Here is a 1153433-nt window from a genome sequence, read left to right as displayed (position 1 = left end):
CACACACCACCTAGGAAGCCAGTGACCTGGGCACCCAAGCACAAGAGGGCTTGGGAGGAATTAGCCCCCTCCTGATGGAGGATGGCTACAGGGAGCCTGGCACCTCTACCAGCAAGATTAAAAACAGCCAAAAAGTTATAGCCAAATCCCACCGATTTATGGGACAAAAACTACTGGTCTCTCAGTCTCTCCTTGAAAGGAGTGGCGCTCATGAACAGCTTTGATGGCACATTGGGGTAAAGGCTAATAATCTTTCATTCATTCATGGATCATTTACTGAAAAACCTAATATGTGCTAAATGCAGAGCTAAGTGCTGAGGAGACAAAGATGACTATGACAGGGACAAAAATATTAACATATGTGTATTCACAGCCCCCTCCTCCCCTTCACTCCCAGCTCTTTTTTGGAGGCTTCTGTTCACATACTCCACTTCTGGAGCTGTGCTGTGTTGATCAGGAGAATGGGTGAGAAAGAAGACTGAAAGAATTGAGGGGAGATGATATAATAAAGAATTGAGCCAGAGATGATCAGAGGAGAGGAGAGCAGAGATCCAAAGGAGCTGAGGAAGGGAGGGAGGGAGAGGGAAGGGTAAGAGGAGAGATGGAGAGAGAGAGAGAGAGAAGGAACTGAATGAGGCTGGAGTTGAGGTGGTGAGAAAACTGGGAGCAGGTGGGTCAATGAATGGGCCTGGAGAGACAGACCTGCAAAGGCCAGAATAGCACAGGGTGTGTGTGTGTGTGTGAGATTGTAATTTCTGCCCATGGTCTCTTGGAGATTTTATGAACTTCTTTGCAGTTGGAATCGTGTTTTACTCTTGGATGCCGCACAATGATAAAACTGGCTGCAAGGTGGCCCAGCTTTCAGGGGATTACAGTATAAGACATGGCCCCTCCTCTCTAGACGCTCAGAGTCCAATAGGGAAAACAGTCATTTAACATAAAATAACACAATAAAACATTGCTGAGCGCTGTGTCACACCTCTCTGTAGGGCACGGGGGTGGCAACTGAGGAAGAGGTCACCTAGTTGACCTCTAGCTCAAGAAAGATATGTGCTCTCTCATCAGTAAGGTCAATGGAGCTTAGGAGGGGATATTTTCGAGCTCCCAAATTGATTACCAAGAGCAACCTATGCCTCAGTCCTGGACAAGAAGAAGCAGAAATCCAAATTCCCTCCTCGGACTGATCAAAATTCTGTCACCTCTAAGGCTTACCTGGGTGTCAGGCAGCCAGCAGCCCACTTGGGCTAATTGAGGGCTTCCTTTCCTTTTCTGACTAAGAGCTCTGTGGATAGGGCGTGTCTTCCTTTCTACTCCAATATCACCTAAACAAAGGAAATCGTGTGTAAACCGGGGTGTTAGCATAAAAGAACACTGTACCAAATCACGTAAACATGGAAGGAGAAAATGGGTGAATGCTCAACGGAGCCTGAAATTATGTAAGTGAAACACAAATTCAGCCCCAGAGCAGCTGCAATATTATAGCTGTGGTTTGCATTGAGTTTGCTTCCCCCAGGCAAAGGGAGTTTCCAAGCAGGGCTGAAGCAATCACTTTGCTGCTTTGTGCCAGCCAAATGACTCACTCCCAAACCTGTTTAATATGAAACAGCAATAGGAGACTGGAGATAGCCTCAGGGAGATCAGCTGCTAACCAGCTCAGATTATAGCTGCAATCCCTCAAACACAGCCACTTAAGAGTGTCTCTCCGTGTGTCTTCAGGGACATACGACACTAAAAGAAAGGGACTGTCCTTGAAGTAGAAAGATCAGGGTACTCGTTCCCATTCCGTAGCAGTTCATCATGTGATTTAGGTCAGCCTCACCTGAAAAATGAGACTGATACCTCATCCATAAAATAAGGCAATACCTTCCCTGCCTACCCCCTGTGGTAGTTTTTGAGAATTGAATAAGAAATATTACGAGAATTAAGTGAGATGATGGAAATGGTAGAGACCTGTAAACCAGGTATTATCATTACACACAGGTGTCATAAATCTCTTCTTACACTTTCATTGGAACTAGAGGGAATTTCCTTAAATAGCAGGAATGAGGAAATAAACACAAGAACTTTGCTTCCTACTTTAATATCAGCAGCAGTGAAAGCACCAGTTTAGTGGGTTATTGTGGACTTTTGTCATCCAGGCAGTAAATTGGAGTCTTCTCAAAGAGATTAGAGCTCCTCTCCTCAGTGTTACCTGGGGCTATCAGTTAGACCATCTCTGATATTTTCCAGCCAGAATTTTAATGAGATGTCTGTTTGAGAAATTTATGAAACTATTTCTCCCATTTATAATTACTTGGGCAAGAAAATAAGCAAAAGGATCTTTCATTCTTTTTTTTCTTTCTTTCTTCCCTTCTTCTTCTTTGTTTTCTACCCCAGAGGAACCGAGCGAAGCAGGTAAGATGAGTGAGGCACTTGTCTCGGATGAAAATTTTTTTTTAATTTAATTTTATTTTTTATACAGCAGGTTCTTATTAGTTATCATATTAGTGTATACATAATACACTAATTACATATACATATAGTAATTTATACATATTAGTGTATATATGTCAATCCCAATCTCCCAATTCATCACACCACCACCACCACTTTCCCCCCTTGGTGTCCATACGTATGTTCTCTACATCTGTGTCTCTATACCTGCCCTGCAAACTGGCTCATCTGTACCATTTTTCTAGGTTCCGCATATATGCGTTAATATACGATATTTGTTTTTCTCTTTCTGACTTACTTCACTCTGTATGACAGTCTCTAGATCCATCCACGTCTCTACAAATGACCCAATTTCATTCCTTTTTATGGCTGAGTAATATTCCATTGTATATATGTACCACATCTTCTTTATCCATTCATCAGATGAAAATTTTAACTGAGAGCCAAAACCCTCACAAATCAACATAGGGACTTCCCTGGTGGTCCAGTGGTTAAGACTCCACACTTCTATCACAGGGGTTGCAGGTTTGATCCCTGGTCGGGGAACTAAGATCCTGCAAGCCGCAAGGCACGGCCAAAAAAAAACAAATCAAGATAAATATATTTTAATGAATATTTTCAAAAATAAAATTAATGCCAAAAAAGGATGAACAAAATATCACATTTTTAGATAAACGTCAGTGACAATGCCATACCAAGGCATATTGAAGCCTGAGGCAAAAGGAAAAATCAGTACTCCTGATCCTGTCTATTTAATGCTTGGTATTTTGTTCATCATTGACTTTTGCCTTAATTTTGATGTATCATGTGTAGCAATTTTTTTTTCATTCTTAGTGGCATATAAAATTATAGTTTGCCTTAGTATCGAGGGCACCTTAGATTTGTTAAAATGCTTTCCATGTGGTATGTGGAATAAGCATGACACCTGGCAATGAAATTCAACTTGGCTTTGTTTCCCTCTGTTTCCTTTACACATTTATCCAGTGGAAGTCACCTTCCCTGTTCCTGAACAAAAACTCTGTGAGTCCCATGGCTTTTCTGTTCCCTCTTAAATAATGAACAATCCCACAGTCATTTTAAGTCACAAACACAGTCTCAGTTTAACAATCAGAATACATAATCCCCTGAAATAATCAAAACTCGCAACTTCACTTAGTGGTAAACCTTCTCCCCTCCACCAGCCCTGGGGGCTGGCAGCCTGCAGTAGGAAAGGGAAATAGGGTCTTGTGCTCTCCGCTCTCCCTAGCTTTCTTCTTCACCCACTAAACACCTGCTGTTTTGTTCTCCTCCCATATGGTAGGGGGTTAGCAGCAAGGAGAGGAAAGGGATAGAACAGTTCTTACCTGGCTGGGTGGCTTCACACTCTCTGAGCCAGGAAGATGGTTAACGGTGACTCTTCGTCTTTGGGCGTCTTTCTTGGCTCATCAGAGCTTCCCTCTCCTTTCAGGTATCTGTAACATTTGTCCCATCTTGGTGGTGACTCCATGGATGTTTATTATGTAATGAACTCTGCCCTTCTGTATGCTTTATATATTCTAAAATTTCTTAATTTAAGAAAAAAGAACTGTGAGAGAGAATAAGGGGGAAGAAAACTAAGTCTACATAAAAAACAACCTTTACTGGATAGAAACTTGCCTTACCTCTCTCTCTCTCCCCCTCCTCTCTTGTTTTACTACCAGCCATATCTTCTCTCCTGGTCTTCATTTTTATCCCCTCTATAGACCTATAAAAATAAAAGTTTGTCTAGATGAAGATAAACTTCCTTGCCCTTGTCACATGCTAGTTTATTTCTTACTCCTTCTGAATAAGCAGAGCCATATCCCGCTGGTTTCTAATTTCTTCAAGAATAAATGGCCGTGGCCAGAATCCAGTCCACTCCCAGTCCCCTGGCAACTCATCAGGAGAGCTGGAACATGTCTGCCCTCGACCTCTAGGGTAGAAATCAACAAGAGTCCCAGAGCAAGAAAAGCACTGTAAAAACAGCAGTGTCACCAAAGGCAGAAAACACATCTCATTCTCACCATTGAGAGTCCCACTGTACTGCTGGTCTCCAGGCACTGGAACTGAAGACAAAAGAATGTTGCAGAGGCTAAACAGTTGTCCCCACTTTAATAAAATAATTGCCTTCATTGTTTAACTTCACAGTACTGGCAATATATTACTTATATCCTTGAGGGCTCATTTTCCATAGCAAATTCTTCAGTGTTCTGCTTTATTGGTGGTATTTAAATGTGTGGTTCTATTTTGCCTTCTAGGATCTATAGAGGCTGGAACTGGAAAACACATTCTCACACATTTCAAAGGGCCTGCCCAGATTCAGGATGTCTGAGTCAAAACACTCTTCCAACAGGACAAGTTTCAGGAGGATAAGGAGAGAACAACTTGCTGTGGGTAGGTCTTGTGGGTAAGTCAACAAAGCACATAGGGAAACCAACGCAGAGTCCAAGCCCTCTGTGACTAGGGCTGGTATTTATGATTGAGGAATTGCTTGCAGCAGCCAGCTAGGCTGGGGGGTGGGGGGCTTGGGGGGAGGCATCCATTCCAGGAGGCAAGTCTGTACTCACTGATATCCCTCGCTCCCTTCAATCTCCTTCTGAAACTCATCCCAGAGGGGTTAATAAAAATGAACAGAAAATGCTGGTAGATGAGACAAATAAAGTAAAATGTGAAAAGGGTGAAGAATCTCACAGAACAGAAATGGGATTCCATTAAGCCATGAACTCAGAGGAAGGAAAAAAAATTGCCTCTTTATTTTCACCAACCTCTAACTGAAAATCTAGCATTTCCTTCAATAATGAATGGAGGCAATATACCAGAGCAGTTCCACACCACCAATGACTTTGTCACCAATAGAATTCACAGATATCTTCAATTAGCTTTATGGCTGTTGCCAGTATCTTGAAATATCATTTTTGTTCATTGTTACTTTGGAATTGTGATGGCAAATAAATTTGTCACTAGATCTTAATATTTAACCTGTTAATAAAGAAGTGTATAGAAATATACTGCACATCTGTTTTAATATTTTGATAACTGTATTTCAATACTTGGTTTCCTTTGTGATCCTATTTATTTTATGAAATAGATTTTAGAACACTATTCTCAGAAGAGATCCATAGGCTTCATAAACTGCCAAAGGGGAAAAAGGTGCAGAATCCTTTCATAAGGCAGTTGCAGAGTAGTTGGAGGGTACAGTTCCTTCCCATCAACCCAAATTCAAAAACGTTTGAAAAAGACTTTGGTGAAAAAAAGGAGGAGGGGGTAAAGATATAACTTTAGCTATGCCTAGGGACTATGCAATTCACTAGTGTATGAAACAGGTTAAAGGCATGGGCTTAGAGAGTCTCTCGGTTAAAAACAAACAAACAAACAAACAGATGGTTCAGGAGGAATAACCTAGGTGACCCTAGATCCAGTGCCCTGTGTCCTGATAACCCTAATCTGGAATATATGGTAGACCCACATCTTCTCCAAGAAACTGATGTTAATTCAGTTGGGTGTCCTTACAACCCTGGGAACGAATGTAGAAATAAATAGAATAGAAGCTTTTACAGCCAAGTTTCACTTCTCCATTGATTTACAGAAAAATTAAGCAGATAGTCCAAAGAGTTCCCATATACGCTGCACCCAGTTTCCCTTATAATTAATGTCTTACGTTAGGATGGTTCATTTGTTACAATGAGGAAACCAATATTGACACATTATTATTAATTAATGGTCATAGTGTATTCAGATTGTCTTAGTTTTTGGTTGTCATGTTTCCTAGGCTGTTCTTAGCTGTGGCAGTTTCGCAGACTTTCCTTGTTTTCACAACCCTGGCAGCTTTGAGGAGTACAGGTCATATATTTTGTAAGATGCCCCCAAATTGGAATTTGTCTGATGTTTTTCTCCCGATAAGACTGTGGTAATGGTTATTAGGAGGAAGATAACAGAAGTAAAGTGTTATTTTTATCACCTCATATCAAAAGTGCATATTATCAGCATGATTTATGACTGTTGATGTTGTGTTTGATCACCTGGCTGAGCTAGTGTTTGTCAGATTTCTCCACTGTAAAGTTGCTTTCCTCCTATTTCCAGACTGTACTCTTTGAAAGGAAGTCACCATGCACAGATCACACCCAAAGAGTGAGAAGTTATGTTCCCCTCCTTGAGGTCAAAATATCTGCATCAATTATTTGGAATTCTTCTGTATGGGGGATTTGTCTATTCTCTCCTATTTATTTATTATTCAATCATTTACCTCAGTATGGAATCATGGGTATTTATTTTGTACTTTGAGCTTTAATCCAATACTACTTTATTTATTTTCTTGCTCAAATTGTTCCAACTTTGGCCACTGGGAACTCTTCCAGTTGGTTCCTGTGCACCTTTGACGTACCCCCATCAATGTGTTTTGTTTTGTTTTTTAATCACTTCCTTACTTTCTGATACTATAAGATTCTCCAGTATCATCTTATATATTTCCTGCCACAGCCCTAGAATCAACAATTTCTCTAAGGAGCCCTATTCCTTTTATTGGAGAATGATATTAGAAACCACATTCTGGACACTAGGTGTACTCCTTGTTACTGGAATGCCCAACTGATTTTTTACAAACATGTAAAAGGTAGTCAGTGTAGGAAGGATAACCATTTCAACAAATGGTGCTGTAGCAATTGGACATACATGGGGGTGGGGGGGGGGCAGGCAGGAATAACCTTAACCTAAAATTCACATTCTGTGTAAAAATTAACTAAAAATGAATCATAGATGTAATGTAAAACATAAAACCATAAAACTTTTGAAAGACAATACAAAATCTTCGGGATCTAGGACTAGGTGAATAGTTCTTAGACTTAAAACCAAAAGTATGATCCAAAAAAGAAAAATTGATAAATTAGACCTCAATAAAATTAGAAACTTTTGCTCTAAAAAAACCCAAAACTCTATTAAGAGAAAGAAAAAACAAGCCACTACAGACTGGGAGAAAATATTTGCAAACCTCATGTCCAACAAAGGACTACTAACTAGAATATACAAAAAAATCCCAAACTCAACAGTGAAAAAATAAGCAATCTAATTAGAAAATGGGCAAAAGACATGAACAGACGTTTCACCAAAAAGGATATACAGATGGTAAGTAAGGATATGAAAAGATGCTCAACGTCATCAGCCATTAGGGAAATGAAAATTTAAATCACAAAGACATATCACTACACAGAGAAATGAAAACATATACTCACACAAAAACCTATACAGGAATGTTCCTAGTAGCTTTTTGCTTAATAACCCCAAACTGAAAACAACTCAGATGTCATTCAACAGGTGAATAGTCAAATAAACTGGAGTATATCCATACCATGGTATACTACTCAGCAAGAAAAAGGAACAAAGTAATGACATACACAGCAATTTGGGTGACCCTCCAGGGAATTACACAGATGTCAGTGGTTGCCAGGAGCTGGAGCTGAGTGGCGGGGTGGGCAGTGGGAGAGGGATTGACTATAAAGGAGTGGCACAAGGGCATTTGGAGGGTTGATAGAAATATTCTATTCCTTGATCATTGTAGTGGTGGTTACACAACTGCAAACATTTGTCAAAACTCATAGGATTATACACTCAAAAGGGTAGATTTTATTGTATGTAACAATTCTAACTCAGGGGACTTCCCTGGTGGTCCAGTGGGTAAGACTCCGTGCTCCCAATGCAGGGCCCAGGTTCGATCCCTGGTCAGGGAACTAGATCCCACATGCATGCTGCAACTAAGAAATCCACAGGCTGCAACGAAAAGATCCCGCATGCTGCAACTAAGACCCAGTGTGGCCAAAATAAATAAATAAATATTAAAATAAATAAAAAATAAAAAAATAAAATTAATTTCGATGATGATTGCACAGCTCTGTGAGTATACAAAAAATACTGAATTTCACATTTTAAATAGGTGAATTATATGGTCTGTGAATTATGTCTCAATAAAATTGTCACAGGAAGGAAGAGAGGGATGGAGGGTGGGAAGGAGGGAGAAAACAAAAAGAAAAACAAAAAAGAAAATCAAACACAAACTTCAAACTTTTCAGATTTCCCCAAGTAATCACATTCCCCCTGCAAGGAAACAATGTCTCAAGAAACTTCTGCACATATATCTAATGACTTTATTCTGTTGTAGATGTCCTGCTTCTTCATATTGTGCTCTTCTAATTAAAATCTTGTGTGGTATATCTGACTGAGCCTAGGTCATACCCTCCCATAGCTGCAAAGAAAGTGGGGAAAGTGAGTTCTGGTTTCAACCTGGGAGTCAGAACTCCTAACGGTGGAGATTGCCCAAATAAAGGAAAGCTATTCACAGATGCTAAGAAACTATAAGAATATGATAGAATGTTCACTACGCTCAGCCGTATGTGGAAGGTGAGTTAAAGCAGGGCAAGGTGGGAGGCAGAGGGACCAGTTAGGTGGCTGGTTCAGGCCCACAAAGAGAGATGGAGATGATCTGAACCACTGATGGCTGAGGCAGCAGTAATAGAGGCAGAGAGGAGCAAACAGATTTGAGAAACAGTTTGAAAGAAAACTCAGCAGAATTTGGAGATTTGTTCCACAAGAGAGATGAGGAAGCAGGAGGAATTAAGAATTTCTGGCTTATGTTAAAAAAAAAAAAATTTCTGGCTTATGTAACTGAGTGGATAATGGGACCTTGATGGAGATGAGCAAGAAACATGGGGGGAAGAGCAGGTTTGGGAGTTAGGGGAAAGAGGAGGGAGTACACTAAATTCTAGATATGTTACTGGTTTCTGGTATAATTCCACTGTGGTCAGAGAACATACTTTGTATGACTTGAATACTTTTAAATGTATTGAGCTTTGTTTTACAGTACAAAATCTGGTCTATCTTGGTAAGTATTCCATGTGTATCTAGAAAGTATGTGAATTATTTTATTGGATGGAGTGTCCTACAAATGTCAATTAGGTGAAGCTGCTTGATAGTGTTATTCAAGTCTTCTATATCTTTGCCAATTTTCTGTCCACTTGTTCTACCAATTACTAGGAGAAGGGTTTGAAATCTGCAACTATGATTGTGAATTTGTCTTTTTCTATGTTTGCTTCATGTATTTCAAAGCTCTATTATATTAAGTATATAAACATTAGAATTGTTATGTCCTCTTGATGAATTGACCCCTTTGTTATTATGAAATGACCTTCTTTACTTATGGTAATATTCTTTGCTCTGAAATCTTTTCTTCTGATTAATTTTTCTTTTGTTTGCATAGTAAATCTTTTTCCATCCTTTTACTTTTAACCTATTTGTGTCTATGTATTTAAAGTGCATTCCTTGTAAGCAGCATACTGCTGTGTCTTCTTTTTAATCCAGTCTCTTCCTTTTAACTGGGGGTGTTCAATCCATTTACATTTAATGTGATTATTGATATGGTTTGGTTAAAGTCTATCATCTTGTTAATTGCTTTCTACCATTCCAATAGATTATTTGTTGCTTTCTCCTCTTTTTGTATGTTCTTTTGGATTAATTTAAAAATTCTGTGTTTACATCTTAACTCCTTTGTTGCTTTGTTAGCTCTTATTGTCTGGTTATTTTAGTAGTTGCTTTAGGGTTTATAGTATGAATCTTTAGCTTATCAAAATTTAAATTTGAGTGAAATCGTACCACTTCATGTATCCATACAGTATAAGAAACTTACAGCAGCATACTTTTATTTCCTCTCTTAGCCTTTTTGCTGTTTTTGTCATACGTTATAAACCTCAAAATTGGGTTGCCAGATATAGCAAATAAAAATGAATGACACCAAGTAAAATCTAAATTTCAGATAAATAACAAATAACTTCATTAAATAAGAATGTTCCATGCAATGTTTTGAAACACTAAAAAGGTAACAATTATTTGAAATTCAGAGTTAACTGGGCACCCCATATTTTATCTGGCAATCATACCCATAATACATTGTATTTTTTGTTTAAATAATAAAACATCTTTTAAAGAGATTTTAATAATAACTTTAAGATTTTATGTATTTATAATGCAGTTACTATTTTTTGCTCTTCCTTCCTTTCTGTAGATCCATAATTCCATTTGGTGCCATTTTTCCTTATGCATGGAGGACTTCCTTTAGCATTTATTGTAGTACAGGTCTATGATTAATTTTTTTAGACTTTGTACATCTGAAAAAGTCTTTATTTTGCCTTCATTTTTGAGATGAGAATATAATTCTAGATTGATAGTTCTTTTCAGTACTTTAAAGATGTTATTTCACTATCTTCTTGCTTGCATTGTTCCTAACAAGAGATCTGCTGTCATCCTTTCCTTGTTCCTCTATATATAACGTGCCTCTTTTCTCCTGCTACTTTTAAGATTTTTCTCCTTATTACTGATTTTGAGTAATTTGATTTTGCTGTGCCTTCATGTGGCTTTCTTTATGGTTTTTTGTGTTTGGATGTGTTGAAATTCTTAGATCTGTGAGTATATAGTTTTCATCAATTTTGAAAATTTTAGGCCATCATTTATCCAAATATTTTTTGTCGCCATCTCTCTCCTTTGGAGACTTCATTTACATATGTTAGGCCACTTAAAATTGTCCCACAATTCACTGATTCTCTTTATTTTTTCAAAAATTTTTTTTTCCTATGTATGCTTCATTTTGGAAATTTCTATTGATGTGACTTCAAGTTCACTAATCTTTTCTTTGGCAATATCTAATTTGCCACTAATCTATCCAGTGTATTTTTATTCAGACATTGTTGTCTTCATCTCTAGAAGTACAATTTGGGTCTTTTTATGAATCTCATGTCTCTGCTTAACTTTTTGAACATTCAAAACACAATTAGAGTAACAGTTTTAATGTCTTTATCTGCTAATACTAACATCTATGACAGTCCTGGGTTTGTTTTTGATTGATTGACTTTTCTCTTTATTATGGATTGTATTTTCCTAAATCTGATCAAGTCGCTAGTTCTATTATCTGTTTATGAGAAATACAGGGATAGAGGAACACGTTAAACAACACCTCAGGGGTGTAATCTGTAAAGTGCAGAATGTGGAAAAATCCACAGGACCAACTGTTGATTTCTTCAGTATATAAAGTGCACAGAAAGAAAAACGTTTAAGAGTTTTCACTAAATACAATGTGATGGGAATTCCCTGGAGGTGCAGTGGTTAGGACTCCTTTCTTTTACTTCCAAGGGCCCAGGTTTGATCCCTGGTTGGGGAACTAAGATCCCACAAGCTGCTTGGTGCAGCCAAAAAATAAAATTAATTTAAATTAAAATTTAAAAATAAATAAATAAAAATTAAAAAGAAGCATTATTTTTTAAAAATACGATATGAGGACCTTGTCTGAATCCTGACTTGAAGAAATAAACTATTTAAAACATTTATGAGAAAATTGGGGAAATCAGAATACTGACTAGATGTTAAGAAATCATTAATTTTTAAAGATAAATGATTTTGTTGGTTTTAAACATAGACCTTAGTTTTTAGAGATACATAGTAAAATATTTATGGGGGAAATAATACGCTGCTGTGACTTGCTTCAAAATAATCCAGGGAGGGAAAGAGAAGGTGAGGATACAGATGGAACAAATTGGCCATGGGATGGTAATTGTTAAAGCTGAGTAATGAGAGCATAGTAGTTCACATATTATTCTCTCTGCTTTTGCAATATTTGATCTTTTTCCATAATTAAAAAAAATCAGATGTTCTCTTCTCTGAAAAACTTGCCATACTGTCTCCCTACACCTAATAGAATTAACTGTGCTCAGGAATGTTCCCCTACCATCCAAATAAATTAAACTCTCATTTATTTTCAAATCGTTCTCCCTTATTCGGCCATAAACCCCTTGAGAGCAAAAATGATGTCTTACTCATTTTCTATTCTTTGTTTTTCCATCACCAAACCACAGAGCTGGGATGCTCAATAAACGATGGCGAATTGGCAGCTCTCCACCCTAATTTGCCAAGGTGTTTACGATAAAGATGCCGACTCTGTCGTACTGAATTAAATTTCAAGTTAGATGTTGTGTCCTTTATAAATTCAAGTCATACTGCATATAAATGTATGGCAAAGGAGCCCAAAAAGCTCTAATGTTAAAAACTCAGGTAATGAAACTGTCAAGGCAAACCAGGAATCCAGCAGAGATTGGCAGGGTCAGCAGTACTAAAATTGTTGTATAGTTCATTGTGTACTTCCCTTCCTTACAGGTATGCATTACACTGTGACTTTTGCAAAGTCCTTCCGTCCTGCCCTGCCTTTCTCACATGACTGCTCTAAGTATCAAGTAAGATACCCTAATGCACACGAAAGGGCTTTTTTTAAACTGGAAAGCAGTATAAGGTTTAAAGTATAATGACCTCTTTCTAAGGCATGAAGGCGTCTTACAGAGCACATCATTTTAGCTATTGGAAGATCTGACCCTGGATGAAATTGTTCAGTAGGCAAAGCATGTTTTGGGTGATTATACAGTTGACCCTTGAACAACAAGGGTTTGGACTTTGCAGGTCCATTTATATGCAGATATTTTTCAATAAATATGGTACTTGGATTTTCATGTTACAGATCTTTAAATGTGGGGAAAAGTTTTGTTTGATTAGAGATTGCAGTATGTGGAGTCAAAACAACTAGGGCTTTGAGTCCTGATTCTATCCACTTTTTCAGCTTCCTGCCCTTAGGTGAGTCATTTATCAATTCCTTTGTTTTTGAGGTAGAGATAGCAGTACAGAGGACTTTCCACTGCAAGGGAGGTGGGTGGATGGTAGACGCCCGTAACCTGCCCAACTTTGTTCAAGGGTCAACTGTATATATATATATATATATATATATATATATATATATATATATATATATATTATATATATATATTTATATATATATATATTTATATATTTTTATATATAATATTTTTCTTTCCTTGAACTATAATACACACACAGCACCTATTATATGCCTGGTGCTGTGCTAGGTGCTAGTGACACAGAGTGAAGACAGCTAGGTGTCCAGGACCTATCCTTGCAGGCCACCTAATCCCTGGCTATTTTTAAGCCTTCACATACCCACCTACCTCCCACCCCTAGGTGCTCCTTACTCATGCTGTTCAATCTCCTGATTGACTTATTTATTAAGTTGTTTACATGTTTATGTATTTATTGATTTATCTTTTTAATTAAGAATTTCACTTTTTCACATTTTTCATATGTGCTCTTAGCACATGATTGTGGGCAGGTGGCCTATGAGTTCCTGTGTCTGTTACAAGGAAGGCAATTTTGGGAGGACCTTCCCAAGCTGAGTCCCCCCAGCTAGTGATGAGATTTATGTTTTAAACCAGACCATTTCACATGGTGTTAAATCTCAAGAGTGGTTATAAGGGTGTTATGTCTCAGGATAATTCATAAGTTGTACATTGGTTTTATATGGCTTTCTATATTTGTGTTATATTTAACAATAACTGTTAAAAATAAATATCTCTTCTTTCAAAATTCACACAACTTGTTCACTATATTATAATGACATGTGGCGCAGGTGCTGGCCACAGGTAGGATCGGAGTTACAGGGAATGTCTGGTCAGCGGTGAGGGCTACCTGTCCACCGCCTCTGGCCTCAATGGAACCACCCAGTCGGCTACAGGAGGGCAAAACAACTAATGAAGATAACAACAACAACGATAACAGTAATAATAAACCAGAGAGTGAAACTCTCATCCGCCAAATCGTAGTATGCACTACGAATCGCGTCCCCGCAGGCCGGCCATACAGGGGACTGCACGGACAGCGGCCGTGGCGGCTCTTGCGGCGCCCCTGACTGCCCCCTTTCACTCTCTGGCCGGCAGAGTGGGCGGGGCCCGCTGGGAGGGGCGGAGCCTGGCGGGCGGGGAGGGGCGCCGAGCCCGCAGCAGAGGGTGGGGCTGAGGGATGGGAGGGGGTGGACGGGCGGCTGGGCGGGGCGCGCTTGGGCCTCAGCTCCTCACGCGCCGCTTTCCCAGCCCACATCCCGCGCCGCCGGGAGCCCTGGCGGCCAACGCTGTGCGCGAGCGGAGGCAGCAGCCAGAGGAGGAGTCGCGGACGCTGAGGTAAGCGTGGGGCAGCCCGCCGCGCGGCCCGGAGCCCTCGCGCCCCGCGTTCGGCCCGCGGGTTGTGGCGAGGGCGGGGGGCGGTGCGCGGAGGCCCGGGCGGGCGGGGCCGGGGCCTGAGGGCGGGGACCGGCCTGGCCCCAGGGGCCGGCGGGGTCGGCAGGGCAGCGCGGCGCTGGCCCTGCTGGCTGAGCCGCGGAAGTCGGGGTTGGAGGCGGTGCGGGCGCCGTCGCACGCCCGGCTCGGTCCCGGGCCTTGTCAGCCCGGGAGGTGTGGAAACGGCCTGCCCCGGGGACGCCCACGGAGGAGGGAAGGCGGGGGACGGCCTGGTCCCTCCCACTTTCGGGGGCTGGGGGGCCAGTTCGCCCGTACAACCCTCGGGAACTTGTTAATAGGAAAGCTTGGCAGAGAAACAAATGCCAACGTTTTGGAAGAACTGAGAGTCACGTCGTTAGGCGCTGAGCCTTTATTTTCCTTCCCCGCCCCCTGACCAACCTCGGCCCGACTTGGCCAAAGAAGGATGTGTCACCAGCTCGCGGCCTCGGGCGGGATCCCGGGCCCGGCTGGGAGCGGGAGTACCTGAAACAAAGGTAAACAGGGGTCGGGCTGACCCCGGCCTTGCCCCGCGCCCGCCGCTGGGCCGCCCCGGTGGGTCTCACTCCCGCGCCGACCCTGGCCGCCGCCTCGGAGGGGCTTTCTCCTGGGGGACCTCTCGATGGAAACCAGCTGGCCGGCCTTGGAGTTGATGTTGCATCTGAACTCTGCTATGCTCACATTATTCCCAATCCTCTGACTCTGGTAAAGCTTAAGGAAACTGTATCCAGTTTTAGTGGTCAGCAAATGTAAGGGAGGATAAATTGCTCTTTGTAAATTATAAGGTATTTTCTTATTAGGAAATGGTCTGGAAACACGAAATAAACATTTTTAACACGTAAGCAGAAAAAGAGTGATTAGTATGCCTTCCAAAATCTGAGGAAGTCTTCCTCCTCAAATCTTTTATGTACAAAACATCGCCCAAACCTTCCGTGCCAAGCATTTTTCTTTGTTCTTCGTTAGTCTCAGGCCTCAGTTTCTCATAGAGAGCACCCAGTCTGAGACCCTAAGAATAGCCATATACTAGAGCAGAGCGTGTGTTTCCAGCTCAGTAGGCAGCAGGCTTGTGTTACAGTAAAACACGGTTTTCTTTCTTGGTCATACTATTTTAAATTACCTCAATTTCATTTCTCCCAGGAGTATCCATGACTTTTAGTGAAAACCTTTTAAAAAATCTATAGACTAATTTATACATACAGTTTATTCACACTTATTGCATCCTGTCCTCTCTGGCAGAAGAACTTATAGCATGAGATACTTGTGGAAAAACTTGAATCTTTTCTAACTCTGGGAGCTCAGAAATTGAGGCCAGAGGAAAGAAGTTTTTTTTAAAAATGGAAAGCTTTGGAGAAGTCTTTACCAGGACCAACCTGGCTGTTGAGTTCAAAAAATAGCTTTATCTACAAATGATCTGAACTTTAAGCAGTTAAAGATTTATTTGTATTCATAAGTATTTGCATATTTTAAAATGCAGCTAACATTCTGGAGATTGAAAGGGCTATACGACTTTATCTTATTCTGACTTAATTTGGCCTTAATGTTTAGCTGAAACCACTGCCCTAAGAGAATGAAAGGTTTGTTTCAGCAAGAAGGGAATAAAGGAGATGAGTAATATTGGAGTATGGGCTACTTGAGGGGGGTACCTGTTCAAACCATAACTTTGCTTTTAAACTCTTCAGAGGCTTCGCATTACTTCTGGCAAACAGTCTCCACTGATATGGTCCATGCCACCCTTCAACACACAGCTTAAAGCTTTACTTCCTCTCTGAAGTTTTTCTTGACATGCTCCTCACCCCACCTCCCCCCCAAAAAAAACCCACTGCCTGGAATAGAATTGATCACCCTTTTGAGTATGACCGTCCTCTAAATTAGAGGTACCATTGACATTTTGGACCAGATAATTCTTCTCGTGGAGGCTATCCTGTGCACTATAGGATGTTTAGCAGCATTCCTGACCTCTAGTTAATAGTTACCAGTAGTCCGCCTGCATACACACACAGTTGTGACAGTCAAACAGTCACACAACCCACACCACCCACACCACCCACACTCAAAAATGCCTCTAGACATTGCCAGATGTCCCCTGGGAGGGCCAAAATCATCCCCAGTTGAGAACCACTGTTCTAAAGGGACTGCTGTCTTAACACTAATGACACTGCATTGTCCTCATTTGCTTCTGTGTCATTTTTTCTACTCTGCTGGGTTTGAAGGTAAGAGCAGTCATTCATTTAACAAGCATCTGAGAGAGAGCCTACCTTGCCAGCCAGACCTTAATTTAGGTCTGGGACGACAGTGGTAAAAGCCACGGATGTGGTCTCTGCACTCCTGGACCTTACAGTCTAAAGAGAGTGACAGACACATACATGTATATTTAATTATACAGTTCCTCGTTACAATTGTGATAGATTCTGGAAGCAGTACAGGGTGCTCTGAGTACATAAAAAAGGGGTACTGACCTAGTTTGGAAACTAGGGAAGGTTTCTTTGGGAAAGAGGTAGACTGAAGAATAAATGGAAGTTACAAGGTAAAGCTTAGGGCGACTATATTCCAGGCAGAAGGAGCAGGACCTTTTCTGGGAATTCAGAGGCCAGTGTGGCTGGAGGATGGAGAGTGATAGGGGCCGGATGATACAAAATGAAGCTGGGAAAGTAGGCGAAGGCACGGTGAGCAGCAGTTCTCAGTCCAGCCTGCTTATCAGAATCACTAGAGGAACTTAAAACAATACTAGTGCCTGGGCCGTGCTCCAGGCCCATTAGATCAGAATGTCTGCAGTGGGTCTTATTTCCTCCCCCAGCTGCCACTTTCCTCATACCTTCCAGCGGGATAACCACTGTTAGTAATTTTATGTATCATTCTAGACATTTTCTGTGGCATTCAAGCAAATGCATATTCTTTCTTCCTGTTGTTTACACAAATGGTAGCATACTGTACACACTGTTCTGTTCCTTGTTTTGTTCGCTTAACAATGTCCTGGAAATCTTTCCATTCTAATATATAGTTTTCTTGTTCTTTTGAACGACTGTATAGTATTCCATTGTATAGATACACCACAAATTATTTAATGGATCCTCTATTGAGGGACATTTAAACTGTGTTCCTCTATTGAGGGACATTTAAATTGTTTCAAATAATTTACTATAACAAATCATACTATGCATATGCCAGTTCACATTTGTGTGAATATATTTGTAGGATAAATTCCTAGAAGTGGAATTGTTGGGTCAAATATGTACACATACACGTTTGTAAATATTTGTGGTTGTAAAAGATTACTCTGGTCATACTGTAGAGAATGGCTTGGAAATGAGTGGATGTTGGAGAAAACTGATTCTAACTAAGATTACAGTGTGTTATAAAGTGAATTGTGTCCCCCTAAAATTGCTTTTTGAAGCCCTAATCCCTAATGTGACTATATTTGAAGATAGTCTTTAGGAGGTAATTAAAGTTAAATGAGGTCATAAGGGTTGGGGCCCTAATCCAATAAAATTGGTGGCCTTATAAGAAGAGGAGGAAGGGAAGGCCATGTGCACACAGTGAGAACATAGCCATTTACAAGCCAGGAAGAGAGTCCTTACCAGAAACCAACCTTGCTGGACCTTGATCTGGGACTTCTATCCTCCAGAACTGTAAGAATATTAATTTCTGTTGTTTAAGCCACCCAGTCTATGGTATTTTATTATGGCAACCTGAGCTGGCTAATACAGTCAGCCTTTGGTATCTGCTGGGGATTGGTTCCAGGACCCCCTGGATACCAAAATCCACGGATGCTCAAGTCCCTTATATAAGATGGCGTAGTACAGTCAGCCCTCCATGTCTGCAGGTTTACATCCATGGATACAGAGGGAAAACTACACTGTGGAAAGGTAGAGAAAAACTGATAGCTGGGACCAAGTTGGTAGCAGAGGAGATGGAGAGAAGTAAATGGATGCAGGGGATATATTTAGGAGGCATAATTGATAGGATTTGATGATTGACACGGTACAAACAGTGAGGGAGAAATACGTGTATAGGATAAAGCCCAGGGTTCTCACTTACCCAGCCAGGTGAATGGTGTTACCTGAGCTAGAGAACATTGGAAGGATAAATGGTTGAGGTGGTTTAAATTACAGTTCACTTTGGGACTGATGAGAAGTGGAGATGTCACATAAGCATTTGATAATTCAAATCCAGAGCCCAGAAGGGTGTGATGGACTGGGGATATAAATATTTAGGTGTAAATTGAAGGGTGTAGATGGAATTACCCTGCACAGAGGTTGTACACCCACAGCCCAGAGCTGAATCTGGTTTACAGATGTGTGTTGTTTTTCACATACAGTGGTTTTTGTTGTTGTTGTTTAATTTTGAGTTAGTTGCCAGTAATTTAAAATCTGAAGATTTCACATGAAAATCCAGATTTTGGAGCTTTTCTTTAAAAGTGAGAAGATGTGGCACTACTGAGCTGGCTTTCCCATGTGGGAGCAGTTGATTGGAGCTCTGTCACAGCTGATCCCAGCTGCTTTCTAGTCCACCAAAGAGCCTACCACTCCCTAAAACTGATTCCTGGCCTGCTTTGTTTATTTTCTTCTCTGACTGTGTAGGCAAAGGAGTGTGTGATGCCTGCTGTAGGGAGAGAGTATAGAATAGTGATTCTTATTTTGGCTACACATTGGAAACATTGAATGGTTAAAAAATACTGATGCTGAGGCCTACCTCAATTTCTCTTTCTGTTTGCTTGCTCTGAATTGCAGCCTGGGATTTTTAAAAGGTCCTCAGGTGATTCCACTGAGCAGTGGAAATTGAGAACCAACGATAGACATTAAGAAGAGATGAGGGCTCAGGCCCAGCATTTCAAAGTTGGGTCAAGGAGGGTAACCCCAGGAGAGGGATGAGAAGTGGCCAGAGGTACAGTGGAATGACACCTTGCTTGCCCTTAAGATATGCAAACTTAACCGAATATATTTGAAGGTGTTTCTAATTAGATGAAAGAAAGTGTTCTATTTTGCAGGTACACTTACTGTTGTTTTTTTTTTTATGCATGCATGCATACATATATGCTGTTCATAACTGTATAGAGTTATGCATACAAAAATCAGTTAGGCTTTACTTAATAGGCCATTTAAAGAATTTTTGAGAGTAATTTAAACTACATTCGATTTTTGTCTTAGAAGCTCACTTTCAAATTTAATTCCAGTTTAAGATGTGTCATGAAAGTCAAGGGAAGAGAGTATTTTAAAAAGAGGAGTCATCAAGTAAAGATGTAGACCTAAAATGATGTACTGAATTTAGCAAGATGGAGTCTTTGACCTTAGCAACAACCGTTTTAGATTGAAAAAGGCAGAAGCCAGATTGAAGTGGATAGAAAGTAAGGAAATGGAAATGGTGAATGTTGGAAAAATCTTTTGAGAAGTTTACCCAAAAGGGGAGTGATGAGGCAGGGGGAGGTGTCTTACATGTCTCTATGGTAGGTGCTTAGTCTGTGCTGGTTACCCAAACGCTTCTCCTGACTTTTCAGGGAGGTATCTCAGTCGTGCCTGATTACCCGTCTACCCCATTTCAGAGGGGTCTTGCTTATATTTGTTTTGGAGACTTTGTGCTTTTCACTGAGGAGATATTTTGCCAGGACCCTTGAGACTCAGATGTTGGTGATTAGGCCCTTAGTCTCTTTCTTATCTGGAAAGCCATAGAACTCCTAAGGACCAGCAGGGCTCCAGTGACCCTGACATCATCCTTTCGGTGAACTGATGAACAAAGACCAGATTGTTGGCATGTTGAAAATGGAATACTTGGCTATGTCAGGGAATATGTATCCCTGTCATTCCTAGGGATAGTTTTTGCAGCTGTGTTTTTTTCTAATTAACTTGATATTGCAGTTTGGTTTTCCAGTTGCGTGTATGTAACATTTCTCATACTTTGAAATCTTTATCATTGATGGTGATTAAAGGGTATGGATATAAGTTGGAGAAGTAGGCCCTCATTGAGCTCAGAGAGAAGGAGAAGAAGAGAACACCAAACAAACTTTGGTTTCCAAAAGGTTGTATGAATGCTGTTACCTTGAAGACTTTGGATTAGACTGACTCTCTGGAGTGGGTTGTAATGCAGATGTTCACTACCAATCTGTCATTTATCCATTTCTGCCTCACTGGCAACCTTAATCTGGCACAGGAGGGTTTAAAGGTCAGTTTTTACACTTCATGTTTCTAAAAGTTGTGATCTACCAGCAGAACAGAAACCACAGGGGTTGGAAAATGCCAAGGATTATTAGTGAAGAATGGTATTTATTAGTTGAAGGCATAAGCCCCATTGCTGTACTCTTTTTGCAAACAGGAGTATCATCTTGTAAGGGATTGTCCTTCATAGTTGTCATTGGTTCATCAGATAGGTGCATGATGGTTAACTTCTAAATGAAGGATGACTTTGTGGCATGAATAGCAGACTTCGGTTTAAGGTTTATACTGGGAGTTTATGGTAAGAAAATATTTTGTTTAGAAACTTGTATGTGCTTAGGCAATTGTAGGAATTCTTTTATCACAAATATAGTTAGGTACTATGCCTGATGGTGATAGATGGAGGGAAAAGTTCACTGCCAAGGTTGTCCAGAGCTCCTTTGGTTTGTAAAGGAGACAGTGGTTGCATGGTAATAGGATTTAGAGTCAGTTCGTGGGTGCATGACCTTGATCTGTCAAGTGTGAGCTGTGTGACTTATTGTTTTTATTGAGTTAAAATTCACATAACATAAAATTAACCATTTAAATCATTTTAAAGTGTACAATCAATGAATCTCAATACATTCACAGTGTTGTGCAACCATCACCATTATCTAATTCCAGAACATTTTTTATCACCCCAGAAGGAAGCCGTGTACCCATTAAGCAGTTACTCTCCATCCCTTTATCCCCCTATTTCCTGGAAACCACCAGTTTGCTTTCTTTCTCTATGGAGTTGTTTATTTTGGACATTTCATATAAATGGAATCACACAAAATGTGACTTCCTGTGTCTGGCTTCTTTCATTTAGCATGATGTTTACAAGGTTCATTCATGTTGTAGCATGTGTTCCTTTCTTTGAATAATATTCATTCCTGTCTTTGACTGAATAATAATTCCACTGAAAGGATATACCACCTTTTGTTTATCCGTTTATCAGTTGATGGACATTTCAGTTGTTTACACCTTCTGGCTACTGTAGATAGTGTTGCCAAGAGCTTTCGTGTGCAAGTTTTTACTTGAATACTTGTTTCAATTCTTTTGTATATATACCTAGGAGTGGAATTGCTGGATCATATGGTGATTCTATGTTTAACTTTTTGAGGAACCACCAAACTGTTTTCCACAGCGACTGCACCATTTTACATTTCCACTATCAGTGTTTGAAAGTTATAGTTTCTCCACGTCCTTGTCAACACTTGTTATTTTCTGGTTTTGTTTTGGTTTTGGTTATGGCCATCCTCGTGGATGTGAAGTGATATCGCACTGTGATTTTGATTTGCATTTCTCTAATGACTAATGATGTTGTGCATCTTTTAATGTGTTTGTTGGCCATTTGTATATCTTTGGAGAGATGTCTATTCAAGTTCTTTGCCTGTTTTTTAATTGGGCTGTTTGTCTTTTTTGTTGTTGAGTAGTTAAGAGTTCTTTATATATTCTGATTACTAGACCCTTGTCAGATACCACCAAGAGTGGTATGATCCTTCAGCAACCACCAAGAGTCTTCCATTCTAGTGCATAGTGAGTCATGACATAACTAGAGGGCTGGGATCCAGCCAGTCACAGAGTCCCAGGTACAAAAGGTATTTGGATACGTTGTACCCATCCAGAATTAAAGGTATATTTTCTTGTAGAGCATGCATTTGTCAAATTCTGTTGCTATTCCTCTCAAATTTATTTATTTTTTAAATAAATTTATTTATTTGTTATTATTATTTTTTGGCTGTGTTGGGTCTTCGTTGCTGCATGCGGGCTTCCTCTAGTTGCAGCGAGAGGGGGCTACTCTTCGTTGTGGTGCGCGGGCTTCTCATTGTGGTGGCTTCTCTTTTTGCAGAGCACGGGCTCTAGGTGCGCAGGCTTCAGTAGTTGTGGCACATGGGCTCAGTAGTTGTGGCTCTCAGGCTCCAGAGCGCTGGCTCAGTAGTTGTGGCGCACGGGCTTAGTGGCTCTGCGGCACGTGGGATCTTCCCAGACCATTGCTTGGATTCTTAACCACCACGCCATCAGGGAAGTCCCTCTTCTCAAATCTAGGGATAGCTGTTCTAGGTGTGTGAGTCACAGTTTTCAAAACTAAAGAGTTTTCAGGCTTTGAAGGAGAATAAAGGCAGTTCTTTTTATTGAACCAAGAATTCTCACATTTCAATGTATCAGCCTTTAAACTTCTAGAACTAAGACTATTTCCTGATTCAGTGGTTAGTGATCTTATTCACCTCAATCAACAAATATTTATTGAGTTACCACTATGTGCCTGCCACTTTGCTAGATACTAGAGATACAGTGCCTTATGATAGAAGCCCAAACTCTCTCTTGACCCTGCATCCTCCTCCAGATCTGTTCCTCTCTGTTGTCTAACTCACTCAGTCCAGTTCCTTTCCACCAGTCTCTCTTGAGTCCTCTCTCTTGAGTCAGGCCTTTACCCTCCACATTGCTAACTCCAGTGAGTAAGTTTTCAGTCTTTTTCTTACTTGACCTTTCGACAGCATTTTGCACAGTTGATTATTCCTTTCTTTGAAATGCTTTCTTCACTTAGCTTCCAGAGTACTACATTCTCTGCATTTCCTCCTACCTTACTGGTGATTCTTTCTCAGTCTTTTTGTTTTCATCATCTTCCTGACCTCTGAAAATTGGAGAGCTGTTTATTCCTCAAACCTCTGTTCTTCCTTATCAACACTATTTCCTTGTCATTTCACCCAGTCTCATGACCTTAAATATACACCAACTGCTACCACCAAGGACTACCAATTTTTTCTCCAAGTTAGACCTCTTCTCTGAATCTCATACTCTGATATCAAAGTGCCTACTTGACCTCTCCACTTGGATATCTAACAGACATCTCAAAACTGAACTCCTCCTCTTCCCCTCTAAAACCCACTCTTCCCACAGCCTGTCCCATCTCGGTAAATAGCAGCTCCATTCTTCCAGGAACCCAGGCCAAAAACCTTGGCAACATCTTTGACTCTCTTCTTTCTCTTTCACCCCACATTCAGTCTATCAGCAAACCCTCTTGGCTCTACATTCAGAATGTATCAGAATTGCTCACATCCCAATATCTCTACTGCTTCTACCTTGTCCAGACCACCATTGTATCTCACCTAGATTACTGTCATCGCCTCTTTTTCCCTGCTTCTGTCCTTGCTCTCCTAGCAGCTAGAGGGACCCTGTTAAAAGTAAGTTCTCTGATCAGAGGCTTTACACTTACCTACAAGGCCCTACATATCTAAACCCCCTTTTACTTCCCTGACCTCATCTCCTGCTACTCTCCCCTGTGCTTACTTTGTCCCAGTCACAAATGGTTCTTGTTCTTCCTTCAACAAAGCAGCTACATCCCTGCCTCAAGACCTTTGCTTTCCCCTAATATCTACAAAGCTCCTTCTCTCAGGTCTTTGTTAAAGTTCATTTTCCCCAGCACTCCCTTCCCTTTCAAACTCTTCTTCCCAGATCTCTCAATAATCTGGGTGTTCCTCCCATCCCCCCCAAGACTGAGCACTGAGGCTGTTTCTCTCCCGTGCCCCCGTATGTTTATTCATCTTTAAGCTTTATTTTGAACTGAGTCCCTCCAGTTTTGTTTTGTTTTAAGCAGTTTGAAAACTGCTTGTCTGTGAGGTTAGAAATAAAAAGCAGAGATTAGTGTCTGTGAATGGGTATGTCATTAAGGACTTAGAAATCATAGCAAAGGCACACTGAGCCCTTCCATTTCGTGATCCCAGGCATAGTCCCTGTTTCACAGCCTTGAGGGTGGAGCCCTGGAATGCTCCTGCTATGAGTACTGATGAACACAGCACTCCTGCCAACGCCAAGCCCCAAGCACTGTGGCTCAGGTGTCAGCATTTTGTCTTTTCTCAGCATGGTACATCTTAGCAATATTGGCATTCTCCTCACATTCTAGTTGGTACCTCTTTCCCATGGCAGGCCCTGCTCAGTGAGTGGAGGTTCACTCAGTGTTGGCAGCAGTATTGGAATCCATGTATTAAAGGCAGTTAAGGGTTCCACATAATGAAGAGAGTGTGTTGATTCTACTGTGAAATGCCTCATACTGAAAAGAAAAGGGCAACAGATCATGTCCAATGACGGTCTCTCTGGATAGCAGCAGGTTGAGAGGCTTCATCTGGGTCATTGTTTCTCAGCTTGTCTGTAAACCTGCAGGCCTTCATGAGGGCATTCTGGCGGGATCATGTTATTAAAGGCTGGAATGGTGTCTGTTTTGATTCATTATTTTAAAAGACAATGCATTATTTCTAATGAGTTTTTAACCAAACAAGTATTATATAAATATGTTCTCCTTGCCTCTACTCTTTTCCTAGATGAGCTAATTTCCTAGATGACAAATAAGTAGATAAATAAAAAATGTAATTTCAGAGAGTGGTAATAGTGCTATGAAGAAAATTAAGTAGGGCTATTCCCCTGATGATGAACACTTGAGTTGTTTCCAGTTTTTCCTCTTTTAAACATTACTGCAATGAACATCCTTGTACTTATGCAAGTGTGTGAATGTTTATATTGTTTAAACAACTGAAAGATGCAATTACTGGGTCATATAGTCATATAATCAAAATTTTAATAGATAATGCCAAATTGGTCCCCAAGGTATCTATACTAATATTATGTAACTATATAATATGTAATATAATTAAAAGCAGTAATGTGTTCATGTTTTTTAATAAATAAAATATTTTTATTACTTTACTACTTTTAGTTACACTAGGAATATAGAATACATTCTCTTTGTTAAAAAAAAAAATTTAACAGAGGACAAAAATCCTCATGCCTTCACCAACTTGAAAATTTTTGCCTCTCTCAAAAGTTTTTTAAACTCCTCTCTCCTTGTTTTAATTTTTATTTCCATGTGGTTGAGCATCTTTTCTAGTTTTTGACCATTTGTATTTCTTTTTTTCTTTTCTATTTGGATCGCATAGCAAAGACTGCTGGTTACCTCCTGTGATCCATTCTTCCTTCATCTTTAGTAATAGGAACCCCAGCTTTTAGCCAGGTCCATTGCTGCCCATCCAGAAGACTATATTCTTTGGCTTCCTTGGAGCTAAGTATAACTATGTAAGTTTTAGCTAAAATACATAAGCAGAAGGGTTTGATATGACTTTCTGAAGTCTCCTTCAAGAGAGGAGGCTCTCCCTCAACCCTTCACACATTCTATTTATTGGAACACAGATGTAATGACTTGAGCTCTAACAGCCATCCTAGACTATGAGGACCATGGTGGTAGCTCAGTGAGCCAGAAAGTCTGGGTCTCTGAGCATTTGGTCAAGCTGCTGCACCAGCCCTCAACTTCTTTTGCATAAGAGAAATTTAACTTCTGTTTTGTTTAAGCACTCTTATTTTTGTTTTTTCCTGTTATATGCAGCATAGCAAATACTTTTTATTTATTTATAGGAGTTCTTTGGCTTCTAGATACTCATTCTTTATTTATGAAAATGGTACATTTTCCTCCAATCTGTTGTAGTCCTCTCCCTTTGTTAGTAATGGTTTTTAATTTTGATGTCAGATTTACCTATCTTTGCTTTCATGGCTTTTGACTTTACTTTTTTTTTTTTTTTTACTAACTTTTTTTTAACTAACTTTTTAATGGATGTCTTTCCTGCCTTAAGATATAAACATAGTATCTTACATTTTCTTATACTTTTATATAAAATTTAAGTTTTTAATTCATCTGGAATTTATTTTTGTGACTAGTGTAAGGGAGGAATCTTGTTCAATTGGCTATCCATTTGAATAATAATTTTTCTAATAAGTGGCATGTCAGATTATCAGTTAATAGATTCTCATATATGTATAGGTTGGTTTTAGGACTCTATTTAGTTCCATTGATCTTTGCTTCTGTGCCATTAACACACTTTTAATTACTATAGCTTGATAATAAATTGTGATTTTTGGTAGGTAAGGTCTTCTTTCTCTGTTCTTTTTAAAAATATTAAGCATCTACAGCACAATATTTATAAAACATATGTAAGATGTAAAGCATAGCAGTACAATGAACACTTGTTACCCACTGCTCAGTTTAAGGAAAAAATATTGCTACTGCTTTGTCTTTGTCCCCCCCACTCCAAGGTTCTCTTGACTCTTCTTTCACATTTCCTCTTCCTTGTGAAATTTTAGAATTAGCTTATAAATTGATCATAGAATCAATTCATATAATTGAAGGCAATAATAGTTTCTGTATCAGTAATTGCTTTTTGGAAATTAATAAACCGATTATTTAAATGTTTTTCCCATTTAAAAAGCAACTTGGGTTGTTTCCATGTCTTAGCTATTATAAAGCTTCAGTGAACATGCGAGTGCAGATACCTTTTCAAGTTCGTGTTTTCATTTCTTTCAGATACATACCCAGAAGTGGAATTGCTGGATCATATGGTAGTTCTATTTTTAATCTTTTGAGGAACCTTCATATTGTTTTCCATAGGGGCTGCACCAATTTACTTTACCTTGCACAAGGGTTCCCCTTTCTCCACATCCTGGCCAATGCTTATTACTTGTTGTCTTCCTGATAATAGCCATTCTAACAGGTGTGAAGTGATAACTCATTGTGGTTTTGATTTATATTCCTCTGATGATGAGTGATGTTGAGCACCTTTTATTCCTAGGTATTTTATTCTTTTTAATGCAAGTGTAAATGCTACTGTTTTCTTAATTTCTCATTCTGATGGCTCATTATTAGCATATAGAAGTGCAGCTGATTTTTGTATATTGATTTTGTATCCTACAAGTTTACTGAATTTGTTTATTAGTCCTGACAGTTTTTTAGTAGAGTTTTTAGAGTTTTCTATATGTAATACCATGTCGTCTGTAAATATAATTTTATTTCTTCCTTTCTGATTTAGATTCCTTTATTTCTTTTTCTTCCTAATTACTCTGGCTAGGACTTCAAATACTATGTTGAATAAATGTGGTAAGAGTGGGTCTCCTTGTCTTGTTCCCAATATTAGAGGAAAAGCTTTCAGCTTTTCACTGTTGAATCTCATGCTAGCTGTGAGCTTGTCATATATGGCCTCTCTTATGTTGAGGTATATTTTCTCTATTCCCAGTTTGTTGAGAGTTTTTATCATGAATGGATTGTGATTTTTGGCAAATGCTTTTTCTGCATTTATTGAGATGATCATATGCTTTTTATCCTTCATTTTGTTAATGCAGTGTGTCATGTTGATTGATTTGTGGGTGTTGAGCCATCCTTGCATCCCTGGAATAGATTCCACTTGACCATGGTATATGATTCTTTTACTGTATTGTTGATTTCAATTTGCTGATATTTTGTTAAGGATTTTCATCTCATCTTTGTTCGTCAAGGATTTTGGCATGTAATTTTCTTTTCTTACAGTGTTGTTGTCTGGTTGAATTAAGGGTAATGCTGGCCTCATAAAATGAGTTTGACCCACGTACCTATGGTCCCCTAATTTATGACAAAAGAGGCGAGAATATACAATGGAGAAAAGACAGTCTCTTCAACAAGTGGTGCTGGGAAAACTGGACAGCTACATATAAAAGAATGAAATTAGAACACTCCCTAACACCATACACAAAAATAAACTCAAAATGGATTAAAGACCTAAATGTAAGGCCAGACACTATAAAACTCTTAGAGGAAAACATAGGCAGAACATTCTTTGACATAAATGACAGCAAGATCTTTTTTGATCCAACTCCTAGAGTAATGAAAATAAAAACAAAAATAAATGGGATCTAATTAAACTTAAAAGCTTTTGCACAGCAAAGGAAACCATAAACAAAACAAAAAGACAACCCTCAGAATGGGAGAAACTATTTGCAAATGATGCAGCTGACAAGGGATTAATCTCCAAAACATACAAACAGCTCATGCAGCTCAATATCAAAAAACGGAAATAACCCAATCAAAAAATGGGTGGTGGGGCTTCCCTGGTGGCGCAGTGGTTGAGAATCTGCCTGCCAATGCAGGGGACACGGGTTTGAGCCCTGGTCTGGGAAGATCCCACATGCTGCGGAGCAACTGGGCCCGTGAGCCACAATTACTGAGCCTGTGCGTCTGGAGCCTGTGCTCCGCAACAAGAGAGGCCACGATAATGAGAGGCCCGCGCACCGCGATGAAGAGTGGCCCCCACTTGCCGCAACTAGAGAAAGCCCTTTCACAGAAACGAAGACCCAACACAGCCATAAATAATAAATAAATAAATAAGTAAATAATTTTTTTAAAAATGGGTGGAAGATCTAAATAGACATTTCTCCAAAGACATACAGATGGCCTAAAAGCACGTGAAACAATGCTCAACATCACTAATTATTAGAGAAATGCACATCAAAACTACAATGAGGTATCACCTCACACCAGTCAGAATGGCCATCATCAAAAATATCTACAAACAGTAAATGCTGGAGAGGGTGTGGAGAAAAGAACCCTCCTACACTGTTGGTGGGAATGTAAATTGGTACAGCCACTATGGAGAACAGTATGGAAGTTGTTTAAAAAACTAAAAATAGAACTACCATATGACCCAGCAATCCCACTACTGGGCATATACCCGGAGAAAACCATAATTCGAAAAGATACATGCACCCCACCCCGGTGTTCATTGCAGCACTGTTTACAATAGCCAGGTCATGGAAGCAACCTAAATGCCCATCAGCAGAGGAATGGGTAAAGAAGATGTGGTACATTTGTAAAATGGAATATTACTCAGCCATAAAAAAGAACAAAATAATGCCATTTGCAGCAACATGGACGGACCTAGAATTGTCATAATGAGTGAAGCAAGTCAGACAGAGAAAGACAAATATATGATACCACTTATATGTGGAATCTTTAAAAAAAAAAGGGTACAAATGAACTTATTTACAAAACAGAAGTAGAGTCACAGATGTAGAGAACAAGTTATGGTTACCAGGGAGTGGGGGTGGGGAGGGATAAATTGGGAGATTGGGATTGACATATATACACTACCATATATAAAATAGATAAGTAATAACGACCTACTCTATACCACAGGGAACTCTACTCAATAATCTGTAATGGCCTATATGGGAAAAGAATCTTAAAAAGAGTGGATATATGTATATTTATAACTAATTCACTTTGCTGTACACCTGAAACTAACACAACATTGTAAATCAACTATACTCTAATAAAAATTTTTAAAAATAATAAAATAAAATGAGTTTGGAAGTATTCCCTCCTCTTCTACTGTTTGGAAGAGTTTAAGAAGGACCATTATACTGTTTTTAAGTGTTGTTCTTAGTTTTAAGTATAGTTTAATTTGTACTCATAATGGACTGTTGGTTAAAGATGGAACATGTGTGAAACACATGTCAAGATATCATAGATTAATGAGGAGCATGAAAAATGATAGTTCTGCAAAACTATTTCAAGATGCTCTTTATGAAATACTTAATTTGCATTCATCTGATCAAAATTTTTATGAAATATCAAGATGTTTCTAATACTTACAAAACTACATGATTAAAGGAAGCTGGGTGAAGGGTATAAGGGAATTCTCTGTATTCTCTTTGCAGTTCTTCTGGAAATCTATAATTAACTCAAAATAAAAAGGTTTTTTTTAATCATTTTAAATATAAAAACATTAGCCAGGCATGCCTTAGTTTAAAGTCATGTGTATTCATACATGCATATAATTGGCATTTGCTATTTCCTATTCTTAAAGCTACTCTAGAGAAAATAATTTCAGGTTGGTTAACCAACTACAAATAGCAAGGTAAAGATACTGTACTGAATATCATGAAACAAAGAAGGGGTCTAATCAAATTCAGATGATTTCATTTCTAAAATGAATTGTCAATTGAGAGGCTCCATGTGGTATGAAATAAGAGGTTTGCTCTAAAAATAATTCATTTTCAACTTACTATACAACTAGTGTTATAGATAGCTGGATGTTTATTTTATTATAATTGATCATACTCTGTTTAGGTACTTCAGATTCTAAAAAGGAAAGATTTAAATACTTGAAAATATGAAAAAGAAAAAATATACAGCGTTATTCTGTCCAACTGGCTTTTTGTTTATTGGTGATAAAGATCTACAGTGTATGTTTGCTGAGAACGTCTCTCAAAGAGCAACATGAAACCATTTCTTCTACCTTGATTAAACTGAACCACCAGGGCTTCCCTGGTGGTGCAGTGGTTAAGAATATGCCTGCCAATGCAGGGGACATGGGTTTGAGCCCTGGTCCGGGAAGATCCCACATGCCACGGAGCAACTAAGCCGGGCACCGCAACTACTGAGCCTGCGCTCTAGAGCCCACAGACCACGACTATTGAAGCCTGCACGCCTAGAGCCCGTGCTCCGCAACAAGAGAAGCCACCGCAATGAGAAGCCCGCGCACCGCAACAAAGAGTAGCCCCTGCTCGCCACAACTAGAGAAAGCCCGCACACAGCAACAAAGACCCAAGTCAGACAAAAATAAATAAATAAATGTATTTAAAAAACAAACAAAAAAAACTAAACCTCCAAATTACCAAAATAAGAGTTGATTTTTATAAGCTCAAAATGGAAGAATTCCAAATATCAGGTTTTTAACGTTTGTTTGTTTTGGATGCTATAATGTGGATTAAATTTCAGCCTACATTTCAATATACATTTGGTGACAAGTCCATTTTTTTAATTTAATTTTTATTTTATATTAGAGTACAGTTGATTTACAATGTTCTGTTAGTTTCAGCTTTACAGCAAAGTGATGCCGTTATACATATATCCATTCTTTTTTAGATTCTTTTCCCATACAGGTTATTAAAAAATATTGAGTAGAGTTCCCTGTGCTATACAGTAGGTCCTTGGTGACTATCTATTTTATATATAGTAGTGTGTGTATGTTAATCCCAAACTCCTAATTTATCCCTCCCTGCACCTTTCCCCTTTGGTAACCATAAGTTTGTTTTCGAAGTCTGTGAGTCTGTTTCTGTTTTGTAAATAAATTCATTTGTATGTTTTTTTTAAATTCCACATATAAGTGATATCATAGGATATTTGTCTTTCTCTGTCTGACTTACTTTACTTAGTATGATAATATCTAGGTACATCCATGTAGCTGCAAATGGCATTTCATTCTTTTTTTATGGCTGAGTAATATTCCATTGTATATATGTACCACATCTTCTTTATCCATTCCTCTGTTGATGGACATTTAGGTTGCATCCATGTCTTGACTATTATAAATAGTGCTGCAGTGAACATTGGGCTGCATGTACCTTTTCGAACTCTGGTTATCTCAGGATATTGGTTGTAAATCCATCTTTTAATTTTTGACAATTTTATTTGACAACATGTGATTTTCTTTACATGATAAAACAGTTCATCTACTATGAGTAGAAGTCAAAATTTGTCCTTAAATATTATCAGTATAATTAAAACTTTGCCACATGAGCTTTATAATAAAGCTTTAATAATATGCTGAACTAAGATGAAATATTTTTACTTAAAACTCCTTTACTTGTGTCATAAGAAATTTTTTAAAATAATTTTTTAAATTCCTAAGGAGGTTCACAGTATTATTTTTAAAAAACATTCATTGTTCAAGAAAGGTTGGGAAACACTGATCTGCATTGTAGACCTGATCACTGAAATTGTACTGATTGATGTCAGATTGGGCCTGTATCCAGAATGGCCAGCCTGGAAAAGACAGGTACCATCCTCAGAATGTAGGGACAGGATGTGTCATGGGATGAGGCCCTTTAACTGAAGAGCACAAAATTGCCACTCACTTTCAGAAGGGTAATGATTTCCCCCTTTCAATATATGTTGTCGCTTTGGTCTCAAAAGTAGGCAGATGGACACATGTATTGCTCAACTGCCCCATTATAATCAAAGATTAGAATGTCCAAAAGAGTCTATCTAGGCTGCTAAAAAAAAAAACACACACATTAAGTATCCATTACACATGGTGAAGTTTTTTTGGTTACAGATTAAATGAAGAAAGACCAGGAGAGGGAAGGCAGTAAAGTATTATGAAAGCAAGAGCTGAAAGAAAAATGGAGAGAGAATATCAATGAAGGTGTATGTTTTCATGTCATAGAAAATGATTGGTTGTAAGGAATAAATATCCACTTAAAGATATATTTGTAAAAAGGTTATTTGTAGAAAAAATACACAGGGAGCACATCAGTTCACTGCAATTTTAGAAACTGAACATACTCTTCTCTCTCTTTCTCTCTGTGTTATATGTGCTCTGTTTTCTTAACACCAGCTTCTCCTGCCATGTTGCTCATTGTGGGATGCCCCAAAACAGTGGTCTCAGCCATCAATTCTGTAGAACTTTAAGACCCAGAGCTCTCAGCTAATTGACAGTGTTCCACTGCTTCAATTCCAAGTTCCCGGGAGAGAAAACATGATTGGCCTACCTTGAGTCGGTGTCTCAACTAAACTTGACCAGGGATTGGAAAGCAGTTGTGACTCATATAGTTGTCCCACCTAACCTGTGAACAAGGCAGGTCCCTAAGAAGTAGGGACATCTCTTGTTCAGTACATAAGAGAGAAGACTTGTTTAAGAAGGAATGGATTGGTGCCCTGAGCTCTGAAAAAAAAGGAGGAGATTATAAAATATGTACGCCGCCCCCCCCCAAAAAAAAAGACAGAGTGTAATAGTCTCCTAAATGTAATCTCCCTAGGAAGATTAGGTCAGTTTACATAAATCGCAACAATGTCTTTTTGGATTCATCTCCTAGATTAACGGGAATAAAAACGAAACGAACAAACAAAAAAACAAATGGGACCTAATTAAACTTAAAAGCTTTTGCATAGCAAAGGAAACCATAAACAAAACAAAAAGGCAACCTACAGAATGGGAGGAAATATTTGCAAACTATGCAACTGACAAGGGATTAATCTCCAAAATATACAAACAGCTCATACAGCTCAATATAAAAAAAAAAAACCCAGTCAAAAAATGGACAGAAGGGCTTCCCTGGTGGCGCAGTGGTTGAGAATCTGCCTGCCCATGCAGGGGACACGGGTTCGAGCCCTGGTCTGGGAAGATCCCACATGCCGCGGAGCAACTGGGCCCATGAGCCACAATTACTGAGCCTGCGCATCTGGAGCCTGTGCTCCGCAACAAGAGAGGCCGCGATGGTGAGAGGCCTGCGCACCGCGATGAAGAGTGGTCCCCACTTGCCGCAACTAGAGAAAGCCCTCGCACAGAAACGAAGACTCAACACAGTCATAAATAAATAAATAAATAAATAAATAAAAGAACATGAATTTCTAAAAAAAAATGGACAGAAGATCTAAATAGCTGTTTCTCCAAAGAAGACATCCAGATGGCCAAAAGGCACATGAAAAGATGCTCAACATCGCTAATTATTACAGAAATGCAAATTAAAACTACGAGGTATCACCTCACACCAGTCAGAATGGCCATCATCAAAAAGTCTGCAAATAATAAATGCTGGAGAGGGTGTGGAGAGAAAGGAACCCTCCTGCACTGTTGGTGGGAATGTAAATTGGTGCAGCCACTATGGAGAACAGTATGGAGGTTGTTTAAAAAACTAAAAATAGAGCTACCATATGATCCGACAATCGCACTCCTGAGCATATATCCAGAGGAAACTATAATTCGAAAAGATACACGCGCCCGTGTTCATTGCAGCACTATTTACAACCAAGACATGGAAGCAACCTAAATGTCCTTCAACAGAGGAATGGGTAAAGAAGATGTGGTACATGTATACAATGGAATATTACTCAGCCATAAAAAAGAATGAAATAATGCCATTTGCAGCAACATGGATGGATCTAGAAATTATCCTAAGTGAAGTAAGCCAGACAGAGAAAGACAAATATCCTATGATAGCACTTATACGTGGAATCTAAGAAAAATGATACAAATGAATATATGTATAAAACTGAAAAAAAAAAACTGAATCACTTTGCTGTACACCTAAAACTAACACAATATTGTAAATCAACTATACTTAAATTTTAAAATTTTTTTAAAGGAAAGAAAATAAATAAAAACAAATGATACAAATGAACTTATATACAAAACAGAAATAGACCCACAGACTTAGAAAAACTTAACTGTTACCAAAGGGGAAAGGTGGGGGGAGGGATAAATTAGGAGTTTGGAATTAACATATACACACTACTATATATAAAATAGATAACCAAAAAGCACCTACTGTATAGCACAGAGAACTGTACTCAATATTTTGTAATAACCTATAAGGGAAAAGAATCTGAAAAAGAATATACACATATATATATGTATGTATAACTGAATCACTTGAAACAAATACAACATTGTAAATCAACTACACTTCAATTAAAAAAATCAGGTCAGTTTACAAAGTGAACCACCCACTGTCCATTCTATAACCTTAGGCAACTTTGTTGCCCCAATAGTCTTTACAGCTGATTCCCAACCAACAAGAATGAGGGCCCTAGAAGATGAGATAAAGTAAATGATTAAAACTTTAGGAATTTAACCAAAATTTTTCCTAAGACCTGTACTGTAATGTCTATCAAGGTATAGATAGATACCTTGGTCTGAAGTCTGTTTCCCAGCTACAGTCATGATAAAAGTCTGTTTAGGCAGATGACAAATCAGACTGGGGAGCTCCATTAAGTTCCATCCAGCTCACCTAGCTTGGTAACCACCAACATTCAAATGGCCTAGTCCTCCCACTCCAAAGTGGTGGGGTTGGGTTTGTCTTGAGCCATTCATGCGTAGCACAGGTGAGTAGTAGCAAGGGCATTCATAAGGAGGAGCACCACTAGGGGTAGATGTACTGAGTGACAGTACTACCAGCAGAAGCTCTTAATGGTCCCCATTTATCAGTGTGGATGTGTCACTTTTCTTAAAAGACTAAGACCTGGTTGACAAAATGTTCTCAGATGCTTTGGTAACCAAGTGCCTATACAGGAATACATTCTCTAGGGATTTGGACATGTGTCAGCTAAGTTTGGAGATTAGGGTAGTACAGAGCCCCCTTACTGGTGAACCAGAGATATATTGATGAGTAGACTTTTATAAAAGAACTTTCCTAGCCATAGTACACAAATAATCAATCCTCCTTTGGTAGGCAGTCTTTCTCAGTGTGTATTGGAAGGGGATCATGCAGTTCTAGTGGATCGTCTTCTGTATGTTGCCTCTCAGTGCTAGGGCATCTGTGATAGGGGCCAGGGATGCTGGTCTTAGGTACAAGGCATGTGCTAAACCTTCTCATTAAGTAAAATGAAAGTTAGACTAAGCAGTTATCAGAAATGTCCAAGAGGGCCTCTTCATCCTAGATGGTGTCAGTCAGTCCGTCCTGAAACTAGTTTTAAAAGGTGACTTTTTTCCTAGTCTAGTCTCATCTAACGAATCAGAAATGGTAGTATATTAGCAAATTGCTTCCTTCCCTTTTCCCTTTCCTTCCTCATTAAGTTCTTCCTTTATACCAGGCACTGTACTGGTGTTGGGATACAGTGACGAACAAGCAAACAAGATCCTTGCCTTTGTGGAGCCTACATTCTATTGCAGGGAAAATACAGTAAATGTGTAAACAATAAATAAAACAACTACAGGTACTGATAAGTGCTGATACAAACAGTAAACTGGGTAATGGGGTAGAAAGTAATGAAACGGGGCCTTGGTCAAGGGAGAAGAGTCTATTGGAGGAACCAAAACAAAGGCCAAGGAAGAGCAGTACAAGATGAGGTGAGGGAAGTGGTAGGCAGATTCTGGAGGTATATTAGGCCATGGTAGAGGAGTTTAGATTTTGTTCAAAATGGAGTAGGTAAGCACTGGAGCATTTTAAATAGGAGAGTGATTCACTCTGATTTGCTTTCCTCTAGTTGTGCTGTTTGGAAAATGACTGGAGTATGGAGAGGCTAGAGTGGAAGCAGAGAGACCAGTTAAAAGGCCATGATGATAGTGCAGGTGAGAGAGCTGGATAATATGGGCCAAGATTGTAGCAGGATTCTAATGAGAAGTGGTCAAAATTGAGAGAGATTTTTGGAGATAGCCCTTAGTGAGTTTATATCCTGGGTATGGCCTACAAATATGTCAGATGGCCATTCCACTTTGGGGGCCTTACAAACACCTACCAAGGTATCTGTAAAAAGATCTATTGCCCGCATAAGGTACTCTGGTTGTGTATATACCAGGCTATACTGGGTTGTCTGTCTGTATAGTAAGTAATTAATAACAAGTAAACCCTTGCTAGACCTCATCTGCAGGAACACAGAGGTCCCTTAGTCCCACATGCAGAATGTCAACTGAATGAAGAACTTTGGGAGTGTCTCAGGGTTCTCATCATATCCCTCAGGGTACTTGAGGCTGAATGACAGGTTGGTGAGGCAGGCTTGGTGGCTGCCCTGACCCTAGACTTGGACCTGTCAGCTCAGTCTGACATACCACATGTATGACCAGCAAATACAAAGCAAGTCATGAACAACCTCACTTGTTCTTTTATAGCAGATAACTCTCTGTTTATTCTCAGCTCTCCTGCTCTCAAATTTCTGACTCTGTGCTCAACCTCCATACCTGCTTCTAGCCTTTTGGTTTGGATGCCCATCATGTCACCCTTTGAACCTTGTTCTCAGTTCTGCTTTCCTGTCTGATCTCAGCATCCTTTTTCCCAGCTCCCTGCTCTTCCAAACACACCTATTATGATATTGAATGAAAAATTTTCTGCTGAAATTGTGGCCACAGAGCCCCACTAGAGGTGGTGACTCAGACTTGTGCCCCAAGGGTTGTTTTATTTAGTTAGGTACTATTGAGCCCACAGGACCACAGCCTTTTGCCTGAAATTGTCTTACAGACAGACAAGTGCTTCCTACGCTCTTCCATTGGGCAAGCTCAGAGATTCACTGGATTGGGGCAAAAGTGAACCAATGATCTGATTTGTGATACAACTTCAGCTAAGATATGTCAAGGTTGATTAAATAGAAGGGATCAGTTGGCTCAATAAGTAAGATACCAAAGCTGTATCCAGGGCAGAAACAAAGAAATGGGGAAGCAGTGCGTTCTGTTGAGGGACATGTGAAAACTGTGAAGGTTGTCAGCTCAAAATAGTTTGCATTTCCTTCTTGCCTGTAGATATTTCCATTGGGCTTTTGCCCTGTTCCCCTACACCAGTTGAATTTTGGGGTGCTTCACAGCATCTGACAGTTCATACATTAAGAAAATAACACTGAATTCCTATCTTATGCTGTGCACTGGCTCCACGTTGGGGATATAAGGATGAGTAAATTGCAGTGGCTTTCTGACTCACCTCTGCTCTGCTTCCCTGATCCATCCCACTGCCACCTGAATCCCATCATTTACCTTCCTAAGAAACTGTAGCAGTGCTATAAATGCTTAATAAATACCTCATGAATAAATGGAAATTATTTCTAAGTTCCTTTTGTTCAGAGACTCTTTGCACTAAATCTTTGTATTTATGTTTCCTCTAAATCAAATCTCATATTTTACACTTACATTAATTTTTTTCTTGCCCTGATGTTTGCAGCTCTTCCATGTTTAGAGTCTTCTGCATTTTTTACTTCCCTCCCGTTGATTTAATCTCATAGGTCACTTGCTCTAAAGTGAGTTTTTTTGTTTTTTTTTAAATTTATTTATTTATTTATTTTTGGCTGTGTTGGGTCTTCGTTTCTGTGTGAGGGCTTTCTCTAGTTGTGGCAAGCGGAGGCTACTCTTCATCGCGGTGCACGGGCCTCTCTTGTTGCGGAGCACAGGCTCCAGACGCACAGGCTCAGTAGTTGTGGCTCACGGGCCCAGTTGCTCCGCGGCATGTGGGATCTTCCCAGACCAGGGCTCGAACCCATGTCCCCTGCATTGGCAGGCAGATTCTCAGCCACTGCGCCACCAGGGAAGCCCCAGGTCACTTGTTCTAAAAAAAAAAAGTTAAGCTTTGTGCTTGGTTTTATGGCATGTCTTGTATATAGTTCTATTTCTGGATATGATGCCATTTGTGAATATGCTTTTAATTATTTCTCAGGTTTATTATTGAACAAGCTCATTGTCTTAATTATGCTTACAAAGTTTGGTAATATACTTATTGTCTGACGTTCAAATAAGTAGCATTAACATTATTCATTGGTTTTTAAGGGTCTAAATTTTACTCAACTTATCTGTTATGATTTTATTTTATATGGCTATTTTATGTGTCACAATTTAATCATTCACTAATAAATTTATTAAGTTTTCACGGTTTCTGAAACACAAAATTAGGGTTAAAAAAAAAACTTTTGTGTTCTTTCTGTCCAGGTTATTACAAAGAACTTTACTGTTCTATAGATTTATATCCATCTGTCCTTCCTTCCTTCTGTCCTTCCATACTTCCTTTCTTTTTCTTGTGCCTACTGAGATTTGAGACAATTCCTTCTCTAGATGTTGAGAAATATGGAATTATGGCAGGGACTCAGGTACTGACTATCCCAGCTCCTTTGGCTTTAATATGGACAGAGGGGCTTACATGTTAGAGAAAATTGTGCTCAAATCACTTTTTCCACTTTCTAAGTATGTAATATGAGCAAGTGTTTTTTTAACTTCCCTTAGCCTCAGTTTCCTCATCTTTGAAATGGAGATAACACTGTGCTCAATGCTGGCATAAAAATTAAATTAGATAATGCATTTAAGTGCTCAGCACAATACCTAGCATATCAGTACTTTTAAAATGATGGTGTAGTAATACTAATCTTCCCTCTGCAAGCCCAGTACAAGAAGGATCAGTCAGCATAGCAGCATGCCTCTGCCTCTCCCGCAGTCCTTCACACACACCTCTCCCCTGCATCTAAGGAATACAAGCCCAAGAGTCCTCAGAGAGGAAACATGTCTAGTTCTCCTTCTTGCGCTCTCATTATCTGCTGATGATGCTGGCATGAATTCCTGCAGAGGATGGTCTTATGCCGGATGTATGACCATTTTCTTGACTCTGCCAGTGGAGGCCTAGGGAGGGTATTCTTACTGTTACTCACCAATAAATTTTTGGTGAATGATAAGCCTTTAGATGTGTGGTTATTAAAATATACTTTTAAATGTTCTAAAGGTGTAGGGTAGGATCATGGGAGAAAGTGGCTGAGACAGGGAAGAAAACAAGATCAACATATTTAACACTGTGGAGAAAAGGTCAAGAACCTAAGAGGCCAGTGTATCAGATGGACTATCTATTTGAATGTCAAAATCAATAAGAATTACACTAGAAACAGTGTTGGAGTGACAGTGAACCAAAAGGTAAAATCAAGGAATGAAAGGGAGTGACTTTGGGGAGCCTTCAATCCTGCAATAAGGGTGGTGGGTGGTAAAATCTAATGTTATGTGACTCAGAGCAGGGGATTTGGGGAGAGGGCAGGTGGAGAATGGTGTGAAAGTAGCAATGAGGAACCAGAAGGGCACCTACCAGGCCTCATGTTTGAAGGGTGTAGAAGAGAAAGAGTTGTCATCTAAGAGGGCTACAGGGAAATCAGCATCCTCAGGGGAAAGTACAGTTTCAATTTAAATAAGAAGGTAAAGGAAGTTGAAGAAAGCTTCAGAGAAGAGATCCAGGATCTGGGGATTTTGCTGTTGTCTACCCATGAGTCCACAGGGCTCAGTGGAAGGGTTAGGATTTCTGGAGATGGTATAGAGGCTTGGAGTTCCTACTCCTCCTCCTCCTCCTCTTCATCATCATCATCATCATCATCATCATCATCATCACCATCACCATCATCACCATCATCATCATCATCTCTCCCTTGCATACATCCTCAGTTCCTTTGCCTCTCTCTCACTTCAGCAGCCTTGCCTGGCTAAACCACAGCACTGATTAAATCCAATTCTTTGCCTATTCCATGCCTGTAAAATCATGATGCTGAGCTTGCATTAAATTAATGATCATAACCTCAAGTGGGCCCATAATGCTGCCTGGCAATCATACTAGATTTCTCCAGTCATTTTCTGTTTCATTTCCTCCTAGATGATTATTGCATGTCTTCAGTCTCCTTACATGTTCACCATCTCCTCACTTTCACTTTTAAAGTGACTAAAAGTCACTTTCAACTGATGACCTTGCTTCCTAGTTACAGAAAAGAAATAGAAGAAAAAGAGCTTTCACAGGCTTTCACAACCATACCTACCTACTACTTGTAGTAGTATCCGTATACTCTGCTTTCTTTCCTGTTACTTTGAAAGAACTAACCTAATAAGTACTTTGTAATTCTTTCTCTTATATCAGTTTTACCCTCTCTGAATCATTGTCTTATACATGAAAATATGCTTGTATTTCCCCCATCTTAAAAATAATCCTCCTTGACTCCACTTTCCCCTCTCACTATTGTCTTGTTTCAGTTAAACTTCACAGCAAAACTTCTTGGAAGAGTTGTCTGTAGTCTGTTGCTGGTTTTTGTCTTCCCATTCTTTTTTTGTACCCAAGCCAGTCATATTTCTGCTCCCAAAATTCCATCAAAACATTTCTCTATAGTTATCTGACTTAACAGTCAGGAGCAGAGTTAACCACTGTCTCCTCCTTGTAATACCTTCTTCACTTTATTTTAAAATACTTGTCAAGAACTATGCAGATCTAAGATTTTACCCTATTTGTAAGCTAACAAGTTAGCTTGCCAGTTTCATGAATGGTGGTAGAAGACACAGGACTTCTGCATCAGAGACGAAAGACAGTTTATTACTTACAGCAATAGCAGTAGCCAGAGTAGGAGTCTTTTTGTACTGGTTCCCTTAGCCCTAGTTACTCTGAGGCAATGTGAAGGGGGCCAGACTACACCTGCCCACATGGTGAGTTGAGTTATTAGAAAGGAAACCTGATCTTAGAGAACCCAAATATTTTATAATGGTCAATAAGCATGCCTTCTCTTTGCTCCAGAGGGAGATAGTACCAAGTTTTCCAAGGCTGTTTGCTATACAGACATTCTTGAAAAAGACCATACGGGACTATCATATCATATAAAATATCATATCACTGACTATCAAGACAGGCAGTGCCTTGCTTGCAATGTGTACAGAAACATGAGAGACCCATGGAGAACTGTCTCACAATTCCTCCCTCTCTGACCACTTCTTTTCTCTCTCCTCTCCTTCACTTCCCCAGACTCTAGGTCTGGGCTGTCTAGTACTATAGCCACTAGCTCATGTAGCTATTTAAATTAAGTTTTCAGTTATTCAGTTGCATTAGCCATATTACAGGTGCTTAATAGCCACATGAATGGCACAGATATATAAATATTTCATCATCTCAGAAAGTTCTATTAGCGCTACTCTGCATGTTTGAGTGCTCCTAAGCTCAGCCTTTGGATGTTTCTTTCTGTATTCTATTCCTATATAGAAATAGAGATTTCTATGGAATCTTGTAGAATAAGATTTATTATAGAATAAATATTTATATATATTTCTCTCTCTTTTCTTTCTATATTCCCTCCCTTGGTGATCTCATCTAGTCTCAAGGCTTTAAATATGACTCTCAAATTTGTATAATCCTAAATCTCTCCCCAGAAGTCCAGATTTAATTCTTTAATAGCATTCTGCACACCTTTACCTGAATGTCTAGTAGGCACCTCAGAAGTAACGGCCAGAACTGAACTACTGACCTTCTTGCCACAGCTGCTCCCTCTCCCACCAACAAATCTGTTCTTCCTGCAGTCTTCCCAGTATGAATTAAGTCAGTTCTCTTCTTCCAGTTGTTCAAGCAAACAAACAACAGTTTTAAAAAAATCAACCCTTAGATTCATCCTTGACCTCCCTCTTTTCCACAAAACCGACACATCTGTCCCATTGGCTCTTGTTTCAAAATATATGCAGAATCTGACTTTTCACCCTTCCCCTGCTACCACCTGGTCCAAGCCAACATCATCTTTTACCTGGATTATTCCACGAAAATTTGGCCCCCTTTTTGGTCTCCCTGCTTCTACTCTTGTCCCCTGTAGTCTGTTCTCATAAGAGCAACTAGAATGGTCTTGTTTAAAAAGTTAAGTCAGATCATGAATTTCTCTGCTCAGAATTCTTTAGTAGCTTCCTATCTCACTCAATAAAAGTCAAAGTCTAGTCACACTGGCATTCTCACTCATGCTAAAATATTCAAGACATGCTCCCACCTCAGAGCCTTTATAGTTGGTGTTCTTTCCACCACTTCCCCCCCAATGCAGCTCCACACATGTGCTTTTTCCCTCATGATACTGACTTATTGAAGAGACCAGGCCAGTTGTCTTATAGTGAGCCATATAATGAATTTCTCTGTTTACTCATGGTGGTGTGTAGCTTATTTCTCTACTGCCTGTATTTCCTATAATTGGACATTAAATCTGAAAGTTTGATTAAAGCTAAATATTCTTGGCAAGAAAAGTCCATACATGATATTCAGTCTTCATATTACATTGAATTGGAAGGTACATATCTGATTATCCCACCATTAGTGATTCTAAGTTTAACCAAGGTGTTAAGGTGGTAACTTTCAGATCCCTCTATTATAAATTTGCATTTTTACCTTTGTGATTAACAATCTGAAGGGTGAATGTTATTTTTTTAATCGTGTGATTTTTAAGAATGTTTTTTAGCTATATAAGTTTGTTTTTTCAAATGAAATATTCTTTAGAGATCCATCCAATATATAAAACAGATAACAGCAGAACTATTCTAGTTGCAGTGGGAAATGGCTAGTATTGGCAGCTTCCAAGGGAACTGTGACAAGCGCAGTTTGTAATTCACAGAGCCCAGCCAAGTGCTGGAGGAAACGGAGGCCCAAAGAGGATCCATGAAGTCTTAAGGCAGCCTAGCATCTCATGAGAAAGGCTCAGTGCGCTTTGTGTTAGAGCACAGTGTGGGCAGCTGTCACTTCCTGGGAAAGCCGAGGTTATGGATGATCACTAGAATGGCACTTGGTTTTTCCCTGGCAGTCCACCCACTGTTTTTAGTTGTCTGAGTGCTGTCTTTGACATTCTATCTGTTCTGCAGATGTGAAGATTTGAAATTACTTCATTTTTAGTGTGTGTTGGGCTGCAGACTTTTTTTGTTTCCCTTTTGGAAATTCTTCATCCACAAAGAATTCCAGAATCAGACATTATTCATCTTATGTCTGGAACACTAAAATCTCATGAGCTTCCGTATGTCTTACCTCTTTCCACCTTTAGAATATTGAAAATGCTGCCACAACTGAAGTCAGTTTTATCATTTCCTTGCTGCTTGCTTCCTTTCTGCACCTTATTTATCGTACAGCCTTAATGTGCCTTTGTAAAGAACTGAACAAGTAAATTTGGTATATCCACAGAATGTATATAAGATGTATGGTGTAGATTTTTATTTTCATGAAAAGAGGTCTCCCTATACTAAGTGGAAAAAGCAAATAATAAACTATAATTGTCTCACTTTTGTTAAAAAAATTAATATTCACAAAAATCCCCATGTCTATTTCTGTGAATGTTTATGTGTGTGTTGAAAGTCAAAAAAGGCAAAAATGTTCATATTGATATTATCTCTGGGTGTAATCTTTATTTTCCTCTTTGTATTTCTCTTTTTTTTTTCCCAGCAATCGTGTCTTATTTCTACAGTCATTACTTTTATAAAGATTAAAACTGTTTTTTAAAAAAATAAGCAATAATAACTTTGATCTGTCAAATCCAAGCTACATTGAAGGCGATTCCAGGCTCCTCCTCTGCTTACTCCATCCATGCCATCTGTTGGGATTTTTCCCTGTTCTCTTACTGTCCCATTCAAGCAAGTTTTCCCCTGACCCAGGCTTGTATTTATTTTACTCCAGGTTCCTGGTCCTCTCCTAGAATTGCACACTTGGCTCTGGAGAGATTCTCTGTTCACTTGTACCCAAATAAACTTGTCAGAAAAGGAAAGGAGGATGCAAAAATTATGTTCTAAAAGGAACTGTCACTAGAATGTGATCAAGGCCCAGAAGTGCCCCAATATATACCTGTTGAATGAATTGATCTATTCTTTTTTGTCTCATTTATTTTATAAGTTCCTATAATCAGGAGCTTTGCTTGTTTTCTATAATGCCCTAAACATTTTGGGTACTTAATATACATTAATGAATAGTCCTTTTTTTTTTAAAGATCCATAATTTACCTAATAAAAGTGAATGTAGGATCTGTTGTCAACTTTGACCAGAATTTGTGCTTGCACAGGGGTACAGAAAAGAACAGGATTTAAAGATAACTTACATTCAGCTCGTACTCATAGATTTGTGATCGTGGATAGTCACATAAGCCTCTGAGCTTCCTTCATTTATAGCCTCACTGATTCTCTTCTGGACTCTCTTTGCAGAGGCCTTCTGCCTGGTCTGCCTGGCTTTGGTCTTGCTTCCCCAACTGTGTCCTCTGCAGTGCTACACAGTGATACACCCACAGTGTAAATCTGACCTGGTCCCCACCACCCCCGACTGACATCTCTCAGGGACTCTCTGATGCTACATTGCCTCCCACCCAACCCCCACCATTTAGCGGTAGCACCTAGAAGCCTGTCTTCAAACTTGCCACTGGAATAACACCAAACTCCCAGTAGCTCCTCACACCTCCCAGGCCTCCCGGGGCCACCTCCTGCCTTGCTCCATTTGTCCACCAGGCATCTTCCCTTTCTTTCTGCAGCCACTGCTTCTGCTTAACTCCAGACTGGGCTTGGCAGTCCTCCTCTCTGGGGTGCCTTCCTTGATATAAAAGATATTCTGTTTCTCTGCCCACTCACACTGCAAGCTGTTTGAGGCAAAATTATAGGATTTGTAGTTCCCTTGTCTTGAAGAGTACCTGGCAGCATTCAAATGTTTATTAAACTGTATTGTATATATGTTCTTCTAAACCATCCAAATGATTTTTTTTTTAATTTATTTATTTATTTTTGGCTGTGTTGGGTCTTCGTTTCTATGCGAGGGCTTTCTCTAGTTGCGGCAAGCGGGGGCCACTCTTCATCGCGGTGCGCGGGCCTCTCACTATCGCGGCCTCTCTTGTTGCGGAGCACAGGCTCCAGACGCGCAGGCTCAGTAGTTGCGGCTCACGGGCCGAGTTGCTCCGCGGCATGTGGGATCTTCCCAGACCAGGGCTCGAACCCGCGTCCCCTGCATTGACAGGCAGACTCTCAACCACTGCGCCACCAGGGAAGCCCCATCCAAATGATTTTTATTTACAGAATGTGATTTCATTTTTATATAATCTCCTCCAAAATAAGAACAAGGCTTAGAAAAGGAAAATATATGAATTAAAGTAACTTAAAATACTACCAGCAGTCAGAGATGACTATTTTTTGAAATATATTATAGAGGATTTTTTTAAATTATAAAATGGTCAAAGTTTAACCTCCTGATTTTCCTTTGGAGCCAGTACTCCAAGAAATTAGTAGCTTTGCAAATTACATGCATTAAAAATTAATAGCCAGTTCATTGTACTTCCCACATCAAAGAATACAAAATAGTTTTCTGGTAAATATATAGCTTTTTTGTAATTCAAAACAAGAAAGAATTTTTTGCTTTTCTCATGTTCCCTAGACCCCAGAGCCATCTTTTGTCCTATTTTTCCAGAAGAGAAGGCGAATCCCAGTGAGGGAAGTGACTTGACCATCTTAGTGAGCTGGTCAGTGCAGAAGCAGAAGCTGGGAGTAGGAGCCCCTGACTGCCCACCTGGTGCTTTTCCCCTCAGGCACATTTCCTCTTTCTCCACTGGAGTAAAGATAAAAGTAAGTTTTTAAGCACTTCCTAATTCCTGTATGCTCAAATTAGACCTGCTGCTGAGATGTTCTTATTTTACTTTTAGTCTCATTAAGACATTAGCCCTAAACCTAGAGCATTAATTGTTCTTTCATGTTCATATGTATAATTTCTTTGAGCACCAGAAAAATATTGCCTTCTAAGAGATTCCTTAATTTATTTTCTCAACTATTTTGAAGTGAACACAACAAATAAAATATTCCAGGTCTCCTTTTTTATCCTGCAAATACATATAGTATATGTTTTTGTATTCCTCTAAATTGTACTCTTGGGATCAGTTTCCTTACTGAGTCATCCACCACTGAGCGCCCGTGTTTTCCAGGCAAACTGTTATATTATTTCTAAATGACTCATTCCTTCTGAATCATCACACCTTATGTATTCTGTTAAATAAAAAGTTTTAGGCACTTTTCTACAATTTTTCTTCTTCCAGACTTCAAAATGTCCCATTTAAATGACATGGCTATTCAACCAGTTTTCCCTTGCATCTACGATTTATGTGGATCATTTTCTTCTTGAACCCTTTCATCATTTGAGATAAGCAGAGGAAGTTCTTTACCTCATACCCTCTGCTCCAGATGTTTCCTGAAATAGAACACATAAATAGCAACATGAAAATATGTGTAACATCATTCTCTGTTTTCCATCATTATATTTATGTTGCTTAAGGTTTTATTAACTTCCCAAATTTCTACATGAATTTAGGGAGAAACACCTGTAAAAGAAAAGTATAGCTTTAATGTTTGTTGGTACACAAAATCTTTGGAATTCGGCATGTTGGAAGAATGTAGCACTTTCCTCCCTTGACTTCCATGTCATATTTGGCTGGTTCTCTTCCTGTCCTTTGGAGATTCATTCTCTGTCTTCTTCCTTGAATCCTTCTCCTCACCCTATACATACCAGCCTTCCTCAGAGTTTTTTTTGGGGTTTTTTTTTTTGTCTCATTATTCTCATATTCTTTTTTTTTTTTTTTTTTAATTTTATTGGAGTATAGTCGATTTACAACGTTGTATTAGTTTCAGGTGTACAGCAAAGTGAATCAGTAATACACATACATATATCCACTCCTTTTTTTTTTTTTTTTTTTTTTTAGATTCTTCTCCCATATAGGCCATTACAGAGTATTGAGTAGAGTTCCCTGTGCTATATAGCAGGTTCTTATTAGTTATCTATTTTATATATAGTAGTGTGCATATGTCAGTCCCAATCTCCCAGTTTATCCCTCCCACCCCCCATCCCCTGGTAACTATAAATTTGCTTTCTACATCTGTGACTCTACTTCTGTTTTGTAAATAAGTTCACTTGTACCCTTTTTTTTTTTAGATTCTACATATAAGCGATATCATATAATATTTGTCTTTCTGTGTCTGACTTACTTCACTCAGTACGACAATCTCTAGGTCCATCCATGTTCTGCAAATGGCATTATTTTGTTCTTTTTTATGGCTGAGTAATATTCCATTGTATATATGTACCACATCTTCTTTATCTGTTCTTTTGTTGATGGACATTTATGTTGCTTCCATGTCCTGGCTATTGTAAATAGTGCTGCAGTGAACACTGGGGTGCATGTATCTTTTTGAATTATGGTTTTCTCAAGGTATATGCCCAGGAGTGGGATGCTGGGTCATATGGTAGTTTTACTTTTAGTTTTTTAAGGAACCTCCATACTGTTCTCCATAGTGGCTGTACCAATTTACATTCCCACCAACAGCATAGGAGGGTTCCCTTTTCTCCACACCCTCTCCAGCATTTATTGTTTGTAGATTTTTTTTTATTGGAGTGTAGCTGCTTTACAATATTGTGTTAGTTTACACTGTACAGCAAAGTGAATCAGCTATATGTATACATATATATCCCCTCTTTTTTGGATTTCCTTCTCATTTAGGTCACCACAGAGCACTGAGTAGAGTTCCCTGTGTGATACAGTAGGTTCTCATTAGTTACCTATTTTATACATAGTATCAGTAGTGTATATATGTCAATCCCAATCTCCCAATTCATCCCACCCTGCCTTTCCACCTTGGTATCCGTACATTTGTTCTCTGTGTCTGTCTCTATTTCTGCTTTGTAAATAAGATCATCTATACCAATTTTTTCAGATTCCACATATATACGTTAATATACAATATTCGTTTTTCTCTATCTGACTTACTTCACTCTGTGTGACAGACTCTAGGTCCATCCATGTGTCTACAAATGACCCAATTTCATTCCTTTTTATGACTGAGTAATATTCCATTGTATATATGTACCACATCTTCTTTACCCATTCCTCTGTTGATGGACATTTAGCTTTCTTCCGTGTCCTGGCTATTGTAAATAGTGCTGCAGTGAACATTGGGGTGCATGTATCTTTTTGAATTATGGTTTTCTCTGGGTATATGCCCAGTAGTGGGATTGCTGGGTCATATGGTAGTTCTATTTTTGGTTTTTTAAGGAATCTCCATACTATTCTCCATAGTGGCTGCATCAATTTACATTCCCACCAACAATGCATGAGGGCTCCCTTTTCTCCACACCCTCTCCAGCATTTATTGTTTGTAGATTTTTTTGATGATGGCCATTCTGACCAGTGTGAGGTGATACCTCACTGTAGTTTTGATTTGCATTTCTCTAATAATTAGTGATATTGTGCATCTTTTCATGTGCTTTTTTGGCCATCTGTATGTCTTCTTTGGAGAAGTGTCTTTAGATCTTCTGCCCATTTTTTGATTGGGTTATTTGTTTTTTTTGATATTGAACTGCATGAGCTGTTGTATATTTTGGAGATTAATCCCTTGTCAGTTGCTTCATTTGCAAATATTTTCTCCCATTCTGAGGGTTGTCTTTTTGTTTTGTTTCTGGTTTCCTTTGCTGTGCAAAAGCTTTTAAGTTTAATTAGATCCCATTTGTTTATTTTTATTTTTCCTCAGATTTTTGTCCTTGACACTTTTCTCACCTATGCAAGTTCAGTCTTGTCCACTCTTGTGGCTTTAAAACCTTTATCTGGTGCTTACTCCCAAGTCTTTATTTTCAACTCCTATCTCTACTGAATGGGAATTCAGTATATTCATCTGAATGGGAAATATGTCTCCTGGATGCCCCACCAAAATAACACATGCCTGCAGCTGAGTCTGTCTCCCCTACACCCTTGCCCCCCAAGCCTTAGCACACAATAATCAGCTGCAGCCTCATTTTTACATATCCCTAGAACCCATTTTTTAAAATTTGTTATCAAATATTACATATTCTCATATTTAAAGTGTCAATCCTTAAAAGACCTTTTGAAAATATCAGTCTCTCCTCCCAACTAGGCCTGCTCCTCAGAGACAACCACTGCCAATTTTTCTTAGCTATTTCTTCCATTATTTACCTTCATATTTATAAATGCATATATATTGCAACTTCATCATTAATTAATTTTAAACCTTATGTCTTGCTTTCCTGATATGAATTTCAGTTCTCTCACCCCTATTCCACCACATTAACAAAATAAAGGGTAAAAATTATGTGAGCATATCAACAGATGCAGAATAAATATTTAACAGAATTAAACCACCTTATGAATGGATTAAAGACCTAAATATAAGACCAGACACTATAAAACTCTTAGAAGAAAACATAGGCAGAACGCTCTTTGACTTAAATCACAGCAAGATCTTTTTTGACCCACCTCCTAGAGTAATGGAAAGAAAATCAAAAATATACAAATGGGACCTAATGAAACTTAAAAGCTCTTGCACAGCAAAGGAAACCATAAACAAGATGAAAAGACAACCTCAGAATGGGAGAAAATATTTACAAATGAAGCAACTGACAAAGGATTATTCTCCAAAATACACAAGCAGCTCATGCAGCTCAATACCGAAAAAACAAACAACCCAACCCAAAAATGGGCGGAAAACCTAAATAGACATTTCTCCAAAGAAGACATACAGATTGCCAACAAACACATGAAAGGATGCTCAACATCACTAATCATTAGAGAAATGCAAGTCAAAACCACAATGAGGTATCACCTCACACTGGTCAGAATGGCCATCATCAAAAAATCTACGAACAGTAAATGCTGGAGAGGCTGTGGAGAAAAGGGAACCCACTTGCACTGTTGGTGGGAATGTAAATTGATACAGCCACTATGGAGAACAGTATGGAGGTTCCTTAAAAAACCAAAAATAGAACTACCATATGACCCAGCAATCCCACTACTGGGCATATACCCAGAGAAAACCATAATTCAAAAAGATACATGCACCCCAATGTTCACTGCAGCACTATTTACAATAGCCAGGACATGGAAGGAAGCTAAATGTCCATCAACAGAGGAATGGGTAAAGAAGATGTGGTACATATATACAATGGAATATTACTCAGCCATAAAAAGGAATGAAATTGGGTCATGTGTAGAGACATGGATGGACCTAGAATCTGTCATACAGAGTGAAGTAAGTCAGAAAGAGAAAAACAAATACCATATGCTAACGCACATATATGGAATCTAAAAGAACGGTACTGATGAACCTAGTGGCAGGCAGGGCAGGAATAAAGACGCAGACATAGAGAATGATCTTGAGGACACGGGGCAAGGGGAAGCTGGGATGAAGTGAGGGAGTAGCATTGACATATACACTACCAAATGTAAAATGGATGGCTAGTGGGCAGCTGCTGCATAGCACAGGGAGATCAGCTCAGTGCTTTGTGACCTAGAGGGGTGGGATAGGGAGGATGGGAGGGAGGCTCAAGATGGAGGGGATATGGGGGTATATGTATACTTATAGTTGATTCACTTTGTTGTACAACAGAAACTAATACAACATTGTAAAGCAGTTATACTCCAGCAAAGATACATATTTTAAAAAAAAAAGCTTATGAGATTTTTTTTAAACTCTGAACAAACTAGAAATAGAAGAGAACTTTCTCAATCTGATAAAGGGTATCTACCAAAACACCTGCAACTATCATCATATTTAATGGTGAAAGACTTTTCCCTAAGATCAGGTACAAGGCAAGGATTTCTAAACTCACCACTTCTATTCAATATTGTTCTGAAGATCCTAGCCAGTGCAGTAGTCAGTAAGGCAGTAAATATTGGAAAGGAAAAAGTAATAACTCTCTAGTCTCAGACAGTATGATTGTCTATATAGAAAACCCCAAGGAATTTACCCCCCAAATACTATAAGTGAATTTAGCCAGATGGCAAGTGACAAGATCAATACACATAAGTCAACTGTATTTCTCTATACCAACAACAAACACAATGGAAAATGAAATTAAACTAACAGTGCCATTTGTATTAGCATCAAAAAATATGAAATACTTGGGAGTAAATTTAATAAAAGGCCTACAGACATTGCTTAGAGAAATAAAAGAGCATCTAAATAAATGGAGAGATACACTACGTTCATGGATTGTGATGACTGGAGACTTGATATTGTTAAGATCTCCATTGTTACCAAATGGAGATTTAGATTCAATGAAATTCCAATCAAAACCCCAGCAGGTTTTCTTTGTGAAAATTGGCACACTGGTTCCAGTATTGATATGGAAGTACAGAGGACCTAGAATAGCTAAAACAAAAAGAAAAAAATGGAGGATTTACATTATTATTTTAAGGCTTACTATAAAGCTATAATAATTATGACAGAATGGCATTGGTGTTTATAAAGACAAAAGATTAGAGAATCCAGAAATAAATCCATATATATGGTAATTTGCTTTTCAACAAAGGCTCCAACATAATTCATTGGGGACACGATAGTCTTTTGAACAAGTGGTGCTGGATGATGGTCAAACTCAGCTCGTACCATACATAAAAATTAATTCAAAATAGATTGTAGACCTAAACATAAAACTTGAGACCCACAATAAACCTTAAGAGAAAACATCTGTGTCCTTAAGATAGGCAGAGATCTTAAGACAGGATACAAATGTATTAACTATAAAAGAGAATTTGATTAATTGGATTAATAAAATTAGAATTAAAACCAAAAGCTACTGCTAAGAAAATGGAAAGGGAAGCCACAGACCAAGAGATAATATCTACATCTAAAATATGTAAATGAACTTTTAGAACTCAGTCAAAGACAACCCAAAAGATTTGAATAGAAACTTCACAAAAAATGATACATATGAATTGCTAATAATAAGCATATGAAAAATGCTCAATATCATTAGTTGTCAGGGAGATGCAAATTAAAACCACAGTGGGATACCACTTCACACCTGCTAAAATGGGTAAAATTAAGGAAACTGACAAGTATCCAAAAGGTTGTAGAGCCACTAGAGCTCTCAGGTGTTGCTGATGAGAGCGTAAAATGGTAGAACCACTTTGGAAAACTATTTTACAGGTTTTTATAAAATTAAAGTACACTTCTCATGACTCAGTATTTCCATTGTTAATTACCCAAAAGAAATGAACGCGTATTCACAAAAAGACTTTTTACTTGAAGGTTCACAGCAGTTTTAATTCATAATAGTCCAAACTAGAAACAACCCAGATGTCCATTAACTGAATAGATAAGACAAATTTGGGTGTATTTAATTATATATCAATAGAATATCTACTAAACAGTAAAAAGGTATATACAAATGATGCATGCAATAACATGGATGAATCTCAGAACCATTGTTTGAAGTGAGAGAAGCCAGACTAAAAAGTATACATCTCATGTGATCACATTCATGTGAAGATCTAGAACTGGCAAAATGAATCTATCGTGATAGGACTCAGTCAGCAGTTGTCAGGTATTGCAGCATAGGAGAATTGATTGGGAAAGGGCACAGGAATAGTTTTAGGGTGATGTAAATATTCTTTCTTTTTTAGGACAGTGGTTACTACACAATATGAACATTTTTACTGTATGTAAATTATACATTAGTAAAGCTGATTTAAAATAAAAGTGAGGCTCTGAAGAGCTGAGAGGAAGCTCTCTGTTTTAGAGTAGCATTTGTCACTTAGTGGGCTTCATGTAAGGTGATCATGTGGATAGATGGGATTTCCTCCAGAAAAGGATTCTTTAATCCATAGTGGGGGCTGGGAGCTGGAGGTAATAAGCCTGGTTTCTGGTGACCTGGACTTGGGCAGGGGAAAGGGGGCTGGTGGACTTACTCAGAAAGTAGACTTTTACTCAACTTTAAGTCCTTTACCACCCTCTCTGTGTGTGATGGCCCTGGGGTTGGTGCTTTTCTGGTTCAGTTTTTTTCACCAGCAAATAAGATTCCTGTCTTAGCAGGATGAAGGAGGGATGATTTTCTGAGTTTGTGGAGTAGTGGGGAGAACTCTTAACTATTCCTTTGCAGACTTTCAAACAGTCCCTCTGTGTTCAGTCCTTTACCCTAGCCCATTTTTTGTGGTACTTGGTACCTCCTAACCTGGGCCTTTGGGGGTTGTGCAGGGAGAATTGGTTTGTTTGCCATTAGTATCCCTTCCTCCTCTATTCTGCTAAGTCATTGACCATTCTGCTGCTGTTTTCTATCTTCATATACAGTGATTTGGGGTTACAGGTGTCACTTAGGTTCTTTGAAGATGGAGTTTACACTCCTATTTTTGTTCTTACTGTTTGGAGGAGGACCTTAGAACTGTAAAATCCATACTGTACATTTTCAACTTCAGCAATACCAAACTCCTGCTAAGTCTCCAAACACACAAGGTTTTTTCATATCTCTGTACCTTTGTAGAATTCCTTTTTGCTTATAAGGTCCAGTTTAATCTCTTCTTCACCTGCTAAGGCTTTTATCTTTCAAAATCCAGTTCTCCCTCCTAACTTTTCTTGTTGGCTGCCTCTGTACCTTTATTTCACAAGAAATCCACTTCATCAGGAAGTTTACTCTGGAGGAATACCAGGAGTCACTGGAAAGTACTTGTTAGAGTAATCATACACTGATTAAAGTGAAAGTGATAGGAAGTGTTGAATGAACTCTGAAATTGCATATGAACCACTTAGACAGAAATTGGGAAAACAGACCCTGGCCCATTGCAGGGATGAAAGAAGCAGGGAAGATGAAAGCCTTGGGGGAGGTGGGCGGGCAGTGTGCAGCAAGACCGGAGGAGAAATAAATGTAAACATTCAATATTTATTTATTTTATTTTATTTTTTTGGCTGCATCGGGTCTTAGTTGCAGCACGTGGGATCTTCGTTGAGGCGTGCAGGATCTTTCATTGCGGCACGGGCTTCTCTCTAGTCGCGGCGTGTGGGTTTTCTCTCTCTAGTTGTGGCGTGTGGGCTCCAGAGCACGTGGGCTCTGTAGTTTGCAGCACGCGGGCTCTCTAGTTGAGGCACGTGGGCTCAGTAGTTGTGGCGCGTGGGCTTAGTTGCCCCATGGCACGTGGGATCTTAGTTCCTGACCAGGGATCAAACCCGCATCTCCTGCATTGGAAGGCGATTCCTTACCACTGGACCACCAGGGAAGTCCCGTAAACATTCACAGTATCAACTCTAATTTCCCTTTCTGCTTTCTACCCCTGATATACATGTTTAGACCGATATTTCATCAAATTGAAGATTGTAAAACACTCATTGCATGTGCCATTAAGAAAGAAAAAATTAAAAGTATGATAAAATGCTTTCTTATCATTTAGAACTTTTTTACTTATTAGAAGAGTTCTTTTCACAGATATCTTTTAGACAGATATTTTTACTTATACATAACTCTTGTGCATACATAGTCTTTGGGACTATGCCATAGTCTTTGGGATTTTTTTTTGAAATCTCACTTGCCAAGGTTACCAGTGACCTTCACATTGGCAAAACCAGTGGGTAATTTTTGTTTTTCCTTGACCTCTCAGCAGCATCCAACACTAGTGACCTCCGTTTTGAAAGTTTCTCCTTCAGCATCCTTGAAATTGCTTCTTAGGATCCCTCTAAGAATTCTGTTCTTCTCTTTAACCCAGAAATGTCAGTGATCCTCAGCCCAGAGCCCTTCTCACTTTATGCACTCACCCTGAGTGACCTCTCAGGGCTGCCTCTCCAACCCAGATCTTGCTGCTGACCTGCAGGTTTTTATATTCACATTTCGTGCAGTCATCACCACTTGGATGTTCCACAGGTACCTCTTCAAACAACACATTCAGAATAAAACTCTTCATCTTTTCTATGGCCACCTCCCATAAAACAAAAACAAAAAGTCTGTGTTGGAAGTGACAACATTAGTCCCCAATACCCAAGCGAGAAACCCAAGGTTCCTCCCTCTTACTCTCTCCTCCTCCTTTTCTGTGAATTCTTTCTCACTATCTAATCAGTGCCCTTCTCTTTGTTAATTACTGCCACCTTCCTGGTTTAGGGTCTCACCACTTCTTGCATGGATTCTTAAAGCCTTCTAATTGATTTCCATGCCTCCACTCAGCTACTAGAGTGGTCTTCCTCAAACATAAACCTCATCATGTTACTTCCCAGCCTAAATGTCTTGTTTCTCTTCACATAGTTTTCCAAATAAAGTTCAGACTGCTTAGGTTAGCACACAAGACAGTCTGTGGTCCAGTTCCTACTGCTCTCTGGTTTCCTCCCCTCTTGCATGTCTGTACACTCCCTCCAGTGAAATCAGCTGGAACTATCATAGTTCTGAACTCACTGTGCCATGTTAGGCCTCTGAGCCTTCACATGTATGTCTCCCTCTGCCTAGAGTATTCTTCCTTTCCTTTTTGTCTAACTAATTCTCATTAATCCCTCAAAACTAGGTATATACATCCCTTATTTGGGGAAACCTTTCCTGACTCTTAGATCTGATTTAAATACTCTCTTTCAAAATGGACAAAGGGCATGAAGAAAGGCTTTGTGAATGAACAACACAAAATGCCTACTAGGTAAATAAAAAGATGTTCAGGCTCAGATTAAAACAATGTAGTTCATTTATTCACCTATCAAATTGGCAAAGATTTAAAGAGTGGTATCACTCAAGGAGAACGTGGGGAGATGGGTCCACTCCTACACTGACATTGGAAGTATAAATTTGCCATTTTTCTGGAGGGCAGAAAACGGATGTATATATCTATTTATCTAAGAAACATTAAAAAGTATATGCATACACATACACCCCTTTTGACTCAGCATTCTCCTCCTTGCAATATTTCCTAAGAAAATAACTTTTTTTGGTAAAACATATTTTCACAAGAAAAATTTCAGGATGTTCATTCATAAAAATATTAACAGTGGTTATTTCTAAATGGTAATATGAGTAATTAAAGTGTTTTTCTAACTTTTCTGAGAAGAACTTGTATTAATTGTGAGTGCAAAACAGGGGAAACAGAAGCCCCACCCTAGTGCTCCTGATACCCTGTTGTGCTTGCCTCCCTTGTTGCCCTCATTAAACAGTGAGTGTGCTGAGGGCTATCACCATGAATTATTCAGTATCATCCCACCAGCACCTGGCTCAGAGTAGAAAATGCTGGATGAGTGAGTTATACCAGTAACAGCTAACAGTTATTGAGCATTTCCTGTGTCTTGGGCATTGTTCTAAGCATTTGACATATTAACCTCATCCTCATGAGATGGGTACTATTATTATCTCTGTTTTGCAGGTGACAAAAGTTAACCAACTTCTGTAAGGCCACACAGCTGTAAGCGGCAGGGTTGGGATTCAAACCCATGCAGACTGGCTTTTACTAGTGACACAAGATAGCATCGTGGTTCTGAGTTAGATTGTATCTCTGATTGAGAATAGTTGGATTAGATTCCATGTCTAGGATTCCAGCCAGACAATTGGGCATCAGCTGAATCGTGGTCTAAATAAAAAGGCAGAATTTGACACCCACAGATCTGAACCAAATACCAGGGAAGTAATCTTCATTTCTTTGGCCTTTTAAAAAAAAAAAACTCAAATCATTTTAGACTGTAAACTTCTCATTGAAATTGGTATCACCCCTTGGGATTTAGCTTTGTTATATGTTCCCTGTCTCTGCTATTCATGTCCCTTCAAAACTTAAAGACCTAAATTTTTAATTAGTTCATTAACTCTTCTTCCCACCACTTCTCTTTCTCAGTAAGATTACTTATGAGAAGTTCATCAAATTTTATTTTTAAAACCTATCAATCTTCATTTTTGCCATATCTTCTCTTTTTTTCTTCATATTTTCTTCTAAAGTCTCAGAATTTCTGAAAGCTGCATTCCTATTATCTGGAACTATACTGAATAATATGATGGCCACTAGCCATATGTGGCTTTCTAAGTTAAAATTAATCAAAATTAATTTGAATAGGCAAAAGATTTAAACAGTGCTTCTCCAGGGAGATACGGGGCTGGTCAGTAAGCACAGGAAAAGATGTTCAACATCATTAGCCATGTAGATGTAGGTTAAAGCCCCAATGAGATAACACTACACACTATTAGAAAGGCTAAAATAGAAAATACTGACAATCACAAATGTTGAAGAGGATGTGGAATCAACCATATCTCTCATACATTACTGGTGGGAATGTAAAATGGTATAGCCACTCTGGTAAACAGTTTGGCAGTTTCTTACAAAAATACACTTAACGTTCAACCCAACAATCAGACTTGTAAATAACCTGTGGTTAATTACCATAGAGAAATGAAAAACATGTTCACACAAAAACCTGCACACTAATACTCACAGCAGCTTTATTTGTAATAACCAAAACTGCAAACAACATAAATATCCTTTAATAGGTAAATGGGCAGACAAGCTGTGGTATATCCATACAATAAACTCAGCAATAAAAAGGAATGAACTGTTGATAAATGCAGTAAAGTGAATGACTCTCAAAATCATTGTGTTCAGTGAGAGAAGCCAATCTCAAAAGCTTACACACTGTGTGATGCCACACATAAAACATTCTTGAAATGACAAAATCATAATGATGGAGAACAGATCAGTGGTCTGTTGACTGTATGACTACAAAAGGGTAGTATGAGGGGTTTTGAGGGACGATGGGGTAGTTATGTATCCTGATTGTGGTGGTACTTACTATAAAAGGAAGGGGAGAAGGAAAGAAAAGGAAGAAGTGATTCATGTAAAACTGATGCTATCCAAATAAGCTCTGTTAATAGTCAGTTTCCTGGTTTTGGTCACTGTGCTGTGGTGATATAGGATGTTACCATTCGAGGAAACTGGGGGAAGGGTACACAGGAACTCTCTATATTATTTTTGTAACTTCTATGTGAGTCTACAACAATTTCAAAATTAAGATTTTTAAAGTTACAATTAAGTGCTTCGGTTACACCAGCCACGTTTTAAGTACTCAGCAGTCCCATGTGGCTAATGGCAGCCATATCAGTGCAGATATGGAATGTTTCCATCAATGCAGAAAGTTTTATTAGACAGCACTGGTCTAAAAGCATACATCTGACTCTGGCCAGTGTTCTCTCCTCCTTGACTATTTCAGATTCTGATATCACATGAATACTTTCTTGTATTTTCTGTCATGTTACTTTATCAACTTGTTGTTTTGCTTATTTTCAAACCTAGAGAAATACTTCTCTTTAGTTCCTCAAATTTCATGTCAATTTAGGAATTTATTTGACATGGGTTTTAATAGGTATCTGGATATTTAAATTTTCTAACAGTTCTGCATTTTGCTTCTGGACCAGTTTTATCACCTGTATTAAGATATAGTCCTGGGACTTCCCTGGCAGTCCAGTGGTTAGGACTCCGTGCTTCCACTGCCGGGGGCATGGGTTTGGTCCCTGGTCAGGGAACTAAGATCCCGCATGCTGCACGGTGCGGCCAAAAAAAAAAAGATTAAAAAAAAAAAAGCTCTCATACAGTTATTCTAATATACTTTCTTGACAATATCCATTGTATTTTCCTTCTCTTTTATCCTTACCCAAAAGCTTTTTCAAAATCTTGGATTTCTGAAAAGGTGCATAGTTTTTTGTGTTTGGTGCTGTTTCTTCCCTGTCTTCTGGATGTACATCTTTTGAAAAGGTAATTCCTTCGATTGCCATGTTCTAGTCTTTTGTCCCATAACACTTATTCCTCTTTGGCACCTTTGTATTTTCACTTAAAAATTAATGGGTGCCCACTTTATTGTGGAACTTTACTATGGAACTTTATACTTGAGCTTCATCCACCCTGCAGGATACTTAGCTTTATAGTTTTATATGAGCCACCATCTGGGATTTGAAGGCAAGGCAATAGAGGATGAAACAACAGCTCAAGATCCATTCACATAGCAACAAAGTTGAGACACTGAAGGAAAGAAAAGAATGGGGTGACTCACCTGAAGAAAGCCACAAAGAAAGAAAAAGAAAGGAATATTGGAATTAAGATTTATATATTTGTGGAAGGAAAATCTGAATATTATAATGATGTCAGTGTTCCTTCAAAATAATTCATAAGTTTATTGCAATTATAATCAAATTCCTATAGGATTTTTCTTAAAACTTGACAATGCAGAAACTCATCTGGAAGACCATCAAAGAATATTTGAAGCGTAAAAAAGAATCATAATTAGAAATATGAGGGAAAAAAGCCAGGTAGTAAAACTTAATAAGACAACAGTAATTATGATAGTGTAAGCTTGGCATAAAAACAGAGTAATAATCATTGAATCTAAAGAGCCAGGAAATATACCCTAAACAGTATAAGAATTCAACAAAAAAAAGGGTTCTTCTTGAGTTAATTGTATAAATTGTATCTGATTTCACTGTCTCTAATACATAAATAAACAAAGGATATGAATAGAAAATTTACCAAAGAAGAAATATAACAAATAAGGAAAATAAACAGAATTTTCTAGGATTGAAGAAATAAAAATGAAAACAATGAAGTTCTGTTTCTCATTATTAAATGGGTAAAGGTTTTTATCATTAAAATGCTGATGCAATTGATGGTACAGTTAAACTCATGTTCTCCTTCTCTGCTGTCATCATCTCCTTCCTATCGTGGCCTTACTGCACTTTTCTTGGTGCAGTAGTATTGCACATTCTATCATTCAACAAATCATATCAGCTCTACCTTTGAAATATATACAGCGTTTAAATGTCTCCAGTGTTCCTCTCCTGGTTCAAGCCCCCAGCCTTCTTGCCTGATTTATTGCTATAGCCCCTGACTTGTTTCTTCTTATCTTGCTCCTCTGCAATCTCCTCTGAACACAGAAGCCAAAATTACCAATTTAAAATGTAAGTCTGCCAGCAATCCCACTACTGGACATATACCCTGAGAAAACCATAATTCAAAAAGAGTCATGTACCACGGTGTTCATTGCAGCACTATTTACAATAGCCAGGACATGGAAGCAACCTAAGTGTCCATCGACAGATGAATGGGTAAAGATGATGTGGCACATATATACAATGGAATATTACTCAGCCATAAAAAGAAATGAAATTGAGTTATTTATAGTGAGGTGGATGGACCTAGAGTCTGTCATATAGAGTGAAGTAAGTCAGAAAGAGAAAAACAAATACTGTATGCTAACACATATATATGGAATCTAAAAAAAAAAATGGTTCTGATGAACTTAGGGGCAGGACAGGAATAAAGATGCAGATGTAGAGAATGGACTTGACACAGGGATGGGGAAGGGTAAGCTGGGACGAAGTGAGAGAGTGGCATCAACATATATACACTACCGAATGTAAAATAATTAACTAGTGGGAAGCAGCTGCCTAGCACAGGGAGATCAGCTCGGGGCTTTGTGACCACCTAGAGGGGTGGGATAGGGAGGGTGGGAGGGAGATGCAAGAGGGAGGGGGTATGGGGATATACGTATACATATAGCTGATTCCCTTTGTTATACAGCAGAAACTAACACAACGTTGTAAAGCAATTATACTCCAATAAAGATGTTACATAACTAACTAACTAAAAAAAAAAAAAAAGTCAGTCTGATCATGTCATTTCTATGCTCAGTAGACATCAGTTGTATCCCACCTCACTCAGAGTAAAGCCAAATTCATCATAATAGTCTACAGACCCTGCATGGTTTAGTCTCCCACCTTTCCTTTCTGACCTCGTCTCCCACACTGCCCCCCTTACTTTCCGTACTCTGGTCATGTTAGCCTCCTTTTCATTCTTGTAGTAAGTCAAGCATACTCACACCTCAGAGCCTTTTTACTTATGGTTATTCTGCCTGAGATGTTTTAGCCCAAAATACCTCCTCAACCTGCTCCCTCTCTTCTTTCAGATCTCTGTTCAGATGTCAGTGAGGTCTTCCCTGACTGCCCTTTGTAACACAGCACCCTCTCATCCTTTCTAAGCCCTTGCTCCACTTCATTTTTCTCTATTGCACATATCACCATCTAAGTTATATGTTTACTTATGTGTTGTTTTTCTTTTTCCAGCTAGATTCAGTTCAATAGGGACAGGGACTTTATTCACTGCTGTATCCCTAGCACTTAGCAAGTGCCTGGCACATAGTAGGCACTCAGTATTTATTGATTAAGTAGGAACATTGATTGAACCTTTCTGTTCTGTTTTTTAAATTTTTTTCTTTTATTCTTTTTTTTCTTTTTTTAATTAATTTTTTTATTGGAGTATAGTTGATTTACAATGTTGTGTTAGTCTCTGCTGTACAGCACAGTGAGTAAGTTATACATATTTTATGATAGTTTGTGTCCCTCCAACTGGCAGATATAACAATTAGAAACATATACGCATCTAACAACAGAATATCAAAATACAGAAAGCAAAACAAGTTAAGGGAGCAATAGAAAACTCAACAATAATATTTGGAGACTTCAATAGCCCCACTTTCAATAATGGATAGAACTACTAGGCAGAAGTTGATTGAACCTTTTTGGACAGCAACTTACAGCATGGTTTAAAAGCCTTTTTTTTTTTAAAGTAAGAGAATGTTAAATTCTATCCATTGATGACAAGAGAGAGAGGTCTGCATGTAGCAGGGTCTGAGAGGATGAGATCAAGAGCAGTAATAAAGGTTGTTTTTCTCTCTCTCTCTTAGAGAGTAAGAAAAGAGATGATGGTAGGGTAATAATTTCCAAGTATAGAGGAAGTTGTACAATCAAGAACAAGCACTGTGTGTTGGCCGTCTTTAATAAACTCAAAATGGATCAAAGACCTGAACATAAGGCCGGACACTATAAAACTCTTAGAGGAAAACATAGGCAGAACACTCTTTGACATAAATCGCAGCAAGATCTTTTTTGACCCACCTCCTAGAGTAATAAAAATAAAAACAAAAATAAACAAATGGGACCTAATTAAACTTAAAAGCTTTTGCACAACAAAGGAAACCATAAACAAGACGAAAAACAACCCTCAGAATGGGAGAAAATATTTGGAAACGAAGCAGCTGACAAAGGATTAATCTCCAAAATATACAAACAGCTCATACAGCTCAATATCAAAAAAACACAACCCAATCACAAAATGGGCACAAGACCTAAATAGACATTTCACCAGAGAAGACATACAGATGGCCAACAAACAGATGAAATGCTCAACATCACTAATTATTAGAGAAATGCAAATCAAAACTACAATGAGGTGTCACCTCACACCAGTCAGAATGGCCATCATCAAAAAATCTACAAACAATAAATGCTGGAGAGGTTGTGGAGAAAAGGGAACCCACTTGCACGGTTGGTGGGAATGTAAATTGGTACAGCCACTATGGATAACAGTATGGAGAGTCCTTTAAAAACTAAAAATAGAGCTACCATATGATCCTGCAATCCCACTCCTGGGCATATATCGAGAGAAAACTATAATTCGAAAAGATACATGCACCCCAGTGTTTATTGCAGCACTGTTTACAATAGCCAAGACATGGAAGCAACCTAAATGTCCATCAGCAGAGGAATGGATAAAGAAGATGTGGTACATGTGTATAATGGAATATTACTCAGCCATAAAAAGGAACAAAATTGGGTCATTTGTAGAGACGTGGATGGACCTAGAGACTGTCATACAGAGTGAAGTAAGTTAGAGAAAAACAAATATCGTATATTAACGCATGTATGTGGAATCTAGAAAAATGGTATAGATGATTTTATTTGCAAAGCAGAAATAGAGACACATAGAGAACCAATGTACGGATACCAAGGGGGAAAGGAGGGGAGTGGGATGAATTGGGAGATTGGGATTGACATATATATACTATTGATACTATGTATAAAATAGATAACTAATGAGAACCTACTATATAGCTCAAGGAAGTCTACTCAGTGCTCTGTGGTGACCTAAACAGGAAGGAAATCCAGAAAAGAAGGGATATATATATACATTTAGCTGATTCACCTTGCTGTACAGTAGAAACTAACACAACATTGTAAAGCAACTATACTCCAATAAAAATTAAAAGGAAAAAAAAAGAAAACTAGGTTGATGGAAGCAAAATGTTGATGCAGGTCAGTAGCAGAAAATAAGGCTATAGGTGACGAATAGATGTTAAAAGTGTTGAAAAATGAGTCAGAGGAGCTAGGCCTGCCATGATGCATGATAGAGTTCAGTAATGTGAATTCTTGAACTATGAGAGGTGAGAAAGCTCTCTAAATCCAAGCTAGTCAGTGTCATGTAAGATAGCAAGGAGGGTAGGATAAGAAATACCAATTGAGAGGCAGTTGTAACAAGGCAGAGCTGAGGTATTACTACTCTAGGTTAGTAAGGAGTGTATGAAGCAAAGGCATGAATCAAAGATAAGCCGTCCGTGATGTGGCAAAGAATGAGGTGATTAACTGCATATGGGATGCAAAGGGAGAGGAAATAAAAGGTTCTCTCAGTATTAGAGATCATATTCCCTTTTAATTATTTTCTTTTTTCATTATAGGTTTTCCTGTCATTCACAGAAAAATGGATCATTTAAACCTTTGGAGGACTCAGTTATCACAATACTTCTATACTACCAACTGAGATTCATGACAGTAAATTTATGACCATAAATGTCTGCATCATAGAACTGCTGAAGAACTAAAAGAGAATATTCTTTAATCTTCTTAAAATTTATTCCTAAAAATAATCCTATAGTATCATGATATTACTAAATTAAACTAGAAGGCACAATTATTAAATTATTAGACTTGTTAATAAGAGCACACATGTGCAACGGCTACTGTATCCTGACAGTTACCAAACCTCAAATTTTGATGATTTCCCTTTGTGGGAAAGGTCATTATATTTACAAGAAACCACTGAACATTGTCATCAAATATATTTTCAGCTGAGTGTCATTTAGGAGAATTTACTTGAAACAAGTTCTAGAAAATTCCACGCCCCACCACTAAGTGGATTTGATATTATGGCAGCAACTTACAGACTTGTGGTTAGTACTGTGAACCACTACAGCAGTGTGGTGATAGACCGGCGTTTTGAGCAAGCTGTACATTATTGCACTGGAACCTGCCACACCTTCACACATGGAGTTGACTGCATTGTGGTCCATCATAGTGTTTGTGCAGACCTCTTACACATCCCTGTGTCTCAGTTCAGAGATGCAGATCTGGACTCTCTGTTTCTACCCCATGAAAATGGGTTTTCCTCAGCTGAAGGTGACTATCCCCATCAGGCCCTCACAGGCATACCCAGGGTCAGGAAAGGATCTACATTTCAGAACACCTGTAACTTAAAGGACATTGCAGGAGAAGCAATCAGTTTTGCCAGTGGGAAAATAAAAGAATTTTCCCTTGAAAAACTCAAAAACTCTAACCACGCAGCTTACAGAAAGGGAAGGAAAGTTAAGTCTGACTCATTTAACAGGAGGTCAGTTGATTTTGACTTGCTCTGTGGCCATTATAACCATGATGGGAACTCCCCATCCTTTGGTTTACTCCGGAGTTCCTCAGTTGAGGAAAAATCTTTATCCCATAGAAACTCACTTGATATGAACCTGACTTCATTGCTTCTTCACAACTTCTCTGAAGAAGACCTGGTTACTCAGATTTTGGAAAAACATAAAATAGATAATTTTTCTTCTGCAACAGACATAAAGATGTGCTTAGATATCTTGCTAAAATGCTCTGAGGATTTGAAAAAATGCACAGACATCATAAAACAATGTATAAAGAAAAAGTCAGGGAGTAGCATCAATGAAGGAAATGGTAATGATGCAATTTCTAGCTCTGAAACTGTCTATATGAATGTAATGACCAGGTTAGCATCCTATCTCAAAAAGCTACCATTTGAATTCATGCAGTCTGGGAATAATGAGGCTATAGATTTAACAGAACTGGTCAGTAATATGCCTAGTTTACAACTGACTCCCTTCTCCCCAGTATTTGGCACTGAACAGCCCCCTAAGTATGAGGATGTTGTCCAGCTCTCAGCCCCTGACTCTGGACACTTTCAAACTATAGAATTGCAAGATGACAAGCACAGTTCTAGGAAAACAGACACTGTAAAATCCATTCCAAAGAACTCTACAAATTCCTTGTGTAATTTAGAGATAAGTGATCCCAGACCTCTAAAAAATGTCCAGCTTCAATCACAGTCATTAACCATGAACGCTTTAGAAAATGTTTCTTCTGGTAATCTAATGGAAACCCTTTATATTGAGGAAGAGTCAGATGGAAAGAAAGCATTAGATAAAGGACAGAGGACAGAAAATGGACCCAGTCAGGAGTTGTTAAAGGTAAATGAAGATAGAGCAGAATTATCAGATCGTGGTACTCATCTTAAAAAATGCCCTGCCTCAATGCAAAATGAAATTGGTAAGATATTTGAGAAACCAGTTGTTAATCTACCTGAGGAAGATCTTAAATCAAAAGTTCCTAAAGTTGAAGAGGGAAACCACAGAGATTTTATGAATCCTAACAGTCAGGAAGAGATAGATAAATTGTTAATGGATTTGGAATCTTTCTCACAGAAAATGGAGACCGCTCTAAGAGAGCCACTTGCCAAAGGTAAAAGCTCTGTCTCTCTAAATAGTCATAGTCAGTTGACTGGTCAGCTCCCTGTAGATCTTGAGCCTAAATCTAAAGTCTCTTCACCCACGGAAAAAGTCTCACCTTCCTGCCTAACAAGGATTATTGAAACCAACGGACACAAAATAGAGGAAGAGGATCGAGCCCTCTTACTGCGAATTCTAGAAAGCATTGAAGATTTTGCTCAAGAACTGGTTGAATGCAAATCAGGCAGAGGGAGCCTATCACAAGAAAAAGAGATGATGCAAATTCTACAAGAAACCTTGACAACTTCCTCGCAGGCCAGTTTATCAGTCTGTAGAAGTCCTGTTGGTGATAAAGCCAATGACACTACCTCAGTGGTTTTGATTCAGCAGACCCCAGAGGTGATCAAGGTAAGACCCGACAATCTTCAGTTCTGAGATGTCTCCAAAGAAATGTTCTAATGTTTGCAAAATTTATAAACAAAAACTTTTTTTATTACTCATTTTATGTTCTACTAAAGCTCCTGCCCTGCAGTAGGCACGGTCTCACTAAGTTCAGTGGAGAAAGCCAAAAAGCAAAGTCTTTAGAGTCAATCAGACTAGTTTTAGTTGCCTTCCCCACATCCTTTATCATCTTCCTAGCTCTGTGACCAAAGGAAAGTTACTTAGCCTTAATATTCTCATCTATATAATGGAAATAATAACGATCAAGATAACATATGTGAAGCACAAGCAAGGTGCCTTACACAAAGTAGGCATTTAATATTAGTTCTCACCCTCAGTCAACCAGTAGGCCACTTACTACTGAATGCTGTGTAGAGTGCAAGCCAGAGTAGAACTTAAAATCTAGTTGGGGAAACAAAGCTAACGTACCAGAAACAGTATGTGAACATGTAAGCATGTCTCTGAAAGTTTTGTAAGTGCAGTAGGTCTTCAAAGAAGGTAAAGACTAGAGGATGTGAGATTTCCTTCATCATGCAAGTGGGAATAAATATCCATCTACAGTCATAGGGTAGAAGTGTTTTCAAAAGGCTTTGAATCTACCCTGCCACTGATAGCACTGTTTTTGAATAATCCCAGAAAGGGAGTTATCTGCCCATTTGTAGGTATGTGTGTGTGTCGTAGCACAACAGGATTATTTTTGTTCATTTTACATGTCCAACGCAGTTGTTAAGAGGCTCTGCTCCACCTCACTCAGGGACCCAGGCTGATGGATGCTCCATGTTCCTACAGCTGCCCCATTGCCCCATCTGGAATATGTGGCCTGTGAGTTCACTGAGGAAGGCGAAGAAAGGGATGGAGCTTTTAACTGCCTTGTCCCACACGTGACACACTTCCCATCTGCTCACAATCCAGTGATTCCAACCTGAAGTCTAAGAATCATAGGGGAGCACATAGAATATTTGGTGAGCACTGTCTCTACCATATGAATATACCATACATGCCAACATGTATGAATTCAGACATGAAGCCAAGTCAACAAAGCAAGTTGTAAAATAATGATATGAATTATTTAGAGATATTTACATTTGTCCAAAAAGTATGAATAAATACATGGATACACCAAATACAATATTCAGAACAATGATTAATTCCTAGAGGAAGGAAGAGAGATGGAACTGAGGAAGGGCGCCCAGGGCCTCAGTAAAATTAGTAATGTTCTATTTCATAATCTGGTGATGGATCGTAAGTATTTTGTCATATTATTTTATGCCATGTTGTATATCTTTAATGTAGTAAATTTGAAAAACAAATGGATATTAGAGATGGCATAAATATGGCCAAGTTAAAAAACAAGTTATTATTTTAGCTTTAATGTTTTCATTGGAACAGGAAAAAATGCATATTGTGATCAGATGAATAAATTTTACCTCGTATTTGTTTTGTGGCTGTTGTTCTCCTGTGCACATTTTTAGTTACCAGTGACACTAAAGTTTAAAACAATACCTACTTAAGGTTATTAAATAATTTAGGTCTAAAGATCCTCAAGTGTTCACTGAGCATTTCTGTGAAATCTCTTTGTGAGCCTCCTCATTCATTGATTCACAGATGGTAATATCTATAGTTAACGTGGGTCAGTGCTGGTGGGAGGAACTATGGAAATTAATTATAAAAATAAGAAAAAAATCCTTTCATGTACACAGGCAATACTGATGTGCTTAATATTTTATAAAGAAAAGAAAATGCCTATATAGCAACCTCAAAATGGTAATAACAGAAGATCTAACAGTTTTTGTGATCTGAGCCATGCCAAGATATTTAGATGTATTATCTCACTATTTCCCCATTAAAAAAAAAGTCTGCTTTCTCTGATGACATATTCCAATGTCTCACAACCACTCTAGCCAGAAACTCTTACTGTAATACAGTGTTTTGAATTTTATTTAATCCTCTTGCCCCATTATCTTCTGTGAAAAAAGGAGACAAAATTCTTCTAGGAGAGGTGGGCTACAGAAAGCAGAAAATGTGAACTTGAAGCCAAGAATAGGTCCCGTGCAGCACCTCTCCTGTGTCCCTGGCTGACAGCTCATAAGTGGGTCTCCAATCTACATACAGCTACCTAAAAATGACACACTGGCCTCTAATGAGCTCCCGAGTTTTTTGACAAGTATGGACTGAAGTCAAAATCATATTAAAAGACTCTCCCATAGGTCTTTTAAATAAGTTCCAATATCATAGAATAAAATTTGATGAGATTTCTTCTTTTTTTCCCCCCAGAGGTACATAATTTTTTTTAATTGAGGTACAATTGACATATTATATTAGTTTCAGGTGTACAACATAACGACTTGATATTTGTATGTGCTGTGAAATAATCACCACAGTAAGTCTCATTACCATCCATCACCATTACAATTTTTATTTCTTTGTTGAGATGTTGAGATTTCTTCTTAATGAAAGTTGAAAAAGTAATTCATGAAGAGCTAATTTAAAGAAACAGGTAATATAAAATGTTTAATTCAGGAAGGTACTTAATGCAAGAAAACAAAACCATTCTTCCTTGCCTCCTACCTTTTCATTTTTTTTATCTTTCTTTTCTTCTTATGAAATATTTTAAATCAGGAGATGGCAAACGTTTTCTATAAAGGGCCAAATAGTAAATATCTTAGGCTTTGCAGGTCACAAGTTCTCTGTCACATAGTCTTCTTTGTTGTTTGTTTGTTTGTTTAAACAACCTTTTAATAATGTAAAACCATTCTTAGCTCCAAGTCTTAAAAAATGGGCAGTGGGCCAGATTTGGCCCACAGACTGTAGTTTTTCAACCCCTATTTTAAACAAATAGAAAAGTATTGTGAATGATAGAAAAAGCATTCTTATTACTCACCACTTAGCTTTGTCAAATCTTAACGTTTTGCCATAGCTTTGTTTCAGATCTTTGTTTTACTTAATATTTTCATTAATATTATTATCATCATTTAAAAAAAGGTCATCTCAGATATAGTTGAAATCCCTAGGGCTCCCCTCCCCAGTATTCTCTCCCCTTTCCAGAAGTAACCACTTCCTGAAGTGTCAATATTTATCTCCTGCAAGTTTTTTTTTAAACTTTTTTTTTTTTTTAAAGGGAACAAACGCTATTTATTTATTTATTTTGGCTGTGTTGGGTCTTCGTTTCTGTGCGAGGGCTTTCTCTAGTTGCGGGGAGCGGGGGCCACTCTTCATCACGGTGCGCGGGCCTCTCACTGTCGCGGCCTCTCTTGTTGCGGAGCACAAGCTCCAGACACGCAGGCTCAGTAGCTGTGGCTCACGGGCCTAGTTGCTCCACGGCATGTGGGATCTTCCCAGACCAGGGCTCGAACCTGTGTCCCCTGCATTGGCAGGCAGATTCTCAACCACTGCGCCACCAGGGAAGCCCCTAAAACATTTTTTAAATTTTATTTATTTTTGGCTGCACTGGGTCTTCGTTGCTGCACGCGGGCTTTCTCTAGTTGCAGTGAACGAGGGCTACTCTTCATTGCAGTGCGCGGGCTTCTCATTGCGGTGGCTTCTCTTGTTGTGGAGCACGGGCTCAGTAGTTGTGGCTCGCGGGCTCTAGAGTGCAGGCTCAGTAGTCATGGCACACAGGATTAGTTGCTCCGTGGCATGTGGGATCTTCCTGGACCGGGCTCGAACCTGTGTCCCCTGCATTGGCAGGCAGATTCTTAACCACTGTGCCACCAGGGAAGTCCCATCCTGCAAGTTTTGTTGTTACAGTATTGTTGGTCATGTTTTTATTCTTGTATAAAAAAATGAACAGAAAGTAGCAGAAAATAAAATCAGAGAGGTAGGTTGGGGCCAGCTTACAAATGACCTTCCTTGTATGCTATGCTAAAGAGTTTGTTCTACAAAAAAGAAGCAGACTCACAGATATAGAGAACAAACTAGTGGTTGCCAGTGGGGAGAGGGAAGCGGGGAGGGGCAATATAGTGTTGGGGGAGTAAGAGGTATAAACTACTAGGTATAAAATAAGCTACAAGGATATATTGTGCAACACGGGGAATATAGCCAATATTTTATAATAACTATAAATGGAGCATAACCTTTAAAAATTGTGAATCACTATATCATACACCTGTAACTTACATAATATTGTACAGCAACTATACTTCAATTTTAAAAAAAAGAGTTTGTTCTAGGGGAGTGGGGAGCTAAAGAAGACTTTAAAGCAGAGGAGTCCCACAAGTACAGTTTTTTAAGAATAATAATTTTTTAAAGAATAATAAATTTTAAATTAAGCCTCTTATTTTTTCAACATTTTGGACAGTCAAAAATTTTCCAGTTGTTCAAAACATTTCAAGTAAACGACTTACATAAGGGGCATGTAGGAATTGCTTTTATATGACATTGATGATTATCCCTGAGAAGAAAGATTGACTTGACAATATTATATGTAATTAATATTTTAATACATATGTATTTCAAAATAATTTCTCACAAGGAACAGTATTTGTTGTCCAGAAATACAATTCAAACCTATATTGGGAGAGGGAGTCAAATAGAAAATACTAGGAGGATGTTGAGAGATTGATAAAGAGGATATTGGTCTAAATCAGGGGTCAGCAACCTGTGGCCCGTGGGCCAAATGGGACCTGCCACTTGTGTTTGTAAATAGTTTTATTGGAACACAGCTACAGTCCTTCACTTACATATGGTCTATGACTGCTCTTGTGCTCTGCCTACTAAGTTGAGTAGTTACAACAGAGACCTTAAAGCCTAATATATTTACAATCTGGCCATTTACAGAAAAGTTTGCTAATTCTTAGTCTAGATATTATTTCATAGTAGATCAGCAAAACAGACTTTTTTTTCATTTTAAATTATTTTAAACTATTATTGATTTTTTTCTAAAAACAGACTTTTGATAAGGTTCATTGTGATATTTTGTTAAAGACATTGGAAATCTTGGAAACATCATTAAATATCAATAGCAAAAACTACCAATGATGGATGGCAGTAAAACAGTGTACCAGTAGAAATAGAAAAGTAAGTAAGCCCAGAGTTTCAGAATCCTTCATCATGGGTTCTGATCCACACAGCTTTCTCCCCTTTCCTCTCCAGTCACTACCTATCTCTGACTTTTCCGCTTAAGATAGATTCCTTTTTTTTTTTTTAACATCTTTATTGGAGTATAATTGCTTTACAATGGTGTGTTAGTTTCTGCTGTATAACAAAGTGAATCAGCTATACATACACATATATCCACATATCCCCTCCCTCTTGCATCTCCCTCCCACCCTCCCTATCCCACCCCTCTAGGTGGTCACAGAGCATGGAGCTGATCTCCCTGTGCTATGTGGCAAAACAGATTCCTTTTCATCCCCTGTCTTATTGCCTGTTCTTTTTTCCTTTCTTTGCTCATGAACTCTCTCACTATGTCAAGTTATCTATATTATTGGTCAACAAATGAGTGTTTGCCTCTGTACATACTTTTTTCACAAAGACTCTAAGTGACAGGAAACAATCATGTAGGTCCTAGAATAGCTGAGATGTTTTTCAGATGGGTCAGAAATGAGTTAAACAAAAGAGAACAGTATGTTTTCACTTATATGTAGAATCTAAAAAATTAAAGCAAATGAATGAATATCGCAAAACAGAAACAGACTCACAGATATAGAGAACAAACTAGTGGTTACCAGTGGGTTGAGGGGTGGGAGATAGAGCAAGATAGGGGAAGGAGGTTAAGAGGAACAAACTACTAAGGAGAAAATAAAGAAGCTACAAGGATATATTGTACAGCATTGGGAATGTAGCCAGTATTTTATAATAACTAAATGGAGTATAATCTATAAAAATACCAAATCACTATGTTGTACACCTGAAACTAATATAATATTTAAATCAACTGTACTTCAATTTAAAAATAAAAACAGCTTGTAGAGGAGAGAAAGGAGGTGTGGCTGAGGTTTCAAAGGGTTTCATAATAACAAATGGGTGAATTACTGAGGACATGTTTTGACATGAGACATTAAAAAAATTTTTAAACACTGAGAAAAATTGTACTGCTTTGGAAGTTCACATAATAAATGATATTTTAATTCCATGTTTTATTACCTCCAGCAGATGGTATTACAGTCATTTCTGGTCTGTTTTTAGCCTTATGGGGCAATAACCTGTTGGCTGCTATTCACAGGTTAAAATAATAAACCCTAGCCTCCCCTGAAAATTATTTACTTTTACTTAATTTTAGTAAAAACAAAGCCAGGGGAAAATTTCCATTACTGCTTATCTCAATGGAAAGAGTGGAGGGCAGGGGGAAGAATTCTTCAATGAAAGAGGAAGATTTTTTTTAAAGCTATACTATAATATTTAAGTCTAGTGAAACCTTACAAATTTCACTATTTGAGGGGGAAACCTGTCTGAATTACTAGAAAGTACAAATTAAAATTTTAATGTTTAATTTTTTTAAAAAAAACTATTAATTTCAAGATTAAAGAGTAAAACTATTGTCAGAGTATTGCCAGGTGTGAACTTTAGCTGGATCTATCTTAATAATGTGGTAAAGATCATTCATAGTTGTTAAAAAATGATTAAAGAAGACAATTTAGGTGATCAAACACTTTATTTAACACTTCATGAAGTAGAATCTCCTTTTGGAGAACGGCAAACTGGAGTGGAAGGCAAGAAGCTTTTATAGGATAAAGAATAAAGAAAAAGGAAGAGGCAAATATCTGATTGGCTGGGGCCCCATAGTCAACCTTGTTTGGGGTGAGAAGGCCCAGAGTTGGCTTGGCATTTGGGGATTAGCTGACTGAATATACAACATTTTTGGTCAAGTGGACCATTTACAGGGACACATAAGTTATCCAAGTTTTGGTTTGGTGACATGGCAGGAGCAGCTCCATCTTGAGCCTAGAAGTTTATTTCAACATAGTTAACACATTATTGGTATGCAAAACGGAGGTTGCTAAAATGCTTTAAAATGCTTTTAAAAAGATAGTTTCTAAATAGCTTAAGCATGTACTATGTACAGCACACAGTTGGGGATAAAGATAAATCAGACATCATAAGCTTTGTGGCGCTCACAGTCTAGTAGGAGAGATGAGCTATTTATTGTGATGCAAAGTAGAAAGAATGGATTCCATGAGAGAGATAAGTGAAGTGCTGCAGAGTTCAGAGGATGGAGAGAGAGATCCCAGCTTGTGGAATTCAAGGAAGTTTCTCTGGAGGAAATAGCATTTGGATATGGATACCCTGCTCTTATCCAATTAATTTACTTAAGGTCCTAAATGTTGGTGTTATTACAGTGTTAATGATACTAAGAGTAGAGGTTTATTTCTCACATTGGCTTAGACCATTTCCATACTGTTCCAAGACATCAAAATGTACCTTAATCTTCTCCATCTATCTTACAAATATAAGCCTTTGGTCCTAGGGGAATCCAGTAAGGGAGGCTAGATGGATAGATCATAAATCCATTGTTTCTCTCAAACTCAGGCTCTCTGGTAGTCTAATCTTGATGATCAAGGGCAAATGAAATGGGCTTAACAGAACTCTCCTTCCAAGAGAGTATAAAGGGAAATATAAGCACAGCAGTATATTATTTCAAATTCCAAGTTAGTAGAATTCACACTAATAAAGTAAAGGGTTAAATGGGTGGGACCCATCTCCCATCATTTTTCTGCAGTTTTTAAGTCAGACTTTAAGCAGACATTCTATCTCACAACCTAATTCATACCTTATCTTCTCTTTACCACTTCAGGCTCCAAAATTGTAATCTCCAGCTCCCAAACATACCCCTGTTAAAAATGAAATATTAAAGTAAGCACATGCAGAGAGATTTATGAATTCCTCTCAAGTTTCTTTGCCTGGGCCACTATCCTCTATTGGCCTTTGTTTAGCAAATGGTAACATTAAATAAGTATTTATTGAATGAATAAACAAAAAAGCGAATGAATAATCAAATGAAGGGATTTTTGCTTGTCTGCTTTGCCCCCTTCTCAAATGGAAACTCTGCCCTCTTGCCTGAAGGCCATCTCTTTCCTGGCCCTTGGCTTCTCAAGGGTGCATGCAAAAGGACCTGACATAAGGTTCCCTTCTAGGACTTGAGGGTGGTGCCTCAGCAAGACTCAAGTATCTCACCCAGACCTCTGGCCTCTTAATTCCTCTAGCTTTTAACACCTAAAAACCTATGGTGTTCTGGAGAAAATCCCATCACCTTCCCTGGCAAGAGGGGAGAACCCCATTAAAAGTGTAGATCATTTTACCTTATCGCAGGATGGAAATTTCTTGATTATGGACTGTAGGCATTTTGAGGAGAGGGTGCTCCCTTATTCACCATTGCACCCTCAAGCCCTATTGTAGTACCTCCATATACAAGCTGTTTGTTTAAATCCTGAAAATTCCTTTTCCCCATTCTCAGAAGTCCCATCTTCATCCCCATGGATTTAGGTTGGAAAAGAACTTTTCTGGACACTTAATTTCAGTACAGTTGTTTGTTTTTGTTTGTTTGTTTTTGGATGCCCAAGAGGGTCAGAGAAATCTTTTAAGGTGGGAAGGATTTACACTTATTACTAGAACTCACTTTGTTTTTTCTGACCCTGATCAGGAATATATGTCTGAGATATCATTCCAGGGGCAATAATGGGCCTTCCTAGGTTAATGATCTAACATTACGGGTTTTTTCAAAGTTTAGATATTATATTGTATAATTTCATACATATATTTAAATGCAGAATAATTATGTAAATAAATAAAATTGTAGCAAAGCACACTTTTGGAACCTTATTAAAAGTTTCTTCTGGAGCATTTCTCTTTTTACTTTCTAGGTTTGTATCCATGCTTTCATTAAGATGAACCAGCCATGTCATTGAGGGAAAATGTTTCTTCTCCCCCAGCTTTATAGGTGCTGATGGTTTCTTGAGTTCAGTGCTGGGAATGTTTGACTAGAAATCAAAACACTCAAATAGGAAACCATTCTCCCTTCTACTTCATTAACCACCATGTAGATTAATAAAAGTAAAAAGGGATCTGGCCAGGGGCAAATATAAATTTGCAGAATGAGTTCAACCAGTGTTCGCCCTCCACCTTTAATGTCTTCTGAGATCAGGTCCTTTTGCATCTCCACCCGTTCTAATTAATCAACATCACTTATCTCAGATATGTCCCCACCTGTATTCAAAAGAATATGGTAGATATGTATGTACTAATGTAGAAAAATGGTCAAGATAAATAGATAAAAATATAAATTGCAAAACAGATGTACCAATGTGATCCCTTTTTGTTATTAATATGTCTGTGTGTACACAGAAAAATGGGGGGGTAAGTATGCTCCCAATTATGCATGTTCCTCAGAAGTAAAATGCGAGACCCAGATATCCAGATACTCCTGCTAAGTATAGCCCCCCCTACAGCCTCCAGAACAGGAGCAAAAAGGAGCTCCCAGAGCTCAGATTGTTCCTGGTAAGCAGTCCTCGGTTCCCCTCACCATTTCTGCCTTAAGACCATCAGGACTAATCTGATATGCCCTTCATCCCTGTTTACATTAGTCACCACAGAAGTCTAGGAATCCAGATCATCACTCTCCTCCTCACCCTACTCTTGTACATCCCCTTTTCTGAGTCCGGCCCTGAAATCCTATCACCAAGCCCTCTTGATCATCCACTGGCAAAATGTCCTAGGTCATCAAACTCTTTTCTAAACATTCCCTTTACCTTCTTGTTCTAACTGAAACCCAATTCTCCCTAAGAGTACTATAGCCATGTGAAATGATGGCACTTTTCTTTCCCACTCCACCCCCTGTCTCACTGGATCTAGAGGGAGCAGTAAATGTTCTTACATTTCATTGCAGCTTCCAGACTACTCTTTTTCCCACCTCTCTGAAACTACCCTCCCCCAACTTTGAGCTAATGTCATCAGACTTGCCACCCACTACCCCTCCTTGATTTTAGTCATCTACCACCCCCAGGTCCCTTCCCTTATTTCTTGAAGATTTTAACTCCTGGCTGTATGACACTTTCCAATACTACTTGCTAACATTCTTGTGAGTTTTCAGTAGATGAGGCATTCAGTACATGGGCTTCTCAGTTCTTTGATCTCTCCTCCAGTGAGCTTGTCCTCTGCCCTTCTTTAGCTACTCATTCTCTGGTCCTGTGTTTATGTCAGTGGCTTTAAAAGTATGGTTCCCAACTAACAGCATTAGCATCACCTGGGAACTGGATAGAAATGCATATTCTCAGGCCCCGGCCCAGGCCTACTAAATTAAAACTCAGGGTGAGGCCCAGCAACCTGTGCTTTAACAAGCCCTTTAGGTGATTCTGATACATGATCTTGTTTGAGAACCACTGTCATAGTTCATCATTAAAATCACTCTCTGAATATACTCTGTTTCCATGCCTTGCCTTCATTTTGTGGTACTCATCTGGGAAAACTCCAACTCATGTTAAATGTGTTCTCTGTCTACTCTGGGCTTTTATTTGTGCAGCTGACCTTGGCTGGAGAATACCACACAACCATACTGAGTGGTCTTGCGTTAAATTTATGACTGCCAACATACAGTGTACCTTTAGCACTCTGGCAGTCCTACTACATTTCCCTAACTCCCTCACTTTCCCGCTCTGCAAATGACTCTTTCGTAGTTTCTCCTCTGTCCTCTAACATCTCCTCTTCCATCCTTGCCCTCAGCGAATTACTTTGGTTCCTATTTTACTGAGAAAACTGAAGCAATACGAGGAGACCTGTAGCCACCCACCTAGCCATATCAGTACCTATATACTTTCCCTTCCCTTCTGTTGCTGTGCATCTACAGTCCGGGCACCTTTCTAAAGCCATCCTCTATACTTGTGCTCTAGATCCCCTCCTCTCGCATCAACCCAGGGACACTCCTCCAGTGATTGACCCTTTTCTCCCCTGCAGTCATCAGTTTTTTCCCTTTGATCATTCTGTCAGCAGATAAACATGCAACAATTCTGCCCTCTTTAAAACCAGGCATCCAAAAGGCACTTTGACATCCAAGAGACACAGCTCCATCAGCTGTTATATTTGCACCATAATGCTCATCCCTAGGGTCCTTGACCATCAATTCTAGCCTTCTCTTTTTTTTTTTTTTTTTACATCTTTATTGAAGTATAATTGCTTTACAATGGTGTGTTAGTTTCTGCTTTATAACAAAGTGAATCAGCTATACGTACATCCCCATATCTCCTCCCTCTTGCGTCTCCCTCCCACCCTCCCTATCCCACCCCTCTAGGTGATCACAAAGCACTGAGCTGTGCTATGTAGCTGCTTCCCACTAGCTGTGTCTGTGTCTTTATTCCTGTCCTGCCCCTAGGTTCTTCATAACCTTTTTTTTTTTTTAGATTCCATATATATGTGTCAGCATACAGTATTTGTTTTTCTCTTTCTGACTTACTTCACTGTGTATGACAGACTCTAGGTCCATCCACCTCACTACAAATAACTCAATTTCGTTTCTTTTTATGGCTGAGTAGTATTCCATTGTATATATGTGCCACATCATCTTTATCCATTCATCTGTCGATGGACACTTAGGTTGCTTTCATGTCCGGGCTATTGTAAATAGAGCTGCAGTGAACATTGTGATACATGACTCTTTTTCTTTTTTTTCTTTTTCTATGTTTTCCTGTAAGAGTTTTATACTGTCCAGTCTTACATTTAGGTCTCTAATCCATTTTGAGTTTCTTTTTGTGTATGGTGTTAGGGAGTGTTCTAATTTCATTCTCTTACATGTAGCTGTCCAGTTTTCCCAGCACCACTTATAGAAGAGACTGTCTTTTCTCCATTGTATATCCTTGCCTTCTTTGCCATAGATTAGTAGACCACAGGTGTGTGGGTTTATCTCTGGGCTTTCTGTCCTGTTCCATTGATCTATATTTCTGTTTTTGTGCCAGTACCATACTGTCTTGATTACTGTAGCTTTGTAGTATAGTCTGAAGTCAGGGAGTCTGATTCCTCCAGCTCCATTTTTTACCCTAGAGACTGCTTTGGCTATTCGGGGTCTTTTGTGTCTCCATACAAATTTTAAGACTTTTTTGTTCTAGTTCTGTAAAAAATGACATTGGTAATTTGATAGGGATTGCATTGAATCTGTAGATTGCTTTGGATAGTATAGTCATTTCACAATATTGATTCTTCCAATCCAAGAACATGGTATATCTCTCCATCTGTTTGTATCATCTTTAATTTCTTTCATCAGTGTCTTATAGTTTTCTGCATACAGGTCTTTTGTCTCCCTAGGTAGGTTTATTCCTAGGTATTTTATTCTTTTTGTTGCAGTGGTAAATGGGAGTCTATCCTTAATTTCTCTTTCAGATTTTTCGTGATTATTATATAGGAAAGCAAGAGATTTCTATGCATTAATTTTGTATCCTGCAACTTTACCAAATTCATTGATTAGCTCTAGTAGTTTTCTGGTAGCATCTTTAGGCTTCTCTATGTATCGTATCATGTCATCTGCAAACAGAGACAGTTTGACTTCTTCTTTTCCAGTTTGTATTCCTTTTATTTCTTTTTCTTCTCTGATTGCCGTGGCTAGGACTTGCAAAACTATGTTGAAGAATAGTGGTGAGAGTGGACATCCTTGTTGCTGATTTTAGAAGAAATGCTTTCAGTTTTTCACCATTGAGAATGATGTTTGCTGTGAGTTTTTCGTATATGGCCTTTATTATGTTGAAGTAGGTTCCCTCTATGCCCACTTTCTGGAGAGTTTTTATCATTAATGGGTGTTGAACTTTGTCAAAAGCTTTTTCTGCATCTATTGAGATGGTCTTATGGTTTTTCTTCTTCCGTTTGTTAATATGGTGTATCACATTGATTTTGCATATATTGAAGAATCCTTGCATCCTTGGGGTAAATCCCACTTGATCATGGTGTATGATCCTTTTAATGCATTGTTGGATTCTGTTTGCGAGTATTTTGTTGAGGATTTTTGCATCTATATTTATCAGTGATATTAGTCTGTAATTTTCTTTTTTTGTAGTATCTTTGTCTGGTTTTGGTATCAGGGTGATGGTGGCCTTGTAGAATGAGTTTGGGAGTGTTCCTTCCTCTGCAATTTTTTGGAAGAGTTTGAGAAGGATGGGTGTTAGCTCTTCTCTAAATGTTTGATAGAATTCACCTGTGAAGCCATCTGGTCCTGGACTTTTGTTTGTTGGAAGATTTTTAATCACAGTTTCAATTTCATTATTTGTGATTGGTCTGTTTATATTTTCTATTTCTTCCTGGTTCAGTCTTGGAAGGTTATACCTTTCTAAGAATTTGTCCATTTCTTCCAGGTTGTCCATTTTATTGGCATAGAGTTGCTTGTAGTAGTCTCTTAGGATGCTTTGTATTTCTGCGGTGTCTGTTGTAACTTCTCCATTTTCATTCCTGATTTTCTTGATTTGAGTCCTCGCCCTCTTGATGAGTCTGGCTAATGGCTTCTCAATTTTCTTTATCTTCTCAAAGAACCAGCTTTTAGTTTTATTGATCTTTGCTATTGTTTTCTTTGTTTCTATTTCATTTATTTTTGCTCTGATCTTTATAATTTCTTTCCTTCTGCTAACTTTGGGTTTTGTTTGTTCTTCTTTCTCTAGTTCCTTTAGGTGTGATGTTAGATTGTTTATTTGAGATTTTTCTTGTTTCTTGAGGTAGGCTTGTATTGCTATAAACTTCCCTCTTAGAACTGCTTTTGCTACATCACATAGGTTTTGGATCATCGTGTTTTCACTGTCATTTGTCTCTAGGTATTTTTTGATTTCCTCTTTGATTTCTTCAGTGATCTCTTGGTTATTTAGTAACGTATTGTTTAGCCTCCGTGTGTTCGTGTTTTTTATGTTTTTTTCCCTGTAATCGATTTGTAATCTCATAGCGTCATGGTCAGAAAAGATGCTTGATATGACTTCAATTTTCTTAAATTTACTGAGGCTTGATTTGTGACCCAAGATGTGATCTATCCTGGAGAATCTTCTGTGCACACTTGAGAAGAAAGTGTAATATGCTGTTTTGGGATCGAATGTCCTATAAATATCAATTAAATCTATCTGGTCTATTGTGTCATTTAAAGCTGTGTTTCCTTATTAATTTTCTGTTTGGATGATCTGTCTGTTGGTGTAAGTGAGGTGTTAAAGTCCCCCACTATTATTGTGTTACTGTCTATTTCCTCTTTTATAGCTGTTAGCAGTTGCCTTATGTATCGAGGTGCTCCTATGTTGGGTGCATATATATTTATAATTGTTATATCTTCTTCTTGGATTGATCCCTTGATCATTATATAGTGTCCTTCCTTGTCTTTTGTAACATTCTTTATTTTAAAGTCTACTTTATCTGATATGAGTATAAAAAGGAATGGAGCAATTAAATATCAAACAATTACACAACGAAAAACATTTTTTTAAGGAATGAAATACTAATACATATTACAATACATATTTCTTTTGATTTCCATTTGCATGGAATATCTTTTTCCATTCCCTCACTTTCAGTCTGTATGTGTCCCTAGGACTGAAGTGGGTCTATTGTAGACAGCATATATATGGGTCTTGTTTTTGTATCCATTCAGCGAGCCTCTGTCTTTTGGTCGGAGCATTTAATCCATTCCCGTTTAAGATAATTATTGATATGTAAGTTCCTATTACCATTTCTTAATTGTTATGAGTTTGTTTTTGTAGGTCCTTTTCTTCTCTTGTGTTTCCCGCTTAGAGAAATTCCTTTAGCATCTGTTGTAGAGCTGGTTTGGTGGTGCTAAATTCTCTTAGCTTTTGCTTGTCTAAAGCTTTTGATTTCTCCATGAAATCTGAATGAGATCCTTGCTGGGTACAGTATCTTGGTTGTAGCTTCTTCCCTTTCATCGCTTTAAATACATCGTGCCACTCCCTTCTGGCTTGTAGAGTTCCTGCTGAGAAATCAGCTGTTAACCTTATGGGAGTTACCTTGTATGTTATTTTTCCCTTGTTGCTTTTAATAATTTTTCTTTGTCTTTAATTTTTGTCAGTTTGATTACTGTGTGTCTTGGCATGTTTCTCCTTGGGTTTATCCTGCCTGGGGCTCTCTGCACTCCCTGGACTTGGGTGGCTATCTCCTTTCCCATGTTAGGGAAGTTTTCGACTATCATCTCTTCAAATATTTTCTCTGGTCCTTTCTCTCTTCTCCTTCTGGGACCCCTATAATGTGAATGTTGTTGCTTTTAATGCTGTCCCAGAGGCCTCTTTAGGCTGTCTTCATTTCTTTTCATTCTTTTTTCTTTATTCTGTTCCATGGCAGTGAATTCCACCATTCTGTCTTCCAGGTCACTTATCCATTCTTCTGCCTCAGTTATTCTGCTATTGATTCCTTCTAGTGTAGTTTTCATTTCAGTTATTGTATTCATCTCTGTTTGTTTGTTCTTTAATTCTTCTAGGTGTTTGTTCTTTAATTCTTCTAGGTCTTTGTTAAACATTTCTTGCATCTTCTCGATCTTTGCCTCCATTCTTTTTCCGAGGTCCTGTATCATCTTCACTATCATTATTCTGAATTCTTTTTCTGGAAGGTTGCCTATCTCCACTTTATTCAGTTGTTTTTCTGGGGTTTTATCTTGTTCCTTCATCTGGTACATAGCCCTCTGCCTTTCATCTTGTCTATCTTTCTGTGAATGTGGGTTTTGTTCCACAGGCTGCAGGATTGTAGTTCTTGCTTCTCACATGACTGTTTTTGAATTATAGTTTTCTCAGGGTATATGCCCAGTAGTGGGATTGCTGGGTTGTATGATAGTTGTATTGTTAGTTTTTTAAGGAACCTCCATACTGTTCTCCATAGTGGCTGTATCAATTTACATTCCCACCAACAGTGCAAGAGGGTTCCCTTTTCTCTGCACCCTCGCCAGCATTTATTGTTTGTAGATTTTTTGATGATGGCCATTCTGACTGGTGTGAGGTGATACCTCATTGTAGTTTTGATTTGCATTTCTGTAACGATAAGTGATGTTGAGCATTCTTTCATGTGTCTGTTGACAATCTGTATATCTTCTTTGGAGAAATGTCTATTTAGGTCTTCTGCCCATTTTTGGATGGGTTGTTTTTTTTTTTTTATATTGAGCTGCCTGAGCTACTTGTAAATTTTGGAGATTAATCCTTTGTCAGTTGCTTCATTTGCAAATATTTTCTCCCATTCTGAGGGTTGTCTTTTCATCTTGCTTATGGTTTGCTGTGCAAAAGCTTTTACGTTTCATTAGGTCCCATTTGTTTATTTTTTTTATTTCCATTTCTCTAGGAGGTGGGTTAGAAAGGATCTTGCTGTGATTTATATCATAGAGTGTTCTGCCTATGTTTTCCTCTAAGAGTTTTATAGTGTCTGGCCTTACATTTAGGTCTTTAATCCATTTTGAGTTTATTTTTGTGTATGGTGTTAGGGAGTGTTCTAATTTCATTCTTTTACATGTAGCTGTCCAGTTTTCCCAACACAACTTACTGAAGAGGCTGTCTTTTCTCCGTTGTATATTCTTGCCTCCTTTATCAAAATTAAGGTGACCATATGTGCGTGGGTTTATCTCTGAGCTTTCTATCCTGTTCCATTGATCTATATTTCTGTTTTTGTGCCAGTACCATACTGTCTTGATTACTGTAGCTTTGTAGTATAGTCTGAAGTCAGGGAGCCTGATTCCTCAAGCTCCATTTTTCTTTCTCAAGATTGCTTTGGCTATTCGGGGTCTTTTGTGTTTCCATACAAATTGTAAAATTTTTTGTTCTAGTTCTGTGGAAAATGCCATTGGTAGTTTGATAGGGATTACACTGAATCTGTAGATTGCTTTAGATAGTATAGTCATTTTCACAATATTGATTCTTCCAATCCAGGAACATGGTATATCTCTTCATCCGTCTGTGTCATCTTTGATTTCTATCATCAGTGTCTTATAGTTTTCTGAGTACAGGTTTTTTACCTCCTTAGGGAGGCTTATTTCTAGGTATTTTATTCTTTTCGTTGCAGTGGTAAATGGGAGTGTTTCCTTAATTTCTCTTTCAGATTTTTCATCATTAGTGTATAGGAATGCAAGAGATTTCTGTGCATTAATTTTGTATCCTGCTACTTTACGAAATTCATTGATTAGCTCTAGTAGTTTTCTGGTAGCATCTTTAGGATTCTCTATGTATATCATGTTATCTGCAAACAGTGATGGCTTACTCTTCTTTTCCGATTTGGATTCCTTTTATTTCTTTTTCTTCTCTGATTGCTGTGGCTAATGCTTCCAAAACTGTGTTGAATAATAGTGGTGAGAGTGGGCAACCTTGTCTTGTTCCTGATCTTAGTGGAAATGGTTTCCATTTTTCACCATTGAGAGCGATGTTGGCTGTGGGTTTGTCATATATTAGCCTTCTTTTTTGACATCTCTTAATTCAGCCCTCACCCAAAATTCCTGAGACATCACACACATGTAAACTGCCAACAAAGACATTGGGGCAATTGATTTTATAGTAGTGCCACCATGCATTCATTGATATTCAACATGGCAGTGTCGGTGGATTGGAAACCCTCTATTCCTTCTAACTTGAGTTGTCTAACATGTTTATAGGCCAAAATTGAATTCTTATGCTCTATAATGAGCAGTCTCTACTTGAAGTAATTACTGAAGGAAGAAGAAAGGCAGACTAAGAAGTACAGAACTCTATGAACCAGAAATTCCAGTGTTCCAAGAATTATAATATGTAATAATTTTAGGTTCTTAATTATCTCTGCCTGCCCCAGATCCTAGAAGAGCATCTACCCCTAAGTATTAGGAACACTGAGAGGTAAAAATATTAGATTTATGGATTCTTTTTCCTATGGGTCATGGAATGTGTTCCTGTCGTTTGGAGGAGTTGAAGCAAGACACAAAAATGCTTAATTAGATGTCCTCCTGTTTTGCTACAACCAGTGAAGTTAAGGCTAGAGGAGCAAAGAAACCAGGATCACCACCAACAACAACCACCAGCCTCCTTCCCCCACTCCAGTGTTGCATTACTAAAAGTAAAATAAAATTCGTAACACAAAGCAAGCTATTAATAAGAAAATGAGAAAACACCAAGTTGGAGCATAAAGGAGGATATAAAAATTTAGTATTAAGAGTAATTAGCTTATAATCAATTTCCTCTATTAAAGCTTACTTACAGTGATATTTTAAGCAAAGTCTATGATTCCAAGTTATTATTAGCTTTTTTAACTGCTCTGCCAGTTAGAGCCAAGATGAGAAAGGCTTTATTAAATTTAGATATAATAGTATAAAATTCACCCTTTTTAAAGTGCCTAATTCAGAATCACTATATTGTATACCCGTTACTTATATAATATTGTACATCAACTGTACCTCAGTTACAAAAACTGTATGCCCTATAATGTTCATTGTATCACTTTATGTTTCTATATCAATAAAGTACAATCACACACACAAAAAGTGCATAATTCAGTAGGTTTTAGTATATTCAACAAGATTTTGTAACCTTCAGCACCAATTCCAGGACGTTTTCATCATCCCACAAAAAAATCTGTATTCATTAGCAGTCACTCCCCATTCCCCCCTCCCTCCAGCCCCTGGTAATCACTAATCTTTCTGTCTCCATAGATTTGCCTGTTCTGGACATTTCATGTAAACAGAATCATACGATATGTGGTCTTTTGTGTCTGGCTTCTTTCACTTAGCATAATGCTTTAAAGATTTATCATGTAGCATGTATCAGTACTTCATTCCTTTTTATGGTTAAATAATATCCCACTGTATGAATATACCACATTTTGTTTATCCATTAATCAACTGATGGACATTTCAGTTGTTTCCACTTTTTGGCTACTGTGAATAACACTGCTGTGAACCTTCATGTACAAATTTTTGTGTAGACAGAAAAAGGCTTTTGATTTAGCTCTTTTTTTTTTTTTTCAAAACAGCCAGCTTCCTTTTTAAAATCAAAAGTACCCTCTTGATGTAGCAGAACTTCCTCTTTCATACGTAACTTTTTTTTCCCTGTAGCATCTTATGAGCAAAATCTTTTGATGTCACTTCAGAGTGACTCTCATGTCTTTCTGGACCTGATTCTTCTCACCTCAACACACGTCCTCACAGCTGAGCTGATTTCCCAGGCTTGCTATGCTACATGTTTCTGTCACTCGCTCAGATCTTTGCAGTTTTGCTGCCTTGTTTATCCCAACAGGTCTTCTTAACTCTGTGGTCTTGATCAGTGCTATTTTCTCAGTCTCCAAAGTCATTGTCACCTGAGGCTGGTATGACTTTACATGTTCGTTTATAAAATAAAGGCTAGTCTTATTTTAGGACAACACATTGCATATATCGATACAACATTAACTGTTTAGCAGTTTTATACAAGTCAAAATAAGTGATTCATGTCTTCAGCAAATGTTCAAAATTTTCTCTATCCTGTGTAATCAACCCATTTTTTCCTTAAAACATCCCATAGAGCTGATGCTTTCCAAAGAGAGAGAATTAATATCGTATATCACCACTGTCTTCATTTTCAGAGGGGGAAGGGCAGGAAGTTATGAGAGGATTTGGAAAGCTCTAGAAAATCCATTCTGAGTTCCAAACTAAACTTCAAAGACTGAATTCTACAAAAACAATATGTTGGGTGTCACACACAATTTTATCCTTCTATCTCCTTCCCAGTGTCACCTTCCTTTAGGGTACAGACTCTTTCTGGACTCACGCCTCAGTTCTGTAGGTCATTTCAGGACATGATAAGGGAATATCTTTTCTTGCTTGATATATTGGAGGCTATCCTTAAAACAGTTCTATAGTTTTTAGAGTCATTTCGGAGAGGCCAGTCTCTCTTGTATGTACCCCTGCCAGGGAACCTGTAAAACCCTGTAACCCAGGAATCCACCACTGAGCTGGTTCTCTTTGAGAAAGGTTATCCTCCTTGCTCAAGCACGTTTGCTCTGGGGGAACATATACGGAATGGTAACACAGGAAAGGAACCCCAGTCAAGGCAGCTGGATCTTAAGGTAGCAACTGATATATCCCAGTCATTCCCACAGCAAGAGAGCACCAGTCTTTTCCATCCTCTAGTCAAGTTGTCTTAACACAGTTGCCCTGAAGACCAAGTTGGGCCCATGGTCCAGACAGGACATCCTGTGTCTGCAGGCAGTGTATGTGCATGAATGATCTGCAGGCCAAAAAGAGATGCAGGTTGCTGTGCAGGAAACACCTACTATTGGCTAGCTGTCTTGTTAGGATGGACTTCATGTATGCTGCAGAGGGCAGGAGAGAGTATCGTATGGTTTATTCCAGAAGGACATTGGGAAGACCCTTACAATCGACTCTTTCCATTATAACTGACAAACTTTCCATTTTTGCAAATTGAATTTATAAACTATATGTTTATAGTTTTCTATTCTTCCTCATTCTGTTTAGTTCCTCCCTGGAAAACCTCTCACCTAGAAACAGCTTTTCCCTTCCAGCCCCCAGCCCCCAGCCCCAAGGGTTGTACCACTTTCTCTGTGACTAACGTAAGGAGAGAAGAGAGTAGATCATAGGCCGTGTTTGCGTCAACAGTGAAATTCCTTGTTCTTTTTCCAGTAAAGAAGAGGTCACTGTAAAAACCATGTTCTTTGCTGCTATGTTTCAGTTATCATATACTTCTTGAAACTAACTCACATTCTCAGACTCTTTCTTGAACCAAGCAGGTATACTTCCATATAGACACAAGTAAATATGTAAAAAGCAAATAAACAAACTTCATAATAGTCTTTCTCCATCAATAACTCATTGCCACAGACCAGTTCTTTCCTAACCCCCTTTAGGGGACCTGGCCTTTCTCCCTGTGAATTTTTTGGAAAGCCGTTGGATAAATAAAAACTTAGAGCTTATTTCACCATCAAAAGACATGGAAAAATGTTTTCTTCCTGCTTAAGAGGGGTAGCAGGACAGGCTCTTAACCACTGTTCTGACTTTGAAACTCCAGAGATGTATAAGAAGTAAGTGAAATGAAAGTATTTGTTGTCCTTTGCTCCAAACCAACATTGTGCTAGGTGCAATGAAGAAAAAAAGGATCACTTCTTATCTTCTTCATATCCTCAGCACCCAGCAAAGTAACTGCACATAGTAAGTGTCAGAAATATATTTGTTGAGTGATTGAATGACTTTACAAGTGACCTTACCCTGAAAAGTTTAGACACTATTGGAAAATATTGCCAGATTATAAAATATTGCAGTAGAAGCCCTTTTACCTGAACATGATTGGGATGGATAGTTACTCAGTAGGGAATTGTAAACTCTATCCATGTATTCTGTAAAATGTGTATCTTAAACATTTTATTTTAACTTGGAACATTATTCAGATCTTTTAATGTAGAGCCAAGCCTTTTCTTTGGAAATGAGTGTCATAATTGGAAATTGAAGTTTCATGACATCTTTTTTTAGTAAATCACACTCATTATATTTGTTAACTGATTTCCATGAACTTAGGTCAGTAGTGAAGCAATTTGAATGTAGTTACCTTCTAGATTTTAATGATTTTTCTCCTTTATCTCACCAATAACTAATTTTACAGCAGAAAAATTTTAGTAGTTTTTTGCCTTTACTGAGTCTTTATAAAATATTCAACTTAGGGTTTTTCTCCCCAGTTTTAGAAATATCAGCTCTTTTTTTTTCCACATTCATATTTCATTAGTTTATGTAATTGAATTGAATTATTACTGTAAAAAGTGCAACCAGTATAAACAGATGGGGACAAATACAACCAACTCTTAGTAAGCATAGAACTCAACTACTGAGATAAGAAACATGAGAGCATAACAGAAACTAAACTATTAGCCATGAACCAGTGTGTCCTGGGCATTGGTGGTTCTCTTATAGGTAAAATGGAGAGCATTGGTTCATCCAGAGAATAAGTTAAGTGGAAGTCATTCAAGAAAGATTCTACAATATTTTATTAAGAGAATTGCAATAAGGGGGCTTAAATAGATTAATCCTTCATGAAATAGGTAAAATTTGAGTTGCATTTCGAAGGATGGTTAAAGTGTGTATAATTTGAGGAGAAGGAGTATTCTCAGGAAGGGGATGAAAAGTCACACCCCTGAAGCCACGGGTTGTTGTAGGAAGGGGAGAAATACAACTAAGGTGTGGCTAAATTGAAAAAGCATTAAATCACAAGTCTAAAAACCCAGTTTCATTCATAACAAACTTTTTTAATGTTTTAATCTGGAGGTAAATAATGAAGGAGGAATTAGAGCATTATAGGCAAGAGTGTAGGGAAGGCCACCTAGCTCAAAGGGTTAACCTGAGTGAGAGAAAATTGGGGAGACAAAGGAAAGGCCCAGGTTGAAGCATTAGACCAGTGGTTTCAATGTAATCCTCTTTCAATCATAGTATATATTGAGAGCTTTCAGGTAAGATTTTGTATGAGTGGAGAATTCTACAGCTTAAAAAGAAATTTGAAAACTACAGGTTTAGGCATATAAGCCCAATATACAAGTTATAAAGTGTTACCAGAATGTCTTAAAATCAAGAAAAAAACTTAAGTTGTAGGAAACAATGGAAAACCAAATAATTTAATTCCCAGTAAATTAGACAAAGGTTCAGCAGAAGAGAATCATAAGCTGTTTTTGGTTTTGGGGTTTATTTGGTAATATTTGGTTTATATTTTCTAGAAGTAGAAAATCAGTATAGATTGAATAATATGGATGACTGAAAATAAATACTGAATTCTAAATATTAAACATAAGATAATACTTGAAGATTCGCTTGTAAATAACTATGAGGCAGCTATTCAATATATGATAAAATAATAGAATTTTTTTAAAATCTGAGATTTCTTGAAAGCTTAAGAAAAACGAGTCTCACAAATTCAAGATATATTATGTCATTGCTATTTGACCATCTTTTGTACCTTTATTATAACCAAATCTCATTCACTTCTGTGTACCTAAATCTGCTTTCTTTTGGCATTCAGTCGTTCCACTTTCTTAACCAATGCTTTGACAATAAATTTTCAAATGTATCCAGATTCAGAATCACTTCAAAAAAGTATGCTTGATCACTAGATAGTCTTCTGCAAACTAACCAAAAAAAAAAAAAAAAAAGATTTGATTTTAAAATCTGAGACTATCAAATCTCTTTGTATATTCCTGTTTGAGGATGATAGTGTTTTTCTCCATATTTTGACTGGTTATATCTGGAAGGTTTTAAACATTTGCTTCCCTTCAAATAAGAAATTTTTAAAAATTATTCTTAAAATGATAGTTTCAAATTTGAAGTGCAGCATGTTCTTTTTTTCATAAAATATTAAATAGCAAAATCAAAAATGCTCTACATGTTCTCTCCTAGCTTGAGGAGAAACTGTTTTATGTGGATTGACACCTCATGTACTCTGAGTTTAAGAAGTTAGCATTATCTGAGAAGTCACTATTTTTAGGTCCAGCTGTAATGTTTCTAACTTTGGTGCTCAGAGTAGTGGGTGCTTCCTTTCCCAGAAGGCTCTGTATTCTCCACATGGGCAGGTCAGTTTGACATAAAGCTACCTACAAGGAGCAGCAGGCCCATTGCAGCCCGTGTTTCTTACTTGAAAATTATGAGCAGGTCTTGGGAGCCACAGGCTGTATTTGGGAACCAGCTGCATGTCAGTACAAGCATGGATTGTGGTCCCTGGAGGCTGGGAGAGCACAATGCTTGAACTTAATTTCTTTGGGAGATAAGAAGAAAAAAATACCTTTCTACCTGACGAGATTGACAACTTATTAAGTCTGACTATCTTCAGAAGTGTGCTGGACAGTTTGCTAAGTAAACATCCACTTTTCAAAGATGATGATCAAGGAAACATCTCTACGAAGGGACCCGGATTTAAGGGGAGAGTTAGCTTTCCTGGCAAGGGGCTGTGATTTTGTTCTCCCGTCACGGTTTAAGAAGCGGCTGAAGTCATTTCAGCAGACACAGGTTTGAAACTTGGGTGTTTCTTTTAAAATATTTTTATTACTAATAAAACCACCCAGTGAACTAACTTACAAATAATTTTACAGCTCACTTGATATTAGATCAAGGAATTAATCTGTGTCCTCTATTCAGCTATTTCCAGAAAGCTATTTGTAGAGAGAGTCCAACAGGTTTAAAAATAGACCTTCTGGACCTGAAGTACAGTACTCACATTTTTCTCTTGTAGAGAGGGAATCCAGTTTTAGAGACAATTAAATACAACTTAACAAATATTTTACAATTTAGAATTTTTCATAGAAATATCTTTGAGAAGTTAGAATTTCCGTGTTAAAATCCTTGTTTGCACTTTGACTCAGTAGACTAAATTTGTATTAACATACATACATCTGTAATGAATCTTTTTTAAAAAAGAATATTGATCCTGATAGTCTTTTTTTTTTTTTGAAAGAACTGTTTTTACACTTATAGGCAGTTGTGTGTGTGTGTGATATACTGTGTGTAGGGAGCGAAGGATGGCAGTTACTCCTGGGTTGTGAAAGAATGTCTTCCCTCAGCTGTGAGGTTGAGTCATTTCTGCCTGCAGTGGCTGCTTGCAAAGATCGTGCTTATTTGCTTACAACTGTAGAGCCAGTGTCTCATCAAACAAGTTACCTAGCACTGAATACAGTACAGATCAAGGGCCATATCAATGATGGACATCCAGAATCCAGCAAGAAACCATAGTTTTGTAGTTATTCTGACCTAGAGTAATTTCAGATTATTTGAGTGAATGATACGAAATTGCGTTTTTAAAAATAGGTCAAAAATGGTCAAACTCACATCATTGTAAAGCAATTATACTCCAATAAAGATGTTTAAAAAAAAAAAAGGTCAAATATTGGAAATGCTACAGTAACATAAGGGTACTGTTCAGAATGAATATCTAAATGATACTGTATAGGGAAAGACTGTAATGGAGAATTGAGATACTTTACACAGCTAATTCTGTTTTAATGCTGTTCCTAGATTTGAATGAAATAGTTTTATTTAAAGTGGGCAGATGCTAAACTTGGTAAATCTGACAAACTTTATATTACTGTTTTATTCTATAATGTTGTAAAGCGTCAGTTTTATTAAACTACTTTAAGACTTAAATTATATGTCTCCTATTGAACCCAGTGGAAAGTAAATCAGTACACCTGAAAAGTTCAAAGTAAATGCATTCTTTTTATTTTCCTTTTAAGTATTAACAACAGTTTTATTAAATATGGACTTAAACAGTGAATTAATAAATACTTCCCTATTAGTGACCTGCTCTGTGTTAAGTACACTGAGGAAAGCAAAGTAAACTATTATATAACTGAATATTTTCCCATTCAAATTAAAACTTTGACAAATAGCCAGGGTTTGTTCTGAATGTCATTTATTTCTGTCAAAGCAAAAGTGTAGAGTTAACATTGAAGGGCTTGCTCTAAACCTTCTCCAGTATTGTGTGTTCACTAGAATATTGAATTTCATTCCCAGTGACACCAGTGGTCTCAATCCTATGGTTATAATTGCCCTGAAGTTATCCATAACTACCCTGGATGTCACACCATGGGAAACATTTTGGGGAAACAAAAAAGAATTTTGGTAACTGTATATTTGTAGTCTCACAAATCTCTTTCAGCATAGAATAATAGAAAGGAAATGACACTAATACAAGTGACCTAAGTAAAGCCCCTGAAGAATTATATGCTTTATTTTAGAAATTTAAGAACAGTTTCTACTGTTATTGACTCATAGGACTATGTAATAATAATTGCAGATTTAACACTAAGGCAGAGAGAATTGTTTACTTAGAAGAGATTATCAGTTTGTTAAATCAAAAGTAGTTTGTAAACTTTAAATTGCCTGACAAGTGTAAGTGACTATTTTATTTATTATTGAATCTGAAGGGCCATACCAAGTTATGTTTAATCTTTTGAGAACCCCATCCTTTGGCTCATTTTCTTAAATAAGACATATCTCTGCCCAGCACAGTTTTGAGCCTCTTCCCTATGTTACATCCTGTAATTTCCTTTAATCCTCACAACAACCTTCCAAGAAGAAGGGGTTATAATCTGTTTTATTACTGAAATTCTAAAAGGTTAAGTAACTTTCCTGAGGTCACAGCGCTAGTAAGCCATCACTGATTTTTGTTAAGTTTTTCATATTTCATTGGCATCACTTCCCTCTGCCATGTCTTCCTTGACTATTGCTTTATATAGGTGATATCCTGATACTGCAGCAAAGGCTTGGTGTGACCAACTGGACTTCGCATCCCCAATAGTATTAATGTATGAGCAGACTCCACTCTGTATTAATGTCAGATATTAACATGAGAAATGGGCCGTGTTTAATAAAGGTAGGAGGTTAAATCATATTTATCACATATTTATATGAATGAAGCTTGTCTTCCTATAATACTTATGCTTTTCAAAGGTAGCTAAAATTTTTACCCTGAATTTAAAAATCATGTTATAAGTCCATATGTCAAAAGGGAATATGATGCTCAGATCTACTTCATACTGATAAATCATTGTTCAAACTTTAGGAATGGCGTTAGGATATAATTTAAGAAAGAAGAACACTTGAGTAATATTTTGTGTTCACAGTGAATTTAAAATAAATTTAGCTAGTCAACAGTCATGTCCATCTTTCATACCTTATGTAGCATTTAATAATGCCATGCTCATGAGCCTTGATAGATAATTTGGTCAAAATTAAGAATAGAAATTAAACTCTGAAAATCTTTATGGAATCTTTTTTGCTTTTTCTGTTAGGAATCTCAGAACTAAATTTAGTCTTCTTTGCTAAAATAAACTTCTACCTGAATATTAGTGTACCTCCCCTCCCCTTTCCCTAAATCATGGTTACTCTTAGTCTCCCTGTTGCCCCCCAACCTTTTAATACTGTCCTTTCTATGTCTCTTTATGGTACACCACATCAAATCCTTTTTGGAAAAAGGAATGATATAAACTATTAATGAATTAATAAACTGTAAAGAGAGTTTGGCTGTGGTGAAATTAATGACCATGATCCTTGTCTATTAGACTATACTAAAAATGAGAGAAATGTGTATCTCAGAAAAAAATAGCATGCCCCTGGTGGCAAGTCAGTCAGCCTGGTAGAAGACATTCTAAAACTAAAATGCTTTAATTTTCTTAACAAAGACTTTCTTTGCATCAGGGACTAGCAGTGATTCTACCTAGATAAAGTCAAACTAGGGAAGAAGGTAGAAGGACAGCCCCCACAATACATTTTAGATCTACATATTTAAAAAGAACTCATTCTGTTTGCCTACTGAAGGACAGGTAGAAATGCATAGAAACACCAAGAACAGTCTTCAAGAAGAATTTACTAATCCAGGTCCAACAGACTGAGAATTTACCTTGAGGTCCTTAATATGTCAACTGACCTTGCTCTTAAATGTCTCGCTCATCACTGGTGGGAAAATGTACCGTAGGATTTTTTAAGCACAAATCTATGTAGACTCTAGTATTGACAGATAAGTAACGTACTGATTGATTCAGTGTAGATAAGCATTCCCTCAGAGCATGCTTACCCCTGTCTATAGTCAAGTGAGCTCTTTATCTGTACTGCTTCTAATTGTGGTTTCTTGTATTTATACCCAACTTCCTATTACTGGTGAGGACTTTCCAGCAATATATACTGTTTAGAATATTTGTGTCTCATAATCATATTTTCTTTCCAGATTCAAAGTAAACCAGAAAAGAAACCTGGAACACCACTTCCACCTCCAGCCACCTTTGCAAGTAGCCCCCAACCTCTCTCCCCTGTTCCTCATGTGAATAATGTTGTGAATGCAACATTATCCATAAACATTCCACGGTTCTACTTCCCTGAAGGACTCCCCGATGCCTGCAGTAATCATGAACAGACTCTAAGCAGAATTGAAACTGCTTTCATGGATATTGAAGATCAGAAAGCAGACATTTATGAAATGGGAAAAATTGCAAAGGTAATATAACTACTAAATGACATATAATCTCCCTTTCTCTAGCAATCCCAATCTCCCTCTCTTTATTGCCTCCTTGCTCTCTGTTTATAAGCATACATAGATCTTTTTTTCCATATTGAAAAAATGTATTTGATACTGATATATTAGCTGTGGTTCTACTTCAAGGAACTCTTAAGTTTGAAAAAAGCCTTAGTGGTCTCCTGGTCCATCCTCCCATTTAATATAGGAATTCCATCCATGGCATCACCAACACATAAATTCATTATCTGCTTGAATGCCTTCAGTGACAGGAAACTCACTACGTTGTCAAGCAGCCTGTTCCATCATTTTTTTTTTTTAATTTTATTTTATTTATTTATTTTTGGCTGTGTTGGATCTTCGTTGCTGCATGTGGGCTTTCTCTAGTTGTGACGAGCAGGGGCTACTCTTTGTTGCGGTGCTCGGGCTTCTAATTGCGGTGGCTTCTCTTGTTGTGGAGCATGGGCTCTAGGCACGTGGGCTTCAGTAGTTGTGGCATGCAGATTCAGTAGTTGTGGCTCACAGGCTCTAGAGTGCAGGCTCAATAGTTGTGGCTCATGGGCTTAGTTGCTCCGCGGCATGTGGGATCTTCCTGGACCAGGGCTCGAACCCGTGTCCCCTGCATTGGCAGGCGGATTCTTAACCACTGCGCCACCAGGGAAGCCCTGTTCCATCATTAAATAGCCTTCCTTGTTAGAAAAATTTCCCTTGTGTTGAATACAAATCTCTCTTTTTTGTTCTCATTCATTGATCATAACTCCTTGCCCTGAAGCCAGACAAGGAACAATTAGGCCAGCTCAACACTGTAATTCTTCTCAGAAATAAATGGATTTGCCACAAGGAAGCAAGTCTGTGATACTTTTCAATATATCCAACTGCTTCTAATTTAAGGTCTTAGTCCCTAATGCTAAGACTACTGTAACATCTTTAGTAACAGATTCTACACCTCCAGCCTCCTCCTAGAACAGTTAATACTGAGTATAATCATCAGTTTATATTTGATCATGTCATTCCCCAGCTCAGCAATATTCAGGGATTCCTACCATCTGTAGGAGTTCTTTGTTTTGTTTGGGTTCTGTTTTTATGATGCATGTATACTGAAGAGTCAGATCATATCTCAGGATTTAGCAGTGGTGTCAAGCTGTGCTTCAAGAGACAGAGGGGTTTTAGTAGGCTAAGGGCTGCATGTGGACAACTAGACACCAAGTGGGAGTTCCCAAGACCCCATGCACCCTTCCACTGGGAACGCTTCCTCTGCTTTCAGGAATAATATTTGAAAGTTTGAAAACTACCGCTTTTGAGGATAAAACCCAAACTACTGTTCCCTGCATGGGCCTGACCCACCTGCCCTCCCACAGGCTCGCCTCTGCATTTGGGCTCTCATAGTTCTCCCCTCCAAAATGGGCTTCCACTCTGCCACTCCCACATCACCCATCCTCTAAGACCTAGCTTCCATTGTGTCCTGAGAGACGTCCCTGAACCCCTGCCCTGTCATGTCCCATCCTCTCTCCTACCTCTAGCCTCAGAACATTTGTTACCGCTGTTAAATAATTTGTAAGTAGAGTGATTTTAAGGGGAGTGAAAAAGAATTCTTTTTTTATTCCTTTTTTCATCACCCCCTCAATCTTAGAACTTGCTTTTTGACCCCTTAGAATGTTTCTAGTGAAAAACAACCTCTTTCATTCCAGAAGTAAGAGCTCACCTGCTTCTCCTCTATTGTACATATGAGGAAACTGAAGTCCTACAAGTATGTACCTGAAGTCACAGAGTTTGTCCATGTCAGGAGACATGTCCTCTGACTCCTGCATCGTGCTGTTTCTACCCTATCTCCCCTGAACGTATGCTAACATACCATCAGCTGACTTCCAAGCTACATTCACCCAAATAAGTTATAAGTTCTTTCAGGACATTGGCATTTTCTTACCCCAAGCTTTGAGAGATGGCTATTTTATGAATCAAGTGGTAAATTATCTGAGTGGGCTAGAATGATGAATCTAAATCCAAAAGATAGAATTTAGCAAAGATGAATGAAGTCTAATTTGGAGATAACATGTTAATCGCATAAATGCCAAACAGGGTATGTCTAACATGGTAACAATTTGTGTGAGAGAGACATGAGGTTTCATGGACCACTTCGGGCAGGCAAACAGGAGAAACTGCACATTGCGGGACATGGTAGTTCCCCGGTGGTCTGCTGGGCTCCCCACATCTGGAGAGCCAATCAGAGTGACTAGTGCCTCGCTGCCAGAGACCTGCAGCCTGCTCTGTCTTGAAGGTCTGTGGGTCGACCTTCCTCCTCTAAGTATTCCCAGCGCCTGACTGAGGAGCCTTCCTGCTGTGCTGCCTCCACCCTCCTGCTCTGGCTCTCCCACCTGGCTGGTGGTAGCCCTGCCCTGCCTGTGGCTCAGTGGCCACCAGCACTCCACGGTGAATGCACAGTGAGAGGAGAGCAGAGAGCCTGAGGACTCCACGTGGTCACGAGAAGTGTAGGAAAGAGCGTAGTCAAGTCAGGGAAGGGGTTTACATGCTGGGGAGTCAGAGGGAGGACTTTCCTATTTACAGGCAGTGAGGATCAATCTATAGGTGGCATCAGGAAAAACTGGCAGTGTTGAAGCTGACAACATAGAGAAGTTTAAAAAGATAGAAAACTATTTTGTTTAGTAGCCATAGTAACAGGCATTTACATGACAATTTACTGTTTATACCAAATTATCATGTGGCACAATAGCCAGTATACACATACATGTCTGATTAACTTGTGTGAATTGTACTTGATTATAGCCCTAAATTCCATTCAGGGGTGCCAAGCATTTGTGTTCACTGCTCTTAGACCTTAATTATCAGCTCAGATAGCAAGGTGAACTGCTCATACTTTTAAAAAGTTAAAACTAACATTGCGTATAAAGATGAGGATGTGTGTATAATGACCTCAGAAGTACTGTATCAGCTCATTTTATTGGATTTTGCCTCTTTATTCTTAAAATCATTTATTTTTTAAAAATTCATTTAATCATGTGTTCCAGTTAGCTAGTGCCATGTAATCCAGCTTTTCCTTGGCTACGCCAGTCTGTTAGCACTCACTGAATCAGTCTTACTTTCCGCTATATTCTTTGCTCTGCAGACCGTCCTCATCCTTTGGCAGTGCCTGCATCACTCGCCCTCGTGTGCTTGTGTTCTCACGACAGGTTGGCTATAGGAATGGAGAAGACAACCCCTGGGGGACAACGAAGGAGGAGGTGGTCAGAGCAATAAATGAACGTTCTTATGGATTCTTATAGTTTATAAAGCTACTTGGGGGACCTTCCCTGGTGGTCCAGTGGTTGAGACTTTGCCTTCCAATGCAGGGGGTGTGGGTTCAATCCCTGGTCAGGGAGCTAAGATCACACATGCCTCACAGCCAAAAAACCAAAACATAAAACAGAAGCAATATGGTAACAAATTCAATAAAGACTTTAAAAATGGTCCACATCAAAAGAAAAAAAAAATCTCTCTTATAAAGCTACTTGGAAGGCCAGCTTGAGTTTACAGTCTACTCTCCGTGACGCTTAAGTGTAGCTGTAGAGACTGGGGTCTGTTTTTTAAGTGCAAAGAAAACTCTGTTTATGAAATCTGCATCTGTTGGTGAAGTTTAGTTCATTCATCTTCAACCTCAAACAGCGTGGAGAGATTAATGTCCATTTCTGATTAAATTCTCAGTGTGTAGTTTGTACTTTTTTCCACAGCTTTAAGTAGTGATGGAGAAGAAATGACTAGAGAATGAATCTAAGAGGGACAAAAGCAGCATAGGAACAGAAACTGAGGAACAGCAAGGGAAGTATTTGTCACCACTGAGTTTTAGCCTCTAACAGAAAGTCGAGGGAAAAGAATGAAAGTCTTCTGAACCGTACAAAGCCCTCCAGCTCCTCTCACTGGCTGACACAGTACCATCTTGACCCATCGTGCCTGTGGCCTGTAAACTAGCCTCTCTGTACCTTTTTTTCTTCATCTGCAGAACTGGATAAAAATACCTGCCCTCTTCTGTACGGGATCATGTCAGGGCCAAATGAAATAACAGGTGTGAGACATTTTAAAATGTTAAAGAACTTTACAAATATTGGGCGATCATCTCTTCCTATGTATCATTAGACAACCTTGCTTTCAGTTCTTTATGTTGTTGGGCCATTTTTAGATCAAATTATAGGTGTCAATCAAGTTTTCTTTGCTCCAGCAACGCTGACTCTTGCCTGCTCCTCTAAACCGAAGTTTTCTAAACCCATCTTCAGCGCGTCCTGTACCTCCTCACTTGTCATCCAGTCTTTTCCTTTGTAAAAAGCCTTGACATGAGCTTGTTCTCTCCTTTGTTATAAAAGTCTCTATTCTGTTGCTCTCAGATTGATATCATTTACCTTTTTTTCTTAGGTTCTTATTGATCTCCTGACTCCCTTTATCTTTTTTTTTTTTTGTCTGCAAGAAACCCACTTAATTTTTAAAAAAAATTTTTTTAACATCTTTATTGGAGTATAATTGCTTTACAATGGTGTGTTAGTTTCTGCTGTATAACAAAGTGAATCAGCTATATGTATACATATATCCCCATATCCCCTCCCTCTTGCATCTCCCTCCCACCCTCCCTATCCCACCCCTCTAGGTGGTCACAAAGCACCGAGCTGATCTCCCTGTGCTATGTGGCTGCTTCCCACTAGCTATCTATTTCACATTTGGTGGTGTATATATGTCAGTGCCACTCTCTCACTTCATCCCAGCTTACCCTTCCCCCCTTCCCGTGTCCTCAAGTCCATTCTCTATGTCTGCATCTTTATTCCTGTCCTGTCCCTAGGTTCTTCAGAACAACTTTTTTTTTAGACTCCATATATATGTGTTAACATACGGTATTTGTTTTTCTCTTTCTGACTTACTTCACTCTGTATGACAGACTCTAGGTCCATCCACCTCACTACAAATGACTCAATTTCGTTTCTTTTTATGGCTGAGTAATATTCCATTGTATATATGTGCCACATCTTCTTTATCCATTCATCTGTTGATGGACACTTAGGTTGCTTCCATGTCCTGGCTATTGTAAATAGAGCTGCAGTGAACATTGTGGTACATGACTGTTTTTGAATTATGGTTTTCTCAGGGTATATGCCCAGTAGTGGGATTGCTGGGTCGTATGGTAGTTCTATTTTTAGTTTTTTAAGGAACCTCCATACTATTCTCCCTAGTGGCTGTATCAATATACATTCCCACCAACAGTGCAAGAGGGTTCCCTTTTCTCCACACCCTCTCCAGCATTTACCGTTTGTAGATTTTTTTGATGATGGCCATTCTGACTAGTGTGAGGTGATACCTCATTGTAGCTTTGATTTGCATTTCTCTAATGATTAGTGATGTTGAGCATTCTTTCATGTGTCTGTTGGCAATCTGTATATCTTTGGAGAAATGTTTGTTTAGGTCTTCTGCCCATTTTTGAATTGGGTTGTTTGTTTTTTTGATACTGAGCTGCATGAGTTGCTTGTAAATTTTGGAGATTAATCCTTTGTCAGTTGCTTCATTTGCAAATACTTTCTCCCATTCTGAAAGTTGTCTTTTCGTCTTGTTCATGGTTTCCTTTGCTGTGCAAAAGCTTTTAAGTTTCATTACGTCCCATTTGTTTATTTTTGTTTTTATTTCCATTTCTGTAGGAGGTGGGTCAAAAAGGATCTTGCTGTGATTTATGTCATAGAGTGTTCTGCCTATGCTTTCCTCTAAGAGTTTGATAGTGTCTGGCCTTACATTTAGGTCTTTAATCCATTTTGAGTTTATTTTTGTGTATGGTGTTAGGGAGTGTTCTAATTTCATTCTTTTACATGTAGTTTTCCAGTTTTCCCAGCACCACTTATTGAAGAGGCTGTCTTTTCTCCATTGTATATTCTTGCCTCCTTTATCAAAAATAAGGTGACCATATGTGTGTGGGTTTATCTCTGGGCTTTCTATCCTGTTCTGTTGATCTATGTTTCTGTTTTTGTGCCAGTACCGTACTGTCTTGATTACTGTAGCTTTGTAGTATAGTCTGAAGTCAGGGAGTCTGATTCCTCAAGCTCCATTTTTCTTTCTCAAGATTGCTTTGGCTATTCGCTCACTCCCTTTATCTTAATCCTTTGTTCTTAAGCAGATGCAGGCCAGCCATACATTGTTTTTAAATGGTCAAAGTGTAATGTCTGCAGCCCTTGCCATCCACTGCCCTTCCAGTTTTTTCTTTTGGCATTTTCTCCAAGGGCCCGATACCCTCATGTTGCCCAACCCTTGGCTGCTCAGGGTGACCCACTACAAGAAAAACAGGTCAGCCCTTTCCCATCTACTTCAAAACATATCTATTCTGTACCTTATCTCTTAGGATTCTGCCTTTGGGTCATAAAAAATTTGTAAATGTTAAGCCCAGTGATTTACTACTCTTTATGAGCTGACATGTACACATTTTAACCGGAGTCTTCTGAATAAAAGACCGTAATCCAAGGAAATGAAAGTTTTTAATAGTGGAAGTAGCCCCACGGGAGATAGTAAGTGCACAGTCCCTGGAAGTGTTTCGCTGAGCTGGTGACCACTTCCCAAGGATGAACTAGAAGATTCCTGATCCCTTCCAATTCTGAAAAATCTGTAGTGACTCTAGTGGTGGGAGCTTCAAGCACCTTGGCAAGCCAGTTCCAGTCTCTCCTTGTATTTTCTCCCTTTTTGTGGCTCTGCACCCCCCACCTCCATAATACAGGCTATTCTTTCAACTTTCCCAGCAGCTACCAACAGCCTGTCATATTTAAGAGCATTTTCTTGGCAAACCACCATTCTGCATGAAAGGAAGGATTGGGATTGGGGAAAGTGGATTTGACAGTTACCACCCAAAGTATGTTAATTGTAAGCTTTGTACCTTGGCAGTCATAATTTATACAATAAACAAAATCCATTTGTTTGCTAAGCAACACCTTTCCCTCATTCTTGACCTCAGTGGAGGTATTTGACCTCTGGACTTAAGAAATCTTAAATTCCATCCTGCTTGCAGAACATGCTTTAGTGGCCCTGGCAGAAGCAATCTCTTATTTCTGCCCTGTACTTACCTCCCTTGGCCTGAATCTCACCATCCATATCCTCATCTCTGACATGAAACCAGCAGCCCTGGGCATTCTCTCAGCATAACTGATCTCAGATGAGGTACTATGCAGGCTTCTGTGGGGATCCCCCATGCACTGAGGCCTCACATCAGGAGCAGCTTCACTTCAACCTGATGTGGGTTCACATCCAGTCATCTGTCAGAGGGGAAGCTTCCCTTTGTAGAATAAGGCTCAACAGATCCTATATCTAATATGAATAATAAGAATATCTTTATCCAATGACAAGATGTGACTCTTTGAAGAGCTTCAGATTTGGGAATACATTTTATGTGTATATACAAAATTGGGATCATTTAGAGACTATTTCTCCGCTAATATTTAGATATTATTATTACTTGGAAGAATTTTCCCTCTAGAAAAAAAGCACGTTAATTTGGTACAGACTGTCTCTTGTAAGAGTATAAGAATAATTTTTCTTAATTGAAAGAGCTTTTTTATTGAGGAGAAAAATCATTATCTTTTAGGGTACTGTATTTTAGTTCTTTCTAAGGCTTTTATAATATGTAGTCGTTTGTGGTATCTTCTAAATAAATAATAGCATTTTAATTTTTGCCTTTCAGCTTTCACCTGAATTGTATCCATTTAAATAGACTTATAGCTGTTTTCTTGAACAGTCCAGGCTTTTCTGATTCTTTTTGCACCTGGGGCTTAATAACACAATAAGCAAAGGAGAGAGGGAGAGAGGTGATAGAGTGTATTGACACCAAGTGAGTGAGCAATAAAGGTGGCTGTATATTCCTGCCATAGGAAGGAAGCCATACACAACCATGACTTTCAGTCACTTCTTTTTTTTTTCCAAAGGTAGAAAATATATGATGTAAGAGTGGTAGGAAGGGAGGGAGACTGGTTGCTTTTTCAGGTTAGGGGAAAGAAACATCACTATAAATGCACTTGAAGAAAAGGCAAATGGATTTTCATTTTCTTCGTTAAACATGTCATCTTCTTATTTTGTTTCCCCTCTGTCTTGCTGAATCTACCCCAGCTGATGTATCTGCCTCTGCCCCAGTTTTGCTCCTCCAAGGGCCCTTCTGTCCACTGTGGCATGAAGGGTAAAAGCCACAAAGGCCCTTTCTTTGGCCACGTCATCTCTTCACTGCCCCTTGGCTTACACTGTATTTGTGCTTTATTTGCAGGTCTGTGGCTGTCCTCTTTATTGGAAAACCCCCATGTTCAGGGCTGCAGGGGGAGAGAGGACAGGATTTGTGTCAGCACAGTCATTCATTGCCATGTGGAGAAAGTAAGTATGAGAGCAGTTACTCTGGGGCTGGGCAAGGAATTGTCCAGTCCTCATGACATGCTTTATAAAAGTCACTTATTTTACTCATTTATTAATTTTCCCCTTATCCTTTGTTTCAACAAGTAAAATTCAATGATTCACAATTTTTTATGCCCACACACAAATTCTTTCCCTAAGCCTTTATCTTACATGTCTCTAATCGGTAAAACAGATCTTCAGAAATACTTCTTTAATAACTGTTTGGTAGTTTCTTAGTTTCACTTGTTAACAATTTGAGTCTTAGGATTTGACTTTTGCAGCAGTGACATAAATGCTCCTTTAAGGGGAGCAAACCACACATGTCACATGCTTCCATTCTCATGTGATCAAATTTAGAATTGTATGTAGTCGATTTCTTAAAAATAGCTGAATTCTAGTAGATTTTAGTTATTACTTTTTGAAAGCTCCAGTTAAGGAACAAAGGAATAGTACATCTATCAAGATACTCCTGGATTTTAACATCCTGACAAGTTTTCTTGAATTCAAATCCAACTTTCTTCTCTCTTTTATTTTTTTCTCCCTTCTTTCTTCTTTAGAAGTTATTTCTTGATATATTTATCAATTTAAGAGACTGTTATAGCATGCCCCTTCTACCTCTTTTAACTGATCAGCCTTCTTTAAATATGCTCTTCTCACCTTTTCTGGGCTAGATACCCTTCCTGATGAACTATCAGGAAATGCTGTTCACCTGATGTCACTATCATCATCATCATTATTTAAAATCAACATATAATAGCAGCAAAATTCAGCTTACAGATTCTTCTGATTCTTTCATGCCACCTCAAAGCCCTTAGTAATATAATGCTTGAGAACATAATAGGTGATTAATAACTGTATTCTTATTTTGAAAAATCTAGCAGCAAGTTGAGTTCACCAAGTTCTTCTTTCATTACAATAGAACTAAAGTGATCAGGGGATATAAGACTACCAGTTAATGGACTTCTTTTAAAGAACGACATCAAAGCTAAAAGTTATAAATGCTTCATGTTTTCTAGGTGAATTTTAGTCATTTTGTTACAGGGAATAGTTCTAAGTTGTTCAAATACCAAGGACTAGAATGGCCCTAGGACTAGAACCACTCCTTATATACCAGCAGGATGACCCTGCAAAGTCAGGGCCATGGTCACCATTCCACCTCTCCTATAGCAAATAGGAAACAGCTAGATAAATATCTTAAAAAAATTTTTGTGTGTGTGCAGTCATAAAAGTAGAAGAATTCCTTGGGGTCTAGAATTAGCAAAAAAGCACTAATTAGGAGTAAACCAGTAAAAGAATTGGCATTTGCCATTCTGGCTGTCTCTGGCACCCTAGAACCTGAGGGAAGAAAATAGAGCCAAGGGCCTGAACAATAGGGGGGTCAGCTTGGATTCCCTCTCCTTTCCCCACCGGTAAAGCCAGGACTCCAGCTGTGTGGTCTGCTTGTCTATTATTAATTATTATTGTTGTTATTAGAAATCAGTGTATAACAGTAGCAGAACTGAAGATCTTGAAATGTGTAGATGTTCTAGCTTTTATTGAGCTAGCTCCTCTCCCCCTGGTAGGTGCCAGGCCCTGAAAAATGCCTCAGGTGGAGTGTGAACAAGGGATAGAAAGAATAGGGATGTTACACAGCTGTTGTCCTGGGTATCTTCAGCCATTTAGTTCAGCATTGTTGGCAAAAGCCATCTAACAATCTGGGAAAGCAGCAAGAAGTGAGTTATGATTATTTCAGAGAAAGTGTTGAAGAAGCTGGGAGATTAAAAAGCAGGGGGGGCGGGGGAAGTAGTTCATTCTATAAAAAATTAGGGCCAGAGAGAAGAACTATAACTACTTACATTCTAAGTTATTTTGAATATGCTAGGACCGTATGTTTGTGAGCCTGAGGCTGACTATCAAAGAAAAACTAGTAATCAACTTGTTTATCGGCAGTTAACTGCATAATATTAAGGAAAGTAACAGCCAGTTTTTTTGTCTTAGACTTCATGTCACCGGGATAGGGTGGACATTTCTGTTGGTGGACAGAGCAGCAGCACCTGCAACAGCTGTATTCCTTTATTGAGATGAATCATTTTCATTTTATCTCTAAGGAAAAGAGATTATTTCTGCAAAGGCAAAAGGCAAAAAAAGACTTGAAGCACAAGTCTTCATTTTCAGTTACTACAGGAAACTGCTTATGAAGTTATACAGCATGAGCAACTGTCCCTGTCTTTTTTCATTAAAAAATTTAAAAAAAAAATTCTATGAACAGAAACCTGTGATGTCTCTGTATCAAAGCTTTATTTTCTGGCCAGATACTGTAACGACTGGAGCGCCCTCTAGTGGGAGCTCCTTTCTCAGCACTTAAAATGCCTTTTAAAAACCAGGGTGCTTTAAAGGAGACCCAAGTATGGCTATTTTGGGAGACAAAGCAACTAAGCGGGATGGTTTGAATTACCACACTGACCTTAAAGAAGACATGTGTTTATTTTTATAATTTTTTACAAACTGTACCCTTTGCATAAAGTGACTTGGGTCCAAGTATAGTATATAAAACTTCAAGTACAAAAAAATAACTGGTAGGGCTTCCCTGGTGGCGCAGTGGTTAAGAATTCACCTGCCAGTGCAGGGGACACGGGTTCGATCCCTGGTCCGAGAAAATCCCACATGCCACGGAGCAACTAAGCCCGGGCGCCACAACTACTGAAGCCCGTGCGCTCTAGGGCCCGCGTGACACTACTACGGAGGCCCACGTGCCTAGAGCCCATACTCTACAACAAGAAAAGCCACCGCAAGGAGAAGCCTGCACACCACAACGAAGAGTAGCCCCCGCTCACCGCAACTAGAGAAAGCCCGCGCGCAGCCAAAAAATAAATTTTTAAAAATTAAAAAAAAAACAACTGGCAGATAATGACACAGAATTAAAACATATTGGCATATACATACACATGCTGACTTGCTCCAATAATAGGCTCTATATAATCTTGGGGGGAAAGTCAAATACAAAAGTTAACAGCAAAACGGGAAATAGTTTGCCTCCTGTCCCAGTGTTTATGGGGTGGAAGCTTCTGAGCCCTCCTCTGAGTGGTTTGAGCATGAACACCTTAACAGGCTCTTGTTCCCCTGCCTCTGCTCCCCTTCCCTTCCCTGCTCTGCTGCCCATTTCATATCTGTACTTTGACATCTGTTTCTCTTACAGTCAAGACATTTTTAGGGGAAAGGCATTGCTCCACAGCTTTTCTTTTTGAGTTCCCAGTTTACTAGCTTTGTGACAGAGCTCCTCTTACACTGAGTCAGTAATATTGTCCCAGCTTTTTTATGCTTTACTTCCTCTTACCTTTTCATGTCAAAGTGTCATTTGTCCACTAACAAAACAATATTTCGTCCTAAGAGCTCTGGAAGATAGTTTAGAACAGCTATGTTTACCTTCTTTCTCCAGCTTTCACGACTTTTTTAAATCTCTTTTTCTCCTGCCTTATAGAGTTCACCAGCCACTAGCATTGGCTGAGAATCAGAATTCACCTTTTCTCTCTGATTCATGCTTCTGATAGCAAAAGGCCCTACCTGATTTGACTTTTCCCTCTTAGAGAATCTCTCATCTGTCACGTCTGTGCAGTTTGTACTTGGTGGTGCTATACCTCACTGCCTTTTTGTTGTGATCATCCCACCCATTTTCTTATCCTAAGAGGTGATTCCCATCAACACCTATTTCACTAATCTTTTTCTGAAATGTATATTTATTTAACTTTGGGGGTCCTGAGCATGCTGAAGAATGATAAGGAAAATAAATATAAAGATCGTTCTATGGCTTTAATAATCACAAATGAAGTCAGTTAAGGGTATATCTGTTAGATCACAAACATTTTTTGAGAATCTTCAATGTGAAAGTCACTATGTCTAGTGCTAAGGGAAAAAAAGAGCTATAACTTTGCCTGCCCTTTAGGTGCCAGAGAAATAAAAGAAAGTTCATGGTACAATGGTGTATGTAATACATACAAATTAAATAGTACAAAGATCAGTAAGGAATTTAGTTGTCAGAGAAGGCTTTTTGAAAGAGGTAGTTTATTATCTGGACCTTAAAGAATAGCCAGCGTTCAGATAGCAAAGTTGGGAGAGGTGGTATTCTAGGAGAGTAAAACAGCATGAGAAATGGCACCGAGGCAAGAATGCACACAGCACGCTCAGAGAAGAGTGGGTCAGGCCAGCTGCCCGGAGTGGACGTTTCATTTAGCAAAGTGGTGAGATAGGCAGACTCTAGCCTAATTAAAGAGGGCCTTAAATGCCCAACTTAGACATCTAGACTTACTCATATAAGTGGTAGAAAACTGTTGAACATTTTTGGAAAAGGGAATTATATAATCAGAGAATGTTTTAGAATGATGAATTGTCCATGATGTGAGGTTGGATGGACACTGAAGCCTGTTATGACCCTCTTCCCTTCTAAAAGTCTCAGCATGAAGTAATAAGACCCTGGAGTTGACGATAAAACAGAAATAGGAAGGAAGGAATGGTTGTCTAAAATTTTTTGAGGAAATATTCCTCAGGACTCTAGTATTCCCATCCCAAATTCCAAGCACCTAGTGGTCTAAGATAGAAACCTGGGAGTCATCATGGACTTCCCCCCTTTTACCCCTCCACACCTATCAACTACCGTTTCCTTTCACTTGAACCATATTTGCCCCTTTCTCTTTGTCTCCCACTGCCAGTAGCCATGCTCAGGCCCTTGGAAAGATTTCTGCTTGATATTTATGAAAAACACATCTGATCATGTGACAGTCCAAGTTAAAATTCTTCTGCGAGTAGGCGAAAGTCCAGGCTTCTTGACCTAACATAAAAGGGCCTCCAGGGTCCAATCCTACATGCTCATGTCCCCTTCCCTTACCACCCCAGTGCTTGCAGCTGCTCAAATAATCTGTGCAGTCTCACACCAGGTCTTTGTACATGCAACCCTCTTGATCTGCAACAGCCCACTTTCCTACTTCACAACTCTTCAGGGAATTTCACTGGTCCTCCTGTGTCTTTCCATGACACCCTGAGTTTATTACTTCTGTAATAAGATTATACAGGCATATAATCTTATTGGTGTAGCTCTTTCACTAGACTGTAAGCTCCTTACAGGGCACAAAACCATGTCTTATTTTCTTTGTATTTCAAGTATTCACAAGGCCAGACACAGTATCTGGCACACAATTAGCATTCAATAAATGATTAAGGAAGAAAAGCAAGAAAGGTTGGAAACTAATTGGATGTGGAGAATAAGGAAGAGAAATAAGTTTAAAATGACTTCAAATTTTCAAGCCCAGATAACTTGGAGTGGTACCACCATTAACAAAAATAGACATCTATGACTTAGAGAGGAAGATTTTAAATTTGGTTTTCGCTATTTTGACTTTGCTGTCAGAGTATAGCATCCAGATGGAAATGTTGAGCAATTAATTGGATGTGAGGAATTCTTAGAACTTGAATATTTAATAGGGCCTTCATTTTCTTCTTAAGTCTGGTCCTTCAAAGTCTAATTTCAAAAGCCCCCTATCAGGTTAGTCCTGAATATGTCTGCCAACCTGGACAAGCAGAAGTTCATGTCTTATATGGTATGTAGTGGTCCATCAGATGTGTTCCCTCCCAGTGGGCAGCTCTGGAGTTCTGGTTCCAGATGCTCTGAGCTAACCTGAAACAGACATTCTCCTTCAAGTGTATTTTTACATGCATTAGTTCAGTTGACTCTGTGGTCTCAGAAGCATTCTACAAAAATAATGTACCGTCTTGTTGTTGAGCTTTTATTAAGATGGCCCTTCGACAAAATCAAGAGCATGGAAAATTTTCCTTTTTTTTAATCACTGAAAAGAGAGCACTTGATTCTTGATCTAAACGGCCTTCAGATCAGACTGAAATTACCAACTATTGATGTTGTAGTCATTGTTCATAGTAGCCAGTCTTCCTAAGCAATTGTTTCTTTTCTAGGTTGCTGAGTAACCATCATGATGATGCCTCTAAGTTTATTTGTCTTCTTGCAAAGCCCAGCTGCAGCTATCTAGAACAGGATGATTTTATTCCTTTACTTCAGGTAATTTTCATTTCCTTTTAAAAATGGGTTTTATTTTTAGAGTTTCAGAGGCTTTTAAAATTTTTTCAACTGTGAGATATGTCAACTGAGATATACAAATTTAGAGGTCAGATTTCTAGACGAGTTGTTCCCAAGCTTGTTTCAGCAGCAAAATCCTTTTGTTTAGAGAAAATTAACACTGATAATAGTATAAACAGATAATAGTATGAAACAGATAAAACAGGGCTACTCCCACTGAAGCAGAAGAGAGAGGCCTTACTCAGCCTCTCCTCTTGCCCACCCACAGCAGTCATAGAAGCACCTTCTGAAACTAGGCGATTGGCCTAGCCGAGTAGACCTCTGTTAAGGTTAAAGAGAAAGAGATCTCCAACAGAAAGAGCCCACTTGGGGAATATTTATATCCAGGCCTTCTGATGAGAATCAATTGCATGCCAATACTGGATCTGTTTTTATTATAGCATTCTTCATAGCCTGATACATTGCTTGTTAATATTCTTAATTTCATATTTAAATATTACATTTTTCTAAGTAGTTCACAAATTACTTGAAGCTGAGACCTGCCTTTCATTTCTGTTGAATGCACATCATTTTTTTAGTTGTTCTAGTAAATCCTTGTTTACTGTTAGTTAGGATACCTAAAGAAGGGCAGAAAGATGCATTAACGTAGTGCAGGTTTTTTTAAGTTGTATTCGTGGCTACCATCATTTTTTTTTAATAGATTTTTGTTGAATTGCAACATACATACACAAAAAGACACACTAATCACAGTGCATCAATTAATTTTCACAATGTGAGCACATCTGTGTAACTAGCACCCAGATGAATAACCAAAAATTACCAGTACCCCCAAAGCTCTTCATGCTCCCTCCCAGTCACTGCTGCCCTAGGGGAACCACTATCCTGACTTCTAACACTGTATGACATAGATTTCTAGTTGTTGGAACAGTTTTACATGTTCAGAAAATGAAGTTTGGTTGTAATTTATTTTGTGTGCAGCGTTTTTGAGCTTGTCTTAATTTGCATGATAGCCTTGATTATCCTTAGACTCATCTGCTACATGTTTTTGTTCCCCTTTAAAAAGTGTTCATGGGAATGAGGACTGATAATAGTTTCTTACATTTAATCAAGATCGTCATACATAATATCCAATATTATGTGTTCCTATTTATGTTTTGTGAAAGTTCTCCAGCTACGCCTCACCCTCACCAGCTCAATCCATTCGCAGCCGTGCTCTGTCTCTTACAAACTGCATCTTTTTGGCCCCCTTCCCCTAATAGCTTCTGGTTGGGTCTGGCAGATGGATAGCACCGCCAGGAGGTGGGAGGGCAGAAAAGAAAGAAGTTAGCATTTCTTCCCAACTCTTTGCTTCAGCACAGTAACTGTATTTCTCTATAATACAGCTTCTGCTGGATGGCCGCTTCTCCACAGTTGTAGTGCCTACTGGGCTCCTGTAGCTCTGTTCCTCCCCTTGTCCCTTTGGCCCTAGGGATTGTAACAATATCTTTCTGTTGCTCATCCCTGGTGCCTTCCACTCCCTTGTTTGTTCCCTTAACCTCCCCACGACTCTACACATAATTGCTTCGTGAAAGGTTCATATGGGTGAATTCTTTTTCCTATGGGGACCTACCTTGACTGAGTTTTATCAGAAGCTTTAATAAAAGCTTTGACAGGAATATAAATTAAGCTGTACCAAGAGAATTATGAACAAACAACAAAATTATGAGTTAGTGGACATTTTTACTTCCTTCCCTTAAATGTAAGGAGAAGTTTTATTTTCATATAAGAAGTGGACATATGGAGTCTTCTGGTAAAAGATGACAGACTGATACATTCTCCTCCCATTCTTTTCCAAACCCCTCCAGTTAAAATATAGATATTTAAAAGGAATAAACCCATGAAAGTTAATAGAATGGCACAGAGGAACAGAGGAGGAAAAAAATCAGTATACAAGATACGTAATATTCCTTGAAGATAGAAAGCAGAAGCAGGCTAAGGAGACCACAGCCCGGAACGAGGGGCTGTGTATGGGCTGCAGTGGAGAAGTGAGCTACTCTTTTCCACTCTGCTCATTAGGATCCCAGAGAGGCTGTAAACTCGGAGTTGGCAGAGCTGATGAGAAGTATTAGAATTGGGGAATCATTGAAGGCTGGTGTACAGAGCAGTTGACCAGTTGACTCCTTACCTGGCTCCCAAATGTAAAGTGCAGCCTGACAAATTAACAAAACAAACAATAGAGCATGTTAAGACAAATTCCAGTAGAGGAACATCCTAGATAGTGTCTGGCCAGTATTCATCAAAACTGTCAAGATCGTCAGAAAGAAGGGAAGTCTGAAAAACTGTCTTAGCCGGAAGGAGCGTAAGGAGGCACAACAGCTAAATGTAATATGAGATCCTAGAACAGAAAAAAATACATTAGGTAACAACTAAGGAAATGTGAATTAAGTATGGCCTTGAATAATAGTAATAATAATGTATCAATATTGGCTTATTAATTATAGCAAATGCTAATGTAAGATGTTAATAATTAGGGACCTGGGTGCAGATATATGGGAACTTTATACTGTCTTCTCAATTTTTCTGTAAGGCTAAAACTGTTCTAAAAAGGCATTTTTAAAAAATAATTACTATATTCAGGGAGATTATATAAAACAAGAATAGATGCTGACACAAGAAAGAGCTGTTTGAATTTTAAAATGTAAGTGCCAAAATTTTAAATTTCAACATAAGGCCTGGAAACTAAAGTTAAGGATATCTCTGGCACACACAAACTCACAGATGGGGGAGAAAGAGAGAGACAGAAGAGAAGACATAAAGGACCAATTCAAGAATTTCAACATCTAACTAACTGGAATCTGAGGAAGAAAGAAGGGAAGAAACGGAGAGAAGGAAATCATCAAAGAAATAATATAGAGTCCTCAAGGAAATAATACAGGATGGAGAGAATTGGAAAGACTGGAGTGATAGGATGGGTCCAGAGAGCAGGAACCCAGTGGGATTCCTTGGGATTCCTGTTTCCTTTCTTGGGGAAATACAACATGCCTGTGTAACCATCATCTGATCAAAAACAGAATGTGACCCTCCCATCCCAGCCTCTCATGTTGCCTCCAGTCACTGCCCACAGAACCAGAATATACAGTATATAAATCTTCTGGTTGAAAGGAGCCTCTGAGTGCCAAACACAATGAATAAAAAAAAGACATACATAAACAAGTCCTCTTGAAATTTTAGAAAACCACTGGAATCCCCCAGAGAGAAAAACCAGGTCACCTTAATAAGAATAAGAATCGGGGTGGTATTAGATTCTCATTGGCAACTCTGGGGAAATGGATATGAATTCAGATTTCTACATCCTGCCAAGTTATCAATCGGATATGAGGTTAGAATAAAGACATTTAAAAACTCAGAAAGTTTATCTCCTGTTTTCTTAGAGAGTTACTGGAATATATTCTACAGCAAATTAAGTAAACCAAAAAGGAGAAATGCATGAGATCCAGGAAACAGTGGATTCAATCCAGAGAAGCAGTGAAATTAAGTCCCAGGTTGGCAACTGAAGAACAGCCAGTCCAGAATAGAGAAGGTGGAGGATTTCTCTGGAAAGGGAGGTAGAAGAGGATAGTTGTTACATGTGAGAACAGGGAAACTGGAGAGTATGGTGAAGATGCAGCATTGTGTATCAACAAGCTAAAGAAAAGCAATTAGAAACTCCTTGAAAAATGAAAAAACTGTAAGACAGTCATGTATAAACACAAAGCAAACTGAAATGTGACATGATTATAAACAACTGATGGAGGGTAAGAAAAGGAAGTTCATCTAACCTCAATGCCTGGAACATTCTCCTTTGAATGCCCCCAAGGGACATGATGTTGGACCAATAAGAAATGAAATGCATTCCTTATATGCTGCTTAACTTAGCATTCAACAATATTTATATAGTCAAAATGTCATAAAATATTTTAATGTATAACACCTAAAGTCACCCTATGGATTAACTGTAGAAAATTTTACTATGGTTGCAGAACAGTATTTAAACAGCCTGAACAATGTAAAAGTCAAAATATTGCCAACAAAATGTGAAGGAGAAAAAGAGGGAGAAGAGAAAATAAGGGTAAGCGTGCTATAATCATCATCCTTTGTAAAAGGAAATTAAGGCACTAAGATGAATGGGGTGAAAATTAAATGTATAAATAGATTATTTGCAGTTTACAAAGATAACCAATACAAGAACTAAAAATCATAACCTCAAATATTGGGTAAGGGGAGTAAAGTGGGACAGTTTAAATGAGCTAAATCCTCATCTTCCCTAGCAAAGAATAATAGATATTGTCTAAAGTTGATAGAACTATAAAGAAAAGTAATTGTAGGGACTTCACTGGTGGTGCAGTGGTTGAGAACCCACCTGCCAACGCAGGGGACATGGGCTTGAGCCCTGGTCTGGGAAGATCCCACATGCTGCGGAGTACCTAAGCCCATGTGCCACAACTACTGAGCCTGTGGTCTAGAGCCCACGAGCCACAACTACTGAGCCTGCATGCCACAACCACTGAAGCCCACACGCCTAGAGCCTGTGCTCTGCAACAAGAGAAGCTACCGCAATGAGACGCCCGCACACTGCAATGAAGAGTAACCCCTGCTCTCCGCAACTAGAGAAAGCCTGAGTGCAGCAGTGAAGACCCAACACAGCCAAAAATAAATAAATTTTTAAAAATAAATTAATTTTAAAAAGTGATGCCTATTTAAAAAAAGTAATTGTAACATAGTATTTAATTATACTTAAATAATAATTAAATTTTATGTTTAATTATAGAGGTAAGCAGCAAAAGAAATAAAGATATAAATGATTCAAAAGAAGTGGGGCTAAAGGTGCATGGATGGGGTAGGTTGGTAGAATGGTTCTTTCCATCATAAGTTCTTATATACTCCTTGATTTTATACCATGTGTATATGTAATTTCTCTTATTTTTATTGTGGAGAATTTTGAGCATATACAAATGCAGGCAGAGTGATCTACTTCAGTAGATCATGTACCCATCACCCACCCCCAATAATTATCAGAAACTAAAGAGATAGAGAATTTTAAAAACAGTAGCACTTTCAGTAAGTTGAAATCTTGATATGGGGAGAACATTAACAAAATAGACCACCAATTAACTAATTTCATCAAGAAAAAGGAGAAAGAACTAATGGACAAAATAAGAAATGACAAGGAGGAACAGAAGAAATTTTTTAAAAGTCATAAAAGACTGTTTTGCAGGCCTCAAATTTATTTGGAAATAAATTTGAAAACCTAGCTGAAATGGAAAATTTCCTAGGAAAATACATCTGACCAAAATTGACCCCATTTTATTTATTTATTTATTTGTTTTATTTATTTATTTTTGGCTGTGTTGGGTCCTTGTTGCTGCGCACGGGCCTTCTCCAGTTGCGGCGAGTGGGGGCCACTCCTCGCTGCAGCGTTAGGGCTCCTCATTGCGGTGGCCTCTCCTGTCGTGGACCACGGGCTCTAGGTGCACGGGCTTCAGTAGTTGTGGTGCATTGGCTTAGCAGTTGTGGCTCATGGGCTGTAGAGCACAGGCTCAGTAGTTGTGACGCACGGGCCCAGCTGCTCCGTGGCATGTGGGATCCTCCCGGACCAGGGCTTGAACCCATGTCCCCTGCATTGGCAGGCGGACTCTCAACCACTGCGCCACCAGGGAAGCCCGACCCCATTTTATTTAGAAAGCTTAACAAAGTAATTTCCTTAGAAGAAGTAGAGATCTTTATTAAGGAACTACCCCACAAAAAGCACCAGGCCCAGGTAGTTTCACAAGGGAATTCTACAAAGCCCTCAAAGACCAGATAGTCCTAATGCTTAATAAATTATTCCAGAGAATTGAAAAGGAAGGAAAACTCCATAGCTCCTTCTATGAAACAACTGATACATAAACCAAGTACAGACAGTACAAAAAAGAAAATTGCAAATGAAGATAATTCATGATTAATAATAAAAAGTAATAAATAAAATATTAAACAGATGCATACAACCTGGTGGGATTTATTCCAGGAATTCAAGATTGCTTCAATATTAGGATCTTTTTTAATATCACATGTTGTATCTAAGAAAAAAATTATGATTGTCTCAATAGATGCTGAAATAACTTTGGACAAAATTTAACACCCATTCATTAAAAAATGCTCAAGAAAGTAAGTATTTGAGATGCTTTCTTAACATGATTATAATATATATACCTAGTGCTAAAGCCAATATAGAAAAACATTAGAGGCATTTCCATTAAGATCAGAGACAGGGCAAGGATGTCACAATATCCATTACTGTTCAGCATTGTACTAGAGTAATTATATTGTACAAGAGAAAACAATTAGAGGCATAAGAATGGTTGAAGAAGTAAAGTATTCATAGATGACGTGACAGTAAACCTGGAAACCCAAGAGAATCAGTGATAAAACTCAAAACAATAAAATAATTCAGTAAAATAGTAGGAAATAAAATTAACATATACAATGAACAGAACTTCCATTTCTGACCAAAATGGAGTAACTGGGACTGGATTTGCCTTCTCACCCGAAACAACAAAAAACGTCAGGCAAGAAATACAAAATAATGGTTTTCAAGGTGCCAGACATCTGGCAACAAAAGATAGCAATTCCTGAGAAACAGTAAACAAACAAAGTGATCCTTATGATTGCCTTAAGAGAGTTTCCAAGCCACAGTATGTTGATGGGGACCCTAGGCAGAGTTCAGCAAACTCCCTGACTTTAGGAGACAGAGCTGAGAATCTAGAAGGACCAAAGTAGTTAGAATTCTTGGAACAGAGCACCAAAGAGGAAAGAAATGCACAGAGAGAAAACTCCAGAGAGCTTCAGAACTCCTCCATGAGTATTCAGCAGAGGTACTGATCAACAGATATATGTGAGGAAAGTAACCAAAGCTGAAGAAAGAACTACCCCAAATTAGAGGGAACAGTACCCATAAGTCACCCAGGGCCAACCAAGAATAATATCTGTCTCTACCAGCCAGACTGGAAAACTTCATAATACATGGCACTTTAGGTAGAGTAGTCATAGGAGTCTTGCCTCAGTAGTGGGGAATAATTAGCCCTAAATTAGATAGCACTCAGTCCTGTCTAACAGATCTGAAAAGCAAGATCTAGAAGGATGAAAGGGTTTTTCAAAGTAACTTAACAGCATCCCAGAACATAAAATATTTATTCTATTCAGAACTTGAGAATATAAGAATATAAAAATATCCAGCACTCAAAAAGGTAAAATTCAAAATGGCTGGCAACATCAGGCATGCAAAGAAACAAGAATACAATTGATGATTAGGAGAAAAATCAATCAATTGAAACTGACTCAGAACTGACACAGATGTTAAAATTAGCAGATAAGTATATTAAAACAGAAATCAAAAACTGAATACTTTTTTAAAGACCCAAGTTGAACTTCTAGAGATGAAAACTAAGGTGTCTGGGGTGAAAAATATACCAGATTAGATTAACAGCAGATTAAACATTGCAAATTAAATGACTAGTGAACTTGAAGACATAGAATAGAAACTATCCAAAATGAGACATGGAGACATAAAAAAAGAAAGAAAAATGAAAAGAGCATCAGTGAGCTGTGGGGCCTAACTTCAAGCAACTTAACATACTTATAAATGGAAGAGAGGATGTTGTTAAATAAAGAATTTGTCAGGTCTTAGTCTCAGGTTCCTAGGACAGAACTTCTAAAGCCTTGGAATTTCCCGAATGATGAGTGTCTTTGTTTTTCATGGTGGGCTCCTGGGACCATGCCTGAGTTTATATTAATGAGGTGACTCATTGTGGGCCCCTATATAGTTCCAGGATGAGGGCTTCCCATGCCAGAAAGGCCAACCATGTGATTAGAGGTTGAGACTTTCAGCTAGGTGATATCAGCCTGACCTCCAAAGAGGCAGGGAGCCTGGAGATTGAATTCAGTCGTGTGGCCAGTGATTCAATCAATTGTGTCTACATAATGAAACCCAGTTAAAAACTCTGGACACTGAAGCACAATTGAGCTCCCCCTGGTTAATGATACACAGTAATGTGCTAGGAGGGTGACATGTCTTGAGGACACAGAAGCTCCACATTTTAGACCTTCCCAGACCTTGCCCCGTGCATCTCTTATTTGGCTGGTCCTCATTTGTATCCTTTATAATAGAATAGTAATCATAATATATTACTGTCCCCAGTTCTGTGGGTCATTTGGGCAAGTTGTTGAACCTCAGGGGATAATGGAAACCCCCAAATTCATGGCCAGTTAGTCAGAAGTATGGGTAGCCTGGGAACCCCAGAGTTATGGCTGGTGTCTGAAGTGAGAGGAGTCTTGTGGGGGACTGTGCCCTTAACATGTGAAATCTGCACTAACTCTGCATAGTTAGTGCTGAAATTGCATTCCAGGGGGACAGAAAATTATTTGAAAAGATAATGGCCCAGAATTTTCTGTACTTGGTGAAAACTATAAACCCACGAAACTAAGATGCTCAATAAGCCCAAAGCACAAGAAAAACAAAACTATACTAGGGCACATCATAATAAAGTGGCTCAAAACCAGTAATAAAAAGAAACTTTGAAAAGTAGCCAGAGAAAATAGTCACATTTCATAGAGTGGAACAAAGATAAAGATGACAGCGGATTTCGTGTTGGAAAAGTCCAAGCCAGAAGACAGAGGAGCAACATCTTTAAAGTACTGAAAGAAAAGAACTATCAACCTTGAATACTATACACAGTGAAAATACCATTCAAAAATGAAGGTGAATTAAAGATTTTTTTGGACATAGAAAAGCTCAAAGAATTCATCAGCAGCAGAAATGCACTACAAGAGATGTGTTTTGTTTGTTTGTTTTTTATTTGTTTGTTTGTTTTAAAAGTTGTTTAGGCAAGGAAGAAAGTAATACCAGATGGAAATGCAAATCTACACAAAGGAATGAACTCCAGAAGTGGTAACTACATGTATGTGATTTTTTATTATTCACATCTCTTTAGAAGAAAAGTAACTCTTTAAATGAAACTATCAACAATGCATTATGGTGTTTCTAACATATGTTTAAGTACAATTTGACAACAATAGCATAAAGACTGGGAGAAGAGAAATGGAGGTATATTGTTATGGTTTGCATATAATCCATGAAGTTGTATAACATCTCTTGAAAGTAGATTGTAGTAAATTAAAGATGTATGCTGTAACCTCTGATGCACCTCTAAAATAAGAGTTATAGCTAATAAGCCAAAAAAGGAAATAAAATGAAAGAATCATAAAGAACACTCAGTTAACACAAAAGGAGGAAGAAAAGGAAGAAAAAAAAGGAACAAAAAATGGATGGGACAGATAGCAAGATGATAGATTTAAACCTAACCATATCAGTAGTCGCATTACATGTAAGTGGTGTGAATACCCCCAAAAGCAAAGATTAGACAAAAAACCAAGACCCAAATATAGTATGTTGCCTGAAAGAAATATAAAGACACAAATAGGTTAAAAGTAAAAGGGAAATATATATACCATGCTAATATTAATCAAAAGAAAGCTCTTACAGAAATGCAAATCAAAACTACAGTGAGGTATCACCTCACACCAGTCAGAATGGCTATTATCAAAAAGTCTACAAATAACAAATGCTGGAGAGGGTGTGGAGAAAAGGGAACCCTCCTACACTGTTGGTGGGAATGTAGATTGGTGCAGCCACTGTGGAACACAGTATAGAGGTTCCTTAAAAAACTAAAAATAGAGCTACCATATGATCCAGCAATCCCACTCCTGGGCACGTATCCAGACAAGACGAAAACCCTAACTTGAAAAGATAAATGCACCCCAGTGTTCGTAGCAGCACTATTTACAATAGCCAAGACATGGAAGCAACCTAAATGTCCATCAATAGATGAATGGCTAAAGAAGATGTATATAATGGAATATTTCTCAGCCATAAAAAGAACGAAATAATGCCATTTGCAGCAACATAGATGGACCTAGAGACTATCACACTAAATGAAGTAAATCAGACAAAGACAAATATCATATGCTATCACTTATATGTGGAGTCTAAAAAAATGATACAAATGAACTTACTTACAAAACAGAAACAGACTCATGGACATAGAAAACAAACTTATGGTTACCAAAGGGGGAAAGGAGGTGAGGGTGGGGGGGAGGATAAATTAGGACCTTGGGGTTAACAGATGTACACTACTCTATATAAAATAGATACACAACAAGGACCTACTATATAGCACAGGGAACTATATTCAGTATCTTCTAATAACCTATAATGGAAAACAATCTGAAAAAGTATATATGTATAAAATAAGTAGCAAGGATATACTGTATAGCACAGAGAATTATAGCCATTATCTTGTAATAACCTATAGTGTAGTATAATCTGCAAAAATACTGAATCACTATGCTGTACACTTGAAACTAACATAATATTGTAAATCAACTATACTTCAATAAAAAATTAAATGAAAAAATTAATTTATTCAAATTTGTAAAATAAATATCTATATTCCAAACGATAAATAAGTAAAATACAGGACCAATCCCATAAGGGACATAGTAGACAAACAGTGGGAAAATGTTAATTCTCACTAGATATCAAAGAAATGTAAATGAAAGCAGTCTGAAGATGACAATTTACACATTCTAAAAGAACCCCCCAAAAAAGTTGAATGTTTATATCCAGTGATGGTGAAGTTGCCCAGAAATTGACTCATACATTCTTACAGCCATATTGTTCCCACCCTTTAGCCAGAAATGTTACCACTAAGAACTTAAGAAAGAAACAATTTGGCAAAAGCAGAAAGGTCCCTCCTCATCCTCCTGACTTCTAAATGTTGGAACTCCCACAGCTGAGCCCTTTAACACCTTCTCTTTTCCATCCACATGCACTGTTTGGAGGATCTCACCTATATACCCAGACCTCTCTCCTCGTGGATCTCCAGGAAGAAAGCAGACCCCAGCAGAGATTTTCCTGGGGGTGGGGCTTGGGGGTTTTTTTAGGCACTTGAAGGGCTCTGAACTCAGTCAGAAGGGGCCGTGAAGACAGGAGGGGCCAGAGAGACCACTAAAGCAAGCTTCTTCATAATATTACTCCCTTACGTTGTTAATAACCAAATGTCCCAGGCTTTATCTGATGCGGAGTAAGGATGAGGTCCCCAGGAATTCCCTCATTGCAGTAGCCCTTAGCTCTCCTGCAGGCCACCAGATCTCAGCTGCCCTTGACCCCTGCCTCCAAGTCTGTGAGAATTATTTTTGTGAGGTAGCCCATTCATATTTTGACTTCCTCACTGAAGCCCATGTAGGAGAGCAAAATTTGCCAACCCAAAATGTCTCTTTGGCATGTAGATTATTTCAGGCTGAAAACAATCAAAGCCCAAAAGACTCAGGAAAAAACTTTGACCTTCTCCCTATTTGCCTAAAAGAATTTAGATAGAGGGCCTGTTCCTGGAACAGAGCTATCAGCAGAGATCTCTGCAAAGAATATGGGCTAAGTATGGTGGGGGAAACTGGGCAGGGCCTAGAAATCAGAGTCCACTCTGTGTCCTATTGTCTCTGTGTAGCCCAGCGAACATTTGTTTATCAAACATTTGCTTTTCCATCTTCATGTGAATTGCCTTCCTCCTCTTTGAAGTCCCAAACCACTACTCCCAACATCCACTTGTGTCTTTAGCTGAAGATGGTATTTAAGGTAAGGGCTTTGGCCATTTTGGCTAGTTACTCAGTTTTCCTGGGTCTCTCCCATGTATACACATTTAACTTTTGTTTAATTTTTCCCCTGTTTAAAAAAAAAAAAAAAGTCTTGCAAATAAATGGAAAGACATTCCATGTTCATGGATTGAAAGACTTACTATTTTTAAATACCCATACTAGCCAAACCAATCTATAGATTGATGCAATCTCTATCAAAATCCCAATGGTCCCATTCCCCCATTCCCTGGCAACTACCATTTCTGTTCTCTGCTTCTCTGAGTTTGACTATTTTAGATACCTCATATAAGTGGAATCATGGAGATGTTGTTCATTGGATATAAAGTTTCAGTTATCCAAGACAAATAAGTTCTAGAGATCTGCTATACAACATAGCACCTATCATTAACAATACTGTATTGTGCACTTAAAATTTTGTTAGAAGGTAGGTCTCATGTTAAGTATTCTTACCAAAAAACAAACAAAAGAAACAAAAAAAGAAACAGCACAGGGAAAGTGTTGGAGATGAAGTATATGTCTATTACCTTGATTACACTGATGGTTTCCTAGGTGTATGCATGTGTCCAAACTCATCAAATTGTGTATATTAAATAGGTGCAGTTTCTGTATATCAGTTACACCTCAATAAAGTTGTTTAAAAATACCAATGGTATTTTTTGCAGAAATAGAAAAAACAATTCTAAAATTCATATGGAATTTTTAGGACTTGGAATAACCAAAACAATCCTGAGAAAGGAGAACAAAGCTGGAAGTCTCACACTTTATGACTTCAAAACATATTACAAAGATACAGCAATCAAAACAGGATGGTACTGGCATAAACACAGATATACAGACCAATGGAACAGAATAGAGAACCCAGAAATAAAAACTTGCTTATATGGTCAAATGATCTTCAACATGGGTGCCAAGAATAATAATGGGGAAACAACAGTCCCCAACAAATGGAACTGGGAAAACTGGATATCCACATGCAAAGGAAAGAAGTTAGAACATATCTTACACCATATAGAAAAATTAACTCAAAATGGATTAAAGACCTAAACATAAGAACTGAAACTATAAAACTCCTAGAAGAAGACATAAGGGAAACTTCACGATATTAGATTTGACAATGATTTTATGGATATGACACCAAAAGCACAGGCAACAAAAGCAAAAATAGACAAATGGGATTATATCAAACTTTAAGCCTTCACAGCAAAGAAACAGCACAGTGAAAGGCAACCTACAGAATGGAAAAATATTTGCAAACATATCTGATGAGGTTACTATATCCAGACTATATAAAGAACTCCTGTGACTCAATAACAACAACAAACAACCTGAATTTAAAATGGGCAAAGGACTTGAGTAGATATTTCCTCTAAAGATAAAATGTCTAATGAGCATATGAAAAGATGTTCAACATCATTAAATAAGCAGGGGAATGCAAAGCAAAACCACAGTGAGATACCACCTCACACCCATTAGGATGGTTACTTTTTTTTTTTTTTTTAAGTGTTGGTAATGATGTGGAGAAATTGGAATACTGGTAGGAATGTAAAATGGTACAGCCACTATGGAAAGTAATATGGAAGTTCCATATGATCAGCAATACTACTCCTGGGTGTACATCCAAAAGAATTGAAAACAGAATCTCAAAGAGATATTTGTACACCCACGTTGATAGCAGCATTATTCACAATAGCCAAGAGGTGGAAGTAACATAAATGTCCATCAGTGGATGAATGGATAAAGAAAATGTGGTATATACATGGAATGGAATATTGTTCACCTTTTTTAAAAAGGGAAATTCTGTCACATGCAGCAACATAGATAAACATTGAGAACATTATGCTAAGGGAAATAAGCCAGTCACACAAAGATGTATACTGCATGACTCCACTTATATGAGGTATCTAAAGTCAAATTCATACAGATAGAAAGAAGACTGCTGGGTGCCAGTGGCTGAGGGAGGGTGAGGTAAGGATTCATTGTGTGATGAGTGTAGAGTTTTAGTCATCTGGGATTGAGTGGGTGGGGAGTGGGGGGAATCTGGAGATCTGTTGCCCAACAATGTGCAAGTGGTTGACAGTATTGTACTGTATGCTTGGAAATTGTTGGGAGGATGAACCTTATGTATTTTTAAAATTTTTTTTTTATTTTTGGCTGTGTTGGGTCTTCATTTCTGTGTGAGGGCTTTCTCTAGTTGCAGCAAGCGGGGGCCACTCTTCATCGCAGTGCGCGGGCCCCTCACTGTCGTGGCCTCTCTTGTTGCGGAGCACAGGCTCCAGATGCGCAAGCTCAGTAGTTGTGGCTCACGGGCCCAGTTGCCCCGCGGCATGTGGGATCATCCCAGACCAGGGCTCAAACCCGTGTCCCCTGCATTGGCAGGCAGATTCTCAACCACTGCGCCACCAGGGAAGCCCTCTTATGTATTTTTTTTGCCACAAAAAGAAAAGAAAAGGCAGGGTGGCTATATTAATGTCAGACAAAGTAGTTTTTAGAGAAAATAATGTTGCTAGGGAATGATAAAGGGATCAATTTATCAAGAGGATATAACAATTCTAAATGTTTATACACCTAATAACAGACCTTCAAAATGCATGAATCAATATCCGATAGAACTGCAAGGATAAATGCACAATTATAGTTGTAGATTTCCACGTACTGCTGTGAATAATGAATAGAACAAGTAGAGAAAAAATCAATAAGGATATAGAACACTTAAACAAGACTATCAACCAACCTGACCTAATTGACATTTGTATTACATTTCACCCAACAACAGCAGAATACACATTCCTTTATTTTTTTCTCTGAAATCTTGATATATTTTATTATATTTTTCCCCACATGTTATCTTTTCTACTTTATATTGTAAACCAGAAAGGGTATTAGGAATCTAAGTAAGAAGGTGTGGGTTCACACATACCTTTGTCATACAGAATACACATTCCTTTAACATGTACACAGAATATTTACCAAAATAGACCATATTCTGGGCCATAGAACAAATCTCAACAAATTTTAGATACTCAGCTCACAAAATATGTTCTCTGGCCATAATGGAATTAAATTAGAAATAATAACAGATCTGTGAAAAATTCCTGAATATTTTATAACTAAGTAACCTATGGGTCAGAGAAGAAGAAATCAAAAGGAAAATTAGGAAGTATTTTGAAATGAATGAAAATGAAAATACAACATATCAAAATTTATGGGATTCCGCTAAAGCTGTATTTATTTATTTTTTTACTTCCTATTGTATTTTTTTTTTGAATTTTTAAATTATTTTTATATAGCAGGTTCTTATTAGTTATCTATTTTATACATATTACTGTATATATGTCAATCCCAATCTCCCAATTCATCCCACTCACCCACCCCCACGCTTTCCCCCCTTGGTGTCCATATGTCTGTTCTCTACATCTGTGTCTCTATTTCTGCCTTGCAGACCGGTTCAACTGTACCATTTTTCTAGATTTCACAAAAATGCATTAATATACAATATTTGTTTTTCTCTTTCTGACTTACTTCACTCTGTATGACAGTCTCTAGGTCCATCCACATCTCTACAAATGACCCAGTTTCGTTCCTTTTTATGGCTGAGTAATATTCCACTGTGTATATGTACCACATCTTCTTTATCCTTTCGTCTGCCGATGGGCATTTGGGTTGCTTCCATGACCTGGCTATTGTATATAGTGCTGCAGTGAACACTGGGGTGCATGTACCTTTTTGAATTATGGTTTTCTCTGGGTATATGCCCAGTAGTGGGATTGCTGGGTCATATGGTAGCTCTATTTTTAGTTATTTTGTTTTTTTTAAAGAAACTCATTTATTTAATTAATTTATTTATTTATTTTTGGCTGTGTTGGGTCTTCATTTCTGTGCAAGGGCTTTCTCTAGTTGCGGCAAGTGGGGGCCACTCTTCATTGTGGTGCGAGGACCTCTCACTATTGCGGGCTCTCTTGTTGCGGAGCACAGGCTCCAGACGTGCAGGCTCAGTAGTTGTGGCTCACGGGCCTAGTTGCTCTGCGGCATGTGGGATCCTCCCAGACCAGGGCTCGAACCCATGTCCCCTGCATTGGCAGGCAGATTCTCAACCACTGCACCACCAGGGAAGCCCTATTTTTAGTTTTTTAAGGCACCTCTATACTGTGTTCCACAGTGGCTGTATCAATTTACATTCCACCAACAGTGCAAGAGGGTTCCCTTTTCTCCACACCCTCTCCAGCATTTGTTGTTTGTAGATTTTCTGATGATGCCCATTCTAACTGGTGTGAGGTGATAACCGCAGTGTAGTTTGGATTTGCATTTCTCTAATAATTAGTAATGTTGAGCAGCTTTTCATGTGCCTCTTGGCCATCTGTATGTTTTCTTTGGAGAAATGTCTATTTAGGTCTTCTGCCCATTTTTGAATTGGGTTGTTTGATTTTTAAATATTGAGCTGCATGAGCTACTTGTAAATTTTGGAGATTGATCCTTTGTCTGTTGATTCGTTTGCAAATATTTTCTCTCATTCTCAGGGTTGTCTTTTCATCTTGTTTACAGTTTCCTTTGCTGTGCAAAAAAGCTTTTAGGTTTCATTAGGTCCCATTTATTGATTTTTGTTTTTATTTCCATTACTCTACGAGGTGGGTCAAAAAGGATCTGACTGTGTTTTATGTCAGATTGTTCTTCCTATGTTTTCCTCTAAGCGTTTTATGGTGTCCAGTCTTACATTTAGGTCTTTAACCCATTTTGAGTTTCTTTTTGTGTATGGTGTTAGGGAGTGTTCTAATTTCATTCTTTTACATGTAGCTATCCAGTTTTCCCAGCACCACTTATTGAAGAGACTGTCTTTTCTCCAAGGCAAGGTATCCTTGCCTCCTTTGTCATACATTAGTTGACCATAGGTGCATGGGTTTATCTCTGGGCTTTCTATGCTGTTCCATTGATCTATATTTCTGTTTTTGTGCCAGTACCATATTGTCTTGATTACTGTAGCTTTGTAGTATAGTCTGAAGCCGGGGAGTCTGATTCCTCCAGCTCCGTTTTTTGCCCTCAAGATAGCTTTGGCTATTCGGGGTTTTTTGTGTCTCCATACAAATTTTAAGATTTTTTGTTCTAGTTCTGTAAAAAATGTCATTGGTAATTTGATAGGGAGTGCATTGAATCTGTAGATTGCTTTGGGTAGTATAATCATTTTCACAATATTGATTCTTCCAATCCAGGAACATGGTATATCTCTCCATCTGTCTTATCATCTTTGATTTCTTTCATCCGTGTCTTATAGTTTTCTGAGTACAGGTTTTTTACCTCCATAGGGAGGTTCATTCCTAGGTATTTTATTCTTTTTGTTGCAATAGTGAATGGGACTGTTTCCTTAATTTCTCTTTCTGATCTTTCATTGTTAGTGTATAGGAATGCAAGAGATTTCTGTGCATTCATTTTGTATCCTGAAACTTTACGAAATTCATTGATTAGCTCTAGTAGTTTTCTGGTGGCCTCTTTAGGATTATCTATGTATAGTTGCATATCATCAGCATGATAGTTTTACTATCATGTAAAACAGTGACAGTTTTACTTTTTCTTTCCCAATTTGTATTCCTTTTATTCCTTTTAATTCTCTGATTGCCGTGGCTAGGACTTCCAAAACTAGGTTAAATAATAGTGGTGAGAGTGGACATCCTTGTCTTGTTCCTGATCTTAGAGGAAATGCTTTCAGTTTTTCACCATTGAGAATGATGTTTGCTGTGAGTTTGTCATATATGGCCTTTATTATGTTGAGGTAGGTTCCCTCTTATGCCCACTTTCTGGAGAGTTTTTATCATAAATGGGTGTTGAATTTTGTCAAAAGCTTTTTCTGGATCTATTAAGATGATCATATGGTTTTTATTCTTCAATTTGTTCATGTGATGTATCACATTGACTGATTGGTGTATATTGAAGAATCCTTGCATCCCTGGGATAAATCCCACTTGATCATGGTGTATGATCCTTTTAATGTGTTGTTGGATTCTGTTTGCTAGTATTTTTTTGAGGATTTTTGCATCTATATTCATCAGTGATATTGGTCTGTAATTTTCTTTTTTTGTCGTATCTTTGTCTGGTTTTGGTATCAGGGTGATGGTGGCCTCGTAGGATGAGTTTGGCAGTGTTCCTTCCTCTGCAGTTGTTTGGAAGAGTTTGAGTAGGATGGGTGTTAGCTCTTCTCTAAATGTTTGGTAGAATTCACCTGTGAAGCCATCTGGTCCTGGACTTTTGTTTGTTGGAAGATTTTTAATCACAGTTTCAATTTCATTACTTGTGATTAGTCTGTTCATATTTTCTATTTCTTCCTGGTTCAGTCTGGGAAGGTTATACCTTTCTAAGAATTTGTCCATTTCTTCCAGGTTGTGCATTTTACTGGCATAGAGTTGCTTGTAGTAGTCTCTTAATAATGCTTTGTATTTCTGCAGTGTCCATTGTAACTTCTCCTATTTCATTTCTAATTTTATTGATTTGAGTCCTCTCCCTCTTTTTCTTGATGAGTCTGGCTAATGGTTTATCAATTTTGTTTATCTTCTCAAAGAACCAGCTTTTAGTTTTATTGATCTTTGCTTTTGTTTCTTTGTTTTTATTTCATTTATTTCTGCTCTGAACTTTATGATTTCTCTCCTGCTAATTTTGGGTTTTGTTTGTTCTTCTTTCTCTAGTTCCTTTAGGTGTGAGGTTAGTTTATTTGAGATTTTTATTGTTTCTTGAGGTAGGATTGTATTGCTATAAACTTCCCTCTTAGAACTGCTTTTGCTGCATCCCATAGGTTTTGGATCGCTGTGTTTTTGCTATCATTTGTCTCTAGGTTTTTTTTGATTTTCTCTTTGATTTCTTCAGTGATCTCTTGGTTATTTAGCAACGTATTGTTTAGCCTCCATGTGTTTGTGTTTTTTACGGTTTTTTTCCCTGTAATTGATTTCTAATCTAATGGCGTTGTCGTCGGAAAAGATGCTTGATATGATTTCAGTTCCCTTAAATTAATCGAGGCTTGATTTCTGACCCAAGATGTGATCTGTCCTAGAGAATGTTCCATGTGCACTTGAGAAGAAAGTGTAATCTGCTGTTTTCTGATGGAATGGTCTATAAATATCAATTAAATCTATCTGGTCTATTTTGTCATTTAAACTTGTGTTTCCTTATTAATTTTCTGTCTGGATGATCTGTCCATTGGTGTAAGTGAGGTGTTAAAGTTCCCCACTATTACTGTGTTACTGTCGATTTCCTCTTTTATAGCTGTTAGTATTTGCCTTATGTATTGAGGTGCTCCTATGTTGGGTGCATAAATATTTATAATTGTTATATCTTCTTCTTGGATTGATCCCTTGATCATTATGTAGTGTCCTTCCTTGTCTTTTGTAATATTCTTTATTTTAAAGTCTATTTTATCTGATATGAGTATTGCTACTCCAGCTTTCTTTTGATTTCCATTTGCATGGAATATCTTTTTCCATCCCTTCACTTTCTGTCTGTATGTGTCCCTAGGTCTGAAGTGGGTCTCTTGTAGACAGCATATATGTGGATCTTGTTTTTGTATCCATTCAGCGAGCCTGTGTCTTTTGGTTGGAGTATTTAATCCATTCACGTTTAAGGTAATTATCGATATGTATGTTCCTATGACCATTTTCTTAATTGTTATGGGTTTGTTTTTGTAGGTTCTTTTCTTCTCTTGTGTTTCCCATTTAGAGAAATTCCTTTAGTATTTGTTGTAGAGCTGGTTTGGTGGTGCTGAATTCTCTTAGCTTTTGCTTGTCTGTAAAGCTTTTGATTTCTCTGTCGAATCTGAATGAGATCCTTGCCAGCTAGAGTAATCTTGGTTGTAGGTTCTTCCCTTTCATCGCTTTAAATATATGGTGCCAGTCCCTTCTGGCTTGTAGAGTTTCTGCTGAGAAATCAGCTGTTAACCTTATGGGAGTTCCCTTGTATGTTATTTTTCCCTTGTTGCTTTTAATTTTTGTTTGTCTTTAATTTTTGTCTGTTTGATTACTGTGTGTCTCGGCGTGTTTCTCCTTGGGTTTATCCTGCCTGGGACTCTCCGCGCTCCCTGGACTTGGGTGGCTATTTCCTTTCCCGTGTTATGGAAGTTTTCAACTATAATCTCTTCAAATATTTTCTCTGGTCCTTTCTCTCTCTCTTCTCCTTCTGGGACCCCTATAATGCGAATGTTGTTGCGTTTAATGTTGTCCCAGGGGTCTCTTAGGCTGTCTTCATTTCTTTTCATTCTTTTTTCTTTATTCTGTTCCGCAGCAGTGAATTCCACCATTCTGTCTTCCAGTCACTTATCTGTTCTTCTGCCTCAGTTATTCTGCTATTGATTCCTTCTAGTGTAGTTTCCATTTCAGTTATTGTATTGTTCATCTCTGTTTGTTTGTTCTTTAATTCTTCTAGGTGTTTGTTAATCATTTCTTGCATCTTCTCAGTCTTTGCCTCCATTCTTTTTCTGAGGTCCTGGATCATCTTCACCATCATTATTCTGAATTCTTTTTCTGGAAGGTTGCGTATCTCCACTTCTTTTAGTTGTTTTTCTGGGGTTTTATCTGGTTCCTCTATCTGTTACATAGTCCTCTGCCTTTTCATTTTGTCTGTCTTTCTGTGAATGTGGTTTTCGTTCCACAGGCTGCAGTATTGTAGTTCTTCTTGCTTCTGCTGTCTGCCTTCTGGTGGATGAGGCTATCTAAGAGGCTTATGCAAGCTTCCTGTTGGGAGGGACTGTTGGTGGGTAGAGCTGGGTGTTGCTCTGCTGGGCAGAGCTCAGTAAAACTTTAATCTGCTTGTCTGCTGATGGGTAGGGCTGAGTTCCCTCCCTGTTGGTTGTTTGGCCTGAGGCAACCCAGCACTGGAGGCTACAGCCTCTTTGGTGGGGCTAATGGCGGACTCCGGGAGGGCTCATGCCAAGGAGTACTCCCCAGAACTTCTGCTGCCAGTGTCCTTGTCCCCGCGGTGAGCCACAGCCACCCCCCACCTCTGCAAGAGACCCTCCAACACTAGCAGGTGGGTCTGATTCAGTCTCCTATGGGGTCACTGCTCCTTCCCCCCTGGGTCCTCATGTGCACACTACTTTGTGTGTGCCCTCCAGGAGTGGAGTCTGTTTCCCCCAGTCCTGTCGAAGTCCTGGAATCAAATCCCTCTAGGCTGAAAAGTCTGATTCTCTGGGAATTCCTCCTCCCGTTGCCGGACCCCCAGGTTGGGAAGCCTGACGTGGGGCTCAGAACCTTAACTCCAGTGGGTGGACTTCTGTGGTATAACTGTTCTCCAGTTTGTGAGTCACCCACCCAGCAGTTATGAGATTTGATTTTATTGTGATTGTGCCCCTCCTACTCTCTCACTGCGGCTTCTCCTTTGTCTTTGGATGTGGGATATCATTTTTGGTGAGTTCCAGTGTCTTCCTCTGGATGATTGTTCAGCAGTTAGTTGTGATTCCAGCACTCTTGCAAGAGGGAGTGAGTGCACGTCCTTCTACTCCGCCATCTTGAGCCAATCACTTTAAAGCTGTATTTAATAAGTGAGTTTAGCAAGGTTACAGTTACATTATCAATGTACAAAACTCAATTTTCTTTCTATATACTAGCAACAAATAATTGGAAATTGAAATCTTTTAAATACCATTTATAATACTACCCAAAAATATCAAATACTTAGAGGCAGATCTGACACTAGATGTGCAAGACATGTGTACTGAAAACAGTAAAACATTGCTGAGAGAATTTAAGATTTATATAAATGGAGAGATTGTCTTCTTTATGGATGGGAAGACTTGATATTATTAAGATGTCAGTTTTACGTTAGATTTGACTCTTAGAACCATAGTAATGTTTTGCATACTCTCCCTGCAATAAATAATGAATTATAATCAACCAAGACCTGTAGGCAAGAAACCCAAAATAGAATATAAACAGTAACAAATGAACTGAAATGTATTACACACGGATAACACAACCACATTAAAGAGGATAAAGGCAGATAAGGAAAGAGCTAACCTAAGTAACCTTGGAAACAATATTTTAACTGGATACTCTTAAGACTAAAGACAAAAGGTACTGTACACAAATACTGTAGTCTAGTTAGTAAATTACTTTCTCAATGGGGTATGTGTTGGAAAGTCTGTTAAAGTTACAAAGGAAAGGGGGAAGTCAAGAATGAACCTTGCGGTATTGAATTGAAATCAGTTATCTGTATGATTACATAGTTTTTAATATTCACACATAGAAAGAGAAAGAAATATATGTGTATGCGTGGACTGATATACATACATATGTATATATCTAGTTCTGTCTGCCAAGAGGGTCCACTAGCAATGACACCCTAGTAGTAACAAGCAGCCCCCAGATTTGGTTTCTCAATACCATTCTGCAGTAAAAGGAATCAGGGCTGCTTGGAGAAAAGGTTGATTCTAGGGCTGGAGCTGGAAAATATAAGATGAGACTGGACCATCTTGTGATACCAAAAAATATAGAAGTGCTTACAAAAGGATGGGGCATGTCAAGAGGACACAGGAGCCAAAGCTAGCTCATAAATTGAACAAACAAGTATACTGGAGAGAAAGGACAGCTCTTCCTTATAGAAGAATTTCAGTTAATAAATGTAGAGGGAATGAGGGAAAAAACAAAGTAAACACCACTATATAAATTAGGTAGGGGGAGACCTTCAAGATGGCAGAAGAGTAAGACGTGGAGATCACTTTCCTCCCCACAAATACATCAGACATACATCTACATATGGAACAACTCCTACAGAACACCTACTGAATGCTGGCAGAAAACCTCAGACCTCCCAAAAGGCAAGAAACTCCCCACGTACCTGGGTAGGGCAAAAGAAAAAACAGAGACGAAAGAATAGGGACGGGACCTGCACCAGTGGGAGGGAGCTGTGAAGGTTGAAAAGTTTCCACACACTAGGAAGCCCCTTCACTCGTGGAAACGGGGGGTGGGTAGGGGGGAAGCTTCGGAGCCACAGAGGAGAGCGCAGCAACAGGGGTGCAGAGGGCAAAGCAGAGAGATTCCCGCACAGAAGATTGCTGCTGACCAGCACTCACCAGCCTGAGAGGCTTGTCTGCTCACCTGCTGGGACGGGTGGGGGCTGGGATCTGAGGCTCCGGCTTCAGAGGTCAGATCCCAGGGAGAGGACTGGGGTTGGTTGCATGAACACAGCCTGAGAGGGCTAGTGCGCCACAGCTAGCCAGGAGGAGGTCTGGGAAAAAGTCTGGAACTGCCTAAGAGGCAAGAGACCATTGTTTCGGGGTGCACGAGGAGAGGGGGTTCAGAGCACCACCCAGACGAGTGCCAGAGACAGGCGCAAGCTACAGCTATCAGCACGGACCCCGGAGACGGGCATGAGATGCTAGGGCTGCTGCTGCCGCCACCAAGAAGCCTGTGTGCAAGCACAGGTCACTGTCCACCCCTCCCCTCCTGGAAGCCTGTGCAGCCCGCCACTGCCAGGGTCCCGTGATGGAGAGACAACTTCCCCGGGAGAACACACGGTGCGCCTCAGGCTGTTGCAACATCATTCTGGCCTCTGTTGCCGCAGGTTCTCCCCGCATTCCGTTCCCCTTCCTCCCCCAAGCCTGAGTGAGCCAGAGCCCCCTAATCAGCTGCTACTTTTAACCCTGTCCTGTCTGGGCAGGAACAGGCGCCCTCAGGCGACCTACACGCAGAGGTGGGGCAGATCCAAAGCTGAACCCCAGGAGCTGTGCAAAGAAGAGAAAGGGAAATTTCTCCCAGCAGCCTCAGGAGCAGCGGATTAAATCTCCACAATCAACTTGATGTACCCTGCATCTGTGGAATACGTGAATAGACAATGAATCACCCCAAAATTGAGGTGGTGGACTTTGGGAGCAACGATATATATTTTTTTTCCTTTTTTTATTTTTTTGAGTGTATGTGTATGCTTCTGTGTGATTTTGTCTGTATAGCTTTGCTTTTACCATTTGTCCTAGGGTTCTGTCTGTCCGTTTTTTGTTTTGTTTTGTTTTGTTTTTTAGTATAGTTTTTAGTGCTTGTTATCATTGGTGGATTTGTTTTTTGGTTTGGTTGCTCTCTTCCTTCTGTTTTCCTTTTTTTAATTTATTTTTAATTTTTTTATTTTTAATAATTATTTTTTATTTTAATAACTTTATTTTATTGTATTTCTTTTTTTTCTCTTTCTTTCTTTTCTTCTTTTTTTCTCCCTTTTCTTCTGAGCTGTGTGTCTGACAGGGTCTTGGTGCTCTGGCCAGGTGTCAGGCCTGTGCCTCTGAGGTGGGAGAGCCAAGTTCAGGACATTGGTCCACCAGAGATCTCCCAGCTCCACATAATATCAAATGGCGAAAGCTCGCCCAGAGATCTCCATCTCAACACTAAGACCCAGCTCCACTCAACGACCAGCAAGCTACAGTGCTGGACACCCTATGCCAAACAACTAGCAAGACAGGAAAACAACCCCACCCATTAGCACAGAGGCTGCCTAAAATCATAATAAGGTTACAGATGTGCCAAAACACACCACTGGACATGGACCTGCCCACCAGAAAGACAAGATCCAGCCTCATCCAGCAGAACACGGGCACTAGTCCCCACCACCAGGAAGCCTACACAACCCACTGAACCAACCTTAGCCACTGGGGGCAGACACCAAAAACAACAGGAACTACGAACCCGCAGCCTGCGAAAAGGAGACCCCAAACACAGTAAACTAAGCAAAATGAGAAGGTAGAAAAACACACAGCAGATGAATGAGCAAGGTAAAAACCCACCAGACCAAATAAATGAAGAGGAAATAGGCAGTCTACCTGAAAAAGAATTCAGAGTAATGATAGTAAACATGATCCAAAATCTTGGAAATAGAATGGAGAAAATACAAGAAATGTTTAACAAGGACCTAGAAGAACTAAAGAGTAAAGAAACAATGATGAACAATACAATAAATGAAATTTAAAATTCTCTAGAATGAATCAATAGCAGAATAACTGAGGCAGAAGAACGGATATGTGACCTGGAAGATAAAATAGTGGAAATAACTACTGCAGAGCAGAATAAAGAAAAAATAATGAAAAGAATTGAGGACAGTCTCAGAGACCTCTGGGACAACATTAAACACACCAACATTCGAATTATAGGGGTCCCAGATAAAGAAGAAAAAGAGAAAGGGACTGAGAAAATATTAGGAGAGATTATAGTTGAAAACTTCCCTAATATGGGAAAGGAAATAGTTAATCAAGTCCAGGAAGCACAGAGAGTCCCATACAGGATAAATCCAAGGAGAAACACGCCAAGACACATATTAATCAAACTATCAAAAATTAAATACAAAGAAAAAATATTAAAAGCAGCAACGGAAAGACGACAAATAACATATAAGGGAATCCCAATAAGGTTAACAGCTGATCTTTCAGCAGAAACTCTGCAAGCCAGAAGGGAGTGGCAGGACATAGTTAAAGTGATGAAAGAGAAAAACCTACAAGCAAGATTACTCTACCCAACAAGGATCTCATTCAGATTCGATGGAGAAATTAAAACCTTTACAGACAAGCAAAAGTTAAGAGAATTCAGCAGTACCAAACAGCTTTACAACAAATGCTAAAGGAACTTCTCTAGGCAGGAAACACAAGAGAAGGAAAAGACCTACAATAACAAACCCAAAACAATTAAGAAAATGGTAATAGAATCATACATATTGATAGTTACCTTAAATGTAAATGGATTAAATGCTCCCACCAAAAGACGTAGACTGGCTGAATGGATACAAAAACCAGACCCGTATATATGCTGTCTACAAGAGACCCACTTCAGACCTAGGGACAAATACAGACTGAGAGTGAGGGGATAGAAAAAGATATTCCATGCAAATGGAAATCAAAAGAAAGCTGAAGTAGCAATACTCATATCAGATAAAATAGACTTTAAAATAAAGAATGTTACAAAAGACAAGGAAGGACACTACATAATGATCAAGGGATCAATCCAAGAAGAAGATATAACAATTATAAATATATATGCACCCAACATAGGAGCACCTTGATACATAAGGCAACTGCTAACAGCTATAAAAGAGAAAATCGACAGTAACACAGTAATAGTGGGAGACTTTAACACCTCACTTACACCAATGGACAGGTCATCCAAACAGAAAATTAATAAGGAAACACAAGCTTTAAATGACACAATAGACCAGATAGATTTAATTGATATTTATAGACCATTCCATCAGAAAACAGCAGATTACACTTTCTTCTCAAGTGCACACGGAACATTCTCCAGGATAGATCACATCTTGGGTCACAAATCAAGCCTCAGTAAATTTAATAAAATTGAAATCATATCAAGCATCTTTTCTGACCACAACACTATGAGATTAGAAATCAGTTACAGGGAAAACAAATGTAAAAAATCACAAACACATGAAGGCTAAACAATACGTTACTAAATAACCAAGAGATCACTGTAGAAATCAAAGAGGAAATTTAAAAAAACCTAGAGACAAATGACAACAAAAACATGATGATCCAAAACCTATGGGATGCAGCAAAAGCAGTTCTAAGAGGGAAGTTTATAGCAATACAATCCTACCTCAAGAAACAATAAAAATCTCAAATAAACTAACCTTACACCTAAAGGAACTAGAGAAAGAAGAACAGACAAAACCCAAAATTAGTAGAAGGAAAGAAAACATAAAATTCAGAGCACAAATAAATGAAATAGAAACAAAGAAAACAATAGCGAAGACCAATAAAAATAAAAGCTGGTTCTTTGAGAAGATAAACAAAATTGATAAACCATTAGCCAGACTCACCAAGAAAAAGAGGGAGAGGACTCAAATCAATAGAATTAGAAATGAAAAAGGAGAAGTAACAACTGACATTGCAGAAATACAAAAGATCATGAGAGATTACTACATGCAACTATATGCCAATAAAATGGACAAACTGGAAGAAATGGACAGATTCTTAGAAAAGCACAACCTTCTGAGACTGAACCAGGAAGAAATAGAAAATATAAACAGACCATCCACAAGCACTGAAATTGAGACTGTGATTAAAAATCTTCCAACAAACAAAAGCCCAGGACCAGATGGCTTCACAGGCGAATTCTATCAAACATTTAGAGAAGAGCTAACACCTATCCTTCTCAAACTCTTCGAAAATATTGCAGAGGGAGGAACACTCCCCAACTCATTCTACGAGGCCACCATCACCCTGATACCAAAACCAGACAAAGATGTCATAAAGAAAGAAAACTACAGACCAATATCACTGATGAACATAGATGCAAAAATCCTCAACAAAATACTAGCAAACAGAATCCAACAGCACATTAACAGGATTATACACCATGATCAAGTGGGGTTTATTCCAGGAATGCAAGAGTTCTTCAATATACGCAAATCAATCAACGTGATACATCATATTAACAAATTGAAGGAGAAAAACCATATGATCATCTCAAGAGATGCAGAGAAAGCTTTCGACAAAATTCAACACCCATTTCTGATAAAAGCCCTGCAGAAAGTAGGCATAGAGGGAACTTTCCTCAACATAATAAAGGCCATATATGACAAACCCACAGCCAACATTGTCCTCAATGGTGAAAAACTGAAACCATTTCCACTAAGATCAGGAACAAGACAAGGTTGCCCACTCTCACCACTATTACTCAACATAGTTTTGGAAGTGTTAGGAACAGCAGTCAGAGAAGAAAAATAAATAAAAGGAATCCAAATCGGAAAAGAAGTAAAGCTGTCACTGTTTGCAGATGACATGATGCTATACATAGAGAATCCTAAAGATGCTACCAGAAAACTACTAGAGCTAATCAATGAACTTGGTAAAGTAGCAGGATACAAAATTAATGCACAGAAATCTCTTGCATTCCTATATACTAATGATGAAAAATCTGAAAGTGAAATTAAGAAAACACTCCCGTTTACCATTGCAACAAAAAGAATAAAATATCTAGGAATAAACCTACCTAAGGAGACAAAAGACCTGTATGCAGAAAATTATAGGACACTGATGAAAGAAATTAAAGAAGATACAAATAGATGGAGAGATATACCATGTTCTTGGATTGGAAGAATCAACATTGTGAAAATGACTCTACTACCCAAAGCAATCTACAGATTCAATGCAATCCCTATCAAACTACCACTGGCATTTTTCACAGAACTAGAACAAAAAAGTTCACAATTTGTATGGAAACACAAAAGACCCCGAATAGCCAAAGCAATCTTGAGAATGAAAAATGGAGCTGGAGGAATCAGGCTCCCTGACTTCAGACTATATTACAAAGCTACAGTAATCAAGACACTTTGGTACTGGTACAAAAACAGAAATATAGATCAATGGAACAGGATAGAAAGCCCAGAGATAAACCCACGCACATATGGTCACCTTATCTTTGATAAAGGAGGCAAGCATACACAGTGGAGAAAAGACAGCCTCTTCATTAAGTGGTGCTGGGAAAATTGGACAGGTACATGTAAAAGTATGAAATTAGAACAGTCCCTGACACCATACACAAAAATAAACTCAAAATGGATTAAAGACCTAAGTGTAAGGCCAGACACTATCAAACTCTTAGAGGAAAACATAGGCAGAACACTCTATGACATAAATCACAGCAAGATCCTTTTTGACCCAGCCCCTAGAGAAATGGAAATAAAAACACAAACAAATGGGACCTAATGAAACTTAAAAGCTTTTGCACAGCAAAGGATACCATAAACAAGACCAAAAGACAACCGTCAGAATGGGAGAAAATATTTGCAAATGAAGCAACTGACAAAGGATTAACCTCCAAGATTTACAAGCAGCTCATGCAGCTCAATAACAAAAAAACAAACAACCCAATCCAAAAATGGGCAGAAGACCTAAATAGACATTTCTCCAAAGAAGATATACAGATTGCCAACAGACACATGAAAGAATGCTCAACATCATTAATTGTTAGAGAAATGCAAATCAAAACTACAATGAGGTATCATCTCACACTGGTCAGAATGGCCATCATCAAAAAATCTACAAACAGTAAATGCTGGAGAGGGTGTGGAGAAAAGGGAACACTCTTGCACTGTTGGTGGGAATGTAAATTGATACAACCACTATGGAGAACAGTATGGAGGTTCCTTAAAAAACTAAAAATAGAACTACCATACAACCCAGCAATCCCACTACTGGGCATATACCCTGAGAAAACCATAATTCAAAAAGAGTCATGTACCAAAATGTTCATTGCAGCTCTATTTACACTAGCCAGGACATGGAAGCAACCTAAGTGTCCATCATCAGATGAATGGATAAAGAAGATGTGGCACATATATACAATGGAATATTACTCAGCCATAAAAAGAAATGAAATGGAGGTATTTGTAATGAGGTGGATGGAGTTAGATTCTGTCATACAGAGTGAAGTAAGTCAGAAAGAGAAAAACAAATACAGTATGCTAACACATATATATGGAATCTAAGGGGGGAAGAAAAGGTCATGAAGAACCTAGTGGCAAGACGGGAATAAAGACACAGACCTACTAGAGAATGGACTTAAGGATATGGGGAGGGGGAGGGGTAAGTTGTGACAGGGTGAGAGAGTGTCATGGACATATATACACTACCAAATGTAAAATAGATAGCTAGTGGGAAGCAGCTGCATAGCACAGGGAGATCAGCTCGGTGCTTTGTGACCACCTAGAGGGGTGGGATAGGGAGGGTGGGAGGGAGGGAGATGCAAGAGGGAAGAGATATGGGAACATATGTATGTGTATAACTGATTCACTTTGTTATAAAGCAGAAACTAACACACCATTGTAAAGCAATTATACTTCAATAAAGATGTTTAAAAAAAAAAATTCCAACAAACAAAAGCCCAGGACCAATTGGCTTCACAGGCGATTTCTATCAGACATTTAGAGATGAACTAACACCTATCCTTCTCAAACTCTTCCAAAATATAACAGAGGTAGAACACTTCCCAACTCATTCTACGAGGCCACCATTGCCCTGATACCAAAACCAGACAAAGATGTCACAAAGAAAGAAAACTACAGGCCAATATCACTGATGAACACAGATGCAAAAATCCTCAACAAGATACTACCAAACCGAATCCAACAGCACATTAAAAGGATCATACACCATGACCAAGTGGGGTTTATCCCAGGAATGCAAGAATTCTTCAGTATGTGCACATCAATCAATGTGACACACCATATTAACAAATTGAAGAATAAAAACCATATGATCATCTCAATTGATGCAGAAAAAGCTTTCGACAAAATTCAACACCCATTTATGATAAAAACCCTCCAGAAAGTAGGCATAGAGGGAACTTATCTCAACATAATGAAGGCCATATATGACAAACCCACAGCCAGCATTGTCCTCAATGGTTAAAAACTGAAAGCATTTCCTCTAAGATCAGGAACAAGACAAGGTTGCCCACTCTCACCACTATTATTCAACATAGTGTTGGAAGTGTTAGCCACAGCAATCAGAGAAGAAAAAGAAATAAAAGGAATCCAAATCGGAAAAGAAGAAGTAAAGCTGTCACTGTTTGTAGATGACATGATACTGTACATAGAGAATGCTACCAGAAAACTACTAGAGCTAATCAATGAATTTGGTAAAGTAGCAGGATACAAAATTAATGCACAGAAGTCTCTTGCATTCCTATATGCTAATGATGAAAAATTTGAAAGAGAAATTAAGGAAACACTCCCATTTACCATTGCAACAAAAAGAATAAAATACCCAGGAATAAATCTACCTAAGGAGACAAAAGACCTGTATGCAGAAAACTATAAGACACTGATGAAAGAAATTAAAGATGATAGAAACAGATGGAGAGGTATACCATGTTCTTAGATTGGAAGAATCAACATTGTGAAAATGACTCTACTACCCAAAGCAATCTGCAGATTCAATGCAATCCCTATCAAACTACCACTGGCATTTTTCACAGAACTAGAACAAAAAATTTTACAATTTCTCTGGAAACACAAAAGACCCCGAATAGCCAAAGCAATCCTTAGAAAGAAAAATGGAGCTGGAGGTATCAGGCTCCCTGACTTCAGACTATACTACAAAGCTACAGTAATGAAGACAGTATGATACTGGCACAAAAACAGAAATACAGGTCAATGGAACAGGATAGAAAGCCCAGAGACAAACCCACGCACGTATGGTCACCTTATTTTTGATAAAGGAAGCAAGAATATACAATGGAGGAAAGACAGCTTCTTCAGTAAGTGGTGCTGGGAAAACTGGACAGCTACATGTAAAAGAATGAAATTAGAGCACTCCCTAACACCATACACAAAAAGAAACTCAAAATGGATTAAAGACCTAAATGTAAGGCTAGACACTATAAAACTCTTAGAGGAAAACATAGGCAGAACACTCTATGACATAAATCACAGCAAGATCCTTTTTGACCCACCTCCTAGAGAAATGGAAATAAAAACAAAAGTAAACAAATGGGACCTAGTGAAACTTAAAAGCTTTTGCACAGCAAAGGATACCATAAACAAGATGAAAAGACAACTCTCAGAATGGGAGAAAATATTTGCAAATGGAGCAACTGACAAAAGATTCATCTCCAAAATTTACAAGTAGCTCATGCAGCTTAATATCAAAAAAACAAACAACCCAATCCAGAAATGGGCAGAAGACCTAAATAGACATTTCTCCAAAGAAGATATACAGCTTGCCAACAGACACATGAAAGAATGCGCCACGTCACTAATCATTAGAGAAATGCAAATCAAAACTACAATGAGGTATCACCTCACACCACCAGTCAGAATGGCCATCATCAAAAAATCTACAAACAATAAATGCTGGAGAGGGTGTGGAGAAAAGGGAATCCTCTTGCACTGTTGGTGGAAATGTAAATTGATACAGCCACTATGGAGAACAGTATGGAGGTTCCTTAAAAAAATAAAAATTTAACTACCATACGACCCAGCAGTCCCACTACTGGGCATATACCCTGAGAAAACCATAATTCAAAAAGAGTCATGTACCACAATGTTCATTGCAGCACTATTTACAATAGCCAGGACATGGAAGCAACCTAAGTGTCCATCAACAGCTGAATGGATAAAGAAGATGTGGCACATATATACAATGGAATATTACTCAGCCATAAAAAGTAATGAAACTGAGTTATTTGTAGTGAGGTGGATGGACCTAGAGTCTGTCATACAGGCTGAAGTAAGTCAGAAAGAGAAAAACAAATACCGTATGCTAACACATATATATGGAATCTTAAAAAAAAAAATGGTTCTGAAGAACCTAGGGGCAGGACAGGAATAAAGATGCAGATGTATAGAATGGACTTGAGGACACTGGGAGGGGGAAGGGTAAGCTGGGATGAAGTGAGAGAGTGGCATGGACTTATATATACTACCAAATGTAAAATAGCTAGTGGGAAGCAGCTGCATAGCACAGGGAGATCAGCTCGGTGCTTTGTGACCACCTAGAGGGGTGGGATAGGGAGGGTGGGAGGAAGATGCAAGAGGGAAGAGATACGGGGATATATGTTTATGTATAGCTGATTCACTTTGTTATAAAGCAGAAACTAACACACCATTGTAAAGCAATTATACTCCAATAAAGATGTTAAATAAGTAAATAAATAAATAAGGTAAACACCACTATATAAATGCCACAATCAGTTTCCATCAATGGCTGCTGAAATCTGTGGGCACAAGTTTGCAGAGAAACAGGATATTGGCAGAGTCATAAAGTATCTCCCCCATGATATTTATCAGTTATTAAGGGGTAATAATAAATTTATGGTGGCAACCCAGCAGTTACCACTTTAACCAAGTGTGTTCAAAAATTAACACAAGTTGTAAGACATATCAGCATCACAGACTCCTTGTAAGACTGAAAAGGACACAACATCACTTCTGTGGTATACCCATTAAAAGTGTGTAACTTTAATGATGAGGAAATACCAGACAATGCCACATTGAGAGACATTCTACAGAATAACCAGAACTCATAAAGTGTCAGAATCATGAAATAAAAGGAAAGACTGAAGAACTGCCACAGATTGGGAGAGACCAATGAGACACAAGAACTAATGCAGTTAGGATCCTGGAACAGAAAAAACGTATTAGGGGAAAAGCTGGAAATTTTTGAATAAGGTCTGTAGGTTAGTATTACATCAATGTTCATTTCCTAGTTTTGATAATTGTACTATGGTTTGTAAGTTGTTACCATTATGGGAAGCTGGGAGAAAGATGTAGGAAATCTCTCTATAAAATTTTTGCAATTTTCTGTAAGTCTAAAATTATTTCCAAATAAAATTTAAAGAAATAGTTAGGTCCATTGGTTTTAGACTGTATTGGTAGGTATGAATAGCTAACTGCTCTGAAGAAACAAAGGAAAGCGATATAACTGATGTCTGTCCATTCATGACTAGCCAATTAATAGATTATATCTATGTTAGCATTGCTGTTGCCTCTGGTTATTAAATTAACAGTAATTATCTCCATTAGGTTCTCTAGGCTCATTCAAAGTGCTTTTAAAACCTAATTAGAAAATAAAAACAGTATTTCAAGAATTTAATATTCTAATAGTCTTCCATGAGAACAAAATATCAGATTTTAAAATAAATAAAATCCTAAATTGGAAAACAAATTTGTCAACATAGTTATTTTGATGAACATAAGCTGGTTCATACAACTTAACATAGATTTAAAGCTATTTGGCTACAAGGCTATTTTTTTTTCCAAAAATTTCCCGTGTCTGTAGTTTGAGAAAGAATCGTTCTAGTGGGCTTGTGTCTATCATCCTTTCTGTGTAAATTTCACTTAGCAATCCCTACCAAGATCTGTGGGATGAATTTCCCGGACATGCATGTTAGAATTATAGTATGTACCTGTAAGACATTTGATTCATAAATCACCAAATATTGCTAAATTAAAATTTTAACTTTTTGTTGCCATATACTGTGCATATCAAAAACACACATAAGTATGCTTGTGAAATATTTGAATTTAATAAAGTACTAATTACATTTTAAGTACATTGTTCAATATTCTGAAACAGCAAGTTTGCTCAACTGGCAAGTATTCTACAAGAGGGAAAAAAATTCTGTAGGTGTCTTGGGGGTATTTTTGGTATGTTTGTTAATTTAGTTTGGTTTTGTTCTTTTTCAGGATGTGGTAGATACGCATCCTGGCCTCACGTTCCTGAAAGATGCTCCAGAATTCCACTCCCGCTACATCACCACGGTAGGCCGAGTCCCTTTTTGTCTTAATTTAACTCTATAAGTCTCCTTTTTGTCATTATCTAGAATCCGGGCTTTCAGATCTTTACGCAAAATGGGCTATAATGATTATTTTAAATGGAAGGAAGTAAAATTGAATTAACTACTTCTATCTATTTGCCTTCTTATATGTGTCCAGAGCTTAAGAGGTCTCTTGTATATAAAATTTAAGTGATATGCTCATTCTGTCTGGTATTGTGAGGTATACCTTTTGCTGTATCATTAATATTGATACCGAGTTGATCTTTAGCATTTGCAAATAATACTGAAAAGAATTTTCAACAGCCTTTTCCAAAAAAAGATGTATCTATAGTACCTCAAAGTTAGAACTGAAATGATAATGAAAAATAGATTGTGTGTAATCAGAAAACAAATCGTGTAAGAATTTAAAATAACATGATCACAATCTCCTATTTTGTGGGGTGTTCTCATTCCATATTTCTCATGCACAGCCTCATTTGATCAGTCACAGGCAGGGCATGCAGTATGAGTGAGAGCACACAGGCCTACAACTCACACTGCAGCCACACCAGGCATTCTCTGCCCTAGCTTCCAGATTATCTTTGGGAGAACTCCACAGATGAACCAACCTCAGGGCACACCTCACATTCACAGCCATACCTGGGGGAGATGATCCCTGCCTCTGGCTCTGATCCCCTGGTAAATAGGGCAGTCTCCTCTGAGGAAGGCCTTCTCATTCTTCGGGCACTTTTTGTTGGCTATGGATTTGTTGGTTTCTGTTGAGTTACAGAATACTACTATTCTTTTCCTACTGTAGGAACTTCATTATTTGCTTTTACATTGGTTCTCTTCTGTCATAAAACTTTATAAGACTTTATTTGAACCATAAGATGTCACTGTCATCCAAGACTATCTCAGAAGTTATTTTTGCCTGTTAACCATAACACTCTACTATCACTGGAAGTTTTACATTATTTCAGAGTACAGTGAATTTTTCTATAAAAAAATATAAAATAAGCTTTCTAGTATGAAATTAATTTTGTTGCTAATGGCATAGAAGTAACCAAATTAGAGAAGTGTCATTCTCTACCCTGCTCATGGCAAAGATAACAGTATTGCCAAGAAACTTACAAAGGTCAGCCTCAGAATTAATGACAGATATCTCAAAAAAAGCAAAATTAATTTATCATATGACCCTATTGAATATATAATCTCAGTGGCATACAGTATAGGACAATTAACATATTTTGTTTGCATGGTAGAGTTATTCAGTTATTTCACTTTACAGTTGGAAGAAACTGCTCACACTGTGTATGACTCAAATATTAGCTTATGTGTGGCACATATACAATGAAGAAAAGTTAGGCAACTTTTATTTTCCATTTATCACTGAAAACCTATGCTACAGGAAAAGACTTTTTTATTTGTTTAGTTAACTATTTTGTCAGCTGTTTTAGAATGGAAAGGCAGAACACCAAATTTACATATAGCAAAAAAGGACATCACTACCTAAATAAGAGATTATACCCAGAGTCACTCCACGTTCTCCTTTATTTCCAGAGAAGAGTTGGCAAGTGAGAAATAAGCCTCTTGATATCGAATGAAAATGAGAATTGGAAATACCAGCAAATTGTAGCCCTTGAGTTTGCAGGTTTGCATACCATGCAAAGAAATTGCCAGTGAATAAGACTCTGCTTATCCTTACTGGCATATGATGACTTTTGAGGAAAGAGGTACTCATGTGAGGTTTTAAAATAAGTGATAAGATTGAAAATACTTTTTTGTGATATTGGTGCTGGCAGTAAAGATATTTCTGTGGCTTGCTCAGATGGTGTCTTAGTGGTGTATTCAGTGTCTTGATTGGCCTGAATCTATCACTCCAGGCTGAAATGTCAGGATTTTCATTGTTGAGGACAAGGTAGTGATATTTCCTAAAATGGCTAAACTGGTGGAAACTGCTCATCACTAATAGCTTAACTCTTTCCCCTTGAGAACGTTTCCTCTTGACAGAGAAAGAAATCATTTTTATTAGATAGTTTTGTTTAAGTCCAAGTTCTGCAGGAGACCATGAAGAAATACTTTTCAGAGCCATAGTAACTAGAGTGGATCAGGAACCCATTCACACACATACACACACACACACACACACACACACACACACACGCACACTGCCTAATAGAAGAGCCAGGCTTCCAGCATTGAGTTGTTCATCTGCATTAAAGTCATCCACAAAGAGCAATCTCTCTGTAATTTCTGTGTCTGCGTTTGATCTGCTTATCAAAAACTCTGACAGAACCACCAAACACATACTTCTATTCCTGGTGACCTCTAATTGTGAATTAGAGGTTTCCAATTCAATAGATATAAAGAAAAAGAACTGACTTATGATTCAAATTGTCAAGTTGACTAGAGATCCCTTGGTGAAAAATTATCAAATTTCATGTCTCTCACTGATAGTAAACAGTTATTCTTACTATTATTAATTTTTACATTTTGTTTGATATTTTTAAATTTTTGGTTAATTTCTTTTTAAAAACCTAAAACTGGTAGACCAAAAAAGTTAGGGGGAAAAAAACAACTGTAATTAATGTAGAACCAGCAGTTACATGCTCTCACCACTAGATGGTACCCCTACCTCGATAAGCTAAAATGCTGAATCAGTTGTGTGGAAACCAATAAATGTGCTGATGTAAGGGGCCACTGAATAAGGAGATTTAGGCTATGGAAAAATGGAATACAGGTACATTTTACTACAGTATGAAACAAGTAGGTTAGCAGAAGCTAAAAAATAGGAAATTACTTAACATTCAAAATGTTTATGAATTTTAAAAATTCTGTCAAAAGAACAAAAGATGAAGAAAAGAATAAAATAAAATTACAGATTAAAGTTTTATAATTTTAAGTGTTATATAGTACCTCCATAAGTAATATAAAATATTTGAGGGGTATATAAATACAAAATTTAGATAGACAGGAAACTTAGACTTCAAGATAAATTTACATTCAAAATCAAGAAATAAGGACAAAAGTCTAATAATGCGCAACAAAGAAAAGTTTGGTGTAATAATATGTATTAAAATTGACTTTAACTTGAGAGCGAAGACATGGAACTATGATAAAAGATATTCTTAATTTTTATTTTCATATATATAATTTCTGGCCTAAAATCCTCCATCTTTTTTATAGGAACTTTTGTGAAGCTAGTGCTAAAAATACAGTGTTGAGTAAAACACATTCTCTGCCCTGAAGCACCTCACTCAGAGTCTGAGTGACTGGGGCCAGTAGAGAAGTTGTAGACACCAGCTAGTCCCAGCTCCCACCTAACACGGGAATCCTGTGTGCTTCTGCCTAAATAATTGTGGTGAGAAGAAACCTCACTACTTCATACAACCCATTGCTTCATAAGGCTAATGTTAGGAAACTCTTGTTTACATTGAAGCATTTCTAACCAGTAAGGGCATTTCTATCCAGTAATTCTAGTAGTTCCAGTTCTAGTTCTACCCTCTGATGTAGTACAAAACAAATCAACTTCTTCTTCCACCTGATAACCATTCAGATCATGGTTACATCTATACTGTAGTCTTATTTTTTCCTCAAGAGTAAACACAACTACGTTAGTAGTATCTTTCACAATAATTTTGTATACAGTCCCCTATTTTATATTTCCTGTACATCTTATATGCAATCTATCTATAAATAATAGACAACAGTACTGATTTTATGTAAAATATTAATTAGAGAACTTTCCTAGGTTAGCATCCATCTGCTGTTCAGAACTCTGGATAGATTTATTCAATTAGCTATGAATCCAACCCATATGCCTCTATCACAAATATAACATGAAACTCTTTGTTACATAGCTTTCCAATCTCATTAATTTATCAAGCAATTTTCCAAAGAAGATATACAGATGGCCAACAGGTACATGAAAAGATGTTCAACATTACTAATCAGGGAAATTCAAATCAAAACTAAAGTGAGATATCACCTCACACTTGTTAGAATGGCTATCATCAAAAAGACAAGAAATAACAAGGATGTGGAAAAAAGGGAACCCATGTGCATTCTTGGTGGGAATGTAAATTGGTGCAGCCAATGGAGGTTCCTCAAAAAAATTAAAATAGAATTACTGTATGATCCAGCAATTCCGCTTCTGGGTATTTATCCAAAGGAAACGGAAACAGTAACTTGAAAAGATACATGCACCCCTGTGTTACTGTGTCATTATTTACAATAGCCAATAAATGGAAACAACCTAAGTGTTCATCCACAGATGAATGGATAAAGAAGATGTGGAATACAATGGAATATTGCTCAGCCATAAAAAAAGAGTGAAATCTTGCCATTTGCAACACCATGGATGGACCTTGAGGGCATTATGCTAAGTGAAATAAGTCAGAGAAAGACAAATACTGTAGGATATAAATCTTTAAAAAAAAAAAAAAAAAGAAGGCTCACAAACACAGAGAACAGATTGGGAGCTGCCAGAGGCAGGGCGTGAGGAGAGGGCAAAATGGGTGAAGGGAATCAAAAGGTATAAACTTCCAGTTGTAAAATAAATTAGTCATGGGGATGTAATTTACAGCATGGTGACTGTAGTTCATAATACTGTACTGAATATTTGAAAGTTACTAAGAAAGTAAATCTTAAAAGTTCTCATCACAAGAAAGAAAAATTCTGTAACTGTGGAAACGGATGTTCACTAGACTTATTGTGGCGATTATTTCACAATATATACAAATATCAAATCATTATGTTGTACACCAAAAACTAATATAATGTATGTTAATTATACCTCAGTTCTTAAAATTATCATGCAATTATTGACCACCTGATCAACATATCAGGCACTGGGATGCAAGTGAAAAGAGATCAGGTTCCTTAGAATTTGGAGGTGATGACAATCAGGTGTACCTGTGTTTAGAATATAACCACAGGATGACCGAAGGAGACTCAGGTGACATCAGGAGCACAGAGGACAGACATCTCTACCCAAGTCCCTGTGCTGGGGCTTCCTATGGAGTTGGTAACTGAGCTAGATTCTGAAGGATCAGGAGGAGTTAGCACTGGTAGCAGAGATGGGGTGAGGAATGCTGGGCAGCAGAAGTCTGGACCTTCATCCTGAGGCTAGTTTTTTCCTGTTATTTTTGGGAATCACTCTCTTTGATAAAGAATCCAGAAACAGAATAGTGGTTTGGTTCCTCATTAGGCCTACTCTTAGGATAGATGTCCAAATGTCTTCTCTTTTTTGTTCTTCTTGCACTAAAAATAGCCTAAAAAAGGGATCTAACCTCTTCTATGATAAAAACCACCAAGGATACAGGATTTCCATATCATTAGATAATCAAAACTAAAGCCAAAGTACCAAAAAAGCTGCTTAATTGCTCTTCTCACCCTTGCTTCCTTTCAAAGAAGAAAAGAAAAAAAAAGAAAAAAAACCTTAATAGGTCAAGTGCAAATTAAATGGGTGGGAATAACCCCAGGTAAAATTGTTAAGAATGCACTGTGGCCTCCTATCCCCAGGATTGCAGCCTGTCTTCCTTCTCCAGTCGTCCCCTACACAACAGCACATACATTTTCAATTTCAGACACCTTTGCTACCCATCCTCCTTCTCTCCCATCTTGTCCAGGGTCTTCTCCAGAGTTTCACCTTTGTTAAACTTAATAAAACACTAGTTAGTAACAAAACTGTTCGTGCCTAAATAAGGACTTGGGATATAAATTATCCCAGATGTATCTGAGTTTCCAGAGAGAGTTCAGAAGTCTTCAAAACTCCAATGGAAAAGGATAACCAGAATATGTCCTCTTGAATCATACCATGTTGGCAGCCATTCTTCTGACCCAGTAATTGTTAAGCCACCCCAGTGCAGATTTCCCACCTCATATGCCTTCCAGAAACATCTAGCCTAATAAGCACTACTTGAATCACTATATGAGAGGTAAAAATGAAAGTGACATGTAGGCACCTGGGAAATGCAGACTTGTGAGCAAAGAATTTTTTTATTCTTAGAATTATAAGGGCAGATGCAAACTGTATGGATGTAGACTTTTTTTAATATAGTATTAATTTTTACTAGAAATTACACTTGATATAATCAAAAGGCCAAAACTTAGCTTAGTTCAAAGAATGTTCATAAGATGGCCTTTGATAAAGTAATAGATATCTTTAATGTTTTTATTTGGTTTTGTTTTCCTTTTGGAACCAGGTTATTCAGAGAGTATTCTACACAGTCAACAGATCTTGGAGTGGAAAAATTACTGCAACAGAGATAAGAAAAAGCAACTTTTTGCAAGTATGCCTCTCATTGAAATTCATATATAAGGAGCAATTTAAATAATAATCTTACTTCATTTAACAAATATTTGAGTGCTTATTATGTGCAAAGCCCTGTCACTACTTTCAGTCATTAAGCAGTTATCAGATACCTGGAATGTGTTGGGGGAACAAAGATGAATAACAAGAGATTTTCGCATCAGGGCATGCACTGTGGAGCAAAAGAGAAAAGGGAACAGACAGCCACACCTGACTTGAAAAATTCCACAGAAGTGTATCATAAACATGCAGTGAAGGCTTCACAGTAGGACTGGCATGTGATCTTGACCTTAGAGATATCAGGAGTTTACCAAGATAAAGAAATCAAAAGAAAAGGGGATTCCAGGTAGAGGACGAAGCATAAGCAAAGGCCCAGAAGCATGAAAGTGTCCCGTTCAGGAACTGCAGAACAGTCTTAAGTGGCCACAGGCTCCAAGGAGAGTGACAAGTGATGAGGCCTGAGGGGTGAGACAGGGCCAGGTTGGGAAGAGCCTTGCAAAAGAAATGGAGGAATTTCAACTTGTTCCTTTTAGCAGTGACTCTATATCCATCTCCTGCTAGAGAAAAATACTAAAAATTCCTTTTAAGAAAGAATGCATTTCATTCAATTATTTTATTTATTTTACCAAATGAGAAAGTATTGACCACTAGTGGGAGCCTTTAACCGAGGCAATCTTCATGCCTGATTGTTCAAGCTCTTCTGTTAACCTAAAGAAAGTAGAATTGGTCACACTGGAAAGGAAATGAAATATTTTATTTTAAATAAATCATACTAAGTGAAGCTTAAGCAAATAATACAACCTTATTTACACTCTGTTTTTTCCCATCTTCATCTGGGACAGACAAAGTAATGAAGACTTGGCAAAATTAGCAATCCATAATAAATACGCAAACGCTTTTTATTCTAATAAATGAAAAGTCATCATCACGGTCATTATTAATATTTACTGAATACCTGGTGTCTGCCTGGGCTCTCAAGAGGTAATGTGGTATGGGTTGAGATGGCAAGAATTCCATTAAAAAGGCCTTACACCTTAAGAATGATAGGGGCTTCCCTGGTGGCACAGTGGTTAAGAATCTGCCTGCCAATGCAGGGTACACGGGTTTGAGCCCTGGTCCGGGAGTATCCCACATGCCACAGAGCAACTGAGCCCGTGCACCACAACTACTGAGCCTGCGCTCTAGAGCCCCGTGAGCCACAACTACTGAAGCCCGCACACCTAGAGTCTGTGTTCCGCAGCAAGAGAAGCCCACGCGCTGCAACAAAGAGTAGCCCCCACTACCCACAACTAGAGAAAGCCCACGTGCAGCAACAAAGACCCAATGCAGCCAAAAATAAATTAATTTTTTAAAAATGATAATAATCCCTCACATTCCTGAAGCACATTAGAGTTTGTATTTCTAGATCATTATTATAATCCATATTTTTTTACTGATGATAAAATTCATATGGTTGAATGAGTTGGATACGATCACACAGCAAAATAAGTGGCTGAACTGGAAATAGAACTCAAGTGTTCTGCGTCCCTCTATTTTCTCCCCTACCCCTCTCCTTAGTCTTCCTCTTAGTACATGAAGGTATGCTCATAAAATATTCAAATAACATAAACATATATAGAATAATAAGCAGAAGTCACTATCTCTTCACCCTGCCATTTCACTCCCTTTACCAGAGGGAACCCATATTATCTGTGGTTTTATTCCTCTGTATATGTGTGTGTGTATCTGTGTGTGTGTGTGTGTGTGTGTGTGTGTGTGTGTGTGTGTGTGTGTGTGTGTGGAGTACATATTGTATGTGTGGAGTATATAGTTTTATTCTGTGTGGCTGCTTTTTTGAATTTTTTTTAATATGTGAGACCATACTTATTATTCTGTTAACTTTTTAACTTAACAGTATGTCTTGATGTTTTTTCATTTCCATTCGTATAAATCTATCTCATTCTTTTAACTATTGTGTAATCTGTGGCATGGCTGTACTGTAATTACATACTTCTCTACTGAAGATGTTCAAGTCGCTTTCATTATCTCCCTATTACAATAATGCAGTGAACATCCTTATACTTTCCTCTTGTGTGTATATGAGTAAGAATTTCTCTAAAATAGAGTACTGGAGGGAAAATCCTGGATCAGGTGGCATGTGCATTTTTAATTTGATAGATCCTGCCAAGTTACCCTACTAAACGCCTGCACTAGTTCATACTTAAATTTACATACTCACCAACAGCAGAAGTTATTCATTTTTTTCATTTTATGACAGTCTAGTAGATGAAAATGAGAGCTCCCTGCTTCTCAAGATATTTGTTTTATTGTACATATTCTGCTTTATACACATTAAAGAGCATTTTATAAAAAAAACATTACAAGCAAGTTTGGAAAACAGAAGAAAAAGCATATTTTACCACCCTAACTAAACTAATATTCTTGTATGTGTTCGTCTAGTCTCATTCATATGCATATTTGGATTTTAGAATTTAATATAGTTCTTAATGTGTACAATCTTATATCCTGTATTTTGCACTTACCATGTCATGATTTTCCTTTGTTTCTATATAGACCTTATAATTTTTACTGGCTGCAAAATCTTTCATTGAGTGGCCTTTACCATAATTTGGAATTCAAGGTGAAAAACATTACAAGAAAGATGACTATTTCATAATACAAGTGTATTACTTTGATAAAAATTATTTTCTAAAATGTGAATACTGGAAATCCAAAATTCCATTTCATTTTCTTTTTAAGATTTAGCTAGTACATGTTTTAACCTTCCTCTTAAATTTTACTTCGGACTTCTCTCTGATGGACAGCATATACCTAAATCTGCTTTTTGGGTTTGGGTTTTATTCTCTGAAAGTCTTTTAATAGGGAGATTTAGCTCATTTACCTTTGTTGTGACTGTGACCAGATATTGGTCTTATTTCTGTCATCTCACTTTGTTTTTTCCATTTCCTAAGTTTCCTTATGGTTTATCTTTTTTCTGACTCTTTCTAAAAACATCTTCATTTATCTGCCCACTTATATGATAATTTGGCTTATTACAAGAATTCTGGGCTTACAAATCAGTGTGCCTGGTGTCTTCCCTAGGGGCACACAGTGAGTCAGGGGAGACCCAGGCTTATTTCCAGCTCAGGGCCCTGCAGCTCCACCCTCCATGCCTTTTATGCCAGGCTATCCCACACTATCACAACGGTATAAATAAGTCACCTTTATGGTAAACTTGATGCCGTTACAAAACCAAACCCTGCATGTGGATGCCCACTCTTCATAACAGAATAGATAGAAGATCAGTCTTCATAACTTTGAAAAGTTAAAAGCAATGTGAGTTTATGGCCATGTAATTAAAAGTCTGTTGTCTGATTGTTCTGTGCTCGCTAGTCTGGGGACCTCTGATAGGCTGCAGTACCCTTGGTGATAGCTCTTCCCCTTCCCTGCTTTTAAATCCTCTGTAGCATCTAAGTCTTTGCTAAGAATATTACAGAGCACGTAAATGCTTATAGGTTGATCAACTGATTAAAAGGTAGGATGAGGTTGCCTACTAAATTTCCTGGTTTGGTACCAAAACCAAAATTTTTAATTCAGTTTAGAATAAAAATTAACTAGAATCTATATAATGGCTAAAGCTGAGTCTTCGTATTTTTAAAATAAATTAATCCTTCTATTCATACCATTTCAGACTCTAGCGCTTTTGGAAGAAGAGGAAGATATAAACCAAATCACAGATTATTTCTCCTATGAACACTTCTATGTTATTTATTGTAAATTCTGGGAACTAGATAGTGATCATGACCTCTACATCAGCCAGGCCGATCTGTCTCGATACAATGACCAGGGTGAGTGTTTCTATGGATGTTGACTTTACTATTTTGAAGAAGGCAACAGTTAAATTGTGCTCACTCGTTATGGGGAGTTCCCGTTTCTTAAATTCTGTATCTAATCAAGTCGTCTTGAAAGGGCCAAGAATTTTTAAGTAGAAATGAGTGAAGATACTAATTTTTTATTTAGAAACCAGGTTTAGGAGAAGGGGTTTGGAGGTAAGTAAGAAATTAGAGTCTTAGTTTTGATGAATGGGTGAGTCTTTATAGTGATGCTTATTTTCTGATGATGAACTGAATAGGAACCACTTCTATGTAAAGTTTATTTGAAAGAGAATGTATATACGCCTTTATAAATTCTCATTTTACAGTATTTATAAACAACCAAGGATGAAAATGATGTTTCTAACTTGCCAGTGTATTCAAGGATTCATAAAACCTTTTCTGGAATTTAGTTCTAGAAAAGGTATTTTCTCTGCAGGTGAATTTTGTGTGCTTTCTTTTGTCAGAAAACAAAAAATTACATATTACATGATATTACCCTTCTTACTTCATTTTGATCAGTAGTAAACTTAGAACCTGTTTCCTGCTGATTTAATATTCTTAACCAAGCACCAAGATACACTGATTCATTCTTCTCTCATAAGATTGTCCCTGTTCTGTTCTTAAATGTCTTCTCAGACACTGTGGATTTTTTAAATAAGCCCTTAGCCTTTTAGATGTAGCAAAGTACAAATCTTAAATAAATACTTAGAATTTTGCTTCTGATATTTGGTATATCTGTGACTAGTAGTATACATCTTAAGAAAAGTTTCATTCTATATGTCAGTTTTCATAGAACTTTCCATTTTAAGAAACAGAGCTCTAGCTCACAAAACTCAGGTGCCAACCAGGCATCAAGAGGAAATACTAAATTGTACTTATTTGATAAACAAGCATTTTAGTATTGTATCCTTCCTTCTTCAAGTACAGATGTACCTCATTTTATTACACTTTGCTTTATTGCACTTTGCAGATAGAGCATTTTTTACAAATTGAATGTTTGGGGCAGCTCTGCATTGAGCAAGTCTATCGGTGCCATTTTTCCAGCAGTATTTGTTCACTTCATGTCTCTGTGTCACATTTTGGTAATTCTCACAATATTTCAAAACATTTTCATTATCGTTATATTTTTTATGGTGATCTGTGGTCAGTGATCTTTGATGTTACTATTGTAATAGTTTTGGGGGACCATGAACCACACCTGTATGACAGCAAGCTTAATAGATAACTGTTGTTTGTGTTCTAAGTACTCTACCGACCAAGTGTTTCCCCATCTCCCTCCCTCTCCTCGGGCCTCCATATTCCCTGAGACACAACAATATTGAAATTAGACAAATTAATAGCCTTACAATGGCCTCTAAGTGTCCAGGTGAAAGGGAGAGTGGCACATCTCTCACTTTAAATCAAAAGCTAGAAAGCTTAGAGGGGAAGGCACGTTGAAAGCCAGGACAGGCTGAAAGCTAGGCCTCTTGTGCCAACAGCTAGCCAAGTAGTGAATGAATGTGAAGGAAAAGTTCTTGAAGGAAATTAAAAGTGCTATTCCAGTGAACACATGAATAAGAAAGTGAAACTGGGAATTCCCTGGCTGTCTAATGGTTAGGACTTGGTGCTTTCACTGCCCAGGTTCAATCCCTGGTTGGGGAACTAAGATCCCACAAGCTGCATGATGTGGTTAAGAAAAAAAAAAAAAAAAGTGAAACCGCCTTGTTTGCTGATATGTAGAAAGTTTTAGTAGTCAGGATAGAAGACCACACCAGCTACAACATTCCCTTAAGCCAGAGCCTAATCCAGAGCAAGGCCCTAACTCTCTTCAATTCTGTGAAGGCTGAGAGAGGTAAGGGAGCTTCCGGAGAAAAGTTTGAAGCTAGCAGAGGTTGATTCATGAGGTTTAAGGAAAGAAGCTGTCTCTATAATACGAAAGTACAAGGTGAAGCAGCAAGTTATCCAGAAGATCTAGCTAAGATAATGAAGGTGGCTACACTAAACATCAGATGTTCAATGTAGATGAAACAGCTTTCTATTGGAAGAAAAAGCCATCTAGGACTTTCATAGCTAGAGAGGAGAAGTCAGTGCCTGGCTTCAAAGCGTCAAAGGACAGGCTGACTCTCTTGTTAGGGGCTAATGCAATTCAGGTGGTGACTTTAAGTTGAAGCCAGCACTCATTTACCATTCCAAAAATCCTAGAGCCCTTAAGAATTATGCTAAATCTCTTCTGCCTGTGCTTTACAAATGGAACAACAAACCCTGGATGACAGCACATCTGATTACAACATGGTTTTCTAAATATTTTAAGCCCACTGTTGAGACCTACTGCTCAGGAAAAAAAGACTCCTTTCAAAATATGACCCTGATTGACAATGCATCTGGTCACCCAAGAGCTCTGATGGAGATGTACAATGAGATTAATGTTGTTTACATGCCTGCTGACACAACATCCATTCTGCAGCCCATGGATCAAAGAGTAGTTTCAACTTTCAAGTCTTACTCAAGAAATACGTTTCATAAGACTATAGCTACCATAGGTAATGATTCCTTTGATGGATCTGGGCAAAGTCCATTGAAAACCTACTGTAAAGGATCACCATTCTAGATGCCATTAAGAACATTCATGATTCATGGGAAGAGGTCAAAATATCAACATGAACAGGAGTTTGGAAGAAGTTGATTCCAATCCTCATGGATGTCTTTGAGGGGTTCAAGACTTCAGTGGAGGAAGTAACTGCAGATGTGGTAGAAACAGCCAGAGAACTAGAATTAGAAGAGGAGCCTGAAGATGTGACTGACTTGCTGCAATCCCATGATAAAACTAACAGACGAGGAGTTGCTGCTCATGGATGAGCAAAGAGGGCAGTTTCTGGAGACGGAATCTACTCCTGGTAAAGATGCTGTGAAGATTGTTGAAATGACAACAAAAAATTTAGAATATTATATAAACTTAGTTGATAAAGCAGCAGCAAGGTTTGAGAGGATTGTCTCCAATTTTGAAAGAACTTCCGCTGTGGGTAAAATGCTATCAAACAGCACTGCATGTAACAGAGAAATCATTTGTGAAAGGAAGAGTCGATCTATGTGGCAGATTTCATTGTCGTCTTATTTTAAGAAATTGCCACAGTCACCCCAACCTTCAGCAGCCAGCACCCTGATCAGTCAGCAGCCATCGACATCGAGGCAAGACCCTCCGCCAGCAAAGAGATTACAGTTTGCTGAAGGCTCAGATGATGGTTAGCATTTTTTAGCAATAAAGTATTTTTAATTAAGTTATATGTATTGATTTTTTAAGACATAATGCTGTTGCACACTTAATAGACTATAGTATAGAATAAACATAACTCATATGCAGTGGGAAACCAAAAAATTCATGTGACTCACCTTATTGTGATATTCACTTTATTGAGGTGGCCTGGAACTGAACCCACAGTATCTCTGAGGTATGACTATAGTCATACCTTCCTATTACAAGAATAGCATAAAGATGGAGATATTTATAGGGGTATCAGGCCAACCTTATTAGCTATGCACCTTCTAATTACCAGTGGCCAGATCATCTGTATAACGTGATCTGGTCTCCAGAGGTCATACAAAACCCTGTGGGCTCTAAAGCGCCCTCTCTGGCTGGTATAACCATAGTTCTCATTAAGCCCTAAAATATTGTATATACACATAGACTAACTCATTAGAGGCATATTAAAGGAATGAAGTCCAGAAAAGCAGGCATCTAGGCCTGCATAATGCAGGAGCCACTGAAACTCTGTGTAATTGCCCACCCACTAATCTGTCCTTAATGGGACAACATGATCTTAAGTTTTAGGAGCTTAAACCTTCTAACTCTAAAGAAAGACTCTCAGAAAGACTTTAGCTTCAGAATTAAATACCATTGCCTTTCCTATATAGCCCTGTTTTGTTCTATTTCCTCTTATTTTCAAATTATTAACCCCATAAACCAGTGCTCAACAAACTCTAGGGGGCCCTTATTCAACCTTTGGTATGTGGCCAGGAATGGCAGCGCTGACACTCATATTCTCAACATTCTTCAACCAAATTAATTAACCTTTATGTTGACTGTACCTAACGCTGTGCAGAAGAGTTAGAGCTGGTAGCTGCTAACTCTAATGATCTCATCACTAGTTCTGAAGTTTTAGTGTGCATGCCATTGCCTGGGGCACTTGTTGAAAGAACAGATTCCTATCCTCACTACATCCATAGGTCTGAGATCCACTGTTATCTCCTTTTTTTTAACTAATGCTTTTGGTTACTTTGAACTCACAATGAGGTACACTGATATAGATTACCTAGGATCTATCATGAAAAGCAACATACTATCTTAAGATATAATCGTCCCTCTGAATAAAACTTACTGATGGAATTTATTTAAAAATTGTATGTTATATCATGTTATATCCTGGATTTTTATAGGATGAGAATATAAGAAAAGTATTTGTGGTATGTTTTGGTATCTTCTATAAAATTCTACCTGAAAAACAGTTCTCCATTGTTTTACTCAAATTCCCCAACAATCAGTTCCCCCCCTTGAATTTAATGCTAGGATAAAATCTGTCTTGTTTTAGGGGAGAAGTTGTCTTGTCTCATTAGATAACAAAATCAATACAAATTTTGTACATTTTTGTCTTAGTTGTCAGGATATTCAGAATCAATTCGACGCTCAACTATATTAATATATCCCAGCTGTCAGGCACATCCATTTGCCTGTTCTTTTTTAAATGATTGATTGATTAAGCCATCTCAAATTCCTACTTTCAGAAAGTATCAATTATACATAAGTAAAAATTTAACTACTCATATTCTCATCATGGAAGATTATTAAGTTTTAGCTTGTGGCTAATTGAAAATAAATTTGCCAAAAATATTGCCTTTTGGAGCATGTTTTAACTAGCTTTGTACTTTTTATTTACATTTAGCTTCATCAAACAGGATTATTGAAAGGATATTCTCTGGGGCAGTAACAAGGTAAGAAAAAGCATCTGAGTTTTAAAATGAACTGCAAGTAATACTTTAACAATGTCATTTTTTTTTTTTTATAACTTTATTTATTTATTTATTTTTGGCTGTGTTAGGTCTTCGTTTCTGTGCGAGGGCTTTCTCTAGTTGCGGCAAGTGGGGGCCACTCTTCATCGCGGTGCGCGGGCCTCTCACTATCGCGGCCTCTCTTGTTGCGGAGCACAGGCTCCAGACGCGCAGGCTCAGCAGTTGTGGCTCACAGGCCCAGTTGCTCCGTGGCATGTGGGATCTTCCCAGACCAGGGCTCGAACCCGTGTCCCCTGCATTGGCAGGCAGATTCTCAACCACTGCGCCACCAGGGAAGCCCAACAATGTCATTTTAGTAAGGCTTCCTGCATGATTTGTCAGTGCTGTAGGTCAGATAATACCCTACAAAACATGCAGTTGTGGCTTCATACAAGATGGCGGTAATTCTTTAATATATGGGCATTAGTCCTTTATCTAAATACAGGTAACAGTATTTAACCTGCTGATTATTTGTATTCAAATTAGAAACCAGATTTCTTTCTTCATATCTGCAAATGCTTTCTGATTTCATTCTCTAGGCATTTGAAAATAAGATAGGCAGTGGAAGGGGTTGCCCTTTGTGAGGTTTCCAGCATTCTATTTATTTTTAACTTAATTTCCAAAGAAATGTTACTTTATTTCTTAGTCTCTCATAGTACTAAATTTATCTGAGTAATTACTCAGGAAACTTTATAACCATGTGTTTTCTTCAGGGGAAAAACAGTACAGAAGGAGGGAAGAATGAGCTATGCAGATTTTGTTTGGTTTTTGATTTCTGAGGAAGACAAAAGGAACCCCACCAGGTATGACTTCTGAGTTTCCTTTGCCAAGATGTTAAACACATGAGCAAAGCTTGAAAAATTCATGATGTATACCTAGTGAATGCCAGCTCAACTAGGGGTGCCAAGATGGGTTTGATTTAGTCTCTGCCCTCAGACTGAATGCACAGCCACAATGTATCAAGAGAAGTGCTCTTACCCCTGGAAACAAAGGTGAAGTGACATGTGAGCTGGCCCTGAAGGATATTAAGCATTTATATGGAATATGGGGATAGATACTGTGGATTTTAGTTGTTTCATGATCTTCCTTGTTCAGTAGTAAATTGGAGAGGAAAGAAGAGCAAATTGTGGATGACTAGTATATGAGAACACGCCCTCATTCTCCCGGTTAGAATCATCTCTCCCTTTCCTTGGCATACCTTGATTTGTCGCTGTGAGTTTATCCATCTGTTTCTTACACCTCTGTAACACTGTGTTACACAAGCTAGGAATAAAAAGAAGAGAGGGACATAGATTTTTGTGTCCTTCTCTTCTTTTTATTCCTAGCTTATGTAACACAGTGTCCTGCACATAGCTTCTGCTCAGTACCAAGGGAGGGAGAGTCTGCAGTCCCTGATGCTGCTTGCTGGTATTACTGACTCAGCTGTCTGCATGTTAGTTCAGAAAGTTATCTAAATGTTGGATATATGGTTTGGAAATCATTGAAATGGAAATAAAGCTAATCTATTTCATGGGCAGCATGTTGTCCATTTCAAAGATAGTAATTTGTTGTTCATCGTAGACAACTTAGAAAACGTGGCTAAAGCAGAAGAAAATAAATTTTAATACTGATAATTCTAACACTCAGAAAAAGACACTTAAAAATTGGTATGTGTTGTACAGTCTTTTTCATATAAAGTTTTACATACTCTTTGGACATGTAGGTTAATTAATTCCATAGGATTAGATTTAATCCTTTGGAATGTTACCTCCTAATATCCTATAGTAGTTTTAGCTAAATAGTTGTAACATCCACTATATTTTTCCTTAAAATAAATTCCCCAGGAAAGGAATTGCTAGGTTAAAGGGTGTAGACATTTTTAAGAGCATTTATAAAAACTATTAAATTGATTTTCAGAAAAACTGTATCATTTTATACCTTTATCAACAAAGTATTGAGCATATTTCCTATAACCCTTATTCACACTAGGTATCTTCCTCTTAAAAATATTTTCGAATTTGATAAGAATTCAGTATTATCTTTTTTGCATTTCTTTGATTGCTAGTGAGGCTGAATTTTTTTTTTAAGACATACTGAATTTTTTTTTTTTTTTGGCTGCTTTGGGTCTTCGTTGCTGCATGCGGGCTTTCTCTAGTTGTGGTGAGCGGGGGCTACTCTTTGTTGCACTGTGCAGGCTTCTCATTGTGACGGCTTCTCTTGTTGCAGAGCATGGGCTCTAGGCACGTGGGCTTCAGTAGTTGCAGCACGCAGGCTCAGTAGTTGCAGCGCACAGGCCCTAGGGTGCGCGGGCTTCAGTAGTTGCAGCACGATGGCTCAGTAGTTGTGGCACGTGGGCCCTAGAGAACGCGGGCTTCAGTAGTTGCAGCACATGGGCTCAGTAGTTGCAGCACACAGGCTTAGTTGCTCTAAGCAACATGGGATCTTCCCACACTGGGGATTGAACCCATGTCCTCTGAATTAGCAGCAGGATTCTTAACCACTGTGCCACCAGGGAAGTCCCAAGGCTGAATTTTTTCATACATTTTTGGCCATTTTTATTTCATCTTAGGTGACTTGCCTTTTCATGTTTTTTGCTCATTTCTGCTGGATTAATTTTTTAAGTTTATCGTTTTATCACAAATATACATTAAGTATTAAAAATTTAAAAATACATACATTCAGAAACCTTAATATAAAATTCATTCATAATTCCTTGACCCATAGTTAACATTTTGGTATATGTCCTCCTACCTCATCCTCCTCCTCCCTCGTCATTCCCCTCCATCCCCTCCTTTCACTCCTCCTCCTCTCTCTTTCTCTCTGCACCAAGTGAGAAATCATTGTATCATTTAGTATACAGTTTTGTGATACACTTCTTCACGTAAGAGTATATTTCTATGCCAGTAAGTGTGCATGTTTATAATTTACCATTAATCCATTATTTTGAATGTTTAGATGGTTTTAATTACCTAAATTTCTGAAGGTTTGAAGGCTGTGCATTTTTCCATTTCTTGCCTTTTTGGTGTTCTGTTAACCCTCTCAATTTCAATCTTTTATCTTTCATATTTACTTAATTATGAAAAAGCTTTCCTCAAATACTTCCCATCTTTTCCTCCTATTATCCCATAGGAACAAATGATATAAATGATAATAAAGAAGCTTTATATAACAAACATGAATATATACTTGCTCGCCTTTCTTCTATCAGCTTCTTTAAAAAACATAAATTATATACTGTAATAATTAGGACAATGTATTATTGGGTTTGTAGTATATAGAGATGTGATATATATAACAATAGCATTAAAAAGAGGGATGAGGGAATAGTTATATAGGAGTGTTTCAGTATCTCACAGGAATTAAGTATAAATCTGAAGTAATTCTAAGAAGTTAAAATGTATATGGTAAGCCCTAGAGCAAACAGCAGGAAATTAACTCAAAAATACATAGTAAAAAAAAATCATTAAAAGAGTTAAAGTGTCCCACTTAGAAAATATTCACTTAAATGTAAAAGAAAGCAATAAAGGAAAAATAGAGGAAAAACTCCAAGACACATAAAAAGCAAAAAGTAAAATGGCAGACGTAAGTCCAACTATAACAATAATAACATTAAATGTGAATGGATTAATTGTTTCATCAAAACGCAGAGATTTTCAGACTGGATCAAAAAAAAAATGTTTTTTGGATACAATTCTGTGCTGTCTATATGAGACAGATTAGATTTAAAGATACAAGGAGGGGAAAGAAAGGAAAAGGAAGGATCAAGATATGCCATGCAAACAACAATCTAAGAAACCTGGAGTGGCTATATAAATATCAGAGGACATAGACTTCAAAACAAAAATTGTTACTAGAGACAAGGACATTCTATTTCATAAAAGGGTCAATCCAACAGAAAGACATTACAAACATATATGCACGTAACAACACAGAACCCTAAAAATACATGAAACAAAAACTGACAGAATTGCAAGGAGAAGTAAATAATTCAACAATATTTGGAGACTTCAGTACCCCACTTTCAGTGATGGACAGTCAGGAAGAAGATCAACAAGGAAATAAAAGTCATGAATAACACTATAAACAAAACTATAAATCAACTGGACCTAACACATATCTATAGAACTCCCCACCTAAGAACAGCCGAATATATCAATATATTCTTCTCAAGTGCACATGGAACATTCTCCAGGATAGAGTATGTGGTAGGCCATATAATAGCCTCAAAAAATATAATAAGTGAAATTACACAAATTATGTTCTCTGACCACAATGGAATAAAATTAACAGAAAGAAATTTGAGGATTCACAAATATGCAGAAATAACACACTGCTTAAATAACCAATGGATCAAAGAAGCATACCTAAAGGAAATTAGGAAATAATTTGAAATGAAGGAAAATGAAGGAACAACATACCAAAACTTTAAGATGAACAAAAAGGAAAACATAGTATACCAAGACTTATGGGATGAAGCTGTAAATCCATCTATTGAAAAAGAAGAAATGTCTTAAATCAATAACATAACCTTCCACTTTTAGACACTGGGAAACAAGAGCAAATGAAGTATAACAAACAAACAAAAAAAAGATTAAAATTGATAAATGAGAGAATAGGAAAACAGTAGAGAAAGTCAGTGGAGCCAAAAGTCAGTTGTTTTGAAAATATCAGTAATGTTGATAAGGCTTTAGCTATACTGATCAAAAAAAAAGAACATACAAATTATTAAGGTCAGAATTAAGAGGGAACATGACTACTGACCATAAAGGAATGAAAAGGATTATAGTATATATATATATTATATATAACAACTTTATGCTAACAAATTAGGTAACTTAGACAAAATGAACAAATTCCTAGAGAGAGCCAAACTGCTGAACTGGTTCAAGAAGAAATTAAAAATCTGAATAAGAAAAACAGTCCCGGGCTGAGGTGGCTTCACTAAAGGATGCTACCAAACACTTTTAAAAAAATAACAGTTTTTTACAAACTCTTTGAAAAAATAAAAGAGGAAGGAACACTTACAAATTCATTTTATAAGGCCAGTATTACCCAGATACCAAAACCAGACAAAACATTACAAGAAAACTGTAAACCACTATCCTTTATGAATATAGATACAAAAATACACAACAAAATTAGGAAACTTAATCTAGCAAAATATGAAAAAGATTATATACCATGACTAAGTGAGACTTATCCCAAAAATGCAAGGTTAGTTTACCATCTAAAAACCAAACAATGTCACACATCATATTAATAGAACAAAGGATAAAAACCACATGATCAGCCCAGTAGTCTCAGAAAAAGCAGTTGAAAAAGTTCAACATTGCTTCATGATTTTAAAAAAACAAAAAAAACACAGATTAAACATGGACAGGAATTTCCTTGACCAGATAAAGCATATCTATGAAGAACCTACAGCTAACAACTAGTTAATGGTGAAAGTTTGAATGCTATTTTCCTAAGATCAGGAAAAAGACAAGGATGTCTGCTCTATTCAACACTGGACCCTAGACAGGATTATCAGGCAAGAAAATGAAATAAAAAGCTTACAAATTGGAAAGGAAGAAGGAAAATTATTTTTTAATGTAACTTTTTAAATTTATTTATTTTTGGCTGTGTTGGGTCTTCATTGCTGTGCACAGGCTTTCTCTAGTTGTGGCAAGCGGGGGCTACTCTTTGTTGCAGTGTGCGGGCTTCTCGTTGCGGGACACGGGCTGTAGGCTTGTGAGCTTCAATAGTGGTGGCACACAGGCTCAGTAGTTGTGGCACACGGGCTTAGTTGTTCCGCAGCATGTAGAATCTTCCTGGACCAGGGTTTGAACCTGTGTCCCCTGTGTTGGCAGGCGGATTCTTAACCACTGCGCCACCAGGGAAGTCCCAAAAACTATAAAGTTAAATATGATATTATATACAGGAAATCCTAAGAAATCAACCAAGAAACTGTTAGAACATAATAAAGGTTAATTTCAATTTACAAAATCAGTTTACAAGATTGATATAATACATAATATGTTTACAAAAATCAATTGTTTCTGTGCATGAACAATGAAAAATCCAAAAATGAAATTAAGAAAATAATTCCATTTATAATAGCAGCAAAAAGAATAAAATACCTAGGAATAAATTTAACAAAAGAAGCATAAAACTTATACTGTGAGAACTATAAAATATTGTTGAAAGAAACTAAGGAAGATCTAAATGAAACAAAGATATCCCATGTTCATGGATCAGAAGGCTTAATATTGTTAGCATGGCAATACTTCCCAAACTGATCTGTAGATTCAAAGCAATTCCTAACAAAATCTCAGCTACTTTTTTTGTTGTTGTTTTTGCAATAATGGAAATGTATCTTGAATTAATATGAAAAAACAAAAGGATCAGGGTAACCAAAACAATCTTGAAAAAGAATAAGATTATAGGACTCATACTTTCTGATTTCAAAATATACAAAGCTGAGGTAAAGACCATATAAAATACTAGCATAAAGACAGACATACAGATAAATGGAATTTAATTAGGAGTCCAGAAGTAAATCCTCACATTTATGGTAACTGATTTTCAACAAGGATCTTAAGACACAATTCAATGGGGGAAAAAATGTCTTGTAACAAGTGGTGCTGGACACTGGATATCCACATGCAAAAGAATGAATTTGGACCCCTACCTCATGTTATACAAAAAAATTAGCTCAAATGGATCACAGACCTAAATGTAAGAGCTAAAACTATAAAAACTTTCAGAAGAAAGTATAGGAGTAAATTTTCACGACCTTGGTTAGATGCAGTTTCTTAAATGACACCAAAACCACAAACAACAAAAGAAAAAAAAATGAATTGGACTTCATCAAAATTTTAAAAATTTATGCTTCAAAAAACAACATCAAGAACATAAAGGATAACCCACAGCATGGGAGAAAATATTTTTAGATGATATATCTGATACATAACTTGTATCTAGAATATATAAATAACACAACTCAATAATAAAAAGACAGATTACTCAATTTTAAAATGAGCAAAGGATCTGAATAGACATTTCTCCAAAGAAGATATCTATACAGCCAATAAGCACATAACAAGATTCTTGATACCACTATCATCAAAGAAATGCAAATCAAAACCACAGTGAGATATCACTTTACACCCACTGGGATAGCTATGAATAAAAAGTCAGATAATAAACAAGTGTTGGCAAAGATGTGGAGAAATGGGAACCCTCATACACTGCTATTGGGAATGTAAAATGCAGCAGCCACTATGGAAAACACTGACAGTTCCTCAAATGGTTATAGTGATACCATATGACCCAGAAATTCCACTGCTAGGAATATACCCAAGAGAAATGAAAACATATCCACACAAAAACTTGTACACCCATATAAGTTTCATAGCATCACTATTTTCAGTAGCCAAAATACGGGAACACCCAAATGTCTATCAATTAATGAATGGAAAAACAAATGTGATGTACCCATATAATCTAATATTCAGCAATAAAAAAATATGAAGTACTACATACTACAACATAGTTGAATCTTGAAAACATTATGCAGATTAAAAGACATCAATCACAAAAGACTACATATTGTATGAATACATTTATGTGAGATGTCCAAAATAGGTAAATCTATAGATACAGAAGGTACGTTAGTAGTTGCCTAGGCCATGAGGGACCTGGAGAGGCAGGGGTGGGGCAGGGAATGACGTATAAGTGCTACTAGGTATGGAGTTTCTTTTTGGATGTGATAAAAGTTAATTGTGGTGATGGTTATACAACTCTATGGATATACTAAAAAGCATTTGACTATACATTTTAGATGGATGAATTGTATGATATGGGAAATATATCTCAATAAAGCTGTTTAAAAAGAAGAAGAGTTGAGATAATACAAAGTATATTCTCTGACCATAATGGAATTAATGTAAAACTCAATAAGAGAAGGACGACTGGAAATTAAAGAACACAATTCTAAATAATCCTTGGGTCCAAAAGAATGTATCAAGAGAAATTAGATATTCAAAAGATAAAGGAATACTATGAATGACATAAACACACGTAAATGTGGTGACTTAAATGAAATGGACCAATTCCATTAAAGTCACAAGTTAACAAAAGTTGTCCAAGGAGAAATACATAACCTGAATAGTCTTGTATCTATTAAAGAAAATTGAATTCATAGTTTAAAACTTTCTGAAAAAGATACCTCTCAGCCCAGATAATTTCACTACTGTATTCTTCCAAACATCTGAAGAAGAAATATCAAATTCTGTACTACTTCTTCCAGAAAATAGAAAAGGAGGGAATAATTTCCAGCTTATTTTATGAAACCAGCATTACCTTGATACCAAAACCAGACAGACACATACAAGAAAATAAAACTACAGACCAACATCCCTCATGAAGATAGACCCAAAAATCATTAACAGAATACTAGCAAGTGAAAGCTCAACTTCTCAACCTCTCAGGCCCCTCTTCCAAAATCAGCAGATGCCCCAAGGGAAAGATGGTCACAAATGATAGGCTCCTCCTTTCTGGATTTCCTTCTACATCTGGACACCATAGTTCTTCACTGCCCTGTTAATAGTCCAGTGCCTTCAAAAAGGATTTTTACTGCAGATTTTCTCAGTGGGAGGGTTAATCCAAAACACTTAGTTCATCATTACCAGAAGCAGAACCCTTCAGATCAACTTTTCATATCTCGAGATACATAAGTGTATCTTTACTTATAGAAATATTGCCAAAAGAGGTTTTTAAGTCAAAAGCTTTCTTTTGTGCCCCTTTTCTGCCTTGCATGTTGCCTTTCTCCTACCTAACAGCTAACATGTTGCTGAGGCTTTATTCTTTGCCAGGTAACAACTGTTTCATATATGATGGCTTGTTTAATCTTCATATCACTATGAGTTTAGGTGTCAGTGTTCCCATTTTACAGTTGAGGAAACAGACGCTCTGAGAGATTGCACACATACAAAGTGACCTAGCTTGGATCCAAGTCCAGGTCTGTATCACTCCAAATTCTGGACTGTTTATCACTATAATGTATGGCCTATTATGTGAGACAGCATGTTTGCATGTCTGTCTTCTTACCAACTAGGCTATGGAATCCCTAAAAGAGCGTTCTCTTGGTGTCCTGAAATTCCTTATTGCTTAAGAGGCTCAAAATTAGGCATTGGCCTAATTTGTCTCCTTGGCTTCTACTAGCACTTACTAGGCACCCAGAGTATTTGTTCTCAGTGCTTCACATTATCTTACAAAAGCAGAATGTGATCAGAAGACAGTTAAACCTCAGTTTTAAAGTAATGAAGAAAATATCTATACAGCAAAATCAAACACTTATTTAAAACGTAGTAGAAATCAGATTTGTGGCTTATGAATGACATGGGTAGAAAAAAATGTATTTCATGAAAGAAGTAATATACTCACTGAAGTGTGGTAAGTGCTGTGTAAAATACTACGTAAAAAATTGTGATCTTGAGTCTTTCCTATGCCTGGTCCTGTCTGGGTTAGATATGGAAAGCATCTTTGGATAGATTATTTTTTGTGGACAGGCTCTTGCAACCAACCCTCTTTTGGTATGTCCTTTAACCACCCCTCTGGTCTGGCTGTTTATCACGTTCTTCTTCTACCTTCGTCTTCTGACTAGGTGTCCTCTCCAGCAACTATCTCATTCACCTTTATGTCTGAGGACACTAGGCCAGTGCCTTTGAAGGTAGTAGGTGCTAAAATATGTATACTGAATATACAAAGGAATATACATTTAGTTAATCCCTAAGTAATAACAAAGTTCCCCGTAACTTGTTTCTGCAATAGCTTATTGGAGTTTATATCAGGGATAAGACATTTCTGGTCCAGAAGTTAATTTCATTCAGCCTGTGAACAAGGCCAAAAGGTAATCTTGTTTATGTCTATAATTGTACAAATACAGTCTTTAATGAATATAATTATGCTTTAAAACCAAAAATTGGTGGCAAATATAGCAAAAATTTAACACTGGTTCTCTCTGGGTAGTTACTCCTTTTGTGTGCTTTTCTGTTTTCCAGTTTTCTTGCAATGAATAGTCATTACTTCTAGACCTAAGAAAATATTATCTTTGTTAAAAAGAACAGAGGAAAGAAAAAAAATTAAATCTGCATTGGAAAAAACTTTAGAGAGTATCTATTACTTTCAATAAGAAAATTCCCTCTGAACATGTCCTATAAGTATTTAACCATCCAGTAGCCCCTGCTTCTAAACTTCCAGGGACAAATAGCTATCTACTGAGGTATATGATTTTATTTTTCCAGCTCTGAGCCTTAAAACATTTTCTCTTCTTTGTGTATTGATCCTTTTTATGCTCTCTAATACTCACAGAATTACATCAGATTCATCTACTACACGATATTCTTTCAAACATTATATTTAAAGGCAGCTCTTATGTGACTTTGGCAAATATTGAGGCAGTTTATTTGTCTCTTTCTTTGTGTTCTAGTTTTGTTTCTCTTTTATGAGCTATTACAAAGAACTGAAGTATATGGTTTAGCTTTATTTATTTTATAGACTCTTTTATCTTAGTTCTTAATTGAAAATGCAACTGACTTTAGTTTATATTTCTCGGTAAAATAAGTTGCTTTTCACTAAAGTCCTATTAGATAATTGCCAAAATCAAGAGGTACTTCCTTCCTATTGTCCTAATTTCTATTATCCTAAGATAAGTAAGAAGGAATTTCAAGACACCAAGAGGCCTTAAAGACCAGAGGACAGTCTACTGCTTCTTTTTGTACTATTCAAAACATTATTACTTACAGACTAATGATACAGTGGTAAAAGAGCCACATATTACCACATTTATTGTAGCCCTCTGCTCATGAAGTCTGTACCCTCAAGGTTTTTCTCACAATCAAGAAATCAGGTCTGTCTCCTCAAGGTTTTTCTCACAATCACAAATCATGAAATCATGTTTCAAAGTGGGGCAGTATTAAAACCCTGAGAGTAGATGTGATATGACAGCCAAACTCTATTACCTCATGTTCATTGGCTCCAGTGAATGTCTCCTCTGTTCTTTGATGGTAATGTTAAACATCAAGCTGGTACAATTTTAAAAATAGATTTCTGAAAAGAATTTTGCAAGTATTACAGTTTAATTTGTTGCAGTAATGTAAACTTTATCTTTTGGAATACATGTGCATTACAGATCTTAGTGTGACTTACTTGAAAACAATTAATAGTCATACCTTAGTTATTTTCACCTTTTTCTCCTCAAAAGAGATTTTTTTAAACCATTAAGTGTATAGAGTTTCTCAGTATAGCTTAAGGCCTACAAATGGTAATTTAACCAAGAGTCTCTTAGAACCTTCTCTTGAGAAGTTTTAAATTACCATGAATCAGTGGCTCTTTATAGAAAAATATTGTTCCCTGTTACCAACTAATGCTATTAGCTTCATATTCTATGATGAATTAGTGGCATGGCTATACTTGCTACTATAAGTGACATTGCTATATGATAAAGTGGCCATAGTAAAGTGTGGGTAAGCTTCTGAATGAAGATAGCAACTTACCCACATATAGTACTTTTAGTCCCTCTTGAAATTCCACTAAAATGACAGTACAGAGATTTTTTTAAGGAATAAATCCATAATAACAAAGGAAAAAAGGAGAAAAAAATAAGGATTTGGAAACCAGAAAGTAAATAAATTTAGCACACTACCTGAAACCTAAGCCACCATAGGAAAAGACAAAGAAGCAACTGGATATATCACAAAAACCTCCAAACAGTCAGGACTTTGGGGTACCAGGAACGTTGGAAGTAGGGGTGGGATAAAGATAGAACCAAAAATGAGGAGAGTTTATAGAAAGTTTCTTTAAGGAAACAGCTGATCTCCAGATCATCTCCTCTACCCAGGCAGGAGACTGCTGCTGGGAGACTGTGCTTTATTCCCTCAAGAGTATAAAATAGAGGGCCTCTGAACTGGGGAGCACTGGGCACAATTGAAGGTAGGGCTACCATATTGAAAACAGATGAAATGAGTGTATCCTTACTGAAAGCTAAGATGCCCAGTCTTCATTCCTTACTCAACTTTCAGAATCTAGGCAACCTGTCCTGAACCTCTAGGCAGGAGACAAAAAGATGCTTTTCTGGAGAATCTGGCCAGCCCAAGAATAAAGACCTGAAAATTTGACATTGGCTCAGCCCCAAGGAAAGAACCCAGGCAGATCATTTTACAGTAAAGCTCAGAGTCAACAAACCCATAAGCCAGAACTTCCAGTCAGCTTTTTAGCATCTACTCTTAAATATGAGCAGAGAACAAAGGATCAGTAAATACCTAAGTACAGCTTCTTACATAAAAGATAGAGACCAAACAGATAGAAGTGGGGGGAAAGTAACTTGGATGAAACAGAATTCAGGGAGAAGAAACCTTCAGCAAAAACAACAAATACACTGTTACTAGTAGCCTCAGAGATAAGAGAAAAAATGAAATTCATAGAACATGAACAGAATGGTACTTCTTATAAAAGAAACATTCATGGAACCAAAAAAGAACTCTGGAAAATCAAAATTATGATAGCAGGAAAAAAAAAAAATGTTCAGAAGATAAAGCTAGGTAGACCTCCCAAAAAGAACCCCAAAATTGAAATAATATAATATAGAGACAAGATATGAAAATTAGAAAGGCAATCCAAAAAGTCCAACATAACTAGAAATTGAAATATAAGATTTACATGGTAATTTTAAAATTCAGCCATAAGAGAGTGATGGCAGCAAGAGGGTGAGATATAAGTTTCCATTGCTCATCCCCTAACAGAAATACCAATTGAACAACTATCCATGAACAAAAATATCTTCACAAGAGCTAAGGATTCCAGGGCAGCACCAAAAGACCCAACCTTTGGGCCCACCTCAGCACCAGTTCAGCCCCCGTGTCCCCAGGCTCCAAACTCACCCCTGTATTCGAGTTCCAAGCTCACCCCAGCACCAGGCCAGCCCCTGCAACCCCAGACTCCAGGTAGGATATTGCCGACCCATCCTCCAGACTCACCCAGCACCAAGCCAGCCCCTGTGGCCTCAGACTCATCCCAGTGCCAAACCAACCCTGGAAACCCAGGTTCCAACAAACCCCAGTAGACCTCAACACTGGCCAACCCCCAGAGACCCAGGATCCAGACTCACCCTTGCAGATTCAGGTTTCAGGTACCACAGGCCCATCCCAGCACTAGGCCAGTCCCTACAGGATCAGGCTCAAGACCCACCTATTACCAGGTCAGCGCCCATGGACCCAGGCACAGGCCCCACTCACCTGCTGACCCAGGTACCTGAGCAGCCTACCCAAGTACTCCAGCAGTAAACCTGCTCACAGACCCCCACTAGACAGCCTGTCCAAAATCTCTGAATAAGGAGACTGGTGAAAGGATTTCCCTGCCAAAGCCAGTCTGTAAATACTGAAGTAAATGCCTACTTCTTCAGAGGCAGAAACACCAATGCAATGTGACAAGAATCACAAATAATCAGGGAAGCATGACACAATCAAAGGAACAAAATAAAACACCAATAACTTACCCTAAAGAAATTGAGATCTGTGAATTGCCTGACAAAGAATTCAAAATAATCATCTTAAAGGATCTCAGTGAGCTACAAAAGAACACAGACAACTAAGCAAAATCAGGGAAACAATACATGAAGAAAATGAGAAGTTCAACAAAGAGAAATCATAAAAATGAACCAAACAGAAATTCTAAAACAAAAGAACAAAATTACTGCACTGAAAAATTCTATAGAAAGCTTCAACAACAGAGCAATTAAACAAAAGAAAGAATCAGTGAGCATGAAAACAGGTCAATTGAAATTACCCAGTCAGAGAAAAAAGAATGAAAAGCCTCCAGGACTTACAGAAGACCATGAAAATAAACAATATATGCATTATGGGAGTCCCAGAGGGAACAAAGAAAGAGAAAAGGGCAGAAAACTTATTTAAAGAAATAATGACAGAAAACTTCCCTAATCTGGAGAGGGAAATGAACATCCAAATCCATGTAGCCCAAGGAACCTCAAATAGATAAAAATATTAAGAGATCTTCACTATAGCACATTACAATCAAATTCTCAAGTCAAAGACAATTTTGAAATCAGCAGGAGAAAACCAACTCATCACATACAAGGGAACTGTTATAAGATCAGCACTGTATTTCTTAGCATACACTTTGCAGACCAGGAAAGAGTGGCATGATATATTCAAACTGCTGAAAGAAAAAACTGTCAACCAAAAATGCTATGCTTGGCAAGGCTATAGTTCAGAAATAAAGGAGATAAAAACTTTCCCAGACAAAATGTGTGGGAGTTCATCATCACTAGACCTGCCTTACAAGAAATGCTAAAGAGAGTTCTTCAGCCTTTCCTTAAAGGATGCCAACTAACATAAAAACATAGGAAATATAAAACTCACTGTAAAAGTAAGAATATAGTCAAGTTCAGAATATTTTAATACTATAAGGATGATGCATAAATCACTTTTAACTCTGCTATAAAAGTTAAAAGGCAAAAGAATTTAACTACAGTAATTTTATAGTGAATACACAATCCATGAGTTATAAATAGTGACATCAACAACATAAAATGTGACAGGAGGAAAAGTTAAAACATAACAGATTTTGTATGCAGTCAAATTTAAGCAGTTGTCAACTTCAAATAGACTTTTACAACTATAAGATGTTTCATATAAGCCTCATGATAACCAAAAATAAGAAACCTGTAGTAGATACACAAAAGAGAAAGAGAAAGGAATCAAAGTACATCACTACAAAAAAATCATCCATTGAAAAAGGAAGACAGCAAGAAAGGAAGAAAGAGACAACAGAACTACAAAACAGTCAGAAACAAATTAACAAAATGGCAATAGTAAGTCCTTACCTATAAATAATTACTTTAAATGTAAATGGATCAAAATCACCAACCAAAAGACACAGAGTGGCTAAGTGACTACAAACAAGATTGTACAGTATGCTGCCTACAGGAGACTCGTTTTAGCTTTAAGGACACACATAGCCTAAAAGTGAAGGGATGGAAAATGATATTCCATGCAAATGGAAACAAAAAGAAAGCTGGGTTAGCTATCCTTATATCAGACAAAAGACTTTAAAATAAAGACTAATAAAAGAGAAAGAAGGACATTGCAGAATGATACAGAGATCAATCCAACAGAGGATATAACAGTTGTAAATATTTATGCACCCCAACATGTAAGAGCTCCTAAATATATAAAGCAAATATTATCAGACTTAAATGGAGAAATAAACAGTACTACAATAACAGGAGGTTTCTTTACTACCCCACTTTCATCAATGCATAGATCATACAGACAGAAAGTCAATAAAGGAAATACCAGCCTTAAACGACATGTAGACCAAGTGGAACTTACAGACCTATACAGGTCATTCAGATCATTCCATCCAATAGCAACAGGATACACATTATTTTCAAGTGCACATGGAACTTTCCCTAAGATCATATTTTAGGCTACAAAAAAGTCTTACTAAATTTTAAAAGATTGAGTTATATCAAGTATCTTTTCTGACCACAGTGGTGTGAAACTAGAAATCAATAACAGAAGGAAAATTCACAAATGTGTGGGAAGTAAAAAACACTCCTGAATAACCAGTTAGTCAAAGAAGAAATCAAAAGGGAAACCAGAAAGTATCTTGAGATAAACAAGAATGGAAACATGCCAAAACTTATACAATGAAGGAAAATCAGTTCTAAGAAGGAAGTTTACAGCAATAAAATGCCTACCTTAAGAAAAAAAGAAAGATCTCAAATAACCTAACTTTACACCTCAAAAAAGTTAAAAAGCAGACTAAACCTGAAGTTAGCAGAAGGAAGGAAGTGATAAAGATCAGAGCAGAAATAAATGAAATAGAGACTAGAAAAGATCAGTGAAACTAAGAGATGTTTTTTTGAAAAGATAAACGAAATTGACAAACATTTAGCTGGACTAAGAAAAAGAGAAGACTCAAATAAAATTATAATTGAAGAGGAAGCATTACAACTGATACAGAAACACAAAAGATCATGTAAGACTACTGTAAGTACTTATATGCCAACAAATTGGATAACCTAGAAGAATGGATAAACTCCTAGAAACATACAACCTACCAAGACTGAACAGGAAACCTGAATAGACCAATAATGAGTAAGGAGATAGAATCAGTAATCAGAAACCTCCCAAAAAAGAAAAGTCCAAGACCTAATGATTTCACAGTTGAATTCTACCAGTGAAAGAATGAATTCAAAGTATTCTCAAACTCTTCCCAAAAAGTGAAGAGGAGAGAATACTCCCAAATTCATTTTATGAGACCAGCATTACTCTTGTACCAAAGTCAGATAAGGACACTATAAGAGAAGAAAATTATAAGCCAAGATCTCTGATAAACATAGATACAGAAATCCTCAACAAAATACTGGCAAACTGAATTCAACAACACATTAAAATGATCATACACCGTGATTAAGTGGGGTTTATGCCTAGGATGCAAGGATGGTTTGACATGCCAATCTATAAATGTCATATACCACATTAAAAGAATAAAGGATAAAAGTTATACGATCAACCCAATAGATACAGAAAAGCATTTGACAAAATTGAACACCCTTTCATGATTTAAAAAAAAAAATTCTTATCAAGTTAGGTGTAGAAGGAATGTACCTCGACATAATAAATGCTATGTATGACAAGTCCACAGCTAATATAATACTCAATAGTAAAAAGGTGAAAGCTTTTCCTCTAAGATCAGAAACAAGACAAGGATACCCCACTCTTGCCACTTTTATTCAAGTGGAAGTCTTAGCCAGAATAACTAGGCAAGAAAAGTAAAGAAGAAGTAGCCAAACCAGAAAGGAAGAAGTAAATTTTTTTCTTTGCGAATGACATAATATTATATATAGAAAACCCTTAAAGACCACAAAAAACTGTTAGAAAAAATAAATGAATTTCAGAAAGTTGCAGGATACAAAATGAACCTACAAAAATTAGTTGCATTCCTATACACTAACAACAAAGTATCTGAAAAGGGAATTAAGAAAATCATCCCATGTACAAAAGCTTCAAATGAAATAAAGCACATAGGAATACATTTAACCAAGAAGATTAAAGATCTGTACACTGAAATATATAAAATCTTAATGAAAGAATATGAAGAGAACAGAAGAAAATGGAAAGATATCCCATCTTCATGAGATGGAAGAATATTGTTAAAATATCCATGCTCCTCAAAGTGATCTACAGAGTCAGTGTAATAACTATCAAAATTCCAATGACATTTTTACAAAAATAGAAGAACAATTCTAAAATTCATATGGTACTAGAAAAGAACATGAAGCAATGTTAACAAAAACAAAGCTGGAGGCATCACACTACCTGATTTCAAAATATACTACAAAGCTATAATAAAACAGCATAGTACTGGCATAAAAACAGACATATATACTAATGGAACAGAGTAGAGAACCCAGAAATAAATCCATACATTTATGGTCAATTGATCTTTTTTTTTTTGGCTGTGTGGGTCTTTGTTGTTGCGTGCAGTCGCTACTCTTTGTTGTGGTGCACAGGCTTCTAATTTGGTGGCTTCTTTTGTTGTGGAACACAGGCTCTAGGCGTGAGGGCTTCAGTAGTTGTGGCATGCAGGCTCAGTAGTTGTGGCACGCAGGCTCTAGAGCACAGGCTCAGTAGTTATGGCGCACGGGCTTAGTTGCTCCACAGCATGTGGGGTATTCCCGGACCAGGGCTTGAACCCATGTCCGCTGCATTGGCAGGCAGATTCTTAACCACTGCGCCACCAGTTAAGTCCCTGGTCAATTGATCTTTTTCAAAGGTGCCAAGAACACACATGAGGAAAGGACAGTCTCTTCAATAAAGGGTGTTGGAAAAAAATAATAAAAGGTGTTGGGAAAACTGGTTATCCATATGCAGAAGAATGAAATGTGACCATTATCTCACTCCATATGAAAAATCAACTCAAAATGGATTGAAGACTTAAATGTAAGACCTGAAACTATAAAACTACTAGAAGAAAACATAGGGAACAAGCTTCTTCACATTGATTTGTGGGGGTGGGGGAATATAACCCAAAAGCACATGCAACAAAAACAAAAATAGACAAATAGAATTGAATCAAACTAAAAAGCTCCTAGTAGGAAACAATCAACAGAGTGAAGAGAGAACCTATGGAATGGGAGAAAGTATTTGCAAACCATACATCTGATATTGAAAATATTATAAGGAACCCTAACAACACAATACCAAGAAAACAACTCATTTTAAAAATAGACAAAGAGGGGATTTCCCTGGTGGTCCAGTGGGTAAGATTCCATGCCCCCAATGCAGGGGGTCCAGGTTCAATCCCTGGTTGGGGAACTAGATCCCACATGCCTGCCACAACTAAGAAGCCTGCACATGCAACTAAGAAGTCCACATGCCACAACTAAGAAGTCTGCATGCTGCAACTAAAGATCCTGCATGCCACAACTAAGACCCGGCACAGCCAAAATAATAAAAATAAATAAATAAATAAATAATAAAAATAGACAGAGGACCTGAATAGACGTTTCTCAAAAGGAGACATACAAATGGCCAACAGATAAATGAAAAGATGCTGAATATCGCTAATCATCAGGGAAATACAAATCGGAACCACAACAAGATTTCACCTCAGACCTGTTAGAGTGGCTTTTATCAAGAAGACAAAAGGTAACAAATGAGGATGTAGAGAAAAGGGATCCCTGGTACACTGTTGATGGGAATGTAAATTGGTACGGCCATTATAGTAAAGAGTATGGAGGGTTCCTCAAAAAATTAAAAATAAAACTAACTTATGATCCAGCAAATCTACTTCTAGGTATATATCCAAAGGAAATGAAATCAGTGTCTTTTTTTTTTTTTCTTTCATTTACTGAATACTGTTTTATTTCTGAGCAAAAATGGAAATATGCTAGTGGCATGTGACATTTCCTGGGCTCTAAAGAAACTCTCCTTTCTCAAATGATGACTGATTTAGAAGCAAATGTAATGGTCTTTTTAACCACAGTAAATTATTAAGATAATTTTTGTTTCTAACTCCAAGCCCTTAAAAGTACAGGCTTCAAAGACTAGCCCCTTAACTTAAGCAAAATATTCTCTGACATAAATCATAGCAATATTTTCTTAGATAGTCTCCCAAGGCAAAAGAAAGGAAAGCAAAAATAATCAAATGGGACTTAATCAAACTTAAAAGCTTTTGCACAGCAAAAGAAACCATTAACAAAATGAAAAAACTTATGGAATGGGAGAAAATATTTGAAAAGATGGGACTAACAAAGGGTTAATTTCCAAAATATATTTTACAAACAGCTCATACAACTCAAAATGAAAACAACAAACAACCCAGTGAAAAAAAGGGTAGATCCAGAAATAAACCCACACATCTATGGTCAATCTATGACAAAGGAGGCAAAAATATACAATGGAGAAAAGACAGTCTCTTCAATAAGTGGTGCTGGGAAAACTAGACAGCTACATGTAAAAGAATGAAATGAGAACATTCTCTAACACCATAAACAAAAATAAACTCAAAATGGATTAAAGACCTAAATGTAAGACCATAGACCATAAAACTCAGAGGAAAACATGGGCAGAACTCTGTTTGACAGAAATAGCAGCAATATCTTTTTGGATCCATCTGCTAGAGTCATGGAAATAAAAACAACAATAAACAAATGGGACCTAATTAAACTCAGAAGCTTTTGCACAGCAAAGGAAACCATAAACAAAACAAAAAGACAACCTACAGAATGGGAGAAAATATTTGCAAATGATGCAACCAACAAGGGATTAATTTCCAAAATATACAAACAGCTCATACTGCTCAGTATTAAAAAAATAAATAAACCCAATCAAAAATGGGCAGAAGACCTAAATAGACATTTCTCCAAAGAAGACATACAGATGGCCAGCAAGCACATGAAAAGATACTCATCGTAATTATTAGAGAAATGCAAATCAAAATTCCAGTGAGGTATCACATCACTCTGGTCAGAATAGCTATCATCAAAAAGTCTGCAAACAGTAAATGCTGGAGAGGGTGTGGAGAAAAAGGAACCCTCCTCCACTGTTGGTGGGAATGTAAATTGGTACAGCCACTACAGAGAACAGTCTGGAGGTTCCTTAAAAAACTGAAAATAGAGCTACCGTGTGATATGATCCTGCAATCCCACTCCTGGGCATATATCCAGAAACAATGAAAACTCTAATTCAAAAAGATACATGCACCTCAATATTCATAGCAGCACTGTTTATACTAGCCAAGACATGAAAACAACCCAAGTGCCCATCAACAGACAATTAGTTTAAGGAGATGTGACATATATATATATATATATATATATATATATATGACTTAGCCGTAAAGAAAGAATGAAATATTGCCATTTGCAGCAACATGGATGGACCTAGAGATTATCATACTAAAAGTGAAGTAAGTCAGACAAAAAACCACAAATATTGTATATGTGGAACCTAAAAAATAATACAAATGAATCTATATACAAAAGAGAAACAGACTCACAGATATAGAAACAGACTCACAGGTTATTTGTAATAACCTGTAAAGGAAAATAATCTGAAAAAAATGTATATATCTGAATCACTTTAACACAATATTGTTAATCAACTATACTTCCATTTAAATAAATAGATAAATAAATAAAATAGTCGCTTTGCCCACCTCCCCCAAAGAAAAAAGACTGGCCTCTTCTCAAATTACTACAGTTGCAACTTGTGTCTTTTCTTTTTCCTTTTCTACCTCTTTTTACCCTTTTTTTCCCTTTTTTAGATATAATTGACATATAACGTTATACTAACATTATATTAGTTTCAGGTGTACTTCGTGATTTGCTGTTCATATGTATTGCAAAATGATCACCGCAATAAGTCTGCTTAACATCTGTCACCATATATGGTTATGCTTTTTTTTCTTGTGATGAGAACTTCTAAGATCTACTCTCTTAGCAACTTTCAAATATGCAGTACAGTATTATAAACTATAATTACCATGCCATACATTACATCCCAGGACTTATTTATTTTATAATTGGAAGTTTGTAGTATTTGACCCTCTTAACCCATTTCACCCACCCCCTACCCTCCTCTGGCAAATACCCATCCGTTCTCTGTATCCGTGATCTCTCAGTTTTGGGGTTTGGTGGTGGTGGTGGTAGTTTTTAAATTCCATGTGTAAGTGAGATCATACAGGATTTGCCTTTCTCTGCCTTACCTACATAATGCCCTCAGGGTCCATCCATGTTGTCACAAATGGCAAGGTTTCATTCTTTTTTATAGCTGAATAATACTCCATTGTGTATATATACCACATTTTCTTTACCTATTTATCCATTGATGGAGATTTAGGTTGTTTCCATATCTTGGCTATTATAATTAATGCACAGTGAACATGGGGGTGCATACATCTTTTTGAGATATTGCTTTTTCTTTTGATAAATACCCAGAAGTGGAACTGCTAGATCATATGGTAGTTCTATTTGCAATTTTTTAAGGAACTCCCTGCTGTGTTCCATAGTGCTGCACTAATTTACATTTCACAGCACACAAGGATTCCCTTTTCTTCACATCCTTGCCAACATTTGTTATTTCTTGTCTTTTTGATAACAGTCACTTTGACAGGTGTGAGGTATCTCACTGTGGTTTTGATTTTCATTTCCCTGATAATTAGTGATGTTCAGCATATTTTCATGTACCTGTTGGCCATTTGTATGTCTTCTTGGAAAAATGTCTATTAAGATCCTCTGCCATTTTTTCAGTTTGTTTTCTTGCTGTTGAGTTTTATGAGTTCTTTATATATTTTTAATATTAACCCCTTATCAGCTATATAATTTGCAAATATTTTCTCTTATTCAGTAGGTTGCCTTTTTATTTTGTTGATGGTTTCCTTTGCTGTGCAGGAACTTTTTAGTTTGATGTAGCTTACTTGTTTATTTTATTTTGTTGGTTTGCTTTTGGTGTCAGATCCAAAAAAATTCATTGCCAAGACCAGTGTCAAGGAGCTCACAGCCTAGAAGCTAGAAGTTTCACAGTTGCAGGTCTTACATTCAAGTCTTTAACCCATTTTGAGTTGGTTTTTGTGTATGATGTAAGACAGTGGTCCAGTTTCATTTTTTTGCATGAAGCTGTCCATTCTTCACAACACCCTTTATTGAAGAGACTGTCCTTTCCCCATTGTATATTCTTGGTTCCTTTGTTATAAATCAATTGACCATATATGTGTGGGTTTATTTCTGGGCCCTATTCTGTTCCACTGATCCATGTGTCTGTTTTTATGACAATCATACTGTTTTGATTATTTTAGTTTCATAGTATATTTTGAAATGAGGTAGTGTGATGCTCCAGTTTTGTTCTTCTTGCTCAAGTTTGCTTTGACTATGTGGGATCTTTTATAATTCCATACAAATTTTAGGATTATTTGTTTTATTTATGTGGAAAATGCCATTGGAATTTTGATAGGGATTTCATTTAATCTGTAGATTGCTTTAGGTAGTATGGACATTTTAACAACATTAATTATTCTAGTCCATGAGAATGAAATATCTCAATTTATATGTATCTTCAGTTTCATTCATCAGTGTCCTGTGGTTTTCAGTGCACAGATCTTTCACCTCTTTGTTTAAATTTATTCCCAAGTATTTTATTTCATTTTTGATGCAGTTGCAAATGAGGTTGTTAATTTCTCTTTCTGTTAGTTCATTGTTACTGTACAGAAATGCAACAGATTTTTGTATATTGATTTTGTATCTAGCATTTTTACTGAGTTTATTTATTAGTTTTCTTACAGTTCTTTGGTGGATTCTTTAGGGTTTTCTATATATAATATTATATCATCTGCACATAGTGACAGTTTTACTTCTTCATTTCAAATTTGGATGGCTTTTATTTCTTTCTCTTGCCTAATTGCTCTGGCTAGGACTTCCAGTGCTACATTGAATAAAAGTAGCAAGAGTGGGTATCCTTTTCTTGTTCTTGGTCTTAGAGGAAAAGCTTTCAGCTTTTCACCATTGAGTATGATGTTAGCTGTAGACTTGTTATATATGGCCCTTATTATGTTGAGGTATGTTCCCTCTATACCCACTTTGTTGAGAGTTTTTATAATAAATGGATGTTGGATTTTGTCAAATGATTTTTCCATATCTATTCAAATGATCATGTGTTTTTTACCCTTCATTTTGTTGATTTGGTGTATCATGTAGATTGATTTGCAGATGTTGAACCATTCTTGCATCCCTGGAATAAATCCCACCTGATCTTGGTTTGTGATCCCTTCACATTATTGTTGAATTTAGTTTGCTAATATTTTGTTGAGGACTTTTTCATCTATAGTCATCAGGAATATTGGCCTGTAATTTTCTTTTCTTGTGGCATCCTTGTCTGGTTTTGTTATTTGGGGGTAATGCTGACCTCAAAATTAGTTTGGATGTTTCTTCCTCTCCTGTTTTTTAGAAGAGTTTGAGAAGGATTAGTATTAATTCTCTTCAGATGCTTGATAGAATTCACCAGTAAACCTGTCTGGTCCTAAGCTTTTGTTTGTTGGGAGGTTTTTCATTACTGATTCAATCTCCTTACTAGTAATTAGACTGTTCAGATTTCCTTTTTTTCATAATTCAAGTCTTGGTAGGTTGTATGTTTCTAGAATTTATCCTTTTTTTTCTAGGTTGTCAAGTTTGTTGGTGTATAATTGTTCATAGTAGTCTCCTATAATCCTTCATGTTTCTGTAGTATCACTATTACTGTTTTTTCTTTCACTTCTGATTTTATTTGAGTTCTGTCTCCCTCTCTCTCTCTCTCCTGTTTGGGAGTATAGCTACAGGTTTGTCAGTTTTGTTCATCTTTTCAAAGAACCAGTTCTTAGTTTCATTGACTTTTTATTGTCTCTTTTTCATTTATTTCCACTCTGATCTTTGTTGTTTCCTTCCTTCTACTACTTTTGGGTTTCATTTGTTCTGCTTTCTCTCATTGCTGGTGGAGTAAATTTAGGTTGTTTATTTGAGGTTTTTCTTGGGTTTTGATATAGACATTTATTGCTATGAATTTTCCCCTTAGAACAGCTTTCACTGTATCCTTTAAGTTTTGGTATGTTGTATTTCCATTTTGATTTGTCTCAAGGTATTTTTTTACTTTCTTTTATTTCTTCTTTGACACATTAGTTGTTCAGTAGCATGTTGTTTAATCACTACATATTTGAGAATTTTCCAGTTTTCTTCTTGTAATCAATTTATAGTTTCATACAGTTGTGCTCAGAAGAGATGCTTGATATGATTTCAATTTTCTTAAGTATATTGACTTGTTTTATAGCCTAACGTATGATCTATCTTGGGGAAAGTTTCACATGCACTTGTGAAGAATGTGTATTTTGTTGCTTTTGTATAGAACGTTTCGTATGTATCTGTTAAGTTCATCTGATCTAACATGTCATTTAAGGCTGATGTTTCCTTATTGATGATTTTCTGTCTGGATGAAAGTGTGGTACTTAAGTATCTTACTATTATTGTATTGCTGCCTATTTGTACATTTAAGTCTGGTAATATTTGCTTTATATATTTATGTGCATAAATATTTACAAATGATATGTCCTCCTGTTGGACTGATCTCTATATCATTCTGTAATGCCCTTCTTTCTCTCTTATTACAGTCTTTATTATAAAGTCTTTTGTCTGACACAAGTATAACTAACCCAGCTTTCCTTTTGTTTCCATTTGCATGAAATCTTTTTCTATCCCTTGACTTTTAGTCTGGGCATGTCTTTACAGTCAGTGAGTTTTTTGTATGCAACATATAGATAGGTCTTGTTTTCTTATCCACTTAGCCACTCTGTGTCTTTTGATTGGAGAATGTAGTCCATTTACATTTAAATTGTTGATAGGTATGTACTTATGGCCATTTTGTTAACTGTTTCCTGATTGTTGCTGTAGTTCTCTGTTTCTTCTTCTGATGTTCTTTGTATGGTGTGATGACTTTCTTTCATGGTATGCTTAGATTCCTTTCTGTTTATCTTTGGTGTATCTTTTATGGGTTATTGCTTTGTGAGTACCATGAGGCTTACATATAACAAATTATACTTAGTCAATTTTAACTTGATAAGAACTTAAGCTTGAATGCATTCTAAAGCTCTACATTTTTGCTGTCTCCTGCCATGTTTTGCTTTTGATGTCACATTTTACATCTTTTATCTTGTATATATCTTAACTAATTATTATAGTTATAGTTAGTTTTACCACTTGCGTCTTTTAGCTTTCATACTAGCTTTATAAGTGATTAATTCACCATCTTTACTATATATTTGCCACTACCAGTGAGATTTATACTTTCATATGTTTTCTTGTTACTAATTAGCACCATTTTTTAAAATTTTTTATTTTTTTAAAATTTTTGGCTGTGTTGGGTCTTTGTTGCTGTGCGCGGGCTTTCTCTAGTTGTGGTGAGCGGGGGCTACTCTTCATTGTGGTGCATGGGCTTCTCCTTGCAGTGGCTTCTCTTGTTGCAGAGCACGGGCTCTAGGCACATGGGCTTCAGTAGTTGTGGCACGCAGGCTCAGTAGTTGTGGCTCGTTGGCTCTAGAGCGCAGGCTCATTAGTTGTGGTGCATGGGCTTAGTTGCTCCACGGCATGTGGGATCTTCCCGGACCAGGGATAGAACCCATGTTACCTGCATTGACGGGCAGATTCTTATCCACTGTGCCACCAGGGAAGTCCAGCACCGTTTTCTTTTTTTTCAGTTTAAAAAAAAGTAATTTTCTTTTATTTCTTGTAAGTTTAGTGGTGATAAACTCCCTTAGCTTTGCTTGTCTGGAAAACTCTTTATCTCTTCTATAATTCTTGATGAAAATGATGCCTGGTAGAGTACTCCTGGCTAGAAGTTTTTTCTTTTAGTACTTTGAATATACCATGCTGCTCCCTTCCAGTCTACAATTTTTCTACTGAAAAATCAACTCATAGCCTTATAGGGGTTTCCTTGTATGTAGCTACTTGTTTTCCTCTTACTGCTTTTAAGATTCTCTCCTTGTCTTTAACTTTTGACACTTTAACTATAATATGTGTTCCTGTGGATCTCTTTGGGCTACTTTCTTTTGGAACTCTCTGGGCTCCCTGGATCCAGATGTCTGTTTCTTTCCCCATGTTAGGGATATTTTCAGCCATTATTTCTTCAGTTAAGTTTTCTGCTCCTTTCTCTTCTCCTTTTCAGACCCCTGTAATGCGAATGTTGGTCTGTTTGCTGTCCCATAAGTCTTTTAAGTAGTCTTCACCTTCTTTCAATATTTTTGTTTTGTTTTTGCTCCTCTGATTGTGTGAGTTCCACTACCCTGTCTTTGAGTTCACTGATCTTTTCTTTGCTTCATCTAGTCTGCTGTTGAACCCCTCTAGTGTATTTCAGTTCAGTTATTGTATTCTTCAGTTCTGTGACTTCTATTTAGTACTTTCTTATATTTTCTGTCTTCATTGAAGTTCTCACTGTATTCATTCTTTCTTCTTCTGAGTTTGGTGAGCATTTTTATGACCCTTATTTTGAACTCTTTATCAAGCAAGTCAATTATCTCCACTTCATTAAGGATTTTTTCTGAGATTTTTTTTTTTCTTATTCTTTAGTTTGGAACATATTCCTCTCTTTCTTCATTTTGCTTGACTCTCTTGTGTTGGTTTCTAAGCATTAGATAAAACAAACACCTCTCCCAGTCTTGAAGTAGTGGCCTCACATAGGAGATGAACCTTATGGTTCAAGCCTGCCCTAGCTCGTGGTTGTCTCTCAAACCTCTGTACTTATCCAAGCATCCTATTTTAAGTTTGATGGTTCCCTGTAGTTGAGGGTATGCAAAGACCGGTCAGTGTCCCAAAAGGAAGGATCTCAGTCAGCACCTAGATTCAGGCTGATTACAAGCCAGACTCTCATCAGCAGCTCTTAAATTATGCAAATATATACAGTCCTGTGGAACCACAAATATAAGCCCCACTGGCCATCAGAACTAAGTAATTGGGAGGTATTCCTGGGCAGCAATCGAAAAAAATCAGGGGTGCCAGACGACTATATAAACTCCTTTCCGGGAGATACCAGCAGGCTGAAGCAAGGCAAAGTAAGAGTGCAGAGACGGCATCCATCAGCCTGTGTTCCCTGAAAGCACCTCCATAGGGCCCTAGATGTGAGCCAAACCTGAGGCCTGTGACTGAGGCCAGTGATCCAGCACACACAACTAGGCCTCTTTCACAGACAGACTGAGTGGGGTTATATTTCACTCTGCTGTGTGTGTAGTGCTCTGAGCATGGTAGCTTACTATGAACTGTCTCTCCAGTTGTTACAGTCTCATGGTACCTGGGAATGCAAGCCTCCCTGGCCACCAGAGCCAGGTGATCAGAAGGTGTCCCCTGGGTGGCAGCCACAAAAACCAGGGCTCCAGATGTAAAAACCAGGGCACCAGACATATATAAAAACTCCCCTCCGGGAGATACTGGCACTCTGGAGTGCAGCAGAGGGAGAGTATGAAGGGACTTTGAGGTCTCTGGAAGGGATTACCCTTAGATCTGTGTTTAATTAAGAATTCTACCTCTCTGACTGCAGCTTTGATGGTAAGCTAATAGGCTTCTTTAACAGAGACTGGGCTCCTGGGTGTGTTGCCTCTTGCTGTGCCCTGGGATTGGTAGCTCTTTAAGAATTCTTTCTCCATTGGTTACAGTCCTGTGGAACCTGTGAGTATAAGCCCTGGTGGCCAGCAGAGCCAGACAATCTAGAGATGTCCCTGGAGGCAGCCACAATAACCAAGGAGTCAGACAAGTTTATAAGCTCTTCCTGGGAGATACTGGCCAGCTAGAGTATGACAGAGGGGGAGCTCAAAGACTGCATGCATCAGCCTTCATTCCCTGAGAGCTCCTCCACAGGCCTCTGGACCTGTGCCAAACCAGCAGCCTGCCTCTCAGGCCCAAGTTCCTGGACAAGCAAATAGGCCTCTCACTGAAAGGCTAGGAGTGTGTTTCAGTCTGCTATGTGTGCTGTGCCCTGATATGGTGGCCTGCTAAGAACTGTCTCCAATTGCTATGGTCCCATGAAACCCAGAAACACAGGCCCTGCTGGCCTCCAGAGCCAGGCAATCAAGTGGCATTCCGTGGGTGGCAGCAACAAAAACTGGAGCACCAGACTTATGTAAAAGCTCCGCTCTGAGAGATACTGGTGCTCTGTAAGGCAGAGGGAGAGTGGGAAACTGGTGCCCTCTGGCTGGAGTGAGGCGCAGAGGGAGAGTGTAAAGAGGGTGCCTGCTAGTCTCTGTCCTGTGAGAGTAGCCCAGCAGGCCCCCAGATGGGTGTTAAATTAGACGCTTGCCCCTTAGGCCGAGGCTTTAAGATAAGGAAATTAGCCTCCTTAACAGAAAATCTGGGCACCTCTATAGCGGCTGCTTCCGTACTGGGCCCTGGGGCAGGTGAGTCCAAGCATGCAAGCCCTTTAAGAGCCTTTTCTCACTTCACTAGAGCATTGTAGATCTCATGGACTCAAGCCTCATTGGTTTTCAAAGCTAAGTGTTTCAGAGAGAGTCCAGATCAAGATGGCAGAGAAAGAAAATCTAAGCTTATCTCCTCCCACAGAGCCACTAAAACTACTTCATATGGAACAACTGTCTCTGAGAACAGCCTGAAGACTAGCAGGACAGATTTTCTACAACCATAGATATAAATAAAAGGCCACATCAAGACAGGTAGGAGAGGCAGAGATGCAGTCCAGCAGAACCCATACCCCTGGTGTGGCAATCCCACAAGCAGGAGGGATATCATAACCAAGGAGGTTTCCCCTGAGGAGCAAGGGGCCCCAGCCTCATGTCGGGCTTCACAGCCCACAGGCCTGCTCAAGGAAGATGAGCCCCCGCAATGTCTGGCTTTGAAAATCAGCTGGGCTTATGTCCAGGAGAGCCTAAAGGCTGGGGGAAAATTAAGGCTCCACTCTTTGTGTGTGTGTGTGTGTGTGTGTGTGTGTGTGTGTGTGTGTGTGTGTATGTGTATGGTGTTAGGGAGTGTTCTAATTTCATTCTTTTACATGTAGCTGTCCAGTAAGGCTCCACTCTTGAAGAGCTTGCACAAACTCACTCTGAGTCCCAGCACAGAGATAGCAGCTTGGAAAGCATCTGAATCATACAAGAGGGAGATTCACTGACTAATTTTAGGGCATGTGCCAGAGAGGCAGGTTTCTGGTGAAACTTTCTCCAGGGATAGAAGTGCTGGTGGGCTCCCTTTTTGTTTTTGCTCTCCTTCCACCAAGCTGGCCTGGGTCTGGCAGGCACCATTTCTGTCATTCTCCATCAACCTGCCTAACACCTGGCATCCATCCCCAGCATTCCTCTGAGAACTCACCCCACCCAACCCACCAACCTCAGCCATCCCCTCCAAAGCAACTCCCACCCTGCCCCACCTGCCAGGTGGCCCCAACCAGCACCAGTGCCCCTCAAAAGTGGCTCCTGCTAGAGGGGACCATCCTTGCACACTAATGTGCCCACAGCAATCGCAGCCAGGCCTCATGAATGGCCAGGCTGGGGACTAGCCCTGCCCACCAGGGTGTCAACAGCAGTTGTGGCCAAGCCACTCAGCTAGCCAGGCCAGGGACCAGCTCCATCTACCAGTGCACCCACAGCACTTGCAGACCAACCACAACAAGAGAACATACACAGCGCATACAGGGGATAACCAGGAGCACCTCGCTCTGGTGACCAGGGGTGATGTTGCCACTGAGCCCCACAGGACACCTACATAAGACCAGTCTTTCAAGACTGGGAGATGTAGCTGATACACATATTATGTAGAAACAAACACAGACAGTTAGGCAAAATGAGGATACAAATGAGAAAACAAGACAAAACCAAAAGAAAAAAATTAAACAAAATGGAGACAAGCAATTAACCAGATAAAGGGTTCAAATCATTAGTCTTAAAGTTGTTCACTGGACTCTGGAGAAGAACAGATGAACTCAGTGAGAACAGTAACAAGATAGAAAACACAGAAAAGAACCAGTCAGAACTGAAGAATACAATAACAGAAATGAAAAATACACCAGAGGGAATCAGCAGACTAGAGGATGCAGAAGAATAGATCAGCAATCTGAGACAGGGTAGTGGAAGTCACCAAATCAAAACAGCAAAAAAATAATAATAATAATTTGTAAAATGAGGATAGTTTGGGACTTCCCTGGTAGTCCAGTGGTTAAGACTCCACACTTCCACTGCAGGGGGCCCGGGTTTGATCCCTGGTCGGGGAAGTTCCCCATGCCACGTGGTGTGGCCAAAAGAATAATAATAATAAATTAAACTAAATTAAATTTTTAAAAAAAAAGGATAGTTTAAGGGACCTGTGAGACAACATCAAGTGTACTAACATTCACATTACAAGGGTCTCAGAAGGAGAAGAGAGCGTAAGTTTTCCTCAAAACCTATCTGAAGAAAAATGACTGAAAACTTTCCTAACCTGGCTAACAAAACAGACATCCAAGTCCAGAAAGCATAGAGAGTCCTATATAAGATGAACCCAAGACACCCATACCAAGATACATTATAATTAAAATCTCAAAAGTTAAAGACAAAGAGAGAATCTTTAAGGCAACAAGAGAAAAGCAACAAGGGACTCCCACATAAGACTATCCGCTGATTTGTCAGCAGAAACTTTACAGGCCAGAAGGGACTGACATGATATTTAAAGTACTAAAAGAAAAAAAGATTACAAACAAGAATACTCTACCTGGCAAGGTTATTATTCAGAATTGAAGTAGAGATAAAGGGTTTCCCAGACAAGTAAAAGCTAAAGGAGTTCATCACCACTAAATAAGCCTTATTAAGAAACGTTAAAGGGACTTCTTTAAGCAGAAAAATGAAGGCCGTAACTAGAAACAAGAAAATCATGTAAGAAAAAATCTCATTGGTAAAGGCAAACATATAGTAAAGGTCAATCACCTACAAAGCTAGTATGAAGGTTAAAAGACAAAAGTAGTAAAAGCACCTATATATAAAACAATTAGTTAGGCAATACACAAAAAGATGCAAAATGTGTCAGAAACATAAAATATCGGGGGCAGCGAATGTAGTGCTTTTAGAATGCACTCAAACTTAAATGACCATCAATTTAAATAGACTGCTGTATACATAGATTGTTGTATATGAACCTCATGGTAACCACAAACCAAAAACGTATAACAGATACACAAAAAATAAAGAGAAAGGAATACACACATAACATGAAAGAAAGTCATCAAATCAGAAAGAAAGAGAACAAGAAAAGAAGAAAGGAACAGAGAAGAACTACAAAAACAAAACAACGAAATGGCAGTAAGTACATACCTGTCAATAATTACATTAGGAGGTTCCCTGGTGGCACAGTGGTTAAGAATCTGCTGCCACAGGGGACACAGGTTCAAGCCCTGGTCCGGGAAGATCCCACATGCTGCGGAGCAGTTAAGCCCGTGCACCACAACTACTGAGACTGCGCTCTAGAGCCCGCGAGCCACAACTACTGAGCCCGTGAGCCACAACTACTGAGCTCACGTGCCACAACTGCTGAAGCCATGCTCCACAACAAGAGAAGCCACCGCAATGAGAAGCCTGCGCACCACAACAAAGAGTAGCCCCCGCTTGCCGCAACTAGAGAAAGCCCGCACGTGGCAATGAAGACCCAACACAGCCAAAGATTAATAATAATAATAAAATAAATATTTTTTAAAAATACATTAAATGTAAATGGACTAAATGCTCCAATCAAAAGACAAAGCGTGGCTGAATGGATTAAAACAACAAGACCCATTTATATGGTTCATACAAGACTCACTTCAGATCTAAAGACACACACACAGAATGAAAGTAAAGAGATAGGGACTTCCCTGGTGGCACAGTGGTTAAGAATCCACCTGCCAATGTAGGGGACACAGGTTCGAGCCCTGGTCTGGGAAGATCCCACATGCCACGGAGCAGCTAAGCCCATGAGCCACAACTACCGAGCCCGTATGCCACAACTACTGAAGCCCACGCACCTAGAGCCCGTGCTCTGCAACGAGAAGCCACTGCAGTGAAAAGCCCACACACCGTAATGAAGAGTAGCCCCCGCTCGATGCAACTAGAGAAAGCCCACGTGCAGCAATGAAGACCCAACACAGCCAAAAATAAATAAATTAAATAAATAAATAATTTTTTTTTTAAATGGAAGTGAAGGGATAGAAAAATATTTCATGCAAATGGAAATGAATACTAATGATATTAGTATTAGATGGAAATGGAAATCTAATACTAATGATATTAGAATTAGTATTAGAATACTAATATCAGGCAAAACAGACTTGAAAGCAAAGACTGTAACAAGAGACAAAGAAGGTCATTACATAATGATCCTTGGGGTCAATCAAACAAGAGGATATAACACTTCCAGATATCTCTGCACTCAACATAGGAGCATCTAAATACATAAAGCAAATATTAACATACATAAAGAGAGAAACTGATAGTAATACAATAATAATAGGAGGCTTTAATACCCCACTTACATCAATGGATAGATCATTCAGACAGAAAAATCAATACGGAAATATTGCCCTTAAGTGACACAGGTGCACTTAACAGAACATTCCATCCAAAAATAGCATAATACACGTTCTTTTCAAGTGCACATGTAATATACTTTGGGTAGATCATGTTAGGCCACAAAACAAGTCTCAATAAATTTAGAAAGATTGAAATCATATCAAGGACCTTTTCTGAAAGTAGAAATCAATTACAAGAAGAAAACTGGGAAAAACACAGACACATAGAAGCTAAAAAACATGCTTCTAAGCAACCAATGAGTCAATATAGAAATCAAAGAGGAAATTTAAAATACCTTAAGACAAATGAAAATGGAAACACAATGTTCCAAAAACTGGAGCACAGCAAAGCAGTTCTAAGAGGGAAGTTTATAGCACTACAGGCCTACCTTAGTAAACAAGGAAAACCTCAAATAAACAATTTAACCTTATACCTAAAGAAACAAGAAAAAGAACAAACAACACCCAAAGTTAGTAGGAGGAAATAAGAGATCAGAATGGAAATAAATGAAATAAAGACTGGGGAAAAGAGAAATATCAGTGAAAAAAACTAAATGAAAGACAAGTTGCAACTGACACAACAGAAATACAAAGGATCATAAAAGATTACTACAGTTATTCGCCAACAAATTGAACAGCCTAGAAGAAACAGATAAATTCCCAGAAACATGCAACCTTCCAAGAGTGAATCAGGAAGAAATAGAAAATCTGAACAGACAGATTACCAATAATGAAACTGAATTAGTAATTAAAAAAAAAAAATCCCAACAAACAAGCCCAGGACCAGACAACTTAACAGTAAATTCAAACAAACTTAAGGAAGAGTTAATACCTATCCTTCTCAAACTATTCCAAAAAATTGAAAAGGAAGGAACAATTCTAAGTTCATTATACTGATATCAAAACCAGATAAAGACACTACAAAAAAAAATTACCGGCCAATATGTCTGATGAACATAAAATGCAAAAATCCTCAACAAAATATTAGCAAATTGATTTCAATCATATAGTAAAAGAACCATACACCATTATCAAGTGTATTCCACAGATGCAAGGATGGTTCTGTATGCTCAAATCAATCAACATGATATACTACATTAACAAAGTGAAGGATAAAAATCACATGATCATGTGACTAGATGCAGAAAAAGCATTTGACAAAACTCAGTATCCATTTTTGATAAAAACTCTCAACAAAATGGATATAGAGGGAACATGTATCAACATAATAAAGGCCATATATGACAAACCAGCAGCTAAGAAAGTACTCAGTGGTGAAAAGCTGAATGCTTTTCCTCTAACATCAGGAACACGAAAAAGATGTCCACCATTGACACTTTTATTCAACATAGTATTGGAAGTGCTAGCCACAGCAATCACACAAAAAAAGAGATAAAAGGTATCCACATTGGAAAGGAAGTAGTAAAACTGTCACTATTTGCAGATGACATGATAATATATATAGAAAACCCTAAAGACTCCACCAAAACACTATTGGAACTGATAAATGAATTCAGTAAAACTTCAGGATACAAAATCAATATACAGAAATCTATTGCATTTCTATACACAAATAATGAATTATCAGAAAGAAATTAGTGTAACAATTATATTTACAATTGTAACCAAAAGAACAAAATACCCAGGAACAAATTTTGCCAAGAAGGTGAAAGACCTATACTCTGAAAACTATCAAACACTGATGAAAGAAATTGAAGACAATATAAATGAATGGAAAGATATAAGAATTAATACTGTTAAAATGTCCATACTATCCAAAGCAATCTACAGATTCAGTGCAATCCCTATCAGAGTATCAATGGCATTTTTCACAGAATCGGGACAAATAATCCTAAAATGTGTATTGGAACCACGAAAGACTGTGAAAACCAAAGCAATTTTAAGAAAGAACAAAGCTGGAGGTATCATACACCCTGATTTCAAACTATGCTACAAAGCTGCAGTCATCAAAACTGTATGGTCTTGGCACAAAAATAGACACATAGATCAATGGAAGAGAATGGAGAGCCCAGAAAGAAGCCCACTCTTACATGGTCAATTAATGTACAACAGTGGAGCCAAGAATATACAATGGGGAAAGGACAGTCTCTTCAATAAATGATGTTGGGAAACTTGACAGCTACATGCAAAAGAATGAAACTGGATCACTTTCTTATGCCATATACAAAATATAGACTCAAAATGGATTGAAGACTTAAATGTGAGACCTGGAACCATAAAACCCCTAGAAGAAAACATAGGCTGTATACTCTTTTACATTGGTCTTAGCAATATATATTTTTTTGGATCTGTCTCTTCAGGCAAGGGCAACAAACAAAAATAAACAAATGAGACACCAATCTAAAAAGGTTTTGTTCAGCAAAGGAAACTATCAACAAAACATAAAGGGAACTTACTGAATAGAAATACTTGTAGATGATATATCTGATAGGGGGTTAATATCTAAAATATATTTTAAGACTCACACAATATCAAAAAAACCAAACAGTCTGATTAAAAAATGAGCAGAGGGCATGAATAAACATTTTTCCAAGGAAGGCATACAGGTGGCCAACAGACACATTAAATGATCTTCAACATCACTAATCATCAGGGGAATGCAAATCTAAACCACAATGAGATCCTCACATCTTTCAGAATGGCTGTTTGTTATCAAAGAGACAACAAATAACAAGTGTTGGTGAGGATATGGAGAAAAGGGAACTCTTATGCACTGTTGGTGAGACTGTAAATTGGTGCAGCCACTACAGAAAACATTGTAGAAGTCAGTCAAAAAATTAAAAATAGAACTGCTATATGATCCAGCAATTTTACTTCCAGGTATTTACCCAAAGAAAACAAAAACACTAATTTGAAAAGATACATGCACTCCAACGTTCACTGAAGCATTATTCACAATAACCAACATATGGAAGTAACCTAAGTGTCCATCGATAGAAAAGTGGCTAAAGATGCTGTGATACACACACACACACACACACACACACACACACACACAATGGAATTTTACTCAGCCATAAAAAAGGAATGAAATCTTGCCATTTGAAACAACATGGATGGGCTTTAAGGGTGTTATGCTAAGTGAAATACGTCTGACAGAGAAAGACAAATACCATATGATTTCATTTATATGTGGAATTTAAAAACCAAACAAACAAAATAAGACAGAAACATACTCACCAATACGGAGAACACAGTGGTGGTCACCAGAGGGTAAGGGGGTGGTTGGGTGAAATAGATGAAGGGAAATTGAGAGGTACAAACTTCCAGATATAAAATAAATAAGGCATGTGGATGTACTGTATTGCATAGGGAATATAGTCAAATATGGTAATAACTTTGGTGACAGATGGTTACTAGATTTGCTGTGGTGATCAATTCATAATATGTATAAATGTCAAATCACTATGTTGTACACCTGAAACTAATATAATATTACATATCAACTATACTTCAATTTAAAAAAAAGGAGGGGAAAAAAGCTAGACTTGGGGGCAGTTGTCTCGGTTGTAGGTCTTAAAAGTTTGGGTGCACAATGTGGGGTTCAAACTCTTTGCTCCTCAGGGAGAAGCTCTGGATTTTGAGTTTCTACCTGATTGTGGGTCACTGTGCCGTGTTGGGGTTTACAGCAAGATTGTGTCTCAGCATCTCCTACCCGCTTAGGTGTGAGTTTTTTCTCATTTGCCCAATAGGTAGGAGTCACTCAGCTAGTTTTTAGGTTTTTTCAGAGGAAATTGGTCCATATGTAGCTATAGATTTGGCATGTCTTGGGAGGAGGTGAGTTCAGGATCTTTCTACTTGACCATCTTGAACCAGAACTCTGAAGTCAGTCTCTTGAAGAGATATCTGTACTCCCTTGTTCATTACAGCATTATCACAATAGCCAAAATATGGAATCAACCTAAATGTTCCTCAAAGAATAAATGGATAAAGAAAATGTGGTATATGTATACACACACAGTGGAATATTACTCAGCCTTTAAAAAGAAGGAAATCCTATCATTTGCAACATGGACGAACCTGGAGGACATTATGCTAAGTGGAATAAGCCAGGCACAGAAAGACAAATAGTGCATGATCTCACTTATATGGGAATCAAAAACAAGTCAAACTTATAGAAGCAGAGAGCAGAATGGTGGTTACCAGGGGCTGGGGGTGTGAGGGAAATGGGGTGATGCTGGTCAAAGGGTACAAAGTTGCAGTTATGTAGAATGAGTAAATCTAGAGATGTAATGTACAATATAATGACTATACATTTAATATAATATTGTGTTAAATACTGGAAATTTACTTAAAGAGGGTAGAGTTCAGGTCCTCTCATCCCTACCCCCCCCCCCAAAATATGGTAACATTGTGAGGAGATATGTTAAGTGGCTTTACTTTAGTAATCGTTTCACTGTGTATATCACATTATTTTGTTATATATTTTAAATACATACAATTTTTAGTTACAATGTTTTTACATTTTTTAATGAAATTAGCCACAGTAAAAAAGTAAAAAGAAACGTAAGATTTAAATTAATTATGTATCTTATTTAACCCAATATATCTAAAATGTTATTTCAACATGTAATCAGTATAAAAGTATTGATGTTTTACCATTTTTTTTCTTCCTAAGTCTTCAAGATCTGTTGTGTATTTGCACTTAAAGACATCTCAAATTGGACTAGCCACATATAGCTAGTGGTTACCATATTGGACCATGCAGATTTGAATTACAAGAATGCCAGAGAAAGAGAATGGATAAGGGGAAACAGAGGCAGGGAAGAAACAAAATAATTTGAGAAAATGTCCAAGAACTAAAGAATACTAGTTTCCAAATTGAGCAGGCTCTGAGCCCAGCAAAATAAGTGAATTAGATACAGACCAAGGCACCTCATCATATTATTTCAAAACACCAGGGACTCAGAAACCTCTATAGGCTTCAAAGGAAAAAAAAAAAAAAACAGGTCACAGTCAAAGGATCAAGTGGCTTTAGACTTCTCAACAACAATGGATAAATGGAAGACAATGGATCCGTGCCTTTAAAATTCTGAAGGAAAAGAACCACCAAGCTATAATTCTATAAATACCAGCTACATTGGGAGTAGATAAAAGGTATTTTCAATGATCCAAGATCTAAAAATGTAGCTTTTAGGAAGCTACTGAAGGATGTGTTACACCAAACAAGGAAGTAAATCAAGAATGAGGAAAATGTGAGATATAAGAAACAGGAGAAAGGTGAAGGGAATCCCTAGGGTGAAACTGTGAACCAGGCCTAGAGATCAACCAGTCTAGATGAGAGTACGTCAGAAGGAACCAAGAAAGACTTCAAGGAAATGCAATTGATAGAATACCTAATGGGACTGATTATGGATGTAGAAAACTGGTAGAGGTTTGGGGGTTGAATTAGTAACATGTACTGTACCCCAAAAACTAAGCAAATAAAAGAGAAAAGGAAAATGTAGCTATAAATTCTGAATGTTGAGTAATTTATCTATATATTAAGAGGCTGGGGAGGGCATGTGGGTAAGGTGGAATGAATGGCAAAAGAGCTGAAACCTCATCTTTCACAGTGCAAAATTAATCCACTCCTTAAAACAGAAATATGAGAAAGGAGCAATATAGGCATCTTAACTGAAATGTAAAGATAAAAACCAAAATAATCAGGTGTTGAAAATGGTTGGATTTGGGGAAGAGAAAATAAAGGTCTGCCATTTTTTCTAATAAAGTTTGTAAAACTATGTCTAAGTCTAAAGTATACACATATGTAACTTTTAAAAGAAACATGAACAATAATAAATCTGAGTGAATAAAGGACCTTTAACGGGCCATTGCTAATGAGTATCCTTATCTCCTAGCATTGAGTACTGGTTCCGCTGCATGGATGTGGATGGGGATGGTGTGCTCTCCATGTACGAGCTGGAATACTTCTACGAGGAGCAGTGTGAACGGATGGAAGCCATGGGCATTGAGCCCTTGCCATTCCATGATTTGCTGTGCCAGATGCTTGACCTGGTGAAGCCAGCCAACGATGGTAAGATTGAATAAAGAGCCATTTGCATTGTACACCTAGGTGTACAGTGCAGCCTCCGTTGCACTGTAATGGAGTGTGGGATATAATCCTGGATGGTCCTAAATTATTTAACTTCCCAGAGTCTTCCAAACAGGCTTTCCAAATACAGAAGTATTTAAGTTTCTCCTTTATTGTTAGCATAGAACCAACAATTGATGGCAAATTCTGTTTAAGAAATAGGCTTTTTCAACTTAAAATAGAACTACCATATGATCCAGCAATCCCACTCCTGGGCATATATCCAGAGAAAACCATAAGTTGAAAGGATACAGACACCCCAGTTTTCATTGCAGCACTATTTATAATAGCCAGGACATGGAAGCATCCTAAATGCCCATCAACAGAGGAATAAATAAAGAAGCTGTGGTACGTGTATAGAATGGAATATTACTCAGCCATAAAAAAGAATGAAGTAATGCCATTTGCAGCAACATGGATGAACCTAGAGATTATCATACTAAGTGAAGTAAGTCAGACAGAGAAAGACAAATATATGATATCACTTATATGTGGAATTGAATTTTTTTTAACAAAAAGATACAAATGAACTTATTTATAAAACAGAAGCAGACTTATAGATATCAAAAACAAACTTATGGTTACCAAAGGGGAAGGTGGGGAGGGATAAATCAGGAGCTTGGGATGAACACATGCACACTACTATATTTAAGCTAGATGACCAACGGGGACCTACTGTATAGCACGGGGAACTCTACCCAATATTCTGTGATAGCCTATATGAGAAAAGAATCTAAAAAAGAATGAATACGTGTGTATGTATAACTGAATCACTTTGCTTGCTGTACACCTGAAACTAACTAACACAACATTGTAAATCAACTATACTTCAATAAAAATATCAAAATTTAAAAAATTGTTTAAAGAAAAAAAAAAGAAATAGGCTTTTTCCATAGAAACAGAAAGCAGATTAGTGATTGCCAGGGGCTGAGGATTTGGGAGGGGAGATGGAGTTGGACTGCTTGATGGGTACAGTTTCCTTTGGGGGTGAAGAAAATGCTATGGAATGTGATAGTGGTGATGGTTGTGCAGCATTGTGAATGTACAAAAAGCCACTAAGTTGTATCCTTTAAAATGGTTAAAATGGTGAATTTTATGTGAACTTTACCTCAAAAAAAAAAAGAAATCGATTTTTATAATCAAATAAGCATATGCATATACTTTTAAACTTCAGTAAAAGTTTTTTTCACTTGCCAAAACAGCTCTTGAAATTTACCAGATTTGTTCTTACACAGGCAAAATAACTCTACGAGATCTGAAGAGATGCAGAATGGCTCACATCTTTTATGACACTTTCTTTAATCTGGAGAAATACTTAGACCATGAACAGAGAGATCCCTTTGCAGTCCAGAAGGTACCAGTATAGTTTTAACTTCTATTTGAGGGCTGCAGTATCAGGGGTTGTGTGCTACAGATAAAAATGGTCTCTGCCTGCAGGAATTCTGGTATTTAAAGAGGTAACATTTAAAACATTTCATCACATACTGAAATGAGAGAATAAAGGACCTAGAGCACATCTCTTCCCATAGTATTAGAAAGTATATTGGGCTTGATTTAACTGTACCATTCAATTTCGGGATGACAAGGTAATGAAAACTAGATGCTCTCCAAAATAAGACAACCTTCAGATAATGTAACACTTTTTCAAGTGGTAATGATCACTGTACATGACTATCAGTTTGAAGACATTCTACAGCTGAAGAGGGGTGAGCTGCCTTCCCCATACACAAAAACCTGTGGACTCTCAGAAAACCCATGTCTAGAAAAACACCAAACAAACAAAAAGCAGAATATCACCACTTCTCCTTCTAATCCCCTGTTTAAAGAGTAAAAATTATATTGATGGAAAAGAACTGTTTCAGTTGAGTCCTATAGGAGTACAAGTACAGGAAACTTTCTCAGTCTTTTCTTTGTCTTCCATATGTTGCATAACTGTACTTGTAAGAATACAAAGATCAGCTTCTAAAAACAAATACTCTGTACCGGAACTTGGGGCATATCAAGATGCATTATCACTAGCCTGAAGTCAGTATTATATTTCATTGAGTTTAAGATGCCCCATTATTTTATATACTTTTAAGCAAGAAAAATCATTGCCAATTGTAAGTCTGAGATGCATGCCAATTTCAGAGATGTTAAAAGGGTGGGGTGAAGTTCTTAAAATGGATTAAATACAGTAATTAAGACATTGTGTAGTCAATATTTAGGTACTTGCATTCTTCTAGGCATAACTAACCTTACACCCTAGGGCAATGCTAACTCAATTTCATCATGGAAAAACATCATTTTACCTAGAACATATAATCCAAGATGCTGCCTGTATTGTAGAAGGAAAAGAAAATATATGCCCTTTTTCCCCCTTCATTTCTTTTGTGTTATAAATTCTACTTTAAATTTTTTACCTTTAAATTTTCCTCTTTTTTCTGAGAGGTGGTAATTATCAACATTCTGAAAGTGCAGAAAGTGCTCAGTAAATTCCAAGCACTGTGTTGAAAAGGCACTGGTTATATAGAGATGACTCAGTATATAAAGAATGGGTATATAGAGATGAAAAAAGACAGAAGAGCAAAACGTGGCAACCAAGCATAGTATAGCGAAGGAAATGATTGGGGGGAGAAGCGCTGTTTCTAAAAGATAACACAGATAACACGGTATCTGAGCTGGCTTTGAAAGAAGCAATAAAAATTTGTCAGAGGAAGGGATGGTACATTTCAGGTGGGCATAAGCAAACCACAAGTCACTCCAGATAGCTGCTGTGCAAAGTGCCAGAGGAGAAGGGGCTAGAGAAGAGCCTCTGATAACAAGGCTGAAGAATCTAGACCTAAACAGTCCAGCTGCTGAACAGCCTTATAATTTTGTAATTCAAGGTGTAGAAAATCACTTTAGGAATGTTACTTTAGCACCATTGTTAACATGTTTAAATGAAACATTTTTCAGATAGTTTTTTTTCAGTGATGTAAAACATTTGTAATGACCTATCTCCAATTCTTTGTCTTTGATTTTGTTTCCTGTGGCTGTCCTCTTCCCAATCAGGATGTTGAGAATGACAGTCCTGAGCCCTCTGACTGGGACAGGTTTGCTGCTGAGGAATATGAGACCCTTGTAGCAGAGGAGTCTGCCCAAGCACAGTTCCAGGAAGGGTGAGTGAGTCTCCCTTGGTCTTGTAGAACTTTTTTTAACAGGGGTAACCACATTAGGACCACCTTAAAAAATCAAGCTAGTAATCCTTTCCTATTTCTACCATTTTTGAATATCATAAAAATGAGTGATTTTAACCAACTTTAGTTAAATGAATATTTCCCCAGCAGTCTTCTCTTTCCTTCTTCACTAATTTCCTGAAAAGTCTTCTCATGTGCCATTTCCTTTAATGGAGTTGTACCTTTCACTGAAAACTGAGATCATTGTGCAGTCATACTACTTTGCTAGGGATGTTAGTACACCCTGTAAATACAGGAGGAGGCAAGAAGAACTGAAGCTCTTTTAAGTAGTAAAGATCATCATGTTTAAAACAAATCTTTATCAGACATGGTTTTGTGCTTTCAACCCTGAACAGGAAGTAACTTCTACCAAGGATTTATAATAGGGTATAATTCCATAAAGGGACTGTTGTAAGAAATTAAATTATCCAAGACTTTTACTGCTTAGAACATTTCAGTAACTATAATTTGCTGGCTCTTGTCATCTAGCGATTCCTTTAGCAGTTCCTATGATTCTTCCTTAGTCATTGTTTCTCTAAGCCTCTCAATTAATCCTTATTATTAATGTAATGCATTTTGAATAGGCAGTATATTAATTTGATTTAATATTCAAATAAAAGAATAAATAGTAAGTTTCCTGCTACCCAATTGTCCCCGGAAGCAACCACTGTTATCATTTTCTGTGTACCCTTCCAAAGACACTCCGTCCCACTCCCTCCCACACGTTCTCACACTCTCTCATACACACACACGCATATATACACACACACATAACATATATACATACATATGTGTATATGTATAAAAGCAAATACACATATACATTCTTTTATTTCTTTCTTCCTCTTACACATATGGTAGCATACTCATTATTTAGTTCCCTGCTTTTTCCACACTTTTATAAAGTTTCTGTTATACAAGATGAATAAGTTCTGGAGATCCGCTGTACAACATAGTATCTATAGTTAAAATATGGTATTGTGCACTTTAAAATATGTTAAGAAGATAGATCTCATGTTAAGTGTTCCTACAAAAGAAAAAAAAGAGAACACAAGGAAATGTTTGGAGGTAATGGATATGTTTAGTGCCTTGGTTGTGGTGATGATATCACAGATATATGCATATATCCAAAATCATCAAGATGTATTCACTAAATGTGTACAGTTTTTTGTATCAAACTTCAATAAAGCTAAAAATGATAACAACAAAGATTGTGAGAGCAGCATGGTGAACCAGATACTTGTATTTTATGATCATTGAGGTATAAATGAGGCATCACAAATATGTGGGGGGCCCTGAGGTGTATGAAAAAATTAATAAAAGAATAACTGAAGGTTGGAGAAAAAACAAATCAGTAAATTGGAGATTATTCCATAAATATATTTAATGAATGTGCTAAGTTTTTTATAACTGCATAACATTCCACTATATAGTTATACCATTATTTTACATTCCTCCGTTCACGAACGTTATAGTGAAAATAGTGAAATATTAGAGATATAATGTTGCAGTGAATAATCTTATATGTGTCATTTTATACATATGCGGGATAAATTTCTAGTGTGTCGCAAACAGATAGCAAACTTGCAAAGACATAGGAGGATTTTAGAGAAACCAACAAGAAATGATGCAGACACCCAGAACTAGCTATGGTGGGAGCATTTCATCCCTAGGCCTAAAAGGACAAGGAGGTGAAACCATCATCAGAACCCAAAGAGAAAAGCTATATGGAGAAGGTCACCTGACAGAACTTGTGACCTTCAGTAATGCGATTTAGCCAACCTGTGGCAACCCAGCTGAGACAGCTGCTAGAATATCCCGTTTCATTCTCATATCCTTCAGTATCCTGCAGGCGCTTCCCTTTAGCTTCCAACCAGAAACCAGAAGACAAGAGAGCCCAGTGGTGTGGTCCATTTGGGTCAGCCTCCTGGGGCACAGAGCTAGGGGAAGAGTAGATCTAGAGGGATAAACAGAAAATACCCAGCTCAGTAGATAATGTCAAATAGTCCTCCATAGAGATTGTACCATTTTACCCCTACCATTAAGTCTTGAGTATCTTTTTTGAGAGTACTGAAGAAGCCATCACCAAACCACCTTCTTTAATCTAGAGATTTCCTTATTATGCTTAGCCACAAAACTGGGACCTCATTTTTATGTCAAAGACCCAGAGGAAGCCCTTAAAATCATTCATCATTCATTGATTATCTTAAGTCTGAGTGCATCAGAAAAGACAGGCAAGTTGATTCACAGGCATGATTTAGTTTTTTGGCAGGGAGCTTCATTAGTAGGAATTGGGGTAAGTGTACTGATCTTATGAAGCAATATCACTACTGTTAAGAAGATGTGTAGATGTTTATAATAGTGAAAACTGGAGACAATCTAAGTATTTAATAAGAAGATTAATAAAATTATCCTACATATACACAGTGCAAGCCCATGTAACCATTAAAAACCATTTTGTGGATGTATAATTCTTAACTAGCAAAGAAAAAATAGGGATGTGAAAGAAGGCTTTGAAAGATCAAGTAAAACTGAACAGAAAGGAACAAAATAAAGTTATCAGAAAGAAAATTAGGTATATATAAGGAAAACAAAAGGGATCTAACTTATATATACTAGACAGTGGAGCAAACAAAATAGAAAAAAATATTCAAAGATAACAGAAAAGCTTTTCTGAAATAAAAGAAGACCTGAATCTGAAAGGTCAGAAGTCACACCATATCCAGGAAATACTGATGATGACTGGCCCCATAGATGTGTGGTGAATTTAGCAGAATTCAAAGATAAATAAAAGTTTACTTTGGGGGCTTTTTCCATTTTTTAAAAATGCAAGTCACCAGACAAGAGGGGGAAAAAAAAATCAGCCTTGCCTCAGGTACCTCCACAGTAAAAATGAATACTAGAAGATCATAAAACAATATTTATACTAACCCAAGATGGCATTCAAACATGAAAACACAAATGGATATTTTCAAACATACAAGAACTGAAAGGAATAAAGCACCCATGAGCTCTTCTTTAAAGAGGACATAATCATAAAACCAAGAGATGAACCAAAATAGAGAGCCCAGAAATGGAGTGGCCATGGTGGAAAAGAAATAATAGTGAGTGTTCAATCCATTTAAATATAAAAGGATGGAGACAGAACATAATATTCCGGAAAAAATAATATAACTAAAAGTAGGATGTAGAGAGGAGGAAGAAATATATGTGTAAGTTTCATTAGCAGGGCCTCAACAGCTACCCTCTAAAGCTGATAAGTCAAGTTGAGGATTTAAGGCTATTAATTAAAATAAACATTTGAAAAACCAAAGCCAGACTCTAAATATTCTAATTCAATCAGAAAACATGTACACACAAAAAAGAAAAACACAGACCACGCAGCATAAAGATGACAGAACTAAAACAAATACTTTTAAGTCAGTGAATATAAATGGAACAAACTCACTTATTAAAAGAAAAGTATTCAATTATAGAATGACAACAAAAGTTGAATTAAAAAAGACTAAACACCCCAAAAATGCTGTCCTGATAACATCAGATTCTTGAAGCAGAAACTCCAAAAGGAAAAAAAAGGAGAAATTGAAACCTGTTATTTGCAGCCATAATAAAATATTCCCTGAAAATGGATACCTTTGTGGCTTATTGTCCAGAGACCATTTACAAAATACATATTAGGCCACAAACAAAACTTCAGTCGACTTCTAAAAAGTAACAATAATACAGACTAGCTTCTCATTTCAAGGAGGTAAACAAAGCATCCTGTAGTTTTCAGTCTCTCATACCATATAAAAATAAGAAATACAGAGCACCACTTGAAGTACTAGGAGAAACTTTCAGTGGACTAAAAGAAGGAAAGCAGATGGAATCGGATTGAAGAGGGAGCCAGAGCTTAGGTTCTATGCAGGAAGATGAGGAAGATAATTGCTACAGATAAAGGGAGCAGCACTTACAGATGATTCATACCTTAATTTGATTGAAACCAAGAGCAAGAGGGAGACCAGAAGAAGAAGCATCCAGGGAGGTTGAACCCTGTACATCCCATCCTACCCGTAAAGGAAAGACAAAAGCAGTGAGTATGGGATCTTGGGGCAGCATGGCCCATCCATCCCCCTATTCCCATTTAAAACACTAGCAACCCCACATTGCTGTCTCCTAAGCAGCCAGTGCAGAGGCAACAGTCTGTTCTCTACTACATAGTAAAGTGGACAAATATCAACCAATAAAATACTCAACAAATGGAAGAACTTTCAACCCTGGAAGGAGACTCACTACAACAATCAGAACAAGACATCAAAATGGGTATATTTACTTTTTTTTTTTTTTCCTGCACCGCACAGCATGTGGGATCTTAGGTCCTCAACCAGGGATCGAACCTGTGCCCCCTGCAGTGGAAGCACAGAGTCTTAGTCACTAGACCGCCAGGGAAGTCTGACTATTTTTAGAGAGATAAGAGAGAATATTACACTCTTCAAGCAAGACCGGCCAGTATCTTTCCAGTATCTGGAAATGAAAAGAAAAAAAATCTTAATGAAAAAACACAATCATTGGGCTAAATAATAGAATGGACACATCTGAAAAGTTGATTTGGAATATTGATTGTGATACAGGAGTAAGAAATCCTTGTAGAAGCCAGTAGAAATAATAGCCAAATAATTCCCAGAATTTTAGCTGTTTAAACAAATAAAAATATACACAGAAACAGGAATCAGCAAATTTTTTCTGGCCAGGTAGTAAATATTTTAGGCATTGCAGGTCCTCTGTCACAATTACTTAGCTCTGCCACGGTGGTGTGAAAGTAGCCATAATATGTAAGCAAGTGAATGCGGCTGTGTTCCAATAAAATTTTAATAATAGACATTGAGATATTAACTTCAGATCATTTTCACATCGCGAAATATTCTTCTTTTGATTTTGTTTTCAAATCTAAAAAGGTAAAACCATTCTTAGCTCATGGACTGTACCAAAACAGGTGGTGAGACAGATCTGGCCCACCGATTGTAGTTTCCCAATCCCTGTAGTAGAGTGAAATTTCAGAACATAAAAGATAAAGAAGAACTGAAAAGCTACCGGAGAGGGAAAAGAAAAGATTACCCACAAATTAAACACAAAAAGAAACAGATACACTAACTAATATGTATAAAATAGATAACTAACAAGAACCTGCTATATAGCACAGGGAACTCCACTTCACTTTACTATACAGTAGAAACTAACACAACATTGTAAAACAACTATACCCCAATTTTTAAAAAAAGAAGAAAGAAATAGAGCATTTCACTGAAATTCTGAAAAGAAAATAACTTTGAACCTTGAATTCTGTTCCTATTTAAATGTGAGGGCCAGATAAAGACATTTTTAGACATTCAAAGATGCAAAATGGTTGCCACCCACAGATGATCTCTGAAAGAAATTTTAAAGGGTATTCTTCAGCAAGAAGGTAAATATATCCTAGAGGAATAGTGGGATACAAGAAACAACAAAATTAGTAAAATTTATCCTTAGAATTAGGGAAGTATTGATTATAGATACTGTTAACAGAGAGAGTAAAAGAAGGTCAGGGTAATATGCCATGAATCTTTATTAGAGTGAAGAATATAGACACTGATAAATTTATATTTAACAATGACTAGAGTTAAAGTATGTCTGTTGGGCTTCCCTGGTGACGCAGTGGTTAAGAATCAGCCTGCCAATGCAGGGGACACGGGTTCGAGCCCTGGTCCAGGGAGATCCCACATGCCGCAGAGCAACTAAGTCCGTGCGCCATAACTACTGAGCCTGTGCTCTAGAGCCCGCGAGCCACAGCTACTGAAGCCCACATGCCTAGAGCCCGTACTCCGCAACAAGAGAAGCCACCGCAATGAGAAGCCTGTGCACTGCAACGAGTAGCCCCTGCTCTCTGCAGCTGGAGAAAAGCCCGCACGTAGCAACAAAGACCCAACGCAGCCAAAAATAAATACATAAAGCAAATAAATTAAAATTTATTTATATATGTCTGTTAAAAAGTTTAAGGACGGGGCTTCCCTGGTGACGCAGTGGTTAAGAATCTGCCTGCCAATGCAGGGGACATGGGTTCGAGCCCTGGTCCAGGAAAAGCCCACATGCCACAGAGCAATTAAGCCCATGCACCACAACTACTGAGCCTGCGCTCTAGAGCCCGTGCTCTGCAACAAGAGAAGCCACCGCAATGAGAAGCCCACGCACCGCAACGAAGAGTAGCCCCCGCTCACCACAACTAGAGAAAGACCGCGCGCAGCAACTACGACCCAACGCAGCCAAAAATTAAAAAAAAAAGTTTAAGGAAAATCACTAAAAGAATAAATATTAAATGGAAAACTTTCTAATCATTTTTAGAAAAAGACAGTAGACTATTAACTGGAAAAATAGTTGTATAAAGAAAACTCAGTCTACTAAAAGACAATGTGTTTATCAGTATTCTTTTGGTGAGAAGTGACTTTAACTCAAATTGGCATAAGGGGGGAAAAGCATTAGCAAAAAGGAAATTATTGGCTTATAGAACTGAAAAGTCTAGGGATAGTACTGACTTTAGAGACTTTGAGTTTATCTCTTTCATCTCTTAGGTAATGCTTTGCTTTCATTCTTTCACTCTTCAGCAAGTTTTTTATATGTGGTGGCAAGATGATACCTTCAAGTTCAAATAAAAGAGAAAATCCCTTTCCCACAAGATCCAACAAAAGCCCAGGACTTGTGTTGGCTCTGATTGGCTTGGTTTGGGTCTAGTCCCTGAACCAGCTCCTGAAGGAATTAGGCCTAGAACTTAGCTTGGACAGGAGTCAAGTTCATCCAAACCATGTGTATTCCCAAGGAAAATTTGGGAATTTTGAAAATATGGCCCTAAAAAAGGAAATGCTATACTGGTAAAGGAACAACAGATGTCCACTACAGTAAGAAAGGAGACAAAAAGACAAACACAGACAAAATAAATGGACAAAGTAAGTCCAGATATAGTATGAATCACAAAACTCAGAATGGATTAAAAATCCAACTGTACACTATTCTTTTAGATTCATACCTAACACAGAGGTAACAGTCAAATAAATAATAAACAAGAGGAAATCAGGTATAGCAATGTTAATGAGACAAAGATAATTGAAACTTTTAAAAGAAACTTACCAGTATTTCAGCAGCTGGCCATGAAAATAAGTTACGAACTTTATGCAATACATAAAACAAATCTGATAGAAATACAAGGAGAAATTGACAATCCCATAGTCATATAAAAACCAACAAATCAAACAGGCTAAAAAATTCATAAAGAATATAAAATTAGTAAACTTTCATAGAGGTACTCAAAAGTATACTTGGTACCCAACAAATACACATGGAACCATCACAATAAAGTACCTATTTATTAAGGCATGAAGGAAACTGCAAGATTTTTTTAAATTACTAGCATATAGGCCACATTTGTTACTTAAAATGTAACCTGAAATTAATAACAACAAAAATGCACATATCTGGAGAGTTAAAATTTTGAAAAATTAAATATATCTTAAAATAATTGTTAAGCTAAAGAGAAGATCAAAATACCAATTACAGTTTCTTTTAGAATCAGGCAATGAAAGTATTATATTTATTAAAATCTGTGGGATATGGACAGGGGAAAATTTGTAACCTGTAGACAGAAATAAATGAATTAGATGATGCATGAAAAAGGATGACAAAATAGACCCAAATAAAGTACATGAAAGGAAGAAGTTCAACAACTGTATTTCAAACAAAAATAAATCTATTAACTTATCCATACATACCCATATTCTGTGCCAAGCACTATTCTAAATATTTTAATTCATAAAACCTCTATTTTGTAGGTGCTGTTATCCCTAGTTTACAGATATTAAAACTGAACTACAAAAAAAAAAAAAAACTGAACTACAGAAGATTAATTTGTCAAATCTACCAACATATATAAAAGAATACATCATAAGTAAGGGGGTTTTATCCCAAGATTGCAACAGTGGTTCAACTTTACAAAATCTGTCATTAACAGATGAAAGGAGTAAAAAGGAAACAAAATATAAACTGATTCTTTGAAGGCATGTGATAAAATATATTTTCTGGTTTGGAAAAAAATCATAAAACTAAGCAAACTTAAGAGCACCTCCTTAATGGGTAAAGGGTATTAATCCCATGCCCCAGAAACAACCAGCTAAAAATATAATAGAAAAAAATCCTATTTGTGATATCAACAAAAAAAGTGACTCGAAAATATATGTGAAGAAAATATAAAATTTCACTAAAAGTTATAAAGATCATTCCCCATGTTAAAATTAATTTATTAATTTGATATAATCCCCCCAAATATGTTGTAGAACTTGATCAGCTAATTCTAAAACTCATACTGAACAATAAATACAAAAGAATTGCAGTGAGTTCTGAAAAGAAACAAAGGTATGGTGGGGCACAGGGGACGTGTACTATAAAGCCATAGTAATTAAACTCATTTTAGAATCCATGCCAAAACAGAAGATTTATGCAAAGCAATACAGTATATGATAAAGATAGTGTGTCAAGAAAAGTCTAGTCAGTAAAACGTTGGCTCTCTGTGGTGGAGTGAAAAAAGTACATATTAAGCTAATATCTGCATGCAAATAAAGAGTTTAAAAGCAAAAAAAGTGATGGGAGAAATTTATAGGGAAATTATTTATAGATTTGAGTATATTTTAAAAGTGACAAATTCGATATCACAATCAAAAGGCAAACACATAGGGTTGAATACTCTTTCATAAATTGGATTCTTCAAAATCAATAGTTAAGAACATGAATATTAACCAATTCTACAACATCAAAAGATAGAAATTTCACCCAGGAAATAACAAAATTCCCACTTCACCAACAGTTAAAACGTAGTAGCCAGATATAACAATTTTAAGTGTTATCTGTAAACAACAAAGCCCCAAAATACATGAAACAAAAATTGCCAGACAATTCAACAATTATAGCTGGAGATTTCAACACTCCTCTTACAGTAACTGATAGAACTAGAGACAATCACTAAGGATACAGAAGACTTGAACAACACAGTCAATGTATTTGATCTAATCAATATATACACTCCACAAAACTAGCAAAATACACATTTTTCTCAAATGCACATGGAACTTCTTCAGGAAAGACCATCTGTTAGGTGAATAAAACAAGATTCAGTAAATTCAAATCAAGTATGTTTTCTGACCATTATAGAATAAAATTACAAATCAATAACAGAAGGAAATCTGGGAACCCCAAAACATTTGGAAATTAAATAACACACTTCTAAAGACGCATGGGTCAAAGAAGACACTGCAGGGAAATTTAATATTATCTTGAAACGAATGAAAATAAAAGAACATATGAAAATGTATGAGGTGCAATTAAAGCAGTGCTCAGAGGAATATTTAAGGCCCAGAAAGGTCGAACATCAATAATATAAGCTTCCATCTTAAGAAGCTAGAAAAAGGAAGAGCCAAATAAACCCAAAATAAGTAGAAAGAAGGAAATAATAAAGATCAGAGTAGAAATCCATGAAATAGAAAATAGGAAAACAATATGAAAGAACTGATGAAACCAAAAGTTGGTTCTTTGGAAAGATTTTAAAAGAGATAAAGCTTTAGAAAAAACAAAAGAGAGAGAGAAAGGAATAAATTAAAATCAAGATGAAAGAGGTTGCATCACTATGGACACTATAGAACTTAATTATAAAGGAATATTATGAACAGCTTTATCCCAATAAATTTGACATCTTAGATGACATGGGACAAAATCCTCAAAAAACTCAAATTACCAAAACTGGCTCAAGAAGAAATGGAAAATCAGGACAGACTATATCAAGATACTAAATAAGTTATTAAGTTTTCCCCAAAAGAAAAGTCCAGGTCCAGATGGTTCCAATGGCAAGTTCTGTCAAATATTTAAGGGAAAAAATAATACCAATCTTTCATTAATACTTTCAGAAAATAACAGTAGGAGGGAACAGTTCTAAATTTATTTTAGAAAGCCAATATTACCCTTATACCAAAGCCAGACAAAGAGATCATGAGAAATGAAAACTACAAACCAATATCCCTCATGAACATCAATATAAAACTTTTCACAAAACATTTAAAATATCAAATCCAGCAACATATAAAAAAGATTATACACTCTAAGTGGGGTTTACCCCAGGAATGGAAGGCTGTCTTAACATCTGAAAATCTATTAATGTAATACACCATATTCATATAATAAAGGACAAAAACCACATAATCATTTCTATAGACACAAAAAAAGCATTTGACAAAATCCAACATCCATTCACAGTAACTCTTACCCCAGTAAGGATAAAAAGGAACTTCCTTAACCTGATAAAAGGCATCTATAATTAACATCATACGTATAGTGAAAAACTGAATGCCTTTCCACTAAGATCAAGAACAAGGCAAGGATGTTTCTGTCCCTCCCCATTTCTACTCAACACTGTAACTGAGGGTCCTATCCTGTGCAGTAAGACAAGAAAAAAAAACATTAAAAGTGTTCAGATTGGAAAGAAAAAAGTAAATCTATTCCTAGATTATATATCCTTTAAGTAGAAAATACAAAGAAATCTGTGTAAAAGCTACCAGAACTAATAAATGAGTTAGCAAGGTCTCAGAATACAAAAGCTCAGTATACAAAAATCAGTTGTATTTCCATGTACTAGCAATGAACAATCAAATAGTGAAATTCAAATAAAAAATTCTATTCACAACAGCATCAAAAAGAAAAAATACAATAAATATAACAAAAGAACTATAATACTTGCACGCTGAAAACTGCAAAACAGTGCTGAAAGAAATTAAAGAAGACCCAAATAAATAGAATTAGAAAGCTCAGTATTGTTAAAATGTCAGTTTTCCCCAAATTGATCTACGGATTTAACCCACTCCCTATCAAAATCCCTGCAGGCTTTTGTTATAGAAATTGGCGAACTGATCCTAAAATTTATATAGAAATGCAAAATACCTAGAATAGCCGAACACTTTTTTAAAAGAACAAAGTTGAAGGACTTAAGCTACCTGATTTCAAAACTTACTACAAAGCGAACAACCATCATGGCATTGTAGAATTGGTAAGTATACACAATCAATGAAACACTCTAGAAATAGACCCTCATATATACAGCCAATTAATTTTCAACCAAAGGAGAAAGGGTAGTCTTTTCAGAAATGACACTGAAATAGTTGGATGTCCATATGCAAAAACAAGAACCTCAATCCGTATCTCACACCATATACAAAGATAATTATCTTGAGTTCCCTGGTGGTCTAGTGGTTAGGATTTGGCACTTTCACTGCCTTGGCCTGGGTTCAATCCCTGGTCGGGGAACTGAGATCCCGCAAGCTGCATGGAGTGCCAAAATAATTATTATTATAATTATTAATTAATATTAATTAATTATTATCTCAATAAATGTAAGAGCTGAAACCCTAAAGCTTCTAGAATAAAACATAGGAGAAAAATCTTTGTGACCTTGGGTTAGGCAAGAGCAATAAAAATATTGATAAATTGGACTTCCTTCAAAATTAAAAACTATTGCTCTTCAAAGACACCATTAAGAAAATGAAAAAGACACACTGGGGGAAAATACTTCTAAAACATCGTGATAAAGGATTCTTTCCAGAATATATAAAGAACTTACAGCTCAATAATAAAAAGACAACCTAAATTTTTAAGTGAACAAAAATTAGAATAAATATTTAAATTAGAGGTACAAACAGCAGATAGATATATGAAAAGATGCTTTACATCATTAGACATTAGGAAAATGTCAATTGAAACCACAGTGATACACTACACAGCCACTAGAACATCTAAAATCACCAGTTGGCAATGATGTGAAGAAGCTGGAACCCTCATATATTGGACTGATGTGGATGTAAAATTATGTAGCCTCTTTAGAAATGTTTGGCAATTTCTTAAAAAGTTAAACATACATTTATCATATGAATCAGCAGTTCCACTCCTAGGAATCTACCCAAGAGAAATGTTTACCCAAGACTTGTACATGAATGTTTACAGCAGCATTATTCTTAGTAGCCCAAAACTGAAAATAATCCAAATATCCACTAAACTGGTGAATTGATAAAATATAGTATATCCATGTAATGGATGCTCTTCAGCAATAAAAAAAAAAAAAAGAACCACTGACAAACACAACATTGATGAATCTCAAGCCAAGTGAAAGAAGCTAGACAAAAAGAGTATATTCCAATCTTGTATGATTCCATTTATGTAAAATTCTAGAAAATGCATCCTAGGGACTTCCCTGGCAGTCCAGGGGTTAAGACTCCGTGCTCCCAATGCAGAGGACACGGGTTCAATCCCTGGTTGGGGAACTAAGATCCCACATGCCACACAGCACAGCCAAAAATTAAAAAAAAAAAAAAAAAAAAAAAGTCAGGCTTGCCAAAGGGGAAAGGGGGGTGGGGAGGATGGATTGGGGGTTTGGGATAAGCAGATACACACTACCGTATGTAGGGTAGATGACCAACAAGGATTTACTGTGTGGCATAGGGAACTCCATTCAGTATCTTCTGGTGACCTATAGTGGACAAGAATCTGAAAAAGAATATATATGTATAACTGAATCACTTTGCTGTACACCTGAAGTACACAGTACTGCAAATCAACTATATTTCAATAAAAAAGAAAATATCACAAGTTTTTAAAATTTTCTAAAAAATTCTAGAATGACAGAAACCAATTCGGTGGTTAGCTGGGGAGGGCAAAAGTGATTCTAAAGGGGCATGAGGAAACTTTCGTTGGGAGGGGTGGGGGCAGGGGGTGGGTATTTACATGATCTTGAGGTGTTGCTTTTACAGGTGTATACAAAAGTCAAAACTTATTAATTATACACTTTAAATATGAGCAATTTATTCTATGTCAAATATACCTCAATAAATAAAAGGAAAGAACTACTAATACATGCAACAACACAGATGAATCTAAAAAATGCCATTCTACATGAAAGAAGCCAGACACTAAAAGACTATATATTATATGATTCCATTTATATGAAATTTCTAGAAAAGGCAAAATTATAGAGCCAGAAAACAGATCAGTGGTTGCCTAGTTCCAGGATTGAGAGTACAAAGTGAATGCAAACAAGCACAGGGAGAGGAAAGGCAGATGGAGAGATGAAAGTATTCTACAATTGAATTGTGGTGATGATTGCACAATTACTAAAACACATTAAACACTTAAGATCAGTGAATTCTATGATATGTAAATTAAACTTAAATAAAACATTTGTAAAAAGCAAGCGCCCAAAAAAGTTTAGCTTATTAAATTGGCAGGAATTTTTTTAAGAGATGGTATGAATTCAGTACATGTTTGCATTCCTGCTGTATACTAAGCATTATTGGATATTGGTGAACACAGACAGGATCCCTGCCTTAGCAGGGAAAAACAGGCAGGTACAATTAAAATAAAGTGTCTTAACTGCTCTCTCATAGAAGCAGCACATTGTAGTAACAGATATTGCTGGTAGAAGCAAATTGGCCCAACCTCCAATTGGAATTAATTTGAAATTAATTTGACAATATGCTGCAAAAGCCTGAATTCATACCCTTTGACTCCCAATTCTAATTCTGGGTATCTATTGTAAATAATCAGAAATTTAGATAGAACTGTTCTATCCAAACAGTTGGCATTGGTCACAGGTAATTATAAAATTAAAAAATTCAAAGCAACACAAATGCACGATAATAGAATAGTTAAGTAAGGCATGGTATCTATGTGTCATATTTTGCAGACATTTAAATTATGTGTTGCACAAAAATGTAACATGGAGAAATCAGGGTTACAAAATTGTGATATAATCTCAATATTAAAAATGTGCATCTATATAAACATGCTAAATGATAAGGCTCCAAAATATTAACAGTGGTTAACTCTGGGCTGTGGGATTGCAAGTACTTTGGTTTTTATACTGTTCTATAATTTATAATGTTTGTATAATGAACATGTACTACTTTAATAAACAGGAAGAAGTTATTTTTCTCCTTTATCTGTTTACATAGGTGATATGTATTCACTGCAGAACAGTTAGAAATGTAGATAAAAATCTTCACCTAAAATCTACCACCCAGAGATAGCCTGACTTATCATTTAGGAGTATATCCTTCTAGACATTTCTTTGCAAATAGATAAGTAATTTGTTTTACAGAAATGGAATTTTATACTACATATTGTTTTGTAACCTGCTTTAGAGGAAGGAGAAAATAGAGATAGCAGGTCTAAACACTTAGAAGTTTATTAGTCTAAAAAGAAGAGAAAATAGATGGCAACTAAAGAGAATAGGTAACTGGCTCAAGCAAAAGTTTTTCTCGAGTTGTGGTAGTGCTCAAAGAAGGTGCCAGTGTGTGTGGAGGGCAGAGAGGGGAAGCAAAGGGATGCAGACAGAAATACTGGCGAGGGGTCATGAGAGGAGATGCGGAGACCAGCTGTAGTGAAATTTGACCAGTGCATATGAGAGGCTTCTGCTGGACACCCATCTTCTCATGTTGTGGGAGATAAGATAAGGCGTACACAGAGCACATGTGGGTGATGAGATCTCAAGGGGAGAGGAGAAGCCTTACAACAGCCATGGCCTGTAGGGTGAGCACTAGAATGTCAACAAAGGAAAAGAAAGGCCTCTTTATTACAGTTGTTAATAACTGACTGACATGGTTCAAAAGCAAGGCCAGACCCAGAATTCCAAGGCTACATCACCTAGGGCTTCATCTCAAGAGGAATTACAAATAAATCAGGGTGAGTTTGCCAAACAGAAATTACCAGAATCAAATATTAGAAAGGGAGGAAGCATGGTAGTGCCATGGAAAGAGCATAAGCTTAGGAGCCAGACAGATCTGGTTCTACCTCCCACTCACCAGCTGGGCAGGTTATCTGACTCCTGAGGCTCAGTTTCAGAAGATACCAGCAACCACCTTCCAAGGTGGTTGTGAGAATCAAAGATAATACATATAAACACCTGGCACATCGTAGATACCTGACAAATAATAGCTATTACTACTATTACTACTCCCTGAAGGAGACGAGATACAATATAACATCATGGTTAAAAGCACAGAATTTGGATTTAGACAAATTTAGTTAAGTTCAAAGCCTTGCTCTATCAATCACTAGAGCAAGCCTCAGCATCCCCTATACAATGAGGATACCACCTGCCACACCAAGCTGTTTCCGGATTAAATAAGACAATGTACATAATGTATTATGCCCTTAGGCGTAGTGCCTCTGTAATCAATAAACAATGGCTATTATTACTACCACTTCTGTGATCTTGGCCACATTACATAACCTCTCTGAACTATAATTTAGTCAGGTATTACATTAGCATTCCACTGCCTACCTTGTTCCCTTCATTCCCAGGGCACAGAACATGGCACACAGTTGGCAACAGTAAATATCTGTTGCATGAACAAAAGGACTGTACTGAGAATTAAAGATAATGTATATAATGTATCTAACAGTGTCTGGCATATAAATGCTGGGGAAAATGGACCTATTTGTGTTTCCACTGGAACATGGGCTCCTTCAGGGCAGAGCACCTTGTTTTATTCATCTTGTAATACCAGCACCTGGCAAACTGTTAGGGATGTAGGAGATCCTCAGCAAATGTTTACTGAGTGGCACAGAAGGCAGCAGTAATCTGGCAGCCACCCTCACTACAAGGATAACGCAGGAGCCCAGACAACTTGACCCTCCAAAATCAACTTGAAATTCTCTATCTACTTTACCATCTAACATCATAGGTCACCTCTGGGCCAAGTGCCTGTACCTCCTGATTCAAGGCTCGTACTTAGGTAATGCCTTCAATAAGCAACCTAGTAATTAAAAAATAATAAGTAATCTGGTAATGACTCCATATTTTAGTGAGGTGAAAGAGGGTAAAGGGTCTCCATAAGTATGCGTTTGCAAACATTGTGAATTATCCCATCTAGCATCAAAGTAATGAACGGTAGTAGGCGAAGCCAGAAAGACAGGGTACCAGTTATATATACCTAGTCAACTAAATGACTATGACTATGACTGTGTCACCTATATGAAGATAACAGGTTATGACACCAAACTTATTTATAGTTAACATTCTTATGGTTTCTGCAATGAAGTTTAAAACTCCACAAAAACTGTGAAAAGCAGGCTAAAGGGTCCTCTATGTTGCTATCTTAAACCACAGCCTGTAATAATTAGAAACAAGATTCCCTGCCAATCTGACAAATACTTGATTACTTCAGATTTTTAGTTAAGAGTCGTTTACATTATCTCAAAAATACTTTCTTACAGGATATCCTGGTGTTTCACCAACAGCTTTACATTTGATTAACTTAGATTAAACACAATTTTCTTTTTCATTCTGAGAGTCTTTATCTGATTAGTAGAGAAAGATAGGCTTACTGCAGAAAAATTGCAAAATATAAAGAGATTAAAATCATCCTCGGTTCAGTCATCCAGAGATAACCATTATTTATACTTTGGTATATTTCTTTTTGATGCTTAATGTTACTAGTGTATTCAAAAACATCACTTTTAATGTTTCAGAGTATTCTCTCAAGCAATAACACATCCATTTTCCCTATCATCGGACATTCAGACAATTTAGAAGAACTGTTTTCTACTGAATGTTTTTAAAGGTGGATTTCTCCTTTATATTAAATATAAACATGTACTGACTTACACCTTGTATGAGATCTACATTTACTTCATTCAGCACTGGAAAATAAGACACTGTAGGCAAAGAAGGCCAGTCAGAAACCCACTGGAGCAGTCTTCCAGGAATGTCAGCTGGTGGGAGTCAAGTCTGGGGTAAGGGGCTGTGTGGAGCCTGGCTGTCCTGAGTGAGGTGGCAGAATTTAGCAGAAGAGCAGGGATCGTGGCGGGTGGGGTACATGTGTGTACACATTGGGGCATGAGTTATAATCTTACAAGTCCAATAGTTCTGAGTCATTATTTTCATAGTGCTCAATAAACAGAGCCTTTATATGAGCCTGAAGTTAATGTGTTCATTTTTTTCTGCATTCAGCAAAACAAAGCCCAATTTTAATTTATTTGAATATTCACTGGTACCTACCTAATTTATGCCAGGCACTGTAGTTGGTAATAAAAAATGAATTAAACCCTGTCCCTCCCTTCAAGTTCATGATTAGCATATAATTTAATTTTAAATCTAAAATTTAAATCTAAATCTAAAATCGAAATTTTAGATTAAATTTTAAATCTAGGGACTTCCCTGGTGGCGCAGTGGTTAAGAATCCGCCTGCCAATGAAGGGGACACGGGTTCAAGCCCTGGTCCGGGAAGATCCCACATGCTGCGTAGCAACTAAGCCCATGTGCCACAACTACTGAGCCTGCGCTCTAGAGCCCGCGAGCCAGAACTACTGAAGCCCGAGTGCCCAGAGCCCATGCTCCGCAACAAGAGAAGCCACTGCAATGAGAAGCCCACGCATCGCAACGAAGAGTAGCCCCCGCTCGCCGCAACCAGAGAAAGCCCACGTGCAGCAACAAAGACCCAAAGCAGCCAAAGATAAATAAATAAATAAATTTATAAAGCAAAAAAAATTTTTAATCTAAGTTTAAATTTTAATCTAAAATTTTTATACTATCTACATCCAAAATAAATAAGGATTAGTAACTGATGACTCATGACCCTAGAACTGCAAGAGATCCTCAGCCATCAAAAATGAAGTAGTATCAGGACTTCCCTGGTGGTCCAGTGGTAAAGAATCCGCGTTCCAATGCAGGGGACGCGGGTTTGATCCCTGGTCGGGGAACTAAGATCCCACATGCTGCGGGGCAACTAATCCCATGCACCACAACTACTGAGCTCGCGCGCCTCAACGAGAGCCCGCGTGCTGCAAACTACAGAGCCCACGCGCCCTGGAGCCCACATGCCACAACTAGAGAGAGAAAACCCGGGTGCCACAACGAAGAGCCCACACCTCAATGAAAGATCCCACACGAAGACCCCACGTGCCGCAACTAAGACCTGACGCAGCCAAAAAAATAAAGAAAAAAAAATGAAGTAGGATCAACTTTCTGAGGCAGGAAAGGAGGTGGTACATATTAGGAAATTTTAACAAAAGTTGAAGCAAAAGATTTTCTATAATAGTTACTGAATGGGTCAATAAGGAAATTCTCTGAACCAAATATCCAACTTCTAAAGTATTGATATTTCAGGTAATCCATTTTATATAAATGGCTTAGGTTATCTGTTCTTAAAAGTATAAAGGTAAAATTCATCCACTCCTATTTCTAAAGTGTTATAGACTCCAAATTAGAGAACTATTTAACAGTTATTTTATACTTATAGCCAGCATATATTTTACATTTCCTCAGACAAGCCCTGAATCAAATATTCTATCCCTTTGCCCCTGTAGTCAGAATCCCAGAAGTGGAATCAAACCACAACTCCCAGACAACACCCTGAAACTGCATACAAATTCTTTGTCAGACCACATATGTGCCAGTCATTATTTCTGCTCATTCCAGCTATTATACTTCCATCCCAGGAATCTGCAGAACTAGCCTTAATACCTTTGCCCAGAAATTGCTCATCTGAAAGGGGAAACTTACTTAGGGAAACAGGTTTCTAAAGGCTATCATATTGCTAGCAAAAATATATTTGATATTTTGCAAATTGCAAAAGTATATGAACCATCATTTTCCCTTATGCTAACTATGAAGTTACTAGTAGTTACTACTATGTTACTAAGTTAAAGAATTTGTTCTCAATTTGATATCTAGGGTTTCTTACTGAACTGTTGTGAACTCTGTGAGTTCTGCTTTAATGCTCTGACCACACTACTCATTTAAAAATGGCCAATTAACAGAGAATACCTCATAAAATAATTTCATTTGAGCCCAGAGGAATCCCAGTGACCTACAAGTAAACCTGGAAGTGGTCATTTAGAAGGAATCAGTAAACATTCTCTCTCCCTCAGGAATTCCTGGAGAGCAGGATAAAGATAAGGCTCTTGCAGTTCTGATTTTAGTGACTTCAAGGTGACTTCTGCACCCTCACCATTTTACTGACTCCAGCCTTCCCCAACAACTCAACACATCGTTTTACAAAAGCATTAGGACATCATTTTTCATTCAACAGTACATTTTAAGCACCTAGCACCAGGCACTAGACTATATAGCCCAAGAAAATTAGTGAGTTATAAAATGGACACTTTACAGTTGAGTAGGGATGACAGACATTTATTTAATTATATAGTTATGAAAGAAATAAACAGGGTAAACCGATAATGGAGAGAGGCTTGCAACTTAGGATGCTGAGGGAAGAAGAATCTCCTGGGGAGGCGATGAGAACCTAATATTTGAGAAGGAAAGTTACGCAAAAAGCAGGGAGCAAAAATGTTCTAGGCAGAGGGAAAAATATAAGCAATGGCTCTGAGGCAGGAAACTGTGTTGAGGACATTTTAAAAGGCCAGTGTAGCTGGAATATAGTGAGCAACAGAGGGAAATGTGGCTGGAAAGATTAGCAGGGGGCAGATCATGCAGGGCCTAGGGGAGACATTGAAAAAAGTTAAACAAGGTAGTAATGTAACAACACTTGCGTTTTTTGAAGATTACTCTGCTAGATTGGTAGAGGGGCAAGAATAGAGGCAGGAACACAAATAAGGAAGCCATTACAGACATCTAAATAAGAGATGTGGAAGTTCAGGCACTGGGAATCAAGAACCTTTTAAATGACATCTCAGATTAAAAGATGAACACAAGTTAACCAAAGGGGGAAGGGCACTGCAGGCCACTGAAAAACATGTATTGTACCGTGGCATTAGGTCCCAAGACCTATTCTGACACTGTGAACAGTCTGGTATGGCAAAAGCAAAGGGTATGTGATAGGAGCGAAGGCAAGAAGACCAACTGTTAGAAAACTATTGCAATAATCCAAGCAAGAAAGTATAGCATCCTGAACTAAATCAGCGGCAGTGGAGAGGAAGCAGCAGGACTGCATCCATGTGGTATTGAAAGTGGTAGGAGAGAGTGGCTGGATTTGAAGAGGAAGAGGGGAGGGGAGAGGAGGGAAGAGGAGCTTGGAATAACAAGGTTTATGGCTTTGAGTAGGTAGATTATGGTGCTATTTGCTAAAATAGGGAGAACCAGGGGTATGGGAAGGACGAGTCCAGGTTTGTACGCGCTGCGATATGGGAAGAGCCACATAATAGACAGTTGGATACGTGGCAGTCTCCAACTTAGAAAGAGGCTGAGGCTAGACATGTACATTTAGAAACCACAGGTGAACAAGTGGTGGATAAAGCCATGAGAAAGACTGATTGCTCAGGGAAGTACAAAATGAGAAGAGCTTAGTCCAGAACCCTGGGATGCACTAACCCTAATGGGGCAAGAGTTAGAGCAGGGTTTCTCAACAACAGCACTGATATTTTAAGCTGGGTAATTCTGTTGTGAGGCACTTTCTGGCACATTGTAAGATGTTTAGCAACACCCCTGGACTCTACCCACTAGATGCCAATAGGACCTACCCAGTTGGGACAATCAAATATGGCTCCAGACACTGCCAAAAGTCCCCCAGAGTGGGGGGAAGCACCGCCAGCTGAGAACTACTGAGTTAGGGTAAAAGGACTCACCAGGACACTGACAAAAGGACACTGACAAGAGGTTCTGAATGAGCTCCCTCCAGCTTGCCTTGGAAGTACAAAAGAAATGCAGGTGACATTCTACTACATCCAACCCACAAAGCATTGGAATACTTTTAGGTACTAGATTGGATCAAATCCATTGCTGGAAATCCCATTTCTGTATGAGGCTACAGTGGGGAAAAATACTCTTTTGTAAAAGATTTTTTATTCACAAATTACACAAAAAATTGTGACCCTGCCCCCCAGTATAGGATGAGGTATCACCATCCTGCTTCAGTAAGCCCCAGCACTTCTCCATCACGAGAATAATATGTGATATTTTCCAAGAGTTTATGATGTGTAGGCCCTCTCGCCTAATCTCTGTTCAACCCTTATAAGGGGTAGGAACTGCTATTAGTCGAGGAGGCTGATGCAGGGGGGTTAAGTTACATGCCCAATGTCACATTAAGTGACCTGAGATTAGAACTCAACTTCCAAAGTCCATGCTCTAAGGCTAAACCACTTAGCCACTATTCCAGATGGCCTCCATTAGGCTACAAGCTTTGTGAGGAAGGGGCTGGTCGGTCTTTTTCACCATTGTATCCCTAGCATTTGGCTCATGCTTAGCAACAGGAGCTCAAATAGTTACTGTGAATGAGTCTCAGTTCAGACTTAACTCTAACTCATTCCCAGATCTGCATTGAGAGCTCACAGACAGCAAGTTAGGTTACCAAGAGGAAGAAAATGCCTTCCATTCTGACAGGAAATAAGCAGCCAGTGTCTGACACTGCATTTCTAGAATTAACTTTTGAGAGTTTTTCCCCCCAGGAATGGAGCCTCTACCATCAACCCTGCTTCAGTTCCATTAAAGCAAAGTTACTCTCCTTATTGCCTCCTTATTCAACATACGCCATAACTGGCATATAACTATTGAGGCCTCAAGGAGATGGAGGAGGAGTGGAAACAGAAATTAAGTATGGAATATTTTTGCAAAATTGACAGTTGTAAATAATTTCTGACAGGATCATAAATGGTACTCAGGGCAGCGTTTTCCAAACATCAGATAAGCTTTTTAATAAAAATGTAATATTCTCTACTCTCTATGAATAGGTGCCACCTACCAGGTATTCCTGCCTCAGCATATTTTTCATCACCAGGCAGTCTTGGTACCTTTTTGATAAAAGGACTATATATCCAGAAATTTCTGCACAGATGAAGCAGCCATCATTCCGAGATAAAATATTTTGTCATCCCTGCCTGGAATAGCCAGGAGGGGTGGCCTGGAGGATATGGAACTCAGGAAATACAAGTAACCTCTAAAGAGGGAATACGCTGTGGAGTTCTGCAAAGAATGGAAGGAAACCCATGAGTGGACTTTAATCTGCTCTATGTACACATAGATGTACATCTTCAACGTATTTCTTGGAAGCCATGGAAGCTATAAAGCTCTTTGAGAGAAAGTTCCCCACTCTGCATGGAAGCCACTTCAATGAAAGCATTCATGTAAAACTCATACTTTCCAGACCTCATACCCTCCCTAACCTAGCTTCATCCATAATGCTCTCATTCCCATCAAAGCCTCTAGGGAAAGCTTGATTCAGCCCGTTTTCAACGTAAGTAATAGGGAGAAGAATGTGTTTTCTGTTCCAGAGCACTGTCCCCTCCAGGGTGGCTCAGTTGTTCACAACTACCATTTAGCAACTCGGGGTATTTCCGCTAGCTGGTCTTGTCTCTAGTTTGCTATACTGACTTCTGCCCAAACATTAAAACTTTCTTTTAAAAAAATCAGTAACTCACTTTTGCTGTTCTTTCAGCTCCTTTGAAGATTATGAAACAGAGGAACCTGCCTCTCCCTCTGAAATTGGAAACAAAGGCAATAAAATAGTGACCTCAAGCCTTTCAGAGAAATGTGGAAAGCTTCAGTCAGTGGATGAAGAATAGCTGCCAATGTCTACATGAAAGGGAGATATGTATTTTAAATGTTTTTTTTCTTGTGAAGAGATGCTGTAGTTTGCATATTGCTTTTTAAAGGCTTTGATTTCTGCAAGTGCGTTATCTGCAGCACTAGGAATTTTTTAATGTTTTTGAGCAATAGCTCTGGATACACATACCCAGTTTGGGAGACTCCTCCAATTTGCCTCAAACCTCTTACAGAGCTTTTCCTCAGAAGCAAGTAAGATATACATCACCTTCCAACGTCTGTGAATCAGCACTCTTCACCCCTGAATGTACCAAGGATCTCTTGGGGACAGTGCCAAGCACAGTTCTCTGCACAAAAGCAGGAGTTGCCTCTGTTGTCCAGCATCCCTGAGGCCCATCAGGGCTCCTATGGAGCCCAGAAGAAACCTTCACTTGCAGAAAACTTGAGTCAAAAAATTCTGGAACTTGAAAAAGCAGTCAGGGCCTCCAGAACTGAATTAGCCCTGGTAATAAAAGCACTGCCAAAACATCTCAGAGACTTCTTTTCTTTTAATTGTATGTGTACTGGAGTTCAAAGATCTTGAACTTAGTTTAATCTAATTTCACAATGACCTGCCAAACTGCTAGTCACTTTACATCCTCAGGTATTGTAACCACTGGGCCTTCCAACCTTGCTGGCAAGCTCTAAATAATCCCTCCCCATCCTGACTGTGGATCTTATGTAAAATCTGAAGAAAAACTTGTTAACTGAAGTACAGAATATGACTCATACTTGGGGGGGGGGGGGGGAAGTTTCCTTTTAACTCATCTAACATTTGTAGAGAATTATTGAGTGATTAATCTAAAAATTAGTTGATGTCCCATCTATACTTCATATCAGAAGACCTACTTGAAGACTTAAATAATTATATATGAAAATTCTTACTAGACATATTCATCACTAAATATTAGACTAGGCCAACAGTAAAGGCCTCAATCTAAACATTATTCCTTAACTTCATGTTGAAAAGAAACTATTTCAAATATTGCATCCACTTCAGTATTTATCACAGAAATGGAAAACAGTGATGCCACCCATAAAGGAAAGCAACTTCATGTTTACTATAGTGGTAGATGTGGTCATCACAGAATACATCTTTCAGCAAGCCACAATGCAGCCAAGCCCCGCAATACTGTTGAAGATAAAATTGAAAATAAACTATTAAAAAGGATGGAAATTTCTGACACTATAAAAGAAACCCCCAAGAAACTTTTTAATATCCACTTCTGTCAAAGTCATCAAGTTTTCCCCTGGATTTTTTGTTTTAACCTCAAGTCCTAAATGTCAGAATAGCTTCCTTTCCACCCCACAATGTCACACATTGCTGGTGTGACAGCCAGACTTTGAAATAATCAAACCTTGGACTGTGGTAGGCAAAAAGTGGAGAAAAGGAGAATTTAGGAAATGCACCATCAACTAGTACAGTTATTAATAGAGTTAGCAATCCTTCCTGTCAGTATCCTCCCAGTTTCCTGTTATTTTACCTTCATGATCAGAACTGACCTTCCATTTAACTATTACAGAAAGTGATAAGTATTAAAACTTAGTTTCTAACAGTTCACAAAGAAGAAATAAAAGCTTAAAAGTGACTAAATTTTTAGGAAACACTACATACAATAATCTAAACACACTGGTAAATTACTAGGATTAAAAGTGTTTATGTGGTACATGAAATTTACCATCTATACCATCCAACCTTTACCAGGGAACAAAAGCAACTTTTTTTAATTTTCAGATAAAAATACTAAAAAGGTAAATTTTTTTAGAAGCCAGATATGGTTTAAAGATTTTATTAGCCATAATGATCTAAACTATTACTAAGACTCAGCAAAAATTCAGTTTTCCAATATACATTTGATTTTGGTTTTTTACTACATGGCTGTACTTGACCTTGTTTCTACTTACTGAAGTCCTCTTGCTTTCACTTTAGTCAATAATTGGTTTCAAAAGTCTACAGTTACTATAAAAGTACAGCTAACAATATCATTCCACTTAAGATAGTGCTTTTTAATTTAGGTTACCCAAAGTATCACATTTTCAGACATAAGAATGTGTTTCACTGTACTCCCTTCTTAGTATTGAATGTAAGAAATGTGAATTCTGAGGAACTAAGATAGTATGTATTTGACTTTCTGGTAAAGATCATGCAGAATATAATCATTACTGCCCAACTGGAAATTTCAAGTTATTACAATATCCAAGACTCTTGATAAAAGTTAAATTGAGGGTATGATCTTAATGCTAGTCAATGAAAAATGAGTTTCATAGCGTAACATTAATTGCCAAGGTAATCAAACTAATGAAATTCTGTATATTTTCCCTGCATCTTATCTGTGTCATTGTGTACTGTTCAAAGTGTTTATAAAACTCTAGACTGATCAAATGAGAGAAGTCATTTGCTCAACTTTTGGAAATGTTACGGTGTGTTTGGGTGGAGAAGCCTGCATGATTTAACTTTTGTTTTTGTTTTTCCCTTTTTGCAAAACTAAATAAAGTTGTCAAATATGAACTAAGATAATCACTGCACACTTTTGGTTTTAATCACACTTGCAATTCATTTTTATGTTTGAAAGAGTAGCATTATAAACAAACTTGAGTTTCAAAGAGAATAACTCTTTGAACCCCTGGGAAAACTTTATAAAGAAAGATCTGGAAGGATAACACCGCATAATGAAAAGTGATTTCCTCTGGGGAAAGGAATTTGGGTTTGGAAGTGAGAAGTTCACAGGGATCAAAGGAGACTTTAGCCTTATATATAGTATATTCTTTTAAAAGAATGTGTAATTGTTATTTGGATACCTAAAACTTAATTTTTTTAAAATGAGGGGGAAAAATTAAAATACCATCCACACATTAGGTTCCCATTCTATACTTTGAACTTAGTATTTTCTAAAGCATTTTATATTTGTTGCCTATGATATGGGAAAAGAAATTTTACTTTTCATCGGTTGTTAAACTTTTACTTTTCTTCAGCAAGGTCACCAACGAGTTATTTTAAGAAAACTAAGAACACAGTGAAGGAATTCTTTATCCTAAGAACTGTATTACACCTCTGCTTAGAGATGTAGACCTATGGAAACTAATCAAAAAGATTAGCTCTAAAACTGTCAGCTCTAAAACTTCTGTCACCTAAGGTGAAAGAAAGATCACTGGATCATTTATGGTAATTACAAGGACTCAAAAGAACAAGTGAAGATGAGTCATATTAAATGCTGTTATTGTTTTGGTGGTTTCAAATCCTGTTGAAGTAAATCCAGTTACTTCAGTAATAATTTCTCAATCATCCCTTGTTAGCCATTGGTCAGCATTCCTAAAATAACTCACGGTATAAAGAAAAACAACGTAAAAATCAAGGCACTGTAATTAATACTCTTCCCCAAATGCATATAATACAGGCCATTCAGAGCGTGCTATCCCAAACTCCTCAGTATTCTACAACATAGAATTAGAAAACTAACATTTATTGATAGATTTAAGGTGTAATACAGGTTTCCAAAAGTGTGGCAGTGAGAGTACCAGCATAAAAAAGAGAAACTTGTGCTAAAAACAACCTGAATTCATCATTGGCAATATTACATAACAATCAAGGCCCTCACATACTAATGATTTTCAATTTGTCTATATTGCCAACCTCCCATGCATCAAAAAACACAAAACTAAGATTATCAAACTTGGGAAGCAATAAAGTACTCAAGGAATTTTAAAATCATAATATTAGGAAAGTTTGGGAGATTTGCAAAATTTATCCTAATCATCCATGTGTACAATCTCATTTCTAGTCATTTTTGCAGTGATCATTAGTGAATAAAGAACAGATTTACAAGTTTATATAGCAGGGCATCTGCGTCCAACACAAAATTGTTACAAACTTTAGGCAAATACATGTTTCATAAGACACTGCTAACACTTAGAGGAATTAAATAAAATTCCGAAACTTGGAAAGCAAATAAAGACAAGACAACTAAGAAGCATTTTCCACCATTTACTCTTGTTATCAAAAATAGTTCAACTCTTCTCGCAAAACAAAAACAAAATAGTACATACTGGACACATACATCACATTTTTCTTCCTATGGCTTTAGCCCACCCCCACCCCACCAAAAGAGACAAAAAAAAAAAAAAAAAAAAAAAAAAAAAAAAAAGCCCAACAACAACAACAAAAACAACTCTACCTGACCACATTCACAGAAAATGACACCAGGATACACTACAAAACAGAAGGTGTCATCTGCTCTGTGTCCAAAGGTTTCTTCTCCATGTCTTGTACTAGGTGAGTAACCATCATTGAACATGCTGTGTGCCAAATCAAAACATAACTTCAACACATGTCAGATCTCAGGAGAGATGGTGAACGTAGTAGAAACTGAAAATTTTCCAGCAGTATTTTTCTTTAAATAAGCACTGTCAAAGCAGCAACTCTTCTTTTAAATCATAAGGTCATTTCTTTACAACCTAGTCAGTCCTTGTTTTATCTGGGCTGTGCTCTTTCAAGCAACTGACTAGATTTCCCTTCAACAGAATGTTGTGACTCACTTATCTCCCCCATAAAAATTACAGGGAAGAAGTGCATTAAAACTGAAACATAGTTTGTGCTTTACATGCAAAAGAGTATTCTAAAGAATATCCTCCTAGCTTCAAACCCACCTAAATGCACAGGCTTCATAAAAAGGCATTTTTATTAGGCCTCTATAAAGAAGTCTCCACAACGAATAGCACCCTAAAAAAAAAAAAAAAAGAAAATAAAGAAAAACAGCATATTCAAAATAAAGTCTGTGGCAAACAGAGGAAACGAAAATCACTTTGAAGTGGCCAATGGCAATAGGTATAATGCATAAATCTGAGTAACTTTTGGAGCATTATTCCAAAATTATTTTAAATAAATCCCAATTTCTAAATAAAACATTTAAATATTTTTTTAAAAAATTCTGTCACATACCATAGTCTAAATTCAATTACCTTCAGAATAGAACTGTTCTTCTCCACTTCATTTATCTGATTAGAACATTGCTCAAAGTGAAGGAAGGATTTGGTTTTTTTCCCTAGAAATGAGTCAGACTTAACTAAAAAAGGGGAACAACTCAGAAGAGTTTTGTGGCATAAACAGCTAAACATCTGCAGTCTGACAGAATTTCAGTTTGTTCACTTTTAAAAGACAGATTTCTTCAACATTCTAATGAGGGGCAAATTTTCTTTCATAATACTGCTGATTTAAGAACTGCTACATACACCAGTAGCCAATTTTCATGATCAGAAATGGTATTATGTCAGCACAAAGGTTGAGCTGGACACATCAGCTTTTCAACAGGAGAAACATCAATGGCATCTGAAGGTAGCACTGAGTCTCCTGAACAAACTAATGGCTACTTTTTCACAAAATATGAGCACAATCTTTATGGACTGACTAGATACCACTTCCTTACATTTAATCATAAACTTTGATTATGCACAAAGCATGACCATAAACAGTGAGGTTAATGTTATTTTCCTTGCCAAAGTTCATTTTGTATAAATCAGTTGCATCAGCATTTGTTCTCAAACTATGAGGTTCTGTAAGAACTAAGGACATATAGTTGTAGGGTTACTCCTCCATTAACTGCAAACTATTTCCCCGACACTAACACATATAACTTAGCAATGAAAACACTTGATACAAGTGATCTATATGCAGGAGCTCCGGCAAGTTAAACCAACAAAACCATAGCTGCCGTAAAACTGTAGCTATTTCCCTACCAGAGGTAGGTTTAAAGACCCACTGATTTAACAGTCGAATCTCATGTCTATAGCTTCATCCAAACTTTTATCATCATGTGTACTGGCAGCTAAAAACGTTGTTACTGGGGACCCTGTGACATTAATTACACTGGTGCTGGTACTAGCATTGCGCACAGCAATGCTAGTCACGTTAATGCCCAAAGTGAGCCTGGTCTGCTCCAAGGCCTTTTCTGGCACAGCAAATGCCTCCAGCTTCTTCTCCCCATTGGCCATATAGGAGTTTTGGCAGCCACGACATATACAATCTAAGCAGGCTTTGCGGTTAGAGTAGCAAGGGCAGCGTTGGCCGCGGCATGTAAGAACACTTGGATTTTGAGTAGCACGCCCACATTTACACCCTTTCTTTTCCTGGGGTTTTTTATACACAGTCTTGGTAGGACTTCCTGGCATAAAATGATGACTAGGAATCTTTTCCTTTACTGTTTTGTCTTTTTTAAGAATACCTGGCTTGGTTTTAGAGTGAGATTTCTTGGATCCATGTTCATGACTCTTTTTCATGCTTTTAGCAGATAAAAGTACAGTTTTGCTGATTTTGGGTGTTGTGCCTCCATTGGGAACAGTTGCTATAGGTTGAAGAGAAATTTTGCTCTCCCGTTTCACTGTCACAGGAGCAGATGCCCCCAATGTTGGGCCTCGGATAATGGTAGAAATTGGAAGTGGCTGAACTTTCTCACTGTCGCTTTCTGATCTGGATCGTTTTCTATTCAATTTTGCTACCTTCGGAGTTGCTGCTGTACATGATAACCCATGAAGTGCAGGACTGGTGGACATAAAAACATTATGGCTAAGAGACTGGGAAGAAAGCTGCAGAAAAGGTCCATTGGATACAGTGGCTTCCAAGTTGGGCTGCAAATTAGGGCAACAGACTTCTGTGTTCGAAACAGTTTCTAAGCTGCGGAGTACTTCCTCAACACTCAGTAACAGAGAGTCACCAGGTTTTATATCTTCACTGAAACTGCAAATATCAATGCCTGTGGAGCATAAGTCAGTGGCTACCGTGTCACAGACAGGTGGCAAACTGTCAGACAGATCCTCAGTTTTTATGTCAACACTGTTACATACATCAATTGTATTTGAATGTTCAGGTGAAGGAATATTTATACCAAATCTATCTATTGAAAGCCCATTATAAGTAGGCAAACCATTGATAACAGAACTGCCAATAGCAATGCTGAGGGTGCTTTCAGATACTGGAGATAAACTAGCTTGAGGATCAGTTGTGGGTTCTGAGGTCGAAGGTAAGGGGGAATGTGTCAAACACAAAGTAAAGGATGAATCTGAGGGTTTTTCCGTCTCCTCACAAAACAATGATCCATCATTAAGCAAAGCCAAAATATCAGAAGAACAGTCGACTGCTTCTATTATATCCCGTGCCAATGTAGTCTGTGTTATATATTCACATAGTTTTTTGTAGCAGTTCACTAGGATGCTTAACTGCTTGTTTTCCTCAAACTGCTCATAGTCTTTGCACCAGCTACATGAAGGTTTCATCATCATTTTCTTGCCTTTACAACTTTTGCAGACATAGTGTTGGCAGGTGGAGTTGGTGGGTGCAATAGGATCTTGTAGCAAATGTCCTAAGAGGGAAAAAGGAGGAAAGCAAAGATTTTAGTAAGGTAAATTTATAATTTCATATACTGAAGTTGAGATTATAAGTAATCTATTAAAGTTAAGATGGATTAAACTCACCAGACCAGATAACAAAACATGTATCTTACAGGAAACAGAAAAATACTCAATAGCTCACTTCACTTCCATGCCATATTCCCCATTCCTTTATCTCAAACAGAATCTTCCTCAGTCTGCATTTCTCCCCCAAATCAGTATGTTCTGGTCCACTTTCTTATTCTCTTCTCCAAAGGCTACAAAGAGGTGGTGATGATCAGTCACTAAAAGCACAAACTAGGCTTAAAACCCTTGGGACCTCAACCTAACGCAACTGTTGGTAATGCCACAACATACTGAGCACAGTCATACTGTTTATTTTGTGTTAGACATGGGAAAAAGATAAGAGCAAGAGAGAGTTAGTCCCTGCCCCCATTAAACATCGTTTGAGGGCATCAGTCATTCAGTACAAAGGCATCTTCACAGAAAAAAGTACAATTTCAAACCATTTCATTGTATATACCAATCACAAACTAAGAGAAGACCAAAATATAGTTATGATGGAAAAGAACTATATTCATTTATTTAAAAAGGAAATATTACTAAATTATTTTATAGAAAATCAAAATACAATGACAATGGGAAAAAAAATGTTTAAATGTAGTTTAAAAAAAAAAAAAAAACAGGTATAATACTGGGCTCAAATTCTTCTGACAGAATACACAATGACCGTGGTCATGAACCACAAGTACCCAAAGTATAGCAATATAGTATAAAAGTGAAAGTGATCCCCCAACTTGATGTAACTCCTAAACTATAAATGGTCTATATATATGAATCAAAAAGGGGAAAACAACTAGCTCCCCAAATAAGCAACTGCTCATTGGTTCCCAATTCAGGACAAATAGTAATTAACTCAAAGCACCACCTGTTTTCTCATATACATTACATAATTTAACCAGAAAGTACTTCTGGTTATAGCTAGTGAAATCAGCAAACCCCCTCCCTTAAAAGCAACTATAAACCTGAAAATTTTTGACAAAGAGAGTCATTTTCACAACCAAAGACATAAAACCATCTGAGAAGCATTTATGTTTGAAAAACTGCTGGATTTCAGGTAAGGACAGTGGGAATCTGTGGTGTTCTGCTCCGGGGCTACCCAGGTTCTCCCCTACCACCCAGCTCTATCAGTGTTACCCTGTGAGAACCGGAAGCTGCTGTGATGGAAGGGGACTCATTCCACTTAGTACAGAAGACAATGCATAAACATAGAGGCATTATCACTGGAAGTGACTTGTCAGAAGCTGGCCAGTTGGGGAGGACAAACGGCTCAGCTCTTATAGCCTGAGGTTACACAGTAGCTCAGGTTAGACAGAGAGGCCTCACACAAGATGGCAATTTTCCCCTAAGTTGATCTATAAATTCAATATAATCCCTTTGAGAATCCCAGGTGGCTTTTTCTTTTTTAAGAAATTAACAGAATGATTCGAAAATTCATATGGAATCACAGAGGACCTGGGACAGCCAAAACAATTTTGAAAAAGAACAAAAAAGTTGGAGGACTTACACTACTAACTTTACAATCTTCCATAACCACAGTAATCAAGACAGTATGGTAATGGCAAAAGGATAGGTACATAAATCAATGGAACAGAATAGAGTCCAGAAAGAAATTTACATTTATGGTCAACTGATCTATTTGACAAGATTGTCCAAATAATTCAATAGGGGAAAAGAGAGTATTTTCAACACTGTGAGACACTTTGATATCCCAATGCCAAAAAATAAACATATACAATATACACAAATATTAACTCTAAGTAGATCATACACACATAAATCTAAGAGCTAAAATTCAGAAGCAAAGCAAAATGCAGGAAAAAACCATGACTTTGGGTTGGGCAGTATTAGATGCGTCATCAAATGCACAAAAGGGGAAGAAAATTGTAAAATGGATATTCACAAAATAAAAAACTTGTGCTTCAAAAGTCACCATTAAGAAAATGAGAAGATAATCCATAGACGGAGAAAAAATATTTGCAAACTGTATATCTGATAAATGGCTTACAACATGATACATTAAAAACACTTTATGCAAATCAATAAAAAAACTCAATTTAAAAATTGAACAAAGGATTTGAACATTCCACCAAAGAAAATATATAATAAGCACATGAAAATATGCCAGTATAATTAGTTATTAAGAAAAGTGAAACTATGGCATACTGCTACACACCTACTAGTATGGATAAACTCAAAATGAGGGATAATACCAAGAGTTGGCAAAAATGTGGAGAAATCAGAACCCTTCTATATTACTGGTGAGAATGTAAAATGGAAAATCACACTGGGAAACAGTTTGGTAGTTTCTTTAAAAGTTAAACAGGGCTTCCCTGGTGGCGCAGTGGTTAAGAATCCGCCTACCAATGCAGGGGACACTGGTTCGAGCCCTGCTCCGGGAAGATCCTACATGCCGCAGAGCAACTAAGCCCGTCAGCCACAACTACTGAGCCCGGGTGCCACAACTACTGAAGCCTGCGTGCCTAGAGCCCATGCTCCACAACAAGAGAAGCCACCGCAATGAGAAGCCCGTGCATCACAACGAAGAGTAGCCCTCGCTCGCCACAACCAGAGAAAGCCCACGCACAGCAACAAAGACCCAATGCAGCCAAAAATAAATAAATAAAATAAATTTATTTTTTAAAAAAGTTAAACATACATTTACCATACAAACCAGCAACTCTACTCCTAGGAGCCTAGTCAAAGACAAATGAAAATATACATCCATATAAAGAGATGTTTGTGAATATGCATAGCAGCATTATTCATAATAGACAAAAACAAATGTAGTATATTCATACAAAAGAATACTGCTCAGCAATTAAAAGAACTATTGGTACATGACAAATCATGATGAAGTGCAGAAACACTGTGTTAAGTGAAAAGCCAGATGCAAAAGAGTACATTATTGTATTATCCCATTTATATAAAATGTCTAAAAATGACAGAAAAGCAGAAATAGTGATTGCCTAAGTCTGGGGGCAGGAGCAGGGGTTAATTGTAAATGGGCACAATGGAACTTTTGGGGGTGATTAAAATGTTCTAACATCATATCGTGGTGATGCTTGTACAACTCTAAAAAAAAATAAATAAAAACGCCTTAAGACAAGGCCCCAGTAGTTACAGAGTCCAACCTTCTTTCTACCCAATACAGGAATCCCTTAAACTACCCTTGACTTAATCTAAGGAAGGCTGTAGGGGATATTAATACATACAGAGAGATGTGTACACGCTTAAAAGGATAAACCGTAAGGTTAAAAAGAAATACATTATCTACTGGGAAGGAGAGACTGAACAAAGTGAAAAAGGACAGCACTACACTATTCTGGGTTTAATGTGTTTGATAGCTTTTAACTTTTAAACCATGTAAATATTTTACATAATTATATAACAAAACCAAAAAATTTAAAGGAAATTCCTAAAAGTCAAAAGTAAAATGTACCAAAACTGTAATTTCTTATCAAATTGATGGTATAACTATTCAGTTAACTACTTCAAATGACTTTAAAACAGAAAATTGACTCTAACCTTACATCCTTGTTTTGTTTTCAGAAATTACATTTTTTGGTGGTAGTGTTGATAGTTATTATAAAGTGTTAGTGTCTAATTGTAGGATAAAGTAAATGCTGATGTCCTTGAGAATCTAGATATTTTTTTTTAGTAGGAGGAAGGAAGTCATAAGATGTGAAAAGTAAAAAATCCTGTAGTCCTGAATTTCAATTGGATTTATCAGTATGAACTCATGTTTTCATCTTAAAAGTACGTATTTCCTAGCACTCACTATACACTGAAAAGGCGTGAAAACAGGGAGCAACCCCAGTGGCAATGAACTCAGATAACCATGTTGAAAAACAATTTCTTGTTCAAACGAATCAGAGCTTCTTGGACAAATGGCTGATTCTAGATCTGTGGCATAAGTTAGACGAGATGAGTTTTGATTACCTTCTTATGCCGGAAAGCAAGGAAACTATCAAAGATCCGGATAACATTAAAGGGACTAAGGAGCAAACCTAAGAGGTTTCCAGTGACCAAAGATGAGAAAATCTGAGCATGCATAAATGCAATGGAATATAAAGCATATCTAAAATGTTCAAATCTCTAGAGTTCATTTTAAAAAAGGGAAAAAAATCAGATGCTAGTGAACCAGCTCATTAGTTTGAAAACTGGTAAATAAAGAGCAAGAAGCAAGTATTTATTCTGATTTACCTTACCTATATATAAGCTAAACCACCAAATAACCAAATCACAGATGAGAAGTTTCTCTTTATGGGAATAATGTAACTAATAAATGAAGAATGACATAATTTGAATGTCATCATTTTATAAGCCCTAATGATTTGCAAACTCTACAAGCTAAGTGATAAGTAAGGATTACCTCTTCTGGCCTTCATTCCATCACTGATTTTCTTTTCACCATTCATGTCAATCAAAACCTCCTGGGGTACCAAACACCTTTAAAGGACTTACACCCTCCACATCTTTGTATTCTTCTATGAGATTTTAGGAGACTATGCCTAATACTAAGAACTGAAAATAGGCTAGAAAACACAAAAACTATCACTTATTGATTCATAATTCCACCACCACTGAGTTCCTAACTACTTCCACTATGTGGCCTCATATTACCTACTGGATTGCCCAACCATTCCTCAACACAAATATTTGAAATTTTAATCTATCATTAAAGATGCCTATAGGCAAACTTGTTTTATGCACTCAGCTAAGTATCCTAACCTTCAAAAGCTTCCCAGAGGGTTCTCTTTACACCTCACAACAAAGGCAGCTCCAGTGATACAGGAACAAAGAAAAAGTTCAGGGGCTTCTTAGAGCTGGGATAAGTGTTAGCCATATACTTACTACATGTCCCTAAGGAAACTCCTCCCTGTAAATTAAGAAATGTCAGATAACACTTTTAAAATTGTAAATATACATCTTATACTAGAAAGTAAAATGGACGGGCAATCTTAGTCAAGCAGAAGTGCATCACTTACTGGCAGACTGTACTATAAAAACTGGGTAGTATTTGGGGAAAAGTTTAACTTGCTTTAGCTTACATCATGTTCCCTATAGTTTCACACTCAAGTACAAAAAGACTTGCTCAAAACACATATTCAGAGCTTAAAAATTTATAGTTCATGACAAAAAGTTTTCTCATTGCCCTGCCTTGAATCCTTAATCTGCAATATATTACAGGAATTATCTTCCTTTACATAATATTAATACAAGTTGTCTTATAACTAAATGAATTTGATATTATGTGCCTTGTTTAAATAATACTAAATGGTGCTATACTGACCCTAAAAATACTAAAGACTAAATTTTATTTTTACTCTTCACTTTAATAGAAGTTACTAATTCCTTTTTTATTCTCTCTCTCCTTCACTTTTCTCATCCCCAAATCACCCAATTATAACTTGAGACTAAAATTTCTTTTTAGATGACCACAGCAGTCATTCTGGGAATTTCTGGGAATACATAACTATTGGCAAGGAATTTGCTAAGATATTTAATATCAGATTTTTTTAATGCTCTTAACTTGGTGAAACTTTTTATTATAGTAGTTTCACGAAGTCAGAAAGTAGTATAATTAATCTTCATAAACCTACGTATACCAGATTCAATAATTATCTAGATTATGCCACATTTGCTTCATCTACCCATCTTTTGTTCTTAAGTATTTCAAAGCAAATCCCAGCAAACCTCTAAATACATCAGTATATATCACTACAAAGTACATTTTCTTATGTAATCGCAATGCCATTATCACACCTAACAAAATCAATTATTTAAATAAATTTTAAACCAAATTTAGGTTTAACTTAAGGGAAAAAAATCTTAAAGCCCTAGAAAAGGGCTTTAATTCTGGCATCAAAAAAAAAAACATTTCAAAAGTTATATTCTTCTCAGTAAACATACTTTTTAGCCATAAAACGTTCCTTCTATTAAACAGATTTAACATAGATCAAATCACTACTTTACAGTATTAAAATACCAAAGGTAGCACTTGGACTGGTTGCCACGCACTTTATCCTTACCCCTGAGAAGAATCACTGACAGCATCAAGAATTTCAAAGCAGCCTAAGTTTGAGAGACCCACAGCACCAAGATAAATAAGCAAACTATAAGTAGGTCTCAAATCAGCTTGCCCCTTTCTCCATACAAGGGATAGGTACAACTCCTTAGTATAAGCAAACAAAAAGATATGATTAGTCTTGGCAAACTCTTCTAAATACATAACTGATTCCAACTTCGAACAAAGCCACTGGTAATTCATTCACTTCAGAATACCACTGGTAAAAGTGGACCATACTATAAATGTTATGCTGTGACATGCAGACTACCAAGTAAATTATGCCTTAACTGCTTCTGAAACAAGATCTTTTATTCTCCTTTTTACAGTGATGGTGTTTAACCCCACTAATATTCTGACCAGATGAATGGGGGAAATTAAGTTTAAGAGGTGCGGAGAGAGGACACAAGAAAAAATAAAACCAATAATGGCTAAAATGCTTAGCAAAACTTAGTGAATGACTAAAAAACGATCTTGTGAACACTGGACCTGGCAATAATAATGATCATAAAATAAAACCTACAAAAGCTACAATAGGTTAAAATCTGACAGGGACAAATTAGATGTGAACAACAACAGAGAGACTACAAAATCAATTCCTCATTCTAAAGCTTACATGGAAAAGAAATGATCCCAATGAAAATAATTTCAGTAAAATGAAAACTGGAAAAAGTGGAAAATGGTTTAAGGAATTAAACTATCTCAATGGCTTAATTTTGTCATTTGACCAAAAAAAGCATTATATAATTCTAACAGGCACAAAAAGAGCATTTATCAGAATCAAAACATTCTGTATTTACCACCACTCCTTGTCCAGAATTCCTTCTCCTGGTAATGCTAGAATTCTATTACAGCAACAAGGAATGCCTAATCAAAAACCTCAGATAATGCAAGTAATTTTATATAAGCCTTATTTGTTGTTGATGAGATGACACTTCAGGATGAGGGAAAATTAGCCAAGTCTCATATAAACAAATCCTGACACCACTATCAGAAAGCAAAAAATGCACACAGGCAGGTCACGGTTAATAATTAAAACCATCATACCATTTCTCCAAGAAGCATTCTTGGAAACTAGAGTATTAAACAGTCAAGGAATTCACAAAAAGAAATAAATCTTATGATACTTAGATATATGGTACATATGGAAAAGTATCTGGAAAGAGGGGAAAAAATCAGTATAGAACTCCACAGCTGTAAAATTTGTGGTATCCTACAAAAGAGAGAAAGCAGTTTTCTGCTTTTACTGATAATGTAAGCAACATGAAACAGAAGGGATATCGTAAAAGATACATTTCTACATACTAACTCAATAAAATATGCTTTCCATCACAGCTTAAATTTGCTTTCCAACAAATGGACCCACATCAAAACTGATTAGCAAAATTAAAGGTTACCAGATACTTATATTAAAGCTCTAAGGCAAAAGGAGGAAAAGAATAAAAATGAAAAATTTCAGTTGCTAAAATAGAATAATTATATTCAATGAAATTTTCTTAAAATCATGACTAAAGTAAAGGAACTTTAAAAAAAATAGTACTAACTGGTTATCTTAAAATACTCAAAAAAGTAGAATTCTCAAATAAGAAGTTTTCTAGGTTCACTTATGTTACTGATTCTAAAGCCGATTTCCTCAGCAATCACTACTGAATAAGATAACGTACTTTTCATCAGCCATTCCTTTCCAAAAGGCCTAAATAACTGTACTGACCACCTAAATACAGACAGTCACACAGACAGAAAGAAATACAGAAAAAGAAGAGGGAGGGGAAAAAAAAGCTTTATTAGCAGCAAAAAGAATTTTGTTGCCAGCCAAATCACATTGCTGTGAAACTCCTGAATCCAAGAGAGGACAGTAACTTAAGCAATGACAAAACATTTCACTGAATGATGACAAGTGGCACACTTGGTCTAGGAAAGGCACTCTCAAATGTTGCAGACATAAAAACTTCAAATATTTTGTTCAGAAACGCAGTCTTGGATTCTTCTGCTACGCAAATCTCTCCTGTACCATAAGGGCAAGACTTTTTTTTTATACACTCAATCTGACTCAATTTGTTTCAAATATACATCATATGTTTCCATTTTCTACAGTATGACCAAAAAAGAAAAAAAATCTTTGTCCAGATTTTAAATTTTCTCAAAGTCAATAAAGGGACTTCCCTGGTGGTCCAGTGGTTAAGACTCCACGCTTCCACTGCAGGGAGCATGGGTTCAATTCCTGGTCAGGGAACTAAGATGCCACATGGCAAGGCCAAAAAACAAACAAAAAATTCAATAAAAACGTGTGAGCCTGATCTCAAAGGGGGGCAGGCAGGGGGTGGCCTTTAATTTACAAAAGGTAATAAAAATGAGACTGCAGAAACACTAGTAATGAATGACTGGGGGGGAGAGGTCAATTAAATGCCAAGATCTTTGTTCAACATGTTTGAGAAGGTTCCTTTTTGTTCCATTCCAAAACATGTTCTTTCTAATAAGAATTTTTTTCTGTATGTTTGGCACTATACAAATTGATCATTTTCTTTCATTATATTATTACATGAGTCTTTCAACATTTTACCTGAATATTTCTCATAAACATGAAAAACTGGTAGATGTTAAATCCTTTAAAGCAGGGGTTCGCAGCCTGCTAGGAACCTGGCCACACAGCAAGAGGTGATCAGCGAGCGAGCGAAGCTTCATCTGCCACTCCCCATCGCTCCCCATCACTCCCCATCGCTCGCATTACCATCTGAACCATTCCCCCCTGCCCCCAACCGTGGAAAAACTGTCCTCCGTGAAGCTGGTCCCTGGTGCCAAAAGGGTTGGGGACCGCTGCTTTAAATTTTACAAATCTGTTACAAATCAAAGAAGTTTTAAAGTTCATCATTGTTGGAAGTCAGGTTTCCTAGGCAGTGAAATTCTTGGGAGAGAGGTCAGCGTGCTGAAAGTTTATCAGGTGAGGAAGGAAGGGGCAGAAGAACAAATTAGGCTGGGATGTATAACAACAAAGGCCTCAGATGACCCCACAGGGAGCTCTGAAGCTGGGACGGCTCTTCAAGGTTGTCCTATGGTGGGACACGGGAGCCAGGTCTTTAATGGACTAGTCTTTGAATGCAGGCTACTCCAAGGAAGGGGATGTGAGCTTGGGTGAGTGGCTCTCTTCAGCCAACAGCAATTCCCAGGGAAGTCTGACAACCCCAGCAACACTCCCAGTAACTAAGAAAATGAAGTCTTTCAGTCCTGAAATGGGGATTTGGGTAGTGTATACATAGCATCCACTACAATTAGTAATTTTAACTGTCCAAATCTGATGAATGTAAGTTAAAAAAAAAAAGTAATAATGATGATGTACCTTTAAAAATAACTAGCCCTCCATTCCCTAAAGCTATAGAGTGACTGAATATCTAAGTTCTTTCTAAGCTCTAAAATTTGATGATGCTAAGATTTTATGGCAAGATCTACAGTGTATCAGAAGTCTTGCATTTGAATACCATTAACTGTTTAGGTGATAGGTATTATCAATATATTAGAGTTCTATCTTGTATATTGAAATTTTCTATAAAAGTTTCAAAATAAAATCCAATGAAAGCTTGCATATTTCCACTTCTCCGTATATTTCCATAATTTCAAACTTACCGACTTAACATTTGGAATGACATATGTGGCCTTTCAGAATCTAGCCCACACCCACCCTCCCCCCAAAATTTTGTAACATTAAGCTTTCTCCACAAACTCCATACTCCATTCTCACCTGGCCATTCCAAAACAAGCAATGCTTGCTTACTCATTCCTCTGTGATTTGCTCTTCCTAGAATGTCCTTCTTCCTTCCTTGCATGGTAAACTATTTACTCTTTTTTTTTTTTTTTTTGCTGCATTGGATCTTCGTTGCTGCACATGAGCTTTAGTTGTGGTGCACGGGGGCTACTCTTCATTGCGGTGTGCAGGCTTCTCACTGCAGTGGCTTCTCTTGTTGCGGAGCACGGGCTCTAGGCTCGCGGGCTTCAGTAGTTGTGGCACGCAGGTTCAGTAGTTGTGGCTCCTGGGCTCTAGAGCACAGGCTCAGTAGTTGTGGTGCACGGGCTTAGTGGCTCTGCTGCATGTGGGATCTTCCCGGACCAGGGCTTGAACCCGTGTCCCCTGCATTGGCAGGCAGATTCTTAACCACTGTGCCACCAGGGAATTCACTAAACTATTTACTCTTTGAGAATTGACTGAAATACGACCTCGGAGAGGAAGCCTTCCTTAATTCCTAGCCCTCAGTTTGTTCAAAAAGCACTATGCACATTCTCCTATTATAGCACTTATCACATCATATTGTCACCATTCACTGGGTCTCACTCAAGACCAGAAACTTAATTATCTCTGTATCTTTAAACCAGTGTTGGCACATAAGCCAGCACCTAATAAATGTACAATGAATGAATCATAAAAAGCACACTAGAGTTGGGAGTGACCTTGGAAATAAACTTGTCCCATGGCCTCATTTTAACCAAGATGGCCTTTCGTAAGATTACATAGCTAGTTACTAGCAATGAGAAATAGAAGCTTAGTCTATTGATTCCCAATCTAGTATTCTTTCTACTTAACCAGCAGCATCCCTACTTCCGCTAAGTCCATGGCATCCACTGAGACAATTTTACCTTCTTTTCACTTACCAAAAAGAATGGTCACTGAAATTGGGCCATAACAGAAATCAACATATTAACCACAAGATGCAAAACCTTTTGGGGGAAGGAGACAGAAGAACAGGTACTGGCAGTAACAAATAGTGAGTGGGTCAGGAAGAGTGAAACGAAGGGGAGAATGGATGACCAGTAAGTTCTGTGAGGGTCAGGAAATCTTTACTACATAGAAATTGGAGCTACAAGAGCCTTGCCTGGATTCTCTACACACCAAGCTCAATTTTTAAAGTTAATCTTAAATGTTTTAAGTGAACATATATACTATAAAGCATTGTACTACCTCCTCTGTAAAGACAGCCCAATAAAAAAAACCTCAGCCCGCATATCAGTCTATGAATTTACAGCATGAGAAATCTTAGCTAAAGACTGTATGTATTTATATTTATATATGTATATATATACACACACACATATATATGTATATGTGTATATGTATATATATATATATTAAATGGGTGTTATATATATAATATTAAGTATAAAATTAGTAAAATAGGTACAGTTGGTTTTCGTAAGTGGTATCACTTTAGAAAGCATTATTAATAGTAGCAGCGTTAAATTGATGCTGATCAACCCCAATATATACATACACCTTATTCTTCCTGTGGTGTGAGAGTAACTATGCTGACTCTGAGTCATATCCATTCAGCTTAGATTCAATCAATCTCCAACAGCATTATCAAGGCACTTATAAAGACTGGGAGAATATACTTCTACTGATGTCAAAAGTCTGACATAGTGGAGGATTACTGGACTGAATGTCAATATTATAACATAGTATGAGTGTGTTTCAGGTTTGGTAATTGCAATCATTGTTGCTTTTGTTGTGGTCATCCATGTACAATGCTTGGTGTCAGTCTATTTACCTCTTGTAAAAATAAAATACAGTGTGTGTGTGTGGAAAAAAAAAAAAAAGTCTGACATAGGACCTGAACAATAATCCTTCCATAATCCAATCCACTGATATAAATATCCCCATTCTCCAACTTTTCCAAATGAAGAATTGTTTAGGCTATCTTCATTTAAGAAAATATTCCTCTTTCCTCAATCACTTCAGTGAGTAACTTCTGAGGCCCAGCTATATGCCAAGCACTGTGCACTTAACAAAGGATACTTGGACCTTTTTTACATCACTGAATTACAGCACCAAAATTACACCCCAAAATTAAAGATGTAAAGTATGTCTTGAAACAATAGTAAGAAATCTCCTAGATACATAAACACATGGGAATAATAATCTGGATTCAGCTAAGAACAAAAATGACAATACCATAAAAAGATCTTATGTATCACTTAGCAAATGGGCATAGATGAATTAACTGTTTTAGACAATTTAAACTGTCCTTTTTAAAGCTTGTTTTTAGTTTTACAAAACCTGTGCCCAATATACTTTTTTGCAGACATATGTTGAAGTCTAAACCTCTTAAAAATCTTTTCATTAGGCGAAATTCATGAGTATGAATGCTACTCATTGGGTTTGACATATATACACTAATATGTATAAAATATATAACTAATAAAAAACTGTTATATAAAAAATAAAATTCAAAAAAAAAAAGAATAAACTCAAATCAAAGAGAAATGAATTTGAAATTAGAGAACCCTTTTAAGAAGACAGCACCATTTTCCCCTTGGCAGAGCTTCCTAACCCAGGTCCGTTCTTTTTAAATTTTTGACTAAGCAGCACTCAGAATATGTTCCTTTAAACGTTCACACAATTTATTTTAGTAGTAAACCAAAAAGCAAATACATGCCTCAAAAAATCAACAGGTCCAAACAACAAACTAAAGTTTCAAGGAAATTATTAGTTCTCTAATTAAATATTCAAGCAGCTATGTCCTAAACCACCATTAGCCCCTGATCATCTGGATTCCACAAACCTGTAAACTTTTCTCTTTAAAATGTCTAGCACAAATAATTTCGCAGTATGACAGGAAAATGTGCATTTTAATTTAAAATAAGGGAATATTATGATAGATATGCATTGGTCACTAAAAATGGTGACAGAGAGAGGTATTTTGACCATGTGACCCAGTAATTATTTTAAAGTTCACTGCATCACTTCAAATAACTAAACACTACTATACTGAGAGACCAGTGATAGCTAAACATGTATACCAGGGGAGTGGGCGGTGGAAAAAAAGACAAAATCTGTGTTTCCAGTTTGGGAAAAGGATTACAACCAGTCTGCAGAAAAATGAAAAATGGAAATCGACTGTTAAATATCGCAATTTTAGAAGTATGAATGTTACTCAAGCCAAGCTGTTTACTGAACATATGAATGGTTAAATTTCAGAGTTTCTTTAACTTTTATGTCTTTGGTCAACCTAAAACTATGAAAAATACTTCCTGATACTCTTGGATGTATCAACAGTTTATACAAAGTAAGTAAGCTTCACCAGTCAAGTACTATTATAACTAAAAAACCAAACACTGACCATACATTATTAAATGGATGATATATAAACCACAACACATTCATAAACTCAAGTCATACCTCATTTCACATTCTACTAAGAATTAAAAGAGAATGCCAGACACCATTTATCTTAATAATTATGCAGGCGAGATTTTATAGTGTTTTGTGGTTACAGAGCACTTCTGTAATATTCTGTTATTTTCATATTTTAGCAAAGCCATGACGGTCTCTCATTAAATTATTACCAATACGATAAAACAGGCTAGTCAATTAGGCACAATTAAATCAATTCACAGCTGAACAACAAACGTTAATTGAATACATCAATATGAAGCTAGATCCAAAGTTCCCAAACTGGTGTTCCACTGTACCAGAATGCATTAACAGGTTTGCTTTAATACCCTCCTGGAAAGTCATCCCCAAATTTACATTAGTGTCTTAAAACTGAAAACTACCAATGTCAAGAAACTTGCTTAACACAGCATTACTTAAATTTATTGGCACATGTATTTTCGTTTAAGTACACCTATAAACCTCACATAAGGAGTATTCAAAGACAGCACTACTCTCATCCATGGATTAGTATTAGAATCACCTAGAGGGCCTGCTTCAGACTGACTCAATAACTGCAGATACTGCCCAGGAATGTATATTTTTAAAAAGCTTCCCAACAAATTCTGATCCACAACCGGGATTAAAGATACTTTAACCTTTTTTGCCTTGAGGAACTGGGACTTTTTTCTAATCAGTTAAGTAAGAAATGTGAATAAAAGATTTTAAGGAATTTTTAAAATAAACATATCAAAGATTATACTATAAAGTTCATTTTAATAAAACATACAAAGACAAATTTTGACTTCCCACTAACAAGGGCTACATCTTGCTTTATTTAAATAATGTAATAAAACACATTTTGGCAATATATCTGTTTTTAAATGACCTCTCTTGTTTATAAACTCATGAATGTTAAAAACATAGGCTAAAATTGAATATATTATGCAAGGACAAAGCTGTAAATGTGACTTGGTATTTGTAATTCTTGTATCTTTTACAAAAAAAAAATTTTAGTGTTCTGTTACTAAATGATAAACTAAGGGTGGCTTTAGACTAGTATTTGCAAACACTTCAAATAACACACAGCAAGTGCAGTTAATCTTTATTCTCTAAAAATAAAAGGCCATACTGTATATCACTATGTATTCTCCTGCTAACATTGCTTTTTGGATAATTACCTACACCTTGTTGATATGTAGGATATTAAGAGAACAAAGACAATTTACAGAGAGGGGTAATAATAATCATGAACCAGATATTTGGAATCATTAGTATTTTTATGTTCCTCATTACCTAGTATTTCAATAGCAACCTAATTTTCTTAATGTTTCTTGTCCCCAACCAATGATCCATGAATGGATATATGAAGAATTGAGAGAACTAAAACAATACGACTAAGAATTAATAAAATACGTGACTGAGTATAAAAACAATTTAAAACCGTCATGGCAGAAAGGATTTGGCAGAATTATTAACTGGTATGGCACATGATTTGGTCCAGTAGTCATCTGACATCTCAAATTGCCTCACTTTAGAGGGAAAAAAAATAGTTAAATTATCTTCTCTTTTTTAAATAATGGAAACCTTTTACTACATGAACACTATGGAACACCTTCTTGAACCCAATTCACTAACACTGATTTAGGGGAGTTGTTTTTTAAGTCTATAGTGGTGAGCTCCAGTGATCTGTTCATAACCCTATCCCGCTCAATGTTTTAAAATCAAAACCTCAGATAAAAACACTGAAGGCATCTTTCAATGCTCCCACAGCTTTCAGGAACAAATCTAAGTTCTTTGGTTGTTATAGCACTGTCCAGTAGAACTTTTTTATGCAATGATGGAAATCTTTTGTATCTAAAGTAAGGTAGCTATTACCCATATGTGGCTACTGAGCACTTAAGAGGTAGCTCAGTATAACTAAAGAACTGTTTTTAAAATTGTCACAACAGCTAAGTGGCTGCTATATAGGACAGTGTAGGTTTAGAATATAATCTGATTCTGCTTCCAGACAAAATGGAATAATTACATTTTGTTTCAGTTGGGAGACTTACTCTCCCAACTGAAACAAAAACTGGACAAAACAATGGTTTTCAGATATACTGGGCAACAGACACCACAGAACAGTGATCCGTGCATGGAGGAACAAATGAGCTAAGCCCTACAATTGCCCCAGCTTACTGTCTGGAGATAATCTTCAGGCCACAGCACAAGGAGGGAGAACCAAGACAAAGCCCAGTAGTCTCCCTGAGTTGAGAAGACAGAGTCGCGAAGACAAGGCAGCTGGACTTCTCAGGGCAGAGTACTAGAGATGACAGAGCCGCACAGAGAAAGAACGCCGTTATTTATAGATGGTCTCTTTCAAATCTTCAGCTGAGTACTGAATGATCAGCACATGTTTATGAGGAAATTACCCCAGGATGGAGAAAGAATCCCCAGAAAGGAACAAAAAGAACAATCCCTATAACTCAGAGGCAGCAGAACAAATCCTATTCCCACCACCTAGTGTGAGAAACCTCATAATTCACGAGGCATTAGATAGAGTAGTCAAAAGGTTCTTGCCTCAAGTAATGCAGAAAAATTAGCCCCTAAAGGCTGCTCTGGTTCCACCTAAAAAAAAAGCTTAAAAACAAGCCTTGAGGGATTCCCTGGTGGCGCAGTGGTTGAGAATCTGCCTGGCAATGCAGGAGACACGGGTTCGAGCCCTGGTCTGGGAAGATCCCACATGCCGTGGAGCAACTGGGCCCGTGAGCCACAACTACTGAGCCTGCGCGTCTGGAGCCTGTGCTCCGCAACAAGAGAGGCCGCGACAGTGAGAGGCCCGTGCACCGCGATGAAGAGTGCCCCCACCCCCCCGCTTGCCACAACTAGAGAAAGCCCTCGCACAGAAACGAAGACCCAACACAGCCATAAATAAATAAATAAAAAGCAAATCCCTTCCACTAACAGAAATCCAATTTCGGTGAAAACTTTATTAAAAAAAAAAAAAGCCTTGAAAGGATCAAGGATCAAACTATCTGCAAGTAACTTAACCAAATTCCAGGAACAAAGCTCAAGAATATTTATAGTACAAAAATACCCATCCACAAGGTAAAATTTTACCAACAAGGTACAATTCACAATATCTAGCATCCAATCAAAATTAACTAGGTATGCAAAAAAGTAGGAAAATATGACCCATGCAGAGAAGAAAAACCAAAGAGCAACAAAACTTCTACAGGATTACAGCAGAACAGTAAAAATTATGTGACTACTACATTATACATTTTAACTATATTCCATATGTTCGGAATTATTTTATGCACCTAAAAACACAACTTCAAAATACATGAAGCAAAAAGTGATAGAAATTCCGAAGAGAAACTGATAAATCCATAATTACAGTTAGAGATTTCAACATCTCTCAAAAATTGACAATAGAAAATCAGTAATGACACAGAAGATCTAAACACCACCATCAACCAAATTATGAAAATGTTTTAACTGACCATAAACACTGAACCAATATAACTATTCTGGCTGCAAACAAGATAAAGCAACGCTGATTCTTATCCAGGTAAGGTTTCACAAAATAATTCAAGATCCCAACAACATTAGAATTCTATGGTTAAAAATAGATAGAGCTGGGCTTCCCTGGTGGCGCAGTGGTTGAGAATCTGCCTGCCAATGCAGGGGACACGGCTTCGAGCCCTGGTCTGGGAAGATCCCACGTGCCGCGGAGCAGCTGGGCCCGTGAGCCACAATTACTGAGCCTGGGCGTCTGAAGCCTGTGCTCCGCAACAAGCGAGGCCACGACAGTGAGAGGCCTGCGCACCGCGATGAAGAGTGGCCCCCCCTTGCCACAACTAGAGAAAGCCCTTACACAGAAACGAAGACCCAACACAGCCATAAATAAATAGATAAATAAATAAAGCATGACACAAATTAAGCAATGTGAATACCATCAAGCTTTCATCATCATTAAAAAAAAACAAAAAATGGATAGGGCTATTTTGCAGAGTAAAATTTAGCTCCCTACCCCAGAGGTATTAAGGAAAAGGCTTGGGTGAACTTTCAAGACTATTACAGAATACAAAATATTCATTTGATGTGAAAAAATGACTATGATTTATGGTGCTTTCTGTCTAAAGCTTTATAAATTCTCATCATGAAGAATAACCTAGTAATACCTTCCTTGTAAAACCTATGTAAAAATTGAGCTGGCAAGCTCAATGACACTATAAAAGGATCCCTGAAACAGCTCACAGCTTCTGGTGGATAGAATATGCCAGTCATATCCTATGTCATATCTTGAATAAATTCACTCACAAGCTGGACAACCAACTGATTAACTGTAGAGGGGATTCAGAAATCCAACACAAAGATACCTGAATTGGAATGCTCCCTTCTAATCCTAGAATCCCATATTATATATGGCCAGAGTCCCAAATTTCAGAACAGCAGACAGAGATTTAAACTTCAAGGGAATGGCATTTAGCAGGATTGGGAGAAGGTCAAAAGCTATACCCCGGACCACCCACCTCCACTTTAGGTATGCCTTTTTTTTTTGGCCGCGGGGCATGCAGGATCTTAGTTCCCCAACCAGGGATTGAACCCACACTCCCTGCAATGGAAGTGCGGGAGTCTTAACCACTGGACCACCAGGGAAGTCCCTAGGTATGCCTTTAATTGTTGCAAAAAGAATTTTAAAACTACTTGACTTTGCCAGAAAACCTAAGTTATTTCCAAATTTGACGCCAGACAACATTTTAAGTGCGCATTTTCTGTGGATTATAACAATAAAAATGGACAAATGCTAATTGATAAGACAAACTAAATTCAAAACAAAAAATATGCTGGCTATAAAACTAGATTAAAAACAGGTTGAGATAGGCAGATATTCCAAATCTGCAAAGATTCAAGATTTCTGAACAGAAAGGCAATGAACTAGAATAATTCTGTTAAAATACTACGGAGTCAGAACAAGGAAAAAATGAGGAAAATGGCCATACACTAATTAAGGTGAAAAAAATTATCTGAATTAATTTCCTGACATGGGAACAACAAAAAGAAATCTTTAAAAGAGGAAAGCCAATAACAGAAACTAAACAGATAAGAAAAAAAGTCAAAGGTGATGGACAAAGAGAAAAATATAAATTAAAATAAAGATTCTGAAATACTACCTTGTAAATTAGAAGATAAAATTTAATCAGACCTCACAAAAACAGATTAAATCATACATTAAAATGTAGCCAGGTGGACTCTGAGGGAAGGTGTCAACTGAGAAGATAATACAATAAGGCATTAACCAATTAGTGATAGTATGCTATCAATGCAATGAAAACACAGAGTGCAAACACAGGGGGAGGACTAAATGTTCAAATTAATTTGAAAGCCCACAACCCCAAGACTCAAAAGATATGTTGTTTGTTTTACAGTATGTCTTATATTATAAGTATATCTTATATCTTATATAACAGTATATCTTATGATTTTAAAATCAAGGTTTCCAGGAAGGGGCACAAAATTAAAGTTTTTAGATTTTAGCCTTTCCTAAACATATTTCCAATAACATTTCCTCACTAAGCCCAACTCCCAGGCACCATCAAATTACTAAACACTGTCTCATCCTTCTCTTCATTCTCCTCAGGCCCACACTAGATCCCGTCTATTTCCTACCTTAACTGAATCCTCTCCCAAGCACCTGATAAGCCAGGTTTTATCGGATCTTCCATACAATTCAGTACTTTCTATCAAGTATATACCCTGTGAAAGCACTATACTAGACATGTTTATAAATTTAAGGATAGAAAATATTTAACCTATTCACAATGAAATATACCTAACCAAAAACAAATTGTAATACAGTATACCAAAAAATTAAGCTGTTATGATAACCATAAAGAGGACAAAATTTTCCCTTTGCGTTACCTTATGTTGTTTCCTTTTCACTACCACCACTATTCCGGCCTCTATAATATGGATACATCTGATATCCTTCCTAACTGGGTTTCACCACACTCCAATAATCAATCCTATATTCTATCCCGAAACTAACCTTTTTTAAAACAAAATCTATATAACATCACTCTCCTACTTAAAATATTTCTCAAACACAACAGGGATTTGCAAATTCCCCTACCCATATCAAGACGGGGGTGGGGGGGCATAAAATGCACATTACCAGGCCCTGCCCACAGAGATTCCAATTCAATCAGCCTGATATGATAATTGGGAATCTGAATTTTAACAATCCCTTTAGGTTTGATTTAGGTGGGCTATAGAGCACACTTCGAAAAAGAACAGGTCTACGAGGTAAATGTCAAATTCCTTAGCCTGGCATCAAGGTTCCCTGCAAAAAGGCCCCTGAGTTACCACTATAGGGCATGGATGGACTCTCCTACAAGAACTCTTCATTAGGGATAAACTTGATTTTCTGCAGACTAAACAAGCCAACGTTCTCTCCCTCAAGCCTTACTGAAAATGTTCACTTTTCACCATTCCTCCTGGCCTAGCTCAAGCACCATACTTCCTAGTTCTCACAAGACTGCAACAATTTCTGCTGCCTAATTTTACAGTACCATACTGTCTGCCCTAAATCATTATTTAAACTGGTATTATTAACTTTTCAGTTGGTTTTATCATATAACAAAGGCTGATGGGTCAAAGCTCTTTTCTTCTCTCTCAGTATCCAGAACAATGCATTTAGAGTCCTTTCCCTAAGGCAATTTCACTGTACATAAACATAACCAACTAGGAACTAATATTTTAGAACTAATTTTGGAATACTAAAAGGAGAAATTGTGAAAAAGAGATTTTTCTTAGGAAAAGAAACCAACAGTTAAATTAATATATCTGACATAAGAGTATCTGCCAGAACACAGTACTAAATATTGTTCTTCCTTAACCAGCCTACTAGATAAATGTTCCCTAAAGAATTCTTCCCAGATCAGAGAGAACAGGTAAACTTAAGTCCCAAGAAAAAACTGGTAAACCAAACTCTGCTTTAACCCCAGTGAGGGCTGCCCAAACTCTGACCCAAACAGTTATTCAAAAATGAGTTACATGGGGGGAAAATCTCACTTATTGTTAATTTCTGAAATTTTTACACATGTGACAAAGTTAACTTACGAGTAAGTTAATATTACATCAATATTGGTAATAACATAAGTCCCTCTAACACACAATAAATGCTGGTTTACTTATGTCTTCCCCATAACACTGAGCAACATATGGGTAGGGGCCATGTGTCTTAATTCATCTTTTTATTCCAGCACTGAGAACATCACTGGTGATTAATAAAGATTTTGTGAGGAAAAAAATATATATATTTTTCAAGATAAAAAAATGATAGTGATTCTCCAAAGATGATATACAAACAGCCAAGAAGCATATGCAAAGATCACCAACATCACTAATCATTAGAGAAATGAAAATCAAAACCACAATGAGATATCCTCTCACACCCATGAGGATGGCTACTATCCAAAAAACAAAAAGCAAACAAACATACACACACCAATAACAAAACACAAAACAGGAAACACAAGTGTTGGCAAAGATATGGAAAAACTAACTGGAAACCTTGTTCTGCTGGTAGGATAAAATGGTGCAACCACTATGGAAAACAGTATGGAGTTCCTCAAACAATAAAAATAGAAATACCACACAATCCTGCAATCCTACTTCTGGGTATATATTCAAAAGAACTGAAAGCAGGGTCTCAAAGAGTGTTTACACACCCATGTTCTTAACACTATTCACAACAGCCAAGAGGTGGAAGCAACTCAAATGTCCAACGTTGGATGAATGAATAAACTAAGTATAGTGTATACATACAATAAAATATTATTCAGCCTTAAATAGGAAAGAAATCCTGTCTCATGCTACAACACGGATGAACCTTTAAGACATTATGCTAAGTGAAATAAGCCAGTCAACAAAGACAAGTATTGCATGATTCTACTTATATGAGGCATCTACAGTAGTCAAATTCAGAGAGACAGAAAATGGAATGGTGGTTACAAGGGGTTGGGGGGAAGGAAGAAAATGGTGGTTGCTTGCTGGGTACAGAGTTTCAGATTTACAAGATCAAAAAGTTCTGGAAACCTGTTTCACAATAATGTAAATATACTCAACACTACTGAACTGTACACTTAAAAATGGTTAAGATGGTAAATTTTACATTATATGCTTACTACAATAAAATAATTATAGTGATTTTTTAAGTACAAGAAAAATAAAATCTTAAGTATCAAATGAACTCACACTTGAGAAAAATATAAATATAAAACAGTATAACGCTTAAGTACAATTAAACAAATGGCCTTTTAATTTAGCTTCTAAAAGGTATGTAGTTTAAAATAAATCACGCTAAATGTTCAAATTTCATTTTAGAAGATTCTTGCTATTTACAAATTGTTTGCTCAGTCAAAAACAAAGTATTTCTGCTAAAAGAATCAGAACTCCAGAACTGGAAAAGATTCTTGAGATCATCTACTGCACTGATTCCAAAGTGGGCCCACAAACAATGCCAAAATGAGAAAAATAAGGAAAATGAAAGTAGTCTTTCACAAAGCTAAATCTATTTAATTTTAAGGCATATACTTTATTCTGAGAGCACATCCTTCCTACTTTGAACCTTGCTCTTTTTAACGGCAGTTTCATCCATTCAACAACGCTTGTTCAGCCAGGAACTGTCAGGTGCAGGGCTACAACAGTGAACAAGACCAGCAAGACTCTCACCCTCAGGGAACCACGTACCTTGTAGTGGAATGTGAGAGTAGCAGTAGTAAGAAAAGATGACAGGATTTGCTTTTTTAAGTCCTTAACATTCAAAACAAAAACTTGGTCAGCCTAGGTCAGTGGGAAACACTATTCTCCAGCTCCTTCCTATTTTATAAATAAGAAACTGGATATCCAAAAGTTCCACAACTCTTCAGTAAAAGCCAAAACCACTTTGTTTCTAGAATTTAAAACATCAGGGAAATATTCATGTCCCTGAGATTTGACCATGATTAATTTACAGGACTCCAAATATCTCAGAGAATACTATTTTTCCACTTAACATGTCCTTCCAGTTCTAACAGTATTTGATTCTACATATCAAACTTGTTATGTCATTTGAGGATATAAAAGCTTAATAAAAAACTTAAAATACCTAGGGCAGAATTTATTGAGTTTCATGCCATCAAAAGAAAATTCATTCTACATACTTCGTGATAAATGATAAAGCAAGTCCAACGTTAAGAACAAGGGGAAAGAACTGACACAGAAATAGCACCCACAGTAATACTGTCTTGGTCACTGTTTCTGTGGCCTAGAAAGTACAATAACTCTCTGGAGCATTGCTATCCCATTCACCAGAAACTTCAGAAAGTTTAAACATACAAAGCAACTGAAAAACAAGCAGTGATAATCAGCTAATTAACATTTCAAAGAACAATGATAACAAAACCTGTAGTTCCAGTGAATAATCTAGGTTTGACAATATTTGATCGGACAGTTCAATCTCTTCTCTCACTTCCCCCTACCTTTCTCCACCTCTGCGCAAGGGTGCCACAAAGTCCACAGACTTGTTCTCATGGGTTCAAAAGGTTTTTCCCACTTAAAAATAAACTCACAGATAACACAAATTTGGAAAAACAAACTTAAAGAAGATATTATCCCCTTTTGTAGATACAAGACATTTAGACAAAAAGTTAAAGTAACTTGCCTAGACAGAAAGTAGAAAAGTTAAGATTTGTACCTAACTGCAAAGTTCATAGACCTTTTTTCCCTCCCTCACCTCCTCTCACTTTCTTTCTCTGAGTCTTTCATAAACACCTACATGCTATTCACTGAACAGAAGAGAATGAGGCAGAAGGAACACAGAAATGTACAAAAAAATAATATTTTCCCTAAGATAGAATAATTTGAAAGAGTTAAAAGCACCTGTGACAGAACAAAGAATTCACTGAGGAGGGAGGGAGTTGATGAGTTAGACCATACACAAAAAGAATATATTTTAGGCAGAAGGAACTACAAAGAGCAAAGGTGGGGAAAAGAGAAGGAAAACATAAGGCACGTATGTTCGAAAAGACAAAAATATCAAACCGGCTTAAGCTGAGAAATTATTAGAAATTAAGAGGGCAGTTAAATACAAAGCTGAAAGGGGAGGTTTGGGTCAGACACTGGAGGACCTGTTGAAACAAACTTCCTATTTACAGCGCCAAGATAGAATTAAAACTTAACTTTTACATATCTATTATCCTAATGAAATAAGACTGCACATGCCCTATTAACTGGAAGGAGTTTATGCTTTCCAGCTAGGAAAAAGAGTCCAGGACAGTACCTGACATAAAGATGAAAAATGTTGGATCTGAATTCAAATAACTGGGTATTTTCCCCCATCTCTTCATAACCACAGACTTATGTCCAAAGAGATGAAGGGAAAAAAACTGAACCTACATCCATACTGCTGAAATTTTATGCCAGCTACTCAATTATAAGGGAGAAGTAGAACCCACAAATCTTTTGCATAGGATGGTGGGGAAGAGAAGCTTGAACAAGAAAGAATAATTAAAAGCCCCAATGTCAGAAAAATTCCTTTGAGTTGTCAAGACTGATTTAAAAAAAAAAAAAAAAAAGCTACAGTTGGACTTTCTAATGTAGCTTTATCTTTAATACCAGTTTTTAAAATCCAGGTTAGGTTCTGGGAAAATGTTCAATTAGACCACAACTGTCCTGAAGCTACTGCTAAGAACTTAAAATTCCAAACATCTGCAAAACTACCATTTCCCTCTTTGAGAGCTAAGTCCCATCCACCATGTAAAAAGCAGACCTACCAGATCTTCAAGTGTTACCTGGATAATGACATCACTCTCTATTGCAGTTCTAGCAGGCCAGGATGGGCTGGTCTAGGCCCTCTACATCACCACAGTAGCAATTCCCCCACCAAAAGAAAGGTTTGTGTTGAAAGAAGTTATAATAGCCCCATCTCCTCATTCCACAAACTATCAAAAGCTATGAAGACGTTATAAAAAAAAGCACTCCGTTAAAAAAAAAAAGTGAGAGTGGGGTGGCGGAGTACGCTGAAACTAAGCAGATTCTTATACTATATTTGTAAAATATAAGAGGAAAAGAAACTTTGAATCTAGCCCAAAGCTCTCATTTTACATGTTAAGAAACTGAGGCCCAGGGCAATTAAGTGGTTTACCAGGGCAACTGCTTCTCTATAAAGGTGTTAAGTGTCGGTTACCAGTCAGAGTAGCACTTAATCGCTTGTAAGAGTTACTTAAATGTTTATGAGATTAAGAACCCGATGTGCAAAAAAAAACACCTCTTCTGTACCCCCTCAGGGCTTTGCCCCAGAGCTATACGGAAAATGCTGAATCTCAAATGAATATCATTTCTCCCTTCAGCCACTACAGTCGCAAAATCTCTTAAGTGAAAGCCTGAAATGCCTGAATTTCTCAAATTCTGACTACAAGTAAGTGGATCAACAAAACCTCAAAAGTTTTGGCGAAGTAACAATGTGAAGTGGAATATTACTGTTTTGGTTTTGCCAGTTACCCTTTCCTTTATGTTAACGTTTTCAGTCTAAGTTTTTTCAAAAATAAATTATTATTATACGCATACAGTTAATCACTGAGATAATAATCACAAATTATTATCACTTTTGAGACATGGATTTATTAGACAATTTAGCATTATCTTCATCTCTCAAAAATAACTTGAAAATATCCTGCCCAGCACAAAGTAATACTTCTTGAACAAAAACACCCAAAATAACCCTCTACCAGGCCACAGTATAGCAAAACCACAAAAAAACGTAATCCTGTAAAAAAAATCCCACCAGCTAAAAAGCACTGAGTACCATCAGTCTGCCCTGGCTCACTGTTTATCGTCAAACTGTCAAAGCATTAGAAGAACCCGGGGGAAAAAGTTCCGCACCGACTTCACCGGCTATACCACCACCACCCACACACAACACGTTTGGGGAAATGCAAACACGCCACATGTAGGTGTTTTAACCAGGTTTCACCACGTTTAACCAAGGTAGGTATTAAGTCAGCTCTGGTATCAAAAGCTTTAAAAAACAAAAAAAGAAAGAGGGGGACAGCAACATAGATGCATATTTCACCTCTTAAAAAAAAAAAAAACACCAGAAATGACCCAAGGCGAATTTAACAGTTTTGAACATTGAGGCCGCTGTACAGAGAGAGCGGTTTGGAAGGGTTCTGTCTTTCTGAAATGCCGGGAAAAAGTGCTCTGCCGAGTTTCAAAACTAAAGACCGCAAACTACCGCACAAATAATAAAAGTTTAATACAAACTACCCCGCCGTCAAACCATTTCCGCTACCATCGCCCAGAGTTTTTTTAAAACAAGCACTGAAAGGGGAACAATAAAAAGCGTCTCACCGCAAACGCAGCACGAGAGGGACTGTCGGAAGTAAGGCAAGAGCCTGTTAATCTCTGTAAACGCCTTGGGGTCTCCGGGGTCGTAGTTGAGCACTAGGCGGCTCGCGGAAATGTAGAGAGCAGTAGCATTCACGGGGTTCATTGCAGACACTTCGACACTGTTGGCTCTCGGCTGAAGAGAAATTCCGGATCCAACTTTGTAAGCAGCCAGGGAACAATGGCGAATTTGCAACAATTCGGAGGAAATCGGGGGAGAACCACTGGCCAAAGTTGTAACCAAAATCCGTACAAGTTTGTAGAGCTGTAGCAGTCCTCCCACACATGGGGCCTTGGCGCCCCTCCTCCGTCCCTGAGATTTGCAGACCAAGGGGAAAAAAAAAAGAGAGAGAGAGAGAGAAACCAGCGTTCGAGTTTGTCCCGAGCGGCCGCGGGGCGCAGAACGCGGCGGCTTCGGCGCTCAGTCTAGCCCCGCGGCTCGGCGGGCGGCCTGCGCTCGAGCTGCATCTCGGGACGCGAAGGCACCTCCTGTGGTCGAGCTGGGCGGTCGCGGGAGCAGGCCCCGGCCCGGTCCAGGGGCGGGCACGCTTCTCACGGGCTGCAGGGCCCTTACTCCATCACAGCGCCCGGCGCGGAGGCAGCGGCGACGGCAAGGACTGCGGTGCGGTCGTCGGATTCCTCGATCTAGTGCACCGAGCCGCGGCGGCGGCGAACGTGGCTGCTGCGGCTGGCGGAGGCCGCCGCCGCTCTCTCCATATCGGACACGCCTGGCTCTCCGCCCCGGCGATTACAGCCCGGCAGTTCCCTGAGGTGGCGAAGCGGACAGGAGAGGCCCCCGCCCGAGAGGGGAGGGCCGGGGAGGAAGTGCGCGGGCCGGCGGCGGCGGGAGAGGGCGGGGAGCAGGCCCGGCCGGGCCGCGGCGGCGGCCCTCGCTCCTCAGTCGCTTACTCCGAGGTCACCAGGCGCAAGCGCCGCCCCCTCACTGCCCGGCCATCTTCTCCGCGCGGCACACACGGACGCCTCCTCCGTCAAGCACCACGGTCGCCGCCGCCCACGGCGCCCACCCGGCCGCGGCAGAGGCTGAGGCGAGCGCTCACACCGCCAGGCCCCGCCGCCGCCCAGCGCACACAGCAAGGCCCCGCCGCAGGCCCCTCCCCCCGTGCCTCGCCGCCCTCACCCCGACTCCACGCGCCACTCTAGCTCGGTAGGGCCCGGGCTGCAGCGGCCTTAATGGATCCCGCGGGCTGTGCGGCGCCTCAGGCCCTGCCGGCGACGACGACCGTTACCCCAACGGGCAAAGCCACTGTCATCCCCGAGACTCCCCCGCCGCCGTCGTCGCTAGCGCTCGCACGCATGCGCAGACCACACTCTCACCCCTCCCCCCGCCCTTTGCTTTCCCTTCGCTTCCCTTTTCCCCTGCTTCTCCTCTAAGAGCCCCCTCCACGCCCTCCCAGAGCTACCGGCTCGCTCTGCGCATGCGCGTTCCACTACCCAGCTCCACCGCCTTTCGCCCTTACGCGTGCGCTTTGACCGCCCACCCAGAAAACCGGATAAACACATCAGCCCGCTCACGCCAGCCCCTCCCCGCTGCCAACCCACCCTGAGCTCACTGCGCATGCCTGGCTCTCCACTTACGGCTCTCTGTACAGAGCATGCTCCCGGCGAGCCGCCTGCTCTTTCCGCCCCTCCCCCATGCGCTCTCAAATTCCCTCTTAGGCGTGTGGGCTGTGGTGAAACATTCGTTAGTTGACCCATCTTTCCCCAGTGTGGGCTGTAGGCTTCTCGCACTACACTGCTTCCTCGGTGTCCGCCAACGCGCAGGCCCTGTTGGGTCGCGCCATGTGGCTCTCTCCGCTGACGCAACGCGGCCTCTCCTCGCCCTGGCTGACCGCGAAGTGAGGAGAAATCCCCACACCGCCCCAAGCCCCGCCCTCGCGGCCTTTCTCCTAGAACCGCGCTTCCCGGCCGCCGAAAGGGCGCTGCCCGCCCCCTCGCCGACACTCGCCCAGCCCAGAAGGGAGGCGGCGAGCGACGTGGCTGTGCGCCCAGCGAGCGTTCGAGCTTCAGGGTCTTGGTTGGGGCCGCGGCCCGCGTCGACGGCAGCCTGAGGCTTCTGAGGCCCGGGCAGGCCGTCTGAAGCGCCGGTGCCCGGACCCACCTGCCTCTCCTGCCCGTCCGAGCGGGCTCTTCCTGCGGCCTCTGGTCCTTGGAGTCCGACTGACGCGGGCAGCCCGGCCTTCCAGGGGCACCGGTCGGGACCGCACAGAGCTCTCCACGAGAACAGAGTACAATTTAAAAACAAAACGAACTTCTATTTTAGCTCCTTTAACAGACGTAGCCCCTCTGTGTGAACAGATCTCTTAAATAACCCATGGTCGTGCTTTAGAACCCAAATCCTTGAAAGTATTATCTTTTTTTTAAACAAGTTTTGGCCTTGTGTTTTTGCAGGAGACCAAGGACACAGATATAAATAAGCAAAGCCTAAATTAACGTCCGATTCCCCTCCCCTCCAAAAGGACAAAACCTTCTTTAAAAATAGAAACAGCGTAGGAATCATTATCTCTGGATACACCAGAGCTCTTCAGCATAATTTTTTGCCCATAGTAAATGCTCTACACATGTTTGCAAAGTAAGATTTATGACGTATGTAAATCTTTAGCGGCACAAATACCTGTTAGTTTTAGAGGCTTGCCACTTGGAGGAGAAATGAAGAGTTAAGATAAGGGAACCCATGTAACCTCTGATATATAATTTCTATTACCATTTGAGAACAGGTTTATTTTCTTTACAAGTCCTAGCATATTATCAGTATGTATGTATTAAGCAAAAACAATCTATTTTCCTAATTTTGTAAAACGAACAAAGCTGTGCAAAATATATTTGGTCATCTTTTATCTAGAAAATGACAGTCTATAAAATTCACTCTTTTTTAAAAGCCTCATCATTTTTTTTTTAAATAAGAGATCTTTTCTAAGCTCACTTTCAAATAAAACTGTTATAATATACAGTGCTATTTCTATTCCAGACTCTTAAGTTCTTCTAAAACACACAGGTTGTTCTTCCCCAGAGGACCAACACGGAGAGTAAAATAATCAGCACTGTTTCCATTCAGACAGTATAAATTAGCAGTCACCCTAGGCAAGTGATTACTTGCAGGGCCTTAACCTTGCTGATTTTCTCATAAACTAATTTTTTAAAATCTCTTGAGATGTGCACATCAAACTAAGATTAATTCTATTGATGGTTCGTGTGTGAAAGAGAGAGAGAGAGGAGACAGTTCTTTTATAGCTTCTGAAATTGGTTGCAACTGGCGATGATAAACTATGGCACTTAGAGGCAAAGCCTCTCCACACTGAAGTATACTCCCTGTCTAGTAACTATTTGCTCGCTTGAGGTTTGCCTAAAAAAACAAAAGAACGGTTTATACAGAAAAAGTGCTTGGATCAAATAGGAGAAATCAAACATAACTCAAATTCCTTAAACTATCAACCTAGGGTAATTTTTTTCATATTTTGTGTTTAATTATTATTCGGAAGTAAAAGTGTTAAGGTTGCCAGATCTAACAAAAATATGAAATGCCAATTTAAAAAATTTTTTTTAACTTTTTATTTTAGAACAGTTTTGAAATTACAGAATTATTGCACAGATAGTGCAGACAGTTCTAGTATATTCTACACCCAATTTCCCCTATTAGTAACATCTTACCTTAGTATGGTACATTTGTCACAATTAATGAACCAATAGTAATACATTATTATTAACTAAAATCCATATTTTATTCATATTTGTTCAGTTTTTCCCTAATGTCCTTTTCCTGATCCAGGATCCCATCCAGGATAGCACATCACATTGAGTCATGGCTTCCTTAGGCTCCTCTTGGCACTCAGTTAAATTTTCATTTCAGACAAACAACAAATACTTGTTTCCTTCTTATTATCATCTTTCCTACCCATTTTGAATTAAAGCTTCCCTTTCTGTCTTCCAAGATTTCCATGTGCTTACCTCTATCATTGCACTTATCATACTAAGTGGCAGTTGTTGGTTTAGCCCTGTCTTCTCCCTATTATACTATAACTGTTGAAGAGCAGTTTTCTGCTCTTCTCCCTCTTTGCCTTTTATCGTCATTGCCTAGCACAGGGTTTGACATATAACAGGTACTCGGTAATTGTTAAAATAATGACGGGGACTTCCCTGGCAGTCCAGTGGTTAAGACTCTGCGCTTCCAATGCAGGGGGCACGGGTTCGATCCCTGGTCAGGGAACTAAGATCCCACATGCCGCGGCGTGGCCAAAAGATAAAAAAAAACAGTAAAAATTTTAAAAAATAAAATAATGGTGAATTACTAGAAACGCGATAATGTAAGTAAACACCCCAGTACAGTGTTTGGTGAATAATAGGCATGGACACATGTTGGCTTCTCCTTGGGGAAAGACATAAAATGTCTTACAAATTTAAAGACGGTTCTTATATCAGCTAGATCAACGTCAATTCTAAGATCCTTAATAAAACAAGAAGTGTGGATTGATTTTAAACACTCAAAATAATCAGTCAACAAATATTTATTGATTGTACTCTAGCACTTTGGGGATAATAAAATAAATGCAGAAGTAGTTGTAGTTATACTTTCAAAGAACAAAGATCAGGCTGGCAGCAACTCAAAGGGATTTTCTGAGGGGTTAAGCCCTTTACAAAATTGTGAAATAGTTGTTTGCCTTCTTTTCTCTTCCTCTTTCACCCTCCTTCCTCTGCCCCCTCCTTCTTCTTTCTACACCAAAATCTACCTAGAAATAATGTTCCCTCTTCCCAGGTTGCATTCTCCCTCACTACCTAGGGTCTCCACTCCAGTGCCTTTGCCATTATAACCATCTGTTGTCTGTGTCCCTGCCAACCCAAATTTATATGTAGAAATCTTTTTTTTTTTTTTTTGTCTGCGCCCCTTGGCATATAGGATCTTAGTTCCCCGACCAGGGATCGAACCTGTGCCCCCCACAGTGGAAGTGCAGTCTTAACCACTGGACCACCAGGGAAGTCCCTATATGTATATAGAAATCTTAACCTCCAATATGATAGTATTACAAGGTGGGGCTTTGGGAGATAATTAGGTCATGTGGGTGGAACCCTTAAGAATGGGATTAGTGCCCTTATAAAAAGGCCCCCAGAGAGCTCTCATTCTCTCTGCCATCTGAGGATACAACAAGAAGTCAACCATCTTCAACCCAAAAGAGGGCCCTCACCAGGTGATCATGCTGGCACCTTGACTCACACTTTCAGAATTGCAGAAATAAATATTTATTGTCTAAGCTGCTCGGTTTCAGTTTATGGTATTGTGTTATAGCTGCCCAGGCTCACTAAGACATCATCCCTATCAAATTTTAACAAGTGCTTAATCTACTGTCATCTGGAAAGAAATCAATCCAATTAACCTCAATCTATGGAGAGTGATAATAGCTTAATCTAACTTACAACAAATCTTTGAAGACTGGCCAGAGCAAATACCACTTTATGGGGAACAGCAAACCAGATGAACTTAAATGAGGGCCTAATCCAAACCAATCCTGTTCTTTCCAACCACTCCCTTCTGACTGTTACCAAACTTCATTTTCCATCTTCTGCTCTTTAGCTGTGGTCATACCTATCTCCTCCTCAAAAGGTGCCCCTCAAAAGAACCATATCCCTTTGCCTATCAATTCCTGTTCATATTTTTTCAATGAATTCTTTTCTAAATCCATACATATATCCATTCATTTCATCCAAAACATTTATTTAGCAAGTCTAGCGCCTATTTATTTTATATCTCAAATATTAAAATTGCCTTCAGCTTTTTCATCCCTAACTCCAGCCTAGATAAAGCAGCTGCTTTGTTGGTCATCCACCTAGCAGAGTGCCAGACACATACTAAGGTACCTACTAAATGTTACTGTTCTTATTCCTTAAGACACTTTCAACACTATTCAAATGCCTATTAAATTTGTCCATTCATTTATGCAACCAACATTTATTGCCAGTTATATGCCAGGCATTCAGAATACAAAAATGAATAATTCAACAGTTTCCAGCCCTCAAAGCGTTCACAGTCTAGTTGCAGTGGCAGCTATGTAAACAGCTAATTTATAATTCAGAGTGGTAAGGATTTAGGGATGCACTTGATGCAAATCTAAAGTATCTTAGTAGATATTTCTGTTACACTATGGGTTAAACAAGCTTGTGTAGACTTTCCTGGGAAAATAACTGCAATTATTCACAGCATTGTTTCTAAGAGAAAATGTGTTCTGCATTCCAAACAGTCAATTTAAAATTGAATTTTTGGAACACAGCCTGTTTGTCCCTGGGGGCTGTCTATGTGGCCATTATCTAAGATCCCTATTTGTCTTAGGACAATTTGTATCTCTTTACAATTCCCACCTGTTCCATATGGCCTATGGTAGTACCTGAAGGTTGCTAGTCTCAGGGCCATCAACTTACTCTACAGGGTTCAGCACTACATGACTGAGACAGTTCTCTGGTCAAGCAAGTTGAGTCAAAAAGGTAGGACTAAAAGAGCCTCAGTCCTAAAGTTGACTGTTCAAAATTTTACTATTAGGGAAGGTAGTGAGAAAAGTTCATCAAGAGAGTGATGAGAGTTTAGAATCACTGCTATGTGAAATGAGAGCAGGAACTGCTTAGGGACAGAAAAAGGGATTACAAAAATGGTTTCCAAAAGGGTATACCTCTTGGATAAATAGGATCTGTAAAGATATCTTAGTAGACACTCCTGGACAATAAAGGCTTAAAAAATGGTCTTTGAACCACGAAAGACCCCAATGAGCCAAAGAACTCTTGAGGAAGAAGAACAAAGCAGGAGGCATCACACTTCCTGATTTCAAGCTGTACTATAAAGCTATAGTCATCAAAACAGTATGGTACTGGCATAAAAACAGACAAATAGATGAATGGAATAGAATTGAGAACCAAGAAATAAACCTAAGCATATATGGTCAACTAATATTTGACAAGGGAGCCAAGAACACTCAGTAGAGAAAAGACAAGTCTCTTCAACAAATGGTGCTGAGATAACTGGATATTCACATGTGAAAGAATGAAATTGAACCCATATCTTACAACACTTAACAAAAATTAACTCAAAATGGATTAAAGACTTAAATGTAAGACCAGAAATCATGAAGCTCTAGAAGAAAACATAGGAATAAAGCTCCTTGACATGAGTCTTAGCAATGATCTTTTGGATATGACATTTAAGTCACAAGCAACAAAATCAAAAATAAACAAGTGGGAGGACTTCCTTGGTGATCCAGTGGTTAAGAATCCACCTTCCAATGCAGGGGATGCAGGTTCGATCCCTGGTCAGGGAACTAAGATCCCACATGCCACGGGGCAACTAAGCCCATGGGCCACAGCTACAGAGACCATGCCCTCTGGAGCCCATGTGCTCTGGAGCCCACGTGCCACAACTAGAGAGAAGCCCGCACGCTGCAATGAAGAGCCTGTGTGCTGCAATGAAAGATCCCGCCTAACACAACTAAGACCTAACTAAGCCAAAAATAAATAAATAAATAAATATTAAAAAATAATAATAATAAAAATAAATAAACAAGTGGGACTATACCAAACTAAAAACCTCTGCACCAAACCATCATAAAGTGAAAAGACAATCTGTGGAATGGGAAAAAGTATTTGCAAACCATATATCTGATAAGGGGTTAATATCCAAAATATAAAAAGAACTCATATAACACAATAGAAAAAAATCCAATTTAAAAATGGTCAAAGGACCTGAATAGATATTTCTCCAAAGAAGATATACAGAAAGCCAAGAGGTACATGAAAATATGATCAACATCACTAGTCAGAGAAATGCAAATTGAAACCACAATGAGATATCACCTCACATCTGTTAGAATGGCCATCAGCAAAAAGATGAGAGATAACAAATGCTGGTGTGGTTGTGGGGAAAAAAAGGAAACCCTGATGCACTGTTGGTGGGATTCTAAATTTGTACAGCCACTGTGGAAAACAATATGGAGGATCCTCAAAAAATTAAAATTAGAACTACCATATGATCCAGCAATCCCACTTCTGGGAATATATCCAAAGGAAATGAAAACACTAGCTCAAAAAGATAACTGCACCCCCATGTTCCCTGCAGCTTTAATTACAATAGCCAAGACGTGGAAACAACCTAAGTGTCCATCCATGGATAAATGGATAAAGAAGTTGTGGCATATGTATACAATGCAATGTTATTCAACCATTAAAAAAAATAAACAAGGAAATCCTACCATTTGTGACAACATAGATAGACCCTGAAGGCATTATGCTAAGTGAAATAAGTCAGAGAGAGACAAATACTATATGATCTCATTTATATGTGGAATTCCTGAAAATAAAAACAAATGAACTCATAGAAAAAGAGATCAGATTTGTGGTACTAGAGGCAATGGGTGATGGAAGGAAGTATTGGAGAAAGGTGGTCAAAAGGTACAAACTTTCAGTTATAAGATAAATAAGTACTAGGGATGTAATGTACAACATGATGACTATAACTAATGCTGATATATGATAAACAGGAAAATTACTAAGAGAGTAAACCCTAAGATTTTCATGACAGGGAGAAAATATTTTCCTTTTTTCTTTTCTTTATTTTCTTCTTATTGTATCTATATGAGAAGATGAATGATAGCTGAACCTATTGTAATCATTTTGTAATGTATGTATATCAAACCATCATGCTGTATGCTTTAAACTTATACAGTCATATGGGTCAATTATTTCTCTATAAAATTGGAAAAGCATGGTATTTGCAACTCAGAGACAGACGACAAGCTAAGAATGAAGATTTCTAACCTGATATATATATGTATATATATATTTTTTTGCTGTATACCTGAAATTAACACAACATTGTAAATTAACTATATTTCAACTTTAAAAAATGGTTTAAAAAATACTTCTAACCTGAAGTTGAACAAACTAGACTTTGTGGGCCATGTTGTCCTTCTTGTTATTCCTGAGCTTTGGGAGGTAGCATGGAGTAGTGGAATTAGTGTGAACAAATCTTTATTCCAATACTTACTATGTAGATTTGGGGAAAATATTCAAGTTTTCTGAGCCTTAGTTTTCTCAACCGTAGAATGGGGATAAAAATACTTTCCTTGAAGGGTTACCATGGAGAGTCATATATTCATCAAATGTGTTTCTAACACAGGCACTATGGGTACACAGGTGAAAAAAACAGTCTCAAGGAGTTCCAGTCTACAAGCTAAGACAGAAATGAACATACAGTTATAACACAATGAGACAAGTATTTCAATATGGTGCTGTAAAAACATGAGAAGGGACACCTAACCAGACATCAAAGCTCAGGAAAATATAGAGGAAGTGATATATAAAATGTGACCTGAAGGACAAGTAGGGGAAACAGGGGAAGGGCAGGAAGAGTCTCTAGGCAGAAGGAAGAGAATGTAGTAAGGCCTAGAGGAAAAAGCTTGCATATTTGGGAAATTTCATGTAGTTGAGTAGGGCTAAAGCATATATATTATAAGAGGAAAAGTGATGAGATATGAAGGATTTTATGGACATTATAAGGGTCATCCTAAGAGTAATGGGACATCATAGAAAATAGATTTTGGGTGGAGGTGCAAGATTAGAAGCTGAGAGACCAATTAAGAAGTCACTGCAGTATTTCACCGAAAGATGATCTTGCCCAGGGGTCATCAATTACGGTCTGAAGGCCAAAGGCCTATTTTTGTATGGCCTACAAGTTAAGAATTTTTTTACTCTTTTAAATTTTTTAAAATAATAATAATATTTTATGACACATGAAATTTGTATGAAATTAAAATTTCAGTGTCCATAAATACAGTCTTGTTGGAACACAGCCACACTCAATCATTTATGAATTGTCTAGAGTTTCTTTTGCACTACTACAGGAGATTTAAGTAGTTGTGACCTGCAAAGCCTGAAATATTTACTAGCTGGCCTCTTTTTTTGGGGGGAGGGGGGCCTGCACTGGGTCTTAATTGCGGCATACAGGATCTTTTAGTTGCAGCGTGCGGACCTAGTTGCGGCACATGAACTCTTAGTTGCAGCATGCATGTGGGATCTAGTTTCCCGACCAGGGATTGAACCTGGGCCCCCTGCATTGGGAGCGTGGAGTCTTACCCACTGGGCCACCAGGGAAGTCCCTAGCTAGCCTCTTACTTTAAAAATTTACTGACCCTTGATCTTGGGCATTAAGCTAAGGTGGTGTCAGAGAGGGATGAGAGATATTAGGAGACTGAATCAATAGGAGTTGGTGAATGGTGGAATGTGAGAATGAGAAACAGTCACAGGTGATGTCCAAGTTCTCTTATTTTGCCAACCATAATAACAAACACTTACATGACCTTACCATGCGCCAGGCACTGATCTAAGTCGTTTACGTATATTAACTCATTAATCTGTTCAACAACCCTATGAAGTATTATTTTTATCATCCCCGTTTCACATATGAGGAAGCTAAGGCACAGAGGTCCAGTAATTTGTTCAAGGTCACACAGTTAATATGAGGTGAGAATTGAATCCAGGCTGTCTGGTTCCCCAGTCTCTACTCTTAAGATTATTCTATATGTTCAGAATAGGGAACTCAGCAGGAAAAATGGGTTTGGAGGGAAATGATGAATGCAGGTTTTAGACATATGCAGTTTAAAGTGGCTGTGGAACTTCCAAATTAAATGTCCTATAGGCAGTTGGATAAATGAGTCTGGTGCTCTGGGTGTAGGAGGGAAGGATCTGGGTTGTAGATAAAGACTTGGGAGTCAGATGGCAAGAGCAATCATGGGAGAGATAGAGATTACACAGGGGAAATAAGAAGAGAAAAGGGCTAAGAATGAAACCCTGAGGACCACCAATATTTAAACAAAGAGTAGAGAAGAGCATCCCACAAAAAAAGACTGAGAAGGAGTAGTTATAGAGATAAGCAGCAAACTGGAAAGATCTTTCATTTTTAGTCAGGTGGTGTATATAAATACTAGCATAACAACCAGCTTACAGTAGGCATCACAAATGGTAGCTCCTTTTACTATTGAAGTCTTATTTGAAAGTTCTAGCTCTTTCTTAGCCACAGTATGGGCTGTTCCAAACCTTTTCCACATTCTCATGTCTTTGAACTCCCATCCCTCCTTGCCTTCCAATTCTTAGCAGCAGACCTTACATCTACTTTAAGGAGAAAATCAAGATCTCCTTCTTCTCTACATCAAAATATTCCATAATTCCCCATCATTCATTCTTCCCTTCTCTTTCTGGCTTCCTCCAGGACTTTGCTCCATGGTTTTCCCAAGTTTTACTTCTTCAGCCCTCCGTCCCTCATTGCTATATTTCTCAGTTCTATCTAGCTATGCCATATGCTTCTTTCAGACCATCTTTCTGACCTCATCTTCTTTCTCTTCCTTTAATCTGTCAAACTTTTGGTAGAATTCAACCTTATTTCAATTTTTTCATTAACCATTAATTTTTTCATCTCTTGAAATCAGATTTATGCCCCCACCATTCTAATGAAGCTATATTCACAGAGGGCCCCTACTGTTTGACTTATTTATTGTCCAATCACTACTTTCAACAATGCTATATTAAATTGTCCTTTCTTGTCCTTGTATTACATCTTAAGTAGAGCCCATAACTTTCTGGTTAATAAAGTCCAGTCTAGTTTAAAACTTTGAATCAAGAGTAGGTTTGACTGAAATCACAGAAAACCTAAAATAACTATGGTTAAACAACATAGAAATTTATTTCTTTCATGTTTAAAAATAGTCCAGAGGTAGGCCACGCACAGTTGACATGGTAGTTCCATTGTCATCCGAGACTCAGGCTCTGTCTTTATACCTTACCATGCAAATACATCTACCTTCAAGATTATCTTATAGTCCAAGATGGCTACTGAAGCTTCAGCATTTCAGAAAACAGTAAGGAGGAAGGGAAAACAAAAGGACCCACTTCCCAGCTGAGTCAGAGCCTTTTAAGCAGTCTCCAATTTTAAGCAGCCTGTATAACATTTCTCTTATGTTTCTTTGGCCATAACTTAGTCACTTTGCCATGCCCAGTTGGAAGGGAGTCTGGAAATAGTCTTTTAGTAGGTGCATGAACTTGCCAAGTAAAATGGAAGTTCTACTATCAAGGAAGAAGGAGAGAATAGACTTTGGATGGCAACTAGCAGTTTCTGCCACAAACTATAATCTCAAAATGTTTTAAAATCTTATCTCTTCCTCTCCCTTCACTCCTCAAGATCTAGCTCCTCTTGGTGTGTAGGTACAAATAGGAGAGAAAGAGGGACAGGACAGTAGCACCCTTAAACCCAGATTAGCAAGGGCAACTCTGGGGAAACCTCTCCTCCTGTCAGGTAGAGGGATCCACAGAGCCAAGGAGATTTTCCCAAGAGTCTAAGAAATGACCAAGGGACAGCAGTTGGTAATAGAGATTGGATGTTTGGATAGAGGTGAGCATGTTAGGAACCTTGAAGAATGAGGAAGAGCCAAGGTAAAAAGAAAAGGGAGGTGGGCCAGGAGCCATATTTGGGAGACCAACTCTACCTGTGCTGCCACATTCTGGTGTGAAATGCCAAGGACTTCAAAAATTCTAGATTGTAACCTGGCCTTCCATGTTGTTTTGAAAATATATTTGTCAAAGTAGGAAGATGAAACATATTTTATTTAAAAGTTTTTTGTTAGTTTGATTTATAACTTGTAAATATTTAGACATATGGTATGTAAGCTGCCATGTGTACTCTTGTCCTGGGCCCTGCTAATGGTTGGGGTGGGTCTGGACAAGGGTCTGCCCAACTGGGAAGGATTGAAGTTCTTACCCTGATGGTTGCCACTACTTCTCTGGCTAACATTAACTGGCAACTGACGTTCTGAGTGGTAGGCATCTAAGTTGAAGGTCTCTCTTGGGTATGTGTTTGTATTTCTCTAGGACTACTTCTGGGTGTCCACTCACATGCGCCCAGATATTCATGGGAGAATATCTCTGGGTTGGCCACTTCCAGGACCTCTTTGGTTCACACTCCCAGCACTCTATCCCATAGTCTCCTACCGCCAGCACCCCCTGGCCTGGTGATAGCTTCCTGAAGTGGGGTACAACCAAAATGGTTCAATCGTGGCTACTTTCCTCAGGGCCCATCTAACAGGAATTACTCATTCTTGCTATGAAAAATGGTGGGAGTTCAGACTACTCCATAGCCTACCTCCAATGCCCATTTGACATCTCTCTTCTGTTCCTTTCCCTTTGCTTACATCGTCTCCTACTCAAGAATACATTCAACCAGGAAATCAGCTTCCCTTTCCCACATACCCTGACTCCAATCTCACCTGGTGGTGAGAATAGAGGAAAAGCATGTTTCCCTGGGAGGGGAACAAAAAGCCTCTTGCCATAAACACACAACCACAAGACTAGACTCTGATCTCCTATTTCTTCTCTCTTTTCCTATGAACTGGGAAGAGAGAGAAGGTTGGGGTGGTGTCTGGTAGTAGCAGGACTGGTTTTGTTGCCTCAGTCCTGAGGAAAATGGCTGCAACATTTGAGGTCCTGTGCTTCATTATCCTCAGCTATGGGACCTCAGTCCCACTTCTGGAACAAAGGAAAGGTACAATTCAACAATATCAATCTACTTTACTAAATCTTAACCCTTCTTTTCCTTGACCGCTCTGAAAAAAATTTTTTATCATTCATTACATCTTCCTTCTGAAAACATTCTTTCTCCATTGTTCCGCGATTTTGCACTGTCTGAGTGTTCCTATGTCTGTGTATTCTCTTCTTCACTAGTGGATTATTTCCTCCTATTTCAGTTTGACATTTAAGATACCCTTAAATTGAAATCAGCTATTTACATCTCTCACTTATCAGACCATAAGTTTTTTGAGGGCCTGAAGTATTAGTTCATTTATTTTTGAATGGACACATGCGTGGTTGAATGAATGAATTCAGGCCACAGTTGTTAGCTCTTCTTATTTCATATCCCCGCTCTGGCAACTCATCCTCTCTAATGGATTAAGCGACCCCTTCTTCTTGAATAACTGTTGTATCTGTATCTCTACTTTTACATCTCTTCGAGCTTCAGATTCACATCTCTAGCTTCTTGCTTTCTTCTTCACCTAGATGTGCTGTAGTCACCTTAAAGTGTATATATCCAAAACTGAATATGTCATTTCCCCAATATTCAGGTCTCGCGTTGCTCTTCTCTATTCTTTCATTATGCCATTGTTCTCTCTTTCTCTAAAGCTTATAACCTTGGGGTTACCACTTCCCCCAACAAGTTTCATCAACCCTTTTTCTTAAAAACAATAACAAACCAGCTTATTACGATTATTATGATTCTATTTTTATGGCGTACTTAGAATAGCCAAACTCATAAAAACCAAAAATATAATGGTGGTTGCCAGGGCCTGAGGCAGGGGATAATGGAGCATTATTATATTTAATGGGCATAGAGTTTCAGTTTTACAAGATGAAAAGAGTTATGAAGATGGATGGTGGTGATGGTTGCACAACAATGTGAATATACTTAATACCACTGAACTGTACACTTAAAAATGGTTAAGCTGGTAAATGTTACGTGTGTTTTACCACGATAAAAAAAATTAAAAGCAATGACAACAAACTCCCTTATTACAGATGTTATACATCTGCAAACAATTTATTATTTTTTAAAATTTTTAAAAATTTTATTTTATTTGTCTGTGTTGGGTCTTCATTGCTGTGTGCGGGGTTTCTCTAGTTGCAGTGAGTGAGGGCTACTCTTTGTTGCAGTGCGTGGGCTTCTCATTGTGGTGGCTTCTCTTGTTGTGGAACACAGGCTCTAGGCATGCCGGCTACAGTAGTTGCAGCACGCGGGCTCAGTTGTTGTGGCACACGGGCTCTAGGCACGCGGGCTTCAGTAGTTGCAGCATGTGGACTCAGTAGTTGTGGCTCACAGGCTCTAGAGTGCAGGCTCAGTAGTGGTGGCGCGTGGGCTTAGTTGCTCCGCGGTATGTGGAATCTTCCCCGACCAGGGATCAAACCCGTGTCCCCCGCATTGGCAGATGGATTCTTAACCACTGCACCACCAGGGAAGTCTTGCAAACAATTTATAAATGCAAACAAAATGACCACCTGTAAATCCACCTGTTAACAATTTGCATGTCTTTACAGCCTCTATATGTACACAAATACATATATATTTTCCACTAAAATGAGATCATGAATGCAATTCTATTTTGGAAACTGTTTTTGGAACCTATTTTTTTCACTTGACAATATGCCATAGGCTTTTTCCTGTTTTGTGAAATTTTCTTCTACAACAGTGTTTCTCAAATCATGGTCCCTGGCAGCATCAGCATCACCTAAGGACTTGTAGATGCAAATTCTCACACACTACCCCATGCTTACTGAATCAGTAACTCTGGGGGTGAGCCCAGCAGGCTGTATTTTGACAAGCCCTCCAGGTAATTCTAATGTACACAGAAGTGTGAGAGCCACTGTTCTACAATATGACTTTTTAACAGCTCATGATATTCCATTGAATAGTAATACTGCAATCTACTTAAGTATCCTGCCATTGTTGGACATTGAGGTTATTCATTTTTCACTATTTAAATAACACTCAGTGAATGTTGCTGCAAGTAAACTTTGAAGACATCCCTGGGCGGGAAATAAACTGCTATTTTATTTAGGCCATTGTATCTAGGGGTCCTTTTATACAGCATCTTAGCCTTTGCCCTAGTGTACCTTCTTTATCTCAAACTTACAGTTGACTTCTAGCCAGACCCTCTAATGTAAGCCTCCTAGACCTATAATTTATCTTACTCAGTATTGACTTATTAAGCTATTTAAGTCTCTAATTTGCACAAATCTCACCACCCTCCTCTGCTCAAGAACTACTACTGTTTATTCATTCATGCATTCATTATTTAAGGTACTGTGTTAAATATATTTCAGTCACTGTCCTAAGTGATATTAGAAAAATAACATGGACACAGTCCTTACCCTCATGTACCTTTATAGTATTGTTGGAGACTTTGACAAAATGGACATTAATCAAACATTAACACAAATAAATATAAAATGACAACTTTGATAATTACAAATAAAAGGAGAGGGTATAAGAGACATATAACAGAAGCATTTGATTTAAAGAAGTCAGGGAAGGCTTCTCTAAGGAAGTGTTAAACTGAAATTTAAGGATGAGTAGACCTTAAGTACTGAAAAGGGAAGAGATGAACCTTCTACCCAGTGAAGACAAAGACCCTGCAGAAGAGAAGCATGGTGATTTTGAGGAGTTGACAGAAGACCAGTTTGGCTGGAGCAGAGAGATGGGGGGATGGTACTAGATGAGTCATAGAGATTGGTAGGATCTAGGCCGTGCAGGGTCTTAGAGACAATGTTAAGAATGTTTGTCGGGACTTCCCTGGTGGTCCAGTGGTTAAGAATCTGCCTTCCAATGCAGGGGACATGGGTTCGATCCCTGGTAGGGGAACTAAGATCCCACATGCCATGGGGCAACTAACCCATGTGCCGCAACTACTGAGCCCACACACCACAACTAGAGAACCCATGTGCCGCAACTACAGAGCCCATGTGCTCTGAAGCCCACGTGCCACAGCTAGAGAGAAGCCCGCATGCCACAACTAGAGAGAAGCCCGCCCACTGCAACGAAAAATCCCGCGTGCCACAACTAAGACCCAATGCAGCCATAAATAAATAAATAAATAAATATTTTTAAAAAGAATGTTTGGCTTTATCATATGAACATTGAGAATCCATTGAAGAGTTTAGGTTTGAGAATGGCATAATCATGAAATAGTTGCTTAGATGGATTAACTAACTAACTAACTAGCTAATTCTACCCTTAGACTTTTGCTCTTCCCCATTTATATTCTCCTCTGGGCAAACCACCCAATTTAAAGTCATGAGTAACTGCACAAGGGAGACTGAGAATGAGTGGCCAACGATACAGGAGAAAAACTAGGAGTATGTGATGTCAAAGAAGCCAAGAGAATTTTTCATGAAGGAGGAAGTGAAAAAGAAGAGAGTGACCATTAGTATTCAAGGCTACTGAGAAGGTGGGTAAAATGTAGATTTAATATGTCCATCACTTCCCAATGCCAATAAGATAGAGTCTGAATTTCTTACCTTGGTATTCAAGGCCCACAACAATTTTATTTTTACATACACTTCCATCATTTTTCCCATGACATCGCTAAAATGAGCCTTTTAGATATGGTGCTCTTCAGATAAAGTGCCCCATTTATTTTATCTAGAACACTCTGCCTACCAATCACCATTGCATGTATCTTCTGCCCACTGCTACTTATCTAATTACTACCTATTTTCTAGGCCCTGACCCTATTTCACCTCCTCTATGAAGATTGCCGTGGAGGCCACTAGAATGCACCTCTCAGATCTCTGATTGCAGTGAGCATAATTGAATGAGGGCACCAGCTACTGCCCTCTGCAATTCATCACTGTTTGCACCAAGGTTTTGCTTCCCATGGACTGCTCCCAGACAATGACTGAGCATGGCACAGATACTAAGGCAGGCCCATTCCTGGGAGATGCCAGACTCCTCTGACAGATGACTCTGAGAAATACTAAAACAACTGTCCAAGCTGTCCTTAGAACTGCACTGGGGTGTAAGATGCTTACATCCAATCTTCCTTCCCTCATTCTTTCACTCAGAATCAGACTTGCATTGTAATCTGATGGCTCTCCCAGTCTCCCTTTTTTGCCTCCCCGTTTTCTCCAATAGTCATTTCCTCTAGCACATTTCTTGCATGATTAATCTTGTTTTGCATCATTTCTCAGGGACCTGGACTTACACAAGTGGTACCAGACGTGGTCCAAGAAAACAGGTGGTAAGATAGAAACTTGGACTGACTCATCTACTGCCATCCAAAGAGAATGACAACATGGTTTGTAGGTGGGGCATAGGTAGTTCCTGGCACAAGATGGTAGCTCAGTTGCTAAAGATTCCACCAGTGTTAACCTGGGAAAATGGCCCAGTGGAGGGGAATGCTGTGGCAGATGTGATGACACAGGCATTTGAAAAACATGGGAAGGAACAATGCCTACAAAGATAGTAAAATTGGGTAGTTACTACCAAGTTGTACTGATGCCTGCAGAGAAATCACGAGAGACTGAAGGCCATTAACAACAAGCAATTTTTGGTTAAGTGAGAGAGCCATAGGCCTTTGGGATAGCTTACAAAGAGACCTTTATCTCCATCAGGGGAAGGGAATACACAGCTGAGTGGCAGGATGAAGACCTAATTGTTAGAGTAGCAGAGCTTTAGAGACATTAAAATGCTCAGCTAAGGCAGGTCTGCAATAGCCTTCCAAGGACACTGAAGTAATGGATAGAGGTAGCAAGTACAGTATAGGGTTTGGGTGGATGGGGCGCCTGCCTTCAAGACACAGTGTATGTATTAATCAGAGACCTCTATATGGCGCTGTGTCCTCATTAGGAAGGATACATGGGTCTGGGAACCAAGCAGAAGTGACCCCACTTACTATGACACCCAATGCCCCACCGAGGAATTTTGTGCTTCCTGTACCCACAACTCTTGATTCTGCAGGTTAGGCATCCAAGTCCCCAAAGAGGGCACACTTGTGCCAGAGGCTATAACAAGGACCCCATTGAATTACAAGCTGCAGCTGCTGCCAGGGCGCTTTGAGTTCGGTGTGTCCAGGCACCAGCAAGAGAGAAGAATGACTATCCATCAGGAGTAGTTGACCTTGATCAGCATGGGGGCTGCTTTTACACAAAAGGGACAAGGAGGAACACATGTGGAAACCAGCGATCCACTTGGGTGCCTCCTGGTGCTGTCTGTTGTAGCCATGAATGGACACACAATGCAACCCGGCCTGGGAAACGTATGATTACCAATGGTTCAGACCCTTCCAGAATGAAAGTTTGGGTCACATCACCAGGTAAGTCAACAAGACCAGCCGAGGCGATTGCTGAGGATGAGGGGATTTGTGAATGGATGGTAAAGGAGGGAGAGGATGAATACCAGTTGTGGCTCTGAGATCAACTCTAGCGACACAGACTATAGCTTGTGCTACTAAATGCCATCTTGTGAGTTTCCTCTCAGGAAGAAGGGCCCACAGGACCAGAGAGGAACTGCTTCCCAAACCTGTGGGAAGAGGTAGATCCGTGTGAGGCTGAGGGTAGACTATGGTGGCTGTGAGAATGTACCTTTCAGATCTCCAACTGCAAGGAGTATAATTGACCAAGGGCCCCAGCTACTGCTCTCTGAATTCCATGGCTGGATTCACTCTGAGGCCACACATCTTGCAGGCTGCTCCCAGCCAATGACTGAGTGTGGCAGAGAAACTGAAGTTCCTGGGAGATGGGGGACTCATCTTGAGGGTGACTTTGCTTAAGGACTCCCTGATGGTCTTGCTCCACTTTCCTTAACCTACTCTGCAGTTTAAGATGCTTCCACCCAGCCCACCTCTGGTCCTTTCCTCTCTCCTTCACTCAGGGTCAGATTTACCTTATGCTTACAGTCTAGAGTCTCTCCCAGACTCCCCTGGCTCTCTCCCCATTTTCTCTCACAGGCATCACCTTAATACATTTCTTACATATTCAATCCTGTCTGGGTGTAAATTTCTTGGAGGACTTGGACTAAACCCCTGCCCTAAGCCCTCAGCAGTCCGTGATAACTTCCTATTTGAACTTTTATAGCACTTGCTCCCACCGCTCACCTGACACTTCCCAAATGCTACCTAGAAAACAGAATTTATCCTTCCATGCCCACATCTTCCCAATTAGTTTAGAAGTCTCTTGGAGATAGCTACCATTATGTCACACTTGTCAACCTCTGCACTTTACCAAGTGCCCTATACCGAGAAAGAACTCAGTGCAACGGTCATAGGAAAGAGGTTGTCAGGGGTGCTGGGTTGTTCAGACTGTCTTGCACCCCAGGATTGATGTTCCCCACTTACTTCAAGTTCCTGGTGTACTATATCTTTCTCCACTCTCCAAATCCCCTACTCAAAGAGTTCCCCATCTTTTCAGGGCGGTTTTATCTTTAGTTTCCTGTCCCCAAACCCCATACATTTTACCACATACATTGACTCAGTAGAGGATGTGGCATAGACAGCTACCTGGCAACCAAATTTTTGTGACCCCCTTTCTGTAGTGTGGAGTTGTTGCTAAAAAGAGGCTGGCCAGGTAGGGGCCACATTGCCAAGCTTGCTCCTGTATCCAGGGGTAGCTGGGATCTTTAAGAGGCAGGACTCCTCTTCCACTTGTCTCCTTCCCCATTCTCCAGTTGAATACGGGTAGGGATGGTGAGGTCACAAGATGGAAGAGGCCTGGGTCCCTGAATCACCATGTGGAGGAAAGCTGCCTACCATGTGGAGGAACACCTACACTGGAATGTTGGATGAGTGAACAATAAGCTTCTATTATGTTAGGTCACTGAAATTTGGGGGTTGTTTTTTACAGTTGCTAGCATTATTCTAAATAATACAGAAATCATTTGTCCTTTTCTTGGCCACTCACCATCTTAACTCCCTTTTACTTAGAGGGAGTGTCCTTTTATGGGACTCTTGAGGACAAACGGATTAGATCCTTCTCATGCTAGGGTGTGGGCATGTTACTTAGTCTCTGACAATCTGACACATTCCCACTCAAGACTCTGAATGTGGGAGTAATGCAAAGATACATGACAGTATAGAAACCGTTCACAGTAGTGGTATGGCCTTGAGAATCCGGGGCAGTGGCAGCAAGGCCTGGCAAAAATGTTTTTTAGGTCAAAGTCCTAACAAGACTGTTCTTGTGGCATGACCTTTGCTGTGTTTTCCTGCTTCTAGATTCACTTGCTTTTTCACTTTTCTTCATCCTTCTTGACAATTCCTTCCTTGCAATAATTAATTATCTTCTTCAAAGCTCCAGAATTTGTTTCATCTACACTATCTTTCCTATCTACACTGGCCTCTCCTCCCAAGCTAGAGTCAATGACCATTTATTAAGCACCCAGCACTGTGAAAGACACTCTAAATATGCTGTCCCACAATTTAATCCTTCCATTTCTTCTATAGGGTCAGTATTATTATTGCTGTTAATAAATGGGAAAATTGCAGCTCAAAGAGATTAACTGAGTTTTTCAGTGCTTGTGAGTGTTACTTGGAATTCAATTTTGATGGCATCAAAGCATGTTTTTCCATTGCACCAGAAACCCTTCACCAACTACTAATTACTGCAGTGCTTCTTTCTAGGGCCTCTCATAGCCTACGATCATCTGATTCTGGAAGTATGGAATAATATCAATATTTACTTAATCCTTTCCTATACATAGAAGCGGTTGTAAAGAAAATTTTCTTGTTGCAGCTGTTTTCTAAGGTTTCAAAGAGTATGTGTTCTTCTTTTCCTTTCTTGTCCTTCCCTTCCCTTTTCTTCCTTTTCCTTCCCTTCCCTTTCATCCTTCCTTATTTTCTCTTTCTCTCTTACCCTCCCTCCTTCCCTTTCTCCCTCCCTCCCTCCCTCCCTTCCTTCCTTCCCTCCTTCCTTCCTTCCTTCCTTCTTTCCTTCCTTCCTTCCTTCTTTCCTTCCTCCTTGACAAAACAACAAATCATGTGGGATAGCAGATAGTACATGGTGGCATCACTTCAGTCAGCTCCAGGGGAGCTGACTTTCCTTAGAATGCACTGCAATCTAAGATGCTTCTTCCCAACCTTCCTTCCTTGTTTCTCTCATTCACTTAGGGTCACTCACACTTGCATCAATCATAAGGTTGGGTGCACCATACCCTAATGGAAAGTGATTATCTTTATTACTTTTGATATTCCTCACTAAGTATGTCTCAAATATCAACAACACCCTTGGGAAACTCTATAGGTTTCCTGTGCTCCACGAAAAAGAAACTGCCTCTAATCATGGAGCTGAGGGTCAGATAGTTCCATTTTCCCAGAGAAACTGGAGTAGGGAGAGACAAAGTCTTTCAGTGATTGAATACCTCCCCTGTATTAGGGACCATTCGTCCTAGAAACATAGAAATAAAAATTATAGAATCCTTATCCTAAACAACCTTATAGTCCAGCGGAGAGTCATATATTAATAGTTATCTTTTCCAGTTTCTAGATGTTAACTTTAATTGCTTTAGAACAGCATAATTCATACCAAATGCTTTAAACCATCCATTATAATAGAAATAATTGTGAAATTAGCATAGATCATATAACCTGTTAGAATTATAGCAGGAATTATAAAAGAAAAAGAAGTGAGGAGAAGCCACTAATTAAAAGAAACATTTCTTAATCCAGTACCATGACTCTTGTCTTAGAATTTTCTGAACAGTTGGAAGAGGGCTAGAAAGGAGGAGGATGAGGGGAAATGAAAGAATATTTCTTGTATCATGGCTGCATTTTAAGTTAAATGCAACCCAGTATCCAGAAATGGGGAGAATCATTAAGACTCTTTTGTTTGAAATGGAAAAGGCCATCCTCAAGGGTAGTAGAATCAGTGTACTCAGAAGGCAATACTGGAACTGTTCTTGTGAGCTCAAGGGCTCTTTCTTCGAATCCACATCGTTTTTCTTATCTTCTGCCATTTCAGTTGGATGTCTGTACCCAGTATACCATAGTTCTGAACACATACATCCCAAACCCATTGCCAGGTATAAATACAGATAGAATTGGAGTGTAATGTGGGTGGGAAGGGCGAAGTTAGCAAAACCTGAACAAGTAATTTTAATGCAACTGATCAAGAAGGTACTGTCATAGAAGTAGGGACAAACCATGGGAACACAAAAGAAAAATGCAGTAACTTTGTGGGATGGAAATCATGTTGGATATTAGAAGGAAGGGAACTAAGGCCATCAGGAAAAGCAAGAAGGGGAAGGGAGAGTTCTTAAAGAAAGTTAAGGCTATCTAGTGGGCCAGGTGTAGGGGGTAGGAGAAAGCCCCAAGCAAAGGACTGAACTGGTAGAGGAGAGAAAAGGGAAAGCCATCAGCGGCCTAAGTGGCAGATTTTTGCTTCATAGGGCTGAACAAGGTGGGAGATTGAGAGGTGGAAGTAGAAAAGGGACAGGTTGCTGAGCGGAGCACTGAGGGAAAGCAGAAGCAAAGAGGTAGGAAGACAGAGAACTGGTTAGGGAATAAGAATCACTAAGAATCATAAGCCTCTTTTTGTTGAGAAAGACAAGGACCTTTAGGATAGAGGGGCCAGGGCAGCATGTTCAATGGCGGCAGGAATAACATAAATGATTCAAGCCAGAGCTAAGATTCCACACTGAAGTCTGCTAATGAGACACTTTCTGCAACCCAGGTAACCAGAGAAAGTGTAAGGCTCTCTTACACAGATATCATCAATAGAAGGTAGAAATTGATAAAAGCTATAAATTAGGAACAAAAAACAGATGGGAGTTTAGAGAAAGAAGAGGTTGCTTATAATGGGAAATTGTGGAAATGTTTTGCAGAAGAAATTGTGCTTGAAACTGGAGGCATTAGATTTGGACATGCATAGATAGCATTGAGGAGAACAGCAAGGCAAGAATCTGCAGTGACCTAGTGTAGTGTTGGGAATGATGTCCCCCCAAAAGGTATGTCCAAGCCCTAACCCCTGGCACCTCTGTGAATGTGACCTTATTTGGAAATAGATCTGTGCATATGTAATCTTGTTATTGATCTCGAGATGAAGTCATCCTGGATTTAGGGTGGGCCCTAAATCCAGTGACTGTTACCCTAACAAGAAAAGGAAGAGGGAGATCACAGACAAGGAGACACAGGGAAGAAGCCCATGTGAAGATGGAGATTGGAGTGATGCTACCACAACCTTAGGAACACCAGGGCATGGACCAGATTCAGTATGAAGAAAGGGTATGGGAAATGTAGGAGGAAAGGTGTGGTAGAGAGAACCTCCGGGTTCCAGGTCCTGGAAGTGGAACAACCAGGAACCACCAGAAGCTGGGAGAGACAAGAAAAGATTCTCCTCTAGAGCCTTTGAAGGCAGATTGTCCCTGCTGACACCATAATTTTGGTCTCTTGTCCTCCACAACTGTGAGAAAATAAATTTCTGTTGTTTTAAGGCACCAATTTTGTGGTAATAGGTTGCGGCAGCTCTAGGAAACTAATGTACCTGGTATGATTTTTCTGACTTCTTCCAGCAACTGTGGGCAGTCTGTGAGCAGAATCAGAGTGATCCAAAGGAAGCGGTGACCCAGGGTTGCGCCTTGGCATGGTGATCTTTTCTTAAATTTTAAAATAAATATTTATTTATTTTGCTGTGCCGTGTCTTAGTTGCGGCACGTGGGATCTTCATTGCAGCATGCAGGATCTTTAGTTGTGGCATGTGGGATATAGTCCCCTGATCAGGGATGGAACCCTGGTCCCCTGCATTGGTAGTGCAGAGTCTTAGCCACTGGACCACCAGGGAGGTCCTGGCATGGTGATCGTGATGGAAAGGAGTTGAGGGAGGCTAGAGTGCTAGAGTAGGTAGAGTTTAAATAGTTATATTGTGGGAATTAAAAGGTTCTATTGAGGGAATGGACCAGATTTAGTATGAAGAATGGGTATTGGGGGAAGGTAGGATGAAAGGGGTGGTAGAGAGAACCTCCGGGTTCCAGGTTCTGGAAGTGGAGCAATTCTTGGTGATTACAAGGCCCAGCTTGTGGGTGGCTGAAGTGGAACAGAGCTGAAGACCCTTCTTGTTGAGGAAGCTGAGGCATTCTCAGGCCAGGTAGCCAGAAGATATTGGTATAAAGGCTGAATGAACTCTCTGAGAATAGTGGTGAAAGGCAGGTGTGATGGTTAATTTGATGTGTGAAACTAATTATGTTTAGGCTAAGGGATGCCCAGATAGCTGGTAAACATTATTTCTGGGTGTGTCTGTGAGGTGTCTCTAGAAGAGGTTTGTATTTGATTGAGTATACTGGGTAAAAAAGGATCATCTTCACCAATGTGGGTGAGCATCGTCCAATCCATTGGCGGCCTGAGTAGGTCAAAAAGGCAGAGGAAGGCCAAATTCCCTGTCTCTGCTTGAGCTGAGACATCCATTTTCTCCTGCCCTAGGACATCTGCGTTCCTGATTCTAGGGCTTTTGGACCCAGGTGGAGACTTACATCATTCACTCTCCAGTCTCCTTTTCTAAGACTTTTGGACTCAAACTGAATTGCACAACAGGCTTTCATGGTTCTCCATCTTTCTTTCTTTTTTTTAAAATAAGACCATATAATCTTTAATATTCATTGATACATGTGTAAACATGCAATACACTATGAATATTATAGAGTGTTTTCTTTTTTAATTGAGATATAATTGACATATATATAACATTATATTAGTTTCAGGTATACAACATAATGATTCTATATTTGTATATATCGTGGAATGGTCACCACAACAAATCTAGTTAACATACATCACCATACATAGTTACAAATTTATTTTCTTGTGATGAGAACTTTTAAGATCTACTCTCTTAGCAACTTTCAAATATGAAATACAGTATTATTAACTATAGTCACCATACTGTACATTACATCCCCATGACTTATTTATTTTATTCCTGGAAATTTGTACCTTTTGATCCCCTTCACCAATTTTGCCCCCCCCTTCTGTCTCTGGCAACCACCAATCTGAGCTCTTTTTTTTTTTTTTTAAGATTCCACATATAAATGAGATCATACAGTATTTGTCTTTCTCTGACTGACTTATTTCACTTAGCATAAAACCCTTAAGGTCCACCCATTGCAAGATTTCGTTCTTCCTCATGCCTGAATAATATTCATATATATATAATATACATATATAATATAATATTTTATTTATCCATTTATCGATTGGTAGACACTTAGGCAGTTTCCATCTGCCTAAGCTAGTTTGGCTATTGTAAATAATGCTTCAGTGAACATGGTGGTACATATACCTTTTCAAATTAGTGTTTTCATTTTCTTTGGATAAATACCCAGAAGTGGAATTGCTAGATCACGTGGCAGTTCTGTTTTTAGTTTTCTGAGGAACCTCCATACTCTTTTCCATAGTGGCTGAATCAATTTACATTCCTACCAAGAGTGCACAAGTGTTCCCTTTTCTCCACATCCTCACTAACACTTGTTATTTCTTAACTTTTTGGTAATAGCCATTCTAACAGGTGTGAGGCTAAAACCTCATTGTGGTTTTGATTTGCATTTCCCTGATGATTAGTGATGTTGAGCATATTTCCATGTACCCATTAATCATTTGTATGTTTTCTTTGGAAAAATGTCTATTCAGATCCTCTGTCCATTTTTTAATCAGATTATTATTATTATTTTGCTGTTATGAGTTCTCGCTCTCTATTTTTTTAATATTCATGTTATTTTATTGTTTAAAAATTCCATCCATCCTTTAATATTTATTGCAAATGCTGACTCCTCTATGTTTTAAAAAAATTATTTATTTTATTTATTTATTTTTGGCTGCATTGGGTCTTTGTTGTTGTGCGCGGGCTTTCTCTAGTTGTGGCGAGCGGGGGCTGCTCTTTGTTGCGGTGCGTGGGCTTCTCATTGCAGTGGCTTCTCTTGTTGTGAAGCACAGGCTCTAGGTGCATGGGCTTCAGCAGTTATGACTCACGGGCTCTAGAGCACAGGCTCAGTAATTGTGGCTCAGGGGCTTAGTTGCTCTGCAGCATGTAGGATCTTCCTGGAACAGGGATCAAACCCGTGTCCCCTGCATTGGCAGGCGGATTCTTAACCACTGTGCCACCAGGGAAGTCCCTTTCTATATATTTTGGATGTTAACCCCTTATCAGATATATGTTTTGCAAATATTTTCTCTCATTTGGTTGGTTGCCTTTTCATTTTGTTGATTGTTTCTTTTTTTGTGCAGAAGCTTTTTAGTCTGATGTAGTCCCACCTGTTTATTTTTGCTTTAGTTGCGTTTGTATTTGGTGTCAAATCCAAAAAATCATTGCCAAGACCAATGTCAAGGAGCTTACTGCCTATGTTTTCTTTTAGAAGTATTGTGGTTTCAGTTCTTACAGTGAAGTCTTGAATCCATTCTGAGTTAATTTTTGTGTGTGGTGTAAGGTAGTGGTCTAGTTTCATTCTTTTGCATGTGGATATCTAGTTTTCCCAACGCTGTTTATTGAAGAGACTGTTCTTTCCCCATTGCATATTATTGGTTCCTTTGTTATAAATTAATTGATCACATATGTGGGGTTTATTTGTTGGCTCTTGATTCTGTTCCATTGATCTACACGTTTGTTTTTATGTCAATACTATACTGTTTTGATTACTATAGCTTTTTAATAAAGTTTGAAATCAGGAGCACAATGCCTCCAGTTTTGCTCTTCTTTCTCAAGATTGCTTTGTCTACTGGGGTCTTTTGTGGTTCCACGCAAATTTTAGGATTGTTTGTTCTATTTCTGTGAAAAATGTCATTGGAATTTTGATAGGGATTGTGTTGAATCTATAGATTGCTTTGGGTAGTATGAATATTTTAACAACATTAATTCTTTCAGTCTATGAGTGTGGACTATCTTTCCATTAATTTGTGTCTTCTTCAGTTTCTTTCATTAATATCTTATCATTTTCAATGTACAGGTCTTTTACCTCCTTGGTTAAATTTATTCCCAGGTATGTATGTATGTACGTATTTATTTATTTATTTATTGGCTGCAGCACGCAGCATGTGGGATCTTCCCTGACCTGGGATCGAACTTGTGCCCCCTGCAGTAGAAGCACAGAGTCTTAAACACTGGACCACCAGGGAAATCCTATTTCCAGGTATTTTATTCTTTTTGATGCAATTGTAAATGGGTTGTTATCTTAATTTTTCTTTCTGATAACTTGTTATTAGTTTAAAGAAATGCAACACATTTTTGCACATTGATTTTGTACCTTGCAACTTTACTGAGTTCATTTATTTACTGAGTTTTTCTGGTTGAGTCTTTAGTGTTTTCCATATATAATATTTTATTTGCAAATAGTGACAGCTTTACTTCCTTTCTAATTTGGATGCCTTTTTTTTTTTTTTTTCTTGCCTAATTGCTCTGGTCCATCTTGCAGACAGTAGATAGTGGGACTTCTCCTCCTCCATAACCACATGAGCCAATTCTTTTTTTTTTAATTAATTTTATTGAAGTATAGTAGATTTACAATGTCATGTTTAATTTCTGCTGTACACTAAAGTGACTCAGTTATGCATATATGTATTCTTTTTCATATTTTTTTCCATTATGGTTTATCACAGGATATTGAATATATTGATAGTTCCCTGTGCTATACAGCAGGACCTTGTTGTTTATCCATTCTATATATAATAGTTTGCATTTGCTAATCTCAAACTCCCAATCCTTCCCTCCGCCACCCATACCCTAGGCAACCACAAGTCTGTTCTCTATATTTGTGAGTCTGTTTTTGTTTCATAGATATGTTCATTTGCGTCATATTTTAGATTCCACATATAAGTGATATCATATGGTATTTGTCTTTCTCTTTGTGACTTACATCACTTAGTATGATAATCTCTAGGTCCATCCTTCTTGCTGCAAATGACATTATTTCATTCTTTTTAATGGCTGAGTAATAGTCCATTGTGTATATATACACCACATCTTCTTTATCCATTCATCTGTCACGAAACATTTAGGTTGTTTCCATGTCTTGGCTATTGTAAATAGTGCTGCTATGAACATAGGGGTGCATGTATCTTTTCAGATTATAGTTTTGTCTGGGTATATGCCCAGGAGTGGGATTGTTGGATCACATGGCAACTCTATTTTTAGTTTTTTGAGGAACCTCCAAACTGTTCTCCATAGTGGCTGCACTAACTCACATTCCCATCAACAGTGTAAGAGGGTTCCTTTTTCTCCACACCCTTTCCAGCATTTGTTATTTGTAGACTTTTAATGATGGCCATTCTGACTGGTGTGAGGTGGTACCTCATTGTTGTTTTGAGCCAATTCTTATAATAAACCTCTCTATCTATCTATCTATCTCTCTCTCTATCTATCTATCTATCATTTATCACCTAAAAGTTCTGTTTCTTTGGAGAACCCTAATCCTGACTAACACAGCAGGAAAGAGGGAAAAAGTGAGACTGACACAGACATCATGAGAGAAGGGAGAGGAGGGTGTGTTGTAGAGATCAGGGAATGCTGAAACGTGGTACCAACAGATGGCAAAAACTTCAAAGGGGGACTTCCCTGGTGGTCCAGTGGTTAAGAATCCACTTTCCAATGCAGGGGACGTGGATTCGATCCCTGGTCAGGGAACTAAGATCCCACATGCCACAGGGCAACTAAGCCCACGCACCACAACTACTGAGCCCACACACAACTAGAGAACCTGCGTGCCGCAACTACAGAGGCCACGTGCTCTGGAGCCCATGCGCCACAACTAGAGAGAAGTCCGCATGCCACAACTAGAGAGAAGTCTGCATGCCGCAACTAGACCCGATGCAGCCAAAAAAAAAAAAAAACTTCAAAGCAAGAGCAGCTCAGCAAGGGTGGAAGGGATGTCTGGAATTGCCTCTGGAAAAAAAGATAGGGCAGTTCTGTTCATTTCCCACAGAGCCCAAGGAGCCAGAAAAGACGAAGATTTTCCAAGATGGTGTGAAAAATGTGTGTGGTCTGGGGAAAACCAGGTTCCACATGTTGATAACAATTTTAACTGGAATTTAAGTCAGGTCTCTTGTAACCCAATCTTAGTAGCCAAAGAAACACAGTTCAGGGGAAAAAAATGTGAATTTAAAATACTTCTTTTTTTTCCTTCAGTTTTTAAAATAAAACACTAAGGGAGAAGTGCATACATAATGCACAAGAAACATTTAAAAAATCCTCTCCCCCCACATGGATGGTAGCTGTTCTCCAAAATTTCCTCTAACACTCTTTACTCCTACCACGCAAACCTCACTAAGGTGAGAAGACACCGGTAATGCACTACACCTAATTGACGGAGAGCTCTGGCCCTTATTCTGAAATTAACTGCTGAATTTGCACTGAGGCCACGCCTCTCACAGGCTGCTCCCATCCAATCAGGGGCAGAAATATTTTGGCTCCAGGACTTAACAGCCTTGCTGAACTTTCCTTAAAACTGCATAGTAGTCTAAAAAGCTCCTAGTCACCCTTCTTCCTTCTTTTTCTCCTTGACTGGGGTTCAGAGTTGGATTGCAACCTGACTGATAGTTCTCCCAGCCTCTCCCAGGTTTTGCTCCATTTTCTCTCACAGGTGGTCCCCTAACTGATTTCTTACATGTTTAATTCCCCTCTTGGCAGCTGCTTCTCTGAAGATTCAGACTAACACACTCTCCCAAATATGGCACCTCTTCCAAATTTACTCCTTCCTTCTATTTCACCCATTTTTGCTGACAGTGGTCATTGACAAGAATAGGATGGCCAGATCAGGGTGACTCCTGTCTTGAAGTGTAGAAATAACTCAGACATAGTAATTCAGTGAAGGGGCACTAGGGACAGGAAAATAGGCCAGAGCATGCAAGGATTCCAAAGGGCAATTGTTGGGTAAATAAATCCTCCTCCTCCTCCTCCCACCCACCCTAGGCTGGGTCTTGCATCTGAAGTAGGAGAAATAACATGATAGATCTTTAGAATTCTGTATTGAGCACCCATGGGTGGGGCACTAGTACAGCAAAAAAGAAGACTGGGAGGAGAAAGAAGGGGAGGGAAAGAGAACTACCTGGACGGAGCACTTAGGTTCAGTCTAACAGTTGTTTCTGGATCCCTTCTGTGCTGGGCTTTCTGCTAAATGCTGGTTACTCAAAGTTAAATAAGAAAAAAATCTTCCTTGCTTCCTGAGGGACCGGTAGTTTCCCTAACCCAGGTAGAGGGAGGATCAGTGTAGACTGCCTTGAGGAAATACCTGAGTAGAGCCTGGAAGGATGAATAGGCATAGAAGAAAACATGCTATTGTCTATTTGCTAGCTCAGTTCAATTCCACAAATACATTCTGAAGGCCTCCTGTGTGTTGCGCCTTGTTCCAGGTGCAAGGGCCACAGTGGTGAGCAAGCTGCCACAGTCCCTGCCCTCTGGCTTGGGAATTTAGCTGGGAAGAGTTCTAAACAATGTTAACACCGTGTGAGATGTGCCACAGGAGAGGGATCTGCAAAGCATCTTAGGACAAAGGAGTTCCAATGCCCCAACCCAAATCAAGTCCCAATGTCTGAATATGACAAAATTCTTCGCACTGTAACTACATCCCTGCTTTTCAGGCTCATGTACCACCATTCTCCAAAAGCTGGGGACTCAACCATGTGTGTGAATCTGAACAGGCCATTATTCCTGGCATGCAGCTACCTTCTCAGAGATAACTCTCCTTTACACACCCAGCCTTGCCTAAATTCTCCCCTGTGCTACCAGGCTGGTCCTTTGTCTTCCTGTCTAGATTGGAAAGGTCCTTAAAGCAGGGACCCAGATGCAGGGCCAAGAGCATCTACTACGGAGTCAGAGAGATGCAGGTGGGCTTTGTCCAGCCACATGCCTTCAAGCCTTAGACCCTCAGCTTCACTGCATATGTAGGTGAACAATTCCTACTCCAGGAAAGTAATAAATACTAGTGGTTAGTTCTTGGCACATAGCAGCTGCTCAAAAATGTTTGCTAAATTGAGTTCTATTAACGTTAAAGTCTCAGGCCAGAGTTTGGACTTTACAAAGGCCCTGGCTGTGAGCTGGAGCTCGGCGGGGTTAATGATCAACTTTGGCAGTTTTCTGTGGCTAAGAATGTGAAATATACACCTTGTTCTTTGCTTTGAAGAGCTGACTGTTGGCTGGGGAAACAGATGGACAAGCTCCCAACAGTTCAGTTCTAAATCCCTAGAGCAGTGGTTCTCAAACTCGAGCAAGCATCAAAATCACCTACAGGCCATCTGTTGAAACAGATTGCTGGCAACACCCCCAGAATTTCTGATTCAGTAGGTCTTGGATGGAGCCTGAGAATTTGAAAGTTTGCATTTCCAACTCGCTTTCAGGTGATGCTGAAGCCTGGTGCGCAGTAAGTGGTACATAATACATCTGTGTTTGAATCCTGGTTCCACTACATCTCTAGTCTTGGCTGATCAAATCACTCTACCTCTCTGTGCTTCATTTGCTACATCTGTGAAATCAGGATAGTAAGCTAATGCAGGTAAATGCTTAAAGCAACACTTGGTACAGTGTTCAACAAACGTTGGTTAACTTTATTTTCTAAAGAAAGTGGGAGGACAAAACTAGGGGTCTAGGTAGCCAGAGAAAAGCAAGGGCTAAGTCGCTCTTCTGTGCAGCCTGGCGGGCACAACATCGGTTGACCAGGCCCACACATCTCGGTGACGCCCTAGCGCAGCCTCGGGTCTCGAACTCTCCTGCCTTTCTGCTAAACGCGCTCCGCATTCCAGCCCACAGACTCCCTACGTCCCGCCGACGCTGCGCAGGCGCAGACTCCGCGGGGCGCACACAACGCACATGCGCACTCAAGTGCGCTGGTAAAGCAAAAATGGCGGCGGCGGCAATGCGCGTGGCGGCACCCGGAATCAGGCTCAGTGCTGTAGTGAGAAGTCTCCGGGCCGCGGTGCGCAGCGTGTGCACCCAGCCTGTCTCTGTTAATGAGCGCATCGAGAACAAGCGTCAAGCCGCACTACTGGGAGGAGGGCAGCGCCGCATCGACGCGCAGCATAAGCGAGTGAGTCCTAGGCCAGCCCGCTTCCGGCGGTCGCGGCCTATCACAGCGTGCGCGGCTCGCGGCGTACGGGGCCTCCCAGCCAATCCGCGCGATGCTGCGAGGGGCGGGGCGGAGCCGAGGATGTTCACTTTGTGAACCTGTTGCCTTTCACTGGGGCAGGTAAAATCAGGACAAGCACGGTTGTGCTTTGTCAGTGTCTGCTTTCCCTTTGGAATTTTAGACGGGTCTGGCTGGGCTCCAGCTGCTTACCAGTTAACAACTATGAACTTTTGGACAAGTTACTCCTTTGGAGTCAATTTATTCTAAATAGAAGATGGTAATAATTCTCCCCTTGTAACCTTACTGGAATAAGACAGTGAAGCAATGATAGGCACTTAATTAAAAAAAAAAACCTTGTTCTTCTCATGCCCCATGAAAGAGTGGTGGTAGGTTCTTGCTCCATTATGGAAGCAGGAAAATCAAGGCGTTTGGCAGGGGAAGTTACATGGGCAAACTCACATTCGTCTGGGGTGGCTGTGTGGTGTGCGCAGGGAACTTGTGGAAACTCTGCCCCCCGAATGCCAGCCGAACCTCCTTTAGGGTATCAGCGTTCTTGCTGGGTAGGAAAGACACCTTCGGAAGCAGGTGTTTTTTCCTGGGGGTGCTCAGGTTACTCTGAGAGTTTGGCTGGAGTGAGCAGCTGAGGCACTGCCACCCACTTCCCCGGGGTACTGCGAGGCCCAAATCGGTGACTTGGGACTTGAAACGAGGCTTGCTCAGTGCGTCCCGGACACGTGTGAGTCTGGCCTGATGTGCTGGATGGGTTAAATAACCAACCTGGAAGATGCAAAAGTGAAATTTTTAGAGGTGAAGGACACTGAGGCATACATTTACAGGCGTGGGGGTAGTGGGGTCTTTAGTGAGGACATTTGCACTGGCCCTTTATTAACTCTAATTTGAGTGTTAATTTAGATGTTGTAAATGCCCATTTGACAAGAGCCTGAAGGTGACAGTTCCTTTTTGCCATTTGGGAGTGAGATGTAAATTTGGTTGACAGTATTTGGTGCCCGGAGTGCTTTTCCTCCCTCCCCTGAGGTCCCTGGGGTGGCAGTGTCTGGGGTGAGGGAATTTTATTATTATTATTTTTTGGCCGCATTGAGCGGCATGCGAGATCTTAGTTGGCATGAGGAATCTTAGTTTCCCAACCAGGGATCGAACGGGTGCCCCCTGCAGTGGAAGCGGGGATTCTTAACCACTGGACCTCCAGGGAAGTTCTGTGAGGGAACTTTAGATTATCCTCTGGAAAGGCCTGTCAGTGCTCCCTGCACTCTTTCTGTTGGGGCCCGTGGCTCAATCCCTCCCTGGAACATCATCCCACCCATTTCCAGACGGATCTTACTGGATTTAGATGCAGCCTCCAGAAACTGTTTTTCTTTTGCCAAGGCTGACTTAGTCAGGAGGCTTACTTGGTTTAAATCTCCTACTCCATACCCTTTTACACAATATTTGGACTACTTCCATAGGATAGATTCCCAGAAATGGAATTACTGGGTCAAAAGATACGAATATTTTTAACACTGATATATGTTGCCAAATTGCTTTCTTGAAAACTTATTTTACACAGTAGTGTAGAGGATTACCTTTTTGTTTTAATACCACCTCACTGGCATTGGCTTCCTTCTTAAGGGGAAAATATAGCTAGTTAGAGGTGTTTTTTTTTTTTTTAACAGGGGTGGGGGATAGACAATGGGCCTGGTTATTGGTCTTGGTCTAAGGGCTTGGGAGCCCAAGCAATGGAGGCTCTTGACAGGTTGAGGTCTCCAACCTCACCCCCTCCAAGAACCACTTTTTAACTCCTCTCAAGTGAGCTTTTTAGCACTCTCTGTCCCACTCTTTTTCTACTAAGCCACTCTCTGCTGTGGGGTTGTCTGTGTATCACAGAGTCACTGTCAGGGGTAGGGTCCCTAAGCAGGGCCCCCAATGTAGGAGAAGACCCTGGAGGAGGCAGGAGAAGAACCAGGAAGTGTCCTTGGGGCTGGACCCTAGTGAGGTGAGCTTCTGTGGGGTTCCTTAGAAGAAGCTTGTGAACCTGGGGGTGTAGCCTCAGACCCTTCGTGAAGCCTGCTTTAGTTTTCTATCTCCTGCTTCTGCGTTCTCCTTTTTACTGCTCCTTGGGTCTCCAGTAAATGTTTGTAGAACTCGTTATCTTGTTCCAGGGTCAGGCTCTCCTTACCCCCACTTCTCCTCTCTGCCTTTTCCTCCTACTCCCTTAATTTGCTTCCACAGTTAGTGGCTCCTGGAACAGCCGGTCTGCCCTGATTTCCTTACTGGCTGAATTCTACTGATAACACCTTTCTCTTGGGCAGGTTTATGGAACAGAGGCTTTCACATGGGGTGAAGGCAAAAACTAGTCCTCCTGGCCCTCCGATGAGCACTCCTCGCTTACTGACTTTTGTCTACGATGACATCACTGAGCGATTTTTGTTGCATTTTAGGGAAAGCTAACGGCCAGAGAGCGGATCAGTCTCTTGCTGGACCCCGGCAGTTTTGTTGAGAGCGACATGTTTGTGGAACACAGATGTGCAGATTTTGGAATGGCTGCTGATAAGAATAAGGTATCTGTTCACAGTGGTGGTGCAAGCCTCCAGGTTTCACTTACCAGCTGTGGCCCTGCAGTTCGACACACTAGATTAATGAAGTCATTTCAGGATACATTGAAACATTTTCAAGTGTGGGGCCCTGGAATTGCAGAAGTGCCTCTTGAGAAGCACTGCTGGGGCCTCCAGGTTCCCCACTCAACTTTGTCTACAGATGAAGGAATGTGGGTGCACTACTCATACCTTGTGCAGGGTGACTCTGGCCCAGCTCCCAGGGCTCCGGTGTGGGTTCACAGTTCTCGCTGGTATAGAATGACAAACTTAGAAGGAGAGTTGAGAATTTTTTTTGATTGTGTTCTGGTCTGCCTAGGCACCAGGGACCCCTAAAGGCTAATCAGTCGCCTCTTTTGACATACTTTAAGTTTATGCCTTGGAGTTTTGAAGGTCAGAGTTACCAACACTTGTTCCTTTAGTTGGGTGTTCTCCATGGTGCACAGAATTCTTTGGACTCTCTTTTGGTTCATTTATTTTCAAGACTATGATCAAAGATTTGTAACCTTGGCACTAAACTTGCTGGCTCCATTTGAGCCATTATGGGCCACACAGTGACTGTCAGAATTCCGAGCAAAATGATAGGTTTGCCTTTTTAAGGTTTGGGGGTGGGATGTGTGGCTCTGCAGAAGTTGCCATGTTTTGTTATATATTCTCCTTCCTCCTGTGAGCGTTCGGTAGTGGCATCCCTAGGGGGTCCCCTGATTATTCTGCTTTTAGGAAGGAGGGTAAGGCCCAAGACTACAGTGTTCTGTTGATGAAGCAGTAGCCCAGTGCTTGCTGTTGCAGAGCTGAGGGGGGAAGCGGGGATTCCTTCATGTTCTTTATTCATATTGAATTTTAAGGAATTTGGGGTGTAGTTTTTTTTTAGGGGGAGTCTTTCCTTGGGGCATAACTGCAAAATTAATTAAGAGAAGTATTTGGTTTTTTTAACTTTTATTTTTCTATTTTTCTGGTAGTTTCCTGGAGACAGTGTGGTCACTGGACGGGGCCGAATCAATGGAAGATTGGTTTATGTCTTCAGTCAGGTATTTCATACTCTAATTGGCTGAGGTTTCCTCGAGGGCAGAGCCAGGAACAAAATATGTGAGAAGAAAACAGTCCTGGGGAATGAAAACTTACCTGTAGTTGGGGCAGGTGAGGGAATTACTTTGTTTCTTAGTGCGTATGTCCAGCGTATTACACTATTATAATGTAATAGGGTGTTTTTAGTTAGGTAGAAAGACTCCTTAGTCGGTTTGGGGGAGGATCACAGGGCAGTAGTCATCTAAGAAGTCCCAGGAACCAGGAGTTTATCCAAGTGAGTGAGATTCCTCTTGGCATGTTGGGTGCGTGCCGGGAGGGCAGCCGTGTCCTGGGCAGATTGTGTGGACCTGAGGGAGTGCAGCGGATGCAGCTTGGGCAGAGGGGATTTTGACTCTCAGAGCCACAGGCCCCTTGAGTTTTAGGCTTTCATGAAAGAGTTCAAACAATTATTGTTAGGCTGCATCAAGACATACAGTTTCTTCACACAGACACCATAGGATGTATGTAGTAGGCAGAATGTAGTAGGCAGAATAATGGCCTGCAAATATATCCAAATCCTAATCCCTGAAACCTGTGAATATGTAATTTTACCTGACAAAGGGGAATTAAGCTTGCAGATGGAATTAATGTTACTAATCAGTTGACCTTAGAATAGCTTGGGTTATCCAGGTGGGCCCAGTGTAATCACAAGGGCCCTTAAAAGTGGGAGAGAGGCAGAAGGGGAGGTCAGAGTAATGCTATGTGAGAAGGACTTGGTCTGCCGTTGCTGGCTTAGAAGAGGGAGGAAGGGGGTCATGAGGTGAGGAATGTAAATAGGTGGTCTCTGGAAGCTGGAAAAGATAAGACAGCAGATTCTCCTCTGGAGCCTCCAGGAAGGAGCATAGCCCTGCTAACCTTGATTTTAGCTCACTGAGACTCATGTAGAACTTCTAAATTACAGAACTGTAAGATAATGAATGTGTGTTGTTTCAAGCCACTGAATTTGTGGTAATTTGTTACAGCAGCAGTAGAAAACTAACACAAAGAACATATTGTATACTATTTTTTGTTTGATTTTTTTTTCTCCACTAAGAGTTGGAAATATGTATATAATTCTAAATATTTAGTTTCTTTTACAGATCTTAAAGGTATAGAGCTTATTTAGGAACCTAGAATGTTTTCCGGGTTTGAGAGTAAAATAATTATACTTGATCATTTTAAGAGTTATTTAGACAGTACTCATTTGCTAATAGAATTACTTTTAAAATATTTTAAAACTGTGTTCTAAATGGGTCTGCCGAATGCCTAACTAGAAGGGATCATCTCTCTTTTGTAATTTATGAGAGCTAGGCAAAGAATTGTATAGAAGGAACCATTAGTAAGATAGCTAGAACAAAGAAGGCTATTGTGCTTTCTGGGCACAATGTTCCCTTAACTATTAAGGAGATAACAAAAATTCATTGAATTGATGCTTTGGAGCACCTCTTACACCCGTGGGTTTGGGTGGGAGTGAGGGGGAGGTGGAGATGACTGAGACAGTTCTTGCCCTGGAGAAGCTAATCATTTTGTAGGTAGAATGGGGCAGAACAGGAGTGGCTACAGTTACCGATAGCCGGTGAGAGGTTCTGGGCAAGTGCCATGGGCTCAGGACAAGGGAAGATCACATCCAGATCCAGGAAAGCTTTAGGGAAAATGGGGCATGTGAAGTAGGCCCTGAAGGATACTGCGGGGGAGGAGTGATGGGTCAGCTTTTTTGTAGTGATCCCCCAAATGTTAACATCTGCAGGCATTTTTTTCTGCGGGGAGCTTCTGTTTTTCCAGAGAAGCAGTCGCAGTCTTTTGTGTGATAATTGGCTTTAGATGTGTTCTGGGGGAGGTGGGTGGGAGGAAGGAAGGGCCAGCAGTGGCTCATCATTCACTGTACAGATTAGGCATCTCACCTGTTTTCAGCCTTGCCTTTGCTGCCTTTTGTGCCTGGGGATTGTGACTCCAGAAGCCCTCTGGTTAAGTTTCTTTAGAGAGTAAACCTCCTTTCTCCTCTCCAGGTGAAGAAGAGGCCCCGTGGGGTCTAACTGCTCCCAACACAGACTTCCTGTCAGTCTGCTTTCCAGCGCACTTTCTGTGGTTCCTGGGCTGTCCCCTCCTGTGGTTACTCCCTCTGCAGGTGTAAAGGCTTCCATTTGCTCCAAGTCAGATATTCTTGTGCTTTCACTTCCCTCATTTGTTCACTCTCTTCTGCTGTTGTTTCCTCTTCCTTTTTTTGTCCTCATGGGCTGAATGTGTTTTTAATTCCCTACTATCTTTTTGATGGGAGTTTAGGAAGGAGGTCATTCCCGCAAGAAGCTTTTTATATCAGAAGGTAATGAAAATCCAGAAGCAAGAAGAAGCAGTGAGGACTCTGATTCACTTCTTTCACCTCCTTTGTCAAAACAGCAGATATTTCCTAGTAATAGAAATGTCTGTTTGACCTCCATAGAATCTGATTTTTTTTGGTTAATTCTGCCTGAAAAGTTTTCCTTCCCTCAGAGCTACAAGTCATTTTTGTATACAAAGACTAGGTCTTTTACTCTTCACATTACATGAACTCCTTTTAAGACATTTTATTCACTATTCATTCTATGGAATACTTTATGTCACACTTTTCCCCTAATCTTTTAAGCTTCTGAAAATCCTTTAAAAACTTTTATCTATGAATTTTCCATTTCCTCCTCCTATTGGGTCTTCATCTCTGGCTAGTCACTCCATATTATTTTTTGATTTGTTTTCTTTTTAGGATTTTACAGTTTTTGGAGGCAGCCTGTCTGGAGCACATGCCCAAAAGATCTGCAAAGTAAGTATTTATTTATTTTTTATAAATTTTCTTTTTAAAAAAAATTTTTTTTAAATTTTTGGCTGTGTTGGGTCTCAGTTGCTGCGTGTGAGCTTTCTCTAATTGCGGTGAGCAGGGACTACTCTTCGTTGTGGTTGCGCGGGCTTCTCAATGTGGTGGCTTCTGTTGTTGCAGAGTGTGGGCTCTAGGCGCATGGGCTTCAGTAGTTGTGGCACACGGGCTCAGTAGTTGTGGCTCACAGTCTCTAGAGCGCGGGCTCAGTAGCTGTGGCACACAGGCTTAGTTGCTCCGCGGCATGTGGGATCTTCCCGGACCAGGGCTCGAACTTGTGTCCCCTGCATTGGCAGGTGGATTCTTAACCACTGCACCACCAGGGAAGCCCCCAAAGTAAGTATTTAATATTGAAAACAAACTCAATACTTTCATCAGTCACATGGGGTGGGGCAGAGGTGTGCAGGATGTGGTGCTGACCTGAAGGTGCCTTCAGTCCAGGGCAGGAGGTCTTAACATTTTTTGTAGCATGGATCCCTTTGGCAGGCTGGTGAAGCCGGACCCGCATTTTTTATATTTTTTTAAAATTTAAAGTCTTTATTGAATTTGTTACAGTATTGCTTCTGTTTTATGTTTTGGTTTTTTGGCATGAGGCATGTGGGATGTCAGCTCCCCGACCAGGGATTGAACCTGCACCCCTTGCATTGGAAGGTGAAGTCTTAACCACTGGACTGCTGGGGAAGTCCCTGGACCCTCATTTTTACACGTGCATAAAGTAAAATGTAGGATTACAAGAGATTGAAAATTAAAAAATCACATTTGTAATATATATGCTTCCTTATTAATGAATTAAATAACGAGATTTAGCAGTGGATAAACTGCTATAATTTCAAAGTTGGCATGAGTTGAAAACGATATTTCAAGATATCTGCCAGAAAGTGGGACCCACCAGAAAGTGGGAATTTCCTGGTGGTCCAGAGGTTAACTAAGATCCCACATGCCGTGTGGTGTGGCCAAAAAAAAAAAAAAAAAAAGATATTTGCAGCAACTTTAATGTGGCATAAAAATCTGTAGCTTCTATTAACGACAAAGTCACAGGTATTTCTAATACTGCTGTGGTTAATAAAATGTAAAATTTTCCAAGTTCATGGACTCCTTGAAATCTACTCACAGGCTCCTTACAGCTCTGAGGACCCCAAGTAAAGAACCCATGGTCTAGGTGGAGAATCCAGGTACTAAAAAAGCAGTGCAAGGATTACGTGATGGTGTTTAAAAAATGCTGCTACAGATGAGATGCTCTGGTGGTGAATAAAAGTGTAGATCATATTTGGGGAGTTTTGGAATAAAGGTAGAGTTGACTTTTAGTAGCTGGGCAGGGCTTCCCTGTGTAAAGGAATACCTGGCTTCTCGGTGTGGTCCTGTCATGTGTTACTCCTGAGACCTTGGGCCAATCACTAAACTTTTAAACCTTCCTAATTTCCTCTTCTTATTGCCTCTGTTGTGATTGCTAAATGAGATAATGGAAGTGAAAGTGCTTTGTAAATTCTCAAGGACTGTTAGAAATGTTGCTCATTAGGCTGTCAACTACTGACCCATGAGGAAAATCTGTATTATTAGAAGTAAAAGGCCTGGGCCTGGCCTCCAGTTAATAGATGGGTCCACATTTACTTTCACAAAAATACTGCTTTGCCATTCTGTCTATCAGTTCAAAATATTATTTTGTTCAGGCCCAGGCTGAAAAAATATTACAGCCTGGGCCTGAGGCTCTAGAAATGGTTGCCATGAACAGTCTTCGCCCCTGCAAATGGGAAGTGCTTTGGCTCTTGGCTGCTTGGGGGGCTTTAATCAGCGGTTTAAATATCTGATTTTCTGTCTTCCACGAGGTACCCAATCATCATGTGGAATGGAGCCAGTGTTATGGACTCCTGTTTTGAAAAGTACACTCAGAACATTTTCCAGAAAACCACCATGGTGCTTTGTAAATGCTGTTTTTCATAACAGGATCAGTTGTTTTTCTGCTATCTCAGATCATGGACCAAGCCATGACAGTGGGGGCTCCGGTGATTGGACTGAATGACTCTGGAGGAGCACGGATCCAAGAGGGAGTAGAGTCTTTGGCTGGCTACGCAGACATCTTTCTGGTGAGAAACCGTTAATAGAGAATGGAAGAGTACAGAGAGTTCTCTAAGCTGCGTCCTGGTCAGAGCTTCCCCATCTTACCTCACTGTGTCCTGTAGCTCCTTCCTGTGTGATTGGGGTGGCATGAAGGGTGGATGGAAAGCAAGAGAGATGGGGGTTCCTGGTGGCCTAGTGTTTAGGACTCTGCTGTGGCCCCGGTTCAATCCCTGGTCGGGGGAACTGATAAGGTGGGGAGGGTTATCTTTCTTTTTCTTTCATAGAGGCCACTGATACTTGTAGGGGAAAACAAAATTAAAGATTATTCAGAAGGGAAAATCACTTAAATATTTTTTTTCAAAAGCAAGGAGGAGGGAATATAAAAGATTAAAATGAACTGACTTGCTAAAAATTAGGAATTTTATTATTATTTTAACTTTACTTTATATCAGAGTATAGTTGATGACCAATGTTATGTTAGTTTCAGATGCACAGCAAAGTGATTCAGTTATACATATACATGTATCTATAGAATTAACAGTTTTAAAAAAAGCAATGTTTTTTGTTTTTTGTTTTGTTTTGGTTAAGACATTACAAGATCATTATACAAAGTTCAAGCTGTAGTACAAAGAAGAAAGAAATCCCACCATCACCCGAGATCCCACCATTCAGAAGCATTTGGTGAACATCATTTCAGATATCTGCTTTCTTACAGACTAAAAGAGAAAGAAATGAAAAGAAACACAAGCATTAAATGCATTATTTGAAGTAGGAAGTGCATTGTGAGAGTATAGTAAGGGAGGTTGGGGTGAGGGAGAGATACTGCCAGATGTAAACTTGAGAGAAGGGACAGATCAGCATGTCCAGGGAGGGGAGGAAAGAAAGGACAGAGACAGGCAGACATTGTTTCTAATCAGGCCAGCTGTTCTTGCCATCACATCCCCTGGCCTGCAGGCTTATGAGGGTTTTATTCCCTGCCACTGCCCTTCGTGATCAGTCAGAAAAATGTGTGTTTACTTTGTGTACGATACTCTGGTAGTTGTGGGAGTACTTGTGTTCGTTGAGAAGCCACTTTGTAGATCTTAAACCTACTTTTTAATCTTTAAACTTGAGCTCTGGGGATAGCCCACTGGGGAGTAAAGGCACTCCCGTATGTCTTTTTTTTTTTTTTTTTTTTTAAACATCTTTATTGAAGTATAATTGCCTTACAATAGTGTGTTAACTTCTGCTTTATAACAAAGTGAATCAGTTATACATATACAATATGTTCCCATTTCTCTTCCCTCTTGCATCTCCCTCCCTCCCACCCCTCTAGGTGGTCACAAAGCACCGAGCTGATCTCCCTGTGCTATGCGGCTGCTTCCCACTAGCTATCTATTTTACATTTGGTAGTGTATATATGTCCATGACACTCTCTTACCCTGTCACATCTCACCCCACCCCCTCCCCATATCCTCAAGTCCATTCTCTAGTAGGTCTGTGTCTTTATTCCCGTCTTGCCACTAGGTTCTTCATGGCCTTTTTTTTTTTTTTTTTTTTTTTTCCTTAGATTCCGTATATATGTGTTAGCATACTGTATTTGTTTTTCTCTTTCTGACTTACTTCACTCTGTATGACAGACTCTAATTCCATCCACCTCATTACAAATACCTCCATTTCATTTCTTTTTATGGCTGAGTAATATTCCATTGTATATATGTGCCACATCTTCTTTATCCATTCTTCTGTCGATGGACATTTAGGTTGCTTCCAGGTCCTGGCTATTGTAAATAGAGCTGCAATGAACATTGTGGTACATGACACTTTTTGACCTATGGTTTTCTCAGGGTATATGCCCAGTAGTGGGATTGCTGGGTCGTATGGTAGTTCTATTTGTAGTTTTTTAAGGAACCTCCATACTGTTCTCCATAGTGGCTGTATCAATTTACATTCCCACCAACAGTGCAAGAGTGTTCCCTTTCCTCCACACCCTCTCCAGCATTTATTGTTTCTAGATTTTTTGATGATGGCCATTCTGACCGGTGTGAGATGATATCTCATTGTAGTTTTTTTTTTTTTTTAGAAATTTCATGTAATGTCTGAAACATTTATATTAACATATTTCCATACATATTTCCATACAAATACAAATATAAGATTTTTAGAAATTTCATGTAATGTCTGAAACATTTAAGAAACTTGTGCAACCATCCCCGCAGTCTACAATTTAGAATGTTTCCCTCCAAAAAGATCCTTCCTGCCTGTTTTCAGTCAATTCCTACCCAGCCCTAGGTAGCCACTGATCAGCTTTCTGCCTCTACAGTTTTTTCATCTCTCTTCACTTAACATAATGTTTTTGAGGTTCATTCATATTGTACTGTGTATCAGTGGTTTGTTTTTATTGCTGAATAATATTATATACATATACCATATTTTGTTTATCCATCCACTAGTTGATGGACATTTGGGTAGTTTTTACATTTTGAATATCATAAATAATGCTGCTATGGACATTTGTATATAACTCATTGTGTGGACATATGTTTTCATAGCCCTTGAGTAGATTCCTAAGAGTGAAATCGTTGGATCAAATTATTGAACCCAAGTTCTTGTGCCCAATGCACAGTGAAGCCAAACAAATGGAAATGTCGGAGACTGGAGCAGAGAAAAGTTTATTGTAGGGCCAAGCAAAGACCTGAACTCCTCCATGGGTTTCAGGGAAGAGTTTTTAAGGGGAAGGTGAGGGAGGGGAGTAGCAGGGTGTGTGTGTCTGATTGGTTGGTGGTGAGGTAGCAGGGTGGTGTTTCAGGAATCTCAGTCATCAGCCTTCCGGTTCCAACCAGTCTGGGGTCCGCATGCTTGTGCTCAGGGGACCTGAGTTCCTGTAGAAGAACTCAGAGATATGTATCAAATTGTTATGCACATCCTCTGAGGAAGAACCAGGCCCAGGCCCCATGCCACACTATTATTTCTTTCTGCGTTCCCTCAATCCCCTAATTAGTAACTATTTGAGTCTGTCCTTTGGAACTCAGGGAAGGTCTAGGAGGCTAAAACCTTTTTCCTACAAACAAGAAATGGGGGACACAGAAAGGCTTTTGTACTTGGGAGGGCCTCACAGGGTCCTGCTCAGTTTCATTGTAAGTTTATGTATAACTTTTTAAGAAACTGCCAAATTTTTTCCCAAAGTGACTGTACCCTTTTATATTACCACAAGCAGTGTAATTGAGGGTTTCAGGTTTTCCCCATCCTTGTTGACACGTAGTATTGTCAATCTTTTCCATTATAGCCATTTCAGTGGTAAGTAGTGGTATCTCTCTGTGGTTTTAATTTGCATTTCCCATCTGACTAATCCTGTTGAGTATCTTTTTATGTACATGGTAGTCATTTGTATATCTTCTTTGCTGAAATGTTTGTTCAGATCTTTTGCTCATTTTGTAATTGGATTTTGGGTAGGAGTTCTTTATACATTCAGGATACAAGTCCTCTATCAGATATATGATTTTCAAATATTTTTTACTAGTCTGTGGCTTTTTATTTCTTTTATTTTTTTAAAATTAATTAATTAATCATTTATGTTTGGCTGTGTTGGGTCTTCATTGCTGTGTGTGGGCTTTCTCTAGTTTCAGGGAGTGGGGGCTACTCTTCGTTGCGGTGCGCAGGCTTCTCATTGCGGTGGCTTCTCTTGTTGCGGAGCATGGGCTCTAGACACGCAGGCTTCAGTAATTGTGGCATGTGTGCTCAGTAGTTGTAGCTCGCGGGCTCTAGAGCACAGGCTTAGTAGTTGTGGCACATGGGCTTAGTTGCTACACGGTGTGTGAGATCTTCCTGGACCAGGGCTCGAACCTGTGTCCCTTGCATTGGCAGGCGGATTCTTAACCACTGCGCCACCAGGGAAGTCCCTGTGGCTTTTTATTTCTTAATGGTGGCGTTTTAAGTGCAAAAGTTTTAAATCTTAAAGTCCAGTTTATCAGTTTTTTTCTTTTGTAGGTCATGCTTTTATTCTCATATAAGAACTGTGCCCAATACGAAGTCATGAAGATTTTGTCTAGTGGTTTTGTTACCAACCAGGGTTCTTGGCCTCCTTAATCAATAGAAATTGGTCAGAGGCCAGACAAGAAATTCAGGCAAGGCTTTATTGGGGCCCCTGCTGCAGCAGGAGGGAGCGAGAACAAACAACAGGTTCCCTTGCTTTCTTGCTCACTGAGGGAGGTGCAGGCGAGCTTTTTCATTACATGGGGTGAGGGTAGGGGTGTGTCTGGGAGTCGGGCTGGAGGGGTGGCTTAGGTGGTCTGCCCACCCTTTAGGTGGTGTTGTGTGCAGGGGGCATGTGCAGTGCCCTGCTTTAGCTCCGGGCTCTTCAAAAGTGGCAGTTGCGTTTTTTGGTCTCTTTGTATCTTTTGTCCAGAATTTGCCCTGATTGCACCTGCATGCAGTTATTTTTAGTCCCACGTAGTTTCCTTGTATTTTGTTGCTCGAGGAGAGGTGTGTCCAGGTGCAAGCACTGCAGCACTGCAGCAAAGGGTCCCAGCTCCCAGCCTGTCTCAGTTTTTTTTTCATGGGGTTTTATAGGTTTTTGGCCTTATATTAGGTCTGTGATCCCTTTTGAGTTAATTTTTGAGTATGGTGTGAGGTCGGGTCCAAATTCATCCTTGTCCCACCACCATTAATTGACATGACTATTCTTTCCCTACTGAATGGTCCTGGCACTTTGGTGGAAAGAAAATCAATTGACCATAAATATAAGGGTTTCTTTCTGGACTCAGTTTTTTTCCATTGATGTATACGCTTATCCTTACATCAGAAACACACTTTCTCTTCTTATAGTCTTATAATGTGTATGTTGGTACATTTGATATCCCACAGGTCCCTTAGCCTCTGTTCTTTTTTCCTTTTTTTTTTTTTTTTTTTTTTTTTTTGCTGTTCCTCAGAGTTGTGGACTTAAAAACTGTTCACAAACTAAAAGTTGTGTCAACTTAAAAAAAAATGCACAATGTGAGAGTTGTGAGTTAAGTTTTATTTGGGGCAAAATGAGGACTGCAGCTCGGGAGACAGCATCCCAGATAGCTCTGAGAAACTGCTCCAAAGAGGTAGGAGGGAAGGTCTGTATATATGTGATTTTGGTGAAGGGGGAAAACATGTAATCAAGCACATATTTTTTGTAGAAGTTTTCTGCTAGTCTCATGAAAGTTACTGCTAGTCACAAGGAGCAGATGTCACCATGAAGGATTTTAGTGTTTTTCTAGATATGAGGAGATGCAAGAATTGGGCTCAGGGGCTTCCCTGGTGGCACAGTGGTTGAGAATCTGCCTGCTAATGCAGGGGACATGGGTTCGAGCCCTGGTCTGGGAAGATCCCACATGCCGAGGAGCAGCTGGGCCCGTGAGCCACAATTACTGAGCCTACACGTCTGGAGCCTGTGCTCCGCAACAAGAGAGGCCGCGATAGTGAGAGGCCCGCGCACCGCGATGAAGAGTGGCCCCCACTTGCCACAACTAGAGAAAGCCCTCGCACAGAAATGAAGACCCAACACAGCCATAAATAAATAAATAAATATTAAAAAAAAAAAAAAAAAAAGAATTGAGCTCATAAAATTGGCTCCTGAAAATATCTAACATTCTGAAGACCTGTTCTGCCAGTTTTTCCCAGAGCACGGAGTTCCTAATTTCAGCTCTCCACCCTGAACTCCTTTCGGGGCGGTGTTGAAAGTCAGCAGCTGCAAATGCACAAGATTTAATCCTTGTAGAGGTAGATGGCAAGTGCCAATTGTAGTTGACATTTATTTTTTAATATTTGTTTATTTATTTGGTTGCACCGGGTCTTAGTGGTGGCAGGTGGGCTCCTTAGTTGTAGCACGTGAACTCCTAGTTGTGGCATGCATGTGGGACCTAGTTCCCTGACCAGGGATCGAACCCGGGCCCCCTGCATTGGGAGCACAGAGTCTTATCCACTGTGCCACCAGGGAAGTCCCTAAACTTAGACATTCTAAAATGTACAGTTCAGTGGAATTGAATGCATTCATAATTTTATGCACCTACCATTGTCCACCTCCGTAACTTTTTTTTTAAGTGTCAATTCTTTTTTTTTTTATGTTTTTTAACATCTTTATTGGAGTATAATTGCTTCACAATGTTTTGCTAGTTTGCGCTGCACAACAAAGTGAATTAGCCATATGCATACATATATCCCCATATCCCCTCCCTCTTGCATTCCCTCCCACCCTCCCTATCCCACCCCTCTAGGTGGTCACAAAGCACCGAAGTGATCTCCCTGTACTATGCAGCTTCTTCCCACTAGCTAGCTATTTTACATTTGGTAGTGTGTATATGTCAATGCTATTCTCTCACTTCATCCCAGCTTACCCTTCCCCCTCCTCGTGTCCTCAAGTCCATTCTCTACATCTACATCTTTATTCCTGTCCTGCCCCTAGGTTCTTCAGAACCATTTTTTTTAGATTCCATATATATGTGTTAGCATACTGTATTTGTTTTTCTCTTTCTGACTTACTTCACTCTGTATGACAGACTCTAGGTCCATCCACCTCACTACAAATAACTCAGTTTCATTTCTTTTTATGGCTGAGTAATATTCCATTGTATATATGTGCCACATCTTCTTTATCCATTCATCTGTCGATGGACACTTAGGTTGCTTCCATGTTCTGGCTATTGTAAATAGTGCTGCAATGAACATTGTGGTACATGACTCTTTTTGAATAATGGTTTTCTCAGGGTATGTACCCAATAGTGGGATTGCTGGGTCATATGGTAGTTCTATTTTTATTTTTTAAGGAACCTCCATACTGTTCTCCATAGTGGCTGTATCAATTTACATTCCCACCAACAGTGCAGGAGGGTTCCCTTTTCTGCACACCCTCTCCAGCATTTATTGTTTGTAGATTTTTTGATGATGGCCATTCTGACTGGTGTGAGGTGATACCTCACTGTAGTTTTGATTTGCATTTCTCTAATGATTAGTGATGTTGAGCATCCTTTCATGTGTTTGTTGGCAATCTTCTTTGGAGAAATGTCTATTTCGGTCTTCTGTGCATTTTTGGATTGGGTTTTTTGTTTTTTTTGATATTGAGCTGCCTGAGCTGCTTCTATATTTTGGAGATTAGTCCTTTGTCAGTTGCTTCATTTACAAATATTTTCTCCCATTCTGAGGGTTTTCTTTTCGTCTTGTTTATGGTTTCCTTTGCTGGGCAAAAGCTTTTAAGTTTCATTAGGTCCCATTTGTTTATTTTTGTTTTTACTTCCATTTCTGTAGGAGGTGGGTCAAAAAGGATCTTGCTGTGATTTATGTCATAGAGTGTTCTGCCTGTGTTTTCCTCTAAGAGTTTTATAGTGTCTGGCCTTAAATTTAGGTTTTTAATCCATTTTGAGTTTATTTTTGTGTATGGTGTTAGGAAGTTTTCTAATTTCATTCTTTGACATGTAGCTGTCCAGTTTTCCCAGCACCACTTATTGAAGAGGCTGTCTTTTCTCCATTTTATACTCTTGCCTCCTTTATCAAAGATAAGGTGACCATATGTGCATGGGTTTATCTCTGGGCTTTCTATCCTGTTCCATTGATCTATATTTCTGTTTTTGTGCCAGTACCATACTGTCTTGATTACTGTAGCATTGTAGTATAGTCTGAAGTCAGGGAGCCTGATTATTCCAGCTCCGTTTTTCTTTCTCAAAATTGCTTTGGCTATTCGTGATCTTTTGTGTTTCCATATACATTGTGAAATTTTTTGTTCTAGTTCTGTGAAAAATGCCAGTGGTAGTTTGATAGGGATTGCATTGAATCTGTAGATTGCTTTGGGTAGTAGAGTCATTTTCACAATGTTGATTCTTCCAATCCAAAAACATGGTATATCTCTCCATCTGTTTGTATCATGTTTAATTTCTTTGATCAGTGTCTTATAGTTTTCTGCATACAGATTTTTTGTCTCCTTAGGTAGGTTTATTCCTGGGTATTTTATTCTTTTTGTTGCAGTGGTATATAGGATTGTTTCCTTAATTTCTCTTTCAGATTTTTCATCATTAGTGTATAGGAATGCAAGAGATTTCTGTGCATTAATTTTGTGTCTTGCTACTTTACCAAATTCATTGATCAGCTCTAGTAGTTTTCTGGTAGCCTCTTTAGGATTCTCTATGTATAGTATCATGTCATCTGCAAACAGTGACAGCTTTACTTCTTCTTTTCTGATTTGGATTCCTTTTATTTCTTTTTCTTCTGTGATTGCTGTGGCTAAAACTTCTAAAACTATGTTGAATAATAGTGGTGAGAGTGGGCACCCTTGTCTTGTTCCTGATCTTAGTGGAAATGGTTTCAGTTTTTCACCATTGAGGACGATGTTGGCTGTGGGTTTGTCTTAAATGGCCTTTATTATGTTGTGGTAGGTTCCCTCTATGCCTGCTTCTGGAGAATTTTTATCATAAGTGGGTGTTGAATTTTGTTGAAAGCTTTTTCTGAATTTATTGAGATTGTCATATGATTTTTATCCTTCAGTTTGTTAATCTGGTGTATCACATTGATTGATTTGCATATATTGAAGAATCCTTGCATTCCTGGAATAAACCCCACTTGATCATGGTGTATGACCTTTTTAATGTGCTGTTGGATTCTGTTTGCTAGTATTTTGTTGAGTATTTTTGCATTTATGTTCATCAGTGATATTGGCCTGTAGTTTTCTTTTCTTGTGACATCTTTGTCTGGTTTTGGTATCAGGGTGATGGTGGCCTCGTAGAATGAGTTTGGGAGTGTTCCTCCCTCTACTATATTTTGGAGGAGTTTGAGAAGTATAGGTGTTAGCTCTTCTCTAAATGTTTGACAGAATTCGCCTGTGAAGCCATCTGGTCCTGGGCTTTTGTTTGTTGGAAGATTTTTAATCACAGTTTCAATTTCAGTGCCTGTGATTGGTCTGTTTATATTTTCTATTTCTTCCTGGTTCAGTCTCAGAAGGTTGTGCATTTCTAAGACTTTGTCCATTTCTTCCAGATTGTCCATTTTATTGGCATATAGTTGCTTGTAGTAATCTCTTATGATCCTTTGTATTTCTGCAGTGTCATTTGTTACTTCACCTTTTTCATTTCTAATTCTGTTGACTTGAGTCTTCTCCCTTTTTTTCTTGATGAGTCTGGCTAATGGTTTATCAATTTTGTTTATCTTCTCAAAGAACCAGCTTTCAGTTTTATTGATCTTTACTACTGTTTCCTTCATTTCTTTTTCATTTATTTCTGCTCTGATTTTTATGATTTCTTTCCTTCTGCTAACTTTGGGGGCTTTTTGTTCTTCTTTCTCTAATTGCTTTAGGTGTAAGGTTAGGTTGTTTATTTGAGATTTTTCTTGTTTCTTGAGGTAGGATTGTATTGCTATAAACTTCCCTCTTAGAACTGCTTTTGCTGCATCCCATAGATTTTGGTTCATCGTGTTTTCATTGTCATTTGTTTCTAGGTATTTTTTGATTTCCTCTTTGATTTCTTCAGTGATCTCTTGGTTATTTAGTATTGTGTTGTTTAACCTCCGTGTGTTTGTATTTTTTACAGTTTTTTTCCTGTAATTGATATCTAGTCTCATAGTGTTGTGGTTGGAAAAGATACCTGATACAATTTCAGTTTTCTTAAATTTACCAAGGCTTGATTTGTGACCCAAGATAGGTTTATCCTGGAGAATGTTCCATGAGCACTTGAGAAGAAAGTGTATTCTGTTGTTTTTGGATGGAATGTCCTATAAATATCAATTAAGTCTATCTTGTTTAATGTATCATTTAAAGCTTGTGTTTCCTTATTTATTTTCATTTTGGATGATATGTCCATTGGTGAAAGTGTGGTGTTAAAGTCCCCTACTATGACTGTGTTACTGTCAATTTCCCCTTTTATGGCTGTTAGCATTTGCCCTATGTATTGAGGTGCTCCTATGTTGGGTGTATAAATATTTATAATTGTTATATCTTCTTTTGGATTGATCTGTTGATCATTATGTAGTGTCCTTCTTTGTCTCTTGTAATAGTCTTTATTTTAAAGTCTGTTTTGTCTGATATGAGAATTGCTGCTCCAGCTTTCTTTTGATTTCCATTTGCATGGAATGTGTTTTTCCATGCCCTCACTTTCAGTCTGTATGTGTCCCTAGGTCTGAAGTGGGTCTCTTGTAGGCAGCATATCTATGGGTCTTGTTTTTGTATCCATTCAGCCAGTCTATGTCTTTTGGTTGGAGCATTTAATCCATTTATATTTAAGGTAGTTATCGATATGTATGTTCCTATTACCATTTTCTTAATTGTTTTGGGTTTGTTATTGTAGGTCTTTTCCTTCTCTTGTGTTTCCTGCCTAGAGAAGTTCCTTTAGCATTTGTTGTAAAGCTGGTTTGGTGGTGCTGAATTCTCTTACCTTTTGCTCGTCTGTAAAGGTTTAAATTTCTCCGTCGAATCTGAATGAGATCCTTGCTGGGTAGAGTAATCTTGCTTGTAGGTTTTTCCCTTCCATCACTTTAAATATGTCCTGCCACTCCCTTCTTCGTTGTGGAGTTTCTGCTGAAAGATCAGCTGTTAACCTTATGGGTATTGCCTTGTATGTTACGTGTTGCTTTTCTATTGCTGCTTTTAATATTTTTTATTTGTATTCAGTTTTTGATAGTTTCATTAATATGTGTCTCGGTGTGTTTCTCTTTGGGTTTATCCTGTATGGGACTCTCTGCTTCCTGGACTCAATTGACTGTTTCCTTTCCCATGTTAGGGAAGTTTTCGACTATAATCTCTTCAAATATTTTCTCAGACCCTTTCTTTTTCTATTCTTCTTCTGGGACCGTTATAATTCGAATGTTGGTGTGTTTAATGTTGTCCCAGAGGTCTCTGAGACTGTCCTCAATTCTTTTCATTATTCTTTCTTCATTCTGCTCCTTGGCAGTTCTTTACACTATTGTATCATGCAGGTCACTTCTCCGTTCTTCTGCCTCAGTTATTTTGCTATTGATTCCTTCTAGAGTATTATTAATTTCAGTTATTGTGTTCATCACTGTTTCTTTGCTCTTTAGTTCTTCTGGATCCTTGTTAAATGTTTCTTGTATTTTCTTCATTCTTTTCCCGAGATTTTTGAACATCTTTACTCTCATTATTTTCAATTCTTTTTCAGGTAGGTTGTCTATTTTGTCTTCATTTATTTGGGTTTTTAGGTTTTTACCTTGCTCCTTCATCTGTAACGTATTTTTTTGTTGTTTCATTTTTGTTTTTTCTTTTTGGATAGGTGGGGCGGTATTCCTGTCTTACTGGTTGTTTGGCTTGAGGCGTCCAGCATTGGAGTTTGCAGGCAGTTGGATAGATCCGGGTCTTGGTGCTGAGATTAATACCTCCAGGAGACCTCACTCCGATTAATATTCCCTGGGGTTTGAGGTTCTCTGTTAGTCCAGCAGTTTGGACTCAGAGCTCCCACCACAGGAGCTCGGGCCCAGCCTCTGGCCTGGGAACCAAGATCCCACAAACTGTGTGGTGTGGCAAAAAAAAAAGAAAAAAAAAAAAGAAAAGGAGGAGTACAATATCAAGGAATAAAAAACAAAATAAAATTAGAAAGATAAAAAATATATTAGGAAAAATAAATATATAATTGAAACAACTGCAACAAGGTAAAATAAAACCACAACAGAAAAAAGAGAAAAAAAGTTGGGGGGCGGGGGTAATAAGCCAAAAGGAGAGAACAGTAACAAAGTATGAAGAATAAAATAAAATTAGAAAATAAAAAGTTTATTAGGAAAAATAAAAATATAAATGAATCAACAACAGTGAATCAACAAGGTAAAACAGAACCCCAATCTAAAAGAGGAAAAAAGAAAAAGAAAAAAAAAGCCTTGGCTCTGGGGGCGGAGTTTAGGAGGGGTGGAACATAGGCAGGGGTGGGGTTTAGGGTGGGGCGGGACCTAGGCCCGAGGGGGGGGGTGACGCCTGAGCATGGGGCGGGGCCTTTGCTTAGGACCCTGTCACTGGGGGTTCCTCCCATCCCCTTAGGTGTCTGTGGTCCCCCACCGGTGCCTAGTAGGTGCCCTAGTTGTGCAGAGACATGAATTCTGCATCCTCCTAGTCTGCCCTCTTGACTCCCCCCTCTGCTGAGTTCTTTCTTGCTTCAGTTTCTGACATATCCGTTGCCCCTGGGCCATTGGGTGGGCTGGTTCCTGACTGGCGTGCACGCTCTGTGCTGGTGGTAGCCTGGAATTCCGCACCTGGAGAAACTTTTCAGCCAGCGGGGCAGCCGCAGGGAGGTGGACAGGGGCCATCTCCATAACTTTTTGTTTTGCAAAAACTGAAACTCTATACCCATTAAGCAATCACCCCCCATTATCCCCTCTGCCAGCCCCTGGTAACCACCATTCTACTTTGTCTGTATTATTTTGACTAAATAACTTAAGTAAAATCGTACAGTGTTTGTCTTTTTGTGACTGGCTTATTATTTCACTTAGCACAATGTCCTCAAGTTTCATCTATGTTGTAACATGTGACAGGATTTCCTTCCTTTTTAAGGATGAATAATATTCCGTTGTATAGATATACCACATTTTGTTTGTCCATTTATCTGTTGATGGGCATTTGGATTGATTCCACATTTCACCTATTGTGAGTAATGCTGCTATGAATGTGGGTGTACAAGTTACCTCTTTGAGACCCTGTTTTCCATTCTTTTTGGTATATCCCCAGAAGTAGAATTTCTGGATCATTTGGTAATTCTATTTAAAATTTTTTGAGGAACCACCATGCTGTTTTTCACAGCGGCTGTACCATTTTACATTCTTACCAATAGTGCACAAGGGTTCCACTTTCTCCACATCCTCACCAACACCACTTGTTTTCTGTTTTTTTGATAGTAGTCATCCTAATGTGTGTGATGTGGTATCTCATTCTAGTTTTGATTTGCATTTTCCTAATGCAAGTGATTTTGAGCTGGAGGGGGAGGAGCTTGCAACAGTGGGGTGAGGTGCAACAACAATGGCTGCCTAACTTCCTAGCTTCACCTCTGATCAGAATCAACAACCGGCTGTCGGAGCATAGATTTCCGATATTTGGAGGACAGTGTCCTTTTTGTCTGCCTCTGTGTAAGCCACTCCAGGAACACGTGCACAACTGCATGCCTCATGGCTGGGGGTAGGGGGTGGGTAGGGGTAGCTGCTACTGTGCTACCAGTTGAAATTGATTGAAATTAACCGCGATTTGCCCTCCAAATCTTCCTGTGGATGATAAGCCTTCAGTAGGCTTAACAGAGTTCCAAAAAGTTACATCAGAGAGATTCTGCCAGTGTAATTTTTGTCCAGGTGGGGAGACAGATTCCTGGTGCTTCCCATTCTACCATCTTCTCAGAATCCTCTCTGTGGATGCCTTTTTGTGCTGTCCTGAGCTATGTCCTGTGAATTATAGAAATTGGTCTCAGACCCAGGGCAGGGCTAAAAGTGGACATACTTCTCTTAAGCTGATGGGGTTCAGGGAAGGATAGAAGCTGGGGGATGGGCAAAGAGTCATTGGGCTCTTATCTTGCCTGGGTCTTCCAGCCCCCTGGGAAATCTTGTTTTTCCTAGAAGGTGGCCTGAGGCTTGGCTCTTCACAACACCCTTGTCCCTATGGAACCTTTTTGCCTTCTGCCACCTCCCTATTGCCCATCTGCCCTATGTAGGGGTGGGCAGACATTGAAGACTGAGTAAAGTAGCACCTGCCTCTTAGCCTTGGCTTGTAACTGTTGGGCATCCTCTGTGGATAGTGTGAAGGGGCTGCAAGTAGAGGTCATGGATCCAGGGTAAGTGTTGGCCCTGTATATTCCACCTAAGGTTTTCTTTGATTCTTCCAGCCAGTTTTGTACACACAGGGGTCCTGGCCTGAGGTGTGTTTAGAGCTGGGGTGAGAGTGGTAGGATTCTCTCTGAGCTCATGTCCTGGTGGAGCTTTGGGGGAACTACTGCCCTGCCAAGGAGAGAAGAGGTTACTTGCCCCAGAAAGTAATATGCCAACCATCCCACCAGTTATGGGGAAAAGTTGCATATACAATTCTGGAAGAAACCGTACAGATTAGGCCTCTTGTCTCTAGGATAGAATTTCTGTGAATAAAAGCCAAATGTGCTTTTATTGTTGCCTCTGTCTTTCTGCAGATAATGCCTTGAACACCTCTGTAACCAGATGCCTTTGCCTTTCTCTTTTGGCAGAGGAATGTCACGGCATCCGGAGTCATCCCTCAGATTTCTCTGATCATGGGCCCTTGTGCCGGTGGGGCTGTCTACTCCCCGGCCCTAACAGACTTCACGTTCATGGTAAAGGTAAGAAAGAAGGACCTGGTTCTCCTGCCCTTTGAGAGTTGTGCAGTACCTCACCTGAAATAACAATAATTCCTGACCCAGATCTGGGTTGTTATCTGCACGATTATTGGATTTCAATGCAGTGCTGATAAGGTCTTGGTGGAGAGAAGGTTTTGGCATGAAGACTGTAGCTTGTGTGGGTTCAGTGGCAGAATGTGCTTGTCTCCTTCATTGGTGGGTGATTTTACTTGTTGATCTGAATTGCAAATGATTTTCAGGTAATCAAAGGTCCTATCCTCTACCCAGACAGATGATCGTTTACTGAATCCTATTCAGAAAGTTTCTCATGGAAAGCTTTTCTGTAAACTGCTTCACTAGGAGGTTGTTTCTTATGTCCCACCTTTATTTCTTTAGCTGTTTGCCATTTTATTACATTTTGTCTGTGATGGTAATGGTAAATCTGATCTCCAACTTCATTGTAAAGAGGTACATATCTTTATTACATGATTTATATGAAATGATATTTTAAAATGATTTTTAAAAGAAGCCTATTTGAAATCATACATGGGTAATTACCTTTAACCTGATACTTAAAAAAAAAATCAGTCTTTTCCTCTTAAATATTTTTAACCATAATGAGCAATAAATGTCAAGACAAATTAGGGGGCAAAAAGGAAAGAGAGTCATCCAGTATGAAAACAGTGTAAATAGAGGAAGCGTGAATAGTAAACACTTTTCTCTTTGGCAGTAGGAATTAAAGTTTAGCAAAGTGCTTACCCCTTGACTCAACTATTCTTTCTTGGTGACAGATTAAAAACAACCTAAATGTTCAATGTTCAGTTTAGGGTGGACTTTAAAAATTAAGATGACCACATCTCTTATTTCCTGAGCAAAGCAGGATTCCTTGAACTTTGCCCACTAAATCTATATATGCCATACCTATGTGGTGCTACCCCAGTTGTCTTCCTACCTGGCAGGAATGGAGGTGTGGGATCAATTCCTCTGACTAAGGCCATTCTTTCCTCCTCTCCCTACATACATGCTGGAAAATTCTAAACTGCTTTCTCTTATTTTTTTTAAAATTAATTTATTCTTTTTTTTTTTGGCTGTGTTGGGTCTTCATTGCTGTGCGTGGGCTTTCTCTAGTTGAGACGAGTGGGGGCTACTCTTCATTGCAGTGTGCTGGCTTCTCACTGTGGTGGCTTCTCGTTGCGGAGCACGGGCTCTAGGCGCGTGGGCTTCAGTAGTTGTGGCATGTGGGCTCAGTAGTTGTGGCTTGCAGACTCTAGAGCACAGTCTCAGTAGTTGTGGTGCATGGGCTTAGTTGCTCCGCGGCGTGTGGGATCTACCTGGACCAGGGCTCGAACCCGTGTTCCCTGCATTGGCAGGCGGATTCTTAACCACTGCACCACCAGGGAAGCCCTGCTTTGTCTTATTTTTAAAACATTTTTTCCCAGTTATATTGAGATATAATTGACATATAACATTGTTTAAGTTTAAGGTGTACATTTTAAAAATAATTAATTTATTAATTTATTTATTTTTGGCTGCGTTGGGTCTTCATTGCTGTGCACAGGCTTTCTCCAGTTGAGGTGAGTAGGGGCTACTCTTCGTTGCAGTGCACGGGCTTCTCATTGCAGTGGCTTCTCTTGTTGCGGAGCACAGGCTCTAGGCGCGCAGGCTTCAGTAGCTGTGGCTCGAAGGCTCTAGAGCGCAGGCTTAGTAGTTGTGGCACATGGTATTAGTTGCTCCGCTGCATGTGGGATCTTCCCGGACCAGGGCTCGAACCCGTGTCTCCTGCATTGGCAGGCAGATTCTTAACCACTGTGCCACCAGGGAAGCCCCCTTAAGGTGTACATGTTGATTTGATACTTACATATTGTAAAATGATTACCCCCATAGTGCTCTCATAATTACCATTTCTTTTTTTGTGGTGATTAACGTTTAAGATCTACTGTCTTAGCAGTTTTCAAGTATGTGATACAGTACTGTTAACTATAATCTCCATGTTGTACGTTAGATCCCGAGAACTTCTTTATCTTATAACTGAAAGTTTGTATCTTTTGACCAACATCTCCCCTCACTCCAACACCGCCCCTGCTCTTAGTAACCACTGTTCTTTTTCTGTGAGTTCAGCTGTTTTAGGTTCCACGTATAAGTGAGATCATACAGTATTTCTCTTCCTCTGTCTGACTTATTTTACTTAGCATACGCTAAGTGAAATGCCCTAAAGATCCATTCATGTCACGAATGGCAGGATTTCCTTCTTTCTTATGGCTGAATAATATTTCTCTGTTTTTGTCTGTGTGTATGTATGTGTCACTTTTTTTTATTGATATGGATATCCAGTGGATAATTCTGTGTGTATATGTGTATTTGTATGTATGTCACATTTTTTTTTAATCCATTCATCCATTGATGGACACTTAGGTTGTTTCCATATCTTGGCTACTGTGAATAATGCTGCAGTGAAATGGGAATGCAGTCATCTGTTTGAGGTCCTGATTTTATTTCCTTTGGATATATAGCCAGATGTGGGATTGCTGGATCATTTGGTAGTTCTATTTTTAGTTTTCTGAGGAACCTCCATACTGTTTTCTATAGTGGCTGTATCAATGTTTATTCCTACCAAGAGTGCACAAGTGTTCCCTTTTCTCCAGAACTTTACTAGCACTTGTTATTTCTTGTCTTTTTGATAATAGCCATTCTAAGAGGTGTGAGGCTAAAACCTCACTGTGGTTTTGATTTGCATTTCCCTGATGATGAGTGATGTTGAGCATCTTTTCATTAACCATTTGTATGTTTTCTGTGGAAAAATGTCTATTCAGATCCTCTACCCATTTTTTTTTTAAATTAATTAATTTATTTATTTTTGGCTGTGTTGGGTCTTCGTTTCTGTGCGAGGGCTTTCTCTAGTTGCCGCGAGCGGGGGCCACTCTTCATCGCGGTGCACAGGCTTCTCACTGTCACAGCCTCTCTTGTTGCGGAGCACAGGCTCCAGACGTGCAGGCTCAGTAATTGTGGCTCACAGGCCTAGTTGCTCCACGGCATGTGGGATCTTCCCAGACCAGGGCTCGAACCCGTGTCCCCTGCATTGGCAGGCAGATTCTCAACCACTGCGCCACCAGGGAAGCCCCTCTACCCATTTTTTAATCAAAAAAAAGTTTTTTTGCTGTTAAGTTTTACGAGTTCTCTATCTATTTTGGATATTAATCCCTTATCAGATATATGATTTGCAAATATTTTCTCCTATTCAGTAGGTTGCCTTTTCATTTTGTTGATTGTTGCTTTTGCTGTGTAAAAACTTTTTAGTTTGCAGTAGTCCCACTTACTAATTTTTGTTTCTATTGCGTTTGCTTTTGGTGTCATCCATAAAATTATTGCCAAGAGCAGTGTCAGGGAGTGTTTCTCCTATGTTTTTTTCTAGGAGTTTTATGGAGTTGGGTCTTTAAATCTTTAATCTATTTTGAGTTAATTTTTGTGAGTGGTGTAGGATATGTGTCCAGTTTCATCTTCTGCATGTGGTTATCCAGTTTTCCCACCATCATTTATTGAAGAGACTATCTTTTCCCCATTTAGTGTTCTTGGCTTCCTTGTCAAGTGTTCGTTGACTGTATACGTGAGAGTTTGTTTCTGGGCTCTTGATTCTGTTCCATTGGTCTGTGTTTCTTTTTATGTGACCCCATACTTCTGTAGAAAAATGACATTGGAATTTTGATAGGAGTTGCATTGAATCTATAGATGGCTTTGGGTAGTACAGACATTTTAGCAATATTTTTATAAACATGGGATTTTTTTCCCACTTACTTGTGTCATCTTTGGTGTTTTTCATCAAAATCCTATAATTTTCAGTGTTTAGATCTTTCACCTCCTTGGTTAAATTTATACATAGGTATTTTGTAATGTTTGATGCTATCGTGAATGGGCAGGTGTTATTTCTTTTTCAGATATTTTCTATATAGTGTATATTTTGTACATAGTGTATAGGAATACAACTGATGTCTGCATGTTGACTTTTTGTACACTGTATCTTTTAATCCTGTGTTTTCATCCTAAGCAATCCCATCCTCCACTTGCAGAACTTTAATTAATACCTGCATATTGGCACCACCTCCTCTTTCTTGTCCTCCGCAACTAATCATTAAGCCTTAACCATTCTACATCTTAACTATTCCATGTGCTTAATGAGAGTACGATAAAAATGCTAACAGATTCTTTCTTAAAGGTCTAGACAAGTTCATATTAACAAGAAAACTACAATGTAAGAGTAGACATTCCATGAAGGAAGTGCAGTGAAGGGCTAGCCCTGCCAGGTGAGAAAATATGTTATAAAGCTAAAATAACTAAAACTATTTGTTCAATTTGTAAATAAATAGACCAGGGAACAGAACAGAATTGAGAAACAGAACAGAATTGACAGATAGATCTAAATATATTTAGACATTTAATTTATGATGGAAAGGATATTGTTCTATTCAGGGTCACTGATAATGGCAGTTTCTTGTATCAAAGACACCAACGATTTCTATATCATTAAATCCAATTGACATTTCTCAGTCCTATCTTACTTGACCTTCCAGCAGCATTTGACCTATGTCATCACTTCTTCCTCTTTGAAACATCAGGGCACTATACTCCCTTGGTTTTCTCCTAACAATTCTCTCATTCCCTTGGTGATCTTATCCTACCTCAAGACTTTAAATATCCATCTATGTATATGCTGACAACTCTCAAACCTATTTCTTCAGGATGGAACGGTCTCCTGAACTCCAGGATTAAACATTCAGTTGCCTATCAAATTTCCATTTGGACTTTAGTGGGTTTCTCAAAATTGATAGGTTTTGATCTCTAATGAGCCCCTCCCAAAGTGCTCTCTTATAGCCTTCCCCATCTCAATAAATGGCAAGACCAGCCTTCCAGTGGCTCAGGTCAAAAACATTGACTCATTTTTCTGTTACATTCTGAGTTCAATCAGTCTAAAATCATATTTGCTCTATTTTAGGATATAATCTAAAATATAATAAAATTCCTATGTACTTTCTTATTACTTACACTGCTATTACTTTGATTCAAGCACCTCACCTGGATTATTGCATAATCCTTCTAACTGGTCTTCCTGCTTCTGTCTCTGCCTCCTCTCCCAGTTAATTAAAAAATTTTAAACAATTTAAAATTTCTAATGTTATACATACTCAGGGAAGTACATAAAATACATGAAGTTTAGCAATTATTATAAAGTACAGATCCATGTAAATGATACCCAGATCAAGAAATGGCCCTCCAGGAGCCTGCCCCCATTACCCTCGTAATCAGTATTGTCTCTTTCCATCCTGCCTAGAAGTATTTGTCTCAACTTTTATGGTAATTTTAAAATTTGCTTTGCTCTACAGTTTAAAATTTTAATTATGCCTCACTAAACAATGGGGTTAATGCTGCCTATTTTGACCTTTAATGTAAAGTGAAACATATAATATGCATTCTTTTGTGTGTGACTGTGACGCATGTTTATAAGATTTATCCATGTTCTTTGTAAATGTAGTTCATTTTAATAGCTGTGTAGTATATTATCTTAAGATCCTCATCCTTTCTACTGTTGATGGATATTTGTGTTTCAAGATTTTTGTCATTGCAAATGATTCTGATATAAGCATTCTTATACATGTATCTTGGCGCATACATATTTCAGTTTCTCAAGGTGGAGCAATGTTAGGTCATGGGATACACATGTCTTCAGCTTTTCTATGTAATGCCTGTTTGCTGAAGAAGTTGCAGCAATTTACACTTCTACTAGCAGTGTGTGAGAATTTCACTTGTTCTACATCTGTGCCAGCACTTTTATTGACATAATTTAATTATGCCAGTTTGCATGTGGTGTGATCTCTCATTTTTTTTTTCTGTTTTGTTTTTAATTTTAATTTTATTTATTTTTGGCTGCATTGGGTCTTTTTTGCTGCGCGCGGGCTTTCTCTAGTTGCGGTGAGCGGGGGCTACTCTTTGTTGCAGTGCACGGGCTTGTCACTGTGGTAGCTTCTCTTGTTGCGGAGCATGGGCTCTAAGCACGCAGGCTTCAGTAGTTGTAGCTTGTGGGCTCAGTAGTTGTGGTGCGCAGGCTCAGTCATTGTGATGCACTGGCTTAGTTGCTCCGCGGCATGTGGGATCTTCCCGGACCAGGGCTCGAACCCGTGTCTCCTGCATTGGCAGGCAGATTCTTAACCACTGCACCACCAGGGAAGCCCTCTCATTGTTTTAATCTGCATTTCCATGACTAATGAGGTTGAACACCTTTTCATATGTTTCTTTTTTCTTTTTTCTTTTTTTTTTTTTTGGTCGTGCTGCGCAGCTTGCGGGATCTTAGCTCCCTGACCAGGGATTGAACCTGGGCCTCAGCAGTGAAAGCGCTGAGTCCTAACCATTGGATCACCAGGGAATTCCCTCATGTTTCTTTCATGGCATGGCCGTTCATCTATTTTACCCATTTTTAAAAATTGAGGTTTCTGTTTTTTTCTTACTGATTTTTTAGCAGTTCTTTGTATATTTTGGATGTAAGTTCTTTATCAATTATATATATTGCACCTGTCTTCTCCCACTCTGTGACTTCAGTTTTTTCTTCTCAATGCTATCCTTTGAGCAGAATTTTTAAAATATCTTTTTATCTTGAAATTTCAAATTTACAGAATTCTTAACTGTTTGAGAGTGGGTTATATATATCATGTTCCTTTACCTTTTTAATGCTTCAGTATATAATTCTTTTTTTTAAAATTAATTAATTAATTAATTTGGCTGTGCCAGGTCTTAGTTGCGGCACACAGGATCTTCATTGCTGCTTGTGGGATCTTTGCTGTGGCATGCTGGATCTTTAGTTGTGGCATGCAAACTCTTAGTTGTGGCATGCGAACTCTTAGTTGCAGCATGTGGGATCTAGTTCCCTGACCAGGGATCGAACCTGGGCCCCCTGCATTGTGAGTGTGGAGTCTTAGCCACTGGGCCGCTAGGGAAGTCCCCAGTATATAATTAAGAACTAGGATGTTTTCTTACATAACCAGTTGTTAAATTCCAGAAGTTTAACACTGATACAGTACGTTTTAAAAAAAATTGTAGAATATACATAAGAAATGGTTAAGTGGTAAGATTTAAGTTACAGTTCTGTTTGTGCAACCATCATCACCAGTCATCTCCAGAACTTTTTCATCTACCCCAGCTGAAACTCTGTACTCATTAAACATTAGTTCTCCATTCCCTACCCCCAGGCCCTTTCTGTTGCGGAATTTGTGGACTCATACAATATTTGTCCATTTGTGACTGGCTTATTTCACTTAGCATAATGTCTTCAAGGTTCATCCATATGGTACCATGTTTCAGAACTGCCTTCCTTTTTTAGACTGATTAATATACCTTTGTATGTAATACTACATTTTGTTTATTCATTCATCTGCCAATGAACACTTGAGTTGTTTCCACCTTTTGGCTACTGTGAGTAATGCTGTAATAAACGTTGGTGTACATGTATCTGTTTGAATCCTTGTTTTCAGTTCTTTTGGGCATACACCTAGGAGTGGACTTACTGGGTATTATGGTAATTCTGTTTAATATTTTGAAGAAACATCAGACTATTTTCCACAGTGGCTGCACCATTTTACATTCCCACCAGCAATGCACAAAGGGTTCCAATTTCTCTACATCCTTGCCAGCGTTTGTTTTCTGTTTTGATAATAGCTATCCTAATGTGTGTGAAGTGGTATCTCACTGTGGTTTTCATTTATATTTTCCAAATGATTAGTGATGTTGAGCCTCTTTTCATATTATTTGCCATTGATATATCTTTTTTGGAGACATGTCTATGCAGGTCTTCTGTTCAGTTTTTGATTGGATCATTTTATTGTTGTTGTTGAGTCGTAGGAGTTCTTCATATATTCTGATATTAACCCCTTAACAGATCATGATTCGAAAATATTTTCTCCCATTCTGTGGGCTGCCTTTTCATTCTGTTAGTGTTCTTTGCACAGAAGATTTTAATTTTGATGAAGTCCAGTTTGTCTACTTTTGTAATCTCTGCTATTATTATCATACCCAAGAAATCTTGCCAAATCCAGTGTCACGAGACTTTCCCTGTATGTTTCCTTCTAAGTTTTGTAGTTTTAGCTCTTATGTTTAGTCCTTTGATCCATTTTGAGTTAATTTTTGTATATGATGTAACATAAGGTCCAACTTCATGTTTTTGCATGTGGATATCCAGTTTTCCTAGCACTATTTTTTTTCTTTTCCGTTATAGTTTATTACAGGATATTGAATATAGTTCCATGTGCTATACAGTAGGTCCTTGTTGTCCTATTTTATATATAGTAGTGTGTATCTGTCAATCCCAAACTCCTAATTTATTCCTCTCTCCACCCCTTCCTCTTTGATAACCTTAAGTTTGTTTTCTATGTCTGGGAGTCTGTTTCTGTTTTGTAAATAAGTTCATTTGTATCATATTTTAGATTCCATATATAAGTGATATCATATGATATTTGTCTTTCTCTTTCTGACTTGGTTCAGTTAGTATGATAATCTCTAGGTCCATCCATGTTGCTGCAAATGGCATTATTTCATTCTTTTTTATGGCTGAGTAGTATTCCATTGTATATATATACCACATCTTTATCCATTCATCTGTTGATGGACATTTAGGTTGGTTCCATGTCTTGGCTATTGTAAATAGTGCTATAAATATGAATACTGAGGTGCACCTGTCTTTTCTGAATTAGAGTTTTCTCTGGATATATGCCCAGGAGTGGGATCCAGCACCATTTGTTGAAAAGACTGTTCTTTCTCCATTGAATGGTCTAAGTATCATTGTTGAAAACCATTTGACCAGGCATGGAAGGGTTTATTTCTGGGCTCTCTATTCTGTTCCATTGGTCTATATGTCTGTCTTTATGCCAGTACCACACTGTTTTGATTTCTGTAGCTTTTTAGTAGGTTTTGAAGTCAGGAAGTGTGAGACCTCCAACCTTGTTCTGTTTCAGAATTGTTTTGGCTGTATACAGAGTCCCTTGAGATTCCACATCAACTTTAGGATGGAGTTTTCTATTTCTACAAAAATGTCATTGAGATTTTCATAGGGGTGATGTTGAATCTGTACATTGCTTTTGGTAGTTTTTACATCTTAACAGTATTGAGTCTTTCAATCCATAAATAGAAGATATCTTTTCCATTATGTCTTATTTAATTTCTTTCAGAAATGTTTTATGATTTTCACTGTACAAGTTTTTTTTGCTTTTTTGGCTAAGTTATACCTAAGTACTTTATCCTTTTAGAAACTATTGTAAATGAAATTGTTTTTGTAACTTCCTTTTCAGATTGGTCATTGTTAGTGTACAGAAATGCAACTGATTTTGGTGTGTTAATTTTGTATCCGGCAACTTAATTTGTTTATTCTAACTTTGTGCGTGTGTGGAATCTTTGGGGTTATCTACATATAAGATCCATGTCATCTGAAAACAGATAATTTTACTTCTTCCTTTCTGATTTGGGTGCCTTTTTCTTTTTCTTGACTAATTGCTCTGGCTAGGATTTCCAATACTGTGTTGAATGGAAGTGGAGAAAGCAGGCATCCTTGCCTTGTCCCTGATCTTAGAGGAAAAGCTTCCAGTCTTTAACCATTGAGTATAATGTTAGCTGTGGGTTTTTCATATGTGGCCTTAATCATGTTGAAGTAGTTTCTTTCTAGTTTTCTGAGTATGTTTATCATGAAAGAGTATTGAATTTTGTCATGCTTTTACTGCATTAAGATGATCATGTAATTTTTTCCCTTTGTTCTTTTAATGTGGTGTATTGATATTGGTGTGTTCAACCATCCTTGCATTTCAGGAAAGAATTCCTCTTGGTCTTGGTGTATAATTCCTTATAAAATGTTGAATTAGATCTGCTAGTATTTTGTTGAGCATTTTTGCGGCAATATTTATATGGGATATTGATGTGTACTTTTCTTGTAGTGTCTTTGTCTGGCTTTGGTATTAAGGTAATGCTGGGTCTCAGAATGAATTAGGAGGTATTTCCTTCTCTTTAATTTTTTGGAAAGAGCTTGAGAAGGATTGGTGTTTAATCTTTCTTAAAATGTTTGGTAGAGTTCACTGGTGAAGCCATTTGGTCTTGGGCTTTTCTTTGGGAGGTTTTTGATTACTGATTCAGTCTCCTTACTAGTTACAGGTCTATTCAGATATTCTATTTTTTCATGATTCAGTCTTGGTGGTAGGTTGTGTGTTTCTAGGAATTTGTCCATATCATCCAGGTTATCCAATTTGTTGTATAGAATTGTTCATAGTACTCCTATAATCTTTTTATTTCTGTGGAATTGGTAGTGATGTCCACACTTTCATTTCTGATCTTAGTAATTTGAGTCTATTTTTTCTTAGTCCATCTAGCTAAATATTTGTCAATTTTATTGATCTTTTTGAGGAACCAAGTTCTGGTTTTACTGATTTTTTTTTTCCTCCCTCTATTTTTCATTTATCTCGGCTCTAATCTTTATTTTCTTTCTTTTGCTAACTTTGGGTTTAGTTCTTTTTTTTTTTTTTTTTTAGTTCCTTAAGGTGTAAAGTTAGGTTGAGAACTTACTTTCTTTTTTTTTTTTTTTTGCTTGTTGATTTTTTTGGCTGCATTGGGTCTTCGTTGAGGTGTTGTCTGGTTTCTCCACTGTGTAGAACAGGCTTTCTCTAGTTGCGGTGAGCGCAGGCTACTCTTCGTTGCGGTGCGTGGGCTTCTCATTTTGATGGCTTCTCTTGTTGTAGAACATGGGCTTTAGGCACACGGGGTTCAGAAGCTGTGGCACATAGGCTCAGTAGTTGTGGCTCGCAGGCTCAGTAGTTGTGGTGCACGGGCTTAGTTGCTCGGCGGCATGTGGGATCTTCCCAGACCAGGGCTCGAACCCGTGTCCCCTGCATTGGCAGGCGGATTCTTAACCACTGAGCCACAAGGGAAGCCCTGAGAACTGATTTTCTTAGTGTGTTTAACAGCTTTAAATTCCCCTCTTAGCACTGTTTTTGCTGCATCTCGTAAGTTTTTGTACGTTTTCATTTCTCAGTATTTTCTAATTTCCCTTGATTTAATCTTTGGTCCATTGGCTGTTTTAAGAGTGTGATGTTTGGGACTTCCCTGGTGGCACAGTGGTTAAGAATCTGCCTGCCAGTGCAGGGGACACGTGTTCAAGCCCTGGTCCGGGAAGATCCCACATGCTGTGGAGCAACTAAGCCCGTGTGCCACAACTACTGAGCCTGGGCTCTAGAGCCTGCGAGCCACAACTACTGAGCCTGTGCACCACAGCAACTGAAGCCCACGTGCCTAGAGCCCGTGCTCTGCCATAAGAGAAGCCACCGCAATGAGGAGCCCATGCACCGCAATGAAGAGTAGCCCCCGCTCGCCGCAGGTAGAGAAAGCCCGTGCGCAGCAAGGAAGACCCAACGCAGCCAAAAATAAATAAATTTATTTTAAAAAAGTGTGATGTTCAATTTCCACATATTTGTAAGTTTCCAGTTTTTCTTGTTTCTAGTTTCATTCCATTGCGATCAAACAAGATAGTTTATATGATTTCAATCTTTTTAAATTTATTAAGACTTGTTTCACATATGCCTAACGTGTAGTCTATCCGATATAATACTGTTGTCTACTCTACCATCTAGATTCCAGTTTGGTCACTTGTCCCCAAAATGTCCTTAATGGCATTTTCTTTCTCCAGTACAGGATCCATTTCAGGATCACATATTGCCTTTAGTTGTCATGTTGCATTAATTTCCTTTACTCTGTGACAGTTCCTCAGACTCTTTGTCATGACATTTTGAAAGCTACAGAATGAATTATTTCATAGACTGTTGCTCAGTTTGGGTTTATCTGGTATTTCCTCACGATCAGATTCAGATTAGGTATCCCAGCCTGTCTACTACATTAGTGATGTTGTATCCTGCTCAAATGATCACATCTGGAGGCAAGTGATGGCCATCTGCCCTTCACTGGTGCATTAATTTGATCATTGTTGAGGTGTTGTCTGGTTTCTCCACTGTGTAGTTACCGTTTTTTCTTTGTAACTGATACTCACTGGGGAGATGCTTTGAGACCATACAAGTATGCTGTTCCACATTATACTTTTTTTCCTTAATTTAGTATCTTTTGATGATTCTTGTCCAAACCAGTCTTTACAAGATGGTTATTTTTCAGCTCCACCACTTGCTTCATATCAGTTGGTGATCTACTCTAAGGAAGAGCCCTGCTTTTCTTGGGCATTTGTTTATTTCATTGACTTAATATGGGTTCATGGATTTCCTATTTTACTCTGTGGTTTATATTCCATTACAGTACTATCATTATTTTGATGCTCAAATTGTCCTTCCTTTAGCCAGTGGGAGTCCCTGTAAGCTGGCTTCTGTGCTCTTTTGTTAGGAGAACCAATGTCATATGTATACTTTATGGGTAGTGTGTTTTAGTTCTTGAACTTTGTCCTACCCTGAAGTCACGAAGATACTTTCTGTTTTCTAAAAGTTTTATTATTTTGCCTTTTATGTTTGCATCTAAAGTTGGAGTTGATTTTTACACATAGTATGAAATAGAGGCTAGTTTGATTTTTTTAAAAAATTTTTTTCCAGTATAGATACCTAGTTGATCTAGAGCCTTTTATTGAAAAGAACAATCTTTCCTGCTCTGTGATGTCATTTATATTGTGAATCAAGCATCCATATATCGAGTGTTTCACTGAGCTTTCTTGGTCTGTTTGCTTATCTCTGTGCCAGTCAGTACCATATTTTCAATTACAATGGCTTTATGACAAATGCTGATACCTGGTACAGCAAGTTTTCCTTCTGTATTTTCTTTAAGTGGTATGGATATGGGATATTCTTGACCCTTTGCATTTCCACAATTTTTTTTTTTTTTTTACAACTTTGAGATATAACTCATGTACGGTGAATTGCATACACTTTAAGTTGTGCAATTAGAGCTTTGATGCATGTATACAACCATGAAGCCATGACCACAATTAAGATAATGAACATAACCATCACTTCCCAAGGTTTCCTCATGTATTGTTGTAATTCATTCTTTCCTACCTCCCAGCCTTGTCTTTAGGTAACTGTTCATCTGCTCTTTTTTCTAATTAAAAAAAATTTTTAAATTTTATTTATTTATTTTTGGCTGTGTTGGGTCTTCGTTGCTGCACACGGGCTTTCTCTTGCTGTGGCGAGCGGGGGCTTCTGTAGTTGTGGCGAGCAGGGGCTACTCTTTGTTGCAGTGTGCAGGCTTCTCATTGCAGTGGCTTCTCTTGCTGCGGAGCACGGGCTCTAGGCGCATGGGCTTCGGTAGTTGCAGAACATGGGCTCAGTAGTTGTGGTGCATGGGCTTTGTTGCTCCGCGGCATGTGGGATCTTCCTGGACCAGGGATCGAACCTGTGTCCCCTGCATTGGCAGGCGGATTCTTAACCACTGTGCCACCAGGGAAGCCCTCATCTGCTTTTTATCACACAGGATTAATTTGTATTTTCTAGAATGTTATATAAACAGAACCATACAAAATGACATTTTGTATATACAAAATATATACAAAAAGTATGTACTCTTCTTTTTTTTTTTTTGACAGGGCTGGTTTCTTTCACTTAGGATAATTATTTTGAGATTAACTTGTTGATGGAATTGGGCTGTTTCTAGTTTTTTTGTTTTTGGCTGTGTTAGGTCTTTGTTGCTGCGTGCACGCTTTCTCTAGTTGCAGCGAGCGGGGGCTACTCTTTGTTGTAGCGCGTGGTCTTCTCATTTTGGTGGCTTCTCTTGCTGCAGAGCACAGGCTCCAGGCACGTGGGCTTCAGTAGTTGCAGCATTCGGGCTCAGTAGTTGTGGCATGCAGGCTCTAGAGTATAGGCTCAGTAGTTGTGACTCACGGGCTTAGTTGCTCAGGCATGTGGGATCTTCCCAGACCAGGGATTGAACCCGTGTCCCCCGCATTGGCAAGCAGATTCTTAACCACTGCGCCACCACAGGGAAGTCTCTGTTTCTAGTTTTTGATTGTTACAAGTAATGCTCTTATGAACGTTTGTTTGAGTCTTTGTGTGGAGTGTGGAAGATAGACCTCTCTAGCTAGGCCATTCTAGCAAGATTCCAAACCAAGGAGCCATAAAATAAAGACTGATACAACACAGATAATAGTCTAAGGACTAATGTCCTTAGTATATAAAAACAACTATCTAGTAGGAGAATGGGCAAAGAACATGAACAATGAGATGACAGAGATGATTGTAGTAAGATACTTATTGCAGCATTGCTTGTTATAAGTAAAACACTGGCAACAGTCTAAAGGACCATCAGTAGGTGACAGTTAAGTAAGTTGTGATACATATCCTACTATACTGATACGGAATAATCTTCAAGAAGTTTGAGAACAGTGTGTGTAGGACAGTGTGCTAGAGAGAGAATAAGGGAAAAAATATATAAATGCTCATATGCATGGATGTCAGAGAAACTGACAGTGGTTGCCTTTGGGGATGGAAATTAGAGGACTGGAAATAAGGGCTTGCATGTAGACTTACTTTCTACTGTATCTCCTATTCTGATTAAATTTTTTACAATATGTCTTTATCATCTTTAAGTTAGAAACTAAAAATTAAAGCCTGTCACTCTCTCAAAACACCAAACATTGATTATCATTGTCTCCAGATGGCTTCATTTAAAGTGACTGATTAATTTTAGGCAAGCTGCACACTATCACAGTGCCTCAGTTTCCTGATCTGTAAATGGGGTGATAATAGTACCTAGGCTTTAATGACACAATCCCATGAAATGCTTAGAAAAATTCTTGGTGTGCAGCAAGCTCTGAATAAGGGTCACCTGTTAGGGTGTTCTACAGATGAATGATTGGTAGCCACACTGCAGGCTATTTTGCTGAGAGAGAACCAGGCAACGAAGGTTTTTTGATAGACAGTGAGGCAGGGAAAACATGGGTCTTTAGTTTGGATACGCATCTGTGAGCTGCGTCCTAACCTGGTTTTGCCACCACGTCACTATCTTCTCTGCGTTTGTCATCTTGGCTGTGTGAACTCTATGGCTCCATTGAGTTCTGGTGCTCTGAGATTGAACTTTCTGGAATTCTCTGGTTTCAGGACACCTCCTACTTGTTCATCACTGGCCCTGATGTTGTGAAGTCTGTCACCAATGAGGACGTTACCCAGGAGGAGCTCGGGGGCGCCAGGACCCACACCACCATGTCAGGTTAGAGGCCTCGAAGCTTACCTTACTGTTGTCAGACGCTGAGAAGAGGAATTGCTAGAAGTGACAGTCTGTTACAGATACCACTTCATTGACAGAATTTCTTTGAATAGACTGTAGTGTCATGTATTGTCTACAGATACAGTAATAAAGGTGGATTTATATCTCAAATTCGTTAAATTAAATTACAGGCTACTACTAATGCTTTCATAGTCTTTGAAATTTTTGAGCTAACTAGAATGATGGTTATAAGAAATATGATTCATAAAAGTATGTGTGCTGTGGAAAAAGTAGCACAGGGTAAAGGGGATTGGGATTGTTGCAGTTTTAATGAGGGTGGTAAGGACAGGCCTCACTGGGCAATAGATTTGAGCAGATTTGAAGGAGTGTATTGCGTGGATACCTAGGGGAGAAGCATCGCAGGCAGAGGCTCCTGAGGAAGGAGAGGGGCTGGTGTGCTCGGTGAGTGGCAAGAAGGGTGGTTGGATTAGACACATGACATGATCTGACTTTAAAAGCTCAGTTGGGCTGCCTGGTAGAGAAGAGACTCTGGGGGCAGCGGTAGAAGCAGGGAGTCTGGTGGGGTGAACCTGAGAGGGAGTTTTCTGCCCCACTTTCTCTATCATGTCTATGGCCCTGTTTGGCTCTTCTGTGATTTCAGAGTGTTCTTGAGGAATGATGGCTTGATTCCTTACCAGGGCCACGTGGTTCCCCTTCTTTCCTCCTTTGTTCTGCCATTGCTGAGTACCATGACATGTGCCAGCCATTTTCCTTTTATTTTTGATTGTCCAGCTTTCTTGAGTGTTAATGGACATATAACCAGGCATTATTCCAGTTGCTGGGCTGCAGTGATAAGACAGGCCTGGCCTCTACCCCGTTGGAGCTGATACTCTCGGGGAGATGTAAGGCAGTAAACAGGGAAATAGGTGCTGCAGGGAAAAGTGTGACGAGAATTCCCACCTGGTCCAGGGATGGAGAGTGAGGGGTGTGGGGAAAGTTGTGCTCTGGAGAGGGGCAGGAAAAGCCTCAGCAAGTAGGCGACACTAGGCCAAAGACCTGGATAATGAAAGGAGTGACCCTTGCAGAGAGAACAGTCTGCATGGACTGAGAGTCAGCCTGAAGGTGTGTGGTGTGGTACCATCCTCAGTGGAGGGGATGGCGACAGGGCTGTCGGCACAGTCTGCTGCAGACCCGCCCTAGAGGGGGCAGGTGGGCATGAAGCTGCGTCTCTGGGCTGACAGGCGCCCTGGCCCATTATATACTCCCTGTTTTCTCAGGCGTGGCCCACAGAGCTTTTGAAAACGACGTTGACGCCTTGTGTAATCTCCGGGAGTTCTTCAACTACTTGCCTCTCAGCAATCAGGACCCGGCCCCTGTCCGTGAGTGCCATGATCCCAGGTGAGTTGCAGGCCGGAGCTCTTTCTCTCGTTTTGCAGGTTGGCTTGTCCTTCTCTGGCCCCTGTGCCCTGGCGGGACCTCCAGGGTCTGTCCTGGTGGGCAGCTTGGAGTAGACTGTGCAGTGGAGTCAGGTGTAGGCATGGTGGTGGCATGTCTGGGTATAGGAGCCACGAAGGATTTTATTTACTTATTTAAAAAGAAATTAAAAAAAATTTTTCTGGCCACGCTGTGTGGCATGCAGGATCTTAGTTCCCCCACCAGGGATCAAATCCGTGCTCCCTGCAGTGGAAGCTCAGACAGAGTCTTAACCACTGGACTGCCAGGGAAATCCCAAGAGATTTTATTTTTTATTCACGTTTTTCCTCTCTGTAATATCTGACAAGTAGTTTGGGAGTAAAAAGTGGCCAAAAAAAATATTATTTCTGAGTCTTTGTCCAGAATTGAGAGAGATTTTTTTTTTTTTGGTCTTAACATGAAATAAATCACTGTGAAATGATTCAGACAGCATGCCCTTTAGGAAATGTGCTGTGCACACCTGCTTGTGGCCAGAAGCCGGGGCATTCCTGGGGAAGGGTGTGTTGCTGACCACCTAGTGAAGACCTTCTTTCCTTCGTGCTATTCCGGCCACTGCTTGATGTGGGGGGCGCCGCAGATTAAGCCAGAAGCCCAGCTGGGGAACTATAGCTCCAGACCGCTGGCTGCTGTCTTCTCCATTTTGTTTCCTCTCTGATTTTGAAGCACTCACTTGGCCTGCAATACTTCTGCAGAAGGACTTGAAATTGTGTCCCTCGGGAAGAAGCCGTTTTCAGACACTGCCCTGGGCTTCTACCTATGGGGCCGTGTCTGGGCCAGGGATGCTCTGAAGAGTCATGTCCCCAGGGCCCCTCCTTGTCTGCCTCGGCCTCACTCCTCAGGGAATAAAATCAGTGGCCCACTGTGTGTAGTCATGAGAGGGAGGGTGGTCACAAGACCCAGAAGCGATGGGCACAGCCTCCTTTTCCGAGCTGCTGTACTGTTTGGGGTTCTTTTTTTTTTTGAATTTATTTATGGCTGTGTTGGGTCTTCGTTTCTGTGCGAGGGCTTTCTCTAGTTGCGGCGAGCGGGGGCCACTCTTCATCGCGGTGCGCGGGCCTCTCACTATCGCGGCCTCTCTTGTTGCGGAGCACAGGCTCCAGACGCGCAGGCTCAGTAGTTGTGGCTCACGGGCCCAGTTGCCCCGCGGCATGTGGGATCTTCCCAGACCAGGGCTCGAACCCGTGTCCCCTGCATTGGCAGGCAGATTCTCAACCACTGCGCCACCAGGGAAGCCCTGTTTGGGGTTCCTGAAAGGTTTAGGACATCATTTGAAGGTGTTATGGTCCGAGGGCCCAGACATGTCTGAACAGCCTGCTTTGGCCCAGCCATACCTCCTCTTCATTCAGTCCCAGGGAAGCTGTATGCATATGTGTAAACAGCACATGAAAAGTAAGGGAGGACTTTGTTACTGGGTGGGGCTGTACCCAAGACGCTGGTGCCGAGCTCTTTGGGAAGCTGGGCTTGATGGTACAGTGGCTTGTTCACTACAGTGTCCTTTGGTGCTCCATACGATACCTAGAATGTAGGAGGTGTTCAGAGAGGATAAATGAAGGAATCTCCACATTCAGGGGAATAAGCTCATTTTTTTCCCCTCAGAATGAAAACAGAAAGATCTTCTGGGTTAATATCAAGCTCAGGTTCAGTTTAATATGGTGGCAACAAAGGAATGTATCTTTGGGGACTGCTTTGCAAGCCCAGCAGGGACAGAATCAGTCCAGCCCCCGTGCTGTGTCTCCCCCCTTTCCTCTCCCATTCCCCACCCACAGAAGGCAACGGGCTCTTCCATGTTGATTATATCTGCTTCTTTTTCTATCCAAAGTGACCGTCTGGTTCCTGAGCTTGATACAATTGTCCCTTTGGAATCTACCAAAGCCTACAACATGGTGGACATCATACACTCTGTAAGTGCCACATCTGTCTGTCTTGTCTGTGCTGGCTCAGCCACGTGCATGTCATTGTGCTTTGGCTCAGTGAGGAAGTGCTGGACCCACAGGCCTTACCATTGGGCAACACAGGCAGGGCACGGGGTGGCACAGAACAAGGGCACTGAGTAGTGTGTTATGGGAAGAGCTAGTGGCTGTGGCCACCCTACTGGCTTGGATGGGCTTGGGGGCGTGGCAGGTGGGTCCGCAGAGCTCAGGGCTCTTGAGCTGGCACTCTGAGGCCCATAGAGTAAGGGCTGTGTCTCCAGAGCCTGGAGTTGAGGCAGGATGACTCTTCATGTACCTCTGTTTGGAGCCTCATGCTCAGAGGGCATTTTTTTTTTTCCTCTGGAGGAAGGAGAGTACACAAGGTGTCCTGTGACAGGGTTGAGGGGTGTGTGTGTAGGTCGGATGAGGACGGGAGTCGTTTGTAACCTTTTTCTTGGTGTAGCAGGTTCCTGGGTCATTAAGTGAAGAGACAGTGTTGGGGTGAACTGGGGGCATCTGTCGATGGCCATTGTCTCCCTCACACTTTCCTACACGCACTGTGCTCTTAGCTCTTCTCGCTTAACTGAACCCAGACGGCTCTGTGGGCACGGCCTCTCCCGGGGCCCTGGCTCTCCCAGTGACCTGTTCCTCCTCCCTGTACTGTGGGGAGTCAGCGTGAGTCAGCAGCCGTGGCCGGGCTCTGCCCCTCCTCATTGCTGGGTTCTTAGCCTGCTGAGCACCATTTGAGCCCGATTCTACCAGCATGTCCTCCTCTGACCTTAGCCTTCAGTACTCTCTACACCCTCACAGTTGTCCTGTCCGTCTCTCACCACCTCTGCTCCTGGACTCTCCAGCCCTCAATCATCCCATTCCTCTGGAGCCCTCTGCCCCTCCTGGCCTCTGCCTTCCTGGCCCAGCTTGGACTCTGCCATTGTGCCAGATGTTAACAGCCAGGCCCTGTTCTCAGTGTTGCTGCTGTATGACACTGTGATGGACAGAAACCCTGCCTCGGCGACCTCACATTTGGGTGAGAGATTCAGAGAACAAAAGCATACATGGCATGGGTAGTTTTAGGTCCAAGAATAGTGTGAAGAAGGTAAAATGGGGTCTGTGTCATCCGTGCTCCAATTCTCCTTTTGCCCTGTGGAGTCCCATCCCTGGTTCAAGGCTGCAGCCAGCCATCCATCCATCCATCCATCCATCCATCCACACACCCATCCATCCATCCATCCATCCATCCATTCATCCATCCATCCATCCATCCATCCATCCATCCATCCATCCATCCATCCACACACCCATCCATCCACGCATCCATCCATCCATCCATCCATCCATCCATCCATCCATCCATCCATCCATCCAGTCACTTATTCATCCAGTCACTTATTCATCCACCCACCCATGTTGCCAGTGGGGCCTGAGCCTGCCAGAGGAAAGCCCCAGAGCCTTGCTCCAGCCTGAGCTGGGCCCTCAGTTCACCTCTCTGGTCTCTGGCTTGAATATGTGCTGTGAACCTCCCCTCAGCTCTTGTTTTTATCTTCTTCACTTTCCCTGATCAAAACTCTAACTTCCTTCTCTATTCCCCACTCTGATCAGATGACATCAGCATTTCCTTCGTGGAGAAAATTGAGAGCATCAGGTTCATCACTCTCCATAGGTGCCTGTTTCTCCCTCTCCACCATCCCTTCGTGTCTCCCCAGGCTCAAAGAATGAGGTGCCTTCACCTGGGCTCCTCACTCCATTGCTTCCTATCTGGCATCTTGCTTTCTTGACTGGTTTAACTTCTTCTCCCTCTCTTAACTCCTTCCTCTTGGCAATAAATGTGTTTGAACATGTATGGACTTCTTGTCTGCTAAACCAAACCCTTCTTAACCTGAATCTCTGTTTAACTGATGTCCACAGTCTTTTCTGCCTTTTTCCTTAAACTCCTCTTGTCTCTTCTTCCTTTATTCCTCTCTGGAATCTGGCTTCTGCTTTTCTCCCTCTGTTGTATGACAGCTCTCCTAATGGCCTCTCCAAATTGCTAAATCCAGGGAACTAAGGTCATTAAAGAGGTATAGTTACAGAGGTAACCATTATTAAAATAAATATAAATCCTCCTAAATAACAGAAACATTTATATAGAATAGATCAAATAAATGCATCACATAGAGAAACAGACAAGCCTCCCCAGTGTTCTCTTCCAGGCATTGTTTTCCCACCAAGCCCCTGAGGGAAACCACCATCTTGACCTTTAACAGCATAAATTAGTTTTTCTTGGTTTTGTATACTATATAAATGGAATCATTTAGTGTGTGGTCTTTTCCGTCTGGCTGCTTTCATTCAATGAGATGACTGAAATCCGTGCATATTGTTGCAATGCATGTTATTCTCATGGTTCTCCTTAGGCTTTTTTTTTTTTTTTGATGCTTTTTAAAAAAAATTTTAGAATTTTATTTATTTTTTTATACAGCAGGATCTTATTAGTTATCCATTTTATATGTATTAGTGTATATATGTCAATCCCAATCTCCCAATTCGTCCCACCACCAACACCCCCCACCACCACTTTCCCCCCTTGGTGTCCAAAAGTTTGTTCTCTACATCTGTGTCTCAATTTCTGCCCTGCAAACTGGTTCATCTGTACCATTTTTCTAGGTTCCACATATATGCATTAATATACGATGTTTGTTTTTCTCTTTCTGACTTACTTCACTCTGTATGACAGTCTCCAGATCTATCCACGTCTCTACAAATGACCCAATTTCGTTCCTTTTTATGGCTGAGTAATATTCCATTGTATATATGTACCACATCTTCTTTATACATTAGCCTGTCGATGGGCATTTAGGTTGCTTCCATGACCTGGCTATTGTAAATAGTGCTGCAGTGAACATTGCGGTGCATGTGTCTTTTTGAATTATGGTTTTCTCTGGGTACATGCCCAGTAGTGGGATTGCTGGGTTATATGGTAGTTTTTTAAGGAATCTCCATAGTGGCTGTATCAATTTACATTCCCACCAACAGTGCAAGAGGGGTCCCTTTTCTCCACACCCTCTCCAGCATTTGTTGTTTGTAGATTTTCTGATGATGCCCATTCTAACTGGTGTGAGGTGATACCTCATTGTAGTTTTGATTTGCATTTCTCTAATAATTAATGATGTTGAGCAGCTTTTGATGTGCTTCTTGGCCATCTGTATGTCTTCTTTGGAGAAATGTCTATTTAGGTCTTCTGCCCATTTTTTGATTGGGTTGTTTGTTTTTTAAATATTGAGCTGCATGAGCTGTTTATATATTTTGGAGATTTATCCTTTGTCCGTTGATTCATTTGCAAATATTTTCTCCTATTCTGAGGGTTGCCTTTTTGTCTTGTTTGTAGTTTGCTTTGCAAAGCTTTTAAGTTTCATTAGGTCCCATTTGTTTATTTTTGTTTTTATTTCCATTACTCTAGGAGGTGGATCAAAAAAGATCTTGCTGTGATTTATGTCAAAGAGTGTTCCTCCTATGTTTTCCTCTAAGAGTTTTATAGTGTCCAGTCTTACATTTAGGTCTCTAATCCATTTTGAGTTTATTTTTGTTTATGGTGTTAGGGAGTGTTCTAATTTCATTTTTTACATGTAGCTGTCCAGTTTTCCCAGCACCACTTATTGAAGAGACTGTCTGTTCTCCATTGTATATCCTTGCCTCCTTTGTCATAGATTAGTTGACCATAACTATGTGGGTTTATCTCTGGGCTTTCTATCCTGTTCCATTGATTTATATTTCTGTTTTTGTGCCAGTACCATATTGTCTTGATTACTGTAGCTTTGTAGTATAGTCTGAAGTCCTCCAGCTCCGTTTTTTTCCCTCAAGACTGCTTTGGCTATTCGGGGTCTTTTGTGTCTCCATACAAATTTTAAGACTTTTTATTCTAGTTCTGTAAAAAAATGCCATTGGCAATTTGATAGAGATTGCACTGAATCTGTAGATTGCTTTGGATAGTATAGTCATTTTCACAATATTGATTCTTCCAATCCAAGAACATGGTATATCTCTCCATCTGTTGGTATCATCTTTCGTTTCTCTCATGAGTGTCTTACAGTTTTCTGCATACAGGTTTTTTGTCTCCCTTGGTAGGTTTATTCCTAGGTATTTTATTCTTTTTGTTGCAGTGGTAAATGGGAATGTTACCTTAATTTCTCTTTCAGATTTTTCATCATTAGTGTATAGGAATGCAAGAGATTTCTGTGCATTCATTTTGTATCCTGCAACTTTACCAAATTCATTGATTAGCTCTAGTAGTTTTCTGGTAGCATCTTTAGGATTCTCTAGTATCATGTCATCTGCAAACAGTGACAGTTTTACTTCTTCTTTCCCAATTTGTATTCCTTTTATTTCTTTTAATTCTCTGATTGCTGTGGCTAGGACTTCGAAAACTATGTTGAATAATAGTGGTGAGAGTGGACAACCTTGTCTTGTTCCTGATCTTAGAGGAAATGCTTTCCGTTTTTCACCATTGAGAATGATGTTTGCTGTGGGTTTGTCATATATAGCCTTTATTATGTTGAGGTAGGTTCCCTGTGTGCCCACTTTCTGGAGAGTTTTTATCATAAATGGGTGTTGAATTCTGTCAAAAACTTTTTCTGCATCTATTGAGATGGTCTTATGGTTTTTCTTCTTCAATTTGTTAATATGGTGTATCACTTTGATTTTGCATATATTGAAGAATCCTTGCATCCCTGGGATAATCCCACTTGATCATGGTGTTTGATCCTTTTAATGTGTTGTTGGATTCTGTTTGCTAGTATTTTGTTGAGGATCTTTGTATCTATATTCATCAGTGATATTGGTCTGTAATTTTCTTTTTTTGTAGTATCTTTGTCTGGTTTTGGTATCAGTATCAGGGTGATGGTGGCCTCATAGAATGAGTTTGGGAGTGTTCCTTCCTCTGCAATTTTTTAGATGAGCTTGAGAAGGATGGGTGTTAGCTCTTCTCTAAATGTTTGATAGAATTCACCTATGAAGCCATCTGGTCCTGGACTTTTGTTTGTTGGAAGATTTTTAATCACAGTTTCAATTTCATTACTTGTGATTGGTCTGTTCCTATTTTCTATTTCTTCCTGGTTCAGTCTTGCAAGGTTATACCTTTCTAAGAATTTGTCCATTTCTTCCAGGTTGTCCATTTTATTGGCATAGAGTTGCTTGTAGTAATCTCTTAGGATGCTTTGTATTTCTCCAGTGTCTGTTGTAACTTCTCGTTTTTCATTTCTAATTTTCTTGATTTGAGTCCTCTCCCTCTTGATGAGTCTGGCTAATGGTTTATCAATTTTGTTTATCTTCTCAAAGAACCAGCTTTTAGTTTTATTGATCTTGCTATTGTTTCCTTTGTTTCTATTTCATTTATTTCTGCTCTGATCTTTATGAATTCTTTCTTTCTGCTAACTTTGGGTTTTGTTTGTTGTTCTTTAGGTGTAAGGTTCCGTTAGGTGTAAGGTTAGATTGTTTATTTGAGATTTTTCTTGTTTCTTCAGGTAGGCTTGTATTGTTATAAACTTCCCTCTTAGAACTGCTTTTGCTGCATCCCATAGGTTTTGGATCATCATGTTTTCGTTGTCATTTGTCTCTAGGTATTTTTTGATTTCCTCTTTGATTTCTTCAGTGATCTCTTGGTTATTTAGTAACGTATTGTTTAGCCTCCATGCGTTTGTGTTTTTTACGTTTTTTTCTCTGTAATTGATTTTTTAAAAAATTTATTTATTTTTGGCTGTGTTGGGACTTCGTTGCTGTGCGCGGGCTTTCTCTAGTTGCGCTGAGTGGGGGCTACTCTTCGTTGCGGTGCGCAGGCTTCTCATTGCAGTGGCTTCTCTTGTTGCGGAGCACGGGCTCTAGGTGCGCGGGCTTCAGTAGTTGTGGCACATTGGCTCAGTAGTTGTGGCTCGCGGGCTCTAGAGCGCAGGCTTGGTAGTTGTGGCGCACGGACTTAGTTGCTCTGCGGCATGTGGGATCCTCCCAGACCAGGGCTCAAACCCGTGTCTCCTGCGTTGGCAGGCGGATTCTTAACCACTGCGCCACCAGGGAAGCCCCTGTAATTGATTTCTAATCTCATAGAATTATGGTCAGAAGAGATGCTTGATATGATTTCAATTTTCTTAAATTTACTGAGGCTTGATTTGTGACCCAAGATGTGATGTATCCTGGAGAATGTTCCGTGTGCACTTGAGAAGAAAGTGTAATCTGCTGTTTTTGGATGGAATGTCCTATAACTATCAATTAAATCTATCTGGTCTTTTGTGTCATTTAAAGCTTGTGTTTCCTAATTAATTTTCTGTTTGGATGATCTGTCCATTGGTGTAAGTGAGGTGTTAAAGTTCTCCACTATTATTGTGTTACTGCTGATTTCCTCTTTTATAGCTGTTAGCAGTTGCTTTATGTATTGAGATGCTCGTATGGTGGGTGCGTATATATTTATAATTGTTATATCTTCTTCTTGGATTGATCCCTTGACCATTATGTAGTGTCCTTCTTTGTCTCTTGTAACATTCTTTATTTTAAAGTCTATTTTATCTGATAGGAGTATTGCTACTCCAGGTTCCTTTTGATTTCCATTTGCATGGAATATCTTTTTCCATTGCCTCACTTTCAGTCTGTATGTGTCCCTAGGTCTGAAGTGGGTCTCTTGTAGACAGCATATATATGGGTCTTGTTTTTGTATCCATTCATCAGGCCTGTGTCTTTTGGTTGGAGCATTTAATCCATTCACGTTTAAGGTAATTATCGATATGTATGTTCCTATTACCATTTTCTTAATTGTTATGAGTTTGTTTGTTTTTTAAAAAATTTATTTATTTATTTATTTATTTATTTTTGGCTGTGTTGGGTCTTCATTGCTGTGTGCGGGCTTTCTCTAGTTGTGAGCGGGGGCTACTCTGTTGCGGTGCACGGGCTTCTCATTGTCGTGGCTTCTCTTGTTGTGGAGCACGGGCTCTAGGCGCGTGGGCTTCAGTAGTTGTGGCATGTGGGCTCAGTAGTTGTGGCTTGCGGGCTGTAGAGCACAGACTCAGTAGTTTTGGCACGTGGGATCTTCCTGGGCCAGTGCTCGAACCCATGTCCCCTGCCCTGGCAGGCGTATTCTTAACCACTGCGCCACCAGGGAAGCCCTATGAGTTTGTTTCTGTAGGTCCCTTTCTTCTCTTGTGTTTCCCATTGAAAGAAGTTCCTTCAGCATTTGTTGTAGATCTGGTTTGATGGTGCTGAATTCTCTTAGCTTTTGCTTGTCTGTAAAGCTTTTGATTTCTCCATTGAATCTGAATGAGATCCTTGCCGGGTAGAGTAATCTTGGTTGTAGGTTCTTCCCTTTCATCACTTTAAATATATCATGCCACTCCTTTCTGGCTTGTAGAGTTTCTGCTGAGAAATCAGCTGTTAATGTTATGGGAGTCCCTTGTATGTTATTTGTCTTTTTTCCCTTGTTGCTTTCAATAATTTTTCTTTGTCTTTAATTTTTGTCAATTTGATTACTGTGTGTCTCGGCGTGATTTTCCTTGGGTTTATCCTGCCTGGGACTCTCTGTGCTTCATGGACTTGGGTGGCTATTTTCTTTCCCATGTTAGGGAAGTTTTTGACTATAATCTCTTCAAATATTTTCTTGGGTACTTTCTCTTTGTCTTCTCCTTCTGGGACCCCTATAATGTGAATGTTGTTGTGTTTATTCTCCCAGAGGTCTCTTAAGCTGTCTTCATTTCTTTTCCTTCTTTTTTCTTTATTCTGTTCCATGGCAGTGAATTCCACCATTCTGTCTTCCAGGTGTCTTATCCGTTCTTCTTCCTTAGTTATTCTTGTATTGATTCCTTCTACAGTATTTTTCATTTCAGTTATTGTGTTGTTCATCTCTGTTTGTTTGTTCTTTAATTCTTCTAGGTCTTTGTTAAACATTTCTTGCATCTTCTCGATCGTTGCTGCCATTCTTTTTCTGAGGTCTTGGACCTTCTTCACTATCATTATTCTGAATTCTTTTTCTGGAAGATTACCTATCTCCACTTCATTTAGTTGTTTTTCTGGGGTTTTATCTTGTTCCTTCATCTGGTACATAGCCCTCTGGCTTTTCATCTTGTGTGTCTTTCTGTAAATGTGGTTTTTGTTCCACAGGCTGCAGGATTGTAGTTCTTCTTGCTTCTGCTTTCTGCCCTCTGCTCTCCTTAGTCTTTTGTATGAACAGACCACAGTTTATCTACTGTTGGTGGGCATTTGGGTAATTTCTAGTTTGGGATTATTACAGATAGTTCTGATATGATCATTCTATTATGCGATTTTGGTAAATAAATGAATAAACAAGCTTCCACGTTTCTGTTGAATCTGTAGTGAGGAGTGGAAGTACCGCCTCATAGCCAGGCATACATGGAGCCTTAGTGGACCCTGCCCAAGGGTTCTTCAAAGGCTGAGTCAGTTTGCTCTCCCGCCAGCAGCATTTGAGAGTTCTGGTGCCTTAACATTGTCACCAACACTTGACCAATACCATACTGCCTTAATTATTCAGTTGATGGTACGCTTTCACATCTGGTACAGATAGTTCCTCTTGATTATTCTTTTCTTGGAATTTTCTTGCCTAGTCTTGTTTATTTTTCCATATGAAATTTAGAAGTCAGTTTGTCTTGTTTTAGGGTGAAAGTGGGGGGTGGAAGTAGGGTATCCTTTTTTTGTTTTTATTGGGATCCCATTAAATTTATGCACTAACTAGGGAAAATTGACATCCTTATGAATCTGAAACAATCTAAAAACACAGTTTGCATTTTTATTTGTTAAACTGTACTTTTTTCTCCTTGACTGTTTTAAAGATTTCCTTGCTTATTCCTAAGTATCTTTTTATTGTAGATGGGGTCTTTTCTATCTTCTGTTGTTTTTTAGGTACATATGAAAGCTTTAGATTCTGTTTATCAATTTTATATCCAATTACCTATTAAGTTCTCTTATTATTTGTTATAGTTTTTCACTGTTAATTCTTTTGGCTTTTTCAAGTATATTAGTATATTGCCTACATACAAATAGTTTTGTCTTTTCCTTTCCAGTTATGTTATATCATTTCTTTCTCTTGTTCAGTTGCATTGACTGTACCTCCATATATTATCAAATGCAGTGATAAGCAGCAGTTGTCATAGTGGGCATCTTTGTTTTGTTCCTAACTTTAGAGAGACTGTCATTAGTGTTTCCTAATTTTATATCTTTTTCTCATGTTAAGAAAGCTACCACTGCTTCCTATTTTTTTTTAACATCTTTACTGGAGTATAGTGGCTTTACAATGTTGTGTTGGTTTCTGCTGTATAACAAAGTGAATCAGCTCTATGTATACATATATCCCCATGTCCCCTCCCTCTTGCGTCTCCCTTCCACCCTCCCTATCCCACACTGGTTCCTATTTTAATTTTTGTTGTTACCTACTTGTTTTCTTTTTAAATCACGGGTGGGTATTGAATATTGCTAAATGCCCTTTCAGCATTTATAGAGATAATCACATGATTTTTCTTAGTTCTATTTGTAAATATATCTTAATACTTGTTATATTTTATAAATGTTTTATTTTGAATGTTTACATCAATATCATGGAACGTTAGCTGATTTTGGGGGTATTTTATTTATTTTAAACTTTTTATTTTATATTGGAGTATAGCCAATTAACAATGTTTTGATAGTTTCAGGTGCACAGCAAAGGGACTCAGCCATACATATGCATGTATCCATTCTCCCCCAAGGTCCCCTACCACCCAGGCTGCCACATAACATTGAGCAGAGCTCCCTGTGCTATACAGTAGGGCCTTGTTGGTTATCCATTTTAAGTATAGCAGTATTTACATGTCGATCCCAAACTCCCTGACTGTCCCTTCTTTGAGGAGGTGGTGTATTTTAAAATCAGGTTTTGGTGTCAGTGCTCTTGCATCATTTATTAGTTTGCTAGGGCTGCCATAACAAAATACCACAGACTGAATTGCTTAAACAAAAAATAATTTTCTCGCGGTTCTGGAGGCTAGAAGTCCAGGATTGAGGTGCCAGCAGAATTGGTTTCTGGTGAGCCTTCTCTTCTGGTTTGCAGATGGCTGCCTTCTCACTGTGTCCCGATGTGGCCTTTCTTCTCTGTGCGCAAGAAAGAGAGATCTCTGGTGTCTTTTCCTCTTAAAAGGACACCAGGCCTTTCAAATTAGGGCCCCAACCTTTCTGACCTCATTTACTTTATCTCCTTAAAGGCTCTGTCTCCAAACATAATCACGTTGGGGGTTAGGCTTCAATGTATGAATTTTGGGGGTGGGAGTACATCGTTCAGTTCATAAAGTGTCATAATGAGAATTTGCAAGTTTTCTATGCTTTGGAACAATTGAAGTAGCATTGGGATTATCTGCTCTTTAAAGATCTGGAGGGATTTTCCTGGTGGCGCAGTGGTTAGGAGTCTGCCTGCCAATGCAGGCGACATGGGTTCAGTCCCTGGTCCCGGAAGATCCCACATGCCGCGGAGCACCTAAGCCCATGTGCCACAACTACTGAGCCAGTTTTGGTAAACTATATATATTTTTTCTATGAATTACCTATTCCAGATTTTTAATTTTACCTGCATAGGATTATGCAGGGTTATATAGTCTCAGAAAATTAGCAAAATCTGTTTCAGTGGTTTTCTCTGACATTTCTTGTTTTATATTTTTTTGATAGTTACCTAGTAGTTGAAATATTTTATTGATGTGTTTCAGAGAATCAACTTTTTGTTTAATTTTTGTTTCTTTTTAAAGCTATGTATTTTCTACTTTTTTATTGATTAATTCCTTTTGTGCTTTCTTTCAGTTAATCATTTTTTTTTCCTTCTCGAACTTTTGAGCTAGAAGTTTAATAAATATATTCTGTTTCATTTTTAATACTGTATTTAAGTCCATTGTAGAAAACATAGTCAAATAGCCACATCTAACTGCAGGGGAGGTTAGGAAATATGATAGGCATTTGCCCATCGTTTCTTTTACAGTGGTAGAAACAGAAGCTGGATTTTTGATGGATACTTAGGAGTCTCTGCTACACTCTCTAAATCCTTTTTAAATAAAAGCAAATAATATGTACAAAGGAAAAAACTTAAGTATAGAAACATGTAAAATGAAATGCAAATATTTTCTCTCTCCTTCTTATCAGTCTTTCCCAGAGGTAAGCACTATTAAGTTTCTTGTGTATCTTTCCAGAAAAAAAATTATTTATATGTCAAATATATATCAATATATTTACTTTTAACTGAAAAAAGATTGTATTATAGACACTTTCACACCTTACTCTTTTTTCACTTTCTTTCCCTATCATGGCATACAGGTCTACCTTATTCATTATAATGACTGTATAGTACTCCATTGTATGGATGGAACATTATTTAAACATTACCGTACTGATGGACATTTAGATCTTTTACAGTTTTTGTTGTTATAGCAGTGCTGCAGTAAACATCTGTGTATTAGTATGTTTTTGTGACTATATCCATTGGATCAGAACTCAATAATGGAATTTTGTCAGTGAGCATGAATTCTTAAAATTGTTTAAAAAAAAAAAAAGAGGGGGAAGGTGGTATTTCTGGGTAGTCAAAGTCTCCTGAATCCAAAACTCTACACATACTTGAAAAACTATATGTACATCAATAAGAAGAAAAAATAAAACTACCATTTCCATTCCTTTATCATAATTGTAAGACAGGAAACTACAAACTTCATATAACAATAAGTAGAACAATAAATACCACTTTTTAAAAAAAATTTATTATTATTTATTTTTGGCTGTGCTGGGTCTTAGTTGTGGCATGCAGGATCTTTAGTTGCGTCATGCAGACTTCTTAGTTGTGGCATGCATGAGGGATCTAGTTCCCTGACCAGGGATCGAACCCAGGCCCCCTGCATTGGAAGCTCAGAGTCTTAACCACTGGACCACCATGGAAGTCCCTAAACACCACTTTCTAGTAGGACTGTTTCTTGAATTTTGGCAACAAGTCTCTGTGGAGAGCTGGAAGAAGTGTTGAGACGCTGCTCAGAAGAAAGAGAAGGGAATTTAGAAGAAATCACTCAGGGAGAGAAAGTTCACTCTTTTCACTGTAAGAGTGAAAATACTGGAAAAGAGTCCTGTTAGGTCAGAAGAGTTACTTAAGGGGAGGGACTTAAACATGCACAAGAATCAAGAAAGCATGGAAGGGCATTCCTTCTAGCGAAGAAAGATTAAAAAGGAAGAGAGAGGCACCTTTGGAAATTGTGAAGTGAAGGAAAAATGAAGAAAGAGGTAAATTTATGTGTCTGCAAGATAAAAACAAAAAACTGAAGGTCATACTACCCCTTTCCCTACCACCCTCTCTAATATCAAGACACCCATTAGCTAAGTGGCACTTTGTTATACTGACAGAAGAGGGCGCTCTTGAACTGGGAATCTTGTTCACCATCCCAAACTGTCAACCCTGTCCACAAAATGCAGATACAAGTAGTTTATCTATACAGAGCTACTAAGATAAGAAAACCAAAAATGAGAATAAAAAACTTCACTTGACAAAACTCCCTTCATTGTAAAAGTTAGTCATTCAGCAGATGATCACACTGCAGTTGAGTTCAGTAGCCTCAAATCATCACCTGAGTTATGAAAATCAAATTCAGAAACTAATGACAGAATGGACATAAAATAGGAAGAAGTAAAGTTAGAGGTAACTGAATTAAAATGGGGGGGGGACAAAATCATATATCAGAAATGAAGACAGAATTATAAAGTGCTCTAGGGAGAGTGTATTTGAATGAAATTTAATAAGGAATGTTGAAGAAAAGTGGGAAAACAACCAAAAGCATAAAGAAAAAGGTAAAAAAAATCAGAAAAAAGTGACTAAAATGGAAGATAGGCAAAGAAGACTGAACATACATATAACTGGAGTGTCTGGCGAAGGACAAACAGGAAGAGAATTAATGTTTAAAACTGTAATCCAAGAAGACATCCCAGAAAAAGACCCAGAGCTACATAATGAAATAGCTCACTGAGTGTATGGGAAAATTAACCAAGAATGATCAAACTCGAGTAAATATCCACATATAACTATTAGATTTTTTTTTTTTTGGCTGCACCAGGTCTTTGTTGCAGCATGTGGGACCTTTGTTGTGGCATGTGAGACCTTTAGTTGCGGCATGCAGACTTCTTAGTTGCGGCATGTGGACTCTTAGTTGTGGCTTGTGGGCTTCTTAATTGTGGCATGTGGACTCTTAATTGCAGCATGCATGCGGGATCTTGTTCTCTGACCAGGGATTGAACCCAGGCCCCCTGCATTGGGAGCATGGAGTCTTACCCACTGGACCACCAGGGAAGTCCCACTATTAGATTTTGAAAAGAAAAATCCTCAAGACTTTGAGGCAAAAAGATCAAATAACTTACAAGGATGGGAGAATTAGAGTAGCATCAGACTTTTCAAGAGCAACAACAAAGCAAGGCAACAATAGAGAAGCAATTCCCGGAGACTCCAGGAAAGACTAAGGATTTTATATCTGGCCAAGCTGATGTTCATGTATTAAGACTAAAGAAAACCAGCTAAAACTGAGGGAATTCTGTGTTCCCAGGCTCTTCTTGAGGAAGCTACTAGAGGATGAGTTTCATCCAACCAAGAGATTACTGGACAAATTTTAGGAAAAGGATCGATGGTGCTTATTTAATTATAAGACTAAAATAAGGTTGGGAATGAGGGTAGAGAACAATGTATAAATGCTATGTTTCAGTTGCAGAAAAAAATGCCACTGAAAGATGGAAGAGAAGGAAGAGTGAAAGAGTATAACAGAATAAGTATACTGATTGTTGTGACTCAACAGATATTAATAGTAGACAACCCCATTAATAAGACATTAAATGAGGAAACAGACTAAGGGCATTAAAAAGGTATAATTACAAAGGTAACCACTAGACCAAAAATATAAATCTTTGTAAACAGCAACATAAAGCATATTACTTGAACAGTAAATATAACATGGTATACAGAATAATTACAAGAATAAAAAACATCTGAAATAGCAATAAATATGAATGGCCTAACTTATTTATTAAACTTGTTTATCTCATTTATTTAAAGAAAAGGATGTTCAATTTCCCTCATAAAGCAAGACCAACTATATGTGGTGTACAAGAGACAAAGTGATTCTGAAAAGTTAAACGTAAGGGATGGGGAAAGGTATGTCAGGAGAACAGAAACAATGCAGTGTGTGTGAGCCTAATATTGGGTGATGTGAAATTCAAGTATTTACTGTAACAAGGAAAGACATTTTCAGATGCTAAAAGCCATAATTCACAGTGATGATGTAAAAGATCTTTGCCCTAAATGATACAACTACCATCTTTAAAAAGGAGAAACTATAGGATGTCCAAGGAGACATAGGTAGAAATGAATAATAATAGATTTAAATGCACCATAATTAGTACAAAGTATGTCAAATGGACAAAAATAAGTAAGATATAGAAGACCTCAATAACATCACAGATAGATATTAAAGATCTGTTTCAGACTTTACAGCCTGGTAATAGGCAATGAATCTTATTCTCAAGTGCACATGGAACAGTCACAAAAGTTGATCACATATTTGGTCAGAAAGAAAGCATCCTAGCAGTCCCTAAAGCAAAAATATTACAAAAACAATGATTAAGACTAGAAATTTATAGCTACAACAATAAAAGCACTGTCTCATTTAAAAATAAATCTTCTGTTAATTCCTGAATAAAAGGAGAAAATATAAGCCAAATGACAGAATTCTAAGAGAATAAAGATAATGAAAACACTACATATCAAAATCTGTGGAATACTATCTATGAGAGGAGGAAAATTTATAGCCTTAATTGCTTAGTAAAAAATGAAAGAAGGAAAAGAAACTAAATTCTGCACTCAAAAAGCTGGGGAAAAATATTCTAAAGAATAACAAGACAGGATTTAATAAGGATGAAAGCAGAAATTTTATGACTTGAGAAATAGAAAAATAGCTGTAACTAATGGAATAGAGTAACTACTAGCTAACTTAAAAAAAAAGGCACAAGTAAAAAGTGGAAAGGAGAAATGATAGAGATAGAAGAAATTTAAAAATCATAAGAGGTTAGATGAATTGGACATTTTATTTGGAAAATACATTTTACCCAAAATTGACCCCATTAGAGGTAGAAAGCCTAAGTGGACCAAATTACATAGTGGTTATTTCACAAAAATAGCACTAGGCCCAGATAGTTTCATGTGGGAATTCTATGAAACCTTCAAAGACCAAAGAATCACAGTGCTACATAAATTATTTCAGATCATAGACAGTACACACACACACACACACACACCCTTTACAAATTCTTTTTATGAAACAAGTATGACATTGATACCTGAACCTGATAAAGCTAGAACTGAAAAAGATTTCAGATTGGCATCACTTACCAATATTGATGCAACAATACCAAATAAATGTTAGCTAACAGACTCCAACACCATGTTAAAATTGTATATCATAAGCAAGTGGGATTTATTGTAGGAGTGCAAGGTTGGTTCTAGAAAATCTATAATGTACTGCATTAATAGATAGACAGGAGAAAGATTATATGGTTGTTTTCATACATGCTGAGAAAAGGCTTTAAGAAAGTTCAACACCCATTTCTAATAGGAACACTCAAGAAAGTAGGAATTGATGAATACTTAACACGATAGAGTTTAATATACACTTTTTCAAAACCAAGCATCTTACTTAATATGGAAATACTTACACTAAGATCTGGGACAAGGCAAGGATGCTCTCTATCTCCACTATTATTTAACATTGTACTGGAGGTATTAGCCAATACAATTAGATAAAGAAGAAGATCAATTAGAGGCAAAAAGCTTTGCAAAAGTTGACCTATGCTTGTGTATGACATAATATGCTAAAAATCCTAGGGAATGCGTGATAAAACTGAAACAATAAATAGGGAACAGGATATAAAATTAACCTAGGAATAGTCTTCATATACACAAACAGTAACCAATTATGTTGTGGTAATGTAAAAACTCCTTTTGCATAGCAATAGAGATAAAATATTTAGTAATAAACTTATGGGGCAAATTTTAAAACTTCTGAAAACCATGAAAATAGACTTGAACAGATGCAGAGACATCCCTTGTTCCTGGATATTGAGTTAATATAAGAACATCAAAAGAAAAGCTATGGCCATATCCTTTATTAAAGCATACTATAGTTAAAACAGTGTAGTCCTGGCACATAAATAGATCAGTGGAATAGAATAGAAAAGCTAGAAGTTGATTCAAGTACATATAGAATTCTGGTACATATGATAAAGGTATTATGTCAAATTCCAGGGGCAAAGATTAGTTTTTTAATAAATGGTGCTAGGGAATTGCCTGGCAGTCCAGTGGTTAGGACTCTGCTCTCTCACTGCCGAGGGCCCGGGTTCAATCCCTGGTTGGGGAACTAAGATCCCACAAGCCGTGCAGTGTGGCCCTGCAAAAAAAATAAATAAAAAATGGTGCTAGACAACTGGATAACTGGTTAGGAAAATATAAAATTTTATTTGTAGTTTATACTATATACAAAAATAAACTACAAATAGATCAGAGAACTAAATATAATAAGTGAAATATTTAAAGAAAGCATAGATGAATTTCTCTAACTTTAGGAGAAGGTAAAGGATTTTGAACTGTGATTTAAAATTCAGTTTCAGTTTAAAAATTGATAAATATGACTGTATAAACATTTAAAAATTCCACTCTGCATAGCAAAAAATACATGAAGTTAAAAGACAACCACGGGGACTTCCCTGGTGGCACTGTGGTTACGAATCCACCTGCCATTGCAAGGGACATGGGTTTGAGCCCTGGTCCGGGAAGATCCGACATGCCGCGGAGCAGCTAAGCCCGTGCGTCATGACTACAGAGCCTGCACTCTAGAGCCTGTGAGCCACAACTACTGAGCCTGCGTGCCACAACTGCTGAAGCCCGCGTGCCACAACTACTGAAGCCTGAGCACCTAGAGCCCGTGCTCTGCAACAAAGAGAAGCCACCACAGTGAGAAGCCCATGCACCGCAACAAAGAGTAGCCCCTGCTCGCTGCAACTAGAGAAAGCCCACACACAGCAACGAAGACCCAGCGCAGCCATAAATGAATGAATGAATGAATGAATGACAACCAGGAATTCCCTGGTGGTCCAGTGGTTAGGACTCCATACTTCTACTGCAGGGGGCACAGGTTAAATCCCTGGTTGGGGAACTAAGATCCCATATGCCCCGTGGTGTGGCCTCCCCCCAAAAACAACAACAACAACAACAAAAAAGACAACCAACAAACTGGGAGAAAATATTTGCAACATATATCACAAGTAAAGGGCCAATATCCCTAATATGTAAAGAGCTTTTTAAAAAATTGAAGGAATAAAGACTAAAACTGATAGAAAAGCAGGCAAAAATCATGAATAGATAGCTCACAAAAGAAGATATAAAATGGACCTTAAACATATTGGAAAGATGTTCAGCTTTACTCATAATGCTAGAAATGCAACTTAAAATTATACTGAGTTATTTCTCCTTTGTCAGATTGGCCAGTGATTCAAAACTTGAAAATACTTTCCATGGTAAGTCTATGGGGAAGCAGACACTGTCATGCGTTGCTGGTAAGAGTTATGGTAATATCTGAGAGTTTGCCCCGGCAGTCCCACTTCTAGGAATTTACCCTGAAGATACACTTCCCACTTTACACAATTATAGATGCACAAGGTTCCTAATGTTACCGTGTTATTTATAATTGCAAAGTATTCTAAACAACCTGAATGTAAGTGTCAAAATAATGTACACAACACATAGGAGATTGGTTGAATAAACTTTGGTACGTCCACACAATGGAGTACTATGCAGGAGTGAAAAAGAGTGAGGAAAAGCTCTATGAACTGATATGGAGTGATTTCCAGGATATATTGTTAAGTGAAGAAACTCAGAGTGCAAGAGAGAAACTCAGAGTGTGAGAGAGTATCTATAGTTTGTTACTTTCCATCTAAGGTGGAAGGGGAATTAAAAAGCTATAAATGTATCTACTCATTTTTGCAGTGCACACACAAAGGATAACTCAGAAAGTGATGACATTAATAACAGGATGAGGGAGTTCCCTGGTGGTCCAGTGGTTAGGACTCAGCACTTTCATTGCTGTGGGCCCGGGTTCAATCCCTGGTCAGGGAACTAAGATCCCGAAAGCTGTGCAGCACTGCAAAAAAAAAACCCAAAACAAAAACAGGGTGAGTAGAAGGGATGGGGAGTGACACTATTAACCTATATTAATGTTTACATACTAAAAATAAAATCAAGATGGGGTGGGGGTAAACCTTTGAAATAAAAACAAATGAACCTGACTGTGTTTCAAATGAATAACTTTTGAACACAGTATTTTGACTATATACCTTTAGTCTAATGACAGAAATAGTTATAAAGAAATACTGAATATTAGGTGTTTTTTTTTTTTTTTGCTGTCATATGGGTTAGCAATTCTGAAACCATTTCATTTACATTTGAGGATTGAATAATAAGTACGTTTTGAGGATAATGGGAGTTAGATGTCCACTGTAGGAGAAAGGAGTTATGGTATGGAAAGGGGGATACGAGAATGAACCTTGTAGTTGAATTGGAAGTTGGAATTGGAGTTATCAGTATGAACTCCTGGTTTTCATATTACTTATAGAAATAAGTGTGTGTGTGTGTGTGTGTGTGTGTGTGTGTATGTGTATGTGTATGTAGATCTCCTAGCTCTGTGCTCTGGGCTAACTTCTTAGAAGCAGCCATTTATTCTACCCCCCACCCTTGGGACCTGGTTCCCTTGGAGAAATGGCTGATTCTAGGGCTAGGGGCAGGAAAAAAATACAAGATGAACCTGAAAGTAAGGTAATTCCAGAATGTAAGGTAATGCTCAAAGAATGATGGAGAATCATCAAAAGGGCATAGGATCCACCTTGAATGAGCTCTCACTGTCAAATATGGGACAATTTGAACATAAAATAAATAATGTTGGTGGTAAAGATTATAATCCACATAATAAAACAAAAATCTATACCTTCATACTGTGAATTTCTCATAAGTAAATGGGAAAGGCAAAGACATTTTTGACAGTAGAATACCAAGTAATAAATGGAGAAGGAAAAATGGAGTTAGAAAAATTGGCAATTATCATGGCAGTAATTGGGTTAATAAGCAAGGATCATCCAAGAATGCTAACTAAACCTACTAGGTAAAAGCTTGATGAAGCATAGGATTTTTACATAATTTCAGAATATTTCCCCACAAAATACTTATTAATTACAAGTGGAAAAATAGTAACTTTACAGGGGAGAAACCTGACATATATCACCGCCATTAATGGACAAATTGACATCATGTGCCTTTTGATGTGATGCACTTGAGAGGGTCACTTCTGTGATATCCTGCCAAAAACGCTTTACCTGAAATTAAACATGAACAAACATGAAACCCAAATAACCAAGTAACTGATCTGTAGTCTTCAAAGATGTTATGAACATGAAAGACAAAGATTGAGGGGAAAAAATCAAGGCAGGCTAAAGAGACCACATGACCACTCAGAGTACCAGGTGATCTTGGGTCAGGTTCTAGAACCAGATTTTTGTTGCTATAAGGGATGTTATTGGAATAACTGGCGAAATTTGAATAAGGTTTTATAATAGATAATAATATATTAATGTTAATTTCCTGATTTTGATAATATCACTGAAGTTATATAAGAGAATGTCCTGTTCTTAGGAGATAGACACTTAGATAGGTACTTAGAGGTAAAGAGGTGTCGTGTCTGTGACTTATTCTCAAACAGTTTAGGAAAAAAGTCGTGTGTATGGACATATATATAGTTAGAGAATATATACACAGACACATACTTAAGAGACAGAGAGAAAAGCAGGGTAGGCAGGTTGGGAGAGGGAACTATGAAGCTTACATGGTAAAACGTTAATAAATGGGGAATCTGGGTGAAGGATATTTAAATTTTTTGTATTATTCTGGAAATTTTTATGGAAATTTGAAATGATTTCAAAGTAAGGTAAAAAAAAGTGTATTAAATATGCCAAGTTCAAATAGAACCTTTAAAAAAGACTGTACTGGTTTATCCTCTTCCAGTTGTGTACGAGGTTGTTTTCCCTTCCAGCAGGGAGGAGGTACTGCCTCTGCCTGTTGTCCTGCTTCCTGGTAGAACCTGTGGTAGGGGGCAGCTATCCGGCCTGTAATTCTGTAAATGTCTGTCATTCTATAATGGAGTTGGATCTTGTTTATCATTTTGAACTCAGGAGTAAATTTATCCCTGCAGGTTGTTGATGAGCGAGAATTTTTTGAGATCATGCCCAGTTATGCCAAGAACATCATTGTTGGTTTTGCAAGAATGAATGGGAGGACTGTTGGAATTGTTGGCAACCAACCTAAAGTGGCTTCAGGTAGGAGGGAGACACTCTCATAGACCTTGGGGGGTGGTTGGGAGCCAGGGCTGCCTGGGCCCAAGGTGCCCATCTTCTGCCTTTTCCTCAGACATGGCCTTCTGTGGCCAGAGAAAAACACTCAAATATCAATAGCTGAAGTTGTGAAAGCTCCTTTGTCTCTTAATTTCTCAAAATTAACATAAGCATCTGAAAATGCTTCTTTCATGCTTCTCTAATTTTTTAAGGATTTATAGATAACTTTCCTCCTCGACTTTTAAGGTCTTTACTTTTTCAGAGGCCTGCTTTCTGTCCCCCTAATTACATTATGACTGACCCACTAAACTATGAGCCCTCTGAAGCCAGGGGTGTTAGTGTCTTATTCACAGTTTTCTCTCTAGTGCCTTTGATGGTGCCAGGAGAACAGTTGGTCCATGACAAGTTATATACTCTTTTTTAAAATTTAATTAATTAATTAATTAATTTGGCTATGTTGGGTCTTCGTTGCTGCACACAGGCTTTCTCTAGTTGCAGCGAGCAGGGGCTGCTCTTTGTTGTGGTGCGTGGGCTTCTCATTTTGGTGGCTTCTCTTGTTGTGGAGCACGGGCTCTAGGCATGCAGGCTTCAGTAGTTGTGGCATGCGGGCTCAGTAGTTGTGGCGCACGGGCTTAGCTGCTCCGTGGCATGTGGGATCTTCCCGGACCAGGGCTTGAACCTGTGTCCCCTGCATTGGCAGGCGGATTCTTAACCACTGCGCCACCAGGGAAGTCCCCGATCCATGACAAGTTAACAGCATCTTGCTGTGTCTGTACCCTGCAGCTTTCTGGTGAGATGGTCAGACTTGAGTCACAGCCAGGGTGTGGGGACTCTTCCATGGTTGTGCTCTGGGTGGGGTTGGGGACTCTGGATACTGCTTCCCTCCTTACTATTTTCCTTCTTAGGTTTCCTTTGAATCCCTATGTGGACACATACACCCTCCCTTTTTGACCTAGCCTCATCTTTTATTTCTGCTGTGGCAGTTTCTCCTTGTCTTTAGAAAAAGGTTTGTAAAAATGTTTTTTATTGTGGTAAAATATATATAACATAAAATTTGCCAATTTAACCTTTTTTTTTTGTTACTAAACTATGGTTGATTTGCAATATAGTGTTAGTTTCAGGTGTACAGCAAAGTGATTCAGCCATATGTGTATATATATAAATTCTTCAGATTCTTTTCCATTATAGGTTATTACAAGATATTGAATATAGTTCCCTGTGCTATACAGTAAATCCTTATTGTTTATTTTATATATAGTGGTGTGTATCTGTTATTTCCATACTCCTAATTTATCCCTCACCCCCTCCCCTTTCCTCTTTGGTAACCATAAGTTTGTTTTTTATGTCTGTGAATCTGTTTTTGTTTTGTAAATAAGTTCATTTGTATTATTTTTTAGATTCCACATATAAGTGATAACATATAATATTAGTCTTTCTCCGTCTGACATACTTCACTCAGTATGATAATCTCTAGGTCCACCCATGTTGCTTCAGATGGCAATATTTCATTCTTTTTTATGGGTGAGTAATATTCCATTGTATGTGTATATATATATAATATATATATAATATATATATAATATATATAATATATATATTATATATATATATTATATATATATATATAATATATATATACCATATCTTCTTTATCCATTCATCTGTCGATGGACACTTAGGTTGCTTCCATATCTTGGCTATTGTAAATAGTGCTGTTATGAACATTGGTGTGCATGTATCTTTTCGAATTAGAGTTTTTGTCTTTTCTGTATATATACCCAGGAGTGGGGTTGCTGGATCATATGGTAGCTGTATTTTTAGTTTTCTTAGGAACCTCCATAGTGTTTTCCACAGTGGCTGCACCAACTTGCATTCCCACCAACAGTGCAAGAGGGTTCCCTTTTCTCCACACCCTCTTCAGCATTTATTATTTGTAGACTTTTTGATGATGGCCATTCTGACTGGTGTGAAATGATGCCTCATTGTAGTTTTGATTTGCATTTCTCTAATAATTAGTGATGTTGAGCATCTTTTCATGTGCCTGTTGGCCATCTGTATGTCTTCTTTGGAGAAATGTCTATTTAGGTCTTCTGCCCATTTTTTGATTGGGTTGTTTGTTGTTTTGATATTATTTTAACCATTTTTAAGGGTACAGTGCAGTGGCATCAATTACATTCACAATGTGTGAGCCCATTACCACTAACTTTCCCCCCAAAATTTCAAATCATCCCAAATAGACACTTCATTTCCATCCTACCTCCCACCCTTGGTAATCTTAATCTACTCTCTGTGAATTTACCTATTCTAGATATGCCATATAAGTGGAATCATACAATATTTGTTCCTTTGTGTCTGGCTTGTTTTACTTAGCATAATGTTTTCAAGGTTCATTCATATTGTAGCATGTATCAGAACTTCATTTTAACTTTTCATGTCTATATAATATTCCATTGCATGTGTATAACTGCATTTTGTTTAATCATTTATCTGTTGATGGACACTTGGGTTGTTTCCACCTTTTTGCTATTGTGAATAATGTCACAGTGAACATTGGTGTACAAGTATTTGTTTGAAACCCTGTTTTCAGTTCTTTTGGGTATATACCTAGTTGTGGAATTACTGAGTAATATGGTAATTTTAGGATTACTTTTTTGGGGAAATATCACACTGTTTTCCACAGCGGCTGCACTGTTTTACATTCTCATTAGCAATGGACAGGGTTCCAATTTCTTCATACTCGTCAACACTTGTTATTTTCTGGTATATTTTGATAATAGCCAGTCCTAATGGGTGTGATGTATTATCCCATTGTGGTTTTCATTTATATTTCCCTAATGATTAGGGATGTTGAGCATCTTTTCTTAGGCTTATTGGCTATTTGCATATCTTTGGAGAAATGTCTATTCAAGTCCTTTGCCCATTTTTAATTACTTAGAGTTTTTTTGTTGTTGTTGAGTTACAAGCATTCTTTGTATATTCTGGATATTAAACCCTTATCAGATAAATGATTTGCAAATATTTTCTTCCATTCTGTAGGTTGTCTTTACACTTTCTAGATAACGTCATTTGATATACAAAAGTTATAAAATTTGATGAAGTCTAATTCTCTTTCTCTCTCTCTTTGTTTTTGGTTGCTTGTGCTTTTGGAGTCATATTATAAGAACTTATTTGCAAATCCAATGTCATAGAGCTTTTCCCCTATGTCTTCTTTTAGAATTTTTATGCTTTTACCTTTCACATTTAGGTTTGATCAGTTTTGAGTTATTTTTACATATAGTGTAAGTTAGGGGTTCAGCTTCATTCTTCTTTTTTTTTAATAGATCTTTATTGGAGTATAATTGCTTCACGATATTGTGTTAGTTTCTGTTGTACACCAAAGTGAATCAGCCATATGCATACGTATGTCCCCATATGCCCTACCTCTTGAGCATCCCTCCCACCCTCCCTATCCCACCCCTCTAGGTCATCGCAAAGCACCGAGCTGATCTCCCTGTGCTATGCTGATGCTTCCCACTAGCTAATAATTTTACATTTGGTAGTGTATATATGTTGATGCTACTCTCACTTCACCCCAGCTTCCCCCTCCCACCCTGTGTCTTCAAGTCCATTCTCTATGTCTATATCTTTATTCCTGCCCTGCAATTAGGTTCATCAGTACCATTTTTTTTTAATATTCCATATATATGCATTAGCATTTGTAGTGAGCTTCATTCTTTTGCACGCAGAAATTCAGTTATCCCAGCACCATTTGTTGAGTAGACTATTCTTTCCCTATTGAATGGACTTGGCATTTTTGTTAGACGTCAGTGGGCTGTAGATGTATGAGTTTATTTCTGGGGTCTCAATACTATTCCTTTGGTCTGCAAGTCTATCCATGTTCTGGTATCACACTGTTTTGATTACGGTAGGTTTGTAGTAAGTTTTAATATTGGGAAGTGTGAGTCTTCTCATGTTCTTCCTTTTCAGATTATTTTGGCTTTTTGGGGCCCCTTGCAATTCCATATGAATTTGACTATTGGCCTTTCCATTTCTGCAAAAAGGTTGTTGGAATTTTGGTAGCAATTGCATTGAATCTGCTGATCACTTTATGAAGTATTGACATTTTAACAATGTAAAGTTTTCTAACTCATGAACACAGGATGTCTTTCCATTTATTATTTATTTATTTATTTATTTTAAATTTTTGGCTGTGTTGGGTCTTCATTGCTAGGCTCGGGCTTTCTCTAGTTGTGATGAGCAGGGGCTACTCTTGTTGTGGTGTGTGGTCTTCTTATTGCAGTGGCTTCTCTTGTTGCTGAGCACGGGCTGTAGGTGCACGGGCTTCAGTAGTTGCAGCACATGGGCTCAGTAGTTACGACATGCAGGTCCCAGAGTGTGCAGGCTTCAATAGTTGTGGTGCGTGGGCTCAGTAGTTGTGGCTTGCAGGCTTTAGAGCACAGACTCAGCAGTCGTGGTGCACAGGCTTAGTTGCTCCGTGGCATGTGGAATCTTCCCAGCCCAGGGATCAAACTCACGGCCCCTGCATTGTTAGGCGGATTCTTAACCACTGTGCCAAAAGGGAAGTCCCCTTTCCATTTATTTTGGTCTTCTTTTATTTCTTCAGCAGTGTTTTGTAGTTTTTACTGCACAGGTCTTTAACATCTTGGTTAAATTTACTCTTGTTTTATTCTTTTAGTTGCTATTGTAAATGGAATTCCTTTCTCAATTTCTTTTTTGATTGTTCATTATCGGTATATAGAAAGACAACTATGCAACTGCGTTTTGTTTGCTGATCTTGTAACCTGCAACTTTGCTGAATTTATTAGCTTTAGTAGCTTTCTTGTAGATTCTCTGGAATTTTCTACATATAAGATCATACTTAATGCATATAAAGATAGTTTTACTTCTTCTCCAATTTAGTTGCCTTTTATTATTATTTTTTCTTGTCTAATTGCTCTGGCTGGAACTTCCAGCACAGTGTTGAATAGCAATGGTGCCAGTGGGCATCCTTGTCTTGTTCCTGATCTTAGGGAGAGAACTTTGTGTTTCACTATAGAATATGATGTTAGCTGTGGGTTTTTCATATATGGTCTACATCGTGTTGGGGAAATTTCCTTCTATTTGTAGTTTTCTGAGTGTTTTATCACGAAAGGTGATAGATTTTGCCAAATGGCTTTTCTATGTTGGTTGAGTTGATCATGTAGCTTTTGTCCTTTGTTCTATTAATGTGGTGTATTATACTGATTGATTTTTTTGTATATTGAACCACTTTTGCATTCCTGGGATATATCCCATTTGGTCATAGTGTCTAATCTTTTTTTTTTTTTTAAATAAACTTTATTTTTTAGAGCTTCTTTTAGGTTCACAGTAAAATTGAGTGGAAACAACAGAGCATTCCCATATATACTCTGTTTTCACACATATACAGCCTACCCCACTATCAGTATTCTGAACCAGAGCAGTACGTCTGTCACTATTATGGAATGTACATTGACACATCATTACAAGTCCATGGTTTACTGTAGGGTTGACTCTTGGCGTTGGATATTCTGTAGGTTTGGATAAATGTGTAATGATATGTATCCACCATTTGCAGCATCATATAAAATAGTTTCACTTGCCCTAAAAATCCTCTGTGCTCCACCTGTTCATCACTCCCTTCCCCCTAACCCTGTTAGCCTGATAACCCCTGGCAACCGCTCATCCTTCTACTGTTTCCATAGTTCTCTTTTTCCAAAATGTCATATAGTTGGAATCATACAGTATGTAGCTTTTTCAGATCAGCCTCTTCCAGTTAGTTATATGGAGGAAGCTGGTCTGATAAGGCCACATACTCTATGATTCACGTTTCCTCTGTGTCTTTTCACGGCTTGATAGCTGATTTCTTTTTAGTGTTAATATTACATTGTCTGGATATATCACAGTTCATTTATCCATTCACCTACTGAAAGACGTCCTGGCTACTTTTAAGTTGTGGCAGTTATTAATAAAGCTGCTAAAAACATTCTTGTGCAGGTTTTTATGTGGATGTAAGTTTTCAACTCATTTGGGTAAATACCGAGGAGCATGATTGCTGGCTCAAATGGTAAGAGTATGTCTAGTTTGTAAGAAACTGCCAAACTGTCTTCCAGAGTGGCTGTACTAATTTGCATCCCCACCAGCAGTGAAGGAGAGTTCCTATTGCTCCACATCCTTGTCAGCTTTTGGTGTTCTCAGTGTTCTACATTTTGGCTATTCTGATAAGTGTGTATTTTAATTTGTATTTCCCTGATGACGTATGATGTGGAGCATCTTTTCATATGCTTATTTGCCCTGTCTGTGTTTTCTTTGGTGAGGTATCTGTTCAGGTCTTTGGCCATTTTTTAATTGGGTCATTTTCTTATTGTTGTGTTTGTTTGACCTAAACAAAGAGGTAAACTCAAAAAGATGAGTTTATTCAGGAATAGCAGAGGAACTGTAGTTCAGGACAAGCAAACTGTAGCAAGCTACAGGTGAGTCCATTGAGGGTTTGGGGCAGGTTGTATTTATGGACAGGAAATGTAAAGAGTTGGGGGGGAGTCCAGTTAGAGTCAGTTAAAATAAACGACAAATGGAGACCAGCCTTGAAAACTTCCTGAGCAGATAAAATCAGTCCAGTCACAGAAACAAAACTCAATTCAGCCCGCTTTTTGAGTCCATCCTGACCTGGGTCATCTCCCATTCATGAAACTTCCCAAGGTTGATATGAGATAACCCCTGATCAACCCCCTGTCATCTGAGAAAATTTTGGCACTATCAGTGTTCTGTAAATCAGGCCTTTAAAGGAAATCAGTTTCTTAGTCCTTAAGTTTTGTCTTCCTGAGGGCCCATGTGTGAGATTTTCCAATTACATCCTCCAGTTCTATTTTAGATTGAAATTCTTTCACAAGTTTTGAGAGTTCTTTGTATATGTTAGATAGCAGTCCTTTATCAGATTGTGTGTTTTGCAGATATTTTCTCCCAGTTGGTGGTTGTCTTCTCATTCTCTAGATAGTGTCTTTCACAGAGGAGTTTTTAATTTTAGTGAAGTCCAGCTTACCAATTATTTCTTTCATAGATCATGCCTTTGAAAGTAGTGTATCTAAAAAGTTACTGCCATATCCAAGGTCACCTAGGTATTCTCCCGTGTTATCTTCTATGAGTTTTATAGTTTTGTGTTTTACATTTAGGTCTGTGGATCCATTTTGAGTTAATTTTTGTTAAAGGTATAAGGTTTGTCTACATCAGTTTTTTTGGATGTGGATGTCCAGTAGTTCCAGCATCATTTGTTAAAAGACTGTTTTTCTTCCATTGTATTACTTTTGGTCCTTTGTCAAAGATCAGTTGATTATATTTATGTAGGTCTATTTCTGGGCTCTTTATTCTGTTCCATTGATTTATTTCACCAATACCATACTTCTTGATGATATTGAGTCTTTCTATCCATGAATATGGAATATCTCTCTACTTATTTAGCTTTTTCATTTTGTTCATCAGAGTTTTGTAATTTTCCTCATATAGATCTTGTTTTGTTAGATTTATGCCTATGTATTTTTTGGGGGGGGTGGGGGTGTGCTAATGTAAACAGTATTCTGTTGTTAGTTTCAAATTCATTGCTGGTATACAGGAAAGCGATTGACTTTAATAAATTCACTTTGTGTTCTGCAGCTTTGCTATAATTATTAGTTTCAGCAGTACTTTTGTTCTTTAGGATTTTCTACATAGATGGTCATGTCATCTGTAAACAAAGAAAGTTTGATTTCTTCCTTCCCAATCTGTATGCCTTTTATATATTTCCTTTCCTTGTTTCATTGTATTAGCTAGGACTTCCAGCATAGTTTTGAAAAGGAGTGGTGAGAGGGCACTTTTCTTGCATTATACCTGATCTTAGTGGGAAAGCTTCTAGTTTTTCACCATTACGTATGATGTTAGCTATATGTTTTTGTAGATGTTCTTTATGAAGCTGAGAAAGTTCCCCTGTATTTCTAGTTTGCTGAGAGTTTTTATCATGAGTAGGTGTTGGATTTTGTGAATGCTTTTCTGCATCTATTGATACGTTCATGTGATTTTTCTTCTTTAGCCTGTTGATGTAATGGAGTACCTGAATTGTTTTTCATATGTTGAATCAGCCTTGCATACCTGGGATAAATCCCACTTGGAAGTGGTGTATAATTATTTTTGTATGTTACTGGGTTTGATTTGTTAAATGTTTTGTTGAGGATTATTGCATCTATGTTTGTGAGAGACACTGGTCTATAGATTTCTTGTGATGTTTTTGCCTGGTTTGGGTATTAGGGTGATGATGGCCTCATAGAATGAGTTAGGAAGTATTCCCTCTGATTCTATATTCTAGAAGAGATTGTAGAGAATTGGTGTAATTTCATTTTTAAAGGTTTTGTAGAATTCACCAGTGAACCTTTGTGGGCTTCATTTTTCTTTGTTTGGTTTGGTTTTTTTTGGCCATGCCACGCAGCTTGCAGGATCTTAGTTTCCCAACCAGGGATTGAACCCAGGCCCTGTCAGTGACAGCGTGGAGTCCTAACCACTGGACCACCAGGGAATTCCCTGCATTTGTTTTTTAAATCATGTAAGAAATAAAAAGTGGTGTTACAAACCAAAAATACAATAATACTGGCTTTTTTATATTTCCCCATGTAGTTACCTGTACTGGAAATCTTTACTTCTTCATACAGTTCTGTGATACCATCTACTACCCTTTTATTTCAACATGATGGGCTCCCTTTACCATTTCTTGTAGGGCAGGCCTAGTGGTAACGAACTCCTCAGCTTTTGTTTATCTAGGAATGTCTTTATTTGTCCCTCATTTTTGAAGGACAGTTTGCCAAGTATAGAGTTGTTGGTTGTGTTTTATTCTTTCAGCATCTTGTTTTTTAATTTTTTAATTGAAGTATAGTTGCTGTATAATATTATATATTACAGGTGTACAATATAATGATTCAGAATTTTTAAAGGTTATACTCTATTTATAGTTATTATAAAATATTGGCTATATTCCCCATGTTATACATATATCTTTGTATCTTATTTTGTGCCTAGTAGTTTGTGTCCTTTACTCCCCTACCCCTATATTGCCCCTCCCCCCCTTATTGCTCCTCACCAGTAACCTGTAGTTTGTTCTCTATATCTGTGAGTCCACTTCTTTTTTGTTATATACACTAGTTTGTTGTATTTTTAAAATTCCATATATAAGTAATACCATACAGTATTTGTCTTTCTCTAACTTACAGTAAGTCCCCTACATACGAATCTTCAAGTTGTGAACTTTCAAAGATGCGAACGTGTGTTCGCCTGTCTAATCACGTAAGTTAGTTCACGTGCCTGGCGTACATTGTCACGTGCGTGCATCCTCTACAAGTGGTTGTGCTTTTGTGTACTTTACTGTACAGTACGGTATAGAGTACAGTAGTACAGTATCTTTATTTCAAGCCCAGGATGTCCGGAAGTAAGCGTAAAAGCAGCGGTGATGTAGTGGGTACTGCTAAGAAGTGCCAAGCGATAACAGTGGAAAGAAAAATGAAAATAATTGAGAGAGTGGAGCAAGGCAAAAAGATGGTAGACATCACTCATTCTTATAACATGAATTGTTCAACCATCAGCACAATTCTAAATAACAAGGACAAGATCATGGAACATGAAGTCTGCTGTGCTGATGATGTCAACAATACTATCGAAGAAGCGTGGAAAAGTGATGGAGGAGATGAGTAACTTCTCAGTGTGTGGATGCAGGATCAGCACCAGTGTCGAGTCCTGTTCAGCTTAATGCTGATTCAAGAGAAAGCTAAAAGCCGTTATGAAAACTTGAAGAAGAAACACGGCGAATAATCAGAGGGTGCATCTTTTAATGCCAGCCATGGCTGGTTTCATTGCTTCAAGACTAGAGCCAACCTTCACAATATGGTAGCTGCCCAGGAATTTCCTGAAATGCTTTGAGAAATTCTTGATGAAGGCGTGTATTCACCCAAGCAGGTTTTTAATGTGGATGAGACAGGACTGTACTGGAAGAGGAGGCCAGACCAAAGTTACATCAGTAAGTAGGAAAAGTTGATGCCAGCCTATAAAGCAGCAAAGGATAAGCTAACTCTGTTGTTTGCTGGCAATGCTTCCAGTGATATAAAGCTGAAGCCTCTCTTAGTTTATCATTCAGAGAACCCAAGAGCCCTTAAAAACATAGCCAAGGGCTCTCTTCCTATTGTATGGAAGAGTAACCCCAAAGCCTGGTTACACAGGCCATTTTCCAGGACTGGTTTTTCCACCACTTTATCCCAGATGTGGAGAAATATTGCTTGGAGAAGGATGTCCCATTCAACATTCTTTTGCTGCTCGACAATGCCCTGGGCCATCCCCCATTCATGGACAACTTTCATTCCAATGTCCTGTAGTGCATCTGCCACCGAATACTACGTCGCTCATCCAACCTATGGACCAGGGGTTATAGCGACTTTCAAGAAATATTATTTATGTCACACTTTTCATCAGGCAGTAAAAGCGAGTGATGAATCAGGAACAAACTTGCGACAATTTTGGAAGGACTGTAACATCTACAAGGCCATAAAAAACATTGACTTTGCGTGGCATGAGGTTACGGCATCACCGTGAATGGGGTTTGGAAGAACGTTTGCCTGCAGTTTGTTCACAATTTTCATGGATTTGAGAAGGTGGATGAGGAGTCCAAAGAGGTCTTCAGCAACTTAGTGATCCTCAGCGAGAAGCTGGAGCTAGATCTGCAAGAGGACGACTTCATTGAACTCCTTGCTGTGCAACGCGGGAGCTTACTAATGAAGACCTGATGGAATTGGAGGCCCAGAGAAAGGATGAAGAGAGACAAGAAGAAGAACAAGTAACTGAAGAACCTAAGAGATTCACGATGCAGGAAATAGCAAGGGAATATTCTTTATTTGAGAAGGCACTGTTAGTTTTTGAGGCACAGGACCCGAACGTAGAATGGTACACAAAGGTTGCAGCAGCCGTGAAGAATGCAATCCAGTGCTACTGTGTCATCTATCATGAGAAAAAAAGAGCTACTACCCAGACATCACTGGATCGTTGTTTCAAAAGGGTAGATAGAATTGAATCCAGCAAGGAACTAGAATCTGTGCCATCAACGTCAGACGTGAGTGAAATTGCAGCTTGCCCTCCATCTCCTATTGCTGACGATCCTTCAGCTCTACCATCTCCCACCTCCTCTCCCTCCTCCAGTCAGTAACTCTTCTTGCATGTTCACTCGATGCCAGCCCCGTATGCCAGCTGTTGTACTGTACTACTGTGCTTTTCAAGGTACTGTACCGTAAGATTAAAGATGTTTTCTTTAGTTTTTGTGTTTGTTTTTTATGTATTATTTGTGTGAAAAGTATTATAAACCTATTACCACAATTACTATATAGCTGATAGTGTTAGTTGGGTACCTAGGCTAACTTTTCTGGACTTACGAAGAAATTGGACTTATGACCGCGCTTGAACGGAACTTGTTTGTATGTAGGGGACTTACTGTATTTCAATTAGCATAATGCCTTCCAAGTCCATCCATATTGCTGCAAATGGCAAAATTTTGTTCTTTTTATGTCTGAGTAGTATTCCATTGTATATATACACCACATCTTCTGTATCCATTCATCTGTTGATGGACACTTAGGTTGCTTACATATCTTGGCAATTATAAATAATGCTGCTATGAACATTGGGGTGCATGTATTTTTTCAAATTAGTGTTTTTGGGTTTTTTGGATATATTCCTAGGAGTGGAATTACTGTGGCAGAAGAACTGAATAGACATTTTTCCAAAGAGGAAATGCATATAACCAATAGGCATATGAAAAGATGTTCAACCTTGCTAATCATCAGGGAAATGCAAATCAAAACCACAATGAGATATCACGTCACACCTGTCAGAATGGCTATCATCAAAAAGAACACAAATAACAAATGTTGACAAGGATGTGGAGAAAAGGGAACCCTGTACACTGCTGGTGGGAATGTAGATTGGTGCAGCCACTATGCAAAACGGTATGGAGGTTTCTCAAAAAACTAAAAATAGAACTACCATAAAAAATAGAACTTTCAGCACTTTAAATATGTGTCCCATTTGGTAAGCTTATTGAAGATTCTTTGTGTATGATGAGTCACTTCTCTCTTGCTACTTTCAAGATTCTGTCTTTGTCTTTTAATAATTTGACTATAGTGTGTCTCAGTATGGGTGTGTATGAGTTTATCCTACTTAGAGTTTCTTGAATTTGTAGCTTCATGTCTTGTGCCAAAATTGAGAAGTTTTTGGACATTATTTCTTCAAATAATCTCTCTGCCCCTTTCTCTCTCTCTCTTCCTTCTGGTACTGCCATGTGGTATATGTCAGTTCACTTGATGATATTCCATAGGTCCCTTAGTCTATGTTCACTTCATTTTTTCTTTTCTTTCTGCTCCTCAGACTGGATTATTTAAGTTTTCTTATCTTCAAGTTTTCTTACCCTTCTTGTCTACTCAGGTCTGTTGTTGAACCCCTGTAGTGAACTTTTCATTTCAGTTATTGTACTTTTCAGCCATAGAATTTCTGTTTGGTTTCTTTTTATAATTTCTCTTTATTGATATTCTCATTTTGTTCATACTTTTTTTTTTCATGATTTTTTTAGTTCTTCGTGTTTTCCTTTACCTCCTTGAGCATATTTAAGACAGTTGTTTTAAAATCTTTGTTTAGTAAGTTCATTGTCTGGGCTTCTGCGGGATGGATTCTTTTAATTTATTTTGCTCATTTGAATGGCTGTACTTTCCTGTTTCTTTGTATGCTTTGTTATTTTTTGTTGGAAACTGAACATTTGAATATTATAATGCGGTAACTCTGGAAATCATATTCTCCCCTTTTTCCAGAGTTTGTTGTTTTTTTGATTGTTGAATGCTGTAGTAGTCCATTTGTCTAGTGACTTTTCCCAACTATTTTTGCAGAGGCTATATTCCTTGTTGTTTTCCTTAGCTTGTGTCCAGCTATTGTTTTAACAGAGATTACCTTGAACACCAGGTGCCAAAACAGACAAATAAGAAAACATCTCTCCTAGTCTTTGCAAATTGGCTCTGTACTGAGGCTGTTCTTCAACATGTAGCCAGACTTAAACTGAGTTTAGGTATCAGCCCAAGGTTAAAGCTTAAGGTCTTCTCAAGTCTTTTGTAATGTTATGTTTTCATTTTAATTCATCTCAAGGTATTTTCTTTTTTAAAAATTTTTTATTGAAGTATAGTTGATTTACAATGTTGTATTAATTTCTGCTGTACAGCAAAGTGACTCAGTTATACACTTATATATTCTTTTTCATATTCTTTTCCATTCTGGTTTATCTAAGGATATTGAATATATTGTTAGTTCCCTGTGCTATACAGCAGGACCTTGTTGTTTATCCATTCTATATATAATAGTTTGCAAATCCCAAACTCCCAATCCTCCCCCACCCCCCCTTGGCAACCACAAGTGTGTTTTCTTGTCTATGAGTCTGTTTCTGTTTTGTAGACAAGTTCATTTGTGTCATATTTTAGATTCCACATATAAGTGATATCATATGGTATTTGTCTTTCTCTGCCTGACTTAATTCACTTAGTATGATCATCTCTAGGTCCATCCATGTTGCTGCAAATGGCATTATTTCATTCTTTTTAGTGACTGAATAATATTCCATTATATATATACCACATCATCTTTATCCATTCATCTGTCACTGGACATTTAGGTTGTTTCCATGTCTTGGCTATTGTAAATAGTGCTTCTGTGAACATAGGGGTGCATGCATCTTTTTGAATTATAATTTTGTCTGGGTGTATGCCCAGGAGTGGGATTGCTGGATCATATGGCAACCACCTGTGTAGGAGGATTCCCTTTTCTCCAAACCCTCTCCAGCATTTATTACTTGTAGACTTTTTAATGATGGCCATTCTGACTGGTGTGAGGTGGTACCTCATTATAGTTTTGATTTGCATTTCTCTAATAATTAGCAATGATGAGCATCTATTCATGTGTCTATAGGCCATCTGTATGTCTTCTTTGGAGAAATGTCTATTTAGGTCTTCTGCCCATTTTTTGATTGGGTTTTTGTGTTGTTGTTATTGAATTGTAGCTCTTTGTATATTTTGGAAATTAAGCCCTTGTTGGTTGCATCATTCGCAAATATTTTCTTCCAGTCTGTAGGTTGTCTTTTCATTTTGTTTATGGTTTCCTTTGCTGTGTGAAAGCTTATAAGCTTGATTAGGTCCCATTTGTTTATTTTTGGTTTTATTTCTGTTGCCCTGGGAGACTGACCTAAGAAAACATTGGTACAATTTACGTCAGAGAATGTTTTGCCTATGTTCTCTTCTAGGACATTTATGGTGTCTTGTCGTGTATTGAAGTCTTTAAGCCATTTTGAGTTTATTTTTGTGTATGGTGTGAGGGTGTGTTCTAACTTCATTGATTTATATGTGGCTGTACAACTTTCTTAACGCTACTTGCTGAAGAGACTGTCTTTTCCCATTGTATATTCTTGCCTTCTTTGTCGAAGATTAATTGTCCCTAGGTATGTGGGTTTATTTCTGGGCTCTCTATTCCATTCCACTGATCCGTTCAAGGTATTTTCTAATTTCCCTTCTCAGGTCTTTTCTGAGCATGCATCTGGCTCTAGGCATATCTGCGTCTTTCTGAAGTCCCTTGTATACACAGGTGCTCTTGAATGACCTAATTTCCCCCCCAAACCCCCTCTCTCCCTGTTTTTTTCCTCCCAGGCCTTAGGGAATCTCAACTGTAATCTTTCACCCCAGATGTCTATAGGTGGTTCTTTTGTCTTACAGTGAGCAATGCCTGCCACTTTTCTGGCCTGGGTGAGTTCTGAGTTAGGTGAAGTGATGAAAGGCTTACGTCCATCTTTCAGGTAGCCCCCAGACAAGTTAGAACAGACCTACATGGTGATTTGTGCCTCAGGTCTTCTTTGCTTCTTCTAGAACCAGGGAAGTGTGGGGCAAGTGTAATTCAAAACGCCACAGAGCTTCCCTACAGTTTCTAAGTTGCCTTTTTCCTGATTCAGCTTTTTACTTAGTTGTAAACTTTTTCCTTTTCCAGAGTTTTGACAAAGTTGGTTCTGACAGTTTCTGCCTGTGTTTTGATGTTTCTGTTTGCAGACAGGAGCTTGGAGCTGCCTATTCCACCATTTTGTTGTCTAGGAATAGTGTTTAAAGTTAGGAATTTACACATACTGAAAATGCATTTTGTTCCTACAGTAAGTTCTCGGCTGTTCACGTATCTCTTTAGTTCCTCCTCTTCGCTGTGTCTGTCCCTGGTGTGGACTTCACATGATTTTCTGTGTCTGCTCAAAGATACTTCTTGTCCCGTGACTATGTCTGCAGGTTCTGGCACCCTCCAGTACAGGTGCACTTTCACAAGCTCACTTTTTAAGAAACTGCTTGGCTCATTGTGGAAACTTTATCTACAAATACTTAGAATGTCTATCCTAGGGGCCTGCCCTAGCCCTGGCTGGAGTCTGAATACTTGGTTCCATTGTGGTTCCTCAGCTTCCCTCCTTCTTGACTCAGTAATTCTTTGTGATGTTTATGGGGTGTCAAAATAAGCAGCTTTAGAGGCTCACAGAGGAGGCCTCTTTTCTGGTTCTCATTTCTTTTTCTTTTTTCTTTTTTTTCTTTGTTTTCTTTTTTTCTTTTTTATTTATTTTTTTATTTTTTTATAAGTGTGATAGATTCTGACTCTTTTATTTATTTATTTATTTATTTAATTTTGGCTGTGTTGGGTCTTCATTTCTGTGCAAGGGCTTTCTCCAGTTGCGGCGAGCGGGGGCCACTCTTCATCGCGGTGCGCGGGCCTCTCACTATCGCGGCCTCTCTTGTTGCGGAGCACAGGCTCCAGACGCGCAGGCTCAGTAGTTGTGGCTCACGGGCATAGCCACTCCGTGGCATGTGGGATCTTCCCGGACCGGGGCATGAACCCGTGTCCCCTGCATTGGCAGGCGGATTCCTAACCACTGCGCCACCAGGGAAGCCCCCTTTTTCTTTTTTATTGAAGTATAGTTGATTTACAGTGTTGTGTTAATTTCTGCTCTACAGCAAAGTGACTTAGTTCTACATATATATATTCTTTTCCATTATGGTTTATCACTGGATACTGAATACAGTTCCTTGTGCTATACCCTAGGACCTTGTTGTTTATCCAACCTATATATACTAGTTTGCATCTGCTAATCCCAAACTCCCGATCCTTCCCTCCCCAAATCCTCCTCCCCCTTGACACTGGTTCTCATTTCTTCCTTGTAGGAATTAGCCAGGGCTCATTGGGCTCTCTGGGTGCCAGGTGCTCTGTCAGGCCTGGACTATGGCCTAAGATGATGAGGCCATCATCTTAGTGGACCTGGGGCCCACTCTTGGCAGCTCAGGGCCACAGGTTTTCCATTTCTGACTGTGTTCATTTCCCCAACGATTTTATCTTGTTTTGGTTGTCATTGCTTGTATTTTTCTTCATTTTGATTTTTATTCTGGCCTCTTTGTACTTCTTGTGGTTTCTTAATTTAGAATTGTCTTCATCCCAGGACTCATCACTCACATTCTTTATTTCAAGTCATTAACATAGATTTTTCTTTTATTGAATTACAATTTAGGCACAGTAAATTACATGTTCATTGGGATGGGTTTTGGCAGTTTATACAACCTTGTGTTCACCATTCAAAACAAGATATGGAACATTTCTATCATCTCAGAAAATGCATTAGGCAAGAGGGAAGTTTTGCCTATTGCTATTATTTTTTGAGTTGTCTTTTTATTGTTGATTTGTAGGGTTCTTTATATATTCTGGATATGAATCCTTTGTCAGATATGTGTATTTTAAATATTTTTTTCGTGGTCTGTGACTTATTTATTCATTTAATTAATGGTGTCTTTTGATTCACATTATTTAAAAAACTTGGTAAAGTCCCATTTATCAGTGTTTTTACTTCTGATTAGAACTTTTTGTGTCCTTTCCAGGAAATCTTTGCCTACTACAAGGTTTCAAAGATAGTCGACATCATCTTTTAGGAGCTTTGTAGTTGTGGATTATGTTAAGGTCTACAATCCATTTTGGGCTAATTTTTGTGTGTCGAGTATAGAGTGGAACAGGAGTCTACTTCCTTTTTTTTCCATACAGATATTTAATTGTTCCATCACCATTAGTTAACAAGACTTACTTTCCACACTGAATTGTTTTGGTGCCTGGTCTAAAATCAGTTGTGTGGGCCTGTTTCTTCACAATCTATCCTGTTTCATTGCTGTTTTTGCCTACCTCTATGCCTCTGCCATACTGTCTTGATTACTGTAGCTTTGTAGTTCTTGGTGGTTCTCACCAGGGACAATTTCAATATCCTGGGAACATGTGGCAGTGTTGGAAACACTTTTGGTTGTCACAGTGGGGATGAGGGGTGGAGGGGTGTGCTACTGGCATCTAGTGGGTGCAGGCCAGAGATGCTGCTCTACATCCTACGTGCAGAAGTCAAACACCCACAGCAAAGAATTATCCTGTCCAAATTGTTGATAATACCAAGACTGAGAAACCCTGCTTTTGTGAGTCTTCAAGTCAGTTAGTGTAAGTCTTCCTATACTGATATTTTAAAAAAGAAAATACCGTTTTGACCATTCTTTCTCCTTTGTATTAACCATGTGAATCTTAGAATCCACTTATCAAGTTCTACAAAAGAAATTCCTATGATTTTGATAGGAATTGCTTGAAAAATACAGATTTCTCCACTATACTTGCTATTAAACTTTAAATCTAAAATAATTAAAATAGTATAAGTAATTAAAATTAAATACAATTAGGAACTTAGTCTCTCACTTTTACAATTGGGAACTTGGTCTCTCACTTTTTTAGTCCTGTTTCAAGTATTCGGTAGCCACATGTGGCTAGTGGCTACTATGTCGACAAATAGCAAAGCCAGAGAACATTTTCATCATCATAGAAAGCTCTTTTGGGCAGCACTGGTATAGATCAGTTTGGGGATTTATTCTTCTAATCCATGAGTATATAAGTTTTTTTGTAGATATTCTTTATCAGACAATGGAAGTTCAATTGTACTCCTAGTTTACTGCTAGTTTTTAATTATGAATGTTGAATTTTCTCAGATGTTTATATCTATTGAAGTGACCATATGGTTGTTCTCCTTTAATAATTTCATTGCTTTTCACACATTAAATCAAGTCCGAATTCCTGGGTATAACTGCACTTGGTCATGATGCATCAGTGTTTTTATCTAATGCTGGATTTGATTTGGTAATATCTTAGGACTGTTTGTATCTATGTTCTTGAGGGATTTTGGTCTGCATTTTCTTGTAATGTCCTTTTCTTGTTTTGGTATCGGGGTAATGCTGGCTTTATAAAATACTTTGCAAAGTGTGGTAAGAGAGGGTTTACTAGTAACTGAGCTCTCATTCTGTGCCCTTTCACAGATCCCATCTCCTTTAATCCTTACAGCTGTGCTAGGAGAGGGTTTACTAGTAACAGCTCTCATTCTGTGCCCTTTCACAGATCCCGTCTCCTGGAATCCTTACAGCTGTGGTAGGAGAGGGGTAACACCCCTGCCTTTCAGGTGGTGAATCTCAGGCTCAGAAAGTGAAGTAATTAACCTGACACATGGCTATAGCTGGTGAAGCCAGAATCCGATTCCAGGGTACAGGGACTCTCTAAGACCAGCCCCTGAATGTCACCTCCCACGACTGGCTGCAGGGGCGAGGCAGGCTGTGCATCAGGTGGCAGCAAGCAGCCCTTCAGTTTACGAGGCCGAGACTGGCTGCCTGCCCTGCGCTTTGCTGCCAGACCCTCAGGGGCGGCGCCACTCCTTGGCCCTCTGGCAAGTGCCAGGTGGGTTCTCCTGTCTTCCCAGTTTTTCCTGGAGTGTGAGGATCCCCTTAGCTGTTTTCTGAGGAGGTAACTTTGGTGCCTCCTTAGTAACCAGCTCTGAATGGTTGCTGAGGGCACATTCCCATTGTGGGTGGGACTGGGAATTGCCCAGAAGCTCAGCCTGGATAATCTGTCTTTTTCTAGGATGCTTGGACATTAATTCATCCGTGAAAGGGGCTCGTTTTGTCCGATTCTGTGATGCGTTCAATATTCCACTCATCACGTTTGTGGATGTCCCTGGCTTTCTCCCTGGTGAGTCATTGACAGAGGTGGGGGCCAGGAGAGGCGGTTTTGCCCAGCAAGGCACCCACTTTATTTGGAGATCTTCTTGCAAAATTCCCTCAGGATTTGTGACGTCTCCATATTGTGGGTGTCTGGATGGTGCGGCTGTGTGAGGGGTGGCCCTCTGGGGAGGGGGAAGACCTCCCAGCTGAGAGCAGAGGCCGACCTCCTGAGGATTCTGTGGGTATCCAGTAACTCTTCCTCGTGACCCAGGCACCGCGCAGGAGTACGGGGGCATCATCCGGCACGGCGCCAAGCTTCTCTACGCGTTTGCCGAGGCAACTGTGCCCAAAGTGACAGTCATCACCAGGAAGGTGAGGAACTCACGCTGGAGGCTGTGAGCTCACTCACTCCCACAGCAGGGTCGTGGCTGGAAGTCTGGCCGAGAGGTTCAGCAGCGCTGGAGGGAGACTACGCCTCGCTCCCCTTAAAAGCCTCTGGAGGACAGAACAGCGTGGACAGCCCTGCAGACACGCCCTGCAGAGGTGTCCCTGGTCATCTGGGAACTGAAAGCAGCAGTGGGAAAAAGCAGCCGGGAAAGACCGTGACCATGAACTGTGAAAGGCCCGTGGGCTGTGCCCTTGTGCTCCGGCTCCCTGGCCTCACAGACACTGGGCCTTTAGCAGCCCAGGAGGGCTCTACTTGCTTTTTGTCCTCATTTTGCTTGGCTTCCTGGGGTCTTGCAGGGACATGACATGGGTGACTCAGGCACTAACATTCAACATTTGGGTCTGTTCTAGGCCTATGGTGGAGCTTACGATGTCATGAGCTCCAAGCACCTTTGTGGTGACACCAACTACGCCTGGCCCACAGCAGAGATTGCAGTCATGGGAGCAAAGGTGAGGCCCTCTGGCTTTCCCTTCTGCGTCTGGGAAATGTTGGAGAGGGGCCAGGGCTCCAGGGAGTTGGGGTCTAGACCCTGGCAAGCCTGCCTCCTGCCCTCTCACTTCAGGCATGTGCCGCCGCCATCTTCGTGCCCAGGTGGGAGGAGCCTAGAGTGGGTTTTGAGACGTCAGTAAAGGGGAAGGGGCTGAACTGGCCTTTGGAGGACTGGACATTCCCCCAGCCCCCAGCTGCTGACTTAGGGCAGGTACTTCCTGTTGCTGTGCCTGCTCCCCACTCCTTTCCTGCTTCAAAACAGCTGGTGCGGTTGATCCAGGTAACTCCCGTGCCCCCGCCTCTCCAAGCTGACTTTCAAGGGTTCTGACGTGAAGGCTCATCTTTCAGTCCTCATTTTTCTACATTTGCATTTCAGTCTTTCCACCTCTGGCCATTGAATTGTGTGCTCAGGGCTCAGAATCATGAAAAAGGAAAACAGCACTCTGCTTCCCTCAGTGAGGGAACTGTGGATTTAACAGTGGAAACTAGGCCAAATATCTTGGCCTCAGAGAAGGATAAATGCAGTTGGAGAGAGCAGGACAGAATCTGGGGAGGCAAACACCTGGCTTAGCCTGGGCTGCTCGTCCCTGGGGCCGCAGCTGAGCACCCATCACAGCCCCCGGAGTCACGGAGGTCACCTCCAGGCACCTGGAGCCGGCACTTGTCTCGGGTACACTTTGATTTACCAGGACACTGGCAACCACGTCCATGATGATGAGCTGAGGGAGGCCTGCCCAGGTCTCCAGGGGCCTCCAGGGGCGTTCACTAACTCCTCTCGTGACAGGGCGCTGTGGAGATCATCTTCAAAGGGCACGAGAATGTGGAGGCCGCTCAGGCAGAGTACATCGAGAAGTTTGCCAACCCTTTTCCTGCAGCCGTGAGAGGTAGGGCCTGTGGTGGGGAGGGCAGCTCCGTTCATTTGTTGGGTCACTTGCTTCTTATTTTACTCCAGAAGTCTGCCTTTGCCCTTCCAGTTTAATCTGGAGACCAGTGAGGGCTGGCTTGTCCCTGAGCAGTCATCACTTAAGGACGCTGCTTTGTCACCAGAATCAAAACAACATTGCTGAAATGGCTGAGTCTCTTAGTGTTGTTCCAGTCACCCTAGTGCTGTGAAAAATCTACCCAAAACAAAGTGACTTAAAACCACCACCGTTTTTGTTTTGTTTTGTTTTGTTTCGTTTTCCCTCATAGTTCTGAGGGTCAGCAGTTTGGTCTGGGCTGAGCTGGGTGGTTCTTCTGCTGGCTGGGCCTGGGATCAGTCATGCAGCTGTGTCATCTGGCGGTCTGACTGGGGCTAGTCCACGATGGCCTCACTCACATGGCTGGTGCTGGCTGTCAGGTAGACTCTCTCTCCATGTGGTTTCTTATTCTTAGGGAGGCTAGTCCACACTGCTTTACATGGTGTCCTGAGGGCAAGAGGGAGAGCGGGGAAGCTGCAAGGTGCCTTGAGGCCTAGGTTTGGAAGTTGCAGTGTTACTTTTGCCACATTCTGTTGGCCAAGGCAAGTTACAAGGCCAGGTGAAGAAATACAATCCACTTCCTGATGGGAGGAGTGGCATAGTAACATTGCAGAGGGGTTTATGTACAGGATAGGAGGAATTGTTGTAGTGATTTAAAAAAAATAAAAGTGCACTTTCTTAATTTGATTCCCTGTTGAATTCATCTTGGTAGGGAGGGGGTCACATTTTCCTTTTCTTGCCGAGTGTTCCTAGGCCAGAAGTTTGGGACCTGCCAGAGGAACAGGGGGCTCCTGGGATCAGGGGAAGGTTCACAGGACCCAGCTCCTCTTGTGTCAGGTTGGGCCCTGCTCACACTGTTGGCCGCAGAAGATAGTGCCCTGGCTGAGCACCATGTGGGTGTTGGGTGGGTGGCAGCATCTGGGGCTGCAGATGATCTGCTTCCTTTTCTGTGCTTCCCCAGGGTTTGTGGATGACATCATCCAGCCTTCCTCTACACGTGCCCGAATCTGCTGTGACCTGGATGTCTTGGCCAGCAAGAAGGTACAGCGCCCATGGAGGAAACATGCAAATATTCCACTGTAAATGTACCAAGGGTAATTACTGCCTGGCCATTTGCACCCATCCCTGCCTTTTGCAGTCATGAAACCTGGCAATCTAAATACCAGTAATAACTTGGCTAAGTTTATTAAATTCTAGAAAGATTTCATTTGTGCCTTCCTATAAAATTGTTTTATTAAAAATCCTAACTAATATTTTTTGAGCATAAATCTTATTTTTTTGTGGTAAAAATCTGAAAAATGAAGAAAACTAAAGAAAACACTATAGTATTATCACTTAGAGCTGACCCTTATTTAACACCTCTGTGTATTGTTTTCCTTTCTTTTCCCAAGAATTAATTTTTTTCTCTAAAGGTGAGATAATGAGCTTTTAGGGTGAAGTACTTGTCTGCTTAGGCTTTTAGTTTTCCTTACTTTTAAATAATATAACAGTTAAATGATATGTCCTATCAATTCCTTCAGGAATTGTTGAGGATTAAAGGAGATGTTTGTAATTGTGTGTGTGTGTGTGTGTCTACCAGAATAGATGCTAAGTAAGGCATATACCCTATATTAATTTCTTACCCTATATTAACTTCTTTCCAGAAACGTGTTCTCACATTTTAAAAAACTTATTTTGGAAAATTTCTAACCTGTGGAAATGTTGGAAGAGTTGTATACCCTTCACCTAGATTACCCAGTTAACATTTTCTATATTTGATTCATCTTTTATATAAATATATAATTACTATTTTTACTGACCTATTTGAGAGTAAGTTGCAGAATCATGACCCTTTGTCCCCCCAAATGTCAATGCTTATTTCATATGAAACAAGGCTCATTGTCTTACATAGTCTTTAATGACATTGACATTTTTGAAGCATGTTCGCCAATTATTTTGTAGAATGTCCCTCAATTTGGGTTTGTCTGATTGTTTACAGACATTTAGATCCAGGTAGGAGTAATACACAAGAGTGTTCTTTCCTTGTATTACATTAGGAAACACGTTAGGTTTTTCCATTATTGATGAAATTGAGTCTGATCAGCATTCTTTAAGCCTGTCAGCACACTTCCGTCCACTACTTTTTAGTATCCGTTATGATTCTTGCCTCAATCAGCTGTTCTATGTTGGTGGTAAAATACTGTATTTCTAACCCTATCATTATATCCACAAGGAAGGAAGAAAGAGCTTTCTCTTCTTTAAGTTTTTAGTATCAATTTAGATGCATAAATTATTTTTTCATTTTTAAACATTTTTTCTTGAAATAATATATTTTTCTTACTATGCTATCACCCTATCAGATTTTCAAACGCACATTATACTAGTTTATTGAGAATCATATATTAATATTCATAACTGAAATCTGGGCTTAGTACATAGTAGGTGTTTCATAAATGTTTTAGTGAATGAATATATTCAGTCATTCAATCAAGAAAAAATAGAGACTCATGGGTTCTTTAAAAATTTAATGTTACTCATTTTGATGCTCAGAATTTCCTGATACGGCCAGAGGGGTGATCTTTCAAGCTGGTTCCTCAGTCCTTTTGATATGTCACAATAATTTTTTGTGCACTTCCTTATTTTTTGACACAGGGTAATGTACCAGGTTCATCTTATACTTTCCTCGCCCAGCTCCGGATTTAGTGATTTCTCTAAGAGCCCTGGTTTCTTTTAGTAGATGAAATTTAGAAGCAAACATATGGCCTGAAACATATTTTTGTCTTCCTAACTAGGTGGTTAGTTCCTAGGGGGCAGAGATGTTTGGCCAGAGGCTCCTTGTACTTCTCTTTGGCACCAGCAGTAAGACTGTAAGCGATTGGAGCTGGGAAAGGAGTGGTGGCAGACTCCCGGTCTTTTAGAGGCCTCCTGGCTGAGGGAGAACCATACAGGTTGGTTAGCATGTGGTTCAATAGCTTAAAGTTGCCTGGCCAATCCGATTTCTGGGGTCTGCCAAGCTAGGATTTGGCCCATCTGAAAACCAAGCTGGTGGCGGAGACACAGAGCTGCAAGACCTTGGAAGCTCTGTCAAGTAGACCAGCCTCTGTGTGTTGCAGAGCAGCAGTCAGTTTTCTCATTAGCTGCTCTTAGGAATGCCATTCCCAACTGTGGTCTTGTCTTAAAGGGACAGAGAAAAATGCTGAATCTTGTAACCAGAGAGGACTTGGGTGTACTGAGTGGAGCGCTGGCAAATGCATGTTTAGACCGAGAGCAGATAATACAGCGAGTTGTGGTGGAGGTAGGAGGCTCTGTGAGTGTCCTGCTGTAACTGTCCCTGCCCTAAGTATGTAAACCGATTTGTCCTGAACCACACAGCTAATGAGGGTTTAAGCTGGGATTTGAACCCAGGCAGTACTGTCTGAATCCCAAAGGGTTGGAGTGAGAAAGGTGGTAGTCTGCTCCACTTGGGATTGTATCAACCTGAAGAGCTACTAAACTTGGAGAACTTTCCCGCCTCATGCATGACGGCATCCCTCTGAGCTGCTGGAATCACGGGAGCACGCACATCCACCAGCAGCCGTCCAGTGCTTCTGTCGTGTGAAGTCTTTCCAGCCTCTCTTCTCACCACGTCTTGGTCTCCCCAGCCCAATTCTCTGCTTCTGGATGCACTGATGCTTTTTGCTGGCACTTGAGATGTGGTTTGCCCAGAGTCAGAGAAGCCTGTGAAGGACACTCACCCAGTACACTGACTTAACACCCTTGATGGAGTTGTTGAATCAACCCAGACTCCACCTGTTTGACAGATGTGAACTTTAAGTCCTTCTGGTTTCAAAGGATTTCTGGAGAGCTGTGGCTTTATTATATATATATTTTAGTGAAACTACAGGTCCTCATGCTCTTGCTTCCCTGTCAGCATGGGATCTCCACCATTCCAAGCGGAAGCTGTGACTACTCAGTGGGCGGAGCCTCAGTCTGGGGCCTGTGTGGAATCCAGCCAGCACATTTGGGCAGATGTGGCAGCCTTAGTAGGTACGTACTGACCATGTCCCTACTGTCCTGGTGATGAGAAATGCCTCATTTATGTGTCCTTGGGAGCAGAAAGCTATCCTTCAAGACGTGATGCCCAGTGGAGACCCCTACAGAGCAAGGCACTTAGGAGGGCATGGATGGAACCTTACCTGAGTTTGGTCTGATATGTGTAGCCTGAGCAGGCACTAAGCCTTTGTTTCCCATGAAGACACTGCTCCTTGTTTGATAGATTCTTTTCTGAGAGCAGGGCCAATAGAGAGTCACAGTCAAGTCACATCTGGGAGGTTTGCAAGCTTGTCCGAAGGTAGAGTCACACATGGGCAAAGCCCTGGTCTCGTAAGCACGTAACCTTCAAGATGAGCTGCTACAGAGATCCGTCCTCATCACCTTCCCTCCTGGGCTGCCTGGAGAGCTCACCTGCCGATTTATCCCCTGCATTCCTGCCTCTTCTGCACAGCCATCTTAGGCCATCTAATGAACACAGCCCAGAGAACACGGTCAGGCCCGTAAAGTGTAGGATACAGTTTTGTTCAGAGTGACACCTGGCAGCAATGTCAAGAGAAACCCTCACTTCAGCAGCCATGCAGAACACAAGTGATCTTTACAGGGCACTGCTAGGGGGCAACTGTGCAGAAGTGCTGAGTCTGGATCTCAGGTGGGGGAAGCACCCAGGCTTCAGACCAGTTGATAATCCCTGAATGCCTCCTCCAAAACGCAGCCCACGAGAGGCTTCCTCTTGAATCACAGACCACTTGGCCTAGCTAGTCTCTCACTCTCTCCAAGGAAATACAAAGAATGAAAGAAAACTGATGAGCTAGTCCTAAGATAATGCTTGCTTAAAGAAGTAAAGCCTCATTGATACAGGAATTTTGCCATCATTTAACAAATGATCTGAAAGAGCAAACTCTCAGTTTTTGGTAAAAAAGGAAAGCTTCATCATTCTGTCGACAGGACAAGAAATCACCTCTTTAAAGCTTTACCTAGTAGGAACAATAGGATGACTACCACAAGCCTGATTTTGAATAGTTTATTAAAGGAAAGGTGAAGCATCAGTTTCAAATTGTACAAAAGGAAAAAAAAACCTCATATTGCAAATGTACAATTTACAGAATTACTAGCAAAACCAATCAAGGAGACACTGAAAATACAAAAATTTGATTGACTTCAAACTGAACTGGAAACCCATTGGAGTCGATATTATGCCTTTTCTGTTGCATGGTAGTCTACAATTCTAAGTCAGCATCTGTTTGTTTTCCACGTGAAACTGTCAAGCCAAGGATCAATCTGTGCAGGTGCCAGGGCACTTCCCAGCCTGCTCCCTGGCCAGAACCACAGGCGGGCAGGGCTGGCGTGGTGGACAGTCCAATCAATCATCCCCGCCCCTTCACTTCCAGTGAAACCCACATTTCTGGAGGAAAGCGAGACCCCAGCCCCAACTGGAGCCCAGGAATTGCTCAATCAGCAGATAAAACATTTTTGATGACCAAGAAGTTTTTTTCAGAACTGTACAAATGTTGAGAAAAGTTTGTTTTGTCTGTTTACTAAAAGGATGAATAAAGTAATCCATTCTGCTTTCCCACATAGTCACTGGGTGCACAGATTTTTTTTTTTTTTTTAATGCTTTTGTTTTTTGGTAAAAAGGGAAAGCCTCATCACTCTGTTGCAGCTACTTTAAAAACCAGCCCAGAAATAGCTGTGGATGGATTGGTTTGGAAGTTCTGAGGCTTACTTTAAAAATCAGAAAGGAAGAAAGTAAGTAAGTGGGCTTTTTAAAATAACAGTAGCAGCAAGTCATAAAAGTCTAAGCAGAATGTAACTCTAAACCATTAAAGGCTGTCCTGAAGATTCATAATTTCTTTCCCCCAAAGAATTATCCTTAATATGCACATTTAACACTGAAATGTTGCTGTATTTCAAGGTAAGCTTAAGTACTTCACCCTCTAAGCACAGACTTCTATGCAGCACACACTTCTATAATCGGTAAACTTAATTCACAAAATTAGTGCATAAGGGTATTAAGTGCATGGGAAGTAGACACGGTTATGTTACACTTAAAATTACGTTTGAATGGCGAAGGAGTTCTTCATGATTATCTTTTTAAGAAAATGGAAGTCCATGTAACTTGAATTTGGCAGGGCATGAAATAAGTGGTAAAAACGGCAAACTGATAACTTGAGAACCATTTTTGTTTTACTGAGAATACTTTATTTGCTGGTAGAAGTTGCTAAAAATGCACAGAACAAATACCAATAGAAAATGTACTGTATTTGAATCTCCCTAATCTATATAAAATGAATGGTGTACAGCATCTGTTGGAAAAATGGCTGCTTGGACATGTCTTATTTTATGCCCCCTTATAAATAAAAATAAACCTTTTTATTCAAGAGTATATAAAATCGGGGATTTCATATCTATGATGTCCACAGAGGGTGTATGGTTTTTGGCAGCGATGCACTGTCAGAGTTTCATCTTAGCTTGTCAGTATTCTGCTCCTCCATATTTCTGTATTCCACAAGGTCCAACCAAATCCAGTGAGCTCCAAAACACTCTTCGGCAATTAGGATGAGCTGCTTTACTCATAGGTTTAATAAAAATGGTTAGCTTTTAAAACATAAAAAGGCAAAATGTTAAAACGGTTTTTAAATTGTACAACAGGAAAATAAAGTTAAAAATATTTTTTTTTACTCAATGCTGAGTTTTCATAAAACAGGTGTATTACAGTGTTTATCTTGACAGCTGTTTTAAAAATTTAAAATTTCTTCCTCCCTCCAGAAAAACACACACATCTGTATTGGGATAAGTCCAATAATAGGACACAAATGATTTTTCAGGTCAGTCTTTCTGAGGTGACATTCACCAACATTCTCTTGGGTAATTTACATGCTCCTCTTCTGTCACTGCAAAAAGGGATTGACCTCAATCATTTGATTAAAAAACAAATCAGATCACATCAAAAGTGTTTTTTTCCCCATACAAGCTATCACAGTATATAGGCCTCTAGCTCTAAATAATAGAGTTCCAGATTTGTAAATTTTCTTCAGACTTCAGAACATAGGCATTCCAAATCCCTAGAAAAAGTGAAACACAATTATTAAATTCATGCATAAACAAGACCCAGAAACCATAATAAAGAACAGTAATAATTTAACATTTACTGAATCGTCTTCTATGATAGCTGCAGAATCAAAGAAATCTGGCCTCAGCTCAGCTCTCTCTCGCCGATTTCTTGATGGGGGCTGGAAAGAGAAGCCAGATACTTAATTTTTTCCTGAGAAACATTAAGACAATGAACTGTGATAATCAGCTAATATTTCTAATAGTATCATAAATATAAAGAACTGTTAAGGGTCAATTTGAAAGGAAAAGAATCTGGCTTTTACAGGAGCATACATTAAAGAAAAATGTAACAGTATTTGGCTTTTAATTATCACTTAGATTAAAAAAAGGCTTTCAAATTACAATGAATGTGTAAATGCATATAAATAATTTTTGGGCCTATAAACAAAGAACATACCTCTCAGTCATGGAATAATTATAAGATTGATCAATCACTAGGTGACAAAACTTCACTAAATTCCCCAAAGCAGGTAGATGGAGAGCTACTGATGGGGTGGGTTGAGGGAGGTTACAGATTGGATATGGTCTCATTTACATTTCTTACCAAACCTTTTCATTATGGAAAATTCAGAACATACAAAGCAGAATGCTATGGGGTAAATTATGTCCCCCCAAATTAATATGTTGAACTCCTAACCCCTAGACCACAGAATGTGACCGTATTTGGAGACAGGGCATTTAAAGAGGTAAGTAAAAGGAGATCATATGGGTGGGTTCTAATCCAATGTGACCCATGTTCTTATAAGAAGAGGAGACACGCACAGAGGAAAGATCATGTGAAGACAAAGGGAGAAGATGGCCATCTACAAGTCAAGGAGAGAGGCCTCAGAATGAAATCAATCCTGCTGACACCTTATCTCTGACGTCTAGCCTCCAGAACTGTGAGAAAATACATTTCTGTTGAAGCCACCCAGTCAATGGTATTTGTTATGGCAGTCTAGCAAATTAATACATAGAGAAAGCAGTATGATGAACTCCCATACACCCATCACCCAGCTTCAACAATTTTCAAACATTTGGCCAATCCTTTTCCATTGAATTCCTGTTTTCTTCTTCTCCACGTCATTTCACCTATGACTACTTCAGTATGTATCTCTTAACAGATGGAAACTTTTAAAAAACATAACCACTATGTATTACTATTTCTGACAAAGAAAATTTCTTAATATCACCTACACTTAGTCCATATTCAGATTTCCTTATTTTAAACATGTCTCTTCACATTGAACAAATAAGGTCCATATTCTGCATTTGGTTGCTATGTTGGAGTGCAGTGTACATAGACTCCAATTTAAAGTACAAGAGGCCAGATGAACATGCTATACTGAAAGACAGATCTAGTGTAAGCTGTTTTTCATGAAGGTAATAAGAAGGAGCCAGTTCCTGTTATTGCCAGAACTGAAAATCTGACTGCTTTGAAAACAGGCTTGAAAAACATAAGCTCATCCAAATGCCCACCAGTGCTACAAGCGCTACACGGGCCCTGCCCACTGTTGGTCAATGTTGCCTCCTCCTCCTCTTCCTCTCACAGGGTTCTGAAAACAAGAGCATCATCTTACACCAACACCTTCACATATTTTAACAGAAGAAAAATGTATTGAACTTCCTTACCAGGTCAATAACCATAGTATCTTCAAATTCTTCATTCATATCTTCTAACTGACTCCGGGATGACATCATTACATCTTCAAAGATGGGCTCAGCATCTTCCTCCATTAGACCCCGACTGATACAGAAGAAGCACAGTCAGAAAGCTGTTCAGACTGATAGAACCTGGAGTTCTGGCTCTTACACTGGGTCTTCTAAGCAATGAAAGCACACCTTCCAATTACAACCAATAGACTGCACAAATTATGATACTGAACTCTAAGGTAATTAAGAATCATTCATTTGGTTAACTCAAGATTTCATCTCAACTCATCAGAAGGAAGTATAATTTAAATGCAATAACAATATTACTAGCTAGCTTATGTGTCAGTTCCCACAGAACTCTAAGTGATTGGTGCCATTATTATCCCAAATTTACAAATGGGGAACCAGAGGCACAGAGGTTTTAGAGCTTATCCAAGGCCACACGGCTGGCAAGTGGCACCCAAGGATTTAAATGCTGAAAGCCTCAAGCACCCATGTCCTCCATTCCTATCCTACGCTGCATAGCATATCCTGAATCATGATTTTAACTCCTAAGACCAAACATCAGAGAAACCCAAGTCGTTACAAAAAATGACCATCACACAGTGATCATGTTCTTGTGACACTTGATGTAACACTTACACGGCATGTCTTACTCCAGTTCTCACTTTCATGTAGTTCATTCCTGTTCTGTCCTTCCGATTTAAGTCTTCTAATTTCGGCTGGCCTAACCAAGAGATCTGCATCTGAGGACTAAGAGAGGGTACTATTATTCATTTTGTGGCAGCAGATGAGGAATTTAGGCAATCAGGCCCATGCTAAAAAGGCCATAGTTGGTTGGCCTAATCCCCATGTAAGGGGAGTTAGCTGGATTTATTCCAGGGTCAAGGTTGAGATCATTATCAAAGGACCTGTCTTTGCAGAAATGGCAGTAAACTGGAGATCCCTAAGTCTCCAAGAGAAGCTGGCTGTGAAGGCTAGTTGTTAAGTGTGAAGGCAATCAGAATATGTCACCCCAAAATATGCTTCTTTGAGATTAAAATTGTTTTGAGCTGAAGGCAATTAAGAAGTAGTAAAACACAGAAAAAGTTCCCCCTTTTCTGCCTAAAGGCAGGAAGTAAGTTCTCCTTTTACTGGAGACAGACTCTTATCAGCCCAGAGATGGCACCAGAGGAACGTGCAAACAAACCCTGTTAAACTAATGCTTATCTTCCTAGTTAAGATGAGGACTACCTAGCCCTAGTTGGACTACCCCTAGTCCAAACTCGTTTGTCTTGTCATTTCTTCACAAATTTATTGTTTCTTTGTCTAAAAGGCTTAAAAGCTTCCTGCTCTGGTCACTTCTTTAGGTCTTCATTCTCTTGTGAAGGCTCCCACGTACATGTAAATATTTAATAAAATTTGTATGCTTTTCTCCTGTTAATCTGTCTTTGTCAGTTTAATCTTTAGACCCAGCCAGGGGCCCTAAGAAGGTTGAGGAAAACGTTTTCCTCTCCCACAGGTGCTTAAATTATCAGCTTCTTTCCCCAAATCCCTGCAAAACCAGAGCGCTTCTCACACTTCTGTATCCAGCTGCTGCCCTACTTACAAGGGTTCCTAGCTGCACACTCAGTCCCCGAAGGGACAGGAATGATGCTGGCTTCGTGGCTCAGAGCTCTCCAGAGTTGAACAAGGGAGGGTAGATCACATTTTTTCTCAGTCCTTCTGAGGAAGTTTGGAGTCAGGTACATGCTGAGCCAAATCTCCACCTGCACTCTATCCTTACTGGCACATGGACACTTGCATAAAATCAACATGACTCTTGGGAATTTTATAGGATGGAAACTTGAACGATTTTTGGTAGCTAAAATCTGCCGCATAAAGTTCTCTCGAAGCAGCTGTCTTTATATCATGTTAGGCTACCACCTTGATTCAACCTATAAATCTATAGCAGGAAAAAGACGACAGACCACAGCCAGGAGGGACTGACATGGTAAGGTCAGGGAAGCAAGGCTCAAATAAGGAGGATACCCCCCCTCCCCCAGTAGGAAAGGGAGTGGGAGTGCTGGTCATAAGGCAAACTACCCTCTAAGATGGCCCAGTTATGCAGTGGCTGACAAAGATGATCCTTTCAGCTTTGAAGAAGGCAGATCCTCAGAGCAAAGATTCCTTATGAAAACCCAGGATCTGAATTCTTCTAACACTGCCCCTTTCTATTTTCAACCTGCTAAATTTGTTGAGTTCTAATGAGAATTCTCTCTTATCCATCAGAGTAATTCACAGCATTACTCTAATATGAACAGAAACACAAGTGAGGAGCTTAAAGACTTTCAAAGTTGAATGGAAAATAAAGAAACGGTTAAGGTTTTCAAAGCAAAAGTCATGCTATCACCCTGCCTTTTCCATGATTTTCAGAGCCGTGGTACTAGAAAACAGTTTAATTGCTAGTGCGGTAAAAGGTTAAGAGCTTGATTCTCCTACAGAAAGGACCGCTATTCTCAGAATTTATCACTGCTTTAACAATTCTTAATCTATGAACAGTTCAAGTTTAAAATATAAACTTAACCAAGACAAAGTACTATTAATTAAATGGCTGATAAAAGTAATAGTCTATTTGGTGTTCAGACTAGGAACAACCTTAGCAGAGACTCTTCTAGGCTCTCTCGCCAAGGAAGAAAACCTGCATGTGTTCTTGGCAAATCTCTGAGAAGAAACAGACCTGCCCAGTGAATCTGCAAACTCCAACTGAAATCAGCGCTTAGTAAGACACCATGCATTTAACGGTCTCTGGACTTTGAGGAACTGAGATCCACAAGTGTTTGCAGACTTATTATACATCTTCTAATATAAGTTATTTAAACTCTATTTGTGGTTTTGTTTTCTCATTAACTGAGAAAACAATAGGCTTGGATGAAATAATTTTTCTTACTTTAACAGTTGCAGGTTTTATGCCAAGAAAACAATTTTTTTACTACTTACTTGTGTAAAAAGTCAGGTTCAGAACCATGCTCAGACTCAGGCTCCTGAATCTGCTCTCCCATGGGCCGGCTGTTCTCTCGCAGTACAGTGGAAGTGAGCTGTGGTGCTGGCAGGGGGCCAGGAGTCTGAATCATGGTGTCAGTCCTGTTCAGCCACGTATTATCCAGACTTTCATCTGTAAAATTCCAGTTAATGAGTGTCACAGAATGTCATGGGTGGAATGAACTCTGGTAGAAGTTATAGCATAGATTTAAAGAGCATGGCCCTGGAGTAGACTGCCTCGGTCTGAATCCCAGTTACACCACTCACTTGCGTGACTTTGTATAAGCCATGAAATTTCCAAAATTCAGTCTGCTCATATACAAAAGGGGATATCAGTAACTGACCTCATTGAGTTGTAAGGCTTAAATAAGGTAATGTATGTAAACATCAAATGTTAGCTATCCTACATTATCATCTCTTCCAAGTCCCTCCATCCCTATAGAAGGGGAAGAATGTGGCCAGCCAGAGAGACCCCTCTAACCTTCCTTTTGCTCAAGCAATAAAAGGCCTATTTACTGGGTCTTAGAGGGGCCCCAGGCAGCAGCACTTAAAATCTGGCTGGCCTTTACTGAGAAATCAGCAAATCCTGTTACACAATTAGGCACTGGTCACCAGAGAAGTAACTCTTTGGCCAGGTTATACTTGCGGGGCTGGATTGAGGGACTCACTGATTTCATGCCTCTAACTTCTACCTCTTTAGGGAAGTCTTCTCTGATCACCCCACTCAGCCCCCACTTACCATTCTTTTTTAGCTTCTAGAGGAAACAAAATCATTCTTGCTCACTTAGGGCTTAATTATACACTGTCCTGCATTGGCAGGTGATCTGTCGTGTGTATATGTGATCTCTGTAATTAGATTTGAGTTTCTTCAAGAGATCAGGAACTATTTTTTCCTTCTTCTAAAGATCATTTATAAAGATTTGAACAGATTAAATTACTATTTATAGCGTTATTTGCATATCTAAATCCTGATAAAATACTACATAATTATAAAGTTCTACCTACAAAATGCTAAATTACAGTTGACCTTTGAACAATACGGTTTCAACAGCATGGGTCCACTTAAACGCAGATTTTTAAAAATAAGTATGTACTCCAGTACTACACGATCCACAGTTGGCTGAATCCACGGATGCGGAACCAAGTACATGGACTGTAAAGTTAGATATGGATTTTCAACTCTGTAGGTGGTTGGTGCCCCTAATGCTCCCCCTCACCACACTGTTCTAGGTCAACTGCAAGTTCTTGATGTGGGAAGGCTTAAAAAATAGTATTACTGCTATGTGTTTCCTTCTGAAGAATTTTAATCACAAAATGTAGTATGAATCCCATTGTTTTTCCTCCCCCAATAAGTCTCAGAGACATGTGCATGTGAGGCTCCTCCTCTGCTATCAAGTATTCTCTCTCTCTCAGTGTATTCTCCGGTTTCTAAAATTTTGTCAGACGCATGTATGTTCCGGATAGGCTTTTCTGTTCCTGGAAATACCTACCTATTGTCTGGTTAAGGTCATTCCATTGATCTAAAGCTCACTACTGAATCTCTTCAGCAAAGATATGTTACATCTTCTTTTATTCATAACACTTTTCATTCAACATTTAATTCAAAACTTTTATTCTCTGCTGCACTTAAAATTTTATGATCATAGGAATGGTTTCATTTAGGTTCTTAACCTGGTTAACCATCTTTCAGCTTTCTACTACATGTCATCTTTTCCAGAAAAATTTTCCCTGATTCATTACGAGTTTGGTCACTCCCTGTATGTTTCCAGAGAACCTTTTTGGCCCATCAGAGAACTCACCATGCTGAACTGAAATTGCCTGCTTCTCTGTCTCCCTTTCTTCACTGGGAATTAATACCCAATCTCCAGCATCTAGTACAGTTCTTAGGAAGGTGCTTGGTAAAGACTTACTGAAAAAAAGAGTAACTTCAGGAAGAACTCACTCTTCTTGAAGAGATCCTCCTAACCCTCAAGATTCCTCAATGAAAACACTTCTTGCAAAGCTCTCTCATCTTCATTCCAAACAGATGAAACTCTGTTGCCTAAGGGTTCTGGACATGTAACTTACCTTAGTTACTTGGTAAATTTGAAACTGATATGGAGCAAGTTTTCTTTTTTGCAATTTAATGATTACCAAATTAGGTTATCTGGTCCATATATGCGTCTCCCTCCTGAGGACGATAATACTAACTGCTCCATTAATGTATAGATAAATGGTTATCTAAATTCTCTAAGCCTTTGGTTTCTTCTGTGTAAAACCTGGATAATACTGTTGAACTCAGAATTGATTTATAAAACATCTATACAGCATTTATTATGTGCCAGGGACTGACCTAAGTGCTTTACAAATATTAGTCAAATAAATGATTAAGTGATGTAATGCATGTAAAACACATTCTTGGTATAGCAAGGATTTGATGAATGCTGGCTAAGATGACTATTACATCTAAGAAAAGCTGTGAGCAGAAAAAAAATACAGATAGAGGAATAGATGTGGGGTGCCCTGATAAAAAGGCTGCTCTAGAAGACATTTCCGAAAGGAAATGACTGGTATCATTCTTTAGAGAACAGTTCAGGATGCTATACTATAAAGACAGGGTTTTGTATTTTCATTTTCTGAACCAAAAAGATTTTAAGCCCCAAAGCTGACACTTGAAAGGTAATCTTAAACTTTACCATCAAGTCTGTAAATATTTTCAAATCTTTTATTCTCTTCGAAATATACATTCAGCCTAATCTACTGACTGATGCAAGAAAAGGGGCATTACTATATGACGACAACATTCTGACAACAGCAGCTAACATTTATCAAATGCTGCCTGTGTGCCAAGCACTGTGCTAAGTAATCACTGTGTGTGTGCTAAGTTTTTTGGGGGAAGTATCTAATTTAATATTCACAATAGCTAACAGGATAGATACTCAGATCATCCTTCATCTGATCGGTGATTGAGGCTTAGAGAGGTTCAGTAACATGCTCCGAGATTACACAGCTGAAAAACGAGAAAGCCAGGTCTGAATCCTAGAACTCTGAATTTAGAGTTTGTGCTCTTCATCAGTAGTTAATACTGCCTCCCCAGTGATGAAAGAAACATTAGACTTAAATTCTAATTAATTTTGCTACAGATTTCAGCAAAGTCTTTGATGAGTCACTATTTTTTAGGCAGCAGAGGTAAACAGAAGTTTGTGAAAAGGGGCCACGGCATGATTCAGATCACTGTCCTCTCCTGCTTTGGAGAGATTTTATTAGGAGAAGCATGGAGATGGAGCAAGATTATTTGAGGAAATAAGCATTTTTACTTTGAGTTTTCTTAGTTTAAGACTAATGCTTTGTTTTAATAAAGCAATCTTTAGTCTTTTTGGATATAGGAATATCTATTATTGATCGCATTTTCATGACAGTTCAACTCCCTGTTCCCCATAGCCTATGAGGGTTAAAAAACCAGATCTGGCCATCACTAATTTAATATACAAAAATAAATTATCCAACCAAGTGGTGGAAATGGAAAGTTTTCTGGTATATTCAATGTGCTGCAGAGTTCCATCCTCAACTTAACCAAAATCTCTCCTATATTAGGATGCATTTTGATAGAATAACATTATGACTGTCTTATTTTAAATTTTAATGTATTAGAGATCTATGGTAAGAGGATCAGTTTTATAAACCTTCCTGTCTCCTCTTTTTCTCTGTGCCTATCTTCCTCTGTGTTCAGTGCTTTTTCAAGCTCCTTTTCCTTGACCCGCTTCTGTCCCACTTTGTTTGTTACAACCTTTGTGGCTGAACCTCTCAGTGTATATGAAACATACAAGGAAATAATGTGCTTAACAGTATTATCTTGCTTCAACGGATTATTTACCACTTTATTTATCTTGATACTATCAGGCACACTATTTGCCTCATAGTATAAAGGCACACTTACCTTCTACTCGTTTTTTGTGAAGTGGAGGTCGTCCTTTCTTATTCCTTACTGAGAAGGTTTTGCTGCTGCTACTTCCACTGTTCACGGACATTCTATCATCTTCACCTCCAGTGACTAACGAATTTCTATAGGAGATGAGTGGAAGCCATACATCCTCCCTCCTTTCCATCATCTGTTCCGTTAGGAATTTTTCTAGGTATGAGTGACTAGAAACACAAAAGCAGCAGTCATTTTTATGGAAGTAGTTCATGCATCACTTATTTCATTTTTTTTCATAACCTGAGGCTCTCTCTCTCTGAAGGTTCTGAAGAATCCTTAAGGACACACATTAAACTATTAACAGTGGTTACCTTTAGAAAGAGAGGGATTGAGAATTTAAGATTTTGCTTCACAAATTCCTGGAATACTTTTAAACAAGCAAATGTATTACTAAGGGTGTATGTGTATTTCTTCCTTTACTCCTTTCTTTGTTTTTAAATACCAATGTTTAAAAAAAAAATCAGAAGTCTGGCTCAAAAAGGTTATTGAATTTTCTTTTAAAGTGTTCAAGCCAGGGCAGGATTTCTAGAATGGTGACATGAGGAGCTTGGCATACCCTCTCCCCAGCAAAACAACCCTTTTGGTGTTGGTTGTTGATAGTGGGGGAGGCTATGCACGTGTAGAGGCAGGGGGTCTATGGGATGGCAACTCTCTGTACCTTCTTCTCATGTTTGCTATGAACTTAAAACTGCTCTAAAAAATTAAAGTTAAAATAAATAACATAAATAAATTAAATCACATGTTTTCCTGTTAGTATGGAAGACTGTACATGGCCCAAGACTGCCCTTCTCAGGAGCAATCAGAGAGGGACCTTCTAAGCTGCCGGTCCCCTGGCTGACCATGGGGCAAAGGAAACACCCTGAACTGTGATAGCGGCTTTCAAAAGCCACACCCACATCCAACAGTAAAAATCTAACTTGCTAAGGAGGTTTAAGCACAACCTTTGATTAATAAGGGGCAGACACAGGCTAAATGATAAAAAACAAGGGAAAAAAAGATCTGAGTAGGGACAGCAGAGGCTGCATAATGCAAGAGAACAGACCTCACAGAGTCTGTTACTCCAAATAAATGACCAAGCAACCAACAACATCAATCTCTAGGAGGATAAAGAATGAATATCAAGAGTAGCTAAATTATTATTTTACAATGTATTGCATACGCAATATATTATCTAAAATGGTCAGTTTGCAACAAAAAATTATGAGACAGACAAAGAAACAGAGAAATGTAATCCATATGTAGGAAAAAAACCCCAAGCAATAGAAACTTGGCCCACAACAACTGCAAAGCAATTATTATACTTATGTTCAAAGAACTACAGAAAACCATGTCTAAAGAATTAAAAGTATAATAACACTATCTCTCATTAAATAGAGAACATGAATAAGAAGATAGAAATATTAAAAAAAAGAATCAAATGGAAATTCTGCAGTACAACAATGGAAATTAAAAAGTCACTAAAGGTGCTCAACAGATCTGAGCTGGCAGAAGAGAAATCAGTAATCTTGAACATGTATCAATAGAGATTATGTAATCTGAAGAGCAGAGAGAAAAAAAAATGAAGAAAAATGAACAGTGCCTGAGAGAAATGTGGGATTCATTAAGTACACTGACATGTATAATGGGAGTACCAGGAGAAGAAAGGTGTAGAAATAAATTTGAAGAAATATGGCTAATCACTTCCAAATTTGATGAAAAACATGAATCTACACATTTTCAAAGCTCAACAAAGTCCAAGCAGGATAGATGCAAAGAGATCCACAACCAGGTGTATCACAGTGAAACTGCTGAATGCCAAAGACTAAAAAAATCTTGAAAAGTATCAATAGTAAGAGAAAAGTAACTCATTACACACAAGGGAACGCCCAATAAGTTTTAAAGCTGACTTCTCATCAGACACAGTAAAGGCCAGAAGGCAGCAGGATAACATAGTCAATGTGCTGAAAGTAAAACGCTATCAACCCAAAATCTTGTATCTAGAAAACTATATTTCAAAGCTAAAGATGAAATAAAAACACTCTCAGATGAACAAAAGCTTAGAGAATTTGTTGCTGGCTTACTTGCTTTACAAGAAATACTAAAGGAAGTTCTTCAGGCTAAAAACAAATCAGAGAGTAATCTGAATTTACAGGAAAAAACAGAGTGCTGAAGGGTAATTACCAGGTAGTCATAAAGTCATAAAGAAGGGTAATTACCAGGTAGTCATAATAATATATATATAATTGCATATTTGCATATATTTGCATATATAATTGCATAATTGCATAATTGCATATATACTTATCTTTTGTCCTTTTCACTGATTTAAAAAAGCAATTGTATAAAACTATGCACTGCTCTTTCACTGGGACAATAACATAGAAATGTGTATTTGACAATGTACACAAAAAAAGTGTGCGACAGCAAAGATGTATTAGAGTAAGGAAATGATAGCAGATGGTATTTCATATCCACACCTATGAAAATAACTAAAAAATATAATTAAAGATCTCTGAAGGAATTAAAATGTTACACTAGAAAATAGCCATTTAATATAAAAGAAGGCAATAAAAGAGGGAAAAAACAAAGGCACAGACATAAAAAATAGAAATTATTATGGCAGAGATTGTTTCAAAAGTAAAAACATGATCTAACTACAGGCGTGCCTCATTTTATTGTGCTTTGCTTTACTGTGCTTTGCAGATACTACATTTTATACAAATTGAAGGTTTGCAGTAACTCTGCATTGTCAGATGATGGTTAGCATTTTTAAGCAATAAAGTATTTTTTAATTAAGGTATGGACACTGTTTCTAAGACATCATGCCATTGCACACTTAACAGACTACAGTGGAGTGTAAATATAACTTTTCTATGCACTGAGACACCAAAAAATTCATGTGACTTGCTTTATCTATTACAATATTTGCTTTCTTGTGGTGGTCTGGAAGTGAACCTGCAATATCTCTGAGGTATGCCTGTATATGCTGTCTACAAGAAACACACTTTAGATTCAAAGGCAAAAAGGCAGAAAGTGAAAGGATGGAAAGAAATATATACCATGCAAATAGTAACAAAAATAGAGCTGGAGTGGTTACACTAGTATCAGACAAAATAGACTTTAAGAGAAAAATTACTAGGGACAGAGGAGGACGTTTTATAGTGATAAGTAAGAGTCAATCCACCAGGAAGACATAACAATTATAAACATATATACACCTAACAACAGAGCCCCAAAATACACATGAAGCAAAAACTGAGAACTGAAAGGAGAAATAACAATTCAGTAAAAATAGTTGGAGACTTTAATACCCCACTTACAGTAATGGATAGAAAAACTGAACAAAAGAAAATAGAAGACTTGAACAGCATCCTAAAAAAAACTATAAGCGAAATGGACCTTCAATCTTCTTGAAACAAGTCAAAAACAAAATAAAACTAAAATATAATTAATATAAAAGGAAAGAAGAAAGTGTTCCACAATAGTTAAGCCAGTGTTCACAGATCTTTGAATTAGAGAATAAGAAGTCATTTCCACTTGCAAATTCTAGGGTACTGAAAGGTAAGCAATCAAAGAAAAACTATATAAAAGTTTGAAAGAAAATTATAGTCCCTTAAAATAGGGGTCCCCAACCCCCGGGTCTGTTAGGAACCGGGCCGCACAGCAGGAGGTACGCGGCGGGTGAGCAAGTGAAGCTTCATCTGCCGCTCCCCATCTCTCACATTACCACCTGAACCATTCCCCACCCCCATCCCCCATCCGTAGAAAAACTGCCTTCTGCGAAACCGGTCCCTGGTGCCAAAAAGGTTGGGGACCGCTGCCCTAAAACAACCTATCAGAGCCTAAGTTACCAAGAGTAATTATATCTAGATGATTTTTTTCAAAAATTAAACATTTAAAATTATAATGGTGCCATGATAAAAGCCACTTGTCCTGCAACGTGCAACTTACACAGTCTTTTTGTCTTGTCGAAGAAGCTTAGATGAAAATTCACTTAGTACTTCTAGGAAAGCCAGATTAGGAGGCGGATATTCTTGTCCTTTCTGATTTTGGTATTTAAAGGCAAATTCTATGCCATCCCTGAAATAAAAGAAAATTTTGTCTTATTTTTCCAAACAGCTAGTATAATTCTTCAATGGGCTAGAATTTCAAAAATAGTTGGGAAGGCAGCAAAATCATCACTGAAGGTAGTAAAACCTGACAAATTCAAATGGTAAAATAATGTTAATTTGTATGACATAGTTGCATAATAATATTTAATTTTATTATTTACAGTGGAAAACAACTTATATTGTGAACATATATTTCACAACTTATATTGGGAAAAATAATAAGAAATAGCTAAACACCCACAAAGCTAAATTCCTGTGTAGCTTTTAGAGATAACAGAATACCCTGGAAAGATATTGAGATTGTTAGAAAATTTGGTTCTTAGAGTTGGTCATGGTACCAAGCAGGTGTCTGAGTTTTTGTAAGATACTTAAAATTTTTTGTCATTCAGTTTTCCATTATGAAATGAGGTTTCCATTATGAAATGAAGTTGCACAGTGCTTTTAAACCTATGTCTCCCACAACATTTTCTCACCAATAGACCAGATAAGAACATCTTGTTAAACTTTCCTTTCTATACTTTATAAGATGAAAAAATGTGTGAAGTAAGTAACTATTTTTCAAATTAAAAATACCCTCCTGGTTGAGAATCACTAGATTAGACAACCTCTAAAGTTCTCATAACTTGAAAATTCTAACATTTGTCACTTTAAAAATTGGTCATATAATAGTTGTTTCTGGTAAACTCCAGTAAACCAGACTGTATATAACAGAGTGTTTATTTAGCTCACTCACTTGTGAAGTGTGGCAACTGCTTCTCGTGTCTTGATCTGGTCCAATCCGAATGTAAGGGCAAAGCGACGTGCCAATTCTTTAATGCCACTTACATGGGCAGATGTCCTATCTAGGTTGGGACCTTGCTCTTGAACAAGTTCATTAAACAACTGGTAGAAAGAAAAAAAAAAAAAAAGAGGAAAAAACCTATAGTTAAATATTTATTTATTGTTAGAATAAGTAATATAATTTAAAAATATTTAAAAGCCATATGGTAAAATACATATTTCCCTCCTTGTACTAACAGTAGCCACACTGTTCCTGTTCTCCAAGTCATCTACTATTTCTTGAGCTCATTTTCATGCTAGTTGTGTGATTAAATGCAAACCGGAATTTCTTTTTTATCAAAAAGGAACACATTTTGGGTTGGGAAAAGGAAATATGTTTACAAAAATATACTATGTATTCATAAACATCTATGTATTCTTTTTGTTGTTTTCACAGGAATGGTAATATATGAAATACAGGGCTCAGAACTTTGTTTTTTCACTTATTACATCTTAGACAAGAACATTATGTAAAAGAAGACCATTAAAATATATGGGGTGATTTTTCCCACCCAATAACAAAATATACAAAAAAGTTCTTAAACTGAGTGAAGAGGTTTTATAATTACATAAACATTACATATATTGTATCAAAATAACAGAAACAAAACTCTGGAGTACTAAAGAATATAAAAGCAATCATCATTCTGTCATCAAAGTCAGACACTTAAGATTATCTGCCTTCCCTTCTATTATGAGAGACAGATAGCCCAAGCTTTCATCTAAAGCCACTCCCTGCTTATGTACTGAATCTCCCTGTCCTTTACCTACTTAGTGGTTTGGTCCTGAGCTACTGCTTTCTCCTGAATCCATTAACTATTCCCTCTCTGTTAGATGCATGCATCTTAAAAATCAAACAACCAACCCTAACTTCTTAATTCCATCTCTTCTGCCAGCTACCAACACGTTTTTCTCATTCTCTTTACACAAAGATCCTGAGTATTGTTTACATTTGTTTTCTTCACTTCCTCATCTCCCAATCTCTCAATACACTTTAATCACACCATTTCACTGAAATAGCTCTTATCTTCTATTAATTATGTTGTCTACCATTTTAGGTTTCTTTAGCAATAGACCAGCTTAAACTACTTACTCTGCCATGACTAGAAACAGCAGTTCTTCCAGAGATTTTCAAATTTATACATAGATAATTGTTTATAAATTCTTAAACTTTAAAATGTTTTCACAGATAATTGTATACAATAGCCTTTAACTTTAAAATTTACATTTAAAATAAATTACAAAGAATATATTTCACTGTACAAATATCAAAGTAAAAGTTCTCTTTTCTCTTTCCCATTATATATCATTCTTCTCTCCAAAGATAATCAATGTTAAAGTTTGAAAGTTTTCTAGACTAATTTAGACACATTAATATATTACATATATAAAGTTTTAACTTTTACACAAATGGTACTGTACTATATATTTTATCCTGAAACTTGCTATTTTTCACTTAATATTTTGTCTTAAAAATCGTTTAGCTACTTCAGAGTATCAGTTTATTTAACCATTCCGCTGTTGATGGACATTTAGACTATTTCCAATTTTGCAATATTACACAGACTGTTGCAGTACAACATCTTTCACATATACGTTTTTGTGCACACCTGCATGTATCTACGTAGATACCTAAGTAGCAAAAATGCTGGTTTAAAAGGAATGTATACCTTAAATTTTGAAATATACTGCAAAATTATATTCCAAGAAGGTAAGAGCAATTGCTTTCACAAGGGACCTTTTCCTGCCACATCTTTAACAATCATTGGTATTATCTATCATTTAAATTCATGCCAGTCTATTTGGCAGTGATAAATGTCTCCTTGTTTCAATCTGTATTATATTAATTATTAATTAAGTTATGCCTCTTTTCATGTGTTTACTGCTTTTTAAAGTTTCCTCTTCTGAAAAGTGGCTTTTCATTTGCTCACTTTTCTACGGGATTTATCTACCTTTGTTACTGATTTGTAGGATTTGCTATGTATGATTAAAAATATTTTCCCACAATCTGTCACTGTTCTTTTAATTTTGTTCAGAGTGCTGGTTGATGTAGAAATCTGTGTAAGTATATATATATAATCAATTTTTTACATTGTGGCTTCTTTCCTTGAGGAATTCCCTACTCCAGGACATAAAAGTATCCTTTTGTTTTCTTATAAACTTTTAATTTTTAATATTTATATGTAATCCACCTAGTAATTATTTTGGGTACATGTTATGTAGGGCTATCACCTATTGAATAGGCCCGATCCTTTCCCCACTGACCTTTATCATAGGCTAAATATATACATACATACCTACAGCCATCCCCAACTCTCCCATCTCTACGTTAATACTAGGCATTTACTAGAAATCTTAGTTAGGCAATACATGTGACATATTTTCTTCTTTGGATACTATTGTTGCCCCTTCCCTTATTAAATACTTTAAAAATGTATTTTTAAATTTTTTCTTTAAAAATGATTACTTTCAAAATATCCAATTTGGCATTTCATCTGGTCTAAGAATAGATCACCTTAGGATTTCATCTATTTGAAATGTGAACTATAGGACTGTCTTCCTAAAGAAAAGACACATAACACATCTTTGTACCAGAAAGTATCCATAGTAATGTATTAATGTAATGACCTAATGTAAATGAGGTAAGATACCTAGCACATAATAATAAGCACATAGAAGTGCTCAATAATATGAATTCTACTCTTCATCTCTTTCCCTTCAAATTTCTTACCTGCTGTAAACTGAGAATGAGGGTCTTGGCACACTGAATTTTATCAATCTGCCTGGTTTTACTCAGTGTTTCCTTAATAATATCACCATAGTCATTGTAATACTGTGAGAAAAAGAAAAAAACATAGTTTTAAAACCGTTGATATTTAATGAGATAAATAATAGGCTGATGAAAGAAATGGAAAGGTGAGTACAGAGGTGTTTAATTTTTCATCTTAAAAACCTAATGAGAGTTAAAAGATACTGTCTAAAGTTAAAGGAATACACATTTGATATTTAAAATTATGAAATAACTAATAATAATAAAACTAAAAAATTGGGAATTCCAAGAGGAGAAGAAGTGATACAGGTGAGCAAAATTCCTCATTCTTTACAACATGGATTCAACAGATTTAAAAGGTGACAAATCAAGAAATAGAACTCTGACAGAAACATCTTAAAGAGCTAAAATCAAAACAGTTAAAATTGCTTGCTTACTTCTGGGGAGTAGGCCTAAATAAAGGGAAGGGTAGATTACAGTAATAGATTTAAGTTTTCACTGAATACTTTTGTGCACTCATCATTCCCCATAACATGTCTATATTTTACCATTATAAAAAATAAAAACACTGACTTCTTCAACAGTGATTAAGAAAAATTCAACTAATTTCTTTATAATTCAATTTTTGGACACAGGATTTAAAGAGTTTTCCTTGTGAGTAAATAATTAGGAAAAACTTTGAGACCATTAAATCTGGATGTTACTTCCAACCTAGAGCATAAAACCTATAACCTATGTAAAGAAGTGAGTATATTAGCCTGACAACTGGATTTTTATAATCTTCAAGAAGATGGGTATACTTCCATGATGTGAGGTGCAAAAAAAAGGGGAAATGTCTCGAAAGAATCATCCTTTCAGTGCAATTAAAAATTATCTCAATGCAGATAAAAAGAGAAAGATATATGAGAACACTAAAGTGGTTCGACAAGTAGATCAACAATAAATTCAGATTTTTAACGATCACACAGAGAAATGAAGCAAAAAGCCAAATAGACAAGGATGTATAATAAAGAATAGCAAACAACTATTAGAATATTCACAAAAAGATTAAAGCGTAGAAAGAACAGAGGAGTGTAAAAATTGCTAAGGATGATAAAGCTTATTTCTTGAAACCAAGACAGTATTGCTAAGGGATGACAAGGAAAACCATATTAAGCTCATATTCATCTAACCAAACCCCATTTCGACATTACTTTTGGAAGCCTTCTCTGGTTGCTCACTTGTCTCTATTTGTACTTGCTTTGTAATTTATACATCTATCACTATAGTAATCATGATGAGGCTTTATGGTTTAGTGGAAAGATCTAAGCTTTGAAGCTAGGCAAACCTAAAATCGAATGCCAGTTTTTGCTACTTTGATCGTTGTGTGGGGACTTCCCTGGTTGTCCAGTGGTTAAAATTGGTCTTGCAATGCAAGGGACACCAGTTCGATCCCTGCTCAGGGAACTAAGATCCCACATGCTGCAGGACAACTAAGCCCGCACACTGCAACTACTGAGCCCATGCGCCACAACTAGAGAGCCCGCGTGCCGCAACTGCAGAGCCCACGTGCTCTGGAGCCCTCGTGCCGCAACCATTGAGCCAATGCACTCTGGAGCCCGCGTGCCACAACTAGAGAGAAGCCCATGCACTGCAATGAAGAACCCGTGTGCTGCAACGAAAGATCCTGCATGCTGCAACTAAGACCCGACGCAGTCTGTAAGTAAGTAAGTAAGTAAATAAATAAATAAATAATAAAAAAAAGTTGTGTGGATCTTCGAAAGTTATTTACCCTCTCTGAGCCTTAATTTCCTTATCTGTAAATATGATATTATTTCCTAACTCACAGAGTTACTGTAATCAACAAAGATAATGTAAAAGCTTTAGAACAGTGTCTCAAATATAAATGGCATAGAACACAGGCAGCTATTCATTATTAGCATGTTATATTATGTTTATATTTCAGTTTCTCTGTTAATCTGTAACCTCCTTAGTGCAGAAATCATGTCTTATTTAAATCCCTGGCTACAAACACAGTGCTCATCACATTGCAGTTGTTTAGCAAAATATGATGACTTAGTTACTATGTCATAACTAGAATTGGACATAAACATGTGACTCAATGGAATACACAATATTCTGAACATGGGCAAAATAAAATACTGTCTCTGACATAAGAACAAGGCCAAAATACGTAAACTGAGAAGTGTGCCTCTTAGGCTGTATCAAAGATTTTTGAGCACTGCTTTTTTTGTGGTTCAGAAACAAAATGCAGCTTCTGGAAAGGAGAGCAGCCAGGAAGGCGACAACCTATCAAAATCCTGTCATATAAAGAATGGTATAAAACCCTTCGACATCTCTTTACCTCCCTCAGGAAAAAAATCCCAAGTTCTCACACAGCATATAAGGTCTACCCTGTCAGTTTCTTTAAATCTTACCTCTGGCTCCATTCTCATAAGCAATCTATGTTGCTATATCAAATTACTTGCATTTCCCCCAAACAATTCATTTCCTTTGCTTTGTACACGAAGTCCAATCTGCCTAAAAGTCCTCCCACTACTTTTTTGCTTGACTGGCTGATTTATGCTTATCGTCTCAGACTTAGTTCAGAAGGCACTTCTAAGCAGTTTTCATTAACCCTCATATTTCTTAAGAGTGGGGTATCTGTTTTATATATTTCCAAGAACCCCTATACGTACTTCTATTATACTGTATAAATGCAACTGTCTAATTACTTGACTATTCCCAGCTTTAGACCACTTTGGAGCAGGAATTTTAAAATCTTTGTAACTTGAGTGCCTGGCAACACAGTAGTAGGCATACTTATAAATATATGTGAAGAGATTTCAAAGGCAAGAGAGTTAGCTTTCTTCCGTAAGAGTCCATGGCCTCATGAAAATAAAAAGGCATTCTTTCATATAAATGTAAGCAACTCCTACTTTATGGAATTGATATAATAGTATAGAGTGATAAAAAGCTCATATATAAAAGAGAGGAATTTTAAATATGTCAGAAAATCATCAATAATATTTAGGTAAAAGCTGTCAATTTTAGCTTATTCATCATTCTTTCATTTTTAATTGCAAACTTCTCTGCCACTTAAGTGGAAGGAGAAAAATAAGAATATGAAACTACTATCTTAATAAATAAATATCCTTTTACCCGTTTAAAAAAAGACTGTAAAACTATACCTTCATGTAGTGTTTAAAGATGTCTGCAGCTGCATGCATGTCAACAATATCGTAGATGATAAGTTTGCTGAAGGCAGCAAGTAGATTCCTTCTCTTATGTAAGGCCTCAATTTTATTAGCTTCATCTTCTTCATCACCCTCTAACCACAGAAAATAAATTACTTATGAACTTTGGCCCTTTATCCAAGGTAAAACAAAGTCGACAATCTGCATAATAAAAAACCAGCTTATAACTTTACAAATAGGTACAATTCAGTTTTACATAGGATAAAAACCGTTAGTTACACTCATTATTTTAGGATGCTATATTTAGTTAAACATTTATTAAACACTTAGTAGGCACTAAGGTTTCTGTCTTCTGGGAGACTGTCATAGCAAAGATTGAGTAACGTAAACAAACCATATAGATTTTTTTTCTGATACTTTTGTCATAATAATACTGTTGTTCTGTTTACCTTTAAAATGCTGTCTTCTCTTATCTGAATATTCCTTATGTGCTAATGTATTTCTACAGAGAAGAAATTTCTAGAAAATTTTAAGACACAGGGAAAAAGTTTTCTTTTAGAAAAATATATGGGGAGTAATGGAAATTATATGGAGGAGTTAGTTTTCAGTTCTTGTCCTAAACATCATTACACTGTAAGCTGAGAAAGTATATTTTGCAAACCATGTTAATGTACATATGAATTTTTTTAAACAAAACCTTACCAAATGCTTTCAAACAAGTAGTCTTTATTCCTCAATTTTTAGATTCTAAGGCCCTATTGGTTTATCTATTTCTAATCCCAAGAAAAATTTCTCCACAAGGCCACAGACAATAAAAGTTAACACATTTGTTTCAGGCTCTGTACTGACCCTCTCATGTTTTGGCATGCCCTTATTTAGGAACAGTGTTCTTCCCTCCCTTCTTTGCATGTATATATTCATAAAAAAACTTACTCTCAACTTTTCTCTTCCCTTTCTATTAACTGGTCCTGCTGTGAAGCATCAATGCTTTGAGAAGTTGGAAATCTTTTTGCTTAAGATAAGTAGAAGGTAAATTTTATCTCCTGAGATTAATATGAGCTCAAAATAAAGATCCTTTGTTCACAGCCCAGTATTTTCTAAAATGTTCTGTTAAATAAAGAACATTCTAATAGCACCAGGTAGATCTGTGGATCTGATATGCCACAGATCTTAGAGATTATCTATTTCACAAATAACCTATATAATATTTATTTATAATTATTTATATTCAGTCTAATTTTACTAAGTTTTCATTCTGCAGGCTCAGCACAATTTTGACTGGTGAGGTTTGATAATATTCTTTTAGCACTTAGTATCTTAGAGTCACATTTTGTTAATTTAAGTAATATATGATCACTACTCAGAAGCAGAAAGGAACTCAGATGCTTTCCTTTAGAAAAATTGTGAACCTGGAAGCAGTTCAATTAGAAAAAAAACATCTATCCTAAATATACATTTTACACATGTGGGAAATGACAAATGTACACAATTATTCATTATAGCATAGATTATAATAGAAGATTGGAAACTAGCCAAATGTCAATCAATATGAGATGAATAATATAAATTATGCTATATTTAAATAATAAAATACTATGTAGCTATTAGAATAAGGAAGCTCTGTATGTAGTGATGGGGAAAGATCTTTAAGGTACTAAGTTAAAGTTAAAGCAGGGACACCTAACCGTGTATATTTTTATTCTTGTTGGTTTCTGAACTACATGAATGTATTCACTTTTTTTTTAAAGAGAGAAATTGTAGTATTTTTTAGGATTGAATTTGAAATTTTTTCTCATATCTTTTGGGGTTGGTAAAACAAGATCAATATTGACAAAATGATAGCTACAAATACCCATGCTCTGGTTCTCCTCATCTTGGTCAATGAAAACATGATCCATCACAAAACTGAGGAGTTCAGACTGAAGTCCAGTATCTGGATTAAACACCAAAGGCTGAAGGCCCTCCCTGCCACCTGTCATTAATTGGTGGCTGAAAATCATCAATAGATCACAGAGTAACATGAAAGCCTGGAATGCAAAGGAAATTCATCAGTAAAATATTGTACAAATGTAGCTGTAACTACAAATCAATGTTAATGTAAATATACTAAATTAAATACAGCTCAATAACAGTACCATAATAGAAATTCTGAGTATTCAAATTGCAGCTTAATTTTAATTTCCAAACTGAATAAAATTATTCTGTCTCATTACATACTAGTCATACTTAAGACTCTCCACCCCCCTAAATATAACCTATTTCTTTTACTTGGCTGTATTAACTCAAAACAGTTGATTAAGAGATTTTTGACTTCAACTCATAAAATATGAGTTAAACTCAACTCTGGAAATACAAAATTGATATAATAAATTAATGACAGATGTTACAAATCAATCTTATACTGCATAATCAAATAATAAGCATAAATCTTAACACAAACTGTATAATTCAACAAATTACAATGTAGTACTCTAAATCTGTAAGCTCCTATTTTGGATTCTTCTTTAAAAAAATCTATTGTAAAATAAAATTTTTAACAGTAGGTTAAAATTGAATTCAAGATCATTCACATAAAAACCAGTGACTGAAAGCTTCCCAACAAATGTAATCACATAAAGAAACTTTCAATATATTTCCCCATAGAGAAAGTATTATAGTTATGTTGCCACATTTATCCTATTTAATGGATGGTACAAAATAAACTTGTATCATCAGTTTATTGAAACTGAAAGATTTTGTTATGGAATAACTGAGGGCTCTGATACCTCAAAACAATCCACTCACCCCCTACTAAAAATTGACTTCTATGGGAAAACATAATTTTGGAATGTATCTGGAGATGGCTGTATACTTGGTTGTTTACCTCCAGCAAGACTCATGGCAGTTCATGCTCTAAGTACACAGCCATGAAATACATTATTTGAGTCACTTGAAAAGAGGAGAACATGAAAGGAATCCAGGAGAATATATATTTTTAACTGAGGCCATACTTTTGCATGTCACCAAACAGTGAGGATGCAGAAACACTGAATTTTTGGCTTAAATGTCCTGAGCTAGGTACTTTTTAGACAGCACTGGTTGAGTTCAGAAGGTTTAGAGAATAAGGTTTAGGAAAGACCATTTCTGTTCCCATTTACGTTAGATGCTGATAACTCAATATAGAAGAGACCTGGATAACCTATTTGTAAGAAGAGATAGCAAAGGGTAAGTACTGCTGTACTCTTTTAGATGTAAACTCGTTTTCTAGCCCAACATCATAATAAAAAAAGATATGGAAAAGGTGTATCTGTTTTATATAAAAGTATTTCCTAATAGAACAGTATAATTAAATAGATTACAAAATCACTTTGTGAAAATGGTATTGCCTTGGGCTCCACTTTGACCCTCTTTGGTCTACGACCTTTCCCAAGGGGTGAGGAGTCTGTTGGACCAATGGGATATGCCCACCTGCACCCCTACTTTACATCACTGCCCAGGTACAGGAATTCAGGAATTCCCTGCCCTCACAGACCTGATTCTGCTACCAGGGGGTGCACAGGCATCTTTCCTAGACACACTGCATCCCCAGTGTGTACTCCTAGGCCCCAGGGTTATCAAGGAGCAGCTGTTTGAGGAAGTGATGTTGATAGTTTGGATATGGGGGCTGAATTGTTCATATGCATGTGTGAGGAGTTCTACCTGGTGTGGGAAAGAGCTGAAGGTGAGAAGAGAAGGTGGACCCTATGCCAGCTCCCCAACCCTCCAAGTTCTGGTATAGAACTCTTAGGAATCAAGAATTCTAAATTTGAACCTGGCCTTCCAGGCCATTATGACAGTATACTTGTCAAGGTACAAAGACGTGTAACGGGTTAGCTTACTTTATAACTTAAATATTCAGACGTCTATATTCTTGTCCCAGGTGCCACAAATGTTAGGGATAAACCTGCATGCTAAGAACTGTCATAAAAAATTACATCTTCTGGGGCTTCCCTGGTGGCGCAGTGGTTGGGAGTCTGCCTGCCAATGCAGGGGACGCGGGTTCGGGCCCTGGTCTGGGAGGATCCCACATGCCGCGGAGCGGCTGGGCCCATGGGCCACAATTGCTGAGCCTGCGCGTCTGGAGCCTGTGCTCCGCAACGGGAGAGGCCGCGATGGTGGGAGGCCCGCGCACCGCGATGAGGAGTGGCCCCCGCTTGCCACAACTGGAGAAGGCCCTCGCACAGAAACGGGGACCCAACACAGCCATAGATAAATAAATAAATAAATAAAGACTTTCTATTTCACTGTCTTTAAAAAAAAAAAAAAATTACATCTTCTTAAAAAAAATTTACATCTTCTTACTGTTCTTCAGTAACTCATTTGAGTTATTTTTATTGAGAGCTCTTAACTGACAATTTCTTACCTGTTCCTTCACTGGAGTATTAACATTAGATAGGCACTGTTGGCAAACAGCCAAAAAGGATTTCACTGTTTTCCTCAATACCAACAAATCCTCCTGTAAGACACATTCAAATTTACAAGCATGAATTACAATATCCTAGAAAACTGATCCAGAAGAAATAATAAATGGAAAATAGCCAAACTAGTTTATTGTTAAGGAAATTCATAAAACCAAATTTATTGTTGGGAACCAAATCATATAGTTATTTCCTAGTTATCTTAATGGAAGGGTCAGTGAAACTGATAATCCTGAATACTCAGTTCTATTTAGCTTTGGAATGCTCAGTATGATTTCCTCCAACATATTTTCCTTTATCAATATGGTTTACTCAGGCTGATATTAAAATTTTTAGCCATTCCTATAGCAAATACTAGCTGGTAGTAAAGTGAGAGAGTGCAGCAGCATACTGAAAAAAATCAATTAAGCAATAAACATGTACTCCCATATTCTCAGGACTCTGCAAAATGTCAAGGGGAAAAGATAACTTTAAGATAGTGTCCATGTTCTCAAAGAGTTAACATCTTAGCAGGGAGTTAGACCAATTAGAGAGTAATTAAGTGTTTAATTTTTTGGTGTTAACTCTAACTGTAGCAGAAAGAGCTGAGTTGGAGGCAGCTTCATAGAAAGATGGCCTTTAATCTAAGATTGGATGGGTGAATAGGATTTAATCAGATGGCCATATAATATTCAAAATGAAACACTTAAAAAGTATAAAAGGAAATTTAAATTTATCAAGTACCTATAATGTGCCAGGCACTGGTATGAGGGCTGTTACATAATTTCATATTTATATTGATTAGAAGAAGTAGTTATTATTAGCAAGTGTTTGAAACCAGGACAGTCTGATATCAGAGTTCACGTTCTTTTCACTGACTAATGAGCAAGACGCATGCAGATGACTCAGTATGATATCAATATTTAAAATAGTAATGAAGAGTAATTAAATGAGCATAGGCTGATGTAGAAATCACTTTTAAAAAGTACTCTGTGAAACTAAAATTCTTTAAACTACTCTATTTTGTACAGATGACCGTACTTATTCCTTTTTGGGATCTTCACATCCCAAATAATGATACTTTAAAAATTATACATATTTCCTCTTGCTAAAATGAGTGCAATATTCAGAAGAAGGAATAAGATCATCTTGTGCAGAGTAGTAAAAAGGACACTGCCTCCAGTACCTTTAATGTTCCTGCAGATGAACATCCAACAACCAAACCTCAACATTCCTTGACCTTTAATTTCAAAGACTCACAAAGCATTAGGGGAAACAGACAAGAGAACAGGCAACCGCAACAGAATGTAAGGAGTGCTATGTTGGAAAGCCTAACCCAGAGTCAAAAGTAGTCACAGAAGGGTTCCCAAAGAAGACTACATGTAAGCTGAGTTCTGAACAACTAAAAATTATCTACCTATAGGGAAAGGTGTTCCAGAGGGCACAGAATGTTCAAAAGCCCAGAGGTGCTTTTGAGAGACTGCTAATTTATTGCAGTTGAGGCACAAACAGGGAGGAGAGTGGTGAGAGAAAACTGAAGAGAAAAAGAGGACCCATTTTCCATTTAAATGGAAAGTACTTAAAATGCCATGTTAAATTATTTGGCTATTATCCTGTCGGCAATAAAGGAACTAATGAATAGGATTTTTATCATGAAGTTGTAATAATTTATGTTAAAGAATCATATTCTAAGCAGAAGGGAGAAAGATATAAAATAGGGAGGCTAGTTAATAGTAAATACAATCTTCTGTTGAGGGCTTATTATGTACCAAATACTGTGTTCTAAGGGGCATAAATTGAAGTCTCACAATCACTCTATGAAGTAAGTGGTTAATACTCCTATTTTACAGATGAGGAAACTGAAGTTCAGAGCACATATAGATTCTAAGTGATACAGTAAGGATCCAAACCTAGGGTTATCTGACTCTAAAGCCCATGCTTCTAATCATTATTCTACAGTTCATCACAAAGGCCATGGGAATAATCTAAAATGAGGGCCTGAAAATGAAATGTTGGCAGAAAAGATGTAAATAGAGTGAAAAGAAATTAAAGCAGCAGGATTGATAGAATTTAGGAACTAATCACAACAGGGGATGTTGATGTTACACCTAAATTTCTAGGTAGTTGCCTACTAAATGGCTTACGGTATAAGTCACCAAGATAGTTAACACAGGAACAAATGCTAAGGTAACAAGTTTGGCTTTAGAGATGATGATCTACGATCCCTGAAAGATATGCTACTAGAGATGTCTAGTAGGCAGTTGGATGAATTCAAAGTCCATGGTAAAGAATCTGAGCAAGAGTAGAGACTTGGGAGTCCTCTGTATTTAGCTGGCAGCAGAAGCAATGGAAGTAGATGAGACTGTTCAAGGAGAATATGTAAATAAAGAGGGCTGACAAAAGTATCCTGGGGAACACCAATATTTAACAGATGGATGAGAAAGAAGAGCATATGAAGAAATCTAAGAAATGGTCTGAGAAGTAAGAACAAAACCAGAACATGGCATCCCAGAGGTAAGGAAAGAAAACATTTAAAAATGAATAGAAGGACTTCCCTGGTGGTGCAGTGGTTAAGGATCCGCCTGCCAATGCAGGGGACACGGGTTTGATCCCTGGTCCGGGAAGATCCCACATGCCGTGGAGCAACTAAGCCCGTGAGCCACCACTACTGAAGCCCGCGTGCCTAGAGCCCATGCTCTGCAGCAAGAGAATCCACCGCAACGAGAAGCCCACGCGCTGCGACAAAGGGTAGTCCACACTCGCCACAACTAGAGAAAGCCTGCGTGCAGCAACGAAGACCCAATGCAGCCAAAAAAATAAAAAAGAAAAAAAGAAAAAGGAATGGAATAGTTTAACGATGACAAATGTTACCAAAAGACAAGATAAGGATTAGAAAGTATTGCAAGGATAAAGCAACTCAAGGTTGTGAGTAACCTTGGGTTGAACACTCTCAAAGTAATTAAAAGGGCTAAAGTCAAACCGCAAGGTGTAGAAAGGAGATAAGAAAGAAGGCAACTCTTTCAAAAAAGTTTGACTGTAAAAACTAAAAACAGAACTACCATATGACACAGCAACCCCACTACTGGGCATATACCCTGAGAAAACCATAATTCAAAAAGAGACATGTACCACAATGTTCACTGCAGCACTATTTACAATAGCCAGGACGTGGAACCAACCTAAATGTCCACTGACAGATAAATGGATAAAGAAGATGTAGCACATATATACAATGGAATATTACTCAGCCATAAAAAGAAACGAAACTGAGTTATTTGTAGTGAGGTGGATGGACCTAGAGTCTGTCATACAGAGTGAAGTAAGTCAGAAAGAGAAAAACGAATACTGTATGTGAATACATATATATGGAATCTAAAAAAAAATTTTAAAAATGGCACCGATGAACCTAGTTGCAGGGCAGGAATAAAGATGTAGACATAGAGAATGGACTTGAGGACACAGGGTGGGAGGGGGAAGCTGGGGCAAAGTTAGAGTAGCATTGACATATATACACTACTGAATGTAAAATAATTAGCTAGTGGGAAGCAGCAGCATAGCACAGGGAGATCAGCTCGGTGCTTTGTGATGACCTAGAGGGGTGGGATAGGGAGGGTGGGAGGGAGACGCAAGAGGGAGGAGATATGGGGATATATGTATGCATATGGCTGATTCACTTTGGTGTACAACAGAAACTAACACAGTATTGTGAAGCAATTATACTCCAATAAAGATCTATTAAAAACAACAACAAAAAACAAAAACAATAAAGAGTGAGAAAAATAGGATGGCTGCTAGAGGTCTTTTGGCGTCTTTGTTGACTTTTTCAATATAAAAGATTTAAGAATATTTGTTGAATAAATAACTGAAAGAAAAACAAAATGCAGGCCATGCTACTAACTAGCTATGTGACCTTAGAGAAATTATCTTATATCCCAGGATTACAGATTTAAAAAATCTATAAACAAGAGGGTTGAACCATGTATTCTCTGAGGTTCTATTGCATTCTGTGATTCTGCTGAATTAATTTAGGCACTCAAATGAGAACATACAGGTGCTAACTGGTAAACGTAGTATGCAAAGGATGAATGTTCAGTTCCTGCTAGTACCTAGAATAGTGCTTGGCACATGGGCAGATGTTTAGTAAATATTTGCTGAATGAAATCCAAGTACACATAATACAGATGATACCACAATCCTAGGGAGAAATATGTAACGTGTTCATTTTATCACACAATAAATATGATTAAAAAATGCTAGGAGGTATTAATGCTCCTTTATTCCCTTAAATTTCATGGTTAGTGTGCAGTTTGAAGCAGTCTAGGGAATCAGCTATCTTTGGAGTTGGAGGCAAAAGATTCCTTTAAAGGTCAATCATAAAGCAAATGTGTCTTATGTAAAATGATTACTTGCCAATTCATCTGAGGAGTTGTAAATTTAACATCACAACTAAGTAAGCAACCTACTGATTGTAGCATTTTAAGAAGAAAGTGGAAATGGGAAGTAATCAAGGAAATACTGAGAGAAGCTAAAGGCCTTCTTTAGCAATAAGTTTAGCATAGATTTGGATGCAACCTAAATATTGAATGCTCAAGAAAGTTAACTTAATTGTAATCAGTTAGAATTCATTGAGAGAAATATAAGTACCAATCAATAGGTTTAGGTAAATAGGCACAGTTACTGTATATTTAACAGAGTTAGCTAATCTCATATAGTAGATTCCTTTGAACAGCTGGGAACGGAATTTAGGTTTTTTTGGATTTCAGAACACAATTTTCCTACAAACTTCATTATGCTGGCATCTTACACTACATAAAGTTAACGTTTACTTGGCACTTAACTGTGTACGAGTTACTAATCTAAGCTTTTCACATATTAACTCAACTAATCCTCTCAACTGTGATGGGTATTGCTATTATCACTCCCATTCTACATATGAAGAAACAGGCACAGAAATGTTAAATGCAGGCCCAAAGACACAGTTAGTAAGTGGAGTAGTAAATTAACCAGAGCAGTCTGCTTCCAGAGTCTGTGCTCTTAACCATTTTGCTATAATGACTCTTTTTATAATGCGGGAAAATTAACATATTGAAGAAACAGGCAGCATTATGGAGGCAAGAAATTTGAAACTCCAGTTAGTCAAATATATTTATATATAAACAAAAATGCCAGTCAACCCAAAAGACACTGAAAAAGAACAACCCAAGAACAAGGTATGCTAATTATCTAGACTGCAATTTTAAGCAACTAGAATGTTCAGGGAGTGCCTCTAACGCTTTGAACACAATGGAATTCTACTTAAATAAATTCTACTTACTCTTTCTAGCCAGAGTACTTGAATTATAGGGATGAAACTGAAGGCAAAGAGTAGAAGAGTAATCTCCTCTCTCAGTCCATATAAGGGAATGTAGACTAAGTATATGGTGCTTCCTTTCAAATGTGTTTTCCTAGATGAAACCAACATTTTCTCTTATTTTCAGAAAGCAGCTTGGCGTTAAGAGCACTTTTTCCTAAAGTAGCTATGGAAAGGAATTCAAATGGGTCAGGTGAGAAGATTACACTGAAATTTAAATTATAATATCTTGGCTATATTCTTTTGTATGCCTTTTGCAAGTTGCTTCACTAGCCTGGCTAAAATTTTTTTTGCTTCCCTGTAGATCTAGTGAAACCAAGAATTAGAAGACTGAAACCTAATATGCTCTAATGTGAAAGGGCTAAAATAGTTTCAGTTTTTCAGTGATCTATTGACAAAAATAAGAGAAATATCTCTTAACGAGTTAAGATGATGTTTTAAAAGTACACCCCGACCAGCAAAATCTCAACAATGAAGACTCCCAAATAAGGCTGGCACAATTAAGATGGTGAATTTATCATATAAGCTATATTAGAAGTTTTCTCAAAGGTACAAAGGCTCAAAATACCCTAACATCTTGGGAAGAAAAAAAAAGATCTTAAATGTAGATTGCCCCTTAACAGCTAAGTACTCCATATGATTATAGTCAGTGAGGAAAGATAAGGGTGTAATTCTGAAACACACAGAACATGCAGATTTTAAATGGGTGATTTCTTTTCATTTTGTATCACAATTTTATGTGTCTAGAGAAAGACTAAATTTAGCTGTCCTTTTATCCACAACTATGAAATACCATTAAGATAATCATAGCCAGAAACTGAAGCCATGGAAAAACTAGCAGTAAATACATAAAACTATTTCAACATTATCTGACAAATACACATTTTTAGAATAGGCAGAAATAAAACAGGATAAAGGTGTGAAATAAGGACCTAGATCAGGCCAAAGATCTTAGAATATGAAAATAAAGCCTGTTAAGAATTTAGTGATCAGTTTTCATGATAAAAATGGGGCACAAAACTAAACTAGTTACAAACAAGACCAAGGGGTTACCTTACTAGGCCAGGGACTGGCAAACTTTTTGTGTAAAGGGTCAGATAGTAAATATTTTAGGCTTTGTGGGTCATAATGTCTCTGTTCGAACTACTTAACTCTGCCACTGGAGCAAGAAAGCAGCCCTAGTCAGTACATAAATGAATGAGCATTACTGCGTTCCATTAGAACTTTACTTACAAAAACAGGTGTCTGGCCAGATTTGGCCCATGGGCTATATAGTTTGTCCAGTCTGTACTGGGCTATAAAGCTCTTTGGAGGTATAAACTGTGTTATGCTTATCTGTACTTAGCATCATTACTAACATATAACGAGGCTCATTTAATTATTTTTCAGCTCAACTAAGTCATTCTATCATACTAAATATGATAGAAACACATGTAACTAAATTCATTCACTTGGGATACATCGGTGTCACCATTGTGGTAGGGTAAACCCTATGGAATATCTTTGAAATTGCTTTCTTATATGAGTAACTGCTACTAGCTTCTCTTTTGAGGCTAAGGAGTGAGTGTGCCACTCTTGTTAATACACAGTAAAATAACTACTGGATTTTTAAACCCCAAATGTAATACCTAGTTTTCAATGTTGTTGCTGTTCTTGGCGATCTGAATCCCCACCTGCTTGACTCCTGCCATTGCCTCAAAGGCTAATCCACTTATGATCCAGGAACCCTTAAGCTGCCTACTGTAGTTCCAAAACATCTTCTGATTTCTCTTTTCTGTGGTGTACAAAGATGAAGAAGCTAAAGAAGGAGTCAGAGGAACAGGGGAAAAGTAGTGACTGTTAGGACCAAAGCGAGAGATTTGAATTCCCAGATTTTCAAAATATAGATGGAGGACAAAATCTACCATGCTATATTCCAAACCTACAGTAGATACTGAGCATGTTTACATGCTCCCATAACCTTATATAATAGTTCATTTAGTATTAATTTTTGGTTTTGGCAGGGGAGAAGATTAGGAAAGCATAGACTAGGACTGCAGTTTAATGCCATCAAAACAATAATTATTGTTGACTGAAACATTTCTTTTAATTTAATCTTCCCAACAACCCTATCCAGCAGTGAATATCACGTATTAGGAAACTGAAGTTCAAATGTGAAGTAACTTGCATACCTTTGTCATAGGTGGTAAGAAATGGAGTCAAAATTCAAACTCGGATTTAACTCCAAAGACCATGCTCCAACAGAAAAAATGCTGGAAATATATCCTATTTATAAACTGGGAGCTTCTTATATATATAAATTAGGTGAGCAACAATAAGTCGTTTAAACAAATACCTAGTAATTACGGAATGACCACTGGAAAAAAAAATTTCAAAATAAAAAACCTACTGTGGAAAGGAAAAGGCATTACTTTATCAGGGAATATTAAATAGGTTAAAACACTTATTTCCTTTTACTCAAATAAATGGCCTGACAGGAAAGTAAACTTTTATCATTAATTTTGGTGGAGAAAGATCTCCAATCTCTGTACTGAAATGTGGGAAGTGTTAACGTTTCATTTAAATATTCTTAATGTTGCTTTAGGCCTCTAATAAACTCAGTTAAAACACATTTTTACATTATAATAATTGTTATTTAGAATAGATCTTCTCAGTCCTGGCTCATTACTTAGATTCTGAGCTATTAAATACCTTAGGAGTTAAGAGTATTTATAAAGTGGTACTTTAAAGACCACTGTCCCTGTGTAAGTAAAAACAGCATCCAACTGGACAGGCTAGGGAAGCTGAGGAAGCCTTATGCTGTCCTTCAAGGGGTGGGAAGGTATTCCTTACAGATAGAAAGCTCCAAAAGTAGAGGCCCAGGAATAGGGTTGCAAACACAGCATAGAATTCTTAATAGAATGTTGGAATCATGACTTGTAAGTTCTCTTCTAAGTTGAACATATTTACTTCTGACTTCCACAGGTTTTTAGAATGTTAAGAGTTGGATAAAACTTTGGACAAGTTCAGAGTTCAGTATAAACAGCCATCTACTTATGTATTCCAGATTTTAAAAAAAGAACATTCTGAGAGCTGAACAAGAAATGAATGTAAAAACAAGTCCTGGATGTTTCTCTCCTAACTTTCCTAGACCAGCCAATCAGGCACTTGAGATAGGATATATTAATAGAAACAAAGCTATCAAAGAATGACTCTGAAGTCATGGACCAATCAAAAAGAAAGGCTTAAAACTAACTAGATAGTTACTGAGGATACTCTTCTCAAGAAATAAAAGGTAGGGGGAAAAGATCTAGAAAAGAATGAAGTAAAATGGTTATAAACTACTAAAAATTCATTCCTAGAGGGATAGCTATTATTTCCAACTCTTGGCCCCATTCCCTTCCCCTTTAAAGCAGTTAACTCTGCAGATGGAGAGGTACTATCTATATTTTGTTACTACAGGAATTTGGGGGAAGGAACTGAGTGAGCTATCTCTTTTCTTATTAATTGTTATTCTAAAGGACTGGGAAGGGGAGAGGAAGAGGTCTAGAAAGCAGCCTGTAGATTTTTATACACAGCAAGGTTAAACATGTCTCTTCATGGGGCTTGGCCACCACTAGTCCCATCTTCACCCTAAACTTCTCTTTTCCCCAGTTTGTTTGGAGGTAAACAAGTTGAAATTTGCAGAGGAGAACCTTCAGGCAAGAGGGTAATGGAGGAACAAATTTCACAGTAAACATGCTATACTCCTCAATAATAATTTGACTTGTAGCTCTCTGGGGGATGTAGATTTTCTTTAATTTAAAGACTTAGGGATAAGGCCTGGGTCCAGAATGCAGCGATGTTTGCCCCAGGCCATTCCTACTGCTGTCTAGCATAGAAACATGCAGGGTGAGGCAGAGAGCACTACAAATTTAAGACTACAGAGAGTAGGACAGCTCCTCCCAGGAGGAAAAAAAATTGAGGATAAATTCTAGATCCCCAGGCCAAAAAAGGCAATAGGGGCATTAGTTTAGCCCTAACTCTTATTTACCTGGCTCTTTAAATGTCTTTGTATATGTCCAGAAGGAGCTGAAGGAAGAAGGATGTTTTCTGCTACAGAGAAGAGAAACTGAAGGCTGCTTCTACAGGACCAGCACTAGGGGGCACCGGAGCAAAGTATACTGAGCATGACCTGTGAGACTGCCAAAGAGCTTCAACTCTGGAAATTAGGGGAACAGAGGAAATACCCATTGGTGAAACCCAGTGCACTTCTATTTCAAATAAAGATCTAATCCTGTTCTTGATACAGTCGTCTCATATACTTCAATTTATAGAATACTGTTTACTGTTGAGTTAAATTATAATTTGAATTTAAACTTCAAATATAACTACCATTCATAATACCCCGAATGACAGTGTTCATGACAACAGGGAAGAAAAATAAATTTTAGAAAGTACTCTCTAAAGAGCAATTTGGCAATATGTATTAAGCCTTAAAAGTATGTAGTCTTTGATCAAGCAATTCCATTTCTAAGAATATAAGATGTAACAATGCAAAACACAGAACAAGCTTTTGCACCAGAATGTCCACCACAGAATTAATTTTATTAGTTAAAATGTTTAAACAACCTAAATATCCAAGAGAGGAGAGTGGTAAAATAAATTATGGTATAGCTATACTAGGCACTACCATACATACATTAAAAATATTATCTATAAACATTTAATAAATGAAGAAAATGTTATGTTAATTGAAGAAGAGACAAAATTATAAATACATCATGATCTCAGTAAGATTGAAAAATATGTAAGAAAAAGTACTAAAAGAAAATACACCAAAATATTAACAGTGGTTATCCACAGGTGGTAAGATTTGGAAATTTTATTTTATGTATATAGTCTTTACAATGATCACATACTCAAGTAAGAAAGCTCAAATTTAAGAAAACCATTCTACCTTGTATTTTACACCAAAAACAAATAAGCATAATTTATTAATTAAAAATGTAAGTGACCTCTTCAGAGATTTAAATGAATTTCTATAAATGTAACAATGAGTAGAGAAAAACAGAGCAGTCAGGTGGCCAGCTCCCTCACTAGATAAATGGCTCATTCTATATTAACGTAATTATTCCACAACAAAAAACCAAAATTAATTCATGTAATAAGACTTTCAAGTTGTCTCTACAAAATCAATATTACAAATGTTAAATATATAGACCCCAAGGGTCTGCTATACTACATTTAAATTTCAGGAAACAAATTAAAGGGAAAAAGAGAATAGAGAATTTCAGGTGCATCATTAGCAAAGTCTTCCATATACTTTAACTAAGCCACTGACATTACAAACTCAGCCATTTAAAATCACATAACTTCTCATTTAAATACCTTTAGGGATACAGAATGATGAAAGAAAACTGCCATGTGACAATTTTTCAATACTCAACTAACTGATAACTGATATTGCTAGTTTGTGTTCAGTGAGGAGTCACCCAGTGTGTCCTTAGAAAATCTGTTTTTAAGAAAACCACCACCAACAAAACTCTATAAACGTAGTTGTATTAAAAGCTTCATAATACAAGATTTTAAAGAGTATTAACAGAAAGACACTAGGATTGAGATTCAAAAGACTTGTGCTGTAAGTCTGTGATTTTAGACAAGTCTCAATTTTTGTTAAGTATTAGGTTCCTTATCTGTAAAATGGGATTATAACATCCACTTTATAGGATTATTAAGCAGATTTAATTAAATTAGAGCATTTATATTAAAGTGATTAACAAAATGTAAAATATCAACAAGGTAAAAATAACAATGTCCCCTTTTAGGCCTTACCTAAAACAAACAGGTTTCATCAAATTATTTCCAAATTCCTTTATAGCTCTAATATTACATTTACAAACAACAGAAGAATGCTGCTACACCAAATAAGATACAGAACATACTAAGCACTTTTCTAGTATTCATTCAGGTCCAACAACTCAGTGAGTTATATGTGATAAACCAAAACCTATGATTAGATGATGGAGAATCAAGAAGTTTTCGTAGTAGTAGTTTTTAAAAATTAATTTTTGTGATATTAATATTCACTTTAAATATCAACAACAAAAACAATCCCTCAAAAAGTATCAAAAGGTATAAAGGGAAAAGTAAATTTCTTTCCTTCGTATGCTTGCCCCCAAAGAACTTCTATTTCCCAGAGGTAACCACTGTTAAGATTCTTGTATATTTATCCAGACATCTTCAGTATAGCAGTTATTAACCTTAGCATAGATTGCAGAATTCTAGAGCTAGAAAGAATTGGCCCAATACAACTTTAAATTTCATAAAATATAACCTGAGACACAGATAAGTGATTTTTCACTTGTTATTAGTACCTGGAAAGCCCATTACAACTGATAAAACGCTTTGATATAAATTATCTATTTTAAAATTATTTAAGTGACTTGCCTAAAGGTTACTTACACAAGTTAATGATGTGGCTGAGACTATACTTAAGAAGTTGATATCTTATCAAGTGGGATGTTAATGATATAGATTACATGTGTACATAGCTGATATATGTGGCTCTTACATTTTCAGAGATATCCTATATCATATAGGGGATTAGAAAGTTTGGCAATTCCTGATCTTGTGATTATTATAAGTAAGAATCATTAAAATAATTATTTTAAAAGGAGGAATATTAGCAATGAAAGATTAATTTTTCAAGTTTGTATGTGTCCTGAAGATTCATGTTTTTCAAGATTATCTCTTTGAGAGAACCACTTTTAAACTATAGATGCAACCGATACACGATTACTAAATATACTTTGGTTTACAAAAATTATCAACAACTTCAAAGTGAGAAGAAACAACTTGAGAGACACCTAAGTAAGGAGAAGTTCACATGTGATATAAATGCACACAAAACTACAAATGGAAATCAACTGAACAATAAAGCACCTAAAAGATGCTATGGCATTCTTTCTGGAATGAAGAAAATCAGTGTTGCCTGCAAAATCTGCATTGCCACTGTGGCAATGACAACAACAAAATCTGTAGAATGATTAATGACAAAAAGGAAGTTATTTTTATTAGGAGAATGTATCAGATGAAAATTAAATAGAAAGGCAAGGAATCTCAAAATAATTCTGCTGTAACAGGATTAAAAAAATAGAAAATATTCAAAGAAGTAGGTCCAAGAATAGAGATTCTCACTCTAATTATGGAACATAGTTGTAAAGGGACAGAATTTAAATTAAATGGAGGAAATAACCACTAATTATGCTAAAGTTTTAGGCTAGTGTATATTCCAAATTTACTAAAATGTAGTTATCAACATTCAGTTAAAATACAAATAACTCAGATAACCAAAATGATGTCAGTGGAAAAAAACAATATAAAAGTCAACCAGGTGAAAAAATCAGAATAAAAGTAATTGTGTATAATATATAAACTCTTGCTTTCAAATTTTAACTTACATATATTCAATCTCCTTTAATCTTACCATATAAAAGAACATTTTAAAAAACATGAAAATGTAATATAGTTTTAAAGTGGTTTTTGTTTCCAATAAAAGGAGGTTAACTTTGATTTTTGCTTTTCAAGACTGAAACTGTTAATAAAATAGAAAAAAAACCCCAATTACTTCCAAAGGCAAAGAAATCCTCAAATTATTCATTGGAAAGGACAAAAAGAAAAGAAATTCTTTCTCCGAGAAAAGAACGCTCCATATCAAGCAGTTGGTTCTATATGGAAATGTATTATTTACGTTCTTTACTGGTTGAATAGCTTGTGCTTTGTTAAGCTGAGGATATGTAAACATCATAGTGTTTTTATTTGGTTCATTATCAAGTGTTTGCTCTTTACTCATATATTCAAGACTCTCTGATTTCATAAAACAATTGAAACATATTTGTTTTATATTTAAGTCAGATAATTCCAATGTATAAAATACTTTTTTAGTCTGATTCTCTTCATGGTTTCTAATTTTCTTTTTAGTAGAGTTTTTTTTTTTTTTTTTTTTAACCATGAGTTCATTTTTCTTAAAACTTTGTGGAAAACTCTTTGAGGCAAGTTCCTTCAGAAAGGATTTATATTTGATTGTCTTAGGTTGCTTGGGGATACCACCACTACAGAACATTTTAAATCAAAATCTTATTTTGTTTTTGTTTGTTTTATTTTTTCTACTGGACCACAGAAATTGTATGAATTTAGGGTGCAAACCTATGTGACAGTTAGCTCATGGTTATAAACTTTCATGGGTGACCTATTTTCCCCACTTTAATTAATGACAAATTTTAAGACAGGCTGTTTTCCTTATATTCCCCCATGAATGGAACTGGTATGAATTTATTTCTAATTTACCCTCATGCTGGGTGTAGCTCTTTAGGATCCCAAATTTATCAAGGAGACATGCTACCTACTAGACTTTCCTCCTCGCGAGGGTCTTGGGATTCGCCTAGATTAGAAAATATCTTCAAGGTTAAGTAGGCTTTAGTACTATGCTTGACTCTCTTGGATCCTAGTTTCACTTAACTTCTGGTTTGTATTTTCCTTTTTGTTTTGCATGGTCATGTGTAGATTAAAAATTAAAAAAAAATTTTTATCCAATGATGTAAACTTAAAAAATAAAAGAGTTGTTTAGTTTGGGCCCCAAGGTGCCATAATGCCAGAATTGAAAGCTACATACTTTTGTCTTTCAATATTATTCTCTTTTTTATAGCATGTCACCTATCAGAGCTCTTGTGGTTTCAACAACAGTTATCTCTTATTAAGAATTTAAACTTTGTATATACATATAACTCTGTGTCTACTGCTCAAAAAACTGTTTATCTTCCAAAGAGGTAAAATATATATATAGGATAAAGCAAGAATTGATAACAATAATTATTATATATTTTATTAAAATTATAATTTGTTACAATAACTGATAAAAATAAATTATTAAATAAATGAGTTAAGCAAAGTTATTTTGCTTTAGTAGTACCCCTTCTGCCTACAGAAACTCTTACTTACTTTGGAAGGAGAACCATCAGTAATTTTCACCAACTGCCAAAGAATCGAGTAATGGGAACACTGCAGTGCCTGTACGACTATCTGTATCAAATAAAAAATTCAAACAAATGAGACATAATTTACGTTTGTACAATATTAAGAGAACAATATTTATCATAGTTTTTATCTTACAATAAGGTTTCAAGTCCAAATATTTGTAGAATTAATGAGAATGTATAAAATAATAATTTAGTTAAAAAAAGACAAAACCAACATATCAATCTAGAGAATAAAGATAATGTATCTCGATAAATATGGACCCAAATGATACTACGCTTTAAACAAAACTGCACTGTCAGAATACTTTGCTCAGTCAGACTTTTAAGGGGAGATTGAAGAAATTGTTTTTATCCAAATTTTATACCTAAATGATTACTTATTTTGTTTTAAAGCATTTTTAATATAAAATACAACACATACAGAAATGTGCATAAAACATATACAAAACAATGATTGAAGTATATGAAGAAAATACTGTCACAGATTAGTCTTTGTAGAAAAATGTGGATATTCTTTGATATGACACCAATACTCCAATTTACATTTGTGAGAGAAAGCAAAAGACATCTTCCTCTTATTATGAAAATAGTTTGACCTCATGAGGCTGCCCTGGAAATTCCCCCAGACTCCCTAGACCACACTTTGAGAATCACTGCTCGGGGAACAGGATCGCTGGGTCATACAGTATGTGTATATTTAACTTTACAGTAGATAGTACCAAATTTTTGTCCACAGTGGCTGTATCTAATAGTCTTTAACAGTTCCTGTGGCTCCATGTTTTTACCAACATTTGATATCATCAGATGTTTTAAATCTGGTGATTTTATTATGTATGAGTATTATCTTAATGTGGTATTAATTTACATTTTTCTAATTACCAATGGAGATGAGCACCTTTTCAGTTTTCATTGGGCCTGAATTCCTGTTCTGTGAAATGTTTATCCATATTTTTCAGAGAGACAAATAGAAGAATTTAGGAAAATAAAAACTGGCTAAGAATCATAATAAAAAAGAAAATTTCATTTTGGATAGGTCTTTTACTACATTTTTGTTTGAATACATGGTACATCTTTATTGCAATAAAGCATGTCTGATAATATGATATTCCATTATGATAGTGTCTCTATTATTTTCTCCTCTTGATAAACTAAAAACCCTAAGAAAATGTAGAGAAAAAATCAAAAGAGAAATCAGTAAGTGGAATGCTTCAGGAAGTACAATTTTGGCTGGTTTTACTTTAAAAATTTCAGGTTTCAGATCACGTAAGTAAAAGATAACTCCAATGCACCTACTCAGCACTGAAAATAACTCATCAGAATTAGAGGGATGAGTGGTGCTGCTTTTTACACAAAACTAATGAGATGTCAGGGTTTTATTAAACATGATAATTAAATGATTGATTCATGTCAGAATGCCAGAAACAAGACTACTGAAACACTGTCAACTTATGAACATTAATGCTAAAGAAATCATCTTACTATACTTAGGGGATACTCAATATGGTACACCTCTGGTTCTGAGACACCTTTTGATAACCTTTACTTTATAATAAGAAGTACTAAAGTGGTTTGTGTGATTTAAAACTTTTTCTTGAATTTGAAACAATCTGCATTGTTAAATTACTAGAAGAGTGATATACAAATGAACATTAACCAATGGGAAATTAAGATATGGAAAAAAGTAATGTTGAAGAACTGCCTGATTTTGGTTATATCTATCCTAATCATTACAAATATCATTTCCTTTCCTTCTACATTTCTATGACCTATATACTAGGAATTATTCAAAGTGTGTTCCAAAGTTGTGCACAAGTTTCTTAGATGTGGTTATAAGAGAAGAGAGAGATTGGTCACTTCAATACCTATTTCCAATAGAGCATCTCCATTTTAATTTTCAATATATTGGTATTCATCATACATTTACGTTAAAAGGGCTCCACTGTATTATTTTAAAATAAAAAGCTCACTCTTATTGACTGGGAAACATTTTGCTTTCTCACAGGTATAATTATATAACAATACAGTTGATCACACTTCAAAAGGAAATTCAGAACTCTTCCTTCCAGGCTTTACATCAGTCATATTGATTTTATCCCCCATACTATCAATGTTATCCTAACTCGTCAAAAGTCGTTTATTTAGCAACTTCATCTTTCTGTAGTACAGGTAAAACAAGAAGGACAAGCAATAAAAAACTGAAAAAGCCAAAAGAGATTATTCTAACCTATTAGCACCACAGTCCTTCTGCCTTTTCTTGACTAACACTGCTCTGACCCTGGAAAGGATCTTCAAATAATTCCAATTATTCTGATGACTAAGAATTTCTTCCAACCCTACTCTTCCGACCTCATTTTTCCACAAGGTAATGATGTACCTGGAAGGACATAGTAATGTATATTGCACACTTCTGGGCAAAAATTAGTTAAGAAGCAGGACTGCCTTCTCCATCTTCTCCTTCCCTATCTGCCAGCAGGATACCAATAACCCAAGAGACCATGGGTCCCTGAATGACTTGGCAGTGCAGTGACATGCCGCTTCCTTTAATTGTGCCTTATGGTTATGTAAGTGAGAAATAAATTTCTATTGTGTTAAGCCTCTGAGATATTGAGATTAATCTATTATAGCAGCCAGCATTACCTTAACCAACATAAAAATTATTTTTTATTAGCCTTTTTTCTTAATAATTACTTTTATCTATTTAAAGGAGCTAGCTCTCTCTACCTTTGATTAGCAGATTGAATCAATGAGAATCATTCAACCTACAGCTAATGATATATCTTGAAAATGAAGATGAACTGTATTATTACATCTAAGTTAAGACCAAGAGATAAACTCTTAGAGTGTTTAAAGTTTAGAAAAACTGAATTTGCCTGAAAATAAAACCTGACAGGAAACTAATAAATGCATGTGTAGATATATGTTATCTACACATATAGGACATGTTTAAAATTCTGAAAATCCACATAATGACTGGGATAAATTTAGGCTCTTTTACTTTTCTGTTTGCAAGAGACTTTAAGGGGAAGGAGGCTCAAATTTTTTAGTGGACAAGTACATGACAAAAGAGTGAACTAAACTTAATATTAGTCTGCTTCTAATATCCAAAACTGATCTTTTTAACATATTTAGACTTGGTTAACATGAGTGACATTAATATTCCCTTTTAAAAAGAGCCTTTAGGCACAAATTAATAATCAACATGGTTTCACCAAAAAGGGCATAAGCCTGGTAAATAAGTACATGAAAAGATGTTCAACATCATTAGCATTAAGAAAATATATATTAAAAAGCACAGTGAAACACCACTACATATCTACTCGGATGGCTAGAGTAAAAAATATTGACAGTATCAAGTGCTGATGAGGATGCAGAACAACTGGAACTCTCATACATTGCTGGCAGAAATGCAGAATGGTACAGCCACTCTGGAAAATGGTTTGGCAGTTTCTAATAAAGTTAAACATATACTTATCATAAGACCCAGCAATTATACTCCTGGGCATTTACTTTAGAGAAATGAAAATTTATTTTCAAACGAAAGACTGTATACAAATATTCATAGCACTTTTTATTGTGATAGCCAAAAGTTGGAAACAACCCAAATATCTTTCAACAGTTGAATGAATAAAACAAACTGTGGTGTATCTACACAATGGAATATAACTGAGCAGTAAAAACAAACCAACTACAGACTCACACAACAACTTGGATTAATCTCAAAGGCATTATGCTCAGGGTTTACATACTGTACAATTCCATTTATTTGGAAATCTCAGAAAGACAAAACTATAGTGATGGAAAACAGATGGGTGTTTTTCAGGAGTTGTAAGTAGCTCAATCATATGACTATAAAGGGATAATATGAAGAAGTTTTGGGGATGATGAAACTGTTTTGTATCCTGATTGTGGTGGTGACTACGTACATCTATACATATGTTAAAATTCATAACTTTACATAGGAAGGAAGACAAGTCAGTTTGACTGTATGATAATTAAAAAAATAAGAATCAGTGTGGCAAAGGGCAGAGTTTGCAGTAATAGTTTTGAGTAAATGCGAAGAAAAGCACAAACACTGAAGCTAGTAACAAATAAGCCTTAATATAATCATAAGCAAAAACTGGACTAAAATTAAACTTAACTCCTGTATTATGTTCTGTCTAAAGAAATGTGTTGATTTCCAGCTCACAATGATAGGTTAAGTACCAGCATCTAATCTCTCCCCACAATTCCCACTGAAACAATACAATACAAAAGAAGTTTGGAAAATATAAAAATACAAAATAATAAGAGTTTGACATGGGGCAAACATCAGAAGGCATGGGATACTATAAACAGTAGTAGCAAATTAGCAGTAGAAAATTTGAAGAGACAATGAAAAGAATTTAAAAGCTTGGTTAAAGTGGGTATGTAACAGCTATGAGACTTTAGGCAAGTTATTTAATATCTCTATGTTTCAGTTTCATAATCAATAAAATGAGAATAACGATGTATATTTCATAGGGTTGTCATGAGGCTTCAAGAAATGTATGCACATAAAGACTTAAAATAGTACCTGGTACATAATAAGTACAAATCTTAAATTTTCTATTATTGATGGCTTGATAGGCCCAAAGTTACTGATATGATTACATTTCCTTCTTTATGGGTTTAATCACACTAATTTGTTATATAGCATATATTTACCAAAATAATTTATGAATTGTTTTTTATTGGCTTTCAATTTTTAGAATCTGGAAAGACATTCTTGGAACTATGCATTGAAGCAGAATTTTAATATTTAATTTTTCTTAGATGTTGCCTAAGAGAAGGTTTAAACTTTCAGATATACAGATATACCAACAGGAAATTGGCACAAAGGCCATAAAACAGGATAAGGAGAATTTAAATATTTTTTGCCTTCATTTTACAAAAAAATGTATGAAGAAATACTACAATAAATTCTGAAATGTGGGTTCTTTACAAACTAATGACTATTGTGTTAAGGAACTGCAGTAAGTTTTATATTTTCCATAGGTTAAGAATTCATTAGCATAGGGGTAGGCATAAACAGACCCTGGAACATATTCTTGTGCCAGAAAGTATGGAAGTGCTCAAAAAAATATTTAAAGCACATAGGAGCAGGCTGGAAAGAAATTCCCTCTGGCTAAATCTGCAACAATTTCAGCACCAAAATGAATAACAATAGTACTGTTTTAACCCGATGAACAGAATAGGAATAAAACAAAAATCCATGAGTCCATACTGATACTAAATTTTAAAAAATAAATTTAAAATTTAAAAAGGTAAACGAATGAATAAATACATAAATAACCAAAGGGAGAAGGGAAAGTTCTTCCTTATAGCAGAGGGCCAATAAATAAATATAAAATAAAAGACAGAGTTAGAAAAACACCACTTAAGTTAGCATTTTGTGACTATCATAATAATAAACGAGCCAGGCAAAATCACAAAAGAATGCTCAAATTATTATGTCAAAGTTTGATAAGAAACAGGATTATTTACATAGTCTTAAAGAATATTCCCACAGATTACTTATTCATCTAAAAAGAAAATGGTAACTCTACACCAGAGATACTTAGCAGACCTCACTTACTAAAGTGATCAAAATTAATTATCACCAATACTGAACAAACTGCCATCATGTGCTTCCTGATGTGATTCACTGAAAACAGAATATCATTTATGTAGCATTCCTGCCACGAATGCATAATCTCAATCTAAATGTGTAGATCAGACAAAAGTAAATAGAGAACATTCTATAAAATAACTGGTCTGTACTCTTCAAAATGTCAATGTCATGAAAGGCAAAGCCTGAAAAACCATTCAGATTAAAGGAGAACAAAAAAAAGACATTACAAAAATGCAATGTGGGACTTCCCTGGTGGCGCAGTGGTTAAGAATCCACCTGCCAATGCAGGGGACATGGGTTCGAGCCCTGGTTGGGAAGATCCCACATGCCATGGAGCAACTAAGCCAGTGTGCCACAACTACTGAGCCTGTGCTCTAGAGCCCATAAGCCACAACTACTGAGCCCAAGCGCCACAACTACTAGAGCCCATGCACCACAACTACTGAAGCCCACGCGCCTAGAGCCTGTGCTCCGCAACAAGAGAAGCTACCGCAGCGAGAAGCCTGTGCACCTCAACGAAGAGCAGGCCCCGCTCGCCGCCAACTTGAGAAAGCCCATGCGCAGCAACGAAGACCAAAAACAGCCAAAAATAAATAAATAAATTTATTAAAAATATTTTTCTTAAAAAAAAGAAATACAATGTGCTATTATGGCTTGGATCCTGGGCTGGAGAAAAACTGCTATAAAAATATTATTAATATTTATTGTACACATGCATATTAATATTATATGCGGAGGAAGAGCGAGAGGGAGAGCGAGCGAGAGAGAGGTGCGCAAGCATGTAAGAGTACAAATGGGAAAAATTATTGACAATTGATGAATTGAAGGAAATAAGAGAGCTGATTTTTCGATTATAACTTTTCTATAATTCAATTTTAAAAAACGTATTTTAAGAATAGCTAAATTTTTTAAACTTTGGTTTTACCTATTCTACTATAATAGTTAAAATAGCACTGACATGAGAAAAGGTAGATCACAGAAAGAGGAAGGAAAAAGAATTCAGTTAATCCTGAAGGGTGGGACTGTGAAACTTCTAGTTGAAATGGTTACCATGGAAAACAAACAGTCAAGCATATAAGGACAATACAGCTCCCCCAAAAGATCTAGAAAGTTTTAAGGTATCTTCAAAATGTTAAGCATAACTGAGGGTTAACAAACAGCAAACATTTTGACAGTTCTTTGATATCCTTGCTCTAAAAGAGTATTTTCTTGGATTCTAATTAAAAGGAACAGAGTTGGAATTTAAAAAAGTGAGCTTGCATGGTCCTATGAAGAAACGGCTGAATACAGGTTTTGGATTCTCAGTACTGGGTATCTAAAGAGATGTTTCTAAGAGGTGCTAAATGCTAAATAATTTCTGATTGCTAAAATAAATAAGTGTACAATCTAGTAGTGATGTACTCAAACTTCATACACATGTTTCAAGTAAAGAATATGTGTCTAAGAAGTTAACAAAGTTAAAGCAAATGTCACATAAATGCTCTCTTACTCAAAGAAATTTAAACAAAATTGGGTAGATAATGCATATGCAGTCAAAATAAAATAAATAAATAAATAAATAAAAAATAAAAAAATAAATAACAGAAAACCAACATAATCAGAGAAAAACATTGTGAGACTGTAACAAGTCAGGTCTAAGACAATAAATGATGGTATGGAGAATTAAAAATAAATTTAGATATAGTTATAATCTCCAGATAAAACAGAGAAGTGCTATTCTTATTCTCTTCTTGAGGAAAATGTGAAAACCAAAAAAAAAGATTATCTTAACTCTATCATTCCCTTTCAACTCTGAAGCACAGCTTAGAGTATCAGTGAATTGCATTTAGGCTACTGAAAAGTTTGAGATGAAAAGAGGATCAAAGCTGAAGAGTAAACAATAAATGAAGAAAAACAAGGGGTCAAATTTTCAGCATTTTCCCACAAGCTATAATAAAACACGTAACATCATCAGGGACATTTGTTATTAAGAGTGGCTATAAAGTAGAGCTCAAAGACATGAATTAAGGCAATTTAAGAGTTAATCATAGCAATAATAAAGCATTGTTTCTATGATGAACTTTTAACATGAAAGTATAATTTTGTTATATCTATTGATTACTTTAGTACAATGAAGTGTCATCTAAGCATCCCATATTACCAAAACAGGAATGGATGAGCTCACACCTAAACACCACCTTATAACCTAACTTATGGGGTTGGTGTTCTGGTCTACATGAATGTCTGCAATGTATAAAATAACCCTTAATTCTTAATAACAGATTGTTACTGTTAATTAGCAATAATTATAATTGTTAATTAGTAATTAACAAGTTAATTCTCATACAGAAGTATTAAATTCTTAATTCTCTGTATGATAATTAAGTTGACTATTCCAAGTCTCTTCCAGACTGGAGAAAGTTTGTTGAATTCCTGCCCTTTTCACTCCAACTTACGTATGAATGCAAAAAAGTCTAAAATCTGCTAAAGGCCTCCAAACTTATGTAAATATGATTCACCACAAAAACTAAGCCATATCTAAGGCTTACTATTATCATTACCTAGAACAGTGCCTGAAATACAGCCATGATCAGAAATTTTCATTATATTAAACTGATGAAGTTTTGAAATTGCTACTATAGTAAGTAATGGTATTTTCCCTAAAAGAGTAATAATGTTTATGTCAAAATTAAATATTAAACTTTTGCTACATTATAGCAAACTTTTTCTATTTTTTTCTGCTCAAATCTGAAGATATAATATATCTATCTGTAACACTGAATTACTATGGCAATAATTCTCAAAGGAAGTGGCTGCGTTTAAGAATTATCAACTATGTTCCATGAAAGGCTTTTGATAATACTACACGATATCAGAAAAACTTTCTAAAATGACACAGGAAGAATATCAATAAACTCCTACCTGTTCTGGCATAGCTCCATGTTCAATTCCAGTCTTCAATAATCTGTAGCAATTACCAAACAGATCCCATTTTGTGAGATCATGAGCGCTAAAATAAACAAAAATGCATTAACTTTATTCTAGAGTGGAGGAAGGTTTAAATTTGTTGAGCTCAGTTTCAATGGGGGAAGAATAAAGTAACTTCATTTTCTAGTAGAATTGTAAAAGTTCCATAAGGAAATGTTCAAGTCCCCAAACTTAGAAAAAGAGAAAGAGGGAGAGGGAGAGGGAGAAAAAAACAAAGAAAGAGAGAAAGAAAAAAAGAAGGAAGTGGAGAATGAGAGGGGGAGAAGAGAAGAGGGAGACGGGTAGAGAAAGACAGAGTGGAAGCTGATAGTAGGAATTCATTAAAAGAAATTAATAACAATAAAACTTCATATGTTAAAGTGAAGGTTACCATTTCTTTCTTTCTAGTATGTTTTAAAGCACATTTAAACAAATTCATTCAGAATTTCAAAGTATAAATACATGCGTATTTTTGAAAAAGAGATTTGTATTCACGAGATGGAGATAAATAAAGACAAAGTCAGGGTAAAGGAAATATGGCACAGTTCAAAAACTTTAGTGTAGCTATTTACATGTGCTGAGGACTTCTGAATGAGATAACACTGACAGTGTAAATTCTCATGAGCTCTGCTACTAAAAATAGTATGATTACTGACTGTCAACTTTTATTTTCAAACGTCAAAATATTTTCTTAAATAGGAGTTTTGACACCGGTTGTCAACTTTTATTTTCAGATGTCAAAATATTTTTTCAAATAAGAGTTTGTTTCTCCATGGAATTCCAAAAATGTACTTGTGTATACAGAAAAGGCTTAGATTTTAGACACTGCTTTTGAAATCTGAAGTATTCATTAAAGTAAGGGCTACACCTAAACATTCTTTTTCACAACAAAGTTCTTTATTTTCCTTTCTCTATGGAGAAGATAAGCATGTTTCATTACAAGGAATATGCAAATTACAATTTGAAAATGACACCTATTTCACTGATCTGAGCCTTTTTTCCTTATTCAAATCTAACAGTTCTTCTACATAGTATGAACACAATAATAAACAAACTAGACAAACAAGAACAATTCAGGAAAAAAAGCTTATAGAAACAATTTTGTGGCTTTCTCCAAAGCTGTGATTTTTATTTAGTATGATTTCTAAGAGCTATCAACTGAAAATTATACCTATAAAAACTCTAGCTGCAGAATAAGCCCATATAATTTGTTAATTATACTGATTATCTTAAACTTCTACAGTGTACAGTGTACATTCATTATACTGAATGATAAATCTTACTCCTTAAGTAATCAAATTATAATAAAAACTCATATTTATCTGGAGGAAATCTGAATAATAAAAAGAAAATATCACAACATCTCAGTATTTCTCTAAAATTTCCCATTGTTACATGGATGTTAAACATTACAATCAGTTTGTTTTATGTTGACTAATATAGGTTATTCATTAAATCCACTTTAAATAAAATGACATACTTGTGGAAAGAGGTTAACCGCTTTAATGTAGAAAGAACATTGTAAATATCATCATCATCAGCTTCTTCTCCCTATAAAAAAAAGAGCAGACAGTACCTTAATACCATAAATTTACTCATCCTCAAATTCACATGAAAGTCTATTAATACTTACTGCCTAAAGAAAAATTCTTTTTTATTATATAAATAGTATATATTCACTGTTGATAAATGAGAAAATACAAATAAGCAAAAAAACAAAAAGTAAAAAACACCCATAAGCCCAACACCCAGAAATAACCACTTTTGCATTTTAAACAATGTCATAAACGTGACTTTGTACAATTTTCTGATTAATACCTTTGGATAAATTCCTTGAAACTGCTGCGTGAAAGGATAGGTACTTTAAAGATTTTATTGGTTACTTCAAAGATTTTACTGATTGTCAGTTACATCTGTAACTTCAAAATCACAATGAAAATCAAAAAATGGTTGAAAAAAATTAAAAGTTAAAATTAAAAATGAAAAATAGGGGAAAACTGATTACATGGATTAAAAGTAAATCCTATCAGCCTGGCCGTCAGGACATACAAAGCTGTGGGAATTCCAGATTGCCTTACATAGATTGAAAGGAGAGGGCAAGAGGCAGGAATCACAGAAATAATTATAAAAATAACCAGTTGGAGATGCTTGCTGCTATCTTGGGCACACCACTGGTAAGCAGCTATCCTTTATAAGCACACAATTTTTATGTTCTATTCATTAGCACATCATAATAGTTCAGTGATATTAAAATGCAAATTAGGTCCCAGGAATAGAAAATGAAAAAATGACTTAAGAAAAGTCAGACCTTTCTTAAAAGAGAAAAAAAAAAGTCTGTCTTTTATGAAACAGGTTTTTAAAATAAAAATGAAGTGTAACTAAGGCTGATCTTCATAAAATGAACAACTGCAATAATGCTGCTAAGTTTTGAAAGCAGTAGAGAATTCTACTAGATTTTATTTTAAAATGGAAACAATTTAAAACTCAGCTACCTTGAAAAATTATTAGCCAAAATCATTATATGTACACATTAACTTTAAAACAGACCTCTTGCAACAGATCTTCCACAGAATGATTGAATCGATCTACAAACTCATCAATCAGTTGGCTTCGAGCTATGTCAACTCTGTTCTGGATGGTATATTCTTCACTGCATAAGATGCTATAGGTTTTACTGCAGGCTTCTAGAACATCTGATTCTACGTGCTTCTCCACAACAAATTTAATCTGTTTTAGTAAAGCATCTAGATGCTGAGGAGGAAAAAAAAGAAAAACTATGATATTTAGATTAATAACAAAAATTAAAAAAAGCATCTGTCAAATAACAAATAAGCCTATATATTACATGAAAATAAAATAATCCAGTTAATAAAACTGACTATAATAGCAGAATATCAATTTTATAGTGTCTTACCTTTTCCATTCTACCTGTGCTATAAATTTCTAGATCAAAATACTGTGGGATTTGTAGCAAGTTTGCTACCTTCTCTGCATCTGCAGAATACTAGAAGGAGAAGCAAAGAAAACGAAGTAACTACTTTAATAGTACAGTGTAATAAGCAAACTCAGTGGCATATTATCACAAAACTGTAAATGAAACTGTACCTTTGATAGCAACATAGGCAGTGTGATGATAAAATGCTCAGTCAATTTGTTTCTATCATCAATTTGAGTTTTCCTTTCTTTGGCAGTTAGCACCTAGAAATAAATTTAAATGGGCAAAGAATAAGAGTGTCATGTACTAATTTATAAATCTAGAATGTTACAAAGATGATGAAGCACTGGCAGATAATATAACAGAATTTTCAGAAAAGCTTAACAAACTACTAAAATAAATGCATCTAGTTTTATTCAAATTACTTTATTACTATTACTTTATTAAATAGCTACCTATTTTAGATGTTACTACTTGTTTAAATAAAAACAAAAACATTTCTAAAAAACCAGTTATGAATATAAAAATACTGGAACCAATGGAGAAATAATTTTTCTACAGTTTTAATCTCAAAATATTAAGTTATCTCCCCTAGGCTAAATAAACTATTCTAAAAGTACTTTAGCAAGCAATCCTTTTTTAATACCATCAGCAGCTAGTAAATTTTCACTTATTTTTAAAGCATATACTAACAATGTCTCTGGACTCATTTATATTTGATTGTTCTTGTAATTAAGCCATAAATCTGTTAGGCAATAATCAAGACAGAGGGGTACAGCCTCTGATCACTGAACAGATTAGAGCCCTTCACCTTAGCCTGTGTTCAACTAGCTAAACTATAGGTGGTTCCAAAAATAAAATATTAAAATGCAGGCTCAGTTAGGATAATTATTACCCCAAAGTATTCTGCAGTTTATTATCTTGAAGGAATTTACCATCATAATGTTGAATGGTCTTATGGGACAGAAACATTCCAATGTGAATTGCCACTTTATAAATGTAAACCCTAATGTTTGAGAATGTATGAAAGAAGTAATAGGGCCTCCTATCTGATTCTTCTTTCAGGTTGTTTTTCAACCTCTTAAACATATGAAATAACATTTTGGAATGATCTACCACCAAGTGTCATGTTTGGTTCTGCACAAAGCAATTAAAGGGGCTACATGTAAAGTGAAATATATATCTAGAAATGTATGCAGGATATTGAGAAGTCTTGAAATTCATTTGACAATGTAGGAAAGGTCTAAGGATGTTGACTTTAGGGTAACAGCTATTTTGATTAAACGGTCATCGTGTCAGGCACTCTATACACATGAACTCATTTAATCCTCACAATATCTCCGATGGGACAGCAAAAATGGCATAATACCTATGAAGGGGAATTTGCCAATACTCAACAAAATTGTATACACATTTTTCCTTTGCCCTAGCAGTCCCACTTTACCAATCTACCCCACCAACACACCTGGTACAAGTACAAAATGACACAATATTATTTGCTGCACATTATTTCCAGCAAAAGACTGACCCAAAAGACTCTCAATACTATATCCACATAATAGATCATATATAGCCATAAGAAAATGAAGATCTCCAAATCAAGTTATGGAGTAATACCCAGGATATACTGTTAAATTAAAATGTAAGGTACAGAACACCATATAAAGTATGCTATCCTTTGTAGGAGATAGGAGATTGAGAGGGAGGAGAATGGAGAATAAGAATACACATATCTGTATGTGTGCATGCATTTATCTATATTTGCAGAATGAAACACTGGAAGGATAGAAAAAAATCAAATAAAAATGGTTACTGGTAGCAAAGGGGTGTAGAGGGAGGCATATAAGAAAGACTTCTCTAAATATATATTATATTTTTACATGGTTTTGACTTTTTAACTATGTAAATTTTTTATATATTTCCAAAAAATAAAAATGGAAAACATAAAAGCAAAGAGGTAAAAACCCTGTTATGCTAAATTTAAGTCAGAAATATCAATATGAATGCATGATTTAAACATATGTGTATATATAGAGAAATACATATATTTCTTAGCTCTGTGTATGAATGGTGCCTAGCAGCAATGATAACCAATTGACAATGAGTATCCCTAGTAACAAGATTGTGATCTTTACATATTACTCTATATCAAAAGGAACAAGGGCTCGTGGGAGATTCCTGTGCTAGGGTAATGTAGTATCAGCCTACAGGGTGACTCCCAGTTGACCACTGTCTCCTGGTATTCATGCCCTTAATAGAATCTCTTCTGAAAATGAATAAGGCTGACGTGTAATCTAAGGAATATTGCGGGAATTATATTGTATGACTCTTGAGGTCATAAAACACACACAAGTGTCCACCTTACTCTCTTTTGGACCATTCATTCTGGGGGAGGCTGGCAGCCTTGAAACAGTCCTACTGAGAGGTCAACATGGTAAGGATCTAAGGCCTCTTACCAACAATCAACACTAACTTGCCAACCATGTGAATGAACCATGTGAATGTTATGGAAGAAGTAAATTTACTATCAAGACTTCAGAGGTTAAAGCCCTGGCTAACATCTTAATTGCAACCCTATGAGAGAATCTAAACCAAATGAACAGCTAAGCCACTCACAAATTTCTGACCCACAGAAACTATATGAGACCATGAATACTTATTGCTTTAAGCCTCTAAGTTTTGAAGTATGGTAGTCCCCCTCAATCCATGTGGGATACATTCCAAGACCCGCAGCAGATGTCTGAAACTGCGGATCATTCCGAACCCTCTATATACTATGTTTTTTGCTGATACAAACATGCCTATGATAAAGTTTAATTGATAAATTAGGCAAGTAAGAGATTAACAAAAATAACTAATAAAATAGGACAATTATAACAATATACTGTAATAACAGTTATGTGAATGTGGTCTCTCTCTCTCTAAATATCCTGTATAAATTTAACACCTTTTCCATCTTAAGTAAGAACTCATCAAGCACTGTGGCTATCACTTTTGCAGTTTGAGGTGTGACAGCAAAACTAATAGGAATTTCTTTTTCCTTCCTCACAATTTCAGATAGAAATCTATTCTTAACGAAGATCTTAGCAAACTCAGCATATGATTTTTTTCTTTCCTTGTTAAGTCTAGAACTTTCACCTATTCACTTAAAGGAAGAACTTACGGCTTCTCTTTGACATATCCAAATTGCCAACATCACTACTCTTGGGCATTCAGGCGATTATTAAGTAAAATAAGGGTTACTTGAACACAAACACTGCAATACTGTGACAGTCAATCTGATGACTTACAACAACCACTAAGTGACTAACTGGTGGGATACACTGGACAATGGTATGATTCAATGCCCCGGGCAGGATGGAGAGGGACAAAGCTGGATGGCATGAGATTTCATCATGCTTCTCATAACAGCATGCAACTTCAAACTTATCAATAGATTACTTTTGGAATTTTCCATTTAATATTTTTGGATCATAGCTGACTGGTAACAAAATGTGGGAAGAGAAAACATGGGTAAGGGGCAACTACTGTAATTTCTTATACGTAGGAATAGATAACTAACATAAGCAATAAAGGTAGAAAGTGAGCCTGGGACATTTTGCTCTGAAAGAAAGCACTCAAAAAATGATGACATGTCAAAACAATAAGAAATCAGCCTGAAGGGGCTGTCATTCAAAATTAGGACATTACATATTCTTAAAACTTTTATTTTGGAAAATTTCAAAAACACTCATTTTGTCATTATTGTATCATCAATTTCCCTAAAGTTTTTTTTTTCTTCTGTAGCATTTTTAAATTTTAAACGTCTTTATTGGAGTATAATTGCTTTACAATGGTGTGTTAGTTTCTGCTTTATAACAAAGTGAGTCAGCTATACATATACCTATATCCCCATATCTCCTCCCTCCCACCCTCCCTATTCCACCCCTCTAGGTGGTCACAAAGCACAGAGCTGATCTCCCTGTGCTATGCGGCTGCTTCCCACTAGCTATCTATTCTACACTTGGTAGTGTATATATGTCAAGGCCACCCTCTCACTTCCTCCCAGCTTACCCTTCCCCCTCGCCGTGTCCTCAAGTCCATTCTCTAGTAGGTCTGCGTCTTTATTCCTGTCTTACCCTTACGTTCTTCATGACCATTTTTTTTTTTTAGATTCCATGTATATGTGTTAGCATACGGTATTTGTTTTTCTCTTTCTGACTTACTTCACTCTGTATGACAGACTCTAGGTCCATCCACCTCACTACAAATAACTCAATTTCGTTTCTTTTTATGGCTGAGTAATATTCCATTGAATGTATGTGCCACATCTTCTTTATCCAATCATCTGTCGATGGACACTTAGGTTGCTTCCATGTCCTGGCTATTGTAAATAGAGCTGCAATGAATATTTTGGTACATGACTCTTTTTGAGTTATGGTTTTCTCAGGGTATATGCCCAGTAGTGGCATTGCTTGGTCATATGGTAGTTCTATTTTTATTTTTTTAAGGAACCTCCAGACTGTTCTCCATAGTGGCTGTATCAATTTACATTCCCAGCAACAGTGCAAGAGCATTCCCTTTTCTCCACACCGTCTCCAGCATTTATTGTTTGTAGATTTTCTGCTGATGGCAATTCTGACCAGTGTGAGGTGACACCTCATTGTAGTTTTGATTTGCACTTCTCTAATGGTTAGTGATGTTGAGCATCCTTTCATATGTTTGTTGGCAATCTGTATATCTTTTTTGGAGAGAAGTCTATTAGATCTTCTGCCCATTTTTGGATTGGGTTGTTTGTTTTTTTGATATTGAGCTGCATGAGCTGCTGGTATATTTTGGAGATTAATCCTTTGTCAGTTGCTTCATTTGCAAATATTTTCTCCCATTCTGAGGGTTGTCCTTTCGTCTTGTTTATGGTTTCCTTTGTTGTGCAATGGCTTTTAAGTTTCATTAGGTCCCATTTGTTTATTTTTGTTTTTATTTCCATTTCTCTAGGAGGTGGGTCAAAAACGATCTTCCTGTGATTTATGTCATAGAGTGTTCTGCCTATGTTTTCCTCTAAGAGTTTTATAGTGTCTGGCCTTACACTTAGGTCTTTAATCTATTTTGAGTTTATTTTTGTGTATGGTGTTAGGAAGTGTTCTAATTTCATTCTTTTACATGTAGCTGTCCAGTTTTCTCAGCACCACTTACTGAAGAGGCTGTCTTTTCTCCATTGTATATTCTTTCCTAGTTTACCAAAAATAAAGTGACCATATGTGCATGGGTTTATCTCTGGGCTTTCTATCCTGTTCCACTGATCTATATTTCTGTTTTTGTGCCAGTACCATACTGCCTTGATTTCTGTAACTTTGTAGTATAGTCTGAAGTCCGGGAGCCTGATGATTCCAGCTCCGTTTTTCTTTCTGAAGATTGCTTTGGTTATTCGGGGTCTTCTGTGTTTCCATACACATTGTGAAATTTTTGGTTCTAGTTCTGTGAAAAATGCCATTGGTAGTTTGATAGGAATTGCACTGAATCTGTAGATTGCTTTGGGTAGTATAGTCATTTTCACAATGTAGATTCTTCCAATCCAAGAACATGGTATATCTCTCCATCTGTTTGTATCATCTTAAATTTCTATCATCAGTGTCTTATAGTTTTCTGCATACAGGTCTTTTGTCTCCTTAGGTAGGTTTATTCCTAGGTATTTTATTCTTTTTGTTGCAGTGGTAAATGGGGAGTGTTTCCTTAAATTCTCTTTCAGATTTTTCATCATTGCTGTATAGGAATGCAAGGGATTTCTGTGCATTAGTTTTGTATCCTGCTACTTTACCAAATTCACTGATTAGCTCTAGTAGTTTTCTGGTAGCGTCTTTAGGATTCTCTATGTATAGTATCATGTCATCTGCAAACAGTGACAGCTTTACTTGTTATTTTCCGATTTGGATTCATTTTATTTCTTTTTCTTCTCTGATTGCTGTGGTTAAAACTTCCAAAACTATGTTGAATAATAGTGGTGAGAGTGGGCAACCTTGTCTTGTTCCTCATCTTAGTGGAAATGGTTTCAGTGTTTCACCATTGAGAACGATGTTGGCTGCGGGTTTGTCATATATGGCCTTTATTATGTTGAGGTAAGTTCTCTCTATGCCTACTTTCTGGGTTTTTTTTATCATAAATGGGTGTTGAATTTTGTCAAAAGCTTTTCCTGCATCTACTGAGATGATCACATGGTTTTTATCTTTCACTTTGTTAATATGGTGTATCACATTGATTTGCATATATTGAAGAATCCTTGCATTGCTGGGAAAAACCCCACTTGATCATGGTGTATGATCCTTTTAATGTGCTGTTGGATTCTGTTTGCTAGTATTTGTTGAGGATTTTTGCATCTTATGTTTATCAGTGATATTGGCTTGTAGTTTTCTTTCTTTGTGACATCTTTGTCTGGTTTTGGTATCTGGGTGATGGTGGCCTCGGAGAATGAGTTTGGGAGTGTTCCTCCCTCTGCTATATTTTGGAAGAGTTTGAGAAGGATAGGTGTTAGCTCTTCTCCAGATGTTTGATAGAATTTGCCTGTGAAGCCATCTGGTCCTGGGCTTTTGTTTGCTGGAAGATTTTTAATCACAGTTTCAATTTCAGTGCTTGTGACTGGTCTGTTTATATTTTCTATTTCTTCCTGGTTCAGTCTCAGAAGGTTGTGCTTTCCTAAGCCTTTGTCCATTTCTTCCAGGTTATCCATTTTATTGGCATATAGTTGCCTGTAGTAATCTCTCATGATCCTTTGTATTTCTGCAGTGTCAGTTGTTACTTCTCCTTTTTCATTTCTAATTCTATTGATTTCAGTCTTCTCCCTTTTATTCTTGATGAGTCTGGCTAATGCTTTATCAATTTTGTTTATCTTCTCAAAGAACCAGCTTTTAGTTTTATTGATCTTTGCTATTGCTTCCTTCATTTCTTTTTCATTCATTTCTGATCTGATCCTTATGATTTCTTTCCTTCTGCTAACTTTGGGTTTTTTTGTTCTTCTTCCTTTAAATGCTTTCGGTGTAAGGTTAGATTGTTTACTTGAGATTTTTCTTGTTTCTTGAGGTAGGCTTGTATAGCTATAAACTTCCCTCTTAGAACTGCTTTTGCTGCAACCCATAGGTTTTGGGTCGTCGTGTTTTCATTGTCATTTGTTTCTAGGTATTTTTTAATTTCCTTTTTGATTTCTTCAGTGATCTCTTCGTTATTAAGTAGTGTATTTTGTAGCCTCCATGTATTTGTATTTTTTACAGATTTTTTCCTGTAATTGATATCTAGGCTCATAGCATTGTGGTCGGAAAAGATACTTGATACGATTTCAACTTTCTTAAATTTACCAAGGCTTGATTTGTGACCCAAGATATAATCTATCCTGGAGAATGTTCCATGAGCACTTGAGCAGAAAGTGTATTCTGTTGTTTTTGGATGGAATGTCCTATAAATATCAATTAAGTCCATCTTGTTTTTTTAATTTTATTTATTTATTTATTTTTGGTTGTGTTGGGTCTTTGTTTCTGTGCGAGGGCTTTCTCTAGTTGCGACAAGCGGGGGCCACTCTTCATCGCGGTGCGCGGGCCTCTCACTATCGTGGCCTCTCTTGTTGCGGAGCACAGGCTCCAGACGCGCAGGCTCAGTAATTGTGGCTCACGGGCCTAGCTGCTCCGCGGCACGTGGGATCTTCCCGGAGCAGGGCTTGAACCCGTGTCCCCTGCATTAGCAGGCGGATTCTCAACCACTGCGCCACCAGGGAAGCCCCCGTCCATCTTGTTTAATGTATCACTTAAAGCTTGTGTTTCCTTACTTATTTTCATTTTGGATAATCTGTCCATTGGTGAAAGTGGGGTGTTAAAGTCCCCTGCTATGCTTGTGTTACTGTCGATTTCCCCTTTTATGGCTGTGAGCATTTGCCTTATGTATTGAGGTGCTCCTATGTTGGGTGCATAAATATTTACAATTGTTATATCTTCTTCATGGATTGATCCCTTGATCAATGTATGTAGTGTCCTTCTTTGTCTCTTGTAAGAGTCTTTATTTTAAGTCTATTTTGTCTGGTATGAGAATTGCTACTCCAGCTTTCTTCTGTTTTCCATTTGCATGGAATATCTTTTTCCATGCCCTCACTTTCAGTCTGTATGTGTCCCTAGGTCTGAAGAGGGTCTCTTGCAGACAGCATATATACGGGTCTTGTTTTTGTATCCATTCAGCCAGTCGATGTTTTTTGTTTGGAGCATTTAATCCATTTACATTTAAGGTAATTATTGATATGTATGTTCCTATTATCATTTTCTTAATTGTTTTGGGTTTGTTATTGTAGGTCTTTTCCTTCTCTTGTGTTTCCTGCCTAGAGGAGTTCCTTTAGCATTTGCTGTAAAGCTGGTTTGGTGGTGCTGAATTCTCTTAGCTTTTGCTTGTCTGTAAAGGTGTTAATTTCTCCGTGGAATCTGAGTAAGATCCTTGCTGGGTAGAGTAAATTTGGTTGTAGGTTCTTCCCTTTCATCACTTTAAATATGTCCTGCCACTCCCTTCTGGCTTGCAGAGTTTCTGCTGAAAGATCAGCTGTTAACCTTATGGGGATTCCCTTGTACGTTATTTGTTGTTTTTTCCCTTGCTGCTTTTAATATTTTGTCTTTGTATTTAATTTTTGACAGTTTGATTAATATGTGTTTTGGCATGTTTCTCCTTGGATTTATCCTGTATGGGACTCTCTGTGCTTCCTGGACTTGATTAACTATTTCCTTTCCAATATTAGGGAAGTTTTCAACTATAATCTCTTCAAATATTTTCTCAGTCCCTTTCTTTTTCTCTTCTTCTTCTGGGACCCCTATAATTCGAATGTTGGTACATTTAATGTTGCCCCACAGGTCTCTGAGATTGTCCTCAATTCTTTTCATTCTTTTTTCTTTATTCTGCTCTGCAGTAGTTATTTCCACCGTTTTATCTTCCAGGTCACTTATCCGTTCTTCTGCCTCAGTTATTCTGCTATTGAGCCCTTCTAGAGAATTTTTAATTTCATTTATTGTGTTGTTCATCACTGCTTGTTTGCTCTTTAGTTCTTCTAGGTCCTTGTTAAACGTTTCTTATATTTTTCCATTCTATTTCCAAGATTTTGGATCATCTTTACTATCATTTCTCTGAATTCTTTTTCAGGTAAACTGCCTATTTCCTCTTCATTTGTTTGGTCTGTGGGTTTTTACCTTGCTCCTTCATCTGCTGTGTGTTTCTCTGTCTTCTCATTTTGCTTAACTTACTGTGTTTGGGGTCTCCTTTTCGCAGGCTGCAGGTTCGTAGTTCCCGTTGTTTTGTGTCTGCCCCCAGTGGCTAAGGTTGGTTCAGTGGGTTGTGTAGGTTTCCTGGTGGAGAGGACTAGTGCCTGTGTTCTGGTGGATGAGGCTGGATCTTGTCTTTGTGGTGGGCAGGACCGATTCTGGTGGTGTGTTTTGGGGTGTCTGTGACCCTATTATGATTTTAGGCAGCCTCTCTGCTAATGGGTGCAGGTGTGTTTCTGTCCTGCTAGTTGTTTGGCATAGGGAGTCCAGCACTGTAGCTTGCTGGTCATTGAGTGGAGCTAGGTCTTAGCGTTGAGATGGACATCTCTGGGAGAGCTTTCGCTGTTCGATATTATGTGGAGCTGGGAGGTCTCTGGTGGACCAATGTCCTGTACTCGGCTCTCCAACCTTAGAGGCACAGGCCTGACACCTGGCTGGAGTACCAAGACCCTGTCAGTCACACGGAAAAAGAGAAAAAGGAAAAAAATATATATATTATTGCTCCCAAAGTCCACCGCCTGAATCTTGGGCTGATCTGTTGTCTATTCAGGTATTCCACAGTTGCAGGGTACATCAAGTTGACTGTGGAGATTTAATCCACTGCTCCTGAGGCTGCTGGGAGAGATTTCCCTTTCTCTTCTTTGTTTGAACAGCTCCTGGGGTTCAGCTTTGGATTTGGCCCTGCCTCTGTGTGTAGGTCTCCTGAGGGCATCTGTTCTTCGCTCAGACAGGGTTGGGTTAAAGTAGCAGCTGATAGGGGGCTCTGGCTCACTCAGGCCAGTTGGAGGGAGGGGTACGGAATGTGGGGCGAGCCTGAGGCATCAGAGGCCAGCATGATGTTGCAACAGCCTGAAGCGTGCCGTGTCTTCTCCCGGGGAAGTTGTCCCTGGATCACAGGACCCTGGCAGTGGCGGCCTGCACAGGCTCTCGGGAGGGGAGGTGTCGATAGTGACCTGCACTTGCACACAGGCTTCTTGCTGGCTGCAGCAGCAGCCTTAGCGTTTCATACCTGTCTCTGGTGTCCACGCTGACAGCCGCGGCTTGCGCCCGTCTCTGGAGCTGGTTTAGGAGGTGCTGTGAATCCCCTCTCCTGTGCACCCCGAAACAATGGTCTTCTGTAGCATTTTAAGGCAAGTTCTTTGTATATCATTTCACTCCTAATATTTAATTATGTCTCTAACAGATGAAGATGCAAGAATAATTAAGCTTTACATTGCCAACAAAATTAAACAATAATTCCTTATTATCATTTCATACCCAGTCTTTAGTTTTCTCAGTCTCTACTTTTTGGAGTCTTTCCTATATTCGTATTTAATGTAATGTTTAATATGGTTAAATTTATGTCAGCCATTGGGCTATTTGTTATCTATATATCTTACGTCTTTTTTTTCTCCCCTCTCTTCGTCCTTTACTGCCTTCTTTGCAGTTAAACATTTTTTAGTGTGCTATTACAATTTATCTGTTGGTTTCATTTTCCTTTTTTAGGTATGAGTAGTTACTCTAGGGATTACAATATACTTCTTCAACTTATTACAACTAACTTCAGATTAATAATGAATTAATTATAGCAAAATACAGCAATTTTACTCCAAGAGTTCTACTTCCTTTACCCTTCTTTGTGTTATTCTCATATATCTATATATATTATAATCTTAACACTACAGTGCTATAATTGTTGCTTTAAATAATCTCATGTCTCTTTAAAAATTAAAAAAACTATAATATACACAGCCTTTTATATCCACCCACATATTTACCATTTCTGGTACTCTCTATTTCCTCCTGTGGATTAGAGTTTCCATTCTTTACAGCTGGAAGGACTTCTTTTAGTATTTCTTCTAAGGCAGGTCTTCTAACATGTCTCTCAATCTCTGTTTATATGGGAATGTTTTTATTTCACTTTCATACTTGAAAGATAATTTTACTGGATTTAGAATTCTTGGTTGGCAATTTTGTTGTCTTTCGGTGATTGCCATTCTTCTGTCTTCTGGCCTTAACTACTTCTGATAAGTCAACTGCTAATCTATTGCTGTTGTCCTCCACATGAGTTATTTTTTTTCTTGCAGCTTTCAAGATTTTATGTCTTTAGCTTTTAACAGTGTGACTACCCTGTGTCTAGAGGTAGATATTTTGTGTTTATACTATTTGGGTTTTGTTAAATTTCTTGGATCTGTGGATTAACATTTCTCATCAAATTTGGGAAGTTTTTGGCAATTCTTAAAATGTTTTTCCTTCCTATTTCTTTCTCTCACTCCTTTCTTTGTAGCACTCCATTACACAAATTTGGTGACTTGATGTTGTTTCACACATTTCTTAGGCTCTGTTCATTTCTCTTCATCTTTTTTCCTGTTTTTTTCAGAATGAATAATTTCTATTAATCTTTCATGTCCACTGTTTCTTCTGTCATCTCACATTTGTTGAGCTTATCTAATAAATTTTAAATTTTTGTTACTGTACTTTTCAACTCATGAATTTCCATTTGAAAAATTGGAATTACTGAGATTCCTTATTTGTTGTTATCATCTTTTCCTGGAATTCTCTAAACATATTTTCCTATAATTCTTTGAACATATTTATAAAAAAGGGCTCTGAAGTATTTGCTAAACCCAACAATTGCGCCTACTGAGAAACCATTTCTACTGTCTACTTTTTTCCCCTGAGTATGGTCACACTTTACTGTGTTTTTGTTTTTTGCATGGTTTCAATTTTTCTGGAAAAGTGGACATTTTTGGATGATATCCTGTAATAACTATGTATTTAAAAATTATTTTTCTAAGTGTCATTTTAACAAATTAATCTTTAACTTAAACTGTGTAATTTGTCTCTCCCATGATGTGTGGCTTCTGTTGGGAATTTTTATTCTTATTTTTGTTTTTCAGCCTGTCTTCCTGGGAGTCTCCTCTGTGTTTCAATAGATCACTAGTCAGCCAATGATTTGGGTAGAGGTGGTGCTCAAATGCTCCAAATTTACAGGGCTCCTAGTCTCTGAGACCTGATCTGTTTGTGGGATAGAGAGCACATTCAAACTTCAGCCACTGTGTAAGTTTGCTTGACTTTTATTTTCCACTGGGTTCTCTCAGGTTTCCCAGTCAGCCAGGGATGTGTGAAGAGTTTATTAATCCTTTTATGGCTTTCTCATTTCTAGCATTTTTTTGTTAGATTCTTGGCTGGTTCACTATTCTTACCAACTTGCAGACACAATCTCTGAATATCACAGGTGCAGGTTTTCCTTATTTGTTTCTGCCATTTCTAGTTGACAAAGCTGTGGACTTTTCCCATTTGTCCCATATTGAGTCCGCTTCCTTTGACAGCAAAGTTGCTGGTTTTTACATACGGTGCCACTCTGGTAAAATTACAGATGTCACCAATCAAGTTTGTGGGTTCTGTGTATACTGTAACCCTAGGCAGGAAGGCTGTAGACTCCTACAGCTTTAACCTGAAGCTTCAGCAGTTTTTCAAGAATACAAGCACACCTCATTATTATGCTTTGCAGATATTGCTTTTTTGAAGAAAACAAATTGGAACTTTGTGACAACCTGTGTTGAGCAAGTCTATTGATACCATTTTCCCAACAGCATTTGCTCATTTTGTGTTTGTGTGTCTGTTTCTGTGCCACATTTTGGTAATTCTTGCAATATTTCAAACTTTTTCATCATTATTATTATACCTGTTATGGTGATCTGTGATCAATGATCTTTGATGTTACCATTTAATTGTTCTGGGGTGCCAGAAACTGCACCCATATAAAATGGGGAACTTACTTGATAAGTGTTGTGTCTCACTGCTCCACCAACTAGCTGTTCCCCCATCTTTTCCCCCTCCTCAGGCCTCCCTATTTCCTGAGACTCAACAGTATTGAAATCAGGCCAATTAACAACCTTACTAACCCCTAATAAGCCTCTAAGTGTTCAGGTGAAAAGAAGAGTCACACATCTCTTGCTTTAAATCAAAAGCTAGACATGATTAAGCTCAGTGGGGAAGGCATGTTGAAAGCTGAGACAGGCCAAAAGCTAGGCCTCCTGAGTCAAACAGTTAGCCAACTTGTGAATGCAAAGGAAAAGTTCATGAAAGAAATTAAAAGTGCTACTCCAGTGAATACATGAATGATAAGAAAGTAAAACAGCCTTATTGCGGATATGGAAGAAGCTTTAGTGATCTGGATAGAATATTGAACCAGCCACAACATTCCATTAAGCCAAAGCCTAATCCACAGCAAGGCCCTCACTCTCTTAAATTCTATGAAAGCTGAGAGAAGTGACGAAGCTGCAAAAAGAAAAGGCTGAATCTAGTTCATGAGATTTAAGAAAAGAAGCCATCTCTATAACATGAGTTCAAGGTGAGGCAGCAACTGCTGATGTAGAAGTTTCAGCAAGTTAACCAGAAGATCTAGCTAAGATAATTAATAAAGGTGGCTACACTAAAGATTTGCAGTATAGACAAAACAGCATTATATTAAAAGAAGATGCCACGTAGGATTTTCATAGCTATACAGTTGGTGACTTTAAGTTGAAGCCAATGCTCATTCGCTATTCTGAAAGTCCTAGGGCCCTTAGAAATATGCTCAATCTACTCTGCCTGTTCTCTATCAGTGGAACAACAAAGTCTGGGTGACAGCACATCTGTTTACAACATGGTTTAGTGAATATTTTAAGCCCACTGTTGAGACCTACTGCCCAAAGAAAAGATTCCTTTCAAAACATGACTGCTCACTGACAAGGCATCTGGTCACCCAAGAGCTCTGATGGAGATGCACCATGAGAATAATGTTTTCATGCCTCCTAACACAATATCCATTTTGCAGCCCATGGATCCAGGAATAATTCTGACTTTCAAGTTTCATTAGTAAAGAAAGAGATTTTGTAAGGCTATAGCTGCCATGGATAGTGATTCCTTTGATGGATCTGTGCAAAGTCCATTGAAAACTTTCTGGAAAGGATTCAGCGTCCTGGACGACACTAAGAATATTCATGATTCAAGGGGAAGAGGTCAAAATATCAACACTAACAGAAATTTGGAAGAAGTTGATTCCAATCCTCATGAGTGACTTTGAGGTGTTCAAGATTTCAGCGGAGGAAGGAACTGCAGATGTGGTGAAAACAGCAAGAGAACTAGAATTCAAAGCAGAGACTGAATATGTGATAAACCTCATGATAAAAACGTTAACAGATGAGGAGTTGCTTCTTATGGATGAGCAAAGACGGTGGTTTCTAGAGATGTAATCTACTCATGGTGAAAATGCTGTGATGATTGTTGAAATGACAACAAAGGATTTAGAATATTACATGAACTTAGTTGATAAAGCAGTGGCAGGGTTTGAGAGGTCTGACTCCAATTTTGAAAGAAGTTCTACTGTGGGTCAAATGCTATCAAACAGCATTGCATGCTACATAGAAATTGTTTGTGAAAGGAAAACTCCATCAATGAGGCAAACCTCATTTTTGTCTTATTTTAAGAAACTGCCACCAGCAAAAAGATTGCAACTCGCTAAAGGCTCAGATAACAGCATTTTTTTAGCAATACACTAGTTTTAAATTTAGGTATGTACATTGCTTTTCTAGGCATAAAGCATTGAGCAATTAATAGACTATTGTATAGTGTAAACACAACTTTTTATGCATCAAAAAAACAAAAAATTCATGTGACTAGCTTTACTGCGGTATTTGCTTTATTATAGTGGTCTGGAACTGAACCTACAATATCTCCAAGATATGCCCATAAATGTTTCTCAATTTGTTGTTTTATCTTTGATTAATTTCCAGAGCCCTGATATGGGTTTTGACAATTTTTCCAGTTTTACACTTTTTTTTTTTTTGGCAGAGAGGAATCGCCTACCTCTTCACACTACTGGAGCCAGTCTTTCCATCATGATTATCTCAGTTCATCTTGAATAGCAATAACACCTGCATTATTAGCCCCATACTATAGGTAAGGAAATTAACAAAGAAAATAATCAACTGTCCAAAGATTACATAGATGTTAAGTGGAAGAGCTTCCAAAACTAGGCAGTTTGCCTTCAGAGCCTTTCTGTACCTTTAACAAATATGAATGTGAAAATTCGTAAGATACTAGACTAGAAGCAGGCACAGGTGCTATAGAAGCATGGATGCAAAGAATCTATTTTGGAACCTGAGTAGACAGAATATAAGATGAACTACCCCAGCATATATCATTTACAAAAAATATTCAAATATTTAAGACAGTTAATTACATTAAAAGCTTTCTTTTTCTTTTTTTTTGTAGATTTCTAATATAACTTACTCTCTTGCCGGTACCCCTTCCCACTGGAGGATGTGCCTCAGCAGCTTGACGAATCGTACAAACCATTAGCTCTATAAGAGCACTCTCCTGACGGTCAGACATTGCTAAAGTGAAACAAAACACATTAGTATGAGTAGATAGTTTTACAATAGCCATGTATCAAAAATGAGCACAAAAAAAAAATTAAAAAAAAAAAAATGAGCACAATTATAAAAAACTGTAGTCTATTACTTAAAGACTAAAGTTCTATCCTTTGTCTTTTTTCTTGTTTTAAGAATAATATGTGCTTGTCGTAAGTCAAACAAGAAAGAGATATACAAAGTAAAAAAGACAATAAACTCTGGTTTCTTCTAATACTTGGTCTCTTGTAATATACTTCTGAATTAGGCAATGCCAAAATTTTCCTTCTATATCACTTCAAAGCTCATATATCTTTTTTTTTTTTAGCAAAAAAGAACATGCTATATCTTTTTAAAAAATTAACAATAGATTTTGAATATCTTTCAAGTCACATGACATGTACAAATAATTATGTTAAATAATTACAAGTTATTACATAATTTGTGTTCCACAATTTATTCATCCTTCCATTAACATGCAAATTTCCCCCAAATTTGTCACGTTTATAAACAATGCAGTAATACATATCATAAGTACACATATATTTATATAACTGATACTTTTATTTCTGAAGAATACATTTCAAGAGGGGGAGCAATGACTCAAAGGTTAAAATCTTGGTACTGACAAATCAAAAAGGTTACTTACTGCAATCCACACCTCCAACTGCAATGATGAGAATGTTTGGTTCCTCATATCCCTGCCAGCACTGGATGTTATAAAGTCCCTTTAATGTTTGCCAATCCAATGATTGAAAATGGTATGTTATTTTGCTCCTGCCTAACTACTAATTAGTGGAGTGTATTTTCTTGTTTATTAGTTTAAAATTTATTTGGAGATTTTTAATGTTTATTCTCTGCTAATTTTTCCATTGTTATTCACCTTTCTTGGATTCTTTATTTTTTATTTATTTTTGACTGCATTGGGTCTTTGTTGCTGTGTGTGGGCTTTCTCTAGTTGCGGCAAGTGGGGGCTACTCTTCGTTGCAGTGCACGGGCTTCTCACTGCAGTGGCTTCTCTTGTTGCGGAGCACGGGCTCTAGGCGCACGGGCTTCAATAGTTGTGGCATGCAGGCTCAGTAGTTGTGGCTCATGGGCTCTAGAGCGCAGGCTCAGTAGTTGTGGTGCATGGGCTCTAGAGCGCAGGCTCAGTAGTTGTGGCGCATGGGCTTAGTTGCTCTGCGGCATGTGGGATCTTCCCGGACCAGGGATTGAACCCGTGTCTCCTGCATTGGCACGTGGATTCTTAACCACTGCATCACCAGGGAAGTCCCTAACTTTGTCTTAAATGATGCAAATATTTTCTCCCAGTTTGTTCTTTTGTTTTTAGACTCCTCATGGTATCTTCTGCCAGAAATTATTAACTTTTACAAAGTCATATCTGTACTTATTTTTTTTATGGCTTTCAGATTTCTCTCTTTTCTTTTTTGAGATAACTGACATACAATACAATATAGGTTTAAGTTGTACAGCATAATGATTTAACTTATATATATCGTGACATGATTATCCCAGTAAGCTTAGTTAACATCTATCATCTCATACTGATAAAAAAAAAAAAAGGCTTCTGGGTTTCTTGTATTGCTTTCAAAGATCTCCTTTCTCCTAGAGATTATAGATATATATTTTCTTTTCTGTCTCCATCTGTTGCTTGCTTTTACATCTTTAATCTGTCTGAAATTTATTTCTGCCGATAGTATCAAGTATGGGTCTGTTTATTCCCACCAGATGAGCAGCCAATTATGCCTCTACCATTATTAAATAAAACCAGCTTTCCCTGGTTTATCTGAAATGTCATCTTTAAACATGTGTTACGTGCTTATATATACTTAGATCTATTTCTGGATTCTTTATTTAGTTTCACTAATCTATTTTTCTATTACAAGGACACACTATTTTGATTATAACAGCTTTATAATGTTATAATATACCTTAATGTGTAACTTAATTCAACTAATTGGAATATTTAGTTGAACAAATTTCCCTTATCTAGTCCTTTTCCTAAAAAATTTCTAATTTCTATAAAGCTAGTAGCAAACAATTAAGTATTTTCTATGTGTAAGGCATGGTTATAAGTGATTTATGTATATTTACTTGTTTTATCCTCAAAACAATTCCAAGAGATAGGAATTAATATCCTCACACTTTGCAGATTGGGAAAATGAGCCACAGAGACGTTAAATAACTTTTCAAAGCACTCAGTAGTAGAGCCAAGATATGAACCCCGGTAGTCTGACTCCAAGGTCTATATGCTCTTAAGCACTATACTATACCACCTTTTTAAAATAAGCTTGAAATTCTACATAAACTCTTATTTTTAAATTTTTATTAGAGTATAGTTGATTTGCAATATTGTGTTAGTTTCAGGTGTACAGCAAAGTGAATCTGTTATACATATACATATATGCACTCTTTTTTAGATTCTTTTCCCATATAGGCCATTACAGAGTACTGAGTAGAGTTCCCTGTGCTATACAGTAGGTCCTTATTAGTTATCTATTTTATATATAGTAGAGTGTATATGTCAATCCCAATCTTCCAATTTATCCCTCCCCCACCCACCCCCCTGGTAACCATAAGTTTGTTTTCTATGTCTGTGACTCTTTTTCTGTTTTGTAGATAAGTTCATTTGTACCCTTTTTTTAGATTCCACATATAAGCAATATCATATGATATTTGTCTTTCTCTGTCTGACTTACTTCACTCAGTCTACGTAATAAACTTTTTTTTTTTTAAATAAATTTATTTATTTATTTTCTTTTTGGCTGCGTTAGGTCTTCGTTGCTGCACGCGGGCTTTCTCTAGTTGCGGCAAGCGGGGGCTACTCTTCGTTGTGGTGCGTGGGCTTCTCGTTGCGGAGTGTGGGCTCTAGGCGCACAGGCTTCAGTCGCTGTGGCACGCAGGCTCAGTAGTTGTGGCTCAAGGGCTCTAGAGAGCAGGCTTAGTAGTTGTGGCGCACGGGCTTAGTTGCTCCGCGGCATGTGGGATCTTCCTGGACCAGGGCTCGAACCCGTGTCCCCTGCATTGGCAGGTGGATTCTTAACCACTGTGCCACCAGGGAAGTCCCAGTCTATATAAACTTTAAAATCATTTTGCTTAGTTCCTTCTCTCACCTCCCAGAACTCTCTCAAACCTACTGGAATTTGAACTGGTATTTTTAAGAAAATTATACATTACGCTGGGAAGAACTGACATTTTAATAATCTTTTCAGCCAGGAACATGATATAGCTCTTCATTTATGATATCTTATTTGACATTATTTAATGAAACATTATGATTTTCTTCACACTGATTCTGTACTTTTCTTGTTGAATTCATTCCTATGTATTTTTAAAGATACATTTTTGAGACTAATTTGAATAGTTTAATTTTATCTTTCTGTCTCCCTCCCTCCTTCCTCTCTGTTCTTTTCTCTGTATACTTATTTATGTTAAAGACCAATTAAAAAAAAAAAGACCAATAGATGTGGGGATTATAGAGACAGAACTAGGCATAAATTAAAAGAAAAAAAATATTAAGCTTTAGAAATTGAGAAGTTTGTATTGATTATTTGAAAATAAACTGGGACAACAGCAATGAAAAGGCAAACAAAGGCATAACATCTTATCCCTTATTCTGTACCAAAATCATCCTGAACAAGAATATGTATGTACATCTTAATTCAATCATTTTTGGTTTCACGTATTAATTGTGATAGGAAAAGCACATGAACTTTAGCTTGTCTTAGGAAAACCACAAGAAACAGTTTAAGCTTTTCATTTATACTCCCTGATCCAATAAAACAATCAAGTTTCTATTTTATGATTCTAGAATTTCATATTTTTTTCAGTTTGGCTAGGGATAGAGGAATGACAAGATTGTCTATGAACTAAATGCATTTTCTATTATTTATGAAAAAAAATCTAGTTCTATGGAAAGTGAGGAGAGAAAAACTTACATAGTGTAGAAACATTCCACTATTATACACTAAAATCCATACATTAGTGTTGAAGAAAAACTCAACCTTATACAGTGTCCAATGCCATCAATTTTATTAGTTTATAATTTGAAACCATCCATTCAGATATGGTAAACTCAAAACATTCGAAATTTAACTGAAATCTCTTTGGGGATAAAACAGCAAAACCAAATAATAAAACTGAAAACAAAGCAAGCTTTAAGCCACAGACAAGAGCCAAACAGCCACAATGATAGAAAGGAAAGGGTGGCTGTTCGCATTATGAATTACCAAATACCTACACAACTTTCTAAGTCTTCAGAAACCTCTTTACACATCATCTCCATTTTCTCATTATTGATTTCAGTCTTATCACCCTGAACTCTGGCTTTTCTCCTTAATATCACTGAAAAGAAACACTAAAAAGTCACCAACAACCTAAATCTTCACTTAAAGCTGATGGTCTTTGCATAGTCCTTTTTCTCCTCTGCAATACGTGATATTATTAACCATAGCTCTCTTGAACACCCTCTTTACTGGGCCTTCTATAGCGTACAATGAACTCTTACTATCCTTTTTATATAGCTTGCTCTCACTCTTTCTTGCTCTTCCTGCTTTTGTCCCCTTCCTATCCACAATCTTTAGAACTCACCATGGGCTTTTTCTTTCTATAATCTATTTTCATCTTTTACATTTTTATCATATCCCATAGAGACCACTCGAAACCATGTTGACAAAAAGCACTTTTTTTTTAATACGAATTTGATCACATCCCTCCCCTGTTTAAAATCCTTCAGTGGCTCCCTATTACACTTAGAATGAACTAAATAAATCCACTTATGGACTTAAATGTTCTACATCATCAGGGCTCTGCCTCTATCTCATCTAGTGCCACTGGCTCACTGTGCTCAAGCTACTGCAGCTCTGGGAATATAACAATATCATTCATGCTTCAGATACTCTGCAATTGCTATTTCCTCTATCTAGGCAGCTCTTTTTTGACACTTCCCATGGCTAGCCCCCATATCCTTTAGATTCTTGGCTCACGGGTGGCCTCTTTAGAGAGATCTTCCTTTTGGGATTCAATCTAAAGATGGACCCCTTCTTACTGTTATTATCCATCACAGATACTTATTAACTTTTGAAATTATTCTGACCACTTAGTTTTGGTCTGCCTTCCCCACTTGAATGTAAGTTCCATATGGGCAGTGAGCTGACCTTAAGATTGCACCCTCACTGCTTAGTATAACAGCACATAGAAGGTGGTCAATAAATATTTTAAAATTATAAGTGAATTAACGATTTCCTACTTGAAGAATTCCACTATACACATTACTTCACCCATCAACTGGATCACAGAATTCTAGCATTAGAAATGATCACAGGGCTCCCTGGTGGCGCAGTGGTTAAGAATCTGCCTGCCAATGCAGGGGACACGGGTTCGAACCCTGGTCCGGGAAGATTCCACATGCCGCACAGCAACCAAGCCCATGTGCCACAACTACTGAGCCTGCGCTCTAGGGCCCGCGAGCCACAACTACTGAGCCCACGTGCCACAACTACCGAAGCCCACATGCCTAGAGCCCGTGCTTTGCAACAAGAGAAGCCACCGTCATGAGAAGCCCGTGCACTGCAATGATGAGTAGCCCCTGCTCGCCGCAACTAGAGAAAGCCCGTGCGCGGCAACGAAGACCTAACACAGCCAAAGATAAATAAATAAAAATAAATATATTAAAAAAAAAGAAATCATTAGCTTTCATTGCAAGCTATCAAATGTTTCAAAAACTGTTTAAAAAAAAAAAAAAAAGAAATGATCACAGAAGTTTATCTAATCAAAGAGCCTTTTTTATAAATGAAGAAGCTAAGACCCAGAGAAGTTAAATGACTTAGTTACGGCCCTGTTTTTGCCTGATTACTTGTTAACCAGACCTTCACGTTACACTAAAAATTTATCCAGCAATTTGATTTTGCTGTAGAATACACATACACCCCCAAAATACCCTGTCCCTTAAAAACACTGCAAGGCAGTCTTACAGCAGCTGTGATTTATTTATTCTTCTTCTTCTTTTCCATCATGGTTTATTACAGGATATTGAATATAGTTCCCTGTGCTACACAATAGGACCTTGTTGTTTATCCATTCTTTATATAATAGTTTGCATCTACTAGTCCCAAACTCCCAATCCAACCCCCTCCCCCGGCCAGCAACCACAAGTCTATTCTCTATGTCTGTGAGTCCATTTCTGTTTCGTAGATAAGTTCATGTGTGTCATATTTTAGATTCCACATATAATATCATATGGTATTTGTTTTTCTCTTTCTGACTTACTTCGCTTAGTATAATAATCTTTAGGTCCATCCATGTAGCTGCGAATGGCATTAAGTCATTCTTTTTTATGGCTGAGTGGTACACTGCATATATGTACCACATCTTTTTTATCCATTCATCTGTTAATGGACATTTAGGTTGTTTCCATGTCTTGGCTACTGTAAATAGTGCTGCTGTGAACACAGGGGTGCATGTATCTTTTCGAGTGATAGTTTTGTTCTGATATATAGCAGTTGTGATTTAAATTGCTATTGGTAGTCTTTGACAATGTGTCTGTTTTCCCAAATTTTAGTCCTATATTTGCAACTGCTAACTAGACTTTCATCCACTGGAATATCTATCACACTTCACTTACGTAAAGTATAACTTAATTTCTAATTAGTCTTAAGGAAATAAGTAAATCACTAATGGCATTTTGTTATCATAAAATATAGCAAAATAGCAGCTCAGAATATTGATTTGGATACCATTCCATACCAGAGCTTATATGTGGCACAGCAAACATATGGACAAATGTATGAAAAAAAGTTGAATCATGATTTCAAAACAGTCCTGGACTTGTTACACATAAATTCTCCAGCCTTGCCTTCCCAGATTCAATCATACCCTAAAACTGTGGTTGACTTAAAATTTTTTCTCCATTTTACAACTTACTTTTCTAGCTAAAATCAAACCAACCAAACCAAGCCAAACCAAACGAAACCAAACCTAACCAATCTCTTGACTGAAAGTTAAACCCAATGTCAACTAAATTTAAACCACAAAGAAAACCTAATAATACATAGTTATTTTAAGAAGGCAGATCCATCTAGAACACCTTGATGACTGACGGACAGAGTAATTACTATTTTCTGACTGACATATCTTATTTAAATGAGAGTAAAAAGTTAACAATACCAAATCATAGCACCTTGGCTCTTCTTCCCTTAATTTATTAAGTCCCCTGCTTCCCTTCTCCTTGGAAATAACCGTATAGAGCATACGTGACAAAAAGAAAAATGGCCTGGAATCATAAATAAGAAGCTCTAACCTACTCTGACAATTTGCTGATTCTATGGCCACAAGCAAGGAAGGAAAATGGATGAAATGTACTATTAAATACTATGCCAAGCGTTTTGCTCAAGTGTTGACTGGGCTGTAGTGATTAGAAAGGAAATTGATTTTGCTAGAGAAAATATTAAGATTAGTTACAAATAGATTTATGAAGTCAGTGAACTTAGCAGGAACATGTATGAGCAAAATAAAGACAATGTAGAATGTATGTTCATGTTCCTCTGATTACTTCAAAAGTGAAAGGAATCCAGAGTACAGTTGAGAGTTTGACCTAGTGAGCAGAAGGTCCTGTCAACTTAATAAGAGACCCGTCTTCTTACCAAAGATATGGAGGGAAAAAAAGCACATGCAAATATAGTAAATAATAATCAGAGGTGGAGTCAAATATACTATAATAAATTCTACCTTGAAAGAAGGTCTGGGAAATTTTGGGGAAGGATTTGTGTTACAGATTAAGAATGAGGGGAAAAAAAAAAAAAGAATGAGGTTGTGAGGCAAATACCTTGAATTTAAAAGAAGCAATTTCAGGCAGTTTACTGGAGTGTATTTGGGTATGATGCATAGCTATTGTTTCTCTCACTGAATTTTGTCAAAGCCAGAGCAGATAATACCAATTAGCATCACTGCTTGGAAAGAACACTGGGGGATGGTCACTATACTGTTTAGGTAATCTACTGCAGGTGATGGCTCATTCTGCTCTTATATCCCAGAGGGTTGAACTACATAGAAAAGCAGGGGAAACAGAATAGGGAATCAATAGTATACTATTTCATTTAATTCTCACAACAACTATATAAGGTAAATAAGAAAAAGAATCCCTATATTATAAAGAAAAGGAAGCTAAGGAGCAGAAAAAATGAGGACATAAGTCACAAAGGACAGAGTTAGAAATCTGAATCTGTTTCTTTTGATTCTGAAGTCCATGTTTAGTTCATTACAAGCCTCACTTATATCAAGGTATCATCTACATTTTAGGACTTTGTATGGATTAAATGAAATAGTAGTTCTTTAAACTACTGTTGTGGGCTAGACTGAAAAACAAGCTATACAGAGGAAAAAGCATTGCTAGTTTTAAGGAGCTAATATTCATATAAGCTTTTAGAATATAAATGGTTTATTAAGTATACATATCCATTTTGCTGTTCATGTTATTACACAAAGTGTAATATAAGATGCATACTTCGGAAATTATCAATATAGCAGTTATTTCTCCCTATTTCTTGAATAGCTAGGTAAGTGACTTTATTTTTGATTTCTTTATTTTAATTTTTAAAAAGATATAACAAAAGAGGGGATGATTGTGGTCTAATTAAATCATTGTATGTGAAAGGTTAAGTACACATATATAGCAAAAAGATTCTGCATGTGCCTTTTTTTTTTTTTACATTAAGTATGTCAGTACTTTGTGTCTCAAATCAGCATAAAGAAAACTTTTTTGAATGCTACATGACATTTATAGGATTTAAAAAACTTGTGTGGCATGAATGGTAGTAGTCCTAATACAGAAATATGTTATACACTATTGAGACATCCTTGCTTGTTACAGGAAACAAACTGTTATTTTTGCAAAAAAAGACACACAGTACGCTTGCATATACTCATTTGTAAGAAGTGATCTATACAGGGTGGTATAATAATTAATGCAAACCCAAAATAATATGTAAATCAACTTATCGAAATACTATACCTTCCTCTCCTTGAACAGGTTCTTCTAATAACAATTCTGTCATACATTCCCAGTCTTTCAACAGTTCTTGAGAGCTCTCCCACAAACTGTCCACCAAGTAGGCAGCATGTTCGTGTAACTAAAAATAACAAATCAAATGTGACTGAAGAACATTTAATGAAGAAATCAGTAATAATATATTGAGTTATTAAGCCATTTTCTTCATAATTAAAACTGCTTGGTCACAATGTTTCCAAGAGCCACTTACAGAACTATATATATATATATATATATATATATATATATATATATACACATACATACATACATACACACATATTTGCATTCCACTGTTGATAATGGGGATGCAATATATAGACTTAATCATTTTAAAATAGTAGTAAGGTTAAGAATCTCCTAGTTCAATGACATCATATATAAATGAAGAAACTGAGAGTACAGCTAGTTAACAATTTTCCTGAAGTTATAAGCTGGATTTAGGGTACTTTTCATAACTCTTTGTCTCTCTCTACAATGATCTTTTTTTTTTTTTTTTTTTAAAGAAAATCAATTACTTCCTCTCAGAATTCCGTTTGATACTTCGGTACCAGCCTTACTTACTTTTTATCTCTGTTATTTGGTTAAGGTCAAAATGTAAGTTACTCCATCTCTCTGTTTTTCCACTCTCATTTCCACTTAACTCAATGAATTCCACATCTCACCTCACCTCCACTTTTTGCTGCTCATTACTCTTGACAATTTTCTTTGGAACCCGTGTTCCCACAGTAAACAACACTCTCAAGTTCCTCAACAAACATTTCACATGGAACGCTTTACCACCTGTCAGTCATTGAACTGTGAAGAATATTAATTACTTTAGTAAAGTTCTTCAGAAAAGGTAAGTAGAAGTGTTGGCCATGTTCTGGTTTCTGCTACTTACAATTAACTTCTTTACCCTTGCATAAAAGTTCTACCACCTCTGAGTCTCATGACAACCAGCTAAACCACTTTTCAAACTTTACATTGCAACCCGTTCACTGGCCGTTAAAATAATTTAATGTATTGAGACCAACGTTTCAAAGAAATGAAACACAGTAAAAATGAGTGTATAGCACATAGAACGTTAAGTACTATTTCATATTTCAGTTATATGTTCTTGTATTTGTGAGAGAAAATGGTTTTTGCATCATGAGGAGTGGCCTGAAAATGTGTGAAAGTCACCTTGGTAGACCTACTGATTATCTACTGATATCATGGCACATTTGGCACGTGAGTTGCTTTTCTTCCTCATTCCTAATTCTATCATTATTCTTAACTTCTATGAAAAATTTGATGATCTATTTAAAGCTCTGCCTCATTTGACCTCTTGCATTCTATACTTCATTTCCACTGCATTTCAAATCTCACATTCTGGCTTCTGAAATGCCTTAGGAAAACTACGTACACACGCATACACACACAACACCCCACAGTTTCCCAATGTTTTTTGTCGAAGCCAGAGTAGATACTATTGATTAGCATCTCTGCTTAAGGAAGAAGATGGACAAAGGTTTGCAGCCAGGTCTATTCAAACTTTCTAAATCACATATCCTAGGAAAATATCCCTAGACCATAAGTAACATCATTCCAACAGTGACAGGCACAAGTAGTGCACAATCTGGTGTCAAAAATGAAAATTAACAGCAGAAAACAGAAAAACCAACAGTTTCCAAAAAATAGGCTATTAAGCCTATGCTGAAATGGAGTTATTATTTAGTGGGTACAGAGTTTTCAATGTAGGAAAATATTGAAAAAGTTCTGGAGATCAATGGCAGTGACAGCTGCACATCCATGTGAATGTACTTAATGCCAATGAAGAGTACACTTAATAATAGTTAAAATGGTAAATTCTGTTATTTCACCAAAATTAAAAAAAAAACCCTATGCTGAATAAACTTGCTTTTATGCCTGACATACTTAAACATGTCTGTAGAACAGGTATAAAAAAGTTCACAATTATATTTTTTGGTGGATTATACCTTCTATACATATCCTCTCTGCCCCTCTTAATGCTTTTGGCCCTCAATTCTGGTTTATCTTATATGATATTGTCCTTTCAGCTTTCTGTAAGCCTTTGTTAACTACATCCAGCATTTATCCAGTTTGTTTACTTCCTGTGTTAAATTTTTGATTAAGGTGTGTTTGTAAACATTTTAATTCCTTTATTTCAACCCTAAATGACAATCTGCCTTTTTAATAAAGCATGTTAGTCTATTTACATTTATTGAGATTACAGATGTTGGCATCTGCTTCCCTGTGCTCTCCTGATGACATTTTCTTTTTTTTAAAGCTGTGCTTCCTGCAGAGTTTTATTTTCTAACTTATATTTTTTCCATCACCAAGATCACCAAAAATAATTTTCAGACACCTGCCTTAAGCTTCACAACCATATTATTTAGGCTTAGTTCTAATTTTTTTCAGATTTATTTGCTCACCAATACTTCTTATCTTCCTTATTTTCCTGTTATTGCATCCATTTTTCATTTTGCTAGAAAACACCCTCAAGTAATACCCTGCATATAGAGTACATAGGTAGTAAACATTTTAATTGCCTATCCTTTGATTAGTTCCTCCCCTCCATTCTCTCTGTTTTCTTTACAGAGTTTCTACTAGATAATATAATAAACTTTCTTAATCTGTACTCCCTGTCTCTTAATTTATCTCTCATACTTTTCATTTCTTGCCCCTTTTGCACTACTTCCTGCAAAACTCCCAATCTTTGGTTATGTCTATTCAGGTCATTTAATAATCCACCTCTCACCTACATTTTGGAATACATGTTTTTAATTTCTAAGAAGCCTCTTCCTCTTTCATAATTGCTTCTTCTTATATTTGGGGGCATTAATCAAAAATTTTCATCAGGGGCTTCCCTGGTGGTGCAATAGTTAAGAATCCGCCTGCCAATGCAGGGGACACAGGTTCAAGCCCTGGTCCAGGAAGATCCCACATGCCGCAGAGCAACTAAGCCCGTGCGCCACAACTACTGAGCCTGAGCTCTAGAGCAGCAAGCCACAACTACTTAGTCTGCATGACACAACTACTGAAGCCTGCACGCCTAGAGCCTGTGCTTCACAACGAGAAGCCCGTGCACCACAATGAAGAGTAGGCCCTGCTCGTTGCAGCTAGAGAAAGCCTGCACGCAGCAACGAAGACCCAACTCAGCCAAAAATAGTAAATAAATAAAAAATAGATACCTAAAATTAAAAAAAAAAAATTCATCAGTATGTTGAGCCTTGTGTTTCTTTTTCATGATACTGATTTTTTTCAAGTTTCAGTGTTTCTTGGTTGCCGGTACATATATATTAATGAGCCCAGACTCAAGAATACTGGTAGCTAGAATCCTTTTCTTGAATCTGGTTGCAAAGTCCTGGCTTCCTTGGTTGTGTAGGAAAGTGGAAAAAGGGTATCTATAATCAGGTAGGCTTTTCCTCTAATTGTAGGTATGCACTTTGCATTTTGAGTGCAGAAGTTCCCTCTCCCTACTGATGGCCATACATATCTGGGGTATTTATTCACTACTTTGCTTTTCAGACCAGTGCCCACATCCCAAATGCCTGGACCAGCATTTCTAAAGTGAGGAAAGCTCCTCTAAAGGGCAGACACTTAATTACTACTGACAGCTTACTCCTTTCACCAGCCTTTGTTGCTCTGATCTTTAATGTATTTCAGATTTCTACCAGAAAATCTCGAAAGGATTTCCCCTCTTTTCGTCTCCTGTGGGGGTATGGGTTACTTAACTCTACTGGAATTCACAGTCATTTACTTTACAGTTTCCACAAATTCTTCACTGTCCTGGTCAACTGGTGATATCTCATTCATTTTGACTTTTTTATCATGAGGTTTTTCAGTTGTATGAGTTGCTGGCACAATTCAAGGCTTTAAATAGTATAATTTCACTAGCACTGGCATTTTTAAGGATGACTTTTCTATGCCTTAAACCAAGGCATATTAAAATTTAACTCAAGAATGTTGTTATCATTCTAGAAATTTTTTGTGTGTATATTCTCAATATAGATGCAAACTTCTTTGAGCATTTCCTCTTTCTGACTGTAAGGCGGTGGCTTAGTAGAATGCATTCTGTTAACACCAATAACCACTTAGTTTCAAACTCAACGTGTATACCAGCAGGACATGATAATGTGTTGGCCCATTTTCTGATTAAGAGTTTCAAATTCACCAGTATTAGCGACAACAATCAGTATAACATGGTCTGTCAGGAATTGGCTTGATATAATATTTATGATACAGTCTTCCTGTCTTGGGGCATGTGTGATGGCCACATAACTTGCTACTCTCAAATCTCTATAAGAAAAGATCCATGTCCAAGAAAAAAAAATTTTAACGTGGCCAATAGGGTAAAAGGTTACAATCGCCTTTCAGACACTTCATACCAAGGACCTTCTATTCGTAGCAAAAGATGAAGCTATAAGAAGGAAGGCCTTGAAGCATTCTCGATGGCTATAAAAAAACCCCTGGGATTCAAAAGGATCTGGAGGGCTTCCCTGGTGACACAGTGGCTAAGAATCCACCTGCCAAGCTCTTTGGTGGGGCTAATGGTGGACCCTGGGAGGGCTCACGCCAAGGAGTACTTCCCAGAATTTCTGCTGTCAGTGTCCTTGTCCACGTGGTGAGCCACAGCTGCCCCCTGCCTCTGCAGGAGATGCTCCAACACTAGCCACCCAGTTTCCAGATATATTCAGGTCAATGGACTGACTCAGCCTGACCTCCTGCCACATCCCCCTGGTGGTCTGTGCTATTGGTCAGCACTTCGCTCTGAAGGAGGTGGGCTCACCATCAGTCTAGGTGTGTGTAGTGGAAATCGTGACAACCATCCTGCCACAGGTACGCGTGGCTGACAGGGTCTTGGTGCTCTGGCCAGGTGTCAGGCCTGAGCCTCTGAGGTGGGAGAGCCAAGTTCAGGACATTGGACCACCAGAGACCTCCCGGCCCCATGTAATATCAATCGGCAAGAGCTCTCCAAGAGACTTCCATCTCAATGTGAAGACCCAGCTCCACTCAACGACCAGCAAGCTCCAGTGCTAGACACCCCATGCCAAACAACTAGCAAGACAGGAACAAAACACCACCCATTAGCAGAGAGGCTGCCTAAAATCATAATAAGTTCAGACACCCCAAAACACACCAAGGGACGTGGTCTTGCCCACCAGAAAGACAAGATCCAGCCTCATCCACTAGAACACAGGCACTACTCCCCTCCACCAGGAAACCTACACAACTCACTGAACCAACCTTACCCACTGGGGGCAGACACCAAAAACAATGAGAACTACGAACATGCAGCCTGTGAAAAGGAGACCCCAAACACAGTAAGTTAAGTAAAATGAGAAGAAAGAGAAATATGCAGCAGATGAAGGAGCAAAGAAAAAACCCACCAGACCAAACAAATGAAGAGGAAATAGGCAGTCTACTTGAAAAAGAATTCAGAGTAATGATAGTAAAGATGATCCAAAATCTTAGAAATAGAATGGAGAAAATACAAGAAACGTTTAACATGGACCTAGAAGAACTAAAGAGCAAACAAACAATGATGAACAACACAATAAATGAAATTAAAAATTCTCTAGAAGGAATCAATAGCCAAATAACTGAGGCAGAAGAACGGATAAATGCCCTGGAAGATAAAATAGTGGAAATAACTACTGCAGAGCAGAATAAAGAAAAAAGAATGAAAAGAATTGAGGACAGTCTCAGAGACCTCTGGGACAACATTAAACGCACCAATATTCGAATTATAGGGGTCCCAGAAGAAGACAAAACGGGACTAGGAAAATATTTGAAGAGATTATACTGGAAAACTTCCCTAACATGGGAAAGGAAATAGTCAAGTCCAGGAAGCACAGAGAGTCCCATACAGGATAAATCCAAGGAGGAACACGCCAAGATGCATATTAATCAAACTGTCAAAAATTAAATACAAAGAAAAAATATTAAAAGCAGCAAGGGAAAAGCAACAAATAACATACAAGGGAATCCCCATAAGGTTAACAGCTGATCTTTCAGCAGAAACTCTGCAAGCCAGAAGGGAGTGGGAGGACATATTTAAAATGATGAAAGGGAAAAACCTACAACTGAGATTATTCTACCCAGCAAGAATCTCATTCAGATTCGACAGAGAAGTTAACACCTTTACAGACAAGCAAATGCTATGAGAATTCAGCACCACAAAATCAGCTTTACAACAAATGCTAAAGGAACTTCTCTAGGCAGGAAACACAAGAGAAGGAAAAGACCTACAATAACAAACCCAAAATAATTAAGAAAATGGTAATAGGAACACACATATCAATAATTACCTTAAATGTAAATGGATTAAATGCTCCCATCAAAAGACACAGACTGGCTAAATGGATATAAAAACAAGACCAGTATATATGCTGTCTACAAGAGACCCACTTCAGACCTAGCGACAGATACAAACTGAAAGTGAGGGCATGGAAAAAGATATTCCATACAAATGGAAAACAGAAAAAAGCTGGAGTAGCAATTCTCATATCAGACAAAACAGACTTAAAATAAAGACTATTACAAGAGACAAAGAAGGACAGTACATAATGATGAAGGGATCAATCCAAGAAGAAGATATAACAATTATAAATATTTATGCACTCAACATAGGAGCACCTCAATACATAAGGCAAATGCTAACAGCCATAAAAGGGGAAATCGACAGTAACACAATAATAGTAGGGGACTTTAACACCCCACTTTCACCAATGGACAGATCATCCAAAATGAAAATAAATAAGGAAAGCAGAAGCTTTAAATGACACATTAAACAAGATGGACTTAATTGTTATTTACAGGACATTCTGTCCAAAATCAACCCAATACACTTTCTTCTCAAGTGCTCATGGAACACTCTCCAGGATAGACCATATTTTGGGTCACAAATCAAGCCTTGGTAAATTTAAGAAAATTGAAATCGTATCAAGTATCTTTTCCAACCACTTTGCTATGAGACCAGATATCAATTACAGGAAAAAAACAGTAAAAAGTACAAACACAGGAAGGCTAAACAATATGCTACTAAATAACCAAGAGATCACTGAAGAAATCCAAGAGAAAATAAAAAAATACCTATAAACAAATGCAGCAAAAGAAGTTCTAAGAGGGAGGTTTATAGCAATACAATCTCACCTGAAGAAACAAGAAGAATCTCAAGTCAACAACCTAACTTCATACCTAAAACAATTAGAGAAAGAAGAACAAAAAAAACCCCAAAGCTCGCAGAAATAAATAAAGATCAGATCAGAAATAAATGAAAAAGAAATGAAGGAAATAATAGCAAAGATCAATAAAACTACAAGCTGGTTCTTTGAGAAGATAAACAAAATTGATAAACCATTAGCCAGACTCATGAAGATAAAATGGGAGAAGACTCAAATCAACAGAATTAGAAATGAAAAAGGAGAAGTAACAAATGTCACTGCAGAAGTACAAAGGATCATGAGAGATTACTACAAGCAACTATATGCCAATACAATGGACAATGTGGAAGAAATGGACAAATTCTTAGAAAAGTATAACCTTCTGAGACTGAACCAGGAAGAAATAGAAAATATAAACAGACCAATCACAAGCACTGAAATTGAAACTCCGATTAAAAATCTTCCAACAAACAAAAGCCCAGGACCAGATGGCTTCGCAGGCAAATTCTATCAAACATCTGGAGAAGAGCTAACACCTATCCTGCTCAAACTCTTCCAAAATATAGCAGAGGGAGGAACACTCCCAAACTCATTCTACGAAGCCACTGTCACCCTGATATCAAAACCAGACAAAGATGGCACAAAAAAAGAAAATTATAGGCCATTATCACTGAGAAACGTAAGATGCAAAAATCCTCAACAAAATACTAGCAAACAGAATCCAACAGCACATTAAAAGGATCATACACCATGATCAAGTGGGGTTTATCCCAGGAATGCAAGGATTCTTCAATATACACAAATCAATCTATGTGATACACCATATTAACAAAGTGAAGGATAAAAACCATATGATCATCTCAATAGATGCAGAAAAAGCTTTCGATAAAATTCAACACCCATTTATGATAAAAACCCTCCAGAAAGTAGGCAGAGAGGGAACTTATCTCTACATAATAAAGGCCATATATGACAAACCCACAGCCAACATCGCTCTCAATGGTGAAAAACTGAAACCATTTCCTCTAATATCAGGAACAAGAGAAGGCTGCCCACTCTCACCACTATTATTCAACATAGTTTTGGAAGTTTTAACCACAGCAATCAGAGAAGAAAAAGAAATTAAAGGAATCCAAATCAGAAAAGAAAAGTAAAACTGTCACTGTTTTCAGATGACATGATACTACACATAGAGAATCCTAAAGATGCTACCAGAAAACTACTAGAGCTAATGAATGAATTTGGTAAAGTAGCAGGATACAAAGTTAATGGACAGAAATCTCTTGCATTCCTATACACTAATGATTAAAAATCTGAAAGAGAAATTAAGGAAACACTTCCATTTACCACTGCAACAAAAAGAATAAAATACCTAGGAATAAACCTAGCTAAGGAGACAGAAGACTTGTTCGCAGAAAACTATAAGACACTGATGAAAGAAATTAAAGATGATACAAACAGATGGAGAGATACACCATGGTCTTGGATTGGAAGAATCAACATTGTGAAAATGACTATACTACCCAAAGCAATCTATAGATTCAATGCAATTCCTATCAAACTATCAATGGCATTTTTGACAGAACTGGATAAAAAATTTCACAATTTATATGGAAACACAAAAGACCCCAAATAGCCAAAGCAATCTTGAGAAAGAAAAATGGAGCTAGAGGAATCAGGCTCCCTGACTTCAGATTATACTACAAAGCTACAGTAATCAAGACAATATGGTATTGGCACAAAAACAGAAATATAGATCAATGGAACAGGAGAGAAAGCCCAGAGATAAACCCACACACATATGGTCATTTTCTCTTTGATACAGGAGGCAACAACATACAATGGAGAAAAGAGAGCATCTTCAATAAGTGGTGCTGAGGAAACTGGACAGCTACATGTAAAAGAATGAAATTAGAACACTTCCTAACACCATACACAAAAATAAACTCAAAATAGATTAAAGACCTAAGTGTAAGGCCAGACACTATAAAACTCTTAGAGGAAAACACAGGCAGAACACTCTATGACATAAATCACAGGAAGATCGTTTTTGACCCACCTCCTAGAGAAATGGAAATAAAAACAAAAATAAATGGGACCTAATGAAACTTAAAAGCCATTGCACAGCAAAGGAAACCATAAACAAGACGAAAAGACAACCCTCAGAATGGGAGAAAATATTTGCAAACGAAGCAACTGACAAAGGATTAATCTCCAAAATATACCAGCAGCTCATGCAGCTCAATATCAAAAAAACAAACAACCCAATCCAAAAATGGGCAGAAGATCTAATAGACTTCTCTCCAAAAAAGATATACAGAGTGCCAACAAACATATGAAAGGATGCTCAACATCACTAACCATTAGAGAAGTGCAAATCAAAACTACAATGAGGTATCACGTCACACTGGTCAGAATTGCTATCAGCAGAAAATCTACAAACAATAAATGCTGGAGACGGTGTGGAGAAAAGAGAATGCTCTTGCACTGTTGCTGGGAATGTAAATTGATACAGCCACTATGGAGAACAGTCTGGAGGTTCCTTAAAAAAATAAAAATAGAACTACCATATGACCGAGCAATGCCACTACTGGGCATATACCCTGAGAAAACCATAACTCAAAAAGAGTCATGTACCACAATGTTCACTGCAGCTCTATTTACAATAGCCAGGACATGGAAGCAAACCTAACTGTCCATCGACAGATGAATGGATAAAGAAGATGTGGCACATATATACAATCAAATATTACTCAGCCATAAAAAGAAATGAAATTGAGTTATTTGTAGTGAGGTGGATGGACCTAGAGTCTGTCATACAGAGTGAAGTAAGTCAGAAAGAGAAAAACAAATACAGTATGCTAACACATATATATATATGGAATCTAAAAAAAAAAAAAAAGGTTCTGAAGAACCTAGGGGCAGGACAGGAATAAAGACACAGACATAGAGTGGACTTGAGGACACGGGGAGGGGAAACGGTATGCTGGGACGAAGTGAGAGAGTGGCATGGACATATATACAATACCAAATGTAAAACAGATAGTTAGTGGGAAGCAACCACATAGCACAGGGAGATCAGCTCCATGTTTTGTGACCACCTAGAGGGGTGGGATAGGGAAGGTGGGAGGGAGATGCAAGAGGGAGGAGATATGGGGATATATGTATACGTATAGCTGATTCACTTTGTTATACAGCAGAAACTAACACAACATTGTAAAGCAATTATACCCCAATAAAGATGTTAAAAAAAAAAAAATCCGCCTTCCAATGCAGGCAACATGGGTTCCAGCCCTGGTCTGGGAAGATCCGACACACCACAGCACAACTAAGCCCGTGCGCCACAACTACTGAAGACCTTGTGCCTGGAGCCCGTGCTCTGCGATGAGAAGCCCCTGCTCAACGCAACTAGAGAAAGCCTGCGGCAGCAACAAAGACGCAATGCAGCCAAAAACAAACAAATAAATAAAATAAATTTATTTAAAAAAAAAAAGGATCTGGAACCCTAACAACGACACAAAAGTTTACTTTCTAAACACAGTTTTTTGTAACATAATTTTATAAAAACAGCATGAAAATCAGGCATCTGCAAGCATTCTTTGTACTCCTTGGGAATTAGATGAACAAAAAAGGTAGCTCATTAATGGAGAAAGAGTCATTGTACAGCAAATAGATAATCAGAATTATATTAAAATTTATGTATAAGTTATATAACATAAATTAAAATTATATTTATTGTCTAGGTGAACTTTACCTTGCTATATCTAAGTATAATTTATTTTATAGGTGTCCTCTAATCCTGTATATAACAAACTAATCTTATTCTCCTGGTGACTTTAATTACAATTTTCTGGGTGTGTTCCCATTTATCTTTAATTGGCTTCAAGGTTACTCATAAATATTTTACCTCATGTTTTTTCTGCCCTGCTCACTTCTCTGTCGAATAGTTAAATACACTAAAGGAGTGCACTGTATAATGGAATCTTACACTTATTCCTTTTATGAAAAATCATTTACAGTGCAAATAACCATTCCAAATTATTAAGCCTAAAATTTCTAAATACTCTTATATTGGCTTTTATTCTCTGCAGAAGCAGAGCCAGCTACTGGTGAAGCTTGAAGAACATATTAAAAAAGAACTCCAAAAAGTTATCACTCTGGGGAGATTTCCTGGTTATATCAATAATATGTCTGTTAACTTTCTGTCTTAAATTACTGTCATAATGCACCTCATCATTCCATATGCCTAGAAGGACAGTTACCATACTTCTAGATTGTCCAGAAATGTTCTGGGTTATGATTAGTGCTTTGGAATAATTATTAATAGCAGCCTTGTCACTCTGAAAAGCATCACAGTTTGTACAGTATTATGGTCACACTACATATAAGGAAATCTGGACTCATCATATGCAAGTACCATATATCCTACTATATGGCGTGTATCTCAAATACACAAGGTATTTTTTCACTTGAAACCAATGACTGCTAAAAAGGAAAGAAAAACTAGTTTAGGCAGATCTCTTAATCTCCATCATTTCACCTATAATTCCCATATAAAAGAGGACTACTACTCCATGGACTACAAACCTCTCTCAATTCAACATTTTAGAATTCTATTACTAAAATGTTACTATTTAACATCCGAGTAAAACAAAGGAATAGGAATGATTTTCAATTCAGTTAATTCTAGTTAACTGATCAGTAATCATCTATAAGTTGGACTTATTCTACTTTATGATTTCTAAGGTCTCTTTCAATTCAACTTTTTATGTGTCTAATATATCACTGAAACACACATTACAGTAAAACAAGAGGAATTCAGAATAAGACAATCAGAAGCCCACCATATTATAAGAATATGGCTTTAATAAGCATTCAGCTCCAGGTGTACACAAGAAACCCTTAAGTATGATTTGCAGTTGTTTTTGCAGCTGACAAGAATGCCACAGAGGAGAACTGGGAAATATATTGTAATGTTCTTGTAATACTTTAGTAAACAGCAGCAAACACACGAAACAGCAGTACCATTTGAAATATAGAGCAGTAATAACACATCACAAATTACTGCTTTATACAGAAGATGAAACTGTGTAAAACTAAGTACTTATGGATTTTAATATATCAAAAAGTAAAGTCCTTGGGCTTTCAGAGATCCAAAACATTTTCTTTCAATTAATAATCAAGTTAAAGTAGCCTGATCATCATATTCCCTGAACTTTTCAGCAGTTTAAATAGTATATGCGTGTCTCATCCCTATCAAATGTTGAAATTACTGTTGCTGTTAAAGTCAAATTTTTAAATATGACTTGACTGTTGCAAAATACTTTTAATCCCATTTCTTTAAAACCTAAAGGACTAAGGATTTAATTTGAATAGTCTACCAGAAGTGTGATATTTATTAAGTACTTAGTGTTTTACCTTAAACATTCACAAACATCTGTATTTTACTCCATAATCTATCCACACTTGCTTTGTTAAGAAAATAATGCTTTAAACCCTTACTATGCAAAGTGTGGTCCCTGGATTTCTGGTCCAGAAGCATAAACATCACCTAGGAGCTTGTTAGAAAGGTAGCATCTCAGACCCCAACCCAGAGCTACTGAATCAGAACTGGCATTTTAACAAGACCCCAGGTAATTTGTATACACATTTAAAACACTGTTCTTAAATTCGTAAACACGTCCTTTACTCAAATGCAACTCTCCAACTGGTTTTGTTTCTGACTTTATTCTTTCTCTATCTGTTCCCAACTCACTTAAAAGATACCGGGAATTCCTTCACCACTTCTCTGGCTCTGCTTTGCCCTAATGCCACTCTTTCCACTGAGTAAGTTCTTACATCTCTCTCTGATTTTAATTTTCTTATAGACTGCCTGTTTGTCTCTCTATTCCTCATTCCTACAGGGTTTCTCCAGCACTTTCAAACTTGAGCATACAGTCTCAAGTTTTTCTTCTTCCTGGACATTCCAATACAAACCAAAAATACTCTTCCCCCAAGTAAAGTTCAGGGTCCTAAATTTCCAGATTTTCGCCACCTTTTTTGCAACTCTGTTCCCACTCACTTATAAGCCAACAAGTTTGTTCATTCAGGGGGTCTTTAGGTTTAGTTTGCCATTCCCCCAATGTCATACCAACAGTAGGAAACACAGTTCTAATATCAAAGAACATTTAAGTGGGCAAACCAAAGTTCACTTGTGCAAACAGATTTAGATAGATAATATGTTATGGATGTTAACTGTTTAATTGATAAACTGACATGGAAATGTCACATGGAATTACTGCTATGGACTTGTACAACTACTAATTTACATCTAAATTCATATTTTTCTTTCTCCTTAAATAACATAATTTTCAAACAAGATAGAACTAATGGTTTTAATAGCTTGACAATATTCATGAACTGTTTAAATAATATAATTTTTTTTTTTTTGGCCATGCCACATGGCTTGCAGGATCTTAGTCCCTGACCAGGGATTGAACCTGGGCCTTCGGCAGTGAAACCACGGAGCCCTAACCACAGAACTGTCAGGGAATTCCCTAAATAATATAATTGAAAAGGCATGGGCAAAAATTCAAGAAAAAAAAAAAGCAACAACAAAAAGTATGCAGTATTACAATGCAATACTATAAAACTTTAAAAATTGCTAGCCTATATTCAGTGTTAATCCACACCTGCATACATATTCCCACAAAAGGCAGAGTACTGATTCCATAATCATAAAATCAAATCCATGGAGGCAGGGAATTCCCTGGTGGTCCAGTGGTTAGGATGCAGGCTTTCACTGCCATGGACCCTGGTTCAATCCCCAGTCGGGGAACTAAGATCCCACAGGCCACGTGGCACAGCCAAAAAAAACCAAAAAAAAAAAAAAAGCCAAAGAAAATATCCATTGAGGCAGTTTTGTAAGAAACAGGCTTGTCTTCATTTGATTAAAAAATATCGTTAATTACAATGAATTAAACAACAACTTTATTTAAAATGTAATCTAATGTTAAAACAAAAACAAAATAAAGAATTATGTTAAAAATTTACCTCACTTTCAAGAAAGAAAAGAACCAGCATCCTAATAAGGTTCCCATTTGGACTGTTCCTCCCCCTCCTCTTTGCTAATGCTTCTTCTGCTTGGGGGTCATGTCTGCTAAATAGCCTGGAAGTAAGTAACAAAACAAGAACTTTACAAATTTACATGGATATGAATTTTAGTCTTTTCCTTCAACGTATAAATTATTTCAGTGTTAAAAAAAAGGAAACAGTATCAGAGATCAGGTTATTGATTTGTTTCAACACAAGTATGTAACTGATGTTTTTATAGGTCAAAAAAGTGGTTAGATCTAAACAATTTCATACAGTTCAACTACACATAAAGTGTAAAAGAAAGCTTTTTTTTACTGATGACTAATCAATGTTCAAATCTTTATGAAAAACAAACTTTTTATTCTCTATGATAGATACTAAAGTATGTAATTTTAAATAGAGTTCTATTTTCTTAAATATCCATTTTACAGTCATGTAATTATAGAATTTAACCAAAGGCTCCAGCAATAATGGTAAAAATTCAGACTTTTAATCATGATTTACTTCTTCCACTATTTTTCTGTTTACTAACCTATTACCTAGAAACAGTATTCACCAACCCAACAGTATTGAGTAAAATGAAAGAAACATTAAATTTATAAAAATACTACTTAGTGGCAAAACTTCTAAAATATGGCAAAGAAATGACTTGAAAATTTTAATTTGCTAAGAAGACTTATTCTAACAAAACTTACGGACTACTCAAGGTGCCTTACTCCCAGGTATTGCTCCAGGTAAAAGGGATATAATACTGAACAAAGACAAAATCCCTATTCTCACTGAGCTCTCACTCTAGTGGCTGGAGACAAACAGTAGATCAATATGTACCACCTCAGGTGTTACAAGGAAATACAACGGTCTAGGAATAGGGGTATAGAGTGCTAGTTTAGACATGGAAGTCATAGTAGGCCTCTCAGATGAGAGGCTAAATAATTGAATAAAATAAGAAAAACTTCATGTGACATAAAATATAAACCAATTTCAAGCAGAAAATGAGTATTGAGAAACAGTATTTTTGGAGGGAAGGGGAAAGTATATGGCAGGGGCTATAGAAGACTAGAGTATTATCTTGAAGCTATATCTGCACAGCCATCAGACTGGTTTAAGAGAAAGTTTATTTGGGTAGCTTTCAGAGGTGGGGGGCAAATGGAAAATAAGAGGGTCCTTTACACTAAAATGTACAAATTTAAATAATTGCATTCACTGTATATAAGGCACTGAGTAATTAGCTTAATTTTTCTAATATTAAAATGTAGAATTTTCAATGACATTAAAATATTCATTTCAGATACATTTTACCATTTTTTGGATGCTTGGTATAGCTTAATATACTAGACTAAAAAACAGACTAAGTCTACGTGCATGCACACATTTTTTTTTTTTTAAACTTTATCATGGAATTCTGGGGCTAGTCTACAGTTTACTTGTTAAGATTTTAACAGGTCACAATATTAAATGGTGGGAAAATGCTGAAAGAGATCATTAAGAATCAAAAGTTCTCAAACTGAATATCTTCAGGGCAGGGGCATAAAACAAGCTTATGAAGTGAAGCTTTCATTTGCATAGGAATTGACTTCCTTTTCACAAAGAAATAAAAAATAATGGCAGCTTGCATTTGTCGATTTTTATGTAAAATATTATAATTTAAAAATCTTTAGCAAGTGTTTCAAACTTACAAAAACACAATACAAATAAAATTAAATATATCCAAAGGCTCTTTCTGATTACAGTGCTGCCAGTTTATGGCCTCTATTCTGTAGCTGACCAGCCTTTTTAGTCTATCTTTTCTTTGAAACTATAGAAGCAATAATTCTTTCTAAAAAAACACAAAGCTTTTTGAAAAGTTAAATAGAGAACAGAGTAGAATTTATTACTAGAATATAATAAAAAAGGAAGGCAAGTGAAGACTACAGTATACCCTTGATATTTGTGATAGACAACACCTCAAGATAAATATGGAAATAGCATTATTCTTTACTAGCCAATGATGTCAGAGTCACTGGCAAAGTCAATATCTTATTTTAAAAGTCGTGCCTAAAAATTCTGACTTTCTTCCTCACTTTCATTACCAGCATGCCCTACTAGCCAGCTTCCTTCTTAAAGATTTTTCACATAGAAACAACTTTTTCTCACTTTGAGAGGTACCAGTGAGTAAAGAACAGTTTGTGGCTGCAGCACTGAGTTGCTGATGCTGGACGGAGGGCCAGGCCTGCTCATTACCAAAGTTAATCATCCATATACAACAGGTGCCCAGTGCATGATTTACATCTGTGCTTAGCATAATTACAAATCACAACATGCAATGGACTTCTGGGTTCACCTGTCAAAGTCACTAAGTTAAATCTATGAACAAAAACAAAAACAAAGCAAAACATCCCCTTGCCCAAGAATATGTTTACATTTTAAGAATTAATCTACTAATAAATTATATAACATATACAGTAGACCATGATCAAAAATATATTTCATAAGAATGTTTAATTACATTCATAAACTCTCACTAGCTCTATGCTTTATGCTCTATGTCAAAAAAATAGCTCTATGCTCTATGTCAAAAAATAGATGAGATTTTGCTTTTAAACTGTAACTGCATATATAATTTTTAGCATCATTATGGATTACTGATTAAAATAATCTTCATCCTGACAGAATGGAAAAAAATGAAAATTTGGGAGGTGTTTTGAGGATAATTTTAGATTACCAATGTTGAGAAGATAAGATGAGAACTTAGAATTTTAAAAGGGAAAAAAATTTGGTGAAATAAAATATCAGTTACTTAGGGGAGTCTTTATAAACTTCAAGCACTTCTCCTTTCTCCCCTCACATGCCTAAGCTGACTAGCTGAGAACCATCCTTTTTAGATTTCAGGTCAAAGGAATATATCACAAGGGACATCATTCTCAGGGATGTGATTCATGATGTGCATGTAGGCTGTGAGAATATTATAGCCCCCAGAACTTGGGGCAATGGCCACTTCTAGCACTGTTTTCAGTCACTATTACTTTCTTTCATTAACTGTAAAACAACGACAAAACAACATATGAAAGTGGAACCTAGTTTCAAAGAGAATTAACTCACTTTTTGTGAAGGAATTCTCCAGCTGCCACAGCAACAGGGCGATGTGCTGAGTATACCAAGTGGTAAACATTTTCACAGTCTTCATTGGAAAGAGCTTCTTCACTTCCACTGAAAAATTCAGAAAGTAACACTGAGCCAAAAATATTTACTGTCAGTTCTACCTTGATTAAAATTTTGTAAGGTTCTTTATAAAAGCTCAAGCATGCTGACTTTATTTTCCTCTCTTTTTAGTCTGACTTTGAAAATAATATTTCTCTTTAACTATAAAAGACACTTAATTGTTATATAAAATTCAGAAAATACAGATAACAAAAGAAAATAAAATGTCCACATTTCTTCCCATACACACCTATGGACAATGAGTATTAATACCTTGGGATATATATTAGCCCAGTTTAGCTCAATTTCTTTAAATGTGCATAAGTTTTTTGTTAATAGGCACTGGTCATATATTTGCCCCTGTTTCACAGAGTTAAATTATTATTGTACTATGTAACTCTTTCCAGAATTGTCTATTTCAAATTATAGTTTATCACAATATTTACAATACTATTTAGTCTTCTTTCTATATAAAATGGATTCACTAGTCATAACCACTCCTCTACTAACACAAATTTCCCACCTTTCTATTCATGTATTCTTAAAGTTTGAACCTTTTCTTGGTTTGCTGGAATGTATCTTTAAGTATTTTTTTTCCCAAAGAGGGAACATCTATTTCCTGATTATTAACATGATTAAAAATGTCTGACAGGAAAAAAAAAAAATGTCTGACAGGATTATAGATTAATGACTAGATGACTATAGAATTCTTGGGCTGTACAGGTTCTTGACAAGATGTAGGGGTATAAACTCATTCTCTAGAATTCAATCCTGGAGATGCCTAGAGGCTAGGAGGAGATTGAGGGATCTGACAAATATAAATTAGAATGAACTTTGCAGCAGAATAAGGTAGCTGCATCACAGTATAAGAGAGAAACTTTAGTTCTGAATGAAAAAGAGCTGAATATCAAGGATGGGAGACAGATAGAAGCATTTTTTAAAGTACACTTTTTTCCCCCTCTCAAGAAGGCCAAAGTTTTAACCTCTTCACTTAATTACATGTATATCATCAACTCAATTAGCTAATACCCTCAGGATAAAGTTAAACTCATAGGAAAAAAATTTAACAAGATATCTCAGTAATCTAAGCTTATAAGTGAAAGGAAAGTAATCTATACCAAAAGAAGAAGAATTAACAGATGCAGAGAAAAAGAATTTAAAGATGGTATAACAGGATGTTAAAGGTGACTTAACTTGTTGTTTTGGGGAAGTTTTGGTAGAGAGCCCACAAGCCAAGAAAAATAAGGCCAGATCATTTCACGCAATGCTATAAGAGACTGGAGAGTTAGTTTTGTGAACCTTAGCTCATTTCTCACCAAAATAATATATAAGTAGACATTAGGAGACTGAGCAATATAATGAGTAGAAATCCATACTTCTTCCATGTTTCCTTTAGGCCAGATATGGAATACTTAAAGGGAGCCAGCCTGGACAGTTTTAAAAGACATTTTGCCCAACAAGAACACCTATAGGGCAAGCAACTCAAACAGAGGAAACCTGAAAGTCAGGCGCTGAGTCACACAGTAAATAGCCAGAGGAGGCACTGTCCACTCTGGGGAACTTCCCATTGTCACAAATACCTAGAGTGGGGATGAGACAAGAGGGAAAGGGACAGGACACAAAATGCTAGATAATGAAGAAGGGGAGCAGCTGTTGGGATGCTAAGATAGGCTAGAACCAGCTCAAACCAAGGTGGCTTTGAGAATAGTCGGGTCATTGACCTTTAGCTCATTATACCTTCATTGAAATACTAAAAATCACTCCCTCTTATACCGTGACAGTTCCGAGGAGGACCATAAAAGGTCAAAAAGTAGGCAGTGGCCCAATTCTTGGGAAATCCCTACTCTTCCCCAAAATAGCAAGAATATTCCTCCCACTCAGCCTATGAAATTACTTAACCCATAAAAACCTATGACCCCATGCCCCTGGGCAGATCTCACTTTCCCAGAAGACCCTGTGCCCTGGAGCCGCTCCTGCCTTCTGAGACAGATGTCATTCTGCCTATGGAATGTGTATCACTCTAAATAAACTTGCTTTCCCTTTACTATGGTTCGCTCCGGAACTCTTTGCTGTGGGAAGCCAAGGACCCTCACTTGGAGGTCCATCCTAAGGACTTCTGCAGGTTCCAGGATGACATCTCCCTCTCCTGCAACAGGGAGAGCTCTCTGAGGAATCCATAAAAGGACCAATGTACCAAATGAATTAGGTCATCTGACACAGCTGGAGGGCCATAACTATACTTTTATATAAGACATGTTTTGCCCTTATTTCCTCCAATGAAAACATAGAAAAAAACCTTAAAAATAGACTTTTGAAACTAGCCAAACCATTTTCTAAATTCATGATGAAAGTATGATTTTTTTTAGCCAAACAAGGTCTTAGATGGTTTGGAAATACTCTTTAAGGAAGTAAACTAGCCAGAAAAGACAATACTGGAGGAGTCTATGAGAGAATTACTCTTCCTTGGAAGTAAGGGAAGAAGTAATATCAAAGCAAAGTTTACTCTTATCTAAATGAGCAATTACTGAAACTAAATAAAAAAAGGAAGCAAAAAACCCCAAAAAAGGGTAAAAAAGTAATCCTTAACAATAGATTTTAAACTCTAGACAATTCCAATGAAAAAGACAAGTGGTTGGAATGTGGGTATTTTTTGTTCAAGGGAAAGACATTGATAAGCTTGTGAAATTTACAAGTAAACTATAACTAGGGGGCATAATAATTTAAAATAGAATTGAAAAGGAAAAAATTCTTCATAAATGACAAGGAAGAATGAGATGTAAGGATAAAGTGAATATTATCAGAAGATGTACAAATCATGAATAGAGAGGTACTGATCTATATATACTCTGAAGTATACCAAGCAACAACCTAAAAGGAAAGATAAGTGAACAATAGTAGTTGAAGACTTTAACACATCCTTCTGAAAAAGTAGACAAAAATAAGCAAAGGTATAGATAATTTGAATGACACTAAATAAATTCAAAGTAATGAATATAAATAACTATATATACAACATAGATATGTATTGTTTTTAAACATACTTAGAAAATTCAGAAAATTGACCAAGGTACTCAGAACACATTCTCAAATAATACAATAAAATAGAAAGAACAGCTTTAAACAATCTGATCTAGGGAGAACAAAAATTACTACTGAATAATTTTGAATAAACTGAAAATCATAAAGGTAATCAAAATACTTATCATTGATTGTCTATGAAAATATTCTATGTCCAAATTTTTAGGAGACTAGTAAAGTAGTACTTAAAGGTATATTTGTTACTTTAAATATGATTGCTCAAAAACAAGAAAGAAATAGCTAAAAGAAGCTAGTTCTTTGAAAAGAACACTAGGATGGACAAACCTCTGCCATGACTGATCAAGAAGAGGATACAAATAAAATGAACGATGTAAACGAGAAATAACAAAAGAAATAATAAAGTTTTATGAATAAAAATATCATAAGCTATAAAATAATAAAGTTGAAAACTGTGATAAAACTGATATACTATAAAAATCATTTGAAAAGCCAAAATTAATACAAGAGGAAGTAAAGGTTAACTTAGATAGATAACCACTGAAGAAGTAGAAATGGTCATCAAAGACCTTTCTCTCAAAAGAAACTTAAAACTGACATGGCTTTAACAAAAGAATTCTCGCAAAATTTCAAGGAGGAATTAATCTGTCATAGCAAATTTATTTCAAAACAGAAAAAGGATGAGAAACTACTGAAGATATTTTACAAACAGTATATATCTTGATTTCAAAGTTGGGTAAGGAACAGAAAAAATGTCAAATTTACACACAACACAGATGTGAAAATCCTAAATAGGATATTAAATATAACATTGCATTTAAGCAAAATACAATGAAAACAAATATGTCATGTTCAAACAGGATTTATTCTAGAAATGCATGGGTGTTTTACCATTAGACAAATCTACCAATTTTATTCAGGCTCAACAATGTATCAAAGGAAAATCCCAGAAAACTGAGAACACAAAAGAACTTTTATCATACCAAAAACCTATCTCAGAAATAACTTTAGATGCCTTCCTAGAACAAGAACAAAAAAATCCACTATCAGTGATACTTTCATAGTGTTCAAAGTCCTGGCTAATGGAACTAGACAAGAGAATGAAACAAAAGTTTTAAGGTTAGAAAAGGGGAAGACAGAACTGAAATTGTTTGCAGATCATATAATAATCTATGTAGTAAATTCAATACAATCAAACCGTCAACATGGATAAAAGTTCTAATAGGCTGCACATAAAAGACCAACATAAAAATTAAAGGTTTCCTTGCCTTAGCAATAACTAAGTAGAAAATATTTTTAACAGTAAATACTAATCAAATAACAATAAAACCATACAGTATTTAAGAATTAACCTAGTAAATAATGTACAATACCTCTACGAAAAAATTTAAACCTTATATAAAAGACCTAATGAGATCTGAATAAAGCAATACATCATGTTTATGTATAAACAATACATAATTGTAAAAAATTCCATTCTCTCCTAAATTTTTCATAAAATTAAATGCAGTTCTTTGTTTTGGCCATGCTGTGCAGCCTATGGGATCTTAGTTGCCCCAACCAGGGATCGAACCCATGCCCACTGCAGTGGAAGCGTGGAGTCTTAACCATTGGACCGCCGGGGAAGTCCCTCAATGGAGTTCTAATATTTAAACTCCCAACCAAAGTTTCTGAGGAATTAGACAAAAGTACTTTAAAAATTCATAAAGAAGAAAAAAAAAAATCCACAGGTAGCTAAGTGGATTTTAAAAAGAAAGGCAAAGAAGAAGGAACAAACCACTAAGAGGCCATATTTATAACATACAACATGTACTAGAGTATAAGGCCACAATAACAAAGAATAGGGTAGTAGAGCAGAAAGAGGTAAAAAGAGATCAAAACAACAACAGACCCTGGCATACATGATGTTTGGTGTATGACAGATATAGCATCACAAAGCGGGGAGGGGAGGATTTGTAATGACTTTGCCGGGACTTGCATTCTCTCACCTAGATTCTTCCTAGTTTTTAGTCAAAGCTCTACAGATGAAACTAACTATTCCTATTTTTAAATCTCTATCATATTAATGACACAATTTAAATGCCTTATTTCCTTTCTCCTACTTCTATACCATTCCAAAGAAGCCTATTTGAAAAACCTATCCCTTTGAAGCCTTCTCTCTCTTTAAACAGAAGTATGTTACTTCACTGATACTGCATAGAAGAACTTTTATGTAAAGGAAACAGACAATATTCAAAATAAAAAACAAAGAGAAAACAAAACATTTTGTTTCAAACCTAACCTTAAAATGTGAAAGTAAAACCTAAAGTGATAAGAATATATATTAGGGTTATATATGTGAAGTACATCAATAATGCTGGGAAAAAACATTAATATATTAGCAGATTAAATTAAAATTTTATACTTACTGAAGTATCAGAGTAACCAATCGAATAGCTTCCACAGCAACATCATATTCCTTATCAAGTGTCATTGATACAATGCGATCCTGCAGAAAAGTTATAAATCAAACCAACCATGAACAGAAAGTAAGTGGAGACAGATCTGAGGTAATGTCTTTGGGGGAATTCATGGAAGACTAATGATAGATTAGTCTAATGATGATTAGATTAAATGGAAAGCTTTACTATTGAAACCATATTATCAGAGTCCTACGCACACACAGGAGGTGTTATAAATGTTTATAATATAAAATCTTTTTCATCAACTGGCATTCTCTAACAGAGACAAACCTTACCTTGCAAAATTAATATAACTATAAAAAAGCTGTCTATGAAAAAAATCTTATTTTAAGCAGGTGAGCCTTCTATTGAAGGTAATAAATAAGAACTCATGTTGGTAATATCTTTTGTAAAGCAGAGATTCATCTATTTAATACAGGTTCATTTAAACAATATGCTGTAAAGAATATGACCTAAACACTTGTTATGGTAATGTCATTTGCTAAACTAGCTAAAACGAGCATTTTTAAAATGAAAAAGAAAATAAGCTAAGCATTCTTACCTTGAATCGGTTAGTGAATAGCTCCAATTTGGGGAATAATTCCCTATTGGTATACAGACTTTGTAGAGCTTTCAAACACTTCAGCCTGACTTCTCCTTGCTTCAGAAATACAAACAAAAACACAACAGAAGCAGTCAATTCCATGCCACAAAAGTTGAAAAGATTTTCAAGTCTATATGAAGACTAAAGTCATTTTCAGCTTAATCATTCAATTTACTTCATATTGTAATTCAACATAAGGTGGAACCAAGCAATTCTATTTGCACTTACATTTAATTAAAAATGCATTAAAAATCCCATCGTTACTTGAGAGTAAGCTACACCTTTTTCAAATGTGTATCAACTCTGGTTCAACATGAAATACTTCCCACATTATACTGTGGCACTTCGAGAGAATTTTTGACCTACGATTTTAATTAAAGAAGGGTATGTTAATTTGTCCGTCCTGTAGAAAAATCTAATTTCATATTAAAGGGTCATCATTTATTCATTTCACAAATATTTACTGGATACCTTTTACTTTCCAGAAAGAGCAGTTAAGAAAACATGATAAAGGGAAGAATGTTTAAAAACAGAGGCAAAATGATAGAGTGATGTGTCCTGGGGCTGCTATTTACTAGGGAAATATAATAAAATCATTAACTTGGAGTAGAAGATGTTGGTGATCAAAGTGCATTCCGGGTCATCTAGAAATTTAGCCAACTCTCAAACGATGAAAAAGAGAACGAAGTTTCTGTGTTCAAAAAGCAACATGTTGGGGACTTCCCTGGTGGTCCAGTGGGTAAGACTCCACGCTCCCAAGCAGGGGGCCTGGGTTCGATCCTTGTTCGGGGAACTATATCCCACATGCCGCAACTAAGAGTTCGCATGCTGGGACTGAGTCCACGTGCTGCAACTAAGAAGGCCCCATGCTGCAACTAGGAGTCTGCATGCTGCAACTAAGAAGCCTGCATGCCGCAACTAAGAGTCCACATGCCCCAACTAAGAGTCTGCATGCCGCAACTAAAGATTCCCGCATGCCCCAACAAAGACCCGGGGTAGTCAAAAAAAAAAAAAAAAAAGCAATATGCTGTAACAGTAGGAGTCCAAGTTTTGGAATCAGACAAAGCTAGATTTCCAATTCTATAGCTTAGTAGCTACATGAGAGATGGCAAGTATATTAATCACTCTGATACTCAGTGTTCTCATTTATAAAATATGATACCTTCATAAGGTTGTTATAAAATTTGAATGCTGGTAAAAGTTTTAACAACCAGCTCTGGGGGATGGGGCCCTGAATTGTTGCATTTGCAGATTTCTGTGATGTGATTACTCCCTCCATGGTCAATTTCAAGCTACCAATGATACTGAACTCATATAAGTGAATGGATGTGCATAATCACTCTCTTGAAAGCTGATTCAAGGTAGCTTGAGCACACCACTGAATGAGATAATGCTTGCTGGTAAAGTCTCTAGCACATAGGAGGTACCTGTGGTAGATGCTGTTGATGTCCCACCCAGATGTCCAAATCCTAATATACAAGGTTAATCTTCCTGCTTCTTCCTGTATTGACAACTAATGGCGCTTTTCTGCATCTTTCTCTGGAGAATTGACCATGGCTGAAAAGAACCACCTGGTACAAAGATTCCTATGCTCTACCTTGCCTCTCCTGTCCACACCCTTTCCCTCCTTCAGGATGAGGCTCATAGCCAGTGGGGAATGATATAGGAGGGTAAAAGAGCCCAACCTCCTTGCCTCAGGACAGTACAACCTCTGAGGTGCAATTTATTTTTCAAAGTTCCTTCTGAGATGATGCTCAGACAAAATTTCTTCTGAAACCACATTTCTGTTAGTGTGTCTCCTGCTTAATCCTATATTCCTCACTTTCTTAGAGGCTTCTCAGGGGACTACAAACCTCAATGTATCACTAGCACAAAAATCTCTGACTAAGGCTGGGCTTCTAAGGAATGTGACCTGAACAGTTGGTACCAAGAGTAGTCCTAAGAAGCAGACCTTAATGATGGGATTCTGAGGTTGGATCACTTAAAGGAAGGACTACTATGAGGAAGGACTCAATTTCTGGTTGTAAGTGAAGTTAACGATAGTCTCTGACACAGAATAGCAGCCATTTGCTAATGCACTTGCGGGTGAATGGAGATGTGCACTTAGCTTGTACAACATGCCAAGCATTTGAGGGATGAGGGTAATTAATAACTATAAGGACTATGGACTAAGGACTATGGCTGTCACTGAGATGCTAAAGAGAGAAAATGACAGGCTAATTAATCACCAGTTTAAATCAACAACTGGCAACATTTAAAGAGATCCTTATCTCCTGCAGACAAAGAGCTGAACATATTGAAGACCAGACCCAGAACTCAATATTAAGGGTGGCAGAATTTAAGGGACTTTGCATCCCAGGCAAGTCTATGCCAAAATCAGGGCCATATAGGAAAGAAGTGCAAGTTCAAAGAACAACTGGTGGATGTAGCTGAGAACCTTCAACTCCAAGTTTCCCATGAACTTGTGGGTCTGCAAATAAGTCTCATGTTAGAGGGTAGCATGCCTCCTCCACCCACCCCTCCCCTCGAATATATGGAAACCTCAAGCGAAGCAAGTACCTTAAGGACAATGCTAGTAGTCCTCCTCATGCTCTATACTAACCTTCCCTTGTAGCTCCAAGCTAAGGTCAAATTTCAGCATAGCCCAAATGGGGAAGTACTGGGTCTGCTAAAGGAGGAGAAGGATTATACGCTATAGGTGTTGCAGGAATGGGCCAACTTGAACCAGTAAGAACCAAAAGAGTGTCTGCTGAGGGTACTGGACTGGGGAATGGGAATATCAAACAGGATACGAGAGAGTTTTTGGATATAGGGCACTCTCCCTTGCCTCAGGATTTAAGGTCCATGGAAATGGCCTAACGCATTGCTGGATGACTCCTGGAAAAAGCAACGGTGCATATTAATGAAATAAGAGATCCGAGAATCGTTGTGGCAGACTGTGAAGAAAGGCATTTAAAACACAGTGAAGTAAGCATGCCATAAAGGATCTGTTGTATAAACTCAGAAGACCTACTAGTTGAGTATGTTCCTCAGAAGGGCCCAGAGAATATTGTTTACCAAGGCAATAAAGAAAAGACTGGTGATGGGGGAACAGGCATTGCTGAGAAACTCCATAACAGCTGTATTCTGTAGGCTAGAGCTGGCAATAGGAGATACTCAAACAGAATTTGGCTTCCAGTACAATGAAGATGATGAGATCACAGAATAGCAGAAAGAAGGTAGCATCACCTAACTAGTAGATGCAAGGTGGGCATAATAATTATAATGGGCAGCAATGTTGAAGAGCAGCCCATGGGGACCTATGGAGATGGCTCACAAGATATGGTCTTCCTGGAGGCAAGATGTGGAAAGCCAACAAAAATATTATGTATCTATAATCACAAGAGATCAACAACAGATAAGCAAAAGACTAAAGATAGCTGACCCAAAGTAAAATCATAACCCCAGATGTAAGACAGCATGTAAGAAGTTTCCTTACTTGTAGCTCGAAATTTAAAAACAAGGCCAGAAAAGGTGAAATTACTCTATCCATTCAAGTTCACACAGCAAATTATAGGTAGAACAAAGACATCAGTCGAGTTTTATCTACACCTTGTCCAATGATGTCTCCCAATCAACTACTTCTCCTCCCAAATCTTGGTTCTTTAATGTACCAAATCTTGGTACATTACAGGGACTTAATTAAATAACTTAATAATAACATCTAACAATAACTTAGATGAAAAATCCACTTGAATTTTTGTTAATTTCTCTATTTGGGGGCTCTACTATACTCTGAAGGTATTTCTACTACAAAACCTAAATGTTTTGTTGTTTTCCTATTACACAAAATCTTATTCAGATCTGAATGCTATTTAACACAGTGCCTAACCCATAGCTGCTGCTCAATAAATATTTTTTGAATGAATAACTATATAATATAAAAATAAGAAAACAAACAAACAAAAAGAAACACAGAAAAATAAAATAATTTGTTGAGGGAGGGAGCTGGGCATATTTGTCAGAGACACTAACCTATCAGCACTTTTGCAAAATTATTTTTGAAAAAAATGTTAAGAGCTATAAAAAGTATTGTGTAGCATAATGGTATCATTTCATAATGAGTTGTATTTTAAAGGGACAATTTTCATGCTTCTAGGAGAAAATGCTGATTGTTATTAAAATGCCTATGTATAATGTGTACACCACAATGGGAATAAATGAACCAAATTCAGGTGGCCTGTCAAGGAGTAGATGTGTTTGTATGTGGTGGGGTGAAGGGAGTACAGAGAAGATAGTCTTTGTTGTTATATTTTGACAATTGTATTGAGACATACTTGACATGCAAAGAACTTCACGTTTGCTTGATGCATTTGGACACATGCATACATGCATGGTACTATTAAAATCAAGGCAATAAACATACTCATCACTTCCAAAAGTTTCCTTTTAACACCTCCCCCCTTTTTCATTTGGTAAGAAGAGAAGTCTTGAGAGGGACATTGTTATGTACTATTAGGAAAGAGAGTCTTGTTCATGTAGTCTTTAGACCACTTGGCTCCATAAGAACAGGCCTTAGCCTTGGAACACTGCCTTACCAAGAGATACAGTTGCCAACAAAAAACACCATGGCATGGTAGAATGAAAGGGCTAGGCAGCTGGCTCTGGGGGTGGGGTGGTGGTGATGTGCTGATGTGCTGGCCTCCCTCTGGCCATATGGGGATAAATAGGGATATTGATAATATCTCTGTTAACAGGGAAAAGCTGGTGCAATGCATGAGGGTGGAAATGTGAAATGGGTCCTAAAAAGTGTAGGGAAACAATAATCTGGGCTCTTGGTCACCTTTGCCCTCCCATTTCACCCCCCAACTCTCAAGGTGTCTTAAGGGTCACAAATGATGTCTGAGAGAAGTAAAGGGGTCCCATGCAGGAAACTTTACCTGATCCAGGTGGCTTACAGGCCTCAAATAAAACCTGTTTCACTCAATGCAAAACCACCTACGGCATTGCTGAAAACAAAGTGTTGAAATGAAGTCCTTCTTTGAAAGTGAAATATGGAAACTGAAGGACGGATATGAACAGGAGCCAGGGGTGTCTCATGCAGCCTGGTTGGTGTATCTGTTTGATGAAGGGGCACTGCAGACTTTAACTGTCTAGGGCTGAATAACACAGTTAGGGATGGGGCCAAGGTCTCTGGGTCCCTGTTGGGGACCAGAGGCCCTATGCCTCTGTCAAGATAGAAGGGGAAAGGGGAGAGGGGAGCCAAACTTTTATGGGGCCTTTGGATACTGGTGCCCAAATGACAGGTCCCCATAGAGGTAGAATTAAAATAGTAGGTCTGGGAAGAATGTAGTTACCCATGGAAGACAAGTCCACATGTATTTGTGGATGAGACTCTTTGGACCATTTCAGGTACTGATGATCCTGGTTCCTACTATTGAATATGTAATAGGCATTAACATTTTGGCTGTGTACGGTACTGAAAACCACCACTGCCTCAAGCGGTATGTACCACAACAAGGACAAATTCAAGCATAATGGGCTAGCTGCATTCGTAGCCTGCTCCAGAGCTGGCCAAATCATGGAGCGTTGTTCAACAAAAATACTATATCTACGGTGGGGAAAAGGACATCGTTCTGTTAATTCGAGACAACACAAGCAGCCCAATCAGGCCAGTAAGGAAGGCCTCCAGAGTTTGGAGGTTGACAGATTACCAAAGGATAAATGTAGAAGTTTCAGCTTTTGCCCTAGCAGTTTCTGATATTATCACCATCATTGAAACAGTGCAACCCATATGGAAAACAAGTATGCTGTTGAGTGATCTGGCTAATGCCTTTTACTTGATCCCTCTGCAGAATGAGGTCACGACCAATTTTTGTTCACACCGAACAGCCTACAATATACTTTTACTGTACTCCTGCAGGGATACCTAAATTCTTCTGTAATATGCTACCACAGGGCAGGGCTTGATCTTCAATAAGCTCAAGTGCTACAGAAATTTTAGTCATCCCTTATATTAACGACACGGCTACAATGCTAATGTCATGGTGGCTACAGTGCTGCACTTAGTCACTGACAGAATGATTAGTACCAATGTGACTATAATCCAGATAAAGTCCACACCCTAGGTACAGCAGGTGCAATTCCTAAGGCCCAAGATTCAAAGATGACATTATGGCATGGTTTACTGACAGCTCTGTGAAATTAAAGGCAGATGAGGTCTGCTGGGTTGCAGCTACCATCTGAACCAGTAAATGGCCATCTTTTGACTATCAGGTGTGGGCATTCCAATAGGTCAAGCTCTGCACTGTGGTAATGGCAGTGCAGGCCACCTCTACTACCATTCCTTGATACATTTTTCACCAACAAATGGGCTGTTGCCAATGACTTAGCCATCTGGTCAGGCAAATGGCAACTAAAAGACTGGACTATTAATGGATCCCCCATATGGGGAAAAGAACTATGGCAGCAGCTTGCTCCCTGGGAAGAAAAAAACATATGTCACTTATGCAGATACTCATGGCAAAGGACCTTTTCTTTATTTTTAAATTTTTATTGAAGTAAAATTGGTTTGTAATTATTACTTTCAGGTGTACAATATACTGATTCAGCATTTTATAGATTTATCCACCATTTAAAGTTATAAAATATTGGCTCTATTTCCTATGTTGTACAGTACATCCTTATAACTTATTTATTTTATACATAGTACTTTGTACCTCTTAATCCCTACCCCTATCCTGGACCTCCCCACAGGTAACCACTAGTTTGTTCCCTATATCTGTAAGTCTGTTTGTTTTGTTATATTCATTCATTTCATTTTTTAGATATAACATATAAGGTGAAAATGCAGAATTTGTCTTTCTCTGTCTGACTTATTTCACTAAGCATAATACCCTCCAGGTCCATCCGTGTTGTTGCAAATGGCAAAATATCATTCTATTATATGGTTGAGTAATCTTCCATTGTATGTATGTATGTATGTGTGTGTGTGTGTATATATATATATATATATATATATATATATACACACACACACACATACAATGTATATATACCAAATCTTCTGTATCCATTCATCTGTTGATGAACACTTAGGTTTCTTCCATATCTTGGCTATTGTAGATAATGCTGTTACGAACACTGGAATGCACATATCTTTTCAAATTAGTGTTTTCATTTTCTTTTGACATAAAACTAGGAGTAGAATTGCTACATCACATGGTAGTTCTATTTTTAGTTTTTTTGAGAAACCTTCATACCGTTTTTCATAGTGACTGTACCAATTTACATTCCCACCAACAGTGTATAAGGGTTTCATTTTCTCCACATCCTTGACAACATTTGCTACTTGTGGTATTTTTGATGACATCCATTTTGACAGGCGTGAGGTGATATCTCACTGTGGTTTTGATTTGCATTTCTATGGTGATTAGCAATGTTGAGCATCCTTTCATGTGCTTGTTTGCCATCTGTATGCCTTCTTTGGAAAAATGCATACAAACAGCTCATGCAGCTCAATATCCAAAAAACAAACAACCCAGTCACAAAATGGGTGGAAGATGTAAATAGACATTTCTCCAAAGAAAACATACAGAGGGCTAAAAAGCACATGAAAAGATAGTCTGCCCATGCTCTTCTGCCCATTTTAAAATCAGGTTGTTTGGTTTTTTGATATTGAGTTGTATGAGCTGTTTATATATTTTGGATATTAACCCCTTATCTGCCATATCATTTGCAAATATTTTCTCCCATTCAGTAGGTTGTCTTTTCATTCTGTTGATGGTTTCCTTTGCTTAAAAGATTTGCAAAAGCTTTTAAGTTTAATTAGGTCCCATTTGTTTATTTTTGCTTTTGTTTCCTTTGCCTTAGGAGACAGATCCAAAAAAATACTGCTACAATTTATGTCAAAGAGTGTCCTGCCTGCCTGTGTTTTCGTCTAGGAGTTTTATGGTTTCAGGTCTTACATTTGGGTCTTTAACCAATTTTGAGTTTATTTTTGTATACAGTGTGAAAAAATGTTCTAATTTCATTCTTTTACATGTAGCTGTCCAGTTTTCCCAAACCACTTATTGAAGAGACTGGATCTTCTCCATTGTATAGTCTTGCCTCCTTTGTTGTAGATTGACTATATGTGCATGGGCTTATTTTTGGGCTCTCTATTCTGTCCCATTGATCTATGTGTCTGGTTTTGTGCTAGTACCATACTGTTTTGATTACTGTAGCTTTGTAGTGTAGTCTGAAGTCAGGAGGCATGATACCTCCAGCTTTGTTCTTTTTTGTAAAGATTGCTCTGGCTATTCAGGGTCTTCTGTGATTCCATATATGTTTTAGGATTATTTGTTCTAGTTATGTGATAAATGTCATGGGTATTTTGATAGGGACTGCAATCTGAAGATTGTTTTGGGTAGTATAGCCATTTAAACAATATTAATTTTTCCAATCCAAGAACAAGGGATATCTTTTCATTTTTTTGTATCATCTTCAGTTATCTTCATCAATGTTTTATAGTTTTCAGAGTATAGGTCTTCCATCTTGCTTAAGCTTATTCCTAGGTATCTTATTCTTTTTAATGCAATTTTAAAAAGTTTTTATTCGAGTACAGTTGATTTACAATGTTGTGTTAGTTTCAGGTGTAGAACAAAGTGAATGTTATAAACATATATCCACTCTGTTTTTAGATTCTTTTCTCATATAGTCCGTTATAGAGTATTGAGTATAGTTCCCTGTACTATACAGTAGGTCATTATTAGTTATCTATTTTATATATAGTAGTGTGTATATGTCAATCCCAGTCTTCCAATTTATCCCTCCCCCCCCTTACCCCCTGGTAACCATAAGTTTATTTTCTACATCTGTAACTCTATTTCTGTTTTGTAGGTAAGCTCATTTGTACCCTTTTTTAGAGTCCACATATAAATGATATCATATGATACTTGTCTTTCTCTGTCTGACTTACTTCACTCAGTATGGCAATCTCTAGGTCCGTCTATGTTGCTGCAAATGGCATTATTTTGTTCTTTTTTATGGCTGAGTAATATTCCATTGTATATATGTACCACATCTTCTTTATCCATTCCTCTGTCGATGGACATTTAGGTTGCTTCCATGTCCTGATTACTGTAAATAGTGCTGCAATGAACACTGGGGTGCATGTATCTTTTCAAATTATGGTTTTCTCTGGATATATGCCCAGGAGTGGGATTGCTGGATCATATGGTAGCTCTATTTTTAGTTTTTTAAGGAACCTTCATACTGTTCTCCACAGTGGATGTACCAGTTTACATTCCCACCAACAGTGTAGGAGGGTTCCCTTTTCTCCCTCTCCAGAATTTATTGTTTGTAGATTTTTTGATGATGGACATTCTGACCAGTATGAGGTGATACCTCACTGTAGTTTTGATTGCATTTCTCTATTAGTGATTTTGACTATCTTTTCATGTGCTTTTTAGCCCTCTGTATGTTTTCTTTGGAGAAATGTCTATTTACATCTTCCTTCCATTTTGTGACTGGGTTGTTTGTTTTTTGGATATTGAGCTGCATGAGCTGTTTGTATATTTTGGAGATTAATCCCTTGTTGGTTGTTTTGTTTGCAAATATTTTCTCCCATTCTGAGGGTTGTCTTTTCATCTTGTTTATGGTTTTGCACAGCCTTTGCTGTGCAAAAGCTTTTAAGTTTAATTAGGTCCCGTTTGTTTATTTTTGTTTTTATTTTCATTACTCTAGGAGGCGGATCGAAAAAGATGTTGCTGTGATTTATGTCAAAGAGTGTTCTGCCTGTTTTCCTCTAAGAGATTTATAGTATCTAATTTCATTCGTTTACATGTAGCTGTCCAGTTTTCCCAGCACCACTTATTGAAGAGATTGTCTTTTCTCCATTGTATATCCTTGCCTCCTTTGTCATAGATTAGGTGACCACAGGTGCATGGGTTTATCTCTGGACTTTCTACTCTGTTCCATTTGATGCAATTTTAAATGGGATTGTTTTTTTGCTTTTTCTTTCTGATAGTTCATTACTAGTATATAGAAAAGCAACAGATTCCTGTATATTAATCTTGTGTCCTGCAACTTTATTTAATTCATTTATTAGTTCTAATAGTATAATGGTGGACTTTTAGGGTTTTCTATATATAGTATCATGTTATCTGCAAACAGTGACAGTTTTACTTCTTCCTTTCCAATTTAGATGTCTTTTATTTCTTTTTCTTCTCTGATTGCCATGGCTAGGACTTCCAATACTATGTTAAATGGAAGTGGCAAGAATGAGCATTCTTGTCTTGTTTCTGATTTTAAAGGAAAAGCTTTCAGCTTTTCACCGTCGAGCATGATGTCAGCTGTGGGTTTGTCATAAATGGCCTTTATTATGTTTACATATGCTTCCTTGATATCAACTTTGATTAGAGTGTTTATCATGAACAGGTGTTGAAATTTGTCAAATGCCTTTTCTATGTCTATTGAAATGATGATGTGGTTGTAGTCTCCATTTTGTTAATGTGGTGTATTACATTGACTGATCTGTGGATATGAAACCATCCTTGTATCCCTATAGTAAATCCCAGTTGATCATGGTGTATGATTCTTTTTATATATTGTTGAATTAGGTTTGCTAATATTTTGTTGAGAATTTCTGCACGTATATTCATCAGAGATATTGGTCTGTAATTTTCTTTTTTTTTTGTAATATCTTCATCTGGTTTTGGTATCAGGGTAATGGTGGCCTCGTGGAATGAATTCGGAAGTGTTCTTCAATTTTTTGGAATAGTTTGAGGATAGATAGTAGCTCTTCTTTACATGTTTGGTAGAATTCCTCTGTGAAGCCATGAGGTCTTGGACTTTTATTTGCTGGGAGTTTTTTTTATTACTAATTCAATTTCACTACTAGTGACTGGTCTGCTCAGATTATTTCTTCCAGATTCAGTCTTGGAAAAGTGTACATTTCTAGAAATTTACTCATTTTTTTCTAGGTTTCCAATTTGTTGGCATATAACCGTTCATAATATTCTCTTATGAGGTTTTTGTATCTCTGTAACATCGGTTGTAATTTCTTCTCTTTCTTTTCTTATTTTGTTTATTTGGGTTCTCTTTTTTTCTTAACGAGCCTAGCTAAAGGCTTATCAATTTTGTTTATGCTTGCAAAAAACTAGCTCTTGATTTCATTGATCTTTTCTATTGTCTTTTTTGGGGGGGGTCTCTATTTTTATATTTCCTCTCTGATCTTTATTATTTCCTTCCTCCTGCTGACTTTGGGCTTTGTTCTAACTCCTTCAGATGGTAGGTTAGGTTGTTTATTTGAGATTTTTCTTGTTTCTTGTAGGCCTGTATCACTATAAACTTCCCTCTGAGAGCTGCATTTCTGCATCCCATAGATTTTGGCAAGTTGTATTTTTATTTTCATTTGTCTTGAGGTATTTTCTGATTTCCTCTTTAATTTCTTCATTGACTTTTTTTGTTCTTTTTTTAGTAGCATGTTTTTGTGAAGGACCACATGCTTGTGTTTGTAAAGGAAATTTTAAAATAAAAACATAAATGGAACTCGTGTCAATCAAGTTTGTGCCCCGTGGGCTGCAACAATTGCCTGGTGGGTACATCTATGGAAAAAGGAGTTCACTTCAGATGCAAAAATGGGCCAGAGCCCAAGAGATAACCCAGAAGTCTAAGGATGTAGTACAATCTTGTGATTCTTGTCAGTATACTCAAATCATCCAGAGAGAAGAACTAGGACATATTAACCAAGGACTGGGACTCGCCTGGATCTGGCAGATTGTTCACATCAAACCCCTGACCACCAGCCACAGGCAAAGATGATGCCTCACTACCATAACACCTAGTCAGGGTATTGTATAGCTACTCCAGTCTGGCATGTGGATGCTGAAACTACCATAGCTATCCTTGAATAAAACTTATGTCATATTTTTGGATACCCCATGGGACTTCACTCTGACCAAGGAACATCCTTCACTGCCCAAGCAAGACAACAATGGGCACACTCTCAGGGACTACGGCTACTAAACACTCCAGTGCAAGGAAAACAGGCACTGCAACACACGTTGGGAAATACTGAGTTTGGTTGTGGTGGAAGTGGCCTAGGCAGCCATGTGCTTAGGCTGTGCCTGCAAAATCACAATCTCAACATGTCATTCTTTCTTCTTCTTTTTTCCCATTGGAGTGTACGTCTTTGGGGTGATCTGCAGTTCTGCCTACCACTGTACCCCAGACAGGGCCCCTTGACTCTAGTGTGGATGTGATACTTACCTTGGGGAACCTCCCTCCTATGGGATACCACAAAGGTGGGAGATGAAATCAAGGAGTATCAGGGTGCTAGCTAGGGTCCTTCTAGTAGTGCTGGGCACACTGACCCTTTCAATCAGGTGGGTGACGTTAACAGACATGTCAAGTTTGTGCAGTCCTTCCCTAGACTGGCCAACTGAGGCCAAAAAGTTTGTGCCAAGCCACAAAGGCACTGGGTGCCCACAGAGGAGGTAACATCAGGCTTGAGTTGCAATACCAGGGCAGCTAGTATCACAAGCAGTAGACCAGAGTAGCTCTGGCCTGAGAAGATTCATGAAGTGGGAGAGGAGTAGAAACATTAATCTTTCCTCTTCTCATTCCTACAGAATCATCTGCTGTGCCTGTTACAACAACAGCCATAGTCAGAGGAGGCAAACTTAAACAATGCTGGGATTTGTCATCACAGAATGAATTCCTTCTCGTTCCGCATTCCCACTGTAATGGCCTGGCTGACACAAAACTGCTCAGAACTTCAAGTTGTCAATGGGTCAAATAGCTGGGTCACTCCTTTGATACAGGCCCAGATGCAGGCATGCTCTGGAGTCCCTTACTTTAATATTTCCTATGATGTGACAGAAAAAAACCCCTGTACAAGAATGCTTATTACTGATCTACACTAACATTTTGGACTTGGATGCCCAGTATGTAACTTTTCTCTCCCTGCACCCATATGGTAAAAGCAAGCCAAGTCTGTATATAACTGGACTAGCCAGCGTTATCAGAACAAAATCCCTGACATGTGTCCCCTGCACCCTTCTGGGTTATGTATTTCTCTGTGGACCCCAATGGGCAATAGAATGTCTGCCTCCAGGGGAAGGATTGCTGCCTCAGAGTTCTAAGGCTGACTGTCCATGTCAGCAACTGCAGAGAGGGCTGAAAAGGACCCCTTCTGCTGTCGTACTACAAAGTGGCTCACAGTATCCTCCTGGGAAAACAAACTAACCACTGGTTTCATTCTGCTATCCAAATTCTAATACTGGGAATAGGTATGCAGGCCCTAGAAAAAAATGGTGTACAGCCTGTCCCCAACCATGGCAGAAATAGCTAACACTACTGTCCAAGCCATCCAAGCCAATGAGACTCACTGAACTCACTAGTCAAGGTGGTGATGGATAAGTAAATAGCCCTCAATTACCTGCTGGCAGAACAAGGTGGTGTTTGTGTTATTGTCAGCATTTCTTACTGTGTATACGTCAACAATTTGGGGAAGTTGAAAACTGAGCTGATGAACATCCATGCTCAGGAGAGATGGTTATCAGCTGTACATGCGCAGTCTCCCCAAACTCACAATTTGACCTCTTTAGCTGGCTTAATCCACGTTGAAGACCACCCTCTAGGGAGGCTTGACTGTCTTCCTGGGTCTGGCTCTCCTAACAGGCCTGGTAAAGTGCTGTTTCCTAATGACAGGGAGGCTCTATGAGCACTCCACATCCAAACAGATTGTTCTGGGACCCTGGTGAACCCAATTCCGCCTTCAAGTTTGGGGTGGGTGATTTGACATGCTTTATCTACCATGTCAGTGGTCGAGCAGGGGTGAGGGGTAGACTGTTGGGAAAGGCAGTCTCCTGTACACAGTGTTTTGACCCACACTTGGCTGCACAGGAAGAGGCCTTGGGTCTGGAATACTTCCTTATCAAGTGATAAGAGTCTTCATGGACTGTGCTGGGTTTATCACTTTGTGTGGGAATATCATTCCCGTTTTAGACTCAATGTGTCTTCTTTTGTTCTGCTTAAGTGTGTGCATCATATGGCACCTGGCCAACCCCACTATTAAATCTGTCCCCTGAGAGGACAGAATAGGATCCTTAGTTCTGTGGCACAAGAGGGGTGCATGCAGGGCAACTGCTCTGTGTTGACTGCTGGACCATGGGGGACTGACACTACTGAAGCTAATCTTGCTCTGTCCCTTCTCCATATGAGTAAAGCATTGTTCCATCCAATGCTTGACTGTGTTGTGTTTTCCTTGGTGATCAGTATGCAGTGGGCAAAGAATTTGAACTTCTACTTCTAGTGACAGGCAACAGATGTCATTTGCTTGACATATACAGAGCTAAAAGGTTTTTGGTAAACTTAAGAGAAACAGAATATGGGATGAGTGAACACAAAGGTGAGGAAATGAAATGGACTAACTGAAAATAAATCCCACCCAAGCACTCAGAGATTTTGATATAAGCAATCAAGCATTTGCAAGAAAGTAGAAGAACTGTACACATAAGCTAAAAGCAAAGAACAGTACAGTCATATTTACAAACTGGAAAGGACAAAGAAAGGTAATCTAGTGTCATGAGCATAAATACAAAAAGAGAGTAAGATACTTAGTGCAGAGCACAGAGATTACTAAAGCTGTATTTAAATTAGACCTATTCTGTGTCACCCTCAATGTCAGAACTAAAACCAGTGGGTAGGAATTTAGAAGTAAGTTTTGGTCAACAGAAAGATAAACTGAATTTCTAATAACTCCTTTAGCTGTTAGAGCTAACAGCTGTCTGTCTTTCTAATGACCAAAATTTAATACTTTAGAACTTACACAAATTGGCAGTATGAAAAATGTTTGTCTTATTTATAGGAGGGTAGACTAGGTTATAACCTCTAATATTCTAAAATCAAGACAGAAAGAATATCAAATCATTATGTTACATACTTTAACACAATGTTCAATTATATCTCAACAAAAATGGAAAAATGCAATTGATAATTAAAATGTAATTTTTTTAAAAATGAGAAGAAATTTTATCAGCCCATTTGAAAATGCACAGGATGAGTCTGAAGACAGAGGCTACAGCCTATACAATGAACACTTTCAACCAGATGATTAAAAGGAGAGAAAGGAAATTACTTTAGTCTTCAGAGTAAAAAAGTACAAGGTGATCAGAAAGGGAATGACAAAAAGGAAAGCTTAGAAATAAATATTTAATACACTCTTTTCTAAGTAAAGCAATTGGAGATCACAGGAGGTTTACAAAATCATCCTATCGAAAACACTACTCCTTAAATCATTTTATCAACAATGTATAAGAGAAACCTACCTCTTCCTTTATCTGGACAGAGGATTTCTACAGACACACACAGTTTAGCGATTTGTTTTAAATTGATGTTTGTTTATTTTTTGATAAGCCACATCAAATCGGTGTTTTCCCCAGAATTTGTGGACATACATAAGTTCTGTTAAAACTGGTAATTGTTACTGTTATTGAAATTCAGTAGAATACTCTATTAGGGAGGTGAGGAGAGGAGGAAAACTGGTATGGTAGTAGTAGAGAATAAAAATGAAAGACTTTAAACTTATTCCTACTAAAAAGCTTGTCTGCTTGGATTTAGTAGTGTGGATATGACTGCACGAGGGCACAAGGTGTAATTCTAATATCTCTCACACCAGTAAAATGTAACTGGATGCATCTGAGATGAGGCTTAGATGTAAAGGTCCCCAGTACCACATGAGGATTGGAAAAAGAAAACAAAATCGAGTTTGGGATTTATTACTGTAGACAAAAGAATCTGAATTGCTAGGGAAAATAAATATTCAGGAAAAAATTCACTATGTACATACTAACTGGATTTTCCTTCAAATGAGGTGGGAAATAAGAATCCCTTTTAATCCTCAATTAAAAATTAGTCACTGAAATTGACCAACCAACTTATGATGATCTCCCTACACCCTGAACTCTCTTTTATAGCAAAAATGGCCTATAAAATTCCCTTGGGAACTTTCATTATAATTTATGTAATTCTGTGGTTTTCTTTGATAATACTTAGCACACTACTATTTAAAAAATAAATGCTCGGGGAACCGGATCAACACGGCGGAGGAGTAGGACGTGGAGCTCACCTTCTCCCCACAGATACATCAAAAATACATCTACGTGTGGAATGACTCTCACAGAACGTCTACTGAATGCTGGCAGAAGACTTCAGACTTCCAAAAGGGCAAGAAAATCTCCATGTAACTGGGCAGGGCAAAAGAAAAAGAGACAGAAAGGAATCGGGAATGGACCTGCACCTCTGGGAAGGAGCTGTGAAAAAGGAAAGGTTTCCGCACACTGGGAAGTCCCCTCAGTCCCTCTGTCCATTGGCGGGGACAGAGGGGTAGCTTCAGAGCCTTGGAGGAGAGCACAGCAACAGGTGTGTGGAGGGCAAAGCAGAGACAGACCTGCACAGGTCGATACTGACCGGCACTCCCCAGCCTGAGACGCTTATCCGCTTGCCCGCTGGGGCAGGTGGGGGCTGGGTACTGAGGCTTGGGCTTTGGAGGTCAGACCCCGGGGAGAGGACTGGGGTTGGCTGTGTGAACACAGCCTGAGGGGGTTAGGGTACAGGGCGCCACAACTGAGGGAGTCTGGGAAGAAGCCTGGGCCCACCAGAGGCAAGGGACCATTGTTGGGGGGCATGAGAGGAGAGGGGTGGGCCCGCCATAGGAGCTTCTTTCTCTGCATGCTCACAGGCAGCATGGCACTGCCTATATGAGCTCCAGGGGCGGGCGTGAGCCATGGCTGACATCTTGGACTCCAGAGGCAGGTGCGGAACGCTGCCATTGCTGCTGCCACTGCCAAGGATCCTGTGAGCAGGGGTGCAGATCACTGCCCTCACCTTCCCAGGAGCCAGCATGGCCCACCACTGCAGAGGGTCCCATGAACTGGGACCAACTTCCCCAGGAGTGTACACAGCCAACCACTGCTGATGAGGGCTCTGCAACCTGGTGCCAACCACTGCCCCCACCTCCACAGGGTGCGCAACACACCGCTGCCGCCTAGGGTCCCAAGATCTAGGGCCAACTTCCCCAGGGACACATGACATGCTGCCGCCATTGTGGAGAAACCTGCGACCAGGAGCCAACTGTTGCCCCCGCCTCCCTGGGAGCGTGCACCTGCACAACCCGATCAAGGGGATAACAGCCAGCACACGCTAAGAAAAAGACAGCAAGCATCCAAACCAAAAACAGCACTCATGTCAAAAAAATATTGAACCCACACAAGCTACACAGGGATTCTCCTGCTTATAAATAGCCCTCCAAGACCACAGTAGATAATTGTTTCTCCTGAACTCACAGAGTAAGAGAAATAGAAGCAAAATGAAAAAGCAGAGGAACCACTCTCAGTTAAAAGACCAAAAAAATTCCCCTGCAGGAACAAGGAAAAAGACCTCCTCAGTCTAATAGACACCGAGTTAAAAAAGGAGGTAATGAAAATACTGAAGGAATTAAGAAAGGCTATCAACAGAAAGGCAGATTACTGTAAAAAGAAACTTGAAACTACAAGGAGGAGCCAAGAAAAGTTAGAAAATTCATTTGCTGAGACGAAAGCTGAGCTCAAGTCAATGAACAGCAGAATGAATAATGCAGAAGAAAGAATAAGTGACCTGGAAGATAGACTAATGGAAATTACCCAATCAAAACAGAAGACAGAAAGCCAAATGAAAAAAAAAAATGAAAGCAATATAAGAGACCTATGGGATAATATAAAGCAGGCCAATCTATGCATAATAGGGATTCCAGAAGGAGAATAAAGAGAAAAGGGGATTGAAGATGTATTTGAAGAAATTATGGCTGAAAATTTCCCAAACTAAAAAAAGGAAACAGATATCCAGATACAGGAAGCACAGAGGGTCCCAAAGAAGATGAAGCCAAACAGACCTACACCAAGACATATTATAATAAAAATGGCAGAAGTTAAAGATAAAGAGAGGATTCTAAAGGCAGCAAGAGAAAAACCAAGAGTTCTTTACAAGGGAATCCCCATAAGACTATCAGCTGATTTCTCTACAGAAACACTGCAGGCCAGAAGGGCATACAAAATATATTCAAAGTCTTGAAAGAGAAAAATCTGCAACCTAGAATACTCTACTCAGCAAGATTATCATGTAGAATAGGAGGAGAAATACAGAATTTCTCAGACAAGCAAAAATTGAAAGAAAACAGCAATACTAAACTTATCCTGAAAGAAATATTGAAAGGTCATCTCTAAATAGAAAAGAAGCAGCAAGAAGAAATAGGAAGGAGGAAATCACAAGTGGAAAGTAAATCACTTAAATTAGCCAGTATACAGATCAAAAAGAAAAAAAAAACAACCTTATTTGTGAAAGCAATGATAAACACAAGGAACAGCATGGGATAAACATGAAGATGTAAAAAGGGACATGAAAATCATAAAATGTGGGGAAGGAGAGTAAGGAAATGCAGATTCTTTTTCTTTTTTTAAAATGTGTTTGAGCCTATATGACTACCAGTCTAAAGCAAGCATATATAGGAAGGGGTTAACATACTTGAAAAACAGGGCAACCACAAATGAAAAACATACAATAAATTCACAAAAACCTAAGCATAAAATAAAAGGAAATCATGAAACCACAAAAAGAAAAACAGAAAAAGAAAGGAACAAAGAAGAAACAAAGAATCAACTGGAAAACAAGGTTTTAAATGGCAATAAATATATACATATCAGTAATCACCTTAACTGTCAATGGACTGAATGCTCCAATCAAAAGACATAGAGTGGCAGACTGGATAGAAAAAACAAGAGTCTACAATATGCTGCCTACAAGAGACTCACCTTAGGGCAAAGGATACACACAGATTGAAAAAGAGGGGATGGTAAAAGATATTTCATGCAAACGGAAATGACAAGAAAGCAGGAGTTGCAATACTCATATCAGACAAAATAGACTTTAAAGCAAAGGTTATAAAGAAAGATAAAGAAGGACACTACATAATGATAAAAGAATCAATACAAGAAGATGATTTTATACTTATCAACATATATGTATCTAATATAGGATATGCACCTAATATAGCACCCCCGATACATAAAACAAATACTAACAGACATAAAGGGAGAAATTGATGGGAATACAATAGTAGGAGACTTTAACACCCCACTCACATCAATGGACAGGTTTTCCAGACAGAGAATAAACAAGGTAACAGAGGTCCTAAATGATACAACAGTTAAGACTTAATTGATAGTTTCAGGATACTACATCCAAAAACAACAACAACAACACCCCACAAAAAACAGAATATACATTCTTTTTGAGTGCACATAGAACATTCTCTAGGGCTGACCACATCCTAGGGCACAAAACTAACCTCAACAAATTTAAGAGTACAGAAATTATTTTAAGCATCGTCTCTGACCACAATGTCATGAAATTAGAAATCAACCACAGGAAAAGAAATGAGAAAAGAACAATTAGCTGGAGACTGAATAACATGCTACTAAAAAACCAATGGGTCAATGAGGAAATCAAAAAGGAAATTAAAATATACCTTGAGACAAACAACAATGAAAACACAACCATATAAAATCTATGAGACACAGCAAAAGCAGTTCTTAGAGGGAAGTTTATAGTGATATAGGCCTTCATCAAAAAACAAGAAAAATCTCAAGTAAACAACCTAACCTATCACCTAAAAGAATTAGAAAAAGAAGAACAAACAAAACCTAAAGTCAGCAGAAGGAAGGAAATAATAAAGATCAGGGAGGAAATAAATAAAATAGAGATTAAAAAAAAAGGAAAAAATCAACAAAACCAAGAGCTGGTTCTTTGAAAGGGTAAACAAAATTGACAAACCTCTAGCCAGGCTCACCAAGAAGGAAAAGAGAGAGAACCCAAATAAACAAAATGAGAAATGAAAAGGAAGAAATCTCAACTGATACCGCAGAAATACAAAAAACATAAGAGAATACTATGAACCATTATATGCTAACAAATTTGACAACTTAGAAGAAATGGATAACTTTCTAGAAACATACAGACCACCAAAACTGAATCAATAAGAAACAGATAATTTGAACAGATCAATCACTAGAAGTGAAATAGAATCTGTAATAAGAATACTTCCTACAAACAGAAGTCCAGGACCAGATGGCTTCACAGGTGAATTCTACCAAACATACAAAGAACTTACACTGATTCTTCTCAAACCCTTCCAAAAGACTGAAGAGGAGGTAACACTCCCAAAGACATTCTATGAAGCCACCATCACCCTGATACCAAAAGTAGACAAAGACACCACCAAAAAAGAAAATTACAGGCCAATATCTTTGATGAATATAGATGCAAAAATCCTCAGCAAAATATTAGCAAAAAGAATCCAACAACACATAAAAAAGATCATACACTATGACCAAGTGGGATTCATCCCAGGTTCACAAGGATGGTTCAACATATGCAAATCAATCAGTGCAATACACCACATTAACAAAAGAAAAGTCAAAAACCATATGATCATCTGAACAGATGCAGAAAAAGCATTTGACAAAATTCAACTTCCACTCATGATAAAAACTCTTACCAAAGTGGGAATAGAGGGAACATATCTCAACATAATTAAAGCCATTTATGAGAAACCCACAGCCAATATAATAATCAAGGATGAAAAGCTGAAAGCCTTCCCATTAAAATCTGGAACAAGACAAGGATGCCCACTCTCACCATTTCTTTTCAACACAGTATTGGAATTCCTAGCCACAGCAATTAGACAAGAAAAAGAAATAAAAGGTATCCAAATTGGAAGGGAAGAGGTAAAATTGTCACTATATGCAGATGACATACTATATACAGAAAACCCTAAGGACTCCACACAAAAACTACTAGATCTAACAAATAAATTCAGCAAAGTAGCAGGATAGAAGATTAACATTCAGAAATCAGTTGCATTCCTTTACACTAACAACGAAATATCAGAAAGGGAATGTAAACACCTTTTAAAATTGCACCCAAAAAAAAAAAAAATCTAGGAATAAACCTGACCAAGGAGGTGAAAGACTTATATGCTGAGAACTATAAAACATTGATAAAGGAAATAAAAGAGGATTCAAAGAAATGGAAAGATATCCCATGCTCTTGAATTGGAAGAATTAACATTGTTAAAATGGCAATACTACCCAAAGCATTCTACAGATTTAATGCCATCCTTATCAAATTACCCATGACATTTTTCACAAAACTAGAACAAATAATCCAAAAATTTATACGGAACCATAAAAGACCCAGAAGTGCTAGAGCCATCCTGAGGGAAAAAAACAAAGGCATAACTCCCCAGACTTCAGACAATGCTACAAAGCTACAGTAATCAAAACAGTGTGGTACTGGTACAAAAACAGGCATACGGATCAATGGAACAGAATAGAGAGCCTAGAAATAAACCACACACCTATGGTCAATTAATCTTTGACAAAGGAGGTAAGAATATACAAGGGGAAAAAGACAGTTTCTTCAGCAAATGGTGCTGGGAAAGTTGGACAGCTGATGTAAATCAATGAAGTTAGAACACACCCTCACACCATGCACAAAAATAAACTCAAAATGGCTTAAAGACTTAAACATAAGACAACATACCATAAAACTCCTAGAAGAGAGCATAGGCAAAACATCCTCTGACATAAATTGTACCAATGTTTTCTTAGGTCAGACTCCCAAGGCAATAGAAATAAAAACAAAAATAAACAAATGGGACCTAATCAAACTTGCAAGCTTTTGCACAGCAAAGGAAACCATAAAAAACAAAAACAAAAACGAAAGACCCACGGAATGGGAGAAAATATTTGCAAATGATGCAACAGACAAGGCTCAATCTCCAAAATATACAAAAAACTCATGCAACTCATCAACAAAAAAACAAATAACCCAACTGAAAAATGGGCAGAAGACCTTAATAGACATTTCTCCAAAGAAGACATACAGATGGCCAATAGGCACATGAAAAGATGCTCAACATCACTAATTATTAGACAAGTGCAAATCAAAACTACACTGAGGGGGCTTCCCTGGTGGCGCAGTGGTTGAGAATCTGCCTGCCAATGCAGGGGACACGGGTTCGAGCCCTGGTCTGGGAGGATCCCACATGCCGCGGAGCAACTAGGCCCGTGAGCCACAATTACTGAGCCTGCGCGTCTGGAGCCTGTGTTCCGCAACTAGAGAGGCCGCGATAGTGAGAGGCCCGCGCACCGTGATGAAGAGTGGCCCCCGCTCGCCGCAACTGGAGAAAGCCCTCGCGCAGAAACAAAGACCCAACACAGCCATAAATCAATCAATCAACCAATCAATCAATAATTAAAAAAAAAAAAAAACTACACTGAGGTACCACCTCACACCAGTCAGAATGGCCATCATTAAAAAGTCTACAAATAAATGCTGGAGAGGATGTGGAGAAAAGGGAACTCCTACACTGTTGGTGGGAATGTAAGCTGGTACAACCACTATGGAGAACAGTATGCAGGTTACTCAGAAAACTAAAAACAGATTTACCACATGATCCAGCAATCCTCCTCCTGGGAATATACCTGGACAACTATAATTCAAAAGATACATGCACCCCTATGTTCATAGCAGCACTGTTCACAATAGCCAAAACATGGAAACAACTTAAATGTCCATCGACAGAGAAATGGATAAAGAGGATGTAGTAAATATATACAATGGAATACTATTCAGCCACAAAAAGAACAAAATAATACCATTTGCAGCAACATGGATGCAACTAGAGAGTGCCATATTAAGTGAAGTCAGAAAGAGAAAGACAAATATATGATACCACTTACATGTGGAATCTAAAATATGGCACAAATGAACCTATCTACAAAACAGAAACAGACTCAAGTTGGGCAAGGAGAAGGATGGACTGGGAGTTTGGGATTGGTAGATGCAAACTATTACATTTAGAATGGATAAACAACAAGGTTCTAAGGTATAACACAGGGAACTATATTGAATATCCTGTGATAAACCATAATAGAAAATATAAAAAAAGAATGTATATATGTGTATAACTGAGTCACTTTACTGTACAGCAGAGATTGGCACAGCACTGTAAATCAACTATACATCAAAAAAAAATTTTTTTTAAATGCCAAACCTATAAAAAAAATAAATTGCTCTGAGCTCTCTAAAAAATCAATCAATCAATCAATAAGTAAAAAATGCTCCACAGGCTAATAATGGTAATATATAGAAAATAAGTCTTAGACTATTACCAAAATTGCTGTAAAAGTCTAAGAATATAATTGCATTTTAAAAGATAATATAAAAAAAAGATAAAATGTCTTCTAATAGTTATGATACTTTTAACAATTCGAATAATGGAATATAACATCTTTCAAAAGAAATCATTGTTAAGATTTCTTTTTTGTGTGTGAAAACCTGGCAATTCAAGTTATAGAATGTCAGGTCATTCACTATAAAAATTCCAGCAATTTATCATTCCTATCCTTGGTTATTTAAGGATTACATACTCAGGACTTAATAATGTGAGATTCCTTTTAAGTCAGAGCCTTTTCTAAGAGAGTGGAAGTAGAGACAGATTTTAAGACCAGATATTCTAGAATCCAACAAATCTATTCAACTCTGCTAAAACATTCTACTATGATATGACCTTAGAGAATTCAAAATAAGAAAGCTTATTTAGTTTCTATATATTAAGAGAAACAAGAAATCACTTTTGATTCCAAACTAGTAAAAAGATTATAATTAGCTTCTTGAGATACTACATTCTCTTAAAATTTAGATGTACCAGGTTGTCAACCTTGGTTTAAGAAAGCATTACAGGGGCTTCCCTGGTGGCGCAGTGGTTGAGAATCTGCCTGCCAATGCAGGGGACACAGGTTCGAGCCCTGGTCTGGGAAGATCCCACATGCCACGGAGCAACTGGGCCCGTGAGCCACAACTACTGAGCCTGCGCGTCTGGAGCCTGTGCTCCACAACAAGAGAGGCCGCGATAATGAGGCCCACGCACCACGATGAAGAGTGGCCCCCACTCGCCGCAACTAGAGAAAGCCCTCGCACAGAAACAAAGACCCAACACAGCCAAAAATAAATAAATAAATTAATTAATTAAAAAAAAAAAAAAAAAGAAAGCATTACAGCTAAGTAAGACACGGTTTTCACACATATGCTGATGTCTCAAGTTTCATCATGGCCACAAGTAAACAGTATTCAGCTGTATCATCTTAAATTTCCATATAATTATAACTCTTGAGAAAAACCAACCAATGCCATCTTAATTCCTAGCTTTCCAGTATTAATATTAGGACAAGTACATCTTCTATGAAAGTCGAGAACAGAGTAACTTACCCTGTCATGAAGAGTCCAGCCAACATATTTTAGGTAACTGTCATTTAGGAAGGCATCACTATACATTTTCATCCATACTCCAATTTCTTCAATACAAATGGCTCTAATCTCAGCAATAGCATCACTAGAGAAGGAATAAAAGAGACAAACCTCTGATTAATATCCAAAGCTAGAAAGTACTTCATACTCATTTTCAGCAAGCAATAGATATCAATATTATCCGAATACTGTTTTTATATCTGCACTCTCAAAGGTCTCCAACTTGAATATCTTCTATTTTTTATATGGCTTCTATAAAATAAAAACCACCAATACCAAACTGAAAAAAAAATGCGTCTGGAAATCATCTTATTTTGACTCAACTGCTCTATTTTCAGTGGACTAGGAAATGACATTTGGAGCTTTCTGAAAGCCTCACAATTATTATGGGATCAATAAACATGTTAAAACTTCTGAGGAAGCAGAGTATCAACATCCAAATACAGAATAATGGAGAACTCAAAACGTGTTTCTCTAAATAACCGTGACTCTTTCTAAGCTAGTACACATCTAAAGAATTAAAAGAAAATAATTTTCATGAACAAAAAATTAGTATCTATGAGGCAAAATTGTAGCAGCCTGTATTATTTGAAAATGTATAGTAGTTTACAAAACCAAGACCTTGAAGTAACTGCACAGGGAAGAAGAATAATTCACATTTAGTCACAACAGAACAATCCTGGTGACCACACTATGAAGTGGTAGCAGAACGAACCCCAAAAGTCAGGTCTCTGGCTCTGTGCCCAGAGAGCTTTTCACCTCACCATAAGCATCTACTACAACCCTCCTGGAATTACTTCTACTCTAAAATCTGTGAACCATGAACAAATACAGTGTTAGTATTTTTACCTTATCTTTCAACAGGTTAATAACTCTGGCTTAAAAAACCCCATATTATACAATTAAAATAAATCCTAACTTTCTTTTGTAGATCAATCTTAAAGGTTTCTGAGTTACCATACATGAATAATTTTTAATTCTCCAATTTACACAAGGCAATCATCTGTCAAGGAGCTTTCCTTAGTTTCTCTTTCGTGATAAAATGAGTGCTAGTGTTCTAATATTTAATTCTCTGCTCTAATAAATCTTAGTTCCTTCTAAGTCCATGTCATTGCTTAAAGAATAAAAATGTGAGAAACTTTCTCTTTCAAAACCATACTATCAATTACAGTCTTTAGTTTTCCTACATTTTTGTTGTTGTTTATACCTTTTTCTCATGGAGAGATTCTATAGCACAGAGGCTAATGATACAGACTTTGGAGTAAGACATCCTGAGTTCAAATCCTGATTCTGTTATTTACTAGCTGCAAGTTATTTCCCTCTTTCTTAGATTTCCTCATCTGTAAAACAGGGATAATAACTGAACCTAGACCTCACAGTTACTGTGAGAATGAACTCACTTAATAAAAGTATCAATAAGATACTTAGAACTGTGCCTGGTACCTACTAAAACCTTCCATCAATGTTCATTATTATAATCTTTTAACTGTCATCAATCTAGACATTCATAGATGATACAATATAAAAAGTAGCTTAAAAACTGTGAAAGAATGTTCCTTGACCTTTAAAATAATGAATGTGAATGGTTCAAGGGTGTTTCTTTTTTTCTAAATATGAAAAATTTCAGACATTACAAAGTTATTATGCTTTAACTTCATATATATTGTTTTATATATTTTGAAACTTTACATACATTATATCTTATAGGTATCCTCTCCAATTAGATTTTTTCACAAACCAGGTTTTGCAATTTATACACACTGAGTGGGGGAAAAAAAAGTATTTGGGATAGAAAATACTAAAATGCTTCACATGGGGTAGCAAGTAAGTATTTTTTCTTGGAACATCTGTGTACTTGATGTAGGACGTGGTCAGTGAAGTCTGTGAGACACTGTTGTTATACTTAGAAGTGAAATTTACTGGGTGAGAAGAAATACACGTCTTCACCTGAATTAGATATTAACAAATTTCTCCATATAGTGCTTTCATCCCTGCCTGTCACTTGGTATTGTTCTACTATTTTATATAAATTTCCACTTCTAAGAACTACAAGTTCATATATTTTGTCTTCTACTGGGCTGTCCAAATTAAAAAAAAAAAAAAAAACAGCAGCAAAAATAGAACAAAATAAAATAGCTCCCTTCGAAAACCAAAACATAACCACAAAATACCCAAATCCCAAAGATCAATTACACTTATTCTCTGCTGAAATGCGCTTGTACAAACCAATCAAAAAAATTAAACAAAACCAGGCTGAGTTTTTTATTACACAAGCTCAGGGAAGTAGCCTAAGGACACAATGAATAGGTATGGTATTTTGATTAAACTATAGTGACTACTAAGTACAGTAACTCATAATACATAGCTCAATCATTCTTCCATTCATTACCATTGGTATTACCATTACCTCTGGTATTGAGATTAGGGGTGGCTGATTCCCAAGGCTAGAGAATATAAAGGCTTAGATTTATTTCAGTAGGAAAATATTGCTCAAAATCTTTTTTCATAACCATTTCTATGTCTAAGCCTAACCTCTAATACCTTTTTCTCTCACTTATTAGACTGGCAAAAGCTCATGTTCTTGGAACACAGCTCTTCTCTGTAAGCAGTGCCAACATTTTGATACAGCTTATCTTCTTGGAATCCCAGTCCTTGTCTACTTCAGATGCTAGTCTGATGCCTCCCACTTGAACTTAAAATTTTTAAAATATCCTTTCTAGACTTAGAATTTGACTATGTATGTAAGACAGCCCATTCTACTACTATTAAAAGTCCCTAGGTGATTTTTCTCCTATTTGGGTTTTGGAGCTCTAATCTACTTTGCTTGCTGATACCACCCTATTAATCATTCTCTACATGTAATTATATTATGTAATTACAGACTATACAGTAAAATTAGTATTTCTTTGTGGTGGTCTTAAAATGTCCACAAATTTTCTGTTACTATTCCCTTTGGTGGAGACACATGCTTCTTTTCTTGAATATGGGTGTACTTATTAACTTGTTTCTAATAAATATAATTCAGTGGAAATGATGAATTTTGGCATCTGAAGCTAGGTCAAAAATGACATACTGACTTCTCCTTTGTTCTCTCTCTTGGATCAATCTCTCTCAGGAAAGCCAACTGCCATGTCTTAAGGACATTCTAGCTGCCTTATAGAGAACTCAATGTGGTGAGTAACTAGGTCTTCTTCCACCAGCCATGTGAGTAAGCCATACGAGAAGCAGATGCTCCAACCACAGTCAAGCCTTCAAATGACTGCAGCCTCAACCAAAGTCTTGATTGCAATCTGATGAGAGAACTTAAGCCAGAACCCCCTAGCTAGGCCACTCCCAAATTCTTGACCCATAGTAACAATGAGATAACGTATACTGTACCAAGTTTTGGGGTAAGTTGTTATATGGCAAAAGATAACCAATATTATTAGTTTTACTGTTATTAAAGGCCTTTACCAACTGAGCCATAACCAATCTTCTTTTAGTTTGGTCTATGAATGAGTTCTTTAGTCCAAATAGCTCAACTGCACAGATTACATGTCTGTGGTGATTTCTACACTCACAGTGCCCTCATTCCACTCTGATTACCTACAATGATTATTCTTTCAAGCTCTAGTAAACTTTCAGGTCCTCCATGATTCATGGCACATCCTCTTATTACCACAGATAGCTTTCTTCTTGCCTTCTAGGAACTAACATTCTATTTAAGTAAATGAAGTACAAAATGAAAATGCAGTATATTTCTAAGTATTCCCTGGCTTGATTACAATATATTTTTTGATATACAGATATTTTTCTCATATTTTAGAGATCTTCAGTCTTTGATTTTTATGTTACATTTATTTTTAACACCTTAATCTTTATTTCCAAAGGTCTCACTCCATTTAGAAAGATAACGTTTAGCTGCAGGTGTTTGGAAGTTTCCAAAGCAAAGATTAAGTAGGGGGCAAAAAAGTTAGTAAGACAAGAGGAAATGTATAAAGACAATCACACGATGAACTAATTTTCATAGTTCTAGTACTGGGGCCTTGAAATGAACAACTAAAAATGAAGTCAGAATACACTTTACTTGCAAACTCAAAGAAAGAAAAAAACTAGAAAAGAATAATTCTGGGGCAATTAATCCTTTGCTGTAACTCTTTTTTAAAGCATAAAAGAATAATTATGTTCATTTCTATGGAAAACTTACCTAATTTACTGATCTTCAGTTAGTATGCCTTTAATTTAATATCTGGACTTAAGTTTTTGTTTTGAATTACTTTATTGGTAAATAAAATTCAAATTGTTTTCTGCTACTGAATTTTAATTAAATGTTTTGTGTACTACCCTTACAGATGCTTTCCCAGTAAGGAAGAAGACTAAATTAAAATGACTGATAAACAAATTTCAGAGACTAATTCTTGGTTAATATATATGTTTTGACACAGTTATCTCTCTTACACAAGAAATCTCATGAGAGCTCTAGAGTAAGAAATAATTGCGAATGCTAAGAAGGGCCGCTATCTAAATTGTACAACACAATAAATTCATGACTCAACCAATTTTGTCACTAATGTTTGTCTAAAAAAATTTACATTTTCCAAAATAGAACAACTCTTAGAGATTGGGGGAAAAAAAGCCTAAGGGAGAAAGGAATAGCTGAAGGAGTTACTGAAAAGTCATACTATATCCTTTATTAGACTGTGAACAAGAACTTGAGAATAGAGATGATAGCTTGCAGAAAGATGATTAAAATAACTATTACCTTATAGAGTATTAAATGTTAGCAAAGGGCAGTAGAAGGAACACAGAAGCATGTAAAATGATGGAGGGAAACAGAAGGGGTCAAGGAAGGCTTCTGAGAGGCAGTAATGTTTGTGTAGACCCAAAGAGCTGAAACTCTCCTGGTTTGCTTACTAAATCCAAATCTTCCATTGAATTATTTCAGGATGACCAGCATTATTTAAAGTGCATCAGAAACATAATAAGTTTATGAAATTAAAAATACTTTTCATCTCTTTCATTGCATTATCCATTAGAGAAAATACTGACAATATATACAAGGCATTTTATCACTAAGAGTCTCCCAGAGAGCAGGTGACATAGCTATCTGCTATCATGCATTACTCCTTAATATTCTACTATTAACAGAAATTTAGGCGTAACATTAAAAACTGAATGTCAAGGATACATTAACTTTCAAAGAAAAATACCTTTAATTTATATTTACATTCTAACTATGAACTTAACCCACAGGTTAAGTCAAGGGTGAAATGTTAGGAAGTAAGAAGATTAAAATAATAGAATGACAGTTTACTCAGAATAAATCATATAAGAATAGCTCTGAAAACATGATTCTGAAATGTTTCACTACTGTATAAAAAGATGAAAGACTCAACGAGAATATAAAAAATATCCATGTTTCATCTTCTCAAAATTGTTGAAATCTTTCCTCTGTTATCACTTCTTTCATTAAATTTGTTAATAATAAGAACCAAACTTTTAAATTCTTTTACTATCACTAAAATAAGTCTTTCTTTTTTGATTTTAAGACTTTCTCATGGTCTTTGATGTTTTGTACTTTGACTACAGTAGGTCTATATGTGAAACATTTTTCTTAACCTGCTCAACACTCTTAATTTTTTCAATTTGAACATTCCATTTTTTAATCAATTTTGTAAAATTTCAGTTCTCTCATTTTACTACTTCTTTCCAATACTTCTCTCTTTGTTTGAAATCCTATGTAAAGGACTTAAGAGGCCTCTCAAACGATCCCCCATTTTTCAGAAATGTCATTCTATTATCTTCTATGCCTAGGTAAATTCCTCAATATTATATTCTAATTCACTAAGTGTCCCTTCAACAGTCTAAAACATATTTTCTTCACTAAATATATATCCATTAATATATTTTTCATGTCTGGTATTTTAAAATTGTGTTTTTAAGTCCACTTGTTCATATTATATGCCATTTAATTGTTGAATAAACTGGGTCATTTGATCTATGCAACTTCCCTCATTCTGGACTAAAATGATACCATAAGGATTCGGTCAGACAAAATGCTCTTCTATTTTCTGTGTTTCCTATGGACTAGTAGTTAAATCTAACAATTAATTTAATCTTAATTTAATTTTAATTAATTAATATTTAAATTTTTGAAGTTGGGGCGGCAGGAGAGAAAAAGCATTAACTGAAAGTGTCATCTCTCCACAGCACTTCTATTTCTAGTATGTACATGCAGTAACATTTTCCCTTAATCAATAAAGTGGACTAAGTGATACTTCTGGAAAAACCAATGATTGGTATCCATGACATGCTGATGACTTTGGCAGGCAGGTCATACTCTCACCTATATTTTCAACCCTCTTTTGAGGAATTGAAATTTTTTTTAAATAAATTTATCTATTTATTTAGTTTATTTTGGCTTCGTTGCTGCACATGGGCTTTCTCTAGTTGCAGCGAGCAGGGGCTACTCTTCATTGCAGTGTGCAGGCTTCTCATTGTGGTGGCTTTTCTTGTTGTGGAGCGTGGGCTCTAAGTGCGTGGGCTTCAGTAATTGTGCCTCCTGGGCTCCAGAGCTCAGGCTCAGTAGTTGTGGCACACGGGCTTAGCTGCTCCACGGCATGTGGGATCTTCCCGGCCCAGGGCTCAAACCTGTGTTCCCTGCATGGGCAGACAGATTCTTAACCACTGTGCCACCAAGGAAGCCCAGAGGAACTGAAATTTTAATGTATCAAAAGTGAGTTATGACAGATTCAATACTAGTATGCAAGGTCTGATTAAATAAAAAAGTCAATAAGGTAACAGTAGGAAATTAACGAAGTTGCTTTTATGAGAATAATAGGTTGAAAATTTTGGCAAGACTCAGAAAGGGTGGGTCACTAAAATGAAATAAAGGCTATGTTATTTTGGTGTTGAAGATTGAGGTAAAATCATAAAAAATGATATGGATTCTGCATTCAAAATTGCGTGGCTGAGCCACGATGGACAGGATTTATGCTTCTTCCACTTGAAAAAACTGCATAAAATACATAAAATAATATTTTTTAGATGCTGGATATCAGGCAGAGCAGGGCAGTGGTATAGGCAGGGGAACCTATACAGAGCCTGGGTATTTCCCTGAGTTGAGGAAAAGGAGCTGGGACTCTAGAGGACAAGGTGGCTAGATTTTACAAGGCACAGTACCAGAGATGCACAGAGAGAGTGAGCTCTGGAAATCTGCAGAAAGACCATATTAACTCTTCAGCTGAGTATAAAGAGCATGTACATGTGAACAAACCACCCAATGCTGGGGAAAGAATGGAAAGAGCAGAGAGGGCAATCTCTGGAGCAAACATAGGGCTTGGAATACTTTGTGTTCCAGTGAGCCAGAGCAGGAAAACCTTGTAATTCCCAGGGCATCAAGAAAAGTACAAAGAATGGATTTATCTTAGTATCTGGGTAAAGTTAACCTTAGACTAAACGCTGCCCTGGTCCACTTAACAAACCTTAAAAAAAGTCTTGAAAAGATCAAACATTAATTATGTCCCAGAGAAAAGTGGATGAATATCTTAAGAATATATTGTCTGGCACACATCAAAACAAAACCCACAGTGGTTGGCACCTAATAAAAATTGCCAGGCATTCAGAGAAGAAAATGACCCATAATAAGGGGAAAAAGTAATCAAAACAAACAGAATCAGAAATGACACAGATGATAAAACTAGTAAAACAGAACATTAAAAGTTACAACAAAATATGTATGTTCAAGAGACTTGAGGAGAGCCTGGAGGTAATAAAAGAAAAATGAAGAAAATAACCCTGAAGAACATCATGACAAAATTGGTTAAACTAGTTACAAAAACAAAAAAATTTAAATGCAACCAGAGCAAAAGATAATTAACTACAAAGGACACAAGATAAGAATGACAGCAGTTCTAGTTGGAAACAAGCCAAACCAGAGATAATGGAACAATTCCTTTAAAAGACTGAAAAAAAAGTCAACCTACGATTCCATACTAAGAGAAAACACCTTTCTTCCCATCCCCCCAAATAACTCAAAATACAAAAACAATCTTTTTAGTTTTCTGGAAAGAAATTCAAAAAAGTTGAGAAGCATTTACTCATAAAAAGCTGATGAAATTTGGGCCCAAAACAGCAAAAATCTATGGCATCCTTGAATAGACATAACCCCTTCAAACACACTAAAACCCAGAGCAGCAGGTGTAGTGGAGGTAGCAGGATTGGGAATGCCCATGAAAACCACGGTTTTAAGCTGAGGAAGCTGACTTGATTGGTAGCAACATGCTAAACACCAACACCCAGGGAAGATTTCAATAAAAAGAGCAAACTCTGTAAGAAATGTATGGGGAAATACCAGAGTTCTGCTAGTCTAAAGCTACAGTCCAGGAGAGATAAATTCCTCAGATTAAGTCCAAGTAAATTATTCAAAAACAAAATCCCCAACAATACAACAAACTTCAGGGGAAAAAAAATCAGAATCCAAATTTGCTAAGATATATTTTGTAAAATGCACAGTTTTTAACAAAAGATTATATGATGTACAAAGAAAAAGGGAAGTAATACCTATACTTGGATATTGAAACAGTCTAAAGAAACTGTCTCCGAGTGGGCCCAGCTGTTAAATTTAGCAACGATCTTAAAGCAGATCCAATAAATATAATCAGATTATATTGAAAGATGCTATATTCAAAGAACTAGATGAGAACATGACAAGGCCTCAACCAATAGTGGATTATGATAAAGAAACAGCAACTATAAAAATAGGACCAACTGAAAAGTACAATAACAGAAATAAAAAACTCACCATATGGTTTCAGCAGCATATTTGACAGAAAAAAACACTGAACCTGAAGATAGGTAAACAGAAATTACCCAAAGAATAGAGATGAAAAACATTGAGGAAGGAAAAACGAGAGAGAGAGAGAGAGAGAGAGAGAGAGAGAGAGAGAGAGAGCGCACATGCATGTAAGCTCCAAAAGCCTAGGAAACAATATCATGTATACCAGTATATGTGTGAAAGGAGTCCAAACAAAGAGATAGGGGTAAAAAATACTTGAAGAATCGATGGCTAAAAGCTTATGAAATTTGATGAAAAACATGAATCTACAGATCCAAGAAGGTCAACAAAATCTTAGTAGGATAAACACAAAGAGGTCCATATCTAAACACATAAGCAAACTGTTGAAAGCCAAAGAAAAATGGGGGAAAAAAGAAGAAAAGAAAATAAAAGCTACAAAAAAAGTGACTCATAATGTACAGGGGAACAGCAAGATTAACAACTAATTTTTTACTCAGAGACAATGAAGTCCAGTAGGTGGTAGACAGGCACAATAAAACTGTTCACCAAGAATTCTATATCCAGCAAAACTATCTTTCAAATATGGAAGATGAAATAATGACATTTCCAGATAAACAAAGACTGCTAGGACACTTGCCTTATAAGAAACTGTAAAGAAAGTCCTTCAAACTGAAAGGAAATAACTCTATACAGTAACTCAAATTCACAGAAGAAAATGAAGAATCCTGGAAATGTTAACAACAGGGTAAAAAGAGAAGATAGCATGAATACTTCTTTGTTTAATTTCATTGAAAATCATAAGATTGTATATACTGATAATAGTTAAAATGGTAATGTTGGGATAATACCAGATAGAGATAAAAGATATTTGACAATAATAGTACAAAGGAAGAACAAGAAAATGGGGCTATACTGGAGCAAAGATGCTACATTTAGTCATGCTAATGGGATGTAGTTTCTGTAGCAACCATAAAGAAAATAACAGAGATTGTTCAATGGATAAAAACACAAGATCCAACTCTAGGCTGTCTATAAGAGATATATTTCATATTCAAAGACACAAACAGTGAAAGGATGATAAAAGATACATCATACAAAAAGTAACCATAAAAGAACTAGAGGTATATTATTATCAGGCAAAGAAGTCTTTGAGACAAAAAAAAAAAAAAGTCATACTAAAAAAGGACATTTCATAATGATAAAAAGGTCTACAGGAAGATGTAACAAAACAGCAGAATATATTCTTTTTATATGCACATGTAGTATTTTTTTTTGGATAATCCAACTGATTAAGAAAAAAACAAGGTCCATAAAGTATAAAATGATTCAAATATCAATACCTGAAAGTGTGTTTACTAACAACAATGCAATTAAACTAGAAATTAAGAAGAGAAATTAATTTGGAAAACCTCCAAATATTTTGAAATTAAACAAGAAAACTTAACAACCCATGAGTCAAAGAAGAAATCACAAGTAAAATAAGGAAATATTTAGTTGCGAATAAAATTTAAAATACAACATATTTGTTGTATAAAATGTCATGGTATGTCACTAAAGCGGTACTTTGAGGGAAATTTATAGCGTAGCATGCCAGATAAGAAAGGAAGAAGGCTATACAAATCAACAATCTACCTTAGGAAACTAAAAGAAGATAAGTAAATTAAAACTAAAGCAATCACATGGAAGGAAATATTAAGGTTGAAGCAAAAATCAATGAAATAAAAAAATACATAAAGTCAATGAAAGCAAAAGTTTATTCTCTGAAAAGATCAATATAACTGATAAACCTTTAGCTAGGCTGACTGACCAACACAAAAAAGAGAGAAGATACAAATTACAAAATCAAGAATGAGTAAGGAGACTTCCTACAGAAATAAAAATGATTATAAAGAAATATCATAAATAACATTATACAATCAAATGTGCAATATGCATGAAATAAAGTATTGTCTGAGACAAATTACCATAATGAATCAACAAGGAATAGAAAATTTGGATAGATCTATAATAAGAAGTTTAATTAGTAAATGAAAATCCTCACACAAAGGAAAACCTAGGCTTAAAGGACTTCCATGGTGAATTCTATCAAATTAATAAAACAAAACAAAACCAAAAAAACCAATCTTCCATAAACTCTTTCAGAAAATAGAGCAGGAGGGAACATTTTCCAGTTCTCTGAGGCTAGTAAGCATATTAATACCCCTTATGAAAGTAGACACAAAAATCCCTAACAAAATATTAGCAAACTAAATCCAGTAGCATAGAAAAAACATTATATACCACGACAGTGTGGAATTTTCCCAGATTGCAAGATTGGTCTAATATCTGAAAATGAATGAATATAATACCTTATATCAATAAAAAAGCCTGTATTTTTATCTCAACTGAAACAGAAAAAATGAAATCAAACAATCAATCACAATAGAAACACCTAACAAAACCAGGTTAGAAGGGAATCTCCTCATCCTACTAAAGGGTATCGACATAAAAAACTTACAGCTAATGACATTATACTTAATTTTAAAGGCTAATTATTTTCCCATTAAGATCAGGAATAAAAGAAAAGCTGTCCTCTCTCACCAGTTTTACTCAATATTGTACTGGAGATTCTATTCAGTACAACAGGCCAATAAAAAAAATTAAAAGTGCCTTTGTTCACAAATGGCATGATCCTTTATGTAGAAAATTCTAAAGAATCTACAAAAACAAAACCCCCAAACTACAGAACTAATGAAAGTATTTTATAATTTTGCAGTAATAAAGAATTATATTTTACATATTAATAAGGAAGAGTCTAGAACAAAAATTAAGGACACAATTCCATTTATAACAAAATAAAAATGAAAACAAAATAAATTTAACAAAAGTAGTAGAAGACATACACTGAAAATAATAAAAATTGCTAAGAGAAACTAAAGAATATCTAAATAAATGGAGATACAACCTATATTCACAGAATGGAAAATTCAATATAATGAGGAAGGAAATTCTCTCCAAATTGGTGTACTGATTCATTATATTCTCTATCAAAATTCCAGCAAGCTTTTGTGAAAAAATTGACAATCTGATTATAGAATTTATATAGAAATGTAAAGAATCTATTAGTCATAACAATTTTGAAAAACAAAGTAAAAGGACATAACACTACCTAATTTTAAAAACTTACTCTAAAGGAAAAATACTGTATGCTCTCACTTATACATAGACTCTAAAAAAGCTAAACTAATAGAAATAGAGAGTAGAAAGGTGGTCACCAGATGCTGGGGTGGGGGGAAACTGGGGAGATGTTGGTCAAAGAGTACAAACTTCTAGTTATAAGATAAATAGGTTCTAGGGACCTAATGTACACCATGGTGACTACAGTTAACAATACTGTAGTACACAGTTGAAAGTTGCTAAGGGAGTAATTCTTAAATGTTATCACCACCTAAATAAAAAAAGGTAATTACTTGAGATGATGGAGGTATTAACTAACCTTATTGTGATAATCATTTCACAATATATTATGTGTTTCAAAGGATCTTGTTGTACACCTTAAACTTACATATGTTATATGTCAATTACATCTCAACAAAGCTTTTAAAAAACACCTTAAAAGTACTGTAATCAATACAGCTGGTAAGGGTTTAAGGACAAATTAGAAAATCCAGAAAAAAAACTTTGCATTCATGGTCATTTGATTCCCAAGAAAAGTGCCAAAGCAATTCAGCTGAAGAACAGCCTTTCACCAATAGTGCTTGTAAAAATGAATATCTATATGCAAAAAGTGTCCTTATATCCTTATATCGCACCATAAACAAAAATTAACTTAAAAAATCATTCATATAAATTAACTTAAATGATTAAATGATTAAACTTCTAGAATAAAACACAGAAGAACAGTTTGGGTTAGAAAAAATGTTCACAGATATGACATCAAAAGCATGACCATAGAAGAAAAATTGATGTTACTGCATTCAAACTGAAAACTTGTTCTTCAAAAGGTATCATTAAGAAAATGAAAGGAAAGCCAAAGGCTGGGGAAAAATATGAAAATCATTTATGTGATAATGCACCTGTATCAAGAATACAAAAAGTACTCCTATAAAATCCCTCTTGATAATTGTTAGAATAAAAAGACAGACAATCAGTACGGATAGAAAAGACGTCAACAATAACTATCAACCAAGTTTGACCTAATTGACATAAAAACAAAACCATGATACATACTCTTTTCCTATGCAAATAAAAACTTTATCAAGATAGAACATACTGTGGGCCATAAAACAAATATCAATAAACTTAAAAGCATTCAAGTCATATAAAGTATGTTCTCTGACTAAAATGAACTTAAGTTAGGAGACAATAACAGAAAGTTTTGAGATATTTGCAAATATATATCAAACTTCTAAATAATCCATGACTCAAAGAAACAAGTCCAGATGGAAATTAGAAAGTATTTTGAACTAAATGAAAATGGAAACACAACATATCCAAATTTAGGGGATACAGCTATGGCATAGCTAAGAAAGAAATTTATTTCTCCATTTCCCCCTTGAGAAACTAAAGGGCAGAGAAGGAAACCCAAAGAAAGCAGAAGAAGGAAAATAATAAGGAGAAGAACAGTAATCAAGTGAAACAGAAAACAGAAAAATAGAGAAGTACAATTAACCAAAATCTCATTTTCTAAGAAAAAATAAATATAGTTGATTAGCTCTAGACAGACTGATATGTGAGAGATGAAACCACCAATACTATGAACAACTTTATGCTGATATTTCTTGAATATACTTCAGCAACTTAGATGAATCTATCATTATTTTGTAAGACAAACTGAACAGTCTTATATCTACTAAAGAAATTTAATTTGTAATTTAAAACATCCTTACAAAGAAAACTCTAGGACCCAATGGTTTAATTCCTATCAGAGGAAGAAATAATACCAATTTTATTCAACTGTTCCAGAAAATTAAAAAGGAGAGAATACATCACAACTCATTCTACAAAGCCAGCATCACATTGGTACCAAAAGCAGTCAGAGACACTCAGTAAAATAAAAGAGTTATAGATATATATCCCTCTTAAACACAGATACAAAAATTCTTAGGGAAATTTCAGCAAATGACATCCAACAAGATAAAAGAAAGAATAATAGAGAGAGGAGTGGCCAAGATGGAGGAGTAGAAAGATGCTAAACTCACCTCCTCTCACGAGCACACCAAAATCACAATAATTTTCAGAACAATCATCATTGATTGTTGTAAGATGAAACTTACATCACTGAAGACTGCAACTTACCAGAAAAGATTTTGTACAACAAAAGACATAAAGAAGGAACCACAATAAGACCAGCAGGAGGGGCAGACTCGCAATATAAACAAATCCCATACCCGGGTGGGCAACTCACATACTAGAGAATAATTGTATTGTAAAGGTCCTCCCACAGGAGTGAGAGTTATGAGCCCCACATCAGGCTGTCTAGGTTGGGGGTCCAGCACTGGGAAGAGAAGCCCCCAGAGCATTTGGCTTTGAAGGCCAGGAGGGCTTGATTACAGGAGGGCCACAGGATTGGGTAAAATAAAGACTTCACTCTTAAAGGGTGCATACAAAATCTCACGTGCACTGGGGCAAAGGGCAAAAGCAGTAATTTGATAGGAGCCTGGGCCAGACCTACCTGCTGGTCTTGGAGGGTCTCCTGTGGAGGTGCGGGGGCAGCTGTGGCTCACCCTGGGGACATAGACACTGGTGATAGACATATCAGGGAGTATTCATTTGCATGAATGCTTGGGGAGGCTAACATCTGGCTTGGGGCATCAGCACAAGAGCTGGCCCCATCCAATAGCCTATAGACTCCAGTGCTGGGATGCCTCAGGCCAAAAAACTAACTGGATGGGGACACATCCCCACCCATCACCAGACAGGATTCCTAAGACTTCCTGAGCCAACATCCACCTAAAGACAGGCCTCTAGACAAGGCCCTGACCATCAGAGGGCCAATACCCAGCTCTACCCCTCCCACTAGGAAGCCTGCACAAGCCTCTAGACCAGTCTCACCCACCAAGGGGCAGACACCAGAAACAAGAAAACTACAGTCACACAGCTTGCAGACTGAATTTGGAAATGCAGGCCAGACATTACCCTGGAACCAGCTAGCCCCTGGTCCTTGGATTATGAGAGGGAAGTGCACTGCTGGGAAGCATAGGATGTATCCTACAGAGGGGCACTTCAACAAGGTCAAGAAATGTAACCAACTTACCACACACATAAAAATACAAATAGCAATTTAGACAAAATGAGATGACAGAGGAATATGTTTCAGATGAAGGAACAAGACAAAACTACAGAATAACAACTAAGTGACGTGGAGTCAGGAAATCTACCTGAGGAAGAGTTCACAGTAATGATTGTAAAGATGATAAAAGGTACTGTGATGAGAATGGATGCATGGAGCGAGAAATGAGAAGTTTTTAACAAAGAATTAGAAAATATAAAGAAGAACCAAACAGAATTGAAGAATACAATAACTGAAATGAAAAACACAATAGAAGGAATCAATAGCAGACTAAATGAGGCAGAAGAATGTATCAGTGAGCTGGAAGACAGAGTAGTGAAAATCACTGTCATGGAATAGAAAAAAGAAAAGAGAATGAAATGAAATGAGGACGTTTAAGAGAACTCAAGCACGCTAATATTCACATTATAGGGGTCCCAGAAGGAAAAGAGAGAGAAAGAGCCTGAGAAAATATTTGAAGAGATAATAGCTGGAAACTTCCCTAACCTAGGAAAGAAAACAGTCACCCAAGTCCAGGAAGTAGACAGAGTCCCATACAGGATTAACCCACAGAGGAACACACCTAGACACACTGTACTCAATTAACAAAGGTAAAGATAAAGAGAGAGTATTAAAAGCAACAAGAGAAAAGCAACAAATTAAATACAAGGGAACTATGATAAGGCTACCAGCTGTTTTTCCAGCAGAAACTCTGCAGGCCAGAAGGGAGGGGGCACAATATTACTTAAAGTGATAAAAGAGAAAAACCTATAACCAAGAATACTCTACCAGCAAGGATCCTCTTCAGATCTGATGGACAAATCAAAAGCTTTACAAACATGCAAATGCCAGAGGAATTTAGCACCACCAAACTAGCTTTACAACAAATGCTAAAGGAACTAGGCCGAAAAAAAAGGCCACAACTAGAAACAAGAAAAGGACAAAATTGAAAAGCTCACTGGTAAAGGGAAACATATAATAGAGGTAGGAAATCATCCATATACAAAGCTGGTAGGGAGGTTAAAAGACAAAAGTAATAAAATCATTTGTATCCAAAAACAACAACAACAGTTAAGGGATACATAAAAATATTAGATATAAAATATAAGATCAAAAACAGTTATTGTGAGGGGAGGAGAGTACAAATGCAGGGTATCTAAAATGCATTTGAAATTAAGATATCAACAACTTAAAACAAAAACATATATATAGACTGCTATACAAAAACCTCATGGTAACCACAAACCAAAACATGTGATATACACACAAAAAAGAAAAAGAAATCCAAACATAACACTAAAGACAGTCATCAAGTCACAAGGGAAGAGAACAAAAAAAGAAAGGAGAAAAAAAAGACCTACAAAAACAAATCCAAAAGAATTAACAAAATGGCAATAAGAACATACACATTGATAATTACCTTAAATGTAAATGGATTAAATGCTCTAACCAAAAGACACAGACTGGCTGAATGGATGCAAAAAACAGGACCCATATGTATGCTGCCTTCAAAGAGACTCACTTCAGATCTAGAGACACATACAGACTGAAAGTAAGGGGATGGAAAAAGTTATTCCACACAAATGGAAATCAGAAGAAAGGTGGAGTAGCAATACTCATATCAGACAAAATAGACTTTAAAATAAAGACTGTAACAAGATACGAAGAGGAACACTACATGATGATCAAAGGATCAATCCAAGAAGAAGATATAACAATTGTAAATATATATGCACCCAACATAGGAGCACCTAAATATATAAGGCAAATGATAACAGATGTGAAAGGAGAAACTGACTGTAACCAAATAATATTTGGGGACTTTAACACCTGACTTACACCAAAGGACAGTTCATCCAGAAAGAAAATCAATAAAGAAACACAGGCCTTAAATGACACCTCAGATGGACTTAATTGATATTCAGAGAGCATTCCATCTGAAAGCAACAGAATACACATTCTTTTCAAGTGTACGTGGAACATACTCCAGGACAGATCACATGCTGGGTCACAAAGCAAGCTTTGGTAAATTTAAGAAAACTGAAATCAGATCAAGCATCATTTCCGACCACAACGCTATGAGGCTAGAAACCAACTTCAAGAAAAAAACTGTAAAAAACACAAACATGTGGAGGCTGAACAATATTCTACTGAACAACCAATGGTTCACTGAAGACATCAAACAGGAAATCAAAAATTACCCAGAGACAAATGAAAACAAAAACACAACGATCCAAAACTTATGGGACACAGGAAAAGCAGTTCTAAGAGGGAAGTTTATAGCAATACAAACTTACCTCAGGAAACAAGAACAATCTCAAATAGACAACCTAAATTTACACCTAAAGCAACTAGAGGAAGAAGAAAAAACAAAACCCAAAGTTAGTAGAAGGAAAGAAATCATAAAGATTAGAGTAGAAATAAATGAAATAGAAACGAAGAAAACAATAGACAAGATCAATGAAACTAAAAGCTGGTTCTCTTAAAAGATAAACAAAACTGATAAACCTTTAGCCAGACTCATCAAGAAAAAAAAGAGAGGGCCCAAATCAACAAAATTAGAAATTAAAAAGGAGAAGTGACAAATGACACCAAAAAAATACACAGAACCGTAAGAGACTACTACAAGCAACTCTATGCCAAAAAAATAGATAACCTAGAAGAATGGGACAAATTCTTAGAAAGGTACAATCTCCTAAGCCTGAACCAGGAACAGAAAATAGGAACAGACCAATTACAAACACTGAAATGAATCTGTGATTTAAAAACTCCCATCAAACAAAAGTCCAGGCCAGATAGCTTCACAGGCAAATTCTATCAAATATTTAGAGAGGAGTTAACACCTATCCTTCTGAAACTATTTCAAAAAATTGCAGAGAAGGAACACTTCCGAGCTCATTCTATGAAGCTACATCACCCTGATACCAAAAACAGACAAAAATATCACACAAAAAGAAAATTACAGGCCAGTATCACTGATGAATATAGACGCAAAAATCCTCAACAAAATACTAGCAATCTGAATCCAACAATACATTAAGAGGATCATACACCATGATCAAGTGGGATTTATCCCAGAGATGCAAGGATTTTTCAATATCCTCAAATCAATCAATGTGAGACACATTAACAAATTGAAGAATAAAAACTATATGATCATCTCAATAGATGCAGAAAAGCTTCTGATAAAATTCAATATCCATTTATGATAAAAACTCTTTAGAAGGTGGGCATAGAGGCAACACACCTCTACATAATAAAGGCCATATATGACAAACCCACAGCTAACATCATACTCAATGGTGAAAAACTGAAAGCATTTCCTCAAAGTTCAAGAAGAAGACAAGAATGCCACTCTCGCTACTTTTATTCAACATAGCTTTAGAAGTCCTAGCCAAGGTAATCAGAGAAGAAAAAGAAATAAAAGTAATCCAAATTGGAAAAGAAGATGTAAAACTGTAACTGTTTGCACATGACATGATACTATACATAGAAAATCCTAAAGATGCTACCAGAAAACTATTAGTCCTCATCGATGAATTTGGTAAAGTTCCTGGATACAAAACATACAGAAATCTGTTGCATTTCTATACACTAGCAACAAAACATCAGAAAGAGAAATTAAAGAAACAATCCCGTTTATTATCGCATCAAAAAGAATAAAATACCTAGGAATAAACCTACAAAAGGAGGCAAAAGACCTGTACTCTGAAAACTATAAGACACTGGCAAAAAGAAATTGAAGACAACACAGATGGAAAGATATACCATGCTCTTGGATTGGAAGAATCAATATTTTTTTTTAATTAAAAAAATTTTTTTAATTTATCTTTTAAAAATTGAAGTATAGTTTATTTACAATGTTGTGTTAGTTTCAGGTATACAGCACAATAATTCAGCTATATACACACACACACACATATATATGCATTTTTTTCAGATTCTTTACCCTTGTAAGTTATTACGAAATATTGAGTATAGGTCCCTGTGCTATGCAGTAGGTCCTCATTGGTTATCTATTTTATATATAGTAGTGTTTATATGTTAATCCCAACCTCCTAATTTCTCTCCCCCTCCATCCCCCTTTGGTAACCATAAGTTTGTTTTCTATGTCTGTGGGTCTATTTGTTTTATAATTAACTTCATTTGTATCTTCCATCTATCTGTCGATGGACATTTAGGCTGCTTCCATGTCTTGGCTATTGTAAATAGTGCTGCTATGAACACTGGGGTGCATGTATCTTTTTAAATTATAGTTTCCTCTGAATATATGCCCAGGAGTGGGATTCCAGGATCATATAGTAACTTTATGTTTAGTTTTTTAAGGAACCTCCATGGTGTTCTCCATAGTGGCTGCACCAATTTACATTCTCACCAACAGTTTAGGAGGGTTCCTTTTTCTCCACACCTTCTCCAGCATTTATTATTTGTAGACATTTTGATCATGGCCATTCTGACTGGAGTGTGGTGATACCTCATTGTAGTTTTGATTTGCATTTCTCTAATATGATGTTGAGCATCTTTTCTTGTGCCTGTTGCCATCTGTATGTCTTCTTCGGAAAAATGTCTATGTAGGTCTTCTGCCCATTTTTTTCCATTGGGTTTTTTTGTTTGTTTGTTTGTTTTATTGAGCTGTATGACCTGTTTGTATATTTTGGAGATTAATCCCTTGGTGGTGCACTGTTTGTAAATATATTCTCCCATTCTGTAGGTTGTCTTTTCATTTTGTTTATTATTTCCTTTGCTGTGCAAAAGCTTTTAAGTTTAATTAGGTCTCATTTAAAAAGTATTTGTTTTTATTTCCATGATTCTAGGAGACAGATCTAAAACAATCTTGCTGTGAATTATGTCAACGAGTGTTCTGCCTATATTTTCCTCCTGGAGTTTTATAGTATCTGGTCTTACATTTAGGTCTTTAATCCATTTGAGTTTAGTTTTGTATATGGTGTTAGAGAATGTTCTAATTTCATTCTTTTACATGTAGCTGTCCAGTTTATCCAGCACCACTTCGTTTTTTTTTAAATGATTCATTTTTTTATATAAATTTATTTTGTTTATTCATTTGGTTGCGCCAGGTCTTAGTCACATTTCGCGGGCTCCTTAGTTGTGGCATGCAAACTCTTAGTCGCGGCATGCATGTGGGATCTAGTTCCCTGACCAGGGATCAAGCCTGGGCCCCCTGCATTGGGAGCATGGAGTCTTAACCACTACGCCACCAGGGAAGCCCCCGGCACCACTTCTTGAAGAGACTGTCTTTTCTTCATTGTATATTCTTGCATCCTTTGTTGTAGATTAATTGAATATAGGTGCATGGGTTTATTTCTGGGCTTTCTATCCTGTTCCATTGATCTTTTTTCTGTTTTTGTGCAATACCATACTGTTTTGACGACTGTAGCTTTGTAGTATAGTTTGAAATCAGGGAGCCTTATTCCTCCAGGTCCGTTTTTCTTTCTCAGGATTGCTTTGACTGTTAGGGGTCTTTTGTGTTTCCATACAAACTAAAAATTTTTTTGTTCTAGTTCTGTGAGGAATGCCATTGGTAATTTGATAGGGATTGCTTTGAATCTGTACATTGCCTTGTGTAGTAGAGTCATTTTTACAATATTGGAAGAATCAATAAAAAAAAAAGATATAAATGAACTTACTTACAAAACAGAAGTAGAGTGACCGACACAGAAAACAAAGTTTTGGTTACCAAAAGGGATGGGCAGGGGGGAGATAAATTAGGAGGATGGGATTAACATATACACATTACTGTGTATAAAATGTAATAGATAACCAAGAAGGACCTAATGTATAGCACAGGGAAGTATACTCAATATTTTTTAATAACCTACAAGGGTAAAGAATCTGAAAAAAATTGATATACATTCATATACAGTAAGTCCCCTACACACGAACCTTCAAGTTGACAACTTTCAAAGACGCGAACGTGCGTTCGCATGTCTAATCATGTAAGTTAGTTCACGTGTCTGACGTACACTGTGATGTGTATGCATCCTCTTCAAGTGGTTGTGCTTTTGTGTACTTTACTGTACAGTAATGTATATAGTAGTACAGTATCTTTATTTCAAGCCCAGGATGTCCGGAAGCAAGTGTAAAAGCAGCAGTGATGGAGCTGGTACTGCTAAGAGGCACCAAGAATTGGAGGTCCAGAGCAAAGACAAAGAGAGACAAGAGGAAGAACAAGTAACTGAAGAACTGAAGAGATTTATGATGCAGGAAATGGCAAGGGGATTTTCTTTAGTTGAGGAGGCACTGTTAGTTTTTGAGGCACAGGACCCGAATGTGGAACAGTACACAAAGGTTATAGCAGGCATTCAGGATGCAATCCAGTGCTACCGTGTCATCTATGACGAGAAAAAAAGAGCTACTACCCAGACATCACTGGATCATTTTTTCAAGAGGGTAGACAGAACTGAATCCAGCAAGGAACCAGAACCTGTGCCATCAATGTCGGGCATGAGTGAAACTGCAGCTTGCCCTCCATCTCCTGTTGCTGACGATCCTTCAGCTCCACCATCTCCCACCTCCTCTCCCTCCTCCAGTCAGTAACTCTTCTTCCCTGTTCACTTGATGCCAGCCTCTGTATGCCACCTATTGTACTGTACTACTGTACTTTTCAAGGTACTGTACTGTAAGATGAAAAATGTTTTATTGTTTGCGTGTGTTTGATTTTTATGCATTATTTGTGTGAAAAGTATTATAAACCTATTGCAGTATAGTACTGTACTGCATAACCAATTGTGTTAGCTGGGTACCTAGGCTAACTTTGTTGGACTTAACAAATTCGACTTATGAACACACTCTCGGAACGGAACTCATTTGTATGTAGGGGACTTACTGTATATATCTATATATCTATACATATATCTATATCTATCTATACATATATCTGAATCACTTTGCTGTATACCCGAAACTAACAGGACATTGTAAATCATCTATACTTCAAAAAAAATGACTTAATAGCAATAAAAAGATTTAAATGAAGAAAAATAATATATCATGATTATGTGTGTGGGTTTTATCCCAAGGAGTTCAGGTTGAGTTAACGTTTAAAAAATCAACCAATTTAATTCACCACATTAACACTCTTAAAAAAGAAAAAGTACATAATGATCTCAAAAGATGGAGAGAAGTATTTGACAAAATTCAATATCCATTCCTAACAAAGTCTCAGAAAACTAGGGATAGGAAACCTCCTCAACCAGATAAAGTTAATCTATAAAAAACTTACAGTTAAGTCTTAAGGATGAAAGACCTTAATTTTATTAGTGAAAGAAGCCAGACCAAGACATGAACAAAAATCAGGAGTACAAAATGTAAATTCCATTTGTATAAAATTCTAGAAAATGTAAACAAATCAGTTAGGAAGGAGATCATTCATTGCTTAAGGATGGGGAAGGGGGAGAGTGGCAGCAAAGGAGGAATTACAAAGTGGTAGGAGAACGCCTTTGAGGATAATGGATATATTCATTATCTTGCCTGTGGTAGTTTTACAGGTAGGGGTGTGTGTGTTGTGTGTGTGTGTGAAAACTCATCAAATCATGCACTTCAATGTGCTGTTTATTTTATGTTAATTATACGTCTATAAAGCTGTAATTTAAAAAAAGACTGCATGGCAGGTATATGGAAATTTTCGCTTTTTTGAAAATAAATTTGTCGATAATTCATTACATGCATGGTTTATGTCAGAAAGAGGATGTGATACTCCATTCAGAGAATTCATACTCAAAGTAAAAGCCTTGGTTCTATTTCAAAAGAGTTTTACATTTTCAGTTAAAACAAAATGTTTTAAGGTAAATTACCAAAGTTACAAATTTTTCCTTTTTTAAAAAAATAATTTCCCTGTTTTAATTAACTTTTAAAACTAACTGGCCAATTAAAGTCTCAAATGTGTCTAAAAACAGTGCACCTATTATCTGTGTCTATCTGCCTAAACATATCAAATCACGCCTAATTAATAGAAGGCAACAAGCGTATGTATATGATTCATTAATTCTCCATGAAATACGCTCATGTAGTATTTTAATAGGTCACACGTTTCACAGAAAGACAAATTAAACTTGCAATGGGGCATGACAAAAATACTTCAGAAATACTTTGATCCTATTTTCTTGTGTATAGTTGAAGGTAAAGAAGAGTGATGTTATAAAGATGCTGCATTATCTGCAGAGGTGCCCTCTCCCATACTCATTTCTCCCATCTTCACCGACACATTTTTAAAACACTGTTGGTTAATTTGATCATATAACAAGATGAGTACAAAAGGGCAGGAAGCAGGGAATTTAAGTTTTTCAAATATGAAGACAATCAAATCTTATTAAGGCCACATTAACTTAATGATATCTTATTAATATTACATCAGTACAAATTCAAGTACATAGGATGTCTCTAACAGTATACGTTCTGAATCTGGAAGAGTGTGGCAATGATGGTGGTGGTACAGTTTTGACCACAGTTAATAGTACATTTACTTAGCTTTTATACCCAAAGCTGTTTTCCAGCTAACAAAACAAATAATTAGAAAGTTTATATTTTTATTGCCTAGGACTACAAAGAAGCAATAAATTATTTAAGTTCAAAATGTTCTAAATGATTTTTAAAATCCCTTACCGGTATCTATGAACAAATATACCCTTAAAAATAGAGTTCATCATATTTTCGATTTCATCCTGATTTTCTTGTAGCTGAAATGAAAAATAAATAAAAATATAAATTAAAATATTGATCATTTTATTTGCAATAAAGAGTTCCAATTGTTTTAAATTCCTGATTATTCTCATTCTGGGTAATTTTCAATCTTTTTTCTCATGTATTGTGCAACAGATGTCCGAAATTACCAGTATTCTTTCATTATTTCTATAGCTTTTCTACATTGGCTTAAAACCTCTTTCTGTCTCAACATGTATTACACAATAACTAAAAAGGAGTGGTGTGGCTAACTGTGACCAGATTACTACCACAAAATATCATCTGCTTTGGGAATAGGCCTCAATTTCTTTACCTCTCCTGTCCAAACCAGGTCCCCTGCTTGGTTTTACATTTCTTGGTAACAGATCATCCTTAATTATCATATTTGCCACTGTGTAAGAAAGTTCCTATTCCACCTGAAGTATCCAAATATTACTCTGCGTCTGATTAGCACCAAACTGAGCACTGGTCAAATTCCCAATATAGGAGGAACAGTAGAAGATAGCAAGGACACTAGCCATTAGTGGTGAAATGCAGCAACAAAATAAAATACTATAGAAAAAATATAAATAAATTTCAGGCAATACTACACATCGGAATTAAAGTTTGAGTTTACTACTCAAAAGGAACAAAAGCACTGATACAAAATCACATTCAAGATGATAGTTTTTATTTTAATTTGTTCTGCAGTGAAACATTTGCTTTTACTGCATATACAAATGTGACAATAAAATTCCTTCAGACTTTCCCTTTTGCTATACGCTTTGTTTTGGGTTTTACTGAAATAACTTTGGGAATACTTTTATAGTAAATCATTCAAATTACTGAAACTTACTGTAAGTTCTACTTTTGCTGCATTTATTCTATAAAAAATTAAATAGTTTATAAGAGATACAGTTTGGTTAGCAGTTCTTACTAAAGTACAGTTCCAAAACTTACTTACTATTATTTCCAGTATAGACTGTGCTATGAGTTGTACTGTGTTCCTCAAAACTTCATATGCTGAAGTCTTAACTCCCAGAACCTCAAACCTTATTTGGAAATAGGGTTGTAGCAGTGTAATTAGTTAAGATGGGTTCCTACTGGAGTAGGATGGGCCCCAAATCAAATATGACTGTCTCCTTTTTATAATGGAGAAATTTAGAGACACACACACAGTGAGAAGGCCATGTGAAGATTAGAGTTATCTGCCAGTTCTAGCCTATACAACTGTGAGACAATAAATTTCTATTCTAAAGAAAAATCAGGGACTTCCCTGGTGGTGCAGTGGTTAAGAATCCGCCTGCCAATGCAGGGGACACGGATTCGAGCCCTGGTCTGGGAAGATCCCACATGCCGCGGAGCAACTAAGCCCATGTGCCACAACTACTAAAGCCGGTGCGCCTAGAGCACATGCTTCGCAACAAGAAAAGCCACTGCAATGAGAATCCCCGCTCTCCGCAACTAGATAAAGCCCGCGTGCAGCAACGAAGACCCCCCCAGTGCAGCCAAAAATAAATAAAATTAAAAAAAATAATTAAAAAAAAAGAAAAATCAGTTTGTGGTATATGCTACAGCAGCCCTAGAACTCCAATATAGCACAGACCATAATTTAATCATAAGTTTGTTGCTTCCTGCTGCCTGTTATAACCCATTATTTGTTGACAGCAATATATTTAGAGCACTGAGATATTATTCTTTCTTCAAGTTAAAATACAGACTAACACTGTACATCTAAAATTTAATTTCTGATTGGATGAATAAAAATGTTGCCTACTAAAAATCCAGTTTAAAATCTCTTTCAACACATGTATATGAAAATTTCACTGTAAAATTGGAACCAATCTTATTATTCACAGAAATGTCTCATACATCTACCAATACACAGTCTTTGGCTTTCTCCTGCAATGCATCTTTGCTGGCCCTTAGTTCTGATGTTAGTATTTACTGTGCTTTCTGGGCCCACAGCTTGATAATCTTTTAGAGTTATCTAATTCCCAGACCACCTTCTTTCTAAAGTAGGGTTGTTCTGTGTTTCTCTTCTGCCCTCAGACAGCACTCAGATAATCAATCACTGGCTGGAAGCAAATTCCAGTTTCATTTGAAAACTTTGAGATCAAATAATCTAACTTTAAAAAACAACTTTTAAAAATACACACAAACCTTTTTATAGAGAATAAAAACACATATGATATATTTACTACACATTTACAGAACATAAGAATCACAGTTACTGTGTACCTTACCTCTTTGCGTTTCTGAAGTAGTAACTCCAACCTTTCGTTGGCTCTCTTCCCAATCATTTTATTTCTCTCAGCCTCATATTGTCTCTGTGTATTATCCTGATGAATACTGAGGTTTAAGGCAACATTCACCAGAGCAGTCATGAGCTTCATGGCTATGAAATAAAGTAAGATTATAGTATTCACCTGTGAATCAGAATTTCATCCATAAGATTACAAATTTATAACAGAAATGGATGATGGAAGGAAACTAGTCAACTTCTATGTTTTACAATTTAGGCATAATTTAAATAAGAAAGACGAAAACTTATTTTATAGAAATAAAGTCACCATTTTAGTCTGTGACAATTTTCTCTGCCTCAGTGTCCCTATAAGCTTGGCTCATTAACATTCCCACTGAAAAACAGACTCATCCTGGGAGTTCCCTGGTGGTCCAGTGATTAAGACTTGGTGCTTTCACTGCCATGGCCCTGGGTTCAATCCCAGGTCAGGGAACTAAGATCCCAAAAGCTGCTCAGTGCAGCCAAAAAAAAAAAAAAACAACTCCAAAAAACCCAAAATGGACCCATCCTAATTATCAGCAGGAAGGATTTATGTAGTCTCTTCAACAACCCCTTTCCCTCACCTTCAAACATACACAACCTAAGTAAGAGCATACTAACCAAACCTTTTAGACCTTTCTTCTGGCCACCAATTCTGTGTATACAATTGCTTCCTTAATACCTTTACTTAGATGCATCAAAGGTGTCTTATTTGCTTACAATCAATTCATGACTTTTACTCCCAAAGATGGTCCTTTCCCTGTGTTCCTCACCTCAATGAATGGCATGACCTCTAATCCCTGAAAAATAGACTGAACCTACCAAAGTCATTAAATTCATTAAAAATATATTCTGTGAATTTCTGATCTGTTTCCCCAGTCACAGTGTTAACGTATTTTTAAACACTCACTTGTATTTGTAAATCTAATTAAATATTATCAAACTTCTCTTTCAAGTCCTCTGAGGAACAGGTATGACACAGACCTTAACCTTTTGTCTATTCATATTTATTTTCATCATTGAGATGATAAGAGTGTAGGGAATTCTGGTAAAGGAATAAAAGTTTGTGATGGTAAAATGATCTCACTTTTTTTTCATTTATTTATCTGCAAATACGAATGTTCAGTTATTAATGAGTGTTTTGGAAGAACCAATCTAAACATCTGCAAACATATACATAACTAAAGATGAGCATGCATTTCTTTTAAAACTTCTAAAATTTCCCTTTAATTACACATATAAACATGTATACATAATAGTGTAACTATATCTATCTATCTACACACACACACAATTTGTTATTCGGAAACTCTATCTACATTTTGGTCAAATCCACGTTACTAGCGATTGCTACTGCCCTCAAACCAAAATATAAGACAAAAATCCTAAAAACAAAATGTATTTAAGTTAGTGAGTAGTTAGAAATGCATTTAAATGAAAATGTTTCCCTTTTCCTGAGATACAGCATCTAAATATAATAAATTGAGAAATCTTCTTGTGTTTCAAAATATAGGCTAGTGATTTTACAGCATTTTACACATTGTCAGTAGAATACCTCTGAAGGTTAAAAGTACTTCTAAAATTAATCAGTATAAGAAAGGAGAATAGCTCAAAGGCAGAAGGGATCTGGTGTATTCAAATTGCCCAAGTCAGGGATAACAGATAACAGTTTAACAGAGCTTGTCCTAAGCATACAAAGTCATACCCAAATGGACCTTAATTCAGTTTATACTTCTAGATCTCTAAAATAAAATGACTTGAAGATCAAGGAGTTGGAAAGCATTAAAATTAACACCGACCCTGGCTGGAATTCACCAGCAGAAGCTCAAATACAAATTTTCTTGAACTTAATCATTTTTTGTCTTCAGCTATATATCTCCTTGGGAACCCAGATCCTATTGTGTAATCTCATTGTGTAATGACCCTCCTCCCATCCTAGGTATATATAAACAACAAAATATATCAACATACTAAAACAAAAAAAATGCAAAATGATCAATACATTTTCAGAAACATATTAGATGTGATAGAGCAGTATTTACTGAGATGTTTATGAACCTGTAAAATTTAAACTTCACTGAAATTTTCACTTTACATACTAACATATAAGCAAATAAACAGCTATTGAGGAGAGACTTCTAACTTAACGATATAGATACAACATGGGGATTGTGATAGGGATTATTGAGTCCACTGAAAAAAAGACTCATTCCTGCACAGAGTGAGCACTAATTAAGTTTTACTGGTATTACTAACAGAATTTTATAAATTTTATAAATCCAGTAATTCAGCCTGGTTTCTGTGATGTGGGCTTTGAAGTGCCTTCTCTTTGTCTACCAAGGAGAATACTTAATTTAGCCTTCACATTTTAACTGTTGGCTACAGAATGGCAAACTTGTTCTACTGCTGTGCTACTAAGAATGTGTTCTGCAAATATGTGCTGACCACAAATGGCTTGTTACCAGTTCATCAAAAGTATAAATTTGAAAGTAAGTTTTTAGAAATTTTTATAACAATCTGACAGAAGAATCTTATGTCTACTGAATCTAGTAATAAAATGACACTAAGATCATAATTTAAAAACTAGTCTTTCACCACAGAGAGTTCAAAAAACACTTAATTAGTGCTTCCTCATTCATTTACCAATCCATAAGTACCGAGCATTGTTTTGCGTACTAGAAGCACAAAAGTGAATGAGACAGAGTATCTGCTTCCATGATTTTTATCTTCTAGTGAGGAGAAAATAATGTATCAATAGATAATATACAAATGAAAAAATGTATCAGTTAAAGAAAAAAAAATATGGTTAAAAAAAGTAAAGTACGGTAAAGAGGACAGAGAGCAAACGGGGTGGCTAGGCCTCTCTGAAGAGCTCATATTTAAGCATGCATGAGGCAATGAGCATGATTATATGACAGAAAGTGTCCCAAGGAGAGGGAATAAAAAGTGCAAAGGTTATGAGGTAAACTGTTATGAGAGGGGACTCATAAAAGAGCAAGGTACTTAGTGTGGCTGAAGCACAGAAATAGGCAGAAGCAGGAGACAAGGTTGAGGAGGAAATCAAAAGGCCAGGTTGTAAGAGTTTTACTAGGATCTAGTTAGGACTCAAGAATTAAATCTAAATGAGATACGACCCACTGGAAATTTTGGTGTGGGTAAGAAATAGTCTGATTTATATTTTTAAATGCTATGTGAACAGACTATAGAAGAGTAAAAGTGGAAGAAGGGAGACCAAATAGAAGAACACTGAAAGAGAACTGAACATATTTTGCCAAAAGTTTACAATAATGATTCTCAAGTTTTTGGCCTTGAGCAACTCAGTAAAGCAATGCTAGCTTGGATTGAAGTGGTAGCAGTAGATGGAGAGAAAGTTAGATCTGAAATATATTTTCAAGGTAGAGCTAAAAGAATATGATAATACAGGAAATGAGAGAAATAGGAAAGGCAAGGGTAATTAGAACGTCTTGTGCTTATTAGTTATCTAAGCGGAGATGGTTAATAGATATACATCATCATAAAAATATTGGTTTTTAGAGCCATTAAACTGGATAGCATATCGATTCAATGGATGACTATTCAGCCACTAGAAAAAAATGAGGCATGATTTATATGCTGTAAAGAAAAGTCTGCCAATATACTTCTTGGTGGGAAAAAAAGGCAAGATGCCTGTCACTGTGTATATTATAATATCATTTACGCATGAAGAAGGAATGCATTATTTATTATTATGTGCCAGTCACTCTTCTAAGCTCTTCACACACACTTATTCATTTATACCTCACAACTCTATCAAGTTAAGTACTATAATTATTTCTTTTATACATAAGAGAAAACTGAGGTACAGATTGGCTAAGAGACTTGGCAATTACACAGCCAGTAACTGGCAGAGATAGAATTTGATTACAGCCGTCATGCTCCATAGTCTAAGTTTTTAACCACTATACCAAACTGCCTCTCACTGAATATGTATGTGCTATCATATTCATAAAATCTTTGGAAAGATATATAAGAAACAGGCAACTTTGGTTGCATTCAGAGAAGGGAATTTGATGGCTGAGAGCCATGGGTAGAACACTGACATTTCACCATATAACATTTTTAAATCTGGAATTTTAAATCATATGACAGCATTACTCTCTCACCATCATTATTTTTTTAAATTTATTTTATTTATTTATTTTTATACAGCAGGTTCTTATTAGTTATCTATCTATTTTATACATATTAGTGTATATACGTAAATCCCAATCTCCCAATTCATCCCACTGCCCCCCAACTTTCCCCCCTTGGTGTCCATTTGTTTGTTCTCTACATCTGTGTCTCTATTTCTGCCTTGCAAACCGGTTCATCTGTACCATTTTTCTAGATTCCACGTATATGCGTTAATATACGATATTTGTTTTGCTCTTTCTGACTTACTTCACTCTGTATGACAGTCTCTAGGTCCATCCACGTCTCTACAAATGACCCAATTTCGTTCATTTTTATGGCTGAGCAATATTCCATTGTATATATGTACCACAACTTCTTTATCCATTCGTCTGTTGATGGGCATTTAGGTTACTTCCATGACCTGGCTATTGTAAATAGTGCTGCAATGAACACTGGGGTGCATGTGTCTTTTTGAATTATGGTTTTCTCTGGGTATATGCCCAGTAGTGGGATTGCTAGGTCATATGGTAATTCTATTTTTAGGTTTTTAAGGAACCTCCATACAGTTCTCCATAGTGGCTGTATCAATTTATATTCCCACCAACAGTGCAAGAGGGTTCCCTTTTCTCCACACCCTCTCCAGCATTTGTTGTTTATAGATTTTCTGATGATGCCCATTCTAACTGGTGTGAGGTGATACCTCATTGTAGTTTTGATTTGCATTTCTCTAGTAATTAGTGATGTTGAGCAGCTTTTCATGTGCCGCTTGGCCATGTGTATGTCTTCTTTGGAGAGATGTCTATTTAGGTCTTCAGCCCATTTTTTGATTGGGTTGTTTTTCTTGTTTTTTTTTTTTTGGCAGTGTTGGGTCTTCCTTGTTGCATGCAGGCTTTCTCTAGTTGTGGCGCATGGGCTTCTTATTGCAGTGGCTTCTCTTGTTGCGGAGCACGGGCTCTAGGCGTGCGGGCTCAGTAGTTGTGGCTCACAGGCTCAGTAGTTGTGGCACACGGGCTTAGTTGCTCAAAGGCATGTGGGATCTTCCCGGACCAGGGCTTGAACCTCTGTTCCCTGCATTGGCAGGTGGATTCTTAAACACTGCGCCACCAGGGAAGTCCCAGGTTGTCTGTTTTTTAATACTGAGCTGCATGAGCTGTTTATATATTTTGGAGATTAACCCTTTGTCTGTTCATTTGTTTGCAAATATTTTCTCCCATTCTGAGGGTTGTCTTTTCATTTTGTTTATAGTTTCCTTTGCTGTGCAAAAGCTTTCAAGTTTCATTAGGCCCCATTTATTTATTTTTCTTTTTATTTCCATTACTCTAGGAGGTGGGTCAAAAAGATCTTGCTGTGATTTCACCACCATTATTTTTTAATAGAAATAATAAAAACATGGAATTGGTTTTCACTTTATTCACTGAGGAGTGAATAAAGATAGAAAAGATAAAAAGGTCTTTAGATTGAGTCTGAGATAATTCAGTATTTACAGTTTGGCTTTCTACAATCCACCAAAACAGTGCTTCAAGAAGGAAGAAGTAGTTATGTCTTTCAAGAGAGAAAGATGACAATGGAGCTGCCCAGTGCTTTCTGACACTAAGAAGGTAACTGCTGGCCTCAATAAGAGCAAAGGCAGTGAACAGGTAGATAGAAACCTGACTGGAGTGGGTTTAAAGAGAATAAGAAGAGAGTGAGTAGAGACAGTAAACAGAAATAATTCTTTGAGATTTGCTATAAAGAAAAGGAGAAAAATAGGACTGTAGCTAAGGAGCATGTGGAAACAAGGGAGGGTGTGATGGTCAGTCTTATGTGTCAACTTGGCTAGGCTACAGTATCCAGTTATTTAATCAAGCACTAATCCAGGTGTTACTGTGAAGGTATTTTGTAGATAAGATTAACATCTGTAAGTAAAGGAGACTACCTTCAATAATGTGGTGGCCTCATCCAATCAGCTGAATGCCTTAAGAGCAAAAACCGAGGTTTCCTAGAAAAGCAATTTCTGCCTCAAGACTGTACAAGTTTCCTGCCTAAGTTTCTAGCCTGCTGGCCTGCCCTACAGATTTTAAAACTGCCAGCTCCCAAACTGTGTGAGCCATTCACTAAAATAAATCTTCCTCTCCCCAAATATATATATCTTTGTGTGTGTATGTATGTATGCAAATAAGAAAGCAAGTAACTAAGTATATCTCCTGATGGTTCTGTGTTTCTGAAGAGCCCTAACTGATACAGAGTGTTTCTAAAAGATAAAGGCTGTTATAGCATATTAATATAATGATAAAGGGAATGGGGGAATTGAAGCAGGACAAAGAGAAAAAACACCCTGAAGAGTAAAGTTCTTGAGGCGGTGAACAGGAATTGGATCCACTGCACAAGGGCAAGGACTAACCTTAGATAGATAGCACTGTAATAAGAGAAAAAGCAGAGTATATGTGTACTGATGCACCTAGATAAGTAGGTTTAATCACTGAAGGATTCTCTTCTGTCTCTATAAAGCTAGCAAGATAATCAGCTAATTGTGAAGAAAAGAGGATAGCAGATGCTACAGGTTTGAGAAGGTGTGAAATAATCTTATAAGAAAGTAGGAATACCCATGGCATAGAATACTGTAAAAGGATTGCTAGGCAGCACTAAAGGTCCACTTGAGAGAAAAATGTAAAATGCCCAGCCATTATAACTATGTGTTGTTCTATAGCCACTTTCAGCTCCACTTGTGTAGGTATGGAACAGGTAGTAATATGAGGTTTTCCTAGGGGGTATAATGGAGGGCAAGGATGTTGAGGGTCCTTCATGAGAAGGACATGATTATAATAAATCTGGATAACAGAATCTAAGCTAGGAAAGTGGAGGCAGTGAGGACATCAAGAACACTAAAAAACAGAGTATCAAAGAATTTAAAGCCCCAATAGAAGAAAAACAATGTTGGAGCTGGGAACATATAAGACAAAAACTGTAACAAAAGAGATTATTGGCAAATGGGATGGTTAAAATTAAGATTATGGACACTGGCCCTTTTATTTACTATTCAACAATTTGCATTTATGTGTTCTTCAACATAAAAATGAAAACTAAAAAGCTGCCTTTATATTTAGTGATACCTACTATACTTTTGAAAACTATTATAAACCCTGGAAATATATATGATAATGGGACAAAACTAAATTTTAAAGAGAGGTATGATTATATTCCTTTTTTTTTTTTAAATTGAAGTATAGTTGACTTACAATGTTGTGTGAGTTTCTGGTGTACAGCAAAGTGATTCAGTTATACATATATACATATTTTTTTCATAATGGTTTATTACAGGACATTGAATATAGTTCCCTGTGCTATACAGTTCAACACTGTTATCTGTTTTATATATAGTAGTTGGTATCTGCAAATCCCAAACTCTTAATTTATCTCCCCCACCCCCTTTCCCCTTTGGTAACCATAAGTTTGTTTTCTATGTCTGAGTCTACTTCTGTTTTGTAAATAAGTTCATTTGTATCATATTTTAGATTCCACATATAAATGATATCATATGGCCTTTGTCTTTCTGACTTACTTCACTTAGTATGATAATCTCTAGGTCTACCCATGTTGCTGCAAATGGCATTACTTCATTATTTTTTATGGCTGAGTAGTATTCCATTGCAATTATGTTTCTCCTTTAGTTTTAAAAAACTTATTTAAAAAAACAAAAAGGCTTACAACAAACTTCCACTTTCCAAATAATAAACATTTAATCAATCCCTGTCTCTTAAAAACCCAACCAAAATAACGAGAAAACAATTTTCATCTTCAATAAATCCAGAAAATTACCTGCACCCCCAAACCACAATGTATCAATATATGTATATGGAGAGAGATCGCCAAATCCTAACCACTAGACCACCAGGGAATATATGTATATGGAAAGCAGATGGATGAAGCATGCAAATCAAACCAAATGGTTGAAAAAGCTTGACAACTATATCTAAAGAAATACAAAAAGAAAAACAATTTTGCTCTGTAGAACCCAAAAGCATTGAGGAATTGGAGAAGTATTGGTGTCCACAGAAGATGCAGTGAAATAAGGTCTGAAAATAGGAGCATTATTTCAAAGTTTGTATAGTAAGTAATTAAATCTCCACTCGAACCTAGGCAGTCAGGCAATTCCCCCAACATACACTCATCTTGGAAGTCCAGGAAGTTTATTCCCCGAAGAATATAAACCAGAGATTTGGACTCATCAGACACAGAGGAGGGATACAGGTGAAGTGCAGAGTGCCCTGGATGCTCCTTCACCCTGTGTAACTCCCAAATGGTGGACAGCAAACAGACTTAAGGAGATTGAAAGATCCTTCTGCAAAGAAGCTAAACTTCCCCAGGGAAAAATAATTAGCAATACCAAGAGTTTAGGGTCCACAGTGAAAATGGTATGTGGCCACAGGACCACCCTACAGTGATGCTCACCAAAGAGGCCAGAGCCATTGCCCCTCCCTGTCAAACACAACACACACACACACACACCCATGCCACCCCCCACCCCCACCCTCTCTGGCAATCAGCTCTTCAGTGTCTCATTGTCAGCAACGACTAGAAAGCCAATGAACAGATACTTAAGGAACGTTTCCAACATGAAAGACACTGATAAAAGCAGAGAATTGGAAAAGACGTCAGAGTAGGGTGTAAAAAAAAACTTCAGAGTAATAATTAACGTTGTCAAAGAGAGATAAAAGAAAATGTTACATCCATGAAACAATGTTAAAAAAAAAAGACTTGGAGAATGCAAAATAACTCTTAGAATATTTAAAATGATAATGAAAATTAAGCTCAATAAAGTTGAAGAAATACAAGAAAAGTGAACAAAAAGACTAAGGAATGGAAGCTAAAAGAGAAATAACAAGAAACTCAGGATTGATTCAACAGATTAACATCCAAGTAATATGTATTCTATAAAGAGTGCCCAGCATAATGAATGGGAAATTATATACACACATTAGGGTATATCACCATGATATTTCAGAAAATCAGGAACAAAAAGAACATAAAGTTTCCGAAGACAAGAAACAGGATCAGAATCAGAACTTTGAAACAGGATTGGACGTCTCAACAGCAATACTGGAAACAAGAGGAAAAATTCTGTAGAAAATTTTCAATAAGTTCTACATTGGTTCAATTAAATATAAGAATATAATAATTTTTCAGGCATGTAAAATCTCAAATATATACTTTTCCAATACTCTTTTTCTCAAGAAGCTATCAAAAAACATGCTATCCAAAAAGGAGAGAATAAATTTAAAAAAAAAACAAAAAAAAACAGGCAAGCCAGAGATAGGGGATTCAACAAAAGACAAAGGATCCAAATAATGGCAGAAAAGTTAAATAACTTAAAGGACATATAGATTTTAGAAAACAACGCAGCCTTATCAAACATAATCATAAAAAATTAAAAGTACAGAAAATGTACCCCACAAAATTGATTATAACATTCTATTATTTGTTTAAAAATAAAATAAAAAATCCTCATGTAAAAGGAAACACCAACATGTCATGACAAAATTAAGAAATGGTATGATTATGGCTAATTTTTATTTTTGTACTTTTCTCCTTTTCTGAATTCTTTGTAAGTTGTATATGTAATTTTATATGTACAGAAAATGTTTAAACATACAACATGGAAGTATTAATGAAAAATCTACAAGAAATTTTCTCAATTTCTCTGTCCTCTTTAGAGCCAAACCAAGCAAGCTCTGTCATTCTATCACAGTTATAACATCAGACACTTACTGAATAACTTGTATATGTGAAACATTTAACACAAATTATTTCATTTAAGCCTCACAACACTCCTATAAAATGGGACTATTAGTAGCAATACTATACAGATGAGGAAAGTGAGGCACCAAAGTTAAGTAACTTGTCCAAGGTCACCAAGTTGATACATAAAAGACATGATTATAAAATGATTTTAAAAATCATAATTTCTTTACAAAAACTAGCCCCCAAAAGAAAACTAATTTTCATACCTGATGATAGAAAGGAGATAAATCTATGAAAATGATACTTCTGTAACTAGAAAACGTAAAACATTACTCTAGATACCTATATTTACATTTGAAAGAGTAATTACATTTAAAAAGTTTACTGTATTTTATGTGTACAGTTATATGATATAGTGGCACTCACAAATTTGGTCAATTATTGGGCATTAATCTCATGAGAACACCAAAAGTCTACTACATACAAATTCTAGAAAGGTGAAAAAAGAGTGTTATATCTAGAGGAGCAACGAGAAACACAAAGGTATTAAAGTTAAAAAAAAAATGCACTGGTGAAAATACAAAGCAATGAGAAAGTAAAAATTTCTTTAATGAATAAAAGGAAAATAAAATATAAAGAAATTAAGGAAGAGAGATTATAGTCTGCCCTTTGATGATGCCAGATTGACCTAAAATTGTGAGGTTCTAACCATAGCAACCAGAAATACTCAGTCTGGTTAAGAGTTATAAAATACCTACTCAATTTAATAAATAGAATTTGGCATGTGAGAACCAAAAGATAAGTAAAAATGAGAGTGCATGCTGTTAGTTTTCTTAATAGCAGTTTCTGAAAGATCTGTTTATTTACTTGTTTGTTCTGATTTCCCCGTTTGCAATGTCTTCTACTACGAAAATAAGAGGTGTTCAATAAATTCTGAGGAAAAACAAACACGAGTGAAGGGAAACACTGCACACACTACTGGCTCTCACTGTCATTACAGAATAACAGCAGCAGTTTACTAAATGTCAGGCACTAGTTCAAGCTTTCTTAATTTCTTTTAATGAGGTAGCTATCATTATCTTTCCCACTTTGCATATGAAGAAAGTGAGGCCAAAAGGACTTGTCCAAATTGCCCAATTAGTAAAAGGCAGAAAGGGATATGTATTCAGACAGTCTGGTCCAGAACCCATTCTATGAACCCTATGTTATATGGTTTCAGCAACCGAAAGCCAAAGAAAAGACATCACTTTACTGAGGCAAGGTAATTTTCAGTCTGTGATGGGAGAACAAAGAAATTTCTTACAGCTTATCTCTTCTCAGAGTAAAAGTCCAGAGATGCTGACTTGGTAAAAAAATGTTAATCAACAACAAATCATATGTCAATATAAAATCAACCATTTACCAATATAATAATGTTAAACAATGAGATACAAAGAAATGTTTACTTCCCCAAGAATCTGAGGGTGACCTATTATTGTTAACTAGTGGTAAAGACCGGCCTCCCAGCATAATGAGGCCACCTGACTGTCATATGATGATCTTAACCACATTTTCTAATTTTTTCATAATTCACTTTAGAAAAAAATAGAACAGAATCAATCACCATGCTATTATTAATAAAATTTTGTAGTCTTAATCCCCTTTTGTTCAAATTAGCATTTTCACTTTAGAAGTGAGAGGTAGCCAGTATCAATCTATTTGTAACATAGAAAATTATGCAGGTGAGAAAATAGCAAAAAATAAAAAAGGTAAACCAACATTACTCATCTCGCCATCTAACAAAAATTTGAAGTCACCAACTTCTAAAGTATTGGCATACATTTTAAAAACAAATGCCTATGTATAATCTAACTATAAATCTAAAAATAGATCCTTTGAGAGTAGAATTATCTTTATAATACCAAACAACACAGTGGTAAAACAAAGGGAATCCTACTTGTTTTTGAGCTGGAGGAGGAAAATATTTTTTCATGAAAATTCCATGAAATTGCAGAAAGAAAATATGGCCAGCCTCAGATTATAAATCCACCAAAATAATAATGACAAAATACTACTTATATAAATTAAGTCCACAAACTATGTTCTAATACGTCTGAGATAGCTATTTAGAAAAGCAACAAAGGCACTTAATTCTGAAGATTAATCGGTAATGAAAACTTTACTACAGTGTAAAGCTTCTTTATTAAGATGAGTCAGACATATAGGAGAGTATGCTTTACAATTCCAATTAAAATAGAAAAAAATAAGGAAAATATAATACAAAATGTAATTGCTAACAGTCTGTTTCAATTTAATGGTAAAAAGAATTCCAAAAAGAAGGGAGAACACAGTTTACTGGAAAAATGAGACTACTTCTACCTGGAGAATAAACAAACCTGAAGAACTACAAAATGATGAAAAATTTTAGTAAAAATGTGGCAAAAGTATACAATTAAATGCAATGCATAAACACTGACAATTGGGACATATTATTAACTAATAACAAGAAAACGGGATATTTAGAAAATAGATTAAAAGTACTACTGATAAGACCACTCTGATGATTTATAAAGCTCTAAAACTTGTCTTGTCTGTACCCTACAAAACAACTAACCTGATTGTCTCTCTTCTTAGCTAAGATATAAGCAATGTCAAGGAGCATTTTATTCCAAAGCCGATAATCATATCTGGCCATAACTGCCTTGTAACTGTCCATGCACATAGTCTTTGAAGCAGAGGATTAAATGTTCCTGCCCATTTTATCTAGTCCCCAAGACTCGTCCTGAAAAGTGAATAAAAATGATTATCTTTTAAACTACCCCTCATACACATACCATAAAAGAAAAAAAGGGAGGGGGTACCAGAGAAGAGGGCAAAGATGAAGAGAAAATAATCCTTGAAAAGATGGATAATTATTATCCAGCCTGGAATTAAGTTCTCAGCAAGATCTCTGTGCTTTGTTGAAGGGTAGGTGACTGATGTCTCACTTTTTATGCAACTGAGCTTTGGAAGACATGATCATTAATGTACACAGAGAAATTACAGTAATATTTTGAAATAAATTTGAGAATAAGTTGAAAAATAGGTTAGCTTTTAAAAAGTAAGTATAAACATAATGTTGATCTCCTTCTATTTTTCTTGATTTCTGATTTTGAAAAGTAATTAACAAATACAAATAGGCTAGATGATATAAAAAATGCTTAGGAGAAAACCAAATGGCATTTATCAGGCAGTTTTAAAAGCTATCATGATCACAGGTAAATTGTGAGAAAAGAAAGACAGAAAGGCACTGGAAGGAGGAGGGAGCAACTCAACTCAAAAGAAATAGGAGGAAAGCCATAATTAAAATATGTTTAAGCATAGGTAAAATTAGCATGTATAGATTACCAAAGGGATAAATAAATATATGAAAAACAAGATAATAATAAAAGTCACTGAAAATGGGCCAATGGAAAGAAGAGCTGAAATGGACCATCATAAAGTCAGTAAAATACAGTAATATTTCATTTACATGGCAGTGAAGGACAAATGCAAATGAATTAAACTGCATTTTTCAGGAAATTGAAACGTTTTAAAACTCAAAATATTCTGTATATTTCTATAATATACTATTCCTTCTCTTGTGTTCGTAAGTAGAGTATGTGGCATATATTTAGTCTTTTATATAAAATGCACACAGGTTTCTGGATTAAAGAGAGGTAGCTGGCCCCTACAGAGAAGCCCCAGATTGCTCTGTATCTTGATATCTGTAAGCAAAATTTTTTTTTGTCTTTTTTGTTATAAATTACCGTTTCACAATTCTGTCAGCAGGACAGAATCTAACACTTGCCCTCCAGTCTAACACTTGCTTCTCTTTCTCTCTTGGCATTGGGAAACTAGATAATAACTGTTTATGGTAGTAATTTTGGCTATTCAGAAGTAACTTCTATCTTATGTTTAAGTTTTGTTTATTTCAAATCACTGCATTTACTATGCATCTGAAAACCAGCTAAACAGGAATTACTGTACATAGATAAAAGATGAAAAGTAAATAGAAAATATAAAAAAAAGAAAAAAAGCAAACATAAAGGGCAGAAGATTCTAAAAGTGATGAAATTAGAAAGAAAAATTGTATAGTATCAGATAACTTTTAAGTAATAAATAGTATATTTACAGTACCTTTTCAAAAAGTTACAACTGGGTACAAGATCTCTTTTTATTCCTAATAATGAGGAAGAGGATACTCTCAAAACAGAATAAAATGTGTTTGATGTTTGTTCTATATAGAAAAATTTTTCAACAATAAATTGTGTGATTTTACCTTTTTAAAATAGATAAAATTAAGTAAAAGATCTTCTTCTTTTCCCAGTGAGAAAAAGGACACCCTCAAAAGAATAACTGTGTGTCATATTTACTCCATATAGAACTGCAATTAAGGGAATACTGGACACTAATAATATGGATTAACCACACTTGAGTAAGGAAGGAAAAAGGAGTGGAAAAAAATATGGATGACTCTATATAAAATTATCACATTGGCTTTAGGCAACAGGTTAAACCAGAAAATGATAAAATTTCAAATCCAGGGTTTGCAATGTGTAGTCCCCAAAGTATCAGTGTCAGCATCAGCTAGAAACCTGTTAAACTCGGGGGCAAGGCCACGCAATCTGTTTCAGTAAGGCCTGGAGGTGATTCTGATGCATGCTAAAGTTTAAGAGTCAATGCATTCAATAAATTAGATAAATGAGAAATTTAAATTTAAATTCAAGATGAAATGCAATTAATTAAATTAAATCTCATTTTTTGTCATGGTAATGTGTAAGATGAATATAGCCAGAGTTATTGCTATTAAAAAGGATGTAATTTGGGAGTATTTAAATATATGTGTATGTACATACACACACACACTCTCTCTCTCTCTGTATTACAGGAGAAAAAGAACAATCATTTAGTCATTTTAGGTAAGCACAGTTAAAATCGTTGAGGAATTGAGAATGATGGCTAAATTAACAAAATTACCTTGTTACGGAAAAACAAGGGGAAAAAGAACATACTTGACTCAGAATTTGCCTAGATAATTCTAAAATAAAAGCAAAAGTGAAAACTATAATCTGTCAGTTCTTCAGGACTCAGCCTACCTATCTGAACTGATTTTAGAGACATTACATTTAGGTTATTACAGCACTAGGAATAGAAAAAATGCCAGCTAGGTCACAATTACCTATTACAATTGGATGGAACTGTATAAAAATACATATATATAAACAAAATTTACACATTTATGTATAATAACAATGAACTATGAAGCAATGTAATTAAGTAGAAAAAATACTATGAATTTGGAATTTCAACTATTATTCGGGTTTACCAAAGAACATGGCCTGGTGGACTCCTAAAATTTATTTGGTTATAAAATAAAAATGCAGGAAAACACATGTTCAGAAAGAGATTTGGTTAACATTCGCCAGAAAATTTCAATTTTCATTCTCAAGACTATCAAATGCCAGTTATCAAAATAGGCACACATTTTACTTAGAGAATACAAACCATTCATGTGAATTTTGGAGAAAACCTATATTTTTCAAGAGCAAAGTAATGAATTTAATATTTAATCTAAATGAAGCTTAACTAGAATAGAACATATTTAACAAAACTAAATTGAAAAGGAAATAAAATGTTGGTTACTTACCAGCAAGGGTACTTGTATGTCTAAAAGCTCTGACCTGGGAGTCTGACAAACCAGTCAAAAGGGAGATTACTGTGTCCATCATATACTCATCATAAATTATGCTATACTGACATTGTCGAATCAGGACTCCAATAAATTCACAAAAGTTTGAACGAAATTTTTTCCACTGAGGTCCAGGCATGGTAAGGGGGTAATCACCACTGTCCTAAAAGGGATTAAAAAAGAACATATTAAATATGACATCAAGTTTGATCAGTTTTTTTTCCTCCTACTGGAAAAGGAACATTCTTCTCAAAGTAGATATGAACAGAAATCAAAGGGCACAAGATGGCTTTCTCTTTTTTGCTTGTTTTGATCTTCGACAACTAAATAATTGTTAATGTGCTCAAAATTATTATTTACAACCAGTATTTAATCCATTATTCTAAGCCATTCATTCAAAATAATAGTCCCAGTTTTGTTGTACTTGGGTCCTAGTTGAGATAATTTAAAGTAGGAAACAAAAAAAGAATTGAAGTTTAGACTAGAAAGGATATTTGCTACTGAATTCAGATCAAACTAATCATGATACCTGTGACATATAGCATCTTTCAATTATTTTAAATAGACACTTCAAAGAATTGACAGTTTCAAGAGTATAAGCACTTCATTAAGAAGTCCAAAACCAACTTTTCACATCTGAAACTGCTAACCTATTTCTTCCAATTTTACTATGAACTTTCAATTAACTCTATTTTATGGAGTGAATTTATTAACTTTTCAAAGAAAAAAATCTAGCATGGGCTCTTGGTATCACCAGATTGTGTTATCTTCTTTAAAACACGAAACTGACAGTTGAACCCAGCAGAGGTTTCCCACTCTAGCCTAAAACATTTTGGTGGAGGAATGGAAATTCACAAGGCAGAGAGTGAGAAATTCTGTGAACACAGTTATCTGAATACTCTCAATTTGTGGCTATTTGTCTTTTCTAGGCCAAAGTGCTGTTAGGAAAACTGGTTATAAATGAGGTCTTGAGCTCTGCTGGTGCCCCAGGAAAGAGAACTAGTGTGATACTTAGAACAGCAAGAAATCCCAAGAGCAAGGAACAGAAAGCAGAGATAGGGAAGAGCTTGGCAGTCAGTCAAATACCCCCAAAGAAAGTTAATTTTGGCGCTACATGAGTATTATGTGGGTTACTAAGCTCTATAGGACATCAAAAAGGAACTGAAGGGGATGGTTGAATCTTCCCTGCTCTTTAGACTGGGGGTGTGGGAGCACAGACTGGAGAGGGTAGCAGGATGGAGAGGTGAGATGCTTCTCAAAGGTATCTCTGAAGGCTGCCTGCTGCTTCCATTTCACAAAAGCCCACCAGGGTAGAGCCTCTTTTCCTTTGTACCAACTGTGAGATTCAGCCATTTAGTGCTCACAACCAGATCTGGGCCCCAAGGAAAGTACAAAGAAAAGAATCTATCTAAACAGCCCCAACAGCAAGAGGAGAGGAAGCCAGAAAAATCATCATTTAGGAAAACCTAAATAAAAAATAAGTATACTTCAAAGATTCAAATGTAGCATAAAACAAAACAAAACTCTAGGGAACTGAAATACACACCTTTTTGAGGTATAATTCACATATAACATTAGTTCCAGGTATAAAATATAATGATTCAATATTTGTAAATATTAAAAAATAATCACCACAATAAGTGTAGTTGACATCTGTCACCATAAACAGTTACAAATTATTTTGCTTTTCTTGTGATGAGAACTATTAAGATCTACACTCTTAGCAACTTTTCAATATGCAATACAGTATTAATAACTATAGTCACCATGCTTTACATCCCCAGGACTTATTTATATTACAACTGGAAGTTTGTACCTTTTGTCCCACTTCACCCATTTTACCCATTCCCCCCAACCCCTGGCGACCACTCTGTTCTCTGTATCTATAAGCTCACTCAGTGTTCTTTTGTGCTGTTTTGTTGTTGTTGTTATTTTCATTTCACATATAAGTGAGATCACATGGTAATTGTCCTTCTCTGACTTATTTCACTTAGTGTAAAGCCCTCAAGGTCCGTCCATGTTGTCACAAATGGCAAGATTTCCTCTTTTTAACGACTGAATACTATTCCTCTGAGTGTGTGTGTGTGTGTGTGTGCGCGCGCGTACATACCACATTTTCTTCACCCATTCATCCATTGATGGACACTTAGGTTATTTCCACGTTTGGCTACTGTAAATAATGCTGCCATTAACATGAGGTTGCATATATCTAAAATAATTTATTTCGTAAAAAACTCAGTTGATGAACTGAAGGAAAGGATGGTTACTGATAGGAGACACATTAGTAGCCTAGAAAATAATGTGCAAGACATATCGGAGAAAAAAACACGTAACACGCTAGATGAGGCCTGTGGAAAAAACCTTTTAAAATGGACAAAGTAGGTTAATGGGACCTTTTCAACCTTCTGTCCTTTCCTTTTTCACTGATTTGGAACTCATGTGGTACTGATGTTCAACAGCCATTTTGCAACCATGAGGGGACAGTATGAAGATAAAGAATGGTACAGAGAGAGATGGAAAAAATGTAGGTCTTTGCTCTATTGAGGTGTAGTATCAATATCAATCATGTTCTGCCTACTCCCAGATTTATTTTGTGTGAGACAAACTCCTGTGAATTCAAGCCACTGTTGGTCAGATTTTCTGTTACTCACAAACAAATCCATTCCTGTTATAGTACAGTTACAAGCAGTGGGAAAAGACATATTATTCAGTAAAAGACTTTGGTACAGTACAACTGGTTTTTCATTAGAAAAAAATCAGATATGTATTGCACCATACACTAAAATAAATTCCTAATGAAATCAAAACACTTAAAAATACGCAACCAAAAAAAGAAATAGCAGAAAACATGGAAGAATCTTGAACCGTGGTCATTTTTAAGTCTTTTGTCATTTACAGACAGTTCTGGGTATACTCTGATGCTTTTGCAAAAATGTTCCTATAAAAGGGTTTCATCTTCAAGGAATTCATGGAAAAGACTCTGACAAGTACAAGTTTCTGGTAACTGATCATACTGCCGAACTGAACAAATAAGCATTTTCAGAATTCTAATGGAAAACTGATGAATTCATACAAGTGCTAACAAAAGATCAAGATGAAAAAAAAAATTAACTACATGGGACTGAGTGAACTGATGAGGATGATTATAACTTTTGTGACTTTCTGTTTGAATAAAAAAAAAAACCCCACAAGGACTCAGAGGCAAAAAATATACAAATCAATTTTCACTGCAAAGTAAAGGAGCTGTTACAGTGGAGGATTACTGGACTGAATGTCAATATTATGACATAGTATGAGTGTGTTCTGTGTTTGGTAATTGCAATCATTGTTGCTTTTGTTGTGGTCATTCATTTACAATGCTTGGTGTCAGTTTATTTATCTCTTGTAAAAATAAAATACACTGTGTGTGTGCGTGTGGGTGAAAAAAAAAAATGAAAACGTGGAAGAGAGTACCTCCCATCAAGCCTCTTAGATAGCCTCATCCACCAGAGGGCAGACAGCAGAAGCAAGAAGAACTACAATCCTGCAGCCTGTGGAACAAAAACCACATTCACAGAAAGACAGACAAGATGAAAAGGCAGAGGGCTATGTACCAGATAAAGGAACAAGATAAAACCCCATAAAAACAACTAAATGAAGTGGAGATAGGCAACCTTCCAGAAAAGGAATTCAGAATAATGACAGTGAAGATGATCCAGGACCTTGGAAAAATAATGGAGGCAAAGATCGAAAAAATGCAAGAAATGTTTAACAGACACCTGGAAGAATTAAAGAACAAACAAACAGAGATGAACAACAAAATAACTGAAATGAAAACTACACTAGAAGGAATCAATAGCAGAATAACTGAGGCAGAAGAACAGATGAGTGACCTGGAAGACAGAATGGTGGAATTCACTGCTGCAGAACAGAATAAAGAAAGAAGAATGAAAAGAAATGAAGACAGCCTAAGAGACCTCTGGGACAACATTAAACGCAACAACATTCACATTATAGGGGTCCCAGAAGGAGAAGAGAGAAAGCACCTGAGAAAATATTTGAAGAGATTATAGTCGAAAACTTCCCAAACATGGGAAAGGAAATAGCCACCCAAGTCCAGGAAGCGCAGAGAGTCCCATACAGAACAAACCCAAGGAGAAACACGCCGAGACACATAGTAATCAAATTGGCAAAAATTAAATACAAAGAAAAATTATTGAAAGCAGCAAAGGAAAAACGACAAATAACATACAAGGGAACTCCCATAAGGTTAACAGCTGATTTCTCAGCAGAAACTCTACAAGCCAGAAGGGAGTGGCATGATATACTTAAAGTGATGAAAGGGAAGAAAATACAACCAAGATTACTCTACCCAGCAAGGATCTCATTCAGATTCGATGGAGAAATCAAAAGCTTTACAGACAAGCAAAAGCTAGGAGAATTCAGCACCACCAAACCAGCTCCACAACAAATGCTAAAGGAACTTCTCTAAGTGGGAAACGCAAGAGAAGAAAAGAACCTACAAAAACAAACCCAAAGCAATTAAGAAAATGGTCATAGGAACATACATATTGATAATTACCTTAAATGTGAATGGATTAAATGCTCCAACCAAAAGACACAGGCTTGCTGAATGGATACAAAAACAAGACCCATATATATGCTGTCTACAAGAGACCCACTTTAGACCTAGGGACACATACAGACTGAAAGTGAGGGGATGGAAAAAGATATTCCATGCAAATGGAAATCAAAAGAAAGCTGGAGTAGCTATACTCATATCAGATAAAATAGACTTTAAAATAAAGAATGTTACAAGAGACAAGGAAGGACACTACGTAATGATCAAGGGATCAATCCAAGAAGAAGATATAACAATTATAAATATATATGCACCCAACATAGGAGCACCTCAATACGTAAGGCAACTGCTAAGAGCTATAGAAGAGGAAATCGACAGTAACACAGTAATAGTGGGGGACTTTAACACCTCACTTACACAAATGGACAGATCATCCAAAATGAAAATAAATAAGGAAACAGAAGCTTTAAATGACACAATAGACCAGATGGATTTAATTGATATTTATAGGACATTCCATGCAAAAATAGCAGGTTACACTTTATTATCAAGTGCACACGGAACATTCTCCAGGATAGATCACACCTTGGGTCACAATTCAAGCCTCAGTAAATTTAAGAAAACTGAAATAATATCAAGCAACTTTTCTGACCACAACGCTATGAGATTAGAAATGAATTACAGGGGAAAAAACGTAAAAAGCACAAACACATGGAGGCTAAACAATATGTTACTAAATAACCAAGAGATCACTGAATAAATCAAAGAGGAAATCAAAAAATACCTAGAGAAAAATGACAATGAAAACACAACGATCCAAAACCTACGGGATGCAGCAAAAGCAGTTCTAAGAGGGTAGTTTATAGCTATACAAGACTACCTCAAGAAACAAGAAAAATCTCAAATAAACAATCTAACCTTACACCTAAAGGAACTAGAGAAAGAAGAACAAACAAAACCCAAAGTTAGCAGAAGGAAAGAAATCATAAAGATCAGAGCGGAAATAAATGAAATAGAAACAAAGAAAACAATAGCAAAGATCAATAAAACTAAAAGCTGGTTCTTTGAGAAGATAAACAAAATTGATAAGCCATTAGCCAGACTCATCAAGAACAAGAGGGAGAGGACTCAAATCAGTAAAATTAGAAATGAAAAAGGAGAAGTTACAACAGACACCGCAGAAATACAAAGCATCCTAAGAGACTACAAGCAACCCTATGCTAATAAAATGGACAAACTGGAAGAAATGGACAAATTCTTAGAAAGGTATAACCTTCCAAGACTGAACCAGGAAGAAACACAAAATATGAACAGACCAATCACAAGTAATGAAATTGAAACTGTGATTAAAAATCTTCCAACAAACAAAAGTCCAGGACCAGATGGCTTCAAAGGTGAATTCTATCAAACATTTAGAGAAGAGCTAACACCCATCCTTCTCAAACTCTTCCAAAAAATTGCAGAGGAAGGAACACTCCCAAACTCATTCTATGAGGCCACCATCACCCTGATACCAAAACCAGACAAAGATACTACAAAAAAAGAAAATTACAGACCAATATCAGTGATGAATATAGATGCAAAAATCCCCAACAAAATACTAGCAAACAGAATCCAACAGCACATTAAAAGGATCATACACCATGATCAAGTGGGATTTATCCCAGGGATGCAAGGATTCTTCAATATACGCAAATCAATCTATGTGATACACCATATTAACAAATTGAATGAAAACCATATGATCATCTCAGTAAATGCAGAAAAAGCTTTCGACAAAATTCAACACCCATTTATGATAAAAATTCTCCAGAAAGTGGGCATAGAGGGAAGCTACCTCAACAAAATAAAGGCCATATACGACAAACCCACAGCAAACATCATTCTCAATGGTGAAAAACTGAAAGCATTTCCTCTAAGATCAGGAATGAGACAAGGACATCCCCTCTCACCACTATTATTCAACATAGTTTTGGAAGTCCTAGCCACGGCAATCAGAGAAGAAAAAGAAATAAAAGGAATACAAATTGGAAAAGAAGAAGTAAAACTGTCACTGTTTGCAGATGACATGATACTATACATAGAGAATCCTAAAAATGCCACCAGAAAACTACTAGAGCTAATCAATGAATTTGGTAAAGTTGCAGGATACAAAATTAATGCAGAGAAATCTCTTGCATTCCTATACACTAATGATGAAAAATCTGAAAGAGAAATTATGGAAACACTCCCATTTACCATTGCAACAAAAAGAATAAAATACCTAGGAATAAACCTACCAAGGGAGACAAAAGACCTGTATGCAGAAAACTGTAAGACACTCATGAAAGAAACTATAAAGATGATAACAACAGATGGAGAGATATACCATGTTCTTGGATTGGAAGAATCAATATTGTGAAAATGACTACACTACCCAAAGCAATCTACAGAATCAATGCAATCCCTATCAAATTACCAATGGCATTTTTTACAGAACTAGAACAAATCATCTTAAAATCTGTATGGAGACACAAAAGACCCCGAATAGCCAAAGCAGTCTTGAGGGAAAAAAATGGAGCTGGAGGAATCAGACTCCCTGACTTCAGACTACACTACAAAGCTACAGTAATCAAGACAATATGGTACTGGCATAAAAACAGAAACATAGATCAATGGAACAACATAGAAAGCCTGGAGATAAACTCACGCACCTATGGTCAACTAATCTATGACAAAGGAGGCAAAGATATACAATGGAGAAAAGACAGTCTCTTCAATAAGTGGTGCTGGGAAAACTGGACAGCCACATGGAAAAGAATGAAATTAGAACACTCCCTAACACCATACACAAAAATAAACTCAAAATGGATTCGACACCTAAATGTAAGACCGGACACTATAAAACTCTTAGAGGAAAACATAGGAGGAACACTCTTTGACATAAATCACAGCAAGATCTCTTTTGATCCACCTCCTAGAGTAATGGAAATAAAAACAAAAATAAACAAGTGGGACCTAATGGAACTTCAAAGCTTTTGCACAGCAAAGGAAACCATAAACAAGACTAAAAGAGAACCCTCAGAATTGGAGAAATATTTGCAAACGAATCAACAGACAAAGGATTAATCTCCAAAATATATAAACAGCTCATGCAGCTCAATATTAAAGAAACAAACAACCCAATCCAAAAATGGGCAGAAGCCCTAAATAGACATTTCTCCAAAGAAGACATACAGATGGCCAAGAAGCACGTGAAAAGCTGCTCAACATCGCTAATTATTAGAGAAATGCAAATCAAAACTACAATGAGGTATCACCTCACACTGGTCAGAATGGGCATCATCAGAAAATCTACAAACAACAAATGCTGGAGAAGGTGTGGAGAAAAGGGAACCCTCTTGCACTGTTGGTGGGAATGTAAATTGATACAGCCACTATGGAGAACAGTATGGAGGTTCCTTTAAAACCTAAAAATAGAATTACCATATGATCCAGCAATCCCACTACTGGGCATATACCCCAAGAAAGCCATAATTCAAAAAGACACATGCACTTTATGACTTTAAGAAAAGTCATAGCTTTTCTTAAGCCCATCTTGAACTGAAGTAACCTGAATTCCAAGGAATGATAAGCCTTGCAAGAAAAGATGAGACATACAAACTTTGTCATCTGTGGCAGAACCAAGGAAGAAAAAGGTAAGGAGAAATCAGGCAAAATGTTAACAAACTGTCAAAGACCAAGTGTCAGTGTGGAATAACAAGGAATTTGCACTCGCTCCAAAGCTCTTTTTTGAGGTGACCACAGGTTTCAACCAGGTAATTAAAGCCTGGTTGAGGCTTTAGACAGAAGAAAACACAAAACCTTTATTAATGCAGGCCTACAGGGGATGATCCTCAATGCTGGGGGAAAGGTAAAAATCTCAGCTCACTTCTTCAAACCTTTCTCTCCTAAAAGCCAGAAACCTTAATCTGATGGGGGAGGATCAGTACACTGAGTCACCACTACGGCACAGCAAAGACCTACTACAGCTAGGAGAAGGGTAGAAGAAAAAATCCTTTAACTATGGGAGAGAGGGAGACAAAACACTGTCCTGGACCCTGAATCCTATACCAATACCAAACAGAGGTCTGCTGGCATTGGGAGATGGATAGGAAATTCCCACCCAAGGCCAACCACAGACACAGGCAAAGTTTAACTGCCATAGGAAGGAGGGTCAGGAAAGCTGAGAAGGTCCTTAAGTAGCTCCAGGTACAGAAGACTTGCTTAAGTTTTAGGCAGGACTAGGACAAAAGAGAATCCCCATGCCCTCATCGTAGCACCAGGCAACAAGCCACACCACTCAAGAGTGTAGAGCCGGAGTACTCTGTGGCATAGGAGTGCAGAGAGAGCTGAAAGCTGAGGGTGCAGCATAAACGCTGAGAAAAAATACCTCTGGTAGCCTAAGCACAAGGCAACAGCAGCCTACAACTAGAAAAATCTGAAGTCTGTGGTATACTAAAGATAATGATAGCAATAATAGAACACAAAGCTAGCTCATTTCCTAACCACACTGAAAATGTATACTGTTTTGTCCCTTTTAATTTTTATATCATGTGCAAATATTGTGATTAAAAGGAAAAACATTTTGGGAAAAGGAAAATCTCCCATATCTACTTCAAAAGGCAGTTTCTTGCCTTACTCTGATACTAGTTATAAATTTCTTCCTGTTATGTACACTTATACATGCCATGTAAAAAGAACAGTCTAGTTAATGATGGGCAGTAGGGTAATGAAAACTAGCATCCGTCACAAAGCAATAATTTCTTTTCTCAATATAGCTAAGAAAATGAAATAACAATAATAAAATGAAGACAATAATCAAGTAGCCTAAATGGCTTATTCACACTAATATTTAGGTTCTTTGAGGACAGTCTCATTATAATGCTTTGCATAAGAAATTTATTGATAAACTAATGAAAACATAAACCATATCAAATAAGTAACAGGTATAGAAAAGCAGAAAGAAACTTAGGGTAGGAAGAATATCAGGCAGAAATATACAAGAAGGATAACATAGAGCAAACAAAAAAGGTCCAGTAAGAAAGCAATTCCTCTAAGTATGTTCAGAAGAATAGAAGGGGAGAAATCTACAGCAAAATATAACATAATACAGCTAGTATTCATATGGTATGTGTTTTTCACATATATGATCTTGTACTATCCACACACTGTGGTGACTCTTAGTATGTATAAAGATGAGAAAAATAAGTTCTAAAGAACCTGTCCTACATCATAGAGCTACAGGGTTCTGGTTCTGGGATTGTAAAATCCATGCATTCTCTACTCTACAATGGAGCTTCACCTGGTTTACTCCAGTAACCTTGGAGGACAGAAAGGTTGTCTAGTGAATATTCTTCCATGGGAGGAACACTTTCTTTCTGCTCCCAAATGGAGAGACAAGAAACTAATGAAGAAGTCTATTTTGGAAGTTTTGGGAACACTGATGGGGGTGGGATAAAGGGTGTCAAGCTTCAGAGACAAGAGCCAACAACAAAAACTAGAAGACTGAGAGCCTCTGACTGGGAATAACAATCTTATAAGAGGTGCACTGCAAGGTAGAGCTCATGCAGCTAACAGAGGTAGAAGGCTAACTGCCTAATCCCTAAGCATTTGATATTTGGGAACCCAATGTGGTCACAAACTGTAGATATCTAAAGAGATAAAACACTCTCTAGGAATAAATCCAAGAGGCTTGATTTTTAACCCAGCTGATGGGCAATGTCACAAAAAAAAAGTTACCTATTTTTGGTGAAACATGGCTTTTGGTTCCCTAATTTCAATAGACTTACCCAAAGATATATACCACTATTGCTTAAAACAGTAATTTGCAAACACTTCTTTGAAGAAACTATACATCCACCCAAACATCTACCCGCCCATTTATCTATTCATACATTTATTAAGCAACAAATATGCTGTAGCACTACACCAGGTCCCTGGGCACATAAAGATGAGCAGAACAAGAGTCTTCTTCTAAGAATCTCTATTTTTTTTCCAGCTTTATTGAGATATAATTGATATATGACATTGTGTAAGCTTAAGGTATACAACATGTTGATTTAATACACATATATTGCAAACTGATTAACACCACTGCATTAGCTAACACTCCATCCCATCACATTGCTTTTTTTTTTTTTTTTTGGTGAGAACATTTAAGGTCTACTCTCTTAGCAAGTTTCAAGTATGTAATACGTACTACTGCTGTACATTAGATCACCAGAACTTATTCATCTTATAAATGGAAATTTATACTCTTTGACCAACTTCTCCCCATTTCTCCCATCCCCTAAAGAAACTCGATTTTAACTGAGAAGATGAACACGTAAAAAAATAGTAAGTGAATTAAATACAATGATAGGAACTTGACAAGCGTACGTAGTACTTAGAAAGGAGTGTCAATTCTCTGCAAAAGCAACTGGGAAGGGGAAACAGGGTCAACAGCATTCTAGGCAGTAGCATTAGCGAAGGCCTATAAACAAAGGTACAACAATGGGAGCACAGAGCTACCTTAAGTTTGGAATCTAAAACAGATTTTGTAACCAAGAAGAAAGATGGGGCTGGATCAAAAAAGGCTTAGGAAGCCAAACTTTATTCTAGAGGCAGCAGATGGTCACTGAAGGATTTTCATCAACAGCTATGAGTTTTAAAAAAATATTTCTGGTTCCAATATGAAAAATAGTCAGAGGAAAAGGTGAAAGAAATGGAGCAAAGGTGACTTACCACCACAGTCAATCCAAAAACAGAAGGGTGAGGGAAGAGACAGTTTAAGATAGTAACAATAATGATAGACAAAATGGCAGGTACGTGATAAATATTCAAATGTTAAAGAAATAAAATCTACTGAAGTAAGTGACTGATGGACAAAAATGACTTCTGTTTCTGGTGTGGTCGTCTGGGTGGGTTTATTCACAACAGGAAGCAAAGAATTCTTTTCCCCTGACTCCTGTAGGAGGCATAACTCTTTTGTTTAAGAATGCCTAATTAGGACTTCCCTGGTGGTGCAGTGATTAAGAATCCGCCTGCCAATGCAGGGGACATTGCAGGGGTTCGAGCCTGGTCCGGGAAGATCCCACATGCCGCAGAGCAACTAAGCCCGTGCGCCACAACTACTGAGCCTGTGTTCTAGAGCCCGAGAGCCACAACTACTGAGCCCATGCACTGCAACTACTGAAGCCCACGTGCCTAGAGCCCGTGCTCCACAACAAGAGAAGCCACCACAATGAGAAGTCCGCACACTGCAATGAAGAGTAGCCCCCACTCGCCACAACGAGAAAGCCTGCACAGCAACAAAGACCCAACGCAGCCAAAATTAAATAAATTAATTAAAAAAAAAGAATGTCCCATTAGAAGAGACTGACATCCTTTAATTCATAAATGATTGATACAGAATATCCTATTTCCAGACATCAGGCCACAGTGGTATCTACATTCAAAATAAATACAAAATTTCAGGAACACATCATCAACAGATACCAAAACCTTTAAGTGGCAAGTTGACATAAGCAGAATGTTAATAAAATGCCAAATTACTTGAGACTTGAAAAGGGAAAGGTACTTTTACAAAAATTCAATAGCTATCACCTTAAACAATGATCAATCTTAGCATCACTAATAAGTGGACGACCTGACATTATGAGCTAGCTACTGTGACAAAATATAAAGTACACAGCATCACCTACGAAATTATCTTGCCAAAAAATGTAAATGTAACCTAATGAAGTCATTAGACCTAACTTTCAGGTACAAAATACAGGAGATATAGGGATAAGTTAAATGATAGTATGAGGGGAAAAAAAAATTAGATAAATAAAAATGTGAGGTATTTTTTAAGACAACTAGGTTGTCATCAAAAGTTACTGTGATACAAATAAACAACAAAAAAATGTGGGGGAACTGTTTCGTATTTCAAAAAAGTCCTGAAAACACAACAATCAAATGCGATATGTAGGGACTTCCCTGGTGGCGCAGTGGTTAAGGATCCTCCTGCCAATGCAGGGGAAATGGGTTCGATCCCTGGGCTGAGAAGAACCCACATGCCGCAGAGCAACTAAGCCTGTGCGCCACGACTACTGAGCCTGCGCTCTAGAGCCTGTGCTCTGCAACAAGAGAAGCCACCGCAATGAGAAGCCTGTGCACCGCAACAAAGAGTAGTCCCCGCTCACTGCAACTAGAGAAAGCACAGGTGCAGCAACGAAAACCCAAAGCAGCCAAAAAATAAATTAATTAATTAAAAAAAAGGCAATATGTAAATCAGTGTGCTTTACTTCTCTGTTGTCTCTCTAATATCCTAGGTATGCTTCTACCAAGGGACCATTTGCCTTTGTTGTTTTCTCTTCCCCCGGATGTATGCATGGATGCTCCATCACCTCCTTCAAGTCTTTATTTAAGGCCACATTCTTACAGGGTTTTCCTGACCGTCCTATTTAAAATAATCCTTCTCTTCCCAATATCTTCATTCTTCTCTGTTTTATTATTCTGCATAGCATTTATCATTTGTCATACTACAATAGTTTGCCTATGTAAGTTATTCATTAGCTTTTCCCCCGAACTAAAATGTAAATTCCAGGAGGGCTGGGATTTTCGTTTGGTTTATTCAGTGCTCTATCCTCCATGCTTGGAATGGTTAACAGACAGTCAAGTATTTCTTGGTCAAATGAATGAATCACCACGAAAACAATACTGTCAAAATGGGCCTAAAATAATGGTAAAAGCATATCTAAATGATCCCTACAGATATTTTTTTTCCTTAATCATAAATCTTGACAATCTGTGTTTCTTTAGGCACAGACAGAAATGAGGAAAATAGGTAAAGTCAAACCAGCAATGGGACTACCAATATCACTCCTTTTAAATATGTCCTACTCCTAATTGACATCAATTATTTACATGAAGTGCTACCAAATGTCTGGCCTCTACTCTCAACCATGCATCTTCACAAACATTTCATGAAGAGTGGTAAATTAATGGGTTTATAAGAAAAAAATGTTTACAAAATTCAAGACATTGATTACCTCTGAGGTGAAGCATTTTAGTAGTATTAGTAATATTTCAGTTCTTAAGCAGGGCGGTGGGAGATTTACATGTATTACATGTTACATACATTCTTTTATGTGTAGCAAATGACATATAATTTTTTTAAGTGGGTGCATTAAAGTATTTGAAATTATCCACATTAACATCTTCGAGTTCCTGAAATCACTAGAAGATATCCCAAATTCTGGAGTACAATTATCTGAATTATCACAACGTTACAGTCCTTGTTTAACATCTGTTAATTTACATATCACAGTGATTAGTAGAGTTTTTCATTTTAATTTTTCCTCAGAAACTCAGAATGCATAATAACTGTGTGTCAGGGGAACAAAGAAAAGGATATACTTCTTATCTTTGGAAAGATCCAGTAGAAAACATTTTTATGAAACAAAACTGAGTGGCTTACATAAATTTTATCATTAAATATATCGTTCGAACTTCTAAAATAAGTTCTATTGTACATTTAAAATCAACCAAAAAATAACTATAAAGATTAATTATTTAGATAGATTATTTTGGCTGACTGCCATGATGCACTTAAAGAAAAATTGCTCTTTACTATCAGACCTCTGTGAATTAAGCCCAAACTAATTCCCAATTCTGGCAAAACCTCAGACTTTTTTAAAGTATCAGGAAATTCACTTGGCCCACAGAGACATATGTACACCAATTAAGAAACAATATAAAAATACATTTGGAAAGAACAATTTTACAAATCAATTCAACAAAAATGTCACTAAAATCTTATCTCTGTATCTCTAGCATTTATCTAGGACACTGTCTCATGTGCTTAGGAGGAAAACAATGTTTTTGGACATGGCTCATTTATTAGTATTAAATCCAATCTCCTTAGTCTAGTCTACAAGGCTATTATTCACTCTCTCCAGCTTTGTATCTTGCTGTTCCTTCTATACATCCAAAACTCCATCTTCTCTATAAGCTCCTTCCTGGTTTTACTGCTGAACTTTGATTTATCTTTGAAAATCTAATTTCACACCTAAATAATCTGTGAAGCACTCATACCTCAGATAACGAACTCATCCTTTGGGTTCTCAAAGGGTCTTATATTTCTTAACTACTGAACTTGTCAAGGTATTACTGCTATTAGTTTACAAAGTTCTTTCGTCATTTAGAACATGAACTCACTGTCTAGAGCTATAACTTTGTTGATCTCTAAATATATAGTTCCTACCTAAAAGCTGGACATACATTAAGTATTCAATAAATGTATACTGAACAAATAATAATAAAAATGAATCCCATATAAATAAGTTTGAAAGATTAAACAGTTCATTTATTTAACACTCGTTAAAATAGAAAGTGCAATAAATGTGCACCATTTATGTCACAGTAAAATAATGTTTTTGTAGGTATGTTTTAAAACTGAAGGATACAATGTTTGAAATTACCATGAGCTAATAATAACCTCAATATACAGTTGATCATGACTAATCCAGATGGGGAGTTAATCTACTCCCCACTGATACAAATGTTATTATTGAGTTATACTTGGGTTTATGACTATCTCATTTAAGCATTTCTCATAATAAGAGTAATGCCTCAGAAAAAATCTAAAAAGATTTAATATTAATCAACAGAATATAACTGGTCCTTTAAAAAATACTAGTTTAATTCCATAACTCAGTCAGTCCTAAGACACTGGCAATAAAAACCACCAGAAATTTATTATATGACTGAAGGTGTGAGTGGAAAGAGCACAACTGTTACTTGAGTACCCTTCCCCAGCTACTTCAGATTATACACTTAGAGTTATACACCAGGCAGAATACAGTAGTGGCTATCAGTATGAACTTAGGAGCTAGATGATCTGCGTACAATTCCTGGCTTTGCCATTTACTAGTTGTGTGACCTCAGGCAAGTTTCTTAACCCTTTTTGCCTCAATTTTCTCATCTGTGAAAAGGCGGTAACAATAATATAGAAGACATACCTCATAAAAATGTTGAGAATTACATATATGTAAAGTACTTATAATGGTGCCTGGCACATAGTAAATATGATATCTGTATTTGCTACTATTACTGTTCAACATATTTCCTCCTGGCTCCAATACATTACACTGCAAGCTTCACAGCTGTGATACTATTTCCTGTCTTACTCCTTTTCACATTACAAATTGGTTACAATTTCTTGAGTTTTCATTAGTTTTCTACATGATCACTCTTTTGCCTTGGCATTTTTCATATCCAACTTTGCTTCCTTTCTTTAATATTCTGTTTACCTTCCTCAACTTGGAGTAGTCTCCAAAGTGATACAGACAACACAAACTGAGAAGTGCACTGCAAAAAATATTAGAACTTCTATTTTTATCTAAAAATCAGAAACAAAATATTTAAACACAGAGAATAAGATTGGTATGCCCTCGCTAGGTTCATATTTCAGATTGTTCTGTCACAGATGGTATTTGATGTATCCCAGGAGAATAAGAATAGATCAGTGCTCTAAAGGACTGACATTAGAAATGGAACTCTACACTGGTTTGTTCATTTTGTAAGTTACTTATGACCACTGCAATAGATTTATGATTTATACTATTTATTTTAACTCTTCACAAAATAGAAATGCACAGATTTCTAGAGAAAACAGACACAAAAACGAATATCTGAATATGTAATCACAAGTGAATAACAGAAATGAGGAGGCACTGACACTTCTTGCACAAGCTGTTCTTAGACCACTGATGACGAGCTAATGACATTCGTCATTAGAAACTGACTTACTCATACATGCAATTAATTCTATAAATATATATATATGCTTCAACAAACACTAAACGTAATAAACAAGGACTACACACTCAGTCTACTGATAAAAGGATGAAAAGAAAATAAAACTTTATTTTTATTTATTAGGTATTTAGGAAATAAATTTAGTTCAGAACTAAAAAGTCTGCAACAATCGCCAGGCAGCAACTTCTTAAGCACTTTCCTTACAAGATAAGAACTCAAGCCTTTTGAGAAAAAGTATGGGGAAGAGGGAGACACGGACAGAATAATTTAACCTTTTCGTAAGTTTTCACTATTAGGAATTTAGGCTAAAAATGCTTTACTGATGGAATGTACAATCAAAAATATTTAGAGACTTTAATTTGGGACTAGAAGTAAATTCAGCTTTCCTCTACCACATTTTGGCATCTCTTTACATTTTCTCAGTTTGTACTATTTAACCATTTTTACATTTCATAATATTTTTAATCCTTTGATTAATAACGGCTCAAATGGATAAGCAAATGAAAAGTTCTATACTTAAGGTTAAATAAACAAATTCACAGAAGCACGTATGATTAGAAATGAGAAGAGAAAAAAAGCTACAAGATAAGTCATATCATTATAAAAGAGCACAATAAACAAAATTTCTATTTATAATTGTGGGCAGAGCAAAACAAAATAACACAGAGAAGAATGAAAGGCACTAAGTGAATACAGCTGACTCGTGAACAATACAGGTTTGAACTGTGCAAATCCATGCAAACTTTTTCAATAAATATATTGGGAAATTTTTTGTAGATTTGCGAAGATTTGAAAAAACTCGCAAACCACATAGCCTGCATAATAAAAAAAAATTAAGAAAAATAGGAATATCATGAATACCATTTATTTTATCACAACCATAAAATATACATAAGTTATAAAAAGTTAAAATGTATCAAAACTTACCCACACAAACACTTACAGACTGTCACATGGCGCCATTTGCAGTTGGGAGAAATGTAAACAAACGTAAAAATGCAATATTAAAACATAACTGTGTAAAATTAACTACAGTACATACTGTATTGCTGTCATAATTTTGTAGCCACTTCCCATTCCTATTTTTAGTGAGCACCGGCTTACAATGCTATGTGACACTAATCATCTCCATGTAAGCAGTTTATTTCTTCAGTAAATTGCATAATTGCAGTAAAAAGTGATCTCTTGAGGATCTTGCATATTTAACATCATATTTAGTGCAATACTGTAAACCTTAAATAATACCATGGGACCCACATGAAGTGCTACTAGTGATGATGAAAGTGCTCCCCCAAAGCACAGAAAAGTCATAACGTTCCAAGAAAAAGTCGAGTTGCTTGATATGTGCCATAGATTGAGGTCTGCAGCTGTGGCTGCCCACCATTTCAAAATAAATGAATCCAGCATAACGACCATTTTAAAAAGAAAAGAAAATTCGTGAAGTCATCACTGTAGCTACACCAGCAGGCATGAAAACCTTGCACTTTTCTGATATATCTTTTTATTGCATATTAAATCCAGTTCTTACGTTGGTGCTGGACTGCTTGAAGAAAGGCATACCTATAGACTCTAATATGAGTGGAGGAAATGCAGTCATTATATGAAAACTTAAAGCAAAAGCAAGGTAAAGGGTCTAAAGCTGGAGAATTTAATGCCTGCAAAGGATGGTTTGATAATTTTAGAAAAAGAGTTTGCTTTAAAAAATGTCAAGATAACGGGCAAAGAAAATTCTGCTGACCAAGAGGCAGCAGACAACTTCCAAGTCGCCATTAAGAAAATCATTGAGTAGAAAGGATATCTGCCTAAAAAGGTTTTTATTTTTTATATTTTTTATTGAAATATACTTGATTTCCAATGTTGTGTTAGTTTCAGGTGTACAGCAAAATGATTCCAGTATATATATTTATATATATGTAAATATACCTGCATTTATTATTTATATATATATTTGTTTCTTATTTTACATTCTCTTCCATTACAGGTTATTACAAGATATTGAGTATGGTTCCCTTTGCTATACACAAGGTCCTTCTTGGTTATCTATTTTATAAATAGTAGTGTGTATATTTTAATACCAAACCCCTAATTTATCCATCCCCCCTTTCCCTTTGGTAACCATAAGTTTGTTTTCTATGTCTGTGAGTCTATTTCTGTTTTGTACATAAGTTCATTTGTATCATTTTTTTTTAGGTTTCACATATAAGTGATATCATATGATATTTGTCTTTGGCTTACTTCACTTAGTATGATAATCTCTAGGTCCATCCATGTTGCTGCAAATGGCATTATTTCATTCTTTTTTATGGCTGAGTAATATTCCATCACACACACACACACACACACACACACACACACACACACACACACCCCACTCTTCTTGATCCATTCATTTGTCAGTGTACACTTACATAGCTTCCATGTCTTGGCTATTATAAATAGTGCTGCTGTGAACATTGGGGTGCATGTATCTTTTCAAATTATGTTTTCCTCTGGATATAATCCCAGGAGTGGGATTGCAGGATCATACGGTTTGCTCTATTTTTAGTTTTTTAAGGAACCTCCATACTGTTCTCCATAGTGGCTGTACCAATTTACATTACCACCAACAGTGTAGGAGGATTCCCTTTTCTCCATACCTTCTCCAGCATTTATTATTTATAGACTTTTTGATATTGGCCATTCTGACTGGTATGAGCTGATACCTTATTATAGTTCTGATTTGCATTTCTCTAATAATTAGCAATGTTGAGCATCTTGTCATGTGCCATGTGTATGTCTTCTTTGCAGACATGGCTTTTTACATCTTCTGCCCATTTTTTGATTTGGTTGTTTTGTTTTTTTGAACTTGAGCTGTATGAAATCTTTGTATATTTTGAGGATTAATCCCTTGTCAGTTGCATCATTTGCAATTTTCTACCATTCTGTAGGTTGTCTTTTTGTTTTGTTTATGGTTTCCCTTGCTGTGTAAAAGCTTTTAAGTTTAATTAGGTCCCAGTTTTTAATTTTTGTTTTTATTTCCATGACTCTAGGAGATGGATCCAAAAAGATATTGCTATGATTTATGTCAAAGAGTGTTCCGCCTATGTTTTCATCTAGGAGCTTTATAGTATCCAGTCTTACATTTTGGTCTTTTATTTTTTTTAATTTATCTATTTTATTTTTGGCTGCATTGGGTCTTCATTGCTGCATGTGGGCTTTCTCTAGTTGTGGTGAGAGGGGGCTACTCTTCGCTGCGGTGCACAGGCTTCTCATTGTGGTGGCTTCTCTTGTTGCGGAGCATGGGCTGTAGGCGTGTGGGCTTCAGTAGTTGTGGCTCTCGGGCTCTAAAGTGCAGGCTCAGTAGTTGTGGCACACAGGCTTCGTTGCTCCACGGCATGTGGGATCTTCCCAGACCAGAGCTCCAACCTGTGTCCCCTGCATTGGCAGGAGGATTCTTAACCACCAGGGAAGTCCTACATTTTGGTCTTTAATCCACTTTGAGTTTATTTTTGTGTATGGTGTTAAAGAATGATCTAATTTTATTTATTTACATATAACTGTCCAGTTTTCCCAGCACCACTTACTGAAGAGACTGTCCTTTCTCCACTGTATATTCTTGCATCCTTTCTCATAGATTAATTGACCATAGGTGCGTGGTTTTATTTTTGGTCTTTCTATCGTGTTCCATTGACCTGTATGTCTCTTTTTCTGCGAGTACCATACTGTTTTGGTAACTGTAGCTTTGTAGTATAATATGAAGACAGGGAACCTGATTTCTCCAGCTCTGGTGTTCTTTCTCAAGATTGCTTTGGCTATTTGGGGTCTTCTGTGTTTCCATACAAATTAAAAAATTTTTTATTCTAGTTCTGTGAAAAATGCCATTGGTAACTTAATAGGAATTGCACTGAATCTGCAGATGGCCTTGGGCAAATAGTCATTTTGACAATGTTGATTCCTCCAATCCAAAAACATGATATAGCTTTCCATCTGTTTGTGTCATCTTTGATTTCTTCCATCAGAGTTTTATAGTTTTTGGAGTACAGGTCATTTGCTTCCTTTTCTAGGTTTATTCCTAGGCTTTTTGTTTTTTGGTTTCTTGGGGTTTTTTTGATGCAATGGTAAATGGGATTGTGCTTTAATTTCTTTCTAAATTTTCATTGTTAACGTACAGAAATACAATAGATTTCTGTGTATTAATTTTGTATACTGCAACTTTACCAAGTTCATTGATGAGCGCTAATAGATTTCTGGTTATGTCTTTAGGATTTTCTATGTATAGTATCATGTGATCTGCAAGCAGTTACAGTTTTACATCTTCTTTTCCAAGTTGGATTACTTTTATTTCTTTTTCTTCTCTGATTACCTTGGCTACGACTTCAAAACTATGCTGAATAAAAGTGGCAAGAGTGGACATCCTTCTCCTGTTCCTGATCTTAGAGGAAAAGCTTTCAGCTTTTCATCACTGAGTATGACAGTAGCTATGCGTTTGTCATATATGGAGTTTATTATGTTGAGGTATGTTCCCTCTCTGCTCACTTTTTGGAGAGTTTTTATCATAAATGGATGTTGAATTTTATCAAAAGCTTTTTCTGCATCTATTGAGATGATCATATAGTTTTTACTGTTCAATTTGTTAATGTGGTGTACCACACTGATTGACTTGCAGATACAGGAACATCCTTGCATCTCTGGGATAAATCCCACTTGATCATGGTGTATGATCTTTTTAATGTATTGTTGGATTCAGTTTGCTTGTATTTTCTTGAGGAATTTTGTGTCTGTGTTCATCAGTGATATAGGCCTGCAGATTTTTTTGTCGCATCTTTGTCTGGCATCAAGCTGATGGTGGCCTCATAGGATGAGCCTGTAAGTATTCCTTCCTCTGCAATTTTTGGAAATAGTTTCAAAAGGATAGGTGTTAACTCTCCTTTAAGTGTCTGATAGAATTTGCCTGTGAAGTTATCTGGTCCTAGACTTTTGTTTATTGGGAATTTTTAAATCACAGATTCAATTTCAGTACTTGTAATTGGTCTGTTCCTATTTTCTGTTTCTTCCTGGTTCAGGCTTGGGAGATTGTACCTTTCTAAGAATTTGTCCATTTCTTCTAGGTTGCCCAGTTCTTTGGCATATAGTTGCTTGTAGTAGTCTCTTATGGTCCTTTATTTCTATGGTGTCAGTTGTAACTTCTCCTTTTTAATTTCTAATTTTATTGATCTGGGCCCTCTCCCTTTTTTTCTTGATGAGTTTGGCTAAAGTTTTATCAATTTTTAAAAATATTTTCAAGGAATCAGCTTTTAGTTTTGTTGATCCTTTCTATTGTTTTTATAGTCTCTATTTCATTTATTTCTGCTCTGACCTTTATACTTACTTTCCTTCTACTAACTTTGGGTTTGTTTGTTCTTCTTCCTCTGGTTGCTTTAGGTGTAAAGTCAGGTTGTTTATTTGAGATTGTTCTCGTTTCCTGAGGTAAGTTTGTATAGCTATAAACTTCCCTCTTAAAACTGCTTTTGCTGTGTCCCGTAAGTTTTGCATTGTCCTGTTTTTGTTTTCATTTGTCTTTAGGTATATTTTCTGATTTCCTCCTTGATTTCTTCAGTGATCCATTGCTTGCTTACTACAATATGTTTAACCTCCACACGTTTGTGTTTTTTGCAGTTCTTTTTCTTGTAGTTGGTTTCTAGCCTCATCGTGTTATGGACAGAAAAGATGCTTGATAAAACTACAATTTTCTTAAATTTACTGAGGCTTGCTTTGTGGCCCAGCATGTGACCTACCCTGGTGAATGTTCCATGTACACTTGAAAAAAAAGTGTATTCTGCTGCTTTTGGATGGAATGCTTTATGAATTTCAATCAAATCCATGTGGTCTAAGGTGTCATTTAAGGCCTGTGTTTCTTTTTTTTTTTTTTTTTTTCACACACACACTGTATTTTATTTTTACAAGAGATAAATCGACTGACACCAAGCATTGTACATGGATGACCACAACAAAAGCAACAATGATTGCAATTACCAAACATGAAACACACTCATACTATGTCATAGTATTGACATTCAGTCCAGTAATCCTCCACTGTAACAGCTCCTTTACTTTGCAGTGAAAATTGATTTGTATATTCTTTGCCTCTGAGTCCTTGTGGAATTTTTTTTTTTTTTTTTTTTTTTTTTAAATTCAGACAGAAAGTCACAAAAATTATACTCATCCTCATCAGTTCACTCAGTCCCATGTAATTAATTTTTTTTTTTCGTCTTGATCTTTTGTTAGCACTTTTATGAGTTCATCAGTTTTTCATTAGAGTTCTGAAAATGCTTATTCATTCAGTTCAGCAGTACAGTCCGTTACCAGAAACCTGTACTTGTCAGAGTCTTTTCCATGTATTTCTTGAAGATGAAACCCTTTTATAGGAACATATTTGCAAAATCATCAGAGTACACCCAGAACTGTCTGTAAATGACAAAAGACTTAACAATGACCACGGTTAAAGATTTGATGACAGTTCATAATAATGCAGTTGACAAGAAAATTAGTTATTTCTGAGATATACATTTTAAAGTAATAACTAGGATTATTACTTATAACATTATACCAGAACATATAAGATTTTTAGAAATTTCATGTAATGTCTGAAGGCCTGTGTTTCTTTACTGATTTTCTGTCAGGATAATCTGTCCACTGACGTTAGTGGGGTATTAGAGGACACCACTATTATTGTGTTACTCTCAATTTTTCCTTTTATGTCTGTTAACATTTGCCTTATACATTGAGGTGCTCTTATTTTGGGTGCATATATTTACAATTGTTATATCATCTTGGACTGATCCTCTGATCATTATGTGGTATCCTTGTTTGTCTCTTGTGACAGTCTTTATTTTAAGGTCTATTTTGTCTGATATGAGTATTGCTACTCCATCTTTCTTTTGATTTCCATTTCCATGGAATACCTTTTTCCATCCCCTCACTTTCAATCTGTATGTACCTATAGATCTGATGTGGTTGTCTTCTTGGCAGCATATATATGGGTCTTGTTTTTGTATCCATTCAGCCAGCCTATGTCTTTTGGTTGGAGCATTTAATCCATTTACCTTTAAGGCAAATACCCATATGTATGTTCTTATTGCCATTTTGTAGTTGTTTCAGATCTGTTTTTGTAAGTTTTTTTCTCCTTTTGTCTTTTGTTCTCCTCTCTTGTGATTTGACGACTTTCTTTAGTATTGTGTTTGGATTCCTTCTTCTTATTTCTGTGTATTATCTACTATAGATTTTTGGTTTACCATGAGACTTTGATATAGCAATCTATACATATAATGATTGTTTTAAGTTGTCAATCTCTTAACTTCTAATGCATTTGAAATATCCTGCATTTACACTCTCCTCCTTTCACAATTATTGGTTTAGATATCATATTTGTGTGTGTGTATGATTTCCTACCTTTACTGTATGCCTTTATTGGTGAGCTTTCCCATTTCATAATTTACTTTCTTCTACTTGTGGACTGTTCTTTTCTGCCTAGAGAAGTTGATTAGCATTTGTTGTAAATCTGGTTTGATGGTGCTGAATTCTCTTAGCTTTTGCTTGTCTGTAAAGCTTTTGATTTCTTCATTGAATCTGAACAAGAGCCTTTCTGGGTAGCATATTCTTGGTTGTAGGTTTTTCCTGTTCATCACTTTAAATATATTATGCCACTCCCTTCTGGTCTGCAGAGTTTCTGCTGAAAAATCAGCTGATAACCTTATGGGGGTTCCCTTGTGTGTGACTTGTTGCTTTCCCCTCATTGTTTTTTAATATTTTCTTTTATCTTTAATTTTTGTCAATTTGATACAATGTATCTCGGTTGTGTTCCTCCTTGGATTGATCCTGTATGGTACTCTCTGCTTCCTAGACTTGGGTTACTGCTTCCTTTCCCATGTTAGGGAAGCTTTCAGCTATTATCTCTTCAAATATCTTCTCAGGCCCTTTCTCTCTTTTTTCTCCTCCTGGGACTCCTATAATGCGAATGTTGGTACATTTGACATTGTCCCAGAGGTCTCTTAAACTATCCTTTTTTCTTTCCATTTTTTTTTCTTTATTCTGTTTCGCAGCAGTGATTTCCACCACTCTGTCTACCAGTTCACTTATTTGTTCTTTTGCCTCATTTATTCTATTGATTACTTCTAGTGTATTTTTCATTTCAGTTACTGTATTTTTTTTAAATTTATTTTTATTTTTGGCTGCATTGCGTCTTTGTTGCTGTGCGTGGGCTTTCTCTAGTTGCGGCAAGCGGGGGTCACTCTTTCCTGCGGTGCGCAGGCTTCTCATTGTGGTGACTTCTCTTGTTGGGAGCACGGGCTCTAGGTGTGCGGGTTTCAGTAGTTGCGGCTTGTGGGCTCTAGAGCTCAGGCTCAGCAGCTGTGGCGCATGGGCTCAGTTGCTCCGCGGCATGTGGGATCTTCCCAGACCAGGGCTTGAACCTGTGTCTCCTGCATTGGCAGGCGGATTCTTAACCACTGCGCTGCCAGGGAAGCCCCAGTTATTGTATTCTTTAACTGTGTTTGGTTGTTCTTTATTTTTTCTAATCCTTTGTTAAAAACTTCTTGTAACTTCTCACTCTGTGCTTCCATTCTTTTCCCGAATTCCTGGATCATCCTTCCAATCATTACTCTGAACTCTTTCTCAGGTAGATTGCTTATCTCCATATCATTTAGTTGTTTTGGGGTTTTACCTTATTCCTTCAACTGGAACATATTCCTTTGCTGTCTCATTTTGTCTAAACTTCTGTTTGTATTTTTATGTATGTGGAAGGTTAGTTATGTGTCTTGACCTTGAAGAAGTAGCCCTCCGTAGGGGATGTCCTATGTGTCCCAGTAGTACAGCTCCTCTCGTAACTCAATGGCCAGTTATCAGCTGGTCCCACGGTAGGTTCTGACCTGTGTTTGTGGACTCAGTTCCACAGGTTTTGGGACTGTGAATTTGCTTCTACTGTCTGCCCCCTGGTGGGTGAGGCTACTCTAGAGGCTTGTGGGGGCTTCCTGGTGGGAGGGACCGGTGCCTGCCCCCTGGTGGGTAGAGTTGGGTCTTGGCCCTCTGGTGGGAAGGGCCATGTCAAATGGCATGCCTAGAGGTGGCTATGGGCTCAGGAAGTCTTCAGGAAGCCTGTCTGTTGATGGGTGGGATCATGTTCCAGCCCTGTTGGTTATCTGGCCTGACATGTCCCAGCACTGAAGCCTACAGGCTGTTGGGTGGGGCCAGGTCTTGGCACTAATGTTCCAAGCAAGATGTCAGCCTTCAGATGATTTCTCCCAGATATGTTCGCCACCACCTTTTATGCCCCAAGAGAGACACAGCCACCCCCTGTCTCCCCAAGAGGCCCTCCAAGACCAGCGGGCAGTTCTGGCCCAGGTTCCTTTGAAGTCACTGCTTTTTCCCTGCGTCTTGGTGATCAAAAGACCTCATGTGCATCATCCAAGAGTGGAGTCTGTTTCCCCAAGTTCTGTGGAGCTCCTGTGATCAGGAGATGCTGTCCTTTAAAGCCAAATGCTCTGGCGGCTCCTCCTCCTGATGCCAGACCCCCCAGCTGGGGAGCCTAATGTGGGGCTCAGAACTCTCACTCCTGTGGGAGAACTTTTGTGATATAATTATTCTCCAGCTTCTGGGTCACCCACCCAGGGTGTATGGGATTTGATTATATCATGAGTGCACCCTTCCTACCATCTCAGCTTCTCTGTCTTTGAATGTAGAATATCTTTTTCGTAGGTTCCAGTCTTTTTTATTGATGGTTGTACAGCAATTAGTTGTGATTTTGGTGTTCTCATGGGAGGATGTGATCTCAAGGTCTTCTACTCTGCCATCTTGTTTTCTCTCCTGGCCCGATCAGAATGGGGTGCTGGCTGGGACTAGGCAGAGCTGCAGCACCCAGCTTGGCATCAGCAGTGCCAGCAGCTGCTCTCCAGGAGCACGGCAGATCCCTCACTGCCTGCAGCCAGGTGTTTTTATACAAATCCCGGTGGCAGGCGAGGAGCTCAGCTTCGCTGGACTGGTGATCTCAGCTGCAGCCTCAGTCTCTGGTGTGAGCCGGGAGTCCCAAACATCCCATCCTAGTCAACAAAACTGCTGAAAAGAAAAACTTTTTTCTTTTCCAGCTTGGGTCCTGCAGAGAGAGCCTACAAATTAACTGACAGTTGACAAACTTACAGCAGAAGAGACATTTACACTTGCACGTGGGAGTTGCTCAGTGATAGGTAAGTCTGCCTCAACAGGTTTTTAATGCAGATGAAAGCGCCCTACTCGGGAAAAAATCATCACAAACAACATTATTAGTAAGGAAGATAAGCGAGCACCAGGACTTAGCTAAGAAGGCACAGGCTAACTCTACTTTTTGTGCACATGCAAGTCAGGTTTATGATCAGGACTGCTCTTATCTGTAAAGCTGCAAACTCCCAGGCCTTGAAGGGAAAATATAACACCAGTTACCAGTCTTTTGGTTGTAGAACAAGAATGCATGGACAATGAGAACCCTTTTCTGGATTGGTTCCATTGATGCTTTGTCCTTGAAGTTGGGAAGTACCTTGCCAGTAAGGAACTGACTTTTAAAATTCTTTTTATAATGAACAATACCCCTGGCCACCCAGAACCCTATGAGTTCAACACCAAAAGTGTCAAAGTGATCAACTTGCTCCCAAACACAGTATCTCTAATTCAGTCTATAGATCAGGGAGTCATAAGGGCCTTTAAAGCTCATTACACACAGTACTCTATGGAAAGGATTGTCAGGGCTATGGAAGAGAACCCCCATAGAGAGAACATCATGAAAGTCTGCAAGGACTACACCACTGAAGCTGAAGATGCCATTGTTGTTACAGAAAAAGCCATGAAAGCTACCAGGCCCGAAATAATGAATTCCTGCTGGAGATAAATTTTGCCCAGATGTTGTGCATGACTTCACAGGACTAAGGACAGAGCCGATCAAAGAAATCATGAAAGAGACTGTGGATATGGCAAAAAAGGTTGGGGTGGGGGGCAGGGGGGCAGTGAAGAGTTTTAAGATATGAATCTTGAAGAAATTCAAGAGCTAATAGACACTACACCAAAGGAATTAAGAGAAGATGACTTGATGAAGATGAGTGCTTCCTAACCAGTGCCGTACAATGAGGAAGAAGACATAGAAGAAGCATTGCCAGAAAACAAATGACATTAGAGAATCTGGTAGAAGGGTTCTGCTTATTCAACACTGCTTTTAACTTCTTTTACAACATGAACCCTTCTGTGATATGGGCATTGAAACTGTAGCAAATGGTGGAAGAAGGACTGGTACTATGTTAGAGAAATGAAAGAGCAAAATTCAAACAGAAATTATGATGTATTTCCATAAAATTACACCAAATATGCCTGCCTCTCCTGCCTACCCTTCTACCTCCTCCACCTCTGCCATCCCCGAGACAGCAAGACAAACCCTTCCTCTTCCTCAGCCTACTCAATGTGAAGAGGATGAGGATGAAGACCTCTGTGATGATCCACTTCCACTTAATGAACAGTTAATAATCACCATGCCATACACTTAATAAACATATCTGTTGTATATGTGTGTGAGTGTCTTCATGTGAAAATAGTACTGTATGGCAAGAACTGTATGAGACACTCGTGTCATATCATCATTGCCTAACTATTCATTGTGTAGAGCTTCGTATGCAAGACTTGTATTGAAGTGGATAGCCTACCCATACATAGGCATAAGGTGAGTGATATTTAATATATACTGTTCTATAACTTTGCTTTCAAAGAATTACATTACTGTACAGTATGACACACTCTCACTCTCATAGTTGGAGAAACTGCATATCAGCTTATCATCACAGGTAAGTGATTTTTCTTAAGAAAAGTAACAGTGTTTCCAATATTGTATTATGAATATGACAGTAATACTGTATGCCATAAAAATTTTATAACAATTCATTCACTAGTATAAAGGCTACGCTACCATGAAACAATTGTATCAGTTAGACTAGGCTAGCAAAAAGCAATCAGATTGCTGGCTTCTTCGTTATCAATGCATAAATCATCATATCTGTAAGAAAATATGAATTATTCACATTATCTTTTCATTTTTGATGTCTAGTGTTAATAATACATATAAGATCTATGGTGTTTTGCATCATATAAGACAATGTTGATATAGGTACTAACAGACAGATGACTTAGCTTATAGACAGATGACATAAACTTACAGTAATGATACAGTACAGTACTGTAAATGTGCTTTCCCCTTTTTATGCTTTTCTTAATAACAGTTTTTCTCTAGCTTACTTTATTGTAAGAACACAGCATATAATACATATAAAATACAAAATGTGTGTTAATCGACTGTTAATGTTATTGGTAAGGCTTCCAGTCAACAGTAGAGTATTAGTAGTTAAGTTTTGGGGGAGTCAAAAATTATATGAGGATTTTCAGCTACAGGGGGCTGAGAGTACCTAACACCCGTGTTGTTCAAGGGTCAGCTGAATACTAAATGTGTTGTGTTGCAAAGGTTTCCCTACATAGATGTCATACTGAAATATATGAAAACTACACAAATTGACCTTTGGGAAACATATCTAAGAATTGATACACGGAGATCTGATTGTAATAATCTGGGGAAGAAATACAATTACAGTGTGCTTTACCTCCTGGCAACTGGCTCCAACAGGAACCAAGTATATCTACTGACTTTAAAAAGCTATAGGCTGCTCTGGGAATTAACATATTATATTTCTAAATTAGGCTGATATTACAATTACAAAGGACATGTGGCCAGGTGCAGATCTGTAGTTATAACCAATTTGTAATAAGGAATAGAAGCTACAGTATACTACTTTTTCAGTCAATAACATACTCTTGGACTACCTTATTCAATTTAAACACTTTCAACTGAAATGACTTCTAACTCATCTCACCTTTACTTTAGTTTGCTATAATACAATATATTCATTCATTCAAAAGAATTTTAATGGCTACTCCCTGTTAACTAGGCATTTTTCTAGGATCTTGGGATCTAATGGTTCTTTGATATTTCAGAATTTTATCACAAAATATAATTCACCAAAACTAACCTCCTCCCACTCCCAAGGAACTAAATAACCTATACAGTATTTTGAAGAAAAAAGAACTTAAAATACTGTACATTTAACAATATGAAAGCATTTAAATGCATTCTTGAGTGTATACAGAGTAGCAAAAGATCAATATCTTGCTAAAGAGTTTAAGATAAATTTTTTTGTATCTGCATCTGAATTATAATTTCATTAAATTCAATACAGTGAACAATATGTGACACAGTCCCAGCATATGTTTATGATGTATTCAGCTCGTAAGTTTTACCACTCCGTATCAACAATGGCTTTTGCAAATACATAGTCTGTCCCTCCAAAACACGTAATACCATCTTTCAAATAGAATTTCCATTTGTTCTTGCTTCGATGAATCTTGTCACACTTGCAGACAATTAAATTATCAGTGTCAAACAGGTCTGGCACATCCTGCTCACTAACATCATCTCTGGAATTTTTATTTATTTGTTTGTTTGTATGTTTATTTATTTATTTTGAGTTTAAATTTTTACTTTTCAAATTGGTTATGCAATAAAGTCTCAAGCAAAGTCAGTAAGCATCCTATTTATGACACTGTTTTAAGCCACCTAATTAAAAGCATTATATAGATATTTTAAATTGAAACTGACAATATTTATTAAAACTTCTAATCATCACAATTATATTTATATTTATTTATTTCTAAGTAGCCTCAGAAGATACCAAATTCTGCTTTAAATTAATACATTCTAATAATCCAAACTGTATTAGATATACTGTTTAAAAAAATAACAGAATGATGATTTTAAAAGTCTTCTTTGATTAGGTCAACAATCTCAAATATTGGGACAAAATGTTTAGGAATATGAAATGAATGCCTTCTGAATAATTTCATTTGCTACATTTTATTCATTGTTGTTTCCCCCTCATTCTGTTTTCATATATGAAGTGTTTTTATAACAAATCTTGGCTTCCTCTTTTTATTTGCCTTAGAACAATAGTTCTCAATAGTTCTTATACATTAGAATATCACCTGGTGAGCTTTAAAAAAATCTCTATATCCAGGTCACATGCCTTACAAAGTAAATCAAAATGTCTGGGGGATGTGGAAGGGAGCCAGGCATCAGTATCCCCATGAGATGTTAATGTGCAGCAATGTTTGTAAACTACTGTCTTAAACTCTTAATAATCATTCCATCACGTGTTAGTGCTGTGAAGGTCCAAGATACATACTACTTTTAAATCTACAATCTGAATCACCTGTATTGCAAGCCTGGCATAGTAGTTAGTATAGTAGCTGGTGAGTAAACCTATTACTTGCACCTTAACTTATATCTTATCTGGCTTTAACTTCTATTTGCAACATATAAAAACACATGTAGTAACAACAACAAAATTATTTTTTAGTGAACAGTAGTCCCACAGAAATGTTTCAGAATCTAGGAGTTTTTGCATTTTGGAAGTTAATACAGTGCATATACCTTATATTTTATCATACCCCAAAAGAAGCTGGGGCAGCCCCCTGTAATCAAGAACATTAACATTTAACAGCAATGCATACAGATATTCACGCTGACTGTGATAAATAAAAATTGTAAGTAGCCTCATGTTACTTTAGGCCAGGTTTTGGAATTTCAGAGCTTTTTGGATTACAGAAATGAAGACAAGTGATTACGGAGTATATCTGCATAGGTGACAATTTAAGGTCTCCCCTACCTCCCATAAAACGTGAATAAATAGTCTGAAAGCCACTGACAGAATGTTTCTGTAAAACGTTTTCATACTGCTGCTAGAATAAAGGTGAACACCTGATGAGAAAGACATATATTGAACAGCCTGTGTTTGAATGTTTGCTTTGACATGTGTTTATAGTACTTTTTTAATTAAAAATAAACACTACTGCTACTACTAATAAAAAGCCTAACCCCATCTTACTAAAAGAGTGGATCTAGAAGAAAACCAATCTTTGTTGTTAGTGTTGAAAGTCAAGAAAAAGGAACACCTAATTCAGAAAATAGAAATCTTAATTAAATCAAAGGCAGAACGTTAAAACTGGAATTGATGGTGGCCTAAAGCATGACATGAATTGAGTTCACCATAAATAAAACAAAGAAATAAAACTGTAAAAGTATCTCAACATTTACAGTGTAAAACTGCTTGAGTGAATATTTCAGTGAAAATGGAAAATCATGCAGAAAAAAATAGTTTCTGCATGATTAATTTGTGAAGACTAGAAAAGAAAACTTGTATTCTTAATGGAAATCAGATTATCTCATGTAGAGTGTCCCAAATAGAAGTTCAAGTTTTACACACACACACACACACACACACACACACACACAGAAAATGGGAAAGGGGCGAGGGGGTGGAGGTGTGTGTGTGTGGATATGTCAGTGGTGGGGATCCATGTAAAATAATTTTGGGAATTCTGGATTGAATTAAGTTAAGGAGATTTTTCTCCATTAGGATTTCTAAGAACCTTAAATAAGTTAATATGCTTTCACAATCTCTAAGGTAGGTATAATAGGCAGCCTGCTCACACTTCCTTGACCTCCAACCCTTTTTTCTTTAAAGCATTTAACAAGACTAGTATTCCACAGAACATGAAATTGCTGGAGATGTATTTATAAATTCAGGAATTTTAGATGGTCTTCAAGAATGAATGTCAAGAGTCAACTTCTACTTCACACCATAAATTTTCTTATCCATATCAGCCATCAGTGCTACTACCTCCATGCAATGTAATAAAATTCCCAAATGAATGAGATTAATTTTGGAATTAATAGCATGGATTATCATATAAATGAGAAAACAGTGTATCTTCTCTTATACTAAACACCAAGTCAAAACAAAACTTCAAATAACATATTCACCATTTACAAGTGTAAGCAGGCAGTTTGTATAAATATTGAAATGCTATACCTCATCAAATTCTTCAGTCATTTTTCTGATGATTTCTGCATTCTGCATATTTCGAAACATCTCTATTCTCACAGTACCTGTGGAACAACAGATTTTATAGTTAATCTTTTTCTATCCCATGCTAAAAATTAAATTTAACCTGAGCACTATTTGAAAAGTTTTATATGAAAGTGTTTGGGTTTTTCTTACTTCCCCCAAACTTCTATCTATTCTAAAGGAATCCCTTGTTTAAGAATTTAAAAGTTCTTTAGACATTAAAAAAAACCCCTGAATATCCTATGAATTAGATAAGTATAAGGAAAAATATTGAGAGAAGTGTTGAAGAAGGAAAAGACAAAGACATAAAACAATGAATTTATACAGTAGAGAAGCCCCTAAAGATTGACTTAAATATATACTGGTGCTAACCAGACATATAGCTGGCTGCCTTAGTCTGAAAAACATGCAAGTATAGAGAGTGTTATCTCCCTTCAAGGCTCCCTCTGATATTTTTTAATCATCAGAATATTCTTTGATAAATTAAAACTACATGTCCCGTAATCTAACAACACATTTCAGTTAAATTTGTTTTTTTGAACATGAATAGTTGCTCAGTAACTTCTACATAAGGATCAAACAACCAAAGAAAAAGTTAACCTCTTTCAACATCTCATTCTTTCATACTACTTTTACCTTAGTTTATTTTTATCTCAAATATGGTTATGTAAATATTATCACTCTTATGAGAATGAGTGGTTTATATTGAAAACCTGTGTTAAAAATAACATTTAAAGAATAAGGTTCAAAAATCAACTTAGGTACAAAGAATTCCAGCCTAATAATTAAATGAGGTTCAGTTTCAACTGTTTAAGTATAAAATACTCAAGTTAAAAATCACAAGAATAACACTCAATGAATCAGTAAGAAAATAATTACTTTATAACCTCTGACAGGCTCCTTGCCAGTGATTACCAGCTCCAACTCAAATCACAATTAGGAATGTAGGTGGGAAGAGTCTCTGAAATGTACTGTACTCTTATAGGAAAGACCATGGAGCAGTAGGACAGCCACTAAAAGTCAAAGTATGATCTTAATTCAGAGTCCCAACAAAAACTACAATGGAACATTTGGCACTTATTAAACTTAATTTAACTGAATTAAAATCTATAAAATGAGAAAAATGATATCTGCCCTATCTTTTAATCAGAATCATTTAAAAGCACAGTTTATTTACTGATACATAGCTCTCATTCATTTTCTGGATAATGAATTAAGTACCACCAATGGATATTCCCAATATTCAACTTTAGAGATGACAGTCTAGGTTGGAAGGTGGATGAAAAGGAAAAGTATTTTTAAAGAGTTCTTCCCCAACATGCAATTTCTGAAACAAAATGAGAAACTTTTTATCCTGATTTTATTTTTTTATGTGAAAAACAGTAATGTAGAGAGTATTCAACAGTGTTGAAGACAGACTGCTTATGTACTACAATACAGCCTTTATTTTCAGAGGATTTTAAAAAATTAAATAAACAAGAAGTGTGCTAAACTGATAATTGTAACTAATCTCAAATAAAAGTAACTTTCTGTTAGACGTTCTTAAAATCACTCAAACAAAATTGTTTCTATTTAACCTTGTTTGGGTCATGAAATATTCTGTCAATCTGAAATAAGATTCCCATAGATAAAAAGCATGTAATTTCAGGGGTTAATTCATGGTACTCTTGATAAGTAAAATTACATTCATAAGTACTAATAAAAAAGCAAAAGAAGTAAAATTAGATGTTAAAATTTTTGAACATGGGAAGAATTAACTCTTCTTCTTAGGGAGATGGAAATATTTTATATTTTGAATGGAATGTCATTACATGGTTGTACGCATTTGTCAAAAACCATCTATCTGTATACTGTGTGTGAATTTTAATGTATGGAAATTAGATCTTGGTAAAGTTGATTTTTTAAAAATTCAAGAAAAGGGACAACACTAATTCTACTACTTCATTAATAAGTTGCACATATCACTCTTAAAATACTCCCAGTGTAAATAATGTTCAACTACTCTATATCCATGATTGACATGGCAGTTTTCATATTCAGTGGAGTCTTAACTATACTTTCAATAAAATAGCTATGTTAGTTCATAAAGAGAGGACTATTTCACTGCATCAATTTAATGTGGTAAAGTGAAGGGCAACCAAACAGTAACTAGCATTAAAAGCAATATGAAAAAAACAACCTCGTGCTTAGCATCTTTAAAGATGACTACAATATACAAATATCAATTACTAATAAAATAAAATCAGATGCTTAAAAGCCATAATTTTGAAAATGAACAGAAGCTTGTTATGATTTTTCTTTTAAGGAAGAAATTCCTTCTCCTGCCAATGACAATGACTATTCCAAAGATTAGCCTATTTACTTATTTTCCAACTGTTCATTCTTCTCCAATTGGGTACCACAACTCTACAGAAACTGCTTCCTCACACCAGCTGTCTCCGAACTGCTACAACAAACAGTTTTTCCTTAGTAATAATCTATCTAATGTATTTAAAGAATTTGTTTATTTTATTGGTTCCCACAGCAGTATATATTTACACTATATTCTCTGATGACTTATTTTTATTTCTTTCACCTACTTTTAGTCATTTAACCTGAGTACATACAGGTAATTCTAAAGCTCCATCCAAGCATTCTTCTTTGCCCTTTTACATTTTCTAACCCGGAGATGGTCCCTACCTACCTAGCTCACCCACTAGAATAAAGTATGACAGAGACCACTACTTACTGATCTTTGTATTCCCCCATGAACCTTGAAAAATGCCTGACATGTTAACTCCTCTGTCCTATTAAGCTTTCTTTGACAAAGAAAAAACTCTTGCCCTAATTCAACACAAATGTTCAAAATAAATTAAAAAGCTAATCTCAGTTCATCTTTGGATTCTTGGTTCTTAAAGATGCATATTTCTAATAGAAGATTATCCTAAGATTATGGATAGTAAAGGTAAATAAAAAATCTGAAATGATTCAGATTCATGGAAACATAAATATCTGAAAATAAAGAATAAAAGAGAGAAAAGATCATCTTCCACTCTCTTAAATACTAACAAGTTATCTATGAAAATCCTAAAAGAATAAGCCACCAACATACATATTTTATATTAAAAAGTAAAAGTTCGCTTGAGCAGGCCCTCCTCACAAGATTGTACTTTTAATAAAGCAAAAGGAAGAACTTTCAAAATTGTCATTTTAAACTATGAATAATTTTAGAAATGGAAGTAACATCAGAAAACTACCATCAAGTTCTTAATCATTTAAACTATGTCAAATGCTGGTAACAGCAGAAATTGATACAATCCCTGTGGTATGCAATTCGGCAAATGTCTACCAAAATTACAAATTTACATCCTCTTTTGTCTTGCTATTGTACTTGTTACAAAGTATCCATAAAATCACACATGTGCAAAATAATGAATATACAAGGTTATTCCCTGAAGCACTGTAACAGTAAAATAGGAAAAAACCCCATATGCCCATAAATAAGAATCTGATTAAATAAGTAAAAATGGTGATGATAACGACAATGGTGGTGGCAGCCTACATCTGGGTGCTCACCATCTGCCAGGCATTGTGCTAAATAAGTGCTGAAACTTCCCAACAACCTTATTCAGAATACAATTTTTCTCCCATCTTACAGATGAGAAAACTGAGGCACCTAGAGATTTAGCAACTTGTAAAAAAGGTTTTCCAGCAGCACATCCATGGCCTGCATGAAGGCAATCTGGCTATAGATCCATGAAAACCACTACTTTTAATTGGCTCTTAAGGTCAATGGAAGCCATGGAGACATAAAAAACAATAAAGCTATCTATGACTGATACGAAAAGACCTGTAGGATATATTAACACCTGAAAAAAGAAGGGATAGGTTCCAGTTCAAGATGGTGATGTAGGACGACCCTGCACTCATCTTCTCCCATGGACAGAATTAGTCTAGTTACATATGGAAAATTTTCCTCTTAAAAAAACATAAAGGCTGGCTGAATGACAATTATACATCAGGCAAACGAGAAGAAAACCACATCAAAGCAGATAAGAGAGGCTGCCACAAAATTTCACCAAATATGGCACAAAATAAACCCGACCTACAGCACAGGAAACCATAAGCAGGAGGGAACTCAAAATCAGGGCTTCTCCCTGAGGACTGAAGGGCTCAAACCCCACATCAGGCACCAAAAATTTTAAAGACATGCACTTGAGAGATAAGCCACCCCACCCCCCCGACCCCGGCCAACACATCTAATTTTGAAAACCAACAGAGCCTCACATCCTGAGACCCACAAAACAACACCAATCTGGTAGAAAGCTCTTAAACGGCCTGCACAACTTGGACTCATCCACCCAGGGCCCAGCTCAGAGGCAGCCTAAGGCAACTCAACTTGAACTGAATACGGATCACCTGCTTACATTAAAAGCATGGCCTAAGGGGCAGGCATCCAATTTAACACACCCTTCTAGGAGCCTGCTGAAACACTCTCTGGGGATGGAGAATGGCAGGCACCAACTCACACTTTCCCTTTGCTGTGCTCCAGAGCACCAATATCTCCCGAAAGGGAGACTACATGTGCCTGGTGCCCTAATTTTTGCGGCTGCTGCCCAGGACATGATTCTTGATCGCCTGGCTCTAGAGGCCAGGGGAGCTTGCATTCCTGATCACATGCAACTGTAATAATCAGTGTCACCCAGAATGGAGCTCATACCCATCTGGTGCCCTGATTTTTGTGACTGCTACCAGGGATCACCTTTACTTCACCTGGCTTTGGTGGCCAGTGGGGCTGACATCTGTAGGTACTGCAACACTGTAACCAATGAAGAAAGAGTTCTAAACCAGCTACCACCTCCAGGGCACAGCAAGAGGCAACAGATCCAAGAACTCAGTCTTTCTGTGAAAGAGACCTATTAGCTAAACATTATGACTGTGGCTTGAGGGGCAGGGTTCTCTTTAAACATGCATCTAGGGGTTGACTGTAATCCTTTTCAAAGATTTCAGAGGGTGGGCACTATCTTCACACTCACTCTCTGCAGTGTTCCAGAGCACCAGTGTCTCCTGGTGAGAAGCTTGACATGCATCTGATACCCTGGTTTCTGTGTCTAATACCTGGGACATTTTGCAACTGGAGCCCAGGGCCCCCTGATCACCGGGGTCTGGTTGCAAAAGGGGCTTGGGTACCTGGGTTCCATGGGACTGTGGCAATTAGAGGGATGGTTCTGGGCAGGTTACCACACGTTGCTCACTGCACAGACAGCTGGCTGAAGCACATTTCCCGCTCTATGAAAGAGGCCACTTTGCTTCTTCTGCAGCTTTGGATTGAGAAGCAGGCTTCAGGGTGTTTTTTAACATCTTTATTCGAGTATAATTGCTTTACATTGTTGTGCTAGTTGCTGCTGTATAACAAAGTGAATCAGCTATACATATACATATATCCCCATATCCCCTCCCTCTTGCATCTCTCCTCCCACCCTCCCTATCCCACCCCTCTAGGTGGTCACAAAGCACCAAGCTGATCTCCTGTGCTATGCGGCTGCTTTCCAGTAGCTACCTATTTTACATTTGGTAGTGTATATATGTCAACAGGATTTAGGTTTGACACACATGTAGTGGCATATGGAGCAGCTCTAAAGGAACATAGACTGTGGATGTCATTTTGGCACTCTCCTTTTGCCTTGTTCCAGCTCACTGTTATCTCCTACAAAGAAGTTATACACTCATCTGAAGCTCTGATTTTTCTGACTGCTGCCCAAGGTATACTTCCAGATTGCCTGGCTCTGGTAACCAGTGGGGCTTATGCTTGCAGCCTTTCAGGACTGCATATATTATATCTACATACTTTTAAAAACTGCTAGCTGATGGCCTGGCTTCTAGTCAGCCTGAATCTAGGTGCTGAAATCTTCCACTTTGGGACAGTGACAGGCCTTGGCACATCCTCAACTACTGGGAGCTATTAAAAATATATTAGGATGCTTGGACAAGCAAAGAGGTTTGAAAGACGACCAATAGTTGGGGCGAGGCTGAACAAAAAGGTTCATCTCCTACACAAGGCCATTCCTTCAAGACTGGGAGGGGGTGGTTGTTTCATCCACTGTATATAAACCAATAGAGAGAGTCAAGCAAAATGAAGAAACAGAGGAATATATTCCAAATGAAAGAACAACAAAACTTCAGGGGGAAAAAAAAGTAATGGTCATTTGATATCCATCAAATGGGGAGAGTAATGGATAAATACAGTGAGAACTTCAACAAAGAGACGCAAAACATAAAAAAGCACCGATAGAATTCACAGAGATGAAGAACACAATAACTGAATTGAAAGGTACACTAGATGGGTTCAAGACTAAATGAAACAAAAGAAAAAATCAATCAACTTGAAGACAAGGAACTAGAACTTACCCAATCATAGCAGCAAAAAGAAAAAGGTCAAAGACAGCTTAAGTGATGCATGGGATGATACCAAACATACTAACATTCACATTTTAGGTCTCCCAGAAGAAGAAGAGGGAGAGAAAGGGGCAGAAAACAGACATTCAAGTCCAGGAAGCCTAGAGAGCTCCAAAAAAGATGAACTGAAAATGGCTCACAGTAAGACACATTAAAAATAAAATGTCAAAAGTTAAAGACAAGAAGATAATATTAAAAACAACGAGAAAAACAACTAGCTATATAAAAGGAACTCCCATGACACTATGTGCACACTTTTTAGCAAAAACTCTGCAGGCCAGAAGGGAATGCATGATATATTCAAAGTGCTGAAATAAAAAAACTTCCAACCAAGAATACTATACCTGGCAGAATTCTCATTCAGAATTCAAGGAGGGAGAGCTTTTCAGAGATGCAAAAGCTAAAGGAGTCCATCACTACTAAACCAGCCTACAAGAAATGTTAAATGGATGTCTTTAAGCTGAAAGGAAAGGGCACTACTTAGTTATCAGAACACATATGAAAGAATAAATCCCACTTAAAAGTAAATATATAGTAAAGTAGTGGATTAATGACTTATGAAGCTAATATGAAGGTTAAAAGGCAAAAGTAATAAAAATAAGCATGACAATAATTAAGGGATACATAAGATTTTTTAAATATAACATGAAAAATATAAAATGTGGACATTGCAAAGAGAGTAAAAACGTTAAGCTTTAAAACAGGATGGATGAAATTTGTTACCAACTTAAAATGCTGTTTTAAGTGTCATGACAACCCAAAGCAAAAACCTATAGTATAAATACACAGAAGATAAAAAGAAAGAAATATATACGTATCACTAAAGAAAGTCATCAAACTATTCGGTTGGCCAAAAAGTTCATTATGGAAAAATGTTATGGAAGATGTTAACATGTTACAGAAAAACCTGAATGAACTTTTCAGCCAACCCAATACAAAGCAGGAGAGGCAGAGAAGAAAAAAGGAACAAAGAGTAACTATAAAAACAACCAGGAAACAATTAACAAAATAGTAATAAACACAAACCTATCAGTAACTACTTTAAATGTAAAAGGACTAAATTCTCCAATCAAAAGACATGGAGTGGATAAGTGAATAAAAAAAACAAGTCCCATCTATATGCTGCCAACATGAGGCACCCTTTAGATGTAAGGACACACACAGACTGAAGTAAAGGGATGGAAAAAAGATATTCCATGCAAACGGAAACCAAAAGAAAGCTGCAGTAGATAAATATATATATATATATATATATATATATATATATATACCACACATAACAGACTTAAGAGAAAATTAATGGTATAGATATAATAAAAAATAATAGTAAAGGAGTTGTCCAACAAAAGGATATAACATTTGAAAATATTTATGAACCAAACATATAAAGCAAATATTAAAAGAACCAAAGGGAGAAAGTGAAAGCAATACAATTATAGAAAACTTTCATACCCTACTTAAACCAATAGACAGATCATCCAGACAGAAAATCAGTAAGAAAACAACTGCCTTAAATGACATTAGACCAGATGGACTTAACAGATATTTATAAAACATTCCATCCAAAATCAACAAAACATATATTTTTCTCTAGTGCACAAGGAACATTTTCTAAGATCATATGTTTGGCCATAAAACAGTCTTAATAAATTTAAGAGGACTCAGTTTTGGCTGAAAAGATGGCAGAGTAGAAGGATGTGAGCTCACCCCTTCTGACAAAAACACCAAGATAACAACTAAATGCTGAATAACCATTGACAAAAAACCAGAAAAAAAAAAAAACAAACAAAAAACCCAGAACACTGGAAGCTGCCAAAAAAGATACCCTACATCCAAAGACAAAGAAGAAGTGACGGGACAGTAGGAAGGGCACAATCGCGATAAAATCAAATCTCACACCTGCCATGTGGGCGGCCCACAAACTGGAAAATAATTATACCACAGAAGTTCTCTCACAGGAGTAAAAGTCCTGAGCCCATGTCAGACTTCCCAGCACTGGTGCCTGGCAAAAAGAGGAGGAGCCCCCAGAGAATCTGGCTTTGAAGGCCAGCAGGGTTTGATCACAGAAATTCCATAATACTGGGAAAACAGAAACTCCACTCTTGGAGGGTGCACACAAGGTCCCGTGTGCAACAGGACCCAGGGAAAAAAGCAGTGACCTCATAAGAGACTGGTCCTGACCTAACTGTTAGTATTAGATGGTCTCCTGTGGAGTTGAGAGTGAGGCTGTGGCTCACTGCAGAGACAAAGACACTGGGAGTGGTGGTTCTGGCGAGTACTCATTGGTGTCAGCCCTCCTGGAGGCCACCATTTCCTCCCGAAGATCTAGCCCCACCCAAAAGCCCATAGGCTCCACTGCTGGGAGGCCTCAGGCCAAACAACCAACAGGGCAGGAACACAGCCCCACCCATCCACAGACAGTCTGCATAAAGTCTTCCTGAGCTCAGCCCTTCCCACCAGAGGAACAATACCCAGCTCCACCCACCAGTGGGCAGGAGGCCCACAGGGATGCGTGCACGAGCGTCTTAGCCTCATCCACCACAGGGGCAGACAGCAGAAGCAAAAAGAACTACAATTCTGCAGCATGCGAAACAGAAACGGCAATCACAGAAAGTTAGACAAAATGAGATGGTAGAGGGATATGTCCCAGATAAAGGAACAAAATAAAACCCCAGAAGAACAATTAAGTGAAGTGGAGATACGCAATCTACCAGAAAAAGAATTCAGAGTAATGAGACTGAAAATGCTCCAAGATCTCAAAAAAAGAATGGAGGCACAGATTGAGAAGATACAAGAAATATTTAACAAAAACCTAGAAGAAGTACAGAACAAACAGATGAACTATACAATAAGTGAAATGAAAAATACAATAGAAAAAATCAACAGGAGAGTGAGGCAGAAGTGAGCTGAAAGACAGAATGGTGGAAATCACTGCCGTGGAACAGAATAAAAAAAAAAAATGAAAAGAAACGAGGACAGTCTCAGAGATCTCTGGGACAACGTTAAACGCACGAACATTGGAATTATATTATAGGAGCCCAGAAGGAGGAGAGAGAGAGAAAGGACATGAGAAACTATTTGAAGAGATAATAGCTGAAAACTTCCCTAACATGGGAAAGGAAACAGTCACCTAAGTCCAGGAAACGCAGAGAGTGCCAGGCAAGATAAACCCAAGGAGGAATATGCCAGAAACACAGTAACCAAATTGACAAAAGTTAAAGACAAAAAAAAACTATTAAAAGCAAAATGTGAAAAGCAACAAACAACATACAAAAGAACTCCCATAAGGTTATCAGCTGATTTCTCAGCAGAAACTCTGCAGGCAAGAAGAGAGCGGCACGATATATTGGGTTGGTCAAAAAGTGCCTTTGGTTTTTAAGTAAAAATAAAAGACACATTTTTCATTTTCACCAACAACTCTATTGAACAACGGATTCATCCCTTTGTTCCACTACCTTCTGCCATTTTTCAGGCAACTTAATTCCACCTTCCCAAAACTTTTTATCTTTTTGAGCAAAGAACTGTTCCAGGTGCCTTTTACAGTCTTCCAGGGAATTGAATTTTTTCCATCAAGAGAATTTTGCACTAATCCAAAGGTGCAATGTCTGGTGAATACAGTGGGTGAATCAGAACTTCCCATCCAAGCTGTAATAGTTTTTGCCTGGTCATCAAAGACACACATGGTCTTGCGTTATCCTGATGGAAGATTATGTGTTTTCTGTTGACTAATTCTGAACACTTTTCATCGAGTGCTGCTTTCAGTTGGTCTAATCGGGAGTAGCACTTGTTGCAATTAATTGTTTGGCTTTCTGGAAGGAGCTCATAATAGAGGACTCCTTTCCAATCCCACCACATACACAACATCACCTTCTTTGCATGAAGACCAGCCTTTGGTGTGGTTGGTGGTGGTTTATTTCACTTGCCCGACAATCTCTTCCACTCCACATTATTATCCAGTATCCAATTTTCATTGCCCATCAAAATTAGTTTTAAAAATGAAACGTTTTCATTAAATTGCAGTAGAGAATCACATGGGGAAATAGGGTCAAGAACGTTTTTTCTGCTTAACTTACGTGGAACCCAAACATCAAAGCAATTCACATAACCAAGCTGGTGCAAATGATTTTCAATGCTTGATTTGGATATTTTGACTATGTCAGCGACCTCCCGCGTGGTATACCGTTGAAATTTCCAGCACAAAACTTCGCAAACCACCTTTGACATGTTCAATCAGACACAGCATCTTCTCCATACACTGCACAAATTTTTTGAGTGTTGCAATTGCATTTTTACCTTTCTTGAAATAATAAAGCATAATACGCAGAAAACGTTGCTTTTTTTCTTCCATTTTCAATATTAAATGCTACACAAAAATTCACCAATTTTGATGTCTTTTTTAAAATGCACGCTGATATGACAGCTGTCAAATACAATCTAACAAAACTGTTTTGAATGACGTTAAAGCCAACTAAGTGCTACTAGAGACATCTTACAGAAAAAACTGAACAAAACTTTTGGCCAACCCAATATTTAAAGTGATGAACGGGGAAAACCTACAACCAAGAATATGCTACCCTGCAAGTCTCTCATTCAGAGTCCATGGAGAAACCAAAAGCTTTACAGACAAGCAAAAGCTAAGAGAATTCAGTACCACAAGACCACCTTTACAATAAATGCTAAAGGAACTTTTCAAAGTGAAAAAGAAAAGGCCACTACTACAAACGAAACTACTAATAGAAAAGCTCACTGGTAAAGGCAAACATAAAATAAAGGTAGGAAATCATCTGCACACAAATATGGTATCAAAACCAGCAACTGTGAGAAGAGAACACAAATGCAGGATACGGGAAATGCATTTGAAATTAAAAGACCAGCAACTTAAAACAATCTTGTTTATATATAGGCTGTTATATCAAAACCTCACTGTAATCACAAACTGCAACTCTACAATAGATACACATACAAAAAAGAAAAAAGATTCAAAACACAACACTGAAGTTAGTCATCAAATCGGAACAGAAGACAACAAAAGAGGAAGGGGAAAAAAAGACCTACAAAAAGAAATCCAGAATATTTAAGAAAATGGCAATAGGAACATACAAACCAATAATTACCTTACATGTAAATGGATTAAATGCTCTAAGCAAAAGACACAGACAAGCTGAATGGATACAAAAACAAGACCTGTACACATGCTGTCTACAAGAGACCCACTTCAAATCTAGGGACACATACAGACTAAAAGTGAGGGGATGGAAAAAGGTATTCCATGCAAATGAAAATCAAAAGAAAGCTGGAGTAGCAATACTCATATCAGACAAAATAGACTTTAAAATAAAGACTATTACAAGAGACAAACAAGGATACTACATAATGATCAGAGGATCAGTTCAAGAAGATATAACAATTTGTAAATATATATGCACCCAGCACAGCAGCACCACAATATAGAAAGCAAATACTAACAACCATAAAAGGAGAAATCGACAGTAATACAACAATAATGGGGGACTATAAGACCCCACTTTCATGAATGGACAGATCATCCACACAGAAGATCAACAAGGAGACACAGGCCTTAAATTTCACATTAGACCAAATTGATATTTATAGAGAATTCCATCGAAAAGCAGCAAGATACACATTCTTCTCAAGTGCACATGGAACATTCTCAAGGACAGATCACATGATAGGTCACAAAGCGAACCTTGGTAAATTTAAGAAAATTTAAATCAAATCATATCAAGCATCTTTTCTGACTACAACGATTATGAGATTAGAAATCAGTTATAAGGAAAAAACTGTAAAAAACACAAACACATGGAGGCTAAACAATATGCTACTAAAGAACCATTGGATCAGTGAAGAATCAAACAGGAAATAAAAAGATACATAAAGACAAATGATAATGAAAGCACGATGATCCAAAACCTATGGGATGCCATAAAAGCAGTTCTAAGAGGGAATACAATGTTACCTCAGGAAATAAGAAAAATCAGATAAACAACTTAATCTTATACCTAAAGGAATTAGAGAAAGAACAAACAAAATCCAGAGTTAGTAGAAGGAAAGAAATCATAAAGATCAGAGCAGAAATAAATGAAATAAAAACGAAGACAACAACAGACAAGATCAATGAAACTAAAAGCTGGAATGCAAGGATTTCTCGTTATCTCTTCAAATCAAGCAACGTGATACACTACATCAACAAACTGAAGAATAAAAACCATATGATCAGCTTCCCTGGTGGCGCAGTGGTTGAGAATCTGCCTGCTAATGCAGGGGACACGAGTTCGAGCCCTGGTCTGGGAAGATCCCACATGCCACGGAGCAACTAGGCCTGTGAGCCACAACTACTGAGCCTGCGCGTCTGGGGCCTGTGTTCCGCAACAAGAGAGGCCACGATAGTGAGAGGCCCACGCACCGCAATGAAGAGTGGCTCCCGCTTGCCGCAACTAGAGAAAGCCCTAGCACAGAAACGAAGACCCAACATAGCAATCAATCAATAAGTCTTTAAAAAAAAAAAAACAAAAAACCATATGATCATCTCCATAGATGCAGAAAAAGCTTTTGACAAAATTCAACACCAACTCTCCAGAAAGGGGGCATAGAGGGAACATAACTCAATATAATAAAGGCTATATATGACAATCTACAGCTTAACATCATACTCAATGGTGAAAAGCTAAAAGCATTTCCTCTAAGATCAGGAACAAAACAAGGATGTCCACTCTTGTCACTTTTATTCAACAGTTCTGGAAGTCCTAGGCATGGCAATCGGACAAGAAAAAATAAGTAAAAGGAATCCATATTGGAAAAGAAGACTTAAAATGTAACTGTCTGCAGATGACATGATCCTATACATAGAATATCCTAAATATGCTACCAGAAATCTATTAGAGGGCATCAATGAATTCAGTAAAGTTGTAGTATACAAAATTAATATGCAGAAATCTGTTGCATTTCTATACATTAACAATGAAAGACCAGAAAAAGAAATTAAAGAAACAATCCCATTTACCATAGCATCAAAAATAATAAAATACCTAGGAATAAAACTACCTAAGGACACAAAAGACCTGTATTCTGAAACTTATAAGATGCTGATGATAGAATTGAGGATGACACAAACAGACGGAAAGATATACCATGTTCTTGGATTGGAAGAATCAATATTGTCAAAACGACCCAAGGCAATCTACAGATTCAGTGCAATTCCTATTAAATCACCCATGGCATTTTTCACATAAACTAGAACAAAAAAATCTTAAAATTTGTATGGAAACACAAAAGACCCCGAATAGCCAAAGCAATCTTGAGAAAGAAAAATGGACCTGGAGAAATCAGGTGCCCTGACTTAAGACTATATTAGAAAGCTACAGTCATGAAAACAGTATGGTACTGGCAGAAAAACAGAAATATAGATCAATGATAACAGGATAGAAAACCCAGAAATAAAACTACACACCTATGGCCAATTAACCTACAACAAAGTGGGCAAGACTAAACAATGGAGAAAACACAGTATCTTCAATAAATGGTGCTGGGAAAACTGGACAGCTAAATGTAAATAAATGAAATTACAACATTCTTTAACACCATACACAAAAATAAAATCAAAATGGATTAGAGAGGGGCCTGGGCCTGGCAGGCAGCCAGTGGTTTTGCATCAGAGACCCACAGCAAAGTTATTTTTGACTTCAGTCTCACATCTTGCTGCTTTTTAAAAATACCAAGCCAGGGGGCGGAGTCAAGATGGCAGCAGGGGAGGACATGGAGTTCGCATCTCCCCACAACTAGGGCACCTGCAGGATGCTGGTGGGGGACCTCGACACCCAAGGAGACAGGAGGAATCACCAAGTGACCGAGTAGGACAAGGGAGGAATTAGGGGGAAAGAGAAGTGGAGAGGCTGAACAAGACCGGTGCCCCTGAGGGGTGTCTGGGAGGGAGGAGGGGTTCCCATGCCTGGAGGACCCTTGGGGGCTCGAAGGATCAGGGCGAAGAGTGCCTACTGTCTCACCTGCCCAACTGGGACCCAGGAAGGCTGTGGGGCTCCTGGGCTGCGTCCTCTGCCCTCCAAGGCCCCTTCTGGACTGTGTTGGTCCTAGGGGCATAGGAGGGAGACGGGGGGCGGGGGGAGAAGATAAGAAGCAGGTGGAAGGGGCCCTCTGGGAACGGAGGATCACGGGAGGCGAGAAGGGCATTTCCCCCACCCACTTGGGCCCCGGGAAGGCTGCTGGGCTCCCAGGCCGGGTCCTCCGTTCTCTGGGGGCCCCTCCAGCCTCGTGGGTCCTAGGGTTGTGGGAAGGAAGGAGGAGGGGGGAAGAGGAGGTGAGGCAGCTGGTGGAGGTGGGGGGGACCACATTTGTGATAAAAACTCTCCAGAAAGTGGGAATAGAGGGAACCTACCTTAACATAATAAAGGCCATATATGACAAACCCACAGCAAACATCATACTGATTGGTGAAAAAATGAAAGCATTTCCACTAAGATCAGGAACAAGACAAGGATGTCCACTCTCGCGACTCTTGTTCAACATACTTTTGGAAGTTCTAGCCACGGCAATCAGAGAATAAGAAGAAATAAAAGGAATACAAACTGGAAAAGAAGAAATAAAACTGTCACTGTCTGCAGATAACATGATAATATACACAGAAAACAGTAAAGATGCCAACAGAAAACTACTAAAGCTAATCAATGAATCTGGTAAGGTTACAGGATACAAAATCAATGCACAGAAATCTCTGACATTCCTATACACTAACAATGAAAAATGAGAAAGAGAAATTAAGGAAACAATCCCATTTACCACCACAATAAAAAGAGTAAAATGCCTAGGAATAAACATAACCAAAGGAGGAAAAAGATTTGTACTCGGGAAACTGTAAAACACTCTGAAAGAAATCAAAGATGACATAAACAGATGGAAAAATATACCATGTTCTTGGACTGGAAGAATCAATATTGTGAAAATGACTATACTACCCAAAGCAATTTATAGATTCAATGCAATCCTTATCAAACTACTAATGGCATTCTTCACAGAATTAGAACAAACAATTTTACAGTCTGTATGGAAACACAAAAGACCCCAAATAGCCAAAGCAATCTTGAGAAAGAAAAACGGAGCTGGAGGAATCAGGCTTTCCAACTACAAACTATACTATCAAGCCACAGTAATAAAGACAGTATGGTACTGGCACAAAAACAGAAATACACATCAAGGGAACAGGATAGAAAGCCCACAGATAAACCCACATACGTATGGTCACCTTATCTCTGACAAAGGAGGCAAGAATATACAATGGACAAAAGACAGCCTCTTCAATAAGTGCTGCTGGGAAAACTGGACAGCTACATGTGAAAGAATGAAATTAGAATGCTACCTAACACCATACACAAAAATAAACTCAAAATAGATTAAATACCTAAGTATAAGACCAGACACCATAAAACTCTTAGAGGAAAACACAGGAAAAACACTCTTTGACATAAACCACAGCCAAGATCCTGTTTGACCCACCTCCTGGAGTAATGGAAATAAAAACAAATGGGACCTAATTAAGCTTGAAAGCTTTTGCACAGCAAAGGAAACGATAAACAAAACTAAAAGACAACCCTCAGAATGGGAGAAAATATTTGCAAATGAAACAATGGACAAAGGATTAATCTCCAAAATATACAATCAGCTCATGGAGCTCAATATCAAAAAAAAACAAACAAACAAAAAAAAAAAACAAAAAAACAAACAAAAAAAACAAATAACTCAATTTAAAAATGGGCAGGGACTTCCCTGGTGGTGCAGTGGTTGAGAATCTGCCTGCCAATGCAGGGGACATGGGTTCGAGCCCCGGTCTGGGAAGATCCCACATGCCACAGAGCAACTAGGCCCGTGAGCCACAATTACTGAGCCTGTGTGTCTGGAGCCTGTGCTCTGCAACAAGAGAGGCCGCGATGAGAGGCCCATGCACCGTGATGAAGAGTGCCCCCACTTGCCGCAACTGGAGAAAGCTCTCACACAGAAACGAAGACCCAACACAGTCATAAATAAATAAATAAATAAATAAAAATTAAAAAAAAAAAAGGGGGCAGAAGACAAAACAGACATTTCACCAGAGAAAACATACAGATGGCCAACAGGCACATGAAAAGATGCTCAACATCATTAATTATTAGAGAAATGCAAATGAAAACTACAATGAGGTATCACCTCACACAGGTCAGAACAGCATCAACAAAAAATCTACAAAAATAAATGCTGGAGAGAGTGTGGAGGAAAGGGAACCCTTTTGTACTGTTGGTGGGAATGTAAATTGATACAGCCACTATGGAGAACAGTATGGAGGTTCCTTAAAAAAATAAAAGTAGAACTACCATATGACCCAATAATGCCACTACTGGGCGTATACCTGGAGGAAACCATAATCCAAAAAGACACACGTACCCCAATGTTCACTGCAGCACTATTTACAATAGCCAGGTCATGGAAACAACCTACCTGTCCACACAGATGAATGGATAAAGAAGATGTGGAGTGTGTGTGTGTGTATGTGTGTGTGTGTATACACACACACATACACACACACACACACACACACACACACACACACAATGGAATATTACTCAGCCATAAAAAGGGACAAAATTGGGTCATTTGTAGAGATGTGGATGAACCTAGAGTCTGTCATACAGAGTGAAGTAAGCCAGAAAGAGAAAAACAAATACCGTGTATTAACACATATATGTGGAATCTACAAAAATGGCACAGATGAACCTACTTCCAGGGCAGGCACAGAGATGCAGATGTAGAGAATGGATATGTGGACACGGGGTGGAAGGGGAGGGTGGGACGAACTGGGAGATTAGGTTTAACATAAATACAGTACCATATGTAAAATAGATAGCTAGTGGGAACCTGCTGTATAGCACAGGGAGCACAGCTCAGTGCTCTGTGACGACCTAGATGGGTGGGTGGGTGGGGATGGTGGTAGGGATTTCCAAGAGGGAGGGCATGTAGGTATACATATGGCTGATTTACTTCGTTATGCATCAGAGACTAACAGAACATTGTGAAGCAATTTTAGTCCAATGGGGAAATAAAAAAGAATTCTGGAGATGAAAAAAAAATTCTTTACAATCACAAGGCAAAAAAAATGGGGTTACAGAAATGTTTTAATTTTTCTACCCATATCAGAAAAAAAATTTTAATTTTTTGTTGAAGTATAACTGACTTACAGTGTTGTGTTGATTTCTGCTGTACAGCAAAGTAATTCAGTTATACATACATATACATTTTTTAAATATTCTTTTCCATTATGTTTATCACAGGATAGTGAACATAGTTCCCTGTGGTATACAGTAGTACCTTCTTGTTTATATGTACAACCTAAAATATGACACAAATGAACCTATCTACAAAACAGAAACAGACTCATGGAAATAGAGAACAGACTTGTGGTTGCCAAAGGGGAGGGCGGGTAGGGGAGGGATGCATTCGGAGTTTGGAGTTAGCAGATGCAAAAAAAAAAAAAAAAAAGAAAGAAATTTTTAGGCCATGAAAATTGATTAAGTTTTGCCTACACAGAAAGAAAAATAAATTGTTTAGGTATTTAAAGTTACAAAAATAAAGAAATAAATAAATAAGAAAAATACCAAGCCATGGGGGAAAAAAAGGACTAGAGACCTAAATTTAAGACCAGATAGTATAAAACTCCTAGAGAAAAAAGAAAGGCAGAACACTATCTGACATAAATCACAGTAACATCTTTTCCTAGTTGTCTCCCACAGTAATGGAAATAAAACAAAAATAAACAAATGGGACCTAGTTAAACTCAAAAGCTTTTGCACAGCAAAGGAAACCATAAACAAAATGGAAAGACAACCCACAGAATGGGAGAAAATATTTGCAAATGATGTGACTGACAAGGGATTAGTCTCCAAAATTCACAAATAGCTCATGAGGCTCAACATCAAAAACAACAACAAATGAACAAACAAACAACAAAAAAACGCCCAATCAAAAACTGGGCAGACCTAAATAGACATTTCTTTCTCCAAAGAAGACATACAGATGGCCAACAGGCACATGAAAAGATGCTCAACATCGCTAATTATTAGAGAAATGCGTATCAAAACTACAAGGAGATATCAACTCACACCAGTCAGAATGGCCATCATCAAAAAATCTACAAACAATAAATGCTGGAGAGGGTGTGGAGAAAAGGGAACCCTCCTGCACTGTTGGTGGGAAGGTAAATTGATACAGCCACTATGGAGAACAGTATGGCGGTTCTTTAAGAAACTAAAAATAGAACTACCAAATGATCCAGCAATCCCACTCTTGGGCATATATCTGGAGAAAAACATGGTTCAAAAGGGTACATGCACCCGAATGTTCACTGCAGCACTGTTTACAATATCCAAGACATGGAAGCAACCTAAATGTCCATTGAAAGAGGAATGGATACAGAAAATGTGGTACATATATACCATGGAACATTACTCAGCCATTAAAAAGAATGAAATAATGTGGTTGCAGCAACATGGACAGATGTGGAGATTACCATATGAGTGAAGGAAGTCAGACAGAGAAAGAGAAATATACGGTATCACTTATAACTCGAATCTTAAAAAAATGATACAAATGAACTTATTTACAAAAGAGAACAGACTCACAGACTTAGAGAAGGAACTTCTGCTTCTCCGGGGGAAGGGTCGGACAAGGGACAGATAGGGAGTTTGAGACTGACATGCACACACTGCTACATTTAAAATAGACAACTAACAAGGATCCACTATATAGCACAGGGAACGCTGCTCAATATTCTGTAATAACCTAAATGGAAAAGAATTTGAAAAAGAATAGATACGTGTGTGTATGCATATAAATATGCATACACACACATAACTGAATCACTTTGCTGCGCAACTGAAACTAATACAACATTGTTAACAACTATGCTCCAATATAAAATTAAAATTAAAAAAAATTTAAGAGGAGAGAAATCATATTAAGCATATTTTGCGACCACAATGGTATAAAAGTATTAATTAGTTACATAAAGAAAACTGGACAATTCACAAATATGTGGAGATTAAATAACATATGCTCCTGAACAACCAATGGGTCAAAGAAGAAATTAAAAAAGAAATTAAAAATACCTGAGGCAAGTGAAAATGGGAATGTAACATACCAAAATTTATAGGATGCAGCAAAAGCAGTTCTAAGAGGGAAGTTCATTGTGATAAATGCCTACCTCAAGAAACAAGAAAAATCTCAAACAACCTAACTTTACACCTCAATGAAATAGAAAGAGTAGAAACAAATGGAGCCAGAAGTTAGTAGAAGGAAGGAAATAATAAAGATTGGGGCAGAAATTAATGAAACAGATACTAAAAAGACAATAGGAAAGATTAATGAAACTAAGAGCTGATTCTTTGAAAAAATAAACAAAATTGACAAGCCTTCAGCTAGACTCACCAAAGGAAAAAAAAAAGACACAACTCAAATTTTAAAAAAAGAAACAGAAGAGGAGATGTTATATCTGATTCTACAAAAATACAAAGGATCATAAGAAACTACTATGGCCAAAGATACGCCAACAAATTGGACAACCTAGAACAGGGGTCCCTAACCCCCAGGTCGCAGACGGGTACCAATCCTTGGCCTGTTAGGAATGGCCCGCACAGCAGGAGGTGAGCAGCGGCGAGGGAGCAAAGCTTCTGCTGCTCGCCATCGCTCCCCATCACTCACATTACCACCTGAACCATCCCCCCCACCCCCATCAATGGAAAAATTATCTTCCACGAAACCGACCCCTTGTGCCAAAAAGGTTGGGGGACTGCTGACCTAGAAGAAATGGATAAATTCCTAGAAACATAGTATCTAATTAGAGTCAATCATGACAAAACAGAAAATCTGAATAGATAGATTACTAGAGTAAAGAGATACAAGTAATCAAAGACCTCTCAACAAACAAAATCCAGAACCAAATGCTTCACTGGTGAATTCTACCAACGATTCAAAGAAGAATTAATGCCAAACCTCCTCAAACTCTTTCAAAAAACAGAACCGGGGTGAGGGGAGCGGGGAACTATTCCAAACACATTTTACAAGGCCAACATTACCCTCATACCAAAAGCAGACAAGGATGCCACAAAAAGAGAAAATTACAGGCCAATATCCCTGACGAACACATATGCAAAAATGGTCAAACAACAGCAAAACAAATGCAACAATACATTAAAAGGATCATACACCATAATCAAGTGGGAATTATTCTAGGGATGCAAGAATGGTTCAACATAGTTAAATCAGTCAATGTGATACACCACATTAACGAAATGAAGGATAAAAATCAAATGATCTCAATAGATGCAGAAAAAGCATCTGATGAAATTCAACATTGATTTATGATAAAAACTCTCAACTTAGCAGGCATAGAGGGAACTTATCTCAACATAATAAAGGCCATATATAACAACACTACAGCTACAATTATACTCAACAGTGCACAGCTGAAAGCTTTTCTCTACAATCAGGAACAAGACAACAAGGTCTACTATCGCCACTTTGACATAGTACTGAAAGTCCTAGCAGGATCAATTAATCAAAAATAAATACATAAACAAATTAAAATGTATCCAAACTCAAAAGGGAGAAGTAAAACTGTCACTGTTTGCAGATGACATGATCTGATATACAGAAAACCTTAAAGACTCCCCCCACCCCAAAAAACTGTTAGAACTACTAAACAAATTCAAAAAATGTTGAACGAACAACTAAGGATGATATGAGATATTAAATATAAAGTACTTAGTATAGTACCTGTAGCCTATAAGATATTCAGTTAGTACTGCGTTGGCCAAAAGGTTCATTCGCTTTTTTTCCGTAAGGTGGCTCTAGTAGTGCTTAGATGTCTTTAATTTCATTCAAAACAATTTTGTTAGATTGTAGATGACAGCTGTCATATCAGTGTGCATTTTTTAAAAACTTATCAAAACTGGTGAATTTTTGTGTAGCCCTTTTAATACTGAAGATGGAAGGGAAAAAGCAACATTTCTGGCATATTATGCTTCATTATTTCAAGAAAGGTAAAAATTCAACTGAAACAAAAAAAGATTTCTGCAGTGTATGGAGATGGTACTGTGACTGATTGAAAATGTCAAAAACAGTTTGCAAAGTTTCGTGCTGGAGATTTCTCGCTGGACGATGCTCCATGGTCAGGTAGACCAGTTGAAGTTGACAGCGATCAAATTGAGACATTAAATGAGAACAATCAATGGTATACCACGCGGGAGATCGCCGACATACTCAAAATATCCAAATCAAGCGGTGAAAATCATGTGCACCAGCTTGGGTATGTGAATTGCTTTGATGTTTGGGTTCCACATAAGCGAAAAAAACCTTCTTGATCATATTTCCCCATGCGCTTCTCTACTGAAATGTAATGAAAACATTTCTTTTTGTTTTTTTTTTTTTTTGTACTGAAATTTTTTGAAAGATCATTTCTAGTTTAATAGATGGAAATTTCCGTCAAAACACTCATTTTATTTTATTTATTTTTTATTTATTTATGGCTGTGTTGGGTCTTCGTTTCTGTGCGAGGGCTTTCTCTAATTGCGGCAAGTGGGGGCCACTCTTCATCACGGTGCACGGGCCTCTCGCTATCGCGACCGCTCCTGTTGCGGAGCACAGGCTCCAGACGCACAGGCTCAGTAATTGTGGCTCACGGGCCCAACTGCTCGGCGGCATGTGGGATCCTCCCAGACCAAGGCTCGAACCCGTGTCCCCTGCATTGGCAGGCAGACTCCCAACCACTGCGCCACCAGGGAAGCCCAAACATTTCGTTTTTAAAACTATTTTTGACAGGCAATGAAAAGTGGATACCGGACAACAATGTGGAGTGGAAGAGATGGTGGGGCAAGCAAAATAAACCACCACCAACCACACCAAAGGCTGGTCTTTATCCAAAGAAGGTGATGTTTTCTATATGGTGGGATTGGAAGGGAGTCCTCTATTATGAGCTCCTTCCAGAAAACCAAACAATTAATTCCAACAAGTAGTACTCCCAATGAGACCAACTGAAAGCAGCACTCAATGAAAAGCGCCCAGAATCAGTCAACAGAAAACGCCTAACTTCCACAAGACTGCGCGTTTCTTTGACGACCAGGCAAAAACGGTTACAGCTTGGCTGGGAAGTTCTGATTCACCCGCAGTATTCACCAGACGTTGCACCTTCGGATTTCCATTTATTTTGGTCTTTACAAAATTCTCTTAGTGGAAAAAATTTTAATCCCCTGGAAGACTGTAAAAGGCACCTGGAACAGTTCTTTGGTCACAAAGATAAAAAGTTTTGGTAAGATGGAATTATGAAGTTGCCTGAAAAATGGCAGAAAGTAGTGGAACAAAATGGTGAGTCTGTTGTTCAATTGAGTTGTTGGTGAAAATGAAAAATGTGTCTTTTTACTTTAAAACCGGAGGAAGTTTTTGGCCACCCCAACATTAAGCTCTCCTACTTTTAGCATTCATTTTTGGATAGATTATTCTGCCCATTTTGGAGGCAAGCCAAAAGCTCTAATTCCTTATTTGAGTACTACTGGACGCCAGATTCCTACTTGTGCATGTTGCCAGGTTAATGCTCTTTGGGGAATGAGATCAGTCACCTCTTTCATTCCAAAGCCAAGGAAAGTCATTCTAGCAATTTTCCCATCACCCAGACTTATAGCCTCCACCTCCAGAGTGGAACTGATCAGATACAACAGCACTAGACATTTGGGCCCCAAAAGCCTAGAATCCACAACAGGGATGAGTTAAGGCAATAAAGAAGTCATTCTTAGAGAAGTCAAGCAGGAACCAGCAAACTGTCTTATTTTCATATATATGAACCCATGGCTTAAAGAAATGTCTCACCTTATATTCTTCAGTCCTTTTCAATTCTACCCCTCCTCTTTTCTATAATGCCAGCCACAGCAGGAACCCTAGCCTTCTTTGTATCCTTCCAACAAGGTACAGAAGCACGTGGAAGAGAAGACTGAAGGCAGACAAGAACTTTACTTAGGAGAAAAACAATTTACCTAAATATAACTAAAGATTTATAGCTTTTATGACATAGTAACTTTCTGGCTCAATCAAAAATTAAACCTGGGTGTTGGGATTTCCTGGGAGTAGGACACTAACACTGCCTGAGAGCACTTAACAGACAGCCTTCCAAACAGTAGATGTTTTCTAAGTAACTGTTCCATGTATTGAAAAACTTTTAATTTTAAGACTTTTAAAGAGTGAATTATAGAGTCTAAATAAATAAAATCTAATCTGGTGATGGACCAGAAAGAATCCAGGCACATAACAGGATGTTTTGGTTGTCTTTTATTTTTTGTTTCATTTTTACTGTATGCAATAGACAGCAGGTTGTAAATCAAAATGAAATGGAGAAAGACTGAACATAAATATGGATAAATTAGTAAAGAAAATCTGAGTCAAAAGAGGGGAAGTAATGCTGAGGTTACTAAAATGAAGAAAGATTCACTAAAGAAACATCTGCATATCAGAAATGTAGGACTTACCGGTTACCTAGGATTCCAGTGACCATATGTAAAGTCTTTCTCAAGATTTAAGGAGAGGGAGTGGGAAAAAGGCAAAGAGAGACAGACACTTTGCTTGCCTTTTAATAAGCACTTCAAGCTTAATTATAAATATCTTGGGATGTATTTGTTCTGTCTAGGTAATACATGAAAAAAATGGAAAAAAATTTACCTCACACTTTACTATAAACATATAGTTTCAGAAACTTATAAATCCTTTAGAATTCCTTAAAAATAAAAATTGTTGTGATTATATCTCCAGTGACAAGTCTGTCTCTAGATGGCAGCCTGTACTTTGTAACATTCTTTGTTTAAAAAAAAAAGCTAATATACTTCTTTCTCTGTAAATATAAAAGGTAAATGAAACATCAAACTAAATGCTCAAAAAGAAAAATCACACATATGATTTTTGAGTACCAAGTCTTTCAAAACTGCATAGAGTTTATTTACTAAATACTAGAATTTCAAATTTTGGAGCTTGGTTGAGCCATGCTAGAATAGCCCAGGGCCAAAGCAAGCAATGCCCTAGAGCTATAACCTTTCAAACTATTTTCACCAAATCTTCATCGATATTATAAAAACCTCATCTTCAGTGCTAATGCTGTTCACACAGACAAGAATTAGAGGAAAGGATAGTAAGGAAAATAAACTTGTTTTTTAAAATGCCTGCCTGCTACCTCAGGCCCTCTTACTGTTGTTAATATAATTCAGGGTTTCTTAATCTGTGGCACATGGATTCCGAAGTATCTATGAACTTTCTGAAACTGTATGAAAATTTGGGTTTATGTACTTTTGTGGAGAAAGGCCCCAAATTTTCAGGACATTATTAAAGGAATTTGAGAACCCCAAAAGGTAAAAATTACACATTATAGGAAAAATAGCAACCAAAGATTTTTCATCTTAGGGAAATAAAGGGAGAAATAAAATTGCGACAGTAAATTATAGCTCTAGAGAAGATTCATCCTTCAGAGCATGATATGGAAAAGCAAAGACTGGACTTGGAAATGGGGAGAAGAAAAGGCTGAACTCTTTCCCATCCTAATAAATCAGGCCATGAGTGAAATGGTGTCGTTTAAGGAGAACCAGGTTTCATCCCTAAATGGCAAAGAAAAAAGCACAAGGGAACTTACCCATAATGTTACAGGAACCTATAAATTACTTGGTGAAAATTTTTGTTTATCAAGCATCCTGTTTACAGACGTGATACATTTCGCTCCAGTTACATAATATATGTAAGATAATTTAGGATTTAAATATTTGAGATTATTTAGGATTATTTGGCAGTTTCTTATCAAACTGCATGTAAATGACCAAGTCCTGTTTCTTTAACCTGTTTTGGAAAGCTGTGTCAACAGAAGGTCCTAAATAATCTCAAGCATAGTTTTGTGAAATCCTCTTATAATTTTTTTATGTGCCACTAAGACTTTCTCAACCCATCTTTGTCTAAAATGTCTTTTTTTCTATTTTATCTAACTTTTATGTATGTGATCAAAGAGAAAAAAAAAAAACTAACTGGTCTTAATAAAAGAGTCTCAAAGAATTTTTCTTAAACTAAATTCCCCAGTATTTTAAAATATACTTTTTATTTCAGAATAGTTTTAGGCTGACAGTAAAGTTACAAACGTAGTACAGAGGTTCCCATATACACCTCAACCAGTTTCTACTACTGTTAATATCTGACATTGGTATGGTACATCTGAAACAACTAATGAGCCAATATTGATAACATTATTACTTTCCCATTAATGATAAGATTATTATTTTATTGAGAAATAATTGACATACATCACTGTATATAAGTTTAAGGTATAAAGCATGATGGTTTGACATATATATATATTGTGAAATGATTACCACAATAGGTTTAGTTAACATCCATCATCTCATATAGACACAAAAAAAAGAAAAAAAAATTCTCCTTATGATGAGAGCTCTTAGGATCTACTCTCTTAACAACTTTCCTATGTATCATACAGCAGCGTTAAGTATATTGATCATGTTGTACACTACATGGCTAGTACTTTTTTATCTTATAACTCAAAGTTTATTCCTTTTCATCAGCTTCCTCAGATTCCCCCTCTACCTACAGTGATAACATTATTATTAACTAACGTCATACTTTATTCAGGTTTTTTTAGTTTTTACCTAATATCCTTTTTGTGTTCCAGGATCTTATCCAGAACACCACAAAAGATGGTAGCTGTCATATCTACTTAGGCTCCTCTACACCGTGACACTTTCTCAGACTTTTGAGATTTTGATGGTTTTAAGGACCAATGGTCAGATATTTTATGAAGTATCTTTTACTTTGGGTTTGTCTGATGTTTTCCTCATGGTTAGATTTGGTTTATAGGTTTTTGAGATGAAGAACAAAGAGATAATGTGTCATACTCATCACATCAAAACTAGTGTACATGCTATCAACATGACCAAACAATACTGATTAACAAATCATGATCATCTAGCTGAGGTAGTATCTGTCAGGTTTTTCTACTGTAAAAGTTACACATTTTTCCTTTTTTCATACCGTACTCTTTGGGAGAAAGTCACTATGTACAGCCCACATTAAGGGGTGGGGAATTATGCTCCATTTCCTTGAGGTTTATGTAAGTAACTACATTATTTTAAATTATTCTATGAAGAATATTTGTTTATTCACACCTGTTTGTTTCATTAGTCAATCATTATCAGCATGGACTCATGAACATTTTATAGGTTGAGTTATAATCCAACTCTATGATATTTATTTTATTGCTCAAACTGTTCCAGGTTTGGTGTTGAGGGCTCTTTCACAGTTGGCTAATATGTCCTTCTGACATACCCTCACCATTGTTTTGTTTTCTTTGAGCACTTGTTTACTTTCTGACACTATGAAATGTTCCAGGCTTATCTTACATATTCCCTGTCCCAGTCCTAGAATCTAACATTTCTTTAAGGAGCCCTGGTTTATTTTATTGGAGAATGGAATTAAAAACCGAGATTTGGCTATAGGTGTATTCGTTGGTACTGGCTCATTACTAGTGGGATGTCATTTCCCTTAGGCCCTCTTAGCTGAAAGAACATATATATACTAAGCTATATGTGAGTTATACTAATGCCTTCAACAGCGTTACCAAATGGATTATTCTAGCGTCCTCCCCTTGCTTATCCATAAAATCTCCTCCTCCAACAGTGAAAAATCCAGTTCCCACCATTAACCATCTATTTACTTAATTTTCCAACCTGAGTATACATGTATAGTGACCTCAGAATTGGTAAACCATACTCGCATGGTAAACGACTTTGCCATTTAGAGTACAGTGCTTATATACGGTTCCTTTTTTTTTTTTCTTAATTGAAGTATAGTTGATTTACAATACTGTGATACTTTCAGGTGTACATTGAAGTGATTTCAGTTATACATATGTATGTATATGTCTGTATTCTTTTTTCTCAATTCTTTTCCATTATAGTTTATTGCAAGACAGTGACTATAGTTCCTGTGCTATACAGTAAGTCCTTCTTGTTTATCATATACAGTTCCTTTTGCCATTAGTCATGAATCTCCACTCATTTCTTTAGTTACTTAGGACAACACCTTTTCCCCAAACCCCTTCAGTGAGGTTATTTCGTGTATTTTTAATACAGTTAGATCCTTTTGTCATAGTCTGCATTCATCCCGGGATGACCTAATAAGTAATTTTTTTAAATTTGCAGGCACTGATTTTTATTCTTTGTGCTATAAAGTTCTACGGGTTTTGAAAAATGTATATCACGTATCCACCATTACAGTACCATACAGAATAGTTCCATCAACCTAATTCCCCTACTCAACACACACTCTTCCCCAAAACCCTGGCACTGATCTGTTTACCATCTCTGTAGTTTGCCTTTTCCAAAATGTCACATAAACTGGAATTATACAGCATGTAGCCTTTTCAGACTGGCTTCTTTCACTCGGCAATGCCCATTAAGATTTCATTATGTTTCTGCATGGCTTGAGAACTCATTTCCTTCTTATCGTCAAGTAGTATTCCATGTACAGATGTACTACAGTTTATCCATTTCATCTACTGAAGGACATCTTGGTCGCTTCCAGTCTTTTAGCAATTATAATTACTATAAACACTGACATTCAGGTGTTTGTATGGACATAAGTTTCAAATCAGTTGGGAAAATACCTAAGAGCATGATTGCTGGAAGGCTGTGTTTAGTTCTGTAAGAAAATCTTAGACTGTCTTCCAAAGTGGCTATACCATTTTGTATTCCCACTGATAATGAATTCTTGTTGCTTCACATTCTTAGCAGTAATTAGTTTTATCAGTTTTTTTTGAATTTAGCCTTTCTTGTATAGTGATACTTTAATTTGCATTGCCCTAATGACAACTGATGTTGAGTGTCTTTTCTTACATTCATTTACCATCTGTATATTTTCTTTGGTGAGATGTCTGTTCAGATCTTTTACCCACTTTTTTAAAGAACTGTTTATTTTGTTACTGTTGATTTTTTAAGGTCTCTGTATATTTTGGATACAAATCATTTATCATATATGTGTTTTGCAAATATTTCCTCCCACTCTGTGACTTGTCTTTTGATTTTCTTCCCATTATCTTTTGCATCGGAAAAAAATTTTACTTTTAATAAAGTCCAACCTGCCAAATTTTTCTTTCATGGATCATGTTCTTGGTGGTTATATCTAAAAACCTCATCACTAAACTCAAGATTGTGTGGACTTTCTTCTATGTTTTCTTTTAGAAGTTTACAGTTTTGTATTTTACAGGATTTATTTTGAGTCACTTTTAGTGTAAAGGACTCTGTGTTTAAGTTCATTTTTTCCATATAAACATCCAATTGTTCCAGCACCATTTGTTGAAAAGATATTTCTTCATTTAATTGCCTTTGCGTCGTTATATATATTTTAAAGAAATCAGCTGACTATATTTGTGTGATTTCTGTAATATTTTAAAAGAATAATTTCTGGTATACAAATTTGATACCTACCTCCAGGAACCCATTGGAAAAAGAAAGACAAATATACACCAAAATATTTCATGTTCCATTCTCTCCATATTTTAATAATTTTTATCCTGTGCTCTGGACATCCAACAGTTTCTCATAAATGATAAGCCTGTCAGAATTATCTGTGGTTTTCAATGCACTCTACCCAAAATAGTACCTGTATACATCTATATTCAAAAGCTCTTCCAAAAACATGAGAGCAATAAGAAATTAAGATTTTTCATTAGTCCTTAGAGATTTCAAAGTCCACAAAAGTAGAAATTACTTTACAACAATATAAAAGATAAATATGCAAAACGTGAAATGCAAGTGTGAAAGTATCAAAATTACATGTTACATTTATACACACATGCATACACATATGCACTTACCATTATCCAAGGAAAGAAGTCACTTTAAATTGATATATAAAGGTTCTGATTATGTGATACTGTAAACAATATTAATAATATAAATCCTCTTTCTGAAATGCTAACTAAAATATGTAAAACATTTGAAAAGCATCTGAAACCTTATGAAGTTGTATGAAATTACTAGGATAAATAACTAAAAGTAGAAACCCAAAATACAGAAGGAGCACTGAAATCACCTTTCTCTGATAACACTTACTGAGCCTACAAAGCACAAACTGGGAATTCTGAGGTGAAGGGTTAGAAGAAACAACTCTTTCATGAAGTGGGGGCTCAAAGAATTTCATCTCTAGATTAAGGTTAAATTAGCAGTAAATCTAACACTCTGGGGAGTACAAAGAAAGGTTTTTCTTGTGTTTGGTTGTTTTCTTCATACTAAATACAAGGGGGTAAATGTACCTGGGAGGTAGTAATCAAAAACTGGTGCTCTCACAAATATCCTGAATTCACATAATCTGAATCAGGAAACTGTAAAGTGTACCTAGTTGCAAATGGTCCTAGACTGGTAGTATCCCTGGGCATTTGTCAAGTAAATGATAAATCCTCACTAGTGGATTGTACCTTTACCCTAGGCCTTAAATAAATTTGAGAGAAAATATGGAGTGAGAAATAAAAAGTAACTAAACATATCAAGAAGAAGAGCAATACACAAAATGACAAGCAAAATACACCACAGAAATAGACAGAAATATTAGAATTAAGACTTAAATATTAGAATTATTGAAAGCAGCTGTTTTGCCCCTTTCCTGTTTAACCATTTCTGTCCCCTCTAACCTTAAAAACCTAATTATAGGAATGAGATCACTAAGCAATTGAAACAAACTCCTGACATACGCTCTCCTGAATGCACACCATGCCTTTTCTAACCTGTTCATTCTTTTCCTAGATAAAAAGTAGTAAGAATAAAGAATTAAGTAGTTAAAGAATGATTAGCTCTCTATCCCAAATAGCCCCCTAAGGAATACTGCAGGCAGATGATGCAGGCAAGATAACATCTGAAGAAAGAGTCAGCCAGCCTGCACTCAATGGAGAATGATACAGAACCCAACCTCCTGCCTCAATGATTCCCTGAGATTCTTCTGCCTCCATTTATCCCTTTAAAAACTGTCATGGCTGAGCAGAATCTTTGGAGTTGGTCTCTGGAGACGAGTCCACCATCACCCCAGATTGCCAGCTTTTCGGATTAAAGCACCTTTCCTTTCTATTGACACCTGTCTCTCAAATTATTGGCTTACGAGCAGTGAGCAGTCAAACCTGGGTTCAGTTACATTATCAAATACAGATTATAAGTTAGAATTATACTTAAATATTAGAATTATCAGATACAAATTATAAAAGAAATAAATTTACTTGTTAAAAAAGGAAAATACAAGACTGAATATACATGGAGAACAATTCCATGAACTTCTTTTTCTTTAAAAAGAACGAAGTAGCTATAATTTCTAGAAATGGGCAACAGAGTAACTAAAATAGATTGGCACAGATGAAAAAAGAGTAAACTGAAGTGGAAGATGGGAAAAATTACGCAGAAATCAGCACAGAAATTTTAAAATACAGAAATGTAAATAGAAAACAGTATGCAAAGTTCAAACAAAGTTACTAGGGGAGAAGTGAAATAAAATAAGAAGAAGCAATATTTAAAGAGATAACTGATGAAAATCGCCAAACAAAAGAAACACATTCTGTACCTAGAACATAATATAGTTAAAACTGCAGAATACCAAAAACAAAAAGAAATCTTAAACTTTGGGAAAAACAAATATTGAAAAAGAGAAAAATGATTATTCCAAGTTCTCAACAACAATACAAACCAGAAGACAGTGAAAGTCTTCAATGTGCTGAAAGGAAATAATTGTTAATATTAAATTATATACCCATCAAAATATATTTTAAAAAATAAAGACAACTTAAACACATATCAGACAAAGTTCAACAGAGTCTACAAAATCTCCAACAGAACTTCAAAGGGATTTCTAAATGGTGCCCATCAGGCAGAATTGATCCCAGATACATATGAAATGAAGAAAAAATAAAAAACAGATGAAGTGGCATGAACATGGGTAAAACTAAATAAATAATAATTTTATTAAAAAAATAATTACAATGGGAAAACTAAGATTTAAATTACAACACAAGAAAGAAAGTAATTCTTTCTTATCAAAGAATTATGATATTCTAGGTGCTTCTACTGTCTGGGAAAAGGATAAAGGTGGTAATTACCTTTAGGATTTGCATATGTTAAGTATTACTTCTATAATTTCTAGGGTAACCATTAAGTGAATGTGAAGAATATAAAAACTGTCCAATGTAGTAGAGGATAAAAAAGGAATTCTTTTAGAATGAAAGACCTAAAGGCAACAAAGAAGAGAAAAATAAAGAAATAAACCAAATATCCAGTGATTATATTAAATGTAAAAAAGGATTAAGTGATACCATTTAAAAAAAAAACAGTTTTTAGACTGAATAAAAACATACAATTCAGGTTTATGTTGTTTACAAAAGGTATCTAAGAGGTAAAGATACACAGAAACAATGAAATCAAAAAGGCAGAAGAGGTGGGACCAGAAAACCATAACAGGTGGTGGGCTTCATTAAAATTTAAATAAATAGACTTTTAGAAAAAAGCACTGCCAGAGATAAAGAAGAGCATTAAGTAAATATAAAATATTTGAGTTATAAGAATCATTTCAATATTAGTATGAGCCTAAAAACATAATGGGGATGGGTGAAGGAGAGGATCTGGAGGGGAGAGTGAGGGAGTGGGGAGGTCTTCAAGAACAAATATATAAATCTACAATCATGATATGGGATTTTAATATATCTCTCTCAGAGATTTCGAGAAAAGCAAACAGTAAGTATAAAATACTTTAACACTATTATTGAACAACCTTAACCTAATAGACACAACTGTACCTAGAAAATACATAATACACATTAATTTCAAGTACACATGGAATATTTGCAAAAACTGACCATAAAACTTTAAAAGAACACTACACAAATAAGAAAGGACTGAAATCATACAGAACATTTTCTCTGGTCTCAAGTCAATTAAGCCAAGAAGCAAGCAATAACAAAAGTTAACCAGAAGATCTCATGTTTGAAAATTAAGAAATATGCTTTTAAGTAATCCATGAGTCAAAGAAAAGGAAAATTAAAATACATCTGGAATTAAACTAGTGAAAGGAAACATCACAAGAAGATATAAACATTAAAAATATAAGGGAATATTGCAAACAACTTTATTAAATAAATTTGAAAATTTAGATGAAATGGGCAATTTTCTAGAAAAATATAACTTGTCAAAATAATAAAACACCTGAAGAGTGCTAAATCAGTTAAAGAAATTGAATCAATAAAGTCTTCCAACAAAAAATTTTCAGGCACATATAGTTTCAATAGTGAATTCTATCAAATGTTTTGTAAACAATTCCAACTTCATTTAGTTTTCCAGAAAACAGAAAAAGAAGATATTCCATATAATTCACTTTTTGTAGTTAGCAAAGCCTTGATAACATAACCTGAAATGGAACGAATAAAAAGGGAAAATGGCAGGCCAATCTAATTGGTGAATACAAATGTAAAAGATTCTGAACAAGATATCAGCAAACTAAAGCTAGAAATAATTTTAAAAATATAATACACCATGACTGGAGACTAAACAATATGCTACTAAATAACCAAGAGATCACTAAAGAAATCAAAGAGGAAACCCAAAAATTACCTAAAAACAAATGACAGTGAAAACATGACCACCCAAAACCTACGGGATGCAGCAAAAGCAGTTCTAAGAGGGAAGTTTATAGCAATAAAATCCTACCTCAAGAAACAAGAAAAATCACAAATAAACAATCTAACCTTACAAATAAAGCAATTAGAAAAAGAGGAACAAAAAAACCCTAAAGTTAGCAGAAGGAAAGAAATCATAAAGATCAGATCGGAAATAAATGAAAAAGAAACAAGGGAAACAACAGCAAAGATCAATAAAGCTAAAAGCTGGTTCTCTGACAAGATAAACAGAATCGATAAACCACTAGCCAGACTCATCAGGAAAAAAGGAAGACTCAAATCAACATAATTAGAAAAGAAAAAGGAGAAGTAACAACTGACACCACATAAATACAAAGGATCATGAGAGACTACTACAAGCAACTATATACCAAAAAATGGACAACCTGGAAGAAATGGACAAATTCTTAGAAAAGTATAACTTTCGAAGACTGAACCAGGAAGAAAGAGAAAATATGAACATACCAATGACAAATAATGAAATTGAAACTGTGATTAAAAATCTTCCAACAAACAAAAGCCCAGGGCCAGATGACTTCACAGGCGAGTTCTATCAAACGTTTAGAGAAGAGCTAACACCCATCTTTCTCAAACTCTTCCAAAATATAGCAGAGGGAGGAACACTCCAAAACTCATTCTACGAGGCCACCATTACCCTGATACCAAAACCAAAGATGTCACAAAAAAAGAAAATTACAGGTCAATATCATTGATGAATATAGATGTAAAAATCCTCAACAAAATACTAGCAAACAGAATCCAACAACACATTAAAAGGATCATACACCATGATCAAGTGGGGTTTATCCCAGGAATGCAAGGATTCTTCAATATACCCATATCAATCAATGTGATACACTATATTAACAAATTGAAGGATAAAAACCGTATGATCATCTCAATAGACGCAGAAAAAGCTTCTAACAAAATTCAACACCCATTTGTGAGAAAAACTCTCCAGAAAAGTGGGCACAGAGGAAGCCTACCTCAACATAATAAAAGCTATATATGACAAACCCACAGCCAAAATCATTCCCAATGGTGAAAAACTGAAAGCATTTCCTCTAAGATCAGGAACAAGACAAGGGTGCCCACTCTCAACCACTATTATTCAACATAGTTCTGGAAGTTTTAGCCACGGCGATCAGGGAAGAAAAAGAAATAAAAGGAATCCAAATTGGAAAACAAGTAAAACTGTCACTGTTTGCAGATGACATGATACTATACATAGAAAATCCTACAGATGCCACCAGAAAACTACTAGAGCTAATCAATGAATTTGTAAAGCAGCAGGATACAAAATTAATGCACAGAAATCTCTTGCATTCCTATACACTAACAACAAAAAATCAGAAGGAGAAATTAAGGAAACACTCCCATTTACCACTGCAACAAAAAGAATAAAATACCTAGGAATAAAACTGCCTAAGGAGGCAAAAGACCTGTATTCAGAAAACTGTAAGACACTGATAAAAGAAATCAAAAAGAATACAAACACACGGAGAGATACACCATATTCTTGGATTGGAAAAATCAACACTGTGAAAATGACTATACTACCCAAAGCAATCTACCAATTCAATGCAATCCCTATCAAATTGCCAATGGCATTTTTCACAGAACTAGAACAAAAAATTTTACAATTTGTATGGACACACAAAAGACCTCCAAGAGCCAAAGCAATCTTGAGAAAGTAAAACGGAGTTAGAGGAATCATGCTCCTTGACTTCAGATTATACTACAAAGCTACAGTAATCAAGACCGCATGGTACTGGCACAAAAACAGAAATACAGATCAATGGAACAGGATAGAAAGCCCAGAGATAAACCCACGTACCTATGGTCACCTTATCTTTGACAAAGGAAGCAAGAATATACAATGGAGAAAAGACAGTCCCTTCAATAAGCAGTGCTGAGAAAACTGGACAGCTACATGTAAAAGAATGAAATTAGAACACTACCTAACACCATACACAAAAATAAACTCAAAATGGATTAAAGACCTAAATGTAAGGCCAGACACTATAAAACGCTTAGAGGAAACACAGGCAGAACACTCTATGACATAACTCACAGCCAAGATCCTGTTCGCCCCTCCTCCTAGAGTAATGGAAATAAAAACAAAAATAAACAAATGGGACCTAATGAAACTTAAAAGCTTTTGCACAGCAAAGGAAACCATAAGCAAGACGAAAAGACAACCCTCAGAATGGGAGAAAAAATTTTCAAATGAAGCAACTGACAAAGGATTAGTCTCCAAAATATACAAGCAGTTCATGGAAATCAATATAACAAAAAAGCAAACAACCCAATCCAAAAATGGGCGGAAGACCTAAATAGCCATTTTGCCAAAGGAGACATACAGACTGCCAAAAAACACATGAAAAGATGCTCAACATCACTAATCATTAGAGAAATGCAAATCAAAACCACAATGAGGTATCACCTCACGCCTGTCAGAATGGCCATCATCAAAAAATCTACAAACAATAAATGCTGGAGAGGGTGTGGAGAAAAGGGAACCCTTTTGCACTGTTGGTGGGAATGTAAATTGATACAGCCACTATGGAGAACAGTATGGAGGTTCCTTAAAAAACTAAAAATAGGGCTTCCCTGGTGGTGCAGTGGTTAGGAATCCGCCTGCCAATGCAGGAGACACGGGTTCGTGCCCCGGTCCGGGAAGATCCCACATGCCGCGCAGTGGCTAGGCCCCTGAGCCACAACTACTGAGCCTGCGCGTCTGGAGCCTGTGCTCCGCAACGGGAGAGGCCGCGACAGTGAGAGGCCTGCACACCGCGATGAAGGGTGGCCCCCGCTTGCCACAACTGGAGAAAGCCCTCGCACAGAAACGAAAACCCAACACAGCCAAAAATAAATAAATAAATAAAAAATAAAAAAAAAACTAAAAATAGAACTACAATATTACCCAGCAATCCCGCTACTGGGCAGATACCCTGAGAAAACCGTAAGTCAAAAAGAGTTATGTACCCCAATGTTCACTGCAGCACTATTTACAATAGCCAGGTCATGGAAGCAACCTAAAAGTCCAACAATAGATGAATGGATAAAAAAGATGTGGCACATATATACAATGGAATATTACTCAGCCATAAAAATGAACGAAATTGAGTTATTCTGTAGTGAGGTGGATGGATCTAGAGTCTGTCACACAGAGTGAAGTAAGTCAGAAAGACAAAAACAAATACTGTATGGTAACGCATATGTATAGAATCTTAAAAAATTGTACTGCTGAACCTAGTGGCAGGGCAGGAATAAAGACACAGACGTAGAGAACGGAATTGAGGACACGAATGGGGAAGGGGAAGCTGGGATGAAGTGTGAGAGTAGCACTGACATATATACACTACCAAATGTAAAATAGATGGCTAGTGGGAAGCTGGTGCATAGCACAGGAAGATCAGCTCGATGCTTTGTGATGACCTAAAGGGGTGGGATAGGGAGGGTGGGAGGGAGGCTCCAGAGGGAGGGGATATGGGGATATATGTATACATATAGCTGATTCACTTTGTTGTACAACAGAAACTAACACAACATTGTAAAGCAATTTTACTCCAATAAAGATGTAAAAAAACATATACATAATACACCATGATCAAGTTAAATTCCTTTCAAGTATGCATATTAGATATAACATTAAAAGATCAGGGACTTCACTGGAGGCGCAGTGGATAAGACTCCATGCTCCCAATGCAGGGGGTCTGGGTTTGATCCCTGGTCAGGGAACTAGATCCCACATGCCTGCCACAACTAAGAGTTCGCATTCCACAACTAAGGATCCCACGTGCCACGACTAAGGAGCTGGTGAGCTGCAACTAAGGAGCCCGTCTGCCGCAACTAAGGATCCCACATGCTGCATCTAAGGAGCTGGTGAGCTGCAACTAAAGGAGCCCTGGAGCTGCAACTAAGGAGCCCACCTGCTGCAACTAAGGAGCCCGCGAGTCGCAAATAAGGAGCCTGCCTGCGCAACTAAGTCCTGGTGCAAATAAATAAATAAATAAATAATTTTTTTTTTTTTAAAGGGTCAGTGGTAGCCAGGGATGAGGGGTAGAGAGTTGGGGAAGGGATAAATAGGAGGGACATAGGAGGGATGTTTAGGACAGTGAAACTATTGTTTAATACCATAGTAGTAGATAGATTCCCCATGCATTTGTCCAAACCTACAGAAATTTACAGTGCACCTGCAGACTAAGAAATTCTCCTGCAATATTAGTAAACAAAGATGTTATGGCCATCAAGCCATCAGGTGCTGCCGTGGCTCCCCACTGTGCACCCTGAGGGGAATCAAGATATTAAAAAAACAGGATACTGGCCTAAGACAGTAAGGTGCATATCAAAGGAATGATTTCAAGGAGCCTAGACTCTTGCATCTTCCCATAGATAAGAAAGTGCTAAATTCATTAACTTGAGATGTCTAGTTTTTCTTTAATTAACAGTAATATTTTGATGTGCTGACTTCTTGGTTTTTGTTGCAAAAACTCGCATATACCCTGGTTCCTCCCTAACCTCTTAGAAGCAGTTCCTCAGAGCTATCTGAGAGGCTAATCTCCTGGGCTTAAGTCCTCAGCAAGTCCACAAAATAAAACATAATTCTCAACTTTTAGGTTGTGCATTTTTTTCAGTCGACAAACCCTAATGTAAACTATGAACTTTAGTTAATAATAATGTATCAATATTGGTTCATCAATTTTAACAAATGTACAAGATGTTAATAGGGGACACTGTGGGGAGGAAAGAAGGGTATGTGGGAACTCTGTAATTTTTGCTTTATTTTTTATAGGAGTTTGCGGTTTACAAAAAAAATTAAGTCTACTTAAGAAAAAAAAGATACTATTTATAATGAATTTTTTAAATGCCTAAAGTCCAGAAATAAAAATTTTGGTAACACATATATTAACACCTTTTCACTCATACACAAAACTACCCTCTAAAATGTTGAATGAAAATAAAGCCCTAAATAAAGGGAGCAATATATACAGTGATCATGAACTGGAAGAGTGGATTTTATAAAGATGTAAATTCATCCCCCACTGATGTACAGCAATGGTTCTCAACTTCTGCCCTGCCCCCACCCAGATATGAACAATGAAGGTTGGGGTGGCTGGACAGTGCCCAACAGGTACCTATATCCATTAGTAAGTAATTGTGATTATTTAAGAATAGAATGAAATTTTAATTTTTCTTCCAAAATTATGTTTATCATTTTGACTAATAGTAAGTTGTTAGGACGTAATTAAATTGTTTGGAATTAACTATTTTGAAAAGAAACTTTTAGGTGCTTTTTTTGGCCTATTGATACCATGAAAAAATTACTGAGACGGTAATCAGCCCATGAGATGCGAAATTCAGGAAACTCTTGATGTCACCGTTCCTGGGTGAGATCAATTCTCTAGCAATCCTAACCTCCTAGAAAGCCCTCATGCATTTGGAAATCCACTGTTAGGAACAAGCACTGCAACACAGAACCATTACTTGTTATAACCAACTAAGAAGGTATTTCTAACCCATAATAAACAAGCTTAAGAAACACATCCTTAATAACTAAAAAAATCACATTGTCACTGAAAACTATTTATCAATACCTCTGATATATATTTCTTAAATCTGTTATATACTGGTGCTAGAATACACCCAAATATATATGCCTTTACCAGTGGTGTTTTAAACAATGATACTTTGAATATAGAAATAACATATCTTTATTTTGTTATACATAATATAAATATTATCATTGTGTTCTTAGTTTCCTCAGAATTTATTTCTATGAAAATTTATGAAGTTACATAGCTTTTAAAATGCATAACTGTAAGTGAACAGTGTTTGAATGAACTTCTCCTTTGCGATCTTTCCTACTTGATACTGAATATACCCTATTATCACACATTGATTTAGTCAGTAGTATATTTTAACTAAGGGTTCCAGCAGTAAAAAGAATTCATTCCAGATGGTTTAAATAAAGAGGTTTTAATGAGGAGAACACAGATGTGTGAGAAAGGTTAAGGAAACAGCTAGGTCTGCTGATGCAACTTAAGATAGCTAACGTAGGAAACCAATACCACACCCTAGACTCAAGGATCGAGATGAGAAAATAGTAATAAGAGAGCAATATAGAAGAGGGGCTGCTGAAACTACTCACAACATGGTGTTCCAATTTGTCGTGTCATTTGAGGGATGTTCCTTCTAGTCAAAAAGTAGGAAAATAAGTTTTGTAACTTTTTCCTCCCTTACTTGGTTCTCATCCCACTTTAGCCAAAATTTTTAACATCTTTTTGTTCTTGATTCTTATGTAGTGTTAGAGGAAAATGGGCTGATATGAAAGAACACCAATGTAGATACTGGAAATTACTTTGCAACACAAGGAGTCCTTATAAAATGCAAACCTTATCTCAATAAATAATATTAAAAAATTTCCCCATGTGTCCTTCACCTTCTGAACTTCCCCTGTAATGTGCCACCATGCAAATGTTTCCAATATTGTTTGAACTGTAGTTTAATCCATCAATCATTTCTTTTATAACTTACAGATTTTGACTTACACTTAATTTTGAGTCACATTTTATTACCACTCCAAGGTAATAAAAAATTTATTCCATGTTTTCTTCTAGTGCTTTTATTATTTCTTTCTTTCTCGTATTTGTTCTTTTTGTAAAAAAAAATTTAGTTTGTTTCTGCTATTTATTGTTGTTCTTATATTTAAACTCCTGATGCACTGGGAATTTATCTTGGCGCACATTATCAAGTAAGGTGTAGATCTGAAATAATTTCCAACATTTTCCACATTTGTTATCTTAAAAAGATCTTTTTTTTTTTTAAGATTTAATTTTATTTATTTTTGGCTGTGTTGGGTTTTCGTTGCTGTGCGCAGGCTTTCTCTAGTTGTGGTGAGAGGGGGCTGTTCTTCGTTGTGGAGCACGGGCTCTAGGCACGCGGGCTTGAGTCATTGTGGCAGGTGGGCTCAGTAGTTGTGGCTTGCGGGCTCTAGAGCACAGGCTCAGTAGTTGTGGTGCATGGGCTTAGTTGCTCCGCGGCACATGGGATCTTCCCGGACCAGGGCTCGAACCCATGTCCCCTGCATTGGCAGGCGGATTCTTAACCACTGCGCCACAGGGAAGCCCCTTAAAAAGATCTTTTATTCTATCTCTTCTAACTGCCTATTCTAATAAAAAACAAACATACTAACTCATCTATAGTATCTCCGTCTCAATAACTTTCCAAATTACTTTATTGTTTTGTAACACTTTTATTAAAGTATAGTAGTTTACAATATTATATTACTTTCAAGTGTACAACATTGTGATTTAATATTTTTATGGATTTAAAGTTATAAAATATTAGCTATACTCCCTGTGCTGTACAATATGCTGTTGCATCTTATCTATTTTATACATAGTAGTTTCCTCCTACCCCTATTTTGCCCCTCCCCCACCCCTCTTCCAACTAGTAAACTTGAGTTTGTTCTCTATGAGTCAGTTTGTTTTGTTATATTTACTTATTTATTTTTTAGAGTCCATATGTCAGTGATAACATAGAATAGTTCTGTCTCCATCTGAATGATTTCACTAGACAAAATAAATCCTGGTTCCATCCATGTTCTTGCAAATGGCAAAATTTCATTCTTTTTTATGACTCAGTAATATTCCACTGTGTATATATACCACATCTTCTTTATCCATTCCTCTATTATTGGACACTTAGGTTGCTTCCATATCTTGGCCATTGTAAATAATGCTGCTATGAACACTGGGGTACATATATCTTTTCAAAATAGTGTTTTCATTTTCTTTGGACATATACCTAGGAGTAGAATTGCTAAGTCATATGGTAGTTCTATTTTCATTTTTTTGAAGAACCTGCATACAGTTTTCCATAATGGCTACACCAAAGTACATTCCCACGGATGTGGGTCTTTTTAATGATAGCCATTCTGACAGGTGTTCAGTGATACCTCACTGTGCTTTTGGTTTGCATTTCCATGATGAGTAGTGATGCTGAGCATCTTTTCATGTGGCTGTTGGCCATCTGTAAGTCTTCTTTGCAAACATGCCTACTCAGGTCCTCTGTCCATTTTTAATTGGACTGTTTGTTTCTTTGATGTTGAGTTTTATGAGTTCTTTATGTATTTTGGATATTAACCCCTTGTCAAATATATTGTTTGCAAATATTTCTCCCATTCAGTAGGCGTCCTTTTCATTTTGTTGACAGTTTCCTTTGCTGTGCAAAAGCTTTTAAATTTGATGTTGTCCCATTTGTTTATTTTTGCTTTTGTTTCCCTTGCCTGAAGAGAAACATCCAAAAAAATATTACTAAGACTGATGTCAAAGAGAGGACTGTGACTTCTTCCAGAAGTTTTATGGTTTCAGGTCTTAATATATAAGTGTTTAATCCATTTTGAGTTTGTTTCTGTATATGGTGTGAGAAAGCAGTCCAGTTTAATTCTTTTTCATGTAGCTGTCCAGTTTTCCCAGCACTACTTTTTGAAGAGACTGTCTTTTTCCTATTATATATTCTTGCTTCCTTTTTGTACATTAATTGACCACATGTGGGTCGGTTTCTTTCTGGTTTCTATTCTGTTCCAGTGATCTGTTTTTGTGCCAGTACCATACTGTTTTGATTACCATAGCTTTGTAGCATAGTCTGAAATCAGGGAGCAAGATTCCTCCAGCTTTAATCTTTTTAATCAAGATTGCCTTGGCCATTAAAGGTCTTCTGTGGTTCCATATACTTTTTAGAATTATTCTTGTTCTGTAAAAATCGTCATGGGTATTTTCATATGGATTCTATTAAATCTGTAGATAGCTTTGAGTATTACGGATATTTTAACAATATTTATTCTTTCAATCTATGAACATGGGGTATCTGTTTTTTTGTATCATCTTTAGTTTCCTTCAACAATGTTTTATGAGTATAGATTTTCCACCTCCTTGGTTAAGTTTATTCCTAGGTATTTTATTCTTTTCAATGAGATTTTAAATGGAATTGTTTTGTCTTCTCTGACAGTTCATTACTAGTGTTTAGAAAAGCATCAGATATCTGTATATTAATCTTGTATCCTGCAATGTTACTAAATTCATTTATTAGTTCTAACAATATTTTGGTGGAGACTTCAGGGTTTTCCATATATAGTATCATATCATCTGCAAATAGTGACAGTTTTATTTCTTCCCTTCAAATCTGGATTCCTTTATTTCTTTTTCTTCTCTGATTGCTGTGGCTAAGACTTCCAATACTATGTTAAATAGAAGGGGTGAGAGTGAGCATAACTTGTCTTATTTCTGATTTTAGATGAAAAGCTTTCAGGTTTCCACTACTGAGTATGATGTTAGCTGTGAGTTTGTCATAAACAGACTTTATTATGTTGCCATGTTTCCTCTATACCCACTTTGATGAGAGTTTTTATCACGAATGAATGTTGAATTTTGTCAATTGAAATGATTGTGTGATTTTTATTCTTCTTTTTGTGAATATGGCGTATCACACTGATTGATTTACGAATGTTGAACCATCCTTGGGTCCCCTACATTAAACCCAACTTGATCATTGTGTATGGTCCTTTTTATATATTGCTGAATTTGGTTTACTAATATTTTCTTGAGGTTTTCTGCAGCTATATTCATCAGAGACATTGGTCTGTAATTTCTTTTTTTTTTTTATTTGTAGTCTTTGTCTAGTTTTGGTATCTGTGTGATAGTGGCCTCGTAGAATGAATTTGGGAACGTTCCCTCCTCTTCAATTTTTTGGAAAAGTTTGAGGATAGGTAGTAGCTATTCTTCATATGTTTGGTAGAATTCCCCTGTGAAGCCATCCAGTCCTGGACCACACTTGCCCTGTTCAGAAGTAAGGCCAGGTCAGAACCAGCTCTAGACCAGTATGTGGTTCAAACCTCTCATTCCCCAAGGAGGATCCCTGAGCTTCTGACATCCTCTCCTCACTAGGGTGCAAGTCCAGACCTGATCATTTCTCCTCCCTTCCTATCCAACTCCATGTGGATCTTTCTTTACAGTCTTGGTTATAGAAAAGCCTTTCTCCCAGCCTACACTTTGTTTCAACGACAGTAGGTACACATGTACTGTATTTCTGAGGTGTTTATGGGGGGAAGGGAGCTCAGCGTCCTCATATTCTGCCATTTTGATCTCCCTCTTTCAGAATTATTATATTGCCTTTATTAGTTTTGTAAACAGTTTCTCTTGAAATTTCTAAACTTTCAATATTACTCCTAAATAGTAATCATACTTCATTTTATTATCCAAATGTGTCAGCTTATATTGCCAATATTAAATAGGAGTTGTGAGAGTGGACATCCCTGACTTGTTTGACTTCAGTGCAAATGACTCTACTAGTTTCCCTTGAGCATGATGTTGGCTTTGGGGTTAAAAGGCTTTTTTTTTTCCTTCCATTTTCTACATTCCAGACTTTACAGAAAAGTTGTAAGAAAAGTACAAGGGATTTCTGAATATCCATCACCAAAATCTCTGATGTAAACATTTTACATTTGTTTTATCCTTCTTTCACTCTTTACATATCCCTTTATTCATCAATACTCCTGTGTATATTTCCCCCCCAAAACAAAAATGTTATACAACTACAGTAAAATGATCAGAATGATGAAATTAACAATTTAATATGTATGTTCTAACCCACAGAACTGATTTCGGATTTCAGTATTTGTCTCAATAATGTTCTTTTTACCAAAAAAAAAATCTAAGATCGTGCACTGCATTCAGTTCCTTTAGTATCGAATCTGGAACAGTTCTCTGAGTCATTTCTTTGTATTTCATGATACTGACACTTCTAAAGAGTACAGGATAGTTATTGTGAAAAATATATCTCAATTTGAGCTCATCCAACGTTTCCTCATGAGTAGATTTAGACTCTAAATTTTTGGCAAGAATACTACAAAAGTGAGGTTGAGTTCTTCTTCTAGGTGCATAACACGAAGTACATGCTATTAACTGGTTCTATAACTGGCAGTGTTTGCTTTCATCATTTATTTATGGTGATGTCTACCAAGTCTGTACAGGTAAAGTATCAATACCATTTTACCCATAATAAATATCTTGTAAGGAGACAATTTGAGGAGGTAAATACTGTGTTCTTCACTTTCCCCCACTAGTTTTACAGTGTGAGCACTGAGCTCAAAATTTACTTTAGTTTATACTTTTTACACTCGTCAGTGTGGTTATGTTATTTATGCTATGCCATGGCATGGTTCATCTGTTCTGATAGCATCCAGTTTTAGGATTTTCCCTCCATCTTTATTGATTTTTCTTTTTTTTCTTTCTGAGTATGCGAAACATGAAGATAACTCCAAAGTCAAGACTATTCAAAAAGTATATTCCAGTAAGTGTCATCCCTTTACCCCAATTCCCTCTAAGCTTTCCACTTCATTTACATACACACACACACCCAATGGGCAGCCAATCATTCCATTTTATCTTTTTTTGTTTTTTTTTTGGTCAAGTGACCAGATACATGTGTATATTCTATTATTTCCCTTTCTTTCTTCTAAAAAAAAACTCGAATACTTTTAGACACTCTTTTGCACTTTGCACTTTAAAAATGTATCCTGAAAAATCTCCCTGCATTAGTCCACAGAGATCTTCCTCATAATTTTTTGCAATGACAAAAAAATCCATTGTATAAGTTGTACCAAAGTTTATTCAATCACTGTCCTATATCTCAGCATTTAGGTTGTTTCCAATATTTTACAAGTACAAACAATATGGTATTGAGTAACCCTGTGAATTTGTTTTCATAAAACTGGAGGTATATCTTCATGGCAATTCCAGAAACAGGATGGCTAGGTCAAAAGATAAAAACATATGTAATTTTGGTAGATAATGTCAAATTTCTTTCCATGAGAATTGTATCAATTTGTATTCCAACAAACAATGTAATAGTGTCTCTTTCCTCACAGTCTAAAAAACAGAGTGTTGTTATGACTTTTAATTTTTATCAATCTGATAGGCAAAAATGGTATCTTGGTGTAGCTGTATTTTGTAGTTCTCTTCTTTCATATGTTTTAATATCTGCTTACTACAGTTTCACAGGTACTTGGGTCTATTTTAGATTTTTACTATACTGCACTGATGTGAGAGACAGTAAGTTTTCTCTCTTAAACATATTAAGAAAATATGCATCTATGTCTGTTTTATTAAAATGTTTTAAAATCCATTTTGTCAACTGTTTTTTCAGGAACTATGAAAACAGCTGAAAGGAAGTGGCAAGGGATAAGAACAGAGAATTCAAGAAAAAGAAATAGAAATGGCTCTCAAGCCACACTTGTAAGAGAAATACAAATTAAATCATCCAAATACAAAAATTAACCATGGATCAATGACCTACATATAAGATCTAAAATGATAAAACTATTAGAAGAAAACATAGAGATAAATCTTCAGGCTCTTAGAATTTGCAATGGATTCTTAGATTTGACACCACAAGCATGAGCAAAAAAATTAAAAAATAGGTAAGTTGGACTTCATAAAAATTTAAAACTTTTGTTCATCAAAGAGTATCTTTAAGAAAGTGAAGAGAACAACCTACAGAGCGGGAAGCCAATAGTTGCAAGTTATAAACAGTTGCATGTTGTATATCTGATAAGGATTTAATATTCAGAATGTATAAAGAACTCTAATAACTCACAACAAAAATAAAAACCATCTAATTTTAAAATAAGCACAGGATCAAATACACATTTGTTCAAAAAAGATATACAAATTGCCAAAAGTACATGAAAAGATGCTCAAGATCACTGGTGGTTAAGAAAATGCAAATCAAAACCATAATAAGAAACCACTTCATAATCCCTAGGTCAGTAAAATTTAAAAATCGGAAAATAAAAGTGTTTTAGAGGATGTGGAGAAATAAGAATCTTCATACATTTCTGGAATTTAAAATGGTGCAGCTGCTGTGAAAACAGTTTGGCAGTTCCTCAAAAAGTTAAAATAGAATTACCACATGATCCAGCAATTTCACTCCTAGGTATTTACACCAAAGATTTAAAAAATAAGTACTCAAGCAGATATCTGTCCATGAATGTTCACAGCAATATTCACAGCAACCAAAACGTGAAAACAACCCAATGTCCATCGACAGATGAATGGGTAAACAAATTGTAACATATACATAAAATGAAATAAACTATCAATACATGCTACTACTTGGATAAACCTTGAAGACATTATGCTAAATGAAAGACATCAGAAACAAAAGGTCACATATTGGACAACTCCTTTTACATAAAATGACTAAAACAGGCAAATCCATAGGAGTAGAAAGCAGATCAGTGATTGCCAAGGGTTGCAGGGAAGAAGGGAAAGAGGAATGACTACGTAATGAATATTAGGTATTCTTCTGGGGTGATAAAAAGAAAAGTTTTGATACTAGAGAGAGGTGGTTGCACAACACTGTTAATGTGCTAAAAACTACTGAACTGCCCACTTTAAAATGGTTGTTAATTGTTTAAGTGAATTTCACCTCAATTTTTAAAAATCATACTGACATATTTTTAAATCATTCCTAAGAGCAATACAAAAATTTGATAAAAACGCTTTGTTGAAAAGACCAAGAAGAAACAGACATTTTCATATATTACTGATAGGAGTAAAAATGGGTACAATTCCCATATCAGGAAATTTGGCAATATCTAATATAATTACAAATATATTAACCTACAGACATTCTTCCACCAGGAGCAAATAAGGTACACACAAAATTACTCATTGTAACAGCAAAAGACTACAGATAATGCAATGGTCTGTTAACAGAAGACTAGTTAAATAAATTGTTGTACATACACACAAAGAAATGAATGCTATGATGCTGGAAAAGAAGGGAGGGGAGGGGAGGGGAGAAGGGAGGGAAGGAAGGAAACCAAGAAAGCTCTCTATACACCAGTATCTTTTGGGGGGGGAGGGGCGGAAAGAGCATATATTTCCTATTTATATAGATAGACAGATGAATATACAACAAAGTAGTTAAGTAAGTTAAGCAATTAACTCTGTGGACATAGATAGGAAGGCAAGAAGTGGTAAAGGCTCTTTCCTTTTTTCCTTTACATATCTTTTTTTTTTTTTTTTGGTTTTTTGAACCATGGGAATGAATTACAAAAGGAAAATTTTTTAAGACTACCAGTTGTTTTAAAATCAAAACTCAATCTAACAGGACCCTTCACAGTTTAGACAAGATAACACATGTAAAGCACATCACTCAGTGCTTGCCTTTCCCATTTTAAGACTGTAAAATTAACAAACTCACTTTCCTTCTAATAAACTAATCTCTTGCCAATCCTCACCTGTCTCTATGCTCTAGGATTCAGCCATAAACTCTCTTTATGTCCTGGAGTGTGCTGTATTTTCTTGTCTTCCGGAATTTTTACACAATCTGTTAACTTTGGCCTTTCTCCTCCTCCTTAATTTTCTCTTACTCAACCTCAGTCCCAGGGTAGAGTTTCTTCCTCTGAGATGCATTTTCTTACAAATATCCCCACATTCACACATACACAGAAACACACAGCCTAGGATGGATCAGAAGCTCCTCCTTGTTATTCCCACACTACCCTCTGGTTAGACATATAGACTTCAGATTGAGACAAGCCTGAATCTAAATCGTGAATTTGGCACTTACAAACTGTATGATGTCCAAAAACTAATCTAAGCCCTGTATTCTCAGTTTCCTGAACTACAGAATAAAAATCACATCTGACTGATAGAAGTGTCAAACCAATATTAAATGAGCTAATGTATGTAAAGCACACAGCTTGGCACATACTAGTCATTAAACTGTAACCAGTTTTATTATTATTACTTTCATGGCACTGAGCACTTTAGTAAACTATTGGTATATTTCCCTCTTTTTCTTTGAGATAAAGCCTTCTTTAAAAATTAAACGTACTCAATACTGGGGCAGAGACTGTCTTGATAATATCTGTATACTTTGGAACAGTGCTTAGTATAACTTAGGTACTCTGTAAATATTTGATAAAACTTCTTATGTCAATATGGTGAGCGATAACTTGGTCAGAAATAAGAAAGCCTTCAAGAAATCAATTTGATCAGTGATCTCAATAAAAGACAACCATTCTTTCTGTATTAATAAGTAAAGAACGGTGTTTACCAACTGATTTTCCCCATATAGTACAATTTAACCTGTTAATATTTATTCTAGAGAAGAAAAGTATCTATCAGTTATCTATTAATATGATAAAAATAAAACTTTACTTTTAACAAATTGTATATGGATTCCAAATGACTGCAAACTTAAGAAAACTGATTTTCATACTTATGTTACCTTGAATTATTTAAGCTTCAAGCATTTCATCTATAACATGAGGATTCAAAATAATGAATTTTAGCAACTGGTACAGTTTACAATATGGAGCACAGATACAAATAATATCAGTAAATATTAATTATAAAATCTTATGACCTAAAAAGCCAATTCATAAATTCATTAATTTCAGATTTCCTTCAAAATATTAAAAAATTCAGAAGTCTGTTGAGTAAAACCAAACCAGAAAAAAATATATATACTTAAATAAAAATAATTTTATCAGAAAAAGATGAGCACATAATTCCAGGATGAATTATAAAATGACTAACACAAGGTAAAGTAAATTTGACACTGCTGGACTGACAGTCTTAATGTACATCATTTATTCCAACATTCTGTACCTCGACATCCTGAACACTGGATAAAAAAGTTGATTAAATCCAGAAGTGCGATGTCCCTGTCCTGTTTATATGATTCAATCCAGTCATCGACCACAGACTGTGGGGGGAAAAAAACATAAAATTAAAAATTAAAAAATTTATATTATAGCAAATAAATTTTCAAAAAATTCCTGTTTTTCCATGTGTATCTATTTAAACAAGAAAACTACTTACCTAAAATTATCTCTCTGTAGCCAAATAAAAGTAGAGATTCCCTCATGTTGAAAGGCGATTCAAAGGTAAATTACTAGGTTTCAGAAATTCGTGCAAAATAGAGCACAATATAAGTCTGACTTTACCAGTCATATGAAGTCCAATAATTATTAAACAACTATAGATACTAATATTCAAACCATATTGTGAAAATAACACAAAAAGTAACTTCACTTATACATAGATATAAGCTTTCTGAGTATCAGAAAACCCAGCAGAGCATAAAAAGAATACACACCATATATAATAAAATGCATTTTTCCCCAGGAATACAAGGATGACTCAATATTAGGAACTCAAACAATTCAATTTATCAACAACGTAAAGAAAAATAAATGATTTTAACACTAGATCTCAAAAAGGTATTTGATAAAAATCCTGCAGCCAAGCTTAATAAAAAATGTCTAGAAAAACTAGTGTTATGTGATATGCTGGGAAACATAAAGACAAAGACTACAACATATTTGTTGTTGAAATCCTTAACACTTTTCAGCTCTAAAATAGAATGAGGCAAGGATGCATCCCTAAGCATTCAACACAGATTTTAAAAGTTTTTAGTTTGTGCAAAAATTAGTAAAATACTAGTAAACACAATTCTCCTTTCCTATAGTTGATAAGAAAAGTTGAGTCTCTACCAAACTGACTTGAAAGATGAATTAAAAAATTTGACAAGACAACTGACAAAAGATAAATGTACAAAATAAAATTTTAATATTGGCAATATATAAGCAATATAAATAGATTGAGAAGGCTGTTCACAATGAAAATCATCTAAAAACAAACTCAAAGACTGTATAAATTTTAATGATAAAAATTATAAAAAACTTACAGGATATAGAAAATGACCTAAATAAGTTTCATATACTGAATTTTTAAAAAAAGGTTTAGTGTTGTATCAATAAAGTCTTTCCAAATTGCTAGTGAAATTTAATGTGATTTCACTTAGCATACTACCAGGCAGAATTGTTGTGGGTCTTTCTGGGGGTGGGAGGTGGGGAAAGTACAGGAAACCAATAAAAATAATTTTTTAAAAAATTTTAAATCAATTTTTAGTTTTGTATTTAGGTATAAGGTATAATTATATACAGTAAATGCGTAAATCTTAAGTTACTCCTTGATGAAAATTTACATATACATACACCTGTATAACCATAACCAAAATGAAAATATAAAAAAATTTCCAGAACTGAAACAGGCTGCCTCATGTTCCCCTCCAGGCAGTAACCATCACAAATGTCAATAGTTTAACTATTATTCCTTTACAGTAGATATGGTTTTGAAATTCATATAATACTGTGCTTTGTGTTTGATTTCTTCCAGTCAATGTTTTATCAGTGAGATTCAGTCATGTTATAGTATGTGTTATCAGTAATTCCTTGTTTGTACTGCTGGATAGTATTTCATTGTATTAATATAGTATATTTTATAACCCATTTTACTACTGATGTACATGAGAGTCGTTTCCATCTTAGGGCTATCACAAATAAAATTGTTATGAACATACCTGTACACATTGTTTGACAAACATTTTTTCTGCTGTATATATACTTAGTAGCAGACTTATTAACAAACAGAATACATATATATTGAGGGCCAGTACACAATGTCATCCAATTTTCCAAAACAGATGTATTAAATTATACATCCTCCAGCAATGTATGATATTAGGTGCTCCACATCCTCACCAATACCAGGTGTTGTCAGTCCTTTTATTTTAACCCATTCTGCTGGAGCATACCCCTTTCCCTTCTTTAATGATCTCTTCTACTGAGGAGCAATTGTATTTCCTTCTCTAATATGAAAGGGAGGACTTTATTATTAACTGGTGATGTATATAACACTGTTTCTCTGTCTCATCACATCAGTGTCTGGAAGATTTTGTTTTAAAAGTACAAAGAAAATACAACGGTGGTAGGAGAGGCTAAAAAGAAAAAGAAAGAACGGCATGGTATCTGTTCAGGGTTCACCTCTGTTGCATAATGTGTTCAGGCCCTCTTGGCTAAAAATGATGGTGAGGCCTAAGAATGGATAGAGCAGGTTAGCAGTGACTTTGAGACTCAGGAGCAAAGCAGAAATGCTTTGTGACCCAGGTAATGAAGTATGGCACACAGCAGAGAAGGAAGCCATCTCCCCACTTCTATATGGGGCCCAGCATTGTGAACGCACTCTGAACACGGTGACCAAATTTTTCTTTAGCTCCCAAAGCATAAATGTTAATTTATAATCCCACCAGTTATATATGAAGAGCCCAAAACATTCTGAATAAGTAAGACTAACGAGGAGGGACTTGCATTAGAAATATTAAAACAATACAAAAATACTGAAAACAATATAGATTGAAAGCAATGTACGCCTAGAAAAGTAATACAAGACAACAGAGCACAGAAACAGATCCAGGTATATTTAAAACAAGCTGTAACAGAAGAGATATTTCAATTTTAGATGGAAAAGGGTGGTTTATTTAATAAATAATACTGATATAATTGGTTATTCACCTGGAAAGAAACGAAGTTATACCTTTATCAGAGACATGTAGGGGCAAAGGAATCTAAACAACTAACTCCAGAGAGATAAGCCCTTCTTAGACTGGCAGAGACTGATGAGTATTAGAGGCACTGCCAAGTATGGGCACAGGTGGATGGATGATACAACCTGTCATAATATATAGGGCCTTGGCTGATGGGGAAAAGAAGAGGATAAAACAAAAAACTACAGAAGGTACATCAAAACTAAATAGCTGGGAATCTTCAATAAAGAGAAAAAAATTTAAAGCATCCATAGGGTACATACAGGAGACAAAAGGATAAGATATATGGCACACTTCTCATTAAAAATAATAAAAGTCAGTGGATAATGGGATGACATATTTAAAGAAAGAAAGAAAAAACTGTCCATCAGTTGGGGATAAAACCCAGCTTCTCCATCGTCCCATAAAAATCAACGTCTGAACAGCTATCCAAGAACAAAACCAGATCTAGGAGACCTCTATAGTCCACTTACAAAGTTTTAAGAACAACAAAACTGAGAATAATCACATTAGAAGAAAAGGAAGGTAACTCCATTTTGCCTGCATCATCCCATTCCCCAAACTGGCACTGTTCAGTGCTCAGAAGGAACTTCCCAGTTAGAAAGAGTTCCTCTTGCCAAGAAAAGAAGTGTGGGGTGACTGACCAGCTTCTCCAGCTTCACAGTGCAACGTACAGTGGTCCTGCTTTGGTTTCGCCCCACCTAGACCAGCAAACCTGAGATGTACTGAGCTGGCTAGGAACAAGGAATAAAAGCAGAAGCTATTATTAGCAGACAAGCTGCCAGAGGGATCACAATTCACAGAGACCTGCTCTTCAGACAAACTCAGCAAATTTCACCAACGAGGAAGCCAAAGGCCACTGTAGACCCCCACAGATGTTGCCAGCTTTTCCCCCACAGGTATTTGTGTTTGTGTTCACTGATGCCAACTTCCTGAGTCCCTCTCTGCACCCTTCCCCCACCAATACCAAGACCTACACTATTAGCCACTATATGCTCTTTTATAAATAAATAAATAAACACAGAAAGAGAAAGAGAGAGAGAATATATACATTATAGCTCTCTACAGCTGCGAGAGTATAAGACGCCAGCCACCTGAATCCCTACCCACCCACAGCAGAGCCAGGGAGCCACACGTGCAGCCAACTAGGGCTGATGCAGCTGCACAAATGCAAGATACCAGCCTAACACCACCCACCCACACTGAACCCCACCACTGTGCCCATGCTCAGGGATTGCCCCTCCAACTGTGCACTACTAGCCTGACAGCCATCATTGGCCTCCACTGCAATGAGCATGCATGTGGCGGAAGGGAGGGATATGCAGCCACCGGTGAGCACCACCTAAAACCAAGGCACCCCACAGCTTCTTGTGGGCCCAGATTAGGTCCTGCCTCCTGTCACTGGCCAGCACCAGCATGCCCACCTAAACTTAGCCACCCCAAGCTGTGCATTGCATACCCCTGTCCAATGCCTACCACCAGCCTCCAATGCAGTGTGCACACCTGTGGGGAGACTGTAAAAAAACCATAGGAGAGGAAGCTGATGGCTAGGGACTCCACTTCAGCCAATGAGACCACAGTTGGCCCCAATCCTTGCTCTCTGCAGTGGCCCTCATCACTACAAGGGTGCCTGTGACTGGCCTCTACCACAGCCTGCCTTGGTCCCTAGCTGACAAATCTAGAGGCACTGCTTAGAACTACTGCAGATCCCCCACAGTGCTTATCAAGAACCACACAGTTGTCAACAGTGTGGACCCCAGTGGCCTGAGCTAAAGACACATGCCCACATGGACCCAAGCTGCCACATGCCCCCACATTTGTCACCCTGCATCACTATACCCAGTGTCACAGCATGATCCAGTGTCCTCTTACCCACAGGTGAAAGGCCTCCCCTTATCAAATTCAGTCTATAAAGTCTGGAAGGGGTAACAGCTTCTTCAAATGCATGAACAGGAAAACAAAGCAATAGGGATTACGAAGAATTTGGGAAATATATCTCTACCAAAGAATACAGTAAGCCTATAGTAACTGGCCCAAAGAAATGAAGATCCAGGAATTGCCTGACAAAGAATTCAAAATAATTGTTCTGCAGATGGTCAGAGAGCTATAAGAGAACACATATAAAAGATTAATGTATCAGGGAAAAAAATACAAGAACAAAATGAGAAGTTCAACAAAGAGACAGAAAACAAAAGAAAGAACCAAACAGAAATTTTGAAACAAGAATACAATGACCGTAGTGAAGAATTCAATACAGAATGTATTTATTATTTATTTCCCCATTCGACCATTCTGTATCTTTTGATTAGAGAACTTAGTGAATTTACATTTAAAGTAACTATTGATAGGTATGTGCTTATTGCCATTTTGTTAATTGTTTTCAAGCTGTTTTTGTAGTTCCTCTCTATTCCTTTCTTCTTCTCTTGCAACAAATGAAAAAGGCAATGTAACATACCAAAATTTATGGGATGCAGCAAAAGCAGTTCTAAGAGAGAAGTTCACTGTGATAAATACCTACCCTCAAGAAACAAGAAAAATCTCAAATAAACAACCTAACTTTACACCTCAAGGAACTTGAAAAAAAAAAAGAGAAGAATAAATGAAGCCCAAAGTTAGTGGCAGGAAGGAAATAATAAAGATTAGAGCAGAAATAAATGAAATAGAGACTAAAAAGCCAACAGAAAAGATCAATGAAACTAAAAGCTGGTTCTCTGAAAAAATAAACAAAATTGACAAACCTTTACCTAGACTCACCAAGAAAAAAAGACAGAGAACTCAAAAAAATAAAATCAGAAACGAAAGAGATGTTACAATTGATTCCACAAAAATGCGAAGGGTTATAAAAGACTACTATGAACAATCATATGCCAACAAATTGGACAACCTAGGAAAAAATTGAGTAAATGCCTAGAAACATACAACCTAGTAATACTTTATCACGATGAAATGGAAAATCTAAACTGACCAATTACTAGCAAGGAGTTTGAATCAGTAATTAAAAGCCTCCCAACAAACAAAAGTCCAGGACTAGAAGGCTTCACTGGTGACTTCTAACAAACATTCTAAGAATTAATGCCAGTCCTCCTCAAACTCTTTCAAAAAAAGGAAGAGTGTGGAAGTCTTCCAAACACATTTTATGAGGCCAGTACTACCCTGATACCAAAACCAGACAAAAAATGCCACAAGAAAAGGTCAATATTCCTGATGAACACAGATGCAAAAATCCTCAACAAATATTAGCAAATCAAATTCGACGATGCATTAATAGGATCATATACCATGATAGAGCAGGATTTAGTCCTGTGATGCAAGGATGGTTCAAGATGCAAAAATAAATGTGATACACCACATTAATAGAATAAAAGATAAAAACTGCATGATCCTCTCAATAAGTGCAGGAAAAGCTTCTGACACAATACAGTATTCATTTATGATAAAAACTCTAAAACAAACTGGGTATAGAAGGAACAAACCTCAACACAATAAAGGCCATATATAACACCCACAGCCAACATTACTCAATAGTGTAAGGCTGAAAAGATTTTCTCTGAGATCAGGAAAGACCAGAGTCAACAAACACTCTCATCACGCCTATTCAACATAATACTAGAAGTCCTAGCCAGAGCAATCAGTCAAGAAAAATAAAAGGTATCCAAATAGAAAAGGAAGAAGTAAAACTTTTTTTTTTCAGATGATATGACCTTCCATACAGAAAATCTTAAAGACTCCATCAGAAAACTGTTAGAACAAATAAACCTATTAAGTTGCAGGATACAAAATCAACAAACAGAAAACAGTTGCATTTCTATACTACATAAAATTGCATTTCTATATTAAATCAAATTTAATAAATCACTAAATTTAACAGCAAAAAAATCCAATTTAAAAGTTGGCAGAGAAACTGAATAGTTTTCCATAGAAGGAATACAAATGGCCAAGAAATACGTGAAAAGATGCTCAGCATCACTATTCATCAGGAAAATGCAAATCAAAACCACAAAGAGATATTAATGTCACACTTGTTTGGAACGGTTATTAAAAAGATAAGAGATAACAAGTGTTGGTGAGGGTGTGCACTGTTGGTGGAAATGCCAACTGGTACAGCCACTACATAACACAGTACAGATGTTCCTCAAAAAATTAAAAAATAGAACTACCATATGATCCAGAAATCCCACTTCTGGGTATATATGCAGAGGAATTAAAATCAGGATTTTATTAAAATATCTGCACTTCCATGTTCACTGCATTCACAATAGCCAAAATATGGAAACAACCTCAGTGTCTGTTAAAAGATGAATGGATAAGGAAAATGTGGTGTATGTATATACACAATGGAATACTAATTCGTCCATGAGAAAGGAGGAAATCTTGCTACTTGCAACAACTTGGATGAACCCTGAAGGCACTGTACTAGGTGAAGTAAGTCAGAGAAAGACAAATACTATATGATATCACTTATACGTGGAATCTAAAAAAAAAAGCCAAACTCAAGAGAAATAGACACAGAGTAGTATTTACCTGGGCTTGGGGGTAAGGGAAATGGTGAGAAGTTGGTCAAAGGGTACAAATTTCCAGTTGAAAGATTAACAAATTCTGGGGATATAACATACAGAACAGTGACTATAGCTAATAATACTCTATTATATACTTGAATGTTGCTAAAAGAGTACATCTTAAATGTTCTCAACAGAAAAAACAAATGGTAATAATGTGAAGGGATGGAGATGTCAGTTAAAGCTATGGTGGTAATTATTTTGCAACATACAAATGTATCAAATCAACACACTGTACACCTTAAACTTACACAATCTTATAGTCAATTTTATCTCAATAAAGGTAGAGGAAATAAAAAAGAAGAAACTACCCATCCAGAATTTTGTATCTGGCCAAAAGGTATCTTTCAAATAAAAGCAACATAAAAACTTCTCAAAGAAAACAAAACCAAGCAGATAGACTAATAAACACTCCTCTTGAAAGAAAACTACCCAGACTGAATAAAAATCAATCACATGATATTTACAAGAGACACACTTTAAATATAATAGCACAGATAGGTTGCACTAAAAGGGAGAAAAAATGTATACCATGCAAACATTAACTATAAAAAAAGCTGTTATGACTATGTTTACAGCAGACAAAGAAATCAAAACAAGGAATTACAAACATAAAAAAAAACATATTTTATGGGACTTCCCTGGTGGCACAGTGGTTAAGAATCTGCCTGCCAATGCAGGGGACACAGGTTCGAGCCCTGATCTGGGAAGATCCCACATGCCACGGAGCAACTAAGCCCGTGTGCCACAACTACTGAGCCTGTGCTCTAGGGCCCACGAGCCATGACTACTGAAGCCTGCGCCTAGAGCCCATGCTCCACAACAAGAGAAGCCACCTCAATGAGAAGCCCACGCATCTCAAGGAAGAGCAGCCCCCGCTCACTGCAACTAGAGAAAGTCCGCGCGCAGCAACGAAGACCTAATGCAGCCATAAATAAATAAATAAATAAATAAATAAATAAAATAATAAATAAATGTCAGTGTTTACATTACTAAAAAAACATACTTTATAATAATAAAGTACTAAATTCATCAGGAAGATAAAACAATTATAATTTTTTATATACCAAATAACAAGAGTCCCAAAATACATAAAGCAAAAACTGAACTGAAAGGAAAAATATGCAAATCGATAACCATAGTTGAGATTTTTACTGTATGTCTATTGGTAACTGATAACAGAAGCAAACACGCAAACAAAAAATAGCAAACATATAGAAGATCTGAACAGCACTGCTAATAAACATGACCTAATCAACATGTATAATCACAACACCAACAATTAGAGAATACACATTCATTTTAGGTACACATTGAACATGCACCAAAAGACCAAAAAGCAAGTCTTTATGAGTTTTTAAGGATGGAAAATCTCAGACCATTATGGATTTAAATTAGACATCAGTAACAAAAACGTTACCTAAAATATCCCCAAATGTTCTGGTAATTATGGAATATTTTGAAGTGAATGATAATGAAAATACAACATATCAAAATTTGTAGAATGCAGGTAAAACAGTGCTTAGAGGGAAATTTATAGCTTCACATACTTTATAATAAAAGAAGTTCTAAATCAATGATTTAAGCTTCCACCTTAAGAAACACACATTACATTTAAATGTTGGTTGTCCTCAATTAGGGAGCAAGGAAAGATATTACTCCAAGATTACAAGAAGAAACATTTCTAATAACATACCCACAGCCTCTCAAAGAGAAGGTCATAGCCTTAGAACATCTAAAATACAAGGTATAGTCACACAATCATTCTGGGACCTAACCTGACAGAGGCTCTATTATCCTAAGAGGTTTCTAAGGTTGATCCTGAAAAGTCAATATCCAGCTGATGGAAGAAGTAAACACAGAAAAGCATGGCAGATTTCTGTAATTCAGCTTTGGAAGTAGTACATATCACTCTCTCTAATACTTCAATGGCAAGAACTTGTAAACTAGCCACATCTAGATAAAAGGGGAGCAGAAACATGAAGTCTGTTTTGGCCAGTACCCTCCTGGAACTTTCTCCACAATGAAAAAAGAAAAATAAATTTTTGCTAAGTGGCCAGTCATCTCTGCCAAAATCTGCCCCTCTGGCTATAAATATTTATATGCAGCCTTCTTCCTACACAGAAATAATACTCACCTGCATGGATACTGTAAGTACTGTTGATTGCGGCAAAAATATTATCAATTTAAATGTCTATAAAAGAAGGTTTCACCAAACTAGAATAAAATGTAACTATACAAATGAGCTGTATTGATACGTTAGCACTAATGACACAGTAAGTTATTTGTGACATATTAAGTAAAAAGAGAAATGTATGATTCTACTTTTAAAGTAAATGGTATCACACACATGCATTTATAGTAGCATACAAACAGATATGCAAAAATTCAAACTGTGACACTGACAGGTTTGCCCTTGATTCATTCCAAGAAGTTTAAACCTAAGACTTTACTAAAATGAAAATCTCTGAGAACTTAGCCACAGATCCTTAAAGGGAAACCATAAGCCAGCATCTGAACCACAGATAACAGTCAAATGATAAATATAATGACATTTGCTGTATGATTTTATCATATTACAGTATAAGAAGAAATCTGTAGTAGTTAGGAGTATAATATTTTAAAAACTGAGAAAGAAAAACTAAAGAGAAAACAAAAGAAAATGTCAAGGATAAGAAGAGGAAATAGAAATATGTGAAACAGAACAGTCAATGTCATGGTTAAAAATGAGTTTTAAATCTGCCTCTAAGCTTCTTATAAACTAAACCTAAAAAAAAGATAATCAATTCAATATGGATATCTACACAGTACACTGAGTGCACATTCTTCAAACTCTATTAGATAAATATACTTCTTTCGGCAGACCATTTGATAGGACCTTGGTTAAACAGACAAGGTCATAGAGAATTAGTATTCTATACTGCTGCTTAAGAGTAGATTCATTTGCTTTGGAGAAATACAAGCAGATGGCAATATAGTTTCTTCATAAACTAAAGACCCTAACTAGGAATCTTAAATGAATAAAGGGCCCTCCCTCTTCCCAACCAAGAATCACTATATAATAAATTAATATTTAGATGATTTTTTTCACCATAGCCCATAGTAATATCATATACATGCTTTCTGAGAATGCAAATAAAAAAATAAATACTACATAGGTAGACTAAGAGTTCTTTATTACTCCATGAAACTAGACTGTTATTTTACCCTCAGATATGAGCTAAATGTTCTTGGTTTTCAGAGTTCTCTAAAGGCTGCTTTTTCTTCTTGTTGATTTTTGTGTTTTAACTAACTGCAGTTTCTGGCCAATATGATCATATCACTGTCCTTTTACACAACTATATTATCGCCTAAACTTAGAGAAATTTGTTTTTAAGCTCAGATAAATGGTGTGACATCACATGACAGGCCAGATTTTATTCCAGAGTTACGAATGGAATCACAGATTGTAATATCATTTCAATGCCATTTTCAGAAAAATAACTCCCATTTCATACTTTTACTTGATGCTAATCTTAGTTTTGTTTTTCTTTTGTTTTGTATTATTCAGCCTGTGAAATAGAAAGCTTCTGTCAACAAGTATACTTTTCAGTTTAATCTGATAACCTAACTAGGTCTGAAGCTGAGTACTGTAATAGCGATGTCTAAATAAAATGGTACAGATAAATTAAAATGACATTTTAAATATCAATTCTCTTAATGTAAAGTTTTTATATTCTTGGCCTCAGAGGAATTGCAGGGGACTATTACAATAAGCTGAGTTGCCTCCTACTCCTAAGCCTGGGAAAACATTATCCAATTAACAGAACTGTTGGTTAGTGTGATACTCACAGGAATGGAGACCATGGCAACACCTATTATATATGAATTTGTGCCAATGGAGGGATCCTAATAATTTGGATTTGACCACCCAAATTGAAAAGAGCCTTAAGAAGTCAAAGCAAAATAATATGCCTAAAAGACTCAGCAATCAAGAAGGAGAAAAGAAAAAGTAAATTGGGTATATATGAAACAGATGGGAGATTTAAAGCATAAAAAGACTTTCTGGAAGTCTAAAAAAAAAAAAAGACTATCAAATTTAAATATTCATTGGATCAACCTAAGAATAATCACTACAGAGAATGAATTTAACGTCCTGGAAGTTGAATGGGGAAAAAAAAATCTCAACACAAAATAAAAATACAGAAATGGAATTCATGAGGTAAGGGGTAAAAGATTTGGTAGATATATCTAAGACTAACAAGTACAGGTGTTTAAGAAGGGGAAAAAAGAGAATACAATTAAACTGATCATTTTAAGAGGAAAAACCACCTGATCAGTGAAAGATTTACATCTGTACATTAACATAGCTTATCTAGTTGTTGCCAGAATTAATGGGAAAATGACACATATAAGCAAGTCAAGATAAAATTCATAAATTCCAAGGAAAAAGAGAAAATCTCATAAATGTCAGGACCAACAGTTAAAGTCAGATAATCTATACAAACTCCACCTCAACATACAGAGCATCCAATCTGCATTCAATGCCTCTCTCTTAAGAAGGCAAATAGCTGCCAACACCAGACATTTAAGGAAAGCCTCTTCATCAGTTATCAATTTACTGTGCCTCGGCTCCAAAGCTACCCTTCAGTATCTGCTCTATAATAATGAACTGGACTTGATAAGCATTTCTCTTTCACAGTAAGCACTATTTAAGCTTTATTAGCATAGAGCTCTGGAAGGACACTGCAGAAGGAAAGGGGTTTCTCTTCCTGGTTTCGATAGGGCAGAGTGTAGCTTTTCTTGCTCTTGCTGCATAGTCCAATAGCAGCAAGCGCATAAAAGGAAATCCAGTGGTGTTTGTCCCAGGCTCACGCCAAGAGTATGCAGTCCTTTGGCAACCTTGTACTCCAGCCTGGGATTAGTGATTACCCTCCTGATGCAGCCCTACTGACAGAGACACTGGCATGCTTCAGGTCTCATGCTGGCAGCAGTGCCTCATCTTTCACTGTACAACTGTCTACCATGCTGAACATGACTGTACCTCAGAATATTGTTTCCTGCTGCCCAGAAACTGTGAACCAGCTCTGGTTAAGGCAATCCAGTGAACTTCTCTGTCATTCAACAGGCTTTAAGTCCACTTTCTCCAACAAGGTCTGAACCCCCGCCTGGGGAAGGGAACCCCTCCTCTCTTCCAAGGCTGTCTTTCCTTGAGAAATCTCCTTCAGCCCTAGGAGACTTAGTGTTATTTTTACATCTTTTAGTTAACTCTTCTATCATAGTTTAGCAATTATGTATAATGCATATTACCAATTCAAATTACTCTGTAGTTTCGACTCCTGATTGAATCCAGACTGGTACAGAATTAGTCCCAGGAGTGGTTCCAGATGATAAACCAGTAAAGATAAGATTTGGGGACTGGTTTGGTCATGCCCTTGGGATTAAGCACAGGGCTGAGCTGCTCGCCAAGGAAATGGGATGCTAGTAATCTATGGCATACAGTAGTTTCAGAAAATCAGTGAAGCTAACACCTGTGGTTCATTGTGATGAAGTGTCAACTCAAGCACATGCCTTGGGAACTTAAGTGGCTGCTATGTTTGCTATTACAGCAGTAGTGATAACTGTGAGGACAACAGTATGAGATAGATACTTCTGTGTACAACTGAGCACTTAGAAAATGACAAGCTCAAGTCCATTAACTCTCAGCTTAAGTAACAGTGTGAGAACCAGAGAGCTTCCATGATTCCCCTGGAAGAATCTCTTCTTATACGTATGGGGCTGATATTGCCGAAAGTCAAGCTAAAAATTTAATTGTGTAGGTTGCTGAATTACAAAAACAGCTGAATTCAATCTCATCAAGTTTCTCATTTGAAAAATAAAACCTTGAGCGGGAAAGAATGAGATCCTGAAATTAGAATGGAGATATCTAGTTGGTCTTAGATGAAACTAACAATTTTGACCTCTTTCCCACTCCCTTAGCCCCTCACCACTAATTGGGAGCCTCTCATACCAGTGGAAGTAGCTTGCTTTCCAGCATCTAAGAACACTAGCCTGCCATGGCTTGAAAACCTTCTGATGATCTCACACGGGCAGATGCCTTGAAGGAGGATGCTCATTCTCCTGAAGACCCACCACAACCAACTCCTTTTGCCATTAGATCCATAACTACGGTCAAACTTCAGCATGCTCCAGGGGTACAGGTACACACTATGACCCAAGAGGAAATAGCTTACATACCCAACAGAAATTGGAGAACCATGTGTGGAGTAGATTCCTGAAGTATTTGACCGAAGAGGATGAAATATAATGCTACATCAGGACAAATTAATTGACATGGGTGCACTTAGTAGAGATATCAGATTTACTACATTAGTCCATGCACCTGAAAATGGCTCTAATTATTAATTATCTAGTTGGTGCACTAAAAGTTGGATTTAAAGGTTGAGATGCCAGAGCTTTCCTGGCATTGATATGGATGGAGGGAGGAAAGAATCTAATGATTTAGGGAGTTGGACTGGATTTATCACGTGAGAATTTCATACTGCTATTCCTCAACTATGTTACACAAAAGGGCCCAGAAAGCAATTAGTGAAGGGAGGAGCTACATCTCCCATTCTTACAAAGGTCTGTGGTTACTCTCCTTTGTGAGCCTGGTATGAGTGTAGGGGATGTGGTCATTAAGAAGATCATCAATGGAGATGATGAGAGCCAAGCTAATACAGCCCAAGTGGCTATACTTAATCATCAAAGACAAGGTGGGTACATTATCTGTAAAGGGAGGCAGGGATGTACTTGTCACCAGAATGATTTGGCCCACAGAAATTTTTGGCAGCAGCTGATTACAGTGTCCCTAGGAACAAAACAGGTGGGCAGCCTAGTAGAATACTGTTTAATTTATATAACAGGAAAAACTCTAGGTCTGGTAGCCAGAAGTCTAACTTTGTCTCCAACACATTGGAGAGTTATATAGCCTTCTCACCAGTTACTAAACCTGGGTTAGCTCACAGATCCAGAGTCAGTTGAACAAAGTGGAAACCAGGTCCCTTGAAAAAGGACCCTGCACAGCTATTGCAAGTCACACCATACACCCTCCTCTAATCCTTCCCCAGAGACTTGCAGCCATTAATCAGAGGTACTATGTACTGTAAAAAGCAAATACTCTTATTAATAGACACTGTCTCTGAATCGCCCTTATTTCCTGACACTGTGGTCCACAAGTTAAATTAGAGGCTTATGGTGATACATGATACATGGGTCAGGTGATACATGGGGTTTTAACTCCAGTCTGACTGAAAGTGAGCCCAAATGGTCCAGGGACTCACCCTGTGGCTATTTCCCTGGTTTCTGATATATACTTGGAAGAGGCATATTTGGCAACTGAAAGGACCCCACATTAACTTTCTGACCCGTGGGATAAGAGACATTATGGTAGGAATGTCTAAAGCAAAGTTCATGGAACTTCCTCTCTTTACCAAGATAATAAACTAGAAGCAATACTACATCCCCAGGGGAATTACAGAATTTAATCAAAAACTTCAAAGAGGCAAAGGCAGTGAAACCTAGCATACCCCTATTAAACTCACCAGTTTGGCCAACAGAGAAGTCAGATGGATCCTGGAGAACAACTATGGATCATCATAAGCTTAATCAGGTGGTGACCTTCACGGCAGTTGCAGACCCTGGCACTTCATAAGCAGCTACTAACCTGGCTAGTGCCTTTTTCTCCAATTAACAAGGACCACTCAAAGTAAGTTGTTTTTACCTGGAATGGACAAAAGTATAACTTTCACAGTGTTGCTTCAGCACTGTGTTAATTTTCCTGCTTTCTGTCATAAACAGTTGTCTTGGTTATCTACATCTCACAATCTGTGAGAGTCAGGAATCTAGATACAGCTCAGCTGAATCTTCTGCTTAGGGTCTCACAGGGCTGCAATCAAGATATTCACTATGCTACATTCTCATTTGGAGGCTCAAATGGGAAAGAATCTACTTCTAAGCTCACTTATGTTGTTGGGAGAATTTCTTTCCTTGCCGTTGGTTGTCGACTGAGGGCCTTGACCTCCTGCTGGCTACTGGCTGGAAACAACTCTCAGGGCCAAGAAGTTCCTTGCCACATGGGCTTCTCCAACATGATCAATTACCTGTCAAGCCAACAAGGAGAATCCTGAGAGCAAACCTGCTAGCAAGATAGCGTCTTGCATAACATAGTGTAATCACAGAATTGCCCTCCCATCACCTTTGCTATAATTGGTGGTTAGAAGCAAGTCACAGGTCTCAACACACTCAAAGGGATGGGTCAAGAACATGAATAGCAGGAGGTGGGGGCCACCAGGGGCAACACTTGAGTCTGACCACCAAAACAGTGCACAGATATCTTGATCATCTTTACATTCCATAAAACATCACACTAGTTCACTATTTTGATGACATGCCCCAACCACTGAATGCCCAAATACTTAACTGAGGTGGCCATGGGGCCCCTAATGTTTTTAGGGGGTTACTGCCCTCTATTTTGTATATGTCTTTCTAAGGTTTGCTTGTACTTAATACTTTCTGTTCATCATATTCAATTAGCAAACTGCTGCCAAAAATGACACTAAATAATTATGTAGAATAAATATCAGAAGAAAAAGCTAAAAGAAATAAAAACATTACTCTGAGGAGCAGGACTGGGAATGGGTAGGGAAAGACATGACCGACTGCAATTTTGGTCACTGTACTCTTTGATTTTTCTAAAAAATCATGTACATATATTACTTAAATAAAATTTGGCTTATAAAAAGAAGAAAATAAAGATATGGATCAAGAAAATACTAGGTGAATAAACAAAACCAGAAATGCTGAAGTGGTAATATTAACATAAAATTGGCATTTAAGATTAAAAGCAATAAACAGAAAATAGATATTATATAATGGTAAAAGGCTAAATACTAAAGGCTTTTAAATAAGTGAAATATTTGCTTTAAGTTTGCTTTTTAACTTTTATAATTCTCAAATCCAATAATTTTTCATATAATTTTTTCTAATAGTTTTATGACATCATTGTTTATATTTAATTCTCTACTACATTTAGACTTTGGTGCATGATAGGAGTTAAAGTTCTGCATTTTTTTCAAGTTGTTAATCAAGTGACAATTATGAAGAGAAAGAAACAGGCACGACACGTTTTTTAACAAATTAAATTATCATCTATACTTAGGTCTGTCTGTGTTCAACTGATCCATTTGCCAGTTGTTGAGCCAATCACGTGCATTAATATTTTCTGTAGCTTTACGCACAGCCTATTAATTGGTAGAGTGAGTCCCTTGTTACTTTTCATTTTCAGAATTTTCTAAGTGTAATTTGTTCTTCTCAATCACTTCAGCAATTTCAAAATCAATCCCTAAGATTTTGAATGGTGTTGCATTATATACATAAATGAATTTTAAGACTTTTAAAGGAAATACTAATGAACAATAAATATTTCAGAAAAATACTGATTTACTTCTAATCAAAGAAACAAAATCCTGGGGATTCAAAATTCTACCATTAAAAAAAATTTTTTTTTAATTGAAGTATAGTTGATTTACAATATTGTATTAGTTTCAGGTGTACAGCATAGTGATTTAGTTTTTCTTTTTCAGATTATATTCCATTATAGGTTACTACAAGATATTTGATATAATTCCTTGTGCTATACAGTAAATCCTTGTTGCTTATCTATTTTATATACAGTATAATAGTTTGCATCTGTTAGTCACACACTCCTAACCTGTCCCTCTCCCACTCCTTCTCTCCTTTGGTAACCATAAGTTTGTTTTCTGTCTGTGAATCTGTTTCTGTTTTGTATATAGATTCATTTGTATTATTTAAAAATTTTTATTGAAATATAGTTGATTTACAGTATTACATTAGTTTCAGGTGTACAGCATAGTCATCGAGTATTTTTACAGATAAGTCTCCATTAAAAGTTATTACAAGATAATGGCTATAATTCCTTGTGCTATACAATATATCCTTCTTGCTTATCTATTTTAGACATAGTAGTTTGTTTCCCTTAATCCCATAGCCCTACCTTGCCCCTCCCCCCTTGGTAAGCACTAGTTTGTTTTCTATATCTGTGAGTCTGTTTCTGTTTTGCATATACATTCATTTGTATTACTGTTTAGATTCCACATTACAAGTGATATCATACAGTATCGTCTTTCTTTGTCTTACTTATTTCACTAAGCATAATATTCTCTAGGTCCATCCACATTACTGCAAATGGCAGGATTTCACTTTTTTGTGGCCGAGTAATATTTCATTGTATACATATACCACATCTTCTTTATCCATTCATCCATTGGGCATTTGGGTTGCTTTCATATCTTGGCTATTGTAAACACTGCTGCTAAGAACACTAGGGGGCATGTATCTTTTCAAATTAGTGTTTCCATTTTTTCCACATATATACCCGGGAGTGGAATTGCCAGATCATATGGTAGTTCTATTTTTAGTTTTTTAAGGAACTCCATACTGTTTCTCATAGTGGCTGCACCGATTTACATTCCCACCAACAGTGTACAAGGGTTCCCTTTTCTCCACATCCTCTCCAAGACTTGTTATTTGTAGACTTTCTGAGGATAGCTATTCTGACTGGTGTGAGGTGATTAACATTATTTGTCAACTATTTACTAAATGTTGAATATATGCATTTTACTGTGGACGGTGGTATAGTGAATACAAAAAGTGCTTGCCACAGTTCCTGATATCCAAAAACATTTAATCTTGGGGTTTTTTTTGGTGGGCGGGGGGACGGGACAGGGAGGGACACAAGCCTACCATAAGTATCTAGCTAGTATCTCGTATGAGAGAAGTTCCTGCATTAAACGTGATTGGAAGAAGCTGTACATACTTTAAGGAAAGCTAAGTGAGTTTGCCTCACATTGAACAGATGTTTTTCAAATAATAGTTAACTTTGACCACCTGTTTTTCGGTAAGCCATCAGCAGGAGCTGATAATGGAAAACTGAGGAGCAAATGTGGTCTGCTACTTCCTAATGATGTCAGACTTTAAGTTAAATTAGTGATTCAAGAGGTTTGTATTTCATGAACCAGCAAATATAATTTGAGAGATAAGCAAAGAGTTGCCAACAATTTAATAGTAAAAAAAGAAACAACAAAAAATGAGAAAGAGACACTCATTACATGCCTTTATTTTTCTCTTTTGCGTGAATTATGTCAGAGAATATGTGGAACTATTCTGAACTGCTATGCTTCTTTGCATGGTCATTCTACTCCCTAGCTAGAAGAGATACTGATATCAAAAGAAATCAACTAAAAATGTCCAAATGAGTTATTTTTATTAACCTCAGCATTCTATTCTAAGCAGCATTTTCTTATGGTAAATTCTCTAATACACATTTTAAAAGAACATGATTAATTTGTGGTAAGGGACATTACATATGCTTGGCAAGGTCTTTCTTGGCTCAAAACGTAACCTCTCAGAATCCTTCTCCTTATAACTTTCTCCAGCCTTAACTTAAATTTTAACATGATGTATTCTAGAATTCCATACAATATCTATAAATACAAAATACAAACACAAAATACAGATTCAAAACCACATTAAGCCTCACTGAAAGGTGAGCTTTGAATTTTATCATAAACCAAGCATGACTAAAATATTTTGTATCACAATACACTGACATAAATCAGCCTCATTTTATTCTCACAAGAAGCCTCATGGCAGAACATCAATTACTGATAAGGAAACTACAGGTGAAAGATGTTTGGTGACTTTCCCAAGACCATCCCAGCTAAATAATGACAACTTTGTCTTCTAACAGTGCAGTATTTTCCCCACTATTGAATAATAGGGGTCCATTTTACGTCAATCAAAGCTAAAAACACCTGGACAGCATACACTGAATTTTCAAACCATTTTAAGCCAAGTTTATTCTGAACCCTGAAGTCAGTAAATCTCTTAAAATGACTATGTAATCTGTATCATCTGCAACCATTAAAAACACAGTTATCCCATTTTTTTCCTGCTCTAGAATACTACACAGTTCTTGGTTTCTTTCTCTTAATTCACTCTTCCACTGATTTTCCTTCCCAACTATTTCCTCTGAAAACATCCGGAACTAGCAGTTCGCTGTAAAATTCCTCTACATATTCAACCAATTCACAAAATCTGTCTCTACCTCCTTGGCCCAATCTGAAACTTGGCTGTTTTCCCTATGGCCAGAATACTACAGTACTTCCTTTTTTGTGCTTTAAGATAACTGCCTCTCCTAACTACTGTCATATCCGAGCCACCCTATATCTATCAGCATTTGAAACTCATCAGCCTTTAAGACCCATGCCAGGTGGCTTACAGTCCTACCACCACCTTCCTTTTTGTGATACATTAAGTAGCCTCTAGAGTCACCCCTCTCTCCACCCCCAGTCACTAAACCTTTGTTTCTTGGTTCAAAGTCTTCCCCTCTACCCCAATCAAGCCATCCAGAGCCATTTCAACAATGTTAATAAAGATATATCTGATATCTTAAGATACACAATTTTTACTTCCGTTGGTCTAAAAAACCATCAATGTTTTTACTTCAAACTCTCCATTCACATCCTAGACATCTAAGAACTACTCCATCTTTGAAATCATTAAATTTCCATACTACCTGGTATGATCTCTGTCCATTTAGTACAGAATGTCTTACACTCACACTTTGCCTTTTGAGCCTCATCAAGAACTTTAGTCCTCTAACATCTTTATCTTGCATTCATTTCTTTACCAGTTCTTACAGTGTCATTACAATTTATCATACAAACTACAACACTTACAGGGTGAAAGAGGGTGCTATTAATAATTATGCTAGAAAAGTCTGTCCTAAATCCTATTACACATCCTTTCAATCTCTTGCCAGGACTCTCAACTGCTTTGTGTTGACGATGGCTTCAACTACTAATAGAAGGTTATTCTGGAATTTCTGCACAAGCAGCAGAAAAGTGGAGTTAAAGTCATCCTAGTTCTTTTTTCTCTCTTCCATTTTACTCTGGGATTCATCAATTCCTGCTGTAATTTATGAAATGACTAAATATCAGAAACATTTTATAAACCGAATAGTTCTAAAAGGATTTCTAAAATAACATCTTTAAAAAAAAAACCTTGCCAGAGCTTAATATAACTGAAGAATAATCTGCTATTGTATGCCGTGTGGGGAAAGGTGTGAAATGGCTGGTTCTGAATGACCAGGAAGTGATATCATAGCATACAAATCTAAGATACATGGGTGGATATGATGACATGGATTATTAAAACAGATAACTGTAGTGAAAATACACCTGTTTTGCTGTTAATGCGTGAGTTGTCATAAAGTTGGCAACAACTCTTTCAAAGTACAGAATATTTGTCTCTAATGTGTCTTCTGAAATCAAGATACCTAAATTATGAAATAATGGTGTTTCATAAACAAAGTTAGGCTTGTGGATATTATAGGTAAATGATTTCCTATCATATCGCCCAGAATAACCCTGTCTAGTTCAGTTAATCACACTCTTCTCAGTTAAAATATAGGATCTTAGTAAAAATACAGATTAATATTTATCAGACCTACTAAAAACAGACAGGAAGAAAAGACCTAAGCACGATCAAGTTTAATGTCATAAGACAACAGAGTTCACAAGGAGAAGCCAGCAAGAAACACACCAAGGCACGTATCTCTGAGTGAAGAGTGAAAGTTGGAGTTTTAATAGAGGATATGTAGCTTTTAACTTTCTTGAAAATGTGTGTTCACATAGTCCAGAATTTCTGCAGCCAGTTAGGAAACATTCATATCCTAGCCCAATGATGCTGCAAACAACACAACATCTATATACACTTTCTAAGACTGTGCATGTCAGATTAGTCTTTGTCTTGTTTCAAGCAATTCAGAACCCTCAAAGGACTATAACTACTGAAAAGGAGTTCCTGGCACGGATCAAAACCTACATTTTTGTTCCTTCTAGTAAACAGTAAATTCACATTTCTAATATCTGGTTACAGGGCTGCAGGAGGAAAATCAAACAATTATATGAAGTCATACTGCTACAAATTTAGTCTTCAATGCCATTAACAATCCTTTTAAATGTCCCAGATCAGTTTTCTCTCTGCACTTATTTTTTTAAATCAATTCCAAATTTTTTACCACTCTCCTCATTTCTGTTCATGTTTATCAAAAATTCTAGCATTGACTCCAGGTTAAGAAATCCTGTACTAGATCAAAAGTCCTCATCGGGAGGAAAATCCTTTTTGTCTTCCCATCTCAAAGGCTTAGGACCAAAGCCCAGGAAATGATAAGGAATTATATCAACATATATATATATAGTTTTCTTCAGCAGTTTGGACACAAATCATGAAAAAAAATTTTTGAAGGGTTCTGCTTTATACATGATTAAAGTTAGTGTACAGGGTAGGAAACTGCACAAGCACACTCAATCCAAATTTACTGAGGTGGACAAAAGAAGAAATTCTAAAAAGGTCTCATACTTCAATATGTCTTTATTCATATAATGTTTTCTGTATTTCAATTCTTACTGAAGCTATAAGTAAGGAATTTTGACCAGAAGCATTAAAATAAGTTAGGTACTCTCTGTGAAAATAAAGTTAGTAGAAAGCACCATATTCCATATATTCAAATATCTATAAACAATTTATAAATACAAATAAATATGTAAAATAAAGGCTATTTTTCCTTGAAATGACTTCATAAAGTAAATCCATTATATACATAATCTTTTATAAATATTTCACTATCATAATCACAAATACAGCAACAGTCATATCTCTATTTACTTGATATGTCCTAGACCATCTATATAAAATGTGATATACTTGTGAATGATACCTCTGGAAGGTTAGGGGATATCATGAAGAAGACTAATAATATCTGAAACACCTAAGTTAAAGCCACAAGCTTGACATCAGCAACAACACAAAAAATAACAACAGCAATGTGTTTACTGAAGCTAAATACATGAAAAACAGTAAGTATCTTTGGACGTAACTGAATAGAGGCTGTGAAAATTCCTAGAGTCCCTAACTTCAACTTAGGACTTTAGTTCTAAATAACTTATAAGGAGTTAATGCTCTTATCTTAGCAGTAATCAGCAGCTTTTATAATCTCTGTATTGAAGAAATTAAACATAATCAAAATATTTACTGTATACCTTCCCTCTAATTATCTAAAAGTAACCAGAGTATGACAATTATGTGTTCTCCCTTTCACAGTGTATACCAAACTGGGTAACAACTACCCAGCCATTGACTCCATTACCTGGCTCACTGTAGTACTGGTAAGTTTCCATCAATGGAATGTAAACAGGGGGACCAAAAGCATCTAAGAAGTAGGTAGTGCTCCATTCTCTCTCCCCTTCCAGCCACTGAATGCAAACAACATTGAGGCTCTAAGGGAAAGAGGAGCCAGAAAATGGAAGGAGCATGGATCCTTAAGTCACCATATGAAGGAAAGACACCTACCACTAATTCTTATATTACATATATACGAATGGTTACATATATGAGAAATTAATGTCTATCATGATATGCCACCAATATCTGAGGTTTATTTTTTACAGTATGTATATTACTCTAACTATGTACATGCTAGAATTGTTGGGGACAGGTTAAAACATCCACAAATTTCAGAGAGTCATTCTAACTAAACAAAAAATCAAAAACTCACTCTTAAGTAAATATTAAGCTATCATTTGAGGATTTTCAAATACCTATGAAATGAAGAAAGCAATTTATATCTTCTGCCCTAAAACGTTCTGTATATTTTACATATTACTTTTCATTCTAGGAAAATGGGGGCTATCAGGACTAAAGCACTTTAAAAAATTAGCTTACAGGTGGATTAAGAGGTTTTACTGAGCTCTGACCGCCACAGCAACAGTCAGCTCTACCAACCACCAGAGCCTCCCATCAAGCCTCTTAGATAGCCTCAACCACCAGAGGGCAGACAACAGAAGCAAGAAAAACTACAATCCTGCAGCCTGTGGACCAAAAACCACAGTTACAGAAAGATAGAGAAGATGAAAAGGCAGAGGGCTATGTACCAGATGAAGGAACAAGAAAAAACCCCAGAAAAACAACTAAATGAAGTGGAGATAGGCAACCTTCCATAAAAAGAATTCAGAATAATGATAGTGAAGATGATCCAGGACCTCGGAATAAGAATGGAGGCAAAGATTGAGAAGATGCAAGAAATGATTAACAAAGACCTAGAAGAATTAAAGAAAAAACAAACAGAGATGACCAATACAATAACTGAAATGAAAACTACACTAGAAGGAATCAATAGCAGAATAACTGAGGCAGAAGAACGGATAAGTGACTTGGAAGACAGAATGGTGGAATTCACTGCTGCGGAACAGACTAAAGAAAAAAGAATGAAAAGAAATGAAGACAGCCTAAGAGACCTCTGGGACAACATTAAACGCAACAACATTCGCATTATAGGGGTCCCAGAAGGAGAAGAGAGAGAGAAAGGACCAGAGAAAATATTTGAAGAGATTATAGTCGAAAACTTCCCTAACATGGGAAAGGAAATAGCCACCCAAGTCCAGGAAGCACAGAGAGTCCCATACAGAATAAACCCAAGGAGAAACACGCCGAGACACATAGTAATCAAACTGGCAAAAATTAAAGACAAAGAAAAATTATTGAAAGCAGCAAGGGAAAAACAACAAATAACATACAAGGGAACTCCCATAAGGTTAACAGCTGATTTCTCAGCAGAAACTCTACAAGCCAGAAGGGAGTGGCATGATATACTTAAAGTGATGAAAGGGAAGAACCTACAACCAAGATTACTCTACCCGGCAAGGATCTCATTTAGATTTGATGGAGAAATCAAAAGCTTTACAGACAAGCAAAAGCTAAGAGAATTCAGCACCACCAAACCAGCTCTACAACAAATGCTAAAGGAACTTCTCTAAGTGGGAAACACAAGAGAAGAAAAGGACCTACAAAAACAAACCCAAAACAATTAAGAAAATGGTCATAGGAACATACATATCGATAATTACCTTAAACGTGAATGGATTAAATGCCCCAACCAAAAGACACAGACTGGCTGAATGGATACAAAAACAAGACCCATATATATGCTGTCTACAAGAGACCCACTTTAGACCTAGGGACACATACAGACTGAAAGTGAGGGGATGGAAAAAGATATTCCATGCAAATGGAAATCAAAAGAAAGCTGGAGTAGCTATACTCATATCAGATAAAATAGACTTTAAAATAAAGAATGTTAAAAGAGACAAGGAAGGACACTACATAATGATCCAGGGATCAATCCATGAAGAAGATATAACAATTATAAATATATATGCACCCAACATAGGAGCACCTCAATACATAAGGCAACTGCTAACAGCTATAAAAGAGGAAATCGACAGTAACACAATAATAGTCGGGGACTTTAACACTTCACTTACACCAATGGACAGATCATCCAAAATGAAAATAAATAAGGAAACAGAAGCTTTAAATGACACAATAGACCAGATAGATTTAATTGATATATATAGGACATTCCATCCAAAAACAGCAGATTACACATTCTTCTCAAGTGCACACGGAACATTCTCCAGGATAGATCACATCTTGGGTCACAAATCAAGCCTCAGTAAATTTAAGAAAATCGAAATCATATCAAGCATCTTTTCTGACCACAACGCTATGAGATTAGAAATGAATTACAGGGAAAAAAACGTAAAAAGGACAAACACATGGAGGCTAAACAATACGTTACTAAATAACCAAGAGATCACTGAAGAAATCAAAGAGGAAATAAAAAAATACCTAGAGACAAATGACAATGAAAACACGACGACCCAAAACCTATGGGATGCAGCAAAAGCGGTTCTAAGAGGGAAGTTTATAGCTATACAAGCCTACCTAAAGAAACAAGAAAAATCTCAAGTAAACAATCTAACCTTACACCTAAAGAAACTAGAGAAAGAAGAACAAACAAAACCCAAAGTTAGCAGAAGGAAAGAAATCATAAAGATCAGAGCAGAAATAAATGAAATAGAAACAAAGAAAACAATAGCAAAGATCAATAAAACTAAAAGTTGGTTCTTTGAGAAGATAAACAAAATTGATAAGCCATTAGCCAGACTCATCAAGAAAAAGAGGGAGAGGACTCAAATCAATAAAATCAGAAATGAAAAAGGAGAAGTTACAACAGACACCGCAGAAATACAAAGCATCCTAAGAGACTACTACAAGCAACTTTATGCCAATAAAATGGACAACCTGAAGAAATGGACAAATTCTTAGAAAGGTATAACCTTCCAAGACTGAATCAGGAAGAAACAGAAAATATGAACAGACCAATCACAAGTAATGAAATTGAAACTGTGATTAAAAATCTTCCAACAAACAAAAGTCCAGGACCAGATGGCTTCACAGGTGAATTCTATCAAACGTTTAGAGAAGAGCTAACACCCATCCTTCTCAAACTCTCCCAAAAAATTGCAGAGGAAGGAACACTCCCAAACTCATTCTATGAGGCCACCATCACCCTGATACCAAAACGAGACAAAGACACTACAAAAAAAGAAAATTACAGACCAATATCACTGATGAATATAGATGCAAAAATCCTCAACAAAATACTAGCAAACAGAATCCAACAACACATTAAAAGGATCATACACCACGATCAAGTGGGATTTATCCCAGGGATGCAAGGATTCTTCAATATACGCAAATCAATCAATGTGATACACCATATTAACAAATTGAAGAATAAAAACCATATGATCATCTCAATAGATGCAGAAAAAGCTTTTGACAAAATTCAACACCCATTTATGATAAAAACTCTCCAGAAAGTGGGCAGAGAGGGAACCTACCTCAACATAATAAAGGCCATATATGACAAACCCACAGCAAACATCATTCTCAATGGTGAAAAACGGAAAGCATTTCCTCTAAGATCAGGAACGAGACAAGGATGTCCACTCTCACCACTATTATTCAACATAGTTCTGGAAGTCCTAGCCACGGCAATCAGAGAAGAAAAAGAAATAAAAGGAATACAAATTGGAAAGGAAGAAGTAAAACTGTCACTGTTTGCGGATGACATGATACTATACATAGAGAATCCTAAAACTGCCACCAGAAAACTGCTAGAGCTAATTAATGAATATGGTAAAGTTGCAGGATACAAAATTAATGCACAGAAATCTCTTGCATTCCTATACACTAATGATGAAAAATCTGAAAGAGAAATTATGGAAACACTCCCATTTACCATTGCAACAAAAAGAATAAAATATCTAGGAATAAACCTACCTAGGGAGACAAAAGACCTGTATGCAGAAAACTATAAGACACTGATGAAAGAAATTAAAGATGATACCAACAGATGGAGAGATATACCATGTTCTTGGATTGGAAGAATCAACATTGTGAAAATGAGTATACTACCCAAAGCAATCTACAGATTCAATGCAATCCCTATCAAATTACCAATGGCATTTTTTACTGAGCTAGAACAAATCATCTTAAAATTTGTATGGAGACACAAAAGACCCCGAATAGCCAAAGCAGTCTTGAGGCAAAAAAATGGAGCTGGAGGAATCAGACTCCCTGACTTCAGACTATACTACAAAGCTACAGTAATCAAGACAATATGGTACTGGCACAAAAACAGAAACATAGATCAATGGAACAAGATAGAAAGCCCAGAGATTAACCCACGCACCTATGGTCAACTAATCTATGACAAAGGAGGCAAAGATATACAATGGAGAAAAGACAGTCTCTTCAATAAGTGGTGCTGGGAAAACTGGACAGCTACATGTAAAAGAATGAAATTAGAATACTCCCTAACACCATACACAAAAATAAACTCAAAATGGATTAGAGACCTAAATGTAAGACTGGACACTATAAAACTCTTAGAGGAAAACATAGGAAGAACACTCTTTGACATAAATCACAGCAAGATCTTTTTTGATCCACCTCCTAGAGTAATGGAAATAAAAACAAAAATAAACAAGTGGGACCTAATGAAACTTCAAAGCTTTTGCACAGCAAAGGAAACCATAAACAAGACAAAAAGACAACCCTCAGAATGGGAGAAAATATTTGCAAATGAATCAACGGACAAAGGATTAATCTCCAAAATATATAAACAGCTCATTCAGCTCAATATCAAAGAAACAAACACCCCAATCCAAAAATGGGCAGAAGACCTAAATAGACATTTCTCCAAAGAAGACATACAGACGGCCACGAAGCACATGAAAAGATGCTCAACATCACTAATTATTAGAGAAATGCAAATCAAAACTACAATGAGGTATCACCTCACTCCTGTCAGAATGGGCATCATCAGAAAATCTACAAACAACAAATGCTGGAGAGGGTGTGGAGAAAAGGGAACCCTCTTGCACTGTTGGTGGGAATGTAAATTGATACAGCCACTATGGAGAACAATATGGAGTTTCCTTAAAAAACTAAAAATAGAATTACCATATGACCCAGCAATCCCACTACTGGGCATATACCCAGAGAAAACCGAAATTCAAAAAGACACATGCACCCGAATGTTCATTGCAGCACTATTTACAATAGCCAGGTCATGGAAGCAACCTAAATGCCCATCAACAGACGAATGGCTAAAGAAGATGTGGTACATATATACAATGGAATATTACTCAGCCATAAAAAGGAACGAAATTGAGTCATTTGTTGAGACGTGGATGGATCTAGAGACTGTCATACAGAGTGAAGTAAGTCAGAAAGAGAAAAAGAAATATCGTATATTAATGCATGTATGTGGAACCTAGAAAAATGGTACAGATGAGCCAGTTTGCAGGGCAGAAGTTGAGACACAGATGTGGAGAATGGACATATGGACACCAAGGGGGGAAAACTGCGGTGAGGTGGGGATGGTGGTGTGCTGAATTGGGCGATTGGGATTGACATGTATACACTCATGTGTATAAAATTGATGCCTAATAAGAACCTGCAGTATAAAAAAACAAACAAAACAACTGATACTAAACTTTCATTGGGTTATTTGTATGGAAATATGTTAATATAAATGTTTCAGACATTACATGAAATTTCTAAAAATCTTGTATTTGTATGGAAATATGTATGGAAATATGTTAATATAAATGTTTCAGACATTGCATGAAATTTCTAAAAATCTTATATGTTCTGGTATAATGTTATAAGTAACAATCCTAGTTATTACTTTAAAATGTATATCTCAGAAATAACTAATTTTCTTGTCAACTGCATTATTATGAACTTTCATCAAATCTTTAACCGTGGTCATTTTTAAGTTTTTTGTCATTTACAGACAGTTCTGGGTGTACTCTGATGATTTTGCAAATATGTTCCTATAAAAGGGTTTCATCTTCAAGAAATTCATGGAAAAGACTCTGACAAGTACAAAAAAAAAAAAAAAATTAGCTTACAGTTAATCACACATGTTACTAGGTTGTTATTAGGTTAAAGCAAGAGTTAAAGATAGACTCAGGGAAGAATCAGAAACTTAACATTTTAATGTTAACGTCTTTTCTCACAAAAATACTGACATTGCTCAACAAATAGCAAAACAAGACTCTCTTCACTTGCTCATTTTTCTACTGGGGTTGGTAAACAGTAGATAAATGTAAATGTACATCTATCTTTGAGAAACAGTAAACAACTTAATAATTCAAATACTACGTAACTAAACGCAAAAACTGCAAGAAATACAGTTTATGTTTAGAACTTCCTTACAACTGTTCTCAAAAACCTCAGAACTTTAAGGCACTAAACTGATTATGAAATAGTCTGGACCAGTTCCACATGTCAGTTTAAGAGATGCAAAAGATGATGAGATGTGACCATGAAGCTTAAACAATGAAGGAGTTCAAAGGTAATCCAGCTGAATCTCTAAAAGGGATCAACAATGATTATTTTATAAAAATATAATCATTTGTGGGGAAAACCTTGGGCTATAAAATCTGAACATTTCTGAAGTTCAAATTAAGATACTGTGATTCTCGGGGATGGGGAAGGGTAAGCTGGGACGAAGTGAGGGAGTGGCATTGACATACACTACCAAATGTAAAATAGCTAGCTAGTGGGAAGCAGCCTCATAGCACAGGGAGATCAGCTCCGTGCTTTGCGACCACCTAGAGGGGTGGGGTAGGGAGGGTGGGAGCGAGATGCAAGAGGGAGGAGATATGGGGATATATGTATATGTATAGCTGATTCACTTTGTTATACAGCAGAAACTAACACAACATTGTAAAGCAATTATACCCCAATAAAGACGTTTAAGAAAAAAAAAAGATACTGTGATTCTAAGATACAGGGCCCTGGTGTGATAATACCTTGACTAATGTAACTATTTCATTTATCCAATTAGTATTTGTAAAGTTCTATTTATTTCACCTTCGTCCTATGTATAACCTCCCACAGGATCCAAAAAAAAAAAAAAAAGTTAAGGTTTTTTTTTTTTAATTGGCATAATTCTGACAAATTCAAACTCTCTCTTGCTTTATGTCTCCCTCATATTTTACTAAATTTCACTGTTTGTAATATTAAGAAAGTCACAAAAATTACCAATGACAAAGTATATACAAACATTTTTACATAATAAAACATTACTAATATCAACTATAATAGAAGTGAGCTGAAGAACAAACCCCAAAAGTATCTGGACAGTCTCTTCTCAAACAAATAAAAATGTGTTTAGGCAACTAAAATAAGATTAGTTTTTAAGTGAGAAGCATATGTGTTCATGGTGTAACAGACAGCGATACGGCCATTATGCAAGCCCAAATAAAGCCAAATTTTCTTCTCATCGATAAGCAGTAGATAAACTAGTAGATAGTTCAGGATGAAGATGCTACTCTTTCCTTTATAATGAGATAGAACTATTCCTCACCTAAAGTCATTTAAGCCTTCAAAAGGTATTCCACCACTTTTAAATGATCCCAGGATGTCATTTTAACCTTTTATTTTAAACATAATCAAAGATGACATTCTTGTGTCTGCATTTACAGAATGAGATTTCTTGTCCATGGACCAAGAGGAAGAAGGAATAATAATAGAAACAGCTCTTCAAGAGAGGTTGGGAGATAAAGTCAGAAAGAAATGTAGCCCTAGGACAAGAATTGTTAGGATGGAGGGAGGAGGGAGAGCAGAAGGGGATGGTGGTGGAGAAAGTATCTGTCTTGAGTCAAGAATTAAGTTTCACGCTGAAGTGGTCCTGGACACTGTCCTCTGACCCTCCCCACTACAGACCTATGCTGGGTTGTATATTCAATTCCCCCAGTCCTTCATTCCTGCCTTCTTGTACTTCCCCATCAGGTGGAAACCTGATGGTGATCACCAGGATTGCAATGACAACAACAATGGCCACCAGGACCTCCACAATGACAACACTGGAGCTAGCTGTCAAAGCTTCATGGGGGTTGGGGTGGATTTCTTATCCATGTAGAGATTACCAGCAGGAGACTTCCACAGAAGAGCATACTGAGACTGCTACAGCCAAAGAAGAGTAATTCAACCCTACCCTCCTCTCAATATAGGTAGAGCTAGCTATGTCCATCTCATCCAGTGTCCATCTCATCTAGGGTCTTCTAAGAGGTGTTCTGTTACTGCTTAATATAGATGGTGGGCTGCCTGTAGTGCTGGCATGTACCTGGAATGGAGCCAGCAGCAGTCACAAAAGAGGCACTGCAGCTCAGCTTCCCAATCTGAGTTTAAAAGGCACGGGCATCCTGGCAGCGATGCTTTTGCAACAAGAGTGTTGTGCTGAAGACTCAGGTCTTCTTTTTCCAAATCATGGATGCCATGATGGATGCCCATGAGGTTCACCCACCAGCACTATGACATCTATGCTGCACTGGTGGGCCTTCAAACACCATTTCTATCCCATTTGGGGCTCTGTAAGCAAGCAATCAACATCCACAAAGGTATGCTTGCTAGGCTTCACCAGGCTTTGACCACTTTTGTGGCCATTCGTGCATGGCTTTATCTGCAGGAACTAAGAAGTCTAAAATGAAGCAGTTCGCCTCAAGAGCCCAGTGCCTGGCACCAGCAGCACTCCCACCCTTAAAACATCAACTTATTCATGGGACATGTGATGTGCAATGTGGCTGGCTGTTATCATTAGTAGGAACATTAGGCCCAGACTTCCCACAAGGGTCAAGACAGAGGAATGAGAAATAGGATAGAAAGATATTCATAGGGCTTAAAACAGAACCCAATGTCTGCTGCCTGGGGTAGAGACTGCAATTGTGCTGCCCTGGCAGCTTCTTCCTTTTTGTTATGTAAAATTCATTTCTGATAAACATCAAAATGTACAGTTGCTAAAGTTATGATTATGTATACCTTAATGATTATTAAAGTATTAAAGTATTAACAATTTCAATCCTTTGACAGTCTACCTGCTGCCATGGAAAAGATCATCTATCTAAGATCTTTTACGTATGAGAGAAATAAACTGTCTTGTTTAAACTACTGTTATTTTCAGTTTTCCACATTTACCTTCAGCTAAACTTAATCTAAATGTTTTTATGTTAAATTTAAATTTTTTATTATGATGTTGTTAAAAATCTGAATAAATGTTTTAATATTTTTTTCATGATTTTAAGTCCCGTACCCAATATCCTGCACTGTAGTGGTTGCAGCTATAAGCACATATTTCTTGTTACACTCATATATTGATTCTATTCATGTACTTATCTTTGCTTAGTTCTATAAGGTTTTACTCCTCTTCACTGTAGTATTTCCTTCCTTCAATATTTCTTGACCATCTTTGTTATAAAGTTTCATTTCAGTCAATAGTACATTTGTTCTCCCCTCTAACGTTTCAGTACCCTTTCTTCTATAATTAAACTTCTTAAGACATTCTTCAGCCATTTTAATACTTCTTGAAACTTTTAAGCTTTTCAATGAACATTCAGAAATTCAAAACGTATTATAGACACATTTATCCATTCTATTAATAGCTCAGAAAAGCATTCAATTCTCATACAGTCACTAAATAAACTGTCAATTCAAACACAAGTTAACAGGTGAGATTTTAATAAACTCATCGGTGCTTTTTCACTTTCCTTGGTGTCGACATAGAGTAATTAAAATTCTCCTACACAAATCTTAGGGGAGAACTCCTCTGCATTTGATACCTTGAGATTTGGCATCTAACCAATTTGTAAGTTGGGAACTAGAAGAAATGAATGTCCTATAAAAGTTCATACTTTTCTTTAACATCAGAACAAAGTTTCCTCCCTAAAAGAGAGAGAATGACTAATCACAGACTATCCCGCTAAGATACCTATGTCTTTCCCAATCATAACTTCAATGGACAAAATCAGTTTTACCCACATAGTCACCTGTCAAAAGCAAATAGACCAAACTGTGCTATTAAGTATACTTCATTTATAGGCTGAATCCAATTCCTCATTCACATAAGTTATTATTATCAGTACATTAAGACCAAATGGAGTTTTCTTAGCATTAATCAACAGTTTGTAATAGTATATTAACAGATCATTTGATTAGTATGGAGAATTTCCTTTCCCTTCTATGATTAGAAAGTCTATGAAGGGAAGGGTCAGGCAAGTTTAGTTCATATTGTATCTCTTGTACCTAACCCAATGCCTGAAACAAGAGCTCTCAATGAATTTTTGTTGAATGAAGGAACTGTAGTCCAACATTTTTAGTTGAAGTCTGGAGGTACAAAATGCAAATGCCAATGGATTACAGAAATTCACTTAAATGCTAACTCATAACTACTAAAGCAACAAACATCAGATTAATAGCTTGAATGTTCCAAAATTCAACATATAGTCAGTGTCATGCACCTAAAAGTCAAAATGTCCAAACCAAACTATTCCCATACCCATCTACTAACACCTATACTCTTAAAAATTTCCTTTCAGTGAATATCCCCAAGTCAAACAACTAGGAATTACCTTAGATTCTGTCCTCTTTCTCATCCTTCAGAAGCATCCTACAGCCTTAATATTTATAGAATCGGTCACTTCCTCTTCCTTTTCACCCTCACTGACACTATAAATGCAAACTCTCATTACTTCCCAATTGGATCACTGGAGGGGGAGGGGAAAAAAAAAAGCGCCTCCTAATTGGTCTTTCTTCCAGCCCTACACACCCCAAATCATCACCTGTATTGCTTCCAGAAAGGTATTTCTAAAATGCTAAATATGATGTTATTTTCTTTCTAAAATGCCATCAATTTCACAAAAAGTCAAAACGTTCAATGTTCAGAATCTAGCTTCTCTCAGCTCTATTTTTACTGGCCATCTATGCCCTCTTTGTAGGGGTAGAGATTTCAGTTTTGCATGCCCTGTTTCTGCTATAAGAAGTGCCTTCTGCTACTGCCTAGCTAACTCCTACTCATCTTTCAAGTCTCAGGTCAAGTTTTAGCTATACAGGCAAACCTTCCACAACCCTGTCCTCTAGACGTGCCCAAGTGAATTTTCAGAGTTTTCAACCCACTCAGTATATCTGTTGTATTAAAGTATTCTGTAACACCTGTTTCCCATGAGGGCAAAACTGTGGTTGTTTTTCTGTACATTCAGAAACTATCTAGCACAGCATCTGATTACAGGAGGTGTGTAACAAGTATCTATTAAGCTAGTAAAACTGATTCTTCACAATTCTGATAAGGAGAAAAGACTTAAAAGAGAAAATGGTCATAAATAGTTGTAGGAATCAAAGGTTTCTGGAATGCTGGATAAATAAAAGAAGCCAGGTTCTTTAACACAAATCTTATCAAAGCCTTCACATTTCATACCTCTCCAAAGGGGAAGGGATACAGTCATTTTCCAAATATATGGACATTATAAGCCCTCCTTTTGGGGGGCATTTCAGAAATGCTATCCATTTTTATTTCAAATAATAAAATAAACAAGATAGACAAGAAGGTATCCAGCTTCAACAACATTTAATACTTTACAGCCATATTTGTTTCTTTCTGCTTCTTTTTTCAGTAACTGCTGTAGTACCCCACATACACCCATCTGATCCCATTCTCCTTCTCCTATCTCCTCAGTAAGTAACCAATAACATAAACTTGATGTTAAATAAACTTAGGTATGTGTTTATATAAGCAGTACAATATATTATGTATCATTCTGTAGCTTGCTTTGTCCCTTAAAATACATTTCTGAAATTTATCTATAATGGTACCTAGAGCTCTAGCTCACTCATTTGAAGTGTTTGAATATACCACATTTTATTTATCAATTGTCCTGTTCATAGACTTTTTTTACTTCCTTTTTTTTCTTTTTGCTTTTACAAAGTAGCAATAAAAATTCCTGTATTTGCCTCATTTATAAAAATACACAAAAATTTCTCTAAAGGTTACATCTAGGAATTGAATTCCCTTTCTTCAAAGTACCTCAGTTAAAAAAAGAAAGACATAAAAAAGAGAAAAAGGTGTTGCTCACAGTGTAGGCACTCATTAAATATTTGCTAAATGAATGAAAAATGAATAGGTCGTTCAATTTTTCTTAATACTGTCAAATTTTTCTCCAAAGGGGTTACACAGATTTGTACTCCCACTAGTTGTTACTCTACATCTTTACTGACTCTCACTATCTTCCAGACATTTTTATGTCACTCAATATGAAGAGTATGAAACAGAATTTTATTCTATTCCACTCAAAATTTTATTCATTTTTCCTTACTATTTTCTTACATGGGCTATTGTTTCCTCTAACATGTTCAGAATGATTTTTTTTTTTTTTAGTGTTAATTTTCTCTCTAGGAGTTTTGCTGATCACTCATTAGCTCTAATACTCTAGTTTATGTTGAAATTCCTACATAGACAATTGTATATTCTGCAAATACGGAAAATTTTGTATTTTCCTTTTCAATTGTTATACTCTAGTGCTTATTCCTGGGAATTCATCTAAATTTCCCTTTTTAAAATGCCATGATGTGAGGGACTTCCGTGGTGGCGTAGTGGTTAAGAATCCGCCTGCCAATGCAGGGGACGGTCTGGGAGGATCCCACATGCCGCGGAGCAACTAAGCCTGTGCACCACAACTACTGAGCCTGCGCTCTAGAGCCCGCAAGCCACAACTATGGAGCCCGAGTGCCACAACTACTGAAGCTCATGTGCCTAGAGCCCATGCTCCACAACAAAGAGAAGCCACCACAATGAGGAGCCCGCGCACTGCAACGAAGAGTAGGCCCCGCTTGCCGCAACTAGAGAAACCCCACACGTAGCAACGAAGACCCAATGCAGCCAAAAATAAAAAATAAAAAAATAAAAAAGTGCCGTGATGTCAGCTATAAGGTTTTTGTGTGATAACTTTATCAAGCTAAGGAATTTCCCTCTTGTTCGTTTATTCATGAAGAGTTATTGTTCATTATGAATATCAGCTATATTTTATCAGATGATTTTTCTCAACATTCTATATCAATTTCCCCCCAGGATTATCTGCTATATAACAGTAAAATATTTTCTAACATTAAGCCACTCTTGCATTCCTAAGATAAAACCTCTAAGTCTTAAAAATGCACTGAACTGAAATTGCCAATATTTTGAATTAGTTGACCTTTTCTACCATTTCTTTTTCTATTTAATTTCCATTTCTACTTTTATTATTCCTTTCTTCCTAATTATTTTAGTTTTCCTATTTTTCTTTCTCTAAGTTTGTACTACTTTTGCTAACAGTAATACATTTAAGACTGTATATTTATTCAAGTAGTGCTTTAGCTGGCCTCAATTTTTCACTAACATTACTTTCACTAACATTCACATTTCAACTCTGTTTATTTCCTCTTTACCACATGAATTATTTAAAAGTGACTTTCCAGACTTTTGAGTATAATGTAATGTAGAAGGGGAATTTATTTTGTGTATTTCAACCTTATTGCATTGTAGTCAGAGAAAAGGGTCAAGCATTCTTTAATGAAATATTTCAAGACCTTCTTTCAATCCTCAATATTTTAGTTATACTATACAGGCATACCTTAGACATATTGCAGGTCTGGTTTCAGACCACTGCAATAGAGCAAACATCGCAATACAGAGAGTCACATGAATTTTTGGTTTCTCAGTGCATATAAAAGTTATGTTTACACTATACTATAGTCTATTAAGTGTTCAATAACATTATGCCTAAAAAAACACTGTACATACCTTAATTAAAAAATAATGCTGTTGGAAAAATGGTGCTGATAGACTTGTTTGTCGAAGGGTTGCCACAAACCTTCAATTTGTAAAAAATGCAGTATCTGTGAAGCGCAGGAAAAAACAAAAAAACAAAAAAACACAAGGAATGCCTGTACTATTACTAGCTGTGTAATGATTTTCACTTATCTTGTTGACTCCTGAGAACAAACTCTAGATCCGAGGAAATGTGACTGTAAATTTCCACAAAAGTACCTCTTCAAAAACTATGTCTCTTTTATTCCCTCAGAATTCTTCCCCTGCATATTTTGGAACCCTTTCAATCCACATCAAAGTCACTCAACTGCTCTTTCATATTTACTTTTTTCTCTGGGCTACATTCTAAATGAATGCCTAATGAATGCCAATTCCTCAATTCTCCCTTTGATGGCATCTAATGTAGCTTTTTATCTTCAGTAAAACCAATTTACTAAGTTTATTTCCTTTTTGGTATTAGAATTTCTTCTTTCATCTCTCTAGAATCTTAAATATACTTATTTCTTTTATTATTCATCCTTCCCTAGCCAATGTTTTTGTGATTATCTCTGCTCATTCTACTCACTCCACTGCACAACTAGATCATATAGTGGGGCTTAGAAAGAACTTCCTGGTCTAAGATGATACAGGGGATTTTTACAGACCCAGTCTCCAACCAAGAAAGTAGTCATTTTAATTCAGGACCTGATTATAAGGACTATGTCTGTCCTCTCCCTTCCTTCAGCCCATGACTTCTAAAAGTGGGGTTTTAGTATAAGTTATTATCCAAACTAGGACCCTCTTGAGTGTTAAAGGAGTCTCTACTAATAACTACATGGATGCTAAGCATAAACAAGAGTCTCAAGGGTAACCTGAGATATACAATCCCCCTAAACATAAGCCTTAGCCTATGCAGCAGTTAGTTCTCAGCGGCTTTCTTCAGTCTCCTTTACAAGTATGGAGTCTCGTGTTAGGCCCTGGCTTCATGTATTTTAAGCCTAACTCTATTCCTCTACCCTTCATGAAGCATCTTTCATCTTTTTAACACACAAGAGCCAAACTCTTGGCTACAAGTGCCTGCTTCTGCTACCTTAAGCCCAATCCTGATCACCAGGTAGTTTTTCTTTTATATAAACCATAGAAACATTTAGTTTCTAAACTCATTAATGTCTACCCTCTTTTTAATATTTTATCTTTCATTACTTTATGTTAGAAGTGAAGGGGTAATAAACACTTAAATTAGTGTGCCAGCTTCAATAAAAGACCTGCATCAGAGTTTTTTAAACATGCATTCCTTTTGCTCAGCAACCACTTTCAGGAATTTATGTTACAAAGGATTCCCACGTGCACATTTCAGAGGGATATATAAGGATATTCAAAGAAGTACTATTTTTAATAGAACTACCCTTAAATAGTTATCTTAAATATACTTATTCTTCCTTAACAATAAAGCAGCCCAAATGAAAACTGGTTAAATAAATCACGGCCCAGCCACGTTAGGGAATGATATATAATTATTAAAATTTATAAGGTTAATTCATGGGAAAAAATGCCCACAATAGAACGCTGAGTAAAAAAAAATTACAGAAGTTTGCAGATTAATTTGAATATAGCTAGGAAAGAAAAACATAAAAGAATAATAAAAAATTACAGCAAAGTAGAAAATGCTTAGAGTCAACTTCAATAGAAGAATAGTGAGAAAAAGTTGAAAAAGTGACTTAAAACCAAATTATGCAAGTAGCAGTAGGCTCTGACTACTAATCTTTACCTTTCATAAAACATGAATCCAAAAGAATTTAAGCAGAGAGTAAAGTATGGAAACAGCAACAGGGAAGAGTAATGTGAATGAAGAATACAGAAGATACTGGGCAAAAAAGAAAAAATGTACACTACTCACTAGGGTGTATCAAATACAGATGACTAGATTTTGTTCATATTAAATATTGAAGATTTTGTTCCTATTAAGTAAAAGTTGGAAAAATAAAGTTTTGCATGAAAAAAGAAAAGCAGAATACTGAAATGCAATTTTTTAATTTAATTTCCTTCATCTTTCTGCTTGTGTTTCCATGTAAGGGTGGGAGGCAATAAACACATCTCAAAAATAGTATTTCTGTAGCTTGTTAACAATTTTTCTATTACAGTATAATAAACTGTCGAGTTTAAGGGCTAAAAGTCACTTAATATATTTTAAAATTATACTTATGTAATCTAAAGTTGTCCATTGCTTTGGGTAACTGGGAATTCAGTATTTCTTTTACTATTAAGCATCATCCCACCACTCCACCTCCCTCCCTTCCCATACAAATTCCAGGATTCTTGAACACATCAATCTGGTAACATACATAAAAAGCAGTGAACACTAAACTCCCTTAAGGAATTCAAAGGGAAATACAGGTTAAAAAATAGAAGGTATACTAATGAAAACTTGCCTGCTTTTAGTTCTAAAAATAAATCTGTTTCATCAATTACCTAAATTTAAAACTTAAATTGAAAATGAAGTATCAAAAATAAGCAGGTATCAAATTAAAAGATTTAATCAAAAAAACGCAAATTAAAATAATGAATTACCATCTTTGCCTATGTTGTCAAATAATTCTTAAATATAAAATATCCAATTGCTAGCTACACTTCTGGTGAAAGATAAACTAGTACAACTTTTTGGAGAGTAAAATGGTATTTATTACCACACAGTTAAGAAATATTCTTTAATGAAATAATTTTACCTCTGGTACTTTAAAATGAAAAAAAGATGTGGGGAAGTAAATACAAATGATAAGTTTTAAAATAGTGGAAAAAAATGTAAAGACACATAATCATGGTTTATCCTTGTAATGAATTAGTAAGAAGCCAATGAAGCTATGCTCTTCTAAACTATTTAATGATATTTGTTGAGTCAATGAGGAGAGAGAAAAGAGAGTAAGAAGGTTGTAACAGATCTCTCTCTCTCTCTCTCTCTCACACACACACACACACACACACACACAAATAACCATAAAATATTAACTGTGGTTATTCCTAATTCACTCTTAGGAATGTTTTTTATACCTTTTCTTCTTTCAAATATTCTTCAATACACATATGTTACTTATATTAACTCAAAATTTAAAAAAAATACATATTATTAAGGTAATAAAAATTCTTAGGCAGCTCCTGTTACATGCAAGTTACTTTATTCAGCACAATGTAATCTAAAGTTTGTAATCTTAAACTCACTATTAAACAAAATGCCTTTCCTGACACTTTTTACAAAACAAGCAAAGAAAAACCTTTAAGTTAATAAACTTCTTGATTACACAATCAACAAGAGTATATAAAATGTCAATATATACACGAATAGGTTCCACGTTATTGACTGTATTTCTTTATTAATAAGATAAAAACACTTAAAATTTACCTGCATTGCACTTTTCCCCAGTTTCACCACTTCAAATAATGTGACAGGCTCCCCTTCACCATTCTGTTGAGGATGCCCATTAGCTCTTCCACGGCCTGTTCCTCTAACTCCAGCTTCAATTCTACTCTTCTCTCCTGGAGATTTTCGAGGTTTCTTATTTGTAGACTGAATAAAAAGATGAGGAAAAGTTAAATTAAATGCAAGCATACTTTGCTTTATGCAGAATGATCTCAAATTATGTCTGATCCTGTGAAAGGGAAGTTAGCACTGTTATAGATAAGAGACATAATCCCAAAGGAAGCTTTACAATGTTTTCATTGATAAAAACAAAGTACAAACAGCAAAGTACAAGTTAATTTATACATGGCATGAAAATAAAGTTAAAAGAAAAAGATTTAATATTTTGTACAATAATGCCAATGCTGAACATTTTAACCATGCCCCAACCATGCCCCCTTCTTGACATTTTCTTCTTCCTAACTTCCTCAATATTCTATTTCCTCAGAAACCTTGTTCAATAAAACATTACTTGGAAAAAGCTGCATATTCAACTTCTCCCTCGACTTAAGTGCTCAAGTATTTCTTATCCAGTCATACAACAAATATATATTGAACATATTTGGAACCATTCTAGATACTAGAAATACAGCAAACATTTCTGCCTTGACAGAGTTTACATTCTTCAATTAACAACCCATCCCACGCCCCCAATTTTTTTAAAAAAGTCAACACTAGTTATCACCTTATCTGTGTCTCACCTTTAGAGTCAAGATAGAATTGCTTGCAGTCACTGTTATTATTCCCATAAATTTCACTCATATATAAACTCATCAGGGTTGCTGCTTCACCAAGCCCACCAGTAAAAGTAATGTTGCTAAACGTAATAGACTTTTTTTTTTAAACATTTTTTGGGGGGTTTGTTTGTTTGTTTATTTATGGCTGTGTTGGGTCTTCGTTTCTGTGCGAGGGCTTTCTCTAGTTGTGGCAAGTGGGGGCCACTCTTCATCGCGGTGCACGGGCCTCTCATTATCGCGGCGTCTCTTGTTGCGGAGCACAGGCTCCAGACGCGCAGGCTCAGTAATTGTGGCTCACGGGCCTAGTTGCTCCGCGGCATGTGGGATCTTCCCAGACCAGGGCTCGAACCCGTGTCCCCTGCATTGGCAGGCAGATTCTCAACCGCTGCGCCACCAGGGAAGCCCAACAGACATTTTTTGAAACTCTCTCAACAGGCCATGTTATCCCCCTTGTCTTTCAGATATCTTTTCCCTCCTTATACTCCTTACCTGTCAGTGTTACCTTAGGTCTCTCCTGAGCATCTTCTCAATCTTTATAGTCTCTCTTGAGTGGTTTACTTCACTCTCATAATAGCCTGCTTCAGTTATCAATTTACTGTTCCTCATCTCCAAATGTATTCTAATTTGCCCCACTCTGTAAACATTTCTCTTTTGTCATATGCTGCACTGGTAGGCTTATAACTAGAGGGCCTTGGAGGAACACTACAAAGCATAACGTGGAGGGGCTTTTCTCCCTGCTCACAGGACCTGCTCCCTTCATTCTCTATTCCTGTATTCTTCACAGTACTCTTTCACTCCTCTTAATAGTTAACAGCCTGACAACCATTTGTGTGTGTGGATTAATATATAATGAATTTACTGCTTATTTTTAAATAAATTATTTTTAGAACAGTGTTAGATTTACAAAAAAAATGTGAAGATAGTACAAGGAATTCCCACATATATCACGTCTAATTACACCTATTATTAACACCTTACTATTTGTATGGTACATTTGTTATAATTAATGAACCAAAATTGATACATTAACAAAACTCCATACTTAATTCAGATTTTCTTAGTTTTTGTCTAATGACCTCTTCTGTTCTAGGAGAACATCCAGGGCACCTAGACATACTCACATCATGTCTCCTTAAGCTCCTCTTGGCTCCAACAGTTTTTCTACTTTCCTGGGTTTTGGTGACCTTGACAATTTTGAAGAATTTTGTACAGGGATTTTGTACTGTACTGATATTTTATATAATGTTCTTCAACTGGGGTTTGTCTGATGTTTTTCTAATGAGTAGACTGGGATTATGGGTTTGGAGAGGAAGATGTGAGAGACGAAGTATCATTTTTGTCACCTCATATCAAGGGTATATACTAACAATATGATTTATCACTCTTAATGTTGACCTGTTAATCAGTTGGCTGAGGTGGTATTTGTCAGGTTTCTCCACTGTAAAGTTACTTTTCCTCTCCTTTCCATACTTTGGAAGAAAGTCACTATGTGCATCCCACATTTAAGGGGTGGGGAGTTATGCTCCACCTCCTTGATCCACCTCCTTGAAGGCAGAGCATTTACGCATACCATTTGAAATTCTTCAGTATGAGAGATCTGTCTATTCTCACCCATTCACTCAATCATTTGTACTAATGTAGACTCATCGACATTCATTTTATATTTTTGGATTATAATTCAATACTATTTTATTTTGTTGTTCAACTTGCTTCAGCTTTGGCCATTAAGATATCTTTCAGTTGGTTCCTGTGTCCATTTGACATATTCCCATCATTCTGTGTGTTTTGTTTTTTATTTTTTTAGCACTTGGTTACTTTCTGGCAGCACATCATTCTCCAGGCTCATGCTGTATATTCTCTTTTCCAGTTTTAGAATCAGGTAATACTCCAAGGAGCCCTGGTTCCTTTTATTAGAGAATTTTACTAGAGATGAAGATCTGGGCACTAGGTTTGGCTCCTTGATACTAAGTGCCCTTGCTTCTAGACCCTTAAGCAGACAAAACAAAGAAATGTATGTTCCATATATATACACATAACTATAAATGTTTCTGTATGCAATGATCTGTTATCTATATTAAGCTAAACATAAGTTGGAACTGGTATCTCCAACTCTAATCCATTACCACACGGATGCTTCTTCCCCTTGCTCATCGACAAACTCCCACTCCAACAATGAGAAATCTGGCTCTCCTCAGTATACACGTAGGGCAATATTTTAAGCCCTACCCCATGGAAAACAACTTTATGAACTAGACTGCAGTTCTTATATACACTGTGTACAATTTCTCTGACTTTAGTCTTACAGACTCATTTCCAAAGTTACCTAAGTCAGCAACTCTCTCCCTCCTCCCTTCACTGCAAAAGAGATTACGCTGTTACACTCTACATTCCATCCTGGTATTCCCCCTACCTTATAAATGATTTTTTAAACATCTGTATTAATAAAATTCACTCTTTTTCTGAAAAGTTTGGTGGGCTTTGACAAACGCATACTGTCATGTATGCACAACTGTGGTATCACAGAGAAAAGTTTCACTACCTTAAAAAACGCCTGTGCTTCACATCCATTCAACCCTCTCACTTGGCCTTGTCAAACACCAAATTTTTTTTTAATCACCACTACAGTTTTGTCTTTTACAGAGAGTCATATAATTGGAATCGCACAGCATATAGCGTTTTCATACTGGTCTTTCATTTTAACAAAATGCATTTAAGATGGATCCATGTCTTTTAGTGGTTGAATAGCTCATTTCTGTTCATCTCTAAACAATATTCCACTGTATGGATGTACCATGTTTTGTCATCCATTTACCTAACGATGGACATCTTGGCCACCATTTTTGGCAGTTAGGAATAAAGCTGCATAGGCATTCACATGCAGGGTTTTGTGTGGACAACACTTCTAAATCAGTTGTGTAAACACCTAGGATTACTGGATCATATGGTAAAACTATGTTTAGCTTTGTACAAACCTGCCAAACTGTCTTCCAAAGTGGCAATACCATTTTGCATTCTGACCAGCAATGAATGACAGCTTCTGCTGCTTTGCATTCTTGCCAGGAAATTGGTACTGTCAGGTTTTTAGATTTCAGCCACTCTAACAGGCATATAGTGATATCTCCTTGTTGTATTAATTTGCAATTCCTGAGCGATAAATGATTAAAGACTTTTCAATAAATAGTAATTCTTCACAGTAAATTTTTCTGTTTGAATTACTGGTGAGAATTTGTCTCCTGATTAAAATCTCCATACTTGCATTACCCAATATCATGGTCTCTAGCCTCACAAAGCTAACTGAGCACTTGAAATATGGCTACTCAAAACTTAGATGAGCAATGTTTTGACTATCCACAAGGTTGTGAAGATTTAGTATGAAAAACAGCATATAAAATATCTCATTCATATATTGATTACATGATGAAATTATAATATTTTAGGTATACTAGCTTAAATAAATTATATTATTAAAGTTAATTTCACCCACTTCTTATAACTTACTAGAAAATATTAAATTACAGATGTAGCTCAAATCACATTTGTTAGACAATGCCATTCTAATACTATAACCACAGTAATCCTTATATTACAAATTTACTCCAACACTTATTTTCTTCTTTATTTGATCTCTAATCTCCAATGATTCTCATAACCATCAAGTTAAAGTCCGAAGTCCTCAGCACAGCAAGTAATGCTATCAATTATTACCTGTTCAGTCCTCTACCACACCAGATCCCTATTTATAGGCTACTATCTTGCCATACTGACCAATTTAAAATTGCTTGAAAATATAATTATTTCATGCATTCATCCTTTTTAGCTGATAGATCCTGGCTCCTCCTAACAAGTCTTGTTTCTGTGCTCACTCTTTGGAAAAATAGGTGTCTTCCCTATGGCAGGTATGTGCATGACCACTTGTGTGTGCATATGAAGAGGAAAGGGGGGAATGTTATTTTTCTTTATTGAGTAATGCATTCCCATGGCTAAAAATTCAAAAGGTGATTAATGTTACACAATGAAAACTTGCCCACTCTTACCCTCAAGCCTTAGGAAAGAAGATTGGTTCTTTCAGCCAAAATTATTCATTCCTATATGTCATTCCAGAGACATTTAAACATATTTTAAAAATACACATGAAAGAAATTAAAGAAGACATAGATAAAGAGAAACCCATCCCATGTTCATGGGTTGGAAGACTTAATATCATTAAGATGTTAATACTACCTAAAGTGATCTTCTACAGATTCAATGCAGTCTCTATCAAAATGCCTATGACCATTTCTGCAGAAACAGAAAAATCCATTCTGTAATTCATAGGGAATCTCAAAGGACTCCAAATACCCAAAATAATCTTGAAAAAAGAACAATGTTGGAGGACTCACACTTCCTGATTCCAAATCTTACTACAAAGCTAGAGTAATCAAAACAGTGTGGTGCTGGCATAAAGATACACAGACCAATGGAACAGAATACAGAGCCCAGAAATAAACCCTCACATATATGATTAAATAATTTTTGACAAGGGTACCAAGACCATTCAATGGGGAAAGAGTAAAAATGCAACCCACAGAATGAGAGAAAATATTTGTAAATCATACATCTGATAAGATATTAATATTCAGAATATACAGAGAACTAAAACACAACAACAAAACAACCCAATTCAAAAATGGGCAAAGAGGACTTCCCTGGTGGTGCAGTGGTTAAGAATCTGCCTGCCAACACAGGGGACACAGGTTCGATCCCTGGCCCAGGAAGATCCCCCATGCCGCGGGGCAACTAAGCCTGTGCGCCACAACTACTGAGACCATGCGCCACAACTACTGAATCTCATGCACCCTAGAGCTCACGCGCTGCAACTACTGAAGCCCGTGTGCCTAGAGCCCATGCTCTGCAACAAGAGAAACCACCGCAGTGAGAAGCCCACACACCACAAGAGAGAGTAGCCTCCACTCACCGCAACTAGAGAAAGCCCGCACACAGCAACGAAGACCCAATGCAGTCAAAAATAAATAAACTTTTTTTAAAAAATGGGCAAAGGACTTGAATAGACATTTCTCCAAAGAAGATATGCAAATGGCCAATAAGCATGTGAAAAGATGCTAAACATCACTAATAATTAGGAGAAATGCAAATCAAAACTACGAGATGCCATCTCACACCTATTAGGATGACTACTATCAAAAAGAAAGAGGAAAGTCTAGGCAAGGTTGTGGAGAAACTGGAACTCTTATGCACTGTTGATAGGAATGTAAAATGGTACAGCTGTTGTATAAAACAGTATGGCAGTTCCTCAAAAATTAAAAATGGAATTAATCATATGACCACCAATAACACATCTAGATATGTACCCAAAAGAATTGAAAGCAGGATCTCAAAGATATTTGTACACCCTTATTCACAGCAACACTGTTCACAATAGCTAAAACTTGGTAGCAACCCAAGTGTCCATCGGTGGATGAATGGATAAGTAAATGTGGAATATAGATACAATGGAATATCATTTAGCCTTAAAAAGGAAGGAAATTCTGACAAATGCCGCAATGTGAACGGATCTCGAGAACATTATGCTACGTGAAATAAGCTAGTCACAAAAAAGACAAATACTGTATGATTCCACTTACATGAAGTACTTAGTCAAAATCACAAGAGACAGAAACTAGAACGGTGATTGCCAGGGGCTGCGGGGAGTGGAGAATGAGTAGTTACTGTTTAATGCGTGTACAGTTTCAGTTTTAAAAGATGAAGAAAGTTATGGAGATGCGTGGTGGTGATGACTGCATATGAATATATTTAACGCCATTGAACTGTACACTTAAAAACGTAACTTGGTAAATCACAAGTGTATTTCACCTAATAAAAAAATTTTTTTGAAAAAAAATGCATATATATTTCCATGTATCTAGTATATTTTATGTTATGTATGCACAGTTCTGCACCATTCTATTTTCACTATCAACATATTTTATACTTAATCTATAGCAAAGACCTAGAGAATGTCTTGACTCTTCCGAAAGCTGCAGTGTTCCATTACATAGATATACATTAACTTATTTAGCCAATAACCTATTGATGAACATTTATTTTGTTTTGGATCATTTACTATTACAAATAATGCTGCAACAAATAAGCTTGTGCACATGTAGGAATGTTTGCATGTGTCATAGACACATACATCATTACACATATTTAGTACATATATAGCAGGAACTAAACTCCATGAGTAAAGAGAAAATAAACCATAATTTTTAAACCTGGGAGCCTATTAGCACTGGTTATAAAGGGTGAATAAGAAGGTAAAAAAATCCACTTGATCTTATCTAGGGTCTATCTGTATTTTATCCCATTATCCAAGAATGATTTTTCCTATTACAGACCCATACAGTAATATACAGTAAAGATGCTGAAAGATAAACCAAAAAGCTGATGTTCAGAAAAACTGTGCCCAATAAAAAGAGTAAGGAAGAGGAAAGATCACAGCATAACAGGATACATGCAATCTTTAGCTTATACCCAAGGGGCACAATTTTGCAGTCCTGAGAATAATTCCTCTCTCAGAACACAGGTATACTTATTCCATTCAATAAAATAACACATTTGTATAGAGATTGGGGGCAGTGCTCTAAGGGGGATTTGAAAACTAAGAACTGTGACAGTTATTTCAAAGGGTAAAAATATATACATTACCCTTTAGTTGTGACTTTCCAGGCTCCCTTCGCTACACTTTTTGTGCTACAAAGGTCAGGACACATGTTGATGTAGTCTCCTTCCTGGACAAAGGAACCATGGTGCTCTCAAATGAAAGAAGTGGGTGATGTTCTGTGTCAAACTTGCTTGTTGGTCCAGTTTTGAGTTTGTGCCATCTTAAGAACTGAGTCTTAGTGACCGGTGTGAAGTAATAACTCATTTGTGGTTTTGATTTGCATTTCTCTAACAATTAGCGATGTTGAGCATCTTTTCATGTGCCTGTTGGCCATCTGTATGTCTTCTTTGGAAAAATATCTATTCAAGTCTTCTGTCCATTTTTTTGATTGAGCTGTTTGTTTTTACAATGTTGAGTTGTATGAGCTGTTTGTATATTTTGGGTATTAACCCCTTGTTGGTCACATCATTTGCAAATATTTTCTCCTGTTCCTAGGTTGTCTTTTCATTTTGTTGATGGTTTCCTTTGCTGTGCAAAAGCTTTTAAGTTTGATTAGGCCCCATTTGTTTATCTTTCCTTTTATTTCTTTTGCCTTGGGAGAGTGATCTAAGAAAACACTGTAACAATTTATGTCAGAGAATGTCTTGTCTATGTTCTCTTCTAGGAGATTTATGGTGTCACGTCTTATATTTAGGTCTTTAAAACAGTTTTTAGTTTATTCTTGCACACAGTGTAAGAGAATGTTCTAATTTCATTGATTTACATAGCTGTCCAGCTTTCCCAACACCATTTGTTGAAGAGGTGGAGTTTATCTTTTTTCCGTTGTATATTCTTGCCTCCTTTGTCATAGATTCCTTGACCATAAGCATGTGGATTTATTTTTGGGCTCTCTATTCTGTTCCATTGATCTATAATGCCTGTTTTTGTGCCAATACCCACTGTTTTGGTTACTGTAGCTTTGCAGTATAGTCTGAAGTCTGGAAGGGTTATGCCTCCAGCCTTGTTCTTTTTCCTCAGGACTGCTTTGGCGATTCTGGGCCTTTTGTGGTTCCATATACATTTCAGGACTATTTGTTCTAGTTCTATGAAAATGTTATGGGCATTTTGATATGGATTACATTAAATCTGTAGATTGCTTTGGGTAGTATGGACATTTTAACAGTATTAATTCTTCCAATCTAAAAGCATGGATATCTTTCAATTTATTTGAATCATCTTCAATTTCCTTCATCAATGTCTTATCGTTTTCAGCATATAGGTCTTTCAACTCCTTGGTTAAGTTTATTCCTAGGTATTTTTTGATGCAATTTTAAATGGGATTGTTTTTTTACTTTCTCTTTCTGACATTTCATTCTTAGTGTAAAGAAATGCAACACAACACCTCACACCGGTCAGAATGGCTATCATCAAAAAGTCTAGAAATAATAAATGCTGGAGAGGGTCCAGAGAAAAGAGAACGCTCCTACACTGTTGAAGGGAATGTAAATCGGTACAGCCACCATGGAAAACTGTATGGAGGTTCCTTAAGAAAACTAAAAATACAGCTACCATATGATCCAGCAATCCCACTCCTGGCTATATATCAGGAAAAAATGAAAACTCCAATTTGAAAAGATACGTGCACCCCAATGTTCACAGCAGCACTGTTTACAATAGCCAAGACATGGAAACAACTCAAGTACCCATCAAGAGTCAGACTGGCTTAAGAAGATGTAGTATACATATACAATGGAATATTACTCAGCCATCCAAAGAATGCAATATTGTCATTTGCAGCAACATGGATGGACCCAGAGAATATTAAATTTAGTGAAATAAGTCAGACAAATATTATATGATATCACTTCTATGTGGAATCTAAAAAATAATACAAATGCATCAATATACAAAACAGAAACAGACTCACAGACATAGAAAACAAACATGGTTACCAAAGGGGAAAGGGAGGGGGGAAGGGATAAATTAGGAGTATGGAATTAACAGATACAAACTACTAAAACAGATAAACAACAAGGATTTACTGCACAGCACAAGGAACTATATTTAATATCTTATAATAACCTATAATGGAAAATAATCTGAAATACAGAATCTGAATCACTTTGCTGTACACCTCAAACTAACACAATAGTGTAGATCAACTATGCTTCAATTTAAATAAATTAATAGCAAAAAAACAAAAAAAAAAAGAAAAACTGAGCCTTTGCCTTAATTGGTAGGTTACTAATGCCTTAGTAACCTAGCCAGTAACCCAGTTCCTCTGGAGCTAGAGTTCTGTCCATTATCAGTTTGTCTCAGGGACAGAAGTCCTATCCTTGAATCCCAGGCCATTAGGTGGGACCCCCACAACAGGTTGCCAGACCACACAGATGCTAGCTCTAGCCCAGATGTAGCTCAGCACAGATCTTTACATGCTCACTCATCCTAGAGATATAGTCTCCCTGGTAGAACATGATCAGCTTACTCCATCTACCCCAACTACTACCTGCCTAGGAAATCTTTCTTCCACTAATAGAAAGTGGATCTCTTCCCTAATATGTGCCTCAACCTAGTGTGCATGTCTAGCTTCTAATGTCTTATCTCATGGAGTCTCATTTATTCCACCTTTAAGAATTCATGCTCAACAGCCCAAGTGACAATGTGGTATTATTGTCAAATATGCATAACCTTAATCTAATCATTAGCAAGCAAAATCAAATTGATTCAGTCTACAGAATATAAGATATTAGGAAATAATTTTTTCACTCATTCAACACAACTTTTCTTTTATTTCTACATTCATCATGCAGTTACTATGTACCAAAAATATTAAAAAGTTGATCCTTCTATATAGTACCACACATACCTTTCAAAGAACTCATAGTGTTTAAGATAGATGTTATTTTTCAACATGCTAATACAATTTTGTCAATTGGTGGTGGAGGCCGAACACTCATGCTTCAAATCCCATAAACCACAGTGTAAGTGAGGTATCTATGGTCCATAGGGTTATAATAAAGAAACTAGGGTTCAGGTATTCATTGCTGCAGCTAATTCAAGGGACATAGTGGGGGAAAAGAAAAAAAGACACGAACGAGTATCTGCAGGGAAAAAAAAAAAAAAAACTACCTGAAACAAACCCTGCCTCAACGTATCAAGTTATGAATTTTATGGAAAATACGCTCAGAGTTTCAAAAAGCTATACAACCTTCACTTTGTGAAAATGATGCAATTTAAAGTCAGAGTTTAGAACAATCTTTAGGACAAATGCTTTACTACAACTATATACTACTTAATTTAAATGTGTATCGTAAAGCAATTATACTTCAATAAAGATGTTTAAAAAAAAATGTGTATCTATACTTCTGGTAAACTTTTTAAAGTAAAAATTGGCATAGCTCTACAGGAAGATTATCCAAAATTACTCTATCCCAAAAGCTCTATATAAGATAAGCTGCAGTCTAAATGTGCAATAAGTTTTCTACAAACTTTAAGAGACAGAGATATACCACCTTTTTTTTAATCCTTTGTGCCTTACCTGAATTTATTCATAAGCTATGAATGTAAAGTAACCTCTATCCTTTCACAAATAATGTACATCAACATATTTGGACTAGTTTAATGTAAAATCTTTAGAAACATACAATCAAAACAGAAACACAGATAACTACAGTGAACTAAATTACATTAAAAAAAGACTTTTCATGGAAATTTGGTTTAAGATAAGTGTTGGAAGGGTTCTATGAAAAGAAAAATAACTTCCCTTCCCATGACTGGTAACCATGGAAAGTTCCACAAAAGAGATGAACTGCAAGTTGGGACTTAGTGAATTAAGTAAGATTAGTAAAATTAGTAAGATGAGCATAAATAGAATTTAGGAAACAAGGATTCCAGAAAGAAAAAAACACCATGAGCTAAAGTATAGAAGTGGAAAAGCACAAGCCACATACAGAAGGACAAAAGAGATGTATCTGACTGAATAAAAGGTTATGAGTTGGGAAACACAATAAAATAACAGAAGAACATGCCCCAAAAAAAGGTGCTTCTTGCTATTGGAACAAGTTAAAAAAAAGGGTCAACCTGGCAGTATTAAAAAGGATAGGATGGAGAAAGGAAAAGACTAAAAAGCCGGAACATAATAATACAGACTCCTATAAAGTGAGGCCTAAAGAAAGGAGCTTGGGAAATGTAAAAGAAAGGACAGATGTACAAGACACTGAAATAAAAATTCATGAGATTCGGAATCTCATTACATATAGGAGAGAGGGGAAGGGACTTGGGATGAGGAAATTAAATGGTGACTCACATTTTAATTCTAGATTCCTGGAAAAATTATGGTATCTTTTAGCAAAATTAAGGAAGTCAGAACTAAACTCTAATTAAATGAAAAATTTTCAAAATAAAACAACAAAGCTGATTTGACAGAGAAGAGGAGATACAAGTCCAACTGATAAATACATTTCCAAAAGGGATCATAAAAGTATGTAGGCTTAAGCCACAAAAATTATTTTAAAAAGAGATTTCTATTTCTTAGAAAAATAAATAGAAAAAGTGGTACGGAAAATGACCAACAGACAATTCGGAAACACAAATGACCAATATTTCAGAACATACTGATGAAATGTTACAGTACTTAAAAATTAGAAAAGATTTAACAATCAGTATACTCAACTCAACTTACTATAAGACAGGTAACACCATATATTTTGCTGCGTGAAAGGCAACCCAATAATACACATCAAAAACTTTCAGGGCTTCCCTGGTGGCGCAGTGGTTGAGAATCTGCCTGCCAATGCAGGGGACATGGGTTCGAGCCCTGGTCTGGGAAGATCCCACATGCCGCGGAGCAACTGGGCCCGTGAGCCACAATTACTGAGCCTGCGTGTCTGGAGCCTGTGCTCCGCAAGAAGAGAGGCCGCGATAGTGAGAGGCCCATGCACCGCGATGAAGAGTGGCCCCCGCTTGCCACAACTAGAGAAAGCCCTCGCACAGAAACGAAGACCCAGCACAGCCATAAATAAATAAAAATTAAGAAAAAAAAAATTTTTTAAAAAAGTAAAAGCTTTAAAAAAAAAAAACTTTCAAAACATATGGCATATCTTTTGAGTAATCAATTCTACTTTTAAGAACTTAGGATAAAAAGTATCTATGGCTCTAGAGCAAAATTTATTTTTGAGATATAAGTTTATGTCAGCATGGTTTAAATCTGAAGAATTTTTAACATAAATGTTCAAAAATGGGGACTATATAAATAATTACACACAATACTATGTAGCCATTAAAATTATGTAAAATATATAAATGATATCATGAAATTCATAAGATTATAAACAAAAGTACCAAGTAATTTAGAATATCCAATTTTTATAAATAAATTCACCTGTTAACCTCTCCTTCTGATACTCATTGTTAATATTTTGTTGTGTATGCTATGCTCCATCTTCTATGTGTATGAATATATATACATAAAAGTAAAAATGTATCTCTTTTTATTTACCTTTCCTACTCAGCCTACGTAAATATGATAGTTAAATAATGTTGAGAATATAAGTGCTGGTTCTCACTTAAATAGAATAAAGAGAACAAAACCCTTAATAAAACATTAAACCAGAGACTAAAGATAGGTTAGCTTACAGATGTGCTGATTTGCATGGCAACTAAATGCAACATGAAATCCTGGACTGGATCCTAAACGAAGGAAAAAAAATATTTTTTCTTTTGCTTAGGGCATTATTAGGACATCAGGCAAAATCTGAATGAAGTGTATGTACATAAGGTCAGTATTATATCAATATTATTTTCCTGATTTTCAAACATGTACTGTTGTTGTGTAGAATATCTTTGATTTTATGAAAATGCATACTAAAGCATTAAAAGTAAAGTGGCTTCATGTCTGCAACTTTCAAAAATAATAATTGGTATCAAATATAAATTTTTATATATAAATATATATTTATATTTATGTGTCTGTGTATATATAGAAAACAATATGATAAAGCAAATGTAGTAACATGCTAACATTTGGACAATCTGCATGAAGAATCTGCATAGGAATTCTTTGCAGAATTCTTGGAATTCTTCTGTGTCTGAAATTATTTCAAAATAAAAAGAATTTTAAACACTTGATGGAAAAAAGAGTGACGATTTAACATAATTAAACACCATTCATTCATTCAATAAACGCTTACTGAAAGTCGAACACTACTATACAGCAGTAAACAAACCAGATAAAAATCCCTGCCTTCATGCAGCTTACCTTCTAGTAGGGGGAGACAGACAAAAACCAAATAAGTAAACGGTATACTACGTTAGATGGCAGTAAGTACTACAGAGAAAGGGGAAAACACACACACACACACACACACACACACACACACACACACGGAAGAAAGGGACAGTAAGTCCCTTTGGGTAGGAGGGAAGATACGCAATTCTAGATACCATCCATAGGGAGGCCCCAGTGAGAAGATGACACAGGGCCCTGAGACAAGGAGCACACCTCATAAGTTTCAGCAAAGGCACATGATGGTGGCTGAATCCAGTGTTGTAGTAAAAAATGACTGATGCAATTTGCAAATCAATTAGACAGGATGTGTTGATAGTCTAGGTATAGGCTGAGAAAGAAAGACTCAAAGATGACTACAAGATTTATAGCTGAGCAGCCAGAAGCACGAAGCTGCCATTATGGAAAAGGGGTGAGCAGGGGATAGGAAGCTTGAAAGTTTGGTTTTTTAAACATCCTGGGCCCATTAAATATCTAAATGAAGATTCTCAATGGGCACTGAATATGAATCTGGAGTCCAGGGATAAAGTCCAAGCTGGAGACAAAATCTGGGTGACATAAGCTTAAAGATGGTATTTAAAGTCATGAGATTGGACATCACCAAGGGAGTACTGTGAAGACAGAGAAAATGACGTCCATTATTTGCTAATACAATCACAGGGGTAGAATAAACATGATACTATATAGTGTTTGTTTAGAGATCAATAATCATTTGGATAGAGAGCCACAATAACAACAAATATGAATTAGGACATCTGCAAAATACGAGTGGTTTAATAAGAAACAAACGTCTCTGAACTAACAGTATACTGAAAAGAAATACCAAAGATGAGATGTCTCCTAAGAATTTAGAAATAAAGAAAATAATACTGTCCAAAACAGAGGTCCTTATATTATTTGTTTTCATTTGACTGAGTAAATTAATAAAACCAGAGATCCATGAAGTCCTCTTAACAAGTATGAACAGTATTAAAATAGCTAAACAAAGAGTGTATCAGTCAAAACTCAGAATTGTTCAAAATGGAGCCAGTCGATAGAAAATGTCCAAGCAATCTTCAGAACAGGTACTGCAGAATAACTCATATATGATCATTCTGACAATTATACCTCTCAATTTTAATTAACAGCTTGGCGTTTTGGCATTCTTGAGGGAAAATTTGGGAGGTAGGTTATGAATTTAAATCCTAGCTTTGCTACTTATGCAATGTTGTGACCCTATGCAAAATACCACTTTCTATTTTTGTTTTCTACTTTGTAAACTGCATATAAGACCTATTTCCTAGTACTGGTGTGAAGATTAAATGACATAAAAAGCTTCAGTTCAGTACAAACCCCAGAGCAGAAACTCAGGAAGTTCTGTTGTTTCCAAGATCAAGAAATGGGTCTGAGTCAGGTGGAAGTATAGCTAGCCATGTGAACTAAGGAGTGTGAAAATACGGACTAAAGTCTAACACAAGTCTCTAGACTGCTACTATCCTATGCTGGCTGATTTTTTTTTAATTCTATAAACATGGGATGAACATGTACTATTTACCTGCTAGATTATGTAGTAGCAATTTCACTAAAAATAAAATCTAATTTCTAACCACAAAAGAGCTAAGCATTTGGATACACCGACCCCTTTTCATCAGGAAAGCAAAATATTACAGGGATACAGCTGTAGACAAGTCAAAATTAAATAGGTTATAAAAAATAATACAATAGCCTGCTGAAGGGGTGATAAATTCTCTTTGAGGGAAAAAAAATAAAAGGTTTTCTTCAAGAAGACAGCACTTAATCTGAATCTTCAAGTAAAGAATTTTAATTGGAGGGGAACAAATTCAAGTAAGCAATCATGTAGGCAGTTTATTCTACAACCTTCAAGAAACTTTAGTCTTATTTCAAATTTGGTACCTATAACCTATGAATCCTAGAGAAAGCAATGCAACTCACCTATAGTCTTAGAAAAATCATATACTAGTAAGGGGAACTAAAATAGTCTCCAGCTTCTAAGTACAAGACTTCTTCACTTTTCCCAAAACGTTTTTTTCAGGAACACTGTACCACCAAATACTTCTAAAAATTAAGAAGGATTATAAAGAGTGACTATAATATATATCTTTTCCTCCACTATTTTTCTCCCTTTAAATAAAGGTGGAGGATAAAAGCAAGTGTAGAGAAAACTGTAGAAGTCATCCTTCTATCCGTTTTTTTTGTTGTTGTTAGATTGTCCTGGAAAAGTAAAAGTTATGGAGTTTCACCGAAGCTAATTAAAAACTGTGGCAAACAGATAAATACTGATAGAACAGCAATAACATTAAAAAAATTTTTAAGTCACTGCAAAGGACATACATATATAATAACTGGTTAAACATAACCATCAATTGCAATAAGTAGATCATGATTCAAACAACAAACTATTTTTTAAAAGATAATATTTATGAAATGATTATAAACTTTAAATGTGTTAATCAGTGATGTTACTAAAATACTGTTATCTTGCATTATGATAATGATATTGGAGTGATGTTTAAAAAAGAGAGAGAGAAAGCAAGCCCTTATCTTTTAGAGATACATTCTGAAATATTTAAAGATGGAATTAAGTCTAGAATGACCTTCAAAATAACATGGGAAAGAAAGACTGGCCATGACTTGGTAACTGCTAGGTAATAGTTATATGGAGGGTTTATTATACTATTATGCCTCCTAGAGAAGGAGGCTAAAATTTTCCATAATAAGAAATTTTATAAAATAAAATTTTAAAACTATGAATAGCAAATCCCATCATAAAGGTGAGTGTAAAATAGTACAAGCCGTAACCCAATGACACATTGATACTAGTCTGACAGTTTATACCACCTTCAATTAAATGACAACTTGTGTACTCAGATTACATAAAGATATACCTCAAAGTAAGGATACCTAGAGCTTTTCTAAACTTCTCAATCATGTATAAATGAGAATATATTCTGAGACTGGACCCAAATACTACCAAAATGCATACTTAGGAGCTCACAGGAAATCAGAGTTGCATCTAAAAATAAAAGGCAAAGAAATCATAACTAACTACACCTCATTCCATGTTGATCATCTTCTCAATGCCTTCACATGGACCACCATTTATTTACAAGAGAAGCATGGAAAGCAAAAAAGATACTATAATTAATTTCCTTTTTCTAAGCACTACTAAGCCAATTTATGAAGCAAAGTTTCCAAGAATTTCTGATGTGTCAGTGAGATCTGAAAAAGTGTTAACAATACTAGAATTAACAAATAGCTCATATCAAGCCCCTTTACTTGGTAACCGTTAAAGGAACAAAGAAGACAAGTATATACATACTGGAGGCCGGCCAGGTCGACCCCTTTTTCTTTTCCCTTTGACCTCTGTTTCTTCAAGTTCACTGCCAGCATCAGAATGGGCAGTAGTTTCATTAGTTGAATCCCTAGAAAATATGATATATTATTTTAGTGAACAAATTAATAATACATACCTATTTATAATACAATGCAGCTCTGTTCCACTGGTTTCCTTACCTCCTGCTATATGTACATATATGGCTGATTAGAAGTGGTTTATACTTCCACTTTCAGAAAAAATCTTTAGCAAATTGAAAATGTTACCCTCCCTGCTAATATCACATAACACTGAATAAAATGATTCCCCAAATAGAGAAATACAGACAAGGAAATGACTGTGGAAATGGCAGCTGCTATACAACATATAAATGCAAAATAACAATTGCAAAAGACTAATTCTTCAATATAAAAAAGATAAAGGCTTGGGAGAAATTTTATACATTTTATAAAATAATAAAAGTGTGCTGGTAAATGTTTAACAACTGGCTCTTCAAAAAATACATGCATAAATTATTAGAAATGTTAACAATATAAAGGATGCAGAGCACTCAACTTACAAACAATAATAAAATGCACAATATTCTTTATTGTAAATTCTATCCAGCTAATTGATTCATATAAAATGATTTTGATAATTTTGCCAAACTCTTGTATCCCTAGCTCACCTATGGTTGCAACTGATGAACAAATAGTGTTTTGACATGAAAGACAGTTGATATCTTTGTTCACTTTAATGAATAGAATGCAAATGAAATGACAAAGACATTTGTGGGAACTTCACTCATTGGTCAACGTTGGGAGCAACTTTTTTACTGAACAGAATACATAATAGCTCTCGAACACTAGAAGGATACATCCTCAATTTTGTGTGGTATCATAATGTAATGACTATAGACTTGATACACCTTTAAGTTTAATCTGTTATTAACAATTTCTCCATCACTTTGAGTCCACAAACAACAAAACAATAAACTGAGCCCTGATTTGTAGTGTTTGCTGATTTTTATAATGTGAATGCTCCCACCGCAGCCAAATTCAAACTACCAAAGTGACATCACCAAATATAGAGTTGAGAAGTAATTAACAGTAGCAGTACACTACTGAAAAGTATTTCCACCATACATACAATAATAGGTGTAAATAAAAACCTCAAGAGCACAGAAAATAGTAGGATGTAAAATAATTAGGAAATGATGAGTTTTGAGTATTTATTACTTTTGTTTTTAACATGATTTAATTAATTTTAAGTTTGCATAATTTAACTTTTTATAATGGCTATGTTATATTGAACGAGGTCACAAAATTCCCGGAAATTTAATATTCAGCTCTCCAGGCCAGTACAGGCTGGCCCCAGCATGGCACTAAAAAGGTACAGATAGTATTAACAAAAACATCCTCACTGAATTCTACATTACTAACTGTATAAAGGATCTGCATAAAACTGCAAATAGCAGGAAGGGTACAAAGCAAATGGAAGGAAGGGTAAGCTCAACTCACAACTTACTGAAACTGCGCCACTGAAGGTTTAGTTCCATTCTCTCCTTGTGTTGATTCCTCAAAGCTCATTTCATTACTGTTTGCTCTTCTCCCTTTAAACTACCCTCTCTTGGAGAGCTCATCCATTTGATGTGTAACTTTTATGCAAATGACTTCAGTATATTATCACAGACCTGACTATCTGTAATTCAAGATTTTCAACTGCATGTGTAACATGCTTCTTTGCATGCCACCTCAAATTCACCAAATAACACATATAAAATTAAGTCCAATTCTGACTATTTCTAGCTTTCTGCTCATGGCAATACCATCGGTTAACTGATTTAGTAAGTTAATGCCCAAGTGTGCTTTGTTATATAAATTTGTTATTGTCTTACTCAAATTCCTATAATCATATCAGTCTTCCTTTTGTGCCATCAGTTAAAGTCCTCCTGAGTTGTCCTCTGTGTACTAACTCTGTCTCTCATTCTTTTCATGATTATTACCATAATCACAACTTCTTGAATTAATTGCAACTTATCTCCCTGCTTCTACTATTCCCCTTGTCCAAGCCACTCTACACACTACTGTCACTAATATTCTCATATCATGTTCCTTCTCTGCTTGCAAATCTTCAAAGGTAATCTGGTATTTAAAACTATAAGTAATATTGATCTAGTCCAAGGGTCAGCAAACATTTTCTTAAAGGTATATAATAAATATTTTAGGCTTAGGGGTCTTAAGGTCTCTGTATCTACTACTCAACTCTGGGACCATAGCATGAATGCAGCCATAGATAATACGTAAATGAATGGATGTTGCTGTGGTCCAATAATATTTATAAAAACAGGCTTCTGAGCCACTATCAGTAAGTTTTTCAATCACTGATCTAGTTGATCTTATTCACTTCTACTAAAGAACAATAAATCATTCTGCTTTTTCTCCTCACTACAGTCCAAATAGACTGTTTAGCATATACTGTGTGCCGGTTTATATACATTATCTAGAATAAATATGCACAAACCCTTGTAAGAAAACATACTGTTGTCCCAATTTTACAGATGAGGAAACAAAAGATCTGGAAACCTGATCATCTTGTCCATATTTACACAACTAGCAAGTGGCAGGGTCCACTTAGATCTCAAGGTAAACGTGAATTCTCTATCTCCACAGCAGGATACTAGAATGCAAATAATACGTTTTGTATTTCTCTTACGTGGACAGAATACACTAGTGCTTTTGATGCTTATAGAAATCTCCTGGCAACTACAAAAGCAGGTTGGTTCCATCATATAATATGTGACCCATCAGTGAAATTAATTTAACCTTGAGCAATATAGTTTACTGACAAAAGAAAAAAGTACAATTGTTTTCTAATTCCGCAAACTTCAGCCAGCTTAGAAGGTGACAGCTATTACCAACAGATAACTAACATACTCCAATTAGTATATATATGTACATTTGTTTATTAGAATATGATACATAAATTTTTGTTTTTTAATTTCAAGCAAGAGAAGATATAAGAATACAAGGAAGAGTTTCACTTCACCATGCCCTAACTCTGAACCTCAATCTGCAGAACAAGATTATTAACAGTTTCATCAATACTCTGTCATAAATATTTATGTTCTGGTACATATATACATAAATACAAAACAATATATTTTAATTTTTAAAATTTAAATTAATAGGAATTTTCCATACAAATACATAGGATTCCTGAATGGTACTCCATAATACGTTCCCTATCTATGAGCACTTAGATTGTCTCTACTTTTAAGCTATTACAAACAGAGCTGTAACAACTGTCCTTGCACATTAATTCTTATTACACATCAACAAATATCTCTCTAGAATAGACACAGAATGCTGGATCAAGGAGTATGCAAATTCAAACATCAACCAACTGCTCTACAAAAAGCACATTTATAAGACTATCGGACATAAATGAAGAGAATGGAAGAATCAGATCAAACCTTATAAATGATTTTTTTTGCTCCCTAAAACTCTCTAAATTCTGTCTTCCTCTCTCCATTTCCTCTGTAATCATTTTAGTTCAAGTTGTTATCATCCCTGGCCTGGACACTGCAACACCTTTCTCCTAATAGGACTCCTTGCTTCTTCTGTTGCCACTTCCAATCTAATCACTATACTGTACTAAGAGTGATTTTCAAAGTATATATCTTATTATGTCTATCCCATGCTTAAAACCCTACAGTGGTTTCCTTCTGCTTCTAGGGGATAAAAACCTCAAAATTCTTAATGTAAGACCTAGCAGGTCCCTGTATGATACAGCCCTACCCTACTTGCAATCCTTATTTCACACCACTCTCCATCCTCAATCCTGAAAAAAGAAAAATAACAGCTTTATTTCAGTCCCTCAAACATACCATGATTCCTCCTACCTCAGGGTCTTTGCACATGCCATTCCTTCAGTCTGGAATTAATACCCTGACCCCTTCTTCTTCCCCCAAATTCCCTCCACTTCAGGTTTAAGAATCATGTCTCTTCCTTAGAAAAGTAGACTAAATCAAGGCATGTGTTAAAATTCTAATAAAATCCTCTAGCTTACCTTCATAGTACCAATGGCAGTTTAAATCTATATATTTGTGCCTATTTGGTTAATATCTATCTATATAAGCTTCATGGCAACAAGGACTGAGTCTTTTCCACTTGCTCTTTCTCCCCAGAGCTTAACACAGTTCCTTGTACTAAAACATTTGGTGGAATATATAATATGTGGTAATTGACAACATTTGATGATGCGTAATATTGGGCTGGCCAAAAAGTTCATTCAGGTTTTTCCAACGATGTAATGGAAAAAGGCATGAACGAACTTTTTGGCCAACCCAACAGTAAACACACTAAGGTAACAAATTCATTGGTCATTATAATGACTAAGCAAGCCAAGAAATAATAAGATCATTCACTAGAGTGACCTTTCTAGTGTCTCCATTAGAAAAATCGCTACTGAATTGAACATTAACAATCATGGGATCAGAAGATTTGTCTGTTTTTTGAAGAGACTTTAGAAATTAATTTCCAATATATTATCTTCACTTTACAAATGACAGAAACTGAAGTTTACCAATACTAAGAGACATATCATGTTTCCTTTCCTCTACAATGTAGACATGGTATAGTTAGATGGATTGATGAAGATAATATCCTCAGAAAATTGTTTTATGTGCTCAATAAATGGTTTAGATCTCAACTTGACCAAGAGTACATCTCCAGCTAACAGATTAAAAGCAAATTTCATTTACCTATCTCACAGATCACTACTATCCATTATCGTATTAAAAGTTTACATTTTTATGAAAAAAAGTTTTCTACAAAACATGTTAAATAATATCATGCCCATGCAATCGCTTGTTAAATATAATCTATTTAAATACAACCTGTGTTTCATATTTAATCAAAGAGATATTTTACAAAGGGTCTGCCTAATACCCAGCAGTGTGCTAGAAGCTGGCCATACAAAAATAAAGCACAAAGGCACAAAGTTCAGGCAAAAACAATAAGAAAGCGTTATAAAACATTATGTTAAGTATGACGCTATAAAAAAAAGGGTAGAGTATGACAGGAGCACAGGAGGGAACCTACCCAACTTTGAGGAGTCAGAGGAGCTTTGCTGGAGGCATACTTTAGCCAAGACCCACAGGACTACCAAGATGGCGAGGTAAGGAAAGATACACATAGGCATTGCAGGCAGAATTAAGAAAAACAAAAGTACAAATACTATATGGAGACCTCCAAACTTGGTATTATGTTCAAGTTAAGGCTAATAAAGAAGCTTGTAGTTAAGTAAATAAAAAGGGCTTGTATCTCCTATATTTGGACAAACAAAGGAGGGTAGGTACTGATGGGTTTTCAGCACGTAAACTAATTTGGATAGCTTTTTGTCTTAGAGCTCCAGAGGAAAAACAGTAGGCCAGGAGACCAACTGGAAGGTGACTACAGTCTCTTGGAGAAGACACATATAAATGATCTGGGACTATAAAAACATATAAATAATTACATAAACTGTTGGTCACTTTCATTATATCTAAAGCACTGTTATCATATAGGATCACAGTATGCAGATTCCTAATTTGTAGCTTAATGACACCTATAAAAAGAAAAGTATCTGCCATTACCCTGATCACATCTCCCAGAGAATTCATAATAAGATCAAATTCTAGATCTGTCCTACAACCCTAACAAAATCTAATAATGAGATGCCGCCAGAAATGCCAAGAAGGACTCACCAATCACAATCTCAATCTCAGGGAAAAGAAGCTCTGGCATGGGGGTGAGAGGGTTAGACACACAGTGTGATACAGGATAGAGGTCTACAAACTTTCTCTGTAAATAGCCAAACAAAATATTTATGCTCTGCAGGTTAATTCACTCTCTATTACAACTTATAGTCATAAACATTCTGCAAAGGAATCAGTGTGACTCTATTCCAATAACACTTTATTTACAAAAATAGTCAGCATGCCAGACTGGCCCATGTTCATAGTTTGCTGACTCCTATTATAAGACAGTGTAACATGTTTTTTGTTCAGTAACACAGAACATGCTGACATTATGATGCAAGGGCTATAGATGGATATAGTAATTACACCCTCTAATAGTTCTTTTACTTCAAACATATTGCCCAACTATCAGAGAACATATTTGATGTGTCTTACTAATGAGAGCATTTTGATACAAAAAAGTGTTACATGCATTTTAAAAAAATAAAAGAAAGCTATAATACTTACTGTAACACTGGTAACTCTGAAGTAATCATTGCTGTAAAGATCTTTCCACAATGGAGCAAAGAATCAAGTGCTGTACAATTCAAAACTTCCAAAATAACCTCAAAGGTAATCCTGTTAATTAAAAAAAAAAAAAGAAAGAAATTATTTTTTCCAGCTTTACTGAGGTACAGCTGACAAATAAAACTGTTAGATACTTACAGCAGGATGATTTGATATATGGATACATTGTGAAGGGCTTCCCCCATTGAGTTAATTAACAAATCCACCACCTCACATATTTACTTTTCCTTTTTTTTTGGTCCCAACATTCAATAAGTTCTACTCTCTTAGCAAATTTCAATTATACAAAACAGTGTTATCAACTATAGTCACTATATTATACATTAGATCCTCAGACCGTATTCATTTATAACAAAGTTTGTACCGTTTCACCAACCTCTCCCTATTTCCCCTATCACTTGGCCCCTGGCAACCACTTTTCTACGAATTCCCCACCCCCGCTTCAAGATTCCACATATAAGTGATTCCACACACATACACACACCAGGTTTTCTTTATTCATATGTCCATGGTCACATAAGGTTGTTTCCATATTTTGGTTATGGTGAATAATGGTGCTATGAGCATGGGAGTACATCTATCTCTTTGGGATAATGATTTCATTTCTTTTGATATATACCCAGAAGTGGGATTGCTGTGTAATATGGTAGTTTTTAATTATCTGAGGAACCTCCATACTGTTTTCCAGAGGCTTTTCCAGTTTACATTTGCACAAACAGTGAAGGGGTTCCGTTTTGTCCACATCCTCAACCAGAATATATCTCTTATTTTTTTGATAAAAGCCATCCTAACAGAGGTGTGAAGTGATACATCATGTCTCTGATTTTCATTTCCCTGAAGACTAGTGATGTTGAATACCTTTTCATGTAGCTTTTGGTTATTTATATACCTTCTTCAGAAAAATGTCTATTTAGGTCTTTTGAAAATTACTTTAGAATAAAATGAATATGTCAGAATATACAGACTACAATCAACCAGTATTACCAACAAGCACACTCCTTGGTATTTACCCATATGAATTGAAAATTTATGTCTACATAAAAGCCTGCACAAAGATGTTTACAGCGGTTTTATTCAAAATTGCCAAAACAGGAAAGAAAGGTGTCCTTTAATAGGTGAATGGATAAATAAACTGTGGTACACGCAGACAATGGAATACTATTTAACACTTAAAAGCAATGAGCTATGAAGCCAGGAAAAGACACAGAGAAAGCTCAAATGCATATTACTAACTGAAAGAAGCCAATCTGAAACCACTACATACCATATGATTTGAACAATATGGCATTCTGGAAAAGGCAAAATACGGAGACAGTAAAAATATCAGTGATTGCCAGAAGTTATGGGGTAGGAGAGATGACTAAGTGGGCACAGAAGATTTTTAGGGCAGAGAAGATATTTTGTATGACACAAGAATGGTGGGTACATCTAACTGTACATTTATCAAAACCCATAGAATGTATAACACAAAGAGTGAACCCTAATGTAAATTACAGACACTGGGTGATAATGACATGTCAACATAGGTTCATTGATTGTAACAGACATACCACTGTAATATGAGATGTTAATAGTGGGAGAGGCTATATGTATGTGGGAACAGGGGTTATAGGGGGACTCTCTCTACCTTCTGTTCAATTCTACTGTGAACGTAAAACTTCTCTAAAAAATAAAGTTTGTTTAAAAAAAAAAAGGTAGCAGAGGAAGTGGGACAAAAGAGAGCATCCAAGACAGGCCATGACACAATACCTAAGAGAATAACATAGGTATAACTAGAATTCCAGAAGGAGAGAGAAAGATCAAAGCAAAATAAATATTTGAAGAGATAACGGAGGAGAACTTTCCAAAAATAATTTAAGACATTAAAACACAGATGGAAGATCAGAGAATTCCCAAGAAGAATACTCTAAAATATAATATTGCTAAAAATGAAAGAAAATTCAAAAGGAAGCTAAAAAAACATAATTCCTCACACACAGAAAAACAAAAAATTTTATCAGACTTTTTGGTAGAAACTATGTAAGGTGAAAGACAATGGAATAAAACTGAAGAGTGGAGAGGAAAAAAACATGAACATTGAATTATCAATCTTTCAAAAATGAAAAAAATAAATGATGTCATGGAAAATGGAGGAGTAAGAAACCTCAAGAATTAGGCCCTCCAATGAAGCAACTCTTAGCTTGGCAAAAAAAAAAAAAAAAAAAAAAATGACAAGACATCTTTTATGGACATCTGTAATCTAATAAAAACTTATGACAAAGAGAGAAGTGCCTAACAGTCTATTTTATTTGATAAGAGAGCACAGTAGTATTTTTGCTTACCTGTATGCCATCTCCCCTCCCCCAATTCTATGGTGCCCACAGCGACAGCAGACAGAGTTACTAGTACGGCTTGCTGATGCCAAAGAGAACACCATGGACCCATTCTCAAAAACTGGCAGAGTGTTTTGAAGGGCTTCCCTTTTTTTTGAAAGAGTATCATCTTTCAAAAGGATTTAAAGACATACAATAAAAGTAGCTGCCAGGGGCAAGACAGTGGATTACATAAATATCAGACAATCTAAAAAGCCTCAAAATAAAAAGGCAGAGGAGTAAGATATTTGAGGAATAAGTACTTTAAAGGGATATCGCACATACCAGGAAATGTAGACTGCTACTTGAATGCCCAGGGCTGGATGAATTCTTAGAGAAGACCTGAGGAGCACAGGCTTGCAACTCTAGCTGATCTTTGCTCTCTGTGCAAGCACAAGGTGAATACTAAGGCAAAGCTGTAGGTAGCCTGCCTAACCTCTGAAGAAGTACCTCAACTAACAGACAATCTGCAAAAAACAAGAAATTACATTTTTCCAATTCCCATTAACTAAGGAAATCTGGACGATCACTGCTAAACACCCAGACAACAAAATTTCAGTAACCACACATGACAAGGAATACAGTCCTTGCAAAAACAGTTTAGAAAAAAGTAAATAAAGAAATGACTGAAGCCCTTGAAAAGACAACAACAGTAAAGCATGGGGAGGAGAGGAGAATCTAGTGTTACAAAACTAATATTCAAAATGTCCAGTTTTTAAAAAACAAAAAAAATCAAAAGGCATACAAACAAATGTGAAAATATGACCCATTAACAACAACAAAAAAAGAATTCCAAACAAATCATCTCCATGTAAGCCCAGATATTGAAGTCAGACTTCCAGAGAAGACAGACTTCCAAAAGTATATCAACAGAAAGGGGTAGAAAGAGTATCTGAAGACACAACAGCAAAAAACTTAGCAATTTAAAATTAAATACAGAAATCTACACAATCAAGAAGGTAAATGAACTCCAAGTAGGAGAAACTCAAAAGTGAGTCACACACAGAGATATAGAGAACAAGCTAGTGGTTACTAGTGGGCAGGGGTGGGGAGGATGGGGGTGGGGTTTGGGTCAGTAATATAGAGGTGGGGGAGTGGGAGGTACAAACTGTTGGGTGTAAGATAGGCTCAAGGATGTATCATACAACATGAGGAATATAGCTAACATTTTGTAATACTGTAAATGGAAGGTTATCTTTAAAAATTGTACAAAAATTAAAAATAAAATTTTAAAGAGTCACACAGATACAAACTACAGTTTACCCTTGAACAACACCAGGGTTAGGGGCAATGACTCCCTGCACAGTCAAAAATCCGCATATAACTTTATAGTCAGCCCTCCGTATTCGTGGTTCCACATCACTGCTCAACTAACCACAGACTGTGTAGTATTTTAGTTTTTTTTGAAAAACACCTGTGTAAGGGTGGACAGGTACAGTTCAAACTTGTGTGATTCAAAAGTCAACTGTATAGTCAAACTGTAAAAGCCAGACATGAAACAATCTTGAAGGAAGAACAAAAACAAAAACAATCCACCTCGTCATATACAAGTAATCCACAGAATCCACAGTAAGACTAACAGCCAATTTCTCATTAAATATCACGGAAGCCAGAAGACAGTAGGATGACATATCTAAAATGCTGAAAGAAAACTGTCAAACAAGAATTCTATACCTAGCAGACTATCACTCAAAAATGGCAGAGAAATTAAAACATTCCTAGAAAAATAAAAACTGAGGAAGTTTGTTGCTAGACCTGCCCTGCCCTACGAGAAACGCTAAAGGAACTCCTTCATGCAGAAATAAAGAATAAACAATAACTTGAAGCCACAGAAAAAAAGGAGAACATTGGAAAAATTAACTACACAGGTAAATATAGAAGCCAGTATTATTTTATTTTTGGTTTGTAATTCCTATATTTGTTTCCTTTATGATTTAAAAGAAAAATAATAAAATAGTATTTATTTAACTATGTTAATGAATACACAATGTATAAAGATATAGTTTAGTTTTTAATTGAAGTATAGTTGATTTACAATATTGTGTTTGTTTCAGGTGTACAGCAAAGTGATTCAGTTATACCATTTTTTCAGATTATTTTCCATTATACGTTATTATAAGATATCGTAGCTTTGTAGTATAGTCTGAAGTCTGGAAAGGTTATGCTTTGTTCTTTTTCCTCAGGATTGCTTTGGCAATTCTGGGTCTTTTGCAGTTCCATATAAATTTTAGAACTATTTGTTCTAGTTCTATGAAAAATGTCATGGATATTTTGATACAAACTGCATTAAATCTGTAGATTTCTTTGTCCAAAATGTATGGGCATTTTAACAATGTTAATTCTTCCAATCCAAGAGTATGGACATCTTTCCATTTCTTTGAATCAAAAGATGTAATTTATAACAATAATATAAGTGAGGGATGGGGATGGGAGCAAAATTTTACAAGTTATTACAGGTATACCTCATCTTATTGCACTTTGCTTTATGAGCTTCAAAGATATTGCATTTTTTACAAATTTAAGGTTTTGTGGCAACCCTGCTAGTCTATCACTGTCATTCTTCCAATAGCACTTGCTCATTTCATGTCTCTTTGTCACATTTTGGTAATTCTCCCAGTATTTCAAACTTTTCATAATTATTATTATGTGTCCTATGGTAATCTGTGATCAGCAATGTTACTATCATAATTGTTTTAGGGTGCCAAGAATGACACCCACATAAGCCAGCAAACATAATTGATAAATGTTGTGTGTGTTATGACTGCTCCACTGATCGGCCACTCCTCTGTCTCTCTCCCTCTCCGTGGCCCTCCCTATTCCTGGATACATAACAATATTGAAATTAGGCCTATTAATAAACCCACAATGGCTGCTACGTGTTCAAGTCAAAGGAAGAATTGTATGTCTCTCACTTTCAATCAAAAACTAGACATGATTAAGCTTAGCGAAGAAGGCATGTCAAAAGCTGAGACAGATAAAAAGCAAGGCCTCTTGCACTAAGCAGTTCGCCAACTTGTAACTGAAAAGAAAAAGTTCTTAAAGAAAATTGAGAATGCTACTCCAGTGAACATGTGAATGATAAGAAAGCAAAACAGCCTATTGCTGATATGAGAAAGTCTTAGGAATCTAGATAGAAGATCAAATCAGTTACAACATTCCCTTAAGTCCAAGTCTAATCCAGAGCAAGACCCTACAAAGGCTAAGACAAGTGAGGAAGCTGCAGAAAAAAAGTATGAAACTAGCAGAGGCTAGTTCATGAGGCTTAAGGAAAGAAGCTGTCTCCATAACATAAAAGTGCAACATAAAGCAGCAAATGGTGATGTAGAAACTGAAGCAAATTATGCGGAAGATCTAGCTAAAATAAGTAATTAAGGTGCCTACACTAAACAAAAGATTTTCAATGTAGACAAAACAGCATTATTTTGGAAGAAGATGCCGTCTAGGACTTTCATAGGTAGAGAGGAGAAGTCAGTGTCTGGCTTCAAAGCTTCAAAAAACAAGCATGCCTTCTTTATAGGGTCTAAGGTAGCTAGTGACTTTAAACTGAAGCCAGTGCTCATTTATTATTCCAAAAATCCTAGGACCCTTAAGAATTACACTATATCTATTCTGCCTGAGCTCTAGAAATGGAAACAAAGCCTGGATGACAGCACATCTGTTTACAACATGGTTTAGTGAATATTTTAAGCTTACTCTTGAGATCTACTGCTCAGAAAAGAAGATTCCTTTCAAAATATTACTGCTCATTGACAATGCACCTGATCAACCTAGAGCTCTGCTAACAATGCACAGTGAGAGTTACGTTGTTTTCACACCTCCTGACACAGCATCCATCCTGCAGACCACAAGGAGTCATTTCACTGTTCAACTTTCATTAGTTAAGAAATACATTTCATAAGGCTGTAGCTGCCATAGATAGTGATTCCTCTGATGAACCTGAACAAGGTCAGTTGAAAACATGGAAAAGATTCAGCATTCTAGATGCCATTAGTGACGTTTGTGATTCATGGAAAGAGGTCAAAACATGAACATAAACAGGAGTTTGCAAGAAGTTGATTCCAACCCTCACGGATGACTTTGAGGGGTTCAAGTCTTCAGTGGGGGAGAGAACTGTGGGTGTAGTGAAATAGCAATGAACTAGAATTAAAAGTGCAGTCTGAATATGTGACAGCATTACTACAATTCTCATGATAAAAACTTTTACAAATGATTGGGATTGACATGTATACACTGATGTGTATAAAACTGATGACTGATTAAAAAAAATAAAGTTACTTTTCTTTGCTAAAAAAAAAAATCTTTTACAAATGAGAATTGCTTCGTATGTATGAGCAAAGAGAATAGTTTCTTGAGATGGAATCTACTCCTGGTGAAGATGCTGACAAGACTGCTGAAATGACAACAAACAGTTTAGAATATTATGCAAACCTAACTGATAAAGCAGTGGCAGGGTTTAAGAGGACTGACTCCAATTTTGAAAAAAGTTCTATTATGGGTAAAATGATCTCAAACAGCACTGTATGCTACAGGAAATTCGTTCATGAATGAAGAGTCCACCAATGTGGCAAACTTCACTGTTGTCTTATTTTAAGAGATTGTCACAGTCACTCCAGCCTTCAGCAACCACCAACATACAGCAGCCATCAACACTGAGGCATGACCCTCCTCCAGCAAAAAGACTACAAGTTGATGAAGGCTCAGATGATGGTTAGCATGTTTTAGCAATAAAGTGTTTTTTATGTATGTACATAAAAGTATGTACATAGCTTTTTAAGACATAATGGTGATGAATACTTAACAGACTACAGTAACTCAAGTGACTCACTTTACTGTGATGTTTGCTTTACTGCGGTGGTCTAGAACCAAACCCGCAATGCATTTGAGGTATGTCTGAATATATGAATAAAAAGCGAAGTTACTATCATTTCAAACTAAATTGGTATAAACGTGAGATATTAATTCTGATCACCAGGATGATTACTACGAAGATAATTTAAAATATTTAAAACATGAAAATCGTACACTAGAAAAAAATCAAACACAAATGAAGGCAGTGATGGAGGAACTGAGCAACAAAAAAGATATAAAACAAGTAGAAGAAAAATAGCAAAATGGTAAAAGTCCTTCCTTATCAACAATCTCCTTAAATATAAATGTATTAAGCTAATCAATTAAGAGATAGCCTGGCACAATGGAATGTTTTAAAATGATCCAGGGACTTCCCTGGTGGTGCAGTGGTTAAGAATTCGCCTGCCAATGCAGGGGCATGGGTTCAAGCCCTGGTCCAGAAAGATCCCACATGCCACGGAGCAACTAAGCCCGTGCGCCACAACTACTGAGCTTGCGCTCTAGAGCCCGCGAGCCACAACTACTGAGCCCACGTGCCACAACTACTGAAGCCCGCGGGCCTAGAGCCCATGCTCCGCAACAAGAGAAAAGTCACTGCAATGAGAGGCCCATGCACCGCAACTCTGCACCTCTCACTGCAACTGGAGATAGCCTGCGTGCAACAAAGAAGACCCAAAGCAGCCAAAAATAAATAAATAAATTTTGAAAAAAATAAAATGATCCAATGACACGCTGTCTACAAGAAATTCATTTTAAATTTAAATACATAGAGATTGAAAACAAGAAGATACAAAAAAGTATTCTACACAAAGGGTAACCAAAAGAAAGCTGGAGTGGCTGTGCTAATATCAGACAAAATACACTGAGTAAAAATGATCAATTCATCAGGAAGATATAACAATTAAAAAGATATATACACCACACAGCAGAGTCCCAAAATATATGACAAAAACACTAACAGAATCGAAAACAGAAATAGATAATCACTATAGTAATAGTTGGTGATTTCAATATACCACTTTCAAAAAAACACAGAAGATGCAGACAGAAGATCAATAACGAAACAGAGGACTTGAACAATACCATAAACCAAACAGACGTGATAGACATATATGGAACACTACACCCAACAACAGTATACACATTATTCTCAAGGGCACATATGACATTCTCCAGGATAGCTGACTAAGCCACAAAAAAGTCGCAGTAACTTTTTTAAAAGATTAGAGTCATAGAAACTGTCTTCTTTGAGCACAATGGAAAGGAAGTGGAAATGAATAACAGGAGGGAAAACTGGAAAATTTGCAAATACGTGGAAATTAAACAACACACTCTTAAATTACTGAAGTTAAAGAAAAAATTACAAGACAAATTAGAATACTTTGAGACCAGTGAAAACAACACCACCACATACCAAAATTTATGAGACACAACAAAAGCAGTGCTCAAACGGAAATACAGCTGTAAATGTTTACATTAAAAAAAAAATGAGGGAGCCCTTCAAGATAGCGGAAGAGTAAGACGTGGAGATCACCTTCCTCCCCACAAATACATCAGAAATACATCTACATGTGGAACAACTCCAACAGAACACCTACTGAACGGTGGCAAAAGACCTCAGATCTCCCAAAATGCAAAAAACTCCTCACGTACCTGGGGAGGGCAAAAGAAGAAAGAAAAAACAGAGAAAAAAGAATAGGGACGGACCCTGCACCAGTGGAGGGAGCTGTGAAGGAGGAAAAGTTTCCACACACTAGGAAGCCTCTTCACTGGCAGAGGCGGGGGTAGGGGGGAGTATCGGAGCCACGGAGGAGAGTGCAGCAATAGGGGTGCAGAGGGCAAAGTGGAGAGACTCCCGCACAGACGATCGGTGCCGATCAGCACTTATCAGCCCGAGACGCTTGTCTGCTCACCCGCCGGGGCGGGTGGGAGCTGAGAGCTGAGGCGGGAGCTGAGAGCTGAGGCTCGCGCTTCGAAGGTCAGATCCCAAGGAGAGGACTGGGAGAGAGGAAAAGATGGTGGAAGAGTAAGACGCGGAGATCACCTTCCTCCCCACAGATACATCAGAAATACATCTACACGTGGAACTGCTCCTATAGAACACCCACTGAACGCTGGCAGAAGACGTCAGACCTCCCAAAAGGCAAGAAACTCCGTACGTACCTGGGTAGGGCAAAAGTAAAAAGAAACAACAGAGACAAAAGAATAGGGACGGGACCTGCACCAGTGGGAGGGAGCTGTGAAGGAGGAAAGGTTTCCACACACTAGGAAGCCCCTTCGTGGGCGGAGACTGCGGGGGGCAGAGGGGGGAAGCTTCGGAGCCAAGGAGGAAAGCGCAGCCACAGAGGTGCGGAGAGCAAAGCAGAGAGACTCCCGCACAGAGGAGCGGTGCCGACCAGCACTCACCAGCCCGAGAGGCTTGTCTGCCACCCGCCGGGGTGGGCAGAAGCTGGGAGCTGAGGCTCGGGCTTCGGTCAGATTGCAGGGAGAGGACTGGGGTTGGCGGCGTGAACACAGCCTGAAGGGGTTAGCGCACCACAGCTAGCTGGGAGGGAGTCCGGGAAAAGGTCTGGAGCTGCCGAACAGGCAAGAGACTTTTTCTTCCCTCTTTGCTTCCTGGTGCACAAGGAGAGGGGATTCAGAGCGCCGCCTAAACGAGCTCCAGAGACGGACGCAAGCCGCGGCTATCAGCACGGACCCCAGAGACGGGCATGAAACGCTAAAGCTGCTGCTGCCGCCACCAAGAAGCCTGTGTGCAAGCACAGGTCACTATCCACACCGCCCCTCCCAGGAGCCTGTGCAGCCTGCCACTGCCAGGGTCCCGTGATCCAGGGACAACTTCCCCGGGAGAACACACGGCGCGCCTCAAGCTGTTGCAACGTCACGCTGGCCTCTGCTGCCGCAGGCTTGCCCCGCATCCGTAACCCTCCCTCCCCCGGCCTGAGTGAGCCAGAGCCCTGGAAGCAGCCGCTCCTTTAACCCCGTCCTGTGTGAGCGAAGAACAGACGCCCTCAGGCGACCTACATGCAGAGGCAGGTCCAAATCCAAAGCTGAAACCCGGGAGCTGTGCGAACAAAGAAGAGAAAGGGAAATTTCTCCCAGCAGCCTCAGAAGCAGCGGATTAAAGCTCCACAAACAACCTGATGTACCTGCATCTGTGGAATACCTGAATAGACAACGAATCGTTCCATATTGAGGAGGTGGACTTTGGGAGCAAGATATATTATTTTTTCCCCTTTTCTTCTCTTTGTGAGTGTGTATGTGTATGCTTCTGTGTGAGATTTTGTCTGTACAGCTTTGCTTCCAAGGAGAGGACTGGAGTTGGCTGCGAGAACACAGCCTGAAGGGGGCTAGTGCGCCACAGTTGGCCAGGAGGGAGTGCGGGAAAAAGTCTGGGCCTGCCGAAGAGGCAAGAGACCATTGTTGTGGGGTACGTGAGGAGAGGCGATTCCTGCTCCGTGTACCCACAGAAGGTAGAGCACCACCTAAGCGAGCTCCAGAGATGGGTGCGAACTGCGGCTATCAGCTCGCACCCCAGAGACGGGCATGAACCGCTAATGCTGCAGCCACTGCCACCAAGAATCCTGTGTGCAAGTGCAGGTCACTACCCACACCCCCTCCCGGGAACCTCTGCAGCACACCACTGCCAGGGTTCTGTGATCCAGGGAAAATTTCTCGGGGGGAACACACGGTGCACCTCAGGGTGTTGCAACGTCATGCCGGCCTCTGGCACCGCAGGCTTGCCCCACATTCTGTACCCCTCCCCCCCCCCGGCCTGAGTGAGCCAGAGTCCCCTAATGAGCTGCTACGTTAACCCCATCCCGTCTGAGCAAAGAACAGACGCCCTCAGGCAACCAACACGCACAGGTAGAGACAAATCCAAAGCTGAATCCCAGGACCTGTGCGGACAAAGAAGAGAAACGGAAATCTCCCCTAGCAGCCTCAGGAGCAGCGGATTAAATCTCCACAACCAACTAGATGTACCCTGCATCTGTGGAATACCTGAATAGACAACAAATCATCCCAAAACTGAGGCAGTGGACTTTGAGAGCAACGATATATATATTTCTTTCCTTTTTCTCCTTTTGTGTGTTTGTATGTGTATGCTTCTGTGTGTGATTTTGTCTGCACAGCTTTGCTTTTACCATTTGTCCTACAGTTCTGCCTGTCCAGTTTTTTTGTTTGTTTCTTTGTTTTTTGTATAGTTTTTAGAGCTTGTTATCATTTGTAGATTTGTTTTTTGGTTTGGTTACTCTCTTCCTCATTTCTTTTGTCACTTTTAAATTGTTTTATTTTTAATAATTATTCTTTTTTTAAAATAATTTTATTTTTTTCTTTCCTTTTTACTTTTCTTTCCCTTTCCTTCTGACCTGTGTGACTGACAGGGTCTTGGTGCTCCGACCAGGTGTCAGGCCTGTGCCTCTGAGGTTGGAGAGCCGAGTTCAGGACATTGGTCCACCAGAGACCTCCCACCTCCACGTAATATCAAATAGCGAAAGCTCTCCCAGACATCTCATTCTCAACGCTAAGACCCAGCTCCACTAAATGACCAGCAAGCTACAGTGCTGGACACCTTAGGCCAAACAACTAGCAAGACAGGAACACAACCCCACCCATTAGCAGAGAGGCTGCCTAAAATAATAATGTCACAGACACCCCAAAACACACCACCGGACACGGACCTGCCCACCAGAAAGACAAGATGCAGCCTCATCCACCAGAATACAGGCACCAGTCCCCTCCACCAGGATGCATACACGACCCACTGAACCAACCATAGCCACTGGGGGCAGACACCGAAAACAATGGGAACTACGAACCTGCAGCCTGCGAAAAGCAGACCCCAAACACAGTAAGTTAAGCAAAATGAGAAGACAAAGAAACACACGCAGATGAAGAAGCAAAGTAAAAACCCACCAGGGCAAATGAAGAGGAAATAGGCAGTCTACCTGAAAAAGAATTCAGAGTAGTGATAGTAAAGACCTAAAATCTTGGAAAGAGAATGGAAAAATACAAGAAACATTTTAAAAGGACCTAGAAGAACTAAAGAGCAAACAAACAGTGATGAACAACACAATAAATGAAATTAAAAATTCTCTGGAAGGAATCAATAGCAGAATAACTGAGACAGAAAAATGGCTAAGTAACCTAGAAGATAAAATAGTGGAAATAACTACTGCAGAGCAGAATAAATAACGAAAAGAATTGAGGACAGTCTCAGAGACCTCTGGGACAACTTTAAATGCACCAACATTCCAATTATAGGGGTCCCAGAAGGAGAGTAAAACAAAGGGTCTGAGAAAATATTTGAAGAGATTATAGTTGAAAACTTCCCTAATATGGGAAAAGAAATACTCAAGTCCAGGAAGCGCAGAGAGCCCCATACAGAATAAATCCAAGGAGAACAACGCCAAGACACATATTAATCAAACCATCAAAAATTAAATACAAAGAAAAAATATTAAAAGCAGCAAAGGAAAAACAACAAATAACATATAAGGGAATCCGCATAAGGTTAACAGTTGATCTTTCAGCAGAAACTCTGCAAGCCAGAAGGGACTGGCAGGACATATTTAAAGGGATGAAAGGGAAAAACCTACAACTAAGATTACTGTACCCAGCAAGGATCTCATTCAGATTCGACAGAGAAATTAAAACCTTTACATGACCCTTTTTTTTGTCTTAAATTCCATATACATGTGTTAACATATGGTAAAAAAGGGTCATGAAGAACCTAGGGTTAAGGCAGGAAAAAAGACACAGACCTACTAGAGAATGGACTTGAGGACACGGGGAGGGGGAGGGGTAAGCTGGGATGAAGTGAGAGAGTGGCGTGGACATATATACACTACCAAACGTAAAATAGATGGCTAGTGGGAAGCGGCCGCATAGCACAGGGAGATCAGCTCAGTGGTTTGTGACCACCTAGAGGGGTGGGATAGGGAGGGTGGGAAGGAGGGAGATGCAAGAAGGAGGAGATATGGGAACATGTGTATATGTATGACTGATTCACTTTGTTATAAAGCAGAAACTAACACACCATTGTACAGCAATTATACTCCAATAAAGATGTTTAAAAAAAAAAACCTTTACAGACAAGCAAAAGCTAAGATAATTCAGCACTACCAAACCAGCTCTACAACAAATGATAAAGGAACTTCTCTAGGCAGGAAACGTAACAGAAGGAAAAGACCTACAATAACAAACCCAAAACAATTCAGAAAATGGTAATAGGAACATACATATCAATAATTACCTTAAATATAAATGGATTAAATGCTCCCACCAAAAGACAAAGACTGGCTGAATGGATACAAAAACAAGACCCATATATATGCTCTCTACAAGAGATCCACTTCAGCCCTAGGGACACATACAGACTGAAAGTGAGGGGATGGAAAAAGATATTCCATGCAAATGGAAATCAAAAGAAAGCTGGAGGAGCAATTCTAATACCAGACAAAATGGACTTTAAAATAAAGACTAATATAAGAGATAAAGAAGGACACTACATAATGATGAAGGGATCAATCCAAGAAGATGTAACAATTGTAAATATTTATGCACCGAACACAGGAGTACCTTAGTCCGTAAGGCAAATGCTAACAGCCATAGAAGGAGAAATCAACAGTAACACAATCATAGCAGGGGACTTTAACACCCCACTTTCACCGATGGACAGATCATCCAAAATGAAAATAAATAAGGAAACACAAGCTTTAAATGATACATTAAACAAGGCGGACTTAATTGATATTTATAGGACATTCCATCCAAAAACAGCGGAATACACTTTCTTCTCAAGTGCACATTGAACATTCTCCAGAATAGATCATATCTTGGGTCACAAATCAAGCCTTGGTAAATTAAGAAGATTGAAATCGTATCAAGTATCTATTCCGACCACAATGCGATCAGACTAGATATCAGTTACAGGAAAAAATCAGTAAAAAATATAAACACGTGGAGACTAAACAATACACTACTTAATAACCAAGAGATCACTGAAGAAATCAAAGAGGAAATCAGAACATACCTACAAACAAATGACAATGAAAACACAACCACCCAAAACCTATGGGATGCAGCAAAAGCAATTCTAAGAGGGAAGTTTATAGCAATACAACCATACCTTAAGAAACAAGAAACATCTCAAATAAACAACCTAACCTTACACCTAATGCAACTAGACAAACAAACCCCAAAGTTAGCAAAAGAAATCATAAAGATCAGATCAAAAATAAATGAAACAGAAATGAAGGAAACAATAGTAATAGTTCTTTGAGAAGATAAACAAAATTGATAAACTACTAGCCAGACTCATCAAGAAAAAAACGGAGAAAACTCAAAGCAACAGAATTAGAAATGAAAAAGTAACAACTGACACTGCAGAAATACAAAGGATCATGAGAGATTATTACAAGCAACTATATGCCAATAAAATGGACAACCTGGAAGAAATGAACACATTCTTAGAAAAGGAAACCTTCCGAGACTGAACCAGGAAGAAACAGAAAATATAAACAGACCAATCACAAGCACTGAAATTGATACTGTGAATAAAAATCTTCCAACAAACAAAAGCCCAGCACCAGATGGCTTCACAGGCAAATTCTATCAAACATTTAGAGAAGAGCTAGCATCTATCCTTCTCAAACTCTTCCAAAATATAGTAGAGGCATGAACACTGCTAAACTCATTCTACAAGGCCACCTTCACCCTGGTATCAAAACCAGATAAAGATATCACACACAAAAAAACTACAGGCCAATATCACTGATAAACACAGATGCAAAAATCCTCAACAAAATACTAGCAAACAGAATCCAACAGCACATTAAAAGGATCATACACCATGATCAAGTGGGGTTCATCCCAGGAATGCAAGGATTCTTCACTATATGCAAATCAATCAATGTGATACACCATATTAACAAACTGAAGAATAAAAACCATATGATTATCTCAATAGATGCAGAAAAAGCTTCTGACAAAACTCAACACCCATTTATGATAAAAATTCTCTAAAAAGTAGGCATAGAGGGAACTTATCTCAACATAATAAAGCCCATATATGACAAACACACAGCCAACATCGTTCTCAATGGTGAAAAACTGAAACCATTTCCTCTAAGATCAGGAACAAGACAAGGTTGCCCACTCTCACCACTATTATTCAACATTGTTTTGGAAGTTTAAGCCACAGCAATCAGAGAAGAAAAAGAAATAAAAGGAATCCAAATCGGAAAACAAGAAGTAAAGCTGCAACTGTTTGCAGATTACATGATACTATAAATAGAGAATACTAAAGATGCTACCAGAAAACTACTAGAGCTAATCAATGAATTTGGTAAAGTTGCAGGATACAAAATTAATGTACAGAAATCTCTTCCATTCCTATACACTGATGAAAAATCTGAAAGAGAAATTAAGGAAACAATCCCATTCACCATTGAAAAAAATAAAATAAAATACCTAGGAATAAACCTACCTAGGGAGTCAAAAGACCTGTAGGCAGAAAACTATAAGACACTGATGAAAGAATTAAAGATGATACAAACAGATGGAGAGATTTACCATGTTCTTGGATTGGAAGAATCAACATTGTGAAAATGACTCTACTACCCAAAGCAATCTACAGATTCAATGCAATCCCTATCAAACTACCACTGGCATTTTTCACAGAACTAGAACAAAAAATTTCACAAGTTGTATGGAAACACAAAAGATCCCGAATAGCCAAAGCAATCTTGAGAAAGTAAAACGGAGCTGGAGGATTCAGGCTCCCTGACTTCAGACTATACTACAAAGCTACGGTAATCAAGACAGTACGGTACTGACACAAAAACAGAAATATACATCAATGGAACAGGATTGAAAGCCCAGAGATAAACCCACACACATACGGTCACCTTATTTTTGATAAAGGAGGCAAGAATATACAATGGAGAAAAGGCAGACTCCTCAGTAAGTGGTGCTGGGAAAACCGGACAGCTACATGTAAAAGAATGAAATTAGAACACTCCCTAACACCACACACAAAAATAAACTCAAAATGGATTAAAGACCAATGGATATAAGGCCAGACACTATTAAACTCTTAGAGGAAAACATAGGCAGAACACTCTATGACATAAATCACAGCAAGATCCTTTTTGACCCACCTCCTAGAGAAATGGAAATAAAAGCAAAAATAAACAAATGGGACCTAATGAAACTTAAAAGCTTTTGCACGGCAAAGGAAACCATAAACAAGACGAAAAGACAACCCTCAGAATGGGAGTAAATATTTGCAAATGAAGCAACTGACAAAGGATTAATGCCCAAAATTTACAAGCACCTCAGTATCAAAAAAAACAAACAACCCCATCCAAAAATGGGCAGAAAACCTAAATAGACCTTTCTCCAAAGAAGATACACAGATTGCCAACAAACACATGAAAGAATGCTCAACATCATTAATCAGTAGAGAAATGCAATTCAAAACTACAATGAGGTATCACCTCACACCGGTCAGAATGGCCATCATCAAAAAATCTACAAACAGGGGCTTCCCTGGTGGCGCAGTGGTTGAGAATCTGCCTGCCAATGCAGAGGACACGGGTTCGAGCCCTGGTCTGGGAAGATCCCACATGACACGGAGCAACTGGGCCTGTGAGCCACAATTACTGAGCCTGTGCGTCTGGAGCCTGTGCTCCGTAACAAGAGAGGCCGCGATGGTGAGAGGCCCGCGCACCGCGATGAAGAGTGGTCCCCACTTGCCACAACTAGAGAAAGCCCTTGCACAGAAACGAAGACCCAACACAGTCATAAAGAAAGAAAGAAAGAAAGAAAGAAAGAAAGAACGTGAATTCCTAAAAAAAAAAAAAAAATCTACAAACAATAAATGCTGGAGAGGGTGTGGAGAAAAAGGAACCCTCTTGCACTGTTGGTGCGAATGTAATTTGATACAGCCACTATGGAGAACAGTACGGAGATTCCTTAGAAAACTAAAAACAGAACTACCATACAACCCAGCAATCCCACTACTAGGCATATACCCTACCCTGAGAAAACCATAATTCAAAAAGAATCACATACCACAATGTTCACTGCAGCTCTATTTACAATAGCCAGGACATGGAAGCAACCTAAGTGTCCATCGACAGATGAATGGATAAAGAAGATGTGGCACATATATACAATGAAATATTACTCAGCCATATAAAGAAACGAAATTGAGTTATTTGTTGTGAGGCAGATGGACCTAGAGTATGTCATACAAAGTGAATCAAGTCAGAAAAAGAAAAACAAATACCATATGCTAACATATATATATGGAATCTTAAAAAAAAAAAAAATGGTTCTGAAGAACCTAGGGGCAGGACAGGAATAAAGACGCAGACGTAGAGAATGGACTTAAGGACACTGGGAGGGGGAAGGGTAAGCTGGGATGAAGTGAGAGAGTGGCATGGACTTCTATACACTACCAAATGTAAAACAGGTAACTAGTGGGAAGCAACCGCATAGCACAGGGAGATCAGCTCAGTGCTTTGTGACCACCTAGGGGGGGATGGGGAGGGTGGGAGGGAGACGTAAGAGGGAGGAGATATGGGGATGTATGTATATGTATAGCTGATTCACTTTGTTGTAGAGCACAGGCTGACACACCACCTTGAAGCAATTATACTCCAAAAAAGGTGTTTAAAAAAAAATTTTTTTAATGAATTCAATAACCTAACTCTGTACCTTAATAGGAAAAACAAGAGCAAACTAAATGTAAAGGCAGCAAAATTTAAGAAGTAATAAAAATAAAAGAAGAAATAAACAAGAGAGACTAGAGAAAAAACAGAATTGGTAAGACCAAAAATTGTTTTTTTTTAATGTATCAATGGTATTGACAAACTTTTAGATAGACTCAGTAAGTAAAACAGATAGAAAATGCACATAACTACAATCATATATGAAAGCAGGAATATTACTATCAACCTTACAGAAATAAAAAGATTGTGGAAGAATAGGACAGAAAATTGCATGCCAATAAATTGCGTAACCTGTATTAAATGGCTCAAGCAAAAATAAAAAAATCAGAACAAACCTATAATATGCAAAGAGATTGAATCAGTTATCAAAAATCTCCCAACAAAAAAGTTCAGAACCAGATGGCTTCACTAGTGAATTCTATAAGCAATTTAAAGAAGAAATAACACTGATCTTTCTCAAAGTCTTCCTAAAAATATATGAGGAAGAAAGACTTTGTAACTCCATCTATGAGGCATTTCTTTTATACAAAAGCCAAAGACACCACATCAGAAGAAAAAAAAAAAAACTACAAACCAATTTTCCCTATAAATATAAATGCAAAAATCCTCAAATATATATATATATATAATTAGCAAACAGAATCAACCACATATTAAACATAATATGTATACCATGGCAGTGGTTCAACATTAGAAAACCAATCAATGTAATAAAATACATTACATGGTTCTTTCTTCCTTCTTTTTAATAATCATGTCAAATTACGACAAATAGTATTTGACAAAATCTCAAGGGACAGCAAAGAGCCAAAACGTTTTCCTGATAAAAACATGCAAAAACCTACGAATAGAAGGGAACTTTCTTAGTATAATAAAGGGTATTCATGAAAAACACGTAAGTAACTTCACACTCAATGTTGAATGACTAAAATAAAAGCTTCCCCCCTAAAATCAAGAAGTCAACAATGTCCATTTTCACCACAGCTTTCAACAAATTACTGTATGTTCAAGCAGAATTAGGCAATAAAGAGACAAACTGCATCCAAATAGATAAAGAAATAAAACTATTCGCAGACAACATAATACTTTATTTTTCAAAAATATCAAAGAATCAACAACAACCAAATACTAGTAGAAAAAAGTTGCAGGTGCAAGATAACAACATAACATACAAAAATCGTGGGTTTTTTTTAGAATAAGTTTACAGTGTTACAGGATACAAAATCAACACACAAAAATCGGCTCTATTTTTGTACAGTGACAATAAAGAAACCAAAAAGGAAGACAAAAAATTACATTTACAATTGCATCAGAATAAACGAAATACTTAAACAGAAACTTAACCAAGGTAAAAGATTTGTTCATGGATGGGAAGACTTAACATTATAAGGATATCAATGCTATCCAAAACAATCTACAGTCTCAATACAATCATCATCAAAATCTCAATTAGTTTTTTATAGAAACAGAAAATTCCATCCGAAATTCTTATGGAATCTCAAGAAAAGAACCCTTAAAAACCTAAACAATCTTGAAAAAAAGGACCAAAGTTGGATGTCTCATACTCCCTGAGTTCAAAATTTATCACAAAGTAAAAGTAATCAAAACAGTGTGATACTAGCATAAAGACAAACATACAGACCAAAAGAATAGAGAGCCCAGAAATAAATCCTCACATATTTGGTCAAATGAATTTTGGCAAGGGAGCCAAGATCATGCAATAGGGGAAAGACTGTCTTTTCAAAACAATGGTGCTGGGAAAAGCGGATATTCACATATAAAAGAATGAAGTTAAACCCTGACCTTACACCATACACAAAAATCAACTGAAAATGGATCAAACACCTAAGTGTAAGAGCTAAAACTATAAAACTCTTTAAAGAAAAACTAGGGCAAAAGCTTCATGACACTAGATTTGGCAATGATTTCTTGGATATAACACCAAAAGCACAGGCAACAAAAGAAAAAAAAGTTGGACTGCATCAAAATTGAAAACTTTTCTGCATCAAACGACATTATCAATGGAGTCAAAAGGCAACCAAGGAATGGGAGAAAATAAAATCTGCATGTCATATATATGACAAGAATCTAGTATCCAGGTTACACAGTTGACCCTTGAACAACATAGGGGTTAGGAGCGCCAACCCCCCACACCATTGAAAATTCACGTATAACTTTACAGACGGCCTTCCATATCCACAGTTCTGCAGCCACAGATTCAATCAACTGTAGATTGTGTAGTACTGTAGTATGTATTTACTGAAAAAATTCCGTGTTTAAGTGGACTCACATAGTTCAAAACCCATGTTGTTCAAGGGTCAACTGTAATTTCTTACAACCCAACAAGACAAAATATTCCAATTAAAAAAATGGTCAAAGGACTCAGACACTTCTCCAAAGAAGATATATTATTGGCCAAGAAGCACATAAAAAGGGTTGAGGCTCAACATCATTAGAGAAATGCAAATGAAAATCACAATATGATACCATTTTGCACTCATTAGGATGGCTATAATCACAAAATGGAAGATAACAAATCTAAGAAAATCTCTGTCATCTTGGGTTAGGTAATGAGTTCTTAAATATGATACCAAAAGCATTATCCATAAAAACACAAACAAAAACCAGTTAACTGGACTTTTTTTTTTCTCTGCAAAAGACACTGTTAAGAGACTGAAAAAACAAGTCATACACTGAGAGAAAATACTTCCAAATCACATGTCTGACAAAGAACTTGTAGGAAGAATATTTAAAGACCTCTCAAAACTCATATATAAGAAAGAAAATAGTTCCTTTTTTTTTTTTTTAATGGGTGAAAGATTTGAACAGACACTTCACCAAAGAAGATAAAAGGGTGACAAATATTCCAATGGATGCTCTTTACCATTAGGGAAATGGAAATTAGAACCACAATGAGATACTGCTACATACTTATTAGAATGACTAAAATTAAAAAGACCATTTCAAGTGCTGGTGAGGAGTCAGAACAACTGGAAACCTCATACATAGCTGGAGGGAATACAAAAATAGCACAATCCCTTTGAAACACATTTTGGCGATCCTTTTAAAAGTTAAACCACACACTAACCATATGACTGAGTAATGCCATTCCTAGATATTTACCAGGTGCAAAGAAGCTTATGTTCTTACAAAAAACATGTACTCAAATGTTTATAGCAGCCTTATTCATAATTGCCAAAAACTGGAAACATCCCCAAAACCGTCCTTAATTGAATGACTATATAAATATACAACTGGCATATCCACAAAATGGAATACTATTCAATAATTAAAAGGAATGGACTATTGATGTATGCCACAATATTGATGAGTCTCAAGTACACAAACTATGTACTTACTGTAGAATTCTATTTATGAGGTAATTCTGGAAAACCACAGAGACAAAGAACAGATTAGTGGCTGTTAGAGGTTGGGGGAAAAAAGGATTGACCACAAAGAGACAGCATAATAGAATCTGGCAGGTGAACTACGTATGCAAATTAAAACTCTTCTTTTAAATCCAACCAGGATCTTTTCCAGAAATTGAGATAATTCTCAAATAAATATGGAAACAAAAAGGAACTAGAATAGCCAAAACAATTTTGAAATAGAAAAAAGTCAGAAGACTCATAATACCTAATTCCTATATACAAACTTACACAAGTTTAATAAGAAACACAAATATGAAATGTTTTACATATTCATAAGCAATTTACATTTTTCACTTGGAAAAGCACTATGGACATTCTATATCATCTCTTAATACTTGTGTCATAAGTATATTTAACCCATTCCTTAGGTTAAATTTAGCCTGTCTCTAATTTTTGACTGCTGTAAACAATGCTGTCATGTATTCTTCCTCAATCAGACAAACATATTTGTAGGACAGATTCCTTGTAATGAACATTTTTAACACATTCATGCAATCTTTTACTGCCAAATTACCCTCTAAAAATACTGTACTAATTATACTCCTTTTACTAATATATGTTGTATTAAATATAAAAACATACTTATTATATATTTAAACTTATTTAAACTAGTACAGTTTTAATTTCACACCAGTACAACTTTAAAAGGCAGAACACATCAGCTTACCCTTCCTGCCTCTAACCCTCTTGCTTTGAAAATAAAGTCCACTGCCAGGTTTTCAGATCATATACCAAGATGTCTAGTGATAGTTTCAGGACACTTGCAAAATTTTGAGAATCTCAGTTCATGGATATTTTACTTAAATAAAATAATCTGGTGCCTTCTTATTTGCTTTTTCTTTTAATTGAGTCTCATTTTATTAAGCACATCCAACTTTGTCTTAGAAACCCGTACATTTTGTTCTGGGTACTCTCTACAGCTTTAAAAATATTTCCCTTAGTGGAGAAGGTATAAATAAATGATGAGTACCAATCTTTCACTTAACATTTTACCATCCCTTAACCTTTATTTTTGTTCTTAATCATAGCTTTAAAAGTCTTGTTTGTACTTAGTATATTTTTCATAAGCCATCCTAAACATTGTTCATATAGTTCTAGAAATCTTGGAATTCATCATTGGTCATACATCCATCTATTCCATTTTTATAGGCAGTCTTCCATAAATTGGTATCACTCTGTAACCAACTTGCTTTTGCTTTTCTTTTCTTTATTTAGAACATCCCATATTCATTAAATAAGTACCTACCAAGTACTACCTACATGCTAGACATTGTGCTAATTTTCACTTTCAAGAATGAAAACTCCCCATTCTTTGAGTTATGTTGGTTTTGAAGATACTCTACCTAAAAGAACATATATGTCTCTCACTCACTCTGAAAGTTTTTCTAATACCTAAGGTACACCTCTCATCATCACCAGTGTTGTCTTCTAAGCTGACCTGATTACTTCTCAGGGCTGCTGACTCTTCCACTTCTCCCATCAGTTCTCACACTCAAAATAAAATGCAAAAGAGCTGTTTCCCTCATTTTGTCAAACTTCTAAGGGGTAAAAAATGGCAACAAAACTAGTAAAAAGCAAGCAGAAAATCAATAAAGACACAGGTGAACTCAATAACACCATCAATCAACTGCACATAATTGACATCTATAAACTACTTCATCCAACAATAGCAGAATTCACATTCCTCTCAAGCTCACATGGAACATTCATCAGGACAGATCACATTCTGTACCATAATACATTCCTTAACAAATATGAAAAAGCAGAAATCATACAGTGTAAGCTCTCAGACTACAACAGAATTAAACTATAAGTCATTAGTAGAAACATATCTGGGAAATCCAAAAACACCTGGAGATTAAACAACACACTTCTAAATAACACAAGTCAAAGAAGAAATCTCAATAGAAATTTAAAAACATTTTCAACTAAATGAATATGAAAATACGACTTATCAGACTTTATAGGATGCAGCAAAAGTAACACTTAGAAATTTATAGCATTGACTGCATACATTAGAAAAGAAAAAACATCTAAAATCAATCATCTAAGCTTCCATCTTATGAAACTGGAAAAAAAAAAAGAGCAAATTAAATAAAAACTAAGTATTAGAAAACAAATAATAAAAATTAGAGAAGAAGCTGAAAAACAGTAAATCAACAACATGATTGGAATGACTAAAACCAAAAGATGGTTCTTTGAAAAGATCAATAAAATCAATAAACCTCTAGCCAGGCTAAGAAAAAAGGACACAAATTACGGATATCAGAAATGAAAAAGAGAATATCAGTACAGAATACCATGACATTAAAAGGATAATAAAAGAATACTATGAATATGCTCACAAATTCGATAACCTAGATGAAATGAACCAATTCTTTGGAAGATACAATGTGCCAAAACTCACAAAAAGAAACAATCTAAACAGGCCTATATCTATAAAATAAATTGAATCAATATGTTAAAACCTGCCAAGACAGAAAGCACCAGACCCAAATGGGTTTACTACTAAATTCTACCAAACATTTAAGGAAGAAGTTATACCAATTCTCCACAATGTCTTCCAGAAGATGGAAAGAAGTAGAGGGAATACTTCCTACCTCCTTTTAGGAGAACAGTATTACTCTAAAACTAAAACTAGACAAAGACATTGCAAGAAAATTGCAGACTAATATCTCACATCAACCCAGATGTAAAAATCCTCAACAAAATACTAGCAAATCAAAAATTTTTAATGTATTAAAGGAATTATGCACCACAAGCAAGTGGGATTTATCCCAAGTATGCAAGGCTACTTAAAAATTGAAAATCAAATAATGTAACCCATCACACATCAAGAGGCAAAGTAAAACCACATGGTCATATCAATAAATTCAGGAAAAACATTTTATAAAATCCAACACCTATTCATAATTTTTAAAAGAACTCTCAGCAAACTAAACCAAAGGGGAACTTCCTCAACTTGATAAAGAACATCTACAAAATTCCTACACCTAACAACACACATAATGGTGAGAAAATAGCCTTCTAAGAACAAGAACAAAGCAAGGATGTCTCTTCTTGCCACTGCTTTTCAACACTGTACTGGAAGTCCAAGCTAAAAAGGAAATAAAAGGTATACAGACTGGGAAGGAAGAAATCAAATGTTCTCTGTATGCAGATTACACGACTGTCTATAAGAAAATCTGAAAGAATAGAAAAGTCATGAACTTTCATATATACAAACAATGAACAAGTGAAACTTGAAATTAATACAACACCATTTACATTAGCACCACAAAAAAGAGAACTATTTGGATATAAATCCAACAAAATATAGACAAGATCTAGACAAGAAAAACTCCAAAACTCCAATGAAAGAAATCCAAGAACTAAATAAGTGGATAGCTATTTCATGTACACAGATAGGAAGACTCAATATTGTCAAGATGTCAGTCCTTCCCAACTTGGTCTATAGATTCAACACAATCCCTATCAGCTTCCTAACAAGTTATTTTCTGTATACCAAAAACTTATGCTAAAGGTGATATGGAAGAATAAAGATCCAGAATAGCCAAAACACTATTAATAAACAAGAACAAAGTTGGATGACTGACATCATCTGAATATAAGACTTGCTTTAAGTCTATAGTAAACAAGACTGTGATAGTGGCAAAAGAATAGACAACTAAATTAATAAAATAATACAGAGAGCCCAGAAGTAGACCCACACAAATACAGTCAACTGATCTTTGACAAAGGAGCAAAGGTAATGGAAGAAACAGTCTTTTCAAAATATGGTGCTGAAACTGGATATCCATGTGGGAAAAAAAAAAGGAGAATCTAAACACAGATCTTACACTCTTCACAAAATTAACTCAATATGGATCAAAGACCAAAAGGTACACTGAGAAGTAAAACTTTTAAGATAACACAGGAGAAAATCTAGATGACCTTGGGTATGGTGATGACTTTTTAGATACAACATCAAAGGCACAAGCTATGGGGAAAAAATGATTGATAAACTGGACTTATTAGAATTAAAAATTTCTGCTCAGCAAAAGACTGTCAAGAGAATGAAAAGACAAGTTACAGAGTGGGAAATAATATCTTTCCAGACATTTTTGTCTTTCTAATATTTTCAAGATATTTTTGTCTTTCTAATATTTGAAGTATCCAAAATACACAAAGAATTCTTAAAACTCAGTAAGAAAACAAACAACCTGCTTAAAATGTGGGCATAAGACTTGAACCAACACCTCACAAAAGAAGACACACAGCTGGCATATAAGCATATGAAAAGATACCTAACATCATATGTCATTAGGGAATTGCAAGTTAAAAAAAACAGTAAGATACCTCTACACACCCATTAGAATGGTGAAAATCCAGAAGACTGACAAAACCAAATGCTGATGAGGATGCGGAGCAACAAGAACTCTCATTCACTGCTGGCGGGAAGGTAAAATGGTACAGCAGCTTTGGATGAGTTTGGCAGTTTCCTACAAACTCAACATACTCTAACCATATGATCCAGCAATCATGCTCCTAAGTATATAACCAAAGGAGGTAAAAACTCATCTCCACACAAAAACCTGCATATAAATGTTTTAGCACCTTTATTCAAAATTGCTAAAACCTGGAAGGAACCAAGATGTTCTTTAGGGTGAATGGATAAATAAACTGTGTTACATGCAGACAATGTAATATTACTCAGCATTAAAAAGAATGAGTTACCAAAACGTGAAAAAACGGAGGAGGAACCAAGATGGAGGACTAGAAGGACATGCTCTCACTCCCTCTTGCAAGGACACCAGAATCACAACTAGCTGCTGGACAATCATCGACAGGAAGACACTGGAACTCACCAAAAAAGATACCCCACATCGAAACACAAAGGAGAAGCCACAATGAGATGGTAGGAGGAGCACAATCACAGTAAAATGAAATCCCATAACTGGTGGGTGGGTGACTCACAGACTGGTGAAAACTCATACCACAGAAGACCACCCACTGGAGTGAAGGTTCTGAATCCCACGTCAGGCTTTCCAACCTGGGGATCTGACAACGGGAGGAGTAATTCCTAGAGAATCAGACTTTGAAGCCTAGTGGGAATTGACTGCAGGACTTCGACAGGACTGGGGGAAACAGACACTCCACTCTTGGAGAGCACACACAAAGTAGTGTGCGCACTGGGACCCAGGGGAAGGGGCAGTAACCCTGGGGGACACTGAACCAGACCTACCTGCTAGTGTTGCAGGGTCTCCTGCAGAGGCTGGGGGTGGCTCTGTTTCACCGTGGGGACAAGGACACTGGCAGCAGAAGTTCTGGGAAGCACTCCTTGGCAAGAGCCCTCCCAGAGTCTGTCATTAGCCCCACCAAAGAGCCCAGGTGGGCTCCAGTGTTGGGTTGCCTCAGGCCAAACAACCAACAGGGAGGGAACCCAGCCCCACCTATCAACACTCAAGTGGATTAAAGTTTTGCTGAGCTCTGCCCACCAGAGCAACAGTCAGCTCTACCCACCACCAGTCCCTCCCGTCAAGCCTCTTAGATAGCCTCATCCACCAGAGAGCAGACAGCAGAAGCAAGAAGAACTACAATCCTACAGCCTGTGGAACAAAAACCACATTCACAGAAAGAAAAACAAGATGAAAAGGCAGAGGGCTATATACCAGATGAAGGAACAAGATAAAACCCCAGAAAAACAACTGAATGAAGTGGAGATAGACAACCTTCCAGAAAAAGAATTCAGAATAATGATAGTGAAGATGATCCAGGACATCAGAAAAAGAATGGAGACAAAGATCGAGAAGATGCAAGAAATGTTTAACAAAGACCTAGAAGAATTAAAGAACAAACAGAGATGAACAATACAATAACTGAAATGAAAACTACACTGGGAGGAATCAATAGCAGAATAACTGAGGCAGAAGAATGGATAAGTGACCTGGAAGACAGGATGGTGGAATTCACTGCTGGAGAACAGACTAAACAAAAAAGAATGAAAACAAATGAAGACAGCCTAAAAAACCTCTGGGACAACATTAAACGCAACAACATTCGCATTATAGGGTCCCACAAGGAGAAGAGAGAGAGAAAGGAGCAGAGAAAATATTTGAAAAGATTATAGTCGAAAACTTCCCTAATATGGGAAAGGAAACAGTTAATCAAGTCCTGGAAGCACAGAGACTCCCATACAGGATAAATCCAAGGAGAAACACGCCGAGACACATAGTAATCAAGATGGCAAAAATTAAAGACAAAGAAAAATTATTGAAAGCAGCAAGGGAAAAACGACAAATAACGTACAAGGGAACTCCCATAAGGTTAACAGCTGATTTCTCAGCAGAAACTCTACAAGCCAGAAGGGAGTGGCACGATATATTTAAAGTGATGAAAAGGAAGAACCTACAACCGAGATTACCCTACCCGGCAAGGATCTCATTCAGATTCAATGGAGAAATCAAAACTTTACAGACAAACTAAAGCTAAGAGAATTCAGCACCACCAAACCAGCTCTACAACAAATGCTAAAGGAACTTCTCTAAGTGGGAAACACAAGAGAAGAAAAGGACCTACAAAAACAAACCCAAAACAATTAAGAAAATGGTCACAGGAACATACATATCGATAATTACCTTAAACGTGAATGGATTAAATGTTCCAACCAAAAGACACAGGCTTGCTGAATGGATACAAAAACAAGACCCATATATATGCTGTCTACAAGAGCCCCACTTCAGACCTAGGGACACATACAGACTGAAAGTGAGGGGATGGAAAAAGATATTCCATGCAAATGGAAATCAAAAGAAAGCTGGAGTAGCTATATTTATATCAGATAAAATAGACTTTAAAATAAAGAATGTTACAAGAGACAAGGAAGGACACTACATAATGATCAAGGGATCAATCCAAGAAGAAAATATAACAATTATAAATATATATGCACCCAACATAGGAGCACCTCAATACATAAGGCAACTGCTAACAGCTATAAAAGAGGAAAGTGTCAGTAACACAATAATAGTGGGGGACTTTTACACCAATCGACAGATCACCCAAAATGAAAATAAATAAGAAAACAGAAGCTTTAAATGACATGATAGGCCAGATAGATTTGATATTTATAGGACATTCCATCCAAAAACAGCAGATAACACTTTCTTCTCAAGTGCACACGGAACATTCTCCAGGATAGATCATATCTTGGGCCACAAATCAAGCCTCAGGAAATTTAAGAAAATGAAATCCTATCAAGCATCTTTTCTGACCACAATGCTATGAGATTAGAAATGAATCACAGGGAAAAAAACGTAAAAAACACAAACACATGGAGGCCAAACAATACGTTACTAAATAATAAAGAGATCACTGAAGAAATGAAAGAGGAAATCAAAAAATACCTAGAGACAAATGACAATGAAAACACGACGATCCAAAACCTATGGGATGCAGCAAAAGCAGTTCTAAGAGGGAAGTTTACAGCTATACAAGACTGCCTTAAGAAACAAGAAAAATCTCAAGTAAACAATCTAACCTTACAACTAAAGCAATTAGAGAAAGAAGAACAAACAAAACCCAAAGTTAGCAGAAGGAAAGAAATCATAAAGATCAGAGCAGAAATAAATGAAATAGAAACAAAGAAAACAATAGCAAAGATCAATAAAACTAAAAGCTGGTTCTTTGAGAAGGTAAACAAAATTGATAAACCATTAGCCATACTCATCAAGAACAAGAGGAAGAGGACTCAAATCAATAAAATTACAAATGAAATAGGAGAAGTTACAACAGACACTGCAGAAATACAAAGCATCCTAAGAGACTACTACAAGCAACTCTATGCCAATAAAATGGACAACCTGGAAAAAATGGACAAATTCTTAGAAAGGTATAACCTTCCAAGACTGAACCAGGAAGAAACACAAAATATGAATAGACCAATCACAAGTAATGAAATTGAAACTGTGATTAAAAATCTTCCAACAAACAGAAGTCCAGGACCAGATGGCTTCACAGGTGAATTCTATCAAACATTTAGAGAAGAGCTAACACCCATCCTTCTCAAACTCTTCCAAAAAAATTGCAGAGGAAGGAACACTCCCAATCTCATTCTATGAGGCCACCATCACCCTGATACCAAAACCAGACAAAGATACTATAAAAAAAGAAAATTACAGACCAGTATCACTGATGAATATAGATGCAAAAATTCTCAACAAAATACCAGCAAACAGAATCCAACAGCACAATAAAAGGATCATACACCACGATCAAGTGGGATTTATCCCAGGGATGCAAGGATTCTTCAATATACGCAAATCAATCAGTGTGATACACCATATTAACAAACTGAAGAATAAAAACCATATGATCATCTCAATAGATGCAGAAAAAGCTTTTGACAAAATTCAACACCCATTTATGATAAAAACTCTCCAGAAAGTGGGCATAGAGGGAACCTACCTCAACATAATAAAGGCCATATATGACAAACCCACAGCAAACATCATTCTGAATGGTGAAAAAAATGAAAGCATTTCCTCTAAGATCAGGAACGAGACAAGGATGCCCACTCTCACCACTATTATTCAACATAGTTTTGGAAGTCCTAACCATGGCAATCAGAGAAGAAAAAGAAATAAAAGGAATACAAATTGGAAAAGAAGAAGTAAAACTGTCACTGTTTGCAGAGAATCCTAAAAATGCCACCAGAAAACTACTAGAGCTAATCAATGAATTTGGTAAACTTACAGGATACAAAATTAATGCAGAGAAATCTCTTGCATTCCTATACACTAATGATGAAAAATCTGGAAGAGAAATTATGGAAACACTCCCATTTACCATTGCAACAAAAAGAAAAAAATACCTAGGAATAAACCTACCTAGGGAGACAAAAGACCTGTATGCAGAAAACTATAAGACACTCATGAAAGAAACTATAAAGATGATAACAACAGATGGAGAGATATACCATGTTCTTGGATTGGAAGAATCAATATTGTGAAAATGACTACACTACCCAAAGCAATCTACAGATTCAATGCAATCACTATCAAATTACCAATGGCATTTTTTACAGAACTAGAACAAATCATCTTAAAATCTGTATGGAGACACAAAAGACCCCGAATAGCCAAAGCAGTCTTGAGGGAAAAAAATGGAGCTGGAGGAATCAGACTCCCTGACTTCAGACTACACTACAAAGCTACAGTAATCAAGACAATATGGTACTGGCACAAAAACAGAAACATAGATCAATGGAACAACATAGAAAGCCTGGAGATAAACCCATGCACCTATGGTCAACTAATCTATGACAAAGGAGGCAAAGATATACAATGGAGAAAAGACAGTCTCTTCAATAAGTGGTGCTGGGAAAACTGGACAGCTACATGTAAAAGAATGAAATTAGAACACTCCCTAACACCATACACAAAAATAAACTAAAAATGGATTCGACACCTAAATGTAAGACCAGACACTATAAAACTCTTAGAGGAAAACATAGGAAGAACACTCTTTGACATAAATCACAGCAAGATCTCTTTTGATCCACCTCCTAGAGTAATGGAAATAAAAACAAAAATATACAAATGGGACCTAATGAAACTTCAAAGCTTTTGCACAGCAAAGGAAACCATAAACAAGACTAAAAGAGAACCCTCAGAATTGGAGAAAATATTTGCAAACGAATCAACGGACAAAGGATTAATCTCCAAAATATATAAACAGCTCATGCAGCTCAATATTAAAGAAATAAACAACCCAATCCAAAAATGGGCAGAAGACCTAAATAGACATTTCTCCAAAGAAGACATACAGATGGCCAAGAAGCACATGAAAAGCTGCTCAACATCGCTAATTATTAGAGAAATGCAAATCAAAACTACAATGAGGTATCACCTCACACTGGTCAGAATGGGCATCATCAGAAAATCTACAAACAACAAACGCTGGAAAGGGTGTGGAGAAAAGGGAACCCTCTTGCACTGTTGGTGGGAATGTAAATTGATACAGCCACTGTGGAGAACAGTAAGGAGGTTCCTTAAAAACCTAAAAATAGAATTACCATATGATCCAGCAATCCCACTATTGGGCATATACCCAGAGAAAACCATAATTCAAAAAGACACATGCAGGCTTCCCTGGTGGCGCAGTGGTTGAGAATCTGCCTGCCAATGCAAGGGACACGGGTTCGAGCCCTGGTCTGGGAAGATCCCACATGCCGCGGAGCAACTAGGCCCGTGAGCCACAATTACTGAGCCTGCGCGCCTGGAGCCTGTGCTCCGCAACAGGAGAGGCCGTGATAGTGAGAGGCCCGCACACCGCGATGAAGAGTGGCCCCCACTTGCCACAACTAGAGAAAGCCCTCGTACAGAAACGAAGACTCAACACAGCCAAAAATAAATAAATAAATAAAATTAAAAAAAAAAAAAAAGAAATGGCTTTACTTTAAAAAAAAAAAAGACACGTGCACCCCAATGTTCATTGCAGCACTATTTACAATAGCCAGGTCATGGAAGCAACCTAAATGCCCATTGATAGACGAATGGATAAAGAAGTGGTGGTACATATATACAATGGAATATTACTCAGCCATAAAAAGGAAGGAAATTGAGTCATTTGTTGAGACGTGGATGGATCTAGAGACTAACATACAGAGTGAAATAAGTCAGAAAGAGAAAAACAAATATCGTATATTAACGCATGTATGTGGAACCTAGAAAAATGGTACAGATGAACCGGTTTGCAGGGCAGAAGATGAGACACAGATGTAGAGAACAAACATAGGGACACCAAGGAGGGAAAACCACAGTGGGGTGGGGATGGTTGTGTGCTGAATTGGGCAAGTGGGATTGACATGTATACACTGATGTGTATAAAATTGATGACTAATAAGAACCTGCAGTATAAAACAAAAAAACAAAAAAAAACTAATACTAAACTTCCTTTTGGTTATTTGTATGGAAATATGTTATAATAAATGTTTCAGACATTACACGAAATTTCTAAAAATCTTATACGTTCTGCTATAATATTATAAGTCATAATTCTAGTTATTACTTTAAAATGTATATCTCAGAAATAACTAAATTTCCTTGTCAACTGCATTATTATGAACTTTCATCAAATCTTTAACCGAGGTCATTTTTAAGTCTTTTGTCATTTACAGAGAGTTCTGGGTGTACTTTGATGCTTTTGCAAAAATGTTCCTATAAAAGGGTTTCATCTTCAAGGAATTCATGGAGAAGGCTCTGGTAAGTACAGGTTTCTGGTAACTGACTATACTGCTGAACTGAATGAATAAGAATTTTCAGAACTATAATGGAAAACTGATGAATTCATATAAGTGCTAACAAAAGTTCAAGATGTAAAAAAAAATTAATTACATGGGACTGAGTGAACTGATGAGGATGATTATAATTTTTGTGACTTTCTGTTTGAATAAAAAAAAAAAATTCCCACAAGGACTCAGAGGCAAAAAATATACAAATCAATTTTCACTGCAAAGTAAAGGAGCTGTTACAGTGGAGGATTACTGGACTGAATGTCAATATTATGACATAGTATGAGTGTGTTTCGTGTTTGGTAATTGCAATCATTGTTGCTTTTGTTGTGGTCATCCATTTACAATGCTTGGTGTCAGTTTATTTATCTCTTGTAAAAATAAAATACAGTGTGTGTGTGTGAAAAATAAATAAATAAAAATTAATAAATAAATAATAAAAATTAAAAATTAAAAAAAGTAAAAGGTTAGAAAAAAATATAGTATGATAACACTAATCCAAAAAAAAAAAAAAACATGAAAAGACATAGAAGAAACTCAAATGCATATTACTAACTGAAAGAAGCCAATCTGAAACTGCTACATACTATATGATTTCAACTACACAGAGTTCTGGAAAAGGCAAGACTATGAGACAGGAAAAATATCAGTGGTTGCCAGGGGTTAAGGGCCAGGAAAGATAACAGGTGGAGCACAGAGGGTTTTTAGGGCAGTAAAACTTTTCTGTATGATACTATAATGATGGACACATATCATTATACATTTATCAAAACCCATAGAATATACAACACCAAAACTGAGCAGTAACATACAACTATGGACTTTGGGTGATAAGCACATGTCAATGTAGGTTCATCAATTAAACACATGTATGTACCTCTATGGTGTAAGATGTTGATAGTGGGAGAGAATGTATGTACATGGGGACAAGGAATATACGGGAAGTCTCCGTATCTTCTCTCAATTTTGCTGTGATCCTAAAACTGCTCTTAAAAATAAAGTCTTTTTTAAAGAAACAGTAAATAATTTGTTAGCAGATTAAAGTTTTCCGCAGATGTTAATTCATATCCTTGGTCAATTTTATGATCCCATATGGATTTAAGCACATCTGTGCAAGAGTGCATGTGTACACAACAGATACAGAGGCACAATGCCCCATCTACTTAAACATGCAGTACCCCTATCTGTTTGCCATGCACTGTGCCACAAATGATGAGAGGAAGAAAAATAAAATGCAGACTATAACTCCCAGCCTGTACCTTTCCCAAGTAACACCGTTTTATAAATTCTCGTTAACTAATTCACTCTCTAGGTAAAGACTTATATAATACAATCTAATTAATTCAGGCCCCTCTTTTATCATTCCTAAAATTTTACCTGAGTTGTCTTAAAGAATCTCTTAGCAGTGAATGTGTACACACATACTCACATGGGTAGGTGGTAGTGGGGCGCAACATGATTTGCAAAGCAAAACAATGATTAAAATGATAATATTTCTAAAACTGCTTTTTAACAATTTTGGTAAGTACTACTCTGTAACTACGTATAAGTATTACATTCATTTCATTTACTCTTTTTACCAGAATTATGTTTGTTACCTATGTTTATAATAGCAAATAAAAGATACTAAGAGAAAAATTTTTGTCCAATACAACATACATAAATGTATACTTCATAATATAGAGAATTTAAGTAGATTCCAATCAAGAATACAAAGTACCAATCTCTCTTCCCAGTAAAATTTAGCCTACAAATGAGAAAGATTTTCTAGTTCTTTCAGTGAATAAAAAGAATGCCAAATAGAATTCAAGCCTCCAAGTTACATAGCAATTCCTACTACAAGATGACCCAAATAGGAAATCGGCAACGTTATAACACAAGAAATGGGGAAGTAATAAACTTCAGAAAACATTAATCCTGAAAATCTCAAATATTAAAGAGACAAGATAATTTACACCAAAACTGAATTACGTGCTCAATGCGACAGAGATAAAAAGTTCATTGGTAACAGCAAATTGGCTCGTTATTCCTCTTTTCTCTTCTAATAAAGTATTCTAAAAAACTATCCCCTTCTTTTACTATCACTAGGTAACAGAGCCTTAAAATCAAAAGGAAATATAGCAGAGGGCTTTAAGAGTTTGGGCTCTGGAGCCAGACTGTCGGGGCCTTTAGAATGATATGCTTTCTAACTCTGCAGCTTACTATGCCTCAGTATTCCCACCTCTCAAACAGGAATAACATTTTAAAAAAGCATACTTCATATGGTTGCTGAGAAGAGTAACTGGAAGAATGCCTGCAACTCTTTAATAAATATTAACACCTAGCTACGGAAAGAAGGAGCAGATAAAAATATAAAGGAATGTCAGCTCTGCGAGGGCAAATATTTGTTCTTTTTGCTCACTGCTATATTCTTAATGCCTGAAACCTAGTAAACATTTGTTGAATTAACAATGTATGTGTGTATGCATATATATTATGTAAATATAATTGAAAGCACATGATGTAAAACTGAACATGAGGAGAATTCTCCGAGTTAACACACCAAAATCAGCAGCTTTTTCTTTAAAAGAAAACACAAAAATAGTTGAGGGTTGCATTCTCAGTAACTGTGACTTATTCAGCAGTGACATTAAACATTAAGATGGTTGGAGGGGGAAGGTGGGAGGCCAAGCAAGGAGTTAAGGGATAAGATGGAGGAATAGAGTATATGAGGAATGGAAGAAAGTTGTTTGAAAAAACCCCCACAAATGATCTTAAACACACATACAACCCTACAACACAGATGAATGTCCTTAAACTAAAGGAAAATGACAAGCCTAAATAAGACTCTTGTCACATCCAGAGAACTTTGAACTTTTTCTGTTTTTACCAATCTCTGCCAAAGCTTTACGTGTTAACCTCTGAAAATGCAATTCCATAATAAACCTCAAACTATTTCCCACAACGCTGCCTCCATATCTTCTTCATATCTAGTCACACTTTCCCTTTACTTTTAGTATTCCCATTACTTTATGTTCTTATATTCCAAAACCAAGAGATAACACCAAGAATCTTAACACTCTCCTACAATCGCAACTTCCGCTGCTCCTCTCCCATTACTCTACTCCTAATTCCAAAGTGCTTGTTATTTCTTTTATAAAACCAATTCTCTTCTGCTTCTGTGTATGTGTAAATACTACCTCATGACCAATACTCCACTCTTCCTGAAGCAAACTGGAAAGCTCTAACCTTCTTGTAATCTAGGCAGGGTTAGGTCTCACACTTACTGATGTAATAAGCTTCACACCACCTTGTACATACCGCTGAGAGTAACTTTTGCCTTGTATTGTGTGTGTGTGTGTGTGTGTTCATGTATTATTTTGTAAACAATAAGTGTCACAAATTTCTTTCAGCTCCTTATTTTTGTCACCCCACTCTATGTTGGTCTTTTTTTTTTAATTAATAAACTTCATTTTTTAGGGCAGTTTTAAGTTCACAGCAATTTGCCACATAATTTAAGTGATTCAGTTGCACTTCTAGCTCTTTAGGAGATTTTATCATCTTTTAGGAGGAACTGTCTTCTCTTCCTGTTCCTAAGGAAATGTCTGTACCTGGCACCCAGAAAGGGTGTAAAACATAAATATAGCAAGTGTAAAAAATAAATATATACCATGACACTGACGTAACATTAATAAACTGGTAAATAAATAGCAAATTCATTAGTAAGTTTGTTTTTAATGCTATTGTGCATGGTATCTTTTTCTCATTGTAATTTCTAACCACTTACATAGAACTGGTTAACATACAAATTACCTTTTAGTTTAACTGAAATTTCTCATTTCTGGAAATCTGTACAGCACTGGAGCTATGAAAGGAAGTCAGATTACATACAGCAAGCTCCACCCCTGGTTGCTCTCTAGAGAAGAATGAGGCCTCCTGAGTTAGGTTTCATGAGTTCAACAGGCAGGTGTACTATGTGAAAAAGGTAGAAAAATCTAAAGGCATCAATTGAACAGATCCAAACTAGAGTTTTGATAAGAAATCAGAATCCAGAGTCAGATGCAAAATAACAAATCTAAGAAACAGGAGTAAAATTATACACACAAAGTGGAACCAAGAGAAAAGAATCTTATATAAAGTACTATATATCAAGACCAAAGCAGATTAGAAACAAACAATAAAACTTCAAAGACTGCAGGGATATAATACGTGGATTTGTGGCAGAATCAAGACATTCACTCATCTTTATTATTAATCTAACAATCAAAATTTAAGAAAGCATTACAGATATGTATCCATTATCATTTTTAAGAAAAAATTAAATTCAAATAAATTTAGTTAAATATAAAGCCCTCCAAAATGATCTTAAACCATATTAAATTATACAACTAAATGACTACAAATAAATATGTTATTGATTGGCCTGCTCTAAATTTAAATAGCATTAAAAATGCCAGCAGGGACTTCCCTGGTGGCAGTGGTTAAGAATCCGCCTGCCAACACAGGGGACACGGGTTCGATCCCTGGTGTGGGGAGATCCCACATGTCGCGGAACAACTAAGCCCATGTGCCACAACTACTGAGCCTGCGCTCTAGAGCCCCTGAGCCACAACTACTGAGCCCGCATGCCACAACTACTGAAGCCCGTGCGCCTAGAGCCCATGCTCCACGAGAGAAGCCACTGTAATGAGAAGTCCGTGCACCACAACAAAGAGTAGCCCCCGCTCGCCGCAACTAGAGAAAGCCCGTGTACAGCAACGAAGACCCAACACAGCCAAAAATAAATAAATAAATTTTAAAAAATAAAATTAAAAACATAGATCTAGTTTAAAAAAAAAAATGCCATCAGCCTTTAAGATAGCAAACAAGTAAAAATGAACCCCAAGGAAATTAAGTTCCTTACACTGAATCATCCTATACTAAATATACAACAGAGAATATGCTTGCAAATAGATAACTGACCTATCAGAACTACAGGAATTTATGTTCCCATGTGCTTTATATGAAAACTACATTGTGATTTTTAAAAATTAAAATTTTCCCAAAATTCAAATACCACCACCATTTAACTTCTCCCCAGCTAAACGCTACATTCTTTTAAATATTTTCCTAATGGATATACTTACTCATACAAATAAGAATCGTCTGGCAACTAACAGCTTCATTAAGAAAAACAGATCACCAGTTTAGTAACTGCACATGAGGATTAATAAAAACATTCCAAATATGTCCTTTGGCTAAAGTAAATAAACATCTACTGTTAAAAGAGTTTCTGAAAAAATAAAAATACTTATGGGAATATAGTCCTATGATTTTCATATAAAAATTATTTCAAAAGTGTGGAAACAACAACCACACCTTACCACCATCCTAAGAAAAAATTTATGGAATTTAACAAAAACATATAGGGTAATTTTTTTTTAACCTGGTCAAGAAAACATCACTAAAGGGCAACCTTTTTTTCAATTCCCCTTAAAATATGTGTATTACTCCATTATTAAAGCTCTTCATAAAGAAAAATTTTAAATTTATGCATAATTTATAGCTCAAGTTTAAAGTCTTATTTAATCAACTCTCTTTCCACATTAATCACTGTTCCAACTTTCACTAACTCAGCTTATACAATATTAATTTGCAAAACTGGCTTTCTAATACTAATTCTAATTTTCAAAACAAGAACAACATAATAAACTTTTCTCACTGCAGCATGCACACTTCTGTTCTCTGGGTTAGGGATGAATCTATAGTCTCCAGGAGGCATTCTAGAATAGTTTTCTATATGCTTAGTTTCACAGGGGAAAAAACCCCACAAACTTAAAAAGCCAAGACCATCGTCTTCTGGAGCCCTCCATTCCATACCCCCACTGGTATTTAAAATCTACTAAATGCCAGGCAATGTGAGACAATGTTGGTATCCAAAAATGTTTAAGTTATGGTGCCTGCTCTTAAGGAACTTAAAATTCAGTCAGACAGAAAAAATACACAGAATCCATGACAGGTTCTTAGTTTTTTGAGGGAAGAATATGTGCCTATTAAGTTTGATGAAGCAGTGAAAAATAAGATTCTATGGGACCATGATCAGGAAGAAATGGGTTCTTAATAAATCCTTATGACTAAATAAACTTTAAAGAATGAGGTCCAATCTTTCCAAAGACGACATGCAGATGGCAAACAGGCACATGAAAAGATGTTCAACACTGCTAATTATTAGAGAAATGCAAATCAAATCCACAATGTGGTATCACCTTCCACCTGTCAGAATGGCTGTCATCAAAAAGTCTATAAATAACAAAAGTTGGAGAAGATGTAGAGAAAAGGGAACCCTCGTACACTGCTGGGGAGAATGTAAATCAGTGCAACCACTATGAAAACAGTATGGCAGTTCCTTAAAAAACTAAAAACAGGAACTACCATATGATCCAACAATTCCACTCCTGGGTATATATCTGGAAAAAAAGGAAAACTTGAACTTGAAAAGATGCAGGCACCCCAGTGGTCATAGCAACACTATTTATAATAGCCAAGACATGGAAGCAACCCAAGTGCCTATCAACAGACACTGGGTTAAGAAGATGTACAATGGCATATTACTCAGCCACAAAAAAAAGAACAAACTACTGCCATCTGCAGCAACATGGATGGACCCAGAGAATATTATGCTCGGTGAATTACGTAAGATAGAGAAAGATAAATACTATACATCACTTATATGTGGAATCTAAAAATGAATACAAATGAATGTATATGGAAAACAGTCTCACAAATACAGAAAACTTGTGGTTACCACAAGGGAGACGGAAGGGGAGAGAGTCATTAGGGGTTTAGGATTAACAGATACAAACTACTATGTATATAAAATAGATAAGCAACAAGGATATACTGTATAGCACAGTGAATTATACCCATCATCTTGTACTAACCTATAATGGAATATAATCTGCAAAAATACTGAATCACTATGCTGTACACCTGAAACTAACACAGTATTTTAAATCAACTATATACTTCAATTAAAAAAAAAAAAAAAAAAAGAATGAGGTCCAAACCAGATAAAAGATATAAAATTGTAGTGGCTCATTGCTTTGTGGGTTGGTTTAGGAAAAGTTCTTTTATAACTGGAAAATCTGAACATTGTTTATTGAACAATAATTAAAGTATCTAATTTTGTGTTGTTACTTTAAATCCAGAGAGAGCTATGTGTGAGTTCTCCTCAAATCTACTACTCTACCAGCAAGTAACATTTTATCTTAAATTCTGAAAAATTCTTTACATCTTGAACACTGGTATAATTAGAAAAACCTGAACTATAATGAATTACAACCCCAAAAATAAGGCAATCATCTAAGAGTCCATAATGATATAAATAAAAATTGAATGAAAAAGTAAATAATGGGAAAGGGAAAGCTTTTCCTTACAGTAGAATAAATAAATGTATAAGGAATGATAAAAGGAGAAAAATCACCACTTAATAAACATCATAATTATTTTTTCAGGCAGGAATCATTAATGGATACCAAAACTGGTAGGCAAAAGTATAGTGAAAAACTTATGTATAGTGTCAAAGTATCTCCCCACAAGATATTGACACTAATTAATTACAAAGAGGAAAACAGTAATATTATAGTGGAGAAACCAGGCAGGCCCCTCCTTAACCAGGGGATCATAGTTATCACCACTAATAATGAGACATTTCAACAGGGGTCTCATGATATGAGGAACAAAGAAGGGTACAATTTCAGTTCCGCCGTATTCTTGCCAAAAAAAGAAAAACTTGAATTTAATCATGAGGATAATCACATAAACCCAAACTGAAGGACATTCTACAAAATAACTGGCCAGTATTCTTCAAAAGTGTCAAAGTCATGAAAGACTTTAAAAGGTTGAGAAACTGCCACAGTCGAGAAGAGGCATGACAACTAAATGCAACGTGTGATCCTAGATTGGATCCTAGATCAGAAAATGGACATTAGCAGGGCAACTAATGAGATATGAATAAGGTCTGCATATTAGTTAATAATATGATATCAGTTAATTTTCCAATTCTGATAATTGTGCTGTGATTAGGTAAGATATTGGCATTTGGGGAAGCTAGGTGAAGGATATAGAGGATAAACCTCTGTATTACTTTTGGAACTTAACTGAAATTATTTCAGGAGGGAAGGAGAAAAATCCAAAATAACTCCCAAACTGTACACTAAAATACACCTCATTAAAAGATCTAAGAACATGAAGGAAAAAACCGGTGAGGTATTTTCTCAATCTTCCCACTTTCTCCCAAGGGTTCAAAACATTCCTTCATTCTTAGTAATTCATTTACAAAAGCTGAGCCTGAGTGCTAGTAGGTTCTCCCTCCCCTCCCGCTACTCAACATAATCTATGTCTCTTGAAGATTGAGACAATGGTAACTATTCTAACTCATTATAACCAAATTGCACTTAAACTATCTGCATATCCCAAAGAGTTCCATGGGACTGTACTGTGCAACAAATGGAATTTCAATAAATCCTTAAAGGGAAAAAAAACTTTCTGATAAAACCAATGATATTTTTACATGCCTCAAAATGCCATAAATGTTCAATCCCATTAAGAAAATTACTAACCAAAGAATGCTAAAAGCCAGAGGTTACAACAATGGTAGTAAGTTCTTTTATCTTTTATGCTTATATTTTGCACTTCCAAGGCTCTTCCCTTGTATTACTTTCCTAGGGCTGCTATAACAAAGTGCCATAAACTGGGGTGGCTATAAGCAACAGAAATTTATTTTCTCACTGTTCTTGAGGCAAGAAGTCCACAATCAAGATGCTGACAGGGCCATGCTCCCTTCCAAAGCCTCTAGGTGAGGATCCTTCCTTGCCTCTTCCAGCTTCCAGTAGCCCCAGGCGTTCCTTGGCTTATTACAGTATAACTCCAATCTCTGCCTCCATCTTCACATGGTTCTCTTCACTGTGTCCATGAGTCTTTGTGCCTTCATATGGCATTCTCCTTCCTCTGTCTCTGTTCTCTCTTCTAATAAGGACACCAGTCAAACTGGATTAGGACTCATCCTAATTGAGTATGATCTCATGTTAACTGAATTAAATCTGCAAAGACCCTATTTCTAAATACTAAAGTCACATTCTCAGGTAGAGGTTAGGACCTCAACGTATCTTTTGAGGGGGACACAAATCAGCCCACAACACCCCTCTATTCCATAAAAGTATCATTTAGAAGTTACTCATGCAACACCGTTTTAATAAATGTTTACTGAGCAACTCCTATATTCTATGCAAACTCCTTATGCTCCAAATAAGTGCTGAACATAGAGGGGTAAATAAATTAGATGAAATCCCTTTCTTTAAGAAGCTGGTATTTCCAGTTCATAGAATCAGAAAATAAAAGAGATAAACATAACTTCAGATTGTGCAAAGTGATAGGAGGTGATAAAGTACTTTAAGAGGATGGTTTTAGACTTTCTGAGGGGATAACATTTGAGCAAAGACTTGAAGGATGTGCAAGTGTAATGGCCAATGTAAAAGGCTGGAACAGAGTGACTATTCTTGACAACGCAGGGAAGGTATTTCTTTACTTAAGTGTTATGGCCATATGGCAATGGAGCGGACAGTTTACAATTTATTAGGCATATCAACTTTGAAATTATGATTCTTACTTTAATAGAATCGTCTATCAAATTCTGTACATCAAAATGTCAGACACTTAATTTTTTTAGATTATGCTATTTCAATTTTGGATAATTTAAATTTGCGTAGCCTGCAACCATACCATGAGAGTTTGATGATCACAAATAGTGAGTTTCAAAGGACATTTAACTTAATAATTGTAGGTTAAGTCAAGATGCCGTGCTGTTTTAATGCAAACTTATAGGTTATACAGTTGTATTTTTTTTTAATTAATTACTTTATTTTTGGCTGCGTTGGGTCTTCGTTGCTGTGTGCGGGCTTTCTCTAGTTGCGGTGAGCGGGGGCTACTCTTCGTTGTGGTGCGTGGGCTTCTCATTGCGGTGGCTTCTCTTGTTGTGGAGCACGGGCTCTAGTCGCACGGGCTTCAGTAGTTGTGGCTCACAGGCTCAGTAGTTGGGGCACGCGGGCTCTAGAGCGCAGGCTCAGTAGTTGTGGCACACGGGCTTAGTTGCTCGGCGGCATGTGGGATCTTCCCGGATCAGGGCTCGAACCCGTGCCCCCTGCACTGTCAGGCGGATTCTTAACCACTGTACCACCAGGGAAGCCCTATACAGTTGTATATTTACTGTTAATAAATACTACGCTCCACAATTAGGAGAAAATTAACTTAAGAAGGAAAAAACTTCAGCAGAGATTGAAGAACAGACTAGAGTACTCCCCCAATAGAAGGCTTCTCGGTATTCCACTGAACTAGGGGTGGAGCAAAAAGTAAGGTAAAGTATATGTATAAAAGTCCCAGAATAATCATAACCATACCCTTTCATCACTGCTCACTGGAGCACCAAGCCTGCCAGCTACCCAGGCAATCACCTGGATTAAATATACTCCAGGAATGCCTCTGATCAGGTTTCTCCTCTTTATTTCTCTAGTGTTCCCCACTGCCAAGCTTACTATCTTCAATGGTAGTGATTCAGGGAATTAGTGAAGAGGCAAAAACTACTGTACTAAGTACAGAATTCTAAGGTACTATCATTGTGGTAGCTTAATACAGTTTAATACAATGATCAGGTTTAATGCAGACTGTTACATTTAATTAACAGTTTACTAGACTCATTTCTTATGTCTCAGTTCTCACAAACATGCAGTATTTCTGTCATATGCTCTTATTACACTGGGTACTCAAGAGACTACAGCAAAATCTCTACTAACTAGAACCTGTACAGTATGAATGATTTCATGTCTGGGACACATATCTGGACAAATAATGTTTTGCATTAAATCCCAAAATTATTGAGCATGTTGAATGGCAAACATAAATTATACTGAGCACTCCCTTGATATCGCTGCTCAGAGCTGTATCTTTTATTCTCCCCACGCCCAAAAGGACTATAAGGAATATTCTTACAGAAGAACTAGGTTTTAGTTGCGAGAATCTGGTGAAAAGGCTAAACATATGAAAGTGGGATTTTTTTGGTGCTAAACCTACTACCTTTCCTCTCCAACTACCCCTATCCCCCTGATCTATTATAGGTAAAATGTTAAGTTTTGTTGTCTTCAGCCCCAATTGCCTGTGCTCATACCACTCTCCACCTCCATTTCACCTACACCACCACCACTCCACCCCCTTTTCCATATTTCTATATCTCTTAACATCTCAAATGTTGCATTCACAGAATGAAGTGATAAATCTTTTTTTCAAAAGTTTCCTAGAATATTATTGCCCATGGCATTCATGGCACCTATTTATAAAACTGCCTTGTTTTATATTTATACATGACTATTTTGAAATTTATGGTAAGGCCAAGATCTTGGATATCTTCATATAGAGATATCTTAGCTATCTAGAACTCAGCTGAAAACTAGGACAAATATTCTCCCACAATCTGAATTCTCTTAGTTACCCACTGTCTCTCCTAAACCATTATCACTCCTGCCCTCCAAGTGTGTAAAGGCTCTAATCTTCTTCATCAGTGTCATCTACTCACTTCCTGATCACCTACCACTGCTCTTCACATTCACTGAAGATGTTTACATCTTGGTCAGAAGTCTGCCCTTATATGTCCTACCAGCATGGGCAACATCTATCTAAAACCCAAGTCTCAAGATTCCTGAACCTTTTCAATTCCAAAGACCTTCACACACAGCCTTCGGACTTTATCTACCAATTTTCACAGCCAAACAATTAATCTGACCCAATCTTCCAATATTCACAGCTGTCTCATGCCCACTCTTTCCTTATATCTGCTCCTCAACTTCACACACACAACCTAGTACCAACCATTGTCTACCTGGTCCCTTTGTCATTTTCTTTCCTTGTTAAGCCTACATGTGAATGATCTCCTAAACCAATTCCTCACCAACACCTTTTACCACTGGTCCTTCTGTAGGACCTGTCATGTAAAAGTCTAAGCCTAAAACAAACCCACAAACTATCTTCTCTTAAACATCCAAGCTATTGAGCAGTGTTGGGAAAAGGATCAGAGACATGAAAATTAATACCACTCTAAACTGTGGTCTACAATTTCTGGTGGAATCTTAATTCCACTAAAGCAATGTTTTTATTTGTCCATGATAGACTCCCTCTCTAATTCTCTTCAACAACTACTCCAAATTTTAATCTTTAGACCCTTTCCCATGGCCAACTTGCACCCTCCCTGAAGTTCATTTAAAAAAAAAAAAATTCAGTCATTAGTAATGAACTATCTGCTCAACTTTTTGCCTCTCCCTCACTGTCTCTTCTTTAATATTATCTCAGAAAATAAGGTATCCTTCTTCTTGTTCTTGCTCTATCCCCTCGTATCATTATTTCATTCTCTATTATCTCTTTCCCTAAGCCTACAAACCATTCAAGTGTCCCCTTATCACTTAAAAGAGAAAGACTGCAGCTCGCTATCCTTGGTAGGTACCAGAGTCTCTGTTTTCCTTCCTAGAAAAGCAGTTTATATTCATTGCTCCCATCTCCTTGCTTCTCATTCCCCCCTCTTGTTTTGCTTTTTCTTAATCTTATTTTAGCCCTAATTCTCTGCTGAATTACTCTTTCAAAAAAATCACTAGGATATTATGAAATTATCAATATTTTAAATGTTTCTTCAGGTTATTATCTTTTATAAATACATCCTAAAATATTTACAGATGAAATATGTCAGGGATTTGCTTCAAATGAATATAGGATTGGAGATACACAGATGAAACACTTTTAGCCATGAGTTTACAACTGCTGAGGCTGGGTAATAGTTACATATGGGTTCACTATATAATTCCATTTACTTTTGTATATGCTTGAAATCTTCCTTAATAAAAAGTTCATAATAATAAAAAATACAGGTCTACATTATAGTATCCTTTTCAACTAGAGCATAATTTTTAACTACCACAGAAGTCACTGAGTCACCTGGGTTGGGGGAGTATTCCCCTCCCACAACCTCCCCAAAATTCCCCAATCCTTGACCTCATGCAACAACAAATAAAATAACCTATGGGATGTGATGCATCCTTTAGACATGGTGGACAGGTTTAAATGTTGTTTATGCCGATTTTTAAAGTACCTGATGACTCCAAAATCTTATTTCAGATTTGATTTTACTACTTCTTCCTGTATACTTTTTCTTAGCTGCAAAATTGTGACTTTTGTCATGACAGTCCATAAACTGAGCTTCTCTTCTCAAGAGTACCCCCACCTCCCAGTCTTTCAAAAAAAGAAATTAACTTAATAAAATTAAATTTTAAATTTCTGTTTTTCCTCCAAATTATTCATCTCATCTAGTGGAATCATCTTGTCACCCAAGCTGGAAAATCAGAAACTCTGAAATCAGTCTTGACTCCTCCTTAAAATCTTGCCCATTTTACCAGCAAAATGTATCTTAAATCCACCTCTTCCTCTCTAATCCTTCTTACACTGCCCTAATAAAGGCCCCCCACTGTCCCCATGAATATCTCAATAGTTTCCTACTCTTCTTGTTTCCCTCAATTCAATACACCATCCCAGAGCCAGACTGGTTTGTTTAAAATATTAATTTAATCGCACCAGATCAGTTTCAAATAACTCCCTATCGTTTCTAGGATGAAACGTTCGTAAGCATAGCAAACAAAAATCTTAATGATCTGGCTCCTCCCTAGATTCACTTCCAATCTCTCCCTGACTTTTAATTTATGTCTCTGGTAATACCAAACTACTTGTCATTCACTGCAAACACCTTTCTGTTTTACACTTTCATGACTTTGCTCATGCTATTTCCTCCCTCAAACATTCTATTCATTTTGTTTGTGTATTATTGAAAGACTCCAGTTTGAGTTAATAAAGACTTCATTCAGTAAGGAAGCCAATAAAACAGAGAAAAATGAACGTGTATTTATACAAAAAAAAAAAACCTGAATAAAAATAACAAAAAAATAAAGATTCCAAAGTTCATAATAACAACACAAAAATTAAAAGTTATGTATAAACTTACCAGAACATACACAGGATAAATATGAAAATAAATAGTTGACTCTTATGAAGTTCATTTTAAAAGATTTGACTAATGAATATCTCTGAAGAGTGAAGTTATGAACAACGTTTATTCCTTGTTTTTGCTTCTCTGTACTTACTATAAACAACTGTTACACATGCAATAAAAGATAACTCTAAGGTTTTTTTAAATTATAATATAGTTAATTTACAACGCTGTGTTAGCTTCAAGTGTACAGCAAAGTGTTTCAGATATATACATATACATATATGTATACATCTGAAGTAGGAAGGTAGGAAGCCTTGAACCCTGCCCATTTATCAAGCTCACATCTCAGTGCAAAGTTCCAATGGCCCCCGAGATACCTCCATAAAATGCTGACCTCTATGGAAACCAGCGGGGAGGGGGAAGAGCATGTGAGGGGGACAGTGAATATTTACGATCACCTTCAATTCTGGCACTTCAGGAGAAGTAATACCTGAAGTCAGGTGAGTGATTCAGAACAAAAGGGAAAGGATTGATAAGAATACCCGTTTAACCAGGAAAGTATCACAGATGTAAGTGGAAAGATCACAGGAAGGTCTCAGAAGAAAGTTTCAGGAAATTAAGGGTCATCTTGTGCATCAAAGCAGTAAAAGATCTTAATAAGGAAGGATAAGTAGATATGACTTCATAAAAATGAAAACTCTGCACATCAAAACAAACAAGCAAGCTACAAAACTAACCACAAAAAGACAAAGTGTTAATATTAACATCTGAAAAAGTTGTAACTTACAGAAACAGTGAAACCAGTAATAAGCAAGCAAACTGGTAAAGGACAAAGATACAGAGGAAAACTGGCTAATGCACGTGTAGAAAAATTCTTGACATCACTAGTGACATACAAAACATCATTTCATTATTGCTTTAAATTTTATTTCTTTGATCAATAGTGAAGTTAAGCATTCTCCCCTCAAAAACATATTTTAAGTGGTAATACTCAACAATGGCATCGTAAAATGAGATTGACACCCTCTTGTATTTCTGGTGTTACTTAAGGTTAAGAAATTTTAAACTCATTCTACAAAGTTGGGAACACTACAAAGATGCCCACTATCACTGATACCATTTAACCATAGTAAAGGTCCTGGCCAATGCTACAAGAAAAAAGAAAAGGAGAAAAGGGGGAGAGGGAGGAGTGGGGAAAGAGAAAGAGAAAGGAAGAGACCAGATCATCTACACCGACAAATAACCAGAATCTACACAAACACTGACAAATAACCCGAATCTACACAACTAAAGAGTCCAGCAGTATTGCCAGATACAAGGTAACAGAAAATTCATAACATTTCCAATTAGAAAATAAAATACACAATTCACAGTGGCAACAACAACAACAAAAAACATTATATCTAAACAGGGTTTCTCAACCTCAGCATTTACGGACATATTGAGCTAGATCATACTTTGTTGTGGGGGCTAGTCTGTGCATTGTACAATGTTCAGCAGCATCCCTGTCTTCTACCCACGAGATGCAGTAGCAACTCCCAAGTTGTCTCCAAGACAACCAAAAATGTCCCCAGACAATGCTAATGGTCCCTGGGGGACACAAAATGACCCTGATTAAAAATTAGTGATCAAGAATAATGAATACTATGGAAAAACAAAAGAAAATCTGTTATTAAAATACATAAAAAGTTTTGATCAATGGAGAGCCACTCCATACTCTTGGATGAGGCAACTTACCATTTCTTTTACCATTTGATTTCTCCCTCAAATGTATCAATTTGATGCAATTCCCTTCTAAATTCCAGCTGGATTTTTTTTTTTTACTTTGGTAACTAACAGTAACCCACTTAATGTAGCATCTAGTCTGTGCCAGCCACTATTCTAACACTACACATATATTCACAAGTTTAATCCTCACAAGGGCAGGAAATTTCTCTTAACTTCATTTTACAAATTACAAAACTGAAGCATCCAGTGGTTAAGCAAGCCCAAGGTCACACAATTACTAGCTGACAGAGCCAGGATTCATCCCAAGCTGACTGGGTCCAGAATGCACACTCTTAAACCACTTCACTATCTTACCTGGCAAAACAATGCAAAGACAACCCTGGAAAGACTGAAGTGAAGTGCCTAGAAAACAATTACACTCCTGGAACCTGGAAGTAGTTGGCTCTTTCCTACTAATTTTGATAGAACTGAGCACACCAGGAATTTATCTGCAGTGGAAAAACAGAAATCCTCATGTACTCCTGGTGGGAGTACAGGCTGGTGCAAGTATTCAGAAGAGTAATCTGTCACTATTTAGTGAAACTGAGTATATGCACACATAACCCAGGAATCCAGATCTTGAATATATATCCATAAGTGGACATGTATAAGGAAGCTCTTTTTCAGCACTGTTTGTGTTAGCAGAGAGCTGGAGGAATTATAGTGTCCATCATTGCACTGAGATAATGGTTAAGTGAAACATGGCAGATGAACACTATGGAATACTAAGAAGCCATTAGATTCAATGGACAAGACAGGCATAGAGCAACATGAATAGATCTTTAAAACACAATGCTGAGTGGTGGGAAAAATAGCGAAGAATAAAATGATGCCAATTCTGCTTTATGTCTGACTTGGAAAAAATCCACACAAGACAGCAATGTATGTTTCACAAGAATGCACACAAGGGACTTCCCTGGTGGCTCAGTGGTTAAGAATCCACCTGCCAATGCAGGGGACACGGGTTCGAGCCCTGGTCTAGGAAGATACCACATGCCACGGAGCAACTAAGCCCGAGCGCCACAACTACTGAGCCTGCGTGCCACAACTACTGAAGCCCGCAGGCCTAGAGCCCGTGCTCCACAACAAGAGAAGCCACCGCAATGAGAAGCCCATGCACCGCAACAAAGAGTAGCCCCCGCTCGCCGCAACTAGAGAAAGCCCGCCTGCAGCAACGAAGACGCAACACAGCCAAAAATAATTAATTTTTTAAAAGAAGAATGCACACAAATAGATGTATATATATCAATCATGTTAAATAAATGCCTATGAAAAGAGAGGGAAAAGAATGGATAATGCAGATAAAAGGAAATAAATAAAATGACAGCAAGACCTTAAATGAGTCAATAATTATCATGTGCCATGAACTGAGGACAGGATTAATTCAATACTCCGCACCTGGGGTTCAACAAGTATATTTAAAATAACTTCAAAAGACAAAAAACTTAAAAATTCTTCTAGAAAGCAACTAACATATATTCAGACCTTTAAAATATCAATAATCTTTGATTTAGTATTTCTTATTCTCTGAATCTATCTTAAAATAAAAATAAATGTAACTATTTTTACACGTAAAGCTGTTCACTTGTCCTGAACCATTTATAATATAAAAAAATTAAAATAAAACTGGAAACAACAATGCCCTACAAATGGAGAGCAGTTACTCATGAAATATTTTGTATACCACTAAAACAATGATTATGAAATATTAAACATGAAATGTTAATGATATTATATGGAAGGAAAATATATGAAGGATGACCTCTACTATGCATGTTTTATATACAGTCATGTACACAGAAAAAGACTGAAAAGGAAATGCACTAAAATGTTAATAATGGCTATCTATGAGCTACGGATTCATATGTGATTTCCAGTACTTTTCTTTATATTTCCTTGTACTAAACATAAAATAGGAGTGCTATTAATATTTTCATTAGGTAACAGGATAATTCAGTACTACCAGAACAGCCCAAAGCAGACCAGGACCTATGGTCATCAGGTCACATGGTCACTATCATTTAAAAACAAATGATTTTTAAAAATATTTCCAAAGGTCATACTGATGATGAACATACAGATTTTAGTATTTAGAAGTCATTTATTGAACTTCCAAAGTGTTTCGTCAAAAAATTAATGGAGGTACCCTACATTTCTATGTAGTCTATTATGAAAAGTTTTTCTTTAATATCCCAAAGTATTTCCTTAATAAAGGAAATAGTAATACCCTAAATTACCTTTGATTTATTAAGTGCTAATTAATTTTTATCACAAGTTATTTTTTGCTAGCAAAATTAGAAAATCTAATATAACTATACAAACCAACATAGCTATAACTTATTTAGTGTATCAATTTCAGCACTACCACCATAATCAAAAAAATTTTAAACCCTAACATAAAGTAGAAACAGCAGATACTTAAATTAGTAAAACTGCCCTCATTCTAACACCACAGTTACAAAAGAGGTGGTAAGTAGATACTGATGAAAATTCCATCATGTAACAAGACAGATATTATTGTGCCAATTTGCATGGCTCTATTAATTTGTATTATGGTAGTTCTTAATTAGACTTGATTTTACTTACTTTACAGGCCTCAAAATCCAAAGTACACACCACCACCTCCCTTTTCACACCATTCCTATAACCCTAAGAGAGGCAGGTTCATGGGACTACCTTAAGAATCCAAGTGAGAGCAGCCTCTAATCTAACCCCAGTCAATTTAGTCTTTATTCCTGATTTTACCATTCTTTCTGACCCTGCACAATTAACAACCTTTCCATGTCTCAATCTAATTAACTCCTCTGAGATAGGTGCTACAGAGGGTAGAATATAGAATGTAACTGATAGCTTTGAGAGTGTTTCTTTAAACAATAGTAAAATTAGGAAAAGTGACAACAAAAGCTTCCAGCATGCTTTTTAAAAGGGTTCGGAAAATTATTTTTTCAAATATTTTTCCTGTCTCATTTTCATTATTCATAAAACTACTTCCAGTAAATTCTTTAACAGTAATATAAGTGTTAAATTTTTGTGTGCTAGTCTGTTAAACTTCAAGAGGTTTAAGAGGATTCCTTCAAAACCCTCTTTCATTTGCTCAATTCTCTTCTCAAGCATATTAGACTCCATTAACAGCCAATCATGTAAGCTGAGCTGCAAGTGACCCGAGAGTTGCCATAGCAACAGCTGCTTTCTGAAATACGTGTTATGCATTTTAAAAGCTCTCACAGAGAGGATACCACATCTATCAATTAACAACCTAAGCTCAACAGAGCACATTACCCAAATGAAATGAAAAACTCACCTACCTTTAACAGGGTAACTACTCTGTAACAAAAGGAATATTTGATATTCTTGAATCAAAATGTTATTGTGTTCTATAAATATCAAAATCAAGCTTATAATTAATAACACAGAATACAAAGAATAGATGCACAGCTTGTTTATTAATGCACAAAACTGATACAGGAAAGGAAATAAGAATAATCAGAACTACATTTAGCAATGGGCCATCAAGGGTAATGAATGAACATAATATGCTATAATAAAAACTGCCAAATTTTCACACAATTTTACTAACAAAAAAGTTGACCCTAAATGTGGTAGATTAAAACGTTTTTCAATGCACATATGGCACATGCATGTGTGTACGTGTCACACACACACTACATAGATAAAGATGTGCAGGCATAGTAAATATAAAAGACATTCTACTGTTTTTAAGAAAAATCATTCTTTTGGCAATTCATCAGAGATAGACATCTTTTCTTCAAAGACTATACTGGGGAAATTCATTCTCATAAAGAGATGCACAGCTAGCCAGGGTTAACCAGCGAAGTCATGGAATAGTGTGCAATTCTGCAATAAAAAACTTTCAAAAACAAACTTGTATCTGCAAAGTAACTTCAAAATTGATATTTAATGAATATACATGACTAAAGGAAAAAATAGGACACAAAACTTAGCAGTCTTGAAAAATCTATTTCTAAAATTATACTCAAACATCTAATTCATGTAAATAAACAGAATGCATAAAAAGTATTACCCAAAGCGTTTTTAATCAGGAAAAAGTTACTACAAATAGGATAACTAGGTAAAACATACTGAAATTACTAAAAATCTAATACTTTTGAGTACCTAATACTCAAAAACTAGAAAAAAAAATATTTGGAGTAACATACTCTAAAAAGAAACTATAAATTAATGTAATGTAAGATTCTATTTTGTACATATTTTAACTTTAAACTTTGTACAACTTCAAAGAAAAAAAAAATTTTAATAGGAACTAGGGGAGGGAAGGAATGGGAGTCTGGCATTAGCAGAGGCAAACTATTAAGTATAGGATGGATAAACAACAAGGTCCTACTGTATAGCACAGGGAACTATATTCAATATCCTATAACAAACCATAATGGAAGAGAATATGAAAAAGAATATACAATAGAGAAAAAACAGCCTCTTCAATAAGTGGTGCTAGGAAAACTGGACAGCTACATGTAAAAGAATGAAATTAGAACACTACCTAACATCATACACAAAAAAAAACTCAAAATGGATTAAACACCTAAATGTAAGACCGGACATTATAAAACCCTTAGAGGAAAACACAGGAAGAATGCTCTTTGACATAAATCACAGCAAGATCTTTTTTGACCCACCTCCAAGAGTAATGAAAATAAAAACAAAAATAAACAAATGGGACCTAATGAAACTTAAAAGTTTTTGCACAGCAAAGGAAACCATAAACAAGACGAAAGACAACCCTCAGAATGGCAGAAAATATTTGCAAACAAAGCAACAGACAAAGGATTAATCTCCAAAATATAAAAACAGCTCATGCAGCTCAATATCAAAAAAAACCAACAACCCAATCAAAAAATGGTGGAAGGCCTAAATAGACATTTCTCCGAAGAAGACATACAGATGGCCAAGAGGCACATGAAAGGATACTCAATATCACTAATTACTGAGAAATGCAAATCAAAACTACAATGAGGTATCACCTCACACCAGTCAGAATGGCCATCATCAAAAAATCTACAAACAATAAATGCTGGAGAGGGTGTGGAGAAAAGGGAACCCTCTTGCGCTGTTGGTGGGAATGTAAATTGATACAGCCACTAGGGAGAATAGTTCCTTAAAAAATTGAAAATAGAACCACCATATGACCCAGCAATGCCACTACTGGGCATATACCTGGAGAAAACCATAATCCAAAATCTTTTGGATTATGTACCCCATGTTCATGTACCCCAATGTTCGCTGCAGCACTATTTACAATAGCCAGGTCATGGAAACAACCTAAATGCCCACTGACAGATGAATGGACAAAGAAGATGTGGTACACATATACAGTGGAATATTACTCAGCCATAAAAAGGAACGAAATTGGGTCATTTGTAGAGATGTGGATGGACCTAGAGTCTGTCATACAGAGTGAAGTAAGTCAGAAAGAGAAAAACACATATCGTGTATTAATGCATATATGTGGAACCTAGAAAAATAGTACAGATGAACCTACTTCCAGGGCAGGAATAGAAACGCAGGTGTAGAGAACGAAGGTATGGACACAGGGTGGGAAGGGAAGGGCGGGATGAATTGGGAGATTAGGTTTGACATAAATACACGACCGTGTGTAAAACAGATAGCTAGTGGGAACCTGGGTATAGCACAGGGAGCTCAGCTCCATGCTCTGTGATGACCTAGATGAGTGGGATTGGGAGGGGGGACGGGAGGGAGGCTCAAGAGGGAGGGGATATATGTATACATATAGCTGATTCACTTCGTTGTACAGCAGAAACTAACACAACACTGTAAAGCAATTATATGCCAATAAAAAAATATATATATATGTATAACTGAGCCCCTTTACTGTACAGAAGAAATTAACACAACATTGTAAATCAACTATACGTCAATAAAATCTAAATAAATAAATAAATGGGCTAATTACTGTTAATTACTAAAGCAGAAATTCAAAAAACAAGGCATAACAAAAATGAAAGAGAAATATTTTAATAGCTATTAAATGAGACAACTAGCAACAAGTCACCATAGCAGTGACCAGGTGTGGCCCCAGACACCTAAGAACAACCCTAGAAGGCCCAATGATTAAAGTATTATTGTGTTAATGAAATATTCATTAACTTAGATAATTCCTTTGTTCCAAATGCTATTTCACTTCTAAAGAGTAGAAAACATAGTACATGTCTCCTTTCAATATAAAAATCTCACCCTTATTTCAACCCTGTATTTCTTACACTTACACAAACCCTGAACGCCAAACACAATTCAAAATCCCAGCAACATATTAAAACTACTAACAGCTTAACTCTTCTAAGCAATTTATATGTGTCAATTCATAGGATCTTCACAACATCCCTTATTATCTCCACTTCACAGATGATGAAACTGAGGCACCGAAAAGTTAAGCAACTCACCCCAAGTCACATAGCCAGTAAGTTGTGGAATCAATGTTCTTACCCAGACAATCCAACTCTATATCCCCTACCTTTATCTAATATCCACAAGGCCCAAGTAAGTGAATATGGTTTACAATCTCCAACCCTTCATCCTAACTGATGGTTCTCTAGTCACCTCTCACCCTTTCTCTCCTTAGTTTAGTTAACTCATTCTTAGCTATGTCAGTTTCCCAGCTTAATAATTCAAGCAAAGCAAAAAAGAATTAGATTTTTTAAATAAAAATCAAGTAGGTTGAAAACAACCCCCCCAAAAAAGGAGGAACTTGTTCATCTATGAAACCTAGATTAAAAACTGTTCAAGAGGATAAAATAAAATGACGTTTCTTTCTTCTTATGCAAAAAGACACATATGTATAGATGAGTATGGTTATGATGATGATATAGACAAGTAACAATTATTAAATGCTTACTACATGCCAAGCACTGTCTTAAAAGATTTTTTTAAAATATGCCCTAACAGTTAATTATCACAACACCCTAAGAGGTACATATTACTAACCTTGCTTTAGAATAAGCAAACAGGTAAAGAGAAATGAGGTAATTTGCCCAAAGGTAGAGAGCTAATAAGTTACAGAACTGGAATTCAAAAACTTCTGGCAGCTTCTCCAGTGACAACCTATCTTATCCATGGCTCAACCAGTTAGCATCAGTGAAAGGGGGAATTAAAGATTTTGCAGGTAAGTAGATCTGTCACACAGGCAGTCAACATGTTATAAACATTCTTAAAAATAATCATGGCTATGCACGCAGATTTAACAATCATAAACTTTTAGAAAAATTAGAAAACACCAAAATATAACATTTGAGGCCTGTTAAATAAACTAAAGGACTTCCAATTCAAGATGGCAGACTGAGCACACAAATGTGCCTTAAGAATATAAATCAAATCACAAACGTATGGAAGAAAAAGTATTCCATCATCATATCAGAAATTTTGGGTGATACCTGGAAAATAAAAAAATCAGATTAATAAAAAGTGAGCAAAGGGAACCACAACCAAGATAGCAGTTTGCATCTTTCCAACAAAGTCAAAGAGAGGCTCCAAGCTTAAAACACAAAGCAGGAGGTGAAGGTGAGGTATCATCCAGAATATAAATCAGTACATCAGTAATTAATGAACTGCATTCCAAATGATTCAGTCAACTCTCCCTGCTTAAAGAAAAAGCTGAGAGCAATGGCTGTTAGCCTCAGGATTAAGCCCAGGCACTAAAGTGCTCTTCAAATAGGTTTGAAATAATTTTGTTGGGTTACAACTAGCAATCTCTAACAGTCAATAATGAATAAAACAGAAAATACAAAGCGAGGGTATATACCATTTCATGGAACTTTTACTCAGTTATATATTTATAAATTTATATATATATGTGTGTGTGTGTGTGCGTGCTAAGTTTCAATGTAAATTATACTATGAATCACAGTTTTTAAAATCAGAAGGCTATTACTCGAAATTAAGTGTGCAGGTCTGTGGAGGGTTCCTAGGGTGGGTGTTGAAGACTGAAAAAAAAAAAAGCGGAGAAGCAGTTGAAACACTAAAGCATTCCACTCCCCACATAAGCTACGATGAGTTTGGCAATTGTGGCTACCTAACAGTCTGCCTCCTCCTCAACCATATATACCTTAAAAAGCACTTTTCCCACCCTTCTTTCCATTATTCAACCCACTAAGGAGCTTTTTAAACATTTTCCCCGATCACCCCCTCCATGAAATTTTAGTACCACAGATATACTGTGTATCTGTTTGTATACTATATGTATATCTGTGATATATACTTAAAAGGGGCCACTTTTTTTTTACCCCCATAATCAATTTTTACCCCTTTGAGAATTCATGCCTTAGAGTAAATAAAGAAGCCTACCACATGCCACAGTCTAAGGAAGGAACCTATGAATGAAACAAACCTACAGGAGAGAACCTCACTGACAACTTAATCTTTCTTTCATGAGTATGGATAGACAGCCAAAAATCAACAAATCTAAGGGAAAACAAAAGATGAAAAAACAAACAACAAAAATAACCAAAGAGAGGGCAGAGATGCAAGCCCAGAGGGTAAAGGTCCCAACCACAGAGGATTATTCCCAGGTCTTAAAATCTAGTGGTATTTCCCCAGCTGGTTTTTAAAGTTACTTGGGACTTGTGACTGCTTTCTTTTCTTTCTATTTTCTCCCTTTTGAACTGAAATGACTAATAACTGTCATCCTAAGGCTGTCCCACCACTGTATTTTTGGAATAGATAACGATTTTTTTGGTTTCACAGGTCCACAATAAGAGAGCTTCATCCATACATGATGTATACAATTTATCAATAGATATGAAACATGGGACTTCTGAGCTGATGAGATTTAGATGAGACTCTGAACTCTGAATTGATACTCTAAGAAGGATGAGACCTTTGGGGACCTTGAGGTGGGGTTAATGTATTTTACATGTGAGATGGATATGGATCACAGAGGCCAGAGCGAGGACTATAGTAGGCAAGATTTTGGCCCCCATCATCTCTACTCCCTGCAGTTACTCCTGTACACATCTCACTATATGGAAAACGAGTTAGGAACTTTAAAACAGGGAGATTATCATAGATTATACGGGTAGGCACAAATGCAAATAACATGGGCCCTTAAAAAAGAAGACGGCAGAAGATCAAGGATCAGCAGAAGACACAGGAGAGATTTAAAGCTTGAGAGGGACTCGACCTTCCATTGCTGTTTCTGATATGAAGTGGACCATAACCGAAAGAATGTGAGTGGCCTCTAAAAGCTGAGAATGACTCCCCTCTCCCAAGTCAACAGCCAGGAGGAAAAGGGACCTCAGTCCTTACAACCACTTGGAAATCAATTCTGCCAATATGCATGATCAAGGAAATGGTTTCTCTCCTAAAGCTTCCAGAAAGGAACCAGCCCTGCCCACAGATTTGGGCCTTGTGAGACTCTGCACAGACTCGGCCTAGCCCACTGAATTTCTGACCTATGGAAACTGTAAGATGCCAAGCCCGTGGTAATTTCTTAATTGGCAGTCAAAAGCCAACATAAGAACTGCTACACCAATTTTGCAGATCAGAAATCTTAAGCACAGAGAGCTTAAGTAACTTGCTCAAAATCACATTACCAGTAACTACTGATGCTGAGATTCAACCCCAAGTAGTGTGGCTTGTGTTCTTAACCATAAAGAAGACAACATGATCAAGAAGGAACAGAGATAGCTGAGCATCTAGAATGAAACTTGAAGACATTCTTTGGCAGAAGCTAAAATATACAGAACAACATTCCTCCTTTATAGTTTCAAAAAATCACTTGGTTCACAACTAAATTATACTTATATAATTATAATATAGCAGATGCTATTGTTTAAAATCACTTTTAAAATCAATTTATAGTCAAAACAGTCTAAATTACAGATATATAACTAAGTATAAACAAAGCTTTGATGAGGTAAAAATAATAACATCACGAGTTAACAAAAATTAAAAGATGGAGGAGGAAAGATAAAAGGAATGTTAGATACACTAATTCCCTGATCTTTCAAAACAGTAAGATAACAGATACTACCTAAAGTTGATAAATCAAGAAATAATGATATAAGTGAGAACATGATATTGGTATAAAAATTAACTTGTAAAGATGGTTTTCTGAGGGTTTTGGAAAGGGGTAGATATTTTACTTTTCATTTTGTGCATTTCTCTGCTTTTTTTAAAACCATGGACATGTATTACATCTATAACTCTTAAATATATTTAGTAAACACATGCCTGGATGTGCATCAGGTCAGGTTCTCTGGGAATGAGACCCAAGAGCGAGTTAGAAGGTGAAGAAATTCATCATGAAAAATGCCTATCAAGAATTGGGCTTCCCTGGTGGCGCAGTGGTTGAGAATCTGCCTGCCGATGCAGGGGACATGGGTTCGTGCCCCGGTCTGGGAAGATCCCACATGCCGCGGAGCAACTAGGCCCGTGAGCCACAACTACTGAGCCTGCGCGTCTGGAGCCTGTGCTCCGCAACAAGAGAGGCCACGATAGTGAGAGGCCCGCGCACCACGATGAAGAGTGGCCCCCGCTTGCCGCAACTAGAGAAAGCCCTCGCACAGAAACGAAGACCCAACACAACCAAAAATAAATAAATAAATAAATAAATAATTTAAAAAAAAAAAAAAAAGAATGAAGGGGAGGGGCTTCCCTGGTGGCGCAGTGGTTGAGAATCTGCCTGCCAATGCAGGAGACACGGGTTCCGGCCCTGGTCTGGGAAGATCCCACATGCCGCGGAGCAACTGGGCCCGTGAGCCACGATTACTGAGCCTGCGCGCCTGGAGCCTGTGCTCTGCAACAAGAGAGGCCGCGATAGTGGGAGGCCTGCGCACTGCGATGAAGAGTGACCCCCGCTTGCCACAACTAGAGAAAGCCCTCGCACAGAAACGAAGACCCAACACAGCCAATAAATAAATTAATTAATTAATTTAAAAAAAATAATCTGTTAAAAAAAAAAAAAGAATGAAGGGGAGGGACTTCCCTGGCAGTCCAGTGGTTAAGACTCTGCACTTCCAATGCAGGGGGCGCAGGTTGGATCCCTGGTCCGGGAAGTAAGATCCCACATGCTGTACAGTCAAAAAAAAAAAAAAAGAATTAAGGGGAGAATGAGCAGGAGCTGAATAGGCAGAGAAAGCCTTCAGGCTGCAATGCAGGTCTGACTATAGTGTTTGAGCCTCAGACCAGTGCAGCTCCGGTCTGCCAGCCCAACAGGGAGCTTAGGCACAAAGACTGCCTTAGAGAAGTCCCACGTTGGGAAGAAACAGCTAGACCCTAGTATCCTGCTGTGCTCAGTTACTGGCAGGGAGCTGCCCAGGAAGAATGTGGCCATGGCTCAATGCTGCAGCATATCCCAAAGGCTCTGTGGCCTGGAGGCTGTCAATTAACAATATTCCTTAAAGGTAGGTTTCTTCCCAGGGAGATCTAAGCAGAACACCTATAGGGCTGTCACAGACGCCATATAAGGGAATACTCTGCAGCTGTTAAAAATGTTAGCAAATGCTAATTTTCAATTACACTTCCTATAAGAAGCCCTAGAGTTCTTCAGAGGTATCTCAAAGGCAGATTGTTCAGGCTAGTAAAGAAAGCCAAATACCGAAGTTTTGTATTTCCATCCCACTTTCAACAAAGCGGCTCCACTTTTATCAGTTTTATTTACTACATTTCTCCCTAAAATCAGTTTGAACAAATGACTGCAATGCTAAAAAGAATTCAAAAAAACCAAAAAATTCAAAGAACATCTCTGGGACTTCCCTGGTGGCGCAATGGTTAAGAATCCGCCTTCCAGTGCAGGGGACATGGGTTCAATACCTGGTCCGGGAAGATCCCACATGCACAACTACTGAGCCTGCGCTCTAGAGCCTGTGAGCCCCAACTACTGAGCCTGTGCGCCACAACTACTGAAGCCCATGCACCCTAGAGCCCACGTGCTGCAACTACTGAAGCCCACAGGCCTGGAGCCCGTGCTCCGCAACAAAAGAAGCCACCGCAATGAGAAGCCCGTGCGCCGCAATGAAGAGTAGCCACAACTAGAGAAAGCCGGCATGCATTAACAAAGACCCAAAGCAGCCCAAAAAAAAAAAAAAAAAAAAAAAAAAAAGCCTCTGTCACAAAAAGTTACTTTTAATTGAAAAAAGTAACCAATGTGTGTTTAGAATTAACTCTTGTGCTTGTGTGTAAACCTGTAACACAAACAAAAAAGACTAGAAGGATAAACATCAAAATGCTATAATAGAAGTTACCTACTGGGTAGTGAGATTATAACTTTTTCCTTTTTTGCTTACTTGTATTTTCTATACTTTTTCCGATTCCCATTACAAGATCTTGGTAATCAGGAAGAGTAAGCTCTCTTAAAAATTTGTTTAAATAAAAGCCCTGAACTGAAAACTTGTCTCTTCCCACAACTTCAGATCTATATTACTACAAAAAATTATTTGGCCTCTTACAAACTAATAACAAAAAAAATCACATTTACAAGGCTAGACAGAGAAAGACAAAATTGCTTATATGTGGAATCTGGGGAAAAAAAAGAAACAAAAAACAAATGAACCTCTATACAAAAAAAGAAATAGACCCACAGGCTTAGAAAACAAACTTATGGTTACCAAAGAGAAGGGGCGGGTGGGGGTTGGGGGTGGTAGATAAAGTAGGAGTTTGGGATTAACATATACACGCTATTGGGTTGGCCAAAAAGTTCCTTCGGTTTTTAAGTAAAAATAAAGGACACATTTTTCGTTTTCACCAAGAATTTTATTGAACAATATATTCACCGTTTTGTTCCATTACCTTCTGCCATTTTTCAGGCAACTTCACAATTCCATCTTCCCAGAACTTTTTAACTTTTTGAGCCAAGAACTGTTACAGGTGCCTTTTACAGTCTTACAGGAAACTGAAATTTTTTTCCATTAAGAGAATTTTATAAAGACCGAAATAAATGGAAATCCAAAGGTGCAACATCTGGTGAATATGGCACATGAATCAGAACTCCCCAGCCCAGCTGTAACAGTTTTTGCCCGGTCATCAAAGAAACACAGGGTCTTGCATTATCCTGATGGAAGATTATGCGTTTTCTGTTGACTAATTCTGGATGCTTTTTATCAAGTGCTGCTTTCAGCTGGTCTAATTGGGAGCAGTACTAGTTGGAATTAATTGTTTGGTTTTCTGGAAGGAGCTCATAATAGAGGACTCCTTTCCAATCCCACCATATACAAAACATCACCTTCTTTGGATGAAGACCAGCCTTTGCTGTGGTTGGTGGTGTTTCATTTTGCTTGCCCCGTGATCTCTTCCATTCCACATTACTGCACAGTATCTATCCACTTTTCATCGCCCACTACAATTTGTTTTAAAAACAGAACGTTCACATGTCAGTAGAGAATTGCATGGGGAAATATGGTCAAGAAGATCTTTTTCACTTATGTGGAACCCAAACATCAAAGTGATTCACAAAACCAAGCTGGTGCAAGTGATTTTCAACGCTTGACTTGGATGTTTTGAGTATGTTGGCTATCTCCCGCGTGGTATAACACTGACTGCTCTCAATTAATGTCTTGATTTGATCGCCATCAACTTCAACTGGTCTACCCGACCTTGGAGCATTGTCCAGCAAGAAATCTCCAGCACGAAACTTCACAAACCACTTTTGACACATTCGATCAATCACAGCACCTTCTCCATACACTGCACAAACCTTTTTTTTGTTTCAGTTGCGTTTTTTTACCTTTCTTGAAATAATACAGCATAATATGCTGCAAATGTTGTTTTTTCTTCCATCTTCAATATTAAAATGGCTACACAAAAATTCACCAATTTTGATAAGTCTTTTTTTAAACGCACACTGATATGACAGCTGTCACATACAACCTAACAAAATTGTTTCAAGTGAAGTTAAAAACAACTAAGCTCTACTAGAGCCATCTGACAGAAAAAAAATCAAACAAACTTTTTGGCCAACTTGATACTATATATAAAATAGATAACCAACAAGGACCTACTGTATAGCACAGGGAACTATACTCAATATTTTAAATATTTCCCAATATTTAACCAATAAGGGAAAAGAATCTGAAAAAAATAGATATATATCTATGTATAACTGAATCACTCTTCTGTACACCTAAAACTAACGCAATATCCTAAATCAACTATACTTCAATTAAAAAAAAAGAAAGCAATATGCTTATCTCCCCAAATAAATCACATTTACAAATTATAACATTCACTTCAAAGAGCACTCTACCCATTAAGGAACAACACATGCATTTAATTATTCCAAATAACATCTTTACGTTCAACTAGTGAAATCATAGCACTTATTGGTAGCACACAAATAACTAAGACATATTACGTAATTTTCAGGAAATTTTCAATGATTTGAATATATGTGTCAGCAACAATTTACAGTCAAATTATTCACTAATCATTTCAATTTTACAGACTCATTCAACATTAGCAGCAATGTATGTAGTAAAAAGCACATAATTTCACATTACTCTCTTGGTTTTTCCACCCCTGTAGCCAAAAGAGATTCTAGTATTCCCATTTAATAAATGCAGAATTTGGTGTATGAGGCCAAGGTCACCAAGCGATTAAGTGGCAATGCCAGGGGAAAACACTGATTCATAATTGATTTTTAGACTACACTGGTAAGGCTCTTGCAAAATTCACACATTCCTCCAGTACTCTAATTTACCCAAATAAAAATACGTTCACTTTAAAGAGCTAGAACTCTAGATTTTCTTTTCTTTTTTTTTTTAATCAACTTGTACTTTGAAGAAAAATCATGTATCCCAATACATGTTGGGATAAATGTTGGGATAAATGTTAACTGACCCCACAAAGAGTTTCAATAATGGATGGATTTTCCAGCTCTTGGTGAACTGTTTATTTTTGTTTTGCATTTATAAAGACTATGCCAGAAACAGCACAAAAACAAAGAGGCTCAAGTTTTTAATGGGATTTTTTTTCTCTTTAAAATAAATTACCAAAAATGTGTATATACCTTATAGCTCATGTTTTTTCTCTTCCAGATGCTTTATATATCTATGACAGGTACTATCTCATACTCTATTTGGTTCTCAATACAGCCTACTATTATCTTCACTGATGCAGATGGATAGGAAGTAAAGGACAAAAGTAATGTCTGGACCCAACATATCTCTAGATAACTCCTTTGACAGCACTAAGAAAAATGTAAAGATAAACTAAGAAATACTTGAAAAATAGAAGGACTATTGAAGAAGAATTTTAATGAGAAAGTAATACACTGAAATGATGAATAGATACAAATGATGTTAAGTGCAGAACAAACGATATAAAGGAATAAATTAATATTCTCATCTCCAGTGCTTTATGAGGTGGGAGGAAGTTGAGCTGCTGAAACATGAGCTGACCCACGTAACCCATTCAAATAAAACACATTTCTATAATTTCACTCAAATAAATATGCAGAAACACTTTTTTTTTTTGGTTACTGCTTACCGAAGCAAAGATTTCCCTGACCTGGAGCTGGCATTCTAACCAACATACATGAGCTTAACTAGAATAATAGAAATGTCATGAGAGTTCAGATTAGTCCACAAAAATGAAGCCCACAAACTGAAAATTATTGCTCCTGCTAAACGTATCAGTTAAGACGGAAACAGCATTTTTAATGGATGTATGTGCACACACAGATATATGTGTTTCAATACAAAAGAAGATCTTAAATTTCGGGGGTGGGGGTTAAAAAGTAAATAAGGATACATAATGAAAAGTAAGACTCCTACAACCCCTTATCCCAAAGGCAACTGGACCCACAATTGTAACCAATTGTGTCAGTATCTTTTCAGATGCATTATATGCCTAAACAGACATATATGTATATATTAGATGTACTTTTCTTAAGCACTGCAATTTAGAGAAAGAAAAAAATTATAACAAAATTTTGCTATTTTATATTTTTGACATCCACATACTTCCATTAAAACTTTACCACGAAACATAGAAATTAACAAAAGTGTTATCACCAACATGTAAAAATCAACAACTGGAGAACTTGGAACAAGATAAGCACTGAGCAAGTGTACCAACCACTCCACTCCACCCCAAAACATACATACACACCCGCCTAGTCAAAAGAAGAAACAAAGAGAATTAGTATAGCAGATAAACTTCAGATTTTGAATACAAGAGCACTGTTAGACAAAGGAGATAAACTTCAGATTTTGAATACAAGAGCATTGTTAGACAAAGGCCACAGTGAAGAGGCTGCCTAAACTAGTAATTCCGATAAAAGGAAAAACAGACTACACAGAGCATACCAACATGGAGTATTCAGGTCTTGTGAAATGAAAATTGTCTTAAATGCTTCATTAATTTATGGTTAAACATTTTTTGCACAGATAGTTTATAAGCAATGTTGTGTACTTTATATGTTCCCGCTGAAGTGGGAACATAAATTCAATTTTTTTCCACTGTTAGTGATGATGAATCTGATCATTTAGTTAATAAGATGGTAAGATTTACCAGATCTTTCCCTTTACAATTTGTAGAGTGATATTGTTGCCCAAAATATCTTTCATTTAATGGTGTTAGAATCCATTGATGATCCGTTTCTGAATCAGTTATTTCATTAGTGATTGCAAAATGGTAATTTTCTAATTCTTTTATTTCTTCCCTATTTATTCACTGGCATTTTTCTATTAAAAAAAAAAAAACAACTTCTACTTACAAGCAAGGATAAACTATAGCTCTGCCTAAAAATGCAGCAGAAATGCTTAATTCTTTACCTTTACTTAACCGTTTTTTCAGAATAAGGAGTTTCTCCTATGTACAGTCCTGGAGTAGCAAGTCAGTTTCTCTCTCTTTCTGTCTTTCCGAGTAGCCCTGTGGATCCACAGATTTTCTATAATCAATTACAGTTATTCATTTTGATGTTAAAATTGTTCCAAATTTACCCAGTGGGTTTTTTTCATGCACAGGGAAAACAAAATTGGAGACCAAGAACTCTGTCATCTAATGGGCAGGCTTTGAAGTGGAAAATTTCCCCCTTTCTCCTTAGATATTAGTTATGAAAAGAGATTAAAATATTGAGGTAGTGACACTGTAGCATATACATACAACTTATAATAGGGGCTGTGGGACCCAATTACATTACAATTTTCTAAATCCTACATCAAGCAGTCATTTCTGATGACCTAAATTCATCTTTGTTTAACCTTCTACTCCTTTTAGATCTTACCACATGTGTTCTAATGTACTATAAAATGTATTATCTAATAATTATATAATTATAATGTATTATAATTAGCACCGTTTTTCCTCCCCAAAATGAAATAAGAAATGAAATGTCTATTCATCCTGGTCTCAGAATATACTCGACATTATCAGAAGATGAAGAGATTTTACAGTATAAACTAATTATAACTAAAGATTTTCAGCAAACACAGTCATTCTATGTTTTCAGTTCACAAGGAATACAGAAAAGAGAGGACCAAGTTAAAGAACATCTCTGAAACAATTAAAGAAAAAAAAAAGTTGGGATGTTTTAAAAATAAGCAGCCTTGTCTAGTAAAGAAGTCAATATCTTAGAGGGAAAAGAGCATGAGGTATTCTAGATTACATGAGAACAAAGACATAACAACCATGGGCCTTGACGTGGTCCATTACTCATACATACAAGGGGAGGAAAAGACACTATGAAAGACTTTTGGAATCAACTGGGTAAATCTGAACACGAACTAAGTAGCATAGTAAAATATCACTCTTATTTTTCTTAGACATGATAATGGTATAGTCATATACAGAGATGACATTTTTAGGCAATGTAGACTGACATATTTATGGCAATGAAAACTTATGTCCACACAAAGACTTCTAGACAAATTTTCAAGAAGTTTATTTCTAATAGCCAAAAATCGGTAACAACCTAAGTGTCCAACAACAGGTGAACAGATGTACTGAATATATCCATACAACAGAATGCTATGCACCAATGAAAAAGAGAGAACTACTGATACATGCAACAACATGCATGACTTTTAAAGACAATGCCTCACCAAAAGAAGCCAGAAGCAAAATTATATACACTTATGATTCTATATATTCTATTTAAAAATTCTGTCGCATGTACTGACAGAAAGCAGAACTGTAGATGCCTGAGATAAGAGCGGTGGTGTAAATGATTGGGAGGGAACATGACAAAACTTTCTGGAGGGCTAAAAATGTTTTTCATCTTGATCGTGGTGGTGGTGGTTACAAAAACCTACACATTTGTCAAAACTAAAACCATGCACTTAAAGTTCAAACATTTATAAACACTATCCACAATAAAGTTGATTTTAAGAAATAAGTAACAACAACAAAAATCCTATTCACAATTGCAACAAAAAGAATAAAATACCAAGGAATAAATTTAACAGAGAAAAAGACTTGTACATTTTAAACTACAAGACACTGATGAGAAAAATGGAAGATGACACAAATAAATGGAAAGATATACCATGTTCATGAATTAAAAGAATTAATACTGTTAAAATGTCCATACTACTCAACACAATCTACAGATTCAGTGTAATCCCTATCAAAATTCCAATGGCATTTTTCACAGAAATAGAACAATCCTAAAATTTGTATGGAACCATAGGACACCATGAATAGCCAGAGCAATCTTGAGAAAGTATAACAAAGCTGGAGGCATCACACTCCCTAATTTCAAAACAGTATGACACCTGCATCAAAACAGACACACAGATCAACGAAACAGAATACACAGCCCAGAAATAAACTGAGGAATATACGGTCAATTAATTTATGACAAAGGAGCCAAAAATATGCAATGAGGAAAGAACAATCTCAATAAATAGTGTTGAGAAAACTGGACAGCCACATGCAAAAGAATGAAACTGGACCACCATCTTACATCATTCACAAAAATTAGCTCAAAATGATTAAAGAATTGAATGTAAGACCTGCAACTGTAAAACTCCTAGAAGAAAATAAAGGTGGTAAGATCCTTGACATTAGTCTTGGCAATGATTTTTTGGATTTGATACCACAAGCAAAGGCAACAAAAGCAAAAACAAACAAGTGGGACAATATCAAACTAAAAACCTTCTATACAGCAAAGGAAACCATCAACAAAAGGCAACCTACTGTATGGGAGAAAATATTTGTAAACCATATACTTGATAAGGGGTTAATATCCAAAATATATAAAGAATTCAAACCACTCAATAGCAAAAAAAAAAAAAAAATCCCATTTAAAAATGGGCAGAAGATTTGAATAGATATTTTTCCAAAGACATACACATGGCCAATAGGTACATGAAAAGACACTCAACATAACTAACCATCAGGGAAATGCAAATCAAACCAAAATGAGGTATCACTTCACATCTGTTAGAACAGCTATTATCAAAAAAATAAGTCTTGGTGAGAATGTAGAGAAAAGGGAACCCTTGTATAGTGTTGGTAGGTATATAAATTGGTGCAACCACTATGGAAAACAGTATGAAGGTTCCTCAAAAAATTAAAAATAGAACTACCACATGATCCAGCACTTCCACTTCTGGGTATCTGTCCAGAGGAAACGAAAACACTGTCTTGAAGAGATCTGCATTCCCATGTTCATTGCAGCATTATTTAGAATAGCCAAGATATGGGAGGAAGCAACTAGGTTGCACGTTACATAAAGAAAACATGATATATTATATATAGATGTAAGTGTGCATGTACATATGTGCACACACATATGTATCTAACTATATATATGCAATTAAATATTATTCACCTATAAAAAAGAAGAAAATCTTGTCATTTGTGAAAAATGGATGGACCGTGGGGCATTATAAGTCAGACAGAGAAAGACAAGTACTACACTATCTCTTAAATGTGGAATCTAAAAAATTAAAAACAAAACAAAACAGAACACCAAACTCATAAATACAGAGAGGGGATTGGTGGTTGTCAGAGGCAAGGGGTCAGGGTGGGCAAATGGATGAAGGTGACCAAAAGGTACAAACTTCCAGTTATAAAATAAGTAAGCCCAGGGGATTTAATATACAGCATGGTGACTACAGTTAATAATGTTGTATTATATATTTGAAAGTTACTGAAAGTTTTAAAAGTTCTTACCACAAGAAAAAAAAAAATGTAACTATTTGTGTTGATGGATGTTTACTAGACTTACTTTGGTGATCACTGTGCAATATATACAATATCAAATCATTATGTTGTATATCTGAAACTAATATAATGTTACACATCAATTACATCTCAATAAAGGGGGCATTAATAAAAAATACTTAATTGCGGTGATTGATGTTTTCATAGGTGTACACTTAGGTCAAAATTTAATAAATTGTACAATTTAATATGTACACTTTATTGTATGTCAATTCTAATTCAATAAAGCTGTTAAAAACAAAGCTAAATGGAGTCTTGAATAATTAGTTCGCTCTTCCCCTTTCCATAATAAACAAATGCTACAAACAACCCCTGAAAATGTAGACTACTTTAAAAGAAAAAAGCTAAGTGAACTGGGAAAACAACTTGAATATAATTGAGACTACGAAAGCAACAACAAGTATCTTTTTGAACTGTGAAACACTAAATGATACTAGTTTAAATAAGGATCTAGATGGGAAAGCTCATGTGCCAGGAACTTTCTGACCCAAATCTCACTCCCCACCACTTCCTTTTCCCCAACCAACTTCCAGCCAAGAGTGACCATTTAACAAGGTCCAGCCTTGAGATCTGAAGACTACTTTGGAGTTACTGATACAATCACTGTTGCTTCCCCCCTTCCTCTATCTTCCAGTGCTTGGAGCCATATCAACCATATGCAAACATGAAAAAGAAGCCAAAAATTAATCATGGAGATGCCTGTTCTGATATCAATGTACCAGTGAAGCAATACAAGCCAGTTATGTAAGAAAAATGAAGCCTTATTTTATCAAGCCAGGGTAGTCTGGTTTTCTGTTACCTAATACCAAATTCAATGCTAACTGATACAAATAAATACAGTCATATTTCTTTTTAAACACTGAGACATAATTCACACATCATAAAATTCACCCTTGTATACTTTAAATACACAATTCAGTAGTTTTTAGTTTATTCACCAGGTTGTATAATCATCATCACTATCTAATTCCAGAACATTTTCATCATCTGCAAAAGATACCCTACACCCATTAGCAGTAACTTCTCCTATCCATAGCCCCTGACAATCATTAATCTACTTTCTGCCTCTCTGGATTTGCCTATTCTGAACATTTTCATATAAATGGAATCATACACTATGTGAACTTCTGGGTTTGGCTCTTTTTACTTAGCATAATGTTTTCAAGGTTAATCTATATTATCTAAAGCATGAATCAGTACTTCATTCCTTTTTATGGCTAAATAATGTTTTGTTGTATACCATATTTTGTTTTATCCATTTACCACCTGATGGTTGGAGACAAAAGCAGTATACAAAAATCAATAGTTTTTGTGCTGGAGAAAGAAATGGAAATGAGATTAAAATGTTCTCATTACAACAGCAGCAAGACCTATACAATACTTCTGAATGAATTAAATAATTTGGCACTAAATTAAATTTAAGGAAACTATACATTCTTATCAAAATCATAAGCACTACCATATATTTAGAAAGCACTATCATAGGCATGTCAGTTGTCCCCTATATTAAGTAATGAATTTCATGTAATTCAAATTAGAATCCAAATGGTTTTTATATTATTATATTTTTAAGGAAGAAATGACCACATTTATATATAAGAACTAATGCTGCAAACCAAAGATGAAAAACAAGGGTAACTTGGAACGTGCTTCAAATATGAAAACATTATTGTCACAGAAAACAACTCAGTAAAGTATTGATATAGAAATAGAACAATATCAATAAAATAATAAACTGAGAAAGAGTGCCATAAAAATGAAAATTTTGAATAAAATAAGGGCAATCACTCAAGTCAGTGGGAAATGGATGGCTTAATTAAATTTTTTTAAAGTGCTGGTAATATTGAAGAAAAACTGGGTGCCCTAATGTTATAAGACATACAAAAATAAACTCAAGACAAATGTGAAGTGTAAAAAATAAAAATAAAAATCTTGCAGGAAAAAAAGCTGGGAAACATCTTATTCACAATTCAAAACTAAAAAGTATAAAGGGGTTCACATAAAAAAGTTTTTGTACCTGGGGAGAAATAAAAACATTTGCAACAGAGGTAATGACGTATTAATGTTTTAACACACAGCGAGTCTTACAATCTGTAAAAGACAAACAACCCATATAGAATTTGGGCAAAGGATATCAAAACAACAATTCACAAAAGAGGAAAATTACATGTCCTCACATGTAAGAAAAGATGCCCAATCTCATTAGTACTCAGGGAAATTCAAATTAAAAATAACAATGAGATAAACATTACACTTATTGGGCTGGCAAATGTTTAAAAAGCTATAGCCCAATTCCTGGCAGTGAGGTAGGAGAAAGTATTCTCACACACTGCTAGTGGAAAATTTTGGTAGAAAGCAATTTGGCAACATCTACTTAAATAAAAAATATAAAAACTCTTAAACCCAGCAATTCTACTTCTGGAAATCTATCCCACACAAATAAAAGCATCTGGAAGTAAGGACATATATTCAAAGATGCAACACTGCTTAAAGTGGCAAAAAACTAGAAAGACAATATTGGATAAATGTGGGAATGGCTAAATAAATTTTATATAACACACCATGAAGCAGTCTTTTGGAGTTATGAAAATAATGAATAAAAGTTACAGACAGACAGCAGAGTCATTCCTTAGATGGGGGATTTCTCTAAGGTACTATTAGTGAAAACGGAAAGATGCAGAAAAGTATATATAATGATTGCACCTTTTTAAACTCATCATCACAGCAAGCCTATATATGTAATTGGGAATACAAATATCTGTATAAGTTATATGAACACAGGCATAAACATGAACCAATATATTATACTGTGCTATATACACAGTTAGGATGGAAGTAGTTCTGATGCAGTGAGAAGGGAAAGTTTAGAGCTAAGCCAAAAAGAATGGCACAGGAGGATAAATTCTCATTTGTCTTTATGTAAAAATCATAAAGTAAGTATTTTTTATTTTAAGCAGATATGTCAAGATACAAATTTTGTCCAATATAAGGATTAAAGAATTACACTTACATATAATAAAGAAAACTAAGCATTGCTTGTTGTAACACACAATAATTTATACATGGTAAAAATATATGAATAAGAACTATCAATTAAATTCTACAGAAGAAAATAAAATCATTTAAAGTTGTAACTCTCTGACTAAAAATATATTAATCTGGGAATTATAGTTCAAAATGCTACAAAATGACAACTTTACCCAAAATATGCCTCTTTTATGCTAGAACTGAAAAGTGTATCAAACTCACCAATATTTAATTGTATGAATTAAATGAGCAGCTTTCATATGTGAAATTAAGCCATTCAGTTATACTATGGATCTGCCTGTAGCCTTAGGGGAACAGTATACTCCCTTAAATCAAGCATTATCCAAGCAAGGCAGTATATAGGCATGAGATCATAAATACGAACTGAAATACCAGATTATACAAACTTTCTATAAAATGAATATAGCCTCTGTCATTTACTAACACTGGCACTATATAAACAAAGATAACTTCATCTTTTAAAATGTTTCAAGACTCAGCTAAACAATGGCATACTGAAAGAATTATACACCTTAACCAAATGGAATTTATTCCTAGAAAGCAAGGATGGATAAACATATTAAAATCAATCAATGTGGAACTTCCCTGGTAGCACAGTGGTTAAGAATCTGCCTGCCAATGAAAGGGACATGGGTTCAAGCCCTGGTCCGGGAAGATGCCACAGAGCAACTAAGCCCATGCGTCACAACTACTGAGCCTGACCTCTAGAGCCCGCAAGCCACAACTGCTGAGCTCACATGCCACAGCTACTGCAGCCAGCATGCCTAGAGCCCATGCTCCACAACAAGAGAAGCCACCGCAATAAGAGGCCCGCGCACTGCAACGAAGAGTAGCCCCCACTTGCTGCAACTAGAGAAAGCCCATGCGCAGCAACGAAGACCCAACACAGCTAAAAATAAATGTAAATTTAAAAATTTATTTTAAAAAATCAATCAATGTAATACACCACGTTAACAAATGAAGGGGAAAAATTACATGATGATCTCAAATGATATAGAAAAAGCACTTAACAAAATTCAACACCATTTCAGATTAGAAACACTCAACAAACGAGGAATAGATGGAAACTATCTTAATATGATAAAGGCCATATATGAAAAACCCACAGCTAATATCATACTTAATAGTGAAAGGCTGAAAGCTTTTCTCTAAAATCTGGAAGGAGTTAAGGATGCCTACTTTCACCACTTCTATTCAACACAGTACTAGAAACCACAGCAATTAGGCAAGAAAAAGAAATAAATGGCATCCAAATAGGAAAAGAGGTAAAAATGTCTGTAGATCACATAATATTATATGTAGAAAATCCTAAAGATTCCACACACAATAAAAGCTTTCAGTACTAATTTTAAAGATTTAGCAAACTTATATGATACAAAACAAACACACAAATATAAGCTGTGTTTCCATACACTGAGTATGAACAATTTGAAAATGAACAATTCCATCTACAATATCATCAAAAATTTAAAAATCCTTAAAAAACTAATATCAGAGCTACCTGCAATCCCGCTCCTGGGCATATATCCGGAGAAAAACATAATTTGAAAAGATACATGCACCCCAATGTCCACTGCAGCACTACTTATAACAGCCAGGACAGGAAGCAACCTAGGTGTCCACTGACAGATGAATGCATAAAGAAAATGTGGTGTGTGTGTGTGTGTGTGTGTGTATACACACACACACACACATACACACATAAAATGGAATATTACTCAGCTATAAAAAAAGAATGAAATAATGCCATTTGCAGCAACATGGATGAACCTAGAGATTATCATACTAAGTGAAGTAAGCCAGACAAAGGCAAATGTCATATGATAACGCTTACATGTGGAATCTAAAAATAATCATATAAATGAACTAATTTACATAACAGAAATAGACTCACAGACATAGAAAACAAACTTATGGTTACCAAAGGGGAAGGGGGGAGGGATAAATTAGGAGTTTGGGATTAAAATATACACACTTCTGTAAATAAAGTAGATAACCAACAAGGACCTACTGTATAGCACAGAGAACTATACTCAATTATCTTGTAATAACCTATAATGGAAGAGAATGTAAAACATGAATTATATATTTATATATGTATAACTGAATCACTTTGCTGTACACCAGAAATTAACACAACATTGTAAATTAACCATATTTCAATTTAAAAAATTTATTTATTTATTTATTTATTTTTGGCTGCATTGGGTCTTCATTGCTGCGCGCAGGCTTTCTCTAGTTGTGGTGAATGGGGGCTATTCTTTGTTGCAGTGTGTGGGCTTCTCACTGCGGTGGCTTTTCTTGTTGCAGAGCACGGGCTCTAGGCATGCGGGCTTTAATAGTTGTGGCTTGCGGGCTCTAGAGCGCAGGCTCAGTAGTTCTGGCACATGGGCTTACGTGCTCCATGGCATGTGGGATCTTCCTGGACCAGGGCTCAAACCCATGTCCCCTGCATTGGTAGGAGGATTCTTAACCACTACACCACCAGGGAAGTCCCTCAATAAAAAAATTTTTTAAATAAAAAATAAAATTGGCAAACCGAGAAATAAATAAAATACTTAACAACAAATGTAACAAAGAAAGCAAAAGCCTTATATACTAAAAACTACAAAAAGTTGTTGAAAGAAATTAAAGAAGAAATGAATGATCCAGCAATTCTACTTCTGAGTATACACCAAAGACAAAAGCAGGCTATCAAAGAGATACATGTATACCCACATTCAGAGCAGCATTACTCACAATAGCACTTGGAAGCAATCCAAGTGTCCATTGATGGGTGAATGGATAATGACACAATATATACATGTAATGGAATATTATTCAGCCTTAAAAAGGAAGAAAATTCTGACACATGTTATAACATGGATGAACCCTGAGGACATTATGCCAAGTGAAATAGACTAGTCGCAAAAAGACAAATAGCATATGATTCCACTTATATGAGATACCTAGAGTAATCAAGTTCATAGAGACAGAAAGTAAAACAGTGGCTGTCAAGGGCTGTGGAGAGTGAGAAATACGAGGTTGTTGTTTAACCAATATGGAGTTTCAGTTTTGCAAGATGGAAAGAATTCTGAGATTGATTGTACAACAATATGGAAGTACCAAACACTACTGAAATGTGCACTTAAAAATTAAGATGGTAAATTTTACGTTATGTGTACTTTAACACAATTTTTTTTAAAAAACCTACAGCTAATCTCATACTTAATGTTGAGAAAGCAGAAGCTTTCCCACTAAGATCAGGAACAAGGCAAAGATGTCCTGTCATCACTCTTTTTTAACACTGTTCTAGAAACCCTGGCTAATGCAGTAAAACATGGAAAGGAAATAAAAGGTATATGGATTGCGAAAGAAGAAACAGAACTGCCTTTATTCACAGATGAAATGATTGTCTATGTAGAAAATCTGAAAGACTAGACAAAAAACTCCTATATAATAAGCAATTATAGCAAGGTTGCAGGATACAAGGTTAATATACAAGTCAATCGCTTTCCTATATTCCAGCACTGAACAAGTGGAATTTTAAATTAAAAACATAATGCCATTTATATCAGCACCAAAAAATGAAATACTCAGGCACAAATCTAAAAAGCTATACACAAGATCTATATGAGGAAAACTAATCATGATGAAACGGATGAAAGAAATACAAGAACTAAATAAATGGAGAGCTATTCCATGTTCATGGATAGGAAGACTCAATACTGTCAAGATGTCAGTTCTTCCCAACTTGAGCTATAGATTCAACACAACCCCAATCAGAACCAACAAGTTACTCTATGTATATCACAAACTCATTCTAAAGCTTAAACAGGTAGGCAAAAGACCCAGAAGAACCAACACAGTATTAAAGGAAAAGAACAAAGTCAGGGTGACTGACACCACCCAACTTTAAAACCTGCTTTAAATCTACAGTAATCAAGATAGTGTGATACTGGCAAAAGAACAGACACAGCTAGATTAAGAAAATATTACAGAGAGCCCAAAAATAGACCCACACCAATATAGTCACAACTGATCTTTGACAAAGAAGCAAGGGTGACACAATGGAGAAAAAAGTAAATCTTTTCAACAAATGGTGCTGGAACAAATGGACTTCCACATGCCAAATAAAAAATTAAAAATAAATAAAAAATAAATCTAGACACAGATCTTACGTTCTTCACAAAAATTAACTCAAAATAGATCACAGGCCTATATCTAAAATGCCAAAGTATAAAACCCTTGGAAGATAACATAGGAGAAAATCTAGATGATCTTGCATTTGGAGAGAACTCTTTAGATACCACACCAAAGGCACAATTCATAAAAGGAAAAAACTGATAAGTTGGACTTTGATAAATTAAAAACTTCTCCTCTGCAAAAGACATTCTCAAGAGAATAAGCAAAGTCACAGACTGGGAAAAAAAATATGTAAACAATGTATCTGATAAAGGACTGTTATCTAAAATATACAAAGGACTCTTAAAACTCAACAGTAAAACAGACAAACAATCCAATCTAAAAATGGGCAAAAGATTTGAACACCTCACCAAAGAAGATATTCAGATGGCATATTAGCATATGAAAAGATACTCAAGAAGACACATCTATCAAAATGGCCAAAGTCTGGAACACTGACAATATCAGATTCTGATGAGGATGTAGAGCATCAAGAACTCTCTTATAGGGCTTCCCTGGTGGCACAGTGGTTGAGAATCTGCCTGCCAATGCAGGGGACACGGGTTCGAGCCCTGGTCTGGGAAGATCCCACATGCCGCGGAGCAACTAGGCCCGTGAGCCACAACTACTGAGCCTGCGCGTCTGGAGCCTGTGCTCCGCAACGAGAGGCCACGATAGTGAGAGGCCCGTGCACCGCGATGAAGAGTGGCCCCCGCTTGCCGCAACTAGAGAAAGCCCTCGCACAGAAACGACCCAACACAGCCATAAATAAATAAATAAATAAATAAATAAATACAAATTTAAAAAAAAAAAAAGAACTCTCTTATATTGCTGGCAGGAATACAAAATGGTATAGCCACCTGGAAGACAGCTGGGGGGTTTCTTACAAAACTAACATACCCTTACCATACAATCCAGCAACTGCACTCCTTGAAAGTTATCCAAATGAACTGAAAACCTGTGTTCACATAAAAACATACACACAGATGTTTATAGCAGCATTATTCATAATTGCTAAAACTTAGAAGCAACCAAGATGTCCTTCAGCATGTAAATGAATAAACTGTGATATTATTCAGCAATAAAAAGAAATGAGCTATCAAGTCAGGAAATGACAGCAAATGCATATTTTTAAGTGATGTAGCCAATCTGAAAACACTACATACTGTATGATTTCAACTAAATGGCATTCTGGAAAAGGCTAAGCTATGGAGTAAAAAGTGGTTGCCAGGGGTTAAGAGGATAGGAAGGATAAACAGGCAAAGCACAGATTTTTTTTTAGGGCAGTTAAACTATTTTGTGTAATACTATAATGGCTGACACATGTCATTATACTTTTGTCAAACTCAAAAATATACAATAAAATGAACCCTAATGTAAACTATGGACTTTGGTTGATAAAGACGTGTCAACGCAGGTTCACTAATTGTAACTACTGAACCACTCTGTTGCTAGTGAGGGAGGCTGGGAATGGTGGGAGGTGTGCAGGGTAGGGCTATACAAGAACTCTCTACATTTTCAGCTTAATTTTGCTGTAAACCTAAAATGCTCTTACAAAAAAAAAAAAAAAAAGGAAAGAAAGAAATGAAGTATTAATAAATGCAACAACATGGATGAATCTCAAATGTACTCTGCTTAGTGAAAGAAACCAGAATCGAAAGGTTGCATGCTAGATGATTTCATTTATATGACATTCTGAAAGAGACAGAACTATATGGGGTTGGAGGAAGAGCTGACCACATAGGGGCATGAGAGAACTGTTAGAACTCTTCTGTATTTTGATTCTGTTGATAGTTTCACAACCGATGCATTTGTCAAGACTCATGAAAGAGTAATTTCTACTATATGTAAACTATACCTCAATAAACCTGACGAGATAGAAAACTTTGCTTTCTGCAACATCTCTAAGGATATTCTTTTTGATAACTTATTATTTATAATGTTTGAGATTTTTTCATTGTAAATAAACTTTAAAGGTTTTAGACTTACAAATATAATGAATATAGTAACCTTTCTGCTTTACAAATTAAAATTTAGAGCTTACCATACAACACTTTTCACTTTGAAATCTATTATAATTCCTATACTCCTTATGGACTAAGTTTCCTCATTTAATATTACATATCCTCCAAAATAGGTGGTTCATAACCTCAATCAGAGTACAGTTCTCAAAGTGTGGTCCCTGGACTGACATCAGTACTGCCTGGGAACTTATTAGAACTGCAAAGTATCAGGCCCCAAACATGACCAAATGAATCACAAACTCTCAGTTTGGGGCCCAACAATCCCAGAAGAGCCTTACAGGTAATTCTAACACCGTTTTAAGAACCCCTAGCCACAACTCCAGATCAATTAAATCAGATTTTCTGGGGTGGGGTCCAGCCATCGGTATTTTTTAATTCCCCAGATAATTCTAATGTGTAACCAAGGTTTATTTTGATTCAGTAAGTCTTGGGTTGGCATCAGAGGTCAGATTTTTAACAAGCACCCCAGTCATTTCTAATGTCAGTAGCCCAAGGATCTCTGATTTAAAAAAAAAAAAAAAAAATCATGCAATCACAAATAATGACTACAACCTACTACCACAATGTACTGTACTTTTTTATTACTGGTAAAACTCATCTACTTGAACATTTTGAAGTTAGACACAACCCAGACATTTTTAAATCTGGAGTTGTGCAACTAAGAGGAATAGAAAACGAAGAAACCAAAATTTCCTCAGCCTGACTGCATTCCCTAGATTTGTATCTTGTTTAATAGAGAAGTTAGAGCATATATTTATAGAAACTGGACTACACAGCAAATATTTAAATAAATAAACGAAGTATATTTGGTGCAAGTGAGATAGCCACAATCATTTTTTTTTTATTGAAATACACATTACAACTATAGAAAATCCGATGATTATCAAACTTGAGCACTAACATAGGTTCTGTTTGTTTTGGATTATTTTTAAATATTTGTTGAAGAAAAGTAAATTATAGGTGAGCCAACTGTCTACTTTTGCTATTAAAAACTCATTTTAGTATTAAATACTCTCTGTAAAACTTAAAAACTAAGATAAAATTTTATTTGAGTTTTAATATTATAAGACTTCACTTTTGACATTTCTTTTCCTTTTTTCCCCCATCTTCCCCTGGCTTTCCATTTACAATCTTTTAAAAACAGAATATATATAACAAAACATATATATCTCTATATAGATATATAGATCTATATATCACCTGACAGTTTACAAATCACTTTCAGATACATTCTCTCAGCCCCATTAACAGGCATCATTATCAATTTACAGAACAGGAAACTGTGACTAAAGGAGGTATATGACTTACCCCAAAAAATCAAATAAGAAGCCAAGACGTAAACCTATATTCTTCTGCTTCTCAATGCTATTTTATTAGATTAATTGCTAAAAACCAGTGATTGACCCCCACCTTAAGACCCACTGATTCCTGAAACAATAGGTGTAAAGTAATTCTCCTTAAGATGATCCCTTACTTCCTGAATGTATCATTTTCTCTTCTTAGAATCCTATTTCACATCATAAAATAGTAAACAAGTTTGTGGAGAACACACTTTCTTGTTTTCTTATTATTTTAATCTATATATTTAAAAGCACGGGAAATCATTGCTTCAGGAATGTAGAATTTCCTATAAAACTGGAGTTCCTCTTTCTAAAAATCTCCTGTGATGAGAAATCATTTTAGAAGGTATGAGAATAATAAATGAGGGCAGAATGCTGTTCCCACAGAGACTCTTAAGCAAAAATCTTCATTCCTGAGTTTCTGTATGTAACAGTTCAACCACACTTGCTGTATAGTCAAGAATCAAACAGTTTCCTATTTTGCTCACATTAGAAAATACTTTGATACTAGTACTATTTGCTAGCCAGCTGTCTTACTGGAGAGATCAAACCATCTTTTTGATCCTACTAAAAATATCTCCCTTTAAGGTCCCACCAGCCTACTTAATTTTATAGGGAGACAATGCCTCTGCTGAGATAACTGCTATATTCACATACTTAAGGATTCTGTGTTTGACTGTTTATCCATTTTTGTACTGTAATTTATAAGAAATATATATTTGGTCCTCCTGGCACAGAGCTCCTAAAACCTGTGTAATTTCCTAAGGGATCAGAGCGATAATGTCTTTTGTTATTCGTTACAAGCCCCTTTCACACACCTGAGTTTATGTTAATGAGATGATTTTTAGAAAGCCTCTAAGGATGGGGGCTGGTTGCCAGGGAACCAACCACATAGTTAGAGGATCAGACCTTTCAACCCCATCCCCTGACCTCCAGGGAGGGGAGAGGAGCAGGGATGAAGATTAAATTAATCACCAATGATCAATAATTTAATCAATCATGCCTGTGCAATGAAGTCTCCATAAAAACCCAAAAGGAAGAAGTTCAGAGAGCTTCTGAGTTGATGAACTCGTGGAGGAGGGGGTGCCACGCTCCTTCCCCCACACCTGGCTCTATGCCTCTCTTCCATCTGACTGTTCCTGAGTTGTATCCTTTTTATAATAAACCTATAGTCTAGCAAATAAACTGTTCCTGAGTTCCATGAACCACTCTAGCAAATTAATTGAATCCAAGGAGGAAGTCGTGGGAACCTCCATTTACAGCCAGTTGGTCAGAAGGACAAGTAACAACCTGGGCTAGCTACTGGTGTCTGAAGATATGTGTATGTGTGTCCGTCGGCAGGGGGCGGGTGGGGGGAGGATTCGGGTGCTTTGGTCTTGTGGGATTAAGTCTTTACTTGTGTGATCTGATGCTACCTCCAGGTAAACACTGTCAGAATTGATTAAAATTTTAGGATACCCAGCTGGTGACATGGAATTGCTTGATGTGCGGATAACCGACACATTTGGTCAGAGTGTTCAGTATTGTAGTAAAGAAAAGAAATACAGGAGTGTTTTTCTTACTCATCCAGATAATCAAAAATTTTTCCAAACTAGAGAATCAGTCAACTGCATTTTCTCATCATCACTTGACCATACTGGCCTGGTGCTCCTCACTGCCTTCAATGTTTTTCAGTGTCCTTCATAACTATGTTCACAGCAAAAAAACAAGAACTCTTCCATTCACTTTCATTCCTAAATGCTGCTGACTTGCCTCATCATGCACCATTCCCAAACTGTTTAGCCTTTCTTAATTTTATGACAATTTGTCATTTTTCACCCTATCTCCTCTGGCTAAATGCAAAAAGTAAAGAAAAATAAAGATTAACATTTTTTCAAAATTTGAACAAAATTCACAAAATTTATAGAGTATTCTGAATTAAATGAATATATTAGAACAGTAACTTAAGACAGAGCATACTGAATCTGGGCCATCTTTCCCAGACCTATGAATCAACAGACACCAGTCTATCATAACTAAGGAGACTTAGTTAAAGGAAGAGCCAAGGGATGAATCAAATCCTCAGTGTTGGAAGAGGTAGTTTATATAGGAGTTTCTTGATTAAGTAATTCATTTTTTAACTTCAGACTGGGGATCAAGTTGCAATTTAATTCACTAGCCATATTTTCTGTTTATGACAATAGGAGCAATAAATCTTTCTTCTTTGATTATTTATCTTCATTTAAAATAACTTAAGATGCTCTGAATATATTTAATTTCAGTAATTAGGATCATTATGATGATTTCTTTGATTTTCACAAGATACCAAAATTTTTTACTATGAAAGATCTATGTCATGGTTTACATGAAAAAACAAGAAAAGAAGAGGGGAGGGGAGGGGAGGGGAGGGAAGAAGAGAAAAAAAATCTAGGCATAGGGTTAAAGAAGAATGGTGTGAGAAGTTATACCTAGAACTCATGATTTTAAGTGGTAAGAGTTAAAGTTCATAACAAAAGTGGTCTTCTAATAGTTACAAAATATCAGTTTTCTGTGAGTTGAACAATTTTATATTATGCAGGATTACCTGTATTTTATACAAGTTCAACATGTCAAACTACATTCACAAGATTCTACTTTTGTCTTCAAAGGTTACAAAGCACCCCCCCCCGCCCTCCCCTCCTTTTTTAACATTTTATGTTAGGGTAGGCTTATTCTTAAATTTGATTAAACTAATAAAGGAAGATAACTGTCAACAGCAAAGAAAAGAAAATTATACATTTGTCTCTTAAAAATATACTTAAAGTTTATTATACTTTGATATTTTCTTTTAAACACGAGTATCATTTTTAGGCAGCTTTACAAATGGTCAAGCATGACAAAATATTTAATTTCACTAGCAATTAAAGGAAAGCAAAACAAAACAATAATATACTATTTTGTACCCATCAAATAAAAGAAATTAAAGATTCATCATATTCAGTGTTAGCAACACTCAAACTGAAGATGGGAATATAAATTAAAACAATCTTTTAGGAGGGCATATTTGGCAGATCTTGTAGGAATTTGACAGAAATATACTTAAACAACAAAGATCTAAAAACAAATTTGTTTATTAAAGAACTAGAAATAGGAAATAAGCTAAATGTCCATACTATACCATGCATGGACATGCTACACATAGTAGATTCATCCTATGGAAATACAATGCAGTTGCTATAAAAGAACAAAATCTATCCTTACGCAGTAATATGAAAGATGCTCACAATAAAAAGTTAAAAGCTATAAAAAAAGATGTATAATATGAATTATATTTGTTTCCTTGGGCTGCCGTAACAAATTATCACAAATTTGATTGCTTAAAACAACAAAAATTCTTCACAGTTCTAGAGGTCAGAAGTCCTCAAGGTGTAGGCAGGGCCCTACTCCCCACAAAGGCTCTAGAGAAAAATCCTTCCTTGCCTCTTCCAGTTTTTGTTGGCTCCAAGTGTTCCTTGGCTTGTGGATTCAAATCTCTGCTTCCACCTTCAGATCACCTTCTCCCCATATCTGTTGACTTCACATGGTCTGCTTCGCTGTGTCTTGTCTTCTTTTCTAAGGAGATTTGTTATTGGATTTAAATCCCACCTTAATCCAAGATGACCTTACCTCAAGATCCTTAATTATATCTGCAAAGACCCTTTCTCCAAAAGTCACATTCACAGGTTCCAGAGGTTAGGACATGGACATTTGCGGGGGTCTAGTCAACGTTATCCAGCCCAGTTACATTTTGTTAATTGTATACATGTGTGAGCATACATTTTTCAGTAACTAGAAAAAAAGGGGTAACAAAAGGATACAGAGAAAACCATTAACAGTAATTACCTCTCAGGAAGGGGAGGCAGATAATAAAGTGAATGGGAATTCTCATATTCTACTTTATATAGTTCTGAAAAAAAATTAAATAATGAGCACTTTACTTTCCCACTATCCTAGACAACCATTTCACACACACCCACATTAAGTCTCTCTTCAATCCTACAACAAATCTTTTCCCATCTTTGCTCAGCTTCCCCCTTCACTGAAAAGACAAACTGTCACAAAACTTCCACAAACTAAAAATCCTACATTTACCCACTCATCGGCACCTGCACCCACATACTTTGTCTCCCTCCAGTGAACTTGTCAAGGTTATATTCCCACAATTCCTCAATTTTTTTCCTACATCAATTTTTCACACATTAATTGAGCATTCACCTCAGCATAGAAAAACATTTTCAATTTCTTTTTCTATAAATTTTATTATAAATGTATTTATTTATTTATTTAATCTTTGCCTGTGTTGGATCTTCGATGCTGCACACGGGCTTTCTCTAGTTGCGGCAAGTGGGGGTTACTCTTCCTTGCGGTGTACAGGCTTCTCACTGCAGTGGCTTCTCTTATTGCAGAGCATGGGCTCTAGGCATGTGGGCTTCAGTAGTTGTGGCACACGGGCTCAGTAGCTGTGGCTCACGGGCTTAGTTGCTCCACGGCATCTGGGACTTTCCCAGACCAGGGCTTGAACCCGTATCCCCTGCATTGGCAGGCGGATTCTTAACCACTGCACCACCAGGGAAGTCTCCCTCAATTTCTTTTAAAAATCTTCTCTGGAACCCATTTTAACTGTCTATACTTGCTATTTCCAACATCTCTCATCCCATTCTTTCTTAAACTCACTCCTACAAGACTTTTTCCCCACTATGCCACCAAAACAGCTAGTCAAGGTCACCATTAACTCCTTTTGGTAAACCCAATGGTCAATACTCAGTCCTCAACTTGACCCATCAGCAGCACAGTCAAAATTAAAAACATCTGTTGTCTTCCAGAATACCTTACTCTTCTACCTGTCCTCCTTTGCTGGTAACAACTTCACTGGATCCTCCTCTCCTCCCCAACTATTTAAGATTTGAGTACATACCCCAGTGCAAAACAACCCAATGGGCTCTTCTCTATCTATACCCAGTCCCTGCAGATGACAACATGTAATCTTACAGCTTTAAAGATCATCTAAACTAATAATCTCAATTTTTTATTTTTAGTCTAAAAATCTTTCCCAAGCTCTTGGTTTGTATTATGCGACTCCCTACACTGACATCACCACCAGGTATCTGCAAAGCTAACTTTCCCTACCATCAAATATCTACAGCAGATATTTACTTCTTCAGGTCTTTGGTTCTCAATAGCTTTATTCTTACCATTCTAATAAAAATTGCAACCTTCTACCTCTCAACACTCTCAATGCTCTTACTTTGCTCTACTTTTTTCTTTTACAAGAATACTTACCACTTTATTTACTTATGTTTAGCTATTGTTTATACTGTGCCCTCCTCCTCAAATTGAAATGTAACTCCCATTAGGATAGAGATCTTTGCCTTCTTTGTTCACTGATTTATCTAGAATACAGCCTGTCACATGGTGAACACTCACATATTTACTATACTGATTTTTTAATTTAAAAAAATTTTAAATAAGAAACCCATTCCTCATTCTGCTGACATTTGTAGTTCATTTGCTACCGAAATTTCACTTCTGTTTGTCTACCTATGATCTATCTCTGATCTCTTCTAGTTTTATTTCTAAAGATAACTGAACAAGTCCTCCTCTGTGACACATCATTCTGTGTCATATCTCCTATCCAAAACATCAATTCAGTTTAACATTCTCAGTTAAATAAACATATTTTAAAACTCATCCTTATTTTAAAGTTCTCTTGATCAACTCCAAATTCAGACTCCTCCAAATTCCTGTCTTTGACACAAGATTTTAGTTTGACTTTTTTTTTTTTTAAATTTATTTTTGGTTGCATTGGGTCTTTGTTGCTGTGCGCGAGCTTTCTCTAGTTGCGGCGAGTGGGGGCTACTCTTCGTTGCAGTGAGCTGGCTTCTCATTGCGGTGGCTTCTCTTGTTGCCGAGCACGGGCTCTACGTGCACAGGCTTCAGTAGTTGTAGTGCATGGGCTCAGTAGTTGTGGCTCGCGGGCTCTAGAGCACAGGCTCAGTAGTTGTGGCGCACCGGCTTAGTTGCTCCACGGCATGTGGGATCTTCCCGGACCAGGGCACAAACCTGTGTCCCCTGCATTGGCAGGCAGATTCTTAACCACTGCGTCACCAGGGAAGCCCTAGTTTGACTTTTCAAACCCTCTTTTGAGAGAGGAGGTAGGAGGATGATGCAGAATAATCACTTGGGTAGTTTTTTCCAAAATATAAATAGTATCTTCCTCTCTACTCTGACCCTACATTTGCACTTTCTGATTTATCAGGGGGAGTCATAAATAGATATATGCTTTCCAAAAAACCTCCCTAGACACTTCTGATGCTATATAACCCCGATCACTATATTGACAACCAATGAATTAAAACATAAAAAATAAATACTACAGGTTGTGATTCATAATCTTTAAGTCTTCACATCCATGTTTCTCTAAAAGAAAAATACTTTCAGAGGAACAAGAAGTTAACAGTTAATTAACAGATTAATCAATAGATTTATTTAATCCTAAGAAATAAGGAGGGCCCTACCAAGTAACCACATCATGTCTACATATCACCACCTTCAAAATTCTAAGCTTGTTACCATGTTATATGCCCCCAATTCTTCCTCTTGCCCGCTAATGCCTATAAATTTACTTTAGAATATTCAAAATTGCCCACTTGTTGAAAAGGAACAGTTTATTCTTCCCTTTCTTTGATGTGCTATGTTCTTCTACACTCCTAAAATATGACAATGTGCTTCCAGCTTCTCTCCTTTTTGCCATACCTCCCAAATTATTTCTTCCTCCCTGTCTAGAAAGCTTTGCCTAGAACTGGTAATTGCAGAAAATTATTTCTGGATGCTCATGCTAGTCTCCATTCCTAATCCTGAGCAACTAAGCACCAAGGGGACTTAAAGAAAAAGGATCACTAAACTGGGTTTCTAACCTTAGAAACTTTCCGACTCAGTTTTCTCATCTATTAAATGGACATACAGAAGTAGATTATTTCAAAAGTCCCTTCCAGTTACAGGATATATGATTCAATGATCCTGTTACTTATAATGGGATTGCTAGAAAGAAATTAACACAAGGTCTCTCAAGAACAATTTAAAAGGACATTTTATGTGCTTTCTCAACTATTTTAAGTAGACTTAACAATCCCGATCTTGAATTACTGAATCTTCAAAAAACTTTAAATACACTTTATTTTTAAAATATCCAATTTGCCTGCAATATATTAAAATGGACTTAAAAAAAAAACTGCCTTTTATCCTTGAATATTTTGGTTCCTGATTAAAACTTAACCCCTAGCTTACACACCCCCACCACTATTCTATCCTCAAATATCTACATGTGTATACAATTATAAAAAATCTTATTAAAAAAGAACCTCCTCTTCAATGAAAACATCAGTACCCAATACCTCATTATAGGAAAATTACCTCTCCAGAATAAGTAGTGTTCTTTCTACTTTTTCAGAGAAGTCCTAGAAGTCACTGTATCCCATAATCAAAAGCAGCTTAGTGAAACAGACCCAGAAGGACCTGAACTTGCTTCCTACCTCTGCCACTTAATAACTGGTACTAGCCACCCCACTGTGTAAATATACCTAGCCTCTCTGAGCATCAATTTTCCCAAATGAAAAGATAAAGAAAATACCTATCTTATGGGGATGCTCTGAGGATTAAAATAGATCGTATAATGGCATCTTTCAGTGTCCTAGCAATATAGCAATCACTCAGTAAAAGGTAGCTATTACTTTGGTGAGAACCATTTAACAAATCCATTCTTTCTACCACTGAAACTTCAAATGAAGTCTGCTAATTAACATCGTAAAATATGAAGAGCTATTTCTTTGCCCCCAGTTTCACTATACAAATTAATTAGATTTTAATTAGTGATTCAAACCTAATTTAACTACTCTTTTACATCTTTTTAAATGAAAATCACTAATTGTTAAAATTATTTACAACCAATAGTGGCCAACATTAAATTAAATTAAATTACTAAATTAAATTAGCAGGTATAACTTATAAATTCAACTACAAATTCAGTTATAATTCACTTCATTTATCCAGGTTCAGTTACTGATTTTCGGTCAAAAAATTGAAAATGATTATAAGCAAGCAAAAAAGCCCCAAAATAATATGCAAACACTGAGAACTGAAAGGAAAAACAGGCAGTTGAATAATAATAGTTGGAGACTCTCAAAATCCTACTTTCAACAACGGCTGGAACATCTAGACAGAAGATCAATAAGAAAATAGAGGACCTGAGTAACACTATAAATCAACTAGATGTAACAGACATATACAGAACACTCCACCTAACAGAAAAACATACACTCTTCTCAAATACACATGGAATATTCTCTGGGATAGGCCACAAGTTAGGTACCAAAACAATCCTCAGTAAATTTAAAGAGACTGAAATCTACAACATATTTTCTTGGACCACAATGGAATGAAACTACAAATCCATAACAGAAGGAAAACTGAAAAATAGCAATATAAAACCACCCTTAAACAAGAAACAAGTCAAAGAATAGATCACAAGGAAAATTAGAAAATAACTTGAGACTAATGAAAATGAAAATACAAGTTACCAAAACCTTGGTATACAGCAAAAGCAGTGCTCAGAAGGTAATTTATAGCACCTAGTAACACCTACGTTGAAAAGCAATATTTCAAATCAGTAACCTAACTTTATACATTAAGGAACTAGAAAAAGAAGAGCAAAACAAAACCCAAAGCCAGCAGAAAAGAAATAATAAAGACTAGAACAGAGATAAATGAAACAGAGAACAGAAAAACAATTAAAATCAACAAACCTGACAGATCTTTACCTAGATTAAGAACAAAACACAAAATGCAAATAACTAAAATCAGAAATTAAAATGACAGTACTACCAATCTCACAGAAAATAAAAGGACTATAAGAGAACACTATGAACAACTGGATGCCAACAAATCAGATAATGTAAATGAAACAAACCCAAACTAACTCAAGAAGAAAATCAATATATTTATAACAAGAGAATCAATCACCAAAAACCTCCAGACAAAGAAAAGCCTAATCCAGATAGCTTCACTGGTGAATTCCACCAAACATTTCTTAAGAATTAACACCAATACTATCAAACTCTTCCAAAAATCACAAGATTTACTTGTAATACTTCCTAACACATTCTATGAGTGCAATATTACCCTAACACCAAAGCTAGACAAAGATACCACAAGGAAAAAAAACTACACACCAATATTCTTTACGAATATACATGCAAAAACCCTCACAAAATATCAGCAAACCCAATACAACAGCACATTAAAAGGACTGTACACCATGACCACGTGAGAATTATCCCAGGAATGCACAAGGGTGGCTCACATAATTTCATCAATGTAATGAATCATATTAATAGAACTTAGGAGGAAAAAAACACAATCATTTCAACAGACACACACAAAAAGCATTTGACAAAGTTCAACACCCTTTCATGCTAAAAACAACACTCAGAAACTAGGAATATAGAAGGGAGCTTCCCTAACATGATAAAAGAAATTTATGAAAAACCCACAGTTAACATCAAAGCTTTCCCCTTAAGATCAGAAACAAGACAAGGAAGCCCACTGCTATTCAACATTGTACTGAAAGTCTTAACTAGAGCAATTAGGCAAGAAAAAGAATTAAAAGGCATCCATATTGGAAAGGAAGAAGTATAACCACCTCTAGTTGTACATAACATGATCAGACAGATATAGATAGATAGATAAACTATACCAAAGAATCCACAAAAAAATTACTAAGCTAATAAACAAACTGAGCCAAGGGCAGGGTGCAAGATCAACATAAAAAAATCAACTGTGTTTCTACTCACAAAGAACAATCCAAAAAGCAAATTAAGAAACAATTCCATTTACAATAAGATCCAAAAAATAAAACATCCCAAAGTAAATTTAACCAAGGGGGTTAAAGACCTGTAAACTAAAAACTACAAAACACTGCTGAAAGAAATTAAGAAGACCTAATTAAATGGAAAGGCATCCCATATTCACAGACTGAAAGACTGTTTAAAATTGCTAAAGTGGCACTACTGCCCAAAGTGATCTACAGACACAGTGCAATCCCTTTCAAAATTCCCACAGCCTTTTTTGCAGAAATGGAAAAGTCAACCCCCAAATTAATATGAAATTGCAAGGGGCCCTGAATAGTCAGAACAATACTGAAAACGAAAAACAAAGTTGTATGGCTCACACCTCCTAATTTCAAAACTTCCCACAAAGCTACTGTAATCAAAGCAGTGTGGTACTGGTACAAGGATAGATATATAAACCAAGAGAAAAAAATGAGAATCTAGAAATAAGCATACTTCTTCTATGGTCAAATGATTTTTGACAAGGATGCAAAACAATTCAATAAAGGAGAAACAGTCTCTTCAAAAGATGTTGGGATAATTTGATAGCCACATGGAACAGAATGAAGTTGCACTCTTAACTAACACCATACAAAAGTTAACTAAAAATGGGTCAAAGACCTAAATATAAAGGCTAAAACTATAAAACTCTCAGAAGAAAACATAGAAGTAACCTATGACCTTGCAGTTGGCAATGGTTTCTTAGAGGTAACACCAAAAGCACAAGTACTTCAAGGAAAAAATAAATTGTACCTCATCAAACTTAAAAACTCTGGACACTATCAAATGAGTTAAAAGTTCACAGACTGAAAGAAAATATGTGCAAATCATACATCTGATAAAGGTCTAGTATTCAGAATATATAAAAAATTCTTATAACAACAAAAAGATAATCTAATTTTTTTAAATCAACAGTGGACTTGAAAAGACATTTTTCCAAAGATAATACACAACTGGCCAACAAACATACTGGGAAAACAAAACAAACAAACAAAAAACTTCACTGGTCATTAAGAAAATTCAAGCCAAAGCTACAATGAGATACTACTTCGCACCTAGTAGGATATGGAAATGGAAAAGCCAGTCCTCAGATTCATATGGAATTGCAGGGGCCCCAAATAGTCAAATAATATTGAAAAGGAAAAGCAAGTAGGAGGGCTCCCACACCTCAATTTCAAAACTTCTACAAAGCTACAGTAATCAAAACTGATTTTTTTAATCAAAACAATAAGAATAAAAATAACAAGTGTTGACAAGGATGTGGACTAATAGGAAGTCTACCTTGCTGGTGAAAATGTAAAATGGTGCAGCCACCATCAAGAACAGTTTGGCAATTCCTCAGAAAGCTAAACACAGAATTAACCACATGATCCAGCAATTTCACTCCTAGGTATATACCCAAGAGAAATGAAAACATACTTTCATGCAGAAATTTGTACACAAATATTTATAGCAGCATTATTGACAAATTAGCCAAAATGCGCATCAGATGAACAAAGAAATTGCGGTACAGCTGTCCCTTGGTATCCTCAGGGAATTGGTTCCAGGACCCCACCACGGATACCAAAATCCACAGATGAAGTCCCTTATATAAAATGGCACACATAAAATAAAATTATCATTCAACCATAAAAAGGAATAAGTACTGATACAAGCTACAACTTGAATGAACTTTGAAACATTATGCTAAGTGAAAGCCAAACATATATTAAATGATTCCATTTATATGAAATACCATGAATAAACAAATTCATAGAGAAAGAAAGCAGATAAGGGCTTACAGGGGGATTGATTTTTAACAGGTGTCGGGGGGAGTGGGGAGTGATTACTTAATGGATATGGGGAGTGTTCTGGTGCTATGAAACTGTTTTGAAACTAGAGAGGTGTGGCTGTACGACAGTATGACTGCACTAAATGTCACTGGATTGCACACTTTAAAATAGTTAATTGTGGGGCTTCCCTGGTGGCGCAGTGGTTGAGAATCTGCCTGCCAATGCAGGGGACACGGGTTCGAGCCCTGGTCTGGGAAGATCCCACACGCCGCGGAGCAACTAGGCCCGTGAGCCACAACTACTGAGCCTGCGCGTCTGGAGCCTGTGCTCCGCAACAAGAGAGGCCGCGATAGTGAGAGGCCCACGCACCACGATGAACAGTGGCCCCCGCTTACCGCAACTAGAGAAAGCCCTCACACAGAAACGAACACCCAACACAGCCAAAAAAAAAAAAACATATATATATATATATATATATAAAAATAAATTAATTTTAAAAAGTTAATTGTATATGAATTTCTCCTCAATTTTTAAAAAAAGTAAAGGATAATGGGAAACCAGTATGAACTATGAAACACTAATTTGAAATAAACAGTTTCACTGCTTACTATATTGGTGCTTGTACCATTGTTAGGTGCCTAGTTCAACCCTCCAACCCCCCCAAAAAATAATATGTAGAAAAGAGTCACATAATCTTTTAAATGTGTGATAAATTCTTACAATTATTTTAGGTATGTGAATGTTTACAATTACCTACTTTATAACCAACCCTGATGGAGAATTTATGATCTGAGAAAGTCAGATTACAGTATGACTTACATAAACGATCTATGGTTATTTCTGCCAGCTTAAATGAACTTTGCCCTAATTAAGGAAGAGTTTGAGAACTCCATATAAGTATCACAGTATCACAGAATTTTTTCATAAAATGTAATACAACATTTTTTGGCCTATTTACCCTTAGAAATATGCTGGGTTTAGGAAAGTGCACCCACCCAAAATTCCAATGTATAAGTTTTTATTAAAATGTTTATTTCTGAAGATCAGTTTTCCCACAGTACTGAAGTCTGAATTCATATTGGTTTTCCAAAAACGTATAAGCTGTTGAAATATTATTTTACCATTCTCTTCTGCAAGATATTTTATTTTACACCTTTATTCTCTGATACTTTTCTCTCATACACTCTATTCCAGTGCTCCAATTCCAGGGTTCCTGTCTAATTTTTTCTCTCCCTCACACACACACACCACAATGCAGAATTAAACCTACACTGTATTTTGTTTCCTTTCCATAGTCCTAGAATTTTAAAAAGTCTTTTTATACTTCATATTAATTGCAACAAGGTTGTAATTTGCATAATGACTTCACGTTAATGTTTATTTAGGTCACAGCCCCTACCCCATTATAACCAGAGACCAGAAGAAACTATTTAATGCAAAGTAAAGTTTGCCAAGAAGAAGAATCTAAAACTAAAAAATGGTAAAGGGCTTCCCTGGTGGTGCAGTGCTTAAGAACCGCCTGCCAATGCAGGGGACACGGGTTTGAGCCCTGGTCAGGGAAGATCCCACATGCCGCAAAGCAACTAAGCCCACACGCCACAACTACTGAGCCTGCGCTCTAGAGCCCGAGAGCCACAACTACTGAAGCCCTCGTGCCTAGAGCCCGTGCTCCACAAAAGAAGCCACTGCAATGAGAAGCCCGTGCACCACAATGAAGAGTAGCCCCTGCACGCCGCAACCAGACAAATCCCAAGCACAGCAACAAAGACCCAATGCAGCCATAAATAAATAAACAAATAAAGGTATTTTTAAAAAAGTAAGTAAACCATTTAAGCAACTATTTTTACGAGTAGCTTAAAACTGTAAATCCAACTAAAAGCCAAATACAAAAAGAAATACAATCTACTCAACCAAACTGAGTTAAGTGAAATGATCATGTGAAGTATATTTTTATCACAACACACAATAATCACTTTGTCCGGCTTCTTTGAAAACGAAAGGAAGATGTCATTATCAGAAGCAATTATTTTGGGTAGCATCTGGAACTCTCTCAGACTTTAAAAATGCTAGAGATGCTTTGGAAATTTTGATTTAAAACTAGAATGAAATTTTATTCACAAAAAATTGTACTAGGGACTTCCCTGGTGGCACAGTGGTTCAAAATCCACCTGCCAATGCAGGGACACAGGTTTGATCCCTGGCCCGGGAAGATCCCACACGCCATGCAGCAACGAAGCCCATGAGCCACAACTACTAAAGCCCTGGTGCCTAGAGCCCATGCTCCACAACAAGAGAAGCCACCGCAATGAGAAGCTCACGCACCGCAACGAAGCAGCCCCTGCGCATTGCAACTACAGAAAGCCCACATGCAGCAACGAAGACACAATGCAGCCAAAACCAAAAAAATAATTTTTTTTAAAAAGGTGCACTTAAAAAAAAAAAATTTACTATAATACTCCTGCTTACAACCCAAATCCTATGGGGTTCAGCAAAAGCAGTTCAAAGAGGGACGTTCATAGCAATACAATCCTACCTTAAGAAACAAAAAACATCTCAAATAAACAACCTAACGTTACAACTAAAGCAATTAAAGAAAGAAAAACAAAAAAACCCCAAAGTTAGCAAAAGGAAAAAAATCATAAAGATCAGATCAGAAATAAATGAAAAAGAAAAGGAGGAAACGATAGCAAAGATCAATAAAACTAAAAGCTAGTTCTTTGAGAAGATAAACAAAATTGATAAACCATTAGCCAGACTCATCAAGAAAAAAGAGAGAAGACTCATATCAATAGAATTAGAAATGAAAAAGGAAAAGTAACAACTGACACTGCAGAAATAAAAAGGATCATGAGAGATTACTACAGGCAACTCTCCACCAATAAGATGGACAACCTGGAAGAAATGGACAAATTATTAGAAATGCACAACCTTCCGAGACTGAACCAGGAATAAATAGAAAATATGAACAGACTAATCACAAGCACTGAAATTGAAACTGTGATTAAAAATCCTCCAACAAACAAAAGCCCAGGACCAGATGGCTTCACAGGCAAATTCTATCAAACATTTAGAGAAGAGCTAACACCTATCTTTCTCAAACTCTTCCAAAATATAGCAGAGGGAGGAACACTCCCAAACTCATTCTACGAGGCCACCATCACCCTAATACCAAAACCAGACAAAGATGTCACAAAGAAAGAAAACTACAGGCCAATATCACTGATAAACATAGATGCAAAAATCCTCAACAAAATACTACCAAACAGAATCCAACAGCACATTGAAAGGATCATACACCATGATCAAGTGTGATTTATCCCAGGAATGCAAGGATTCTTCAGTATATGCAAATCGATCAATGTGATACACCATATTAACAAATTGAAGGAGAAAAACCATATGATCATCTCAATAGATGCAGAGAGAGCTTTTGACAAAATTCTACATCCATTTATGATTAAAACCCTCCAGAAAGGAGGCATAGAGGGAACTTTCCTCAACATAATAAAGGCCATATATGACAAACCCACAGCCAACATCATCCTCAATGGTGAAAAACTGAAACCATTTCCTCTAAGATCAGGAACAATACAAGGTTGCCCACTCCCACCACTATTGTTCAACATAGTTTTAGAAGTTTTAGCCACAGCAATCAGAGAAGAAAAAGAAATAAAAGGAATCCAAATCGGAAAAGAAGTAAAGCTGTCACTGTTTGCAGATGACATGACACTATACATAGAGAATCCTAAAGATGCTACCAGAAAACTACTAGAGCTAATCAATGAATCTGGTAAAGTAGCAAGATACAAAATTAATGCACAGAAATCTCTAGCATTCCTATACACTAATGATGGAAAATCTGAAAGTGGAATTAAGAAGACACTCCCATTTACCACTGCAACAAAAAGAATAAAATATCTAGGAATAAACCTACCTAAGGAGACAAAAGACCTGTATGCAGAAAATTATAGGACACTGATGAAAGAAATTAAAGATGACACAAATAGATGGAGAGATACACCATGTTCTTGGATTGGAAGAATCAACATTGTGAAAATGACTCTACTACCCAAAGCAATCTACAGATTCAATGCAATCCCTATCAAACTACCACTGGCATTTTTCACAGAACTAGAATAAAAAATTTCACAATTTGTATGGAAACACAAAAGACCCTGAATAGCCAAAGCAATCTTGAGAAAGAAAAACGGAGCTAGAGGAATCAGGTTCCCTAACTTCAGACTATACTACAAAGCTACAGTAATCAAAACAGTACGGTACTGGCACAAAAACAGAAATATAGATCAGTGGAACAGGATAGAAAGCCCAGAGGTAAACCCACACACATATGGTCACCTTATCTTTGATAAAGCAGGCAAGAATATACAGTGGAGAGAAGACAGCCTCTTCAGTAAGTGGTGCTGGGAAAACTGGACAGGTACATGTAAAAGTATGAAATTAGAACACTCCCTAACACCATACACTAAAATAAACTCAAAATGGATTAAAGACCTAAATATAAGGCCAGACACCATCAAACTCTTAGAGGAAAACATAGGCAGAACACTCTATGACATAAATCACAGCAAGAACCATTTTGACCCTCTTCCTAGAGAAATGGAAGTAAAAACAAAAATAAACAAATGGGACCTAATGTAACTTAAAAGCTTTTGCACAGCAAAGGAAACCATAAACAAGAGGAAAAGACAACCCTCAGAATGGGAGAAAATATTTGCAAATGAAGCAACTGACAAAGGATTAATCTCCAAGATTTACAAGCAGCTCATGCAGCTCAATATCAAAAAGACAAACAACCCAATCCAAAAATGGGCAGAAGACCTAAACAGACATTTCTCCAAAGAAGATATACAGATTGCCAACAAACACATGAAAGAATGCTCAACATCATTAATCAGTAGAGAAATGCAAATCAAAACTACAATGAGATATCATCTCACATCAGTCAGAATGGCCATCATCAAAAAATCTACAAACAATAAATGCTGGAGAGAGTGTGGAGAAAAGGGAACCCTCTTGCACTGTTGGTGGGAATGTAAGTTGATACAGCCCCTATGGAGAACAGTACGGAGGTTCCTTAAAAAACTAAAAACAGAACTACCATACGACCCAGCAATCCCACTACTGGGCATATACCCTGAGAAAACCATAACTCAAAAAGAGTCATGTACCAAAATGTTCATTGCAGCTCTATTTACAATAGCCAGGACACAGAAGCAACCTAAGTGTCCATCAGCGGATGAATGGATAAAGACGTGGCATATATATACAACGGAATATTACTCAGCCATCAAAAGAAACGAAATTGAGTTATTTGTACTGAGGTGGATGGACCCAGAGTCTGTCCTATAGAGTGATGTCAGAAAGAGAAAAACAAATACCATATGCTAACACATATTAAAAAAAATGGTTCTGAAGAACCTAGGAGCAGGACAGGAATACAGATGCAGACGTAGAGAATGGACTTGAGGACATGGGGAGAGGGAAGGGTAAGCTGGGATGAAGTGAGAGAGTGGCATGGACATATATACACTACCAAACATAAAATAGATAGCTAGTGGGAAGCAGCCGCGTAGCACAGGGAGATCAGCTCTGTGCTTTGTGACCACCGAGATGGGTGGGATAGGGAGGGTAGGAGGGAGGGAGACGCAAGAGGGAAGAAATATGGGAAGATATGTATATGTATAACTGATTCACTTTGTTGTAAATCAGAAACTAACACACCACTGTAAAGCAATTATGCTCCAATAAAGATGTAAAAAAAAAAAAAAACTCCTGATTAAAGTATCCCAATTTCTGTGAGTCCACCTAAAAAAAAAACAAAATTAAACACTTATAATAGCATTAAAAAATTCAAATACCTAATAATAAATCTAACAAAAGATACATAACTTCTATCCAGAAAGCTATAAAGGATGTCATTTCTCCCCACCCCAAAACTGATCTAAAGCAACAATGCAATCCCAATCAAAATTCCAACAGGTTTTATGGTTTGGCTGGGGGTTTTATTTTTGTTGTTGTTGTTGGGGGGAGGGGAGGGAGAAACTGACAGGATAGTTCTAAAATACACATGAGATGCAAAGAAATAGACTAAGAAGTCTTGGGAATGGGAAGACTTGCTTTGTAGAATATTCTGAATCAACATTAAACTCAATAAATAAGGCAATGATATTAGAGCAAAGATAGATAAACAGATTCAGGATGGAGGCCCAGAGACAAAGCATGCCTATATGAACATGAATTATAAAAAGATGACACTGTAGAGCAATAGGAAAGATTTCAGATTTTTTTGTTTGATTGTTCCTAAGTGGTGACAGGACAACTGAATATCCATATTAAAAAACATTAAAGGGCTTCCCTGGTGGCGCAGTGGTTGAGAGTCTGCCTGCCAATGCAGGGAACACGGGTTCGAGCCCTGGTCTGGGAAGATCCCACATGCCGCGGAGCAACTAAGCCCATGCGCCACAACTACTGAGCCTGCGCGTCTGGAGCTGTGCTCCGCAACGAGAGGCCGCGACAGTGAGAGGCCCGTGCACCGCGATGAAGAGTGGCCCCCGCTCGCCACAACTGGAGAAAGCCCTCGCACAGAAACGAAGAACCAACACAGCCAAAAATAAATAAATAAAAATAAATAAATGTTTTTAAAAAAAGAATAGAACAAGACAGAATAAGTATTCATTGGTAAAACTCCAAATTTCATAAAATCCAGTTTATTTCATTTAAAAAAAAAAACATTAAAACTTGACCTAATACACACACAAAAATCATTTCCAGGTAAAGTATATGCCTAAATAAGAAAAGTAAATAAAGCTTCTAGATGATTTAGAAAAATAACTTCATAACCTCCAAGCAAGGAAAGGTTTTTCTAAACAGGACACAAAAAGCACTAAGCATAAAGGAAAAGACTGATAAATGTAACTATATAAGAACTTCTTGGCACCAAAAGACACCATTTTAAATGGCACCTTAGGCAACTACAGAATGGAAGATACTAGGGATCTATTTAAACTGACAAAGGACTCAATATTCAGAATATATAAAGAAGCCCTATGAATCAAAACAGAGACAATCCAATAGAAAAACGGACAAGTGACAAGAACAATCACTTCACAAAATAGCTTGTAAAAAGAGCCAAAACTGAGGTGCTTAACAGCATTAGTACCCAGTGAAAATACAAATTAAAACCCTCAAAAATGGCTAAAACTTTAGAAGACTGCAGTAAGCGCTGGGGAGAAAAATAAAGGAAAGGGAATTCCCATATACTGCTGGCAGAAATAAAGTATGGTAAAACCACTCTGGAAAACAACTTGGCATTTTCTGATGACATGCATTAGGACCAGGAGATTTCACTCCTAGATATAGACACAACAGAAATGGTAACACGTGTGCATTAAAAATATATACAGGAGTGTTCTTAGAAGCGTTATTTGTTATTTGTAATGGCCCCAAACTGAAAATAATCTAATGTACATCAACAGTAGAATGGATAAATTGTGGCATAATCACACAATTGAATACTGAATAAATGAACTACAGGGCTTCCCTGGTGGCACAGTGGTTAAGAATCCACCTGCCAATGCAGGGGACATGGGTTCAATCCCTGGTCCAGGGAAGGTCCCACATGCCGCAGAGCAACTAAGTCTGTGCGCCACAACTACTGAGCTTGCACTCTAGAGCCCGCGTGCCACAACTACTGAAGCCCGTGTGCCTAGAGCCCGTGCTCCGCAACAGGAGAAGCCACTGCAATGAGAAGCCCGCGCATCGCAATGAACAGTAGCCCCCGTTCACCGCAACTAGAGAAAGACCGCGTGCAGCAACGAAACCCAACGCAGCCAAAAATAAATAAATTAATTTTTTTAAAAAAATGAACTATAGGTCCACACGACCTGGAGGAATTTCACAAACGCACTATCGACTGAAAGAAGCAAGACACAAAAAAAGAGTGTGATTCTGTCCATGTGAACCTCTATAAAACAGACAAAGCCGAGCTATAACATTTAGGGATAAAGACTAAAGAGGCAGAAATATTTTTAAAAACAAGAAAATTATAACCAAAAAACTCAGGATAACTGTTCATTTAGGATAAAGGGATGGAGCTGTAATGCAAATGGGCATGCAGTGCAGGAGCTTCTCCAGTGCTGACAATGTTCTGGGTCCTGACCAAATCAGTTTCACAATGTTTACTTTATAATAACTAGGCAGTACATTTATGTTTGATGCACTTTGTGTTTTATTTCACAATTGAAAGCTCTTTTCAAAAGGCAAATAAATGGCAAAAATCTACTAGACATCTTAGACAATTACTGTAGCTAAAAAAGGTATAAAAGGTATACATAAATTGATATGAATCGTATCACTGAGATAAAGAAGTCACTTTGGGCCTGGTCTCATATGGTTTCTGCTCTGGTCTTGCTCTTGCTTAGTATGAATGCCTGCACCTTCCTTAGCTCAATCTTTCTCTATCACCTTATTTTATCTTGAAAAAAGATAAAACCCTTAGGGTTAAATCTTCCAAATCTGAGTTTTCCAATGAGTGATACACAAACCACCAGTGGCTAAGGAATAGTTCCAGGTGCAACACTAAACAAAAGTTTTTAATCTAAAACTGGCAAGCGGCAAAACTGCTGACATTTGTACCTGAATAAGTGAAGTTCTGAAAACAAGTCAATGACCCATTGCTTTGACCATGTGCTTCTGGGATGCTTATTCCACAAACCCAATTTAGCCATGCAGATTAAAAAAATAACTCAAGTTCTACTTTTTTGTAAAGCCTAAATGAATTACTAACCAAACCCACAAACATTACATATTACAACAATATTCTAATTAACTAATTGGCCAAAGCAGCTCTTAACATTACGATGCTTAAGACAGAAAAAGAGTAAAAACGTCTGTGCATTCTCTCCCTGGTATACAACTGCCCATAGTAGAAAGAAGCATGAACTTTCAAATTAAGACTGCCCTAGACTCAAATTCTAACAGTAACTAGTTGTAAGACTTTCTGCAAATTACTACACTTTTGCAAGCCTTAGTTGCCTCACTTACAAAGTAAGGATAACAATCTATATCTTTAGCAAAACACTTCACATTTCTGAGCCTTGGCTAGGAATGAAGATAATAATACATACAACCCTTCCAGCACTGTCGTAAGGATTAAGCAGGAATTTATGTAAATGGATTATCACAATGAATTGTATATAACAGGCACTTAATAAAATAGTTGCCCTCTGTTTTTCCATTTCTCGTTGCTCTCCTTTGTAAATGCATGGAGTATAATGCCACACAGTCTTGTCAACCCTACCCAACACCCACACCCCCCAAAAAATCCACATGCACTTACTTAACCTCATTTTAACCCTTAGACAATCTTAAAGCCCACATTTATCATAAAGTTACCACTGACTTTGATGTTACAGGTATTTCAGTACTAATACGAAAAAAATTCTATGTACCAGGAAAAGAAAAATTGTAGTCTTTTCAGAAAACAAAACAAAAAACAGACTATGAATCTGGGAGTATCCAGTGGATCTATAATCCTAGTCAGAAATCATAATACAGAAAGTTAAAACTTAGGAATTCAATTTTGAATGTAAATGACAAAAACAATTTCCCTAAAGCTGCAATAAAGTGAATCCAATGAGAAGTGGCAAATTCCTTCTAACCTAACTCTATATTCTAAAGATACTTATCCTCATGTAAATGGACCAAGTGAAAACAACCCAAGTCCTACTACACCCTCAAAACTTTGTTATGACTTTTTTCTAGGGGGGAGAAGAGGAAAACACAGGACCGAAAAATCCCTAAAAAGGGAGACATTTCTTTAAAACACACACACACACACACACTCACTCTCTCTCTCTCACTCCAATTCCTGAGTTGGAAATCTATTTTTAAGTATTTCCATTTTTAAATGTAGACATATTTAAATTTTTCTTTCTGCATCTCTCTTCTAAAGCAATAAATTCTTGGTAAAGAGTTATTACTAATGGCTTTAGGTGTGTGTGACAATGGCTTTATCTTTAAGATGCCTAGGGTTTGCTTCAAAATAATATGGGGAAAAAAAATAATAATAATATGGGGGAGAGGGGAACAGATATGGGTATAGATGAAAAAAGACTGGACAAGAAAAGAGTTTTGAAGCTGGGTGATGAGTATGTGAGGATTCACTGAACTACTCTGTCTTCATTTGCATGTTCTAGGTTTTTCCATAATTAAAAGTTATTTTTAAGAAAGTAATAAATTTTGGTCACAGTTCTACAGAATGCTTTGTCTTGCTGTGTTGAAATTTTTCAAATAATTACATTCACCTAGTAAAAGTCTAGGTATTTAAACATTCGGCACTATATTTTTGCATTTAACGTAAGTATAATTTTAATATTTTTTTCTAGCTAGAGTAGTAAAATCCTGTGATGCTCTGATTCTTGTTTGCTTATGGCAGCTAATATCATGTGTGATATTAAAATCTAATCAAAAAGACATCCAAAATATTCAGAAATCTCATACATTGATAAGCAGAAATGGAAAGTGGTACAGCCATTTTGGAAAACAGTTTGCCAATCTCTTTAAATGTTAAATATAAATTTACTATATGACCCAACAATTCTACTCCAAGGTATCAGTGGAAGAGAAATGAAAATATCTACACCAAGACTTGTACACAAATTTCACAACAGCATTGGTCACAACAGCCAAAAAGTGGAAACAACCCAAATGACCATCAATTGGTGAATGGATAAACAAAATGGAAAGAATACTCTTCAACAATAAAAAGGCAAGCACTGAAATGTGTTATAATATAGATCATCCTTCAAAACCACTTAAATATAAAAAGCCAAACACAGAAGACCACATATTTTAAGATTCCATTTATATGAATTATCCAAAAAAGGCAAATTTATAGATACAGAAAATAGATTAGTAGTTTCCTAGGTTTAGGGATGAAAATGGGAAGTGACTACAAATGGTTATGGAGTTTCTTTTGGGGGTGATAGAAATATTCTAATCTAACCTAAGTGTCCATTGACAGATGAATGGATAAAGAAAATGTGGCACATATATACAATGGAATATTCAGCCATAAAAAGAAACGAAATTGAGTTATTTGTAGTGAGGTGGATGGACCTAGAGTCTGTCATACACAGTGAAGTAAGTCAGAAAGAGAAAAATAAATACCGTATGCTAACACATATACATGGAATCTAAAAAAAAAAAAAGGTTCTGAAGAACCTAGGGGCAGGACAGGAATAAGGACACAGGCGTAGAGAATGGACTTGAGGACACGGGGAGAGGGAAGGGTAAGCTAGGACGAAGTGAGAGAGTGGCATGGACTTATATACAGTACCAAATGTAAAACAGATAACTAGTGGGAAGCAGCCGCATAGCACAGGGAGATCAGCTCAGTGCTTTGTGACCACTTAGAAGGGTGGGATAGGGAGGGTGGGAGGGAAACGCAAGAGGGAGAGGATATGGGGATATATGTATATGTATAGCTGATTCACTTTGTTATAAAGCAGAAACTAACACACCATTGTAAAGCAATTATACTCCAATAAAGATGTTAAAAAAAAAAAAAGAAATATTCTAAAATTAGACTGTGGTGATGGTTGCACAGCTTTGTAAATTAACTAAAAATCACTGAATTGTATACTTACAAACAAGAGTATTTTGTTATGTAAATTATACCTCAATATAACTGTAAAGGAGAAGGGAAAAGACAGGAAGGAGGAGCAGGGGGACTACAGTGCCTCTGAGATGATGAATGAATGGGAAGATTGATCTTTAAGAAGTAACCTGACCAAAATCTCAGCTAAATAGATGTCAGAGCCAATACTGAAATCCAGGCTTGACTACAAAATCCTTATTCTTCCTATATCCAGAAGTAAGGGGGCACTAGAAGCAACGTATGTCTTACTCAACTTTGCAAGGATAGATTAAATCCACTAGTGAAGCAGTATATGGGACACACAGAAAAGGCTCCTTTAAAACTGAGGTAAAGTCACAGTGAGAATTAAATTAGAGAATCAAACATCAAGAGATAAATCATCTGTAGAATGAAAAAGTAAATACACAAAATACAAACAAGGTGGCATGGGAATCAGGACCTAGCTCTTGTCCATGACTATATGAAAGCTGAAACCAAATTAACTGAATAGTGAAGAGTGTTGAAACAAATTATCTCTCGCAGTTTGTCTCCAACACTGTCTCTGGATAGTGTTCTGACCCAGATCTGCTGTAGTTCAGACATATATATCAGGCTATCACAGCTCAATAATACTGAAAACTAAGATGATCCAACTCACTTTGGGTTAATTCCAGGTTTACTGGTCAATCTTCAGATTATAATCTGTGTCTGACATAGGTCTTCCAACAGGAGGAAAATGAAATGACTGATGAGCACGGACAGTCCACTTCATTTGAAAATTACATTTCTCAATGGGTATCAATAACCTGACACCCTGATTTATACCTCAGACTTCACCTGCAACCTAAATCACTCCTACATTTAAATAATAAATTGAACTTCTAACCATATCAATTCTGAGAACCAGAGTCTGCTACATAGTTCATCAGTTCCTGCCACACTTAAGAACTGACGCATCAGGCAGTCAGCCTTCCTTAGAGACACTCTTCTGCCCTGCTGCATGCCTCTGAAAACTGCAATTTGTATTTTGTTTGTTTTACAAACTAGATGAATGCTGCTCAGAAATCTGCAAACATACAAAATGTCCCCCCCAAAAGACAACTGCTTATATTCATAGTTCATAGAGCACTGTTACAGTAGCCCATTTACTAATCCAGCATCCTCTGAGATGACCAGGACATACATGCTTATTCCCAATACTAGTGAGTCCATGAGTTAAAGTTATTCAGAAAAAGACATACTGCTAATAAATGGACTAACCTGGATTACAATTCAGGTCTCCAGTCTCCAAATCCAGTTGTTCCTTCCACTTTAGACACTGCAAGTGTCTAAAAGGCCAACCCAATAAAACCAAGAAAGCCTGTGCTTCTACCAGAAAAATAAATGATTATTTTCTGCAGTCTTAAAAGCAGTCAGAAACCCTTTAATAAATAAGATACATAATCTTACAGAGATCAAGATAAACTATAGTAGAGAGAAATGCTCAAATTTGAATAAAGGAAGGAAATTTATAAACAAAGGATTATAAACAGGGACTTCCCTGGTGGTGCAGTGGTTAAGAATCTGCCTGCCAATGCAGGGGACACGGGTTCGAGCCCTGGTCCAGGAAGATCCCACATGCCGTGGAGCAACTAAGCCCGTGTGCCACAACTACTGAGCCCATGTGCCACAACTACGGAAGCCTGCGCGCCTAGAGCCCATGCTCTGCAGAAAGAGAAGTCACTGCAATGAGAATCACGCACAGCGCAACGAAGAGTAGCCCCCGCTCGCTGCAACTAGAGAAAGCCCGCGTGCAGCAATGAAGACCCAATGCAGCCAAAAATAAATAAATAAAATAAATTAAAGACTTATAAACAATATTGAAGCAAGTACTAACAGAAACAAAAACAGTTCCATTTGGAACCATATGAAAAATTTTAATTTTATATGTAAATAAAAACAAGGAAGTGCCTTCTATTAGAATCTTGTTAGAAAACCTAATGCTCTTTTTGTATTCTTTACCAAAAGAAATAAAATCACCTATAGATAGACAGGGGTGAAGTTAATGATTTGGTTCCATTACAAAAGAGGTATTGAGAAGTATACTATGACCCAGCAATTCCACTCTAGGTATATGTATCCAAAAAAAATAAGGGCATATGTTCACCAAGAGACTTGTACAAGATTGTTCACAGTAGCTTTATCGTAACAGCCCAAAACTGAAAAGAACCCAACTGTCCATGCACCAAAAAAAAAAGGATATACGTTTTGGTATATTCATAGAGCAGAAAACTACATAGCAATAAAAAAGGAACTGTGGGTACATGCCACAATATGGATGAATCTCACAAACACCATGTTGAGCAAAAGAAGCCAAAGTACAATTAACTGATGGCTACAAAAGCTGGAATAGGTTGGGGGAGGGGAGGGAGAAATAACTGAGAAGAGAACCTTTTGGGGGTGCTAGAAATGTTTTAGATCTTGATCTGGGAGGTGGTTACATGGTAAAACTTCATCAAACTTATGAGCAGTGTACTTTATGTATTAACATGTTACATGGCAATTTTTAAAGCTGGCATAAGATATTTATTTGGAACCTTTAACACAACACAGAAGAACGTCTTTTAATCTTAAATTTCAAAACATAAGACTACTCCAAGAATGTAAGTATAACTGGAAAAGTGATTTTATACTAAAATTAGCCCACAGTAGATTCAACCAAAATTATTACAGAGATACGTATTTCAAATTTTGTTCTAAAATTTCTTAGTTTGCTGTATGCTTTCAAGGGTTGGGCATAGCAAACAAATGTCAGAGTAATCTCTATCCTAGCCTCATTTCAACATCTTCCAAAAATAAAATAGTAATTAAATCCAAGTTTATCAATGAATAGATAAGGTCGTCTACTGAGAAAGAGAGGGTAAGTGGTTAGGTAAGGGGGCTACAAGAGAGTAGAAATTTTTAAATAACTGCTATGAGAAATGAGAAAGAACTAACTAGGAAAAAAAGAAGAATTATTGGGTAATGTTGAGGGTCCAATTAAGATTGGTGAGCATGAATATTTAGTGGCTCCAGTCTGCAAAGTTAAGGTTTTCTCCAGATGTGCTCAGCAGGTCAGAGCCAGGTACACAGAAATGAAAAAGATTAACTGATCTGTGGCTGAGTATCGGTTAGACAGATGCAATGAAGAGACAAAAGTGCAAAGCAGCTCAGCATATTCCAAAAGTTACATAAGGTTCCAAGCTACCTAAGAAAATTAAGGCAGGAAGGGGACAAAAGAGGTGTCAAAGGACTAGAAGGCTCTATAAGATTGAAAAGAAACTGTCAATGTCTATGTTCAAAAAGAAATCAAAAAATTCAACAACATATGCAGAAATTCATGAATAGGTCTTTTACAGCAAAGCACCATTTTTTCTTATTATTTTAGAAAATGGAATGCCTGCCTAACAATTCAAATTTCCTTTTTTAGAGGAACTAGAAAGGTTCCAAAAGGAAAAGGTCAAATGCTTAAAGTATTATAATTGCAAATTTATATGTTCATGTTACATTTCTATGTAAATCCAAAGATTTGTTTTCCAATGATAGTTTAACTAAGGAAGTTTCCAAATTTCTTAGTGAATCAATGAACCTTTACCAAAATTCTTACTGTAAGCATATCGGTCACCCCACACATCAGTATACCACCCTTTAATAGTGTGTGTGTATCTGTTTAAAGTGAGGTCATATGACAAAAGAATTATTTTCTATTTCCAAGCTCTGTCTAGCTTGACCTTAAAGTGAAACTGGTCAGTAACAATATGTAATAAATGAATGTAGTAACAAAGTCAACAGGAAAAAGGTGGCTGGAAAGATTTAGGAACAAACAGCATAGTAAAGGCATTAATCTCAGCAAAGAATGATGTTTTCAGCACATCTGAAGCTGTAATGAAATAATCTCTAATAAAAAGGCTTAAAGTATAACAATCAAACTTAGTATATGATATGAATCTAAATTATTTAATTTGGTTGAATTTAAGTACCATTTATTGAGTGTCTATTATTTTGCCCAGCAATGTGCTTGCTCTGCTGCTATGGAGCACACAAAAGCAACATGTTCCTACCCTGAAGACACTTCACAGTATAGAAAAGAAAGCCACATGTGAATTATCAGTTTATCACAATACAAACAGTATTAATTAAGTGCCAAACAAGTAAGATAAAGTCATCGTAGGGTATTTGCAACTTAACCAATATGGTTATTAGCGGGGGGATGGGGCGGAGAATCACTATCAGACCTCACAGGAATACCTGATGTTTCTGAGATGCCTGGCTACAGTTTGGACTAAAGAGCCACAGCTGTTTTCGTGAAGCGTGGTGGTAGTAAGAAATTTGGTTTTTGCATGTCAAAGAAACATTACTAACATACATGTGCACACACACCATTTATACACACAGGAACTTTGTTTTGGTTAATAAACTTTCAGTATCTGTTTTAGGTGATAGTTACTGTCCTCTTAATACGATGCAGCAAAACTGTTAGCAAACTGTTTACCAAAGCTATGTAAGTTAAACTAGAAATTATAGTGCAATTTGAAAAAAACGGCAGCTAGGTTCTCTAGCCAAAATTAAGACGTATTTGCCTATACCTCTACTCTGTAAAACTGTGCTGCTAGTACTGGCATACAGCCTCAAAACACACATACACATGGAGTTTCATTGCTTTAATTTCATCACTTAGCTTCTACAATATTGCTTAAGAACTATTTCTTACTTGTCACCCTCTGTATCCATTCTTTCAACAAATTCTACCACTGTCTAAACAGCTCATTGCAAATGCAAATTTTCACCTGCCAGTGATCTTTAAAAGGTGAGCTTCCATACACAGAAACCATTTATACTATTAACACTAGGACCATCAGTAGTGCTATCAATCCATTTCAACCCATATCATACATTTAATGGGCTGGTATGGGATGCTTCTCACCATCTACTGTATTTCATCCACTCTAATATATGCATTTTCCCCTATTTTAACATTTCTGAGGTAAAGATGCATCTCACAACCAATGGCATTTTATAATTGTGCTGGACAGAGTAATTAAACTTAGCTGTCATTGTTCATCCATAACTCAGACATAGCTGTTCACCTTGTCATAAACTGTTATCTGCATTGTTAGTTTCATGCATGTTGAGTTTAACTACCTTTAAAATGTCTTGACATTGAAAAGTTACTGTGTACAAAAGGTACAAAAATTGAGATTAGCAAATCAAATTTCATTATTGCTAGTAATAATCCCAATTCCATGTTTTCTCGCAAAGCAACGATAAAGTGATTTATGGGATATGAGAACAGCCACAAGTAAATCAAGTTGTATTATGCTTTGTTACTGAGATACATGCCAAAGGACAGCCTATCACATGCCAAGCAATGCAAATGAAGGCAGAAGAAACTGTCAAGTCTCTGGGGATAGAAGATTTCAAAGCAATGAGTGGCTGCTATGACCAATTATAGACTGCACAGGCATACGGCATGTTCCTTCTTATTGTACATAAAATAGTGCTGTGCCGTCTCTTAACGGCAACTCAGGTTCCATGAAATAAGATTTTAAAAATTAGAACCCTTCATTCCTGCTCTTTACCATCTTAGGATGGCACCACCATTCACTCAGTTTTTAAAGTTAGAAACCTGGAGATCATTCTCGACTCGTCACTTCCAAAACACATAAAGGATCACAACACTTCTCATTATTACCTCTATTGCAACCACAGCCCAGGCACCATCACCTGAACACTGCAACGACCTAACCCTCCCCTCTTCCATTCCACCCCCAGCACAATCCAACATTCACACCTCAGCTAGAGGTGTTTCAACCTTGGCACCGTTGACATTCTGGGCCAACAATACTTTGCTGGAGGAAGCGTGTCCTGTACTATTATAAATAAACCCACAACTCTGGGGGTATTTTTCTTTTTTTTTTTAAAGATTTATTGATTGATTGATTGATTGCTATGGTGGGTCTTCGTTTCTGTGTGAGGGCTTTCTCTAGTTGTGGCAAGCGGGGGCCACTCTTCATCGCGGTGCATGGGCCTCTCACTATTGTGGCCTCTCTTGTTGCAGAGCACAGGCTCCAGACGCGCAGGCTCAGTAGTTCTGGCTCACGGGCCTAGTTGCTCCGCGGCATGTGGGATCTTCCCAGACCAGGGCTCGAACCCGTGTCCCCTGCATTAGCAGGCAGATTCTCAACCACTGTGCCACCAGGGAAGCCCTGTCCTGTACTATTGCAGAATATTTAGCCACAACCCTGGTCTCTACCCACTAATGCCAGTAGCATACACCATCACCCCCAGCTGTGGCAATTGAAAGTGTCTGCAGATTGCCAAATGTCTCCTTGGAAACAAAATATATAACCCACAGTTGAGAATCACCGAGCTAGAGGGATGTTTCTTAAATGTTTCTCTGCTTAGAACTCTCCAGTGACTTCTCATTTTACTTTTAATAAAATCTGCAGTCCTTAGAGCCTTGCTCACCCAAACGTATCCTATGTAATCCAGATTCTGGCCTACCCCTCTAACCTCAGGTGAAGCCACTATATTCTTCCTGCATTATGCTCCCTCCATAACGACCTTTCAGTTCCTAAAATACCACAGCCATTTCTGCTATAGAGATTTTGCCTTTGCTCTTCCTTGTGCCTGAATCATTCTTGCCAGGTTATGTGCAAGCTCAGCTTAAATTTAACATCCTCGAAGATGCCTTTCCTGACTCTGTTTAGCATCTCATTATTACCCATCACAGTACCTCACTTGTTCCCTTTACAGCTTTTAACACAGTGTGTGGTTATTTTGTTTACCTGATTATTGACTGTCTCTCACATGAGGACAAATACCTTGTCTGCCTTATTTCCAGCATCTAGGCAAAATGAAATGAACAAATTTATTAACTCGAGAACCTTAAATACTAGATAAGTTGGTATCAATAACTTCAACTCCACCCCCCTCTCATTCCCCACCTATATTTATTATGATCATTCCCTTGAAGTGGAGGGAGGAGAGGGGAGGGGAGAGGAAGAGACTAACAAAGCCCTCATCCATAAAGTATCTTTGTCGTCATCATGTTCTCTGAAGCACTGGGTGCAGATTAAATGACATATGTAATGAATCTAAAGCACTTGGATGGGTGTGGTAAACAACCTGTATTCAATAACTGATGGCTTTGTATGTAAAGCACCAAGCACAACACCTATACAGATAACTGAAAAATGACAGTTCTCTTGCCCCTTTTAATATTACTCTACCACCAGCTCGCCCTGAATACAGTAAGAATGTAATTTTGCACCTAAGAGATACCTCTCCCCTTCCAGGCCTCCAGGAACATAACATACCATACTAGGTGTAACACAGGTTAGTCATTCATATATGTATGTTGACTGAGGAAAGCAAAATATCCGTTAACCAAAGCCAATTTATCATAAAATGACTTCAGAATTATACTTCAATTAGCTTCAGTAAACAAAATAACCATATGGATATTCAATTTCTGAGCCCAGCTTTAAATTAAATTCAGGAAAAATATAAATTACTGTTTAACAATATCAGTGTTGGTTACTAAAAATACCTAATACATCTAATACAAATACAAGTCTCCTTATAGGAAACTGCACAACTTTTAGCTAATAATTAGAACAAAATGATTTATCTTAAATTCCTTTTTAATATACTGTTTCTGACAGCATTCTGTATATGCATTTGGGGTGGGAGGTCTGAGGAAAGTGGTAAAGCAATATATTATAAAGGAAACATAAAGGCAGCCAGACTGCCAGGGTCTGAATCCCAGTTCTGCTAATTATTAGCTACGTGAACTCTGGAAAATCACTTAACTTCTCCATGCCTCAGTTTCCTCATCTGTAAACTAAGACTTAACAATACTACCCACCTCATGGGGTTGTTGTAAGGATCACACAAGTTAATGTATGTAAAATGCTTAAACAGTGCCTGGTATATAGAGAATACTGTTAACTATTAATGTTACCAATACTGTTAACTATTAATGTTATTAATGTTAACTATTAATGTTATTGTTATTTTGCTTCTTTGCATCATTATGGTTAACAGCTGCCATACTGGATAGCACATATACAAAACATTTCCATCATTGCAGAAAGTTCTATTAAACAGCACTATAACAGACTACAGGATAGTTAGAATGCCTGATGAGATAATGCATATCTTCTCTAATTTTTTAAGAAGTGCTTAGGAAAAAAACACTCTAAACCCAAAGGAGTTTTTAATCTAATAACTTTGACAGGTAACAAAGAACTTGGGTTTTGGTCTATTTAACAAGTCAAATAAAAGAGAAGTGGTGAAGGAAAGAGAGACTTTTTTAAGGATCTCTATTCGACAAGATAACAAAACAATTTTTTTATTTCCTGTCTACCTTGCTCTACTAAACACTCTCTGCAAAGGCTACCATACTTAGAAAAGGAATTTGTTATTAATTATATTCAAATATAATGATCAACATATCAAAAAAAATTTGTGATACAGTACTGTATGTGCTTCTTTAACACAGTAAACAAAAGATCTAGAGGGGGGTCTAACAGCCCAATTTTAAAGCACTGATTAGGATAAAAGATATTTTGAGATATCTGCAACATCTGTAATTTAATATGAAAATATTTCTGATTTCTATTGGTAACAAAGTTACAGCAATGCTCATACAACTGTGATTTGCTGCCTACATTCAAAGTTGAAGAAAATGCTAAATCTCAGAGGTTAGGGAAAATGAAAATATTATTTTCCCATCTAAGTTTATGAACTCCAGGTTTAAAAAAAAAAGTTGCTTAGGAGATTAGACTTTAGAGTTATAAAAACCTGGACTCAAACCCACCGCTTCCTAGCTAGGTAATATTGGGAAAAGGTACTTTACCTCCTCTGTGAAATGTGAGTAATACCTATGTAAGATAGCTGTGTTTATTATCATGCTACTCGACATAGTATTTGACACATTCTCAATAAACATGTGTACTATTATAATCAGTAACCAAGTTCTGACAGTTATGTACTTCAGAACCCTCTGTGCATCAGAAAATCAGAGCTTTGATGTCAGTTGGTCTGGGGTAGATCCCAACCATTCTTTGGTATATTTTTAAAGCTCCCAGGTGATTCTAATGTGCAGCCACTGGCCTAAGGACAAAGTTCAAACTCTAGTTTGGCACACTAGGCACTCTGGTCACTGCTTACAGCTCTATATTTTAATCACTCCTCTATAGGTAACCCCAAGCTCTTCACACACACTCAAATAATGCTTCCTCAAGAAGTGGGCTATAGTAGTGGCTCTCAAACTTCAGCCTGTATTAGAATCACTGTTAAAACACAAATTGCTGGTCTCTATCTCAAGAATTTCTGATTCAGTTGGACTGGGGTGAGGACCAAGAACTTGTATTTCTAACAAGTTCTCAGGTAATGTTAATACTGCTGAAGCAGGGAGCACAATTTAAGAACCACTGGGTTCTAGACTACATCACTACATTGTCCCTGTATATTCACCTGAAATGCCATTCCCAGCTCCATCATCCCACTCTTGCTTGGCTAACTTCCACTTTTCTTTCAAAACTTATATAAGAATTTGCCTTCAGAAAGCATTTGCTCACTTCAACAAACCACCTCAAGGCATTTATTACCTACTATAAAACTTATCTGGGGCTTCCCTGGTGGCGCAGTGGTTGAGAATCTGCCTGCCAATGCAGGGGACACGGGTTCGTGCCCTGGTCTGGGAAGATCCCACATGCCGCGGAGCAACTGGGCTCGTGAGCCACAACTACTGAGCCTGCGCGTCTGGAGCCTGTGCTCCGCAACGGGAGAGGCCGCGATAGTGAGAGGCCCGCGCACCGCGATGAAGAGTGGCCCCCGCTTGCCACAACTAGAGAAAGCCCTCTCACAGAAACGAAGACCTAACACAGCCATAAATAAATAAAAATAAATTTTAAAAAAATTATAAAAAAAAAAAAAAACCTTATCTGCCAAAAAAAACACACTACAGAAGATTCTTAATGGTATACTAACGCACAGGTTAGATATCTGCTACCATATACAGACTGTTTTGCAAGAATTGAGGGAAAAGGCCTCCTTTGGGCAGGCGAATTAGAAAATGCTGAAAAAGCAAATGGACAGTTGGTCAAGCAGAATGAAACCTGGATTTCAGCCCCCACCTAGCCCCTTGGCCATGACACCTTTATGCAGAGCACCACCAATTCCACAACCAGTCATGGCAGCCCTGGCACAGCCTACCACTAAAACACAAAGGAAGAGCCCTTAGATCGATCCTGGATTTGAGAAAGGGAGAGACGATGGGAGGAAGGGGCAATAAGTTTGTCTGGAAAGGATTTTTGGAGAAGGTTATTATCACACCTAAGTTCTGAGTCTTGAATTGCCTTCTCTGTACATCAGGAAAACAAGAACTGTGCTTTAATGTTTTTATACCCACAGTGTATGGCTCACTGTAGATGTTCAATAAATGTTTGAATGACTCACAATGACTAAAATTATATGAAGACACTTGCTAATCTATCTCTTTCTCACCAAATAAAGAAGCAAACACACACCCATAGCTGGAACCAAAAACCATAAATACTATCTAAATATTAACATATTTGGTCTGTACACTAATCAGCTAGGGGAAAGCATGAATTATTCTAATAACCTGTTGGAAGATGAGACAAAAGGGCCTACTGATAACACACTTAGGTTTTTCAAAACTAAAGTCTTTAAAATCAAAAACTTTGCATTACCTAATTCAGAATTGATTTCCTGATTATTTCAACACGGACTAAAAAATTTACAGGAATCTTGGAAACGAATTTTACAACGAAGAAATTGAGGCTCAGAGAAGTAGTGACTCAAAGACACACAGCCAGTTAGTGGTAAAGCTGTAAGTAAAACTCAAGTCACTGGCCCTATACTAGTTTTCTCTCTCCTATATCACACTCCCTTTACATTTATAAAATAAAATATTAAATATCCAAAACTTTTTTAAAAAACTCAGATTAACCCAGGTTTTGTTCCCTCTACCCCATTTTTATGAGAGGAAAAGCAGCCATCTAACCATCTTACTTTGTCTAGGAACTTAAAGAGGTAACTTTCAAGATTACGTTTTGCTTTTGGTAAAGATTCATTCCTAAGTCTCTTTGTTTCCAAAATTATACATGCAAAGCTAATATTCGTAAATAAAAATCCTGATACAGTCTTCAAATTTTCTCAATTACCAAGGAAGCATTACAATGGCTTTCCAAGATACAGTACTTTCTAAAGAAAAAAAGAGCCTGATTTTTAAAATACGTTTAACAATAAGCAGAAAACTCTGGCTATAACTCTCACCTCTCTATTAACCTGAATACCTCATCCTCTGACCTCTCTCATTAATAGTTCATTACTAAACTAGCTTTATGTACTAATAAGAACCAATTAATTAAAATTATTTGCTTCTGGAAAGTAATCTTATGACTTATCTAGATTATAATTTTATTCACCTTTTAAATTTAAGATTAATGTCTTTTGGATTTATATACAGTGTAACATAGTCTAATAGTTAAGAGCTAACTTTTTAACTGACACAGCAATCCATGAGACATGCTTTTATTACTTCCATTATACAGGTGAGAAAACTGAGATTTAGAGAGGTTAAAGAATTTGCCCAAGTTTACATGCCTAGGAAGGAGCTTAGTTAGAATTTGACACAGGCTGTGTAACTCAGGTGTCAGGAACTCTCTTGGACAATATATAATGGCTTTCTTAGCCCTTAATCATGTGATAATGCTTCCTTCATCTGTGAACATACAAACTTTTTAACTATCCCTAACAGTACAAGGTAAGGCATTTTCTTACTGAAAGTTAATTTACGCTTTAAAAATAAAGCAGAACACAGCTTAAGATATTCTTTAGCTTTTGTATCTTGCATTCTGTTGTAAGAATTTCTGCACATATGCTACCTTGTACTATCTCTACTAGAGAGCAGAGAAAGCCTACCTCTCAGTACTCTAAATGAAATAAGAAAAAATAATAACATGATATAATAGAATCGACAGAGCTTTAGAATAACAGAGGGAATCACGTACCTCAAAAGAGACAATCAGGTCATGTTCATGCTCGACTATGTATAAAACTTTTTTTCTGCCTAAGATTGAGGAGACAAGCAGTGGTGTCTCAAACCTCTACCTGAACCTTTAAACCAACTCAACAATTATGAAGAGAAATCTTGTCAGAGAGCCTAAAAATAATACAGGTAATACTTAAGTATTGTTATCTCAATTAGAAAATAAAGGGACTACCCTGAAAAACTCTTCCGACTCTTCCTGACCCATTAAAAATAATCTATCATTTGGGGGGACCTGACAAGGAGAAGGGCTTGTCCTCTTACCTCTGCACTTTATGCTTCCAAAGTATCCTGAACCTAACGCCCTCACAACATTTCAGGTAGTATCCCTATTTGTGTGTTTTGTTGCTTTGGGGTTTGGTTTTGGTTTTTAATCTCTCCCCATAAAACAGAAGCTGTTTAAAAGCAAAGTCTATGTATTTAACAACTTTGTATACTCACTACTAGTCATGAAGTAAGCACTCATATTAATATTTGCTGAAAGAATCTTAACTGGATTCCCATCACAGAGATAAGACAACTAAGGCATCTAGAAATTAAATGTTCTACTCAAGACCTCATGACTGTTATATGATAGAAAGAGAAAGAAAACCAAATCTCTGTAAAATAAACTTCAAAATGCAAAAGATTACAAAAAGCATAAATAAGGCTGAGATAAAAATGCCCTTTTAAAAGATTTAGAGTGTGGGTTCTGAAAGTAAGTCTGGGTTTAAATCCTGGCTCTCTCATTTATTAGTTGTCTGGCCTTGGAACAATTAGTCTACATAATACCGTGCCTTATGAACACCACCACTTACCAAATCTTATGGTGCCAACAATAAATGCAATAATGCATTTGCAGTAAATGAAAATACAAAGACGGTGATAACTGTTGGCTGAAGTTATCAGGAAAGATTTTACACAGATTCTACAACTCAGTGTTTGTTTTTTCTGTTTTTCTTTTCTTTGTGAGCTATATCAATTACACAGCATAATACATAAAATCTAGATAACAGTTTAAAGAATTATCAAGTGAACACTCCATGTAACTACTACTAACATCAAGAAACAGAGTACTCCAAAAACTTCTCTACAATGTGTCCCTCCCTCATCATAAACTTGAGAGGTTTAAGCAAATCTAATAAACTTAATTTAGTTAATTTAAGATTAAATAAGTTTAATCTAACCTGTAAAACAGATAACAGCAACATAATAATAACAACTTCCTCACAGGGTTACTGTAAAATATTTACTGGTACACACTCAATGAGTGTTTCTTACACATACATTATACCCCAGAACAAAGACATGGGGTGGGGGTGGGGGGGGAATATAAGTATGTAATCTAATTGGTGAGAGTATAAAACCTACAGAGAAGTACAGTGCAGAGACAGAGCTGGAAAGCTAGGTTGGGGCCATGTAAGAAATAAAAGAAAAATCTAAGCTAATAACATAGAGGAAATTGAGAAAATTCACTGGGCAGTTTTGAAAGACAATTCTCCATGGGTCTCTTGTTTTTCTGCCTATCTTGAAAACAGAGGCACTGACTGCCTTTGATCCAATCTTTTCAAGTATATTTGTAGAATCTTGGAAAAGAGAAATAGCATCTCCCTCAGAGAAAAGGAGCGGTATGCTTACAACCCATTATAAAGATTCCAGTTTCTCTAAGCTTGGGATTCCCCTCCTCTAACACAACCCAATGCATGTGCGAGTGTCACATCTTCACTCTACCGTGTACAAACTGGGGCTCCAAGATCTGACACTAATAGCTGTGGCTACTGCTATTGCTGTAATGCACTGTTCTTCATCTCTGACCAAGGAGTCTCATGACTCCATTAAACTGTAGCAGATTAACTTAGCCTGCAAGTAGGGTAAAATCTCAGAACTTTCAGTTCTTGACAGGCATTAGCACATAATCAATGTTTATTATAACTGACAGATTCCACTTCCATACTGTCAGAAAGGATAAAAAATGCAAAACTCAACTATATGCTGCCTTCAAGAGGCACATTTTAAATACAAAGGAAAAAAGAGTTTTAAGTAAATGGATGGAAGAAAATACACTACAGAAACAGTAAGCTCAAGAAAGTTGGAGTGGCTATATTAATATCAGAAAAAGCAGATTTTAAGACAAAGACTATTACCAGGGATAAAGAGGGACATTTCATAAAGCCCAATTCATCAGAAAGACCTAATAATCATAAATTCTATGTGCCTAATAACAGAGCTTCAAAATACATGAGGCCAAAATTAACAGAATTAAGGGAGAAACAGATAATTCCACAGTCACAGTTGGATATTTTAACATTCCTCTCAGCAACTGAATAGAACTATACTAAAAAAACAAAACAAACAAAACAAAACCCAAGACATAAATGATTTGAAAAATGCTACCAAAGCACCTTAATCTAATTGGTATTTACAGAATAGTACACCCAACAACTGCAGAATACATATTCTTTCAAGTGTGAAAGGTACATTTACCAAGATAAACCATATGATGAACCATAAAACAAGGTTCAGTACATTTAAAGAGATTAAAATCATACAGAATATATCTCAAGACCTCAAAATAAAATTAGGTTGGAAATCAATAACAAGATATCTAAAATAATCCCAAATACATGAAAATTAAACAACACACTTTTAAATAATCCGTGGGTCAACAAAGAAATCACAAAGCAAATCAGAAGCTATTTCAAACTAAAAGATAATAAAAATACCAAAATCTGTGGGATATTGCAGTGCTTGGAGGAAAATCTATAGCTTTGAATGCTTACATTAGAAAACAAGAAATGTCTGAAATCTATGACCACTTTAATAAGCTAGAAAAAGAAAAGCAAAATACATGGGGGAAAGAAAATTATAAAGAACAGAAACAAACGAGAGAGAAAAGACAAATGGAGAAAATTAGCAATGTTATTTTTGAAAAGAGATACAAATAGATAAACCAAGAATTAGACTGGTCAAGAAAAAAAAGAACACATTAACAACACCAGGAATTAAAGAGATATCACTACAAATCCTACAAGCAATCGAAGGATAACAAGGGAATCGTATAAACAACTCATGTCAACAAATTCCTTTAAAAATACAACAAAACTACCATAAGATGAAACAAAATCTGAATAACCCTATGTCTAGTAAAAAATTGAATTTGAATTTACCAAAAGTCTTCCCACAAAAAAAAAAAAATTTAAGTTCAAATGGTATCACTGATGAATTCTACCAAACAGTCAAGGAATATTGCACAAAGTCTTTCAGTCAGTAGGGGGAACACCTCCCCAGCTTATCTTATGAGGCCATCATAATCCTAATACTGAAACCTGAAAAAAAATCACAACTAAAGAAAACTACAAAATAATATCCCTGATGAAGAAATATCCTCAAGCCCTAACAAAATATTAAACATAAAAAGGATAATACACTGTAATCAAGTGAGGTTATCCTAGGCATCAAGATGAACATTTGAAAACCACCACTGGTGTTTGAAAACCTGTGGTAGAATGATGAGCACTTTGTTGCTAAATTTGGCTACTGCAAATATTTTTGTTCACCTACCCCAACATACAAGAATATCTCTCATCAGAAATATAAAGACATAAGTATAATTGCTAGGTTTATGGTACATGTATTCTTCAACTTACTACAAAAGTCATTTTCTTTTGCAAAATGACTATGTCCCTCCAAAAGTGGGAGTCTAATTTCCCCACATTCTCATTAACACTTGATATTATCAGAATTTTTAATGTTTGCCAATCTGATAGAAGTGAAATGATTTCTTCTTATGGTTCTACTTTGCACTCTCCCAATTACCAATGAGATTATAATTCAGCTGTGGGTTGCTATAAGTCATGATACCGCATAGGTGAGTTGCAACCAGCATTCTTAATTTTAAAAAAAGAAAAAATTAAAAACTCAGCGTGTACCACATAAAGGTTAGACATTATTTCCATGGTGTGTTTGTTTGTACTGGGTCACAACCTAAAATGTTTTTGTAACTCTGAGCTTCTAGCAAGTTAAAAGCCACCTCTAGAGCTGTTTAATTACAGCAAAACTCCTTAGAGAAATTTGGGCAACTAACTGGTACATCATTTAGGCCCACAGTACTAAAGATGTATCTTATAAAGAAGGTAGGATTGAGATGTCCATTAAGCACTAACTGGCTTAAAGAATTAGAAGAGGGAGAAGAAACCTGAAAGAAGAAATAAGGAGTGAAACAAAAAAAGGATTCTATAAAACGAACTGGTCTATGACCTACTTAAAGCTCACTTAAAAAGAATCACATTTGTCAATAAGACAAGGTTTCTCTCAGCACTAGAACATAGGAAGTTGGGATCCTATCCTCTTGACTACCAAAATGACAGAAAACTGATCCCTCCTTCTCTGTAGATACATCCTAATTCCCACCTCAAGAATCATCTCTTTCTTGGGCTTATGCAAGAGCATCCTCTTAGGTCTCTGCTTCCTACTCTTCCCTACAGAGCGTCACAGTACCAAGAATCATCTAAATTCTAGAGATTCATATTTTAATTCAGCTAACAAAGATTTTCCAAGTGCTTACTATATTACCTCTCTATTAAGAAATTAAGCTGTATCTCCCAAACAATTTTAACTCCTGGTTACAGTCTCTAAATCTTGTTATTCTTAACTAAAACTGTCCTAACTGCCTCCTCTTGAAGGTATTTTGCTTCTTGGACTGTTAAACCTCCCGCATACCATGACCAATTTCTGCTACCCTCTTTGTCCACCAATAATATCCCTACTCTATTTTAAATAACTATTCTTTTTCATAATTCCCTCTTCAAAAGTTGCTGGACCAATCACACCACAGCAAATGTCTGGTGTAATGAGTTTATGAATCTACCTGTCACTTAATAAGAGTGTGATCTTAGGCATTTAAATTTCTTAACTTCCCTGAGATTCAATCTCATCCCTAAAATGAGTAAAACAATAGGTATCAAACAATAATGAGAATTAGATAATCTCTATTGCCTTTTTTCTTTTTACTTAACTTTTTAACTTTTATTTTTAATTTCCTCTAAATGCAATAAAATGCGTTTATAGAGGGACGCACTTTAACTGAGGTACCATGAAATACAAAAAGGAAAAAGCATGAAGACAAAACCAGTATAAGTAAACTTACCAGGTGGGGATACTGCTCTGCCTATGTGCTCTTCTTGTACATCCAGATTCTAAAGAAGCAACTGTAAAGATACTTCTTTCCCCATGGCAAGCAAAATTCTAACAACCCACAATGACCCACACCCTAGTATATAACCCTCCCCTTGAGCGTGGGAGAGACCTGTAAATATAATAGAACATCTCTCCTGTGATTGTTACATGGCAAATAGATTTTTGCATATGTATTTAAGTTCCCTAATCAGTTGAGTTCACCAAAAAGGAGACCTTCCGGAGTGGGTCTGACCAAATCAGATCAGCTTTAAAAAGGGGTCTTAAAAGGGAGTCCAAAGGACAGAGACAGAGTAAGCCAGAGCAACTGACTTCTGCTTGCCTGGATGAAAGCAAACAGCCATGATGTGAAATGCCTACGTGAACATGTGGTAAGGAACTGAGAAAGGTCCTTGGCCAACAGCTAGAAAGAAGATGGCAACGTCAGTCATACAGCCACAAGGAAATTCTGCCAACAAGTAGTGAGCATGGAAGAAGGTGCTGAGCCTCAGATGAGAACTGCAGCCACAGCTAACACCTTGATTTTAGCCTGGTGAGATGCTGAACAGAGAGCCCGAAGTACCCAGATTTCTCACCTACAGAAACTGCGAGCTAATAAATGGGTGCCGTTGAAGCTAGTAAATGTGTGGTACTTTGCTATACATAAAAAGAAAACTAATACACTCCATCAACATAGGACAAAGCAGAAAAGGATAAAAAGGGGGAAGAGACATCTTTTTCTCCAGAGTGCACTGTATCTCCTCACAGATACAGATTATGAAGATATACAGATCCAGAATCAAGGGGAAAGATTAAAACTATAAAATTACATAAATTTTTACAGTTTTAGTAATTAAGAAGGGCTTTTCCATACACTGCTTGTTATACAACTACCATATAATTTATTACCTTCATTTTAGTGATAAGGAAAGAAAGGCTGGAAGAGTGACACCCCAAAGATCACAAACCTAGGGTATGTTTAAAGTAACTTCAGTCCAGGGCTCTCTCTCCCCTACCACAGCCCCCTTAAGGCTTTAAAAGAGCCATTCAAACCAACAGTACCTGTATACTGTCTTCAAGGGAAGCATTCCTAGTAACATAACAACTTCCCGTATTTCACATCTATTTAAATACCCCTTAGCTTTGTCAGAAGGTCAAAACTAAAGTGGATACTGAGAAATTTCCACTCAAAAGTAGTTTGGTTGTAAAAATGACCATGGGTAGACCATTTGAATAAACTTAATGTACATTTTGAAATGTAATGAAAAAACTTTAGCAAAACGCTTGTCGGTTTTCTAGTACTTTATTTAGATAGCAAACAATTTGTGTTATATAACTATTCTCAAAAATACAAAGCAAGTAAACAACCTTTCCGAATCTTTCACTATTTCCCCCGTTGGGCAAATTTTTTTAGCCTGAACATTTCGTACGTTATAAATATGAGAACGTGGTACAATGTATCATACAATACACAGGTTGTTTTTATTTTCACTGTTATATGTATTTTCCTAAGTGCTTCACCATCAGAATTTGCAATTTTCTTAAAAAGATACACGAAAATCTAAAAGGTGTAGTCAAATTCCACGTAAGTTACAAATCACACAACTTTTCTTTATGCCAAGTCAAATACTTTCATAAACACTATGTTTGCTAAGAGATGCAAAATAAAGTCCTTTCTAGTCACAACCACGAGAAGGAATAAACCATATATTCATCATCTTAACATCGACTTTAACAGCAAATAATTCGCTGTCGTCACATACAAACAGCATCGTTTTGAGTCTATAAGCGTCCAAAACCATCCCATGATTTATACGCCCGGGGCACGATTCTCTGCAATGTGAAGAAAATCGATAAAATTTCAAATGTTGGTGGAAGGGGTGACGTGACAATCCTAAAACCTGAAAATTTCTTAGTCCCTACAGCACACAAGAAGCACACAGTTTGCACTCTCCAATCGAGGCCCAGGTCCAACTCCAGGCACTCCAGTTTCCCAGCTCTTCACCACCCCCACCCCCCACCCCGAGAAAGGAGGGAAAACAACTTTTATTGGCCTCGTCTCCCGGGGGGCTGGCAAACTAGCGGGGCAGTGCTCCGGCCTGGACACGTTTCACAAGGAGGCCTCCGTCGGGGGCGGGGAGGGCAGACAGCGGGAAAGCCCGGCTTCGACGTCCCCTCTGCCCCAAGCGCCAGCCCCCCGCTCCACCCCACCGAGAAGAGGCCTGGGCCGGCCGCCACGCCGAGCGACCCCCCGGCCCCTCCGCCGAGGCGAGCTCGTTGTCATGTGACGCCGCCACCGCCGCTAAAACACCGCAGAAACGCAGGGCGGCGGGCGGCATTCGCACCAGTCCGTCTCGGCCCGGCCCCGCCGGGCGCGGGCGAGTCCCGAGAGTCCAGGCGGGGGGGCGGAGGGCGGGCTTGGCGGCGGGCCCGAGCGCGCCACAAAGGCTTCCGCGCCCGTCGCCGTAGTGCCTGAACGGGCGGGGGCACAATTTTCGGGGCCCGCGAGAGGGGTGCGGAGCGACCAGGGCTCCGGGGCGCCCGCCGCGCCCACAGTCGTTCCCCCCGGCTCCCGGACGGCCGGCGACCGCCGCGCCCCGCACAGGCCCGCGCGGCCTCCCTCCCCCGCGCGGGGCCCGCGCCCGGCCCGCCCGCTCCCCGATCGCGCTCTCTCGCTCTCTCCCGGCCTCCATCTTGGATCGGCGCTTCCAGCCCCCGCGCCGCTGCCGCCGCATTCCCCCTCTTTCCCGCCCCCCGCCGTCGCCGCCGCCCGCACTCACCTCAGCTGCCCATCCGGGCGCAGCCGGCCGTCGACCTAGTTTCCCCCCAAAAGTCTCCGGTGTGTTATTCCCGATGTGGGGGGGTTGTTACGGGGTGGTCGCCGGGGGTTCGGGAGCGGGGGCCGCGCCTTCAACGGAGCTGCAATCCTAACCCGCCATCTGGTGGCATTTTCCACACGCCAATGGCGCCGCTGCAGACTTGGGTCCGGACCGCCCTCTGCTGGCCGCCGTGCTTACTGCCTCGCTGACGGGACGGACCTGCCCGGAAAGGGGAGGGAGCTGAGGCGCGAGCTGGCGGCCGCGGCGGGGACGCGCGCAAACGCTTTCCTGTGGGGATTAGGCGCACGCGCGCCAGCGGGGCGGGAAACGTGGCCGCTGCGTGGCGGCCCGGCCCCCGCACGGAGCGCTGGCCCAGCTCAGCCAATCGCGAGCGGCGGATACCTCTCAGTGAGGGCGCTGTGGATGGTTCGTGGCCGCCCGAGGCGGGCGGAAGGATGGCTGCGGCAGCGCCTGCGCGCCCCGCTAGCTGAGCTGCTGCCCGCCATTTTTGGAGCTTTTCCGAGACCTGGGAGGGAAACCCGCCCCCGGCCCCTTCACCGAGGCCCCTCCCCGGGTCGTGGGACTGGCGCTTCCCCGCAGCCCCGCCCGGCTCCTGCTACCCCCATCCCCCGCCCGGGACGAGCTCTGCGGAAACGCGAGTGGGTGGCGGCACAAAACTGTGCTCCCGCCTCTCTTAGGTTTGACGAGGGCCTCAGAGTTTAGCATTGTACTAGCGACTTATTGTTGACGAGGCGCTTCCCCCGGCGCGGGTGAAAAGGTTTCGAGAACTGTTTGGGACCTCCCTCGCCGCCGATCTAGACCCAACACTGCTCGCCGCAGACCGATTGGCGTCGTCCCTGCCTCCGTAAAGCAGATCTTCTCCGTGGTGCCGGCTTTGCATAAGGCGGCAGCATTGGCTAGTTAGTGACTCAAGAATGTAGGTAGACTGGGAAAATATAGCCTCTGCTTTGGAATCAGATTTCACCTTCCACAGCCTAGGACTACTGTCAGTAGCTGTGAAATGGACGTGAAAATCCTAGCCTTTTAGCTGCCAAAAGGGAAACAGTTGACTAACGTGAGATCATGACCAGAATATGCCGCTGAATGTCGCCTCTTCCCTACTCTCCACCCGCCTCTCTGTGGCCGTGGCTGCTACCTTTCACCCACTCACAACTTTGAATACAAAAGTGAATCCTTAGTCTCCCAGGTCATCAGCCCCATTTATGACTAAATCTCTGTTACTATACCCAGCTCTATTTCTGTATTGCCTTAGAATCGTTCAACTCTTTTAATAGTCTTAACAGCCAGTCTCCAGTAGATTACCCCTATTTCTGATTTCTCTCCCAAGGGTCACAGGTGTGTGGGTTTTCACTGGAGGAAGTCACAATTCTACCTGGTTGGTATGAATTTGTGACTGCACTCCCACTTACAATTTTTTTCACTCATCTTTGGTTGACTTCCTATCATATTCTCCCCAAGGACTATTGAAGCTTTCCTTGTTAAGGTGCCAGTCCCAATCCATACTAATAGATAAAATCATCGTTTCCAGGGTTCAAAGCTATGGAATTCCAATTCCGGTTTGATATTCTCTCCGTATTGAAATATCTGTAACCACACCCTGTTCATGACCTCTCAAATTCTCACCGAATTAACCCATTCTCCCCTTCCCTCCGAAGCTAGTCTTTCTTCCTGGACTACGTATGCCGTCCCTTCCCATTTCCTCCTTCCACCACTTTCCTAGGGTCTTATATCTTCAACATCTTGCCATTGGCTTCTGTTTTTCAGCAGTTTCCATGGTCATTTTTAAAATTTCAGTACTACTACTCCCTCCAGTTACAATACTATCAACCTTCTTTTCACTGTCACATTTCTCAAAAGAAGCAGTCTCCCGCCTTCATTTCCACCTTATTCCTTAGCTTTTATCAATCTCACCGATAACAACAAACTGAATTTACACTTTCAGGTCACAACCACATCCTCTTTTTCTTGGCACACCCAATCCTTATCCCCTCCTTGAAACCTTATTTCCCCCTTTTTTAAGACAATTCCTGGCGTCTACAACCTACCTGGTTTCCTGGTCTTCTGATTCCTTGGCTAGCGCCTCCTCTTTTTTCCAATCCATAGTTCAACTCCTAGCTCTCTGTTCTCCTCTACTGTCCTTTCTCTTCAAAAGTCTCTTTAAATTACTATCTGTTCCTGATTTTCTCTTAACTAACATTCCTCATATTCAGCTTTCTTGCCCAAAATTCAGCTCCAGCCCAAAATTCAACATTTAAAATAATGCACCTTTCTTATTCAAGTTTCCTGATTTCTCTTAATAGCATTGTAATTTCAGATACATTCAAGCTTTAGCTATTTGGTAAGATAAAGTAATAGGTACTATAACAAGTTAACTTTGTGGCAGAATCACACATTTCCCAGGAGCCTCTGCTTTCATGAAATTCTTAATCAAGATTCCAAAGTTCTTGGCAAAGATTTTCAAACAAACACCACAGTTTTCATTAACAGCTTCAAGTCAGAGGTATGAACAAAATGTCAGAAAGAATACTGGAACTAGTGTAGATAGGTGCTAAGGGCTCTTAAGTATTATTTGGGATAGGGAATAAAGTATCAATAGAACAAACATTTGCTTAGTCCAAGTTTCTTGGTGCCCTTTGGAATTTCTACCTCATTGTTCGTTTCAAATGATCTGAAATGAGACCTGGCCCACTTTGAAGATTCAGGTTGATAGGTTAGATGTCTAAAGAAGCACATGCCCATTAAACTTTTATTTCAACTCAATCTTTAAGCCAACCTGGTCCAAAAATATAATATTAAATTTAATATTATAAACTTAAAATTGCATTTACAGAATTACACATTAATGTAAATGTAATATAAATGCATTACAGACTAAATGGCTAACATTTATTAACCAATAACGTGACGATCTTTGCCTTATAAAAAGCTAGTTTGTGACTATTTAGATGGCAGAACTCCTTTTAAAATTTGGCTGAACTTATGTCTTTTTCCTTTCTGGATAATTTTAGCATGAAGAAGATTTCAAAGTTATTCCATTGACCTTAGAATCCTGCTTAAAGTAAAAAACGATCAGCCAACTTGTTTCATGACAATAATGATGGCATTCCTTTCACAGAACTTTTTTTTTTTAAATGACTTTATTTTTTTAGAGCAGTTTTAGGTTCACAACAAAATTGAGAGGAAGGAACCGAGATTTCCCATATACCCTCTACCTACACACATTATAGCCTCCTCTGCTGTAATCAGCATCACTCACCAAAATGATACAGTTGTTACTGAGGAAGAACCTATATTAACACATCATAATCACCCAAAGTCCATAGGTGATTCCTTAGGGTTCACTCTTAGTATTGTACATTCTATGGGTTTGAACAAATGTATAATGACATCCATCCATCATTATAATATCATAATAGTTTTTTCATTGCCCTAAAAATCCTCCATGCTCTGTGTATTGTTCCCTCCTCCTCCCTCATCCCTGGCAACCACTGATTTTTTTAATTGTCATATGGTAGGTAGGCTTTTCAGACTGGCTTCTCTCACTTAGTAATATGCATTTAAGCCTCTTTCATGTCTTTTCATGGCTTGATGGCTCATTTCTTTATAGTGAATAATAATTCATTGTCCAGATGTACCACAGTTTATTTATCCATTTACCTACTGAGGGACATGCTGGTTGCTTCCAAGTTTTGGCAATTATAAATAAAGCTGCTATAAACATTCCTATACATGTTTTTGTGCAGACATAAGTTTTCAACCCCTTTGAGTAAATACCAAGGAGTGTGACTGCTGGATCATATGGTAAGAGTATCTTTAGTTTTGTAAGACACTGCCAAATTATCTTCCAAAGTGGCTGTACCATTTTGCATTCCCACCGACAATTAAGAGAGTTTCTGTTGCTCCACATCCTCATCAGCATTTGGTGTTGAAAGTATTCCAGTTTCTGGCCATTCTAATAGGTGTATAGTGGTATCTCACTGTTGTTTTAATCTGCACTTCTCTGATGGCTTGTGCTGTAGAGCATCTTTTCATATGCGTATTTGCCATTGTATATCTTCTTTGGTGAGATGTCTGTTAATGTCTTTGGCCCATTTTTAAATTGGGTTGTTTGTTTTCTTACCATTGAGTTTTAAGTGCTCTTTGTCTATCTTGGATAACAGTCCTTTATCAGATGTGCTTTTGCAAATATTTTCTCCCAGTCTGTGGCTTGTCTTCTGATTCTCTTAACATTGTCTTTTGCTGAGCAGAAGTTTTTAATTTTACTGAAGTCCAGTTTATCAATTATTTCTTTCATGGATTATGTCTTTGGTGTTGGGTGATACCTAAAAATGTATCACCCTACCCAAGGTCATCTAGGTTTTCTCCTAAGTTATCATCTAGGAGTTTCATAGTTTTGCACTTTACATTTAGGTCTATGATCCATTTTGAGTTAATTTTTGTGAAGGATGTAAAATCTATCTAGATTCTCCTTTTTTTTTCTTTTTTTTTGGGATGTGGGTGTCCAGTTCTTTCACCAACATTTATTGAAAAGACTATGTTTACTCCACTGTATTGCCTTTGCTCCTTTGTCGAAGATGGATTGATTATATTTATGGCGGTCTACTTCTGGACTCTCTATACTTTTCCATTGATCTATTTGTGTATTCTTTTGCCAATATCACAACTGTCTTGATTACTGTAGCTTAATAGTAAGTCTTGAAGTCGGGTAGCATTAGTCCTCCACCTTTGTTCTTCTCTGTCAGTATTATGCTGGCTATTCTGGGTCATTTGCCCCTCTATATAAACTTAAGAATCAGTTTGTTGATATCCATAAAATAACTTGCTGGGATTTTGATTTGGGTTGCATTGAACCTATTGATCAAGTTAGGAAGAACTGACATCTTGATGATATTGAGTCTTCCTATCCATCTCCTCATTTATTTAGTTCTTTTCTGTTTGCATTCATCAGAGTTTTGTAGTTTTCCTCATATGGATCTTGTAAGAAAAACTTTTCAAAGTAACATTTGATTCATGATTATTCCCTTTTCCATGCCTTTTACGGAGTTCCAAACACAGCTACTGGATATTTAGACTACAGAAAAGTCTTCTGATTATGCTTTCTCACACTTCATTTTGACTACTTCCACATACCACATGAATATCTAAAACATAGTATTTTGGGGATCATGACCACTGTCCCATTTTACTCTCCCAAAATCAAGTATTCTTCCTTTGCATTTTTCACTTGGCTACAGGATATTTACCGTTGCTTATCAGCTAGACTTTCACAAAAATCAGAAATGGTTTTCCCTTCTTTTCTACTCTTGCAATTAAGGTGTGCTGCCAACTGGTGGCAGTAATGTGCCATAATGTCCTACCTATCAGATTAAACCATGATTTTTCCATACCATTTTTTTTCAATTCCTTCTAAACATGAGCAATTAATTCTGTCCCAAGATTGGTAATAAGACAGAGCCAGAAGACCTCCTCTTTCAGCATCAGTAACCTGGGCAAAACTCTATCCCCCCAAAATGGAGGAACAGAACTACTCATAAGCAAAAAAGAAAAAAGAAATCTCATAAGCAGAGGGCTGGAACTAGTGAAGGTAGAGTTAAGAGCTCTTAAATATCATTTAGGGTAGAGAATAAAGTATCAGTAGAACAACCATTTGCTTAGTCCAAGTGTCTTGGTGTCCTTGGAATTTCATTTTAAAAGATCTGGAATAATGCCTGACATATTTTAGGGAGTCAACCTTGATAAAGGTAGATGTCTGAAATATTGTTTCCGTATAAACAGAGCAACCAGCCTCTAATTTCTTTTTTCAGTCAAAGAAATGCACATATGGCAACAAATAAAAAGAAACAAATTAAATTGTAACAAATCAGATAGCACAAAAGAATTTATGATAAAAAGCAACAAATCTCATGCTAATCCTTTCTACCTCTAGGACCAGTCCCCAGGGACAACCTCTTTTGCATGTTTTTGTTTGTGATTACTTCAGTATTTCTAAATATGCTTACATCAGCTTTAGACAATATCTAACGACTCCCTGGTACAAAAGATAAAGATTATGTTAACATCCAGTCTTCCGACATTTACGAGTTACATTAATTTTAGCTCTTTTGTTGGTTATCTTTGTAACTTTCAATAGTACACTGTGAAACTCTAGATAATATTTCAACCTTAGATAGTATTTCAACTCTCCAATATTAATACCACCATTCTTCCTTCCCACCTTCTACTCACCTCCCTTAAACACAGTCAATATCTTTTGTGTTTTGTCTGTTAGTTGACTCAAAATTAACAGCCAACTTCCAGGCTATGAAGAGTGCCAGGATTACATTTTCTTCTCTTCAAGACATCTGTCACATCCACTAGAAAGCCACTCAAAGGAAAATGTGCAGAGTATCAGGATCAAATGGATTCTCTTCCCTTATTATCCCCTGCCCAAATATTTTTGCTTCACACTTGGGCGGTAAGCTGCTTTGTTTGGCTTTATTTCTCGTAGGGTTTCAAATTGCCATTGTGGAGCACAGTCTCTAGGCACGCAGGCTCAGTAGTTATGGTGCTCGGACTTAGCTGCTCTGCAGCATGTGGGATCTTCCCGGACCAAGGCTCGAACCCATGTCCCCTGCATTGGCAGGCGGATTCTTAACCACTGCGCCACCAGGGAAGCCCTAAAGAAAATGATTATTTCTTAAAAAGAACTTTTTTTTTTGCATGTTTCAAACTAATTTAATCAGACTTACATAAGTGATATCTGGATTGTGAGATGAACTGTGGTCTAATATTAGTTTCCTATTGCTGTTGTAACACACTGCCACAAACTTAGTGGCTTTACAGCAACACAAGTTTATTATCTTACAGTTCTGGAGGTCAGAAGCTCTAAACAGTGTCCACAGGACTGAGTTCTCTTGGAGGCTCTACGTGAGAATCCACTTCCTTGCCTTTTTCAGCTTCTAGAGGCTGCTCGCATCCCTTGGCTCATGGCTGCTTCCTCAGATCACTCCAACTTCTGTTTCTGTGGTCACATCTTCTCTCTGACTTGCCCCTTATAAGAACCCTTGTTATTACATTGAGAAAAAGAACTTTTTTAATATAAATATTACATGCATGTGACCAGTTTAAAAAGTTACTTACCTATCATTTTCCCCTACCCTCTTAGTTCTCCTCTCAAGAAGCAGCCACTGTTATCCATTTCCAGAAGCTTTTGGACTTTCTCTTTAATCTTAGTGTTATGACATTTCTTTTTTTTTTTTATTTTTTTATTTTTTTTAAATTTATTTATTTATTTATTTTTGGCTGTGTTTGGTCTTTGTTGCTGTGCACGGGCTTTCTCTAGTTGCGGTGAGCAGAGGGCTACTCTTCATTGCAGTGTGTGGGCTTTTCATTGCAGTGGCTTCTCTTGTTGCAGAGCACGGGCTCTAGGTGCGATGGCTTCAGTAGTTGTGGCACATGGGCTCAATAGTTGTGGCTCGCGGGCTCTAGAGCACAGGCTCAGTAGTTGTGGCGCACGGGCTTAGTTGCTTCGTGGCATGTGGGATCTTCCCAGACCAGGGCTCAAACCCGTGTTCCCTGCATTGGCAGGCGGATTCTTAACCACTGCACCACCAGGGAAGTCCTGTTATGACATTTCTATGGATCAAAATTTAATAACAAGTTACCAGGACCAGAACTGCAATTTTTTTTTCTGAATCCATGTAAACAATTAATGAATATAAGCATCTTCTGTCAATGGTATTTAGGGAGACATGCATTGAGCACTTACTAGTATATATGGCAGATACTTGGTGTTTTGTTTGTTTGTTTTGTTTTGAGGGCTTAGTTTTATTTTGCTACAGTTGTATTGAGGTGTGACTGACATATAATAAACTACACATATTTAAAGTGTGTGATTGGGCTTCCCTGGTGGCGCAGTGGTTGAGAATCTGCCTGCCAATGCAGGGGACACGGGTTCGAGCCCTGGTCTGGGAGGATCCCACATGCCGCGGAGCGACTAAGCCCGTGAGCCACAATTGCTGAGCCTGCGCGTCTGGAGCCTGTGCTCCGCAATGGGAGAGGCCACGATAGTGAGAGGCCCGCGCACCGCGATGAAGAGTGGCCCCCACTTGCCGCAACTAGAGGAAGCCCTTGCACAGAAACGAAGACCCAACACAGCCATAAATAAATAAATAAATAAATAAAAATTTAAAAAAAAAATAAATAAATAAAGTGTGTGATTTAATGATCTGTAACTTATATAAACCTAGGGAGCCATCACCATAATCAAGATAATAAATATATCCATCAACTCCAAAAGTTGCCTCATAGTCCTTTGTAATCCATCCCTCCCTGCCTTTATTCATCCATTCAGGCAACCACTGCTGCTTTCTGTCACTAAAGGTTAACTGCATTTTCTAGAATTTTACATAAATGGAATAATACATTATATATAATTCTTTTTTGTTTTATTTCTTTACTTAGTACAATTATTTTGAGATTCATCCATATGGTTGTGTATAGCAATCATTCATTCCGTTTTAGTGCTGCTGTAGTATTCCACCATATGATTAGACTACAATATGTCCATTTACATGCTGATGGACATTTTGTACATAATTTTTTCTTCTCATAGTAAAGCTGTTATGAACACTCAAACACTGTGATTATGTTTTACTGGATTTGATCTTTTGTAGGTAGACTAAAAAAGCCGTCCATAGAGCAAGGACCAAAAATTCAAATGCCTACAGGAGCCAGACAGATAATATAAATAAGTAGGGAGGAGGGGAAAATTTGACATAATAAAATCAGCAGTTTAAGCTTTATGGTGAGTGGCAAACTGACACTTGGTATCCATGTTGGGATGGGTGGAGATTATGACAAACGGGAGAGCTTGAACCCAGTTTAAAGCAGGTAGCTTCTCAGAATCAGCTGGTGGTTGCCAGGCTGTCCAGTGTGGCCAGGGTTTCCTTTTTTCTTTTTTCTTTTTCTTTTCCCCAAGGGCAGTCACAAATCCAGATTGTATGTGAAGTTTCTTAATTTTTTTTTTTAAGTATGGAAACAAATGAAAAATAAAATTCAAGAATCAAGACAGGAGGGAATCAAAATATTGACTTGAATAAAAATCCTGCTATTTGTTCAATTGGATACTGAATATATGATTATTCATTGTATTACTCTCTCTTTTTTGTTCATGTTTGAAATTTTCATAATAAATACAATTTATAAAAATTAGCTTGGATAAAGCTAATTAGAGAAAGACCTTTGGGTTGGCAAATGGGCTTGCTAATGGTCCCCTCACACAACGGAATACATTCATCACCCAGTCATAAGCAAAACTGGACAACCTCAAGCTTTTCCGTGACATTCAGGCCGTCCCCATAAGCTTATAACATTGAGGAGCAGAGAATTTGTTGAATCCTACTGACAAGCCAGGGGATAAAGAGAAACAGAAAGGAAGTTAGACAGAATCAGAAACAGAGGAAGCCCAGAAAAGGTTTAGTCTTTTAAGCTTGATTCCTTCTAATCTCATCTATCAGAGAAGTCATTCCTACTTCTCTGGGAAGAGAAAGATGCTGAATTCTTCTCATTCTTTTTCCTCCTGGAGAGTAGAAAATTTCTTCCCTCTATGAAAACAAAAGGAGTGAGAAATTTAAATGCTTCACCCCTGTGGTGGGCATTTTGATGCACTGCCCAGATCCCCCTACTATAAGGACTTGTCCCAGGTACTGGGTGCTGTTGGCAGAGTCTTTGGAACCTTCAGGATTGCTACATTTGCAGAAAGCTACATCGCTTGAGGTTAGGCCCCTTCCCAGGGTGCCCCACATTCAATTACTGAACAAAGTTGGGGTATAAGAGCCTGACCATCTTAGCCAACTTGGGTCAACTCTGAAGGTCAGTTCTAATCTCCTGACCTCACTATGGGACCTGCATACAGCTCAGTTCTCCCTCTGCCCAATCCTGCTTCCTTCTTCTCTGGTTCACAAGTGTTAGTTCCAAGGGCACCCCTTAATAAATATCCTGCCTGTTAAACTCTATCTCATAGTCTGCCTCCCAGGAACCAACCTGTGATGGTTAGTGTCAGGAGTGAGATCTGAGAAAGTAGGCCCTAAGATGGGGTCTTGGAGTTTGATCATTAGCTGCCCACCTGACAATAAGGAGCCCATCACACGATTACAGTCCAATTGTTAAAACTTTTCAGGTTGGTACACTAGTGGAAGGCTATGTATTAACTGATACGATGTATCAGGTACTTGAGAAATATGGGGAAAATAGTAACTATAAGGACAATTAAATTAATTGTTCCTGTAGACTGAATTGTGTCCCCCTCCCCTCAAATTCATATGTTGAAGTCCTAACCCCCTATGAGATTGCATTTAAAAATAGGGCTTTTAGGAGGTAATTAAGGTTAAACGAAGTCTTATGAGTAGGATCCTGATCTGATAGGATTGGTGGTCTTATAAGAAGAGGAAGACACCTCTCTCTCTCTCTCTCTATCTCTCCCTCCCTCTCTCCTTCCTTCTCCTCTCCTCTCCCCCTCCTCTTCCCCTCTCTCCCCACCACACACAGGGAAGGAAAGGTCATGTGAAGATATAGCCAGACGGCTGCTGTCTGCACACCAGGAAGGGAGTTTTTACTGGGAACTGAATTGGCTGGCACCTTGATCTCTTCCCAGAAATCTGAAATATAAATTTCTGGTGTTTAAGTCACACAGTCTGTGGTATATTGTTATGGCAGTCCAAGCTGACTAAAACAGGTGACTATTCCTTAGCCAGATTAATGCACTGTAAAAAGATAATGAGGGCTTCCCTGGTGGCGCAGTGGTTGAGAATCTGCCTGCCAATGCAGGGGACACAGGTTCGAGCCCTGGTCTGGGAAGATCCCACATGCCGCAGAGCAACTGGGCCCGTGAGCCACAACTGCTGAGCCTGCGCTTCTGGAGCCTGTGCTCTGCAACGGGAGAGGCCGCGACAGTGAGAGGCCCACGCACCGCGATGAAGAGTGGCCCCCGCTCGCCGCAACTAGAGAAAGCCCTCACACAGAAACGAAGACCCAACACAGCCAAAAATAAATAATAAATAAATAATAAATAAAAAATTAAAAAAAAAAACACACCTCTACATAGCCATGGATCAAAGAAAAAAAAAAGTTATTAAAAAAAAAAAAAAAGAACTTTGGAAAAAAAAAAAAAGATAATGAAAAGCTGAGTGATTAACCACCAATTGAAAGCTAAAAGGAAGACTACAGGGTCTCTTTGGTAGTGCATAAAGTGGCTCTCATCTCCTGCAGTGGGAGACCAGAATAAACTCAGGGTGGCTAAGCTCCAAAGATTAAACTTTTAGCCAAGACAGATATACTAAGCTAAGGTCAGGGGCCTGGTTGGAAAAGAATGGGGCTTGACACAGTAGATGAGGATATCCCCAGAAGAGGCCTGCCCTCCTCTACTTAGACCTATCACTTCCCTCCATTGTTCAGCAATGGTGAAAAGACCTCTTCGCATCAGGACAACAAGTGCTCTCCCTCTCAAGATTTGTTTTCAGGTTGTCTCCTGTCCCATAGGCCTTAACTGATGATAAGCCTCAATGTGCTGGATATAATAATGTAAGAAAGGGATTATACCCAAAAGGAGCTTTAATATCCAGTCAGCATAAATTGAGAGACTATATGTAGGATTGAATTTTGAGGGTGCTTGATAAACTAGAAGGGAATATAAAGTTGGCTAAGGGAGAAATTAGATTTGGAAGCACTCTCCTAGTACTAAGGATTTAACATCATAAAAAAAAACCCAAGAGTCCCTCCCATCAGGAAGCTTGCACAAGCCTCTTAGATAGCCTCATCCACCAAAGGGCAGACAGCAGAGCAAGAAGAACTACAATCCTGCAGCTTCTGGTACGAAACCACATTCACAAAAAGACAGACAAAATGAAAAGGCAGAGGACTATGTACCAGCTGGAGGAACAAGATAAAACCCCAGAAAAACAACTAAATGAAGGGAGATAGGTAACCTTCCAGAAAAAGAATTCAGAATAATGAGAGTGAAGATAATCCAGGGCCTCGGGAAAAAAATGGAGGCAAAGATCGAGAAGATGCAAGAAATGTTTAACAAAGACCTAGAAGAAATAAAGAACAAACAAACAGAGATGAACAATACAATAACTGAAATGAAAAATACACTAGAAGGAATCAGTAGCAGAATGACTGAGGCAGAAGAATGGATAAGTGACCTGGAAGACAGAATGGTGGAATTCACTGCCATGGAACAGAATAAAGAAAAAAGAATGAAAAGAAATGAAGACAGCCTAAGAGACCTCTGGGACAACATTAAAGTCACCAACATTCGCATTATAGGGGTCCCAGAAGGAGATGAGAGAGAAGGACCTGAGAAAATATTTGAAGAGATTATAGTCGAAAATTTCCCTAACATGGAGAAGGAAATAGCCACCCAAGACCAGGAAGCGCAGAGAGTCCCAGGCAGGATAAACCCAAGGAGAAACACACTGAGACGCATAGTAATCAAACTGACAAAAATTAAAGACAAATTATTAAAAGCAACAAGGGGAAAATGACAAATTACATAAAAGCAACTCCCATAACGTTAACAGCTGATTTCTCAGCAGAAACTCTACAAGCCAGAAAGGAGTGGCATGATATATTTAAAGTGATGAAAGGGAAGAACCTAAAACCAAGATTACTCTACCCGGCAAGGATCTCATTCAGATTCGGCAGAGGAATCAAAAGTTTTACAGACAAGCCAAAGCTAAAAGAATTCAGCACCACCAAACCAGCTCTACAACAAATGCTAAAGGAGCTTCTCTAAGTGGGAAACACAAGAGAAGAAAAGGACCTACAAAAACAAACCCAAAACAATTAAGAGAATGGTCATAGGAACATACATATCGATAATTACCTTAAATGTGAATGGATTAAATGCTCCAACCAAAAGACACAGGCTCGCTGAATGGATACAAAAACAAGACCCATGTATATGCTGTCTACAAGAGACCCACTTCAGACCTAGGGACACATACAGACTGAAAGTGAGGGGATGGAAAAAGATATTCCATGCAAATGGAAATCAAAAGTAAGCTGGAGCAGCAATACTCATATCACATAAAATAGATTTTAAAATAAAGAATGTTACAAGAGACAAGGCAAATACAGTATGCTAACACATATATATGGAATCTAAGAAAAAAAAAAAAAAAGGTCATGAAGAACCTAGTGGCAAGATGGGAATAAAGACACAGACCTACTAAAGAATGGACTTGAGGATATGGGGAGGGGGAGGGGTGAGATGTGACAGGGTGAGAGAGTGTCATGGACATATATACACTACCAAATGTAAAATAGATAGCTAGTGGGAAGCAGCCGCATAGCACAGGGAGATCAGCTCGGTGCTTTGTGACCACCTTGGGGGGGGGGGGGTGGATGGGGAGAGTGGGAGGGAGAGAGATGCGGGAGGGAGGAGATATGGGAATGTGTGTATATGTGTAGCTGATTCACTTTGTTATAAAGCAGAAACTAACACACCATTGTGAAGCAATTATACTTCAATAAAGATGTTTAAAAAAAAAAAAAGAGACAAGGAAGGACACTACATAATGAGCAAGGGATCAATCCAAGAAGAAGATATAACAATTATAAATATATATGCACACAACATAGGAGCACCTCAATACATAAGGCAACTGCTAACAGCTATAAAGAGGAAATCAACAGTAACACAATAATAGTGGGGGACTTTAACACCTCACTTACACCAATGGACAGATAGATCATCCAGACAGAAAATTAATAGGGAAACACAGCTTTAAATGGCACAATAGACCAGATAGATTTAATTGCTACTTGTAAGACATTACATCTGAAAATAGCAGATTACACTTTCTTCTCAAGGGCACACAGAACATTCTCCAGGGTAGATCACATCTTAGATCACAAATCAAGCCTCAGTAAATTTAAGAAAATTAATCATATCAAGCATCTTTTCCAAGCACAAAGCTATGAGATTAGGAGTCAATTACAGGGAAAAACACGTAAAAAACATAAACACATGGAGGCTAAACAATACATTACTAAATAACCAAGAGATCACTGAAGAAATCAAAGAGGAAATCAAAAAATACCTAGAGACAAATGACAATGAAAACACGACGATCCAAAACCTATGGGATGCAGCAAAAGCAGTTCTAAGAGGGAAGTTTATAGCTATACAATCCTACCTCAAGAAACAAGAAAAATCTCAAACAATCTAACCCTACACCTAAAGGAACTAGAGAAAGAAGAACAAACAAAACCCAAAGTTAGTAGAAGGAAAGAAATCATAAAGATCAGAGCAGAAATCAATGAAAAAGAAATGAAGGAAACAATAACAAAGATCAATAAAACTAAAAGCTGGTTCTTTGAGAAGATAAGCGAAATTGATAAACCTTTAGCCAGACTAATCAAGAAAAAGAGGGAGAGGGCTCAAATCAATAAAATTAGAAATGAAAAAGGAGAAGTTACAGTGGACACTGCAGAAATACAAAACATCATAAGAGACTACTATAAGCAACTCTATGCCAATAAAATGGACAACCTGGAGGAAATGGACAAATTCTTAGAAAGGTAAAACCTTCCAAGACTGAACCAGGAAGAAATAGAAAATATGAACAAACGAATCACAAGTAATGAAATTGAAACTGTGATTTAAAATCTTCCAACAAACAAAAGTCCAGGACCAGATGGCTTCACAGGTGAATTCTACCATTTAGAGAAGAGCTAACACCCATACTTCTCAAACTCTTCCAAAAAATTGCAGAGGAAGGAATACTCCCAAACTCATTCTACAAGGCCACCATCTCCCTGATACCAAAACCAAAGATACTACAAAAAAAGAAGATTACAGATTGATATCACTGATGAATATAGATGCAAAAATCCTCAACAAAATACTAGCAAACAGAATCCAACAACACATTAAAAGGATCATACACCATGATCAAGTGGGATTTATCCCAGGGATGCAAGGACTCTTTGATATATGCAAATCAATCAGTGTGATACACCATATTAACAAATTGAAGAATAAAATACATATTAAAAAAAACCCAGGAGACAGTGTGAATTTGCTACTAAGATGATTTCTAGAAGCACGGAAAAAGTGATGGCTCATAGGAAGTTGGGTTAAAATGCCATAATTGCCATGACAGACAGTGGAAGAAAGAATTCAAAGAATCAGACAATTGGTCATGCTACAGACCATGTACTATGTAAGGATGAAAACCCACCAGATGATCAGATTACTGAAGGCCAGGAGGCTACACCATATGTAAGGACATAAGAAATGTACTGTTGTGAGGGGCACCAGTCTCATTAAGAGGCTCCACGGTGACTTTCTATAAGCCAGAGCTGATGGTAAAGGAAACCATTAAGGAACTAGGTTTATTGATAGCAACAGAGATAATAAGACCCCCAAATGATAGAGGTCAGGTTGTATTGTTTAATGGTCAGAAGCCAAGTAGGACAATTATTGTAATATAAATTCAGAGAAGCAGCCAGTGGGAAGTGACCTACACAGAAGTATGCAGACAATTAATAGAATATGATGTCCCTAGGGGAAAAATAAATGGGCAGTCAATAAGGGTACCACTCAGTTTGTATCATCAGTTGAATTCAAAACTGCATAGTCAGGAGACTGAGATAATCGCCCCAGGTAAAATCATGATTCCTTGCCATGTTTCCAAACATGAATCTGTGTTTAGACCTGGAGCTCACTAACTTAAGAAGAGATCAGGTCCCCAGGAGGAAGAAAACCTGTAACACCATTGCAAATGTACTCAGTAATGATTTCCTCAGTTTTTCGCCAAAGGTTGTTCCAGAACCCTTGGACCTAAGGCCATTTACTCAGATAACTGTGCACTGGGAAAATGAGAATACATAAACATTTCAAGGACTGTTGATCATAGAGTCTGGATTGACATTTATACTTGGAGATCCAGAGAATCATCATGGTCTCCTTTTCAGAGTAGGTGCACATGGGGACCAGGTAAAATGAAGTCCTATCCAAGGTCCAGGTCACAGTGAGCCCAAATGGCCTATAGATTCACATGTTAGTCATTTCTTCAGTCGTCACATATACAAGCAGAATAGATATACTTCACAGTTGGCACGGCTCCCACATTGGGTCCTTGCTCTATGAAGTAACAGCTATCATAATGGAGAAAGCCAACTGGAAGCCTCTGAAACTTACCCCTCCCTTAGTAGACATAAATTTTAAAAAGTATTGCTGGGGAGAATGATGGAAATTATTGCCACTTCTAAAGATCTACAAGATGCAAAGTTAGTGATCCCCATCATACCTCCATTTTTTTAAGATGAATTTTATTTATTTACTTATTTATTTAGACCACTCCACAAGGCCATTCCCTGACCAGGGATCGAACCGGGCCCCCGAAGGTGGCAGCATGGAGTCCTAACCACTGGACTGCCAGGGAATTCCCCATACCTCCATTTTATTCACCAGTCTGGTCCCTGCAAAAACCAGACTGATTCTGGAGAAAAATACAAGATACAATTCTTTGCTAAAGCAGAATAACATAGACGCAGGTACATGGTATGCGACCATTAAACTGACAAGTATGTTCTTTTCCATCTGTCTCAGAAAAGAGAATCAGAAACAGTTCTCATATACATGGAATGGATAACATTTCTGCCCCAGGGGTGTTAATTTTCCCACCCTTAGTAATAACATAGTTGTCAAGAACTGTGAAGGGTCTGAGATTTTACCCAGTTTGCAAGCTGACAAGTTAGCCTGCCACTATTGTGGATGCTGGCAGAAGACATGAGACTCCTGGGTCAGTCAGTAGACTTTATTGTTCACAGCACAGCAAGCAGCATGAGGCTTACATTTGCACTAGTTTCCCTTGTTCCCCAAGAACCATGAGGAAGATGTGGGGTGGTCTAGATAGAGCTGTACATGCAGTGGGTTTGCTTCATGGCTGAGATACTCTGAGTTTAGAGAAACTTTTATCAAACAACCTGCCCAAACTTTTCCCCAGACGGAGGTATTATCTTTATTATATCAAACACCAAACAAGCTGTCTTTTGCAAAATCATAAGATATCACTTATAAGTGGAATCAGAAAAATGACACCAATGAACTTATTTACAAAATAAAACCAGACTCACAGACATAGAAAATAAACTTATGGTTACCAAAGGGGAAAGTGGGGGAGGGATAAATTAGGAGTTTGGGATTAACAGATACACACTACTAGATATAAAAATGATAAACAACAAGGATCTACTGTATAGCACAGGGAACTATATTCAATATCTTGTAATAACCTATAATGGAAAATAATCTGAAATAAAATATATGTAACTGAATCACTTTGCTGTACACTAGAAACAATATTGTAAATCAACTATATTTCAATTTTTTACTTAATTTTATTTTAATTTTTAATTTTTTTTTCCACTGTGCTGTGCAGTATGCAGGATCTTAGTTCCCTGACTAGGGATCGAACCCGCACCCTCTGCAGTGGAAGTGTGGAGTCTTAACCACTGGACTGCTACGGAAGTCCCTGCTATATTTCAATTTTTTTTTAAAAAAGTTGTCTTTTGTTCTGAAGAGAGATACCATCTCTATCTTATAAGGTTGTTCCTATACAAACATCCTTGAAAAAATGGTTCAGAACAAAAGCTGTTGGTGTCTGCATGTAAGATGAGCAGAAACACAAGAGATCCATGGAAAATTGTCTCCCAATTCTGCAGAGTTGGAGGTATAGGTCTCCAAAGGCAACACAGTTTTATCAGGGAACACAGCAAGACTCTCAGTGAACTACAAGCTATGACTGCTAACCCAACTTCTTTGTGTTCTTTGACTCCAGGGACCATTGGGGGAAAAAGAGGAGTCACCATTCTGGCATCAGAAGATTACACATGGAAGTAGAGAGGAACATGTTTGGCATTCAGGTGATCCAATTGCACACCTCTTGGTGAACTCTTGCCCAATTTTGACCATAAGTGGACTAGTGTAGCAATCTCAGAGCAAGAAGGACATAGTGACAGGGTTCATACCATTCAAGGTTGAGGGTCTGGGTCATGCCACCAGCCCAGCAGGTATGAGAGTTTAGGGTAAGGGGAACCCAGAATGGATGGAGAAAGAAAGAGACAATGAGTATCAGTTGAAGCCAGAGACTAGCTGGCTTCAGTTAGGGGTTTTAGTTTGTGCCATTAACCTTCCTTTTTAGTATTTCCCACAGAAGAAGAGGCCCATCCTAATTGTTGTGTTTCTGCTCCAAGAACATAAATGAATAAGTATATCTGAATAGAACAACGGGTAGACTGTGTTACCTAACCAAACTCGGGTTCAGTTGCCCAATGCACAGCAAAGCCAATCTACTGACACTGGGTTGTAGTGAGGGAAAGTATAGCATTTATTGCAAGATGCCCAACATGGGGCCATGCAAGGAGAATGGGCAGCTCATGCTCGAAAGACTCGAACTCTCTGATGGTTTTGGGGGAAAGTTTTTTAAAGGCAAGGTGAGGGAGAGAGTCCCATGGTGCCTGATCAGCCAGGGGACATTCTTCTGATCGTTGCTGGTGAGGTGACTGGGTGGTATTTTGGGAATCTCAATCATCAACCTTCTAGTTTGGTTCTGACTGGTCTAGGGTCTATGTGCTAGCAGTCACTATGCAGTTAACTTCTTCCATCTGGAAGATAAGTAGAATTGCTGGGTCAATGGGTATATGGATTTTAAATTGTATCATTAATTTTAATTGCCCTTCAAAAGGATAGTACCAATTTATACCCACAATCAACAAAACAACTCAAGGATATGGGTCAGGATAATATCTATAGCCCTTGAGGAGGAATTAAAGGACCTTAACTTTGCTTTATGGCTAAACTATTATTATTTTGTCTTGCTTGACTTTTTCCTTCCTTTCTGCATTTTCTTCCTTTTCTGATTAAATTTGCTCTTTGGAACTTGGGGAAGGCCTAGGAGGTTAAAGCTTTTCTATGAATAAGAGGTGGGGGATATGGGGGCCCATCTCCAGTAAGGCCCTGCAGGGTCCTGCTTGGTTTCAACTGCAGTTGGCAATGTGATATGCTGCCCAGATCCATGTTCAGTGAAGGATTTGTTACCCTGACTTCCAGGAATTCTATTAGCTCCTTTGGGGATTGCCTCCGCTGTGGAGAGGCATGTCCCTTCCCAGGATGGCCCATATCCAGTGACTAGTTAGTGCCAGGGTCCTGGTCATCTCAGTCTAATCTGGGATAACTCTGCACCAGAACTCCTTGTGAGGTCAGCTGAGGCTCTCATTGGTTTGCATCCCAGTTTAACTTTTCCCTCTGTTCAATTCTGCTTCTTTCCCCTTCCTTCCATGGATTTTGATACCAAGGGCACTCCGTAATAAATATCCTGCCTATTAAAATTCACCTCAGAGTCTGCTTCCCAGGGGACATATTCTGAGACAGCCATTTATAGTATATCCTCCTAATAGATTACTGTGTACCTATTAAAAAGATACTGTACCTCCATATGATCAATTAGCTTGGAAAGAAACATTAAGTTAAACAAAATCAAGTTAATATATAGTAAGAAAAAATCTGGATGTATGCCTTAGTATTAACGGTGAGTATCTCTGGATAGTGATTTTTATTTTCCTTTTTATTACTGTCCTATATTTTCTGAATTTCTCTATTTATTATACGTTGATTTTATAATCAAAAAGTGCAACAAAGCTATTTTCATTTTGGAAAATCAACTTTGTCGTAAATAGACAATCTCTTCCACAGCTGGGGCAGTAAACTGGTGTAAACATTCTGGAAATTAATTTAACCATATGTATAAAGGCCCTTAATTCCCAGTAATTCTACTTTGAGGAATTTATTCTTAGAAACTACTTTAAAATGGAATTAAATAAATTAATGGAATTGAATATATACAAAGATATTTATTACAGCTTTACTTATGTTAGTCAAAAAGAAAAAAATAGAGAGGGACCTTCAAGACGGCAGAGGAGTAAGACATGGAGATCACCTCCCTCCCCACAAATATACCAAAAATACATCTACGTGTGGAACAACTCCTACAGAACACCTACTGAATGCTGGCAGAAGACCTCAGACTTCCCAAAAGGCAAGAAAATCCCCACATACCTGGGTAAGGCGAAAGAAAAAAGAAAAAACAGAGACAAAAGAATAGGGATGAGACCTGCACCTCTGGGAGGGAGCTGTGAAGGAGGAAAAGTTTCCACCCACTAGGAAGCCTCTTCACTTGGGGGGACAGGGTGGGCAGGGACACTTCAGAGCCACAGAGGAGAGTGCAGCAACAGGGGTGCAGAGGGCAAAGAGGAGAGATTGCCACACAGAGGATTGGTGCCAACCAGCACTCACCAACCTGAGAGGCTTGTCTGCTCACCCGCTGGGGTGGGTGGGGCCTGGGAGCTGAGGCTCAGGCTTCGGAGGTCAGATCCCAGGGAGAGGACTGGGGTTGGCTGCATGAACACAGCCTGAAAGGGGCTAGTGTGCCACAGCTGGCCAGGAGGGAGTCTGGGAAAAAGTCTGGACCTGCCTAAGAGGCAAGAGACCATTGTTTTGGGGTATGTGAGAAGAGGGGATTCCTGCTCTGTGTACCCACAGAAGGCAGAGCACCACCTAAGCGAGCTCCAGAGACTGGCGCGAGCCGCAGCTATCCGCTCACACTCCAGAGATGGGCATGAACTGCTAATGCTGCAGCTGCTGCCACCAAGAATCCTGTGTGCAAGCACAGGTCACTACCCACACCACCCCCCCACCCGCCGCCAGGAACCTGAGCAGCCCACCATTGCCAGGGTCCCGTGAACCAGGGACAACTTCCCTGAGAGAACACACTGAGCGCGTCAGGCTGTGGCAACGTCAAGCTGGCCTCTACCACCACAGGTTCACCCTGCATTCCAATTATGACTACCATACCCCTCACTCTCCCTGGCCTGAGTGAGCAAGAGAGCCCTAATCAGCTGTTGCTTAAACCCCTCCTGTGTGGGCGGGGAATAGACTCCTGAGGGTGGTGTACACACTGAGGGGAGGCCAAAACCAAATCTGAACCCCAGAAGCTGTGCAAGCAAAGAAGACAAAGGGAAATTTCTCTGTGCAGCCTCAGGAGCAGCAGATTAAACCCCCACAATCAACTTGATAAACCCTGCAACTGTGGAATACCTGAATAGACAACGAATGTTCCCAAAATTGAGGCGGTAGACTTTGGGAGCAACTGTAGACTTGGGGTTTGCTTTCTGCATCTGATTTGTTTCTGGTTTTCTGTTTATCATAGTTTAGTTTTTAGTGCTTGTTATAACTGGTGGATTTGTTTATTGGTTTGGTTGCTCTCTTCCATTTTTAAATTTTTTATTTTTTTTATTATTTATTTTAATTTAAATTTTTTTTCCCTTTTTTCTCTTTTTGTGAGTATGTATGTGTGTGTTTCTTTGTGTGATTTTGTCTGTTTAAGTTTGCTTTTACCATTTGTCCTACTGGTCTGCCTGTTTTGTTTTCTGTTGTATGTTGTTGTTTGTTTTCTTTTTATGAATGTGTGTGTGTATGTTTCTTTGTGTGATTTTGTCTGTTTAGTTTTGTTTTTACCATTCGGTTTGGGGTTCTATCTGTTCGTATTTGTTTTTTTTTTTTTCCTTGCTTTTCTTCCAAGCTGTGTGGCTGGCAGGGTCTTGGTGCTCCAGCCGGGCGTCAGGCCTGAGCCTCCAAGGTGGGAGAGCCAAGTCCAGGACATTGGACCACCAGAGGCCTCCCAGCCCCATGTGACACCAATCGGCAAGAGCTCTCCCAGAGATCTCTGTCTCAACACTAAGACCCAGCTCCATCCAAAGGCCAGCAAGCTCTAGTGTTGGACACCCCATACGAAACAACTAGCAAGACAGGAACACAACCCCACGCAGTAGCAGAGGCTGCCTAAAGTCATACTAAGTTCACAGACACCCCAAAACACACCACCGGACGTGGCCTTGCCCACCAGAAGGACAAGATCCAGCTCCACCCACCAGAACACAGGCACAAGTCCCCTCCATGAGGAAGCCTGCACAAGCCACTGAACAAACTTCACCCACTGGGAGCAGACACAAAAATAATGGGAACTACAAACCTTCAGCCTGCGAAAAGGAGACCCCAAACACAGTAAATTAAACAAAACGAGAAGATAGAGAAATATGCAGCAGATGAAGGAGCAAGTAAAAAACACACCACGCCCAAACAAATGAAGATGAAATAGGCAGTCTACCTGAAAAAGAATTAAGAGTAATGATAGTAAAGATGATCCAAAATCTCAGAAATAGAATAGAGAAAATACAAGAAACGTTTAACAAGGACCTAGAAGAACTAAAGAGCAAACAAACAATGATGAACGACACAATAAGTGAAATTAAAAATACACTAGAAGGAATCAATAGCAGAATAACTGAGGCAGAAGAATGGCTAAGTAACCTGGAAGACAAAACAGTGGAAATAACTGCCAGGGAGCAGAATAAAGAAAAAAGAAAAAGAATTGAGAACAGTCTCAGAGGCTGCTGGGACAACATTAAATGCACCAACATTCACATTATAGGGGTCCCAGAAGAAGAAGAGAAAAAGAAAAGGTCTGAGAAAATATTTGAAGAGATTATAGTTGAAAACTTCCCTAACATGGGAAAAGAAATAGTCAATTAAGTCCGGGAAGTGCAGAGAGTCCCATACAGGATAAATTCAAGGAGAAACACGCCAAGACACATATTAATGAAATTATCAAAAAGTAAATACAAAAAAAAAATATTAAAAGCAGCAAGGGAAAAGCAACAAGTAACATACAAGGGAATCCCCATAAATTTAACAGCTGATCTTTCAGCAGAAACTCTGAAAGTCAGAGGGGATTGGCAGGACATGTTTAAAGTGATGAAAGGGAAAAACCTACAACCAAGATTACTTTACCCAGCAAGGATCTCATTCAGATTTGACAGAGAAATTAAAATCTTTACAGACAAGCAAAAGTTAAGAGAATCTAGCATCACCAAACCAGCTCTACAACAAATGCTAAAGGAACTTCTCTAGGCAGGAAACACAAGAGAAGGAAAAGACCTACAAAAACAAACCTAAAACAATTAAGAAAATGGTAATAGGAACATACATATCGATAATTACCTTAATTGTAAATGGACTAAATGCTCCAATCAAAAGACATAGACTGGCTGAATGGATACAAAAACAAGACCCATATATATGCTGTCTAAAACAGACCCACTTCAGTCCTAGGGACACATACAGACTGAAAGTGAAGGAACGGAAAAAGATATTCCATGCAAATGGAAATCAAAAGAAAGCTGGAGGGCTTCCCTGGTGGTGCAGTGGTTGAGAGTCTGCCTGCCAATGCAGGGGACACGGGTTCGAGCCCTGGTCTGGGAAGATCCCATATGCCGCGGAGCAACTGGGCCCGTGAGTCACAACTACTGAGCCTGCGCGTCTGGAGCCTGTGCTCCACAACAAGGGAGGTCGCGATAGTGAGAGGCCCGCGCACCGCGATGAAGAGTGGCCCCCACTTGCCACGACTAGAGAAAGCCCTCGCACAGAGACGAAGACCCAACACAGCCAAAAATAATAAATAAATTAATTAGTTAAAAAAAAAAAAAGAAAGCTGGAGTAGCAATCCTCATATCAGACAAAATAGACTTTAAAATAAAGACTATTACAGGAGACAAAGAAGGACACTACATAATGATCAAGGGACCAATCCAAGAAGAAGATATAACGATTGTAGATATTTATGCACCCAACATAGGAGCACCTCAATATATAAGGCAAATGCTAACAGCCATAAAAGGGGAAATTGATGGTAACACAATAATAGCAGGGGGCTTTAACACCCCCAGGTTCACCAATGGACAGATCATCCAAAATGAAAATAAATAAGGAAACACAAGCTTTAAATGACACATTAGAGCAGATGGACTTAATTGATATTTATAGGACATTCCATGCAAAAACAACAGAATACACTTTCTTCTCAAATGCTCATGTAACATTCTCCAGGATAGATCATATCTTGGGTCACAAATCAAGCCCTGGTAAATTTAAGAAAATTGAAATCGTATCAAGTGTTTTTGCCGACCACAACGCTATGAGACTAGATATCAATTACAGGAAAAAAATGTAAAAAATACAAACACAGGAAGGCTAAACAATATGCTACTAAATAACCAAGAGATCACTGAAGAAATCAAAGAAGAAACAAAAAATAGCTAGAAACAAATGACAATGAAAACATGATGACCCAAAAGCCTTGGGATGCAGCAAAAGCAGTTCTAAGATGGGAGTTTATCACAATAAAATCCTACCTCAAGAAACAAGAAAAATCTCTAATAAACAACCTAACCTTACACCTAAAGCAATTAGAGAAAGAAGAACAAATAAACCTAAAGTTAGCAGAAGGTAAGAAATCATAAAGATCAGATCAGAAATAAATGAAAAAGAAATGAAGGACACAGTAGCAAACATCAATAAAACTAAAAGCTGATTCATTGAGAAGATAAACAAAATTGATAAACGTTTAGCCAGCTTCATCAAGGAAAAAAGGGAGAAGACTCAAATCAACAGAATGAGAAATGGAAAAGGAGAAATAACAACTGACACTGCAGAAATACAAAGGATCGGGGACTTCCCTAGTGGTGCAGTGGTTAAGAATCCACCTGCCAATGCAGGGAATATGGGTTCAATCCCTGGTCTGGGAAGATCCCACATGCTGCAGAGCAACTAAGCCTGTGCGCCACAACTACTGAGCCTGTGCTCTAGAGCCCAGAAGCCACAACTACTAAGCCCACATGCCACAACTACTGAAGCTTGTGCACCTAGAGCCCATTCTACACAATAAGAAAAGCCAAAGCAATAAGAAGCCCATGCACCGCAACAAAGAGTAGCCCCCTCTTGCCGCAACTTGAGAAAGCTCACGTACAACAACAAAGACCCAACACAGCTAAAAATAAATAAATAAATTTACTTTTTAAAAAAAGGAAATTCAAAGGATCATGAGAGACTACTACAAGCAACTATATTCCAATAAAATGGACAACCTGGAAGAAATGGGCAAATTCTTAGAAAAGCACAACCTTCCAAGGCTGAACCAGGAAGAAATAGAAAATATGAACAGGCCAATCACAAGCACTGAAATTGAAACTGTGATTAAAAATCTTCCAACAAACAAAAGCCCAGGACAGATGGCTTCACAGGTGAATTCTATCAAACATTTAGAGAAGAGCTAATACCTATCCTTCTCAAACTCTTGCAAAAATGTAGCAGAGGGAGGAACACTCCCAAACTCATTCTAGGAGGCCACCATCACCCTGATATCAAAACCAGACAAAGATGGCATGAAAAAAGAAAACTACAGGCCAAATCACTGATGAACATAGATACAAAAATCCTCAACAAAATATTAGCAAACAGAATCCAACAACACATTAAAACATCATACACCATGATCAAGTGAGGTTTATCCCAGGAATGCAAGGATTCTTCAATATACACAAATCAATCAATGTGATACGCCATATTAGCAAATTGAGGGATAAAAACCATGATAATCTCAATAGATGCAGAAAAAGCTTTTGACAAAATTCAACACCCATTTATGATAAAGAAAAAAACTCTCCAGAAAGTGGGCATAGAGGGAACCTACCTCAACATAATAAAGGCCATATATGACAAACCCAAGGCCAACATTGTTCTCAATGGTGAAAAACTGAAACCATTTCCTCTAAGATCAGGAACAAGACAAGGTTGCCCATTCTCACCACTATTATTCAACTTAGTTTTGGAAGTTTTGCCCATGGCAATCAGAGAAGAAAAAGAAATAAAAGGAATCCAAATCAGAAAAGAAGAAGTAAAACTGTCACTATTTGCAGATGGCATGATACTATACATGGAGAATCCTAAAGATGCTACCAGAAAGCTACTAGAGCTAATCAATGAATTTGGTAAAGTAGCAGGATACAAAATTAATGCACAGAAATCTCTTGCATTCCTATACACTAATGATGAAAAATCTGAAAGAGAAATTAAGGAAACACTCCCATTTACCATTGCAACAAAAAGAATAAAATACCTAGGAATAAACCTCCCTAAGGAGGTAAAAAAACTGTACTCGGAAAACTATAAGACACTGATGAAAGAAATCAAAGATGACACAGACAAATGAAAAGATATACCATGTTCCTGGATTGGAAGAATCAATATAGTGAAAATGACTATACTACTCAGAGCAATCTACAGATTCAAAGCAATCCTTATCAAACTACCAATGGCATTTTTCACAGAACTAGAACAAAAAATTTCACAATTTGTATGGAAACACAAAAGACCCCGAATAGGCAAAACAATCTTGAGGATAAAAACCGAGCTGGAGGAATCAGGCTCCCTGACTTCAGACTATACTACAAAGCTACAGTAATCAAGACAGTATGGTACTGGCACAAAAACAGTAATATAGATCAATGGAACAGGATAGAAAGCCCAGAGATAAACCTATGCACATATGGTCACCTTATCTTTGACAAAGGAGGCAAGAATGTACAATGGAGAAAAGACAGCCTCTTCAATAAGTGGTTCTGGGAAAACTGGACAGCTACATGTAAAACAATGAAACTAGAACACTCCATAACACCATACACAAAAATAAACTCAAAATGGATTAAAGACCTAAATGTAAGGCCAGACACTATAAAACTCTTAGAGGAAAACATAGGCAGAACACTCTATGACATAAATCACAGCAAGATCCTTTTTGAGCCACTTCCTAGAGAAATGGAAGTAAAAACAAAAATAAACAAATGGGACCTAATGAAACTTAAAAGCTTTTGAACAGCAAAGGAAACCATAAACAAGACGAAAAGACAACCATCAAAATGGGAGAAATTATTTGCAAACAAAGCACTGACAAAGGATTAATCTCCAAAATATACAAGCAGCTCATGCAGCTCAATATCCAGGTAACAAACAACACAATCCAAAAATGGGCAGAAGACCTAAATAGACAGTTCTCCAAAGAAGATATACAGATGGCCAAGAAACACATGAAAAGATGCTCAGCATCATTAATCAGTAGAGAAATGCAACTCAAACCACAATGAGGTATCATCTCACACCTGTCAGAATGGCCATCACCAAAAAATCTGCAAACAATAAATGCTGGAGAGGGTGTGGAGAAAAGGGAGCCCTCTTGCACTGTTGGTGGGAATGTAAATTCATACAGCCACTATGGAGAACAGTATGGAGGTTTCTTAAAAAAATAAAAATAGAACTACCATATGACCCAGCAATCCCACTACTGGGCTTATACACTGAGAAAACCATAATTCAAAAAGAGTCATGTACCAAAATGTTCATTGCAGCTCTATTTACAATAGCCAGGACATGGAAGCAACCTAAGTGTCCATCGACAGATGAATGAATAAAGAACATGTGGCACATATATACAATGGAATATTAGCCATAAAAAGAAATGAAATTGAGTTATTTGTAGTGAGCTGGATGGACCTAGAGACTGTCATACAGAGTGAAGTAAGTCAGAAAGAGAAAAACAAATACCGTATGCTAACACATATATATGGAATCTAATAAAAGAAAAAGAAAATGGTTCTGAAGAACCTAGGGGCAGGACAGGAATAAAGACGCAGATGTAGAGAACGGACTTGAGGACATGGGGAGGGGGAAAGGGTAAGCTGGGACGAAGTGAGAGAGTGGCATTTACAAATACACACTACCAAATGTAAAATAGGTAGGTAGTGGGAAGCAGCTACATTGCACAGGGAGATCAGCTCCATGCTTTGTGACCACCTAGAGGGGAGGCATAGGGAGGGTGGGAGAGAGGCGCAAGAGGGAGGAGATATGGGGATATATGTATACATGCAGCTGATTCACTTTGTTATACAGCAGAAACTAACACAACACTGTAGAGCATTTATACTCCAATAAAGATGTTAAAAAAAAATAACATAAATGATTCACACATGTACATGTTATATGTTTGTGTGTATAAATTTTATAGCCATTCAAAATACTGTTTGTTTTCAAAGAATATTCATTGACATGAAATATATCACAATATAATGCTAATAAATGGTAGAAATTAATATATAAGATTATATGTACAGTTTGATAATTTTGACATTATCTTGGGGATTGTTTCTTATCAGCCTATACACATGAATGTATATGTATCTACACACACATACATGTACTCTCACAAAGGAAAAGACTGGGAGAAATTATATCAAAATATTAACAATAAATATTTCTGAATATTGGAATTGCTGGTCCTTTTAAAAATCTTTAATCTTTTCTAATTAAAAAAGGTAATATACATGCACATGATTATTAAAATAGAAAATTACATTGCAAAAAGGTATATGCAAGGGAAACTAAACTTTCCTCACATTCCAGATCCCCCAGATCCCTCCCCAGAGGAAATATTTTCACAGATCTCTTATGTCTGCATCCAGACATAAGAAATATTTTGTGTCCATGTTGCCCTTTTTACATTTTAAAATTTTTTACACAGATGAGAGCATACTATCAATATTAACATTGTTCTACATCATCCTTTTTCTCTAACAACTGAGTTTGGGGATTATTTATCTATATACATCTACTTTCTTTCTAATGGCTGAATAGCATTTCAATGTACCATGTGGACATTTAGGTTATTTTTAGTTTTTTACTGTTAAAACATTCATTTTTTTAATATACGTTTTAAACATTTTTAAAATTTTATTTACTTTTGGCTGTGTTGGGTCTTTGTAGCTGCCCGCAGGCTTTCTCTAGTTGCAGTGAGTGGGGGTTACTCTTCGTTGTGGTGCACGGGCTTCTCATCGCGGTGGCTTCTCTTGTTGCGGAGCACGGGCTCTAGGCACACGGGCTTCAGTAGTTGTGGCTTGCAGGCTCAGTAGTTGTGGTGCACAGGCTTAGTTGCTCCACGGCAAGGGGGGTCTTCCCGGATCAGGGCTCAAATCCATGTCCCCTGCATTGGCAGGCAGATTCGTAACCACTGCACCACCAGGGAAGCCCAAGGGTGGGACTGTTTTTGCAGCTCAGAGTCAGGCTGACTCTGGGCCTTCAGTGGCCAAGGTCATAAGGTCCCCTTAAAAGCTCTGGCTACCGTCCTCTTCAGCTGAGTGAACTTCTCAGGCTGCTTTATTTTTTTATTTTTAAAAAGTTGGCTGTGCCGTGCACCTTGCGAGATCTTAGTTTCCTGATCAGGGATTGAACCCGTTCCCTCAGCAGTGAAAGTGGGGAGTCCTAACCACTGAACCACCAGGGAATTCCCACCAGGCCGCTTGTCTTGTTTTTATTTGATTTTTCTTCTTCTGCCTGTTATCTTTAATATACGTTCTCTCTCTTCATTTTTCCTTTAGATAGACTTAGGTGATCCATCTAGCTATTAACCTTTTCCATTAAATGTTTTTTACTATGGAAAATTTCAAACATGTACAAATTTTGAGGAAACTGTAAAATGAAGAGTATACCTTCATATATCCATGATCCAGCTTCAAAAATACAGTGTATATACCCCCTTCATATTTTCCCAACAGATTTGCTTTTAAGCAGGTCAAAGAAGTCTGAAACTAAACTTCTTTTTGCTAGTTTGAGAACAGATCATAATACGCAAAACCGTCTCCCCATCACCTCATCCTTTGTATACCACTCCTTAGTGAATAGCCCCATCCTCCCCCTGGAAGCCCAAGTCGCCTCCTCCTCTGAATCCCCCACCATCCAGTTGATAAAATCTAGCTGCTCCTGCTTCCTACTCTTCCTACACACTACCCCTCTCTATTCCCCTTGTTACTGTCCTGGTTCAGGCTTCTGCATCACTCTTCTGGATTGGCCCTTCTGCATGTCTGGAGCCCAACACTTGAGATTTGGGACACTCTGAGACAACCAGCATTAGGGGTTTGGTATGTTTATTAGTTATCTATTGTTGTGTAAAAATTTCTCCAAAATTTAGTGACTTTAAACCATACACATATATCATGTTACAGTTTCTGTGGGTCATGGATCTGGGCACAGCTGAGCTGGGTCCTCTACAGTATCTCACAAGGCTGGAATCATGATTTTAGCCCAGGGTCTGTGATCTCATCTGAAGGTTCACCTGGAGAAGAATCAGCTTCCAAGCTAACAACTCATTGGCTGTTGGACGGAGGGCTTCAGTTCCTTGCTGGCTATGAGCTAGAAGCTGCCCTCGGTTCTTTGCCACATGGTCCTCTACTACATGATTGCGTACCTCCTCAAAATGTTCAAACCCAGAGGCAATAGAGAATATCTGCTAGCAACGTAGAAGTTACAATATTTTACAACTTAATCATGGAAATGATGTCCCATCACCTATGCCATAGAATCAACTCACTAGGTCTAGCCCACACTCAAGGAGAGGGAATTATGCAAGGGCATGAATACTAGGAGTTGGGGGATCATTTGAGGCCACCTTAGAAGTCTGCTTACCACAGTGAAACAGGAGAAGTTTTCCACAATGGCTAGAGGGCAGAACTGAAAAGAAAGCTGAGGCACGGGGAGAGCCTGTGGTCCCCACATGTCTATGTTGCACTTGAGGCCCAAACTCCAGCATACAGAAACTCAGAGTAGGAGACTGGTGAATAAGAGCAAGCAACAGAAAGTTCTGCAGTGGAATACAGCATAAAATGTATTTATGTTTGCTATAAATTTTCTTGTCAGTAGAAATATTGGCTGCCAGGTATATTTATATTGCATTTTCACGGGGAAGCAGGGTTTATATATCATTAAAATACAGAAGCATTTCTCAACTTTTCTTACCTCACTGACTACTGCATTTGTCTCCTTCAAGGGCTAGCTTTCCTTGGCTACCTCGGAAATGTGGATGTTGCCTAGGGTTGTGAATTGTGCTCTTTTTTCCTCTACCTCTCATTTCTCTCCCTCATAGTTCCTTCACTCTCATACCATTAACAATGCGGAAAAAATAATTTCCAGATCTACCTCATTAGTTCTCACTTCTCCAGCTGCCTATTTAAAATATCCAGCTGTTTCTTGGAACATTGCCACCAAGATGTAACATCATAATCCTCAACTTAACGTGTCTCAAGCCAGAGTTATCATCTCTCTCTTAAAATTAATCCTTCAGATACATACCCAGAGGAAATCATTAACCATGGTTACTGATTAACTATGGGATAAGGGACTAGGGCTTCACAGTGGGGGGGGATTCTTACTTTTCATGTTAAACTTGTCTATGCTATTTTTACTTTTCACAAGGAACATGTTTAATATAAAAATAAAATAAACAGCTCTTCCTCCTGATTTAAGCCATTGTGTTTCTGGTCATGGTTCCCCATCCCTGCTCACCCATACTCTGCCTCCTCCTTGATCCTCCTCTTTCAGGGTCTATTCAAGTGTCTGAGGTGATAAGCAATGGTGTCACTTTGTATTGTGACAATACTGAGGGATAATTAGAATACAAAATAGAGAGACTCGGGAAGAAGACCATGATAAACCTAAACTGGATGGGGCTATGGACAGGAACATAGGGCAGAAATTCTTGAAGGAGCCATTGACTTTGATATTGTTATGGCAGAATTTTACACTGATCTGAGAGGGATGAGACCAGCAAATTAGGTAAGCACTAGGAGTGGGCAGGTCAGAGGACCATGTAGTAGTTCCCGATTGGTGTTAGGGTGAAGGGTCTCGCAGTGGCAGAGGCAGATTTAGAATGAAATCATTAGAACTTAAGCTTCAGGGATCTGACATACACACACCTCTTCCAGAGCTTCAGGGAGGACACTAGAAGAATTTTCTAATAGTGATATATTTTTGTAAACTTTGCAAAAATAAGAAATTGATTTCCACTTATAATTCTCCTGTGTCACACCTCTTGAGTTGTATAGCATTGGAATGGCCATGAACATTTTGGGAATCTGATTAAGGGGACCTCAAGTAGGAGAAACACTTAGTTTGGATTTAGTGAAGGGTATTTATGTACTCATCAGTCAATTCTATATATAGTCATTTATTTCTTGCTGTCCTGGGTTAGAAATGCCTTCCAGGAGAACTCCTATTGTCCAATATACTGATTTACCTGGGATCATGACGTGAAGGTACGAAGTTAGAGGATGAATTGCCTTAGGAAGTTGTCCATAGAACCTGGCAATGGAAGTATATGAGGAGTGGAAATATGGTTTGAAATATACAGATCCAGATGTTAATCTGTGGAATATTTTAGCAATCATTACACATGAACAATTATAAGCAGGTAATTCTATTCTTATTCTTAGTGACACAACATTTATAACTATAAATACTTAATACATTCTTAACCTTTTTTTGATGGGATTTCCATGAACTAGAATTTGTCAGGATTTCTGTGTTTAACTTTCTGGCTGATTTGATGCCACATATTGATATGGACAAAGACAATATAAAACTCAAGATGTGCTACTACAACTGGAACATTAACAACATACTAATGAGTGAGCATCATCAGTTCAAAACGTGTTTAAAATTAGTCCTTGTGTTAGTTTACTAAGATTGCCATAACAAAGTACCACAGAGTGGGTAGCTTAAACAACAGAAATTTATTTTCTCACAGTTCTGGTGGCTAAGAGTCTGACATCAAGGTGTCAGCAAAGTTTTTTTCTTCTGAAGCCTCCCAACTTGGTTTGTAGATGGCTATAGATGGAGGAAAAGCATTTGACAAAATCCACACCCATTCATGATAAAAACTCAATATTGTCAAGATGTCAGTTCTTCCCAACTTCATCTATGGGTTCAACACAATCCCAATAAAATTCCAGCAAGTTATTTTGTGGATATTTACAAACTGATTCTAAATTGTGTATGGGGTGATGTCACCAAGATGGTAGTGTAGGAGACACCAGTCTCTGTCCTCCCACAAAAATCAACAATTAGATGGGTATTCACAGATAAAAACAGCCTGGGAGACCTCAGGATTCCACTTAAGAAACTTCAGGAACACAGTAGGAAAAAAAATTTTTTTTAAACCTGAGACTAACTCACAAAAAGGGAAGAAAGAACAGCTTCATTTTGCCTGTATCATCCTATCCCCCAGGTCAGCACTGCTCAGCTCCAAGAGGGAATTCCCCAGCTAGAAAGAATTCTCCCCATCAGTAAAGGGAGAGCAGGATGAACAACCAGCCTTTGGGGGCAATACACAAAGGACCTGGTTCAGTTTTACCCCACCCAGAGACTGGCAAAGCTGAGACATATAGAGCTATGTAGACATATAGAGATATAGAGACATACAGACATATAGAGACAGCTAGGAACAGGCGCTCGCAATATCAACCATGTGGTGGGAGCCCCTGCATTTTCCAGTGACCAGCTTTTCAGGGGACGCCAGCAGCTTTTCCCACACACCACTATAAGTGTGTCTGCAACATCCGCTGCCACTAAACAGACACCTGCAGTTGGCTCCCACAGCCAAGTGTGTGCACACAACTGGCTCCAGCCACGACCAGAGCCTGCCCTGATCTCCAGCTGCTAGACCCAAAAGCCACTGCAACCATTGTAGACTACCCACAACAAAAGACCACACACTTGTCAATGTCGTGGGCCCCATCAGCCTGAGCCATTGTCAACACACACACCATAGACCTGGAGCTGCCACATGTCCCTGCACATGACACCTTACACCACTAGACCCCGGGTCAGAGCATGCTCCTGTGTACCCCACCCACAGGTGAATGTCTTTCTTTACCAAAGTCAGTTCATAAAGTCTGGAAGAGGTGACTTCTTTCTCAAATGTGTAGACACCTATGAAAGGCTACAAAGATGACAAAGAATCAGGGCAACATGACACCACTAAAGGAACACAGTAAGCTTCTAGTAACTGACCACAAAGAAGTGGAAATACATGAATTTTCAAAATAATTGGTCTAAAGAGGCCCAAAAGCTATAAAAGGAGACAGATAAACAATTTAATGAGATCAGGCAAACAATGTAAGAACAAAACGGGAAGTTTAACAAAGAGATAGATAACAAAAAAGAACCAAGCAGAAGTTTTGGAGTTGAAGAATTAAATTGAAGCATTAAATTAAAGAATTAAACTGAAGAATTCAATAGAGAGCTTCCACACTAGACTGGACCAAGTAGAAGAAAGAATCAGTGAATGTGATTGAAGACAGATCATTTGAAAATATTCAGTTAGAAGAGCAGAAAGAATGAAAAGAAAAGAAGAAAGCTGTGGGACCTATGGGACTCCATTAAGATAAACAATCTATGCATCATTGGAGTCCCAGAAGGAGAAGAGAGGGAGAAATAAGTAGAAAGCTTATTTAAAGAAATGACAGCTGAAAACTTCCCAAACCTGGGGAGAAATTTGGAAATCCAAGTTCATGAAGCTAATTTCATCTTTCAATCCAAAACGATCTTCCCCTTGACAAATTATAATAAAACAGTCTAAAATCAAAGACAAAGAGAGAATTTTTAAAGCAGGAAGAGAAAAACTTTCTTTCATACAAGAGAACCCCCATACGGCTACCAGTGAGTTTTTCAACAGAAATCTTGCAGGCCTGGAGAAGGGGCATGACATATTCAAAGTGCTGAAAGAAAAAAACTGCCATCAAGAATACTTGATCTGGCAGAAATGAAAGCAAGATAAAGCCTGTTCCAAACAAACGAAAACTCAGAGTTCATCACCATTAGTGCCGCCTTACAAGAAATGATGAAAGGAATTCTTCAAACTGAAACAAAAGGACGCTAATTAGTAACATGAAAACATATGAAAATACAACACATCAGAAAATAATACTCTAATGGGCTTCCCTGGCGGCACAGTGGTTAAGAATCTGCCTGCCAATGCAAGGGACATGGGTTCGAGCCCTGGTCTGGGAAGACCCCACATGCTCCAGAGCAACTAAGCCCGTGCACCACAACTACTGAGCCTGCGTGCCTAGAGGCCGTGCTCCACAACAAGAGAAGCCACCGCAATGATAAACCTGCGCACCGCAATGAAGAGTAGCCCTCGCTCACTGCAACTAGAGAAAGCCTGCGTGCAGCAAAGAAGACCCAACGCAGCCAAAAAGAAATAAATAAAATAAATTTATTTTTAAAAAAAAGAAAAGAAAAGAATACTCTAGGGAATTCCCTGGGGTCCAGTGTTTAGGAGCTGGTGCTTTCACTGCCGTGGGCCTGGGGTTCAATCCCTGCTCACGGAACTAAGACCCCACAAGCCATGTGGCACATCCAGAAAAAAAAAAAAACAAAAACAACTCTAATACTGTAATATGGAGGTGTGTTAACCACTTAACCCTAGAATAAAGGTAAAAGAACAAAAGTATTAAAAACAGCTATAGCTACAATAATTTCTTAATGGATACACAACATAGAGACATTGAAAACATAAGAAGGAGAGGAGTAGTAAAAGGGTAGAGTAAAAGGGTAGGTATGTGACTGAAGTTAAGTTGTTATCAGCTTAAAACATATTGTTATAGATGTTTCAAGTAAGCCACAGGGTAACCACAAAACAAAAACCTATAGTAGGTACAAACAAAATAAAGATGAGGGAATCAAAGTACACCACTACGAAAAATCATCAGTTCACAAAGGAAGACAGCAAGAGAGGAAATAAAAACAAAGGAAGTACAAAACAGCTAGAAAACAATTAACAAGATGGGAATAGTAAGTCCTTATCTATCAACAATTACTTTAAATTTAAATAGATTAAATTCTACAATAAAAAGGCATCAAATGGATGAACAATTTTTTTTTAAAACCAGACTATATGCTGCTGCAAAAGACCCACTTTAGCTTCCAGGTCATATGTAGGCTCAAAGTGGAGGAATAGAAAAAAATACTCCATGCAAGTTGAATACCAAAAGAGAAAATAGACTTTAAGTCACAAACTATAAGAGGCAAAGAAAGGGGTCAATTAACCAAGAGAATATAACTATTATAAATACATATGCACCCAGCATCAGAGCACCTAAATATATTAAGCAAATGCTAACAGATCTGAAGACAGAAATAGGTAGCAACACAGCAGTTGTAAGAAAATTCAATACCCCATTTTCAGCTATGGAAAGATCTTCCAGACAGAAAATTAATAAAGAAAATATTGGACTTGAACTATACTTTAGACCAAATGGAGCTAACAGACATAAAGAGAACGTTCCCTCCAACAGTAGAAGAATACATATTCTTCTCAAAAGCCCATGGGACATTTTCCAGGATAGGTCATATGTTAGGTCACAAAATAAATCTTAACAAGTTTAAAAAGACTGAAATCATAACAAGGTTAAAAAGACTGAAATCATACCAGCTCTCATTTCTGACCACAGTGGTATGAAACTAGAAATCAATAACAGGAGGGAAACTGGAAAATTCACAAATATGTGGAAATTAAACAACACACTCCTGAACAACTAATAGGTCAAAGATGAAATCAAAAAATATCTTGAGACAAATGAAAATGGAAACACAACATACCAAAACTTATGGTATGCAGCAAAAGCTGTGATAAGAGGAAAGTGTAGAGTGATAAATATCTACATTAAGAAAAAAAGAAATATCTCAAACAAATAACCTAATTTTACACCTCAAGGAACTAGAAAAAGAAAAAACAAACTAATTGCAAAGTTAGCAGAAAGAAGGAGATAAGAAAAATCAGAGTTAAAGTAAATGAAACAAAGAATAGAAAAAAAATAGAAAGGATCAATGAAGCTAAATGTTTGCTTTGAAAAATAACCAATAGACAAAGCTTAGCTAGATTTACCAAGAAAAAAAGACAGCACTCAAATGAATAAAATTATAAATGAACGAGGAGATGTTATAACTGATATCACAGAAATACAAAGGATCATAAGAGACTACTGTGAACAATTATATGTCAACAAAATGTACAACCTAGAACAAATGGATAAGTCCCTGGAAACATTTGACCTACCAAGACTGAATCATGAAGAAATAGAAAATCAAACCAACAACAAGTAAGGAGATTGATCAGTAATCAAATCCTCCTAACAAAGAAAAGAACAGGTGGCTTCATGGGTGAATACAACAAAACTTTTAAAGAACTAATGCCATTCCTTCTTAAACTTTTCCAAAAAATTGAAGAGGAAGGAACACTCTCAAACTCATTTTACAAGGCCAACATTACCTTTTTTACCACAGCCTGATAAGGATACTACAAGAAAAGAAAACTACAAGCCAATATCCCTGATGAATATAGATGAACTACATGAAAAATAAACTATCTGAAAAAGAAATAAAGAAAATAATTCTACTTAGAATAACAACAAAAACAATAAACTACTTAGGAATAAATTTAACCAAGGAAGTAAAAGGTCTATACACCAAAAACTGTTAGATATTGGTGAAAGAAATTGAGGAAGATACAAAAAAATGGAAAGATCTCTCATGTTCATGGATTGGAAGAGTTAATATTGTTAAAGTGTCCACACTATTCAAAGTCATCTATAGATTCAAAGCAGTTCCTATTAAAATTCCAATATCATTTTTTCACAGAAATAGAAAATACAATCCTAAAATTCATTTGCAATCACCCCAAAAGACCCCAAATAGCCAAAGCAATTCTGAGAAAGAACAGAGCTTGAGGCATCACGCTTCCTGATTTCACACTTTTATTACAAAGCTATAGTAATCAAAACAACATGGTATTGCCACAGAAACATACACGTAGACCAATGGAAGAGAATTGAGATCACAGAAGTAAACCCACACATATGTGGTCAACTAATACGTAATGGGGATAATATACTCTCTTCAAGAAATAGTGTTGGAAAACAGGATATTCACATTAAAAAGAATGAATTTAGACCCTTATCTTACACCATTCACAAAAACTAACCTACAATGGATTAAAGACTTAAAAATAAGACCCAAAACTATAAAATTTCTAGAAGAAAACAGGGAAAAAACACCTTACCATCAGTCTCGGCAATGATTTTTTAGATATGACACTAAAAGCACAAGCAGCAAAAGCAAAAGTGGGGGTGGAGTCAAGATGGCATACTAGGAGGACATGGAATTCGCATCTTCTCACAACTAGGGCACCTACCAGGCACCGGTGGGGGACGACGGACACCTAAGGGGATGGGAGGAACCCCCAGTGACTGGGTAGGATGTGGGGTGTGGGGGGAGTGAGGAGGTAGGAGAAGTGGAGGCAGGATGGGACTGGCACCCCTGAGAGGTGGCTGGGGAAGGGGAAGGGATCCCACGCCAGAAGGGGGAAATTGGGGAACCATTGGGAGGGCAGAGGATCAAAAGGGAGCATGGCCAGGTTTCCCCTGCCCACTTGGGCCCCCAGGAACCTGCTGAGATCCCAGGACTGATCCTCTGCCCACCGAGGCCCCCTTGAGCCATGTGGGTCCTGAGGGAGTGGGAGGGAGGGAAGGGCGAGCAAAAGTAAAGGCTGGACCTCCAGGACCAGCACCCCTGAGGGGTGGCTGGGGGAGGGGAGGAGTTCTTACACCCAGAGGGACCCACCCATGGTTAGGGGTCCAGTGGTGACGGGGGAGACCGTGGGGGAGATGGTGGGGGAGGGCCGTGAAGGAATGGAAGGGAATGCGGCCAGTGCTTTCCCTGTCCATTTAGGCACTGGGGAGTCTGTTGGGATCCTGGGCCTAATCCTCTGCCCTCGGAGCCTCCCTCCACCGCGAAGAACCCAAGTCCCGCCCCTACACTCCACCCAGGGCCCTACCTCTACACTCGGAGACCCCCTCCAAAGCGCTGGGCCTAAACCCCACCCACATACCCTCACTCAGGGCCCTACCTCCAAACTCCAGAACTCCACACTCCAGAGGCCCTCCTTTCCATGTGCTGCCTCTCTCCTTCAGCATGCACGTCCTAAGCAGAGGCCCCACCCCACACTTGAACATCGCCTGCCTAGGTCCCACCCCATGCTCAAACTTCAGCCCCCCACCAGCCTAGGTCCCGCCCTACCCTAAACCCCGTCCCTGCCGAAGTTCCACCCTCGCCTAAACTCCACCCCCATAGCCAAGGCTTTCTTTTTTTTTTCCTCTTTTAGACTGGGGTTCTGTTTTACCTTGTTGATTCATTGTTGTTGATACTTTTGTATTTTGATTTTTTCCTAATAAATCTTTTATTTTTCTAATTTTATTTTATTCTTTATACTTTGTTATTGTTCTCTCCTTTTGGCTTGTTCCCCACCCCACCCCCCTTTTTTTTTCTTTTTTCTGTTGTGGTTTTATTTTACCTTGTTGCAGTTGTTTCAATTATAGTTTTATTTTTCCTAATATATTTTGTATCTTTCTAATTTTATTTTGTTGTTTATTCTTTGATATTCTACTGCTCATTTTTTCCCTTTTTTTTCTTTTCTTTCTTTTCTTTACCATGCCACTAAGCTTGCAAGATCTTGGTTCCCAGGCTGGAGGTTGGGCCCGAGCTCCTGTGGTGGGACCTCTGAGTCCAAACTGCTGGACTAACAGAGAACCTCAGACCCAAGGGAATACAAATCGGAGTGAGGTCTCCCAGAGATTCTCATCTCAGCACCAAGACCCGGCTCTATCCAACTGCCTACACATTCCAGTGCTGGACGTCTCAGGCCAAACAACCAGTAAGACAGGAATACAGCACCACCCATCAAAAAGAGAAAAAAAAAATGAAATGACAAAAAAATACGTTACAGATGAAGGAACAAGGTAAAAACCTATAAGACCAAACAAATGAAGACGAAATAGGCAACCTACCTGAAAAAGAATTCAGAATAATGATAGTAAAGATGATCCAAAATCTCGGAAACAGAATGGAGAAAATACAAGAAATATTTAACAAGGATTTAGAAGAATTAAAGAGCAATCAAACAGTAATGAACACAAAAACTGAAATTAAAAATACTCTAGAAGGAATCAATAGCAGAATAACTGAGGCAGAAGAATGGATAAGTAAGCTGGAAGATAAAATGGTGGAAATAACTGCCAGGGAGCAGAATAAAGAAAAAAGAATGAAAAAAATTGAGGACAATCTCAGAGACCTCTGGGAAAACATTAAACACACCAACATTTGGGGCTTCCCTGGTGGCGCAGTGGTTGAGAATCTGCCTGCTAATGCAGGGGACACGGGTTCGAGCCCTGGTCTGGGAGGATCCCACATGCCGCGGAGCAACTGGGCCCGTGAGCCACAACTACTGAGCCTGCGCGTCTGGAGCCTGTGCTCCGCAACAAGAGAGGCCGCGACAGTGAGAGGCCCGCGCACCGCGATGAAGAGTGGCCCCCACTCGCCGCAACTGGAGAAAGCCCTCGCACAGAAACGAAGACCCAACACAGCCAAAAATAAATAATAAATAAATAAATTAATTAAAAAAAAAAAAAAAACAAAACACACCAACATTTGAATTATAGGGGTCCCAGAAGAAGAAGAGAAATAGAAAGGGTCTGAGAAAATATTTGAAGAGACTGTAGTAAAAAACTTCTCTAACATGGGAAAGAAAACAGTCAATAAAGTCCAGGAAACATGGAGAGTCCCATACAGGATAAACCCAAAGAGAAACACTCCAAGGCACATATTAATGAAACTATCAAAAAGTAAATACGGAGAAAAAATATTAAAAGCAACAAGGGAAAAGCAACAAATAACATACCAGGGAATTGCCATAAGGTGAACAGCTGATTTTCAGCAGAAACTCTGCAAGCCAGAAGAGAGTGGCAGGACATATTTAAAGTGATGAAAGGGAAACACCGCCAACCAAGATTACTCTATCCAGCAAGGACCTCATTCAGATTTGATGGAGAAATTAAAACCCTTTCAGATAAGCAAAAGTTAAGAGAATTCAGCACCACGAAACCAGCTTTACAACAAATGCTAAAGGAACTTCTCTAGGCAGGAAACACAAGAGAAGGAAAAGACCTACAATAACAAACCCAAAACAATTAAGAAAATGGTAATAGGAACATACATATTAATAATTACCTTAAATGTAAATGGAATAAATGCTCCCACCAAAAGACATAGACTGGCTGAATGGATACAAAAACAAGACCCATACATATGCTGCCTACAAGAGACCCAATTCAGACCTAGGGACACATACAGACTGAAAGTGAGGGGATGGAAAAAGATATTTCATGCAAATAGAAATCAAAAGAAAGCTGGAGTAGCAATTCTCATATCAGACAAAACAGACTTTAAAATAAAGACTATTACAAGAGACAAAGAAGGACACTACATAATGATCAAGGGATCAATCCAAGAAGAAGATATAACAATTGTAAATATTTATGCACCCAACATAGGAGCACCTCAATACATAAGGCAAATGCTAACAGCCATAAAAGGGGAAATCAACAGTAACACAATAATAGCAGGGGACTTAAACACCCCACTTTCACCAATGGACAGATCATCCAAACTGAAAATAAATAAGGAAACACAAGCTGTAAATGACACATTAAACAAGATGGACTTAATTGATATTTATAGGACATTCCATCCAAAAACAAGAGAAAACACTTTCTTCTCAAGTGCTCATGGAATACTCTCCAGGATAGACCATATTTTGGGTCACAAATCAAGCCTTGGTAAATTTATGAAAATTGAAATCATATCAAGTATCCTTTCTGACCACAACACTGTGAGACTAGATATCAATTACAGGAAAAAAAAACTGTAAAAAATACAAACACATGGAAGCTAAACAATATGCTACTAAATAACCAAGATATCACTGAATAAATCAAAGAGGAAATCAAAGAATACCTAGAAACAAATGACAATGAAAACATAACAAACCAAAAACTATGGGATGCAGCAAAAGCAGTTCTAAGAGGGAAGTTTATACTAATACAATCCTACCTCATGAAACAAGAAAAATCTCAAATAACCTAACCTTACACCTAAAGCAATTAGAGAAAGAAGAACAAAAAACCCCCAAAGTTAGCAGAAGGAAAGAAATCATAAAGATCAGATCAGAAATAAATGTAAAAGAAATGAAGGAAACAATAGCAAAGATCAATAAAACTAAAAGCTGGTTCTATGAGAAGATAAACAAAATTGATAAACCGTTAGCCAGACTCATCAAGAAAAAAAGGGGGAAGACTCAAGACAACAGAATTAGAAATGAAAAAGGAGAAGTAACAACTGACACCGCAGAAATACAAAGGATCATGAGAGATTACTACAAGCAACTATATGCCAATAAAATGGACAACCTGGAAGAAATGAACACAGTCTTAGAAAAGCACAACCTTCCGGGACTGAACCAGGAAGAAATAGAAAATATAAAGAGACCAATCACAAGCACTGAAATTGAAACTGTGATTAAAAATCTTCCAACAAACAAAAGCCCAGGACCAGATGGCTTCACAGGTGAATTCTATCAAATATTTAGAGAAGAGCCTTCTCAAACTCTTCCAAAATATAAGAGAAGGAGGAACACTCCCAAACTCTTTCTACGAGGCCACCATCACCCTGATACCAAAACCAGACAAAAATGAAGGATAAAAACCATATGATAATCTCAATAGATGCAGAAAAAGCTTCTGACAAAATTCAACACCCATTTATGATAAAAACTCTCCAGAAAGTAGGCATAGAGGGAACTTACCTTAACATAATAAAGGCCATATATGACAAACCCACAGCCAACATCATCCTCAATGGTGAAAAACTGAAACCATTTCCTCTAAGATCAGGAACAAGACAAGGTTGCCCACTCTCACCAGTATTATTCAACAGAGTTTTGGAAGTTTTAGCCACAGCAATCAGAGAAGAAAAAGAAATAAAAGGAATCCAAATAGGAAAAGAAGAAGTAAAAGTGTCACTGTTGCAGATGACATGATACTATACATGGAGAATCCTAAAGATGCTACCAGAAAACTACGAGAGCTAATCAGTGAATTTAGTAGAGTAGCAGGATACAAAATTAATGCACAGAAATCTCTTGCATTCCTATACATTAATGATGAAAAATCTGAAAGAGAAATTAAGGAAACACTTCCATTTACCATTGCAACAAAAAGAATAAAATACCTAGGAAAAAACTTACCTAAGGAGACAAAAGACCTGTATGCAGAGGTCAGAATGGCCATGATCAAAAAACCTACAAACAATAAATGCTGGAGAGTGTGGGGAGAAAAGGACCTTCTTGCACTGTTGGTGGGAATGTAAATTGATACAGCCACTATGGGGAACAGTATGGAGGTTCCTTAAAAAACTAAAAATAGAACTACCATATGACCCAGCAAACCCACTACTGGGCATATACCCTGAGAAAACCATAATTCAGAAAGAGTCATGTACCACAATGTTCATTGCAGCACTATTTACAATAGCCAGGACATGGAAGCAACCTAAGTGTCCATCGACAGGTGAATGAATAAAGAAGATGTGGCACATATACACAAAGGAATATTACTTAGCCATAAAAAGAAATGAAATTGAGTTCTTTGTAGTGAAGTGGATGGACGTAGAGTGGGTCATACAGAGTGAAGTAAGTCAGAAAGACAAAAACAAATACCGTATACTAACACATATATATGGAATCTAAAAAAAATGGTTCTGATGAACCTAGGGACAGGACAGGAATAAAGGCGCAGACATAGAGAATGGACTTGAGGACACAGGGAGGGGGAAGGGTAAGCTGGGATGAATTGAGAGAGTGACGTTGACATATGTACACTACCAAATGTAAAATAGATAGCTAGTGTGAAGCAGCTGCATAGCACAGGGATATCAGCTCGGTGCTTTACGACCACCTAGAGCGGTGGGATAAGGAGGGTGGGAGGGAGATGCAAGAGGGAGGGGATATGGGGATATGCATATGCATATAGCTGATTCACTTTGTTATACAGCAGAAACTAACACAACATTGTAAAGCAATTATACTCCAATAAAGGTGTTAAAGGAGAAAAGAAAAGAAAAAAAAAGCAAAAGTAAGTAAGTTGGACTACATTAAACAAAAAGACACCTCCAAAGAATCAATCAACGAAGTGAAATGAAAAGGTAACCTAGGAATGGGAGAAAGTATTTACAAACCATATATCCGATAAAGGGTTAACATCCAAAATATATAAGGAATTCATACAAACTCAATAGCAAAAAACCAAATAATCTAATTTGGCTTTGGGTAAAGGACCTGAATACATATTTTCCCAAAGAAAACATACATATGGTCAACAAGTACATGAAAAGGTGCTTAAAATCACTAACCATCAAGGAAATGAAAATCAAAACCACAACATGATATCACATCACACCTGTTAGAAAGGCTATTATCAAAAAGAAAAGAGATAAATAACAAAGGCTGGCAAGGATGTGGAGAAAAGGGAACCCTCGTGCACTGTTGGTGAGAATGTAAATTGGTGCAGCCACTATGGAAAACAGTATGGAGGTTCCTTAAAAAATTGAAAATAGAACTACATATGATGCAGCATTCCCACTTCTGGGTATATATCCAATGGAACTGTTATCACTATTTTGAAGAGATATCTGCACTTCCGTGTTCACTGCAGCATTATTCACAGTAGCCAAGACAAGAAAACAAAGTGTCCATCCATGGATGAATGGGTAAAGAAAATGTGATTGTTTATATATAAATGTGATTATACATATATATATATATAGCTGCATGGGATATTATTCTGTTACAAAAAATCTTGCCATTCTCAACAACATGGATGAATCTGGAGGACATTATGCTAAGTAAAATGAGACAGAGAAAGACTAATAGCGTATGATCTCACTTATATGTGGAATCTAAAAACATTAATGTCATAGAAATAGAGAGCAGATTGATGGTTACCAGGGACTAGGGGGTAGGGAAAAAGGGAAAATGTTGGCCAAAGGTTACAAACTTTCAATTATAATGTGAATAAGTTTCAGGGATCTAATGCACAGCATGGTGACTATCGATAACAATACTTTATTGTATACTTGAAAGTTGCTATGAGAGTAGATCTTAAATGCTCTCACCATACGAAGAAGAACAACAAAAATGGTAATTATGTGAGGTGAAGGATGTGTTAACTAACCTTATTGTGGCAAACATTTCACAATATATACATATATCAAATTGTCACCGTACACCTTACACTTACACAATCTTATATATCAATTATATCACAATAAAGCTGGGAAAAAATAAAGTTAAGAATTTTAAACAATAAACAAAGTTTACGTAGAAAGGCAAAAAATCCAGAGTGATAAATATAATATTGAAGGAGCAGAACAAAGTTAGAAGATTGACATTACTCAGATTCAAGACTTACTATAAAGCCACAGTAATCAAGATGGTGCAATATTGGCAAAAGAATAGGCAAATAGATTAATGGCACAGAACTGAGAGCACAGAAATAGACCCTAATAAATATAATCAACTAATCTTTTACAAAGGAGCAAAGATGATACTGGAAATGGAAAAAATATATTTTCAACAAATGGTGCTGGAGCAACTGGACATCCACATGCAGAAAAAAAAAAAGAATCTAGACACAGATCTCACATTCTTCACAAAAAAATTAAATCAAAATGGATCATAGACCTAAATGTAAAATGCAAAACTTATTATAAAATTCCTAGGTGATAATATAGGAGAAAACCTAGATGCCCTTGGGTAAGGTGATACCTTTTTAGCTACAACAAAGATACAATCCATGAAAGAAATAATTTATAAGCCAGATTTCAGTAAAATTAAAATCTTCTGCTCTGCAAAAACAATGTCAAGAGAATCAGAAGACAAGCCACAGACTGGGAGAAAATATTTGCAAAATGCACATCTGATAATGGGCTGTTATCCAAAATATACAAAGAACTTTTAAAACTTAACCATAAGAAAATAAACAACCCAAATAAATGGACCAAAGACCTTAACAGACATCTCACCAAAGAAGATATACAATGGCAAATATGCATATGAAAAGATGCTCTACAGCACAAGCCATCAGAGAAGTGCAAATTAAAACAACAATGAGATACCACTATATAGCTATTAGGATGGCCAGAATCTGGAACACTGACAACACCAAATGCTGATGAGGATGTGGAGCAACAGGAACTCTCTTACATTGCTGGTGGGAATGCAAAAGAGTACAGCCACTTTGGAAGACAATTTGGCAGTGTCTTACAAAACTAAAAATACTCTTACTATACAATCCAGCAATCACACTCCTTGGTATTTACCCAAAGGAGCTGAAAACTTATGTCCACACAAGGACCTGCATGGGAATGTTTACAGCAGCTTTATTCATAATTGCCAAAACTTGGAAGCAACCAACATGTCCCTCAGTAGGTGAATGGGTAAATAAACTGTGGTCCATCTGGACAATGCATTATTATTCACTATAAAGAGATGAGCCATCAAGCTATGAAAAGACATGAAAGAGGCTTAAATGCATATTACTAAGTGAGAGAAGCCAATCTGAAAAGGCTACCTACTGTATGATTCCAACCATATGACAGTCTAGAAAAGGCAAAACTATGGAAGCAGTAAAAGATCACCAGTTGCCAGGAATAAAGGAAGGAGGGAGGGATGAACAGGCAGAGCACAGAGGGTTTTTAGAGCAATGACACTACTCTGTATGACACCATAATAGTTGACACATACCATAATGCATTTGTCAAAACCTATAAAACTCTAATATAAACTATGAACTTTGGGTGATAATGATGTGTCAGAGTAGGCTTATCAATTGTAACAAATGAATCACTCTGGTGTGGGATTTTGATACTGCGGGAGGCTGTGTGTGTGGTGGGCAGGGAGTTACATGAGAAATCTCTGTACCTTCTGCTCAGTTTTGCTGTGACCCTAAACCTGTTCTAAAAATCATCTAAAAGTTGAAAAAAATATTGAAACAATTTATCTCAAATTATGTTCTCCAGGAAGCAGATCTGAGATGGAGTTTAGTGTGCTTGATATTCATGGGAAGTGCCCTCGGGATGGACTCTTGCTGAATGAAGGGGAAAGAAGCAGGAGCTGACAGAGCGAGAAATCAAACTGTGATGCAAGCCCAACGGTAGGCTTGGCTCCCTCAAATGCAGTTTCAGAGTGAGAATGGCCCTTCAAAGTTTTCCCAAGTTGGGTTGAGGTGGCTAGGTCTTTATTTCCTGCATCTTTCTTCATTGGATATGGCCAGTCCTGAGACTGACCTTGGGTGAATGGCCAGCCCTGAAAGACTAACCTTGGGTGAAGCTAATCTCTACAGATGAGACAACCCCTGAAGGAACTGATGGCCAAAGGTTGTCTGCTAAGAGCCCTCCTAGTAGTTGGGGCAGCAATCCTGCAATGAAAGGGATCTGAGTGGCAGATTACCATGTCCATGACATTCACCAAGGAGAAACTCACCAGAGCCGAATGGCCCAGCTGTCCAGATGGAAGGAGGTAGCCTTCGACATTGTATTTCAGAAAAGTACAAATACAGTTGGAGAATCCTAACTTCAAGTTTTAAAAGTTCTATTCTGATTTCTGATGCATCACTAACTAGTCCCACAAAAGCATTGCTAATCCTTGGAGGATATTTTTCAGAAATAACATAGCTTTGGAGTATGGAGAAGGGCAGAGGAATCGCTCCAAGGTAGACAACTAGCCAGCAGCTTGAAACCTTACTGTCTCTTCAAGTTTGGATTTTGTAATTTTAAAAAAGTTGCTGTTTTCTCTTGTACTCTTGATTCTGGCACTATCCTTGTTCACTTCCAGAAATTCATCCATGCTTAATTCTTCAGTCTTCTTGTCTGACAGCAACAAAGGAGCAGTGAAGCATATGTTTCATACTCCTTAATGAGATCTTCTTCTGGCCCTCAGCCTGCTGGCACCTTTCAATGCAAGAAATGCAGAGCCAACAGAGGCTGAGGGTGAGTGCAGCCAGCCTGCATTCACAGTGTGCAGCTGCAGCCTCCAGGAAGGGCCTCTCTCAGCTTGCATGTATCCAGGAGGCAGAACAGAAGCTGGCCCTCATCCTGTCCCAGTTCTGTTTTGAGTGGAACACTCGATCACTCTGAGTTTCCAGGGAGACATGACAGAGGGCATAGGACTTGGTGACCTCCAGGGCTGGTGGGAGTCTCAAGGGATATCTTAGATGTGAAAATGCTCCATAAACTGGAATACACTGGACAATCACCAGGCAGAGTTTGTGTTTGTGTTTCTTTTACAGTTTGACCTTGTAAAATAAATACTCTTTCCTTGGCAAAAGAATTTTAGTCCCTTCCAAGAACTGGGACAGCTTAGTGCCCTGAACATGCCCTCAATTTCAGTCACGAGGTTGAATTCTAATCCCCAATCTTCTGCCACCTTAATCTCACTTAATCTCTCTTCTGAAGTAAGAGAATTTGACTCCATCACTACTGAGTTCCCTCCCAGCTGGGTTAAGCTGATGTGGGCTGAAGGGAACTGGACACATCGGGGTGGAGGACATCTTGGTATGCAGAGGGAAAAACACCAACTAGGATTTAGGAGACCAGAGACCTGATTCATTCTTCCGTTAACCAGCTGGTGACCTTGGGCACATCACTCAAACTCTCTCAATCTCCAAAGAAAAGTGGAGATAACATAACATTTTATAATAATACGTCAAGATTTACTATGAGGATTAAACAAAAGAATTTATGTAAATTACCTACCAGTGTCTGGTGGCCTTCTCATTTAACTATCTCATGGTCTGGTTGTGGCAGAAAGAAGATAGTCGGCACTGCTTTGCTGTTAGGCTCCAAAACCCAGCACCCGCTATAGGTAAGATCCACCAGCCTTGCTAGGATTGAGCCATGAGTTTGAAGAAGATGATTTTAGCGTGGACCCTGAAAAGAATGAAAGTTCTGTGTCCAGTGGAACCTCATGTCAGCTGGCATACTATGAGGCCTGATGCACAAAGCTGAGCCCACCACACCATCCTGCTATGAACTGAGGGTAAGGCCAAGGAAATTTCAGTAAGTGTAGAAAGGTGGTAATAGCATTGCTTGGCTGCAATATTCCAGGAATTGTTAGTGTATGTGTCAGTGAGCTATAGTTGTAATAATTCTGTGTAACAATAATCCCAAACTCATTTATTCTTGCTTGTGTGTCTGAGGGTTGGCTGATCTAGACTGGATTTGGTTGGATGGCTCTGCTTCAAGCTGTGGGTTCACCTGTGTTTGGGTCTTCATTAAGAGTACGGCTCAGATATGTTCCATATGTGTTCATTCTAAGGCTCTGGCTGATCAGGCAGTAGCTACCTGGGGACAGTTCTTCTTATGGTGATAGCAGAGATGCAAGAGGGCAAGCCCAATTGCACAAGCAGATTTCAAGTTTTCCCTTGCATAGTGTCCGATAATACCCTTTTGACCAAAGAGAATCACAAAACTTTGCACATAGTAAGGAGAAATATATCCTGCCTCTAAAGAGAGGAACTGTAAAGTCACATGGCAAAGGGTGTGGATGCAGACAAAGTGAAGAACTGGTGCCAATAAATCCATCCACCATACTGTCTAAATGTAATACACATCTGTTTAATGGGCCACATAGATGTGATAGGCATTTTGTCTCATAATTCAGAGAGGACTGGTCACAGAACAGAAGGTCACTTGAGTTAGCTTACGTGAAGTGTACATTATTATAAGAGGCCAATGGACAGTGTCTTAAGCATCTGAGGTCAGGAAATGAGGCTGTGCTGGTGACATGGGACTCAAAACTGAAAGTCAGGATGTGACGCTACCCCTTCAGTTCTCACAAAGTTGCATGGCTCTTGGTTTCCACTTCTTTTGCATTTGCTTTATTAATCTGTTTCTCTGTGAGGACTGGTTTCTTTTTTCTTCCCAAGGTGACTCTTCTCTCATTATTTTAGCTTCCTACTAGCTGTGGTGCTGGCTTGTCCCTGTGCTGATTTAGGCTCACACTGTATGGTTTTTTAATTAAAATATCCATCAGAGACAATCACTGGGCTTTTCAGCTTAGCTTAATCAGGGAATTTGGTTGCCTTTGGATTGGTTTCCATAGGTTCTAATAAAATGTGGCCAGAGGAGGCAGGATCCCAGGCTGAGCAGGAGCTACGCAAGGGATCATTTCCAAGAGGGGGTGTTGAGGCAGAAATGAACATGTTCATTTCACAGTCCCAGGAGATCTAGAAAAAGGGGGAATGTGCTACCCAGAAATATTCTACTAAACTAATTCCCTAAAGGAATTTATGCAAAACCTTACGGACACAGGCTCAAAACGTCTTCTTCAGTTTAGGTTCCCATTTCTCCGACACCCCAGTATCCTCCATGAGTGCTTCTTCTTTGGTTCTCTCTTTAAATATTTGTGCCCCTGGGACTCAGCTTTTACACTCTGCCCAGATGGACATCACTAGTGGCCGAGGCCACATGCCTGTTTGTACAGCTGGTCATGAGACTCAGTGTCATCAGGACTCCGTCTCTCTACATTTCTCTATACTTATTTCCTTTCAGTTGACTCTTCCTGGGCTTAAGCAGCTGCAGGCATGCATCCTACTAATTTCACAATGAGCAAAAGGAGTGCTTATTTTCCCAATGGTTCCCACAGAAGTTCCAGAAGTGAATCTCACAGTCTAAGATTAGCCTGGTTGAGACACACGCAGTAGTAGATGTTTTTGGTGCTCCATCCAGATCCCCTCTGTCAGCTGTTACACCCTTCCCATCCTTATCCCTCTTCCCACCACCCACAGCTGTTTGAGGCTGTGGCTAGCAGCTTAAACCTGTGACCTTGACTTACGAGAGTTGCCCTTGGTTAATAAGAGCCTCCTAACCCAAGGATGCCTGGGAGGTTACACTGCCTCTATCTCTAGATCAGTGACTGACAGACAAGGAGGTACAAAAGGCCAGCCCCTTGCCTCCAGGCAGAAACAACTCTGTAGTGCAATTTGTGTGCCAGAGGCAAGCTTCTCCTTCCAGAAACAAAATCAGCTCAAATCTGGACTTTACCTGACACCAGCTCTCTTCTTGTCTCCTTCCTCTTCTCTATCTTGCTTCCCTCACTCCCTTACATGTTTCTCCTAAGAGCACACCTGTCTTCCTTACATCTGAATCCTTGCCTCAGGCTCTGCTTCTAGGGAACCTCATCTGAGACACGTGCACATTTCTGAGTCCGTTACTGAATGATGGTTAAGGAGAGAGATTATGCTAAGGAATAACCAAGGTCACATGCCCACCTATACCACATAAACCTGAATTCCTGAATTTGTTTCATCAAGGACCTTGATTTTGTTCACTGCTGCAGACCCTAGGTCCAGAATAGCACAATGAAGTTATCTAATAAGTATTACTTAAATAAAGAAAAGAGTGAACTGAGTATGTATGTATTTATTATTTCCCCCCAAAATTGGGAGGGGGGAGATGATAACTATTTACTATAGAGACAAACAAGCAGAACTAGACTTAAAAACCGAAACCTCTTTCACGGTGCCTAAGGCCAAGTTCCCCTCAATGACCAGATGCACCAAGTATTTGTGACCCTAAGCAGTCCTTTCACTTTAGGATTTAAAAAACATTCTAGGAAATGTGTTTGTTGCTTATTTGCCATCTGGTGAGTAATGAAATTACTCAAGTAAATAATAAGTATGTGCTTGTTATTTAATATAGGAATTGCAGAGAGCAGTAACCAAATCCTGGAAAAAGGTTTCTTGCTGAGTCATTCACTCTTGCTCAAGACAAGCTTTCACTTTGCATTGAATTTTAATGTGATGTTTCCTCATTGTCCCCTCCCCCTCTCCTGTAGTCAGCTAGTCAGTAATTTCTCTGTGGCTGGAGTAGCAGCTGCCCTCCCAGAAGGGTCAGGCCAGCTCTGCTGAGACATTTCCAGGGAACCCCAGGCCTTTGCACTTCCCAGGACCCATTCATGAACTTTTCCCCAAGGGCCCATGTGTGAAAGAAAAAAATCCATTTGTTTTCTCAAAATTTATTAATTATACCAAGTGTGCTGGTACAATTCTAGCCCAAACTCAAGCAACTTTGAGTTAGTTCATTTTACTTACCATGAGTAAAAGTGGGGTTTCCATCAAGCTTTTGAAATAATGAAAATATTGGGAGTCACTGAATAATCTTATTTTAGGGAGATAAAAGTTTACAAAGGTCATACTGGGTTGGATGGGAGCAAAAGTCAAGTCAGGGAGAGCCACCAGAAGGCTGTTTTGGTAAACCAAGAGAAAGATTTGCTAATTTAAAAAAAGCGTCAAAAATGCAGTTTGGGGGACTTCCCTGGCGGTCCAGTGGTTAGGACTCCGTGCTTCCGCTGCAGGGGGCACAGGTTCGATCCCTGGTCTGGGAACTAAGATCCCACATGCTGCACGGTGCGGCCAAAAAAAAAAAAAAAAGCTTTGGAATAAAATTGATCACCTCCAAGGATCCGGCTTCACTGTGTGAAAGGGGAACCTGTACTGTGGAGACTGGAACTAACAAAGTTCTCATAGCCACTGTCCTCAGCATCTCACCTGAACAATCTCTGTAGCTGCCACCAGGTGACAGGTGCTAGGAGCCTGGATCATGGTGTGTAACCTTCACACATGTAATCTTAGGCTCTCAAGGCCATGGACAAGGGGCAGTCCATATGGTTTGGTCCATAAGTATGAAACTTATCTTTGATATGAATTAGCCAAATACTCACTATTAGCAAGGGCTGAATTCTGACTTTCACGGGTCCTGGAATTTTGAACTTGTGGACCCTTTTCCCATAAAAAATATTAAAAATTGTATTTTATGACTGTGTTGGTATAAAGATGAATACAATCCAGGCTGCATTCATTTTTTTTTTATTGTGTTAAAATACGCATAACAGAAAATTTACCATTTGAAGTGTACAGTTCACTGGCATTAAGTACACCGGATTCGGTTTTATATATTCATTGTATTTATTTTTATTATGAGTTTTAAAGAAATTAAGATGAAAACATTTTGTGGCCCCTTTAGAGTACCACGGACCCTCGATGCTGTGCTTACTGTGCCTAACGGGTAAGTTGTCCCTGACTATGAGAGGGCAAAATGGGCAAGAAAGAGCAAAACTGAAATGCACTCAAACTCACTTTATAATTCACACACAAAAATGATATTCAAACCTGCCTTTCCATTCTGCAGGGAGATAGTAAGCCTGGGAAGCTGTGTGTCTGAGTGGACAGAACATAGGACTCAGGCAGAGTGAGATCAAGCCATATTTTTGCCCCTTACTAGCTGTGTGTCACAGCCAGCACAGGTGGGGCTCACACAGGCCCAGGGAGGAGCCCAGGGACAGTGGGGGGTGGCGCCCACAGTGCCAACAGACTCAGAAATAGCACCAGCTCCAGGCCGAGAGGTCTGGGCAGGGCTCCAGATGAAGCTCAAGACAGTCTCCGGGAGTCCAATGGGGAGAATGCAGAGTTCAGGAGAGGACATATGTATCAGTCACAGCTGCAAAGTAGGCAACAGAAACAAATAAGCAAACAGGAGACTGAGGGGACAGGAGCAAATGCCAGTCAGGCTGGCTCCGTGCTGCTTTTCTGGAACCTGATCTGAGTCTCCTTGTTCTTGCTGCAAATGCCATAGGTTGCCTGAAACTGTGTGCCCTTCAGTACTTGTCTTCTCAAGCCTCAGTTTCCCCATCTATGCAATTAGGAATTGGACTAATGACTCCTAAGGTCTGATGAACCATTTGCCTCATTCCAACTTCCTAATAGCTCCACCGTCTTTCCTGCTCTAGCTCCAGATTGTTGGAATTCAGAGATTAATGTCCAAGTTTCTGAGCAGAGGTTGCAACTTGGTAGCTGCTGGGCCAAATCTGTCCCACAAGTGAGCTTTGTTTGGCCTGCTCAGTGTTTTTAAGCTTTGAATTAATTGCCAGCATCCCCAAATCAGGAGATGGCTCATAAAACTCTGAAGTTCTCCCTCCTCTTGAGAAGTTGGCAGCTCTCCCTTCCTTGGGCCCACATTCCCACATGGTCTTGGCTGGATCTGAGTAGGAGTTGGCCCCTCTAGATGAGGCACCCCTGCTGCAGGGTGCCACAGTCTTCCCTAGCCCATTCCACTCTTGCATGGTCTCTGTAGGCAGTTGGATTCGCTACCCCTGCAGCTAAAGGCCACAGCCTTTTCTTATCTGCTGAATTTCATCTCTCTGGTGCCCAGGCACTGTCCCTTGTGAAGTGGCTTAAAGCTGACCGTCATGCCTCCCAATCCTTATGGTTCATTCTGAACAAAACCTTTGAGTCCTGTCACCCACAGCTCATCTCCCCAGGGGGACCTCGATTCAAAGAGCAGTTTTCCCTGTTACCCATCTGGCCCTTCTCTCTTCTGATAATTGCCCTGTATCTGGAGTTATTGGAGTCCCCCTGACCAGGTGTTGTTCCGCCCTTTCAGGGCATTGACTAAATAGTCCAGAGGTGCCTGCCCCTGAGGATCCAGTTAATTAAAGGCTAGAGGACTGAAGAGGGGCAGTGCCAGTTGGAAGCTCTGAAAGAGAGAGAGAGAGAGAGAAACCAAGAGAGCATGGGAGCCACCAGGAATCATGGAGGTCACACAGGCTACCTGCCCACCTGCTGCTGCCATGTTACTCCCTGTGTTACCTCCACATTTCCTCACAAACCGGTTCTGTGTTTGCTTCCTCTACTAGACATCTCAATTACAACTGGACTGGAAAAGAATGAGCTTTTTAAGCAGTTCTACAGGGATTTACTCATAGGAGGTTGAGACAATTCAAGGGTAAGTTTAAGTCACAATGGTACAGATTGTACGAAGACATTCAAGTATCATGTTCTAGATTGTTTTCCTGAGCCGGCTCTAACATTATCCACACTGCAATTTTCTCTCCCCTTCTCCTCCCCTATCACTGAACACTATCATTCCTACAAGCTAAATATCTCTGGCACCTCTGCCCTCTATCTGGAGAGCCTCTGCTTTGGTTCAAACAGCCTGGCCTGCTTGCAGCTCCCAGCTGTCAGGGTGAAGGTTCTAAACAGAAATCAGAGAATCTTACTTTCCAACTTAAAATCTCTGAGGGCTTCTCACCAACTCCAGGGTAAAAGCTAAGTTTCTTCAGTAGTTGCTGGAATCCTGCTGACACCTGGCCCTGCCTCCCTCTCCAGCCTCATGTGATGCCCACACCCTCCAGTCACATAAAATACCCACAGACCCTCAAGCAGTCTCTTAAGTTTTCTACCTCTCAGCCTTTGCTCTTGCTATTTCTTTCTACATTTTTCTTCATTGTCAGACTCCTCCCTGGCAAACTCCTACCCATCCTTTAAGACCCAGATCAACGACGCCTCATCTGGCCTATCCTGTAAGGGATTAGGATGGGGCAGGATGACTAGGTGACAGTTCCTTGGAGGCTGAGCACCAGAAAAGGGTGAGGCTCTGGCTATGAGTAGGAAACAAAGAAATAGACCAGCGATTGCAACGTGGCAACTTCCCCGGTCTACATTCTATCTCCAGAAGTGTTTTCTTTGTCAGGCATTGGTTTTAATGTTTTTAAATTTGAGAATTTGTTCTTTAGTTCTCTATTTATGTTAACATTCGTGGCCCCTGAAGGCCTCTGGGTAAATGAATGAAAGGGCTGTGGATGGAGGGCTGGAAAGGATGCAAAGGGGAGACGTTTCTTTTTCAGCTACGAGGAGTTGGCCACATGGGGTGGTCTGAGAGTCAGGAACCCTCTCCCCACCTCATCCCACACCTGTGGGAGTTACTAAACATTGAAGTTCAACAGAAGCCTTTCCCACCTTTACTCCTTCTCCCTGCTCTCTACTCTCTAAGGGTGGGAATATACCATGAAAGTCAAAGTAAAGAGTTGTCTCTGCGTGGTCCTGGACTCCCCATGTGTGCTTGTCTAACTCACAGCAAGGCTGAGAGGCAGCAGAAGGTAGAGAACTTGGACTCTAAAGCCAGACCAAGTTCAAATCTCAGCACCTTGTAGAATGTGGGGCTGCCAGCAGGTTACTTCACCTCTATGCCTTTATCTTCTCATCGGTAAAATGGGGATAGTAATAGTATCTACCTATAAAGTTGTTGTGTAGATTAGATGAATTAGCTATGTAAGGCTCTCATAACAGTGTCAGAGTTTTTACATAGGAAGGGCTATGTAAGTGTTTGCTATTCTTGGTTTTGGACAGTACTATCCCTCCAGTGCACAAGAAAGAGTACAGTGCTGGCACTCTGTGGTATATGTAGGGCCTTAATTGTAGAGCTCCTTATTAGTGTGATTGGAGGTGCCCCTGATCGGCACGCTAAAAGCTGATGCTACAGAGTCTCCTCAAGGAGGTCTGCTCCTTGCTGCCTGGGCTGCAAGAGCCAGGGATGAGTGCTCACAGGCTGGCCATCTGTGGGCACAAGCCGTGCCACCACCAAGTCCTGTTCCTCTCATCTTTCTGTCATGAGGTAAGACTGGTGTGCCATGTTGAGGGAGAGAGAGGGAGAGAGAGAGAGAGATGGCAATTTGATTTGCATCCTGCTGGTAGAGTCTTGTATCTTTTTCTGTATCCAAATAATTCAGAACCAAGGCAGTAGGATTTCCCTGGTGGCGCAGTGGTTAAGACTCTGCCTGCCAATGCAGGGGACACGGGTTCGAGCCCTGGTCTGGGAAGCTCCTACATGCTGCGGAGCAACTAAGCCCGTGCACCACAAGTACTGAGTCTGTGCTCTAGAGCCCGGGAGCCACAACTACTGAGCATGCGTGCCACAACTACTGAAGCCCGTGCACCTAGAGCCCGTGCTCCACAACAAGAGAAGCCACTGTAGTGAGAAGCCCACACACTGCAATGAAGAGTAGCCCCCGCTCGCTGCAACTATAGAAAGCCCGTGCAACGAAGACCCAAGGCAGGCAAAAATAAATAAATAAATAAATTTATTAAAAAAAAAAAAAAGAACCAAGGCAGAAATTTGCAGAAAGCTTCCTGGGGAGCTCAACTACACTCATGCTGCTTCTCCCTCCCTCTAATGCTTGGCCCCTTCTGTCCTTTGTATGTGCTTCAGTCATAGCAAAGGGCACACTAGTATACCAAATTTCTTCAGTTCCAAAATGTTACAGATTGTAAGATATCTTTTAATCTATTAACTTAGCAATAGATATCTGGGTCAGGGGAACCCATAACGTTAAATGAACTCATCCATTGACACATCTGATTTCAGAAGCTTTAAAATGTTTTAAAATCATCTTTTTTTTTTTTTTTTTTTTAATTTTATTTATTTATTTATTTATTTATGGCTGTGTTGGGTCTTCGTTTCTGTGCGAGGGCTTTCTCTAGTTGTGGCAAGCGGGGGTCACTCTTCATCGCGGTGCGCGGGCCTCTCACTATCACGACCTCTCTTGTTGCGGAGCACAGGCTCCAGACGCGCAGGCTCAGTAGTTGTGGCTCACGGGCCTAGTTGCTCCGCGGCATGTGGGATCTTCCCAGGCCAGGGCTCGAACCCGTGTCCCCTGCATTGGTAGGCAGATTCTCAACCACTGCGCCACCAGGGAAGCCCTAAAATCATCTTTTTAAGATAATGGTTTTTGAAAAATACTCTTGCTCTCCAATAGACTTGTGAACTTGGTGGGGTCGGGGACAGCGCATTTTTTTCCTCCCCCCAGGCCATGACTGTTGATGTCCTGAATGAATGTTTCATTTGGAAAAATTTCTGGAAGCTCCCTTAGTCACCATGGTAACCCAAAATTGGTTTCACAGTCCTGTGTACCAAGGGGAGCCCTGCTGAGGAAGGCTGCCTGCTGACCTGGACTCTGAACCATGCTGCAAATGCTGGCTTCCCTTCCCAGGCAGGCAGAACAATGATGGAAATAAAATACTTGGAATGAAAACCTCAGCAATACCCTTGCTAATATAAAACAATTTATTTAAAATAATTCTGTTGTCAATTGTCAGACTTTCTTATCAATGCAAAAAAACCTCTTCTCTCAAAGTCTTTTCTCAGTGAGCCCTAAATAATTTGAACAAAGGACTCTCAGTGCAGAGTTAGAAAATCTATTCTCACGGTTCAGTAATTTGTTGAACTTCTGTTGAATCCAGTTATTCTCTGAAAGTTTAGAAATGCCACTAAGAAAGAATGTCTATAAAAACAATAATAGCTTCCATTTCCTGGGCTCCTATTAATGCTCCAGGCACCTTCCGTGCACTCAGTTGACAAACACATATATCACTTACTATGTGCCTCACACTGCTCTAAGCACTTTGCACATATTAATTCATTTAATTCTCATAACGAGCTTACGAGGCATCTTCTATTGTTATCCCCACTTTACAGATGACGAAATTGAGGTACAGAAATGTTAAGTGACTTGCCCAAGGTCACATAGCTAGTAAGCTATAGAGACAACATTCAAACCCAGGCTGCCTGACTCCAGAATGTGTGCTCCTAACTAAGTTGCTACACTGCCTCTTTTCAACCTTTCAATAATTTAATAGAATAGGTGTTATTAGGCTTATTGGATTGGATACTGAGGTTCAGTCAGGTAACACGTCTCTATGGCTTCTTCCCTTCTGACCACATTCTAACTTGGGAAATTCTGGAAACTCTTCAGTGGTTTAGAATCAACCTTCCATCTTCCACGTCCCCAAACACACATTCATACAGTCACAGGAAATTTATAATGCCTCTCTCAAAATTATTTTTAGGAGATTAAGAGCCCCAATCTTTGTAGATAAATTATTTTGGAGTGATAATCTAAGGCATGCCCTGGCAGGAGTTGCATATGCAAGCTTAATGAGTTTAATTAATTAGAAGAGAGTGTTTCTTTTAAGATCACAGAGTAACTGCTCTTTGAAGTGTGAGCTGGTAATTGGGAATACAGTGACTTAAATGCTTAAAGCATTTGAATTGTATTATCTTAAGAAAGTGCTCTCAGAGCATGGAAGACTGATTGTCTTCCACAGGTGAAAGTTGGTCAGTAGGAAGAAGACAGAAGTTAACACCCTAAAGTTGGGGTCACTTTTCCCAAGCCAAATTGTGAGTCCCTTGAACGTAGAACAGTGAGGTGACGAACCATCCTGGTTGGCCTGGGACTACTTTGGTTTTAACACTGCAAGTCCCTCATCCCAAGGAAATCTTTCTTTTTTTTTTTTTAAGATTTTTTTTTTTGATGTGGACCATTTTTAAAGTCTTTATTGAATTTATTACAATATTGCTTCTGTTTTATGTTTTGGTTTTTTGGCCATGAGGCATGTGGGATCTCAGCTCCCCAAACAGGGATCGAACCCACACCCCCTGCACTGGGAGGTGAAGTCTTAACTACTGGACTTCCAGGGAAGTCCCCTGAGGAAACCTTTCAGTCCTGGGAAAACTGGCATGGTTGGTTATGCTAAATTAAGGGCCAGTTATGAATGACAATTTGAGGGAGAAATTCCCTGTTGGATGGAGAAGGGGAACTGAGGAGAGAGGTGAGGGGCATCCCAGGTGGAAGGAGCAGTTTGAGCAAAGGCCTGAGGTATGGAATGTGATGGTGGTCTGCGGGGGAGTTGTAAGGATCTCATGTGGCTCTAGTCTGGAGTTGACAGGGGATGCCGAGTGGAAAATGAGGCCAAGAGAGGTGGCTAGCCAAATAGGAAGCTGATGGAATCTGAAATGGGCAGAACTTTATGATCCTGGCTCAATGCTAAGAAGTTTATCCCCAGTGATAAGAGCATTATCAGGACCAGGAACACTTTTATGGTGCTGGTGGTCTTTTTTGGTCTTGATTAACTTAAAACAAAACAGAATCTTAACTCCGTGGGCTTCAAACAGTTTTGCTCTTAAATTCCCTAAAATTATCTGAAAACTGTGTATACTGTGCATATTTTGCATATTTTTAAGTTGACCTTTAACATGTTTATCATAAGTTTAATCATGGCAAAGGATATAATTTCTGGCACTTTATAAATATTGGCATTTTAAAATAAACTGTTATGGGCTTCCCTGGTGGCGCAGTGGTTAAGAATCCGCCTGCCAAGGCAGGGGACACGGGTTCGAGCCCTGGTCTGGGAAGATCCCACATGCCGCGGAGCAACTAAGCCCGTGCGCCACAACTACTGAGCCTGTGCTCTAGAGCCTGTGAGCCACAACTACTGAGCCCGCGTGCCACAACTACTGAAGCCCGCATGCCTAGAGCCTGTGCTCTGCAACAAGAGAAGCCACCGCAATGAGAAGCCCGTGCGCAGCAATGAAGACCCAATGCAGCCAAAAATAAATAAATAAAAAAGTAAACTGTTATATCACTCTTTTAAATGAATCCTGTGGAATCTAAATATCCAAGCAATGCAATGCCATCCTCCAACCAATATCCGTTTAAAACATACACGAGCAACCTCTTTTTCAGTAGAAAATTTTGCACTGCAAAATTGCATTGCATTTTTTTTTCTTCTTGAACTTATACTTCCATTGCACTTCCTTCACAAAATTATATTTTTATGCTTGAAAATCTTTTATTGATCACACTATCATACTTCTTTGTGACAAAATTATGTATATAAATTGAAATGGAATTTTAAAACATTTGCTATGACCATTACACTTTATTGAAATATTTCTTCTGGATTGAGTTATCATTACAATTAATATAAGTACATATTTGATTAAAACAATATAAATATATCACAAACTTTGATAAGTAATACTAAATATCAAAATTAAAATTTATTGAAGTAAGTTTATTAATGAGGTGGAGGGCTATTTTAAAAATTGGTGCATGAATGCATAGATGAGAATTATTTATTGCTGGAATGAGACAGCATCCAGTATCAATCATATTCCTTTTTTGTTTGTTTATATATGTGTGAGCCCTGAAAATCTTATATATATAAATAAGATGATGGAAATGGAAGGCATCTTGTTATAAACAAATGTCATTCAGTGCTTCAAACTCCTTTTAAGTTATACACCACAAAATAACAGAATGATATATTATAAAAATTTATTTTCTTTGAGCTGTCAGCTGATAACTTGCTTAGATCCTCCTTCAATTTTATTGAAGAAAGAATAGGAAACACCTGGCTTACAAAAAGTTTTGTTATCCAGTGATTTACTTTCTCAGCACCAGCACCCAAACATGCACCCCCTTTACCCCAATACACGCACACCCTTGTTTGGTGCACCATAGTAAGATTCAGGTCTGACTTTCTTTTGTAAAGAGGGAGAAGGATAACTGTAAAATAGTAGGTAGGATAGGAGAACCTGCAGGATACAAACCCACGTCAATCATTTAGAAAAAAAGAAATAAGAAAGTCTTCACGTGCCTGTAGCGCTGCACGGGCTTCAGGTTGAAGATCACTGTTTTAGGAGATGTTGTTGCCGACCCATGTGGGGTCTAGGATGGGAGTGTCTCCCTCCCCAGTCCACAACCAACTTTCTAAACAAGAGTTTTCTAAGAAAAAAGAAATCCCCTTCTTGTGTCTTGCCATGTTGGCCTTTGCCTTGAAGATGCTTGTGTTAGGAGGGCTCCTGTGCCTTGAGCTTTCTGTCTCTGGATCATGACCTTCCTTCAGCTCTGCTTCTTAACCTTGGGCCCTCCACTGGTGGCTATCATCCATAGATAAAAAATACCAGGGGATGTCTGTCCTATCGTTATCCTGATTCACAGGGGCTAAACCCAGAAAAAGATTCCAATGGAGTAATTACCTTTGGTAGAGTTGTTGTCTTGTTTTGAACCTACAGAAAGGGAGATGGAAACGGACTCAGAATTCTGGGGTCCTTGACACAATTTTCCCAAACTCTGTCCATGAACATTCTTGTAAAGTCTTTCTCTCTCTCTCTCTATCATACAAAACCCCCTGCCCCACCCCACCCTCCCAACATATGTGTGTGACAAAGACTGGAGAGGTTTTAAACAGCAGGCAATCTATCTGGCAGGAGTGTGAAGAATATATTAAATGGGTTAAGACTAAAAGCACTGAGACCACTTATGAGACCTTTATGGTTCATGGAAGAGATGCTAATGGCCTGAACTCAGGCAGGAACAGTGGAGATGGAAGGAATGGGTGGACTTGGGAAATGTTAAAGAAAAGGAAAGGACTTATTCAACTTAATTACTGACTGAGACTGAACAAAGGTGATGAAAGAGAGGGTAGGGTTCAGGATGAGTTCCACTTTTCCAATATGGGTAACTGGATGAATGTTAGTACCATTCACCAATCAAATACAAAGAAAAAATAAATTTGAGGAGATGGGAAGTTCAATTTTTGCATGATTATTTTGAGCTGCTTGCTGGATAGATAAAGTAGGCAGTTGGGTGTAGAGTCCAGGAAAGGAGTCTTAGTTGAAGATACAAATTTAGAAATCAGTAGTGTATAGGTGGAAGTTCAAGTCATGGGAGAGGGTTAGATTACCCAGAAAGAGGGTATAGAAAAAGATAAGGAGAGGGTCAAGTGCAGTATCCTCAGAAAAACAAACACTCAAGTCTGGGCAAAGAAGAGAAGCTAGCCAAAGAGGTGATAAAAACAGGAGAGAGGTAGAAGGTGAGCCTAAAGAGGGAGGGGAGCTTCCAGAAAGACATAAATGGTCCTAGAGTCAAATGTCTAAAAATGTGCATTGGATCTCTCCTAGATAGATGTAAACAAAAAAATTTTGCCCAGTCCCATTGCCCCATTAATATCCCCCCCTCATTTCTTTCCTTCCTCTAAATGCTAAACTTCTGGAAAGAGTTTTCCATTCCTGTCTCTTATTCCTCATCTCGAACTCTCCCCTTAGAATCCAGCAGTATGGCTTCTGCCTTTTCCATTCTACAGATCTTGATCTCTCAAGAATCTTTAGGCTATCTTATCAGTGGCCTTTTCTCATCTCAGTCTTTTGGAGATGATGCCAGGAAGCAACAGTAGGGGTGTAGGAAAGTGAGAAAGAAAAAGGAAGAAAGCCAATAAATGGCACCCTATCAAGCCAATTACCAATGTGAGTGACTAGAACTTAATGCTTCTGGGGAACTCTGGGAGTCAGTGTAGAACATGGGCTCAGAGTTTTCCTAAGGAGTGTGGGATCCGGGATATTTATACACCAACTTCAGTTAATCATTGATTAAGGGCTGTTGCATTGTAGTGAGGATGGGGAAGCACTAATTCCCCAGCACTTTCTTGAAGTATTCTTTTTCTTTGATTTCTGTCCTGGTACCCTAACCAAGTCCCTATTCCCATCTTTGCCCTATCTCCTTAAATAGTTATTTTTCTTTCTTCTACCTCTTAAACAAGAGCAAACTGCAAGGCAGAACTCCAGTCTTCAGTCCTCTGTTCTTTTTTCTTTACACACTTATTTAATTGTTTTTCTATCTTCATTAACTTAACTCTTGCTTCTATGCAGATTACTCCCAGTGTGTTGAATGTAATTATGTTCAATGACTTAGCTGTTGAGATCAAGATTTATTTAAAGGTCTTCAGAAAAAGAAAGGTTTTGGATATCTTTTATAACTCAACAGACTGAAAAATCTATAAATGTCTGCTGGGAGTCATTCAGGAATTACACTTCCCGCTGACAGTGTGAGAAGCAGATTCAGTATATGACTCAGCTTGCAATCAATCGATGGAGCATTATGCTTCAAGGAAATGGGAAAGTCTCATAGCAATTTAGAATTTGTCACTAAATCTAGTCTGACTCTTTGTCCAGAAGGAAGTGCAGCTCCCTACTGTCAAGGCCTGAGCTCTTGGGATCTTTGCCTATTCCCTAGGCAGAGCCATAATTAACAATGTTTGCTATCAAGAAAAGCAGCATGATGCATGTTCTCAAATCAAGCCAGCACGTGTGCACGTGTGTGTGTGCGTGTGAGAGAGAGAGAGAGAGAGAGAGAGGTGGAGGCAGTGAATAGTGAAGGGTTGGGTGACAGAGGTGAAGTCTGAGGGAAAAGTAAACAGATGGCTTGCAGACAGGTCCTTGGCTCTGGCTCTATCCATCCCACTGGCTGCTCAAGGAGTAGTGGAGAGGGGAGGGAGTTTTAAACTTTTAAACAGGACTTAGTCTTCTACTACCATCATTTATAATTTTCCTTTGGCCTCTGTCTTTGACTCATATTTAAGAGTAGAGCAATGAAGGGAGTTCCCTGGTGGCCTAATGGTTAGGATTCTGGGCTTTCACAGCCATGGCCTGAGTTCAATCCCTGCTCAGGGATCTGAGATCCTACAAGCTGTGCAGCACGGCCAGAAAAAAAAAGAAAAGAAAAGAAAAAGAGAGAGAGAGACAAGTAGAGTCCTGAAAATTTGCCTGGAGCACATGGCAGGGGCTTTGTCAAGAAGCCCTAAGAATTCTAATTCCTGACTGATTGATTGATTATTAAAGTATAGTTCATGTGCAATATTACATAAGTTACAGGTGTACAAAAGAGTGATTCACAATTTTTAAAGGTTACACTCCATTTATAGTTATTATAAAATATTGGCTTATATTCCCCATGTTTTACAATATAGCCTTGTAGCTTATTTTATACATAATAGTTTCAACCTCTTACTCCCCTACTCCTATATTGCCCCTCCCCCCTTCCCTCTCCCCACTGGTAACCACTAGTTTGTTCTCTATACCTGTGAGTCTGCTTCTTTTTTTATTCACTAGTTTGCTGTATTTTTAAGATTCCACACATAAGTGATATCATACAACATTTGTCTTTCTCTATCGGACTTATCTCACTTAGCATAATTCCCTCCAAGTCCATCCACGTTGCTGCAAATGTCAAAATTTCATTCTTGTTTATGGCTGAGTAGTATTCCATTGTATACGTTTGTGTGTGTGTGTGTATGTACGATATCTTCTTTATCCATTAATATTTGATGACCCTTGGGTTTCTTCCATATATTGGCAATTGTAAATAATGCTGCTCTGAACACTGGGGTGCATGTATCTTTTCAAATTAGTGTTTTTGTTTTTTTCAGATATATACCCAGGAGTGGAATTGCTGAGTCATACGGTAGTTCTATTGGTGGGAATGTAAATTGGTGCAGCCACTGTGAAAAACAGTATGAAGGTTTTTCACAGTGGCTGCACCAATTTACATTCCCACAAACAGCGTACAATAGTGTTCCCTTTTTTTCACATCCTCGCCAACATTTGTTATTTGTGTTCTTTTTGATGATAGCCATTCTGACAGGTGTGACATCTCATTGTGGTTTTGATTTGCATTTCCCTGATGCTTAGTGATCTTGAGCATCTTTTCATGTGCCTGTTGGCTATCTGCATTTCCTCTTCGGAAAAATGTCTATTCAATTCTTCTACTTATTTTTAAAATCAGGTTGTTTTTTTGATGTTGCATTGTATGAGCTATTTATATATGTTGGATATTAACCCCTACCGGTCATATCAGTTGCAAATAGTTTCTCCCATTCAGTAGGTTGTCTTTTCGTTTTGTTAATGGTTTCCTTTGCTGTGCAAAAGCTTTTAAGTTTAATTAGGTCCTCTTTATTTATTTTTGCTTTTATTTCCTTTGCTTTAGGTGATGGATCCAAAAAATATTGCTATGATTTATGTCAACAATTGTTCTGCCTATGTTTTCCTCTAGGAAACATGGTTTACATTTAGGTCTTTAATCCACTTTGAGTTTCTTTTTGTATGTGGTGTTAGTGTTCTAATTTCATTCTTTTACATGTGGCTGTCCAGTTTTCCCAGCACCACTTATTAAAGAGACTGTCTTTTCTCTATTGTATATTCTTGCCTCCTCTCTCATAGATTAGGTGACCATAAGTGTATGGGTTTATTTCTGGGCTCTCTATTCTGTTCTATTGATCTGTCTCTGTTTTTGTACCAGTACCATACTGTTCTGATTACTGTAGCTTTGTAGTATAGTCTGAAGTCAGGGAGCCTGATTCCTCCAGCTCTGTTTTTCTTTCTCAAGATTGCTTTGGCTATTCGGGGTCTTTCGTGTTCCCATACAAATTTTAAAATTGTTTGTTCTACTTTTGTGAAAAATGTCATTCATATTTTGATAGGGATTGCATTGAATCTGTAGATTGCCTTGGGTACTATGGTCATTTTAACAATATTAATCCTTCCAATCCAAGAGCACAGTGTATCTTTCCATCTGTTTGTGTTGTCTTTAATTTTTTATATGTCCTATTAAAAATTTTTTTGTTTTTGTTTATTTTCTTTCTAGAAGCTTGAAGATGTTCTGCTTGTCCCTAGGATTCTGAAATTTCACTAAGATATGCCTTGATGTGGGCCTGTTTTTGAGAACTATGTGGGGTTATAGGCCCTTTCGATCTGCAAACTCTAAGATATTGTCCTGAATTATTTCAAGGATTATTTCCTCCCTTCTATTTTCTCTGTTCTATCTTTCTGGACTCTTTATTTGGATTTCCTGAGTAGGTGTTCTATTTGTCTTACTTTTTCTGTCCAGTGTTCCATCTTTTTGTCCTTCTGTTTCACATCATGGGAAACTGTCCCTTTCCATCTTTTTACTAACTCTAAAAAACTTTCTACTATCATGTTTTAAATTTTCAAGTCTCCCTTTGTGTTCTCTGAATATTCTTTTTATAAATATACACTTTTCCTCTTTCACTGATGTAATATCACTCTCTCTGAGAATTTTGGTTATTACAAAAAATTTTTTTTTCTCCCAGGTTAGGCTCTGTTTCCTCAAAATTATCTTTGTTTGTTTTGGTCTCTCTGAGGCTTTCCTCAGATGTGTGGTGATTTTTGGCCTCTGCTAATATTTAAAGATAGGGCATAAAAAGCTGATTAGGAGCTCTGAGAGCATGGGTTTGGGCTTGTCAGTTGTGGATTTCACTGTATAGTGGTCTAGCAGGGCCAGTGGTTAGCAAATCCCTATGTCAGAATTTTAAAGTCTCTCTCTTGAGCTTGTTGGAATACTCAGAGAAGGATCCTCCAGGCTCTTGGAGAGTACATGCCTGGCTGCCATTATTCTGGGAGGTATGAGGTAGAAGAGGACTAGTGGTTTTAACATTCACTATGTGAACATTCACACTCTCCTGTTTTCCATGTGGATCTCCCTATCCCCAGTTGGGCCTGATGTCCCCCAGTGCAGAGATCCTCAGATTTTCCTTCTCCAGAGAGCAGTCCTCTTTGCTCTCAGAGGGAAGGCCTCCAGTCTCCTACGAGAGTGAGGGTGAGGTAGTTTCCTTGCTGTGTGGATTGGGAGGGACATCTGGGGAACTGACAGCTTCTTAAAAGAAACTTCAATCCATCCCTTTTATCTCTATCCCTTACTTCAACCTCACTTCCGGTAGTATCTGGTGCTGCCAATTCATGACCTTTTGGGTTTTGCAGTGTAAATTGGGCTGCTTCTTACCTTCCACCATCACTGACTGTGGATTCCATTTACTAGAGTCTGCTAAGCCATTTACTGCTTGTTCAAGCATTTTCTAACTTCCAAAATTCCGTTGTTGTTGTCTCCTTTTCTCTTGGTCCTTGTAGATATATGTCTTTTAAAAAAATCCCTTCCTAGTGTTTTAGTGAGATTTTTGAGAGAGAGCAGAGGTTACTTCAAGCTTTCCAATTGTCATTCTAATTTAGGTGTCATGGGACAACACTTTGGATGTTCCCCCTAGTTAGGGCCCTCCTCTGGGAAACAGAGGTAGTGGGAGAGAGGACTGGGTCCCTGGAGGAGCTTCAGAAGAAGGGAATCCTATGAATCTAGAATATTCAACCTCTCCCCAGGCCAAAGAGCATGGGGATTCTTGCGGTTAAGTGCACACAGCCCCCGAGGCTGTGCGGGTGCTCTCTGAGGCTCACTGGAGACTCAGAGGAGGGTCAGGACCCACACAGGAGCTTGTCCTCCACCATCTGATCACCCTGTAGTTCACTGTTTACACTCCACCTCCTCCTCAACCCCTTTCAGCCTGAATGAGTGTCTCTTGGCAATCTTTCCAGTTCTAGAAAAGATAAGAACTCTTTACTGGTAACTTCTCATTTGTGAACTGTTAAAAACAAAATCAGGGACTTCTCTCGTGGCACAGTGGCTAAGAATCCGCCCGCCAGTGCAGGGGACATGGGTTCGAGCCCTGGTCCGGGAAGATCCCACATGCCGTGGAGCAACTAAGCCCGTGCGCCACGACTACTGAGCCTGCACTCTATAGAGCCCGTGAGCTACAACTACTGAGCCCGCGTGCCACAGCTACTGAAGCCTGTGTACCTATAGGCCGTGCTCCGCAACAAGAGAAGTCACTGCAATGAGAAGCCCGCGCACTGCAATGAAGAGTAGCCCCCGCTCGCCACAACTAGAGAAAGCCCACGTGCAGCAATGAAGACCCAACATAACCAAAAACAAAACAAAACAAAACATAGTCAATTTCTTTGAACATTTTAGAATGCTGCAGGTGAAAAGAGCTTAGAGAACATCAAGTTTAATTCTGCTATTTAGAGCTGAGGAACTGGTAGGTCCAGAGGGGTTAATTGATTTGCTCAAGGTCACACAGTTGCAGAGCAGCAGAGCTAACAATAGAGCTCAGGCCTCCACCTTCAGGCCTCCCCCCCCCACCCCCCACCCCGCAGTCAGGAGCCCGTGCCCAACGCCACCTGCCACGCGGGCAGGCTGCCCATCTGTGCCACCATGTCTCCTTAAAGATCACTAAAGTGGTTCATAAACTACCTCACAGCCAAAGCAAAAGTGGTTCATAAACCACCTCACAGCTGAAGCAAAGTTTGCTCTAATTTTTATCACACTGATTATTACAAATGATATTAAATACCCAGTGTGAGCAATCACATCTCAAGTTCTAAAGTGGAAAAGTCTTTGAGGATTAATGGAGCGAGAAGAGAGAGGTTATTTTGCATACAGAAAATTTGGTGGCCGGCTGGTTATTGTTCTTCACCTGTGTTTAGAGAGGGTGCAGAGGGGAGAAAAAATGAAGTGGCAGAGGCGCAAAGGTAGGAAGCTGAGATGAGCCCCCTCTACCCCTAGTACTTCTGTTGGACCTGGTTCTGGTGACCCCCCACCTCCCAGCAGGCCCCCTTCTTTTTCTTTGTATTTTCACAGTCAAATTGAAGCAGAAAGATTCATATATTACAGATATTATTAAATATAGAAATAAATAAATAATAATAATGAATATGATAAAAATTAGAGCAAACTCTACTTCGGCTGTTAGGTGGTTTATGAACCACTTTAATGATCTTTAAGGAGGTGTGGACACATAGACGGGCAGCCTGCCCACATGGGCAGGCTCCTGTTCCTCGTAAAGCCCCTAGGGTTCAAACCAAGTCCTAGGGCAAGGACAGACACTGATGAGAGAAGTGGTCCAGGACACCCAGGAGATAGGCAAATTTTGGTGTGTCAAGTGCAGACACTAGGATATTATTATTATTATTTTTATTTATTTATTTATTTATTTATTTATTTATTTATTTATTTTAAACATCTTTATTGGAGTATAATTGCCTTACAATGGTGTGTTAGCTTCTGCTTTATAACAAAGTGAATCAGTTATACATATACAGTATAGGATATTATTTTAAAAGAAATTTCCCAGAACAGGAATCAGGAGTCAGAAAGGACATGTACTGTGGGGAAGAGTTGCTAAGATTAACTTGATTCTGTTTTGCATTTTTTTTTCAGTGTTTAGTTTAATAAAGTCTTGTTGAGCAGTAAGTCAAATCAGATCTGGTAGACATTGGAGGTAGTAGACATCGCTATCTTTGGTCACCCAACACACATTCGCCTTTTTCCTGGTAATGGTATCTAAGGTTTATTCGCAAGATCCATGGGCTTCAGGGGAACTTGATACCCCTCTTCTGCTTTAGGAATGGAATATGTCAGATGGGATGTGGTGTTTAACTTAAGCTAACAGGCAACATCTCAATCACCACAATGATTGGATCAGGGAAGGACAAATCCAACCAGGCTAAGCTCAGGACTTTGGTTCAAAAAGTGGAAGAGGGAAAGTGCTCTCCTTCCTTTTATGTGAACAAGAAAGCATGTGGGTCCTGGAGCCTCTGATAGTCATTTTGAAACCACGAGGGGAGAAGCCTGCCAAGAATGGAGTCAACAATGAAGAAGTAGATTTGAGAAACAGAGAGAAACTGAGTCTTAATCCCATCATTTCAGCATTTGCTTAAAGCCGGGCCTAAAACTCTGGACTGTTCAGTTATACGAGCAATTATATCCCTTTATTGCCCAAATCAGTCCATTTTACTTAATTTAAAATAATATACAACATGTTCATCTCTTTTGCATTTCCATGTATATGACTTTCTCTCTAGTCAGCCAAAGGTACCTACTAACCATAGTAGGTTAGGGTGGGGAGGATTAGGACTCCTAAAAAAGGAGTTTAATGAGAAAAAAAGAGTCAAAGTTCATTTTGCTATTTGAGTGCAGAAAGGAGAAGAAAGTGAGAGAGATTGGGAGTAAAGAGGTAGACCCTTGTATTGTGACTTTAACCTTCCAGGCAGAAATTCCAAGGCTATCGAATAGACTGTGGAGGAAGCTGAGAGTAGAAGGGGCTTCTGTTCTACTCCCTGTTGGGAATGTGGGAGGAGGAAGCCCCCCAAGGTGCCTCTGCACCAACACAGGATGACTAAAGCAGAGGAAAAGTGCAGTGTGGCATAGACAAGGAGGAGCCGAGGTGACTCTCATCATTCTACTCATACTCTTGTGTAGTATGGAAGGGGTCCAGAGGCTCCTGCCTGCACTGTGAGGGATATAGAAAGTAGCTGATGGTGCTAGTTGGTCTGTCACCATGGTGGCAGCAAAGTGACTTCGCAGCCAAAAGATGCTTGCAAATTACTTGGGCTGGGAATCCTCTGGGAGTCACAGCCAGACATCAGGGGATCCATAGTGCCAGTAAGAAGCAACCAGGACCAGAATTAATCTTCCCTGCTGCATCTCCTTGACTCTCTCTATTGGTGATTCCTCATGTGATTTTTAATTTTTTTGTAAGCCCGTATTTTCCTCTGTGAGTACTGTGACTTGTGGTTGTGGATGTGCTTGACAGTGTTTATGTATCTGTATTTTTTAAGTTAACTTTTTAAAAATTATGGCAAATATACATAGCATACATTTACCATTTTAACTATTTTAAAGTATACAGTTCTAAAGTGTATTCACATTGTTGTGCAACCATCACTACCATTCATTTCCAAAATTTTTTCATCTTCTCCAACTGAAACTCTGTACCTATTAAACACTAAGTCCCCATCCTCTCTTCCTCAGCCCCCACCCACCCCCAGTCCCAGGTACAACTATTCTACTTTCAGTCTCTATGAATTTGACTACTCTAGGTACCTCATATAAATCATACGACATTAATTGTTTTGTTACTGGCTTACTTCTCTTAGCCTAATGTCCTTAGGGTTCATCCATGCTGTATCATATGACAGAATTTCCTTCTTTTTAAAGGTTGAATAATATTCCATTTTATGTACATTCTATATTTTGCTTATTCATCTGACAACACTTGCATTGCTTCCACATTTTGGCTATTGTGAATAAGGCTGCTACAAACATGAGTTTACAAATGTTTGTTCAAGTCCCTGCTTTCACTACATTTAATACCTAGAAGTAGAATTGCTAGATCATATGGTAATTCTATTTTTAATTTTTTGAGGGATTGTCATACTGTTTTCCGTAGTGAGTATTCCATTTTACATTCCTACCAGGAATGCACAAGTGTTCCAGTTTCTCCACATCCTCACCAACATTTATTATTTTCTGTTTTTGTTTTTGATAATAATCTCCCTAATAGGTGTGAAGTGGTATCTCATTGTGGTTTTGATTAGCATTACCTTAATGGTTAGTGATACCGAACATCTTTTCATGTGCTTATTGGCCATTTGTATATTTTCTTTGGAGAAATGTCTATTCAAGGCTTTTGATAACTTTTTTTTTTGGCTGTGCTGTGCAACATGTGGGATCTTAGTTCCCCGACCAGGGTTTGAACTCACGCCCCCTGCAGTGGAAGTGGGGAGTCTTAACCACTGGACTGCCGGGGATGTCCTTGATAACTTTTTAATCAGTTGCTTTTGTTGTTGTTGTTGAGTTGTAAGCATTCTTTATATATTCTGGATATCAATCCCTTATCAGATAAGTGATTTGCAAATATTTTCTCCCATTCTATGGGTTGCCTTTTCACTCAGTTGATAGTGTCTTTTGACACACAAAAGACACTTAATTTTGATAAAGTCCAACTTAGCTATCTTTTCTCTTTTTGCTTGTTCCTCTGGTGTTACATCCAAAAAATTATTGCCAGATCCAATGTCATGGAGTTTTGCCATATGTTTTCTTCTAAGAGTTTTATCTCTTACATTTATGTCTTTGATCAATTTTGAGTTAATTTTTGTATATGGTGTAAGGGCAGAATCCAACTTCATTCTTTTGCATGTGGATATTCTGTTTTCCCAACATTAAATGTTGAAAAGACTGCCCTTTACCTACTGCATGGTCTTGGCACTCTTGTCAAAAATCATTTGACCACATATGTGTTTATTTCTGGGCTCTCTGTTCTATTCTTTTGGTCTATATGGCTGTCTTTGTGCTAATACCACACAATTTTGATTACTGTAGCTTTACAGTAAGTTTTGAAACCAGGAAGTGTGAGACCTCCAAACTTGTTCTTTGTTTTCAAGATTTTTTGGCTTTAAGGTTCTGTATGAGTTTTGGGATGGATTTTTCCATTTCTGCAAAAAACATCATTGGAGGTTTGACAGGGATTACATTGAATCTGTAGATCACTTTGGGCTGTACTGACATCTTAGTAATTTAAAGTCATACGGTCCATGAACACAAGGTACCTTTCCCTTTGTTTTTGTCTTAATTTCTTTCAGCCAAGTTTTTTAGTTTTCATTGTGCAAGTCTTTCATCCCCTTGGTTAAGTTTATTCCTAAGTATTTTATTCTTTTGGATGCTATTGTAAATGGATTTTTTTCTTAATTCCCTTTTAAGAGTGTTCATTGTTAGTGTATAGAAATGCAACTGATTTCTGAGCATTGGTTATGTATCCTTCAATTTTGCTGAATTAATTTATTAACAGTCTTTTTTTGAGTATTTAGGGTTTTCTACATATAAACTCATGTCATCTGTGAACAGAAATCATTTTACTTCTTCCTTTCCTATTTCAATGTCATTTGTTTCTTTTTCTTGCCTATTTGCTCTGGTTAGAACCTGTAGTACTATGTTGAATAGAAGTGGTGAGAGTGGGCATCCTTGTCTTATTCCTGAGGAAAAGCTTTTAGTCTTTCACCATTGCGTGTAATGTTAACTGTGGGTTTTTCATATATAGACTTTATTATGGTGAGTTACTTTCTTCTATTCCTAGTTTGTTGAGTTTTAAAAAATCATGAATGCATTTGCATTTTTAATAACCAGAAAATTTCATTTAAAAATCAAGATTTCTGGGAATTCCCTGGTGGTCCAGTGGTAGGACACGGCACTTTCAGTGCTGTGGGCCCAGGTTCGATCCTTGGTCCAGGAACTAAGATCCCACAAGCAAGGGTTTCCGTGGTGGTGCAGTGATTAAGAATCTGCCTGCCAATGCAGGGGACATGGGTTTGAGCCCTGGTCCGGGAGGATCCCACATGCTGTGGAGTAACTAAGCCCGTGCGCCACACCTACTGAGCCTGTGCTCTAGAGTCCGTGAGCCACAACTATTGAGCCCACCTGCCACAACTACTGAAGCCCGTGTGCCTAGAGCCCGTGCTCCACAACAAGAGAAGCCACTGCAATGAGAAGCCTGTGCACCGCAATGAAGAGTAGCCCCGACTTGCCGAAACTAAAGAAAGCCTGCGCAGCAACAAGGACCCAATGCAGCCAAAAATAAATAAATAAATAAATAAATAAATCCATCCTAGAAAGAATTAAAAAAAAAAAATCAAGATTTCTACCCCATATTTAAAAAATAGAAGATCTTTCAACACTGGATTCACATTTCCTTATGGTCTCTGAAGCTGAATGAACAGCTACTCTCCTTATACAGCATTCTCTTCAGACATGATCTCCATACAGACTTTTTACTCGTTTTACTTATCTAGAGGGATTTACTTTTGGGCCCCTGTAATCATAATAGCAAACATTAATTTAGTGCTTACTAGGTGCCCAACACTGTCCTAAGCCCTTTACATGTATTAGTTAATTTAATACTCATAACAGCCCTGTATAGTAGGTTATTATTATCCCCTTTTCTGATAAGGAATCTGAAGCTCAGAACTAGTAATTGGTGAAGTGAGCAAATGTGGTAATAGAGTAGTAAATGATAATGAAGAAAGAATTGATTGGGGGAAAATTGATAACTGTGCTTATTGTTGGTGCCCTTTGTTTTGTACACAATTTGAAGATTAAGGCAAGTGCTTGAATTTTGAGACAGCCAAGTTGCCTCACTTATTTCAAGATTTGTGGTGTGCCAGGTATTGGAGGTTGATAAAAGTCTGAATGTTCCTAAATGGGGTGTTACTGTGTGCCTCCCTGCATGGATATACAAACGAGTTCTTAGTTGTTTGGCCCAGAGTGCTACAAGAACTGAGCTTTGTGTCTAACTGCAAGAGTGAAGTGGTGGTGGTGCTGATGGAGGAAACACGTATTTTCACAGTGGTAATCAGGAACTCTAGTAACTTCTTCAGGCTTTGAGGAATTTGAATCATTTTTTGGGATCAGAAAACAGACCTCTTAAAGTCTGTATGTATATGGAAACTCAAAACAAAATATATTTAAAAAGTCTTTTCTGGCACCTCTTTCTGTAGGAACAGCAAAATATTTCACTTTATTTTTCAGGTTGAAAGAACTTCAGCTGCCTTGCTCTCCATGTCAACATGATGTCATTTTCAAAAGAAACACTAGTCTAGTATTAAAAAATTGAAAATCAGTATAAATCTTAACTGAAGTTTCTTTGGGAGGTACCTATAATGGACATGTTCTTTTTTCATCTGTCCATCACTTTTTTTTTTCTTGTGTATCCTTTTGGAGATATTCTCTCTAGACATGTATATTTGTATGTCCCTATCATTTCTATGTTTCCACCTGCCTATTGGTCTGTCTGTTTGTCCATTTCTCACTCTCTAGTCCCCCTCTTTTACACAAACAGCAACTTACATTCCACACTGGTCTGTACTTGTTTTTTTTGTTGTTGTTTGTTTGTGTATTTCCTATGTTAACAGTATATTCTTAGAAATTGTTTCATATTGTTATCACAGTTTGTGACACCCAAATTTGCCCATCACTTTATGGGTTTTTTTCTGATAATAGAACCTTGATTTTTCTTTGGAGAATGACTCCTCCACCATTTTTTGTCCCCAGACTAAAGCATATGGTTGGGTATATGATCCAGAATTTGCTAATGAGACATAATAAGATTTTATTGGAACTACTTGGAAATATGTGCTTTGTTTCTACTGGAATGATTAGCTGTAAGGATGATATAGTTTCAACACTGGGGAAAGGTGGGGAGGTGGGGAAAAATCACTACATGAGAATAAACTCTTTGAAGTCCACAGAGAGAGAAGGAGTGACCATATCCTGATGACATTGTTTGCTCCCTGGATCCAGCCATACCTGAAGCTATCAATTTATAGATTTTTCAGTTAAATCAGTTTGTGTTTTTTACAATTGTCAGAAAAAGTCCTCAATATTATAGCACAAAAGAAGAATTCCACTTATTACACATAACAAAACATCTAAAAATCCTTCTTCCTGTTTCTCAGTATCTCTCAGTATCATTCAGAATGGCAGCTGTGCTAAATTCCTAGTCTCAAACCTCTCAAATTCAGATCACTCTACATCTTCATTTTTTTCACTCCCATCCTCAAAACTTTTCTGGCTCTCTTTCTCCCCCACTTCCTCCAAGAGAAACATAAAATCTAGCTGAGCTTTGTGGATGAGTCTAGCCTTCTGAGGCTCCTTTTGCTTCTGTTCCTCTACTCCTTACCGAGATCAGCACAATTAATGCCCAGGTTGCTTTCTGAACAACAAAGGATACTTCCTCTTCAAAACGATGAAAGGCCAAAGATACTTGTTAATTTTCTGTTCTGGTCTCATTTGTACTCAGTACAAATAGGGGAGATATTAATTCTGTTTGCAAGCAGCTACTCCTGGGGTTACCTTTGGGTAAGTCTTGCCAAGATAGTGCCTCCGTGTTTTGTTCTGTTTTTGTCTGTGTGCTTTTTGAAGGGGTGGGATCGGGAAAGAATTGAACTAGTTAAACCAGTTTGATCGTTTTTACAAGCTAGAGAGATGGTCAGGCCTTGGATTCAGACCCAGCTGACATGGAGTGCTAGGGGCAATCGTTACTCACTCTATTGCCTTTTATTTCCTCCCTCTTTGGGAACATTCTTTGGGTTTTCTACTGAAACAGCCGGAGACTCTCATCAACAACTGCGTCACTCAGCAGCTCCTTCATAAACACATTTTTCAGACACTGTGCCCAAGACTCTTTTAAGTGTCCTAAGGCTATCAATTCATTCAAAAGCAGCCCAGCTGCAGTTGGGAGAGCACCAGCACTTGCTCCATAAAGATCTAGATTGTCTCTTCCCATCAAGAGGCACCCAAAAGTTCTATTGTGCTGGACACTTAGATGACCCCCAGCCCTTTTGTGGAACACATTGATTCTGAGTAGTCTGAATCCCATTCTTGGGTCTATTCAAACTGTCTTTAATGCCCTCAGGCTGGGGGACTTGGTGGGGAGATCACCTAGCATGATGGCTGCCTGGAGCCTGGGAGCTATCAAGATGACTCTGGGAGACGTCTCACCTTTTAAAAGACCCTTCTTTCTTTCTTTCTTCCTTCCTTCCTTCCAACATTTATTTATTTATTTATTTGGCCGCACCAGGTCTTAGTTGTGGCAAGTGGGATCTTCGTAGCAGCATGCAGGATCTTTAGTTGGGGCATGGGGGATCTTCAGTTACAGCATGCAGGATATTTTAGTTGCACCATGCGGGCTCTTAGTTGCAGTATGCGGGATCTAGTTCCCTGACCAGGGCCCCCTGCACTGGGAGCATGGAGTCTTAACCACTGGACCACCAGGGAAGTCCCAAAAGTCCCATCTTTCTTTGACACATTTTTTTTTTCTTATGAATCTTCCCAACCGCAGTGGAGTATTATAGAGTCCTGGAATGGTAGGAAAAAAGTGGTAGGATAAAGATGGCATGGCACATCCAGGGGATAGTTGAGAATTTAAGGAAGAGACTATTTAAAAAGGTGTGGGCAGGGTTAAAGGAAACATCTGGGAGCCAGGCCTGCAGGGGCAAGGGCAGCAAGTGGTAAACAGAACTAAGAATGAACTGTAGGAGAGGGCCACAGGATTGGAGTAATGGCGTTCAGATAAAGAATGCAGCCACTGCTAATAGAATGGCCCTCTGGGAATGTAGGGGAGAGGTCCTGAATAACATCCTGCCCTGTGATCAACATTCTGCCCTGTGATGGACCTGCTGCACATGCCTCCCATTGGCCAAAACCAGGCAAAAGCCAGAGGACAGTTGATGTCGCCCATAAAAGTCAGCCCTGAGTCACAGAACAGGGTGGTGAGTGGATCTGGAAGGACAGAGGAAAAACCAGCAGTCACTTCCTATCTTTTCCCACAGCTAGCACCTTGGTTCAGGCCTCACCCTTCCTTGCCTGGCCTATGCTGATGGCCTTCCTGCCTGTCCTCGTGACCCTGTTTCCAAGAAGCTGTATTCATTCAGCACGGGACTGGGGTATATAGACCTCAGTCCAGGAACCAGATCTGCAGCGTCAAGACCCTTGCCCCAGAGACCTCATCGGTAAAACGCCAGGTGGAGTCGGGGATGCCCGAAGACCTTCCCGGACCACGATTTACTGATGCTAGACATATTTTAAATATCAAGGAATCGACTTGCGACTTTTAAACGCAAAGGGACAGGTGGAAATGGATTGAGGCTGCCTTACTGCCCCCTTCCAGAAAACCATGTCACTCCGGCAGATCGGCGATTGCTTCAAAACCATGTCACTCCGGCAGACCGGGTCTCTCGAAGGGCATAGGCTAAAGCGATCCCGGAAGGCACTTTCGCGGCGCCTGGGCCCTCCCACCGCGCGAGTAAGGGGCACAAATCCCCGGCGCTCCCCCGCGGTCTTCCACTTGGGCACCTGCCGGTGGGGAGCGAGGGGGAGTAGCGGAGAGCGCAGGCGCAGGGTTCGTGCCTGCGGCGCCGCTCTCCCTGCCCAGCCAGGCGGCCTCAGCCGCCCCTGCCGCCGTTTTCCGGGCGAAGCGCGCGGTGGCCTCAGTGGGCTCAGAGCCTGGACGAGGCGCGCGGCAGCGGGCAGCCCCAGCCGGAGCACCGGGCGCGCCTTCCTCGCCGCGACACACAGGTAACCGGGCCCGGCAACCGGTCGGCAGCAGCGGACCGGGACCTTGACCCTGCCTGCCGGGCCGCCCCACCCGTAAGGAGTGGGAGCGTACCCCGAACCCCACACGCTCGCTTTTAGCCGAGGCACCTAAGAGGCCGAGTCCCTCTTTTGGGGTTGGGCCGGGCCCTGGGCGAAGCGCCCCGCCCCCTTTACAAGCCTTTGCGGAGGCTCTGCTCGACGCCTGAGCGGCTGCGGGGGCCCCACTTCCCGGCACTGCTTTCTTGGAAAACCTGGACACGGGTTCGGTAGGGTCAGTATCAGCTGTGCGCCCCCGTTTCCTGCCGCCGTCGCATGTATGGGTCCTTCCCCGGCCTCTCTGATAAAGGCCAGGAGCTACTGCTTTCCTTTCGCCCAGGAGCCCACCCAAACATGGGACAGTCCCTGTGGCGCCATGGGATCAATTTCAAATACAAACTTTTAAGAATGCTGGATGGTTTTAGAAATAGGGCCAAGAATGAGTATTTTCCTTTACTCTGTTGTCTGTCTCTGACTCTTGGACGCCAGTCTATATGGGTTGAGATTTTCGCGGAGAATAAACGGTTTGGAGAAATCTTTCCCCAACGAAAGGCGAGGGCAAGGAGGAAGGGCCAGGCCGCGGCCGAACGTAGCGGGTGGAGGCGCAGAGCAAGTCCGCTCAGCCTCCCCACCTCCGGGATCCCTCCCTGACCCGGCTCTGGGCCGTAGAATTTCTACGCCTCGTGCGCCCGTTTGGCCTCTTTAGAGAGAAGAGGATGGCAGGGTGGCGCGGGCCAGCAGGAAGGGCGAGTGGGAGCGCTGCGCGGACCCGCATCTCCGGCCAGGCTTTTGCCGGGCTTGGCGAGGAGCGGGATGGAAAGCTGGCGTCTCAGTGACGATTGAGGGCCCGGAGATAGTGACGCACTAGGCGGAGAGGGCTGGGGGCGCCTGGGGAAGGGGCGGTCTCCGCCGGCTTTTCGGCTCGAAAGGACTCGATTGGGGTAGCCCGTGTCCGTGGTGCTGAAGTGCTTCAAGCTCCTTCGTCGGCTTACTTCCCGGGCGGCGGCCTGCCTTGCGGTTCTACTCCGCACCTTTTGAGTAGCCGCTCTCCAAGGCAGGTGGCCAGAGTGGCGCCGGCTCCCTGGCTCGACACTGAAACCCTTTGCGGATCGGTTGATGCTGGTTTCCCGCAGATAACATGAAGGCAAATGTGGCTCGCCCGGGGCTGCAGATAAAGCATATGCATAACAGGTTTGATTTACCTACATGGGAGGACACAGGGTGAGCATAAACATGAACTCTCACGTATACATATGCATAGCATATGTAGGATGCATGTATGTGTATATGCACACAAAGATTACGCACATGTAAATACACTCATTGGTTTTCAATGCCAGCACACACTACAAGCCACACATTTTTTCCAGAGCTTCTTTTGTAATCCATCTTTATTTTTTGACACCTTTAGTGTTTCTGAACTCCGCAGAACCATTAACTTCCATAGTCATCTGTTCCCAAGTCACAGAACCTTGGGAACAGGTGAATTAAAGTGTTTGGTATTTTGCTGAGCAACGAAGTATTTACACATATTTTAATTCCAGAACAAGGATAGTCTAGAAAGATGTAAAATTGATATTGATACAAAAAAGATGTTGCTAAAAGGAAGTTTAAACAAAAAGAATTAATGAAAAATTTAATACAGAACAATTGCTAGCTAACGATCTTATGGAAAGTTATAATCTGAAGAAAATATGACTAAGATGTATCATAATGCTGACAATTTCAAATATACTGGTAGGATATGGTTTGTGAACTCTGTAAAGATTACATATATACTTTTCAAAACATTGAATATCTGTGGTTTTTCTCTCATAAAATGTATGCTCACTGTAAGAAATTTAGGTGACAGAAATACATAAAACCAGAGAAAACCATTGTAAATAGATATTTTAAAAATTGAAGCATAGTTGATTTACCATATTGTGTTAGTTTTAGGAGTGCAGCAAAGTGATTCAGTTATACACATATGCATTATATTCTTTTTTTCTGATTCTTTTCCATTATAGTTTATTACAAGATATTGAATATAGTTCCCTGTGCTCTGCAGTAAATCCTTGTTATTTATCTATTTTATATATGGTAGTGTGCATTTGTTAATCCCATGCTCCAATTTATCTCCCCCCTTCCCCTTTGGTAACCATAAGTTTGTTTTCTAGGCCTGTGCGTCTGTTTCTGTTTTGTAATTAAGTTCATTTGTATTTTTTTTTAGATTCCACATGTAAATGATATCATATAATATCTGTCTTTGTCTGACTTACTTCACTTAGTATGATAATGTCTAGGTCCATCCATATTGCTACAGATTACATTGTTTCATTCTTTTTTATGGCTGAGTAATATTCCATTGTGTATCTATCTATCTATATCTATACCTATATCTATATACCTCACATCTTCTTTATCCATTCATTTGTTGATGGACAGTTAGGTTGCTTCAATGTCTTGCCTATTGTAAACAGTGCCTCTATGAACACTGGGGTGCATGTATCTTTTTGAATTAGAGCTTTCATTTTTTCTGGATATATGCCCAGGAGTGGGATTGCTGGATCATATGGTAACTCTATTTTTAGTTTTTTACAGAACCTCCATACTTTAACAGATTTTCTCTTAGATGAACACACATGCATTTTAAATGGACCAATCTTCTGTTGGTTGCATTTTCACTATATGATTTATCATTAATGTCTTTCAAACCAATACATATAAAACTAGGTCATCATCATTAAGTGTTGTATAATATTGCACTATGTGGGCAGAACATAATTTGTTTAAGCAATCTTATAATAATGAACACTTATTTATTTCCAATTTTTGCTGTTATTAGACAGTTCTGCAAATAATATCTTTGAACAAACATTTGTGCACTTATTTATTTTCTTAGAAAAAAAATCCTAGAAGTGAAATTGATGGTTCAGTGGATATGTACATTTTATTTTTTGATACATTGATTTGTTTATTTATTTGTTCAATTATTTCCTGTCTCCTCCCTTGCGTGCTTTATTCTTTACTATGTTCTCAGTATCTACACAGTGTCAGATATATGTGTATTCAAGAAATATTTGTTGGAAGAACACTATTTCTAGATTGTGCTACAGAAAAGATGTACCAATATATACCAACATAAACACTGAATTAATGTCAGTATCCCCACACTATCACCAAAATCAGGGTTTTTTTCCAATTGAATAGACAGTAAAGAGCATCTTTTTATATATTTATTGGTCATACTTATTTTTGTTTTGTGAGTTTCCAGCTCATATCCTTATTTTCCTGTTGGTGTGCTTATATTCTTTTTCTTATTTGTAAAAACTCTTTGTATACTAAAGACTCTGTTACATGTTGCAATTTTTTCTTGATTTTTTTATTTTTAAACTTTATGATATTTTCTGCTGTATAGAAAATTTCAGTTTTTATGTAGTCAAATATATCTTTCCCCTTCCCTTTTATAAAAAAAATCATTTTATTTTATTGGCTGCACCATGAGGCTTGCATTATCTTAGTTCCCTGACCAGGGATCAAACCCGTGCCCACTGCAGTAGAAACGCGGAGTCCTAACCACTGGACTGCCAGGGAACTCCCAGATTCCCTTAATTTAGTTAGAGTTAAGAGATAGAAGATAAAGTTAGGTTGCAGCACTGTGGCAACCAAAGCTCTGCACCACAACTAATTAGACCCAGGATTAGAGGTCTCTGGTTAAGAGGGTGACTTTCTTCAAAGCAGGCCAGCTATGCCATTCTCCCAGCATTTTTTGAGTCTGGCAATGCCCTCTGGCCTAGGGATTCCAAGAAGAAGATAAGGACACAATCTCTGTTCTTGGAGCAGTAACACTTTATCAGGGGTTTGTGTTACATACACAATTCACATTGATACCTTGTATCAAGGACTGTAACAGAGTCCTGCAGAAGCTGTTCTTGAGCCCAGAGGAGGAACAGATTGTTTAGTGAGAGCCTTCTCCAAGTAGTTCACCTGGAAGTTTGTGGGGATGTGGGTGGGAATTTGCCAGATATTGCCTTGTTGGGTAGTAAGTAGTTGATGACCTCAAGTTGGACCGGAAGCTGACAGTCTGGATTTGAAGGCTGACTGCCACAGTAAGCTCCTTGTAAGCTTGGGCAAGTTACTGAAGCTTGCTGATCTTTGCTTAATTTTTTTTCTTTTTAAAGAGGGACTGATATTAGTGCCTGACTTGTTGGGGTTGTTGTGGGATTAAGTAAAATAATACACACTGAGCCCTTGGTATAAGCCTGGTGCATAGTAGTCTAGTCTATTTATTTTCTTGCCTTTCTATAAAGTTGCATGTAAATCACTCTGGACAAGTGATTATTGATCCCATTGTCAGAGCTCTTAAGGGTAAAACTATGAACCCTTTGTGTCTTCTGAATCTGTGAATAATTCTCCTAATCTGGAAATTTCTCTCTTAATGTTGCTTAAATCCCAAGCTGCTGCTTTTTACTGGTTCTCTTGCTATCCCAAACCAAAATAGGTCTAGTCTGAAATTGTCATAACTTTTGCTTTGTTCTCTAGTACTCTGATGTTAAAGCAAATACATATTTAATTGTATAACTTTCTTTAACATGCATAGCACTTGTTGTGTCTGTTTTGTGGTACTTGTTAGCATATTTCTTTTCTCCAAAATGAACATGTAAGTTCTTTAAAAGAAAGCATATGTTTTCTTGATTTTTTAAAAAGTTATCTTTTATTACCATTGTCTGTTTTTTAAAAAATTTAAAAATTAAGTAATTATTTTTGGCTGCATTGGGTCTTCATTGCTGCGCATGGGCTTTCTCTAGTTGCGGTGAACGGAGGCTACTTTTCACTGCAGTGTGCAGGCTTCTCATTGTGGTGGCTTCTCTTGTTGCGGAGCACGGGCTTCAGTAGTTGTGGCACGCGGGCTCAGTAGTTGTGGCTCACGGTCTCTAGAGCGCAGGCTTAGTAGCTGTGGCGCACGGGCTTAGTTGCTCCGTGGCATGTGGGATCTTCCCAGACCAGGGTTGGAACCCGTGTCCCCTGCATTGGCAGGCGGATTCTTAACCACTGAGCCACCAGGGAAGTCCCTGTTTTCTTAATTTTATCTCTCATACTATGTTAGCAGAGTGCCTTCCACATCATAGGCACCTAGTAAATATTGACCAAATGAAGGAATAAACATAAATGCATGAGGCTGCCAGGATAGCTGGTGTGATCTCAGGCTGCCCTCATAGAAACAGCATCTCCTGACTAGGAGAGATCATAGAAACTGGTATATGTTCAGAGAAGAATGGTTAAGGTGGTAAGATGAAAACCACGATTATACGTGGAATAATTGAGAAAGAGAAGATTTTCAGTTTGGAGAAGAGAAAACTCATGATAGGAGACCTGGGATGGGGAGGGTAGGAAATAGTAGTTCCTCATATTGAAATGTCATGTGGAAGAGGGAATTAATTAGTGACCCCAGAGCAAATATGTAGGAACAGACTCTGGAGATTACATATAGAGAGATTTTTGACTCAATGTTAAAAAAGAATTTTCTAACAATCAGAATGACTCCCAGGTGGCTGTCTTGAGAAGGAATACGTTTTCTGTGACTGTAGGTTCAAACGGAAACTGTACTATTTGTTGGGGTTGCTGTAGAGGCTAGAGTTACTTTCAAAGAAATTGGAGTAGATGAACTCCACAGCCTTTTTCAACTCTCATGGTCTTTAATTCTATGCATATTATTATAATATTGTATATAGTTACCCTATAGTAAATATATACATGCTAATGTATATACTGTATTTGGATAAAGACATATATATCTATGTATGTACTTAACATATAATCTCATTTTTATCATATTGCCTAAATTAATGAAGGATGAAAATTTCGAAAACTTGATCTTGATTATTTAAAACATACTACTAACATCCTTTTTTCTTGAAGACAACAGTTTATAAAATATTGTTCTACATGAACACTGTGTGCTTAAACTATAGTAAACAAGTTTAATAATGTTAGCATCTCAAATGTAAATAAATATTTTTTTCAATTTCTAAATTGAATCTAAAAAGAGAAAACAAATAAGTGAACCAGAGTCAACTTGTCCTGATTCAGATGAGTTGTGGTGTAAAGTTCAGGATTTCATTACCACTATCACCATCATCACTAACATTTATTTAGCATTTACTGTATACCTAGCTCTGCTTTAAGCACCTCACACATATTAACTCGTGTACTTCTCCCAAAAAATCTAGGTAGATTCTGTTATCCCCAGTATATGTTTTCATATTTTATTTAGAAATAATTTCAAACTTAACAGTAAACTTGCACGCATAGTGCAATGAACTCTTGGGGTGAAGGGTAATTCTCATATATACTTCATCCCAAGTTCTCCAATTATAAACATTTTACAATGCTTGCTTTGTCAGTCATTCATATACTTTCTCTTTTATTCTGAACCAATTGATAATAAGCTGCAGATGTGATGCCTAATTACCCCTAAGTACTTAAGTAGGAAGACTACACTTAAGTAGTCTTCCTTAAAGACAAGACACCCTCCTGCATAACCACAGAATTATCACCCAAATGAGGAACTTAAGACTGATATAATTCTGCCATTGAATCCACAGACCTCATTCAATATATGCCATTTTCCCCAATAATTTCTTCTTCAGAAAAATGTTTTTTATTTCTTGTCTAGAGTTAAATCCAGGGTTATGAATTGCATTTAGTTGTCCTGTCTCTTTAATCTTTAATTTGTGACAGGTCCTCATTTCTTCCTTGTCTTCAGTGACCTTGACATTTTTGAAAGTTCAGGCCATTAATTTTGTAGAATGTTCCTCATTTAGGTTTGTCTGATGCACGTCATGCATTTTTGGCATAGTTATACATTTTTGTCAGGAAAATGATAGAAGCAATGATAGAAGTGTTTTTTCAGTGGATCTTATTAAGGGACACAATATTGATTTGTCTTTTTGCTGGTGATGTTAACTTTGATGACTTGGTTAAGCTGATAACGTCTCCACTGTAAAGTTGTTATTTTTCCCTTTGTAATTATAAGCATTTTGTGGGGAGACACTTTGAGACTATGTAAACATCCTATTCTTCAACAAACTTTCGGTCACTTATTTTATGATGGTTCTTGCTCAAATAAATTATTATTATGATGATTGCCAAATGGCAATTTTTCCAATTCCAACATTCATTTGACCTTTACTAGTTGGTATTCTGTTGTAAGGGAGAGTTTTCTCTTCTTTTATTTATTTATTTGTTTGTTTATTCATTTATTTACATTAGTTTGGACTTGTGGATTTCTATTCTATTAGGTGGATTATAACCCATTACTATGATTAATGATTATTGACTTTGAGGCTGAAATTGTTACAGATTTGGCCATTCGAATCCCATTCAAGCTGCTTCTTGTGTTGTTTTGACATCTCTATTATCAGAGTACTTTCTAGTGTAAGATGTTCCAGGCTCATCTTGTACTTTTCCTGCCCCAACCATTTCAGTCGTTTCAAAAGCTATTTTTCCAAAGAGCCCAGCTTCCTTTTAGTAGAGAATGCAAGATCTGGGAGCTAGGTGTGGTCATTGCTACTGGAGTATTGTTACTTTAGGGCCATCTTAGCAGACAGAACCGGGAAACTCTTAAGCACATCTATATTTATTTCTATATCTATTCATCTATTTATATTAAAATGTGTTTACTCTAATATCTTCAACTGCACTCCAACACCACGGTGTTCATTCTAGTCTTCACCCGTTTTCTGTTTGTATCTTCCTTCTCTGATGGTAAGAAATCTGGTTCCCATTATCTTCAGGGTATTTAACTATTTCCTCATTCTCCCTTTATATAGCCAATATCCTGACCTCGTGGGCCATCCGCTTGGCCCCAATTCCTCCTCAGACCCAGTCTTGCTGCCTCCACCAGCCTCCTCACAGCCTTAAGTTACACAGCTAGAAAGTGGTGGAGCCGGGGGGAAAAAAAAATGCAAAGTTGCTAATTACTTGACTGAGAGCCCTTTATTGGGACTTCAAGCCCAAGGGTATCTATTGTGAAACTGCTCCTGTGAAGATGCTCAAGGAAAAGGGGCCATTGGGCTAATGAGGTGAAGATTTAACCAGGCAGAGTGGCAGCCCTCAGGACTGTGGCTTCCATGAGAAACTTGGAGAATGAAGGATGGAAGCTGCCAAATGATGCTACCTGCCAAGAACGACAGTGAGGGGATTCTCCAAAATTGGTGCAGTTCAGTGATCAGTCAGCCAGCACCTCCATTGCAACCAATCTCCACTATGTTCTGCTACTATATCGAGAGCACATTCCGTTAGGACAGAAACATATCACTGTGCTATTATTTCTAAAGAGGGAATATTGCTTTTATTAGCAGCTCCTTAAATTGAAATTCTAGGAGATGGATGATGGTGTCCGCTGTTTTAGTGCTGACTCCATTTCCTGGTCCAGAAGATCAGAAATCTGTTCATGTTTTAGAAAACAGCATGAGGTCCATCTGTTCAGGTCAGATTTTTCCACATTAACACAGATTTATAGAGTGGTAACTTATGTAAGAAAAACCAATGATGATTATATTCTTCGCTGCCATTTAGAATCCATATTATTTTTTTTTGTTAGTCCTGAAAATATAGTAATGCACGCACACATGCGCAATGAATTAATTCTTTCAAACACTATGTATAATAAAGGCATCCTCCTTAGTTTATGTAGTATTTCACCTCTATTTTGGTTTGGGTTCTAGACACCATCCATCCAGTTTCTCTCTGTAATATGGTCTGTTTATCCACAATTTTCTTTGCAACAGAAGGCACAGAAATGTAAGAGCTACATTTGGCTTTCTGGGTGACTTTTTGTCTAACTGAAATACCAAGTAATGACTTTTTTTCCTCTAATGAAAATAGCTTGATTTTTTCCTGGATTTTAAAGTAAATGCATGCTTATCTGGAAAATTAAACTAAAAAGTAAAAAGAAGAAAGTGCTGAATAATTGAAATTTCACCATCTGTAAGTATAGATATAAATTGTTTTATATAAAGTCATACCATGAATACTCTTTTATACCCTTCGTTTTCTTAGCAATGTGACATGAAGGTTTTTTAATGTCAATATATATACATATATAGTATCTTTTTTGATGACTGCATAATATTGCATTGATGTTTTTATTTAACAGGTCCCTCATTAAAGGACAATTAGGTTATTTCCAGTTTTTCATTGTGTAAAGAAAGCCATGATGAATATCATTGCTTGCCATCTTTATGTACTTTACTAGTGATCTCCTTAGGATATATTCCTGCAAATGGCATTGCTGGGTCAAAGAGTTCACACATTTTAAATTTTGGTACATGTTGCTGGTAAAATTAACTCTTGATGGGATGGATTATACTGTGCTTTTCCTTCATATACAATGTCCCTGCCAGTGATGGGACTTTATAAAGTCTCTTTTCAGCTTTGCAGTAGCATTATATATTTGTGTGTATTCTCTAAATGGCATTAAAGGAGTGGAACGACTTTAATAAATCTAGGTATGCCACTTAAGCAACCAGATGTTGTCAAGTTTCATTCAAAATCTGACTTATGGTTTGGTCTGAAACAAGATGCCATCTGGTCACCATTTTTCAATTGCTTTATGTTATTTGAGTTTAATAAAATTTGATATATGGAGAGATGTGACCGAGTTGTAATTTCATTGAGTGGTGTCTATAGTGTGAAGAATCAGTTATGATTAAATGAAACCAAATGTGTAAAATTTTGAACTGATTCATTTGGCATTTCCATAAATCTTGGCCTCAAGAGAAAATTCAGGCTTGGCTTTTTCATGCATAAACAGCAGCAAGAACAGGGCAAATGTGAGCAGGTGGTATATGTAGTTTTTGAGGTATTTGAGAGTAGGCTGTTGACCCTGGGTGTTCCTGTTTTTTCAGGGACTGGTGTAAGACCTGGGGGATTGGCAGCCTTCTTTGAACTCAGCTGAGCTATTTGATCCTGTCTAGTGAGAATTGGGTGAAGAATAAACAACCAATAAGTACAACTTTAACAAGATATCAGAACAGTGCTGTAATCTGTTTTATATTTAATTAGCATCTAACCTAATTGGTGATTTAACCACTTAGATACATACAAAAAAGATCATGGAAGCAGAAAAGGATCATTTTATTCCTTCCCCTCCCCCTTCTAGCGATGACTTCCTGCCACTCTTGACAGATTCACCCAGCACAGCTGAATTTAAAGGTGCTGATTCACTGTAAACTAATTCAGCTTTTTTTTAAAAAAGACAGTAGGAAAGTAAGTGGTAGATGATAAATATATGTTCACTGAGAATGGCATATTTTATGCAAATTGATAAGTCCACTGCTTCAGAGATGAGAAAGGCTCTTTCCTGGAAGGGAAGTGTCGATTATAAATGGTGAAAGACTCTTGCATTTCAGCAAGTTCTTAGCTGCCAGCCAACACATTCATCACAGTGTGCCAGAATGGATTTTAAAACGGTACAACATAAATTGCTCTTTTCCAAATCAGGCATCATCACCTTCACACAAGCCAAGTCAACCTGCTTATCTGAAAACTGCCACATAAGGCTTTTTTTCAATCTCAGTTAACCTTTTCCTTTCCTGGTATGCACGGTTCATTAGAATCTACTAAAGTCATTAGCCACAATTGAGTACAGAGGAGACAGGCTTCTCCAATTTTGCCTACACAGCAACTAACATGCCCAGAACTTCCAAGGTGATGTCAACATAGAATATTTAGGCCAGCTCTAAGCAGAATGATAACTCTCATCCCTACCCCTCTTTTCCACCTTCTGCTCCTACAAATTTAATGATTTCTTTTTTCTCATTCTTTGTCCTTCCCAGAGCCAGCTGTTGACTCCTAGCAACTCCTGCACAGCTGATAGTCCCTGGCTATCCCTTTCCTAACCTTCTGCCCTAGAACTGTCAGCTGAGTCTCCAGCTCAAACTTGAGCTAGGGCTCCTGTTTGGTGCATCTCTCCACTACTCCTTCCTGCCTCTCCCCGACCCCATACCCATCCCATCCGATCTCTCTCCTTACCTCACCTCATCTCCAAGTCCTTTAGCTGTAATTTTCTCCTCTCCTATAACCCAGACTGACACAGCCCAGCAACATCCTGAGGCTTCGCTCTCATTCTCCCATAGCCCAGCGTAGCGCAATTCTTCTTAGCTCACTTAGACCACATTCTACCTTGTTCCTCCCAGCCTGGCCTACTCTGGAATCCGGTATCCATTGCCCTTCTTAGTTCAGCTAAGCAGCCTTCATCCCCAGCTCAGCCAGCCACGACCCCAACTTCAGCCTATCTCAGCCCCATCTAAGGAGCCTTGACCCACATCCACGTGGGCAGCTTCTGCTATTCAGCCCAGAATAAGGATTCTTTCTCACCTAAGTATCCCTCTTCTAAGCGATGTTAGCTAGCATGCTGAGGAGTTTATCATTCAGCCTAGTGTGCCCCAAACCTCTTCTCACCTGGAGTGAGTGAGTTGTCATACCGTTCTGGTGCTGTTGTGCATCTGTTAGCACAGGGAGTGACCCTCACACAGGATGTCACCACGGACCTGTCACCAGCAAAATACAGCAATTATGATGGATTTAGACTGGTTCATCCACATTCCTCCGCTGTTTCTTCTAAGTAAGAAGATGAATTTGAGAGACGGTTGGCAGGGTCAGGAGATGCAGTCATTGACTATGGAAACAAAAGCTAGCTGTTGCTACAGTAATACAAAAGTGAGCCCTACTGAAGAGCTGGGCTATCAGGGTCAGAGCACCAAAATCAAATTCCACAGTGCAACAAGCTAGCTATCCCTCAGACTCTCAGAGTAAATTATTTTTTCTCAAGAGCAAGAAGCACATGGATAGAGTGAAGGATTACATAGCCTACTAATTTTTAGGCCAAATGTCAGTTTATTACTGGCCAACAATGTGAATATAAAGATCAGAATTCATCCCCAAGGACCCCCAATGTAACATTTTTGGGATAAATACCTAAGAGTAACTACCATCAGTTATATTCACAAATTATGTGTGAAAAAACCCAGTTTATAGCCAATTTAAAGTCTAGTCTAAGATTGTATCATTTTTACTCTGAAAAATCTAAAATGTGGAAAGTAATCTCTTCTGGCTAGTGTAAATGAAAATACTAAGTAATTAAGCAATCATTTAAACACAGGATTAATAAAATATAATATTTCTGTCAAAGATTCAGATGACTACTTTGAAGTATTTTGAAGTAAAGACATTGTCCTTATTTCATGAAGTAACTTCTAATATATTAACATTCATTGCTCTTAAGTGAATTCAAAGTATAACTTATTTTAGCCACCGAAACATTTTGAAAATGGAAAAAAAAAAAGGTAAAACCAAGACTTTTTTTGGTCTTTTAAATTCCAAATGCTCAATGCCAACCTTTCAGTGAATACCCTTACTCCCTTTGTTCATTCAGTCTGATTTCATTGCCATTTCCTTATTTCTTTCTTGGTGGGTGGTTCAGGATCTCTTTCACAAGACAAGGAGGCATGAGGAATGGGGTTGAAGGGCATTCCTATTTTTAGATTGAAAATTCTTCAATAATGTAGCTCAAATGAAAGTTGTCTTAATCCAAGAAGTTTGCAGGGATGCTGACCCCTCTCCCACATATATCTTGGCTGGGCTGCTGTGACAATCCTGGGCCAGCATGGGGCCAGCATAGAGTCCAGTGGCAGGCCAAACCAGGAGAAGGCTTCCTCAGGGTTCTGGAACCAATATCTCTATCAGAGAGAGTCAGAATTGCAGCCAAGCAGCAAAGATAACAGTGTGAGGACAATCTCAAAGGTGAAACCAGGACAGAAATGGGAGAATGAACAGTAGAGCTTGTGATAACTGACAGCAGGATAGGACAGAGTTCAAGGAGCAGTTGTAGAATGCAGTTCAGGACTGAGTCTTTATTTTTGTTCAATATTTGTTAAATGTGCTCTGTGTGCTAAGAATACAAATATGAATGAGAACTCTCTTGCCTTCATGGAACTCACAGACCACAAAGGAGATGGTGACTTGGCAAACTCCGTTTAGGTAGTGCCTAGATCTGTTGAGAGAGTAGGCATGGCAGATTTAAGGAGCTACCCTGGGCTGTTGCAAAACCCAGAAAACTTGAGATGTGCTGAAAAGTCCTGCCCAGCATGGATGTGGGAGGAGATGGAGTCATACTGTGATGGCTGCTGACTTCTCTGTGGCTCTGAGTCTTCTCAGAAATAGCACTTTAAAAAAATCAGAGGTCTGAGTGACTTTTAATACTTGTCCCTTGGCCTGGTTTGCTAGCTGGGCCTAGATGAAGATTTGAGTAGACAGAATGTGTAAGGAAGTTATAATAAACTTGCCTTGATAGTTGCATTTCCAGAGAACTATCTAAGTAATCACATAAAATTTAAAAGGTTTCTAGTAGAAGATGGCTTGAAGGAATTATTCAGATTCTGTCTTAATTAGCAGTCCTAAGTTATTTACAATTGACATGTATTTCTTCAGTATGAGCTCAAAGTGCTGTCTACCCATCTTTATGAAAACCTTATGTTATTATTACTCCAGACTACCAACCAATCCTCGTTGATTCTTTCAAAAATCTATTCTAACTTTCTTGATAAATTTTAGGCTATTTTTCTGAAACAATAACCACATGAGGAACAAAGTGTAAGCAAATTGTCTACTGTGAATTACTGTTGTTCACCACCCTGTCTCATCAAGAAAAGAATTAATAGCAATTTAAGACTATTGGAAGGGATCACCAGCATTATCTTCAGCCTTTGGTTCATTAGACTGGCATTATGTGTGAATGAATACTCTTCCATAAATTTCAAAATATTAATGCTTTATTGGCATCTGTATTAAAATAATATTGTTAAAAGCAGAATAAGCAGGAGAGGTTCCTTGACTGGTGGGATTCAATTTTACATATCACATGATGTAATACACAGCGCATCTGTGTATCTGGCAAGGTTTAGTTACAGATAACAAAAATCACTCTAGCTCTTTCAATCAGGAAGAGATATAATACAAGGAATCAGAAGTCTCTCAAATCATTGGAAGGGCTGGAGGAGCAGATTTTAATCTGGGCCTCCAGGCACATTTCCTAGAGTGCATTGTTTTATCCTTTAAAAAAGTTCCAAATTTAGCAATTTATAAACTATAAGTAAGCCTTCTTGCTATAGAAACAGATCAGAGAGGAAAATAAGCATTTCTTCTATCCTAGTAAAAAAATCTTCACAGTATTTGACTAACATGAAGGAAGCAAGCTAGTAGTTATTGAGCACCTGCTATGTGCCAGGTATTGTTCTAGATGCTTTTGATCCATCTTTTCATTAAGTCCTTATTAATAACCTTTCCAAGTTAGTAATATCAGCCCATCTTACAAATGAAGAAACTGATGTTTAGAAAGGTTACACGATATATACACAGGCAGAAAGTGATAGAGGTAGAGTTCAAGTTCAAATCTGCTGCCTCAAGAATTGGTTAGACCTGTTGTCCAGCATTGGTTATTTTTTTTTATATATAAATTTATTTATTTATTTTATTTTTGGCTGTGTTGGGTCTTCGTTGCTGTGCATGGGCTTTCGCTAGTCGCGGCGTGTGGGGGCTACTCTTCATTGCAGTGCGTGGGCTCTAGAGCGCAGGCTCAGTAGTTGTGGCACGTGGGCTTAGTTGCCCTGCAGCATGTGGGATCTTCCCCGACCATGGATTGAACCCATGTCCCCTGCGTGGGCAGGCGGATTCTTAATCACTGCGCCACCAGGGAAGTCCTCCAGCATTGGTTATTAATCCAAAGTCCTATCTGGTGGTATCCAACCAAAGTTCTGATTCAGTATTTAATAACTACATCCAACAGGGCAGTTTACTCAGCCCTTGAGAGGTGTTTTATAATTCACTTTTTTCCTAGATGATCCATGAGGATGTGTCTTAAAAGCAGGTGTCTCAAACAGTATCACAGGGGTAAGCAGCCAGCAAATATTTTCTACGTCAGGCTAAAATAATCTTGTCCATGTCACTTGACCCAGAGCTTTGTAGTCTCATCCAACACTTTTCTAGATCTTAAGAAGATCAACAATTCTTTTCTGGGGAAAATCATGGATTACATGCAGGCAGTTCTTTTCCACACCAGTACTAAGTGTTTGGATCTTTTCTCTAAGAATACAAATCTGATCTTTAGACATTCACAAAATGATGGTGTCTGAGTTTTCTGTTTGCTGCTGTAACAAATTACCACAAACTTGGTGGCTTAAAACAACATGAATTTATTATCTTGCAGTTCTGTAAGTCAGAGGTCCAGTTCGGGGTATCAGTGGGCTAAAACCAAGGTGTTGGCAGGGTGTATTCCTTTCTGGACATTCTAGGGAACGATCCACTTCCTTGCCTTTTCCAGCTTCTAGAGGCTGCCCACATCCCTCGACTCATGATTCCCTTCTATCTTCAATGCCAGCAACAGCAGGCTGAGTCCTCACATTGCATCACTCTGACTTTGCTTCTGTTGTCACATCTTCTCTGTCTCTGTTTTCCACTTTTAAGGGTCCTTGTGATTACATTGGGCCCAACCAGATAATCCAAGATGGTCTCCCTATTTTAAGGTCAGTTGATTAACAGCCTTAACTCCATCTGCAATCTTAATTCCCCTTTGTCATATAAGGTAATGTTCTGGGAATTAGGATGTGGACATCTTGGTGGGGCTTGGGGGGCATTATTCTGCCTACCATGGATGGTTACTTTGCAGAGTAGTACAGAAGAAAGGGCTTGGGAAGGCAGACCTGGACCTGAATCTTGTCTCTACCATTAATTAGTTCTGTCACCCACTAACTGGCAAGTTACCCAACCTCTGAGAACCTATTTCCTCATATATAAAATGGAGATTATAATACCTACTTCATAGAGTTGTTTTGACCTTTAAATGATAAAATAAAGTTCTTAATATATGCCTGTCACAGAATAGAGGCTAAATAATCACAGCTATCCTTATAGTTAGAGAATCTAGAGCCATATTCAGGACGAAACAATCCAAAAGAGTACTTCCCAGGTGCTTTGAAGCACCTGTGCTTGATATTTCCTGTGGTTTCATTTTTCCTTTAACTCTAGCTGAATGGTTGCCTCAAATCCTTTCAAAACCAAACAGTGTATTGATCCTAAATAAACACAAAAAATGAATGAAGACACTTTATCTCACTACTGGTCTCAGCTAGTTTCTCTATGTAGATGATGTCTGAACAGAGAGCAAAGAGGAAACATGAATCCTCTTGACTTATCTCTTATTTATTCTTTCACAATCTTCCCCTGGCCATCAAAAACTGTTTCCTCATTTACATTCAGGGAAAACTTCAACATTGTTATCTGTACCTTTTCACATATGTGACTTTTCCTGTGATGGTTATGGATCTATCCCTGTGTAAAGGATCGGTGGCAGCTGGTCATCCCATTTGCCTTTCAACTCTCAGAAAGCTGAAGTTAATGATTGACCTGTTGTGTTCAGAACCCAATATTGGATCCATATTAACTAGCCATTAAAAATGATGTTGTAGAATATTTAATGACATGGAAAAATGTCTACAATACATTGATAAGTAAAGGGGAAGTTATAAAATAGGATATAGTGTTTGATACCATTTTTGGGGAAAACAATGTTCACAAATAGAAAAAGGCCTGGAAGGGTCAGTAGTTATCTCTGGGTGGTAGGATTATGAGTTGTTTTTATTTTCTTTGTTTTCTCACATTTCTCAATTTTCTACAATAAACATATATTGCTGTTGTAATCGGAATAAACAAAATGTGTTTTTTTCTAAAGGGCTGATGGTGGTAAATAGCTTCTCAGTGAAGCTTGTCTTGAGCAAGCCCAGGGACCCCTGATGAGGAACTGCTGTGGTCTTGTTGGTGGGACTCACTTGACTAGGCCAAGCTATGAGACATGCTCTGGGAAGCAGGGAAATAGCAACTGAAGTTCAGCCTGGTGATGCTGAAAGACATGTATCTCCACACCCTTCTTAACTGGTTGATAATAGTTTAATTAAGAAAAGTAGATAAACTTTATTTAAAGAACAGCTCCAGTTATGCTTGAGGAATTTAATATTAAAGAAAATATGGGAGACCTAGCAGCATAAATAGAGCCAGAGGCAGAGAAGCTAAATACACACATTTTCTTAATAGCCAAACTGCTCACTCTAATGTTTTATTATTCTTGAAATGTTATTAAGGACTTTAAAGTATTTTAATGGATAAGGCTCCCTATTTGGGTTACTAGCCATTTAAATCCATTTATTTATATTACTTATATTTTGTTCTTAACAAAATTTGCTTCATTAAAAAATAGTCCATTCATTCAACAAACAGTTACTAAGCACCCATCTCATGCCAAGCATTGAGCTAGATGCTGCAAATATAAAAATTAATAATATCTAATTTTAATACCTGTGGGGTTAAAATCCTCACAGATCTAGCATAAGAGAAAGACAAAAACACAGTTGTAATTCAATGCATTCAATAAATTCTATGATTGAAGCACTGAGGTGGGCATCTAACTCAGACTGTGGTGGGAAATGGGCCTAGGGAATTTTCCAGAGATGGTAACATTTAATCTGGGCCTTGAAAAATGAGCAGTAATTTACCGGGTGAAAAAGCAGGAAAAGAGTATTCCATAAAGAAGGAACAGCATATGTAAAAACCCAGAGCCATAAAAGAGCATGACATAGAGAATTTCCTGCAGTTTGGGATAGCCAGATCTTTTGTGCATGTGGAGGACAAGCAAAGGATGAGGCTGTGATAGTTAATTTTATGTGTCAACTTGGCTGGTCAAAGATTATGCTGATGTTTCTGTGAAGGTGTTTTTGGATGAGATTTACATTTAAATCAGTGGATTTGAGTAAAGCAGATTGCTCTCCATAATGGAGGGTGGGCCTCATCTAATCAGCTGAAGGTCTGAAGAAAAAAACCTGACATCCCCCGAGGAGAAAGGAATTCTGCCAGCAGACTGCCTTTGGACTTGAACTGCAACTGTTCCCTGGGTCTACAGCCTGCCTGCATACTCTGAAGCTTTTAGACTTGCCAGTCTGCATAATTGTGTGAGCCAATTCCTTAAAATTATTCTCTCTCTATAGGTGTATATATACACATCCTATTAATTTTGTTTCTCTGGAGAACTCTGACTAGTAAAGAGGGTAAAGGCAGAGGATAGGGAGAGTTCTTCTGAACAGTTCTGCAGTTTGAATGATCATGGGAAACTGCAGGTTTTCGGCTGCCTACCATTGATTGAGCAGTGATGCTAAGAGACCAGAAGTGGGTATGTGGGCCTATAAGATCCTATAGAGATGTCAGTAGTCAACATCATTCCCCATTCTTTTCCATGTCTTCCTCTTCTTGGTTTTCAAATCCATTCCATTCCATCCAACAAACATTTATTGAGTGCCAGTATGTGCCAGACACTGTGTTAGGGGCTGAGGATATAATGGTGAGAAAGTCTGCTATCAAGAAGTGTATGGTCTGGTGAGAAAGACAGGGTATAAACAAATGAATGCAGGGGCAATGGGGCACAAAAATTGGAGAGAACAGGGAAGACTTTGTAAAGGAGGAAGTAACACTTGAGCAAATCACTGAAGCACAAATGTGAGCTCTACAGGTAGACAAGGGCAGAAAGGGGGAGGCCCACGTCATTCCAGGCAGACAGAATCATGTGAAAAAAAGATTTAAAAGTTATTGAACACTTGCTAGGTGCCAGATACTTAGTGTTTTGTATGTATTAACTGATTTAATATTTTTATTCTACCCTATAAGTAGAACCCTATTATTATCAAAATTTTACAGAAGAGGAAATAGGTAAAGATGTTCAGTAAGTTGCCCAAGGTCACATATTTAGTAAGTTCTGTAGCTAAGATTCAAATCCAGACAGTCTGGCTTCAGTATCTAACCACCCCGCCTTTTTTTAAACTTCCATCGCTGTGCCATTCTCTGTCTTCCTTAATCATGTAGCAGCCACAGAGTCATTAAATCTTTTTTTTTAAATTAGAGTATAATTGCTTTACAATGTGTGTTAGTTTCTGCTGTACAATGAAGTGAATCAGCTATATGTATACCTATACAGATTCATTAAATCTTAAAGCCAGAAGGTCCTTAGATAATCTAGTTGAGTGGTTCTCCCACAAGAAAATTATACGTTAGGATTACTGGGGAGGTTTTTGAAAATACCAATGCCTTCCTTTCTCCCCCGCCCCACACTGGAGGAAGCACTACATTTTCCCCCTTTCTTTTCTTTTCTTTTCTTTTTTCCTATTTATTTTTTATTTATTTATTTATTTTTTAACTTTTTTTTTTTTTAACTTTTTTCTTGGGTTTATTTATTTATTTATTTATGGCTGTGTTGGGTCTTCGTTTCTGTGCGAGGGCTTTCTCCCGTTGCGGCAAGCGGCGGCCACTCTTCATCGCGGTGCGCGGGCCTCTCACCATCGCGGCCTCTCTTGTTGCGGAGCACAGGCTCCAGACGCGCAGGCTCAGTAATTGTGGCTCACGGGCCCAGCCGCTCCGCAGCATGTGGGATCTTCCCAGACCAGGGCTCGAACCCGTGTCCCCTGCATTGGCAGGCAGATTCTCAACCACTGCGCCAGCAGGGAAGCCCTCTTTTTTCCTATTTAAATAAAATTGTGGTAAAATATAAATAATACAAAACTTACCATTTTAACACATTCTAAAAATATTTATTTACTTATTTTTATTTTTGGCTGTGTCGAGTCTTAGTTGTAGCACGTGGGATCTCTCCTTGCGGTGCGAGGGCTTCTCTCTAGTTGTGACATGCGGGTTTTCTCTCTCTAGCTGCGGCACGCGGGCTCCAGAGTGCATGGCATTGTAGTTTGCGGCACTCGGGCTTAGCTGCCCCGCAGCACGTGGGATCTTAGTTCCCCGACCAGGGATCGAACCCGCGTCCCCTGCATTGGAACACGATTCTTTACCACTGGAGACCAGAGAAGTCCCTTAACACATTTTTTAAATGTTCAATTCAATGGCATTAATTACGTTCACAATATTGTGCAACCATCACCACTACTTACAAAACTTTTTCATTACCCCAAACAGAAACCTTGTAGCTGTAACTCCCCATTCCCCTTTCTCCCGGCCCCTGGTAATCTCTAATCTATTTTCTCTTTTTATGAATTTGCCTATTCTAAATGCCACATATAAGTGGAATCATACAGTATTTGTCCTTTTGGGTCTGGCTTATTTCAGTTAGCATAATGTCTTCAAGGTTCATCCATGTTGTAGCGTGTATTGGAACTTCATTCCTTTTTATGGATGAGTAATATTCAATTGTTTGGATATACTATATTTTCTTTATCCATTCGGGTTGGGGCACTAGGTTGTCCCTATTTCCACAAACACATACTGAGGAACCATTGCTTTTTAAAACTTAACAATGTCATTCACAAAGAGAATAAAATGACAGAAGGAGGGCTTCCCTGGTGGTGCAGTGGTTAAGAATCCGCCTGCCAACGCAGGGGACATGGGTTCGAGCCCTGGTCTGGGAAGATCCCACATGCCGCGGAGCAACTAAGCCCGTGTGCCACAACTACTGAGCCTGCGCTCTAGAGCCTGTGAGCCACAACTACTGAGCCCGCATGCCACAACTACTGAAGCCTGCGCGCCTAGAGCCCGTGCTCCGCAACAAGAGAAGCCACCGCAGTGAGAAGCTTGGGCACCGCAACGAAGAGTAGCTCCCACTCGCCTCAAATGGAGAAAGCCCATGCACAGCAAACGAAGACCTAACACAGCCAGAAAAAAATGATTAAATAAAATAAATTTTAAAAAAATGACAAAAGGAGGCAGGGGCTAAGTACCAGATGGCACTGGTAAAAGGCCCAGAGGAGTGACGTGTATACATTTTGGTTTGGATGACAGGAGGCTGGTTCTCAGGGTGGGGTTCTAGTGGCAGGGGTGCTCACATGATCGAGGCTGCTCTCCTACTTTCTGCACAGATATTTTGTCATCATCACTCTTGCTTCCTGTCAGAGAAATTATGATTTCAGGAAAATGAAAATAGTTTATTCTGTTATGAAAGTGGAATGTGACTCTGACAGTGATAATGCTTTGTCCTTTAAGGGAATAAAATAAATATCATTTTTCCTGAAGTCATTTGCGTGAATAAGTGGCAGTTACTTCTGGGCTAGGATGTCAGACAGGGCTGTGTCTGTGGGAGACAGGAGTAAAGTTGAGAAGGTAAGATGGGGAAAGAGGGAGGGGATTGGGGAGAGGAAAGAGTGAGAGAAGAGCAGGAAGGAGAGACTAATTCGGGGCACTAGGTGACAAAGTTCTAGACAAAACTTTGGGACAAATTGTCTTCAACAATAAGACCTACTGACTTGCTCCACATGGCCTACCTGGTGCCCTTCACATAGAGTGTGTTCAGTAATATGTACCGAGTTAGTTTCCTAAAGTGAGTACCTTCCTTTACTTCCTTTTAAGTTATTGCAGTTCAAAGTGAGGTATGCCATTAGTTTTCTCCAAATTTTTTGTTTTCCACCCTTCCCCAATGCTCTTCCACTCCAAAACCTCCTAAGATTTCACTTCTTCTCAAAGCTGAGTTAACCCATGTTTAGAGTTTAGCATGTTGTTTGTACAAATGTTAAATATCAGTACATCCGGCTATTGATAGTATTGTTATTATTGACTTCTTCCATATTTCCTTCTGTTTTCACTGGATTTTAGAGCCATCAGTTGTGCCTTTCTTTATTCTGTTTGTTTTCCCATTCTTGCTTTTAGGCTAATTCTGATTGTTTCCATTAGACCTGAAAATGTTGTCATGATCTCTGGCTAAATCAAGATCTTGTCTTCTTAGTCTTTTTCTGAGAGCTATTGCAAGGATGCTTTAATCTAAGTGTTACAAAGGAGAAATTGATAATGTGCCTTATTTTTTGCTTTTCTAAGAGAGCTGTAGATGGACTGTTGTTTGTCAGGCAATAATCTGATGCAATACAAATGCTAATTTAATTGCAATTTCTGCAATTATATATTGTATATCTGTCCTAAGTAATACATCTGAGTTAGAATGATTCTGTCCAGGTTGCTCTGAAATTTCCTTTTATATTTTTATAGAGATTCAGTTGGTTTACCATAGAAGACTACTGGATTGTATGTCTCCTCTTTTTTTTCCCCTTTGGTTGAATTTGCTTATGGTAGTTCCTTATAATCTGAGTATTTGAAGTCTTATACAATTAACTTTTCTTGCAGCCCCTCTTTTACATCTTCATAAAACTGTTCCGTTTCATGATTTGATTATAGACTTATTTCATTTTGATCATTTGCCACTTAACACACAATGTGAATATTATCACACCTTCTAAGAAGGGCAAACATCTACTTCTTCATGAAATATCCCTCACTTCCTGAGTGTGACTGATTTAAGAAAGGCATGCTCTTTACCTTCTACTCTGTTATTTCTCACTTATTATCATTATTCTTGTCTTTCAAATTCTACTTTATTAGTTTATTTAAGAACTGATTTTCTAGTTCTAGAGGTTGGAGCTTAGAAGGAGGTTCTTTCCCCTCTGGGCCTTTACGCAAAGATACAGTCTCAAAGAGTATTAATAAAGTACACGCAGACTTAAATGCTGCCTCTAGTTCTCCTGATCCTCATGAGCTGCAGTGGGGAAGAGAGTGAATCCCTATTCAAAGAGAGGTGTTAAAGGTTATGCTAAGCAGGGTTCATCATAAGGATTGGTAGACTCATGCTCATAGCCTTCAGGCCTCAGAATATGGGCCCCTTTTCATCAGTTTGGAGGGATGAATGTCTTCTCTCAATAGTTCTCAGGAGATATGTTTAACAGCACAGATCCTATGCAAGTCCTGATGTCTCACAATATCCTGGAAAGGTAGTTGCTGGGTCTTCCCTTTCAGGTGACCAGTTAGGTGTGGTCTTTTCATTTTCATTCAGCGCCAAGACTGTCCAAGCACACTGGGGGAATAAGGTATCTCAGGACTGGGTTGCTCAGGAATAAGGTAGTAACCTATCAGTTTGTGATAAATATTTAGTTCAAAGCCAGTCTGATTCATCAGTGTCAAATACCACATCAATGCCTACATTTAAACCACTGTATTATAATCAAGTTGTACTAGCCAGCTTTATATCTAAGACTTTTTACCACTTTAGGGATCAGTCTGGTAACTAAAGAAAGAAGCTCTGATTACCAAGTGGCATTTGCTGTAGGCACCATAAGGAGATTTTCTAAGGATTCCCACCGAGACAGTAGGGATGGCAGTGTTAGTTTTCTCAGCCTTAGGAGAGAGGTGATCTTGGGCCTTAGGTTGTGGGATGTAGCTTAGGAAACAGTACCTCTTTTAGATACAAATACTGCTTTTTCAGGCTTGCAATAATGAATTGCGACCATTGTTCACGCAGACACCAAACTATGTATCCTTTTAATCCATTTGCCCAACATTTCAGGTTGATACATTTGTAGCTGGATAGGCTAGTCTTCTGGTCCTATTGTTTCACATTCCCTCTTCTCAGCTGAGTTGCTCTACACAGCTGAAATGGGCACCTCTGCCTGGGAGGGGACAGCCCCACATAAGTGTCAGAGGAACTGGAGCCATGAAATTAGTTCAGATTCCTCCTCTCTGTAAGGAAGGAGGAGGAACTGAGTTGGCTCATTGGTCAGAACAACTTTGAGCAGGTGGTAGAAATTTGTGATCACTGAATTGCATGGTGGTCTCGCATGGGAGAGCTACCAAAACACTAGAAGTATGAAATCATTAAACAGACAAACTGAGAGTTGAGTTAAAAGACCCCAACAATTATCATCTAAAACTCTTTCTCTTAAAATAGACATAATTATTGCTCTAGTTGGTGGCAGAGCTAGAACTCAAAACCAACATTTCTGACTCAAATTTTTTATCTCTAGAAAAGAAGTTTTGTTTTTCTCCTTCTCCTCTTTACCTGTCTATATGTTACATATGTTTAAAGTCCCAATTCAGGCATCCTTTCCACCTGGAAACCTGAAAAGATCCCCCATATTTGGGTTAGATGCCCTTTGTACGTGCTCCAACAGTTTCTTGTACTTCATGTAGTTACTTGCATTATTAACATTAAAATATTAAGTTTGAATTACTTTTTGTCTCTTCCACTAGTCTATAAGCTCTATGAGTGCTGGGGCTATGCCTGTTTTATTTATCTTCATATTTATAGAGCCTAGAATGGTGCTGGGCACATGGTACCTCAGTTAGTATTTATTGAAATGTTCACAGGTTGAAAGACTTAAACGTGCAAAAATGTAAGTACTAGTCAGGATTCCAGATTCTCTTCAATAATTATATTTCAAAGCCTGAAATTAAATGAAAACTAGGGAGAATGAATAAGATCTTGGGACTTCCCTGGGGTCCAGTGGTTAAGACTCCATGCTCCCAAAGCAGGGGGCACGGGAAGATCCCACATGCCACATGGTGTGGCCAAAACAAAAAAAAATCTTTATGTACCCCCTTAGTATAAGATGGCTTTTGCATCAGTGGGATACAATATAATATTTAAAAAAATATATTTATTTATTTTATTTATTTTTATTTTTGGCTGTGTTGGGTCTTCGTTGCTGTGTGCGTGGGCTTTCTCTAGTTGCAGCGAGCGGGCTCCTCAATGCAGTGGCCTCTCTTGTTGCAGAGCATGGGCTCTAGGCGCGCGGGCTTCAATAGATGTGGCACGCGGGCTCAGTAGTTGCGGCCTGCAGGCTCTAGAGCGCAGGCTCAGCAGTGGTGGCGCATGGGCTTAGTTGCCCCGTGGCATGTGGGATCCTCCCAGACCAGGGCTCGAACCCGTGTCCCCTGCATTGGCAGGCAGATTCTTAACCACTGTACTGCCAGGGAATCCCTATACAATAAAATATTAATGGTGTTGAGAAATACCTGGAATATATCTGTTATAGACTAATCCACTGAGAGAAATTAACAAAGATGACACAGTTCAAATAACAGTTTAAAGTATACAGTTGGACTAGGATTAAATACATTAATTTATACCTAACAGGATGTTGACTAAAACTTTCCTCTTCATATATATATACATATATGTATACACACCCACACACACACATATATATAACAAAGTGATTCAGTTATATATATGTGTGTGTATGTATATGTATACACATATATATAACAGAACCACTTTGCTGTACACCAGAAACTAACAGAACATTCTAAATCAACTATACTTCAATTAAAAAAAAAAAATTTCCTCTTACCTCAGAATTAGAATCCAGGATCTCACAATGGGGGACAAAATATCCCAGTTTCAAAAGCCAATCATTTTGGTCCAAATATAAGAGGCCTTTTACTTTAACTATCACTAAGACCACTCCTCCTTCCGATTCCTTAAAATACTGGGGAGGGAAATAGGGTGTTCCAGTTATCTATTGCAGGTAACAAATCACTCCAAATCTTAGTGGCTTAAAACGACAACAATCATTTTATTATCTGTCATGTTTTCTATAGATCAGGAATTTGGAAAGGACTTGGCAGGGCAATCCTGACTCAGGGTCTCTTACATACTTAAAGTCAGATGGGTGGCTGGAGTTGGAACAGCAGGGGGCTGGAGCAGCTGGGGGCTTACCAGGAATTTCTCTCTCTTCAGGTGCTCTCAGGACCTCTCCATGTGGTTTCTCTACATGGGCTAGGTTGAGCTTCCTCACAGCATGGTGACTTCAGAGCAGTCAGATGCTTACTTGGTGGCTCAGAGCTCCAAGCACAAGTGTTGCAGCTAGGAAGGAATAGCTATATTTCCTTTTATGTCCTAGCCTCAGAAGTCATAATAGGTCACTTTTACCATACTCTATTGGTTGAAACAGTCACAAAAGCAGGGCTACTTTTAATGGGAGGGAATATAGACCCTACCTCTCTATTTAATAATGTCAAACTCACATTTTAAAAAACCAGACATGTAGTATGGGAGATACTAGACTAGTGACTCTCTTTGGAAAATGCAATCTGTCAACGGGATCATATTATCTATTGTGGGTCCTTGGTCTAAGAAGAATGTTGTGCTTTTTCCTAATGGGGAGGGGAGAGGGTTGTTCCTCCTTAAAGCCAACTGAGGGTGAAAGTTACCAGATCATTATTTACAACGATTGGGTGTGCTTTCTCATTCTCCAATTGGAAGTCTGCTTAGACAGCACATTTTAATTTGTTCTTTGCTTGCTCAAGGAAAGAGAAATAAAATTGGAGAGAAGGGGGCAGTGGTGAGTGGCCTATATACTCATTGGAGTGGTAAGGATATGTGACTTTCCTGGGGTCAAGTGAATACTTTTGGTGCCTAACCAAGAGAACTGCCCACCCGGCAAGAGGACCCAAACAGCAAAAACCTGTGGGCCATAGCCCCAGGGCAGGAGACTCTCCCACATCAGGGATTTGTGCACTTGGGAGGCTCTACAGAATTTACGTAAGACAGCCTGCATTTGGATGCCTGCAACCTAGAGAGTATCAATGGCCTATCAGAGTTAGCAAAGAAACAAAGACAATAATCAAAGAGAGAATTTCACCATGTATTAGAGTCAGGGTTCAACCTGAGACACAGAACCAAGAGGAGATTTATTACAAGGAATTAGCTAATGTAACTGTGGCGGCTGGATAAGGAAGTTTGTAGTCTGTAGGGCAGGTAGTCAGAAAGAAAAGATCAGGAGCATGTTGGAACCCATGAGCAAAGGCCAAAGCTTCTTGTCCACAGGTAGTAAGGAAAGGAAGGTCATGAGCAGGCTAGAACCCCAATGGCATGAATTGTTTGGAATCTCTGAACTCATGGAAAGCCTAATCCGTTTTTGGAAGGGCTTACTTGATTAGGTCAGGCCCACCCAGGATAGTCTTTCTTTTATTAACTTAAAGTCAACTGATTAGGGACTTCTATCACATCTGCAAAAACCTTCATAGCAGCACTTATATTAGTGTTTGATCAAATAACTAGGGAATGTAGTTCAGCCTAGCCAAGTTTATATATCAAAAAGCCATCACACAACAGCAGCCAGTGTATGAGATATGTGACATTTCCTTTTCCTTCCTCCCTGTGCCAATACACCAGGGGAGCTTGAGCCTAGAAAGAGAGATGGAGGAGGTGTCCCAGAGGTAGACCATACTGCCCTCCCAAGGACTCCAAAAGGAGGGAATGGGAGGAGTAAAACAACAGAATATGTCCTTCCCCTATTTGTGCTCCTGGGGCTACAAATCTGGCCTGCAGTGGGAAGGGGAAGGCTTTGAAAGGATATAAGACATAATTTTAACAATTTTAAGCAAGTGGGAAGTTATGGGATCTAACTGAGGTATCATTAAGATATTTGCTGACTAGCAAGGAAAAGAGATTTAACAGCAAATTTGGGTACAATGACTGGAGACAAAATTCCACTGAGTTGAGACAACTAAATAACAAAATGATGAGATTACAAAAATTAGAAGAACTACTGCAGATGTTAAACAAAGAAGAAAAAAATAAGTGGCTAGAGTGGTCAGGGAAGGCTTGTTTCTAAAAGGCAGGATTTGGACTGGGCCTTCTTAAAAGATGAGCAGTATTTAGAAAGTGGGAGCAGAGGGGAAGCTAGTGAGAATAAAAGCTTAGAGAAACATGTACATGTGGGAAGTCAGGACAGGGAGAACACTGGACTGATCAGAGCAAAGTGTGTTTGTTAAGGAGCTAAGTATCGATAGGGGCTAGACTAGGCAGGGTCTTGAGAGTTAGGCAGAGGAGTTGAGACCGATGACGTAGTTGGTAGGAAAGCTTGTAGGTTCTTGAATGGAAAGCTTGAGGGAAGTTTTTTTTTCTGTTTTGAATCTGTTAAAGGCATTAATGCGACAGTGGTATAATATAGTTGGATTTTAGGGGAGAAGGACTGGGATTCAAGAGGGCTAGTTAGGATGCTGTTGCAGTATTCTAGATGGGAATTCATAAAAACCTGATCCAGAATCACAAAGGTAAAATGGAATTGGAGGAGAAAGGAAAAATCTGAAAAATATTTCAAAGACAAAAACAGTAAGATTGATGACCAAATGGAGTGTGATGGCAGAAAGGATAATTGAGTATTCCTTCGTTTCTAGCTTGGGGAACTAAAAAGATGGTGGTATTTCAAACATAAATGAGGAATTTAGGGAAGGAAAATCTATTTGGGAGACCAAGACTGTTAGTTCAGTTTGTGATTATTGAAGCTAAAGTCATGATTTGAAGTGGAAATATCCTAATAAAAGTTGAAAAAAGAGAACATCCAGATTAGCCTGATAGCAATATGCATGAAGGACTGCAAGTGGGAGGTCCATGCTAGGAACTGAAGGGCTTGGAGGCACAGGTGGTGTTTTTTAAAATGACTCTTCCAACTGAAGGTGGTGTCATTTAGAAGAGAAAGGAGTAAATAGGAACAGTTGGTTTACCCAGATGGTGTTAAAGAACAAAATAGGATTTGATTTCTGGACCATGGTTTAAGATCCTAGAACTGGTGAGTTTTTGGCAAGGAACAGGGAATATGTCATGAAGACAAAAAAAAAGGTTTCCTTTTTAAAAATTTTTATGTTTTAGAGGAGAGGGGAGAAATCATTGGGAAGGAAATAGAAAATTGTTCTTGGGGAGAGGGGAAGAAGTAAAGAGAACTAAGTGAACAAATACAGGTCTCAAGGAAAGAATAACATTGTAGAAGACACCCAGTGTTTCAAAAGAGTTAATTATAGGTGAAAGGAAGCTGAATTTATTAATATTCATTGAGAGTTTACTATATGCCAGCACTATGGCAAATCCTTTATATGTCATGGATATCTTTCTATGTCAGTAAAGATCCGCATTGTCATTTTTAATGGCTGCATAGCATAGTATCGAGGGTCATTCTGGTACGCTACAATGAACTCTCCTATTCATACATTTTCCCCCCCTTTTTGTATGCTCTCATTTTCTCAATAACAGATGAACTTTTCTTTTTAGTTTGTAATTTAATTTTAAACAATTATCATGATTCAAAAAATATATTAAAAAGTATACAGTAAAAATGTTTCCTTCCATTCTTGTTTCCTGTCCCACCCCAATGATTATTAGCTTCCTTTGTCTCTTTCCATAATTCCTTTATGTTATACTTTTTATATTATATAAACAAATATAAATATGTACTCTTATTTTTTCTTTTTTAAAAAACATAAGGTAAAAAGCATCTTGTGATCATCTCTTTAGGGTAAAATCTTAGATGTGATATTGCTGAATTAAAGGGTAGTTTCAGTTAAAATCTTAAACATATTGCCCAGTTGCTCATCAGAAAAGCTGTATATAGCAACAATGCATGAATGTCATGAAATCCATTTTATTAATTTTTTAATTTCAGTGCATCCCATATATCTGAAAATGTATGGGAAGCCAGAATAAATGTTTTAAAAAATCACTATAATTTGTAATATAAGACTAGTTTGGGTATCATACAGAAGTGATTATACAAAAGAATTTGGACTTAATCATTTATAATTTATAATACAGACAAATGGACACAATGAGAAGGAAAGGTTTGATCTATGTTGTCATTTATTTTTCTGTGTTTATCTTATTGGATGCGTAGAGAGGGAGGAATGAACAAATGGAAAAATATCAGTAGTTTGTGATGTAAAGAAAATAGAGCTTAATGAGACAAAGAAAAATCAGAATGAGACATAGGGGCAGACTTAAGATGAGAGTGAAAAAAGGGTAGACAATTTCATTGGGCTTCATACATCTGATAAGGCATATTGCCAGATCATGTCTTCTTATTACTTTTTTAAAAAAACTCCTGTTACAACCTCTACTATCTATTATTGAATTGGTACATATGATTATAATAGAAATTAAAACTATATTTCAAGTGATGAATATGTACATTTGTCTTTTTTTTTCTTCTTAAATAGAACTGATTGCCTGAAGAAATGGATACTTCTCCCTCCAAAAAATATCCAGTTAAAAAACGGGTGAAAATACACCCAAACACGGTGATGGTGAAATATACTTCTCATTATCCTCAGCCTGGGGATGATGGATATGAAGAAATCAATGAAGACTATGGAAATTTTATGGAAGAAAATCCAAAGAAAGGCCTGCTGAGTGAAATGAAAAGAAAAGGAAGAACTTTCTTTGGAACCATGGATACTCAACATCCACCAACAGAAGACCCAATGACCAATGAGATTGGACAATTCCAAAGCTTTGCAGAAAAAAATATTTTTCAATCCAGAAAAATGTGGATAGTGCTGTTTGGATCTGCTTTGGCTCATGGATGTGTAGCTCTTATCACTAGGCTTGTTTCTGATCGTTCCAAAGTTCCATCTCTAGAACTGATTTTTATCCGTTCTGTTTTGCAGGTCTTATCTGTGTTAGTTGTGTGTTACTACCAGGAAGCCCCCTTTGGACCCAGTGGATACAGATTGCGACTCTTCTTTTATGGTGTATGCAATGTCATCTCTATCACCTGTGCTTATACATCATTTTCAATAGTTCCTCCCAGCAATGGGACCACTATGTGGAGAGCCACAACCACAGTCTTCAGTGCCATTTTGGCTTTTTTGCTTGTAGATGAGAAAATGGCTTACGTTGACACGGCTACAGTTGTTTGCAGCATCTTAGGTGTTTGTCTTGTCATGATCCCCAACATTGTTGATGAAGATAATTCTTTGTTAAATGCCTGGAAAGAAGCCTTTGGGTACACTATGACCGTGATGGCTGGACTGACCACTGCTCTTTCCATGATAGTATACAGATCCATTAAGGAGAAGATCAGCATGTGGACTGCACTGTTTACCTTTGGTTGGACTGGGACAGTCTGGGGAGTATCTACTATGTTTGTTCTTCAAGAACCCATCATCCCATTAGATGGAGAAACCTGGAGTTATCTCATTGCTATATGCATTTGTTCTACTGCAGCCTTCTTAGGAGTTTATTATGCCTTGGACAAATTCCATCCAGCTTTGGTCAGCACCGTGCAACATTTGGAGATTGTGGTAGCCATGGTGTTGCAGCTTCTAGTGTTACATATATTTCCTAGTGTCTATGATGTCTTTGGAGGGGTAATCATTATGATTAGTGTTTTTGTCCTTGCTGGCTATAAACTTTACTGGAGGAATTTAAGAAGGCAGGATTATCAGGAAATACTAGACTCTCCCATTAAATGAATACCTGATTATTATCTTGTTAATGTTCAGTTATTAGTAGGTACACTGACATTTTAATGTTCACCTGTAAATGTTGTGTTGTATAACTGACAGTGCTATATAATATATAATTAATATATGCAGATGTGGAAAACTTTATTCTAGTCTAATATATTAAAAACATATACTAAATTATGTGGAATATCATGAATCTGGTCTCTTTGCTGTTAATAATAACAGGCAATTTTTATTATAAAAATGATTATTTATTATAAATAATAAAAGAGTAGAGAATGTTAACTTTTATCACTAAAGAACATAAGACTTGAAGAAATGACTCCTTTCAGATGGAAATTCTGTGGTCCTGAAGTTCAAAAATTAGTAAAATGTTCATGCTCAATGTTCTATAAATGTTTAACAAAAATCCTTCAATATTCAAAAATCTATAAGGTGAAATGCTGAATACCAAGCCCTGTTTTGTCATCTATTTGCATTAGAAAACTAGAGGTGATTGGGCTTGGTAAAGTAGCTTGAGTGAGTTGAGGCAAGAAAGAGGGAACGAAGGAAGGGAGCTGGTTTTTCACTGGCAGTGGTGGTTGTCCTACCTGAGAAGAAGAAATTGGTCTCCCCCTTGCTAAGGCCACATTAGGCAATGCATAGTAAGTGGAGGTAGGGAAAAGACTGGATTCCTGCCAGCTCTACTTAGTCTATGCCATTTTGTGCCTTATGGTGGGAGATAGAATGCTGGGGGAGGGTCTACTCATCCTCAGTTATGCAGATCTCCTCCAAACCTGCCCTTGTTTATGTAGTAAGTATGTATGTGAGCTGCAGTAAAGGTACTCCTTAACCCTGAAAAAGACACTAACAGTAATCATAGTACAGCAGAAAACTGAAAACTTTGTGTCCTGAGATTCTTTTCAGAAGAGCTTAAAAGTCTGTAAAACCACATAGAGTAACAATAATTTGGGTCTAATTTGGGAAATTTTTACTAATTTAGCACAAACAAATGTTGATATGGTACTGCTTATTAAGCTATAGTTATTGAGCTATCTTAACCTCAGATATACCCATCTATAACTTTCCTCTGTGATGCTATGGCTCAGACCCTGCAAACTACATTTTTCCTATACTAGCTGGTGTCTCACTAGGTTCCACCAATAAAGGGCATTAGAGGGAGACTGTAAAACAGAGGGGATAAAGGACTTCCTCCTTCCTGTTTGCTTGCAGTTTCTGTCATTTTTACCCCCGCAATAAGCAAGAGCCCTTTGGTCCAGAAGCAGCAATTGATCTCAGCCTTAAGCTTCTTTTGGCACTCCTCCACCCCCTACCCAGCCTCATCATCTCCCTCTCAGTAGCAGCAGGACCAGCTGCACAGCATCCTCCCAGGGGTATAAGCTACAGGTCAGCAAGTCATTCCTCTGAGCTCCTGAGACCTGATGACCCAACCTTGATTCCTCTTTTTCACTACTCCTAGGGGTGGTAGCTGCTCTCTATAGTTATTATATCTGGGCTGCTTCAGTGTTCCCTTTTTGCTTTTCCAGTCCATCAACACCCAATACTATGTTCTCTGTTGTAATATCTTGTGATTTCTGTTCTCCTAATATGCCTTCAAACATACCCCAAAGGAACCCAGAGTCATTTGTAGGGTGTTTGTGCTTTTGGAAAACGTTAACATTCAGATTTTTCAGGAATTACTGGATCTCAATAGAAATTACCCAAACTGAAGCACAGAAACAAAAAGATTTGAAAAAAAAATGAACAGAGCCTGGAATGACCTGTACTAAGGAGTAAGAAGTCTAGTATAAGTGTAAGTGTAGTCACAGAAGAAGAGAGAGAATGGGGCATAAAAAAAGATTTGAAGAAATACTGGCCAAAAGTCTTCCAAATCTGGTAAAAAGATACAACAACCAGCAATCCACAGATCCAGGGAAATAAGTGAACCCCCAGCATCATAAATACAAAGAAAATCACACCTGGAAACATAGTGTAACTGTTGATAAACAAAGATAAGGAAACAAAATCTTAAAAGCAGCCAGAGGAAAGGATATATGACACACAGGAAAACAATGAGAAGAATTACAGCTGGCTTCTCATCAGAAAGAGTGGAGGCCAGAAAACAACAGAATGACAGTTTAAAGTGCTGTAAGAAAACCCTTTGATGGCTTCTCATTGCCTATAGGATAAAGTCTAAGGCCCTTAACCTGCATAACCCACTCTTGTTTACACTTTTAGTCATCTTCTGCTCTAGCAATATTCTACTATTGTGTAATACCTTTTTTTTTTTTTTTTAACACAGGCCCCTCTGTGTGGAAAGCCCCTCCCTTCTTTGCCTTACTTGCCTGACTAGCTTGACCACACACCTCCCCTCCCCCTGTGGCCTAATGTCCATATCTATTGCTGTATTTACTATACAAGTAAGTATCTGTTTAAATCTAATTCTCTGACATTGAATGGAGCTCCTTTAAGTTGAAGACTGATTTTTAGATCTCTGGTATCTATTGTACTGCTTACCACAGAGTGGACTCAATCAATTTTTGTTGAATTAATTCCCATAAAAGAGTAACAATACTCAGTATAGAAATTGAATTTAGTTACCAGGGTCCACTAATTTCTATACTTCACAGTCAACCTGTGATTAATTTCTTCTTACTGATTAGTAGATAGGTTTTTTTTTTTTTTTTTGTCCTAAATAGTCCTTACAGTGATGCTAAACCAGATCATTCTTTTTTTTTAATTTTATTTTTGGCTGCGTTGGGTCTTCGTTGTTGCGTGCAGGCTTTCTCTAGTTGCCGCGAGTGGGGGCTACTCTTCCTTGCGGTGTGTGGGCTTCTCATTGTGGTGGCTTCTCCTGTTGCAGAGCACAGGCTCCAGGCGTGTGGGCTTCAGTAGTTGTGGCACACGGGCTCAGTAGCTGTGGCTCGCAGGCTCTAGAGTGCAGGCTCAGTAGTTGTGGTGCGTGGGCTTAGTTGCTCCGCAGCATGTGGGATCTTCCTGGACCAGGGCTCGAACCTGTGTCCCATGCATTGGCAGGCAGATTCTTAACCACTGCGCCACCAGGGAAGTCCTAAGCATTTCTAACTATAAGCCCTCCATAGTTTCCTGGGAAAGGTCTTAAGACATGGAGGCTCATTTTTCCTTTCCTTGTCTTCCCAAATTCTTTCCTTTGGGATGAATGAAGTGAACTGCCTACATGTTTTTATCCTAGACAGATTAGCTACCCATATCTGAGGCCCCATTTCTAGTCCATAGGTCATAAGTTTTGACCTAAATGTTGTTGCCTGATCCTGGCTAGTCCCTAGTCCACTCATAACTAATTAGCAGGGTTGATTCCCGTTTTTGGTTTGAGTTCTGCTAAAAGAGAGGAAGAAGAAGCCAAGCGCATGTTTATATTTGGAAGTTGGGGAGACAGACTGTGTGAAAGGAGGTCTCTGGGACAACTCCCACCGCTTACGAACATGGACTCCATTCCTTCTAAGTACACCATACTGCAATATATGACTTTCTGTCTATCTACCCTTCCACCCAATGCTTTCCTCTCTCATTGCTGTTTCCTTATTTTTCTTCTTCAATTCCTTCTCTTATATCTTTTTAGTTTCTCTTTCTTTCTTTTTTTTTTTAAGAGTTCCTGGTAAGAATGGGTGATGAGGGAACTTTTAAAGGAAGATTAAAAGAAAAACACATATTTACAGAGAACTAAAATCCTTTTATGAAAAAGCTCTCTCCCTTACTTCTTCTATTGCTTAAATAGATGGCACACAGTAGTCAACAGATCTGGATCAAAATCTCACAAAGGGTCTGTTCAGATCATTGGCCCATTCAAAATACATATTCCCGTACAAAATGAAATCTAAACTTATGACTTCAGCATATTTTTTCTGGGTTTAATTTCCTCACTCAAGGCAATGATATAAGCTACCTGATGGCAAGGACTATTTTACCTGTTATATTTGTATTCACACTCCCTAATCCCATCACATGTAACTAGAATTGAATTGAGCCAGGTGCAGCTAACAGTTTGCCATGTGATTTTGGAGAAATAGTTTCAACCTCTGGACAATGGTTTATATAGCTTCAAAAATGAATGTAATAATATCTCAATCCATAAACTTTATAAAATGTATCAACAAATAAAACTATTGTATTAGACAGCTTGGGCTGCTATAACAAAATGCCACAGACTGTGGCTTAAACAACAATTTAATTTCTCACAGTTTTGGAGACTAGAAGTCCGACATCTGGGTGCCAGTATGGTTAGTTTCTCGTGAGAGCTCTCTTCCTTGTTTGCACGTGGCTGTCTTCTCACTGTGTCTTCTAGTTGTGAAGACAGAAAGCAACCTCTCTGCTGTCTCTTCTTACTGTCTCTTCTTATAAAGACACTAATCCTCCAGGATTAGGGCCCCACTCTTATCACCTCAGTTAACCTTAATTACCTTTCAAAGGCCCTATCTCCAAATACAGTCACATTGGGGGGTTAGGGCTTCAACGTATGAATTTTGAGAGGGAACACAATTCAGTCCACATCAGCCATGATAAAATATACACAGGTATTTAGACCCTCAGAATAAATCCAAAATTCACTTAACATTATTGACTTTAGATGCTAATTATGGGATATAGACAGAGTAGCTGCCCAGAATTTCGTGGTCCATTTGCCCCAGTCAACTTGAGGCCAGGAAGGGACCATGGGTGATTTGTGCTTGACCTTGTGATCCTATATATGGCAAGAGAACCACATTCCTCTATCAGGACCCAAACGAATAATTTTGAAGTTAAATACAGAAAAGCATAAACTCTTGGAATTAACAGTCAGGACCAGGATTTAAAATGGGAATGGAAGATGTATTAATGCTTTAAACAATATTTACTGACGAGCTACCATGTGCTAGGCACTGGGGAAGAACTGAATACTGACATGGTTTCTGACTTAATTGAGTTTACAATCAGGTAGGGGTATGGACAGGCCCTTTCAACAGCAGGATGGGGAAAATACCTGTGCACCCCAGCAGGCTTCCCTGAGAGGGCATCGCCTAAGCAGAGTCCCAGAGATGTCTGGGGAGGAACCAGGCAGGTGATGGGGAGCTGCAGCGCGGGTCTGAGGAGAACCAACTTTCTGACGGCTGGTGGCTGGGGCTGGGCCGCTAAGAATGGGCAGACCCGGCACCCAAGGTCACTCACTGTCCCCCCTCACAGCAAGCCTACCGCAGCCAAGACGGGAAGCTACCCACGCACCAGGGTACTTTGAAGGCCCTCAGACTCAGCTTATTTCGGTTTGCGGCTCAAATTAAGCATATGTCTTACATTTTTCTCTCAGGTCCCCATTTCCAGGCCTTTTTGTTTGTTTTTTCTTTTTCGCTCCCCGCCCCTAAGAACATTCCGCTGGCAAGACCTTCTGGTGCAGAAACCAGAAGGAAGCTCCCAGAGCAGTCGGGGCTGAACTCGAGAAGCAGTCATTTCTGCTGTAGAGTCTCCTGTGGCGCTGAGGAGGAAGGCCCAAAGTAATAAGCCAGAACAGCCGGGGAGACAAAAGCAACAAGACTCAGGGTCAAGCAGGGAGCTTCTTGCGTTCTCACTCCCTCTCCGCGAAGCCGCCTCAGCTCGCTCCACACCCAGCACAGCGCTTGATTGACAGGGGGCCCGCCCAATCCCAGCGCGGCGCAGACAGCTTTCGCGTCAGTGGAAGGGGAGACTGAGCCTATCAGATTGGGCAGGGAGGGGGTTTCCTGCCCGCGCGGATACGCCCACGGCCTCGCGACCAGTCGGTGCTGCAGCCCCGCCCTCCCGCCACGCGCGCCCCGCCCCTCTCTTCAGAGCTACGCGGCGGCTGAGCGGAGGCCTCGTGCCGTAACGGCCATCGCGGCGGCCGCGGCGGCATCCCGGTGCCCTCCTCAGGTGAGCTGGGGCCACCCGGGCTCGGCAGAAGGGAGGTGAGACGGTCGTGCCGGCAGGCAGACGCACAGAACAGTCTTTCCTTGCCCCGGGAATCCACACAGCCTGTTACTTGCCGCGGTGCTTCCTCTTCCCCGGCGAAGTTAGCCCCCGGGGCGCCGTCTGCCGGCCCGGAGCTGAGCCGGAGGGGGCGGGGAGGCCGCTCGGCCGGGCCTGGGCGTTTGCCTCGGAGCTCCACGCGACCCTCCGGCCACTGCCCCGGGCGGCGCGGCCCCGCGGCCTCCCGGTCCATCCCCGGAACGTCGGGTCGGGGTGAGCGCCGCGGCCGGCCGCCCCCGCGAGGCTGGGAGGTCGAGTGTGAGGCGCGCGCCCTTCCCCGTTTCTTTTCCTCCCCAAAAGTCTTGTCGGCTGTTGTGGCGCAATCTGAGGCCGCGAAGGTAGGGACGTGGTAGTGGAGGGAAGGGGGGCGCTCACCTCCAGCCCGAGAGGAGGGGGAGGGAGCCGTTCCCCGTGCGGAGGGTGGACGTCCTCGGGATGCGCCTCCCGCCCCTCCTCCCACCCCCAGCCGTTTTCCTCCTCCTCGGGAAAGCTGGGTTATTTTAATCTTATGGACCTGCTGTAGATTCGTACGCGAGTTGCTTGGGCTGTGAGCTTTTGACTTGCGTTGTAATATATCCGGTAAAAAAAAGAAAATGTATCTCGATAGTTGTTTTGTAACCTTTCTTATGTGTGTCCACACATAAGAAAGTTAAATTTGCCGTAAGAAGCTCGGGAAGCTGGATTTTGTTCGGGGCTGAGAACTCTGACATTATAGACGCCCAATTAGTGTCGAACGAATGAACTAGTCACCTAAAAATAATTCTACCCGTTAGATTTGGTGAGAAACCATGGGAGTTATGAAAGAATAAGGTTAAGGAGAAATTTCTAACCCCATCTTGGGTGGTGAGCAAAGAAGCTCACTCAGTGTCCGGTCAGAACGGGTAAGTGTTGCAAGAGGTATTCATTGTTAAAAATCTTACTTTGGTAGATTTATGAAAGACCAACTATACAATTTATTAAGCACTTGGAAAGCACGGTGCCTAAAGTCTCAACCTTCAGCGAGTTCACAGAGTCAATGGGGAAATATAATCCAAGAAGGTTTTGTTTGGTAATTGTCAATAAGGTTCGGCTCTTAAACAGGCATCCCATTCAAAGTTTGATAGAAACTCAAGAACTATGCATTGGTTGATTAATATTAGTTTTATTTCATCTTGATCACAAACTTTGGGATTTTCTTCTTTGGAAAATTGTGATCTGTGAACAGTTTGCAGAATGTTCAAGATTTCTCAGCTGTGTTTGTTCATGTATTAAATTTTAAATTGTTTGCTCTATTTTTCTAAGCATTATCTTTAGTCCAGATTTTACCAGTGCTTTCAAGTCCATGTAAATAAAGCTTCGAACATTTTGTTAGATATTGAATGATGCTTTATGCCACTGGGTTCATTTTTCTTTTGAACCTTTGAGAACTTTCCTGCCAAAACTCAAGGTAGATTTGATGTGATTATTGTTATAAATCACTTGTCAGGAAGAATTAATAAATACAGTTGCAGTCCATTTTTTTCTCTTATAGTTTAATTAATAATTTTTACAATTTACTCACCTTTATAATATGGAAAAGTACCAAATGTTGTCTACCTACACCAGAAGACTAAATGATTATTTAGTTATTTAGTCAATAAGTAGAATTGGAGGAAACTCTTGAAATTACTAAGCATTTAACAAATTCTCCGTGAATACTTTGCTGTGCTGTTTTAGGAAGACAGCTGACAGGGCCACAAATGACATTTAAAGATTATTTAATAAGGCAACAATTCTGTTTGGATGCTCACTTTATTTGAAAGATAGAATTTATAGTCTTCCCTTCAAAACTGATTCCATATGCTGACTTTGTTTTGGTGATTTTGTCATGCCTTAAATTACCCAGACATAAACCTTGGTTTTACCTTTGACTTCCTCTATCCACATAACTTAACATTGGCCAATTTTTGTCAACCATTTTCTGACATTTCTTTCAGATATCTGTTCCTTCCCACTAGCTTTTAACTGGGTTTTCTGCCTGTCTTTTCTCCCTGCTCAGTATGTCCTGCCTTCTGCCTGTTCTTAAAATAATGCTTCCAACGCCCTCACTGTTAAACCAGCAATAGTTCCCTGTTATTTACAGAGTATAGTTCAGAATTCCCAGCCTTCTTAACAATCTGCTCAAAACCTGTGTTTTCTAATGATGGCACTAATTCTCTATAGGAGCTGTCCACCCTAACCAACCCAATCTCTTGTTCTCATTTAGACTTTGTATTTTTCTACCTTGGTATCTGTTGAGACTTTGCCTGTGTATAGCCTGCGTTCTTTAAAAGAAATTTTCCTCCTTAAGTGGCAAATGAAGGCAAATTTTGTGGAAGTTTCATTTTTGGTCCTTTAGTGCAGCCTTCCAGATCTTTCTGTTCCTTGTGTTGTTGCTTTCCTTTGAACGCACTGCCCTTACTGTTTTGTTTTTTTTTTTTTAAAGGAATTCCTTTATTTTTATTATTTATTTATTTATTTATGGCTGTGTTGGGTCTTCGTTTCTGTGCTAAGGCTTTCTCTAGTTGCGGCAAGTGGGGGCCACTCTTCATCGCGGTGCGCGGGCCTCTCACTATCGCGGCCTCTCTTGTTGCGGAGCACAGGCTCCAGACGCGCAGGCTCAGTAATTGTCGCTCACGGGCCCAGCTGCTCCGCGGCATGTGGGATCTTCCCAGACCAGGGCTCGAACCCGTGTCCCCTGCATTGGCAGGCAGATTCTCAACCACTGCGCCACCAGGGAAGCCCTGCCCTTACTGTTTTATCATTCCTTTGGTTTTTAATCTTAGGTGGACTTGTATCATAATACTATGGAACAATATTGTGGGAACGTTGGAATTCAACCTTCTGTTTTATAGCTAGGGAAAATGTAATCCATACAGACTAACTGCACTAAAATTCAGCTAGTGATGGTGGCAGAGCTGAGACTCAAACCTTGATTTCCTGCTTGACTTCCTAACTCAAATTGTGTATATTAAAAAAAAAAAAAAGATTGTGTATTCTGTATGCAACTATACTTCTTTTCATCTCTTGCAATGTCATTTTGTATTGTTTGCTTCACATTACTTTGCATTTTGTGTATTAATGCCTTCTCATATAGATTCAAAACTTCTGTATGAGGGCAGGGGAACCTTCATGACTTGCATTGTTTGAATCATTGAAACAGTGATTTAAAGTCTACATAGAGACTTCCAGCTTGTTGGATGTATTAACAGCTTTAACAAAAATAATATTGTCATGTCCACTGTTGAGTCCTATGACTCACTAAAAATGAATCTCTTAGAAGTTTCACTGTTGGATTTTAGTTTGTTTGACTCTCTTGATAAAAGAGACTGACTCTTTGGGAGCCTTGAAAGTAGATGTGAACAATGACTTATTAGGTGGCTAAGTTTATTGACCTAACTAAATGTTCTTTTTCTCTCTTTTTTTTAAAATTTATTTATTATTTATTTATTTATGGCTGTGTTGGGTCTTCGTTTCTGTGCGAGGGCTTTCTCTAGTTGTGGCAAGTGGGGGCCACTCTTCATCGCGGTGCGTGGGCCCCTCACTGTCGCGGCCTCTTGTTGCGGAGCACAGGCTCCAGACACGCAGGCTCAGTATTTGTGGCTCACGGGCCCAGTTGCTCCGCGGCATGTGGGATCTTCCCAGACCAGGGCTCGAACCCGTGTCCCCTGCATTGGCAGGCAGACTCTCAACCACTGCGCCACCAGGGAAGCCCTCTTTTTCTCTTTTTGATAGAACAGTAACACTTTTACATTTTGCTATTTTGTCATTTTGTTCATCTGTCAAGAACCAGGTTATTGAGCAATCTGCTTATTGAGCAAAACATTCTGTAAACCATTTGTTCCATTTGGGGAGTTAGAGAGCTTTTATATATTTGTTCTTCACGTTTTTTTCCCTCTTAACTTTAAAGTTTCTGTTAATACCAGCAGCATAGGGTTTCCTTGGTATTTTTGTTACATTGATGTAGCAAGAGTTGAATGGTATAAGACAGCACAGAAAACTATCAGGTGAAATATCTCTGGAGGGTATGCTTTACTTTTTTGGCCTGCAACAAATTAGAAGCTATTTTTCTTTTATTGTTTGGTTGTTTATAATGGCTTATTCTTATTTGTTTAAATAAATTATCTGCTAAAATAAACTGTGGAAACACTGATTCTCTTGTTCTTTTTTCCTGAAATTGTACCTAAGGAGTGCTGAATTGGATAAGTATGGTATGAATAATTTCTGCTTTTGTTCAAACAGACCAGTTGAATAAAGCAGTGAGAGTATGGCTTGGAGAGATCTTTTAAAAAATGGGTGCATTGAAAAAGATTTTTTTTTTTTTTTTTTTTAATGAATCAGCCTTCCCAAACTTTCAGTACATGCATGCTTCAAAATCAAGTTGCATTTAGATCAATTCAAATAATAAATATAACAAAGAATTTAATGTTCCTTGTATTTTTTGAGTATTCCAGCTATATTGTGAAAACATTTTATTAATTAAGGCACTGGAAAGGTTTTTGGAAATGCTTGATCACTTCCAGATACTATATGTTTTTAAGCAACATTTTTATTTTTAGAAACATTTAAAATACTTCCTGTACAACCTCCCCCACCCCCACCCCTCCAACCCCGAATTTTTGCTGCCCTAGGAAGTCAGATTTTGGGTTGGCCAAAAAGTTTGAAAAAACCCGAATGAACTTTGTGGCTAACCCAAATACTTTAGTTTTTCTATGTTTTTTTACATTTCTTTCACATGTTCTTAGAAAGCCCTATAAAGCCTTCCATGATTTGGCTTTTGCCAGCTTCTAGCTGCATTTCTTGGCATTATCTTTTTCCTTTAGGCTGCTCTTTGGGCCTTGAATAGCCAAGCTCTTTTTTGCCTTGGAGCCTGTGAACATGCTCTTCCCTCTGGCAGATGGCTTCTTTGAGTTAATAAGTATTAGATTTGGTTGCTAGTAACAGAAAGACACCGAATAATAATTTTTGTCCCACACCAGAGAAATCCAGAATTTACATGACACTCATTTATTAAGTGTTATTTCCAGTTTTTTTCCTATTATAAATAACTTTGAAATAAAGATCTTTGTGTATAAGACCTTAGAAAATTTTCCTTTTGATTAATTCCTGTTGTGGGATCCAATTGAAAGTTCCATTAATTTCTTTAAAAACTTGTTTAGAGAAAGTATCATTATGTTTTTTAAAATTGCAAAGTGCCCAAATTTCAGTGTATCCCTAATGAATTTTCCCAATTTTAGGCATAGGCCCATTACCCAGATCAAGGTATAGAACGTTCCTAGTGCTCCAGAAGGCTCTCTCATGGGTCCTCCCAATCTGTATCTCCTCCCTGCCCCCCCACCCCCCCGCAAAGTAATCACCATTTTGACCTATATCACCATAGGTTATTTTTGCCTGTTCTTGAACTTAATATAAGTGGAACCATGCAGTATATACTTTTGTGAATGGCTGCTTTTACTTAACATTGTGTTTGTGAGACTCACCCATGATGTTGGGTACAGCAGTAGTTGGTCTTTTTCACTGATGGCAGTATTTTGTTGGATGAATATATACATTTAAAAAAAAATTCAAAAAAAAAAATTCACCATTAATGGATGTTTGACATACTTCGTTTTTTTTTAGCTGTTGTGAATAAAGCAGCTATGAACATTTACTTACAAGTCTTTTAGTGGACATACACCCTCATTTCTTTTGAGTATATGTGGGAGTAGAATTGCTCTGTTTTTGTCTACCAGTTTTTTTTTTTAATTTTTAATTTTTTCAGTTTTTTGGCTGCATTGGGTCTTCATTGCTGCGTGCAGGCTTTCTCTAGTTGCAGCAAGCGGGGGCTACTCTTCATTGCCGTGCGCGGGCTTCTCATTGTGGTGGCTTCTCGTTGCAGAGCACTGGCTCTAGGTACGTGGGCTTCAGTAGTTGCAGCATGTGGACTCAGTAGTTGTGGCACACGGGCTCTAGAGCGCAGGCTCAGTAGTTGTGGTGCACGGGCTTAGTTGCTCTGCGGCATGTGCGATCTTCCCGGACCAGGGCTCGAACCCATGTCCCCTGCGTTGGCAGGCGGATTCTTAACCACTGCACTACCAGGGAAGTTCCTTTCTACCAGTTTTTGAACCTGATTGAACTAGTTCTCTGGCTCGTCCATAGTAGTTTCCTGGGATTTCTCTCTTTACCATAAAACTAGTGATTCCCTTTGCCTTAAATCTCTTATTTCCTGTGAATCATGTAATTCCTTTTTTTTTTTTTATTGTTTTGACTCCTTCTTTTGATGGGGTATATCCCACAGTAGATTCCTGTGAAAAGTTGAGATCTGTGTTAATAAAACCCCCTTTATTTATTTATTTATTTATTTATATTTGGTCTTCCCACTGATTTGGTTGGTTGGGTAAGGAGTTGTAGGTTGGAAATAATTTCCCTTCTGAATTCTGAAGGCATCTCTCCATTGTTTTCTAGCTTCTGACCCATTTAAGAATTCTGAAGACATTCTGATTCCTGATCCTGTTTTTTGCCTTTCTGGAATTTTGTAAATTTCATGAGGGTGTGACTTGGCATACATCTATTTTTGTGTGTTTCCTTAGATATTATTCATTGTGCCCTCCAAATCTGCCAAATTATGTTCATCAGTTCTGGGAAATTTTCTTGAATTTTTTCATTGATGGTTGGATTAATCTGCTAAGGCTGCCATAACAAAATACCATAGACTGTGTGGTTTAAAGAACAGATACTAATTTTCTCACAGTTTTGGAGGCTAGAAGTCCAAGATCAAGGTACCGTCAGAGTTGGTTTGTGATGAGTTCTCTTCTTGGCTTGTAGACAGCTGCCTTCTCAGTGTGTCCTTACAAGGCCTTCCATGGAGAGAACTGTATCTTTCCTCTTATTTTGAGGATACCAATCCTGTTGGATTAGGGCCCCACCCTTATGACCTCATTTAACCATAACTACCTCCTGAAGGCCGTATCTCCAAATACCGTCACACTGGGGGCTAGGGCTTCAACATATAAATTTTGAGGGGACACAGTTCAGTCCATTACAGTGGTTTACTCTTCTCCCTTTTGTATCTCTCTCTGGGAAACTTCTGTTCTTTGTTTGGATTTCTTAGACTAGTCCTCTGATACTCCCTTTTTCTCTTACTTTTCACCTCCTAGTCTTTTGGCTCTGTTTTATATGGGAGGCTTTCTTAACTTTATTTCCTAAGCCGTCTGTTGAATTTTTCATTTTTTGCTGTGAAGATTTTGATTTCCCAAGAGTTCTTTTTGTTATCTTAAAGATTCTCTTTTATAGAGAGCATCTTGTGCTTCTGTCACGGACGCATTGTCTTCTCTAATTTCTGAGGCTATAAATAGCTTTTTTTTAAACTTTTTTTTTTTGCAGCCTCTGTTCCTTCTAAATTGGTCTCCAGCTTTTATGTTGGAGGCTTATTACTTCAGGTGTCAGTAATCAATCCTTGGATGTTATCTAGTGAGTGAAAGTCTGAATTGATGGGGACTTGAAGACTTTGAATTTCATTGCATGGTGGCCCAAGTGAGCCATTTTTTGAGAAAACCCTAATTGATGTGCAGGAGGTGTTTTCCTTTTGGGTCAGGTTCATGAAGGAAAACTCAAATCTGCTTGAGGTCTGAAAGTCTGGCCACCAATTTTTTTGGTTTGAGGGATTGGATTTCTCATTCCCCTACTTTTGGTAGGGTATGCAGATCTTTAATTATATCTGGTGAGCCCTAGTTCAGAGTGGAGTAACCAACCAATCAGAATGATTTTACATTTTTAAAGGGTTGTAAAAAAAGAAGAATATGTGGCAGAGACTGTGTGGCCCGTAAAGACTAAACCATTTACTATCTGGCCCTTTACAGAAAAGGTTTGCCTACCTTGTTCTGGTTGTAATGGCTCTGATTTCCTTTAATAAAGCTTCTAGACTACTACTACTTTTACTCCCACTGAAGCTTCAGTTTACAATCTTGGAACTTCCTGAAACTATTTGTTTTAATTTAGTCTAGTGCATATCATGGAAGTTATGACTAAGAATTGGTAGGATATGCTCTGTTATCAGAGATATGAGATTTTTTAATGTAAAATCTCAAGAAGTAAGAAAAGCAAAATACTGAAGAAATAAATCACAACGCATAATGAGTGTACGTGTGCATTGTTCTTTTTCTTGTCATCTAAGTGCAGAACATAAGTGCGTATACTTTGAAGAATGGGGAAAGGGGCATTGAGAACAGGCCCAAGTCATGTTTTAAATTAGCAATTTTCATCAGCTGTCTCTGTAGTTGGTAAATCATAACTGGCAGAATAAATTGGCTCCAGACAAGAAGCTGTTCCAGGCAGTAATATACATATACATATATATGTGTAAGTGTGTGTATATATGTGTGTGTGTGTGGTTGTATTTGTCCACCTGATATCAGTCAGAAACGAGAGAGAGAATTAATGTAAGCCACATGGCAGGGTGGGAGAAACAGGAATTGCATTGTTATAGGAAATAAAGTAAAATGTCTTTTCCTTTAAGTGCTAGCTGCTGAAAAACTGTTATGTTTAGTCTTAATTGTGTGAGCAGTCTCATCACAGGTTTCTTGTATAATACTTTCTTTCCTTTAAATGGTGTCTTGTCTTTAGTATTTATCTCCGGTTTTTTTTTTTTTTTTTTTTTGGCTGCATGTGGCATGCGGGATCTTAGTTCCCCGACCAGGGATCTAACGTGTGCCCCCTGCATTGGGAGTGCAGACTCTTAACCACTGGACCACCAGGGAAGTCCCTATCTCTGTTATTATTATTATTTTTTACAAATTTAATTAATTAATTAATTAATTTTTGGCTGCGTTGGGTCTTCGTTGCTGCGCGCGGGCTTTCTCTAGTTGCGGCGAGTGGGGGCTTCTCTTGTTGCGGAGCACGGCCTCTAGGTGCACGGGCTTCAGTAGTTGTGGCTTGCGGGCTCTAGAGCGCAGGCTCAGAAGTTGTCTTCCACAGGCTTAGTTGTCTGCGGCATGTGGGATCTTCCTGGACCAGGGCTCGAACCCATGTCCCCTGCATTGGCAGGCGGATTCTTAACTATTGCACCACCAGGGAGGTCCTCTCTGTTATTTTTTAACATGTATATTCCAGACTTGTTTCTATGAGTATACAAACTCGTGCTCACTTAAAATAGGATCACATGCTACATTTTGTTTTCTAACTTGGCTTTTATAAACATCCTTTCGAGTCAGTATATATAAGTTTAAAGATTCTAGAGTCAGACAACTTGAATTCCAGTATAGGCTTCATCACTTTGTTTGGGCTTAGGCGTCTGTAAGCCTCATTCTTCTCGTCTGTAATATGGGGATAATACTTAATCAAAGGATTATTATAAGGTTTATATGAGAATTCTTGAATCCACTTAACTGCTAAGCAGTGTTTGGTAATTTAGCAGTGTTTAGCAATTTTAGATGTAAAATAACAGGGTTCAAAAGTATAGATGTTGTAAATGTTGGTAACTGTTGCCAAACTACTATTCAGAAAAAACATACGAATTTATATCTTCACCAACAAATAGTGTTCCTTTACTTTGCATAATTATTCTAATTTTTGACAACCTGGTAGGTAAAAAACTGGCAGAACTAAAAGAATTAGACAAATTCATAAGTATAATTTGGGATATTTTAGTATAACTCTGAGTAATTAGTAGAACAACAAGACAAAAAAGTCAAAAGATTTGAACAACATAATTAACAAATGAGTCTAATTACATGCATAGAACATTTCACCCAGCACCTGAAGAATACAGATTTTTTTCTAGTGCCTATGGAAATTTCCCTGCAAATTGACATATGCTGGACCATAAAAAACATGGAAATAAGCAGTTCTAGAATATGTGCTCTGACATGTTGGAATTAAGCCAGAAATCAATTACAAAAAATAATTAGAAAATGACATGTCAACTGTTTGGAAATTAAACAGTATACTCCTAAGTAACCCAGGGATTAAAGAAGAAATAACATTAAACTCTTCTGAACTGAATGATGAAAATATGACATAACTTAAGGGATACAGGTAATCCATGCTTAAAGGAACGTTTATAGCCATATAATGCATATGTTGGAATAAAGGCTAAAAATAATTGAAAAGATTACTGTGTAAAGATGGATGAGTGAAAGATGCATTTACTTTTACTCCCCTCCAAAGCCTACCAAGGCAATTGATCATATAGGATATTTTTTAAAGGTTGGAACTGCATAGGTAAAGAGAATGGAAGAAGCAATGAAATTTGGAAACTGGAAAGCAACAGCCTGATAGAAACATTTTAGTAGATTTAAAAATATTCAATCCTAAACTGGCAGTAGGAAAAATGGAAAAGAATCTTCACGCTCAGGAATTGGCAGCATCAGGTATTCTTGTGGAAGAGGGGCTGAGAGTGGTGCTAAAAATAGAAGGATTCCTTGAAAGTCTGTTTAAGAAGCCAGCTCAGTTAATCATAATAGCCAAAAAGTAGAAACGGGCCAAATGTCCATCAACTGATAATGGGTAAATAAAATGCATATTGTGATAAACAGCAATGAAGTACTCATACATGTTATAACATGAATGAACCTTGACAATATGCTTATGTGAAAGAAGCCAGTCACAAAAGACCACATACTGTATGATTTTATTTGTATGAAATGTCCAGAAAATACAAATCTATAGAGTAGGGAGTAAATTAGTGGTTGCCTAGGGCTGGGAATAGGGGAGATTAGAGGGAAATGGGAAATGACTGCTCAAGGGTACAGGTTTCTTTTTTGGTGTGATGAAAATGTTCTAAAATTGATTGTGATGATTGTTGCACGACTGAATATACTAAAAATCATTGAATCGTATGCTTTAAATTGATCACTTGTGTAGAATTTGAGTTATATCTCAGTAAGCTATTACAAAAAAACAACAACAAAAAGGCAGCATGAGCCTAGATCTCTTTGTCAATATGTATAGCTAAGTGACTGCCCTCTTTACTGTGGCAGCAGAAGACTGAAGATTTATCCTCTGCAGTGGATAAGATACAGTGTCTCTGAGTGAGGGGTAGATACTAATGTAATTGAAGACCAGGTATCCTACAGTAAACACCTGGATTAAGTGAATGTGCTCAATGTTAGAACCCTTATTGAGGTCCCTTCTCCTCTTGGGGTCCCAGAATCCTGACAGTCAAGTAGGAACTTAGAGGATGATTCTCTTAGTAGAACCAAGGAGAAAAACTCTGAAGTTATTCACAATCAGTTTTTAGGGCCCTAGTTTTAAATATGAACGAGACAATCAAGGATCACCAGGTTCATGAGGAAAGCTTTTAATACAAGAGACCAAAACAAATAGAAAAAAAGAATTTGGAGCAATAAGAACTAAAAAAAGAGCTCTTGAAAATTAGAGGGTAATAGTAAGAAGAAAATACTCTAAAAGAATGGAAGTTAAAGTAGAGGAGACCTTGCATAAAGTAGAGGAAAAGATGGAAAACAGGTAAAAAAATATATGTAATTCAAAGGTCAGTCCAGGAGATCAACTTCCAAGCAACAGAAGTGCTGGTAAGAGAGAACAGAGAAAAGAGTGGAAAAGAAATAACAGTGAAATATTCAAGAAAAATACCCAAAGTTGAGGAATATCATTTTGCATATTGAGAAGCCTTCTGGGTTCTCAAGGAAAATGGATGAAAACAGATAAATGTACTTTGAATTAGGGTCTAGTCAGGAAAATGGAGACCATACTACTTATAACAGAATTGTGTAATATAAAGAATTGTTTAGCCAGATGTTATGGGTTGAGTTGTGTCCCCGCAAAAAGATACGTTGAAGCCCTAACCTGCGGTACCTCAGAATGTGACCTTGTTTGGAAATAGAGTCTTTTCAGAGGTAATCAAGTTAAAGTAAGGTCATTAGAGTGTCCCTTAAGCCAATATGACTGGTGTTCTTTAAAAACAGTGGGGAAATTTAGACATAAGTTTGGACACAGGCATGCACAGAGGGAAGATGGCCATCTACAAGCCACGAATGCCTGAGACTACCAGAAGCTAGGAGAGAGGCCTGGAGCAGATCCTAACTAATACCTTCAGACAGAGCATGGCCAATACTTTGATTTCAGACTTGTGGCCTCTAGAACTGTGAGATGGATTTCTGTTCTAAGCCAACCCAGTTTGTGTTACTTTGTTATAGCAGCCCTCAGAAACTATAATAGACTAGGTAATTGGAGAACTGAAAAGGCAATAAGGGAACTTTCAGGTATCACAAAGATAATTAACTGTAGGAAGTAATTACTAGCCCCTAGGGTTGGGAAAACAAAGAGAAGAGATTGGAATTATTGGAATTTAGAAACTTGAAGAGTTGAAGAGTGGCCCTGAGGAACTGGAACTCAAACTTCTGAGGAGTTGCTGCCTGCTCAGGAAGTATAAGTATTTTAGGAGACTTGATAAGGCTGGTCTGGGAATGGCAGGAAAAACACAAAAGCAAAAAGTTGCTAACTGGAACCAATTGCTGATACTGGAACCATTGCTGTTTCCAGAGTGAAGGTTGACAGTTGATACTGAGTTGAAGGAGTATCTCCCTGTTCCCTCCTTCAATCTTCCGGTGTCTTTCTAGTGTCCCTTTTAGGCAGAGTCTTAACAGGAAGCCAGCTAGCAAAGAACTGCGATTTGCAGGGTTCCAGCCCCTCAGCATTACAAAGCAGAGTAGAGAAGAGTAGGTTTGAAGTCTAGGACGATAGCTTAATAACCAGTACACACAGACACTGAGGTATTTCATTGTGAAATTTTGGAATACATGGGACTCTAAGCTTCCGGAGGGGGAGAAAGATCTATAAGCTTCTGGAGGGGAAGAAATGGGTCCCTCAACTGCAGAGATTGAGTATTCTCAACTGCAACCTCACAAGCCAGAAGACAGTGAGCAAGGCCCTTAAATTCTGAGGGAAAATGATTTCCAAGCTAGATTTCTTTACCCAGCCAAATTATTAAGTACAAGTATAGAATGTAGGCATTTTAAGACGTGCAAGGTCTCCAAAAATTTCTCTTCCTCACTTCCTTCTCAGAAAGCTATTGTGTGATTTGCTCCACCCACCAAAAGGAAGGAGTAAACTTCAGTGAAAGAGGAAGGTGAGCAATATAGGAGACAGGAAATCATATTCTAGAGGGACAAAGGGGATTCCTAAGGTTATAAAGAGAATTCCCTTAATGCTAACTGATTATCAGATGAAAGAGCAGTAAGTCTGGATTTGAACAGGTGAGAAGGCCCTGGTAGTTTTATGACAGTGAAACTAATAAAATACCTGATGTCTGTATCTCTTAATTAGGCAATTGGCAAAGAGTTTGAAGTTGAATTAGTGATGTCTTTTGTTTTCTTAGCTTTTTATATTGGAGTTTAGAGCTTCATTCTGGAATTACTTCTCTCTTGTACTCTCCCTTAGGTGATCTCGTTTAAGCCTATGATTTTAAATAGTATTGATATGTGGCTGACCTCTCTTGCTCAGGCAAGACCTCTGCTCTGAGCTCCAGAGTCATATATTGTATCCATTATCTACTACTGTGTAAAAACCACTCCAAAACTGAGTGGTTTAAAACAATAATCATTTTTCTTCTGCTCATAGATCTACATTTAGGCAGGACTTGGGTGGAGATGCCTTGTCTCTCTTCTATGTGGTATCATCTAGGGTTGCTTGCTCATAATGCTGACAAATTGTTGTTAACAGTTGACTGTGAGCTCCTTGGCTGGCTGTGGGCTAGGGCAGCAGTCCCCAGCCTTTTTGGCACCAAGGACTGGTTTCGTGTAAGACAGTTTTTCCATGGACCGGGGTGGGGGTGGCGGGGATGGTTCAGGCGGTAATACGAGTGACGGGGAGCAGCAGATGAAACTTTGCTTGCTCGCCACTCACCTCCTGCTGTGTGGCCCGGTTCCTAACAGGCTGTGGACCGGTACTGGTCCCTGGCCCAGGGGTTGGGGACCCCTGGGTAAGGGGCCTTGGTTCCTCTCCATGTAGATCTCTACGTAGGCTGCTTGGGGTTCATCATAGCATGATGGCTAGGCTCCAAGAACAAGCATCTTGAGGGTATCCAGTAGAAGCTGTAACACCTTTTATGACAGCCTTGGAAGTTGCATAGCTTTACTTCTGCATAGTAATAAGCCTGCCAATATTCAAGGGGAGGGAAATTGTCCTCCCCATTAAGAGGTGGTGTCTAAATTACATAGTAAGAGAAGCATTGAAGATATTGTCTCAGCCATCTTTGGAAAATACAATATGGCAAATACATCAAGCTGTTTCCTTGATTTTGCCACTTGTATATATATCCCATAGGTATTTTGAACTTAAAACAATCAAAACAAATTCTTGATTCCCTTACTCTTAAACTGTACCCTTTCCCTGCCGCCTCCATTAGTTCATTCTTCAATCTTTCTCATTTCATTCAGTGGTATTGCCACTCACCTAGTAGCTAAAACCCAGGTGTCATACCTGATTCCCTTACTTCCCACACTTCTAATCCATCTTGTCTCTTCGAACTCCAAATACATCTTGAATTCTTCTGTTCTCTGTCTACATAGTCACCATACCGCTCAAGTCCAGGCTACCAAGCTACCATCATCTTTTTACTTGGACTCCTGTCGTTATTTATTTGAGATATAATTGACGTTTTATTAGTTTCATGTATACAGTGTAATGATTCACATTTGTATTAACTGCTCTTCTAAAAAATTGTGGTAAAATACACATAACGTGAAATTTACGGTTCTAACTGTTTTTAAGTGTATATAGTTCAGTATTGTTAAGTATATTCACATTGTTGTGCAACCAATCTCCAGAACTTTTTCATCTTGCAAAAACGAAACTTTGCATTCATTAAACAACTCCCCATTCCCCCAACCCCTGGCAACCACCATTCTACTTTCTGTTTCTATGAGTTTGTTTGCTCTAGTTATCTCATTTAAGTGGAATCATTGGCATTTGTCTTTTTATGACTGCTTTATTTCACTTAGCATAATGTCTTCAAGGTTCATCCATGTTGTCACATGTGCAAAATTTCCTTCCTTTTTAAGGGTGGTAATATTCCATAGACTATATGTACCGCATTTTGTTTATCCATTCATCTACTGATGGATATTTAGGTTGCTTCCACTTTCAGCTATTATGAATAATGCTGCTGTGAACATGAATGTACAAATATCTGTTCAAGTCTCTTTTCAGAAATTTCTGGACCATATGGTAATTCTCTATTTAATTTTTTGAGGAACTGCAATACTTTCTTTTGAGGAACTACCATCCCTCCCTCCATCCCTCTCTCCTTCCTTCCTTCCCTCCTTCCCTCCCTCCCTTCCTTCCTTCCCTCCCTCCCTTCCTTCCTTCCCTCCTTTCTTGATAGTAGCTATCCTTTCATATGCTTTTTGGTCATTTGTATATCTTTAAGGAAATGTCTATTGAAGTCCTGTATTTAAAACTTTTGTTGTTATTGTTGTTGAGTCTTAACTAGTCTTTGTATTTCTACTGGTTTTTTTTCTTTTTAACTAATTCTTTACATGGTAGTCAAAGGTTAAGATTTCTGTATTAATCGTGATATGCTAACAGCTTTAATAAGCACAAATCTTAGTGGCTTAACACAGTGGAAGTTTAAATTACTTTTTCATGTCAGTCTAGTGTATATGTGTGATGGAGTAGGAGTGGGGATACCTCTGCTCCACGCAGTAATTCAGGGGCACAGGCTACTCTATCTTTTAAAATTATCACTATCATCACAATATGACTTTTGAGGCTGTCTTGAAAAGGGAAGCAAGTATGGAGGAAGATTTTAGGGCCCACTAAAAAGTGGCGTATATCATTTTCACCCACATTCCATTGGTCAGCACTGAGTCCCATGACTCTATCTAACTACAGAGGCGGCTGGGAAATGCAGTATAGCAGTGTGCTAATGAAAGAGAGAACACAGATAGTAATGAGCACTAGCAGTCTCTGTCACAGTGTGTATTAGATTAGAACTCCCTTGCTTAAAACCCTTTAATGACTTCTTATTACCCATAAATAAAATTAGCCTATGTCTGTTCCAACCTTATTTTGTACCATTTCCCCCTTATTATTCTCAAGTTACATTAGACTAGGTCATTTCCCATAACATGCCAAACATTTTTTCCTCCTGGAAACTATGTGTTTTGTAGTTTCCTTTGCTTGGAGCACTCTAAATATTTAGATGACTCCCTTCTTTTCATCTTCAATATCAGCTTAAAATCCATCTCTAACTAAAATCCCGAACAAAAATAGCTCTCCTATTCTTTGTCCTTTATGATAGCACTGTGTTTACATCTATCACAGCATTTATCACAATGTATAACTATTTTATTTGAAAAAAAATTTTGTTTGCTTTACTTGTGTCCTCTGCTAGAAAGAGATGTTTTTCTCACTGTTGTATCCATGCAGCACCCAGCCAATGCTTAGCACGCTCTAGTCATTCAGTAAATGTGTTGTATGAATGAATGACTGTTACACAGAACAGACTGAAGTGGAGAGACTGGAGTGAATTATAACCAAGACTTCTAATGGTAATTTAGGTGAATTGCTGAGGGCTTGGGTTTTAGTGGCGGCAGTGTCAATGGAACAGAAAAGGATGAACAGGAATCAAAGGAAAAACCAACACAAATTGCTGTGTGACTAAAGTGGGGAGTCTGGGTGAAGGGGATGATAGTGATTTGTAATTAACAGATGAGTAAAGAGGATAGAAGAGTTGGTGTTTTGGAGATAATGATGAGTTGGGATTGATGTGTGTTGAGTTTGTGGTGATAGCAAGACTTTCATGTAGAAATGTTGGGGAACAGTAGCTTGGATTAGAGCACACAATTGAAATTACAGATTTGGGAATCATTTGGCCCAGGTGATAAGATGAAGCCATAAAAATGGATTATCTACTGAGAGAGAGGGTATATATTGATAAGAGCAAGGGGAAAAAAAAGGGAAGCCAGATATGGAAACCAGGAGTAGGTAGAGAGGGAGGAGAACCAATTTAATACAGGGTTAAGGAAACCAGGAAGTTTCAGAAAGAAGAAAGTTTAGCTTGACTGCTGCTAGTGTGGCTATTCTTTGTGATACGCATTTGAAGCTTCTGAAATGTCATCTTTCCTGAAGGTTATAAAATGGTGATATTAATATCTGCTTCATAAGGTCACTGTGAGGATTATTAACATACTATACTAAAAGCAGTTAGTGTAGTTGCTCTTTTTAGTACGTGTCCATTAAACGTTTTGAAGTGAAATACAATACAAGAAGACAATACCGTTAAGCATCAAGAAGGCATTAAGGAGTTTGTAGAGGAAAAAAAGGCTTCTGGGCTTGCTGTAGCATCTTTTCTTTAGAGATATATTCTTTTTAAATGTTCCAGTAAGTTAGAATTGTACTAAAAGCCTATATAGAGATAACATTTACGAATTTATTTTGAAGAGTTTTTAGTAGGAATTTTCTGATCTGAAAATATACAGAATCATAGCAGTACAATGGCGGTTCATCTGTTTATGCTTCTTAACCACATCCTTTTACTGAATCTAATTCCGGAAGCATTTATAATGCAGGTGATCCTTTGAAAGGCATTGTCCTTTAAAATGGGTTGAGATTAAATTCTTATTTAACACTGAAATGAAATGAAGGTATATTTAAAATGGAAATATAGTTTTATATGTCAAATTGTACTAACTTCTTAGAGCATTTGACTTTTGTTAGTGGAACTTGGTCATAGGTAGTGTGGAGAAATTCGAGTTCCTTTTTGCAGCTGCCACAGGATTCTGTCTCCAGATAATCAAATAAGAGAGCCATTTACACAAGGGGAAGTGGGAGCTTTCCTGCATTCCTTTTCATTATCTTTTTGTTTAGGGAACTTTGGCAGGTTAGCTGGGCAGAGTTTGGTTGTTCCATAGCTTGCATGACCAGTCTTTTTTTTTTTTTTCTTCCCATCTTAACATGTATTATTATGGAAAAAAGTAACTTATTGTTGCCTTTTCATGATCAATAGCGGTCTATAAGTAAGAGTAGTAGTTTGGAATAAAGCGTAAGGCAAAAAGGCTGGTAGGCAAGGAAAGAAGTATTTAAAAATGAAGGAGGGGAAGGGAAAAAGAAGCTGAGAGATAATTGGTGAATAGAGCTTTTAAAGTTTATCTTTCCGTTTGCCTTGGGGTTTCAACTTACAGTGAATTAGCCGTTGAAAATTGCTTTGCCAGTAGCATATAATTGGTGGCTTTAAGGTTATTTGCTACCTGGAACGGACATAATTTCTTAAAATTCAGATATAACTATCATTAAATTTATACTTTCTTACAATTGGTCGTGGAATTTTTAGCATTAGGTGGGAGGATAGGGCAGGGAAAGAGGATTATGTAGAATGCACTGTACTAAGTGTTTTATGTATGACTTTGTTTAATCTTCACAACAACCCTGTAAGTAGATGTTACCAAAGCACAGAGAGGTTAAGTAACTTGCTCAAGGTCACACACACAGTAAATGTCAGAGCAAGAATTCAAACTGTGATGTTTCTGTTCTCTTGTAGTTAATCTTTTATTCATCCCTTTGCTTCATTTACAGTTTCATTCAGTCACTGGGTCCTGTTGGCTTTAAAAAAAAAAAAACTTTTATTGAGATATAATTCACATACATACAGTTCACCCATTTAAAGTATACAATTCTGAAATCAACCACAGAAAGAGAAACGAGAAAACAAGGATTACACGGAGACTTAACAACATGCTACTAAAAAACCAGTGGGTCAACAATGAAATCAAAGAGGAAATTAAACAATACCTTGAAATAAAGTAGACAATTCAGTAGCTTTTAGTACTTGCAGAGTTTTGCAACCATCACCACATAGAACATTTACACCACTCCTCAAAAGAAACCCCACTCCTGTTGTCACCCTCTGACCTCCCCTACCCCTAGTCCTTCTAGACAACCATTAATCTACTTCCTGTCTCTAGATTTGTTCATTCTGGGCATTTCATATAAATGGAATCATATAATATGTGGTCCTTTGTGGCTGGCTTCTTGCACTTAGCATAATGTTTTTCAGGTTCATCCATGTTATAGCATGTATTAGTACCTTATTATTGCATGTATTAGTACTTTATAACTCATTAGTACTGTATTATTATTGCTGAATAATATTCCGTTGTATGGACATACCAAATTTATCCTTTCATCAGTTGGTGGACATTTGGGTTGTTTCTCCCTTTTGACTATTATGATTAATACTGTTACGAACATTCATGTATAAATTTTTTTATTGTGGTAAAATATACATAACAATGTACCATTTTAACTGTTTTTAAGTGTATAGTTCTGTGGCTTTAAGTGTATTCACATTGTTGTGCAACCATCACCACCACCTGTTTCCAGAACTTTTTCATCTTCCTCAGCTGAAACTCTGTATCAATTAAATACTAAATTCTCATTCTCCCATCTCCTCTGCCCCTGGTAACCACCATACTTTCAGTCTCTATGTAGTTGACCTCTCGAGGAACCTTATTTAAGTAGAATCATACAATATTTTTCCTGTTGTGATTGGCTTATTTCACATAGCATAATGTCTTCACATTGTAGCACGTCCTTTTCAAGGCTGGTAATAGTCCATTGATTGTATATATCATTTTATTTACCCATTCATCTGTTGATGGACACTGGTTGCTTCTGCTTTTTGGTTATTGTGAATAATGCTGCAGTGAATATGGGTGTGCAAATATCTATTCAAGACTCTGCTTTCATTTCTTTTGGGTATATACCCAGAAGTTGAATTGCTTGATTATATTTTTAATTTTTGAGGAACCCCAAACTTTTCCACAGTGGCTGTACCGTTTCACATTCCTACCAGTAATACACAAGGGTTCTAATTTATCCATGTCTTCACCAATACTTGTTATTTTCTGTTTTTTGATAGGATTAGCCATCTTAATGAGTGTGAGGTGGTATTTCATTATGGTTTTGATTTGCATTTTCCTAATGATTAGTGATGTTGAGCATCTTGTGCTTGTTGGGCATTTGTATATCTTCTTTGCAGAAATGTCTATTCAAATTCTTTGCCCATTTTTTAATTGGGTTGGTTTTTTGTTGTTGTTGAGTTGTAAGAGTTCTTTATATATTTTGGGTATCAATTCTTTATCAGATATGTGACTTGCAAATAATATCTCCCATTCTGTGATAGTATCCTTTGACGCACAAAAGAGTTTAATTTTGATGAAGTCCAGTTTATCTATTTTTTCTTTTGTTGCCTGTACTTTTGGTGTTAGATCTAAGAAATTATTGCCAAGTCTAATGTTGTGAAGCTTTTGCCGTGTTTTCTTCTAAGGATTTTATGGTTGTACTTCTTCCGTTTATGTCTTTGATCCATTTTGAGTTCTTTCAGTATATGGTGTAAGGTAAGGGTTCAACTTCACTTTATAAATTTTTATGTGAATATGTATATTTCTTTTGGATGTATAACTAGGAATGGAATTCCTGGGTTATATGGTAACTATGTTTGGCCTTTTGAGGAACTGCCAAACTATTTTCCAAAGTGACTATACCATTTTACATTTCCACCAGCAGTGTATGAGGGTTCTGATTTCTCCATGGCTTTTTGGTTCTAATTTCTCCACACTATATTACCTTCTGACTGGCTGATTTCAACAATTTCCTTGGCTGACCTCTTTGGTGATAATCTCACAACTCTGCCTTTCTGCTGTCCCCTTTCAGCAATCCATAACGCTGTTTGTTGTATCATAAAAGTTTAGAGCTGAAAGGAACTATAGAGAATCATGGAAGTCAAACCATTCATTTACAGTTGCTAAAACAGAGAAGTTAAGAGATTTGACTCAAAGTTATACAGTGATAGTGTCAACACTAGACAACCTCCTATGTGCATAGCTTTCATTTTATTAAATCATGTTTCCTTTTTCTGTGTCTAAAACTCTTTACCTGACTGTCTTAACCAGGTCTCCTCCTCATCCTTTCCCCTAAAGAACAATCTAAAAGCAAGGAGTTGCGTGCAGGTAATTTATTTGGCAGATGATCCTAGAGAACAAGAGCAAGGGGCCAGCGTGAATGAAATAAAAGAAGAAAAGCCAATACAAGAGTGTGTTATTGAGTTATTCAGTGCTGTGGCAATCAGGGCTCAATCCCAGTGGGAACTTTTGAGGATCTAGATGCTTCTCAGTTTGTCTGTTCAGGGATGGACAGGAGTAAACTGTACCATCTGTTCTTGTTCTCCATCAGTTGACGGTTGCCTCAGTGCAGGATAAATTCTTTCTTCTTCCCTCCCCCATTTTAGGGCTGCACACAAGAGCCTGCCAAGTGGTGTCTCACTTCATGGCTTTAAAGAAGGCTTAGGGCAGAAAGAAAATGAATCACAGTGAATACTGTGGGGGAAGTAAGTCAGAATCTACCTGTAACTATTAACCTTGGCTTATGACTAGTGTGGTAGGCAGAATAATGGTCTCCTAAAGATATATACATCCTAATCTTCTAAACCTGTGAATATGTTACCTTGCATAGCAGAAGGAACTCTGGAGATAGGTTGATTTTTTTCTGGATTATCTGGGGGCGCCCAGTGTAATCACAAGGAGCCTTATAAGAGGAAGGCAGGAGCGTCAGTTTTAGAAAGAGAAAAAATGGAAAAACTATAAAATATAAAAGAAAGGTGAAATAATAAAACTATTATATAAAGGTGAAACATTTTAGAAACAATATGTTGCGTATAAATTTTGGAGAATTTTAATAAAATTGGCTCTGTTTCATTTAAGAAAAGAAGGAAAGAAATGTGACAGTGGAAGCAGAGGTCATGATGACCTGGCTAGGAGCCAGGGAATGTGGGCAGCCTCTAAAAGCTGGACTGGATTTCCCCCTAGAGCCTCCTGAAGGAATGCAGGCTTTGATTTTAGCTCTGTATAACCTGTTTTGAACTTATCTCCAGAACTTTAAGATAACAAATTTGTATTGTTTTAAGTCACTAAATTCATGGCAGTTTGTTACATAGCATTAGGAAACTAATACAGCTAGAATCAAAGGAGAGTTGGACTGCATGAAGATGAAGATTTTTCTGATAGAATCTGTGTCTTGTTGCCAGCCTCTCCTTTGATTCTAGCTGTTTTAGGTTTTTGCTGTGTAACAAGTTACCACAAATGTACCTCTTGCTCTGCTCTGATCTGTTTGGACCCTGCATTGATTCTAATCCTTCACCGAGTCACTGCAGCCTCAACAGAAATTTAAAAAGGGTTGTTGGTGCAAGCTGGTGCTACCTGCTGCTGCAACTGGTCTTGAAGCAGGGATTAATATTCATCATTTTCCTCTTTCACCACCCATTCTAGATTTCCCTTATGCTGGGCCGGCAGTTCAGCTACTCTAGATTGCTTGTGACCTGTAGACTTCCAAACCGGAGGGACTTGAGCCCTTAGTTGTATTGCCCTTTTTGGGCCATGGTTGCTGCAATTTCCTGTTTCCTTTATTAGTACCAAGCTTGTAAAACAACCTGAGTCTGAGGCAGACTGCTTCCTACCTACACTGTGTACAACAACTCCTAATGATAATGAGAGTCAGTAATCATTCCTAGTATATTTCTTTCTTTCTTTGTCTGCTGGTCTATCAGCATGAGGAAGCCAAAGTGCCCAGGTAGTGGTTGTAGCATTTTTTAGTGCCCATTCATTTAATTACATTTCAGTTAGTACAGTTACGTTTGCATTAGTTATATTTCAACCAACACATTTGTGATAACCATTATGTAGGAAACTTTCAGGACCATGAGAAATGTAAAAGGAGAGAGAGACTAGTCTAGGCCTAGCATTCAGGGATTGGGAAAGATTTCTCTGAGGGAATTCCACTTACTTAGAGACTGGATGGATGAGTTGAAATTAAGCAGATAAAGAAGTGGGGAAGAACATTCCAGCAAAGAACACATCCTGCATCAAGGAGGTGCTTGATGCCTTCCTCCTCTGGAACCCTTTCTTCCATTATCTTCCATGGTTGTAGCTTTTAGTAGAACCCTTATTGTATCTTCTGGTAGAAGCATTACCCTCAGGACCTCTAATACAGGAGAGCTTTTAAATTGTGGGTATGGGAAATCCATATTCCACAAGTGAGTTACTGGGATTGATGATGAAAAGGGTTAGTTAGTCCAGCTTTTACTTCTTGGTTTCTGGACTCGTGCATTCTAGATAATAGGGTTATAACACCATAGTTGTTGGGTCATCCTGGAAGACCAGCAGGGCAACTGTTCAGTTGAGCCTTTAATATGCCATTCCATTATTTTGTTAGTTTGGCAGTTTCCTGGTGATGTGATATGTGGTAGGACCAGTGTATGCCATGGTCAGATGCTTATTATTATTTCTCCTTCCCCATTAGATGGGTCCTTTGGTTTGAGGTGAGGTTAAGATGGGTCTTATTTTGGTAAAGCAAACATTTTGAAACCATTGGATGGTGGTGCTGGGCAGAGGTATTGTACTGTAAATGTGAGGAACACTTTGGGCAGGGAAGGCAATTCCATTTCTAGAGTGTGTGTCAGTTCTGCTCCCTCCCAGAATGCAAGGGTCCCAACCCCATTATGCCACCTCTTTAGCTCTAGGTCTGATAAGTTGCTGTTTGCATTCTGCGGTGATCCTAATCTTGCTAGAATTTCGTCTTTTTTAGTAAGGCTTTTTTATAACATTTTCTAGAAGTATGTTAATGATTTTTTTTATAATAGGGAATCTGATGAACAGAACTTCTAAGTTTTATGTAATCAACTGTATGATTCATTTATGAGGAATTTAAGAAAAGGTGAACTATAGTGACAGCACATTAGTAGTTGCTAAAGGGGAGAGGATTGACTGTAAAGGGGCACAAGGGAACCAGAAAGTGGTGATGAAAATGTTTTAGATCTTGATTGTGGTGCGGGTTTCACTATTTTATACATTTGTCAAGACTTATTAAACTCTGCACTTAAAATCAGTGAAGTTTGTATGTGAATTCTATCTCACAACTGATTTTAAGGAAAGCAGAGGCTTTAATGTACTCACTTGTCAATCTTTTCCATATTTATTTATTTATTTTCCTTTATATATTATGCTTTTTGATTAAGTTTGAGAAACTCTTCCCTTCTCTGGGATATTTTTTTCTGATTTTCCATTTTCTTAATTTCTCTTTATTTCCTTTAATGTCTTGAAATGCACACAGGATTTGATTTAATCAGGTAGAGTAAGACACACAGACATGGAAATGACTGTCATGAAAGAAGACGTTTTTACTCACAGTTCCTTAGAAGCAGAAGCCACGCTACACCAAGGAGGCAAAAGGAGTCAAGGGGAAAGTATGGAGCCTTTATTGTGGTTTCTGTGAGAAGGATGAGTCAGGGTAGGCAAGCTTGAGCAAGTCTGGGGTTGGCTAGTTTGAATAATTTATAGCTCTGGGTGATAGGGGTGGTCTTTAGTTGTTTCTAGTAGTGGCCCTGGCATGATTTAGGGCAGGGAGACTATTGGCTTGGTATGTGAGAGTTTTTTTTGATGGAGATGGTTGGGGGGATATGGGCTCTGGATTCATTGGTTGTACATCAAAGATGTGCTCTTGGGCTTACTGTTTGCTATCTCTAGGGATTAGGTAATCCTGGGAGGGACAGTCCTTCCCTGGGTCTGAAAGGCCCTGCCATATCAGAGCATTACAAAATATAGAAAATTAAAAAACATGATTACTAAATGTATGCTTTCTTTATGTTTACTCTCATCTTTTTTCAGTTTTTGATTGAAAAAATATTAGTTAAGCATATTTCATCTATATTTTTGTTAAAAATGCATTAAAGCTATAAGCTGAGATCCACATTTTGATAGTATAATACTTTTATTGTTGCTTGGTTCTTATTTTATCATTTCTATTATGATTTTCTTTAAAATTTTTTGCCTAGGAGTCCATTTTTAAGTTTCTAAACATTTAAAAGATGTTTTATTGATGATTTCAACATTATATTGTGGTCAGAGAAGGTGGTCTTGGATATAAGTTCTTTGAAATTTTTTTGTCTTTCTTTGTGACTCCATGATTAGTTTTTTAAAACGTTCCATGTGTACTTGAAATACCTCTCCATACCTATTAATGTTGCCATAATATTGTTTTGTCTGATATTGATTGCTACATCATCTTTTTTTGTGTTGGTGTTCGCCAAAATATTTTTTCATTTATTTTCAGCTTTTCTCTCCTATAAGGAGCTTTAGTTGATTTTGTATTTTATTTTTATATCAAATCTGATAACCTCTTATTATAATCTCTTATAAATGAACTAAACTCATTTACATCTAGTTTATAAATAGACTTATTTTTACTTGTTTTGGTTACCACTTTTTTTTTTTTGCTTCTCTTTCTGTCTTTTGATGAATTGATAATTGAGTACTGCCCGTAACTCAGTTTGTTAACAAAGTGGGACTGTAGAATCTTACCTATTGACCTCATCGCCACAGGTAACATATCCTTATGTGACATCAGCCTCAGTCACTAGATCCTTGTGTGCCTGATATGCTAGGAACTGGTGATACAGTGATAAATATTGTTTCTATCTTAGTAGTAGTGATGGTATTCTGAAAGTAGATTTGGAAACTTTTACACTGCAAAAATATGAAAGAAAGGAAGGAAGGGAGGGAGGGGGAGAGAGAGAGGGAGGGAGGGGGAGGGAGGGAGGAAGAAAAGGAAGGAAGGGAAAAGAAAAGAAAAAAGAAAATAGTTGATGAGATGATAGGTATGATTTTCAGGGGGAAAAAAAGCATGTGTTCCTTTTTAATAGCAAAATAAGTACATATATATCCTATACAGTCTTTTGGTTTTGTCATATTAACCTTTCTTCACCAATATCTTCAGGGACCCATATAATTTTAATAATTAGTTGAATTAACAAATTTTTAAACTAATTTTAAAAAATATTAGAATGGGTAATATATGCCTGCTGTATAAAAGCAATGATAGATAAAATAGAATTTAAAAAAAAAGCCTTGTTAAAAAATGAGATAAATTTATCTGGAAGTAGTGGACTAGAAGTACAGCTTGCAAAGTGGGGTTGAAGGCTTGGCTTTGCCAGGTTTAGATATGGAAATAGTTGAGGTGATCCTTAATTCATGTCTTGTAAGATCATAGAGGCTGACAGAGTCACACGTGATACTGGAGACCAGAGTTAAGGACACTGGGTAAAACCAGATGTAGGGGTGGGTTGCCTTACTTGTTATAGGAGGCAAGCTGCAACTGACTACTACTTGAGAATAAGACTTACATGGTCACATCTAACTCCAAAGGAGGCTTAAAATATAATTTTTTATTGTGGTTGGCATGTGGTGAGCCCAGTTGGGGAGTTCTGTTACTTAGGAAGAAGGGAACAAATAAGGGAGTAGACAACTAATGGATTCTGCCATATGGATATATGGAAATTATAAGAACTGTACAAAGAGGTAGATGCGTAGAGAAGGGATTGACTAACTGTGCTCAGAGATGTCTGGGGAAGTGATGCAAAGAAAACAAACATGAAAAAAAATAACAAACATGAATGAGATCATAAAGGATATTCAGGAGTTTGCTGAATGAGGAAGGGCATGCTATATTGAGGACTGGAACACCATGTGAAGGGAGCTGAAAGTTATGATGTTGATTCTGTAAATTTAATTAGTACATGCATGTATTAAGGTGCCAAGGATACAAAATGAAATGAGACTTTGTCTAGTTCATCTAAGAACTTGCTGTGTAGGGAGACATTATTTAAGCAGCCTGTTTCAGTGACAGGACACTGAGCGCCTTAATAAAATAAATAAAAGGTGGTATAAGAGCACAGTGGAGAGGCACCTAAGTCAGCCTTATCTGATGATAAGAGAAATGACTCTTGAATTTAGGTTCCAAAGAAGGAGCAATACAGAGGTAAACATCCTTAAAGGATGCCAAATTTAGGGAGCAGAACATGGATGTTTATGTATGGGTAGAGCATAGGTGGAGAATATGGAAAGATATGACTGTATGAAGGTGTTTTTATCCTGAGGGCTAGTAGGAACCATTGAGGGATTTTGAGTAGGGGAGTTACAAGCTCAGATTACTCTGGTTTTAGTGTGGAGACTAGGTTGTTTAGAATTTAATAATTAAACAGAAAATGATAAAAAGGGAAACATTAGACCTAGAAAGTTTAAATGTATATAACTTTTCCCCCTGATTTTTAAAATTGTGGCAAAATACATATAATACAAAATTTACCATCCTAAACTGTTCCCTCAGTTTTATTGAGATATAATGACATACAGCACTGTATAAATTTAAGGTATACAGCATAATGATCTGACTTACATACATCATGAAATGATTAGCACAGTAGGTTTAGTGAACATCCATCATCTCATATGGATACAACATTAAAGAAATAGAAAAAAAATTTTTTTCCTTGTGATGAGAACTCTTAGATTTACTCTCTTAACTACATTCATATATAACATACAGCAGTGTTAATAATATTTATCATGTTGTACATTACAACCCTAGTACTTATTTATCTTATAACTGGAAGTTTGTACCTTTTGACTACCTTTATCCAATTCTCCCTCCCCTGACCCCTCTGGTAGCTACAAATGTGATCTTTTTTTTCTGAGTTTGTTTGTTGTTTGTTTTTGAAGTATAATTGACCTATAACACTATGTTCCTGGTATATAGCATAGTGATTCATATTTCTATACATTTCAAAATGATCATGATAAGTCTGGTCATCTGTCACCATACAAAGATATTACATAATTATTGACATATACCCCACACTGCATATGTCATACCTGTGACTCATTTATTTTGTCACTGAGAGTTTGTACCTCTTAATCTCCCTCACCTACTTCTCTTCCCCCCACCCCTCCCCTCTGGCAACCACCTGTTTGCTCTCTGTATCTATGACTCTGTTTCTGTTTAGTTATGTTTGTTCATTTGTTTTTTAGATTCCACATATAAGTGAAATCATACAGTATTTCTTTTTCTCTGTCTGACTTATTTCACTTAGCATAGTACCCTCTAGGTCCATCCACGTTGTTGCAAGTGCAAGATTTTGTCTTTTATATGGCTGAGTAGTATTCCTGTGTGTGTGTGTGTGTGTGTGTGTGTGTACATTTATATATACCATATCTTCTTTATCCATTCACCTGTGGGTGGTCACTTAGTTTGCTTCCATATCTTGGCACTTGTAAATAAATAATGCTACAGTGAACATAGGGGTGCATATGTCTTTTTGAATTAGTGTTTTGATTTTCTTCAGATAAATACCCAGAAGTCGAAATGCTGTGTCATATAGTAGTTCTATTTGTAGGTTTTTGAGGAACCTCCATACTGTTTTTCATAGTGGCTGCACCAATTTACATTTCTCCCAACAGTACATGAAAGTTCCCTTTTCTCCACATCCTCACCAATACTTATTTGTTGTCTTTTTGATAATAGCCATTCTGATAGCTGTGAGGTGATTTCTGAGTAAAGTCCTGAATCTATGTTTGAATAAAAATTACACATGGAGGGCATGAGGGAGAAGTAGAATTAAGTGCAGCAGTTAATGTGAAAGATGCTCAAATGTTATGATTAATTGCATGTTAAATAAGTCTGGGATTTCAGGTGACCACAAGTTTGGTGTATGTCAGGAAAATATGGTTTGTAAAAGTGATGATGCAACCTAAACCTTATTTATACTCTGCATCATGGGGAAATGTTAGTTCCGCTGTCCCCTGGGCTGTGTGTACTCTTTTGGAAACGTGTACAACTTGGAGTGACACTTTTAGGGTGTACAGTAATTAGAGTGTACTAAAGAGTAAGGAGTGGAATAGTGAGCAGTTAATATAATGAAAAAATTTAAAAACACAATACAGGGACTTCCCTGGTGGCTCAGTGGTTAGGAATCTGCCTGCCAGTGCAGGGGACATGGGTTCGAGCCCTGGTCCAGGAAGATCCCACATGCCGCGGAGCAACTAAGCCCATGTGCCACAACTACTGAGTCTGAGCTCTAGAGCCCTTGAGCCACAACTACTGAGCCCGCATGCTACAACTACTGAAGCCCGTGTGCCTAGAGCCCGTGCTCCGCAACAAGAGAAGCCACTGCAACGAGAAGCCCGCGCACTGCAACGAAGAATAGCCCTGCTCGCCGCAACTAGAGAAAGCCTGCACGCAGCAACGAAGACCCAAAGCAGCCAAAAAATAAATAAATAAAATAAATAAATTTATAAAAAATAAACAAAAAAACACAATACAAATCTGGTCTTCTTTAGCCCAGAAAATTTAAGGGGAAACTTAGATCATAGTTTTGGTGCTCAAAAAAAAGATTTTTCGATATTATCTTATTCAGTTACCTTATAAGAAAATGGAGTTTCAGGGAGGTTGATGTGACATTCTCTGAGTCATAGCAAATGACAGAGCAGTGTCTAGAACCCAAGGATGTGGTTTAAAAGGAAATTGAATGTATCATAAGCATATTTTATTCACAGGGGCAATGAAGCAGGGCTGGGACTAGGGTGAGACAAGCATCTAAGTTGCCTAGGGTACAGAATTGAAGGAGGTACTCACTCTTAGGTGCAGATCCTGCACTTACAAGATCCTTATTTATCAGCGTAATATGTGAACATGGTTTAAATGTCAAATAGGGTAAAAGATACCTCCTAGCCCTACAGATTAGGGATAGCCTGAGGAAGCTAGATGAGGTGATGGTAGAAGAGCATTATCCTGTAAGACCTAGCCCTCTGTGTGCTCTCTAACAGTTTGCAAACACCTGTGGAGCATTGCTTCACTTTATGTGAGAACAATGTAGGGTGTATTGTCTTCAGGCCTGGACTGGTTCCTATTCTCCTTTTTCCCTTGAATCAGATTTCAGAGAATGTAGATTTTCCTTTGTGCCTTTTTTTTAAAAAATTTTATTTATTTATTTATGTTTGGCTGCATTGGGTCTTTGCTGCTGCGCCCGTGTCCCATGCATTGACAGGTGGATTCTTAACCACTGTGCCACCAGGGAAGTCCCTCCTTTGTGCTTTTAAAGCTGTGTTCACCTACACAACCACCTGGGGGTTCTCTCAAGCTTGGCTGAAAAGTTAGAGAATCTAGACAGTCCTCTCATTTCCTCTACCTTAACAGTCCACATACCCAAATATGGAGGCAATGTAGAGATAACAGTAATAAAGACATGAGATAACCCAGGTGTTCTACTGTCATAGTCCAGTAAAACTGGTCTCTAGTTTCTGACAGCTGTTTTGTTTTTGAGAGTGGAATCACCTAGTTTAGTTCCATTCTCCTTAGGAAAAGGACATGTTTCTTTATGAGGGTCCTTTTCCCCAGCACTTAGGGGTTAGAGGCAGTCTAGGCTGAATAAAATCCCTCCTTCCATGTCTTAGGAAGATAATTTGTATTTCCCAGAAACTCCAGGATGGATGACACATGGAGTAGAAAAGCTCTTCTCCAACTATTAGTAGTTTCCTTTTTGGCATTACCCTGTGTGAGGAGAATGAAACCAGAATGTACAACCTCTGTCTTAGAACTAGTGAGTATAAACTTGTTATGCTGCTCCTCTGGATCTGTCCTTTTTTAACCTGATACCAAGCTTGCCTTCTTAGGACCATTATATTTTTTGTTCTTGTTTTTAAAATTTATTTATTTATTTTTTAATTTTTATTTATTTATGGCTGTGTTGGGTCTTCGTTTCTGTGCGAGGGCTTTCTCCAGTTGCGGCAAGCCACTCTTCATCGCGGTGCGTGGGCCTCTCACTATCGCGGCCTCTCTTCTTGCGGAGCACAGGCTCCAGACACGCAGGCTCAGTAATTGTGAGACCATATGTTTTTATATTATATTTTAAAATAGGTGTGTTCTGGCAGCTAAGAGTTTATAAAGTGAAAAGACAAGTAGTTTTATTGGTCCAGTCAGAGGTAGCTAAATGTATAAACAGCAACACACTGGACCTAATTTACAGATGCAACTGGCATAGTTTGTGATGTTAATTGGGAGCAAAATATGTTTAAAATAAGTCAGCATTACAGGTAAAATAATATTAACAAGAAATAGAACTTTTCCCACTAACCTGTAAGCTCTTCCAGGACAGCTTTAGCTTTGTAAGCTGGTTCACTCACACTGTGCCTGGAACATAGAAGGACCTCAAAAAAAACCTGGTAAACGTTTACAAGGGAAAACTTGGTAAAATCAGTGATTTGGTTGTTTATAAGACCCACATAGTGTTCAGTGTTAGCTTATTAAACCCTTTCCAAAGTGTACATACATGTACATGCACACACACACAGAGTTATTAAGTTTGGAAGTATCTGTACTTGCTGGTATTAGAGTTTCCTTAATCCCCATCTAGCTTTTTATATTCTTGTTTTTGTTCATTTCTCTTCCATCTGAAGTCTTCTTTCTTAGACTGTTCTTTTCTCTTTTAAATTTGATACTCTTTTTTTCAGTCAGTTCGGTTCCCTATTATCATCGTACACACATGTTGGCCCTATTAGTTTATTTTTAACAGAAAGGTAATTTTTTGCTATCTCTGACATGAAAAATTCAGAGATAGGTTCTAGATTGAGGAATGATTAGGGGCTCAAAAAATGAAATCTAATCTTTATTTGCCTCTCAGCTTCATTGCCAGGTTCTACATGGTGATGTTTACTCTGAGGGTACATGTTCTCAGGTTTAAGTCTGTTGGGAAAAGGGTGTCATCCCAGTAACCCCCATAGATATCCCAGGAGTCTTTCTGAATGAACAACTTGAGTTTTAGGCCCATTCCCCAACTGGTCACAAGAATTAAGGGAATTTAATATTCTGATTGGCCGTGCAAGAATTGCAGATACTATATCACAGTTGATGGAACTCCACCTAAAAAATGGTGAAATAGAATTGGGGGGTGGGGGGGGGTGGGGATGGAGAGGGTAGTTTCTCAGAAAGAAGTTGAGATACTATCACAAAAAGAAGAGAGAATGGATGCTGGTACAGCTTAAAAGTTAGCTATTCAATATTTTGATTGACTTAATTTTCGATTTTTAAGGGATCAGTGAGGCTTTCTAAATTTTTTAATCATCAAAATAGTATATGAGGGCTTCCTTGGTGGCACAGTGGTTAAGAATCTGCCTGCCAATGCAGGGGACACGGGTTCGAGCCCTGGTCCGGGAAGATCCCACGTTCCACGGAGCAACTAAGCCCGTGCGCCACAACTACTGAGCCTGTGCTCTAGAGTCCGCGAGCCACAACTACTGAGCCCAGGAGCCACAACTACTGATGCCCGCACGCTTAGAGCCGGTGCTCCGCGACGAGAAGCCACCACAATGAGAAGCCCATGCACTGCAGTGAAGAGTAGCCCCCGCTCGCCGCAACTAGAGAAAGCCCGTGCACAGCAACGGAGACCCAATGCAGCCAAAAATAAATTTAAAAAAAAAAGTATATGAACATAGTTTAAAATGTCAAGTAGTGCTAAGAGACCTGTAATAAAAATAGCAGTCCTTTGCTCTCCCCTTACTTTTCCCGCCCCTTTTACTCAAGAAGTAATCTCTTTCAACTTTAGTAGCTGTTTCTAATGATACCAGATGAAGCAAGAAGAAACAGCTAAAAAAGTTGAAAGTGATTACCTCTTGAGGCAAGGGGGGAGGAAAAAGGAGCAGGAGAGCAAACAACTGTTACTTTTGTTATAGGTGTCTTAGCACTATATAACGTTTTAAACCATGTTCATATATTAGTTTGATAAGTAAAAACTATTTAATGCCTGTATTATCTCTTACTCATTAAATTTAGACATCTACTGATTTTCTGTTAAGATAAATGAGGATATTCATTTTCTTAACCTATCTTTCTTGGCCCCATTGTCTTGATAAAATATAATCAGATTCAGTGTTTTCATTATCATGACCACATAAACCATGTATGTATTGCTTACAGCTGACCCACCTCCTATGTTTAAATTTCCTTTCTTGTGTAACTTCATATTTTTTTCTTGAAATTTGTAAGAAATTTGTAAGATTCTCATTTAAAATTTTCTTTGTTTTCTTTGAATTTATAGCTAAACCTTCCCACACCCTACAACAGTTCTGTAAAATTCATACTTGGATAATTTTTCACATAGTCATACCTGTCAGATAATCTATCAGTTTTTTTTCCTCTTTTTCCTGTAATTCTACTCCAATTTGGACTATTTATTCTAGACCTGTTTCAGAGCTTAATTTGCTTTTGTTGGCATTCTGGAAGTCTCTTTGCCTTTCTTCATTGGTCCCCCTGTTTCCTAGGTCCAGTGTCGTCTTTTTTCTTGCTTTATTCCTTTGTTTTGCTGTAGCATGTTTTCCAGTTGTTTCCTGAATAAGGGTACATTGGAATTAAATATTTTGAGAATGCATGTCTGAAAATTATTTTATTCTTCTCTCATACTTAATTGGTAGTTTGGCTGTATATAGGAGAGTCATCATTTAATGGGTATAGAGTTTCAGTTTTGCAAGATGAAAATTGTTCTGAAGATGGATGGTGGTAATGATTGCATAACACTGTGAATACTTAATGCCGTGGAACTGTAGTTTTAAAAATGGTTCAGATGATAAATTTTATGTGTATTGTATTAGTTTGCTAGGGCTGCCAATACAAAGTATCACAAACTAGGTGACTTAAACAACAGAAATTTATTGTCTCAAAATTCCGGAGGTAGAGTCTGATCTGAGATCAGTTGTCAGCAGGGTTGGTTTCTGGCTTGGTTGATGGTTGTCTTCTCCCACTGTCTTCATATAGTTTTCCCACTGAGTGTGTTTGTGTACTAATCAGCTCTTAAAATGACACTAATCATACTGGATTAGAGCCCACCCTAATAACCTCATTTTACCTTAATTACTTTGTTAAAGACCCTATCTCCAAATGTAGTTACATTCTGAGGTACTAGAGGTTAGGACTTCAGCATCTGAATTTGGAGGAAGGGTGAGAGTTCAACCCAAAACATGTATTTTACCACAAGTTAAAAAATACATATAAAAATATGATTACAGTCAGTTTTTTACCCATTTATGTTTAGTTGTGAAGCACAATAAGGATTAGATCAGTTAATGTGTTTACATTTGTTGTATTAATTATGACATTAAATTCTTCGTTATGTTACACTTTTGTTATAGATGGTGGTTTATACCATAATTGCTCATAATTTAGCAATCTTAGCAAGATTATCATATTGCTTTTACTTTAGCAGTAACATGTAATGACTTCTTTGATTTATATTAAATGCAGTATTTTTCAGATTATAAAATGGCAATACATTCTTTTTTTTGGGGGGGTATTTATTTATTTATTTATTTATTTATTTTTGGCTGTGTTAGGTCTTCGTTTCTGTGCGAGGGCTTTCTCTAGTTGCGGCAAGTGGGGGCCACTCTTCATCGTGGTGCGCGGGCCTCTCATTATCGCGGCCTCTCTTGTTGCGGAGCACAGGCTCCAGACGCGCAGGCTCCAGAAGCGCAAGCTCAGTAATTGTGGCTCACGGGCCCAATTGCTCTGCGGCATGTGGGATCTTCCCAGGCCAGAGCTTGAACCCGTGTCCCCTGCATTGGCAGGCAGATTCTCAACCACTGCGCCACCAGGGAAGCCCCGGCAATACATTCCTATTGTGATCTTGGTACAGCTTATTGTAATTCAGAGAGTAATAAGTAAAATTTTGTGATACCTGACAAAATAATCATATAGGGAATAATGCCTTGTATATAAAAGGCATTAATTAAACAAGTTGTTGAAGAGATAGAGTTATAGTCTATTTTCTGAGAGCAGGATTTTTGCTTGATATGCCTTTCTTTACTCTCAGGCTTTAGCTCAGTGTCCTCCTACTCTGTAATAACTACTCTATAAACGTTTGTTGAATGAATAAGTGAATGAATTTTGATATGCACGGGACTTTAGCTCTTGTCATCTTGTGCTTTCTCATATTGGGGATGTTTTCAAAGTGATATTTTCAAAAATGGATAGGATAAGATGGCATTTTATTTGACCTGTCCTTTTAAAAGAAACAGGTAAGTAGTCTTTATTTTAGACTAGCCTGTAATTTTTTGTTTTCCTCATGGTAGGATTCTTATTCATGTTGTTTTATTAGTAAGAGTGTCTAGCAATTAAAATTACTTGATGAGATAGTAGGTTTTAAAACATTGAATAGAATAAAATAATCTTATGAATTGCCTTGTCTTTTTGCATTACAGCATATTGAAATTAGTTATTTGGGGATTTTCACCCCTTCATTGTTTACTGAGAGAGCTGTAGCCCAGCCAAACTTCCGGAGCTCATCACTTGGGTATTGTCACTCTGCTGATTTTTATCAGAAACAGGAAGTTGTCAAGTTATGTGTTAAAGTACAGCAGATTCTAAAATTGCATTTGTATTAGCATGGGAGATTACCCTTTAGAATTATTTTCTATCACTAGCTGGTTCTTTACTTTTTCCTCAGAATATAACAACTGGCTTCCCCAAAATGGTCATATTTATCATGGTCTATATATTTACCTAGTAAACAGTGCCCTTCCTCATTGTTTACGTATCATACACAATATGGTAAAATGATTTGATAAGATGATTGATAAAGTGACTTAGTGTCATTAATATATAGATACACCAAATGAATTTGTAAAAGTAGGTTGGGAAGAACATGTTTTTAGCTGTTTGGTCTGATGTTATTCCCATATTTAGATTAGTAATTCTCTGAAGGTTCCTATAGTAGACCTTTTAGGGAGTTTATAAGACCCAAACTGTTTTCATTAGACTGGGATGTTCAGTTTTCATTTCTACTCTGGTGTTTCCAGATACTGCATAAAACACAATGATATAAAGATGTCAACATATGGAAGATAGGCAAAAACTCAGTGACTGTATATTGGGTGATGATACAAAACCATATATGAGTAAAAATTGTTCCATTTAAGGCTGAACAATGAATGTTTTCTGCTATATAGTTATTTTGGTTTACATGCAACAGGATTCACACTTTTTGGAGTATAAATGGGATTTGACACATTCTTGGAGTTATGTAATCACTACCACAATATAAGTACAGAACAGTTCCTTCATCTTGCTCTCAAAAAAAAAATTTCCTCTTGCTTTGTAGTCAGACTCTCTTCCCACCATTAACCTGTGAAAACCACTGATCTATTCTCTTTCCCTATAATTTTGCCTTTTCCAGAATGTCATATGTAGCCTTTTGAATCTGGCTCAGTGAGATTGCCGGGTTGCATGGTAAGTTATGTTTATAAGAAGCTGCCAGACTGTTTTCCATAGTGGCTGTACTGTTTTGCATTCCAACAAGTAGTGTATGGATTCCAGCTGCTCTGCAGCCTCATTCACACCTAATAGTGTCAGTTTGTTTGTGTGTTTCCTTCTTTCTCTCTTCCTATTTCACTCACTCGCTCTTGCTTTCTTTGCCCCCTCCCTCCCCTTTCTTTCTTTCCTTCCTTCTGTTCTTCCTTCCTTTCTTCACCTCCCTTCTCTTTTTAATCCATTTAATAGCTGTGTAGTGATAACATTTTGTGGTTTTAATTTGCATTTCTGTAATGACTAAGGATATTGAAGATCTTTCCATATGCTTATATGACATCCATATATCTTCTTTGGTGAAGTATCTGTTCAAATATTTTGTCCACTTAAAAATATTAAATATTTTAATATTTAATTAAATAATTTATTAATTAATAATAAATTATTTATTATTAAACAATAATTTAGTGTGTGGAATCTCACATAGTAGTGGCTCTACTGGCCTGACCCCCATGGCTTTGGGCTGGGAGTCTTTGTTTGGCCTGTTGAAACCCAGGTGATAGCCTCCTCTTTGGACACTGGGGAGGCAGCCTTCATGATTTCAGAATAGCCTTTGGGGTGCTTCTTCTCTTGTCTTGAAGAATGTCCCATGTTCCCAACTGAATAGCTTTGTGGTCCCATCCTGTAAAACCTAAGAAGGCTGACAATCTTCATTCCTTCCTTCCTGTCTCCTTCCAGTTCTGACTGGCTGTTTCCTGCTGGGGTGGCTGATTAAGTCTGATGTTCACACCCATACTAATCTCTTTATCAAGGGGTCCTTGGCCACAACCTTAGTGTTCTGTTCTGAACATAGTGCTTTCTCATTTTTATTTTTATTTTTTCCCAAGAAGATAGTATGAAGAGGTAAGTTTTACTCACTGTCTTTTCTTTTTTTTTTTTTTAACACACACTGTATTTTATTTTTACAAGAGATAAATAGAGTGACACCAAGTATTGTAAATGGATGACCACAACAAAAGCAACAATGATTGCAATTACCAAACACGAAACACACTCATACTATGTCATAATATTGACATTCAGTCCAGTAATCCTCCACTGTAACAGCTCCTTTACTTTGCAGTGAAAATTGATTTGTATATTCTTTGCCTCTGAGTCCTTGTGGGATTTTTTTTTTTTAATTCGAACAGAAAGTCACAAAAATTATCATCATCCTCATCAGTTCACTCAGTCCCATGTAATTAATTTTTTTTCACCTTGATTTTTTGTTAACACTTTTATGAGTTCATCAGTTTTTCATTAGAGTTCTGAAAATGCTTATTCATTCAGTTCAGCAGTACAGTTACCAGAAACCTGTACTTGTCAGTCTTTTCCATGAATTCCTTGAAGATGAAACCCTTTTATAGGAACATATTTGCAAAAGTATCAGAGTACACACAGAACTGTCTGTAAATGACAAAAGACTTAAAAATGACCACGGTTAAAGATTTGATTAAAGTTCATAATAATGCAATTGACAAGGAAATTTAGTTATTTCTGAGATATACATTTTAAAGTAATAACTAGAATTATGACTTACAACATTATACCAGAACATATAAGATTTTTAGAACTTTCATGTAATGTCTGAAACATTTATATTAACATATTTCCATACAAATAACCCAATGAAAGTTTAGTATTAGTTGTTTTGTTTGTTTGTTTTTTTATACTGCAGGTTCTTATTAGTCATCAATTTTATACACATCAGTGTATACATGTCAATCCCAATCGCCCAATTCAGCGCACCACCATCCCCACCTCACCGCAGTTTTCCCCCCTTGGTGACCATATGTCTGTTCTCTACATCTGTGTCTCAACTTCTGCCCTGTAAACCGGCTCATCTGTACCATTTTTCTAGGTTCCACATACATGCGTTAATACACGATATTTGTTTTTCTCTTTCTGACTTACTTCACTCTGTATGACAGTCTCTAGATCCATCCACATCTCAACAAATGACTCAATTTCGTTCCTTTTTATGGCTGAGTAATATTCCATTGTATATATGTGCCACAACTTCTTTATCTATTCGTCTGTCGATGGGCATTTAGGTTGCTTCCATGACCTGGCTATTGTAAATAGTGCTGCAGTGAACATTGGGGTGCATGTGTCATTTTTTTTTCTTTTCCTTTTTTTTTTTTTTAACATCTTTATTGGAGTATAATTGCTTTAGAATGGTGTGTTAGTTTCTGCTTTATAACAAAGTGAATCAGCTATACGTATACATACATCCCCATATCTCTTCCCTCTTGCATCTCCCTCCCACCCTCCCTATCCCACCCCTCTAGATGGTCACAAAGCACCGAGCTGATCTCCCTGTGCTATGTGGCTGCTTCCCACTAGCTATCTATTTTACGTTTGGTAGTGTATATATGTCCATGCCACTGTCTCACTTTGTCCCAGCTTACCCTTCCCCCTCCCCGTATCCTCAAGTCTGTTCTCTAGTAGGTCTGCATCTTTATTCCCATCTTGCCCCTAGGTTCTTCTGATCATTTGTTTTTCTTTCTTTTTCTTTTTTTTTTAGATTCCATATATATGTGTTAGCATACGGTATTTGTTTTTCTCTTTCTTACTTACTACGCTCTGTATGACAGACTCTAGGTCCATCGACCTCACTACAAATAACTCAGTTTCGTTCCTTTTTAAGGCTGAGTAATATTCCATTGTATATATGTGCCACATCTTCTTTATCCATTCACCTGTTTATGGACACTTAGGTTGTTTCCATGTCCTGGCTATTGTAAATACAGCTGCAATGAACATTTTGGTACATGACTGACTCTTTTTGAATTATGGTTTTCTTAGGGTATATGCCCAGTAGTGGGATTGCTGGGTCATGTGGTAGTTCTAGTTTTAGTTTTTTAAGGAACCTTTACACTGTTCTCCATAGTGGCTGTATCAATTTACATTCCCACCAACAGTGCAAGAGGGTTCCCTTTTCTCTGCACCCTCTCCAGCATTTATTGTTTCTAGATTTTTTGATGATGGCCATTCTGACTGGTGTGAGATGATATCTCATTGTAGTTTTGATTTGTATTTCTCTAATAATTAATGATGTTGAGCATTCTTTCATGTGTTTGTTGGCAATCTATATCTTCTTTGGAGAAATGTCTATTTACGTCTTCTGCCCATTTTTGGATTGGGGTGTTTGTTTTTTTGTTATTGAGCTGCATGAGCTGCTTGTAAATTTTGGAGATTAATCCTTTGTCTGTTGCTTCATTTGCAAATATTTTCTCCCATTCTGAGGGTTGTCTTTTGGTCTTGTTTATGGTTTCCTTTGCTGTGCAAAAGCTTTTAAGTTTCATTACGTCCCATTTGTTTATTTTTGTTTTTACTTCCGTTTCTCTAGGAGGTGGGTCAAAAAGGATCTTGCTGTGATTTATGTCATAGAGTGTTCTGCCTATGTTTTCCTCTAAGAGTTTGATAGTGTCTGGCCTTACATTTACGTCTTTAATCCATTTTGAGTTTATTTTTGTGTATTGTGTTAGGGAGTGTTCTAATTTCATTCTTTTACATGTAGCTGTCCACTTTCCCAGCACCACTTATTGAAGAGGCTGTCTTTTCTCCACTATATATTCTTGCCTCCTTTATCAAAGATAAGGTGACCATATGTGCGTGGGTTTATCTCTGGGCTTTCTCTCCTGTTCCACTGATCTATATTTCTGTTTCTGTGCCAGTACCATATTGTCTTGATTACTGTAGCTTTGTAGTATAGTCTGAAGTCAGGGAGCCTGATTCCTCCAGCTCCGTTTTTCTTTCTCAAGATTGCTTTGGCTATTCGGGATCTTTTGTGTTTCCATACAACTTGTGAAATTTTTTGTTCTAGTTCTGTGAAAAATGCCAGTGGTAGTTTGATAGGGATTGCATTGAATCTGTAGATTGCTTTGGGTAGTATAGTCATTTTCAGAATGTTGATTCTTCCAATCCAAGAACATGGTATATCTCTCCATCTATTTGTATCATCTTTAATTTCTTTCATCAGTGTTTTCTGCATACAGGTCTTTTGTCTCCTTAGGTAGGTTTATTCCTAGATATTATTTTTGTTGCAATGGTAAATGGAAGTGTTTTCTTAATTTCACTTTCAGATTTTTCATCATTAGTGTATAGGAATGCAAGAGATTTCTGTGCATTAATTTTGTATCCTGCTACTTTACCAAATTCATTGATTAGCTCTAGTAGATTTCTGGTAGCATCTTTAGTATTCTCTATGTATGGTATCATGTCATCTGCAAACAGTGACAGCTTTACTTCTTTTCCGATTTGGATTCCTTTTATTTCTTTTTCTTCTCTGATTGCTGTGGCTAAAACTTCCAAAACTATGTTGAATAATAGTGGTGAGAGTGGGCAACCCTGTCTTGTTCCTGATCTTAGTGGGATTTGTTTCAGTTTTTCACCATTGAGGATGATGTTGGCTGTGGGTTTGTCATATATGGCCTTTATTATGTTGAGGAAAGTTTCCTCTATGCCTACTTTCTGCAGGGTTTTTATCATAAATGGGTGTTGAATTTTGTCGAAAGCTTTCTCTGCATCTATTGAGATGATCATATGGTTTTTCTTCTTCAATTTGTTAATATGGTGTATCACGTTGATTGATTTGCGTATATTGAAGAATCCTTGCATTCCTGGGATAAACCCCACGTGATCATGGTGTATGATCCTTTTAATGTGCTGTTGGATTCTGTTTGCTGGTATTTTGTTGAGGATTTTTGCATCTGTGTTCATCAGTGATATTGGCCTGTAGTTTTCTTTCTTTGTGACATCTTTGTCTGGTTTTGGTATCAGAGTGATGGTGGCCTCGTAGAATGAGTTTGGGAGTGTTCCTCCCTCTGCTATATTTTGGAAGAGTTTGAGAAAGATAGGTGTTACCTCTTCTCTAAATGTTTGATGGAATTCGCCTGTGCAGCCATCTGGTCCTGGGCTTTTGTTTGTTGGAAAATTTTTAATCACAGTTTCAATTTCAGTGCTTGTGATTGGTCTGTTCATATTTTCTGTTTCTTCCTGGTTCAGTCTCGGAAGTTTGTGCATTTCTAAGAATTTGTCCATTTCTTCCAGGTTGTCTATTTTATTGGCATATAGTTGCTTGTAGTAATCTCTCATGATCCTTTGTATTTCTGCAGTGTCAGTTGTTACTTCTTTTTCATTTCTAATTCTATTGATTTGAGTCTTCTCCCTTTTTTTCTTGATAAGTCTGGCTAATGGTTTATCAATTTTGTTTATCTTCTCAAAGAACCAGCTTTTGGTTTTATTGATTTTTGCTGTCGTTTCCTTCGTTTCTTTTTCATTTATTTCTGATCTGATCTTTATGATTTCTTTCCTTTTGCTAACTTTGGGGTTTTTTTGTTCTTTTTCTGATTGCTTTAGGTGTAAGGTTAGGTTGTTTATTTGAGATGTTTCTTGCTTTTTAAGGTAGGATTGTATAGCTATAAATTTCCTTCTTAGAATTGCTTTTGTGCACCCCATAGGTTTTGGGTTGTTGTGTTTTCATTCTCATTTGTTTCTAGGTATTTTTTGATTTCGTCTTTGATTTCTTCAGTGATCTCTTGGTTATTAAATAGTGTGTTGTTTAGCCTCCATGTATTTGTATTTCTTAAGATTTTTTCCCATAATTGATATCTAGTCTCATAGCGTTGTGGTTGGAAAAGATACTTGATACGATTTCAATTTTCTTAAATATACCATGACTTGATTTGTGACCCAAAATATAATCTATCCTGGAGAATGTTCCATGAGCACTTGAGCAGATAGTGTATTTATTCTGTTGTTTTTGCATGGACTGTCCTATAAATATCAATTAAGTCCATCTTGTTTAATAGGTCATTTAAAGCTTGTGTTTCCTTATTTATTTTCATTTTGGATGATCTGTCCATTGGTGAAAGTGGGGTGTTAAAGTCCCCTACTATGATTGTGTTACTGTTGATTCCCCCTTTTATGGCTGTTAGTATTTGCCTTATGTATTGAGGTGCTCCTATGTTGGGTCCATAAATATTTACAGTTGTTACATCTTCTCCTTGGTTTGATCCCTTGATCATTATGTAGTGTCCTTCTTTGTCTCTTATAATAGTCTTTATTGTAAAGTCTGTTTTGTCTGATACGAGAATTGCTACTCCAGCTTTCTTTTGATTTCCATTTGCATGGAATATCTTTTTCCATCCCCTCACTTTCAGTCTGTATGTGTCCCTAGTGGGCCTCTTGTAGATAGCATATATATGGGTCTTGTTTTTGTATCCATTCAGCCAGTGTATGTCTTTTGGTTGGAGCATTTAATCCATTTACATTTAAGGTAATTATCGATATGTATGTTCCTATGACCATTTTCTTAATTGTTTTGGGTTTATTATTGTAGGTCTTTCCCTTTTCTTGTGTTTCCTGCCTAGAGAAGTTCTGTTAGCATTTGTTGTAAAGCTGGTTTGGTGGTGCTGAATTCTCTTAGCTTTTGCTTGTCTGTAAAGCTTTTAATTTCTCCGTCAAATCTGAATGAGATCCTTGCTGGGTAGAGTAATCTTGGTTGTAGGTTTTTCTCTTTCGTCACTTTAAATATGTCCTGCCACTCCTTTCTGACTTGCCGAGTTTCTGTTTGAAGATCAGCTGTTAACCTTATGTGGATTCCCTTATGTGTTACTTGTTTTTCCCTTGCTGCTTTTAGTGTTTGTTTTTTGTATTTAATTTTTGATAGTTTGATTAATATGTGTCTTGGCGTGTTTCTCCTTGGTTTTATCCTGTATGGGACTCTCTGTGCTTCCTGGACTTGATTAACTATTTCCTTTCCCATATTAGGGAAGTTTTCAACTACAATCTCTTCAAATATTTTCTCAGTCCCTTTTTCTCTTCTTCTTCTGGGACCCGTATAATTCGAATGTTGGTGCGTTTAATGTTGTCCCAGAGGTCTCTGAGACTGTCCTCAGTTCTTTTCATTCTTTTTTCTTTATTCTTCTCTGCAGTAGTTATTTCCACTATTTTATCTTCCAGGTCACTTATCCGTTCTTCTGCCTCAGTTATTCTGGTATTGATCCCTTCTAGAGAATTTTAAATTTCATTTATTGTGTTGTTCATCTCTGTTTGCTCTTTAGTTCTTCTAGGTCCTTGTTAAACATTTCTTGTATTTTCTCCATTCTATTTCCAAGATTTTGGATCATCTTTACTATCATTATTCTGAATTCTTTTTCAGGTAGACTGCCTATTTCCTCTTCATTTGTTAGGTCTGGTGGGTTTTTACCTTGTTCCTACATCTGCTGTGTGTTTGTCTGTCTTCTCATATTGCTTAACTTACTGTGTTTGTGGTCTCCTTTTCGCAGGCTGCATGTTCGTAGTTTTCGTTGTTTTTGGTGTCTGTCCCCAGTGGCTAAGGTTGGTTCATTGGGTTGTGCAGGCTTCCTGGTGGAGGGGACTAGTGCCTGTGTTCTGGTGGATGAGGCTGGATCTTGTCTTTCTGGTGGGCAGGTCCACGTCTGGTGGTGTGTTTTGGGGTGTCTGTGGCCTTATTATGATTTTAGGCAGCCTCTGTGCTAATGGATGGGGTTGTGTTCCTGTCTTGCTAGTTGTTTGGCATAGGGTGTCCTGCACTGTAGCTTGCTGGTCATTGAGTGGATCTGGGTCTTGGCGTTGAGATGGAGATCTCTGGGAGATTTTCACTGTTTGATATTACGTGGAGCTGGGAGATATCTTGTGGATCAGTGTCCTGAACTTGGCTCTCCCACCTCAGTGGCACAGCCCTGACGCCTGGCTGGAGCACTAAGAACCTGTCCTCCACACGGCTCAGAATAAAAGGGAGGAAAAAAAAGAAAGAAAGAAGAAGATAAAATAAAGTAAAATAAAATAAAGTTATTAAAATAAATAATTATTAAGAAAAAATAATTTTTTTAAGTAATAAAAAAAAATGGACAGACAGAATTCTAGGACAAATAGTAAAAGCAAAGCTATACAGACAAAATGACACACAGTAGCATACACATACACACTCACAAAAAGAGAAAAAGGGAAAAAAATATATATATCGTTGCTCCCAAAGTCCACCTCCTTACTTTTGGATGATTCGTTGTCTCTTCAGGTATTACACAGATGCAGGGTACATCAAGTTGATTGTGGAGATTTAATCCGCTGCTTCTGAGGCTGCTGGGAGAGATTTCCCTTTCTCTTCTTTGTTCTCACAGCTCCAGGGGTTCAGCTTTGGATTTGGACCCGCCTCTGCGTGTAGGTTGCTTGAGGGCGTCTGTTCTTGGCTCAGACAGGACGGGGTTAAAGGAGCAGCTGATTCGGGGGCTCTGGCTCACTCAGGCCGGGAGAGGGAGGGGTACGGCTGCGGGGCGAGGCTGGGAGGCAGAGGCCGGCGGGACGTTGCACCAGCCTGAGGCGCACCGTGCGTTCTCCCGGGGAAGTTGTCCCTGGATCACGGGACCCTGGCAGTGGCGGGCTGCACAGGCTCCAGGGAGGGGCGGTGTAGATAGTGACCTGTGTTCGCACACAGGCTTCCTGGTGGCAGCAGTAGCAGCCTTAGCGTCTCATGCCCGTCTCTGGGGTCCACGCTGATAGCTGTGGCTCGCCCAGTCTCTGGAGCTCCTTTAAGCGGCGCTCTTAATCCCCTTTCCTCGAGCACCAGGAAACGAAGAGGCAAGAAAAAGTCTCTTGTCTCTTCGGCAGCTCCATGCTTTTTCCCGGACTCCCTCTTGGCTAGCCGTGCCGCACTAGCCCCTTCAGGCTGTGTTCACGCAGCCAACCCCAGTCCTCTTCCTGGGATCCGACCGGAGCCCGAGCCTCAGCTCCCAGCCCCTGCCCGTCCCGGCCGTTGAGCAGACAAGCCTCTTGGGCTGGTGAGTGCTGGTTGGCACCAATCCTCTGTGCGGGAGTCTCTCCGCTTTGCCCTGTGGCTGTGCTCTCCTCCGTGGCTCTGAAGCTCCTCCCTCCACCCCCCCACCCCCCCCCCCCCACAGTCTGGGAAGAGGCTTCCTAGTGTGTGGAAACCTTTCCTCCTTCACAGCTCCCTCCCACTGGTGCAGGTCCTGTCCCTATTCTTTGTCTCTGTTTTTTTTTTTTTTTCTTTTACACTGCCCAGGTATGTGGGGAGTTTCTTGCCTTTTGGGAGGTCTGAGGTCTTCTGCCAGCATTCAGTAGGTGTTCTGTAGGAGTTGTTCCGCATGTAGATGTATTTCTTATGTATTTCTGGGGAGGAAGGTGATCTCCACGTCTTACTCTTCAGCCATCTTGAAGCTCCTCTCATTTTTTAAAATATGGGTAGGCAGAGAATTTTCCAACTTAATATTTAAATTTCTGCTTCCGTCTTGATTAACAATTCCATCTTTATTTTTCTACTTGCGTTTTAGTATAAGCATTCAAGAGAAGCCAAACTGCACCTTCTATACTTTGTTTAGAAATAGTTTCAAGCAAATAGTGTGATTTCATCCTCAAAAGTTCTACTTTCCACTGAACACTTAAGACACGAACAATTTGTGTTCTTGGTCATTCTTACTAGAGAGTTATCAATTTTCTTGATCTTTTCAAAGAACATCCTTTTGGGGACTTCCCTTGTGGTCCAGTGGCTAAGACTCCGTGCTCCCAATGCAGGGGGGCCTGGGTTCGATCCCTGGTCAGGGAACTAGATCCCACATGCTGCAACTAAGAGTTCGCATGCTGCAGCTAAAGTTCCTGCATGCCACAACTAAAAGATCCGGCGTGCAGCAACTAAGACCCGGCACAGCCCAATAAATAAATAAATATTTAAAAAATATATATTTAGGAAAAAAAAAAACATCCTTTTGGTTTCAGTAATTTTTCTTTTATGTTCTGTTTCAATGTCAGTGATTTCTGATCTTTATTAAGTCCTTCTGTTTCCTTTGGGTTTAATGTGCTCTTTCTTTTCTAGTTTCTTAAGGTGGATGCTTACATTATTGATTTGAGATCTTTTTTCTTTTCTAACATTTTGTTAGTAGCATTTTAATGCTACAAATCTCCTTCTAAGCAGTGTTTTAGCTTCATCCAGCAAATTTTCATATGTTTTGTTTTCATTCAGTTCAAAATATTTTCAAATTTCCCTTGAGAAGACTCTTTGGCACATGAATTGTTTAGAAGTGTGTTGTTTAATTTCCAAATATTTAGAGATTTTTCAGTTATTTTTCTGTTATTGACTTCTAGTTTAATTCTTCATGGTCAGAGAACATATGCTGTGTAATTTTAGTTCTTGTACATTTATTAAGGTTGGTTTTATGGTCCAGAATATGGTCTATCTTGGTGAATATTCTGTGTGTACTAGCAAAGATGTGTACATATTGTTGCTGTTGTTGAGTATAATGTTCAGTTAGATTCAGTTGGCTGATGTTTAGATCTTCTGTATCTTTCCTGCTTTTCTGTCTACTTGTTCTATGTATTACTGAGAGTGGTTACAGTTCAGAATAATTGTGGATTTCTTTACTTCTTTCAGTTCTAGTAGTTTTTGCTTCATGTATTTTGGAACTCTTGTTAATTACATACATACTTAGGATTGTTGGGTTGTCTTGATGAATTTACCTTTTTCTCATTAACTCAGGTCTTTATACCTGGTAATTTTCCTTGTTCTGAAATATACTTTCTCAGATATTAATATAGCCACTCCAGCTTTCTTTTGACTAGTGTGTGCATGATCCTTTTACTTTTAATCTATATAGCATTATATTTAAAATGGGTTTTTGATAACAGTTGGGTCTTATTTGTTAATTTAATCTGATAGTCTTATCTTTTTAAAAATTATTTATTTATTTATTTTAGGCTGTGTTGGGTCTTCACTGTGCGCGTGCTTTCTCTAGTGGTGAGCAGGGGCTACTCTTCGTTGTGGTGCGTCGGGTTCTCATTGTGGTGGCTTCTCTTGTTGCGGAGCATGGGCTACTCTTCGTTGCAGTGCGTCGGGTTCTCATTGTGGTGGCTTCTCTTGTTGCGGATCATGGGCTCTAGGCACGGGCTTCAGTAGTCGGCATGCGGGCTCAGTAGTTGTGGCTGTAGGCTCTAGAGCGCAGGCTCAGTAGTTGTGGCGCACAGGCTTAGTTGCTCCGCGGCATGTGGGATCTTCCCAGACCAGGGCTTGAATCCGTGTCCCCTGCATTGGCAGGCGGATTCTTAACCATTGCACTGCCAGGGAAGTCCCCTGATAGTATATCTTTTAATTAGCATGTTTAGGTCATTTATTTTATGTAATTATTGATATGTTTGAGTTTTATTATTTGTTCCTGTTTGTTTCTTGGTTTTTGTTCCTGTTTTCCCTTTACCTTCTTCTTTTGGATTGAGCGTTTTTTTAGTATCCATTTTAATGTATATATTGGTTTTCACAGTTGTATTTCTTTGTCCTTCTTTTTAGTAATTGCTCTAAAGATTATAATATACTATATATTCTTAATTTTCCTAGTATATCTAGAGTTTATATTTTACCACCTCAAATAGAACATAAAGCCTTACAACTGTATATAGGTCCCATTGCCCTCCCCACTTATATGATAATTGTCATATGAATTATACATACAGGTTGAAAGCCCCCCCATGAAAATATAATATTCTGTTTCAACAGCTATGTATATTTTTAAAAAGTTAAGAGATGAAAATTGATCTTATATTCACCCAGGTATTTCCCATTTTTGTTGCTCCTCCTTCATTCCTGAAGTTTCAAGTTTCCCTCTGATACCATTTTTCTTTTAGCCTTAAAACTTCCTTTACATTTCTTTTAGAGCCAGCCTGTTGGCAACAAAATGACTTAGTTTTGATTCATCTGAGAATATCTTCATTTCATTCCTGAAGGATATTTTCACTGAATATAGAATTCTGGGTTGTCAGTTGTTTTCTTCCAACATTTTAAAGATATGGTTCATGGTTTCTGATGAAAAGTCCTGTCGTTCAGATTGCCCCCTATATCAGGATTTCTCAACCTTAGCACTTTGGACTGGATAATTTCTTGTTGTGGAGGCCTATTCTATTCATTATAGGATGTTTAGCAGTATCCCCATTAGCACCTTCCTCCTTCCCAGCAGTGACAATAAAAAATGACTCCAGCCAGACATTGTCACATATCCCGGTGGATGTGAAATAACCCCCAGGTGAGAACCACTGGCCTGTATGTAATATGTTGTGTTTCTCTGGCTGCTTTCAAGATTTTTCTTTTACTTATGGTTTTTAGCAGTTAGATTATGATGTACTTGGACATGATTTGCACTTATCCTATTTGGGGTTTGCTTAGTTTCTTGAATCTGTAAATTTATGCCTTTTGCAAACTTTTGGAAAGTTTCAACCACTGTTTCTTCCAAGTGTTTTTTCTGCACCGGTATCTTTTCTTTAGTGATTCCAAAGACATGAATAGTAGCTCTTTTGATATTGTCCCAATGGTACCTGAAGCCCTGTTCTTTCTTTTTCAAAAATATTTTCCCCTCTCTGTTCTGCAGATTGGATAATTTTTATTGATCTGTCTTCAGGTTTACACAGTGTTTCCTCTGTTGTAGTTTGTTGGATGGCACACTTTAAAAAGATATGTCCATTTCCTAATCCCTGCAATTTGTGAATATTACCTTATGTGACAAAAGGTGTGATTAATTAATATGAGGATTTTGAGAGGAGGATAAATTCCTAGATTATCTGGTAAGTTCTAATTCCAATGGCAAGTATCCTTATAAGAGTGAGGCAGAGGGAGATTTGCTAGACAGAAGAGGAGGAGGCAGTGTAAACACAGGGGCAGAGTTAGAGAGATGCACTCACAAGGAATGCTGACAGCCACCAAAAGCTGGAAGGGGCAAAGTACAGGTTGTTCCCTAGAGCCTTCAGAGGTAGTACAGCCCTGTCAACACCTCGATTTCAGACTTCTTGATTGTATCCTTGATGGAGACCTTCAGATCTCTGACAGAATAAATTTCTGTTATTTTAAACCATCCAGTTTGTGGTAATTTGTTATAGCAGCCATAGAAAATTAATACATCTGCCATCTTGATTCTGCTATTCAGCCTCTCCAGTGAAGTTTTTATTTCAAATATTATGATTTTCAACTCTAAAATTTCCATTTGATCCTATTTAATAGCTTCTCCTCCTCAGATGAGATTTATCTTTCCATTTAAGAGTGTTCACCTTTACCTCATGGAGCATGGTTATATTAGCCGCTTTAAGACTTTTGATAATTCCAGTATCTGGGTTATTTATTGGTTGGCATCATTCTGTTGGTTGTTTTTTTTCTTCCAATTCTTGCCCAAATTTTCCTACTTCTTGGTATGTTGGGTAAATTAGAATTATATAGTGGACATTTCTAGTATTAAGTTGTGAGAATTGGGATCCTGTTAAAATCCTTTGGAGAATTTGCTGTTGTTTTAGTAGGCATCAATCTGATTAGGTTCAAACCAGCTTTTACTTGGTTTTTATGGGCAATAGTTCCAATATCAGTTTCATTTTCTAAACCTTTGCTGTACTCTTTGAGTCTGTTTTTGCTATATGCACCAGTCAGGATGGTCTGGGCTTGGGTGGTGTTTATTTTGTATTTCAGTTCTCAGTGCCTTTGTCATGCTTCTTTGGAAATTCCATGCATGTCCAACTTGGGGGAGGAGAGTTTAGTACTTAAGTTTGTTCATAACTAGAATTATAGATATAAAAGATTCACAAGCTCGATACTAGTTGAAGTGGTAAGGATAGATTTTATTCAATAAATATTATGATAGGGAAGAGAGTCCATCGTGAACTGAATTCAACTTTGCCAAAACAAAAGGCAGCAGACTTTTAAGAGGTTGGAATGTGCTAAGGGAAAGGCACAGAGCGGTGTTGAAGGGGATTGGTCCATATGGCTAGGGCAGCAGGGTTTGTCATTGGTACTTATCCAGAGGAGAAGTAAACTTCTCTTTATAACAGAGGCAGTGGTGCAAGTTAGAGCAAGGCGCCCCCCAAAGTTGGGCCCTTATCTTCCTACAGGGTCTGGGAACAAGAGTGAGAGTTATCTCCTTGAATGTTTGCATTTTAAACTGATGGCTCTTGGGTTCTTGAGAAGACAGTTTTAGGTGGTAGACAATTTATATCTCAAGGGAGCAGAGGAAGTGTTTATAATTGCAAGCTTTCTAAAGTAACTGCTCTAAGAGGGAGTTCAGGGGCCTATCTGTCTATCACCAAGATTTAGCTGGAACAAACAGTAAATTCTGGCAGCATTGAGCTTTCTCAGGCAGGAACTTAAGGGGGCTGGAGGGGTCATCTTAGGGATAGAGCCTTAAGCTATTAGAAACTATCCTAGTGTTTGTTCAAGTCTGTTAGTGTGAGTAATCATTTATGACAAGTCATTTATGCTGAGAGTCTGCAGTTTTTATAGGTCAGGATTGAGGCCTAGTTAAGAAGAGGGTTCAGAGGAGCCTGGCTAGAGTTTGGTCAAGGAGAGAGTCTTTGTCATAGATTACATTCTTCTGCTCTTCTTTCATGGGAGTTTTCCAATATTCTCCAGCTCCCAGTGACCCCTTGCTTCCTTTGGCCAGAAAAATTGAGTTCTCTTATTAGAGTTTCAGTCTCGCATGTTGTTGCTCAGTTCTGGGCCTGACTGTGCCTGACTTCAGGGTGAAGAGGTTATAGAGAAAGCATAGGTGTCCTCTTGGGGTCTTTTTTTTTTTTTTAATTATTATTTTTTATTTTTTGGCCGCACCACGCGGCATGTGGGATCCTAGTTCCCCATCCAGGGATCAAACCCGCATCCCCTGCATTGGAAGCCTGGAGTCTTAACCCTTGGACCATCAGGGAAGTCCCCTCTTGGGGTCTTAATGTATATGCTATCTCCACCATTGTGGCAGCAGTGCAGATCTGCACTGAGGCTGGCCTTGGGACAGGGCTGGGAGAGGGGGAAAAGAAGGAAAAAACCTCAGGGACTTAACCCACCCACTCTGGCTTTCAAGAGCCTTTTCCCCTTGTCTTTTGGCCAAATGAACTTCTCTTCCAAATGAGGTTTTTCCTTACTGCACCTTCTGCACAATTTCCCATTCTTCTTGGCTTTGGGTCATAGCTAGGAAATAAAGTGTGTGTGTGGTGGGGTGACCAAAAGGAAATTTATTGTTTGGTCAAATTTCAAAGGAAATTTGTGTATTCAACAGCATATTTATGTATTGGTCTGTTTTCAAGCTGATTTCCCTCTCCAATCTACCTATTGTATACTTTTCAGGGTCCTTAGGTAGCTGATGCTTCGCATTTTTTTTCTGGAGATTTTAGTTGTAATCAGTTGGAGAGAAAGTTTGCAGCAGGCTTACACTCATCATTCCTGGAATTTAAAATACTTAGGCCAGGACTTCCCTGGTGGTGCAGTGGTTAAGAATCCACCTGCCAATGCAGGGGAGGCGGGTTTGAGCCTTGGTCTGGGAAGATCCCACATGCCGTGGAGCAACTTAGCCTGTGCGCCACAACTACTGAGCCTGCACTCTAGAGCCCACGAACCACAACTGCTGAGCCCACGTGCCACAACTACTGAAGCCTGCTTGCCTAGAGCCTGTGCTCCGCAACAAGAGAGGCCACCGCAATGAGGAGCCCACGCACTGCAACTAGGGAAAGCATGCATGCAGCAACGAAGACCCAACGCAGCCAAAAATAAATAAGTAAATAAATAAATTTATAAAAAATAAATAAAAACAAAAGGTGAATGGATAAACAAAAAAAAATAAAATACTTAGGCCAATGAGTTTTAATATTTAAAACAGTATGGAAAAGTTCATTGATAAAGTTTTAGATTCCACGTTAGAAACTAGTATTTAAGAAACTCTTCTGCTTGTCAAGTTTTGGTGTAGTACCAAAAAAGAATCCACAGTTATCTGAAAATACTCTTAAAATACTCTTCCCCTTTTCCAACCATACATTTGGGTGAGACCAGGTTTTCTTTTTAGCCAAAACGATGTTGTAATACATTAAATGCAGAAACAGATATGCGAATCCACTTGTCTTCTATTAAGTCAGACATTAAAAAGATTTGCAAAAATGTAAAATAATTCTATTCTTTTCATTAATATTTTGTTTTAGAAAATACAATTTTCATAAAAATATGTTGAAATGTATTGGATTAAATGTGATTATATTTAATTGAATTAAAAATATCCTAATATTTTCTCACTTTTAACTCAATGTAAATATTGATAGACCCAACATAAACAAAAAAGCTCTTCAGTTTTTAAGTATGTAAAGGGGTTTTAAAACCAAATAGTTTGAGAATTGCTGATTTACTAGGTAATTGGTTTCCATGTATTTATAACTTGTGTGTTCCTCTTCTGTTCCTTAAGAGTCAGCAGTAATCAAAAATACATGAACTCTGGGGGGAGTGAAAAGAACATGCATTTGACTCCCAGTTTCAACCACTTATTTTCCAAGGTTGAAAGGCCATTTAACTTCTTAGTATCTGTGTTATACTTGTAAAGTGAGGACAATACTTTATTTTTATTTTTTATTTTTATTTTTTTAATTTTATAACTACTTTATTTATTTATTTATTTATTTATTGGCTGTGTTGGGTCTTCGGTTCGTGCGAGGGCTTTCTCCAGTTGCGGCAAGCGGGGGCCACTCTTCATCGCGGTGCGGGGACCGCTCTTCATCGCGGTGCGCGGACCGCTCTTCATCGCGGTGCGCGGGCCTTTCACTATCGCGGCCCCTCCCGTTGCGGGGCACAGGCTCCAGACGCGCAGGCTCAGTAGTTGTGGCTCACGGGCCCAGCTACTCCGTGGCATGTGGGATCTTCCCAGACCAGGGCTCGAACCCGTGTCCCCTGCATTAGCAGGCAGATTCTCAACCACTGCGCCACCAGGGAAGCCCGAGGACAATACTTTAAATGATTGTTGTGAGGGAAATGCTAGGATATACCTGAATTACAGACATTTAGTAAACGTTCCTTGGTATAGAGTTACATATTTTTAGCAACTCTCAGCCTTTGTGATGGTGTAAAAACCTCTCATCTTAAGCCAGTAGGTGTTCTCCAACTTAGTCTGTTGATCCCTTTCCAATAAGAAAGAGTGGTGTAATTTATGAAGATCCCAAGAACAGTAAATTTCATGTTGTCTGTCTTTAGTGACATGTTTAAATGATTGAGTTCTTTAATTCCAACTTGGTTCTGTTCTTGTGGTAACCAGATCAGAAAGGGCCAGAAGTATGATCAGCGACCGTGTGTAGGTCCAGTTTGGGAATGAGATTGGAAGTGAATTTGAAAAACAAACTGAGATCAGGAAATAAGCCCAGGAGAAAAAGGCAAGCAGGATGTGAGTACTATAAAGTGGGACTGATGTCAAGTCTGAGGTCCATGACGTTCATAGTATCAGAGGAGGGCAGGTAGTCAGTGAGGATCAAAATAGGTAGTTCAGATTTTATAAAGGAAATCCAACACTTGATGTCAGGGAGGAAATGGACACTGGTTGATGAGGCTCCTGGGTTCAGGTGCTAGGTACAAGGACAGAGAGACAAAAGGATAGGAATCCAATTCCTGGAAGAAGAGTGGGGCCAAGAGCATCCCAGTGCAAATATTGTTAGTGTAGTTGGAAACATGGAGCTGAAGCTTTTGTAGGAGAGTATGGAATATTAATTGACAAGCTTTACAGCCAGGCCTCTGGGCTGAATCAAAGTGCAATGGAGTCACTTCATATTTAATTTCTGTGTTTTGAACTAAGCTTTTAGTCTCTAACCAAAAGAGAGCAAGAGAGAAATGGCTATTAAAATAGTGCAAATGTTACTACCCGTAATTCTACTCTGAGCATCTGTTCCAGGGTAAGCATGAGATGGGAAGTATTTACTTTGTTTTCTCAGTTGGCCTCAATTGCTGTCCCTCTTGTAGTGTTAACATGTTATTTTACTTTGTTACTTGTTTTTAAAGATGCATAGTTTTCCCTACTATCTGAACTCTAAGATTAGCTCTTTTATCTGGTACTTAACTGAAGAAATGGTCATCAAAGGAAAGCTGAATTATAAATGGGGTTTTTTTTGTTTGTTTTTTGTTTTCATTTTAGATTCCAGTTGTTTAAATTCTGTGTAATTCTACTGTAAAGCAGATTTAGTTCTATGACAACTTACTACTCTTACATTTCTTTTTTTCTCTTGCATGCCCCATGTTTCCTCACCCATACTTTGTGTTCTGGATGCCAGTTCCTATTAGCTAGCTTTCAGTTGGTTTTCTCTTTTTATAGTATATTTAAAAAATCAAGTAATACGTACCTATTGAAAAATATTCAAACCACACATATCTATGGAGTAGGGAATGAAAGTCTTAACAGTCTAACCACTCACTGAGGCTATCACTGTGCAATTTGATGTGTATCCTCCCTGAACTTTTTAATGCATATACAAGCATATGTAGTAGAATGTTTTCAAAATACAATCATAACCATATTATTTTGAATTTTCATTTTTTGCTTAATATTTCTTGGACATTTTACCATACCAGTATTTATAATTTAGGCACTCTTGGTGTACGTTTCATTCCTGATTTTTCACATAAGCAGTGCTGCAGCAAACATTTTTACATAAATGGCTTTGGGTACTTGAATCATTTTTGCCCATAGTATGTAGATTGCTGGTTCAAAGAAATGTGCATTTACAATTTTGAGCTGTTCTTCAAAAATTTTCTTCTCAAAAAGTACGATAACCAAGTTAAAAAGATAATGACGAAATGGAAAAATTTATACCAAAGACAAAGGGCATATACTCCTACTATACAAAGAGCTTCTAAAAACTGAAAGAAGCCACACCATAGGAAAATGGTCAAAAGATAGGAACAGGTAGTCCACACAGAAAAACAAATACAAATGTCCTTTAAATTTTGGGAAAGGTGCTCAATCTCACTGTAATAGAGAAACACAAATAAAAACTGCTCTGAAGTAGCATCTCTTATCTATCCAATTGGCAAAAATCCAAAAAATTGACAACATAGTTTCTTGGCAAGGCTGTGAGGAAATAATCACTCTAATATATTGTTGAGAATACAAAAAGATAAAGAGCCAATAGGAAATTTGGCAATATTCACAAAATTATGTAAACCTTAAGCTTCATCTCAGAATTCTTCTATGACTCAAACCCAGAGACACAGAAAACAGGAAAACAAAGTGACATGTATATGAGACTGTTCATTGCAGCACTATTTAATACCAGAAGACAGGAAACAACCCATTGTCCGTCAGTAAAGTATAGTTGAGGAAACTGTCATATGTGTATAATGATGAAGTACTATGGTAACATAGGGCAGAAGTGTAGTACAGTATAACAAACAGGGTATTAATGTTGATAGTCAAGATACAGAACATTTCCATTACCACAAGGATCCCTCTTGCTGCCCTTTTATAACCACGCATTTCCTTCCACTCCCAACCCCAGGAAGCCATTAATCTGCTCACTATTTCTATAATTTTGTCATTTCAAGAATGTCAGATAAATGGAATTATATAGTGTGTAAGCTTTGGGGTTGTCTCCCCCAACCCCCAATTCAGCATAATTCCCTGGAGATACATCCAGGTTATTGCATGTATCGATCATTTTTTCCTTTTTATTGCTAGGTAGTATTCCATGGTATGGATATACCACAGTTTGTTTAACCATTTGCCTGTTGAAGGACATCTGGGTGGTTTACATTTTTTGACTTCACAAAGTTGCTGTAAACATTCATGTAAAAGTTTTTGCATGAATATAAATCTTCATGTCTCTGGGATAAAAGCCCAGGAGTACAACTGCTCACTTGTATGGTGGTTGCATGTTTAGTTTTACAAGAAACTGCCAAACTGTTTTCCAGGGGTCTGTACCATTTAAAATTCTCATCAGCAAAGTACGAGTGATTCAGTTTCAACATATCCTTGTCAATATTTGTTATTGTTACTCTTCTATTTTAGCCATTCTGATAGGTGTGTAATGATGTCTCAGTGTGGTTTTAATTTGCATTTTCTCAGTAGCTAATGATGATGAGCATCTTTTCATGTGCATGTTTGCCATCTATACATCTTCTTCAGTTTATGTCTCTTTATGTCTTTTGCTTGTTTTCTAATTGGAGTTATTTTTCTACTGTTGAGTTTTTCCTTTTATGGATCTTACTTTCAGTGTCAAGTTTAAGAACTCTTTGCCTAGCTCTGTAGTCTGAAGATTTTATTCCGTATATTTTTCTAAAAGTTTCAAGTTTTATATTTAAGATTGTCATCCAGTTTGAGTTAGTGTTTGTATAAGGTGTGAGGTTAGGTTAATGTATATTTTTTTGTTTGCCTATTTTGGTGTCCATTAGCTCTTGAAACATTTGTTGAGAAAGCTGTTTTTCCTCCATTGAATTACTTTTTGCACCTTTGTCAAAATTCAGTCTGGCATATTTGTGTGGCTCTATTTCTGGGTTTTCTGTTCTGTTCCATTGATATATGTGTCTATCCCTTTGCAAATACAGTAAGTCTTGGCTTACTGTAGCTACATAGTATTTCCCTACTTTATTCTAACTTTTAAAAATTGTTTTTCCTATTCTAGTTATTTTGCCTTTCCATAAAAATTATAGAATAATAATTCTATATATACAAAAGTTTTTGCTGGGATTTTAATAAGAATTACATCACCTGTATATCAGTTTGGAAAAAATTGACACCTTTACTGTGTTGAATCTTCCATTCCATAAACACTTTTATTTAGATCTTCTTAGATTTCTTTCATCTGCATTTGTAGTTTTCAACATATAGTCCTCTTGATGTTTTGTTAGATTAGCACTTCTTTCATTTTTTTCCTTTTATTATAAATGGTATTGCTTTTAATTTTGGTGTCCATGTGTTCATTTCTAGTATATAGAAATACAGTTGCTTTTTGCAGGTTGATCTTGTGTCACACAAATTTGGATAGATTTTATTTTCATTTTCACTTCAGTGTAAATGAACTTTCCTTGAGACTGTTTGACCCATGGATTATTTAGAAGTATGTTCCAAATATTTGGAGGTTTTTCTGTTATCTTTCTATTATTGATTTCTAGTTTGATCCTGTTGTAGTCAGAGAATACACTTTATAATTTCAGTTATTTTAAATTTGTTGAGGTTTATTTTATGGCCCAGGATATGGTCTATCTTGGTATTTGTTCAGGGGCACTTGAAAAGCATGTATATTTTGCTGTTGTTCATTGGAATATTATATAAATATTGGTTAGATCCTGTTGGTTGAATGTGTTACTGATTTCTTTTACATCTTTGCCGATTGTCTGGCTGATGGGTAATAAAAGTCCTGGCTCCTTAGTTGGTCTTTACTTACACCACCAGGCACAGATGTTGGGGTGCCCCATTACAGCCTCTCAAGGGTAGAAAATCTAGGTTTCCTTCTTGGTCTTTGCTGGTATGGGTGGGGCCAGTTTTTCCTGCAGTGTTTGACTGGAGTAGAGTTTTTATCGTCTAAAAGTTTTCTGTATTGCTAAGCTGTCCCTTTTTTGATCCATTGTCTGGAGAGCACTGGGTTTTGTTGTTTTTGTTGTTTTTTCTGTGCCTGTTGGTGTGTTTAGCTTGCCAATCTTCATCTTCAAGTCTAGAATATACCAGGCAAAAAGAAAACCTAGGGAATTCACCACTATGTTGTTACTTGGGTCCTGAGTTCCCTAGCTGATTTGACTTCTCTTTACCTTTCAGAGTTTTCTTTTGTTTGCTTCATATATAATATCCAGGGTTTTTAGTTCTACTTAGCTGGAGAAATAGAGAAAAGTACAACTACTCTGTCTTCCTGGAAGTCAAGGTCATCTGTCTAATTTACTTTTGTATATAGTGTGAGGTAGGACACTGTTTTTTCCCAAATAGATAGTTAGTAGTCCTAGTATCAGTTATTGAATAACTCATTCTTCTCCAATGATTTGAAATGTCACCCCTGTTATATATGAAATTCTCATATATTTGCATATTTAAAGACACATAGTAGAAGTTAGCTAACTTGCCTAATTAACTGACTAAACCCCTTTATTTCCATTATGAAACATATAACCTGATACCCTTGACATATTTCTGCTCTCACCAATTGAGTTGAATCTACTTACCAAGAATTAGAGGTGTTGTATCTTTCAGGTGTGCTTCTTACTATAATCTTGTTATATTATATAAATTAACAAAAATAGTGCTGAAAGAAAATTGCTTTTGTGAAAATGAAGTTGATTGCTTTGGAAAGACTTATCAAAGAAGTCACTTAAAAAAATTACTTGCTTGTGAATTAGGCCTGGGTGAGACCACTGTAAATGTTTAGGGGGAAAATATATACAAAAATTCATTTTGTATTAAGTGGTTTGAAGTACTCCATCTCTTTCAAAAAGACCTAAATTAGAAGAACTCATAGCTAGTATATTAGAGAAAAGGGCTTCTAAAGCCGCCTGTATGTAGGTGTATCTGTTTCTGGACCGTAATCTATATTCTACTCGTCTATTTGATATTCTATACCAATATCATATTCTTTTAAATTGCCTTAATATTTTAGTGCATTTTGATATCTGATAGGGTATGTTTGCCTATAGTGGGAATTTCAGCTGAAAAGAACAAAACCCAACTAAAGCTGTCTTAACGTAATAAAGAAATACATTAGCTCAAAGAACTGGAGGTTTAGGGGGCAGTTTTTAGTACCTATTTTAGCAGCTCTGGCTCTATTTCCCAGAAACTCTCCTTTCACTTGTCAGCTTCATTCTCCAGCTGGTAACAAGGTGGCTGCAGGCCTCACATCTGTCCATGACAAAATACAGAGACAGTCTTTTACTACGTTTCTCAAGAGCCAGTCATCATTACCCTGAAGTTGCTAGCATAGTTTTCCTTGCATCCCATTGGCCTTAAGTGGGTTAATGTGGACAAAACTAGCAAGGGAGAGATTGTCATGATTGGCTTAGATGAGTTCTCAGTCCTGCATGTACATTAGAATCACTTGGATGGCTTTTAAAAATAGTAATGCCTAAGTGACAATCCACACTGATTAGAATCTCTGAAGTAGGGGCCCAAGCTCCTGTATTTTTTTAAAAGCTCTGTAGGTGATTCTAATATGGAGGGAAAGCTTTCATTAACCCCAATACACCTTTGAAGCTAGAGTCATTCCCCCAAGTTGCATGGCTAAAATAATAATAATGAGGTGGCAACTATGAGGATAATTGGGATATTGTTAGGAAAAGAGAAAATGAATGCTGGATATACAACCTACCAACTATTATACCAACTCTTATTTTTGTTTTTTTTAACCAACTCTTATCATTATACTCTTTTTTTTACCAAAATATTTGCCAGTTTTATGTTTTCTTTTCTAGATAAATTTAAAAATCAGTTTGTCAAGTTTCAGAATAAATTCCACTGGGACCTAGAATTAAATTTTATTAAATGTATAGATTAATATGGGGGTGGGGGGACAGGTTCCCACAGGAAGGAATCACAGTTGGTGCCCAAGTATCCCTGACAAAATCTCTCTGCTTTTCAGTGTCTCAAAAAGTCTATCACTTGTGATTTTTTACATCATGCACCAGTTATTATTTAGGCTTGGTTGTAACTTTTTTTTTTTTTTTTCAATTTGGCCGCGCCTGGTCTTAATTGTAGCATGCCAGTTTTTTGTTGCGGCATGCGTGATCTTTAGTTGTGGCATGTGAACTTTTAGTTGAGGCATGTGGAATCTAGTTCCCTGACCAGGGATGGAACCTGGGCCGCCTGCATTGGGAGTGCAGAGTCTTAGCCACTGGACCACCAGGGAAGTCCCGGTTGTAAGTTTTTATTTGCAAGTAATTTCAAGCAGAAAAATTGCAAGAATACAAATTAATTTTTCTGGTTTCTCCCTGTTCGTCATTTCTTGACTATCACATCATCTTCTTTTTTTTAACATTATTAATTTTGGTGCTGTATATACTTGAGTCATTATTTTAGAAGACTGTGTGGTAGGTTTTGAGATGTTGCAATAACCCCCCAAAAGTATCTACCTTGTAGATGTAAAAGTATTTACCCTTGAATGCTAGGGCTTGTTGAATTCTAGATTAAAATGCATTTCCCTGAGTACATTGAAGAACTTGCTTCATCGTTGAGAAAACAGAATCAGTATTTTGGATATTCAGTATCCAAAATCAGAAGCTGATTTTATTTGCTTGCTAAACTGGGATAGCTATTTATGTAAAATAGTCTCTCTGAAGAAAGCAAAGAGCTATTCTAGGTTCAGGAGTGACTTAGGTTTGTAACATTTCCTTTCTTTGTTCTAAAAGAGTTTGCATAAATTGGAATTATTTATTCTTTGAATTTTAATAGAACTTGCCTGTGAAACCATCTGGCCCTGATGTTTTCATTATGGGAAGATTTCTTAATGACTAATTCAATTTTATTACTTTTGTCATTTTAATTTTTCTATAAATTTGTACATTTTATTTTTTCTCAGATTTATTGATCAAGTTTTTAATATTGCCATGTCTTTTGAATGTCTGTAGCATCTATAATTATGAGTCCCTTTTTATTCCTGGTAATTTGGTGTGCTTTTTTTCATTTTAAAAAAAATTTATTGACGTATAGTTGATTTACAATGTGTTAATTTCTACTGTACAGCAAAGTGATTCAGTTATACCTATATATATGTTCTTTTTCATATTCTTTTCCATTATGGTTTATCACAGGATATTGAATATAGTTCCCTGTGCTATACAGTAGGACCTTGTTTATCCATGCTATATGTAATAGTTTGCATCTGCTAATCCCAAACTCCAGTCCATCCCTCCCACACCCCCTGCCCTTGGCAACCAAAAGTCTGTTCTCTATGTCTGTGAGTCTGTTTTGTAGATAAGTTCATTTGTGTCATATTTTAATAAGTGATACCATATTGTATTTGTCTTTCTCTTTCTGACTTACTTCACTTACTATGATAATCTCTAGGTCCATCCATGTTGCTGCAAGTGGCATTATTTCATTCTTTTTTATGGCTGAGTAGTATTTCGTTGTATATATATACCACATCTTCTTTATCCATTCCTCTGTTGATGGGCATTTAGGTTGTTCCATGTCTTGGCTATTGTAAATAGTGCTGCAATGAACAGTGGGGTACATGTATCTTTTCAAATTATAGTTTTGTCTGGAGATATGCCCAGGAGTGGAATTGCAGGATCATATGGCAACTCTATTTTTAGTTTTTTGAGGGACCTCCATACTGGTTTTCATAGTGACTGCACCAGTTTACATCCCCACCAACAGTATAAGAGGGTTTCCTTTTCTCCACACCCTTTCCAGCATTTGTTATTTGTAGACTTTTTAATGATTGCCATTCTGACCAGTGTGAGGTGGTACCTCATTGTAGCTTTGATTTGCATATCTCTAATAGTTAGCAGTGTTGAGCATCTTTTTATGTGCCTGTTGGCCATCTATATGTCTTCTTTGGAGAAGTGTCTATTTAGGTCTTCTGCCCATTTTTTGATTGGGTTGTTTGTTTTTTTGTTATTGAGTTGTATGAGCTGGTTGTATATTTTGGAAATTAAGCCTTTGTCGGTCACATCATTTGCAAATATTTTCTCCCAGTCCATAGTTTGTCTTTACGTTTTGTTTGTGGTTTCCTTTGCTGTACAAAAGCTTTTAAGTTTGCTTAGGTCCTATTTGTTTATATTTACTTTTATTTCTGTTGCCTTGGTACGATTTATGTCAGAGAATGTCTTGCGTATATTCTCTTCTAAGAGTTTTATGGTGTCATGTCTTATATTTAAGTCTTTAAGCCATTTTAAGTTTATTTTTGTGTATGGTGTGAGGGTGTGTTCTAACTTCATTGATTTACACATGGCTGTCCAGCTTTCCCAGCACCACTTGCTGAAGAGACTGTCTTTTCTCCATTGTATTTTCTTGCCTCTTTTGTTGAAGATTAATTGACCATAGGTGTGGGGGTTTATTTCTGGGCTCTCTTTTCCTTTTTTCATTGATTAGTCTTGCCAGACTGTACATTTTTTTGTCATGACAAAGAACTACCTTTTGTTTTGTTGAGCCTTTCTTCTATATCTTTGTTTTCTGTTTCATTAAATTCTGCTTTTATTTGTATTATTTCTTTTTATCTACTTGTTTTTATGTTCTTCTTTTCTAACTGAAGACAGATGGTCAGTTCATTAATTTATTTTTAACTTTTCTTATTTTTCTGATGTAACTATTTACAACTACGAATCTCCTTTTTATACACTCCTTTTGCTGCATCCCACAAAGTTAGCTGTATAGTCTTTAATTTTACTTTTAAGTATTTTCCAAATTATATTTTGATTTCTTCTTTGACTCATGAGTTTTTAGAAGTTTCTAAATATTAATATATAACGTTTTTGAAAAGCTGTCTTTTTATTATAATTGTCAGAGAATATGGTTGTAGGGTGCCAAGTACATGAAAAATGTACAGACTTTTTTATGGCCTAGCATTTGATCGATTTTTGTATATGTTCTGTTTATATTCTTCTGTTTGGAAGTTATATTTGTATATGTTTATTACATCAAACTTAGCGGTTATGATGTCAGTTCTTCTTTAGCCTTACTATTTTTTTGTCTCCTTAATTTATTACTGAGGTAAACATGTTAAAAGTTGTCCTCTATGACAATGGATTTGTCAATTTTTCCTTGTGGTTCTATTTTGGAGCTATATTAATAGGTACATATAAGTTTAGCTGTTATATATATTGAATGAAACCTTTTATCATGATGTAGTTAATTTCCTTATCACTAGTAATAGTTTTGCCTTAAAGTTATTAATATAGCTATACCAGTTTTGTATTGATTAGTATATGCCTGGTATTTTAATTTTTTTCATATTTTTATTTTCAATCATTCAGTGCTCTTTGGTTCTTAGGTGTGTTTTTTTGAAAAGCATGTAGACTACTACTAGTTAAACCTTATGTAAAATATTTTCTGTGTGGTTACAGTGCAGAAGCTGCTGAAAAATGGCAGAAGAAGTGGTGGTAGTAGCCAAATTTGATTATGTGGCCCAACAAGAACAAGAGCTGGACATCAAGAAGAATGAGAGATTGTGGCTTCTGGATGATTCTAAGTCCTGGTGGCGAGTTCGAAATTCCATGAATAAAACGGGTTTTGTGCCTTCTAACTACGTGGAAAGGAAAAACAGTGCTCGGAAAGCATCGATTGTAAAAAACCTAAAGGATACGTTAGGTAAGTTATTTTTGTATTAAAACAAGAATGACAATACTTTGTTTTAAATGAATGCTAGAGCTTGGTTCTTTGTCCTGAATTTTGGCAGCAGTGAGCAGAATCGACTAGAATGTCCCAGGGCTGGGATTTCAGCTAGGCAAGGTAAATTTGGCTCATAGCAGGGGTATTCAAGTCAGGTGTGTTCAAGGAGACCAGTGAAGGTCAGTTTCTGTAAATCTAGCTGGTGGATCTGGCCAGAGTTCAAGAGTCAAGCCAGAGTGATGCTGACCGTGGAACTTAACTCTGATCTTCTATCAGGGGCTCCTTGAACCATGAGTGCCTGTTGGAGTTTAGACAGATTCTACATCTAATTGAGATAGGGATAAAACGAGCGAGATGCAGAATATCCTCCTTGTCATCAAGGCAACTTATTTTACAGGATACATTGCTTCATTTTACATCTAATGGCTTATAGTTTGAACTGTGCTTTTAAAAACAAACCATCATTTTATTCTTATATTTGATAAAAGAGTTATAAATTGTGCATTACTGTATATTAGCATCTACAAAGCTTCTCTCTTATTTTGTTTCTCTTTTTTCCTCTTCTTTCTTCCCCTAACTGTAAAGTTAGTTTGTTTTTACTGGCCTTCCGTTAGGGCCAGAGATAGGGGAACCTACTTCACATTGGGCTTGGCCAAGCTGTGATAGGAAGGAAATACGTGCAAATGAGGCCTACTCTGTCTCTCTCTCTCTCTCTCTTAATTCTCCTTGGCTGACAGGAAGGAATTGGGAGGGACAGAATTTCCCTCATATTCAGGCAAGCATGCTGTTACTTAATAGTTTTTGGTATATATGTAGGAGAAAAAGTAAAATTTCTCCTTGAAAAAAGATAGTTTGAGAGTAATGTGGCATGATTGATGAATATGGAATATTATTGACTAACTGCTTTATATTAGTTTTTATTTCTTATTCAGCATTATTGTTATTCTATTGTTATTCTATTCTAAAGGTCATTTAATAAATGGAGTTACTAATCTGAATTTTCACCATGATACTTAACTGCTTTAACTAGGTTTACTTTTTTTTGAGATTTTAAGGTTTTGCAAATAAGGCCATTATTATTAGTTTTTAATAGTAGTTTTTGAATAGAAGACAATTCACATATGAATGGAAGACAGTTGGAAAGAGATTGTCCTTGAATAGCTGAAGAGACCAAAGTTAGAACCAGGAATACTTGTGATTTTGTGAATACTGGACATTTATTTAAAGCATGTTGATTCGGTGTATTAGGGAAAATTAAGGTAACTTCTATCAAGAAGGTATGCCTCATAGTGATGAAGGCACAGAAAGGACTAGGGCCACACCTAGATAAACTTTTATGTTCCTTTTTAAAAGGATAGTGGTATCCTGAGAAGTATAGCAGATGTGACAGTAATTAACAAAAGATAGTGAAAAAACTAATATAGGGCAAAAAGGAAAAACACCCCAGTTTTAGATGTGACTGCATATGAATTTTAAAAGCCTTATTAGATACAGTTTTTATTATTAATACTCCTGGGAAACATTCCATACTATTTTCTGATATTATTGAGACAGTTTTAGCAAGACTATATCTATTTAAGTTCTAGGCTATTGCTGTTAACTTTATTAGTATATTACAGTTATTGCTGTCTATTCCAGAAGACTAGTGATCTGTAGTTAGCCTGTATAATGATGTAAGTCCAGCTTTTGCATCCGACAGCCTTCTTTCCTTTCTCAGAATTTCTGAATCCCTTTTTGGTAACTTAAATGTCCCATATAACTAATGGATTTTTTTCACAAATGATTGATTGTGCTGATGGAGACATTGTTTGAAGGTTAAGAAAGAAAAGGAGAAAACAAAGGAAAGAATGAATACATGAATATATTTTCAACTGTTGAAAAAAAAATACACGCTTTAAAGCTTCTTCCAAAATAAATATGAATAGTAAGGTCATATTTGTGGCCATCACGATATACTTGTTTTATAGGTTCTGTTAGAGTTCAGGGGAAAAATGTTTTGGGAAGAGAGAAGCCTCAGGAAACCTTTCTATTGCCTGGGTGTAGGCCAAGTCACATGGATTGGGTGTGGGGAGTTTCAGTGTTGCAGAACCAGGAAGTTCACCGAGAATTATCCTGAGCTGTGTTAACAAACTGACGAAGAGAACAGGGGATTTTTTTTCAGAATGGATTGGTTAAAGGTCTTTAAAGATTTTTTCAGTAAGTTAATCTGTTTATTAAATCTGTAGTTTTCTTGTAGTTTTTGAAATAGAGTTTTCACTTTGTGAATTTAAAGGAAAACTATGGAGAGAACATGGTGGGTTTATATAGGCTGGTGCTTTATATTGTTTATGAAACATAAGCTAAGTGGTGATACATCAAATATTAATAGCTTTGACTTGATAAGTAATTAAAAATTTTTTAATATCAATGTTTAACAAACAGGAAAAGGATATAAATTATTTGAGTTTGATGCAGTTAGTTCTTTGAACTTAGCATAGACATTTGAAGTGAATTAAATCAATTGTAAACATATTAAAAACAGGAGGAGAAAAAGGCTTTAAGTGAGCAAGTTCCTTCATCCTCAACATTTGAAGTAACATGATATTGTTCTGGTGCTTTTTACTTAGATTTCAGAGGACCGATGTAGAAGATAATGTTTAATAAAAGCATCAGTAAAGAGAATGTTTTGACTTAATGTTGGATTGCTATTGCTATAGCTATTGCAATTGCTATAGCAATTGCTAGAAAATTGCTGTTTTGGTTAATGTGAGACTTGATATTTTGAAATGAATTGTGAGAGCAGCTGCATACAAAGAATATGAAAACATTGACAGAAAATAGTGAATTCTTAGATTGTTTTTGAGTTCAGGTCATAAAGTAATTCTAATACTAACAAGAACCTCATCTGTGTATCTGCTGATAGCCTTTTTATACTCTTTATGATAGTGAACTTGATTTGGTCTCTTTGAACAGTTGCTCGGTGGTTCTAGGAAAATGAACAGAGGGATTGTTGTAGAAGTCTCTTATGTGTAAGGAGTCTAAGGAAACAAAGAGTAACCTGTCAAAAGATTTCGGGGCAAAGGGCAAAATGGAAAGGGAGTATAAAAGCACTTTGTTGAAAAAAAAGTTGTAATTGTAATATTAAGACTCATTCATTTCTTTAATTAACTCTGGTGGCCAAGTAAATCCTTTTAGAATATATCTCTTTTGTTTACTTTTTGGGGAGTTGTTAAAATTTTAGATCCATTTTTGGGGGTTAGTTTTCCTTTTAAAGAGCTTACTTATTCATTCATTGGTTGATCAACATTTTTATTGAGAGCCTACCCACTGCAAGCCACACAAAAATTATAGAATGAAAAACTAACACTAACTGTCACAGAACTTACATTCTGGTGAGGAGGCAGGTGGTGGTTGTTATTTATTATTAATATTTCATATCTGAGTTTGATATCTAAGTGATGTTGACCATAAATCAACTAGAAGTGGTATAAAAAGAATATACTGTATCATTGATACAGTGATTTAATATATACCATCAATACAGTATAAAATTATCTTACTCTCTATAGAGTCTTAGAAAGTTGATAGTTATTCTTAAATACATGTGTAGACTGAGAGTCAGGATTTGAGATTTATAACCAAAATATTCCTTTCCTCACTGCCTACAGTAAGCCAAAATTTATATTTATTTAGCTTTGTAGCTGTTCACCCACCTTTTCCCTGAATAGACTTGAAAAGTAAGAGGAAACAATATATGTGCTCCTTGTGTGGTAGCCAGAATACCCTTGAGAACAAAAAGGGCACATTGTTTTAGATAAAGCAGAGAATAATAAAAAGCAGTAATTTATCTTACTTCATATAAATCAAATGAACAGATAAAAATACAAAAAAATTAAATAAAAACCTGTACTGGAAAGAACATCATTTATATGTATTTAGAATTCTTTGTTCTGCTCCCAGATATATCACTTATTGGCCATGTGGCCAAGGGTATGTAACTTTCCTGATTTCCTGTTCCTTATTTGTAAAGGAGAGAGTTGGGCAAGTCCAGATGATCCTGGAAAGTCCCTTCTGACTCTGAAAGTCTTTAGTCCTGGTAAACAACTGATCAGTCTTACATGTGGTATAGAAATCAGGGTAAAGTCCATAAGGGAGAAACTGGTTTTGAAGAAGGAGGAACATAACAGAATTATAGTTCCCTAAAGAATTAGCAAGAATCAGTAATACTTTCTTAGGCCTCATTCTATTGAACACTTGTTTACTCTGTGATTTAGATGGAAGGGAAATGACATGCTTAAGGTAAAGACCTAATGATGGAAGTATAACTAGTACATTGAGTTCAGAAATTTATTTGAAAGCTAAAAACTGAGAAATAAACAAGATGAATAGAAACAGACATTAATGTAAAATTCTACATTAAGTTTTTAAAAGGAATTGGAAAAAGTTGCTGAGAATCTGTCCTGGCTGCAATTTACATGAGTGCAAGACTTAGTAGGAGCTGCTGTGATAATGTAGGTGCTAAAAAAAAATCTCAACACACTGTGTGATGGCATTGATTCAAATCTACGAGGCACTCAGGTGAAGGGATGCAGTAGTTCCCTTGTGCGTGTGCTGGCCAAATAAAACATGACATCGTCTATTCACTTTGGATGAATATACTTTAACAGTGATATTGAGAAACTCAGATGCTTCCAAATACTAGCATGAAGTATATAAAAGGATTTGGAAACCAGGTTACATAAAGAATAGTTATGGGTACAAAGATTTGCCTTAGGGAGAGGACAACTATTGTGTGAAGATGGAATATTTACAGTGCTTAACCAGATTCTTAAAAACTTTTGAGGAGTTAATAGTACATTGTTTTGGTCAAGAAACAGTGCTATAGGAAGAAAGAAGCAAGACTAGTGGATTGTAGTGAGGGGAAGATTGAAAGCTATACTAATGCTTTTGTTTTTTTTAAACTAAGCTAATGATAAAAGTGACTGCCTCAGAGTTATGCACATCCTCAGTGCATATACCTGAGTGTTTCCCTCCCAACTCTGAAAAAGTAAATGCCAGAAGCACTAGGAGGTAGGAAAGTAATAACCACCATTGATTGAGTGCCTGCTAGGTGCTATGCACTGTGCTGAGTGCTTTATATATAAACTTTAAAAAATTCTTTACAAAAATTTTCTGAGATAGGTACTTACTGCACACCACCATTTCACAAACAAGGACACTGGAGTTTAAAGAAGATTAAATAACTTGACCAAGATCAGATTAACCAGTAAGTAAATAGCACTAAAGTGTAAACTTAGGGTCTCTTTTGTTAAGAGTTTCCCTAGTGCACACATTATGACTATAGAGTAGGGAAAAGATTAGAGTCAGATAAGTAATGGATTGAAAAGATTTGATGCAAAAGGGACTGATTAAAATTAGGATTGTGGTGAACTAACTGTGAAGCTGGGAAAAATTTAGAAAAGATAATACATTGATCTGAGGGAGCCTGCTTGTTGTGGAATGATCTAATTGTTGCTGATGATAACATACTTGAGAAATTAAGAGATACTGATACTTTACATTTATATAATTTTGTAATGTACTTTTGCATCTACTCTCTCATTGATAGCATGAGATTGGAAGGACTATTTTTAAGCAGTGGAAACAAAGGGCAATAAACAGGCCCTTCTGGAAGATTTGTAAGCAGGGGAAGATTATGATTGATTATGCATGCATTTGTCAGTCATTCACAAGATAAACAGGACTTTGTGTTGCACAGAAAACAAATATTCTAAGCTTATATTCTTTCTCTGAACTATTTCTGGCCTCTAAGATTAAAATAGGTTGTTTTGGTGTTTTCCCACTTAGGGCTTTAATTGTTGGGTCTGTCCAAAGATTCTTCACAGTTTTTTTGGACAAGGTTGATTAGTCTTAGACATTATATTTTTCAGAATCAAAAGAAAAATATTTTAGAACTAGCCTTTATTTTCAGGTTTAGAATTTTATATTTGCTTATATCAGTATTCAGTTTAATCAGTTTAATAAACACATTGATCATCTGCTGTATATACAGTTCTACATAGTATAGGAAATGCAAAAGATCAGTGAGACATTAAAAATGCTCCTCTCTGGAAGCTTATGCTCTAGTAGATGGGCTTAAAAGACAAACACAGGAAATGCTAGTATACAAGTGCCTCAGAAGTACAAGGTACTGGGGTACTTAAAAAAGGAGAGCTTACATATCATTGAGGGTGACGATGGGGAATGAAGGATGTTGAAAAACATGAAGCAGAAAGATAAATAAAATAATAAAGTTGTTATTTGAAATGACACTTCTTGAATGGGTAGATTTTTGAAAGGCAGAAGTTTTAATAAGGTTTTGCTAAGAAACTAACAAACAAGGTAAACTAAGTCATGAAGGTAGAAACATCTAATTCAGGGGATTTAAGTGGCCCATTCTTATTAAAATTTAGGGTAGTTTTAGTGCAGGGCGTTATAGAAAGATGCTTTTGTTTAACATTTACTCTGTGTACTGTACTATTACTTTACATTATTTTATTCAGTTCTCACAACACTCATGGTAAGTGCTGTTTCCTCCATTTCTGAGCTCAGAAAAGTGAAGTAGCTTGCTCAGGTTTCCACAGTTAGTAAGAAGCATACCTGGGATTTGAACTCAAAGGCTGTTTCAAGGTCTACACTGTTTTCTATAGTCTATACCAGGGGTGCCCAACCCCTGGGCTGCGGACCGATACCGATCCGCAGCCTGTTAGGAACCTGGCAGCACAGCAGGAGATGAGTGGCAGGCCAGTGAGCGAAGCTTCATCTGCCGCTCCCCATTGCCTGAACCATCATCATCCCATCCACGCCCCACCCCGTCCTTGGAAAAATAAAATTGTCTTCCTCGAAACTGGTCCCTGATGCCAAAAAGGTTGGGGGCCACTGGTCTATACCATAAGCCTGGAAAGGAAGGCTTGAGGACATTCTAGAGAGGGCTGTGGATTCCAGACAGAGTATTTCTCTTAATCTGTTAGGCAGGAGAGCCACTGTTGGTTTTTGAGCAATAGGGTCATGTGATTGTAGCTGTAATATAAGATTAGACTGGATGATGTGGATGATGGGCTGAAGTGAGATAGATTGGATTAGTAAAAAAAAAACTAGTTAGTGGGTAGTGAAGGCTCAAGCACAACAACATAAGCCTGAACTAGCACATGAATAGTGGAAATGGAAAGTGTTGGCAGAAAGGACATATGATGACTTTAAGGATTTGATGTGTGAATCTTCTAAGAAAATAATTTTTATGATGTAAAATTCATGAAGTTAACTGTTTTAAAGTGTACAGTTCAGTGGTATTTAGTACATTAACAATGTTGTGCAACCATCACATCTGTCTAATTCCAAACTATTTTCATCACCCAAAAGGAAACCCCATTCCCATTAAACAGTTGCTCCCATTACCCCTTCCCTTTAGCTCCTGGCAACCACTAATCTGCTTTCTGTCTATATGGATTTACCTATTCCGGCTATGTCATATAAATGGAATCATACAATATGTAACCTTTTGTGTCTAGTTTCTTTCACTCAGCATACTGTTTTTGAGGTTCATTCATGTTGTAGCATGTATCACTACTTCATCCCTTTTATGGCTGAATAATATTGAATTATATGGATATACCACATTTTGTTTGTCCATTCATCTGTGGATGGACATTTGGGTCATTTCCATCTTTTGGTTATTGTGGATAGTGAAGCTATGAACACTTGTGTACAAGTATTTATTTGAATACCTATTTTCAGTTCTTTTGGGTATATACCTAGGGGTGGAATTATGGTAGTTCTGTGTTCAACATTTTGAGGAACCATCAGCTGTTTCCCACAGCAGTAGCACCATTTTACATTTTGACCAGAGGGGTTCCAGTTTCTCCATATCCTCATCAACACTTATTTTCCTTTTTTTTTGGTTTGGTTTAATTTGGTTTTATTATAGCCATCCTAGTAGGATGTGAAGTGGTATCAGTATTTCATTGTCGGAGTTCCCTGGTGCCACAGTGGTTAAGAATCTGCCTGCCAACGCAGGGGACACGGGTTCGAGCTCTGGTCCGGGAAAATCCCACATGCCATGGAGCAACTAAGTCCGTGTGCCACAGCTACTGAGCCTGTGCTCTAGAGCCCGTGAGCCACAACTACTGAGCCTGTGTGGCAGAACTACTGAAGCCTGTGCGTCTAGAGCCCGTGCTCCACAGCATGAGAAGCCTATGCACCGCAATGAAGAGTAGCCCCTGCTTGCCGCAACTAGAGAAAGCCCCTCACGCAGCAACGAAGACCCAGCGCAACCAAAAATAAATAAAATTGATTCTTTAAAAAAAAAAAAAAATTCATGTGGTTTTGACTTGCATTTCCCTAATGACTCATGATGTTGAGCATCTTTTCGTGTGCTTTTGGGTATTTGTACAATCTCCTTGGAGAATTATTTATTCAAGTCCTTTTTGAGATAGGTTGTTTTTCGTTTTGTTCGTGGGTTCTAAGAGTTCTTTATATATGTTCTGGATAGAGACCCTTATCAGCATTATGATTTGCAAATATTCTTCTCTAATTCTGTAGGTTGTCTTTTCACTTTCTTGGTAGTGTCCTTTGCACAAGTGTTTTTTATTTTAATGAAGTACAGTTTATCTTTTTTTTTTTTTTTTTGGTGTCAAATCTAAGAATCTGTTGCTGAATCCAAGGTCATGAGACTTTTCCCTATGTTATCTTCTGAGTGTTTTAAAGTTTTAACTCTCCATTTTGAGTTAATATTTGTATGTGATATGAAGTAGGAATCCAACTTCGTTCTTTTGCCTGTGGATATGCAGTTGTCCCAGCATCATTTGTTGAAGAGACCATTCTTTCCTCCATTAAATGGTCTTGGCACCCTTCTCAAGGTCAAAGTCAAAAAATATGGAGCAACTGGAATAGAATTGAGAGTTATTTCAGAACTCTCATTTCTTTTCCATTGGTCTATTCATCATTCCTTTTATGCCAGTACTACACTGTTTTGAGTACTGTGGCTTTGTAGTAAGTTTTGAAGTTGGGAAGTGTGAGTCCGTCAACTTTGTTTTCCATTTTCAAGATTATTTTGGCTATTTGGGATAACTTGCGATTCCATATGAATTTTAGGATCAGCTTTTTCCATTTCTGCAAAAAAAAGGATGTTGGTACTTTGATAAGGATTACATTGAATCTGTGGATCACTTTGGATAGTTTAGTCATCCCTTGGTATCTGCAGGGGTTTGGTTCCAGTACCCCCTGCAGATAACCAAAACTCAAGGATGCTCAAGTTTTTTGTATAAAATGGCATAGTATTTGCATTAACCTACCCTACACACATCCTCCTATATACTTTAAATCATCTCTCGCTTACTTATAATACCTAATACAATGTAAATTCTGTGTAAATAGTTTCTGGTGCATGGCACGTTTACGTTTTCCTTTTTGGAACTTTCTGGAGTTTTTTTTCCCAAATATTTTTGATCTGAGGTTGTTTGAATCCACAGATACGAACCCATGGATACTGAGGGCCACCTGTATTGCCATCTAAAAATACTAAGTTTTCAAATGCATAAACACAGAATGTCTTTCCATTTATTTAGGTCTTCTTTAATTTCTTTCAGCAATATTTTATAGTGTTTAGTGTACAAGTCTTGGACCTCTTGGATTAAATTTATTTCTGTATATTTTATTCTTAATGCTATTAAAACTTGAATTTTAAAATTTCCTGGGACTTCCCTGGGGGCACAGTGGCTAAGAATCTGCCTGCCAATGCAGGGGACATGGGTTTGAGCCCTGGTCCGGGAAGATCCCACATGCTGCAGAGCAGCTGAGCCTGTGTGTCATCACTACTGAGCGTACGCTCTAGAGCCCGTGAGCCACAACTCCTGAGCCTGCATGCCACGACTGCTGAAGCGTGTGTGCCTAGAGCCTGTGCTCCGCAACAAAGAGATCCCACCACAATGAGAAGCCCATGCACAACGAAGAGTAGCCCCGCTCGCCACAACTAGAGAAAGCCTGTGCGCAGCAACGAAGACCCAGCGCAGCCTAAATAAATAAATAAGTAAATAAGTAAAAGATAAGGAAGGAGCCCAGTAAGGTTTGGGGGTTTAAGAGCACAGGAAAAAAAAAATTTCCTCTTCAGATTGTTCATTGCTAGTATATAGAAATACACTGATTTTTTTGTGTTTTTGTATCTTTCAACTTTGCTAAGTTATTGGTTCTAGCTTTTTTGTGTGTGAATTCTTTAGGATTTTCTATATAAGATCATGTCATCTGTGAATAAAGATTATTTTACTTCTTCCTTTCCAGTTTGGCTATCTCTTATTTCTTTATCTTGCCTAATTGCTCTGGCTAGCACCTCTCATACAGTGTTAAATAGAAGTGGTGAAAGAGGGCATTTATGTCTTGTTCTTGATCTTAGGGGAAAAGCTTTCTGTCTTTCTCTACTGAGTGTGATGATAACCATGGTTTTTTCATAAATGCCCTTTATTGTGTTGAGGAAGTTCCCTTCTATTCCTAGTTTGCTGACCATTTTTACCATGAAAGGGTGTTTTATCACTTTTATCATGAAAATCCCAAATTGGTACTTGCAGTACTTTTGTGGACATTTGCCAAGGGCAAAAAATTCGAGTTGCTAGCAGAGGTCAAACAAGGTGACCTCTCATTTCAGCTCTCATACTGCAAATAAGTGCCCTTTTTGAAGTTTAATGCCACGTGTGTGTGTGTGTGTGTGTGTGTGTGTGTGTGTGTGTGATTTTACTGTTTAAAATGGTGCCCAAGCATAGTGCTAAAGTATTGTCTAGTGTTCCTAAGTGTAAGAAAGCTTTGATTTGCTTTATGGAAAAAATATGTGTGCTAGGTAAGCTTCCTTCAGGCATGAGTTTATAGTGTTGTTGGCCATGAGTTCAGTGTCAGTGAGTCAAAAATTTATATTAAATAAAGTGTCTTTAAAGAGAAACACACATAAAAAAAATGTTGTGAACAGAGTATCCCCTAGGAGCAGTGGTTCAGTATGCTAATTAAGTATTCATGGTCACTTTATAGAACAGAACCACCATGAATAACAAAAATTGACTGTTTGTTGAGGATATTTATATCTATATTCATAAAGGAAAGGATATTGGTCAGTAGTTTTCTTGTGATATCTTTATGTCTTTGGTATCTAGGTAATGCTGGCCTCATGGAATGAGTTATGAAATGTTTCCTTCTCTTTTGGTAGAAGTTTGAGAAAAAAATGTTTGGTAGAATTTACAAGTCAAGTTATCTGGTTCTGGGCCTTTCCTTGTTGAGAAGTGTTGATTACTGATTCAGTCTTTTACTTCTTATAAGTCTATCCACATTTTCTGTTTCTTCTTGAGTCATTTTTGGTAGTTTGTGTGTTTCTAGCAATTTTTTCTTTTCATGTAGGTTTTCTAATTTATTGGCATATAGTTGTTTGTAGTATTCTTTTATTTCTGTAAGGTTTCTAGTAATGTCTAGTAATTCAGTTTAGTAATTTAAGTCTTTTCTCTTTTTTTTCTTGGTCAGTCTCGCTAAAGATTTGTCAGTTTTGATGTTTTCAAAGGTTTCATTGTTTCTTTGTTGTTTTTCTGTACTCTTTGTGTTTACCTGTGCTCTAATCTTTATTATTTCCTTCCTTCTGCTAGCTTCTGCTTGATCTTTTTTTAGTTCTTTAAGCAGTAAAGTTAGGTTATTGATTTGAGATTGATTTTCTTTTTTAATGTAAGCTGGTAGAGCTATAAATTTCCCTGTGAGCACTGCTTTTGCTGTAGCCTATAGGTTTTAGTATATTGTGTTTTCATTTTCATTTATCTCAATGTATTTTCTAATCTCACCTGTAATTTTTTCTTTGACCTACTAGTTGTTTGGGTGTGTTGATTAATTTCCATATATTTGTAAATTTTCCAGTTTTCCTTTCTGTTACTGATTCTGAATTTCATTCCACTGTGGTCAGAGAAGATATTTTATATGATTTCAGTTTCATGGTCTTTTGTTCTATCCATTACTGAAAGTGAGGTATTGGAATCTCCAACTATATTGTAGAACTGTCAATTTCTCCCTTTAATTCTGTTAGTTTTTGCTTTATTATATGTCTTGCAGCTCTGTTGTTAGGTGTGTATATATCTATAATTGTTAAATCTTCCTCATGGATTGACTTCTTATCAACATATAATGTCCTTTGTCTCCTGTAACAATTTTTGTCTTAAAGTCTGTGCTCTCTTTTGTTACCGTTTTCATGGAATGTCTTTTTGCATCCTTTCACTTTCAAGCCTGTTTGCATCTTTGGATCGGAAGTTAGTGTCTTACAGATAGCATAGTGTTGGATCATATTTTTTTAATCCATTCTGCCAACCTTCACCTTTTAATCCAACATTTCAAGAAATTACTGGTAAGGAAGGCCTTCTGATACTTTGCTGTTTGTTTTTCTATATGTCTTATACCTTTTTTCCCCTCAATTCTTTTATTACTGCCTTTTATAATTGATTTTTTTTCATATCTTAATTGGAGTATAACTGCTTTACAACGTTGTGTTAGTTTCTGCTGTACAACAAAGTGAATCAGCTGTATGTATATATATATCCTCATATCCCCTCCCTCTTCAGCCTCCCTCCCACCCTCCCTAACCCACCCCTTAGGTCATCACAAAGCATCAAGCTGATCTCCCTGTGCTATGCAGCAGCTTCTCACTAGCCATCCATTTTACATTTGGTAGTGTATATATGTCAGTGCTACTCTCTCACTTTATCCCAGCTTCCCCTTCCCCTGCTGTGTCCTCAAGTCCATTCTCTACATCTGCATCTTTATTCCTGCCCTGCCTGCCACTAGGTTCATCAGCACCATTTTTTTTTAGATTCCATATAAGTGCATTAGCATACGGTATTTGTTTTTCTCTTTCTGACTTACTTCACTCTGTATGACAGACTCTGGGTCCATCCACCTCATTACAAATAACTCAATTTCGTTCCTTTTTATGGCTGAGTAATATTCCATTGTATATATGAGTGACATCATCTTTATCCATTCATCTGTTGATGGACATTTAGGTTGCTTCCATGTCCTAGCTATGGTAAATAGTGCTGCAGTGAACATTGTGGTACATGTATCTTTTTGAGTTATGGTTTTCTCAGGGTATATGCCCAGCAGTGGGATGACTGGGTCATATGGTAGTTCTATTTTTAGTTTTTTAAGGAACCTCCATACTGTTTTCCATAGTGGCTGTATCAATTTACATTCCTACCAACAGTGCAGGAGGATTCCCTTTTCTCCACACCCTCTTCAGCATTTATTGTTTGCAGATTTTTTTGATGATGGCCTTTCTGACTGGTGTGAGGTGATACCTCATTGTGGTTTTGATTTGCATTCCTCTAGTGATTAGTGATGTTGAGCATCTTTTTGTGTGTTTGTTGGCAATCTGTATGTCTTCTTTGGAGAAATGTCTATTTAGGTCTTCTGCCCATTTTTGGATTGGGTTGTTTGTTTTTTTGATATTGAGCTGCATTAACTGCTTGTATATTTTGGAGATTACTCCTTTGTCAGTTGCTTCGTTTGCATATAATTGATTTTATTATGATGTACATTTTGTTTCCCTTCTCATTTCTTTTTCAATGTGTTTAGTTTTTTTCTTAGTGATTATCCTGTGGATTACAATTAGCATCTTAACTTTTTAACAGTCAAGTTTGAAGTAACGCAAATTTAGCTTCAATAGTATACAAAAATCTGCTCTTTTATAGTTTTGTCTTTATACATTGTGTGCCCATTAACCTAGATTTGAAATTACCGTTTTATATATTTGCATCTTAAATCATATAGGAATAAAAGAGGACTTACAAGCTAAAAACGTAACTGGTTTTTATATTTACAGTGTAGCTACCTTTACCACTGTTCTTCATATGACTTCAGTGTCCTTTCATCTCTGCCTGGAGGACTCTCTTTAGCGTTTTTTGTAGCACACGTGTAGTGTGACAAATTCCTTCAGTTTTTGTTTACCTTGGGAGTATCTTAACTTCTTCAGTTTTAAAGGACAGTTTTGCTGGACATGGAATTCTTTTTTTTTTTTTTTTTAACATCTTTATTAGAGTATAATTGCTTTACAATGGTGTGTTAGTTTCTGCTCTATAACAAAGTGAATCAGTTATACATATACATATGTCCCCATATCTCTTCCCTCTTGCATCTCCCTCCCTCCCACCCTCCCTATCCCACCCCTCTAGGTGGTCACAAAGCACTGAGCTGATCTCCCTCTGCTATGTGGCTGCTTCCCACTAGCTATCTATTTTACGTTTGATAGTGTATATATATGGACATGGAATTCTTGATTGATACTTTTTTCTTTCAGCATCAGATTCTACCTTGTCCCTAGGGTTTGTTGTTGCTCCTTATTGTGGTTGTTTTGTTTGCTTGTTTAGTGACTTTTCTAAACTATTTTTATAAAGTCTGTGTCATTGTATGACCACTGAAATGTGTTCTTTTGCTTAGTTGTCAGCTAGTGTTTTGAAAGAGTTTTCTTAAACACGTGAAACCAAAAGAAAAAGAAAAAAAACCCTCTTTCAACACTTAGCCAGGCCATTTGCAACTCTTCCTTAGCCTTTACTTACTGCTTCTTCAGAGCTTGAAGGTCAGCAATAGGTGAAAGCTCGGGGTCTTCTCAGGCCTTTGCTGAACAAGTGCCAGTTCTGGCTATGTGTGTGGCTTTCTTGATTTTCTGGTATACACAGGGGCTTTTCAAAGCCCTTATTACCCCACGTGCATCCTTACTCAAACTTTTCCTTCCTAGGATTTTTTATCTGTTTCTTATCCTAGTTGTTGTTTCTTATACCAGTCTGCTGCATCAATTAAATGATTTCATCAGAAAACATCCTAGCCCTGGGAATGCTCCAAGTCAGGTGAAACCAAGGCAAGCCATTGTGCCGGTCCTTCAGGTAGCTTCCAGATAGGTTGAAATGCACAATTACAATTCTTTGTGAATAATATCTATATTGTTCTGTCTGGCATTAGGAGTTCAGTTTGCTATCCTCACAGCTACCGCTGATTTGGGATTTAAGAGATATTAGGCAGGCAGCTTAAAATGCTACAGTGCTCTCCTACTACAAAGCAGCAGCTTCTTTATTCACTAAGCCTAGCTAGTTTTTATAAGTTTTTTACTAGATTCTGGAATTCCGCAAAACTTGATTTTGACAGTATTCGCCAGCTCATTAATTACTCTTTTGGAGGGATGGAACCCTAGAGTTCCCCGCTGTGCCAGAAATCCCTGATGTATGAATTTTTCATGATGATGATACAGCATTAACCAGAAGGAAGGAAATTGGGAGGGAGGGAGTTAGTTGATTTATGGATCTTGGAGAGGTTATTTTTATTTGGACATGGAGGTTGTATTTGAGGTGCTGATGGTACATTCATTCTGTAGATGTCTAGTGACAGTTGGAATTGTAATGCTTGAATTCCAGCTTAGAGCTACAAAGAGACCTTGGAACCTTCTATGCAGAAGTTATAGAAAGTGAAAGTGTATGATTTCCTTGAAGCAGAGGCTAAGTCCAAGCATGGCATCTTGGGAAACACTTTCAACAAAGGAATCATTCACTTGTTCTTTCAGCAAACATTCACTTTGTTCCTGCTACTAGTATAGTTACTGCTAAGTGCTGGAGATACAAGGTAATAAGATCCAGGTTACTGCCCCCAGGAAACTCACTCCTTTATTAAATGGACAAGTAACCAAGTACAATGCAATTTTATAACAAGGTTTAGAGGAGCCCAGACAGAAGAACACAAGAATATTTAAACAGGTCAGTAGGGAAAACAGGAGACTCTTGGGGAAATTAAAGAAGGAGAAAATGTTGTACAGAGTTATCTGTGATCTTCGTTGCTGTATAGAGAGTTTGAAAAGACCGAGGGCTCTAAAAGGGAATGATTTGGCAGTGAAGAGATGACAGTTTTTTTTTTTTTTTTTTAAACCAATTCTTTCTTTCTTTCTTTCTTTCTTTCTTTCTTTCTTTATGGCTGTGTTGGGTCTTATTTTCTGTGCGAGGGCTTTCTCCAGTTGTGGCGAGCGGGGGCCACTCTTCATCGCGGTGCGCGGGCCCCTCACTGTCGCGGCCTCTTGTTGCGGAGCACAGACTCCAGACACGCAGGCTCAGTATTTGTGGCTCACGGGCCCAGTTGCTCCGCGGCATGTGGGATCTTCCCGGACTAGGGCTCGAACCCGTGTCCCCTGCATCGGCAGGCAGACTCTCAACCGCTGCACCACCAGGGAAGCCCCCGAGATGACAGTTTTAATTGAGTAGTTTTGGTGGAGATAGAGAACCAGATTATAAGGCGTTAGGAGTGAGTGAGTGGTGAAAAAGTTGAAGGAAAAAGGGAAGACAGTTTTATAAAGAATGATGTAGTTAAAAAACAATAGCAGAGTTGAAGTAACTTTATTTTGGAATAAAAGCGATCTAAATGTGTTTTTAGACAATAGAAGGGAGTGAGTGGGAGGGAAACAAGGATGGCCAAGAGTCCCAAAAAGAGGCAAGAAAGATGGTAGGTATTAAGAACCCAGAAGGATCAGAGGTTGGGAACTTGGGAGAAGAAAAAGAGTAAGGATAATGAGAAAGAATTTTGAGATAGAAAGTATTTGAGAAATTTTACCTAGGAATGCCTTAGTTTTCTCAGTAAAAGTAGAACACAAAATCATGTGCTAAGAAGTGAGCAGCGGTGAAAATGCCTGACTAAAGTTGCTGTAGCATACATTTGTGCTGATAGTACCATTTGGTTATTTTTTTCATTCTTTTAACAAATATATATTCAGCATCTCCTGTGTACTAAGCACTGTATGAGATCCTTGGGATTATATCCATGAACAAAGTCAGCAAAAGTTTCTGCTGTTGTGGTGGCTATGTGTGAAATGGGTGAAGGCAGACAAGCAAGTAAATAGTATATTATTTTAAAATAAACATGAGGTAAATAGAGCAACCTGGGTCTTGGGAACTAAGAAAGCAAATGGGAGGATTACCTAGATATAACTACAATTTTATATTGCATATCAAATTGTAATTTAAGTTACTGTTTTATTTCTATACAGCAAGTTAATAGAATCTCAGTTAATAAAGTAAAACAAGAAGAATATGGGTCTGCTGGAGCCTTTATGTATAAGTCGTGAGGATGTAAAGAGAAAGAGTGAGAGGGAGGGAGGAAGGAAGGAAGGATGGAATTTGTTATCTTAGTTAAAAGGCTTGAAAGAATTACAGAATTGAAGATCCTTTCTTAATAATGAATAAATTGGTGTTTTTGATTATCATTGTTTTATATTCTCATTACCCTTTTTTATTTAAACAGGCATTGGAAAAGTGAAAAGAAAACCTAGTGTGCCAGATTCTGCATCTCCTGCTGATGATAGCTTTGTTGACCCAGGGGAACGTCTGTATGACCTCAACATGCCTGCTTATGTAAAATTTAACTACATGGCAGAGAGAGAGGATGAATTGTCATTGATAAAAGGGACAAAGGTGATCGTCATGGAGAAATGCAGTGATGGGTGGTGGCGGGGTAGCTACAATGGACATGTTGGATGGTTCCCTTCAAACTATGTGACTGAGGAAGGCGACAGCCCTTTGGGTGACCATGTGGGTTCTTTGTCAGAGAAATTAGCAGCAGTCGTCAGTAACCTAAATGCTGGGCAAGTGTTACATGTGGTACAGGCTCTTTACCCATTCAGCTCATCCAATGATGAAGAACTTAATTTTGAGAAAGGCGATGTAATGGATGTTATTGAAAAACCTGAAAATGACCCTGAGTGGTGGAAATGCAGGAAGATCAATGGAATGGTTGGTCTGGTGCCGAAAAACTATGTTACCATTATGCAGAATAATCCATTAACCTCAGGTTTGGAACCATCGCCTCCACAGTGTGATTACATTAGGCCTTCACTCACTGGAAAGTTTGCTGGCAATCCATGGTATTATGGGAAAGTCACCAGGCACCAAGCAGAAATGGCATTAAATGAAAGAGGGCATGAAGGTGATTTCCTCATTCGTGATAGTGAATCTTCGGTAAGTTGGTTTTCAAAGGTAAATGGAAATAGAACTCTGAGTATTAAAAAAATAAATAGAAGATTAGAGAAGTTAAGTGGCTTCCCTAAAATTAACCAGGTAGTATATTTGTTAAAATATGTAAAGTTTCTTAGTGAAAGTCAGTGTTCTTTCCAAGTGTATTTATTTTTAGTAATATATAGCCCTACACTGGATTATTTAGCTTTGTCTAGTTCTGTTGGTATTGCCTTCCTGAAATATTTTCTTTTGCATCAAACTGAAAAATGGAGCAAATTGAACACTGGTTTCTTCACTGAGAGTAGAACAATGCAGTAGACTAAACTGGGAAAACATTTCTTAAATTGCATAATGGATAAACTGTCATCCTTACAATAAAGGAAATCCCTGAATTTAAAAAATTGATATTTGCTTTTTTTAATAAATTGCTTGTTTGGAAGTTGGAATACACTCTTATGTACCTCAGAAACCCATTTGAACATGCACTGTATTTGAAGTGCATTTGCAATAAAAGATAAATTCTGTTCCAATACTAGTAAACCAATAAAACTGTAAAACCGTAAAAATTGCTAAGAAAATAGTTATGTGGGCTCTTTTGGGTACTATGTAGGATTTTAGAATTTGGCAATACTCATTTCCCTTAAAAATGGCCTTTATTTTTCCTTGATAAAGGATATCACTACTTTTCATGACTAGTATTGGCGTTTTTTGTGTACATGTATTTGTACAAAAGTTAACGTATGATTGTACAGAAGGTTGAAAGAAAGAAGAAAACCTATCTGAGTGGTGTGTGTGTGTCTGTGTGTGTGTGTGTGTGTGTGTGTGTGTGTTTAAGGGGTGGGGGGTGGGAAAGATGAGAGGGCGAGATTGAAATTAATTGAACTGCCTGATGTGAAGTTCGGGAAATGGGGGCCTGTACATAACCCCTCGGAAAGAAGGTGATTGATGATAGGGAAGAGTGGTGGGATTTGTTTTCTGTTAGATGCCTGACCGGGCCCTACTTTCTAGGACAAGCAGTGGGCAGAAGGATTAGAAGGGAGTGACCTTGGAGTGGGTGGTAAATAACCATAAGATGTTTCCAAGAAACCCACTGTTTGAAACTTTGGCAGTAACTGTATAAGAGGTTGATATAGACTATTCAAAAGAGTGTTAGGTTAAAAAAAAAAAAAACCTAAGAAAGTAGCTTGACTGCAAAATACTGTATATTTTCTTGTGGGTAATTGAGCATAGATATTATCCAAAATATACCATTAATTTTAGTAGTAGAATTTTTAAAGTAGAGGTCTCAAATAGGCATATTTCATTTGACCTGCACAGTGTTTTTAAACATTTGAATTCATTGTCAGTTTTTAAATATTGGGAGATTTAGTATAAGAATTTAGACATCAGGGGCTTCCCTGGTGGCGCAGTGGTTGAGAGTCTGCCTGCCAATGAAGGGGACACGGGCTCGAGCCCTGGTCTGGGAAGATCCCACATGCCGCGGAGCAACTGGGCCCGTGAGCCACAATTACTGAGCCTGCGCGTCTGGAGCCTGTGCTCCGCAACAAGAGAGGCCGCGATAGTGAGAGGCCCGCGCACCGCGATGAAGAGTGGCCCCCACTTGCCACAGCTAGAGAAAGCCCTCGCACAGAAACGAAGACCCAACACAGCCATAAATAAATAAATAAATAAATAAATAAATAAATAAATAAATAAATAAAAAATCCACATGCCACACTGCATGGCAAAAACAAAAAAAAACAAGAATTTAGACATCAGATTTCCCTTTTAAAATTGGAAGGCCTGTCAATGTTGAGCCGTATTCCTACAAGGCAACAATTGCAGCTAAGTGGCCACCTCCTTTAGATTGGCCATGTACTGTTGTTCCCCCTATATAGCCACCCTGGCCATTGTTTACATTTCTTTTTTGCCCCTTATAGGCATTTGAGTTTATGACCTCTTATTAGAGTTTAAATTAGTTCTCATTTTTGTGTCCTTCACCTTTGAGATTGCAGAGTATTACATCAGCTACTCTGTAAGACAGCTACTGTTAGCTACTAATTGAAAAGGGGTGGATGTCTTGGATTTTCTCCTATGTCTCTCCAGTAGTTTGAATAGAGAGAAGATAGTTTTTATGCTTCAGATGTTAAACTAAAGGATTTGCCCTGGTGTTAGGTAGAGCATATTAGTTAAGAGACTTCATAGTGTGGCTGCTTTGATTTGAATCCTGGCTCTTTTGTTAACTAGATGGATGATCTTAGGCAACTTAGCTTCTCTTCAGCCTTGATTTTTTTTCATCTGTAAAATGGGTTTGTTTTGAGGCATAAAGGAGATAATTCATGTAAATAATTGAGTATTGTGCCTAGTACTTAAAGTGCTCACATTTTAGCTGTTATCAGTTTCATATAAAAATGCTAATAGATGTCTTTCAAAATTTTTTTCTCTTTTAGCCAAATGATTTTTCAGTATCACTAAAAGCACAAGGGAAAAACAAGCATTTTAAAGTCCAACTAAAAGAGACTGTCTACTGCATTGGGCAGCGTAAATTCAGCACCATGGAAGAACTTGTAGAACATTACAAAAAGGCACCAATTTTTACAAGTGAACAAGGAGAAAAATTGTATCTTATCAAGCATTTATCATGATACTGCTGACCAGAAGTGACTGCTATACAGTTGTAATGCGTCATGTAATTGAAGACTGAGAAAATATCAGTCCAGTCATGCTTGATTGGAAATTGCTGTTTCTAACTCTATATGAAAATTGACTATAATACATAAGTATTTTTATTATAACTCAGTCCATACATATATACTACATATGCCAAACATCTGCATAGAGCAATTCCTTATCCTTGGTCTTTTGTTTTATTGTTTTTTTTGCTCTTTTTCTTTTTGCTTCTAATATTAAGGTTTTATATTTTGAAAAAATGATGCAGATCGAAAGTCTTTATATGGAAGAATTTCTTTATTGCCTTTCCTTTATTTCCTTGTAAGGGCACCACCTTAGTTACTTCTGCAATGGTTCTCTTCATATAAAATTATTATATCAATTATATCAATATATGGCATATGCTAAAATAAATTTCGTGGAGAGTTGTTAATCTTTTCTGTGACTAAATAGCAATAATAAATGGAAAATTAGAAATTATTTTCAGGTATTATATTTGTCACAAGCCATTGTAAATATCAAGTATGTTGTGTCTGTCATTATTTTTCAAAATTCATTTGTTGTCTTCAGTGTAAAGCAAAACATACGGGACATAGGTTAGAAAACATATCTTGTACAATTTAAATTTACAACTGTTGGAAACAAAAATCTCTAAATTCCTAAGATTTCCCCCCCCCCCCCTTTGGTGCTTCTCTCTCATCTAATTATTCAAGAGAACAAAACAGTCTCTGAGATATTTAGCTTTTCAAACTGTAAATGGATGCTCTAGTGTTATTTTTTTCCCTTAGTGTTATTTTACCAAAGCATCTTGTTTTTGAATATGTTATATCTGTGTCAGTGTGAAAAAAGCTATGGCCCAATTTTGAAGAAGTAAGAGGCAATGAGATACTTGGTTCTCCCCAACCCCACCAAAAAAAAAAATCAGTAATTATCAGGAATAATATTTCTATTATTCTCATTTTCTTCTTTCAGCTTTGAATTTTATTGACTGGGACACTAAAATTGATGTATACCTGAGGAAAAGATGTGATGTGCTAATGGTTAGAGAAAATTATTTTTAGAATCTTATTTTTGCAGATGCTTCTATTAAGTTTTTGTTCATCAAGCAGAAGTTTGGGTGTATGGATGAGAGGCTACTGTAGCGTATTTAATCTATTTCTGTACATCACAGAAGAAAACCAGTTATATTTTATGGTCACAGCTTTTCCCCCCACTATAAATTCTGGAGATTTAATTTAAGCAAAGTACCTTCAATATTTTAATAGAAAATACTTACTAAAACCACATAACTTAGTAAATAGTAGAAAGTCATGAGATTTAAAAAAATTTCCCCAATGCTGCCTAAGCAAATGAATGTTTCCATTCTTTAATATGTTATGAACAGACATTTAAGACACCAGAATTACTGATTCTAAAATTGAAGTTGTCTAATTCATGAGGTTTTTGATTTTGTTTTTTTTAATTTGTTTTATTTTAAATGTTTTTTTAATTCTCGAAATCTTCAAGTCATTTAAAGACTTACATTGCCACTGGGTGGCAGCCCTGACTTCTCCCACTAAGCAATAGGAGTTAGCAGATATAGACATCGTACAATTTTCTATCTTCATTGCATCTGCTTTTAAAGCCTTTTAGTTCATATTTCATTATCTTCCTCAGCCCCCCTTTGTTTGTTAAGATGATTATTAGTAGGCAAGTTTAATGGAAACAAAAGTCATGTATTCTTACCTTTTTTGCTGTAAAATCACTTGAATATAAATTGAGGAAAATAGTTTTAAAGTAGTTGTAAAATGACTATGTAGCAAACATTTTTTAATTTTAAACAAACCATTTGATGATGCTTTCTTTTTATTCTCCACCTCTTTGTGGTCCCCACCCCCCAGTCTTCCTTATTTAAAAAATGGATATTTGTTTAAAAAAAAAGGGGAGCAATTCAATTACTACTTTGTATCACAGACATGAGCTATTTATAGCAAACCCTGCAGAGCTGATGTTAAGGATTTTGAGAAAGTAGCTAGGAGTGGAGTAGCACTGGAAGCAGAATGCATATTTCTGTGCCATAATTAGATTTATAATAACTAGGGAATTCCTAGATAGTCCATGTGTGCCAATAATGGTTATTGTGTGCTCCTCCTGTTATGTGAGATGAAACCTCACTGGGAACTACTTAATTTTCTACTTCAACATTTTATCAATTTTTAAAAAGTCTTAAAACCCATCTTTACATCAATGGCTGTTTTTTAAAAGCATGAATTAATTTTCTTAAGAACTAGAACCATCTTAGAAAACATCTACATAGCTAGCTAGTAGCAGGACTTGTATTGGAAGCCAGGTTTCCTTATTCCCAGCCTGATACACTCTATATTGTGACACATTGGCTTCTGTGTGCTTGTTTTTAGATAAGGAGGAAAGTCCTGGGAAGAGCAGTATTACAGTAGTTTTCTTCCACCTGTGAGGAGATGCTTAGCTATCAATTTAAATATTCATAATACACATAACCCTGCCCAACCCACTTCTACAAATAATTCTACAAATAACTTCTCCAAAATCTTGTAAGAAGAATTTTCAGAACTTTATATAAACTCAATGACAAAAAGCTATTGCTGCTGTATCTGTTATTTGGTCATAAGTCCTTAAGTTCAGCTGCATACATATTCACAAAAATATATTACACATCTTGGACTATACACAGTAACACAGGCACCTGGCACTATTAAAGATGGTGTGTCGCAGACATATCACTTAAAATCAGAAGGCCTAAGTGCAATCCACTGCCATTGCTGGAAGAATAAAAAGCCTAGCAGATGAGCAACTTGGGTTGTTAGAATGATGTTATCCTCAGATATGTGGATAGATCAGTGGCACGTAAGTTATCTCTAGCTTTAATGCTTTAATTCTATCATCTAATCCAGAGATGGCAAGAAGCAGGGCCACTACTGTCTGTGTAGGTACATTGTGAGAATTAGGAAAAGGCATCTCTTCTCTGGGCAAGCCCAGCCACTTTTTTTGCTGTTGAGAAGTCCAAAACTCACCACCATTACCCTTCTCCCATCTTGCAAGGTGCCCTGTTCAGGATACAACCAATACAGTTCAACCCACAATGCTTAAAATAATTGTTAACATTTTAAAATTGGGGGATTTCACATAAAATTCAGAATCCTGGTTTCCCCTGAAAAATGAGAAGCTGATAATACTAAATTTGAATTCCCGGAAGGCATCAGATGGTATGGATGCTTCCCTTTTTTTAACCAATACATACGGTTTTTAAAAAAGTGTAAAAGAGGCTCTTTCCCAGCTTTTATCCCCCTAGTTCCAAGTCTCCAAATGCAGTTACTGTTAACTCGCTGTTTTTCCTGTAACTTGGAGTTATCTGGAAACTTACCATTTTGCAGAAATACTTGAGGTGCAATGTCCAAATCAATAAATTAGGGATGTAGCATTACAGCATGCTTTAACTTTTCCACTTTAATATTCTGCTAGAAGAAAAGGAGATCCTTTGTAATCCTGTATTTATATACATCCTTTAACTGTTTTCGAATGGCTTCACAACTGAGGTTGCTTCTAACTTAAAGTACGTTTGATGTAGGATAGATGACATCCTCATTTTATGTTTTGAACAGCATCCAATGAACTTTTTGAAAATGCCATATTACTGCTTCTGGGGAAAACCTGTATTTTATTCTATTGCAAGGCAAAGTAGGAAGCTCCTCTCTTCTGATAAACTGGTTCTATTGGTTTAGCAAGTTTATATGACTCAACTGTCATCTTCTGAACTCTTACAGACCAGCATACTGTGCATACTCCACACCCTAGTTTTTTGCTGTTACATGACCTAAAACCAAATGACCAAAGAAATATATTTTTTTTGTTTACTAATGAGGGGTTCTTTTGATTTGAAAGTATACAGTTTGCTGAGACTTGTTTAATGAGTAGAACATAAACTGGGCTTGGTGAGGTTTTGAAGAGCAGGAGGAGGAGTTTTTGTTATTATTGGCAGTGTTCACGAAGGTAAATGTTTTAAACCACAGTGTCTTTTTGAGGGTATGTTTGTTGGCCGGTGCACTTTCATTATCTCAAATACTTCAGAATAGGCCTGATGCCTACAAAGGATTCACACAAACATTTAATTTACCTATTGGACTGGCTGATTTTCTAAATGTTGCCACTCAAATTACTTTTTTAAGCTGTTTTTAAAGCTCCAGGGAAAGCTGGTCTCAGTATTTTGAAATAATGTTGCAAATTTTATTTGTAGGTATAACTACAAAGAAGACAAGACAAAGAGTACTCAATTTCCTCTCCATGTTTTCTTGTACCTCATGGAATGATAATGACTCTGGAACAGGAAAACAAATAGACAATTAAGAATAGACATCTAAGGTAGTTAAGGTATTTAGTTGCTTTAAATCTCTAGGCTCAGAAATTATGTAGAACATTTGCAGATAGCTTTCGGGAAATTATGGAGACAGGTGGAGTCCAGAATGAGACTAAAGTGTCTGTTTTAGGTTAAATACCGGAATGGTTATTAAATTTATGTTTTTTTTGAGCATTTGTAGAAGAAATTAGTGATCCCTGAATAAGCATGTCTTTTCTTGGAACAAGTAATGCCAAACATATACTTGTTTTGATATGGTTTCTAGACTATAGATAAGGGGGATGTTGTAGAAGACAAGTACTGATTTCATCAGCACGTATGCTAATCACTTGGCGTCAAGATGAGAAAAATACCTTTTGAACGGTTATATCTATGTGTATGATTTTGTGTCTTTGTTTTGCTTTTGGAGATATTTATCCTTCAACCACCCATCCAACCACCTCACCTCAAATGTTTGATTGCATAGGTGCCAGACTCTTCTAACCTAGCAAAATGATAGTGAAGAAAATGGACAAATTTGTCCAAAAGCTGTCCTAAAACTTTCATTTCTAGTGATGTAATGCCTAATGGAGAAGTGCTATGAAGGAAAAACAGAGCAAGATGAGGTCGGAGAGTGAGAGTGGGGTGTTAATTTATATAGGATGGTCAAAGGAGGCCTCATAAAACGGACTTTGAGCATATTGTGTGCTTCACTCAGTAGAATCACTGATGACTAGGATTAAACCAGTGAATGACTGAAAATACAGCAATCAAAATCATTTGAAAATTATTAAGATCTTCACTTACAGGGCATTGTTTCTGGTTTTCAAATTTTAGAATTGAATAAAATGGTATTTTATTTAAACATGGAACTTTTAACTACAAAGGACTATTCTGAATAAGGCCTGATTCTACATCTTAGGAGGAGTTGTTGGGGAATGTCACATAGAAAAGAATCAGTTATAACTACAGGAAGGAGGGCAGTTTGACAGACTTAAGGGTTTTAATTCATCACACCCTAAGGAAAGAACTGAGTTTAAGGGAGGTTAGATTCCTGATGTTCTGCACTGGTGCCAGACAATAAACGAGGCAGGAAATTGAAGAAAATCTGTTCAGAGGAGGTTGAAAAAGGGCTGTAAGAACCCTGAAAACCAGAGCTTGAAAGTGTGTGAAAGTTACATCTGGAGCAGACTCAGTGGAAGCGGGAGTTAGAAAAATCTATGACAAGGAGAATTCCACTGTTTAAATACACTGTGTTACTTGCAGAAAAAAAAAAAAAAAAGTAATAATTGAGACAGTGGATTACAATTAAATGTCAGATGTGCTAAAACACAGGACATTGATATTTAGGAATCTTGGTAAAGGGAAGAGAACTATTTTGTGCTAAGTAGAGCAAGGAAGGGTTATTGCAATTAATTGACCACGTGGTCTGTGCCAGGGCACCAGGACCTACCCTGCATTTGCACGACCCTAAGAGTGAGTGCCTGAAATTTTGCATGCTGGTGCCTCCCTTGCTGCATTCTCGTCCCAGCCCTATGGGGCTCAGAGGGCTTAGGATTCTCTTCCTTGACCATCAATCTCCTTTTCCTTCCCCACTCTTTTCCACAAAAACCTTTAACTCCTTGCTTTTCCTTCTGTAATTAAATATTCAAGCAGCAAATAGTGTAATAGGAAAAAAAATTCCTATTTCTAGACTATACTTGCTTATGATAGGAAATAGCTTTGTTCTTCCAGCGGTTCATCTTCAGGCATAGGTGACTGATCATCTTCAACTCTGGAAGGCTGTGGAAATTAATCTGAGAAGTGCAGCGGAAATTAATCTGAGAAGTGCAGCAACAGGTTAGAGGATAGTTTGGTTTTGGCATGTTGCATTGACAAAATATCACAACCAGCTGATGAGAAAGTGTAGAAAGAGAAGTTCCTCAAAGCCAGAAGAGAAAGGCAAGATCAGAGTCGGGGATCCAGGCAAGGGTAGGGGCTAGCAAGTGAGGCACGGCCCTCCAGAGCTTCTCACACAGTGGCATGGCCCATGCAAAGGTGGATGGTCTGAGTTCCTTGTTCATGGACCAGTCCTGAGAGGAACTGCCATTCAAAAGCTTGTGGCAGGCAGGTAGCATTACCCCTCAGTGCCCCTAGAGGTGTGCTGAGCCCAGGTCAGAGACTCTCTTTGCAGTGGCTTGTAAAGGATTGGCAGGCAGTACTGCCTTGTCAACATGGCAGTGCTGGGCAGGGGCATCTTGACAGGGACCCATGCCCGGGTGGAGCTATCTTAAGACCTCAAGTTTTGGTGAACAACTCTCCTTCCTCCCCCATCGCATAACTAAATGAGTCTTGTTCTTTCTCCCATTTTCTGTTTACTTTCCTTTTCCTTTTCCTTTTCATCCTCAGTCTGTTTTCCCCTCAACTTTTCCATCCTTGGGCTTTCCCATGCCATTCTCCCAGTTGGAATGCTTAACTGCAAGTACATCTTTCCTATCCAAATCTAAATAGGTACATCCTTGGAATTCCTTATGGAGGATTGTCCTCTATTGTTCTCTAAAGCCTTTGCTAATCTCCTAGATCACTAACTCTTTTATGTCCCTCAGACACATTGTGAGCCCTCCTTTGATACTAATTGGGAGGCAGTAAGGTGAGTGAAAAGAACTTGGAGTTAGGTAGATCTCTGTTGGAATTCCTGTCTCCATCCCTGACTGGCTCTGGGATCTACAGTAAATAAATTTCAGATGTGTCCTCATCTGAAAAGTTGGGAATCAAATTTTATCAATACCTTGAAAGTCTGTCGTATAATATATGGAAATGTGTATAGAGTGCAGGGATCAAGGAGAGGATGCAGCAAGTATCCTTGACCTTGATGTAGTTAAAAGATAAACAGCGAATACTTATTGTATACTTACTTTGCCAGATTCTGTTCTAAGTGTACCATCTCATATAATCCTCACAACAGCCCTACGAATTAGGTACTATTATAATTGTCTCCAATTTACAGAGGAGGACATTAAAACATTGTTTAAAAGACTTGGCGAAAAAAACACAACTAGTAAGTGGCAGAGCCCCAATGCCAACCCAGTCTGGCTCCAGAGCCCATGCTTTTAATGACCACCCTCTAATAGGTGTCACCAACTGGAAGCTTTTCTTTGCTGATCCAGGGGCCAAAGTGAAAGATGGGCAGCCCACAAAGGGCCAGCCAGTCAGAGCAAATAAACCCTAATGTATTTATTGTTAATATTATTAATATAACAAATGGTTAATACAGCATTTGTGAAGACCTACTGTGTTCCTGGCACTGTGCTAATGTGCTTTGTCTACATTCTTTAATTCCCACAAATATTATGCAAGGCATCATTGTTTTATAAAAACGACGCTCATAGAGTTGCTTTCTTCCCCTTCACATTAAAAGAGCGCTACTTTTCCCATCCAGTCCTCAGCCTACAACTATCTAGCTTCTGATCCAAGTTCTCCACTGAAACTCCTCTTACTGAGATTACAAATGACCTTCTAGGTGATGTAAATCCAGGAGACATTTTTTGATAATTTACTCAGTGACTCTCTTCTGCACCCCCCTTGGTGATCACTCCATCCCTCATCATTTCCAAGACCATAGTTTGTTCCAGGACCACCTCTCTGGCCTATTTATTCCCCCTATATCTTCCTATGTCATTTTGCTTGTGCTGGTCCTTTAAATGCAGGTCTTCTCCTGGAGCGTATCCACCCATCTCTTTAATCTACATACTCTCCCTGAATGTTCTCACTCACCTCCTGGTCTTAGCTACCACTGAAATGCTGAACATAGGGGAAGTGGTGCCATACCCTGACACTCATAAACTGAGACAAAGATTATTTGAATATTGGAGACTCCCCCTGCCCATATGAGCACCTCAAAGTCAAGTGTATCGAGCTGAACACATGCAGCCTTTTTCTGTACCATCCCCAACCCTGCCTGCCCTGCTCCCACCCCACCCTCCTTAACATTATTTAGGTTGAGGTGCTGTCATCCACCTAGTTATTCAAACCTAGAACCTGAAAATAATGTTTGCCTCCTCCTCCTCCAATCCACTCAACATCTAGGAGCTGTCAATTCTACCTCCATCATTTGAATTTAGTCACTTCTCTACAGACATGGGAAAACCTAGTGGAAGCCAACATCTCTCAACTGGCTGACCGACATCCCTCCCTCCTGGCCCACCTGCCTCCAGTCTGGCCGCTTCCACGATTTTCTCTACCCTAGTCATAAATTTTTTAAAGCTCAAATGCAGGGAATGACAGATTATATTTGAGCTTTTAACCCTTCCTTTGACCCTCATTGACTCAGGATAAACTCTAAGCTCCTCAACAAGGCATTCAAAGCTCCCTCTTGAGTCCTGTTTTTGTCTGCCTTTGAGCCCCATTTCTTGCAACTCCAACCTTGCTCTCCAGTTGCATCAAACTTCTCGTGGTTTCCTAAACACGCTATGGCTGGCTGATTGTTTTCAGCATTTAATACTCAGCCCAAAGTCACCTCCAGGAAGTCTTTTCTGATCACCCAGGCTGGGTTAGGTGTTTCTCTTTAATGCTCCTTTATTCCCTTGTGAATATTTCTGTCACTTCATTTTCAGTATTGATTTGTGATTATTCTCATGTCCATTTTCTCCACTAGGTTTTGGTTGAGGGCAGGAACTATCGAATTCCCAGGATCTAGTACATAATAAGCCCTCAGTGAATGTCTGTTGAATGAATAAATAAGTAACTTTCCCAAGGTTATATTGCAAATAAATTCTGACACTGGAACCAAAATGTGTTGCACTCTAAAATTCATGTTCTTTCCACTGAAGCGTTTGCACATGTGGAGTGTTTAGAGTGTTTAAAAATCTGACATTTTAAGGGGCCAAACCCTATCATAAGATTTTCCTTCCAATTTAAAACATTTAAATAAAGTTTTCAATAATACATTCACATGGTTCAGTAATCAAAAAATATAAAAAATAACACAGCACCCACAAGAATTGAAAGCAGGGTCTTGAGATATTAGTACATCTGTGTTCAGAGCAGCATTATATTCACGATAGCTAAAACGTGGAAGCAAATCAAGTGTCCATCAATGGATGAATGGATAAGCAAAATGTGGTATATGGACTATTTTTCAGCCCTAGAAAGGAAGGGAATTCTGCCATATACTACAAAATGGGCAAAACTTGAGGACATTATGCTAAGTGAAATAAGCAAGTCACAGAAAGACAAGTACTGCATGATTCCACTTATATGAGGTACTTAGAGTAGTAAAAACCATAAAGACAGAAGTATAATGGTGGTTTCCAGGAGAGGGGAGAAGGCGGAGTTACTGTTTAATGGATATAGAGTTTCAGTTTTACAAGATGAAAAGAGTTACGTGGACAGATGTTGGTAATGATTGTACAACAATTTGGATGCATTTGATACCACTGAACTGTATACTTAAAAATGGTTAAGATGGTAAATTTATGTTATGTGTATTTTACCACAATAAAAACAATTTTTTAAAAATCCCCAAACAAACAAAATGTAGTGGAGTCTCGTTCTCATTTTTCTCCTCTGTCTTCCCAATTCCCACTCCCTTTGCCCCAAGGTAAACAATCTTGGTAGTTTCTCTATCTCCTTCCAGGTTTTCTTTTTGCATATGCAAGCAAATATGAAGCTATATATTCTTCACCTCCTGACTCTATAAAAGATATTTAGAAAAAATTTTTTAAACTTCTCTACTTTTTTTGAAGTGGAGATGTAGAAAAAGAGCTAATCAGTACCTAGCTTGCATGAACTCACAGGAGAGAGACTTGGAAGAGAACAGCTATTTGATGAGAAGTTTAGATAATCTTGCCTGCTACTGCCAGGGGTGCCTCTGGAGACCACCAGGGTCCCCCAGGGCAGAGCCTATGATCCAGGTATCTCCCCCATGCAGATTCTTAAGCTTCCCAGAATTATCTTTTCTCTGGAACTCTCTTAGGCCACACCCCCTGATGCAACATCTGGGTTTGGGCAGAAAGGAGGGTGCTGCCCAGCCCGCTTCTCCTGAGCTGTCTGGGCTGGCTCCTCTTTCCAGAACAATTCAGGCTTTACAGCGACTCAGACTCAGCTCCAACTTCTGCGTTCTGAAGCAAGGATGGCTGATATGGAAAGAGTGCTTCATTCTGGAAGGAAACAATGTTCCAGGTCAAACTGAGCCTGCCAAACAGAGACCCTCACAATGGTTCTAGAAGAAATCGAGACAAGTCTTATCATGTGGTTTTCCTACGCCTTGATTCCTTGTTTGCTCGTGGGTAAGTATGAATCAGAATACCGCCTACAGTCTGGGACTCAAATATAGGTTAAGAAGGTGAAAAATACTTTCCCAGGGTTTGGGGTTGCAATATATGCATAGAACATCTTATGTCTGTTTTTGAAAAGGTTTCTCACCTCCTAATCCTCCGTCCCCACAAAGAAAAGGCCTGCATTCTGTTTAGAAATCTCTTAATGTCCACAGAACAATCTAGGAAGATAAAGCATCAGAACAAATAGTTTAAAGGTTAGCAGAGATCCATGCATTTTGTTATTTATCTTACTATTTAGTTTTAAAAGCCACAACATATTTATTATCTCAGTCTTTCTGTGTGTGCCTCAGAGATGTTCACTGTACGGACAGGTTTAAGTAAAGATTCTAACAAAATACACGTGAATAAAAAGACATAATTTGCAACCTTAATATTGGGTACAAGACTTATGAAAATTGGAATTCTCTCCTGGTCACTTCAGAAAAGGTAGCAGTCAGGTACTCCATACCATTTTTAAAAGTCTTTGGTTTGGGACATTTTGCCTGCCAGTAAGATTACATAATTTTCTCTGCTCCATTTCTGGCTGCTTGCACCTACATGTTATTGTTCTAAAATCGCAGCTTTCGCTTTTGATGTTTCTTCCTGTCAAATAACATTTAAGAGAAATTTCTAATTTGAATACACCAAGGTACTAGGCACTTTGCAGTGTCTGTGGGTGTCTTGAGTACTTTCTTTTTTTTAACACTGAGAACTAATTATTCTAGTTAGTTTAAATCAGGTAACAAATCAGTGCCGAGGTGATTAGCAAATGTTTAGAGCTGACTTAAACATCAAATTTATGCCTGTGTAGCTCAAAACCCTTCACAACTCTATGTCTCAGCACATGATGAGCAAATTTGCTGTTTGTTTCATGACACACCATATTTAGGCCCCAATCCTATTTCTCACTACTCCTTGAAAACAAGTATGGGCCACAGGCGGCTGCTGTCTTCACAGCTGGCGCATCACCCCCTCATTTCCTCCTCCTGGTCTTTACTGTTGTTCTTTCCTTCAGAAGCTCCCTCTCCAGTCCTTACCCCATCCCAAACCCGTCCTCCCATCATCATGCCAGATGGGTCCCTGCTCCTGCAGCCCCTTCCCAGACCTCCCTCCTTTGATCCTTGACCCCACGTACTCTGTTTCAGTGGGTTATTTCTGTTTCCGGCACTGGCCTGAAGGCAGGGCCTAGGCATCTTTCCTGGCGTCCCCACAGCCCCTAGCATAGGCTCAGCATGTTAGTTGATTGGTTAGTTACTTGATTGATTGATTAGTTGGTGGCACAAACAAGTTGTTAGGAAAACACTCCTCCACTAAGCTAAAGGGAGAAGATGGGGTGGCCAAATGAGAAGGGGAAAGGCCAGCATATTTTTCCTGATTTTTTTTTTTTTAATTAAGGTATAACTGACATATGACATTATACTAGTTTCAGGTGTACAACATAATGATTTGATATTTGTATGTATTGTGAAATGGTCACTGTAATAAGTCTAGTTAACAGCTGTCACCATACAAATTTTTTCTTCTTGTGATGAAGACTTTTAAGATCTACTTTCTTAGCAACTTTCAAATATGCAGTACAGTAACTATAGTCACCATGCTATATATTACATCCCCATGATTTATTTATTTTATAACTGGAAATTTATACTTTTTTGATCCCCTTCACCCATTTTTTAATTTGACATTTTCTTCAATGAGGTAGTCTAGTCTTTTAAGCCTTTTCCTGAAAACTCCTATTTCAAGTAGACCTGGAGGTGAGTACTCTTCAGACACCTGTAAACTTACACAGAAATAAAAACAAAAACAAACAAAAAACTACAACCACCATCCCTGTCCCCCTCCACCACCCACCCCCCCCCAAAAAAACCAAAAAAACCCACCAGTGGTAGAAGCCACAAAGATGTCAGAGTGAGAAAGACCTGTGTGTGAGTTTTGACTTTTATCACTTGCTTGTTCAGTGAATATATCGCTATCACTTCAGTTTCCTCATCTGCAAAATGGTCAAAATAGCTACCTTTCAGTTGGGAGGTGTCAAACGAGATTATGCAAACAAAGGCACTCTGAAGATGTAAGTGTGCCCACCCCCATGTTACTTTTCATCTGTTGGTTATGCAAACCGATGGTGGTGTCAGCAGTTATTTGCTTTAGCTGAGGTTGCCTTTATGCAATTTTGACCATTTACTCTGGACTGTGTAGGAGCCTGCAGTGATTTCTGCAATGTCTAAATGAACTTCTACTACTTACTCTAGATCCTTGGGACAGATGGGTAGAGGTCTTGCTCTCTTATTTTTTATTTTTTTATTTTTTTAATGCTATTCTTGTCTGCTTACATTCTTTTTTTTTTATGTATGTATGTATGTATGTATGTATGTATGTATGGCTGTGTTGGGTCTTCGTTTCTGTGCGAGGGCTTTCTCTAGTTGTGGCAAGTGGGGGCCACTCTTCATCGCGGTGCGCGGGCCTCTCACTATCGCGGGCCCCTCCTTGCCGAGCACAGGCTCCAGATGCGCAGGCTCAGTAATTGTGGCTCACGGGCCCAGTTGCTCCGCGGCATGTGGGATCTTCCCAGACCAGGGCTCGAACCCGCGTCCCCTGCATTGGCAGGCAGATTCTCAACCACTGCGCCACCAGGGAAGCCCTCTTGCTCTCTTTTACAGAATTTATTTGCCTTGCCCTGTCCCTTTCAAATAATAGTGTGTAATTCAGGAAACTGATTCCCACTACCAATAATAATAATAATAATAGTAATAATAACAGCAATAATAACAGCGACAATGACCATCGCAACTGCCATTTATGACCGCACACCGTGCTCTGGATTAGCAAAAATGTTCTCTTGACATCTCACATCAATCCTGCAAGGTAGGTGATATAACCCCCATTTTATACAATAGGAAATAGAGACTCAGAGAGGTTCAGCTATTTGCCCAAGTGTATATATCTAATAAGTGGGAGAACTGGGATTTGACTCTGGTTCTGCTGCCTACAGAGCCTGTGCCCTTTGTACTTCTCTGCAGAAGAAGCTGAGACATTGAAGCAGGTCAGAAAAAGTTTAGAGGGACAAAGCAAAAGGAATAAAGAAGATGTTGCTATGTTTTCTGACACATTTGCTATAAGGGCTGTTGGAGGTAAAGGTGGCAGAACAGAACCCAAACGAGGGGAGCTGACAGCAGACCCAGTGAGGGGAAGCCAGAATGGCGATTCCAGGGAGGAGATGCAAGGGGTTCTGCCTGGGAAATGTGCCCAGGGACTTTGTGGTGGGCATAAACCTCAGAATGGCACAAAGGTCTAATGTGAGATAGGAATTCGGGGGAAAAAATCAGGCCGAGGCTAATTTCACTAAGGAGCCAAGACTTGGTTCACCTGTTTCGTTTTCATTCATTCTGTATTTCTGAGCGCCTGCTGTGTGCTGCGTTCTGGGTTAGGTGCTGGTTAGATATGAACAAAACAGTGTTTCCTGTCTTCAGGAAACATAAGAACCTGCTGGGAAATACATCTAAGTCTTTAGGGATTTATCATTCATAGTTTTTTTTTTTAATTGAAGTATAGTTGATTTATAATGTGTTAATTACTGCTGTATGGCAGAGTGATTCAGTTATACATATATATACATTCTTTTTTATATTCTTTTCCATTATGGTTTATCCCATGATATTGAATATAGTTCTCTGAGCTACACAGTAGGACCTGTTGTTTATCCATTCTATACATAAAAGCTTACATCTGCTAACCCCAGCCTCCCACTCCATCCCTTCTCCCAACCCCCTCCCCCTTGGCAACCATCAATCTGTTCTCTATGTGCATGATTCCATTTCTGTTTCATAGATAGGTTCATTTGTGTCATATTTTAGATTCCACATATAAGTGATATCATATATCGTTCATAGTTTTAACTATTTTTCAGCTACCTGAAGTAAGGTCTAGATCAGTGGTTCTCAATCTCAAGTGCACATTGGAATTAACTGGAGAGCTTTTAAAAGTACAAATGCCAGGATTTCACAGCCAGAGGTCTGATTTAACTAATCTAGGGTGTTGCCTGGTCTTTTTCAAAACTTCCTGGGTGGGGCTCCTTAGAGAAGTGGTTTATTCCATAACTGGGAAGAGAAAATGGAAGTTTGGAGCAGAATCTTGTGGTAAGGAAGGAAGTGCTCAAAAAAGGATGGGGGCCAAAATGCAACAAGTATCCTGGATTAGATCCTGGAATGAGAAAAGGACATTAGTGGAAAATTTGGCAAAATCCACACAAAGTTTGTAGTTTAGTTAATAGTAATGTACAATGTTAGTTTCTTAGTTTTGACAAATATATCATGACTATATAAGATGTTAGCATTAGAGGAAGCTGAGTGAAGGGTGTACAGGAACTCTGTGTACTTACTGTCTGCATTTTTTCCCTATAAATCTAAAATTATTCTAAAAATTAAAAGTCTATTAATAAAAATAACATGAAAAAAGAGAGTGAGAGATGGGAGTAAGTCAAAAGGACACAAAACCCAAGAAAGCTCCCAATGGCCAAAGCTGGAACAATTTGAGTAACAAAATAAATAACGTTAGAATAAAATAAATTTCCATTACAAATGGTGGAGAAGGAAGAGCTCTTTCTTACAGAATTCCAGTTAACACATAGAAAATCACAATTAAAACATCACAGCAATGATTGTTGCAAGTAACATCCACCAATAAACACAAAAATTAATGGATGAAAGTTGGGGGAGAAAGAATATTTGCATAGTGTCACAGTATCTCCCCTAAGTTATTTATTAATTATAAAGGGGAAAATGGTCATTTTATAGTGAAGACACCACCTTAACCAAGTGGTCAAATTTAACACCACCAGTAATAAGACATAGCAACATCATGTATTCCCTGTGAGTATGTGCCAAAAATGCACAACCTTAATCAAATCATGAAAAGACATTAGACAAACCAAAACTGAGAAATAGTCTAGAAAACAACTGACCAGTACCCGTAAAAAATGTCAAGGAAAGATTGAGGACAGACTGAAGAAGACTAAGTATAGATATGACAACTAAATGTGGGATCCTGGATTGGTTCCTGAAAAAAAAGGAAGGAAGGAAGGAAGGCAGGAAGGAAGGAAGGAAGACTTTAGGGGAAAAAATCGGTGAAATTCGAACAAATACTGAGGCTTCATTATTGATATTGGGCCAATGTTAATATCTTCCTTTTCATATTTGTACTATGGTCATGTACATCTGGAAGGCTGAATGAAGGGTATATGGAAGCTCTCTGTACTATTTTTGCAACTCTTCTGTAAGTCTGAAATTATTTCAAAATAAAACTTAAAAAAAAAACCCACAAAAAGCCACCTCCCCAGTGATTCTCATGGGCAGGCAAGGTTGAAAACAATTAGAACTCTATATACCAGTGCTTCTCAAACTTTAATATGCTTATGAATTACCTGGGGGATCTTGTTAAAATGCACATTCTGGTTCTGTAGGGCACAGGTTGCAGCCTGAGAGTCTGCATTTCTAATAAGCTCCTGGGTATTGTGATGCTGCTGATCCAAAGGCCATACTTTAAGATCCTGAAGCAGTAGATCACTTTCCTGAGGCATGAATTGGTTTGCATACCTTTTGAAGCTGGGGTGTGGGCACTAGTTACTTAGGCAGAGAGTGATGCCAGCAACCTGCTTAGCCGCCATGTCCTAGCTCAGCCTTGCTCTTTTCTTCTTCTGGTCACATACAAGGGGATTCTCTTTGAAATAATTTACTGTATTCGAGGGAGACATTTTAGGGTATCGTGTCAGTTCATGGTATCAGTATCCCCTGAAGTGCAAGCCCCATGGGGTAGTCAGAATGATGGTCCCCCAAAGATATCCACGTTCTAATTCCTGGAACCTGTGGATACGTTACCTCTTATGGAAAGAGGGATTTTAAAGATATGATTAATGTTATGGGATTTTGAGATTAGGAGATTATCCTGGATTATCAGTGTGGGCCCAATCTAATCACATGAGTCCTTCAAAGCTGAGAACCTTTCCTGGATGCACTGAGAGAGAGATGGGAGGACAGAAAAAGAGACAGGAGAAATTTGAAGCATGAAAGGGACTCAACCAGCCATTGTTGGCTTTAAAGATGGAGGAAGGAGGAGCCATGCGCAAGAAGGTGGGTGGCCACCAGCAGCTGGGAATGGCAAGAAAACAGTCTCCCCTGGAGCCTGCGGTCCTGCCAACACCTTGATTTTAGCCCAGTTAGACCTGTATCAGATTTCTGACCTATGGAACTGGAAAATAATAAATCCGTGTTGTTTTCAGATACTACATTTGTGGGAATTTGTTACAGCAGCAATAGAATACTAACAGGCCGCAAGAAAGAGGGATCAGCTTTGTGAATGCAGCTCTATGCAAAAAATGTTGCTTAGCTACTTTCTGCCACACTGAGCAGCAGAATCTTAAATAGTCACAGTCACCTGGCTCAAGTCTCTATTGGAAACACCCAAGAGGCTCCACCCAGTGGGCCTTCTTGAGATACTGGAGTCAGACTGCTAGAACAAGAACAATTCTCTACAGTAACGGGAGCATAACTATTCATAAGGAGCCAAACAATTATACAGAAGATATTCCAATATCTTGGTCTAGCTCCGTTGAGAATTCTCATCCAGTGTGGCTGAGGAAATAATTATTCCCAATTTTGCACCCTTCTCGCTGTGGCCAATATGTCTTTCCTGTTCACACTGTAAGCTTACTCTCCCCTCCCGCCTTGAGTGCATTCTTTGTTTTTGCATTTGCTCATTCACATCAGGAAGAGTCTCTATTAACTGGTTTCTTCAGAGACTTGAAGGAAGGCTGGTAGACGACATTTCTTGTTAATGAGAATGGTGGGTGGATAACGAAGTTTCCTTTTTCTCCACTGAATTGTGTTCTCAGGACCACAGTGAGCCTTGTCTAACAACTGGAGGGGTTTCACCTATGAAACACTTCATAGGTGAAAGGAGTCACTTTCAGCTTGGAGTCTGAGCTGAAAATAGACTTCCCTATTTAGTGTCCTAGCATAAAATGGATCTTTCCTCATGTAGGGCCACCATGCTTTCTATGTAACCCAATTAAACATCCCCTGGCATCAGTAGTTCATGGGCATTACTGATTTTCCATCTCATTCCCAATGTGTATGTGTGCTACATAAACAACAACAAAACAAAGAAGGAATTTGGAATATACAATACAAATGGCATAAAGATATTGAAGATGTTGCTTACAGGGCTCAGAAAGAAGCATTAGTTTTCATTTTAAGACAGGAATGAAACTGAGTATTTTGCCCATAGTGGAGTTAGATTTGGAACTTCACAGGTAGGAGAAGACAGTTACACAAGTGCAAACTGCTGCATAACATAATGGAGCCACCTAAATTTTGGGACATCTCTTGCTGTTGTCCTGCCTGTGTGCCTCTCATGAAGAAAGATATACCCAGAAACTCAACCTCAGAGTATGTTGCTTAAAGCCTTGATGAGTGCCCTGGTCATTAGGACACCTAATTGTTAGGTCTCCCACCCTAAACAGGTGTCCCTCACTGATTTAATTGACTGCACCTTATTCTACAACTTTACTTTTCTCCTAGGTGCATTTCATCCTGTTTGAATTTATCCTATCATGGTCTTTTAAAATGTATCTTGTCATGCAGATAATCAGAATTAATGCTAATTTTTTTTAAATGCTAATTTTTTAGGTGTGATGACACTATGTTTGTATTTTTTAACTGAAATTTTGTTGAGGTAATTCTAGATTTATATGCAGTTATAAGAAATAATACAGAAAGCCCAGTTTCCCCAATGGTATTTCGCAAAACAATAGTATAATATCACAACCAGGATATTGACATCATTGATACAATCCACCTGTCTTATTCAGATTTCCCCAGCTTTACTTGCACTCGTTCGAGTGTGTGTGTGTGTGTGTGTGTGTGTGTGTAATAGGTTTGTGTATTTATCGCCACAGTCAAGATATTGAACAGTTCCAGTATCACAACGATACTCCTGTTGCCTTTTTAGAACCTCCGCCTACTGTGCCTTTCCCCACTGTTCCTAACCCCTGGCAACCATTAATCTGTTCTCCATTTCTAAAATTTTGCCATTTCAAAATGTTATAAAAATAGAATCATACAGTATGTAACTTTTGGGGGGTTGGGTTTTTTCACTTGGCATAATTTCCTAGAGATTCATCCAGATTGTTTTATGTAGTGATAGTTTGTTCCTTTTAATTGGATATACCATAATTTGTTTAACCATTCACCTGTGGGCATCTGGGCTGATTCCAGTTTGTTTATAGACATTGTTGTGCAGATCTTGTGTGATATAAATTTTTACTACTTTGGGATAAATGCCCAAGAGTGCAACTGGTGGGCTGTATAGTAATTACAAGTTTAGTTTCACAAGAAACTGCTGAACTATCTTCCAGAGTGGCTGTACCACTTTATATTCCCACCAGCGATGTATGAATGACTTTCCCTGCATCCTCACCAGGGTCTGGTATTGTTACTTTAAAAATTTTTAGTCATTCTGATGGCTGTGTGGTGCTATCTCACGGAAGTTTTAATTTGCATTTCCCTAATAGCTAATGATATTGAACATCTTTTCATGTGCTCATTTGCCATCTGTATGTGCTTTTTGGTGAAATGACTCTTCATGTCTTTTGCCCGTTTTCTAATTGAATTGTTTGCTTTTCTACTGTAGGGTTTTGAGTATTCTTTGTATGTATATTCTAGATATGAATCCTTTGTGCAATATATAGTTTGCAAATACTTTCTCCCAGTCTGTATCTTGTATTTTCATCCTCTTAACAGGGTCTTTTGCAGAGCAAGATATTTTAAGTTTGATGATGCCCATTTATAAATGTTTCCTTTTATGGATCTTGCTTTCGGTGTCAAGTCTAAGAAATCACGGTCTAGCTCTGAAGATTTTCTCCTATGTTTTTTCCTAAAAGTTCAGAGTTTCATATTTTGCGTTATTAAGTCTATGGTCCACTTTGAGTTAATTTTTGCATAAGGTGTGAGATTTAGGTTGAGGTTTTTTATTTGCCTGCAAATATCCAATTGGTCTAATATTATTCGTTGAAAAGGCTATCCTTCCTTCATTGAATTGCTTTTGTACCTTTGCCAAAAATCAATTGAGCATTGTGTGGATCTATTTCTGGGATGTCTATATTGTTTCATCAATCTATATGTCTATTTCTTTGTCAATACCACACAATCTTCATTACTGTAAGTCTTAAAATTGGGTAGATTGATTTCTCTCACTTTATTCTTTTTCACAGTTGTTTCAGTTATTCTCGTTCCTTTGCCTTTGCTTATAAATTTTGGAAAAAGCTGGTATATATCTACAAAAAACCTTGCTGGGATTTTGATAGGAATCACGTTAATCCTGTATATCATTTTGGGGAGAATTACCATTTTAACTATGTCAAATTGTCCGATTCATGAGCACAGTATGTCTCTCCATCTATTTATATTTTCTTTGAAATCTTTCACCAGCATTGTGGAGTTTTCCCCATACAAATCCTAGATATGTTTCGTTAGATTTACACCTGAGTTTTTCTTTTGAGGGAGGGAATGATTGTAAATAATATTTTAAATTTCTGTGTATAAGTGTTCATCTCTAGTATTTAAAAGTACAACTAATTTTTAATGTTTATCTTGTATCCTATGAACTTGCTGAACTCACTATTAGTTTTAGGAGGTTTTTTGGTAGATTCTGTGGGATTTCCTACGTAGCGTGCAAATAGGGGGAGATTAATTACTTCTTTTCCAATCTGTAATGCCTTTTACTTCCTTTGTTTGCCTTATTACAGCTGCTAGAACTTCTAGTACAATGTCGAGTAAAAGTGATGAGGGTGAGCACCCTTGCCTTGTTCTTGCTTTTAGGGGGAAAGAATTCAGTCTTTCACCATTGAATAAGATGTTAACTGTAGGTTTTTTATAGATGGTCATTATCAAATTGAGGTAACTCCCTAATGTTCTTGACTCGAAGAGAGGTTTTTTGTTGTTGTTTTCTGTTTTTAAATCATGAATGGATGTTGAATTTTGTAAATGCTTTTTCAGTGTCAACTGATATGATTGTATGATTTTTCTTCTTTAATTTGTTCATGCAGTGGATTACATTAATTGATTTTCAAATATTGAACCAGCCTTGCATACCTGGAATAAATTCCACTTGATCATGGTGCATAATCCTTTTTATACATTATTGAATTTAGATTGCTAGTATTTTGTTGAAGATTTTGGCATTTAAGTGCATGAGATATATTGATCTGTAGTCTTTTGTTTTTTTAAATACATACTACCTTTACCTGATCTTGGTATCAGGGTAATACTGGCCTCATAAATTAGTTGGAAAGTGCTTTTTCCTCTTCTATTTGTTTGAAGAGATTGTATAAAATTGGTGTTAATTTCTCTTTAACTATCTCATAGTATTCTCCAGTGTAATCATCTGGGCCAGGAGATTTCATTTTTGAGAGTTTTAGAATTATGAATTAGAGCTTTATATTTACATAGCTTTATAATCTTCACATATCTGACTAGGGAAATGTTTTGTCTACTTTACCAGAGGAAGGATGTCAGAGAGGACCACACTCCACCCTCCCATGTGACCTCACTGCAGCTGGCTCTTTTCCTTTTCATCCTTTGGGTGATTACAAGTTTAAAGGTGGGGAGGGCAGGAAGCCTCCCTTGTGGGTACCCTAGGTGTTTCTTCACAGGGCAGGCCGTGGATGCTGAGAGTGAGATCGGGATGCATCACCAGGGTCCTACATTAGAGAAGAAGCAAGGGCACCAGGTGGGGTGTCCCTGGCAGCACCCATCCTCTCGTGGTTACAGCGCTGGATAACGAACAGCAGGTGCCAATCTGGAGACAGGCACACAGATGAAAAGTCCCAGGCGAGGGTCCCAGCCTCACACACACCATGCTGTCGATATTATCACTGCAACTGTAACAGCAAAGGGAGGCAGGTGTTGGGCATTGAAAGAAGAGTGTGTGAAAGTCGGAGGGGAAGACCATAGTGGAAGATCCAGACTGCACCCTGGGTTACATGCAAGGATGAGCCCTGAGGCTGCAAAGTCCTTAAGAGGGCAGGTTCAGCTTCACAGGCCTCTTTGATTCTGTGTGCAAACTGTAGACCCACTGTGTGCACACTCTGAGCACACAGCTGTGTGAGCAGGTGCTTGAATCCCGGCTGGCTCAGAGGGCTGCAGGCTGCCGGGGGCAGAGCCTCCGAGCTGGCTTGGTGCCTTTCTGCACTGGACTCCTTCCACGGCCGACCTGAGCCTGCACTTCCCAGATGGCAGCTGCGCCCTGTTTGGCCTTCTTGGGGACACAAACGAATTGCTTTGGTACCTGAGGATGGCAGTAGCAGGAGAGGATGGTGATGAGAAGCTGGCAGGAGCCGGTATGGGTTTGCCATATAGGGGTGGGGGGCTTATGCAACTTGCTTTAGGTCACATAATAAGTGGCAGAGTCAAGGCCTGCATCTAGAGCAACATGACATAAGGGTTGTACATAATGTGCTTCAGTTTTCTCATTTGTACAACAGAGAAACTAATGGTCCTTACCTCCCAGTATGGTCATGAGGATTAAATGAGATAATCGTGTGACAACCTAGCACACGGCCTAGATAGAGCATGGTAAGTGCTCAATAATATTAGCCATTATTATTATTAATATTAACATGCCATTCAATCACCAAAGGCAGAATTACAATGATGATAGCAAAAATTTAGCACGAACACAAGTATGGTGACATTAGAGTTGTTTCTAGTTCCTAAGCATGTTTGGCTTTTCATTAGAAACTAACTTGAAGCTATGGCATTTCCCCCGATGCCAGCCCCCTGAGCTTACCTGTCAGCCTGTCTATCTGCCTTGGTCCCAGATGGAGTGGCTGTTCTGCCTGCCCCTCAGAACCTCTCTGTACAATCAACCAACATGAAGCATGTCTTGACGTGGAGCCCAGTGATTGTGCCTGGAGAAATAATACACTATTCTGTCGAGTACCAAGGGTGAGTTTTGTTTTTTGGTTTTTTGGTGTTTTTTTTTTTTTCTTCAGTTTTTCTCTTTTAGACATTAGTTGATTCCTCTCCAGGAATCACAACCTTCATTCCGGAGCTCAAGGAAGCTTTGTGAGCCCAGGGAGAGGTTATTGCCCATGATCTGCATCCTCTGTCTGCATGGGCACTGAGAGAGTTGAAGCAACAGGGAAATTGTCCCATGGATTTGACAGTGAACTCCCTGGGAACACAAACATGTATAAACACTTTTTGGTGAAGCTTCTTTCCAACAGTGAGTCAATTGTCTAATGCTGAAGAAAATTTTAAGAAGAAACGAGTTTGCCTCTGACTTGAGGTGGAGAAATCACTGGGGACTCAGATCCTTTGGGGGTGGGGGAGACCTCAGTTTTCCTGACTGTGTGCTTGCCCCTAGAAGCCAAAACAAATTGTGATCCTATAGGTCAGCTGGCCCTTCTCCAGGTGTCCAGGCCCTTGGAGCTGTCAAGGAGTGACAGGAACACAGAAGGTGCTCAATATATTTCATTAACAATTTATACAAACTGAACAGCTACATGTGCAGACATTCTCTTAGGCTCACGGGTACAGTCGACAAAGCTTCTGGACAGAGGGAGCTTACATTTAGAGGAGGAGACAGTAAAAAGGTAAAGAAATAAGTACACGAGGTCTGCACTGTCCAGTGTGGTAGCCACTAGACACAGACAGCTATTTAAATTTAAATTAATCAAAGTTAAATTAAATTAAATTAAAATGTCTCTTTCCCAGTCATACGAGCCACATTTCAAGTTCTTAATAGCCACATACAGCTAGTAGGTACCATATAGAACAACATGGATACAGAACATTTCCACCAACACGGAAAGTTCTATCAGGCAGCATTGCTGTAGGTAAGTTCAGATAGAAATCATCTCTAGGAGGAAGCTAAAAGGCTGATGCAACAGAGTTGACTCTGTGGCAGCTTTTTATCAGATGGTCTGGGAAGGTCTGTCTGAGGATGTGATATTTCAGCCAATATCTGAAGGACAGGAGCAGGCAGCCAATGGGAATGCAGGGGCAGAGCACCTGAGGCACAGCGAACGTGACAGCCCGTCGGAGGGAGGGCGAGGAGGCCTGTGTGGAGGGAGCATCACGTTTAGGGGTGTAGTGAGAAGGCCAGAGAGTCTTCTAGGCCATGGGAGAGAGTTTGGATTCCATTCTAGACTCTTTGGAAGCCACTAAGGAGACAAATGTTACGCTCTGCTGAGTGATGAATGGTTTGAAGACTGGCAGGAAGGGAAGCAGGAAAATCAGTCAGGAGACACACAGCAAGGCAAGGGATGACAGCGGCTGAGACTGGGGTGGTGAGCGTGCAGATGGAGAGACTGGGACAGAGTGGGGTTTATGCTTGGGCCTCCCTTGTCTGGTGAGAAGGAGTAAGGAGGAAAGGATGGTCGGTGAGGGAGGCGAGGGGAGAAACTGGAGTATGGAGCAAATGCTTGTTTTCCTGACCCATAAAAAGTCAGTGGATGCGACAGTTACTTGAAACCATCATTGAGCCTGGGTAGAAGGGGCTGGTGTGACGTTGTCCCCTCCTCTCTTTGGCCAGAGAGTACGAGAGCCTGTACATGAGCCACATCTGGATCCCCAGCAGCTGGTGCTCGCCCACCCAAGGGCCCGAGTGTGACATCACTGATGACATCACTGCCACTGTACCGTACAGCCTCCGGGTCAGGGCCACCCTGGGCTCCCTGACCTCAGCCTGGAGCACGCTGAAGCACCCCTTTAATCGAAACTCAAGTAAGGCTCTTCTCTCCTCACTCCCCTGCCCCCAGCAACCTCCCCTTCAGGAACCATGCTCACTGAGACGGTCGGGATTCTTTTCAGCATCAGGTTAGTCTTGCAAAACCAGAGTACTGTGGACGTCAAGAACCCTACCCGGTCCATTTTAAAAAGCCAGCTGCTTCCCACAGGCCCTCTCTCTCATTTTGAAAGAGACTTTGGAAGCCAGTCCTGTCTCTGGAAGGAACACTGCTCTGGAAGTGGGGAGATGGGGCTAGGACGGCCTCTCCCTACCCTGGTAGTGCCTCATAAATCTTACACTGCCTCCCATCTGGGGCCTCACTAACCCCATCTTTGTTGCTGTGTGAGCATCTTCTTCGTGCAATAGGGTCTATACATGATCAGAGGGACCAGAAACAGTCCTTTGGAAATAAATAACTTTTCTATAGCAATAGAACCTGGAAAATAATTGAGAAAGAAGTAAGGGAAGAATCCAGATTGGTGACCAAATACGGCAGAGTGCTAATAATGACCAGTGTGTAGAAGGGTGTGTGTGGGGAACAGCAGGAGCAGGGTCTGGATGCCGGGGGTGAGGAAGCAGCTGGTCACATGGTGAAGGGCTTTGGCATAAAGCTTGATCAAATCGGTAGAGGAGGGTCACAGAAGAAGAGAGGGTCTAGGCCAGGTCTGTCTTACAGAACAATCACTCTGGCTGCGGTGTGAAAAGTGAACTGGAGTAGGACAAGCCTTCAGGGCAGGTGAACAGTGAGGACGGCGTTGTAACACTCCAGCTGAGCCAAGGTGGGTCCTGGTCCCAGAAGTGGGGAAGGGATGGGAAGAAGAGGACAAATTCTAGAGACATTGCTGAGTTAGAAAGGACAGCACTTGGGGACCAGTTACTGGGAGACAGAGTGGGGGGAGATAATGGTGGCATCCATCTTCCAGATGGGGTTAGTGGGAGTGTCACCCAAGGAAGAGAACCCAGGAGGAGCTACTGGTCTGAGGAATAAGAGTTGCTGCTGGATTTGGGCTCTTTGAGATTGAGATTCCTATAGGATATCATGCCACGGATGTCTGATTGGCAGTTGGAAATCAGGCCCTGGGGCTCAGACAGGTCAGTGTCAGACACACAACACAAAATTAATAGCTAGTGGCTTGAGAGCAGGTGAGATGTCCAGGGACAAGACATGAGGACAAAGAGAAGCCAGGATAGGCTCCTGGGAAACCTTAGGTTTAAAAAGAGGATGGAGGGAAAGGCACTAGTAGGTGCTGGGCGGGGAGAGGGTCATGGAGGGGAGAGCGGATGAGCTGCTGCTGGGCCTGAAGGAGGCCCCTAAATGGGTCCTTGAGAAAGTGGCTTCATGGCGCCGTGGTGATGGTGGAGAGGCTGCCAGCTGGAGGGTTGAATGGAGGCGGGAAGGGGCAGGGCAGGTGTGGATGATAACGTGACCAGTTGGGACATGCAGGAGAGGCAAGGGAAAGGCCTTCAGTGACCTGTTTTCTTGGTGTGGCAGGTGACCCTCTGCTGGTAGTGAGGACAAAGGAAGGTTTGGGGCAGCATCTACAGTAATGGAATGAGTCAAAGGTTACTGAGGAGTATATGAGATTGGGCAGAAATTAGGACGGTTAGAAGGTGAAGGAGCCCACGCTGGAAGGGGCTGAGGAAGGTGAATTTGAAGGGGAAGTTGGCCCTCTAGAGTCAGGCAGGGGGGGTTGAAATCCCAGCTCAGCCCCTTGAGTCCTCATCTGTAAGAAGGGCAACAGTTTGCCTCACTGGATAGTTGTGGGCGAGATGAAAAGTGCAAAGTCTCAGGGTGGTGCTGTCTTATCATAGCACTCAGCTATTAGTAAATATTAATATTAATTACCCTAGGGATGCCCAGAGCTGAGAGCCAGAGAGCAGAGGAAGGAGAGAAGAGCTGGGGGCAGCAGTGGGACCATTGGAATGGATACCAATAGGAATTTTGGTGCAGAATGTGGGCTCCTCTTCCCAGTCTCTTTCTCTAGGCACTGGGAGGATACGGTGGAGGCAGTGGGATCCCATTGCAGGCCCTGGGGAAGCCTGAGGGGCGCTGGAGGGTAGTGCAGCTTTGCGTCTGCCTGCCGTGCCTGGGCAGCACCCAGAACCACCTCCCTCTGGCTCCTGGAAGCACGGGCTCCAGCCAAGGTCATTGCTGGGGGCTGGCAGCTGTTGGAAAGGAAGACACGGGGCATTTGGAGATTGAGGGAGTGCCTACAAAGCTATGGGGGCGGGTGTGTGCAGTAGCAACTTGTGCTTGAGAAGGCCAATATAAACAGGAAAAGGGCCACTGCAGGAGGAGCTGCGGAAGGGAGTCTCTGTACCTGCCCCAGAAGCTGCTCCTGTGTGGTCCCCGTGCAGGTGAAGTTAGCTGCAGAGTTGGGATGGAATCGAGACTCTCAAGGGCATTACGTCTGTTCTTTAGCCTTTGAAAAAGGCCACGCTGACTTCTCCCCAGACACATGAAAAATCTTATTTTAAGGCTCTCTTGAAAAGGATCTCCTACTCTTAAAGGGAAGCCTGTTGAGAGCAGAGGTTCTTAACCTCAGTTATATGAATTCATGTCACAGGGGAGCTTTAGAACCACTTATCTCCAGGGCCCAAGCCTAGAGTCTGATTTAAACGATCTATGTGCATCCTGTTCATTGGGAGTTAAAAAACACCCCACAGCAGAGTCTAGAAACGTGGAAAGACATGGACTCAAATTCTGGCCATTAATTGTGTAATTCTGGGAAAGTCACTCAACCTCTCTGAGGCTGTTACATTATCTGTATGATAGGAACAGTATTTACCTTCTTAAGCTTGCTGGATGGATTAAATGAGATAGGTTTGTAGAGTACATAGGACAGAAGTTCCTGTTCCAACTTTGTCAAAAAATTCTCTGAACTGAAATGACATTAGGTCATTTTGTCTAATTCTATTCTCAACATAGATGGAGGTCAGGGGATCCAATTCTAATCATGTTTAACTTAAAACTGGAGGAATCAAACATCTCTTTCCCTACTGGAGGTGTTTCAGACGCAGTTCTAGTGGTGCTGTGTGCTCATATGAAGCCTCCGAACTGGGTATGTTTTGTACAGTTGGTCCCTGACTTTCCAAGTCCTCATGTTCCTTTTCCAGGCAGCTCTTCAAATGCCAGGAAATACTTTGTTCTCTGAAAACTCCCTGCAGGAACTGCCTTTCTTTTGAGTGTCCACTGACCCCAGTGCAGGAGGATGTAGCCCAGAACACACTCTGCTAAACTTGCCAAGCCAAGGCCAGCAATTGCGGTGGCCCCTCTGGTCCTGCAGCGTCTGGATCCGAGAGGCAAGTCTGGATCCATCATCAGTAACCAGGGACTAAAGACTGTCTGTGTGGGCCCTTCTGTTCTTGGTCTCCTGATAGGAAAGTATCCATGGGGGCTGCTGGCCTCTCTGTTTGGGATCCAGTAATATGAAGGATGGTGCTTGTGCTTATGCTGTAAATTTCTAGAGCTGATTATTGGAATTCGTAAAACCCTCTGATTTTCCAATATCTCCCATTAAGGATATGAGATTGAAGAATCTTTGGACTGAGAATAGAGAGGCCAACCCATCCACAGGCTGCTGATTTGCTGATGTTTGAGAGTCAGCAGCAGCCGGTATATATAACTGATCTATGCGAATTGTAGTAAGTTGTTGTTGTTTGTGTTTTTCATTTGCTCATCATTCAAAAAGTGTCTATTGAGCACCTGCTGAGTACAGGAGAGGATCAGTGTACACGCCTCTGCACACTGCGAAGCCATATCCAAACCCCTCCCATCCCATGAGCCTGACATGTTTCTACTGATGGCTTGGTTATGGTCTCCCTGGACAAAACTCAGTCCTGTCTGGGGCTGGCTTTGATTCTCTCCTTGTCTTGCCAACAGCCATCCTCACCCCACCTGGGATGGAGATCACCAAGGATGGTTTCCACCTGGTTATTAAGCTGGAAGACCTGGGGCCACAGTTTGAGTTCTTCGTGGCCTACTGGAAGAGAGAGCCTGGTGCCAAGGTGAGACTTTCACCCTTGGCCTTTGAGTTAGACTTTGGAGAAGCAGTCACAGACCTCCAAGAACTGGATGAGGAAAGCCAGCCCCTGCAGTGCTTGCTGTCTGGGGTGGCCTGAGGATGAGCGGGCCTGGGTGAAGTGTGGGAAAGGAGAGATGGGTGTAGGTTGACAATCCCGGCAGCCTCTTCCTCAAAGGACTGCCTTGGTCCAACCCAGACCGTGGCTGGGAGCTGTCTCAGGCCACATTTGCTAAAGTATGAGGGCTGCCCCCTTGCACTAAACTCTGCCATAGTTGGATCCATGATACCTTTACAATGCATTTCTTCTCCCTCATCAGCATGCCTTCTCAGCCATTCTCCCTGCTGTTTACAGGCGGCAGACCAGGGTGTTCCAGATCAGCTGGATGATTTCAAAAGCATATGAGGCTGGCACAAGGCTCTCGAGGGTGTGTATCTGGGCAGGGTGCAGAAGTCGGGGCAGAGAGTCAGGAGCTGGCTGATAAACAACCCTGATTCTGAGCCAATGGGCCACCCGGAATGCCTGGATGGGGCGCTGCCCTACCCTGTGGGATGGGTGCTGTGGGCTGGGCTGGGTGAGAGGTCAACTCTCCCAGAGGGAGTGGCCAAGCATCCTGTAGCCACAGCAGCAGAAAGGATGGAGCTTGGGCAGACCTGTGGAGGCCTGTCCAAGCTGAAATGGTGACAAGGCCCACTCGAGTCAGCACAAGGAAAAATAGGCTCTGCCGCAGGGATAATATGGTGCTCTAAGGGGCTCTCACAGACTCCATGATCAGAGCAGGCCCAGAGTCAGGCTGCAGCACAGACTCACTTGCCCAGGGGCCCCCATCTGTGGAGTCCCTGGTTCCCTCCAGTGGGTCCTCTCTATTGCACTCTTTCCGTGGCCCTCTCCCCAGCTTGCTTGCAGGCCCTGATCCCTCACCACTCCTTCCTGCACATGCCTATGGCTGTGCCTTACCAGGCCTGACTCCTCCTCACCATGTCCTCTCCCCTTGGTCCCTGCTTCTAGCTGCAGGTATCAGTTCCCCAAGATCAGTTCCTAGCAGAGGAAATCTGACTGGTCCTACTTGTCTTATCAGGCCAAGCTTAGGGGTCGCCGGTTGCTGGCTGGCCTCTGATAGACCCTTTTCAGGCCAAGGGTACCCCTGAACTAATAATGCCAGTGTCTGAGGGACAGGTCATGTGCCCGACCAGCCACTCAACGGGGACTGTGGGCTGGGTAGCTTCCCCTGGAAGGTGGTATGTGTAGGTGGAACAGGCAACAGCCATGGTTTCCAGCATTTATTCCTGCTGGGTCAGGGCCCAGTGGTAGGAGGTGGCCTTGCCAGGCGGAGGGAGTCGTGTGGGGGACTGATCAGGGCCTGGGCTGGCCGGGAGCACGCAGGTCCCTAGGATTCTTCGGGAGGTGCAGAGCCGGTGCTGGGAGAGGAGCACGTGCCCTGAGCCACCTGGGCCTGGCCCAGACACGTCCCCGCAGGTTCAGACGCGGAGCACAGCCCTCAGGGGGTGAGTGGGGGTGGAGGGCCGTGCAGATGGATGGACAGACAGTGGATGGATGGAAGTGTGAGGAGGCACTGCCCGCAGGCTCCAGTGTTCCTGTGCACTGATCCCCCTGGCAGCAGTGGCCAGGCCAAGCCCCCAGTCAGATTTCTGACCTTCAGGTCTCTGTCCAAATATTACCCTATCAGAGAGGTCTTCCCTAATCACTGTTCTGGTGCCTCCTCATCACTCTCTACTTCTTTGCCCTGCTTCATTTTTCTTCATAACCCTCATCACCACCTGATGTGTGTTATATATGTTCTATCTTACCCCCCATAAGCTCCACGAGAGCAGGAACTTTGTTTTGTTCAATGCTGTGTCCCTGTTTTGTTCAGTGCTTACACCAGTGCCTGGCACACAGTAGGTGCTAAATAAATAAATAAATAAATAAATAAATAAATAAATATTTAAGAATGAATGAATAAATGAATGAATGAGAGGAACATTCTGTATGCAACGTGGAAAGGAAATATTTACAGCTTCCCTTCCCTCCTTCTCCCTCTTTTGTGTCCTGCTCCCCCCAGAGTGTAACTGTTTTCTGTTTTCCTAAAGGAACACGTCAAGATGGTGAGGCACGGGGGCATTCCGGTGCACCTGGAAACCATGGAGCCAGGGGCCTCACACTGCGTGAAGGTCCGGACGTTCGTGAAGGCCATCGGGAGGCACAGTGCCTTCAGCCAGACAGAATGTGTCAAGGTGCAAGGTAAGGCCGCCTGTCTGCCCCTCCTGGGGGATGCTCGTTGCTTGCTGCTTCCTCTGGTTCTGAGTATCCCCTCGGTTTCCCTGACCTGCTCCCCCAGGCTGGGTGGATCCTGTGGTGAAATTGTTCTGCGTTCTAATCCCCCCCGAAGAGAGTCCACCCTGGGGCTGGGCAGGGGTCACTTGGCAGCTGTCTAGAACACTTTTCCCTGAAAGCTCCCGAGGCCTGAGGCCAGACGTTGCAAGGCTGGTTGACCCGGTGGCAGCTGCCTGTGTATCGGAGGGGGGTGCAGGTGAGGCAGCCGGGGCCTGAGCGTCGGACCTCGTGTGGACGTAGCCCACCGTGTAGCACGGCCGCGCTCAGCTGGGCGGGGCCTTATGGAAAGTCTGTAGAATCCTCTTGTTTGACTTAATTTTTTCCCTTGAATTTTTTATGGTTTAAAAGTCTGCAGTGAAAAGAAATAAAACAAAACCCCACATGCCATGATTCTGCCCCACAAACACCACAAGTGACATTTGTGTATAACTTTTTAGTTTTTAAAAAATTATCATTTTGAATATTTGGTACATTTATATAGTTCAAAAAATATGATAAGGTACCTGTGAAACCGCCTTCCTCCTCCTCTTCCTCATCCATGTAATTCCCACCCCTCCCCCGGAGGTATTAGCTTTTTGTATATCCTTCTAAAGACTTCTCACTACATTTACAAGTAAATGGGAATATACTTTTATATATTTCCCTTCCTTTTAGCACAAATGTTAGTGCACTCCATGCACGGTTCTGGATCTTGTCTTTTTCACTTTACATATCTTGTAGATTTTTCCATATCTAAAAAGAACTTTTTCATCCTTCTTTGTAGCTATATACTATTCCACTGTATGTATATATAACTAATTCAACTAGCTCCCTATTGATGGGTATTTAGTTTTTTCTCCCAATATTTTGCTATTGCAGCCAATGCTTTCATTAATTACCTTGGGCATAGATCATTTGCTGGTATATTTGAAGGATAAATTCCTGGAAGTAGAGTTGCTGGGTCAAAGGCATACACATTTGAATTTTGACTGCTGTTTCCAAATCGCCCTCTAAAGGGCTGTTAGCCTTTGTGTAGACACATGTTGTTGTTGAATTATATATACACTTTGAGTCTGCTTTTTCACAAATATCACGTCCACAACATTTTCCATGTAGATTTTCTGATTACCATTTTATACTACTTTTTTTGGGTCTTTATTTATTTTTTAATTGAAGTATAGTTGCTTTACAAGGTTGTGTTAGTTTCAGGTGTTCAGCAAAGCGATTCAGTTATACATATATATATGTATATAAATCTATTCTTTTTCAGATTCTTTTCCACTATAGGTTATTACAAGATACTGAATATAGTTCCTTGTGCTATACAGTAGGTCCTTGTTGGTTATCTGTTTTATATATAGTAGTGTGTATATGTTAATCCCAAACTCCTAATTTATCCCTCCCCCAGACCCTCATTTTATACTACGTTTTAAAACCATGTAAGTCAAGCTTGTTAAAAAATTCGAACAACACAGAAGTATATAAAGTAAGAAGTACACATTCTCCATTCTCCCCACACCACTCAGGAGGTTTCCTTTGGCAAGTCTGGCATTTAATCTTCCAGTCATCGTGTGATGCCAGTACTCAGAGTCCCAGCTGGGACTGTACTGTGCTTACTGCTTTGTACCTCGCTCACCTTTGCTGGGTATTGCTATTGTGAACACCTGTTCATGTCAGTACGCATGGATCTACCTCGTTGTTAAAGAACATGCGTAACAAGCCAATATATGGGTGTGCCAAAGTATATGTAACCATCCCCCATAAATAGGTATATTCTGTGCTTTCCAGTCTTTTGCCACTACAACCTGTGATGCAGCGAACAAGTTTGTATATATCCTAATTCTCATTTTAATAACTGAACTCCTGACCTGCCATGATGATATCCCATGATGTATTAAATCATCCTCCATTTGGGGTATTTAGATCATTGCCATCTGCTTTTGAAGATGATGTTCATTCACTGATTCATTCATTCATTCAGTGAATAATTATTGAGCACTATGTGCCACCTGCTGGCCCCATCACTGGGATACAGCAGGGAAGTCCCTGCCCTCACCGAGCTTACCTTCTAGTTGGGGAGACAGGCTACAAGGCAGTAAACAAATGAGATGGTTTCGCTTGGTTGTACGTGCTATGAGAAGGCACACCAGAGCGTGCTGGGGTGGCAGAAGGTGCAGGGGTGCTGCTTTGGGCAGAGAGGGGGGCTGGTTATGCGAGGCTGTTGCTCTAATAAAGATATTGCTGTGAACTGCTTTCTGCATATGTTTCCTTCCTTGGAATTATTCTTTGGAATCCACTCACAGGAGTGGATGAAAGAGTATGAACATTTGTGTATCTCTTGATGTGTACTGCCAACACATTTTCCAAAATCATTGATACAAACTGTGGGGGCCCCAGCCATCTGGAAGAGCCCACCAGCTTCTCTGCAGCTGTGTCGGCTGTGGCACCCTTCACATCCTGGGTGAGCAGTCCAGCCCAGAGGGGCTAAACGAATAGCACAGAGAGATGAGAAAGTAACCCGTCCCCCGCTTCCGCATCTCCAGACGTTCAGACTTGGCACTTTCTGATACATCACTTAGTAGAATTTGGAGCCAGCCCTACCTGTGTGACCTGGGGTAAGTCACTTAACCCTTGCAGGGGCTTGATATATGAGTTATTATGTGACTGTGTTCTGAATTCAGCATTTTCCTCCATCATACGAATCAATGCCAAGAGTAAATTGTGAAATACACTTTTTTTTCAGTTACTGCCCAGCTCCCTTCTGGGCTGTTCTCTTTTGGTGCTTCCCCCTCATCCTGCCCGGGGCCTGGCCCTCTGCCTTCTTCCTGGCAGTGGCTCAGAGGTACGTGCAAACACAGCTAGTGGCTTAACAGATGATGCGCCTCCCTTTCCCTTCCCAAGAACAAGATCGTAATCTTCCTTGGCTTTCTGGAAACCAATCTGGATTCTAGAAAAATGGTTTTAATGGTGGTCATTTTGGTCACTAGGGCACACGTCAGATGTCAGGGTGTGGGCATCTGCTCTCTTGGCCAGCGTGCAGAGCCAGATCCAGGAAAGTGAGGGAGGCCCGGGATTGTCTCCTAAGCCGGTTCCTGTCTTTCCGTTTCCAGGAGAGACCCTGCCGCTGACACTGGCTCTGTTCTCATTTGTGGGCTTCATGCTGATCCTCGTGGCTGTGCCGCTCTCCGTCTGGAAAATGGGCCGGCTGCTCCGGCACTCCTGTTGCCCCGTGGTGATGCTCCCCGACACCTTGGTAACTGCTCTTTTTCCTTTCAGCATGACGCTGGCCCGATGTAGTCTGGGCCTTAGCGGGTCAGGGACACACGTTTCGTGAGTTTACAAGCATTTGCACAAAGAGGGGAGAAGAGTACTTATAGGACTTCCCTCCTAGTCAGAGGGGCTGGGAGACCTCCCTTCACCAGGGGGTGGTGGCCTTCCTCAGGCTCCCATCAGGCCTCTGCTCCTTGCCCCCAGGTCCTGGCACGGCCAAGGCAGCAGATGTGTAGCCCAGCCCAGGAGGCTCTGCATTCCAGGCGTCGTGCATAGTCTTACCCTGAGGACCGGCCTGCCAAGCCTTCTTACCTCCCTCCCATCATTGTAACAGCAGCTGCATCCAGAAATATGTTCCAACACAGCATAGTCAGTTCATACGCCAAGAGCCTCGTGGGTCCTCAGGGTGAAGCGCACGTGTGAAAGTAGGGCGCGTGGCGTCTGCTTTGCCTTTGGCTGGGGGCAGGGGGACCACCTGGACCTGTGACTACCCAAGGTGAGGGATCCCAGCTCCTCACGAGCCAGGGTTCTGATCTTACTCCTGAGGTCCCTGGGCCATAGATCTGAGTGTCCCCAGTGGGGACAGGCCCTGTGTGCTGTGCCAGGGTTGGGGAAAAGCGAAAGCAGGCCTCCAGAGCTCCCCCCACGTTGCACCTGTCTGCTTGCTGTGCACCCTAGCCCCCCACCTCCGCCCCAGACCTCAACCCACCGAGCAGTGCAGCAGAACACAACAAAATAATAACAAACAAAAGCAAACCCCTCCCTGTCCCCTCAGGGATTTCTCGCCCTTCTGTCCTGGGAGGACGGGGTTAGCGGTCAGCTTCTCAGAAGCAACTAGAGCCAGAACTGCCTGCAAGCTATACATTCCTGTAGTTCCTTAGCAGCCAGGAGTCACCCTGGAAGGAGTCCCTCTTGTGACATCACAGGGCCTTGAGAGCACAGGCCATGCTCCCGCTTCACAGGAGGACTATCCCTCCCTGCAGTCCAGTCCTCAGGACACCCCGCACGCCCCACCATATGATCCTAGTGTCAGCTCTCTTTCTTTCCAGGAGTTTAGGGAGTCATGACTCCAGGGGACACTGGTCCGGAATTAAGCACCAGGCACCCTTCTAAGGCTTTACGGATATTTGCTCATTTCATTTGCCCCTTTTCATAATGCTTACCAACCAGTGTTCTTTACATTGGTTCCCCCTCCAGCCCCTCTGGATGACTAAAGGGTTTACTGCTAAACATAAAGGCAGTGGGGTGTATCAAACACAGGGGGCAGGGCTGGCCTGCATCCCCTTCAGCAAGAACTTGAGGGGCTCAGAGTTCCCTGAAGCACAAAACGATGTGTATTCTGCTGTTGTTGGGTGGTGTTTTATAAATATCAATTGGACCAAAATGTTTAATACTGTTCAGATCATCTTTGTCCTCACTAATTTTGTTGGTATAGTTCTATTAGTTATTGAGAGAGAGACAACAAAATCTCTAACTATGAGTGTAGTTGTGTCTGTTTCTCCTTTCATGTCAATTTTTCCTTCATGTGTTTTGAACTTTTAGATGCATACATATTTATGATTGATAGGTCTTCCTGAATAATTGAGTCTTTTATCATCATGAAATGTCCCTCTTTATCTCTGGCAGTATTCTTATCCTGATATCAATATAGCCCTTTTTTATTTACTGTTTGTAGGGTGTATCTTCTTCCATATTTTTATCTTAAACTTATGCGTGTTCTCAAATTTAAATGGTGTCTCTTGAAGCAGCATAGAGGTTTTTTTGTCTTGTTTTGTTTTTTAAGTGAATCTGTTCCAACAATCTCTGCCATTTAACTGGAATGTTTAATCCATTAACACTTAACTCTAGTCCTCTCACTTCCTAACTTTTCTGTTTGCACCCATATCTGTTTTCTGGTTCTTCTGTTCATGGCACCAAGAGAGACCTGCCCTCAGTTCCTCAGGGAACTGTAAAAAATGGGAAACTCACCCAGAGACATTCCCTTCTTCCAAGTGTCAACTTTTGGTTGCTCTCCTGTGACTTAAGGAAGTTGGTTTCATATTTTGATCCGTTTTTGAAGTTGCTATCTGCAGGAGGATTGGTCTGATTGGTGCTCCTCTGCCGTTAGTAGAAGCGGAGCCCTGCAGTAAAGGAAGAACCCCTGAATGAACCCAAAACGATGATGATGGGAGGGGAGCATTCCTGGCTCAGCAGGTCACTAGCTCTTCTTTTCCACACACGTGAAAAGCTCGGCCTCCTCGGCTGAACTCCACCGAGTAGTCACCCTTTACGGCTTTCCTCTCAACTCTGTTCCCATGCTTACCCTCTACTCACGAGCTCTTCCATTCCTAATACCCTCCTTCAGTTTCCCTCTTCTGGTCCTACATTCAATGACCTAGCAGAGTTCCCTCCCAGGACCCAGTGTGTTGTTAGAGAGCCACAGAGTAAAGGGCCTGGGAAAGAACAAGGTAAAGGGTCCGTTCCCTGTAGAATTTCAGGTGCACAAGGAAAGCCCTCCAATGGCAAGAGCGCCTAGAAATCCTAATGCATTATGAGCCATACCCTAAAAATAGCTTTTGGAGAAAACCAAGCAACTGAGATGAGACCAGAGACAAGGAAATTCTTTTTTATTTTTTAAATTTTTTAAAAGTATTATCTGGATTCCCTACTAAAAGTTCTTTTTTTAAAAAAATTATTTATTTGTTTATTTATTTATTTATTTATTCATTTATTTAGGCTGCAGTGGGTCTTAGTTGTGGCATGCAGGATCTTCGTTTCAGCACGTGGGCTTCTTAGTTGCGGCATGGGACTCTTAGCTGCGGCATGCATGCAGGATCTAGTTCCCTGATCAGGGATCGAACCTGGGCCCCCTGAATTGGGAGTACAGAGTCTTACCCACTGGACCACCAGGGAAGTCCCAAGACAAGGAGATTCTATGAGAGAATGACCACTTTTGTCCATGGAAGATAAATGCCACGACCCTTGACGACCTTTTGCTTCTCTGTTCCCCTTACCATCTTTCCTACTTTGTTCTAGTGTCTGTTCCTACATGCATTCTTTTCCATAAGACTTTTAATTTCTATTCTGTTTCTCCCCAGATTTTAACATGGACAGTCTCTCTGAGTGTATGCATTTCCCACAGTGCTGTGTGAGAAGTAGATAGCTAGTGTCCATCAATTCCCGAATAAGTTCTGGAGCTGCACATCACCACCACCATCTCCCCCCTCTCAGCCTTTACTTTAGTACAGCCTAGCTGCACTTCAACATTTGCACTGGTCATAGATAATCCTCCAAACTATTAAAAAGCAACTTCCAGCCAACCTTGCAAAATCCATGCATCTTTCCAATTAAACCATGGAAAATTACCAAGTGGAAATCCTCGACAGGGCTTCAAAAAGTCCTATTGAGTTTGTAAATGTTTAATTTGTCTGTTTGGATTAAACATTTCATGTCTTCATCTATAATTTTACAGTTGCACTCTGAAATATACCATTAGGAATGTCTTTCCATTCAAGTTTTTATCACCAAGTAACAGTCTACGGCAAAAATATATATGCAAGGAAAATTATATTAAGACTGCTCGGTGTGTGTTCCCTATTTTAAAATATAATGTATTTTCCTTGTCTTTTATCCATAATTGCTTCATGGGGATGGAGGCTTTGGTGCTAAAGGTTCTTTGTTTCCTTTCTGTGACTCGCTTTATTCTTTCTCTTCTTGCTGTCACATTCCACTGTAATGTGGGTAGCAAACATCAAGATGGCCTCAAGTTAGTCATCTCCAAATTGAGATGTGCTCCAATGGACCATCCCAAGTCTGACTTTGTGTGCTTCATAGAAAGTGGAGTTTGTGAGCCCAGATGCCTCTGGGGCCCAGACAGATTAAAAAAAAAAAAAAAGAGTGTACAGTGCAATAAATGTGATTTAATAGGGAGAGATAGATATGAGGACCATGGCAAACATGGCCCAGCTAAAGAAAGCAGCTTCTTCTCAGTTCATGCAGGTTGTTGCCAAGAGGGGATGTGAGCCAGTGCTTCCTAAATTTGAAATGAGAATCCAGAAATCCAGACTTTATAATAAATCTCCTGATTTTCAAATGTTAAGAACAAATTCAAATTAAAAAATATATATATCAGCTGAACCTTGCTTGAAAGTTTGTTCTAAACTATGGGACAACCGTTTTGTACCCTCTGAAATTCTGAGATACGCTGTTTCACTTTAATGTTCTAGAACGACACCATCCAGTATGGTAGCCGCTAGCCATATGTGATGATTAAGCACTTGAAATGTGACTAGTCCAAATTGAGATGTGCTGTAACTATGAAATACATGACAGATTTTGAAGACAGTACAAGAAGAGTGTAAAATAGTTTATTAATATTTTTATGTTGATTACATGTTGAAATAATATTTATTTTTAAAATAAAATATATTATTAAAATTAACTTTACCTATTTCTTTTTACTTTATAAAATGTGCTACTGGAGAATTTTTAATGGCATATGTAGCTCACATTACATTTCCATTGCACGGCACTCCTCTAGAGTTTAAAAAGCAATCGGGTATAAGCACTGCAGATGTAGGTAGCCAGCGTCCTGAGAATCTGACCAGACCAGCATCAGCGAATTGGTGGTGGGCTCCACATTGACATCCCATTCAGTGAGCCTTGCTTTCCCATTATTTGCCTGTGGACACCAGGAGTGAGCCCTGTAGCCACCTCTTTACAAACAAGATCAAGGGCAACAGACTGGATGAAGCTAATGTCTCTGGGGATGGGGGTGGAGGAAACCATTGTGCCCACCTGTCAGTGCCCACGTGCCACTCTTTAAAGTGATGACAGGGAGGGACTTCCCTGGCGGTCCAGTGGTTAAGACTCTGTGCTTCCACTGCAGGGAACACGGGTTTGATCCCTGGTCGGGGAACTAAGGTACCACATGCCCTGTGGCGCAGCCAAAAAAAAAAAAAGAAAAAGAAAAAAGAAAAAAGAAAGTGATGATGGGAAGGGCTGTGGGAGAAGCTGTGCAAGACCCAAGTGAGTTTGTTGGAGGCGAGTGGGCTAGCGGCGACACTGGGGAAAGTGGCCCTGAAAGGTTGATACCTGCATTTTTACAACCAGTTACGATGATGTATTGGGGTCGCTGGGAGAAGATAGCAGGAATGTGAGGTATGAGTAGGAAGGGACTCCTGTTTATGGAGCACCATCCCTGGACCGGACACCCTGCTAGTGCTGTACGTGGAGCATCTCAGACCAGGTCACTATTTTCAGAGCTCTCTGGTGGAAGAAGGTTAGATTTTTTGGACCAGAACTACATTCTGGACGTCTGTGGGGCAGGGTCCCTGAGGGAGGAGTGCTGAGGAGGCAGGGCCCCAAGACATCTGCTGGTCGGTGACCTGGGAGACGATCTCAGTGAAGGTGGGAAGCCCTTGCTCTAGGGGTTAGAATTGTCTTTGGGCTTTTCTGCTGCTGGAAAGTTAATGAATCAGATAGCTGGGGGTTTTGGTGATATTCTCCACGATTACTATTACTATGACTATTCACCTAATGAATATGAATGAAAATTGTTTTTCAGAAAATAACCAATTCACCCCAGAAGCTAATCAGCTGCAGAAGGGAAGAGGTAGAAGCCTGTGTGGCAGCCGGGCTGTCTTCTGAGGAGCTCCTCAGGGCCTGGATCTAGCAGATGAAGTCTAGAAACCTGGTCTGCAGTACACAGGAGGGCGAGGGGGAGGGCCGTGCTTCGGCTTTCCTCCAAGGACAAAGGACAAGAGAAGAAGAGTCTGCTGTGTCTGTGTTAGAAGCAACTGTCAGAGGCAGAGTGGTGTGGCCGACGGAGCACTGAGGGGGGTCAGGGGATGCGACCTCCAGCACTGGATCTCTCTGCTGTCGTCTAGGGGGATGACCCTGCGGAAAGTGCTTAGTCTCTCAGTTTTCTCAACTATACAATGAGGGGATTAAGTACCCAACCGTTAAACCATATGTATATATATCCATATCATCTCTCCACCACTTGCAGAGCTGTAGGGAAATTGGCAACACTGTGCATTGGGACTGGTTCCGCTTTTCTGAAGAGCAGTAGATACACGTGTAACAAGAATAATCCCAGGCTCTATACACCTGCTGGCTTGGAGATCCTGCTTTGCTAGAGGAACCTTAAAGAGGAAAGGAAGGATCGGTGCAATGGGGTTGATTTCACTTCAAGCCAAATGCCTGCGCAGAGGTGACTGAATGGCTCAGCCAGCTCTCCAAACCATGACCCGGAGGGAGGCCAAAGCCCCCTGAAAATGGGCCGCGCACAGATGCTGCAGACACGTGAAATGCTGTACAGGGTAAATCGTGTGTTCACACTGAGGACAGCAGCTAAAATGCATGTGCATGATGAGATGAGACCGCAGAAGGATGTCGATCATAAGTGCGATGTTTGCTGTGTTCCTTTTTCCTGTAGAGTTGTTATAGTATTGAATGAAAAATAAAAAGGTGTCACCTTGGGTAATCATTGTTGTTTCTTCCAAAAAAGAAAACTTTAGGGTTCCAGTTATATCATCAGCCTTGAGTGCAGGTCACCTGAAGACCACCTTTGGTCAGGAGATGTGGGAGTAGCCCCAGGTAAGGGCTGGGGCAGGGAACCAGCGAGGGGCAGCGTCTGGCTGAATGGGAAATGTGACTGAAGCAGTTGGCCAAAGCCTCATCTGGCCAGGATGCTCCTGGGTCTTCCTGGAGGCCTCATGATACAGGAACTCCCTTGGGGACCTCTTTTCCTTAAGACAGCTCCTCGGGTGTCCTTAACTCTCCTAGCACGTTCATCTGGGGCACGCGACTGAAGCCTCTTCCTGACCCTCTCCCCCACCAGGTGAGGAAGAGTCAGGGTCAGAGAAGGGATGGAGGGGGAAGTTTCCTGAAGGCTGAAACGATTGCTGGGCAAGGCCTGTGCCTCCCTTTTAAACCCCAGCCCTCCCAGTTCTGGAGCCTCTGAACTGGTTTGTCTCCACCCCCACTTCCTGGGCCCCTTCCAGCCACCCCAGAGGTGGAGACAGTCTAACTGCTTCAGCCAGGTGTTTCCCCTACAAGATAGAGGCCCAGAGCCCTCTCTCCATCTGGTGGAGTTTTGAGGAGCCAGAGGATGGGCTCTTTAAGATGAGATCACTGAAGATCATTTCCTCTGTACCATTTTGTAGGCCTCTGTGTTGTCTGACTCTTGTATGAAGAGTATGTGTTCGTTTTACCTTTGGCCTAAGCTGGAAACATATTTTTAGTTTGCAGAAATAAAGACGATACTAGTTCTCCAGTCACCACCCCCCTCCTCCCTCTCCCCTGTCACCTGTCCAGGCCCAGAACCCAGAAATGACCCCTGACTTCCCTCTGCTTGCGTCCCTCTCACAGCTAGTCTCACTGCCCATCCACCTTGCAGGCATTTACAGGTATACAGGAATTTCTCTCAGTTATTCTAGTGTCGTCCCATGTCCCCAGAATCACTTATCGAAGTCCAGCCATGCACCGGACATTGAGCTAGTTCCTGAAAGTAGAGGGGCTGCCTCCCCTGTAGCTGGCCATTCCCTCTGGCCTGGAGTACTTGTATTCTACCTCCCCAGCCTCCCCTCCTCCCCTCCAATCACCCGGCCCTCTAAGCTGGGACACTTTAATGAATGAAAATGGGTGTGATTAATAACGACAACAGGATGGCAGGGAGACTGACCATCTCTCACAGTCTCGTGCTGCTCAACTGAGTTGACACCTGTGACCCCAGAATCAAGCCCAGCTTTCTTAGTCCTGCCTTCACATGCTGCCAGAGTCCAATGAACAAAACCCCTGCTCCATGAGGCTTACATTCGAATGTGGGGGGAAAGGAGACATAATAATAAAATAATAAAATAATACTAGCAATTATCATTATTAAGTGAATTATCTAGTATATTGGGAGTTTGTAAGTCCTATGGGAAAATGACAAGGTGGGGTGAAAATGGAGGGGTGGGGTAAGGGCAGGTTGCAGCCTCCTCTGAATGAAAGTAAATGGCAACAGCAGAACCACAACTGTCAAATAAGTCCTTACACAGTGTGGGAGATTAAGCATGACTCTAGAACAAAATGGTTTGGCAACAAAGCCTCAGGAGTGTGCAGTCTAAAACGAAAACTATATTCAGTATTTATACTGTTTGTATTGACAGTGTATTTTTTTTTTAAGCTATTCCCTTAAGTTGTCAGAGCAAGTATATAATTGTGTTTATTTTGATGGGAACCTAGATTTCAAGATTAGTGAAAGGGAAGGCCAATGGTAGACTCAAACATTTGAGGAGGAGCACTGTACTGCTGGAACTGAACTGAATATAGCAATATGAAGTCATGTCTTTTTTTTTTTCTTTTTTTAAATTATTTATTTATTTATTTATTTATTGGCTGTGTTGGGTCTTCGTTTCTGTGCGAGGGCTTTCTCTAGTTGCGGCGAGCAGGGGCCACTCTTCATCGCGGTGCGCGAGCCTCTCACTGTCGCGGCCTCTCTTGTTGCGGAGCACAGGCTCCAGACGCGCAGGCTCAGTAGTTGTGGCTCACGGGCCCGGTTGCTCCGCGGCATGTGGGATCTTCCCAGACCAGTGCTGGAACCCGTGTCCCCTGCATTGGCAGGCAGATTCTCAACCACTGCGCCACCAGGGAAGCCCCTGAAGTCATGTCTTTATAAAACATTAAATGAAAAATATATTTCCTTTTTGGCTTTTTGCCACTGAAATGGCCCAGTTGCAGTGTACCCCAGATTTTGGTTTCTAATGCTATTTTTCTCCCAAAAGGAGCCATGGTGTCTTGGAGCAATGTCTGATTCCATGCCTGGTCTGGGGTGGAAGGGTGCAAGGCAATCCCAGGACACCTACACCTTGTTGGGCCAGAAGCAAAGCTTTCAATAGTTGGGTCATTCAAAATTATGCAAGAATCAATCTAAAAGGGGTAAATTTGCCCAAGCCAAAGTTGGGACAATGTGAGCATCAAGGAGAATTCTGGCTTACATCAATGGACACAATAAATTTGAAAAGTCATGGGTCCATAACTGTAAACACAAAAAGCAAATGCTCAGAGAAGATGAATAGAATGTATTTCTACTGATTCTTGTTATTGAATCCTGTTGGGCTTATTGACTCACTGTATCAAAGAATCATACTAGTAAATGTAGACTAGTAAATGTAGGTACAGCAGTCAGAAGGCGGTCACCACTAGCATTACCTGGCCCAGGCCATGACCCTCCCCGCCATGAACGCCTGCGAAGCCTCCCCTTCCAATCTTTCTGCACTTGCACATCTCTTTTCCTGCCAAGGATTCCGCGGCAAAGTTCTTTTAAGTTCCTTTTACAGGCTGTAGACTGTCTAGCCTCTGTGCTACATTTCCCCATCTCTTAGATTTTTTTTTTCTTCTTATTTTTCTGTGTGCCCATTTTATCCTTTGGCTAACTTCCTGCGGGTGCTTAGAATTCTCAGTTTCCTTGTAATCTGGCCTGACTCGGTCCCTTCAGGGAACTTCCGCCAGCTTCTGAGCCCACCTGGAGGGGGGAACCTCATTACGTCCACAGCTGTCTGGCGCCACCTAGTGTTGAGTGCGGGAAATTCCTTCTTTTGTTCCCACTCGCCTCGAAGCGCCCTGGGCTTCCTGGATAGAGAAAAGGAAAACCCAGGCAAGTTTCCTAGAATGAGAACTCAACAGCAAACTTCCACGGGCTTGGTCCCTAGCAAACCTCCAATGTCGTCAGTAGATTTAGAGTTTAGCAAAGGCCACCATCTCCTCGCTCGTGTTCTGTCTGTCCCCAGCACATGATTAAGGGCTCCACTCTGTGCCCACGTGGGTCTCCCTCCTCCCCTGTCTGTCGGTCTTTCCTCTGTGCTGCCCTTCTCTACCTTTTTTTTTTTTTAAGTTTATTTATTTATTTATTTTTGGCTGTGTTGGGTCTTCGTTTCTGTGCGAGGGCTTTCTCTAGTTGTGGCAAGCGGGGGCCACTCTTCATCGCGGTGCGCGGGCCTCTCATTATCGCGGCCTCTCGTTGCAGAGCACAGGCTCCAGACGCGCAGGCTCAGCAGTTGTGGCTCACGGGCCCACCTGCTTCGCGGCATGTGGGATCTTCCCAGACCAGGGCTCGAACCCGTGTCCCGTGCATTAGCAGGCAGATTCTCAACCACTGCGCCACCAGGGAAGCCCCCCCTACCTCTTAAAAAAGGAGTTTTTGGTATTTTTTCTCATGTGTTCTATTTCTAGCCTATCCCTGGATTTGACTGACTTTCTTGTTCCCATGACGGGAGAGTCATGTTAAACCATTTTGGCGCCCAGACTGTGACGTTTGGAACTGGCACACAAGAGTTGACCCCAAATTACAGTTTTCTCTTTCTGGCTCAAGGGATTCTCAGGTCCTCAAGCATCTAACAAAAAAGCCTGGAAAACCCACACAGGTGGGAGCAGGAGGTTCACAAAGGGAGGACACGGCCCCTTCTGCCTCCTTCAGTGGAGCGGGCTGCCAGCCCAGGAGAGGTTGTAAAACCCCATTAAGGACCTTGGAGGAAAATTTGACGAGCCTTCTCAGGTACCTGCAAAAAAGGTCCTCCACTGGACCCCACTGGGGAAATTTTAAAAAACGACTTTAAAAAACCTGGCTGTTGGAAAAATAAGTGCCTGTGTAAACCTCAGTAACTTCTACGTTTGCTCCTGTGCTTTAAAATGACTCATCTACGAGGTGGCCACACATCTCCAAATTTCCTGGAGATGCCAGTAAGTCTTCTATCAAACTGCCTTGGTGTAAGCCTACAGATGTTATTTTGGGTTAGGAGATCACACCCCAGAACTAGGGCCCTCTGATGCCATCCTGCCTACATTAACCTCGCTGAAGGGCTTCCTCCCACCCTCCCTCCCTCCCTTCCTTCCTCCCTCCCTCCCCCTTCCTTCCTTCCTTTTATCTTTCTTTTCTTTTCTAACAAAGTTTTAAACTCTGAAGGAGAAATTTAATTTGGCATTGTCAAAGACAAGCCTCAGGTTGAAGAACTTATAAGAAGCTTGGGTCTGAGCCAAGGGGGTGGACTACCTCCACCCCCTTCCCATCCTCCAATCAGCCACCTCTGAGTTTCCTCCCTTCCTAAACTTCATCTAGCCCTTTACTGCCACCCCAGACACAAATCAGCCAGTCTTTGTGCTCCAGTGCCTACCATGAACTGAAACTTGGTATCACTGAACCTCTGGAATTGTGCCTCTCCAGGGTGTTCAACCAGCCTGCCCTGTGTCAGCTCTCATGACCACTCTTCTGGATAGGACAGGACAGGAGAGGAAAGGATTTCTGCTTTAGCTACTGATAAGCAAACTCCTCCCATCACCGAGGGAGAGTGTTGCCACTTTGGAAATGGGCCTGTCCACTCTGTGAAGACTGAGATGACCGGGTCTGGACATGATTCTTGCTTGTCTAGCTCAGTAGTGTCTGAGACATGCCTGGAAGACATTGATCAAGATGGTGGAGTGAGCACACATCAAGCCCTCTCTGTAACCTCCTCCAGCCACAGAGGAGTGATTGATGGAATGTGCATGCACACACACACAAACACACACACACACACACACACGAGCCAATGAATGAATGAATGAATGAATCAAAAAATCAATCAATCTTTGTGGACCAATAATGAAGAATAAACCTACAGAGTAGGCTGGTGAAATGTAGCCCAAGGGTAGAAGGAACTGCGTATACATAGATTGGGCTTCAAAACTCATGTGGGAATGGAGATGAGTGTACCCTGTGCTTGGCAGGAGAGTGGACCCGTGCTTGCTTCATGAAGCTGGGGTTGGGGCTGGTTGTCTTGCCTATCCAACGAATAGGGGCTGAAAACACTCGAGAAATGTGCTGCTTGCCCATGGTGCAGGAAGGAAAAAGGACGTCTTCGCTAAAGATGGGAACTGGGCTGGTCCTGCACCAGGGGTGCAGCACCAGAAATTTTGTTGGCTGAGAGCCAGCACCTGAAAGTCCATAACTTAAGGTCCCGCCCTGGGTGTGCAAACCAGGAAGAATGGGCTAAGTCAGCTGCAAAAGTACTTACCATGCAAGGACTTGTTCACGGAAAACACTCCCAGGCAGAATGAGCTTTGGAACAAAAATGACAAAGGACGTCACGAAATTCATCTTGAGGCTCATTTTACAGACTCAACAGACAGAAGAATTCATAACAGAAGAGATGGAAATAATAGATAATTTGAAAATCTAAAAACTCATGGAATGTCTCCCACCCTTCCTTAAAATTTAGTGGTGGCAGCTTTTTTTCCCTGCCAATTGAGACTATTTTGGATACTTCTGGGTAATAGAAAGCTCTATAGCCACTTTAACTAGGAGTTTGCATTCATAATTAAAATTGCCTATTCCCAGATAGTAATAAAAACTTTGAACTCTCATGAGATATAAAGCTTCTTTTGTCTTTAGCACGTGGCTTCCTTACTTCAGGGAAGGGTGTGGTCAGTTTCTATCTCTCTTTTTTTTACATCCTCCTCCTTCACCTGCAGCCATTGTGGACCCCTCTGAGATTGGAGTTCAAGAAAGGAAGAGGGAAGAGGGGGATCAGGAAGGGTCTTACTTGATTGGAACAGTGGAAAGCTGGGTTTGGGCTTCCTGGGACCCGCTGAGGTTTAAAGCTGATTCTTTCTCCTATGAATACTTTTGTGAGTTCTTCGTAAGCTTTCCTGCTGAAACTCTCAGACTGTTGACTCCCATGTAGGTAATGAATTTTGTTTTTCCAGCTTGTGATGGTTAACTTTATGTGTCAACTTGGCTGGGCCATGGGCTGCCCAGATATTTGGATGAACATGATTCTGGGTGTGTTTGTGAGGGTGTTTCTGGATGAGATTAACGTTTGAGTTGGTAGACTGGATAAAGCAGACTGCCCTCCCCAAGGTGGGTGGGTGTCATCCAATCCGACGAAGGCCTGAGTAGAATTACAAGGCTGCGTAAGAGAGAATTCCCTCTCTCTGCCCAACTGTTTTCAAGCTGGGACATCAAACTTCTGTCTTCAGACTCAAGCTTGGACTGGAATTTACACCATTGGCTTTCTTTGTTCTCAGGCCTTCAGACTCAGACAGCAACTATACCATTGGCTCCCCTGGGTCTCCAGTTTGCCAACTGCGGATCTTGGGACCTGTCAGCCCCCAAATCATGTGAGCCAATTCCTTATAATAAATCTCAATCTCTCTCTCTCCCCCACTGGGAGGGTCCAGAAGACATACCTTTCTTTTTATTTTATTTTATTCTAAAAATTGAATTATAGTTGATTTATAATATATTAGTTTTAGGTGTACAACATAGTAATTCAATATTTTTATAGATTATACTCCATTTAAAGTTGTTATAAATATGAGCTATATTCCCTGTGCTGCACATTGTATCCTTGTATGTTATTTATTTTATACCTACTAGTTTGTGCCTCTTAACCTCCTTCCCCTGTCCTGTCTTGCCCCTCCTCCCACCCCTCTCCCCACCGGGAACCACTAGTTTGTTCTCTGTATCTGTGAATCTGCTTCTGTTTTGTTATATTCATTTGTTTGTTTTAGTTTTTAGATTTCACATACAAGTGAAAACATGCAGTATTTGTCTTTCTCTGCAGAAGACCTTTCACCATCCCTGTGAGAAATAAGTTTGTGAGGGGAGCCCTGACATCCTTGAAGAGCTCTGTGATCACCTTTCTCTGCAGGTCAGATCTCACAGTGGGAGCTGCAGTCATCGAGGCCTAAATGCAATGGGAGTAATTAGATCCGGGGTGGCAGGAGCCAAGTGGTGGCAATCAACCGCCAAAGGCAAGGTGGACGTGGTTAGTGTAATGGACAGCAGAGTCAAGGCAGCCATTGGGAAAGTCTGACTCATACAGGCTTAGGGCGTTGGCTACTTCATCATGGTGTTCCTAGAAGTGAAGCTGATAGGAAGCCTACTACATTTCTACTTGATCTGTAGAAACAGAAAAGTTCTAGGTCAAGGGAACAAAAGTCTAACCTGAATCATATAGAATAGATAACCAACAAGGACCTACTGTGTAGCACAGGAAACTTTACTCAATATTCTGTAATAACCTATATGGGAACATAATCTGAAAAAGAATGAATATATGTATATGTATAACTGAATCACTATGCTATACACCTGAAACTAACACAACACTGTAAATCAGCTATACGCCAATAAAATTAAAAATAAAACAGAACTGTGTCCTCTCAATCAATTCCCAGACCTGAGCCAGTTTATAGACCCAGAGGCCCTTGAATGAAGGGGGTGCTAATGCCCTTTAGGAAGGACACTGGAACATTACCAAACATTTGTACTGTTATTCTTCCTCCCAGATTTCCCCAAAGGGACTTATAGCCTTTTATCAGGGTAACTGCATTGAGGAAAAGGAAATAATCAGGCCTTTTGGGGACTACTGGACACTGATTCTGAACTGACAGTGATTTGGGGAGACCCAACATGTCACTGTGGTCCACCAGTCAGAGCAGCGACTTACGGAAGTCAGGTGATCAACGGGGTTTAATTCAGTCCATGTCAGAGTGGGTCCAGTGGGTCCCTGAACACACCCTGTGGCTATTTCCCTGGTTCTGGAATGCATAATTGGAATAGATATACTCATTAGCTGGCAGAATTCCCACACTGCTTCTCTGACCTGTGGAGTGAGGTGGGAAAGGCCAGGTGGAAGCCACTAAAGCTGCCTCTACCTAGGAAACTAGTAACTCAAAGGCAATACTACATTCCTGGGGGGATGGCAGAGATTAGTGCCACCATCAGGGACTTGAAAGATGCAGGGGTGGTGATTCCTACCCCACCCCCATTCACCTCACCTATGTGACCTCTGCAGAAGAATGATGGATCCTGGAGAATGACAGTGCATCATGGAATATTATAAGCTTAGGCAGGTGGTGTTTTTAATTGCAGCTGCTGTACCAGATATGGTTTCATTGCTTGAGCAAATCAACACATCCCCTGGTACCTGGTATGCAGCTATTGACCTAGCTATTGCTTTTTTTCTCATTACCTGTTAGTAAAGGCCACCAGAAACAGCTTTCTTTTCGTTGGCAAGGCCAGCAATACACGACCCCTGCTCTACCTCAGGGGCATATCAGCTGTCTAGCTCTATGTCATCATTTAGTTCACAGCTATCTTGATCACCTTTCTCTCCTACAAGATACCACACTGGTCCATTACATTAATGACATTATGCTGATTGGATCTACTGAGCAAGAAGTAGCAACTACTCTAGACTTATCGGTAAGACACTTTCATGTTAGAGGATGGGAAGTAAACCTGACTAAAATTCAGGGGCCTTCTACCTCAGTGAAACATCTAGGGGCACCGTGGTGTGGGGCATGTCAAGATCTCCCTTCTAAGGTTTTGGTTTACATGGCTATAGAGACTAAGAAGTCCCAAGATCTGCAGTTGGCAAACTTGAGACCCAGGAAAGCCAGTGGTGTAAGTTCTAGTCTGTGTCCCAGTCTCAAGGGGGGAGAAGACTGATATCCCAGCTTGAAGACAGGCAGAGAGAGAGGGAAGGAGAGAGAATTCTTTCTTACTCAGCCCTTTACTTCTGTTCAGATAGCCCTTCTAAGGTAAAGGATAAGTTGTTGCTTGGACCCTCTTACAGCCAAAATGTGGCACAGCACCCAGTGTACCTCTTTGGACTTTGGATGCAACAAATTCCTCATGTGATGTGTTCCTCCAGCCCATTTACTGAGTGATCTGAAAAGACGCTAGATTTTTTTTTTTTAAATATTTATTTATTTGGCTGCACCAGGTCTTAGTTGCGGCATGCAGGATCCTCGTTGCCTCGTGCGGGATCTTTAGTTGGGGCTTGCGAGCTCTTAGTTGTGGCATGTGGGATCTAGTTCCCTGACCAGGGATCGAACCTGGGTCCCCTGCGTTGGGAGCTCAGAGTCTTAACCACTGGACCACCAGGGAAGTCCCAAAAGACACTAGTTTTGAGTGGGGCCCAGAACAAGAGAAGACTCTGCATTGGTCCACGCTGCGGTGCAAGCTGCTCTGCCATTCCGGCCACAGGATCCAGCAGATCCAATGGGGCTTAGACTCTCATGGCAGGTAAGGATGCTGCTTGGAGCCTTTGGCAGCCCTTGTCGGTGAATCACAAGTCAGGCCCTTAGGGTTTCCCTGGAGAACCCAGACTAGTCCACAGCTGCAGCTTTCCTCCTTAGCCTCTGGTTTCCTCAGACACTGCCACCTGCTCTGTATTCATAGGCCCTTCGGCCTCCTCCAAGTGAGCCAGGCACCCAGCCTCCTTTTTCCCCAACAGCAGGGAACACACATCAGGCTCTCTGCATGGGACCCTAAGGTTGGGGTTAAGAGATAAACTGCCCCTCATTCCATCCTTAGCCTGGTGTCATTGAAACTCAGAGCATTCCAACACCCTCTCCAAAGACATCCTCTTCACAAATCCTTTGAAATGTCCAACAACTCAATCCTTTTTATGTCCTCTCTATGGGTGTTAGGTACAATATTTGGATATTTCCTTAAAGTTTAATATCATGTTACATATTGAAGAGGTAAGGAGGGAATAGCATCTTTGCAAGGAGACCAGGAGATGACTAAATGTGAACAGGCAGTTATGAAAAATATTGCTCTTGGAAATAAAAAAGACTCCAATAAGTAGGATAAATAAGAGGCTAGAACAGCTGATGAGAGACGAGTCAATCAAAGGAGAGAAGGAAATTACATATAATACAGAACCAAAAGATGGAGAACTGAAAACTATGAAGTTGAGAGTCATGGAAGATAGACAGAAATTCTAATCCGAGAGGCGTTCTGAATGAGAAAACTGGTGAGATCACAGGAGAGGGAATGGCTGAAAAATTTCCATAATTGAAAAAAATTCCAGTTCAGAAAAGTGCACTGATTATGGTGAGGGCAAAGTAATTAAAAAACCCAAACAATCCCTCCCGAGCACCACCACCGGCATGCCTCATTGGGAACAGAGCAAGGAGAGCCGGCATCAGTGCGATCACATTTCCATCACAGGAAACATCTGGGTCAAAAGTGTGTCCTGCCTTCTTCTGCCCAGGGAGGGAGAACAGGGGGCGTGTGACTGTCGTCTCCACAACTTTCTACTACTCCCTTCTCTCTCCATAGACTAACAGGCTTTTTTTGGCATTAAAAAAAAAAAAAAGACTTTTCTGTTACTTCTGGTCCACATGTAGTTTATGATGATATCAAGGCACTCGTCGTTTAGGGCTCAGACACACAGTACCACACACAGTAGGAGCTTATGCCAGGGGTTTTCCTCAGTGTGGACACTCAGCTCTGTGATTGGAGCCTGGCTGGTTCAGTGATGGAGACAGGGCGGGCAAGCGAGGAAACAGCAGTGCCTGTCTCCTGTGACATATTCTAACTGCTGTCCTATTGTAGAGCTGTCACAGGCACTGCTTTCAAAGGATGGAAGGAGGAGGAAGGGAACAAACTTAAGATCTGGCTAGCCTCTTGATTTTTAATCTTTAGGCCAACTAAATTTATCTCCAAAAGGAATACCTGCTTACTGTAAAAAGTTTGAGCAACATAGAAGGACATAAATCAAAAAGCTCCTCCTTTCCTTCCTTCCTCCTTCATCCTAGGTGTGAGCTCTGTGACTGTTTGCTGTGCCTCCTTGCAGACCCATCTCTCTCAGAGATGGGATAATACGTGAAGGAAGAGGGAAGATGAGGAAGAAGTAAGAAAAAAACAGTCAGGATGTCAAAAGGGCGTCTCCTGTGCCCTCCCCTGGGGGGTTAGACATAACATATGAGGGTGTTATAGAACGCTCAGGATAGAGTTTGGGGACTCAGGAGCTGAAGGGTCAGTGATAAACCTCCATTTGGAGCTTTGGGGAGCAGACACCCCCCCTCTGAAGATGTGATATGAAGTAAGCCCCTAAATCTATAGGCCAAGGTAAGGAAAGAAAACTTCTGCATTGACTAAGTTTAAATATAAAATGCCTGACTTTATCCAGGATTGACCATAGTTACTTTTTCTGCGTCAGGAGGAATGGAGACTCCAAATAAAGGTAAAATCGCATTATGTAACAAAAACAAAAGTCATGACACGTACACCAGGTGACCTATCTATATATCACTATATATGACTTTTATTAGATATCTATATTTTTTATATATTAGATATAACTATAACATATTTATATATAATATATTATATACAATAATATATAATATATATAATAGTTGGCCTTTTTAGGTTATTTCCACTTAAAAAAAATTCCCAACACTGCTGCAATGACTATCTTTGCACACTTGTGTGACTGTATGTAGGTCGGATTCGTAGATCAGAGGGATGTGCAATGTAAAGTTGGATTCCACTTAGGCTTTTGACTCTATTCCTCCCTTTCTCTTTCTCAATGAATTTTATCCCGAGATGAGATGAAAGAGTAATGGTTTCAATTTCTCCCTCTCATGCCAAGTTAAGATATTTAAACATGAAGTGTGGGTTTGCCTATCACCAAAGAGGTGCTGAAAAGTGAATTTGTTTCCCACTCTGTCTTCTTCTCGGATATTTGTAAATATTTGGATCAGTGGCTTTGTTTCTTGCTTTTCTGAGAGTGGCTTCCAGAGTAACCCGCCTGAGCCAGCTGCAGTTCCGAGAGACGCCACTAGGTGTCAATGTAGGTCTTGATTGGCGCCAATTCTTGGCTGCAGTTAATTTGGTTCGGTCCCCGTGGAGCCTCAGCGTCCTCGCCTGCAAAATAACAAATGTCCGTCGTGCAGGGCACTTTCTTCAGGAAGGACTCCAGAGAGCTCAGGAGTTTGCATACGAAGCCGAGGGAGCGAGGGGCTTCTGATAATGATATTCAATGTCTAACGGAGTCGCTTACAGGCACAGCCAGGTCTCTCCCCGCTTTGATGTATGAGATTATTATGGAGAGGTAATGCAGGCCAAGTGATGCTGTTCGGTGGGCTGTGCATGTGGACCCCTTTGTGAATTGTGAGGCCTGGCGCAGCCGAGATGGTCGCTTCACAGGGTGGGGGGAGAGAGGTGCAATGGGGACCGCCGTGGAGGGCCAGGCACTACTCTCTCAGTTTGTTCTCAGCTGCAACAGACTGGGCCTCTTCCCCGGGGCGCGAGGGGGGCCAGAGGTGGTGAGCATCTCTCCCCGGGCCAGTGGTGGAAGGCAGAGAGCATTGCCTTGGGGAGATGGCCAGAGGGGCTACCAAGTGGTTGCTACTCTGGACTCTAGAATGTTGACCCAATCAATATTAAATTTATGCAGGGGAGCTCTTCAATCCAGGCCTTTATGAAGGTGGCAGGAGTAAAAGGAGGAGTGAGCTGGCACTCTGGAATGAGGTCTCAGTAGAGGTCCTTCCCCAGCTGACCTCCAGTGAGAATGGCAGCAGGGCTGGTAGACCCCTAGAGAGGGTTGCCAATAAAATAGTCTTTATTCTCTCCCTCCAGTTTGTGCAAGCCTCTTCCACGGCCCACCTGTTTAGACTGGAGTGTTGTGTGTTTTTTGTTTTGTTTTAAGATTTTTATGTTTGAGCCACACCACCAGCTTGAAATAAAAATTCTATCCTCTTGCTTTACTGTTTCTACCTACCCTGGGGAGTCCCCACAGGCTAACTAGGGGTGATGAGAACCACCTCTCAAGGCCTCCATATCTCACCTCCATGCTGTTCCAGAGCCCCAGATGGTTTAACTCCTGGATCCGAACTGTGGTCACTGTCACAGGGCATCCCTGCCAAAGTCTGGTCCTAGATGGATGGATGCTTGTCCTCTGCAGAGTGAACTCTCACCCCTGGCATCCAAGTTATTTACTCAGGTTTTGCTCACCTGCTCGGCTGTTACCCTCAGGGCCCAGCACAGGCCCCAGCCAGGTGCCCTGCCAGCTCTAGTTTCGCCTCACAAGCCCTGACCCCAGGCCTCAGGCCTCTGGTTAGGGCCTGGGTCCCTGTTCCAGATTTCCCATAGACCTGTCCACCCCAACAGCTTTCTTAGCCGCAAGTCTGGATCTTAGACGCTTTATTCTCAGAAGATCCCAGATCCTACTACAGACTGTACACCATTCTCCTGAGCTCTGCAGATCGTGGGGTGTCAGGCAGGGGCGTGGCTTCACAGCACCATATAACCTGTTACACCCCTCCAGGGCATCAGCAATAGGGAGTGATATACCTACATCCCCATGGGGCCTTAGCATCCTCTCCCCAAATATAGGTAGGGCCTTAATGTGCATAACTAAGAAGGCACCCCCAATGGCCCCAAGGTGACTTGCTGTCCTTACCCAGTGGACTAAGAGGCAGAGAGTGTAATTTGTTAAATTCTGGACTCACCTTGGACTGAGTTACTATTACTGTTGACAGAAAGCTCTTCATCTTTGTACCAACAGATATGAAAAGTAAATCTGTAAATACTGACTTTTTATTACTGATTTCTATGGACAGACATATATGCAATTACTGTCTATTATCGAATGAGTAAGCGCTGGGCTCTGGCTTCAGGCCTGTGAGGAGTGACTGGCTGCCAGACTGCCAGGATGGGGAGATGGGGGCGCTGTGAGCGCTGGGCGGCTCTCACACTCTCTTGCTCTCTCCTCCCTAAACCTGGGCATTCAGCCTGTTTCTGGGGTCTGGATGTTGTGTTTTCTGCCCTGCTCAGCATTCTTCGCTGCTACGATCTACAGTGGGAGGGGCGTTTTAAACCACATTGGACAGAAGAGCCTTCCTCTTGGATTTGGGACAGAGCACAGGCACCGTGGCACTTTCTGTGTGACACTGTTAAATATGCCTCCAGGCTCCTGCAGCTGAGGGTAAGACAGAGGAGTACTGGAGTTCTTGATTTAACCATGTTATGCTCCGAGTCACGTAGAAGACAACCATAAATATGGTTCAGTGGTTGGCAGGCAGGCAGTCGGGACACGGGATGAGCAAAGAGGTGAGGGGGATTAGAGCATGCTGGGAATACACGAGTTACGGGCTGGAGAGAATTCTGGTGGTCTGGATCAAGCTCTGGAAAACATCTAAGACTCTGGCCTAGCATTCAGTCCTGTCCAGGACTCATAAACTAATCTCTGTTTGAAGGGTCTGAATCCCAGAAGTGGGATAGTGGCCATTAGGGAAAAGCATAGTGAAGCCAGGAGGGAGATGCACAGAAATGGTGGAAGGGACCCAAGAGGATCTGGATGGAGCATTGAGAGGGTCCCTTCCACATGTCCCGCATCAGCCCTTGTGCACGTTGTTTGCGATTGGAGCCATCAGCGCGCCCTCTTGGGGCAGGTGATGCACAAAGCTCTTGGCCAGCCTTGTCAGAAGATTCTCGTCCCTTGTGGGAGCTGGACTCTCCAGTCTCCATCCATGTGCTCAGATCCACAATTTTGGGATCCCTTCCTCTCAGTACCAACTCTAGTCTGGGATCTGGGCTTTTCTTGGGGATGGGGTTCAGCCAGAGCTCAGGTGGGATCCTCAGCCAGCACCTCAGCTGCCCCCTGACGAGCAGGAAGCCCAGAAACATGTGGAGAGGCCAGACTAGAGTGAGGGTGAAATCCGTCCATTAGGCATTGTACACATGGTTGGTGTGAAGGACGTCATTGGTCATTTAGTCCCCTCAGGGCGTCTCACACATGGGAACACGAGACCTAGAGACATGGATGCAACCAATTCACTGGGGCTTCTTCAGCCCATGGGCTCCTGGGCCTGGCCTGGCGGTGCTGGTGGTTTCATCACTGGTCATCATTCAAGTTTCTGCCTTCCTGGGTCCAGGAAACGGGGAAATACATTACTGTCCGATCACTACCCGAACACCCCCAAACAGCGTCGCACTGTTTGAATGCCCCATGCAGGGGCGGGTCTTCCAAGGAGGGACAGGAGTTCTGCCAGCAGTGCAGCTGGGACTCACTGTGCTGCAAAGCTGGCTTCTATTGGAACAAACATCTGATTGAGCTGCCTCAGTTTCCCCAGATTGATCAATTCCTGGATATGAAAGCAGAAATGGCCCAGATTCACACTAGGGCCCCACATTTTCTCCATTCCCTCAGCTAAAAGAATTCATTACCAAATCCTCTTCTTTCATTTTTGGGAAAAAATATCCCATACATTTAAAAGATGGGACAGAGTCGTGGCAGGCAGCATTTAGCTCAGGCATGATGCCCTATACGTACTACTCAATCACACTGAACTATGGAAAAGTCCATTCTGAAAAACCCACACATTTGACTAATGCGTGTTTGATGTTCCAGTTTTTTTTAAAAAAAGATATGGAATGCTTCATGCATTTGCATGTCATCCTTGCACAGGGGCCATGCTAATCTTCTCTGTGTCGCTCCAGTTTTGGTATATGTGCTGCCGAAGCGAGCACGGTGTTCCAATTTATTCATCGGGAATAATACGTGGTATGGGTGGAATCTGTAGCAAACATTTTTTTTTCTTTTTTAAAAAATAACAAATGACATCCTGTGGTCTCTCTTCCTTTTTTATTTTTATTTTTTTTCAACCCCAAGTACAATGCATACTGATAAAAACGATGTACGTCGCATGTATCTGTGATAATAGCCGAAGCCAAGGCAGTCTGAGGCATATTAACAACAGACTTATCTGTGGAGCAGAACCTTATGTAAGATGCATTTTCCTCTAGAGCCAAGCAGCGCAGAATTCACCTACACGGCAGATAAGTGGCCCCTGGGCCCAGGTGCAGCCCCGCGCCGGGCCAGCGGCTGGGGGGATTTTCTCACCAATATAATCGACACAACAAGGGTAGGATTTCCGTTTAACGCAACAGAAACTAACATGAAAATTGGCACTTGATGTTTTGCCGTCTGGCTGTACTAATGTCACCTATGGAACCCAAGATAATTTCAGTGACATCTTTCTATTCCCTGGGAGGAGAAATGTGCTTTCTGCCAGCGTCCATCTGACAAACCTGGATAAACATTTGCATGGCAGGTGGAGACAGTGTATAAAACTGTCCCCCCTGCCCGACCCCAGCAAAAAAGATATAGGGCTAAATAATGATAGACCACTTGGTGGAAGCTGATGAGATAACCTTGATTCCTTCTTTCTGGGCGGCCAGGGGCTCCTTCGACTGTGGTGACCAAATGGATCCTCCAAGAAAGCCGGGCACCCTCATCTGTGTAGCTCTGTGAGCCTTGGGTGAGGCCTGGTTAGGGATGTGACGCTGTTCATCTGCAGCCCCGCCCCCCATCCAATGGCAACCCCTCCTCTGCGGCCCCAGATCCTACATCACACCCAGCTGACCAGCAGCACTGTGGCTAGGGATTGGCTGTTTAGTCTTCCGTGTGTGCTGTCCCTCCGCAGGTGCTGACGGAGCCCTTCCCTAGGCTGCTGTCTGGCTCCGCCTCCCACTTCAGTTCTCCACTCCCCGGCCTTGCCTGGCTTCTCTGCTTTCTCAGCTGTTCTACCGTTGCTCTCTCCAGCAGCACAGCATCGCTCACTTCTCAGCGCCTCCCTGAAACCATCCAATCCAACCGTCTCCTCTGTTTGCCTTTTGCTCTTTATCCAGGGCTTGGGGCTGCTCGGGAAAGTCATGGAGGTGGAGTCAACATCCGGCCTCAGCTGGAGACTCTGAGTCGTGCTGAACTTCTCTTCCTCTTGGGGCCCCTCCATGGCATTTCCCCAAAGGTGCCTTCAAGCCTGGACCCTCAAGGCTTGGTCTATTTCTGCCTCCCCATGTCTCGAGGGGTCTTCCCCGCCCCCCACCAACTTTCATACCTCAATGACTCTGTCGCTCCTTGTCCTCTCAGATTATAGTTCTCATCTTCCTTTGCTGGACTTTTCCTAGGAATGATCAGCATTTCTCCCTCCTCATTTTCACCACCTGCATGCCTCTAATCTTTTGACATTCGGTTTCCATTTCTTCCATTTTGTGAAAATGATATTTTTGAAGGACTCAGATGAGGCTGCGTGAGATTCAGTGGCTGTTCCTTAGGCTAGCGGCGGGGTTTGTCTTGTGTGACCAACATATCCTTCTTGTGGGAGACAGAATAATGACCCTCCAAGGATATCCATGTTCTAACTACTGGAACCTGTGAATATGTTACCTTATATGGCAAAAAGGACTTTGTAGATGTGACCAAGTTAAGGATCTTGAGATGGGGAGATTATTCTGGATTATCTGGGTGGACCCAATGTCATCACAAGGGTCTTTATAAGGAAAAGAGGGAGGAGACAGGAGAGTCTAATTCTGGGAGGAGCTGTAATGATGGAAGCAGAGTGATGCCGGGCCACGAGTCAAGGAATGCTGGCAGCCTCTAGTAGCTAGAAAAGGCAAGGAATGGATTATCCCTTAGAGCCTTCAAAAGTAACACAGCTCCGCCAATACTTAATTTTAGCCTCATAAAGCCCATTTCATTTTCCTGCCCTCTAGGACTTTAAGAGAATAAATTTGTATTGCTTTAAGCCACTAAGTTTGTGGAAATTTGTTACAGCAGCAATAAGAAATGAATACCCTTCTCAAAATTCTCTTCTCCCTAGATTGTCACATCTAAAGTGATGGAAACTTCTGCTTCTTCTGCTGGTCCTTGTCAACCTGTTTCCTCCAAAATGGGAGCGTTTTAAGCCTCAGTCCTATTCTCTTGCTGTGCATTTAGCATTTTCACAATGAGTATTTGTAGAATTAGTCTGTTGAATAACACCACTGTATTCGGCACATCTGGGGATACCTCCCTTCTTACAGAATCTTCCTCCACCCACAGCCCCTGCTAGGTGGAGAGCAGGCCCCTGACCACCCCCCAGTTGTAGCTGATTGGCACAGGAGTGTGCACCTCATCTAAGGGGAGCTCACTGGCCAGCTGGCCTGGTGCAGAAAAGGAGAGCTGGGCTGATCAGATGCCCTCTCTGGGGAATCTAAGTGATACCAAGTTTCAGTTCACGCTAGGCACTGGAGCTCAAAGACTGGCTGATTTGTGCCTGGGGTGACAATAAAGGGCTAGATGAAGATTAGGAAGAGAGGAAACTCAGAGGTGGCTGATTGGAGGATGGGAAGGGGGTGGAGGTAGTCAGAGAAGCTGAGGAGCCACTCCACGGGGAGGAGAGAGTGTCTCTGTCTCGAAGTGGCTTTGGTTTTGCCTTTCCTACGGCCTGGGAGTTTTTCGTGTTTCTCTGAGACACTTTGTGTCCTCACAGGATTCTTTTTTTTTTTTTTTAAGAGTACATTCAAGTAGCTTTAATACATTTTTTTTCCAGTTTTTAAAATAAATTTATTTATTTTTGGCTGCGTTGGGTCTTCGTTGCTGCGCACGGGCTGTCTCTAGTCGTGGTGAGCGGGGGGTTACTCTTCGTTACGGTGCGCCGTCTTCTAATTGTGGTGGCTTCTTTTTCTGTGGAGCTCGGTCTCCGGGCGAGCAGGCTTAGTCGCATGGGGGTTCAGTAGTTGTGGCACGCAGGCTGAGTAGTTGTGGCGCGTGGTCTTAGCTGCTCTGCAGCATGTGGAATCTTCCCGGACGAGGACTCGAACCCGTGTCCCCTGCATTGGCAGGTGGATTCTTAACCACTGCACCACCAGGGAAGTCCCAGGACTCCTTTTTGACTTGAGCTAGTTTGAGTGGATTTCTGTTCCTTACAATAAAAGATTCTCTGATTAGAATGATCTATGTTTGTCCAGGTGCTCAAGTCAGGAAACCTGGGGCTCGCCTTGGACTCTCCTTGTCTTCTTTGTTGTCCTGGAGCCTGAATATACGAGAAGGAGGAGAACCTGGGACAGACCCTGAGAAATATCAACATTTAAGGAGTGAAAGAAGAATCTTCAATGGAGGAGGAGAAGGAGCAGTCAGAGAAATGGAAGGAAAACTAGGAATGCCTCCTGAAGCATCCAGAAGTGAACAGAGGGAGTGGGTAGAAGCACTAAATGTCATCAGATCCTAAATCAACTTGTTTTTGTTTTGATGGGTGATAAAAAGTCAACAACTTTTTTGAAATCCAGTATCTTAAAACTGGGAGTTGGGGGAAGAGCATTTGGGTGAGGGAACACATAACACATAAGCCATCCTCCAGTGGAAGCCAAGGCAAGTCGTTTATTTATTTTTAAATTTTATTTTTTATTATTATTATTTTTAACATCTTTATTGGAGTATAATTGCTTTACATTTTTGTGTTAGTTGCTGCTGTATAACAAAGTGAATCAGCTATATGTATACATATACCCCCATATCCCCTACCTCTTGAGTCACCCTCCCACCCTCCCTATCTCACCCTTCTAGGTGGTCACAAAGTACTGAGCTGATCTCCCTGTGCTATGCAGCTGCTTCCTACTAGCTATCTATTTTACATTTGGTAGTGTATATATGTCAATGCCACTCTCTCAATTCGTCCCAGCTTACCCTTTCCCCTCCCTGTGTCCTTAAGTCCACTCTTTACGTCTGTGTCTTTATTCCTATCTTGCCCCTGGGTTCCTCAGAACCTTTTTTTTTTTTTTTTTTTTAGATCCCATATATATGTGTTAGAATATGATATTTGTTTTTCTCTTTATGACTTACTTCACTCTGTATGACAGTCTCTAGGTCCATCCACCTCACTACAAATAACTCAATTTAATTTCTTTTTACAGCTGAGTAATATTCCATTGTATATATGTGCCACATCTTCTTTATCCATTCATCTGATGATGGACACTTAGGTTGCTTCCATGTCCTGGCTATTGTAAATAGTGCTGCAATGAACATTGTGGTACATGTCTCTTTTTGAATTATGGTTTTCTCAGGGTATATGCCCAGTAGTGGGATTGCTGGGTCGTATGGTAGTTAAATTTTTAGTTTTTTAAGGAACCTCCATACTGTTCTCCATAGTGGCTGTATCAATTTACATTCCCACCAACAGTGCAAGAGGGTTCCCTTTTCTCCACACCCTCTCCAGCAGTTATTGTCTGTAGATTTTTTGATGAAGTCCATTCTGACTGGTGTGAGGTGATATCTCATTGTAGTTTTGATTTGCATTTCTGTAATGATTAATGATGTTGAGCATTCTTTCATGTGTTTGTTGGCAATCTGTATATCTTCTTTGGAGAAATGTCTATTTAGGTCTTCTGCCCATTTTTGGATTGGGTTGTTTGTTTTTTTGATATTGAGCTGCGTGACCTGCTTGTAAAGTTTGGAGATTAATCCTTTGTCAGTTGCTTCGTTTGCAAATATTTTCTCCCATTCTGAGGGTTGTCTTTTCATCTTGTTTATGGTTTCCTTTGCTGTGCAAAAGGTTTTACGTTTCATTAGGTCCCATTTGTTTATTTTTGTTTTTATTTCCATTTCTCTAGGAGCTGGGTCAAAAAGGATCTTGCTGTGATTTATGTCATAGAGTGTTCTGCCTATGTTTTCCTCTAAGAGTTTTATAGTGTCTGGCCTTACATTTAGGTCTTTAATCCATTTTGAGTTTATTTTTGTGTATGGTGTTAAGGAGTGTTCTAAGTTCATTCTTTTACATGTAGCTGTCCAGTTTTCCCAGCACCACTTATTGAAGAGACTGTCTTTTCTCCATTGTATAATCTTGCCTCCTTTATCAAAGATAAGGTGACCATATGTGCGTGGGTTTATCTCTGGGCTTTCTCTCCTGTTCCATTGATCTATATTTCTGTTTTTGTACCAGTACCATACTGTCTTGATTACTGTAGCTTTGTAGTATAGTCTGAAGCCAGGGAACCTGATTCCTCCAGCTCTGTTTTTCTTTCTCAACATTGCTTTGGCTATTCGGGGCCTTTTGTGTTTCCATACAAATTGTGAATTTTTTTTTCTAGTTCTGTGAAAAACGCCAGTGGTAGTTTGATAGGGATTGCATTGAGTCTGTAGATTGCTTTGGGTAGTAGAGTCATTTTCACAATATTGATTCTTCCAATCCAAGAACATGTTATATTTCTCCATCTGTTTGTATCTTCTTTAATTTCTTTCATCAGTGTCTTATAGTTTTCTGCATACAGGTCCTTTGTCTCCCTAGGTAGGTTTATTCCTAGGTATTTTATTCTTTTTGTTGCAATGGTAAATGGGAGTGTTTCCTAATTTCACTTTCAGATTTTTTATCATTAGTGTATAGGAATGCAAGAAATTTCTGTGCATTAATTTTGTATCCTGCTACTTTACCAAATTCATTGATTAGCTCTAGTAGTTTTTTGGTAGCATCTTTAGGATTCTCTATATATAGTATCATGTCATCTGCAAACAGTGACAGCTTTACTTCTTCTTTTCCGATTTGGATTCCTTTTATTTCTTTTTCTTCTCTCATTGTTGTGTCTAAAACTTCCAAAACAATGTTGAATAATGGTGGCGAGAGTGGGCAACCTTGTCTTGTTCCTGATCTTAGTGGAAATGGTTTCAGTTTTTCACCATTGAGGACGATGTTGGCTGTGGATTTGTCATATATGGCCTATATTATGTTGAGGTAAGTTCCCTCTATGCCTACTTTCTGGAGGGTTTTTATCATAAATGGGTGTTGAATTTTGTTGAAAGATTTTTCTGCATCTATTGAGATGATCATATGGTTTTTATTCTTCAATTTGTTAATATGGTGTATCACATTGATTGATTTGCGTATATTGAAGAATTCTTGCATTCCTGGGATAAACCCCACTTGATCATGGTGTATGATCCTTTTAATGTGCTGTTGGAGTCTGTTTACTAGTATTTTGTTGAGGATTTTTGCATATATGTTCATCAGTGATATTGGCCTGTATTTTTCTTTTTTCGTGCCATCTTTGTCTGGTTTTGGTATCAGGGTGATGGTGGCCTCGTAGAGTGAGTTTGGGAGTGTTCCTCCCTCTGCTATATTTTGGAAGAATTTGAGAAGGATAGGTGTTAACTCTTCTGTAAATGATAGAATTCGCCTGTGAAGCCATCTGGTCCTGGGCTTTTGTTTGTTGGAAGGTTTTTAATCACAGTCTCAATTTCAGTGCTTGGATTGGTCTGTTCATATTTTCTCTTTCTTCCTGATTCAGTCTTGGAAGGTTGTACTTTTCTAAGAATTTGTCCATTTCTTCCAGGTTGTCCATTTTATTGGCATATAGTTGCTTGTAGTAATCTCTCATGATTCTTTGTATTTCTGCAGTGTCAGTTGTTAATTCTCCTTTTTCATTTCTAATTCTGTTGATTTGAGTCTTCTCCCTTTTTTTCTTGATGAGTCTGGCTAATGGTTTATCAATTTTGTTTATCTTCTCAAAGAACCAGCTCTTAGATTTATTGATCTTTGCTATCATTTCCTTCATTTCTTTTTCATTTATTTCTGATCTGATTTTTATGATTTCTTTCCTCTGCTAACTTTGGGGTTTTTTTGTTCTTCTTTCTGTAATTGTTTTAGGTGTAAGGTTAGGTTGTTTATTTGAGATGTTTCTTGTTTCTTGAGGTAGGATTGTGTTACTATAGACTTCCCTCTTAGATCTGCTTTTGCTGCATCCCATAGGTTTTGGGTTGTCGTGTTTTCATTGTCATTTGTTTGTAGGTCCTTTTTGATTTCCTCTTTGATTTCTTCAGTGATCTCTTGGTTATGTAGTAACGTATTGTTTAGCCTCCATGTGTTTGTATTTTTTACAGCTTTTTTCCCTGTAATTGATATCTCGTCTCATAACGTTGTTGTTGGAAAAGATACTTGATATGATTTCAATTTTCTTAAATTTACCAAGGCTTGATTTGTGACCCAAGATTTGATGTATCCTGGAGAATGTTCCATGAGCACTTGAGAAGAAAGTGTATTCTCTTGTTTTTGGATGGAATATCCTATAAATATCAATTAAATCCATCTTGTTTAATGTGTTATTCAAAGCTTGTGTTTCCTTATTTATTTTCATTTTGGATGATCTGTCCATTGGTGAAAGTGAGGTGTTAAAATCCCCTACTATTATTGTGTTACTGTCGATTTCCCCTTTTATGACCGTTAGCATTTGCCTTATGTATTGAGGTGTTCTTATGCTGGGTGCATATATATTTACAATTGTCATATCTTCTTCTTGGGTTGATCCCTTGATCATTATGTAGTGTCCTTCTTTGTCTCTTGTAATTGTCTTTATTTTAAAGTCCATTTTGTCTGATACGAGAATTGCTGCTCCAGCTTTCTTTTGATTTCCATTTACATGGAATATTTTTTTCCATCCTCTCACTTTCAGTCTGCATGTGTCCCTAGGTCTGAAGCGGGTCTCTTGTAGACAGCATATATATGGGTCTTGTTTTTGTATCCATTCAGCCAGTCTGTGTCTTTTGGTTGGAGCATTTAATCCATTTACACTTAAGGTAATTATTGATATGTATGTTCCTATTACCATTTTCTTAATTGTTTTGGGTTTGTAATTGTAGGTCTTTTCCTTTTCCTGTGTTTCCTGCCTAGAGAAGTTCCTTTAACATTTGTTGTAAAGCTGGTCTGGTGGTGCTGAACTCTCTTACCTTTTGCTTGTCTGGAAAGGTTTTAATTTCTCCATCAAATCTGAATGAGATCCTTGCTGGGTAGAGTAATCTTGGTTGTAGGTTTTTCCCTTTCATCACTTTAAATATGTCCTGCCACGCCCTTCTGGCTTGCAGAGTTTCTGCTGAAAGATCAGCTGTTAACCTTATGGGGATTCCCTTGTATGTTATTTGTTGCTTTTCCCTTGCTGCTTTCAATATTTTTTCTTTGTATTTAGTTTTTGATAGTTTGATTAATATGTGTCTTGGTGTGTTTCTCCTTGGATTTATCCTGTATGGGACTCTCTGCCCTTCCTAGACTTGATTGACTATTTCCTTTCCCATATTAAGGAAGTTTTCAACTATAATCTCTTCAAATATTTTCTTAGTCCCTTTCTTTTTCTCTTCTTCCTTTGGGACCCCCATAATTCGAATGTTGGTGCATTTACTGTTGCCCCAGAGGTCTGTGAGACTGTCTCAATTCTCTTCATTCTTTTTTCTTTATTCTGCTCTGCAGTAGTTATTTCCACTATTTTATCTTCCAGGTAACATATCCGTTCTTCTGCCTCAGTTATTCTTCTACTGATTCCTTCTAGAGAAGTTTAATTTCATTTACTGTGTTATTCATCATTGTTTGTTTGCTCTTTAGTTATTCTAGGTCCTTATTAATCCTTTCTTGTATTTTCTCCATTCTATTTCCAAGATTTTGGATTATCTTTACTATCATGACTCTGAATTCTTTTTCAGGTAGACTGCCTATTTCCTCTTCATTTGTTTGGTCTGGTGGGTTTTCACCTTGCTTCTTTATCTGCTGCGTATTTCTCTGTCTTCCCATTTTGCTTAACTTACTGTGTTTCGGGTCTCCTTTTCTCAGGCTGCAGGTTCGTAGTTCCTGTTGTTTTTGGTGTCTGCCACCAGTGGGTAAGGTTTGTTCAGTGGGTTGTGTAGGCTTCCTGGTGGAGGGGACTGGTGCCTGTGTTCTGGTGGATGAGGCTGGATCTTGTCTTTCTGGTGGGCAGTACCACATCCAGTGGTGTGTTTTGGGGTGTCTGTGAACTTAGTATGATTTTAAGCAGCCTCTCTGTTAATGGGTGGGGTTGTATTCCTGTCTTGCTAGTTTTTTGGTATGGGGTGTTCAGCACTGGAACTTGCTGGTCATTGAGTGGAGCTGGGTCTTAGCGTTGAGATGGAGATCTCTGGCAGAGCTCTTGCTGATTGATAGCACATGGGGCCGGGAGGTCTCTGGTGGACCAATGTCCTGAACTCAGCTCTCCCACTTCAGAGGCTCAGGCCTGACAGCTGGCTGGAGCACCAAGACCCTGTCAGCCACACGGCTTCTGGGAAATCTGAGGTCTTCTGCCAGTTTTCAGTAGGTGTTCTGTAGGACTTGTTCCACATGTAGATGTATTTTTTATGTATTTGTGTGGAGGAAGGTGATCTCCACGTCTTATTCCTCTGCCATCTTGAAGGTGCTCTCTCTTCACACTATTCAGTTTTGAAGTGTTCCATACTCACAGATCAATCAAGGAAAAGCTTGAGGGCAGATTTAGGGAAATCTTCCATTACTCCTGTTGCTAGAGGATCCACATTTCATCTGGAAAGAACGTAAATCTGGCAATCTCACTTCAGGCCTAGCCCATCCACCTTTTTTCCTTTTGTGCTTAGTCTTTTTCACTTGCTCATACCGACCCCTGTGCAGAGGCCTTGCCCCCGGCCCTTCACACCAGAGTTCCTCGTGAAACGGCTGAGCCGACACCTCACCTCGGGATGTGCGCTGAAGCTCCTCACAGCACACTCAACTCAAGATGTATGTATTCACTTTTATCTTTTAAAATTAATCAATAGACAGCACACATGCCTGGCACTTTTTGCCTTTGTGCTTAGTCTAGTTTCACTTGCTCATAGGGTACTGCATGCTGTGGCCTTCTTCCCAGCAATTCATACAAGAGTTCCTAGAGTGAAATGGGCAAGTCGTTTATTAATGCCAGCTGCAAAACACAGGGACAAGAAGTGAGTGATGAGGATTTCAACTAGATTTGACCTTGAGCTCCTCAAGGTCAAGGCATGTGTCTTATTCACCAACCTCTTTGCAGTACCTGGCTTAGCTCCTGGCATTCGTTCATTCTTGCTACAATTTTTGTCACACATTTAGGTCTCAGGAACATAGTAGACATTCAGTTGGACAAATTAAGCTCTTTTTACATCATGTTCTGAAAATTGTGCATCTAAAAAACTCCAGACTTTCCTAGCTGACAATTTTAGCTGCCAGAATGCATGGGAAGAAAACACAGTTTGTTTAGAAGTAAAGATATTTTCTACTTGCCATGGAAGGAATCCAGATTTTGAGTAAGTATTGAATTGTGTGATAATGAAAATATTTAATGAAAAAAAATTTGTTGTTTGCATGGATGGATCCATGCAACTAAAATTGTTAATACAGAGATACTCCTCACTGAAAATTTTAAGGATAAGGGCCTCCCCGACATTGGGCTGGACATACCCCTGAGTGAAGGGGATGCCCTGAATCTCCTGGTGTATCACTCTGAAGCCACAGTGATCCATGTGGTGTCTTTTGTCCCATCAAATGAAATTCAACATGGACCCTTGGCAGTAGAAAATAAACTCCTACCTCTGTGACTCATTTTGGGAAAAAGAAAATAGGAACTGTATAATCAAATGTGCTCTTTTGGAGATTCTGGGAGCAGCAGGACAGAAACCTTGTGGGTAGCATGCTTAGGTTGGGTTGAAAACACACTGGAGTGTTTCTGTGTCCATAAGAAGCCCTCTAGGTTGGCTGCAGCCTGGCTTTGTGATCGCTGATTAGAATGCAAAGCAGTCTTGCAGGCTTGTTCCTGGAGCATGTCTCACCTCTGTCCCCTCAACTCTGCCTAGGCCCATTCCTAAGTGTGAAAGTTCTGATTGTTATCTTGGTTACAGAATCCCATTCCTTGTCTGTTTTCTTTGCCCTTATCCTCACATTTCTTTGAATGTCCTTTCATGGGACGCCTTGATCTGCTCCCAGAGAAATGCAATTATCAGAAATCAACCTCTCTCACCCATTTCTGCCCTAAGCAGCTTTCGCCCACTGGTGAATTTCACATTGTACTGAGAAAGTCAGCAACTAATACTAATAATAATAAAATATGTTTGTATTTCTTAGATGACTTTTTCCACTGGGGACTCACTCGTGAGAGCTAGGTGCTGAGCAGAGTGAGTGTGTATATGAGCTGGAAATGGAGAGCAAGCAAGAGACCTGGCCAGCTGAAGCTTTTCCTTGACAGCTAATTTACATTTTTTGGTATCAAGGGGTCTGTGCCAGTAATTGGCATGCAGATTGTGTCTGATGGGCCTGTTATACTGAATAAAGGAATCTGCTAGTTAGAATAAGCCAACCCCAGGCTGATGGATGGGGCATAAGGAGGTCATTGCAAAAGAGAAATTGTGTGTGTGTGTGTGTCCCTGTTCGTGCATGTGTTTCACAAGAATTTCTACCCCCTCCCCTCTCCCTCTTTATCCAGCAAACTCTAATCTTTCATATTGCATTGAGACAAATGTTGCTCCATTTCTCTCCTTCTCTCTGTTTTTCCCTTGAAGGGATATTTGATGGAACCCACTCCAGGTTTTAATAAAGTGCGGGGGCAAAGGAGAAATTAAAGCAGTGTCATGGTTTGTTAGCAGCCCAGGATCTTCCAGGATGAGCCCAGGCTACAAATTACACTCTGGAATTAATTGGCAGAAGGTAGTTCTCCTGTCCATCATTCTTAATCCAAAGGTGTGGGTGGAAGCAGCTGTGGGACATCAACAGGAAAACGTGTGCTCTTATCTATTTCCCCTTTGCTTTGTCTAAGTTACTGGTGTGATTAGGTAGCTGTTTTCTGGACCCTCACCCCATGCCTCGATTAGGTAGGAGTTGTGCTATTTGTTGTTACCTCTTGGGTTAGCTGGGTGGTTTTAGGCATCCTGCTAAGCAGGGTGCTTTCAGTCCGGGTACCTGCTATGGGTCATCGGGGTCCATATCTGGGCTTCCCATAGCCCTGGGAGACTGGAAGACCATATAGTTTCCTTTTCTAAAGCTCTATAAAAATCAAAAACACTACAGAGTTAACACTTATTAATACAATATATGTTTGTTAGATAGACTACTATGTTTGGGGTAAGATTTAAAGAAATGTAAAAACATGGGAAGAATCAGCTTCCGTTTACCCATCCCTGGTTCCTCCTCCCAGATTGGAATAGATGATATTGACTCTTGCTTGCGTTGTCTGGGACATGCATTTAGACAACTAGGGAAGTTTCACGCTCTCAGCCAGCAGTTAGCTTCCCCTAAGAGCCTGCTTCCCCACCTCTATGCTCCGTAGGCCTGAGTTTGTCTTTCCTGGCACAAAAGGGAAGAATTCCTGTATGTTGAGCCCAGAAATCCTTATGATGAACCTTTCCCAACTAGAAAGGAGGAATTTTCATCTGTCTAGCTCCTCCTGTCTGAATACAAAACTTGAGTTTATCAAGTTTGTTGAATAAATTTTTAAACTCCTATTTACAGTATTTATGGTCCTCCTTACTGTTTGGGGGTCTTATATCTAACAGGACTTCTGACAATGTGTGTGAGGCTTTTAAAAAGACTGTAAAAACATATTCAAGCAGAACATTATATTTTTAAAAAAGAAATAATTGAGTCACTCTTAGAAAATTTTTTTGCTTTCTCATTTTTCATTAGAAAAATTCAGTTGTGTCACTGAGCAGCCATCAGCAAGGGTTCTCAAACCCTTCCTTTGTCTCCTGAACTGATACAGTAGGGTCCCATTGGGTTATCTTTTCCGGCCACGTCTTCCCCCAAGGCTGCCTTAACAGGTGAATGCACAAGGGTTAGAGGGTCAAGCCATCTTTGCCTCAGTCCTACCCTTTTGCTTGGCTCTGCAAGCAAATCTATCTATCATCTATCTATCTATCATCTATCTATCTATCTATCTATCTATCTATCTATCTATCTATCTATATATCTTGCTAACCCCTAAGGGTGAGCCAGTGTCTCCCAATCCTTTTTTTACCTCCAACAGCCTGTAGAAAAGTGTTCTGTCCACAAGTGGTACCGGAGGGAAAGTGGAATGAGGAGGGAGATAGAGGAAGAACAATGACGGGAGGCTAAGGAACAGGAGGGAGGGAGGGAGGTGAGCATGAAGAGAAAGGAATGGAAGAGGGAGAAGAAGCCCAGAGATGAGAGTGGAGGGGAGGGAGCTGGAGGGCCACCGCCCAAACCCCATTCTGTCAGGGAGCGTCCACTGTTCCAGGGCATTGCTGCTGCACCACCTACAGGCCTGGTGGTCAAACAGAGGCAGGAAATGTCTCCGCCCATATTTCTTTGAACTCTGCACAGCCCCTACCTAATGCCTTCCCCCGGCGAGGAGAGACCTCCATCCCTTCTGCCAAGTGTACCAGAGGGTCTTTTATCGGCCACTGATGCAGGTGGTACTCTGTGTTTCTCTCAGACACATCAGTATGTGTGAGTTTTTGCTTCACAGAGGACTTTTTGGTGGCCGGAGAGGGTAAAAAGGAAGAGGAGGAAGTGAGGTGGGTGGTATGGTGTCTGCTTGAGGTTCAGCTTGGTGGACTGAGTCCCTGGAGGACACAGAGGTCCCTGCTAGCACCCAGGTTTCTCAGGTTGCCCAGGCCCGGGAGTGGAGTGTTCTAGGAGTTGATAGGGCCACTTGGTGAGACTCTGGGTGCTGGCAGAGCTGCTTTGGGGACCCAGGTGATGAGGTGAAGCACAGAGCTGGGGAGACCACTTCCCCACTTCTGCATAGGGTCTAGCACCGTGAGGGCACCTGAGGACGGTGGCTTTGGGAGCATCCGTCACAGTACACGTGGCACAGATGGAGGCATCCCCCCATGGGCTGGTGGAGCTGAGGCTCCTGCAAGCAGCTTTAAGGGCGGGGGATACGGACAAATAAGATGTGGGGTCCAGAGGAAGGGAGGGCTGATGCCTGGTGACAGCTGCACAGATCAGCATGGCAGGCTCCCCTTTGAGGACTTCCAGAAATAACGGTGTGTTCCAGGTCTGTCTGGGAGTCCTGCTATTTTGCAAGAGGGACTATTAAGCCCACACTCGAGGTCAAAGTTGACTTTCTAAGTTCTAAATTTCTAATTTGGGCCCCCTTCCCAAATGAAAGAGAAAAGAAAGAAAAGAAAAAAGAAAAGAAAAGGAAAGGAAAGAAAAGGCTGCAGCTATTGGGAGCGGGCCCCAATAGCTGCAGGTATGGGTTTCCTTCTAACGAGGTTCCTTCCAGCAGGGCTGCTGTGGGCACTGCCTCTCTCTGCTCCTCTGGAGGATGGACTGTCTCCACTTTATACCCCAGCCTTGCCTCTGGACGGGGAGCTGCCTTCTTAAAACTCCCTTCCCCTTGTGTTCTCGGAACGTTAAAAACCTTACACGAAGCTCTTGAGGGTTCAGGTGGGCCTCATTTTATGCTCTGTTGATATTTCTTCCTGCTCCTCTTCATTCTTCTGCTTGCCATGAGTTTTGGCAACTCTGGACAGGGCCAAGGCCAACCAATGAGAATTAGAGAAACCTTTGTGTAACCTTTGTGCAAATGATAAAAAAGTGCCCTTTCCTTGGGAGACTAGCCCCATGCAGGGTGCATAGTGCGCTGACCGAATCACAGGCTGAATTTGAGCCCCTACTCACCTCCTTGTCTGGGTGCCCTGTACAGAACATACTAGAAAGGGGGCTGGCCTCTTTCACCTTCTCACTTGTCGAGGGTGCTACCATCATCATGTGATCACATGCTTCATTTTTAGTATCGTTTTCTTATTGCCTACTTTGAGTTTTGTTGATTTCTACCAAAAATTATCTTCGTGTTCTCCTTAAGCATGTATGCACTCTTAAAGTGTTGCTCCCTGAGGATTTGAGTTTGTTACTGTGTTAGCTGTGTGGCCAGTCAGGTTTTAATTGAGGAAACAAAGTCATTTTAGTTATTGTGACAGAGGGATTTTAATGTAGGAAATTGTTTAAGCAGGTGGTAGAGTTGCTGAGAAGACAAACAGTGGATGGATAAAACAACCCAGAAATTAGCAGTAGCAGGGGGCTTCCCCCTCCCTGCATGGGAGAGATGAAGCAAGAAGGTAGTGATACCAGGGCAGCAAAAGCCAACAAGCCAAAGATGGGAGCATGGAAAGATAGACACTCTTGGTTCCTCGATGGCCTCATTATGCTGGCAAACCAACCCTAGGATCACCCTCTTCTCATTTTCTTGTTAGCAAGTAATGAATGCCTGTATTTGTTTGAATCTGTTAGATTTTCTGTTATTCATAGCTGAATACATCTGATGTAATATTCATCCAATTCAAAATAATCTGTGTTAATAATTGCATTACATTAAATGCAATAACTGCATTTATATTCAATGAGCCCTTTGAAGCAATAGCTGCCTGGGTGAGGCCACAGTGACCTCCAGGCCTGGCCTGTGGGTGCAGTTGCCCCTCCAGGCCTGCAGGGGCAAATTGGAGGTGCCAGTCAGTGATGGAAGCAGAGCTGTGGGGGAAGCACGCTGGGATTCAGTTCCAGGGTCTCCCACCAGTCACCACTATTGTGTGGTTCATTCAACGAGCTCAGCCTCCGCGCACCTGCCAGGGCTCCTGGAGGAAGTAATTTCCATTTGCTAGGGCAAGCAAAGATGCAGGGCTTCCTGATTGGCCCACACAATATAAATGTGCATTTATAGTATTTATCCTGGAAGCTACCCTGAGCCTGGAACTCAACAATGCACTCAAAGATTTTCTCACCTTTCTCCTGGGTTCTGTGATCTCAGGGCCGTGAGTTAATGAAAAAAAAAAAAAAAAGATTCCTTGAGGCAACGCCTCTTTTTCTGTCCCTTTACTGTTGATTTTCAGTCTGAGGTGAGTTTTGCTTTTTTATCGTGAGCGGCAGTGGGAAAGTGTAACTAAGAGTTGTCTAACAGTGGGTTAATTTTGCCCACCTGGTGGGCTCAGTTTTGTGGCACACAAGCTAAGCTCAAACACTCCACATGCTGGTGGAAATTGGTCTTAGAGCAACCAGGGAGTAAACACTTTTGGACAGGTTTTGTCTTTTCTTTCACATTTTGTGTGTTATAGAACTTTTTATATTTTGTGTTACAATCATTTTGCAACCACTTATACATCTTACTATTACACAGCACAAAAGTTCTCAAGTTGATATAATTTTTCTTCTTCTTCTTCATCATCATCATCATCATCATCATTGCAAAATGTGTATAGGGCTTACTGTCTGAGAGGCACTGATCTAAGCACTTTACAAAACCTAACTCACTTTAATCCTCATGACAACCCTATAAGGTGTTAGGGGTCGGATTGTGTCTTTAATTCTATCCCAATACCTCAGAATGTGCCCTTATTAGGAGATAGGGTCTTTATGGAGATAATCAAGTTAATTGAGGTCAGTAGGGTGGGCACTAATCCAGTATGACGGGTGTCCTGATGAAAAGGGAAAATTTGGACACACAGATACACATACAGGGAAGACTGCCAACACACAGGGAGAAGATGACCATCTACAAACAAGGAGAGAAGCCTCAGAAGGAACCAGCCTTGCCAACACCTTGATTTCAGACTTCCAGCCTCCAGAACTCTAAGATAGGCTTCTGTTGTTTAAACTACCCAACCTGTGGTATATTGTTCTGTGTCCAGGACCCCCCCCACAGGTACCAAAATCTGCTGAATGCTCAAGGCCCTTGTATAAAATGATGTAGTGCTGTTGGATTCAGGACCAGCGGACACGGAGAGCCCACTCTAGTAAGTATACTAAATGATACTATTATTATCCTCATTTTCAGATGAGGAAGTTGAGGCACAGAAAGGATGGGAAGCTTACCTAATCATAAAACTAAGTGGAAGGTTGGACGCCAAGCCCTTCGGGAGGGAGTGGGGGTGGTTCTAGCTTCGCAGGCACCAAAATGTGCTGAAAGTTGTCTAGTGGGGTGGGTGTCTTTGGTCCTGGTGGCCAGGGTTTCATTTACCACAGGATTTCCCTCTTCCCCAAATCTTTCATTTATGTGTCAGTGACACATAAATCTTTCATTTATGTGTCAGTTTGTGCGGAAGTGGATCTGATATTTGCGTAACGGAGAAATGAGGCTATTTTTATGAACATTTCACCGGGGCCCAGGACCCAGCTGTTTGCTGGGCTGTCAGAAGGATGTGGGCTCTGCTGGCTCTGGAGACATTCAGGTGCTTCGAGTTACTGCTGCAGGATGCTTCTGAGTTACCAGTGCAGGATGACAGTTTCCTTGCCTCTTGAGAGACACCATGAGGGGTGATCTGTGCTTCAGAACAACACCAAGGATCAGGGCGAGGTGCAACTTCAGTACAGTCGCTTTATCTAGCTTCCTCCTCTTCCCTATCCTGCTGTCTGACTTACTGAACTCCCCCGGGAGCACTTCCCTGATCAATCACTTGTACACTCCCTCTCATCTCAGGATCTGCTTCTGGGCAACCGGACTTAAGACACACACTAGCTTGTCACACACTCTGATGAGATGCAGGGCCATTGGTCTGAGCCCGCTTCACCATGTGTGTGTCCTCAGGTGTGTGTGTGTGTGTATGCACACACATGTGCACATTCATGTGGAAGGGAGTGTGAGAACAGGCATGGTGGTGTGTAAGCGAGTAAGTGTACAGGTATGTTGCTTGAGAATGAATACGTGCATGTTCTGGGGGACAAGTGTGTTTGCCTGTATTTGTACGTGTGTCCAAATAGGTGTGTGTGTGTTTCTGTTTGTGAATGTGGATGTAGGTGAAAAATGCGTGTGTACTAATCTGTGTGCATACAAGAAGTGGTGTGTGTGTGTACACGGGCACGCATGCTTGTGTCTAGCTCTCCTACTAGGGGGTCAAGGGCCCACTCAGTGAGGTGACCCACTGGGCAGAGACTATTCGCCCCTCCAGGGGTCTTTGTATGTCCTTGGCCAGGATGTGAGGAAGACCAAGGTCAGCCTTGGTGTCAGCTGCAATTCTGTGCACCTGAGGGAGAGACGGATCTCGGGGAAGATCTCCCAAATCGTCTGTGATAAGATGGATAAACTGAGGTCCCGGGGAGTATTCCTATGCCCTCCACATACTTGGCAGCTCCTAGGTGGCTGCTGCAGAGATCTGGTTCTGCTGGCATATCCAGTGGGATGGGGTGGGGGTGAGAGGCTGTCTCTCTTGCTTATCAGCTCCTTTGGCTGACTGGATGTCAATTTGTATGTTACAGGATGGCAAAGCCCCCCAACCCAGGGTGCAGATTGGGGGCAAAACTAACATTTTCTTAGCACCCCTCTAGTAGGTAATACTGTCCCCATTTTGCAAATGAGGAAACTGAGTCAGGAGAGGTAAAGTGAGTTGCTCAAGGTCATACAGGGATGTAGTGATAGAATTGGGGTTCAAACTTCAATCTGTGCTCCTAGTGGCTAGATTGTTTCAGGGTCTGGGGCTGCTGGGCTAGAGACAGTAATAGCAGCAGAGGCAGAGCCCCAAGTGTGGGGTCGCAACTGGCCAGGCCAAGGGGCACCTGCCAAGCCCAGTCCGGATCCTCTTTCTTCAGTGTGAGGAGATCACCAGGCCTGATGTTGCTTCTGGCACGAGCTGGTCTGGCAATCTCCTGGGAATAAACACTGGAGGTAGAGAAAATAGAAATATCTCTCATAAGCAAGAAATATTTTTCAGGGACTGAACAGTTTAAATTCACATTTTAAAATAATTTATTTGCAAAGGTGCAGTCCTGCTAAAATACAAACCAAATTTTCATTAGTGAATAGAATACTTAACACCCAAAGCCCTGACTGGTTCTGGGCTGTCTGAAGAAAAAGGGGTAAGAAATTGCTTTATCTCTGTCTGCATGACTAAAAGGGTCACCTTAGAGGCCCTTGCAAAGGAAAACGAAGGCCAGCCTGAGGACCAATTCCCGCTTAAATTCTAGGATGCAAAATTCAATCAGGTACCAAAATAACAGTTTCAAAAATTAAACCTCACCTGTAGCAATGGGAAGAGGCTGTTGGCAGCTTTAAAATATTTTCCCCGCTACAAGTTGTTTACTTGACAGCTGGTGCCCCACCTTCAAGCAAGATTGCTTACGGCCCTTAATAAATATTTGGCAATTTGGTTAAAAACCAGAACTTCTAAACCTGCCTTTGGCCTTAATATGGCAGTGTTTGAAAGCTGATTCCTCAAATAATGGGAGGTTGAGGATGAAGACTCCACCTCTTGGCGGCCCCTGCCCTGAGTACCAGAATTGACGATGCAGAATACCATGTGCTAAGCTTTTGGACTTCTGCTGAGAGTCAGGGTGTGAATACTTCAAAGAAAATATCTTATTAAATTTCCATGCATTTTAAAAGTTTTTTTCTAATTAGACTTTTTATTTAGAGATAATTATAGATGCACATGCAGGTGTAAGAAACAATACAGAGACATGCATTAAAATTCGTATTTGTGTGTGTGTGTGTGTGCATTTTCTTCCACTCATGATGCTTATGAACACCCTTCTACTTGCTCTGTCTGGTTAGTAAGGAATCCTGCGGAGGGTGAGGCCTATGGTAGAGTAGCATCCTGAACTCCATACCAACCCACCACACACAGAACTAAAAGACTGTGTGTTCTTATCCTCTGTTAGTGTTATAAGGGAAGAATTCAGCCACGTATGCCAGAAGTCCAGGCAGTAATGAAATTTACCTCAGGTTTGCACCTTGCAAATGACCATGAAACAAGCCATAAAAAAATCAAAAGAGGATGAAATAGCATATTTATTTCTACAATGGAAGAGAAATATATTTGCGATATTTAAAGCAATAGAAGATATCAACAGAAAGAAGGTGAATTGAATCACTTATAAAATAATTTCAACTTTTTGGTAGAGAAAAAATACTAAATGAAATGAAAAAATTAGAAAATTATTTTAATTATTATGGATAAGTCTTAAGGTCCAAAACAGATACAGAATTATGCAAATTTATGGTTAAGACCTGCACTCCACTTGAGGATTTATCAAAAGATATGAGGATATTGTTTACATATAAAGAATGACAGGTAACATCTTTCATTAATATCACCCTTACAATTTATAATGTCGCCACATCATCATACGGATTAGATTTTCTCTAACAAAAATGTCTTGTTTTTGTTTCTTACAGATAGTAAACTAACATGAAAAAATGTTCAACCTGAGTAATAACTGAAGAAATACAGATTTGAACAGCTAAGGAATGCCAACATTAAAGTAATAAAAATAAATAAGATAGAGAAAACCTGTTAAGTTAGTTTCTGCATGGAAAACCCACACACAGTTGGCTACTCTGTAATTTGTTCCTGTTTTTCTCAAGTACAAGTTGGCAATTTATAATAAGAACTATGAAGCATTCATGTCCTTTGACTTGGTAATCCCACTTTTGGGAAAATACCCTAAGGTAATAATCCAAATGGAAAAAAGCTATTTTTATGGAGATATTTATGGCAGCATGTTCATAATAGGGGAAAATAGAAAGTGACCCAAATGCCCAGTGAGTGGGAACGGTTAAGAGAACCATGGTGTATCAGAATTCCCTGTGACCACTGAAACTGAAAAGTATGTGAGCTGTGGAAATGTGCACACATCACAAAGCTAATGCAAGCAAAGCAGAATGCAAAATAGAATAGCCACTCGTATAGCTTCACATAAATGGTGTCTGTGTTCTGATGAGTCTGGGAAAAAATGTAGGTAGATGTAAATAGCTGGAAGTTTTCAATTTCTGGGGTATTTTTCCTATAAAATTATTTATTTAAATATTTGTCAAACATCTACTATTTGACAAAACAATGAGATGGTAGTTAAAACTTCATTATATGGGTAATCCATGCAGTCAGTTCTTTTCTAACATGTAGGGTGTTTCTAGCTTCCTTTGCAGAGCTGACCTCTATTTCTGTACTATGACTATTGCTGTGGTTGGGTGATCACCTGGGGCCTGCTGCCTGCCCAGGAAGCCATTACGAGGATGCTGCAAATCTCTGTGGACGGCCTGGAGGAAGGGGAGTCCCTCTTCCCTCCCTGTTCCAGATACAGTCTTCTTACTTTTTGCTGAAGTTAATACATCCTCTGAACCTTGAGGAAGATTTAAGTAATGCTCTGCTCCAGGGTTCAAAGAAAGGACCTAAAGCATAGATTGACAGCAGCATTGGGTGGGTGAGGATCTGACCCTTCGCCCACGGTCTAGCAATCTTTTTGCATTGTGTGTACCTTATCAGGTATAACTCTTAGGTAACTTGACTGCAAATTCTAGAAAATCCTGCCTCAGTTCACTCAGAAAACATGAAAAAATAATATCCCTTATAACAAGAAGCCCAGGGGTAGGGCAGCTCCAGACTGGTTAATTCCCCAGCTCCAGGATCTTTCCATTTTTCCATTCTGCCAGTTGCAGAATGTCAGCTTTGTCTTCTGCCACCTCTGCCTGTGGTTCCAGCACAGTTGCTGTGGCCCTAGTCCACAAATATAACACCTCATATCAGCACTGTCTTTTTCTCTCTGAAACCTTTACCAAAATCTGCCCCCTGCCCCCACCCCTCCCATCTCCAGCACTTCTTTCATTTCTCGTTGGCCAGAATTGCATTCCATTTCATGCTTAAACCAGTTGCTGTCAAGAGGAACGAAACCACAATGATCTGCTAAGGTTAGACCTAGCAGGACTTGTCCCTGTAGCTGGGGATTGGGTTTCACTTCCTCTGACACTTCCTGGCTCCCAAGGTCCTCCCCTCCTGGTCCTCTGGCTAGGAAACTGGGTCTTTAGTTTCTCCACTCCGCCATCCACTTTCTTCATCTGTGTCTGCATCCAGAGCTATGATGAGATGAGTGAGTATGTAGAGAAAATATAGCAATGTGGAGTATCTCCACATTATGGAAACCCCAGTTTCTCTGGTCAGAGAAGGGTTCCCCTTTCTTGGAGTTTTAGGAGTCTACCCAGGTACTGCAGGAATTGCCAAGAACTTGCCTGGGAGCAGTGAGAGAATGGAAAAAAACAACCAACCAAGCCACCCAGGGGAATTCTTTCACTCTCTCAGACCTGTAGGGACTTTCTTTCCAATGCCTCAGATCAGAGATAGATGGTTTTTCTTGGAGTTCTTTCTGTCCTCATTTGGTGCACAATTCCAGGCTTCAGACTGCCTTCGAATCTAGGCTCAGAGATACTGAAGAACAAAACCTGGAAACTCACCATTTCTTTGAGTGGTTCTTTGAGTTCTGGTTTCCTTTCCCAATCTACTTGTCAACATTTACTTTTCATAGTCCTCAGAGGATTGCTCCATGCATTCTGTCCAGGATTTTTAATTGTGTTCAATGGGAGAGAGAAGTTGGAGGGTGCTTACTCTATCTTGACTGAAATTGGAAATTTATCTTTTTTCAATTTCCAATATTTGGAAGTTACCAGTTTATGAGAAGGAAGAGTCTTTCAAAATTTATAGAGTGTAGAAGTGATGATGATATTTTGGACATGATGTCAAAGAAGAGACAAGAAACAATATCTCTCTAAAGTTTGCATTAATAGTACAGGAGACCAAAGTGGGAATTCATGGGAAGGAAGGGTGGTCTGAAATTGGAGCCATGGACTTTTAGAGAAAGGATTTTGCTATGCTAAATGTCTCAAGCGCCACTGGTAACAAACGCAGGTAACATCCTCTTCCTAGGCCTGCTTTAATGATTTGGCAAGATTAAAGATAATGTGCACATATATAAATGTTTCTAAGCATGTGAACAGTATATTCTTTTATCACAGACTTTCTTCACATATATCATATTAGCTAGGACCATTTTGGTTGCAAGTGACAGGAACTTATCTTGAGCAGACTTGGGCAAAAGAAGGAAATTACTGGTTCATGGACATCAATGAAGAATGAACTATCATGCTGTGAAAAGGGAGGGGTGACAGCAGGGCTTCAGCAGCAATCTGGTCCATGGCCTTGAGCATGGCCAGTGCTCCTTATCTGCTGCTCTCTGCAGATGGACTTTCTCCACATGGTGAGAAACAGCTTCTGAGAGCACCTGCATTTTTTCCTTTAAGTCTACACAAATGAAGAAAGTTCTGAAGAATGTCTCTGATTGGTCCAGACAGTATTGGACGCCCACCACTAGCTCAGTCAGCTGCGGCAGGGGTTGGAAGGAAGATTCATGGAAGAAAGTGGCGGCAACTGAGGAAAATGCACGGATGAAGCGGGGGGGGGGGGGGTAGCAGCAGTTACCTGAAGGGAAGGGTTTTGGTCAAAACCAGTACAACAGTCAGCATAAAAGGGAACCTCATTCTCACCCAGGCTAAGATATTATAGCCTTTTAATCACATGGTTCTACTATTAAGTTCTATTTTTCTTCTCCAGAATCCAAATTTACCTGTATCCTCTGGCCTTCCTTTCCCCCAATCCTCCTTCATTACAAAATAATCCTGTTTTGGATATGTTCTATAATTTTTTTCCCCTCTCTTCTCAAGTTTCTTTCAGTTGGTTGCTTCTTCTTCTCAATCCACCACCAACTCTCCCTCTTTCTTCTTGTTTCTCTCCCTGTGCTCTGTGGACCTTCTGTATCTATAAGCAAACTGAAAATAGCCATTCTGCCAAAAAGATTCTGGTCCCTAGTTCATAGGGGAAATGAGGAGAAAGAGAATGAATATTGATCCAACATTCACTGAATCCCAGGTCCCCAGGTTGCCTATGTAGCTCAGTGATAAACGACCCAGCCCCTCTCATCCAGGAGCTGATGGTCGGGAGGAGGTGAGAGGCAAGCAAGCAGACAGTCATAGTGTAGGTTAGGCTAATGGTGGAGGAAATCTAGGGTACTGGGGGACAATTGGATTGACTCCTGATATAGATTTCCAAAGGAAAAGTTAATGCTTGTAGAAGGTAAGTAATTTCTCTTAGCTTCCTAACATACCCAGGAAGCATTAGAAATAGGAATCATCTTTGGTCTGTGGGGTCAAAGCCCATATTTTCTCCACTACACCACTCTGCCTCTGGAGGGGAACTTGCGCGAACAAGGGCTCAAATCAGGCTTGATTCCTCATCACAGTTGCCTTGGAGGTTCTATCTTCCCTTTCTATAGGCTCGTGCTGCCCTGTGGTATGAATTAAAAGATGAGATGAACCTTTAAGTCCCTTGTCACCTCTTTGGGATCTGCCATTGATTGGATAATGCATTCCTACAGAGACATAGGAGGGAGACAGCATCACAGATCATTAATCCCAACACTCTGCATTCAATTAGGGCTGTCTCAAATAAGGTATATACAAAACAGTGTGTGTTAGCGACACACAAACCTCAGGATGTAAGCTTGGCAGGCTAAGAGGAAAGACTTAAAGACACTGACACCAGGGTCCCCAGACAAACAGCTCAGCCAGATCTCTCGGTTGTGAAGATGATGGTTCATGAACTCTCCCACACACTTGGGACTTCCAGTCATCTTTTTAAAGTTATACTCTTAGGAGCAGATATTTAGGATAACAATACTATGAAGAAATCTTACATGTAAGAGAGAGACAAAAGCAAATAGTTATAAACATTTCTGAGTAAATAGTCTGCAGGAGGAAAAAGTGAAAAACAACTACCATTAATATTCTCAGAGAGCTCAAAGAAGATATTTCATTTACAAAATAAGAATAAAATTACTACTGAGTAAAGAACTATTAGAAATTAAAAATATGAAATGGTAAAATGATAAACTCAATAGAAGAGTTAGAAAAAAAATGGATGACATCCTCAAAATGTAGAAGAAAAAGTCTAGTGATAGAAAATAAGAGGGACAATGTGAGAGTTAGAGAACCAAGGTGTTTGCCACCATCCGAATAATGGATGTCCCTGAAAGAGAGGATTCTCTTTCAGGGACAACAAAAAAGAATATGTCATTATGACAACAAAAAAGAGTACGTCATTAAAAACAACTCAAGAGAATTTTGAAAAATTAAAACCATGCATATCAAAATTGAGAGGTCCCACTGAGTGTCAAACACAATGAGGGAAAATCAGCTGACTCTAAGACATATCAAGAAATTTCAGAACACTGGGGATGAAGTAGAGTTTAAAAGCCTTCAGAAGGAAAAGCCAAGTTATATAGTGAGGATCAGGAATCAAATAGTATTGGACTTCTAAACACTGGGAGCTAGCATAGGACGAAAGAGTACCAACATCAGAATATTCGGATGGAGTGACTCTGATGCCCAGTTGTATCAGTCAGAGTTTGCCAGAGAAACAGAACCAATAGGCTACATATATTCTATGGGATATATAAATGTATAATGGCATATATTTATATAAATATATGAAATAAATTTTTTCAAGGAATTGGTTCATGTGAGTGGGGGAGCTGGTGAGTCTGAAATCTGTAGGGCAGGCTGGAGATGCAGGCAGGAATGAATGTTGCAGTCTTGAGGCAGAATTTCCTTTTCTTTAGGAAACCTCAGTTTTTACCCTTAATTTCTTTCAACTCATTGGTTGAGGCCTACCCACATTATCGAGGGTAATTTCTTTTACTTAAAATCAACTGATTGTAGATGTTAACCACATCTATAAAATCCTTTCACAGCAATGTCTAGATTAGTGTTTGATTAAGTAACTGTGTACTGTGGCCTAGCCAAGTTGACACATAAAGCTAACCATCACACCAGCCAAACTATCAATTAAGGATGCCAGGAGAATAAGACATTTTCAGGCAAAGTCTTAAAATGTTTATATTCCATACATTCTTTCTCAGGAAGCTACTGAAGGATGTGCTCCAACAAACCAAGGGATTAAACCAAGCAAAAGGAAGACATGTGTCTTATGTTGGGCTCCCTTGAAGACTCTGAGACATGGATTCTTGTGCAAGTGATTTATTAAGGAGACCTCTAAGGAGGTAGAGGAAGCAGGACAAGGAAATAAAGACAAACAAGGGGTGATTCCAGGCAGAGTTCAGTCTGATCCTCCAGGAAAATGCTGGAGGGTAAGTTACTTTAGAGTTGTCCCAACCTGAGACAAAGAAGCTGGCTTGCACGCTCCCACACTAGTCCATTAGTTAAGAGTTGCTCTGGGGGGTGGCAGGTGGGGGATGAAAATTCCACGGCCCTTGGATCTTCAGCTTCAGGCAAATAGACTTCAGCTGCCCAAGGACAGTCCTCCTAAGAAGAGCTGCAAGCACTAGCTGTTGGAAACAAAAACACACTGAAGCCAGGAAGCATGTGTGTGTGTGTGTGTTTATACATGAAAGATGGTGAAATGGTGAAACAGGGACATGGGAAACACAGACTCCAACTTAGGAGAGAAACAAAGGAATCTCCAGGATAATGGTCAAGGGAAACCCCAAGATGGCAGACATGTAAGCCATTCAGATTGCTGGAGTGCATCTGAAGCCTGGGAGAGAGCTATTCAAAAAGATACAAGTGATAAAATGCCTAATGAGTTTGAACATATTGAGAAGACATTTACATATATGAGGAAGAGTTCACACCTAGATTACTGATAAGAATATAGAAAACTTAGCAAATGAAATACCAAAACAATCATAAACTCCAGGGAAAACAAAATCTATTAGAAATTAATAATAGTTCATAAGCCTCATGACTTAGTTGTGAATAGCATTTACATGATCATAATAATATAAACGCTGAATGTATTGAATTTAACTAGAATTATAAATCAACTCCATTGGGAGAATGGGGACAAGAAGAAGGTGTGTGTGGTAGGGTTAGAGACAGTGGCAAAAAAGTCTCATCTTCCATACTGGGAAGCCAGTGGATAGTGCAACTGAAAAATCAAGAAGTAGCAGGATCAGCATGTTACTTAGAGATAGGGAGGAAAACATCTAGAACAATCTTCTAAAAGTTGAATGTGTTTCCTCTGTGTGGTGAGAAATGGGGGTGGAATGGGGCAGTGTGTGCAATTGCTATTTTTTCATACAAGTCTTGTACAATGATTTGATTCTTGAAACTGTGTGCATGTGAAACTTTTCTTAAAAATAAAAGAGTGAATTAAAAAAGAAGTAAATCCCTACAGGCAGAGATGACAGAGATGTGGGAAATGATGAGAAATAGGAGTCTGATTCAGATACATTTCAGATAGTTTGCGTCCTCCCCACTCCCAAGCAGGGCCCCAATAGATAACAGTGCCAGCGGGGAGACTTTGATCTGTAGATTTGGGAAAAAAAGCATCTTAGAACCTTGCAAACTTAAATGCATGGAACCATGAAAGTTTGGAATCTTATATTCATAGAATCTCATTTTAGTTCATCCTCTAAAACTCAGCTCAGCTCTCACCTCCTCCAGGAACCCTTTACTGAGTGATCCCTTTCCCACAGCCCCAAGATCCCTGCCTTTCCTGCTACCCCAGCACTCATCAACCTGTAGAATCAGGTTGTTTACTGGCCGCCCTCCTACACTGATGGCAGAACATGGATCCTTAATCATTTCCAGGTAAACTCGGTCATTTCTACTTTGAACACAATTGTCCAGGATTCCTGCCCCAGCTCCCACCCTGTCCCTGGAGTGATACCCAGTCCAGGGAGCTGGAGTGCCTCAGCATCATGGACAGCTCCTGGTCTCTGGTCGTGGCAAGAGGCCATGCTGGCATCTGGGATGTGTCACTTACCCCTCTGGTTTGGTTTTTGGCATCCTCAACCACTGACACCTCCTGAGGTGTCTGTGTCATTGGTCTGTGTCTTCCCGGTCTTGCCCACAAGGCCCCTCCTTGTCTGCTGTCCCTCCTCAGCCATATCCTTGAGCCCCTTGGATGAAACTCCTGAGCTTCTACAGTGTGGGGAAGACTCAGGGGAGGCTCTGCCAGGTCCTATTTGCTCAGATGTGTCTTGCCAGCATTTTACCCCATTGTGTCTTCTTTTTTTTTAAAATTTTAATTTTATATTGGAGTATAGTTGATTTACAATGTTGTATTAGTTTCAGGTGTCAGTACAGTGATTCAGTTATACATATACATATATGTATTCTTTTTCAAATTCTTTTCCCATCTAGGTTATTACAGAATATTGGGTAGAGTTCCCTGTTACCATGTTGTGTCTTTACCGTACTGGGGCTGTGAAACTCTCAAGGACCTCACTTACCCTGCTGGGCCTTGCCTGGGAGTGACACGCATCCCTTCTCCCACAGATCCCTGAACTTATCTGTACTAGTTTTCTGTTGCTGCAAAACAATATAAACACACACGCAGAGAATTAAAACAAGACACGTGTATTATCTCATGGTTTCTGCGGGTTGGGAGTCTGGCCACGGCCTAGCTGGGTTCCTTGCAAGGCCACAGTCAAGGTGCTGCCAGGGCTGAGTTCTTCCCTGAAGCCCAATTGGGGAAAGATCTGCTCCAGGCTTGCATGGAGGTCGGCAGCATTCATTCCTCAGCCACGGGCTGAGGGCCACAGTTTCTCGCTGCTGTTGGTTGGAGGATGCTCTCAGCTCCTTGGCATGTGGTCCTAGCCACGGGGATGCTTCCAGCACGGCAGCCGGCTTCTCACGGTCAGCAAGGGAGGGTGTCTCCTTGCAAGGCAGGCACTAAAACTGTATGTAGTATAATCATGTACCCATGATCGCGGACATCCTGTCACCTTTGCCATATCTGTTGGTCAGAAGCAAGTCACAGGTTCTGCCCACACTCAAGGGGAGGGGATTTGCAAGGACACGAGTACCAGGAGGTAGAGATAGATGGATCATGGAGGGCCAGCTCAGAGTCTGCCCCCTGCAGAGTCCAGCTCCTGGGTCTAGAACACCCACCTGGGGGGTGCAGGACCCCCTACTCCTGAATTAATCTCTGACTCCCCCTCTACCTCTCTGTCTCTTTCTGCCCTGTGGAGACTTGGGTGGGGGAGCTGACCCAACTCAGGTGTGTCTTCTGAATTCTACTTTTACAGAATGTTGCCTTTGTGTACTCAGAAGCCAGGATTTTGAGATCTCAAGTAGTTTGCTGTCAGAAGTTCCAAAATTCTATTTTAAACTCAAAAGCTGAAAACTCACTTCTTTGTTCTTTGCTTTTTATGCCCTTCCTTTTCAATGTAATAAACCCAAAGTACCCTAACTGCTGCCCCAAAAGTGCAGAAAAATGATGGGCAAGAGTGAATGGTGGGGAATCCCATCCCTGTGCCCTGCTACCATATGCGCGAGTTGCAGGAATGAAAGCAACACAATGTCAGGGACCTGGATGTGAACGCTGGCTCTACTGCTTACTCGATTTGTGGCCTTGGGCAAGTCACTTATTTTCTATGAACCTCAGTTTCCTCCCCTATAAAATAAGGATAATGATACCTATTCTTATCATGTTCTGAGGATTAATTGGAATAAAGTTGGTAAAAACGCCTCTGTAAACTATAAAGTACCGTATACGTGTGCATTCCCATTATCGTTGCACAAGTGCACAAGAGGCCACTCTGATTGTAGGCAATGCTCAATTTTGACATGGCTTCTTTGTCGTTTTGGAGACAGGGCCGCAGCCTTTAATGTAGGCTTGATGTGTAAGAGCAGATGCTGACCGCAGGCTTGTAGCTGTGACTTGGGCAAGGCCTGCTTTGTCTTGAGGTTTTACCTAATCAGTGTCACCATAACCACAGGGTAGTATTAGGTGTGTGGATGCTCCCGGGAAATGACAGAGGTGGAGTGACTCAGCAGTGCTATTCCTAAGCTGGGAGTGTGATTCCAAAATGCTGCTCGGGCAGAGTTTATTCATTCCCTGCACAATGTTCTTTCCATCACCACGGTGTTATGACCTACCGTGTCATGCAGTCGCTATGGCCCCAGGCTCTGTGAGGGAGAGTTATGTTACGCAGAGGTTTGCAGAAGTGCTTTCTTCTTTCTGGACTTGCTCAAACAATATTAATTTTAATAATTATTTATAGAGGCCAACTGCCATCGGATGATATGGACAACATAAATAGGCTATAAAATTCCTCTAACTTTCTCCTGAACATAACATCTTCTGCTGCCTCATAGCTCATCTTTTACTAGAAGAAAGAAATTGATACGTCAAATTGCAGATCCAGCTGGAGGTCTATAAAATAAGAAAAGCAACCTGTTACCTGGGTATGAAATTGGGACCCTCCTGATGGTGGAAGGATCTTCCCCACGGGACTGTCTCATTCAGTCCACGGATGTTTTAAATTTGTCCTTCTGTAGTTGATCTAAAGATCTCTATCTCCTGGTTGGGGCTTTCCACATCATCTGTCTTTAAAGCCAGCTGAATTGAACATGCAGTGTCTGGGCAAACTGCATTATTTATCTAACATTCTTAGCAGGGTGACTGTGTGTGTACCTCTGGCTTCACATTGACATGGGGAAAAAGAGAGGGTGATTCAGTGATCCTAAATGGTGGTATTTTGGGCAAAGTGAGAACTCAGAGTGTAATTGGCAAAGGGAAAGCATTAGTGCATCGGGCTCAGAAGCAGAAGCCCAGCTTAACCTGCTCTGCAGAAAAGAGATACAGGGACGGGAACCAGCGTCGGGGAGGCATCCCCTGCCTGGGGGATACAGTGAGCAGGGTTAAGCACTGCTCCAAGGCAATGAGTGTTTGCTCCCTGTGTTACTTTTCTAGGCCCACAGGTTTTAACTCCAGAGGGCCAAAGGCAGATGGATGTTGTTAACATTTTTGAGTTCTTACCTGGTGTTAGGGACTTTATGGATAGAGCTTTATTTAATCACAATAAAAATTCTATGAAGCAAGTATAATGACCGTGGCTTTTATAGTCACAATAGCCTCAAAGACTCAGATGAGAAGAAATGAAACGTTAAAAATTTCTCTAATATTGAACTCAGAGGCAAATTCCTATTCCTACTGCTAGAAGATATGTAACCTAGCCATGTTTCAAGCCCTTTCGACACAAGATACTAATTTCTTTGTCCCTTCTGTTTAAAATGTAACCGTTTCAAGGTCTGTGACTCCCCCCTGCCCCTGCTCCCCCCATACTCATATATCTTGTTCAAGGGAGCCTTCAGGACCCAGTGGCATTGGGTTGGTGGGCTTCTGGCCTGTGGTTGCCTCACTGATGAGGTATCTGCTGAGGTGCCCCTCTTTGCCTCTTTTTCCACCTCAGTTTGTGCTTAGGCCAGGAGCAGGGGTATCTTCCTCTGTTGATTTGTCCCTACTTCTGCCCTTGCGTTGCTGCTGTCACCCTGAGCTCAGTTGCAGAGAGATGCCTCTGATCTGTCTGGGCCGTCCTCCCCAGCCTCAGCGATGGGGTCCACTTGCCTTGTGCTGTGCTTACTTCAGGCTGGCTCACAGTGTTCATTCTCAGTGAACTTCTGCTTTCCATTCATGCCCATAGACACTCCTTGGGCTCCTGCAGCCGGCCCATCACCTCCCAACGTCAGCTCTGCAAGGCTGCTTGCTGGCTGACTCTCAGAGCTCTCTGGTGGGCAGGGTACAGCCCTCTCCGCTCTCAGATGCTCTCTGCCTAGCCTGAGTCTGGCCCGGGCATGAGAGGCAGGGAGCTGGGTTCCTACAATGTGTCTCCTTCTTCTTTCTCTCAGAACTCTCTTCCTTCTCCTCCATCTTGGAGCTCTTCCATTTGCTGTGGAGTACAGGGCAAATCTGCTTTCTCTATTCGCATCCCCATTTAAAAATCTTCACGTTTCATACCCAGAAAGTGTCCTTTGACCATAAAAGATAAAGAATGCAGCACATTTGTTCCCAAAAGTAACTGTTGCTGCCTCAATGGATGTCCTTCCTTCCCTTTAATTGCAGAGTGTGAGTGGGACAGTGGCTATACAGTATCATAACTAATTCTTTGAAACGTTACTTCACTATACTAATGTTATCTCCATTTCACAATGAGGAAATTGTCTCAAAGAGGTTCAGTATTTGACCAAGCTGGTACAAAACCCAGAGTGGTCTTAAAGCAGATGCTCCCCTGCACTGCACCAATCATACTACTTCCCAGAGGAAGCCCATGTTCTTTGCCAGTTTCTGAGTGGGTGCAAAGAAAGGCCTTACAGAGAAGAAAATGTTGGTCTTAAAGTGCAACAGAGATAAGAGTCATCACTGGAAGATGGGCTGTGCTAGGTGGGGTGGTAAGAACCACGTTAAGTGCACAAGCAATAGGCAGATTCTAGCAAACAGGTCCCTGTTGCTTCAGCTAAAGCAGGAAAAAGGAAGAGGGGGTAAGTAAATCCCCAAGTATGCTGACTGTTCTCTGCCTTCAAGGGATCAGAGAAAGCAATGAGAACCCCCGAGTGGGTTCTATCCTGTGAGAGGACCACAGAAACAAAGGAGCAAAAGATAAGGGCACATTCTTGACTTCTGAGGGCTGATTCACCAGCAGGCAGAAACACAGTATTGGGGACACACAGGAGACATGTGAACTCCCAGTCCCCCAGAAAGAAACGTTAACTGTCAGAAATGTAATAGAGCACTCTCAACTCAAGGGTTGAATCCATACAATCACTTCTTTTCCCCGCTCAGATCTCACTGAAGAGACAGAAGGAATAAAAAGAGAATAAACCCACAAGAACAAAGAATACAGGAGAGGACAAATCTCCAGACATTAATATCTGGAAATTCCCACACAAATGGCTGGGTCACCACCTGATCTCCTGTTGCACCCAAGCACAAAGAGCTTCTGGTCAGCTTTTTTAGGACTTCACTTTAACTTTTTTTTTTTTTAAAGATTTTTTTTTGATGTGGACCATTTTAAAAGTTTTTATTGAATTTGTTACAATATTGCTTCTGTTTTATGTTTCAGTTTTTTGGCCGCTAGACATGTGGGATCCCAGCTCCCTGACCAGGGTTCGAGCCGGCACCACCCCCGCACTGGAAGGTGATGTCCCAACCACTGGACTGCCAGGGAAGTCCCAGGACTTCACTTTTAGATGGGCAACCACTGATCATCAGACATTTGTGACAAGTCTCGTGTAGAAAAGATAGTGACCAAAACAAGCAAACAGGAGAAAGTAACTCTGAAGAACCACAAATAAGAAGGGAAGAAAAATCTTTAAAAAAGCTCCTTATAATTGAATATCCTCAGAGAGATAAGAGGTAATATTATATGAGGTGTCCTTAGAGAAATGAGGTGATATAATATGGAAGAGCTCATGGGAATTTAAAATGTGATAAAAGTGATATATTTAATAAATAAGTTGGAAGATAACATTGAGTAAGATAGTGTGGAAGATAATCCCTCAGAAATAGAATAACAAAATAAAAGAGCTGGAAAATAGGAAAGAAAAGATAAAGCTGGAGAATCAGGTCAAGCTGTCAATATTTGATGAAAAGGAGCCCCAAAGAGAGAAGAGAGAAAGTGGAGGAGAGGAAACTATCCAAGAAATAATGCAGGAGAAATTTATAGTAATAATACAAGAGGATTTCCAGGACAAGAACTTCTGGATTTAAAGGCCCATCAAAATGAATGAACAGAGTTTGACTACAAAATACATCTTCATGTAATTTCAGAATACCTGGGATATAGACACGGGTCTAAAATCTTCTAAGGAGAATAAGCAGGCTATGCATATATATCAGGAATCAGAATGGCATAGGATTTGTCATGGAAACTCTGGAAGATGGAAGACAATGAGTCATGCTTTCAAAATTCTAGGAAAGATATACATTTCAATCTAGAATTCCATATTCCGCCAAACCATCAATCAAGATTGAAGGCAGAATGATATTTGCAGACATGTAAGTTCTTACAAATGTATCTGCTTTGTTCAGATGTTCAGAAAGCTAGTGGGTGTGTGCTCCACAGAATGAGATTGCAAACCAAGAAAGAGGAGAACATCAAGTTAATGTGGGGAAAAGCAACACAGGAGAGTGGCAAAGGCAAAGGGAATTCCCAGGATGATGGGAGGAGAAGTTCCAGTATTGCAGCTAGTCTGTAGGTCCAGAGAGCACCAGCTGAGATTTGAGGAGAAGGATGGAAGTTCTCAGGAGGAAGTTCTCAGGAGGAGTGTTCTCAAGAAATCCCCTGGAACTTGTAGGTTACCTGATAGGTTTGATGGCATTGAGATGGTGCATATCTTCCACAGGAGGAAGTTGACATATAAAGTATAAAATAGAAAGATCAAGAGATAAGAATATATTATTTAGAAATAAGCAATCAGAAAAAATAGTCTAAAAAGCTAAAAAAGGTTGTCTCTGGGCAGCAGGAATCAGGGACGTAGTGGGAGTCATCCCAAGGACTGATGTTTTCATTTAAGTCTGTAGTTCTATTTAAAAGGATGCATATATATTATTTTGAAATTGCTGATATTTGTCATTTTTGACCTATGAAAATGGCAGTTTCACATGGTCATACTTAGTAAAAATTAAATTATAACATAAGTGTGAAAGAATCATTAAAACAGTGCTATACGTATCAAGATTTATTAGTTCTATAGCATTATAAAAAGAATTTTTCATCAAGATAGAAAATGGAAAACAAATTATGAGCACTTTGGTACAACTCAGTGGATGAGATAACTCTTCAATTATATCATCTCTGCCCTTCTAGTGTTCTTCATGTCTGTATATGAATTGTGTTTTCATGACAGTGTTGCATCTCCCTGGTTTCTTTCTTGATAAATGATTATTTGAAAACCATGGTAAAACACTTGTACTGCTTGTTCATCCCTTGGCTTCTCTTGATGCCTATAATTAGTATCTCTCTCTCTCTTTAATCCCTTTCTCCAAAAGCTTTCTCTTTCCTGACTTAGTCCAGATTTCCTGAGAGAGATTGGACAGGACTCAGACTGTGCTAGGGTCAGGAGAGACACAGTGGCCCACTGTCCAGTGCTGGTTCTGGACCCTGGACAGAACACAAACACATCTACCCTGGCAACTGCTCCCAGATGCTCTGGGTGAGCCCAAGGCAACCATATGCACTATAGGATGTATCCTCTTTGTCAGGGCTGACTGAGTCAGGGACGATACTTTACCCAATCAGATTCCCTTCTCCAGGAATTTGGACTTGAACTGGAGAGACAGCCAGTTATTTTGTTTGTTTGTGGAATGGCAGGAGCCGTGGGTTTCTCAGGGGCTGTGGGTTATGCAATCTGTCCGTGGGCTGAGGATCAGGAAATGCCAGCCTGCAGAGCCAGGGCAGTGAAGCACATGTGCAGAGAGAATCAGAAATGAGAGAGGGACTTGAAATCATGATGACTCCCGAGTTCTAGTTCTTTCCTGAGAAAGGCTGCATTCTTCCTCTTGGATTCTGTAAGACAGATTGGTGGCCTTAGAATAAACAAAATTCTCCCCTTTCTTTGCTGAAACTAGATCGAGTGGGCTTCAGTGACCTGCCACCCGCCACGAGAATACTAGTGGCGACACGTTAATTTCTAGAACTCTATAATTCAGCGATACACAGGACAGCTTATGTTTTCAAGGATGGGGAGCATGGGAACGTGGGTCCTGGGCAGTGGGGAAGCCAAGGTGGGGGCTGGCAGGGGTTCTGCGTGAGTGAAATTTACTGGGCTTAGTGAATATGATAAGGAACTCCCCTACTTCACAGGCATACCTCGGAGAGAACCCGACTAGACTAGCTAAATATTATTTTCCTTCAAGTTTTGATGTTGGTCTTTGAAGTGCAGTGGATAGTTTAAACCCTAAGTAAGTCCAGCTGGTATTTAACTGTGGCAAGTAAGGGGAGACACCTTTTTTGATGAAGATTTTTCTCCCTGGTCTTCAGTGTGTGCAGTGTGGAATCCATTTTAGAAAGCGCCTGTCTGGATTAATTTCTTTTAATGCTCAATATTTTTCTTCCTTCCTTCTGTTCTATCTGACCTGATATGATGTCATTTGGGCTGTATTAAACATTTTTTTTTGAAAAAGAGTGAACATTATACATTTCATCCCCAAAATGCTATTTCTGGGTCTACAATTCATCTCTGCCACGGCATTTTCCTGGTTCCTAAAGGACTCTGGTACAGACGTACCCTCTCCCCCTCCTCCCTTTCACCTTGGATTCAGCACTAAAAAATGTAAAAGACGTTAATAAGGCAGGAGGTGCTTTATGCCACAGGGTATAGATGATACTATTGGAAATGAGGAATCTTCTTCCTGAATGTTGTCAATTTGTTACTTTTCTGAGTCTGCTGGTGGCAGCTCAGCATGGGGCCCCGTTATCTCCCGGCCCAAGCAGCTGGCTTTGGGCGCAAGCCTGGACTAGGAGAGATTGCTTTGCAGCCCCAGTGGGGTATTTCACAATTTCTTTTTCCTTGAGAAACTTTAAAAAGCCATCCAGGCCTCACTACCTGTGCACTTCATTTAGAGCGGCCGCCATGTGACTCAGTTCAGGTAAGGCAGCACCCAGAGTCCCTGCTGTGGAGAGGGAGAAGCGTGTCACCCTGCTGGGGGCTGGCACCCGGGACACAGGGCGCAGGGGGTCTGGGAGTCAGGCCAGCTTAGCTCAACAGGCACTTATTTGACACCTACTGTGTGTGAGCGATTATGCAAGGCCCAGGGGACAGAGGTCAATAAGAGGTGGTCTATGACTTCAAAGAGCTCATAGTTCAGTGATAGAGATGGAAAAATAAACAAATAATTAATATGTAATAGGTACAGTGCAGAGTGAGAAGGAAATTCAGGAGCAGGAAGAAGGGGCATCTAGAACTGGTAGGTGTGGAAAGATGAGGGATGGAATATGGGGGGAGGTGGTTATCTGACCTGAGTCTCAAAGAATGAACAGGAGTAGTCAGTAGTAGAAGTGAGGGAAAAGCCTTTGAGGCAGAGGGAACAGCATGAACAAAATGTGGAAGTGTGAAACCGAGAGGCCTATCTGGGAGACAAGTAGATTGCTAGAGTGTTCAAGAGAGGAGGGGGAATATATAAAACAGGGCTGGAGAGGTAAGCAGGGCCTGGGCAGTTGTGTACCATGTTGCAAAGGAGGGGACTGGCCCTTGTCCTGTAGGTGTTGGGGAACTGTCAAAATAAGGGCATAAGTTTCATGGATGGAGAGGCTGAGCCTGAGGAGCAGCCCGAGGGATGAAGCTCAGGCCCAGAAGCCCTGGGAAAAATCTGGGGGTAGAGGGAGAACTGAAGGGCTGGCAGCAGGGGTGCTGGACACCTTCAAGTGCTGAGGGTCTGAGCAGGAGCAGGACAGTAGCGAACAGCCAGGTGGGTAGATGGGCAAGGAAGAACTGATGCGTTCACTGGCCTTGAGGGCCCTGGATCTGAAGTCTGTACTGTGAGGTCAATACTGAGGGTCAGAATAAGCCTAAATAGATGAGAATAGGCCTCCTGCAGAAGCTGGAGGCCCACTCAGCTGTTGGCACCAGACGGGTCAGGAGTCGCGACCCTCACCTCTTCCCCAACCCCTACCCTGTTGAGCTAGTTTTAGGCGATTACAAGTTTCCACCAGAGTCCATTTACAGCGCTGGAGGTGACTGATCAGAACCAAGCCTAGACATCAGGCTGTTGATATGGTTCCCATCAATAGCTCTGGTGGCTTGAGCCAGATGGTGGCCATGGAGGTAGAGAGAAACGGACAGATTGAGATGTATTTTGTAGACTGCTGCAGAAGGACTTGGTTATAGGTTAGATGTGGGAGGGAGCAAGAGGCATTTCAGGACTGACTCGCAGATTTCTGGCTTTTAACTACTAGAGGTTGGTGGTACCAACCCTTGTCTCTGGGAATTTAGGCTAAGATACACCTTCAAACACTCAATCCCAACATAGTCATTCTCAATACAAATCCATTCCAGAATATCTCTGCACATACACAAGACTAGCAGAAAGTGGAAATAAGTTTATAGAAATAAGGTAATTTTTTCCAGCTTTACTGAGGTATAGTTGACATATAACATTGTGTAAGTTTAAGGTGTATGACATGATGATTTGATAAGCTTGTATACTGTGAAATGATTACCACAGTAGTGTTAGTTAATACCTCCACTACCTCCATAATTAATATTTCTTTTTTGTGGTGAGAATATTTCAGATCTACTCTCTTAACAAATTTCAAGTATATAATACAGTACTGTTAACTATAGCCACCATGCTGTACACTAGATCCCCAGAACTTATTTATCTTATAACTGGAAATTTGTGCCATTGACCAATCTCACCATTTCCCCCATCCTCCAGTCCCTGGCAACCACCATTCTATTCTGTTTCTGTGAGTTTGGCTTTTTTAGATTCCACATATAAGTGATATCATGTGGTATTTGTCATTTTCTCTCTGACTTATTTCACTTAGCATAGTGTCCTCAAGGTCCATCCATGTTGTAACAAATGGCAGAATATCCTTCTTTTTCATGGCCAAATAATATTCATATATATTAATATATACTTACACATTTATATATACATACCAACTCTTTATCCATTCATCTGTAGATGTATAGTTAGGTTGTTTCCATATCTTGCTTATTGGAAATAATGCTGCAGTGAACATGGGAGTGCAGATATCTCTTTGTGATATTGATCATTTCTTTTGGATATATACCCAGAAGTTGGACTTCTGGATCATATGTTTGTTCTATTTTTAATTTTGTAAGGAAGCTCCATACTGTTTCCATAGTGGCTGTACCAATTTACGTTCTCACCAACAGTGCACAAAAGTTCCCTTTTCTCCACATCCTTGCTACACTTGTTATCTCTTGTATATCTCTTGTCTTTTTGATGACAGCCATTCTAACAGGTGTGAGTTGATGTTTCACTGTGGTTTTAATTACCATTTCCCTGATAATTAGTGATGTAGAGCACCTTTTAATGTACCTGTTGGCCGTTTGTAATCTTCCTTGGAAAAATGTCTCTTCAAATCCTCTGTGCATTTTATTTGGATTAATTAATTAATTAATTTTGCTGTTGAGTTACATTAATTCCTTATGTATTTTTTATCTTAACCCCTTATCAGATATATGATTTACAAATATATCTGGGTTGCCTCTTCATCTTGTTGATTGCTCCTTTGCTGTGCAGAAGTGTTTTAGTTTGAGGTAGTCCCACTTATTTACTTTTGCTTTTGTTGCTTATGCTTTTGGTGTCATATCTAAAAAAATTGTTTCCAAGACCAATGTGAAAGAGCCTTTTCCTTACATTTTCTTCTAGGAGTTTTATCGTTTCAGGTTTTATGTTTAAATCTGAATTCATTTTGAGTTAATTTTTGTGGTGTAAGACAGAGGTCCAATTTCATTCTTCTGCATGTGATTATCCAGTTTTCCCAACTCCATTTATGGAAGCTACTATTCTTTCCCCGCTGAGTATTTTCTTCCTGATTTCACTGAATTGTCTTTCTGTGTTTTCTTATAGCTTATTGAACTTCCTTAAACCAGTTATTTTGAATTCTTTATTGGATAAATTGCAGATCTCCATGTCTTTGGGGTCAACTACTGGAAGATTATTGTAACTCTTTGGTGGTGTCATTTTCCTTGATTTTTCACATTCTTGAAGTCTTGAGTTGCTATCTTTGCATTTGAAGTAGTCACCTCCTCCTGTCTTTACTGACTTCAGGAGAGGAATATCTTCCATTAGCCCAGCTAGGGATTCTGAGGCTTTCTCAGACCCGCTATGGACACACCGGCCCCATACTTCTTCCTTCATCTTGTGGCAGAATTCTTAAGCTTGTATGCTTTCTCTTGATCCTGCAACACACCAGATCATGTGCTGACAGCCTCCTTTTTGTTTTTCTGGAGGAGGCACTAAAGCTCAAGGTTGTGGTCTCTTCCTGGCCTGCACATTTGGACTGGCTTTCTGTGCTTGCTCACCAGCCATCTGCCAAAGCTTGTTCTCGCTGCCATTGGTAGTACACCTTGAGAACGGGCTGCTGGGTCGGGGTGTGTGTGGTTGAAGCACATGGAGCACTGCAGTTGCCTGTGGGCCAGTTGGGGGGATCTGTGGGCTAGATGTCCCTAGCAGGTGTGGGTGGGCTTGATGGGGTCCTTAGTACAGTTAGTGGGTTCACATCCCTTTAATGTTCTCCAAGATTCCTATGTGCTGCTCTCCCATCCTCTTCCTGCCCCCTAGTCATGCAGATCACGACTCAGTACTCTGGGTGGAATGAGAGAGAAATGGGCCTCCTTGGCAGCATCCAGCACAAGTAGGTAAGTCAGGTGCTCACTCAAACACTCCCTTTCCCCTGTGGGAGTAATCACAGGCCAAGAAGAGAAGATGTCACTTGGCCTTGAGCTGTGCTGGTTTGGGAGGGGGTAATGTGGGAAAACCAAATTGTTCCTCTTACCCTCTCCAATGCATTCAAACTTGCATTTTTTCTTCCAGTGGTGTGCTGGAAGTTCTCCACTGGAAATCTGAACTTCCACAAAGGCTCTCTGGTCCATGAGTAATTGTCTAAGACAGTGTTTTCCAGGGGCTCCCAGACTATGGCTGAGAGGGGCTGGAGCAGGTTCATGGGCCACCACTGCAGGGTCCAGAGCTGGGACAGAGGTCTATATGCCTATTATCTGCCACATGGGTGGGCATGAGCCTTCCTGGGTCCCTTGGTGAATGGTGTTGGATCCCACAGCTCCCATATCTGTGGATGGATTCCAGATTGTCATTGTTGAGCTGTCTATAGGGGGAGGAACAGGGATATCTTAGTCATGTTGGTGACATCACCCCAGAAATGAGTTAATTTTATACATCTTCAAATAGTATTGTTTTAGGATATCAAAGAAGATCCTTGAGAGAATCTACGTCCAGGACTGGGGTGAGGTGACTGAGACTCCTATGGTATAAAATTTAAGAAGACCCTCACTCTCAGGGTCATGCCCTCCAAATCCACCCCTGTTGCTGCACACGGCAAAATTTCATTCTTTTTTTATGGCTGAGTAGTATTCCATTGTAGATATATATACCACATCTTCTTTATCCATTAATCTGTTGATGGACACTTAGGTTGCTTCCACATCTTGGCAATTGTAAACAGTGCTGCAGTGAACACTGGGGTTCTCCTTGGGATTCTGTGTTATTACTTTCTCCATTGTCTTCTCCCATGCCGCTGGCTGTCCTGGGTCCATCCTTTTTGGTTCATATGCCCCTCGGATGTTGCTCTTCCACCAAGTGTGTCCTGGTCCCCCTCTTTCCTCTCTCTGTATTTTCCCTTCCTATAGTTATGGAATTATTATCCTATAATTATAATTCCTATAATCACTCCTATAACAACTATGATATGTAAGTCATTGACTCCCATATCTACATCTACAGTTCAGATCTTACTCTGAGATCTCAGATCTATGTATTCAACTGCCCACAGGATATCCCACAAGTATTTCAAACTTAATGTGCCCCAAGTTGGACTGATTATTTCCTAGAAAATCTGATACTCTTCAAGTAGTACCTTTATCAGTAAATGTTGTCCCTTATTCAGCTGCCAGGGCTTTAGACATCATCCTAGACATGCCCCCTTCTTCATACCTCACACACAACTGATGACTCAGTCTTATTCTTTCTACCCCCTTGATACACTCCTATTCACTTTCTCTTCTCTGTAATCTTCTAATTAGTCTCCTTGGCTCCAGTCTCACCATATACAATGTATTCTTCAAACTCTTGTCCTTGTGATCTTTATGAAATACAAATCTGACCATTTCACTCTCTGGCTTAAAACTAGTCAAAGGCAGGGGGGACCTTCAAGATGGCAGAGGAGTAAGATGTGGAGATCAACTTCCTCCCCACAAATACGTCAAAAATACTTCTACAAGTGGAACAACTCCTACAGAACACCTACTGAACACTGGCAGAAGACCTCAGACTTCACAAAAGGCAAGAAAACCCCCATGTACATGGGTAGGGCAAAAGCAAAAAGAAAAAGCAGAGACAAAAGAATAAGGATGGGACCTGCCTCGCTGGGAGGGAGCTGTGAAGGAGGAAAAGTTTCCACACACTAGGAAACCCCTTCACTGGCGGGGATGGGGGGTGGATGGGGGGAAACTTTGGAGTCACGGAGGAGAGTGCAGCAACAGGGGTGCAGAGGGCAAAGCAGAGAGATGCCTGCACAGAGGATTGGTGCTGACCAGCACTCACCAGCCCGAAAGGCTTGTCTGCTCACCCCCTGGGGTGGGTGGAGGCTGGGAGCTGAGGCTCAGGCTTTGGACGTCAGACCCGAGGGAGAGGACTGGGGTTGGCTGCATGAACACAACATGAAGGGGGCTAGTGTGCCACAGCTAGTTGGGAAGGCATCTGGGAAAAAGTCTGGACCTGCCTAAGAGGCAAGAGACCATTGTTTTGGGGTGCATGAGGAGAGGGGATTCCTTCCCCATGTGCCCACAGAAGGCAGAGCACCGCCTAAGTAAGTTCCAAGGATGGGCACGAGCCATGGCTATCAGCTTGCACCCCAGAGATGAGCATGAAATGCTAAGGCTGCTGCCACTGCCACCAAGAATCCTGTGTGCAAGCACAGGTCACTATGCACACCTCCCCTCCTGGGAGCCTGTGCAGCCTGCCACTGCCAGGGTACCATGATCCAGGGACAACTTCCCCGGGAGAACACAGAGTGCCTCAGGCTGTTGCAATGTCATGCTGGTCACTGCTGCCACAGGCTCTCCCCACATTCCAATTATAACTACCATACCCTTCCCTCCCCCCGGCATGAGTGAGCCAGAGCCCCCTAATCGGCCGCTGCTTTAACCCCATCCTGTCTGGTCAGGAAGAGACTCCTGAGGGCGACCTACACACAGAAGTGGGGCCAAATCCAAAGCCGAACCCCAGGAGCTGTGTGAACAAAGAAGAGAAAGGGAAATATCTCTGTGTAGCCTCAGGAGCAGCAGATTAAATCCCCACAATCAACTTGAGATACCCTGCATGTGTGGAATAACTGAACAGACAATGAATCGTCCCAAATTTGAGGTGGGGGACTTTAGGAGCAACTGTAGACTTGGGGTTTGCTGTCTGCAACTGATTTGTTTCTGATATATATGTTTATATTACTGTAGTTTTTAGTGCTTCTTATCATTGGTGGATTTGTTTATTGGTTTGGTTGCTCTCTTTTTTTAAATTATTACATTTTTATATTAATAATTTTAAAAAATTTGTTTTATTTATTATTATTTATTAATTTTAATTTTTATTTATTTTTCTTTCTTTCTTTTTTCCTTTTCTTCTGAGCCATGTGGCTGATAGGGTCTTGGTGCTCTGGCCTGGTGTCAGGCCTGAGCCTCTGAGGTGGGAGAGCTGAGTTCAGGACATTGGACCACCAGAGACCTCCCAGCCCCATGTAATATCAATTGGCGAGAGCTCTAACAGAGATCTCTCTCTCAACACTAAGACCCATCTCCACCCAATGGCCAGCAAGCTCCAGTTCTGGATGTCCCATGCCAAACAACTAGCAAGACAGGAACACAACCTGCCCCCCCCATTAGCAGAGAGACTGCCTAAAATCATACTAAGTTCACAGACACCCCAAAACACACCACTGGATGTGGCCCTGCCCACCAGAAAGACAAGATCCAGCCTCATCCACCAGAACACAGGCACCAGTCCCCTCCACCAGGAAGCATACACAACCCACTGAACAAACCTTATCCACTGGGGGAAGACACCATAAACAACAGGAACTACGAACGTGCAGCCTGCGAAAAGGAGACCCCAAACACAATAAGTTAAACAAAATGAGAAGACAGACAAATATGCAGCAGATGGAGCAAGGTAAAAACCCACCAGACCAAACAAATGAAGAGGAAATAGGCAGTCTACCTGAAAAAGAATTCAGAGTAATGATAGTAAAGGTATCGAAAATTTTGGAAATAGAATGGAGAAAATACAAGAAACATTTAACAAGGACCTAGAAGAACCAAAGAACAAACAAAAAATGATGAACAAAACAATAAATGAAATTAAAAATTCTCTAGAAGAAAACAACGGCAGAATAACTGAGGTAGAAGAATGGATAAGACCTGGAAGATAAAACAGTGGAAGTAACTACTGCAGAGGACAATAAAGAAAAAGGAATGAAAAGAATTGAAGACAGTCTCAGAGACCTCTGGGGCAACATTACATTTACCAACATTCGAATTATAGGGGTCCCAGAAGAAGAAGAGAAAAAGAAAGGGTCTGAGAAAATATTTGAAGTGATTATAGTTGAAAACTTCCCTAATATGGGAAAGGAAATAGCCAAGTCTAGGAAGTGCAGAGAGTCCCATACAGGATAAATCCAAGGAGAAACACACCAAGACAAATATTAATCAAACTATCAAAAGTTAAATACAAAGAAAAAATATTAAAAGCAGCAAGGGAAAGCAACAAATAACATAGAAGGGAATCCCCATAAGGTTAACAGAAGATCTTTCAGCAGAAACTCTGCAAGCCGGAAGGGAGTGGCAGGACATATTTAAAGTGATGAAAGGGAAAAACGTACAACCAAGATTACTCTATCCAGTAAGAAGCTCATTCAGATTTGATGGAGAAATTAAAACCTTTCCAGACAAGGAAAAGGTAAGAGAATTCAGCACCACAAGACCAGCTTTACAACAAATGCTAAAGGAACTTCTCAAGGAAGGAAACACAAGAGAAGGAAAAGACCTACAATAACAAACCACAAACAATTAAGAAAATGGTAATAGGAACATACATATCGAAAACTACTTTAAATGTAAATGGAATAAATGCTCCAACCAAAAGACACAGACTGGCTGAATGGATACAAAAACCAGACCCGTATATATGCTGTCAACAAGAGACCGACTTCAGACCTAGGGACACATGTGGACTGAAAGTGAGGGGATGGAAAAAGTTATTCCATGCAAATGGAAATCAAAAGAAAGCTGGAGTAGCAATTCTCATATCAGACAAAATAGACTTTAAAATAAAGCCTATTAGAAGAGACAAAGAAGGACACTACATAATGAACAAGGGTTCAATCCAAGAAGACGATATAACAGTTATAAATATATATGCACCCAACATAGGAGTACCTCAATACATAAGGCAACTGCTAACAGCTATAAAAGAGGAAATCGACAGTAAGACAATAATAGTGGGGGACTTTAACACCTCACTTACACCAATGGACAGATCATCCAAAATGAAAATAAATAAGGAAACAGAAGCTTTAAATGACACAATAGACCAGATAGATTTAATTGATATTTATAGGACTTTCCATCCAAAAACAGCAGATTACACTTTCTTCTCAAGTGCGCACAGAACATTCTCCAGGATAGATCACATCTTGGGTCACAAATCAAGCCTCAGTAAATTTAAGAAAATTGAAATCATATCAAGCATCTTTTCTGACCACAACACTATGAGATTAGAAATGAATTACAGGGAAAAAAACGTGAAAAGCACAAACACATGGAGGCTAAACAATACGTTACTAAATAACCAAGAGATCACTGAAGAAATCAAAGAGGAAATCAAAAAATACCTAGAGAAAAATGACAAAGAAAACACGACGACCCAATACCTATGGGATGCAGCAAAAGCAGTTCTAAGAGGGAAGTTTATAGCTATACAAGCCTACCTAAAGAAACAAGAAAAATCTCAAGTAAACAATCTAACCTTACACCTAAAGGAACTAGAGAAAGAAGAACAAACAAAACCCAAAGTTAGCAGAAGGAAAGAAATCATAAAGATCAGAGTGGAAATAAATGAAATAGAAACAAAGAAAACAATAGCAAAGATCAATAAAACTAAAAGCTGGTTCTTTGAGAAGATAAACAAAATTGATAAGCCATTAGCCAGACTCATCAAGAAAAAGAGGGAGAGGACTCAAATCAATAGAATTAGAAATGAAAATGGAGAAGTTACAACAGACATCGCAGAAATACAAAGCATCCTAAGAGACTACTACAAGCAACTTTATGCCAATAAAATGGACAACCTGGAAGAAATGGACAAATTCTTAGAAAGGTATAACCTTCCAAGACTGAACCAGGAAGAAACAGAAAATATGAACAGACCAATCACAAGTAATGAAATTGAAACTGTGATTAAAAATCTTCCAACAAACAAAAGTCCAGGACCAGATGGCTTCACAGGTGAATTCTATCAAACATTTAGAGTAGAGCTAACACCCATCCTTCTCAAACTCTTCCAAAAAATTGGGGAGGAAGGAACACTCCCAAACTCATTCTATGAGGCCACCATCACCCTGATACCAAAACCAGACAAAGATACTACAAAAAAAGAAAATTACAGACCAATATCACTGATGAATATAGATGCAAAAATCCTCAACAAAATACTAGCAAACAGAATCCAACAACACATTAAAAGGATCATATACCACGATCAAGTGGGATTTATCCCAGGGATGCAAGGATTCTTCAATATACGCAAATCAATCTATGTGATACACCATATTAACAAATTGAAGAACAAAAACCATATGATCATCTCAATAGATGCAGAAAAAGCTTTTGACAAAATTCAGCACCCATTTATGATAAAACTCTCCAGAAAGTGGGCATAGAGGGAAACTACCTCAACATAATAAAGGCCATATACGACAAACCCACAGCAAACATCATTCTCAATGGTGAAAAACTGAAAGCATTTCCTCTGAGATCAGGAACGAGACAAGGATGTCAACTCTCACCACTATTATTCAACACAGTTTTGGAAGTCCTAGCCATGACAATCAGAGACAAAAAAGAAATAAAAAGAATACAAATTGGAAAAGAAGAAGTAAAACTGTCACTGTTTGCAGATGACATGATACTATACATAGAGAATCCTAAAAATGCTACCAGAAAACTACTAGAGCTAATCAATGAATTTGGTAAAGTTGCAGGATACAAAATTAATGCACAGAAATCTCTTGCATTCTTATACACTAATGATGAAAAATCTGAAAGAGAAATTATGGAAACACACCCATTTACCATTGCAACAAAAAGAATAAAATATCTAGGAATAAAGCTACCTAGGGAGACAAAAGACCTGTATGCAGAAAACTATAAGACACTGATGAAAGAAATTAAAGATGATACCAGCAGATGGAGAGATATACCGTGTTCTTGGATTGGAAGAATCAATATTGTGAAAATGACTATACTACTCAAAGCAATCTACAGATTCAATGTAATCCCTATCAAATTACCAATGGCATTTTTTATGGAACTAGAACAAATCATCTTAAAATTTGTATGGAGACACAAAAGACCCCGAATAGCCAAAGCAGTCTTGAGGGAAAAAAATGGAGCTGGAGGAATTAGACTCCCTGACTTCAGACTATACTACAAAGCTACAGTAATCAAGACAATATGGTACTGGCACAAAAACAGAAATATAGATCAATGGAACAAGATAGAAAGCCCAGAGATAAACCCATGCACCTATGGTCAACTAATCTTTGACAAAGGAGGCAAAGATATACAATGGAGAAAAGACAGTCTCTTCAATAAGTGGTGCTGGGAAAACCGGACAGCTACATGGAAAAGAATGAAATTAGAATACTCCCTAACACCATACACAAAAATAAACTCAAAATGGATTAAAGACCTAAATGTAAGACCAGACACTATAAAACTCTTAGAGGAAAACATAGGAAGAACACTCTTTGACATAAATCACAGCAAGATCTTTTTTGATCCACCTCCTAGAGTAATGGAAATAAAAACAAAAATAAACAAATGGGACCTAATGAAACTTCAAAGCTTTTGCACAGCAAAGGAAACCATAAACAAGACGAAAAGACAACCCTCAGAATGGGAGAAAATATTTGCAAACGAATCAACGGACAAAGGATTAATCTCCAAAATATATAAACAGCTCATTCAGCTCAATATTAAAGAAACAAACACCCCAATCCAAAAATGGGCAGAAGACCTAAATAGACATTTCTCCCAAGAAGACATACAGATGGCCAAGAAGCACATGAAAAGCTGCTCAACATCACTAATTATTAGAGAAATGCAAATCAAAACTACAATGAGGTATCACCTCACACCAGTTAGAATGGGCATCATCAGAAAATCTACAAACAACAAATGCTGGAGAGGGTGTGGAGAAAAGGGAACCCTCTTGCACTGTTGGTGGGAATGTAAATTGATACAACCACTATGGAGAACAACATGGAGGTTCCTTAAAAAACTAAAAATAGAATTACCATATGATCCAGCAGTCCTACTACTGGGCATATACCCAGAGAAAACCGTAATTCAAAAAGACACATGCACCCCAATGTTCATTGCAGCACTATTTACAATAGCCAGGTCATGGAAGCAACCTAAATGCCCATTGACAGACGAATGGATAAAGAAGTTGTGGTAAATATATACAATGGACTATTACTCAGCCGTAAAAAGGAACGAAGTTGAGTCATTTGTTGAGACATGGATGGATCTAGAGACTGTCACATAGAGTGAAGTAAGTCAGAAAGAGAAAAACAAATATCGTCTATTAACGCATGTATGTGGAACCTAGAAAAATGGTACAGATGAACCGGTTTGCAGGGCACAAGTTGAGACAGAGATGTAGAGAACAAACATATGGACACCAAGGGGGAAAGTCGTGGTGGGTGGGGGTGGCGGTGTGATGAATTGGGCGATTGGGGTTGACATGTATACACTGATGTGTATAAAATTGATGACTGATTAAAAAAAAAATAGTTGTTTAAAAAAAAATCTTCCAATAAACAAAAGCTCAGGACCAGATGGCTTCACAGGCAAAATCTATCAAACATTTAGAGAAGAGTTAACACCTATCCTTCTCATACTCTTCCAAAATATAGCAGAGGGAGGAACACTCCCAAACTCATTCTACAAGGCCACCATCACCCTGATACCAAAACTAGACAAAGATGTCACAATAAAAGAAAACTACAGGCCAATATCACTGATGAACATAGATGCAAAAATCCTCAACAAAATACTAGCAAACAGAATCCAGCAGCACATTAAAAGGATCATACACCATGATCAAGTGGGGTTTATCCCAGGAGTGCAAGGATTCTTCAATATACGCAAATCAATCTATGTGATACACCATATTAACAAACTGAAGGGTAAAAACCATATGATCATCTCAATAGATGCAGTAAAAACTTATGAAAAAATTCAAAACCCGTTTATGATAAAAACTCTCCAGAAAGTGTGCATAGAGGGAACCTACCTCAACATAATAAAGGCCATATATGACAAATCCATAGCCAACATCATCCTCAATGGTGAAAAACTGAAACCATTTACTCTAAGATCAGGAACAAGACAAGGTTGTCCACTCTCACCACTACTATTCAACATAGTTTTGCAAGTTTTAGTCACAGCAATCAGAGAAGAAAAAGAAATAAAAGGAATACAAATTGGAAAAGAAGAAGTAAAACTGTCACTGTTTGCAAATGACATGATACTATATATAGAGAAACCTAAAGATGCTACCAGAAAAGTCCTAGAGCTAATCAATGAATTTGGTACAGTAGCAGGATACAAAACTAATGCACAGAAATCTCTTGCATTCCTATACACTAACAATGAAAAATCTGAAAGAGAAATTAAGGAAACACGCCCATTTACCCTTGCAACAAAAAGAATAAAATACCTAGGAATAAACTTACCTAAGGAGACAAAAGCCCTGTATGCAGAAAACTATAAGACACTGATGAAAGAAATTAAAGATGATACAAACAGAAGGAGAGATATACCATGTTCTTGGATTGGAAGAGTCAACATTGTGAAAATGACTATAGTACCCAAAGTAATCTACAGATTCAATGCAATCCCTATTAAACTACCAATGGCATTTTTTGCAGAACTAGAACAAAAAAATTCACAATTTGTATGGAAACACAAAAGACCCCGAATAGCCAAAGCAATCTTGAGAAAGAAAAACAGAGCTGGAGGAATCAGGTTCCCTGGCTTCAGACTATACTACAAAGCTACAGTAATCAAGACCATATGGTACTGGCACAAAAACAGAAATATAGATCAATGGAACAGGATAGAAAGCCCAGAGATAAACCCACACACATATGGTCACCTTATCTTTGACAAAGGAGACAAGAATATACAATGGAGAAAGACAGCCTCTTCAATAAGTGGTGCTGGGAAAACTGGACAGCTACATGTAAAAGAATGAAATTAGAACACTGCCTAACACCATATGCAAAAATAAACTCAAAATGGATTAAAGACCTAAATGTAAGGCCAGACACTATTAAACTCTTAGAGGAAAACATAGGCAGAACACTCTATGACGTAAATCACAGCAAGATCCTGTTTTACCCACCTCTTAGAGAAATGGAAATAAAAACAAAAATAAACCAGTGGGACCTAATTAAACTTAAAAGCTTTTGCAGAGCAAAGGAAACCATAAACAAGACGAAAAGACAACCCTCAGAACGGGAGAAAATATTTGCAAACGAATCAACTGACAAAGGATTAATCTCCAAAATATACAAGCAGCTCATGCAGCTCAATATCAAGAAAACAAACAACCCAATCCAAAAATGGGCAGAAGACCTAAGTAGACATTTCTCCAAAGAAACACATGAAGGAATGCTCAACATCACTAATCATTAGAGAAATGCAAATCAAAACTACAATGAGGTATCACCTTACACTGGTCAGAATGACCATCACCAAAAAATCTACAAACAATAAATGCTGGAGAGTGTGTGGAGAAAAGGGAACCCTCTTGCACTGTTGGTGGGAATGTAAATTGATACAGCCACTATGGAAAACAGTATGGAGGTCCTTAAAAAACTGAAAATAGAACTATCATATGACCCAGCAATCCCACTACTGGGCATATACCCTGAGAAAACCATAATTCAAAAAGAGTCATGTATCACAATGTTCATTGCAGCACTATTTACAGTTGCCAGGACAAGGAAGCAACCTAAGTGTCCATAGAAAGATGAATGGATAAAGAAGATGTGGCACATATATACAATGGAATATTACTCAGCCATAAAAAAAAATGAAATGGAGGTATTTGTAATGAGGTGGATGGAGTTAGAGTCTGTCATACAGAGTGAAGTAAGTCAGAAAGAGAAAAACAAATACAGTATGCTAACACATATATATGGAATCTAAGGAAAAAAAAAAAAAAAGGACATGAAGAACCTAGTGGCAAGACGGGAATAAAGACACAGACCTACTAGAGAATGGACTTGAGGATATGGGGAGGGGGTGGGGTGAGATGTGACAGGGTGAGAGAGTGTCATGGACATATATACACTACCAAATGTAAAATAGATAGCTAGTGGGAAGCAGCCGCATAGCACAGGGAGATCAGCTTGGTGCTTTGTGACCACCTAGAGGGGTGGGATGGGGAGGGTGGGAGGGAGGGAGATGCAAGAGGGAAGAGATATGGGGACATATGTATATGTATAACTGATTCACTTTGTTATAAAGCAGAAGCTAACACACCATTGTAAGGCAATTATACTTCAATAAAGATGTTAAAAAAAAAAAAAGAAGATGTGGCACATATATACAGTGGAATATTAACCATAAAAAGAAACGAAATTGAGTTATTTGTAGTGAGGTGGATGGACCTAGAGTCTGTCATACAGAGTGAAGTAAGTCAGAAAAAGAAAAACAAATACTGTATGCTAACACATATATATGGAATGTAAAAAAAGAAAAAGTTCTGATGAACCTAGGGGCAGGACAGGAATAAAGACACAGATGTAGAGAATGGACTTGAGGACACGGGGAGGGGGAAGGGTAAGTTGGGATGAAGTGAGAGAGTAGCATTCACATATATACATGACCCAATATAAAATAGATAGTTAGTGGGAAGCAGCCGCATAACACAGGGAGATCACCTCGGTGCTTTGTGACCACCTAGAGGGGTGGGATAGGGAGGGTGGGAGGGAGATGCAGGATGGAGTGGATATGGGGATATATGTATACATATAGCTGATTCACTTTGTTATACACCAGAAACTAACACAACATTGTAAAGCAACTATACTCCAATAAAAATGTTAAACAAAACAAAACAAAACAAAACAAAACTAGTCAAAAGCCTCCCACCAACCAGGAATAAAGCCTAGACCTTTTTAGTCTGGACTTCCTGAGCCTGTTCACATACAGGCTCAGAGGCAAGATTTAGTCTCCGTGACTCAGGAGGGCAGCGGCATGTAGTTTCAGGGAGATAGGTTTCAGCCCAGCATGACTTTCTGCCAGTGATTGCTGGCCACAAAGCAATGGGTTCCCTGGAGCAGTGAGCTTCCCACATCTGGAGGTGACTGGACAGGAGCCGAAGGACGATAGCAGGAGGATGGATGAGGGATTCCTGCCCTGTGTGGAGTATTGGACTATTGGACCTCTCATCTCCCTTCTATGAGAAGAAGAGAACGGGAAAAGGACTAATATTTGTTGAACACTGACTATGTATCCTGCATTATGGTTGATGCTTTATATTTATTGGTTCATTTTTCCTAACAATCACTTTAGGGGGAAAGTGCTATTACTATCTCCATTTTACTGATGAGGACTCTAAACCTCAGAGATGTGCGACAACTTTCCCAAGGCCACTGGGAAGGTAAATGGCAGAGCCGGGCTTCTAATCCACCCTGGAGTGGTTCTCAAAGTGTATTCCTCCATCTGTAGCATCGGCATCACCTGCGATCTTGTTAGAAATGCAAATTCCCAGACCTACTAAATCAGAATCTCTGGGGGTGGGTGGGACCCAGCCATCTATGTTTAACAAGCCTTCTGGGTGATAGTGATGCCTGTTAAGTTTGAGAATCACTGCTCTAAAGAATGTTGCATTATATCTGATTATGTACCTGGGAAAATATTAGGAAGAAAGTCTACTTCAGATTATTTTTTGGAGAATTTTGAAAAAAAAAAAAATCTGCTCAGTCCATGTGACATCTACATCCCATCCCTCAAGTGTGGGGCAGGCCAGGGGGCTTCACGGTAGGTCCAAGCGTCCAACAGCTCCCAGCAGATTACAAGGTAATTCAGAACTACATTTTCCTTGAGGACAGCTTCTTGTAGCTTCTCATATCATTGTGTGTAAGGAACAATATGAATCTGGATTAAAAAACCTCCAAAACATAAGTAAAAACAAAGAGCACCTTCCAATATAAAATATGAAGAAGATAACACAAATCCTCCAAACTCCCTTTCAGAGAATGAGTTCAATAAAAGCAAGAGAAATTTTGTGTGTTTTTTTTTAAAAGCCAGATAGAACTGTTGGTAGTATGCTATCATTTATTTTGTGAATTCAGCAACATTTCGAGTGAGACCCAGACACTATAGCATTTAAAAATAATGCAACCTTGCTCTCGATGCAAGTGGTAAAAGCGAGAGGTCTCTGTGGAGCTTTGCTAAAGGGGGAAAAAAAAAAAGAAATTAAAAACTGTCCACTAATGTGCCAGCAAGTAATGAAATAAGAATCTGACACTTGGTGCATTGAAATGCAAACAAGATGTCCCTGTGTTACCCCGGCAATTCATCATAAAGGCTAGTGCATTTCTGCTTATTATACATGAGGTGCAGTGAATTATTACCAGTCTGGTTCTTCTAACAAACTTTTCAAAGTATGTACATGATAGGGTCAAAAGAGATTTATACATGTGTTTGTGTGTGCACTTATGCAGGATGTGAACAAGAAGTGTATGTTCTTCTGCCTGTGAATACATGGACCTAAATATATTTGGATTATAAATAAGAAATTCAGGAGATGACCCAGGTATTTGGAAGCATTCCCTCTCTCTCTAACCTTTTCTCTCTCTCTCTTTCTCACAACCCCCCCCCCTTCTCTTTCTCTCTCTGTCTCTCTTCTGTGCTGATACATCTATAGATAAAATGGAATTTAGTGTCAAGGAACACCAACCCAGACAGGTTTTGGGAAATGTGTTGCAAGGGTTTTGATGGGTTAAGACCATCTTGGAAACCTATGGTTGGAGATACTGCATCATTGTACCATTGTACATTGTGCTGGAAAAGAAAGGGCTGAAATGAGATTTAAAAGCAAACCAAGACAAAACCTGAGAGGTGGCCAGCTAAGTACTTGGGGTTTTAGAGATCATGTCTGGAACACATATATATCTATATGAACGTGTGTCAACCTCTTTTATCCCCCTAGTGGAAAGACATCTTTTTATTGAAAGGAGGCTGAAGAAAATAATTTTTTGATTTGTTTGACTATCTTATATTTCAGTGCAACAAAACCTGAAATATTAACATATTTGTGGGGTGTGTGCGTGTGTGTGTGTGTGTATAAGGTTAGAGTTGGGTTTGGACATGAATTTGGCAAAAACTCACAGTGACACAAGAGCACATGTTAATTAGAGGATTTGGGGTGGGGGGAGAAAAATTAAAAAAAATTAAACAAAATTAAACTTTACAGGTGTTACTCATCCTAATAACCCTCAAGAGTTAGTTTTACTCTTAGTGTCATGAACAGATGGGAATACTGAGGCACAGGGAGATTAAGTATCCAACCAGAAAGTGATGGAGCTGGGATTTGAACTCAGAGTTGCCTTTGAAGGCTGCTTTCAAAGCCTTTGAAGGTGCCAAGGAGGGGAGAACTGGGCTGTGAGGAAAATGCAGTAATGGCTCCCAGGCAGATTGATTGGGATTTAAGGCGCCCTCTTCTGTTTGCTATGGGAATGACACACAAGATGGTGGGAGTAAGGAAGCAGGAAGAAGGTTGGTGAGGGGATTGCAATGATTTCTCTGTGAAAATTTTCCAGGCATATTTCCTAAACCAATTTCATTACAGGATCTGGCACAAAGTTGGCACATAAGTGGAATAAAAAAATGGACATTCATTTAGAATACACAGAAAAACATCTGAAAGCATATACAACCAACTTCTAATAACCGTTAATAGTGGGGAATGAGATTATGAGAAGAGAGAAGCAGGAGGCTTTACTCATTATTCACGTACCTCAGTTTTGTTTTTAAACACTTTTTGTCATGGAAAGTTTCAAATATATACGAAAGTAGAGAGAATAAAATAATAGAAACAAAATAGAATACTTGTACTCTGCCCCAGGTTCAACAATGATCAAGTCATGGCCAATCTTGTTTCATTTTATCTCATTCCCCCAGCCCATTCCTCAACTCCCCAGCTTATTTTGAAGCAACTCCCAGACAGCACAGCATTCACTAGTAATGTATTGATTCATAAAAGAAAAAAGCATGTTCTAATATAAAGTATAAAAGAGAAATTAATTTGGAATCTATGATAATTCAGATACGGTTGGAGTTTCCATTGTCTAGTTAATTTTTTCTAAAGCAGTGATTCTCATACCTGGCTGATCACTGAAATTTTCTGCGATGCTTTTTAAACATGTAGATTTCACAGCCCACTAGGACCCATGGAATCAGAATCTCCGTGGCAGGCCGAGGGATCTCTGTGATTAAAAAGTTCCACATATGATTCTGATGATGAGCCAGGTTTGGGAACAGTTGGTCTACTTAAGATAAACTGTTTCAAGTACCTTCAAGCACTTTGGAAAGACTTAATTCCATATAAGCAGTTGATACGCTAATTACAAATTTGTCTTATCTAGTCATTAAATTAGGTTCCCTAAGGACTACTCTGAATCCCTTGGATTAAAGGAGTCGTTGAATCTAGTTAACCTAGTTCTGATTAGTATATAGCTATAAAATAGAAAAACACATTTTCTTAATATATTCTGCAATTCATACTCATTACCAATGTAATACTAGTCTTTGCTATGATGGGTGAAAACACATACTTTACTTTTGCCAGTAGATTACCTAATTTTAAGGTGACAAAATGGAATCTCAAAGGAATTAAGTAACTTTCCTAAGGATTTATAGCTGGTTAATAGCTGATCCAGGGCAAATGAAAAACCTGCACTGTGATAGGCACTGGTGGGTCAATGACAACACGGGGTTCCAGTGTTTCAGGAACTTAGAACTTAGTGAGGGGGACAGACAGGTCCTGTGAACATGACCTCCACAGACTCCGAACACCCACAGCCTAGATCAGGTGACAACAAAAGTAGTGGACTGATCTCATTAAAGAAAGTCAGGTGCCCCCAATATGAAACTATTTTAGTTTTTTCAGAACAGAACTTAATTTCTATTTTGAGCTTTTATTCTGACAACAAATGGACACTTAGTTTCCACTGATGTAAATATCTTGGTCTGTTCAGGATTTCCCACCCCTTCCCCTTCCATGGGGTTGATATGGGTTCTAGGGGCATCAGAATGCCAAGACATTGGGAGATGGGGGGGTCCTAGTGTCATCTTCCACACTGGCATCTTCTGAGCATCTCATTTCCATCTGGTTCATAAGGGCTGGTCCGTGTAGATTACAGCTGTGTCTCTTTATCCCAACCCCAAGGCTTCTTCAGGTCTGGGTCTTAGCTGCTCCCACAACCCTCTTGGTTGTCCCCACACAGTTGGCTGTTCCATGCACTGTGCTGGTGTGATATAATAAGAAATACATATTTGGCCTTTGTCCATGATTCCTGGCACAGAGCTACAAAGACCTATGGAATTTCCTGAGTGATAAAAGTGATAGGAGCATCTTTTGTTAATCATAAGAAGCCCCTTCAACCATACCTGAGTTTAAGCTAATGAAGTGACTCTTGGTGGGCCCATAGATAGTTTTAGGATGGGGCTGGTCACCAGAAAGACCAAGTCTTGATTAGAAGCTTGGAATTTTTAGGCCCACCCATTACCCCGACCTCCAGCCTAGAGATGGATTTCAATCATCAAGTCTAATGATTTAGCCAATCATACCTATGTAATTAAACCTCCATAAAAATTCTGAAATGGCTGGGTTCACAGAGTCCTGATGCTGGGCTTTAGGAAGTTCCATGACTTTTAGCAAGTACTGAGCTCCACCTGGGAACTGAGCACAGATCCTCCTTACTCTTGGATCCCCAACTCTATCTGGGAATTCTGTTATGCACACTGCCTCCAAAAGACTTGGCTTGGTGAGTGTGGGTTGGTGGGGGTAGACGGGGAGATGTGGGAGAGTAAATGGCATGGGTACCCCTCTCAGGGACTCACCTGGGTCCAGGTTTCTTCCTTTCCGTGTAGTGACTGCAATACTGGTTTTTGATGTCCCAATATTCCCATAGAGTGTGCTTATTTTTCAGCAGCAGATGTCAGTGTGTTTCCTTTGATCTTCTCTCCCCTTTGCCTTAGCTCCCCAGATTATGGAATATTACGCAGTCTGCTATGGGTGCGGATTGGAAAAAACTTTGAATGACCACACACATTCTTTCAAATCTTTTAATTTATGGTATAAGCTATGCCCCTTGACTTCTTCAAGGTTCAAAATGTCAATGCCCTCCAGCCAAGACCAGCAAGAACACACTTTAGTAGAAAATATTTGGGGTATTACTCTGTGTGGTGAGGGAAAGCACAAGCCATAAAGAACTGAGGTGTTGTCAGTAAGAGGGTGTTAGGAAGAACTTATTATAGAATTGGGCTTGTGTTAAGAGACTTGAAACGGTTTATAAGGAAATGGGGTTTTGCCCTGGATTGGATGCTGCCAGGAAGTAGGGTAATTCTACGACTGGGTATCTAATACATTTTATCTAGAAGGAGAGAAGACTAGACAGAGGCTAAAGCTCTAGTACATAAAGAAGTAGCAGTCATTCATATTAGCTGGGAGAGGGGGATCTTGGGTATTTTTGTGGCTTGAAGAATTTCCATGTTTTGACTCTGTTCAGACATGATTACGGAGTGGTCTTGTTTTTGTCTTGATGCATCATGGTTTCATAGTAGCCTTGTCTGATATTGATGTTCTGTGAAGTTATTTATGTTTAACAAAACACCCAGACCTATCTGTGGGTGCCAGACCAGTTCCAAAACCAAGGCCAGACTGATACTATTCTTTCCCAGAATAAACTCCAGGTTTATGTTCCCTAAATGGTTTTTAAAGCACAAAAAACCAAGAATACATCACTTATGTTTTCCTAGGTTCCCAAAGTCTAGCTCCTCAAAGACAGGAGTACTTCCAGACATCAGAAAATCTTGGAGAAAATGACATCAGTTAAAATATTAAAACATTATTCTATTATCTGCACAATGGCAGATGGTTGATGCCATGAAGGGGGAAATCTAACACAGCCTCTTTCTGGGAAAGGTGACCTTTGAGATGCCTTTTGAGGGAGAAAGAAGAAACGGTACTGTAGGCAGAAGAAAAAGCCCTCATTGGCGGAGCTGGGGGAGAGTGGGCGTGCACTTAGAGTGTGCAATCATGGCACTTGCCTTGCCCACAGTCCCTTCTAAGCAAAAGCAAAAGATTCCACCCCTGTCCACAGCTGATGGGATCACAAGTGCTTACTGACCCAAGGGGCAGTCACTTTGCAGGCTGGTCAGCCACCTAGGAAGTTGCCCTGCACACAAAGAAGACGTGGGCCAGTCAGATCTTCTTTCTCTTTCAGGACCGTGAACTAGAAGATGCCAAGAGGAGGAGGCTGTGAGGAGCTAGAGCTGGAGCTTAAGGGCTGTGTGAAGAGGAGCTTCGAGGAAGAGTGGGAGCTGAGAGGCGTGATGGAGAGTCCAAGGTATGAGGGAGCAGGGACTCAAGGCAGAGAAACGGCAGGTTGAAAGAATAAGCAGTGAGGAGGCTGCAACAGAAACGCCCCAGGGAGAGAAGATACCTGAGGACAGCTGAATTCTATCAGTGTGGGGTGGCAAAGTGGAAATCCACTCATCCTGAGGGTCTTCTTTTTCTGCAGGTGGGGACTGATGTGACCAGAAGGTCCCCTGTTCTGGAATTCAGGTCCTTTCTTCCTCCTCACTGCTCCACATATATCCTTAAAAATGCCCCTCCCCCCATTCAAATTTATTTGAGTTATTCGCAACTAAAAGAACTCTAGTTGAGGGAAGCAGGAACTAGACCCAGGTGCTTGCTAAGACCTGGAGTTTACAGATTCCCCATCAGAGCTTGTTCTATTGAAATGACAGAAAACCCAACTCAATTTGGTTTAAGACCAAATAGCATTGTACTGCCTCACAAACTGAAAAGACCAGTCGTGAGCTTCAAGCATGCTGGCTTGGGGGCCTCAGACACTGTCCTCAGGACTTCTTCCCCATGTCTCTGCTCCACTCTTCTCTGTGTTGTCTTCAGGCAGGCTCTCTCTAGGTTTACATCCTATGGACATGGAGTGTCTTCTTCCTGGCAGCTCTGGCAAAAATCCTGGGAATGAGGATGAACCAACTTGAATTAGAGACCTATCCCTGAACAAATCCCCATGCTGTTAGAACTTGGTGGATTGGTGGGACCAGTCCTGCTCAACTTCATGAATTAAATTAAGGGCAAATGCTAGACAAACACATTTAGCCGTCTACCAGTGTGTGCTCACATGTTTGTGTGTGCATGTACCTTCAAATGCATTCATTAGTTCTAACCACCAGGAAGTGAGGAGCTTAGACAAGATGGAAAAAAAACCCCAAAAACCATAGCCATTGTCCGGACACGAATGCACCCTTTAATTTAAATAAAAATTAGTTCAGAAGCCAATACACTGGGCTTCCCTGGTGGCGCAGTGGTTGAGAATCTGCCTGCCAATGCAGGGGACACAAGTTCGAGCCCTGGTCTGGGAAGATCCCACATGCCGCGGAGCAACTAGGCCCGTGAGCCACAACTACTGAGCCTGTGCGTCTGGAGCCTGTGCTCCGCAACAAGAGAGGCCGCGATAGTGAGAGGCCCGCGCACTGCGATGAAGAGTGGCCCCCACTTGCCACAACTAGAGAAAGCCGTCGCACAGAAACGAAGACCCAACACAGCCAAAAATAAATAATAAATAAATAATAAATAAATTTAAAAAAAAAGCCAATACGCATTTAATCTGTTTTCATTACTTTGTTTCATCTACGCAGATAACTTTGGAGTTTTATATAGATGGTGGCAAACCATGATTAGAGGGCCATAAGATCATGGGAAAATGAGGTTCTCTATGAACCCAGAAGCAAACCAACACTGTGTAGCAGAAAGGTGTGTCCTGGAGTTGAAAGGGTGGAATCTGGTCCTATCACCTACTGGCTTGAGTCATTTAACGCCTTTAGGCATCAGAATCTGTAATTGGAGATGGTGATAGACATCTTGTGTTGCGGTGAGGGTTAAATGCAAGATAAGATGTCTGGCACATGGGAGGTGCTGACTAATGGTAGCTATTGTTATCAGGAGCCTGTTTCATGGCTACATAGATCAGCCCTGCAAGATCCTTCCGCCTTCAGGCAACACACACAGCATCATTTCAGACTTCCTGTCGGGCTGCTCTGCCTGACCCTATACTCAGCTGATCCCCAGTAAAGAAAAACCCTTGAAATCATTTGACAGTGAGCACTTTGAAAATTATAAGTGGAATTCAGCTGATAGCAAGTTAATAACTAGCCAGATCCAAAATAGCCTGATAATGATGAGAGAAAACATATGCCAGGTAGAATTCAATCTCTTTATTTCCCAAACTAGTTTGTTTGGGAAAGACTCTTGTTATAAATGGTATCCTAAAATCTTATACCCAGGAGTTTGTAAAGCAGTCCCTAAAAGGGTGTTCATGCACATTGTGTGTATGTATTTGTGTGCACACGTGTTTTGTGTGAGCAAGAGGAACAGTGGTGTTGCTGAAGGGGCCAAGAATTTGGGAACAGAGACTGATGAGGGCCCTGGCAGGTGATAGGATCCTTGCCAAACCCATGACTGGAACCTGAGAATGACTGAGGGGCTGGGGTCCCACTTGAGGCTGCTCTTGCTAGGGCTGTCTGCAAGGCAGAGTAGGCCCAGAGAAAATGTCTACATGGAGAATTCAGAAGCTGGTTTTGAATAGAACCTTGCAGCAGCCAGTGTCATAAGAGACAGTGGGAAGCAGGCTCTGTGGCTCATGAGCTAAGTGCTGGGCCAGAGCTCTACCACTGCGCCATCTGTGCAGCAGTGCACCTTCCTGCCTCGTCCTTGCCAGCCAGGTGTGGGATCAACACGGTGAACCGGCTCCAAATCAAAGCCCACGTGGACACCATCTTTCAATGACCCTTTCTCTAGCTTATCAGAGGGGAATGGTGTAACACGTGGGGCAGTCATTTGGAAGCTAGTATTTTACAAAGTTAAAGGTATCAAATTTTAGGGCTTATACTTAGTGAGTGCTGCTAGCTTCCAAGTCTGATATTTCTAGGCAAGAAATAAAGTGCAATGAAAGTTTAGTTATTCATTTATTCATTTGTTCATTTCACCCTGTCTTCCTCTTAAAAGAAACAAAGCATTTTTCAATAAAAGGAGAAGCTGCTGAGGCACAGGAATATAGAAGCACCTCAAACCTCAGTTGACATTTTAATATGCTTGATGATAAAAATAAGAGTTTTGAGCTTCCTAGAAGAAAGGGAAACACACTGCCTCTGATAAAGGGAGGCATACAAGCACATCTGGAGAAAAACTTCTTCTTGTGATAATTTCCCTAAGTAAGTGCCAAAAAAAGTGTGTAAGTAAAGTGAAAAAGTGTGTTAAGTTCCTCTAAATTAGTGGCTCTCCGAGTGCAGTCCCTGGGCCATCATCATGGAACTTGTTAGAAATCCAGATTCTCAGGCTCCACACCAGACCTACAAATCAGATACTCTGGGGGGCGGGGCCCAGCAGTCTGAGCTTTAACTTGCCCAATTGTGTTTCTGACGGATGCTGAAATTTAAGAATCACTGATTTAAATGTCATGCTTAGGTGTTTAAAGAGGGGCCAGGTGTTACTGACTACCTTGATAACTCCCCTCCTTGTTTAGTGTGCCCTCAGCAATCTGCAAATGCAGGTGACCTATTTATTGGCCCTCCCCATGCCTATGGTCTTTGTATAACACTGGAATAGGGAGGCCAGAGCTGTCTATCACCAGCTTTTTTCAACCCTCACTTGCTTTTTAGGAAGACGATGGCTATTTTTGGAAGACACATTCTGTCAGGTTTTTTTCACCTTCAGACTTGCAGTGATGTTACCATGAACGCACCTTTGCATTTTCTTCGGCTGCAAATCTTTGTCAGTATTGTCAGGGAAATAAAACCCTGTAAAATATAAATAGTATAATTTCTTCTCAGTTCCTCCCTTAATATGTGCCTTATCATCTTATTAGAGGTAGAAATTTAATTTACATCCACTAAATCTAATCAAAATTTCGAATTCCCCACAACATATATTTGTATTTGTCTTCTCTATCAGCACACTCATCCATCTGGATTTTTGCAGAACAACTAGGTTTTCCCTTTCTATGGAATATAATTCTTTCTATTTTTTTTCTTAAAACAAACTTAATGAAAAATTTTAATAAGAGTAAAATGAAAACTCCAAATAGTTGTCTTTCAGTTTTGAAGACAAATGAGAGACTTGATGTTTTGATTTTTATTCAGGTGTATTATGTTATATAGACACCCAATGTACATCACACCGTTGAAACATTTCCAGGGATTCTGCATTTAGAGCATTTCAAACTTTTGGCCTAGGTCAAGTAGAATATCCTATGTATGATCTTTCTTTTTTGGTCCACCCTATCTAGGACAATGCCACTTTTACTCTCTCTGTATAAAAGCACAGAGTTTGATTGTTGTAGTTATATGTCTTGAAATTGGGTAGACTGATTTTTCCTAATTTCTTCTTTTTTCAAAATAGTTTTATTTTAATTCCCTTGCTTTTCAATATAAGTTTTAGAATACCCTTGTCTATATGTGCAAAAAATCTTGCTGAGATTTTGGTAGGAATTGTGTTAAATTGTATATCAGTTTGGGGAGATTGACAATCTTTATCATGACATGTTTATCATGCCAAGTCTTCCAATCCATGAATATGGTACGTCTCTCCATTTATTTAGATCTTCTTTGATTTCTTTCATTGTGTGGTTTTTCTTTGCATTGTGTAGTTTTCAGTAAGCAAGTCCTGTACATGTTTATAAGATTTATACCTAAGTATTTCATTTTTTGAGAGATTGCGAATGGTATTGTATTTTTAAATTCAATGTCCATGTGTTCATGGCTAGTGTATAGAAATACAAGAGAAATTTTTATGTTTATCTTGTATCCTGTGACCTTGTTGAATTTACTTATTAGTTCTTGGAGGGTTTTTTTTTTGTTTTGTTTTTTTATTTTTAGATTCCTTGGGATTTTCTATGTAGGTAATCATGTCATCTGCAAATAGGGACAGTTTTATTTCTTCCTTTTTGCTCTGTATGCCTTTTCTTGCCTTATTGCACTGGATAGAATGTACAGCATTATGTTGAATAAGAGTGGTGAGAGCAGACATCCTTGCCTTGTTACTGATCTTAGAGGAAAAGCATTCAGCTTCTCACTATTCAGTATGATGATGTTAGCTGTAGGTTTTTTGGTATATAATCTTTATCAAGTTGAGGAAGGTTTCCTCTATTCCTATTTTTCTGAGCGTTAAAAACAATAATGAGTGAGTATTGGATTTTGTCCAATGCTTTTTCTGCATTGAGTAATCATATGATTTTTCCTCTTTAACTTGTTAATGTGGTGGATAACTGATTGATTTTTGAATATTGGACCAGCCTTACATCACTAGGAAAAAAATCTCACTTAATCATGGTGTATAATTCTTTTTTATATACTGTTGAGTTCTATTTGCTAATATTATGTTAAGGGCTTTTACATACTCATGAGAGATATAGGTTGGCAATTTACTTTTTTGTAACTTTTTGTCTGGATTTAGCATCAGGGTAATATTAGCTTCATATCAATAAAATGAATTGGGATCTGTTCCCTCCTCTTCTATTTTCTAGAAGAGATTGTGTACAACTGGTGTTAATTCTTCATTAAACATTTGGTAAAATTCTCCAGTGATACTATCTGGGCCTGGAGTTTTCTTTTTGGTAGTTTTAAAATTGTGAATTAAATTGCCTTAATAGCTATAAGGCTATTCAAATTACTTGTTTCATATTGAATGAGTTGTGGTAGTTTGTGTCTCTTGAGAAAGTGGGCCATTTTATCTATTGTCATATGTATGTGTGTAGAGTTGTTCATGGTATTCCTTTATTTTTCTTTTGATATCTAAGGATTTTTAGTGATATTCCCTATTTAACTCCTGATATTGGTAACTTGTGTATTCTCTTTTTTATCCTTCTCAGCCTTGCTAGAAGTTTGTCAATTTTATTGATCTTTTATAAGGATGAGCTGTTGGTGTCATTGACTTTTCTCTATTGTTCTTCTGTTTTCAATGTCATTGTTTTCTGCTCTTTATTAAGTCTTTCCTTCTGCTAGCTTTGGGTTTCTTTTCTTTTTTTGTCCTTCAGTGGAGAGCTTAGATTATTGATCTTAGACTGTTCTTTTCCAATGTATGCATTTAGTGCTATAAAATTTCCTCTAAGCACTGCTCTAGCTGTGTCCCACACATTTTGATAGGTTGTACTCTCATTTCCATTCAGGTCAATTTATATTTTGATTTCCCTTGAGACTTCTAATTTGACCCATGGATTATTTGGAAGTGTGTTGTTTTGTTTCCAAGTGTTTGAAGATTTCCACATTATCTTTCTGTTACTGAACTTTTGTTTGATTCCATTGTGGTTGTAGAACACACTCTTAAGATATCAATTCTTTTAAGTGTGTTGAAATTTATTTTATAGCCCAAGACATAGTCTGTCTTGGTATATGTTCCATGAGCACTTGAGAAGCATGTGTATTCTGCTGTTACTGGGTGGAATGTTCTATAAATATTGATTAGATCTTGTTGGTTGAATGTGTGGTTGAGTTCTTTGTACAACTTATTTTCTGTCTAGTTATCTATAAATTGTTGAGCAAGGGGTGTTAAAATCTCCAACCATAACTGTGGATTTGTCTATTTCTCCTTTCAGTTTTTATTTCACATATTATTCAGCTCTGTTGTTTGGTGCATACACATTTAGGATTGCTATGTCTTCTTGGTGAATTGACCCTTTTATCATTATATAATGTCCTTACCCATCTCTGGTAATTTTCTTTTCTCTGAAGTCTACTCCTGCTTTCCTTGATTACTGTTTGCATGATACATAGGTTTATATTATTTTACATGTCTATATCATTACATTTAAAACAATTTCTTGTAGATGGCATATAATTGGGTCAAGTTTTTAAATCCATTCTGCCAATTTGGTCTTTAATTGGTGTGTTTAAATAATTTACGCCTAATCTAATCATTGATATGTTAGTGCTTATGTCTGCCATTTTATTTTGTGTCTTCTCTTTGTTCCCTTTGTTTTCTTTTTCCTGTGGGTTGCTTGAACATTTTTTAGAATCTATTTTGATTTTTGTATAGTGTTTTTGGGAGTACCTTTTTGTATAGTTTTCTTTTTAGTGATTGCTCTAGGTATTACATTATATACACATAACTTATCAGTCTATTGGTGTTGTTATTTTATCAGTTTGAGCAGAGTATAGAAAATGTACCTTTTTCCCTTTACTCTCTCCCATTTATAATATATTGTCTTAAGTATTTCCTCTACCTATATTTGAACCATGTGATTCTATAATTTTTGCTTTAATCATCAATCATAATTTAGAAAATTCCAGAGGAGAAGAAAGATGACTTTTCTTTTTTTATCAAATCTCCTGTAACATCTTCCTTCCTCCTCTCTTCATTAGTGACCTTATTGCATCCTTCAGGAACACTCTTGTTTCTCCACAGTCAAATGTTCAAGACTATCTGCCCCTATACTGACATTCTTTGTCTTCTGTTACAGTGGAAGAAGCATCCTTCAATGTGTACTAGAATCTCTTCCTCCTCTAACCTTCCTAAGGACTCTGTTCCTGCAATCACTCTTTTCCTCCTGCTGTCTCTTCAGTCTCTCCCTTACAACTGGATTATTCCTGAAGGTCTACAAGCACATGCTCAAATATTATTCTCTATCTGACTTCATTTAGCATAATGTCCTCAAGGTCTATCCATGTCACAAGTGGCAAGATTTCTTCTTTCTTATGGCTGAAAAATATTCCATTGTATATATTTATATATTTTCTTTATCCACTTAGGTTATTTCCATATCTTAGCTACTGTGAATAATGCTACAATAAACACAGGAGTGCAGATATCTCTTTGAGATAGTCATTTTATTTCCCTTGGATATATACCCAGGAGTGGGATTTCTGGATCAAATGTTAGTTCTATTGCTAATATTTTGAGGAAATTCCATGCTGTTTTCTTTTCTTTTTTCATTTTATTTATTTATTTAATTTTTATTGGGGTATAGTGCTTTACAATGTTGTGTTAGTTTCTACCGTACAGCAAAGTGAATCAGCTATACATATACATATATCCCCTCTTTTTTGGATTTCCTTCCCCCATGTTGTTTTCCGTAGTTGCTGTACCAATTTGCATTCTCATCAACAGCACACAAGTGTTCCCTTTTGTCCACATCCTTGTCAACACTTGTTATCTCTTGCCTTTTTGACAATAGCCATTTTAACAAGTGTGAAGTGATATCTCAAGTGGTTTTGATTTCCATTTCCCTGGTGATAAGTGATGTTGGGCATCACCTATTGGCCATTTGCATGTCTTCTTTGGAAAAATATTTATTCAGGTCCTCTGTCCATTTATGAAATCATATTATTTATTTAGTTTTTTTTTATAACATTGTGTGAATTCCTTATATATTTTGGAAATAATACCATTATCTGGTATATGGTTTGCAAATATTTTCTCCCATTCCATAAACTGCCTTTTTATTTTGTTGATTGTTTCTTTTTCTTTACAAAACCTTTTTAATTTGATATAGTCCCACTTATTTACTTTTGCTTTTGTTGCTTTCACTTTTTTAGTGTCATAAAAAAAATCATTGCTAAAACCAATGTCAAGGAGCTTTCCCCCTATGTTTTCTTCTACAGGTTTTATTATTTCAAGTCTTCCAATCAAGTCTTCTTTCAAGTATTTCATCCATTTCAAGAAAATTTTTGTGAGTGATATAAGATAAGGGTCCTGCTTCTTTCTTCTGCATGTGATTATTATCCAGTTTTCCCAATTTCATTTATGGAAGAGATTATTCTTTCCCCATTGAGTATTCTTGGCTCCCTTGTCAAATATTATTGACCAAATATGCATGGGTTCATTTCTGGGTTCTTGATATTGTTCCATTGGTCTATGTGTCTTTTTTAATGCTAGTACCATACTGTTTTGATTGATATAGCTTTGTAATATAGTTTAAAATCAGGACATATACCTCCAGCTTTATTCTCTCTCAAGATTGCTTTTGGCTATTTGGGGCCTTTCGTGGCTCCATACAAATTTTAGGATTGTTTTTTCTATTTCTGTGGAAAATGCCATTGGAATTTTGATAGGGATTACACTGAATCTATGGATGGCTTTGGGTAGTATGGATATTCTAACAATATTAATTCTATCAATCCACACACAATATATCCTCCATTTATTTGTGTCTTCTTCAATGTATTTCATCAAAGTCTTATAGTTTTCTATGTACAGAAATGCTATTGGAAACAGGATTGTTTTCTTTATTTCTCTTTCAAATATTTTGTTGTTCGTGTATAGAGATGTAATTGATTTCTGTATGTTAATTTTGTATCTGGCAACTTTACTGAATTTGTTGATTAGTTCTAACAGTTCTTTTGGTAGAGTCTTTAGGGTCTTCTATATATAATATCATGTCATCTGCAAACAGAGACAAGTTTGTTCTTCTCTGATTTGGGTCTCCCACAAAGACATTTTGTCTGTGGATGGTTTCCAAATTAAGTTATTGTTGTTAAGAGGGGATACAAGTGAGCGCTATCTTATTTGGCCAACTTGCCCATGTCACTCATCCTCCCTTTCTGTCTTTCCTTGATGAAACCACTATGATGAGCTTGGTGTATGTCTTTCTTGTCCACATTTTATACTTAAAAAATTTTTTTATTGGAGTATTGCTGATTAACAATGTTGTGTTAGTCTCAGGTGTACAGCAGAGTGAATCTGTTATACATATACATTTTATACTTTTATCCCCCATATTTATATTTGATGTCTAGCATTGTTGTCTAGTATTATTTTGCAATTTTTGAAAATTTATATATATATTTATATATTGATATAGATCAAGCTCATTTATTTTACTTACCAAATAGAATTGCATTAGATGGATAGACCTCATTTTATTTATTCATCCACCAATACTTCACTGTCTTATTATTGCCAAGAGTGTTGCTCTGTGCAGTCTTGGACATGTCTTTTTATGTAACATTCCAGAATTTCTCTGGCAGATACCAGGAATAAATGGAAGTGCTGGATCTTATGGTAATATATTTTCAATTTTACCTGAAACTGTCAAATTGCTCTTCAACATGGCAGTACATTGCCACCAGCACTCTGAATGTTCTTGTTTCCCTATATTCTTCAATATTTGATACTGTCTGACTTAAAAAATATTTGGCAATCTAAAAGATATAAAACAAGTGATCTTTAGAAAAACATGAAAAGAAGATGTCACATCATGTCATCCCCTAAGCCCAACCCTTCAGTGGGGTCCTTACATTTAGAATAAGATTCACATTTAGAAAAAAAGATGTGACCTAATAAAGCCCTACATGGTCTGGCTTCTGCCCAGATTTCCACCATCCCCTTGTGCCATTCATTCTCTGTTTTACTTCAAATACCAGGGACATGCTGGGCCCTTTTTTGTTTCTCAAGCCAGCCAAGCTCTGACCTGTCTTGCACCCTTTACATTTGCTATTGTATCTGCCTGGGCTGTCTGTTCCCAGCTCTTAGCTGGGCTGCCAGCTTATCTTTGAGGCATCAGGATGAGGGGTCAAATGTTACTTCCTCAGAGGAGCCTTCTTAGACTATCCTGTGTAAGATGGTAATTTCATGCTCCCTCCTCTCCATTTATTTCCTATCAGATCACCCCCTTTCACTTACTACAGCCTGTTTATTTATATTTACTTGTTTACTGTGTATAGGCAATATAGCTGCTGCTTCCCTCCCATCTTCCAAATCTCCAGCAAAATGTCTTTTGCTAACTCAGGATTATGCAGGGAAGGGAGTTTTGGGAAATGTAGTTCTAGCTCAGTTAGGTTGATGCAATACAAATCTACCACAAATCCAGCATTCTTCTTATGGATTAGGAAAGGAACAGATATTTATTGGATACCTTGGCCAGGGACCATGCTAGGTGATTTACACATATTCTCACTTAATCCTCAGAACACCTCTGTGAAGTAGATGGTATTATTCTCATTTTATAGAAGGCTGAATCTCTAAGAGATTAAACAGCTTGTTGCATGTTGTATAGTTACTAAGTGATATCATTGGTATTTAAATCCAAGTCTTTCCGATTCCCAAACCCATTCATCTCAATGAAATAGTCCCAGATTTTGCTATTTATACCACTTTGGTAGATTAATTTTGTCTTAGAAAAGTAAAGCTGTCAGTGACCATTAGCTTTTTATCTATACAAAAGTGTCAGTGGGGAGATGATTGCTTGGATTGCCCACTTAAGCCAAGATGACTACCTGGGGCAGAGGATCTCAATTATTAATTTTTATTTATTCATTTATTTAAAAATTTTTTTCTTTCTGCTAATTATTTTATTTATCCACCATTCACTCTAACCTTCAGTGCAACTATTGCCTCTCTTTTTTTTCCAGTTTTGAGATATAGTTGTCATAAAGCACTGTATAAGTTTAAGATGTACAGCATAATGACTTACATATATTGTGAAATGATTACATCAGTAAGTTTAGTTAACATTGGACCTCAACTATTAATGGGCATAGGAGTTGCCAATAGAACGGGTGGTGCTCACAAGTGTTTCTCAAGCTTGCTTGAGAGTTAGAATCACCTGAGGTATTTGTCAAAAGTGCAGATTTCAAAGCCACTCCCCAGGAGATTTGAGTCATCAGGTTTAGGGAGGGGTTGGGAAACTGTCTTCAAACAAGTGTCCCAAGCAGTTTGTATCATAAGACAAAATTGGGAAACACTGCCTTACTCTCTACTTCAAGAGCTTTCAATGGGGTGGCAGCTCACTTGAGTTTGAAAAGGAAGGTCTCTGGAGTTGTAGTAAGAATGGCAGGGTGCAAGGTACACCTTGCAGATGCAAGCAACTTTCATGACCGAATGTTATTTATACAAGTGAACATACGCAGACATGTATGAGTACTCAAATAGTCAGGTTTGACACGTAGGCAGTTCAAGAGAGAAAATTTATCCAGGAATTGGTAATAAGGATATTGGAAGGGTTGGAAAAACAAAACAGGGGTAGGCAAGGTTATCCAAAGAGTAGTAACTTCAGGAAACCACTAGCCCCCCAGGACTGGAGGGACTTAAGGGGAAATAGAATGATCTGGAACCAGGAGGTGAATGAGGCTTAGCCACGATTGGGGTGGACTGCTGAAAGGGGTTGGGTGAGAGAGAGAGAAAGGGACAGAGACAGAAAGAGACCTGAGTCAGAGAGAGAGAGAGAGAGAATGAACAATAGCTTCTGCCCTCTTCCTGCTCTGAGTCTCTTCCAGTGATTCTCACTGGCTGAACATGACTGGAATCTACTCGGGAAATGAGTGTGGGAATTGTAGTTAGCAGGTGTCCAGCCCACTGTGATACTTACAGAGCAGGACATAGATGGCGGGCATGGAGCTGAGAGCCAACAGGCAAATAACCAGCCAAGTATCCAGTCAGAACAGGGCCATGACCTGAGGCCATCTGTAGGTGGGAGAAAAAAACAAGTCACAGTCCAAAGCAGGGACTGATAAGAGTTTCGGTTGGTAAGAATTGTGTTCATTTCACTTACAATTGTTGGTTAACACTGCATGATATGGTTTATGACTTAATGACTGAAAAGAGAATCTATTATCATTGTCTGATAATAGAGGTTGAAACTAGCAGCCCCTGGGATGAGTCAAGACCACAGCCTTATTTTGCAAAACTTACACATAAAAAAAATTTTAAATTGGTTGATGAGTGCAAATTATGGCATTTCACATAAAAATCAAGGATTCCAGCTTCTCTTGAAGAGTCAGAACATTTAGCAAAATTGGAATCTCAGTCCAACAGTCAGCTGGAAGAGGATAGTGGCTGCCCCACTTAGACAGACAGTATGTTCTTTGTATGTGTCTTCCTCACATATATTATGTGCCTGGTCTCTGTGGGCATTTGAGTTTGCCACTGCCAGTCTTAATACACCATTACATTTTTTGTTTACAAGTTTATAAAGTTTTAGGTTTCTTAGTTTATAAAAAATGTGAGAAAAGAGGTTTATCTGTGCCCAAAGCAATTTACTACTGTTTGTGTGCCATAGCGAGAAGGAATATTGATGACGATGATGATGATGATGATGATGAAGGCACTCCTAATCACCAGGTGGAAACATGCAGAGGTGAATATTGATCTCTCGGAAGACATTACAAATCCTCTCTAGCCTTGAAAACTTAGCTCTTTAATGTAAACAAAATGTCACATTAGTGGAGCCTCTGTTTGTTTCTAAAAAATTTGGGTCTAACATTAAATTCTCCCCTCTGGGTACTTAATGCTGAAGTCCCTGCACATCTTACAGGGAAGATAGGGATCAAAGATATGTGTAATCCTCTACCCTATTTTCTCCGTGAGCAAGTGACTATAGAAACACTTAGCAAATAGCTTGGTGACCATCCTGAATTCTAAGAAACTTCAAAAATTAACTTGCAGTTGGACAGGAGCTTTGATTAGGAACTCTTCAAAGATGCTTTTCTTCACATCAGCATAAAGTTTACCTGGTTTTGCTCCTAAGATTTTAAGAGCTGTTTGAGCATAGTTCTATAAAGAACAAGAATTTTTATCCAGCTGACCCGGGGTCAGAATCTTGTCTTTACATTTGGATGTGAGTATCATAAAGGAGCTGGAAAGATCATGCATTGTATCACTTATGTGAAAATCAACACCAAACCTTGGAATTCCAAAGCTGTATGACTCACCAAAACTAGGAAGAGAGATGGACAAATACAGGATGCCCTTGGCTTAGGCTGTGGACTCCAGGGGCTGTCCTTACCCTCCACCCCCATTTACTGGTGTTCCTGTTGTAGTGATGAAAGTCTTGGAAGTTTCAATCCATGATGAGAATCCGAAGTGGACAAAGGGCAAGGGGGTTCCCAGGTAAGACCCGCCTTCACAGACGTCTTCCTTCCCATTATCTGAAAAAAAAAATTAATGGAAATGAAAAAGCAGCATTTTATTAGAATACATTTTTATTAGGGAAAACATAAAACATTTACTTAATATAAAGTTATTGAGAACAATGAGTTAGTTTTCATGAACACATACATTTGAGATCAGGTTCCAATGCCCACTGTGGTTTTACAATCTCAGAATCCAGTTCATTTCTGAATTTTGTTTGGGCTGCAAATATTGAGAAAATTCCAATCCACACGAATAAGAAGTTGCAAATGGTAAAAGGCTTTAAATAGCTGTTTTTGCAAGTTGGAATGTGTCTCAATTAAATGGAGGTGAGAGGAGATTATTCTGAATTTTGCACACAGAGAAAATAATACAGTAGCATGAGTCTGTGTGTCAGTGGCCTCCTAAATGTTAGAATTTGAGTTATTTAAAAGTTAAAATTTTAAAAATTATTTTTTAACCACAGTAATATCTTCACAATTAAAACAGTAAATTACAGAAAGCTTATAATAAAGTTTAGTGGTTCCTTTCTCCAGCCCTCCTCACGCCAATTCCTTCTCACCAAATACAACTACTTTCAACCACTTTACGTTGTTTTCCTGAGTGTTTACCTCTGTATCTCTAAATAATCTTGTTCTACTGTTTCTTGAGTAACGTATTTCAAATATTATCTATTATGTATCTTTCCTTTATGGTGGCTGAGGATTTTACCCTTTTAGTCCTCACTCTCTCTCATCTACATTATTGCCACCCTTATTCTCTCAATAGTATGAAGCTTGGTTAAAACTTAGTGTTACATTATAATAACAATGTAAATATTGTTAGCTGCTGACCAGATAGCTTTTTTAAAAAAATTAATTAATTAATTTTTACTTTTGGCTGTGTTGGGTCTTCGTTGCTGTGTGTGGGCTTTCTCTACTTGTGGCGAGCGGGGGCTACTCTTCATTACGGTGCTCGGGCTTCTCATTGCGGTGGCTTCTCTTGTTGTGGAGCACGGGCTCTAGGTGCGTGGGCTTCAGTAGCTGTGGCCCGCAGCCTCAGTAGTTGTGCCTCACGGGCTCTGGAGCACAGGCTCAGTTGTGGCACACGGACTTAGCTGCTTTGCAGTGTGTGGGATCTTCCCCAAGCAGGGATCAAACTTGTGTCCCCTGCATTGGCAGGCGGATTCTTAACCACTGAGCCACCAGGGAAGTTCTTGACCAGATAGTTTACTGTGATCTTTTTTGCTACAACTTTTACTTTTCCTTTCGTTAATAATTTTTCTTTCTTTCTTTCCTTCTTCCCTCCCTTTTTCCCCTTCCTTCCTTCCTTCCTCCTTCCTTCCTCCCTCCCTCCCTCCCTTCCTTCCTTCCTTCCTTTCTTCGTTCCTTCCTTTCTTCCTTCTTTCCTTCCTTCTCTCTTTCTCCCTTTCTCTCTTTCTTTCTTTCCTTCTTCCCTCTCTTTTCCCCCTTCCTTCCTTCCTTCCTCCCTTCCTTCCTCCCTCCTTCCCTCCCTTCCTTCCTTCTCTCTTTCTCCCTTTCTCTCTTTCTCTCTTTCTTTCTTTGCTTAGTTTACTATGTGACCATTATGGGCTAAATTATGTCCTCTCCAAATTTGTATGTTGAAGTCCTAGCCCTCAGTACCTCAGAATGTGACTGTATTTGGAGATAGGGCCTTTAAAGAGGTGATTAAGTTTAAATGAGGCCATATGGTGGGCCCTAATCCAGTATGACTGGTGCCCATATAAAGGGAAATTAAGAAATGAGGACACAGACACATAGAGGAAAGACCACATGAAGGCACAGTGGGAAGGTGGCTGTCTGCAAACCAAAGAGAGAAGCCTCAGAAGAAACCAACCCTGCTGACACCTGGGTCTTGGACTTCTAGCCTCCAGAACTGTGAGAAAATACATTTCTGTTGTTTAAACCACTTAGTCGGTGGTATTTTTTATGACAGCCCTAGCAAACTAATACAATCGACTAATGTTTTTTTCCAAATGGTCCAACAATCTTATCGATAATTTTCCCAAACTCTCAAGAGTTCCAAACATTCTGTCCACTCCTCCCACCTTCCTGTCCCACAGTCTTCTTTCAGGGATGCTACAAGCTAATATGGAACCTTGGGGCACTCAGCCCTCCATCAGAATACCTGACTTGGTAAGCCACAAGTGGGCTGGATTTCAGCCCCATGGATTTTCTGGGTGGCGTGTCCATGGGCAGGACACAGCCTGGACGAACACACTTAATGTCCCACCTGCTGTTCTCCTGCTGTCATCTGCACGACTTGTTCTCCAGGCCGTCAGCGACATCCTTGGACATGTTTTCACCACTCTCTTTGTCTGCTTCACTTGTTTCCTGAATCCTGTGTTATCCTCTTTTTGGTTTACTCTCTGCTTTTGCCAAAGCAAACTTCCCAGTGATTTTCTAAAAACAATATATGGGAAGTCAAATCTTAAATCCTTAAATATCTGAAAATATCTTTATTTTACCCTCACACCTGATCAATAGTTTGGTCAAGTATAAATATTCGAGATTGAGAAAAAATTTTCCCTCAGAACTCTGAAGTTATTCGTCTGCCATATTCTGTCACCCAGTATTGAAAGTCCCAGTGTGTTTCTTTCTCTCTCTTTTTTTTCCTTAGGCAAGCAAAGCTTCTTATTAAAAGTGATAGCTGGTGCACAAGGGAGGAGTCAGGAGGGGGGAAAAGTGCCAGGTCCCCAGGGGCTTTTTAATGATCTGATTACCTGTATTGGTACAAGTGAGGAATAATGTTGAGATCCCAAGGAAACTCCACTTAAAAACAGTACTTTGCAGTTATATATATATATAATAATGCAAGAATAATGTGATTTTACATTGTGCAATGATACATGTAAGAGCACTTAGGAAACTCTGGAGTGTTAGACATGAAAAAGATTCTTACCACAATTTTACCCCCTGTTGGAGGGGTATTTGATAATGTGGAAGAGAAAGATGTATTCCAGTGATGTACAATTCAGTTCATTTCAGGCTTGATTCAAATTTGGGAAAGAGAAGTCAGTTACCTTCAGGAAGCACAGAGAAATGGCTGATTTGGTATGATATCTAAGGAGGTTTCATGCTGAAATGGCCATAAAATTATTGTTGGGGGAAAAGTGCATATTCTATGAGCATATGGAAATTGCATGATCCAAAATTCATTCAACAAATTTTTTTAATTGAAGTTTTATTTAATTATTATATTTTCTTGGTCACGCTGTGCAACTTGTGGGATCTTAGTTCAAACCCATGGCCCCTGCAGTGGAAGCATGGAGTCTAAGCCACTGGACAGCCAAGGAATTCCCATCATTCAACAAATGTTCATTGAACACTGCCATGTGCCAGGCCCAGTGCTAGGTACTGGGGATGGAGAGGTGAGCCAGATAGACCTGGCCTCTGTGGCCCTAATGTCTGCCCTGAGTGGGGGAGATGGACATTAACAAATTAGAATACATGAAGCAGTTACTTACTTAAAGTGAGTTGAGTTTTACAGCAGATGGTGTGCAAGGGGTAATGGGAGCCTCTGGGGGTACAGACCCTAATCCAAGGGGTCATGTGAGTCAGGCCTCTGGGGGAGGTGAGGTTTATATGAGAGGAAAGAATGGATGGGGTGAGCTATGTGAAGGACAGAGGGAAGAGAGCTCCAGACAGGGAGAACAGTGTCTTCTGGGCAGGGAGAAAAGTGCTATTTTGAGAACCTGAAGAACTTCCATGTGGCTGTACCATGTTTGGACGAGAGTTGGGGAGACAAAGCTGGAGGATTCATCAGAGCCTCAGCTGTGGAGGGGTTTGGTCTTAATCCACACAACAACAAGAAGGCATTGCAAGTTTTTGTAAGGGGAGTGGCATGATCAGATTTGCCTTTTAAGAAGAATGCTTTGAATGGATGGGGGAAAGGATGGAGGCAAGGGAGCAGGTGTCATCACCCAGGGGAGAGATGAGGTGGCCTAAACTTGTGATGTGGGGTCAGAAAGAAGTGGGGAGATTCTGGAGATACTGGGAGGTGAAATTGACTAAGATGCCATTTTGTTCTCCCCGAAGAGAGAGGTGTTTTCTGCCAGGGGGCTGAGTGGCTATGGCACGTGGATGAGGGTAGGACAGGGATGGTGGGGCTGTGACCAGGCCGAAGGAGACCAAGGAGGCACACAGTTCCTGGAAGCCGAGGCCCGTGGGCGGGTCCACCCCGGCAAACAGAGGAATCAGGAAATCCTGTGGCAAAGACCCAGGGTCGAGCAAGTTTCTGATGTCTGCATAGACAGCAAGGGGGTGGGGACAGAGCATCAGGAAGCCAGAGAGTTGGCAAGAGAGTCAGCTCCTGGCCACCTAGACATGAGGTGGCCTTGACGGGTCTGACAACGGGGTTCTCTGAGCTCTAGGTGAGGCTAGGAATGTCCCACAGAGGGCTGGCCTCCCAGAGAGGAGAGGTGACAGCAGGTAAGTAAAGACTCCCATAAGTTCTGCCAGTTCTGCCCTCGGGATGCAGAGATATGGCTCCTCACAGGTGACTCAGTTCTGCCAATGTGACAGAAAAGCAATGTTTTCCCAAGTATAGTTCTGTGCATACTATTCAAGAAGGGAATATAGTATGCTCCGTTGCTCAGATGTATTTGTTCACAGAACCCTATTCTCCATGGAGCAGCTCATGGAATGGGAAGTGAATTCTCCAGAACTCACTTTGGAAAGTGTGCAACTCACTAATTACCACTATGGGGATGTGTATGAAGGGGGTGTGCGGTCTGCTGGTGGATTAGTGTGAGACGGGGATAAGTGTGCTCCAGGGACGGTGCTGGACACAGTGGGACCAGCACACTTGCTCATTACATAGGATTTGTGTGTTTCACCAGGAAGAGAATCACTGCTGTGAATGCAAAGGCTTTGGGCCCCTGTGGAAGAAAATTTCTGAGACAGGGCTGAGTGAGAAATACGGAAGGGTGAAGAAGCTAGGATTAGTCTATGGGACTTGGATAACAGCTAACAACATGGAAATTTCACATCCTGTGCACAGCAGGGGGAGAAGAAGCATCACCTAAGGTAGAAGGGGTATCCCTTAGGCCTGTTTGGGTTTGGGGTGTTGTCCTTGACTGGTTGGATGAGTGGTTTATTGGCATTCCATGGAAAAATATTAAAGTGAATGTATTCATGGCTTTTCAGTCTTAAAATTCCTTTACTCCTCACCAAAATGCTCCAAGATGCTGTTATAAAAATGAAGTGACCATAAGAGGGCGCCAAAGACAAAAGTATGCTGCTACTTTCCCAAGGCATGAATTCAACAGAATGCTTCCTGAAAATACGGCATAAAAGGGAAGGAGAGAGATCTAAAGAGGGCAAGGAGGAAAAGAAGAAAGGATGAACTCATCGACAGAGGGTTACAGATTCATTTATAGTCTTGGTAGCAAAGTATGAAAATTACAGAACAAAACAAAATCTACCCACTGTTGAACTAGAGCCGTTTTAAAAGATTTTAGAAAGGGACTTAAAATTTTACCTCTGAAGTACAGGTTGTGTTTTGCCTCCAGACCCCTAAAGCTTTGTGGGTGAAGAGGCCCCTCTCTTTGAAGACAATGTCTGTCTTTCTCCAGGCTTTAAGTGAAGATAATCCCTTCAGTTTCTACTCCTCAGAGCGCAGGTCAGGAAGGGCTGAAATAGAACATTTCTTCCTGTGGTCTCATCCTGGGTTGCTTCTAGGGAAAAGATGAAGTTCTATTCAATATATTTAAATTGTCCAAGAGCCACTTAAACAGTAATACTTGGTTTTTGTTTTTCAAATGACTGAAGCATGTCTAGAGCTTCTCTGCTTTTATTTCTGCAATGCTAACATATCTACGTGTATAAATAACATCCATGTGTTGAAAGAGCTTTAATAGAGTCATGTGATTTTAGGACTCTTTTGAATTGTTTAAAAATGCTTGTTTGGATGGTGAAAAATTCAATCTTTTTGCCTCTCCCTCCCCAATAGTTTATGAACAGCTAAAATGCTAACCTCCATTAAAATAAATGAATTTCAAAGAATTCTGTGATCCATGACAGACTATCTGGAATTTTTATTAAATAACACAGGAATTTATCTTGAAAATTTTTTTAACCCAGAAGAATTGTTCCTTTAAGGAAATTGTTCCTCTAAGGAAATGGAGCTCTTTGTCTGTGGTGCAAAATTTCCCAGTGAAAGCAGAGGAATTCAGCTTCTAAATAATCATCCATCAGAAAGTCCAAAAGACGCTGAAAACCTTAGGCTGATCTGTGTTCCTTGGACACCTAGAAAACTTGAAATAGATTCACCAGAGAGTGTAAAATAATTTGTCAGACAGGGAGACTGGTTTCTAGAATGAGAGCTTGTGCCTCACTAATCGTATAAATATATATATATATATATATATATATATTTTTTTTTTTTTTTTTTCTCTTTTTTGCTCCTTTTTGGTGAGGGTGTCAAAAAAAGTTGTGTGGATGTGATGCAGGTAACTGCTTAAGCTTAAAAAAAAAAAACCCCACGAAACAATAGATCTCTGATAGCGTTTAACATTGAAAGCTGTTTCCATGGAACTGAGGAAGCCGTTTTTATCCAAGAGAAGAACCGGGCACAGAGACAATCAACAAGGTTAGGGATAAATGGGTGCCGCGTGGATAGAGAAGTGCTAAAAGTGGGGACCTCTTGGGATCAGTGTTTTGATGCATCTGTAATAAATGACCAGAAAGGAGGAAGGACGAAAAATCTTCAGATTTGTGGAGGACACCAAATGCACAAATGGTCCCTGGGCTGAAAGTCAAACATGCTTAGAAAAGAGGAGAAGAGGGAGAATCAAGTGTAGTGTGTGTGTGTGTGTTTGTGTATGTGTGTGTGTGTAGGCCTGTATGGCAGGGTGGGAGATTGTGGACCAGGAGTAGATGTGTCAAGTTCAAAGTTAGGTATGAGGAGATGTGGTGTGGCGTGATAAAGCCAGGGCATGGCTGTGTGGGCTGTGTGATGACTCCTCAGTTATCCATTACTGCCAAGTAGGGGATCTGCTCAGCCTGGGTTCCAGAGGGCTGAAGGGTAACCTTTTATGTGCTAAAAGTTCTGTGTAAACCTTTTAAAATAGATTCTTTGAAATCAAATCAAGTGCTCTTCTGCCTTCATAGACTGTATGGAAAACAAAAGAATACATATATATTTTTTTCACTAGGGTCACAGCTGTGAACATCTCTGAACTCCCTGCAGCGTTTGCATTTGGAAGCGATGCAACAAATACTTGCCTTACTAGTGAATGTCAGATGGGTCCCCCGTCCACAGGAGGGAGGTAGAACATGACCCCCAATCTTGTGCTGCGTTGTTCCAACTATTTCTTCTCTTTTATTTCTGTTGTGATGATATGTCTTCTTCTTTTTGCCTCCCTCCCGCTCTCCTTGCATGAAATATATCAAACATACAGAAACGAACTGAGAATAATTTAATGAGAATTTTTGTACCCACCTCTGAGATTTAACAATATTAACACTTTGTTTTTTGTGCCATATTTTGTTGTGAATACCTAAAACACTATATATTCAACGGAGGACTCCTCCTACCATTCCCCAAACCTTTTTCTCTCTCTTCTTCCTTCTTTTCTCCTTTTCCAGAATTAACTACTTTTTTCAACGTTAGTGTGTATTTCTTCTGATATTAAATTTTTTGCTGCATTACACGCTTGTTTCAAAAAGGAATATATGGCTTTTTTGGGGGGGGGGTATTTCTAAAACTTTCCCTAAATGTACAGTGTAGGTATGATTCTGCAGATTGCTTTTGTCATTCAGCACTATGTTTTGGAGTGCTATCATGGTGGTATATTTAGATTCAATTTATTCATTTTAATTGCTGCTTTGTATTTAATTATTTAATATAATAAAATTGAACAATCTAGTTACTTTTTGATGGACATTTAAGTTGTTTACAATTTTGCACCAGTTATAATGAATGTCCTTTATCACTCTTTGTGATTCCCTTGAGCGTATATGGCTAAGAATTTTCTACTTATACTTTAGCCACTAGCCACATTTGGCCGTTGAGCACTTGAAGTGTGGCTAGTCCAAACTGGGCTGTGTTGTAAGTGTAAAATACTCATTGGATTTTGAAGACAGTATAAAAAAATAGAATGTAAAAATCTCAATAATTAAAAAATGTAGGTTATAAGTTGAAAGGATATCTTGGATATATTAGGTTAAGTAAAATGAATCATTGAAATTAATTTTACCTCTTCCTTTTTATTTGTAGTGTGGGTATTAGGAAATTTAAAATTGCACATGTGGCTTGCATTTGAGGCTCACGTATTTCTACTGGACAGTGCTACTATTAGTATGATTCTCTAGGATTTGGGTTTTGTGTGTTCTCATTTTCTCCCCATTCCTTCCTTTGCTCTTAATGGCACTTGAGTTTTAGAGCCAGTGCTTACCTATGAAGGAGCTCCTTTCATTGCAAACCCACCAATCATGTAATTCTTCCTGTAATCTTCCCTCATAGGCTCTCCCTGGCTTTTTAATTTCTGCCTGTGTGGGGTAACTGCAGGGGACACTTGTGTGTTTTCAGATGCTCTGGATGGCTGAGGGTGTTTGATGCTTGACTCTTGGATAAGGGGGTGTGTGACTTCATTACTTATGGAGTTTTGGGTTATCACAGCACTCCATTATGCCTTCTCAACATTACTGGTTTGAGATTCTGCTTAAGAACACAGATTTAGCTCTAAACTATCACGCCCAAACTTATAGTATCTGTGAGTCAGCTTCTCTACCCAAGAAACTGAATAAATCTCTGAAGTGCTAATCCATCTTTAAGGAGCCCAATAGTCAGAGTTTCAAGAGAGAGGTTCCCCTCCCTTTCTCCCCCACGAACCCTGGCCATTATTCTCTCTAAGAAGGCAGGGATTTGAGACACTCTCAATCCTGCTTGAGACAGGGATTGGGTATGCACCATTCTCGCTGCTATCAAGGCACTAAAAGATGGCAGCTAAGTCAAGCTGGAAGGAGCTTCTGTTCCCTATAGTGGTGGCTCCCCCATGTGTGACACGGCTCTGCTCTCTCGGCCTCACCATTTCCAATGAGAAAATAAATTGCCTCTGTGCAGTCGCATGCAAAGTAGAGAGCCCTGTGAGCCGGCTGGAGCCGGGAAGTTGACAGAGAGCAGGAGTTGCGCGCACCGATTGTCAAAGGCTAGAGCGAGGGATGATTTTTCATTGTCTGCTGAGCTCTGAGCACACCCTCTTGGAGTGGGTCTCAAATTCGAAAACAAATCTTCACAGTGGCTTTTCCAATCTGCTTGGTTTTAGAAGGATGGCGCTGTGGTCTAAATTTTTCAAAAACCCACAAAGTTGAGTGACACAGCTCCTATTTTAGCAGAATTATTTCTGCTGGACATTTAACAATCCTCTCTACCAAGGCTTTGCCTACACAAAGGGAGGGACTCTGCTGTGGTTAAATGCGGGCTTTGGGGTCAGACAGAGCTGCATTTGAATTGCAACTCCACCTCTTTCATTAGCCTTGTGGGCTTGGACCAGGTATGGGCCTCATTTTGCATGAGCCTCATTTTGCACAGCTGGAAAATGGGAACAACGGCAACACTTACCTCTAGGTTACTGGAATGATGGTAACTATGATGGCAACTATTATTACACTCTAAACCAATTTGGAAAGATTTCATTGAATCAAGCAAGTGGATGGATGCTTTGGGAACCAATGGGCTGTGTGGTGACTTTACCCAGTTTTTTTCAAGCTAACTCTGAGATGTTTGCCTCACAATCATTAAGTCAATTTTTTTCCAGAAGAGTGATTTTCAAACGAATACTCTGCCCCCACCTCTAGGATGCTATATCAGGATTTTGAGACAATACGGCCTGAAGAAAAATACATTAAATTTTATGTGATGGTTTGAATTTGGAAAATTTTATAAAAGTAAAACGTATTTTTATTTCACATCACTAATTGTGACTCAGAAAGTATGACACAATCGTCTTGGCTGGTAAGGTTATGTGGAATATAGATTCTAGAAGTGATTTTCAAGGAGGGGAGAGAACTGCATGTGTGAGATTTTTGTGACACACACAAAACCACTTTAGAGCTGGTTCTCCACTTCACCTGTATTCCTGCAATTCTGTTACTTGCCACTGGATGTATGTCAATGCCATTGTGGACTGCAGTCATTAGCTCAGGATAATAAATCTATTCCTGGAAAATTTGCCTGTTCTACTTGTTCTATAGAAATAGAATTTAATTTACTCTAATGATTGTGGCTATAAGAAGCCATCCGAGGCAAGCTGGAGGAAAAGGGTTAATGGGCCTTGGCTGTGCATCCTTGAAGAACACATCACCCGCAAGGGGTTGAAAAATGTTCTTGGGAGGCAAAAAAAGGCTGACTCTTTTTACGTATACAGCACAGAGATGCATGCATTACGTAAACAGATATACAGCATATCTTTGGCATTGAAATCTAATGGGGGACAATTAGGGAAAAATACCTAAAATGATTCCGTAGGGGGATGGTAACGGAAAGAGGCTGAGAAACACTGCCTTGCTTCATATGGTTCATCTGCGCTGATTCTGATTTTGGGAGAAGTGATGGACTGGTGAGACCTGAACGGTCACTCTCAGCTTTCCCCGGGGTACATTCCCCCAGAATGTGCTCACCTCCCCGCCCCCGCCACCGCCCCAACCAGACCTTCTGCTTAGAGGGGCATGAAGTGAAAACCCTCCAGCAGCTTTCATACTCCTGCACACACATTACCTTAATGTGCTTGCTTACAATAGCTACCTTACCTCATTTTCTTTCTGCTCTTCAACTTGGCCTTCAAAACCTATCCCTTTTGTATTTTTCCTGCTGTTGCTATTTACTTCTAAAAGGAGAGTGAGAGAGAGAGAGAGAGAGAGAGTCTCACTGATGCATGAATCTTAGTTTTGCCCCTGACCCTATGACCCTTAACGTTCAAACAAGATATAATTAGTTCAGTGGGTGAGTTACTGTGTTAATCCCCATTGTGGGCTGTTCTTTCCATTCTTACAGCCAACTCCACACAGGACTGGGCTCTGCAGGCAAAGGAGTTCGTCACCTTCTCTGGGGGCTGATGCTGTCTGTTCCTCCCCTCCCCCCAGCCAGGCAGAACCAATCCTGCTGCCCTTCCTTCCACCTCAGGATTTTATCTAGGCCTCTAATGTTTTTGTTCTTATCTCACTATACGTAAGTGGTTCCCCAAATCACACATTGTCCCCCCATCTGCATTTCTTGAGGCAAACATTTTCATTTCCACGCTTACCTGCACTTCTTTTTTTTAACTAGGAAAATTTCACTGAAGTTTAGAAAACCTGCATTTGTCAAATAAACAGGGACAACAATATAAAAAGTAGACAATGGAAGAATTTTTTTGCTGTTTGGGCATACATTGAGCCGTGTAATGATTTTACTTTACCCTTGATGCTTTCTACTTTTTTACAAGTTATTTTTGTTAGTGCTTTGGATTTCCGAGGTAGTATAGCCTCAGCTACAATACGCTATTATGCCAGAAAAGGTCAGCACACAGGACATGGCGCAAGGATCCTCCAAAGGTCAGATGCTCCTGGAGCTAGTCTAGGAAGGGGGACCTTTGCAAGAGGAAGGCAGGAAGTAATTCCAACTGCTGGTTTTGTCTGATTCAGGAACATCTAAAGGAGTGCTTTCATCCCGCAGGACAAATGGATGAGTGGCTTGGAACTCACTTGTTAATGTAGGAAGAGGTAACCACACCCCAGGAGAAAGAGCCTCCAGAATCCTAAGAATACCTGGGATTGGAGAGCCTTTATTTGCTGAGCCACTGGACTTTCATGTGGGTTTGTGCCAGGGGATGGAGAGAAAAGTGTTTCAGTGTCCAGATTTGACGTTTACTTGCATGTAAAATTTTTGCTGCTCTCTTCAGACAGAAACACAAATGGGGGTATAAATGTTCTCATAGAGTTAGATGTGTTTGCACATGCTGTTCCTTCTACCTGGAAAGGCCTTATCCCCACTTGTTTGACGGACAGTTTGATGATTTGGTGAATTTTGTTGTTTTAATTTACACTTTCCTAATCATGAACATGGGCTTCATTTCATATGTTTATTAGTCATTTGAGTTTCCTCCCTAGAGAATTGATTATCTATTTCTATTGGACTATTCTTGTATTTTTCTTTACATATTCTGATAATACTCATTTGTTGGTTATATATACTTCAAACATTCATATACAGTATGAGTGGAAAATTAATATTAAGATTAATTATTTTATAATAATAGTTCATTATATTCATTATGTAATTGTGACATGGGACATAATTCTGGTCAGTAAAATATAGGTTTATATTTAATTTTATAAGAAATTGCCAGACAGCCTTCCAAAGTAGTTTTATCATTTTTTATCAGCAATGTATGAGAATTCCAGTTGCTCCACATCTGTGTCAACACTTGGTATTGTTAGTCTTTAATTTTAGCCTTCCTGATGAGTATGAAGTGATATCTCATCATGGTTTTAATTTGCATTTCGTTTCTCTGATGACTAATGATATTAGGCACTTTTTTATATGCTTATTGGCCATTTGGATAATTTATTTTGTGAAGCATTTAATAGATTTTTAACTGTTAGAACAACCTTTTGAACTGGAATAAACTCTACTCAGTCATGGCCAATTTTTTCATACTTTTCTTTATTCACTTTGCTAATATATTATTTAATATTTTTCATCTTTGCTTACAAATGAGATTGACCTATAATTTTTCCTTCTCATAATCTCATCCTGTTTGGGTAGCAAGGTTATACAAACTTTGTAAAATAAGTTGGGGCACCTTTACTCTTTCTTTACTTTTTGGGACATTTTGATAAGGTAGGAGTTATCTACTTCTTGAAAGTTTGATAAAACAATGATAGAACTGTCAGGGTCTGATGCTTTTACTAATTATGGTTCTAATCCAGCATTCTGTTTCTTCTTTAGACAATTTTGGCAATTTGTCTTTTTCATTTCATCTCAAATTTCAAATTGACTGGCATAACATTTTCTGTAGCATTTCCTTTTGCTGTTTACATATCTACTGAATCTGTAGTTGGGTCCTTTAAAATTTCTTTTTAATTTTTATTTTTTTGGTGGGGGGCTTTCTCTTTTTATTTTTTTCCTTGATCAGTCTTGCCAGAGATTTCTTTATTTTATTGCTGTTTATAATGTTTCTTTTATTTATTACTATTAATTTTATTTATTATTTCTGTCCTTCTATTCTTTGATTTTACTTGTTTCTTTTCCTAACTTCTTGTGATGGATACTCACTTTGTCACCTTTCAATTTTTTTCTTTTTAAAAATATGCATTCAGGACTACAAAATTTCCTTTAAGTACCTCTTTAGGTATATCTCACAAACTTTAATATGTAGCTTTTCCATCATTCAATTTTATTGTTAAATGTTCCATACTTTGTTGTGACTTCTTTGCTCCATGAGTTATTTAGAAATGTCTTTTATAAATTTCCAAGTCATGGGTTTTTTTGGGTGGGGTCATACTTTTCGTATGAGTTCCAATCTTATCACATTGTGGTCAGAACACATGCTCTGAGTTGGCTGGTTTGAATGACACAGGCATCAGCCTTTGGTTCTTGGATCCAAACACTTTGAAATTAGGAAGAATGAGATCAAAGAGAATGAAGAGAACAGACAGAATGAACTCCTTGAATGAAACCTAACAGAGAAAGAGGGGTCTTTCTGTGATGTTAATTCAGTAGTGAGCATGGGTTTGGGTCCCATGGGGGGTCTTGTTTAAAATCCTCAGCTACCTGGGTGGGACTGTTTAGGAACACAGGCAATTCTGCCCACCACAGTCTAACTGAATATTAAAATGGAAATTTTAGCTGACACTCAAAGACAACGGGTGACAGATACCATAGCAGGGAGCCAGTTCATGATGCTAATTTGCAGAGAAAAATATTAAAAAAACTAGTTTTCTCTCTCTTAAACATACATTCACATCAGGAGTGGAAACAGTTGGGTTTTTGGAGATTAGAGAGAATTTGTGAAGAGAAGTTCTTTGGAGAGTAGCTCCTGTCCTCACAATGGGAGGGGTGAGTCATACCTGACTTTGCCTCAAGCCTAGAGAGGGGCACTTAATGGGACTCCCCAGAGGGTTTCCATGACCTCCACAGAATGGAGGACATAGTGGCTTGGTGTCTGACTCCCACCGAGTAAATCTTGAATGGATGAGAGATGGGCTGGCTAACTGCTGGTGGATGATTCCGAGGGATCACGCTGTGTCAGGGCAAAGGGGCATGAGTGTTCCTAAGGGCTAGATGACTGCGTGTGTGTGAAAGAGCTGAGTCCCATCCAGTAGGGACTTCTGGAGGGTCAATGGCACCCACCTGACAAAAACTGGAGGTGGACTGCCCAGGGGCTGTGGACACAGGAAATGACCAATTGTACTAGAAATGGGTTTCCCTGGATCAAGGAAACTGTAGGTGAGAAATCAGTGGGGATCTCTGAATAATTTGTGAAAGTGCTTCACAAGAGATTCAGGGTAGGGTCAGAGAATCAAGCGCCATCAAGTCATAACTATGGAGCTCAGGACAGAGACAGTCAAGTAACAGCTTTCCTGCTCCCCTCACTCTTCCCTACGTGAGCCCCCAATCTTGCAGTGTCAGAAACTGCAACTGAGGAATGAGAGAGAAGGTGAGTAAGAAAGATGGAAGTCAACAACCTCCTTTTCCCAGGTAGCAAGTCATTGCTGGGGAGAGAAAGACCAGCTGAACTTTGAATGAAGTTAGAAGATTTGACTATTACATGGGACTGGACATTCTAACTGCCTTTTTGAAACTGTGTCTGTAGGATTTTTCCTATAAGTCATTAGAAAAGTCATGGGAACAGTGAGTTTTATACAGGAGTAGAAATACTTACTCTGCTGAATAAATGTTAAAGGGATATAGAAAGACAAAATGGAAATTCTTTTTGATCACCTTCCATGAATTGTGATTATTCAGTGTATAGCTTTTATCTAACATAAAGTGGAATTCTTGGGTACTTCAGAAAATCATTGCTTCCTAGGGTTTTGGTGAGAGGAGGCTGATGACCAAAGAGGATAGTGGGGAAGTAGGTAGTAGTATCAGCCTTAGCACATTCTCTTTCATACTCATCCTTAAGGAGGTAGACTTTTGTGCATCTTTCTAAGAACCCTCTTGTATGGGGCCTGCCTTGGGCCACGTGAGAGGAGCTACTAGACCATGACTGATTCTTGAAGCTACCCAATGCTCCTGAATTTTCTCCTCCAAGTAGAGGCAGGGCCCTGCCCCTGGGTTATGCACTAGGACACAGAATTTGGGGTGACCTGTGGCTATGGTGAAACACTATTATGTTCTAATCACTGAAGGAGCCTCTTCTCCTGTGTGCCCATGTGTAGATATCTATCATTGTACTTACTACATCACATTATAATTATCTGCTTATGCACTGTATTGTCTGCTTGGCTGCCATAACAGAATACCAGAGACTGGGTGGCTTAAACAAAGGAAATGAATTTTCTCACAGTTCTGGAGGCTAGATGCCCAAGATCAAGGTTCCAGGGTTAGTTTCTGGTAAGATGTCTCTCCTTGGTCTGCAGATGGCTGCCAACTTGCTGTGTCCTTACATGGCCTTTCCTCTGTGTGCATGCACCGAGAGCAAGAGAGCTCAAGTAGCTCTTCTTCCTCTTGTAAAGACACCAGGTATTTGAATTGGGGCCCCACCCTTATGACCTAAACTTAACTTTAATTACTCCCTTAAAGGCCCTATCTCCCAAAATAGCCACAATGGGAGTTAGGGCTTCAACATACAAATTTATAACATGCATCATTTACTGCCATCAGACCATGAACTTCTTGAAGCCAGAGACACTATATTATTCATTTTTGAAGCCCCAGGGCTTAGCACAAAGCTTAACATGCAATCAATGTTTGCATGTTTGCTGGTCTGATTTCTAGACTCTGTTTTCTCTCCATATCTATCTTCTCCTCATGTCTTTGCCTCACATGGACCCGTCATGCACAAGTATCTATACCAAGTATGGTAGTCATTGCTGCTGTTCATAAATATCACTGGCTCTCTGCTTTCTGGGAACCTGTTAGAACTTCATTTGTTGGGCCACGTGTGATGGGATGGGGCTTTGGATTAGTACTGAACAAAGAGTTGTGAGTGATAGGAGTCACTTTCAAGCTTACTAAATCTTTCAAGGTTACTAAACCTTTCTGAGTCTTGGTTTCTTCATTTGTAAAATGGGGGTAATTATTATGTTTACAGGCTTGCTATGAGATTAGATGACACATGTCAAACACCCAGCAGTGTCTGGCACAGTACAGGTGCCAGTTAGGGCCAGCTCCTTTTCTTTAACTCATTCACTTGGGAAAGCAGGATTGGACGCTGAGTGAAAGTCTCTGACAGGTTGTGAAGGAGACATTCTAGAACACCTGACCCTTGCAATTTCCCTCTAGAAGGACATTTGGGGATCCTATAGAATCTTTTTAAAATTTTTTCTCTAAATTTAAGCAGCCATAAACCTCACACTTGAGCCCATTAGTGAGGAGTAATATATGACTATACGATATTTTGGTGGAATCTGATTAAAAAATGGGCAGAGGAACTGAATAGACGTTTTCCACGTAAGACATACAGATGGCCAATAGGTACATGAAAAGGTACTCAATATCACTCATGATCAGGGAAACGCAAGTCAAAACCATAACGAGTGAGTTATCACCTTACAATTGTTAGGCATGATTATTATCAAAGGACAAGAAATAACAAGTCTGGGCTAAAGGTACAAATTTCCAGTTATAACATGAATAAGTCCTGGGGATGTAATGTACTGCATGGTGACTATAGTTAACAATACTGTATTGTCTATTTGAAAGTTGGTAAGAGAGTAGATCTTAAAAGTTCTCATCACAAGAAAAAAAATTCTAACTATGGTGGTGATGGATATTAACTTACTGTGGTGATCACAAAATATACATATATCAAATCAGTATGTTGTACACCTAAAAGTAATACAATGTTACCTATCAATTATATCTCTAAAAAAAAGATACTTAGATGGATAGCACTGGACATCTGTAAAAAGTGGTTTATTGCTATTTCAATAGGACATTACATTCAGAAAATTCCTGGGTGTAGGGTCTTTCTTGTCCTGATAAGTTCATCTTTGCATGGTAGCAGAAAGATTCTTGATTTGTTAGCAGTCTTTCAGTTATAAGCAAGGGAAACCGTAATCAAATTGACTTAAGGTACCAGGGAAGTTATTGGTCCATTTAACTGGGAAGTCTAGAGATAGATCTAGCCAGGCTCAGTTGGATCCAGGTGACAAATAGCTGTCAACAGAACTTTCTCTGATGCAATTTCTTAGCTTTGCTTCTTTTTTCTCTTGACCTCATTCTTTTCTTTATTTTTTTATTAAAATTTTTTTTATTGGAGTATATTTGCTTTACAATATTGTGTTAGTTTATACTGTACAGCAAAGTGAATTAGCTATATGTATACATATGTCCCCTCTTTTTTGGATTTCCTTCTCCTTTAGGTCACCACAGAGCACTGAGTAGAGTTCCCTGTGCTGTACAGTAGGTTCTCATTAGTTATCTATTTTATACATAGTATCAATAGTGTATATATGTCAATCCCAATCTCCCAATTCATCCTAGCCCTACTTCCCCCCTTGGTATCCATACATTTGTTCTCTACGTCTGTGTCTCTATTTCTGCTTTGTAAATAAGATCATCTATACCAATTTTTCAGATTCCACATATATGTATTAATATACAGTATTTGTTTTTCTCTTTCTGACTTTCTTCACTCTGTATGACAGTCTCTAGGTCCAT

At 38.2% G+C, this 1153433-nt stretch overlaps 7 protein-coding genes, 1 long non-coding RNA gene and 2 other non-coding genes across 22 annotated transcripts in view; 6 read left to right on the top strand and 4 right to left on the bottom strand.

Moving 5' to 3' along the window:
* The window catches only part of LOC132365229 (uncharacterized), a 4620-nt gene extending 689 nt beyond the window's left edge, over positions 1 to 3931 (bottom strand). The window contains exons 1-2 of the long non-coding RNA XR_009503058.1: positions 3777 to 3931; positions 1213 to 1322 (exon numbers count right to left, since the gene is read on the bottom strand). This is a non-coding gene — a long non-coding RNA (uncharacterized LOC132365229). The remainder of the gene's footprint in view (positions 1 to 1212; positions 1323 to 3776) is intronic.
* Positions 3932 to 14337: 10406 nt separating this feature from the next.
* Positions 14338 to 224835, top strand: PPP2R3A (protein phosphatase 2 regulatory subunit B''alpha). Of its 3 annotated transcripts, XM_059920277.1 has the most exons (15): positions 14338 to 14474; positions 46160 to 46314; positions 64015 to 66477; positions 94077 to 94343; positions 102616 to 102719; positions 108675 to 108777; positions 142639 to 142713; positions 148916 to 149002; positions 152693 to 152849; positions 157790 to 157838; positions 158609 to 158698; positions 196324 to 196499; positions 197792 to 197910; positions 199590 to 199696; positions 222172 to 224835. In XM_059920277.1, exons 3-15 carry the CDS (start codon positions 64483 to 64485, stop codon positions 222296 to 222298), a joined length of 3456 nt encoding a protein of 1151 aa, XP_059776260.1. In that variant the 5' UTR covers positions 14338 to 14474; positions 46160 to 46314; positions 64015 to 64482; the 3' UTR covers positions 222299 to 224835. The 3 variants fall into 3 exon arrangements, with proteins under 3 accessions (XP_059776260.1, XP_059776259.1, XP_059776261.1); XM_059920276.1 differs by lacking the exon at positions 46160 to 46314; XM_059920278.1 differs by lacking the exons at positions 14338 to 14474; positions 46160 to 46314; positions 64015 to 66477 and adding an exon at positions 89923 to 90364.
* Positions 224836 to 226464: 1629 nt separating this feature from the next.
* MSL2 (MSL complex subunit 2) lies at positions 226465 to 256677 on the bottom strand. Its single transcript, XM_059920275.1, has 2 exons — positions 255341 to 256677; positions 226465 to 229666 (listed from the first exon to the last, which is right to left on the bottom strand). Exons 1-2 carry the CDS (start codon positions 255480 to 255482, stop codon positions 228075 to 228077), a joined length of 1734 nt encoding a protein of 577 aa, XP_059776258.1. The 5' UTR covers positions 255483 to 256677; the 3' UTR covers positions 226465 to 228074.
* Positions 256678 to 287069: 30392 nt separating this feature from the next.
* Positions 287070 to 371983, top strand: PCCB (propionyl-CoA carboxylase subunit beta). Of its 5 annotated transcripts, XM_059920272.1 has the most exons (17): positions 287713 to 287936; positions 290411 to 290530; positions 291523 to 291591; positions 294342 to 294398; positions 296417 to 296530; positions 310637 to 310747; positions 325837 to 325945; positions 327220 to 327340; positions 329235 to 329316; positions 349602 to 349725; positions 368755 to 368862; positions 369106 to 369206; positions 369633 to 369731; positions 369845 to 369982; positions 370556 to 370655; positions 370963 to 371110; positions 371692 to 371767. In XM_059920272.1, exons 1-16 carry the CDS (start codon positions 287751 to 287753, stop codon positions 371067 to 371069), a joined length of 1746 nt encoding a protein of 581 aa, XP_059776255.1. In that variant the 5' UTR covers positions 287713 to 287750; the 3' UTR covers positions 371070 to 371110; positions 371692 to 371767. The 5 variants fall into 5 exon arrangements, with proteins under 5 accessions (XP_059776256.1, XP_059776255.1, XP_059776254.1 ...); XM_059920271.1 differs by lacking the exon at positions 370963 to 371110 and having other exon boundaries at positions 371692 to 371983; XM_059920273.1 differs by lacking the exons at positions 287713 to 287936; positions 370556 to 370655; positions 370963 to 371110; positions 371692 to 371767 and adding exons at positions 287070 to 287273; positions 370148 to 370522 and having other exon boundaries at positions 369845 to 370051.
* On the top strand, positions 347407 to 347479 carry TRNAE-UUC (transfer RNA glutamic acid (anticodon UUC)). Its single transcript has one exon. It is a non-coding gene; the product is annotated as a tRNA-Glu (tRNA).
* A 3775-nt stretch (positions 371984 to 375758) lies between the features above and the next one.
* STAG1 (STAG1 cohesin complex component) lies at positions 375759 to 808818 on the bottom strand. 3 transcript variants are annotated; one of them, XM_059920266.1, is made up of 35 exons: positions 808585 to 808818; positions 686006 to 686116; positions 679762 to 679864; positions 662747 to 662911; positions 622881 to 622977; positions 573939 to 574015; positions 541593 to 541797; positions 526038 to 526189; positions 523735 to 523808; positions 500051 to 500174; positions 478323 to 478388; positions 475679 to 475777; positions 475084 to 475163; positions 469541 to 469648; positions 466421 to 466535; positions 452202 to 452319; positions 443076 to 443179; positions 427737 to 427829; positions 427546 to 427635; positions 427179 to 427382; positions 426112 to 426182; positions 424587 to 424674; positions 416019 to 416099; positions 401677 to 401769; positions 399148 to 399322; positions 397290 to 397429; positions 394081 to 394182; positions 391264 to 391412; positions 390370 to 390498; positions 386401 to 386606; positions 382443 to 382617; positions 380127 to 380237; positions 379464 to 379578; positions 377891 to 377971; positions 375760 to 377803 (listed from the first exon to the last, which is right to left on the bottom strand). In XM_059920266.1, the coding sequence occupies exons 2-35, from the start codon at positions 686032 to 686034 to the stop codon at positions 377780 to 377782; spliced, it is 3843 nt and encodes a 1280-aa protein (XP_059776249.1). In that variant the 5' UTR covers positions 686035 to 686116; positions 808585 to 808818; the 3' UTR covers positions 375760 to 377779. The 3 variants fall into 3 exon arrangements, with proteins under 3 accessions (XP_059776251.1, XP_059776249.1, XP_059776250.1); XM_059920267.1 differs by lacking the exon at positions 478323 to 478388 and having other exon boundaries at positions 808585 to 808816; XM_059920268.1 differs by lacking the exons at positions 478323 to 478388; positions 808585 to 808818 and having other exon boundaries at positions 375759 to 377803; positions 686006 to 686049.
* Positions 808819 to 886376: 77558 nt separating this feature from the next.
* SLC35G2 (solute carrier family 35 member G2) lies at positions 886377 to 917879 on the top strand. 2 transcript variants are annotated; one of them, XM_059921917.1, is made up of 2 exons: positions 886377 to 886613; positions 916500 to 917879. In XM_059921917.1, the coding sequence occupies exon 2, from the start codon at positions 916518 to 916520 to the stop codon at positions 917754 to 917756; it is 1239 nt and encodes a 412-aa protein (XP_059777900.1). In that variant the 5' UTR covers positions 886377 to 886613; positions 916500 to 916517; the 3' UTR covers positions 917757 to 917879. The 2 variants fall into 2 exon arrangements, with proteins under 2 accessions (XP_059777900.1, XP_059777901.1); XM_059921918.1 differs by lacking the exon at positions 886377 to 886613 and adding an exon at positions 886622 to 886902.
* A 5655-nt stretch (positions 917880 to 923534) lies between these two features.
* NCK1 (NCK adaptor protein 1) lies at positions 923535 to 1008024 on the top strand. Of its 4 annotated transcripts, XM_059920264.1 has the most exons (5): positions 923545 to 923624; positions 959755 to 959807; positions 986629 to 986872; positions 1004186 to 1004898; positions 1007325 to 1008024. In XM_059920264.1, exons 3-5 carry the CDS (start codon positions 986647 to 986649, stop codon positions 1007517 to 1007519), a joined length of 1134 nt encoding a protein of 377 aa, XP_059776247.1. In that variant the 5' UTR covers positions 923545 to 923624; positions 959755 to 959807; positions 986629 to 986646; the 3' UTR covers positions 1007520 to 1008024. The 4 variants fall into 4 exon arrangements, with proteins under 4 accessions (XP_059776245.1, XP_059776247.1, XP_059776246.1 ...); XM_059920262.1 differs by lacking the exon at positions 959755 to 959807 and having other exon boundaries at positions 923535 to 923624; XM_059920263.1 differs by lacking the exon at positions 959755 to 959807 and having other exon boundaries at positions 923548 to 923659.
* Positions 1008025 to 1018020: 9996 nt separating this feature from the next.
* Positions 1018021 to 1047993, top strand: IL20RB (interleukin 20 receptor subunit beta). The gene is made up of 7 exons (XM_059921915.1): positions 1018021 to 1018158; positions 1030058 to 1030184; positions 1031776 to 1031966; positions 1035854 to 1035978; positions 1038084 to 1038234; positions 1041417 to 1041559; positions 1047122 to 1047993. The coding sequence occupies exons 1-7, from the start codon at positions 1018086 to 1018088 to the stop codon at positions 1047227 to 1047229; spliced, it is 918 nt and encodes a 305-aa protein (XP_059777898.1). The 5' UTR covers positions 1018021 to 1018085; the 3' UTR covers positions 1047230 to 1047993.
* A 15755-nt stretch (positions 1047994 to 1063748) lies between these two features.
* On the bottom strand, positions 1063749 to 1063855 carry LOC132365664 (U6 spliceosomal RNA). The gene has a single exon (XR_009503187.1). It is a non-coding gene; the product is annotated as a U6 spliceosomal RNA (small nuclear RNA).
* Between the last annotated feature and the right edge of the window lie 89578 nt (positions 1063856 to 1153433).

Source organism: Balaenoptera ricei, chromosome 4, assembly GCF_028023285.1.
Source record: "Balaenoptera ricei isolate mBalRic1 chromosome 4, mBalRic1.hap2, whole genome shotgun sequence".
In the NCBI taxonomy this organism is placed as follows: Eukaryota; Metazoa; Chordata; class Mammalia; order Artiodactyla; family Balaenopteridae; genus Balaenoptera; species Balaenoptera ricei.
Note: the sequence above shows the minus strand (reverse complement) of the source record. Positions and strands in the feature narration are given on the sequence as shown.

Excerpts from the sequence above, each read along its gene's own strand:
- PPP2R3A (XM_059920276.1), top strand. The coding sequence starts at position 64,483 with ATGGCAGCAACTTACAGACTTGTGGTTAGTACTGTGAACCACTACAGC. Across the intron at positions 158,699-196,323 it reads GACAAAAGGAACCCCACCAG|CATTGAGTACTGGTTCCGCT; the intron begins GTATGACTTCTG and ends CTTATCTCCTAG. Across the intron at positions 197,911-199,589 it reads ATCCCTTTGCAGTCCAGAAG|GATGTTGAGAATGACAGTCC; the intron begins GTACCAGTATAG and ends CTTCCCAATCAG.
- MSL2 (XM_059920275.1), bottom strand. The coding sequence starts at position 255,482 with ATGAACCCCGTGAATGCTACTGCTCTCTACATTTCCGCGAGCCGCCTA. Across the intron at positions 229,667-255,340 it reads CCTCTCGTGCTGCGTTTGCG|GACATTTGCTACAAGATCCT; the intron begins GTGAGACGCTTT and ends TTTCCCTCTTAG.
- PCCB (XM_059920270.1), top strand. The coding sequence starts at position 287,751 with ATGGCGGCGGCGGCAATGCGCGTGGCGGCACCCGGAATCAGGCTCAGT. Across the intron at positions 329,317-349,601 it reads TGGTGGACATCATACACTCT|GTTGTTGATGAGCGAGAATT; the intron begins GTAAGTGCCACA and ends TTATCCCTGCAG. Across the intron at positions 370,052-370,147 it reads AGCTGGTGCGGTTGATCCAG|TCTTTCCACCTCTGGCCATT; the intron begins GTAACTCCCGTG and ends TTTGCATTTCAG.
- STAG1 (XM_059920266.1), bottom strand. The coding sequence starts at position 686,034 with ATGATTACTTCAGAGTTACCAGTGTTACA. Across the intron at positions 662,912-679,761 it reads GTCGACCTGGCCGGCCTCCA|TCTACAAATAAGAAACCTCG; the intron begins GTATGTATATAC and ends CTTTTTATTCAG. Across the intron at positions 427,636-427,736 it reads TGCCTATGTTGCTATCAAAG|TATTCTGCAGATGCAGAGAA; the intron begins GTACAGTTTCAT and ends TTCTCCTTCTAG.
- SLC35G2 (XM_059921917.1), top strand. The coding sequence starts at position 916,518 with ATGGATACTTCTCCCTCCAAAAAATATCCAGTTAAAAAACGGGTGAAA.
- NCK1 (XM_059920262.1), top strand. The coding sequence starts at position 986,647 with ATGGCAGAAGAAGTGGTGGTAGTAGCCAAATTTGATTATGTGGCCCAA. Across the intron at positions 986,873-1,004,185 it reads AAACCTAAAGGATACGTTAG|GCATTGGAAAAGTGAAAAGA; the intron begins GTAAGTTATTTT and ends TTATTTAAACAG. Across the intron at positions 1,004,899-1,007,324 it reads TTCGTGATAGTGAATCTTCG|CCAAATGATTTTTCAGTATC; the intron begins GTAAGTTGGTTT and ends TTTCTCTTTTAG.
- IL20RB (XM_059921915.1), top strand. The coding sequence starts at position 1,018,086 with ATGGTTCTAGAAGAAATCGAGACAAGTCTTATCATGTGGTTTTCCTAC. Across the intron at positions 1,018,159-1,030,057 it reads GATTCCTTGTTTGCTCGTGG|ATGGAGTGGCTGTTCTGCCT; the intron begins GTAAGTATGAAT and ends CCTTGGTCCCAG. Across the intron at positions 1,041,560-1,047,121 it reads TGATGCTCCCCGACACCTTG|AAAATAACCAATTCACCCCA; the intron begins GTAACTGCTCTT and ends ATTGTTTTTCAG.